The 1,115,589-nt window shown below is 42.0% G+C and overlaps 11 protein-coding genes, 3 long non-coding RNA genes, 1 other non-coding gene and 1 pseudogene across 30 annotated transcripts in view; 9 read left to right on the top strand and 7 right to left on the bottom strand.

Annotated features, from left to right (window-relative positions):
* Positions 1-110,082: 110,082 nt before the first annotated feature.
* Lhx2 (LIM homeobox 2) lies at positions 110,083-129,397 on the bottom strand. Of its 2 annotated transcripts, XM_090330606.1 has the most exons (5): positions 129,034-129,397; positions 127,321-127,523; positions 126,064-126,467; positions 120,582-120,787; positions 110,083-111,023 (listed from the first exon to the last, which is right to left on the bottom strand). In XM_090330606.1, the coding sequence occupies exons 1-5, from the start codon at positions 129,151-129,153 to the stop codon at positions 110,736-110,738; spliced, it is 1,221 nt and encodes a 406-aa protein (XP_090186732.1). In that variant the 5' UTR covers positions 129,154-129,397; the 3' UTR covers positions 110,083-110,735. The 2 variants fall into 2 exon arrangements, with proteins under 2 accessions (XP_090186732.1, XP_090186733.1); XM_090330607.1 differs by lacking the exons at positions 127,321-127,523; positions 129,034-129,397 and having other exon boundaries at positions 126,060-126,320.
* Positions 129,398-132,863: 3,466 nt separating this feature from the next.
* Positions 132,864-133,616, top strand: LOC150065943 (uncharacterized). The gene is made up of 2 exons (XR_016534809.1): positions 132,864-133,100; positions 133,230-133,616. It is a non-coding gene; the product is annotated as an uncharacterized LOC150065943 (long non-coding RNA).
* Positions 133,617-190,138: 56,522 nt separating this feature from the next.
* Dennd1a (DENN domain containing 1A) lies at positions 190,139-653,731 on the top strand. Of its 3 annotated transcripts, XM_090330613.1 has the most exons (24): positions 190,139-190,242; positions 228,139-228,209; positions 294,812-294,855; positions 319,940-319,989; positions 331,704-331,823; positions 404,103-404,172; positions 408,079-408,159; positions 411,803-411,856; positions 435,142-435,252; positions 453,318-453,418; positions 471,986-472,031; positions 492,972-493,073; positions 516,256-516,381; positions 590,457-590,561; positions 590,872-590,959; positions 592,932-592,972; positions 595,292-595,363; positions 596,511-596,567; positions 604,360-604,491; positions 628,734-628,790; positions 634,749-634,837; positions 646,067-646,195; positions 649,977-650,235; positions 651,006-653,731. In XM_090330613.1, the coding sequence occupies exons 1-24, from the start codon at positions 190,226-190,228 to the stop codon at positions 652,164-652,166; spliced, it is 3,183 nt and encodes a 1,060-aa protein (XP_090186739.1). In that variant the 5' UTR covers positions 190,139-190,225; the 3' UTR covers positions 652,167-653,731. The 3 variants fall into 3 exon arrangements, with proteins under 3 accessions (XP_090186739.1, XP_090186737.1, XP_090186738.1); XM_090330611.1 differs by lacking the exon at positions 628,734-628,790 and having other exon boundaries at positions 651,006-653,730; XM_090330612.1 differs by lacking the exons at positions 628,734-628,790; positions 646,067-646,195 and having other exon boundaries at positions 651,006-653,729.
* On the top strand, positions 246,798-247,499 carry LOC150065942 (STING ER exit protein-like; annotated as a pseudogene).
* Positions 309,762-319,699, bottom strand: LOC150065941 (N-alpha-acetyltransferase 20-like). The gene is made up of 4 exons (XM_090329041.1): positions 319,607-319,699; positions 317,017-317,139; positions 315,370-315,462; positions 309,762-309,953 (listed from the first exon to the last, which is right to left on the bottom strand). The coding sequence occupies exons 1-4, from the start codon at positions 319,697-319,699 to the stop codon at positions 309,762-309,764; spliced, it is 501 nt and encodes a 166-aa protein (XP_090185167.1).
* LOC150065940 (uncharacterized) lies at positions 560,765-562,057 on the bottom strand. The gene is made up of 3 exons (XR_016534998.1): positions 561,837-562,057; positions 561,476-561,674; positions 560,765-560,982 (listed from the first exon to the last, which is right to left on the bottom strand). It is a non-coding gene; the product is annotated as an uncharacterized LOC150065940 (long non-coding RNA).
* Positions 653,732-653,739: 8 nt separating the features above from the next.
* Positions 653,740-673,171, bottom strand: Crb2 (crumbs cell polarity complex component 2). Its single transcript, XM_090330614.1, has 13 exons — positions 673,066-673,171; positions 666,595-666,918; positions 664,155-664,350; positions 663,901-664,040; positions 663,330-663,497; positions 663,071-663,184; positions 660,191-661,063; positions 659,577-660,103; positions 659,071-659,236; positions 657,828-658,605; positions 656,869-656,985; positions 656,497-656,623; positions 653,740-655,501 (listed from the first exon to the last, which is right to left on the bottom strand). The coding sequence occupies exons 1-13, from the start codon at positions 673,169-673,171 to the stop codon at positions 655,277-655,279; spliced, it is 3,861 nt and encodes a 1,286-aa protein (XP_090186740.1). The 3' UTR covers positions 653,740-655,276.
* Positions 673,172-749,422: 76,251 nt separating this feature from the next.
* Positions 749,423-750,253, bottom strand: LOC150065937 (uncharacterized). Its single transcript, XR_016534997.1, has 2 exons — positions 749,938-750,253; positions 749,423-749,747 (listed from the first exon to the last, which is right to left on the bottom strand). It is a non-coding gene; the product is annotated as an uncharacterized LOC150065937 (long non-coding RNA).
* On the top strand, positions 750,003-855,870 carry Strbp (spermatid perinuclear RNA binding protein). Of its 8 annotated transcripts, none has more exons than XM_090330603.1 (18): positions 750,337-750,478; positions 774,237-774,288; positions 782,288-782,457; positions 801,030-801,195; positions 805,398-805,542; positions 815,199-815,290; positions 815,808-815,903; positions 816,962-817,073; positions 817,644-817,741; positions 817,960-818,071; positions 827,258-827,350; positions 827,978-828,177; positions 835,385-835,543; positions 838,379-838,513; positions 838,690-838,830; positions 843,537-843,660; positions 847,986-848,030; positions 850,856-851,811. In XM_090330603.1, the coding sequence occupies exons 3-18, from the start codon at positions 782,360-782,362 to the stop codon at positions 850,930-850,932; spliced, it is 1,893 nt and encodes a 630-aa protein (XP_090186729.1). In that variant the 5' UTR covers positions 750,337-750,478; positions 774,237-774,288; positions 782,288-782,359; the 3' UTR covers positions 850,933-851,811. The 8 variants fall into 8 exon arrangements, with proteins under 8 accessions (XP_090186730.1, XP_090186729.1, XP_090186727.1 ...); XM_090330601.1 differs by having other exon boundaries at positions 774,237-774,349; XM_090330604.1 differs by lacking the exons at positions 750,337-750,478; positions 774,237-774,288 and adding an exon at positions 750,003-750,022.
* A 12,907-nt stretch (positions 855,871-868,777) lies between these two features.
* Positions 868,778-1,014,369, bottom strand: Rabgap1 (RAB GTPase activating protein 1). 4 transcript variants are annotated; one of them, XM_090330593.1, is made up of 27 exons: positions 1,014,187-1,014,369; positions 1,009,605-1,009,704; positions 994,170-994,368; positions 971,092-971,326; positions 969,726-969,930; positions 968,026-968,200; positions 967,014-967,171; positions 964,704-964,814; positions 963,256-963,322; positions 960,503-960,605; positions 957,446-957,615; positions 949,660-949,834; positions 947,595-947,688; positions 945,378-945,528; positions 901,506-901,619; positions 895,823-895,897; positions 891,819-891,944; positions 891,101-891,244; positions 888,911-888,952; positions 888,568-888,696; positions 878,699-878,791; positions 877,932-878,042; positions 874,660-874,764; positions 873,941-874,024; positions 873,339-873,410; positions 872,457-872,654; positions 868,778-870,240 (listed from the first exon to the last, which is right to left on the bottom strand). In XM_090330593.1, the coding sequence occupies exons 3-27, from the start codon at positions 994,317-994,319 to the stop codon at positions 870,118-870,120; spliced, it is 3,210 nt and encodes a 1,069-aa protein (XP_090186719.1). In that variant the 5' UTR covers positions 994,320-994,368; positions 1,009,605-1,009,704; positions 1,014,187-1,014,369; the 3' UTR covers positions 868,778-870,117. The 4 variants fall into 4 exon arrangements, with proteins under 4 accessions (XP_090186719.1, XP_090186720.1, XP_090186718.1 ...); XM_090330594.1 differs by lacking the exon at positions 1,009,605-1,009,704; XM_090330592.1 differs by lacking the exons at positions 1,009,605-1,009,704; positions 1,014,187-1,014,369 and adding an exon at positions 1,008,107-1,008,169.
* On the bottom strand, positions 923,313-927,867 carry Gpr21 (G protein-coupled receptor 21). The gene is made up of 2 exons (XM_090330591.1): positions 927,604-927,867; positions 923,313-927,217 (listed from the first exon to the last, which is right to left on the bottom strand). Exon 2 carries the CDS (start codon positions 926,828-926,830, stop codon positions 925,781-925,783), a length of 1,050 nt encoding a protein of 349 aa, XP_090186717.1. The 5' UTR covers positions 926,831-927,217; positions 927,604-927,867; the 3' UTR covers positions 923,313-925,780.
* Positions 1,014,370-1,014,506: 137 nt separating the features above from the next.
* On the top strand, positions 1,014,507-1,030,153 carry Zbtb26 (zinc finger and BTB domain containing 26). Its single transcript, XM_090330590.1, has 2 exons — positions 1,014,507-1,014,626; positions 1,024,993-1,030,153. The coding sequence occupies exon 2, from the start codon at positions 1,025,003-1,025,005 to the stop codon at positions 1,026,326-1,026,328; it is 1,326 nt and encodes a 441-aa protein (XP_090186716.1). The 5' UTR covers positions 1,014,507-1,014,626; positions 1,024,993-1,025,002; the 3' UTR covers positions 1,026,329-1,030,153.
* Positions 1,030,154-1,031,059: 906 nt separating this feature from the next.
* Positions 1,031,060-1,036,123, top strand: Zbtb6 (zinc finger and BTB domain containing 6). The gene is made up of 2 exons (XM_090330589.1): positions 1,031,060-1,031,120; positions 1,033,907-1,036,123. The coding sequence occupies exon 2, from the start codon at positions 1,033,916-1,033,918 to the stop codon at positions 1,035,188-1,035,190; it is 1,275 nt and encodes a 424-aa protein (XP_090186715.1). The 5' UTR covers positions 1,031,060-1,031,120; positions 1,033,907-1,033,915; the 3' UTR covers positions 1,035,191-1,036,123.
* A 5,139-nt stretch (positions 1,036,124-1,041,262) lies between these two features.
* Positions 1,041,263-1,098,699, top strand: Rc3h2 (ring finger and CCCH-type domains 2). Of its 2 annotated transcripts, none has more exons than XM_090330587.1 (21): positions 1,041,263-1,041,445; positions 1,051,280-1,051,577; positions 1,053,606-1,053,723; positions 1,056,287-1,056,520; positions 1,062,692-1,062,867; positions 1,066,280-1,066,480; positions 1,067,651-1,067,783; positions 1,067,906-1,068,024; positions 1,069,864-1,069,976; positions 1,076,085-1,076,393; positions 1,079,754-1,079,968; positions 1,085,057-1,085,490; positions 1,086,258-1,086,425; positions 1,088,300-1,088,446; positions 1,088,787-1,089,000; positions 1,089,241-1,089,325; positions 1,090,031-1,090,112; positions 1,090,483-1,090,617; positions 1,090,916-1,091,023; positions 1,091,117-1,091,265; positions 1,092,793-1,098,699. In XM_090330587.1, the coding sequence occupies exons 2-21, from the start codon at positions 1,051,347-1,051,349 to the stop codon at positions 1,092,986-1,092,988; spliced, it is 3,567 nt and encodes a 1,188-aa protein (XP_090186713.1). In that variant the 5' UTR covers positions 1,041,263-1,041,445; positions 1,051,280-1,051,346; the 3' UTR covers positions 1,092,989-1,098,699. The 2 variants fall into 2 exon arrangements, with proteins under 2 accessions (XP_090186713.1, XP_090186714.1); XM_090330588.1 differs by having other exon boundaries at positions 1,091,117-1,091,246; positions 1,092,793-1,092,914.
* On the top strand, positions 1,067,454-1,067,564 carry LOC150065931 (small nucleolar RNA SNORD90). Its single transcript, XR_016535048.1, has one exon. It is a non-coding gene; the product is annotated as a small nucleolar RNA SNORD90 (small nucleolar RNA).
* An 8,071-nt stretch (positions 1,098,700-1,106,770) lies between the features above and the next one.
* Pdcl (phosducin like) overlaps positions 1,106,771-1,115,589 on the top strand; it is a 10,788-nt gene continuing 1,969 nt past the window's right edge. Inside the window, exons 1-4 of one of the 2 annotated variants that reach the window (XM_090330584.1) lie at positions 1,106,771-1,106,875; positions 1,109,191-1,109,367; positions 1,111,453-1,111,634; positions 1,114,427-1,115,589. The exon at positions 1,114,427-1,115,589 is cut by the window's right edge and continues 1,968 nt beyond it. In XM_090330584.1, the coding sequence (XP_090186710.1) occupies positions 1,109,196-1,109,367; positions 1,111,453-1,111,634; positions 1,114,427-1,114,978 (906 nt within the window). In that variant the 5' untranslated portion in view covers positions 1,106,771-1,106,875; positions 1,109,191-1,109,195 and the 3' untranslated portion in view covers positions 1,114,979-1,115,589. Of the gene's footprint in view, positions 1,106,876-1,107,185; positions 1,107,315-1,109,190; positions 1,109,368-1,111,452; positions 1,111,635-1,114,426 lie in introns of those variants that run through there. The other variant, XM_090330585.1, reaches the window with a different exon arrangement.

Raw genomic sequence — 1,115,589 nt, 5'->3', positions numbered from 1 at the left:
TGAGATGGCATCTCTCTTTTTTTTTTTTTGCCAGTTCTGGGCTTGGGCTAAGGGCTTGAGCACTGTCCTTGGACTTTCTCAAGGCTAGCACTCTACCACTTGAGCCTCAGCACCACTTCCGGCTTTTTTCTATGTATGTGGTACCAAGGAATCGAACCTGGGTCTTTGTGCATGCTAGGCAAGCACTCTACCACTAGGCCAAACTCCCGGCCCCTGAGATGGCATCTCTTTATATAACTGTTTTTCTTTTACCTAGTCTTTACTACCCTCCTAATATCTGTTTCCCAAACAGCTAGGATTAAAGGTATGGGCCATTATACCTAGTATTATTTTTTAAATGACTTTTAACTGGTAAAATTTACCAGTATATCCATTCTTATTTCTTACCTGAAGAACATAATTTGGACTGTGATCTGTGATCTGCCTACTTTTTAGATTTGTCACCATAGTTGAGAAGACAGGGGGTATTACCAACCACACACAGCTCCTTCTGCGTAGATGGACTTTTATTCTTTTGCCCAGGTTGGCTTGGAACTTTGATCTCCCAAATTTTAGCCTTCCGCATAGTTTAAACTATAGCTAGCCACCAGTACACTCAGCTACTAATCAGTCTTGTGAACTTTTCTGCTTGGAATGGCTTTGAACCTCAGTCTTTCCACCTCAAGCTCCCATGTATCTAGTTTTTAGTGTTCATAGGATCTATGGGAATGTCCTCTCCTTTTTTTTTTTTTTTTTTTTTTTGCCAGTCCTGGGCTTGAGCTCAGGGCCTGAGCACTGTCCTTGGACTTTCTCAAGGCTAGCACTCTACCACTTGAGCCTCAGCACCACTTCCAGCTTTTTTCTATGTATGTGGTACCGAGGAATCGAACCCGGGTCTTCATGCATGCTAGGCAAGCACTTTAACCACTAGGCCAAACTCCCGGCCCTGTCCTCTCCTTTTATATGGGTAATTTGTGTCCTTTACCTGATCTTTCCTATTCTTTCACCCTTTTTCCCAAACTGAACACAATGAAGCATGGAAGCTCAAGGGGCTCTTTCTTTACTCAAAGGTTCAGGTACCTGATCCAGAACTTGGGGTGTGTGTGTGTGTGTGTGTGTGTGTGTGTGTGTGTGTGTGTGTCTGCTTTCCTGCCTGCCTGGCTATCTGTCCATGAGGACAACTGGAGTCTTGAGTACGTGTCCTATTCCTTTCCCTTTTACTCCATTCCCTGCCCAGGTGAAAGGGACCTGAACAGACAGCATGCCCCCCCCCCCAGGCCTCCCCTGCAGTCTCAGTTTTCTTAAAGTGGGCACTTGGACAGCCTCTGCCCCCCTTCCTGGCTGCACAAGTGCCCAGCCACCTGGGCATGGAGACGCTTTGGTTCCACCAGCCCACGCAGAGGCTGGAAGTTGTGTAATTAGACATAACGACCCATAGCGGGAGCTTCCAAAATCCCCTGGTGTGATGACACATGGCCTCCCAGCCTGTCTGAGGGGCTGTAATTAGTGAGAAGACAACCTTGCACCATGTCAGCTTGCTGCCAAATCCAGCCTGTCTCCTTTTGTGACTAAAGAGCTTCGGACATGGCAGATCCTTATTTTTCTTGTCACTAAAAGGGGATCATAAACTCACTCACCTAGGTCACCCTCTCCAGGGCAGTTGGAATGACCTGGTAAGCACCGCTATCCATAAGGTGATCCAGTCTCCCTTTGTGCTCCCCCTGTCCCAGCTTCCCAAAGACCTCATTCCCTTTAGCAAGCGGGCATTACCCTCATTGCCAGCCTCTTAGAGAACAGGCATGCGCACATACACATACTCACACTTTAAACCATGTCTCCCCACCAACAGGCCAAGTCTAGTCCACCAGGAGAAGGGTCTTTCCTCAGTTTCTTCTACTGCACTTCTGTCCCTTCCTTCCCCATCAGAGAGAACCATGGCCCTTTTTACCCACGATGGGTGATCCCCTGTGCCAGCGCCTGTGTGGGGCTATTTCTGATTCCTACACACTACTTTAACCCTAAACTTGCCAGCACTTCTGGCCTTCTCAGTTCTCAGTTCATCTCAGTGGAACGGAGAAAGGAAGGCAGGTGGGATGGGAGGAAGGAAAGAAGGAAAAACAGAGGGAAGTAGAGAGGGAGGGAAGGAGGAAGGAGGAAGGAGGAAATGAAAGAAGGAAAGAAAAGGAGAAGCCCAGTGAAGGGTAAAGGAAAGCCAGGCAGGCAGAAATGGTTTTTAGAGCTTTAGCACTGTGTGGGATTTTTCCGGGATGCTCAAGTTGTCTGAGTCCACCTCCCTGTTGCTGTTGCTGCAAGAGGCCAGGATAAAGACCCCGAGGAGAGCCAGCACAGCCCAGACCTGCTCTCTCATGGCTCTCCAAAGCCTTGCAACTCACCATGTGCACATGGCTGGAAATTTTACTCATTCAAGAAGAGTTTGAAGTCAGGATGGATCTCACAAAGCCAATGGCACCCATCGTGACACTGCTTGGCAATGTTCAAACTATGGGCCTCCGTGTGAGGCCTTTAAACACAGGCTTTAGAGAGAATGCAGAGGCCCACTAGGCCTCTAGCTGGCTGGGTGAACTGGGCATGTTCTCTGCCCATCTTGGGTTCTGTTTCCCAGCTAAGAAAGGAGAGGCTAGGCTCTCTGCCCTGTGTGTCTGCACCTCAGGCAGAGGGACTTGTAGCTGGGGCCTGGGGCCACTAGGCAGGGGTGGGGCACCTGCCTTCCTCTCCCTCTCCCAGAGAAACCAACGGGTTACTGGCTAGGCCTGGGCCGGCAGCCAAAGGGAAGCCGGTGACAATAAACACAGGAGTCACCGGGCTGGCCCTGGCCAGGCACAGGTTGTGCAACTTCCTCCAGAAGCTTACAAACAGCACTTTGGCCCCAGGACTTTGAGCTTTGCTCAGCCCTTCCCTGCCTTCCTTAGAATCTAGAACAGGTTAGGGGTGAAATGGGGGGGGGTCGGTGAATGCTGGGCCCGGTATTCTCCTAGTCCCTAAAGAAAGACAGCTCTAACTGCCTTGAAGAGGGTCTCAGAGATCTGAGATGTAGCTCAATGGCAAAGCGGTTGCCTGACAAGTACAATGTCCTGAGTTTGATCCCCAGTACCAGGGAAGAGGGAAAAAAGGCAGTTAGGGCCCATGCCTGCAGGATGGAGAGGAGGCTGATGTGGAAGGACCACAAGTTCAAGGCCAGCCTGGGTCACATGTCCAGATCCTGTCTCAGACATAGAGTGTGCTATATGGTGGATGACATATGGGGCATCCCCACATAGACAGGCATCTGAGGATTGTGTGAGAGGGCACAGAGGGAGGCCAGCTCATAGCTATGGCATGGGCATGGGTGCTACAGTGAGAACTGATGGAAATGGTGTAAACTGCACACAATGGTGGGGTGGAGGGGCACACACCTCTATGTATGTGTGTCTAGGTGTGAGTCCCAGGTTCAATGGTTCCTGCTTCCAGGCAGTGTTCACACTGAGCCTCAACTGCCCTACCAGTAATACAGAAGACAAGAATAGTTGGGTGAGTTCTTGGATCCTCTTGCCTTTATGGTGGCTTCAGTTCAATCCCAGACTCTGCTCTGGATAAAGACTTTGGAGCCGGAGAAAACAAAGGACATCCTAAGATAGAAGGAAAACATTATGGTTTTACACAGAAGTCACTCTAAGTGTTTCAAACAGAGAAATTGAATCTAGGGCGATGGTTACATGGAAGAGGGAGAAGCTGGGAAACCACACAGCCAGGGTGGAGGCAATTCTGCAATGGCAGATATGCGAGCCCTCCAGTTGTAGCAAACCAACTGTGAATGGCTAGATCTGTGCAAGCTGAAGCCACAGAAGAGGGCAGCAAGTGCTGAGAAAATAACATGCAAGCCCCTCACTACTGAGACAGAGAAGGGGCTAGGGGAGGAGAGGAAGGAAAAGGGGAGGGGAAGGAGGCCAGGGAAAAGGTTATGGCTCTTGCTAGGCCCTCAATCTTCTCCTACTACTTCCCATCGAACCAGATTGCAAAGGATCCTGGGAAAAGTCATCTTCAGGAGACAAAACCTCTTAGAGGCCAGCAAATAGGCGATGGCCTACATGTTGCCCTTGATATACTCCACCCCACTAGGGCTGTGAAGCTTTGGATATGATTACCTTTTGATAAGAGCCTAAGTTCACCCCTTCCTCTGACGCATGCTCCCTGAGTAGAACTTCATCAAGCTCCATAGCTGGAAAATGACGGGTCAAAGACTCAAACTCAGGTTGGTGTGAGTCTGATCTTCCGAGGCCTGGGGAAAGGTGACACATCAGCCATCAGTCACTGTTACCCATCAGGCTTGGACCTGGCTGTGGAGGAAAAAGGCACTGGACCTGGTTGAGGCCAGCGGAGGAGGCAGCTATCCGCAATGAGTATGTGAAGGGTCAGGGACTTCATGTCTCCATGCTCCACTCTCCTCATCTGTAAAATGAGTGCCTGTAAGTCACTGCTTGGGACTACCTGTGAGAGCTGACAGGTGTGAGTGTGGACTAGAATGATCACTGAGCGCTTCCTGTGAGCCAGCACCCCACAAAACACCCCACATATTCTTATTTCCCTTTTATAATCTCTGAAAATAATATGTGATGCCACTTTTAATCTCATCTTGCATGCATATAGGCTATTGAGGCTCAGAGAGATAAAGCAATGGAAAGAAGATGGCTAGCCAGGTTCTGGTGACTCATGCTTATCATCCAAGCTACTCAGAAAGCTAAAAATTTGTGGATCATGGTTCAAAGCCAGCACCAGGAGGAAAGTCTGTGAGACTCTTATCTACTACTCTTATCTACTACAACAACAACAACAACAACAACAACAACAACAAACAACTGGAGGTGGAGCTGTGATGCAAGTGGTAGAGTGCTAGCATTGAGTAAAAAGCTCAGAGAGAGCACCTAGGCCCAGAGTTCAAGCCCCAGAAACAGCCAAAAAAAGAAGATGCCTCTAGTAGGAAGTAGAATTTTACTCTACAGTCTCATCTCTGGCTGTCTGCACCATCCTTGTTTCTCAGCTCTTCTGTCACATACATAACAATCCCCCGTATTAAATTCTCTCTGTTTGACACCTAGAATATTTTAGCTTTTCTGATAAGCCTCAGAAAAGCAGTATAATTCATTGTGAGTCTTCTGGGACCAGACATTTTTTATATACTTTGCATATAGTGATGTACTTAATCCTTTAGTATTCTTAGTCCATTTTGTTTTGCTGTAGCACAATACCTAAGTCTGGGTAACATGTGAAGAAAAGAGTATTTTAGCCAGGTACTGGTATCTCACACCTGTAATTCTAGGTACTCAGGAAGCTGAGATCTGAAGATCATAGCTCAAAACCAGCCTAGGCAGGAAAGTCCGTGAGACTCTTATCTCCAATTAACCACCAGAAACCCAGAAGAGGAGCAATGGATCAAAGTGGTAGAGAGCTAACCTTGAGCAGAAAAGCTCAGGGACAGTGTCCAGGTCCTGAGTTCAAGCCTTACTACCAATTGAGAGAGAGAGAGAGAGAGAGAGAGAGAGAGAAAGAAAGACAGAAAGAAAGAAAGGAGTATTTTGGAGGTTGAAGGCCAAAATTCGGCAGCCACATCTAGTGAGGGCTTCATGTTATGTCATACGATAATCCCATGAGAAGACCACATGGGAACAAGGTGACAAGATACAGATCACAAGGTGAGATGGGAAGAAAGAGGAGGATGGAGAGGAGAAAAAGGAGGACAAAGAGAAGAAGGAGGAGAGGGAAGAAAATGAGTAGCCATCTTGGATTCAGCTACTGATAGACAGTTGCACAGGTTCTAAGCGTAGAGGTGACCAGAACCTCACCAGCCATTAACCATTGTCAACCCTGCTGCTATTGGCTGTCGTTACTGCTGACCCCACCCACCATTGCCTATAGTTAGTGCATGCCTTGATTGTCATTGGCCATCATTATCGCCAGTCTCACCTGTCATTGGCCATTTCTCCTGTCTCAGGCCCTTGGCCTTGATGACCTCCCTGTCTAGACTCATCAGTTCCCTCCTATGAGTCCATCTAAGGAAGTCTAACCCTTTAACATCTCTTCAGAGACATAAGGGCAGAGAAGGAATGTACTGAGCAAGGTCAGGTGATGGCTCACACCTGTGATCTTAGCTACTCAGGAGGCTGAGATCTGAGGATTGTAGTTTGAGGCCAGTCCCGGCAGGAAAGACGCCTCTCCAATTAACCACCAGAAAACCGGAAGTGGAGCTGTGGCTCAAGTGGCAAAGCACTAGCCTTGAGTGAAAAAGCTCAGGGACAGCACCCAGGGCCCTGAGTTCAAGTCCCACAATTGGAAAGAGAAGGGGAAAAAAAAGATGGGTCTTGAGCGTTGTCCATTCTCCTCTCCACAGTGAAAAGCCAGTGTCTGGGAAGGGGCTGGGAGATGATTTCAGGTCTTCCTAGTGCTCTGGCATCTCTTCCTGCCCAGTCTCCCCCACCCTATGATATTTGCGGCTCTAACTCCTCCCCCTAGCATCCCCTGACTCACCCCTGCAGCACTTTCACTTCCTTCCTGCAGGAGGCCTTTGCTTTCCTGCAACAGCAAATGGAGGCTTGTCCCAGGGCCCAGGAATGACTGCGCTGAGGGCTGCGTGCTGGAGCCCTGCTGGCAGCAGGGCATCATTGTGCAACCCTGGCCTGCCCAGCAATGGACAGTGGTCTGTATCACTGTCAGCACTCAGGATGTGGAAGTGGGATTTTAAAACTGGATTGAACCTCTCATACTTCCCAATGGCATTGAAGGGGCCTACCATTCATTCATTCATCCATTCATCCATTCATTCATCATTCGTTCATTTCCTTCAACAAATTTCTCTTATGCTTCAGGGACCCAGGGTTTGTTCTCTCTGTGAGCAGCTTACAGATGGTAGTGGATGTGAGTGGCGGTTCCTTCCTTCCTTCCTTCCTTCCTTCCTTCCTTCCTTCCTTCCTTCCTTCCTTCCTTCCCTCCCTCCCTCCCTCCCCCTTTCCTTTCTTTTGTTTTCTTAGTTTTGGCTTTTCTAAAATGTTTATGGTTGTTGTCATATGAGACAGGGTCATCCTATGTAGCCCAGGCTGCCTTTAAATTCTCAATTTTCCTGCTTCAGTCTCCCAAGTGCCAGGACTACAGGAGTGTGCTACCACATGTGACTCAAGGGAAAACCCCTCTTTTGAAATAGAACATAAAATTAGTGCCAATTGAGGGAGAAAAGAAACATCAAGACAGCAGAGAAGCCTTAGAGATACTTGTGAGCTGCTTCACATGTTTTACCAGAATTGTCTACTCAGAAATGCTTTCTCATTTCGTTTGGGTTTTCCCCTTAGAGCACTTCAGAGCACTCTCAGCTACTCCAGGAGTAGGACAAGCTGAAACTTGAGCTTCCTTGTTGCAGTGGTGTCACACAATCCTGGGAACACTGTTCATATCAAAGGGGACAAAGGGGCCAGCTTCCCCTCCAAACCCCCGACCCCCCCCAGCCCCAGGTGTGCAGTCAGTGTCACGCTTCCTGTGTGGCCCTTTGCTGACTGTGTGGCCTTGGGCAGGTTGCTCATGGTCTTGCGCTTTTTTTTCTCACCAATGGAGAAAAAAAGCTATTGACAAAGCAAAGCGCTGGTGGCTCGTGTCTATAATCTTAGCTACTGTGGAGGCTGAGATCTGAGGATCATGATTTAACATTAGTCTGACCAGGAAAGTCAGTGAGACTCTTACCTCCAATTAACCACTAAAAGCCAGAAATGGAGCTATGGCACAAGTGGTAGAACAATAGCCTTGAGAAAAACAAACAAACAAACAATAACAACAACAAAACTTCAGGGACAGAGCTGAGAGTTGAAGTCCCAAAACTAACAACCCCACACAAAAAAAAGCTATTGACACAGCCACAGCATCATTTTCTTGTAAAAATTCAGTGAGGGAAGTAGGACACAGTAAAAATGAGAATCACCAAGAAATGCCAGCTCTTGGAGATAATTTTTTCTGCCAGTCCTGGGGCTTGAACTCAGGGTCTGAGGGTCTGAGCACTGTCCTTGGACACTTTTTGCTCAACGCTAGCACTCTACCACTTGAGCCACAGTATCAAGTCCTGTTTTTTCTGTGTATGTGGTACCAAGGAATCGAACCCAGGGCTTCGTGCATGCTAGGAAAGCACTCTACCACTAGGCTACGCTCCCAGTTCCCTCTTGGAGATAATTCGGACATTTTATAATGAAGGTCAGTGGGTGCCTAATCTGTGTGTGTGTGTGTGTGTGTGTGTGAGAGAGAGAGAGAGACAGAGAGAGAGAGACAGAGACAGAGACAGAGACAGAGACAGAGAGAGACAGAGAGACAGAGACAGAGAGAGACAGAGAGAGAGACAGAGAGAGAGAGAGAGAGAGAGAGAGAGAGAGAAGAAATGGTCAGGGAAGACATGGTATCTTAAAGGAGAAAGCCGGCAAGGGTCTGTAGGCAAAGGAAATGCCTGGGAAAGGCAGGTGCTTGGAAGAGAGAAAAAGGCAGGGTCAGGCGCTGTAGAAATGTCTGTGCCCTCCGGCAGGCGGCTAGCTAGCGCTGAGCCTGAGCTCCCAGGCTTTTCTGCTTCCAGGCCTCAGGGCTATAGCCTAGCCAGGCCACGTTGTGTCTGATGAGGGACAGGTGGGGGGTGCCACAGCTTCCTCTCTGAGATGCTGGCAGCAGTTTTGGTCTCTCCCTGACCTGCCCCCTCCTGTTTCTGGCCTCTATTTCCTTCCCCTGCAGAAACCCGCAGAGGCCTTTAGAGGAAGCTACTTCTTATTTTAGCAGCATGGAGGGGGGGAGCACCCACAGCTGCCCCTGCCCCGTGGTCCTTAAGAAGCAAGAGACACTCTTCAAACCACAGCCTAAAGTACTTGTGGATGAGGCTCAGGACCTCCTGCCCCCAGGCCAGGCTTTGCTGCTGTCTTCCAGGTAGTAGAACCGGTAGCCTTGGTGGTAAAGTTGGGACATGCGAGTTCAGATCCAACCCTTAGTTATATAGTGAGTCCCTCCAGCCTTTTCAGGCCCCATGTCCACCTCTGTGCTCCAGGATATGTCACTAGGCAGTGCAGTCTGGAAAGAGCATGGCAGTGAGGGGGGAGGAGATGCTCTTTTTGCCATGCTCTAGCTGTTGGAAGCTGAGCAAGAGTCCTGGGGCAAATTGGTCTGGAGGTCTGGAGCTTCTACGTGGGTGCTCCAGCTTTGCTTGGTTGGTTTTGGTGCTGGAACAGAACCTAGGGACTCACTCATTCTGGGACCTGCTCTATCCCTGACCTACTCCCCTTAAGAAAAAGGAATGACCAGTGCAAATGTGCCCATGGAAGTGGATTTTTATTTAAGGAAGGTCTGCAAAATTGGAAAGCTTTCTCCAGAGCTATGGCAAACCTGAGTTTGGAGAGTGTCCTCAAAGTCTTCAAGACAGTGGGGGGACTGGGGCCCGAGGGCAGAGACCACGGGTGGGTACTATGATAGGCAAGAGGGTATTTGAACCCCAAGTTGTGCCCTGGGCAGCATCAGCACCTATACACAGGTGTCTCCACCTATGCATTAAAGAGAAGGATTGGTGCGGGGGGAGACAGACAGACAGAGATTTGGGTAAATGGAGGGAGCTACAGCCAAGCTTGGAGATGCAAAGCCCCAGATAAAGTGCTGGCTGCCACTCCCTAGCATTGCCGGCAACCCCAGAGCCTGGCTCTCCCTTTGCCAGGCCTCTGGATCACTGTGAACCACACAGACAGTGATCACGGCCAGCACTTTGCCATGCAGACATGAACTCCTGAGACCCTCTCAACAGCATTGTTACACCCCAGACTCCAGGTGTGGAAGTCGAGGCACAGACTCCATGCCAGGGTCTGTGTTCAGGCCTGGGGAATCTAATGATGAAGAGCTCAGGGCTAGGGGGCCAGAGGGCAAAAAGACGGGTATGTCAACACCTATGTGTCCTGTGTCCCATGACACCTGAAGGCTGCCAGCAGATGTCCTCCTCGGGGTCCAAAGAAGTCCCCAAGAAGGGACAAGGAGGCTGGGAAGCTCTTAGAAACCTGGGAGCTCAAGGTGGGGGGTAGCTTGGTGGATTCCAAAGGATTTTCTAGGACAATGGTGGTGGGATTGTAGGCAGAGGCACCAGCAAGGGTGAAGTCCCCACAGACACACTTGTGGGGAGTGGGAAGAGGCAGAGCCTGTGAATCTGCTGTGCCAGGAGTAACACACATGTCCATGTGTCTGTCCACTCCACATCCACCCATGAGTCTGGACACTCAACACTAACACAGAGCAGATGCTAGTCCAAGCCGTCTCCCGGACCCCGCTCCCACCTCTGCCCTCCCTGCCTGGCTTCTCTGGTGCCAGCAGAGCATGTGCCACCTTCTGCACCAGGCCACCCAGAAAGATGAGGATGGAAACGACCCCAAGGGCAGTCTTGACGTCATGAACAGCTTGCCCATGATGACACAGCTGGGCACGGGTAAGCAGCTGCATGACGGGTCCTTGCTGAGATGGAGCCATGGATGTCCCCAGACCCTCCCTGCACCTCCCCTGTTGGCTTTCTGTCTTCCTTCTTGTTATACCAGCCTCCCTCACTATTAGCCAAGATCCTGGTCCTCCCTAACAGCCAAAAGCAACTCCAGGCAGGGTCTGCCCTATCTAGCTTCCCGTTGTCCATCCTGCCTTTGTCCAGACGGCACATACCTGCTCCTGGTACCTGCACTGCTGGACTCTGTGGAGCTAGGGAAGCAGAGATGACACATGCCAGGTGTCATATTTCCAATTAATCAGCAAAAAAAGCCAGGAAGTAGAGGTATGGCTCAAATGGTAGAGTGCCAGCTGTAAGCTAAGCAAGGGCACTAGATTGTGAGTTCAAAATCCAACAAAACAAAACCAGAGGTGACATGGGCACAGTGTTGCTTCTGAGAGCTTGTACCTGTGGCAGTGAGATGGGGTCCCTGAGGCTCTGCACTGCGGATCACTCGACCAACACCCTCTCTCTCCTCAGCCAGGCTAGAGAAGGAGACTAAGGATGGAGCCATGTTTTCTCAGCCTGGACTCTCTCCTGTCACCAAGGAAGGTGCCAGCAGCCTATGTCATGCCTGGCAGGCAGGAAAGAAGAACAGTAGTTAGCTCGGGTAGTCTCTGTCCCCAACTTGCTTTTCATCCACCCAACCCACTAATCTCAGTTACCTTAGGCAGTAAGTAGTCTTAATCGAAACCTCACCGAACAGAGAAACTGAGGTACCAAGGGGCCCATCCAAGGTTGTAGAGCTACTTTCGATTCACTTGCCTGCTGAGCCTGAGGGTCACCCATGTGCTTCTTTGTTCAAGGAAGGGTGGGGATAGCGGGAGGGATAGTTCAGTGCAGGAGAGGTGAGACTCACAGAGGCCTGGGTCAAGGCAGATTAGCAGTGGAAAACACACCTGGACACACACCGCCACGCCAGTGTGCCTTCACACACAAGATGCACGCAGCCATGCATTCTGTGCACACCTACAGTGCATGTGTCCAGCCAGCACCCAAGTGTGTGCACCTGTGTGCATGCCCAGCCCCCTTTGGGCTGTGTGAACACATACACGCACATATCTGGGCTTCCATCAGCTTAATAACACACATGGGTAGGCCTGCACACACATGCACAGACATCTACATGCATGCATGCTTCCACACGGGGCACACGTTTGCACGTTCCACCACCACCACCACCAATACAAATGAGTGGCCAGTTCCAATTCTTTGCTTAAAGAAAACCTGGGACTGTATTAAAAATGTAGGACACATTGGCCCAAGTAATTACAGCGAGGAGCGAGGCGGTGGGACTTGGCGCCATTCTCTCGGGGCTGCCTAGACCGGGCTGTGCTCCGCATGGCTCCATCCTATATATTTGAAGAAGAGGTACTTTATTACAGTAATTTATCACCCCCATAAATGTGGCTCCTCGGTAACGCAGAATAATTTGGGAAGAAATATGTTTTAAAAATTAAAAATGCAGCCGGCATGCGCCCCGTCTGGTCTGCAGGGAGATAGCGCCACAACTCCAGTAACTGCCCGTGTAGCTCTAATACCTACAACTTCCATTATTTAAAGTGTGATTATATTTTTCCTGCTTGGAGCTTTGTCAGCTATAAATAAAAGATAAGGGTGAATTGTTGCTGGGCCCAGTAAGCACTTCCATTATTGGTACTTAGGGGGACCTGGGGATACAGGGAGTGGACAGGAGTAGGAAAGGCAGGGGACGCCATTTGGGAAGCCAAGGCCAGTTTCAGGGTGATGTGGCCCCTTCCTACCCCAACTCGACAGTCCAGGCCCACCACAGGCCATGGTGGGAGAGATTATGTCCCCCTGCAGGCTTGACCCTATTTCTGCTTCTCCCCCAGGATGGCGATGGCACAATTACGGGAACCAGGAAAGAAGGATCTTGCATGAGAAAGCGGTCCATCTCCTTGACGATGTTTGCTTTTCCACAACCAGGAGTTGCAGAGAGACCCAGGACGTGCTGAGTGAGGAAGGGACTCTCAGAGAATGCCATGGGCTAGGGGACGTGCCCTCAATTAGCCAAAAGTAGGTCAGTGGTTTCCAATTAAACGGTGAATAGCTGCGAAGGAAAGGAAGCTCCTTTGAGAACAACCAGATTGGAAATCCAATCCATTCATTGCTGTCAAGGAGGAAAGAACCAAAGCAAACCTGAAAGAAAAAGGAAACTGGGGAGGATGCATCTTCTTGTCCTGAACTCTGATTCATATATTTCCTCTAAGGCTGAAAGCTAGGGCTGGCATCCTGGCTTTATAATATAGACGTGTGACCACGGTCATGTGGCTTCATTTCCTAGAGTTTGCTCATCTATAAGTTGGGAATAGTAACTCAGCCTCAAGGTTCTTGTGGCAATTTCCTGTGGTACCACAGGAAGGGCTGGCCTTGATTCTGCTCGAGAATTCCAACAGAATAGTCAGACAGAGATTAAGTGGTCATGTTTCTGGGTATTCACTTATGTTCGCTTATGTCCAGGCAAAAGTCTGCCCACAATTGTTTACAACAGTTCTATTCATAATAGATCAATGGGTAACAAGCTGTTACACAACTAGATAATGGATTATTACTCAGTAATAACAAGTAAGCAGTAGAAATAGGGAGCTCATGTTTACTATGAATGGAATTCCAGGTTGGGAGATGGATGGTGATCGTTGCCCAACCAATATTGTCGATGGGGGTTCTCTGTACTTCCAGTTCCTTTCCCTGTAAACCAAACACTGCTCTAAAAAGTCGGCTAACACACAGAAATGAAGCCAGGTACTGGTGGCTCACACCTATAATCTTCAGGCTGAGATCTGAAGATCACAGTATGAATAGCCAGTGTGGGCAGAAAAGTCCATGAGTCTCATCTCCGAAAGAAGGTAGCATGCAAAGCCTTGAGCGAACAAAGGGGAACAAAAGGCCAGGAGGTGAAGCCCTGGTACCAGCATGTACAAAAGAAATTGAAACTAAAAGCTATAACAAATGAACAATTAAGAGTTAGAGGTCGACACTGGCCTTTTCCTGAGCATTTAAAACCAGAGCTAAAAGACCTCTTAACAATCACTCAGCCCAGGGTTTCCAAACTTGTTTTACCTCCAAACAAAAAATGTATATGAGACCTAAGAAGCACACTATGAGCAGAGCAAACCTGTCAATGGGGGATCTGTTGCCTGGCCCCCACTTCTCGTGGTAGCCTGATTTTAGCCATGCTGAATCAGCAGGCTCCCTGAGCTTCCCAAACAGATGCTGCCAATTCAACCCATTTGGAGCTGGTACCAGCTGGTTGTATTTGTCCTCACCCTGCTCAGACTGCTTGGAAGTGACTGAAGATGGCTTCTGGTAAATAGAGTGACTTATGAGGAAAAGATTGACTGAGCTAATCATCCAGACTGGGTTGGGGCTGCTAGGGAACTGAGGGACGAGGAGAGAGTCAATCAGGTTGCATGTCTTGTGAGAAGCGAAGAATTATGGCAGTGATGGCACCTGAGCAAGAATCGGGAGGATGGCACACGAAGTTGGCACAGAACATTTGCAAGGGAGGAAACTGGCCAAGCCGGGGCAGACTTGTCCAGGTTACACAGTTACATGTGGCAGAGGAAGAGACTTCCAGTTCTTGGCCTCTTCCTAAGTTACTAAGGCTCCAGTTGGTTTCCACTGAGTACCAGGAGCTCTAGTTGCCAAGATCAAAAGATCCAGTTCCTAAGCTCCAGGAACTTACTGCTTATGCACACAGGATGCCCGAATCACTCTGCGAACATGTCTATCGAATGTAAGCATAGGCTTTGGCTGAGGAGAAGAGGCAATCCTTGACAGCTCCTTCCTGGAGCATGAAGCCTACCTGTTTACCAACCAGGGGATCTTGGAAGGTAGTAGACTATCTGTGAATGTTTCCTCACCTGTAAAATGGACATTCTGCCCTAATGGGGTTGTCATGAAGATGAAATGAACAACTTGCATATAAAGTGCCCGGGTGCTCTAGAGTTCAATAATTTAGTCATCTCCTCCTCCTCCTCCTCCTCCTCCTCCTCCTCCTCCTCCTCCTCCTCCTCCTCCTCCTCTTACTCCTCTTCCTTTTTCTTGGCTGGTACTGGAATTTGAACTCAGGGCTTTGTACTTGCCAGCCTGGTGCTCTACCACTTAAACAGTCCTATTTTTGCTGGGTTTTTTGTTCTTTTGAGATAGGGTCTTGTGAACTTTTCTGCCCGAGCTGGCTTCGAACCATGATTATTGCACTCTAATTCTCCCAAGGAGCTAAGATTAGAGGTATGAGTTACTGGCCCCTATCCCTTTCCATTCCTTAATGACACATATATAAATATGTATGTATGTATGTATGTATGTATGTATGTATGTATGTATGTATGTATCTTGTACTTGCAACAGATCTGTTGCCATGGATGTTGTGGTAACTGTATCCTGGTGCTCTTGGCACTGGGTTTCCAGTCCATGTGGATGGCATCCTATGCCATCTGTGATGTTCCTACCAGGCACTAGCAGGATGTCTGAAAGGTCCCCTATATTAGAGTAGGGAAGATAGAAGGCTGTTCAGGAGTCCCAAACCCATCTTTTCATGCTGTTTGCTCTCTTTTGGGGCTTGGACATGAGGTTGGTCTACAGTCAATGCGATGGAGATGACAAAATTCCCACAATAGAGCTGTGTGTGTGTGTGTGTGTGTGTGTGTGTGTGTGTGTGTGTGTGTGAGTGCGTGCCTGCATCTGGGCCTGGGGCTTGAACTCGGGGCCTTGGTATCTGGTGCTCTACCACTTGAGTTTCACTTTCAGCTTTTTAGAGGTTAGCTAGATTTAAAAGTCTCGTGGACTTTCCAGGCTGGCTTGGAACTTTGATCCTCAGAACACAGCCTCCGGAATCGTTAGGATTACAGGTGGGAGCGACCAGAACCTACTTCTACAACAGAGCTTTTGAAAAGAAATGGAGAAGCTCTGAGATGGCTCACCTCTCAGGCCCAGCCCTGTGGAGACACTAGCCTGGAGTATCAGCACTTCTTCCGAGGAAGAGAGCAGAGCAGAGCTGCTCTTAAAGACAGAAAGGGCTCCAGGATGGGCTGGGAGTTTGGCCTAGTGGTAGAGTGCTTGCCTAGCATGCACGAAGACCCGGGTTCGATTCCTCCATACCACATACATAGAAAAGCCTGAAGTGGTGCTGAAGCTCAAGTGGTAGAGCACTAGCCTTGAGGACAAAGCCCAAGGACAGTGCCCAGGCCCTGAGTTCAAGCCCCAGGACTGGGAAAAAGAAAAAAGAAAGGACTCCAGAATGGTGATTCCTGCCATGGCCCCTTCTAGTTCACATGACTCTCTGAGAACCTAGTAGGTTTTAGCTAATGACGGTGAGTCACTACATACCTAATTCCAGCTGTTATGCCAGCTGTGTATCTTTACAGAACAGATTGTCCCAGACTCTGGCTCTTAGCATGTAGAGCTTGCTGGATGGACTATGCTGTTTTCTGTCAGATGCTTGTTTTTTGTCAGCCATGGGGCTTTAACTTAGGGCCTGGACACTGTCCTTGAGCTCTTTTGTTTAAGCTACTACTCTACTATTTTGAGCCACAGTACTACTTCTGGTTTTCAGGTACTTAATTGGAGATGAGTCTCATGGACTTTCCTGCCTGGGTTGGTTTTGAACTGCGATCCTCAGATCTCTGCTTCCTGAGTAGGTAGGATTAGAGGCATGAGCCACCAAGCACTGGCTTTAGATGTTCATCTCAATGGTTTCCAGCTCCCCTCTGGGTCATGTTAAGTCTGCTCTCTGCTGCCATATAATCTGGAAAGAACTAGACTGTCCGAATAGTGGCTTTGAATGTGAGTTAACTGAGCTGGAGCAGTGATTCATGAGTCCCCTTCTCACTGAGTTCTTGGGGAGGGGTGAGCCATGGCCCATGGTGGGGTGAGATCAGATCTGAAAGGTGGAAAGGAAGCTGAAGAGGAACTGTACTTTGAAGGTGGGTGTGTGGCCTGGGGCCGGGCTGTCACCACTCGCAACACCCACCGTCAGCTACCTGTTCATTGATCTTGTGAGGCACCTGTCAATCACAGTTTCCCTGCTTTTTGCCACTCTGTCCACATCCTCAGGGTCAGACACAAGTCCAGGGGCTGAGCTGGGGATGGCAAGATGGGCACAGTTCCTGCTCTTGCCTCATTTGTTTGTCTGATTGGCTGATTGGTTGACTGTGCGTTTGTAGGGCTAGAGTTTGGGCACAGAGCTGTGTACATGCTAGGACTTGCTCTTGTTGAGTTTATTTTTCTTAGAGTCAATAGCAGAGATGGGAAACACTTCAAAGCTAAGTGCTTCAGAGAAGAGTCCTTATTATTATTTTTTAAATCACTACTATTCTTCTTGTAGTTGTTGTTATTGTGCTGGTACTGGAGCTTGAACTCAGTGCCTGGGTGCTCTTCCCTAAGCTTTTTTTCTTTTTTTCTTTTTTTTTTTTTGGCCATTCCTGGATCCCAGGCACCGTTCCTGGGCCTCTTTGTGCTCAAGGCTGGCACTCACTCTACCACTTGCGCTACACCACTTCCAGCTCTTTCAGACTTTGCTGTCTGAGCTTGCTTTGAAGAATGATCCTCAGATCTCAGCCTCCTAAGTAGCTAGGATTACAGGTATGTGTCACCAATGCCTGGCTCCCTTAGCTTTTTTACCCAAGACTGGTCCTCTATCACTTGAGCCACTTCCAGCTTCTTTGATGCTTAGTTAGAGATAATAGTCTTCCAGACGTCGTCCCTGCCTCACAGACTTCCTTGCCTGGGCTAACTTAAATGCAATATTCAGATCTTAGCCTCTTAAATTACAGATAGGAACCACAGCACTCAACTACTGCTGCTTCTGATTCTTCCTTCTTCCTTTCTTTCCTTTCTTTCCTCCTCCTCCTCCTCCACCATCGTACAAAAAGTCTGAACTTTTAACCTTGTTCTAACCCAGCCCCTGGTCCCACATAACCCCACTGTGGTGTTTACAAGAAGAGGCTTTTTCTGTTCCAATGTTGGTGTCCATCTTTATGTCTGGGCATCTCTTCTGGGGTTCTATCTACAAAAGTCAGAGACTAAAAGGATACATGAAACCATCCACAGTGGCTATTTCTGAAAAGTGGAATGGGAATGAAGGACTTTCTTTTTTCTGTTTTGTTTTTCTTGCTCCTAAGACAGAGAGGGTCACCCAGGTGAGCTGGTAGAGCTGTGATCTTGTCTCTTTGCCTGCTTTACCGAGCTCATGTCTACCTGGGACAAGTCTGGTCCTCGGCCTTTCTCACTCCCTTGGGATGCTGTCTGGCCCCAGATTTCCAGCCCAGACTTTCCCTTGAAAACCCCACGTGCCATCACCACCTCTGTTCTCATTCTGTGGTTGAGGACAGAATTAGAATTTGCCTCACAGTTGGCAGTGGTGGTGAAGGCTGCTGGAGAGAATGACTTTCAACTTCTAGGAATCAGCTCTGATGATCAGATAGGGCAAGGGCTGAGTCACTGATGGGGCCCCCATCCAGCTGGGTTTCAATCCGGTCAGATGGTGGCAGATGGTGGAGGAGGAAGAGGGGACCTTTAGTTCCTCTTCCTCCTGGGGAGGCCCAGACTCTTCAATGCCGTGTCTGTTCTCAAGATGAGTAGGGCTCCTCCAGCAGCTGTCAGCTGGGATGAGGTCAGTTGAGCTTATCCCCAATTAACTATCAAAAAGGTAGGAGGAGGTACTGTGGCTCAAGTGGTACAGTGCTAGCCTTGAGCAAAAGAGCTCATGGACAGTGCTCAGGGCCTGAGTTCAAGCCTAGGACAGACACACACAAAAGCAGATGCACTTGGACCGGGAGTTTGGCCTAATGGTAGAGTGCTTGCCTAGCATGCACGAAGACCAGGGTTCAATTCCTCAGTACCACATACATAGAAGAAAGCTGGAAGTGATGCTATGGCTCAAGTGGTAGAGCTCTAGACTCGAGAGAAAAGTCCAAGGACAGTGCTCAGGCCCTGAGTTTAAGCTCCGCAACTGGCAAAAAAAAAAAAAGCAAATGCACTGGTTAGCAGCCTGGAAGAAATCCAGAGTGGTTCAAAGGACACAGCCAGGATATGTCACAGGAGGAACTAGGCATAGACAGGTAGCTCCATCCAAAGGGGCCACAAGAAACAGCAAGTCTCTTGTCTCTCAGCTCCTAGAGGGATGAAGCTTGTGCACCCCCAGCACAACTCTGGGGGCCATGGGGCAAGTAAACACCCGAGTGAGACACAGCTTGAAAACGAGGTAAGAGATTGTTTCTCAGAACTCTGTTCTTTAGCAAAGCTAAAGAAACTCAAAGGTGGCATGGAGGGGAGGGGAGAAGGAGTCTTCTTCCTTCCTTCCTTTCCTTCTTTTATTCAGCACACACTTCGTGAACCCTGCCTGACAATATGTCAACTCACCAAGCAGGGCAGCGAATCAGACATTGCTTTCCCCTTGGAATATGTAGAGCTGAGAGGAGGAATGGGGGTTGGGAAACAAAGTTGAAGTGCATTGTGGGTGAACAGTGGGCTGCAGAAAGGCCTGGAGAGCCCAGGAGCATCTGACCCTAAAATGGAACCTCAGGGAAGGCTGCTCAGGGAAGGTCTGCAGAAATGGAGGAAGACAGCCTTGTGGAGGGCACAATGTGGGGTGGGGGGGGGGAGTCCAAGCATGGGAAGTGTCTGTGCAAAGTCCACGAGGCCAGATCACGTCAGGACATTGGCTGTCTGCAGCGTGGGGGTGTAAGGAGAGGGAAGGGAGGGGAGGCCCTGCAAATGAGGGACACTGTGACACAAGCTCCCCTCCCCATCACCATCACCACCACCACCACCATTCTGACTTCTCTTGAGGCCAGAAGAGGCAGAGGAGCCATTGCTGCAAGATAAAGGATGCTGGATTCAGAGAGAGGTCCTTCCCTGAGCCACAGCCAGGGTGGGGCCACCACAGAAGGACTCCACGGTTATATGGCACATCCTATTCTCATTCCTCAGGTCCAGGCCAGGGTCTGAGCACACATCAAAAAGATCCTGGGTGGAGAAGTGGCTGTGCTGTGGACCACATGTGAGTAGTAAGGTATAACAGAAACATCTGGAAAGCTTAACCAACCTGTCCACACCCAGACCCAGGAAGTCAAAGTCTCTAGGGGTTGAGCCAAGGCCCTGGGGATGTCACCGTAAATAGTTCTTCCCTTTTTTTAGGGTGGGGTGGGTGGGGGATGGTACTAGGGTTTGAACTCAAGGCCTCACGCTTGCTAGGCAGGTATTCTACCATTGAGCCATGCCTTCAGCTCTTGTTTGCAATGGTTATTTGGAGATAAAAATCTTACTTTGTGCCTAAGCCCCTACATGGACTGTAATCCTGTTTACATTTGCTTTTGTGTCTGGAATGACAGGGGCACACCGCCACACCTGGCTTCTTCCACTGAAATGGAGTCTTATGCTGGGGTTGTTCTGAAATCGCAATCCTCCCAATCTTCTCAAGTAGCTAAGATTACAGGTGTGAACCACGGGTGCCTGCACTTCTTCCTTTTTGATCATTATGTGTGCATTGTTATTATTTTGCAGTTATATTCTGTATCCTATTACCATTACCATAATTTACAACATGTTTTTAGGGTTGGTTATTGATAGCGATGCATTTCCTTGGGCTCTCTACACTACCTTAAAGAGTATTGTTATTTTTTGTTGTTGAGTCAGTGGAGAAGAGGATCTTCAGACCAATAAAACTCTTCTGGGTTTCATTATCAAGATGGATGTGTGATACTACACATTTGTGTGAATCTAGAGAATACACACCCCCCGGAAATGAACCCTAAGGTAGACTGTGGACCTTGGGCAATAAAGATGTGTCCAAATAGTCTTAATGATTGTTTCAAACTTGCTGTGATGAGCAAGGCTGAAAAGGGAGGGGCAGCGAGAAGATGAAAAATTTCTACCTTCTCATCAAGGTTACTGGGAACCTGACATTTTACTAAAAATATATATAACGTGTGTGTGTGTGTGTGTGTGTGTGTGTGTGTGTGTGTACTGGTACTGGTACTGGTTTTGGACTCAGGGTCTGGACACTGTTCCTTAGCCTTTTCACTCAAGGACAACACTCTACCACCCAAGCCATGGCTCACTTCTGGCTTATTGGTGATTAATTGGAAGTAAGAGACTTTTCTTCCCTGGCTGGCTTTGAGTTGCAATTCTCCCATCCTCACCTCCTTAGTGGTTAGGATTACAGGCATGAGCCACTGTACTTGGCTCTAAAACAAAAAAAAAATAATGCCTTAAAAAGAAAACAGGAAGAGGTCATGTTTATTGGAAACTTCTCTATTCTCAACTGCTAGGTAATCCGTGTGTATTATCTTACGTTACAAATGACAAAATGGATTCAGAGAGCTTAAGAAACCATTTCATGATTGCACAGCTACTTCCTGGTAGAGACAGTTTGTAATCTCATGCTATTTCAGAGCCTACGTCCTGACCTCCTACTCTATTCTGTGGAATGGTGGTTCTGATAAAGCTGAGACACATGTGCAGACACACACACACACACACACACACACACACACACACACACACACACACAAAACCCAGCTTCCAGCTAAGCACTGGTGGTGCATGCCTATAATTCTAGTTACCCAAAGGTCTGAGATCTGAGAATCAGGGTTTAAAGCCAGCTCTGGCAGGAAAATCTGTGAGACTCTTATCTTCAGTAAAGCACCCCAAAAAAGCTGGAAGTAGAGCTGTGGTTCAAATGATAGAGCATTAGCTTTGAGCAAAAGAAGCTCAGGGACAGAGCTCAGAGCTCAGATGTTATATTATATAGATTATTATCAATATTATAATATATTATAATGTATAACATATAGATTGATATGTATTTATGACATGCAAACTCTCAGCTTAATTTTAATTATGTTCTAAAATCTATGTGCCAGTGATTGCATAGCGATTCCCTTCTTGAATACTTGTTTGTTAAATATGACATTTGAAATATGATGTAAAATCAGTGTTCATAAAATCTTTCAATAAAAAAAAGAAGCTCAGGGACAGAGATCAGTCTCTTCAGTCAAGTTCCAGGAATGGTGCAAAAACCAAAATAAACAGAAAAAAATCCAGAAAAACAAGTTCCTGACTCTCACTGAGACCTTGAGTCAAATTTGGATACTCTGGTAATGCCAAGTAATAGGCATGCGTTGTATGGTTTTATTGTTGACAATCTTCATTCCCTTCTCTGTGGGAGGGTTACCCAGCTCCACTCTCAGGAGGAGGAAAGCATTGTTCTCTGCACTATAGCCAGGCACAACAATGTGCCTGGGAAAGTGGGTGACACGACCTTCACAGAACTAGTGCAAACATTGAGAGGGCTATTCAGTTTGTCCTACACATCTGCTCTCTGCCATGAGTGAGCATGGCCAGTCCCAGAATGAGGCTATGACTTTAGCCGGGATTCTACAACAAGAAGGCACAGGGACAGAGCTAACCTGCAGGCCTTGTAAGAAAGCTTTTCTTGTTGTAAGGCCGTAGGACTGTTACCTAGTGCCACTGACAAATACAAGATCTATTTGTAATGTTCTACAACAACAGCAGCATGTCTTACACACTGTGTGTATGTGTGCACCAGTCCTGGGGCTTGAACTCAGGGCCTTGGTGTTGTTCCTGAGCTTTTGGCTCAAGACAAGTGCGCTACACTTGGACCAAAACTCCACTCCTGGCTTTTTGCTAGTTAGAGATAAGAGTCTCATACACTTTCTTGCCCAGACTGGCTGAACCTGAATTCTCAGATCTCAGCCCCCTGAGTACCTAGGATTATAGAAATAAGTCACTGGTGCCTGGCTTTTTATTTTTTTAGCTTTATTTTATTAAAAAATTTATTAACATTGATTTTTACATCATATTTCAAATGACATGTGTAACAAACAAGTATTCAAGAAGGGAATCTATATACAAGCACTGGTATTTAGATTTTAGAACATAATTAAAATTAGGCTGAGAGTTTATATGTCATAGATACATATTAATCTATGTAATAAAAATTATGTCTATAGAGTCATAAGTTTTTATGTCTATGTAGTTGTGTTTATATTTCCAGTACCATGCCCATAGCATTGGGTATGCAAATATTGAGTCCTCGCTCTTGTTCTGTTTGGATCTAGTAGCCACATATTAAGGATACCATACACCTTTTGTTCCTTTGGTCTTGACTTGTCTCACTCAACATGATTCGCTCTAGATTCATCCACTTCCCTGTGAATGCCATTATTTTATCTTGTCTATTGGCTATGTAGAATTCCATTGTATATATATATGCACACCACATTTTCTGTTTCCATTCATCTGCAGTAGGGCATCTGGATTGTTTCCATCCCCTGGCTATTGTGAATAGTGCAGAGATAAACATAGCTGAGCAGGTGTCCTTATCATATCTTGGATTATGCTGTTCAGGATAGATACCCAGGAGTGATATGGCGGGATCGTAGGGAAGGGTAATTTTCAGTTCTTTAAGAAACCTCCACACTGCTTTCCAGAGTGGCTGAACTCGTTTACAATCCCACCAGCAGGTGCCTGGCTTTTACAACACACATATCTTAGCAAAACTAACTTGCAAACCAATATTTATCAAGCTGGAGATGAATTTTCCCAAGGTCTTACTCTCTGATCCCAGAGCCCTTCACCCCACACCTGAGCTACCTCTCCCTCCCCTTTCCACCCCTCGTCTCCCCTCTGCTTTCCTCCTGTCAGTCTCAAGATCAACCTGTTGGCAGAAGCCAACATATGCAATATTTAAATCGCTTTAATTAAAATATATTTTAGTGGATTTTTTTCCTGGGACATAACTCATATTGATGGGAACCCCTTGCATTTTAATGGGACCCCTATTAGAGGAACATATTGTGTCTTTAATGAAGCTGGGTTTCATGGAGAACCACCTACAGGTAATTAGACGCCCTCCAGGCCCTTGGGGAATAAGGTGAAATGAACTTCAGTTTGTTTAAGACAATTAGTGCAGACAATGATCTGGGAACGAATTAAATGGTCCTTGATTAGGAGCAGCTGTGCAGGTGGCGTCCTCCAGAAAACAGGACACACTAGTGGAGCTTCTGATTATTAGTGCTTATCTGTTTATATTGGCATGGTGTGCTTCCACCAGCCTGCTAGTTTGATTGGGTGGCTCCTCTCGCCCCACCTCTCCCTGCTGCCCTCCCCATCATGGATACCTGTCCCTTCTGAGCCTGCCACGTGTCTCCAGGGGCTCTGAGTTCAGGCAACAGATGGGCATAGCCATAGAAGGAAAGCTGGGAGCTGCCCCCCCATACATACATGCTCCTGTACCTAGGTTCATTTCTCCATGGCGGGGTTAGGGCCTCTGTGGTTGAGGATGGATATTGCTCTCCTAGTTAGGAGGAGGCAACTGTGCCCACACATGTGCATGTGTGTGTGCCCACTGCTATAGGTACTCTGAGATCCTAAGAGGCCCTGCCTCAGGCCTGGTATGAACACGTGCATGAGGCACTACCGGGCATGTCATATCGGGGGGAATTAGAAGTAGTGTGTGCTAATGGTTCACACCTGTACTCCCAACTACTCAGGAGACTGAGACCTGAGGATCCTTGTTCAAAACCAGTCTGGGTAGAAAAGTCTGTTAGACTCTTGTCTCCAATTACCTCCAAATAATCCAGAAGTGGAGGGCTGGGAGTCTAGCCTAATGGTAGAGTGCTTGCCTAGTATGCACGAAGACCTGGGTTTCATTCCTCAGCATCACACACAAAGAAAAAAAAACAACCAGAAATGGCGCTATGGCTCAAGTGGTAGAGCCCTAGCCTTGAGAAAGCCCAAGGACAGTGCTCAGGCCCTGAGCTCAAGGCCCAGGACTGACACAATTTTTTTTTTTAAAAAAAACCCAGAAGTAGGGGCCAGGAGTTTGGCCTAGTGGTAGAATGCTTGCCTAGCATGCATGAAGACCCGGGTTCGATTCCTCGGTACCACATACATAGAAAAAAGCCAGAAGTGGTGCTGAGGTTCAAGTGGTAGAGCTCTAGCCTTGAGAAAGTCCAAGGACAGTGCTCAGTCCCTGAGCTCAAGCCCAGGACTGGCAAAAAACAAACAAACAAAACAACAACAACAAAAAAAACAGAAGTGGAGCTGTGGCTCAAAAGGTAGAGTGCCTGTCTTGAGTTAAAAAGCTCAGGTACTAGCCAGGCACAATGGCTCACACCTGTAATCCTAGCCACTCAGGAGGCTGAGATCTGAGGATTAAGGTTCAAAGCCAGCCAGGGCACAAAAAGACCTGAGACTTTAATCTCCAACTAACCTCCAGAAAAGAGGAAGTGGGGCTTGGCTCAAGGGAAGGGTGGTAGCCTTGAGCTGAAGAGCTCAGGGACAGCACCCAGGCCTAGAGTTCAAGCCCCATGACCACCACCACCACCACCACCACCCCCGCCACACACACACACACACACACACACACACACACACACAAAAAGCTCAGGTACATTGTCTAGGGCTGAGTTCAAGCCTGGGTGCTGGCGAAGGAGGAGAAGGAAGAGAAGGAAGAAGAGGAAGAAGAGGAGGAGGAGGAGGAGGAGGAGGGGAGCCCATGCCAGTCAGGCAGTTCTGCAGTGCAGAATCTCTTTGCCCTGGGAAAGAATACCCAGGAAGAATGGAAGGCCACCTGGAAGGAGGGAAAGCTAGTCTGAGTCCTTCTATGGGAACAGGTGTGTGACCCAGCTGTTGTGCCCGCCAGGAGGAGAGCAGGTGCAGAGGTGGAGCTGGACGTGGCCTCAGGACCTGTGCGGGGGGAAGGGCATGCCACGTGGGGAGGCCGGAGCCTCTGTCCACCTGGGGCTGGGGATGGCTTCATTTGATAGAATGGCCACTGAAGGCTGTGTCTGTTCCGGCAGGGCTAAGTGCAAATGAGTGATTTTCCACTGGTCTCCAATATATATTCTCCCTCTCTCTCTCTCTCTCTCTCTCTCTCTCTCTCTCTCTCTCTCTCTCTCTCTCTCTCTCTCTCTCTCTCTCTCTCTTTCTCTCTCTCTCTGGTTTTAAACTCAAAGCGTCAAACTTGTTAGCAAGGGCTTTGCCACTTGAGCCATTCCCCACCTATTTTGCTTTCTTTTTCAGGTGGGGTTTTATATTTTTGCCCAGGCAGCCAGCCTTAGACTAGGATCCTCCTACTTCTACCTCCAGAACAGCTGGGATTACAGGCATATACCATGACACCAGGCAGGCCTTCCTAGCTCTAGACCAATAGCATCAAATTCATTCCATTGGCTTTTCCTCCATTCCAGACCATCCACTCCGGGATACATATATATGTCCCAGCTCACAGCCCAGAAAGGAGAAGGCAGTCCCACCATGGGTGGCATGGGGCAGGTTGAGGCAGTGAGGGGAGGAAGCAGGATTCCTGGGACCAACCTGTCCAGGATTGGAGTGGGAGAGAAGAGCCCCCTGCCTGGAAGGGAGGGGGGGCCCTAAGGCACTCAGCTCAGCCTAGATCCCCTTCCTTAATCCCCACACAGCTCCACATCCTGGCAGGGGCTTCTGTGAGATTCCCCATGCAACCCTGACACGGGGCTGTAGCTAAAACATTGGTCTGGCAGTTTTCCCTCTTTAAGTTGAAGTGTGATGTTGGCAGGCAGAGAGCGGTGGTGGCAGGATGCCAGAGGGAGCATGTGTTTGAAATCCTTGTTCCACGTTGCAGCAATCTGGGGCTCCCCCACCCCCAACACTGCTCCAGAGCGAGCCAGCCATGGGGGCCAGATCCTGGTACTGATGGGGAGAAGTCACATTCAGAGGATGATGAGGCAAAGGAGTATAGGGAGGCAGGATGGGAAGGTAGACATGTATGGAGATAAGTGGACTGGAGAGAGAGTCAAAGAGAGACACAGAAACATAGGGACAGACAGACAGAGACACACAGGGAAATACGGACAGAGAGACTGAGAGACATGGAGAGCCAAGGTCAAAGAAACCCAAGGATGCAAAAGGAATGATACCATTTAAAGAATATAAGCAAAGATGGGCATACCTATAACCCCAGATACTAAGAGATTGAGTTTCTCCATGTAAGCTGACGATCTCGGTTATTTGTTCCAGTAACAGAAAAGACACCCCTCCAACCCTCAGATTTTTATCATTTCCAATGGATTGTATCATAGAAAGGATTCTAGAAATATTCACCATTTTGCGTCCAAGAAAATAATGCCAGCCTGTCTGTTATGAGTTCCAATAGCGTTGATATCTTTCTCTATGTTTAGATTTGAGAAAGAGACAGAGACACAGACACAGACAGACACAAACAGACAGACAGAGATTGAGGCACGAGGATCACAGTCCAGCATTGGCATTGAAGTAAAAGTCATAGCTCAAGTGATGGCGCACTCGACGATTTCAAGGGCCTGCATTCATATAGAAGTATTGCTTAGACAGCAAGAGGAGAGAAAAAGAGAGATTTGGGGGGCAGGGGAGATGACAGATTGGCTAGAAAGTAGGAGTGAGTACCCAGTCTTGTCTCTCAGTTTCTGATGAAAACAGAAAAGTACATGCACTTGTATAAATGGATGCTATCGGTAACAGTTGCAGAAAACAAAAAGAGTTCTCAGCGGACCAGAAACTTAGTAGAATTCCTACAAGATGGAAAGTTGACAGACTCAGCTTAATAGAAGAGTCCAGGCTAGGTCCTGGGGTATCTGGGAACAGAATCACACGTGGGAGAGGACCACTTTCCAACACACAGCTGATTTCCACTCACAATGCTGATCAAGAAGAAAGCCAAGAATTTCCATGTATCTGGGGGAAGATCCACACTAGGAAAGAGAAGTATTCAACAAAACAGGGGGCCTGAGGGAGGCCCAAGAGGACTGAGTCACAGCCAGTACCCACAGAAGACCTTGACAGAAGCTAATCATTGCCCCTAAGGTGACTGAGAAGATGTCATGTCCAGAAACTAAGACTAGGTTTGTGATGAAAGAAATCACTAAGAGATCTGGGAAATTTACTGTAATTTCCCCAATTGTTTCAGCCCCCCAGCATTGGCTGATAAATAGAATAAATGGAGATGATACTGAGGGCAGCCTGGTCTGAGTGTGGGCATAGCGACACTCGTATGGGTATCAGCAAATGGGTGAGATCGCTTGACGCCGAACTATTTGTGATAGCAAAAGTCAGAAACTACCCATGATCAGAGAAAGAAAGGATAAATCATGTTTTGATCCTGTTATAAAAGGTAACATGAATTACCTCCAGTTTACATGTATCCACAGAGATAATTTTTTTTGCTAGTCCCGGGGCTTGAACTCAGGGCCTGAGCACTGTCTCTGGGCTTTCCTCAAAGCTAGTGCTCTACCATTTGAACTACAGCACCACTTCTGGCTTTTTTCTATGTATGTGGTACCAAAGAATCAAACCCGGGTCTTCATGCATGCTAGGCAAGCACTCTACCACTAGGCCAAACTCCCAGCCCCAGAGATAATTTTTTTTTTAAATTAATGCTTAACTTGTGAGCAGGGACAGGAGGAAGAAATGGAGAGAAAGCAAAGGGAGGGGTAACATGGTCCCCCCACCAAAGAAATGTATTTATTACCTGACTTATGAAAAGTAACTCCTCTGGATAATACCTTAACAATAACAATAAAACTGCATTTTAAAAAAGGTAATGCTATGGGCCGGGAGTTTGGCCTAGTGGTTAAAGTGCTTGCCTAGCATGCATGAAGACCCGGGTTCGATTCCTTGGTACCACATACATAGAAAAAAGCTGGAAGTGGTGCTGAGGCCCAAGTGGTAGAGCTCTAGCCTTGAGAAAGTCCAAGGACAGTGCTCAGGCCCTGAGCTCAAGCCCAGGACTGGCAAAAAAAAAAAAAAAAAAAAAAAAAGGTAATGCTAAGGGCGGGTGAAAGAACAATTGCATAATGACACATTTGTACAATATATATTATATAAAGTGCAAACATGAAAACAATGCTATATGCCTTTTTAATACATTCAGTGTTAACATGATGAATATGCTTATACAAATCCAGTTTTTTAAAAGATACAAAGATTATTTATCAAAATATTCAAAGAATTCTCTGTGCCTATGTATGTACATCAGTACTAGGAGTTGAACTTGGGACCTGGGAGCTAACCCTGAGCTTTTTCACTTAAGGTTCATGCTTACCCCTTTGAGCCACAATTCTACATCCAGTTTTTGATGATTAGAGATAAAGAGTCTCACAAACTTTCCTGCCTAAACTGGCTTTGATCTCACTCTTATGCATAGCTAGGATTACAGAAGTGAGACCACAAGCACCCAGTAAGACAAAAAAAATCTCAATGCGAATGAGCAAATGTAACAGAAATTTCACAAATGGAGACAGATCAGTGACAACAATCCATTGGTCATTGCATAGATGCAAGTAAAATAATAGCAAAATTCCACCACTAAGACACCATCAATAGCCAGTGTGGGCATGGATCTGGAGCCACTGGAACTCTCCTAGATTGCAATGGAGCACGACCATAGAAGCATAGAATCCTGTTAAGCACATGCTTACCCTATGGCCCAGCCTTTCTACTCCCAGATATTTTACCCGTCAGAAGAAGTTACAACATACATCCACAAGATTAGTACACCAATTACTCATAGTGGCCTTATTCAGAATAACCTCAAAGTGGGAACTTGCCAAATGAATCGTGCTCATAGTAGCACAGTGAGCAGGTAAAATAGGGCTGCAGCTCTAAGCCAACCTGCCCCAGGAATGTCTCGGGACCCATCGTGATGGCCTGCCTCAAGACCATCAGAAAGGACTGATAAATGTTCTGTGCAAACGAGCGTCATATCCCACTAGCAGGATCCTTGCTCAGCAAAATAAAATTCCACTTAATGGCATGCACCTGCCCATGGTGTGCTTGGCTGTCCTTAAGTGAACTTTCCAGAGACATCCCTAATTAAAGACTCATGTTTATGTACCGTGTTAACATTAACCCCATTATAGCAGAGTGTGGTGCTATGTGGGAATAAGAATGCACAGTTTTAAATTTGTTATATAATTGCCACCTGCCACTCAAAACTGTCCATTAAGAAAGGTGGACTAAAGACCCTGTTCTCAATCCCAACCAGCTGTCAAGTGTCTGACACCATGGCTTGTTCTTCTCTCTCTCTCTCTCTCTCTCTCTCTCTCTCTCTCTCTCTCTCTCTCTCTCTCTCTCTCTCTCTCTCTCTCCCTCTCTCCCTCTCCCTCCCTACCTTCCTCCCTCTCCCCCCCCTCTGAGTTCTTCAGCTCAAGGCTGGTTCTTTAGAACCAGGGCTGGCTTTGAACTGCCATCCTCAGATCTCAGCCTCCTGAGTAGCTAGGATTACAGATGTGAGCCACAGTGCCCAGCTCTGAACACCATTTCTCGGGTCCTTGGGGTTTTCTTGCCCAGGCCCATCCCATCCTGGGAGTATATCCCAATCTTGGCGGTGCTCCACTTTCACACCCATAAACTGTGCTGCTCTCATTACTCTTGTGCATTTGCTCAATTCTTTGTTCGAGATGACCAAACCCAGTGATGACATCCAGCTGAGTGTACCATTTAAGAGTTAGGAATACTACCTAGACACGAAAAAAAATCACGAAATACACACAACAACATGTTTGAATCTCAAAGCATGTGCTACTTGAAAGCCTTCAAACGTTAAAGTCAGTTGACTCTGTGATTTCTCCTTACAGAAAATTCTAGAAAAGGCATCAGGATTAACTAGAGAGGGATAGAAGAAAAGTGCTTTGGCTGATGGATTTGCTCTATATTTTCATTGTGCTGGTGGATGCACAATTTTATATAATTTTCAGATTCTTCATACGGCATATGTAAAATGAATTCTATTGTATACAAATGATACTTCAATTAAAAAGGGAATTCAGAAACCCTAAACCCCAAATTCAGCATATATTAATTCCTCTGGAGAAGAAATGAGAGGTCTGGAAAGAGGAGAATATAAAGGTTCAGTTCTGTTGGAAATGTTTGATCTCTTATTAAAAAAAAAGATAATAAACAGTAAAGTAAAATGAAGGTAGGAAGCAAATATGGGAAATGTAAAGATCTAATAAAACTAATGTGGGTTTTTTTGTTGTTGTTTTTATCAGTCGAAGTGCTTAAACTCTGGGCCTAGGTGCTCTCCCTGAGCTCTTCAGCTCAAGGCTAGTGCTTTACCACTTTGTCTCAACACCACTTCCAGTTTTCTGGTGGTTAATTGGAGATAAGAGTTTCATGGATATTTGTGCCCAAGCTGGCTTTGAACCATGATCCTCAGATCTCAGCCTCCTGAGTAGCTAGGATTACAGGCATGAGTCACTAATGTTTTTTATACCATTTATTCATTTTTCCTTGTTTTAGTATAATATTTCAAGAATGTTATTTATTTATTTTTAAAGACTGTTTTTGACAAAAACAAAACAAAACAAAACATAGTCTTGGGACTTCCCCCCCCCTCCTTAGGCTGTAGTGCAAAATTACTGAGAGAAAAAGAATGAAAAAAAAAGTAGAAGAAAAGAAAGGGCATGGAACCTTGATGCAAAAGCTTAAGTTTAATCTAGTACTTAATAGAAGTTCCCTAAGGAGAAGGGAGAAAGCAATCAATGAGCAACAGAAGAACATTTCCTAGGACTGGAGAAATGTGAGTATCTAGGTTGAAGAGATCAATCAAGCATTAAGCAACAATAACTAAGAGGGGTCATGTAAAGGGAGAAACCTCATTCCTGGACACAAAGGGAAAATCTCAGAGGGAAATATCTTACAAAGTAAGTGGTGGTAAAGAGACAACAGATTCTCTGTTTGGCAATCCTAGAAAACGAGGGGAAATTCTGTAGAAATTATTTGGATCTTAAGGTCCGATACTTAACCCAACTGCCTTCCTTCGATGGAGAAGAAAATCAGGCTGGTTGGGACCTACTCTCTGAACAAATTCTCTACTCATACACTCTAAAAGGAACCACTCATGAGCATACAGTTATGTGTCATCTGACAATGCAGGGACATCTTGACAGACACTTTTTGAGGTGATGTGTGAGCATATACCTGGGTATAGCCAACCACATACCAGCATTGTAAGGGACAGCTTTCACTCCTAGGCTACAAACACACATGATGTGTTACTATTCTGTCTCCTATAGGTAATTGTAACACAACAGTAAGTATTTCTATATCCAAACATAGAAAGGGTTTAAAAGGTGTCAGGTGCCAGTGGATTATGCTTGTAATTCTAGCTACTTGGAAGGTTTCAAGCAGTAAAATCACAGTTCAAAGCCACACAAAAATCCCTTTTCAACCAATAACTGGAAGCCACAATACATACTTATAATCACAGCTGCACAGGAGACTAGAATCAGGAAGAATGTGATTTCAGGCTAGCCCAGGCAGAAAAATATGGGAGATTTCAACTCAGTGGAAAGAAGATTTTTATCATCCCAGCCATGACAAGCAAGCTTAAAACATATGGCTCACAGTCCACATGTACATACACCCAGGAAGGAAATGACCATTGCAAAATAGAGAAGGATATTGCTCAGAGCCTGCCTAGCAAGGTCAAGGTCCTGAGTTCAAACTCCAGTACTTAGAAATAAAACACACAATCAATCAATCAATCATTCTGTAAATAAATAAATAAATCTGGACAACTTTTTAGCTCATTATAATCTCACGATCAACGGCAATTCACCTTTGACCTAAGTGTTGTCATGTGCATAATAACCAAGGAACATGACCCCTGCCAAATAAGACATGTGGCATAGAAATTTGTAAAAAATAGGCAATGGAAACATGAAAAAATGCTCGACATCTCTGGGTCATAAAGGAAATGCAAATCATAATAACATTGAAATTCTACCTCACCCCAGTTAGAATGGCCATTATCAAGAAAACAAGCAATAATAAATGCTGGAAGGGATGTGGCCAAAAGGGAATGCTACAGCACTGTTGGAGGAAATGTAAACTTGTTCAATCACTCTGAAAAGCAGTATGGAGGCTCCTCAAAAGTCTAAACATAGCGCTTCCCTTTGTCCCAGCAATTCTACTCCTGGATATTTATCCAATAGACCACAAACAAGGCTACACTAAAGCTATCAGAAAACCATGTTCATCGCAACATTATTTACCATAACTAAGTTATATAATCAAACCAGATGCCTCTCAGTGGATGAATGGATCAAGAAAAAGTGGTATAAGCTGGGCTTGGTGGCTCATGTCTGTAATCCTAACTACTCAGGAGGCTGAGATCTGAGGATCATGGTTCAAAGCCAGCCTGGGCACTAAAGACTATGAGACTCTTATCCCCACTTTAACCACTAGAAAGCTGGAAGTCGTGCTTTGACTCAAGGGATAGGGCAGTAGCCTTGAGCTGAAGAGCTCAGGGACAGCGCCCATGCCCAGGGTTTAAGCCCCACGACCGCAAAAACAGAAAAAAAGAGAGGAAAAAGAAGAAAATGTGGTATAGTTACACAATGGAATTCTACTCATCCATAAGAAAGAATGATATTGGACCATTTTGTAAGGCAATGGAAAGACACGGGGAAAAATTATACTAAGTGAAATAAGCCCGACCTAGAGAAACATAGGTTGTAAGGTTTCCGTCATTTGTGATAGCTAGAATGTGCCAATAAATCCGCAAGTAAACACACTGGGTGGTAAGCAAGGGGTTACAAGTGAATTAGCTGAAGTTTAATAGACTCTGTGAAGAGCACAAACAGTGTAATTCTTTAAAAAGACTTAAGCTGAAGCCCAATAAAATAAGTACCAGGAAATGGGTACTTGCCATAGGGGAGATTAGGGCCAAGGGAAGAGGAATAGAAAAATGAATGGGGAAAAGACAAGAATTTATTGTACATCCATAGAATTGAGAACTCTAAGGTAAGAGGTGGCTGAAGGTGGGTGAAGGTGTTGAAGTTGAGACACAGATCAAGATGCACTATATACATAAACTGCTTTGGTGGATGGCAACTGCTCTGTACAACTACTTAAAGATACTTTTTAAAATATTAAAAAAAAATCCAGTAGAACTTGGTAGTTATTTCTAGTTTTGAATGCATAATACAAGAACAGCGGCAGCAGCAACAATGGGAGAGGAACTAAAACCCCAGATTACCCCAACATGGGTTCCCTTGGTAGTGGGGTAGGGACTGAATGAGGGAGTTGTTCAAATGTAAGTAGAGAAGAGTATTGAGGAATAGCAGATACATATGGGAAAATACAAGTAAAGTACAGGTCAACTGTGTCAGGGAGGGAGCTTTCTATTTGAGAGTAACATTAGGCAATATTAATTGGATTGAAAATAATGCATGGGCACATATTACTAAAGGCATTATGGAGCTGTAGAAATGAGGATGAGATGGCCCAGGATCCAGCATTTCTTGGTGAGTTAACAGTCAAAGCTGTTTTCCTGCCTGGGACATCTCTCAGGTCCAGGCTTGTACTGAGGTCTTATTTGGCTTAGGCTGAGAGGCTCTGCTGAGGAAAAAGACAGCAAAGCTTTTAGTGATCCTGGAGTAGCAACATGACAGGTGGAAGCTAAGGCGTTCCCAATGTATGGCCCGTGTGTGTGTGTGTGTGTGTGTGTGTGTGTGTGTGTGTGTGTGTGTGTGTGTGTGTGTGCTGGGTCTTCAAATGCAGGGCTGGGTGCTTTTTTATTCAAGGTTGGCACTCTACCACTTGAACTATATCTTCACTTCTGGCTTTTTCCTAGTTAATTTGGAGATAAAAGTTTCGTAGGCTTTTCTGCACTGCCTGACTTCAAATTGTGATCTTCAGATCTCAGTTGAGTAGCTAGAGATGGTGGCTGAAAAAATGTTCAAAACTATGGGAAGGACATTTCATAAACTCCAAAAGATAAACATAAAAAATTTCCTGGGCATTGGTGGCTCACGCCTGTAATCCTAGCTACTCAGGAGGCTGAGATCTGGGGATTGCAGTTCGTAGCCAGCTGGGGCAGGAAAGTCCAGGAGACTCTTGTCTCCAATTAACCACCTGAAAACCTGAAGTGGCACTGTGACTCAAAGTGGTAGAGTGTTAGTCTTGAGCTGAAGAGCTCAGGGACAGCATCCAGGCCCAGAGTTCAAGCCCTATGACTGCCAACAAATTAAAATAAATGAATTAAAGGAAAAACACACCTTAGGGCATTGTGGAGAAATCACAGAAAATAAAAGGTACAGCTCATCCTGAAAGAGGAAGAGATATGGAGAGGAAGCACAGATGCTCACTTCAAGATTCCCAGCAAGGCTTGTAGATGACTTCGTAGTGGAAACTATAAAACACAGGAGAATGGAATGAAATCTTTCAAGTATAAAAAAAAAAAAGAAAAAAGCCCTACCAAACTAGAATCCTATTCACAACAAAGATACCCTTCAAAATGGAAGGCAAGAAGAACAACATTTCAAATAAATAAAGGTTGAAAAAAATCACCAGCAGCTTTTCAAAATGCTTCCTTAGATCAAGAAATTAAAAAATCCACACAGATACATGGAATTGCAGGAAAATACTACAGAATGTAGATAAGTACTTTAAAATTATTTATGCAATAATAACATGAATGTATTATAATGAATGGCAACATAGCAAAAGGTCACAAAGAGACAACAGTGTTAAACTACTGTAGGACTGTTGAATGCTTTAAGAAATGAAGCAGGGATAAGGTAAGACTCTGCTGTGGGACAGTATCAGATGACATAATACATGGATAGTTAGAATTCTTGACATGGAAGAGAAAGGAATAGAAGAAGAGATAGGAGGTGAGAATTCCCTTACTCCAAAATTAGTGAAAAACCATAAGAAATAAATCATAGATCCAAGAAGCTCAGAAGATAATAACATTGTGTTTTTTTAATCTACAAAGTCTATTGCATTCAACAGTCTTACAATTGAAGCTGAAGAGAAAAATCTTGACTTGTATTGGCAGCCAGTAGAAAAGTCACCTTATATACAGATGCAAGCACCATTAGGGTAAACCCTAAGTAAACTCTGGACCCTGGGTGGTAATGATACTCAATACAAATACATCCACTGGGAAACTGTACCACTCTGATGGGCATGGTTTCTAGTAGGCCAGGCTGTGCATGTGTGGGGTAAGACAGAGATACACAATCTCCCTGTCTTCCTCCCAGTTTTGCTGTGAACCTAAAGCTGAAAAAAGATCTTACAACAATCACTGAGCCACGAGACAGTGGCTCATGCCTGTAATCCAAACTACGCAGGCGCCTGAGGGTCACAGATTGAAGCCGGTCGAGGCAGGAACATCTGTGAGATAATTTATTCTAGCAACTCCAAACTGAAGCTATCCTGAAGTCCAACAATAAAAGAATGAGTAAGTTACATTTATGTAACTATTTAACAGTGAAAAAACACAATGAAAACAACAGAAGTGATTGGAAGTATTTATTTTTGGTGCAAAAACCATTATGCAAAACAGTATATCCTTGTATTTCTACTTGTAGTTAAAAAATTTTTATGCCAATACTGGGGCTTGAACTCAGGGCCTTGAACTCTTGCTCTAGCCACAGCTCCACTTTTGGCTTTTTGGTAATTGATTGGACAGAAAAGTCCCTCAGATTTGCCCATCCTCGCTGGCTTTTAACAATGGTTCTGAGATCTCAGCTTCCTGAGTAAGTTTAGAGTTGTGAGTCGCTAGTGGCTGGCTCACTTACATGAAATTCTAGAAGAAATCTAGTGGAAAGAGAAGGAACAATGTTATTACTGACACTGAGTGGAAACAGGACTGACTGGAAGAGGTAGAGTAGAATTTCTTGGACATTGGTAATGTTTCATATCTTGGTGGGGCCTGAGTTCCCTAAGTGCATGCAGTGATCAAAATTCATGAAATGGAGCATTTGAAATTTCTCTTTTCATTGTTATAGGTATCTTTTTTCTGAAGGAGAAAATAAAAAAGAACCCTAAGCAAGTCTTGAACACAAGTTAAGAACATGCAAGCTGATACGCTTCGGGGGAAATGTACTCATGTCTGAAACTTACTTTGAAGAACAGAAGCTAGAAGATAGACTGATAGTTGGATATTAATATTGAAACGCATGCCCCAACTGTTACTTTTTGAAGACAAGAAGAGAAGAAAATCCAAAAGAAATGTAATTTTCAAATACCTGCTATATACAAATAAGAAAATGCAGTAAGGAGACTGGATATAAGACCAATGTGTAAAATTACAGCTTTCCTTGCCATTGGTGCTAACCAATTATGAAATTCACAAAGAAACTCTCACTTCTAATAGGAAAAAGAGTATAGTGTGTTCAGAAATAAACTTCATAAGAAATGCATAGGTCTATCTGACAAAATATTCCACATTATTTATGCAAATAAAAATTTTGTTTGCTTGTTTTTGGTGGGGTTTTTTTGTGTCATGGGTATTGAACTTTGGGCCTGGGTGCTGTCCCTGAGCTGATCTTCATTCAGCTCATGGCTACTGCTCTACCGCTTGAGCTACAGTGCCACTTCTGGTTTCCTGTTGGAGAATCTCACAGACTTCCATGCCTGTGAACTGTGATCCTCAGACTGAGCCTCCTGAGTAGGTAGGATTATAAGTGTGAGCCACCAGTACCTGGCAAAAGAATTTTTTTTAAAAAAAGAGAGAAAGTAACGTGTTTTTATAACCTCATGGCAGAAAACCCTTGATTTCAAATACTGAAGGAAAAGGTACAGTGAAAATATATTTAAATTCTATGTTATTAAATATACTATGGATGAAAACAAAGTGAACAGAAAAAAGTGAAACATTTGTAGGTATATAGATAAAAGATGAATATTCAGTATTTATAAAAAATGTGAGGGGCCGGGAGTTTGGCCTAGTGGTTAAAGTGCTTGCCTAGCATGCATGAAGACCCGGGTTTGATTCCTCGGTACCACATACATAGAAAAAAAAGCTGGAAGTGGTGCTGAGGCTCAAGTGGTAGAGCTCTAGCCTTGAGAAAGTCCAAGAACAGTGCTCAGGCCCTGAGCTCAAGCCCAAGACTGGCAAAAAAAAAAAACAACAAAAAAAAATGTGAATCTGTAAGAAACAATCCAACAGAGAAATGGGGAGGAAATACAGATATAAAAATTTTCAATATATAAATGATAAATAAAATTTCCTCAGACTTTTCAAGAATCATAAGAATCAGAATTAAATATTATTTACTTCCACATTGAAGGTACTATAAAGTGATAATATCTAGTGGTAGAGTATGAAATTTCTTTCCTATATGTTAATAGGTCTGAAACTTATTTTTGATGGCAAATTAATATTTTCTCTCCATAATTTAACTGCTCATCATTCTTGACTAAGCGATTTTCTTTTCCAGTCATGTGATCTGAGAAATCAGATATTAAACAAGACTCACACACTTAAATTTTTATCAGTGAAGGAACAGCGAGTGCCAGCTCAGCAAGCAAGCTGAACTCAAAACCCAGGACCAGCAAAAGAAAAACAAACAAAAAAGATTGAGAAGAACCATGTATTATGACTTTGCAAGAAATCTGCAAAGCATGCTAAATGCGAAAACAATGAAGTTGCACATCTGTAAATATGTTATGTGAAAACAAAACAGTACATATAGAAAGGATGAATTACTTAGCCAGAATTGTTTTCATATTGTTCTTCATTAATAATAGAAGGAAAAATGTAACTAAGTAGAAGACTATTGATGCCAGCCTCCTCTCCCGTGAGGGTGGTCATATGTCTTGTCCTGCTCAGCAGTGGACTCGCTTTCTCCTTCTCCTTCTGTCACCTTCCATTGCCTTCCTCTTGTTTTGAATGAAGACACGATGGCTGGAACTCCCAACAGCCATCCAGAACCACAAAGTGATGGAGGTCACAGAGCAGTGAATTTGGAAGAGTCTAAGTCCTTGATAACTACGGAACTTCTGGAAAGCCTGCCTTTAGACTTTTTAAGTGAGGTAACAGTCAACCTCTACTTGGTTTGCAGTACTGTGGATTTTCAATCTCTCTTACTAGCAACTGAAGAAAGTTCAGTTTTTCCACTCACGGCAGGCATCATCAATTGATCTGGGAAAGAGTTTCACAGGGTTTTGGAAAGTCATTACTAGTCTATTACACTTAGCACAAAAGATGAAATTGCTTGAACTCTGTGGCTGTAACCCAAGAGGCGGCTCCTGAGCTTCCCAGGATGGAGGGTCCACACGCCATCCCCAAGGACCACGGGTCCCTCAGAGCTCTCCTTGGTGCTGAAAACTTGATCTGCCTTTCCCTGCAGATCCTTGTATCCTGTCTCCCATCGTTACTAGCACCTGTTCTGAATGACGTGCTCAGGTTTGCCATGAGGTAGGCTTTTCACACACCAGATCCTCAGTAGCTGGGGCAGTTAGCGCTGGCCATGTCGTAGGTAAATGCTAGAACATCCTGAAACGTCAGAAGGATCAGCAGTGCATAGATGGGGCAGGACTCAGAGACAGGAGCACAGAAGCAAATTCAGAGGCTAGGAAAAGCAAGCAAGAAAGAATCTTGTGATGCTATTGGCTGGACACCAGTGGCCCGTCCCTGAACTCACAGGCTGGAATTGCAGCCCCAAACATGATGGCATGGAGAGTTAAAATGGTTTGGTGGGGGTTTTTTGTTTGTTTTTTGATTGTTTTTTTTTTTTTTTGGTCAATCCTTGGGCTTGAACTCAGGTTCTGGGTCCTACCTTGAGCTTTCTCAAGGCTAGTATTCTTTCACTTGAGCCACAGAGCCACTTCCAGCCTTTCCTATTTATGTGATGGGAATCGAACCTAGGGCTGCATACTAGGCCACATTCCCATCCCCAGGGTTTTATGTTTTCTGCTACGTTCTTTTTTTTCCAGTCCCGAGGCTTAAGCTCATGTCCTGGGAACTATCCCCGAGTGTGTTTTGCTCAAGGCTAGCACTCTACCACTTGAGCCACAACACCATTTCTGGCTTTTTTCTGTGTATGTGGTACTGAGGAATCAAACCCAGGGCCTCATGTATGCTAAGCAAGCATTCTACCACTAGGCCACATTCCCAGACATGGTCTTATTTTTAAGAAAATATTGTCCTTATAGGAACACTGAGAAATAGATAAAATTATGAGTGAAGAGAATGGTATTATCCACAATCCAGGTACTATATTGGCACATTTATTTCAGTATTTTCTTTCCTTAAATACCAACATAAATGAAATGAAACTAACAGGGTTCATAAAGTGGCACCTCAAAATACAGAGCTTGTGCAGGTGAGTACTTTGAACTAAAGGACATTGGAGGGTCTTAGGGACAGCCTCAGAAGCAAATTCTGTTACTTTATGTCCCTCTATCTCCTGTCCCTCCTTCCCCAAAAGACAGTTATTGAAACAAGAATTCCTCTTCTTCAAAGCAGATCCTAGAAAATAGCACTCAGTCCCCTAAAGCAATACAACAGAGAGAAATCACCAGGGAGACTGTCATTCTGGGGGTCCTGCTACATTTGTAGGAGGAAGGAAGGATGCATAGAGAGGCCCCAAAGAATCTGAACAAACAGGCCTGGCTGGGTTCCCCTGCCCCTTCTCACTCTATTATAATTAGGTCTGTTATCCAATTAGCTATGTTATCCAGTCACATTTCTACATGGCTGTCCCTTCTTCATCAAACCGAAGCAGGAAAACACAGTTTTCCCTGAGCCTCCATCTCCGGAGGTTCTCATGTCAGAAAGAACTTTGATCAAATAAATTCATGATGTGCTTCTTTTGCTCTTTGTTATAGAACAGTTACCCATGACCCTTATAATAAGGGAAGAAAAAGGATCATAATTTCTGGTCTCTATCATACTTTTACGTCCTGATTTTTTCCCATGACATTATATTACTAACATTTTCTCACATTAGAAATTCTACACAGCAACCATTTACTCTGGTTGTATAATACAGTATTCCATATTAACTATAATCTATTAATCATTTTCATTATTTTTATTGCTATTGCTTCTATTCTTTATTTTTATGTAAATAACAGTGATGGCATATATTTGAAGATACTGACATTAATATTGTTGCTTGTTTGCTCCAAGAAACAGAATCATGAAGTTAAAGGGCCCAAACATTTAAAGTTCTTTACACAGCATCTCCAGAAGCCTTGGAGAAGCATGGTACCCATTTACTCTCTTGCCAGCACTGCAGCCCAGTGCCTGGCTCTCACCACATGCCATGACAGACTGAACTGCTAGAGCAAAGAAAGTAGGAAAAGCTACAATGAGAGGGGGAGCAGGCGTGGTGGCTACATTGAAAGGAAATGCAGGAACTTTGTGATCTGAGGCCATCCTGGGCAAAAGCTAGAGATTCTACCCAACATAACCAAAGGTGAAAGGATGGGACACGATTCAATAACAGGGACAAGAAAGGCCCTGAGTTCAATCTCTACTACCAAAAAATAAATAAAAGACAAGGAAAGAAAGAAAAAAGGAAAGTGGGAAGGAGAGATGGAGAGAAAGAAGGGCAGAGAAATGGGGAAGGAAGGAAAGGGGAGGGGAGGGTAGAGGAGAAGAGGGTAGAGGAGGGGAGGGCAGAGAAGAACAGAGGAGAGAGAGGAAGCTACTGAACCCAGATGATCACTTGTTTAGTGTTTATTAACAACGGGAAGAAGCACCAGGCAGAGGAGGCGTCCTCCAGAGAACATTCAGGGACTGTGGCTCTGTGTTCTTCTACCAGAGTCTGAGGGACTGTCTCCAACTCTATTATAAGCAAAGGAACTTCCAGACCCTCCTTTACTTTCTTCCTGCAGGAAAGGAGAAGGAGCAGCAGCATAGATCAAGTGATTTGGAGATCAGCCCCTGCAGACCAACTGTGCTCTGCTCCGCTCTACACCCAGACAGCTTGCTCTCTATAGATGCTACAACAGATGCTCACTCACTGGCTAGCAGTGAAGCTCAGCCAATGAGCAAGAGACCAGAGGACAGCGGAAAGAAAACGCCCAGTTCTCTGGTCTTCTGCACTCATGTCCCAGGCTGCATTTCTGTCTAGTGGTCCATGCCATGCATTCTCTCCGGGTTTCATGGTTCTGTCCAGATGCCTCAGGAGGATACCTGCTCCCATCTTAGCTAGCACAACCACATCAAAGCTTGCTACTTCTCCTAAGTCTGCCTGCAACAGCCTCTGCCAGCAACACCAAGGGGATGGCCAAGATACAGGTTATAAACACAACCCTCCCCTAGACCGCCCTCACTGCAGATACCAGCTACAAATATGGTGTCCCCAGATCACCCTCACTTCTGGCCAACTGGCTTACAAATCAGAGATTTCCCCTACTACCCTGGACCCAATACTTTTAGAACAGTTCATTGAACGCAGGGTACACTTAAAGATTTGTGACTAGCAAGAAAACACAAATGAGAAGCAGCCAAAGAAGAGACGCTGGAGGCCAAGTCTGAGAGGCCCCCAAACTTGATCTTCATTGCCCCCCACCACATCTGGAGCGCTCCCCTGGACGACGCCCAACGGGCTGCCATGCATAGTTTATACTGGGATTTCAATGCGTAGGCATAATTACGTTGGCCATGGGGCTAAACTTAGTCTTTAGTCCCACTTCTGACCCCCAGAGCAAGTGCTCACAAAGTACGACTCTAAGACCCAACTCTCAGATCACAGGACTGGACTTTCCGGCAGTCAGCCTCCACTCTGAATCAGCTCGTTAACATAAACTGTCCACAGGCCCTGAGTCACTCCTGCGCATAAACCATCTGAAGTGCTCCAAGGAGCCCACATTGGATAACGAAGAAGCACTATTACTCAGGAAACCCCAAGTATTTGGGGGTTATCTCCCTGGGACAAAGGCCAAGGGGTACCTTATTTCCATACTGCCCATATCTTTGTAAAGTATCCCTTTAGTTAGGCCTCTTGAGCTTGTCCAGTTTGAGAGTACTGTCTCTTCCTGTAGAGACCTCGATTAACACAAATGGAGCCAACATTAAACAATCACCTTTGACACATTCTATCAATGTGTGGCCATGCCCACTGCAAAGGATCCTGGGAAACACAGTCATTATCAAGGAAGGAATGATCAGGTGCCCATGTGTCACTCTATGTCTGGCACTAACATTTTAAAATCTTGCCAGTTTTGGTATACTAAAGATATCTTTTCCCCCCTTTTTATTCACATATATGTTTTTGGCTCAAGAGAGAATCAATATCCATAAGTTCTTTTTCTACTTTTGTCAGTAGTGGAGCTTGAACTCAGGGCTTGGGTACTGTCCTTGAGCTTTTTCACCCAAGGCTACTACTTTGCGCCACAGCTCCATTTCTAAGATTGAGGGAAATAAGAATCTCGCTGGGTGCAGGGACTCACGCCTATAATCCTCTCAGAAGGCTGAGAACTGAGGATCACGGTTCAAAGCCAGCCTGGGCACTAAAGAATGTGAGACTCTTATCTCCAATTAACCTCTAGAAAATGTGAAGTGGGGCTGTGACTCCAGGGGTAGGTGATAGCCTTGAACTGAAGAGCTCAGAGACAGCGCCCAGGCCCAGAGTTCAAGCCCCATGACCCACAAAAACAGAAAAAAATCTCCTGGACTTTCCTGCCTGACTGGCTTCAAACTGCAAACCTAAGCAGCTAAGATTATAGGCATGAGGTACCATGCACAGCTCCATTCATTCTTTTTTTTTGACAATCCTGGGCCCTGAACTCAGGGTCTGGGCACTGTCCTTGAGCTTCCTGAAGACTAGCACTCTACTACTTAAGTCACAACACCAGTTCCAGCTTTTTCTGTATATACGGTACCAAAGAATTGAACCTAGGGCTTCATGCATGCTAGGCAAGCACTCTATCGCTAGTCCATACTCTTGGCCCTCCCTGCATTTTCATTGGCAATTTGCCTTTTTTTTTTTTTTCTGTGCTAGTACTGGGGCTTGATCTCAGCCTGGATGCTGGCTTTTAGCCTTTGATCTCAAGGCTGGAACTCTACTACTTGAGCCATACTTTCACTTTCCATTTTCCTTTATTTTACCATGATTTTTTTAATGTCAGGTAATAGGCCCATTTTCTTATCAATTTTCTAGAATATTTTTGATCAATGAGCTCTTTTATGTTGACAGGTGACAAGATTTTTCTGCCAATTTTTTTTTTTTGATGGGCCATGGAACTTGAACTCTGTCTGGGTGTTGTCCCTGAGCTCTTCAGCTCAAAGATACCACCCTACTCCTTGAGCCACTCCCCACTTCCCATTTTCTAAAGGCTAATTGGAGATAAGAGTCTCACATTCTTTAGTGCCCAGGCTGGCTTTGAACTGCGATCCTCAGATCTCAGCCTCCTGAGTAGCTGGGATTACAGGTGTAAGCTACCTCACCTGGCCAAGATAACTTTTTTTTTTTTTTTTGCCAGTCCTGGGGTATGAACTCAGGGCCTGAGCTCTGTCCTTGGACTTTTTCCTCAAGGCTAGCACTTTGCCACTTGAGCCACAGCACCATTTCTGTTTTTCTATGTATGTGGTACCAAGGAATTGAACCCAGGTCTTCGTGCATGCTAGGCAAGCACTCTATCACTAGGCCAAACTCCTGGCCCCCAAAAAACTTTTTTAAAGAAAGAAAAATACCAAGTTAAAAAATCCTACCTGCCCAGGAGGCTGAGATATGAGGATCACCGTTCAAAGCCAGCCCAAGGAAGGAAAGTCCATGAGACTTTTCTCCAATTGTCCTTCTTAACCACCTGAGAACCAGAGTGGCACTGTAGCTCAAACTGGTAGAACACTAGCCTTGAGCAGAAGAGCTCAGGGACAGTGCTCAGTTTCTGAGTTCAAGCTCCATGACTGACAAAATCAAATTAAATTTAAAATGTAAATGTAAAAATTACTTTCGGAGGCCGGGATTTTGGCCTAGTGGTGGAGTGCTTGCCTAGTATGTACGAAGACCCAGGTTCGATTCCTCAGTACCACATGTATAGAAAAAAGCTGGAAGTGGTGCTGAGGCTCAAGTGGTAGAGCTCTAGCCTTGAGAAAGTCCAAGGACAGTGCTCAGGCCCTGAGCTCAAGCCCAGGACTGGCAAAAAAAAGAGAAAAGAAAAAAAATTACTTTCGGGCTGGGAGTTTGGCCTAGTGGTAGAGTGCTTGCCTAGCATGCACAAAGACCCTGATTCGATTCCTCGGTACCACATATACAGAAAAAGCCAGAAGTGGTGGTGTGGCCCAAGTGGTAGAGCTCTAGCTTTGAGAAAGCCCAAGAACAGTGCTCAGGTCAGCTCCTGAGTTCAAGCCCCAAGACTGGTAAAAAAAAAAAAAGTAAATGTAAAAATGACTTTTAAAAAATGATTCTCCTGTAGTCACTGACTCTTGCAGACTCCAGCTCATAGTGACTCTTCCCGTCCTGGGAGTGAGTAAAGGTGCTGTTATGTTCCCATAATGACAAGTCCTCTTTTCTGAGTTTAGGTGCCATGTTTAGGAGAGCAGGATATGGCACCCAGTTAGCAGCATGTCTCCCAAGAGTGGGAGGCCATCATATCCATGGAGGTTCCCTCCCCTCTGCTCTGTGTCAGCTTCTTGGCTACAGTTATAACACATGCTTTATTCTGGAAACTTCTACTCTCCAGGCTATGATTTGGCCACAGTCACAGCCTTACCTTATCTTTTTTAGTGTAGGTTCCTCTAAAACAGAAGCCAAGATGTGGCCTAGGGGACTGGGCCTCCAGTCACAAGATCCTCACAGATAACCGAGTGTGCCAGGAGAGATGAGATGGGGAAGGCAAAAGGCCAGCACAGGATGCTGTTCAACTTGGCAAATGCCAGGGAGTCTTGCTGGGGATTCTCTAAGGGTCTATGCAGGACTGTAAGTGATTCTTCAAGGACAGCAGACAGAGACACACAATTTACTCCCTGGCTCCTCATGCTCATCACAGTGGCCCCTGGACTTCCTGCTGCCTTGGGAAACCCCTCTGGGAATCCCCTGTGAATGGTGAGGGGGTGGGGCGGGGGTGGGGAGATCAAGAGTGTGGGCCACAAATAGATTTGGTGCTACTGCTTTTTTTCAATATGCAAATAACTCAAGCACATACTAAGAAAAACAAACCTATTGTAAGTGCGGTGGAAATCCGGCCAAGTATCCTGGAGCATCAAGGAGTTGGGCAGTGTAGGACGGGGTCTCAGGTAGCATAGAGAAGATCAGGCTTGGATTGAGGGTGGGACATCAAGTACGGAGAAATGGCACAACTTGGTCAGTTGGCAAGTCTGCCACTAGCACTGTGAAGCAGGCTAGCCTGCAGTTGAGACCACACATCCTCAACCATTGGGGAAGGGGCCCAGAGCGCATGCTCCACAGAAATAGGTGTTCACCATTCATAAAGGTGTGCGAAAGGGGGTCCATCTTAGTGGTGTTCATGAAAGCAATTGGACAGGGTAAGGCATACAATCCAAAAGCATTATTGCTGGACACTGGTGGCTCATGCCTGTAATCCCAGCCACACAGGAAAGCCGAGATCTAAGGATCAAGGTTTGAAGCCAGCCTGGGCAGGAAAGTCTGTGAGACTCTTATCTCCAGTCAAACACCAAAAGGCCGAACATAGAGCAATGGTTTAAGTGGTAGAGCATTTGCCTTTAGGAAAAAAAAAAAAAAAAAAAACCACTCAGGGACAGTGCCCAGGATCTGAGTATGAACCCGATCACTGGCGCCCAAAATAAGTACATTAATCAAAAATTTTAAAAACCAAGACAAAACAAAACTAAAACCCTTGTTGCAAGCTGTGGTACGACCATTCAAGATGAAGACGAAATGTTCTCTGCGTTTAGAAAGTGAAGCTTCCCCATAGGACTTTTGGTGGCTTCCTCCCTTCTCCCTGCTCACAGCTTCCACTCCCTCGCTCCTGTGGCTCCCGTCCTCTGTCCCTCCACTTCTGCCTGAGGATATGTCTCCTCTTCGGAGGTAAACTCTCCGAGGCAGAGGCTGTGTGTTCTTGAGCCATGCCCAAACAGAGGTTCCAAGGCCTGAGTGGCAGAGCCCAGGACCCCTAGCCTCTGCATCGCCCTCGGGGGACACGGAGAAGCACATGCCCAGCGGGAGCCTGGCACTCGGGTTGGGCACCACTCACTGCACAGTGTTGGAGGCAGGAACGATGCTATTTCTCAGAGCTGCTTTTCACACAGAGACAAGCCATCTCCCACTTTCAGCCCAGAACCACCATCAAAATCAGAGGATCTCCCCATGAGTAATTTTCAACAACTCCTGCCTGAGCCTGAACTTGCCAGAACAGGGAAAGGGATCCAGCCGAGAGCTCGCAGGCGTGCACCTCCCAGGTCCCTGCCTCTGCTGGCTCCTTCTCAGTACCATTGTTCTATATATTTTTTTCCTTTGAGAATGGTGCTGGGATATGAACTCTGGTCCTCCTGCTCGTCCTGTTACCATGGAGCCACATCTCCAGACTCTGCGTTAGGTTATTTTTTTTTTTTTTGCCAGTCCTGAGGCTTGAACTCAGGGCCTTAGCACTGCCCTTGGGCTTTCTCAAAGCTACAGCTCTATCACTTGAGCCATAGTACCACTTCTGGCTTTTTTCTAGTATGTGGCATCGAGGAATTGAACCCGTGTCTTCATGCATGCTAGGAAAGCATGCATCACTAGTCCAAACTCCTGGCCCTGGTTGTTATTTTTGTGGAAAACTCTTCTTTCCTGCCCCAGCCTGTACCAGGTGCAACTATTTGTCAGGCTTCTGAGTAGCTACCCTGACATGTGTCCCCCTCATTTGCTTCTTCATTGAGAAGGGTTCTCATGATCTTTTCTCTCAGATTGATCTCAAACCAACATCCATCTAATCTCAGCCTTCTGAGTAGCCCTCCTCCTCCTCCTCCTCCTTTCCCTTCTTCATCTTCTTTTGTCAAGATCCTGGGACTTGAACCCAGAACTCAGCTTGCTTGTTTACAACTGCCACTGTACCAGGCCAGGCTTTTGCTAGTTAATTGTAGAGTCTTTTTTATTTTTTTTTTGCTAGTCTTGGGCTTGGGCTCAGGGCCTGAGCACTGTCCTTGGACTTTCTCAAGGCTAGAGCTCTACCACTTGAGCCTCAGCACCACTTCCGGCTTTTTTTCTATGTATGTGGTGCCAAGGAATCGAACCCGGGTCTTCATGCATGCTAGGCAAGCACTTTAACCACTAGGCCAAACTCCCAGCCCCATGTAGATAGAGTCTTATAGAATTTATGCTTAGGGTAGCTTCAAGCCTCAATCATCAGATCTCAGGCTCCCAAATAGCCCATTTCCTTTACCATTTAAGAATGGTCATTCTTAATTCATCACAATTCAAGAGCTAGGAACCAGGTTGGCCGATGATGAACAGAGGGTGGAGGGAGGGGCAGAACACTTACACGACACTGGCCTATAAATGCGTAGTTATCCATCTCTGCGCACACAGGAGACCTGGAACATCCGCCCCGGCATTTCCTCTCATTGTCCCTTCCTTCTGAGGTGTCTTGTGTATAATTTGCTTATCATTACCATATTTATCCTCTGGTCTGGCAGCATCCCGCAGACACACATAAAAGTGTGTATCTAGGGGCCGAGAGTTTGGCCTAGTGGTAGAGTGCTTGCCTAGCATGCACCAAGACCCAGGTTTGATTCCTCAGTACCACATACACAGAAAAAAGCCAGAAGTGGTGCTGAGGCTCAAGTGGTAGAGCTCTAGCCTTGAGAAAGTCCAAGGATAGTGCTCAGGCTCTCAGCTCAAGCCCAGGACTAGCAAAAAAGAAAAGTGAGTGTGTAAGCGCACACATTGGACACACATGTCACACAGATGTAGAGTGACCTGCTAGGAGAGTTTCAGTGGTCCAAGCCCCCTGCTTTCTCCCCATATACCACCACCAGTCTTCCTCCTCTGGACCCCCACATACCACTTTCCGCCTGCCCTTACCGGGTCTCTCACCACCTCTGCACATTCTTTTTCTATGCCCTTCCTGATTTTGGCTCTTTCACCAGGCTCTGCTGGGACCTTGTTATTTTCACAGCTGCAGGGAACAAACTCTTGGAGCAAAGCAAAGGCTTTGCCTCCTTCCAGATGCCTCATACCTTGAGCCACTGCCAGCCCAGTTCCTCAGGGGCAAAGTCCTCAGCTCTCCTAAGATAGTGACACTGGTTAGGCCCCACCAGCCTCCAGGGCCTGGCACAAGAACCTTCCAGAGGAAGCTCGCCCCACTGCCAACTCTCACAAGGGGCTGGGGCTGGGCACAGATCAGGCAAAGCCTAGCCCGGCAGCCAGCAGGAAGAACTGCACTGTGGGCAGATATCTGAAATTCTCCCTGTCCTGCTTTTTCCTTTAGGGCCAGGAGCTCCGGGGCTCTGTCTGTTTTTGCAGGTCAGGGGACCTGCCCAGCAGGTCAGGGAACCAGGAAGCCTGTGTAGGAAGCCAGAGGTGGCAGAGGACTGGCCCTGGGGTTTTCTGTGCCAGAGAGGAGAGAGACAGAGAGGAAGGGAGAGACTAAGGGCATGAGACAAAGAGAAGAAACAAACTGTATGTTATCTTGGGTAAAGCTTCTTGTCCAATGCAAAATCAGGGAGTCACTTCCCGGGGCTGTGAGGGAGAGTTAGGCCTCTGGTTAGGTAGAGAGTGATTGAAAATGGCAGGTATAACATGTGACAGATAACATGTGGCCCAGAATGGAAATTCTTCTCACAGTGCCCTGAGTTCCCACTCAAACACATCTTTTTCCCATAAGGCCCTGGGTTCCTGCTCAACCAATAAAGAGAGCCAGGTTGGGACCTACACAGGCTATCAACCAATCAGCACAGAGCCCAGGGGAGGAGGTACCGAAGGAGCCCTGAGCTGGATAACATCCACCTTCAAATGGACTCCATTGCACCTCCAGGCCTGGGGCCTCTCTTTAGGAAGAGTCTATAGTCCATTCTGCTTTCAATAAACTTTCTCTGGCTGTTTTCAACACTTTTTTTTTGCCTTTTAGTTTTTTAATCAGTAGAGAAAATACACCCTCACTCCTACATAGCATCGGCCCCTTCATCTTGTCACCTTGCTCCTTCCACAAAATAACCCAAAGGTCTCACTGCAGGCACCTTAGCCTGTCTGGCATCTGGCTGCAAAGACCCCCTGTCACATTACACAACCCTTCCAAGCTGCCTTCTAAGCAGCAAGGCCTCTGTCACAATACTGATTACTCATGAGATCTGGGCTGTCCAACAGGTGTTTCCCAGGAAGGCCAAGAGTGCCTTTCTGGCACGAGGCTTGGAGAATAGCCTCAAGGACTCCCCTAAACATGTAATATCCCCACCCTTTCTCTGCCATCAAGCAAGGATGGGGTTGAGTTTAGTTCAAATGACTCATTACTTTGCTTTTCAGACCAGAAAGCCCACACATGAAGCTAATTCCCATTCTGCCTCCGCGAGAGCCAACCAAAATGGGGAGATTTGCTCCATACTCCCGGGCCCCCCTGTTTCCACCACAGGGTTAATGAGGCCCAAAGAGCCTTGAGCCAAGCAAGGCTGCTTCAGTCTGAGAGTCCAGATCCCCAGATTTCAAATCTGCTTCTACCTACCTCTGTGCATGAGTATCACTGGACAGGGCTTGTCCCCACTCTGGGCCTAAGTTTTCCCATCTGCAAAATGAACAGAGGGGAACCCGAGTGACCTGAAGGTACTTTCTAACTAGCCTGAAGTCTCCTCTCATGACATTCTGTGAGGGTGACCTTCTACAACAGCGTGGCATTGTCTAGGACGATGTCTTAAGTTATTTCATGTCTTTTACAGCATCCTGTGATGACAGTGGATGGTGGACATTTACAACCATCAACAGAACCCTGTGACATCTTTTGACATCTACAAGAATCCACAGCATCTGATGACATTCCAGAGGGCTTCATGACATTCCGTGACCTTTAACCATCTTTATGGCATTCTGGCCATGATATTCTGTAGCATTCTATGGCACTCTATAGTTGTACCATGTGCATTTATCTTCCTGCCAAGAGGACTTCCTGACATGGCTAGAAAAGCCACATCTCCACCCGTGCTCCCTGTCCACAGCGCATGGCCTCTGTATTCGGAATCTTTGAAGTTGGGTCTCCAGAGTCATCTGGATAGCTCTAGGATCTTGATCTATTATGACCCTTGAGGGAGCTGGAGCTGGGAAGATCTGTCTAGAAAGGGCAGTCCCCCTGATAAAAATCTGCCCCTCTCCCTCCTGCTACAGATCCCTTCCTCCAGGATAAGGAGGCTTCTTTGGCACAAAAGGTAAACAAGTCTAACAAGTGTAGGATGACAATCATACGTGACCCAACCTAATAGAATAAAGATGGCGGCCTGTGAACAGGCCTTCCTAGGCAGTTGGTAGACTGAGCTACGAAGCAATTCTGAGTATTGTCAAATAAAATGACCAGATGTTACAATTTCTTCTCCACAGTTTGAGGACAAATTGGTGGAACTCTACTGAAAGGGACTGCAACCTCTCCAGCTTTCTCGACCCTGAGTGGTAACTACCACCTGAGCTGGTGCAGAAACTTAAAAGAGTGCACCCCCTGGTGGCCAGACTCTATCATTGCAGCCCAAGGCCGCCAGACTGGGAACTTGGCCTCTGAACCTGATTGGTACCTATGGCTTGACCTCAGCTGGGAAGAGAGCTTGAGAAGAAATTGGCTCAAGTTGGAGAAAGCCTAGAGGGCTGAAGATTAGTAAAAAAAAAAAAAATCTCTTCATTACCCTCTTCAACAAATGTATATTGAGTTCCTACTCTTACCAATCAATGCGTTGGGCTCTTGGACCCAGTGTTGGACGTGACAGGTCCCTGACGTGGGGAAGAGCTCACACAGGCCAGGGCTTGCCTGTAGGCTGATGGAGGACCTACTATGAGGCAGGTTTAATGACTCCTGGGGCTCCTCACCACAACCATGCAAGGGAAAAATTGTATGATCTGCATGGTACAGATGAGGAAACTGAGGCCACACAGCAGAGCCAGGGTTCACACCAGGCTCTAAGTGTCTGCATTTCTGTCTATCACATGAGGTTTGTGCAGTACACAGAGCCTGCATGCTCACCGACTCTGGGAAGTGAGGTGTCTGGAGGGTTGGGCATTCTAAGGCTCTTCACTCTGTGGGCATGTAAGAGAGGGGGACCTCCTTCTGAAGGAGGGGGCTGCTACCCCCCCTCCAAGTAGTAGGCATCTGGGGTCTAGTATTGTTCTCCTTGTCTTGGCCCTCTCTTTGTCATGGAGCACTGGGGCTCTCTCCTCCCTGAGCAGAGCAAGGCCAGCTGCCTGTGGAGCCAGGCTCAAGACTGCTGTGGCTCATTAGAGAGGCACATGGCTCTCTTAAGGCCTCCCCACCCCAGGGGCTGAGAGTTTGTCATGAATCTAAAAATAGCTGCTGTTTTTGTTCCTTTGTAGAAGGGGCGGGGCCTGAGGAGGGGCTGGGCTCTCCCGTCATCAAGGGAGAACAAAGCCTTTGCTTTGTGTCTGCTCTGCTTCCAGGCCAGGCCCAGTCAGTGCTTCAACCCACTACAATGGAGCCAAACTTGCTCACAGGGAGAGGCTGGTCAGGTCCAGGCTCCTAGACAGGAAAACTCAGATCCAGGCTGGACTGTGGGGGCACAGCTGGTGGGGAGGTCTGTAGAAGGGGATCTGCAGGGGAAGGGTCTGCCTTTCCCCTGTGACATTGTGTGTCCAGTCAGGTCATATCATGGCTCAGCTGATAGAATGCCGATGTCTGACTGGGCATGGCTGGCCATAGGCAAGTGACCTTGGGAGAGAAGACAGGCTACCAAGCCAGAGACATTGTGCACAGGTGTCTTATAGACACAATGGGAAAATTGTAGGGCTGTTTATGTGACATGAGTAGATTGGATATGGACAGGTAAGGTCATGGTAGCACCCCAAGCTCACAAGAACTCTTTTCTACCTGGGTAGCTCTGGTTCCTGCCTGTAGCCTCTCAGGTCACTGTCTTCTCCAGATACCCTTAACCCTTGTATCATGCATTGTGAGGGAGGGGAGGCTGTAAAGAAACAGGACCAGAAACACATAGCTCACGTTGCTAGCAAGCTGGTATGTGTTGTTTGTTCTCCACAGAACTCCTTGAGCTTCCTCACAGCATGGCAGCCAGGATCAACGAGTAAACACTCCAAGAGAGCCAACCCGATGCTACATTGTCTTCATGACTTAGTCTTGAAGTCACATAATATTGCTTCTACATATTCTGCTGGCCACAGGGCAGCCTCAAACATATGTGACTGTCAAGAGTACATAAGATTTACCCTCCTTGCCACTCAACAAATAGTCAGTTACAGCTTCCTGGACCCTGGCATAAGACTTGGGGGCTGCTGCATCAAACAAAGGACAACTGGTGGCTCTTAGCAGCAGCCAGAGTGGTTTTTGTTGTTGTTGTTTTTGTTTTCTTTTTTCTTTTGCTTTTCATCAGTCATGGGGCTTAACCTCAGGACCTGAGTGCTATCCCTAAACTTTTTCCCTCAAGACTAGCACTCTACCACCTTGAGCTACAGTACCACTTCTGGTTTTCTGGTGGCTCCTTGGGGATAAGAGGCTCATGGATTTTCCTGCCTGGGCTGGCTTCAAATAGCGATCTTCAGATCTCAGCCTCCTGAGTAGCTGGGATGACAGGCGTGAGCCACCAGCACCCATTCTTTTTGAGGTAGGATCTCACGTCCTGTTCAGGAATGTAACCCGTCTATGTTGGTTTGTTCATAGGAAAACAAATGTAAGTCACGACATCCATCTGTCCTGAGAAGGCCCAGGTTGGCCTCAAACCATGATGCTCCCCATTTGAGACTCCCAAGGAGCTAAAGCTATAGGATTGATCAACTGGGGCCTAGCTTGCTTACTTTATATTTTGATAGCTATGACTTAATTGTCCCTCTGAGTTACATCAATTGTTATTTCATCCAACCATCCTGAAGTATGCTCACTTTCCATATCCTGTCAGATTTAGTTTACTAAATCTGCTGGCTGATTTCTGATATGTGTCACACTTGGTTTTTATTGTTACTAGTAAACTTGAGCCTTCTTTGATTACTTCTGGTCATTTGGTTTTTTTGAAGCCCTTGATCACATATCTAGCCTATATTTATTATTGGATTGCCATTGTTTTCTTGTTTGTGGGAACTCTTTGCATATTATACATGTTATTCTTAGCACATAACATAAATATACTCATTTTTCATGATTTTGTCTTTTAGCTTTATTTGATTCATGTCACGGCACAGAATCTTTGTTTTTATACAGCTGAATCTGTTGATCACTTTCTTGATATTTTCTGGATTTCATATCATTTTTTTCATGTCTGTTGAACCTTTAAGGGCAAAGATACTGAAAAGAGTAGATCTTGCTCTCTCACCATTGTCTCTTTACCTCTTAGTGCAGGTGATTTGAAGTCCTGAGACTTCAGCTCCTGGCATGGGGCAGGGGAGACACCCCAGAAGGTAAAGATGAGAGTTAGGAGGCTGAACAAAACAAGTTCAGCCCTTGGGAGGGTCCCTGTGGAGAGGCCCCAAGGGAAAGCTGGGAGGGGCTACTCTGGGTTACTTGACCCGCAGTATTCAGCCTTTTCCTCCCCTCCCCTCTCCTCCTCTCTCCTTCCCCCTCTGTCTCATTATCTTTCCAGTCCACACCCACTAATGCCAGCTGAAATGTAGTAGAAGACACAGAGACACGCACAGCACAGGGCGCAGGCCGTGGGCACCAGTCGGATAGCAGACGCATGCACGGACACAAGACACGCCGATGTGCACAGGCTCATTATGAGATGCAGTATGCACACGGGAGTACAAGGGCCCAGTGAGGACCTGTGTGCTGGGGGGGTCACCACCCAGCCAGGGGACACCCGACCCCTGATCTCCTAGCCACGCCTCCTCCCATCCCGCAGGCTGCGCGGTGAACTTACTCAGCCAGTTTGGAGGGGCAGCCACAGGGCAGGGCACGGTAAAGCCTGCGAGGCAGGCGCAGAGCCAGGTCACAGGGCGCACAAAGGGCGGCTCAGGGCATCCAGAGCTCCCTGCCCCTAGGGGATCCAGGGGGCACAGGCCTCTCAGCAAGTCTGGAAACCATTCTCCCAGCTCACCCTGCCTGGGCTTCACCCCTTCTTCCTCCTCCCCATCCCTGAGCAAGCTCTTCCTTGAGCTCTTTGTTACTCTTGGCAAAGACCAAATTCCAGCGGGACAATGGGCCCTGGCCAGGTCCTCACAAAATCTGAGCTCTTTGGGGTCTTGCTGAGGCCCGACTGACTGACAGCTGAATCAGATGCAGATGGGCTGTTGGGGCCGGGCAGCTGCATAGCTCCGAGGTCTCCATTCTGCCCAGCTCCTAACTCCACAGAAGCCTCTCCCACCACACTGACTCCCCAAAGGGCGCTGGGCCCCAACGCAGGGCAGCCTGGAAAGACTTACTCCCCACCCAAGTCTGACAAGCCAGGATTAGGTCTGTTTAACTTAGGCTGTGGCTGCTAAGGCCCTGGTCCAGGCCTCTTCTCTGGTCTGTCTCTGGGGAGCTGGCTCTCCATCCCCCTCCAGAGAGCCTCAGCTCAGCCCCCAAGTTTCAGTCTCTCTGGTCTCTGTCCCCATTTCCAGCTTTTAAGTCTCACCAGCGCCTCCCAGATTCCATGTCCTCTAGGTACCCCTGGGCCTTTGTACATACAGCAGTGCTAGGAAGCCTTTTTCCCAGTGCTCCATTAGTTGACTCTCCCCAAACTAGAGCTTCTGAAACTGTGGTTGGACTAGAGATTTTCCTTTCTTCCAATCCATTGAGGACTCATGTTTAAATAAAATATTTTTCAAAGAACTAGAAAAAGATGAAATAAAAACAAAGGAATGTACAACCACTGGAGAAACCAGCTTAACAGTGAACATCTTACAAAGCTAATCTTTCATTAGCCATGCAGCCTAGCAATCTCATTCCTAGCTATTTAAAACAGGTCTACACAAAATTCCCAGTTCCATTCACTGTTGCCAAAGCCTGAAAACAAAGCTAAATGTCTTTCAGGGTAAATAGGCAAATAAGGGAATATTATACAGCAACAAAAAAAAAGGAACTGTCACCATACACAACATGGTTGAACCTTAAATCTGTCACTGTAAGTGAACAAAGGCAGACAGATGCAAGTCTACGTGCTATGCAACTCTAGTTATACAGCTGAGCATCCCAACTCTGAAAATCCAAAATCTACTCCAAAATCAGAAAGTTTGAGAGCACCGACTTGACTCTCCCAGCGGAAAATTCCATACCTGGCCTTGTGTAATCAGTCACAGACAAAACACAGGGGCACTAAAAGCATGATACAAACTGTCTTTGGGAAAGTGTATGAGGCAGATATGAGATATAAATGATTTCATGGTAGACTTGAATTCTCTTCCCTTGATCACTCCAATAGATGCAAATAATCCAAAACCTGAAAATTCCCAAACTCCAAACCACCCCTGGTCCTAGGGATTCCAGAAAGGGCTGTATGAGAGTTTGGGGTGCAGGACCTAACAAGAACAATAACCTGATGAGTGGCTTACAGTGGCTGTATTGCAGGGGGCACACACAGCCAAGAAGCATGGGTACCTTTGGGGTTGACGGGACCCTGTGCCAAATGTGTGCCCTGGGCTACCTGGCACTGCCATAGACAGCTATGTCCTTCAAAGGGGGGTTAAGTAAATTATTATATCCTAATAAATCTGACTTAAAAATAGAAACCTTGGGCTCTCCTAGCAGAGATTTGCAATAGAGCAAAACCTTGATACATAAGGCCATATAGTATGAAGCTAATTGAAAGGACCTCCAGGATATTGAAACAAAAGCCATATAATGAGTGACTGTTGTCCTTAATGTACTATGTTATCTCTCAGCTCTTTTGCTGTCCCTTGGTTATCTCATATTGTTACAGTATCTCACTTTGTTATCTGATATATTGGATCTATTTGTATTTGGTTATTTGAAATTGGATAGGGAAGGGGGGAAAACAAGATGGGGGGTGAGGGGGAGGGTAATGGGGACCAAGACATGTGAAAGGGTGTCAATATATGTGAATTAATGCACCTTCTATCTGGCAAATATCATGTAACCCTTTTATTAATTACAATAAAAAAATATAAAAAAAAAAGTAGAAACCCAAGTACTGTGGCTAAGTACATAAAACTTAACGTGTGTGTGTGTGTGTGTGTGTGTGTGTGTGTATGTGTGTCTATGTGTGTGTGTGTGTGTAGTGGGGCTTGAACTCAGGCCCATGAGCTCTCCCTCAGCTTTTTCACTCAAAGCTGACACACTACCATTGAAATTATAGCTCCGTTTCTATTTTGTTTGTTTATTTGGTTTTGTTTTTTGTTTTTTTTGTTTGTTTGTTTTTGTTTTTGCCAGTCCTGGGCTTGAACTCAGGGCCTGAGCACTGTCCTTGGACTTTCTCAAGGCTAGAGCTCTACCACTTGAGCCTCAGCACCACTTCCGGCTTTTTTCTATGTATGTGGTACTGAGGAATCGAACCCGGGTCTTCGTGCATGCTAGGCAAGCACTTTAACCACTAGGCCAAACTCCCGGCCCTTGTTTGTTTATTTGTTTGCTGGTTAATTGGAGATAAAAAGTCAGACAGATGGCCCAGGCTGACTTTGAACTATGATGCTCAGATCTCAGCCTCCTGACTAACTAGGATTACAGGCATGAGCCACTGGTCCCCGGGAAATGTTAACACTTTAACTCTTTTAAAGTGTAGAATTTGGTGGCATCAAGAACCTTCCCATCACCAGGGTTGCAGCCATCACTCCTGGCCACTTGCAGAATTTTTCTGTGGTCCCAAACAGAAACTCTGTATCCATCAAACCCTGACTCGCCACCTCCTGCCCCCGGCAACCTCTTTTTCACTTGCCTACTCTATGAATCTGACCATTCTTTTTGCTACAAATTAGTGGAATCTGACACGATTTGTCCTTTTGTAGCTGACTACTTTCAATGCAGCCATTTCAAGGTTCAACCAGGTGGTAGCCACTGGCATGATGTCACTCTTTTTAAAGGCTAAATACTATTCCATGCCATATACAGACTACATTGTGTTCATCCATTTATCTGGCGTGGGCTTGTGGGCTCATTTCCACTTTTGTGGCTGCTGTCACCAATATTGCTATGAACATTGGTGACAACTACAAGCCCTACGACTGGAAGATTATTAGATGCAACAAACGAAATTGCTTTGTCGATTTGCTAAGCAATGACTCTCAAGTTCACCTCTTAGTGGCACAGTTGGCTGGATCCCTTGGGCTGGCCGCCTCTCTCCTCCCCGAGCCCACCCTCTACTCCCACTTCCTTGCGTGTGCCCTGCTGAAATCAGGTATGTTCTGAGTGGTATGGCCCCACACCTGGCTGTCTCCTGAAGTCCCTGGCTTGTGTCACAGCCCACTGGAGGTGGCCCAAGGAGAGAAGTTCTGAGTCTCTTCTTGCTGTGCTGGGTTGCGGGCAGAACAAGAAAGGATGAGAGAAGATGGAGCCAAGTGTGAATCCCACCCCCTGCTTTAAAGCTTAGACGGAAACAGCAGCCCCTCAGCCTTGAACTCCAAGACAATGGCAGCCTGCTGTTCAAAGCTGTTCAGACCAGAAGACTTCTGCACTAACTGTTGACCTTGAAAGGGGGCAGAATTATGCGCTGTGGCTCACCTCACTTGGCTGCTGGGCTGAGAGCCATGGAAGATCATGGGTGCTCAGGTGTGTTCCTATGTGTGCATGCACGTTCACATGGTGGTACATACACGAGGCAGGGCAGTACGGGGTTCCGTGTGTGTCTATTCCAGAAAACTCAGAATTTGTTTGTTGTTTTGTTTTGTTCTCAGGAAATAGAACTTCAAATACCAGGGGCTGGAGAAGGAGCGCTTTCTGTCTCAATATGCAGCCCAGGGTTGATTTCAAAACTCAAAATCCTCTGCCTCTGCTCCACAGGTCTGAGATTACAGGAGCGTTTCAAGCGTGTTAGAGAAGCCAGGCACGGTGGCTCACACCTGTAATCCTAGCTACTCAGGAGGCTGAGATCTGAGGATCAAGGTTCAAAGCCAGCCTGGGCACTAAAGACTGTGAGACTCTTATCTCCAATTAACCACTAGAAAATGGAAAGTGGTGCTGTGGCTCCGGGTTAGAGAAGTAGCCTTGAGCTGAAGAGTTCAGGGACAGCACCCAGGTCCTGAGACGAGTGCTAGGAAATTAAGTCTCATACAGGACAGCCATTGTGGACTTCCAGGGGATCGTGGACAATTAAAGAGAGAAAGGAAGAGCTAGGCACCAGTGTCACGCCTGTAATCCTAGCTACTCAGGAGGCTGAGATCTGAAGATCACAGTTCAAAGCCAGACCAGACAGGGAAGTCTGTGAGATTCCCATCTCCAAATAGCCACCAGAAAACTAGAAATGGCAGTGTGGCTCAAAATGGTAGAGCACTAACCTCAAGCAAAAGAGCTCAGGGACAGTGTCCAGGCCCTGAGTTCAAGTCCCGCAATCGGCAAAAGAGAAAATTTCAAATGAGCATTTTCAATTCTCTCCTCATTTTACAGAGGGAAAAACAAGGCTTAGAGAAGTGAAGGAGATTACTCCATGTTACAGAGCTAGGGCCTGGCTGGGACTTGAACCTCAGTGGCTGGAAATTATTAGACTGTTGGCTGACTCTATGGCACCAACTCACATGGCTGCCACCCTGGTACCCACAGCCACACACCAGAGTCAGGCCAGATGGCATATTTGTGCACAGAAAGTCCAAGCTACACAGCCCAAAGCCAGACACCAGAGACTCACAAATACCCCATCATTCGGGCCATGCACGGTTATGCAGCCCAAGCTTTCTGAGCACCAAGCAGCAAGCTAAGTCCTACAGCAGATCTGACTGCTGGCCGGTCGTCTCCCCTTCCTCCCATCCCCAGCATGTACCACAGGAAGCACTTGGGAGTTGAGTAGTACTGGGTTGAGTCCTGCCAGCTGGTGGCTTTGCTTCTCCAGGGACAGCCTGTCACCTCCCACTCCCACCCAGCAGGTAAGCAGAGTCCCCCTTGGGGCCTGCATCACAAAGCCCCCCACCTGGGCTCCTCCCTCCCTGGAGAGACTGAGCTCAGGAAAGCTCCAGGTGGCCCACCCCCAGAGCCTGGCCCAGCACCCGCCCAGCCGCCTGCCACCTCTGCAGCCCCGGGTGTGGAGTGGGTGATGAGGACAATGACCTCCGCCCCCTCACCTCAGCCTCCCTTCATCCCCAGGGGCCCTGGCACCACTGAAGACAAAGGAAGGCTTGCAGGGGTGAGCTGGTTTCTGGATGCTCGGGGCAGGGTGGGGAGGGGAGTGGGCAGGTGACATGGAGGAAAGCTGTAGTCCCTCGCCCTAACATACCCCATCAAGAGAAGACCCCATCTCTGGGTACTTGACATTGATCCCCATGCTGAGAGGGGTGCAGAAGGACAAGATCTGTGCTTTGTGGCCTGCTAAACCAGGTCTTCCTGAGTGATGGGTGAGTTCAGAACAAAGCAGCTCCGGAAGTGCCACAGAATCCAGCTTCCTTCTGGGGCGACCAGGCCCAGGGCCCAGCCACAGACATGCTCAGCTCAGACACAGGCTCAACCAACACACCAGCCAGGTTTGGCTCTCAGAAGCCAGGCAAATGTCATTGTTGGGCAGGTTTCACTCAGGCCATTTCATATGTGGGGAAACTGGGGCCTACAGTGGTGGATAATTGGTCCAGAGCTGGGTGTGAAGAGTCCTGCAGGAATGACTGGAGAGAGACCTGGTAGGACAGACTAGGAGAGCCAGGAGACACTTTGAGACTGAGGATCCCAGGAAAGAGACTGGACACTCCGGATCGGTGGATGGGAGTAGAGTTCTCACCCATGAAGTGATTTCTAAGTGGGCCCTGCACTTCATTTTATGCAGCTGCCAAGTCCATTTTCCTCCTCAGGAGCCCAGAGCCCCCCTCCCCCACATACACAGAGGCAGCAACCATTTGTTTGTTTGTTTTTTTAAACCTAGAACCTGACATTCATTTTTGTTGTACTGGGACTTGAACTCAGTATCTAGGCACTGTCCCTGAGCTTTTTCACGCAAGGATAGTGCTCTACCACTTGAGCCACAATTATACTTCTGAGTTTTGGGTGGTTAATTGGAGATAAGAATCACACAAACTTTCCTGCCTGTGCTGGCTTTGAAGTGAGATCCTAGATCTCTGCCGCTGGAGTAGCTAGGTTTATAAGTATGTGTCACTTGCATATAGTATGTCATTCACTATAGTGAGACCCACGTAATTTCTCTGTGAAGTAGGTTTATGGATGCCTCCACCCCTACTGGGGAAAGTGCTCCTTGTAGGCCCCCTTCATCCAGACCCTAGCTCAGGCCCATTCCTGAGCCCCAGGTCCTTGGGCCTCAGAGGGTCAACAGATCTCTGACCATGAGGGTGGGTAAGTATAGAGATGGAAATGATGGAGACAGGTGTTTGCCTTCTGCTCCTGTCCATATTACCAGCTCTGTGGCCTTGGATAAACTCCTTTGGGCTTCAGTTTCATTACAGGTAAGAATGAGATGATTATGACTGCGTCAAGGTTAATTGATCTAAAACTGATCTCCAGATTAACTATAAAAGTATGGGAAAATGGCTAAGCACTATGCCTGCATCTTGGTCAAGTTTCTTTTTTTTAATGGATGGATAGTCAGATGTATTATGCTTCTGAATTGATATGTTGAATCAAAACTCTTTTGTACAACTACTCAGAAGAAGATAAGTTTAAAAAGGAAAAAATTTTAAAATAGATTGCTAGGCCAGGTATAGCAATGCATACCTGCAATCCAAGCTATGATGGAAGCAGAGGTAGGAGAATCATAGTTCCAGGCAAAAAAGTAAAACCCTATATGAAAAATAACTACCATAACAAAAATTACTAGATGCATGGATCACTTGGTAAGAGCACCTGTCTAGCTAGCACAATGCCCTGAGTTCAAACCCTAGTACAGCCCAAAACAAAAATGCTAAAGATACTTGATTCCTTAGTGCCAAGTCTCAGGATCTCCTAGTTAGGCCTGCATTGCTCCTTGTACACAGAAGGTACAGTCTGAGTAGTGAAGTCTGGCGGGTTGAACCAGATAGCCATGGAACAGTGTCTGCTGAGCCTGCTCCTGCTAAGCTGTGCTGGGCTGAAGCGTTCTGGGCTGGAGGCTGACTGGGAGGAAGTACACTGTGACTCTTTCTGCACAAGCTGGCCTGCCCTTGTCTGGGCTGCCACCACCTCCCTTCCTGCAGCCCTGAGGTGCCTAAGTGTGGGCCTGTTGGGTGTAGCTACTTAATGAGATGATACACATGCAATACCTGGCATCTCACAGATCTGCGTGTTTCCCAGAACCTAGGACAGCACCCAGAGAGGCTCCTTGGCTGCTGTCCGTGGTGCTGATACCAATTCCAGCAACTCCCTTCTCCCTCTCCTTCCCAAATCCATTACCCTGATGACATGCGCAGAGGGTCACACACAAGTGCACGCTCTAGGCAGGGGTGGCTCATGCCTATAAACCTAGCTACTCAGGAGGCTGAGACTAGAGGATCAAGGTTTGAAGCCAGTTATCTCTGGTTAACCCACAAAAAGCCAGAAGTAGAGATCGGATTCAAGTGACAAAGTGCTGACCTTAGGAGAAAAAGCCAAGGGAGAGGCTTTGAGTTCAAGTCCTAGTATCAGCATAAAGGTCTCTCAGCAGGATGAGTCAGAAAAACAATGCAGAGCAAGAACATGGTCCCTGGAGTCCACTGGCTGCTGTATCACTCGGGACTGGCTTCCTCCTCTTTCTTTCCCTCCTCCCTGTTCCCATCAAGTCTTGTTGGAGTCCTGTCCATCTCTTTTGAGTCACAGTTTTGCTAAGCAGGCAGGTTGTTAGTTGGCTTATGCCTATAATCCTAGCTACTCAGGAAGATGAAATCTGAGGATCATAGTTCAAAGCCAACCAGGGCAGAGACATCCATGAGACTCTTATCGCCAATGAATTTCCAAAAGGAAAAATAAAAGGCAGATTGTGTGTGTGTGTGTGTGTGTGTGTGTGTGTGTGTGTGTGTGTATGTGTGTGTGCGTATGTAGCTGGGAATGTGGGATAGCCATGTCATAGACTTGTGATTTTTATGGAGTGTGTGTGCGTGGTTGTGGAAGAACATGTGCCAAGGAGAAATCACGGTATGTGGAAAGTGGTGTGTTTGCGTGCAGCTGCTGGACAGTCTCATCCCATTCACCAGAGGACTACCCAGGGTCCCTGACAATCCACAAGGCTCTTGCTTGCTGGGACTCACTTCAAGGAGTGCCCTCCCACACCCATCCTTGAAGGAATAACCATGTTTCAGTAATCCAAAATCTTCCTTATTCCCAACTCTTCATTATCTGACATAGGCAGGGAATTGTAAAAAGGCTGGCTAAGCATGCCAAGAGTCCTGCAAGAATGATCTACTTTCTTGAGAAAAAGTTTCCCAGTATTTTATAGTTGGGCTTACCATGTTTACAGCCAGTGTTTAATTACCAGTGATTCTTATCTGTTCATTAAAGCCAGTCTCCTAAGGGACTATGTCTTGACAATCCAGGGTTAGTCATAAATTCACATTAATTTGAAGGTAATAAAATTTTTGCAATGTCTCATAATTTAGACTTATCACTAATTCAGAAACCCCATCCATTAATCCAAATCAGGAAAGTTCTATTATTTAACAGCAATGCACTCCAGGGAAATAATCGCTATGTTACCATTTAGAATTCAATAATAGTAATTTGACATGGAAGTGGGGGTATGGCTCAAGTGGTAGAGTGCCAGCCTTGGGTAGAAAAAGCCAGATGAAATTATGTGTCCCTAAATTCAAGCCCTAATGCTGACACACACACAAAGTAGTTTCCTTCTCAAAACAGTTTTCTTTCTTTTCTTCTTTCCACTAGTGGGGATTGAACCCAAGGCCTCATGCATGCTAGGCAAGTTCTCTATTGTTGAGCTTCATCCCAGCCCCTGAGTAGGGTTTTTCAGAGCCCTGCAAGGGTTCTGGCTCTTGTTTATCCAAGAGAATTGAATAATGTTGATAATTGATAATGTTGAAGTGAAGTTGCAAACCAGGCCCCCAAAGCCAATCAGCAAAAGCAACCAGGATTATGACCATGCGGTCTAGAGATGCAGCTCAGGACTGAGGTCTCTGTGAGACTCTTATCTCCAGTTAGCCACCTGAAAACCAGAAGTGGAGCTGTGGCTCACTGTAGGACAGTGCCAGCCTGCCCAGCATGTACAAAAACCCTGGGGTCTGGTTTTTCTTTTAAGCAAACTCAAAACAGAATTACATCCAAAGGGTCTCATTGGCCTATTTTTCAATCAAAGAAGTCAGAAGGACATCTCTCCCCTGACTGTGAAAGCAGAAAGATGTCACTGCACTTTGTCAGAAGATAAGAAGAGGCTAAGGGAATGGAGGTGGAAGAGACTCACCCACCACTTGCTTCCCCCCTGCCTGGGTGGCAGAGAGATCCTGGGACTGTGGCATGATTCAAAGGCCTCTGTGATCCTGGCTACTCGGGAGGCTGAGATTTGAGGATTGTAGTCAGAAGCAACCTGGGCAAGAGAGTCCGTGAGACTCATCTCCAGCCACCAAAAAGCTGAATGTGGAGCTGTGGCTCAAGGGGTAAAGCATTAGCCTTGAGCACAAAAGCTCAGGAACAGCACCCAGGCCCTGGGTTCAAGACACAGGATCAACACAAAATTTTTTTAAATTAAAATAAATATGTAAAGACCTCACAATTGGACCAATTGTTTCAACCAGCTTGACCAATGGGGCAAAGAGCTGTAGGAACCCAGAGAAGGGAGGCCCAGGAAGTCCTAGATGTGGAGCTAGGACAGAAGGCAAGGTGGAGCTGAGCTAGCCACTCTGAGTGTTGTAAGATTATTTGTGTCCTCTCGTGATTCCTATATTGAAGCCCTGGCCTTTAGTACCTCAGAATGTGACTGTGGATGGCTCTCAGGACTTTAAAAGTTAACTGAAGGCCAAACACTGGTGGCTCACACCTGTAATCCAACCTGCTTAGGATCTGAGGGTCGCAGGCAGGAAAGGCTGTGAGACTCTAACCTCTAATTAACCACCTGAAAACTGGAAGTGATGCGCCGTAGGAGAGCACTAGCCTTGAGCATAAAAGATCAGGGACTGCACCCAGGCACTCAGTTCAAGCCCCACAACAGACAAAAATTTAAAAAAAGGAAAAATCAAAAAAAGAAGTGGAAATATGGCTCAAATGGTAGAGTACCAGCCTGGTACAGTGCCAGCATGTACAAACGCACTCATGTGCACGCACGCACACACACACACACACACACACACACACATAAATATTCTTGTCAGGACAAGTCATCAAGCTGACTGGCACCATTAAATAAGGAACCAGAGATCTGACCACACACAAGGGTGACGATGTGAAGACCCAAGAAGATGGCCAATACAGGTCACAGAGTGAGGCTACAATACCTGCCCTGCAAGGAGCCAGGCCTGCCTCCACCTTCACCAAGAGTGGTGAGTCAACGAAGTTCTGTTGTAGAGGCCCAGAAAGCTGACACGAGATGAGAGAACAGAGCATGGCGGGGAGCTATGAAAACAGGCCTGGAGATGTGAGCGGCACAGACCAGGAGGAGGATTCTAGATGGCCCTTGAGATTTTCCCATGCAGTACCGGGGGAAATATTTCAGCAAGGGAGAAACAGACCTCCCATAAACAGGTGTCCAAAGGTAAAAAGATAAAAATTAAAAACCTGCGACTGAATCAGGAATCTGAGCTGCACAGGCCAACAGATCTGGGTTTGATTTGATATATTTTTAAAAATTTTGGTTCACGCATGCATGAACATGCACACCAATCCTGGGGCTTGAACTCGGGGCCTGGCTGCTGTCCCTGAGCTTGCTTGCTCAAGGATAGCCCTCTACCACTTGAGCCACAGCACCACTTCTAGCTTTTTGTGAGTAGTTTATTGGAGATAAGAGTCTCATGGACTTTCCTGCCTGGGCTGACGTTGAACCACGATCCTCACGTCTCAGACTCCTGAGTAGCTAGGATTACAGCTGTGAGCCAAAGGGGCTGGCTCACATTTTCACATGCATGGCTCGATTCACTTAGCTAACAGCTATTTGCTGGACATCTGCTTCTTGCGATATTCTGGTCTAGCACAAGGAATACCTCGATACCCAGGCAGGAAACCCTTGCTTTCCTGGAACTGGCTTTGTTTTTGTGTTGGTACTGGGCTTGAACTCAGAGCCTTGTACTTTTGCTTGGCTTTTTTCACTTAAAGCTGGAGCTCCACCACTTGAGCCACACCTCTACTTCTGGCTTTGGACTAGTTATTTGGACATACGGGTCTTTTGGATTTGTCTGCCTGTGATACTCAGATCTCAGCCTCCTGAGTAGCTAGGCTTACAGGCACGAGCCACTGGTGCCTGGCTTAGAGCTGATTTTGATTGAGAAACTAGTAGAGGTCTGCAAGGGAAGGAGAAAGAGAAAGTAAGGCCTCTGGTGAGGGTCAGGAGCCACAGCCATGATCAGATGTAGTAACCAGTCATGGAACTTCTTTCCACACCCTTTCCATGGTGGGTTGTGGTGAGGCTTTTCCCAGGAGACCATAAAAGGTGTTTGCCGGAGGGGATAGATTGAATGGGGTCAAAGTGATTGTTCTGGAATGAGAAGAGGTAACTTTGGAGCCTTCTCTGACTGGCACTAGTCTCACGAAGGAGCAGGGCAGGTGCACTGGGGAAGCAGAGCACAGGTGAAGAGAGATGCAGACGGGTTTGGAAACAGGGTGGAGCGGGAAGGCTGGGGCTGGATGTTGCTTTCCCAATAGCAGATGGTGAAATTTTCAAGAATTGTGTGAGCTAGTTCTCGAGCCATCAGCAGCTTGATATTTACACCATGGAAATTAGCAAATGCTACACCACAGGGACGCTTGCATCCAGAGAGCTGGCTGCTTCACATGCTATGCGCTCACTGAAATAAGAAGGTGAAGTCACAGGCGTGGTGATACATACCTGTAATCCCAACACCGATGAGGATCGTAAACTCAAAGCTGATCTACATGACACAACAAGACTCTGTCAGAAGAAGGAAAGAAGACAGGGAGGGAGGGAAGGAAAAGGAGGAAGGGAGGGAGGGAGGGAAGGAGTGAAAGAGAGAAGGTTCTTATTATGTCTTGTATGTAGAGTTTTTCTTTTCTTTTTTGTTTCTCTTAGTTTTCTGTAGCTTGTGTCTTGTATATAAGATTATTTGATCAGTGGAAGGGAAAAGGAATCACAAAAACAGCAGGAAAAATGAAACATTGATACTCATGCAACACTATGTAGATATGAACTTTACAACTTGGGGGAGGGAGTGGTAAGCGGGAGAAAATGAGGGCTGGGATAACAGTGTTTAAAAACAAATATGCTCATTGCCTTACTTATGTAACTGTAACCCCCTTGTGTATGCCCTTTCTAATAAAGAAAAGAAAGAGAGAGAAGGAAGAGATGAAGAGTGGAAAAGAGAGCGCATCAGCTAAGCAGGGTGAGAAGGAAAGAAATTTTGAGAGAAAGATACACAGAATCTCGGATGCCAAGGGCTCCTGCTTCAATAGACTGAGCTCTGCCCAAAGCCATTCGGGCAGGAAAATTCTGTGACACACTTATCTCAATCAGTCACCTAAAGAAGCAATAGCCTTGAGCAAAAAAGTTAAGGGACAGTGTTTAGGCCATGAATTCAAACCCTGGTATCAACACACACACACACACACACACACACACACACACACACACACACACACACACACGAGTCTTGGATTCCTAATAACAATTATTGTGGCCAGGAAGCTTTCTGGCAGGAGAAAGGAGTTGTCCAGTTGTCCAGGCAAGGCCTGTGGCCTCCAGGAGTCACGTGTTTGCATCTGGAGGCAGGGGTCCTGTTCTGACTTTAGTGGCTGTGAGAGCAAGAAGCCCGGCACAGCAACAAGTGCTCAGGGAAGCTTGGGCGGCTCTGGGTCCTGGCTGTTCTGAGGAAGGAAGAGCGGGAGCAGCTCTGGCCTTGGGCCCTACTCACCCCAACCAGAGACTCCCCTCAGTGATCCAGGATGAGTGGAACCCAGCTCCCGGCCGGTATGCAGCCCCCTAATGTCTCTCCTCGTAGTCCTCACAATACAACAAGCACATAATTTTTAAGCGGGTGTTAAAAATATTCCAATGTGTTATGCGATTTTCCTTTCCCGGGTGAAGAAAAATGACTGCAAGAAGGTGGTTAATTATTTCCAAAGACAAATTCCATGAAATAAAATAAAAATAGATTCCTCGTCCAGAGAGAAAGTGAGAAAATATAGTGGGGGTGGGGGCAGCGGCATGAGGGCCGGTCCCCTCCAAGTGTGCCGGCCGCTTCTTCAAGTAGTGAGAAAAGGGCGGACTGGCTTTGAACTCCTGTCCCCTGGCCAGCAGAGAACAGGAGCAGGAGGCCACAGTGGCCATGTCTATGACTTTGTCAAGGGAAGAGCTGGTGGTGAGTGAGGTGGCCAAAGGAGTAAAGCAAGGAGGCTGGAATGGCAGGCTTGGGATGAGGGAGGGGGAGAGGAGGGGGAGGGAGGAAGGGAGGGAGAGGAAGACTGGCAAACACCAATCACCACCCCTGTCTCTGCTGAAGGTTTTGAACAAGAATGACATGGAGCTCTAAGCTCCATGTCCCAGAATAAAAGGCACAGCCCTGGCAAGTACAAGCTGGGGGTCCAGCAGAGGAAATTCTACTGACACGGGGGAATAAGGATCTTTTTCTGCCAGGGATAAGAAGAAAGGATGGAACCTTATGTATTCTTCCCAAATTTATCAAGCAGGAAAGCCCTCCAGGGTGGGGAGCCGAGGGGGGACAATGGAGCAGAAAGAAGAGGCCTGCAGCAGGGAATTCCTTCTGGAATGTGTGTCTCTCAGTAGCCCTTCCTGCAGGCTGGGGGGGGGGGTGCTCCTGTTTCTGTCTCCTGTGATTCATGGGGTGACTTGAATCTGCCTTCCTCACCCACACTGTGATGGAGCTGCCTCACCGTGGAGTTACAGAGCCCTGAAGGTCAGGGGACCTGCGGGGGGGGGGGGGGGGAGGGGAGGGGGAGGGGGGATGTGCTCCTATAGAAGAACGGGGGCAAGGTCTCAGGGAAGGATTAGGAGTCTGGGTGGAGAAGAGTCAAGGGAACAGAGGCCAGACCTCTGATTTGGAGGTGTCTGACCCCCAGAACTTCCTGTTTGGGGTCCTTGGGAATGAGGAAGAGGAGTGACAGTGCTGGAGGCCAAACCATGGCTAGCATTCCAGGACTTGGGGACCTGTGATAAGGAGCCTGAGGAGAAACAGACTGAAGCAATATGGGCTTGAGACCATCCTCTTCCCCTAATGGAGTGATGGGGAATGACAAGGTGACCTTGAGGGGACAGAGGCTAGCCTCTCAGTGTAGAGGCTCCTATGCTGCATTGTGGAGGCCATGTGTGACCATGGGCTTGTGAAGGCCTTGAAAGCCAGTGTGCACCACTCCTGGGTCCCACACACTTAGGCTGCTCCTTCGATGACATCACTCGCCCTTCTGTGCTGCTGTCTTGAGTGGGAGGGAAAGGCGGGCATGTCAGGGCATACACTGTGCCCTCCATCACCAATGTGACAACACTGTGAGTCCTCGGCCAGGTTACCTAACCCCTCTGTGCCTCAGTTTCCTCATCTGTTCCACCCTTCACCAGGGAGATTGCACTGAGATTTGGTGGGATGGTGTGTGCAGAGCACTCATGAGAGGCGGTCTGTGCAGTGCTCTGTGAACACTATTGTTCCCACTACAGGGCAAGTTTTCAGGATCTCAACCATGTGAGTGTGCATGCATATGCGTGCATGCGCGCACGCGCGCGCGCACACACACACACACACACGTGTGCACTTACAGGCTTCAGGGAGCAGCAAGCCAGAACTCATGGCTGGACCCTGGCCAGCTTCTATCCCAAAGGCACAGAGCTTCTTCCTGCAGCCTGCCAGGGGCCTGGGCCAGGCTGGGCTTTCAGGGTCGGATATCCCACTGTCCCACCCCCAAAGCTACCCACAGGCCAGACAGGACTAGTGGCTGGGGACAGACCAGCCAAGGGACAGTCCCTCCCCTCCACAGCCTGACAGCTGCGGCCCAATTAAAACCAATAGTTCACAGGTGTTCCTGCTTCGTTACTGACGTACCCACAGCTCCACTCCCTTTAGGGCTCTTTTTGAAAAATTTAGAGCTCTTTAAATTTTATTCACCCACAACATCAAACCCAGAGAGGAAGTAATAAAAGAGCAGAGGGGAGGGGGCATTGCACACGTGTGCATGTACACATGCCAGCTCATGCACAGACACAGACACAGAAACAGAAAAGGGCTCTGGCTGGCATTTCCACATGCACATCCAAACACGCACACGCCTGGACACGCCAACATGTTTTCACACTCACTGACGCCCCCACACTCGCATGGAGGCCCTGATGGCTTGGTTTTCTACTGCTGGCTCACAAAGTATCACAAATATAGTGACCTAAAATGGCCATGTTTATGATGCCACAGCTTTTGTGGGGTCGGGAGTGTGAGTGTGGCACAGCCACGCTTCTGCTTAGTGGAGACACAGGCTGGGGTGTATTTTCACCTGGAGGTGTTGTCAAGGAAAACACCCTTCCAAATTCATCATGGGGGGGTTGGCATTGCATGGTTGTCCGTGACTGTGGGCCAAGAGCAACTGCCCACAGCTCCTCAGCCTGCAGGCTTCTTCTACTTATCCAATGAACCAACCCAGAATTTCCATAAGGCAAGACAGAGCCATGTATGTGCAGACACTTTGAGTGCGTGTGCATGCTTGTGTACAGTTGTGTGTGCCTGCATTGACAGGCATCTTCGTGTATGTAAATGCATGTGTATATGTGTGTGTGCATATGTGATGATGTTGTGTACTCATGTGTGTAAAAATATGGATACATGTATGAGTGTGTCAAAATGTGCATTTTGCTAGGTGCCAGTAATCCTAGCCACGTAGGAAGCTGAGATTTGAGGACTGTGGTTTGAAGCCAGCCCAGCCAGGAAAGTCCATGAGTCTCTTAGCTCCAATTAACCATCAAGAAGCTGGAAGTGGAGCTGGGACTCAAACAGCAAAGCACTGGTCATGAGGGGAGAGAGCTGAAGGACAGTGCTCAGGCCCTGAAGGTGAGTGCCTGTTTGATTTGTACGAAACCATTGAACTGTTCATGATTTGCACATGTGATTCAAACGCTCATGATTTGCACACTTTTTCCAGAGGACGGGGTCTCACTTCAGGCTGGGCAGAGAAAAGGCGGGCAGACAAGACTCAGCTGCATGAAGGCCTGGGACATTGGCCTTCCCTCTCAATCCTTAAGACACTTCACTTCTCTCTTCACCCAGCTCTAGCTGGACGAAGGCCGAGCCTCCTGACCCAGAGCTTACAGCTCCATCTTCACTTGAACTCCCCACTCACCCCCATGCACTAGCTCTTGCCTCTAGACCTTTGCACGTGCCACTTCTATCTGCATCCATTTCTCAGGACGCTTCCCCTTTGCTCTGGTGAATACACAGCCTATTCCAGGTCCTGCTTCCATCCTACCCCACCTCTAAAATCTGCTCCCTTGCTCCCCAATACACCCAGTACTTCCCTTGTGATGTGTGTCGTTATCATCTATAACCCTTGTGAGACATAAGTGGGCCACACCTAGCGAGCGATCACCCTGATGCGATCAGGATTTACACGGCCCACAGCCCCACCTCCCAGGTGCTTGTTAGAGACGTTCTTGAGCAAACCCCCTCCCCCACCTATGCTGCCATGGTCTGTACTTGAATCAACCCTGAGGGACTTAGGTGTGCAGAAAAAAAAAGTGTGAGAAGCACTTTCCTAAGTCAGTGGTTCTTGGACTTGATTGCACACAGGAATCCCTGGGGGATTTAACAGTCTCTTGGTGCCTGGATCCCATGCAGAGCTGCACGCGCCTCAGGTGAGTGGGGCCAGCGGTGTGCAGTGTGGAACGTGCTGCCTGTGGACGACACGAGTCATCCTAGCTACTCAGAAGGCTGAGATCTGAGGACTGTGGTTCGAAGCCTGCCCGGGCAGGAAAGTCTGTGAGACAATTAACCACTCAAAAGCCAGAGATAGAATGGTGGTTTAAATTATAAAGCACCAGCATTGTTTTTGGTTTGGTTTTGGTGCTTAAACTCAGGACTGACCTAGGCACTGTCCCTGAGTTTCTCTTACTCAAGGCTAGCACTCTACCACCTGGGCCACAGCTTTTTCTGTTTATGTGGTACTGAGGAATCAAACCCAAGGTTTCAGGCATTTGAGACAAGCACTCTACCACTGAGCCACATTTCAGCCCTAGAGTACCAGCATTAGTGGGAAAAGCTAAAGGACAATGCCCAGGCCCTGGGTTCAAGCCTCAGCAATATAAGACAAATTTCCCCATGATTCTAACATAAAGCAAAGCTTCAAAACCCTTACACGAGCACTCATTAAACATCCACTAAACAAAGGAGACAATGCTACTGAGAATTCCATATAATCCTGCATGAACTCATATTCTTCCCATTTCCTGGGTGAGGAAAGTTAAGGTCCAGAGAAGGAGAATTGCTGAAAATAAGCAGTAGAGTGCAAAGCACACTCTTTGCCATGCTCTAAGCCTGGACCCAGCCAACATTGTCCAGACTCAGTTTGGGTTCCACGTTGATACAGGGCAATATCTCCCCCTTCAACAGTCTGAACGCCCCCCTCTGTAGGCACAAGGGAAAACAAGCCCCTTGGGGTACCAGGATGCAAAAATACACATAAATAAAACCTAAACCTCAGTGCCCACTGTGAGATTAGGCATATATTTATAAAAAAAAAATCACCGGAGCTGCTGTTCCTGGGTTTTGAGTTTCATTTACAGTGAACACAAATAGCTTGAGCAGGAATATCTGGAATCAAAACAGAGCCTGCGGGTTCCGGAGCATCTGTGCTATAGGGGGTGCAGTACGCACTGAGATAATTTTAGCCGAATGTGTTATAAACAAGATCTGCAGAACGGCGCGGCGTGCTGAGTTTTGAAAACTTAGGATTGTAAATGTATAAATTGTTGGGAACATTTAACATCTAGTCATTAAGCAGTCACCCCTGTGCCCTTCAGCTTCAGCGAAAAGTTGGTAGCACTGCAGCTTCCAACTGACACCCCCTTCCCAAGTATTAAATAGGGACCACTCGACCGTGATGTGCGCGTGCGCGCACACACACACACACACACACACACACACACACGCACACACACACACACACACACGCATGCACGCACGCTCGCAGGCACACATGCATACAACACACCAGCTGGTCCCCATCGTTCCTGGCGAAGGCAGAGCAGCACTAAAGCAAAACATCCGTTCACCGCTGTGCCTCTATGAACGTTTTTCCCAGGGACTGAGACCTTTTTTTTTTTTTTAAATCCAGTCTTACACCTCAGGTTCCATCCAAACACCCTCTGAAAGATGGAGGGAGAGAAGAGAGAAGAAGGGAGGGGAGCAGGAATGAAGGGGGGCCTTGGAGATGAATAAATTCTATAATTATGTATACACAAGTATCTGCCTACGTATGGGGACTGTCCCCCTTTTGCAGAGGATAAAACTGAGGCAGAGAAAAGTAACATGCCCAAATCAAAGAGCTGCCAAGGGCAGGATTTTAGCAAAAGGCAAAATGGTTGAAATGCCAGAGGGGACAGGTGACATCCATTTAGGTGGTTTCTTTGATAGGCCTAGAATCTTTTTTCTGATTATAGAATCCTTCTGAATCAATCACAGCAACAACACAAAAGGCATAGAAAGAAAGTGCCTAGGTGCCAAAGGCTCGTGCCTATAATACTAACTACTCAAAAAGAGGCTGAGGTCTGAGAATCATAGTTCAAAGCCATCCTGGGCAGAAAAAGTCTGTGAGACTCTTACCTACAATTAAGCACCAAAAAGCTAGTAGTGAAGGTGTGACTCGAGTGGTAATGCACCAGCCTTGAGGGGAAAGCCAAGCAAGAGCTTATAGTACGGGGCTTGGAATGTGGCTTAGTGGTAGAGTGCTCGCCTAGCATGCATGAGGCCCTGGGTTCAATTCCTCAGAACCACACAAACAGAAAAAAGCAGATGTGACCCCGAGGCTCAAGTGGTGGAGTGCTACCCTTGAGCAAAAGAAGTTCAGGAACAGTGCCCAGGACTGCTGGGGGTGCTGGTGAAAGAGCTTAAAGCAGCTCCAAGGACTGGCGCACATGTGCATGGGGGCACACGCACACACACACACACACACACACACACACACACACACACACACACAAAAGTACACACAAAGGGGGGAAGGCTGTGATACAAGGGGTAAGGCTCCTAGTAGTTCCTGTCTTCACCTCTACCCATCCAACCTGGGAAAAGAAAAAAGAATAATAATTTACCTTTCTAACTCTTGTGGGTAAGTCTAAATCTCTAGTTAATTTGTTTTTCTATTTCTCTATCCTCTTTATACAAAAGATGAAAATTTGGTTCCATTTAATTTATTTTTCTTCTGATGTTTGAAACTTAAGTAATTACCTTTAAATCTTCTGTCTGTTACTTTGGAAACTAAGGGATATGCAAATGATTTGCTTAAAACTGTTGTTTCTGTGCAGGACTCTTTCAACAATGCCTCCCCTCCCCCCCCAGTCCTGGGGCCTGAACTGAGTCTGATCATTGTCTCTGAACCTCTTTAGGCTCAAGGCTAACACTCCACCACTTGAACTACAGTACCACACCCAGCTTTTGCTGAGTAGTTTATTGGCACTAATAGTCTCATGGACTTTCCTTTCCTAGGACTTCTGTACCATGATCCTCAAATCTCTGCCTCCTGACTAGTTAGGTTTTACAGGCATAAGTCACCAGTGCCTGGCTTTGCAACCACATTAAAAAAAAAAAATCTTGATGCTACAAACCTCAGCATCTCCTCTTCCCCCAGACTTTTGGTGATGTGTCTAGATGTGTTTTCTCATGTGTTGTTCTGAGTATCAGAAAATTCTCTGCTATGCTCTCTTTGGCTATTTTCCTCCCTTTCATTTGCAATTCACTCTTTCTAGGGCTTTGATTAATTCATAGAAAACTTAATTTTCTGTCTTTGACATATTGTCCTATGTTCTTGAAGACATCTTTAACTTTATAATTCAGGCTTTCAGACTCATTTTATTTAGTTGTAACCTTAGAGAATGATCTCTGTTCTCCTGAAAGAACAATTGAAAAAGAAAAATAAATAAAAATTGTTTCTCATGAAAGATCTATTTGATAGCTTTATTTTTCTAACGTGATTTTCATTGTTTTGAATTAGTTCTATTTCTTCCGGGGTCAATTTTCCCATTTAAGCTCTTATTTCCCTTTATTTATCTATTTTTGCCAGTGCTAGTCTTGCTTGAACTCAGGGCCTTGGTGTTGTCTCTGAGCTTTTTCACTCAAGGCCAGTGCTCTACCACTTGAGCCGTAGCTCCACTCCCAGTGCTTAATTGAAGACACGAATCTCCTGGATTTTTCTTGCCTGGGCTGGCTTTGAATCATAATCCTCAAATCTCAGCCTCTTGAGTAGCTTGGATTATGTGTGTGAGTCACTGGCGCTGGGCTCATATTTCCCTTTTATGATGTTGATCCTTTTTATATACCTACTGCTCCTCTAGTATGCTTATTAAAGGTCTGCATAGCTGTAAAGCTTCACTCCTGAGGCCCTCACCTCCCTCATCTTTGCACAGCTCTGCAGAAGCCTCCCCACCACCTTCCCTGAGCCCCTACTAGAGGGCATGATAGGCCCAGCCACCATCCACCAGCCCGCTCCCATCTGTTTCCCACCTTTCACACATCTGCCCAAGTCTCTTGTTGAGAGAGAGAGAGAGAGAGAGAGAGAGAGAGAGAGAGAGAGAGAGAGAGAGAGAGAGAGAGAGCGCAAGCGAGCGCTATCTCCCATTTTGCTACTGAGGATTCATTCCTTTTTTTAACGACTCCATTTTTATTTCGGGGACCATAGGGGACAAAAGCTGGGATTTCTGCTCCATGGAAAAGGGAGCACTGAAAGCCTGGGCTCCTGAAGACCTGACTCCACTGACTCCACACTACATGAAGTTCTTTTCTATGTGGTGACCTACCGTCATGCAGCTTTTATTAGATAAATCACTTTCCACTAAGTGATAATGCCTTAACAGTTTTCAAACAGGCCTAAGGTAAGTCCCGGCAGTATGAGTTGTTCAAAAGGTGGATTTCATCTGGTCAGCTCCACCATCTCCCATAGTGACCCACTGAGGCAGGAGCCTCACAGGTGAAGAAAGTGAGGCTCTGAGAGGTTGAATTACAGATAGTGGTGTCTCCTGGGGAGATTTCAAATATTTAACCCTTGATACTGGGGTGAAATCTGGACAGACTGACTCTGCCTTAAGAAGAAATGGTGATATAGGAATAGGTGTCTCTCAAAAAAAGAAATGCAAAGAGCCAAGAAATTTACAAAAGTGGTTTAATATTGTTAGCCAATGCAAATCAAAACCACACGGAGGCATGGAGCTCACACTTGTAATCCTAGCTACTCAGGAGGCTGAGATCTGACGATGATGGTTCAAAGCCAGCTCAGGCAAGGAAATCTGTGAGACTCTCATCTCCAATGAACCACCAGAAAACCAGAAATGATGATAAGGCTTAAAGTGGTAGAATGACAGCCTGAAGCAAAATGACCTCAGGGACAATGCCCAGGTTCTGAGGTGAAGCCCCAGGACTGACAAAAAAAAAAAAAAAGATGAAGGAGAGCATGGCTCAGATGGTGGAGCAACTATCTAGCAAGCATAAAGCTGAGTTTGTCCTCAGTACTCCCCACTAAAAGAGAAAGAAGCTAGACGCGGTGGTTCACATATAGAATTGCTCAGCACTCAACAGGCCGAAGCAGAAAGATCACAAGTTCAAGATCAGCCAGGGCAAAATTATTAAACAGTGCCTTAAAATCTTAACAATATCCATAGTGGATAATGTGTGAATTATATCTCAATAAAGTTGTTTTCAAAAGATAAGGGGGAAACGGCGATAAAAACAAAGGAAGAAAATCAGAACCTCATGATCTCGCTAGGGAGGAAATGGAGTAGGGAAGGCCCTGGCCAGCCAAGATGGGGGTTCAGGAAGAGGGGCCTTGCCAGGAGTGGGAAAGCAGGTAGCACAAAGAGAGCAAGTCAAGCCAATGGATTCTCCTCCCCCTCACCCCTATCATTGAGGACATTGTGACTCTCTTAAAGTGGCAGTGGTCCTGGCATCATGGGGGTCGTAGTCACCTCCCCCCAGGCTGAGGCAGCCCTGTCCTCTCCTGAAAACTCCCCCTCCACCCCCCCTACACATCAACTCACCCCACCCCTACCTTCCAGCGGCAGGCTCCACTTAACAAGAATAGCTTTGTTCATGGCAAGCCACAGGATTCATTTAAAAGGTTGTTTTTATTCTCAGACATTTTATATACAAAAATAGATGGCATGGAATAATGAGCCCCTTTGCCCTAGTTCTAACTGCTGTCACTATTTTTCCAACCTTGCATCATTTCTGAACCCCACACTCTCCTCTGTTAAGCTGTGTGTGCGCTGGTGCCCATGTTTGAACTCAAGGCCTTGCATATACACTTGGCTGTCTTGCCTGACCATTTGAGCCACACCTCACAGTCCTGCATTTTGCTGGTTCATTGGAGATGGGAGCCTCACAGGTTTTTCTGCCAAGGTTGGCTCTGAATTGAGGTCCTCCAGATCTCAGTCTCCTAAATAGCTAGGATTACAGATGTGAGCCACCAGTGCCTGGCTTTGTGTTAGACTATGTATATATATATATGATTTGCCGAAGTCCATGCTCTGATGACTTTTCAAAGGATAAAATGGGCTCAGAAAGGTATAGTGACTAACCAAGAAGGTGGCAGTGCTGGAACTTGAACCCAAGCCCACTAATTCTAAACCTTGTGTTTTTATACTATTCTCAGCTGCTTGCAAAAGAAATGTAGAGAAGGGGACTCCACTCCCTGCCTCAGCTCTGTATCTCCTCCTGTCCATCATGGTTAAGGTGCCCGTGCCCAGATGTGAGCAGCAGAATCAGAAGCAAGGGTTCTGCTACAAATGACTGTGGCCTTGTATGGTGGCCTGATTAACATGGGAGAGTCACAGTGGAGTTTCAGTGTGATAAATGACAACAGTGCTTGGAACACAGTAGATGCTCTACAAACACAAATGATCATTATTACCTACTAGCAGGAATACCATTTTGCCTTTCAGGTGCAGGATAATCTAAAGTGGGATACTGGGGTGGCAGTCAGCAGAGGAGAGAGGGCCAACACATTTGAGAGCCAATTTGGCTTCTTTAGAGGTGCAGAGATTTTTTATCTCCACAGTACTGTGTCTTAGTGGCCAGAATGTCCCAGAGCTGAGACTCAGGCGGTCCCCTCTGTCCTCTCCCACAGTCCTGGAAGTGGAATAATAGTAACTATACACAAACCAGGCACCAGTGGTTGACACCTGTAATCCTAGCTTCTCAGGAGGCTGGGATCTGAGGATCAAGGTTCAGAGACAGTTCAGGCAGGTAAATTCACTATAGTTAACCAGTGAAAAGCTAGAAGTGGAGCTGTAGCTCAACTAGTAGAGTGCCAATCTTGATTTTAAAAAAGCTTAAGGAAGCCAGAAACCACACTAGCAATCCTAGCAACTCAGGAGGCTGAGATCTGAGGATCTCGGTTCAAAAACAGCCCAAGATGGAAAAGCTAAGACTCTTATCTCCAATTAATCACCAGAAAACTGGAAGTGGCATTGTGGCTCTAAGTGGTAGGGTGCTAACCTTGAGTGAAAATGCTCAGGGACAGCGCCCAGGCCCTAAGTTCAAGACTTATGACCGACATAAAAAAACATTAAAAAAAAAAAAAAAAGCACGTGGCCGGGAGTTTGGCCTAGTGGTTAAAGTACTTGCCCAGCATGCATGAAGACCCAGGTTCGATTCCTCGGTACCACATACATAGAAAAAAGCCAGAAGTGGTGCTGAGGCTCAAGTGGTAGAGCTCTAGCCTTGAGAAAGTCCAAGGACAGGGCTCAGGCCCTGAGCTCAAGCCCAGGACTGGCAAAAAAAAAAAAAAAAAAAAAAAGCATAAGGGACAGTACTCAGGCCCTGACTCCAACCCCGAGTGTTAGTACACAAACAACAACAATCACAATAATGACTGTACACAATGGCTCCCATCAACAGGTTCTGTACCCTGACCCTGAGTTTACTTCACCCATCAGGATGTAGAAGAAACATGGTGGTTTCTAAGCCAAATCTCCTGCAGTGCTGCTCCAGGAACCCTGTGAGGAGAGACCAGGTAGCTCATGGAGAACCCTTGGCATAAAGTGCCAGGCCCCAGGCACAGCCCTGCAGGCCAGCCAATGTGCCCACCACTGGCTCATGGAGGAAGCAAACTCCAGAGTTCCAGTTCTCTTGAGTGGAGTCAAACCACAGGACTAGAACAACGAATCACTGGTGGTGTCAAGTCACAAAGTAACCCAGCCACAGCTGCCAAGGACACTGGGTTTTCATAAGTTAGCTGAGGCATTCCACGTGGGCCAATAGTGGCTAGAATTCGTGGAGTCTGGGTCTCCCCAGTACAGCTGACCCTCCGCCCTCAGGACAGCACCAGGACTGACCAGGGGGCCTCACGGCCACATGGGGCTGTGCACCCTCCCCATCCCCACCTCAGGCCACCCGAGAATACCGTGGCACTGGGCTGTGAGAGCGTGGGTGTGAGCTGCATGCCCAGGCGTCTGCAGGTCTGCACATGTGGTTGAGTATGGTGTGTGCGCACACACGTGTCATTGTCACTCGTGATGATGTGCTTGCGGTGTGTGCACATGGGGTGGGAGTGTGAGGCATGTGGAGGAAGCACGAGGAGTGGGAGGCAGGTGTTGAGGGGTATGTGGGGGCTGTGTGTAGGGTGTGTTGTACATGGGGTGTGAGGCTGTGGGGTGTGTGTGTGAGATTGTAGCATGTGGTTCAAGCTGGTGGGAGGGTGTGGTATTTGGGGAGTCTTGCTATGGGGTGGGGTGTGCAGGGGCACGGGGAGGGGGGACACAGCAGGAGGGGCCACCTCCCTCTTCCCCCCCCCCATGTTGCCTACATTGCTCTGGGTCTGAAAGCGTCTATCCTGAATAAACATGATGTCATTTCCATCCATGCAGCCCGCGAGGGGACAGCTGCTGTCAGCCCGCCGAGGGAGACGCCACCTCGGCCCTGACAGCTGCCACTTGCCACGCTTTGTAGAAAACGTGCCAGGGAGACAAAGCCAGGCAGCCATGCAGATGCTATTTAAGGTACGTGAGTCCTGATGGGAAGTGTGCAGGAAGCAGCCGGGCTGGGAGGGGCCCCCGCCAGCCACACGAGGGCCCAGGCTCCACGGCTCTTGAGCTGAAGTTGTCTCTGCCTCCCATTTTACAGATGAGGAAACTGAAGCTGAGAGGAAGGAGGGACTTGGCCAAAATCCCAGGGCAGTCTAGGGTCAGAGGACCCACCCAGATGCAGCCGTGAAAAGGTCCTTCCTTTAGGAGAAACTTGCATGTAAAAAAGAGAAGGAATTTGCCCAACACTGTGCTGAAAAATCAAAGGCAGAGCTGGGATTTAGAAGACAGGGCTCAGGCTGAGGGCTTGAACACTGACAGTTTCTAACTTGTATACAGTAGGTAGATAGCAGGTATACAGTAGGAGCTTAGAAAGACACAACTGTTGGTCAGTATATTGGTCCCTCTTACAGTATTTCAGGTCATGGCATGAATAGCTACTCAACCAATCATTCTTCACTAAGGTACCTGAGAACATCCACACTTTAGTATGAACCAGGTTTTGACTGGCTTTGCCCTGGTATATGTGAATGCATTGAGCTACACTAGTTACGGTGTTTGCTTCTGGAATGCACAAAATGCACTCTCCACTGAAAATATTTTTCCTACAGGTTTCCACAGACAAAGCCACTGCCAGCTGAGCAGTGTCCTTTCTTGGTACAACACTTGAACAACTGAAAAGAGAATGAAGGATGTGATTTCCCTCCTGCTGCCAGCTGCAGGCAGTCCCCAGAAGACTTGGTTTCTTCCAGCAGAAATCACATAAGCTGTTTCTGTCAGGTCAGGGGGTTTCCCTATTCTTTAGCAAACCTAGGCATGGCATTTGGTCCCTTACCGTCTAGCTAATTAAACTGCTTACCATGACCTTCAAGGTTTTTTTGTTTTTGTTTTTTGCCAGTCCTGGGCTTGGGCTCAGGGCCTGAGCACTGTCCTTGGACTTTCTCAAGGCTAGAGCTCTACCACTTGAGCCTCAGCACCACTTCCGGCTTTTTGCTATGTATGTGGTACCAAGGAATCAAACCCGGGTCTTTGTGCATTCTAGGCAAGCACTCTACCACTAGGCCAAACTCCCGGCCCCATGACCTTCAAGGTTTTTATCCTGTAGACTCTTTTACCTTTACATAATAATCCTTCATCTCTTCCTGGAGTGAGCTACATCCCTTTCTGCTGACATAGGCATTTACCTGTGTTCTGCCAGGAAGGACTTTTTATCTATCTGTCAAATTCCTAAGCATCCTTCAAAACCCCACTGCAATTTGAGGTGCTCTGTGAAGCAGAGCCACTAATTTGGGGTTCATGGCCGCTTGGACATCCTTTGGTCATAAATTTTATCACAGTGAATTCAAATGGATGATCCCGAGCCCACAAAGGGTGAGACAGAGACCAAGACGATGTGGATGGAGGGGAGAGCGAAGGTTCTGAAGAAGCAATCACTGACCAAATGTCCTGCTGATGGGCCCAACCAGACAAGCACAGGAAAAGACAGACAGGCAGGGATGCGCTCCAGGCCTGGTGAAGATGCCCTCTCCAGTGCCTAGGCAAGGAAGGAAGGAGGAAGGGAAAGATATAAGGAGGGAGGGGAGAGAAAAGCAGGGAGGGAGAGAGGGAGGAAGGAGGAAGGCAGGCAGGCAGGAAGGAGGGAGGAAGAAAGGAAGGAGAGAGAGAGAGAAGAACAAGGAGGAGAGGGAGAGCAGAGAGAGGGTGAGGGCAGGCATGGGTGGGAGGGCTGTGCTCAGCCACCCACGTCCTCCACTTGTCCCGACAGCCACGGTCTGAGTTGTCAGAGCTAGGGAGGGAATGACATTGTCCAGAAGGAAATGTAGTCTTTCCATGACTTTCGTCATGTGGCCCCTCTGTGGATCACATTTATAATAACTGTAATGAATTAAATGTTTTTAAAAAGATTAAAGAAGGGAGCCCATCACTTTAAGGAAAACAAGCTGGTATCCAAATGACAGTGATACCATGAAAACACCAGACAGCGTCTTTAATCCCCAATACTAGCATAAAAGAAAACAAGACCAAACCATGAAGAGGTAAAAGACCCACTGGAAGGGCAAGATAGGACTGGACGGGTAGTTCCATAGGAGAGTATTTGCCTAGCATGCAAGAGGACCCGAGTTCAGGTCCTAGCATTGCTAAAACAAAACAAAACCAAATAGATTTTAGGAAGTATCATGAAAAGTTCAAGTTCACTGTTACGGCTATATTCCATATGGGGGAAATGATAATGGGGTTTGAACTCAGAACTTCTTAATTGTGCAGGCTCTCTAACCACTTGAACCCCATCCCTTCCCTGGTCCCTTTTGCTGTCATGTTTCAGAGTCTCACTCTTGGTCTGAGCCAGCCTAGACCTTGATTTTCCTATTTATACTTTCTGCACAGCTAGAATGACAGGAATGCATCACCACACTTGACTTTTTATTGCTTGAGATAGGGTCTCACATTTTTGCCATGATCCTCCTGATCTCAGCCTCGTGAGATGGGATAGTATTATGATGTAAGTCATATTAACTCGTAAAAGCCTCCTACTTATTAAGTTCTGATGGTATTAAAGAATATCATAATTAGGCCGGGCACCAGTGGCTCACACCTGTAATCCTAGCTACTCAGGAGGCTGAGATCTAAGGATCACAGTTCAAAGCCAACCTGGGCAGGAAAGTCTGTGAGACTCTTACCTCCAAACCCACCAGAAAACTAGAAGTGGCACTGTGGCTCCAAGTGATAGAGCACTAGCCTTGAGCAAAAAGAGCTCTGGGACAGTGCCTCAGTCCTGAGTTCAAGCCCCATGACTGACAAAGAGTTCAAGGACAGTGTCTAGGCCCTCACTGAGTTCAAACCCTAGAACCACCACATATACAAGAGAGAGAGAGACAGACAGACAGACAGACAGACAGAGACAGAGACAGAGAGAGAGACAGAGACAAAGACAGAGACATACAGAGAGAGACTAGTACAATTATCTTTGAGAACTATTAAAATAGAATCTTCCCTCTTCCAACCATATATTTGCACCAGACCAATTTTTTCACATAGTTACATCAGAACTACATTTCAACAGGTTAAATGCCTTGTCTAGTTTTCCTATACAAAGCTAACAATTTACAAAAAAATTATGTAAATCAATGCCACATTTCTCATTAAACCTTTTTTTAGTGAAATATGTATCATTTTGCATAAAGATTATGCTTTTTTGGTGTGGGGAGAGGCCAGTACTGAGGCTTAAACTCAGGGTCTGGGTGCTGTTTCTTTGCTTTTTCCCTCAAGGCTGGTGTTCTATCACTTGAGCCACAGCTTTATTTCCAATTTTTTTAGTGGTTAATTGGAGATAAAAGTCTCACAGATTTTCCTACCTGGGCTGGCTTTGAATCTCAGTCCTCAGATTTCAGCCTCCTGAGTAGCTAGGATTATAGATACAAGCCACTAACACCTGGCTAACATGAGGCTTTCATGTTTAACAGCCCGTGAATTCGTTGTTCTTTCTCATCCCCAATCTCTTAATACTTTTCAAACAATATTAATGAAAAGGCTGGCTTATAATAACTTTCAAGAATATGAAGAAGCCCAAAGACTAGTGTGTGTGTATGCATCTGTGTGTGTGTACATATGTGTGTATATGGGAGAGAGAGAGAAAGAGAGAGAGAGAGAGAGAAAGTTCACCTGTACTGGGGCCCTAGCACAATCCTTTAGCTTTTTGACTCAAGGTTGGCACTCAACCACTTGAGCCACAGCTCCACTTCTGGCCTCTTGGTGATTGACAAGAGTCTCACAGACTTTCCTGCCCAGATTGGCTTCAAACTATGATCCTTAGATCTCAGCCTCCTGAGTAGCTAGGAATATGGTGTGAGCCACCAGCACCCAGCTCATGTTAGTGTATGATGAAACCCTCTGTACGCACACCCTCCTCCCCCCTCCCTGCCCAGCCCTCCATGGGAAAGCATGCCCTCTGTATGTGGGAGAAGGCCAGGACAGCACCCATTCCCTGTATACTGGGTCCCTGAGTATATGGGACCCTTTGCTCTCCAGCTAAGCATTTATCCTCCTGCCTCTGTATCTCCATTCCCTTTCCAGCAGGCATTCCAGCAGGCTCTGGGCATAAAGATACAAGGTGAGAGCACAGAAGATTCCCTAAGTCTCTTGGAGGCTGCCTGCCATTGTTTGGTGCCTTCTTCGACACTGTACCTGTACAGGTGTGTGTGACACATATGGTAGAGGTATACAGAAGTCAGACTTTGGAGCTAGAAATCACAGCAACCTGGATACTGAGTTCTGAAGACTCAGAGGAAGGAGACCCCATCTTTGCCCTGGCAGTTCAGGGAGTCAGCCGCTGACAGATCTATCATAGCGCAAAGGGCCTGGTGTGCAGGGCCACCAGACGACTCATGTCTCTTCTGCCAAAACACATGTCTTTGGCCAAAACACATTGATCCTGCCCAGAAATGCTGATAGCTCAAGCTTCTAGAACATTCTCTCCCTGCCTGAGCTCTCCTCCCACTGACTGTGCTATAAGCTTCCAGAACGGGAGAAATCTATGCCCAAAGCTTTGGCTGTTCTGTATTTATTGTTGCAATTATACAATGTGGCTAAATAAAACAAAAAGAATAATGAACCAACAGTAATAAAGAAAAAGGAGGAATGTTTTGGGGAAAACTAAGTCTGGAAATATGTAATGAAGATGAACTGTTAAAAATAAACCTTTTGGATTGGTTTGGAGAGAGATTAGGGTGGGAGGGTTAGTAACAAAGTAGAATTCCAAATTCAAGTTGTTTTCACACACTTCCCCCAGATTCCATTCGAAAGGAAATATTCAGCCTGAAATATCCAGCCATGCCCTGGGTCCTGACAACACATCACACGCTAGATGGATGCAACTCAAGCCCGGACTTGGAGCAGAGCTCTTCCTGCCCCAGGAGTTTCATGGCAGGATCATACTATGAATCTCTGTGAACTGACTTCTTACATGCCTGACTGGCAGCAGTGTCTCACACCTGCCATCTTAGCCACTCAAGAAACTGAGTTATGAAGCATCAAGGTTCAAAGCCAACCTTGGCAGGAGAGTCCAGGAAAATGCTTATCTCCAATTGACCAGCAAAGAAGCCAGAGGGGAGTTGTGGCTCAAGTGGTAAATGGTCAGCCTTAGGTGCAAAAGCATCCAGGACCTGAGTTCAAACCCCGGGACCACCACACATGCATGCATGTGCAAGCACACACACACACACACACACACACACACACACACACACACACACACACACCTTTCTCCACCATACTTTCTCCACCATGGTTTCAGTCAGTGTCACTGGGCATGAGCACATGGGGTGGGGAGTAAGCTGTGTAGCAATTGAGTGTCAGGGTGATGGGGGACAAGGCAAGCATGGGAGAGGTGCATGGAGCTTACAGGCCACTATGGCCACTCCAGCTCCACCCCATCTCATTGGCTCTGAGCCCCCGGGAGCTACTGAAAAGATCTGGGCTCAGGGCAGCAGTTGTGCCCAGTCCAACACAGCCCCAGAGAGCAGGCACCCAGCTCTAAGGGGCCCCACCACATCCATCACCCACCTGGACCCCACCAGATCCCACCCCTCAGGAGGGAGCCTTCTCCTCCCCCTAGGCCGGGGGTCAATCTGCTGCCTACTGGGATCTCTTGCCCATGTGGTGTGAAGGATCCAGGGCCAGTTAAGATAGAATTACCACTGACCTGGAGGACTGGGCAGTGGGACACCTGGCTTCCCCAAGGCTCAGTTTTCTTATCAGGGAAATGGGTGTGATGACAGAGGTCCAAACCCTTGCTAGGTGTGTGTGCTTGGATGAGTGACTCGACCTCTCTGGGCTCTGGTTTTTCTCTTCCCACAAACAGGGACCTCTCAGAGGCTATTCCGCAGAGTGCTTAGGCTGGGCCCTGGTGACCTGATGGCTCACGTCTGTCATCTTAGCTATACAGAAGGCTGAGCTCTGAGGGCCGGGGTTCAAATCAACCCAGCAGGAAAGTATGTGTGAGACTCTTACCTCTAACAAACCACCAAAACAGTCAGAAATGGAGCTGTGGCTCAGATGGTAGCGTGCTAAGAGTTCGCAGTCTCAGGACTAGCATATACCCCAAAATAATGCACTGGGGACAGGGCATCTTTGCTGCCCCTGATCCCAGGAAGAGATGACACAGCATTCTCATCCCCATTTTCCAGATGAGTAATTGAGACTTCCTGTGGTTCTACTGCCACCCGCAGGCTGAAGTCCCAGGACATGCCAGGCAGGAAACCCCTGAGGGATGGCCGAGTGCCCAGCGCCTGCATCCCCAGTGCAGCACGAGGCATGCTGGGACCAGCCAGCCATGTCTCCCAGGGAGGCCAAAGGGTGACATCTGTCAACCTCTTCTCGATCATTTCTCACATGGAGGGTATCAGGAGCCTCCTGTGCATGGCCGCACAGCAGGGACAGACACACCCAGCTCTTCCTGTCTCTGATGCCCAAGGCTTTCTACTTCCCTGGAGACACAGTGTCTCTACCCTCTGCCATTCTGGCTCCTGAAAACTGAAGATGGGCCTGGGGCTAGGCAAGGAGAAAGAAGAAACTCTGAGACATGTCAGGCTGAACTCATCACCAGCAGCAACACCACTCCCACATCATTAGGGGCAGCCAGAAACCCTGAACAATTCCGACACTCACTGAGTGAACACTTGAGATTCACAAACAGGCACACACTTAACAATAGCAGAAAATACAGAGCAACAAGTAAGTAGAGAGCCTAGTGGTACAGGCCTGTAATCTCAGCATACGGGAGGAACTTGAGTGTAAGACTTGCCTGAGCAACCCAGGGAGACCCTGTCTCAAAGTAATAATCATAATATAAAACCATCACAACAGAATATAATTAACAAATATCCACAGACCTATTACCTGCGTTAAAGAGTGTGACTGACTTATTTTTGCTTCAGACAGTTTTTATAAAAGAAAGATTTCACCACGAAGTCCTTTTTATATCTTTTCCCCACTTTTATTTTCTTGATGAAGAAGGTTCAGAACTACTCAGAAATTTGGTATGGCTCTACCCAGTAAGTCCAGAAATACCACACATTCTTTTTGTGTGGGTTTAGCTTTTTCTCTTTACATAAATAACATCACATTGTACTTAGCAATTTGTAATTTCACTTTTCCAGGGCCCCATCACAAAGTACCGCAAACCAGATGACTTCAAATAGAGAGATTTGATTCTCTCGCCGTTCAGGGAGGGCCACAAGTCAAGCTCAATGGTCTTATTGCCTCTGGAATTCCAGGTAGAGGCCCAAGAAAGCCCATGAAACTCTTATCTCCAATGAGCAGAGCTGTGGCTTATGCGATAGAGTGTTAGCCTTGAGTAAAGTTCAAGAATGGGCACTGAGTTCAAGACCCAGGACCAGCACAAAAGAAAAACCTAACAATGAGGCCACTCATAAAGGCACTTGGCTGAGACTGCCATGTTCTTGGTTTGTTTGGGGGGGGGGTTGGTTTTTGTAACAACAGTTCAAGATTGTGTTGTTTTGTTGCTGGTACATAGGCATGACTTCAGGACTTCCTTGCAGCCCAACTGTTTGCTAGTAAATTATGGAGCTGGAATGTCTCAGACTGCTTGGGCTGGCTTTGAACTGTGGTCCTCCAGATGTCAGCCTCCTGAGTAGCTAGGACCACTGGCACTCTCCAGGTCTGTAAGGTTCATGCTGTGGTGTCCTGTTTTATAAAGAGGTAGCACTGATTTATTTGGTTCCTTGCTCAGGTTTGAGGTCAGGGTCTCACGCTTACCAGTCAGGCACTCTAGCACTGCACATCTCTAGCCCTTTCTTGACCTCCCTTTTTTTTTTTTGCCAGTCCTGGGCTTGAGCTCAGGACCTGAGCACTGTCCTTGGATTTTCTCAAGGCTAGAGCTCTACCACTTGAGCCATAGCACCACTTCCAGCTTTTTTCTACATATGTGGTGCCAAGGAATGGAACCTGGGTCTTCATCCATGCTAGGCAAGCACTCTACCAGTAGGCCAAACTCCTGGCCCCATCTAGCCCTTTCTTGAACTGAGTATTTTTACCTAAGGACTTGCTTCTGGCTTAGGCGTATAACGTGAACTTTGAGCCACCTATTTTTCACTTCCTGTCATAGCTGAGATGCCCAGTGCTATGCCTAGCTTTCTTCTGTTAAAATGGGCAAGATGGGATCTCATTGTGACAATCCTGTCCCAGCTTGGCCTAGAACCTCAATCCTGCAAGTAGCTAGGATTACAGACATGAGCCAGTTTCTCATCAGCACTTTAGCAGCAGACCTTCCAACTTTTGCCAGTAAAGTGGAGACTAAAAGGAATCTGCTTGTCATTTTCATATGTTTACTTTTTAAAAAAAATGAATTGGTAATACTCTCTATTTGTTGTCTTTTTGTTGTTTGTCTTTCTTTGGTGAATTATGAAAATTCTTCATGTATTTTGGACAGTAATCCTGTTTGTTTTGTATATGGAAAATATCTTCCCACAGATTCTTGCTCAAATTTTAGCTTGAGATATCTTCTTTATTGTACAAAAGTATTTGCTGTGGTTGAGCTTACGCTTAGTAATGTTTCTCTTCATGATTTATCATTTTTGTGACTTATTTAGGGATTTCTTCCCTATCAGAAGTCGTAAATTCTACTTTTTTCTATTAGCTTTTGAGATTGTCTTTCACACTGAGGCTCTACTTTTATATGAGGCTTATCTTCATATCTGATATAGATTAGGGTCAAATATTAGGGTCAAATCTTATAGTTCGTTTTCCCCCAAATAGTTTTTTGTTTGGCTTTTTGAGACAGGATCTCACTATATTGCTCTGAATGACCTCAAACTTCTGGGCTTAATTGATCTTTCTACCTCAACCTCCCATGTAGCCAGGGCCAGATGTGTGACTAGGTCCAGGTCCCCAACAGTTACAATTGCTTTGGATTATACACCAATATCCCATGTAACTTGGGTTTATTCGTGGCTCCCCTTTACTGTCATTGATTTATTTAGCCATCCCCATCTAATAGCCAGGATACATTCATTATGAAAACTTCCAAATAAATCAGGGCACATACTGGGACAAAGCTCCTACCTTTGTCCCAATTTTAAACTTCTTATACTTTTATCCTTTGGTATGAAATTTAGAATCAGTTAAACATGTTTAATGAGAATTTTATTGGAGTTGGACTTGTATATGTGTTGGTTTTATGATAACTTTGGGGAACAATCAAAATATTTATGAGATTAAATCTTCTCTTCCCTAAATATGGTATGCATCTTCACTTATTCATGTGTGTATGTATTCTTTAATAATATGATAGTTCAGGGCCGGGAGTTTGGCCTAGTGGTTAAAGTGCTTGCCTAGCATGCATGAAGACCTGGGTTCGATTCCTCGGTACCACATACATAGATAAAAGCCAGAAGTGGTGCTGAGGCTCAAGTGGTAGAGCTCTCTAGCCTTGAGAAAGTCCAAGGACAGTGCTCAGGCCCTGAGCTCAAGCCCAGGACTGGCAAAAAAAAAAAAAATAATAATAATATGATAGTTCAGCATTTTTATTGTTATTACTAAGGTATTATACAGACCAGTTACAATTTCATGTCAGGTAATAAATACATTTTTTTTGGCCAATGTCACCCTTTCCTTCACTTTCTAATAATATATTTTATCCATGGAGTGATTATCCATCTTTTGTTAATTAATTACCAAGCTCTTATTAGAATTTTTATAGCCCATCCTTTCTTGGGGTTGCAGAGTACATTTACATTTTCTAATTGGTTATTGCTATAAGTGAAAACATTGGATTTTCTCATACTGATCTCACAGCCAATCACCTCAGGGAACTTTCTAGCTCTAGTTGGAACTTGTGAATTTGCTGCATCTCAGGACACGACCCACCTCCAGCTAGGTCTTTGAGTGCAGACATTGCCCTGGGACACCTACGTTTGAATTGGAGTGACAGATCTGTACAGACGAAGGCTCACACCCAGTCCTCCCTGGGTTACTGTGAGGATCTGGGGGAGCAGAAACAGACACAAGAGCCTAGCACTGTGCCTGGTGCAGAGAAAGTTCTTCATTGATTGTGATATTATGGGCTTGTCTCTAGGGGCAATTGGGGAGCTAATTATCCATAGTAAAGACAATGAATTTGAGCTTCTTTTAGTCATGGAGAAGCTCTGTGGAGCCCTTAGTGCTCAAAACAGCTTGCCTACCAATCAACACCTGCACTACACGGCCCAAGCCAGCACAAAGTGCACTTGTGGTTTTAATACCCTTGGCCTACAACCAGCCAGCACACAGAAACACGGAGGTCACCTGCCTGCCTTTAGTCCTCAGTTCCCATAGCTTGACATGGACCCAAGTCAGACCATCCCATCCCGCTTTCCAAATTATTCCCACAGCAATTCTCCCAGTGGGAGCAAACGGGCAGACAGAAAGTTCATTGTCCTGAGATTGCGCTTTGTTTCCCCACTCTCCCGGATGCATGCCAATCACCTGTCCACCCGGGGCCCACGCCTGGGGCCCAGGTGAGAGCTGGACGGCGGGTGTGGCTGGGGTGAGAAGTGGTGGGAAGAGAGGCGCAGTGGAGCCAGGTGTGAGTCAGGACTTTCGAAAGCACAACCACTGGACGACCAGCAAGTTCCTTCCTAAAGGGCTCTGGGGTTCCCATAAGGCTTCAAACTAAGAATGATGCTCAAATATTCCTCCAACTCCTCTCCCAGGGTCTGGTGTGCAAGGGCCTCAAGAATTGCCAAAAGCCCACCATGTCCCAGTCACTCTGCCCATCATGCAGTAGTAAACACATGGTACAGATCCCTCCCCACAAGCCAGAAGGACGAGATGGCTGCAGTTAGAACCCAGCGCCCAGTGGCGTCCTGGCATTTTGGTATTCTATTTAATGCACTGTTAACAAGGACTGCAGCCAGTGGACAGCACACCCTCACTTTCCTGGGCTTCAGGTGGCTTGTGCCGGAGGGTTGAGGCTTGCTGATTAGCAGCTAGGTGTTGGGATGGGGGGAGTTCTGGGCTCTATCTAGAGGCTGGCCTGATCACCCTTCCATGCCAGGGGTAGCCCCTGGCAACCCTACAACTTTCTAAGTCTGAACAGCAGCTGCTCTGACTTCACATTAACACCTGAGCTAGGCAGACCTCTCCTCCCCCTCCTCCCAGGAGCCTGAGGCACAGCTGGAGCTGTTTAAATTTTGAGGGGGGGAGGCCTGGGAGGGGTCTCTGGAGTCCTGGTCATGGGGGGGTTCACACCGGAGCTCAAGGGCCCTTTCCCAATCCTTTAAAATCTACCAGAGTCCATATTGCCACAGAAAATCCCAAGTGAGAAACTGCAAGAAGAGGCTCCCAGCAGACACCAAGGGCCACCCATGGGGAGAACTAGGCCCCAGATGTCACACCTGCCCCCGAGGTGGCCAATTCCTTCTCTTCATCCCTGGGAGGGGGCTGAAAGAACCCAGACCCTGTCTGCATGCTCCCTGTCCCCCCAAAACCTATGCTTGGCCTTATCCTCTAGGACCCAAGCTACACGCTGGGATTCAGGCTGCAGAGAGCTCAGGGCTTGTTGCTGTTGGGTTGTTTTGTTTTGCCCGGCCTGGGCTTAAGCTCAGGGCCTGAGCACTGTCCTTGGATTTTTCTTAAGGCTAGCGCTCTACCACTTGAGCTCAGCACCACTTCCAGCTTTTTCTAAGAATGTGGTACCAAGGAATTGAACCCAGGTCTTTGTACATGCTAGGCAAGCATTCTACCACTAGGCCAAACTCCTGGCCCCTGCTTGTTTTTTTTGTTTTGTTTTTAATAAATCACTTGTCAATTTTTCCTAAAACAAAACTAGGATGTCCATTATCTCCTACACATACACATACCTTAAGATGTCACAATCCAAGCTGGGGTACATACCCACGACAGGAATGTACATGCCTGCCAAAAACGCCTGAGCCACCCATTCACAACAGACTTATTTATAAGCCCCCTTCTCCCCAAAAAACTGGAGACAACCCCAAAGTTCATTGACAAGAGACTGATTATAATAATCTGATGGATTCTAGAGTATTATACAACAATTACAAAGGAGTGAATCACTGGCAAGAGCAACAAAAAGGCTGAATCACACAGTTATGTTGAGCCAAGAAGCCAAACACCTGAGTACTTACCATATAATTCCATGAATCCTAACCTCAAGGACAGGCCAGCCACACAGGTTTGTGTGTGGTGTGTGGTAGTGCACGCTTGTAATTCTAGAACACAGAATCTAAGAGCAGGTCAGGCTCTGATGCATCTCAACTATAATCGTAGCTACAGAAGGCTGAACTCTGGGAATCATGTTCAGAAGACAGCCTGGGGCGAACAAATCTGTGAGAATTTTATCTCTAACCAGCAAAAAGCCAGAAGTGTGGGTGTGGCTCAAGGGATAGAACACCAGCTATGAGTGGGATTGGGGCCTGGAGTTTAGTCCCAGTAGCAATACACACACACACACACACACACACACACACACACACACACACACACACACCAAGAGGAGAGAAAAGAAGGAGAAAGAGGGAAGAGAAGAAAGAAGGAAGGCAGAAGGAGGGAGGGAGGAAAGGAAAAGGAAGGGAATAGAAGGAAGGAAAAGGAAGAAAAGAAAAGAAACTAGAGGCAGGAGGATTGTGAATTTGAGGCCAGCCTGGATTACAGAGCAAGTTCACGGACAGCTGGGGCTACCTAGCCAGACCAGATCTCACAAAGAGAAAGCAAAGGCAAACCTCTGCAAGGAGCTAGCTGGCATGATGCAGGACATTTGGGGGTTGCTGCTGGGAGCAGAGGTGGAATGCAAAGGGTGGAGAGAAGAAGGTCCTGGCCAGTGGAAGGGCCTCTGCATCGGTCTGGTGGGGTCACCCAGGTGTGTACGGCATGAGCCCATTCTGCCATCACACATCCAAACCTCTGGCCTAGGGAGCTGACATTTAGAACATGTGTGGCTATCTCCCGAGGTCATATCACCCAGGAATGCCAAAGAGGGAAAGAGGAAAATAGGGGCACAAAGGGAGTCTACCTCTACTTGGATGCCTCCTGTGACAGGGGCTCACTGCTCACCTGATCCGCCTCTTCCCTGCCCAGCTGGTCCAGGCTTACAGGCTTCCTCTCTAGGCCAGCTGTGACTTGTGACTCCACCACTGAGGTGAGCAACTCATCAGTTTGGCCACAGCTTATCCAGTTATAGCACTGGGAGTCCAGTACACTGGGAAACCATCATAGTATACTCTCCCACGCTGCTTCCTCTGGGTCTCTGGAGAGAACTCTGCTTAGGAATCATCTTGGGAGATTCCAGGTTCAAGCCCTGGCCCTTGACCCTCTAGCCTAGACTAATGGTACAGCCTTTATTCCTTTCCTTTTTATTTACGTATTTTTTTCTTGTCAGTCATAGGGCTTGAATGCAGAGCCTGGACGCTGTCTACTTTTTCACTCAAGTCTAGTGTTCTACCACTATGAGCCATAGCTTTACTTCTGGTTTTCTGGTGGTTAATTGGGAATAAAAGTCCTATGGACTTTCCTAACCAGGCTGACTCTGAACCAAGATCCTCAGATCTCAGCCTCTTGAGTAGTTAGGGTTACAGTCACGAATCACTGGCACCCAGCAGCCTTTATTCATTTCCAAATCTATGTATATATAGCCATGGAGAATAACCTAGGGATTTAAAGCCTGGACCTTGGACTAACACCTGGGTTCACCTCCTGGCTATGTGGCTCTGCACGTGATCCTTAACCTCTCTGAGCTTCTATTTGCTTATCTCAAAGTAAAGAACAGAAGCCTCTGCCTCAAAGATTTGAGCTAATGAATGGCAAATGCTTAGCACAGGGCCTGGCGCCCAGTGTTAGCTCCTCAGTGGGTCAATATTAGACTAGGACATTAGCAAGTAGAATTGCAGTGGTCAGTGTGGTTTGCTCCAAAAAGAACTTCGCACAAGCTTACTCTATGTTGGCCCTAGCCTAGACCATTGTCAGAAGTAGCCCAGACTTGCAAAGCACACACATACCAAGATGCTGCCAGGCTGGTACTCGGAGCAGAAGGGAGACAGGTGATCACTCCAGCTGTGAGAATGGCTGAGAGGCCCTGCAGCCTGTCTGTCCTCTCTGGGACGGGCTGCCTAGATGTATTCCCAGAGGACATCTTATTTTCCCCCGCTTGACTAAGAGAAGCTGCAGGAGAAAAAGAGGAGGTTCTACAAAGAGAGCTGGACATGGGCTAGAGTGGTAATTGGTAATCGGTCTTGCAATTGGTAATTGGGCTAGAGAGTAATTGGTAATTTGGTCTTGCAAACTCTGGGCTGTACAAAGAAGAACCCAAAGGAGAACGTTTAGAAAGAACATTTTTCTTAAAAGCCAGGAGCTGGTGGCTCATGCCTATAATCCTAGCTACTCAGGAGTTGAAGATCTGAGGAAAACTGTTTGAAGCCAGGCCAGGCAGAAAAGTCCATGAGACTCTTATCTCCTCTTAACCAGCAAAACTGTGGAAGTAGAGGTGTGGCTTAAGTGGTAAAGCACCAATCTTGAGTGGAAAAGCCAAGAGAAAGCACAAGGTCCTGAGTTCAAGCCCCCGTACCAACATCAAAAAAAGTTTTTATTAGTAAAACGAGAAGATAATTAAACATGATGAGAATAGATTTGATTCAGCTGAAAAGCTAGTATCATACCTAAAGAGGGCACACTGAAGGCATTTCCATGATGACAAAAAGTAAAAGAACATGCTGGGGGGGTAACACTTTTATTTAGCATTGTTCTGGACTTGCCAGACCACACAATTCAATAAGAAAAATAGAAGAGAAATCTAAAAATAAGAAAGGAGGGGGCTGGGAGTTTGGCCTAGTGATAGAGTACTTGCCAAGCATGCATGAAGACTCTGGTTCAATTCCTCAGTATCATACACATAGAAAAAAAGCCAGAAGTGGTGCTGTGGCTCAAGTGATAGGGTACTAGCCTTGAGAAAAAAAAAAAACTCAAAGACAAGAGCCAGGAGTTTGGCTTAGTGGTAGAGTGCTTGCCTAGAGTGCATGAAGACCCAGGTTTGATTCCTTGGTACCACACATAGAAAAAAGCCAGAAGTGGTGCTGAGGCTCAAGTGGTAGAGCTCTAGCCTTGAGAAAGTCCAAGGACAGTGCTCAGACCCTGAGCTCAAGCCTAGGACTGGCAGAAAACAAAAACAAAATCTGAAAGGAGGAGAAAAATTGGTCATGTTTATTGGCTCAACTAAAAAATCATTATAAGAACTCAATAGAATGGCTAGATATAAAATGGACATATTGAAATGTTGCAGCATTTTTTTAAATAAACAATAGTTAAAAGAGGTATTGAAAGAGAAGTTCCCCTTTACAATGGCAACAAATAAAATGAATTTTAAAAATTTGGAAATCTGCCAAATGTCAATGGCTTATGTCTATAATCCTAACTACACAGGAAGCTGAGATGTGAGGATCACAGCTCAGAGAAAGCCTGGGAAGACAAGTCCATGAGACTCTTATCTTCTTTTAATCATCAAAAAAACCAAAACTGAACACATGGCTCAAATAGAAGAAAACCAGTCTTGGGCAAAAATACCAAGCAAGGAACTGGGAGTGTGGCCAAGTGGTAGAGTGCTTGCCTAGCATGCACAAAGCCCTGGATTCAATTCCTCAGTACCACATACACAGAAAAAGCTGTGGCTCAAGTGGTTACATGCTAGCCTTGAGAAAGTTCACAGACAGTACCCAGGTCCTGAGTTCAAGCCCCAGTACTAGTACTTTCTCTTCCTCTCCCTCTCCCTCTCTCTCTGTCTCTCTCTGTCTCTCTCTCTCTCTCTCTCTCTCTCTCTCTCTCTCTCTCTCTCTCTCTCTCTCTCTCTCACACACACACACACAGACACACAGACACACACACAAAAGAATATGTAAATCAATTAACAAACATAGGAGATATAAGATTAATTGTACCGAAACTAGTAAATTGCCGAGTAGCTCAGTTAATAGAAGGCTAGAGCATGAAAAATGGTTTTAGATAGAATGATTCAACATCATGAATATGCTAATTATCTCCTAGTTTGTGTGTGTATCCTGATAAAAATACCAATAGGATTTTTTTAAAATAATCAAGCTGATAAGCTAATTCTAAAGTCCATATGGCAATATAAACAAAAAAATTCTAAAAACTCTGAATTTAGAAAAAAATAATACTAGGCTTAACTGATATTAGAACATAGTAAAAATCTACAATATTTTAAACCCTGTAGTCTTGGTACATTTCAACAAATGGATTAATATAAGAGAATGGAAGACTTGTAAGCATATTTCTAGGTAGAATCCTTGCCTTCAAAAACACCTGCTCAGCTGGTACCGGTGGCCCTTGCCTATAACCCTCAGGAGCCTGAGATCTGAGGACCACAGTGCCCAGCAGGCCACACAGGAAAGTCCACGACACTCTTCTGCCCAAATAATGGCCAGAAAGCTAGAAGTAGAGCCATGGTTCAAGTGGAAGCGCTCCAGCCTTGCACACAAATGCTCAGGGACAGTTCCCAGGCCCTTAGTTCAAACCCTAGGACTAAGATCCCTTCAATTACTTATCCCTTGGGCTGTCACATGTCTTAATTACATGTCTTGGTACGTGTCATTAAATGAAGATGACGTCATCCTGGATTAGGCTCTAATGCAATGGTTGGTGTCATCTTGAGATGAATGACGTATGTGTGGGGGAAAAGCAATCTTTCCCATCAAACTAAAATGTCTCCATCGTGTAACAGATATGTCCTGGTACTGACACTTCCTAGAGTGACCTGCTTCTTGACTTCAGTTGTAACTCCCACCTGTGCCGTGTGTACCCAGTCAGCCATGTGAAGGGCATGAGTCCTTACCAATAATGGTGTAGAACAGACGCTCTTCTCCCGTTGGGATGTGTGTGGGGGAACGGGTTCCACCGTCCTTACCAGCCTCCTCCAACTGACTCCATTAGCAGCCAGAACAATGTTTGTCTTTGGCTCGTAGTCTCCCTGAGTAGGGATCTTTCAAGTGCTTTATAACTTCCTTGTATTACCCCATCACCCTGGGACCAACTGAAAACAAACAAACAAACAAACCTATGAGCCTACTCCTCAGCTACAAGGGCGAAGGGACAATGTCCCCCCCCCCCCTGAGTTGGGATAAAAACCGTGAAGACTCTTCTGCCTGGTGTGCCTTTCTAGCTCTGGGGACAGTGGCAATTGCCTTGAGGAAATCTCCTATATGTCTGTGTGTCTATTCATTTCCTGACATGGGAGGGTGACAGCAAAAGGCCCTGTGAAGACAGAGGCAGAGAGGAGAGTTAAGCCCCCTTGACTCAAGGAATACCAGACTTCACAGCCACCAGGGGCCAGGAGCCACAGGGACATGGTCGATCCCACGTGAGGGAGCCAGGCTCCGCTGATACCTTGATTTCAGATTCAGGAACTTGGAGAGAATGAACCCTGTTGTTGTTTAGCTAGCCAGTTGCTTACCCAGGAGTTTTCTACCTCTGCTGTCTTGTTTTCTGCAATTTCAGTTCCTCATGGTCAACTGGGGTCTGAAAATATGAAGTAGATAATTCAAAAACTAAATAATCCATAGGTTTTTAATAGTCTGTTGTAGTACATAGGTTTGTTATAGTACACTATTATGATTATCCACTTTTATTGTTAGCTATTCTGGTTAATCTCTTATGTGGATTAAACTCATATATAGATGTCCAAAAATTATATATGTATCATATATGTATGTGTGTATATGTACACACATACATATTTATGTTAAAACGTTTTTTCTGGACCAGAGTTTGAGCTCAGGGCCTTGTTCCTGCATGACAAGCTTGCTTGGCTGGTATTCTACCAAGTTTTTGAGCCACACCTCAAGCCTGGCATTTGGAGATGGAGTCTCATGGCTTTTTTGTTTGCCTGGCCTGATTTCAAACCTTGATCTTCCAGATCTCCACTTCTCAAGTAGCTAAGATTACAGATGTAGGCCACCAGTGCCTAGCTATATATACATATAATATATATTAAATGTAACATATATATTATATGTATATATGCATTTTTTCCCAATCCTAGGACTTGAACACAGGGCCTAATGTCCTTGGACATTTTTTGCTCAAGACTAGCGCTCTGCTACTTGAGCCACAACATCACTTCCGGCTTTTTCTGTGTATGTGTTACCAAGGAATTGAACCCAAGGCTTCATGCATGCTAGGCAAGCACTCTACAATTAGGCTATGCTCCCAGCTCCCAGCTATATTTTTATCCATATCTTTATTGCTACATTTTGTTAGAAGAGCCCTGAGAAACTGACAAAGTACTCAAACACCTACAGGAATTTAGTATTATAACAAAAGTAACACTACTAATCAATAACAAAAGATAGATTGTTCAGTAGATAATGTTGGAAACATGACCTCATATCTTCTATAAAAACAAGTTCTGGATTGACTAAAATCTGAAAGAACATTCAAGGGTATTCTTAGATTGAAAGTCCTTTTCAGATACGACTTAAAAACATTTGAATCCATAAATGAAAAGATGGATACATTTGGCTACAGAAAATTATTTTTATTCCTGCAGAAAAATAACATAAACAAAGTCAAAAGGCACATAGATTATAGGCGTATCATATGTTATTGACAAAGGGCTGAGATCTTTGTTATTTTAAGAGCTCCTACATCTTAAGTAGGGGGGAAAAAAACGCCAACAACTTAATTAAAAGATAGGAAGAGATATAAACAAACAGTTCCCAGGAAAGGAAATGTAAACGGGAATCAGTCCTAGAAAAATCCGGTCAACCGCCCTTGTAGCGGGAAAAACGCCCTAGATGAGATATCATTTTCTATCTAACAGATTGACAAAGATCAGAAAGTTTGCTCGCATGCTGTGCTGGCAAGGTGAGGGAGCCAGTCTCCTCCTCATCCTGAGTGGGAGGGCCAGTGGAACAAACTCCCCGGGAGGAGCTTGGCAGTGTCTCAGTGAATTAAAAATCTGCATACCCTTTAACCCAGAAGTGGCATTTCTAGGAATTTGCCATGCAAATATCCTTGTACTCGTGGCAAAATGATGTCTGGCTGAGTGGATTAGTCGTAGCTTTGCTTATAATAACAATGGACTGGAAACAGCCTCTTTTTCTCACCCGCAGGGAGCCAGGGAGATGAACCATGGCAAAGCTGGTCTGTAGAATACTATACAATGGTTTAAAAGCATGAGCCGGCTTTATGCTTTCCAGTATGGACTCTGTAATGATAAATACATAAATATACATGTGGATCTATGGGCGTGTCTGGATGCATATATCTTATCTTTCTATCCATCCATCCATCCATCCATCCGTCCATCCGTCCATCCGTCCATCCATCCACTTCTTGGACAAGTTATTTCAGCTCCCTACACCTTTGTTTTAACCTATGTGTGAAACAGGAATTGCCACAACAACAATAGTCATAATGGTGCCCATTTCCAGAGCATGTGGGGGAGGGGAGCATCAGAGGTTCAGCACCTGTGAACCCCGGAGGAAGGGTGGGGGCGAGAGGGGCCGCTGTGGAGCCTTTGCTCCTCTGTGATTTGGGACATGTTTCCCCCAAAAAATGTTTTTTTTTTTAATGTGTTTGTGGTGTAACTTGCTGGGTTCTGAACCTCAACCCAGGCTTCCCGGTACTCGGAGCATCTCCGGACTGAGGCGAAGCCGGGGTACAGGTGGCCCCGGTGGGCTCTGCGCGCAGGGAGCGGGGAGTGGAGGCCGCAGGTCGGGGCGCACAGCCCCGCACCCCAGTGCTCACTCAGCCCCGCCTGCCCCGCGGGCGCACAGCGAGCTGGTGCCGGGGCACGCAGGGAACCCCGGCCCTGGCTAAACCCCGATCAGATAAGGGGCCTCCCCCGCTCTGGCCGCGGGGAGTCGGGGAGCAGTTTACGTAAGCGGGGTGCTTGTTGATGGAAAAACAAAGGCCCCAGCGGGCGGTTCCCGGCCTGCAGGGAGCCGCGGGCCCCAGACGCTGGCGCACCCCACAGCTCCCCGGGGGTCCGCCTGACTGGGGGTCCCGCTGCTGGAAGGTCGGCTCTAGGGCCCCCCCCGAGCCCGCCCACCCCCAGCTCAGGCCACCCTGTCGGGGGCGGGGGATGCAGTTAGCTAATCCACAGGTTCGAGACTTTGCGCGCCCGGCCCTGCTGGGTGCAGCGGAGCTGAGACCCGCATAGGAAGCGGCATGCGCCCGCTGAAATTGGGGGAGATCTCAGCCACGCGTCCACCTCCTCTCTTCACTCCCAACCAAGAGGCAGCTCTCAGAGCGGTGGGAAGGCGGCGTCCAGAGAACCATGGTGACCCTTCCCACTCCCCACCCCCCTTGTCCTCACTCTCCCCCACCCTGATCCTCAGGGAGGCATCGAGAAGGACAGGGGTTCAGGGCCCATCCCAGCCAGTTATGTAACCCCATGGCCTCTGCCCAAATCACTTTATCTGTAAAAGGGGACTGCGACTTGTACCGAACATGTTTGGAGAATTACATGAGGCGTTTTGAGGATTAAAAGAGATAAATGCAAAACCCTGAAATCATACATTACACAAGAACGAGTCACTGTAGACAGGGCTGGTTTCTCCGCCTTCCGTCCGGGGTCAGGCGCCTGCTTACATTCCGGCGCAAGCCCTGGCAATCCACTTTCCTTGGTAATCACACACACACACACACACACACACACACACACACACACACACACACACACACACACACACACACACACACCCTCGCATGCCTGGGAATTACTTGGAATTATAAAGGACCACGTGAGCAAGGTTGCGAGCCCCCTGGCACACAGTAGAAGACTCCCAATCAAGTCTTACATGAAATGAGACTGTCTACTCATAGAACTGGAATCAAATGTAATTTTTGCCATTTACTTGCTGTGCAACCTTGGGCGAGACACTGTCTCTCTCTGGGCCTCATTCCTCTCACTCATCTATCGCAGACATGAACGTTAAATACCTCTTCAAGGCTCCAGGAGGAATAAGATAAGTGAATGTATGTAGAAGTTTTTCCTGGAGTGTCAGAAGATGGATCTCAACAGCTTATCAACGTCAGTGGAAGCCATCAATCCTCTTGTTTTGTGGCCTGCGGCAAATGCCTGCACCCCAATTTCCTCATCTGTAAAGTGGAAATGACAAGATCTACCATCTAGGTTGCCAGGAGGAACCAAAGCGATTGCAAAAATAGTAACAGGCACCAGTGACTCACACCTGTAATCCTAGCTACTCAGGAGGCTGAGATCTGAGGACTGAGGTTCAAAGCCAGCCCATGTAGACAAATCCAAAAGACTTATCTTCAATTACCCAGCAAAAAGCCAGAAGTGGAGGTGTGCTCCAAATATTAGACTACCAGCCTTGGGTGAAAAAAAGCCAAGAAAGAGTGCAAGGCCCTAGTTTAATTCCCAGTACTGGCACAAACAAATAAACACAAAACTTTTAGTTTTTGTGCTGCTTGCATAGTTAATCACCATCAGGGTTTTAAATGTTTTAAAATACTTTTGGCATAACAATTCGGCTACATCCTTTCACAGCTGGGAAATTGAAGCTGAGAACTTACACAGCTGAAAAGTGGCTCCACTGAAGCCTAAGGCTCTAACCACTGAACTTCCCTCTCTCCCAGAACCTGTATAAGGAGCTTCAGCAAAGTAGCCAATATATTCTATTGCTATCATCATCGTCTTAATTGAACATCAGTCCCTTCTAGGAGCAGGGCAAGCTGGAGCCCATTAGGTCTGGGTAGGTGCCAACTTCAAGCTGGCGCCGGGAGCCCCAGCTTTGGGCCCAACTTTGCTTCTTTGTCCCAGCCACCCCGAGTCAACCATGGGCTTATGTTGGCAGGTGGGTCCAGTGCTGGGATGGGATGCTGGTAAGAACCAGTGTCACGTGGTCCTCTTTGCCCAGTGTAATGCTGAACAACCTCGAGGCTCCCCTCCCTGACCAGGGCAGGGCCAGGAGCCGGAGACAGGGAAGACACTGGGCCTTTTGTGACCTGCTTCCCACGCAGCCCAGCCCAGAAACCCATCCCCACCTCCACCCCTGGCTGCACACAGGGTGCCCAGAGCCGACCTGGGAAAGGAAAGAATTCAGGCTGGATAAGGAGTCCAGCCAGTACCTGGGCTCCACGCCTCCTGGCCAAGCATCTTTGGTCTAGTCTCGCCTACAGTTCAGCTTGGCTTTGTCATCTCTCAGAGGAAGCAGCAGGCCAGCACTGGGAAGGGACAGCAGCTCAGACTAGAACAGGGACTTGCTGGTCTTGAGAGGTCAGAGTAAGGGACAGAACAGAGAGCCAGCCACTCCCTTGGTGGGTGGAAGATGGCAGGCTGGTCCTTTCCTCCTTAGCAGGCCCCAGTCAGCCCTGAGTCTCACCGCACCTCCCCCAACCTGCATGGCATGAGCAGATGCCATCCTAAGACCCGTTAACCTAATCGGTGCCAATGGCTCACGGCTGTAATCTTAGCTACTTAGGAGTCTGAGATCTGAGGAGTGGAGTTCAAAACCAACCAGAGCAAGAAAGTCTGTGAGATTCTTATCTCCAATTAATTAACTATGACAAAAGCTGAAAGTGGAGCTGTGGCCCAAGTGGTAGCACACTAGCCATGAGCAGAAAAAGCTCAGGAACTAGTGCAGGCCCTGAGTTCAAATGCCAAAACCAGCCAGGAAAAAATAAATAAATAAAAAAGATCCATGAGAACAAGGCCTTACCTCAGCTGCACATGGGCTCACTGCCTGAGGACAGGCACGTGCACGCGCACGCACTCACACGCTGACCATGTACACCCTCCATACTCATTCTCTCCCTACCCACCCCACCTCCACCCAGAACAGCCCGGTGAACCTCTGTGGGTTCTACACAAACACCTAGGCCTAGAGCTCCTCTCCAATCCTGAGACTCTCATCACACTTGAACCCAGCACTTCTGCCCAGAGGCCTAAGGAAGGAGGGCACCAGGGACCGGTGTGCCCATCCTGGCACAGTCACTACTCCCAGAGCAGGACGCAGGGCCCCAGGCCTCTCCCATGCCCTGGACAATTCCACCCGCAGACCCCAGACGCCGGAGGCGATGCCGTGGTGTGCCGCCAGGGGGCGCGCGCCGCCCGGCCCGCCCGGGCTCGAGCTGCTCCCGCCGGAGCGCCGCCCCGCCTGCGGGGAGTGGGGGGCCCTCCGGGCGGGGTCCCCCGCAGTGCCGAGCCGGCTTCCCCGAGCGCTTGCCCAGGTCCGGGTGACTGCGGCGCCCCTGCAGGATGTCTGCTCCTCGCCCCTCCGGATCCGACTCCCCCCCACCCCGCTTCCGCCCCTTCCCCAGTCCCCAGGGCCTGGCCGCCCCCTCGGCCCGGAACCGCCCCAAGCCCACCCCGCCAGCCCAGCGCGTGTCCCCCGCCCCGGTCTGGAGTCTTAGTTAAAAACAGTCCCAGCTTCCGGGCCAGAGCCCCCTGTGCCTGCGCCCCGCTGGCCACCACCGCTGCATTGAGTTGCACCCCAGCTTCCAGGCCAGAGCCCCCTGTGCCTGCGCCCCGCTGGCCACCACCGCTGCATTGAGTTGCACCATTCAGGATCCACCAAACTCTGCCCAGGAGGGGAGTTGCCTTGGTTCGACACCCCGTTACAAATTCCAAACACTCAGAGAGGTTAAGTAATTGCCCAGGGCCCCACAGCAGTAAGTAGAAGACAGCACCAAAGCTCTAGACTGACAGAACGTTGACATTTGTTCTCTTGGACTTCAGAAATGTTCATTAAGGGCCTGACAAGCTCAGGGGGCTGTGCTGAGCCCGACAGGAAGATGAAGGGAAGAGACAGTGGCAGGAAAGAGAGGGGCTCTATGGACCCCCCAACACACAGACACACACACACACACACACACACACACACACACACACACACACACACACACACACACACGCTGTGACCAGCAGCTCTGTGCCCCAGCCTCGTGTTGGCCTGGGGAAGCAGACGAGCCCAGGCCAGTAAAGGACTAGAGGGGGTAAGTGTGGGATGGGGTGGGGACTCAAACAATTGTAGCTAAGCAAGGAAAGTTCCGGAGAGGAGGGGGCATTGGGGAGACGGGGAGGGGCAGAACCCCCAGGCAGAGAGCCCACCCAGCATGCAGAACACTGAGTGCCGTGTACCTGGCTGGCTTGAAGCCCAGAGATAGGCGGGTTCCAAGTCCTTATGCCAGAGTGGGAAGGGACTAACTTGTGACCCAGTGTCAAATGCCAGCCTAAGGACCAACTTGGCCTGAAAGACTCACATACAAAGAAGAAACACAGTGAGGGAATGCCCCAGGGCTCCTCATGACTCCCCTATTGGGCACCAAAGGAAAAAGGTGGGACCAACAGCCCTTAAACCACAGGTGCAGCAGCGGCTGGTGGCTCAGCTGTAAGCCCAGCTGCTCAAGAGGCTGAACTCCAGTGATCACAGCGCAAAGCCAGCCCAGGCAGGAGAGTCCATGAGACTCTGATCTCCAGTTAACTGCCAAAAAGCCAGAAGTGGAGCTGTGGCTCCGGTGATAGAGCACTAGCCTTGAGCAAAAACAAAGCTCAGGGACAGTGCCTGGCCTCTCAGTTCAAGCCCAGAATGATGTCCAAATTCCAACTCCCTCCCTTCTTCCTCCCCTGCCCACCCCCATCCACACGGTGAGCTCCTGATCCCTTCTAGCTCCCCCTCCTCACATGGTAAGCAGCTCTCTCTCCCTCCCATTACCTAACAGATTTTAAGACTCCCCCCCAACACACACACACCCCTGGATGTTAACTTCCCTCCACTTGTATCCTGACTCATCCATCCCAGCTGCCTGGGGCTCTTGGAACTAAGACCCAGGCATGAGTCTACCCTGCCTACCACTACCTGGCCCTTGTTGTGAGAAGTCCAGTCACACTGACCACTTTTCAATGACTTGGATTTGTAGACCTCAGGACCTTTGAACATGCTGGAACTCCTTTTCAACTCACTTTAACTCCCACTTGCAAAATTAAACCCACTCCACGCATGTATCTATTCTGTCCATAATACCTTTCTCCAGGAAGCTGTCTTTCCCCTCTCCTGTGTGTATGTTCTTGGGCCCATGTGGGTCTTAGCGCAGGCACTGTTCGATAGTTATGTTGTGACTATTTTACACTTACCTCCTCTGTTAGACTCTAGATTTGCTGGTCCATATTCCCAGAATGCAGCTCAGGACTTGACATTCAATAGCGCCCTTCAACAAGATGACCCACGGGTGTTGGGAGGAGAGTCCTTTTCCACCTTGTATACTGACTGCTCATCCCTTTAAATGGGAGGTAGGGCAGGCACCGGTAGCTCACTCCTGTAATCCTAGCAACTCAGGAGACTGAGATCTGAGGATCACAGTTCAAAGCCAGCCCAGGCAGGAAAGGCCATGAGACTCTTATTTCCAATTAAGCACCAGAAAATCAGAAGTGGTGCAGTGGCTCAAAGTGATAGACTATTAGCCTTGAGCAGAATTGCTCTGGGACAAAACCTAGGCCCAACCAAAAACATTAAAATTAAATAAAATGTCAGTTCCCAAACTCACGCTGCCTGTCAGCTCCCTGCTGGTCGTCCCGTCACCACCATCCTCTTCTTCCCAGGGAGGGGCATAGGGTGCTGTGCCACGGCTGCCACAAGAATGAGGGAACTTGAACCACTGTGGAAGCCAGACAATGTGCAAGAAGAGAGTGTATTATAGCCAGCTTTATTTAGCATGTGCTTAGAATTGCCCACAGTGGTTTGTAAGGTTCCCCAGACTGGACCCCGCTGAGGGGCTTTTGGAGTGAGCAGGATAATGTGGGGAAGCTGGTGTCACAAGCAGCCTGGCTGGCTCACTGGTGAGAAGATGGTGCATCTCAGCTGAGCCTCTGCCCTCTCCCTCAGCCCCTCCACCACAAGCACTTCCCAGACAGTTGCATGTACTACTTCAGAAAGTCCCCCCGAACGCCATCCTGCACCAGCAGCCTGGTCTCCAAAGTCTCCCTCACTGGACTCTGGGGGTTTCTGAACTTGGCAGTTTCCCCTGACCCTGGCCACTGTGCCGGGTACTAGGAAGAACTGTTTCATTGACTGCGATCGCCATGCAGGTATGCAGTGACCCAAACAAGCAGGTTTCTTGGTTTCCGCTTCTGTGAAAGAGGCTGGCAAGCCGCGTCCCTGAGGTCTAGTCTTTGGAGCTCCGGTGGCCCCACCATGCCTTGTTTGTGCAGAACAATGACAAGCTATGGCTGTGCCGTCTCCCAGAGGGCCCAGGGACCAGAGGAAACTGCCATTGGCTGAACCATCTCCATGTCCCCTGTCCCCACACCTGGGCCAGGGTGCGAGCGGGAGCCATGGGGAGATGGGAGATCCAGGACCAGAGAGCCCTGGGGGCCCCCTCGAGCCTCTGCCAGCCAATGAGCCCAAAGGTGTCCATTGTGAGTAGAGGATGGAGCCAGGGCAGGTAGCCCAGGAAGGAGCAAGAAGCCCCCAGCTTCATCACCCCCGGGGGGATGTGGCTGCACAGTCCCTAAGTTCTACCCATGGTCCTCTAGAGGGGTCTTCTGTGAGATGAGCCACCCATACTACAGGGACTTCCTGGCCAGTTACCTAGTTCTGATGAGAGCCTCCGCACCCCCTTGCCTGTGCCCTTCCTGTTCGCTGCCAGGAAGGACTGGCTCTCCATCCAGCTGCTTTTATTCAGTCAAGAGCTGTACCCAAACATGCCCTCCTTCCAGTCCCCCAACTTCTCCAGACAACGCCTACCTCCACTGCAATTCCCCTGAGAAACAGCCAGACAGCTAGTCAAGCATGCATGTAGCTTTCCATGGACACCTCTCTATAACAACCCGTGTGGTCCCATTTGACAGATGGAGGCTCCATTCTGAGGTTCCACATGGCTGAGTTTCTTGCCCAAACCTCCTTGGGATGGAGATCTTAGGATGTTTTTCTCCTGCTTCAAACCCCACTCTCCATTTTAGGCAAAGGGACACACGGCAGTGTGGGGAGGGGCCATGATGGACAGCATAGCCCCTTTAGGCTGCCTAGCTCTAGGCTATGGGTCTCAAGGCCAAAGAGGTCCTCCCCATTTACTCCACATTCACGGAGGCCCAGTCAGGTCCCTGGAGCTGTGGCAGGCAATAATAAATGACAGCATGTTTCCCCCTTCTCTCTCCTTCCCTCTCAACAGGGTCTGGGAGCTCCAGCCTAGCCTGGCTTCCTCAGGCTGCATCTCTGTTGACTGACATCTCTCTGACTTCCATTTCGTCTTTGCCATCTCTCCATCTCCAACTCCACCAGCCTGAGCTCTTCTGCTAAGTCCCTTGGTCCTGGCCTCTAGATCTTAACCTCTGAGTCTTTCTCAGGGCCTCCCTCCATCTCCAAGTCTCCTTCTCTGCCTTGCTGTCTCTCCCTATACCAGGCACTGTCTCTCTCACTTTGTCTCACTGACTTTTTGCCATCTCTGCAACTCCAGTCTATTCTCTTTGCCACCTGCCTGCCTCTCTCTGTCCATGTCTCTAGCACCTTTCTGTCTGTCTGTCTTCCAGATATGGTCGGTCTCTCTCTCTCTCTCTCTCTCTCTCTCTCTCTCTCTCTCTCTCTCTCTCTCTCTCTCTCTCTCTCTCTCTCTCTCTCTCTGTCTCTCTCTCTGTCTCTCTCTCTGAACTTGTGTCTCTCCATCTCTGTGTGTCTCTAGGGAGTGCAACACCACCACCAGAGTCCCCATCTCTGGCCCAAAGTCAGAACTGCTTTCTAAACCTGCTCCTGTGCAAAGGGTGTGGGACCCTCGGGCCTCATTCCCCGGCCCTTTCCACCTGGGTGGCGGTGCTGACAGACAAGATAGCGATCAGCTTGGCTCTGCCCGGGCCTGAGCCAGGGGCACAGCCAGGCTACGTGGGGGCGTCTGGGTGCTGCAAACGTTTGTGTGTGCACACGTCTGGCTTTGTGAGTGCTGGGCTCCCCGTGTGTGGTGGTCTGTGTGTCTGTCTTGGTCTATTTGTGAGTGTCTGGGCCTGTTTACGTCTGTCTGTGAGCATCCGTTTTGTGTTTGTGTGGTGCTGTCTAGGCATGAGCAGTAGAGCACTGTGGGTCTTCCCCTCCACCATGCCTTGAGAATTTATGTGCGTGCATGCGTGCATGCGTGCGTGCGTGCGTGCATGCGTGTGTGTGCGCGCGCACTTGCATGCTCGTGTGTCCCCTAGGATAATCAGTCACTGTGGATCTGTGTTCATAGTCATGAATGGGTTAAAATCCCATTGCCCTCATTGCACAGGTCAGAAAACTGAGACTTTTCACCCCCTTGCTTGAAAGACTGCCTGCAGATACTTGTCAGCTTAAAACTGAGGCCTGAACCCTAGGCAACTTTGCTCAGCTTGTTGAATCTCCTGAGTTCATTCACCCAAAAGGCAGTGATCAAAATCAGGTACACCAAAGGAGGGGACTCTTATGGGAGGAACACAGAGGAGGGAAACCCTTAAGGGAGGAACACAAAGGCCCAAGACTTAAGTGCCTCTACTCATATAAAATAATATTTATCAAAATGAATTCCAGGAAATGGAAACAAGAAAAAAAACTCAGGTAAAACTAGCCTCTAGTGTGTGGGACCAGAGCAGCAGCTGTGGTCGAGGGCTGATAATGATGCCCAAGGCTGTGGTGACATCACAGGTCTTAATGGAGGTGACAGTTTCCTGCTTGTTTGCTTTGAGTTTGTGCATTTTATACTTCAGTACGAAACTTAACCAAAATTGTATTGGGCTTACTATTTGCTAGGCAAAAAATATCAGGGTGCGGCGGGACTTTTTAAAGACATTTCAAAATGTCAGTCAGTGCAGGGCTTCAGCAGTTCACCCATTCCAACCCCACCTTCTCCCTTCACCCTGCTAACCAAGATAGCAGAGAAGGCAGGGACATCCCAAACCTAGGGTGGAATGTTTGTCTGCCAAGCTTGCCTGGCTGTTTTCTCGGATTCTTTTATTTGCTGATACTGGGGTTTGAACTTAGGGCCTCATGCTTGCTAGGTGAGCACTGCACCTCTGAGCTACACTTCCATGCCTGCCTGTTTTCTCTTCAAGAAGAAATTTTCTGGGGCTGGGAGTTTGGCCTAGTGGTTAAAGTGCTTGCCTAGCATGAAGAGCCGGGTTCGATTCCTCGGTACCACATACATAGAAAAAAGCCGGAAATGATGCTGAGGCTCAAGTGGTAGAGCTCTAGCCTTGAGAAAATCCGAGGACAGTGCTCAGACCCTGAGTTCAAGCCCAGGACTGGCAAAAAAAAAAAAAGAAGAAGAAGAAATTTTCTCTCTCTGGAGCATCCTTTGCCGAGTCTGTGGGACCTGAGGGCATGGAGATGGGTGACTGCCAGCATTTAGTGCATCCTCTACAGCAGGGCTGGGAGCAAGGGGTGGAAGAAGACCAGACACCCCACCAGCTGGAGGCCTTCAGCAGTGCCTGGATACCCACATGCCTGATCTCCACCAGCAAAGCCCTCCTGTGAAGTCACTTTTTTTTTAAATAAAAGGCAAAAACTCTCATAAACAATGTCCTCTGCTGAGCCTTTACCATATCACATATCCTTCCCTACAACTGCGATGGAGACTCATTATTTCCATCTCGCAAACGAGGTCCGGAGGAGACACGACTTCCCTTGGTTCCTAAGGTTCAATAAGCAGGAATTCCAGCCTCACTCAACCTGGCTCCAAGCTGCCATCTTCCTGGGGTGCCAAGGTTCCCTGAAGTGTCAGTGAAGAAACCAAATTCATTTGCTGCTTTTTTTTAACCCTCTTGGGAAACTTTAAAAGCTCTGTGGCATTAAGAAAGCTTGGGATGGGGAGCGCAGAAATGGATGACAAAGAGTGAACAAACAGCAGTGGGACTCACTAGACACGATGTTCAAAATGAAGGACACAATTTGTGGGTGGGGATGGGAAGGAAACGTGGGAGAGAGCAAGGGGTGACAATGTCCGACAGACGTGTATTATACCTTGCTTATGAAACCCCTCTGTACATCACCTTAATAATAATGATTTTTTTAAAAGATGGGGCTTAAACTGTGCTCGAGTGACTATGTACTCACTCCTCAAAGGGAAAGATACAGGTTTGGGGGTGGGAGGAGACGTTTCCCTCCTCATCTGATGCTATTCCAGCCCAGGCAGGTGGAGAAAGGAGAGGTGTGAGGCCCCCTAACACCATGGGAACACATACTCCAGGCCTGCTCATTAAATATTTGAAGGAACAACTGCAAAAACGGATGGCACCTCACCTATACAACCCCCGTTCCATACAGATGGCCTTGTCTGTTCTCTCTGTTCTGAAATCCCAGACAGAAGCTTCCAGATGTTTCTGGATCCCAAACTACCAGTCCCAAAGCTTATGCACAGAAGGGATACAGGCTAAATAGGATGAATTTATCTCTGGACCAGAAATCCCCAGTCCTGTGAGAACCACAGCCAACAAAAACAACAGCAACATCAAGTTGTTTCGATAAGTGGTTTTATTATTGGTTAGATTTTACAAATTCTGATATTCGAACAGACTTCCACCTTAAAATTCTAAAACAACAAAGCAACCATTGGAGGGGGGTTGGTTTTTTTTTTTTTTCCTTTTTTTCCCAGGACTATTCAAAGTAACAAACTTTTTTTTGTTATTTTTTGTTTGTTTGTTTTTTTACATTTTTGCTCTGGTCATAAATATACAGAGAGAAAAAGAGGGAGAAAAAAATGAACAAGTCGTCCAAAGTATGGAGATAAAACAGTAATCCTAAGGCACGTAGCAGTCTTTAAAAATACAGAAGCTCTAGCCGACTTAAATTATTTGTTGTTTCTCCTCGCTCAGTCCATAAACTGTACATGGACACAAATGTTGTGTTTGCAGATAGATCTTCCAAGTAATTTGTTCCTCAAAATGATATCGCTGGGATAGCTGGATGTGAAATTATTTCATTTTACTTTTCTTTTTTTCTTCCTGTTTGTTTTTTGTTGTTGTTGTTTCCAGGAGAGATCCTAAAAATGTGGTTAGTTGCTCAAAGCCTCTATTTTAAAATACACTTGGAATTCAAACTAAAGATAATTTCTTTTTTAAAGAAATTGTGGGGCTGGGGTCAGGAAGGGCTGGGAGGATAAGGGAAATGCCAGTCATTAGAAAAGGTTGGTAAGAGTCGTTTGTGAGGGGCTGTGGGGCTCGTGACCCTCCAGATTGCCAGGCACAGAAGTTAAGACAGACGTCACAGTCGGCAGGGCGGGACTAGTCAAGTCTGTGAGGGTGGTGGGCGTGCTGGAGGGGCTGAGCGAGGCGTTGGACAGCTCGGAGGCCGGCCCCGATGGTGTCCCTGTCTGCAGCGTTGCATCTGTCGTCTTGTCCACGCCCGTGTTTTCCTGCCGTAAAAGGTTTCGCCTGAACTTGGCCCGGGCGTTCTGAAACCAGACCTGCGTGGGTTGATAAGGGAGGGAAGGGCTGGTTAAAGGAAAGGCTGGCACGACCTGGAGACCAGCCTGCTTAAGCTGTTGCACTGTCTGGATACGAAACCACCTCCTCTGGCTCAAACGGGGTGGGGGGGGGGCAGTCCCAGAAAGTCAGGCGTCATCACATTTTGTCCTTGATTAAATAAAATAACAATTTCCATTTGCTCAGAGAATTACTGGGTTCCTCTTGCTGCTAGGAGTTTCTAACTCATTCTAAAATACTGATAGAGGCCTTGAACTGTCACTAACCAGATGTGGCTGGCCTGCTGTGAAAAAATACCTGATAGACTTGAAGATTTAACGAGGGGGAAAAAAAAAAGGTAAAATAGTTCATTAGCAAAAACAAATTCTTTTTTACTGATTTTACAATGAATTCATGATATTTTGGATGTATTGAGATAAACAAAATATATTTTTCGACTTAATTTCACCTGTTTGTGTTTTACTTCTAGAAATCTGAAGATTTAAATAAGTGGCTCGTGTCACCCCTCTGTCGGACACAGCAAACACACCAATTAAATCTTCACCATTTTTCAGTGTCTAGAAAACACAAGAATGGTGAGAGCCAGAGAAACGGGAGACAGACAGTGATAAGGAATCACTAAGGGAAGGAAAAACAGTGAGGCTGCCATCTCTCACAAGCTGGAGAAGCCACAGGCTCTCCCAGGCCACTGGGATTCAAGTATCAAGGCAGGCAGATGTTACATAGGCAGAAGGGATTGGCCTGCCAGCTTAACAACAAGGCCAGCTGGGGTCAGATGGGCAGTGCCCTCTCAGCCACTGACAACCTGAGATCCATGTAGGACGGAGGTAGAGCCAGGCTGTGGACAATGCCTGAGCATGGTGAGACAGACCTCAGGTTCAGTTTCCTTTCTCCTTGGCTCCATCCACAGCCATACCTGTCCCGTACCCAGAAACTCATCTACCCATCCTACCCTGCCAACACTGTGTTCAGAGGCCTGTGCATGGTATCCTGGGGGAGGCCCAGGAAATCCAGGCCATTGTGTGTGGGGGGAGGGGTTATGCTTCCCAAAAACTGGGCCCCTTCCCTTTCCTCTACACGAAGGAAATGCCTGCCAGAGCCTCCCCATAAAACAAAAGGCCTTAGGGAACTCTAAACTGGCAATCGGGATGTCCAGTTGTATATTTCCAGATGTGTCTGCATCTGTCTGTCTTCTTAGTGTCTCCGGCAGCGTGAAATGGGCCAACTCTTGCCTTCTCCTTCTTCTGGGACCACCCCAGCTGCAAAGGGCCTGTGACCTCAAGCACCCCACCCTTCCCCTTTTCAGGTTTCCTGACTCAATTAGAAGCGCAGCCACAAGTCTTAGAGTACAGAGGGAGATGTAGACCCTGAGCACTCTGTCTGAAGCAAGCCTACCACCCATTCTGGGCGTTTCTAACACCACCCATGACTAGTTCTTAGGGTCAGCAGGTCCTTCTCTACTAGGCCAGGGGAAGACAATATCCATCTTGGCTCAGAGAATGGCTGCTGGAGAAGATGGATGTTGAAAGCTCCTAGAGACCCTCAGAGGAAGTGATGTCTTCACAATCCCACACAGGCCAACAATGAGAAAGGGCTTGATGCCACCCCCTGGTCGCTGTCCTGGCCTCTGAACATGTGACCCTCCACTAGTAGCTGGGGTAGGGAGTCCCGGGATGGGACACTGCTGTCCTTCAGGGACTCCGAGTCTTTGGGAAGGCCTGGAAGCTGCTGGCTGCCAGCTGTTGGCTGTTTCTCAGGCGTTGCCCTAACAGTGTGTGTGTAAACAATGACACTATCTTCCACGGCCATCTGCTTGGCCTGGTGGGATCCAGGGCACTGGGAGCCTAAGATATAAAAATCCAGTGATTTAGCCGGGTGCCAGTGGCTCATGTCTGTAATCCTAACTATGTCAGGAGACTGAGATCTAAGGACTGCAGTTCAAAGCCAGCATAGGCAGAAAAGTTCCTGTGAGACTCATCTCTAATAAACCACTTAAAAACCAGAAGTGGCGCTGGGTTAAAGGGGTAGGGTACTAGCTAGCCTTGAGAATAAAGAGGCTCAAGGACAATGCCTAGGACCTGAGTTCAAGCCCCACAACCCCCCCCCCAAATAAAATCCAGTGATTCAAAGCCAGGATGTTCTGGGGATGTGGTGGTCTGGTTTTCCTCCTTGAGCAGAAGTTCAGCAGAATTTTCTCATGGTGTTCAAAAAAAAAACCAAACCCTTCCTAAGAAGTGGTTAGGGCACGGACCCTGTCTAAATCATTTTCATGATCCCAGGAATGTGACAGAGTATGAACCAATTAAGAGTCTAGGGGTGGGAGCATAGCTCAAGTGGTAGAGTATCTGCCTGGCAAGTATGAGGCTCTAAGTTCAAATCCCAGTACCAGCAAAAATACATTGAGAGACAGTGGTTGAGTTAATGGGAACACGAAAATGTATGCTATCGCTTCATTGTAATGCTCACGGCTGCTCATGCATGCCACATAATCTCCATGACTTCTTGTAGTATTATGGTAAGGAGATGATGGTTCCATCTTCTTAAAGCCACAGCCCTCTCCAGTCAGCTGCCTCTCTCTCTCAACTGCCTCCCACAGTGGCTCTGGAGCTGAGTGGTGGGGACAAGGCCAAGTTCAAGCACAGAATCATCAGGACTTAAGATGGTACAGAGTGGATCCTCAGTAAGTCCTGAGTGGATAAAAAGTGCCGTTGTGACTTGACCCCTCCTCAAGTACCAGTTGTCTGTACAAGCTTGTGTTTTACTTGCTTTCCCAGAATCTTTTCATTATGGAGGCCAGGAGAAACCCCAGAAGGGTGATTCACATCTGTATTCCTGGCTACATGGGAAGCTGAAATTGGGGGCAAAAGAGTTCATGAGATCTCATCTCAATACCACCAATAAAAAGAAACAACTGAGTATGATGGCTTGTATCTGTCATCTCTGCAAAACAGAAATATAAACAGGAAGATCACAGTTGGTGCCAACACAGGCAAAAAATGAAACCCTACTGTAAAAATAACCAGGGCAAAAAGAGTTAGGGGTATGGATCAAGCAGTAGAGTATCTGCCTAACAGGTACAAAGCCTTGAGTCCAAATCCTAGTTCCACACACAAACACAAAAAAAGACCAAGATATCCACTGGCATGCTAAGGACACCATTTTTTAAAATCACATCAAACTACATCTACAATGTTCAATTAGGTGGGATGAAAGAAAATTTGACACAGTCACGCCAAGAAGCCTCAACAGAGGTATCTTACTAGGGGAGAAAAAAGGCTGAAAAATGATGTTTTCTGTCTGGAATGGTAATTCATCAAAAAATAATAAAGGCAAAATGATATTCACTAAGGGCCATGCACAAGTTTAGCAAAGCTCTGAGCATTCATTGAGTCATTTTAACAATCTTAGGATGTAGGCTTGAACATTATTGCCAGTCTACAAGTGTGGAAACTGAGGCCCCGCCAGAAGGTGGAACAGAGATGTATGTCCTATGGGTTGGGTCCTGACCCTGGACCTTCACTTAACCTCTAAATTGCACACTTGAGTTCTGGGTACTGTGCTCTTACATGGGCACACCCTCACACCTGCTTTGCTCACCTATGTGTGTTCTGTCACTTTGTCAACATTTTTTTTCTCTTTTAAGCTTTTCTCAAAGAATTAAAAATGATAAGCACTGAATTCGAGATTGGGAACCCTTGGTTCCAGCCCCAGACCTACAGCTGCTTTCGTTGAGTCCTTCTTAGTTCTTTTCCCCTAAAATGAGAGACTTAGTCCAGTGATCTGGAAAACAAAGGCCACAGTCCTGTCCTTTGGACAGGTAAGACAATGACCCTTTTACAGTGGGGAAACTGAGATACCATGAGATGTTGAAGCCAGTCCTCCCTCTCTCCTCCTCCTCCTCTTCTTCCTCCTCCTCTTCCTCCTCAAGGCCTTTCCTACCTCATTCACTAGCCTGGGTCCCCGAGTTCCATGCCCTCCACGTTCCTCTTCCGCATCTGTAGTTTTTTTTTCCAGCATCTTTAGTTTCATTTTAATTTTTTTTCAAGAGTTAAAGCTTCAACCATAATACCAAAACTAACTAAATGTTAAGTAAGAATTCCGTAGCCAAATAAAACTTGGAAATTGGTTGCCAGGTGCTGATGGTTCACATGTATAATTCTAGCCATTCAGAAAGCTGAGACTTGAGGATGGCAATTAGAAGTCAGCTCAGGAAAGAAAGCCCATGCGGTTGACCAATTGACCAGATAAAAGATGGAAGTCGAAGCATGGCTCTAGTGGTAGAGTGCCAAACAAGAGCATGGAGCCCTAAGTTCAAGCCCTACTACTGGCGCGTGCGTGTGCACACACACACACACACACACACATATTGTAAAGGTTCAATTAGATAAAACTGAATCTCTTCAAAACTTTTCAGTGCCTACATGAATGCTAACATTCTCCAAGAGATGGCTGGGAGTTTGGCCTAGTGGTAGAGTGCTTGCCTAGCATACACAAAGACCCAGGTTCAATTCCTTGGTACCATATACATAAAAAAGCTAGAAGTGGTGCTGTGGTTCAAGTAGTAGAGCTCTAGCTTTGAGAAAAGCCCAAGGACAGTGCTCAGGCCCTGAGTTCAAGCCCCACAACTGGCAAAAAAAATACATTCTCCAAGAGAAAAAGCAGCTCATTCTTAAGCATTTTCCAAATGTATTTAATCCTGGGATCATTTAAAGACATTTATACTGAGCCCTGTGGCTCATGCCTGTAATCCTAGCTACATAGGAAGGTGAGATCTAAAGATCATGGTTTGAAGCCAGCCCTGGAAGGAATGTTCATGAGACTATTATCTCCTGTTAACCACCACACATAAGTCAGACGTAGAGTTGTGGCTCAAGTGCTAGCCTTGAGTGAAAAAGATCAGGGACAATACCCAGGCCCTGAGTTGAAGCCTTTATTTATTTGTTGGTTTATTTAGAACTATTCCAATTGCACAGAAAAAAATGAAGCAGTTGATATGATCTCTAGTCCAGCTCCTTGCGACACTCCTTTTGGACTGTGTGTTCCACCAGGGCCATGCTCACTATTCTGGTTACTACTGTATTTTTGGTGGTGACTGAGAATTCTCCTGTCTCACCTTGAATTAGCATGTAGATCAATATATTTGTAGCATAAGTGAATCAACTTAGCACCTGAGTTCTTCTCTGTTAATGATAATCAACTAGTAGTGTGAAGACTGCTTTGAAACTGTTGGTTCAAATGCATTGTCTTTCCAAGTGTCCATACAGAGATTTTTTCACCCATCCAATCAGTCAGCTTATCACCCTGTCCCCAATCCCAGGACGTGTGGATAATCTCGCTTCCTGGACTCTCCCCAGCAAGGAAGAGACAAGGATGAGAAGCATCTTTATGCCAAGGTGCAGTCTCTACACATTTGCAAGGCTTCAATGTCACAAAAAGACCTCTGTCCAAGGACTGGTGTGTCTCCCAGTCATCTTGCCCAACAACAAGAGTGTGTCACAGTCATCATACTGCTGGGGATGACATATGTGATCACTTCATGTGAGCACTGGGAGCTTCATTACGTTTTTTGCTTGATACCCATGACCAACTCCTTCCTGTACCCTTACCTATACCACTGTATTCTGCAGCTAGATCCAGGGGGACACAAGAAAGAACTTTGGAATCGGAGAACCTCCTGTGTGAATGTGAGAGGATCATGCGTCTCATCCCTAAAGAGTATATCATTTTGTGTACGCCTTACAGCTCCTTGGTAAAATAAGTGTTATTGTCATTCCCATTTTACAGCTGAGCCCACAGATCATTCATTAAGCTGGAGAGATAATTTTTTTGCCAGTCCTGGGGCTTGAGCTCAAGCCCTAAGCACTGTCCTTGGGCTTTTTGCTCAAAGCTATGCTCTACCACTTGAGCCACAGCACCACTTTCCGGCTTTTCTATGTATGTCATACCAAGGAATCAAACCTGGGTCTTCATGCATTCTAGGCAAGCACTCTATCGCTAGGCCAAACTCCCAGCCCTGGAGAGCTAAATTTGAACCTGAGGACAGCTGACTCCAAATTCCAACAGGGATGCCAGGCATTTGATTCAATGATAGCCTAAAAGCACACCTACTCTGAACACATATCCTCAGCTTTTACCTTGACAAACTCTCTGAGGTGGGCTGTGAATTTAAGGGAGAGACTTTTAGGAGGCACCCAAGGTCTAAAATGAGTGATGAAGAATCGTTTGTTTTTGTGGTACCAGGAATGGAACCCACAGCTGCCTATATACTAGACTAGTGCTCTACCGCTGAGCTACATTTCCAGTCCTTGATTTTTGAGACAAGGTCTCACTATTTCACTCAGGCTGGCTAGCTTCAAATCCATGGTCCTCCTAATTCTGCCTCCCAAGTGTTGAGATTACAAGCATACACCACCATGCCCATGGGGATAAATCGTACAAAGGACACCTACGTGTATCCTGGCAGGCATCATACTGGAACTGTCTGTCCCATTGTCAGACTCCTTCCTTTTGGCAGGTTAATAATCCAATCTAGAGACAAAAGGATTTAAAGCACCTAAATCTCGCTACAGATAACTAACTCAGAAAGCATTTGAAGCAGTCTGTTAGCTTCCAAAGCCATTTCACCAACTGACTTGCCTTCAAACTGTTGCCACTCCAGTTCTCCAGATATCCTACCAGGAGTCAGGACAACTATGAGCAAGCCCAACCCTGTCAATGCCTGTAATATGGAACAAATTCATCTTAGCGGGTCTTAAGCATCTCATCTGTAATACAGGCAGGAAAATATTAAGGTCAGGTAGCTAAGAAAGATGCTCTTCAAATTGATGCATAATAGTGAAAAGCTATGCTGTTAGATGTCATTAAGGATTTGTGCAAGAGAGTTGAGGCCTGGAAAGAAAGGCGAGTGCAATGTTGTCCTCTGATTCTCCTGGAACGTAACAGGATTTATACCATGCTTACACTCAGAGACATTGGTGCTGGGTTGGTTCAGAGGGAAAACCCTACCTACATCCATGGTCAGACAGTACTGAGTCCAGCTCTGCTACTTACAAAACAAAGCGCGACTGTGGGCAAACAGACGTCATCAAGTCCTCAAGGTTCTCTTCTCCATGGTGGGGGAAGAAGGATCATAATGCTGGACACAGAAGTGGGGGGGGCCTACCCTGTGGGTTCCCTCATTACCATTCCTCAATTGATCCCACAAGGGGTGAAGTGCTATGTGAGACCCCATCTAATGGATGGACTTGTACAGGTATATTTAGTTAGATGACAGAATAAAAGAGAACTAGGCTAGAAATCTGACTTATTCCTAAGCCAGGCTAAAAGAGACCAGCTCCTCATCTAATACTCAAGTCAATCATGGGTACTATTTATTTTAATTTGGATAGATGGGAGCCTCTCCCATCTGTGCTTTCATGGTACCCTTCTTACAGTCAAGCAAGCGATGGTTCAGAAAAGGTAACTGACTTGTCTAAGACACATGGTCCTGAAGCTATGCTGACTGACTCCAAGTCTGTTCAAGCTCCTGCAGACTCACCAACACCTGAGCCAGCCTCATCTCTCAACACTGTACATAACATCTGGATAGAGGGGGTGGTGAACTATCCCACTAACCACTGAAAAGTGGTCAGTGGATCCTCAGGTCAGACTGGCTCAGGACTGAAGGGGCTCCAAGGGGAGTCCCTGACCTAAGAAGTAAAGTCTGAAGGAAACAGACCAGGGGTAGTGAGGCCTTGATCTTGTGACGGTGACTGTCATAAGTGACCAGGGTACTGCTGACTCCTGATCTGCATTTGTTCACACCCAATCCCAACCCACCCCTTGTCCTCACCCCACACAAGTTTTGGTGTGGTTTGATTTCTGACAGACTCACAGGAACTTTCTTAGGTCAACTGTGCAGCCCCTGAAGTGGGGTCATCGCCGTCACCCCTCAGCAACACCTTCTAGACTTGGTCTCTAAAATGTGGAGCCAAGAGTGCATCAGAGTGGTGTGGATTTCTGCATCTACCTCGCCCCCTTGAGATCTCTGGGTTATTTCATTTCATCTTTGTTTTTCGTACCTAAAAATAGGGTTTGGCTCATCCTGTAGGGCAACTGCCCAGAAAATATGAGATTCCCCTGAGTTTAAACCCTAGTATCACAGGAAAAAAAAATACATCACTATCACCCCAGCCACATTCTTGAAAAATAAACTTGTTAAACTTGCTACAAAAGGAGGTATTTTCTTGTCTTGAATGACAGGGGAAACTGAGGACTAGCAACCAGAAGATCATTCATAGACATTAGTTAATATCAGCTAATTAATTGATTCCGTGTCATTACCTTGCTAGCATCTATTGAGCGGTAAACTTGAGATATTACAACAAACACTGACATCATCTCAGCAGCTCCTCCTCCTAATCACACTGTAGCTCGGGTGGTTTATTATACACATTTCACATGTGGGGAAACTGAGGCTCGGAAGAGCTTTTGGGGATCCCCAAAATGAGCAGAAGATTTGAGAATTATTGGCTGAAGCTGGTGCCATAAGCTTGGGTCATGCAAATGCATGAAACCTTCTCCATGTTAGAGTTCCCCATACCTTTGGAACTATGGAATTCTCGTGAAAGTTCTGAATCCTGTCTATCAAAAAAAAAGTCCCTTTGTATATACAAAAGTGATTCTAGTCAGACTAATAGCACCCTGAGGTGCTAAGCACACCCAAGTAGGCAACCCAACCCAGGGGCTCTGTGGCATACCACACTATCACTGAACAGGCTTCCTGGGAAGTGTGGGAGGCAGCTAAATAAATAAATAAGGCAGGAAGAGATGTCAGAAAAAAATAAAAGAAGAGAGGGGTAGAGGTAATAAACCCAACTAGACAGAGCAGTGGGGAGAGCAAAGAGCAGGTGCTAACAAGCCACCTTGCAGAAATGTCTTCCTGTGATAACAAAGGGGGAGGGTTCTGGATTGATCTGGAATGGTTGAAGAGTGTGTGTGTGTGTGTGTGTGTGTGTGTGTGTGTGTGTGTGTGTGTTTGCGTGCACGTGCCTATACTAGGGCTTGAACTCTGGGTCTGGACACTGTCCTTAAACTTTTTCACTCAAGGCTGATAGTCTATCACCTGTGTCACAGCTCCACTTCTGGCTTTTTATTTGTTAATTGAAGATAAGAATCTCACAGCCTTTCCTGCTTGGGCTGGCTTTGAACCATAATCATCGGATCTCAGCATCCTAAGTAGCTAGGAGTAAAGGCAAGTATAAAGTGCTGGCGCCTGGTGTGAACATAGTTGAGAATTACTTGATTAACAAAAAGTAAGTGTGAATTACTTACAACACAAAGAAACCAAGTATAGAGACAAAGAGGACAGAGGACCACACAGACAAATTTCCAGGGAGAAACCGAGAGGGAAGATGGTAGTTAAAAGAAAAACAGCGGTTGAAATTCAAAGAGGAGTTGAAGAAAGGGAGAAAGAAGAAGGCAGACCTAGAATGGAAGGTTCTCCCAAGGCCGGTGTGAGCTTCGGACCCGAGCCCTGGCGGCACCCCAACCCCGCTGACCTGGAGGACCCGCTTGGTGAGGCCGGTCTTTTGCGCGAGCTGCTTCAAGTCCTTGGCGTCAGGGTTGTGGTTAATGGCAAAATAAGACTTCATGGTCCGAAGCTGGTGATGTTTGAAGGAGGTGCGCATGCGCTTCGTCTTCTGGCTGCTGGGGTAGGGCTGGTCGCGGTCCAGGTGCTCTGCGTCGTTCTCGTTGCAGCTCAGCGCTGGGGAAGGACGCAGAGGCGGCAGGTGAAATTTCCTGACCCTGTCCGCTCGCCAAGGCAAATCTACATCCTCTCCACCCACTCCCAAGCATTTCTAACCATGCTGAGTGCTCACACATGGAAATGGACATATTATCCCCATTTTATAGATGGGGAAAAAGAAGAACCAAGAGGATAACTTTCTGGGGAATCACTAAGCTAGGAATGCAGAATTCAATCCCAAACCCTTCTGAGCCATCATGTTACAAGAATCATCACGGTAGCAGCTGTGGCAATAACAGCTACAACTTGCTGGTGGCTTCTTGGACTCTGGATGATGTGCTAAAAGACTCCCCTTCCCATTTCCATTGAACCCTTAAAACCATCTTAGGAACCAAGTGTAAGTTTCCTTACTACAGATGTTTAAGGTGATGGTGAGAAAAGGAAGTCACTTGACCCTGAACCTAGGCGCTCAAGTCTCTGAGAGTATGCTTCCTGTTTTCCCCACATTCTCCAAGGAAAAACCAGCTGCCTCCATTTCCCCCTCCAGGGTCTGGCACTGGTACCCAGGAGTCACGGATTGACAGAGAACCTCACATTCATTTCATTTCCACCAGTTCTCACACCCCAAAGTACTAAACAACCCCTGGGCTTCAGGCACTTGGGCCTAAGGTTGGGAAATTGCATTCTGTAGTTTAATCCTTATGACTGCCCCGTGAGGTGGTTGTTTCCTAGTTTTACAAACAAAACAAATGAGGCTCTGGGAAGTGAAGTGAACCGTGGCTGTCTCCTAGAGAGAGTGGTGGAGTTCTTACTAAAAAGGAAAGGAGCTCGGAGGGAAAAATTAACATATAGTAGACACCTATCTTATGTTTCACTTTTAAAAATCATGGTGCTATCACTATGTTTCCCATTTTAGAGTTGAAGAACCTAAGGCTAAGGGAAATGAAGCCATTTGCACACCAGTGGGTAGACTGAACCTAGATTGAACATTCGAATCCTATTTCCATCCCTAACCACAAAAGGAGGTTGGATGAAGCATGCTTCTTTAGTGAACTTTTCTCCATCCAGGAGCCTCACTGGGGTCCTGGGTAGAGAAGAGATGGGGGTAAAAACCTTGGATCTCAGAAAATTGCTCAAGCTGATTGGAGCCCTGCAGAATCCCTTCACCTCGTTGATTTTGCCTTGGAGAAAGCCCTAAAGAAGGTTCCAGCACAGTTGCCCTAAAGTGGGAAACTTGTGCCGTATCATTTGTCCCTAATAGAGGTGTCCGATTTAGCAAATAAAATTACAAGCTACACATTAAACTTAAATTTCAGATAAATCATAAGTGAAAGATTGAATGCCTCCAAAGACTTAGTAGGACCTATCCCTACTAAAGTTTTTTTTAGTTAAAGTTCAAATATCACATAGGACCCATCCATGTTAAAAAAAAAAAAAAAGGTTATGTGTTTATCCGAAATTCAAATATTACCAAGCATACTAAAAATATTTATCTAAAATTCAAATACTGCATGAGATGTACTTCTATTCAATTTTAAGTGGCCATCCTGCATTTTTAACAGGCTAGGCTAGCCTGGCTACCTGAGAAATACTCTCTTTGGAAACCACTGTCTCCCCTGATCCGAGTGACCATGCCTGTAAGGAAAATTTGCAAGATTAAGGTCTTGCAAATGGGAAGCTGTAAACTAGGGACTACACCATCTCGGGGTCCTTTTCCACCACGTCCAGGCCCCCCAACCTCATTTCTCCAACCAGTGTTCCACCTAGGGCACCCAGAATGTAAGATTTAGACGAAATCAGAGCAGACTCCAGACCCCATCCTAGGACACAGCACTGAGCCCGCAGAGGACGTGACCCTCCCCCCCTCACCAAGTCCCCAGCTCCACAGGGGTGGGGCAGGCCTCCCCACAGGGGATCTCAGGGCCCAGCCCTCCACCCAGCCCCCACCTGGGCTGCTTGGCCGTTAATGAGCTCCACGGGGACCCTAGCGCCCCACGGGCCCAAGGGACGTGCCCTGAGTGAGGCCTATGTGTGGGGGAGGGAGCAGAGGGGGGAAGAGCAGAGAAAGAAGCACAGAGGTATAATAAAGACAGAAAGGAGTGAGATAGAAAATGGGAGGATACGGAGAGAAAAAAGAACGGAGTCGTGGGAAAAGAGGAAAGACGGGGTTGTGGAGACCAGGAGAAACAGTAACAAAAACGAAATAAATAAGACAATAAATATTCCAGATATGGGGGGGGAATCCCTCCATAAATGGCCAAGGGGATAGACTTGAATCCCAGGGCTAACGAGACCTAGTCCTGGCGAAAGATGTTACTGGCTTGGGCGTAAAGGAACCGAAAAGAAGAGAGGAAGGAAGGAAGGAAGGAGGGGAGGGAGGGAGGGAAGAATCGGCCCAGGGTGGCTCGACCCAGGCCATCTGGGCAGGCAGGGGTTTTGCTTTAGGAAGGCGTGAGGTAGAGGAGGTGGCCGCAGGGCCCAGGTTGGCCAGCGCCCCGATCCCCTCACTCCCGCCCCCAGTGCCAAGTGGCCCCCCGGTCGAGATTCCCCAAGATCGGATCCGGGGAGGAGCGAAGGGCTGAGGAGAGGAGGAGGACCCGGGCTTTCTCCTTTTTTTTTTTTCCTCTCAATTAGGCCGATTCAATGGAGCTAAAGAGCTCGTAAAATCATGAATAATTTACTCGTGATCTGTTATTAACCCATCGGGTTTCGAGCTCTTGTCGCTGGGACTGAACCTGTAATCAAATCTGACTTCGCCTCATTTTACTAAAGACGAGATTGTAGGTTCAATTGTCTAAATAATGGATTGGAATCAAATCAGTAATTACGCCGCCAGGCACACACACACAAAAAGCTGGGGCTGGGGGAGGCCGGGGCGTCCGGCGGGTCTGCGCGGGACTCCAGCGCCCGTGGCGCGCAAACCCCCGGAGTGAAGTGCGCGGCCCCGGGGACCCTCGCCGGCGCCGGCGGGCTTTGGGGGCACCCCTGACCCGCCTCAACCCCGCTCGAACGTGCGGGAGCTTTCAGTTTGGCCTCGTGGACTGGGTCACCGGCTCCCGGACGAGAGGGGCGCCGGGAGCAGTGCGCCCCCCCCTCCCGGAAGGACTTACCGACCCAGCAGGGCCTCCGCAGCCCGAGCCCGTCCTTCCCGACCCGCAGCGCCCCGCGTCCGCCCCCTGCGCCCCTTCCCACGCGGCCTCCAGCCCAATCGCTCTTAGCCGGACCGGACCGTCCCCCCAGAAAGATCGGCTTTGCAAAATATCGGGGTGCCTGGCTTCGGGATGCGGGACACTTCCAACAAACAAGCCGCGGTTCTCACGGGCGGAAGCACGCGCCCACACGCACGCACAGGATCCCCGCACGCCGCCCGCAGCGCGCGGCCCGGGTCCCCGCTTCCCAGCCCCAACTGCCCCACGGCCCGCCCCGCAGCCATTCTCGCCTGCGGGGAGCCCGGAGGAGAACGAGAGGCGGAAGCCGGACCTAGGGAGGCCCGAGTGGGGCCCGCGAGGACTAGGAATCGCCCTCTTTTTCCAACTTTGTCCCGGGAGCCCCGAAGAAGCAACCCGCACTGCCGCGGCCCCCCGGCCCCCCGCCGTTCCTTCCAGTACTGGGAACCCCGGACAAGGCCGGAGACCGCTCAAAGGCACAGTGAAACAACGGAGAAGACGAGAGAATCGAAAGAAAGGGGGAGAGACGGGGCCCAAAAGAAACTATGGTGGTAGACTCATGGGCTCCTATGTTGAGAGGTTCCAGCTCGTCTGAAACTCACTTCCAGCCCCATCTGCCCCGGGTCTCACGGAGAAGGTGAAGGGTGAAAGGCAGAAAGCAAAAATAGATATCTAAACCTTCTCCTTTCGCATAATTCCAGACAAGCTGCGAAACCTGTGTGCCCAGGAAAACAAACCACTCCCCACCCATCAGATTTCCTGGAAGGGAGCCCCCCCAACCCCTGGGCTCTGCTTCCTACCCAAACTGACCCCACTTCATAAGCATGCACGGCCTGGACTAGATTTACGGTTTTATTTTCGAGATGTTGGGAGAGGAGGGACGGAAGTTTGGGAGAATGGCAAACCTTACATCGCTGAGCCTCTGTGGCTACACCATTAACCAAATCGCCGGCCGTGTTTCGCTGCAGTTCAGCCCCACGATTTTCTAACAAGCAATTTCGTTTGAGCGAAAAGAGACCCACTCCAGCAGACCCCCCCCTTCCGCCCCTCCCTAGCCAACTCAGGCACTTTTCAAGATCTAAACAATCTTCCCGACCGTCGCCTTTTAAAGTCTTAGGTCTGTTGTGGTTTGTTTGTTTTTTTAAACAAAAACTTGCGCATTAGACTAAGGGGAAAAGGAGAAAGAAAATTAAATCTCTGGAATATGATGCTGTCGCAAACGAAAGAGAGAAAATAATTGCAAATAAACCCTAGTTCGGAAGTCCAGAGAGTCATAAACCTTTCTAGGACCTGCAGACTTCGGGCAGATGTTGACGGTTCAATTTGCTGGGCCTCAGAACCTCCTCCGCTGTCCTGAGCAGGGAGGAGTTACAGGAGAGGGCAAAAATTGGGGGGTGGGAGGATAGTTTTCAAAGACACCGGAAATGCGAACCGACCCTCCACCACCACAGCACACACCCCCTCCCCCCGCAAGGGCCAGGCCTCATCCAGTCTCCTCCAGTGCAGGCCTCCTCAGAGGGTCGCTGCCCTCACCCCAGCAGGCGCCAGGAACTGGGAAGAAGGAGCCCAGGAAGACCTGCAAGCGTGGAGGGACTGGGCCCGCGCAAGGACCCAGATCCCTGGTTCATTAAAGGTTCCAGGGCGTGAGTTCCCGGAGCCCGCTGCCCTCAGGACATTCCACACCACCAGGCTGAGCGCCAAGCTTATTGGTGCCTTTCGCCACCACCAGCCCTTTCTCTTGGGACCCTGGCCGTCCCGCCGAGGTCCACCACCGCCACAATTCTGGCCTTTGGCTGCACCATCCCTGAGCCTGTTGGGCATCCACACTGCCGTCCTCTCTTTACCCTTGTGCTTTCTGTCCTGCAAGGCGGGGTGAAAAGGTCCACACCCAAAAGATGCCTTCAAAAAATTATTTCTCAGGGATGAGGTTGTGCCCCTTTTCCTGCACCCACAGCTTAGGATAGGCACTTGGGGGCTGGCCCTGGGGGCTATAATCTCTTCTTCCTCAGGCCATCTGGTGCCCAGGGGCTGGGCTAATGGCCCCTGTGTGCCCAGCACACTAAGATACACTCCACATCACGCACATTCCCCAACCCGACGGGGGCGCTCGGGGCGCCTTGAACTCACCAGCATTGTAGGCTGCCAGATCCGCCCCAGGGCCTGGGCTCTTGCGCTTCCTCGGCCTCCCCTTCTGCACAGTGCCCACGCCATTGTAGTAGGGTAGACCCAGCGGGTTGGCCCCTGCTGCGCCCAATCCCGCACTCTTGGCTGCAGCAGCTGCTGCAGCTGCAGCCGCGACGTCGGCATGGTTGAAGTGCGCGGGGTACTCGCCCTGCAGCAGTGCCTCGAAGTGCAAGCGGCAGTAGACCAGGCTGTCCTTCATGCCGAAGTGGTCACCCGTGGTCAGCATCTTGTTACACGTGGTGCACGTGAAGCAGTTGAGGTGATAAACCAAGTCCCGAGCGCGCATCACCATTTCCGAGGCCGAGATGCCCAAATGGCAGCGGGCACATCGCTGCACAGAAAACCGCCTGCAGGGACCATGGAGGGAGGGTGTTGTGGGGACAAATGGTTCACTATCTCCCCCTCACCATCTCTCCTCCAGGTGCATCTGCCTCCTTAAGATGCACAGCCTACTCTTTATTTGAAGAATGGGTGAGTGAAAGGAACTAGATTTTGAGACCCAGGCCTGGATCTATCTTGAAATTTTCTCTTAATTTTTTCCATATCTACAAGAGCTTCTACTTTACCCACTAGTCTGATCAAGCCCTAGGAAGGGGTGTAAGGAAGCCTCCAGTTACCTCTTTCTCAACTTCTGCCCCCCCCCATTCTCCAGACTAGCATCCAAATAGGAAGAACCACAGATAAACTATTAAAAAAAAAAAAGACCCTACCCCTAACCTAGAGAGGAGGAGAAAGAGGGCACTGTGGCGCCTCACAAACTCTTTTAGTTCTTTAGTTTTGGCTCTTTAATCCAGGCCAGCTTTGTGCCTATCACCCCCAAACACCCAGAAATGCACCGTACCACTACCCCAGCTGTCCTTCCAACTTTGTTTTACACCCAACCCAAGCTGCATGGGGTTCAGGGGATGTCTATCCACTCTTGTTGACCCACAAACCTTCAAAGGGAGAGGGATACAAGTACCCCCCAAAAGCTTACATATCTAAGCTCTGAAGGGAACAATACCTGCTTTCCTCTGGTACCCCCCCCCACTTTTTGAGCCTTTTCTAGAGCTACCCCTGTTGCTGCTTGAAATTTGTACTGGTGTGTTGGTGAGAGAAGGTCCTGAATACAATAACCTCTTTGGGGACTGGTGGGAAAGGAGGAGGGGGGGGATGAGGAGCGGGGAATCTAAAGGCCAGTGGCCCTGGAGAGGGGGCTACCTGTAGTAGTCTTCCTTGCAGTAAATGCTGCCATCCTTGCTGAAGCAGGTGAGTTCAGACTCCAAGTTGAGCTTGCACTCGCAGCACTTAAGGCAGCGCATGTGCCACTGCTTGTCCACCGCCAGCAGGTAGTAGCGGTCGGAGATCTTTCCCCCGCAGCCCGCGCACAGCGCCGCACGGTCACTGCTGATGGACGGCATGGTCTGCAGAGGGAGGAAGGCGGGAGACCCGCCATGCCTAGGTCAGCCTGTGGCTGCTCCACACCAAGAAACTGGTACTCACAGCTCCCTCAGTGGCCTGACCTAGCCTGCAACACCTAAGGAGGCTCACTGGACCCACAGCAAGATACAGCTGCCCCCCAAAAGCAAGCATGTCATGGCTAAGTCCTTTAGCCACCTTAGCTCTACGAAGCTAAAGGCCTAAGCCCCAGGATCCTCTTCTCCAGCTTTGTGTCTCTCTCTTCCTGTCCTCCTTTCTCTTTCTCAAAAAGAAAAAAAAATCTCTGTCCAGGGACAGAGAGAACCTTGGTAGTCCCAGGCAAGCCCTTCGTGATAATTCTTAAAAAGACTTCCCCAACTGGGCTCCAGAAAAAGGATAGGTAACCATTAAAAGTCACTTTCTACACATCTTCCTCTTTCCAGAGGCAACAGTTACTGGTTCCCATCCCAGATAATCTGTGGGTCCATGGACCAAAGGTTTAGGCCTGGGAAAGTTGGGCAACTTCTGGTTCCTCTGCCACACCATGTTGGTACCCTCTTGGGTCTTAGGAGATAAGGAGGGTGCAAAGGCACCCTCAAAGTCTCAGGGTGCAGGCTCAAACCCAATCCTTCCTTCCCTTACCAAACTGAGGACCGCAGAAGGCTTAAATGGGTGAGGGGTGGGGGGGAGAGAAGCGCTCAGAGACTGAAAGGCCACTAGGCTTGCCACTCTTGCTCTCCTAGATAGCAGAGACGCTTCGGCCGCGCTCCACGCCTCCCCGGCCTCTAAAGGTCACTTCTGGGCCCGCTACTTGGGCAGCGTCTGGTGGTCTGGGCTTGGGGAGGTCTGGGGCCAGACGCTGGCTATTTGGGGCTGGGCGGCGGGAGCCAGGTACAGAGAACCAAATGCGATCTCCTTCCGCCAGTGAGAGCCAGGCCGGAGCCTGAACTTCCAGCCCTGGGTCTGGCCAAGTCAGGCCGGGCAGGGACGCCGGGACACGATCAACGAAAAGTGCTGGCCCAGAACTCTACAGTCTCAGAAACTGCGCTAGGAAGGGATCCCCGCGTGCCCGAAGTCGGGGAGGGACCTCGGCAGGCTGGAGCCTCGGGGCTCCCGGCAGATTCGCCCTTCTCAAGAGGCTCGGGCAGTGGCCGCGCCAGCAGCCCCGAGCCGAGCGGTGGAAAGGAGGCGGATGGTGGACCCGAGCGCCCCAGCGAGTTGAGAAAGGAGTCGCCCGGGCCGCGGGTGGGACCTCGCTCCCACTTCGGGAGAAACGCTTGCCTCCAGCCTGGGGGGGGGGCGAGATTTCGCTTTCAACCTTGTTTCCCTCCTCCGCCCCAGCTGCCCAGTTTCTCCCGAGCCTGGAGCTCCGGGCCTTGCATGCCGTCCGAGGATTCCCCCAGCGCTCAGTCCCGTGCGGCACGAAGGACTCTCCCTAAACTTCGGGGAGCAGAAGCGCTGACCGACCCGGCCGGGTCCCAGCTCTCAGTCCCAACTCCACAGCCGCGCTCCTACCGTCTCAGTGTCGCCGCGGTCGATGGCGGAGCTGATGGCGGGAGCCTCGCTCTTGACCCTGCGGTCCATCTCGTCGATGACCCCGTGCACCTCGGGGCCCGACAGACTGTGGAACAGCATCGCGGCGGGACCGGCGGGGCCGGGGGGCGCGACTCCTCCGACGAAGGGCTTGTCCCTCCGCCTCAGCTGCCTGGCGCTCCCGGCGCTAACGGGCCCAGTGCATCGCCACCGCGGCCCCGGCCCCGCCCGAGCTCGGCTGCGCCCCCAGGCCGGGCTCCGGGCCCCGGGCGTCTGCGGGCCAGGACGCCTCCCGCCGAGGCGTGGGGGGCAGCTACATCGCGGGGCGCCTGGGCGGCGGCGCCAAAGCCAGTGTCACCAGAGCACCAAGAGCTGGGCGGGGATGGGGGACGGGAGACGAGGGCAGAGGTCAGCGCCCGCCGTGGGCGCTTTCACGCCGCGGGCATTGCCCGCCGGGCTTCGGCGCCTAGGGCGCAAAGCAGGGGCGCAAACTCTGCCCCTGGCGGCGATGGCTGTGGTCGGGGTTCACCCAGGAACAGCTAGGTGCCCGCAGCGGCCCAGATGCCGGGACCCTTCCTCTCCCTGGGGTGTGCCCCCAGCCAAAGGCGACCCTCCTGGGCGCTGAGTCGTCGACTGGAGTAGGGGTTTCTCCGAAGCCAGCGAGCCGAGCCGAGCCACCCGGAGAATTGGAGAGGAGGAGGAGGAGGAGGAAGAGGAGGAGGCGGCAGAGGAGGAGGAGGTGGAGGAGGAGAAAAAGGAGGAGGAGCAGAGTGGGAGGAGGAGCCGCCGGCCGCGGGCCCAGCCGCGCGCTACGCTCTCCAAGCGCGCGCCGAGCCCAGCCCCGGCTCTGCAGTCCGCGCCAGCGCAAGCCTCCGCGCCTTTTCTACAGCCGCGCCTGACATCACGTCCTGCCGCCGTGCCATTGGCCACCCGGCGCCCCAGGCCCTGGCAGCGCGTGCTCCGGAAAGGCGGGAGAGGGAGGGGAGAGGCAGAGGAGGAGAGAAGAGAGGAGATGGTGGGAGCTGGTGGGTGAGGCTGGAGGAGGAGGCGAGAGGGAGGAAGGAGGGAGAGCGCGGGGTTTGGAGTTTTGAAGCTACTGAACAGTTTCTTGAGATCTCATCGGAACGAAAATTATATCTCCCCTCGCTGTCTCCATCCTAAGAAGGAACGGCCAAAGGATGCTCCAAGAGTCTTCCTCTTGGCTTCAGGCACTGTCTAGGGAGGCCGATGAAGGCAGGCCTGGGGCAGTTGCAAGGGCCTTTGGCCACTTCCCACTGAGCTGGGCCTTCAGCCCAAGCTTCACACCGCTGGCTGCCCACGGCCGCTCAGGCCTCCTGGGGACCCAGCTAAGCCCGAGGGGAGAGTGCCAGTGGAGCAAGCTACCCTTCCTTGCTCCAAGCAAACTAAGGCCCAATAGATGGCCAAGTGGATAGCTCCTCTTGCTACACGCTGGGAAAGTGTACACACTGGAAAAGCCTGGCTTTAAGAAGTCTGAAAAGCAAGGATCTCAAATCCTAGTTTTCCCATTTACAAGCAAGGAAATCTTAAGCAAATGACTTAGCCTATTTCTCCCTGCCTATTTCTGAGTCTAGGTCCCCTGGATCGTAGATATAAAAGGCCTGCAATATGGTAGGCACTCCAGGTTCTTTCCCCACTGCCTCTTTCCCCTCTTTGGTTAAAAACTTTCTCACTCCAAGGCACATCGGTGAGGTTTTAAAAGACCACAGACCCATCTTCTGGCTAAGAGTCACACTACACCATCGACCTGATAACAGAATCCAACCTAGGCAGCTGCTGCACCAGCGCACCTTGAACCAACAATCTAGCCTGCAGGCAAATCCCAGCTGCCAGTCCCAGCTCCAGTCTCTTGTGGGAATCGAGGGGCAATACCCAGGTGTCTAATGAAGCAGGGATTTAGAAAGTAAAAAAGTGATTGCAGAGAAAAATGGAAATGAGCAAGTCAGTTACCAAGTTCTATTTCCTGATTGCTTTCATTCTGTGTGAAGGAGGTAGGGGGTCCATCTGAGGTGACTTGCTTGCTGAGACCAGCAAAGGGAAAGCCAAGTTCTCTGGAGCTTACAGGGCACAGACCTAAGTTAGCACGAAATCACATTTCCTACATACTGTACTTTTACACATACATCTATACGTATGTGCTATAGCTAAGCACATACTTTCTTGCTCAAGCATGCAAATGGGCAAGTTCACATCCTGGCAAAATTAGAGCCAACATGATTCTATCTTTGCTGGCAAAACCATGACCAGCACTAATGTAGAGCTAGGGTCTACATGTGTGGCATCATGAATCAGTGCCCACTGTCCTACAGAAAGATGCATCTGTAAAGGAGCACATTCAAAGTAAACTTGGGTGCTCAAGAAATCCCACTAAGTCCCTATATGCACTCCTTCCATGCTGTTTTGCATGCCCACAAAAAAAGTCTTGAAGTTACAAGTATGTGTGTACACTCTGCATGTGCACAGGTGCCCCCATGCCAGTAAGAAGGACTATCAATTTAAGGGCATGCATTTGTTTACACAGCCACATATTTTAGAGTCTGCACCCCCCCCACACACACACAGGGACACTTACATAAATACACAAGCAGGTTCTACTAGTGCATCCTGCATTTGAGGCTTTTTTCCCCCAAAGAAAATACAAATCAAATCTGGGAGTCAACAGCTTATCTAGAGGTTATCCAAGGGATGGGGAGGGGGTGTAACAACTCTAGGGTGTTTGTCCTTGGTGCTGGCTGGATACCATCTGATTTCTAGAGCTCAAGGGGCTGCAGTAGTAGGAGGGGTGGAGAGGTTATACAGTAACTATTGCCTGGGGCTTCTCAAAAAACAAGCAAACACACAACACACTCCATGGCGCTTCACCCCCCCCCCCACCACGTGTGTACTGAGATTCTCAAGCCACCACGGACCATCAGCCCCGCTCACTCCATCTCTAGAGAGGCCCTAAGAGGCAGCTGGGATTCCTTCCCAGCTCGCCCCTGCACGTCGCCCTCTGCGTCAGGCTGGGGTGCTCTGGGTCCCTCAAGGTTCCAGCGCATCTCCGGCCCGAGGGCCTCAGAGTGGGTTTTGGGCCCTCCTGCCCCACCCAGCGATTCAGAGGCTGATAACTTGGTTCTTCTCTCCCAGTGGCTGGGGGATATCACAAAATCGCTCAGCCCTGTCCTCAAGAGACCAAACAAGGAGAGGAACCGGCTGTAAACACATAGACTGGCACGTGAGCGACATTTACACACGCACACCAGAGAAAGCCAGGGGGTGGGAGAGCGGGCACCGACAGGTAGATAGAACCTTCGAAGGCACCCGAAGGAATCCTGAAGTTTGCCGAACCTGCCTTTTGGGGGAGGTGACAGGTGAACGGAATTCGGGTCTGGCCACTGTCGCCGCTGCCTACCTCCCCACCATCTGCTTCCTCGCAGACAAGCAGACCCCGCGCATAATGAGGTAGCAGCCTCCAGCCGGCCACCGTGACTAACTCAGAACAAAAGCGCTCCCTCCACGCCTCCTCCAACAAAGGGGCCACCAGCCCCGGCGCTCCCCAAAGGCTGCGGGGCTCCCGGCTGCCGGCTGCGGAGCTGTCGAGCGCAAACTTCCCTGGGCTCCCGGGGCTGTCGGCGCCACGGAGCCGAGCAGCGGAGGGAGGAAGTACGAGTAGGAGGCCGGGAGAAAGTGAGGCCAGGCCCTGGCGGGGTGAGGGGTGGGGAGGGGTGCGGGGGGGGCACACAGGGGAGGCGCGGAAGGAGGGTGATTGATCAGCGCGCTCTTGCCCGCGCTGTGTCCCGTTATTACAGGCGGCCAAGGCAGGGCCACGCAATAACCTCGGAATCGCCAACTAATTGACGCTGCAGGCAACTCCTTCATTGTGCGCGCTGGTTTTATGTCTTCATAGACGGTGATTGACAAGGTGTAATTAGTCATCTCACTCGGTGATAAACACGGGCACCCTCCTCCTGCGGCATCAGGCCGTGTGTACCAGCAGAGGAAGCGATAGTTGAAGCTGATACACCATTAAATCAAAATGAAGACGTTCAGAAGTGTGTGTTTGCGGTGACGCTCTGATGGTTTATTTCTCAAATACGGCACCAACAGATTTACTTGATTTGCAAGTTAACTACAACATTAACTGGTTTTATTTATTTTGCCTCTTTCCTTCCTCTTCCTAGGCAGGGATGTTGCTCTTGGAGAATGTGAAGACAGTTTGCTTCTTGACAAGCGAACGGGCGCCCAGATTTCTGCAGCCTTCCGGCAGTCTCCCTGGAGGGAAAGGCAGGCAGGCAGAGAAAACGGCGATTTGGGAGCCAGCAGGGAAGGGTTCCTCCGAAGAGAGCCATCCACCGTGACTCCTCAAGCCTGGGGCCCCCTTTGGTAATGTCAATAGGTGACCTCCAACTCCGAGGATGCTGCTAGGGTTGGGGGTTCCTATCCCTGCATAATAACTGAGAAGGCAGGGGGCAAATCCAGCATTTCTTCTCTTGCCTTGAAACAGAAAGGACTGTTTCTTTTCCTAGTCTTCTCTATTCCCAGAGTAAAAGTATTGTCTCCTGTGCTTAGAGCTTGCTTGTACCACTCAGTAAATTACATTCCTTGCTTACCAAAGTGAATCTTACTCAGAGAAATCTCTTGTGTGTCTGTGCATGTGTGTCTGTGCTCATTTGTGCTGTGTGTGTGTGTGTGTGTTTCCTCTGTGGGGAATGGTGGCTACTCATTCCAGAAATCTGGAGGTTTACATTTTAAAAAGGAAGGGAGCAAACCTGGTCTGTTTTGGACCCTAATGCTGGTTAGAGAACAGCATTCTCTGAACAAAGCCACCAACATCTGAAAGTCCATCCCCAAGATATCTCTTAGGGTCCCTAGGAGACCCCCAAGCTCCCCCATATTTCCCCCTCCCCCTAACCTCAGTTTTCAGCTGCTGGAGCCAGAGAGGCTGACTCCTCTGGCCATGCACAGGAATTTAAAGGTATGGATATCTCTAAGAAGAGGTAATGGTGAATAACAGGGATAGCAGGGAAGAGCTATGTATCTACCATAAGGACCTTCCCCCCAGCCCTTCCCACAGGTTTGTGGGCCCCTTTGAGTAAGGGGGGGTTGTTTTATATTGTTGTAAGAGGCTGGTAGGCAGCAGAAAATCTGTTCGAGCATAGCTTTCTTTATGAAATCAGATCATTGCTTTGGTCACACTGTATCATAAAATCTGCTGATCACCACTATGGATAATCAAAATCAGTGGGGCTTTCATTATTTCCAAAACAAAAACAAAACAAAAAAATCATCCATGGCTATGACATTAGAATAGAGAAGTAGCTTGGTCGAGTGTAAGCAGAACAGAGCCCAGTTCCTCCTCCTGTTCTCCCTGCAGCGATCTGAACAATTCTGAAACCACCTTCCTGGGCGTCAGCTGAGCAGGTTGGGGGACTAACCAGGGCTCTCTCTCTAGGGCCCTGTTAAATGCACTGAACTTAAAATGAAACACGAAGTGTGAATTTCAGGTTTGAACATGATGCATCAGGAAACGGCGGAGGTTGGCAGCCCTTTTCCTCCCTCCTGCCTTTCGGTAGCAGGTATTAATATTGTATTAAATGTTATGAGAAAGTAAAGGCTGCGGAGAGGGAGAGGAATGTACTCAGATGCAATTTTGTCAAGGTTTTTATCTGTGATTATGATTCCAGATGTAGAAACTCCCGGAGGAGGGAAACAAGGGGGGCTGCTGGCGTGTGACATGTGTTTTAAGGTATTTGGCAGTGTTTCTCAAAGTGGTGACAAAATGTTCAATTTTATTACAGGTAATTGGTAAAAGAAATACGAATACTAGGTCAGAGATTGTTCACCTCAGCCCAAGGATTTACCATTATTGATTAGGGTGTAGAAAGTTTGTATCTGGGCCCTGCTCAAATCACATTGTCAACAATACAAATCGGATAGATCATGTTATTCTTAAAGAATAATTGTAACAAAATATACAGTAGCTAATTACACTTCTTCACATACTACTGATTTCTAAATACTCATATACACTGTGCATGTACACACGCACGCGCGCACACACACACACAGGCACGCACACACACACACACTATCCTGGAAGGAAAAAAAAGTAAATACTTCAATGAAGCCATTTTCCCCAAACTGGTATAATATAACTATACCTTGAATCTGGAAGACTGTTTTTAATCTAGCCCAAAATAACAACTAGCCCTGGAAAGACCATTTTACTAATCCCTGTTCTGAAAGTCTTTCAGGTGTACACACATGTACACACATGCATACACAGCAACAAATTTCCTCATGTAGGAAACCACATTTGCTTGAAGGAGAACCAGGAAGACTTTGTAGAAAAAAGTGAGATGGAGGAACATCATCCAATGAACAGTTCTTATATACTCACCCACTTGACACTGAAAAACTTTCTCTACCAAAATCTTCCTTCCTTTCAAAAGCATCTCTGCCACCCCTGTCTGATTGCTGGACACTCTCAAACTCCATTTCAAAGAACAGGTTTCCCCAAAATCCTTTATGAGCTTCACATACACCAAAACCAAATGGACTAGGGTGTCCAGCCAAGGCTTTCTAGACTGGTGATGAGTTTCATTTCCACAGAACAAAAAGAGAGTTTTGTGTGCATATGCTAGACTTAATTTCTTCTTCCCCGGATCACTAATCAGAGGACAAGGTCTGTATCCACTTATTGAAGCTATAGTCATCCAGACCATCCATATCAAATATACCCATTTAGCCTCGACTTTCCTTTCATCAAAGCTAAAAGACGCTGTTTTTGGCTTCTCAACCTTGGCACTATTTTGCCATTTACAAAGCATATTAAGTTCTTAGCACACATTACATCTTCTCTGGAAGCAAGCAGCTTTCTTTTCTATGGGGTAATGTACATGATACTTTGCCAAGGGGGATAGTGAGGTTGAAGGCAAGGGAAGAAGTTAGCATGGCTAACTTCTGAGCTTTGAACAAGACTGTTCCCCTATTAGAGGCCAACTTTCTACTGGTCTATCAAATAGATCTCCACTGTTTGGGAAGTTGGTATTGTTTCTTGTAGCCTTAAGTGAGACATGTGCTTCAATTGAAACCCAACCCTTTGGCATCCCATCCCCCAACATTTTTATCCTTCCATTAATTAAAACAAGTAATGTCTCATCGATTATCTTTGCATGAATGAAAATCATTATGAGCCCTTGCAGGTATATGGGAAATTCTGTTTGCTTAAGTATTCACACTTTGATTTCCTATACACTCATTTTCTCAGGCATAAAGAAATTCAAACAAAACAAAAAACATCAACAAAAAAGCCCCCAAAACAAAATCTCTTGACACTTTGCAGTGAATCATGAAAGACTATTTGTAATAAGCCTGTGCAAAGAAGAGGTAGCCTTGTGCTAGAGCTGAATTTCACTATCTTGGTAAAGGATCCTAAACAATTAAAGCAAACATTGATAGATCATTAGACTCCGGTTTCAATTTAGGCTTCTGAGTTCTGAGTCAGATGGGCTAATCCAAATTTACTTTCAAGCTACTATGTCTGCCTTATAAGTTAAAAAAAGAAAAAGACAGTGGACAATCAACTCTGTTTGGAATTTCCTAGATAGTTGGCCATTTCAGCTTGCATCTCCATTTCTAGAGGCTGCCATAATTAGAGCGATCTATTTTGCATTTACTTCTCTTTGCAAGCATTACATTATTCACTCTTTCCTGTGCTTATTAAACAGTGCCACCTGCACCAGATTCAACAAAGCTCTTCCATCAGTCAGGCCTAGCTAAGGATCCCAGACTATATATTATCATTAATTGAAGCTCAATTGAATAGTTGGTGTTAGAGGGATGAGTGAGTCAAAGCAACACATTTTCTAGGACCTGTTTATGAAAATGTTTTAAGCCAAAAAATTGAATTACTCAAACTGTCATCTTTTACAAACTCTGATTCTCTCTGTTCAGTAATTCAAGCAGCAATTAGCAAGTCTTTTAATTAATAAACTATCCCCAGTATGTCACCAAGGTACCTCTAGTACAAATGCCTTTCCTTCATAAGTACCAGAAAAAATGTAGTCAATATTGTGTCATCCAGTGCTTTCGAAACTGACCACTTAGATATTCCTAATGCTATAAAAGAGGATCTGAAGATCCAAAGACCGAACTAGAAAGCAAGACATCCTCGGTAAAGCAGCTATAGTTGGAAAGTTTGAACCCAGAGAGATTGTGTAGCAGAAAATGAATGTACATGGCCATCAGTGATTAAAGGAAGGAAGGCAAAGAAAGTTTCTAGCAAAGATGGACCATCCCTGAGACTCAGCTTCTTTACAACAAACTACATCCGAATGCTGAAGATTTATACATTTTTTTAAGAGCCTCAACCTCATGGTGGTTAGTTCTTTTAAAAGCCTCATGCTTTGTTCAAAAATATTGCTTATCTTTGGCATTGTCAACAGCTCTGCATCTGGGAGAGATTAATTAAGTGATAGGTCAGACACAATGAGGTGAAAGGTCATGTCCACCCAATCAGGGTGGATTCATCCATTTCTAGGGGGATCAACTTTTTTTTTTTGAGAGATGCCAATTTTGAGGAAGATTTTTTTTTTTTGAGAGATGCCATTTCAAGGAAGGTTTATCAGTAGCAGTGTCTGTGCTCCTCCAATAAGGGGCACTTAGTTGGAAAAAGATTGTTCTACAAACAGAAAAATCTAAAATCTGCACTCTTATCATTTTAATGTGTGAAATGAAATCAAATCTTAATCGCCTGTATGCTGAAGTTTTACAATCTAGGTAAAGGCTGCTTTTTCTGAGTATGATTCTTTCACAAAATAGGTAACTGGATGGTTAGACATAAGATAGCTAATCAACATAATCAAAATTAGAAAAGTTTGCTTTCATTCCCTCCTCTTCCCAAGTGTTTCTCAAATCCACTTTTAATGTCTAGAAAGCAAAATGAGAGGAAGAAATAGGAAAAGGGGAGGAAGAAGAGGAGGTGGAAGAGGAGGAGGGGGTGGGAGGCAGAGAGACAGAGGGAGGGAGAGAGAGAGAGAGAGAGAGAAAGAGAGAGAGAGAGAGAGAGAGAGAGAGAGAGAGAGGGAGAGAGGGAGAGAGAGGGGGGGGGAGGGAGAGAGAGGGGGAGGGAGGGAGGGAGGGGGGAAGAGAGACGGGGTGGGGGAGAGAATATGAAAGAGAAAGAAAGAGAAAGAGGATTTCTGGATATCATCGACTGAGTTTTTTTTCCCCCAGACCAATTAGAGATTATCTTTAAATCTCCATCTTCCACCCCCTCCACACCTTTCTAAATAGATCTTTAGATTAGTGAGAAATTAGTTAATTGAGGAAAGCATGAGGCTAATTCATCCTGTTCCCCAGAAGGGTTTTAAGAACCTTAGATCCTATTTCCAGAAATGCTTCCCATCTCTTCAGCAGCCTGCCAGTCCAGGTCAAAATTGTGGCTACAAAACTACGTGTGTGTGTGTGTGTGTGTGTGTGTGTGTGTGTGTGGTTGTGTAAGAGAGACAGACAGTAACTCTCAGCCTATAAACAAGGATTGGCTCAGGTAAGGTGCTTGTTCTATGCAGACCCCAAACAAAACAGTTGGAATATTTTTGCTGTTTTCTTGAACACTCCTGGTAATGAAGTTCACATTTTCTAAGATATCTTGGGGAAGGGGGAGGGGGTAAACAATGGTTGAAGTGTTTAACAACCAACTAGCCATTTCTCCATCTGCAAAGAAATGTAAGAACTATTCAATTCTTGAAATCTTCCGGGATCTATCTATATTTATAAAACTGAGCAGAAATACTTAACAGCCTGATCAATAACCATTGACCGTAGTGCACCTCGCACCCTAACAGGCACAGCTTGATCATGTATATTTGATCATTGAAAGATTCAGAGCATCTTGGAACAGTATATCAAACCTCCCATAAAATAGTCTGTCTCTTTCTGTGATCTTTAAAAAAGTGAGTTTCTCTTTCCTCTGCATTCATCTATCCATCCATTTATCTGCACGCACGCATACACATGCGCACACACACACTCGAATACACACACCTCCCTTCATGGAGAATTTATTGCTCATATATTTGATGAAGAACAAGGTAATTAACTGCGAGGCTGTACATCTGGGTGGCACTTCATATCCATTGCAATAATAAAACACTTTTTTCACATTTTAGCAGAAGCAAGGATAGTCTTGCCCACAGATTCAGAGGACCCCAGAGCCTATGTCTGCAATGCCTCCTTGTTATAAATCCTGCCTCCCTCTTAAGTGATGGCATGCACAATTGCACCAAGGGGTACCAAGTTTATCTGTGTGAAGACATCATTGGAAAAGCTCCCTCCTCCTCAGAGCTTTAGTACTGGGGGTGGGGGGGAGGGTCAAACAGACACAGCTGGCTGCTCCATCCTGTCGTCCACTTGGTAGCAAACTAGAACCAGAGTGTAAAGGACCTGTCCTGGGAAGGGCTGCTGGCAAAATAGAGCTATATTTTAGTATCTTGAAGGCTGGTGTCCTGTGCATGTGCTACAAAGATCTAATTCCTCCCCCCCCCCCCAAAGGAACCAGGCTTGCAGAGAGGTGTCTCCCCCCTCCATAGTCTAGGGTCCAAAGCTGGTTCCAAGTTTCTTCATAAGACCTATCCAAACCACTCCAAAAAGTCTGGACATAAGAACACAACTGGCGAACCTGTGCCAACCCCTTAAACCCAAGTCCTTAGCGCCCCACATCCCAGAGACCATCCCTAACCCCAGCCAGAAAGGCAAATTACCTGCACAATCTCCCATCACCAGCAGCCCCTGCTCTGTATTCCAAACTGTGCTCAGCACAAATTATTCGGGAGCCCTTCCTTCTAAAGGCGGCAGCATCTGGGTTGAGGCTCCCTTCTTTAAAGGGGGAGACTTCATATGATAATACGTGTAATATGATATGGAATGACAGAATGCATGACAGTTGCCCATAATACAGAGAAGTCAGTCAAAGGACAGAGGGGACATTTGGATAATTACCATCCATTGGCTAGTCAATCACGCGAACAGAGAGAAACTGCACAAAACCCACAATGGAGTTGGGAAACAAAAGAGACCCGAGCCAGACTCAGGATTAACCGGTCTAAAGCGATCTAAATGCTTTTGTATCTGAAGAACTGAGGCCCCCGGGTTGCACCCCTCCCTTCCCAGGGAACTAATTGTGGGGATCAGCGTTAAACCTCTCTCCCTTCTTTCCCATTTCTCTTTGTAGACTGCTCAACACGCAGAAGGGGAGGGGAAAAATGATTTCTCTGTGTGTTCACTAAACTATTTGAAAGTTAAGGGGGTGGGGGAGGGGGCCGAGTTGTGGTCCCCACGGTCCAGAACTGGGAATTCTCCCTCGGAAGAGGCTGGGACAGTGCGCCTCGGCCTTAAAATTCTTTGTTTCAGAATAGTCTTCCCTTTTGCCCCTTGGAAATAATAAATGCCTACGTACCTGGGCAGCTGCCCTCTTCCGAGAGGTGGAAGATTGTTTGCTGGTCCCCTGCTTTGGGTGGAGTCCCTCGAGATAGTCTACACACACACACACACACACACACACACACACACACACACACTATCCCTCTACCTAGTGGAAAACTCGGATTGAGTCTGCACACTTAGGACTCAGTGGGGGTGAAAGGGCAGCGGAGACCCGGGTCCAGGCTGGCCCTGGAGAGTGCGCCGGGTGAAGATGGCTTATAGATTGTTGGAGCGAAGATTTCTTTCTAAATTGGAGAGTGAGAAAGGGGGATAAAATCCTTCTGAATGGCGGGGGCGGGGGCGATGCTTGCTGGAGACGGACTCCTGGCTCAGGGGTGGGGAGGTAAAGACCGACTAGGAGCTGACTCCCCCAAATTGACGCGGGAAAGCGCTGCCTTTCCAAACTCGGGTCGGAGGACTGAGGAGGGCATTCCCCGCGAGAGCAAAGGTGCGGACGGGGGAGCTCGGCGGCGCCCCGCGAGGACCCCCACCCCTACCCTCCGCCTCCCGGGAAAGGAGGACGCGGAACGGTCGCCCCACTGCCCCCAGGTGCTCATTACACAATCCCAACTCGTGCGAAGCCCTCCCGGCTCACGCGGCGGTGGCAGTGCCAGGTGCGGGTGCGCGGGCGGCCGCCCTCCCGGCCCCGGGCGCGCCGGGGCGCCGGCTTACCTTTCCGAGCGCTCGGCGGCGGGTGTGGCCGGCTCTGCGCGCGGCCCCAGGCCGGAGCCGGGGAGCGGAGGGCGGAGGTGCCGGGCTTGGGGGCAGCGGCAGGGTGAGAGCTGGGCGTGCTGGCACGGTGCCCAAAGGGGGCGACGGGGCGGTTGGCAGCCCCCGGGCCTGCGTGCCCGCCGAGCCGAGGCCGAGGAGGGGGTGCGGGGTCCGGAAGGGGCGGCGGGACCCGGGCCGGGGGGCGGGGGGCTCCAGCCTGCGGGGCCGGCCCGGGAGCCGGGGAGGGGGCGCGCCGAGCGAAGGGGCTGTGTCCGTCCGCGTCTTCACCGCGGCTGACAAATCAATCAGGACCGGCGGAGCCGGGGGAGCAGCCGCCGGGTCCCCGCTCGCCCCGCGCCGCCAGCTGACGGCTGCCTCGAGTGGGCGCGGGCATCGGCGGTCATCAGGCGGCGGGCGGGGGCGGCAGGGGCGGGGGGAAGGGGAGCGAGGGGGAGGGGGTCCCGCGCCCCCACGTCCCTGCCCCGCCCGCCGCCGTCCCGCGCCCGCTCTGCGCTCCGCGCCGCCCCCGCTCGTCGTCCGTCACGGGCCCCGGCTGCCCGGCTCTGCGGCCGGCTGAGGACGGCCTCCGTATCTCCCCATTCCCGCCTCGGTCGAGTTCTCGGAGTTTCCCTCCACCCTCCACCTCTCCACCCCCCGCCGACCCCACTCGCGGCCCCCAGCTCTCTCTGCGCCCCTCTTCCTCCCGGCAGAGCAGAAGCTCTTCTCACTACGCGCGCCCCGCTCTCTCCCTCTCTCCACGTCCTCCCTCCTTCTCAGTTCTCCCCACCTCCCCTCACCGGCCACCTCTTTCTCCCATTGCTCTGGGAAACCTGCGCTTCCCCCCTCACCCCGTCCCCGCTTGGAACAGCCACCCCCCCCCCCAGCTCAGGCACCTGAGGCAAGTCCTCCCTCCCACTTGCAAGGCCTTTATCTCTAAGAACAGCTAATAGCAAGCAGCTCCCGAAGGTAGTGGTGGGATTTGGGGGAGCTCGGGGCAGGTGGGGCCCAATGACTCTGGCCCCCTTTGTGTGTAACCTTTTTTTGTGTGATACAGGATTTGAACTCAGGACCTTCACTCGCTCTTCTGGCGTTCTCCCACTTGAGGCACACCTCCAGTCCTGCACTTTGTTGGCTCATTGAAGGTCAGCCTAGAGGACTTTTCTGCCTTAACTGGGCTTGAACCACAATCCTCCAGGTGGAAGCTTCCGGAGTAGTTAGGACTGTAGGTGTGAGTCACAGGAGTGGACTCTCATCCCTCTCTTAAAGTTCATTACTCAGTTGCAGCTGGGTGCCATGGGCATGTCGCGAAATCCGTGTCCTCAGCCTGACCCCCAAAGGCCAGTTTAGCAGGGAACACCAAGATGGTTCCCTCTAAGGTCTCCGAAGTCCTTCCTTAGAAACATTCTGTGGCTCCCCTCTGCTCCAGCCCCTGGTTTTATTCTGGAGCTGGATCTGAAGTCTCAGGCCCTGGCATTTTCTGGCTCTTCCCTGCTTGACCCAAGCAGACAGGCAGTGCTAACTAATGGTCCTATCAAAGCTGGCAAAATTCTATTCCTCCTGTCTCCCTCTTTCACCACACACTTTGGGATTCACAGGTGCTTCCCACACAGGGTGTGACTTTAGACAAACAGACCTTGAGCCCCAAACAACTCATTCAGGCAAGATACACCATTCTAAGTTCCAGTCTCTGCCGAGAGTTTGGCCTAGTGGTAGAGTGCTTGCCTAGCATGCACAAAGACCTGGGCTCGGATTCCTCAGTATGACATGGACAGAAAAGCCAGAAGTAGTGCTGTAGCTCAAGTGATAGAGCCCTAGCTTTGAGAAAAACGCAAGGACAGTGCCCAGGTCCTGAGCCCAAGCCCAGAACTAGCAACACATAAAAAAAGAGTCTAAGTTCCAGTCTCCTCATCCTTGAAATGGAAACAACCACTGGCTTCTAGTTATTTTTTGTTTGTTTGTTTGTAGCAAAGGTCTCACTATTTTGTCAAGACTCACCTTGAACTCAAGACTGTGGCTTGGGTCATTTGTGTTACGCAAAAGTGCTCGGTATATAAAAGGTTATTTATTCTAGTTTTTCTTTGTATGGCATCGAAGAGACAGCAATTCACAAGGCATCATGCTATCTGCCTTCCTGCAACTTAGGAAAAGCAAACTAAACTACAAGGACAAATTATTTTTATGGCAGTTGTGTGCGAGAGGTAGGTTGGAGGCAGAGGGAGAGGGACAGAGGAAGAGGGAATCAAACAGGCAAGGAACCCAGGGAGGGAGTGCTCTCAGGAAAGAACTCTCAAGGTGTGGTGCCATCAAAGCTAAAACCTGAACCCAGGTGTCAGCCCAGGGAGTGTGATTGGCAGGAAGTGGAAATGGGCTAGAGGGGGTCTGGCCTGTGGTAATTTCAATGTGTGTGTGTGTGTGTGTGTGTGTGTGTCTTAGGAAGTGTGGAGAAAAGAGCTGAAGAGGTGAACGGCTGGCGGAGCTTGCAGTCCATAACTATTTTCATTACCCTTAACCATATAGTTCCGATTTCCTCTTTTCTGAACTGGAAAGAAAAAGCCAGGTTCAGACTATCTGACACTGATTTTTGGTTCCTTCTTGGATCATCTCTTCATTCCCCACCCCAGCTCTTTCCACCTGAAGTATCCTTGCCTATGGGCATGTTTTCCTACCCAACTGGCCTTCCCAAAAGCATATACCCACGCTGGGTTCTTCTCTGTGACTAAAGCCAGGTCTAGGAGAGGGGTTCTCAGCAGTCTTTTGTTTTTCTATTGAACAATAAGCTGGCCAGCACAGAATGTTTGCCAGGCTCTGTGGCGGGCACTTTGTTTGCAGGGGACACATGAGAAGAGCCCACAGGGAACTTGAGACTGGAATCTCTCCAAGGGTAGGCTCATCCTGAGTTAACTCACCTCATAGATCCCCAGGACGCAGCACTGTATCAGGCACAAGGCGGGCCCTCAGTGCCATGTACTGAGGGAATGGAAAAGAAGTTAAGCACAGAAGGCCAATGGGCAAGGAGGAGTAACATGAGACAGGGAGAAGGAGACTTCCTATAGATTGCCAGCAAGAAAGAGGCAGGAGGCTTTGTAGACAGCTAATGCTTACTGAGCTCCTCCTCTGGGCCAGGCAGGTGCTTGGCACTTTTATGCAGTTACCCTGCCAACTTTCACAGCATCCCTGCCTTGTGGGCAACTGTTGTCTTCCTTTTATTTCTGCTAAAGTGTTAGGGTCCAGAAAGGTTAAGAAACTGGCTTGAGGTCACACAGCCTGCACTTGGATTGGAACCGAGGGGCTGTCTGTGCCTCTTCACTAAAAGGAGGAAGTATAAGAAGACAGAGGAAGGAGATGACTGAGAACAAAAGAGAGCCATGGCAAAAGAGTGAGCTCTACAAGTAATTTTTCAACTTAAAAACAATTCCCATTTCCCAGCCCTGCGGAGGCAGGCACGGCGGATCTGAGAGGCAAGGCCAGCCCTCTGACTCGCAGGAGCCTGCCGAGGGGCCTACAGGCTGCTTCAAAGCCGGCCTCTCTAGAACAGGCGCTTTTAAACTTCACACGGGAAACTTTCCAGGGCTGACTTCTGGTACCTTGTTTCCAAATCAAGAGGTGGGGAAGTCCCTCTCAAACCCAGCTGGGAGGAGATCTCACCCAGACACTTGCCCTGGGGTCTGGACTTGGCACAGGGCTCTCCAAAAGGGCACCTGTACCTCCCTAGAAGCAGCAGTGGGGAGGGGGAGACTAGTCCCTGATTGATTGATGGAGTCTTTAAGGAAAATTCAGGTGTGGGCTTGGCAACCAGTCCTTTGGCTGGAGGGGAGGGACAGAGGAAGGACTTCTATGCTGTGCCCCCTCATCTGTTTCTACCTTGGTTCTCCTGATGGCTTTTGCTGTGGTGTGTAGCTATTTCTTTGCTCTTCCCTGAGCAGCTCAAAGCCAAGCCATGCTGCCTGTCACCCTCTGATTACTACTTCGAGAGGCAGCAAGGGTCTTTCTAACCTTCAGCTCCCTCTGATTTTTGGAATTCAGATTTAGATTTTGGATGAACATCAAGAGGCTGGCTCCATGCATTTTAATTAAGCTGTCTTTTTTCATTTATTACTAATACACTCCTCTTAACTATGATTTATTTGTTAAACAAAGCACCATAAGCCATCACTTATTCATCTTAATTTCAACAAAATTAAAGTAGTCGCTGGTAGATTGCACCTAATTGCACTTGCAATGAAAAGAACGGAGATGTTAATCAAAATAAATTGAAGATAAACAATAAAATCATTACATCTTTGCGGTGGTAAGTGTAACTAATCAGTTTTGACTCAAAGCAACCGAATAGGAGTAATGAATGTGTCACTGAAGGCATGCTCATTAAGAGAAGCTGAGAAGACCTGGTCCTTGGGGCAGCAGACCGCCACCCTGCCCATGTGGCCCTGAGGACTTTTGTCCCCTAGCTGGACAGAAGGGACCTGAGGATCAAGGACATCAAATAGACTTAGAGGAATGGAGAGTGGTGGGTGGGAATCACTGAGGTTGCCCCGGTATAGACAGGCTCTCTCACTGGAATTAGAATGCAAAAGGACCAAGGCCTATTTCTGGACATCCCAGGTAACCAAGGATAGAGTGAAACAGGCCAGAAAACAGGTTGATCACTATCCAGGGAACAGTAGCAGGCAGACACTCCCATACCAGGGGATACAATGGAGAAAAGACAGATAAGGACAGGCAGGAAAAAAAAGAGACCAAAAAGGTAAGGGAAAAGAGTCACCTGGGGCAGAGATGGAATTGGTGCAGAGGGAATAGATGGAAGTGGAGGATGGTCCAGCTTAATGAAATCATTTCTCTTATAAAGACAAAGTATGAATTTTTTTTTAAGCAGAAGTTTCTCCGGGTGCCAGTGGCTCATGCCTATAATCCTAGCTACTTGGGAAGGCTGAGATGTGAGGATCATGGTTTGAAACCATCCTGGGCAGGAAAGTCTGTGACTCACTTATCTCTAGTTAACTAATAGAAAATCCCAAAATGCAGCTATGGCCTAAGTGGTAGAGTACCAGCCTTGAGCATAAAAGCTAAGGGACAGCACCCAGGCCTTGAGTTCAAGCTCATGACTAGCATACACACAGGATAGGATTCTGGGGTCCTCAGAGTCTTGGCAGGTAACTATTAGGGTGGGTCCTCTAGAATGTGCTCTGGAAACACAGCAGTGGGCGGAATGATAAGGAGCACTGTATTGGGGAGGACAGAGAGCCATCAGGGTCTCCTGGGCTCATCCTTCAAAGGAAGGAATTTTATAGGCCTCTGTGATCCTCCATTGAGGCTCTGTCCTCATGGTTGATGGACCCCCAAAGGGGGTCTCACCTTGGGCATCTCTGGCTGAGGCTGCCTTAGCAATACTCCCTTTCTTTTTTTTTTTTTTTTTTTTTTACGATTCATATGATTCCAACAATACTCCCTTTCTAATCAGGCTCAGAATGCAGAAGGCAGGCCACCTTAGATAACAGGGAAATCCAAGAGTATGGCCATCTTCCTGAGATTGGGAACAGAGCCCAGGAGAGACAGGCTGAAAGACATAATATATATATATATATATATATATATGTATATATATATATTTTTTTTTTTTGCCAGTCCTGGGATTGAGCTCAGAGCCTGAGCACTGTCCTTGGGCTTTCTCAAGGCTAGAGCACTACCACTTGAGCCTCAGCACCACTTCCAGCTTTTTTCTATGCATGTGGTACCAAGGAATTGAACCTGGGTCTTCCTGCATGCTAGGCAAGCACTCTACCACTAGGCCAAACTCCTGGCCCCAAGACACAATAGTTTTAAAATTGTTTTTGTGGCGCTAAGGATCAAACTCAGGCCTTGTTCACACTAATCAAACACTGTACACTGAAAATCACCCCTACCCCAAGACACATTGTTTGAATATCCACCATGTGCTTTAGCTTTAGGCTTAGCCTGGGAAATACACGGATGAATTAATACCTTCTCTATGCATTAGCTTCCTACCTTCAAAGTAGGGTTACCGATACAATTGACTGTATGACATTTATTATAAGGATTAAATTATTGTTAATTTTTCTTTTTGCCAGTCCTGGGCTTGAGCTCAGGGCCTGAGCACTGTCCTTGGACTTTTTCAAGACTAGAGCTCTACCACTTGAGCCTCAGCACCACTTCCGGCTTTTTTCTATGTATGTGGTGCCAAGGAATCGAACCCGAGTTATCGTGAATTTTTTAAAAGACAGGGTCTAGGGGCCAGGAGTTTGGCCTAATGGTAGAGTGCATGAAGACCTGGGTTCAATTCCTTGGTACATGAAGACCTGGGTTCAATTCCTCGGTACCACATACATAGAAAAAAAAGCCAGAAGTGGTGCTGTGATTCAAGTGGTAGAGCTCTAGCCTTGAGAAAGTCCAAGTCCAAGGGCAGTGCTCAGGCCCTAGACTCAAGCCCAGGACTGGTCAAAAAAAAAAAAAAAAGACATGGTCTAGCTCAGGCTAGCTTTGAACTCACAGTCTTCTGTTTTAGTCTCCAAGTGCTGTGATCACAGACCTATGCAATCATGGCGGATTTAAATGAGTTAATATTTGGAAATAGCTCAGAACCGTGGTTAGCCCTTGGAACAGGTTCTATGTGTTTGTTAAATAAAAATACAATGAACCTTTGCCCTTATGGGGTACAGAGTTCAGTAGAGACAGGCATAAACAGTCAAGTTCAGTCCAATGGATTAAGGGCCATGATGTGTAAACTTGAGAAGGTTTGGGGGCCCAGAGTAGAGACAAAGTCTCCAACTGAGCAAAATCTTAAAGAAGTAAATTAGTGATAAGAATGAGGGAAGGAGAAAAGAACATTTGGGGCAGTGGGCACTATAACAGTAAAAATATAGGGAAGAGATGTCAGGAAATACCTGGAGATATCAAACAAATTGGAGTGGAGATCAGGCTAGAGAACAAGAAGAAATAAATATCCTGATGACTTTTGGCAGGGCCATTGAAGAACATCTGGGTAGACAGCTGCTGGTTTATATATATAATACTGCTCCATATGCATTGGCTGTGTGTGGAGTATGGAGAGGTAGGAATTTTCTTTGTTTTTCTTTTGAGATTGTGACCTACTTCCCTTTTCCCTTCTTCCCTCTCAGTCCTGGTTCTGGAAGAGACAGTTCTCCCATGATGCCAGAGAGGGAACATGTGACTCTGACCTAAGCCAATCAGTGTATCCTGCTCCTATGGCCATATTGATTAGCTGAAGGACAGACAATTCCACCCAATGGGCCCCCTTTGGGAGGTTTGGTTTGAGGACTGGGAAAGGTCTGTAATTTTTTCTGTTGATCTCTAATCTGATAGGATTTAGACTCCTGAATTGCTGTCACCAATCTCACTAGGTTGGGGATTCTGAAATCCAAGCCAACACACCAGAAGGCAGCACAATAGAGCAAAAGGAGTTCCAATGACATTGTTTGAGCCCCAAATCCAGCCAAGATGAAGGTAACCATAGCCTCTGGCCTTTTCAGTTTCACTAGCCAATAAGTCTCTTTTTGTTTAGGCCAGTTTGGGTTAGCTTTTCTGTCACTTGGAACAGGCTGGTAGAACCTTCAAACAGCAATGTGACACTGCTGTGTGTTTTAATAGCATCACTCTGGCAGTTGCGGTAGAGAGGAGGGCTGGAAAGAGTTGAGCTGAAAGCAGTAAGTACAGAGGAGAGGCTGGAGGGCCATTGTGAAAAGGACTGAGTATGCAGGATTGCAGACTTAGTCTTCACCGTGTATTCCTTTCCTGGGGATGTCATAGTGAGTCACCACAAACATGGGGACTTACCAGAAAAGCTTATTTTCTCATACTCTTACAGGTCAAAATCCCCAAAAGGTCTATACTCACAAAGGCCTTCATAGAGAGTTCTCTCTTTGCAATTCCAGTACAGCGCTCAAACCCAGAACTTTATGCCTGCTATGTTAACTATTAACCTAGGGACGGGGGAGATATACCCCCATCCCCTGAGTTTTGAGGCAGAATGGCATGTATCTCTGGCTGGCCTTGAACTCTTGATCTTGTGTTGGTTCTAGAGCATCCAAGGAAGGATTATTTTTTTCTTTTTCTTTTTTTTTTTTTTTGTGGGTCACAGGGCTTGAACTTGGCCTGAATGCTGCCCTTAAGCTCTTCAGCTCAAGACTACCATCCTACCCTGGGCCTGGGGGATATCCCCCAAGGGAGAATTCTTAAAGGATTTCCCCTTTCAGATGACATTGATCAAGGTGTGGTAAACTGACATGTGCATTTAACTGACATGATTAATTGTATACTTTAAGATGATGAAGAGAAAATTATATGCTTTAAGATGTTGAGGAGGAAGAGAAGAAAGATGACAATAATAATAATAATAGAATTGGGGGCCACAGGCAGGAGCTTCCTTATGTAGGATGCCCTGTGCCACTGGAAATGAGGAACTCACCAGCCAGGACCACTACAGAGGAGGCCAGCACAACTCAAAAGAGCCTGACATTGGGCATAACCTGGGCAAAAGAGAAGGGGGGAAGAAGGAACTCCAAAGTGCCCCAATTTAAGCTGTAGAAATAGTGAGATGTGATATGCAAACAACAGAATATTATTCAGCCATAAAAAGGAAAGAAATGCTAAAACACACTACAACAGGGATGGTCCTTGAGAGTCTGATACTAAATGAAATACTTATGAAAAAGATAATATTTTGTGATTCTCTTCATATATGTATAACATATAAATCCTTTAGGTAATATATATTATTGTATATTATATGTCATGCATGTTGTAGATATCATCTATCATATGTATGTTATACATGATATATAATATGCATTATATAATATATTTTATTTATTACATAAAGGAGTCAAATTATTAGGAAAGGTTGAGGGTTGGATTTCGAGTGCTGCAAGCAATGAGGATTGAGAAATCATTGCCTGACTGGCAAACAGTTTCCATTTGGAAGGATGACAGGATGAAGCTGGATGGTGATAATGGGTGTAGAAAGATGTGAACTTACTGAAGGTCACTAAATTGTCTATTTAAAAGTAACTAATTGTAGCCAGGTGCCAGTGGCTCATGCTTGTAACCCTAGCAACTCTGAGATCTGAGGATTGAGACAAGAAACTACCTGAAAAAACAGCCAAAAATTTGGTGAGACTCTTGTCTTGAAAGTGGAGGTGTGGCTCAAGTTGTAGAGCCCAGCCTTGAGAAAAAAAAAAAAGTCTGGGTGGTGACTCTTTCTGGGGGCCCTCAGTGATGTGAGCCCCCACCCCCTCCAGCCCTATGTCTCCTCATCCTCTGCTCCCCATGCATTCTGGACCCACTCCCTCCCACCCCCACCCCTGTCCCCAGCCATGGTACATGATAGATCTAACCATCTGACCATGCCTCAGACCTTAGGTTTTAGCTGGGATACTATGGCTTCTGAAACACCTTTCCTGACTGGGGTGTGGCCAATGCTCCAAGTCTGTTTTGTGGCCATATGGAACTTTCCAGAAGTGGCCTTTAAGACCTTACAGAGCAGAACCAGGTAACTCCATTATCTTAATGGCATCCTTGGAAATGGCCAGGTGTCATCACCTATGTAGACCTGGCTGTCTCAGACAGGGGGCAGCCAGACCTTTGTAGCTGCACATCAAAGCTCCAATCCCTGGTTGTGGGTTTATAGCCAGAGATGCAGACCCAAGACAAAACTCACGGAGACGTCCTGCTGCAGACCAGCCACCATGGCCACGCTTCCTCCAGCAGGAAAGGAGTGAGTGTCTCTGAGATTTCAGGTATGCTAGGGCACAGCATTTCGAGTTCCAAGAGTTTATAAAATAGCTGGGACAATATGACAACTTCTTCCTCCTCCACCCAATGTTATACACACATTTATGCCTTATGTCCGCATTTCCCCACCTCCTTTTGTACCAGACCTGGGCTTAAACTTAGAGGGCCTGAGTTCTGTCTTCCCACCTGGCTTTTTCCCCTAAAGTCTAGGGGACTTTACGAGTTGAGAGATAGCTCCACTTCTTGGTTGGTCATGGGGCTCTGGACTCTGTCCCTGAGCTCTTTAGCTCAAGGCTACCATCCTACTCTTGAGCCAAGCCCCACTTCCTGTTTTCTAGAGGTTAATTGGAGATAGGAGTCTCAGGTTCTTTTGTACTGGGGCTGGCTTTGAACCTTGATCCTCAAATCTCAGTCTCTTGAGTAGCTAGGATTATAGGCATGAGCCATTGTGCTGGCTGGTATTCTTCTTTCTTAGATCTGACACTGTGATTCAAACTAGGTATTTGATGCTTTTGCTCATTGTTTGGTGCTCTACCACCTGGGCCATGCCTCTAAGTGCACATCTGTGTTATTCTTTGGTCTTCTAGTGTCACCTGAGATCAGGTGCCAAAGCCTCATCCACCTTGATATTCTCAGGGCTGTGCATATAGCATCCTGGACAGAGCAGTGACAAGGACTGTTAGAGAGTGAACAAATGACACGAGGGATGAACAAAGGCTGTGTGAGAGCAGGAGGCTCAAGATGCTAGTCCAAGGAAAGAACAGGAATGAAGGCCACTGGGAGATGTCAGCAACAGGGAAGGACTTGTCAGCTCTCTGTGATTGGCTGAATGGAGCCAGGGGCCCCAGTATTCTCAAGAAATCCTCTTAATGAGCTTCAAGATGACTCACTCCTTGACAGCTTCATTGCACTGGTGACTTCCACAGGGGCCTCAGGCTCCTCTGGAGCTCTGAAATCCCCTCTGGGCTCTCCAGGTGCACTCTTGGCTTCTGTAAGTCAGAATAGGATATGGGCTGCTGCTGTAAGAGCCATGACAGAATGTCAGCACCTCCTCCCCTGGGTGGCCGCTGGAGACCACTGTTTATTGCCCTCCCTTGGTCACCCTAGCTGATGGAGGCTTCTTCTTTGTATTACTATGTGGTGGCTGAAGCAGAGGAAGGGGACATGCTAAAACACTCCCTAGCTCTATTAATTTCTGTTCAGAGGTGACACATAGCCTGTCTGCTCATGTGTCTGGCCTAGACCAGTCACATGACCACATCTGACTTTTCAGGTGGTAGACCAGGACCATCCTACTTTGCGCCTAGAAACCACAGAGATAGAAAGATTGAAATATTTTGCCAGTAGCTTCCAATACCACGATACCCATCAATTCAGCATTTCTTGCTGTATGGGCCTTCTGGAGTAGGAATTTCAGGACACAAAGTGAAATACCTGCTCCTATGTCTCCTCTGGGAAGCCTCGTGTATCTCCTGGCAGGCTCTGTTACCCATGGTAGTTCCCCATGGCCAAAATTCTATACTTATTCCTTCCGATTTTAAATGCCCTTTGTCTCTTCAGCACATGGCAATATTCCATTCCTCCTTCTCCCTTCTCCCAGTTAGTAGATGCTCACAAAACAGCAATGTTTCACTGTGAGGTTCAGCATTTCAAGATCCAGCTCACCTATAATCTCAGCTACTCGGGATTCAGAGGAGGAGGATCACTGTCCAAGAACATTCCGAGGATAAACATATGACCCTTTCTGCCAAATGAACCAAAAAGCAAAAAGACTAGGTGTGTGACTCAAGAGTCAAGAAAGTAGTCTTCAGTTCTATCCCCAATACCACCAAATTCAATCAATCAACCAATCAAATCCATCAGTCTAACGCAAACATCAAGTATTCTTGGAAATCTTGCCATTTAGAAACAAATGCTCACAGCTTTGGCTGAGGTCATTCACCAGCTTTAAGAGTGAGGCTGGGTGTTGTTCCCATTCTGCCTTTGAGGCGTGCATGGCCTCTTGGAGGCTGGCAGGACAGACACAGACTTCAAAGGCTTCATCTTTAACTGCTAGCTGCAAGGCAGCTGGGAGGCCAAGGGGCTGGAGGCAGGGTGGGGCCCGCAAGGAGAAAGCAGCACCACCCATGTAGGGTTTGGGAAGGGGGCTGTCTCCCTAGTGGGGACAGAGTTTGATCATGTCTTTTTTTTTCTCTCAGTAGCAGGTGAGGGCTCAAAGACAGAGTGAGGAAGAGCCATTCCAGGGTCCCCAGAAACCCTTATGGGACTAAGTGGAACAGGACTCAGCACTCTCCTGTCCCCTACAGGTGTCTTTCTTACAGTGTGAGGAGATCAACCTTCTTGTCCCTCATACTTGGTCATGGTTTTCAAGGACAACTTTGCCATAGCATTTCTCCTTTTAGGAAAGTGTGCCGCAGACAAGAAAACAAGTATGCACAGATTCATGGGGTCAAGTGTGTTTGTCTTCAGTTGTTGGTGGAAAATGATCTGTTGAGATCCAGTTTCAGGCATTGAACACACAAAATCTATTGTGAACACATGAAATCAATCCCTTAGCTGGACCCTGGTGTCTTATGCCTGGAAGTAGAGCTGTAGCTCAAGTGGTAGAGCACTGGCTTTGAACAAATGCTAAAGGATAGAACCCAGCATTTTCCTCCCATCTTTGTGTTTTTGGTGCTTCTGGTCTGAGGATGCCCTGGGATGCCTGCCCTCTTGGTGACTCAGCTCCAACTCCAGGAAAGAGCAAGGAGGTTACCCACAAAAAAGTTGAACAAAGTGAGCAAGACGCCCATATGAAAGGCTTGAAAAGGAGCATTTGGGAAGGTGGGAGGAAAGCAAAGGAGTCCTGAACATTGAAGCCACAGGCTTCAAGCAAGAGACTGTGATCAGCCACAATGAAATCAATGGCAAGGAGAAGAGGGATGAGGACAGAAGTCAGCCATGGCAGGTGGCTTGCCAGGTGGGCCCTAGGATTGATGTTCATTCAACAATATTACCCTGGTGCCTTCCGGGTGTCTCTGGCCCAGGGGGCCGGCTTTGAGCAGGGACACTTGAAAGCCCTTTGCCTGTGAGGATTCTCCAGACTGAGAAACATGGAGGGGACTGGATGGACCTCAGGCTGGGGAGAGGCCAGCCACCCTGGGAAGCAGAAAAGGAGACTAATGCACTCTAAGCACACACACTTGCCATCCTAGCTGCTCCAAAGGCTGAGATATGAGGATTGTAGTTCAAATTCAGTCTGGGTAGAAAAGTCCATGAGAGTCTCAGTTCCCATTAACCAGCAAAAAGGTAGAAGTGGAGGTGTGGCTCAAATGGTAGGGCCTAGCCTCAAATGAAAAAAGGCAAGTGAGAGCACAAGGCCCTGAGTTCAAGCCCCAGGACACACACACACACACACACACACACACACACACACACACTCACGAGCAATACAGGGTTGGATACCATGCCACTGAAAGATATTGAATGGTCATTTATATAAATTCTTAGTAGAAAATATATTAAATATTCAACGGGGTAGGGTGACAAGGGTAAAGAATCCCAGCCATGTTTGCTGTCCGGGGTGGGGTGGGGGAGGAAGAAGTAGCAGCCTCCATTTGCATTTGGAGGGAAGGGGAAAAACTGCGGGGCTCTGAGCTGCGGGTTAACAGATACTATGCTTCTGTTTAAAAGAAAGGTTACATGAATCCAGGGAAAGATGTCTTCTGTGTAGTGGTAATATTTTAAGAAAGGTGTATGGCATACGGGAATACTAGCAGGTATTCTGGTTTTCGTTGTGTGTTAGTAATATTTGCATAGGAAAAGACTGAAAGAATATGTCCCATATTCTTGCTAACAGCTGTTATTTTGGGGGAGGGCAATACCTGTGACTTTTATTTCTTAAACATTCCAATAATGTTTGAATTGTTAAAAATAGACATATACTACCTTGGTAAAAGGGAAAAATAAAGGTTTGCGGGAAAATAAGCCCCCCTCTCTTGTTCTCTTTTTGTGATGCTGGAGGTGAAATCCAGGGCATGCCTGTCTTCCCTTTCTCCCTTCCTTCCTTCCCTCCTTCCTTCCCTTCCTCCTCCCTCCCTCCCTCCTTCCCCCCTCACTATTCCTTCCTCTCATCCTCACTCATCCCTCTCTCCCTCTTTTCCTTCCTTCCTTTCTCTCTCCCTTCCTCCATCCATCCTTTCTTTTTTTCCTTCCTTCTTTAATCATTTGACAGTCTCTCTGTGTAGCCCAGGCTGTCCTTAAAATTTGTAATCCATGGGGCTGGGAGTTTGGCCTAGTGGTAGAGTGCTTGCCTAGCATGCACGAAGACCGGGGTTTGATTCCTCAGTACCACATACATAGCAAAAAGCCAGAAGTGGTGCTGTGGCTCAAGTGGTAGAGCTCTAGCCTTGAGAAAATCCAGGGACAGTGCTCAGGCCCTGAGTCCAAGCCCAGGACTGGCAAAAAAAAAAAATGGTAATCCTCCCACCTCAAGCTCCTAGTGCTGGGATTACAGGGCTGCACAACCAGGCCTGTATGAAGACAAATCTGTAAAAATCTCAAAAGAGAGCCACCATACCTAGGGGACAGAAGGGCTCACAAGGGTCAGTGGGGCACAGTGAGAACTTCAGCCCTGAGTATGATTGGGTTAAATCCCTGCTCTGCCATTCGCCACTTGGTGACTCAGGTAGGTCCTGAAGCCTCTTGTTTCCTTGCTGGTAGCAAGGATAGGATACTCCTTCCCCCCACAGGCTTGTTTGCAGATTAACTGAGAAGCAACATTAGAATTCTCTTGGAAAGCTATTCCTCGGTGGTTCTAAACAGAAGGAATGCTTTTGCCAGACCTGAGAGCATCATATGGAATTTTTGGAAAGGGAGGAATCATTTTGCTCTTGGCTCTTCTAGCAGAGAAGTGAAGTTTGCTTACATCATCTACCTAAGAGGATCCAGTAACACGTCAGCTTGCCGATAAGCAGCAGTGATTTCAGCTCGCTTTCCTCAGCACTCCCTCTGGCACAGAGTTGGTACCCATGTTTGTTGACTGAATATATGAAAGGTCTGTACCAACAACCCAGAGTGACTTTTGGCTGTCACCAGGTGTGAAGCTCAGCTGAGTAATTCTCTGAACAAAATCCACATCTCACTCTCCAAACAGACTTGCTACTGACTGAAATGCCAGCAGGCACATGTCCACATCTAATGTCTGTGCTAAGGGAAGAGGTTGGCTCAAGCTATGTACCAGTTAAAACTGGCTGAGCTGGTGCACAGGGCTCTGGCTTGAAGAATAAGGTGGAAAGTGATAGTTGAAGACGACTCTGCCATTTCAGCCTGACGGTCTCTTCTATTTTTTTTCTTTTTCGTGGTATGGGGGTTCGAATTCAGGGCCCTGCACTTGCTAGGCAGGCACTTTACTACTTGAGCCATATCTCCAACCTGAAATGTGAAGGGGATTCTTTTTTTTTTTTTTTTTTTTGCCAGTCCTGGGCTTGAGCTCAGGGCCTGAGCACTGTCCTTGGACTTTTCTCAAGGCTAGAGCTCTATCACTTGAGCCTCATCACCACTTCCAGCCTTTTTCTACGTATGTGGTACCGAGGAATCGAACCCGGGTCTTCATGCATGCTAGGCAAGCACTTTAACCACTAGGCCAAACTCCTGGCTGCGAAGGGGATTCTTAGGAGAGACTGAGGTAGAAAGGCACTACTGTGGGTTTTGTATATATATTCTAGGCATATGGTAAGTCCTTCAGCTGCATTAATTCACAATTCTCTACAGTACACATTGACAGGTTCCTATTAAAAATTTTATTATAGTTTTATTATCTTTAAGTGGTTGTACAAGGCGTTTTAATTCAATCTGTCTGGTTATGAGCATCTGAACCAGTGTCAGCCCTTTCATCATTCATGATTCCCATCTTGTAAGTGGATAACTCAGACCGCCACTTACTCAAGGTCATGCAGCTAGTGAGGATTCATTACAAGGTCATGAGAGGATAGGAAGACAATCTCAGCCACATTCACTTAGTGCTGGCAAGTGTCTGACTTTGTGGCAAGGTTTAAATGACCTCAAATCCCAGAGTCTCCCATGACAGGTGAGGAAGGTGGTCCAGAGGGAGAGCATGTGCCCATGCGTACACAGCTGGAACACTGACAGGATGGGACAGGAGTTGAGATCCTGCCACTCATTGGAATCCAGATGTTGAGGATTTTCTACCAAGCTGACTTGAGCCAGAAGCTCAAAAGCTGAGTAGAGGGGCCACCCCAGGCTTCTAAGTGCCTCCAGACACATGCATACCAGATGCAAGATGCTAGATTATTCCTGGGTCCCACCTGCCAGCGGGATGGGGCTGCGCCCCTGCCTTTCTCCTCCCTACCCAGACACCTGGAAGCCAACGCTAGAGAGGGGCTGGCAGAGACAACCTGGAGCTTGCCTAGCCAAGAAGGGAGGCTAGGGAGAAGGAAATACGTGTATTCAGTGATTGGCTGGCATACAAAGCCTGAGGTGCAGTCAGGGGCTCACTCATTCTCACCCCTTCCCATCCCTCTTCTACCAGAAACTGGAGGAGCCTTCCAAAAACCATGATGAGTGTGGCCTTTAATGGCTATCTATTTCAGCAGGATAAAACCTGGGATTTTTACTGTGGAATTTGTGTGTGTGTGTGCGTGTGCGCGCGCCTCCCAGTCCTTCTGGGGCTTAAACTCAGGGCCTGGGTGCTGTCCCTTGCTTTTGTGCTCAAGGCTACAGCTCCATTTTCAGCTTTTCTGGTCATTAATTGGAGATAAGAGTCTCATGGACTTTTCTGCTCCAGCTGACTTCAAACCATGATACTAAAATCTCAAGCACGAGCCAGCAGCACTGGTATAGATTTTTTTTTTTTTAATTTGTACCAGTTCTGGGGCTCGAACTCAGAGACTGCTGTTCCTTAGGCTTTTTGCTCAAGACTAATGCTCTACTACTTGAGCAACAATGGAGATAAGAGTCTCACAGACCTTTCTGCCCTGGCAGGCTTTGAGCTTTAGTCCTCAGATCTCAGCCTTCTGTGTAGATAGCAGAACAGGTGTGAGTTACCAGCTGGAATGCATTGTCCTTAGAGTGGTCTGGCTCTTGGCTTCCTCCATGGCCCCACTCTCTATCATAGCTTCCATCCCATTCCAAATACTGCACACATTCACACTCACTCTCACAGCCATTTTGAACAATTTCCTGGATACATGAGGTTCTCTCAAGCTTCTGTGTTTCCACCCACTGGTCCTATCGCTTAAACTGTTCTATTGCTTAATTTGCCCAGCTATCTCCCATTTGGCTTTTATATTAATTTGTATAACTCAGTTCTGGCAACATCTCCTGGCCAATGCTTGCAGCTTGGATGCGCAGTTAGGTGTTCGACCCCACCTCTGCAGGTTATCAGGCTGGATTGGAACTGTCTTGCTGTATGTCTCCTTCATTAGACTATGAGCTTCTTCTCTCAGATTGGACCAGGTCTTCCCTTGTGGAGACCTCCCAAACCTTGTGGAGGGAAGGTTAAGGCTTAATCAAATTGCTGAATGGCTGGATAATCCAAGGAATCTCAATCTGTCTCTATATTCCACTCCTGCCTCTTCTTTCAAGACTATACAACCGGTAACAAGAGGGTTAAAGCATAGAGAGGCTCCAACATATTAGCAGCGTGAGGACCAGGTGAAAACAAATGGTTACCAGGCTGCTATGCCACATCCGCCAGGCTCCTGCTTGTTCCTGGCACCACATATGGTCTCTCTGCCCGCCTGCCTGCCCGCCTGCCCTTGAGAAGGGCTGAGATGAGAGGGCTCTGGGGGTTACAGGCTCAGAGGGTGTACATAAATGAGTGTGTGTGTGTGTGTGTGTGTGTGTGTGTGTGTGTGTTGGGGTAGAGAGGGAGGACCAGTAAGGAAAAGCAGGAGAAATAAATGAGGAAGGCAAGGAGGGAGCAGAAAGAGTGATGGAGAATGAGAGAAACAGAAGACAGAAAGGAAGATGAAGATGGAGGGAGAAGAGAAGAGGGGAAAGGAAGTAAGGAGAAAAGGAGGAAGGGGAGGGGAGACAGGAAGGAAGGAGAGTGGAAAGGAGGGAGGACATGAAGGAGAAAGGGTGAGAGAAGAGGAGAGGAGAGGGGATCAGGAGAGAAAAGGGGAAGAAGGAAAGGAACGGGGAAAGGAAAGGGTAAGAGAGGAGGGGAGAGAAAGGGATGGGATGTACAGGTTTCCCAGATGAGAAATGGAGATGCAGCCATAACTGCAGTTCAACTATGATCTAGAAAGCCGTAGGCACAGGCTCAGCCAGGTAGTGGCAATCTTGTCACTTAGGAGAGAAGCAGCAGGAATAAACAGAAATAGATATGAAGCAGTCAGAGAGGAAGGCCCTCAGGTCATAGGATGGAGTGGAGGTTGAGAAAGGCTGCATGAGAACCATCCTGAGACCCTGATTTGCAGTGGGTCCTCACCTTCTGGAGCCTCTGTGCTGGCTGGAGTGGTGAGGCTGATGTGTGGGGTACCCTGAGCTCTGGCTTGATCTGCTTAGACTCTGAACCCATTTCTCCCATAGCTGGACCAGCGAGGAACTTGAAGACTTAAGACCAAGTGGCCAGAGGGGGGCGAGGTGCTTTGCAGGTCAGGAAGAGTCCCAGGACAAGTGGGTTGTTACTGCTACACAAAGTGGGGTTTCCTTGATAGAAGATGAGGAGTTGGGCTACCAGAATGCTGCTGATGTTGTTGATTGCATAGACAGGGAATCTGCGACAATATGTGTTGAGGGTTCCACATACCCTATGAGGATCCTGGCTGCATCCTCAAATAAACCAGGTTAGACTGGGAAAAGGTCTCTGAGGAAAATAGCCTTAGACCTCTCTCCTAGGAAGTGGGCTGCAGGCAAAAGTACAATGGCTGCTGGCCCAGCCAGCATCCTCCTGGTCACTCTGTTCACTGACCCCAACTTGAAGAGGAAGATGAACTTTGTCTTTCATCAGTGTTACCGTGTTTTGTATCTGGGAAGAAAGATGGGAGCTGATTCAGGGGTATCAGGAATTGATAGCAGGAGTTAGCTTGTACTCAAGTTTACATGGGAAAGATGAAGAATGGAACCTTCTAAAAGAAACAGTGGCCCTGGGTAAGCAAAGATTTCTTAAACAGGACACAAACCCTTCAACCTTTAAGAAAAAAAGATGGAGAAATATTTCACAGAAATTAAGACCTTGGGACCTGGCCTAGTGGTATTGTGCTTACCTAGCATGCATGAAGACCTGGGTTCCATACCTGGATACCACATACATAGAAAAGCTAGAAGTAGTGCTGTGGCTCAAGTGGTAGAGCACTAGCCTTGAGAAAAGCCCAAGAATAGTGTTTAGGCCCTGAATTCCATACCCAGGACTGACAAAAACAAATCAAAACAAATAAACAAAAAAAGCAATTAAGACCTTGCATCCAGGCTCATCCCTGTAATTTTAGGTATTCAGCAGGCAGCGACCTGAGGATTGTGGTTTGAAGTCAGCATGAGCAGAAAAATCCCTTAAGACTCTTTTTTTTTTTTTTTTTTTTTTTTTTTTTGCTAATTCCAGGGCTTGAGCTCAGGTCCTAACCACTCTCCTTGGGTTGTCTCAAGGCTAAAGCTCTACTACTTGAGCCACAGCACCACTTCCAGCTTTTTCTATGTATGTGGTACCAAAGAATTGAGCCTGGGTCTTTGTGCATGGTAGCTAAGCACTCTTCCCGCTAGGCCAAACTCCAGGCCCTGTGAGACTCTTATCTCCAATTAACTACTCAAAAACTGTAAGTGGAGCTGTGGCTCAATTTGGTAGATCACAAAGAGGCTCAGGAACAGCTCCCACATCTTGAATTCAAGCCCTGCAACTGGCAAAAAAAAAAAAAAAATTAAGAGCTTTTGTTCCTTGGGAGACATTATTTTAAAAAAGTAAAAAAAATACAAACCACAAACTGAGAGAATATTTGGAATAAGCTTATCAAATGAAGAGATATCAAATCCTATTTTTAAAAAAGTAAGAAAAAGGCACAAAGTCCAATCTAACTTTTACCAGTACTTGAGAGAAAGCAAAAAGTCCAAATAGCCAATAAGCATAGGAAAGAGTATTCAACATCACTGGGTATCATGGAGATAGAAGTCACATCCACAGCAGAGTACTACCATTTAAAAATCTGGAAATATTCACACACACACACACACAGACACAGACACACACACAGGTACTAGAGGTTGAACTCAGGGACTTGCATACTTGCTTGGCTTTATTTTTTTTTAATTTATTTTTATTTCTTAAGGTTGGTGCTCATGCCTTCACTTCTGGATTGCTGGAGTTTAATTGAAAATAATAGTCGCACAGACTTTTCTGCCTGGGTTGGTTTCAAACCTCGATCCTCAAATCTCAGCCTACAGAGCAGCTAGAATTACAAGTGCGAACTTCCAATGCATGGTAACATCTAGTGTAGGTGCTGCTATTGAGCAGCAGACACTTACATTTTGAGGGTAAAGTAGCATAATCATTTTAGAAAATTGTTGGGCATCATTTTTCCAAGTTGACCACATGCCCACTTGGTACAGCCATTTTGCTTCTAAGTATTTTCCTAACACAAATGTAAATTCAAAAACTATCAGAAGATAAACAGCAATTCACACAGATCATAAGATAAACAGGATTCATACAGAAAGTAGGGGCCAGGAGCAGTGCAGAGTCAGTATGTAGCAAGCAGCTTTAGCTTGGCATGATAGAATCTGAAGATGGAGAGATGAGTGTACCTAATGCAACTGTAGACTTAAACATGATTAGCATGGATCAGCCTGGAGGATATTGTGTTAAGTGTAACAAGCCACATACAGAAAGATAAACTGTTCTCACCCACTCATTGAAGCCAACCCAGCTGATCTTATCTAGGAGAGTACCAGAGTAGGACAAAGGAAAGCAGAGTCAGGGAAGGGCAGAAGGGAGAGAGGGTGGTACCAAAATGTACTTAGAGAAAAAGAATAAGGTTGTTGTTGTTTTTGTCAGTCCTGGGGCTTGAACTCAGGGCCTAGGCCCTGCCTTTGAGCTTCTTTTGCTCAAGGCTAGTACCCTGCCACTTGAGCCACAGCTCCACTTCCAGCTTTTTCTGTGTATGTGATACTGAGGAATCAAATCCAGGGCTTCATGCATGCTTGGCAAGCACTCTGCCACTAAGCCACATTCTCAGACAGAAGTATTTCTATACGGCACAGGAACTTGACTATAGTTAGCAACGATTCACTGTATATTTCCAAATAACTAAAAGAGAAGATTTTGAATGTTCAAACACAACGAGATGATAAATATTCATGGTGAAAAATGTTAAATTACCTTGATTTGATCATTATATATTGTATACCTATATCGGAATACAGCACAGTATTCCATGATATATACAACTATTACATTTCTTCCTCTTCTTTTCCTCCACCTCCTCCTCCTCCTCCCCTCCACCCCCCTCTTTTTTGCCAGTCCTGGGTGTGAGCTCAGGGCCTGGGCACTGTCCTTGGACTTTCCCAAGGCTAGAGCTCTACCACTTCAGCCTCAGCACCACTTCTGTTTTTCTTTTTTCTTTCTATGTATGTGGTACCGAGGAATCGAACCTGGGTCTGCGTGCATGCTAGACAAGCACTCTACCATTAGGCCAAACTCCCGGCTCCTCCTTTCTTTCCTCCCTTCCTCCCTTTTTCTCTTTCTTTTTTTTTTCTTTTTGCCAGTCCTGGGCTTGAGCTCAGGGCCTGAGCACTGTCCTTGGACTTCCTCAAGGTTAGAGCTCTACCACTTGAGCCTCAGCACCACTTCCGGCTTTTTTCGATGTATGTGGTACCAAGGAATCGAACCCGGGCCTTCATGCATGCTAGGCAAGCACTTTAACCACTAGGCCAAACTCCTAGCCCCCTTTTTCTCTTTCTTAATCCCTGTCTCTCCCCCCTCCCTCCCTCCCTCCCTGCCTCCCTTCCTTCCTCTCTCTCTCTCTCTCTCTGTCTCTTTTTCTTTCTCTACCTCTTGTTCTTTGTCTTTCTGTCTCTTCTCTCTTTCCTTTTCTCTTTCTTCCTTTCGGTTTCTCCTCTCTCCATTTCCCTCTCCCTCTCCTTCTCCTTCTTGTGGAACTGGGGTTTAAACTTGAGGACTTGTGCTTGCATTTATTTTTCTGGTAGAATCAAGTTAGATTTTGTCTGTGATCAGCATGAATTCAAGTCCTTATTGATTACATACAGCTTGTTTGTTGAGATATGGGCATCATTAACTTTTGTGTGTGCTAGCCTCAAACTGTAGCCCTCCCAATCTTTGCCATTAAAACAAGCTGGGCGCGGTGGCTCACGCCTGTCATCCTAGCTACTCAGGAGGCTGAGATCGGAGGATCAAGGTTCAAAGCCAACTCAGGAACTAAAGAACCTGAGATTCTTATCTCCAATTAATCACTAGAAAACCAGAAGTGGGGCTGTGGTCCCAGGGGTAGGGCGGTAGCCTCAAGCTGAAGAGCTCATAGGCCCAGAGTTCAAGTCTTATGTTCCACAAAGAATAAAAAAAAATAAAAATAGCTAAAATGATAAATTTTACGTATATATATTAAATTGAAAAACAGATAAGCTTTAATCTTATGAAGGTCTTCAGAACAGCCATTAAACATATCTCCTTATAAACATTTACATACAGTTTTATAGAAAGAAGCCCCAAACACACTTTTTTTTTTTTTCCAGTCCTGGGCTTTAGCTCAACACCTGAGCACTGTCCTTGGACTTTCTCAAGGTTAGAGCTCTACCACTTGAGCCTCAGCACCACTTCCAGCTTTTTTTTCTATGCATGTGGTACCAAGGAATCGAACCCGCGTCTTTGTGCATGCTAGGCAAGCACTCTGCCACTAGGCCACACTCCCGGCACCCCCAAACACACTTTTGAAATTTAAATATAAAACATTTTAAGATAATTTTGACAGCAAAATTCAGATAAGATATGATTCTATAGTGGTGATTTGTGGAGAGAGAGACAGAGAGAGTGATGATATAAATGGGATACAATTTTGTTTTCATTAAGCAACTCAGGACCTGTGTCATCAATATCCCCTGACGCTTGGGCGCTCTGACCCTGTCTGTTGTGCCAACATGCAATAAAGACAGATGTACCAAAAACTTCATCTGAATTATGTTAAGTATATTTTACTATAAGAAAATAAAAAATGTTCATAGCAACTTTTTTCACTTTTGCCCAATTAGAAATGATCTAAATATTAATTGAGAGTAGAATGGATGAATAAATTATGTTAAATTTACATTCGGGCAATCATATTGCTATGAGAAAAAATTTCAAAATGCAACAATATAAATTAATCTTACAAATATAATGTTGAGTGAAAGAAGCTAGGCACAATGCTAAACAAGTAAAATGAATGAATGATACTAGAAGTCTGGGAAATCCTTGTCTTGTGAAGGACAAGTATAGAGTGCTATTGATTAACTTGATATGGGAAAATAGTGCACAGATATATTCCCTCTGAAAAAAGTTATTGGAATTATTACTTGTAATTTTTGCATTCTCTTGTGTGTATGTTATACTTCAATAAGAAGTTTAGTTAAGTTGGGCAGTGGTAGCTCATTCCTGTAAACCTAGCCATTCAAGAGGCTGAGATCTGAAGATCACAGTTTGAAGCCAGCCCAGACAGGAAAGTCTGTGAGACTCTGATCTCCACTTAACCACCAATGGCCCAGTGGCTCAGAGTGGTAAAATGCTAGCTTTGAGCAAAAAAGAGTAAGGATAGCACTTAAGCTCTGAGTTGAAGCCCAGAATTGGCAAATTTAAAAAAAATTAAATTAAAGAAAGGCCAAGTGATGGCATGAGGCCTTGTGTTCAAACCCCAGAACACACTCCAGTACATATGGTACCTTCCTGTACACGGGAATTTCACTTGAGCATCCATAGGCAGAGATGGATGAGCTCCAGGCCATCAAGACTGAGTTGTGGTCAAAGGAGATACATGCTATAATGTATAAAGTGCATTGAGCAACCACAATACAAGGCTGCAGCTGTGAGTTCAAATCCCAGTTTTCCTAGATGCTTGGGAGGTGATGGAGGTGCCACTTCATGGGGGCCTCAGAATGAGGTGATTTATGTCATTGCTTTGTATAATGATTACTGAATGATAAATGATAGTCCTAAAGACTGTCTGTTATTGTTATGTTGGTAGAACAAAGGTGGAATTAATGATAATAATGATAACAATAAATACATAGGTTCATAATTCTAGAATACTAAGTGCCCTGTAAAACAAGATCAACGTTTTCTTTTAGTTTAGTGCCAAAACCTTAATCAGGCACCAGTGGCTCATGCCTATTATCCTAGCTACTCAGGAAGCTGAGATCTGAGGATCATGATTCAAAGCTAGCCCTTGCTGAAAAGTCCCTGTGATACTTTTATCCCCAATTAATCACCAGAAAATTGCAAGTGGCACTGTGGCTCAAAGTGGTAGAATGCTAGCCTTAAGCTACCAGCTCAGAGACAGTAACTAGGCCAAATTCAAGCCCCACAACCTACAAAAACAAAACAAAAGCACAAAACCTTACCTGACTTGACCTGAAACTATTTGTAGTCTTCATTTAAATTTACTTTGTTTATTGTGGTACTCAGGATTGAACCCATGCCAGGCAGGTACTCTATCCTTAGTTATATCCTCAGTCCTTCGGTCTTCATTCCTGATGTTCCTGCAGAAATATTAATGGGTTTTATCATGAGGAGATCCTTCATATTCCTTAAAGATCTGAACATCACGCTGTGCCCGTGCGCACGTGTGTGTGTGTGTGTGTGTGTGTGTGTGTGTGTGTGTGTGTGTGTGTGTGTGTTACTGAGAATTGAACCAAGGATCTCACTTATGTTAGACAAATGCTCTACCACTTGAATCATGCCTCTAGATCTTTTGTTTTTATTTTATTTCTGAGATAGGGGCTTGCTAACTTTGCCTGGGTTGGCTTCAAATTCCAGATCTTCTTGAATAGTTGGGGATTGCAGGTGTACACAACTACTTTCAGCCAAACTTGGAATAGTTTTGAATTTCTAGGTACAACTAGATCCAACCTCATATACTTTGCACATAGGAAGTCATTCTGATCTATGTCCATTCTTTTCACATGGGGTAACAGCAAAAGAAAGGAGTCTTGTGGATTGATAAAAGTTGAGCTGAGCCTCAAACCCGAGTAAAAGATTAATTATGAGAACAAGGCAAGGGAAAACAAGCTGGTGGCTACAGCGGCAGCCCCTGTAGAAATGCGAGGCTTGCAAAGGTAGAAGTGCAATGGTATCAAACTGACAGGGAGAAGTAAAGGAGACAGTATCAACACAGAAGGATGAGAGGCTTGGCTGGGACTGGATGCCTGGGTGTCCTGCATGTTGAGCTCATTGAGTTCCCAGTCTGTCCTGGTGGTCATGTGAAGCCCTTGGTGTGAGCCCAGAAAGACAGGTTAGATGTACATCTCAAGGGAAATCCTGAATCCCTCTGCCTGCAGTCTCCCCAATCCACTCAGACCACACATGGAAATGAGACTGCTTTGGCATGGTTTGCCTGGCACAACTCAACTTCTAGAGAAATGTATCTGTAAGAATCGATCATGTCATGGCAGGAACCCAAAATGCAGGCAGGCAGTGTGGCTTTGCGGAGTTGGTAAACAAGGTTCTGTGGGCAATCTCCAACTATGATTTCCATGGCTGTCCCACAGCACTGGGGACACTGTAGCTGATCTGGCCCATGAGACGGGCCTGGCCGAGGAAGGGCTGGCTCCTGGCTCGTCTGTGCTGGGACTCTGCTGTCACACACATACATGACAGCACCCATGTGCAGCCCAAACAGACACTGCTCACTTTTTAAGTTGGTTTCAAATTTTGCTCTTTTTTATTCGTGTTTTTCATTTAGACTTTTTTTTTTGGCTGGTTCAAATTCGAAAGGCAGTTTAAACACAGAGACCGAAGGAAGAGAACTCAGCCTGGAAATGAGCAGAGGATATATGCATTCTATGTTGTTAGTTGTAGAGAGATGCTGGAATACATAAACACAAACTGATCTGTTAGGTCCATGGTTTATGGAACCCTATGTCTCCATCTAGCATGCCCAGCTCAAGGTTTGGTCTCTTTCCCTTAATTCATAATCTTGACTCCCAAGCCCCTACTCCTGGATCTCTAATGTGTGGCCTTTTCATCTATCTTCTGTGGATTTATTCACACATAGGTAAATACAGCATATAGTACCATGTAGTGCTTTTTACATTTGTAGAAGTGACAGGATTTTTTTGGGGGGCGGGGCTTGAGCTCAGGGCCTGAGCACTGTCCTTGGACTTTCTCAAGGCTAGAACTCTATCACCTGAGCCTCAGCACCACTTCTGGCTTTTTTCTATGTATGTGGTACCGAGGAATGGAACCCAGGTCTTCGTGCATGCTAGGCAAGCACTCTACCACTAGATCAAACTCCTGGCCCGACAGGATGTTTCTTTATAGATAATTTGACTTACTTTTTCCTTTTGGCATAAGTAAAATTTCATATTCATTTCAATCACATTTTACTTATGTGTTTCCCAGTCAATGGATACATGGGTTTGATTTCGTGTGTGTGTGTGTGTGTGTGTGTGTGTGTGTGTGTGTGTGTGAGAGAGAGAGAGAGAGAGAGAGAGAGAGAGAGAGAGAGAGAGAGAGAGAGAGAGACAGAGAGACAGAGAGACAGAGAGACAGAGGACAAAGAGAGAGACAGAGAGAGACAGAGAGAGAGAGACAGAGAGAGACAGAGAGAGAGAGCGAGAGAGAGCATATGCGCTAGTTGGCTTGGACTCAGGGCTTTGAGCTATGATGGATAATTGGGGATAGGAGTTTACAAACTTTCTTTTTTTGCCTGGGCTGGCTTTGAACTGTAGTTATCAGTGAGAATTTCAGAGCCATTGGTGCCTTTGCCACTTTTAACAATGTTGGAATGAGCATTTTTGTACTTAGACAGACCACAGATTCCCAGCTTTGTTCTAAACCTCTGTTCTACCACCTATCTGTTTTATTTTTTATGCAGGTAGCTGGGTGCCAGTAGTTTGCCCCTATAACCCTCAGGAGGCTGAGATCTGACGCTCAAGGCTCAAATCTGACTCTTATCTCCAAGTAACAAGCAAAATGTATAACTAAAGGTAGAGTACTCAAATAGTAGAGTGCCAACCTTGAACAAATAAAGATAAGAGAGAGCATGAAGCCCTGAGTTTAAGTCCCAGCACCAAAAGAAAAAAACAGGGGGACAAGGAGAAATAGTAATTTTATCTCATCACTAGAAAGTCTTAAGGCAGATTATATGCACAGTGAGGACAGCTCTACAGCTGCCTTCTTCACTTCTCCACTCACAGCCTTGTACAAAGTATACAAAAAATATATATGGACTAAAATAGCTATTGTAAGGATTACCTGAGCTACTGCATAGGAAAGGCCCTTGGAAGTTCTAAATAATCATATATAACTATCACTTATTATTATTATTTAACTAACATTCACAACTCAGAATGCCAACAAATTGAAACATAAATGGCATTAGGGTTTGCATTCTACATGTAATCTATCCTTAGGTCTTCTTTCTTGTTCCCTGTCAATACACTTTTCCTCCTCTACATCAGGAATCATTTTCTAAAGATTAATCAAATATATTTGGTTTGGGATTTGAGATACAGGGGCCTGGTCAGCCAGGTGAGAAGAGGTGGTTTCACTGTCCCTTTTGAGGAAGTATCCAGGGTACATTCACCATCCAAAAGCCTCCCCTGGGACACCTTGGCCTATAAAACCCAGACAACGCTGTACACCCAGAACTGGGGTGTTGTGAAGATGAATTATGGCTTGTAAAGGCCTTTGAAGATGAAAAGTGCTGATTATGGAAATAAATGGCTTCAGACGCAATGCTTTCTTCAGGTCCTCTGCCTTCCTGACTTCTCTTCTATTACTTCCAAGGACCCCAGATGAAGTCAGAGGTGATGCTGACCTCACCACACCTCTTGTGGGAAGCAAAGGTTTAGGGCAGACATCTTTGAACCACACCAATGGAGAAGCTCCTTACTGCTAGTTTTAAAGTTTAAACTCCTGCTCTGTTTCCTAACTAGCTGAGCTAAGCTGGTTCAAAATACATTAAACAGATTCAGCAATGGGGTGGTGAAATGTATTTCCGGCCCGAAGCTTTTTTTTTTTCTCTGTCTAATTATTCAACTGGTTTTAAAAATTGGGCTTCTTTTTCCCTTCCCCATGTCTTTTTGGATTTAGAAGTATTTGAAGTGAGGTTAGGGAAGGATGAGGAGATAAGCCAATATCTCCTAACAGTGAGGTGGAGGGAGCATGGGCTTACATGCCAGGCAACATGAGGTCAGATGCTAGCTCAGCCCCTCACCAGTTATGGGGAAGTTATAGAATTACTTCAGGCCTTAGTTTCCCAATCTGACAACTAGGGATATAATAACTCCATTAGAGTATGATCCTGGTTTGACAAATATGCCTGGCACTAATGTCTCACGTCTATAATAGCAGCTACTTGGGAAGCTGACATTTGAGGATTGTGGTTTGAAGACAGTCCAGGCAGGCAAATATGTGAGACTCCTGTCTCCAGTCAACCAGCAAAAAATGTAGGAAGTGGCTGGTGGCTCACACCTATAATCCTAACTATTTAGGAGGCTGAGATCTGAGGATCATGGTTCAAAGCTAGCCCAGGCAGGAAAGTCCCTGAGGCTCATCTCCAGTTAACTACCAGGAAACCGAAGTGGCACTGTGGGTCAAAGTGGTAGAGCACTAGACTTGAGCTGAAGGGCTCAGGGACAGCAGCCAGGCCCAGAGTTCAAGCCCCATAACCAACACTCCACCTACAAAAAAAAGAAGCAGGAAGTGGAGGTGCAGCTCAAGTGGTAAAGTACCACTCTTGAGCAAAAAAGCTAAGAGACAGCACCCAGGCTCTGAGTTCAAGATGAAGCCAGTACTTGTACACATCAATAATAAGGAATCAAAGCTCAGAGGAGTGAGATGTCTTTCAGATAAAGAGGTAGCCTAGTGGAAGGCTGGCTGGAATGGCTACCCTTGGGCAAGGGAGATATACACGTACATGTAGATATGCAGCTCCCATGCTGTACATTGTATTTGGCATTCTATGTGTTGGCCTCTCCCTTCTAGCCATGTTAACACTTGTTTGCCTGTATTGGAGGGTCTAGCTAGATACAACACAATTGGAGGAGACAAATGTCCTGGTTTCTTCTGACCCTTGAGGCCACTTGTATAGTTGGAGGGGCTCTGGGCGATAGAGTCCTTCCTGGGATCTATGATGAGGAGCCTTATCTTCACTCTTGCATTCACTCAGACATTCATGCTTTTCACTTTCTCCTAACAAACACCACCAAGCTCCAAGCTAATCACATTGATCCTTAGACATTTACTCGCCTCCACCACCCCATCAATACTACACTTTTAAGACACAGTCTCATTTAAACCATACAACAGTGCTTTGCTGTATATATTAATCTCATCACCATCTAAGGACTCAAGGTAAAATGAATGCCAGTGCTCTGACACCATTGCCTGAACTCATAACCATGATGGCATACTGCCTCCTTGAGGGCACACTTAATACCACATATACTTCCTATCCCAGTCCCCCCTACTCCCAATAGTATACAGTAGGTGCTGGATAAATGTTTGCTGTTGAACACATGGGTAAATTGCTAGATAATTGCGAACAGTACAGTGTTCCACCGGGTTTGAGAGAAGCTTTTCACCTACACCTGTCTTTTGAGTTAGACACAGGATGTAAGTTTTATGTTCCCACTTCAAATGAAATTAGCCAAGATAAATGGCTTGTTTGGGGCCATGGAAAGAATAAGATGTAGTTTGGGAAAGACTGGAAAATAAACTTACAATGAAGACACAACACTCATCGAGATGCAGGGCAGTGGAAGCATCTGTCTGGTTGAAAAAAATATACAGATCTAACAAAGCACTAGAGTTTAAGCCAAGATCATGTGCCCAGCACATGTTTCCTGAAAACATTCACATCACTTCCATGGTTGGTGTGAGGTTTCAGATATTAAATTTATGAAAAAGCAAAGCAAGATGTGAGAGGCAGAGATGGAAAGAGAACAAAGTAAGTTCATTCTTGTCACCACTTCTTTTGAGCACAGTTCCCTTTCCAGAAAATTCTCAAGGGTCCAACTTGCCACCCTGATTTCATCTTGAATGGTATAGCTTGTGGCTGTGAGCCATGCTATAAATAGGCAGATTTAGAGATTTAAAGCCAGGCTGACATCAAGACTCAATGACTTTCCAGTGGGATGACTTTGGCTAAGTGTCTGGATTTGTCAAATGGAGGACATACATTGGGATGAATACTTACTTTTAACTTCCTTTGTTGAATTGTAGGAAGCCAAAATTATAACAATCATGTCGTATACTTGTTGTACAATTCAGAATAGGCAACACGGGTTACAATAATTAGCAACCTATAGCTTCAGTGGTTTAATAATCACAAAAAGGTTTCTTCTCACTGTTGTTTTGTATAGGACATGGGCTAACTGGGGGATGGTTCACATTTGTGGTCAGAAATGAATTCAGATTGAGTGAACAGCTGCTGTTCTCTTTGTGATCATTGTGTCCAATGGAAAAGAGGAATTGGATGTTTTCACAGTGTTAATTAAGTCTGCACACATCAGTTTTTGATCATTGAAAAGAATACGTCACATTCACTCTCCATATTGATCAGGGGAGAAGAGGGACAAACCTACTATGTGCTTAGAAGGGCAAAGTTCAGAAGCAATTGTTGAATGGTATCTACTTTGAATTGGAGATGCCAGGCATTGATGGCATGAGATAGGGGTTCAGATACATCCCATTATGTGCTCAAAAGCAGTCCTCTGGTCGTAGGGCTTGGTCTGGGCCTGGGCATTGTCCCTGAGCTCTTCAGCTCAAGGCCCCACCCATTGAGCCATAGCACCACTTCCAATTTTCTAGTGGTTAATTGTAAATAAGAGTCTCATGACTTTAGTGCCTGGGCTGGATTTGAACCAGGATCTGAGCCTTTGAGTAGCTAGGATGGCGTAAGCCACCATGCCCGGCTGAACTTAGGTACTTATTTCCCCTCTCTGTGGCTCAGTTTCAAAATTCGAATCCCAGGCTGATAATTGATTCTTTCTCATGGGGTTACTGTGAGAAATAAATGAGGCCATCATGAAATAATGATGAAAATAATAATTTATTTTTCAAGAATTTATTGGTTTGATACCAAGTTCCATTTATTTATTTATTTATTTATTTTTGCCCTTGGGCTCAGGGCTTGAGCACTGTCCTCAGGTTTTCTCAAGGCTAGAGCTCTACCACTTGAGCCTCAGCACCACTTCTGGCTTTTTTCTATGTATGTGGTACTGAGGAATCGAACCCGGGTCTTCGTGCATGCTAGGCAAGCACTCTACCCCTAGATCAAACTCCTGACCCCCCAAGTTCCTTTTTTTAAACAAACAAACCACCTTTTCTTAAAAATTTGGAATATGTTTAAGTTTACAGAAAAATTCAAAGATAGCACCGAGAGCTCCCAAAGGTTTTTTCCACCTTCCCCTGAGATTAGCATTTGGCATTCTAACCCAAGAACATTTGCTAAAAGACATTAATATTGGTATGACACTTGTAACCTAATTACATGCTTTATTTGGATCTCATTTGTTTTTTTCACTAATGTCCTTGTTTAACCCTGTGATTTAGTCCAGGTTATGACATTGCATGTGATCATCTGGCCTAATTGGTCTCTGATCTTTCTTTCTCTTACTCTCTCTGTAATGCTGGAGATCAAACCTAGTACCTCACACAAGCCAGATAAGCACTGTACATGGGAGCTGGGGTGCTCCTCTGCTGCTTTTTACATATACTTAATGTTGAAGAAATGAGGCTCATGTGATTAAGTCACTGGGTGAGGGCATATAGCCAGTAGGTAGTAGAGCTAGAATTCAACTGCAGGTCCGTCTGGCTCAAAGCCCAAGATTTTATCATTCATAAAGAAATTATTGGAAAGAAATCCAGCATTCTGAGTAAAATGAGCACACAGAATAAGAAGCTCATGGGGGAAATACTAAAGCATAGCGAGTGGGCTTTACAGCTTTAGAACACTAACTCAGCATAATAGATTGGAACCAGAGCCCAAGCGCGGGTCATCTGTTCAGAGAGAAGAGACTTGCACTGGAGAGAGTGCACTTGGGGAGTTGTGTGAAGGAATGTAGCTAAGCTTAGGCTTAGATACTTGAGTCTTTTCCTAAGAGTCAGGCAGCTCCTGGTCAGCAAAGCCAGCTGCAGAATATCCTGAAAGGCAGAAATCAGTAGGATGGAGCTAAAAACAGGACTATAATGTACTTAACAGGGCTTTCTAGACAGTATTCTGTCATCTCTCATAGCAGAGCTACTGCAACCAAATCAGCCACTTTATTAATACTCAGTCTAAGTCATCCTGCTTGCCCTGCATTTTACATGTCTAAACTCCAGAGAGGGAGAAGTAAGAACTAAAGAGAGAAGCTGGTGCCAGTGTTCATGCCTGTAATCCTAGCTACTCAGGAGGCTAAGATTTGAGGATTGTAGTTTAAAGCCAGACTGGGCAGGGATGTCCACGAGACTCTTATCTCCAGTAAACTATTCAGAAAAACAAAACAAAATGAAACAAAACACCAGAAAAGGTGCTGTAGCTCAAGTGGTAGAGTCTTAATTTTGAGCACAAAGATGTTCAGGGACAAATACCAGACCCCAAGCTCAAGCCCAGGACCAGGGGAAAAAAAAAGAACTAGAGAGAGTCCTGGTGTTTGTTTCTTCAAAGAAAAAAAAGGATTTGAATGGACTGGACAGCAGAGTCCATGAGAACTTGGAGGGACCTGATTCCCCCTGGGCTCCCCAATCACACCTCCAGCCCTGGATGTTAAGACCACTGCAGCCTAGAGCTGGGCACAGAGTAGGGCAAGGGCTTGTGACATCTGTCAAGTGTACAAACAAGTGATTTAAGTAATTTAACTAAATGGCATATACTTCACTAAGAAATGAATGGATTTTTTTTAGGTCTGCCCAATGTGTAGGAATTTGTCTGGTATTTGTTGTTTCAACAGGATGGGTCACCATCAGGTTTTCCAAAGAGAAACTTCTAGTCTGTAATCCATCCGCACAGAAGGTTACCTGCACAAAAGGTTGCTTACCAGAATGGCTATCAACACAGACTTAGGGGATGTGTGCTTAAGTCTGAGTTGCAGCTCTGCCATGGAGTGCTGACTGGCAGCTCACAGCCTCATCTTGAAATGGGATAGAGATAAAGGCACTCTTGCGTATTTCAATGAGTTATGCATAGATTAAGTGAGTCAAATTTCAGAGAGTTGGAATGAAGATAAAACAAGCTAAATGTACAAGTGTGTGTGTGTGTGTGTGTGTGTGTGTGTGTGTGTGTGTGTGTGTAGTTATCTGGAATTTCACTGGATTTTCTAGCTGAGCCTGAAACACAGCAAACAATCATGAGTTGGATATTACTAGAAAACTTCCCTGTCTCCTCTCTCCACCAGCTCAATCCTGATTTAAATGTCTTTGTAAGCCAGACTTAGATGTACCCTGTGTGGAACCTATCACAGAATCTGAGTAAGTAAGCTAATATTAACAAGTTGTGCAATCAATATACTGAAAACTCAATAAGACAGAAAGTCTTACAGTGCATCACAGAGAGTAAAGAAAAAGTCTGTTTTGTGTTAGAACACATGCATGTTTGTGTTCAAGATCACAATGTGAAATGTATTTCTTCTGGGGGGGTCACAGTTACATCTTTTGGAAACCATTGCCTCAAGAGGAAAATGTTAAACAGTCTTCCTTGGCAGAGGAGAGGGCTGATTAGCCCCTAGATGAGTTGTCTGTTCTCCTGTTTCCTTCATGCCTTCTCCTAGAAGGCCTCCTTCCTTTCCCTAGCCCACCCAATAGCTTGCCTAGTACCTTCCACATCAACAGTTCATATAGATAGCTAATTAGCAAAGCCCAGCCATTGACTGCCCTGGACTTTCTACCCACTTTAGCTCACATAATCCTCCCCATCAAATGTGGCCACTTTAACAAAGGATGAATGAATGTAGGAGTGATACTCCAAAGAAACTATGTTGAAAATGAACTATACAACTTGTGGGCAGTCACAGGTAAGGAAAACTGGGAGAAAGCAAAGGAAGAGGTGACATTGTCCAAAAAGAAATAAACACGTTACTTGAGTTATGAAATAGTAACCCTCTGTACATCATCTTTATAACAAGAATAAAATATTTAATAAAAAGTAGTCCCTCTATAGTGCCAGCATCTCCTGGGACATCTCCTATGGTTATTATGTTTTAATGCTGGTTCTGGGACTTGAACTCAAGGTGTCATGCTCTCACTTGTCTTTTTGACTCAAGGCTAGCGCTCTACCACTTGAGCCCTACCTGTAGTTCCAGCTTTTTGCTGCTTAATTGGAGATAAAGATTCTCGTAGACTTTTCTAATTGGGTTGCAATTTTCTGGTCTTCCCTCTAAATCTTTGGAGATCAGCAATCTGCACTTCATCAAGACCTTCAGATGATTTTGATAGCTCTGAACTTTGTCAAAAACTGCTGTTAAGAGACTGCGCTGCCTTTGGGGAAGCTATTTGTGTGTGTGTGTGTGTGTGTGTGTGTGTGTGTGTGTGTGTGTGTGTGTGTGTGTGTGGTTGGTTGTAGGGCTTGAACTCAGAGCCTGGGATCAATTCCTGAGCTCTTTTGTTTAAGTCTAGTGCTCTACCATTTTGAGGCACTTCCATTTTCCTTGTGGTTATTTGGAGGTAAGAGTACCATGGATTTCTCTGCTTCGTCTCGCTTTCAATTGTGATCCTCAGATCTTAATTTACTGAGTAGCTAGGATTAGCCACTGGAGTGGCCATCTTTTCTTTTTGTTGGTTGTGGGGCTTGAACTCTGGGCCTGGGTGCTGTCCCTGAGCTCTTCAGCTCAAGGCTGCCTTCCTACCCCTTGAGCCACAGTGCCACTTCTGGTTTTCTGTTAGATAAGAGTCTCACTGACTTTAGTGCCTGTGCTAGTTTTGAACTGGGATCCTCAGATCTCAGCCTCCTGAGTAGCTAGTATTGCAGGCAAGAGCCACTGTGTCAGGCTAGAGTGGTCATTTTTCTTATTCAATAGTGAGTCCTTCTTGACAGGCACCAAGACTAAAGTGTTTTTATTTTAAATTTTCTATTTTTTAGATTGAACCTTATGTGCAAATGGTCTGGTCTCTACTTGTTGGATGAAAATCACAAAGTTAATTAAAAATCAGCCCAGGTGACTTACAGGTTCAAATAGGTGCAACCACCTCAAGTGGATGTTGGAAAATGGGAGCCAGGAAAGGGTTAATAATCTGATAATGTTTTTTTAAAAAATCATCTACTGGTTGTGAGACTTTCCAATAATGAGAAGTCAACACAATTAGACAAGGCACTAAAATTTTTGTGCAGACTGCCAGCTGTCATTCTTCTTGGCTAGCTCAGATCAAAGAAACGTATTTTATCTCCCAAGTTATTAGACACGACAGGGCCATTAAGTAGAGATATTGTCATAAGAAATATGTTGTTTGCTTTGAAAATAAACATCTCACCTTTGCTTCTTTTCCTCTGTGAAAAGCTGAAAGAAATCAAACTAACTTGGGACTTTCCGACGTGCTAGTTTCTTATCATCTTTTCTGCTTATCAGATACAAGATTTCAGTCCTTTCTTCTCCTCTAGTTCCAGGATGTTTCTGGAAGTTGGGACTGTGTGAATGAAACACTACACCAAGGTATCTATTAGCTGTAAGAGAGCCTTGCTTTCCCCAGACATAATCAAATTTCTTGCTGATCCCAACACCCTCTTAGATATCATACTAAGAGCTTATTCTTTGCTTTTCTTCATCTCTAACCTGGTTAGAAAAAGCTCAATCTTCATTTTTCTAGAAGTAACAAGAATACCTGTGTTGATTGGGATTGATAGGTGACATTGTTTAACATTTTTTGTCTGCCTGGGAGCTGAGGGACTCCTGGAGGAAAGACTTTATGTTATTCTGGGCCCAAGGAAGAAAACAGCAACACGAAATGAGGATACTAGGCCAAGGTGTCATGTTGCATATGTGTAATCTCAGCTATGTGGGAGGTGGAGATAGGAGGATCAGGATCCAGGCAGCCCAGGCAAAAGTGCAAGATCCTGTTAGAAAAATAACTAAAGCAAAAGACCTAGGGGCATGGCTCAAGTGACAAAGTGCTGCCTGACAAGTGTGTTCAAATTAATGACTTTACAGAGCTAAGGAATAGTAAAGTATCCTTGGGCTAGCAACACAGGTATGAAGAGGCAAGGAGAACTTTCTGAAATTTGATGGAGCCCTAGCTCACAGTGAATATAAGGAATGTTCCTTCTCTCTGCACCTTCTCCTGCTGTTCCAATTAGCTGAGCTCAACCCAAAGCTCTGGGTATGGGAGCCTGGCTAGGGCAGCTGTAGTGTTTAGCCTTCTCTTTTGGACACAGGGCAGAGTGGCAGGGAGAGAGAAGGGTGGCTCTGAGGTAGCCCAAGGAAGACATGCAGCACACACTGAAACTGTGCCCCCCAAAAAGTGGACACAGCTAGATAAGAAACTCATGGTAGGGCCGGGAGTTTGGCCTAGTGGTTAAAGTGCTTGCCTAGCATGCATGAAGACCCGGGTTCGATTCCTCGGTACCATATATAGAAAAAAGCCGGAAGTGGTGCTGAGGCTCAAGTGGTAGAGCTCTAGCCTTGAGAAAGTCCAAGGACAGTGCTCAGGCCCTGAGCTCAAGCCCAGGACTGGCAAAAAAAAAAAAAGAAACTCATGGTAGTAGGGATCCCATTAACAGCTACACTGCAGCAGGAGAGAGAAGGCTCTGAGGCAATTTACCATCAGCTTCTCTGGCATAATGAGAGAGACTTTATGGCATAATGGGGGAGCCATGGTTGTGGTCCATACAATATCAGTACTAATGAACTCATGTGTTATTCCCACTATGTACTGTGGCTCAAGTGCCCCAGGAAACTATGTCTTGAATTGCAGGAACCCAAGTATACCATTGACTTTTGTGACACTTGGGTCTCAAACAGATGCCTCTGTGTGTGTGTGTGTGTGTGTGTGTGTGTGAGAGAGAGAGAGAGAGAGAGAGAGAGAGAGAGAGAGAGAGAGAGAGAGAGAGAGAGAGAGAAATGGATTCTACTCTATGCTAGGTAAGCACTGTGGTTGGCTGAGTCCTTGTCCTCATTGGGGTATATTTCAACAACACAGTGGGGGTCTTTGTTCCTTCCTATATTTTATGTAAGTTGTCCCTTGGATAGAAGAAAACACAGTAGTTTACTTTGGTATCTTGATATAACTTGAATCCAATACAGAGAACTAGATTACTTCATTTCCAGAGGGTATCAGCTTAAACCTCATTAACAGCGTCTATGACATACTGTCCCAAAATATGGCACCTTGGCAGTTGAGAAAACAGCAGAAGCAAGAAGGTCACTGTGACCATTCCTCTGTCCTTTCCCCTAAAGCAAGTCATAGGTGTCTCAAACCAGAAGTTTCCTCCTATGTCCAGAGGAAAAGAATTAGTCTTATCTCTAGGATGGAGCCAAAATGATGAACCTGAACAAACAGGTCTCATTCCATTCCTCCCAGTTCATCACCATGAAACCATTTCCTTTTGACCTTCATTCACACTTTTCCACCACAGACTAACTCCTCATCAAACCTAAGCAAAAAAAAAAAATCCATATTGTGGGGACCTAAGTCTGTAGTTCATGCTAATCAGAATGCTGAGGTAGAACTTGAACTAAGGGACTGAAGATCAGGCTAGGCATTAACATGAGATGTCATCTCTAAACCACGAACTCACCTACATTTACTCATTTTTTTAGTTCCTATTTCTCAAGAAAACTGACGGCCTCAAAGTCATGTAAATGTATATTCAATAAACCTATTTGTCTGTCTTTCATTATCGGTGCTTCAGTCATGAACTTTAGGGTAAGAAGGAAACATGTTTCTTTTCCCTCTAACACTGTGAATGGTTCCTTCCAGAAGTCAGGTTCCTTAGTTTTTAGGGTTTCCCTCCTCTAACTCAACCTGCTTTGCAAGTATCATGATCATTTGTCATGTTCCTTAATATCATTTCTTCCATGGACTACAAACTCCATGGTAGCTTAGGCTGTCTTTCATTTTCATCTCCCTCAACTCTAATTTCTGTATGATTAGAAAGCCTCTGCTGGGTGCTAGTGGCTTATACCTGTAATCGGAGCTACTCAGGAGATTGAGATCTGACAATTGTGATTGTAGTGCAAAGCCAGTTCTGGTAGGAAAGTGTGAGACTTATTCCCAATTAATTAATAAGCTGTGAGGGGAGCTGTGACTCAAGTGGTAGAGTACTATCCTAAGCACAAAAGCTCGGAGATAGCACCCAGAATTCAAGCTCCAGCAGGCAAACCAACTAAACAACCAATCAACCAAACCAAATCAGACCAAACAGACAAACCAAAAACCTCCTAGAAAAATGTGCTTGTTGGGGGCCAGGAGTTTGGCCTAGTGGTAGAATGCTTGCCTAGTATGCACAAAGACCAGGGTTTGATTCCTCGGTACCACATACATAGAAAAAAAAAGCCAGAAGTGGTGCTGAGGCTCAAGTGGTAGAGCTCTAGCCTTGAGAAAGTCCAAGGACAGTGCTCAGACCCTGAGCTCAAGCCCAGGACTAGCTAAAAAAAAAATGTACTTATCCTCTGAACATTGGTGAATGCAATTCTGAGGAGAGTCATTTAAAATTAATATACTTGAAACACATTTATGTTTACATTTAATTTACAGTAAACACACAGGGCTGGGATCTCAGCTCAAGTGCAGAGTTTCTGCCTAGCAAGTGTGCAAGGCCTTGAGTTCAATATCTAGTATCATCAAAATAATAATAAATAAATGAAGCATACACATTATAAACCTTCACTTTGCTGCTAAGTAGCTGAATGAGTTAAGGTTGGCAAACTAGGTCATGATCCACCTTTGGGAGCCAAACCAAGAAGAGGGACACATTTTTTCTCACCTACTTTTTTTTTTTGCCAGTCCTGGGCTTGAGCTCAGGGCCTGAGCACTGTCCTTGGACTTTTCTCAAGGCTAGAGCTCTACCACTTGAGACTCAGCACCACTTCAGGCTTTTTTCTATGTATATGGTACTGAGGAATTGAACCCGGGTCTTCATGCATGCTAGGCAAGCACTCTACCACTAGGTCAAACTCCCAGCCCCCTCTCCTACTTTTTGCTATTGGGAGTACTTATCTGAACTTGGGTTTAGCTGAGCGTAGGACAGAAGCTCCTCAGAGTCCCTGTTAGAGGCTAGTCCTTCTCAGTTCTATACTTCTGTCTGGGGTTTCAATTACTCTATCAGATCTGTGTGTGTGTGTGTGTGTGTGTGTGTGTGTGTGTGCGTGCGCACATGCACATGTATGTATGGGTACTGTGATTGAACTTAGAGCCTTGCTGGCATTTGAGTCATAGTTCCATATTGGCTTTTTGATGGCTAATTGGAGATAAATCTCACGTACTTTTTTTCCCCTAGCGGGTTTCAAACCACCATCCTCTGATCTCAGTCTCTGGAGTAGTAGGATTATAGGTATAAGCCATTGACCAGGTACATTTAGAATCGAACCCAGGTCTTCGTGCATGCTAGGCAAGCACTCAACCACTAGGCCAAACTCCCGGCCCTCATTTAGTTGTTTTTAAATGGATAGTGACATTCAGTAAGTTCACAGCTTTCAACAAACATCACCACCATCCATCTTCATTCTCTGTCCCCTCAAATGGAAATTCTATTAGACAATGACTCCTTAATCTCCCCTCAACCTTCCACTTGAATTTTATTCCTTTAGGCAATATATGCAAGAAGGATCATACAGTATGTGCCTTTTTCATAACTAGTTTATTTCTCTTAGTTCCAGGCATTCAAGTTCCACCCATGTTGTAGCATGTGCTAATATGTTTGGTCTACTCTGTCAGGTCTGGATTTTCTTATCTCTTGCCTCTGTACCTGAAAAATCTCCTTTGGTGTACCTTCGTTTCTGGAAAGTCTAGTATCTCTCCCATGAGATCCTTGAGTCCTGTTTTTACTCAGGAGTTAAAGACTTTGAGCTCCCCCGTAGCCCCCAGTTTGCCTCCCCAAGAACTAAACAGGGCCTGAACGTCTTTGTTCAGAAGCTGTGCTGACTGGGACGGGTGGGATCCTGTGACAATCCCCACCAAACTCCCAAGCTGACTGCCGACATTTGTGCTGTCAGCAGAATTGCAGAAAATGCAATTCGTGTTGTTAATGAGCAGCTTGTTTGGGTAAACAAACCAGGTGAGGTGAAAAAAGTGATGCTCTCCAGCAGGAAACACAAGCGAACATTAACCAGATGGAGAGCCAGGCGCTTCTACAAGCTTCCTATTCCGGAGGCTCTGGGTGGCTGGAAGGGACATTCTGTACGGCAGGAGCACTGGGACTGTGCACACACCACCTGGCTGGCCTGGTCTTCCTCCTGAGAGAGAAGAGCTGCCCTGTGGCCAACACAACCCTGAGTCTTGCTGGTTCTTTGCCTCATGTCCTGCCCAATCTTTATCAGCTCTATCATCAGTCCTCATAGCACAAAGCAAAATGTGTGTCACTGTTGGGAAAATTGAGGTGCCTAGATGGGAAAGAGGCTTGACCAAAGTCAGGAGAGTGGATTTGAACTCAGGTTCTTCAAGTCCTTGGTCTCATCAATATTCCAGAATCCTGTTAGCTCTTACCCTTGTCTCCCCAGACCCTCTCTAGCTAATAGGGTGTCTGTGGCTCACCACCTTCTTCCCTTAGATTATGGAGTTAAGGAAAGTCTGGATTCCCCCACCCCAGAGGCAGTCTCCAACTGCCCGGTCAGGATGGTGCAATATCTAGAAGTTGTATGAGTAGATCTTTGAGCAGTATCACCATGACACAAAAAATATATACATGTGTGCATATGTGTGCACACACATTTATCTATTGGTTTCAAGAGAAACTGGCTCATCCTTGGAAAATCAATATTTTTGGAGTGTTTATTGTACATCCTAAGAAACTGACTACACAGTACAAACTGTTTGCTAACCTCATGCCATCCAGAACAACACACCCATGCACACACACACACACACACACACACACACACGCACACACACGACTTCACAAATGATTTGACTAATTGCAATGGCTAAATGGGTCCTCAGTATAGACAGAGGCAGGAAGAAGGAGCCAGGCATAGGCTGCAGGCTCAAGTCTACATATGTTTCTCAACATTGTTCAAGAAAATAACCCCAAACTCACATACATTCATCTATTATAAAGCCATGAGTTATTTTCCTGTTAGTATTCAAGGGTAAAGAGTCCATTAAGCTGTCATCGGTCACATAACCAGCAGGAAAAGTTGGGGCAGACAGTTTGGCTTTAGCTGCCCTGAGCACACATGTTCAGCCCCAAGATGAACACTCTCTGGTGACTGCGCACATTCTGCTCTAGCAGCAGAAATCAATTATTCCTACTGCTATTAGAGAGATGATCTGGTTGGAGAGGCCTGCTGTGAATACAGCCTCCATTTACTGCTGAGCTCTTTACATGAATTACATCTTTTTTTTTTTATTATAAGGAAACAGGTTTGGAGAGAGAAAGAGACTGTCGCAGAACCACAGCACAGTTTGTGCTAGCCCAACCTCTGTGCATTTATCCATCTTGCTATCTTGCCTCTCCTGCATGTGCCCTCTATTACAAAATGCTCTCCGTTGTTTTTACTTGTCCCCATTCTGTTATGCAGGCTAGTCTCAAAGTCAAGATCTGCCTGCCCGAGCGTCCTGAGTGTTAATGCCACAGGTGTCTCCCCCATCTAACCTGTCTCCCAGATGTTCAGTGGGTCACATATTCTGTGTGCGGCCCCATGGATGATCTCATTTGTCATCACAGTTCTACAGGGCAAGGGCTTCTATTATCTTAAAACAGCCAAGGAGACTCTGATACTAAGAAAACCAGAGAGGATTTACTGGAAGTCCTCTAGCTCCAGTGTATCAGTGTATGTGAGTGAAGGGAATTTGTTTTCCGCTCAGCTATTCTGTTCTCCCAGCCAGTGACACAAGTGCAGAAGCACAGGGGCACAAGGAGCAAGTGCCTTTGCCAAATTCAGAAGCAGCTTTTCTGAACAACTCAAATCATTCTTTCATGTAGGTAGAAGCTTTTTCCTTTGAATGAAGCAATTATGTTCAAAAAGCAGAAGATAATTTATGCATATTAGCTAATGAGGATGCTGTTCAGGATATTTTTAGCTTAGGGGAGAGAGTGAGAGAAAGAGGAGAAGATGATATGGAATGTTTAGTATAAATGATTTCAGAAGAGGGATCTCTGGAATCAGGTATCCTTAGCATCGCCGCAGCTCTTGTCCCATTTGGCTAGGTGATGGGGCATGGAGGTAAATGGAGACAAATGTTAAAGTGGTACATTTTTGCTATAATTTAAAAAAGAAAAGTAACAGAATAAAAGAGAAGCAATCAATCACATTAACTTAATATGTACTAAGTTCAAATTTATGAAAGCCCTTCTCATATCTTGTTTGCTTATTTATTGTTCTTAGGAATCAAAATGAGAGCTTTGTGGTCATTTACTCAGCAAATGAATATTTACTCAGTATATATTTATTAACTACTGCCTGCAAGACAGGATCTGTATACAATGTTAAGATTTAGATATGGCTGGTGGCTCACTTTTATAATCCTCACTATTGAGGAGGCTGAGATTTGAGGATCAAGGTTCAAAGATAGAGAGGCAGACAAATCCAAAAGATTCTTATTTCCAATCAATCAGTGAAAAAGCCAAAAGTGGAATTGTGGCTTGAGTGGTAGAAAGAACACTATTCTTGAGTAAAAAAGTTCAGAAACAGTATCCAGGCCCTGAGTTCAGTCCTCTGGATGGGTATACATTAAAAAGAAGCCAGAACTGGAGGCTTGGCTCAAGTAGTAGAGCATCAGGCATGAGGGGGAAAAAAAGCCCAGTAACAGCACAAGGTCTTCAGAGTTCAAGCCCCAGTACCATCACACACACCACACACACACACACACACACACACACACACACGCACACACACACACACACACACACACACACACACACGGACAAACCTGAATTTAGGAGAATAATATATTTATTAGCCAAATACCTACTTACTGAATATGAGCAAATAACACACAGTTTCCTTCCTTCCTTCCTTCCTTCCTTCCTTCCTTCCTTCCTTCCTTCCTTCCTTCCTTCCTTCCTTCCCTCCTTCCTTCCTTTCTTTCCTTCTTCTGAGACCAGTACTTGTACTTGGCACCTGCCACTTCATTTACTGGCTAGTGATCTACCAACCAAGCCACATCTCTCACCCCTGGCTTACATTCTTTTTTGGCTTTTTTTTTTCTCCGTTTTTGTGTGCTGGTCCTGGGGCTTGAATTCAGCGCCTGGGCACCAACCCTTAGTTTTTGTGCTCAAAGCTAACACTATAGCACTTGAACTATAGTTCCAATTCTGGCTTTTCTGTTTAATTGGAGACTCTCATCAGAGTCTCATGGACTTCTCTTGTTGGCTTTGAATCTTGGTCCTCAGATAGGCTTAAGGCTCTGGTACCAAGATTGTCTTTCTTGAGGTGGGTAATAGTATCTCCTTTTTTTTTTTTTTGCCAGTCCTGGGCTTGAGCTCAGGGTCTGAGCGCTGTCCTTGGGCTTTCTCAAGGTTAGCACTCTACCACTTGAGCCATTTTCAGTTTTTTTTTTTAATGTATGTGGTACCGAGGAATTGAACCCATCTTCGTGCATGCTAGGCAAATACTCTATCACTAGGCCAAACACCTGGCCACAGCACCTACTTTTTAAGAAATGAACTAAAGTTCAGAGAGTGTATGTAACTTTCCCCAGGCTCACTCATCTAACAATGTGCTGAACTCATAGTCTGTCTGCATTCTTCATGTTGTAGCCCCACATGTACTTTATGAGCTGGAGAGGCAGTTAAGAAAGCTCGGTATGTTCCTGCATATTCCAAACTTATTTAATTATATAACTCCTCCCTTTTGGGTGAGGAGAGTAGCACTTCTATTATTGAGTGGTGAATTCTTTATACAGATGATAATCAACACCAAGAGAACTGAAAAACATATGTCCACAAAAATCTGTGTATAAATGTTCACAGCAGTATTAATCACTTATAATACATCCCCCTCCCAAAGAAGGGTCAGGAGCATAGCCTAGAGATGAAGTGGTTGCTTAGCATGCATGAAGCCCTGGGTTTGATTCCCCAGTACCACATACACAGAAAAAGCCAGAAGTGGTAGTGTAGCTCAAGTCATAGAGTGTTTGAGAAAGCCCAAGGCCCTAAGCCCAGGCCCTAAGTTCAAGCTCCAGAACTGGCAAAAAAAAAAAAAAAGATTTAAATAACCCCCCAAAGAGAAAACAATAAAGGTCTATTCACAGTATGGGGTCCAACAAAATGTCACATAAACGACCTACTAGAATACCATTTGGCAACATAAAGAAGTTCTCATACATGCTCCACCATGAACAGACCTTATGCTAAAGTGAAAGCAGTCAGAGGGAACAGCCACATGTTACATGATTATAAGAAATCTCTGGAATAAATTCATAGAGGTAGGAAATAGATTCATGGTTTCCAGAAGCTGGGGAGGAGAAAAGATGAGTGACCACTAATGGATTTGGGGCTTTTTATTGGAATTGTAGAAGTATTCTGGAATTAGGTAGTAGTGATATGACTAATAAAAAAAACACTTAAGTGCAACACTAAAGGACTGCATTTTATTTTATATATTATTTTTTTCATATATTTTATTGTAATTAATAGAAGGGTTACATTATATTCACCAGATAGAAGGTGCATTACTTCACCTACATTGATACCCTTTCTCATGTCTTGGTCCCCATTTCCCTCCCCCCAAAGGGCTGCATTTTATAATGAATGAAGTAGATCAAAATTTAATAAAATTGGTCAGGAGTTTGGCCTAGTGATAGAATGCTTGCCTAGCATGCACAAAGACTCAGGTTTGATTCCTCTGTACCACATACATAGAAAAAGCTGGAAGTGGTGCTGTGGCTCAAGTGGTAGAGTGCTAGCCTTGGGGAAAGCCCAGGGATAGTGTTCATGACCTGAGTTCAAGCTCAAGGACTGGCAAAAATTTAATAAAAATTAAAAAAAGAATATAGTTACATCTGCATGCAGGTGGCTCATGCCTACTTGTTCAGGAGGCTGGTATCTGAGGATCTTGATTTGAAGTCATTTGTAGGCAGGAAAATCTATGAGATGCTAGCTACAACTAATTACTCAAAAGCCGGAAGTAGAGGCATGGCTCAAATGATAGAACATCAGCTAATGGACAGTGCCCACACGCACACACACACACACAACCAAACCACAACTTAATGTATTAGGTACAATAACAGATCTCAGAATCCTAGCCCACAGACCTATAATGAGGGGGGAACAGGGGACTTGGGGGAAAGCAAAGTCCTTTACTCATTAAGCAGAAAAATCAAATAGGTCCAGTGGTAGAATTTGAGGAGCATCATGGCATCAGTGCAGGTGGCATCACACCCTTTGTTTGACTTTTTTATCTGCTCCATCTGCTTAGCCTATTTTGACAATAGTGGAGAAGGCAAACCCCTTCTCTCACCAGAAGGTTTTAGTTCTAATAATTGATGGACTTGGCAGAGAGGCCTCATTTTATTTGAATGACATCAGATTCAACTAAGTTTAAAGAAATTATATGCCAACAAACCACTACATTATAAAATTTTAGAACTGAAAGTAAATTGGGAGAGAGATTACTTGATCTGTCTTTGGTTAGGATGCACTGAAATCCAAAGAAAATGCAGACTCCTGTCCAAGGTCACAGACCCATGCTTGGCTGAGACTGTTGGCCATCTTGCAATATCGGTCCTCCCCTTGTTTCCTGGAAATGCCAGCCACTGCCTTCAGCTGTGCACATGATTGTCCGGAATAAAGGCCAGATTTCCTAGTGAGATGAGGTTGCATGACTAAGTTCTACGCAGTTGACCAGTCATAGAAATGGTATGAGCAGCTCCTGGGAAATACACAAAGGCCAGAGTTTGGGGGTAGACATGCCTTTCTTCCTGCTGCTGGGTTGCAGATTAGATAGCTAGAGTTCAAATAGCCATTTCAGACCATAAAGTGGAAACTGCATTTGTAGAATAAGAGAACAATAAGAGAATTCTAGTTCTCTGATAAGTATGGAGTTGTCATATCAGCTTTGGAATGTTCATCTTTACATTTTGGGGGTTGGGGCTGGAATAGGGTCCTGAACTCCGGACCTCACATTGCTAGACTGAAACCCTATCACTTCAGCCATGTCGACAGCCCAGGGTTTTGCTAGTTATTTTGGAGTTTCATCAAACTTTTCTGCTCAGGCCAACTTTGGAGATCTTCTATATCTCAGCCTCCTGAGTAGCTAGGTTTGAAAGCGTGAGCCTCCAAGACTCAGAATTATTTCTACAACTTATGTGAAGGGAAAATGGATTTCTCTCTTTTCAACTAGTGTTATTTGTCTTCTATCATTTACAGTAGAATTCTGACTGCTATGGTTAGAATGTAAACCATAAAGTTTAGTTGCTAACTCATGCCTCCTGAATTCAAGCATAGAACTAGTTATTGTGCTTATCATCGTCACTAATAAATATCATCAGTGAAGTAAAAATCAGTGGTACAGTACTTGCAAGAATGAGGCTCTGGGTTTGATTCTCATTACTGAAAACAATCAAATAAACATTAATAATACAGAGTTAAATGACACTAAGTGTCTTGTATATGCTAGCCACTATGCATTTAGTAAGTTTCACTACCTCATTTAATTCCCATGTGAAGTCAATAAAATAAGTCTATTATTATCATCATTTTTATTTTATAAAGAACTTGAGGCAATGAGAAATGAACAACTTGCCCAAAGTCATTTACATCGTAAGAGGCAGAGGTGAGATTTGAACTTAGGCAGGCTGGTTCCAGAATCTTCACTTTTAACCTCCACATGTCCTAGTCTTTAGAATTTGAGTTCCTGGTTGTTCTCTCTACCATTTTACAGAAGAGAAAAAGGAAAGAAACAATTGTCTTATTTGCTTAGCATCACTCTAAGAGTCAGTGCTGTAGCCAGCATTTGAGGCCAGACTCCTAACTCCCAGTCTGTGTTCTCCCCAGACCTCCATGCTATCTCTGGGACCACCTGGGCAGACACAGAAGCCCCACTCTTGGCCTCCCCATTCAACACACACACACACACACACACACACACACACACACACACACACACACACACACACACACACACACACACACACACACACACACACACCCCAGCAGGCACTCAGACATTTTTGTGGCCAGGATGGCTACAACTTCCTTTGAAAAGCAGCCAGTTTTTGCCCTCTACCAAATAACCTTGTTTTATTTATAGTCTCCTGCTCAGAGCTTTTGAACTGACTGTTCTTTCCAGGGAAGATCTTGATAACAACTGTTACTTGGAAAGGGTTCATAGGAATCAAGGTGACTAACCACCACGGAGACCCTGCTTGTCTAGCAGAACTTTGCTCCTGAGGGTGTTTATAAGTTGGTGTTGGTGTCTGGGTGCAAAGACTTTGAATTGAAGGTGTCAGTTTGGACAGTTTTACTTTTAAAATTTTAATTTATAAAAGTTCATCCTTTGCCTCCAACCGCCTCCAGGTAAAGACCAAAGAGAGAAATTGTCTTTTTCCAGAAGGCAGCTGTAAAATAAGGAGAATTTTCTACTAATTTACCTTGTTTTCTTTGCTCCTTGCCTGGCTGGGGCCTTAGGATGAGTCAGAATGAATTTAGAAGACCTAAAATGTCAAATGGGATGAATGGCATTTCAGGAATCTGGAGGGAAAGGAAGAGGGGGGGGAAGGAAGGAGGAAAGAGGGAAGAGGCAAGAAAAGAGAGAAAAAGAAAGGCTAGCTTTAAAGTGACCTCAGTTTATGGTGTCTTCTGGCCTGGGGCCAAAGGTGCCACCCTAACAGTGTCTGTCACATGTGTCTGGTATTAGTCAGCTTTGTTGTTAATCCTGGTGGCAGTAGTTACTGTTTGTGTCATCGTGGGGATTTATCCGTTTTCTCTGTAAAATGGGAGAATAAACTCAAAGTTGAGTATTGTGCGGGTGGGCGTGGTGAATATGGTGTTCGGTTCAGGAAGGACACACTCTTCTCACGGTTGGCTTTCCGTTCACTCTAGGCTTGGAGGGAATTAAGTTGGGGGCAAGGATAGGCAGCAGGTTAGTCATTCAGGCCCTCAAATACTTTCATTTGTGTTCATTTATTGTGGTCACATGATGTTTCTATAGGGGAGCCCCCTCCCCCCAACCCCCCCCACCTGACTGGTAAAGGAAGCAGAGGCCTGGTGAAGGGCAGACCTGAGCCTCCTCAGGGGTCTTTCAAGTCCCCGAGTGGCATTGCTGTGCGTGTATGTGGTCTCCGCAAAGGTCGGAGAAGGAGGACGGGGTGTTCCGGGATGGCGGGGCAGCGCTCGGGGCGGCAGACGGGAGGGTTTCTGAGGAACTCACTGAAAGCTGTGGCGTTTTAAAGGAAAAGCTGGTATTTCCTTCTGAGGCCTGAGTGCCAGAGCGAGTAGATGGGAGGTGTCCCCCGGAGAGGCATGGCTGAAGGCTTCTTCCCTGGGTGGGGGCGGGAAGAGGTCAGGGGCGAGAAGCGCCAGCTCTCACCAGCGTGAGCTTCGGGAAAGCCGGGAGAGCTGCGCGGATCCCGGCCCCGCCCCTGGCCGCGTTCCGGCCCCGCCCCTGAGCTGAGGCCGGAGAGCTGACCGACCCCGCGGTTCCCGCGCCCGCCTCTCGAGAGCGGACTACATTTCCCAGCAGCCCCTGAGCACGGTAGCGCGGGCGGGAGGGGGCGGTGGTGTGAGAGGCGGAGGGGGCGGCGCGCGCCGGGTACGCGCGCTGCCGACCATGGCGTTCGCCTGGCCAGAGCGAGCACATTAACCCCGGGAGGCGGCGGCGGCGGCGGCGGCGGCCGCAGCAGCAGCAGCGGCAGCGGCGTGGGAGCGAGCCTCGAGCGGGCGGGCCCCAGCCGGAGGGAAGGGAGGAAGGGGCGGGGAGAGCGCCAGAGGGAGGCCAGTCGGCCGCGGGCGGGCGGGCAGCGCAGCGCCAAGCGGGGCCCGCGGGCCCATGAGGAGGCCCGGGGACCATGGGCTCCAGGATCAAGTGAGTGCGGTCGGGCGCGGGGAGGCGAGGCCGGGTCGGGGCTGCAGGCCGCGGGCCGCGCGGGGGACTTGTTGCTGGGACCGGAGGGGGCGCCCCGCGTGCCGGCGTCACGCGGGGAGGGGGGCGGTTGCCATGGCAATGCGGGGAGGCGCGGAGTGCGCGGGCTTGGAGGGGCGCGGGTGGTCAGGTGTCCCCTCCTCACCTGAGGGCGGGATCAGCTGAGGTTCTCGACGTCCCCCTCCCCCCTCCGGGTTTACCAAGAGCCCCAGAAAACGGTCAGGCAACTGTTGAGAAGGGGAGTGGGAAATCTCCGGAGCAAGTCCTCTGATGGGTGTGTTTGGGTCCCCCCCACCCCACATCTCCCCAGGATTTGGTAGGTCTTGAGAGGTTGCAGCCTGGCTGCTTGAGGCCTGCGGCCGGAGCACAAGTGGTGTGGGTTCTGGAGGGGAGAGGAGGAGGGGAGGGGACCTGAATGGCCTGAGGAGAGGCCCTGCCTTCTCTCTCCTATTTCCCCCTCTTATCTGAGAGTCTCAGCTGGGGCCAAAGGCTCTGAAGGAAGATACCTCTGTGTTGTAACTGAGCACCTGATCTTGATAGCCTTTCGGATGGCATTGTTATCCAGTGTGGCAAATTCCTTCCTTCCTTCCTTCATTTTCAATCCCCGGTGAGGATTTAGTTGTGTGTGTGTGTGTGTGTGTGTGTGTGTGTGAAAAATGACACTTGTAGCTTCAGAACTCAGTGAAACATTGTTGCCCTCCTTCTGGGCTGAGAAGTTGACTTTGGAAAGTGCAACTTTGGTGTGGTCCAATTTGGGTGTGTTGCTTTGGATTCTAGCTCCTTAGCCAAATCTTCTACTGACCTCTCCCTTCTTCAGCTCCAAATCATGAGATGCTTTATTTCTAATCTCTAACAAATGTTCACTTTTTCTCTATGAGTAATTCAGTTATTTAAGGGCATTTAAAAACAAGAGTTGACGCAGCTGAGGCTTTCCATAAAACAGCCTTCCTGGGACACTTTAAACCCTCCTGTAGGAAAGATGGTGGAATGTGTTTATTTCAGCATTTTGAGAACTGTACTAGAGAAGTTTAAAAAGAGAAGTACCTCAAGGTTGAAACCTAATAATTATTCAAATATGGCATCTGTGTCCAGGTGATACCATGCAGTGTGACCCTTGCCCAGCCTTACATTCCCCAGTGGTTAGGTTTCTCATTTACAAAATGTGTTGCCCTAAGACATCTGCTAAATGAAATTAGGAAAGTCTGCTTATGGAGATGAATATGGAAAGTTAATGAACTGTGGACTTGTGAAAATGAGGTGTGGGAGGGGGGTTAGAAGCATGTTCTACACAAGAACTTGATGTGATGAGAAGGTAAAAGCTAGAGTTTGTGAAGTAATGGCATTAGAAGGCACTCCCAAGTTTAAGTCTAGTTTCCACGTAAGAGCTGTAAACTTGGAAACACTTCCCAAAAGCCAGTCATAGAGAATGTGTGAGGATGCCTATCTTTCTTGTTAACTGAAAAGTTCAGGAACTTGCCTGATGGAAAGCAGCTATTATAACAAATCAGCATTAAAACTTCACCAGAAAGCAGAAGTTGGTGACTAGCTGTCTGATTTCCTCTGTTGCTCTGTATGGTAGCAGATTGACAAGTAGATTTTTCAAGTATGGTTTGTGGAACCTATCATGGTAGTATCTGGGCCCTTGGGTTAGGGAATTTACTACAGCATGAAATTGCAATAAGCATGAAATTAGTATGAAGAGTGGCTTTACTGATCTTAAAACTAGACTATGCTGTGGTGGAAACAGGCTTGGGGAATATGTTAGCTTGTGAAACTGAAAAAATATGGAAGGAGAAGTAATGAAAAGTAGTTGTGATTTATGTTGACTTTTGATTATGCAACATCTGCTTGTAGTTAGGAATAGGGATGGACATTGGTGAGGAAATTGTCTACTTAGGTACACCCTTCTTCAATAGAGAAAACAGCTTTGGCAACTACTAGACATTCCATCCTGGCAGTACAGAACAGACATTAGCTCAAGATGTATACTAGTTGAGGTAGAAGGTATGTATGCAAGCTCCAGTATTTAGGATGAAGTGGTGGTAGAAGCCAGATAGTTCATTGCTATCCAAGCACTAGAACATTGTCTATTTTTTCTTGAATGCCATGTGGCCTTAAAGGTACATGTTGAATCAGATTTGGGTTCAAATTCCACTCTTTCTCATGCTATCTATGAAATTTGTACAGACTATAAGTCTCAATTTGGGTTTCCCTCAGGGGACTGGAAGGGGGGCGGCTCTGGCTTTATCCAGGTTGCAGGATTATTATGATTAGTAAAGATAGTAGCAACATGAATCCCAGGCCATATTAAAAATGAAGTAATTGTTTTCTTTTGTATCTTCTTATCAAGAGACTAAGAGCATCTGGTATATTTGTGCTAGAAATATCAGAGAAATGGATGTTTCACTTCCTGGAGGATAAAGCTTTAATGATCAATGAATTAAAACTGTTAACATAGGCCGGGAGTTTGGCCTAGTGGTTAAAATGCTTGCCTAGCATGCATGAAGACCCAGGTTCGATTCCTCGTACCACATATATAGAAAAAAGCCGGAAGTGGTGCTGAGGCTCAAGTGGTAGAGCTCTAGCCTTGAGAAAGTCCAAGGACAGTGCTCAGGCCCTGAGCTCAAGCCCAGGACTGGCAAAAAAAAAAAAAAAAAAGAAAAAGAAAAACTGTTAACATAAAGAGCAGGACTTAACATTGTTGCATTACTGAAAATAAATGTTGATTAAAACAATACTTGTGTGTAATTGTGAAGCTGATGTCTTGCTGTGTATGCTCAGTGGCAAAGCATGTGGATTTTTAGGCATGGGTGGTAAGATTTTTGTACTTGATCAGACTTTCAAGCTAAGGCTGATTGCATACAATCTCTGTCAGGCATCATGGTAATGCTTAACATGAAGTAGTTCATCTAATCCTCAGAACTGTCTGATGGTGCTATTAATTAACCACATTTTTTTCAAATGAAAGAATGTATGTAACTCAGGCTGGGTGTGTAGCCCAGTGGTAGAGTGCTTGCCTAACATGCACGAAGTCCTGGGTTTGATTCCTTGATATCATATATATAGTAAAAGCTGAAACTAGTGCTGTGACTCAGATGGTAGAGCGCTAGACTTGAGAAAGCTCATTGACAGTATGCTGGCCCTGAGTTCAGGCACCAGGACTGGCAGTCAGATGCTGTCACATGCCATTAATCTATAAGGTCTTTAAGTCTTTAAGGTCAGGAACCCTGTCTTGTTGCCAAGTCCCTATTCCCCTAGCACCATCTGCACCTCCAGCCTAGGTCAAATGTTCCTCATTGGCATTTCTGTGGCCTCTGGTGTTTGGCACTATGATAGTGGTCATAGAAGACTGAATTTGAGTATGATTGTTAGGACCATAAATAAGTTTTCCACTAAGACTGAGTTCCTTGATTTTAATGCATGTAATGTTAAAAGACCAGTTTTCTATGGAAACTATTTATTGTTTGTTAGTGGTAGTGGTGGTGGTGGTGGGGGTGAATTCAGGGCCTGCACGCGGTGAGTTGTCAGTGACAACTGAGCCCCCTTTGCTCAAGGCTACGGTTCTACTACTTTGAGCCATAGCATCACTCTTGGTTTTCTGATGGCTAATTGCAAATAAGAGTCTCATGGTCTTTCCTGCCAGGACTGGCTTTGAACTAGGATCCTTAGAGCTTAGCCTCCTGAGTAGCTAGTGTCTAGCTTCTATTAGAACTCTTAGCTTCCTGAGTAGCTAGTGTCTAGCTTCTATTAGAACTCTTGAAGAAGAGTTTTTTTTTGTATTTGTAAGTTTAAGACAGATTTCCCTGGTTTAGGAAGACTCCCTTATTTTCACTAAAAAAAAAATTAGTTGTATTCACTTTAATAAAAGAATATTACCTTGCCTCAAACCAAACGTGCAATTGACAAAGGAACAAGAAGCTCACTCATGTGTAGGTAGTACCTTGGGAACCTAAATCTTAAGTTGGAGCAGACATTTTTTTTTTTTCCTGGAGGGATGAAAGGAGCAGTCGTAAGTGACAACCTTTGACAGGTATGTTTAAATCTTATTTAGTGTTTGAGTGATCCTGGTGGACCAGAATGTGGTTAATATGAAGCAATTTAACTGATAATGCAGACACACAGCAGGAAACTGTGGCAGTTTAATATTGTTTGTGGTGACATCCTAGAAATTGCTTCCAGGCACCAAATACAGGAAATGGGTTGTAAGCAATAGAAGGAAGTATTCTAAGTGAGTTTGAAGAGACCTGACATTTATGGATTTAGAGGAAGGCATACTGTAAGATGTGAAGGTGAAGGGACAGGAGAGGGCAATCAAATTGGCCTTGTGGTGGCATTTATTTTGCATTATCCTGTATACTTGTTTTCTGTCTCTGTCAAGGTATGAACTCTTTGAAGTTGGTATCCCAAGAAATTTATGTTTATTCATTGTTCTGCTACTGTAAACTAGAAACGTTAGAACATATTAAGCATGTAAAAAATGTTAGCCCTTACTATCAAAATAGGTAATAAAACTGTGCCTGGTAGTGTGTTGAGTACTAGGGACACAAAAATGAAAAGTTTTTTATGTTCTTCAAGGGTTTCTAAAGAAGTCTAACTGAGTGCACATCCTGCAGGCTTCTTACCACAATGCCCCAAGTCTAACAATTGCTACGGTTACATTGCAGCTAGAGTCAAATATGTGATGAAATGAAGGAAAAGGGAGGGGCCTTCAAGAAAGGAAGGCTTCAAGGAAGTGAGAGATGAGTAAGGGTCTGAAAGGGTAGGGGCGGTAGCAGAGTGGAGGGAGTGGCATGTATTAGTACATACATGGTCTACTGGTAAAATAAAAACAGTACCATTTGTTTAAATGTTGGAAATTATGTTGGACATAGGGGTTATCTCGTGAGCAGGCCAGATTCATACATACTCATGGTGCTTTCAATCTGGTGTTTCTGATATTAACTGATTGCCAAATTATATGGATGTGTTATAAAGCAGATGACAGAGGTGAGAATGGTTGTCCTATTTTAGAAAAGCATGATGAGGGATGGCTTCACTGTGGAGGTGATATTGAGGTGAAACTAAAAGAATAAAGAGGTATTAGTCATGTCAAGATCTGGGCAAGACTTAATATTGAGGTACCAGGGCCCTGGAGCCAGAAGAACCCTGGACAGATTTCAGGAACTCTTGTGGGTATTATAAGGTGTAGTTGACAGCAAAGAGACTTGAAGTAAGATCAGAGAGCTTGGGTGTGGTCTTAAGTCATGGTAACCTGAATACTGCTTTCCTAAGGTATAATTCACATACTATAAAATTCATTTTTTGGAAGTAAATGTTTTATTTTGTTTCTTTCTTTTTTTTTTAAATACCATATCCACAGAAATATAATAGGCTACCACTGTCTAATTCTGAAATGTATTCCAGAAAGAAACCCCATACTTATTAGCAGTTATTCCACATTCTCTCAGGTTCTTTCAGCTTAGGCAACTCAATAGCTATAGATTTTTCCTTTTGTAGGCATTTCGTATGACAGAATAATACATAACCATTTGTGTATTTAGCCGCTTTCATTTAGTTTAATAATTTATTCACGTTTGAGCATGGGTGAATGTTTCATTAGTTTTTATTGCTGAGTAGTGTTCTATGTGGATGTACCACTTTTTTTTTTTTTTTTTTTTTTTTTCAGCCAGCCCTGGGTCTTAAACTTGGGGCCTGAGCACTGTTCTTGGGCTTTCTCAAGGCTAGAGCTCTACTACTGGAGCCACACCAGAAACTTTTTTCTATATATGTGGTACTGAGGAATCGAACCTGGGTCTTTGTGCATGCTAGGCAAGCACTCTTGCACTAGACAAAACTCCCAGCTGGATTTACATTTTGCTTATCCATTTGTCATTTGTCAGTTGTTAGGTACTTGAGTTGTTTCTTCTTTTTCACTTAGGAATACTATTGCGAACATTTTGTGTGGACAGTTCCATTTCTCTTGGGTATAAACCTAAGCATAGAATTGCTGGGTTATATTTGGTAACTTTGTTTCACATTTTGAGGAACTGCTATAATTGTTTTCCAAAATAGCTGCACTTTGTGTGAAATATCTCCTTATGGCTTTGATTTGGCCTATTAGTTGCATAGAAAACATAGGATCAGAATAGACTAGAGACAGGTATCTCAGAAGAGGTTAAGACTTGAACTGAACTAAAGAAGGGATTCTTGGAGAAGGGAGGAGGGAGTCCCAGAGGAAGAATAGTGGAAGTTATTTATGACTTGAAAGTGGAGATAAACACATTACATTGTTGTTAAGTACAGAGAAACAGCCTTGACTTCTTATGTAGCTTTGCTCCTGTCTTTTTTTTTCTTTTGGATTGCTCTTTAAAGATCCTATTACCAAAATGGTAGACTTGTTTCTTGTGGTTGGTTGTACAACACATACATCACTGCTTTGTGATGAGGTTAGGTTGGGATGTGGTTTCCTTTTCTGGCCTTCTCTCTATAATGCCTCTTCTCTTTCCTCTTTCTAGCACAGTGCTTCCCTTCCAGCCCTCATGAGAGACTGTAGAAAGACTTGCAGTGGTGGAATAGAATTTTTCCTGGAGACCAGCCTCTCATGATTTTTCTGAAAGCTGCATTGGTACTATCCCATCACTCTACTTCTTAGCCATTGTGGTCAGCTTGTAGAGGTCAAAGGTTCAGTCTTTTTCCTGGCCCTAGGGGGACTAATCTCTGGACTTGCAACATCTGTTTTGCTTAGAAGGACTGTTGGGGCTTGGTAAGAGAAGTGAGAAAAAGAAAACAAAGTTGTCTTTTGTTACTGGAACCCATACCTGTTCTTTCCAATTATAGTCATGTGACCCAGAAGGACATTTTTGCCAATGATGAATTATATATACAACTGATGGTAGTTTCATAAGATTATATTGCTAGTCATGTAGTAGCCTCAGCTTAGTAAATACTGCAGTGCTTCTACAATCAAATTGCCTAATGATAATGTCCATTGTCATTATTTCTAAGAATGTGTTTCAGTGTTAAAAACTCAGTGTTTGACTGTCTGTAGGATTTGTGAAGGAGCCAAGTAAGAATAAAAAATGATTAAAGTAAGTTGGATGCCAGTGGCTCATGCCTGTAACCCTAGCTACTCAGGAGGCTGAGAACAGAGGATCATGGTTCAGAGCCAGTCTTAGTAGGAAAGTCCATGAGATTCTTATCTTCAGTTAAGAGAGTGATACCTTGGCTCAAAGTGGTAGAGCACTAGCTTTGAGCAAAATGGCTCAGGACAGTACCCAGGTCCTGAGTTCAAGACTCACGATCAACAGTAACAACAACAATAAAAATGATTAAAGTAGAAACAAAGAACCAAAAATACGTTCAGAATACATATATTTCCACTGAAAAGACAGGTGATGTTCTAAGAGTTCTCTTGGAACTTCGTTGTGGCATTTAGAATATACTTTTCTCTTAGAGATACTGTTAAGTGCCTGTCAAGGGCAAAGGCGTTCCAGGCAAGGGAACTGTGCCAAAGTCATAGAAGGATAAGAAGTATAGCCGTGCAATAGTGAATATGTATATACTGACAATAGAGAATGAGCTTGAGAAAAAAGTTATTTCATTGGGACCTGGTACCATTCAAAGGGCTGCATTAAGGATGTGGTAAGGACAGATTTAAGGATACATTAAGATCAGATTTAGGTTTTCATGTTCATTACCCTGGCAGCAGTAATTCTAAGCAGTGATAAGTCTGGCTTATGCAAGATGACCTGTTGGAATGTGAGAAAAATATGTTAGAAATATTATTTATTTTCATATCAACTTTCAAAATTTTTCTGTTTTATAATGATGGGTACGGTAAGGCATTGTTACAATTTTTAAGTGTATATGTGTGTATATATGTAATATATATGTTATGCTCAATCTTTTACTGAATGGATGAATGGGGGAAAATAGGAGCTGAATTATAGAGTACTGTGTAATCGTTTATATTGTTACTTGAAGATCAAGTCCTGAAGTAAGGTTTTGGCAGTTGAAAGAAAAGGGATTGCAGAGAGCTTTTAGGTAGAATTGACAAGACTTGGTAAAAATTACATGTGAGACACAAAAGAAGAATCAAGGATGATCTGCCTAAGGTAGTGAAGGAATATTATAAGTGGTGTGTTTGTAAGATGAGGTCTGATGTATGAAGTGTTTGCTTTTCAGAAGACAAGGAAAAAGCTACAATTGGGAAAAGCATTGATCTTCAGCGAGATGGGAGGAAATTTAAGAGCTACACAGTGAAATGTGTGTGCTTTGTTAGAGAAGTATGATTTAAAGTGGACTGGTTCAAGTGAAATTTGTTCATGGCAGATTTGGTAAGAGAATGAGAAAGAAAACATTTTTTTTTTTTTTTGGCAGTCCTAGACTTGAGCTCAGGACCTGAGCACTGTCCTTGGACTTTCTCAAGGCTGGAGCTCTACCACTTGAGCCTCAGCACCACTTCTGGGCTTTTTTCTATGTATGTGGTACCAAGGAATCAAACCTGGGCCTTCGTGCATGCTAGGCAAGCACTGTATCACTAGGTCAAACTCCTGCACCCAACACATTTTTATTGTAATATAAAGGTTATGTATGGAGGGGTTACTGTTTTCATAACTCAGGTAATGAGTACATTTCTTTTTGGAAAATGTCACCCATTCCTTTGCTCACTCTGTTTTTCTCTCCCGTCCCAGCCTACAACTTATATGTTCATTTTCAACTTGGGTCTATTGAGTACTACTGCTGCTAACAAAGAAAAACAGCTTTGAACTCACATTAGCCATAGGAAAGGCCATGGAAATAAATGGAAGGAAGGAAACGGATCTAGAGGTACATTTTGACTCATGTAGAGTGTTCTTGTGTTCAGGGTACTCATTGACATGACAGGTGTCTAGATAGGGATGTATGCATTGGAAATTTGAATTCCATTGGAATCTAAATGTCATAACCAACTTAAAATTTACATAATATCTCCCTAAGGTTCTAAATTTCTGAGTTTCAGCTTAAAAAAATTTCTAAAAGGAAGTGAGTAAATGCACCTAGAGAGCTATTGTGAGGATTAAAAATGATACCATGTCTAGCCTTCAGCAGATAAGTATACTTAGCCAAATGGCTTGCCAAGGATAAAGCATACAGTTGCCAGAAAACCTGATGTTAAAAACAAAACAAAATATTGAAAGCAAATATGTTTCTTTCTTTTTTTTTTTTTTTTTGCCAGTCTTGGGCTTGAGCTCAGGGCCTGAGCACTGTCCTTGGATTTTCTCAAGGCTAGAGCTGTACCACTTGAGCCTCAGCACCACTTCCGGCTTTTTTCTATGTATGTGGTACCGAGGAATCGAACCTGGGTCTTCATGCATGCTAGGCAAGCACTTTAACCACTAGGCCAAACTCCCGGCCCGCAAATATGTTTCTTTTTATAGTTTTTTTTTCTCCCCTACATCAAGTATTTTCTTCCTGTTACTGATGATGTTAAGACAATGGATAGTATATTTTGCTGAGCTTATTTGAAGGATTGAGGTCTTCATATATGGAAAGCAGTGTTCTTTTTGCTAGTTTGGAGAAAGGAAGTCTGAATACTGAGAAAGGTAAGATAGGCTCTTGATTAATGGGGTTTGTAACATTTAAGAACATTTTATGTCCTCTTCTCATAATTAAAGGAAATTGTATTCAGTTTTTTTTTTTTTTTTTTTGCCAGTCATGGGCTTGAGCTCAGGGCCTGAGCACTGTCCTTGGACTTTCTCTAGGTTAGAGCTCTACCACTTGAGCCTCAGCACCACTTCAGGCTTTTTTTTTTTCTATGTATGTGGTACCGAGGAATCGAACCCGGGTCTTCATGCATGCGAGGCAAGCACTTTAACCACTAGGCCAAACTCCCGGCCCCTGTATTCAGTTTTATAAAAAAAATTATGCCAGAATTTGTATTTGTTTCTTTTGAGTTGATACCAGTACTTACTCTAATAACTTTTTTCTATGGTGCTTATAATTATTATTTTTGTTTTGGCTATACTGAGGCTTGAACTTGTCCTCACATTTTCTAGGCAAGCACTTTATTACTTGAGCTACATCTCCAGCCCAGAATTATTATCTTTAACTATTTAAAAAACTTTAAACAGTGGCAAGACAAAATAGTATAATAATAGTATAATGAGTGCCCCAAGTCCCCCAGTGAATTTTAACACTTTTATAGTGTTCATTTGTAGGTAACTGATTGTAACTCTTTCCTCTATGCTCTAGTCCTGGGTTATTTTGAAAGAATTCCAGATAGTATGTCTCATTTAAGTACGATTTGTCACTGAAGCAATTTTTCCTACTCTTCTTTTTTGAGTAGGGTTCCTGAATTTTGAACTCAGTGCCTTGTGCTTGCTAGGTAGGTGCTCTTTTAAGATAGTATCTTTTTGCCTAGGCATCTACCTAGATTATGCTTTGCCTATATTGGACTTCCCATTGTAGCCAGGGTGATAGATATATGCTACAGAGCCCAGCTCTTGGTTAAGAAGAGTCTTGTGGGGCTGGGAGTTTGGCCTAGTGGTAGAGTGCTTGCCTAGCATGCACGAAGACCTGGTTTTGATTCCTCAATACCACATACATAGAAACTGCTGGAAATGGTGCTGTGGCTCAAGTGGCAGAGTGCTAGCTTTGAAGAAAAACCCCAGGGACAGTGCTCAGACCCTAAATTCAAGCCCTGGGACCTTCAAAAAAAAAAAAAGGGTCTTTTGAACATTTCTGCCTGGTTTGTCCTTCAATCACAGTCCTATCTCAGCCTCCCAAATAGCAAGAGTTATGAACATGAGCCCCTGGTGCCTGGCCCATTTTGTCCATTCTTGAACTTAACATAATTGTAATCTTGCAGTACTCAAGTGTGTCTGTTTTTTTTTTTTCTTTTTCTTTTTTGGTTAACATCTTGCCTATAGGTCTCGTCTAATTTGTTACACATATTATGATTCATTCTGTTTCATTGCTGTGTAGTTTTCTTATATAATATGGCATAATTTATCCATTAACCATAGACATTTCGATTGGTTCCCATTTTTGGCTTTCATGAATAAAGTTGCTATACATATCTGACATTTAGCACAAGTGTTCCTTTCTGTTGGGCTCATGCCTAGGATTAGAATTGCTTGTTGAGAGTTTACAAATACAGTTAGCTTTAGTAGATGCTGACAGTTTTCCCAAAATTGCATTGGAATTTATACTCCATCAGCTATATGTGACAGTTCCACTTGTTTTATATCTAGTGTTTTAAGTTTTGTCACTAATGGGATGCATCTGTAACTTTGATTTTAATCTACATTTCCCTGATGATGAGCACCTTGTCTTATGATAAATTGGCCATTTGTCTATCTTTTGCGACATGCTTGTTTATCATCATCCTCTTTCATCTGTGTTATCTGTCCTTTGCTTCTTAATTGGCAGACATCCTTTACATAACCTATGTAGAGTACTTCAGATATATGTATACTGCAGAAAACCTTGCTGGTCTCCATCTTGCCTCTTACTTGTTTAGTTTTGGTCAACAAATTCTTGAATTTATTTTTTCACTTATTGTTGTTGCTAGTCCTGGGGCTTTTGTTAGGGCCTGCCTGTGCACTGTCTGTGCTTAATGATAGTGCTCTACCAGTTGAGCCACAAGTGGTACTTCTAACTTTTTGTTGATTAATTGCAGATTAAGTGTCTCATAGACTTTCCTGCCCAGGCTGGCTTGGAACTATGGTCCTCAGATCTCAGTCTTCTGAATAGCTAGGATTACAGGCATGAGTTATTAGCTCCTGGCCTACAATTATTTTTGTGCCAGTCCTGGGGCTTGAAGTCAGTGCCTGGGCACTGTCTATGACTTTCTTTTGCTAAAGGCTATCACTTGAGCCAGAACTCTACTTCTGGCTTTGTTTTGGAGGTAGGAAGTAGTTTATTGGAGGTAAGAGTTTCATGTCCTTTCCTTCCTGAGCTGGCTTTGAACCTTGATCTTCAAAGCTTAGCTTCCTGAGTAGCTAGGATTATAGGCATGAGCCACTGATATCCAGCCTGTCATTTAAATAAAATAGGATCTTTAATAATGATAATAAAATAATCTTTGTCTAACATAAAGGCATGGATATAATTTTCTTTGTTGTCTTCTAGAAATTTTGTTATATGTTTTAAATTTCTGTGATGCGACCCATTTCATGTAGATTGTTATATATGAGGTAACTAATGGATCAAAGGTAATTTTTTTTTAATGTGGTTTCCAGTTCACCAAGGATCATTTTGAAAAGACCATCTTTCCTCATTCAATTGTAATGGCATCTTAACCTGTGTGTTTGTGTATGTTTTTGTGTGTTTGTATGTTTGTTTATGCTGTCTGTCTCTCTGGGTTTTATTCTCTCCATCAATGTAGTATGTTAATTACTATATATTTAAATATCAAATATCAAAAACTATTGTTATTTGATAACATGGTTTTCTGTTTTATTCAGATTGTCTGAACTAGTCATGTCCTCTGCAAAACCATTCCATTTCCAGAGCTTTATACTGATTAGGCAGACATTCTACCACTTGAGCCATATCCTAGCCCAAATTTCCAGTTTTGAGAAGTTCATTGCATTTCTACATTAATTTGTAGAATTAATATTCATATCTAATGTTTAATCCATTAAAACTCATGTCTCTTCTTATATATCTTCTTTAGTTTCTTTCGAAAGCATTGGGATCATGAACATTTTTTGTTTTCATAGAATTTAGTGTTTTTTATGCTATTGTAAATAAATATCATTTTGCATATCTATATATCTATATATGTCATTTTTTTTTTGCCAGTCCTGGCTTGAACTCAGGGCCTGGGCACTGTCCTTGGGCTTTCTCAAGTCTAGAGCTCTACTACTTGAGCCACACACTGCTTCTAGCTTTTTCTATATATGTGGTACTGAGGAATCAAACCTAGGTCTTTGTGCATGCTAGTCGAACAGTCTACCTACTAGGCTATACTTGTGGTCTGTAGTTAGCATTTTTCTGTAAGTAACCATGCTTTCTATGTGTAATGGCAATTTTATTCTACACTCTCATTTTTTTTTTTTTTTTGGCCAGTCCTGGGCTTGGGCTCAGGGCCTGAGCACTGTCCTTGGACTTTCTCAAGGCTTAGCACTCTACCACTTGAGCCTCAGCACCACTTCCGGCTTTTTGCTACGTATGTGATACCAAGGAATCGAACCCGGGTCTTCGTGCATGCTAGGCAAGCACTCTATCACTAGGTCAAACTCCCCGCCCTACATTCTCATTTTTTTTGGTAATTTTTTTTCTCTTTTGGTGCCAAATATGAGGCTTGAACTCCAGAGCCTAGGTGCTGTCCTTGTTCACCCCTCCCCCCCCTGCTCCACTTCTGGCTCTTTGGTGGTTAATTGGAGATAAGAATCTCATGGACTTTCTAGCCTGGTCTGGCTTTGAATTGCAGTCCTCAGATCTCAGCCTCCTGAGTAGCTAGGATTACAGGTGTGAGCCACCAGTGCTTGGCTACATTCTGAACTTTATACCTGTTACTTCTGGTCTCATTTCTCTGGAGAAGACCCCCTGATATGATAATGAGTAGGTATAGTAAACACAGACATGATCCTAGATCTGAATTCAGGAGATAAGTGCTAAGTTGTTTCTTTTCTACATGCTCTATGTTAAGCAGAGAATTTCTGTCCCTTTTAAGTTGTTGAGAGATTTTCTGTGAGTGGTTGATTTTTTTTTTTTTTTTTTTGCCAGTCCTGGGACTTGAACTCAGTGTCTGGGTACTGTTCCTGAGCTTCTTTTGCTAAAGGCTAGTGCTCTGCCAGTTAAGCCACAATGCCATTTATGGCTTTTTCTGTTTATATGGTGTACTGAGGAATTGAACTCAGGGCTTCATGCTTGCTGGGTGAGCACTCTACTACTAAGCCACATTACCAGCCCTGGTAGTTGAGTTTTTATCAGTTGCTTTTTCTGTATTTTTTATGATGATATATGAATCACATCCCTCTCCACCCCCACCATGATTTATGTTTATTTTCAAATGTTAAACCAACCTTGCATTCTTGAGATAACCCTTCTTAGTCATGTTATCTTTTTATTTGGACATTGCTTCATTTAACTATCATTATTTTGTTTATGTTATGTTTGCATCTGTATATGTATGAGATTTGGGTATGATTTCCTTTCTTATTCTTATTTTGGAATCAAGTTATGTTGGCTTTTCCCTTTTAAGTGAGTACTCAGGTTATTTTTCTATTTTTAAATTTTCTCTTGTAGTTTTTTGTTCCTATGTAATGATGACTGTAATAGTAACTACTCAGGAGGCTGAGATCTGAGGATCACAGTTCAAAGCTAGCCCAGGCAGAAACTTCATGAAATTCTTATCTCCAGTAAACTACTAAAAAAATCTGCAAGTGGTGTTGTGGCTCTAGTGGTAGATTGCCCATCTTGAGCAAAAGAAGCCCAGGGACAGCGCCCAGGCCCAGTATTCAAATCCCAGGACTGGCAAAAAAAAAAAAAAAATGTTTTTCTGAATCACATTTTCTTGGAGATTTTTGAAAAGAGATGTTCATTTCCCTCTCATTAGCACCATTTTAAATAGGTTTTTCATTTTTCATATGACTTGAGTAGAAGAACTCTGTAAATTTGCTCTTTGCTACAGGTGGAACTTACACACTGTTCTTTGGGCCTGTGGGTGATGGTAGAGCACCTTCTTCAATCTGTAGCTGGTCTGTCTCTCACCACACACACAGACACATGTAGTGGCTTCTCTTCATCTTTAAGCTTCAGGTCAAATAGAGCTCTGGCTGAGAAACTTTATCTGAACATCCCTTTAAGCCTTCACCTATACTTTGGCACCATGTTTCTTAGCCTTGACTATTATTGTTATTGTTTTTCCTTTCGTCTACGACCTTCATAAAGTGAGGTACCTTGAATGTCTTGCTCACTATTAAACCTTGACAAGTAGTAGGTACTCAGTTAATGTGTTTTAAGTAACCAAATGATATTTTGAGTGCTTAATGAAGAAGTTTAGTGTTGACTAAGTTTCATTCTTGAGTATAATCTGTAATGTTTTTATGTATTTAATTCTCTTTGTTTATGATAATTCCACCTAACTGATAATCCCCAAATCATGTAGCTTTAGCAATCTCCTTTGGGATTATAAATATTTATATTTCTGCTGTTTTTCTTAGGCTAATGTTATTACACTATGTCTGTAGAGTAAATACTGAAAATCAGCAGAGAATGACAATCCAGAATGTGCTGGTTTAGCTGAAGGTGGCAGCTCTGGTTGTCTCAATTGTGACTAGAATACAAAGTCAGCCATTCTTACACTAATCATTGAAAGTTATTTCTACTCTACCTGTAAGCTGGTTATTCTCTTTGGTGCCTCAGGATAGGTAGATATAGCCTAGAATTGAGGAAGAAGTTTATAATCTCTTGATGTCCTTCTTCCCCCGACCCCTTAGTATTTTCTCAGGTAAATTGGTCTGACCTTCCCACCTTGGTCTGACTTCCTCATAGAAAAAGTTTCACATTGCACAGGAAAGAACAATTTAGTAGGAATATAAGTTGCAAATTATTAGTTCAGTGGTGCTTAAACATGTTCAGTTGCTGAAATACCTAAAAGTCATGGTATTCTGTGGAATACTATGAAATATTTATACATTAAACTTCAAATTACATCCTCCCCCCCAACAGACACTATTTTATATTACATTCTAGAATAGACCGAGAGTAGCAGGTGAGGAAAGTTTAAGAAAAATTTATACTAATAAAACCTAAAATTATATTACCTTTTTTTCATGCAAATTGGGGAAAGACCATTTTTGGACTTAAACTTTGAAACCTACAGCATTTCAAGTACTGTAGTTGGAAAACCATTAAATTAATTGACTGTGGGGGAGGAAAAAGAAGCTGAAGTGAAGGTGACTATGATACTATGTTTTTCATTTTGGAAATGTTAAAGATCCATTCATAGGAGCTTGGTGGATCAGGAGAGCTGGCCTGGAGATCCCTAATAATGGGTTTGATTGAGTGTAAACCAGTAATAGGCTAGGGAAAAATAAAAAGCAGGTAGAATATGGGCGTTAGGACCCTTTACAGAGTAAGACCATCACTAAGTGTTGGCTGCCACTCTTGCCAAGAAGAAGCCAGAGATCTGGAATTTACTGGCTTGGATAAAAAAAAAAAAAGAGAACTATTTTAAGAATGATTATAGCACAGTGAGGTCCAAGGTTGAATCTAGAGGGAAAGGAGATACATGAATAATATTGAGTACTGTTGGGAGTTCACTGGAGATAGAAATAAAGGAAAATCAAATAGGTTTAATAATGGGTTATCCATGTTCTTTGAAGATAGTCTTGGTGGAATTCTGCTATATTTATTCTTACGTAAAAATCTAGGAGACATTTCCTATCTCATTTTATCCTTCCAATGTATTGAAAAAGTACTGGTTTACCTCCTTTATGGATATTCCGTATACAACAGATTAACCACTGGGTATTATCAAAATTAAATATTTTATTTGGTGCTAGTGGCTTATGCCTGTAATCCTAGCTATTCAGGAGACAGAGACTGGAGGATTGCAGTTTGAGGCTAGTCTGGCAGAAAATTGGCAAGACTCCATTTCAACCAATAATTGGGTGTGATGGTATGTCTGTCATCCCAGCTACACAGGAGGCTGAGACTGGGAGCATTATGATCCAGGCCAGACTGAGCAAAAGAAGTTTGTGAGACCCAGTCTCAGTAGAAAAATTGAGTGTTGTAATTTGTAACTATCATCCCTATTACAATGAGCAGTGTAAAGTTGGGGGATTGTAGTTCAGTTTGACCTGGACAAAAGGCAAGATTCTGTCTCATAACTCTAGCCTAAAGGGCTGGACCCAATGCATTTGAGGCCAGTGTGAAACCATAAGTTCAAATCTCAGTACTATCAGAAATAAAATTAAAATCTTTTACTCTTCTAAATACATCATTAAGGAAACAAATGGCAAACCAGAGTCTAAAAAACTCATGTTTGATCAGTTATTTCAATTTCTCACTGCTGTTTTGTATAAAACTTGTATCACCTATATATGACTGTTAAGAAGATAGATAATCCAACAGGATAAATGGGTAAAAGATCTGAGTAGATACTGTATCAAAGAAGTTATACTGATGGCAAATAAAGACATGAAAGATGATCATCATTAGTCATTAGGAAAATGGTTAAAAAAACAATGAGAAAACAGGCTTTATATTTCAAATAGAATGGCTATAATGGAAAAATCTGCCTATGTCATCAGTGAGGATAGAGAGCCAATAGAACTGCATACATTGTTCATAGGCTCAGAGATGAGTTCTAGAGTTAAAAACCAACTTAAGATCCTTCTTTCTCTTCAATTTCTGATGTCACCAAGCTTTACACCTTTTATTTTATTGTTTTCCTGATGCTTCAAGTGGGAAAACAGAGAGGACAGGAATGAAATAGAGGTTTTCCCCATACTAGTAAGGCCACATTTTCCTCTGATTAGAGAGGAAGGATCCTTTCTTCAATGCTTCGGGAGTCAGTAGGTTTCCTTCTTTTCCTGCCCAAATCAGATAGCTTCTCTGGGAACCACATATTGTACCCACTTAAAATTTGGGACTGCTTTGAGTCCATGCTGAGTGAAAATGGAGGAAAACTTGATGAACTCATCACTGGGCTGGAAGTACTTTGAATTGTAGGCTTCTACTCCAGCCTACCTGCTGTTTACTTTGTGTGTTCCTCAAATAGCTGCTCTGTGAGTTCTTCCCTGGTTTTTGTAGATGTACTTTGTATCTGTGGGCTGGCAGGGTGGAGTTTATCTGCTACATTTTATTTAGAACCAGAGCTTCTAGATTTATTTTGATATTTTGTTTTTATTTTTGTAGTTTATTTCTAATTTTTACTTTTATGAACTTATAATCAGAACATTATGCACATAGGAAAGTGTATAAATCACAAATGTACAAATTGGTGAATTTCTTCACTGAAAAAACCTGATATGTTCACAAATGGCAAGCAACTTAAAAGAATTAGTCATGTAGAACAACAAAAATTCACAGGGCACTAGTGATGGAAGTAGAGAAACAAACAATTTGGAAAACTATGAAAGTTGAATGTATATGTAGCTTACAGCCCACCAAGTTTATAATTGCTTATATAATGGAAATGCATTAATATTTTACCAACCTTTTATCTATCAGGTTGTCACATTGTTACTATTCAGAATAGCCTGAAATATATCTCTACTTATATAGTAAGGGATAAATAACAAGGAATTGCTATGGTAGAAATTTATTCCTACAGTGAAAAAAGATAATTAGAAGAAAATCTATTATATGATTGTATCCTACATTGATATTAAAATAGCCAAATGTACAGTGTTAGTTGTCAATGTAGTGGTTTTATTTAGGTGCTGCATTGAAGAGGAGCTTTTGTGATATGGGAACTACTTTTTATTTTTCTTGCTATATGCTGAATCAGTGGATTGCTTGACTGTGTTCTGTTGTCTGTTTTGGAAAATTAAATATTCAAACCAGGAACTAAAGGAAAGTGAACTTGGAAATAGAGGTTATTAGAGCATCAAAAGCAACTTTCTAAATCCAGCTCTTGGACTCACTCCTTCAGTTCTCTTCTGGAATATTAATGAGTTATTTTCTGTGACTTTTGTTGTTGTTGTTGTTGTTGTTGCCAGTCCTGGGGCTTGAACTTAGGTGTCCTTGAACACCTTTTGCTCAAGGCTAGCACTCTGTCACTTGAGCCACAGCATCACTTCCCACTTTTTCTGAGTATGTGGCGCCAAGGAATAAAACCCAGGGCTTTATGCATGTTAGGCAAGCATTCTACCACTAGGCTACTCTTCTGGCACCTTTCTGTGACTTTGTTTGCCAGTGCTGGGGCTTAAACTCAGGGTCTGAGCACTGTCCACTTGAACCACAGCACCATTTCTGGCTTTTTCTATATATGTGGTACTGAGGTATCGAATCCCAGTCTTCATGTATGCTAGGCAAGCACTTTACCACTAGGCCAAACTCCCCGCCCCTTTCTGTGACTTTTGAGACACATCTTGCTATGTAGCTAAGGATGACTTTAAATTCCTGCCTCAACCTCCTGAGTATTGGGATTAAAGGCATGCATCATTGTTTTGATTTTTGTTTTGGTCAGTTGTGGAGCTTGAACTCAGCACCAGCTGTCCCTGATCCTCTTTATGCTCAAGGCTTTTGAGCTTTACCACTTGGGCTGCAGCACCACTTGGCTTTTGAATGACTATTTGGAGATAAGAGACTCATAGGCATTTTCCTGTCTGGGCTGGCTTTGAGCTGTGATCCTCAGATCTTAGCCTCCCAAATAGCTAGGATTACAGGCATGAGCCACTGGCACCTGGCTTCAGTTTCTTAATCTTCAAACATTTTTCTTTTTTACAGAGAGGGTCTTATGCATGAGTTTGGTCTCAGTCTTCACACTTGTATACCTGGGATTAGAGGTGTATACTACCAGCCTCTTTTTATTGGTTGAGTTGGGCTTTTACTAACTTTTATCTCTCCAGGCTGGATTTGAATTGCTGTCTTCCTAGTATCTGCCTCCTGAATAGGTGAATAGGTGGTATTATAAGTGTCAGCCACTGCATTTAGTCCTTTAATTATTTAGAATTTCTTTTATTATTTTAAAAATTATCTTTAGTTGTACAAAGGCATTTCAGTTCAACGTGTCAGTTTATGAGTATGGTGCATCTTGGATCAATGTCACCTCTAATCTTTTTTAGGTCTTTTAGTCTCCCATGTGCTATTTCTGATAATTCAGTATCTTGAAGTCTTTGAACGTGCGTTTTTGCCATCTTTAATTTATAATTTATTATTTATAGTCATTTCTTGAAAAGCTTTCTAATTTTTGTCTGTAAGCTCATATTTCTTGGAACTTTCCATGAAAAATGTCATAAGGCTAGTTAATGTGAATTTTCCCAGAGAGGATTTATGTTTTTGGAGCTACTTTCAGTCTGGGCCTACTTCAACTTACATTTCTGAATTGTTTGGTTTGCTTGACCATTCAGTTGCAATTCTTATGAGGGTTGGATTATGGCTGAACTTGAAAGAATATTTTTCTTTCTTCCTGAGTGCCAAATTTGAGAGCTCATGCCTATAATCCTAGCTACTCAGGTGGCTAAGATCTGAGGAGGATCAAGGTTCAAAGCCAGCCCAGCACTAAAGAACATGAGATTCTTATTTCCATTTAATAACTGAAAAATGGGAAGTGGGGCTGTGGCTTAAGGGGTAGGGTGGTAGCCTTGAGCTGAAATGCTCAGGGACAGTGCCCAGGCTGAGTCCAAGCCCCACCAAAAAAAAAAAAAAATTACCACAAAGGAAATCCATACATATAAGATCTGGGGGGAAAATTCACTAGCCTCAATTTTTTTTTTTTTTTTTTTTTTGGTGGGTCATGGGGCTTGAGACTCTGGGCCTGAGTGCTGTTCCTGAGCTCTTCAGCTCAAGGCTACCACACTACTCCTGGTTTTGGGCAATGTCCCTGGCTCTTCAGCTCAAGGCTACTGTTCTACCCCTTGAGCCCAGCCCCACTTCTGGCTTTCTAGTGGTTAATTGGAGATAAGAGTCTCAGACTAAAGTTTTTAGTGCTTGGGTTGGCCTTTAGTGCCCGGGTTAGCTTTGAACCTTGATCCTCAAATCTCAGCCTCCTGGGTAGCTAGGATTACAGGTGTGAGCTCTCAAATTTGGCACTCAGGAAAAAACAAAAATATTCTTTCAAGTTCAGGTGTGAGCCACCATGCCCGGCTATGTGGTCATTCTTATAATTCTACTTTATTTTATCATGGTCTGGATGCTATTTGTGAGCTTTTTAGCTCAGGGCTGGTATGCTAACATTTGAGCCAAACCTTTTTTTTTGACTTCTTGGAAGTTTATCGGAGATAAGAATCACACACACTTTCCTGCCCTGGCTGGCTTGGAACTGTGATCCTTAAATCTCAGCCTTCGAGTAGTTTGGATTATAGGCATGAGCCATCAGTGCCTGGCTGTAGTTCTAGTTTAAATGATGGGAGAGAGTTATCTATTATGCTTTCCATCTTGGGCAGAACCATAGTTGTGTTTGGTATTTCTGGAACCCCATTAGAGTGGGACAATGAAGCTTGCATTGGACTATATAAAGGATTGCCAGGAGAAAGCTAGTTTTTATTTATTATCTATCGTTATCATATTAGCTTCTTGGCTTTGATTGGCTCTTCTGAATCATCCCTTTTTTCCCCTTGCAAATAAAAAAGTTATTATCCTTTAAAATTTTTAGAACTTATTATGAAGGTGATGTATAAAGAGAAGTCATTATTTATAGTTGTTTCTAATGAGATCCAAAGTATACTTGAGCTGGCATACACCACAGTGAAATTTGCAGCCATAGTTTTCCCAAGATCAGTCAGGGTCCTGTTCTTAAGACTGGACATGAACTTTTATACCCTAGTGTTGTGTTCAGACTCTTTCTTCTGCTTACAGTGATCTCTTTCTGTCCTCTGACAGATCTTGTTCATCCTGCAGCTTTCACTTCATGTCCCACTGATTCATGATGCTTCTCTTGGTTGTTGTAGTTCACAGGTTTCCAGTGTTTGCAATGCTTGTACTGGTAAAAACTTAAAAATACACATTTTGTGAAGCTATATAAAAATGATTTTCTGTCACCATAATTCTATTAAAAATTATATTTTTTTTCATCCGAAGAGCAGGAGGAACACGCGTCAGATAAATGACAGTTTTTATAATTGAATTAACTACCTTTGTGTTGAAAATACCATACATCATTACTGTTATTCTTACTTTGCTGCTGACTGGTAAGATTACACTGAAGATTGGCCACAGATAATCTGAATTATAGCCTTATCTTAGAATGAAGCCTTCAATTTGCAAACCCATGGCATTTGGTTTTACCATAATGTAGCACCTAGTCTCCTTATGACAGCTCACAGTTGCCTGTTTACCTTTACATTTTATTGTGTTTTGTCTCCTTGACTAGGTTGTAAGTTCCTCTTAAGAGCCATTATCTATATGTATTTAGATTACTCATAAATATTTGTTGAGTGAAGTAAATTTAGATGCCTCAGATGATAGTCAAAATCTAGAAATATTTATAGAACATACATTTGAGTCTATTATAGCTTTGAATGTTTATTTCTCCAGGAAAAAGAAGTTTTAATATGAATCATGAGTCACTTCATCTCTCTCCTTAGAGAATTTTATTCAGTTAACAAAGTTACACTTGTTAAAAGCTAGGCCTTTTGTTATGGGCTGGGAATACAGAAATATTCTGTATTCCCAGGGAATATCAGTCTAGTGGTAATATGTACATAGAAGAAGAAAGTGGCATACCACCTGGGAAGCTTTGAAATAGAGCTTGGAAACAAGTCTTCTGATCATGTGGAGAGTAGCTGAGATAGGGGAAGCCTCAAAAGAGGAGACATTTGTCCATTCATTCACTTATCATTTACTTAGTAAATCTCTGTTAAGTGCCTGCTACTTGCCTAGAACTGGTCTAGGTTCATCTTTGATGAATAGGACATTGTTAGAAGACAACACATTTTATTTTGTCTTGGGGCAAGCTATTAGATATTTAATTACTACAAAACAATTTTTTTTTTATTTTTTAAAAAAAGCGTTCTAGGTGCTTTGACACTGGAGTGATGATTTAAAAAAAAAAATGTGTTGGGGCTGGGAATTTGGCCTAGTGGTAGAGTGCTTGCCTAGCATGCACGAAGACCTCAGTACCACATACATAGAAAAAAGCTGGAAGTGGTGCTGAGGCTCAAGTGGTAGAGTTCTAGCCTTGAGAAAGTCCAAGGACAGTGCTCAGACCCTGAGCTCAAGTCTAGGACTGGCAAAAAAAAAAAAAAAATTGGTGTTAAGAGCATGAATTTTATGGTAGCTTTGCGATCCATGCTGTAAACTCACTAAGGTCTGAATACATCAAGGCCAGAGTAGAGGCAGGCTCATCTTAGAAAAGAGACTCCAAGACTATAAAGAATGTGGTGCCCAAACATTTTTTGGGGGCAGTGGCAGTAAATACTCTCTGGGAAGCCTAGAGGATTGCCTATAGAATGCTCATGTTTTGATCTGAGTCACTGCTCTGCAAGCCTTTTACAGAGTTGCCTTAGGGTGTAACACAGTAGCCAAATACTGTGGTTTTTGAAGGAGGTATGCAAGAGGAAAGTAATTTAGCGTATACTAAGTTTCATTAAAAAAAACCAAAAGGTCAACCTAGTAGAGATTACATGAGTATATGCAGTTGCCCAAATTCATATACTTAATAATAACTACATTCTTTTGTGTGTGTACTAGTATTTGTGTAACTATGAATACATTTGTGTATTATAAGCATTTAATTAATTAAAAAGAAAGGAAGTCCAGCCAGAAGTGTGGCCTATTAGTAGATTGCTTGCCTAGCATACACAATGAAAGTCCTGGGTTGGATTCCTTGGTAACACATACACAGAAAAAGCTGGAAGTGGTGCTGTGACTCAAGGGTAGAGTGCTAGCCTTGAGAAAGCTCAAGGACAGTGCGTAGGCCCTGATTCAAGCCCCAGGACTAGCAAAAAAAAAAAAAAAAAGAGACAGACTCTATAGCCACACTGCCTAGGTTGCTATCCCAGCTCTCTTTCAAGTTATTTGACCTTAGGAGACTTTCTTAACTTCCTTTAATGTCAGTAGGAATTTTGGGATAAATAAATGGGATAATACATGAAACATGCTTAGAATAACATTTGATGTTTAAATGTGTATGTTGTAATATTTAGAAACTATTTGGTCTTGTGCAGAGTATCTGCTCTTATGGAATGGGACTTTCTGCTCATAGCCTTGGGCTAAGACTTAAATAAGAATGTGAATATAAAAGAAAGTCATCAATAAAGGTAAGAGTTCTCATTATGTATTCTATGAAGAGTTGTCTGAGATACCTTAAAGTTATATGTAAAAAATTTCAATTTAGGTACATTTTCTGGGGGGAGGTAATGAGGCCTTCATGAGCTTCTCAGATATCTGTGCTTTGCCCTATTTCCTATCCACTTCTAGTTTTGCTATTGTAAACACTCCTGGCCCAGGTTTTAGATAGGCAGCATGGTGTGGTGGGAATGCATGGGAAACTTGGGATTCAGTTGAAGTCACACTTAGCTTTTTAGCCTCAGTTTCTTTTACTATACAATAGAGGTAGTAACACTATTTTACTGCCTATAAAGTATTTTGTGTGTGTATGTGCGTGCATGCGTGCCCACATGCACTTACATGTGCATATGCCTATACTGGAGCTTAAAAGTTGTCCTGGGAGACCCAAAGGAACATAGGCTCAATGGTTTCCCTCATTTGTAATAATTAGTACAAACCCAGGACTCTTCTAGCAGAGGATAACAATAGCTCAAAACCTAGATACTTAAGGCCATATAGGATGAGACTAAATTAATGGACCTCCAGGACATGGAAACAAGACCTTAATTATGAGTGACGGTTGTTCTTACTGTATGATGTTTTTTTCTCTTCTCTTGTGTTGCCCTTTGGTTAATCTCATATTGTTACAGTATGTGACTTTGTTACCTGATATATTATATATGTGTTTATTTGTTTATTTGAAATAGGAGGGTGAAAAAAGATGAGGAGAGGGGTAGGGGGAGGGAAATGGGGACAAAAACATTAGAAGGGGTATCAAAGTGTGAGAAATAGTGCACCTTCTCTCTGGCAAATATAACTAACACCTCTATACATTAAAATAAAATTATATATATTTATATTATATATATGGCCTGGGAGCCATCCTTTAGATTTTTTTTTACTCAAGGCCGGCAGTCTGCCACATGAGGCACAGATTCACTTCTGGATTTTTTTCTTCTTTTTCTCTTTTTAATTTGGGGGTTAATTGGAGATAAGAGTCCCCTGGACTTTCCTGCTTAGGCTGACTTTGAGCCAAGATCCTCAGATCTGAGCCTCCTCAGTAGCTAGGATTAGAAGCATAAGCCATTGGCACTTGACAACAGCCAACTCTATAAACCCCAAGAATTCCAAGTTAACCATACAATATCATACACAAATCCACGTTCCACTATGTGAGGGGCTATAAGTGATACATCAGAAGCTATTAAGTGCCTGAATTTTTTTCCTTTGTAGAAGAAAGACTTATTACATCAGTGTTGCAAAATGGAAATTTCTTTTTGAATGTACAATTTATCCCTTGTTCTTAAGAAAATCCGTTTGCTATTCCTCAGACTAATGTTTCCATTTAGTTAGTTTCTGATTTTCTGAATTGTTTTTAGTAATAGTATTTAAAAACTTAGTAGTTTGAAGCCAGGCGCGGTGGCTCATGACTGTAATCCTAGCTATTCAGGAGGCTGAGATCTGAGGATCATGGTTCAAAGCCAGCTTGGACATTAAAGTCTGTTAGACTCTTTTTTTTTTTGGCCAGTCCTGGGCTTAAGCTCAGGGCCTGAGCACCGTCCTTGGATTTTTCTCAAGGCTAGAGCTCTACCACTTGAACCTCAGCACCACTTCCGGCTTTTTCTAAGTATGTGGCACCAAGGAATTGAACCCGGGTCTTTGTGCATGCTAGGCAAGCACTCTACCACTAGGCCAAACTCCCCGCTCCAGTCTGTTAGATCCTTATCTCCACTTAACCACCAGAAAACCGGAAGTGGCGCTGTGGCTCAAGGGGTAGGGCGTTACCCTTGAGCTGAAGAGCTTGGGGACAGCACCCAGTCCCAGAGTTCAAGCCCCCCAACCAACCTCAACTGACAAAGCAAAACAAAACCAAGTGGTGCTGTGGCTCAAGGGATAGGAACAATGCCTGGGCCCAGAATTCAAGCACCATGACCAACAGCTAAAAAAACAAAAACCAAAATAATAAAACAAGAAAAAACTTAATAGTTTGAGACATTGTAGATTACTTTAATAAGGCTTATTGTTGCTAAGATGATTTTTTTTTTTTTCTTCTCCTTTAGCTTGAACTTAGGGCCTGGGCACTGTCCTTGGGCTTTCTCAAAGCTACTGGTCTGCCACTTGAGCCACAGTACCACTTCTGCTTTGTCTATGTATGTGTTACTGAGCAATCGAACTCAGGACTTCGTGCATGTTAGATGAGCACTCTTCCACTAGGCCATGAAGAAGACTTTTTTTTAATTTTTATTTTTTTGCTAGTCCTGGGTTTGAGCTTAGGGCCTGAGCTATGTCCTTGGACTTTCTCAAGGCTAGAGCTCTACCACTTGAGCCTCAGCACCACTTCCGGCTTTTTTCTATGTATGTGGTACCAAGGAATCGAACCCGGGTCTTCATGCATGCTAGGCAAGAACTTTTAACCACTAGGCCAAACTCCCGGCCCAAGACTTTTTTTTTAATTAAAGAATTCATTAACATTGATTTTTACATCATATTTCAAATGACGTATTTAACAAAGAAGTATTCAAGAAGGGAATCTATATATATATCACTGGCACTTAGATTTTAGAATATAATCAAAATTAGGCTGAGGGTTTGTATGTCATAGATACATATTAATCTATGTAATAAAACTTATGTCTATAGAGTCATAAGTTTTTATGTCTTTGTAGTTGTGTTTATATTTCCAATACCATGTCCATAGCAATGGGTATGCAAATATTGAGTCCTTGCTCTTGTACTGTTTGGATCTAATAGCCACATATTAAGGATACCATGTGCCTTTTGTTCCTTTGGTCTTGACTTGTTTCATTCGACATGATTCACTCTAGATTGATCCACTTCCCTGCAAATGCCATTATTTTATTTTGTCTGTTGGCTATGTAGAATTCCATTGTGTATATATACCACATTTTCTATATCCATTTATCTGCAGTAGGGCATCTGGATTGTTTCTATTGCCTGGCTATTGCGAATAGTGCAGAGATAAACATAGCTGAGCAGGTGTCCTTGATATCTTGGGTTATGGTGTTCAGGATAGATTTCCAGGAGTGGTATGGCGGAATCGTAGGAAAGGTCTATTTTCAGTTCTTTAAGAAACCACACTGCTTTCCAAAGTGGCTGAACTAGTTTACAGTCCCACCAGCAGTGCAGTAGGGTTCCTTTTTCTCCACAACCCCGCCAGCATCTGTCATTGTCTGAGTTCAAAATCTTGGCCATTCTTGTTGGGGTAAGGTGGTATCTTATGGTTGTTTTTATTTGCATTTCCTTTGTGACCATGGATGATGAGCATTTTCTCATATGCTTTTCTGCCATTTTAATCTCTTCTTTTGATAAGTCTCTCTTTAGTTCCCTTGCTTATTTAATGAATGGTTTGTTGGGTTTGGGGAGGGATTAGTTTGAGTTTTCTGTAGATACTGGATATTAAGCATTTGTCTGATGCATTATTGGTAAATATCTTTTCCCAGTTGGTTGGCTGTCTCTCTACTTTTGTGGCTATGTTTTTATCTGTGCAGAAACTTTATTTTCAGGTAGTCCCATTTATTGAGTCTCCCTCCAATCTGTTCTGACCCTGGGATTCTGTTCAGGAATCTTTGCCTGTGCCTATGAGTTCCAGTGTCTCTCCTACTCTATCATGTAGCAGTTTCAAGGTTTCCGGTCTGACATTGAGGTCTTTGATCCATTTTGAGTTAATGCTTGTGCATGGAGAAAGGCTAGAGTCAATTTTTAGTTTTCTGCATGTGGCTGCCCAGTTTTGCCAGCACTAATAATTGAGTAGGCTGTGTTTGTTCCACTGTATATCTTTGGCTCCATGAAGAAGATTTTTAAAAATAATAATTTCAGGGCCGAGAGTTTGGCTTAGTGGTAGAGTGCCTGCCTAGCATGCACAAAAGGACCCAGGTTCGATTCCTCGGTACCACATACATAGAAAAAGGCTGGAAGTGGTGCTGTGGCTCAAGTGGCAGAGTGCTAGCCTTGAGAAAAGCCCAAGGACAGTGCTCAGGCCCTGAGCTCAAGCCCAGGACTGGCAAAAAAAAAAATAATAATAATTTCAGGCATGTACGGTGGGTGACTCATGCCTGTAATCCTAGCTACTCAGGAAGCTGAGATCTGAGGATCAGGATTCAAAGCCAGCCTGGAAACAAAAGGACCTGAGACTCTTATCTCCAATGAACCCTAGAAAATGAAAAATGAGGCTTGGCTCAAGGTTGAGCTGAAGAGCTCAGGCTAAGTTCAAGCCCCATGACCTACAAAACAAACAAAAAAACCCCTCAACATTCATTTCTCACCTTGCAGTTTAGAAAGCATTTTTTTTTCTTTCATTTGATCCTTGAATTTTCAGATGTGCAAGGCAGAAGTCATCTCTTGTTAGAGAAGAAACTTAACTGTTAAATGCCATTTAGCTTTTTAAAAAACTTGTAGTCAGAAATCAATTGGAATTTGAGCCTAAGTCTTCTGAAGTTTAGATTGGAGTCTTGTTATAAAACATACACTACAAAAAAGCACTGGAAAAAAAGTAGGTTAGGGATATTAGTATTAATGAATGATTGTTTTTCTTAAGGTGTTTTTAAGCAATGAGGATCAGAAAAAAATTGCCAGTGTAGTATAAAGAGGAAAGAATAAAGGAACAGTTTAGAGTGAGATGCTGACTTGCTGCCCCATGACCCTGTCAGTGTGCTTTTCTGTCTCTCCCTCTCCCCCCTCTCTCCCTCTGTCTCTCTCTCTGTCTCTCTCTCTCTCTCTCTCTCTCTCTGTCTCTCTCTCTGTCTCTCTCTCTCTCTCTCTCTCTGTCTCTCTCTCTCTCTCTCTCTCTCTCTCTCTCTCTCTCTCTCTCTCTCTCTCTCTTTCACATACACACACACACACACACACGTACTCCTATCACATTTAGGAAATTAATACTGTTTTATTTTACTATTTTTTCATCCTTAGACTTTATTCGGATTTCATTAGTTGTCCCAGAGTCATTCCTGATAGCCTGCAGCTCCAGTTCAGAATTACTTGTTGCATCCAGTTGTCTCTGGTTCTTAGGGCTGAATGAGATGTTCATGCTTTCCTTGGTTTTCAAGACCTTGACTCTGAAGATTATAGGCTGGGTGTTTTTTGATTTTTGGAAGGTGCCTCTGTTGGAGTTTATTTTCTCAGATTAAGCATCTCTGACAAGGACATCACCGAAGTGATGCTGTATTCTTCCCATTGCAATCTAGCAATTATTTTGATGCCTTGATTAAGGTAGTTTTTGACAAATGTCTCCACTGAGAAATTATTGTTTTCCTTCTTATATTTAATAAGTATTTTGTGGGATAGAACTTTGAAATTATACCAGTACTTTTTTTATTAAACTTCCAATTTATTCATTTGTATATCAATGTAAACTTACGTTTCCTGTTTTATACAGCAGGTAAGAATCAGTTAATATAATTGATTCTGATGCTTAATTTATTTCTAGATTTGGCCAGTAGAAGCCTTTTCAAGCTAGCTCCTGTATTCTTTTGCTATGTCCTTATCATTCTTTGGATACTTGTTTGTTTTCTGGCACAATAAGATGTTCCAAGTTCATCTTGTACTTTCTCTGCCCATTGCTAGAATTAGCTATTTTTCCAAGGAGTCCTAGTTCCCTTTAGAGCGGATTTGTATTTAGAAACCAGGGTTTGAGTACTTGATGTGCTCATTGCTATTGGAGTATTACTGCGCCCAAACTCTCCCAGCAGAGCCAGGAAATACATAATGTTATTTACATTTTAATTCTCTGGTAGTAAGTTCATACTTGCATCTCTGGTTTAAGTCTAATTTCATAGAACTCATCTCATTTTGCAATTAACTTCAGTTATGAGATACCAGTTTTCTTTAAGCTTTCCTTTATTGGGCTCAAAGTAGGTACCCTGGCTCTACTCGTCCAGCCTATATGCTCTCCTCATTCACCTTGCTTTCTTGGAGTCACAACGGCTATGCTGGTGTTTTTCTGCCCCTTTTCCTGCCTGCTGGGATCCAGACTCTATCCTGGACAATCTTCTTAGGTCTGTTTGAGCTTCCATTCAAAGTTTCCTTACGCTTATGGACATGTTCCTCATTCTATTTGACTGACACCCTATGTTATAAGCTGCCCTTATGTGTCTCCCACATTATGCCTGTGCTTTCATAATCCTCTCACACTGCTCTGTCTCCAGCTCCCTACTCCAGGCTGTTCCCTGCATGTGAACTTCCTTATCCACTTAGACTGGACATCTCAAGCTAGGCCAGTGTGAGATGGAATTCCCACACTGGCCCATCACTAGGTGGACATCCATTTTTCTCTGTCTACGTAGTAGCTTCAGGACTAAATTGTTCAGAAAGGAAAGAAGACAGATTAAGGAGGGGGTGTTACTTTTAAGGACAAATGGGTTTATCTGTAATGATATACTGTCTTTGGAAACTGCATTATTATTGTCAAGCCTAGATTTTATGTTTTTGGTTGGCCTATGAGAGAGTTTATTGAGACTATGAAACATGGCACCTTGCTGAGGGGTGCCCAGACTCTCTACTTGAAATGCAGCTGAAGCTCACTATACAGTTTCCTTGGTTGCCGAAACGGTTTAAAAATCTTCATAATGATAATATGGAAGGCAAAAGTCTATATCTCCTTTCATAGCATTGTCTTAGTTTCTTTGTATCAGTCTGATTTTGAGAACATTATTAGAAATGAAAAGTTGAGTGTAAAGTCTTGAAATGACTTGTTTGTATAATTACCCAAGTAAGTTAATCACTTTTAACAAGTCTCAACAATGACTTCATTCTCCTATGAAGGTGTTAACTTGTTACTGGTTAGAAAGCACCCTTTGATACAGTATTTTCAGCTTTGAAAAACGGCTTTAATTTCAGAGTCTATTGAAACAAATGGAGACTTGTTAGAAATATTAACACTACCTTCTTGCTTGTTTGTTTAGCTTAAAGGAATCAATATTTATTAGGTGATGTTTGCTAGCATGCTCTGACGTGTATACTGTTTCTGTTATCAACATTGAGACAGTGCAGTTGGGAAGAATTTTAAAATATTATACTGTAGCCCCCTGACATCTGAGCTTATAACTGCAGAAGCTCTGTGCCGAAGCTGGCCTGAAGCTGTGGAGGTTGTGAATGAGATATCCTAATACTGTGTGTTTCAGGTCTGTAGTTCTACATTACACTTGCAGTCCAGTTTCATTTTGTGAAGAGCTTGTATTTCTCCTTATCTGGTAAGCGAGCAAAGTAGATCCTAAATTGAAAGCTGATGATCCAGCAGAGTGATCAATAGCTTCATGTTTTGGGAAAACAAAAAAACAAAACCCCAACCATTAAGCAATTCCTGCTGCCTGAAAATTGTCAAAGCCTTTGTTCATGACTTCAAGCTGAGTGTCCTTAATCATTTTGAGAACATGGTCCTGAGCACTGAGACTCTTCCAGTGAATCACTGAGAATTGTGCTCAGCAGAAAGATACTGAATAGGAATGCTCTCTTGTTTTTCTCTCAGCCTTCATTCTCCTGGAAGCAAGAACTGAGCAGACTTCTCTTCTTTCAAACACATTGTAGTTATTTGTGTCTGTCATTTTTCCCTGTTTAAGAGCAGAGGCTGTTGTCAGAAGGTATGACTTATTCACATATTTACCTCTAAATGAAAACATCTTTAATGAGTAATAGGTGAAAGTGTGTATTTTGTAAATTACTTCTTGCCATAGACAGAGAAGCTGGAAACTCCATGTCAGATCTTGGAAGAAAATGGATTCATGAAACATTTATTGCTCCAGGTGTAGACTAGGTTATGAGAAAACGCAGTTGTTGCCCTCAAGGAGCTACCAGTCTGGTGAGAGACAGATACTTAATCGAAGACACAGTAGTGGCAGTGACCATTTTAGTTGAGACATTAAAAATAATACTACAGATGCCCGGGTATTCTGATTTAATTAGTCCAGGGTGTATCCTGGCCATCAGGATTTTTAAAAGTCCCTCAAATAACCATAAGTGTACTGGGTTAAATGTGGCAAGGGCTTGGAGAGTGGGAAGCACAGGGTATCTTGGCAGTGTAAGAAAGGGCACTTAACCCAGGTTGAGCTTTGAATGGGGGTACAGAAAATTTCCCAAAGAGGAAGAAATGCTGGAGCCTAGGCTTGATACATAAGGGTTTGAATTGAAAGAGGCTGGTAAATAAGGCACTGGTGGCTCATGCCTATAATCCTGGCTACTCAGAATGCTGAGATCTGAGGATCATGATTTAAAGCCAGCTTAGACAGCAAAGTCCAAGAGACTCTGATTTCCAGTTAACTATTTAAAAAACCAGAAATGGAGCTGCAGTGTAAAGTGCCACAAAGAGCACTCAGTAGCCTTGAATAGAAAAGCTCAGCTCTGAGTTGAAGCTCTAAGATCGTTGCTATGCACACGTGCGCATGTGCTCACACGCACACAAATCCGTACCTTGCAGAACAGCAGCTGAATAAACCTGGAACAGGAATGGTGCCTTAGGAGTTTGGTTCATGATAGTTCTTTTGTTTCTTTACTTTGGGTATGTTTGTCCTCTGTGAACTTTACTGTCCTCCTCTCTAACCTGGGACTGGTACTACTTACAGGGGTGTTGAGGACCTGGGCTAATATTTATAGGATTGTTGAGGAATTCCCGAGATAATACATACAAGTGCTCAAGAAATGGTAAGAGTAATATGGTAATGGTATTATCAGAACTGGAGCATGGTTTGAAGAGCTACAAGTGGTTGGACTGCAAGATTGCATGAGGTAGGGCAGTAGCAAAAAATACACTAGGCAGGTGAGCAAGGTTTCAGATCTTGGAGTGTTTAGGAATATAAGGCAATTAATAATGTGATATCATGGCAGAACCAGGACATTTCCATGGTAATATGTTAAGATATATCATAAAGCGGTCTGGGAAAACTTGGGTCCATATTGGAAAATTGGCTCTGACTATGGTATTCTCAGCATCATTGCATGTTCTAAATTAGTAGTGAGTGTTAATAGCGCAGAAATAGGATTTTCAGCTCCTTTAGCCAAGTAGTTAAAAATACAAGTTTCTTGAACAGTAATAGGGGAACAAGCAGTCTCAAGGTGGTCTCCTGAAGTTGATTCAGTGTTCATTATTTACAGATTTAATGACAGTACAAAGAATTGTTTGACCATTTGCATTTATAAGAAGTATTTTCGGGCTGGGTGTTTGGCCTACTGGTAGAGTGCTTGCCTAGCATGCACAAAGACCTGGGTTCGATTCTTTGGCACCACATACCTAGAAAAAAGCTAGAAGTGGTGCTGAGGCTCAAGGGTAGAGCTCTAATCTTGAGAAAAGTCCAAGAACAGTGCTCAGGCCCTGGGTTCAAGCTCCATAACTGGCCAAAAAAAATATTTTCCATTTATATTTTGATTTGCAGGGGAATACAAGCTGCTTCTATCTGCATTGGCTTCCCTGACCCTTAAAATAACTTACGTATATTTGTTACATTATATAACTTGTCACACATTAGCCACCGCTTTTATGAGGCAATATGTAAACAATTAAAGATATGCATTACTACAGCTTATAGTTATAGACCAAGTTGTTCTTAGCATTTTTGTTTTTCACTATTTTTCTTAATTTTTTATGCCTTTATTTTTGCCAGTCCATTCGGCTTGAACTCAGGGCTTAGGCACTGCCCTTGGGCTTCCTCAAGGCTAGCATGCTACTGTTTGAGCCATAGCACCACTTCTGGCTTTTCTGTATATGTGGTACCAAGGAATCGAATCCAGGGCTTCATGCATGCCAGGCAAACACTCTACCATTAGGGTATGTTCCTAACCCCTTCTCCCATTTTTTTTTTTTAAAGATACTGTTTTAATTTTCAGATCCATGTAATAGAACTCTGACACCTATTTGAACTGTGTAAGTATCTTAAAATGGCTTATTGTTTATTGCTCATTGTGGAATGATGCAATAACAATAGCAAGAGAAGAGGGATAAGCATCATTCTTTAAACACCTCTTTTTTTGGAAATGTACTGTTCATTGACTAAGTACTGTTGATGGACTAGTGAGGAACACTCTGTTTTATATTATATGTCCCAGATTATTTGGAAGAACTCCATTAATCTACATTAATGTTTTTTTTTTTTTTGGTCAGTCATGGGGCTTGAACCCTGAATGCTGTCCCTGAGCTCTTCAGCTAAAGGCTAGCACTCTACCACATTGAGCCACAGTGCCACTTCTGGTTTTCTTGTGGTTAATTGGAGATATGAGTCTCACTGACTTTCCTGTTTGGGCTGGCTTTGAACTGTGATCCTCAGATCTAAGCCTCCTTAGTAGCTAGGATTATAGGCATGAGCCATCAGTACCTGGCCACGTTAATTATTCTTAAGAACATGTTCACCAGTCTAGCTGTAACAGTATGAGAAGTATACTTGCTAGAAGTGCTAAGTTTTGGGTCCTACTGTATAAACTCTGGAGGTGGAGATGGAGTATTTATTTGGTCAGATATTAAGGAATCATTACATGCTATGACACCATAGCTGCTTTCATCCAGCCGAGGAAGCTTGACTAAAGTTACCAAGGTTTGGGGATAAGTATAATTCAGAAAATAAAAGATACATAGTATGATGGAAAAGTTATTTCTAAGGAGGGCAGTATAAGTTTAGTATTGAATTACAAGGAGCTATCTAGGTGAAGATCAATATAAAAGACCATAAAACAGGAATAAATTTGGTGTGCTTGAGTGGTGGGAGAGGCCAGTGTGGCTGGAGTTCAATAGATATGGCTAAATAAGTCTGAAAAGTGGAAAAATCCCAGATCATGTAGTTTTTATAAGTTTTCTTTTCCCTTTATTTTTTAATGTGGAAAAATGCACATAAAGTTGTTCTGCTTTAACCTTTTGTTGTTGTTATTGGTGGTCATGGGGCTTCAACTCAGGGCCTGGACACTGTCCTCCTTGAGTCTCTCTGTGTTCAAGGCTAGTGCTCTACCACTTGAGTCCAGTACCACTTCCAGCTTTTTCTGAGTAGTTTATTGGAGATAAGAGTCTCATAAACTTTTCTGTTTGGGCTGGTTTCAAACTGTGATCTTCAGATCTCAGCCTCCTGAGTAGCTAGGATTATAGGGGAGAGCCACAGGCACCTGGCTCCTTTAACCATTTTTAAGCGTTCAGTTCAATGGTATTGAGTGCCTCCATATAGCTGTGTACCACGATCTAGCTGTAGAACTAGAAGAATGAATATGTGGAAACCTTTGAGGATGTTTTAGCAGAGGGCTCACATAACATGAAAGCATTACTGTTTGCTAAACTCTGGGGTAAAATCATGAGTGGTGGGGTTCAAATATGGAGACCCATCAGGTGAGCAGTGCTGTAATTGAGGTGAGATAAAGGTGATCTATCAAGGATGCTAGTATTATGGGTGCTGGGAAACTGAGGTGCTTGGGGTATTTTGATGGCAGTCAATGGAATTTGCTGCTGAAGGTGCCCTATAAAGCACTGAGTCAAGGATAAATCTGCTTTGCCAGTTTGAAGAACTGATATAGTTTAGGAGATAAAGGTTTGGGGAAATTAGAAGGTTTGTTAAAATTAGAAATACTTATTAGTTATCTAAGAGAAAATGTTGAACTGACAGAATTTGGAGTCTGGTAAGAGGTTAGGTTGGAGATAAGATTTTGGGGCTTGTCAGCATCTACTTCAGTAATGAAAGCCGCAGTACTGAATGAGATAATCTAAATAGTAAGTGTAGACAGAGTCCTCTTGACTTAATTTTTGAACAGGACAGCTTACAAGAGAAGGAATTGGCAAAGAAGCAGTGGGAGGAAGGAAGAGTATGATGCCTGGAAGGAAAGAGAAAATGGCATTTTCAAGGACTAGGGCAAATCCATCAGCTTTGTGAAACACTAAGGCTTAAACAAACATCAGAAATTGTTTATGGTAGCACCTGTTAGCCATGTGGAGGCTTTTTTTTGGCATCTTTGACAAGTTTCAGTGAGTGGATTCAGAAGCTTGGTTGAGGTGTGTTAAATAAAAAGGGCAAGTAGAGAAACAAAGATAGGGCATTCTTCATTTAGAAGTATTAAATCTATATGAAATATCTTTAGTGTTTTAAAATTTGGAATATAACACCTTACGTTTATGTTTTATTTCATTTTTAAGAAGGCATAAAACCAAATTTATATAACTAGTTTTTGAGTGAAAAAGTATAGAAGTTCTGAAGAGTGTCCGTGGGGTTCCAAGGACATGCAGAGCACATTTTGAAAACAGTTTTAATCCAGATGAATGAAATTCTGAGATGAAATTGAATTAGTTGCCAAATAGTCTGAAGAAAACTATTTTCAGGATTTGGAAGTTTTCCTGAAGGCTTACAAATTATATTATCTATTATTTATGAAAGATGACCTGAGAGCCTACCTTGTGGTCTTGACTGGAAGGAATGTCTGTACATGGTATTTTCTACAAATGTTTGGTGCCAAAGGATGCCACCTTTGCCAGTCATTTTGTACTTTCTCACAGGGAAAGATTTTTTAAGGATTTCTTGAAATCTTTTTGAGCAAGATATTCTGATTTAATTTTTGATTTATTTGTTTATTTTTTTGGTGTATTTGACAAGGTATATTTAAGTGTTTTGAATTTGAGTGCAGCCCTCTCTTTCAAGGTACTTATGTAAAGCTTTTTAACATTTCTGTTCATTGAAAAAATATTCTTCCTAACTAGCTTCCCAGTTTAGAAAATGAATTATTCTTCTGAGGAAGTAGAGGACATATTACCATAAAAATCAAATTATTTTTCTGAGGAAATAGAGGACATATTATCATAAAAAATCTAAGGTGACATTATTTATTAGATAAACCATTATTTTGTATATTAGGGAGAAAAATGCTGCCATTTGCACTTGTATAATGCTATAGTAAGAGATGAGAAAGCATCAGAAATCAAAATTGATGTGAAAGTCAGTGAAACAGAATTTAAGAGATAGCGTAGTTATTTTGGAAAGTAGGCTTTACTGGAAAATTCAAAGCATTTCTTTAAATTTAAAATAAATACTACAGGGGCTGGGAGTTTGGCCTAGTGGTAGAGTGCTTGCCTAGCATGCACGAAGACCTGGGTTTGATTCCTCGGTACATAGAAAAAAGCCAGAAATGGTGCTGAAGCTCAAGTGGTAGAGCTCTAACCTTGAGAAAGTCCAAGGACAGTGCTCAGGCCCTGAGCTCAAGCCCATGACTGGCCAAAAAAAAAAAAAAAATACTACAAAGTAACACAAAGTTTCTTATTGAGCTTTATTATCAGTTTTCAAATAGATTTGTTATTGATATTTGAAAGTATAGTATCTTCTGCTGAATATTTAATCTATAACATCTTTACTGTAGTTCTAAAATTAAACAGAAAACACAATATAACTACAATATTGTTACCATTTAGAAAGAATTCTGAAACATGTAAATATTTATCATATAAGACAAGATTATAAAAACATAAAGAAACATATTTTATCACATAAAAAAGTAAATGAGTATAACAGTGAACATTAGCATATGCCAGTGCCGGTACTGGTGAAAGTCCCTTTGTATCTTCAATGTAGATTGACACTTCATCTTCATCTTCTACTATAGGATACTGGTTCTCAATTCAGTCGTTAAAACTTCTACATAGCTAAGTTAATTTTGTTATGGAGTATTTTATCCTGGGGTGTGGAAGAGAGTGCTTCATTGTACTAGCATCACCTTAATCTGAATTGCCTCAAAATTCTGCTGATGGCTTTGGGGATTCAGCTGTGTAAATCAGAAATAATGACTGTCACATTGTAGTAATAGTTCTTATTATATATCATGCCTAGATAATTTTTTTTCTTACATTTCCCACCAGTTCTTCTAGTTAGATACTTTTAGTTAGATCAGGAAGATTGTAGTTTAAAAGAAGCTTGTTTGTTATGTTGTGGAACTAATGATTTTAATCAAGATCTGTCTTATACCATTCCTTAATGTTTTGCTGATGATACGTATTCAATTTTTGCCAATAATCACTATCTATTTCTTTTGTAGGCAAAACCCAGAAACCACATTTGAAGTATATGTGGAAGTGGCCTATCCTAGGACAGGTGGCAGTCTTTCAGGTACTTTGCTTATTCAATTATAACATGGTATTTATTGTATAAACCACCACATGCATGGAAAATATGTCAATAATCTTAATGAACTGTTAGCATTTTTAAGTAAACTATACTTTTAAGTGTGTTTTTCCTTTTTATGCCCATATCATCACAAGAATGGAGTTTGAACTGAGTCACTGCCTTAGCAGGCTTGCAGTATAGCTTTATTCATTGTAATCATTGGGTCTTAGTTTTCATCTGTCACAGATACCTTACTAATGAGCAAGGCTTAGAATTAGGTTATAGGATGGAAGCTAACAGAAAGGGAATTCTCTGCTGCTAAACTGAAAGGAAATGCTTGAAACATGGACTTGGAAAACCTCTACTTTTTTTTAGATTAAAGAATTTATTAACATTGATTTTTTTTTTTTTTTTTTTTTTTTTTGCCAGTCTTGGGCTTGAGCTCAGGGCCTGTGCACTGTCCTTGGACTTTCTCAAGGCTAGAGCTCTACCACTTGAGCCTCAGCACCACTTCTGGCTTTTTTCTATATGTGGTACTGAGGAATCGAACCCGGGTCTTCATGCATGCTAGGCAAGCACTTTAACCACTCGGCCAAACTCTCGGCCCTTAACATTGATTTTTACATCATATTTCAAATGACATATTTAACAAAGAAGTATTCAAGAAGGGAATCTATATATACAATCACTGGCACTTAAATTTTAGAACATAATCAAAATTAGGCTAATCTATGTAATAAAACTTAAGTCTATAGAGCCATAGATTTTTATGTCTATGTAGTTGTGTTTATATTTCCAATACCATATCCATAGCATTGGGTATGCAAATATTGAGTCCCTGCTCTTGTACTGTTTGGATCTAATAGCCACATATTAAGGATACCATGTGCCTTTTGTTCCTTTGGTCTTGACTTGTCTCATTCAACATGATTCACTCTAGATTGATCCACTTCCCTGCAAATGCCATTATGTAGAATGTAGAATTCCATTGTGTGTGTGTGTGTGTGTGTGTGTGTGTGTGTGTGTGTGTGTGTGTGTGTGTGTGTGTGTGTGTGTGCATGTGGTACCCAGGAATTGAACCTAGGGCTTCATTCATGCTAGGCAAGCACTCTACCACTAGGCCATGCTCCCGGCCCGTGCTTTGCTTGTTTTTCTTTTTCTTTTTTTTTTGGCAAGTCTTGGGCTTGAGCTCAGGGCCTGAGCGCTGTCCTTGGACTTTCTCAAGGCTAGAGCTCTACCACTTGAGTCTCAGCACCACTTCCAGCTTTTTTCAATGTATGTGGTACTGAGTAATCAAACTTGGGTCTTCATGCATGCTAGGCAAGCACTCTACCACTAGGCCAAACTCCTGGCCCTGGTTTTTATTAACTTTTAAGGTATGTTATATCTCTAATAAAAACATACTTTATACAGTGATCAGGTATTTCAAATAATACTTAAAAATTAGTGACATGTGAGAAAGGCTGATGAGGAATATTTCTAACTTTAAAAGACAGCTCTTTGGTCTATCAATTGAGGAATATCTTGTGTCATCCATAAAAGAGATAAGTGATATCTTAGTTCTACTTAGAAATTTCATTATGACGTCTAAAGATTTTATAAATAAAGTTTCAGTATACAAATGAACTGGTTCTGCTTACTTTTTTGGGAAATGTATTAGATTTCATATTTGCTGTTACCCATGAATAAGATATTATTGAATATTTGATTATAGACAACTTTTTCTGCTTCTGTAACCTTCTTGTATTTAATAAGACTTAGTATGTTTGTCTTTTCCTGATACTTTTTTTTTGTCAGTCGTGGGACTTGAACTCTGGGCCTGGGCGTTGTCCCTGAGCTCTTCAGCTCAAGGCTACTGCCCTACCCCTTGAGCCACAGCGCCACTTCCTTCCTGATACTTTTTGCTGCATTATTTTTGCTTCAGATGATTGCAAAGAATCTGTCCTATTACTAAGTCTTTTGTTCTTTGGATCTGTATCTCTAATGTGTGCCAAAGTATCTGGGCAAACTTAGATATAAGCCTATACTGTATTATTGTCTGGGCATAATCTTTTCTTGATGTTTGTTTGCTTCCCCCTGGAGGGATTAAATCCCTGCTGTGAGAAGGTGGGTTAGAAAGCACTGAAACTACTTTATGGGTCTTTAATTGGAAGACTTAGTATACATTTTGTTCTATAAACTTGTGTGGGTGTTTTAGTCTTAGAATTTTTTTTTGCATACTGTAGTACGTTATTCTCATGGCAAATAAAAATATATATACTAAAAAGTTTGAGGCACTTAACACATTGGCAGATTATTCTAATGTATATTTTACTATTCATCTTTAAAATTTCAGTATCTTGCTTGGTAATTAATTCTTGAGGTATGCATAAAATTAAAAAAATTACAAAGAAGAGGGGGAGGGAAACGGGTACCAAGACATGTGAAAGGGTATCAATGTATGTGAATTAATGCACCTTCTATCTGGCAAATATCATGTAACCCTTTTACTAATTACAATAAAAAAAAAATCTGGGTGAAAGTTCTTCACCAAAAAAAAAAAAAATTACAAAGAAGAGAAAAAAGTAATACCTACTGTTAATGTTTCTTCCTATTTTTTCTTATTTCTCTGTGTGTATGTATAGATAAAATATATAGTTTTTTTTTCTGAACTGCACCTGTGCTTTTGTTACTCTCTTCTCCCCCCCCTCCCCATTAGACCTTAAGTTTTACCTAGAATTTATCTATTATATACCTTTGGAAAAAATTGTATTATTTGTTATCACATTAAGTGGATGTGCAATACTACAGTTGTATGTTTAGATTACTTCTATGAGTGTATGGTAAGTGGTGTCAATGTAATTATCCCATTATTGTTTAGTATAATGCTTGTCGTTTAAGTATCTGATTAAACAAAAATTGGGTCACTTTGAATAGATCTTTGATCTGCTTTTATTTATTTTTGCCATTTCTGAGGTTTGAGCTCAGAGCCTGGGCACCGTCCTTGAGCTTTCTCAAGGCTAGAGTTCTAGGTCTTGAGCCACAGTACCACTTCTGGCTTTTTCTGTGTATGTGTTAACCAAGTAATTGAACCAGGGCTTTGGGTATGCTATGCAAGCACTGTACTGCTAGGCCAAACTTCTGGCTCTCTGCTACTTTAATCTTTATTTCCCTCTATTCCCCCACTCCCACCCCGAATTTTGGGGCTTGAACTCAGAGCCAGAGTTGCTGTCCCTTAGCTTTTTTTTGCTCAAGGCTGGTGACCTTGAATCATAACTCCACTTCTAACATTTTAATGGAGATAAGAGTCTTAGGATTTTTCTGCCTGGGCTGGCTTTGCACAGTGTTTCTCAGATCTCAGCCTCCTGAGTCAGTAGGATTACAGTCTTGAGTTACCCATGCCCATCTCTGTTCTCAATTTCTTTTTATTCTGGGCCTGGGGCTTGAACTCGGCCTGAGCTCTGTCCTTGAGCCTCTCTATGCTCAAAGCTAGATACAGCAGCACTTATGGCTTTTTCTGTTTATGTGGTACTGAGGAATTGAACCCAGGCTTCTTATATTCTAGGCCATTAAGTTACATTCCCAGCCCCTGTTCTGAATTATTAAAAATTTTAATTCTTTCTCTTCTCTTCCTCCTTTCCTTGCTTCCCTCCCTCTCCCACTTCCCTTCTCCTCCCTGCCTTTTTTTGTGTTATTATGCCAAGTTCCATTTTTGTGTACTCCAGATAGTATATTTGTTTAGGAATTCATCTTTCCATAAGGATCCCAAGGGTCATCCCATGCTGTGAAAGCTTCTAAAGAGGATGCATTCAGCCTGTGATCAAAGGTCTCAGAAGAGGGTGCTCTTGCAAGAAAGATCAGCCTGCAAGGTCCCATGATCTAGCCATGCAGAAAGTCTGAAATGTTTTCAATGCAAGTGTCTCATTACAGCTGATGTCTTTGAGCCTGCTATGGGTACTCTTTCTGGGTAGATGCTTAAACCTGGGAGACTGGCAGTGTCAGCTTCTTCATAGCACTCTGCAGAACCACCTTTTCCTGTGTTCAATTTCCTTACAGCATTTTAATGTGTTAGCTCCATAGCCCATGCTGACCTTAAACTTGTACCTTAGCTGAGTGCTGGGATTGTAGGTCTATACCATCATTCCCAGTTCTCAATATACTTTTTAAATTGATTTGATAAAGTTAGTGTAACTTGGCCAGGAGTTTGGCCTAGTGGTAGAGTGCTTGCATAGCATGCATGAAGACCAGTTTTGATTCTTTGGTACCACATACATAGAAAAAAAAGCCAGAAGTGGTGCTGTGGCTCAAGTAGTAGAGCTCTAGCCTGGAGAAAGCCCAAGGACAGCTCAGGCCCTGATTTCAAGCCCCCAAACTGGGGAGAGACAGAGACAGACAGAGACAAAGAGACAGAGAGTCTTTTAGAATTGTAGTTTCTTTCACTCAGTATTGCTGTAATAATGATTATTTCTTTAAACTAGAAGTGAGTCCAGTAAGAGCTCATTATAATAAAACATTTTCTACCACCTAATGAAGTTAGAAGTGCTACGTCAAATATATAGGTATGAAATTAGGGCTCCATGAGGGCAGAAATTGCCTTCATTGAATCTGTATAGTTAAGAAGCTAGAAAGTGCCTAGTAAACAGTAGGCCCTCAAATATTGAGTGATTAAACCTTAGAGATGGGAAGTTAATTGCGCAAATAACAGAATTAGGACTTGAATTCTTGTCCAATATTCATTTAAAGATTTTATATGAAGACTGTCATATGAGTTATGCAACATTAAAATCTATGCAAACAGTGAGTTCAGTGACTTTTTTTTTTAACCAATCTTGGGGCTTGAACTCAGGGTCTTGGCACTGTCCCTAAGCCTCTCTGCGCTCTACTACTTGAAGTCACAGTGCCACTTCTGGCTTGTTCTGCTAGTTTATTGGAGTTTAAGTTTATTGGAAATAAGAATCTTGCAGACATTCCTGTCTGGGCTGTTTTTGAACTATGATCTCCAGATCTCAGCTTTCTGAGTAGCTAGGATTACATGTGTGAACCAGTGGTTCCTGGCCTTGCTGAATTTTTTTTTTTTTTTTTTTTTTTTTTTTTGCCAGTTCTGGGTTTGAGCTCAGGGCCTGAGCACTGTCCTTGGACTTTCTCAAGGCTAGTGCTCTACCACTTGAGCCTCAGCACCACTTCCAGCTTTTTTCTATGTATGTGGTATCGAGGAATTGAATCTGGGTCTTTGTGCAAGCTAGGCAAGTAATCTACCATTAGGTCAAACTCCCAGCCCCTTAATTTTTTAAAAAATAATAGATTGTTGGCTGGGTGCTGGTAGCTTATATCTTTAATCTTAGATACTCAGGAGGGTGATCTGAGGATTGCAATTCCAAGCCACCCAAGGCAGGAAAGTAGCTTTAATTATCACCAAAAAAAATAAAAATAAAAAATAAAAAAAAAATCCCTAGAAGTGGAGCTGTGGCTCAACTGAGAGCTACCCCAGAACTAGTACCCACCCCCCAAAAAAGAATCGCTATGTGTGTAGTTTTGTTTTGTCTTGTCTTGTTTTTTAATTGTGCTGGCATGAACTCAGGGCCTTGGCACCATTTCTGAGCTTTTCTGCTCAGGGTAGTGCTCTGCTACTTTGAGCCACAGTGCCACTTCTGGTTTTCTATTTAATTGGAGATAAGAGTTTCATGGGGACTTCTCAGTCCAGTCTAGCTTTAGATCTTTAGAGCTCAGCCTCCTGAGTAACTAGGATTACAGATGTGAACCACTGGCACTTGGCTTGTGTGTACTTTGTTTTTTGGGGAGGGGGGGTTCGTGGGGCTTGAACTCGGCCTCAGCACTGTCCCTGAGCTCTTCAGCTCAAGGCTTCTGCCTTACCCCTGGGCCTGGGCATTGTCCCTGAGCTCTTCAGCTCAAGGCTACCACCCTATCCTTGAGCCAAGCCCCACTTCCCATTTTTTAGAAGTTAATTGGAGATAAGAGTCTCTGGTCCTTTTGTGCCTAGGCTGACTTTGAACCTTGATCCTCAGATCTCAGCCTCCTTAGTAGCTAGGATTACAGGTAAGAGCCACTGTGCCTGGCTCCTTGTGTGTACTTTGAAATTTATAAAACAATTTTCTTACAAATGCCAGCCTCAGACCTACATTCTCTGAGAAGAAGGTATGGAAAAGGGCACAAATAGCACCTTTATGCAGTTGCAGGGATTAAATTGGAATACTTGCTGCATGGGACTTGAAAAATTCTTTAGAAATGTGAGTGCTGGTGGCTCAGGCCTGTAATCCTAGCTACTCTGGAGGCTAAGACCTGAGGATTGTGGTTCAAAGCCAACCCAGGTATGAAAGTTAATGATATTTTTACCTTGAGCTGAAGAGGTCAGGGACAGTGCCCAGCCCCAGAGTTCAAGTACCATGAGAGGTCCCCCAACCCCCCGAAAAAAAAAAAAGAAATGTGAGCTGTTGTTGTTTTGAATTAATTTAGTTTAAGGCAAGAGTTTATGTATCTATAGAACTCTGCTCCTCAGCAGTCATTATCAAAAAGTAAGAAAGTAAGTAAAAGTAACATAGCCCAAGTATACTTCTGAATCTCTTCATTAAACTTAAATCCTTTATTCAGAGAGAGACCCTTAGCTTACCCCTTAAGTGTTTTTGGTATGGCTGGAGGATTTGTCTGTACTATGTGTTCAGCAAATTAGTGATTATGTTGATGCTAAATCATCAGGTTTATTCCAAGTGGAAGCAGCTAAAGCTGACTTACACATAAAAGGAACTTCATTGGTTCCAAACACAAAGCTTTCTAGAGGTTTCACTACATCTTCTATTCATGTTTTCAGAAATTTGCCTTTTCTTTAATTCTTTTTTGCCTGTCCTAGGGTTTGAACTCAGGGCCTGGGCACTGTCCTTGAGCTTCTTTTTGCTCAAGGCTAGCACTGTACTCTCTTGAGCCACAGAACCACTTCCAGCCTTTTCAGTTTATGTGGTACTGAGGAATCAAACCCAGAGCTTCATGCATGCTAGGCAAGTACTCCACTACTAGGCCATATTCCTAACCCCATTATTTTATCTTTATCTCAACATCCTCTGTCTTCTTCTTTGTTTAGTTCATTTCTGGATAGATGCTTCTAATACAATGACAGATATGTACTAATGAACCCAAGCTTATATTCTACCAGTTTGACAAAAGAGTGTCTTATAGTGTTTTGAGCCATATTGTTAGGTAGGGTTGATTATAATAGACTTATTTGGCTTATGTGTCCATTCTCTGATGATCTTTGTTGATAGATGAGAGAGAGAGAGAGAGAAAGAGAGGAGGGAGGGAGAGAGAGAAAGGGGGGGAGGGAGGGGGGAGAGGGAGAGGGAGAGAAGTGTGTGTGTGTGTGTGTGTGTGTGTGTGTGTGTGTGTGTGTGTGTATCTATCTATTCATGGGTTATTCAATGTTACCTGGATCCCATAGTCTGAGAATGGAATATGGTAGTTCTTCAGAGGAAAGTCTGGGGTTGTTAATGGAATAAAGGTTGGATGCTGAAAAGATACATGTTAAAAAGTGAATATGCATGATATTCTTCTAAAAAAAGCAGAGAAATATTTTAAATGAAACACGCTGAAACACTTTCATTGCGAATGATTGAAATTCCAATGATTAGGGATGTAGATCTTTGCTTGGCCATGGTGGCTCACATCTGCAATCCTAGCTACTTAGGAGGCTGAAATCTGATGATTGAGGTTCTAAGCTAGCTTGGGCAGGAAACTTTTTGAGTCTTTAACTAACTACCCCAAAAAGGGGGAAGTTGAGCAGTGGCTCAAACAGTACAGTGATAGTTATGAGCACAAAAGCTTAGGGACAGTACCTAGGCTCTGAGTTCAAGCCCCAGAATTAACAAGAATACAAAACAAAATAAGCATAGATCTTCAACTTTCCTGAAAAATACCATATACCACATAAAGCTGATTTTCCAGCAATCACTTGATTGCAATATTATTACCCACCTAATTCTTTGTTCACTTGCTCTTCAAGCATTTCACTGTAGACTCAGCATTGTGCAGGACTGTAAATCATGGAGTGCTAGCTTTACAAAACAGAAACTAGGCCATGTGTTTTAAATGCTTAGAAGAATTTGAAGAAAACAACAACAATAATAATAATAAAAACCTTTGGAAAGTTTTATTCTAGCTTTTGAACTTCTTTTGGTATTATTTTACAACACAGTTTGCATCTCATCCTTTTGGGTACATTGAAAACATGTAGTCTGCCAAAGGCTTTCATTAGAAAAAAAGCTTTACTGAAGATATCACCATGAGCTTGCTTTGCCCAGCAGGAGACTTTAATAAGTTGCTCAATTTAAAGAGAGTTTTTTTTTTTAACCTTTAATGTGTTCATAGGCATTAGATATTTTTGCTATCATGAAATCCTATTTGAAGAGAAAATAGATTCACATTAATTGCTGCCTAGATAATAACAATGTCATTAAGTATCTGAGGATAATTTATAATGAAAACAATGTAATGGCCAGTCTATAGGCTTTGAAATCAGATATATTTGAGTTCAGATTCTTTTTGACACTTATTATTTGACCATGGCAAAGTTATTTAAACTGAATTTTAGCTTGCCCATGTTTTTAAATGATACTCAATCTCCTTGGCAGGTTGTTTTGTAAATTAGTGATAGTATGTATTAAAATATTCAACACAGGGGCTGGGAGTTTAGCCTAGTGGTTAAAGTGCTTTCCTAGCATGCACGAAGACCCGGGTTCAATTCCTTGCTACCACATACATACAAAAAAGCCAGAAGTGGTACTGAGGCTCAAGTGGTAGAGCTCTAGCTCTGAGAAAGTCCAAGGACAGCGCTCAGGCCCTGAGCTCAAGCCCAGGACTGGCAAAAAAAAAAAAAAAAAAATTCAACACAGGACCAGGTACTACCTAGATATGCTTGTGTAGTGACAGGATCATCTCTAAATTAAAAAACAAATAAGAAAACTCCCTGCAGTTATGTCAGTAAGAGAGTAAGTATTTTGATACATAATGATTATTATATGAAGATATGAAAACTTGTTGGGCATCAGTGGCTCACACTTGTAATTGTAGCTACTCAGCAGGCTGAAATCTGAGGATAGTTGTTCAGAGGTAGTCTGGGCAGAAAATGAGACTCATTTCCCTACAGTTAACCACCAGAAAACAAAAAGTGGAACTGTGGCTCCAAGTGGTAGAGTACTGGCCTTGAGCACAAGAGCTCAGAGTCAGTACTCAGGACCTGAGTTCTATCAAAAAAAGGAGGAAAAAAAAAAAAAAGATATGAAAGCTTACTTAATTTAAAGAAAATTATTTAAATTGGCTGATCTTCTTATTTATAAAGCATAGGATTTATTTTGAGTTGTTCTCAGACTAACACTGGGCATTTTGACAATTTATGATCAACCCGTGAGCTTTTTTCTTCTTTTTCCATTTGTATGTCATAGTTTAACAAGGATCCAGTGATTGGTGCTTAGTAGCTGAAATTTTTATTTAAATGTTCATTTGTAAGATGATCTAGAGGTGAAAAAATAGACTAGTATAGCTGTTTATTAAAATGTATCATTTCTGGAATATGGTCTCTAGTATACATTTAGCCCAGCTTTCCATCCTTAACAGTAATAACCTCTGGTACTCAGAATAATAGAATTGGCTTCTTAGTCATGAAAGGAAATTTTCACTAGGTTTTACTTATCTTGAAAGAAAAAACTGACAAAAATATTTGGGACTTACTACACAGACTAAAATGAAAAATACTGTATTTTCATCATAGTTCTCAATGATATTGAAAAGCAGCTAAACAACAATTTATGCTCCTTAAAACACCTTGCCCTGCCAGGAGGGATTGCTGCTACACTGTTGATGGGAGTGTAAACTCATTCAACCACTCTGGAAAGCAGTATGACCATTCCTCAAAAGATTAAACATACAGCTCCCCTATGACCCAGCAATTCTACTCCTTGGCATTTACCCAGAAGTCCAGAAACAAGGACATACTAAAGCCACTAGCACAACGATGTTCATTGCAGCATTTTTTTTTAACCACAACGAAGATATGGAAGCAACCCAGATGCCCTTCAGTAGACGATTGGATCAAGAAGATGTGGTACTTATACACAATGGAATTCTATGCTGCTATCAGAAAGAATGACATTGCCCCATTTGTAAGAAAATGGAAAGACTTGTAAAAAAAATCATATTAAGTGAAGTAAGCCAGACCCAAAGGAGCATAGGCTCAATGGTTTCCCTCATTTGTAATAATTAGTACACATCTAGGATTCTTTTAGCAGAAGATTACAATAGCTCAAAACCTAGGTACATAAGATCAGATAGGATGAAACTAAATGAAAGGGTCTCTAGGATGTGAAAACAAGAGGTTTGTCTTGTGTGATTATTGTTCTTAATGTACTATATTATTTTTCTTCTCTTTTATTTACCCTTATGGCTAATCTCATATTGTTATGGTATCTGACTTTCTTAGCTGGTATATGGTATATGTGTTTATTTGAAATAGGGAAAGAAAGGGGAAAACAAGATGATTGGGAGGGGGTGGGGAGAGGAAAATGGGGACAAAAACTTGAGGATCCATGTGTGTGAAGTAATGTACCTACTACCTGACAAATGTAACTGTAACCCCTCTATACATTATCCCGACAATAAAAAACAAAACAATAAAAAAATCTCCCCAAAACACATTGCCCTGGAAGACACATCCTCCTCCAATATGATACAGTGAAATTTGATCTCAAATCAGATTTGTTTCTTTATTCTTTTTTTTTTTTTTTTTTTTGCCAGTCCTGGGCTTGAGCTCAGGGCCTGAGCACTGTCCTTGGGCTTTCTCAAGGTTAGAGCTCTGCCACTTGAGCCTCAGCATCACTTCCCGCTTTTTTCTATGTATGTGGTACCAAGGAATCGAACCTGGGCCTTCGTGCATGCTAGGCAAGCACTCTACCACTAGGCCAAACTCCCGGCCCCAGATTTGTTTCTTGAATGGCTTGTATGACTTTGGATCAATGACTTAAGAAGCTTTCTTTTAGTTTCTTGAACTATAAAATGGGGATGTTCAGAACATAGTGTTGTGAGTATTGTATGAGAGAAAAAGAAAAGAACACAGAATACATCATTATACCTCTTTTTGGAGAAAGAGAGGTTTTGATTCTTCAGACTAGAAACTGAAGATCATTAGAAGTTTGACCTGGTGGATCATCAGCTGATTTATGGTGGGTTTGTGATTCTGTTCACTTGGTAACAGAGCACCGAGTTGATTCTGAAGGAGTTCCTGGCCCAGGGCCTTTGAGATAGCCTTACTCAGTTTGTTTCTTGCCTTCAGCAGATCCAGCAAGTCCTAGCATGCATGAGGGTCCTAGGTTCAATTCCTCAGTACCACATAAACAAAGTAATAATTTCTCTTATGTTTGCTAAGTGCAGATGCAGGTGACACAAGATTTTATTTGTGCTTCTCTGGGCCTGTTGAAGGATAAAAGCTCTGGTCTAGACCCAATGTAAACTGAGATATGAAACTGAACTCTATTTTCTACCCTTGTTTTGAAAAACAAGGGGAGAAATATCATTGATTGAAGTGATTTATGTCCTGTGTACTTGGGAGCCAGAAGTGAAGAACACAGTTTAAGATGAGGCAAAAGGTACCTGAAACTCCATTTCAGCCAATAACCTGGGTGCAGCGGTCTATACATCTCAGCTTAAATAGTACCAAGGTCCAGGCCAGTTTGGGAATAAATATGTGAGACACGTTAAACAAAGAAAAACCAAGCAAAAGCAACCAGGAGTATGCCTGAACTTGTTAGAGCACCTGTCTTCACAAGTTCAAAGGTCCTGAGTACAAACTCTAGTACTGCTTTCCCCTATCACACACAGTTCATCATCCATCCAACAAGTTTTATCCTTGTGGTAGGTGTTACAGATGGGTCCTAGAGGAAGGAAAACATTTGAAAAGTAATGAAAGAATATTTGTTTGTTTTTTTTGTTGTTGTTGATAAAGAATATTCCTTTCTGGGCCAGGAGTTTGGCCTAGTGGTAGAGTGCTTGTCTAGCATGCATGAAAACCCAGGTTTGAGTCCTTGCTATAACAGACATAGAAAAAGCCAGAAGTGGTGCTGTGGCATGCAGTAGAGCTCTACTCTTGAGAGAAAGCCCAAGAACAGGAAAGCCTAAGCTCAGGCTCTGAGTTTAAGCCCCAGGACTGGAAAAAAAATACTTTTTGATTAGTTTGAGGGAGATCCTGTGCAATCATTCTCCCTCCACAAAGAGAGCTGGTGCTCTCTTGATTTGATTCTCTGATGTGTCCCTATTATCTAATACCTCTTAGTACCTGTTTGTTGATGCTTAACAGGGAAGCCTTCTATATTTAGATTAGCTTTTGCAGTCTTATCATTTTTCAGTGGGTTGAATGACTGTTCCATTCTCTTTGTTTAATGGAAATCAGCATGTAGATCCAGGAATGAGGGCATTTTGTTAGAACTAGGAGTTTGTTGTCATTTTCTTTCTAGTGATTTTTCTGGAAAATGTTATTCTGCTTTTTCTATGAGCAGATGTGCTTAGGATGAATAGTTTAAAGGAAGGCACACACATTTGTCCCACCGTCAAGGCATGCCTTTTCTTCTCCATTTAGTAAGTGTCCATCAGACTTCTCCCAGTATAATGAGGCATTTACCCCAGGCCTTGACAGCAGCTTGTACTTTTTGCATTTTAGGCTTTTTCTGCCACTCCTGGGAAATTGCCTGGTGGTCTGGCATCATGGGATTTGTGTCACGAAAGGCTGTTTTTCTGCTCTTACACTTCCTGGCAGAAGTGTAAGTGTGGTGGGAAGAGCTTTGGACTTGGATCTGAATTATGGCTCTGTAGCTAATAGTGGTTTGATCTCAAGGAAGTTCACCCCCCTCCTTTTAAAAAAAGAAATGGGTTGAGTTTCTTATATGCAAGGTAAGTTTGATAATCCTTTTCTTTTAGGGTTGCCAAGAGGATTAAATAAAATACTAACTCTAAAACAGTGCTTAGTCAGTTTTCTCTCTTGTCAAATCAAATCAAGTCCTTGTTTCTCACTCTTTTCAGCCTCTTGACAACAAAAAGACAGTTTATTATTTTCCATAGCTTGGGAGGACTATAGAGGCTTTGAAATTCTTGGTAATGATTGCCCCCCTCCCCCCTTTTCTCTTTTGGTGAAGCAACATGGACATTTGTTCAAGTACTTCAGCTCCTTGGAAAACTTTTTTTTTTAACGTTAATTAAAAAAAATCATATAGTTAAAAGTCTTCCAGAATTTGAACTTATTATAGTCAGGATCTTGACCATACTTAGGGTAGGGTGGGCAAATAAATACATGTGTAGTGAGAGAGATATTTCAACTTGCTTTTTGTAACTTTATCTTTGCAATGCAGTGTGCCAAAAGTTATTTCTCCTTAGGGAGTGCCTCTTTCAACAGTTTGTGAAGGCAGCATAAATTCTCACTTGTCCTCAAGGAAGATGGTAATACAATTTAGTACAACCAAACTTTTTTCTTTTTTAAACTTGTTAGAAACCAAATGTGATTGCAGTAGCAAAGTTGTCAGCACACTCAGTTTAACAAGTGTGCTAAGGATTAGTAAAGGAAATGTAGTTTACTCTGCAGCTTTTATGACAAAGAATTTAAAAGGTTTTGCTCTAAGCCCCACCATGTGTTTCTTCCTTTTCTCCAAACATACCTCAAAGTTGAAAAGAGATGAATCTCTTAGGGAGAAACTATTAACTCTGAGGGAGTTTATCTTTGTTTGAGAGGAAGCAAAGCATTTACATTTGAATTGACTTTGAGTGTAGCTTGTGCCCTAATCTCAGAAGTTGGGAAGGAGTTTAAGTACTTCCTACTTTGTGTCTGTTCCTTGTAGTACCATCTTAATTTTCTTCGGATTACAAATTTTGTAGTTCTCAGTAAGCAAACTTCTGGACTACTGAACTTTGACTATGTCTAGAAACAATTTCTATATATCTTGAGAAGGGTCATTGGCAAACATTGTCTCATTTTGTTTTTTGCAGCACTTACTAGTTACCAAATTAAAATGCTATAAAAGACAAAAGACCTCTATATAGCTCCTTTACAATAACAATGAAAATAAAGAACAAAGGATTGCAAAAAGTTTGAGAAAGTGATAGACTACAGTTATTTCTGTCATTCCCACTTCTAAGTTTTGAATATTACCAGTGGACAAACTAGCAATAGTTTAAATGAGAAAAAGATCTCAGTTTTTAACACAACATTTTCATTAGTTTCTGATGGCTAGCTACAACAGAGGTTTAGAATCAGTTCTTTATTAGATATGCAAATTCACTCCTTTTTGAAACAATACAAGTTTTTTTTTTTTTTTTGGTAAGGTTGTGGACTTGTCTTATGGGAAGAGGGATGGGGGGAGACTTATAATGAAGTTTGAAGCCAGGACCTCATCTTGTTAGGCAAGTCTACCATTGCAGATAAACCCAGCTGAATTTTTTGGACTTTGAGGACAGGTTGGGTAGGAAGGTAGAGGAACAGAGAATAGTGAGAAGGACTGTGTCAAAGAGAAACTATATTATGGATGAAAATGACTTCTTTAAGTCCCAAATCCATAAGAAACCTCAAAGTGATCTATTTTCTGAGAGAAAAACAGAAAACAACTGGCTGTATTTGTAGTTCGCTCTAGGATTAATTTAAATACCATTTAAGAAAGTCACATTTTACAGAGTTGCTTTTAATACCTATTTTTCATTTTAATGACCAAGTTTTACTATTCTGTTTTATTTGAGGAACATTTCTACTGATAGAGGATTTAGGTCATGTTAGACCAAACACCATAGAAACCATCTTGCTAAAGATTTGTCAATGGAAGAAATTCTTTGTTGTTTGCTCTCTTGTTTTGCTTGACAGCTGGACTTTACTTTTATATTGGCTGTAAAATCTTTACCTCATAAGGATAAAATGTTCCTGGTGAAAATTTGTCTCTTTGGCTAGGGTTTCAGAGCATTCAGGCTAGCCACAGACACAGGGTGTGAATTATATTTTACAGATGTCAGGTGAAGGAAAGTTGTTGGGGTTATGATTTAATTCAACCCAAAGACTATTTATGTATTTCTGTGTTGCTCAGGCCTCAACCTCCCAGTCTTCTTGCCTCAGCCTTTGAGGTCCCCAAAGCCTTTAAATCAGAAGAATAATTAAAAAATCAGATATTAATATGAGCAGGGGTATCAGTATGTGAGAAGTAATGCACCTACTGTCTGGCGAATATAACTGTAACCCCTCTATACAGATAGTAAGTTAGGACTTGGGAAACTAGCCTCTCTGTTCATTTCATAGAGCTTGGGACAAAATTTTTGCTTTTGCTCAAAGAACCTATGTTGTATGGTACTAGCTTGAGAATGATTTCTCTGGCCTCTGCACTGGACATATTTGGAAAAGAAAGCCTCCTTGCGTTGTGTTTTAAAAAAAAAAAAGTGTTTGCAAGTGTGCTTAGAAAATGGCAGCATTTATTGGTCTTGGCTGTCAATGTCTGCTACTCCTGACTGTGTTTAACCAGAAAGGGAAACTCAGAGTAGAAAAAGTCTCACTCCCAAGACTTTACAAGAAAACCCCTCTTTGTTGATTTATATATATATATTTTAAAGGAGCTTGACATCTTCATCAAGTTCACAGTGGGCTTGCTTTGTTTGCTTTCTCTTGAATGCTTGATAAGATTTTTCTTCTATTGTTTTGTGCAGCAAGAACAAATCTTTCCATGGCAGGGGTGGGTTTTTTGTAAATTCACAATATGGTCATTGTCTGGTGGTGAATAATTGTGGCTGCTTTTTGTACAACCAGAACTAAGGCTTTGGCTGTGAACAGATTCCTTCTTAGCGTGAAAAGGGACTAATCCATGTAAATACAGCCCCCAAATAAAGCTTTACAGAAAAAGGGGAAGGCCGCTAAGCAGGAGGGCACAGGTCAGCAATTTAACCTTTAACCTAACAAATAAGAAGCATGAAAGTTCCAGAATTGGTTTACAAAAGAAAGCTCCTGTGATCTGTCAGTTTTTCTTTTCAGGAGGGAACTGGGTGAGAGATCTGACTGACAGCTAGTGCCTTTTAACTGCAGAGTGAAATTAACTGCCAAATTGAAACTTGAATATTTGAAGGAGAATTTTTCTTAAATAAATTGAGGTGACAGAATAGCTGTATAGGCCTCGGTCAGGGTCTTATGTGGGATCTTTACCCTGGAAGTGTGGGTGGGTGGGGGAGGTTAGGGTTTAAGATCCAGCTACAGTTAGTACCCCTTACAAGTTTAATAAAAAATCTGTGGTCTGACTCTTATCAGCCAAATTAGACATGAACTTTGCAGTTTAAGGCCAACTGAAGCTCTTTCGCCTTTTCTGGTATTAACACTGACATCCTTTGTAGACTTTTCATGGCTCTATAAATTAATTGCAGCCTTTACTGAGCTTTTAAAAATGTAATTAATGTTTTCCCCCAAAGAGCCGTCTTGAGATTTCATAACATGTACAATACTTACAACTTGATGCCTTATTGGAAACTCATAATTTGATACACAGAACTCTGGGAAGTGAGGTTGAAGGCTGCTTTCAAGTATAGCTCTTTTGTTCCTCCCATTTCCAAGTTTTTAGGAGATACAGTTGAGTAAACCAAGGCAGTAGCAAGTGAAGCTTATTGGGCAGTGCTTTGGGGAAATGGGAGGTTGAACAAAACGATGGATTGTCTATCTTCTAACTGGGCTACAAGAGCTAATAAAATAAGGTTTGTGCTAAGTGGGGAGTTTTATGTTGTTGTATTCATTTACAAACTTTGCAAACAGTTTGTATTTATTTAATCACAACAGGTAATCTTGTTAATGAGTGTTAGTTTTTGCTTGAAGCTCAATGCATTTGAAGTCAGCTATTCTCTCTCACTATGGAGAATTCTGTAACTGATAAAAATTTAATTACCGAGTTATTCAGATTAAAAAGAAACAATGAACTAATGACTTTAAAGTTGGCTCCCTGTAGATGAATAAGAATAATAATTATTCAGTGTATCTCTACTGTGGAAACAAAGGACCAGGGATGATACTGATTGAGTTTTCTTGTTGTTGGTGGTGCATAAGTGTTGGGTGTTGAACACTTACTCTTTCTAAAGGTGTATTGGATTCCATTAGCTTCCCCTAAGTTTAAAGGAACCAGTACAGCACAAAGCTGCAGATTATGAGGAGCATCTAGTTAAACAGCCCTCCTGACTTAGCTCGTAAGCTTCCTCTCATTTCCCACTGCTTTTCTGGTTACTGTAATTTAATGCTGTTAACTAAGCAATTTTTTTTTTTTTTTGCCAGCTCTGGGCTTGAGCTCAGGTCCTGAGCACTGTCCTTGGACTTTCTCAAGGCTAGAGCTCTACCACTTGAGCCTCAGCACCACTTTTGGCTTTTTTTTCTATGTATGTGGTAGTGAGGAATCGAACCTGGGTCTTTGTGCATGCTAGGAAAGTACTCTACCACTAGGCCAAACTCCCAGCCCCCTAAGCAATCTTTTTAAAAGCACAACTGAGACTATAGTGTCATCTCAAGCTAAAGCCAAGCTCAGTAGGAAGTCTTCCACAATCCATCTTCAGTTTATCTAGTTTCATCTTAATCATCTCTGTTCCACCTAAATATGTATTTCTAACATATCTCAACTTAGTCTCATGCATGTTTTCTATTTGCATATTACATTAGAAAGACGTAAGAAGGGCTAATATACGCAATTATGTTTTATATGTTATACAATAATATGTTAACGTTTATATTACATATACACAGATAAATATATCTGTGTATATTTTTATTTTTGATACCTGTCTTGGTGCTTGAACTCTGGGCCTGGGCACTGTCACTGGGCAGGCCAGCACTCTGGCCAGCAGTTGAACTACACTCCACTTCCAGTTTTTTGGCACTTAATTGGAGATAAGGGTGTCACAGACTTTCCTGTCTGGCCTGGTTTTGAACTTCAATCCTTAGTTCTCAGCCCCTCCTGAGTGCTAGGATAAAAGGCATGAGCCACACGCGCACAGTTTGGGCTAATATTTTTAACCTGGTCAATGTAATGATGCATTGAAAATTGCTGGTGTTGCATAGGCTTTTTTTTGTTAGGCAGTGCGTGCGCATGCGCGCGTGTGTGCTTGTGCGAGACACACACACACACACACACACACACACACACACACACACAGGCACACACCAGGGTTTGAATTCAGGGCTTTATACTTGAACGATTCCTCAGTCCTTTTTCTGGTAGAATTTTTGCCCAGGACAAACGTTAGACTTGGATCCATGCTAGGATAACAAGCATATAACAGCCTTGTTGTTGAGATGGAGGTCTCATTAATTTTTTACCCTGTTGTCCTCAAACTGTAATCCTCCTAATGTTTGCCTTCTGGTTAGTTGGTATTCTAGCCACTATTCTAGTCACTGAGCTTGGGTTCTTTTTAATCTTCACAGTAATCAGACAATATGAGCAATGTTTACTAAGCGCTACTCAGCAAATATTTGAATGTATAATGAATAAATGAGTGAGTGAACTGCATAGTCAGAGAACTAGAATTTTGGGTGTCACTACTGCACAACGCTCCTGCATAGTATTCCGTCAACTCCTCTGAACTATGCCAAAAGTAATGTCCTGGTCAGCTGTCTGCTTGGATACCTGGGACTGAGAGGAATATTACAATGATGAGAAGTCCCTCCATGTCTACTACTGTTTGTCTGGCCAGATGGTTCTGGTGTTAGATTGTTCGAGAAATTACCCATGAGGTCCTGGGACTGATCCTGTGTGATTGATGCTGCCAAATATGCTTACAAGTTTTGTAATATATGAGACCATGTATCTTCTGAGACCTGAAGGCATTGAATGATGACAGTACAGGAAGATGTGTGCAAAATGCAGACTGCCATTCTTCTACCAGTCCCAACTGAAGAATGAAGGCTCCTGTGATCTTCATTATGGATGGAGCAGTAGTGAAGTTTGTTAGGGTTTGGGAAAATATATATATATTATATAATACATATATATATATATAACTTAGTATATATATTATATATCAGAAATAAAAGTCTCCTAAGAAGGTGATGATAACCAAGAGGTCTAAAGACATGGGCAAGTTCAGCTCTGTTACTATGTCTTCCATTGATGAAGAGGAAGAAGAGATTGAGGCTAGGGAAGTTACTCCTATGTACAAAATGCCAAAGCAATTGAAAAACACTTTGTGTGCAAAGGTAAGAGCAAAAGGTGATGCAAGAGCTGCCTGAACTGGAAGCCAAGAAAATGGGAAATGAATGGGACACTGATTGACAATGAGTTTAAATGACCAGGATCTTTCTCAGCATCCAAACAGCTTTTTTTTTTTTTTTTTGCCAGTCCTGGTTTTGGGCTCAGGGCTTGAGCACTGTCCTTGGATTTTCTCAAGGCTAGCACTCTACCACTTGAGCCTCAGCACCACGTCCGGCTTTTTGCTATGTGTGTGGTACCGAGGAATCGAACCCGGGTCTTCATGCATGCTAGGCAAGCACTCTACCACTAGGCCAAACTCCCGGCCCCAAGAAAATAGCTTTTAGATACACAGATTGGTTTCTAGTTATCAAGGTGAAGGATTTAACTTTGCTTCTCATTTACTCTTGTATTGAGGTCTTCAAGTCCATTTGACCTGTTTTTTGTTTTGTTTCTTTGATGTAATTTCTTTAGCAGTGTAAAAACTTTATTAATATATAAATGATTTTTTTTTTTTTTTTTTTGGTGAGTCATGGGGTTTGAACTTGGCCTGGGCACTGTCCCTGAGCTCTCCAGCTCAAGGCTGCCTTCCTACCCCTACCCCTGGGCCTGGGTGTTGTCCCTATGCTCTTCAGCTCAAGGCTACCACTCTATCCATCAGCCAAGCCCCACTTCTCTTGTTTTCTAGGGGTTAATTGGAGATAAGAGTCTCCAGTCCTTTTGTGCCTAGGGTGGCTTTGAACCTTGATCCTCAGATCTCAGCCTCCTGAGTAGGATTACAGACAGGCATGAGCCACCGTGCCTGGCTTCAATGATTCTCAAGTGTATAATTTTAGATAAATAATTTAACTTATCTAAATCTAATGGTGAACCTAATTGCTAATCTGTATAATTAGATTCATACCCTGCCTTGCTTATTATACTAGATGGTATGAAGACTGAATGAAATAATATATAGTAGATAAAAATGCTTTTCAAGCTGTAAACCCCATGTAAATATTACTATTGTCTAGTCTTAATTCATTCTACATCCCCTAATTTAGGATGAAGTATTAATAGGTGTAGAATTGTGTTTTAGTTTCTGGAAGGACATTAGAATGATCTTATTCACATAATGTTAATGTATTCATCTATTTTGATAGAATGCAGAGACATCAGACCTTGTTTTCTTTCATAAAGAAAATGTCAGGAAGCTGGGTGCTAGTGGCTCATGCCTATAATCCTAGCTACTCAGGAGGCTGAGATTTGAGGGTTTTGGTTCAAAGGCAGCCTGGGCACAAAAGTCCCTGAGACTTTTACCTCCAATTAACCTCCAGAAAACCAGGGGTGATGATGTGGTTCAGGTGGTAGAGCACCAGCCTTGAGCTGAAGAACTCAGGGACAGTGCCCAGACCCAGAGTTCAAGCCCCCATGACAAACCAAAAAAAAAAAAAATGTCAGGTTCATACTTACAGTAATTGTTAACATAGCTCATCCAAATATGGGGCTTAGAGGCTTACTTGGATATATATTCTTGAGTGGCTCTCAAAATCCTTAGAGCTCTAATTGCATTCTAGCTCTGTGAATTACGGAATTTTTTGGAGGTTATTGTTTATATATTTCTTTCTGGGGGGGGGGCCTTGAACTTGAGCACTGTCATTGGGCTTTCTTCAAGGCTAGCACCCTACCACTTGAGCCACGGCACCACTTCCAGCTTTTCTATGTATATGGTACTGAAGAATCAAACCCGGATCTTCGTGCATGCTAGACAAGCACTCTGCCACTAGGCCAAACTCCTGACCACTTTTCTTTACATTTTATATGCTATTGTTATCCTTAACATTCTTTTTCCTCCCTTTGTTTGTACTTCCTTGGTTTACACGTACTTTTTTTTCATTCTTTTATGTCTATTATTTTTATAAGTCATTTCAAATTGTTTATGGAATGTGATGGAATATAAACTCTGCCAGTGTGATTTTAGCCACCTCTTGGTTTCTACTGTCACCTACAGACTTATAATTGCTGTCTGTGCCTTTGGCCCAGACTTGGAAGTGCTGGTTGTAAGGTCTGGTTCCTCAGCTTTGTCAGCTGTTTCTGCATGTCCCACAGGCATCTGCACCCATGCATGCATGCACACAAGCATGCTCACACACACATACATGCTTTCTGCATTGCTAGCTGCCTACCAAAACAAATAATCCTGAACTGCTTGTTCTAGTCCAGTATCTTGTTTACAGTTAGTATTACTCTTTCATCTGCTAATGCCAGAAACCTGATTGCCTCTTCCTTATACACAATTAGAATATATATTTTCAAGTTTTAGAAAAGATTTAAATATATTTAAACCAAGCTCATAGTTCCAGCAAAGTAATTACACTGCCAGAAACTTTCCTACCTGTTCCAATAGAGAATAAGTTGATTCTTGTACATAATGACAATATGATCATCGGAAGGAGGAAATGAACATTGATGATAGTCCTGCTCTCTACTCAGGGTTTTTTGACAGCTGCCCCAGCAATATTCTTTGAGCACAGTTCATTTCAGAATCTCCTGTTACAGAGAAATTTCATTTCTTAGTCTCTTTAAGTCTGTAACAGTCTTCAACAGTCTTCAGTCTTTCCTTGATTTTCATGACTTTGATTTACATTTGCAGATTGCAGGCCTCAGTTTGGTTTTGTCTGATGTTTCCTTTTTGGTAGACTTAAGTATCTTTGAAACATCATAGAAGTAATGCTATGTTTTTCTCTTTATATCAGATAATATATATTTTTTTCCTTGGCTAGTCCTGCGGCTTGAACTCAAGGCCTGGGCATTGTCCTTGGTTGAGCTCTGCCACTTGAACCACAGCACCACTTCTGTTTTTTTCTGTATATATGGTACCTAAGAATCGATTCCAGGGCTTTGTGCATGCTAGGCAAGCACTTTACCACTAGCCCATGCTCCAGGCTCTGTATCAGACCATATAGTTTTATTCTATAAAGGTATTGTTTGCCAGGCATTCTATAAGATATTGTTTACCAGGCTTTTCTATTGAAAAGTTACCCCTTTGTCATTAATAGGAGTTTATTGCTTTGTGGGGAGCACTTTAAAATTACTAAAATATGACATTGTTTACTAAACTTCATTTATACGACTTTGATCTCATTGTCCACCCCCCATTTTTTTTTTTTGCCAGTCCTGGGTCTTGACTCAGGACCTGGGTACTGCCCTTGGGCCTTCCCAAGGCTAGCTAGCACTCTATCACTTGAGCCACAGTGCCCCTTCTCGTTTTGCTGGTGGTTATTTGGCGATAAGAATCTTACGGTCTTTTGTGCCCAGGTTGGCTTTGAACCTTGATCCCAAGATCTCAACCTAGGATTACAGGCATGAGTGCCCAGCAAAAAAAATTACTCGTGTTCTTTTGTACATCAGGGTAGAGCCAGTTCTATCCTATTCTGTATTTGTAATTGTGTGTGTGTGTGTGTGTGTGCGCGCGCGCGCGCGCGCATGTGTGTGTGCGCGCGCGCGCATGTGTGTGTGCATGTGTGTATGTTTGTGTGTATGCATGCCAGTGCCAGTCCTAGGGTTGAACTTAAACTATAGCTCTATTTCTGCCTTTTTTTTTTTTTTGTAGTAAAACTGGAGATTTGGAGATAAAAGTTCCATGGGCTTTCCTACTTGGGGTTTGAACAGTGAGCCTCAGATCTCAGCCTAGGATTACAGTGGTGAGCCATCTGTGCCCGGCTCCTTGTAATTCTTTAAAAGCCATTTTTACTCTTATTAGTCATTGCTTTTGAGCTGCATTTTACTAGTATAATTCAGGTTTGTAGGCCAGTGTTTTGGGAAAAGTATTAAAGATAATCTTGAGTCTCATTCCATATACTTCTGTGGTCTTCAAGTTGAACATTTAAAAATCTTCAATTGCTCAGCATTCCTAAATGTTTGAAGATTGCCTTATAGGGAATGTACTGGGAATTGATGTTATTATATCCATCTGCTGCATTTGGATGAATTTGTGATAGTCTGTGCTTTCTTTATATACTTACTCCTAAGTTCAAAGAAATATTTGAAGGACTATATATCTTTGTCCATTTTGTGTTGCTGAAACAAAGTACTTGAAGCTAAATATTTAGCAAGAAAGTAGATAGATGCTGGTCAGTTTTAGAGCTGGAAATCCCAAATCAGGCTTCTCAGGAAGGTTTATTGGCTGGTGGTATCACAGCCAAGATAGGGATTACATGTGAAACTATAATGAGATCATAATTACTCAGGAAGCCAGAGAGATTTAGGAGCCAGTTCACTTTTGAGAGAACTAAGTCATTTTGAAAGACTAGCACTAATCAGCTCGGAGGGCAATACCCTATGATCTGATTACCTTGTACTGGGTCCTGTCCCTTGATAGTTAATTGGGGATAGAGCCTAAAGGACTTTATGCCTGGGCTTGTTTCTACCTTTATACTTAGACCTGAGCCTCCTGAGTAGTTAGGATTGTAGACATGAACTGCCAGTGCCCAGCTTAGACAGTCAGACTTGTTCTTCAGTTAGCAAAGATATATGTTCAACAAGTGGTATTTTCTTATATCTTGTATATGATCCAGATATTTGGGATTATTGTAGCTCTGTCCTTGGGCTTTCTCAAGGGTGGAGCTCTACCACTTGAGCCTCAGCACCACTTCCAGCTTTTTTCTGTGTATGTGGTACTATGGAATTGAACCTGGGTCTTTGTGCATGCTAGGCAAGCACTCTACCACTAGGCCAAACACCCAGCCCTGAGATTGTTTTTCTTTTTTCTTTTTTTTTTTTTTTTTTTTGCCAGTCCTGGGCTTCAGCTCAGGGCATGAGCACTGTCCTTGGGCTTTCTCAAAGTCAGAGCTCTACCACTTGAGCCATAGCACCACTTCTGGCTTTTTTCTATGTATTTGGGACTGAGGAATGGAACCTGGGTCTTCGTGCATGCTAGGCCAAACTCCCGGTCCCCCTGAGATTGTTTCTCAGCACTCCTTTCTCCCTTTATTCTGAAACTTCGATTAGATATATTAGATTTTCTTTCCCTTTTCTTCACAATTTTAAATTATACTTTTTATTTTTAGTCTGTTCTGTGTACATTTTATGATTTTTCATCTTAAAATGGTTTCTCTGGTTTACTATTTTTATCTTCTATTACTATTGATATGATCAATTTCATGTTTTATTCTAATTTTAGGCTTTTTAATTAAGACGTAAAGCATACAGTATACACTTTTTTTTTTGCCTGTCCCGGGGCCTGAACTCAGAGCCTTGGCATTGTCCCTGAGCTTTTTTGCTAAAAAATAGCATTCTACCATTAAGCCATATTCTCAGCCCTACAATTTTTCCATTTAATTAACATGATTTAATAGTTTTAGTATATTACATTAATTTATTTAAATTGTGAGGACATGAATCTATCATCTGTGTCCTCATTTATATAAATGAAGTATAATTTCATTTTATATATATTACAAAATTTGCCATTTCACCATATTTAAGTATGTAACTCAGTGACATTAATTTTATTGACACTGTTCAGCAAGACATAGCCATTGTCCATTATCAAAACTCTTTCATGTGTTCAATTAGAAACTTTGTAACCATTAAGCAATAACTTTTTTTTTTTCTGCCAGTCCTGGGCTTGAGCTCAGGCCCTGAGCACTGTCCTTGGACTTTCTCAAGGCTAGAGCTCTACTACTTGAGCCTCAGCACCACTTCTGGCTTTTTTTTTTTTTTTTTTTTCCTATGTATGTGGTGCCAAGGAATCGAACCCGGGTCTTCATGCATGCTAGGCAAACACTTTACCACTCGGCCAAACTCCTGGCCCTAAGCAATAACTTTTTAATTTTGTCTCCTACTTTAACCCCTGGTAACCTCTAATTTATTCTGTCTCTATAAATTTGCCTAATCTAAATTCCTTTTATTAATAGATGCACTCATACAGTACTTATCCTTTGCTCAAGCCTAGCATTCTACCACTGGAGCCACAGCTTTAATTCTGGCTTTTATTGGCAATAAGACTCGTGGGCTGGCTTTGAACCATGATGCCTCTTGAGTAGCTAGGATTACAGGCATGAGACACCAGTGCCCAGTTCAATCTATTTGTCTTTATGTTTGGTTTATGTTACCCTAATATGTATTTTTCCAGTCCTGAGGCTTGAAATCAGGGCCTGGACACTGTCCTTGGGCTTTCTCAAGGCTAGCACTCTGCCACTTCAGTCATAGTGCCACTTCTGTTTTTTTCTGTGCATGTAATACTGAGGAATAGAACCTAGGGCTTTGTGTATTCTGGGCAAAAGTACTCTACTACTAGGCCACACTCTGGCCCCAATATTTTAAAGGTTAAACCATGAAGTATTTATTAGAATTTTATCTTTCAATGGTGAATAATACATCACTCACTATATGTTGCTTACCTCTTTATTTATTCATCGCACTTGGATTATGCCTACCTTTGGCAATTGTGAATAAATTTGCAGTGAACAATGTTATAATAATGTTAATCATTGTTATTCCAAACACTATGTCACTTCTTATTTTAATATCTTTGGATATTAAAAAATATTCACCTAGGAGTGAAATTGTTAGGATCATATTACAATTCTACTTTTAGTTTTTTGTTGTTGTTGTTTTGTTTTTTGGTGAGCTGTGGGGCTTGAATTCTGGGCCTAGGTGCTGTCCCTGACCTCTTTAGCTAGCACTCTAGCATGTGGAGCCCACAGGGCCACTTCTGGTTTTCTAGAGATTAATTGGAGATGAGTCTCACAGACTTTCATGCCTGGGCTGACTTTGAACCGTGATCTTCAGATACCAGCTTTCTCAGTAGCTAGGATTACAGGTATGAGCTACTGGCACAGCTTACCTTTAGTTTTTTGAGAGAAAATTGTTTTTCATAGCAGCTGCACTATTTTTCATTCTTACTAGCAATTGTATGAGAGTTCCAAATTCTCTACATCTCTTTAAGTGTTTGCTGTGAATCCTCCTTTTTTCAATGAAGTGGAGACTTTTTTTTTTTTGCGTTTTTCTAATGACTAATGATATGTATGTATTAAACATTTCTATATTTTCTTTGGAGAAATACTCGAGATTCTTTGCTAGTTAAAAAATGGGATCACTTAAAAATACTGAGTTATTGGTGTCTTTTATATATTCTAGGTCTAAGTATCTTATATATGAATGATTTGCAATTCTTCCCATTTCAAGCTTTATCTCTTAATAATGTCATCTGAAACTCAGTCTTTTAAATTTTTGTTTTTTTTCTTTGTTGTTGTGGTTGTATTAAGAAATCACAATGTCCATGGTAAAGTTATTAAGACATGACATATATATTTCCCTGTCCTGGGGTTTGAACTCAGCACCTGGTACTGTCTCTGAGATTCTTTTGTTTAAGGCTATAGTACTTCACCCCTTATGCCACAGAGCATTTCTGTGATCCTGAGGAACTCAGGGATTCATGCATGCAAAGCAAGCATTCTACCACTAAGCCACATTCCCAACCCAATGATCTATTTTGAATTCATTGTTTTTATGTTATAAAGAAGGAATATAACTTCTTTCTTTTGTATGTGCAACAATTGTTGAAAAGGCTGTTCTTCATTGAATTAATGGCTCTTTTGTTAAAACTGAGTTGACAGATAACAACTGACAATTGTCAGTATTTCTGTGCTCTCCTATTTGTATCCTTATGTTAATACTAAACTATCTTGATTATTGTGGCTTTGTAATAGATTTGGAAATTGAGTTGCTTAAATCTTCCAATTTTGTTCTTTTCAAGATTGTTTGGCTATTTCCAGATGAATTTTAGGATCAGCTTGTCATTTTCTACAAAAGGGCCTGCTGGGATTCTGATAAAGATAATTGAATGAGTAGGTCTGTTTAGAAAGCTTTATTATCTTCATTCTATTAAGGCTCCCAGTTTATGAACATAACTGTCATTACATTTTTGTAAGTAATCTTTCTATTTGTTTAGGTAATGTCTAAAAATAATCTTTTTCTTGCCACCTAAAGATATTTTTATAGATTTCAGAGTACAAATTTTATAATTTTCTTTTATTTTTTTGATTGGTTGTGGGACTTGAATTCTGGGGCTGGATGCTGTTCTTGGACTCTTTAGCTCAAGACTAGTGAGCCACAACCCCATTTCCAGTTTTCTTGCCTAGCTGGCTTTGACCTGTAATCCTCAGATCTCAGCCTCCTGAGTAGCTAGGATTGCCAGTGTGAGACATTTGTGCCTGGCTAAATTTGTAACTTCCTAATTACGTTCATTTTAAATCTGTCTTACTTTTTTTTTTTTTTTGCCAGTCCTGGGCTTGAGCTCAGGGCCTGAGTACTGTCCTTGGACTTTCTCAAGGCTAGAGCTCTACCACTTGAGCCTCAGCACCATTTCCAGCTTTTTTTTTCTATGTATATGGTACCGAGGAATCAAACCCGGGTCTTCGTGCATGCTAGGCAAGCACTCTACCACTAGGCCAAACTCCTGGCCCCTGTCTTACTTTTTTTGATGTTACTTTTATTAGAATTTAGATTTTAAAATTTCATTTTTGTAGTGTTTATTGGTAGAGTATGGAAATGCAGCTGATTTTTGTATATTGACCTTTTATCTTGTAACTTTGCAAAACTGTTCTACCAGTTCTAATAATTTTTAGTGGAGTTCTTTGGTTTTTCCTTTTTATTGTTGTTGTTGGCCATGGGGTTTGAACTCAGGGTCTGGACACTATACCTGAGCTGTTTTGCTCAAGGCTCCTGTGCTGCTACTTCGAGCCACAGCTCTACTTCTGTTTTTTTCTGGTGGCTAATTGGAGATAAGTGTCTCACAGACATCCTTGCCAGGATTGGCTTTGGATCTTGGTTTTTATTTCTCCTCCTCCTCAGTAGCTAGGATTATAGGCATGAGCCACTTGCACCCAGCTCATTAGTTCTTTTTGTTATATAATTACTTTGGTTGGAATTTCTAATGCAGTGCTGACTAAATGTGGTAGGAATGAATATCCTTGCCTTGCTTTTCACCCTAAAGGAAATTAAGTCATTTATTCAGTGATTTTTGTTGTTGGTTGTGAGGTTTGAATGGGTGGTATTCCTGAACTCTTTTGTTAAATGCTAGCTAGCACACTACCACTTTGAGCCACAGTTCCACTTTGTTGTTGTTGTTGAGTGGTTAATTGGAGGTGAGAGCCTCATGGGCACTTTTTTTTTTTTTTTTTTTGCACAGACTGGCTTTGAACTGTGATCCTTAGATCTCAGCCTTTTGAGTAGAGATTACAGGCAGGAACTACCAGAACCTGGCTTGTTCAGTGGTTTTTGTCATCAAAAGATGGAACTTTGTCAAGAATTTTTTCTGTGATGATAGTATGGTTTTGTTCATTCTCTTGATAGGTTTTGCTTGCTTAATTTAATTCAACTGATATTAATTAAAACAAATTAATAAGATTTTATTCTGTTTTTCGATGTAAAATTACTGTTGCATTCTTAGAACAAGTGTTAAGTCATGACTTATGTCTTGCTAGGTTTAGGTTGCTGGTATATTGTTGAATATTTTTGTGATTCTACAGTTTTATTATGATCTATGAATTTGCTTTTAGTATCACTAAAATGCTGACCTTGCAGAATGAATTGGGAAGTTGTTCTTTTTATTTTACTTTTTTTGGGAGTTTTTGATAAATAGGAATTAGTCGTTCTCATTATCATCGTCATCATCATCTTCATCATCATCATCATTATCATTATTTAGGTGGTTCTATACTGCAGTTTGAACCCAAGGCTTCATATATGTACATAAGCTCTCCAAATATGTGAGACATGCTCCTGCCCTAATTCTTCTTCAAATGTTAGATAGAGTTCACTAGTGAAATTATCTGTTTTGTGTTGTGGAAAGTTTTCAGACTTCTGTTTCTTCTAGAGTCAGTTTTGGTAGCTAGCATTTTTCTAGAAGTTTTCATTTCATTTAAGTTATATAAGTTGTTGAAACATTTGTTAGTAGGATTCTCTTGTCCTTTTTATTTATGTAAATTTGGTCTTCATGACTTCTTGTTTTATATTTCTGTCCTACACTTTGTATTTGTAGCTGCTATGAACTAAATGCCATTTCCATGAGTAAAATGCATTTCATCCTACTGCATTGGAGAAATTACCATTTATAATAGTAATTCAAAGAAAATTTCAAGATAATTTTCCTTAAATACTCTTCTTGATTGTCCAAGCAGTTTAAGTCTCTTCTTCCTTTGAATCCCAAGGAACCTCTACATTTTTGTCACTGTACTTTAAAGAGTAGTGCAGCATTTTGTTTATTTCCTTTTGTCTAAGGATTTGGAACATGGACACAATACAAGTAGTTTCTTCAGAATCATATGTTGAATAAATGAATGAGATATGAATACTCTATCTGTGCTCTCTAGCCATGTGGTTACTTCAAAGTTATATAAGATTTAAAATGTCTGTGTCGGGCCGGGAGTTTGGCCTAGTGGTTAAAGTGCTTGCCTAGCATGCATGAAGACCCGGGTTCGATTCCTCGGTACCACATACACAGAAAAAAGCTGGAAGTGGTGCTGAGGCTCAAGTGGTAGAGCTCTAGCCTTGAGAAAGTCCAAGGACAGTGCTCAGGCCCTGAGCTCAAGCCCAGGACTGGCAAAAAAAATAAAATAAAATAAAATAAAATGTCTGTGTCCAGGGCCGGGAGTTTGGCCTAGTAGTGGTTAAAGTGCTTGCCTAGCATGCATGAAGACCCAGGTTCGATTCCTCGGTACCACATACATAGAAAAAAGCCGGAAGTGGTGCTGAGGCTCAAGTGGTAGTGCTCTAGCCTTGAGAAAGTCCAAGGACAGTGCTCAGGCCCTGAGCTCAAGCCCAGGACTGGCAAAAAAAAAAAAAAGTCTGTGTCCAAAATCCCCAACTAAGAAATAGCCTCCTTTCAGTATGCCTCACATTAAAAATAAATCAAGTATGTAAGCTAAAAACCTACTACCATCATCCTGGTTGCCTACCTTCTTGCTAATCTTTGGTATAGTCAGTATATCAGGCAAAAGTCTGATTTATTTTTCTTCCTCTAGACATTACCATCTCAACTACCATCATGCTGAAATCTCTCAGTCCTCTCCCCCACCCCCCGCCCCATTCTCCTCTGTTCTCCTAATCATTTAGATCTCATCCTACACATTAGATCTTCAGGGAAACCTTTTTATTTACACAAAATAATTTCCTTTCCTTTTCCCCTTCCCTTCATTCTTTCCTCCCTCTCTCGTTCTCTAACCTTCCCTCCCTCCTGCCCTCTGTCCCCACCTCCTTTTTTTTCTTTCCCAGTACTGAGGCTTGAACTCAGGTACTGCCTAAGTTATTGTATTTTCCACTTAAAGCATAGCTCCACTTCTGACTTTTTGTTGGTTGGTTTAAAAGTCTCACAGATTTTCTACCTTCGAACCACAATCCTCAGATTTCATCCTCCTGAGTAGCTAGTAGCTCGTTATAGGCATAAGCCACTGACCTCTTGGGTTAATAAACTTGGTTTTATACTGTTTGCACTTATAATAGTCATCATGGCTTATAACTGTTACTTATATTGTTATTAGTTTGTCTGGGCTTCTCTACTGGATCTCCCACTGTTTTTCTCAGTATATTATGACCAGTGACTTCTACTAAGAAGACTTAATGAATATTTATGGAATGAATGAGCTAGTGAGCATGAGATAATTTATAGGGAAATGCCTTTACAATGAAAATTGCTGGAAAAACATTTATTATTCTGATCTTTATTGAATTGACAAGCTTTTTGTTTAGGTGAAGAGAAATTCTAAACTCTTATAGTATTTAAGGATGACTCATTATGGGTAGAACACTTATTGCTGATTAGGCTTTGTTTACTAGATTATGGAATTTATATAACAATAACTAGTGTAGGGTAAGGTCTCTGGAAAGCACTACAATACTTCCTAAATGACACTTTCTTGGTAATTATCACATCTGGTTTTATATTTCACTTAGCAAGCAAATGGGTTGCAGAAAGCCAAATTCTTGTATATATTTAAGTAAAGGTGATGACTTTCTTCACAATAGAGCAGAGACAAGTAGCTCCCACATTTGTTATTCTGAATGGAGTCTTGGGATGAAATTCCAAGCAGCAGAATGCCACTTAACATTCTGCATACTATTTTACTCTTTAGTAGCATAATTGTAAAATGAGGCAATAAAACTGGAGAAGATATAATATTTATACCTGTGCAGGCACTTCACATGATAAAATGTCACTTGGGACTGTTTACTTGATACTGGTTATTTGGATAATGCCCCACCTGTCTAGTTGTGACAAGAGGTGCTGAGTGTTCCATAAATTGTGGAAAGAATATTAGGGTTGATGTAGTCTTTTTTTTTTTTTTTGGTTGAAGGAAAATGAGTACAACATATATAATAATAATAATGGCTATTTTTTGGCATTGTTTTTATATCAGTACAATGTTAGGCTCCTGGGGACTAGAGAGAGACAAAAAGGGAGAAAATATTTATATTTTCTGGGTGTCAGTTATCCTGTTGTACAGTTGACTTATAGCAGCTTTGCAGGTAGGTGGTGTGTTAGCCCCATGCATATACAACTGATTCTTGTTTATCTCATAAAAAAATTCTAACAACCTCATTGGAGTTCTTTATAATTATCATGTTTAAACTTCGGAGCCTTTTTTCAAGTTTTTTTTTTTTTGAGAAAAAAATTAATGAGAAGAGACAAAGAAACATCAAAGAGCGTTTTCCTCTGATTGCTGTGTTAGAACTTTTGCCTGAAAATAGGTTACATTCCTTCTGTTTTCAGCTGAATCCTCATTAACTTTACATTTTAATGATATCCAGGGCAAATTACACCATTTATGGTCAGTGCCTTAAAGGGATGCTTAAAGGAGACTTTAAAAATTTCCTTTTGGAGTAGTGGGATGTATTTACCCCCAAATATAAATTGATCTAGCATCCTTAAAAAAATAAATAGGAAGACAAAAAAAAGCTCTTGAAACCTGGGGTTTGTTTTTCACTTTCAACTATTTTAATAACTCAGTAGTAAATTATTTTCAGCTTAAAGTAAATTAACCATTGGATATAAGCATATTACAATATTTGGAAGTGTGCAACTACTAAATCCTACATTTATTTTTGAAAATCGTTTCAATTTCTCTTTTACTTCGATTTAAATTCAATTTTACTGCTTAGCCTCAGAAATAATTCATAGGTAGTAGATGCTCAATAGGAATAAATGAAGACAGCTTCTCTGAGTTATGAAAAAGCAAGAGTGATTGAAATGCTAATATGTTGATGGACAGCTTGTATTTGCACAAGAATGAGGGAATGTTCTGTAAGGTACAACTCTTCTACTAGATTCTAAATTTTCTGATTTTAAAGAACAGTATGAACTATGGAATTGGGCTTTTTTCTTCATTGTAAGCTTTGAGTGCTTAATTATTAGATAACAGATTAGATTAAAGTGCCATGTTGTGTCAAATACTATTTATTTCCTTGGCAATTATTTGATAAATAGATTAAGGGAAATTCAGCCTATTGAGGAAACTTTAATCCTGAAAGTCCCCATCTCCTACTCAGTATCTTATAAGGTTTGTTTGTTTTTAATTTTTTTATGGGTTAAATCCTCCCCTTGTTTTAATATCCTTGCTATGACTGTTTTGCGTGCAAGCAGTGGAATTTCACTAAAAGTACCTTAAGCTCATGGTGGGAATTGGAGGGATGTAACATACAGTGAAGGACAGGAAGCAAAATGCAGCACAAACTGGAACTGCAAAGCCATGGCCAGAGTTATCATGCCTTTGTTCATTCTCTCTGTCTTTTTTTCCCCCTCCACTTCCACTGGCTTCCTTTGCTTACTACTTTATTTTGGTAATGTTTCAAAGTGGTCTAAGTAACCTTTCAAGCTCCACTAAGAGATACTTTTTCTGTGTCTATTCCCAAATGTTGATTCTAGCATGACTATATCTGGCTGACCTATAGTATCTCAGGTTCTATGATACAGTGCTGTACATACAAAGATAGTTTAGGCTGGGTGGGTGTGGGTGGTTTATGCCTGTAATCCTAGCTACTCAGGAGGTTGAGAACTGCAGATCACAGTTTGAAGCCAGCCCCAGCAGGAAAGTTCTTGGGACTCTTGAACTAGTGCTCAAAGTGGTAGAGCACTAGCCTTGAGGGGAAAGAAAAAAAATGTAGGGATAGTGCCCAGGATCTGAGTTCAAACCCCACCCCCACCCACAAAAAAGGATAATTGCTACTTGTGCTCTAGAGATTTTTTGTTGTTGTTGTTCGTGGCCTTGGGCCTGGGCGCTGTATCTGATTTCTTCAGCTCAAGGCTAGTGCTCTCCTTTGAGCCACAGCCCCACTTTCAGTGGTTAATTGGAGATGAGGGTCTCATGGTCTTTCTTCCCTGGTCTGACTTTGAACCTCAGATCGCAGCCTCCTTAATAGCTAGGAATACAGACATGAGCCACGGGCACCCGGCCGGCTTTTTTTTTTTTTCTTTAATGTATAAATGAAATACATGCCAATCATTTTCAGTATTTGTAATGAAGGAGCATTTGCATGATGTTACTAAAGTCTGGGACCATACTAGAGATTAATTATTAGAATGTTACACAGATAGTATGAAAAAAGCACAGACATTTAGTAACTTGTCCCATTTAGTAACTAGTGGATTGATGGTTTCATTCTAGGCCTGTACCTGTGATACTTTCAAGAGAAGCATGTATCTCTCTCTTTATTTAAAGGAATATAAGTTGCCCTCGGGAATGCTCAACTTCTTTTGCAACAGTGTTTGCTTCAGTGTGACTTGGTTACAAGCATAACTTCTAATTCAGATACAGGCATTTATGAGCAGTGGGATGATGTGGTGCAGGTTAGCTTTTTCTTATGTAAAATGAGGTTATTAGCATCTTGGTTAGTGTAATAACAAAGATAGCATGGTCTGCTTCTCCCTATCACCTATTCCCCCCCCCCCCACTTGTTTCAGGGCTTGAACTCAGAGTTTGGACACTGTCCCGGAGTTATTGTATTTTTTTATTTTTATTTTTGTCAGTCATGGGGCTTGAACTCCAGGCCTGGGTGCCGTCGTCGTCTCTGTGCTCTTCAACTCAAGGCTATTGCTCTACTACTTGATCTCAGCCTCCTGAGTAGCTAGGATTACAGGCATGAGCTACCACCAGCTCTTTAGTTATTTTGTTCAAGGCTAAAGCTCTGAGTTACAGCTTTTGTAAGAACTTTTTGGTGGTAAATAGGAGATAAGAGTTTCACAGATTTTTCTTGCCAAAGCTGGCTTTGAACCATGATCCTCAGATCTCAGCTTCCTCAGTGGCTAGGATTATAAGTATGAACCACCAGACCACAGGAAACAGCGTGCATACCATAAGGACCCTTTGTTTGCTTTGTGTTTAAATTCTAGACCTTGGACAGCCAGTAAACTGACTTGGGCAAGGATCTCAGATTTTTCAGTAATATAGAATTGTCTTCATTTGCTTATTTTACTATAAGAATTTACAAAATCGGGGCTCGGTGGCTCATGCCTGTAATCCTAGCTACTCAGAGGCCTGAGATCTGAGGATTGCGGTTCAAAGCCATCTTGGGCACTAAAGACCATGAGACTCTTACCTCCAAATAATCACTAGAAAAGTGGAAGTGGGGCTGTGGCTTAAGGGGTACCTGAGCTGAGGAGCTCAGGTTCAGTGCCCAGGCCTAGAGGTCAAGCTCCATGACCCACCAAAAAAGAAAAAATTTACTAACAAAAGAAATTTAATGATAGTAGAGGGTATTTAGTTCTTTGTTCATTGTAGGTATTCAATAAGTATTAAAGAAACTACAGAATATAGCAGAAATATTGTTACAGCTTGTTTAATACAAAAATATTCTGAAACATTTTATATTGTTTTTTATGTTGCCTACTGTAAGTGAAAGAATGGGAGCTTCTTTTGAAAAAAGTTATAGTGAAGTTTGAATATAATTTAACTTCCGTTTTATTTGTAAAATATATTTTTGAAAAATTACACATGTATAAAAATTTGTCGTGTAGTTTTTGAATCTCCTTAAATTGAAGAGTATCATATGATAATTATCACCTATAAAATTCTTTATTTTATAGAATATTACAAAACTTACTTTCAAGCTACAATACATTGGTACCTAACCTGGCTGTTTTTCTTTTAGTATTTTATTGTCTTTTTTTAAAATTAAAAAACAAAAAAAACCCAAGCAAAACTGGGGCACTGGTGGCTCATGCCTGTAATCATAACTACTCAGAGATCTGAGATCTGAAGATTGTGGTTCAAAGCCACCCCAGGCAGAAAAGTCTGTAAGGTTCTTCACTTAACCACAGAAAGCTGGAAGTAGAGCTATGGGTCAATGTTAGAGTGCTATCTTGAACACAAAGCTCAGTGATATCACTCAGGCCCAGATTTCAAGTCCCAAGACTATCAAACAAGTAAAAAACCTGTTTAGTCCTTTATATATATATATATATATTTTGCCAGTCCTGGGCTTGAGCTCAGGGCCTGAGCACTGTCCTTGGACTTTCTCAAGGCTAGAGCTCTACCACTTGAGCCTCAGCACCACTTCCAGCTTTTTTCTATGTATGTGGTACCGAGGAATTGAACCCGGGTCTTCATGCATGCTAGGCAAGCACTTTAACCACTAGGCCAAACTCCCGGCCTATATTTTTCCTTTCTATAATTTTACTTGAAAGAAAATGAACTCATAATTTAACTCTTATAGTCAGCTAAGTCTATTGAACGAACCACCCAAAGTTAGTAAATATAGTGAGCTTTTTACAGTTAACGTCATTTATGTAATCTTGTTAATTCATCTACAGACCTAGAGGTATTAGTAATAGCCCAGTGGCCTTTTGCTCTTCGTTACCTTGTGCATAGGCACAATCTGTATGAGAGCTGCAAAACACTTGTGTGAAAGTGCTCATTTTCTCCCATGATATGCAAATGACTTATCAATTGTTACCTTCTAGTTTAGGAAAAAGATAGTGGTATCTTTGAAACTAAGACCACATTGTATGTCCAGACCCAATGATAAATAATAGTAACACCTACTGTGCATCAGGCAGCCTGCTGAACATTTGACACGTACCATCTTTAGTTCTTAAAACTCTGCAAAGCGGAACATATTCCTCATTTTGTTGATAGAAGTTAAGAAGACTGCCCTCACAACACTACTTCTGTCAGACACATCTGAAGCTCTTCCCACTGTTTTGTTTGTATTTCATTGAATTTATGAATGAACGTAAAGGAAATCAGAGTGCATTGATGAGAACTTAGTGATCTCTTTTACTTAATATTTTCATTAGAATAGAAAGGAAATATTTTGTTGTGGAAGATCTTTTGAGAGCTCTTACTGTAGAATAGTGCTTAATTTTCTCTAAACTTGTGTGTAAATTAAGAGGAAAATACAAAGATATTAAAGATAAAGGGCAGTTAGTTGTTAGTAGGCAGGATCTTGATCAATTACATTTTTGGAAGGGTCTTCTGATTTTTGAAAACATTTTGTATGTCCATGTGCATGTGCACTTGTACACCCATAGTTACATGATGGCATTAGAGCTTGAACTCAAGTCTATTACTTGCTCCGCTTGGGTACTTATAGCTGGCACTGTACTACTTGAGCCATGCCTATAGTCTAGGTTAATTAGAGATGCAGTCTCAAAACTATTATCTGCCAAGGTTGTCTGAAAACTTTGATCTTACATGTCTCAGCCTCCTAGGTATCTAGGACCATAAGCATGAGCCACTGTCACCTGGCTAGAATTTTTCTTTGCTCTTTTTTTTTTTCCTTTTTTTGGTGGGTCATGGGGCTTGAACTCTGCCTTGGCACTGTCCCTGACCTCTTCAGCTCAAGGCTACTGCCCTACCCCTGGGCCTGGGCATTGTCCCTTGACAAGGGCCCTACCCTTGAGCCAAGCCTTACTTCCTATTTTCTAGAGGTTAATTGGTCCTTTTGTGTCCAGGCTGGCTTTGAACCTTGATCCTCAGATCTCAGTTTCCCGAGTAGCTAGGATTACAGTCATGAGCCACGGCTTCTGGCTTAAAATTTTTCTTTTTAAAAGACTGAATAGTGTTCGTGTTCGTGTGTGTGTGTGTGTGTGTGTGTGTGTGTGTGTGTGTCATTTTTAAAATCCATTCATTTGTTGATGGACAATTTGTTTCTATGTCTTGACTGTTATGAATAATGCAGAAATATATGTATCTTTCCCACATACTGATTACAGTCCACTTGGGTATACATCTAAAAATGGGGCCATTAGATTACATGGTAATTTTATTTTCATTTTTCTTAAAGACATTCCATATTGTTTTCCACATTTACAGTACAACAACGGTAAGGGGCCCATTTTCCCCTTTGATTTTTGTGTTTCTGCTTGGCTGTGTGTGTGTGTGTGTGTGTGTGTGTGTGTGGTGTGAGGTTGTGATGAATTGCAGCTACCCTCTATCCTCAGATCCTCCTTCGTGCCCTGTCTTCATAGTTGAAGCTGTCTTTTATTATTTTGCTGCTGCATGTCTTTGTGAAAAAAATCAGTTATGTGGCAAAAATTCTTACTTCCTGGAAACCAGAAATCTATTCAGCAAGTGTCCTTTCTCAGACCACTTCCTCTTCGTTATTTCTAAATGGCAGTGCTGTCCCTATAGCATTCCAAGCGTTCATCTAGCTAGGATTCCTTTTTCACATTTGGTATTTGGTGCATTTTCTCCTGTTTTATTTCATTTCTTTGTTCTGATTAGTTCGCCAAGTATAATAGCAGAGACATTTGCTTTTTTTTCTTCCCTCTAAAGCCAGTTATTTTAGAGGGAGAGTTTACCAGTGATAAGAGCTGTTTATGTCCTCAGCAATTGATTTGTAATTAATGTTGCCTGGGCTCTTGCATGTTGGCAGAAATGCTAACAGCTTGCAGTATTTTTTAAAATTCTCTTTTCTTTTTGGTATTTTGACAATGTCATTCATATCTTATGAGAAAGTACCTCAGACAGGTTAAATGTGTAAAAACATGGAATGAAAAGGAAGGAAGGAGACCCAGTGCTGCCTAGAAACCTTGATCTTTTGCCAAAGTATTTAAACAATTTAGTGTTTTGGTTTCCTAGCTCCAAGCTGCTTCTCAAATCCCTTGCTAATTAATCCAGTTAATGCTTTGTAGACTTACTATATGCAGTGCTTTGGCTTGCTGGTCTATCATTGAGAAGTCTGTTTTGTTTCTCTGGGCAAACTGAAGCTTCAGTTGGGTGCACAGCATTACTCATAGCTTGTAGGTGTTGTGTGTGTTTGTGTGTGCATGCACACATATGTATACACATGCATGTGTGTACACACATGTATGCACATGTTTCCCATACTTCATAGTTCCTATGTTCAAAAATTGAGATAAAAGTGATACAAAGTAGAAAATGTAAATAAAAGTTGGTTTTTCACACTGAATCAAAAAAACTGATTGCTCTCTCTTCAGTGTTTAAATTGTGTAAATTATTGGCTCTTCTTATGCTTAATTTCCTTGACTATAAAAAGAGGAAAACATTCCTATTTTCTTCGTGCTGTAATGTCGATAAAGTTAGTTGTTTTTTTTTTTTTGTCGGTTATGGGGCTTGAACTCTGGCATATGCACTCTTCTTGAGCTCTTCAGCTCAAGGTTAATGTTCTTTGCCACTTGAGCCACCAGGCCACTTCTGATTTTCTGGTGGCTAATTGCAGATAAGAGTCTCACAGACTTCTGTGTCCTAGCTGGCTTTAAACTGTGACCCTTGGATCTCAGCCTCCTGAGTTACTAGGATTACAGGCATGAGCCACCAGTGCCTGGCCAAGTTGGTTTCTTAAACACTCAAGTTATGACCCAGCACATGGTAAAACTCAATAAATGATGACTGCTTTTTATTACTCTATTGAGATCCTTATGTGTTAAGTTAACTTCTTTTTATGCTTGCTAAATCTTGTAGGAGGTAAATTCCTTTAATGAATTTTTCTCTTGGCAGAAGAACTTCAGATATCTCAAATTGTGTCAAAGGTATAAAAATGAAGTACTTATTCTTTTAACAGTAATGATAAACAGCTGTATTCTTGAGGTGTTTTTCAAAATCTGTTTGGAATTATTAATATAATTCACCTTTTTAAAGTCTGAAAGGTGAATTTATTTTATATGCTTACTTGAAAGCTTAGATACAGAAAAATGCATGAGTTAGTTTTTGGCTTCCCAGTTAAATAGTTTAAATCAACCATGGAGGCAAGTTCTGAATATTGATTGCTAATGGAACTGATGACATGTTTTTACTAACTGATTTCTGAAAACCATATATTATGCTTTTTATACTCAGAGTATATATTGGTGATTAGGAACTGGAAGGCTCCTCATTTAATCATTTAAAGGAAATTTCACATTTTTCTCCTCCAAGAAGTTGACTGTAGAGCAGTTCCTATCATAGGACTCTTCAGATTGAAGTCCTAAAGATCCAGAGTGAACTATTTATTTTTATGCTGGGGCTCAGTGCATGGGTTGCCATGTAGAAATATGGCCCCAAATGGGATATGATCTAAGACACTACAGATTGTTCCTGACATCTTTTTGTAGCATTTCTTCCACTTAATCCTGGTGCAGGATCCCTTCTGAAATGGGAGTCATACTATGTAGCACCAAACTAACAGGTCACAGAATTTCTTTTTGGGTGGCTCTAAGACTGAAAGGTCAGGGAAGATTACAGTGATATTTTTAGGTCTGTGACTTGCTTTGGAGGGAAAAGATCTTGGTGTCTATGACCTGGCTTGGGGAAAAGAAATTCTAGCTTCTGTAGTTTGTCTTGGAGCAGGAGGAAGCAAAACCAGCAGGAGATTTTAGGACAGGCAGAAGTCAGGCAAGAACTTTACTTTGAGCAAGACTTCCTTTTGGGGTATTGTTCTTCTGAGTCCCAGTTCACTCATTGTCACATACATATCTACTACCACTTCATCCCCTTTCTTACATTAAGCATTTATTCTAGTATCTGTGTAGGTTGTATTTGCATCACTTTTTGGCCTGCTTCTGTTGCATGTGAGACTCTTAGGTTTTCTCCCCCTCTTCTCCCCCCTTCTCTTGCTCTGTCTCTCTCTGTGTGTGTATTAAGGATTTAATTTGAGGCTTGAGTACTGTCTCTGAGCTTTCTTGCTCAAGGCTAGTGCTCTACCACTTGAATCACAGCTCCATTTCCAGCTTTTTGGTAGTTAATTGGAGATAGGAATCTGATGTACTTTCTTGCCTGGGCTGGCTTTGAACTGTGAATCTCAAATCTCAGTTTCCTGAGTAGCTTAAATACAGTTATGAGGCACTGGCACTTGGCTGAGACTCTTTAGTTTTTAGCATCTTTTTTGGTGTTTGCCTTTATTCACTTGGTTATAATTTATTGCATGCCAATTGTTACCTATTTCATAATTAGAGATCCTTCAAAGAGGGTTTACTTAACATTTTTATGTTAAGTCATATCACATATTGCTTATCACACATTTCCTTTTTTCACATTGGAGATTTAGAGATATTCCAGTGTCTGAGAGGATTTCTGTATTTCCTTTTCACCCTTCTCATGGGATGTAATTATTTGAGGTCCCAACTCAAAGCGTTCACTGGGACCCTTTGGGTGCAGAAAGTATTCCAACTTTGTCCTTTTCACCCTGTTAGTGATTTAAACCTCCGATCATCTTTTAGTTGCCTCTTCTGCAGGCAGCTAAGGTCCCAGAGAAAAACATGGTCTTAAATCAAATGCAAGGGAAAAAAATTTCCCTCTATATCTTGGTTCTGTATAATTCTATACTTCTCTGGCAATTCTTTGATTTTTTTGACTAGGTTTAAAAAAATCACTTTTTTTCTGAACATGATGCTATAAATCCTAGTTTGCCTTCACTGGACATAGAAATGAAGCTAGGCTTTAAAAAAAAGACCTCTATATTTATATTAGACAATGTTTATCATAATACTAATAAACTTGGTAATCATTCTGCAAGGAAAATGATCTCTCAGTTTTAATTCTGAGGAAGTGATCTCTAAATTGATTAATGAAATTGATTAAGCTTGCAGTAAAAATACCTGCTCCACCCCAGGCCATGAGTAAGCCTGTTCTAGCCTTCTTTTCTTTCAGACTTTGTATATTAGCACAAGTATCATCTTTTATATGAGTTATACAGTGAATCTAAGTAATAGAGAAATGAAACTAAATAGAGTAATTTGTGGATGTATGTATGTAATTTACCCTACAGAAAATGTATAATTAATTTGGTATGCATGAATGATTGTGTGTGAATTGTCCCACACATAACTGAATGTGTTGTGTTGAAGACTTTTTCAATAGAAAACTTTTTGTGTGTGGTTTGGTCCTTGAACTCGCCAACAGTGAGGTTGATGAGGTGCCTGTATAGAAATGTCACAATCAAAACCCCCATTGTACAACAAATATATTCAAAACATATATAAAACAGTGTGTGTATATGTACATATATAATATAGTCTATATAATTTACACATATATGTATAGTATGTACGTGTGTGTGTGTGTGTATGCATGCACGCACATGTGCATGCACCAGTCTTGGGGCTTGAACTCAGGGCTTGGGTGCTGTCCTTTAGTTCTTTTACACAGGGGTGGCACTCAGACACGTGTGCCACAACTCCATCTGTGACATTTTGGTAATTAATTAGAGATAACATTCTTATGGATTTCCCTGCTGGGCATGATTTTGAACTGAGATACTTAGATCTCAGTCTCCTGAGTATCCAAAATTATAGGCTCATTATGAGCCACTAGTGCCTGGACTAAGTGGAAAAAAATATTTTTCACAGTGTTTGCCATATATTACAAACTTTGATTTCTTAAGTCTCTGTTTACAGATATGTAATTTTTAAATCTATACTGACTACATGATTAATCATGATTTTATTGTAATTCTCAATGCTTTTCAAGCCTTTAGTTATGAAATCTCCCTAGAGTTGTACTTTAGATTTTATTATGCATTAGTATATTGCTTTGGAATATCATTAATTTGAAAAAGGAATCTTTTGGTGGATTTGATTTTTTTTTTGGTGGGGGGGAGGCAATGCTAAGTGATTAAGTCCCAGGCCTTGTACATGCCCCACCTTGTACAAGGCATTGTACAATGCCCAGTCCTTTTAAAGTATCTTTTGATAAACTTTCACAGAAGAGAGTCTAGTTGGTATTTGAGTCCTGTACCTATAGGACTTGCAGCTTTTTGGAAACATAATAACTGGGGCATAGAAGAGAAGGTGGTTAGTTGGGGAGCTAAGGGAAAATGGTCTCTTGACACATGCCTGAATGGATGAGACAAAAATGCAGAAGTATTAGTTAGAGAAACTTCAAGGGAGGTAAGAGTGACATGAGTTGTGGTATGATAAGTGGTTTGGTAAAAGTATCCTGGAAGTAAGAGAATGTTTGTAGCTACAGTGGATGGTAAGGAAGGTAGGGGAACATGATGCTTTAGAGAGCATTTGGTCCAGTTATTTGGAAACAATTTTTTAGAAGCCATATTTAATACCAATAATTGGTGTTATTTAAAAATTCTCTAGTTTTTGCTGCCTTTAGAAATGAACAAGGACTCAAAACATGGCTTAGTGTTAAAGGATCTACCTAATCATTATGAGGCCCCGAGTTCAAACTCCAGTATCACCAAAGAAACAAAAATAAAATTAATGAAGACTCTAAAAATCTCAGTGATTTTTAGCAAGTTTCTTATTCCCCAACAGTATGGCCTCGTCAGGCATTAGTAATCCATGCTGATCCATGTCCTCATCTCTTCATCTAGGACATACATGCCTTTTCATGGAGAAAAAGAGCTTATGAAGCTCTGGCTATGGAATTGGCACAGGTCACTTGGATTCACATTTCTTTAGCAACTGTTTTCACAGAGCAGGACATTGTAAGTCATATGCCAATAGGAGTATATATAATTCTCTTCAGGAGTGAAAACTTGAGCACAAAATAACAATTGACTATATTGTCCTTTCTAGATGAGACTTTACATGTAGTCAGTATAGAGCAGACTAGAATTAGAAAAAAAAAGTTTGATTTTCAAGACCCACATTTTCTTCTATAGTCAGTTGAAAATTTTGATGCATCCCACAGTAGACAGGATCTTACAATCACTGCAAGCCAGACAGCTGTTGTGATATCATTGCCTTGGCATGGGTAAACTCTGCTGTCAGTCATGGTGGGATGATTGAACACCTGCAACCAGACATTTTTTTGGGAGGGGGTACATTTTTAATGAATTTCATCATAACATTTTAATCAAGATCATTTGAGAAATGAATATGAATCTTAAGTTTCAAGTGAAAACTTCCTGTTGACACTGTTTAGTTGACAGAATGAGTATCAGCAGCTTTGGAAAAAGTCCATAGGCATATCTTCATTGCTCCCAATGGCACAAAGAGTACAAAAACTTGATTTCTGAAGAGTCTTTGAATGTGAAGAAATTTTTGGAATACTTTCATTGATTTATTGTGCTTTTATTTCATTTTTATGTATGCATATAGTGTTATATACACATTTATTTAGAACTCTGTCAAAGGATTGGCTGTGTAGCTCAGTTGTTACAGCACTAGCCACTGAGCCAAAGTAGAAGATACTGAGTTCAAATCCTGGTCTCAAACCTTAAAAAAAACAAAACAAAACAAAACAAAAAACGGTGTTATTAAACATGTTAAGTTTACATGATAAGGAATGAGTATAATTTACTTTAATCCCCTCCCCTGTCAGTGCTGAGACTTAGGGTAAATTTTACTTTAAATACATCTTAGAGTCTATGAAATATGGTAACTTGTTATTGTATATTTAAAAATGTTTAGTGTTCATTCTGAAAATGAAGATGAATTCTTTTTTTTTTTCTATTTTTCTGTCTTATGAGGCTTTTTTTTTGTGGGGGGGGAGCGGTCATGGGGCTTGAACTCAGGGCCTGGGCATTATCCCTGAGCTTTTTTGCTCAAGGTTAATGGGGCCGCAATGCCATTGTTCATTTTCTGGTGATTGATTGGTGATAGAGTCTCATGGACTTTCCTCCCAGGCCAGTTTTGAACCACTATCCTCAGATCTCAGCCTCCTGAGTAGCTAGAATTACAGGTGTAAGCCATTGGTGCCCAATGGTTTTTTTTTTTTTTTTTTTTTTAAGATACAGTTTCAAATGGTTTTGAACTTGCAGTCCTGAATGGTTTTGAACTTGTAATCCTCCTGTTTTACCTTCCCGAATGCTGAGATTACAGATGTATACCACCACTTACAGTAGTTACGTGCATTGCAAAACATGCCATGCTTTTGTTTTTCCTTATTTCCCATTCAATGTCTTAATTCCATAGATGCTAGGTCTTTGAGGTCCTAGAGTATCTGTATTGTTTACTGCTCAGGTATTTTCAGAGTTGAGCACAACTAGTTAAGGGTTGAAAGGTAAGTAAGTGAATGAACATGATTTTCCTCAGGCATGTAATGAATTCACTGGGGGCACAAATGGTGTCTCATTGTATACTACCTGACACATCATGAGATTAGGGCATTCTTTTCTTTCTTGTCTGTTTCCCCCTGTATATTCCACATAATTGTGGCCCTCTAGTGGGTAATGAAATCAGTTCAGGGTGTTTGAACTGAATTTTACAGAATAAAATAGAATAATAATTATCAAATAATATAACATCTAAGGAAAAATATTTCCTGAAATTTTGGGGTGTGTGTGTGTGTGTGTGTGTGTGTGTGTGTGTGTGTGTGTATGTATGTGTATGTATGTGTATGTATGTGTACACACATACCTACAACATACTTCTTAATTTGGGAAGTAATTAAAAAATTGCAAACCATTGTTATGACCACATATATTGCAGAATAGTATAGCTTTTGGGCAACAGTGTATTTGAGTTAAGGAAGCTAACTGAAAAATGTCTGTTTTTAAATGTAATTCTGCCCTTGTTGACTTGCAGTATTCAAGATCATAGAATCCTCCTTAATCATGAATGCCATGCACAAAACTTGTGGGATTACTGATTTTTTTCTCCTTTTATAGATGCTGTATTTATTTCTTTTATTAAATTTTTCTGTTGTCTTTAGGTAGCTATAGAAGGGGGTTCCAACTGCTATATCTATTTCTAAGCTATACATGTTAAAAAGTAATTTTTACATTTGCATGAGGGGGTCCTTTCAATTACATTGAAAACATATCCATCGTATTGTTAATATTTTGTATGGGGACATCTGTCATATGTAAAGTATATAATGATGGTGTTAACATTATATTGTGTCTGTCATAATGAAATTCCCTAATAGGTCAAATGATTGCTCTTATTAAATTTTATTACCACAGTGAGTTTATAGGCCTTAGTATTTTTAGTTAGATAAAATAAAATGCTATACAGAAATATAAAAACTAATTTTATACATAGGGTCTAGAAGCCAGATCTAGACAAAAGGAATCTAAAGCATGTAGGGATTAAGGAAATAACAGTTATTTTTTTGTGGTAGTCTGGTAAATGATTTCAGTTTTCACTGGTTTAGTAAACATTTGTATAACTGAACTATGATTTTTTCTGTAAGGCCTGTGGTCAGTTCAAAACATTTGATGCTGTTGACTTCCTCAGCATTAATCATTGTTTTATAGGACAATCTCCAAGGATGCATAAATTATGATAATAGAAGCTGGGGAAGAGCTGGAGCTCCTGGTTGCTGCTGCATTATTGTGTCTACTGGGATGGTATTTTGTGTGCTTGCCCTCTGCATGTTGTTGGGCTGGGAGACTGAATCCTGCCCCTCACAAAGCTAGAGACAACAATGAATTATAAAAGGCATCAGAAAGCAGGCCTGTTAAGTCATCTGTTTGGATCTCTTAGTGTTGACAGAACAAAATCATTCTAGTGAATCTCATGAAATCTTAGGTGGTCCTTCTTTCATAGTTGATCTGTTTTGTAGTCATTAGTGGCAAATAGTCGAATAATACAAATTACTACCTAAACTACAAGAAGGAAAATGTCTGTGGTTAGATTAGAATTCAGTCTTCCTACTAGTTTCTGTTAGATATTGCAGATTGCTCAGAAGATGCTCCTATATTCTGAAAGGAGCCAAACAATGGTTATTCTTTATATATAGATTCTTTATTTTACTTACATGTTATTTATGTTAGACAATTTTGAAAATGTAAATGTCTCAACCCTCAGATACTTCCCAGATGTGTGTGTGTGTGTGTATGTGTGTGTGTGTATGTATGTACACATATGTGTATATACCCATATATACATAGACTTGTACACATAATGTATACTTATATTTTAGTCTTTGTACATAAAAGAATGTTGAATATTTTTCTCGTGAATTTGATGTGAAATGAATGTAGATAAAATATACATTATCAGATTAAAATGAAAAGTAGAAAATTTACCGAGAATAATACGCATAGAAGAATTGGATAAGCTTTTCAAAACACTTCCTCAAAAGTTGTCAGTTCCAGATGGTTTGGTTTGCCCATATTCACATCTTTACAGATAGTGCCTGTGCCAGTTAAACTGTTATAGAATATTTTTTCCAATTGTATGCTTTTTCATTTTACTAAATTGCTGTAATTCAAATTCAAAAATGTTAGGACGAAAAAAGTAAGATAAAAGAAGTGGGACAATTTCATTTATGACAGAAGAACTGACATGGACAAACAAGCACAACACTAGTATTACTACAAGCAAATTTTTAACAAATCTGTAATATTTTGAATGTTAAAATATAGTTGTCCTGTAAGTATAAATTTCTAATCATGTATAAGATTATCACATGTAAGATAGAGAAAATAGCAAAAATATTTTCAGTTATCTAACATTGCCTTAACAAATTACCTGGTCAAAGCCAGGCATGGTGACTCAAGCCTTTAATCTTAGCTACTTGGGAGGCTGAGCTCAAGAGGATTTCAGATTGAGTCCAACCTTAGGAAAAAGCTTGGGGAACCCCCATCAGCACCAGAAAAATGATGGGTTCAGTGACACCTGTCATATCAGCTACACAGTAAGCACAAACAAAAGGATTATAGTCCAGGCCTTCTGGGGCAAATAAATAAATAAGTAAATAAGTAAAAAGAGTCTTCAAAAAATATCTAAAATTTAAAGGGCTGGGGTCATGAATTAAGTAGTAGAGCTCCCACCTAGAAAGTATAAGGCCCTGAATTCAAACCCTAGAACTGCCAAAAAAACAACACTAACAAAACACTTAAGTGAAGGACTTGAGTGAATTAACATAACTATCATCTATTACTTCTCCTGCTTCTATGTATTTGCTAGGATTCCTTGAACAATTCTCCCAAATGTCAGCTAGGGCCAGTCATTAGCGACACTGGCCTTTCAAAGATTGCTTTAACCCTGTGTGTTGTGACTCTACTGAGTTGGTTCTTGACTTGGTCTTTCTCTGCTGAGTGTCCTGTCTTCATTCAGAGATCTAGTCTCAGATCTATGGCAGCCAGATCCTAACAGAACAAGAGCAGAAACTATTGAGTCTATAAAGGCCTAGGTTCCAAGGGGGGAGGTGGCATAGTTTTGTCTCCATTCTGTTGTTCAGATCAAGTCAAGAAGTCAGCCTTACTGAAGAAGAGAGAAGCAGATTTCTCACCCTGATGAGGAAGCTGCATGGTGACATGTTCAGATGTACTCTACCATCCTACCTGCAGCAGATGCTTCCATATGCCTTTCTCCACCCCTCTTTTGTTTCCTACTTCACCTCCAGATACTCACTGTCCCTATCCATCTTGCTTTTCAAGATCCTTTTAGATGTACATTATTCATAGGAATTTCTTAAAATGTCTAAGTTGTAACTGAAAATGATCATGTGTTTGAAGAAGACTTGTAAAACTCATGAAAGTAAAAAGAAAAGTTGGATTAGCTTTTAACACCAGTTTATAGGCCTGGGTTTGCTTTGAACTGTAATCTTCAGATCTCAACCTTTTGACTAATATTACAGGTATGAGCCACTGTGCTTGGTTGGGTTGTCACAGTCTTAAGACCTTTAGTATCCAGATCATGTCCTTAGAAGGCTGTTCTCATTTATTCTAATTAGGGAATAAGAGATTTAAGTCAATGTTCTGAAGTCTCTGAGGGAATTTTCCAAAGTAATTTAATATAGGATAAGTACATTGACTCATTGCCACTATATTGTGAGAATATTACTCATTTGGGTGTAAAAATTCTGATATAATATGGTTTACAATATATTATACCATGCACCTAGATGATTAGCATTAAATATATCTCTGCAGCTAAAATGATCTGTCCTTCCTTAAACCTTACAACATAAAGACCAATATACAGTTTTTACTTATAGTCACCTACAATAAAATCCCATTGTATATTTCCTTTTTTTTTTTTTTTTCCTTTCAGTAATGGGGCTTGAACTCAGAGCCTGAGCTCTGTCCTTGGGCTTTCTCAAGGCTAGAGCTCTAAGCCACAGTGTCATTTCTGGCTTTTTCTATATATGTGGTACCAAGGAATTGAACCCAGGTCTTTGTGCATGCTAGGCAATCACTCTACCACTAGGCCAAACTCTTGGCCCTTTCTGTTTCCCATTATTACTTGGAATAAAGATTTTTATCTGTGAGAGGAATCAAAGCAAAATTTTTTTGAAGTTGATTATAGAGCTTGAGCACTGTCTCTTGAGTGCTCAAAGCTAGTACTCTACCATTTGAGCCACAGCTCTGCTTCTGATTTTCTGGTGGTTAATTTGTGATAAAAAGCTCATGGACTTTATTACCTGGATGGCTTTGAATTGTTATCCTCAGAGCTTAGATTATCCTGAGTAACTAGAGGACAGGCATGAGTGTATTTTAGAATGCTTCTTTATCTTCCTTTTTTTATATCTAATATGTCATCTTAACTTTTTCACTAGATTTTTGGCAGAGTTTTGTGAATTCTAAAGCATGTAAAAAGCTCTTTGAAAATTGTAGAAGTATTTTGTTAACTCAAAATAACATGTTTGGCTCTAATGAGTAGTCTATTAAAATGAATAACTCATCAACCTCAAATGTAGTGTTAGAGGGCCAGGTAATAATTTATATTTTTTCAGATTATTTGCTGATACTTGTTTGTGAACTCACAGATGTTGATATATCAAAAAATTTATAATTTTACAAAGATTTACATTACACCAAATTGCAAAAGAATATTTGGAACTTTAGGCATAAATTTCCTTGGAAATAATTTTATCCATAACATTTAACTCCTTATGCTGGACTGTAAAGCCTGTTTCAAACATTGGGGGTGAACAAATTGGTACAGATGAAACTTTGGACTTTGAGATAGATTTGGCTGCTTAAGTAGGGGGACAAGGATCAGTTAACTTCAAAGATTTGATTCATCTGTGGTAGAACTGTTAAGGAAGATTAAAAAGGAGCTTATTGGGAGGTGAATGTGGCTTAGTGTTAGTGTTTGCCTAGCAGGATGCCTTGCGTTCAGTTCCTTAGTACCACATAAGCAAAATAAAAAAAAGTGAGAAAAGGAAAAAGAAGCTTAGCTCTTTGAGACCAAGGTTTTTATAATTCTTTTTCTTCTGAATTACAGTGTAGCAATTTGTTGTTATTTGTTAATGTACAGATTGCTACATTTTTCTAAAAGACTTTACCTGTAGATACTTTTTACTCTCACACTGTAAGAGTGTTGTATAAGGCAGAATAAAGTCTGTTTGGTAAATTAGAGCATAATGTAAATCCTTATGAATTCTCTTAGAATATAGTTATAATAAACTGATGTTCCTCCTCTCTCTTTTGGAAAGTATCAAAAGTTATTTCTGATGTGCAACACAAAGGCTGTTTACAATGACAGACTTGCTTATTCTTTCTAAATTATATTCTAAACTGTAGTTGTATATACACATTTATTGAGATAGGTGTATAGTCAAATGTTCATGGAAGGATGGCTTCAGATGTCACACATTTGCTGATTGTCTAGTTAAAAATATTGCTTATAGCCAGGCACTGGTAGCTCATGCCTGTAATTCTAGCTAATCAGGATCACAGTTCAAAGCCAAAGTTAACCACCAGAAAACCTAAAGTAATGCTGTGGCTCAAGTGGTAGAACGCTAGCCTTGAGCTGAAGTGCTCAGGGACAATACCCAAGCCCAGAGTTTAAGCCCTATAACTGACCAACAACACACACACACACAATGATTTAAAAACAATAATTACATTTGTGATCGGTGTTTAAGTTATATAAAATGTGTTACATTAGAGTCTGACTCAGCAGGAAAGCAAATTTTATCTTGGACAAATAATTTTTTTTCTTTTTTCTTTTTGCCAGTCGTGGGCCTTGAACTGGAGGCCTGAGCACTGTCCTTGGGCTTTCTCAAGGCTAGTGCTGTAACACTGTAGCCATAGCACCATTTCCAGCTTTTTTTCCCTTATATATGGTACTGAGAAATTGAACCTGGGTGGGTCTTCGTGCATGGTAGGCAAGCACTCTTGCTACTAGGCCAAACTCCTGGCCCCTTGAATAAGTAAGTCTAAATGTTGTTGCTTGAAATATTTTTTTAATATATATTTTCTTGCCAGTCCTGGGCCTTGAACTCAGGGCCTGGGCACTGTCCTTGGGCTTTCTCAATGCTAGAGCTCTACCACTTGAGCCACAGCACCATTTCTGGCTTTTTTTTTCTATGTATGTGGTACTGAGGAATCAAACCCAGGTCTTTGTGCATGCTTGGCAAGTACTCCTACCACTAGGCTAAACTCCCGTCCCTGTAATATTTTTGTTATGAAGATACAGTTTTATTTCCATCTTTACTTTGGATACGCTTTAATTTCCTGCCTAACTGCACTATTTTTTTTCTAGTAGGATTTGGTCTTCATTGGTTGTTGTCAGTTTTTCTTAATTTAAATGAAGAGAATTGTATGCATAAGCAATTTTACTTCACTCTCAGAATCATTGACAAAACTATAATGAATGATATGTAATTGATCAGTTAAAAATATTAGTTTCATAGTCCAAATCTTTGAATCATGAGTTCTCCTTGTTTAAATACTTGGTTTTAGATAGCATCACATGAAACTAATGGCTATTGTTTTGTTAAAAAAGAAGGGATTCTCTGATTTGATTGTTTGAATTGTGTGATTGAAGCATAATTTTTCTTAACCTGACACTTTGGGAACTGCTACTTGATTATGATATTTTTCTTCCAGGTCTCTGAGTCAGTTTCTGTTAATGAAATATGATAACTTGTACAATAATAAAAATATTTGAATAATGCAATATTTATAATTGTATGACTTTGAAGTAAACCTCATACTGTGTCTAATTGAACTTATTAAGCATTGTGAGTTGTTTTTAAACCAAATACTAACTTTTTGTTTACTTGACCATTGAGTTTACAAGTATATGTAAAATACACTGTAGAGCACATAGAATGCAGACAGGTTGTAGCTGGCAAGATAATTATACAGTAGTTGCACTATAACATTTGAAAAGAAATACTATTAAAATGATAATTCTCAATGAGTTAAGTTATAATAAATGACTGGAGAAGGAAGGGGTAAAATATTAAATCAACATTTTCTTTTCTTAATTGTTCCTGGGAATTTTTATAATAGAATTGAGTCCAACAAATTTATTTGGTGAATTTTCAACGTCTGTTTTATGAACCTTCTCAAGAAAGCCTGGACATATCATTAACTTAAAATGGTGTTCCTTTTCTTTTCAAGAGAACAAAGGATTCAAATTTTAACTGCTTGGTACTGGTTCTGTTATGTAAATTATTATGGTTAATGCAACATTATATAAGAACACAAGAATTTATACTTGTGAAAGTATACTTTTTGTTAGTTTATTCAAGAATATCACTATGAATCAAGTTCATTAACAATCATTGCAATACCATTTCTTTTAACATTGGAGGAAGCCTTTTCCTAAGTGGCCCTTTTCTGTTTTTGTTTTTGCCAATCCAGGGCCTTGAACTCAGTGCCTAGAACTGCCCCAGAGCCTCTTTATGCTCAAGACAAGCACTCTACCCCTTCCTAAGTGGCCCATTTCTAAATCTAGTCTTTACAAAAGAGTAAGAAAGTAATATTTCAGATTATGAGTTTTGAGAACTAGGTCAAAGTTTAGTTTTATGCTCCTATAAAAGTACTAAATAACAAAAGCTAGTAGAGATGTCAGTTTTGCTTTTTTTGCATAACATTTTTTTTTCTTCATGTTATATGGTGCAGTGTCCTTTTGGATTCACTGTGTTGTTTTGTTGGATAAAGATTATTTTTTTTCAGGACTGGGAAAAATTAACCCAGTTATTGTCTCCCATCATATATAGTAGCTATGAAGTGCCATATTTATATACTAGGAAATTATTAGACCCGTTCCTTAAACTTTTTTGAATAAAGAAATATATATATATATATTAGAAAAATTCTTCTACATAAGAAGAATTGTTCAAAGATGTTCTTTTTTTTTGCAATAGGAAAATACTGAAAGTTTAAATTACTATCAATAAGGGGAATTGATACATTCTTATGGAGAATTTTCTAGTAATGAAAATGAGTGTATTGTCTACCTGGAACAACATGGATAAATCTCAAAAATATACTTGTATGCCGGGTGCTGGTAGTTTTCTCCTATAATCCTAACTGCTCAGGAGGTTAAAATCTAAGGATTGCGGTTCAAAGCCAGCCCTGGTGAGACTCTTAACTCCAATTAATCACCACAGGGTGGGGGGGAGGGGAAAAATGGAGCTGTGGTTCAAATGATAAAGAGTGCTAAATTTGAGCACCAAAGCTTTGGAAGTGTCCTATGTTCAAGCTTTAGGACTCCCACTAAAATAGTGACCCACCCCCTCCCTCAAAAAAAAAAACATACTTGTGAGTGGGGAAGGGGAAAAAAGGAATTGGGAATTTAGCTCAGTGGTGGAGGACTTTATTTATTTTTAAATATGTGTAAGCTTCTGGGTTCAATCCCTGACATTGAAAAGAAAGATGGGAAGGAGATGGGCCGGGAGTTTGGCCTAGTGGTAGAATGCTTGCCTAGCAAGCACGACGACCTGGGTTCAGTTCCTCGGTACCACATACATAGAAAAAGCCAGAAGTGGTGCTGTGGCTTAAATGGTAGGGTTCTAGCCTTGAGAAACAGTGCTCAGGCCTTGTGTTCAAGCCCCAGGACTGGCAAAATAAATAGATGAATAAATAAAATAAGTAAAAATATAAGATGGGAAGTGGGACAATGAAAACAATGAATTTTTTAAATTTAATTTTTTAAATTGTAGTTAGTAGAAAGGTTACACTATATTTGCCAGATGGAAAGTGCATTACTTCATAAACATTGATACCCCTTGAAAAAATGAATTTTTATTGGACATAGTGACCCAGCTCTGTGATGGCTAATGTTGAAGGATTGTTTGAGAGTAGAAATTCAAGACCAGCTTGAGAATTACAGTTTCATTTTGGGGGGATGAAGGGACAGTTTAAAAACCATATATGAAGCATACCAAATGTTTAAGTGTTAAAAAGTGAAGAACAATTCTATTTTGCCATAATTACTCATGTTTTAAAAGTATAAGTGGGAATCCTATACACTAGCCTCAAGATGATTCTGGGAAGGGAAGGAGGAAAGGAATGGATTGAAGGTGGAGGTGGTATTTGTAAATAGAAATATAACACAAGTTAGCATTTCTGTCAATCAACTATGATCAGCTCGTGAGCAGACAAAAATGTGTGTACATACAATAAAATACTATTTGATTTTAAAAAAGAGAAAGCTACTGATATTTGCTTACATATATAATGTTCCTATTCTAGCTTTTGATATAGTACTGGAAAGAAACATTGAAAGCTAGGTGCCAGTGGCTCATACCTGTAATTCTAGCTATTCAGGAAGCTGAGATCTGGGAGGTGTAGTTTGAGGCCAGCCTGGGCAGAAAAGTCTACAAGACTGTTATCTCCAATTAACAACTAAAAAGCCAGAAGTGGAAATGTAGTTTAAGTAGTAGAGTACTAACCTTGATGCTGGGACAGCATCCCAGCCTTAAGTTCAAATCTTAAGACTGGCACATAGTGTGTGCACACCCACACACCCCAGAAAATTACTTACATCTCAGATTGTTCCTTTGGAATGGCTTTTGAGCTAGCAAAAAAGCCAGAGAACAAGCCAATGAGACAGCAAAGTAACTTCTCTGAAAGCCACAGGAGTGATTCAGGGAGGAAGAAGCAGTTAGTTACAGGTTTGAGGTGGGACCCACCTTTAATTAGCATTAAAGGAAGGCCATTGGTGTGGCCACTGGTTTGTGGGTGGTTTTTGAGAAATGTTGGTATGAAAGATTAATTGGCCTGGGTCCAAGAGAGGAAGAGGAAGGGAATTGATGGCAATGGGCAACTATTCTTGTGAAGAAAATAAAGAGAATAAGAAAAGTGGAGTATAGCTGTTGAGAAGTGGGCTTGGCCTAGTGCTAGCATGTGTACCCAGGAGAAAAAAATCCTTTGGAGAGGTAAGGTTAATTAAATGGGAGAATTAGTGGAGCCATGTCTGAGTTGATGAGTGGAGATGGGATACTTAAGTGAATGAGAGTGGCCTTTGTGAAGGCACAGACCATTCTTCTGTAATAGGATGCCGGCAGAATGTGTGGGGTAGGGGAGCAGGTGGACTGAGGTGGTGGAAGGCAACTGTGGCATTCTCTTCTGACCTGTTTTCTCAGTGAAGTTGTAAATAAGATAATAACAATAAAATAATAGAGACCTCAGGATTTAAAAGGAAAGGAGAAAATATGAAATAATCACCGAGGAGAGCTTATGGTAGTGAATGAAGGAAAATGTGGAATGGGTAATTGAGTTGCATTATATAGTTAGTGATCCTGGATTTAAAGAGATCTTCAGCCTAGCTGTTTTTGTCTACACATAGCTGCAGGGATGAGAGTTAAGAGTTGCATTTAATGAGGTTGAAGTTTGGTTGTGAAATGAGGATGACAGGGTAGGAGGCATAAGGGAGTTGATTTGTGGAACAGGTAAAAAAATATATATATATAAGCTGAGTAAGGATGATAATGCAAACCTGAGGCCTAGGAAGTCTGTGAAAAGATTGATAATGTGTATATCCCCTTGGGCTTGAAGAAAGAGGACAATAGAGAATGGACTTGAGAAAGGAGGGATGTTAGGGCTGGAGATTCCCAAGTGGCTGAATTGCTGAAGACCTCCCCTTGTCTTCCCTTACCTCTCCCTCTTCTCCTTTCCTTCTCTTCTCTTCTCTTCTCTTCCCTCTCCCTTCCCCCTTTTCCCCTTCCCCTTCCCCATTGCACTTTTCTTCAAGGACATGGTTCCTAGTCTTTAAATTTTTGAAAAAGGCCAACATAAGTGAAATGTTGGGTTATGTAAGAGTCATTTACATGTCATGATACTTAAGCAAAACTTTGGAAAGTTTCTCCATCTGCTATGGAGAATAAGAAAAGGAGAATGATGAATATATGAAATTAGGAGGGAGGGCAAGTGAATTGATATAGTTGGTTAGACTTGGTGAATGAGAAATAGAAATTGGATGGGTTTGCTCATAGTGCTTAGGCTAAGAATTCTAGACTCTTAACGATAGGTTTACAATGTAGTTTCAAAGTTCTAGAGATAAATTTCAGGAGAGGGATGATTGTGACTTGTGGTACAAAAGTGTGGATACACTTAAAGCCACAGCCGTACACACTTAAAGATAGTTGAAATAGCAAATTTTAGTGTCATGTATCTTTTATCACTATTCAAAAAAATAGTATAGGATACAGGCATTGCTTCACTGATGTGAGAAATAAGGGGAGGCCTTAGTGTTCTTAGGAGAAAGGAGAATTTTAGTATGAGAAAATTTTGTTGACAGGCCTGGTGTTTTGGGGAACATGTGCAGGATTGTGAACTTTCATCCACCCTCTCTGCACTAATTTGGTCCCTGCACTAGAGTTATCAGTGTGGTATACTTGGAAACATTTTCTTAAGTAGGAAAGCATTTTTTCTTCATTCTTCTTCATAGATGATACGAAATAACCTCTGCCCTTCAAAGTTATTCTAAGTTTTTAATACAGATTTATCTTTTGAGTATTGTATTTGCTAGTTGAATTGGGCATCGCTTTGGAGTCATTGTATTTATATCCTAAACTTGGCCAAGAAGTTTCAATAGAGGAATTGGAAAGCTCTCATTCATAATCTGTTAAGGCCTGTTTCTTGACAACATGTTTTAGTTATTTGTCCAGATGTATTCTTATTGTTGAGTCACAATAATGACTAGATGACAGATCAACAGGAGGATGTAAATAAATAAAGCCAAAGAAGAAAGCCAGTATTGGATCTGACTCGGATATCTAGGCTGAATCCCAGCTCTGCTATTTAACTGTAGATTTGCCCTTAGTAGCCTCTCTTTTCTTATTTATAAAAGCAGGATACATTTCCTTACTTTGCAGGGTTGTTATGATTCAGTAAGGTAAATTAAACTAACCTATAATACTGACTATATGCCTAGGCATTGGGTAAGTGATAGGTAGAGTAGTATAATTGTTACCACAAAAATGTCTAGTAGACTTGTATTTTTGAAAACTAGTCTATAAACTTAGAAAGCAAAGAAATTAGCAGAAAGGTCCTTCAATTTGTACAGATTCACCTCAGGGTTTCTGGAAATCTGGAGAGTCTCTAGTGCATTTGATGTTTACACATCATTAGCAAACAGATGCCCAGAAGCAAATAAAGTGTAGCTTAAGGATTTGAAACCACTGACAATGTAGAGAAAATCAGTTTCTGATGAAGTTATAACATTTCTTAGTAAATAATAGAAAGCAATGGAACATTTAATGGGGTTTATAAAGGTTTATTTCAGGAACACCCATATTTCCAATTTGAGGCACACCTGAATGTCTGCAGCCATCTAATTTATAGTGCTTGCTTATTTCTCCATTGGGGTTAATCTTACAACAACAGCTAATGTTTATTGTGTTCTTATTACAGGCCAATATGATCTTTAGGAAGCCTATAGTATTTAAAGGCTTGTTTTAATGTTTTGAAATTAGCCTTTTATCTACTTGGGGAGACACGTTGTTTAATGAGTTATACTATTGTGTTGTGCACCGAATATTTGTTGTGTTTTTATAACAGGCTAGATGCTTTTTAGGAGACAGAGCTAAATAAAACAAGGAATCTAAGACAAAAACCAAACAAAAAGAAAGGTACATGAAATGAGAGTTTTGACCTTAGAAATGCCTCCTGTTATACTGTGTACTGTTCAGAAGGGGAGTGTTATAGTGTTGTAGTACCATGAAGGGAGCTGTGGTCTGTGATGGACTCTGTCCTTTCTCTGCCACTTCTTCCTGGAAGCCTTTGCTGTTTCTCTCAGATGAGGCTAATCCCTAGCACAGAATTTAGAAAGTCTCATGGTAACTCTTTGTGTAATTTCGTATGTATTTCAATTAGACTGTAAGCTCCTGGAAGGAAGAGGGCTGTGGCTTATTCACCAGCTGGGCCAGCTACTTCAGAGAACTTGTACCCCAAGTGAATACTGGTTTTCTAATTTTAGACCAGCTGGGAAAAAAAAAAGAAAAACCTTAGGCAGACTTATTGTTTTCATTATGATAAAATTGATATGCTACTCCCAACAGAATAGTTTTGTCCTGGAAATAAAATCAGAAATTTTGTATAAAATGCCTGTCAGAGCATTGGCACCTAGTGAGCATTCCATCTATAGTTTTATATTTGCATAAATGACCATTGCCTCTTTTTGCCAGATTTGACAGATGTGAATGTATTATTGTATAAAGACCATATGCAAATGGAGGGAGTGGCTCCTAGTGGCTTGACAGTTTGGGTGTGAAAGTTTTCAAGACTTGATCTTAGCCAATAGTGGATACAGTGGCATGGGCCTGTTATCCCAGCTGTGGGGGAAGCGCAGTGTCTGGGCACAATGTTTGGTGCTTGCTTGTTATCCCCAGTGACATGAGGCAGCACAAGTAGGAGGATTGTAATTCAAGCCAGCCTAAGCATTAAGTGAAATACTTCTTTGAAAATAAATAAGACAATAAGATGCTGAAGTGGTAGATCACCTGCTTAGCAGGCATGAGACCATGAATTCAATTCCCAGTATTGCCAAAAAGTTTTAAAAAAACAAACAAAACCTTTATGCAGTAATGCTACCTTTGTAGTACATGTATTTCTTGGCATAAAAATGTGACAATTTAAAAGCTATAGGAAGCCAGGCACTATAATTCTAGTTACTCAGGAGGCTGAGATCTGAAAATCATGGTTCGAAACCAGCGGGGACAGGAAAGTCCTTACAAGACTTTCATCTTCAGTTAGCCACTCAAAAATCAAATTGGTCCTGTGGCTCAAGTGGTAGAGTGCTAGCTTTGAGAGACAGTGCCTATGCCTTGAGTTCAAGCCCCACAACTGACCAAAACAAAAAAAGCTACAGGATAGGTCTTTGAGATATAGTTCAGTGACCTAGCACGCATGAGGGCCTGCATTCAATTAACAGGAAAATAAAACAGATAAACAGAACCCCCAAACAAATAAGATATGATAAAATGGATCCTAATTCAGGAAAATTACATGAAGCATGAGATCTAGCAAAAAACAAAAAAAGTGACTTTCACGTATATGCGTTAGCCATTAATTGGTTGGGTTTTAAGAATTAGTTTCAAAAGATGAACCAATTGAAAAAAAAAGCCTAAATATGAAAATTTAAATAATGAAAAAAAAGTAGAAAACTAAGATGCAATGGAGAAGGTGTAAGTGAATATTTTTCTCTCTCTCCCTCCCCCCCGTCTTTCTTTCTTTCTCTATCTCCTTGCTTGCTTGTTTGCTTGAACTCAGGGCCTGGGCACTGTCCCTGAGCTCTTCAGCTCTAGTGTTCTACCGCTTTGAGCCACAGTACCACTTCAAACATCTTTTCGAATCCCTCAACCTAGCACACTTTTCCTTCTTTTTCCATTTTAAAGCTCTTTTGAAATTTTACTTATGTTTGATTTGCGGATATATTGGGTTTAAATTAGATTAAGGATCAGAAGTGAGGAAAAAATATGTGAAATGCCAGTAAGTACTGGCTTTTTTAGTTAAAAATCTGTCATCCTTCTCCAGAAGGAAAGATGAAACTTTAGATTTTACTGTATAATGTCAATAGACTCATTTGTACAGCAGCTAATACATTTAGGACTTGTTAATTCATTTAATTGGTAGCTGTACTACATTCATAACTCTCTCAACAACAGGAAACAATAGGTCAGTGTCTGCTGTTTATGCATAAATAGCCACTGCAGAGCAGGGTATGTTGGAAATGCAGAGTATACTTGTCTGAGGAGGAATTGGGCATGTGACTACTTCCATTGTTTCCTGTACCGAGGTGAGTTTTTCTCTTGTTCCTTAAATAATTTGATTTGTGTTTTTATTACAGATGTAGATGGTTACCTGTTTCTGTGATCAGGCTGACTTTTGTGAAATGATAATTGCATTTTAAGTTTCTGTGTTGAGGAAAATACTAGCTTGCAATCATGACTTAAAATTGACATGACTCAATGTGTCTTTAGTCTTCAGACTGAAGTTTCAGTGTAAAAAGTTAGTATATGAAATGGGATTTTTTAAAAAGTAACATTCTCTTTGTTGACGGAAACCAAATACAGTACTCTGAAATTGTTTTTTAATAGTTGAGATACCTTTGACATTTTAGGATCAAATCTGCATTGTTGAATTAATAATGAAAAAGTAATTTTTACTTTTAAAGGAAAGACAAAATATATCTTTTGTCAAGGAACAGGAAATCATAGTGATATTTTAAATAAAATATTTAAAACAGTAAAATGTTATTTTTAATAACTAAAATTTAAGTGTAAAAGGAATAATTTGCTTGTGTAATTGTGTTCAATTAAAGTGCAGAACTAATGATTCAGATATTTTACAATATAAAGCAAAGTGAATTCTTGTAGCTTTAATGGGTTTTATAGGCCATGTCTTTGAAGCTCTTTATTTGTTGTAGTCCAGTTTGTAATCTTGGGAAACTTTTAGTCTTAAGAGCGTTAACTTTTCTCCTTGACTATTAAAAGGAAGTTTATATATAAGTGTGTTTTGGAAAAGATTGAGCTGGTACTTAAAAGAGTTATACAAGTTCTTAGACTGTTTTCTGAGACTGCATTTTTGGTGTATAGAATTGGAAAATGGCATTAAGGACAAAACACTGTTTGCAGGATATTCCCATCTTCTCATCTGGAAAATTAAATCTGATTACAACTTGGATTAACATTGGTGGTTGGGGAGAGGAAGTTAGTATCTTAAATTCCATGAAATTGAACAATGAGATTATATTGTTTATGGTTAACATTAAAGTCTTGCTTTTCAAAAGGCAAATTTTTATTATTTGATGCTCAGAAGATATTTAATACTTTGTCTTCTACTGACTAAAGTACCCTAGAGGTAATGGTTGGATAGAATTCAGTAGGTTTTAAATAGTTTTTTTTGTTTTGTTGTTTGTTTGTTTTGGTCAGTTGTCGGGCTTGAACTCTGAGGCCTGGACTCTGTCTCTGAACTCTTCAGTTCAAGGTTACCACCCTACCCCTGGGGCTGGGCGTTATCCCTGAGCTCTTCAGCTCAAGGTTACTACCCTATCCCTTGAGCCATAGTGTCACAGTGCCACTTCTGGTTTCCTAGTGGTTAATTGGAAATAAGAGTCTCATGGTCAGTCTAAATGCCTACATGCTGGGGATGGGTTTGAACCGAGATCCTCAGATCTCAGCCTACTGAGTAGCTAAGATTACAGGCATGAGCCACTGCACTGGGCTAAATGTAATGTTTTCTGTTTTGATACCCAAAATGTTAAAAGTGAAAGCAGAGTCTGGTGTTGACTGCTACATTTTTCAACTTCTCTTTGATTTCCAAAGATGACTACTTGCAGATAAATTTATACAAAATATAGTCAGTATATTTTTCAGTAATCAATTAAAAATATGTCATGCTTTAACCCTTCAAATGGATTCATTGGTATCATAGAGGGAACCAAGGAAATAATTTGATATGGTCTGAGTGTGTGTGTGTATGTATGTGAATGTGTGCGTACACATATAAGTTACCAGTGTGCAAATGAGCTCTTATATGTAACCACAGTACTTTTATGAATTATTTTGTATTTCTGTTGTAAAAGACCTGTCTACCAGGTTTTCTAGGAACTTTAAGCCTAAGGCAGAAATCAAGGATTTTTGAAGCCTGTGTAAAATAATTTATAGTACCTTTCCAGTAAGTCTTGCCCACATTCTTATTCTGTTAATTAAACATCCTGTAGCAATCTGGTATATCATATTAAAGATTTTAAAGTATGTGTGTAGTAGAAAACTAGAAAACATTCACTATTGACATTGAAGAAAACTAGCCTTTCTGGAGGAGGAGGAGGAAGAGGAGGAGGAAGAAGAGAAGGAGGAAGAAGAAGAAGAGGAGGAGGAGGAAGAGGAGGAAGAAGAAGAGGAAGAAAAGGAGGAGGAAGAGGAGGAAGAAGAAGAAATAACAAAGGAAAAGTAAGGCCTGCTTCTTCTGGAGATCAGTTTTATTCTGCTGTGGAGACATGGCCCTTTGGGCATGGACATGTTTGCTGAAAGATTGTGCTGTGGGAGTCCAACACAGTGAAATGTCTGTTTTAAATGTGGCAATGCTCTTGTGGCCTTCAAGAGAAGTGTTACAAATGTTTCTGTGGAGGCAGCCTTGTAGATAGATGGCAGAGTGCTGGGAGAAGTTAGTAGCTTACCACATAATGTGAAACCTTGTTAAGAACCAACTGCTTTTTAAAGATCTGTTAAAAAGACAAGTGGACTCTATCAGATGATAAATGTAGTTGGCAAGGTATTTTAAATAAAATATTTTGAAAAGTATTTTCCTGGAAAGTGAAATCATTTTTAAGTTTGTAAGAAACTAGTACTTGGCCCTTGGTTATTTCATAGTAGTACAGCATTTCACCTTGTTATTTAATATATTGGATATATGCGTATTTGGTTATTTGAAATTGGATAGGGAAGGGAGGAAAACAAGATGAGGGGCGGGGGTGGGGGGAAGGAAATGGGGACCAAGACATGAGAAAGGGTATCAATGTATGTGAAGTAATGCACCGAATGTCTGGTGAATATAATGTAACCCTTCGATTAATTACAATAAAAATTACCTGAAAAAAAAAAAAAACCCAAAACTAGTACTTGGATCAGAAAGAAGTTGCTGAGTAGGTGAACTCAAAGCGTGGATACTGTCCCTAAGCTGCTTTTGCTCAAGACTAGGGCTCTGCCACTTGAGCTGTGTGCGATAGTTAAGTCTCAGACTTTCCTACCTGGCCTGGCTTTGAACTGTGATCCTCAGATCTCAGCCTTCTAAGTAGCAAGGATTACAAATGGGAACCACTATCTCCCAAGTGATAGTCTTAATTTTTATGTTTGTTAGAGATAACTCTTAGGGAAAATGATGACAGATGTTGGTAACCGTTCTTACTGTCCATTGTCTAAACAAATTTATAGGTTACTTTCCTCCATGTTAGTACTTTGAGCTGCAGATTTTCATGTTGAAAGTTAGCTGTTTGGTGACACTGCATTTGGCAGTAAGTGTATGAATGTGAGAAGGTGTTTTGGAACATTAGCAATTATAGCATTGGATGGTGGGTAAAGAAATAGATATATAAATACTAGACTGATGCAGTTTTCCAGTATATGTTATTTTCCATATAAAGATATAGAACATTTCATAAAATGTTCCCAGACCATTTAAAACTCAAAGAAATGCAGCTGACGCAATGAAATACATAGAGTACTTGTAAAAACATACAGACACGCAAGTGGATTGCTGCCAGACAGAAAATTTAAAGGCGGTTTGCTTAACTGCAGGGTGCTAGGTTTTGTACATGTGCCATGCTGAAACTGTTAGGAAGGGCGGGTGTTGTGTTGCTTGAGAAAAGCAGATTGTCTTTGGACCTTTTTAACTCAGTTATTTCCAATGTCGATATTTTGGTGACATTATGGCATAGAGATCAATTTAATGTGAAAAAATGATTTCATTCCCTCGTAAAGAGAAAATTCAAATAAATTGTTGGCAGCTTATTTTTTTTTTTTTTTACAAAATGGCTTTTCATAATTTTGTTAACTATCTGACTAGATCTTTGAACTATTTGAATAGTACTTGATAATTTGGACTTAGGTTAAAAAAACATATCTTTTAATTTAAAAAAGTAAATGAAGTTTACTTTTTGGTTTGCAAAAAAGACTTAAAACTAAATTTTATACTTAAATTTTTCTGTTTGTGTTGTGGTAAATAATGTGTGAATTATCTGGCCACATTCTGTTCAGATGTGGGCTCTACCTTTAGGAATGCTCTTGGGAATTTAGTTGTTTTCCATGTTACCTTCCATCAAGGCTTTGCTTAGGATAGTATGATAGGATGGCCTTTTATCTTGTCTTGTCAGGGTCATCTTTACCTTCATTGCATTAGAATAGGCAGATTGTTCCATTAGCTGTTCTTTTTTGTTTTGTTTTCAATTCTACTATATTGTACTCATTAAAAAATGTGTTTCAAAGTAATGAGTTTCTTATGGGTTCTCACTAAAAGACTTTTAAAGAAATCTATGATCAAGCAATTTACTTTTCAAAAATTGAAGAACATGCCGTGCACTTTTTCCCCCCACTCCTGAGGCTTGAACTCAGGGCCTGGGCACTGTTATTGGACACTTTTTGCTCAAAAAAGTGCCCACTTGAGCCACAGCACGACTTCTGGCTTTTTCTCTGTGTGTGGTACTGAGGAATTGGATCCAGGGCATCATGTATGCTAGGTGAGCACTCTATCACTAGGCTGTAACTGCCAGCTCCATATACTTTGATTTCTGTTTGTCTCTTTACAATATGGTGATAGTCTTTTTTATTCCTATTGATATTTGTGGTTCTCAAGAAGCACAAACTACTACAAGGAAGACATAATAGTAAAGATTAATATTGGAGTCATATCTGTTTGAAATTTTCTAGCTGAATAGTGTTAGCTACATGACAATTGGAAGAAGAATAAACAGTAATTTTGTGGTTTTCAGCTTGTCAGTGGCTTAGAATTTGGACCAAATTTTACGTATTTACGTATGTTTCAGGAATTATAGCCATTGTGCTCTTTTCTTTAGGTCCTCTTCTTTTCTTTCCATGGTTCACTTGGAGATTGCTTAAGCATCCTGATAACTAATTGGTCCTTGTAGTCATAGTACAAGGTGACCATTCCTAATCTGGAAAACTGAAACTCTCAAAATTATAGATTACAAACATTTGGATTAAGAATGGTCAACTAGTGAAGATTATGCAAATATTAAAAAAATAAAAGATACATAATACTTCTTTTTGGTACCAGATATTTTGGACTTTTTCTGGTGGTTTTAGTACCTTTGACCTCCTGTCTCAGGAAAGCCAACTCTTTGTGTGATTTTAGCTGTTCAGGCCAAAGATAGGCAACTACTTCTTCATCTGGCCCACAGAGCTGCCCTGAAAGGTGCTGTAGGAGACATTTTACTAGGATTCTGCTACTCACCATATAGACACATCACTTATCCCTTCTTAGTAGTTGAAGATGAAGGTAAAGAGAGAAAGTGATCTCTGCTTTTATTTATTTATTTTTGCCAGACCTGGGCTTGAGCTCAGGGCCTGAGCAATGTCCTTGGACTTTCTCAAAGCTAGAGATCTACCACTTGAGCCACAGCACCACTTTCAGCTTTTTTTCTATGTATGTGGTACCAAGGAATTGGTCTTGGTGCATGCTAGGCAAGCACTCTACCACTAGGCCAAACTCTCAGCCCAATCTCTGCTTTTTAAAGCCAAATAGAAGATAGCTCAAGTGCCATAGTGGTCTGAATATAGTGGTCTGAATATAAATATCAACTCTTTTGTAACAACTGTACTGGTGTGACTTTTTTTTTTTGGCCAGTCCTGGGCTTGAGCTCGGGGCCTGAGCACTGTCCTTGAGTTTTTCTCAAGGCTAGAATCCTACCTCTTGAGCCATAGCACCACTTCCGGCTTTTTTGGGTATGTGGTACTGAGAAATAGAACTCAGGGGTTTGTGTATGTTAGGTGAGTACTCTACCACTAGGCCATGGCCCCAGCCCTGGTGTGACTTTTTGAATATTTCTGTTTTCGCTATGAGTTTTGAATATTTCTGCTTTTGTTATTTGTCTTTGGTTTAATATCAGTTGGATTTAATGACTTCAAAACTGAGATTTCTGGAATTTAAATATAGTAAGCAGATAGGCATTTCATTATTTTCTTCTTGATTCTTTATTGAAAAAAATTAACTGTTTATAAATTGGCATTTTAGTGTGATTTTTTAAAACTAGGGAAAGTGAGTAGTATATATTTTCAGATCACTGTTAAAAAGAAATCTTCAAATGATATGCTTTCTTACAAAGTTTTTGCATGATTGATACATGATTTCCCACATAGAAATTATCCTGATTACTCCCCTTTATGTGGTTCTAAAGTATCAAGTATTTTTCTAATAAAGATTGAATATTTCCTTAATTGATACTAAAGGGCTAAAAGCTTTTAATTAGTACACTTCCGTATTGACTTACAGACATGGGCTTGCATTATCTTGAAATTATGATTTAAGAATCCAGTGACCCATTTAGCAGTTTTACTCTAAATAGATTTTCAAGTGTTATTTTTGCCTAGGAAAGTTTATAGTTTCTTGCAGGTCTATATTAGATATGTCATTTTTTTAATAATACTTGGTTTACAGTGTCAAGCAAAAAGTTCTGTTTTGAAGGGCCAGGAGTTTGGCCTAGTGGTTAAAGTGCTTGCCTAGCATGCATGAAGACCCGGGTTCGATTCCTCGGTACCACATACATAGAAAAAAGCCGGAAGTGGTGCTGAGGCTCAAGTGGTAGAGCTCTAGCCTTGAGAAAGTCCAAGGACAGTGTTCAGGCCCTGCGCTCAAGCCCAGGACTGGCAAAAAAAAAAAAAAAAAAAAAAAAAAAGTTCTGTTTTGAAGTAAATCTCGAAATTTAGCTGTATTTTCGTAAGATTTTATAACCACGTGGGAAGGGATATTTTTTATTTTTAAAAATGCAGAGTTTTACCTTTGTTTCTTGAAAGAATGTTTCTTCCATTCTCCCTTCCTCCCGAGTCTGAAAGTGGTGCTTAAGATTTATCAAGGCAACATCTGTAACAATTGTTGATTAGTGAAGAAAAGTTGATTAGGGAAGAAAAGTGAAGCAGGTTTAGCTCATTTTCCCTGGAAAAAATATATTGAGGACAATTTGCAGTTGGCAGGGTTTTTGGATTAAGTAATAGTCTAAAGTTAACAGTAGCATCAGGTCTTTAAAATTTTTCTTTTCTGTATTTCTGGAAGAGGGTAATGGGAGTGTCTTGTCGAGCCCTTCCTGTGCTCATCAGCATAGCAGCCTCAGCTGCCCCCCTTGGATCCCCTGCCAGGGCTGCTATCATCTTCTGATCAAATATTAATGTGTGATCCTCTGCTTGCTCACTAATCCAAAGCCAATTAATATTATCTGTCAATTATTTACAGATCCTGAGGTGCAGAGGCAATTCCCAGAGGACTACAGTGACCAGGTTTGGAATGCGTAATTAATTTTTTACATGACAAAATTTATTTCAGAGTTGTTCAACATATTATTACTGTTCTTTTCACTGAAAGAGATAAATGAAATTTTAGAAAGGAATAGAAGCAGTAATTAGGAGCCAAAGACAAAAAATAAAACGTAGAGAAGTAGTATAGAAAATATTAGTGCTAGATTTGGGAGTTTTCCTTCAGGGACATGTACAGAAACAGCCAAAAAAACCCCCAAAAACCAAACCTATCACAAACATTACTTTTTACTTTGAGTTATGTTGTCAACTGCAGTTCATTTGGCAATCCATGAACTCTCCCTCTACCCCCAATGCCATTTTAGCAGTAAAGAAGCTATATAACCCAAAATAATAAAAGTCTATATAATTTCCTACCATTTGAAATAGAGGGTAAAACTACCTGTTAGTATAGTACTAGAAGACCACACCTGCAGGAATAGCTCTGTGGTCAAATGATTGTAGCAGAAGTTAAGACTGACTGGTTTACTCTGCCATCTCAAATTTCCACCTTTTGCACACAGAATGGGAGTATAATGAATACTTTACTCATACAATATCGCTGAAGTTCTGATGTTTTCCTATTCTTTATAGTTTTACATTAGTCATCCAAGGTCCATTATTTTTGTCTTAAGAAATACTGAAGATATTTTGTAGCCTTGTTTAAGATTTTACATTTCTAGTTCAAATATGTAATTTGGTGTATTTCTGTGAACATTTTAAGAATAAAAGCATCATTGACTACCCGGTAAAACTGTTTTATAAAGTCTTTCACATGGGAGATATTGTACACGATTAAATTATGTTTTTGAAATAGTCATTTAATTTTTTTTTTCTATTACAAGTCCTTAAACTGGGCTCACTGATGGCCCACCTCTATAATCTTAGCTACTCAAGAGGCTGAGTCTCAGGATTGTAGTTCAAAGCCAGCCCCGTGAGGAAAGTCTATGAGACTCTTATTTCCAATTAACTACGCCCTCCTCCCCCCCCCAAAAAAAAAGCCAGTGTGGAACTGTGGCTCAAGTGGTAGAGTACTAGCCTTGAGCAGAAGCAACAAAAAAGTAAAAGAACGGTGCCCAGGCCCTGAGTTCAAGCCCCAGTACTTGCACAAATACACAAAGAGTTCTTAAATGAGGATAAGTATAAGAAAACAGAAGTGTCTAGACCAGTAGCTGTAATACCTTTGCATTGTGGCCTGTTTTATGATGAATAAAGTAATATGATAAATCTTTTTGAATGCAGGGGTTATAATGTGACCAGGAATGTAATTGGATAACCACTGTAATGTCATTGTTTGTAATGAGATCTTACTATACAAAGAATCCAAGAGAACTGGTGTGATTTGCTTGCATCTTATCTCAAGACTACCATAAGATTTTTAAAAAAATACCAAAATTTTTCTCTTTACTCCTTGCCAAATGGTAGATACTTATTATTTTGAACACAATTGAGCCCAGAGATCTTGGGAAAATTATTGTTCTAAAATCTCATGTCTAGGTAAGTAACCTTTGTGATCCTTATGATCTGAATTACCCAGTAAAACAAAGTGTAGGAGAAAACTTAAAATAGAATAGTTGCCATCTGTGTCTATTCCTCTAAACATAGTATCTTACTATATCTGAAAAATTTGAGCAACATGATTTTTTTTAGTATAACTTTAAAAATTGCATGGGTAATATGTTCATACAAAAATGCAGAAAATATAAAGCTAAAATAAATTAAAAAATGAGAAAAAATATAAATCATCTCTTATTTTATTACTCGTGGATAACTACTGTTATTAATTTGGTATTTATCTTTCTATGTTATTTCTCTTGACTACATGTATGTGTTCATATCTTTGAAGAGGGTGTATGTATGCATGTACTGTATGCATGCATTTGTATGTACAGAGAGAAGTAGAGACTGTTTTCTATTTTGTTGCACATGCAACTTAGTTTACTGGCTTGGTATTTTTTATTATAAATTTAGATCTTTTTATTTTGATAAAAAGACCTTATAAGTCATTGTGATTTCATAAAATGAATATAGGCTGATTAAACTCGTAGGAGGAAAGTTAACAATAATACCTTTATTTATTTATTTATTTATTGGCCACTCCAGCCTTAGTTATTTTAAAGGTGCTCAGAGGGTGGTAGTATTTGTTTTCTTTTGCTTACTCCAATGACATAATTTTGAAATTTGAAGAACTGTATCTATGGGCTAGATGTAAACATATAAGATGTGTTTATCACTGTTCTATTTCCCTTTTTGACTTCATGCAACTCAAGAAATCAAGAAAATCAATTTTGTTTTTGAAGACATACTTCCAAGTTTGAGAATTATGCTTGTTGTTAAGGAGAGCAAGAATTGCATATTTCTTTTTGCCTTTTGAATTATTTAGGCTCTAATTTTATGTTTTTTTTTTTAACACTATGTCATTTGTTGCAGTAAAGCAAATTTATCTCCTGATTGTGCTATCATAAATTCTTCTAGTTCCGTTAAATACAAACTTCAAATACTGAAACTGTACTAGGCAACATTTCTAATATTAAAACACTTATGATGTATACCTTTTGGAATATTTAAAATAATTGACCAAAAAGTATTATATTTGTTACTGCACGTGTATGTGCACGTGTGCATGGACACATACACTGTCCCTCCCTGCTCCAGTTTTTATTCCTTATTCGCCTAAACTACCAGTGCTTGTTTTTACATATAGTGTATTTCCCATGTACCAGCACACTTGATCAGAGACGCTTGCTGCTGCTAGATGTTTTATTCTGTGTGTTCTTTGTACCTTACAGTAAAAGAATCTGTCACAAATTATTGTGGCTCACTGCTTTAGAAACTGAGAAAAAAGGGAGGTTAGATTGACATCTGTGACTGAATAATGATGACCAGCCTTTTGGCTCTCCTTGAGCCACAAAGCTAGCACTGCCTTTAGAGTGGAAAAAGAAGTAAGAAGAAAGGGGAGGGATAAAAGAGAGTTACAAATCTGTGGTCCCGGAGATGTATTACTGTTGGGCCAGTTGTCTGCGTGGTATGATAATCCATTTTGATCTTCTTGGTCTTAATTGTCTGCTAAAGACAAATGGGCAGTAAAAGTTCATCAGTTTCATCTTTTTGCTTCTCGTTTAGAGGCAGAATAAATGATCCATCACTACAGAAAAAAGCCTTTCTTTCTGTCACAGAAGTAACGCAGACCCAACACGTTTTATTAAAATGTTTTCCCCTCATTATTTCAGTCCTCTAGCTCTGATAGATCTTACTGTTTCATAAAAAATGTAATCTGAAATGTAAATAAGGTTCTTGATACAGAGAGAAGAAGTAATGAGCAGCCTGAGCCACATTTTAGGACTCTTGATTGTAATTACCGACAAAGTGATTTCTGTGTCCCGTTTTTTTTCCCCCCTCTGTGACACCCTTAGACCACAATGACATCTATGGTTTAAAACTATTAAATCACCATAGCATGCACTCTATTTTATTTAAGCTCTAGTAAGCATGTTATCTTTAAATCAGAAAATACAGGCTTGATTAATTGTTGAAAGACATACAGTGCTTTTGTTGTTGTTGTTTTTAGTGAAAAATAAACAACAAAAAGGCAAAAAGCAAGGTTTTTAGGAGTTCACACTACTCATTCATCTGCTTTTGTTTAAAGCTTAGGTAGCATAACTACTAAAACAACAACATTGTTGTTCTATTAAAAGAAATTTCCTATCAGCTTACTTTTGAAATTAAAATAATGTATGTTCTCAGATATATAATATGACATCATATGTTTTCAGAGTCAAGAATGCTAACTTGTGGATAAAATTTGAGTTACTTTGTGTTTGGATAGCTTTCTAGATTTTTTGCCAATGTGGTACTTAATCAAAGCTTACTCAGCATCATCACCACCACCACCACCATCACCATCATTATCATATTACTTCTTTCATATCTAGAAATGGCTTTTCAAAGATAACATGTCAATCAGATGTTAAAAATAAGCAAAAAACTATGAATATCTTTGAACCACAAATAAATCCATGAGTAGTCTTATAGTTAATTAGGTGACTTTATAATTACTCCATTATATTTACTGTATTCATTCATAAATATGAAAATAATTGATAAAACTTTACTGATTATCTTAATTCAGTTTTAATGAGTACTAATTGAATTAAAGGAGAAAAGAATAGTTTAATATGTTAACAAGTGATATTCTACACTGTCAGCAAAACCCCATCTTTTCCTCCAAAACATTATACATTTTTTAGATTAAAAAACCATAAGCCTATAGTAATTATAATACATACTGTGGGATAGTTTAAAATAAAGGTATAGTAACCTATTAAACATTTCCGTAGCTAGCCTTGTAACATATCCAGTATAATAGATAGTACAATACAGTTTTTAAACAGTTGTAATACAGTGTTCTTATACTGAAGTATTAGAATTAATAATTTGCTCTCGCAGTTACATTTTCTATAGCCTGTTTGTTCTCAAAGTGGAGACCAGAATTGAACATGCTGGAAGTTAATTTCACCACTGTGTCTATTGTGATGAAATACAGTGTGTCTTAGATCACTTTGAAGAACAGTCTGAGCACACTTACCCACCTCGTATTTGTAGATTACTATTTAGAGTTGCCGGTAATTTTTTTTCCACTGGTACTCTAACAGAAGTTATAATGAAACTAACAATTTTCATGCATTTATAGAAACTGTAAACTTTTTATGGAAGTCTTTATATAAAAACTAACAGTGTTTCTTGTGCAAGCTCTATAAGCAATGTAGAAACATGGTACATTGGGAAAAAGGTGCCCTTTCTTTCATGGTTTTACATGGCCTATGTGATTTTCAAATCTTACTATAGGCAGTTAAGCATATTATAAAAACACATATCAACTATATACTAGAAAGGAACAAAAATATGTTGCATAACCTGGCCTAATTGTGATGGAAATTGGCATTTCTGAGTTGCATGTAATTACTTAAATATGGAGTTTTCATCTGTTCATGTTTCAGCTGTGCACAAGAGAAAACATTTTTTAAGCTTCCAGTTATTCATAAACTAGGTAAATCAGAAGATTCTGATCCAAATGACAGTAGAGATAGTATTTGAACTATTCTTGTTATTTACATGTTGATGATTGTCTCTTTTTTGGTGAGTTCCAAGACTTTATTTTCTCCCCAATTTTCGATAATTTTGGTAAGCCAGACACTAAATATTTTTGTTGCAAAGTTTATGCATATACTGATTCACTAAAGAAATGTTATCTAACAAAAAGTTACATGTATTATTGATGGTTTTAATTTTTATGGTTACTAAAGGTAGCCATACCTTTAGGCCTGATGGTATGTACTTGTAATCTCAGCTACTTGGGAGGCAGAGGTGGGAGGAGAGCTCTGGCAAAGTTAGCTAGACATTATTAGACAACAACAACACAAATGGACAGCCCCCAAAACAGAAGGGTTGAAGGGCATAGTTCAAATGGCAGAGTGCCTGCCTAGCATTTATAAGTGTGAGCCTGTGCATTCAATACCTAGTATTGCAAAGACAAAAAAGCCCATTGTTCCAATATTATATGATGTGACATATATGTATATTTACATGAAGTGTAAAAGAAATGATAACATTTGATTTCTTCCTGTTCTTATCAGAGAATCATAAGCAAGAGAGTATCTCATCTATATAGAATGTGACATTGATTTTATAATACTTCTCCAGTTCTATTTAAGCCAGAGGTTTTCAAGTTGGAATTAAGATTTAGGGTTTGTGGTGGACTGAGCCTTGTGTTTACTGGCTCCAAAGAATGGAATTGGACTTTCTGTTGGAAAATTTTGAGCTTTCTTGTTCTTCCTATTCTTCCCCAGAATGGGTAAATTTCCTGTTTTACTCATACAGACATTACAGTTTAGGTCCATTTTAAATACTTTGGTCACATTTGGTTTTGAAAACTGTTTTGTTTTTGAGAAAGAATCTCATTAACTTGTCTTAAACATTTGGGTTCAGATGACTGTCTCAGCTTTTTGAGACAGTCAGGTACATGCTTCTATGCTTGAATTATTTTGTAAACTTTTATGAAACTCTGGAATGGGGCAGAATTTGTAAAGTTATTAGAATCTCATCTAAAGGATTTACTTACACAATGATCAAGTGCATTACATTTTAAAATGATTCTTTAACCAGATCCTAAAAACATAGCCTTACAGTTACAAGTGACTATTTTCTGTGCCGTTTTTTGGTGGTCAAAACAGCTTAGGAAACTAGGTTTGCTTTGTGCACTAATTATGAGGGAGAGGTTGGTAACTGTGGTATCTACAGACTATGAGCCATATACACTATACCAGGAAATGAAAAGAGAAGTAGATTGTATCACTAAGAATGATCTAATGGTTTTTGAAATAATGTGTTCAGTGTAATCACATTCTTTCCATTTCTTGTTCTCTATCCAAAGTCACAGGGGATAGTAAAGTTACTAAGAGGGGTACAAAGAAGTCCAAGGTAAAAGGCTTGAAGCCAGAATACCATCTTTTAGGCTTGTCTTAGACGGCTGCTTTCTAAGATTCACTATTTTCTTTCAGTGCTTGAATTGAAGTCAGGACCTTGTGTATGCTAGGCAAGGACTTTTCCACTAAACTAAATCCCCCTTCTAAAATTCAGTGTTGAATCTTGTTTTTTTCAACCACTTTCTTCCTTTATAGATTAAAAATTATGTTTCTTCAGACTAAAACCTGAAAGGTGATTGTTTGCATAATAGCAACTAAAACACATTGCTGAATGAATGTAGATATTGTAAGGGACTGCATTATGGCTTTCTGAAAGATTCATTGATGGATTGAAGATGCATAAATGTGAATCTTACGTTATTTGTGTGTGTGTGTGTGTGTGTGTGTATACTTTTTTTTTAAACAAGGTATCCTTGTAAGCCCAGGATGATCTGAATCTTGTTATACAACTCCTGTTGGCTTAAAAATTATGGTCGTCTTGATTCAGCCTCTGGAGTGCTGGGATTATAGGTGTGTATTACACATTCAGCCTTTTGTATAGTATTGACAATTAGGTGGTTCTTCCAGTATAAATAGGATAATAGATGGGTTAAAAGAAGCATGTATCATGGCTTCATATTTTCCCTTGTGCTTGAGTCAGGTTTATCACTTTAGACAAATGTCAGATTGCTGCTTTTTAAGGTATTTGCTAAAGACAAACCATTCTGCATGTAAGATTTGCTCTTCTGTAATATCCAAAGATCTGAATCTTCCCTGCCCCCCATTTCCAGAAGAGGCTGGATTTAAGAATAGATTGGGGTTGAACTGGATCCTTAATGCACATGTATTTCAGAACATTTAAACTTGGTTGAAACATTGAGACATTTTCATACTGAAATGTTACTTTTTTAAGTTGAAGATTTCTTTTTGCTTTGGTCACTCCCCCAGCTATTACAGTAATGTAACAGAAGCTCATGAAAAAGACACAATTTTTCAAATTTGCACACATTCTATGCACACCAAACTGTACGGCTATATTGTACTATTACTTATTTGACTCTAACTCTAGGAAATGGTAAATTGTGTAATCCTTAGCTACACATTCTTATTAGAAGTGTTCTTCTGGTTTAATTCTGGCTTCAGAAAGTCCTACTCAATTTTAAATGTAATTATTATCAATTATCTTGTTTTCTAATGAGTTACCCAATGACTGGAAGTGGAGTAAGTCTGCTTTTGAGAGCTATATCTGTCAGCCTTAGGTAGTTAGTTCCTGTTGTTCTTTGGTGTACATTTAAGGGTTCCATCATTAACTCCTTATTCAGTTTCTTCTTAAACTGCTCTCTAGTCCATGTGCTATTTGTATCTACACTCCAAGTTTCTCCTGTGTCCAGTTCTTAAAGGGCTTCAATGACACTTGAGTTACTGCTTTCTTGTCGCTAAATTCATACTACTTCTCTGGAGTTAAAACTTGACAGTTACCCTTGTGCCTTCAAATTCTACTCATAATAATTCCTCCTCCTCCTCCTCCTTCTTCTGCCTGGCACTCAGCATCTGGGCACTGTCCTTGGGTTTTCCTCAAGGTTCGTGCTCTACCACTTGAGCTACAGCGCCGCTTCCAGCTCATTCTGCATATGTGGCACCGAGGAATTGAACCTAGGGCTTCATGCATGTTTGGAAAGTACTATACCACTAGGCCATGCTCCTGGACTATTCATATTTCTTAACCTGGTTTCAGGGTCCAATTGACTGTAGATCAATCCTAGCCTTCTCTCCTGTTAATTTCTTTACATCCAAGGGCAAAGAGTCCCAGAAGTCATTACTCATTGTACATTTATACATATATGTATGTACATATATGCATATATATGCCATCCATATACATATTTTGTGCAGATATACATACATACATACATACATATATACATACATACACCTTATGTATACTTACCCAATTTTTATGGTTGGAATGTTTGACTCCTTTTGTCCTTCTTTTCCTACCAATATACAAATGCTCTCTTTTCAGGGGGGGAAGGTCAATTGTGGGGCTTGAACTCAGAATCTGGACACTGTCTCTGAGTTCTTTTGCTCAGAGCCAGCGCTTTGTACCATAGTGCCACTTCCATTTGTGAACAGTTAATTGGAGGTATGATTCTAACAGGGACTAGCTTTGAACTGTGATGTTTAGATCTTAGCTTCCTGAGTAGCTACGATTATAGGCATGAGCCACTGGTGCCCAATGTTTCTTCTCATTTTTAACTTGCATCATAATATGTGAAACTTGATCTGACTGACTTATTTACTCTGCTCTTAGCCTTTGATGAGTACTTGGAACTTTCTTCTCTCTCTCTCTCTCTCTTTCCTTCCTTCCTTCCTTCCTTCCTTCCTTCCTTCCTTCCTTCCTTCCTTCCTTCCTTCCTTCCTTCCTTCCTTTGTGGGTCACAGGGCTTGAACTCTGGCCTGGGTGCTGTCCCTGAGCTCTTCAGCTCAAGGCCACTGTCCTACCCTTGAGCTGAGCCCCACTTCCCATTTTCTAGAGGTTAATTAGAGATAAGAGTCTCAGGTCCTTTTGTGCCCGGGCTGGCTTTGAACCTTGATCTTCAGATCTCAGCCTCCTGAGTAGTTTACAATTACAGGCATGAGCCACCGTGCCTGGCGGAACACTCATTTCTTATATCCTGTTGCATACAGGACTATATCATTACCATCTGTGAAATTCTTCAGGTAGAAATGGTTGTAGCCAGAGCTTAAATCCCCTTTTAGCAGCTATGACAAATTAGGGGTTTGGTGAATAATACGAAGTATTGTAAGCATGGAGACTTGATAGTGATGATGACAGTGTGGACTTTGGAATCAGAATGCTTGAGTATAAGACTTAGTTTGGTTAGTTATCGCTTTGAGAATTCTTTCCTCACTTGTAAGCTAAAGACAGCCATAGTAAAGACCTCATAAATTTATGGTTACGATTAAGTGAGAATAAAACAACTAAAAAGAAATATTCACTGTGTTTAGAATAATACATGATATTTAATAGCATCCATTAGTTGTATTGCCTCAACTAATACTAGAGGTAGACTTAAGGTAGGAAAGCAAGCCTATTTATGTGTCTTTTTCTCATCAGGTATGTAGATTGTCTATGATAACCTTTGTTTCTAGTATTTCAAACCCATCTCAAAAAAATTCTGGAAAACTTTGCCATTATTTATTCACACTGTTTAGAATGAAGTTAAAAAAAAATATAAAACATAAGCCGGGTGTTTGGCCTAGTGGTAGAGTGCTTGCCTAGCATACACGAAGACCCCGGTTTGATTCCTCAGTACCACATATAATAGAAAAAAGCCGGAAGTGGTGCTAAGGCTCAAGTGGTAGAACTCTAGCCTTGAGAAAGTCTAAGGCCAGTGCTCAGGCCCTGAACTCAAGCCCAGCACTGGCAAAAATAAAAAACAAAAGCATAAGGTGTCCAGGAGCATATCCTAGTGGTAGAATGCTTGCTTATCATGCATGAAGCTGTGGGTTCAATTCCTCAGTACCACATACACAGAAAAAGCTGGAAGTGGCACTATGGCTCAAGTGGCAGAGCACTAGCCTTGAGCAAAAAGTGTCCAAGGACAATGCCAAGGTCCTGCGTTCAAGTCCTGGGACTGGACCTCCCACCCCCCAAAAAAGGTGATTGAGATTACTTTATCAAGGAAAAGAGAAAAATAAGAAAATTTCTGAACTTTTATGTTGAGAAGTATATGCATTATGTATTAGAAGTATAACAAAATTTAAATCATGATAAAGAGGTTTTAAGTATTTAAATTTATTATAGTTGTAAAAATCTGTATGTTCAGACTTCTGTGCATTAAACCACAGAGTTTATTAATGGATTCCACTGTCCTTGTAAATGAATGTTTTCAGTTGGACCTAATTCTTGTAGTATTATTGTAGCACTCATTTAAAAATACTTATTATATGCCATGTAGTAAAGAGTCCTCTGGTGAGTCATTAGACACTAGATCTGGTTAGCTTAGCTTTCAAATGTGTTATAACATGAAACTCAGACTATGAGTGTGTAGTGTTGGTGACTGGGAGTGAAAGGTCTTTACTAAATAATTGTTTTTTCCCTCCTAGGGAGGAGCTAGGTATTGAGCATAAGTCTTTATACATGGAATTATCTTTTAAAGGAAATTAAATTTATCCAAGATTATTTACTTATTAACTTTTAAACTATGGATGGTATATTTTACAATATAGCATAGTGTTGTTTCATATTGCTTTTTAAAAAAATGTCCCTAGAATTTTCTTCTGTAACCTGTTTGTCTAAAAAATACTGATTCCTTTTTAAAGTCAGCTCACATGTTACCTCTTCTGGGGAATCTTACCTCCTTAGAAGGAACTGTTAGTATCTTCCTTTTACTTTGACCATTTGTCTCTACGAAAACCAAAAACATTTTATACCTGGTTATACCCTTCCTCAGCACTCAGAGATTCTTGCCTGCTTTGTAACAAGTCTCTTAAACTTGGTTGTTAGAAAATGAAAAATTTGATATATAATAATAAATTAGTAATAAGTTACCTTTTCAGTGTCCATGTCATGATCTTTGGCCACCAAATTTGAATTAGGTAGGACAAACCAAAAATGTTTTAAGTGTTTAAAAGTCTTGATTTGAACATGTTTTGAACCCCAATATATTTTTATATAACATTTAGCTTTAAAAGTTTAACCTGTAAAATTGTTGGGAGCATTATTAATATTAGAGCCTTCTGCTACCCTAGCAGATACTTCTGGAGATTTAACCACTGGTAAGTTGAGAAATATTTTTGGACATTAAAAGCGTATCTGAGGCTGGCATGTTGACCCATGTTCCTAATGCCAGAATTTGGGAGGCTAATTTAGGAGGATTCAGAGTTTGAGACCAGGCTATAACAAGATCTTGTATAAATAAGAAAGAACTAAATATGGTAGCTCAAATCTGTAATCCTTGCTGTTCAAGAGGCTGAAATCTGAGAAACTTGGTTTGAAGCCAGCCCAGACAGAAAAGTCCATGAGATTCTTTGCCCAAGTTAACCCACAAAATCTGAAAATGGGATATGGCTAAAGTGGTAGGGTGCCAGCCTTGATTAAGAAAAAGACAAGGGGTAAGTCCCTGAGTCCAAGCCAGGTACCAACTCCTCCCTCCCCCCACACACACAGAAAAAAGGGGTAAAAAGCTAGTTGTGGTTGTTCCTATCTGTAATCCTATTTGGTCGGCTGTGATTGGGAGGATTGTAGTTCAAGGCCAGCCTTGGCAGAAAATTTCAAGAGGTCTCTTCTCAATGGAGGGATGCACATCATGGCATCATACCTGTTATATTAGCTCCCATGGGAAGTTTAAAATTAGAGGCTCTCAGAATAGGCTCACACCTCCAGGTAGGAAGGGAGACCTTGTCTCAAAAATAGCTAGGTGCCAGTGACTCATGCCTATAATCCTAACTGCTCAGGAGATTGATATCTGAGGGTTGCTGTTTAAAGCCAGCTCAGAAGGGCAAGTCTGTGAGATTATCTCCAATTAAGCACCAAAAAACCAAAAGTGGCACTGTGGTTCCAAATCATAGAGTAGCTAGCCTTGAACACAAACACACAAATATCTGGGACAATGTTCAGGCCCTGAGTTCTAGTCCCAGAACTGATTAAACAAACAAAAAGAACAAAAAGTAGCTCCAAAAAGGGGCTAGAGTCATTTCTCAATGAAAATGTCAAGTGCAAAGACCTAATTTCAAACCCCGGGGTCCCAAAATATTAATCTTGTAATATATAGATTTAAAGGCAGTTAGAAATACTTTTTACTATTTATTTCACATGGAATAAAATAACAATAAAGTTTTTAAGTCATTTTAGAGAGAAATTTGGTCCAAAGAAATACAAATACCCCATGTTATGTAAGATTGACTTTGGATGTGTCACTTTGGTTAAATGTTTTTCTGCCTAATCATCTTTACCTATGGAATAAGGAAGTAGTACTAACTTGATAAAATTGGCAAGAAAAGAAGCATACTATCTGTGTTTAAACAAAAGTCTATATAAATTCCTGTAATTTTGTAATTTAATGAACATTTTCTAGCAAAAAGAAAATGAAAAGGAAGGAAATGGACAAAAACATGAGAAGGGGTGTCAATGTGTGAGAACTAATGCACCTACTACGTGGCGAATGTAACTGTAAGCCCTTTATACATTACCCTGACAATACAAAATTAAAAAAAAAAAGAAAATGAAAGCAAGAGGTTTTGGTCCACCCATGTAAATAATCTGAAATTTTATTACAACTAAACTATAAGTTAGTCTTCACTGTAAATAAAGAACCTGAAGTCAAGTGATCGGAACCTAAATATTCTGAGAATTGCTTTGTCTGATTTCCTGTCTCAAGGCCAATAGATGAAACAGCTATTTAACTCTTCCATTACATTCCAGACAAGCCATTCTATCCCGCTGTAGTCCTAGTTATGACAGATCTAACCCAGGATACATACGAAATTTATAGGGAGTACCTTGATTACAAAGAATTATAGACTTAAAGACCTTTCATAGAGTAGCAGAGCTTTCAGTATTCAGTTCATTTTTAAGAGGATCATAATGTCTACATAAGAGGGAAGGGGGGAAAACAAGATGAGGGGTGGGGGGGAAATGGGGATCAAGACATGTGAAAGGGTATCAATGTATGTGAATTAATGCACCTTCTATCTGGCAAATATCATGTAACCCTTCTATTAACTACAATAAAAATATATGAAAAAAAGTATCATCACTGAACTGGGTAAAACTTGTAGTATGGGAGGGAAAATGGGAGAAAAACATGTGAAGGGACAACAAATATTCAAAAAGTAATGTACTCACTACCTTACAAATGTAACTGTAACCCCTCTATACATTAGCCTGATAATAAAAAAAAAAATTGTAGTACAGAACTTGTAGTCCTTTATACCTTTATAAGTCCATTCTTAACTGTTGCTTAACCCCCTCCAGAGAACAGATAACCAGTGGCATGTGAGAAACAAAAGGCTGCTTAGGTTGGTTTCATAAGCTGAAGAAACTTAGTAAATCAATTTAAAAATTATATGCATTATTTTTGTATATTTTTATGCATAAACAAGCTTTCAACAGAAATTACTAATATTTATTTATTTTTTCATATATTTTTATTGTAATTAATAGAAGTGTTACATTATATTTGCCAGATAGAAGGTACATTAATTCACATACATTGATACCCTTTCTCATGTCTTGGTCCCCATTTCCCTCTCCCCCACCCCTCATCTTGTTTTCCCCCCTTCCCTATCCAATGAAATTACTAATATTTATATAAGCTGATATAGACTAGACTTTTCATTTTGATGTCAAGAATAAATATTAACTATAAAGCTTGATTTTTTTTCCTGATAAATACAAGACTATACTTGAGCACATGTAATCTCACTGTTTGCTGTAAGGATTGAAAAGAAAGCATTTAGATTGTTTGCGCAGTGTTAGGCAATAGTAAATATTTATTTTTCTTTATCTTTATAACCACCAGGTTATTATCCAATCACTTTTCAATACCACCATTCACTTGTGCCATTTATGCTGCTAGAAAGCAGCAATGAATAGAATCCCCACCATACCTAATTCCATGTAGTGGGAAGATATTTCACAAGTTCCAAGGTATACATTCTTTCATATGTTAGCACCTCCAAAATTGGAATGTAGGTTGAAGTTGACAGTGTATCATTTTATTTGCAGCATTTTTTCCTTTGTGGTACTTAGAATACTAGTTCTATAAATTAATGGCTTCTTAGGTATTCTTAGATATATAGCATATTGCCACTAGAAATACCATACCTGTAGCCTGGCACCTGTGGCTCATGCCTGTAATCCTAGCTACTCAGGAGGCTGAAATCTGAGGATCATAGCTTGAAGCCAGCCTGGGCAGGAAAGTCTGTGAGAAACTTGTTTCTACAGTAAACTACTCAGAAAAAGCTGGAAGTAACACCTGGCTCAAGTGGTAAGAGTGCTAGCCTTTTTTTTTTTTTGTCAACAATGGATTTTATTATGCATCTAATTTTATACATTTTATATATGCTTTTAAAGCTTCAATCAACAGTTTAGTACAAAATAAAAAATATATGTATGTACAGCAGTGGTTCTCAGGAACAGAATTGAAGAGGTGGCCGGAGCAAGGTTTTTTTTGTTTTATCCTGGCATGCTATGCCTACTTTGTACCACGATAATGGAACATATTCTTCTATGTAGCTGCCTTCTTGACTGGATTTTATTATAGCAAATAGACTTGCTGTAAAACAGTGAATGAGAGTTGAGATCAGTATATGTTCTTGAAGTCTTTTAGACCTAACTACTTCTACTATAGCTCTAATGTCATTCATGAAAATACATAGAATACAAACTATCTGGAACATCTGCCTAAGAACCACTGCCTATGGTTATTCAATGTCTTCAGGCCTTAAAGGATGAGGTAATGTTATGGTGGATTTCTTCTCAGTATCTCTGGAAAGTGCTTTCCTCATGTCATAAGCATCCTCATCAAGCTCACCGTTGCTGGCTGAATAGTACTCTGTGACTGTCCTACATACACGGTTGCCCAGCCACTTTGTTAACTGCAACTTGGTTAGACTCTCGTATGAAAAGATAAACAAAAAATCCACCCTTTATTTCTGAAATCTCTTCTAATAAAGAGGCTCAGGGACAGTGCATTAGGCCCTAAGTTCAAGACTCAGGACTGCTCCCCCCCCCCCAAAAAAAAAAGGAAAAGATCATACATGCTTTGTCTGTATACAGAAAAATGGGCTTTAGAAGCTCAGGAGAGATAAAGAAAGCTGGTTCTAAAAAGAGATTTGGGATGATTCTGTTAAAATTTGTAGTTGGTTTCTCTCTTTGTGAACAGAAGGCCTCCTATGGCAAAAGCTGTTAAGGCTCAAATGTCTTTCCCTGCCCTGGGAATGTTGGGCACTGAGGTTATGATCAGCTTGGTAATTCAACAGGAGATTGGTTCAGGATTAGGTTCTGGGAGTTGCTCACTGAAGAAAAAAGCTCAAGTGCCAGAAAGTCAAATGAGTTGGTTGGAGAAGGTATTAGAAAACTATGTACAAGGATTCTAAAAACCCTTCAGTGACTTGCCAAGTATTAGAATCAAATCCAGACTCCTTACCATATCTTCTTTAAGATCCCTCATGATTTAGCCTTGGTCAGTCTATCCAGTCATATCTACCATTCTCTCCCTTCCCTCCTCTGTTTCAGCCTGACAGACTTCTTTTATGTTCTCTGTTTACTAGCCCTTGCTTCTGCTGCTACTTTTGCCTCCTTCCTTCTGTTCCTCTCCCAGGCTTGGTGAAGTCCTATCGAGTTGTAAGTTTCAATTCAAAATGTCACTTTCTGAGGGGTCTTTCTTCACTCTCCCATCTAAATTCAGGCCCCAATTTTGTCTAGGATTCTGTCTTCTTTTCTTCCATAGCTCTTTTCTTGTGCCGGGTACCTTGATCAGGGTTGGTAAGCTGTAGCCAGCTGGCCAAATCCTGATTGGGCTGTTTTTGTATGGCCTGTGAACTACAATTTCCTCCTACATACCTCTTTTACCCTCTTGGAAGTTTGTGTGTGTGTGTGTGCGCGCGTGTGTGTGTGTTAAAGATTATGTGACAGAAACTGTAAGTGACCTATAAAGACGAAAATATTTACTGTCTGGGCATTTAGTGAAAAAGGTGTTATTGTCTTCTTTAGATTGCAAGTTGTCTATGCACTGAACGCAAAATTTTGCAAGAAAAGCTTAATAAGTTGATGTGATTCTACAATATTCTGTCTTAGGGCTTTTCTTTGAAATAGAAATAGTCTTACCTGTTGAGTCTCAAGAACCTATTTGTAGTGGCAGTAGGTAAATGTTAGATTGAAAACTGTCTGTGTGGCTTGCTAGTACATATGACTTGTATATTATAGAGTATCTCAGAGGAGTTCTGGAAAATGTTCTCACTTATACTGATCCCATTGCTGTGCTTAGTTTTGACTACTCACTGCATGTTACAACCAGATGTCCAAAATAAAATAAAATATATATACAGAGCTTATTTTCTTTGCTGCCTCTCTGAAGAAATATTTACTAGTTTTGAAAGATACTTTGGACATTGAACTTCAGAGCATTCAATTATGATTTATTTTTAAAAATTTCAGTAGTGTTTTTAGAGAATGAGACGTCATTAATTTATTCAGAATATAAAATTTCAGTCTAGGGTCATCTGTATGATTTCCTTTGGAGTCTATAAATTGTGAAAAATAAAAGTTCTAAAGTTGGATATGACTCTTTAGTAAGACCTTATCTAATCCATTACTAATCATCACTCCCTAAAGCAGGTTAGATATTTACATTTAAATTTTGATATTCTGCTCAGTGTTTGTTGACATTGTCTAACATCCCTTGGCACTGGATAAATAAAGGCTATTATTTCCTTTTCAGCATTTTCAGCTATTATTCTCACGTAAGAGCTAATAAGCAGAGGTTAGGTGTATTATCCAACTATGATCCTGTGCATTAGAAGAAGCTAGAAGCCTTGATTAGCATACCTTGTTAACTGATGGTTTCAGTTTCATACTGGTAGTGCTAGAATAATTTGTATAAACCAAGCAGTACAGATTCCTTATTTTAGCACTAAGACTTACAAAGGCTTCTTTTAGCAGCCTTTAATTTTGTACTTATGTATGTGACATAGCCTGTGGCTGTGATAGCTACTGTGAATCTGCAGTTGTTTGGGGATGAAAGGAGGAGGCAGCTGGAAACTCCGTAGCTACATCTAGCTGTCTACCTAGAGAAGGCCTTGATTTCAAGTTTATCTAAACAAGCTCGACTAATCCCAACTATCTAGGGGGATCCACTGTCAAAACAAGCAGCGTGGCCCTGAGGCAAACACAGCTATACAGAAATGAAGGCTGGGGCTTCCAATACTCTGATGACTGCATACTGGAGGCTTTTTTCCCCCCTGAAAGAGGGTAAGAGAAGTAGAATTTGCATAATGCCTTTTCATTGGAAACTTTTGGAAAGCTGACAGACCTCCAGCTTATAGATCTGTAGCCACAATACAGAGTCTATAGGAGAATCCTTGAATGACCTAACCATATTGAAAGAAAATATAAAAGCGGCCAAGTATAGCCAAGTGAGAGAGGAAAAGAGGCCGATGCATTGTCTAACATCTGCTGTACTTCTCGTTAGTTTTGTTCTTTGCTATTCTGTGTGGACTTTGGAGAAGCCTAAGACAGCCTAACATGAATCCTATAATCTTCCTTCTGAATATTTATGTAGTGTGCCAGCTTCTAAGCTGTCCTTTGCGTTTTCTTACTTCCCCCTCATTTTCATGCTCTCAAATGAGGCCAACATTTCAAAAGCTAAATAAATGTTTGTGAATGTTTATAAAAGATTTGCATAAATTTGTCCTTGTCTGACAAAGATCACTTTTTTCTTATGCCAGTTCTGAAAAAAAAAATTTATAAAGGTTTTGGTGCTTGTCTTGACAACAAAGTCCTGCATCCCAGAACAATGATTGCTGATTAAGTGGGTATGCAATTGTGACTGAATAGGCTTTCAAGACACTGGGTAAAAAAGACCCATCATCTGAAAGCTGAATTATAAAATTTAGAAAATGTTATCATAAGTACACATAAAAATCAATTTTTCAGTACCATATCATTAAGAAAGACAAAGAGTTCTTATAAGTTAAAAGAAAAGTATAGCCACCCATGGTTTAAAAAAATTCTCCAGTATAAATTTTAATAATTAGACTGTTTCAGTAGCATAGAATATTACCTTTCTTTCCTGGTTGAACTTGCTTAAAAATAATTTTTAGACCTTTAGGTATTTTCTAGAAACTGTAAGTCTCCCAGTGGCTTGTGTTAATATGGTTACCAGGGAGGTGATCAGAGGGAATTTACTGGAAAGTAAGTCCTTTACAACATTTGATGCTCAATCATACCTTGCAAAAATGCTAACTCTGAGAAATAGGTATCAGAGCTTAATTATAGGACACACACACACATCACTCAGACACTTGTGCCACTGATGTGTTTACTGAATTCATTTAATTTTAAATTTGGAATGGATTTTGAGGGGTATCACGGGAAGTTGTGGGTAGAAGTGCTAATTTAGTTCAGAGATACTTGAAGATGGGCAGGAAAGAGAGGTAACAGCCAGTTCTGTTAGTCAGTCCTTTGGTTGTATTGGTTTAGAGGTTTAAGTTGTCATTAAGGCACAAACTAGAGCCACTTCTCTGACACAGTTTTTATCACATCTGCTAGGCTTGTGTCCCAAGAGGAGACGTGGAGAGCAGTGAATTCAGCATGGGCCCATTATCGACTGCTTTTTCTTGTGTTGTAAAAGGAGTGAGACCTCAGGGAGGCTTGGAGCCTCCTCCCGTGTAATGTCCAAGTCAGATTTGAAGGACTGGTGGCAGGAAAGCTTTGGCCTTGGGGTGTGAATTCTAAGAAATAGAGGCACAATTAAGTTTAAAAAATTCAAGGACTTAGAGCTTGATAATGAAAGATTTTTTTTTCCTAGACTAATGTGAGCAGAGAAGATGCCCATCTGTGCACATTTTTGTGTGCATTTAAAATATTTAAAAGCTGACAGCTTTTTAATATGCTTACAAAATAGTATTTCTATCAGTGCTCTTTTTTTCCCCCTTTTCCTTTCTTTTTAAAATAATATCTTCCTAAAGGCAAGTTGCTTCTTGAGTGCAATCATGTTCGCACTTTTGCTGTTGGGATCCTATTCCTTTGGTATGTGCTGACTTGTGACCTGTTTCCCCTGCTTTTTGGTATATTGGAAACATATATGTTCAAATAACAAGAATTAAAATTAGAGAAGTGGAAAGGACAAAAAACTTTAGAGTAATAATATTAAGAAATTTCAGTACTTGGGCCACAAATGCTAATAGTGTTAACCAGATCATTTGTTCATTTTTTGAAGTATTTGAAACAGGTTTTACGTGTTTTATTGGCATTTAACACTGACCTTATAAATATAACTCTCTCATTTTGAACTGCTTTTGCTGTAAGGTTTAGAGTTAATAAAAGGAAATCATGGAATAGGTGATGTTATATAATATTGTAAGTATAGAACAACTTGTTTAAAGGATGATTTTTGAAGCGTGTAAGGGTACAGATAGACAAAGTAGTTTTGTAAGGCTTAAAAAAAATAAAATAAAACAACCCATGGGTGGAGATGGGTGGGAAAGAATGAGGGAACAGATGATACTGTAAGGAAGGAAATGCACTTATTACCTGACTCATGTAAGTGTAACCCCTTTGTACATTATCTCTATAATAATAAAGTAAATTTAATAAAATAAAATCCCCTATTTTTACCCTGGACTTCAGAAGTCATAGAGATTGAAATTTAAAAAGTAGATTTAGAAGAGGCTTTCCCTTTTATTGTACTTAATGTCTTTGGTAATTTAGTTATAAAGTTTATATGGTACATGCTTGCAGAAAATTATTAATCAGTTTTTCTTAGAATTGCAACACTGACTCTAAATAGTAGATATACAAATTACCCTATTTATAAGATATGCATGGTTCAAAATAAAGTTTAGCAAAAAAATAAACTAGGAGTAAATATTGAATTTTCTTAAAAAAAGAAGAAGCAGACTCTGTAGCACTTAAGCAGTGTTGTTAGGAATTTGACCCAGCTTTTATGTTAGTGTTGAAAGGCCTTTCTGTAAAACTTCTTCCCAGCCTCTTTTTCTCAGTTAAAAAGGAAAGAAAAGAAAAATTTGATTCTAGCCATATTATGGGATCTTGAATTTAATTTGAACTTATGGTGAAGGAGACATATTTTATTTCCTGTTTTTTATATTTAGCTTCTGATCAACATTCTTGAACTTTGATGCTAATTAAGCTTTCAAGAACTTCTTCTTTATCCTTCTTAATCATAAACATTTAAAACCTTTTTGTGTTCCCTTGGACTCTGTGGTTTTAACTTGAAATGGCTTCAAGTACAAATTTTGTTAGCTTTTTGTATGTTTGGATTTTGTGTGTGCTCTGTTTTTAACTTTCAACTTGAGTTTTAAGATGATCAATCAAAGGCTTTTCTTTCAAGTTAGTGGCATTGCTCTCCATTGCAGGATTTAGAGGGTCAGCATTTCCCTCACACTATTAAAAAAGACATTTAAAACAGAGAGTATTTCAGGGATTTGAGCTCTGCTGATCTTTTCATCACATACCTACATTTTGAAATAAACAAGTAAATTAGATATAATAAACCTAGGAAACACTCCCCATTGATTTCCTTCTGTCCTTCTTTCACTGTCATTGTTTGCACAAAGGTAACTTATCAACTTGTTCTATCAGCTTTTAGCCAGCCACAAAGAGGCTAGTTGTGGCTTTAAATATTTTAACATACATTCATTTATTCACAGTATTTTCTGCATATACGGTTTTTTCTTTGAACTATGGGGAATGTACCTCACTCCCCAATTCTAGTGGATACTATACTTAGGCATGGACTTGTATCTTCAGGTGTCCTTCATTTGTGGAGTGTACATATCTGTATTTGACTGCCTGTTATTTTCATCTGCTAAACAAAACTAATTTTCATTTGTAGATTTCAATGAAGCCATGCAAACAAAGTCTTTTATATTTGAAATAAGGACTATAATAGTATTTACTACATTTCCCATATTGTATCCCAAATTTGAGGTGAATTATGTACAACTCATAATCTATCATCCTAACTAGCTTCATTGAATTTAGTCTTCAAAGTTTTGCTTCCAGACAGTATTCTTTAGTGTGTAACATTACTAGATTTTTAAAAGAATGCCTCAGTGCTAGAACACTGAGGCCTCCCCATAGGTGCAATCTCCTTTGCTGAGCTTTCTCACTAGGATTAGAATTTACACTGGGTGAAAGGAAACCAGTGTAGACCAAGAGGAATCATGAGTTCATTTCTGATCTTCATTTCATCTAGTATTAGTTGTGTTAATAATGTATTTTGGATAAGACTGTGAAGTTTGAGATTTTCTTGTGAACAGAGCTTTGTGGACATTGTTTTCATGCTACATTGTGCAATCTGCTGGTCTAATATATGCATAACTGAAAAGCTTGTGTGACTGCCTCCCTTCCATACTTCCTCCCTGCCCCCTCAAGCTCCTATTTTTTTTCCCACATGAAGTATCATATATTTTGTTAGGAAGAAAAGCCCTTTTGGAAATTGCCGATTTCATAAATTGTCTGGTGACACAAAGAGGTTGAATGCTATATTCTTGTCTCATTTATTTTGAAAACTTTAGTACTGAACTCACCTTAATCAATGAGCTCAGTGTTGTCTCCAATAAGTTATGTGTTGGATATATTGATTGGAAGGGATTTTAGAAAACCCGTCTGGGGTTTATAATGTCAGCAGTGTTTTGATTATGAAAAGAGTTGGAACCTGGGGACAGGGAACCAGGTGGTGAATGTCCTAAAGCCACTGGTGACATGGTGGACTGGTTCCCTCCTGGGACCTAGTTCATGCCCTGCACTTTAACTGTGGTGGCTGGCTACTATAGATTCACTTTTTTGCTCATTAAAATGTTAAAAAATCAAACTGTACATAAAAAGATTTGTGAAAATATAAACTTGGGAATTGATCTGGAGTACTGGCACACAATCCGCCCCACCCCCTGCCTTTGCAATGAGGTCATTTACATTTCATCAGCTGGGCTGTACCTCTGAGATCCCATTTATGTGGCAGTAGTTGAAGTTATACTGAGGCTGCTTGTCTGAAAGAGCTTGTGTGGGGGAAGAGAACAGGGAAATTGCCATGGACAAAGGGAGTTCCGTAGCCAGGTTCTAGAAAGAAAAAGAGTTTGGTCACAGTTAATGACTGTTTTCCCAGTAAGGTTAATATTGAAGACTTTGGGGATGCTCTGCTGTAACTAGAATGCTGAAAATAGATTGACATCAGGGTTGTAAAGCCCTCCTCCCTTGGAGAGTGGCCTTTCCATATTTGAATAATTGTATTTTTCTTTGGACAAAGAGGATAAGGCAGTTGAATATTTATATGTGAAGAAAGCATGGATGTTGAGGAAGGCAATTTGTCTTAACAGTTTTTATTTATAATGAACACTGGCTGTTTCTCCTCCCTCTTTTTCTCCTCCCTTTTCCAAACTGAGAAGTAGATATTTCAATTCTGATTGAGATCATGTGTAAATATGCCTAGCACCAAGTAGATGCTCATTTTTGTTTTTCTTTGACAGCATGCCACCATCTTGTTTGACTTAAATTGGAATATCAAGCTTTCAAAATAACATAAACACGAAGAAACATGTTGTAATGTACAAACCTGTCCCTACATTTGCCTATATTTCCTCTACTTTCTTCTCTCCCTGCTCCTCCCTACTGCTTAATTAGATTTATCACTGTTTTCTTGGGTAAAAGGAAATCTCATGGAAGGCGGATTTTTGCTATTTTGGTATTTACACTAATATTGTCTAACAAGCAAGTTCATAGTTGGTTGTTACTATTGACATTAGAAAGTGATAAGTAGTTTTGATATTGTAGTGAGTAATAAGTTGGACATATTAGATTCCTTTTTCTGTGCTGTAGAGCACAGTGCTTTCTCATAACTATGGGGATTCTTTCTTTCAAAAATCTTTGAGGTCTTTTGCCAGTGCAACTCCAGCATAAAGTAGAGAAGTCCTTTCTGTACCTGAAACTTTTAAGGGGTGAGAGATAAATGTCTTTGTAGTTGATATTGGCAGTGAGTGACTATTTGGTACCAAGTTTTAAAGAATGCTTGGTACATAACTTGAAGTTAAGAGATAGAGATATTTTGTAGTATTAATTGAAATAGGAGACTAGTTGTTTTTGAAATTACACAAGTCAGGAAATTTTGTTTATGTGGATCACTGTGTATTTCATGATTAAAACTGAAGACACTAAAATAAATGTTTTATATGGTCTCTTTCCTAATACTTATGTGATAATAACATTAGTATTGAGAAATTGTTCTATTGCAGTTTTTAACATAACTAGTTTAAAATTATATATATATATATGAACCATGAATGGTCTGATAAAATTAATTTATATAATTTATATAATGCCTCTCAGAATATGCTGAGCCATTCTTGTTTACTCTTTCTTACTTTTTTTAGTTTCCTATTTATCACTCTTGCATAACATGCCTTAACAGTGCTGTGATATACATAGTACTAGCTCAAGATGATATTAAAAAATAGGACATGCTCAATTGAATTATGTAGGCGGAACATGCTCTGGCAGAGCAAGTCAATGTGCTTTCTGCTTCATTGAGTGGGTTATTAGATTGATGTGGTTTATTTCTTGAATGATAGAACTGGTTTTAAAAATAAATGAAGCGAGAAGCATCAATTCAGTCAGCATTGATAACTCATTATTATTGGTTAGAAAAGTGCTACATTTGTAAACTGATCTTTAATTTATCACGTGGATTAGTATTTGTAGTGGGCAGGTTTGTTTTAATTTGAACCAGCTTCTCAGTGACTGAAAAATGTGTTCTTCATTTTGTCTTGAAGTTGGGATTTTAAATAGTTAAAAAGCAAATCAAATGCATGAAAGGAATACTTTTTAAAATTTATAACACTGGTCTATGAACTTATGATAAGCACCAACTGTGGGCTGTCCAGACTTGCAGTTAAATTGAGCTAAAGTAAATTCTATGAAGGAAGTAGCAGTTAATTACTTATATATGTGGCTAGTGATGTGTCTATATGCTGAATGTGTAAAATGTGTCTGTTGGGAAAAGTTCCACAATCACTGTAAATTGTGTTGCACATACTTTTTCTTGCCTTAATTTAAGAATATTGTCTTTTCATGGATAATTGAGCTGTCACTTTACTTTTGTGCCCTTTTCTGGAATAATGTGTTTGATTGGTATACCTCTGTATTTGTTATATATATATATGCATTTTAACGGGTAGTTTGCCTTGAATTTTCATAAATTGAAAACAGGTAAGTATGTCTAATTATAGTAATGATATTAAGCTAAAGACAGCGCATATTTATAATGGTTCCAGCTTGATCCCAAAATTATTTTGTGACAAAAAAATCAACTTCTTTATAAAATTAGTAGAGTTCTAAGCTCTAAAAAAATATTGTTGACAAGGTTCGGAGACAATTAACTTCAAGTTGGTTTTCTGTTCTGCTGTAATTTTGCCTATTGATGTTGGGAAGTGTTGCTTAATCCTGGCCCCCTCTGTTCCTAGGTAACAGGCAAATACAGTGCCAGCAACAGCGGCCCTGCCAGGCCAAACCCATGTGGCTTGGTGTTATTCACTCTGATCCATATGGTCAGGCTGGAGATGGTCCCTGGAGGGGTGTTAACACTCTGCAACCCAAGCGCCTCCCTCCCTTCGGAGCTTTCCTGCATGGCTCCTGCTGCTTACCCATGTGCGACTCTTGATTAATTTTTCATTTTTAATGAAGTTTGATCATGTTTATTATTTCTCATGATTGACTGCCTGGTACTCCTCCCTGTAATTGATAAAGCCCATATTTCTTCATCTGTCTCTTCTTTCTTCAGGATAAAGTTGGTAGATTGTGTGCTGTGGTTAATGTTAGATTTATTGGTCCCATTAGATGTATAAATTATCTCTCTTTCTCTCCACAGGAAGTTCTACAGACTTTGACCAAGTTTTGTTTCCCCTTCTATATGGACAGGTAGTGTGAGATTTTCAACTTTTTAGAAAAAAAAGTGTCACTAAACCTTCTATAGACAAAAACCATACCATTCTTAACATTCTGCCTGTTTAACCATCTATGTTTAAGCATCTATGTTCCATGGAGAGTTGCAATGTTTTCTTTTCCTGGGGATTTTATTGACACCAACAAAAAGTTTAAAGCTTAGAGCTTTGTATTGGTTAGTTTGTGATATATATGTTTTATATGACATTTAAGTTTTGATTTTGGTTATCAGACTTAAACCATGGTTAAGAATGGTTGGTGTTCAATCCAGTGCTACTAAATATTTATTTAATTGTAAATGTATTTGACTTAAATATTACATGACCCCATTGTTTATGAGTATATGATAGATGTGAGTTTTCCCAGTCTTCAACCTATATTTTAAATCAGCATAGGCATGAAAAGCATGCTCTTTCAAAGACATGTTTTCTAATTGTTAATTTGTTAATTGATTGTTGTCTTATCTCAAAATTTTCTTTTAATGGAAAATCAAGACTGTATGTATTGCTTTGAAAAATTTGTCTTTACTGATAGGTTGTAGAAAATATATATTCTAAGCAGCAACTTCAAGAAAGCTACAAAATGTGCCATCTTCAGGAAGATTTTATCAATATTTAATGCGCATGAATGAGGCACAGAGCCTGAGGATTGTAGTGGTTTAGAGAGCATGTGAGTTGCATGTATGCTGGGTCTTTGTATTACTTTGTAATATCAGTGTTCTGGCTTATTTGGCATAAACCTAAAAATGGTGTTGGATGAGAATTAGTAGCCAAAGGAGTTTAAAAGAGTACTAAAGAGCAATTCTGGAATGTTGCCAGCCACTTATAATCACTGCTTTCCCTGGTTCTAACATGCTATGTTTTCAGCCAATCAACTATTGTAGTATTTCCAGACTCAGATCTCTTTAAACCCTAGTATTGGGGATATTTTAGTGGCAGATTGGTGCTCAAAACAGAATAGTCTTAATTTTAAGAGGGCCAGTTTTTGTAATAAGAGGCTTCTTGTCTCTTATTTCTTTTACAAATAGAAAGGAAATAGTGTGTTGTTTAGAGATGTTTAATATAAACATCACATTTGTATGTATGAATTAGTGATGCATAAAATCTCCAGTCACCATTCTGAAATATATTGCAAGTTATGGCAAAGATATTTGTACAAAGTGATAAAGTTGAAATGTTTTTTAAATGTGGTTAGGTATTTAACAAAAATGTATAAGAATATATTCTTATATGATTTCTTATTAGAGTGGTGACCTGTTTTGGGTATTTCTTGACTTTGCAAACTAATGTTAGAAGGAATTCATAGTGAGATTAAATCCTTGCCCCACCCTAACTCATATGTAAGCACACAGAAAACACATGCTTTTCTCTTTCTCTCATCATATCATATGTACCCCTCTGCTTACCTAGCTGGTCTGGATGATTATACTCTGAAATGGAAGAAAAGCAAAGTCCTATCATTGATAATTCTAGAATCTATTTTTGTGTCCATTATTGCTGGATACCTTTTCATTGTTGTTAGAAAAATGTTTCTCTTGTAAAACCCAGTTCTTTAAATTATCCTCCTTTAATCATGTTCTTTATGATTTTTTGCACAAAATTATTTAGGGATAGAAATGTCTCTTCATGGACATATACACTACATTTCTTACATTGTATACTATATACCTTTTGCATTTTGATAATTTCTGTTGATACCAAATATAAACAGAAAACAAATTCTGTGGATACCAAAAACAATGCCCTCCACCACATTTAGAGAGCCAATATTTTATGTCTTCTGTTTTTCAGTCTCTAACTTTGATATACTTTAATTCAAAAGAGATAATCATAATGACATTCATTTACAAGAAATATAAAGGCTTTAATGTGATGAAATTTTTTTGTTAGTTTGCAGTTAGCACTGTCAAATGGATATGCCCAGATTCTGAGGCCTATGAAGCTCTCAAGTGTGTTTATGATGTGCAAATAGAATGGCATGGGACCTGAGCCATGCCCCCAGGTGATTGCATTCAGAACAGAAGCTTCCTAATCTTTTCAGTATCTGTGCTTTTCTACCCTAAGAAACAATGACAAAACTTTCTGACACTTTTAGTTTGTATCAAGAGTAGAATTTTTCACAGTTATCATCAAATCCCCTGTTAACATTGACATCTTGCTGTCTTGTGTTGTTTTTAAGAGTTTTTTTCTGTCTGAAATTTAGACTTATGAAAAATAATAATACTCATAGCTTTTCTGAAGAAAGTGCTTTTTCACGTTTTACCTCATTTTTATCATCCTGTTATAAGAGATAGGAACAAGTATCATTATCTTCATTTGAAACAATCTAAGCTACAGGGAAATTGACTCACTCATGATGCTTTGAGGCTCCTAGCCAATTCCAGGGTTCCATCTCTCAAATGAATGTCTTATTCAGAAGACCACCTTGTGGGGAATAGTGTTCAGTAAACAGAAGAATGGAAGGAAATTAACATACAGGTTTTTGATTGCTTTTAGTCAAAGTTCTAGATACAATCTGATTTTAATCAAAGTGCTAGATACGCTCTCATTTATTCTTTGGAGCAGCTTTAGATGATAGGGGATGGTATTTTTTTTTTCCCCTCCAAAGAGCAATAGAATGTTCAGGATGTGCTGGGTGATGTGCAGAATATGGAAATGGTCTTAGACTTGGAGCTCTGTCTTCCATGTGTTCCTAGTAAAATCTGAGCAGTATAATAAAGGCATTTTAAACACTCTTTGAAAGGATGAGGCGGTTAGAGGAGACTGACATGGTCAAAGAAAACTTGTTATGGTGGGTGAGACTTGTGTTGAGTCTGCCAGGCCAGCAAGAAGTGGGTAAGTGCAAGGGGGAACCTAACACCCCATATGTACTGCAGAGCAAAGCAGAGGAGAAACCCTGAGTAAGTCTGGAGATGTTCAGCCAGAGCAGATGGAGCCTGCTGGGAGAGCTTGGGCTCTGGCCACAGGAGGTTTTGAAAATGTGTGGGAGCAAGACTTCTAGATTTTAAAGCTGAGACTCATCTGGTTCAAACATCCCATTTTACAGATAGGAAGCCAAGATCTACAGAGTGGAAGTGACTGGCTTATTATCATCACAGCTGTGTAATTGCAGAACTGAAAAAGGACCAGTTCTTCTCCTTCCTCTGTCCTCAGAGCCCTTGGTGAAGAGGAGTATTGGCCTCCTAATGCCAAGTTCCCTATGTGGAGCTCAAAAATCTTTTCTGTTTATTGATGAAATAAACAAAAGTGGAACTCATTCTGTACTTTGCTTGCTGCTTGCTTGCTCTTGATGACTGACAGTTTCAGTTAGTCAAAGATCTCAAGATACATTGGATTATGGAAAAGCTATTTTTTCCTCTGTTATCCTCTGAAAGAATTAAACTACCATTTAGTTGCTGCAAACTACAACGGTGAGGAAAGTGAAATGAAATGACAGCATCTTTTTTAGGAACAAAGACATTATTTAATTATTTAGGATGTAACCACATATGCAAATGTTGGTTACCATTTTATTATGTAATTTTGTATCTGCTATGTGGTTGGCATTCTGCTATTTCCTTTTCTTTCACTGAAATGTTACCAGTTTGCAGTATTAATATCAGGCTTCTACATGTAGATAAACAAGAGAATCAGATTCAGCAACATGCCTGGTTCCTTCCACTCCTAGTGTGTAGTAGAATTGCTTTCCCAGCTCTCATTTTTCACAGTCTATTTCAGTTCTACCATACTTATTTTTGTTTTATCATCCTATGTCCATTAAATCCATCCAACATAAAGCAATCAAATTTTCAAAATATTTTAGAAGTCATATATTCATGGTAAAAAAAGTAGAAAATTTGATCACTGAAGAAAATACCACACATGCACAATATGATTAGTGAATTTGCATACATCTTCCTATCCTTTTCCTCTCATGTCTACCCCCATGCAGTCACCCCCACTCTACTTTTCAAACTAAATCCAGTTGGGCCCTGTTAGTTCCTAGGTTTAGCTTAAATTATGTGTTCATTTGTGTTCCATGATTATTTTTACAGCATTAAATAATGGCAGAGCAACTGGGCCTTTCTGGACAGATTGGGGGAAGCAACCAGGATATCTAGGGTTTAATTTAGGTTCCACCACTGACTTACTCTGTGCTGTAAGGCTTTTAGCTTCATCTCTAAGGTCTTTCTTCATGGATAAAGTGAGGGAATTGGATGAATTCTTTTTTTGTTCCTCAGGCTTTGGTACTTGTAAATAGTACCAAATTTATTTTTAAAAATTGACCTATTTATCTATCATACTGGGGCTCGAACTCAGGGCCTTCTTGGCTTGTTCACTCAATGGCTTGCAGTCTACCACTTGAGTCACACCTCCATTTGAGGGTTTCAGTAGTTTTTTTTTTTCCTTCTTTCTGTGTACATGGTACTGAGGAATCGAACCTGGGTCTTCATGCATGCTAGGCAAGCACTGTACCACTTGGCCAATCTCCCGGCCCAAGTGTCAGTAGTTTTTAATAGTTATTCATGTCTCCTTTGTCAGACTCATATAAGCAAGGCAGATCTCTATTCATTGTTAAAATTGTTTGGTGAATTTCTTCAGCAGATAGTTGTTACCGTTTGTCTGGTAGTGTGTGGCCTACTGTTGATCCCCAGATACTTTGTTATCATTGAGCAAGGAAGATGAGAAACCTAAGATTAGGCAGATTAAAGGTGTTTTATAGAAGGGAGCTTTGAGCCTCATTTAATTATAGATGGGAAGAAATAGTTTGATAGTCACTCATGCCTATAATCCCAGCTCTTTGGGAGATAGATACTAGGATTGCAGTTTGAGGTCAGTTTGGGAAAAGTCAAACTAAAGGAAATGACTTGGAATATTGCTTAATTCATAAAGCCCTTGCTTAGCAAGTGAAAGGCTCCTCTGTACAAAACAAAGCAAAACAAAACAAAACAAAATATCCCAAACAAACAAGGAAGAAGGTGGAACTGGTGGCATGGCTCAAGTGGTAGATTTCCTGCCTCAAAGAGGTGAGATCCTGCCATTAGTGAAAAATCTCATTATTGCCAGATAAAGAAGAATGTAGGGTTGGGTAAAACTTGATTCCTGCCTAATGCCCCTAATTTATGAAGGAGACGATAGCTTTATAATAGTCAATGGAAATTTGTTAGTAAGCACCAATAAATAGGTTGAGGAAATGTTTTATTTCCAGGTCTTGGATTTTATAATTGCATAGTAATGATTTTGGGTTATGTATTTAACTGTATATTTTTAATTTATACACACTATTTTTATTCCTCAAACCACTCTCTAAATAATTACTTTCTTTAATAGAAGAGATTAGAGAAGTATAATAACCTGCCTGTGCTCACACAGTAAATGTATCCTTTACTTCTGTTGTCAACTGGAGCTGTTTGTATCAAAGTCAACTGCAGCCCTGCATCATTCAATGCAATAGACATCCTTTCTCATTTCGATGCATTGGTACAGTTGACATCTTTCCTGTTTGTTCTTCCTTGAGGTTCTGTTTTTCTTTGATGATTTCCTCCACTCATCTTCTCACTTGGTGTTTCTGTGAATGAGTGCTGAATGTTCTTCTGTTTTTCTGTGTTCTTTTCCTTAAAGTGATCTCATTTTTACCACTCTAAAATATACCATTTTTGTGTAGAAAAATATACCATTTTTGTGTAGATGACTTTGAAATTTATAGTTCCAAACAGATGTTTCTTCCTCTGATTTCCTAACTAGTATAATCAAGTCTGTACTGAGAGATTTCAGTTAAATGTTTTATAGGCTTCTCAGACTTAACACACTGGAGCTCTTGAATATCTCATCTAAATTTCTTAAGTGCTTCCTGTTATCCGATGGTGGTCAGCTCTCTGTGTGTGCTTCTACCTCTCCCCCCACCCCCAGTTCTTAGTCCATCTGCAAGTCTGTTGTTACTATACCTGCTATCCAAAACTTGAACTATCTGTTCTCCATCTCTAATCTCACCTCCAATACTGCAGTAGCCTCTTGATAATTTCCTCTGTTTCTAGTCTACATTCTTTCAAATTACTCTCCTCGTGAGATAGGTCAAATTTTTAAAGCTATAAGCCTGATTAATGCTAGTTAGATTTTCATTACTCTTATCTGCTCCCCTCCCCTCCCCCAGGTTCTGTTTTTTTTGTTTGTTTGTTTTTTTTTTGCCAGTCCTGGGCCTTGACTCAGGACCCGAACACCATCCTTGGGCTTTTTGAAGACTAGAGCTCTACCACTTGAGGCACAACACCACTTTCAGCTTTTTTCTATGTATGTGATAACGAGGAATTGAACCTGTATGCTAGGCAAACACTCTACCACTAGGCCAAGCTCCTGGCCTCAGGTTCTAGTTCTTAATGAGGTATTCTGAATGATCTGATAGCTTACTTTATGTAGCTTTCTTTTTTGTTGTTATTGCAAGACCAGGACTTGAACTTAGTACTTGACACTTGGCACTCGACGAACTCAGCCACTCTTCTAACCCCCTGTGTAGCTCACTTTATGTGATACTGCTATATGCTGTAGGGTGGCATCTGTGCTTCAGCTGTACCTGCTATTTTTTTCATTCTGTGAACATGTCTGGCTCTTTCCAGCCCACAGAATCTTTGCACAGCTTTTCTCTTTGCCTTTGCTCCTTGAGTAGCTGCTTCATCCCATCCTTTAGGTCAAGATTGTTGTACTTCCTGAGAAACTAGGATCACATTCTCTCAGTCAGGCTTCTCCTTTTTCTCCCATTTTCTTCCATTTTGGTGCTTCATTGGTTTCATAATACTATCACAATCTGATTTTTTTTTGGTGTATTTATGATTCCTAGTTAGTGAACTTTACAAGGATCTCTATACTATCAGCATTGCATATCCAGTATAATACTTGTATAATTATAATACTTGTATAATTAGAGCTCAGTTTTCAAAATGGTAAAGCTTAAGGTGAGACTGACATGTAAAATTTCATTTCTTACTGGAAGACTAGACCCAAACTGCCTATCCACATATGTCATGCTGTTCATACTGTGGACCTGTAAACAACTTCAGGACTAAGCTGAGTGCTGCTTTGTAGCTTGCAACAGGAAACAGACATATTTGAGGCAGCATGAAGCCTACTCTTGGTTTGAATAGTAATTACCTTTCTCCATTATATTCCATATTTGCCTACCTAAACATGGGGAAAACATCTAAGAATGATCGGGACTAGAACCTAATCCTTTGGTTTATTTCTGGTGATACTCAGATTTGATTTCTGTAGCTTGGCAAGAAATATAATCCGTTTGCCGAGACAGTCATCTACGTTCTTCACATACTTTAGTTCCTTATACTGAGGTGAAACTCCTTAGGGAAAGTTTCCTTTGGTTCAGTGCCCTATGGCAGAAGGAAAGTCACTGAAGTAAAGGTTTGTTTGGGTTTTTGTCTTAGTCCTAATAGCTTTGGAAAATAAATCCCACATCTAGGTTTTCCCAGCTATGAAAAAAAGGAATTGGTTTATATGGTTTCTAAAGTTCCTTTTGATTTAATCATTATTGAATCTTTGATTCCTGTAGAAATTATGGATGCTGATATTGTTAAAAAAAAAAAAAAAAAAAAAAAGCTCTTTCCCTTGTCATTTTATGGGGTAAGTACACATCCCCATAGACTCTCTACCTTAGTGGGTAGAGAAAGAAGGACAAATTCTTTGGAGATTCAAGTTAACCTTTGTTTCACTGCCCCTGACAGACTTAGTTTATTGAAAAATGCTCAGGGAAAGTACGTTAGAGTCAACTGATATTGTATTTTTGATAACTTGTACTTCAGTGGGAGTCAAATGAGAAGAAAGTGTGCCTTTTAGCTCATGTCTTAATCCTGGCCACTCAGGAGACTGAGATCTGAGGATTGTGGTTCAAAGCCAGCCTGGACAAGAAAGTCTATGAGTTAGTTACCTCTAATTAACCACCACAAAACCTCTAATTAGTTACCTCTAATTAACCACCAGATAACCAGAGTGGTGCTGTGGCTTAAAGTGGTAGAATGAGTGCAAACACTGAGGGACAGCACCCAGCCCCTATGTTCAAGCCCCTATGTTCAACTTGGGGCGGTGGGAAGAAAAAGAAAAAAATAGAAATGGCTTCGTTCCTGCTTCTCATAGTCTTAAACTTTGCTGCCAGTGAGGATCACTTGCTCTTCCAGAGTACTATCCTTAAGTGGGGAGCACAGATAAGGTATTCATGGGGACTTTAAAACACTATGAAGATTCTATGTAAATGCATGATTTTAAAGTGAGGTTTGCATTTTTATTCTCTTAGCAACAGCTTGTCTACCTTCTATTGATTATTCCTATTGGCCTTCGTAATAAATGCTATCCCAAAATAAGTCCAAATATTTTCCCAGTAACTCTTGAGTTGTATGATACTCTAAGTGAAGAAACTAAGGTGTTTATTGGTTTTAAGTAACTTGCTAAGTGCAGGCCTAGTTAGCAGTGACTGAGTTGTACTTCAAACCTAGTATACAATTAATTTTTATAAATTTTTAACGCACAGTGTAGACAAGTACAATGAAAACTGCTTTTCTTTCTCATCCTCCCTCCCTCCCTCACTCCTCTCTTGTCTCTCTCTTTCCCTCCCTTGTCTCTCTCTTTCCCTCCCTCTCTCTCATTCTTTCTTTCTCCTTCCTTTCTTTCCTCTCTCTTCTGTTTCTCTATTATTGCAAATTCCTGGTCTTGAATTCAGGATCTGGGTGCTGTCCCAGATCTTGTTCTCTGGATGCTAGTGTTCTACCATATGACCCATAGATCTACTTCTCACTTTTTGGTAGTTAATTGGAGATAAGAGTATCATGGCCTTGATCTGGCTTTGAACTGCAATCCTCAGATCTCATGCTTTTGAGCAGCTAGGATTATAGGTGTGCCAGTACCCAGTATCTACCAGTTTTCAGCTTTTTTTTTTTTTTTTTGCCAGTCCTGGGCTTGAGGTCAGGCCTTTCTCAAGGCTAGAGCTCTACCACTTGAGCCTCAGCACTACTTCCAGCTTTTTTCTACATGTGTGATACCGAGGAGTCGAACCCAGGTCTATGTGCATGCTAAGCAAGCACTCCACCATTTGGCCAAATTCCCAGCCCAGTTTTCAGCATTTTTAATGGCAAGTTAAAGACAGTAAGAAATTAGTATCAGCCAATTTACAAGTCATATGTCCTAGAGATCTCGGGTGTTTTCTTTTCAACTAGTTCTATCTAGTTCTTTCTTCTAGTTCCTTCTTTCCTAGGATGCTTCTCAGAAGAATAACCATTTTGTGTATTCTAGTGAAATCAAACCCTAAGATAAAAATAGTCAAGTCATATTTGGTATTATCACATAGCAGTGTTTCTCAAATGATGTTAATTGTAAGTTAAACTCATTTAGACCTGTTGCTTTAAATATTTTAATAAAAAACGGGGTTTTCCTCCCTCATTGAGGCCTACTTTCTTGCATATCACTTTAATTATGTACACTAGAATCCTGTTTCTCACACATCTTCAATTCTCAACCTTGTTAAAACTAATCATATAATCCCCCTTTAAAACATAGTATTAAATCACCATAGTAACACAGTATCCAAGCTTTATAGATAAAACATAACAGCCATCAGAAGGTAGTGTTTGGTGTCCCCTTGACAGCTCTATAACTTTTATGGAAATGTGTTCCTTCTCCTGGCTGTTTAAGGTGGAGGGATAGCATTACTTACACCTGCTTTATTACCATGTTGCTTTTAAATTGCCACCTTGTGTTTGTTCACCTTCCTACTTAAATAAGGAGTATGGAACACTTCTTTCCGAATTATTTTCCTCTCTTCTCTAACTATTCTCCAAAGGATGAAAATGTTTCCTTAAAAATAACTAGGTAGGGTCCTTGACCTTTGTGTTATGGTACTATGATAGTCCCTTTAATATTAATTTTCTTTTTTTTAATTTTTTTTATTGTAATTAGTAAAAGGGTTACATGATATTTGCCAGATAGAAAGTGCATTAATTCACATACATTGATACCCTTTCACATGTCTTGGTACCCATTTCCCTCCCCCAATATTAATTTTCTTGTGTGACTTACAAAAGAGTTTTAGAAAGAAAATCTGTTTGAATATCTAATTTTAATATGTAATTTATATCATATCCAAATTCAGTAAGAATCTTGGAGAATCCTAGTAAGCCATGATTTTCATTTCCACTGACAATTTATAAACTGAACGGTGCTAGCCCTGATATGAATATTTTACTAATTTGAGCGTTTTACCAGTTTGAGTTAACTCAAAAAGTATTGTACCCATTACCTGACAAATGTAACTGTAACCCCTCTACATTATCCCAATGATAAAATAAAAATTAAAGAAAATATGTGCAATGCCTCGATTAATCTCTAGAATAATTCAATTTCAAATTCTGAAATATTATTGTAAATTTATGTATTAGAATTTGAAATATAGGTCCCTCCCTACTTCCCTCCCTCCTTTCCTTCCTTCTTTCCCTCTCTCTCTTTTCTTTCCTTCACTTTTGTGCTTTACCACTTGAGCCACAGCTCCACTTAAAAGGCTTTTGGGGGGTTGATTGGAGATAAGAGTTTCATTGACTTTCTGATTGAGATGGCTTCAAATTGTGATCCTCAGATCTCAATCTTCTGAGTTGCTAGGATTATGAGCCACTAGTGGCTGGGTTAGATGTATTACATATTTTTAAAAAAATAGTTGATTGGACGGAAAGTCTGTGTAAATTGATTAAGCAGCAGATTTTAAAGTGTTTTGTTACCTTTGAAAGAATTTCTGGATTAATCTGTTCATTATTTTTGCTTTAGTGTTTAACTTTTACTAAAATATACAATATGATTTTTAATCATTTAATATTTTCTATCAAATATTACTTTTATGTGAACCATACATAAAGCTATACAAAAACTGCGCAGAAAGGAATATATAATATTATATGGTTTATATTATAGTGTATTTTCCGGAAATGTTTAGTTTTTTTTTTTTTAATGTCTTTGCTTAAGACTTTGTTTCTATTGCTTAACATTTTGGTACTTCTGTCCTCTGAATTATAAGAACATTTCACATAAATTTAAAAATTATGAAAGATTGAGCAATTTATGAAAGCAATACCTAGCCTTGCTCGCTTTGCTTTCTAGGTTAAATACTACATTATCCTCTTAGTGACTCTGTCAACTTGATTCCTTTCTGGACCTATTTTGTCTTTGGTATCCTTTAGTACAGGAACATCATTGAATTTCCTGGGTAGTGGTGAGGTAAATGAGATAGTGTGTACTTCAAATGTTTTAACTGTGTCTGGTGTATAGTTGACACTTGAATTCTGCTGCTGTGGTAACTCGTAGTCACAGCATGTTAGTGGAGTGTCACTGAAGTAAGAGCAGGGCTGTACTTGTTCCTTCTTTGTATTATACATGAGGTGGGTAGAATGTTCCTTTCAGGACTGGTGGTTAGTCAAGCCACCTCAAGACCTGAACTCAGTAAGTGGAAAGTATGAAAACACTGATGAGTTTGATATTTGATGATCCCTGAGACTATTTCCTAGTTGTCTCTTCCTCTGTTTTTCCCCCCTTCCACTGAAGTAAAATTTAAACTTACTTATGAAGAATTTCACTTAGAAAGGAAATGTTAATGGTTCAATGACTTGTGGCGATTAGATACTTTATCAAGACACTTAGTGAGTGTTCATTTCTCACTTTGTTCTGTCTTTGCTTCAGCCTCACAGTTAGCCAAGTTGGCCAGAACTTCACATTCGTGCTCACTGACATTGACAGCAAACAGAGATTCGGGTTCTGCCGCTTATCTTCAGGAGCCAAGAGCTGCTTCTGTATCTTAAGGTAAGGGAAAAAGGCTTTGGGCTGTTGGCTGTTTCTAAAAAACAATGTCAGTTTTTGTGCTGTTCTTTAATTAAGTCTTCCAGCTGTTCTTTTTTATTGTACTATCTGTGTCCCCTAAGTCACTGCACTTGGGGAGAAGGACTTTACAGTGTTGCTCTTGCACTTGAAGCTCTGCAGATAATTGTATTTATGTATTTGTCTCACATCCCTTGAGTCGGAAGAGCTCTTTGCTCCTGAGTCGTAGAAGCTGAGGAGAAGCAGTTTCTCCTCCTGTTATCTGGAGCTGTCACAAATTAGCCCATCTGACTTTTCTGTGGACATGTTGTGTATGTAGAGTATGTGTCTAGCTCAAGATGTCTTGCAGATGTTGATTGTAACCTCCTTGAAAAAGCATCCTTGTCCCCTTTGGGTACATAACTGCTTCCCAACTTGGCCTCAAAGGGGATTGGAAAAAAAAGCAGAGTTCTTTGAGAAAGTTTCCTCAGGTCCTCTAAAAATCTCGTTTACACACCAGAGCAACATTTGCTTAATGTTTTGTTTCCTCCTGCTAGAGAGGTAAGGTGTTTTCTTGGGTGGAAGGATGTGTGGAAATCCGATTTTGGAGCTTCTGGCTCTGTGGGCTCCTGCTGGGCACTCCTGAGGGGGAGGTAAAGGCATCCCTGCATCTGCCTTAGTTAAGTAGGTGTCAGGGGGGCCTGCCTCCTGTCTCTCTCTGCTCATGTAGAGCAGCAGGAGTGGGACAGCAGGGAGGCGCCCATGATAAAACCCGGGCCTAAGAGTGGGCTTGGGCTGGGGATAAAAGGCCAGACTCTGTGGATTCCAGGAAGGGTAGTTCTCTGTTGTACTGGTCTATATGCTTGCTTCATCTTACCAAGAAAAGACTATCTCCAGTTCCCCAGATCCACATACCACACACAGCATAAAATAAGAAGGGCTGACTCAAGAAGTTTCTTTGTTCACTGTCAGTCTAGACTGCGACACATTTGCATTTCTCTATACAAATCTCATCATCTTTTCTACACCTAGCATAGTATTTGTTGTCTGAACCCTGGAGGCCATCTGTGCAGAGCCCTCAGGGAGGGGTTGAACTGGCTACCTGGGAGATGAATGTGTTCAGCTGTTGAGCACTGCTTAAGAACAGGCCCATGCCCTGCCAGCCCAGGGGAATAGATTTGGATATCAACAATTACTTACTTTCTGATTTAATAGTACCTTTAAATTTTTTCTTTTCTTTATGAAGAGAAATTTAACTTCCATTTTTAGTTGTTAAATTTCAGTCTTGACCATAACACTGTATTTATGTTGTTGATTTGAAGGAGGGCAGGATTTTACCCTAGCTTTTGAAGACTGTGTGAAGTTTGATTCCAGTATTATTTGGGGTTACAGTTTATTTCTAAATTGAAGTGCTTGTCTCTGTGCCTATAAGTGCTCAAAACTGGCCCTGTATCATTACCATTCAGAAAATTTCTGGGGAGTGGAAACTTTATTAAAAAAAAATTGTTCAGACCCTGGCTATAACAGTACCATAAAAAATAAATTTAATAGATTGAGGGTAAAGCTTTGTGATAGTGTATGTGCCTAGTATGTTTAAAGACTTGGGTCACCCCAGCACCACCAGTAATCACATTAATAAATATAAAATTGTTTTTCCTCTGATTCTGGTGTCTGATTTTGAATGCCTAGTTAGGCGATGGGTTTTTGTATTGATGTGAAGCCATTTGAGCAGCCTTTGTGCTATCATCATTTATAATGCAAAACAGCAGGAATTGGTATGTCTTCTCTCTGTTATACAAGAGCAAAATTTGATGGGCTAATTCTTTTGTCAACCCTTAACTGAATACCTACTATTAGTTAGTCTCAGCTCTTAAAGAGTTTCCAGACTAGCTGATGAGATGGATATGCACACAACAGTGTTACTATGTATAATACATGGATGAAGTCAAGAAATAGTATCTTCTTACTGTTGATATTCTAGTGCCCCAGGATAATAACAGTGATAAATTAAAAATAGTCTTACATGAATTTTGGAACACACATCTTATGGGTAGTTAACATGATGGGGGAGTTCTTTCTTACCCTGTTTAAGATACATGTGGCCATGTCTCTGCTTGGTTTAGAAACACTATTAGATTGGCAGTAGCATGTACATAGAATGGTATACTGTTGGCTGTGTGTCAAGTGTTGAATGGAGAGCTCTGCCTCGATATGAAAGGTTTAGTTCATTGCTGGTTAGGTTATTAATATTATCCCCTTTGCTGCTTAATCTCCGTTTTTCAAATGCTTTCTCTTATGTCTTGAGACCCATTTACTTTACCCTTTACAGTGAGCCTAGTGTTGCAACTCATATTTGCACATAAACAACCTCTACTTTTGCTTTCTACCCTTCTCATTAGGAGTGACAGCCTTCTCTGTCACTCCCAACAGTGGCATCTATGCCGACATACCTTTACTGCTCTTATTTCTATCTGCCAGCTCTCCCAACTTTATATACATTGTGGCCCATATGAGCCACTCAATGTACCTTCTCTGCCTTCCTACATGTACTTGTCTTTCCAAAGTAGTCCTCCCTAGGCAGAAGTCATCTTTTTTTTTTTTTTCCTTCTGGTCATGCCTAGCATGCTTCAACTTGAGTCACCTACATCTTGATTTTACTTTTAGGCAATTAGCCTTAGGTAAAGCCTGTCTGCCTATCTCCAGCACGTTGAGTAGTGCTTGACTAAGATATTGTGTGCCTGGTGTTTACAGAAGGTAGATGCATCTAGAATGGATGATAGCTATTATGTGACATGAGCTCATAGAGAGTCATAAAATATAAAACGATAGGGCTGGAATGTAGCTCAGTGGCAAAGCGCTTGCCTAGGAAGTGCAACATCCTGGGTTCGATCCCCAGTGCCAAAAAAAAAAAAAAGACAAAAAAAAACAGTTAAAAAAATATAAAAGGATGGTTTGTATTACTAAACTCATTTCAAATAGTTAATAACTGTACCTTTTGGTCTCAGAGGAAAGGTCCAATGTGGAGTGACAGTGCTGTGCCCATAAAGGACTAGGTCATATATATTATAAAATTTAAACTTAATTTTATGATGAAAGATTCTTAGACACTCTTTGTACAATATAACTTATTAAGTTCATATTTCTGTTCTCCCCACTAGAATATAGACTCCATGAAGGCTGAGAAGTTTGGTTTTCCCTTTTGAGACAAAGTTATACTTTGTAGCTCAGGTAGACGTTGAACTTTTCATCCTCCTGTAATACTGAGAGCTGAGATTACAAGAATACATCATGATACTGTTTTCAAAGCTGAGGACTTGCCAGTCCTCAAAGGCTATCAAAGAATATCTGGCATGGGATAGGCATGTTAGTAATATTAGCTTTATGAAGAAATAAATCCCTGAGAAATAGGCAAGTGTTTATTTAAAACAAAAAACTTAAATGAGGTTGAACTCTTGTTGAAAGGAATGTTGTTATTCTAGAGTATGGTAAATGCATTGTAGTAACACAAATACCACTATAAAGTCAAATGAGTTATTTCCTACCACGCTGATTCATTCCTATCATTGAAAAAAATCTTACTTTTCCTTAAGATTCACTATAATATTAGTGATTTCTTGAATGGTAGTTAATACTAAATTTATAACACTAAGTAGGAGAACAATAGTTAAGAGTAGGCAAGTCATTCTTCAATATAAAACCTAGAAAGAGAATATTTTAACAGTTTTAGATTATACTGAGTCTGATATATCATACACATTGACCTCAGTAATCCTTAGTAATCTTGCAATGTTATAGAACAAATTGACTTAGAACTGAAATTTTTTCATGGCTTCCAATTTGTTCAAAAGGCATATCACTCATTGAATTCAAAAGTATAATGAAATATGCTATTTCAGGTGAAGTTTAGGACCCTCTCCCCCCCCACCCCCAGTCCTGGGGCTTTATCTTGGCTTGAGCACTGTCCTTGGGCTTTCTCAAGCCTAGAACTCTACCATTTGAGCCACAGCACCATTTTTTGGCTTTTTTCTATGTATGTCGTACTGAGGAATCAAACCTGGGTCTTCATGCATGCTAGGCAAGCACTCTACCACTAGGCCAAAGTCCTGGCCCTGAAGTTAGGTTTTGAGTCAACAGAAGGAGCATGAGAGTTCCAGCCATAAAGTTGTTCACTGATTAAAAGAGATATGCATAACTAAATGTCTTTAGTATTTAGAAAAGAATTTTTTAGATGTGTTCTATAATTTTCTTCATTATCTATCTATATGGATCTTAGTTAAGCTCCTAAGAAAACTTGAGTAACTATTCTTACACTCAAAAGTATTCAGAACCTATTATGTATTTTGGGAAAAAATAATTTCTCTTATTAAGATGTTATCTAAAATTCTTTCAGTCTATACTTTTTTTTGGTTGTCCAAAGATTTGAGCTCAGGGCCCTGCACTAATTTTTTTCATTGTATTGAAAAATGTCTGAGTGAGTACTGTGTGCCTGTAATGAGCAGTATATAAATAACACTTGGTCTTTGGTTTTATTTTAAGATCTCTCTTTGCTCCCTCCCTCCCTCCCTCCCTCATGTGCCAGTCCTGAGGCTTGAACCTATATAGGGTCTAGATACTGTCCTTGAGGTTTTTTGATTAAAGCTAGCATTCTGCCACCTGAGCCACAGATCTACTTGCAGTTTTCTGGTGGATAATTGAAGATAAGAGTATTATAATACTTTCCTGCCCTTCTGGCTTTGAACCATGATCCTCAGGTATCAGTCTCCTGAATAGCTAGAATTACAGGTATGAGCCACCAGTGCTCACTTTTCAACTCCTCTTAATATACACAAGAAGGATAGAAACCACTGGGGATAACCACAAAAGATTTATCACCAGTGCCCAATTGAGAAACCTTTGAGATTTCATATTCATCTAAGAATTTTTTTGGTAGGCTGAAGTTATTATTACAAAATAAAAACAAAAAGTACTTTCTCTTTTTGGTCATTTACCAAATCTAAAACAGAGTGTACATCTGGCTACACTGTTCTGGGATAGACTTTTAAGTCCTTAACTTTGTTTGTTTAGGTTTATGTTCTGGGCTCCTGTTCATAAGTTATTGTTCCTCACTCTGTGCTAGTTGCCATAAGGCGTAATACCCAAGTAGTGTATAGTGAAAATGTTCTTTTGTAAGTCCTTTCTGACCTAATGGCAGGAACAACTTATGCATCTTCTTTTTATAGTAAAAATGGGACTTACTTTAACTGTAAACACAGAAAAGATGAAAGAAACTAGGATTAATAATGATCTGGAGTTTAAAAACTTGTTGGTTTCCTTCTCTAGCTGCTCAATTTTTTTTTTAAAGCAATACGTACAGTTCAAGAGAAATTCACAAGACTCCAGCAGGTGCAGTGGCAGAAACCCCTTTGGATTGTGTGTGAGCTGCTTACGTTTAAAATAAAAGTGTTTGAGAGGTGGGAGAGGGAGTTGGGAAGGAAGGCTATGGGGACAACTCCCAGATTGTTACCTTGAAAGCAGGTGCTGCTGAAATATTCCAGAACCAGATGGAATCTTCTATTCTGGTTTTAAGCTATTTATGGTTGTCTTGCCCGAGGGTACCCTGCTATACAAAACTGCACGGCCTGATGTTTGAGAGCAGTTTGAGCATCAAAGCTGGAGCTCCTCAGGGAGAAATCAGCTTTCCTTCACAGCACCCTAAAGGCCCCTCTGGAAACCTGGATCTTTTACTGTATTGAACAGAAGACTTTTTCTGCCTTTCTAGTGCTTCTCTCTTACTCTGCAGCTGTCTGATGTCTTTTTAATTCTTTCTCTTAAAAATAAGATGAGTATTATATCCCTCTTATTGTCTGGATGGCCACTTAAGAGGAGATCATGTTGCTGTGGCTCTGACCTGCTATATTTTCATGCCTTGTGGGTCCTGGGATATGGTTGTCAGAAGCCAAACTCATGGGCTGGTGAGGAATGGTCCGGTTTTGTAGGCCAAGGCCTTTTCTGAGCTCTTTAAGATTTTGCAATACTACTTGGGGAAGGTGGGTGGTGATTATAAGATTATCATTTAGAGGAAAGTTATAACCTTTTTCTTAATTTAAAAATGTAATGGTTGAGGAATGATGTATATTTCATTGTCATACAAGGTATCTTCATGCTTAGAAAAGCAATTCTGTGGGGAGCCACAATCAACCATAACAGATAGTATAATCTGAAGAAAATCACCTTTGAAGTAACAAAAAGAAATAAACTTGATTCTTCTCTCCTAGTAGCCTGCTGATGGAGGTGGTTTTGAATGTTGATAGAGTAGACGTTCAGAAAGACTAGTATGTCTTCTGCAGTAGCAGAAGCTCCCCAGGTACTGGTGGCCAACCTCAGACTAGCTGCTGTGGGAACGTGCACCTGGGCTCCTCTTGCTCCTTTTCAGCTGGGCAGTCTTCCCCTAGTGACCTGAGTCTAGAGTAGTAGGGTGCTTAAAACTCTCAAAGTGCTGGCTAACAGACATTTTCCAGTTTGAGACTTACCAAGTTACAACTAAATGAGAGGTACATTATTTCCCTGTTCTTTTTTGGGAAGCATTTCCTTTTATTAGTGCTCATTAGTATAGGGCAGTAAATAGTACCACTTTCAGAACTTTAGGAAGGCAATTTTGTTTTTTTTTTCCTTCTGTTTATCTCATTCACCTTGCTACCTCTAAGTAATTGCTGCTGCTGGCTAATATTCTTATGTCAATTTGGAATTTGGACAACTTACTATAGAATACATGAAAGTATAGGAAAGAGTGTTCATTTAATATGCTTGGTGGCTGTGGAATACCCACTTACATAGCAACCTTATGAAATAACTTTATAGTAATACTAGATTTGAGGCTGAGACATGCACGCACTTGCGGGCACAGGCATACACACAGCCGGCTCAAGATCTCATAGGGGGAAAGTAAAGGACTGTGGTTTTAAAATCCAAAATTAAGCTCTAAGTATCGATTCCACATTTTATCTTCCTGCTATCACATATTTCATACAGTTGTTTTCCTCACAGTCTCTCTATATATACATATAGATGTATATATGTATTTATACACATATACATGCACACAAAGACTATATATATATATATGTCTTTGCAGAAGGAGCTCAGAGGTGAGCTTAATGAGCTTTCAGAAATAATATGCCACAGTCTATCCTCATTTAAGAAATTATGACCAAAATGCATGTACTCATAGCCTGACTTTTGGAATTGAAATCCCTTCATACAACTACTTAGTATTAAAAACAAAGAAATGATGAAAATGAATCCAAAAGATTTTTGTCCTATGTTATTGATCTGGTAGCTGTGGCAGTCTTCTGATACCTAGTCTGAGATTTTGTTCATGATACAGCAATGTTCTTCCAACTCAGGAGAATGAGCTATAAGGCCACTTGGAGCTGTTTTTGACTAGCAATCCCAGGTGGTTATATTCCTTTTTGGTGAGCTTCCTTGGAACCTATGTATATAATTGTGGGTTTTGAGGTCTAGACTGGTGGCATTGCTCAAATGGTAGACTGCCTGCCCAGCAAATACAAGGTTCTGAGATTAAAGTCCAGTACCACCATAAAAGATAAAACATTAAATATGTAAGTGAAAGAAAGAAACAAGGAAAATAGAATATTAATTGTGTTTGAATCAGATGCAGGAAATGTTTGAATAGAAAACCAGTAAAAAAAAAAAGGGGGGGGGCAGGAGTTTGGTCTAGTGGTAGAGTGCTTGCCTAGCATGCATGAAGACCCGGGTTCAATTCCTCAGTACCACATACATAGCAAAAAGCCGGAAGTGGTGCTGAGGCTCAAGTGGTAGAGTGCTAGCCTTGAGAAAGTCCAAGGACAGTGCTCAAGCCCTGAGCCCAAGCCCAGGATTGGCAAAAAAAAACCCAAAAACAAAAACCAGTGCCTGCTTTTGGAAAGAGACTTGAGAATTATACACAAGGGACCCTTTAGGAAGACAGAAAAACATTTTACAGAAGAGGCCACTTGGGGTTAAGTTTGAGTGTCAACAGGTTTTCTTGGACTTGCCTACCAGCTACCATAAGTATGGGCCATTTATCTGAACCATACTCTTCCCCACCCCCCATCAGAAGGTAGAAAATTACTCAAAATATATTCCATACCTAAAACCGCTCTTGGCATTTTAGCTTCCTTCTTACTTTAAAAGCAATTTAGATCTGGGCATTGGTAGCTCATATCCGTAATCCTATCTACTCAAGAAGCTGAGATATGAGGATCACAGTTTGAAGCTAGCCTAGGCAGGAAAGTCTGTGTAACTCTTACCTTTAAAAAAAAAAACAAAATCCATATTTTATTTAGGTTGAAATAAAAATAAACAATATAAAATTGATTTCCTTCAATAACAATAACAAGTCTTTTCTGTATTATTTCTAGTTAAATTACAAAATGTTTATTTTTATAGGTTGTTCCTGCAAATCAAGACAAAGAAGTAATCCCTAAAAAGACAAAAGCAAGGGCCAGGAGTTTGGCCTGGTGGTAGAGTGCTTGCCTAGCATGCACAAAGACCTGGGTTCAATTCCTTGGTACCACATACATATAAAGCCAGAAATGGTGTTGTGGCTCAAGTGGTAGAGTGCTAGCTTTAAGAAAAAAGCCCAAGGACAGTCAGTACTCAGACCCTGAGTTCAAACCCTAGGACTGGCGCGCACACACACACACACACACACACACACACACACACGCACGCACGCACGCACACACACACACACACACACACACACACACACACACACACACACACACACACACACACACACACACCCGCACACAAATTGACCAAGAAGCAGTGTTTAACATTTACCTGCCAGGGCCAGGAGTTTGGCCTAGTGGTTAAAGTGCTTGCCTAGCATGCATGAAGACCCGGGTTCGATTCCTTGGTACCACATACATAGAAAAAAGCCAGAAGTGGTGCTGAGGCTCAAGTGGTAGAGTTCTAGCCTTGAGAAAGTCCAAGGACAGTGCTCAGGCCCTGAGCTCAAGCCCAGGACTGGCAAAAAAAAAAAGAGCTCAGGGGCCAACACTCAGGCCCTGAGTTCAAAACAGAACATTTACCTGCCAAAAAGCTTATGAAAATGTAGGTTTAGCAAAGGAATGTAAACAGCAACAATCAGATGTAAAGCAGCAAGGGAGCTCTGCCATTTAAACTCAAAAGTGGCTTGTTCCCTTGAGTGCCTTCGATTCACAACTCTTGTCTCCACTAGAACTACTCAAAAAGCCAAAAGTGGAGTTGTGGCTCAAATGGTTGAGCACTAGCCTTGAACAAAAACAAGTTTAGGGACAGCACTAGGCCCTGAGTTCAAGCACCAGTATTGATACTAAAAGTAAACTTTTTAAAAGCAAGATAAGTTTCTGAATATAAATGGAGTCTGGTCATACAGGATGAGACTAAATGAAATGAACTCTAATATATGGAACAACAGCTTTATCTTGTGTTATTGTTCTTAAAGTACTATGTTATTTTTCTTCACTTTTTTTGCCCTATGGTTAATCTCATTACGTACCTGACTTTTTACCTGGTATTTTGTATATATAGATATGTTTATTTGAAATAGAAAAGGGAAGGGGGAAAACAAGATGATTGGGAGGGGGGAGGGAGGAGGGCAATGGGGACAAAAACATGAGAAATTATCAGTGTGCGACAAGTAATGTACTTACTACCTGATGAATGTAACTGTAACCCCTCTATACATTATCCTGACAATTAAATAAATAAATAAATGCAGTCTAACTTTCGGTTGTCAGGTCATGTCAGCGACTAGTTTGAGAAGCATCAGGAAACCTAACAACTCTCCCTCCTAGAACATTGAAGTAATATTGTACTTCTATTCTGAAAAAATCATTTCACTAGTTGAAATTTGTAGATCCCTTAATTCTAACATTAAATCGTAAGCCTCTGTTTTTAAGATGCTATTAGTTTTGAGATTATAAAGATTTACTTGCTCATTAAAAAAATTTAGAAAACTTCAAGAAAAATGATTTTATCACCCACTCTAATAATGACTACGGGTGTTTCATTCTTTGAATTGGGATTATGCAGTAGATATACTTCTGTTTTGAGACTTTTCACTTATTAAAATATGAGCATCAGCGCTGCATTGGTGGTTCATGCCTATAATCATAGCTGTTCAGGAGGCTGAGATGTGAAGCTTGGGGTTCAAAGCCAGACTAGGCAGGAAAATCTGAAACTCTTACCTCCAGTTAACCACCTGAAAACTGGAAATGGAATTGTGACTCATGAGCAAAAAATGCTCAGGGGTAGCTCATATGCCCTGAGGTCAAGCCCCAAGACTGACCCCCCCCCCTAAAAAAAAGGAGACTTTACCCAACACTAAGTATTCTTGCCTGAGACTATTTTTGATTTATTTGTGCAAAGTTGATAATGATTGATTAATTGATTTATTGTCAGTGAGGCTTGAACTCTGGGCCTGGGCATTGTCCTTGAGCTCTTCAGCTCAAGGCTAGTGTTCTACCATTTGAGCCACAGTGCCACGTCCACTTTTCTTGTGCTTAGTTAGAGATAAGAGTCTCATGGATTTTTGTACCCAGGATGGCTTTGAACTGTAATCCTCAGATCTCAGCCTCCTGAGTAGCTAGGATTACAAGCATGAGCCACTGGCATCTGGCACAATTGATTTAGAAGGGTAGAAACTCTTATTAATAAAGACCCATTCTTGCTGAGACATAATCTGTTGGAAATGATAGTTGTAATGCTATTTGTCATTCAAATAATTTGTATTTATTTAAGATGAAACTCAAATACTTTTTGTCTTCATGTGTGAACTAATATTTAGCTCTTGGCAATAAAGAACTGTTAGAGCTGGATGCCAGTGGCTCAAGCCTGTATTGCTAACTACTCAGGAGACTGAAATCTGAGGATCATGGTTCAAAGCCAGCTCACGCAGGAAAGTCCATGAGACTTATCTCCAATAAACTACTCAGAAAAGGATAGAAGTTGCACTCTGGCTCAAAAGTTAGTTGAGCACAGAGGCTCAGGAACAGTGCATAGGCCCAGAATTCTGAAACCCTAGAACTGGCAGAAAGGAAAAACAACAACAACAAAAAAACCCCACAAGAATTGTTATTAGCTTTTGCAAACAATGAACATAAAGTTATGGAAATAGTATCAAAAGTCTTACTTAATTGAGAAATAAGGTGTTTACAAATAGTATCAAAAGTCTTACTTAAATGCGAAATAAGGTGTTTGTTTAATTTTACTTTTCATATTTCACATAGCAGATTTATTCCTTTAAGATAAAATAGTCCTTTTCTGTTAGCATGTGTTGTACTATGCAATGAAAAATATACCTTTTATAGTTGACATTCTCATTTTGATTTTCTAATATATTATATTCTGAATGAAAATCTTTTAAGATGTTATGTTAAAAGCATAGAATCTTAAAATATTTTATAGACAAAAATGAAATCTTACCTTGTAGTTTATAATGGTAAATGAATAGGCTTTTATTTTCTTTTCATGGGACTTGAAGCTACCAGTAATCTAAGACAAAACTAAAGATAATTGTTGTCCTTTAACTCAATTCACTACCACGTGGAGGTTTCTAATCCCTTATCTATAATACCAAGCAATATTTATTACAAAATTAATTCAGAGAGTCATCATTTGTGGTTTCTAATCCATTTTATTTCAGATGCCTTTGAAGTAAAGTAGGTGGAGCTTTGTATGTGAGGTTAATTGTCCCATTGTTCATTCATTCAGCCTGGTATTTTAACTAGCTCTTTATGTGTATTAATGAGCTCAAAATGCAGCAAAAATGCCTGGCTCTAAAAATCTTGCCATTTTTAAAACAACTTCTTTTAAAAGTATGGTAGGTAAAGGAGTTGGTTGAAGTTGCTTTGCTATTCCTTGGCTGAGTTCCTGCAATGAGTGATTTTCTTTTCTCCCACCCGTACCCCCTTTTACTTCTTGTCCCATAGGAAAACAACTCTTTAGGAGGCTAAAATTAAAAAGCAGTGAGCTCTGCAAATAAAAACAACTCTAAAGGAAAGTATGTTTGCTAGTATAGTATTTTCTACTGAGCTGGGATATTTTGTTATCATGCCTGTAAATTTTGATTTGTACTTTCTCCTTTTTTTTGTAATTACATGAAAGTAAGCTTAAAAACGGTAAATGCCAATCATTCTTATTCTATTAAAAAAACTATCATCTTCTGACCATTACAGACAGTTTTTTTTGACAGTTTTAGTTTTTGATATTAAAAAAGGTATTCTGTATTAGAATTTTCTGGTGATTATAGTTTTGGATCTTTTTATTTGAAAGAGTTTAACTTTCAGGTATTCTTCTGAATTTATCCTTTCCACAGATTCAGTACTTATATTATAAAACAAAGAACATGGTGTTATCCTTTGATTTTTTTTTTTAAAGGTTTCTTTTTAAAAATAGGATTTAAGCCTGGGGATGTGGTTCACTGGTAGTGTGCTTGCCTGGTAGGCATGAGCCTTCAGGTTTGATCTCAAGGATGGCTATATATGTTTATTCATTATTTGCCTTCTAATCTTAGTTACTTCTGTGGTAAATCAAGATAATACTAATTCAGAATATTGCTCCAAAGATTTAACAAAATAAGCCTGAGACTGGTAGAAAAGTCTGTGAGACTCAATCTCTAATTAACCAGCAAAGTGTCATTCTGCATTTGCGTTTAAGTCATGGAGTACCAGTGGTGAGCATACATGGCAAACAACAATGCAAGGCCCTGAGTTCAAGCCCTCAGTCTTGGTACACCCTAAAAAAAATATTAGATAAAATAATGAGTGCTTGGGAAAAGCTCTTTGTATATTTTATCTAGTAGGTAAATTACAACCTTGTGTCTTTTTTTTTTTTTTTTTTTTTTGCCAGTCCTGGGCTTGAGCTCAGGGCCTGAGCACTGTCCTTGGACTTTCTCAAGGCTAGAGCTCTACCACTTGAGCCTCAGCACCACTTCCGGCTTTTTTCTCTGTATGTGGTACCAAGGAATCGAACCCGGGCCTTCATGCATGCTAGGCAAGCACTTTAACCACTAGGCCAAACTCCCGGCCCCAACCTTGTGTCTTTCTTTAGTGAGCTGTGGAAAATAACCTAAAAACAGAAAACAGCCTTGAGTTTAAACACATACACACACACACACACACACACACACACACACACACACACACACACACTCACCCTCTAAGTTAAAAAAATTGCTAGCACTCTAATATTAATTTTTCATATGTATATGCATTCCTAAATCCTACAGCTTAAAAAAATTCTGTATAGGTTACATTGCACAATCTGGAATAGTCATTTTAATATACTGTTCCTATTTCTTATGCTCAACTTTGAGATTCATTCTTGCTGTATTCATCCTTCCTAGATAGTGTTCTATGTTGTATGATCTTATCAGTATTTGCACATTCAATTGTAGGTGGAAGTTTGTACTGTTTCCAGTTCTTGGCTTTCATGAACATTGGTGAATGGCTCTCTTGGTGCTCATAGACTAAAGCTGCTCATATGTATATACCTGGATATGGAATAGGTGTGACATAGGCAGGTATTCTTCAGGTTCATTGGAACACATTTAGCCAAATTGTTTTCTGAAGTGTTCATGACATTTTGTAATTCTGCTAGCTGTGCACAAGCATTTCATGGTGTCACATTGCCACCACTTGCTCCTTGAGAAAGAATGGGGACTGGTCTCAGAATTAGAATTCGGGACTTCATACTTTACTTGCTTAGCTGACACTTTGCTAGTCAAGCCATATCTCCAGCCTGGCATTTTGCCAGCTATTTCAGAGATGGAATCTTGAAGAATTTGCTGTCCTGTCTGGCTTCTGTCATTCATTCTCTGGATCTCAGCCATTGGTACTTGCTTTTTAAAGATGAGATACCAGTATGTAATTCTCATAAGCATGAGATGTAGGTATTGTTGTTCTACTGTACTTCTCCAAAAATTAATTTGGCCTCAGTATCTGCAGAAGGAGAGTTGCAAGGTAGCATGGCATAAACAGTGTGGTCAAAATAGGGCTTGCATCTCAGCTCTCCTGATTAGAAAGCATGCTTTTAGATTCTATGCTTCCTCTTTCAGATGCTTGATTTTCTCTTCCTCTCTCTCTCTCTCTCTCTCTCTCTCTCTCTCTCTCTCTCTCTCTCTCTCTCTCTCTCTCTCTGTCTCTCTCTCTCTCTCTCTTTCTCTGTCTCTCTCTCTCTTAGAGCTAATATAGATAAGGAATTGTGGCAAGGTAGCTATTAGCACTTCATGATAGATGTCAGTGTAGGAGTAACTAGTAGAAAGGGTAAACAGTTATTACATGGTATGTCATAAATGAGACTCTTGGACAAGTATGCAACTAAGTATCCTTGAGCCTTGGTCCTTTCAACTTTAAAATGACATTTAGCAGCACTTGTAGTATGTTCAGTAGTATATAAACTGGCTCAACATTCCTGATAAGGAATTGCCAATCTATATTGAGTACCTTGAAGTTATTTCCACTTTTGAGTATAATACAATCTGAGAAAAATCTCAAAAATATATATACATGCATGATAATTTTGTTGTTATTGTTTGAGGCCAGTCTTGAGGCTTGGCCTCTGGGCCTGAGCACTGTCTCTGAGCATCTTTGTGGTAAGGCTAGCTCTCTACTACTTGAGCCACAATGCCACTTCCGCCTTTTTCTGATTAATTTAAAGGAAGTAAAAGCCTCATGAACTTTTCTGCTCAGACTGTCTTTGAACCACACTCCTTAGATCTCACTCGTCTGAGTGGCTAGGATTACAGGCATGAGCCACAGGCACCTGGTTATATGTGGATATTTAACATAGCACATAGAATGAAAAATTAGACATAGTTTAAAGTTCCAGATACAGAAGTACAGTTAAGTTTAATTAGATGCCTGGAAGCTACTAAAATAATTTTTGGTGATTATTTGTTGACATGGGGATCTACTACTGAACAAAAAGGGAAAATAAACACATTTTTATATATGATAGGATATTTTGTGAGAAATTTGAAGGAAAAAAGAAAAAGTAATTGACATTTAAACTAGTAGGAACAAGAATGGATAGGTAGTTTATATGTGTGTTTTAAAGTGTTTTTCTGTATAGTTTTTCTGGAAGTTTTTAGACCAAATATTCATTTTCCCATAGTTTACATATTTTTAATTTGGAAAATTTGTAACTGCCTTTCATTGTGTCTCACAATTCTAAGTATACATGGTCACAAATGGTCAAGCTTTAACTCCTACAGTAATTATCCAGCACTCTACTATGTTTCCTCTAAGTTAGTGACACAGACTTGAATTTAAATTTTTATTCTGCCATTTTCAAGTTCTTATATAAACAAGTAACATCACCTTTTCCAACCTCAATTTCTTCATCTGTAATCTGTAAAATAGAAAGTGTTTCTTATAGTAGTATGGAGGACTGAAATTTTGATTTTTAAATGGACAGACACACATCATATGTGGTGTATGTCACATTTTCGCACAATCCAAGGTAGTGATTTCCATATTGCCTTGAAAGAACCAAAGTATCTTTTGGGGGAGGAGCTGTCAATATTAACATCTCTGATCTCAAAAAACATTTTTGATTTCAGGAATGTTAAAAGTAAGAGTTTGTTATAATGATGATGTGATTGCATTAATCTCACAGTGGGATATTTTAGCATTTGTCTTATACATTATCATTGTTTGCCACCTAATTGACCTTTTAATTTACTAAGAAATTTTCATCTTGTTGGTATAAAATGATGAGGAATCCTTTCCCCAATACGTGCCTCAAACCTGCATTTTATGGCCTTAGGATCTCTGTCATAACCCATTTTATGCTTTTACAAACTGAGCCCCTGGGGAGCTGTCTGCACTTTTCAGTGTGATCCAGCTGAATTCCTTCCCTTCCCCACTCTAGCCCTTTGATTTGCCAGGTTTTGTTCATCTACCCTAAGGATGGTCTGAGATTGCTGAACATGGCCTCTCTGGTGGTGCAAAGTGAGAATTGTTTTTAATTGAGCAGAAACATGTGGAAGGATCAGGAATATCTCAAGGGATTACAGAAAAATTCCAAATTTGTACTACTTACAGCTTGTGTTTAGAACAGGGTCTGCTGGGAATAAATGTTAGTTAGTGTGGCCTGTGACCTTAAAAACTGTTGACATGGACTTCAGCCAGAAACTAGCCACAGACCTCCTTTGTTAAACTCATTCATAGCTCCTTGAAAACTCTAGTCAGTGAAAGTTGGCAGCTCCGATCTAAGCATAGCTTTTTTTTTTTTTTCTTCCCATGCTTTGGAAACAGAAGACGCCCCTTAACCAGCAAGCCTTCTTTAATAGGGCTACATGGCCTAAACGCAATTGGAATTGACAACTTCCTGGCTTGGGTTTGCCAACTGGCAGTGCTGTGAGGCCTAGAGGACAACAGTATTGGGGCGCTGTGCACTTTTGTTTATGTATGTGCTGGGGAGACTGAACTCTAGAGCATGATGATGCTCTTCCACTCCAAAAGCAAGAGTGGCCTGGATTGAACGTGCCTTCCAAGTGTTGAAATAAATGCATCAGAGTTATCTCTTAGCATTGTCTCTTTTGATGGAAATGGTTTGGTGTGTGTCTCCTCTCAGAATGCTTGATTTAATCCTGCCAGCATTGCCTTGATCTAATATACAATAAGTACTTGAAACTCAGATTGGGAGATTTTTCATTGTTTTAGATAGTACCCAGCACCCACTCACGATGGAGCTCTGCATGACAAAGCTGAGTTTCCTGTCAGGCTGAAATGGCAACTAGGATGGTTCTCCATTTTATCTCCTTACTATGGAAGCTGAGGAATGAAGAGATTAGGCAGTTTCATTTCCTCTGCTACCAAAGGGAATAATAAGAAATTATTTGTTGCTTCTGTAAACCAGTCTATCATATTAAGTAAAAAAACTGGCATTTTCCTTGTTCTTTTATGTAATCTAAAATATTACATTGTCTAAAATATATTTGAGAAAATGTGAGAAATGTGAAATTTGAGAAATGTGGTAAATTAATTAGCCCTAAAAAGTGAAAGTAGTTTTTCTGCTAACAAAGTTAGTTTTAATATTGTTGATATGAAGGTGTGGACAGAGAGGTGATCTTAGTTACCAGTCAGGGTATGAGATGTCTGGGTATGAATTGGGTTCATTTCTCTTCTCCTTGAGCAATGTTGGTTGTTGGGGTAGAATATGCATTTCCAGTCATGCTGGAGAAGTGGTGTGTGTGTGTGTGTGTGTGTGTGTGTGTGTGTGTGTGTGTGTGTGTGTAAAACATAAATATTCTAGCAGACTTATCATTTAGCAAAGCTGCTGAGGTTTGGCATGATTTCAGCCAGGCATGTGTGAAGAGAAAAAAAAAGGAATGTCACATTGGCTTGGGAATATGGAAACTTTGAAAGGAGAAATTATATAATTTCCTAGGAAGGTATAAGAATTTTGCTGCAATTAAGAGAACCCTGAAAAGTACCTCATTGTATTTTGTAAGTACTTGAATGAAGAAAATTTGTTTAAATAGCTTTTTCTCCCGTTTCAGTATTTACTTGTGTTCTCTCTCTCTTGCCCTCTTTCCTACCTCAACATTTGAACTTGGTAAATAAACATTTAGTTAGGTGATACATATTATGTATCAATTAAAAAATAAATGTTGATCTGCTAGTCATGCAACAAATTTTGTCATGATCATTTCCCAACATCTGCAAAATAAAGATGAGCCCTACTTTGTAAAATTGTTAAGATGTATATAAACTTAGTATCTAAAGACGTAATTTAGGGATTAGACACATAGATTTTTTAATAGAAAGAAACAGTATTTTTCTTACATGTTTCTTTCCTGCTATCAAAGGGAATCATCAAGTCTCAAATGATTGACTTGTTCTACAAATCTTGCTCATTTGGGAAAAGCAATTATTTGTAATTTTTACGCAGGAAATCTTAACAGCCAATGGAAATGGTTTAATGCTTGTTTCCTATACCCATACACTATACTGGGGGCAGATTGGATTGTTAAAAAATAGATTTCAATGAGCAGGTGAAGAAAACTAGATTCTATTTTTATTTTCATTATTGTTTTGACAAATAAGATGCGAGTATGCTTAACATTAATAACTCAGAGATTGTGGAGACTTCTCTGAAGTTGTGTTAAGTTCTGTTTTGCACAAATTGTATTATAAGAACTCACAGTCTTAAACCTACTTAATTCTTGTTTAGGGATTAATCATAAATCTTTCTGTGAGCTGAAGATTCTGTTGAATTTTATCAACTGTTCGTTACATGAGTTACACCCTTGGTGTTTTGTGTGTGCAGCAAGTTATATGTAGAGTTTTTTTTTTTGTCTCTTTATAACCAAGATCAAGAATATGTTTTAAACAAGGTAGAAAGAAGAGAGAGAAGAACTCTAGTGTCTAGGGGAGGGAAGATTTATTAGATTTTATTACACTGGAGTATTCTCCCCTAAGATTTCATAGATGAGAGTAGGTTATCTTTTTTTTAAGATTACCCCCCAATGCTTCCTCATTTTCTAAATTTTCATTAATAGCTCTTTGCAGTGGAAGCAAATATTTTAGATCTTTCTTATATTCTCCTCCAGCTGGGCGTGTCTTTCATACATCAAAGGGGAATATGAGCCCTTCATTAAAAGATAGTATGAGTTTATCTCAGAAGAGTGGGACCTGAAAACCTGAAAGAATTTTTAGCTATACATCTTATCTAAGCTGAACCAAGGTTTTTTCTGTAGGTTATCATATTTCTTAACTCAGCACTCCCAGACACTTAAAAATTGAGCTTTCTCCCTTAGTTTCTTTTTTATCTAAAAAATTATCTTCATTGTGAGTAGAAGTTAATTGGAAAATTTATGAAAGGTAAATGTGTTAGCATTCACTTTTAATAAGAAAAGAATCCTGAATGAAACCTAGGATGAAAGCCCAGAGGCTCCTTGTTATTTTCCCTTACTATACCATTTGCTCTAGTACTAGTCTGCAAGCTAAGTATTTGATGCTTTTTCTTAATTTAGCTCTGAAAGTGCCACAAATCCTCCTTTATGGAAATCTTGCTAATGTTGAGGAAAACTGATGGTGTTCTTCAGAGCTTTATTCTTGAAAACCTTTCTGGATTGTGATGAAGGTTGGTATTATATTCTAACTAAAAGTTGAACTAACTTTTTTAGCTTCTTTTTTTAGCTTCATTGTGACTCATGTACCAATGAACATGAGTCAGTGAGGAATTACAGGTTTCGTCATTTGAGCAACAGCCTCGGCAAACCTAGAGTGAGTCTTTTCTCTAGTATTTACTTTTCTTACTTTGGTCAATTTCAAGCTCTGTGTAGTATTTTCTAGCCAGAGGTGAAAGTTGTTCCCAGATAAATATTAGGGTGGCCTGCCAGCCAAATCCCAGGCAACCCAATGAATCACTCTCTTTGATAGTAGAAAGGTCCAGTTCAAGTTGCTTTGAATGGCATTTAACTATAAAACAATAGCTTTAACAAAAGTTGCTGGTGTTCTTCAAATGGTTTCTTACCAGTAGCCAATTCTTTTGGCACGTTAGGATATGAGGCTTGTTTCATTAATAAATCGAAGTGTAAGCTTTCAGAGCATATGCTATGCAAGCCAATGAATGGTGAAAGAGGCAAGAGAAAAGCACATAGACATATTGAAAATGCATGAAATAAAAAATGAAAAAACAAGAAAGCAAACAAAAACAACATCACACACACATACTCAGAAGCTGTTGACTCGGCAGTTTTCATTTTTTATGGCTGTTGGGACAAGTTTAAATTGGGAGATTTTTTTTTTTTTTAAATTCTCTTGTGCAGTGTTGAACAGGAAGGCAGTGTTTGATGTAATCTGGCCCAGATGTCAGCAATGTGCAGCCTTGTGATGGTTATTTATCTTCAGGCTTTCTTTGTAAAAGGAGAATCGACAAACAATTGTTTGGGGCTGTAAGTTATGCTTAGCGACCATTTTTGTGATCTTGCATGTGTAACAAACATTATCTTAAATATGTTTAATGTAATTTCATCTCAACTATTAATCTTAAAATCCTCTAACAAATGCTGGTTATGAGTTCCTTGGTAGATGTTAATATGTTCAGTGCTTTGTGTTCTGGATACTTCAATTTCTCATTCTTCTAGGAAGTTTTCTTAGCTAAGACAGTTAAGTAAGTGGGCTCTTTGAAATGATATTTGGGCAGATTTTCTCATGCTAATTTCCCAGAAGGATATTTATTTGCTGGTTACACATGGCTTGGAATGCAAGTGGTAAAATTTCAGTAGCAGTTCTCAAACAGTCTATTTCTTACCTCTGAAGTATGGGTGTTGATCATCAAGGAGGAGTACTATTTTCAAATTGTTTTTATTTATTTTTTTCTTTTCTTTTTTTTTTATTGTAATTAGTAAAAGGGTTACATGGTATTTGCCAGATAGAAGGTGCATTAATTCACATACATTGATACCCTTTCACATGTCTTGGTACCCATTTCCCTCCCCCTTTCAAATTGCTTTTAAAGGTGAGAGTTACTCAAGACTTACATCCATTCCAGGATTCTCCTCTTTGAAGTACTTAATCCCCAAACAGAAAGGATGTTGAAATTTCCTATTGGGGATGAAAAGAGGGAGAGACCTCTGTTATAGTTTTTTTTTTTTTAATATATTATAGTTTTTAAAAGATCAATGGATACACTTGAAAATCAGTATTCTGTTACTGTTCCCCCCACCAACTCTATGTTCTCAGCAAATTGAACTTGAACTACTCAAGTTATATAACCTGCTAATTCCTACCCTTTAAGGACTGAGTTCAAGTACTATACTCTAGTGGCTATCCTGATTGACATTTTTGTCTTAAAAGTGTTGCATAAAATACATTGGCATTTCTTTTTTTTGGGGGGGGGCCAGTCCTAGGGCTTGAATTCAGGGCTTGAGCACTGTCCTTGGGCTTTCTCAAATCTAGAACTCTTCCACTTAAGCTACATCACCCATCCCAGCTTTTCTATGTATGTGGTGGTACTGAGGTATCGAACCCGGGTCTTCGTACATGATAGGCAAGCACTCTACCACTAGGCCAAATTCCCAACACCAACACCATCATTCCCTAACTTTAAGATCACTAATGTCACAGCATCAATAATCAATTAAGACAATTTGCATAGCATCAGTTTCTATAGTACTGCTAATATAACTGGTGACATTGGTAAAATGCCCTACGAGATCAGCCTCATCTGTAAACATGATGTTGTATTGTATAGTTGTCAATGTCCCTTGAGACAGTCTGACTTTTTAAATAAAAATAATCTTATTAATTCCAGCAAGCTCATTAGTGCTTTTTGGCCATAATTCATGCTTCTTGGACATTTCCTTCCTATTCCTATGAATGTATTTGAGATGCATGTTCACAGAGATTATGGAAGTTTTAGTGCATGGTACATGGAAATATTAAAATTTTGATTGCATTTGGCTATTAGCGTTTTTGTCACTTTTAAATGGGCTATTACATATAAAACCTCATTCTTTAAGGTAGTTAAGGAAACTAGGCCAATCAATTATCTTTTCATAACAACTGCCCCTTAGGCAAGGAGCCTTTTTTGTGCAACATTATAGCATGTTCTAGCCTGGAATACCTGTGAGGTGGAACCAGTACTGGGTTAGCAGAGAAGGCACCCTTGGGTCCCAATGCACTGAGAGCCTGACTAGTGGTGTGACTTTATGTGTGCTTCCTTCCATCAATAAAGCTTTTCTATGCTTACTATGTGATAGCTCTCAAACACTGTGAAGTCCCTTGTATTTTATTTTGCCTTTTGCTTCAATAAAGGCAAAACTGGTGTATGGGCACATTTGTAGAGAAGTCTAACTAGCTAGTTTCAATTAGCCTTCTAAAAGGTGGTTCTTATTTGGAGACTCAGAATACTTGGTTAGTAAAAGTTTTTTAAAAAGTTTAAAAGCTCCCTGCTGCAGATGAATGGATACAGAAAATGTGGTATATATATACAATGGAATTCTACATAGCCAACAGACAAGATCAAATAATGGCATTCGCAGGGAAGTGGATGAATCTAAAGCAAATCATGTTGAGTGAGACAAGTGAAGACCAAAGAACAAAAGGCGCATGGTATCCTTAATATGTGGCTATTAGATCCAAACAGTACAAGAGAGAGGACTCAATATTTGCATACCCAATGCTATGGACATGGTATTGGAAATACAAACATAACTACATAGACATAAAAACCTATGACTCTATAGACATAAGTTTTATTACATAAATTAATATGTATCTATGATATACAAACCCTTAGCCTAATTTTGATTATGTTCTAAAAACTAAGTGGCAGTGATTGTATATAGAGATTGCCTTCTTAAACACTTGTTTGTTAAACATGTCATTTGAAATATGTAAAAATCAATGTTAATAAATTCTTTAATAAAAAATTTTTTTAAAAAGTTTAAAAGCTGGCTGGGAGTTGGGCCTACTGGTAGGGTGCTGCCTAGCATGCACGAAGACCCAGGTTCAATCCCTTAGTCCGCATATGTAGAAAAAGACAGAAGTGGGTGGGGGGAGAAAAACGGGGACAAAAACATGAGGAGTATCAATGTGTGAGGAGTAATGCACCTACTACCTGACAAATGTCACTGTAACCCCTCTATACATAAGCCCGACAACTTAAAAAAAAAAGCCACAAGTGGTGATGTGATTCCAGCGGTGAAGCTCTAGCCTTGAGAAAGTCCAAGGGCAGTGCTCGAGTCCTGAGTGCACGCCCCCAGCATGGGGTGAAATGGCAATTATTATAAATTCTGGAAAACACTGAGTGTTATATATGCAGTGAGGGTGATGTGAGGAAACATCTGAGACCAGAACTAGGATTTGAACTTAGGGTCTTGAGGTTGCTTGGCTTTCTTGTTCAGCTGGCACTCACTCTACCACTTGAGCCACACCTATGGGGCCTGTTGGAGATGGTGTCTCAAAGCGTTTTGTGCTTTAGCTTGGTTATGAACTTTGATCCTTAGGATCTCAGCCTCCTGAGTAGCTAGAATTACGGGCTGGAGCTACTAGCACCTGGCTTTGATGGAGACTTTAAAACATCATGGAGTACTAGCTCCCCTAGGCACTTTATGATCTTCATTAAATTCCTAACCTCTTCTTCCCCCCCCTCACACTCCATTCTTTTCTTTCTGTACTAGTACCTTAGCTTAAACTCAGAGCCTTATACTCTCTCTCAGCTTTTGCACTGAGTCCTACCTCGAGGACTGTCATTTTACTGTTTAATTGGAGATGTAATCTTAGGGACTTTGATGCATGGGCTGGCTTCAAACCAAACACTCCCAAGTTTCAGCCTCCTAAGTGGCTAGAATTATGGTTGTGATCCAGCAATGCTCAGTTTATTTAACCTCTTGAAACTCATTTATTTTTTTCATCTTTGTAATTTAGGTATAAAGACCTATCTCAAGGGGTTGTTGTGAGACATTGATATAAAGCAATGTACAACATACTTTCTTCATTCTTCACCTGGCCCAGTTCTGAAGCAGGCACATAATGACCAGTGCCTCATGAATGCTAGGCAAGCACTGGACTACTGTGCTACATCTCTAACCCCTGACTTGTGTGTGTGTGTAGGGGGGGGGGGCTTCAGTTTTGTTTTTCTGCTCATTAATTGGAGATTAGAGTCTCTTGGATTTGTCTGTTTGGGCTGGCTTCTAAAACACGATCCTCAGATCTCAGCCTCCCAGGTAATTAGAATTTTACACTCAACCTTGGTGCTGGCTTCTATCAATGTATTTTAAATAGTGCAGTTTTCTTTGCATAAGTGACTTCTCTTGGTTTCAGGGTATCACATTATAATTTTAAAGTACTTTTACAATCTGAGTGAATATAAGTAACTTCCTGTATTTCCGTAACATAAGAAATTTGCCAAAGCTGGGCATGGTGGCTCAGGCCTGTAATCCTAGCTATTTAGGAAGCTGAGATCTGAGGATCATAGTTCAAAGCTAGCACAAGCACTAAAGACTATGAGACTCTTATCTCGAATTAACCACTAAAAACCCAGAAGTGATGCTGTGGCTCATGGGGTAAGGCTATAGCCTTGAGCTGAAGAACTCAGGGACAGTGTCCAGGCCAAGCCCAGAATCCAAGCCCTGTCCATGACAGACCAAAAAACAACTTGCTAAAATATGCACAAAATTAATAACGCTTATTGATAGCTTACTATTTGCAAAGTGCTTTCCATATGTTCTGTAATTAAGCCCTTTTATAATAAATTTATGAGAGGGCACTATAGTCCCCATTGTACAGATAAGGAAACCAAAGCTTATGCTAACTTAAGTACTTTCCTAAAGTGATAAAACTAAAGCTCCATATATTTTTTCATTCCGTAGCTTTCATTCCCAGCTACATTCAGTAATTGTATTAGAAATTTTTACATGTGTTTATTTTTCAAAATGAAAAGGTTCTATGAAATTTCAAAATTCTACTTTCAGATTTTAATTACATATAGTGAAACTTTCAACCAAGGCACATTTACTACCCAAATCAAAATAGTGGCAGTTCTAAAACCTGTCCTTACCTAGTGTTGTCCTTTATCATCAGACCCATCTTCCTCCTCCAAACCCTAATAACACTGTTCTCAATTCTGAAAGTTATGTGTTTTTCTAAAATGTCATGCAATATAATCACATGGAAGATGCATTTGAGATACTTCCACTCTGAGTTTTAATCATTTGAGTAGATACTTCATTATATATCTACTCAATATTTCCTTATTCAGCATTGAAGGATTGTTGTTTCTAGTTTCTACAATGAATAAAAGTTGCTGCAGACACTTGTGAATAGGTTTTTGTGTGGAGAGAAGTTTGCTTCTCTTCAGTAAATACCTAGAAGTGAAATTACTGGGTTGTATGCTGAGGATACATTTAATTTGGTTAGAAACCGCATGTTTTCCTATGTGATTATATCACTTTGCATTTGCACCAGCAAGTGCAAGATTCCCAGGTGCTCCTGTCTTCTCAGTGTTAGAGATTGTCAATCCATTTTTAGCTATTCTACTACACATGTTGTATCTTCCATTAACATTATAATTTGCAGTTCTCTAATGTCTAGTGTTTTGGAGCATATATTCTTGTTTATTTGCCATCTGTATATCTTCTTTGGCAAAATGTCTGTTCAATGTTTTGCCCACTTAAAAATGGATTTGTTTCCTTATTGTTGAGTTTTAAAAGTTCTTAAAGTGTTTTTGATGCAAATATTTTGTCAGTTATGTGATTCGCAAACATTTTTTTCCAGTCTGTGAATAGTCTTTTCTTTCTCTTAATAGGGGTTTTCCACAGAGCAACAGGCATAATTTTTTGGGGGGGTCAGTCCTGGGCCTTGAACTTTATGTGTTGTTTTCAATGTCATATGTGTAGTTTCTCTGTTTAGCCCAGGATTTTTCTCCCATGTTTTTTTCTACAAATTTCATAATTTCATGTTTCACCTATAGGCCCAAGATCTATTTTGAGTTAGTTAAAAGGTGTAAAGTCCCCCTACCTCCTTTCTCCTTTGCATATGGACACATCTAGTTACTTCAGCACTATTTGGTGAAAAGGCTGTCTTTTCTCCATTGAATCACCTTTGCACTTTCACAAAAATTAATTGGCTATTATTTGGCCTCTCCTATTGACTCTCCTATTTCACTTTTCTGTGTCTGTCAATACCATACTGTCTTGATTATTGTGGCTTTAAAGCAAGTCTTGAAAATCACATAGCATGAATCTTTCAGTTTCATTTTTTCTTTATTTCAAAATTATGTTAGCTAATATAGTCCTTTTACCTTTATAAATAAATTTTGTTCTTTTGATTTCTTGGTCTTTGAAATCTATATAAAATTCTTCTAGGATCAGATGATATTAGGTTGAATATATAAATTATCTCAGCTAGGGATGACATTTCAGCAATATTTCAGTCTTTCAATCCATGAACACAGTGCATCTTTTTAGCAAGTAGTAGTAGTTGTTGTTGTTGTTGCTCCTCTTCTTTCTTCTTCCTTCTTTCTTCTTTCTTGTTGTTGTTGCTGCTGCCAGTCCTGGGCTTGAGCTCCGGGCCTGAGCACTGTCCCTGGACTTTCTCAAGGCTAGAGCTCTACCACTTGAGCCTCAGCACCACTTCTGGCTTTTTTTCTATGTATGTGGTACCAAGGAATTGAACCTGGGCCTTTATGCATGCTAGGCAAGCACTTTACCACTAGGCCAAACTCCTGGTCCAGCTGTTACTTCTTTCTTGGGGTTTTGGCATATAGTTCTGACACTTACTGTGTTAGATTTATATTAACATATTTCCTTACCTTTTTAGTGTTCATGTTAACTCTGAGATTTCATTACTTTCATTCTAACTTCTAAAATCTTTTTAAAATCTAACTTAAATAATCTTTGTTACTTTTATTTGAACTTTTAAAATCTTTTTTCTGAAGATAGTTTTGCCTCACTTTAGCAAGTGAAGAGGTTGTCTCACAATGTGTGTTCTTTGAGTCATCATCTGTTTGTGATTTTATACCCCTAGCACCATTTTGTAATTAGGATGTCAAAGCAAGAATCTTCAAAGGATCCACCTGGGAGGATCTGAAAATTTTGCTCTTTTTCTGGACAGGTGGATTTGGTTTGAAAGAGTTTCGCATGTTTTCTTCTTTCATGGGCATTTTAGATCTCTTTTGTTTTTCTTTGCATATGGCAATACCATTCAACATTTTTTACTTAAAGCATGGGTAGAACACCTTAAGTTTGATATGAGTGAGGTTCTATAATGGACACTGAATAAAGTGAATATTTTCTGATTTTTAGTTTTTGGACAACTAAACAAAAAAAGTTTCAGGGAAAATAAATTGCTTTTCTTTCATTAGATTCCTTCAGTGGTTCTTTAATGTTTTCTTTCTATGGTTTATTGATGTACACTTTACACACTTGTTGCATAGCCAAGTCAGTGGAGACTGATACTTCCTTACACTCACTGTCCCAGTTAGTTCTGTGACAACTGAGCAAATTACTGTCCAACATGTCTTAAACACAGGTCATATGAACAAGGGCTCTGTTTTTTTCCTACTCTGTTCTCCAAGGGTCTTCTCCAACTTTAGTACCTCATAAGGCTTTGGGGAGGATAATGTGCCTTTGAAAAGATGCAGAAGTTACCTGGAATCCTCTCAGAAAATATTTTATGTATCCTTACGAAGTTTTACAGACAATGGTTTTCATAGAACTCTTTGTATGACTTCAATAACCTTGAGTAAAGTAAGGTCCTGAGTTGAGCTCCCGTACCAATATGTCTCTCTCCAATCATAAAAAATCTACTTTCAAGATATTCTGTTCACCTGCTATTGTCTCCCTTACTCTTGCTCCTATAACCAAGAACCACTCCTTAGTCTTTTCCTCTTTTGTGGACACAAATTTAACACTACCTATTCTGGGTGCTTGTGCCTGAGAGACTGCTCCAGGCTAGAGGTTCTTCCTCTGCTCTTCACTCTGTTCATTGTCTATGCTGAGGGCAGGATAGTCAGCTGGAATAAAGCACTGCTCCCAATCTCAAGGACTTCATGATCTGGTACATTTCAGAAACACTCATCCTTGAAATGGCTGAAGTACCTTCACTTGTTGTAGAAAAACGCTTGGAGTACTGGAAGCATTTGGGTTTGTAGTTCAACTTGGATTTAATTTTAGAGAAGTTACTATTGAATTATCCTAGGTCTTTGGCATTAATAATGGGAATGAATATCTAAATTGAAAATGAGAGGGTTTTGTTGTTTTTTTTTTTTTTTGTAAAAGTGGCTGTTTCTGGAATTTGAATATATATCAAGTGAGGCTTAAGAAAAATACCTATTTCAAACTAAGCTATTAGTAGCAACGTAAAACCTTTTTATTGTAGAAATATGTGAGATTTGAGTCAACACTCTTAAGCCAGACCTTGTACAGAATTGGAAAACCAAGGTGAACTCATAACACAAACTTTGACTTTTACCATCTGTAGCCACTAATATCCAATCCAATTTTGCTGTGAACTTGTTTAAATAGTGCGTGTAAATTATATGTGGTGTGCCCTGCTTCCTACTTGCTAAAGGCTGACCTTACTTTCCTTTGGCATTTGTTGTTTATCTGTCAGAATCCCATTTTTTTTAAGTGACCATATAGATATTTCTGCAGGAAGAAAATGGCTTCTAGATGTCTGTGGCATAATTTGTGACTGGATTAAGTTATGCCACATTTGAAGTTGGTCACAGCCTGAAATCACAAGAAGTTGTTTACAAAGAAGCCCATGGGCTCTCCCTTTTTCTCTGGAAGCATCCAAGCAATGAGACTGCACAGTCTGTTTGGCACAGTGGCTGCTTTCAGCTGGCTGGGGGCCCTCCTGCTGCTGGGCAAAGGATGAGCCAGAGCTGAGCTCCTAGCTAAGCAGAGCCCGCCTGCAGATCTGCTTGTGGTTAACTGGGGCCTTGCAACCGTGTACTACAGCCTGCTGCTTTAGTTGCAATATCTTTCCCTTAATATTTTCCATCTGGCCAACAATGACCTATAAAGACAAACACAAACCAGGGTTTGAATTATGAGGAGGGTGATGCTGAAATGTTTCCAAATCACACTGGAGAACCTGGGGCCAGCAGCTGCCTTTGCATACTGGAGAGGAGACTTCTCAAGTTGGTTTGCAAAGCATTCACTCACATCAAAGACCTGAACCATTCAGCTTTTAAGTGTTTTAAAGACTTTGTAAATTTCTTCTCTGAATGTCACTGCATTTTAGCATTTATCTCACAATTAATACTACTTATATTGAAGATTTTTGAGCAAAAATACAAGGAGAGTCACAAGAACATTTCTTACTCAACTTCTGCATTTTTAGTTCCAGCTGAAGCATTAACAATTAGCAAGGCTTGTGGTGTAATTGGTGTCATTGCTTCTCCATAATATTGCAGTTTCAGGGATATTGTACTGTGATGTTAGAATTTGTTGAAAATGAGATTTCAAAAATGATGAAGAGTTGCTTTTGACTTTTTCTTTGCTAGGAATTTTCCTGAAGATGCATTTACTAATGGCTTTTGAGCCAGATTGAAATGGTAGACAATGAAGCCAATTTTCTGCTTTTGAGTCATTAGGAGCCAGTGTAAAATACTAGTCAAAATGATTTTGATCTGGCAAATATCATGTAACCCTTTTATTAATTACAATAAAAATATTTTAAAAAATGATTTTGACAATTTTGTGTGCACTGTCAAAGTTCTTGCAGCAGGTTTTTGCAGCTTGACTCTTTGGGAATTCTGTTAAAAATCCTGTACTAAGAGGTGAATCACTCCTTCCTTTTTAGAGCTCAGAGAGGTTATAGTCTAGCTTATGTAGCGCAGCATTGAAGAGAAAAGTCTAGGGAAGCCTGGCTAAGCATTTTGATACTCAGATCTCAAGTCCATGCTGCCACCTCCTGTCTGCATCTTAGCTTTCTTTTTAAATCAACTAGGCTTCCTTTTTGAAGTAGGCTCATTGTGTGTGTGTGTGTGTGTGTGTGTGTAAGTGTGTAAGTGTGTAAATGTATGTAGTTTTATGCTCTGTCCCCTATTCCCTTTCTCCCACCTCCTCTCTTCCCCCTCACTCCAGGTGGTTAACTCTTTGTACCCAAGTTCAAGTCAGATTTGGCCTGGAGCCAGGTGCATTGAAAATGCAGTGCACACTTTCCAGTACACTAAATAGTGAAATTCATACACAGTCTCATTAGGAACTTTAGGTTTGTATGTTTTTAGAAGTTGATCACGTATTCCACAGGTGCAGCCTTGTAACTCCTCCCCCTCTCCATTTCCATTGATGAGGGGTGCTTTGCTTTGTATTGTGGCTCTAAATGTTTAATTTTGAGGGGTAGGTCTAGAAGTGTAGGTTAATTGGAACAACTCAATTGACTTGAAAAGTGGGAGCAAGCACCGATGGCTAAGAATAAGAAGGTTAGAGTAGTTCAGTGCCTTTAAGAAGAATAATCAAAGGGCCGGGAATTTGGCCTAGTGGTACAGTGCTTCCCTAGCATGCACAAAGACCCAGGTTCTATTCCTCGGTACCACATACATAGAAAAAAGCAGGAAATGGTGCTGAGGCTCAAGTGGTAGAGCTCTGGCTTTGAGAAAGTCCAAGGACAGTGCTCAGGCCCTTAGCTCAAGCCCAGGACTGGCAAAAAAAAAAAAAAAAATCAAGGAAGTAAAATTGTGATTCCTTCCCCCTCTCCCACCCCTTAACAAATCCGAGCATCAAGTGAAGTTTATAGTAGAGTTAAGTGTGATCCAATCAATCATTCAGTATGTACTGGTTCAGGAAGCATGTTTGCTGCAGTAAACCCGGAAGTAAAGCTGATGGGATGCAGAGAGGAGGTATCCTGTTGGAGAGGTGGTCAGACAGACCTGTGATCTCTGTGATAAGCCAGAAGCCATGTGTGAAGTAACTATCTCCACTTGATGGAAATAGGAAGTAGGTACACAAAAAGGGCAACTAAGGGTGTCACCTATATTGGTGGGGAACCTAGATAGGAAAGGGGACAAGAAAGAGCAGTGTAGGCTTGTTGAACAGCACAAGCAGAACTTCAGAATCAGGGATCAAAGGGCTCTGCAGAGTGCCAAGTCATTCAGTGCAGGAGCTCATTCCACATCTATGGGGAGTGGGAGGAAGTGAGGTTGAGAGGCCCAGAGAACAAGGGTCTTGCCTGCCAAGTGATGAGGGTTGGATTTATAAGTCAGTGAAGCATAATCTGGAAAATCTTCAGCAAGGAAATGACATGATCAGAATTTATGGAAGGTAAAGTTCTAGGTAAGAAGCTATGGGGAAAAGACGGAGTGGGGTAGCCAGCTTGCAATCTACAGTGACGCAGTTCTTAATTATACACTTGGAAGGGATGCCATTTATAATCTGTAAGTGCATCCTTTTCTACTTAAATCCCTAGCACTTTGCCATTTATTCTTCTTTTTTTGTTGTTCTTGTCCTGGGACTTAACCTGAACTCAGGACCTAGGCTCTGCCCTGAGCTATTTTTTCTTTGCTTTTTTATTTTTAAAACTCAAGTCTACTACCACTTGAACCACAGCTCCACTGTTGGCTTTTTTTTGGTGGTTAATTGGAGAAAGTCTCGGGGACTTTATTACCCAGGGTGACCTGGCATCTGACGCACCTAGCTTTTTCAGTGGTCATAGGATGTTTGGTAGATGAATAAATGCCATTTATTTTAGGTAAAAGTTGTTGATTACATTTTTTTCTGAACTAGCACTGACCTGTTGGTGTTCAGCAAGAGTGTACTGAAAAACCCACACATACTCTGAATGACAGCGGGAAACTGAACCTAGATAAAATCTAGAGAAAGGGACATAGTTAAGCTAGAGGAAGGTATAAATAAGCATGGCCCAGCCCATCCGACAAAATGTTAACATTGATAAAGTTAACTCTGCCAAGCTTCTGAAGAGCATAAGAATGTGTGTTAAATAGTCCTGATAGTCTGAAAAGTGAACGTTTGTCTGTAGTACTTTGGGGACCATGTAAAAAGACCTGTTTTTGGTGAATGAAAGGATCACAGGAGCAATTCTTCTGATCTTTGCCACACTGAGCTGGGTCCTCCACTTTGATTATATTTGAAGTTGCGGGCCCATTAATGAGAACACTTTAAGGGGGCTTCCACCAGTCTTTCTTCCTCTTCTCTCTACCTTTGTTCATTTGGGGCCGCTTTGGCCCCTCAGCATGCATAGACCCTCCTCCATTGACAAATAAGAGCTTTTTTCCTGGAGCTCTGGCTATCTGAGACAGCTGCCTCTTCTGTCCCTGCCCCCACCTCTCTTGTTTTCTTCAAGATTTTGCTGTCTCTTGGGGTGAAGGAAAATGCTTTTTTTCTCTTGCCAACCTATTACACCTGCTTCTCAGGGGCCTTCCCCTAGTTAAATTTGTGGTGATTTTGAGCTACATTTGGATATAGAAGTTATACTCTTTAAAGAAAAGTTCACGTGTTTAATTGATGATTGTGGCATGGAGGGAGCAGAGTAATTGAGAACACTGTCCATTTTCAGTATGGAAATTTAATTAGAGCAAGCCTTTAATTATGAGTCATGGCTGTTACTGTGGTGATGCAACCCGGTGAAAGGAGAGAAGGCTCTGTTTCTATAGCCTTGAGTTCAAGGACTGCCTAGCTCATTTACTAGTTGAGTCAGCTCTCATTTTCTTTCTCTTCAAAAATACCAGCAGTGTCAGTTAGAAGGATGATGATTAAATTAAGCTAATAGGTATTTAAGGGCTAGCTTTGTGTTTGACACTTCAGTACACCCTGGCCACAGGTGTCTTCATGGTGGTCTTCATGCAGTGAGGGGAGAATGAGTTTTGGAGCCAGAATGAGGTTTGAATCCTGGCGCAACCTCATTGTAGTGAAGTGTGTGCTGTTGAACAAGGTTTTGCCTCTCTGGGTCCTGGTTTATGAAATGAACGTGGTAATTCCTGCCTGCTAAGGCTGTGAAAACTGGAGATAAGCAGTAGCAGTAGCACACAGCTTAGCAAATTGTGAGCATTCTTATTGTAATCCGTTGCTATTATTATTTGGGCTCTGCTTTGGGGAAAAAGGAACAAAAAAAAGAAAAAAGAAAACATTTCCTACCCTCCCCAATAGCCTCTATTCTAATAGCAACTCAGTTTGATAGATTTTGAATTTTTGGGGGTTCCGGTAGGGTGGTCACTGGGATTTGAATTTAGGGCTACCTTGTAGCTGAGACAAGCATACACTGACTGAAAGGGGACCTTGTTGAATTTTTGCAAGGGCTGGCCCAAACTGTAGTCTTCTGAATCTCTGCCTCCAGAGTAACTGGGTTTACAGGCATGAGCTACTACTCCTGGTCCTTTGCCTATTCTTAATGTTAACTGCAGTAGTTACACACACACACACACACACACACACACACACACACACATTTCATGTTTCTCTGGAGTTGAGTAATGAACAAATCCAAACACACCATCCTTGATCCATTCTTGATATGCAGCAGGCAATTGTTTTAACTAGTTTGAGAAACTGCACCGAGTATGGAAAGAGAGTCAGAACTTTAGCCAGAGCTGCAACTATAATCACATTATTTTGTTGCTGCTCAGTGGAGCTAAGAAAGCTTAAGAGTATTACCATCTGGGCAAAGCCAACCAATGGTGAACTGTGAACTGCTTACCAACTTAACAGAAACTCTTGCTACCTCATTCATTAATTAGGCCTTTATGGCACACCTTCCCTGTGTTGCTTGGCAACCATAATAGCAGTCATTAAATTCTGTCATTTTGTATTAACCCTTTGGCCCTAGGTGGATTGGGAGCCCCCACCTTAACACTAATGCATTTTACATTAGTACATCTACCTGGGAAATCCCATTCCCTTGACAGTTAAGATGTAAAGAGCAAATAGCCAGAGTCCAAAACAGATTTTTTCCCCCTCTTTTTTCCTTCACATTAGTGTATGTGCTTTTAAAGCTTTACAAAATATATCTGTCAGTATGGAAACCATTTCCCATTTTGCTGACAGACAGACATAACATACACCCAGCAAGATGAAAAGACAGCTAGTTTCCCAGAAAACAGGAGCTGACTATAACTTCTATGGGCTGATGGAGAAAGAGCCTGGTGTGAAAACCAGATGGGAGAGTTGTTAAGAGTTGTGTGTTTCCAAAATTTCCTTTGTAGCTATTTTACAAAAAATTTGGCCCATCCATGCCTTAAGGATAGGGGCCATTTCAGTAATAGTCTGGCATTTCAGCAGTGGAGTAGAAAGGTTGAGAACAAACCATGTACCCTGGCAAAATCTGTGAGGAACTAGTGTGACAAAAGGCAGTCTCTGGGATTGGCACCTGCCATGCTCTGCCCTCATGGTTACTCAGAATGACATCAAGGTAAAGTCTAAAAGCACTGGATTCAAGAACTTGAAATTATGGTATATCTCTTTTCTTGAAGGGATTAAGTGGATTTCAGATGTGTAATGTAAATAATACCATATAGTTTTACACAGCTGTTTATATTTGTCTTTGTGGAAGAAAATGAAGTTTTGTCAGACAGACCTACACTTGAATCCCCCTCCATTTAGAAGCTGTGTATTCTTGCACACTGGCTTTCTAGTTTGAATTCCATTTCCTTATATATGAAATGGGGCTAATCAGTCTCCTCCGCAGTATTGCTGCAGAGATGTGTGTACATGTATGTACATCCTTGCCAGTCCCTTGTATGGACATCATTCAGTCTTTGAACACACAAGTAGCAGGATGAAAATGGTGGTCAGGAAACTTTTACCTCTCAGGATTTTTTTTATAGTTAAGTTTAGTGTCCGGTCCCTTTTGTTCATCTTATCAGAGAGGCCCAGGAAGGGTATTACTTAGTTTGGTGAGACTGTAGGTCTGCAGTCTCAGTACTTGAGAGACTGAGGCAGGAGGATTGCAAGTTTGAGATTAGCCTATGCTATACTACAAGATCCTGTCTTTTAAAAAAAAAAGAAATCAAGCCGGGTGGTGGCTCACCTCTGTTAATCCTAGCTACTCAGAAGGCTGAGATCTGAGGATCGCAGTTCAAAGCCAGCCTGAGCACTAAAGTCCATGGGACTTTTATCTCCAACTAGCCGCCAAAAAACCAGAAGTGACACTGGCTCAAGGGCTTGGGTAGTATCCTTGAGCTGAAGAGCTCAGTGACAGCCCCAGGCCTAGAGTTCAAGTTCCACAACTGGGGGGAAAAAGAGAAAAGAAAAAGGAGACATTATCAACTTCCTCAAGGTATCTGGCTATATGGCTGCCTATGCTGATGGGCTTTTGGTTAAATTTTACAAACAGCATTGCCTAACACTGTTGAGTTTCTTGGGCTATATGAGTCAGTATTAGTCTTTGTCTAATTTGGTTAGAAACTTTAGCAGGAAAAGTTTAGGGGAAAAAAAAAATTAGTCCCATTCATTCACTGTCAGTTATTTGCATCAGACTTGTCTGATACAAAATCAGATTGTTCCCTTGCATTTACGGTTCATGTGATTATAGTTGAGGTGGCCCTCATTCATTGAAAAGTTTAAACAAAAATTTACCCTTCATGCCTCTGTCTTCCAAGCATGTTTGAGATCCTAAGAGCATCTGGGATTTTAAGTGGCTACTGTTTGTTAACAAAGCAGTAACTTCCCTTGAAGGAGTTTTGTGAGTTAGGAGACCTCACAAAGGCAATTAGTTTTGCTCTTCAGAGCAATGCCTCCACTGCATTAGTTTGCACTCTGCAAGCTTAAATGATAACCCAGGAGCCAGCTGTACCATGATCCGATTTGATATTTAGTTTTGATTTTATTAGTAGTTGTCTTTAATGGATATCTTGTCATGTAGGTTTCCCGATTATTAGTAATTTAAATTGACTCTGAAAATGAAAGGAAACCACAGGCACGAAACTGATGGACTGTGACTACAGTGGTCTTCAGCTTTCAAGGGAGCTGTGATGCCTCTGCAGGCTCCCTTGGTCTCCCCTGCCTTTCAAGGCTTTGAACACTCTTTCGACTAATGCTGAAAATGAGAGCTTAATACTGTTGCTATCTGGGAACCTTTAAAAGCAAATGGGCATCGTGAGCATTTCATCCTCTTTGAAGGTAAGTGTTGTCCATGGGCTCACTCTCTACTTGATCAGCTCTAATTTGACCTAGGACTAGAGATGTGTGAAGATGCTAACTGAAAAACAGTGATTGCAGGAAAAGTAATTTTCCTTGTTCTTCTGCTTTCCCATCACTCTTCTAGAATTGCTTACAATGTCACAGGGATGGGAAGATGAAAATGTGTTGCACTCTGTGGGTTTTTGGTAGTGCCAGCATCCCATGTACCTCCCAGAGGCCATTGCTTGGAGCATTCTGCTTGTATAGCACATACGCGCCTCTAAGAGCTACTGTTAGACCATTAATTTTCCTGAACCCCAGGCTTAGAGTTGATAGCCTTAGAATCTAGGAATCCTGCATGAGATTTGGATCATTTTAGATCCAGGAATTTACTGCTAATTTATTTTGAAACCAACTCTAGGTAGTTTATTAAATAACTTTATTAAAGCATATTAAGAACCTGCTTTATTCAGACTTTGATGTGGCAGAAAGAAGGAGTTCTGTCCAAGGCACATTGTATATTGCAATGAGGTGTGCTATCAGCCAAGGGCTCTGAAGCCAAAGAATTACTTTCTGTCACAATTTTTATATTTGTGTTTATCTTGCTAATCCAGAAAGTGTAAGTTATAAGCAAGCCCTGTTTTAGAGTTCAGTAAGACAAATCATTTTTAACAAGCTAGGGAAATGGAGACATGTTTGTTCCTGGCAACCAGTCTTAGTCTTTTTTTTTTTTTTCCCAGTCTTAGTCTTATATTGAGGAGAAAGAGTCTCCAGAATAAAATCGGTCTTCAGTTTGTCTATCATCTAGCTCTTCCTTTGTTCTGTCGACAGCCAGTCTTAAGAGATGTGAAAGGGTGAGGATTCTGCTGCTTTTCTCATGAACTTCTGGCTCTCTTACAGTTGGAATAGCACTGAGAGTACCTGTCCCTGCCAACCTGGTACTGGACAAGGTAGCCTATAGGGAACCAACTTCGTAGTCCACCTTTCAGCCTCCTTTCACCAGTGGCAGTGACTGAGGCAGGGCCTGCTGCAACAGCCTATCATACCTGCTCACCCACTAGAATGACTTCATGCCAAGATAGGTGCTGGTCACCATCCAGGCTGGTTCAACTGGCTGAACACTCCAGCATAGTGTGATTTGCTTCACCTTTCCTTAGTCTGATATGCTCATTCTCTTGCTTCCAATTGTGCACATTCATTTTTTTTAATTAAAAGATTTTATTAACACTGATTTTTTTACATCATATTTCAGATGTTAAGTTTAACAAGTATTCAAGAATAGAATCTTTATATGCAATCACTGGCACATAAATTTAAGAACTGAATTAAAATTAAGAGTTTGTATGTCATCGATACATATCGATCTATATAATATATCGTTATATCTATAGAGTATATAGCCCATCATAGATTTTCATGTCTATGTAGTTACATTTTTATCTCCAAGATCATGTCAATAACCTTGTATACCCAAATATTAAGTTACCGCTCTTGTACTGTTTGGATCTAATATTCATGTATCAAGGAGACCATGTGCCTTTTATTCCTTTGGTCTTGGTTTATCTCACTCAACATGATTTGCTCTAATTTCATCCACTTCTCAGCAAATGCCATTATTTTATCTTGTCTGGTGGCTATGTAGAATTCCATTGTATATATATGTACCAGATTTTTTGTATCCATTCATCTGTAGTGGGACATCTGAGTTGTTTCCATCACTTGGCTATTGTGAATAGTGCAGCGATGAACGTGGCTGGTGCACATTCATTTTTAAGTGTTGTTGAAGGTAAACTCTAGTTTATAGATGACTTTTATTTGTAAGCCACTCACCTAGGCTCCTAAAAGGCATTGTTTTGTGACATTAGTCACATCTCAACTTTCTTTTGTCAACACATATCTGCCTGAGTTTTCCTAACATTAACATTTGTTAATAGTATCATTAATGCTAAAATGGAATATATATTAAGAATCATTGACATGATGTGGTAGTCAGGGAGTCTAGTTTTTAAAATATTTTTTCTTTTCATATTAAAGTATAAAACCATAGAATGAAAATCTATTCCTTGCTGTTTACCTAACTGATGGGTAAGCTGTGCCATTTCAAATGCTTTAACAAGGAGTTCATGCCAGGGAATGATAAAAAGCACCAGTCCTGGGGCACTTCTCTTCGAAGTCACTTGTGGAGAAATGGAAATGCTGTTCTGAACTGACCTGAGCCAGTGGTCCCAGGCTCTAATCTCTGATTCCCAGATGATAACAGATGTCTCTTAAGTGATTCCAGGTGTTCTGAACATAGTGAAATCTCTTATCTGCCAGAGAAACGGTTACTCCTTAAAGTTCTTTTATATTACCTCTTTAATGGTATTTGAAGGATCGGGATTCCTTGACAGCTGTCGGAACTCTAACTCACTACTTGAAGGGACTCTGCTTCCAGTCCTCAGGTGATCTATGCACTTTCATGCTGTACTGTTTGATTCAGGCCCACATGCCAAATAGTTTTAATATGTTCTCTTTTTTCATTAAACAGATTTTTGTCATGTCCAAGAGCTTTCCTGCTGGTAGCAGCCTTAGCAGCCTTAACTTTTTCTTACCATCAAGGCTTTCCCTGCCCCTTGTTAACTCCTGGCCAGGGATTTTCTGCATACTTCTCTTCAGAATAGTCCCCTTGGCATTGTCTAGCAGTGAAGCTTTCCCTGGCCACCTTTAGAATTCAGTACTTTCAGTTCCTTAATTTGGAGTGCTTCATGTATACTTGTATTCCAGGTCTTTAAGGTCCAATTTTACAGGTGCAGGGATTCTCATCTGTCACAGCTGAGCTTTACTTTTGTAGCAAGAGATGATATAGCAGAGTGATGTAGTTACAGTTGAACTTGATTAGCAACTACAACTCTGAATTTTTATATGCTTTGACATTGTGCTAGTAAATTAGTTGTTTGGGTTTTCTTATATTAAGGCTGTATTTATTTTGTTTTTCTAAAATCCTCTCATAAACTGAGTTAAAAGAAGGCAACATTTCATTGTAACAGAAGGGCCAGGATTTGGACACATGTAGTGTCACCATGGTAAACATGCCTGATTATGTTTATGCATACTTACTATATTAGGCACCAATTTCTTTTGTGGGGAGTGATGCTAGGATTTGAACTGAGAGTCTTGGGTTTGCGAAGGAGTCACCTACCACTTCGGTCAAGCCCATTTTGTTTTCAGGTATTTTTCAAATAGGGCCATTATGGCTAGGCTGTCCTTACATTCTAGACTGTAATCCTCCTATTTATGCTTCCTGTTGTAGCTGGAATGACAGCTTTTTTTTACCCTCTAGTCCTGGGGCATGAATTCTGGGTTTATATTCCTTGGGCTCCTGATCCAGGCTAGTGTTCTACAAATTTGAGCCACAGCACCACTTCTGGTTTTCTGGTAATTAACTGGAGATAAGAATCTCATGGACTTTCCTGCCCAGGCTGGCTTTGAATCCGGATCTTCAGATCTCAGCCTCCTGAGTAGCTAGGCTTACACTGGTGAGACTGGTGCCTCATGCCACTCAGCTTTTTATTGTCAAAGGTGGATGGGGTCTTGCAAACTTTCCTCAAACTGGCCTTGAATTGTGATCTGCCTGAACTCAGCCCTCTTTAGTAGCCAGGATTATGGGTATGAGACACATGTCTCATGACACATGAGACACCTCCATACAGATTTCCAGATGCTGGGCTGGGCATCTTTTTTTGTTGTAGCAGATTGTGGGGCTTGAACTCAGTGCTTAGACATTGTCCCTGAACTTTTTCACTCAAGGTTAGTGCTCTCCCACTTTAAGCCACAGTACCACTTCTGTTTTTCTGGTGGTTAATTGGAGAAAAGAGTCTCACAGATTTTCCTGTCCAAGCTGGCTTTGAACTGTGATTCTCAGATCTCAGCCTCCTGAGTGAGCCACCAGTGCCTGACCTTGGGCATCATTTTAAGTACTCCTACTATTCTTTTTTTTTTTTTTTTTAATTTTCACAACACTGTCAAATTAGTACTACTAACTCCAATTTAGATGAACAGAGCCTGGTGCCAATGGCTTATACGTGTAAACCTAAACCTAAGCTACTCAGTAGACTAAGACCTGGAGGATTGTGGTTCTCCCAGGCAGAAAAATCTGCTGCTCCATCTTCAGTTAACTATCAGAATGCCATAATGGTGCCATGCCTCAAGTCGTAGAATGCTGGCTATCAGCAAGAAAGCTGAGTAAAGCTCCTGTACTGGTGAAGAGGGAAAGGAAAGAATGAGAAGGAGTGAACAGAAGCTCAAAGACGGTTGAGTAATGTATCCAATAGTCAGAGTCAGGAGAAGGACATAGGTGATCTTGCTCCAATATGAGGACTTCTTTGATGTTTCATATTTATTGAATGAATGAATAAATAATAGCTTGTTAGAAAATTGAGCAATTCTTGTCTGATAGCTTAATTTTTCTTGATGAAGCAGGTGGCGAGACTAGATATTGAGTGAGGAAGAGACCATATTATGATGATGATTAAAGTCTACATAGATGTGGAGAATGTAGCTGATTAGGTCAACTAGTATATAAATAAAAAATGGCTGGATGATATAGTAACAATGGAATTGGTGAATTGAAAGATATCACTTTACTGTTAATATATAAATGTTTATATATACATTATTATAATATATTGTAAATACATAATTTGTATATTATTGACAAAATTATATGTCTTATGTAAATATGAATAGTTTGAGACATGTATACATTGTAGACCATTTGAGCTATTTGACATATGAGTAGTAATGTGTATTTATATCTTTTTGTATGAACACTTTAAAATCCACACTGTTCACCTAATGGACAGTATATTGAAATGATCATGTTTGATATTTTTAATTTGGATTATAACTTTTAGGTGGTGCAAGTCATCTCTAGTAGAATGTAAAAATTTATTAGAGTTTGTTAAAAGTTTAAGCCAGATTTGTTTGATGTGGAAGTTTTTTCAATGAGCTTTCATTAGCTCAGTGCAGCTGTCCTCGGGTTATCTTTCCTTGGCTGGAGAGTGACTAGAAAGAATTCCCTAGAGTGATGGTTGACCTCAGCCTTTAGAATTGAGCATTTAGACTTTGAGTGATTCCCCAATTGATTGTTTCCTGAAACTAACTAAACAAAAGAACCTCAAAACTCTTTAGGTGGTATCTTTTTATGAAATTTGGTTGGTGGTTTAAAAAAAAGAAACAGGACAAACTTCCATCATAATAATACCTTTATGTGTATATTAGACATGCTCCCTTCTTCCTTTTCTTCCCCCCCTCTCTCTCCTTTCCTTATCTTCCTCATTCTCTCCCTTCTCCCTCCCCCATTGTGTTACTGGGGTTTAAACTCAGGGATTTACACTTATTAGGGAGATACTCTATTACTTGAGTCATTCCACCTACACTTTTGTGTTTGTTTTTGAAATAGTGTTTTGCTTTGTGCCCAGTCCAGCCTGACCGTGATCCTCTTATTCGTGTTTCCTCTTGTTGCTGAGGATGATACCACTGTGCCAAGAATCCTTTGAATGTCGAGGCATGCACCATTATATTGAGACATTGAGATGGTGTTTCATGAACTTTTGCCCTGACTGTATCATTGAGATCCCTACCAATCTCTGCCTCCGAAATAGCTAGGTTATGGGCTTCAGCTACTGTGCTAAGTATATACATGAATTTTTGCTTGTTTGTTTGTCTTTCAAATCAGCAAAAACAAACATTTGTACGAAGAATTTGGAAGTCCTTGGTAACTCTAAGCTGTGCTGGAGATTTGAGCATTAGCATGGTTTGATGATAAAAGAATTAACCTTGAAAGGTCAGGTTCCAATATGCTGTCAATCACTGGCTATTGATAGAATATTGTTAAACCTTGCTGAATGTCAGATTCTTTCCCTGTAGTGGCAATTCCTTATTCATTGAGTTATGACTAGTATAAATAAATGGTTGGCAGAGTAGTTGATAAACAAATGTCATTAATTTTGCCTTTTTCTCCCCATTATTATATTAGATCATTTTTTGTTTTGGAGAAAATATTGTATTGTTTTGTTGTTGTTGTTGTTGTTTTAAGTTTCTTAAGAGTTTGTACCAGTCTATCATGCATATTCTTAGGAGGAACTCTAATAGAGCTCTCAGCAGTTCAGTTCCCAGTATGGTAGCTATATATATTTACCAGAATTGTCCTAAACAGAGTTTAGGACACACGTAATCTGTTAAGCAATGGGCCATGCATCATGTTAAGCTGTGGGCCACGCATCAACGAGATACTGAATTTGATGCTAAAGTAAGATATTTGCAGAAAACATTACAGGGATTAGAGGAAGTAGGGGTTGGAGGTTGTAGGGAATAGGAGCCCTTGGCTACTGGTTCTCTGAGGTTAAGTTCTGAATGTTGGAAGACAGAATCAGTGCTAGGCCAAACAAGGGAATCCAGACTGGGAAAAAGAGGTAGGTTAGATTTCAGAGCAGAGTTGATATCAGTAGGAGTTGGTCACTGGTCATTATAAGGATTATATCCCAAAACTATGAAAATAAAGAAGATACCTTTTTACCTGAAAACCAGGGCAGTGCTTCTCAAAGAGAGGGTTGTAATTTGGTTGAGAAAGAAAAGTCCTAGGACCAAGGAGGCTTCATGTAGAGATGCTTCTGTCTGTTCCATGGAGGTTTCTCCCTGAAGTCCTTGTAGGAATGTTAGCATACCTCCACTTTTAGACATAGAATAGACTTGATCACTTTTTCTCCTGCCGAGTGGGGGAGTGGCAGCAATTTGTATGCTGGCTAGCTGGCCTAAAGTCAACTCCAGGGAAACAGAAGGCAATCTACAAATAGCCAAAGGGGTTGTAGCTCTGAAAATTTAGGTGTCTACACACTATTTTAATTTATTAAAAATCTGTTAATACTTTGCTTGCACAAAATTTTTAGAAGCCCAAATTTTCTGGGTATTTTCTTTAATTTTTAATATATTTCATGGCTCAAATATATTGGTGATTGAAAAAATAAGTTTTTAGATGCATATAAAATATAAGTACAAGAAAAATACTTAGGATTATGCTTTTCTCACCATAGGAAGATAGTAAGGTTATATCAGGCTTTTGTCTTCAGTTTCATTATAGAACTTCAATTTGGCAAGGGCAGTGTGATAGGTAAGGAGCATGTCCAATTACATAATTGAGAATATTTTTTTAACTAAAAAGTAAAAACTCCTAGGGTCTTCCAATTTTTCTTCTGTTTATTTTACTATTCTCAGGCCCCAAAACTTATATTTTGCTTTCACATGGTTTCTGATCATAATACTACTGGATCAGTCATTTTTCAGGTATTTCATACTTAATAACCTTTATAATGATAACACCAAAACAAGCTGGAAACCATGGAGGATTTTTTTCTATGTATAGCCACATATACACATGCATGCATACATATACGTTTGTGTGTGTATATGCATATATACATATTGATGAGTATGTGTCTTTTAGGTCTGGCTTCCACATATGAGTGAAACATGATATCTGGCCTTTTGAGATTTGGCTTGTCCTGATGCATATGATTTGTTCTTTTTTCTGCAAGTGACATGATTTTGTTTTTCTTTATGGCTATGTTTTATTTCTCTGTCTCTGTGTGTGTGTGTGTACACCATTCATTTGAGTATCTGGCCTAATCTTACTGTTGTGGACAGTGCTGAAGAAACAGTGCAGGTATCTTTGTTGTATATTGATTTACATCCCTTCAGTTATATTTCCAATAATGGGTATAATGGGATCATAGGTAAGTCTACTGTAATTTTTGAGGAACCTCCATATAGATTCCCATAGTGGTTGCGCTAATTTACATTCCCACTAATAATGTTATAAGGGTTTTCTTCCCCTCAAATGGATAACTAGTTTTCCTGACACCATTGAAGAGATTCTTTTCTCCAGTGTGTGTTTTTTGCTCATTTGTCAAAAATTAAATACCTCTACTTGTGTATTAAATTTAATTAAAATTAATTAAATGACTTTACCTGAGTCTTCTATACTGTTTCACTGGTCTTTGAGGTTCGTTCGTTCGTTTTTTCTTCCTTCTTTCCTTCCTTCCTTCCTTTCTTTTTTTGTGCCACTACCAAGCTGATTTTGTTACTATGGCTTTGTAGTCTTTGTAGTATTATAATACTTGCAGCATTAATTATTTTACTCAGAAGTGCTTTTGCTTTTTTTTGTCTTTTACACTTCCATGTAAAATTTTGCTTTTTGAAGGAGCCAAATTGCATGTTTATTTGTGAACTTAGTGATTTTTCACTGGCATTTCTATATCTAGAGTCAAGATTTGGTGTAGATTTCAATGTCCTTTGTCCTCTCAGTTGGTGATTTCTTAGAAATTACTCAAGACTGGGTAATGGCTGAGTTGAAGTATGTTTCCTGTCATTTGATTGGAGGGGTAGCTCTGCATTGTCAAGTAATCAATATATACATATGAGTTTTTGTATTTCTATGTATATCTGTATCTGTGTAAACACCACAGACACACCTTAGTATAGGGTACAGGATGTTATGGAGATTTTAAGACTGTCTCCTCTGAACAGTCAGTACCTAGAGCCAGAGGGCAAGGCCCAGGCAGGTAATATACACATGTAAAATGCCCACAGGGTCCCTGTGTCTATTTCCATACCTTTAAGATCCCAGATGCCTCTAATTATGATCCCAAAGAATCTTTGAAATCTTAGCTACCACTCTTGGCAATCCCCAAATCTTAACTATTTTTCTATTCTAGAAAATAGTTGCTGGGTCCCAAAAGCTGTCTGGCCACAAGCTTTTGCAGTCGGTCTATGTAAGCTATCACTTTGTAGTCAGAACTGTTTCATTGCATGGGTTAATAAGTTTTCTGAATTGGTTCTGGTGTATGAAGGTGTTAGGTGGGACTACTGACTGCCAGGGCCTGTGTTTGCCTGCCATCACTTAATATAACTTGATCTCTCAGTAAAAAACAAAACAAAAAACCACTTTAGTATCAGAGCTGTTTTTATATTCTAGACAAAAGTAGGGCTCCCCAGTGAAGTTGGTCTCATTGAGGAAAAGGTGGTCACCGCTATCTCACTCTAGGTCCCTCCCTCTCTGATGGCTGTTGGAAACCTGGACACTGACTGGGTACATCACAGATCATAATTTTTACCCAGTTGTGTCTCACTCAGAGAACCTGGCTGGTTGTGGGGTGCTGGTTCAGTGATAATGAAATCCCATGCCTTGGGTAACCTAATTTTAAGCTTGGCGGGGGGCATCATCTGGGGGCCTACAAGATGATGCCAAACAGGAGGCCCACTTACATGATGGCACCTCCTTGCCATTTTCCACTATGAGAAACAAAACACTGTCTCAACAAATCCCCAAAGTGGGGTTTGATGCTTACAGGAGATAGAGGGTTTGTACTGCTAAATCTGGTATTGTCAGAAATCTTGGCTTACTTTGTGGTAGAAACTCTGGCCTTTGGGGGCTGGGTTTACAAGCTGTTCACTATATTCCTGTTACTATTCTGTTTTCATCATGCTTCTCAATTTGTCTCATGGCTTTCGGCATTCTTCCTCAGTTTCCCTATTCTAAATGTAGTTTCTTCTTTGTTTCTCAGACTGTTCTCATTAAGGAAGTCCAGTGAAGAATGTACTTTATTTCAACCATGGAATATCTATCTATCTATCTATCTATCTATCTATCTATCTATCTATCTATCTATCTATCTATCTGTATATTTGTGTGTCATGGGGCTTGAACTCTAGGCCTGGGCCCTGTCCTGAGCTCTATTTGCTCAAGGGTAGCACCCTACCACTTTGGTGGTTTATCGGACATAAGCATCTCACAGACTTTGCTGCCTGGGCCGACTTTAAATTAGTATCCTCAGATCTCAGCCTCCTGAATATTTAGGATTACAGGTATGAGCCACCAGGGCCTGACATAAAGTATTTTTTATATATTGCAAAATAACTTATTTCCATGACTTTTTAAATTTTTTTTGAGAGTCATAGGGCTTGAACTTGGCCTGAGTGCTGTCCCTGAGCTCTTCAGCTCAAGGCTTTCCCCCTATCCTTGAGCCCCATTTCCCCATTTTCTAGAGGTTAATTGGGGATAAGAGTCTCAGGTCGTTTTGTGCCCTAGTTGGCTGTGAACCTTGATCCTCAGATCTCAGCCAGTGTGAGCCACTGCATCCGGAAAATTTTTCTTTCAAAAATGTTGTCATAGTGGATCATGGATCATTTATATAGGATTCATTAGCATGTCACTTTAAAAATGTCTTGCAAGAAACCACTCCCTATAAATGGCAAACCGACTCTACATATACATATATGTTGTCACATTCTTAGAGCAGTCTTTTCTGATCCTTCTATTTAAAATTGTATTTTCAGGGGCCAGGAGTTTAGCCTAATGGTAGAGTGCTTGCCTAGCTTGCGCAAAGGCCTGGTTCGATTCCTTGGTACCACATACATAGAAAAAAGCTAGAAATGGTGCTGTGCTCAAGTGGTAGAACTCTAGCCTTGAGAAAGCCCAAGGATAGTGCCCAGGCCCTGAGTTCAAGGCCCAGGACTAGCAAAAAGAAATGTATTTTCATGTACATTCTCTTTCCTGGTTTATTTTGTTACCCTCTTTTATACTCTTTTCTTCCTTATTCTTTAATTTTGTTTTTGTTAACCTAGGAAATTTAATTTCCACTACCTCTTTTCTCTTCTTTCTTTTTCCCTTCCCCTTCTCTTTCTGTAGACTTTAACACAGGCCTCATGGAATTAGCAAGTGCTCTACTATTGAGCTGCTCCGATCCCAAGGACCCAATTTTTTTATTAAAGAATTTATTAACATTGATTTTTACATCATATTTCAAATGATGTATTTAAGAAACAAGTATTCAAGAAGGGAATCTCTGTATACAATCACTGGCACTTAGTTTTTAGAACATAATCAAAATTAGGCTGTGGGTTTGTATGTCAAAGATATATATTAGTTGATGTAATAAAACATGTCTATAGAGTCATAAATTTTATGTCTATGTAGTTGTATTTATATTTCCAGTACCATGTCCATAGCATTGGGTACGCAAATATTGAGTCCTTGCTCTTGTACTGTTTGGTTCTAATAGCCACATATTAATGATACCATGTGCCTTTTGTTCCTTTGGTCTTGACTTGTCTCACTCAACATGATTCGCTCTAGATTCATCCACTTTCCTGCGAATGTCATTATTTTATCTTGTCTGTTGGCTATGTAGAATTCCATTGTGTACATATACCACATTTTCTGTATCCATTCATCTGCAGTGGGGCATCTGGATTATTTCCATCACCTGGCTATTGTGACTAGTGCAGAGATGAACATAGCTGAGCAGGTGTCCTTATCATATCCTGAATTAAGGTGTTCAGGATAGATGACCAAGGATTTAATATTTTAAAAACATTCTTCCTCCTTCCTTAGAGAAAAGTTATATGCACTGGAATACACAATCTTAAGTCTATCTTTTCATGATCTTGGTCAAATACACCTTTGGGATCCAAGTCCTGATTAGTATCTTGAACGTCACTCTCACTCCAGAAAGTATCTCTGTGGTATGTTGACTTACATTCCTTTGGATGCATGTCCAGGACTGCTGTAGCAAGGTCATATGGCAGCTCTGTTTTTTTAGTTCTCTAAGGAGTTGAATTTTATAACGGCTGTTCTTAGACTTGTTTATTTACTATCTCATTTTTTTTTTTTTTTGCCAATCCTGGACTTGAGCTCAGGGCCTGAGCACTGTCCTTGTACTTTCTCAAGGCTAGAGCTCTACCACTTGAGCCTCAGCACCATTTTCAGCTTTTTTCTATGTATGTGGTACTGAGGAATCGAACCCAGGTCTTTGTGCATGCTAGGCAAGCACTTTAATCACTAGGCCAAACTCCCGGCCCTCATTTTTTTTTAATTTGGATTTTTGTATTTTCACAGTGATTTGTCCCTAATAGTAAATTTTTAGAATTACTTGAGCTTTCTGGATCAGGAATTCTTTTTTTTTTGTGGCGATCCTGGGACTTGAACATACAGCTTTTTTTGTTCCTGGCCAATACACTACTGTGTGAGCCATGAATTTAGTCGTGGTCCAGCAATTCTGAGTTATCTTTAGCTTCTGTTTCTTTGATTTTGGACCATTTTCCCTTCTTTTATGTCTCTTCTGAAAACGTGATTAGAATGAGTATACTGTTAAATGCTGATTGTCTTTTCTTCTCTCTCTTTTATAAAGAGAATACTTGAGCATGAACACATGGTTTTAAGCTTGCTAAGCAGTGGGCACTCCACCATTTAAGCCATGTTCCCAACCTTTTTGCTTTAAATACTTTGAAAGAAGGGTTTCTTTTCTTTCTCTTTTTCTTTTCTTTTTTTTTTTTTTTTCCTTTTGGCCAGGGAACAGCCTTGGATCACAGTTCTTTTACATAAGCTTCAGAGTAGCATCTCACTATGCCCAGATCTTACTTGTTCCTTTATAGGCCTCAAACTATAATCCTTTCAATCTTTGCCTCTTGAATAGCTCCAATTCCATATATGTGCCACTACATTGACACTTTGTCTTATTCTTATTTTTACTTACTGTTGTCTATCTCCTGGATATTGTGGATATTGTATCTAAATTTATCTTTCAGTTCACAATCCCACCATTATTTGTGTAATCTCTTTTTCCTTTTTTCTGTCAGTTGTGGGGCTTGAACTCTGGGCTTGGGCATTGTCCCTGAGCTCTTCAGCTCAAGGCTACTGCCCTACCCCTGAGCCACAGTGACACTTCCAATTTTCTAGTGGTTAATTGGAGATAAGAATCTCATGATCTTCAGTGGCCAGGTTGACTTTGAACTGAGATCCTCAGATTCAGCTTCCTGAGTAATGGGGTTCATGAGAGCACCACCCAGCACTTTTGTAATCTTTTAAATTTTCTTAGTCTCTGGTTCTTTTATAGTTCTGGTTGAGTATTCATAGTCTTTTCGTCTTGTACTAATTTCCACTTTTTTGTTTCTTAAGCATATTAAATAAACTCACATAACGTGACTGTTTTAGTTTCTAGATGAATGGTTAAAGGTTAGATGAATGGTTGAGTATGGTTAGAGTAGACTTGTATTTCAATTATGTTTCTGGTTACTTACCTTGGGACACTAAAAATTGAGTGTTCTGTAAGTTCACGTTTGCCATTTATTAGGATATGCTAGGTGAATTTGATTTGCAAATCCATGTGAAAACATATTTTAGTTAGATATATGGATTAGTGGAGATGTTTGCCACCACTCTGTAATGGCATAAAAAGTGAAAAGTTTTTCTTGATACCTTTTCAATAAGTAAAACAAAATGTTAACTATTGAGTATCTTTGTGTCAGGCATCTGTACTGTTTCTCTCACTGCCTCTGTCTCCTGTCTCTATTAGTTTGTAGCTTGGTGTTCTATGGTTTCACAAAATGTACAAGTATTTTGTTGCTAAACTTGTTTGGCTTCTAGTTCTTATTTTCTTGGCCTATGAACTTTTTACATTTTACCTGTTAGCATTTTTCCAGATTGCCTGTGAATGTATATAATTTAGCATTATATCAATTGGGAGAGGTTTTTTTTAAGTATCTAATTTTTTTCATTTGCACCATATCGAAGAATGAATGGTATGAGGTAAGAAAGTTGTTACTAAAATTGTAAATTGAAATTAAAATAATGTCTTTAAAAATAACATCAATATATTATATATCTAAGGTTGTATTAACCTAAATATTTGTATGATCTGTACATTGACATGTATAAATTATTGGTGAGGTAGATTGAAATAAGATCTAAATAAATAGATATACCATATGCATGGACTGTAAAAACTCAGTGTCTCAACTTGAGTGCTTTAGTTACAACTTGATTATGCTTTGGCTTTTACTTACTTGGTCAAACACTAGTTGGTACTGTGAGACTAGATTTTTGTGTATAAGTACTTCCCATACCAGGTGCTTACTAATCTGCCTTACAAATTTCAACTTTGTCTGAACCAGCTTTTTTTTTTTTTTTTTTTTTTTTTTTTTTTGCCAGTCCTGGGCTTGAGCTCAGGGTCTGAGCACTGTCCTTGGACTATCTCAAGTCTAGCACTCTACCACTTGAGCTTCAGCACCACTTCTGGCTTTTTTTCTATGTATCTGGTACCGAGGAATCGAACTCGGGTCTTCCTGTATGCTAGGCAAGCACTTTACTACTAGGCCAAACTCCCGGCCCCTGATCCAGCTCTTTAAATCAACCTGACATTGTGCCTGATTACTTGCCTGCTTACCTTCCTACCTGCCTACCTGCCTACCTACTACTTAACCTAATCATTGATTCTGTTTCTCTTGAAAATTGGTACACTATATTTATTTGCCCCATATTCAGCTAAACAGTCAGCCACTAGATTTTTTTTTTATTGTTGTTACTTTGGTTTTTCTCTTGGAAACTATTAGCATGCCTGAGCAATACAAGAGGATTTCCATTGTAACATTTCCATGTGTATGCAATGCATTCCAGCACTCCCTCTCTAATACTCTCCCTTCTCCCCTTCCTAATGCTATATTTTTTAAAGTAGAATTTGATGTACTAATTCTTAAATTTAAATTTAAATGATGAAAACTTTAACTGAATTACTTTATAAAGAGAAGAATAAGTTGGCATACACCCATTACCGGACTTGAAGTCTTACAATATAGGGTAGTTGCACAATAATAAAAAGCACATCAGTGGAGCAGAATGGAGAATCATTCAATCAAGGCAGTCCTGGGACTTGAACCCAGGGCCTGGGCACCATCTGTTAGCTTTTTAGCTGAAGCTTGGTGCTCTACATGTGAGCCACACCTCTACTTCTTGTGTTTTTGTGGCTAATTGGAGATAAAAATCTCATGAACAGGAAGTGGAACGGTGGCTCAAAGTGGTTGAGCACTGGCATTGAGCTGAAGAGCTCTGGGACAGTGTTCAGGCCCAGAGTTCAAGCCCCATGACTGACCAAAAAAAAAATCTCATGAACATTGCCTGGGAGTTTGGCCTAGTGGTAGAGTGCTCACCTGGCATGCATGAATTCCTGGGTTTGATTCCTTGGGTTACCACATATGTGGAAAAAGCAGGAAGTGATGCTGTGGCTCAAGTGGTACAGTGGTAGCCTTGAGAAACTCAAGGATAGTGTCTAGGCTCTGAGTTCAAGCCCCAGGAATGCCAAAAAAATCTCTTGAACTTTCTTGCCTGGGATGCCTTAGAATAATAATCTCAAGATCTTAGCCTCCAGCTAATGTTAGCCACCATCACCTGGCTAAGAATTATTGTTATTTTTTCTTTTGTGTAGGTCCTAGGGCTTGAACTCAGAGCCTAGACACTGTTCCTGAGCTTCTTTTTACTTAAGGTTAGTGCTCTACCATTTGAGCCACAGCTCTATTTCTGTTTTTTCTTTGGTAGTTTATTAGAGATAATAGTCTCATAGACTTTCCTGCCTGATCTGGCTTTGAACCGTGATCCTCAGATCTCATCCTGCTTAGTAGCTAGGATTACAGGTGTGAGCTCCTGGCACTGTGTGAGAATCAATTATTTGTAAGAAAAAATAAAGAAACCAAGATAAAGTATTGGTGGAACAGTCCACAGAGAAAAATGAAACTAACTTTTGAATAAATGTTTTGTTTTAATATAGAAGAGAAAAAAATGCTTTTAACTTCAGCTCCCCAAAGTAGAAATGGTAATATGTTTCCTTTTAACCTTTTTCCAATAATATATGTAATTTATATAAATACAATGTCCAATCATTATGTGTAAAATTTAATTACATTTTACTTGATAATCTTTTTATATATAATCATTTTATACTATATTTTTTCTCTTTGAAGGATATATTAATGGTTACAAAATGCCAAATCACAAACATGTTCCATATTTTTCCAATAGCTTCTTTCTGTGGAAATTAATGGTAACAGTTGATTCCTTTCCAGTTACTGATTCCCTTCCACCTAGAGACTTCACTGAGCACATCAGGTGACTCATACTGTATATCCTATGACAGCTTTTTCAGCTCTAGTTCCATTTTAAATCAAAGGTAAATAACAATGAGCTAACTAGATTCCTTCTAATATGTGAAGCTTGAGTTTATAATTTTCTTTCATTCCAGAGTCTCAGAAAAGCTTACTGCTGTTTTTAAAGCTCTACCGTACTTTATTCTCATAAGAAGTTCTGAAGATGACATCTTCATCTAAAAATCATTATTTCCATGTCAGATGTCTGAATTTCCTTTCCTGTGTCTTTTTTTGTATATCATCTTCATGGAATGAGGCATTTTCTTTTTTGTTTTGAAAGTTTTTATTATAATTAATAGAAGGGCTACATTATGTTCACCACATATAAGGTGCATTTCTTAACAATCATTGCTACTCCTTCTCATGTTTTTGTCCCTGTTTCCCTCCTCTACCCCCTCTTCCCTCCCCTCATGGAATGAGGCATTTTCAAAGCCAGGAGAGTCATCCAATATAGAATGTTGGGCAAAGTGATACATAAAGTAATCAGGCTGTCCTTATTGTTTATAAAGGCCTGGCCAGATCTATGTGAGCCAGGTTGGGCATTTTTGTGGAAATGCAAACCTATGGACAGGAAGCAGTCTAAGGAAATTCTGTGGTGTGAGCTTAATGGTTAAACTTAAACCTTTCAAACAAGTCATTGTTGTGGTCCATGCCCTAGGACATTGAGTCCTATTCTTAATATGGAATTACATATTAGTCAGCTGACTTAGCCCCTCTCTGCCTTGGTCTCTTTGTGAGAACTTCATGAAGAAATAGTGCCCAGGAAGCACAGTATCTATGATAGAAGTTGCATGGAAGACAACACAGGTGAGGGTGGTTTTGGAGCCAGTTTCACTTACTTTTTTTTTTTAATCTCTAACATTTATCAAATTATCCCAGACAAATTTCTGGAGCCCTTTTGAATATTAGTCTCCTAACTACTCAAAATGTAAAAAATTGCATTGCTCTTAGCAGAGAGAATTCTTCAAATGATGCTCCAGGAATCCTGGAAGCCCACCACAGAATGGAAGAGCTAGGATAGGCAGACAGATGGAAGGAATAGAGAGAGGTGGTGATGAATAAATGGAAAAATGACAATAGCTGGTGGATAGGATAATATGGGAACATGTGTCTTATGCGAACTTTTTGTCTCCCTTGGACAACTACTTAAAGTTAATAAAACAATTTTAAAAATTTAAATAATATTTTATTTAAATTAATAAGAACACTGATTTTTGCTTAGAGAAACAGCATTTTAGCCTAGTACAAGAAAAGAGAGGAATATGGAACTTAGGTGGGGTGAAATAAATAGGTGTATATGTATCTTCTCTCCTATTATGGCCAGCTGAGTTGATATTTGGGGATTTTTCTAAAGCAAAAGGAACATCTCTTTTATTGTATAGTGCTGATTTCTATTTTCAGCCTAACTGTCCCTAGGTTATGTAGTGGCCAGCATTTGGTAAGAGGTGGCTGTTACCTTAGGGAGTTTACTTAGAGTGGTTCAGAGATCTGCTTGTGGGTAAAAGCTATTTTAGCTTTATGCTTTTCTTTTCTTTGTTTTCCTGTGCACAGACTAACAACCTTGAGCTCATGATATGGGTAAGATAGCTATAGTAATTTAGAAAGGAACATGCTCAATCTTTGCCTCTTCTCTGTCTAATGAGTTCATGTAAAATATATATCAAAAGAAATTCTCATAGCAGAATCCTCACATTTCAAAGGGGAGTATATTTATTATAAGAACTGCTGATTCATTAGGAATGCTTTCTAATTCGAACGCAACAGCTGCTTCTGGTTAGAATAAATGCCAGCTCTTTTTTGCCCTATCCCTTCAAGGGGATGTTAAATTTTGTTTTAAGACTTTCTTCTTGCCCTAGCATTTTCTCTCCCATTCTGTTCCCCACCCCCCATTACCGTACTTTATCCTTTTTTAGTATTCACATGATTTCAAAACCTACTATATCTACTTCCCACCTTTAAATATGTCTTGCTTAAGATTATAAATGCTAATAAAACTCTTCTGATAATGTGTTTTGTTTGCATTCACAGTAGCAGCAAAGTGTATTGTACAGCAGTAAAGAAAAAAGTTGAGACACGTTGTAGTCATGAATTCTAAGTGCAATAATTTAAAAGTATAGAGGGCATTTCAGAAACTGCTTTTGTCCATTAAATGAAACCACTGTATTAACATATCATAGCATGCTGTTCTAATCACTTTTCTCCAAATACCAGCTTTTGAAAGAAACATGGCTGTATTTTTATATAAAATCTGAAATCATGTAATTGAATGGCTTGGCAGAATAGGTAAATGAATGTAGCAACATGCATTCAAATATGTCTCTTTGGTTTGTAATGAGCTGATTGAAGTTCACAGTTGTAAGACTTGCCATTTTATTTCCTGATTTTGCATTCTGGACCCAGACAAAAGTGCTAGTTTCTTTCATAATACAGAAAAAGGTAGATGAAGAAAATTGTTCATAACAATAAAGTAGCCTTTTCTGGGGAATCACTTTTGTGATTTAGTGTGCCTGTGGTCTTTACTGAACTGTCATTCCATACAGAGAGGATCTTCTGATGTCATTCAATTGGGATTCTAGTTTAGTGACAGAATTCTTGCCTAATATGTTCATAGTCTTGGGTTTGATGCCCAGCACTACAAGCAGGCAAGCAAACAAGCAAGCAAGCAAGTAAGCGATGCCTGTTAAGGCTAAAAGGAATTCTGTCACAAATGATGATATTAGTAGCCTACTCACATTCATATGCAAGATATTATGAGTACATGCACATACTTCTTTCACAGCATTTATCTCATGAATCTCCTCTTCCTCCTCTCCCTCCCCCCTACTTCTCCTCCTCCTCTCCCTCCTCCAGTTTGAACTTAGGATCCACTTGGTGTTCAAGGCTAGTGCTCTCCACTTGAGCCACAGCACTACATTTTCTGAATAGTGTATTGAAGGTAGAGTCTCATGGACTTTATTGCTGGCTTTGAACTCTGATCCTTAGAACTGAGCCTCCTGAGTACCTAGGATTACAGGCCTGAGCCACTGGTGCCTGGCTCATTAATCATTTTTAAAATGCATATCTGAATTCTCCACTAGACACTAAGCTCTATATCAGATTGTATCTGATTCACCCATTGTATCTGATTCACCCATTTGTACCAAGACCCAGCAAAAGGACTCACAAGTCAATAAATGCTTGATGACCAAATGAGTATTCATTCTGAAGAATACTAAGCCAAAAAGATTCCAAAGCAGCTATCAATATGTACAAAAGACACAGGATGACGAGCTTTGGCACTAAATAGGCATCATTGCAAATCCTGATTAGTAAGACAATATGGGAAATTCCTGTGAGACACAGATGAAATCTTGATGTTCGAGACAGTTTAGGGTTTTTTTTTTCATATATTTTTTATTGTAATTAATAGAAGGGTTACATGATATTTGCCAGATAGATGGTGCATTAATTCCCATACGTTGATACCCTTTCATATGTCTTGGTCCCCATTTCCCTCCCTCCCACCTCCACCTCTCATCTTGTTTTCCCCCATTCCCTATCCAATTAGGTTTTAAAGACAGCAGCTTCTTTCTTGTATCTTTGTCTAGACAGAAGGAAAGGAGAGTAGTGTTGGAGGATTACTAATTATTAGGGACAGAGATAACTAGGTATGGGATTAGTGAACTGTTGTGTGGCTATAGGTAAATTTATGTTCTCTAAACTCATTCTACAGAATGAGAGAACTGAAAACTTTGGAGCAAGTGGCCACTTTTGTGCTTCTCTTGTCTTCCACAGTTGAGCCAAATGATAAAAACTTGGGTTCTAACTTTTCTAGTCAAGTAGAAAACTCTTGATGCCATCTCACTTACCCAGAGAAAGCATGCTATGATTCAGAGGTTTCATCCCCCAAATAGAAAAAGTACTTCATGCATATGTGAGGTGTATTACAAATAGATTGCTGATATTAATGCAGCCAGTGAAGTTTGTGAGTGATATGCTTGTTTTGATGCAGTAAGTAGACCTGGGATACATGGCAATATCCATGGGAGTATGTTACCTTTAAAATTTGTTTTTCATTGGTTTGCAGTGGAACAAAAAGCTAAGATGTATATGTATACTAAGACTGTGTACACTAAGATGATAGAAGCCATATTCAAATTCCAGATACTGTTATTCTACTTATATAGCATTCTGAAAAAAGGCAAAATTATAGGAACAGGAAGGGATTTAGTGGGTACCAGGGCAAGGATTGACTACCAATATACAGTGTGAACTAGCTGGATGATGTGCCATAGAAGTGTTCTCTGTCTCTATATTGCAAGTGGATGCCTTGTTGAAAGACTGAATTTCAGTCTTTTCAGTAGGACACAAGAGAATATTTGGGTTCCTGGGAATGCATCTATGTATCTTTCTGCCTGCCTGCCTGCCTGCCTGCCTGCCTGCCTGCCTGTCTGTTGTGGTAGTTATTCAGTTATATATTGTTATCAAAACTCATTTAAAGGTAAACATAGAATGGATGTGTTTTAATAAATGAGAGTCAAATCCGATTTTTAAGAAAAGGAAAAAAAATGGTGAGTTTTGGATCCTGAGAGCTCACTTCAGATCTGATCTGCCCCATTATTGGTGTCGTGATCATGAATGAGGCACTTTATATCTAAGGGCCTCATTTTGCTCTTGTATAAGCTACAGCTGGAATCAGCCCTGTCCCAACCTAGGTGAGAGGTAGTGGCAATGCCTGATGGAGTGTGGCTGAGCTTCTGGCCATTCTGTGGCTAGATGTAAATGCAGAGCTGATCTTTCAATTTTTCAATTTAACTGAAGCTTTTTTGTTACAGAGCTGTAAAAGTTAAGTTCAAACATTTTTGAGAGGCAGAAATGTTAACATCCATGTGTTTTTTTTAATGTTAGCTCTGACAATCATATTATGATTGCTGTCTTTTATATCACCGTAGCATAACTAAATCCTCTAGGGTTAAGTTGTATGTAATCAGTTAACTATGTAAAGAATTATTTTGGAGAGGAGAATGTAGGAAGTATTTGTAATTTTAGAAAAGAGATGTTCATTAAAGAATGAATGAAAAAATCTTGGTGACATTGATGCTGTCTAGGGTTCAGGTTCATTTAAAGGACCAAAAAGTTTTAAAAGCAGAACCAATTTAGTTGAAAGCCTAAGAAATGGCAAAACAATTCTTTGTGCAAGAAGGGGTCATAGCGGATTTTCTCCTAGGTCCTTGGCCTCCAACCCCTTAGAGCATGTTCCTGGTCCTATTGGTCAAATAGGTAAATATGCTCTGCAGTCTGGTAGCCTGCCCCAGCTACCATATTTTATCTAGTTAGGAAGGACTAACTTCCCCCCTCAACATGTATATGTTCACCATCTTTTAAATTTTGTTTTCCTTCTGTCTTTGAAATAAACTCTTGTGTTAGGTGAAGAACCCGTTGGACTAGCCTAGTATTCTGTGACTGAAGCAGTCTTAAAAATAGTTACAAGTAACATCTATATATACATGACAGTCAGCATTTTACAGATATTTAATATATTTCAAAATCTTACTGGGAACCATTTTCCTGAAAGAGCAGTTAGCTGACTCTGACCTAACTAATAGCCATAGCAGAAGTTACCTAGTTTGGATTGCCAAGTACATTCTGTGAACTGATATAGGCAATTTATAGTGTATTGCCCAATTTCTTGGATAGAATCACCCTTTTTAGGTAAACAGGAGTACTGCTCTTCTGCAGAGGGAAACACTCTGGAAGAGATGAGGTGACAGCTCTGGAGGTAACCATGGGCTGACTCTGCCTGCCCCTTGGTCTGTCCTATCTGCTGCTTCTAAGGACATAAGCCACCTTCTGCCTAGCAGGTTCAGGCCAACCTCTGATAGGAGCTCACTTTTTAGGACTCTTTTCCTGGATCTAACTTCTGCAGTCACATATTTTGAACTGAAACTACTTAAAAAAATCACTTAAAATATTTTTTTAAAATTGTGTTCAGTAATTAAAAGAGTTCTAACAAAAATGTACACTTTTAGGACCTTCTGCTTCTCTAGGGACTTCACTCACTATCTTGGTCTTAAGCCTTTGGGTATATCTTATTCCACACCTATGTCTTTGGTTCCTCATGCAATGCTGTTTATCTGATCTTTTAAATAGGCAAAATGGAGTCAGGTGCCAGTGGCTCAAGCCTGTAATCTTAGCTACTCAGGAGACTGAGATAGGAGGATGGCTGTTAGAAGCCAGCCAGGGGAAGGAAAGTCCATGAGACTCTTATCTCCAATAAATTACTCAGAAAAAGCCAGAAGTGGTACTATGGCTCCAGTGGTAGAATACTAGCCTTTAGTGAATAAGCTCAGGGACAGTGCCCAGGTCCTGTGTTCAAGCTCCAGGATTGACACTTCAATCCCCCAAAAAAGGCAAATGGGTTAGACTCTTATCTCTACTTTCAGGAAAAGCTACCTTTCTTGTTGGGCACAGAAAGCTTCTCAGAAGCTGGGCTCTTGGAACTTTTCTAGTCTTCTCTATACTTGGATGCCTCCTCCTACCACATTTTCACTCTGTAAAAATACCACCCAAAGAAAGTTACCTCTGTCATGCTTGACTTCTCTTTTATACAGCTTCTTTCCTCATGAAGTTGGTTCTCCAATTGTGATGCCCTTCCTTGGTGTCCCCACAGCTCTTGCTGCTGACTAGATTGTAGCACCTATACATTACATTGCTGTTAACCAATTCTATATCTCTTCTCCCAGGACATGTAGAGTTCCTAGAAGTTAGGCGGTACTATGCTGTGTTGAGTATTAAGCTAAGCTGTGTAGCCTTCCGCTGATAGCTATTGTTGCCTACTAACTGCTGAAATAAATGGACCAACTTTGTAGTCAAAATAAATTCTGACCCCTTTTTCTTACCTTTCTCACAAAGAATGGCCTTGGGTAAACTATTGTGTCTTCATTCCTGAAGTCCTTCAGGGTTTACTGAGACCACTGTAAGGAAGATTACTGGAAACTTTCTTATCAACCCACCCTTCCCACAACTGAGATCAGGAAAAGAACAATGCAGGGGAAAAGCAGGAGCTTTGGAGTGAGCAGTTATAGAGTACAAACTGCCAGCTTTATGCCTGTTGGGAGCTGATCATCACAGTTATGGAGCTGCTGGAAGAAGCAAGGAGGTAGGCTTGCCTTTATTTTCCTGCCCAGCACTCCTCCTCACTGTCAGCCAGATGTCTGGGAATCAGGGAGCCAGAGGAATCAGATGTGCATGTTTGTTTATTTAAAAGGGTATTGCATTTTTATTTATGTAGAAGTTAATAAAAAGTACTTGTATTTACTTATTGGTGCTGGGGATTGAATTTGGGGACTACTGCTCAGCTACATGACCAGCCCCCCCAAAAAATCCATATTTATTGTAGAAAACTTGAGATGAAAAATCATTTTCTCATTCATGGAGCCTGCCTTTAAATATATTATACATTTGAATGTCATCATTCTTTCTAGAGATAGACTAATTTTAATGAATACGTATTATTCCATCATTTTGAAAGTTCATAATTTACTGTAATCTTTCCATTGTGCTATAGATTGCATCTAAGTATTTACCATTACAAATTACAAAGTACTTCAAAGACAGCTTATCTTTATAATTTTTAAGGCACTGTGTATTCAATGTATAAGCACAGAAAATTAGAAAACAGTGTAACAGGAAACAAAAGATTATCTACAACATCCTAACCTAAGAAGAACCAGAATTAATATTCTTATCTTCTAGTCTTTCTCTAATATATGAGATTGTTTATGATGGTGGCTGAGTGTTGCTTTTTTCATTTCATATTCTTTCATATAGTTTCTCACATGATTAAAAGTATGCTAAAACATGATTTTTTTGTTGCTTGAATTTATTAAATGATTACATATTTAGCAGTGTGTGTGACTAAGAAAATAGGTACAATAATTTATTACCAGAAAATTAAGTCACAAGATTTAATACAACTAAAAATAAATTCACATAATTTTTCTGCTTATTTAAATTTTTTTGCATTTAGTACTTACTCATTAAAAGACAACGTTCCTGTTGTCTTTCATAAATAAGGTTAAGAATTTATATTTAAGAAACTGATTTCTGCTAAGAGTTACTCTGACTAAGCATCTTTCTAACGTGCAGTGTTCAGTGTTTCTTTTTTAACATTTATAAATTCAGCCATATTTTGAGAAGGCCTTATAATATTTTAATAACACTTAATAATATTTTGTAGACTACTTTTTCTGGGTAAAATAAAATCCATAAGTACAAAGATCATTAGAAAAATCAGGACAAGCAGAAGGGTAGGGTTTCTATCAAAACTCATGGCAGGGAGTGACTAACGGCATTTAATGTTCCAGCTCTGATCTCCGTGTCCTGGATTCCTAACTCCTTGGATTGCTAGAACTTGGGCTTCTCTGTGCTTTGAAGGACACGGGAGGAAAGCAGTTTCACAAGGCAGTTGCTGGGTGATTATGGTGCAGAGAGATGTACACTCTTCCTCCCTTCAAGGCAGCCCAGCCTTTGCTTCTCACACTGTCCAAGTTTTGCTGTTAACTGTGCCTGTTAGACCATTCTTGACACCATTGTGATTTTGCATAAAGACCTGAACTTTGAGCCTTGTCTAGTGACTGGCTTCTCTTAGGCAATGATATCACTAAACAAATGAGTTGTTACTCTGTTTTGGCAACACTTAGGAAACAATGAAAATTGCAAAGTATATATGGTTTTTCTGAAAGAAATTTTTCATAGAGGTACCAGCTGATGTATTAGCCACATGGATCTAGATCTACTATGAGGCTGTGTAACTTGAGGTTATTTATAAGCCTTTCTGTGCTTCATTTTCTTCATTTGTTATCTGAGGGTATAGTAACACCCACTTGGAATTAGTTAATAAATTTGTGGTGTTCCTCTTGTGGTAATTCCTAAATTGATGGAAGTTCAGTAATATTTAATATGTTTGATGTATCCTGAGCAGCAAAGCAAAACTAACAACAGCAGCAGCAGCAACAACAACAACAAAATACAGTGCCTGGAAACAAGCAGATCTTGTTGTCATTGGACATAGTAGATCCTCTTCAGCAAGGCTGCTGTATTATATGTGATTTTTTTTTTTTTTTACAGAGAATTTTTCTTTCCTTAGTCTGGCCCAAAGTGGCTGCAAAATTAAGTAGCAATTTCTTCAGAGAATGGTGATCTGGTGAGTGAAACAGATTCTTGTTGTTAAGCAAGAAGGATTACTTGGCTTGCACAAATTTTGCTTTACCTTCCCTTAGAACATTCAGTCTTATTTCCAAAAACATTTGGGGAAAGACCTCTTGATGAGAGAGTTGTTCCATCGCTAAGGTAACTTGAGAGTAGACCAATTTCCTGTCTGTCTTTGTTGCCTACTCTTTACTTGTAAGGTTCTGCCTTATACCCTAAGGAGGCTTTGAACATCAGCTGTCTGAAACAATCTCTAGCCTTATCACTTATTTTAATGTTCCTTGTACAGGGTCACTCTTGGATGTGGTGCTCTGGGCAGTCTCACTTCAGAGTGCTTCCCTTCCTTTATTTAACCTCTGACCTGTGAAAACAAGAGTTAATCAAGAGTTCTGAAGTAGCTAAGAGGAAGGGGAAGTGTTTGGTTACAAATTAAATATGAACAAGTCATAAGTCATAAATCCCCAGTAGTGCTACTAGTAGTATCTCAAGTTGCATATGGTAAAGTGTTTGAGTTATAAATCCAAGCTCAGAACTCTGACTGCTTGGGGCTAGATGCTATGTTCATTTTCTTTTGCTCTCAAATGTTTCACCTTCTCAAGCATTGCTTTTATTAAAACAGCTACATTCATATCCTACTTTCTCTCTGTATGCCTGCCTTTCCTCCTTCCTTTCTTTACCTGCCTGCTTATATTGATTGGTGTACTGTTAAGACAGAACTCCTTCCCTAAAAGAAGTTAAGCATATGGAAAACGTTGCCAAGGAAAGGCACTGAAGCATAGAGCGTAAATGGGTCTGAGAAACAGCCAGACACTTTTATAGAGAGATTTGAGATTGAATGATATAATGTTCAAGCCGGGATCTGGAGGTGGAAATGAACTTAAATGAGTACTGCTTATGGAAACTGATGTCCTGTCAAATCCAGCATTTCCTTGTCACCATGAACATACATTTATAGCTTTAGACTTTAATTAAAAAGAACAGTTTAAGAATCTATGACAGAGGCTATGGGTTTTCTAGATAACTTCTTAAAAAATAAACATTTAGAGTAGAAGAGGCATTGAGTCCTGACATGAAGCATTGGAAACAAAAAATTCTCTTGCTGTGTTTGATTAAGACATTTTAAATTAAGCTATTTATATCTGTTTCCAAATATAATGTGTATACTAATTCATAAAGCAATAAAAAGCAGGCACATGACTAGTGTCCCTGGAGCTCGCAGAGTGAGAAAATACACTGCATCGTTGGGAAGCAGCCAGAGTTGGATTGCTCAGAACACATAGCTGAGGGCTTTTGGAAGCTGACTTTCTTTTTATCCGAGCATTACAGTGAGAACTTGAAGGGAGGAATTTTGTAGCCTGATCTCAGGGCTAATCGTTTTACCTGCTGACAATATGGCACCTAATACTGAGCAAGTAAGACTTAGAAATAAAATGGACTGTGCTTTTAGTAGCCCTGTCATATTAGGAAAGTCACTTCAGTTCCCTGAGCCTCAGTTTTCTCATCTAGAAATTGGGGTAGTAATTTATTTCATTTAGTTGTAATGTGGAGTAATATTTCAAAGCACCGAGGGCTTAACACTTGATAACACTCTCCTCCTCGCTGCCTTTACCATTAGCTTTTACTTCTTACCTCTAAAATGAGAATAATGTCAAATGGTACCTCAGTGAGATAATTAAGTTTGTTTTTAACTCCTGAAAGTAGGATAGGACTTCTTATGTCTTTGTTGTTGTTTTATAGGGAGATACTTGTGGGCTATGAAAACTTCAGTAAAGTAGGCCTTGTTTGGAACCTCACTAGCCTATTACATTATATTATAGTAGTAATTTCACCCATAAATCAGATGTTCTGAATGAGAAAAACTTTCAGGAGCAGTTTCATGAACTCTGGGGAGAATGATGAAAGGCCTGCATGCTCACCCTCTCCAGACTCAGTGGAAAATACCAAGAATTACACCGAGCTGTCAGTGCAGGTGCTATTACTCCAAAGGCCTCCTGATACCAACACTTCACTGGTGATAACAGAAAAGTGTCCCTGTGCTTTTCTCCCAAGCAATCTCCTTCAATCAGTCTTACTGCCATAGAAAAGATGATGACAAATCCACCCTCTAAAAGCAGCAATTATTGAGTACCCATCAAGAGAGGAAAGAGCCTTGTTTCCAAAATCAAATCCAAGTAAATGTTTGGGTAAATTTGTATAAGCATGGGCATGCATGTGTGCTTGTGTTAGTGTACTTGCATAAAGAAAATTAGTATTTCTTAGGAATTCATTTTCCAGCATAAATGCAATATTTATCACAATGGGCTATTAATTATGGACATGTCAGAGATCCCTGAACTTAACAGAATACTATACTAAATTTACAATTTGAGATTAGCAGCTATGAGCAAAGCAGCTCAGGTCAGGCAACACTGGTTTGATCTCCCAAAGTGGGAAGATGTGTTTTCTCCTGATACAGTTCCTTTGACTTTTGATCTTAATAGTAATGAATGTGACTTTATCCAGGCAGAACAAAGTGAATGTTCCAACCATAGCAGGAGGTGCATTCAGGGTAAGTTTCACTCTCCAAATAGCCATATGAGGGTAAGCGTTACATCCCCATTTCACAGATGAGGAAGGAAGAAGGAACATGGCTCAGACCACAGCTAGTAAGTGACAGAGCTAATATCAGTTCCAAGTGGGTCTCCTGCAGTTGGTGCAGAGTTGATTAGTAAAGTGTTACTTCCTCTGGGAAGACTTTCGGAGCCTCTCTGTCCCCTCTGTGACCTGCTGTCATAGCATTGACTCAGGCCGGCTACCAGTATGTACTGCTCACATTGTGATCTCCCCAACTGCTAAGACACATGTATATCTAGGTGAGCATGCAGACCTTCCTAAGATGTATGACAGTACAACTGGAAACATGACATATGCCTGGCACAAGAAGGGGGTTGAACATTCAGTACAGTTTTATGTTAATGAAAAAGACAGAGGTAAGCATATTGATGAAGCCCTACTGGGTTGAGTCTTAATGTAAGCCATATCATGAACATCCTTGTTTTCTGGAAATAAAATATGTTTATTTAAACAAGGAGTACAGGTTTGTGGTAAAATGGGGGAAACTTGGGGATTTTTATCTAGAATAAGTAAATCTAAAACTCTGAAAATAAGCTTATTCAATAAAATCTAGGTTACTGTTTTGTTTTTGTCAGTTGTGGGGCTTGAACTCTGGGTCTGAGCACTGTCTCTGACATCTTCAGCTCAAGGCTCTACCACTTGAGCCACAGCACTACTTCTGGTTTTCTGGTGGTTAATTGGAGATAATCGGCTCATGGACTTTCATGCCCCAACTGGGTTTGAACCACAATCCTCAAATCTCAGTCTCCTGAGTGGCTAGGATTACAGTCATTAGCTACAGCATCCAGCTCAAAATCTAGTTTTTTTAATTCTGAGAATTCATTGATTCTTAGGAAAAATAATTCATGAGCCAAAAAAAAAAAAAACTGTTGTTGGTGGTGGTGGTGGTGGTGTGTGTGTATGTGTTGAGGGAAGGGAGTTGCAATTTCTCTGACTTAATAGCCCTTCATGTTTGATTTTCATGCATAATCCTAAAAGGAGTCATTTCCCCTAAAAGTGATTGAGGACTTCGGTTTCCCAAAGGCTTTTCTTATCCTTTGATATTGAAATTATTTTCTTTTGGTGTGGCAGTGTGTAACCATGCTTGTTTTGTTGTTGTTTCCCTTTGTTGTTTGTTAACTGGGCTAGTACTACTAGTAGGTCTTCCACTGTCAATGACTTGAGTGTCCAGCATCTCTAGTATGGACTTCATGAGCTTCTATATCCTGGGTATGGTGGACTGGAGTTTATTCTGTGGTCAGTTTTCATTTTATTGCCAATGCTTGAGACATTGACTGACAGAGAGCAGATCTGTCAGGTCGTACTGGGAGGCCTAAATGAGGACTAGTATTGGAGGCAGCCACATTTTGCTATTTTCTTCTTCCTATAGCTATACTTTCTGACCCACCTTGCTTGAGCACAGGGATGGGAGGATTCCTATAGAGTGCTGGAGTTTCTGACTCAGAAACCAGGACCCCAAGAGAGTATTCATTCCACCACTAAGATCATTTGGAATAAAAAATGGGGAAAAAGGTAAGGTGCCAGATAGGGTGTCTGATTGCCAGATTAGGTACATTTGGTGTATATATTAGTTGTTTGTTTGCATCTTTGTATAGAAAAGACTTGAGACTTTGAGAGATGATTTCTTGAAATGAGGTACTACAGTCAAGAAGTAATCGAACTGAGAGGAACCCCACCACTACCACCTAGAGTTATTAGACTCAAGTCTGTCTTCCTCTCAGCATTTGTCATGTTTAAAATATGACAGCTTTAGATAGTGAATGCCCTATAAGCTTAACTAGAGGATTCAGTGATCTTGGCAGAATCTTCAGACAAGAATTAGAAAAAGGGGGAATAATGCCTCTCCTAGACACTCCAAGGTAGAGTTTCAAGAGTTCTCCATAAATTTGCCAAAGACAATGGGAAGACTTGATTCTGTGTCATTTTTCCTATTCTTAAATGTGTTGACCTCCATGTGTAGAAGCAGCTCCACCAGTTTTCTGCACAAGCTGCTGCTTTATCAAATCTTTTCATAGAATGTGCTTCGGTATTTATGGGGTAAAAATCTCATCTGAAATTTATTTCTTTTTTATTTCTCTTCTAACATAAAGCCAGAGCATTATATTGATCCTCTTCAAATTATGGTGGTGACCTAATTAACATTAACTAAGATTTTTCTTTTAGGATACCAAATTGTACCCTGGTTCTAATAAAGCTGGCACCCACTGGTCTCTACTAAGAACTGAAGTGAGGGGAAATAATCTCTTCTTTTCAGATTTAAATTATTCATCATTTAGGACATCCTTCTTCAGTAGTCTCAGCTCTTGACTATGCTACAGAGAAGTATTTTCTTCCTATGATCCTGTTCATGCCCACTCTCTCTAGTCTACTTCTCATACTAGTACCTACCTCTTCTAGACCCTTCTACTGTTCTCTCTATATATTGTATGTTATGCATTATAGTCATATGTTAATTTTTATCAACTTATATCATTAGTATGTATATTCTTGATTTATGTGTTTAAAATATTTTAGTGGAAGAATTATCCCTTCTCTGTTCTGTGGTTCAAAGCCAGCCTTGGCACTAAAATCCATGAGACTCTTATCTCCAATTAACTACTAGAAAATTGTAAGTGGCGCTGTGGCTCAAGGGATGGTTCGGTAGCCTTGAGCTGAAGAGCTCAGGCACAATGTCCAGGTCCAGGAGTAGGGTGGTGGCTACCCCCATAATCAATCCTAGCTACTCAGTAGGCTGAGATCTGAGGATCTCAGTTCAAAGCCAGTCTACCATGAGACTCTTATCTCTAATTAACCACCAGAAAACTGGAAGTGGCTCTGTGGTTCAAGGGGTAGGGTAGTAGGCTTGAACTAAAGAACTGAGACAGCGCCCAAGCTCAGAGTTCAAGTCCTACAATCCATAAAAAAAATTTTTTTAGGAGCTGGGCATGGTGGCTCATCCCTGTAACCCTATCTACTCAGGAGGCTGCAATCTGAGGATCTCGGTTCAAAGCCAGCCTGGGCACTAAAGTCCAGGAGACTTTTATCTCCAGTTAACCACCTGAAAACCAGGTGGCTCAAGGGGTAGGGCAGTAGCCTTGAGCTGAATTGCTCAGGGACAGCACCCAGGCCCAGAGTTCAAGCCCCACGACCGCCCCCCCCCCCCCACCAAAAAAAAATTAGGGGTTGAATATGATGGCTCATTCTGGCTCATGCCTGTAATCTTAGCTATTTGAAAGACTGAGATTTGAAGAATTCCAGTTCCAGGCAAGCCTGTGAAAAGAAAAAAAAATGTGCAAGACACATCTCAACGCCGGATATGTGGTTTATGCCTGTACAGGTTCATTCTACCTATGGTGAGAAATGTTAATAGGGGGAAATCACAGTCTAGTCTGGCTTGGAATAAAAGTAGGACTCTATCTCAAAAATCAGCAAAGCAGAAAGGGCTGGAGGGTTGGCTGGTTCAAGCACCTATGAATACAAGACCTTGAGTTTATCACAGTTCTTCCCACCCCAAAGAAAAGAACATTATTCTACATAAATACATCACAGTTGTAAAAATCAGGACATGAATTTGGTTCAACATTCTTACCTAATCTAAACATTATCTGAATCTTATAATCTTATCTATTCTAACATTCTTAATGTAATCCAATTCTTCTCTATCTTTTTAGTATCCTTCAGTCTTGTCTATTTTTATTTTTTCTTTTGCCAGTCCTGGGGCTTGAACTCACAGGCTAGACACTGTCCTTAGACACTTTTGCTCAAGGTTAGTGCTCTGCCACTTGAGCCACAGTACCACTTCTGGCTTTTTTCTGAGTATGTGGTACTGGGGAATCGAATCTAGGGCTTTGTGCATGCTAGGTCAGCACTCTACCGTTAGGCTATGCTCCCAGCCCCAGTCTTGTTTATTTTTTTAGAATGCTTCTTCCTCCTTTATGAACAAGGCTCAGCTGTTTTATAGGTGCTTCTCGGCTTCAGTTTATCCAGTGTTTCCTCACAATGAGCTTCTACTTTAACAGAACTATGATAAAACTGATGGTGTTTTCTTCTACCACATCTTTTGCGCTCTCACTCCACTTTCTCGTCATTTCAGTTTCTTATTATTTGATTAAAGTAGCATCTTGATGCTTCTCTTTTGTTTTTTTTCTTTGTGATTAATGAATAGATAGTAAAGAAATACGTTGGGACTCTGTTACTTTATCAATTATTTATTAATATCTGTATGGCCTCTTGACTTCCTATGTTAGTCCTGTCATTATTTATTTTGATGCTCAAATTCTCATAGATTTTTGTCAGTGGGAACCCATGCTCATTGGCCTTTGTGTCCTGTTGATATGTCCTGACTATGGTTGAGCACTATTTGTTTGCTCCCTCCCCCCCCCCCCGCCCCTTAGGATGATCTATTTCCCTACACCAGCTTGGGAAGATGACAGCTCTTTCTTCCTGTTCATGCATTTTTTTTATTATAAAGGTGATGAACAGAGAGGTCATAGTTATGTGAGTCAGATAAACAATACATTTCTTTTTTGAACAAATGTCACTCTTTCCCTCCCTGTTTCCTAGTTTTTTCCCTCCTGTCCCCACCCACAAGTTGTGTAGTTCATTTTCGACACAATGTCTCCTGAGCACCACTGCTACATTTGTTTGTCCTATGTCCCATCATTTCTCTGCTCTCCCTTGCCCTCCCAAGAACAGACAAATGAACAATTAAGACAAAAGAAAACAAAAACGGTAACCAAGAAAAAAAATCTCTTCTTTTTCTGGAGTCCATTTCAATAAATGTTATTTTATATAATCAGATACACATAGGTATTATGCCTTTTGTTCTTCTGCTAAGAATACTCTTTTGGCATCACTTTGTGTGAATGCCTAAAGTCCTCTATAATTTACCATGTCCTAGTGTTTGATGTTTGTTTGTTTTACCATCCAGTGTGTTTACTTGTAGATTTACAGGCACACTCTGACTACCACAAATAAGAGAAACCATGCAAACTATGTTTCTCTGGGTCTGGCTTAGTTCTTAAAGAATCTCTGCTTCCCTTTACTGAAGAATGGTATTTAGAAATCAAGATCTGACAGTAAACTATTATAATTGGGGATCTCTACTTTGAAGCTTCTATGTGGTTAAAGCTAGAGAATATACATATGCGGATAATCTATATGTACAACTATTAGTTGTATTTGTTTCTTCTATCCTTATTTACCTGCCTGTTTACTCAGCAACATGATTTCACATAGTTCTATCCATTCCAGTTTGATGCCAGCATTTTTTTTTTTTTTTTTTTTTGCCAGTCCTGGGCTTGAGTTCAGGGCCTGAGCACTGTCCTTGGACTTTCTCAAGGCTACCGCTCTAGCACTTGAGCCTCAGCACCACTTCCGGCTTTTTTTTTTCTATGTATGTGGGACCAAGTAATCAAACCCAGGTCTTCATGCATGCCAGGCAAGCACTCTACCACTAGGCTAAACTCCCAGCCCCAGTATTCATTCTTGTTTTCTCTATCTTCATATTTATAATTTGAGTCTCTGATTATTCAGATAATTGGTTCCCACTGTGTATTTACCTGCTGTCCATAAACAGTCTCCCTCTTCTGCAGCCCTCTCCCCACATAGCTGCTTTTCTCTGTTTGGATTACTATCAGAGCAGAGTTGGGTGTGTACTTCTCCTATCATGGACATCATCTTCAATTGCTTAGATAGTTCCTGATCACCTCTCAGGGACATGCTCCTCCTAGCCAGCTCTGTTGTCTCCTGCTGAACTGCCTTTTAGATGCTCCATTTCATTTTACCATCATTGCTGATCAAACTCTGTATACTATATACATGCACACCTAACAAGAACTTTTTCCTTGCCCCTCCTAAGTTCTTACACTCCCAAACCAGACTATTCCCTGTGTCAATCATTCCTTAATCCTGATTTACCTCAGGCTTTTCATTGCCAAAAAGTCCTACTCTTCCTGGTTCTCCAAAGTACTGTGCCAGATCACCCCTCAGCAGGGCACCTCCATACCCACTTGGATTCTAACCCTGTGCTAAGTTTCCCTTCTGAGAGGACTGCTTTCTTGTCAACTACCGACAGCCATTTTCCCAGGTAACCCCTTCCTCAACTTGGCCCGTTTCAGCCACCCAAGCTATACCCCTCCCCTCCATTCCTCTATTTTTATTAGGCTCAGGCATTGCACTAGAGCTCTAGGGAAAAAAATGAAAGAACTTTTAAATTTGTTTTTTTTTTAATTTAAATACTTTTGACACTGAAATAGAAGCCATTCCTTTGGATATTCAACACACTTCAGATTAATCATATACATGTATATGTCGTAGTTGGGTGTTTTTTCTGACTATAAGTACAGTGGCCCTGGTACTGAGCTTGCCATTCAGATGGTCTCTTATGGTCTGAACAGAAATGATCAAATAAAGGTGGTATGTGTAGCAGGGCCAATAGATTTGGGCCCTGTAGGTGGCCAGGGAGGGGCAGTATAATGGAGTATTTGTTTCTTGTCTCTAGACAGGGAAGTATTGTTTACTCATTGATGACAGACATACACAAAATGGAGTAGGTACTCGGTGTCCTCACCTGCAGACGTGGTGCCAGCACTAATGAAGCAGGACCGGAAACGACAGTGGACACAGTTCAGCTGTGAACCCTGGCCTCCCAACTGGGGAAGTAGGGGCCCTTTGAAGAAGAAGACAGCTGGGGTTTAGTTTCAAAACTTTAACACTGCCATGGCTAGATATTCATCTGTCAATGCACAGGGGACCACATGTGGGAAACAGTTGTGTCCGGTAAGGCTAAAGGGAGAAAGAAATAGCTGTTTTCCAAGGTAACTGCAATGCTGCCCTTGCCAATGGTTCTGTCTAGCACCTCTCTCCCCCACAATAAACAAATAAATAAATGGTTTGGTGAGGAAGATGTCAAGGTGAGTGAATGTCAAAGCTGGGATTCTATACCCGGACCATATGGGTCAGTTGAACCTACTTGTTTAAAGCTGTTTCAGGATAGACTGTAGTCCTAATGTCTTGACACAGTTAGCATGCTGTCGCCCCCCCCCCCCCCCCACACACACACAGGCACTCCCCAATCCTCTAGTTCTAAAATAAGCTCAGCTTTGCTTTCCAGGCCAATATTTCCTCTACTTCCCCTTTTTCTTCATCCTGACTTCCGATTACTGGATTTAATTAGCAGTATTTTTTTCCTTCAGGAAGAGAAGTATTTGTAATCCTTGCTTGAATTTGTTTACTAAGAGTCCTCTAATCTGTGCAGGACTTTTCTTCTGAGAGGATTTCTTGATCTCCTCTAATGGCTTTTAGCGCACTGAGGTTTATTAGCAGAAGAGGAAGGGAGCATGTTATCTCCTGCCTAATCCCTCTTGAATGTTTACATTGCTCTGCTAGAGTCAGTGCTATAGAGAGGGGCAGCAGCCATCTACTTCAAAATAGTCCATATGCAGCTGCCAGAGCTGATGGAGGCACATTAACTTAAGTGATAATACTGTCATAGAAGTGAAAAGTTAAGTTGCTTATCAGTATATTTTGATAAACTACTTAAATTTTACAGTAGCATGTGCTGGCTTCAGACAGACGTGCACTTTATCTGTCCTCTCTATTGCCTCGCACTTCATTTATTAGCCACAGCTGCCCAGCAGTAATCTGTACATGGTGTTGATCCCCTCTCAGGCAGCATGTCACATCTGTGCTCTGCCTGGGGTCTAGTCCTATCAGTAATGACGCCATTCGCTCAGGAGAACAGGCATGTGCAGACACAGCAAGTACTTGGTATGACACTTCTCATGTGCCTATTGAGCACAGCTTTGGAAAAATTCCTTGCAGAGAACAGAAGCATTTAAAGCAAGTCACAAAACCTCTTGAATGGGGATCCTTTTCAACAAGTTTTCCTTAAGTACTAAGGAGTCTTTGCCATTCCCTAGCCTTTATCTGCTTGTATTTGTTCAATATTGCTGAACATTGACTGTGTACTAGGCTCGCTTTTGGGCAGTGGGAAGACAAAGGGAAGAAAGATGTGTTCCTTCCTCTCTTTGCCAAGTCTGCTGAGAAGACAATTACACCTTGAATGCTGCGTTGTGTGGGGAATATTATAACAGAAGTAGTCATATGACCAGGGCAGCACAGCAAGGAGGAAAATAAGGCATATGCAACAGAAATAGAGAGATGTAAAGGGCTGTCAGGAGTATGAGCAGAAATTACACAGGTTAGTGAGCAAAAAGGTCTGAGAAGTATTAGCTCAGCAGGTTTGAAGATACCTGTGTGTTTCCATCCTGAGGTTCCCATGAGAGAAGCAGGTAGGTAGATGGTGAAATAGAAAGGACAGCCAGAGAGGTGGTCACAGACTTATAAATTACCCTAAGCAGTGTGGACAGCTGGATCCTATAGTAATGGGACACCAGATTTGCGTTTTAGAGAAATTACAAGAACCACACGAAGGGTAGACTCCAGGTCACCATGGGAAGAGCAATGGTCAAGACTTGCTCGAGGCAGTGAGATGGACAATTGAACATTCATCCTGCAGTTGACGTAAAGTAGATGTGTTAAAGCCTGTGAGATACCTTGCAGATATCAGCACTGACATGCTTTGTGTGGCTGTATGTGCCCAATCATGAGAAATTGAGGCAATGCTTTCCTGAGGACCATGGAGTTACTGTTGCTGGATTGCAAAATCTGGTCTGAATTTCTTCTCTGTGAACCTAGTCTAGTCTGGATAATTCATAAGGGACATTAAATCCTCTGCCTCACACAAGGCACTTTTTTTTAAAATCCCAGAAAGAATTAGCATTTCATCTGTCTGAGTGTCCAGCACAATTTATGATAAGAGTCTTCAAATGTACAAAAAAACCTGAAATGTGTCAGTCTTTGGGTAGGTCATGGTTCATGTTTTTAACTCTTACCCTAACATTTTATGTTCATTTTTGTCCCCCCAGCTATCTCCCCTGGTTCGAGGTATTTTACAAACTACTTAACATCCTGGCAGATTACACGACAAAAAGACAGGTATTTGTGTTTTCTGTGTTTAACAAGTAAACTTTAATTTTTATGACTAAAAGTAATGCATGTCTTATTTTACACTAAGATTTATAGAAAGGTTAAGTAATTCAGAAAATAAAGCTGGGTATGGTGGCTCATGCCTGTAATCCTACTTCTCAGGAGACTGAGATCTGAGGATTTCGGTTCAAAGCCAGCTCCGGCACTAAACACCAAGAAACTCTTATCTCCAATTAATCATTAGAGAACAGGAAGTGAGGCTGTGGCTCAGGGGTAGGGTAGTAGTAGCCTTGAGCTGAAAAGCTCAGGGATAGTGCCTAGGCCCAGAATTCAAGCCCCATGGCCCACCAATAATAATAATAATAATAATAATAATAATAGTAATAATAATAATAATAAATACCAGCAAATACTGGAAAGTAAATCACTTCTAATCTAATCTGCCCCATCTTATTTTCTAAAATAAATATTGCTGCTATTTTGAGTTTTTTTTTTTAACTAATTCTTTTTTGGGCTGTTTTTTTTTTAACTAATTCTTTTTTGTTTGCATTAAAGATGCAAACATAGGAGATCTACTGTAAACTGGCTTTCTTGCAAGTTGTTTTGGTCACCAATGTAGGACAGTAGAGGCCCCAAACAGATTCCTACCTCCTAAAAAGAACAAAGCAAACCAGAAAGACCCCCCCCCCCAAAAAAATACCCCCAAACCAAACCAAAACCAAAAACCTTTCTCTCAGCTAAAAGTCATTGGAAAGGTTGGGCAAGGTAGACTTTTCTTCGGGGTTAGGCCTGTGTAACCATGACAGTTCAGCAAGGGGGATGGCTGGGAGGACTGTTTAACTTCTGCCCCCGCCTGTTTATGAGACACTGAATGGAGCATGGCAGACATCTGTGTGAGAGGGATGGGAGGGTGAGGAGGACTTGTAGTCTGTGCAGCTCCCTACTTACGGCATAAGCTTGAGGGAGATGAGAACTCACACATGGGAGAGTGGGGCTAGTAACTATCAAGGACTGTCAGAACTCAGGTGAGATCTGGAATGATCTAAAAGGCTAAGATGGCAGCAGCAGTGGCCTTGAGGTGGATTACTGGGGCTTCAAACGATGGCACTATGGGGGATTGACAGTGGAGGCCCAGTTTCTATGTCAGTGTCAAAGAGGGCAAGATGGGTATCTGGGTGGGAACAAGACAGGGGCAGCAGTAGAACAAAGATTTTATACACAAATAAGTTACAGTTTTCACTTTGTAAAATATAATTATGGATGCATAAGGGAAGAAACTAAATAAGTCCTATGTTATATTAGAATCCAAGCCAACAGTGTGAACCCAGGGTTTTCAGTATGTGAAGATATAGAGAAATAGAGAAGTTAAGAGTTGATTTTGGATTAATGTATATGTAATATATTCCCTGGTGCTGTCCACTGAGAAGGCTTGCCATCAGCAATCCTAAGAACCAGTAAACACCTGGTATCCAGATTTTAGTACTAAATACCACTCCAAATGAACAGAATTGGGCTCCTTTTGATAGTATCTGATTCCAGGACTAGTCAGGAAATGTGTAAGAGGAGCATAAGATATTTTTGCACCAAAAATTGAAGAAATGTTTCAAGTATGATGGGAACATATCAGAAAGTCAAAGAAGTGATATTGAAATGCCACGAGCCTCCCACTGGTGTTCCCTGCAAGCATCAACAAATAGTGATAGCAGTATAATATCCCACTGGATAAACTGCAAGCCTTGTATCCATAGTATCTATAGTAATTTAAATAAGTAAATTGATAAACAGAAAGTTTGGATGGTATGTTTACTTAAAGTCTCATTCTATAGCATACTTTAAAAAAAAAAAAAGCCTGGTCTGGTCCCCTGAGCTCTGGGGACCTGGGCACTGTCCCTGAGCTTCTTTTGCACAAGGCTAGCACTCCAGCATTTGAGCCACAGTGCACTTCTGGCTTTGTCCGAGTACTTTATTGGAGATAAGACGGACTTTCCTACCTGGGCTGGCTTTGAACCATGATCCTTTAGATCCTACCCTCCTGAGTAAATAGAATTATAGGCATGAGCCACCAGTGCTTGGCCAGAATACTTTCAAGTTAAACATTTTAAATACAAAATAATAATGTCACAATAGCAGCATCAGATCAATTAGTCAATAATGAAAGCCAATATTATCAATAAACAAATGGACATTTTTATCATGAGGGAACAAAACAGTTGAGAATCATTCTACAAAATGGGGTAGTCACATTGTGAGAGTCATGCCGATTTAGGAAAGAAGATGGAGGAGCTGTTCCATCTGGAAAAAAAGACTGAAGAGTCATCACTACTACAGGCAGCATGTGATTGTGAGGTACACTGAGTGCTGTAAGGACATCAGTAACACAGTTGGCAAAATGTGATGGGATGTGAGGATTAGGTATTAAACTAAGTTTAATTTCCTTTTGTATGGGAGAAAGTCCTTATTTATATCTATGTATAATGGGTATGTTATCAGGAAACTTGAAGTATCAGCTCAGGAAATGAAATGGATTGTTTGTTTGTTGTTACTCCAAGTCTCTGGTAATTTGAGACTGTTTCAGAGCAAAAGTACACACACTGTAGTTTAGCACAGTGGTTCCATCCTCTAATCCAAACTATGTAGGAAGAAGACATGGGGAATGGAGGCAGGTGTTCATTCAAGACCAGCCTAGACAAAAAGAAGTTCTTAAGACTTTTATCTCAACCATTGGATGAGTACAGCAAGAACAAGGAAGCACAGTAGATAGGGCAAATGTCTGTCATCCCTAGCAACATGAAGAAACACAAGTAGTAAGATTGCAGTCTAGGCTAGCCCAGTATAAAATAACCATAGCAAAAAGGGGCTGGAGATATGGCTCAAGTGGTAGGATACATGCCTACCAAGTACTATGCTCTGAGTTCAGTCCTAGCAGAAATGAAAAAATAAAAATAAAAAGGAACTATATACACACAGCCACACCTCTATAAGTTCATGTATCCTTAGTGAGAAATTGGTTGTGAGAGTTCAAATTGAAACTAACTTGTAGTTGGTACTCCTCTTCTTTTTCCTATTAAGCTCACTGCCAGAGGAGAGGATTGTGAGCCTCAGACTCAACAATCCTGTGTTTTACCTCACTCAGGCTGTGCAATTTACTGTGGGACAATTGCTTCAACTTCAGAGCATCAGCCCTCATATCTGTAAAGTGGGATCATTGGACAGATAACAAGTAGATACCAATGTAACCTATTATTACTATATTAGCACAAAGAATTGCATGGTGTGGGAGAAATAACTGGCTTTTGGATCATGTGTGAGTAGTGTTCTTTTGAGCATTTTAAAGGTGAATCTGTTTGTATGACATTCTGTTGCTCAGTTTTACTAATTAAAATGCATAGCCACCGTCCTATATTGCATGCTGCTGTACTTAGTTCATTTCTAACTTTCCATAATTGGAGGCTGCCATGTGTACCCAGTGAACACTCAATAAAATTAATTGAGGGTAATGATGATGAAGACAAGATCCACAGTGTCATTGTTATTTCTCCCAACCACCCCCGCCTGGGAGCTCAGATTGTTTGCATTTGAAAGTTGTTGCTATGGAATTGAGGGGATAGATTTACTGAGAGCTTATGGTATATGATCCATAAAAGGCGGTCATGGTAGGTGTCTCACTGAGTAGAAAATGTCAAGCTCAATGTGGGAGGATCGACTTGGCGCTTGTGTTTTGAGCCATATGCACTGTCTTTGGACTAACCTTACTTGAATATCAAACCTATTCTTGTTCTGGGACCAGCATCTCCCAACTCTTTGTCATGTGGGGGTCCACAGCTTACCCTGTAGGTGAACAGGTATCTTACTAAGCAGATATTTTACTAAGGCTTCAGCCTTGCTTTTGTTATTTAGGCCTTTTATTTCTTTCAGGAAAGTCAGTGGAATGAACTTCTTGAAACACTGCACAAACTTCCCATCCCTGACCCAGGCGTGTCTGTTCATCTCAGCGTGGTAAGTAGGGCAGAACAGTAGCTAGCCTCTAGAAAACATTTTGTTATGCACAATCAGAGGGAGCTGGAAAGGATGATCCTTTGTCATTGGTACCCCTTCCCCACACCTACCCCGAATACACTGACATCTCCCTGGCTCATGGCAGACCTAGGAGTTAGATTCTTCTCCCCTGCCCCACCCTCTGAGATTCTACAGGGGAACAGATGGTTTCTAAATGTCCCAGGTTAATTTCTGGCCGTCATCCCATCACTAGCATCTTCATTAGATGCTGAACTAGAATAGGGTGACTGCACCCTTCCTGTCTTTGTCCTGGGATTTCTGTGTCATCTTTTGCCCCACCCCCTCTCAGCACTACATCTCCTTTTCTTCCACCAATGAAGCTCATTCTGTACCCTCAGCTTTCAACATTGCCTCTCTCCTGTTTATATCCTTCAGAATCAATTCTGATCCTATTGGCAGAGAAATCCTCCCTGTGCTCTCAGGTAGAGCTTGGACACTTTCCTTGTTTCCTGTGTGTTTGCCAACCATCTATGTGACTTTAAACAAGACCTTTAACCTTATTGGCTTCAGTTTCCCTATCAGATGAGACATCAGAATAGGTATAGAAGATGCTTTCCATAATTCAGTTACTAGAATTCTCTAATTCCTTAGGCTGAACCTTGTTAACTATCTTTCTCAGAATTCTCAGGTGGGTATAGATACCCTTTGACCTGGTATCTGTTATTATCCAGAACTCGTTTCCTCTATGTGGTGAGTCCTGACAGTTCAGAAAGTTTTCTCCTTCAAACTTTTCTCCTTCATTAGAGCCACACATAATATTAGTGTTTAATGGTTAGGAAGTTATCTACCATCTAGGAAAACTAGTATTATTGATCTTTTCAGAATGTTGATAAAATTGAATACTGTCTTATTTCAAATAACTAATAATAGAACTACTACTTAAGTTTCCAAATTATACTAGATATGGCTCTCTGATATTCAAAACAGTTTTACAAAGTGGATATTAATATTTTCATTTTGTAGCCATCAGTTTGATAAAGGAAAAACTACTTGCCATTCCAAAATTTTGTGATTAAGAAATGGTAAAGTATGGGTTTTTTAACAGCTAGCTGTAAACCTGTGTTCTTTCTATTATTCCATAGTTGTTGAAAGAAAAGAAAGTTTTTAAAAAGGGAAGAAAGGAAAAGAAAAGGAGGAAAGGAGATAGGAAAGGAGGGGATTCTTTAGGAAGTAAAAAATTCTCACAGGCAAAATACCATCTAGGAAAAAATGAGTGTGAGCTTTAGACCTGCCCCAGTCACTCCTAAGCCTAAACAGATCTGTCTTTGTCTCTGTTTCTTTTCCTAAGCAGTTTGATCTCACTGCTGCAGCCTGTAATGTCATCCGACAGGTAGCTGTAGAGCAGCCCAGCTGGATCACCAGCTGCTGTGGAGGCAGGACCCTTCCTTTCCTGAATGGCTGCACAGGCCGCATGCTGCCAGGCCCCAAGGACAAGCCAGCTCAGGGCAGGAGGGACTGTTGGGTATGCAGCTGTTTCATGCCAGTGGATTCTAGGAATGCTTGTGACCTCCCTTGGTCCCCAGCATTTCATGGGCAGTGAAGCAAAACAAAATCTCAAAGGACAGCCTGAGGACTACTTGATTTTGGAACTGCATTGGCTTACTATTTACAATCAATTGCATCTGTAAAGGCAGATTTACAGATTTCTCTTTTTCTTTGTCACTAGGAATTCATCTCTCCAAATTGCTTTTCTGATTTTTGAGGGGCTACTCAGATCCAGCATATAAACCCTGAAATATTAATAAACTCTCAATGTTGGGCTTTATATTTTTTAGTTATAAGAGAATATTACCCTGTGTCTAAGTGGTTGGGAAAAGTAGAAATGCATAAAGCCAGTTGAAAATAATAATTTCATATTAAATTATAAATCAAATGCTAAGCATTTACACCATTTTGATGTGGACATTATGATTCTCATTTACAGATTCTAGAACTGAGATCCTATGGTACTAAGTTGCCTGAGTTCCCCTAGGTGCTTTGTGGCAAGTTTGGGGGGGTGGTAGCTTTCTCTCTCACTGTACCAAGCTGTTACTTAGTGTCGTCATATTCTAGTGGACATCTGGTCCTGAAATGTTTTCTGAAATTTCTTTCTAACCATTTGGTATAGAACGATACCATTTGGTGTATAGCTCATGGAGTCAAATTTGAGTTTTATATTTTCTTTTCCTATTTTAATTCTCATTGTTAGTTGAACTGATTGACTAATTTCCATGATGTACCATCTACTGTGACACTTTTAGGTACTATTGTGTTATAGATACAAAACATTAGAATAATCCATTGCAGTAGATTTTTCTTAAAATCTTTATTGGTAATTTTTTACTCTTATTATTTTGATCTAATTTCATTAATACTTTACACATAAAAACACATAGACATATTCTGTTATGGCAGAAAGGGCAGAATTGTACTTATATAGACCTGATTTCAGTTTCAGTTCTGCCACATGTGTGACATTAATGTGACCATTTGTACTGTTAATTCGTCCATTTGTAATATGAAGATCATATTTACCTAAATGTATTCTGTAGATTAGAGATTATAACATTTTTAATATATAAAAAGTTTTCCATATAAAAGTAGTTCAGTAAGTGGCTATTGAATATTAGACAGGTAGCTTATGCAATTATTGTTATTGTCATTCTTACAATTGTCTAATATAACCTTTCATTTTAGGAAACCACTACTTGCACAACCTACTTGTTGTGCAATTAACCAGGAATGGTGGGGGAGATTGCCTGAATTGTCACTGGGGGTCCAGGTTTGAACTTAGGCCATGGCTAAGCTGAACCTCTCAGCATGTGACCTTTCTTGGCCTTTCACAATCCCACCTTTAATTGGTCAGCATTGGGCCTTTTCCATTCCTGCTTACCATTGTCCTCTGAATCTTTAGTAGCAGCAGGGGTGGTGTCATCTGTTCAGCCCATTGTCGTTTAACTCAGGAACACATGTGTACACGGAAATCCCTCATTGAAAGTCTTTGAAGAGGTCATGCTATTCTTGGCAATTCCTAGGATTCCTGGCAATCCCACTGGAAATCATTGAGGCTTGTTCACAGGGCATACTTAGTGGATGAACTCTCCCTTGCCACCCCTCCACAGTAGCCTCAGTGCAGTGGGCCTTCAGCTGGAACTGTTTTTAGCATTACTAGGTCATATTGTAGCTAGTCCATAGATGGATGTAAACTCATTTGTTGAAAAGAAATAACAGCTTCAAATGGTAATAACCATTGCTGCATGTCCCTGGTGGTCACTTGTCCTGTCCAATCATAAATTATGCAACCTGTGGCTTTCATGTTCAGCAATTCTCAGATATCACATGGGAAATTAGCTTTTAAATTCTTCGAGCTCTTCTTATATAGATCCTGAGTAAGTTCATCTCTCACAAAAAAGGGCATAAATTACCAAATTTATGATGTAATTCATCTGGTTTAATCCGACATTAGTCTAAGAAAATATTCCATGGATGTATCCTCAGAATCAGAAAGTATCTTCAGATCCTTTATCTGAATTCTGAGATATGTCCTTGCTATATATTCTTGCAAAAAAAAAAAATATAGAGTGCTTGTGCTTTTCTTTTCCAGCATTCTTACTTTACTGTACCTGACACCCGAGAGCTTCCCAGCATACCTGAGAATGTAAGTACTGGGGAAGGAAGTATAAAACTTTCATTCCTTGTTTGCTACTTATTTTTTTAATATAAGGGTATTTAAAAATGTAATTATATAAATTTAGTCTTTTTAAAGGAGTGCATTGTAAAAGCATGTAAGGAGAAAAATGTATTATGAAGGAAAAAACAGATTGAAAATATTTGCAGAGTATAAAAAGTAAAGACAAGGAAAGATGTTATTCATATTTTTCTAACATAATCTAACATTAATGTCACATTCTAATGTCACATCTTTTTAGAACATACTTTTTACGTAGTTAAAAGCATCCATTAGATTAACAGCTTGAGCATTCTCATGAATGTTATTCATTCTCTATGAATTATTTTTGGTCACTGTATAGTATTCCATTTGCTCTGTAGTTTCTTTAGGCATTCTTTCTCTGCTATCTATAAATGAAGCATTTCTATATAAAGAAATGTCTGTGTGATGGTTTCTTTCTTCAGGTATATTTATTCAAGTAGAACTACACTTCTACTTTTTCTATGTCTGTGTTCTTTTGAGAGATTAAATACTTACTTGGTAAAGTATGAGTACCCCCATCCTCACTTCCTAAGGTCCAAAGGTACAGCAGAAAACTCCAAATACAGTGAATGGCATGTCCAGCCTTCTGACACTTGTGCTCTTATAAATAGTAGAAAATGAAATTATATATAGACTGGCCACTACTGAGGTACTTGGTACTTGTTAAAATTGTAGTAAAATACATATAATATAGAGTTAACCATCTTAATTACTAGTATATGTACACTTCACTAGATTTAGCTATATTCACATTATGTGGTCAGTGAACTCTTTTAGTCTTACGTAACTGTACCTGGTGAACAACAATTTCCCATTTGCCTTTTTCCACTATATAACCCATCATTCTTTCTGTGGACACTTCTTTTCCCTCAGTACTAGGGATTGAACTCAGAGCCCCTGAATGCTAGGTAGGTGCTGTACCCCTTGAGCCATGCTGCTAGAACCTTGGCTGTACATGTATAATTCCACTTCTATAAGCCAGTTAAATGGAATTGTATATTTGTCCTTTTGTGTCTAGCTTATTAATGAAATGTCTTAGGAGGCTAGTGGTTCATGCCTGTAATCCTAGTGCTAGGATATAGAAGATCATGTTTTAAAGCCAGCCCAGCCAGACATTTGCCCAATTGTCCATAAACAAGGAAATACTAAATTCACTAGCACAACAGTGTTCATTGCAGTACTATTTACCATAGCGAAGATATGGAACCAACCCAGATGCCCCTCAGTTGATAATTGGATCAACAAGATGCCCCTCAGTTGATAATTGGATCAGCAAGATGTGATATTTATACAAAATGGAATTCTGTGCTGCCATCAGAAAGAATGACATTGTCCCATTTGTAAGGAAATGGAAAGATGTGGAAAATATCATAGTAAGTTAAGTAAGCCAGACTCAAAGGAACATAGGCCCAATGGTTTCCCTCATTTGTCATAATTAGTATAAACCTTGGACTCTCCTAGCAGAGGTTTACATAAGGCCATGTAGGATGAGGCTAAATGAAAGGACCTCCAGGATATAGAAACAAGAGCCATATAGTGTGTGATTGTTGTTCTTAATGTACTGTGTTATTTCTCATCTCTTTTGTTGTCCCTTGATTATCTAATATTGTTATAGTATCTTACCTTGTAATCTGATATATTGTATATATGTTGGATTTGTTTATTTGAAAAAGGATAGGGAAGGGGGGAAACAAGATGAGGGGAGGAGGTGGGGGGAGGGAAATAGGGACAAAAACATGAGAAAGGGTAGCAATGTTTGTGAAGTGTTGCACCTTCCATCTGGCGAATATAATGTAACCCTTCTATTAATTACAATAAAATATATTAATAAAAAGATTTAAAGAAAGAAACAACTATCCCACTAAAAGGTGGGCTAAAGACTTAAAGAGAGACTTCTCTGAAGAGGAAATAAGTATGGCCAATAGACAAATGAAGAAATATTTAACATCTCTGGCCATAAAAGGAAGGCAAATCAAAGTAACTGAGATTCCACCTCATTCCAATTAGAATGGCCATGATCAAGAAATATAACATCAACAGATGATGGTGGTGATATGTCCAGAAGAGAATGCTACTATACTCTTGGTGGAAGTGTAAACTTCTTCAACCACTCTGGAAAGCAGTACACCAATTCTTCAAAAGACTAAACATAAACCTCCCCTATGACCCAGCAATCCCACTCCTTGGCATTTACCCAAATGTCCAGACACAAGGACATACTAAAGCTACTACACAACCATATTCCTTTGTAGCATTATATGCCATAGCTTAGATATGGAACCAACTCAGATGCTTCTCAGTAGATGAATGGATCAAGAAGATTTGGTATTTATACACAATGGAATTCTATGCTGCCATTAGAAAGATGGCATTGCCCCATTTGTAACGAAATGGAAAAGACTTAGAAAAACATCACATTAAGTGAAGACAGACCCAAAGAAAGATGGGCTCCATGGTTTTTCTCATTTGTAATATTAGTATACATCTAGGATTCTCCTAGCAAAGGATCACAATAGCTCAAAAGCTATGTAAACATGGCCACATAGGATGAAATGCGCTCCAGGATCTGGAAAGAAGAGGTTTATCTTTGTGATTGTTTTTCTTAATGTATTATGTAAAGTTATTTCTTTTCTCTTTTTATTCCTCTTATTGTTTACCTCATGTAGTTACTATATCTGACTTTGATACCTGGTATAATGTATTTATGTTTATTTGAAATAGGAAAGGGGAAAAACAAAAATGAGAGGGGGTACGAGGAGGAAAAGTAGGAGGAAAACATGGGAAGATTATCCATGTTCAAGAAGTAATATACCCACTACCTGGCAAATGTAACTGTAACCATTCTATACATCACTCTGACAATAAAATACAATGAGAAAAGAAAAAATAGCCAGCCCAGCCAGAAAAATCTACAAGACCTCATTTCTAAAATAATTATAAAATACTCTGGTTTCTCTTCAGATCATATAAATCTTTTGCCTTTTGCCAAAATAATTATAAAAACGTAAGGCTAGAAGCATAGCTCAAACTGTAGAGCCCCAACTGGGTAAGCAAAGCAACCAAGCAAACATGAGGCTCCAAATTAAAACCTCAGTTTCTTCCATTGCCCTATGTGAATACAAAATATTCATATAATATAGCATGAGTCAGATTGTCCTTCTTAAAGATAAATCATACTCCACTGTATTCATACAATTTGCTTATCTGTTCATTCATGGTTAAGTCCTCACTTGTCATTCTTTGAGTATATATTTGATTGTATAAGTGTTGTTTGTAGAGCAGACAGATTAGAAATGTCAACTAATCAAATGTAATAATGAGGTTAGGCTATAGCAATGTGATTAGATCACTGAAGTTGTCAAGCATATGTATGTTTATTTTTTTTTTGATGAGACTATGGTAGAAATGTTGCTTTAATTATTTTATTTATTTATTTATTTATTTATTTTGGCATTAGATAATAAAAAAAAATCAGACCAGTTTATATGGCAACAGCAATAGCTAATGTTTACAGGGCTATATCTTGTCAGTATATTCAGTCATTTTCTCATTTACTGCTCTTCACAAGCTGAGATGCCAGCTACTATAATCATTTTCATGTTATATAAAGAAATAGAAGCTCTGAGAAATTTAAGTACTATACTTAAGGTTCTACAACAAAGAAGTGGTAGAATAAGAATTCATTTTCTAATTTTCAAGATTAAGCTTTTATATGCTATCTAGTTTATGTGGAGCTCATGATGTTTTCCTTTCACCCCACAAAAAATTACACTGGAATAAAAATATGTAAAATTAAGAAAATGTTCCTTCCATGATAGAAGTTATCATGAACTAGAAAATTTGGGAATTCTGTAGTATCAAAGTGATTGCACCCAATTCAGTATGGGCATAGGGATCCCAAAGGGGATGGAAAAAAATACATTTCAAAAAGAAGCCAGGTATCAGTGGCTCATGCCTGTAATCCTACCTACTCAGGAAGCTGCAATCTGGGGGTTGCGGTTCAAACCCATCCGGGGCATGAAGCTCCATGAGACTCTTATCTCCATTTAATCACCAGAAAACCAGAAGTGGCGCTGTGGCTCGAGGGGTAGAGCGGTGAGCTGAAGAGCTCAGGGACAACGTCCAGGCCCAGAGTTCAAGTCCCATGACTGACCAAAAAAAAAAAGAACAGAAACAGGGGCTGTCTAAGACTTAACAGCAAAAGGCCATTAAAGATAATTTTGAAAGACAAAAGATAGACAACTGCAGTCCTAATATTCAATATATACAGGTGAAAATGCAACCAGGAATATTGAAGGGATATGGAGAATTATAATTGTCATAAGCTAACATGTTGAATTGAAACCTTTTTTGTACAATATATCTCTATATACACCTGTATACATATGTACACAATTAATATATATGATAATTTCCAAATGTCATGAAATGTTTATAAAATTTTGGTTATATACTAAATTACTCTGAACATTTTAAGTATAAACAGGATTCAGCTTTTATTGAAGTGATATAAAACTGAAAATTAATAATCAGACTTTTAAAACCAAAGAGGATAAAAACTTGAAATTCTATATTGTTTAAAAATCATGACAATTGGGGCCAGGAGTTTGGCCTAGTGGTAGAGTGCTTGCCTAGCATGCACAAAGACCCGGGTTCGATTGCTTGGTACCACATACATAGAGAAAAGCTGGAAATGGTGCTGTGGCTCAAGTAGTAGAGTTGTAGCCTTGAGAAAAGTCCAAGGATAATGCTCAGGCCCTGAGTTCAAGCCCCACAACTGGCCAAAAAAAGAAATCATGACAATTAAGACACTAATAAAGGATGTATCCACAAATATATTTCAGAAAGATGCATAGCTTTGAATGAACTTATGAAGAAAAATTTCAGTTTAAGAAGTTACAAAAAGAACCCAAAAAAAGCCAAAACTAACCCTAGCCCTAATGATATTTTCATTTAATGCTATTTTATTCTTTTGAAAGTAATACACATTAATAGCTTTTTATTGTTTATTTTTCCCCATGTTTCCATTTTCTGGAATTCATTTTGATAATTTTTAAATTTTTTAAAAATTCTTATTATAAAAGTAATGTATAGGGGGTTACAGTTACATAATTTAGGTAAAGAATACATTTTGGGGGGACAATGTCACCCCTTTTTCTTGCTCTTCTTCCTGTTTTCCCCTCCCATCTCGAACTACAGATTGTATAGTTTATTTTCAACATACTATCTAGTGAATACCCCTGTTGCATTTTTTCACACTGTGTCTCTCCATTTCTGTGCCCCCCCCTTATCCTCCCAAAGACAGATAAATGTTTTGTTTTGTTTTTTTTAAAAGGCAAAGAAAACAAAAACAGCAACAAAGAAAAAGACCTCTTGTTTTCATTTCCTGGAGTTAATATTGATAAATAATTATTTTATATGACCAGATGCACATAAACATTATGCATTTGTGTTTCTTTCCTGCATATCATCTTTTAGTTTCACTGTGAGTAAATTTTTGTCATCCTGTATTAGATATAGCTTCCACATATGAAAGAAAACATAAACCATTTCTCTCTCTGAACTTCGATGAATAGCTTTTAAAAATCATATAGTATCACTATAGTCAATGAAGACCTACAATTTCCAAGCTTTCCTTACATTTTATTTCCCAGAGAAAGTTACTTTTTTAATATATTTTTTATTGTAATTAATAGAAGGGTTACATGGTATTGGCCAGATAAATGGTGCCTTAATTCCCACACATTGATACCCTTTCACATGTCATGGTCCCCATTTCCCTTCCGCCCTCCCCCACCCCTCATCTTGTGAAAGTTACTTTTTTTAACAGTTACATTTCCCTTCATATTTTTGACATTTATGATTGCTACATCGGAATTTTTTCTGAATTACCCATTGATTTTGGTATCAAAGATGAAAGTTTTAAGTCTTTTATTCCACCTGAACTGTCTTGTTAAAAATATGCATGTATATGAAATAACATTTCACATGCATCTATTTATATCATTCTCACTCTAGCTTTAGGAAAAACCTTACATCAAATCAAGTTAATATTTGGATTTAGGGAATATGCATTCTAATGAATTCATTTAATGAATATACATTTCTTTTCACTTAAACCTTTATTAGTATACATTACTTGTACAAGGAAGGGTGACATCTGTCACAATGTGAGGGGTTGCACTGCCATTGTGACATTTATATATGTGTGTGTGTGTGTGTGTGTGTGTGACATAATCCATCAACCTCATCTTGCTCTATTACTTTCCCTTTCCCCCCTCCCTTTTTAAAAGAATTCAACAATTTTCATTGTTCTCTTTTCATATGTGTGTATTTTCGCACATTTACCCTCTCTATTCAACTCTCACTGACCCACATCATTCAACAGAGCCTGTTTAACTTTTGTCATTCCCCACCCATTTTGTTTGTTATTGTTTTGTTTTGTTTCAGTCTATATCACAGGGTTTCACCATGGTATTTTGCATGTGCATAAATTTTATTTTGATTAGAGTAAAACATAAAGCAGGTATTGGTGGCTCATACTGGTAATCCTAGCTGCTTAGGAGGCTGAGCTATGAGGACTGTGATCTGAAGCCAGTCTGGGCAGTAAAGTTCATGAGACTTTTATCTCTAATTATCCAAAATAATTCAGAAGTGGTGCTGTGGTTTCAGTGGTACAATAATAGCCTTGAGGGGGAGAAAGGTATAGTGCCTAGGCCCTGAGTATGAGCCCCAGAGCTTACTTACATGGCACAAATAAAATAAAATACAAATATAATTCTGTTTGTTCTGGTTACATTTTTTACTAAACTCTGTTACATGAACACTTGCATTTTACATCTTTTTCCTCCCTGATTTTATATGATCCTTTTCATGAAGCATTCTCTAGTAATTTCCTAAGAAAGCATTGTATTGCAGCAATTTTTGGGGGACCAAGAGTAGTATTTTATTTATTAAAATATTTTATTGCTTGGCACAGTGGCTCATACTTGTAATCCAAGCTACTCAGGAGGCTGATATCTGAGGCTTAAGGTTCAAAGTCAGCCTGGGCACAAAAGGACCTGAGAGTCTTAACTCCAATTAACCTCTAGAAAACGGGAAGTGGGGCTTGGCTCAAGGGTAAGGTGGTAAGTAGCATTGAGCTGAAGAACTCTGGGACAAGGCTCAGGACCAAATTAACACTGATTTTTTTTTTTTTACATCATATTTCAGATGTCAAGTTTAACAAATAAGTAGTCAAGAATGAGGTCTCTATATGCAATCACTGGCACATAAGTTTAAGAACAGAATTAAAATTAAGCTGAGAGTTTATAGGTCATAGATACATAATACATCATTATGTTTATAGAGTATATATCCCATCATAGATTTTTATGTCTACGTAGTTATATTTACATTTCCAAGATCATGTCAGTGGCCTTGAGTGCCAAGTATTGAATGATTGCTCTTGTACTGTTTGGGTCGAATATCCACATATCAAGGAGACCATGTGCCTTTTGTTCCTTTGGTCTTGACTTACCTCACTCAACATGGTTTGCTCTAGTTTTATTCACTTCCCAGCGAGTGCCATTATTTTGTCTGTTAGCTATGTAGAATTCCATTGTATATATATTTTTTGTATCCATTCATCTGTAGTGGGGCATCTGGGTTGTTTCCATTGCTTGGCTATTGTGAATAATGCAGTGATGAACGTGACTGTGCAGGTGTCCTTACCATATCTTGGGTTATGATGCTCAGGGTAGATGTCTAGGAGTGGTATGGAGGGATCATAGGGAAAGTCTATTTTTAGTTTTCTGAGGAATCTCCAAACTGCCTTCCAGAGTAGTTGTACTAGTTTACATTTCCACCAGTCGTGTAGTAGGGTTCCTCTTTGTCTACATCCTCACCATTGTTTGTGTTTGTCTGACTTCAGAATATTGGCCATTCTGATTGGGGTAATGGGTATCTTAGGATTATTTTTATTTGTATTTCTTTTATGATCATGGATGATGAGCATTTCCTCATAAGTTTCTTTGCCATTTTAACTTCTTCTTTTGATAGCTGTCTTTTTAGTTCCCTTGCCCATTTAGCAAATGGTTTGTTGGGATTTGTGGGGATTTGTTTCTTGAGTTCCCTAAGGTATTGAATATTAAGCATTTATCTGATGTATTATTGGTAAATAGCTTTTCTCAGTTGCTTGGCTGTCTTTCTACTTTAGTACCTATGCTTTTATCTGTGTAGAAACTTTTTATTTTTAGGTAGTCGCATTTGTCGAGTCTCTCCAATCTGTTGTGACCCTAGGACTCCGTTCAAGAAGTTTTTGCCTGTGCCTATGAGTTCCACTGTCTCTCCTACTTGGTCATGTAGCAGTTTTAGAGTTTCAGGTCTGATATTGAGGTCTTTGATCCATTTTGAGTTATTGTTTGTGCATGGCCACAGGCTGGGATCAATTTTCAGTTTTCTGCATGTGGCTGCCCAGTTTTCCTAGCACCAATAATTGAAGAGGCTTTGTTTATTCCACTGTATGTCTCTGGCTTCTTTGTCAAATATAAGTTGGCTATAGGTATGATTTTGTTTCTGGATCTTCTATTCTGTTCTATTGATCTTCTGGCCTATTTTCATATATTTTTATTGTAATTAATAGAAGGGTTACATTATATTCACCAGATAGAAGGTGCATTACTTCACATACATTGATACCCTTTCTCATGTCTTGGTCCCCTTTCCCTCCCCTCCACCCCCACCCCTCATCTTGTTTTCCCCTCTTCCCTATCCAATTTCAAATAACCAAATGCGCATATATCAGATAACAAAGTGAAATAATATAACAATATGAGATAACCAAGGGACAGCAAAAGAGATGAGAGATAACATAGTACATTAAGGACAATAATCACTCATATGGCTTTTTTTTTTTTTTTTTTTTGCCAGTCCTGGGCTTGAGCTCAGGGCCTGAGCACTGTCCTTGGACTTTTTCTCAAGGCTAGAGCTCTTCCACTTGAGCCTCAGCACCACTTCCGGCTTTTTTCTATGTATGTGGTACCAAGGAATCGAACCCAGGTCTTTGTGCATGCTAAGCAAGCACTTTAATTCCTGGCCCGGCTTTTGTTTTTATATCCTAGAGGTCCTTTCATTTAACATCACACTATATGGCCTTATGTATCTAGGTTTTGCTATATTGTAAATCTCTGCTAGGAAATTATGACAAATGAGGGAAACCATTGAGCTTATGTTCCTTTGGGTCTGGCTTACTTCACTTAAGATTTTTTTCCTAAGTCTTTCCATTTCCTTACAAATGGGGTGATGTTGTTCTTTCTGACAGCAACATAGAATTCCATTGTGTATAAATACCACATCTTGTTAATCTACTCATCATCTGAGGGACATCTGGGTTGGTTCCATATTTTTGCTATGGTAAATAGTGCTGCAGTGAACATCATTGTCCTAGTGGATTGTTTCTGGGCGGTTGGGTAAATGCCAAGTAGTGGAATTGCTGGGTCATAGGGGAGCTCTGTGTTTAGTCTTTTGAGGAACTGCCATACTGCTTTCCATAGTGGTTGAATGAGTTTGCACTCCCACCAACAGTGTAGTAGTGATTGCTCCTGGCCACATCCCCTCCAGCATCTGTTGTTACTAGATTTTTTGATCCTGGCCATTCTAACTGGAGTGAGGTGGAATCTTAGAGTTGTTTTGATTTGCATTTCTTTTTTGACCAGAGATGTTGAGCATTTCTTCATGTGTCTATAGGCCATTTTTCTTCTGGTGTATTTTTGTGCCAGTACCAGGCTATTTGTGTTATTATGGCTCTATAGTAGAGTTTGAAGTCTGGTATTGTAATACCACCTGCATTGCTCTTTTTGCCTAGAATTGCTTTGGCTATTTTAGATCTTTTGTTGTTCCATATGAACCTTCTATTTCAGTAAAGATAAATGTCTTGGGATTTTGATGGGAATTTTATGAAATTGTGTATCTATTTTGACAGGATGGCCATTTTCTCTATGTTGATTCTCCCTATCCATGAGCATGGAATGTCTTTTCATTTTCTGGTATCCTTTTTGATTTCTTTCTTTAGGCTTTTATAGTTTTCAGTAAATAATTCCTTTACATCCTCGGTTAGGTTAATTCCTAAATATTTTATTTGGGGGGGGGGGCTATTTGGGGGCAAATGGGATCATTTTCTTGATTTCTTCTTCTGTTTGTGTATTTTTGGCATACAGAAAAGCTTCCGTCTTTTGTGGGTTGATTTTTTATCCTGTCACATTGCCAAGGTCGTTTATTAATTCTAAGAGTTTGAGAGTGGAGTTTATTGGGTTGTTCAGGTATGGAATCATGTGATCTATAAATAGGGATAGTTTGAATTCTTCTTTCCCTATGTAGATCTCTTTGATGTCTTTCTCTTGCCTTATTGCTCTGGCTAAGGTTCCAGCACTATACTGAATTGGAGAGAGTGGGTATCCCTGTGGCAGCAATATGTTTGGAACTTGCATAACTTGAAGATTTTAATGGAGGTCATCACTGTGATCAAAGAACATTATATACATGAAGGAAAATACATGTATATGATGAATCTATAATGAAACCCATTATTTTGGCAATTAATTAGTATCCCAATCAAATATGTCCGCATTTAAAAAAAAAGAATGTGCATGACTAAAATGATTTATTCTATTTCTGGTAGTTTGGTGATAAAATTCTAGGTTGAAAATCTCTCCATTCAGAATTGGGAAGACAGTCACTGACTTGTAGCTTTACTGAAGTTTTGTTCATTCTGATCCCTGATTCTTTTTTTTTTATAATGATCTGTTTGTTTTTGTTCTCCTATCCTGAAATGTAAAATGATGTGCCTTAGTAAGTTCACCTTCATCCACTCTGCTGGACACATTTCATTTAGAAACTCACATGCTTTATAGCTTACAGTTTTTTTCATGTTATTTCTTTGAAAACCTTTTTAAAAATTCTATTCTGTGATAAAATGTAATGGTGATGCCCTAATTTTCCTTTTTTTCCTTTTCTATTTCCTATGTGTCTTTTTTATACTCATATCTATTTCAGTCAACAAATCTTTTCATCCTTTTGAATTTCTTAGTTTGGCAACCAGCTTGTTAATAGTTTTCCTCATATATGAAATCATTATTCCTAGATTTAAAAAGTTGTTATTCTTCCTGCAATGTATTTTTCTTTGTCTTTCTATCCTTCCTTATTTCTCCATTTTTTTCTTCTTTCTCTATTCTTTCTCCTTTTTTGAGAATTTCTTCTTTTCTCTTTTTACTCTTTCCCTTTGTCTTTTCTCCCTCCTTTCCCTCCCTAACTCTTTTTCTCCTTCTTTTCATTCCTCCTTTTTTCTTCTTTTTTCTTCCCTTCCCTTATCTTCTCTTCTGTTCCCTCTTTCCCTCTCTCTCCCTTCCTTCCTTCTTTTTTCTCCCCTCTGCCCTCTTCCTTAAAGCTTTAATTAGCTGTTTTACCCAGACTGTTTTTCTTTTCTTTTCTTTTCTTTTCTTTTCTTTCTTTCTTTCTTTCTTTCTTTCTTTCTTTCTTTCGTTTTTTGTTTGTTTGTTTGTTTTTTGTTTTTTGTGAGCCTTAGGGCTTGAACTGAACTATGTGCCTGGGCATTGTCCCTGAGCTCTTCAGCTCAAGGCTGCCATCCTACCCTTTGAGCCACTTCTGGTTTTCTGGTGGTTAATTGGAGATAAGAGTCTCCCTGACTTTAGTGCCTGAGCTGGCTTTGAACCTTGATCCTCAGATCTCAGCCTGCTGAATAGGATTGATTATAGATGTGAACCACTGGGGGCAAAGCCAGACTGGTCTTAACCCAATAGGTTCAGTTATCTGTCCTCATCAGCCTTCTGAGTAGCTGGGATTACAGGTGCATTTCACTGTACATGGCTCCTGGGTTTTGTTGCCTTTTTTTTTTGTTTTCTTTTTTGGTGGGGATACTAGCGGTTGAACTAAGAGCTTCACACTTGCTAGGCAAGCAGGATACTACTGAGCAATGCCTTCAACCCTGTTTTTCACTGGCTATTTTTAGGATAGGGTCATGCCTCCTACCTGGTGTCCCTCTAAGCTGCATGTAGTCCACCCGCTTAGGCTTTACATTGCCAACTCAACAGCATTCCTTCCCTCCATGGAGATGGCTGGGCTTGCCTAGTACTTAGATCTTCCTGATCTCAGCTTTCCTCTCTTCCCAGTCTTAGTCTTCCTTGCATGTAGCTTGGGATAATAGTTATGTGCCACTGCACCCAACTGTAGGTAGAGAAAGTGGTCTAACAAGCTTTCCTGCCAGGGATGGCATGGAACATGTTCTAATTCTTGTTCTTGGCCTCCTATTCTACACTCTCTTCTTATTCACCATTCCTAGATCATATTTACTTGTCTACTATGCCTCTTTTTAAGAACCTATTCTCAAATGGCTGCCTAGTTGCACTTTAGAGTGAGATACTAAACAGCCTATCTGGAGTTGTATGTTCATGAAAGACGTTGGTTCCTTGTAGGTTTTATCAAAAAAGATGGGATCACAATTTCTAAACCCTTAGAATTGATGTTGCTTTTTGGAGTCAAGAGGCTCTTACATCACTGTCAGAAACTTTTCCTTTTGACTAGTCAGTTTTCCCATGCCTGGGGAACAAATGTCTTATTAACAGTGTTCTGAGCTTAGTGGAGTGGGAGTGGTAGATTATGAGGTATTAACATTTGGTTATCTTCATTTAATTCCTTTTTTAATTTTTTATTTTTTTGTCAGTCATGGAACTTGAAGTCTAGGTCTGGGCACTGTCCCTGACCTCTTCAGCTCAAGGTTAATGGTCTGCTACATGAGCCACAGCATCACTTTCGATTTCCTGGTGGTTAATTGGAGAAAAGAGTCTCATGAACTTCTGTGCCAGGCCAACTTTGAACCGCAGTCCTTAGATTTCAGCCTCAAGAGTAACTAGGATTATAGGTGTGAACCTGAGCCACAAGCACCCAGCTAATTCCATTTTTTGTTTAATACTTTTTCCTGTATCCTCAGCACTATCTGATGTCCCCAGGCCTTTCTGATCAGTGCTTCAAATTGTAAACACTCTTCCAGGAGACTGCAAGAGGTTAGCTGACTAGTTAAATAGACTGGGGAGGAGACTCTTCATCAGCATCAGATTGTTCCTGTTTCCTTAGGCTCTCTTCCCTTTGCCTGTAGAGGTTCCCACTTTTTGGGCTGTTTTGGAGTTATTTCTGTCAGTACAGTATAGTACAGCTTGGTGCTGACTATCCTATCCAGCCCACTACCACATTAGTTTCTAACTTTTCAGTCTAGTACTATGGTCAGCTTGTACAGGGTAATCTTCCCTTGTGCAAGGCTGGCTGATTGTTCTAATCACTATATAGTGATAGCACACCCTCCTCCAGCTATAACAACCAGAAATGTCTCTGGATATTGCCAAATGTCCCCTGAGGGGCAAAGCCCCAGGTTGAGAGCCACTTCTTGAGTAACATCTGCTATTTGGCTTCTGAAAAATTATTTCTCTTTCATTATTAATAGTTTCGTTTCTTGTTCTTTGGGGCCTGTGATTTTTAAAATTATTTCCCTGTGGCTTTTTTCTGGGAGGGTGATATCTGAGGAAAAAAAATATATGTTTAATCCATCACATTTTACTATGTTTAAACTACACAATCCCTATCAATAAACATTTTGAATTGCTTTTCATGTCCTTCTGTAATGAATTGTGTTATAATAACAGTAATTGTCTGGGTTAGGCTCATCTTTTTAACTTTTGTAGGCTGAAAATGCCACAAGACTTTGTTCCAATAATTTTCAATACCACAGTTAATATCGAAAGTATTTTGAAACTGCCTTCCTTTACAGCCCTATCTCCAATTCCTGTGAGCATTTTATGCCTCCTCCCTCTGCCTCCATCATTTAAAAAATTTACATACCTTCTGCTGGTTCTGCCACTAATGGACCAATTCCCTGTCTATGACCTATTGTTCCCTAAATCCTCCTTTGCGAACTAGGAAAAGGCTGGCCTTGTTTGTTTCTAAGCAGAATACCAATCTGCCAGACTCCTTACATACTCATTTCCTTTTAATCCTCACAGCTCCTCTGCAAGAGGTAGACATATGCCTCATTTTACATACACGGAACCAAGAGTTCACAGACTAGAGGTACCAAGCCAAGAGCTGCTCATCAGCAGTGTTAGCAACCCTCAATTCAGAAGGTTTTGATTCCATTGTACCTTCCCGCACCCCTACAGCAGAACCGTGATAGTCATGAAAAAACTAATATCCGAAAGGCGAAATGAAGCAAGAAAGCTTTTCCTCTAAGGACAGTCTACATTTTTGTAAGACCAATTTGTGTGATTTTTGACACAGAATTGCTGTTGAGCTCTAGCCATGTTAAAATTTGCATTTTAATCTCTTGTGATTTTTTTTCAAGGATTAATTTAAAATGACTAAATTGCTGCATTGCAAATTGAAACAAGCAATAGCCATGGGGTTGTTAATATGATATAGCCTGCTATCATGGGAAGAACATGAGTTTTGGAGACATCCACATTGAGTTTTACCAGGCTAGGGCCTTATCGAATGAAGGAAAATGTGAAGACCAAATGAAGATATAAAGTTGCAAGGCCAACATGAGGTGCCACAGGGGTGTCGTTATTGGTAGTCCTTGGCTTTTTTTTTTTTTTTTTTTTTTTTTTTTTCAGAAAATTCTAATCCTAACCTTCTCTTGAGATCTGATTGTGACCTACGGACTAGGGACCAGGACTTCTAGTACTTAACTTTTCTAGATGTTGACTAACGTTCTTCACTGAGGAAATCAGTACTTTCCCTTTCATGGAGCCACAAAAAGCTCTTTATAGGCCCCAGTGACACCTTTGTTTCTGAAGCCTGGAACTCTAGTACAAGCAATTGAAGTGTAGAGCTCCAGTCCCTGAAATACAGGAGGTGTTCTGTAATCATTTATCAATTATTTCCTACTATGGGACACACTGAAAGAGAACAAGCAGTTGAAAGGTTGCGTGGACTTTGAGACCTGGAACTTGATATTCTGGAACTAGAGAATGTTCTTCTGAACAGTATTAGAGAATGGCTAATGTAAAAATAAAAAAAGTTCTAGTATCTTTTGAATACTCAGCAGAGATCAGGCATTATCATTTCTTTGTAATAGGCTAAGGTATGGCTGTTATTAGCCCTGTTCTGAAGAGCAAGGAAAACTGACAGACGTGGAGTAACATGTGTAACCATTAAATGCTAAAACTAGGATTCACACTTAGACAGTCTGACCCATATATGAAGGCACATCTAAGTACTGTGTCTCTGATTCTATTGTACCCACCTAAGAAGTCATTTACTATATGTTTCATCCCTTCTGTCAATATTTGGTGCATATCACCTTCCCTTCCTTTGGGTAGGAATTGATATTTTTTCCATTAGTACATTTCCATAAGTAACAGTACCTAGAACAGTGCAGCTGTTTAGTGTATGGTGTGAATGAATGAATAGAATGGACTGAAAAAGGAAGGGTTCCTTCCCACTGTCTTTTGGGCTGATTTATCTACAAGATGTTAATGAAGGTGGAAAATTAATTCTTTGTTGAAGCTAATTCATTGCTGCAATTTCTTTGTAAAAGACTTTACTTTTTTTTTCACTGAAAAACTCACTATGTAATTGCTCATCAGGGTTTTCTCTGTCTATCAAGATAACACACGTAGGAGTGAATTTTATACAGCCAATAATTAAATGAGCATAAGTCTTTATAAATTTTAAGCAATTGACTTGCATTGAAAAAAGTCACAGATCATGAAAAGATATGTATTCATAATTACATTGTAAACCAGCTGTATAAGGGATTTTTATTTTGCTGGAGTCCAGGTTTTGAAGATTACTTTTGACTAATGGATTATTGTATCAGCCTTCATTTGGAATATTAAACAAACCTGTCTTAATTATCTTGTCGGTGTCATCCAAGTGGTTAATGACTTGAGGAAAGCATTCAGAATGGACAGTAACATGTGACACTGCCCAGACTCCACTTTGTCAAAGGATGCTGTGTGATATAGAAAAGATTTATGAAGTCATCATGACTTTAAAAAAAATAAACAAAGTGCTAAGATAATAGTGGAGTTCATTGTTACTCTTAAGAGTTGTCAGGTAATTGTTTATTCTAATGGTTTTTCCATTCACACAGAGGATAAAAGCTGACCTTTGAGTAACTCTGCTTTCTTTCCTTTTTCTTTTCTTTTCTTTCTTTTTTTTTTTTTTTTGTCAGTCATGGGGCTTGAACTGTCAGTCTGGGCTTTGTCCCTAAGCTCTTGAGCTCAAGGCTACTGCTTGACCACTTGAGCCATGGCTCCACTTCTGATTTCCTAGAGGTTAATTGAAGATAAAAGTCTAATGGACTTTGGTGCCTGTCTGGCTTTGAACCTCTGTCCTCATATCTCAACCTGCATAGAAAAGCTTACAGGTATGACCACCCGTACCCAGTTAGCTTTTCTTCCTTTAATATTCTTTTCTGATTAGATTGCCCTGGTGAATTTGTGGGGATTCTTTCTCATCTGATTATTTTAGAATCCAAATTTATAATTCCCTTTTAAGAATCCCACACTACTAAGATCACTTAAATTCTTCATTTAAAGAATCACTTGATGATTTAAAACTTTTTTATACTATGAAGGCTGTTGTAACAGAGCATGCTTCTAGTCCTAGCTACTTAGGAATCTGAGACAGGAGGATTCTTGAATATAGAAGTTTGAGACCAGACTGGACAGACCATGTCTTTAAGAAAAAAAAAATTATACAATGGTAAAAATAATTTGGACAGGAGTATTTCAGGAGGTGACACCCTTGACAAAACCAAGCCTCTGCCTCAGAAGACTCTTCCAGTAAGTCTTTATCCCCTGTGCCATGGATGAAGTGAAGAGTCACAAACACTAATAAAATGACAGACAGTGGGGCGGACTAGCATCTGCTTCCAAGGCTCCAAGGAGTACCCAGCTTAGAGTCAGTTCTTTGGTTTGAGGATTATCTCTTGTCCCTTAGGTATTGAACCTAAGTCGCTTTCCCTCTAAGCTGCACTATATCCCCTCCCAGCCCCCACCCTTTCCAGCCCCCTCACCCCACCCCCACCTGCTTCATAACCTCAGGCATGGATCACAGTGAGCCCAGAGTCCCTAGCCACCTAGATGGTGCAGGAACAGCAGGAGAGGCCAGGCAAGAGCAGCTATTAGGAGGACTCTCAGGGGTGAGGGGAGGAGGCTGTGGTTTTGCCAGGTGCTGTTGCCACATTGGGAACCACAGAAGGGTCCATGTTAGAAGAGACCTTCAACCTTTTTTTGTAGAGATAAAAAAGGAAACTTAAGTTCTGTGCAGCTTTGTATAGTTGTACTGTTCTGAAACTCACCTTGCAGGCTATTCTATCCAGGGACCTCTAGGGATTTGAGTCCATGTAGTAGTCAGTTTTGTATCTCTCCTGTTCAGTCCTACACACATAACACAGACACATACACACGCATGTGCATGTGCACACACATATACACACACCATGGGGAGGGAGGGAAGGGAAAGGAAGGGAAGGGAAGGGAATATAATGAATTTCAGGGGGAAAGGAATGTCTTTTAGGCCTGCCACTAAGAAAAGCAAGACTTTGTGAGTGCAGAACGTGGGAAACAGTCCTCTGAGCCAAGGGTTCCTTTCCGAGCAGGTAAATTACACAGAGAAGTAATTAGCAGGGCCTGAAGGGAGTGTTTCTTGAGGTTTTACTCTGTGGCATTGTGATAGACCAGGACACTAGATGGGGAACTAGGCCGCCAGCCACAGCATGTCTGACAGGACATTCGTTCTTTATCTGTTACTGAACTGTAATGGATTTTCTCTGAAAAACTGCAGGCAAGTAGACATGTGTGGTGCACAGTAACTTTCGAGTCAGGAGGTCACTGATATTTTTTTCCTCCCCTATCCAAGTCTAATTCATTGTCAAGTCCTATACTTCTAATTTACAGATTTTCTCTGAATTGTTTATTCACTTACATTCTTTTCTTTGCTGTAATATGGCAGTAGCCCATTAATTGATTGCCCTACCTCCCGCTTGCTGGCTCCTATCCATCCTCCATAGAGCTGCAGAAGGGCCTTTCTGAAACACAAATATGATCATGTCTTGCTCCTTTAGTAGCTCCCTTTTACTGGCAGGAGGTAGCAGGAGTCTAGGCTCCCTAAGAGGGAGGAGGAATCCTTGCTGCCTTCAGTTCCCTCTGCCTTTTCCTCCATTTACCTGCTCTTATCTCCTCTCACCTCCCTGTCTCTACCTCTTTCTCTGTGTAGAATATGCCTTCACCACCATGCATCAGTTCAGAGCAAAATGAACCTGCTTCTCTCTGCCATCCCTGGAGGTAGCCTTAACCAGTGTGCTTTGCACACTGACTTTTTGGGTCTGATAGTTCTTCTACACTTCTCCTGTTTCTCCCACCCTCCATGAAGCTCTGGACTTTATTTTGTAGTCTCAGGTCCCAGAATAGTGCTAGGCATACAAGAGAAATTGAGTGTGTGTGTGTCTGTGTGTGTTGCTTGTCCTGTTATATGAGACCGAAATTGGAGGTCAAGCCCACTAAGGGAAAGTGCCAGGAGAGCATGGCATGCTTTGTTTCACTTATAAACTCAAATATGTATCCTTTTTTATTTTATTTATTGGTTGTACTAGATTTTGAACTCATGGCCTTGAGCTTGCAGTCTGCCAATTGAAGTATTCCTCTAGCCGTTTTTGCTTTTGATAGCTATTATTGTTTTTTATAAGGGCTTATGTTGTTTTTGTTGGTCTGGGGCTTGAACTTTGGGCCTGGGCACTGTCCTTGAGCTCTTTAGCTCAAGGCTTGGTAGTCCTTTAAGCCACAGCATTACTTCCACTTCTCATTTTTCTAGGGGTTAACTGGAGATAGGACTCACGGACTTCCATGCCTGGGCTGGCTTTGAATTGTGATCCTTAGATCTCAGCCTCCTGAGTAGCTAGGATTACAAAGGAGCCACCAGTGCCTGGCCGGGCTTATGTTATTTTTACCTGGTCCAGCTTGGAATTTGATGTTCCTACCCTTTCCTTCTCCCATAGCTACAGGTAAACCAAAGGCCCAGCCCTGCCTGGCCAGACTTAGCTTAGCTTTTTTGTTTTTGTGCTAACACTGGGACTTGAACTCAGAACCTAGGCACTGTCCCTTAGCTTTTTCACTCAAGGCTAGCATTTTGTCATGAGCCACAGCTCCACTTTCAGCTTTTTGGTGACTAAAATTAGAGTCTTGGACTTTCTTGCATAGTCTGGCTTCAAACTGCGATCCTCAATCTCAACATCCCTGAGTAACTAGGATTATAGGTCTGAGCCACCAGCTCCCAGCTTGTTCTTTGAGATAATATTTCACTTTTGGTCCAGTCTAGTCTTTTCTTCAATCTGTGATCCTTTCCATATTTTTCCTCCCAAGTAGCTGAAGTTAAAGACATGAGCCACTATACCTGACCTGGATACACTATTGACCAAGGACTGTTTGCCATGGAAGAAACTCTTTTCTTGGACTCTGATGTTATTTACTGGAGAAATCTGATGGACCTGCTTCTGAATTGGCCACTTGCTTCTATGGGTACTCCCCTTGCCCATTCCCTGATTAACAGCCCACCAGTTTGTTTACATTTCTCATCAGTAGCCATAGATACATTGACAAGCCCCTTCTTACCCTCTGCCCTCAACCCAGCTAGTTCACTTGACTCTGGACAGCCCCCGGGCCACTTATTTGTGTGTGTGTTCTTCACCATTATCAAGTACTTGATTATTTTATCAGACTCAGAGCCTGGTTTTCTAAAGTCAAATTCCATGTTCCTCCTGGGACACTATATTGTCTCTCTACCAGGCTGTGTTTCTACTATGCCCCTAGTCTTCACTTGGTTGCTTCCTCCACTCACTGATTCATTATTTCATCAACTACTAGATGATGGGATATGTAATTTTAGCAAAGGGACGTAGCCTACTGGAAAAACATACTTAAAATGGAATTATTGTAAGATAGGGACAAATTGCCATGGAAACACCAAGGAGAGATTGGCAAATGCAGAGGCCAGGAAGCCTTCCAGGAGGAGGTGTCACTGGGGCTGGGTTTTGACAAGTAGTTGAGGGGCAAAGACAAGCATTGGAGGAAGAAACAGCCCAGGGAGTGGAATAGGGCAAGGCAAGTCTGAAAAGGCAGGGCTCCAGCTACTGAATTCTTTACAGCAGCAGGAGGAGATCCCAGTCTCCAAGGGGCTTTCTCTGGAGCCAAGCTTGACAGGAACTTCAAGTGCTTCAGGACCCCCCTGCCCTGCAAGTGTTCCCAAGGCTGGCTGAGTGAGGTTCTGAAGCAGGGTCTGCTGGCAGTCCCATCCGCTCCGGCGGGTGGCATCCCAGAAGGAAAGAAGCAGGGAGGAAGCAGATAAGAAAGAAAGACAGCTTCTGTTTAGACACAAATATCTTGGTAATCAGCACAGATGGGATGAGAAATACCAAAAAAAGTACATGACAGTTTAGAAAGAATTTGGCTAAATGTTACATATTTTTAACATACCTGTGTAGAATTTCTGGAAGAGACACCTGAGTCCCTGACAGAGAATGGGGGCCTACCTCAGTTAAGTGGTGGTGTTATTTGGAAAATGTTCCCTTTGCCATCCACAAAACTATCCTTGTGGTTTTTTTTTTTTTTCCTCCCACCAAAATAAGGCACAGGATTTGTCTCTGACGCTGTGTCTCCCTATTTGGACGACAAGCTGTGTAACATATTTCTACCCAGCGTGAAACTTCTTGGCAGACTCTTGAGGCCACGTTTTGGTGGCTTCAGAGTTATCTTTGGATCTGTCAAAAGTGCTAATGGGCTTTCTGGCCTTCTTTAAGCTCCTCATTTCTATTTTCTTTTTACTTCCATCTTCTCTTAAAAGAAAAATTCATGTAATTCATCAGCAGTTAAGCTTTTGCTGAAATGCTCAGCTGAGGGTCTTATATTTTTGTTGGTGAGAAAAGCTCTGCCATGTCACTGTCTCCAGCATAAATCCTACCCTGACATTAGCTCAGTGCTCTCTGTGCACAGGCAGGACAGGGGCTTCTTGCCTAATTCTGGGTTTTTTTTTTTGTTGTTTTGTGGGTCTTGGGGTTTGAACTCTGGGCCTGGGTGCTGTCCTTGAGCTCTTGAGCTCAAAGGTACCATCCTATCCCTGGGCCTGGATGCTGTCCCTGAACTCTTCAGCTCAAGGCTACTACCCTACCCCTTGAGCCAAGTACCACTTCTGATTTTCTAGTGGTTAATTGGAAATAAGAGTCTTATGGTCTTTAGTGCCCAGGCTGACTTTAAACCTGGATCCTCAGATCTCAGCCTCCTATGTAGCTAGGATTACAGGCATGAGCTTGGCTTTCTTGCCTAATTCTGACTGCCATTGGTATATGTTCCATTTTGCCACTGTGTTTGTTAAAGAGGTTTGTTGATGTTAACATTTGAGTTGTAGATTCAGGAAAACTGGTTTTAAAGCCTAACCTCTACCCTTTCTAGCTGAATAATCTTAGATTACTAAGTCTTCTTGAGCCTCAGTTTCCCTATGCAAAGGGTAGACAGATAATGCCTATTTTATGGTTGCTTGAAAGATGAGAAAGAACACAGGTCAAATGTCTATTGCATGGTCCATAGGACTGCTCAGTAAATGGGGGTTAGTAATTTTTAAAAGCAATCTTAATCTTCTTTTTCCCTACACTTAGTACTTTCTTCTGATTATTAACTTTGCCTGTAGTTTAGAAGACATTACAAAACATAACACAAACTTGTGTACTAGCCACTTAACTCACCTTTATCAAATATCACTTCTCTGTGGGAGAGTAATACTGTGTCCACCAAGTGGTTTCAATATTAAGAGAAATCTCTGCAAAGCCTTCTACATATAGATATTGGAAAGTATTTTAAGAAGGACAGGCTTAAGGAAAGTATATAGGCTTTAAAGTAAAATCTGACTCTTGAAGTTACTGAGTGTCTCCCATATCTCTGTCTGTATTAGAAAGAATAATGTGTACTAGATTTTTGTGATGATTGCATGAGGTTATAGGGAATGCCTGGTGCAGTACCTGGCACTTGATACGGTAGTTAGTATATGAAGCTCCCAATTCATATGGTCTTTATTTATAAAGATTGTTGGTTAACCTGGTACTCTAGTCAAACAATCATAAATCATAAGGTAAGTGCTCATTCTTAACTCACAACCCATAATATTGTTGAAAAGCACTTTACATTATTTTGCTTGTAAAATCTACCTGACTTCAAATTATGGATTATAGATCTTCAGTCATTATAAACTATAACCCCTGGCAATAGTGTTTCAGCCCCCAGCCTCTTTCATTTGCAGAGGATTTTATTGTGAGGCATTGAAAACCTGCAACATTGAAGAAATTAGCATATTCATGTGTATTATTAAAGTCAGGTGGTTAAAGAAGGGATTGTAGAAACCAAACACATTCACTTTCTTACTGAAATTTAAGGAATACCAATCTGTTGAAAAAATGAACATCAGGCCACAGACAAAAGCAGTGCTTTGTCACAACTGGTTGCTATTTGTCTCCAATTTTTCTTTTTGAGTGAAAAATATTGGAAGTTGTAATTCTAAAGTAGCTCTCATTGTGGGTGAGCCATTTTGGAGACTGTAGGCTATGAAAAATGAGGGGACACTGGCAATATGGCTAGGATAGGGGAATGCCTGGGTTTGGAGGCTGGAATCTGCTGCATAGAAATGGGTCCTATCTGGAGAACACTTGGTCCGTGGGTGATTTCTTTTGCTTAGACACATGGCAATAGTACCTTGGGAAAGTACTAGGGCCTCAGGCTGGAAGATCTGAGCAGCAGTCCTGTCTTCTTTGCTTATTAGACCATTTGATCTTGGCAAATCTCCCCGCACCTTGGTTTCCTCATTTGTGAGACTGTAAAATTCCTGCTTCTCTCACATTTCAGAATCACATGAAAAACAGACAGGGTGTTGTATGTGACCTTGTGTTGTAAATTATAATCACTACACAAAAGTGCATTTGCTCTGGCTGCTGCTCATCTTCAAGTTGGCTTCCAAGTTTGCAAAAATTTCATGACTTTATACATGAGTGTGATTTGGTCTCCCACTTAGAATAGGACAAAGGAAGAAGAATGTATGCCTTCTTATTTTCTGGGGGTTTTGGTGTGTGCATGATGTTAGTAGGTACTGTTTGTAATAGGAGCAAACAAAAGCAGCCACAAACCTTGCCTTCTTCTTTTTCTTAGAGAAATCTGACGGAATATTTTGTGGCCGTGGATGTCAACAACATGCTACATCTGTATGCCAGCATGCTGTATGAGCGCCGGATCCTCCTTGCCTGCAGCAAGCTGAGCACGGTGAGTGCAATCTGCACACAGGCACTCAGTGATAGTCTAATAGAAGGACTTAGCCAAAAGATTAAAGAAACTTCAGGAAAATGAATTAGCCACATTCCCCTCATAAGGCAATATATCACTTTCATTCATTATTCATGCTGCTTTACAGTGTTAAAGCACATTTCACTTATTTTTATAGTCTCACAATCAATTATAGTTTTTCTTTTGATTATGTGTTATGAGCACTATACTTCTTTCAATCTGAGCTTTCATTACTGTCTTTTGAGTGTGTGTGTGTGTGTGTGTGTGTGTGTGTTTGAAAGAGAGGGGGGAAGAATGAGGGAGGGAGAGAGGGAAGAGGGGAGGGAAGGAGAGGAGAGGGGGAGAGAGAGAGAGAGAGAGAGAGAAAGAGAGAGAGAGAGAGTGTGTGTGTGTGTGTGTGTGTGTGTGTGTGTGTGTGTGTGTGTGTGTGTGTGTGTAATGGGAATTGAATTCAAGGCCCTGCCCTTGGTACACAGGTACTCTACCGTCTGCATCACAGCCCTATTTTTTTTATGTGTACACCATATCTCAGTATGTGGATATATTATCATTATTTTTTTTCTTGTCTTGATTGTTTTTAGGTTGTTGCAAGTTAATTTCTAGTAGATATACTACAGCAACTGTCTTTTAGCTTATTTGGCTGATATAGCTGATAGTCTAATGGGTAGGAGCACCAGGTCTAAGAACCTAACCAGCACCTTGACTTAGAGATTGCTAGATCACTTCCCCAACCCTATGCATGTTCCAGTGAATGTTGCCAACTGTGTATAGTAGACCACTTTTACTTCAGCCTTGTCTCAATCTTGTGTGTATTTTTCTTATAATAAAAGAAACAAAGTTGCATTTCTCACTTTAATTCTTTGGTAGAAGTAGATATTTTCCATGAGTTTGTTTTCTGTGTATCTTATTAATATCTTCTTGCTTTTATTAAAAAGAGTTTTGGGGGCCAGGAGTTTGGCCTAGAGGTAGAGTGCTTGTCTAGCATGCACAAAGACCAGGGTTCAATTCCTTGGTACCACATACATAGAAAAGGCCAAAAGTGGTGCTGAGGCTCAGGTGGTAGAGATCTAGCCTTGAGAAAGTCCAAGGACAGTGCTCAGGTCCTGAGCTAAAAGCCCAGGACTGACAAAACAAAAAAAAAAAGGAGTTTTGATATTTTTCTTGTAAATTATAAGATTCTTTATATAGCATAATAATTTTAATTATCTTTTTTCACATTCCTTTTAGTTTTTACTTGACAAATATAGTTTTTCTCAATTTTTTATTATAAAATCTCTCAAGCATTCTAGAAAATTTCATATTCCTTTACAATGAAGAGTAATATAATTTCATCTAGTTTTGACCAATAATAATTTACTGAACTTACTTAAAGACGTTAGAAACAACTGGTGCTGGGGTCTCACACTTGTAGTCCTAGCTACCCAAGCTGCTGAGATCTTAGGAATACAGTTTGAAAGTAGCCTGGGCAGGAAAATCTATAGGATTCTTATCTCTAACCACTAAGAAGCCAGAAAGCTTAAGCCACAGCTTAAGCACTAGCTTTGTATGATAAAGCCAAAGGACAGTACTCAGGACCTTCGTCCAAGACCAGATTCTGGCATACAAAGAAAAAAAAAAAGATGGTAAAAATCAGTTGTATTTACCCATGAATAAAAGATACCAGATAATGAAAATTGTGTGACTATTTTCTTTAGAATTTTCATTATAATTTTATTATTTTTGATTGTCTACTATGTTCAAGGCTCATAGCACACAGTGGGTGACAAAAGTCTGACAACTTACAATATACTCAACATTCATGCTTTGCATTGTATTTCATTTAATGTAATTTACTAGTATAGTTAACAATCTTAGGCCATGAAGATCCAGTCTGAGTTTCAGAATGGAAATAATGCCAGACACATTTATCATTGCCTCTTTAAAAGGCTGAATGAAATGAGGGCACATTTACAAGAGTCTAGCCCATAATTAGTCACTGCCGCTTTGAATTATAAAACTTCATAAGAACAAAAATCATCTCAGTAGAATCAAATGTCTTGTAATGGTGCTTTGAGCCCTTAATATGTGCCACTCACGGAATGTATTTCATCATTTTATTCTTACTACACCAGCTTTATTGAATTGTTATTTTTCTCTATCTCTATAGAGAAGGAAGAGTGTACCTTCTGTGTAATTTTGTTCATATAAATGTAGTAGATTAAACATACAAAGTTAGTTCTTCTCCTTCCCTAAACTAAAATGAAATAAAGGAATGAATTTAAGGAACAGATGCAGCAGAGATTTTAAACGTAGTAAGAAAATATTGTTATCACCTTTATGCTCATATCTATAAACTAAAATGTAACCAACAGAATAATGTAAGTTATCAAAATTAGCTCAAGAAGAAATAGGAAAATTAAATGTATCATGTAATATATTGAACTTGAGTCAACATTTTAATATATGTGTCTAGATAAAGCAAGCAGTCAACCCCATAACTTTATAGATATATTTATCAGTCAACTGAAGGAACAAATAATTTCAATCTTAGGTAAATACCCATCTCTCTCTCCTCTTTTCCTGCATCACTTGTATAACACTGACATTCAGCCACACAAAGATATAGTCCAAGTAAGGAAAATTACTAGTCAGCATTACCTACTATTGGAGGCTTTAAAATCTTAGAATAGTAAGCAAAGGTCTTTAAAAATCTCATAATTACTAAGATGAGTCTAGGAATGTAGGACTAATGATATTGCAAGTTCACTAGTATAACTTCTATTAAAGTGAAAATTTCCATGGTTGCTAGTAGATGGAGATACCAGTGTGATATAGTAGCTCCCAAACTTACAGACTAAACAAAATTTCTTGAGCCCACACCCCCTTCATTTCATTTTTATTTCCCCTTTTAGAATAAAATCCCTAAGGAGAATCACCTATTTCTTCTCTAGTCCTCTCCTCTCATTTTCCAGTCCTTTCCCCAAAACAGCTTTTGTTCTTTGGGTCACTCATGATCCCATATTAAGTAAAACCGAAATGATTAATGCTTGTAAAACTCTCACAGCAGAACCTGTATATCTGCATATGTTTGTTAGAAATCATTTAATACCATAACAGAAAATCAGATTTTAATGTTTAAAAATAAACCCATGAGGCAGTTATTCAGAAACAAGGAGAGAAGTCCTGTGTTGAATGTGATTACTGATAATCATGTAGTGGACAACAGTTTTTCCAGTATAAGCCTTTGCCACTATTTAGTTTGTTGTTAAGATTATAAATATGGGGGCCAGGAGTTTGGCCTAGTGGTAGATTGCTCACCTAGCATGCAGGAAGACCTGAGTTCGATTCCTCAGTACCACATACGTAGAAAAAGTTGGAAATGGTTCTATGGCTCAAATGGTAGAGCACTAGCCTTAAGAAAACCCAAGGACAGTGTTCAGGCCCTGAGTTCAAGCCCCAGGACTGGCCAAAAAAAAAGAATAAGATTATAAATGTGTATTTCTTTGACTTAAACAAAATTTGGTGGAAGGGGGTTGTTTGTGCTGTTACTGTTCTTTTACAAATGGTTAATTCTGAACCAAGCTCTGAATTTTCTAATTGCCAGTAGAAACTTCTTATGAGGACATGAGATTCTTTTTGTCATCATCATCTTGATAGTTTTGCTGGGGATGGAGTAGCTGGATAATTTTATTCAAGGCTTTTGACCTTTCTGGATTCTGAATTTATAAGGTTTCCTGTTGTTGCCTTATATTTCCTCTTCTTCTAGATGAAATGGAGAATGGAGTGACTGTTTTAGTTTGGGCATTCTGATGTCTTGACAGAGCCTGACATGGCCTGGAATACATTGACAAACCACATTTTTTTTTCCACGTTTATTTGTTTTTTTTTTTAATTTTTTATTGTAATTAGTAAAAGGGTTACATGATATTTGCCAGGCAGAAGGTGCATTAATTCACATACATTGATACCCTTTCACATGTCTTGGTACCCATTACCCTCCCCCCCACCCCCCTCCACGTTTATTTGATAAGATATAGGCTAATGCTTCTCAGAGCCAGCAAGCACCTGAAAATTACAAACTTTCAGAAAACTCCAGATTGCTATCTTCTATAAAATTGACTGTGTGTCAATAGAGATAAACCCAGCAATATTTAATTCAGTTAGAAAATATGCATTCCAGGGTGTCTTGGTCAATAACATTGCTATATTCTATATAAGAAAAATGTAAGTTTTGTTCTTTTTGCTCAGTTAATGTATATTGATTGTTTTCCTTTATAAATGATAAATAGGGAAGACTTAGCTAAATCTTGTTCTCTAATGTAAATACAGCACTGTGATTTTTTTTGTAACACAAAGATCCCATTTTTCTTCCTTATTTTTGTAGCTGAGTTGACTCATAACTGCTTTCTCCAAAATTCCATGGATACTAGGTAGATCAGAGATGAGACCTTTATAGAGACGATAGCATGTAGTTCTCCCAGCATTCCTACATGTTCTACGTTATTGCCCAGTTACTAAGCAGCTAGCCGGTCCTAAGAGGTGGTGGTGAAGTTTGCCTGAGGTCACATCCTGATCAGTAGGGGAGACTGTGTGTAAATAGATTATTATGACACAGTATTAGGGAAGGCAGAGGAGACAGCAGTGGTGTGTACTGATAAATCTGCACCTCTTCACAGGGCTTCACCACTAGGTTATGTTCACTGGATGCTATTTTTTTCACTAGCAAGCAGAACTGTCTCAGAGACATTAAAATTAACTGTCTCACTGGGGAACTTGTAAGTCCGTCCTTCTTCCCCCCCCCCTCCCCGTTTTCTGGCTTGATCTCAGTGCCTGGACACTGTTCCTGAGCTTCTTCAAGGTTAGAACTCTCCCAATTGAGCCACTGCACCACTTTCAGTTTTTTCTAACTAGGTGTACTGAGGAATTGAATCCATGGCTTCATGAATGCTAGGCAAGCACTCTAAGCCATATTCCTGGGCCCTGTAAGTTCTTACCAAAAGCTGAAAACACTGAGCTAAAGCAGGTGGATAGTTGAGTAGTTGAGTGATTGGTGCAGCTGGGCACCAATGAGACAATGAGAGCTGATTTTGTAGCCGCTAAAGAAATTCTTATGTGACTTTAGGATTACCAAAAATGTATTGATAGCATCAGCAAAATACACCTGTATTGAACTGCACACTCAATATTTCATTTGGCAACCCCCCCCTTACACATACACATCTATTTCCCTCTACTGTTCTGGTTCCCCCCTCCTCCCCCTGCCAGTAGTTCTATCTAGGATTTCTCATCTCTGCCTCTTAAGAAGCTAAGATTACAGGCATGTTAAAATTCTTTGAAGTTAACTTTTCTGAGCTGTCTGTGTCAGGTGCTATGCAATCATATATACATATGTATCTGTACATATGTGTGTATAACATATGAATACATGAATATATGTATATGTATATAAATAAGTGTATATATAAACGTGTATATGTCATATTTATTAGGCCTTGCAGCTACTATGTTTTGTTCTCCTTTTGTTATAGATGAGAATATTAACACCCAGAAAGTTGAAATACCTTGTTTAAGATGAGCTGCAGATCTACTTTTCTTGGCCCCAGGCCAGTGTCCCTCTGGCTACCTCATACTGTAGTATGGTTCTGTCAACCATGTCTGAATGACAGAGCCTCAGCCTGGTGTTGTCTTTGTGTGCACATCTAAGCTGTTCATTTCAAATTTAACAAGCTGTGTCTGTGGGCTCTGCACCACTCTAGGCACTGGAAACAGAAGGCCAATGTGTGAGTTTCTAACAGGCAAACTGCTCTGTTAGCCAAAGCCCCATTTCTCTCATCGCTGTTAGTTAGCCTGTTGTTTGTGTAATTTCTGTCCACCCTACTTCAGCTGCACTAAGCTTGGCTCTGCAGTGACCACTGGCTGCAGGGACACATGTATCTCAGCTCTAATTGTCATTTTTATAAATTTTAGGGTAGTGGAAGAAGTTTCTAAAACAGAGTATCAAGGTGCATGATGGTAAAAGTATTTATTATTCTAAGGAAAATACTTTATCTTATCCAGCAAATACTTTCTGAAACAAATACATAGGAAAAGGATGTAGTATAGAGGCCAGATTGTTACAAATCATTGAGCTTCCACACCTCATTATTTGTGTGGTCCTATAACTGAAAAGAATTTATACTTTTGTGATGGTATCCTTGAAAGGGGGACAAACTAGAAGCATTTCCCTGTCCATTTCTTTCCAAGTAGTAACACAAATTTGTCCCCGAGAATGTGAGACTTGGACACTGGGAACTAAAGAGTAGTGGGCGATACCTCTGTGTCCTCCTCACCAGGGCCACTCAGTCAGGCCCTTTGTAGCTGCTTCAGTATTCAAGGGAAGGCCTGGATCCTTTCCCAACTTTGCACTGTCCCATCCCGCCCACTCCCCTGACAGCATTCATTGTCTTGCACCATCTGGTCTTGTGACCTGAGAAAGGGCCAGTTCATAGATAGAGCAGGTTTTCAGATCAGCTTCATTTTTACTTCTTTCCCGATGAACTCCACCTTGCCATAGCTGTGGCAGCCTGTGTGGTAGTCCTGGCACCTAAACGATGCACGCAAAGCTTTCCCAGTTCTTCTGGAGTAGAAAAACAGAATTGTTTGCTGTGTTGCGGCCCTTGAAGCAGAGAGGAGAGTGACAGTGTGAGGCGGTTTGAAGCCCTGGCCCCACGCCAGGGCCCTCAGCCTGCACACTCCACTCTGCGTGTTCCAGTCCGGAACAAACTGCATTATTTTGTTTCAAACTGTGCTCAAGGGAAGCCAAGACCTTGTAACTGGAAACTTCCCAAACATAGAATTCTAAGACTAAATTTAGTGTTCTATTAAAAAAAATAAATTCAATGTTTTGTTTGTTCATCTTTTATATGCTAGAAGAGAAAGAGATTAACCTAGTTCATGCTCACAACCTAAGAAGAGTATTCAAAGAAGTGAGAAGAAAACTAATCCTTTTGGCGAAGAGGGAAATCCTTAGCAAGATGTAATGAAGTGGCTTGAACTGCAGACTTAGCGGCCAGCCACAAGAATATCATTGCCTAGCTAATCTCTATTACATAAAGTTTTATTGTGGCTCAGATAATATTATAAAAACTGTTTAAAAAAAACATGAAAGGAACCTCCATTGACAGGAAGAAGAAATGATTGGTATCATTTATTTATATAATCTTTCTCTGTAAACATAATTAACTGCTTTTTGAACTGTATACTTGATTTATGTATAAGCGGTTTTCTATTCTTGTTGAACTATAACTAAAATGAAGAGAGCCATGAGATGTTAAGGACACTGTATAATGTAATATAGAACATGGATAGCTTAATTTGTGATCCTTTGATATAACGTCAACCAGATATATCCTCCATACTAGATTTTATCTTTCTCTCCTATCATTGCTTCAACAAACATGAGCCTCTCCCCCTTTGAGCTGGGCACAGGTTTCTCATAGTCACGGGTAACAAATATTAAAAATCACCCAGAGAACTTGCTAAAGAGTAGTTCGTGGGGAATACCTACAAGCCGCCACTTGATTTCAGAGATCTTATATGGATCTAGAGAATTAGATAGTTTTTAAACATTTTCCAGGAGAGGGATAGACATCCAGATTTGGAACTAATGAACAGACCCGGGTTCAATTCCTCGGTACCACATACATAGAAAAAAGCCGGAAGTGGTGCTGAGGCTCAAGTGGTAGAGCTCTAGCCTTGAGAAAGTCCAAGGACAGTGCTCAGGCCCTGAGCTCAAGCCCAGGACTGGCCAAAAAAAAAAAAAAAAAATGAAACACAGAGGGGGAAAAAGGCAGAAGTGGTGCTATGGCTCAACTGGTAGAGCGCTAGCCTTGAGAAAAGCCTAAGGATAGTGCTCAGGCCCTGAGTTTAAGCCCCAGGAATGGAAAAACAAAACAAAACAAAATAGACATATCATTATAAACATGGCCTAAAATTTTATTATTTTTGTAACATGGGAAATTTGTGAAATTAGTTTGTACCTTCCTTATAGAACTGATAACTTATTTTTTTCATGGTATTTGAACTCTGGGCCTGGGTGTTGTCCCTGAGCTCTTCAACTCAAGGCTACCATTCTACCCCTTGAGCCATATATGGTACCACTTCCAGTTTTCTAGTGGTTAATTGGAGATAGGAGTCTTGTGGACTTTATTACCCCAGCTAGCTTTGAACTGTGATCCTCAGATCTCAGCCTCCTGAGTAGTTAGAATTATAGGCGTGAGCCACTGTTCCTGCTTTTTTTTTTTTTTTGTCAGTTAAGAGACTTGAACTTGGTACCTGGGCACTGCTGCGTTCTTTTTTTCTCAAGGATAGTCCTCTACCACTTTGAACCACAAAGCCACTTCTGGTTTTCTGGTAGATAATTGGAGATAAAGAGTCACAGACTTTCCTGTCAGGGCTGGCTTTGAACCATGATCCTCAGATTTCCTGAGTAGCTAGGATTACACGTGTGAGCCACCAGAGCATGACTGATAACTTATTTCTTAATGATTCTTATGAATTGGATCTCTACCATGAAACACTAATGAGTAATAGTAAAATAACTTACATCTTAGTGTACTTGAAAAATCCCTAAGTGTGATATTCACTTTGGCAGAAACTATTGGTTTCATTAAGGAATCTAGAAGGCCTATTTAGTTAGTGAGAACATGGAGTTACAAGCCCCTCTGCTGTTTGTGATGGTGGCAGGTATGGACACTTAGGTGAATGTAGGTAGAGTAGTATGGTGTAAGATTAGGCCAATCGGTCATGGGTTAGTACAAACAGGGATTTTTGTGTTTGTGATTTTCTTCTATCTTGAGGGTTACATAGGCTCTCACAGCTACATGCATCAGACAACCTTGTTGTTGGTATTTTTTCCCCCAAGAAGGGACAACACAGTTAAAGGAGAAAGCTTCAGACTTCAAGTCAGGATGGTTTGGTTCAGCTTTGCCTCTGCTGTGGACTTAATCCTCCCTGCCCCACTGTCTGCTCCTTTGGATATGGTCAAATTGACTTCTGGAATCTCTTAGAGCCCTTATTCAAAATCAGGACTTGTAAAGGATCCATGATCACAGATATGAAAATCATAGCCAACTCTGATCGTATACTACTTACTCTGTAAATGTAGCACTTGTCACTTAATCTCCCCTTTGTGTGCAGTAACCTTGGATTTGACTTTGAGAAGCAGGAAATAGAGATCCTGGGAGAGTTTTGCAGCTTCCATTTATCTAACTGGTGGTAGTGGGTGGTAAATGCATCTGTGCCCGAGAACATACCTGCCCACTTATCACTAGTGATTTAATTGTTGACTTAGTGGTCATTTCTGCCTGAGACTTTGCAGTCACTACTACATAGCACTCAAGTCGCCTAAAGAGCTCTTGTGTTCACTTGACCCACTTCTCTACCTGACTGGCTTCCCTGCCACCTCTGTTGTCCTCATCCTCGGGTCCCTGAATGCTCTGGTACCTCTGTCATTATGCTGCCCAATGCTTGCCCCAAGCAGAATTAGGGATTCCTCCTTTCTATGCTGACACACTTGAACCTCTGTGATAGCACTTCTTTCATAATGCTTTTGTGTTGAAGTTGATTGTTTGCACTTTGATCTTTCTGTCTCTACTTTTAATTGCTTGAGGGCATGATGTGTACACATAGTAGATGCTCTATAATTGTCGGATTAATACAGATCAGAGCACAGAGACAGTTTCATGTAATCTGAGAGCAGACAGGGGGACTCAACTTCCCACTGTTCATATCTTAGCTCTACCATAAGCTTGTGACTTTATGTAAGCTTCCCCACCTGTAAAATGGGAGCAGTAATGTTGACTACCTATTAAGGATTAAATGAGTTAAATATATGTGAGATACTGTCCTCAGTATTTGGCAGATAGTTAAGTGCTAATTAAGTGCTTATAATAGTGACTGCTTTATAGCTTTAATCATTTCTGAGTTTGTTGTCACTTTCTAAGGTTGGATTTGCCCCACAAAAGTACAGAAGGGAGAATTTTTTTCTTTTGCTATGTATACAAATTTAGTACCTCACCATCTGAAGGTTTTTTTAGTTCCTTCTTCATTTATATAGATACCTGACAGGGAGCTACTCATGACTTAACTCCCATATTCAGTTGTGCCTGCTTGCTTTATTGCCTGGCATGGTGGCACAAGTCTGTAACTCCAACTCAGGAGGCAAAGGTATAGGAGAATCATAGTCCAAATCAGGACCCAGACAAAAACACAAGGCCCTCTCTGAAAAATAAACTAAATCAAGGTGTAAGGACATACATAGCTCAAGTGATAATAGAGTGCTTGCTTAAAAAGTGCATGGTCCTTAGTTTAAACCCCAGTACCAAAAACAAAAAGTTCTTTGTAAAAAGAACTATATAACTAAAGATAAATTATAATCTTGGAAAATTTTACAAATACTTATGTGAGGCTTGAAGTAAAAAACAGATTTAAGTACCTAAGTTGAATGGCCACTTATACTTGAATGTTAGGACAATTGTGTCAGCTCTCAACCACAAGATTAAGTAATTAGTAATGTCTGTCACAGGCACAGAATGGAAGAGTAGCTAAATATTTGGTCTGTTCATACTTAAATGAATTATTATCAATCTCCACGTAACTTTACATTTTTCTTTCTTCCCCCCACCCCTCAGGGGAGTGGTGTCATGGGACTTGAACTCTGGCCTGGGCGCTGTCCCTGAGCTCTTCAGCTCAAGGCCACCAACCTACCCTTGAGCCACAGCTCCACTTCCTGTTTTGTAGTGGTTAATTGGAGATAAGAGTCTTCCGGCTTTGTATTGCGGCTTTGAGCCATGATCCTCAAATCTCAGGCTCCTGAGTGAGCCACTGCGCCTGGCTGTCTTTTTCATTTTTACCTTAAATATAAAAAGAAGGTCCTTTCCTTCCTCCTGATGCTTACAGGCTTTCCTAGTTTGCCTTACCATAGTTTCTGCCTCTGCTTGGGCAGCTAAAATTTTTCTCTCCCAGCTTTGTTTGCTTTAATGTTTTAAAGTGGCAGGTGTTGGCAACAAACCTTGTTACTTTGATTAATAACTTACTATAATTATTTTAGCTACTAGGTAGCTTTTAAAAAATAGAGTAATGAGTAGGCTTCCCCTGGATTGGATGACACTGTTTTGGGGAAGAAGCACTGAATTTGACTCCATGATGGATTGTTTTTCCTTTCCCCAAATGATAATGGCATATGGGAGTAAAAGGATGAGTCCCATCAAGCTAAGAGAAACTACCCAAAGATTGCTTTTTCTGTCCTCTTAAAAGAAGGCACTATATCTCATATAAGAAAAGCAGGACATTCCTTCCTCTTTCCTTCTTTCCTGTCAACATGTACAGCATCTATTTGAGCTACTAGATGGTTTTTTGATTTCTGAGGCTGTTTAACTTGCCTCTGGGCTAAAGCATCTTTAGTTTCTTAACATGGTTTCTTAGAACTCCATTATTTTCCTACTAAATATAATAAACACCATTGGAATATAGATGAACCATTTTCAAATAAAGATTTTTCTCACAGTCATGAAAGAGTTGATAGATTTACAGAGTTCCGGCAGATTTAACTTAAAACTTTTTAGAGTGCCAGGAGCATAGCCTAGTGGTAGAGTGCTCACCTCGCATGCACGAAGCCCTAGGTTCAATTCCTCAGTACCATATACACAGAAAAAGCCAGAAGTGGCAGAGCATTAGCCTTGAGCAAAAAGTGTCTAAGTACAGTACTCAAGCCCTGAGTTCAAGCCCCAGGACTGGCAAAACAAACAAAACAACAACAAAAAAGAGATTCTACAGTGGAGTTTCCTTTAGAGAATAACTCATCATCAAAAACAAAAATCACAGCACTGATTGAATTGTAGCATTATTTATTCCCTGATGACAAAAAATGGCTTATAATTCTTTCAGAGATATAATTCATTTATAAATTCTTTTATTTAATAAAATAATCTAATTTCTCAAGTTCAGAAATTTAGTAGCTTCCCTAAACACACATTTCCTACAATTTTTCTAGCTAGGATGATCCTGATTGAAATGATGGGCTTAAAAATAAATTATGCTTTTTTTTTTTTTTTGCCAGTCCTGGGCTTGAGCTCAGGGCCTGAGCACTGTCCTTGGACTTTCTCAAGGCTAGAGCTCTACCACTTGAGCCTCAGCACCACTTCCGGCTTTTTTCTATGTATGTGGTACCAAGGAATCGAACCCGGGTCTTCGTGCATGCTAGGCAAGCACTTTAACCACCAGGCCAAACTCCTGGCCCCAAAATAAATTATGCTTAAAGTTAGTCATCTGTTGTTCATCTCTTTGTGTTATCAGTTTCTTTATGTTTAAGTTCTCAGTGGGAAGCTTGAATGCCTATAACCCTGTGTAGCAGGTGTTAGTTTGTTTAACATTGTGAATTCCAGGATGTGAAGAATGACTGGGACCATCTGATTCTTTTTGTTTGCCAGTGTTTAGAATGGAATCTGAATGCTTTCTTAGGAATTTACAACTTATAGTTGTGATCTATTAAGTAACTGTAATTTGTTAAGTGTGTGGTAATCTTGTCTACCATTCCTGATTATGTTAAGCTGGAGGCATTCTCAAATTGCCTAAACATTGATCTAGCACCTGCCCTGTGTCAAGCAAAGTAGGAGATAAGGAGTGGCTTTGAAAGTGACCTCTGCCTACGGGGGCAGAGAAGACACATTCTCTTCATCAAAAGATGGCAGTCCCTCTAGAGCCAAACTACAGGCAGATACAGGGATCTTGTGGTCCAGCCTCTCATTTTACATACTGGGAAAATTGAGACCCAGGAGGTACAGTGACTTGCTCAGATCAAAAAGATACTGAGTGGAATTCTGACTGTGCAGGTAGGTATGTGAAAGGGAGCACATAAAAAGCAAGATTTTCAACTATTGTTAATCCAAACTTTCAGATATGTGTGCCCAAACTGGCATATAAACCTTTCCTCTTACAGTAGTCATTATTTCCTGGTCTAGGATTTCCTATGGATTAAAGACACTACAACACCTTAGTTAAATGTGACTAATCATCAGGAAATGGTCAGATCTGAGTTTGTTTTTAAAATGCTTATTTTTCAGTCTAAAACTACTATGCCTTAGGCATGCAATCAATTTTGTGTGTTCTTTGTTCTGTTAAAAAAAAATAAACGATTATTTTCTGTTTCTGGTGTTTTGTCCTAGATGTTTGGTCACCTAACCGTGAGGCAAATGCATATCTACATAATTGGGCAGTGCCTAAAGGGATAATAGCTCATCTATTTTAGAATCCTCAGCACAGTGGATGGCACAGAGTAGCCACACAAACACTTTCTGAGTTAATTTATGCATTGTGGAAACAGTGACCATTACAGCCTAACAGACCTGTATATGAGTCCCAGTTCTGTCACTTACTAGCAATGTGGCTTTGGGCAAGTTATTTTACCTCTGAGACTATTTTTTTTAATCTGTGAAATGTATGTGCATATATTTCCACATGCATATTCCTTTAAAACAATAATCTGCAAGAACCTTAACCTCTAACACAGTGTTTGGCATATACACTGTTGGGACTTTTTTAAAGGAAGAATTCTTATTTTTTACTTCCACACTAACTTGTAGATCTGCCTTTAGGTATCAAGACAGGGCATTGGAATCTTAAGATTTGACAATTTGAACATCATCTTTGTTCTCAAAGTACCTTACACTTAAAAAAAAAAAAAAGACCTTGTAATTTTTCCACCTATATCACTGTTTGCTAGCCATTCATGTCTAGCCCCCTTTGTGTTCTGTCAGTCTTGGAGAAAATTAATGAAGTTATATATAATGCTCCATGATATGACTGATCTTGTACACCTTGAATCAAGGACAGAATTTGCTAGGGTGTGGCCAAAATCTACCAGTGGTTTACTTTACAATCTGTATCCTGGCTGGACTAGCTGTTGGCTGTATAATTTGCCTAGTTTTGTCTGGAGTCTTAGACTATTCATCTGCTTCAGGCAAAATCTTTTGGGGTGTCATTAAATGGGATTGATAATTGGCTTCTGATGAATATTCATTGTGACTAATGACTTTGGGCAAATTTTACACATACTATCTTTATATTCTTCCACTGAATGAGATTTTGATAGGATCATTTTCCTCAAATTTAATTAAATATTCACAATACTCCTTTGTTGAGGATACTGCAAATTGTATACTTTCATTACTTTGAAAATACACCTTCTGTAAGGAATGAATATAGCCGTTTAGGGCACTTATTTTAGAAGTGGGCCTTGAAGTTACTTTAAAAGTAACTGACTAGTGATACTTTACAGGACAAATACATTACTCCTAGTTAAGCATAGACATATAATAAGACTTCACTTGTAATCAGCTTAGCCACTGTTGTTGAGGATCGATATACATAATAAGTGCCACTTAGTATTTTAGATAAGAGCCAAACAACTCTGTTTTGTTTTCTTAAATGGATGAATTCATTTTACCTCAATTGCAAAGGTTGGCCCTTATAAAATCCCCTAATAAAGTAATCAAGCATCTTAAAAACCTGATTTTATTGTATATGTGTGTGTGTGCCTATCTTCGGGCTTGAACTCAGGACTTGGGTGTTATCCCTGCGCTTTTGTGCTCAAAGTTCTACAGTATGAGCCATAACTCTACTTCTGGATTTTTTTGTTAGTTAATTGGAGAGTCTTATGTGGGGCTGGAAGTTTGTCCTAGTGGTAGGGTGCTTGCCTAGCATACACGAAGGCCTGGATTCAATTCCTCAGTACCACACACATAGAAATAGCCAGAAGTGGTGCTGTGCCTCAGATGGTAGAGCTCTAGCCTTGAGAAAGCCCAACGACAGTGCTCAGGCCCTGAGTTTAAGGCTCAAGACTGCCCCCCTCCAAAAAAAAAAAACTCTCATGGGCTTTTTTACGCCCAAGTTGGCTTCAAACTGTGCTCCTCAGATCTCAGCCTTCTGAATAGCTAGGATTACAAGCGTGAGACACCAGTATCCAGCCTTGGTTTTTTTGTTTGTTTGTTTTTTTTTTTAATAAAGATAAGTAATTTTAAGATCTGGGCTTCAAAGAAACATAGGCTCCTCATTTGTAATAATTAGTACACATCTAGGATTCTCCTAGCAGAGGATCACAATAACTCAAAAGCTATGTGCATACGGCCATATAGGATGAGGCCAAGTGAAATTAACTCTAGGATATGGAAACAAGAGGTTTATCTTTGTGATTGTTGTTCTTAATGTTCTATGTGAAGTTATTTATTTTCTCTTCCCCACCCCTTAAGAGTTCACCTCATGTTGTTACTGTATCTGACTTTGGTACTTGGTATTTTGTATAGATATTAATTTGTTTATATGAAATAGGGAAGGGGAGGGGAAAAGCAAGATGATTGGGAGGGGTCGGGGGAAAGAAAGTGGGAGAAAAACATGGGAAGGCTATGAATGTTCAAGAAGTAATATACCTACTACTTGATGAATGTAACTGTAATCTCTCTGCATCACCTCAAAAATAAAATACAATGAAAAGACAAAAAAAAAGATCTGGGGCTTTTACTTATGAAGCTTATTTTGAAGTTAAGAAGACATGGAAAGGTGCTATAAAGACAATAGTAACAATTTCCAACACAAACAGGATTATTTCATAAGGTGATTTTTTTCCCAAGGATTACAATTCAATGAAGCCTTAAGAGTTTTTGTTTATTTGATGTGTTACAGAACAGACACATTATTGCACTAATAGGTAAATGAATAAATAACTTGATTTTTCCCACATTGACATATCTATGTCTAAACTGTTATTATTTTGGAATTTGAGTTACATGCCCCACTCTGAGACTCATGAAAATCTTGGGACAGTTACTGTTTATTTGAGCACTAAGTGGCTATCTTTATGTTGTGAATATATTCTAACTAGGAATCATTTTTATTCAAGACATATTGTATTAACTAACACTTTTATATATGCAGTGCCACTGAGAAAGAGATGAAGAAAGACAGGGCTTTGTTTGGGTACTTTATGTCTGGGGACCGAATAGGGGCATTGTGATCCTGTTAGTAACTGGAGAAGTGCCCAAGGGAACCAAAGTGAAGCTTCAAGGAGGAGGGGAATGGAGTACAATACATGTACAGAGGCCAGAGGGTTTGCTAGCAGGACAGATCCAGACCAATATGGGAGATGAGTGAAAGAAGGGAGGGAAGGAATCCATAACTTCCTGTTTCCCATTATATATTGAAAGAGAATATGGTTGGGGAAAGGGGGCAGGCTGTTGAGACATAATTGTAGATCCTGCTTGAAGGTAGATTGGGAGCTGATGGAGACTTCTGTTCTAAACATGCCCCAGGCTTCTGAGAAGAAAGTATTATGGCTAGACCTACACTTTCAGAAGAGTACTCTGGCAGCTAAGAAAAGGATAAGCAGTGAGAGCCAAGGCCAATTTCCAGTGTAATCTTCCCTCCCAACTTGAGGGTGACATTGGAGTATAGTTGGTTTGTTCTCCACTCACCCAAGGATTTTCAGTCTGTAAGAAACTCTGAAGGGATGTGTCATTGTGTACATAGGACAGCCTCCTTTATTGAGGAACCTATAAATAAATTGGGAAGGATGGATTGGAGCTTTGGCTAAGTCCTTGGAAGCAGCTTTCCAGTGCTCACTAGATCATCTCCTGTTTGTGGCATGTACTTGATCGAAAGAACAGGATCTGGAGAGAATTGGGAACGGGGGAAGTAGTGCCCTGGCTTCAATACACAGCACTCACAACTGTGAAACATCAGCAGAATATCCAATTTAAAGCTGGTCATGTTATACTAACCTTTGGGATTCTTTTAACTGGGCCTTGGCACGTCACTCTTTCAGCACGTAAATGTCCTTCTGTCAGCAAAGGCCAGTTAACAGCTTCCAAAAGAAGCAAAGTTCTCTAGGGAACAGGCTTCCCAGAAACCAAAGAAACAGAAAGAAAAAAGACAGAAAGAAACATGTGTTGTTGGCTTTTTTCACTTCATAACTACATCTCCAAAGGTTGCCTTTTTCCCCTTTCTTTTTGCAATATTGAATTTTGTAGCAGTTGTATTCCTTTTTATTTTCTTTCCTAAAATTTAATTGTATCAAATGCTGATTTTATGATCTCTCTAGCTCTTAAGGAATAAAATAGGAATACAAAATAGACGCATATCAAAAGTGTAGAGGGAAAAGGATTAGTCCGTAACCAATGCCAGAGCAATTGATTAACTAGGTGGAAAAAATAAATTCTCACCTCAGTTCTTAAACCTAAATTAATTCCAGATGGATTAAAGAGTTAAATGCCAGGAGAAAATTTGGAGGACTTTCTTAAAATAAAAGTAGAGGAAATCATCACTAAGGAAAAGATTTGTCTACATAATTATTTAAACATTCATTCAGAAATTAAAAGAAAATGTAGTATAAATTCTTTTTTAAAAGATCACAAAGGGTTGGCGTCCTTTATGAACCACTATTGTTTGTTTCCTCCCCTGGCAGTCCTAGGGCTTGAAATCTGGGCCTGGGCACTGTCCCTGAGCTCTTTACCTTCAAGGCTAGCGCCCCACCACTTGAGCCACAGCACCATTAATGGATTTCTGGTGGTTAATTGGAGATAAAAGTCTCACAGATTTTTGTCTTGGGCTGGCTTTGAACCATGATACCCAGATCTCAGCCTCCTGAGTAGCTAGGATTACAGGCGTGAGCCACTGGTGCCTGGCTTGCTTGTTTGTTTGTTTTTGTTTTGTTTTGTTTTTTTTTCCCCTTAAATTTCTTAAGTCCTGAGCCACTAGGGGCATAGCTATTTACTCAGGGCCTGAGCACTGTTCTTGGACTTTCTCAAGGCTAGAGCTCAACACTTGAGCCTCAGCACCATTTCTGGCTTTTTTCTATGTATGTGGTACCGAGGAATCAAACCCAGGTCTTCATGCATGCAAGGCAAGCACTCTACCTGGAGGCCAAACTCCCAGCCCCCTCCATTTATACTTTTAAACTTACTTGACACTGAAACCCAATGATAATACATGCCCACAGTAAGTTCTTAGCTCTTAATTTCTGCTTTGCTGTGTTGCAGTTGACTGCCTGTATTCATGGCTCAGCCGCGATGCTCTACCCCATGTACTGGCAGCATGTATACATCCCCGTGCTGCCTCCACACCTGCTGGACTACTGCTGGTAAGATGCTACCCACCTTCTTACTTTTCCTCCTCCAGTAAGTAAAATAACCAGAAATGTTACAGATGTAACTTTGTATTTCCCTGTGTTACTCCAGTTAAATATGCGTGTGTTTGTGTGTGTTTGCCATACCTGATGGCATAGCCATTCTGTTTCCCAACAGCTATCATATAGGTCATATCATTCAAAATTCACATTTAAAAACTAACACCTTTCCTGTTTCCCAGTGTGGAGAAACACCAAGAGGTTGTGTGCCTGTTGCCTGCCCTCCCTCCTTCCCTCATTCCCTTCCCTTCCCTTCCCTTCTCCCTTCTGCCTTCTCCCTTCTCCCTTCTCCTCCCTTCTCCTCCCTTCTCCTCCCTTCTCCTCCCTTCTCCTCCCTTCTCCCTTCTCCCTTCTCCCTTCTCCTCCCTCCCTCCCTTCCTTCCTTCCTCCCTTCCTTCCTTCCTTCCTTCCTTCCTTCCTTCCTTCCTTCCTTCCTTCCTTCCTTCCTTCCTTCCTTCCTTCCTTCCTCTAAACACAAATTGGAACCTGGAAACAGTCTAGACCCCCAAGGTCTTCAAGGTTTAGTCCCAGCATACTAACCCTCAACCATGCCAGACTTTGAAACCCTCAAAAGTTTTTTGTTTTTTGTTTTAATTTTTGTTTGTGCTGGCCCTGGGGCTTAAATTCAGGGCCTGGGTGCCTTCCCTGAGTTTTTGTGCTCAAAGCTAGTACTCTACCACTTAAGCCACATCTCTGCCTTCTGCTTTTGGGTGGTTAATTGAAGATAGCTGTCAAGGACTTTTCCTACCAGTACTGGCTTTGACCCTTGATCCTCAGATGTCAGAATCCTTAGTAGCTAGGATTATAAACATAAGCCCAGTCTTCTAAAGTTTTTTTGATGAAAACTTTTCTCTTCAGTGAATGAGTTTAAATAAAGAGAAAGGAAGGGAAATTTGGAGTTGACTAAGTCATTTGGCCCAAGACTTTATTTCCTCATCTGTAGGAAGAAGTTGCTCAACACATAATTGCATGGTGATGAAATGAGGTAATAGACAAAGTACTCCAGTAGAAGAGCTTGACAGTGGAATGTACCTGATTCAAGTTCCTACTGAACCATGATGAAGATGAACTCACTGTTTCTCTCCAGTAGCTTCCTGGAAAGAAAGACTCTAGATGGCCAATTTGAATCCGCTTTCCTCATTAAAAACTTTTCTCTAGTATAATGTGATTAAAACTCTTGTCAGCAGATGTTGCTAAGGGAGCTAAGGGTGTGTACAGAAAGGCACTCACTGACTGCCAGAAAACCAGTGCTTCAAGAGAAAGAGATCCGTCTGAGATCTTGCAGCCCTCATTTAAGAACACATGATTCAAGGCATTTACCATTGGTTCAAGATGGAGTCTAGGTCAGTCATAAGATTTGCTTTTTTAACAGTCTTACTTTAAAAAGCTCACCTAGGTAGCCACACAGTCCTGGAAGGCCTGGAAAGAATCATGATCACCCCTAGGTTGAATATGTCAAGCTCACCATCTTCTTGAAAATGTGAATAATGAGGTTGTGGCTCATAACCAACAAATAAAAAACATCTCTTGAATATAGCACCAAAGGCAATAATGAGTAAGACACAATCAGAAAAGCTTCAGATTATTAGGTATTGAAGCCAGGCACACTAAAATGCTAAGACCCACCAGAGGGGAGCTTCTGGGTTTTAGGTCCCCTGTGTACAGCCCAGTGGGCAGAAACTGTAGGAAAAAGTCTAGAGGCCAATGTCAGCAGGACTTGCTAGAATGCTGGTGGTGGTGCCACTGGCCCTCAGATTGTTCTCTTTTTTTTTTTTTTCCCTCTGCCCATCATGTTCCAGACTTAGTCCTAGAGAAAGGCCATATAACCTCCATTCCCACAGCTGCTTTCTTTCCCTTTCCCAAGGCCTGTCACTCATTACCCATCCCCTTCCCTTTCTCAACATCCCACCCCATTTCACCCTGACAAAGGGGAAGCAGTCTGTGAGAAGCCATTGACCACATGGTCTGAGAGTTTGGTCTCCTGGGGTTATCTGGGGTACAGCAAGGCCTCCCTTTTCCATGATTTCATTGAACATCCCTTCCAGTCATCGCTCTTCTCTCCCTGCAGATGTGCTCAGGTGTCCTACTCCTCAAACTAAACCTTAACTTCCTTACTCTTCATTTTGAGTGTCTGAACTAGTTCTTGGCTTTCCCCCTTCCCCAGTCATGTACCTTGCTGCTTGGATAAAAGGCTGGGGAACTGGGCAGAAGGCCAGAGAGGGAGAAGACCAGGTACCTAGAGGGGAAGGGCGGGGGGGGGGGGGAGGGAGAGAGAGAGGGAACAAATTGTGTACCCCAGGAAGTGAAATGGTAATGAGAGACTGTAAGAGAAATAGGTAAAGAAAAGATAGGAACAGAAAAGTAGCATACCTATCCCAAGACAGACTCCGCAATCCTGGCCCTCTCAGTAAAGAGCACCTGCTGGCAATCCCTGCCATACAGCCTCCCAGGCAATGCCCCCACTTCATAGACACAAGTGCCTCTCCACAGAAATATGTCTCAGAGTCTCCCATGGAGTGAGACAGTGTGTTAAAAGGCAGCCTTGAGTACCACTGGGAGAGACAACCCACAAGACCTATTTTTTGCATTCAGACAGAAGTGTTTCTGTATTCAGATGATACAGCTGGGAAAGTGAATGTAGGTCCTTTGCGAAATAGCATGACTTGGCCTTTCTATTATTTGGAAATTTTTGGTTACTAAGTTATGAGCTAATTTAAAACTGGTACTCCAGGACCATGGAGACAAAAAGTCCTGATGACAGGAGCTGTCGTTGGGGGCCCTAACTACTGGCCTGTCTACATCTTATGTTCTCATTTAATTCTTCCAACTGCCCTGCTTAGCAGATGTTATTAACTCCATTCCACAGATCAGTAAAACAAGACCCCAAGAGGTTTAGTAAATTCCCCCAGTGTAGACATTGTGTTTGTCTGATTCCATTCTTATAAAAACAAGCAAGAAATATACACATGTAGACATACCGTAAAAATTAGATGTATTAAAGGAACATGATTATATATACACACAAATATTTAACAATGACTTAAAGTAGAAACAGAAGATTTCAGCATGCTTTTTATTTTCTTTATTTGCAAATATATCTCTAATGAAGAATTTTTCATCTCTGAAAAGTTTCTCTTGCAAACCCTTAGTGTTTATCCTAGCCAGGTATTTGTTCTAGTCATCATCTCTCCATCTTGTTTGCTTATAGGATTTGTTAATTGTTTTATTGTATCCTGTGAAAGCTGATCCAGTGACCTTAGATTCTACCACACTCCATGAAAGCATGGTATTGGCAAGGAATGCTGCTGAGCCCTCATCATACTGGGCTACCATTCAAGAGAACTTAAGTTCAGGCCCTCATGTATTGGTGCCCAAGTGGGTTTTAGGAGAAGACTTCACCTTGAAGTTCATGTATTTTTATACGATAGCCATCTCTCTCCTGGTCTCTTGTTGTCACAAAAGAAAATGTCTGACCAAAGGATGATTATAGGCCAGTGGGGTTTGGTATTTGTTAACTGTACAGTTTAAGAATGAATGAAAGACCCTAACAGAAAGGAAACACACACACACACACACACACACACACACACACACAATCAAGGGTTAATTTGATCACCTTCAGACTGCTGCCACCATTCTGGTCAGAAACTACAAATGTCATGAAATTTGAGTCAATGCTCAGAGCTTTATACTATTGTGCTGTGGGACTCCTTACCACCTAGCTTTTCATCCTTGGTGGTAAGAGGCAGCAGGGATAACTAGCATTTTAAGTAAAGTGCTGGGAGCCTGAAACATGCAAATTTGAGGGAGGTTTGTTCCTCTGCAGATGATTTAAATGTTAAGTATGTCCCCTTGCAGGGGATACAAGAAATGGAATCTGAAAACTATTATCTCCTGTAGAAATGAACTCTCAATTTACTCACTGCACAGGAAGGGTGGATTCTAGTCATTTTCACTGCCAGCAGGTGCCCTTTCTATGCATAATAGACTTCGCAAGTGTAATTAACACATGAGGACCACTGCTGCCAGTTTTTCTTCAGGTACATGCTGCTCAGAGTTTTCAGGACAACAGTGTAGGCCATAAGAGCTTTTCACATTGTGCTTGATGATGAGGTGTTCATTGACCTCCACACAAAGACATGGCAAGTGGGGCTGAACCTAGCCCCTGCTGTTAGTATCACAGGTCATAGACCTTAGGTCCAGGGCCCCCCCCAAAAAAAAACTGTTTCACAGCCTTTGGTAGACTAGAGACCACTAGAGCAGAGCTCTAGTTTGCATGCAGTTAATAAATGAAAGTATGATACTGAACACCCTGCAATTATGTAGAAGACTCTAATTGCACATTCACAAATACAACAACCAATTATCTGAGTTAACTTTAATTAGAGCTATAATCACAAATTTTAATTATCTGAATAATCAGTTTAGTACAAATAGTTTGCCTTAAATATTTCCCAAGTTAATTTTTTATGTCCCTTCCCATTTTGAGAGGGGCAAAGTGAAAAGTGCTTAGGTTTGGATTCAAATCTCAGTCTCATCTCTTACTATCTCACCATTAAAAGTCAATTTTACCTCTCTTACCTTGCAATGTCATTTTCTATGAATTGCGCATGATTAGCCTACATATGGGAGTGGCTCTAGGAATCACAGGTGTTAGTCATCAAGTGGCTCATAGGGGCCACTTGTTTTACTGTCATTGCTCTTATCACCATCACCAAAAAAATGGGGCATAGATTTTATTCTCTAGAAAGTTTAACCCATATCAAATGTTAATCTAGCTCTACTGCCTTCAGAGCTCATGGGAAGACTTTATAATTCATCTTCTCTTTTTACCCATCAGATTGTTTTTATTTTGATTTTTTTTTTTATTTAACTTGAGTTATTGTGTGGTTGTTTTCATTTGCAGCTGTGGCATAAGAATGAAAAGAAAAGAAACAAAAGCAGATGGCAGAGAAAACGAAAGGAGTAAGACATTTCCAGCCCTTATGAATATTTAAAAACATGTGCTGCTGGTTCCTTTCTACTTCAGATCTGTGCCATTCCCTTGACTTTGAAAGAGAACAAAAATGTTCCGTACCTTGGCTGTTGGCATCTCAGACCTTGGCCAGTATTGGCAAAGCCTTCCCACTTCTGGGACAAAGGATTAGCTTGCTGATTAAAATCACCCTTGTCCATCATCATCATCTGCTGGGGTTTTTTGTTGTTGTTGTTTGTTTGTTTTGTTTTTTGCCAGTCGTAGGGCGGGAACTCAGAGTCAGGCACTATCCTTGAGCTTCTCAAGACTAGCACTCTACCACTTGAGTCACAGTACCACTTCCAACTTTTGTCTGTGTATGTGGCACCAAGAAATCAAACCCAGGGTTTTATACATCCTAGGCAAGCACTCTATCGCTAGGCCACACTCCTGGCCCTCAATCTACTATTTTGAGTACTGTATGTAGCAAACTCTTTCTAAAAGTTACTATACACCTTTAGAATTAAGTGTAAATATTAACTCTCTTATATAACTTAGGAAATGGAGCTAAATGTAGTGACTTCCAGTCATGGAGCTAAGAATAATGGGAGCTTAGAATCCAGAGCTACTGGATGTTAAGCATTTCTTTGCTAATATACTGAAAAGTGTCAGAGACTGGGTTGTACCTATCCCCAAGATCTTGTGGGAAAAAAAATGCTTCATATAGTCTTCATGTTTTGCTTATTGTAGACATATGATGTCATTCATTAATTACATCCATTCAACAAACAGAGTATATTATGACCAGGTACTGTGCTAATGAAATTTTGCAATTAATGGTCCTAGTAGAAGTGATATAGAATCTCCCATTTACATTCCCTTTTCTCCATTCTTCCCTCTGAAGTAGACCTAAATATCCCAAACCATCTACTAAGTTTGTATATTTGGATTATTCTAGGTTCATGTTAACACACTTTTGTGTTAATTTTCAAAGCAGATCAAGACAAGTTTATGTTTTTCCAGCAAAAGTCAGGTCAACAGCCATATTTGTAGCTAACTTCTAAAACAGTCTGTGGTCAAGATTGAGTGACAAAGTTAGATAAAATATATTAGAACTAAAACCTAGATTTTGTGCTTGAGCTTATAAAATGTATACTTCGTGGCATTATTAAAGCCATTTTTGTAGCACAGGGCTGTTCAGATTCTCTGGGAAAGATACTAACCCGAGGCTTTTTCCTATGCTATATGTAGGGTTCTGAATCAATCCGACCTGCTACATGAATCTGTTCCATCTAGAATTTTTAGCAAAGCTCTTTAATACATTTAACCACAGGGTGCCTTGTCTATGTGAATATCAATCCGGATGTAGAATCCGGATGTAGCTGTGAAGTGACTTCCAGTGAGGCACAGCTGGGCCCATTCTAATCAATGTCTTCATTGATACCATGAAATTTTGCATTGAGAGTACATTAATGCTAAATTAACTGCAGTCATTGATATTTGTGGTGGCAGAGACAAAAATCAAATGTAGGTATGGTGGTAGCAAAAGGAAAAACCTGGCTTTGACCCTGGCTTTTTCACATAGTAGCTTTGAGGTCAGTGAGCCTCTCTGAGCTGACCAAGGAGAGTAGGAATCACTCCTAACACAAAGGAGGTTCTCCATAAATAGTAGGTTTTGTGGTTCTATTTTTATGTTACTTCTGACTATTCCCATAATATGCAGTTAATATATGTTAATATGTTGTCTACAAGTGTGTATATTTATGTATACATACACACATGTATGTATATGTATGTATACACCTGTGTGTGCACACATGCATAAATGATTAAGCAAAATTCAATTGAAATTGACAATATCCAAGTATATTGCAAATGGATTAGGTGAACAGATGTGATTAAAATTCTTTTCTACATACCCAATTTGGGGCTAGGTGGGATATTTTAAAGAATTCCAAAGCAGACACAAGAGCTGTGTATTGTTTCCATAATGCAACAAGTGCCAAGGAATGCTATAGCCCTGGCATCAGGCAGAGGGAATAGGAGAGCTTGTAGCTGGTTTTGTCTCATAGAAAACAGTACTCCACAGAGGATTTCACATGTTTAGATGAAAACAAAAGAATGGAGGGTTGTTTTTGTTTGTTTGGATATTTAGGTTTTGTTGTTCTGTTTTTTAAGCTAAAAAATAGCAAGGGTCTAAGAGTGGTCTAATACTCAGGGAATAGTACTATTATGATAGGAGTTCACCTGAAGGGAGGGGATCAAAATCAGGATTTACCATTCATATGGAAGAAGTGTCTTTACTGTACCTGATGTTTAGAAAGCATGCACATACAAACACATTTGTGTATTGGTTGAACAAAGAAAAATTATATATTACTGAGTAAATCCTGAGCTAAGGTTTGCTAAACTCAACTCTGATGTTTGAATAGAGAGGCTGAGTGGTGGAGAAAAGGTCCATATTAGAAGTCAAAAGTTCTGGTCCAAATCCTGGCCCTGGTTCTATTTAATTTGTAACAAGAGTGTTCTATCCCCTTTCTTCTGAGTTTCATTTTATTTATCTCAAGATAATTTCCAGGAATATGGCTAGAAGTATAGCCTAGCACCAAGTAGAAAACTAAGAAGTTATTGGGTGATAAAAAGTAACCCAACCCTAGGCCAATGTGACCTTCATTTCCTTCAGTAGCCCCAAAACTTATAGTGCCAAGAGTCTGTGGAAGAAATTTTGCACACCTCTGAGAAAACTGTCTTCAACTATCATTTTTCTTTGTTCAGCCAATGCATAAGTGTGTGCGTGTGCACGCACAACCATGTCTACACACACTTTCTGATCAGGTACACTAGAGACATAAGTTCTCTTATATGGAATAAATGGGAAGTCCTGACTTTGATATTCCAGGTGAGCTCCAGTCCCATCATTCAATCACCTCCCAGCGTATTTACATTGAGGAATTGCCTCAACCTAAGATTTAGTGAGACAGCCCATCTTTAGACCATAGCAGAGTAAAGAGGTCCCTTTAACATGGAAACCACTCTTTCCAAATTAGAAGATGGTGTTTGTTGGCTCTTACCCACCTGCCTTCCAAGGGACTCTCCAGACTGTATCCTAACCATCCTAGTGGTCTTTCATCTTCTTGATTCTACATCTCAAGTTCTTAACCCATGTCTTGACCTTTATTGTGTGATTAGCTTATGCTGCTATAGTGATCTCCGCCTTGGAGCCCCTCCGTCATGTTTTCCGAGTCTGTCTCCTTCCATTAGACTAGGGAGGCACAAAAAGGTGACCTCTACTGCCTTGCTTCTTGCTGCTTGCTGCTTGTAAGGGAGAAATAGCTTATCCCCACCCCCAGCTTCTGACTAGCTTCTATGTGCTACCTTCTGCTGACTTGCCCAGTTTCTCATAATGCATTCTGTATATAATTCCCCAGTCCTCCCTGGCCTGCCGCCTGGCTTATATACAATCCTTATAAAACTCTAGAACTTCCAGGTAGCCTAGTAGTCTCTCCAACAAAGATATTCTAGCTACGTACTAAGAACCATAGGTCATGTAAGTTAGGAGCCACAGACCAAAGAAGCATCAAGACTCCAGAAGGCAGCAGCACTGGAGCAAGTCACCTCATGCCAGAGATTTTCAGACAAGTATTCTTGCCTCTCTCTGTTTTTGGCATCAAGAAAAATGTGTGAAGCACTATCGTGGTGCTAGGCTCTTTTCTTTGAACATTTGAACTGAAAAGCTAGGCATAAAAGGTCACTGGATGTGAAGCATTTTTGGCATATGGGACATCTTTGTACTGGAAAAAGAGGAAATCTTTTCTTACTACCATTTGCATTTAATGCTCTTTTTTTAACTCCTATAAACCTCTTTTCTTTGTCTCTTCTCATTTGTTTTCTACCTAATTCACCTCTGCATTTCTAGAAAGAGCTCCTGGGCTACGGTGAATCCCAATCTGAGTTTGTTTTTTGGTTTTTTGTTTTGTTTTGTTTTGTTTTGTTTTGTTCCAGCTAGCTCTGGCTTATAATGGTTCTGGTTGAATTCTCTGTGACCTCTGAGAACCCTGTCTCCTGACCTTTACTCTATGATTAACTTCTCCTGCTGCAGTGGTCTCAGCCATGGAGCCCCTCCTGATGTTTTTCCAAGTCTGTCGCCTTCCGGTAGACTGAGGAGGCACAAAAGAGCTGCCTACTTCAGGCTTTGATGTTGACCTTCCCAGGTTTTCACCCAGGCACTGTCTTTGTAACTTGCCTTCATGTCAGTTGGGACAAGTGGCTTAGGGCTCTGGAAGGTCCTTGTCCCCCTCCTTCATTGGTCACCCTGTGGAGCTTTAGAGCCACACTCAGGACAATGTGCCCACTCTGCTGCTTTCACTGATCAGTTACAGTGATATACATGTGTCTTGCATTAGCAACCATCCCCAGCATCCAGCTCAGCTCCCATTGAGCCCCCTCTGCTGTCAGAGGAAACCACACAAGGAAACAGGTGATCTTCACTTCCTCTCCCAATCTTGAGTTGTTCCTGGTCTCATCCTCTGCTATTGCTCAAAGATCAGAGAGGGCTAGATTGGAAACAGGAAAGAAATTAAATACCATTTACCCAAAGAAAAGTTTAAATGATAGCATTCACTCTCCTTCTACTTTTCAAGCCCTCTTTTGTGCCTTTCACCTACCTTATGACCTTTGTAAAGTTACTTAACCATTTTGAGGTATAGATTCCTGTGTAAGCTACAGAGATAAGCCTTCAAGATTGCTGTAAGGATGAAATGAGGTCACCTTAGGCCTTCCTGTCTTGTATACCAAGCACCCTGTTCTCTTTCTTGCAGCAGTGTGTGCTCATATAGTAATGTACTTATTTCATTTGCTACTAGTATGCTCCAAATAGTCAAGGACCTGACCTGATCCATTTTTTTCCCTCTTTCCCCAGCCCAATATGGTTCTGATACATGGTAATATTTGTTGACTGACCAACATATGATCAGCCCCCCTCCAGCCATTTTAAAATTCAAACTTCTGGCTAGTAGTTCTCTCCATTTCAGAATCCCCACAGGTAGCAAAATCCATAGATGTTCACTTACATTATATAAAACATTACAATATCTGTATATAACCCTATGCATATCATATCCTCCTCTGTGCTTTAAATCATCTCTATATTACTTATACATAAATGCAATGGAATGCTTTATAAATAGTTACTGTGTATTGTTCAGAGAATATTGATGAGATAAAGCAGCATTGAAACAACTATCAGCAAGCCTGGGAACATGATGTGCGGATGGGATGCACTATAAGCCGTGCTTGGACAATGAGTGCTAGAGAGAGACTGGGAGGGTGGTCTGTGAAGTGGTAGGAAGCCACGGCTGGAGGTGCTATATACTACTCAGCGTGCAGTAAATTCATGCTTTTTGGAACTTTCTAGAAATTTATTTTTTAGAGTATTTTTGTTCCATGGTTATTTGAGTTCATAGATATAGAACCTGTGGGTATGAGGGCTGACTGTATATTTTTCTCTGTGGATTTCACAGGTCTCATATCTCTCCTTGGGTTTGGCAACCAAAGGGGCTCAGAGCCCAGTTTGTGGCCATCAGTAGATATTGTATCATGACACTCAAGTATTGACCTGGTTGTTTTGTCCCTCATTCTTTTTCTACTTTTTGGACTATACTGAGCATATTCATATAAATTGCTTAGAACATAAAAAGAATCAATTCCAGCTGGTAAAGCAAGTATAGTTTTATTTTGTTTGTTGGTTGGTTTGTTTTGCTTTGTTTTGTTTTGATTAGTCATGGGGCAAGCCCCACGGTTTAAGACTGTGGACCTGGGCTCTGTTGCTGAACTCCTCAGCTCAAGGCTGAGCCACTTTGAGCCACAGCGCCATTTCCATTTTTTTTGGTGGTTAATTGGAGTCTCATGGAGTTTCATGCCTGGGCTGGCTTTGAACTGTGATCCTCAGAGTTCAGCCACCTGAGTAGCTAGGATTACAGGTGTGAGCTACCAGCACCCAGCTAGCTGGTTTTTTTTTTTTAACTATGATTATCAAATAACTGTTTTTTGCTAAATATAGCATAATGGTTCAGAGAAGTCACTATTCAGAAAAAGCAGTATACGAAACATTGAAGGAGAGTTTGGGCCAGAGTTATTGTTAACAAGGAAACTTTGGACAAGTATCTGAGAACAGCTTTTTCAGAGAGTAAAAAAAGTATCCATTGGATTATTTGAGGGTCCTCTGAAATCAGATAAGTAAAGCTTTGTGGACAGCCTTTGGTGTCTGGCATGTGTTAAATATGGAGTGGTGCAGTTCTGTCCTAGCTGCCCTGCATATGACAGTGAGGTTCTCTGGGAAACAGGCCGTAGAGGCCTTTTCTGTAACTGACAGTAACTATTGAACCTAACATCTGTTTTGTGCCCAGTGGGTCCAAAGCAAGGGAGATGTGAGCAACCTCTGGTGCCATATGAGAAGTGGGCATTGAAGAGGTGGGACTGAGGCCCATGGAGACAGCATGTGACTAATTGGAGGCTATGTGGAACTAGATAACAACTGGAATGGACAGAGCAGTAGAGCATACTCAACCAGAAGGTGGGGACTCTGGGTCTTACTATGGCCTCCCAAGCAGGCCAGAAAAAGCTAATCTCTTGTTCTTCTCCTTTGGTCATTTGGCCTGGGAAATGGTGAGCTTGTTACTTCAGTCTGGCTCTAGTCTTTGCCCTGTTGTGATCTGCATAACCTCAAATGAATTACTCATTTCCACATACTTCTTCATCTGCACTGTGGCTCCAGTGATGCCCCCACACTCTTAAGGATCCAGGGAGAACATGTCTAGTGGCCATGGCCCTGTAATGACGTGAGGCAAGCACACAGCCAGTGGTTGGTGGCTGCTTGTCACTCCTGGTACCACACTGGTCACCACGTTGGCCTGGGAGGACCTCTCTGTCACCCTCAGTAAGCCCAAAGCTGCATTTTGTTACCCAACAAGATGTGTTGCATGTTCTTTGTTCTTGTTTGTACGTTCTCCTGTTCTTTTATCCTTTGACCTCCCTCAGAAAACCAGGCTTCATTATTTAGAGCAGAATTTAAAATTGTAAGGCAAGCTGTGTTTATTCTTTTGTTTCTTTTCAAAAACAAGAATGAAAGCTAAAAGCTCAAGTGAATAAGGCCTCTTTCTGAGCTTTCCTTACCTTTAAAAATAGTACACTGAGGGAAAACTTGTTCCCCCCACGCACACATCCCCCACCACCCTGCTGAGAAAAGTACTTGGGTGAAAAGGTGGTGCCCCCGTGGGAGGGAGAGTGGGCGCTGTGGTGTGTAAGTAGTGATGCTAACTGTGCAGTTGTACCCAGGAAGAGAAAGGAAAGCCAGTGGATTTTCAAATCCCTGGGCTGCCGGAGGCTGTGTTCCTTCCTGGCGTCAAAGAGGACTTGCCCACCAGGAGGGTAGGACCTATCTTCACCCCCTCCACCTTTGTCTGAGGAAGCTGTATGCTGTGTATTTGGACAGCCAGCGTTCTTTTATTTCACCTGACTCATTTCCAATTAGTAGCAGCTCACCTTAGGGGAACATAATTAAGAGGACTCTGGTTATCTGGGGGAAAGGAATTAAACAAATTGTGGAAGTGCAGTCATAATGGATGGAGACTACAGGATCATTAATAATTCTGCAGATCCATATGCATGTCTGTTCACTGCTAGGAATGAACCCAAGCTATAGAATCTACCTGTCCCAGAAACACTGTACATCACAGGCCCATTCCATATACCAGCACTCCTTTCCTTTTGTCTTCAGTACCAAGTATGACTGGCTCATAGACTGACAGCCCTTAGTTTGTAATATTGCTTCACTACTTACTAGCTATATGACCTTGGGCAAGTTGCTTCACCTTTCTGAACCTGTTTCCTCATCTGAAAGTGTAGATAATAGCACTACCTTGCAGAGTTGCTTTGAGAATTATATATGTAATGCATAAAAGTGACTGGGTTATAGTCACTCAATAATATTAGTTCCTTTTCCTCTTAGGATTCAAAATAAAGAAACCTTTCAGGTAAAGGTCATTATATTGTCACTGCCTTGACACCAGCAACAGAATCCCTTTCCTCTGTAGGGGAGCAGGAAGAAAGAAGAGCTTTCAGTTTCCCTGGATATAACTGAGGAAGTCAGAGAGTGCAGTAATTCCCAGAGAACAAAGGCCCAGTACAGTAGTCCCTATTCTTATATTCAGAGATATACAATGGCATCCTACTATCACTTGTCAGCTGCACAGCAGTTGTGAAGCAGTTGTCATGATCTGCCTGAGCACAGATATGGTCATAGCTATTAATATTATCATTGCTTTAATTTAATTATGTGCATTGCTGGTTCTGCATGTGCTGTGTTTAATTGCCATTTAAAATATCTTCAAAATGGCAGTATGATTCAGCATTGAAATTAAAGTTGCTGTGATTGCTGAAGAGCTCAGAGCAGAGTGGAGAAGCTATCAGTGGAGCAAGTATCTTTGCATTCATATTTTCTAGAAAAGCAACAACCAAGTCTTTCTCAGACCTAAAACAGAAGGATACTTTTAGTACATTAATTATTGTTTTGCTTTGTTACTGAATTGTCTTTGGGAAAACATGGAAATTGATGCCTCTGAATCACAAAATGATTCAGATGAGTCGGACTCCATATGTGAAGCTTTTAGAATTAGCTTACTAAATTTATTTGGCTATGTTTTCCTTTTAATGTATGCCTAAGAGTGAGACATGGTTTTTTAAAATGTCTAAGTGGTCAGAAAGAGCAAATGATTGTGTCCTTGCCTGTACATTAAAATAAGGAGGCAAGGCACCCTCCAGGAGAAAGTGCTATACAATCCCACAGAACTCACAGCAGAGCACATAGATGCTGAGAGCATGTGTTTGTGAATCATAAACCTATGAACAGAGGTGATACATGCCAGACACAATCTTTATCAGTACCAAGTGTCTTCAGAATGAAGAATGAACAAAAGGCCATTCTCTGAATGAGAAAATGAATCCAATGGTGCCAGCCACAGTGGGCTCAGAGAGAACCCCTTTAGACTTGACAGTTGCTCACTGAGTGCCTCTACCAGATGTTGCTTGTATGCTGGGCACATCTTGGCCATCTCCAGTCCCTGCACTGAACAGATACTGTCCTTTTAGAGACACCTGGTCAGGATAGAACAAGAGATTATACAGAACAAAAACAGATCTAATTCCTCTGGCTTACTAACTCACTATCTGGGAGTTCATATATGTGAAGTTGTTCATTTTCAATGCGGTCTTGCTAATTAAATTAATGAAAAAAGTGACTTACTGTCTAACTATAGGGATAGGATTTATTCAATAGAATATTGTAGAGTGTTTAACAATCACAAAGGTTGTAGTACAATATGGAAAGAGTTGGTATACACAATAAGAAAATAGAATACATGCAATAATATCATGGCTGATATTAACAAAGTGTAAGGCAAAATTGAAATGATATAACTAGTTACATTTTTCCAAAAAATGTCTTTTCTAGCTGGGCATTGTGGCTTATGCTTGTAATTCTAGCTACTCAAGAGACTGAGGTCTGTCTGAGGATACTGGTTTGAAGCCAGCCTGGGCTGAAAAGTCTAGGAGACTCATCTCCAGTTAGCCACCCCAAAACAGGAAGTAGTGCTGTGTCTCAAAGTGGTAGAGTAATACCCTCTAACAAAAGAACCCAGGGACGGCACCCAGGCTCTGAGTTCAAGCCCCTAAGACTGGCATATGCATATGTGCACATGCACACGCGCACACACACACACACACACACACACACACACACCCCAGAAACCAAAAAAAAATGTATCTCTAAAAAAGATAGGTTATAGAGGTTTCCAAGAAAATTAATTTTCAATAATTATTCTGGCATATTGACAATAGGAATTGTTATCAGGACATATTTAGAATTACCCAGGTATATACTTGGCACATTGAGGTTTTAAGGAATCTGAGCTTCTTTTTCTTCCCAGTCTCTCCCCACACTGAGAAGTTGTATTTGGATATTTTCAGGGTAACATTGCCATAGATTCTTGGATGTATTTGAGGCTTTGTAAGCAAATGATAACAACAGGAAAGGTATTTCTCCAAATTTGCATTTATACAAAACATGGAGGCACATGATTTTCAAATGAATGTGTTTCAGATATTTTCTAAATACAGAGCTGGTGCAATCCTAACAATACTTGGCTAAGAAACTATATTTCTATGATAACCATAGTTACTCTTTGGGAAATTATTGGGCTTGAAAGATGCCTGAAAAACTAGTCCCACTTTGTCCCTTCTTCCATCTGTACCCACTTCTATGAGACTATTTTTCTCTATCTGGGTTATCATTGATTTTTATTGCAAGATAAAAGAGCATATCATTAAAACCTACCTATTTAAAATTCTAAAAAATATTCCTTTTCCAAGTAATAGCCTATGGTTAAATTATACAAAGGGCTTGGGCTATAGGTAGTATTTAGCTTTACCTCAGAGTTATTTAGATGTCTTTTTCTGTGTCAACTTGTTTGTTGGGATTTCAATTCTAAAATTCTAGTTAAAACTCATGGTGACTGATCCATTGCATACTTACATGTAAGAGCTGGCATAGTTGCTAAAGTTTAGCTAAATGTTGTAGATTTGAGCTTTCCATTCTCTGGTTAGCTGTGCTTCTGGACACATTAATAAGTGGCCATTTTTCTGGAATTCTGTGCTCTTCCTGCCTCCTTTCATTACATTAGGCAAAGTTCCACTCGAGACATTTGCAGTCTTAGGACTTCCTGCCGGGGTTTAGACTTTGTATTTTTGACATTGAAGCTGTCATGTTCCTGAAGCTACTTAATTAGAAACACATTCATTTCAGCATATACTGAAGAAGAAAAAGAAAAACACTTGGACAACAGAGCCAGGCACACTGGGAAGTTGGAGCATTTGTGTGGCTGGCAGCTAAGCTAATGGTTTACAGTTTAAGGAGAAAAACTGTCACAGGGCATTTCCCTACTCCTAGAAGCAAAGAGAAGCTAAATGTGCCCAGCAGATACCCTAAAAGAAGAAAGAAGAATAGAACAAAACAAAAGAAGAGAATATGTGAAAGAAAAGCACAACTCTACCTTCACTGTAGTTGTGTGTATAGTTCTTTCTTTGTGTACTAACAAATACAGAGTCTTCTACAAGAATAGTCCTCAAACTGTGCTGCTAATATTCAAGTTACTTTTACAAGCTTTCGAAATACATCACTGCTGAGATATGTATTAAGACAGTTTATATTCTGGGGAATGGTTTTTGCTTGAAGAGTTTTATTTGTTGAATAGTAATGAGGGAGTTGTACCCTTTCTATTTTTAAATGTTTGAACAATTTTCAAATGTACATCTGATGTTTAAAAAGCTTTGTTGCCTCACCATTGCCTTTTGAATAAAACTTATACTCCTTTAAAACAAACAAACAAAAAGCCCCTAAACTCCTTAATATTCCATTGAAAATAACCTCTCTTGGGGCCGGGAGTTTGGCCTAGTGGTTAAAGTGCTTGTCTAGCATGCACGAAGACCCGGGTTCGATTCCTTGGTACCACATACATAGAAAAAAAGCCGGAAGTGGTGCTGAGGCTCAAGGGGTAGAGCTCTAGCCTTGAGAAAGTCCAAGGACAGTGCTCAGGCCCTGAGCTCAAGCCCAGGACTGGCAAAAAAAAAGAAAAAGAAAAAGAAAATAACCTCTCTTCCCTCCTTACTCACTTTTCCTTGATTTTCAAACTCTTCCCAAGGAACCATTACCTGCTCACTTTGACTCTGCTAGCTGCCACAGAGGATCCCCCAATTTGTGCCAACGATCTTTTATCTAAGATCCTTAAAAAAAAATCCTGCACAGTTATGACATAACGTGGAAAAGTCACCAGTCAGTCCCTGCCTCAAGAAAGCCATGGTGTGGGTTGTGAACCTGCTCAGTGTAGGCCCATAGTCTAGAGCCAGTGTGGCATGAAGGAAGGACTCAAGGCCCAAGGAACTTACTTGGTTTTGTGGCATTCGATTTAGACAAGTGACTTAAACTCTAGTCTATTTCCTCTTTTGTAAAATAGGGGTTATGGCTACCTTACAAGGTGATTATGTGAATTAGAAAAAATGAACTTAAAGGTGTGGCTATAACCACTAACACACTTTGCATTGGTAGGGAACATTATTAATAGTCATATATTAATAGCTATGTGCATCCTATTTCAGATGCCTGAAAATGAAGGGGAAGAACTGGTCACCCCAGCATGCTCAGGTTAAGGAACTTTGCAGTGAGGTTCTTACCCTCTTGCTCAGTCATGGACAATAGGGTACCTGATGTTCTGTGAATGAAGCAATTAGCAGAGACCTCACAAACTGTTGTGTCATCAGAAGGCATGTGTGCCACTTAGGTTGGGCAGTTTGCTAGCAACTTTCCAAATGCTTCATTTAGCCTGAATGGACAGCTACGTGACATATCTTTTGTGTTAGTAATAAGGATTATACTCAGGGCCTCCAGTTTTCTAGGTAGGTGGACTACCAGTTGAGCCATACATCCAGCCTCCTTTCGCCTTGACTATTTTTTCAAATTTCATTTTATGCTCAGGTCAGTCTGGCCTTCATATCTCCTGCTTGTGGTTCCCATGTCATTTCATTGGTGATGACAGGCCCACACCACTGTGGCCAGCCATTATTCTCTCCTAGTAACTGAACTAATAGGCTCACACTACCACATTCAGCCAGCCGATGGGTTGAGTTTAAGTTTCATGATTTTTTCTTTTCCTTGAGCTGGCCTCAAACCGTGATCCCTTGATCTCTACCTACCTCCCTGTAGTAGCTAGAATGGCAGGCCTGAGCCACTGTGCTCAGCAAATAAGAAAATCATTTCTTTGAAACCCATTAAGCCAATCATAGGACTGCAACTTTTTTTCATAATCATTGTGACAATCACAATTCCCATTTGTATCAGGAACTCTACTAGTCACTTGATGTACATTTGTCTCATTCTTTTCTGTTGTTTCTGTGCCACTTCTGGGGTTTGAACTTAGGGCCTGGCACCATGCCTGAGCTTTTTTTGCTCATGGCTAGCATTCTACCACTTAAGCCACCGCTCTATATCAGGCTTTTTGGTAGTTTGTTGGAAATAAGAGTCACGCAAACCTTACTGCCCATGTTGGCTTTAAGCTTCAATCTTCCTAAGTAGTAGGACTGCAGGTGGAAGACACTGGTGCCCAGCTCTTTTTTTTTTTTTCTCTCATTCTAATAACAGCATACCAGGTCAAGCCTGGTATGCCATTTTCAAGATAACGTGACTGAGGACATGCAGTTGCCTCACTGCTATTTGAAGACCTACATTGAAGTTGATGCTCTTCCTTCTATCCATACTGTTTTCAGTGCTGCCTGCATTTTGAAATTCTTCTGAAGTTTCTAGGCTTGGGAACAAAATGTCATATTAGGATTTTTTGTTGTGAAAGGAAATGTAACTGTGCATACGTTTATTAAAACAGTTTTTCTCCAAATAGTGAACCATCTGTAATTCTCTGTCGGAAGTAACAGACATTAAAGCAGCTGTGTGTCTCTGTTTCTCTTCACAGTGCTCCCATGCCCTACCTCATAGGAATTCATTTAAGTTTAATGGAGGTAAGTTGGCTTCTTTTCTCCTCTACTGCCTGACATAGAGTTTTCTTTTGCTTTTTGGAGTAGAAAAATGCAGAGGGAGGGTGAAACAACAGCTCACATTTCCCTCCCAGGTACACAGAACTGAGCATTTGACATATACCCTTCCCTCTGGCCCTTGTCTTCAGGGTTCTTCCACTTTTCTTGGAGATGGTGGATTTTCTAGGGTGAATGAGTTAGGGCCAGAGAGGCAGTAAGACAGGGTTCTCTAAGAGTTTGAACGAGGAAGTGATTCATTTTTATAATGATGTTTATTCTAAATCTCTGTAACAGTATTACATTTTCATTGTATGAAATGTGATATAGAAATATGAAAAAATAAATTAAAACTATCCACAGAGCATTATTCCAGAATGAGCCATGGTTAGCATTTTACTATTCTTCTCATTTTTATTCTGTGAATATGTATTTTTATAAATGTGCATAATTGATACAGGATATACAATTTTATGTCTTTATTTCACTTTACATTATGGCATTTGTATCTACTGTCAGCCTCAGTCATTGTCAATTTGCTACCTGTCATTTCTATTATTTAGATATACCACAACTTAACCAATTTTGTACTATTGGGCACTTAGGTTGTTTATCACTTTTTCCACTATTATAAATAGCATGTTAGGGAACATCTTTATGCATAAGGCTTTATCTGCATTTTGACTTATTTCCTTAGCGTAGAATCCCTAAAGTAGAAATGCTTGGTCAAAGCTAGGAATCAGATGCCAGATTGCTTTCTGTGTGGCTGTACCAATTAGATAGCAGTTATTTTAAAGGACTTTTCTGTGCTAATGTACGGGTTCTTAGTTTGTAGACATGAACCCCAAGGCAGACCTTTGTACCTTTGTACTAGAACAGAGTGGGATGGGGCTGGTTGGCTGAGTGGCACAGGAGATGAGCTCTTAGAGAAGAGCTACATCCATGGCGGCCTGTGGTGGTACTTTGCATGCCTTAAAGGAAGTGCTACTTCTCTTCTTCTGTTCCCCTCATTTCACGTCGACGAGGACCACCTGCTTCTCCACTAACTGTTGCACACTGTGCTATTGTGCTTACGAAAATGAAACAAGTTGGTTATCGAAAAACCTGTTTGTTTGACATTGAGAATCTTGATCAAAATAGACCACAGAAATCTGCTCAAATTTCTAATTTGACAGGATGGCCATGTGGCTTCTCCATTCTGTTAGCAGTCCCTCCCTGTCATCACCCAGCCCTGAGCACATACAGTACTCAGTTGATGGACTACACCCAGCATGAAACACACACAGTACTCAGTTTATGGACTATATAACCAGACCAAAGCATACACAGTACCCACTTTATTGACTATACTGAGCCCAAAGCACACACAGTACCCGCTGTATGGACTATACTCAGCCTGAAGCACACATAGTACCCAGTTTATGGACTATAGCCAGCACTGAGTACATACAGTACTCAGTTTGTAGACTACCATCAGCCCTGAGTATGTACAGTACTCAAGTCTGTGGAATATGCCCAGCTGAAAACACAGTATTCAGTTTATTGACTATACACAGCCCAAAATACATATAATACTTATTTTATGGAGTATACCTAACCTGAAGCACATAAAATACCCAGTTTGTAGACTGCATTTGCCCAAAGCATATACAATACTAAGTTTATGGACTACCCATCTTGAAAGATGTATTTAAATTAGATAGAAGAAATTTCACCTGTGTTTTACCTTTGTCAAATTTGGGGGTCTATTCAAAGCACCTATATGAAAAACTAAAAAGTGAGTGTTTTCTATGCTAGGTGCCATGCTCATACCTTTAATCCTAGCTACTCAGGAGACTGAGATCGATCCAAGGATCAGTCTCAACAGAAAGTCCATGAGACTCCAATTAACCACCAAAATGGCCAGAAGTAGGGCTGTGGCTCAAGTGGTAGCATGCTAACCTTGAGCAAAGAAAAGCTCAGGGACAACACCCTGGCCCTAAGTTCAAGCCCTAGGATTCATCACACACACACACACACACAGTGAGTACTTTTCTAGTGGACCTTTTGTGTCAGTTACTGTAGAGTCTGAAACACTAATCTGAACATTATTTGGTCTATCACAATTCCCTCCTGCTTTTTCTCCTGCCTTTCAGTCTGCTCTCGGACAGGCTTTTTCAAACTTTGTGTGTCCCAGTATCTTCGGCACTCTCCCAAGTGTGTAGCCTAAACATTCTCTTCTCTCTGCCCTCCAGGCCTCTTGTTTAAGACTTACACTTCAGCTACCGAGTTTAAGTCCATGATTCTCAACTGTGATTCTAATAGTGCTCTGTCTGTCTGTCTCTCTCCCTCCCTCTCTCCCTCCCTTTCTTCTTTCCCTCCCTCTCTCCCCCCTCTCTCTTTCTCTTTCTCTCTTTCTCTCCCTCCCTCTCTCCCTCCCTTACTTCTTTCCCTCCCTCTCTCCCCCCTCTCTCTTTCTCTTTCTCTCTTTCTCTCTCTCCCTCTCTCCCCCTCTTTCCCCCTGTCTCTCCTCTCTCCCCCTCTCTCTGAATGTCAGGTCCAAAGTTTCTAGAACCAACTGAAATTCACCTTGATATCTCAGTCTTTTCCCAGCAATTTATTAGCTGTGTAAACCCATGCAAACAGTGAACAACTTTACTCCCTGCCTGCCCCCAGTGCCTATGAATGGTACTGAAGGGGGCCCACTGAGCATAGCTGATTGTTCCTCTTCTCATTCATTCTAAGTATTCTCTAGTTCTCTGAAGTGTCACTTACCCTTTTCCTCACTGCCCTCATTGGCTTGTCTTGGCTTTCATTTTTTTTGTTTTGTTTTGCAAAATCTTATTCATTCATTAGATTCACCATAAGGCCCCTCTATTCCAAGCATTGTGCTTTACTCTGTAGATGTAACATATGAATGCAGGGTTCAGTCTACTGTCTCCACATGGAGTAGAAGCCCACCTTCCATGCTTGCTGTGAACTGTTCTCGAGTTCCACATGGGTTCCCCACTGTAGTCCAGCCCTCAGTCTCAGCACTGCAGAAATGCTTGTTATCACTGCTTAGGCTGACTAGATCTGTATTGCCAGTCCCCCTGGATATGGTCTACCCTTTTCTGCCCTTCTCTGACACTTCCAAGAAGTCCTCTATATGCCTCCCTCACCCTCTCTCCATCACCCCTAGAACATGCATTCTTGGGAACAAGGACTGCATGTCAATCACTGCGGTGGCCTTGGCACTGTTAGCAGATGCCAGGAAAGCAGTATTGCTGAGCCACAGCTTTCTGAGAAAGGGTACAGTGAGTGCATGGGAAACTGTCACTCAGAGCACATTTAGAAGCTCTCCAACAGGCCTCACAGTTTGCAGGTAACCAAATTCATAAATTTGCATACAAGGCAGGTAAGTTTATTTCATTGTTATAAGCAATGTAAAGCAAGGTCTTTTGTGGAAAAACAGAATTCAAAGTATACATTTATTTTGAAGCTTAAACTTGAAATAGTTTTGCACTTAGGAATACAGGTACAAGTCCAGCTTTGAAGGGTTTTTTATATCGGTCAAGAAGCACTAGCCAAGATAAATGTTGGCCCTATTGATTGACTTTACTGTGCTGCACTCTTTTGTGGTTAGCACCAAAAGAAAAACAAAATAGTAGTTGCCCCACCCTTGGGCCAGCTATCTGAACAAAGAAGCATTTTCTTCATGCTCAGACAGTGCACATGCTATTAAATTTTAGAATTTTCTCTCCTGGTCTCTTTGCCTGGATTTGAGCTCAGACTTGGAGGATTCTACTTATGTTTGCCAGTTGGATTGGTGTGGCTGCATCCTGCCCTTTGGTGCCAGAGTTGCTTCCTCTGAGGCTTCCCACAGGAACATGGGCTGTAGCCATGGGAAAGAAGCACAAACCTAAGGCCAAAGGGACTTCTTTAAGGAAGGAACTGGGGAGGCCCTTCTCCTTTCACTACACTAGTTTTCCTACTGGCAATTCAGCAAAAGGCTTATTTTTGACTGTCTTATTTTTTCTTGAAAGCTATAGGCACCTTATTATGCCTTTGCATATGTGCCAGAATTTTTTAAACTTCAAATGAATGTGGCAGATGTTCATAAAAGTTTAGAAAAAGCTACCATAGGAAGACTTTTTAACCATTTTTATGACACTCAAATTTGTTGCACAAAAAAATATAAATCATAACCTACTATTCTTATTGGAAAAAAAGGTTATTTTGAGGAAAAGACCTACTTCTAGTCTTCAAGCTCAAATAGGATGCCATGGACGTGTGTTAAATGATAACCTTGTCACTATATAGAGTCTACGTCCCTTTGCAAGTGACATGTTTATAGCTGATCATCGTTCTTTCTCCTGCCTTTTGATAATCTTTCTCTCATTTAAGCAATTTGAGGCTAGTGGCAAGTTAGCAGGATAGCCAAGGGTGTTGGCATAGACCTAACTTCTTCTTGGAGAGAATGATCATGTTAGTTGGCAGCTAGGAAATCCCAAAACATGGCCAGATTACACACTGACTATTTCCTTTCATTTAGCTGATCTCAATTTAGTTCAAGAGACATTTGTGCAGTCCCCTTCTGTGCCATATCTGGTAGCAGGTGCCAGGTCTTATCTAGTAGATAATGTTTCTCTTATTTGTAAATGTAGTTCTTCCCATTGAACTACACAAACAATGCTTTGGGTACAGATATGTTATGTTACTTATGGTGGTAGAATGATCAGAAAAGAGTAGGGAAAGACAATAGCAATGACAGAGTTTTAAATGGGGGCTCAGGCAAGCTTGTAAATAGTTCTACTCACATAGAAACAAGGCATTACGGCACTTAGATTGTCCTTCTTCTTGCTCAGGTGATCTTGGATAAGGTGATTATCCTGTGAGCATCTTATTTCCTCAGTCGTAAATTGAGAGTAATGGCTGAGTCTCCTTTATGGGATCGCTGGAAGGATCCAGTTTGACAGTATACATCAAATATCTAGCACAGTACCCAACACATAAAGAGCTTCACCAGTCAACAATTATTGTGGTTTCTATTTATTCACTGGGCTTAAAGTCATTTACATTGTTAAACTGATGGCTTTGAAATTGTGTTTTAGAAACTCATACGTTCCAAGAATCATCATCCTCTTTCCCATAGAAAAATTTTGAGAAACATTGATTTGTGCCTGCTCCATTTATTCCTGATTTGCAATGCAGCAGGCATTATACCAAAGTTAAGAATGACACTTTTGTAGGATTTGATCGATGTAATTCCAAACCCCTGCCTTACCACTTCCTTTCTTTTGCATGTCTTGCTTTTTTCTTGAAAGTTATAGGTACCTTATGCCTATGCATATGTACCAGAAGTTTTCACTTTCAGACAAATATGACTGTCTTGATACCTGGACTCTTTAGGTCCTTCATCTCTGAGAGCTGTCTCCTATAGACATCCAGCATATGTGGCTTAGAGTAAGGGACACAGGAAGCAAGACTTTGCACAGTGAAATTTTGAGAGCTTTTATGTCTAGGAGTTCTATATTTAATGGTGACAATGACATAGTCTCCATCTTTCTTGCTGTTTCATGGGGAACAGATTCAAACAAGTAGAAACTTAAGTGAACTGGAGTTGCTGTAAGCTGTGACTGGAGATACTGGTTTTAATCTTGAGGATTGAGGACTTTCTTCTTAATGGAAGAGAATGCCTGGACTTGATACCTAACAGATCAGACCTAGGAAAGCAAGGAGAGTTGAGAACCGCATCTATAAAGCCCGGAGGTATAATCGAGGGAGTTCCTCCAGACTTGTGAGAAGTTCTATGCCTTCCAGGAGCATAGAGCTGAAGGGAGAGAGCAGAGCTAATGTTGGCAGGAGGTGCTGGGACATCCAGGGCCTTGTAAGCTGCATTAAAGAGCCTGAAGTTTATAGGGCAACAGAGAGCCATTGAAGGGTGTAAATAGAGGTGGGACATGGTCAGGCCTACTCCTTGTGGGCCATTAGAAGCACAGTCCTTCCATATAAAATGCTTGGAAACTGCTTAACCATGTTAATAAAGTAAATTGATATTTGTCAAGATCAAGGTAATTCTTAAGGAAATTGCACACCAAAACTGTATATAAAATTCAGATGTGTTAGTGTCCCCAGCCTGAGCTTCTGAATGGTTTCTTTTCCACCAAGCTATGGCCAGAGTATTTGTACTGGCATCTTTCTTTGAGGTTTTAAGTACTATTTTTACTAGATGTTGTCTTCTCCTTTGCTTTTCGGGTGCTTTTCTACACCAGGTATTCTTTTTCCACCCAAGTTGAAGGGTATAAATTTATATGATATATTAAATGGTAGTCCCAGGCAGTGGGAACAGGATAAGTGAGACCCAGGGACCCAGTTTCAGGCCCTCAGCCAGCTCTCTCTGCCAATGTAATAGAAAGAGGTATGTGATGGATATTTGGTGAGAGAAGCTAGGCTCCCAGCATTCCCCCCCCCCCTTTCATTGCCATTTATCTAGGAAAGTTTAACCATGGGCCCCTGAAGATTGTTTTCACAAACATAACACGTGCTTAGAACAGTACTAAGCCATTCTGTTGCCTAGGTGCCAACTCTAAGATCATCTTGTTCTCTGTGGTGCAGAAGTCATGTGTGTCCATGTCTGCTTTCAAAAAACCTAAATTTCTGACAATTGAGTCAGCTCAGTCTTAACTAGGTTTTCTCTTTTCATATTTGTCCTAACAGAGGAAGTCTCTAATTGTATATGAGAATGCGTATATTTGTGTGAATATAACTTATATGCATATTATTTACAGTTAGTAAAGAAGAATGTTTCTTGTTTTCACTGTATCATCTTTCTGTTTCATGAGACTCCACAAGTAAACAGAAAGTAAGGTGTTGTTAGCATTTGTTAATGTTCAGCTAATTCAAATCTCTGAGCTATAAAAATAGGGATAAATGGTGATTGGCATGTGTCCTCATGAGATGAGAAATTCCATGAGACATTTATTATTGGTCTCTAAATAATCCCTGTTCCTGCTTGGTGAGGAAGCAGCATTTGTGTGAAAAGTCCTACCTGGTGATTACAAGTATAGGCATGAAGAGAACTTGGGTGAGAGAGGGAGAAGTGGAGAGAAGGTTGGCATTTTTTGGACTTTTATTTAGTGTGCCACACATGGTGCTGGAGACTTTTGCTTGCTTTCACTTGGGAATATTGTCCAGACACTAAGAATGCAAATAGAAGAGCCAAGCAGCTGAGAGAGGAAATTTTTTGCATTGAGTTCCTTTGCTTAGGTGTCTCTGTCCCTCAGGCCATGTGATTATGCCTGGCTCTCTAGAGTTGGGCGAAGTCTGCACTCTGTGCTGGTGATTGGTAGAGAGTAAAGTAAGGGCTCAACACTGGCAAAGCCAGTAGGTAGGTAGGGGCCACTTCCTCAGATAGTATATGGCTCTATTGTCTCATTGGTAAAATGTTAGTCATCTTAAGAAACTGTGAAAATTAACTGAACATTGGATGTAGAGAGCTTATTTCAAGTATGTCGGACATTCATAGAGTTAGTTATATAAAAATTGAAGGCAAACATTAAGTTGCCCTGGATATAGCTTATTTTGTCATTGGACTGTGGCCTGGGTTTTACTACATTTCCCTGGCATGTTATGGTGCAGCCAGCCCAGTGGTCACATAGGAGTCTCTGCCACAAGTAGGAAAGTCAGAGCACAAGCACAGCTGACTACTCACCTTGGGCCTACTCGCCTTAAATCACATTGAGCCCTGGGATCCGTTGATAGATTTTCCCATGGGCACTCTTTTTACAGTGACATCTGCTTTCAAACTAAGTATTATTCATCTGGGTTCTGGTGGCTCACATATATAATCATCATTACTCTGCCCTGGCAGAAAAATCCATTAGACTCTTATCTCCAGTTCATCAGCCAAAGGCTCACTGAAGCTGTGTCTCAAGTGGTAGAGTATCAGCCTTGAGTGAAAAGGCCAAATGAGAGCATGAGGCCCCGAGTTGAGGCCACAATAGTAGTGCAGAAGCGTGCGTGCACGCGCACACACACATACACGTGCACACACACATACACGCATAAATGTGTAGCACTCTAAAATGCCACTTGTTTTAATGCTAAGATTAGTTAATATTGAAACAACATAAAGCTCCCAGTAGTTTCTAATCAGGAAATAATTACCCAGGGCTGAATTAAGTGTCTCCTGCAGTCGTTCATTTCTAGTCTAATTTGTCATAATGGAGATTTCTCTTTTGAGACATGCTAGTCCTTAGTCCATTGTGGGGGAAAATGAAATGAGTGATTATTAGGGGAATCTATTGAAACGTGAGGTCATCATGGATGCTTGTTTCTCGATTTTCTTTTCATCTTAATATTACTAAATATTACTTATCCTAATTTCTAAATCTAAATATTACTAAAACCTAGCGAAGTTAAATTGACTTTACAGAAAATTCATATTTTGTTTCCAAGAGATGCCTAAATGAGTCAAATTCCTATCCAATGGAGGAACAGTTGTCTATAGAAGAGTAGAAAGGCTCCCTCCAGCCTTAGGTTCAGCTTCTAGCTGCCTCATGACAAGGGAATCAGGTCAGAGGAATCAGGTCAGCTAGGGACAGGTCCACTTTCCACTTATACAAAGCTGTTCTTGGAACATGCTTGCTAAAAACAACTACAGATATACCCCTCAGGGATCTATCAATGTGCAGTGCTTCAACCTCCATGGTAGAAGGGGTCCCTTGCTTATAGGTGGTGAGGGGAGTGGTGTTTTACAGGAATGTACTACTTCTTTTGAGCCTTGATCTTCTCCTTGTGGGCTAGATTCCTCATTTCATAGAAGGTTTTAATGAGGGAGGAGAGGAAGGTGGTATACACTTGCATTGATGCCCCTCATGGGTTGCAAGTAAGTAGATGTGACTTCCATTGTGACACACATGTGGAATTGGAATCTGTTTCTTCAGAAGAGCTGACTCCTCAACCTAACTCTGCCCTTTGTCAGTTTTTTATTTTACAATGATTGACTTTTTCTAAATTATTATTTTCTTAAGACACCTATGTGAGTCTATATGATTTCTTTTCATAAACTCTTTAGGAGAGACTAAGGCCTTGTGGGAGCTCAGACATGGCAGCAGTGATTGAAGAGAGGTACCCTTGGCCTAGTCAAATCCCATTTGGGATCTGGGCACATGTGGTTCTGTTTAACACCATGCTCAAGGACTCATGGTATGAGTTTGTGACTATCAGGCATTTACTGTTGATATGCTAGGTCACCACAGTAGGGGTGTTTGTCAACCAAATTAAACTTCCTCTTAATGACCTAAAATAATTGATTCGGAAGGTCTTTAAATGGACCAGGGCAATGTGTAAGCAAGCTGAAATCTGGCATTTTCTACACAAATTACTGCATGTTATTTTGTTTGTGTTTTGCTTTTGATGAGAAAAATGTGAGTAGATCGTGGGCTTGGAAGCAGGCAGTGAGTCTGAGTTTGAATCCCAGCTCCCTCATTTGTCTCTGTAACTGGGGCAAATGACTGATTTTCTGTGGGTTTGTGCCTTTCCTTCCTCATCAGCAAGATAAAGCCTCTCCTCCCCAAGGGAGTAATGGTTAAGTGCTAAGCATATTAGTAGGCTATTACTGGTAGATATTGTTATTAATAGATATTTCCAGTAGACATTTCAAGAAGATAGCTTATTAAGAGTTTATGGTCAATCTGTGATGTAGTAATATTATTTCCTCCTCTCCACCAAGCAGCTTTCTCTATAAACTACTCTCCATACTGAAGTTAAATATCTTTAGAGGAAAATGTAATTAAAACGAATCCATAGACCTCCTGTTTACATGTCACTTGATTCTCCGCTGAGTTCAAAGTGAATTTAAGTTGAATAGGAAGATATATGTCATGTAAACTATTTTAAAAAGAGGATTTTTTTTTTCTTGCCTGTTTATCTGGTCATGAATGTCTTAAGCCTGTCTTTGTGGAAATTGCTTGGGGCCACCATCCTGTTTATTCAGAAACATAGGTATGGGCTCAAGGTAGTTCTGAAGTATAATCAACAGTCATTAAAGTTTTTTTTTGTGATTTGAAGTTACCTACATCTCACAGAGTGCTTTGTGTGCCCTGCCTAAAATGCTTCCTTCCATAAACGCTGTATCTGACAAAAGCCAAAGGGTATAGACTGGGGCTGCCTGGACTCTTGGATGCTTCCTCAGCCACGTAGAGAATATGTTAAACCTGGAAGCCTCACAGCCAATTGTTTTGTTAAGTTCAGTGACAATCAATCTCTCTCCTTTCTTTTGAGCATTTGACTGCAAATATTTCATGTTGACCGAATGGGTTAAATTATGAAGCATGATAAGTACATATGCACATTACCAATCTCTAGCTTTAAAGGGGTGGGGGAGAAAGAAAAAGATAGCTATGATTTTTGGAAGTCATCCCAATTTTTAAAAATAAGAGAATTTGGACATTTTGGCATATGGGGTTTTTTAAATGAAATTTCATGGAACTGAAAACAGTCAATTTTAGGTTTCCAAAAATTGTTTTGATTTTCATTGGTATAAATTTGTTGCACATGGTTTTGGGAAGTTCTGAGAGATACATTTCAGACTTGGGGGTTGATTTTTTTAAATTATTTTTTAGATTTGTATTTTTAAAAGGTGATTTTTTTAACGTAAAGTATAAATTGGAGGACAGTAGAATTCCACTTCTAAGGACAGTTTTGGTAACGTCATGCTTTGCTAAAAAACTGAACTTGGGGCCAAATCAGTAATCCTTGTTTCAGTGCTCTTTGCACTGAAGTATACCCACTTTTCTTCCCCACCTCAAAGTTACAATCTCCAGGCAGAGCTAGTTGGGCATCCCATTAGCAGCAGCTGCTGGTGATCAGCACTGTGAGAGTCACCTGTGTAAGGTCATGCTTATTGCACATCAAGGTTTGGGCAGTGTCGGAAGAGAGGGAAGATGCCCAGGAGGGGGCTCCAGGCCACCTGCCGTGTGAGGATCAAAGGGTTGAAAGGTCAGAGGGCACAGCTCCCTTAACCATATCTGTCTGTGCAATAGCTGTTTCAGGTTGTAAATCTTGGCAATTTCATTAAGTCCCTCTGGCTGCTACTGGGGCATTGAAATAATAAAATTTTATATCTGCTCTCTTTTCCTGCCTCTGGCAGCCAGGCTGATACATTCTCTGCAGAATGGGGTGTCCCATGAAAACCTTTCCTGCAGTGATTGGGGCAGCCCTAATGAAGCCTCAGATTGGGAAGCTGGGTTTTCACAGGACCTCATCTTCAGGAAGTAATTTTTTGTTAAAAAAAAAAAAAGTCCCCACAAGAACCATTTAGGAGCCTTTTGGATTTATGCCATACCTCTCTTCCAAAAAGCAGATCACCAAAATCTCTCTCTTGCTAAATGGTTCTTGGTACACACAGGAGCTGAGGCTAGGGAGTTGAGGTGAGCTTGGTTGGTGTTGCCACCCTGTTCTAATGACTCCAGTCCGTATCATGGGTAGTTCCCAGTGTCTTGTATCCCACTGCAGACCTTTGGGGTGTTTTTAGACATGTGTTCTGAATATGATTTTCTGGATATTCTTCTTAGAATTTAAAGGTGATGTGGACCCTAAGGGGGCACAGAGGCTCCTGAGCAGGACAAATCACAGTAATGGCTGTCCCTGTTCTGCCGTATGTTTAAGACCCCCTGTAGTTTGTTTGAAAAGTTAAGAGATTTTCACAGTGAAGGTGCCATTTCTGAAATTTAAAGTGTTCCTTTTCACCGGGAGATAAGTTCACTCTGATTAAGTCCGTAATTCTCACTAAGCCATGTTTATGGGGGCAATAAACAATGTTTCAGTGTGCTTGTTAAATTGGGTCTCCAACCTCTCCACTCTTTAAAAATTGACATTTCAAATAAAAGGCAGGTGGAGATGGGAGTGGGATTTGCTGTGCTTTGTGATGAATGAATGATTGCAAGTGGCAGTTGTGTGGGAGGAGTGAGGCTCTACTTTTATGGCATGGTGACCCCTACCCATTTTGAGACTAGAGAATCCACTTCCCCTTACATTCCCAGGAAGTTCTTAAATTCAAGTTTCATTGTTTTCAAACTGAATAATGGAATCTGTCTAGAACTACCAGTTACATTATACTCATGGAAACACTGTGCTCTGGTAGTAGCAGCCCTTTTAATAGATGATAAAGAAATTTAAGCACAGAGAAATTAAATACCTTGTCCAAAATCATACAGCTAATAATGAGCAGGAGGACTGTGATTCAAGCCTAATCATTCCATTGTGTAAAGTTTCAGCGTGCACAGATGAAAAGTTATTATACTGCCCTACTGTCTTAATTTTTTCCCCAGTACTATAGTTCGAAATTGGGTGTTCTGTCACTTAAACCATGCCCCAGTTCTGTTTTGCTGGTGGTTGAGAGGAAAAGAGCCCTACTTTTTTTTTAAAGGGGCTCATGGGCCATCTGTGGACCATGATCTTCCTACCTCTGCCTCCCACATAGCTAAAAGTGCAAGCATGTGCTATTACACTTGGCTTGTTTGTTGAGGTGATGGAGTTTTACTAATTTTTCAGAGCTGGCCCTTAACTGCAGTCCTCCACCTCTTGAGCAGCTGGGTTTATAGCTTTTAGCCACTGTGTCCAGCCCTCAGTCCTACTTGGGGGTTCTGCTTGCAATTATAATCTAATCCTCTAAGTCTGTGTCCATCACAAATGAAATAATTGACATGATCACTGCCCTCAGTATATGCCCAGCACCAGCTCTCTGTTATTCTACAAAGAAGGGCCCATGGCCTTAGGCAGAACAGCCCCAAGTTCATATCATAGCTTTGTTATCACTAGGGGATCAGGGACAAATTGCTTCACCTTAGGAGCTTCAGGTCATTCTCCTATACAATATGAATAATGATGCCTACTCTGTGAGTTGGCTTTGAGAATATGTATATTATTTTTTCTCTTTAAGTGCTTGTGCTTGCTAATCTGGTACTCTACAAGTTGAGCAAAATCTCAGACCTAAAACAGTATTTTCTTAAAGTTCCCATGCTTCCCAGGTGCCAGTGTTACTGCAGCATCTGGAAAGTCATAGGTTAGAACCATTATTTTAAGGGGAAAACAGTGGCACGAAATACTGAGAAGCATCATAGAACAGGGTTTGATTGAGCACTGTGGAGTCTGTTGTCTTAGCTTAAAGCTCAGAGACCATCCCTTATGGGAGCAGGGAGAGTCAAGAAGGGACAGCACCAAGGCCATGAGTTCATGCCTCAGGACTGGCACCAAAGACAGAGACAGAAAGAAATGGAGCCATGAAAGGAAAGACCCAGTGTTGACCTGATTTGCGGACCTTTAGACGTGTTAATGAATGTCAATGCTTGTTACTTGGAGGATTGGAGTGCCTGGCCCATTTCCCTTCCCTGCCAAGCTTCTGTTTCTGTTTAAAGCATGCTGGGAAATTCCAGTGCTCTTCTCAGGACTCCTCTAAAGTGGGGGCTTAGATTTTAATTTTGCTGAGCAGGAAGGAGCAAATCAGCAACTCCTGACTCCAAGGCAAAGCCACTACGTTTATCAACTGCTTGGCAGCTCAGTGACCTTTGGGGCCCAAGGAAGGCAAGAAAAGTGTCACTTTTCATGTGTATGTAGTCAGGGTTTCAGGAAGAAATAAGGAGTTTAGAATCTCTGCCTTTCCTCTTCCCATCCATTCCTCCCAGGAGGTCATCAACTCTCCAAGCTTTTCTCTTTTATGTGCTCCTTGTATGTATATGCATATTCCTTGACCACTGGCTCATGGAACCTGGATTCAAATCTTTTCCAGTACATCCCACTTAAAACAGCATGGGCCAGTTATTCAATCCCTAGACTCAGTTTTCTCTGTTAAGTGGGTATGATATTCTGAAAGAAACTCTTCAAGATACTATATTTGTACACTGGATACTGGTGACTTACACCTGTAATCCTCACTACTCTGGAGGCTGACATTTGAGGATTGTGGTTCCAAGCCAGCCTAGGCATTAAAGACAGAGACTTATCTCCAGTGCACCACCAGAAAACTGGAAGTGGTGCTATGGCTCAGTGGTAGAGCACTAGCCTTGAGCTGAAGTGCCCAGGCTCAGAGTTCAAGGCCCACAACCAAAAAAAAAAACCCAAAACTGTATTTGTGGATGGAAACAATGCAGCAAATTAGTAATGTGATGTAGGACTGTCCCAGGAATCTTGGCTAGAAAGGAGCAGGTTACACTTACTGGCTTCTGGCTGCCATTCTCTCGGGAAGAAACCCCAGCTGTGATCCAGGCATGCACAGAGCCATGGGGCCTGGGGCCTGTTTTTCTTAATCAACCCCTAGAGCAAGTTGTACCTATTTTATAGACATAGTTGAGATTCGTCAGTTTAAATAGCCTGCCTTGGGTCCTGCAACTCAGATTGAAGGTCAGTCTTATTCTCTGACCCTGCTCCATCTCGGTCCTGCTGCATGAGGCTCCTGACCAAGCTGGATCAGGACCAGCAAAAGTCCCTACAGGTCCCAATCACTTTCTTTTTTTTATTTTTTTGTGCCTTCTTTCATGGAGAGAAGAAACAGATGTGTCCTACCTGTTTTCTGACATTAAATCATCTATTAGAATTATTGCTATATTTACTGTTCTAAATAATGAGAATGGTTATATACTGGACATTATCCTAATTATAAACATACATTAACTCAGTGACTTCTAAGACAATCTGGTAAGATCTATATTATTTACTTTTGTGTTTGTTGATATACAAGATTTATAGGGCGAAGTGTACCCATCCTAGGCGTAGAGTGCCCTGAGTTTTGACAATGGACATACTCATATAACTACATAGATAACATGTACATACTCACATAACCCTGCCAGAGTGGAAAAGAATATTGTAGCCTGGAATTCCCTTCCAAGGCTGTTCCAGTCAGCCTTGCTCCACCGAAAGGGAACCTCATCCTCACAGTCTTCTGCTTTCATCTTCCCATACATGCAGAGGAGGGTGTAAAGGCATAGGGAAGCCAAGTGTTTTGCCCAGAGCAGTCCAGAAGCAGAGGTGGGACTCAGACTCAGGCAACATGGCTGTAGAAAATGGAGACATATGCAAGGGGTAAAAAAAACAATGGGTTGATAGCAATAGAGTCTTGTTAGGCACTACTTTTGCTGAGAATTGATTGTTGGAAGCCATTGTCTTAGAGCTCGCCCCATGTTATTGACATAGCTCTCAAATGTAAGGATAGAAACTTCCCTTTAATAGCCCCATATAGATAGATAGATTTGTTTTTACAATTGGTACTCATTTAATTGGTGGTCAAAGTACCTTAATACTGTTCAGCATAAATTTTTTAATCAAATTCAGTATACAGATGTATCTTATAGGCATGAGGTAATGAGTAATTGATGAAGCACATGTAAAAAAATGGTTAAAGTTTCAAACCTTAAAGAGTAAGTTAAATTTTCTATATTCTTTCTTATACTGATAAAACCTTCAAACTCTTTCCCTTTCTTCTTCCAAAATGTCATGTTTGTAGTTTAATAAAGATGAAAGTGTTCTGAAGCAAAGGTAAATTTTACTAGATTTCTGAAGTATATTTTGTTAAATCTTTATTCCATCTGGGAGTTTTAGATGATCTCCAAAAGAAAACAAATAGCCCCATTACTTTTTGAGCCCTTAGTGCAATCAGGAATTGCACTAACTTCTCTGTACATACTACCTCGCTAAATCCATACAAAACAGTCCCCATTTTTTAGATGAGAAAGCCAAGGCTCAGAAGGTAAGAATGTTTTCCAGGTTATCCAGTATAGAGAGAACAAACTTAATGTGCTGGTCTTGTTCTAGAACCCACAGTCTTAATTGTCATGTTAATACTCATCTAATCCCCATGTCTATTGTGAATTAATTCTACACTAATGAATGATGATAACCTACATGATTGTTATCATTGCCATCCTACTTTTATTCCCATTGCACTCCCTTGAGCACACTCCAATTTGCTTACGTTGGGCTGACGTTGCCTGTGTGGCTCACATTGACATCTGTACAAGACCAGTCTCCCAGTAGAGTGGATACAGCCACAGCCGTTTCTCTCATTCTTGAGTTAATGAGCATGCACCTGTGTCAGACTCTGGGCAATGTAGAACACAGCTCTGCCCTGAAGCTGCCCCTGGTGTAAGGACAATGGAAGAGTCACTGATGGCAGCTCTTTTACCAGGCACATGTCATCCTTAGTTGCACAGAGTGTCAGAGATTGAACCAGGCCCTATCTCCTTAACATCCAGCCTGGCTTTCAGCTTTCCAGCACTGCACATGTCTGAGTGTTTTTAGATCCCCTGAAAAAGGCCAGCCCTTGCCATTTATATTATGCCCTGGTTCTGAATCCTGTTTTTAGTCACTAGCTGCCCAATTCTCTCCCTGGACAGGTAGAGTCCCTCCCATTTGTGCAGGATACTGGTGTAGTTTGATATAGTGTAGAGGGGGAAACCCATTTTTTTTCAACAGTCAACTTTAAGGAGTAAGAATGCATTGTCTTGGCTATAAGGACATTAGTAGTAGAGTTGTTCTCACACAGATGCTACATTATATCAGAAACCCCCAAAATATTGACTTAGCGGTAGAATTCTTACCTAGCAGACATTAAGTCCCTGGGTTTGATTTCTTAGTACCACATAAACACAAAAGATAAATAAAAATTTTAAAGTCCTGGTTTACAGACAGAGAACCAAACATATCTGTGTAAAACCAGAATATGCTATGGGGTGTGGAAAAAGCTACCTGTCCTGGGGCATCATTCAGTCTCAAGCATGCACTCTTACCACTTTATTCTCTCTGAGTTTGTTCTATGTTCAGGACGTAGTACTAATGTGCTTACTAGCTTCATCAAGGTATAATTTGTGTACAACAAATTGTCCATTTAAAGCGTATGGTTCAATGAATTTTGACAGTTTTAATTACCCATGAAACAACTACAACCACAATAAAGATAGAGCATTTTCTCTATTACTCTAAAAGATCTCTGTTTTTACTTCACACACACTAACCTCAGTTCCATAAGTACTTTAAAAAAAAAACTAGCCATTTACTGGTCATAACACGCCTATGAGATATGGAGGAAGAAACTGAGGCCCCAAAATGTAGGTTAAATGATACTAAGCTTTCATAGCTAGTGAGTTGAGTGAATTTAATTCAGACTCAAGGTAGACATAGTTGTTTATGTGTGCCTTGCCTCTGGGTTCTTTTTCCTCTCATTCATTTATACATGATCATCTACTCTTGGTCCACTTTTGTGGGGACAAACAAAGACAAAGAGATGTAGCTTCTTGACTCTAAGAAATTCAGAGGTAAACAAAGGAATCAGATACCTACATATGTAGCTTGGTATGTTTTTCTAATTATATAAATTAACCATCAGGGAGCAGAGATCATGGAAAGCTCAATGTCACTGACTTCTATTGAGTACCTATAATGGGATTTCTAAATCTTTTGACTTATTTTAGTATGTCTTAATTTTACAATAGCTCTGAGATAGGTAGGTACTGTCCTGATTCTTATTTCACAGATGAAGACCTGGACAATTTGTGAGGTCAAGCACATTATCTACGGCTACCTAGCTGGTAAGGGTGACCCTGAACTTGATGTCTGACAGGCAGGGGTCAAACTAACATGGTGACAGAGCACACAGGGAAAGACATTTTTGTTGAGCAGTATTGATGGGAAGATGCCATTTTTGTGTGTTTCTCTGTGTGAGAAATGCCATTTGGAAAGACGGTGAGTATGTCAGTATTTTTTTTTTTTTCATTCTGAGAAAAAGCCTATAGAGTCTGGTGGGGGAAGGGTTTGCAGCTGGCAGGAGCCTTGGCATATGTTGTAACTAAAAAGAGAGGGAATGTGTTGGTGGGACAAGCTACCGGAGAGCTGTCTCGGTGTGCCTCGGTACTAGTAAGTGTTTTAATTGGGTAGGATTTTGGAGGACTATTTTGACATCTGCTCGTGTCTTTGCTGATTTTTCTTCACTTAGAGTAGGAAACACAAGCTGTGGATAAAATGGCTTTAAAATAATTGGAAGTAAAGATATCTCTCAAAGTGGAATTTGAGAAGGATACTTTTTAAGAAGTGAAAACTAAATTCCACTTCTAGGAATCCATCCTAAAGCACAACGCTCTATGCCTACAGATTTCATGACAATATTATATGTAATAATTACTTTTTTTTTTTGAGTGTCTCTCATGGAGCTTGAACTCAGGTGCTGTCTCTGAGCTTTTTTACAAAAGACTAGCTCTCTACCACTTGAGTCATAGCTCCACTTGCAGATATTCCTAAACTTTCCTGTCTGAGCTGGCTTCAAACCATGATCCTCATATATCAACCTCCTGAGTAGCATGAGCCATCAGCTCTTGGCCATAATTTCTTAAAAACTGAATTCTCTGAGGCTTTTATCTCCAATTAACCACAAAATACTAGAAATGGAGCTGCTTGCCTTGAGCAAAAAAAAAAAAATTTGCTCAGGGACAATGCTGCTCAGACCCAGAGTTCAAGTCCCAGTAGGGTAGGAGGAAAAAACCCAAAATGTCTTCAGGTATGGGCCTAGGGTAGCAGTAATTTTCTTTTTAGAAATTTCCTATCTTTCCATGGTAGGCATATATAATTTTTATGATCCAGATAGCAAATATGATTTTGACAAAAGAGATACTCATTCCGAAGCCTGAATAATATATCTCTTCAGAGAGGTAAACTTTGGAGTCACATTCTCCCAAAGCTAACTCTGCTGCCATCATTAGCTCTATGGCCTTGGACAGTTTGGCCTCTCTGAGCCTCCATTTCTGCATCATTCCCATGGAGATGGCAGTCTTCCCCTTGTGGCATGGTTAAGATGAAATGAGCTGGCTCCCATCAACACTTCTAAGCCAACAACTTCGGTTGAGTATCTCTTGCCTTTCTTCATTTCCCTTGTTTTCCTGGAGCCTTTCAGGGATAGGGCATCCTAGGGCCAGGCCAGCCTGCGATTCTTTTCTTGGGAACACTGTGCTTCAAGAAGGCCCTTGAGCCCATGCCAGCACCTTTGGAAGAGGCCTTGCTACCACGAGGGCAGTATTGTTCCACCAGAGGAAACTGTGCCGACCTAAGTCCTGCTTGGAGCCTGGTGCTGGGACATTTCGGTTACTAAGGGGACCCTGGCCTGCTAAATCAGGAAAGGGGGCCAGGATTTTACCTCTTGTTCAGCCTACTGTTATTGTTGAAAAAGTAAACACTCCACACAGCTTAGCCGGCAAGTCCTCTAGTCAGGAGTGCGGAAAAATCAAAAGCCTGTTCAACCCAGCAATGGAAAGACCACAAGGGCTGGTTTGTGCTCCTGGATTTCTCTGGAGACACAGAAACAAGGCCTGATTCTGGTCAGGAATTGACACCCACTTCTGGGGCCTTTTAGCTCTGAGGCTTTTCTAATGCCTTCCAATTCCAATTCTTTCTGTTTGGGGCCATTTGGAAGGCCAGGTGAGGCAAGGCAGGTAATGCAAAGGTAGAGGGGCCCTTAGCTTACTCTGGTGTCTTTGCTATAGCTCTGGTTCTATGTGACTTTTCCTCAGCCTTTGTGGTTAGAGCCTAACCATCACCACCAAGCCATCACATGGCACTGCCACTGCAGCTCTTCAGACTGGCTGTTACTGTTGGGTGTGTTTGAAGTAAATAATAATACCATTAAGTCCTACTGTGTGCCCAGCACTGTGCTCCTAGGGCCTCTGATCCTGGGAGTAGTCAGAAGGATGTGAGGGGAAGAAGGGTGAGCTTCACAACCTCACAGCTGAAGAAGCTAGTTAGCAGACATAAAAGTCAGGCAAGATATCATATTTCTGGGAGCCTCTGTTTCTCGTCTCTGAAATAGAAATGGTGTTATATCACCTCCATCTCACTGGAAAGGAAAGCATCCTCCTGGCAAGCCTTTGGTTTGGGAAGTGTATCATAAGGGGGAGAGATGGTGGTCACCGGTGTATTTTGTGTAACTTCCTGCTAGTGTGTTGAAAAACATTTAGCTTGCTAGGTTGCAGTAGAGACAGCAGAAGAGCCCTGACGATCCACTGTGAGTCTTAACATTTTCCCGTGAAATCATAATTGTGCTTTGTAAAACATACGTGCAGTATAATACTCAGTGTTTATATTACTTCCAACTCCCTCCCATTTGCTTAATATAAGCCTCTTAGCCTGCAAACCAGGCTGAGGGGAGAATTAACTCATAAATTGAGAGCTGTTCCTCCTCTGTAGTCCTTGCCCTGTGGTGAGCATGTAGTAGATGTTTACTAGTTGATTCATAAGTTTGTAGTCTGGAGGAATCAGAAGGGTTCCTGGGACTGTTTTTTCAGCTAAAGGAGGATTAAAATGGTTCCAACCTCCATCTGGGAAAAACCTCAGAATATTTATTGAGGTATCATATTCTGTTCTAGAGGTTAGAGTTAGAACATCAGCTAATACTAGTGATATGTATGTAGAAAGAAAACATTGATAGGTGTAAGATAGCTTTTTTTTTTTTTTTCTGGTACTGAGGGTTGATCTCAGTGTTTCACCCTGGATTTGATTACTCACTGCTGATGCTTTACTACTTAAGCCAACCCAGAGATTCTGGCTGGTTAACTGGAAATTGTGTCTTGCAGACATTCCTGCCTGAGCTGGCTTATTTTTGTGGTTCTCCAGATCTCAGCCTCCTGAGTAGCTAAGATTGCAGGTGTGAGCCACTGGTGCCTGGCTTAAGCTGGTTCTTAACATGAAGCAGTGTGATCTGGGGCATGTAATTTAGCCTCTGTAACATGGGACCTGGGGTGACCATAGAAGCTCACAAGGTTTTATGGGAGTTACATGAGCAGCAAATGTGACTCCTCATTGGGATTGCCACTAGTCCTTACCCAGTGTCGGTTGCTTCCCTAGTCTTTCCACATACCCCAGAAGCCAAGGGGAAATATGTGTCTTCTGATGGCATTTCAGTGATTTTCTTCTCTGAATTTTTGCTTACAGAAAGTCAGAAGCATGGCACTAGATGATGTTGTGATCCTGAATGTGGACACCAACACCCTGGAAACACCCTTTGATGACCTCCAGAGCCTCCCAAATGATGTGGTGGGTATTGAGCTCTTGGCAGGTTCTGACTCGTGTGTGCTCGTGCCATGGAAATGAACCTGACTTTGGAGCTGGGGGAGTAGGAGGGACAGCTGTTGGCACAGCCTTAGTGGCCCTGGGCTATCATTTCGTGATGTTAACAAAGGAAATATCTTGATGGTGGGGGTTTCCTGCTCATGGCAAGTCCAATCACCTTTTAAATGACCAGTGAGGTGGTCTCAGAGAAGCAGAATAGTTTTAGCAGGTTTTTTTATTTGTTGCTGTTTTTGTTTTTAACCCTCTCTGCATTTCACTTTTTCACTTTAACTGTAGAAAGACTTTTCTTAGAATTGTTTGGTGGGGAATAGTTTGGTGATGTCAACAATGCTGGCATAGTGCAGTATCTGACAAATGGCACCTGCACTTGGTCATTTGTTTTTGTGCCAGTACTGAGGCTTGACCTTGGGCCCTTAGCTTTTTCCTCTCAATGCTGACATTCTATCATTTGAGCCACACCTCCACTTCCAGCTTTTTGCTTGCTACTTAGAGATAAGAGTCTCCCAGACTTTTCTGCCTAGGCTGACCTTAGACTCTGATTCTCAGCTATCAGCCTCCTGAATAGTTAGAATTATAGACATGAGCCACTGGTGCTGGCCACTTGTTCATTTTAAAACTAAAATTGTTATTGATACTTATAGAAAAGCTGACGGGACCATTGATGCCTTCCAGGTCCTGGCAGTCCCCACTTGGGCAAGTGTCCTTCTTTCTGCACTGACTACAGCAGGAATTTCTAGCATGGAACACTCGCCATATTGTACCTGAGGATCTTACTATGTTTCAGTGGAAATCAGATTTGACTGTAATGCTACATGAGTTGCAAGTATTCAGAAGGAGAAATCCTATCCTACACATTTGTGTCTATGTATTTGGCTCAGGATTTGGTAATTTTAGTGTTTAGAGTTGACCTTAGACTCCCTTCTTCTTCTTCTTCTTCTTCTTCTTCTTCTTCTTCTTCTTCTTCTTCTTCTTCTTCTTCTTCCTTCTTCTTCTTCTTCTTCTTCTTCTTCTTCTTCTTCTTCTTCTTCTTCTTTTTTCTTTTGTGTGTGTGTGTGTGTGTGTGTGTGTTCATGGGACTTGAACTCTCAGCCTGAGTTTACCTCTGGGCCTGGGCGTTGTCCCTGAGTTCTTCAGCTCAAGGCCAGAGCCCTAACCCTTGAGCCACAGAGCCACTTCCAGATTCTACTTGTAAATTGTTTTGTCATTCACACACTCTCATCCCTCTTCCTAAATACCACCCACTTCATACTCATTTTTACTTTCCTGCATTGTTCCAAATGGCTAATCTGGACTTCCTTCCAATTACCTTTCTAGAAACATACATTACTTTCCCCTCCTACTTGGGACTGCTCCTTTTATGCAGGGAATAGTGGTGCATACCTGTAAACCAGTACTTGGGAGACTGAGGTCAGATGACCATAAATTTAAGGCCAACATAGTGAATCTGAGGCCATCTAACACTTGGTCTCAAAAAAAAAAAAAAAATATATATATATATATATATGTCTAACCAATGAACTTAATCTAAAAGAATTTAAAAACAAGAAATCCTTCTGTGCTAGGCATGGTGGCTCATGCCTGTAATCCTAGCTTCTCAGGAGGCTGAGATCTGAGGATCAAGGTTCAAAGCTGGGGGCGGGGCACAAAAGGACCTGAGACTCTTCTTAACCTCTAGAAAATGCGAAGTGGAGCTTAAGCTCAAGGGTAGGATGATAACCTTGAGCTGAAGAGCCCAGGGACAACTCCCAGGCCCAGAGGTAGGGTGATAGCCTTGAGCTGAAGAGCTCAAGCCCTGTGACCCACAAAAAAGAAAGAAAGAAAGAAAGACATCCTTCTGTGACTAATCATTGCCTTATAAATTCAAAGCAAATCAGCTTTAGAATCAGAAAGACCTGTAGAGTTCTGACTTCCTTACTCACCAAGTCCTTTTAGAGCAAAATTATATAAGCTCCTGAGTGAAGGGAGAGAGTAAGATAAGGCTTACCATCCTCCTAGCTTTCTGCCTTGTGGCATTTCCCAGATGTTAATTCCAGGAGTAAGAGCCCCAGCAAAGGAAAGCAGTCTTGCTGATTTGAAAGTTGAAGATCTGAGTTTGAGAGAGAAATGATTTGAGTCTGTGAAGTGAGAGTACCAGACAGGAGATTGCTGCTCAGCAGAAGGAATCTGGGCTGACTGATCTACTGAAAACTGATCTGTCAGAATCTGTGAAGGATGAAGGTTGAAACCCCTGACAGAAATCTGTGCTATCAATGGTTCCCAGAGCTCATGCAGGCTTAGTAACCTACTTCTGACATATAGAGTAAAGAGACCATGGATGATCACTGAGTATCAACACCAGAGACTCAGGAAACTATGACTTAGTCTTAATTAACTCTCAAGTAAACATTATACTCAACAAAATATAAAAATGAAGCCTTGAGAAACATGAGAGAAGACTTTAGGGGTACAAGAAAACAACAAAATGTTGCATATATCAATCTAACATCAAAATAACTAGCATCCTATTTATGTTATTTTACTTTATTTGGTGTTTTGAAGCAGGATCTTGCTGTAAGCCCAGGCTGGCCTCAAACTCACAATCCATCTGCCTCAGCTTCTGGAGTGCTTGAATTACAAGAGTATACCATCATGTCCTAATAACATCCTACTTAAGAAAAGCAAGATAGCCACTGGTGGCTTATGCCTATAATCCTAGCTACTCAGGGGGCTAAATTCTAAGGATAGAGATTCAGAGCCAGTCTAGGCAGCCAAAATTCATGAGACTCTGATCTCCAATTAACCACTTAAATACTGGAAGTGGAGCTGTGGCTCAAGGTGGTAGAGTTTTGGCTCTGAGCAGAAAAGCTCATGGATAGCATCAGGCTCTGAGTTTAAGCCCCATGACTACCAAAAAGGAAGGAAAGAGGGATGGGGAGGAGGGGAGGAAAGGAAAAGAAGGAAAGAAAAAGAAAAATAGACTAGGTGCTTGTGGGTCATGGAGGCTAAGATTCAAAGCCAGCCTAGGCAGAAAAGTCCATTATTTTCTGCCTACAATTAAGTAGTAAAGAGCTGGACTAGAACTGGCTCAAGTGGTAGAATACCAACCATGAGCAAGCAGCTAAGCCAATGCCAGGCCTTTAAGTTCAAAAATCTAAAACGTGGGGCTGGGAGTTTGGCCTAGTGATAGAGTGCTTGCCTAGCATGCACAACAACCTGGGTTTGATTCCTCAGTACCACATACACTGAAAAAAGCCGGAAGTGGTACTGTGGCTCAAGTGGTAGAGCACTGGCCTTGAGGAAAGCCCAAGAATGGTGTTCAGGCCGTGAGGTCAAGCCCCAGGACTGGGGAAAAAAAAAGGAATCAAGAATGTGGCATAAAGCAAGAGGAAAGTCAGTCAATAAACACAGAGATAACAAATAGCATAAAACTGGAGGACAAGAACCTTAAAACAGATCAAAAGATCATAATTATGTCTGTGGATCTAAAGGAAGACTGTAGTGAGAGAAATGGAAGACATGAAAGAATGAAGGGAACTTCTAGATGTAGAATGTCGATTAAAGAAAGTCAGTCTAAAGTGAAGAGAAATGAGATACTATAGAATAAAAGTTAAATGAACTTGAAGACATAATAGTAGAGATTAACATGAAAAGCTTAGTAAAAATTAACAGAACCTCAGTGACTGGTACTACAACATTCAAAAGACTGACATGCCTGCAGTTGGAATTTGAGAAGTCATACAAAGTAGAAAAATGCATAAAGTTAAAAAGATTATAGCTAAATTTTCTTTTTTCTTTTGGCTAGTCCTGGGGCTTGCGCTCAGGGCCTGAGCACTGTCCTTGGGCTTTCTCAAGGTTAACACTTGAGCCACAGTACCACTTCTGGCTTTTTTCTATATATGTTGTACTGAGGAATAGAACCCAAGTCTTCAAGCTTGCTAGGCAAGCACTCGTCTACTAGGCCATGATCCCGACCCTATAGCTAAATTTTCTTTAAGCAGTACTGGGGCTGAACTCAGTGTTTCATGCTTTGTGATACACGTACTTTGCCACTGAGCCACATCTGTAGCCCTTTTTTTGCATGTATACATGTATGTATGTGTTTTTCTTTTGTTTTTGTTTGTTTTTTTGTTGTTGTTGTTTCTGATCAGTGATGGGGCTTGAACTCTGGGCCTGGGCATTGTCCCTGAGCTCTTTAGCTCAAGGCTAGTGTTCTACCACTTGAGCCACAGCTCCACTTCCATATGTATTTATTTTTATGCCAGTCCTGGGGCTTAAACTCAGGGCCTGGGTGCTATGCCTGAACCTCTTTGTGCTCAATGCTAGCACTCTACTATTTGAACCACAATACCACTTCCAGCTTTTTCTAGGTATTGGAGATAAGTCTTAGTCTTTAGTGCCTGATCCAGCTTCAAGCCATAATCCTCAGATCTCAGCCTCCTGAGTAGCTAAGATTATAAGTGTGACCCACCAGCACCCAGTTTACACTTCCTACCCAGCAGGTACCACCTGTTAGGTTTCTTGTCAAAGCTAGGATGATAGGTAGTGCATACTACCATGTCAAGCTACTTCTGTTGAGATGGAGTCTCAGACTTTTCTACTCAGGCTAACCTAGAACAATGATCCTCCAAATTATAGCCAATTTTTAATTTGTTCAAAATGATATATTCAGACACCGGAAAATGGCGCCGCCAGTCACTAATGACTCACACCTATAATCCTTAACTACTCAGAAGGCTTAGAGCTGAGACTCAGTTTCAAGCCAGCCCAGGAAGAAATTTGAGACCACCTCAGGTTAACAGGAAAATATCAGGCACAGACATGGCTCATGTGGTTGAGTACCAGATATGAGCAAAATAAGCTGAACAAAGGCACAAGGGTCTGAGTTAAAGCCCTAGTATTGGCAAAAAAAAAAAAAAAAAAAAAAAAGCAGAGGGCGGAGGAGGAAATAGGAGAAGAAGGGAGGAGGAGTAAGGGGTCAGTGGAAGGAGGAAGAGAAAGGAAAAGGAAGGGAGTTCTGAGAAGCTCCTTGAACCCAAAGATAATGCCAAGCAAAAGCATATGAGGACATTGTGATAATTGCTCAAAACCAGAGATAAAGAGAGAAGTGTAAAATTAGGGAAAAAATGATATTGTAGGATAGAAGTGATTATAAGCAGAAATCATGTCAGAAACTATGTAATCCAAAAGGTAATGGAGTGATATTTTAAAGGAAGGAAAGAAACTTTTTGTTAAACTGAAATTCTAAATCCACTGAAAATATGCTTTACAAATGAAAGCAAACTTTGGAATTTTTTCAGGCGAACAAAAAAATGAGAGAAATAATTGTCAGCAGATCTGGGCAATAAGAAATACAATGGAATTGTTCAGGTGTGGGGTAAAAATAGGGACACTTAAAATATAGAGAACCAGAAACAGTAAGTACATAGCTAAATGTGAGGAATTTATTTTCTCATTCTGAATTTCTGTAAGAGGTAAATTGAATAAAGTGAAAATAATGCCAAATTATTTTGTATTATTACGCAAATAGAAATAAAATATGAGCACAGCAGTACAAAGGACATAGTGGAGATGGAAAATAGAAGCATGCTGTTTACAGGTTCTCACACTGTATAAACTGCTGTAATATTGTCTAAAGGTAGAGGTATTTAATGAAAGGTATATATTGTTAACCTGAGAAAAAACAGTCGGGGGGAGACAAATATATAGCTAACACATCGATACTGAAGGTTCAAAAGAGTTTCCAATAGAGAAGGTGAAATTGATTGGAATACAGTGTAAACATATGTGGAGATATAACAATAAAATCCCCTTTCTGTAAAACTAATGTAAACCAAATTTTAAAAAAGAAAAAAAAAAGGTTTTCTTGCTAAAGAACAAAGGAACCTCACAGGAGCAATAGGTGATGGATTTTTAACTATATTGATTGCTACATTTAACATATATCATCTAAATACTTCAATTATATCATATAAAAAAGCAGGAGGACCCAGCCAGGTGCTGGCGGCTCATGCTTATAATCCTAGCTACTTAGGAGATTGAGAGCAGAGGGATCAAAGTTCTAAGCCAGCTCATGCAGAACAGTTTGTGAGACTATCTGGAAAACAACAAACAAAAGAGTGGTCCAAATGATAGAATATCAGCCTAGCAAGCACAAAGCCCTGAGTTTTAAGCCCTAGTACTACCTACAAAAATAAGATCCAATTTTATATGAGCCAGATAGATAAGGTAAAAGAATTAGAAAAGGAAATCACTACCCAAAAGTTAGTGGGGAAAAGAGGCACTTTCCTTATAGAGAAATTTCAAATAGTATCTGTAAATACTTTTCTTGAAAGTATTTACACTTTGGTGTGGCTGCACTTGGTGATTTACTGCTTAACGGGAAAAAAAGAGTGTGTAAAGGAAAAGATAAGCAGTTTAGAGGAGAAATCTACAAGTTTAGCATTGTCAGTAGTGTCCTGTGGCTATCATTGGATCTCTGAGGTAGTGTATTGAGAAGGCTACTTCCACCCCTTGAGCACTGTTTCCAAAGCCTCTTCTAATCATGCTAGAAATTTTATATAAAGTTTCAAATTTGGAAACGCTACAAAATACCTAACCAGCACTTCAGTCATAAAACGAAGACTGAAAAATAGTCATAGGCCAGAGGAAACTAATACAACAAAATGCAATATGGGAACTGAATTGGATCCTGAGGTAGACAAGGAACATGAACAGAGAGCTAGGGGAGTGGATGACAATCTAGAGACCCTGAGTTCAAGTCACATTACTGCTGAGGGGGAGAGGGAGAGAGTGAATTAGTAGAAAAACTAGAGTAATCATAAAATCTGGAGTTTACTTAATAATAATCTACCAACATCTGTTTCTTAGTTTTGATAAATTTCCAGTGGCATGTACAATGTACTACGGAGAAAATATTAAGTGAGATGTGTATAGATACCCTTTGTACTGTCTTCACAAGTCTTAAGTGTTCTAAAATTTAAAGGTTTTTAAAAGAAAAAGCAGGAAGTAAGATTATTATGAATAGCCTTATGCCTATAATTTTGAAAAATTAAATGAAATGACCAGATTTCATCAAATCAAAAATAATAGAAAGTGACTGAAGAAAAAAAATTTTAATGCCAGTATTTCTATTAAAATTTTTTAAATTTGTAATTAAAACTTTCTCACAAAGAAAATCCTAGGCCCAAATAGCCTCACAGGTTAATTCAGCATACATTTAAGCTTGTATTACAAGCTTAGCATAGGAACATTGCCTAACTTTTTTCATGAGGTCAGCATTACCCTGAGATGAAAACCAGGCAAAGAATTTATAAGAAAATTAAACTACAGACTAACATGGCTCATAAATGCAGATGCAAAAGTCTTTAACAAGATATTAGCAAATTGAATCCAGCAATATATAAAGAGGATAATGCTCCAGGATGGAGTGAGTGCACATTGGTTAGATATTTGAAAATCAGTAAATCTATGCAATTTGCCATAACAACAGCCTAATAAAAGAAAGCTATATTAAGACTGATGCAAGGAAAAAAATGTTTAGGAAAAATTCAATACCTATTCATCAAAAGCTTTTAGCAACCTGGGAATCCTCATCGGGATAGAACCATCTAGGAAGGTCTTAGCATTCACATCATACCTAATGGAGAAAGACTGATTGCTTTTCCCTGAGGAACAGAACCAAAAAAGGATTCTATTCTTCCCATTCCTATTCAGCATTGCACTGGAGGCTCTAACCAGCTCACTAAGACTGGAAAGAAAAGCCCTGAGGATTAGAATGAAGTAAATAAAATTGCCTTTATACAGACAACACAATCATGTACATAGAAAACCTTAAAAAGTCCCACAAATAAATGTAATCAGGGTGTAGAATAAGGTCACTAGATAGAATTTGAACTTATTTCTATACACTTGTAAAGAGCAATTGAAAATGAGATTTTTACGAACCATTTAAAATAGCGTGGAAAACACAAAACACTTAGGAATAAATTTTTTTAATGTGTAAAGTGTGTGTGCTGCAAGATATAAAACATTTGAGAAAAAAGTTGAAAGACCTAAATAAATGGAAAGATATTCCATATTTTGGATTGGAAAACTAAATATTTTTTACGCAATATTTTTAAGATGTTAATTTTCCCTAAATTGATCTATAGATTCAATATAATCCCAACCCAAATTCCAGATGGCTTTTTAAAAAAAACTTGACAAGCTGGTTTTAAAATGTATATGAATATGCGAAAGAACTAGAATAGCCAAAACAACACTGAAAAAGAAAACTGAAGTTGTAGGACTTATATTACCTGCTTTCACCACTTACTATAAAATTATAGTAATCAAGATAGTGTAGATAGACTTTCAAATCAATTGACCAAAATAAAGGGTCCAGGATTAGACCTATGCATAAGCAGACAATTGATTTTCAACAAATATGCCAAAGTAATTTGACAAAGAAAAGTTAGTTTCCCCACCCCCTTTTGCAAATGGCTGAGATAACTAGTTGTCAATATGAAGAAAATGAACCTTGACTTTTTACCTCATGTGAATATTAGCTTAAATAGATTATAGACCTAAACTATAAAACTATAAAACATCTAGGAAAAACATAAGAGAATTTCATGACTTTAGAGTAGGCAGAGGTATTACATAGGTTACCTAAAGCTTGAATTATAAAAGAAAATGTAATAAATTTGACATCAAAAATGTAAAACCTTACTTTCTTTACAAGACATCCTTTCTAGAAGTGAAGAGATAAGCTACACTCTATGAAAGTATTCTTAATTACATCTAAGAAATTATTCTTACCTAAAATAGGTAAGGAATTCCCTAAAACTCAGTAACAAGAGTATCTAACCAAGCACATGGAAAACTGCTCAGCATCAGCATCATTAGGCAGAAGGTACAAATTAATACCGTAATGTAGCACTACTATGGTTTATTGATGTGGTTAAAATACAAGACTGACAATTCCTTACAAACATACATCTTAAGCATGTACTTACCATAGGACTAATATTAAATATCTTACACTGAGCAAAAAGAAACCAGATACAAAAAGATGTAGTATATTATTTAGTTTATATAAATTGTAGGATAAAGAAAGCTAGTCTAGAGGAAGTAGCCTGTCAGCAGCTTATTGCCTAGGCTATGGTGATTAAGGTCAGGCCTTACTGTATCAACCCACCCCTTTGGGGTAAAGATAGCATTCTGTCTCTTGATTATGGTAGTAGTTATATGTATGTGTGCATTATCAAAACTCATCAGACCATACTTTTTTTGGGGGCGGGGGGTCAGTTGTGGGGCTTGAACTCTGGGCCTGGGTGCTATCTCTGAGCCCTTTGACTCAAGGCTAGCACTCTACTACTTGAGCCACAGTGCCAATTCAAAGACCATACTTTTAAAATGCATGTATTCTATGGAAAATAAGCTGTGACTTAATAAAATTAATTATAAAAAAATAAGAGCCTTTAGAAATTAACTTTAAGAAAGGTTCCAATATTGAATAGCTTTCAGAACAACTCTGCTGATTTCATATGATTTATGAACATGGCCAAAGGGTAGCTTTGGAGCAGGCAGCTCTAGCTTTTTGCTAGCTGCCTAGGCAATTTAGTATCAGAGTCTATAATCTTGTCTCAGTTCGGTTTTTCCACCCTGAACAAAGTGGTGGGGGGAGGTTGGTAAGGTTAATGCCTTCTACTTCGCTGGTCTCTGTGAAACTTGCAAATGTATTGTTTTCACTGACAATTTTGCATTGTTCCCTAGCAGTGGACTTTGAAGAAATATAGCAAGAATATTCCACCTTTTATTGATCTAAAGGCTGTTTATCTCAAGCTATAGCTGGAGTTTCTTCATGCTACATTTCTTAAAAAAAAAAAAAATCCAGATTCCAAGGGCTTGGGCATTGCTGGCCACCTTCCCAGATATGTCTGCCACTAGAGGTAGAGCGTCAGCCTGGCAAGTGCAAGGCTCTGAGTTCATACTCAAGTACCCCTTACTCCCCCCCCAAAAAAAGATTGAAATGAAAGGGCTTACCGTTATTCCAGCTTTGGATATATCTCACCATATCCCAGGAGCAAAGGAACAGATCTTGCAGATTTGCTTTTCTGCCAGCATACATTGTTAGAATTCATTTGACGATATTTCCTGAGCATCTACTTTGTGTCACGCTTTATGCTGGGTTTAATGGTTGCTGGGGTGATTAAAATATCATGTTTTAATATCCATGAGGTCACAGGTTGATTAAAAGGTGAACTGATTAAAGGCTGAGCTGTCACTCTCATTCCCATTTCTTCACTTCCAGTCTGTCTTCTATGCTGTAAATGAGCATAGTCCAGAGCATGATACCTCAACTTGATTTAAAACAAGAAATTCAAGTTCCCCAGACATTCCTAGTCAGAGCATCCAAAATGGGCAGACTCACAGCTGGTTCAGGAATGGGGATTGTTCATCCTTTATTCCTTCAGCTCAAGTCTCTAGGTGTGTGCTCAGTTATATTGGGACTTACTCATTTGTGGACCAAGGGAGAGCTGAGCCCAACCAGGAAGTGGGATGGAGGCTGGAGGTGTGAGTGTAATTAACCTAGTCAGGGAACAGTAGTACTGTATAGCTGGAACAGAGGATATGTACCTGGAGGAACAGAAGTGAAAGAAATAGACAGGAGTAACTATTGAGTATGATCATAAAAACAACTTTATTTAGACTTCGCACTGGGAACAATAGGGAAGGAAATAAGATCTCAAAGAAAAGGGCTGATGTCACTAGCTCTACTCAGTGATGAGTCCAAGACGGAGAATCCTACCCAGTGTTGGATTTTACTTGTTGACTGTCTCTCCGGTTCTTCATATCCACCCCAAATCTGTTGATACTAGCCTTGGAGCTAGGGGACAATTCACATGAACAGTATCACTAGGACTAGTGTGCAGTCAGCACTCATCCCTCTTAAGTTATGGAATTGTCTGCCTGTTCTGCATTGAGCCACTCTCCTGTGTCCACTCTTTCCTCCATTCTTTGCAGGAAGGGAAGCATCGGGATCCCATGAGCCTTTGCCCTGAGCACACGTGTGTGTATGATTTGTCAACAATCGAGGAGTTTATGGGAGTTTATGGGGCTTCATTAAAGATGCTGGGGCAGGAGCACTGTGGGACATCAGAAGAGCTCTGAGCAGTAAAGCACAACTCTGAGCTTTGGAATGCAGTTAATGTTTAAGAGACTTCCTTCCTTTCATTACTGAATTTTACTTTACTTTTATACCAGTAAAGAGTTGTGTTTTATTGGTTGAAATTTCTTGATTCCGTTTTCCCCAGGTCTGTTTAAAAGCTACATTTTATCTTTGAGGATGTTTGGCTCCTGGTGGAGGAAGTGCTGCCAGCGAATTCAATTAACTGGCAGAGCTCACAGATATTGTACACGGATTTTTTTTTTCCTCTTCTTTTTCACAACTGCTACATAAACACAGCTGGGTTTAATATTTGTCGTAACAAAGATTTAACTTGAATCATTTTACTCTGGGTAATTAATGCTTGGAATCTGGGCTCCTTTTCGTTCGTTTGTAATCCTCTGCATTTCTTTACTCTAGCTATCTAGATAATGAAGTGTGCTCCTCTAGGTCTTTGCCCTGCCTTAAAACTGCTTAATATTTGGCCGTTCCCACTAGAGAGCAGATGCTTTTCTTTGCTAGAATTGAATTTCTGTCAGCTCTTTTATGCATCATGTGTTTGGAACTGTAAGTGGATCAAGTTGTTCATCACAGCAGGGACACTGTGAAACACATCTATTATACACACTTTCCACCCCCCCCTTTCCTGTTTTTTTTCTCCCCTGAGGAGGTGGAGATGCCCACATCCCCTTGGGAGATATCTTGCTCTGTGTGGATGTATCCATGTTATCCACCATGGATCCGGCCTGGCCACTTCCCTGAGCACGGAAATCTATATCCATTCAGCCCAGGCTTGTTGCTGAGACAAATCCTGCTTTTATCTTTGTAAACACCAAGCACTTCATTAACTCCCAAATACACACTGAGTTTGGGTCACTAAATAAATCCACTAAGCTCAGCATAATGAGTGACATTTCAGTAATTGATGCCCTAGAAAATGTTAATTGTAAACCCATTATTCTTCCCTATGCTAAAATAGGGCTTGGATGGTTTTGGCTTTCGAATTGAGCTAGTGTGAAAGAAGGGCCATCTAGTAAGGCTACTGTGTGCCAGGTACTGTGCTAGGAGCTTAGGGGGGAAAAAAAAACTTCACGTTTAATCTGTGTATCAGTTCTGTAGGTAGAGGAGGGAGAGAGGGAGGAGGGAGAGAGAAAGAGATAGAGAATGCATGTACTTTATCCCCTTGGTAAAGAAGTTATGCAGCCTATTTAGAGGCATCTGGATAGTAATTGGCAAGTGAGTCAGAATTCAAATTCAGTTCTATCTGAATCCAGAGTAAATACCATGGAGTGTTAGACTCTTATGCTCTGGATTTACTTGATAATACATTAGAAGTTGATTGTTCATGGTGTTTTCTTTCCCCCACTCCCCTGACTTTCTCTTGAAATGTACCCAGGCTAGCCTAGGACTTGCTGCATTACTCAGCCTGGTGTTAAGTTCCTGGCTTCACATGATTGTTCTGCCTCAGCCTCCTGATCGCTAGAACTATATAAGTATCCACAACCTAAGGCAGCTTCAAGGTATTGATTTCCTGAACATGCTGAAGTTGCTTTCTTTTAGTTGCCCTAGTCCACGTAAATTCTCCCAGTAAGTGGCTTTTGTAAATATCTTTATATTTATCCAAATCCTAGCTCCTGGTGGTGACTAGAATAGTTGAATTTTGCTTTTCCATCAGAGTGAAAATACAGCCTATCTTCTCAAAGCAAACCACTATCTTCTCACAATTTTATTTCAAGGATTTGCATTCCTTATTCAGCTCTGAGCTAATGACTACAATTTCTCAATCTACATGGTGAAGTGGGTCAACACAGTTTTGAAAAGCAAGCTAAGAAGCTCTTACCAGGGTATGCTCATCTTCCAGGCCTTGGACCTGGTGCTAAGGGCAAAAATGCATAAGTGCATTCTGGATTTTGGGGGTTTTTTGTTTGTTTGGTTGGTTGGTTGGTTGGTTGGTTGAGGGTTTTTTTTGTCAGTCATGAGACTTCAACTTTGGGGCCTGGGCATTGTTCCTGAACTCTTCAGCTCAAGGCTACTGCCTTACTCCTTGCGCCATATTGCCACTTCTGGTTTTCTGGTGGTTAATTGGAGATTAGAGTCTCTCAGACTTTTTAGTGCCTGGGCTGGCTTTGAACTGCGACCTTCAGATCTCAGCCTCCTGAGTAGCTAGGATTACACTCATGAGCCACCATGTCTGGCTCTGGATCATTATTTTTGTTTTTTTGCCAGTCCTGGGCTTAAGCTCAGGGCCTGAGGACTGTCCTTGGATTTTTCTTAAGGCTAGAACTCTACCACTTGCGCCTCAGCACCACTTCTGGCTTTTTCTAAGTATGTGGTACCAAGGAATCGAACCTGGATCTTCGTGCATGCTAGGCAAGCACTCTACCACTAGGCCAAACTCCCGGCCCTCTGGATCATTTTTGGTAGATGTCTTTTGGTTTGCATGTGTGACAGGACAATCATGTCTCACCGAGGTAACTGCTGATCTTTAGAATTAATTATAGTTCAGTGGAAAGAGAGCTTTTGCTCATGAAGAAAGTCCTGGGTCTTGATAAACATGTTTAGTTAGGATTAACTCTAGTCTTTAAATACTTTTCATTATAATAAGTCATGTCCTGGTTCATTAGAAATAGAGCATTCCCTTTATTCCTGGTTTGTGGTCCAGTTTATTGTTGAGAAATGTTGGTAATTTGTGGGGGGAAATCAATGGAAGCTATGTTGTTAGAAAAAAAGAAAAGAAAGAACAAAACATGTATAACTTTCCTTTTACAAGTGCATCTGCTTTTTCAAAGGTAACTTACATTTTCATTTTGTGCATTCTGTTTGTAAGAGAATGCTTCTTGGTTTATTCATGTTGACAACTGAAAAGCCTTAGACCTAATTAAAAGAATTTCCACGAGCACCTTTACTGAACCATTTCATTACGCGGCACTGCACAGATTGCATTGTGAAACATGGTGATAGTTTAAATCTGACCTTTAATCCTCAACTGCCAGAAGTATGGGGAGGAAACCCTGCTTTAAAGATAGCTCCCATGCAGGCATAGAGAGGCATTCATGTACACACACACACACACACACACACACACACACACACACATACACTCACGCACGCACACACGCACACACACATATATTTGGTTAGAAATACTGTTTTCATTGAATGACCACCTAATAATATAAACACATATTTTGGCTCAGAACTTCTAGTCTTCTGTAGGCTACATAGGATAGTCTAGCTGCAGAGAGAGAGAGAAAGGGAGAGTTTAAAGCTAAATTGTTTTATAGGAAAAATAGACAATTTTGCTTATTCTGGGGGAAAAAGATATTTGGATGCAGGTGAATTTACAAATGATTGGAAAATTGCTAAATTCTTGGCTACTGTGTGTTTGCCTTTGAGTGTGGAGGTTCTTAGAATGTGTGGGATCAAGCTGAAGTACATGCAAGTAACCAGGGCTCCTCCTCAGTTCTTCAGTGGCTAGTGGAAATGGGACTTGGGTTTTGTTTTAAGATTGTTATTTTTTACTCCCAAGAATGTCATTCCAAGGATTTAAGAGTTTGTTCTTGGGATATGCAACCATACCATTACGGAACATAGTGAAGCAGCCGTTCACATAATGAAAATTGATCCTTTCTTTTAACAAAATGCTGCTTAGAACTGTCTACCTTTCCAACTCATAGGTAGCCCTGAGTTGTCAGGAGAGATGGAGGGAGCAGAGACAGAGCCCAAGGGTCATCACCAGCCCTGGCTCAGAGGTCTGCATAACTAGCACAACCCAACTCTCCCACAGAGAACCAAGATCTTTGTGGCGGTAAATGGGATGCAGCAGAAGCAATTAAAGCCAAGTGAGGTCAAGGTCCAGCCATGTTCTAAAGAAAGAAACAAAAAAGCAAGGAATGAGAGGTAGCAATAATGGAGATATATTAAGTCGGGGGAAAAAAATAAGTCAGTATCATGGGAGAATGTAATTTGCTAGTCTAAGAAACCCTGGCAACACTGAGTTAATGGAATAGCACTAACTGGAGTAAGGTAGGCTTAGGCTTGACTTTAGCCTCTGACCTTGCCATGTCTGTGTGATACAGGCTAAGTCTTACTTTCCTTATCTCGGTAGAGGGGTTATCAGGCCCTTCCCAGTCCAGTTGCTTTGAAATCCTCATCTAGTGCCAAGTAGCAAACACTTGACACAGGGTATTTGGTAGCTAGTATAGTGTCTGATACATATTAATTCCTGTTGTGGTGGTGGTGGTGGTGGTGGTGGTGGTGGGTTTTTTTTTTTCTCCTGAGGAGTTCCTTTACTGGGAAAAATTTGTGTGTTGAGCCTTTCATACTAAGACTTCTTCCTATTTGAAGCAAGAACTAACAAAGACATAGGAGATGCACTGGGCCATCTTTTTCATTGCCAGTATGAAAAGGGTAAAAGGAGTCTTGTTTGTGCATCCTGAGGGGAGGAACAAGTCACTGGCCCCTCTAGCCCCCAGGGGATTGGAAACAAGCCTTGGTGTCTAGTTTGCTCAGGAAAGGAAGCCTTGATCAGCTTGCCTAGTCCCAAAGGAAAAGGCCCTGCAGCTGCTTACTGGATGATTTCTCAACAACAAAAACTGAACTCTAATTCCAGTAGTTAGTACAACTCCCAGAAGAGGAGCAGGGCCTTGTAGAAGAACTATGTCTCTGGTTGAGGTGTTGTGCTCACGGAGTGTAGACAGGAACCCTAGCCTCCTGGACTAGTCAATTAGAAGATACAGACGTGAGCTGCCTCATTATCAAATGTACATTGCCTTTCTCTATAAAGGAAAGATGCAGTGAGGATATATGATAGGGCAGCTTAATCTAGCTGGGGTGAAACTAAAGAACTAATAGTTGACTTAGGACTTACATAATCAAATATAGTAGCCAGTGTCCACACCTGGCTATTTCAGTTTACACTGATTAAAATAGAATAAAATTCCAGTTCTTCAGTCATAGTAGATGCATTCCAAGTGGTCAGCAGCAGACAGAAGATAGATTATTTCCCATTGTCACAGAAAGTTCTGTTGGGCACTTCTGAGTATTAGGTAAGAGGATGGTAATGGATAAAAACCCTCCAAACCAGAAGTGGCCCATCCAAAGGTGCTGGGATAGGAGAAAGGCCACGATGCAAGATCCCTGCATCTGAAAAAGGCTGTAATTGAATCAGGGGGCCTTCCAGGTTTGGCTAGGACTTTTATCTGTATCTTGATGCAGTGGGAAGACACTGAAATATCTTAAGTAGCAGCACTGATGGAAAAGTGTCTTACATACAACACTTAATAGTAAGTCATCCTTAATGTTTATCCTTCCTTCTCCCAGGAGTTACAGCAAATAATGAAGAAATAAAATAAACTTGCACTTCTTGAGTGCCACTGTGTATTGCAAAGGTTACCTTCATTCTTAGGATGAGGAAGATAAGTAATCTGCCCATATATAAAGAGCTAAATGATAGCATGCTGAAAGCCCCTTTGAGGCAGTAGTAAGCTCATTCATGTCTGGTTTGTGGGAATGCTGTTGCAAGTGCTTAGGAGCTGCACCTCATTCATCTCCAACTCTGTTCCCCGCTCATCTCCAGCACTAGGAGATACAGACATGCAAATCCAATGTCAGTGAGAGGCTCATGGGCTGCTGCCTCTGAAAGAGGACCTCATAGAAAGTTAAAGACTTTAAAATATGTATGCAAGATTTTGTTAGAGAATATAATAAAAATATATCCTGGGTTTAGGATTAGGTTTTAAGACCTCAGATATCAAGTAGAAGACAGGGTTTGAAAGGGAGCTTGAATCAAAGCTCAGAGAAGACTTTGAAATCTGGACTTTATTGTATCAGCAGTAGGGAGCCAGTAAAAAGTTCCCAGGAAGAAACATGATTCAAACTCTTGTTTTCAGAAGATAATCCAGGGCAAAGATGGATTAGGTCAGAAAGAAAATAGAGGAAGAGATCCCAGCTCGGCTCCAAGATTGTTGTTGCTGAGAGATAAAATCTGAACTAATAGCAAAACAAAAAAGTTGAGAGCTCTGTTACATCTATTACCCACTTTAAATCCACTGTCTTTTAATCCTTACAGTGTACATTAATTGCCAATATTGTATTTGCCAGCAAAGGAATTGAAGCTCAAAAGATTTAGATAGTAGGAAACGGGGTCGCAGATTTCTAGATCTAGACTAATTTGACTTTAACCATATATAGCAGGGAACCAGTAGCAATAGAGGCACAGAGGAAGCCAACAGACCTGAGAGAAAGCATGATCCATGCCCAAGGGAGGCACAGGGTGTAGGCAGGGACAGAAGGGGCAGTGCCTAGTCTATTGTTACTTGCCAAGTCCAGTGGCTGACTTGTTCCCTTTTACCCATGCATCAGCCAGAAGTTCATTTTCCTTGTGTCTTAGCAATTACTTCTGCAGACAGAAATGTGCATCTACTTCTCTTCAGCTATGATTAGTTTCCCCTAGTGATTAATCATCAAAGAATGTGATCTTACACTTTCCTCAAAGCAAGGAGCCACTATTGGAAGTGCCTTTCATGATGTTAAAGTACTTGTTCATTTGTTCTTGCATTCAGCAGGGGAAGTGTGGAATGTCTCCACTGGGCCAAGCACATGCCTCCAACTTCCAGGCTTGCAGAATAGGTGTAAGACTCTGCAGCTCACAGTAGAACCTTTTGGGGTGGACGTGGCTGGAGGGAGGAAGAATCTGGCTTAGAGGTCAGAGGAGTCTTCACAAATGGGGAGACATCTGGGTTGCTTCTTTCTCTTACCCTAAGGCAATGGGTAATTTGTTAAAGAAGAATATCTTACTTTAATTTTTTATTATAGAAGTAGCGTATGTTTTTTTATAAGGGATAATCAACACAATCAAGTGTATAAAATGAAAAGTGAAAGCATCTTCCTCTGGTTTTAACTAAGTGCATGTATGTTTACATGAGGTTTGAAGTGATCCATGTTATATATCGTATGGTATAATAGTAGAAATAACATTTTTCTCATTTGAGAGTATTTCTGAACTTTTTTTCTCCCATATTTGTTTCTAGTGTATTGCCACTAGCAGCTTCATAGCAGTTCATCATGAGAATATGATATAACATAGTTTGTGGGCCCCTATTGATGGATGCTTGGGTGGTCTTTCAAACAGTAAATGCACGACCATAGACAGGACAAGGAAGGGCTAAAGACAACTCTGGCAGAGTTAATGCTATGTGCCTGGGCTGAATTGGAGAACAATTCAGTAACGTAATGTAAATGCTCCACAGGGCAGGTAGGAGGAATTCCAGCTGAGGAATGCCTGCACAACTTACTCTGAGAGATGATGAAGATGGGCCAGTAAAGGGTTGGTAGAAGAATACTGTGGGCAGAGAGCATTGAGGAGAAAGTGAAAGCAGAGAACCCTAGGGAATGCTACCACCAGTTTGGCTTCAAAGGGCCAAGGTCACTGGACACCAGGAGGCAAGGGCAGACTCGGGCCATGTGGGTGGCGTTGATGAGATGTGAGAATGGTTGTGGACGAGGTAGAGAAGTACAGACTCTGACATCTGACCCAAGAGCTGGCAAGATGGCACTGTAGTTACAAAGATGAGACACAGAGGAAACAGAGGGCAGCCTTAGAGGAGAGCTGATGAAATGCAATTTTGTGCCCTCTTACCTTTGTTTTTGGTCTTCCTCCTATGACACCTGATTAACGGAGGAAGCCATCCCCCACCAGCATTTCCAACACCCCCAAAGTACCATTGGTGAGCCCCAATGTAATGATGTGATCAGCACCTTCAGAAGGCCTCAGAGTTCAAGTTCAGCTTTAGATGTATGATGGTGGGTTAGTGAAGCCTCCCATTTTCTGCCCTCTCTTTTATTTAAAAGACAAATGCTGTCTCCAGCTATTAGATGCACATAGAGTTGCAGTTTCAAAGTTGGAAGTGGTGACAGGTCAAGACAAAAGCTTCTCCGTGTGGCAGGATGAGGGAGGTCTTCAGAAGTCTTGGCCTAGGTGGTCACAGGATGTCAGGAGCCCAGGACCACTTGGTTAGTTTCAGATGGGAAGGCGCTCTCCTATTTGCTCACTTACAATCAGCGACTACTTCTTTGTGTAAAATGGTAATGAGGCCATTAGGAGAGGCTCACCTGAAGTGCAGCTTGTGAATCCAAGGTAATTAAACACCTCTGAATGAAAGGGAAAGGCCAGGGAAGGTTAAATGAGGAATAATCTGCGGCCCAGGTGGCCCAAGGCCTTTGAGGAACCAGAAGAGCGACAGTGGCTTGCACCATTTCAAAGGATGGAAATGTCACCCTAGTCATCAAGTGGGGCAGGATTTTTATTATTTGGGGGGTGGGTAGTAGGTTTTTTTAACTGTTAAATAAAGCTTGTTGCTTTTTCCCATTTTTATTTCAAGTTGAAAGTCGACATTAGAGTGTCCATGTGCTAAGCAGTCTGATTCACTCCTCCGGCTCTCACCACTGGGGTGTTCGGGCTGCCAGAAAGTGAGGTATACCAGTTCTCTCCACAAGGCTGAGATACAGGTCTGTGGCTTTCAGAGGAACTTGGGGTTCAGCAGCTCTCCTATGTGCAGTGATGGGGTATGTAGCCGCATGCTTGTTCCCATTGCTCATGAGCTTCTCTTAGTTTACAGTGTGGGTGACACATCCTGTGGCAGCTGCACTTGAGTTCTCCCTACACTTGGCTAACCCTTTTAGTAGCTAACTGAGCACTGAACCCTGGGACTTTACTTGGCCGTTTAGCTTACTTTATCATACACAAGATCTGACAACAGACAGTTTTTGCTCTTTGGGGTCTCACCTCAGGATGCCTGCTGATTCTGCACAAAAGTTTATAGTGACTCCTCTTGGCAGCATTCCTGATAATCTCCCCAAAAGAGAAACTGATGAGCAAGTAAATAAGGTGTGCTACAGATGCAACAGTACAATATTATTTGGCCTTAAAAAGAAATGAAATGCCCATACATGTTACACCATGGATAAAGCTTATTATGAGTATTGTGTTCAGTAAAAAAAATTAATCATTTTAGACCATATTGTTTGAGTCCATTTACATGGAATGTCTAGGATGGGCAAGTCCATAGAGAGGGGCAGTAGATTAGTAGCTGCCTTTGGGGAGTATAAGATAGAATTGGTGGGTGGGGGTGGGAGGAGGGAAATGGAGACCAAGACATGAGAAAGGTTATCAATGTTTGTGAAGTAATGCACCTTCTATCTGGAGAATATAATGTAACCCTTCTATTAATTACAATAAAAATATATGGAAAAAAGATAGAATTGGTGGGGAGTAACACTTAAAAACATGTGGTTTTCCATAACTATATAGACATAAAAACCTATGACTCTATAGACATGTTTTATTTCTTAAATTAATATGTTTCTATGACATACAAACCCTTAGCCTAATTTTGATTAACTTCTAAATACTAAGTCCCAGTGATTGTAAATAGATTCCCTCCTTGAACACTTGTTTGTTAAACTTGTCATTTAAAATATGATGTAAAAATCAACATTAATAAATTCTAAAAAAAAATTTTAAAAAACGTGTTTTTCTTGGGGGATGTTGAAATGTTCTGGAGTTAGGTAGTAGTGGTAACTGTCTGAACTCAAATCACTCAAAACTATATACTTTCAATGAATGAATTTTTGTAATAGTTGAAATATATCTCAATAAGCTGCCTAAGTTTTTAAGTTCCCCCATAGAGGCTGGGAGTGTAGCTCAGTGGTCAAGTACTTGCTTAGCATGCAGAAGGCCCTGGGTTCAGTTCCTAGCACTGATATGAACAAACTAAATAAAGAAATTCCTTAGTAGCAATACGTAATGTCCATGGGCCATTTCTCTAGTGTGTGTAGTCCATTCCAGGTCAGTGATAGTTAATGTTTATCAGCTCATAGACACCTGGAGACTGAAGAAAAAGGTGGATCTACTACTGCAGATTTATGTTTTTATAGGTTTCTGTTTTATCCGTAAGCCTTATCCAAAGTGTTATCTGTAAAATAATGTCAGAACATAGATACAGCCATATCTAAATCCTTTACAGCATTGGCTTCCCTAAATTGTACTCCTCATGTATTGGGGAGCAGCCACTGGCTGTCCATCTCTCAAAATAAAGGAAGACCCCTTCTGTTCCCTGCCCCTTCTAGCTTCATCTTTTTATATATATATATATATATTTTTTATTGTAATTAATAAAAGGGTTACATGATATTTGCCAGATAGACGGTGCATTAATTCACATACATTGATACCCTTTCACATGTCTTGGTACCCATTACCCTCCCCCCACCCACCATTCTAGCTTCATCTTAAGCCTTCTTCCTCCCTCATCCTTTCTGCTGAAGCCCAGTTCTTTCTGTCTCTGAACTCCTGACCACAGGGTTTTTGCACATTACTTCCCAGACTTAGCACACAGTTCTTATCCCTTCTTGCCTAGTTAAAGGCTCTAAGTTGTGCTTTAGTTCTTAGTTCTTACTCTAATTCTCTTCAGAAGGCTCTTCTGGCATTTTTAGCAAATTCTGTTAACAGTCATACATAGAAACAATGTCATGTGGGCATTTTTTTTTCTGTCATCTGAATGAAAGCAAGGTCCATGCCTGGTTTCCTCAGCAGCTAAAATAGTTTTGTGCACACCAGGTGCTGTGGTGGCACATGCCTATAATCCTAGCTACTCAGGAGGCTGAGATCTAAGGATCACAGAGCCTCACCAGCCTCCGCAGCAAAGTCTGTGTGAGACTCTTATCTCCACCAGAAAGTTCCAGAAACTAGAATGTGGAGTTATTACTCAGATTGTTGAGCATTAACCTTGAGCACAAAGATCAGGGATAGCCCCCAGGCCCTGAATTCAAGCCCCTAGGCCAGCACAAAATAAAATAGTCCTGATCATCTAAGACATAATGAATATTTGTGATGTCAGTGAATGACTCAGGTCACCACATTGCATAATTACAGGGTACCATACAAATAGGACATAGTATAAATGGAGTACTCTGAAGTTTGTACAGTGTAGCATCTTGAAATAAATGAAAAGCACACTGGAAATAGTGTGACACTAGAAGCTCTTCAGCTGCTGATTTGTTTATAATACGTAGAACAGGGATTCTTGACCCGTTTCATGTTCCCCTCTTGCTTTAGCTACTAAGAGGTTCTTAATTCAAAACTGAAGTCAGTCTCTAGCCACCATGTAAGACTATGCCTTACATTTTCATATTAAATCTGGTCTTGGCTTCTTCACTTTTTTCCTGTTACCATCTCTTGTTTATTTTATTTTAACCTGTTGAATATGGTTTTTCTTTTTTCTTTCTTTCTTTTTTTTTTTTTTTTTTGCCAGTCCTAGGGCTTGAACTTAGGTCCTGAGCACTATCCTTGGGCTTTTCTCAAGGCTAGTGCTCTACCACTTGAGCCACAGCTCCCCTTCCAGCTTATCTATGTATGTGGTACCAATGAATCTAACCCAGGTCTTCGTGCATGGTAGGCAAGCACTCTACCACAAGGCCAAATTCCTGGCCCCTTGAATATGCTTTTCTAAGATGACACTATTATTTTAGATTGTGATGTATGAAGTACATAAAGTAACCTATTTCTAATATTTGTAAGTGGCTTAAAGGGGGAATTAGAACTGAAAGTCTTTGCATAGTTGGGCTCAGGCTCTAAGACTTAAATTCAAATTCCATCTTGGTTTTGTTCCTAGGCATGCAACTAACTTCACAGAGGCCATTTTACTCTAGAAGAACATACCAATTCTTTCCTTACAGAACTGTTGAAGAAAAAATTAGAGGTTTTCTATGAAAATGCTTAGGTAGCACATAGTAAGTACTTGAAACAAAGTTTCATCAATGCCCTTGGGGCTTGTGGTAAGGTTCAGTGGTAATCAACAACCTAGCATGCAGAGCTCCAAGGTGCCTTTCGAGCACTGGGAGAGGTGGGAACTGTCCTCACACTAAATGCCAGTTTTCTCCTTCAACAGTCTGTCAAATCTACCCCAACTACAGCTACAGCCTGCCCTCAACCTGTGTTTTCTTTCTCTCCACCACCAGATCTCCTCTCTGAAGAGCAGGCTAAAGAAGGTCTCCACAACCACAGGCGATGGGGTGGCCAGAGCCTTCCTCAAGGCCCAAGCCGCTTTCTTTGGTAGCTACCGAAATGCATTGAAAATTGAGCCGGTGAGTAGTCTGTGGACATGTGGCCAAATTCATGTTTGGTCAGGGCTGAAAAGCCGAACAGAGGCAGGAGAAACCCTTGGCTCTAATTTTTTATTCCCCCACGTGAGGGGGGGGGGCATGAGGGAGAGAGGGGAAGAGAGAGAGAGAAAGATGAAGTGCCTGGAATAAGGAATTCCTGATCTCATCTGGCAACTTAGCAGGGGGAGGCCAAGTTCACTTAGGAGACCTTTGCTGCTTCAATGAAGGAAGAAGTGGAGACCCCACTGCCTGTGTGATAGATGTGCCAGCCCCTAGCCCTCGCTGCCTCCCTTTCTCTCCCTCCCTCCCTTCCTCCCTCCCTCCTTCTCTCTCTCTCTCTCTCTCTCTCTCTCTCTCTCTCTCTCTCTCTCTCTCTCTCTCTCTCTCTCTCTCTCTCTCCCTCTCCTTTTCCCTATCCCTCTCCCCCTCCCTTCTCTCTTCTCTCTCTTTCCTCTCTCTCCTCTCTCTCTCCCTCCCTCCCTCCATCCCTCCCCATAAGGCTCAGTCACCAGATGAGCAAATTGAGTCTTAGAGAAGAAAATGATTTGCCACAGGTTCTAAAGCTTCTGCTATGTGCCCTGTTCTCCTTTGTCCCTCAAAGGGACTTTTCTTCCCTACTTGAGAAAGAGAAGTATCCTAGGCATTCACTCCTTGATGGCCTCTTTGTCTGGTCAGCATTTAAGTGACTATAGAGTACAGGGAGGAGATGCTGTAAGCCTCCTGCTTAGCCCTTCCTCCTTTCTAAGCCTCAGTTCACTTTGTGTCTCCCATTGGCCTTGTGAACTAATACATGGTAAAATCGGGTCCTCCCTAAAACCCAGAGCAGTTCTACTTCTCCAGATTCTATAAGAAGCTTTTGGCTAACTCCTTTTTTGCTTAACCCACCTGAGGCTCTTGACTGAGGAACCAACATGTCCAGCCCAGCCCAGGTTGGATGTGAGAGGTCTGCTCAGGTCACACTGTCTGCAGACCATTGCTGTTGTTTCTGCTTTCCATTCCCTTAGTTCTCGAAAGCCCATGCAAGAACCCATATCTAGAGCACTAGGCTCGAAGTGTTTTCACTCTGATCAATGTCTTTGTTGTGATGTGTATAGAATCTGGCACACAATGCTGGAGGTGAACTGGGCACACATTGTTCCATGGAGGATTTTCTAATATATGAGCTCCTATCCCCAAGAGATGCTGAATGGATTTAAAGACAAAAGCCTAGAAGTATAAACCGAGGTTCTGCACTTCTTGAGTTTTACACAGAAATATAAAAGTGCAAGTCACTCAAGCTGTTTCTTCACCTGCTAAATGTAGATAAAACTACCTTGTTCTTTCTACATCTCTAGGTTGTTGTGAGGATCAAATGAGCTTAAAGTGTCTTGTAAGAAAGGTGAACATGAACGAGTTTATGGAATAAAGCTTGGAAAGGGAAGACCAGGCACTCCCCTCCCTGTGTGGGCCTAGGGCTGACTAAACCAGCAGAGGCTGGCAGGCTGAGTTGTTCTTTTATGGCCAGTAGGCTGAATAGTTAATCAAAGTCAGGTTTTAGACAGGAGATGGGGCTGAGGGAGCTAGATTGAGCAGCTTTTAATGCCAGGCTAAGTATATGAAATTTGCCCTCTAGACAACAAGATGTGATGTACCTATGTCAAATTTGAGCAGGAAGACAGTGATGGAGTGAAAGAAAATCTAAAGGTAGAGAGACTAGTTAGAAGAATATTGTAGGGACTCCGAGGAAAACCTATAGGTGCTTACAACAGGAAAAGGCACCACAAAGGAAGAAATGACGAGATCTAGAAATAGGAAAAACAAAAAATGTCCAAGCCACTGGTACTAAGAGGGACAGTATAATTCTATGGTGTTCACAGCAGGATTTAGACTGGTCAAACACTGGAACCCACTAAGTGGTCATGCTATGTATCTGAGGAAAGTAATTTAAAGTATTTCCACATGATGGGATGTTACACTATCATCAATAGCATTATTGGAAAATAAACAATGATTTTGGCATGTTTCCCTGGATCTGAGCTGTCATTCAGTCCTAAGATATACCTTTATTGTAATCAGCATTAAAAAAGGAAGTGTACTAGCACTCACTTCTGTAATCCTAGCTAATCAGGAAGCTGAGATCTGAGGATCATGGTTCAAAGCTAGATTGGACAGGAAAATCCAGGAGACTCTTATCTCCAGGAAACTATTAAAAAAACTAGAAATGGAGCTATGGCCCAAAGTGGTAGAGTGCTGTCCTTGAGCATAAAAGTTCATGTAAAGTGCCTAGGCCCGAGTTCCAGCCTCAGGACCCAAGGAAGGAAGGGACAAGGGAGGGAGGGATGAAAGTCATGTCTATAATCCTAGCTACTCAGAAGATCAAAATCCAAGGATCCAGGTTCAGGGCCTGCCCAGGCAAACAAATCCAAGAAATTTTTATCTCCAGTTACCTAGCAAAAATATGTGACTTAAATGATACAGTGCTGGATGTGAGTGAAAAAGCCAAGCAAGAACATAAAGCCCTGAGACAAGCTCTAGTATCCACATACACACTTGCACTGAAAATTGAAAGATTCCATGAATTTTAAGACAAGTTGAGTTTCAGATATAACAGTGGGAAGAATTTTTCATCTTAAAATCAATAGACCATGGCAGATTTGTCACCTTTGACTTTTCTGCAAGAGTACTCTTTGGCCTCAAATTTTCTGAGCAAGCATTGAACCTAGGTAACAGCACCATGTTATCTAGATGGTTTTTAGTTTTTTGAAGTCTCCCCATCTTAAAAAATGGAGTAATACATTTCCCACATAGGACTGTTTGGGAGATCCATTAAAGTGACTGCAGAATACATACAAATGTGAGAAAGGGAGTGGTGATGGCTGTATAGCTGGGGAGAATGGTGGTTAAGTGATATTGTCAGGGTGGCAGACAGCACGGTGCTGAGGGAACAGAAGGACCTCCCTGAAAAGCTACTCATCTTTTAATTATTTCTCTGGCAATAATATAGTGTTTGTTGGCCTAGGGAATATAGCTCAGTAGTAGAACAACTGCCTAGCTTATGCATTCTCATCTACAGTACCAAAAAGACACATCACACCTGCTCTGGGTTGAAGGCTGCAAAGACCTAGACATGGGAGGTGCCATACTCCCTTCATCAGGAATTAAAATTCCACGTTGGCACTCTTTAAACCATGCACTGGGATCTTTGGTTTGCTCTTGGTTCATTTTGTTTGAACATTGGTCAGTGTCTTAGGACATTTAGAGGTCCCTGACAGAGCAATCCAGTATTCCACTTAATAGTTTGCTTTCGCCTTTTCATATCTATTAGCATTTGCATCACACATGAAAACTCTTCGTAAAACATTGTTGGTAACAGCAGGTAACCCCTGTGATTGTCTGCAGCGCCATGGATCATTGCCACATAAGAGGCTTGAAGAGGGCCGGGAGTTTGGCCTAGTGGTAGAGTGCTTGCCTAGCATGCACGAAGACCCGGGTTCGATTCTTTGGTACCACATACTTAGAAAAAAAAGCCAGAAATGGTGCTGAGGCTCAAGTGGTAGAGTTCTAGCCTTGAGAAAAATCCAAGGACAGTGCTCAGGCCCTGAGCTTAAACCTAGGACTGGCAAAAAAAAAAAAAAAAAAAAAAAAAAAAAAAAAGAGGCTTGAAGAGAGAAAACTGTCTCAGCCCACCCACAGATTTGTATTAGAAAGTTGGAGGGGGGGGGTAGGATTTGGAACCCAAGGCCTTACATTTGCTAGCCAAGGACTCTACTGCTTGAACCATGCCTCTACTCCTTTTTGTTCTGGTCATTTTTGAAAAAGGGTCTCACTTTTTGCCCAGGCCGGCCTACAGCCCTTCCTGTGTACGCTTCCTACCAGAGCTAGGATAATGGTATTCACCACCATGCCCAGCTTTTTCTGTTGAAAATGGGGTCTTATGAATTTGAACCACAATCTTCCCAGTCTCAGCTTCCTGAGTAGCCAAAACCATAACTGGTTCACAGATTTTTATCAAGTTGTGACCTCCAAATCTGCACCAAGGTCCTCCATAATATCCTAGTTCTGTTTTGTTTGTTTATTTTTATACTGGTCCTGGGGGTTGAACTCTGAGCCTAGGTACTGTCCGACACTGAGTTTCATTTACTCTACCACTTGAGCCACCGCTCTACTTCTGGCTTTTTCTGTGATTAGTTGGAAATAAGAGTCCAATGGACTTTGCTGCTGGCTTTGGACCACAGTCCTCACATCTCTTACCTCCTGAGTAGCTAGGATTACAGGTGTGAGCCACCACCAGCAGTTGTTCTGTTCTGTGCTTTTTGATTATCATAATTTTAAACCACACTGGGTTTATATCTTATCTACATATTAAGACATAGTCTCAGTGATTTTTCTCAGGCCCATTCTCCTATGTGGATCTATTGGTTCAAAAAAGCTTTAATGTCAAGCAGGCAAGAAACAGGTGATACTCTGCAGGGCAGTGTCCCCAAGGCAGGGGCTGACATCCACTAACAGTCACTATCCCTTTGGTTCCCCTCCCCTCACTGTTTTGTGGCATTTGGGGTGCTTACCACATGGTTATGGAGTGGTGACTTCCCACCTTGGGCCTTGGTACAGTCATGAACCACCAGTTCCCTCAGTCATAATGTGTTGTCTTGTGCTAAAAATGTGAAAACTGGCAGCTTATAAGCTTGAGTAGGTTCGTTCTTCTTAGCCTCAGTTTCCTTCTCAGACATGGATATGTGGTTCCCTCCTTTCCTAATTGTAGTCGAGCATAAGTAAGCCCTGTCCAAGAACTGCTGAGAGCAGCTTGGTGGTCCACTCCCACTGGGCCATGCCATCTTGCCTGCATCTTTGTAGAGAGCTCAAGTCCTGGTCTGAGGGTTGAAGATGGGCCATTCTTCCTCTGCTACACACCAGGCTTCCCACTTTCCTTTCCTACTCAGAAAATTTTATAATGCCTCTGGCTGGGGAGACTCTAGAACTTTGCCCAGAGGGAAACGGCCACATTGCTAAGCCTAGACCTATGTGAGGAGCAGTTTGATTCTCTATATATGCAGGTCTATTGAGCACCTGAGGCCTGGCCCAGAGTCGTAGGCCAGAAGAGATGTTTCAAAGTGATCTCCCCAAGTTCAGAAAGTGAGATGAGACAACAAGGGTGTCTGGCCACAGCCAAGTCTACCACTTCCTCAGTGGCCTCCCACAGTACTGGAACTCATTCAACCTCATGGGGATGGAGGCTTCAACTGGCAGTGACTTCCTATGTTTTGGAGAACCAGGAGGCACTCAGGTGGGCCTCACTCCAAGACAAAGTTCCACCCCACATCCCTGCCTGTCTTCATTCCAGTTCCTATATGTTCCATCTTAATTCTTTCTCTGTATTTTCTGTGCCAGGCAGAGCATGGCACAGTATATAGCAGTTAGTGGGTGAATTTTGAAATAATGGATGGGAAAAATGGGCAAAAGTAATGAAGGAACAGAGGTGTTGGATCCGGAGGTTGGCACTGAGCCTGGGTTCAGTGTACATACATTGTTTCCTGTCTTCTCTGCTGAAGACTTTGGAGATTACTGCTGCCTGGCAGAGGGGAGGGTGCCTGCAAATCACAAGGGCATGCAACCCATTTTTCAGTCACCTGGAGAATATCAGATGCAAAGCCCAAAACATTTAATAGTATTGGCCAAGCCTACTTGTTCTTCTTTACTTAAATGACAGAACCAAAAGCAGCCAGGAAGCCCCATTCGGCGAAACCTTCTTTATCCATGTCAAGCGCAGTCCAGGCTCTAGCTCATTTATTTAGGCCTTTCTTGCTCTCTGACACGCCTCCTAGCAGTTGCCAGGCAACTCTGGGAGTAGCAGTGTGTGTTAGGGATTAACTAGTTAGGGCTGGGGTCCTTTTTGGCAAGAAGGGGATAAAAGACAAATGATTTTAATTGCCAGGCCAAGGATCCTTTCTCTGGTAGAAAATGGCAACTTTGGGAGGGTGCTCACAGCAGTGTGATTCTTGAAGTTGCCTTGAATGGTCTCCTTTCTCCCTCCTAGGGAGAATGAATACATTTTTTAAAGACTCCTTTACCTTACTCCTTTGTTTAAAATTATATCATCATGAAATCGAGTAAGACTAACCTACCTCCTTTGAAAGAGATTTCCTATCACACTAGTCTCCATTTTAAAGACTTTTTGAAAAGAGATTGGTGTGCTTTCATTTCTCCCTTTTTTTGCTTGGAGCTTTGTATCTCCTGCTACATGGAGTTATCTTAAGGTGATGCCTGTGAAGGCACATCCCCCTTGTGTGGCCATATCAGTCCTTAGGAAATGTCAGATCAGAGATCAGAGTCCATGGTCTTGGGAGCTCAAAGGCACATTCTGTTCTGTGCAGTGTCTGTAGAAAGGCCTGTCTGATGGGGCACTGTGGGAGTTGTTTATCAGCTAGCTTGCCCAGCCCTCTCGAGGCCTGCCTGCTGGCTGGGCCAGCCCCTGCCCACAGGGGCCTCGTGCTGGGACCAGGGCAGTGAATACACTGTATAAATGGGTAAATGGGCCCTTGCTTGCTCACTCCAGTCCTTTCTCAGCTCATTCCCAACCGGGCTGAAGGGGCACAGGTGTCATCTACCTACCAGCCCTGATTTTGCACATGATTCTGCTGAGTCATATTTATCCACCTAAAAACCCTTGAAGGCACAGAAGTTAAGAGAAAAGCGGATTGATAGCCTGGCTTTCAAGCATGAGTGCACAAGGCTGTGTTGAAGCAGACTGGAAAGATACCACCTATATCTATATCCTGCTTGAGTAGCACTATTGAGCTCATGGTTTTTAAAAGGAGAACCTTATATGTATGCTTATTTATTTAGTAAAGGGAGAAAAAATACAAGAATGTCTTAAATAGAAAAATGAAAGCATCACTATAGTTCCGTTAAACTTCCATATACTTACATGTAGTTACTTGTTTCTCATGGTACAAAGAGTTTGTCCTTCCCCCATTTAAAGCAACCTCATAAGTACTTTTACATTGCTCCAGAATATTACATCCAGAACAGGAATATGGCCATGACCACACTCCCACATTGGGCATTGATATCATTTTTCATTTTTTTGCACTATAATTTTCCCCAAAATCATTGGGAGTAAAGCTTTGCAGTGCTATATTTTGAAGCTTTCTGAATGAAAGAAATCTGTCTGTATGCAGGAGCCTGCAATGTGGAAGCAAATTTGTGGTGATGCTAGGAGGAGGTAAATTTTAGTATGCAGAGGGTCTCAGAAAGGGATGTATGAAGAGCCCTTGATGAGTAGGTAGATGCTCCCTGCCCTCCACAACAGCAGAGGATTTGTATAATACAGAGAAGGGATGTGCTAAGTGAGGATGGAGGCATGCTAAGAGACTACATACTATACAGCAAGGTGGGAAATTAGGATGAGAGAAAGCCATGGGAAAGGCAGAGGGAAGGTGTAGCCTGCAAGTGAGTGGTTTGTATACCTGTGAGCCCATGCTCAGGGTTTGTAATTTTCCTTCCAGCTTGAGAATGGTAGAACTGAGAATGGGTCCCAGCTCTGACTTCAGAGTCTCTCTCTCTCTCTCTCTCCCCTCTCTCCCTCCCTCCCTCTGTCCCTTCCTCCCTCCCTCTCCCTTCTTCTTCTACTTCTTCTTCTTCTCTCTCTCTTTCTCTCTCTCTCTCTCTCTCTCTCTCTCTCTCTCTCTCTCTCTCTCTCTCTCTCTCTCTCTCTCTCCAATTATAAGAAATACAATTCAGTTGTATTACTTACATTCACAATATTCTGCAACCATCACTGCTATTTGCAACATTTTTCTTTTTTTAATATTTTTATTGTAATTAATAAAAGGGTTACATGATATTTGCCAGATAGAAGGTGCATTAATTCACATACATTTTCACATGTCTTGGTCCCCATTACCCTCCCCCCCACCCCTCATCTTGTTTTCCCCCCTTCCCTATACAATTTCAAATAACCAAATACAAATATATCCAATATATCAGATAACAAAGTGAGATACTGTAACAGTATGATATAACCAAGGGACAGCAAAAGAGTTCAACATTTTTCATCATTCCAGTTAGACACTTTCTGTACATTGAGCAATAACTCCCCTCTTCTGCCTCAACAGTGCTTGTTGACCTCTAACCTAACTGCTGTTTCTATGGATTTGCCTGTGGTAGGTATTTCATGGAATGAAATTATATATTATCTTCTTTTCATATCAGGCTTATTTCACTTAGCATAATGCTTTTAAGGCTCTTCTATTCCATTTTAAGGCTCGTCTCTTTTTAATACTGTATGGATAGACCTCATTTTCTTTATTTATTCACCTGTGGGTGGACATTTAGGTTTCTACCGTTTGGTTATGGTGAATAATGCTGTTTTGGACATTTGTATACAAGTATTGGTCTGAATGCCTAGTCTCAGTTCTTGTGTACATATGCCCAGGAGTGGAATTGCTGGATCATATGGAAATTCTATGTTTAAAAGTATTCTTATTGCTTAAAAATGGTTTCTATATGAGTTACAAAGTGGTATGTTTGGTATTTTTTTATTTATTAATTGAAACATTTATTTTGTTTGGTTTATTTGTATGGTACTAAAGCACAAGGGGGACTATGTGTGGTAGGCAAGTGTTTTACCACTGAACCATGCCCCAGGGGCATGAGCTTTTTGAAGAACTACAAAACCGTTTTCTGCACTGAGCTCATGCTTCTGCTACATGAATATCAGTCTTTGTGTAGCATTGACAAGTAGTCCCAAATGTTCTCTAGAAAAACTTGGTGAAAGGGCCAGGAGTTTGGCCTAGTGGTAGAGTGCTTGCCTAGCATGCATGAAGACCTGGGTTCAGTTCCTCAGTACCACATACATAGAAAAAGCCAGAAATGGTGCTGTGGCTCAAGTGATGGGGCTCTAGCCTTGAGAAAGCCCAAGAACAGTGCTCAGGCCCTGAGTTCAAGCCCCAGGACTGGCAAAAAAGAAAGACAGACAGACTTGGTGAAAGACTTCCTTATTTTCTCATCCATTTCAGGCAAGTAGATGGGGGAATAAGGCCAGGACCTACCAGCCTGAACTAAGAAGCTGCACTAGCTGGATCTGAAATAGACTGCAGAAAGAGCTGATAAACTACCAGTGACCATTGTTTCTTGTTTACTGGCCATCCAAAGTCAAAATCATGTCCCATCATGAAGAAGGGATAAAGGAAGGTGCTTGCACTACTAGCTCTCTGGGAGGTACCACTGAAGCTGGACAGCTGAGAAGGCTACCAGGTGTGACAAGCTGAGGATAGCCTCAAGTTTTGATTTTACTTGAAGACATTCATCCTCAGTGTTCAGTGGGAAAATAGAAATTTCACCTCCCTTGTAGGACTATTAAGAGAGAGAGAAAATGTCTTTAAAATACGAGCACAGAGCCTGCTGAGTAGGTAGTAGTTGAATGACAGCAACTGGGGACAGGAGCATAGAGAAGCAGAGGAGAAGAGACTGAACATTCTAGAACAATAGTTTCCATGCTGGTTCAGCAAGTACTGAGGTACCTGTGACCATGCAAAATAATCTCTTCAGTCCTGTCTCTTTACCTATCAGAGTATGTCTTTTATGTCAAATACGATTTGAATGGAATCACTTAGTTATTTCCTTTAATGCTGAATATTCATATTATTGCCAACACTGACAGACAAATGAGGGTAGTAAGTACCTTGCAAGAGTTTAAAATTTGGAATCATTTTTTAAATGCATAAAAATGCTTAGTGACTTACTCAGTAGCTCACAGCTGTAATCCTAGCTACTCAGGAGATTGCAATCTGAGGATTGATTATCCAAGAAAAAGCCAGAAGTAGACCTATGGCTTGAGTAGTAGAACACTAGCCATTAGCAAAAAAGCTAAGGGACTGTGTTGAAGCTCTGAGTAGAAGCCCCAGTACTGGCCTGTGTGTGTGTGTGTGTGTGTGTGTGTGTGTGTGTGTGTGTGTGTGTGTGTGTGTGTGTGTGTGTGTATACACAACCACATGTGTGCACGTGTATACCTGTCTGCATACACATATACACACTCATACAAGAAAATGTAATTGAGAAATATTTTTTCTGTTTCATCAGAGCGTTTTTTGGGGGGTTTTTTTGTTTGTTTTTTGTTTTTTGTTTTTGCCAGTCCTGTGCTTGAGCTCAGGGCCTGAGCACTGTCCTTGGACTTTCTCAAGGCTAGAGCTCTACCACTTGAGCCTCAGCACCACTTCCGGCTTTTTTCTATATGTGGTACCAAGGAATCGAACCTGGGTCTTCATGCATGCTAGGCAAGCACTTTAACCACTAGGCCAAACTCCCGGCCCCGATCAGAGCGTTTTTTGCGTATTGAGAGACAGGAGACCATTGTTTCTTATTGTCACCAAATCACAGAGACTAGTATTGCTCAGGAACACAGTTTGTAAGTCCCATTCCCTCAGAGTTGTACAATAAATTCTTGATGAACTGAGAACCGTTGTTCTGGAAGTAGACTGCCCAAGTGAAAAGTAGTTCCCTAAATGAAAGAAAGTGAGAACTGGCAGGAAATCTGCCTAAACACCATGATCAAGCTCAACTGAGCGATTTCAAAGAGCATCACTGAATATGATGAAAACGAAATGCCTATATGTTGTAAAATACTTGAAAAATAAAACACAGCTAGTGTTTCTCAGCTTATCCCAGAGGAATTCTAGGCTTTAACTTGGTTTCATTTAATAATCCCAGCTTCTTTCCTACTTCTTTAGGATGGAGTGATTTCCTACCCCTGGTGCCCCTCATAGTCTACTATGAGTAGATGTTCTTCAATGTTAAATTAGTAGAGAGCCAGTGAATGAATGATTTCTGCTTACATTGCATGTCAGAGAGTAAGGGAATCTATTTCAGCTTTGTACAATGTAGATACTAAGTCCAAAAAGCATATCACCCACAGTTGCATCTGAGAATAGAAGAATAAACTGATACACAATGTGTCAAAGTAAACAAAGGCATAGCCACAGCTGCATGTAGCTGACTAGAAATGTTCAGGGTCTGGAGAGGGCTGTCCTCTGTGAGATTATCATGGGAAGTAGCTATTCTATTCTAGATAGAAATATACAAAAGGAGAGTACATTCATGGACTAAACCCCACGTATTATGGCAGTTTTCAATGCTCTATCCTGGTTGGAAGCAGTGGCAAACAGATAGGGTGTCTGTTACTACTGTTTTAAATCAGTCTCCCTGAAACTCTGAAAAGAATACCTTTCTGATTTGTGTTAAAGAAATAATAACATTTGACAGTCTGGAGCTCTTTGACTTCCTATGTGTAGCTGCATGAGCTTAGAATCAGGGCGTATTTTTTCCTGTAACCAGCACACAGAAGCAGTACAACAACACAGAGTGAAGGAAGGTGTTTATGGTGTTCATAAAGAGTACAAGATAAATGTGTAGATTTCCTTTCTCACCCTGCTCCTGGAAATGCACCCACATTGATTATCTATGGGGGTGACAGACTCTGAAGTAATCAACTACAGTGTATTCAGTCTGGTGCCACCCCTCCACAAAGAACTTGAAACGGGCCGTAAGACAGTGGAGGATCATGTTTACACATGTACTCTTGGCACAGAGCCTAGTACCTAGGAGATTCTCAATAACTATCTTTTGAATGAATGAAATTATCTTGGTTCTTACTCACTGTGAATATCCTTAGTTATTCGGGAGCCGAGACCAGTTTTCTTAAACAAATCATTAAGACTTAAGGAGAAGAAAAAAACAGCACTTATTATGTGCCAGGCTCTTTATATAACACATTCCCTTACTTGATTTTTTTACAAAAGCAGTACAGCCCCATTTTGCTGATGGAAACAGAGGCTTAGAAAGGTTATGTCTCTTTCTAAGAAGTGGCAGAGTCAGGATTCGACCTCTCCATCTGCCTGATTCTAGTGAGCACACCCTTTCCCCTGGCCGCTCTCTGCAATGGTAACTACCATATGGTCCATGTTACATGCAGTTTGAGGGCATTTCAGAAGAAAGCTGAGCTGGTTTTCTCTTAGGAGTCAATTCCTCTAATCTGTGCAAATGCTTCTGACAAATACAGGTTAAACTAACACCATTTATAAACTATTTTGCAAAGGGGAAATGTCAAAATCTTATATATCTTTTGAAAAACATTCCCTTAATAGATAGTTTTAATTGCCTAATATTTTGTTGTTTAAATATTTGATATTTATAGTGATAATTGGACGGAGACGTAGAGTGCAGGTTGAGTGCAGTCCTTCCTCCCCTTTTCCTGGGCTGACACCTAGTGGCCAGCGTTCTCAGAGGCAGCATAAGCCCACATTTCTTGACTGTTTTCAGTTTTAGGGATTTTTTTTTTTTTTTTTTAAGGTCAGGGATTTACCATAGTAAAAAATAGCCACATTCGTTTATGAATGATTTGTTAAAAATCATCTTAGCAATAGAATTTTAACTTGTTTTGGAATTTTAACTCATGATAAATTTGAAATCAGTTCTAGTCAAGCCTTGATATGGTTCCCTGGTAAAGCCCACCAGATGCCTGTTCTGGCCCTGACATCAGTTGATGTAAAAGGCAGAGGGGGCAAAAAAGGCAGGCATCCCGCTGAAGCAGAATGTTACGCCAGGTAGGTGGTGTTCAAAGATAGCACTAATCACTTCTGCCAGTTGGCGAAGGACAACTTCCCAGGAAAGGCTGCCCCTGGGATGAGCTCTTCCTGAGGGGACAGGAAGTAGCATGTGCAGGGTTCAGAGGCTTTGGTATTGTTGGTGCTGTGACTACAGGACCAGCATGCAGTGGCTAAGGATGAAAGGGTATGGCTAGCTTCTGGTCCATGAGTGACCTTGGGAGACCTAAAGGGTTTAGCACTAACATAAACTAGCATTTTTGAAAGTGTTCCTTAAAACATTATATGTTTTCTAATCCTATACAATTTGAAACTGCAATCTACATGCTATATACAGTAACTTTTATAGAAAGCTGGGTGCCAGTGGCTTGCGCCTATAATTCTAACAACTCAGAAGGCTGAAATCAGATGATTGTAGTTCAAACCAGGCTGGGCACGAAATCTATGAGGCTCATGTCCAATTAACCACCAGAAAACCAGAAGTGACATTGTAGCTCAAGCGGTAGAGCTCTAGCCTTGAACTAAAGAGCTCAGGGACAGCAGCTAGGCCCAGAGTTGAAACCCTTTGACCAACCAAATAAGATCACTGGAGGGCCAGGAGTTTGGCCTAGTGGTAGAGTGCTTGCCTAGCATGCACAAAGACCCGGATTTGATTCCTTGGTACTACATACATAGAAAAAGTCAGAAGTGGTGCTTTGGCTCAAGTGATAGAGCAATGGGCCTTGAGAAAGCACAAAGTCAGTGCTCAGATCCTGAGTTCAAGCTCCAGGACTGATATTATAATAATAATAATAATAATAGTAATGTCACTGAAGCCCTGATACTGAAAAAACAAAGTTTACTTGGTTTAACCCAGCCTCTTAGAAGCTGTATAACTAGGCAAGTTACTATACCTTTCTGGGCCCTATTTCCTTGACTATAAAGGAGAGTCTCTGCTTCAGTGGTGTCAATCAAGGTGTCCTGTGTCTGGATGGCTTCTATTACATAATGAACAAAAACAAATTATTTAAAGCCTTGAGGGGCTTAGCTTAGAGCCAACTGGAGTCCCATAACTTCATACACATTAACTGACTCCACTGTAAACTTCAGTTTGCTAAACTTTTATTGTTTAAAAATTATTAACTGGTAACTGTCAAATTGCTTAATATATTCTCTTCCTAGAGGCTGGAGACTGGGGAAAAACTTGTAAGTTGGACAGTGGGAATTCAAGTGTATTCTCCCTTTCTTGAAGGAACTCATTTGGTCTGAACTAAAGAAAGATGGGATTCCAGGACAGCTACTACATAAAAGCTGCGAAACTTTGGGCATCACTGCTTCCTTGAATGGCAGGATTTTTCTTTATTACATCAGGATGATATGCTATGCTCATAAAATGGTTTAAGAATTAAACAGTGGCAGATATAAGTTACTTGTCCTTTGTTCATCTTCCCTGCTCTCCACCACACACCGGTCACCCAGGAATGTCCAATTCACCAGCAATCACATTCCATGGAGGCGTGGCAAGAGTTTTGGAAAGGCTTTAGCTGGAGATTACTTATGTTTCGTTTGCTGGTGCCTGTTAGTGATGTGAGCTGGCAGATCTCCCTCGACTCAGCCCTGTTCCCATCAGTCACAGCTCACTGACATTATTCATTTGCCAGTTGCCTGAGACTTTCTTTTTCTTTTTTTTTTTCTTTTCTGCACTGTTATCTCTCTCATCTTCACACCCTTAAAAATGGCCTGAAGAGCTTGAGGTTGTCCTGGGCAAGTCAACTGCCAACTTAAAAGGTCATCATCTATTCTGTGAAGGGAGGATTTGTTCCAGTGGTGACCTGTGTTATCTCAGTGTTAAGCAAAAGTAGGATGAGCGATAAGGCTTGCCCTTTATTTCTGTTTTCTTGGTTACTAATGTACACTATGTAACTTGACTTGCTAGATTGGAAAAAAAATAAAAAAAGAAGGTTGAGCTCATTTAACTCAACAGCTGTGAAACAAGCATTTTCCATGATTCTCCTCTATAAAGTCCTCTTGAATCTCAGAGATGCAGCCACATAAGCAAAATAGTCCTTAAGCCATAGGCACATACCTGTAGCTTCAGCTGCTCCAGAAGCTGAGATAGGAACCACCTGAATGTAGACATTTGTGACTTAATAAACAAAGTCTCGTCTCTCTTCTATTCTAGAAGACATAGTAAATGATCATGAAAGTCAGCTCATGTCATTGCTGGGGAGGGAGTCAGATGGAACCCAAGCCTATCTACATCTAGTCCTCTTGGTGTTTCTACTGGTCCTAGGCTGCTTCTGATCCTGCTTAGTAGTGGTGTCTTGGTGTGGAAATGTGCTCAGCAAGTTTTCCTCTAAGCTACCTGCAGCAATTCTAGCACATTTGTATTTGCTTTCATTATTGAGAATTCTGGCTCTTAAAGGCACAGTAGATAATAAAAGTAGGAGACTCTGTGACTCTTCATTATCTCATAAAGCTATTAAGATCCTATCACCAACATGAATACAGAAAACCTTTTAGCTTGTGTGTGTGTGTGTGTGTGTGTGTGTGTGTGTGTGTGTGTGTGTGTGTGATGCTAGCACTGGGACTTAAATCAGGGTTTCAGGCTCTCATTCAGCTTCAGCTTTTTCCACTCAAGATTTACTCTACCATTGAGCCACACCTCCAGATCCAGCTTTTTTTTTTTTTCTGACTATTTGGAGATACGTATCACTCATTGTTGTCCTCCTAGGTTGACTTCAAACCTCAGTCCTCAGATCTCAGCCTCCTGAGTAGCTAAGATTATAGGCATGATCCAGCAGCATTATATACATACAAACATCCCTCAGTTTTTAACTATATTTACATTGGTAGGACATACAGCCATTATATGTGCTATTCTCTTCAGTCTTCCTTTGGTCTTGATCTTCAAATAGCACTACGTGTCACTCCAGTTCTAATGGTAATGTCTTTTGAGTGACTTTTGGTTGTTCTCAGTTTGCATCCTTCTGGATTCCTTAGGAAATTTTCATAGGTAAATATTCCCCTGGGTGTTGGGTTGATAGTGGCTTTTCTGTACCCCTTATACATGAAAGTTACTTTTGCAAGATACAAAATTACAAGCTTATTTATACCCTCTTTCTTGGAGTATCTATTTTCTTCTCACAAAATCAGGGTGAGTATGAGGGTGTCCGTCTGTAATCACAGTTATTTAAGAGGCAGACATAGGAAGATCAGTTCAAAGCCAACCCAAACAAATAAAGTTATCAAGACCCTATCTAAACAACAACCAAGTCTGGCACGGTGGTTCATTCATATAATCAAGCTACATAGGAGACAGAAGTAAGAGTATCGTGGTCCAAAGCCAATCTGGGCAAAAAGGCTAGAAGTATGGCTAAGGAAGTAGAATGCCTGCTTTGCTTAGCAAGTACAAGTCTGTAAGTTTATAAAACAAAAGCATTGCTGTCCAAACATGATGATAATCTCAACTTTTTTTTTCTTTTTCAACTTTTTTTAAAGACATATGTTTGGTTGTTATTGTTACTGTTTTTTACTTGACGCCCTTGCATCATTTTGGTTTTGTAATCTCAGATATACTGGATAATGGTCTACAACACTTGACACACAGTTTCAGCCGTGTGACAAGCATAAGCTTCATACATACAACATTTTTTAAACAACGATTCTAGTTTTTCCTATTCTTCTTCAGTGACTCCAGTTAGCTAAATATTTGGTCTTTCTTGCCTCTTCAATATTTTTCATTTCTCCAAAAGTTTATATCTTTTTCTTTCTTTGTTAATATTTTATGTCATCATATAACTCTTCATTTATTTTTTAATTTAAAGAGGAGTTGTTCTGTTTTACTGAAGGTATGCTCATTTGATTTCTTCCCATATTCCTTCTAGCTTAATTTTACTTCAAATAATTTTATTTTCGGTATCCTTCCTGAGTTCTCTCCCCTCAGAATCTTAAGTTTTTTAGAATTGAAGTGTATGTTCTTTCACATCTCACATCATTTTCTCCGTGTCTTTACCTCATTTTAATATGGTACATTCTAGTTTTTGTCTTTTAGTGGTCATATTTTTCAGGCATGCCTTCCTAGGGTTATTATTCTGGAACTTTTTGTTTTCCTTATATTAATTCTGTGTGGGATTTGAACTTTTCATATTATTGTTTTATGTGATTTGGAGTTGATTAAAGCTTTTCTAATTTCACAGGGTTCACAACTCTGTTGCTTTTGGTAGTATCTAAAAACTTGGTGACTGCATTCTCAGATGTTCTGTGTTCCTTCCCTATTTTGACCTGGACCTCCTTTCCCTTTCCTTCTCTGGTCCATATCCTGCTCAATTCCCTCTTAGCATTTAGTGCCCAAGGTATTTCCTAGTCCTGGAATAGCTTCTCCTGGGGGTGCCTAGGGCTCATCAGCTCTTCAGGAATGGGTAGACTGCTCAGCCCCTCTGTCTTTACTTTGGACCTTGGCACATACCTGGTACTGCAGAAGCTCCATCTATTCTGTTATTGCACTGTTTTGTTCATCATGCAATTTATATTTACAGAGAGGAGCTATATGTACCTATGTTATATGGCAGAACAAGACGAACACCTGTAACTCAGCACCTAGCTAAAGAAACAGGCATTATTAGTCTCTTTGCAGAGTCTCGGTGTTTCTCTGTGTGTTCTTTCTTCCTCTGATCCCATGCCCATTAACTCTTATCTTTAATTTCGTTTATCTTCTTTTAAAAAAGAGACTTTTATTTTGAGGACAGTTAGGTAACTGTCATTTCCCAATGTAGATTTTACTTGATTGTTCAAAGAGTGCTATGATAAAAGGCATAGACCCTACCTCCACACTTGAATCACATTCAGGAAGATTTCAGTCATTAATAGTGCTCAAGCCAACAGTCATAGATTGAAGTGAGAGTAGAACGTTTGACCTGAATTGAAGGACATTCTGCAAAATATCTGGCCTGTGCTCTTCAAAACGGTAATGTCTTCTACAAAGAAAGACCTGTGAATTGTTCCAGATTAAAGGACACTGCATGGCAGGACATAATACAGATTGTAATACAGGAGCCAGAATTTTCTCTTGGTATAAAAAGATATTTTCTACAATTGGTGGATTATGAATAAAGTCTGAAGATTAAGTTTGTGTGTGTGTATGTGTGTGCACGTGCGCGTGTGTATGGGTGAGCGTGCCTCTGTGTGTGTGTGTGTGTGTCTGTGTCTGTGTCTGTGTGTCTGTGTGTCTGTGTTGGTACTGGGGCTTAGTGCTCAGAGCCTGGAAGCTATTTCTTAGCTTTCATGCTCAGGGCTAGTCATCTACCAGTTGAACCACAGCTCCACTTCTGGCTTTTTGTCAGGGTTGGGGGGAAAGGGTTAAGGGAAGGTACTTAACTGAAGGGTCTCGTAGACTTTTCTATTAGGGCTGGCTTAAACTGCAATCCTCAGATCTCAGCCTCCTGAGTAACTAGGATTACAGCATGAGCCACTGGGGCCTCGTCTTAAAGATTAAATTTTTATTTTATCAGTGTTACTTTTCTGATTTTGATTATTATAGTTAGGTTAGTACAGGTTAAGTAGGAGAACATTAATGATTTTGGAAAGTATAGTCCATTTATTATATTACTTGGGGTGATATTGTTGTTTTCAGACAGGAGTTTGAACTCAAGACCTTCTACATACTATGTAGGCACTCTGCCTATTTGAGCCACATTTTTGTATAGGATCTGAAGTTCATGCCCTGACTAATCTCCAGCTATAGTTCTTCTGCCCACAGAGAAGATAGGATTATAGGCATGAGCCACCATACGTACTTCCTACCTCCCAGTGACTATACTGGGACAGCCTTGTATCATCAAAGCATGGTGTGTGTGTGTGTGTGTGTGTGTGTGTGTGTGTGTGTGTGTGTGCGTGCATGTATGCATGCACATGCACGCTCATGCACACACATACCAGTGCTAGGTTCTGAAATCAGGGTCTGTTGCTCCCCGAGTTTTATTTACTCAATGCTGGTGCTCTACCAGTTGAGCCACAGCTCCACTTCTGGCCTTTTGGTGGTCAATTGGAGATAAGAATCTCATGGACTTTTTTTTTTTAACCTGGGCTGGCTTCAAATCACAATCTTCATATCTCATCCTCCTGAATAGCTAGGATTATAGGCATTAATGCACCATTGACCATCTTTATAGTCACTATATTAAAGAACTATTTAGTATATTGATTTAATTTAAATTTCATTTAATTTATTTTTGAGGATTTAGTCTATGAAAAAGTCTGGATGATTCCAGAAGCTGCTCTCAGCTAACCAAGATACAAAAGAATCAACAATATATCTATCTATCTGTATACATACACACACACACACACAAGCCCATAAGCCTCGGTATCTGCCAGTCATCTCAGTTCTTCAGGTATCATTTTGTCCTTGGGAAGTGTTAAAGTCTCACATCTTCCGTCACTTCACAACACACAAGCTGTAACCTTTTTGCCACCCACTTCCGCAAACCTCAGTCTTCTTCAAGGTAAAATAACATGGTCATTGTAGTGTTGTATTTCTTCATCGCTAACCATGTGCACAAGTGTGCTGCCAATTTTATCAGAACTCTGTCCTATTTCTAATGTCAGTGTTGAGCTTTTGAGTGTTGTGCCCTCAAGCATATGTCACATTGTAGCAAAATTAACTATACTCAGGTACTTAGGAGTAGAAGAACATATTGTCTGTCTGCAGTTTATTTTCAAATGTTCCTGAAAAACACTTTATATATAAAGTGTTTATATATAATTGTATTGCACATAGATGTAGGGTGTGTGTGTGTGTGTGTGTGTAGAGAAAGAGAGAAAGATAAAATTATCAAAGATAAAATATCAACATTTGAGTCAAACTGGGTGAACAGTACATGGTAATTCTTCCTACTATTCTTGCAACTCTTCTCTAAATAAGAAATTTTACCAAAATTTAAAAGTAAGGAAAGAAAGATTAGGAAGTTGAGAAGATTTTTTTTTTTTTGGGGGGGGTCAGCCTTGAGGCTTGAACTCTGGGCCTGGGCACTGTCCCTGAGCTCTTCGCTCAAGGCTATCACCCTACCTCTGGAGCCACAGCTCTACCACTTCCCATTTTCTAGTAGCTAATTGGAGATAATAGTCTCATGGTCTTTAGTGCCAGGCTGGCTTTGAACCACGATCCTCAGATCTCAGCCTCCTGAGTAGCTAGGATTACAGATGTGAGCCACTGGGCCTGGCTGAGATTTTTTAAATTGAAGTTCAAGTAGAAAGAAACAAAGAAGACAGAAAGAGAAATGACTCATCTGAGAAAATCACTAAAGCAGAGGGCAAGCAGCCCTTCTGTACTAGATTAGAGTAAGAGTTTCGTTGGGTAATTATTTGTAAAACACTGTAGATTCACTATAAAATGGGACAAAGTAGTTTGCTTTACTATGAAATTTTTAGAGTTAGTCTAACACAAAATACTAAAAACCAAAGTATACCTGCATATATGAAAATTAACTGTTAGTCTATGCCTAAAAAATAAAAATACTTCAGTGTTCTTTTACTCATTGGAGAGAGGCATAATAGTCTCATGGTGCCTGGGCTGGCTTTGAACCTTGATCCTCAGATCTCAGCCTCCTGAGTAGCCACCACGCCCAGCTTCTTACTATTTCTTTCAAAAAGAAAGTACAAACTCCTTTTGTCTGTTACTTCTGAAACTTTTGTTTTGATATAACCCTTGGAGGATAGTTTTATCTGAGTATAAATCTATTCACTGAAGATGATATTTCTTTAATTCTTTGAAGATTTGTTTGCGTTTTTATTGTTGATGGAAAGTCTGGTGTCAACCCATTCTTTTGTAAAAATCTTTTTTTTTACCATATAATCTGCAATTCCACTATAATGCTTGCTTACCTTTATCTTGCCTTGGCACTTAATGTCATGTCAATTCTTGCACCAGACTTTAATTCTGGATCATTGTCTTATTATTATTTTTCGGGTATTATCTCTTCAATGCTTTTTTGCCAAATCTAGTTTTCTTTAGTTTTGTTAGGAGGATTGGAAACTTTTGTACAGACACATTGGCATTTTCCAGTCTATTATCATTGGTCTTAAATATTCTTTCATCTTATTTTACTTCTGATCCTGTGATTTGTTCTAGCGAATTATATAATATTTTCCTCCAGAATAAGTAAATTCTTCTACTTTTAACGGGTTAATACCAAACAAAATGAGACTTAATTTTGCCTGAGGAAAAATAACTCATAAGCAATAGGGTTTATGCAGCTATGATTTTGATTCTGTCTTTTATGAGTTTAACTCAAAACCCTAAACAGTGAAGTAACTTCCGATCGATCACAGCCTTGCTTTGTTATGTGGGTGGATATCATTGGCAGAATGAAGTGACTTCAGCTGTAGACTACAGCCACGTGCTAGAAGACCTGAGAGGTGTCAGAGCTATATTTGGCCTCTTTTCCATTTCATTCTAAGTTGTTTCTCAGAAAGAAAACTTTATTTTCTTTCTCTTTCATGATGTGCAAATGTTTCCTTTTTTTCCTTCTTTTGGTGGTTTAATCCAACTAGACCGTTTATGAAGCTTTGTTGTCTACTGCTTGTCTCTTTGAAATAGAAGTTTTGTTTTGTTTTATTGGGCAGATGTTGTTAAGCTTCAGATTTTTTAGCAATAGGAAAGTGATGAAATGTTTATAATCCTATTCTATAAATATAAAATAAAGTCAATTATTATTTTCAGCATTTGTTAAGCACAAAAGATGCTGGCTATCAATTATTACTCTAGTTTGGGGAGAGAGGTTCATATTCACATAGATGTTGCTGTGAAAGTATATCCCTAATGTGTGTGTGTGTGTGTGTGTGTGTGTGTGTGTGTGTGTGTGTATGTGTGTGTGTGTGTGTTGGAGCTTGAATACAGGGCCTGGGCACTATCTAAGCTTTTTTTTTTTCTTTTTTCTCAAGGCTAGCACCCTACCTCTTGAGCTATGGCATCACTAGAGCTTTTTGCTGGTTAATTGGAGACTCTCATGGACTTTCCTGCCTTGGCTGGCTTCAAACTGAGAACCTCAGATATCGGCCTCCTGAATAGCTAGGATCACAGGTGTAATAATAGCTAAGTTTCAGCACCTGGCTACATCCCTAATTTATTTTACATAGCATATCTCTTATTACCACTCTAGTAGTTCAGGAGTCATACCACCTTGTGTGAGCTTTGGAGCCAAAGATGAGAGTGATACATTTTGGTCATTCATTTCTAAAATTGTTGTTTGACAGTGGAACTCGTGGGCCCATAAAGAAACAATCTCAAAAGTAGTTTCAGTACAGAATAAGGAAAACTGACAGAAGGCAAGTGCTAGATGAAGGAGTGGCACAAAGAAAAATGAGGTTAACTTTGTCCATTTTAGGGTAGTTTCCCAGAGGAGGAGGATCTAGCTAATCCTTTGAAATGGATTTTGAAATGAGAGTTTTCTATACAGTGAAGGATACCTTCAAATGATAGGAACAGCATGTACTTTATTAAAATAAACTCCAGCTTTTCTGCAGGGCTGTGAGTATAGAATTGTGTCTGAAAGATGATATCAATTGGTAATAGCATGTGGCACCCTGGATACCTTGCAAGAAGCCTGGTTGTCCCTTCAGTCCACAGGGGAGTCACTTTAAGGATTAAAACTTCTGCATTTCTGGAGGAGTTGGGGAAGTTGATGGAAGATGAGACCAAGGCAGAGTTCACTAAGATGAAATTGTTGTTCCAGTTACTCCAGGAAAAAACATGAATCTTAGGGCTCTAGACCAGTAGAAATGGAGTAAGAGAAAATTAAGGGATAAAAATCCAGCACTAAAAATCAGTTGGACTAGACACATAGGGGCAGATCCAAGATAACTTCTAAGATTGTAGAAACTGTAGTTGATTAGGGCCCATAAGGAGATTTTTTTTTCCCCTCACCATCAGGGTCCAGCAATAAATATGTAGCAGCTATCGTTTGTTTCTGCCCAGAAACCCCAGGCCTGAAGGAAATGTTCCCTCAAGAATAGGGCAGTAGAGAAGCTGCCCAAATAAAGAATGGCTTTGCATGGGAGCAGCTTGCTAGGAAAACAATGGAATAACATGAGGAAGCCTAGTTCTAATTGAATGTCTTTGGCAGAATCCCCTCTTTTGCCAGGGGATTTGATACTAAATTTGTGAATTGCTTCTTTAGCTCCCTTTGATCATTTCAGGGGGAATGCCAGTCTCATGTTCCACCAGCCAGCTTCATGCCAGTGATCTTCAAATTGTTCTTTCTAAATCACTAGACTTTTTCTTTTAAGTTAAAACATTCCCACTAACTATTATGTACCAGGCATGGTGGCATGTGTTTTCATATGTCTTGTCATTCAATACCCACAGCAACCTAAAAGATCATTAGTGGCATTGGATGTACAGATGAGGAACCAAGATTTCAAGACATGGGTGACTATCCTGGGTCACCCCCCCCCAAAAAAAAATGCTGGCTGTGGAATAGAAGTGGATTCATGTCATAAATTTAGTGTTTTTCTACCATCTTGTGGCTACTCTGTTAGCACAAGCTTTTTTCTTTAGTATGTATGTTGTTTTCTTAGATATTTCTATTTATTCATCCATTGATTGTTTTAACAATAAGTAGCCCTTCTGTGTGCACCAAAATTCACCAGTTGTTGGGCACTGGGTTGATGCCAGGGAGTAAAGAAAACAAATTCAGAGAAGCAAATAGGTGATTGTAATATAGTTTAAGAAGAACTCCAGGTATATGCAGAGGATGATATGGAAAACCAGGCACTCACCAGGAATTGGGGTTCAATTAAAGTGCCAAGAGAGGTTATGGAAAGAGACAAAGTAGAAGGTAGATGTTTGGGCCAGAGAGAAAGGCCTTAAATTCTGTCAAGATGTCAACATTGAATCTTGAAGCCAATAGGGCAGCTGTGGATGAGTTTTCAAAGCAGGGAAGTTACATGAATGTGCAGGTATTTTTATAAGTGACTGGTAGTAGTAAGGAGAGAAATGAAGGTAAGCTGGGTAACACCTAATGAATGGGCATAGTTCAGGGCAAAGGTGGAGGCCTGTGCTTGAGATGTGACTGTAGTGGTAAAGCAAAGGGGGAGGCTTAGAGAGTAGGAAAGAATGAAGTTCACAGTCATTGGTGATTTAATAAATGGGAAAGGAGGAAAGTAAATAAGGCCTACCTATGTGACTGGATGGGACTGTCCCCACAGGGTAGGACTTTTATCTACAAGTGTAAAAAGAACTGTTTGAGCATAGGAAAGACAATATCAAGTAGTTTGTGACATGTCAGTGGTTACACAAGAGATACTACTTTGGTGATTTTGCCTATGAGTTGGGGAGAGCAGGAGAAGGGTGAAGTGAAGGTTTAGATTTGAGTGATGTCAACATATGAATGGTAATCCATTAACAAAAGAAGGGACATAAAACAGTGTAAAAGAGAATGTACCTGATGAATATAACTGTAACCCCTCTATACATCACCCCAACAATAAAATACAATTAAAAAAAAAAAAAAGGAGGACATACACCAGAGAAAAAACTAGTCTGGGCTTGAAGCCAGGGTAGAAATAGGTGTGTGCAGGTGAAAGTTTACCTTATCTGCCTTCAGCCTTGGCCCTGCTGCTCTGTTGCTATGTGTGAAATAAAGAGTCTGCCTCCCATGGTTCTCTTGAGTGGGCCCTGGTGGAGGAGAAGCCTGAAGTGCTAAGCAGAGTTCAGGGTGGACTGCTTGGATTTAAGCCTTAGTGATCTCCTTTGAGTCTCATAACAAGTACTAGCAGACAACCACAGCATTCTTGCACACTGACCCTTCCTCTTTACCTTTCCTGAAATCCATTTCATTTGTCAGGTATGTTGCCAGTGTCTTCCATGATGAGTGTTCTACTTCTGTTTCTCTCTTCCATTACATATACTATGGACTTCTTGAAAGGAAGAGGTATTTCTTATTCCTCTTTGTCCTTAGACATAGCGGGCCTCATTGTGTGTTGGTTCAAGTCTCCACTCTGATGTTGGCTTCCTCCCTCTTAGCAGCTTTGCTTATGGCTCCATCTCTAGCGTTTGGGCTTCTTGCAGTAGACAATGTCCAGGGCCTCCTACATCCCCAGTGAATGTATAGCATGCATTTGGTGCATGCCAGCTGATGGAATTGTTAAGTGACATTTTCACCAGCTCAGAGTCCAGGACATAGTAGGAGCTCATTAAAAGGTAGCCAAACTACTGTTGTCATCATTAACACCAAAAAGAAGAAGGAGAAAGAGAAGAAAAATAAAGATAGGCATCCAGTCACCCACTTTTCTGTGAAGTGTGGACACTGATTGGAAGACTGTTTCACAGAAACAAAATGGCCCTTTATTCATTTTGGGAAGGGAGGAGGGCTAACAAGAGAGAGTCTTTTTCAAGTGTTTGCTCCATCTTGCTGCCACTTTACTATGTGTGGCTGCTGTTGCTATGGCAATTCTTTAAGCAATTGAATAGAACAGCACTGAGTTGTTGCAAACTGGCTCTAATTGCTCCTGTGCACCAGGCTTGCCCACACGACCACTCTCTGCCTAGTGTTCCCTTTTTCAAATGTGTATTTTCATAAATCTCTGGGCATTGTGCAGCTCCCTTGCTCTTGTGACATTGCCATCCTTGGGCAGAGGGCACAAGAAGCAGCTCTGGGTGGGAGAGAGGGTACCACCAATTTTCTCTGTGTGAGTGAGAAATGCAGACCCCTGTGTTCAAGGGGGTAGCAGGATGCAGGCTCAGCAGGGCCTTGAAATCAAATAAAACATTTGTGGGATAGGTTTATTGTATGTATTTGCCATTGTTGGGCAATTTAGTATCTTTTTAAAGCCAACCATACCATTCCTGCTCCCTCCTGCCATGAGGGCCCGGTCCATTGTACGTTGAGAAGTGTTTTTAACCTTGTGTGAGTGGGGAGAACTGATATGAGAAGTGGGTGGAGCTGGTGTGGATTGTGTCCCTTCTGGGTGTGAGACGTGGTGCTGGGCACTCTGTTCTGTCCCTTATTCTACATTTAGGCAAAGGTGACGATGGGAGAGCCAATAGTAGGATCCCTGTCACTGATGAGGAGACCGAAGGGCAAAGATTTATTGCTGGTACTCAATCTGTGCATATATGCCTGATCCTAAACCTTTGCTTTTTCCACTGGTCCGAGTATTTATCCTGCAGGGAGAAGGCCAGCCTTTGGTGCACACAAGACCCATGCTTCTTGTTTTGTACTTTTTTTTTTTTTTTTTTAAGACCAAGCCTTGCTATGTGGTCTAGGCTGTCCTAGAACTCACTGTGTGACTTCCAATTCTCCTGCTTTATCCTCCCAAGCACAGAAAATATAGGCATGAACCCCTGACTTAGGGAACTAAATTTTACCTGACTGACATTTATCAGCTCTCATGAGCTTCAGCATGTAAAGCCCTTCTTTAAAAGATCATGAGTTTCAAGAACTATAAGAGTATTTCTCTCACTCTTATTTATATTTTAATTAGATGATACCCCCTTTTTACAGATGAGAAAGTTGAGGCTGAGAGGAGAATAACTTCCCCATAGTTATAACATTAGGGTGAAAGCCTTTTCACCACTAAGCTACTGCTCATGGCACTAGGTAGTCCATATATATCTGACATTTTCAATATTCTAGGAAGTTTTAATAGCTACTGAAGATTTTTTCCTTCCTGTCCCTAATATATTTGGAGAAAGAAATTTAAACTGACCATGTCCTAGTGTCTAGCAGCACTGGTATGCTGGACTGCCTTTCTGTCAGCTGCCTCAGTGTGGTCTGAGTTTGCACTGAGAACCTTGGACAGTCCATCCTGCCACCCATCAGGGTGGTAGAGATGAGACCTCCCTCTGCCTCTCTCTTTTTCTTCTCCATTCTGATGTGGTGTGCATAGGAAACTTATTCGAGCAGCTGTTATCTCTACTTTCATCATCCATTCAGGTGATTTTTATTGAATGCCTACTTTATGATAGACACCTTGATAGATAGTGGGGACAGAGGCTTTCCTAAGAATCAGGAATGTGACAAAATAATATGATCTGTGTTATCCATCATAGGATGGCCAGAGGTAGGAATTTAATGCCTGGCAAATTAAGTCACTGATGATATTTAAAAAAAAAAACAATAAAACTCATTCTTCCCTTTTCCAGTCCAGCCTCTCACCCATGCCATCAGGTCTCAGTGTGGCTATGTCACTTGCAGGTGTCACATACACCCAACAATTTCCAAAGGCAAAAAAAGAAAGAAAGAAAGAAACAAAGAGGAATGTTTTCTTCCTGATATCTCTTTAAAAATGAGAAATGAGGAAAACTTTCCTAGGGACTCTTGGTAACTTTTTTTTTTTTGTCGCTTGTGGGGCTTGGACCCTAGGCCTGGGTGCTGTCCCTGAGCTCTTCAGCTTAAGATTACTGCCCTACCCCTGGGGGTCTAGGCATTCTCCCTTGAACTGTTCAGCTCCAGGCTACTCCCATACTCCTTGAGCCTCATCAACACTTCTGATTTTCTAGTGGTCAATTGGAGATAGGAGTCTCATGGTCTTTAGTGACTGGGCTGGCTTGGAACCATGATCCTCAGATCTCAGCCTCCTGAGTAGCTAGGAGTACAGACATGAGCTACCGCTCCCAGCTCTGATAACTTGTTGTGTGTCACTGACCAGCATTTAGTCACATATCTGTTTCCCCAAGCATGGGGACTGTCTGGCTTGGGTCCAAATAACTCCCATGAAATGTTCTGGTATACAATGTTTCTTATATGGTTCTCATCAACTACCCATGCCATCCTGTCTGTATTTATAATTTTGTATGACACAGAGATAATTAGGTCACTATCATCCCTAAGGAATTTGGGTGGGGGTTCTGGCCCCCATTAGCACAAGTAGGAACAAGAGGAAAGAGCTCTTTGGGGATGGGATTGATAAAACTAGTTAAGCTCTGTTTGGTGCCTTCCCACTGTCTTTCTTCTTCAGGCTTCTCTTGTTCTAGGCAGTAATTGATTGTGAAATCTTCTACCTTTCATACCATACAAATAAGAAATTTACAGTCTAGGCACTGGTAGTTCACACCTATAATCCCAACTACTCAGGAGACTGAGATTGAGGATTGAAGTTTGAAGTCACCCCAGGCAGACAAATTCAAGAGACTCACCTCAATGAACTCATCTCAGAAGCTGCAAGTAAAGGTGTGACTCTAATAGCTGAGCACCAGCCTTGTGCGAAAAACTAAGTGAGAGCTTATAGCCCTGAGTTCAAGCCCCAGCATGGGTGTGCGTATACAACACACACACACACACACACACACACACACACACACACACACACACACACACACACACACACACACACACACAGAGTTTCTAAGAAGTAGCCTGCTCTGGGTCACAGCATATCCATGGGAGCCAGACCAGGGAGGGGAAAAGTGGGAATTGAGATTGGGGATAGGCAAGCAGGATTGAGTTAGCTATGCTCTTGGATTGTTTTCCTAGCTGGAGCTTTTGTTTTTGAGGGTGATATTTTGAGAACTGCTGTCTCCGTGGGAATATCTTAGTTATGTACAGCAGAGCCATCTCTGTGTCTACATTTTCTTGTTTAACACATGGCTGTCTTTATAATGAGTGCCTTCTTTATATGGGGTTATCAGAGTAACTCTGAATCTATTTTACTAAATTAATGATATCCAGGAAACATTTATTTGGCTCTTTTTCTATTTATAATATTGTTACCAACTAATTGCCTTTGAATGTTCCTACTTATAGGGTACTTTGTGCTAGTTAAAAATCCATCCCACGTAGGTGAATCCCTAATGCCACTCAAGGTCACCCAGTTTCTTGTGAAGTTTCTCTTCTTGTTGTAATGACAGGAGCAATCATAAAAATTTATATCAGGGCAAAGGACCAAGTTGAGATAGCATCTAACAATAATAATGTATATTGTTGGGGGTTTTTCTGAATATAAAAGTAAGACATTTTCATTGTATGACATTTGAGAATGACAGAAAAGCTTAAGGGAAAAAAGTACTAACATTCTTACCACCCTCCAGGGCAAACGGAGTAAGTTCTATGGCACTTCTTTGAACTAAATGGTTTTATGCTTTTGGGTTTTGGGTTTTTTTGCTCATAATCCATCTCATACCATCAGTACAGCATTTTCTTTTACATATAGCACTTACCATACATACTTATGCTTATCCTTAGACCATGAGATACTGCCTACCGATAATTAGTTATAAGCAGTCACAATTCCTTTGTTTGATTTTTCTTGCCCCATCCTTTCTGGAGGGAAATTTAAATTTTTGGTGTAAGTAATTTTGATGTAATTACACACACACACACACACACACACACACACACACACACACACAAGACCAGTGACATTTTAGAGTTTTTTTCTTCAGTTCCTTGAGTTAATTCCAATGCTTTAAGGATTAAAAAGATGCATAGATAGGTATATTTAAGGTTCTTGATACATTTGCCAAATTAACTTCTCATAAATGGTTTACTATTGTTCATTCTTATCAACATTCCAATTGTGGCCATCTGGCTACCACTTGGAATTTTTGTTTTTAATCTTTGCTAATTTAGTAGGTAGAAAGTGAAGTTGTTTTCATCTTTATTGTATTTTACTGCTAGTGGCATTCATCTGTCTCACCTCTTAGGCAGGGATTTTTCTGTTATGAGTCCCAACGTAGTCCACTTACCTGTTGCCTTCAGTGTTCATCTTGACTTTTAGGTTTTGGTTTTTTTTTTTTTTGTCAGTTGTGGGACTTGAACTCTGGGCCTACCTGTCCCTGAGCTCTTCAGCTCAAGGCTATCTCCCTATCCCTGGAGCCACAGCTCCACTTCTGGTTTTCTGGAGGTTAATTGGAGATAAGAGTCTGAAGGACTTTAGTGCCCGGGCTGGCTTTGAACCATGATCCTCATATCTCAGCCTTTTGAGTAGCTAGAATTACAGGCATGAGCCATCACACCCATCTTTTTTGTGTTTTTAACACTTATTTTAAGTATTAACCCTGTTCTGAGTTTTAATTAAAAGCTGCAGAAAAGTTGACAGAATAGGATGGCAAGCATCCATTTTTTTCTTTTTTTCATTTATGCATGTCCATAATTTATGCATTTGATATGTGCACACTGTACCCTTTGTTTTCTTTCTTTTGTTTACTGAATTTTGCTGAGTTGCTCAAGGGCAAGATATATATCTAAGAGACAGAAGACTGTTCTCATATGGACCTATGTCACTCCTAGGAAATTTGATGTAGCATGTCAGTAGCGTTCAGTTCTCACAAGTGACTCTAAAATAACTTGTTTTTGGTCATTTTTTTGTTGTAGTTTTCGTTTTTCAAAATTGGAATTTGAACTCAGAACCTGGTGCTTGCTGCTTGAGACATACCCTATCCCATTTTCCTCTAGACTTTTTTTTCCCTAGCTTCTGCACAAGTTGGCCTCGGTCCACTATCCTCCACTTATGCTTTCCCACATAGCTGGGATTCAAGATCTGAGCTACTATTCTCTGCATGTTGGTCAAAATAGTGTCTTGCTAGTGTTTTGGTTTGTTTTGTTTTTTAACTTGGGCTGATTTTAAACAATGCTACTTGAAATTGTTGCCTCCTAAATATCTGGGATTACAGACATGTACATGTTGCATTTGGTTGTTATGTCTCTTTAGGATCGTTTAAAACAATCTCCCTTGCCCTTGGTTTTATTTTGTCTTAATCTTTTATGACATGGACTTCTGTTTTTTTCTCCTATTTGCTCGCTTGTCCAATTCCACTGTTCTATTGCTGCCCCTGTCTTCTTCCCACCCCGATGCCACCATGCCCTCCTTGGACACACAGGACTGAGCCATTACCATCCACCCCTCATAGGGTCCTCCCGCTCAGGTCCCAGCATCCCAGGGTTTTTGGCTTTTTGTTACAAACCCTTTTCTCTTGTTCTAACCTGGTGAACAACATCTTGTAGAGAGTTATATATGAGAAGGTAGTGAATCAAGAGACGACTCAAGTAGGTGGACAGAGCAGGCAGTGATCAATAAAGACATACTGTGGCTTTCTGTGTGGTAGACCCAGCCACAGTGAGCAGCCGGTAGCTCCTTCCTACAGTGATCCAGGGCAGGCTCAGTATGTGGATTTGGGGATCAAGTGAGGGCAACACTGACCTAAAGCAGAATTTCCAATTCTTTGTAGAAGTGGAGGCAAGTTGCCCAACCCTTTGGAGCCTCTGTTTTTTCGGCAGTAAAGGGAAGAGATGACTGGAGGAAATCTAGAGACTCCTCCAGCCCTGGCGTCCTCAGCCCCTATTAGCCCTATTAGCAGCCAGGAAAAGAGATGAAAATCTTACCTGAGAAAATGGAGGTACAGAGATTTTCCCAGCAAACCTTGTCAGTCAGATCTCACAGACCATTTGGACCCAGCTTAAAAATCATGTTTCCTACTTGAAATTTTCAGTAATATGCAAAACACATGTTTTTAAAAATACAGAAATATTCACCCCAGCAAGTCAGTGGTTTGGACTTCCAACTTGAACCTTTGACTCCAGAGCCTCAGGTCTTTTCCCTGGGACAGGGAACAGAATGAGGTTGGGTGTAGGCCACACTAGGAATGAGAGCCCACAAGGTGCTATCCCTGAGTTCTTCATCCATGAACTCAGGCCAGGGCCATCTCACAGGCTAAGTGAGAAAGAGCCCACAGAATAACATTTCAATAGTAGGATGTGGAATAATCCAGGTCCCTGCAGCCCATTCAGAGAAGTGCCACAGATACTGAGACCGTTGTTCAGTTTCTATAGCACCAGAGATGCTGTAACACATAGCATGTCCTCTTCAGGCTACCTACCCACCTTGCAGGACTGTGAGGCAAACACACATCCCATGTAACTTAACCCACAGGCATGTATCATTGTCCCCATTTCCAGCTTAGGAGACCAAAAATTTGGTCAAGTTCACATACCTAATAATAGCCACACTGCATTTGAACTAATGTCTGTGTGCTCTAAATCTGTGCTTCCTTCCACTGCTCCAAGCTTGTGCACACACTCCACCCCACCACACATCCTATACTGGGGTACCCTCCTGCAGCAGCAGTTCTGTTTGGTGTCTGACGTCTGCTCTGTGGAGGTCTGCTATGTTTCATCAGCGCTGGCTGCTGGGATAGCCAACGAGGAAGGAACACTGAAAAGAGACGCGAAGGAACTGCAGACCCCATGATACCGTGAAGGACACTCACCTTTCCTCATTTGAATCCACACTTCCTAGTCCCAGGGTGCTGTTCTGCCCGAGATCGGCGTCTATAGCGGCCTCCAAGCTTTCAAGTGAAGTGAGCCAAGTGCCGGCCCATTCACTCGCACCCCACTCCCATGGCCAGGGGCCATGCTCCCCCTCGAAGCCAGCACAAGGCGAGGTCCTCATGGGGCCTGGCCCTCTGCGTTCTGAGAGGAAAAATGAAAGTTGCTTTATTCCCCGATCTCTTCATGTCTCCCATTATGAAGAGAGGGCTCCACAGTGAGGAGCCAGGGCTGTGATATTTCTGCTTCAGCATGAGACATTCATATGTTTGACTAATCAATTCTTTGGCACTGACTTCCCGGCCTGCATTTTGTTCTCTTGCTTTTGATCGTCTGTTTGCCTTTTTGCCATTCTGCTGGTTTCTTGTTTGGAGCTTTTATTTTCCAGGAACGCTTTGACCTACTCGATCCGCTATATTCTTTTCCCTGTCTCCTTTTGTCATGTTTCTCTCTGATTTTGGTTTCCCGCCTGATTGACCGCATACAGCCTCCACATACAAGCTTAGTGGAGACCCCCAAGTCACGAGGCCTTGAGAACTCCTAGCTTTTGTTTAGGAAACCAAGAGACACTGGACCACAGACTGTCCTCAGCTCCCTGGCCAAGCTGGGCTGCAGCCCTTCTGTCCCTTCTATCCCCTTTCCAGCCTCTCCATGTGACAGACAACCCTTGCTGATAGGGTCTTGGTGCTCTGCAGATCACAAAGCACTCTGTAATGCTCACAGCAAGCTAGAGAATCACTGCAAGTTCTAAGATCAGCCACAGTGTTGCATTAAAGAAATGGGCTTGGAAACTCAAGGTGACTTGCCCCCCATGTTCCAGTGCACCTACGTGGTCATATTAGGACTAGGACCAGTTCTGCTCTGGAGCAGGGCCTTTGTTCTGCTGCTGCAATTGTCAGATGATTGCTGACTTCATCTCTCAGCAGCTGCTCTGTGCTCTGCCCGTGCAGAGGTGAGATGGGGAGGCAGAGCTGATGGACTGTTCATCTTCTCCCTGCACAGTCTTGTTCAACACAGTGGGATATGGCAGAGCCACCTGTGGCAGCTGCTAGGCCTCAGCACTTATTCTACACCTTAGTCCTCAGAGCCTCACAGTAACCCAAGTCCAGCACAGTAGTAGAACAGTTTCCAAAGGCCCCGTTCCAATGCCAGTGGAAGCCCAGGCCTCGCTATGAATGCACTAGGTAGACAGGCTGTTAACTGAAGAGTCCATGCCCTGACCATTGAAACATAGCAGAGGTTGTATGCCTTGGGAAGGCCTCTCAAAAGGCTTTGCAGAGATGGGGATTGAATCCTTCGTAGGATGAGGAGATGTATAATGAGCCTTCATCTCAACCTAATTCGTGCCCTGTCCTGAGATCAACATATCCTAAACAACATTTCCATCTAATGATCTTTAGACTGTTACACTGGCTTGTCATCTGCTGCAGACCTGAGTCATTTCCCTATCCTGCCTCTAAGAACATAATAGGGTAAGAATGTTGAAGTGACTGAATGTTCAGGATGACCGTCTAGTTCTTTTGTGTATATTTTTTGAGAGGCAGTTAATACTTCACTCTTCAGCTGGTCCCTTTTTGATTACTTTTGACACTTCTTAAATATTTATTTAGTTGCTATGCTACTTTCACTTTAATTTCTATGGTTAGGAAAATCAGTAAATTTTTAAAAATTTTTAATTGTTATAAAGGTTGTCTACAGAGGGGTTACAATTACATAAAAGAATCAGTAACTTTAAAAAAATTTTATTGGTATTTTAAAGGTGATGTACAGAGAGGTTACAGGTACATAAGTCAGATAAAGAGTATATTTCTTTTTGTCAATGTTACCCCTTCCTTCACTCTCTCCCACTTTTTCCCTCCCATCTGCACCTACAAGTTGTAAAGTTGATGTTCAACATAGTACCTCGTGACTACCAATGCTGCATTTGTTCACTCTTTGTCCCTCCATTTCTGTGCCTCCCCTTACCTTCCCAAAGACAGATAAACAATACAAAAAGAAAAAAAAAGACAACAAAGAAAAACTTCTTGTTTTCATTTCCTGGAGTTCATTTCAGTAAATGTTATTTTATATGCTCAGATGCACATAGGCATTGCACCTTTGTGTTCCTCCCCTAAGAGTATCCTCTGGTCTCAAAGTGTGTGAATGCCTAGAGTCCTGTATAACTTATCATGTCTTGGTATATTTTAGATCTAGCTCTTCAGCATAGGAGAAAAAAACATGTACAGTTTTATATCTCTGAGCTTGGCTTACCTCACTTAACAGAATCAGTAACTCTTAAGTCTTTTCCTCACTGAAGTGCAGAGTTAGCAAATTACATACATGTGAAATTGTGGAACAGCTCATTTTATTATAGTTTCCAGAAGAGAGCATTTCTTAAAAGAAGGGAAAATAGGTGAAGGGAACTTCATTGGTGTTCTGGAATTTCCAAACCACAAATTATGCATTTAATTTAAAAGAACTATCTTTTCTTTTCTTTTCATTTTTTGTCAGTTGCTGGCTTTGAACTCAGGGCCTCGGTGCTGTCCCTGAGCCTCTTTGTGCTTAAGGCTAGTGCTCTACCATTTGAGCCACAGGGCCACTTCCAGTTTTTGAGTCATTAACTGAAAATAACAGTTTCATGGGACTTCTTGCTGTCTGAGCCTCGATCCTCAGTTCTCAGCCTTCTAGATAGCTAGGATTACAAGCGTGAGCCACCAGCACCCGGCAGTATTTTCTATAAGCATGTGTGAATACAACTTTAAGGACACACTGGAATTTGAGTCTCTGGTGTAGACACTGTGATCTTACTGTTGTCACCAAAAATGAAAGTCAAAAATGTGCTCTTTGCCAAAAGTATTGCTACTTTGCTGTTTTTGTTTTTGGAGCCTTATGTTATTTAGCATTGGCCCTAGACTTTCCAAGCTTAGATGCAGCCTTGCATTCTTGATTAGTCCATCTCCCTTTGTTTGTGTTGTATCATATAATGTCATCATTCACTCATTGCCAATGTGCTAGAAAAAGAATCTTGAAACTCTAGATGGATTTTGATGCTAGAATTTGAAAGATGAAAAGAATGTTATTTTCAGAGTGGATATGTTTTAAGGCTAGCTGAATAAAGAGTTATATGAAGTTTCAAAGGAGAAATGCAAGCTCATTTTTTTAATTCTTTGAACATTGGTTGCTTTAATATATTAAAAAAAAACTTTTTATGTTGACATTTTCTGCTTTAATTCATTTGAGAAGAAAAAGTAAAAATCTCACATAGTCAACTCAGGTGGCTCTCAGGCTGGAACCTAGCACAGAAATGGTGAATGAGCTAATACCCTGATTGGCCATGTTGCTGTCCTCAGTGACAGCTTTTAATTTGAATCATTTACTATAGGGGATAATGTCTTATAAATAAGGGCTTTCTATAGATAAGATCTATTGGAATTTCCTCCTGGATGGAAGTTCTAGATCTTGTGAGAGAAAACAGTAGTGGCTGCATAGTTGCTCTTCTTAGTCCAGTTACCAATAGGAAAATGGTATGTTCTGGGGCCAGGAGTTTGGCCTAGTAGTTAAAGTGCTTGCCTAGCATGCACGAAGGCTCAGATTCGATTCCTTGGTACTACATACATAGGAAAAAGCCGGAAGTGGTGCTGAGGCTCAAGTGGTAGAGCTCTAACCTTGAGAAAGTCCAAGAACAGTGCTCAGGCCCTGAGCTCAAGCCCAGGACTGGCGGGGAAAAAAAAAAAAAAAAAGAAAAAGAAAATGGTAGGTTCTTTGCTGAGAGTGTGGCTCAGTGATAGAATACTTCCAGCATGTACAAGGCCCTAGGTTTGATCCCTAGCACAGCATAGTATATATGTTGGATGTGTGTATAATATGTATGTATATATGTGTATATATGTACATATACATATATATACATACATATTCTACATATATACATATACACATATGTGCATGTATATATACATACTTATATATTATATGCATATGCTTTTAAAAACCTACATAAATATATAAGTAAGCTGGGCACTGGTGGCTCATGCCTGTACTCCTAGCTACTCAGAAGGCTGAGATCTGAGGATCACTATTCAAAGCCAGCCCAGGCACAAAAGTCCACGAGACTCTTATCTCCAATTAACTACCAGAAAACAGAAAATGGAGCTATGGCTTGTGTAGTAGAGTGCTACCTTCAGCTGAAGGGCTCAGAGACAGCTCCAGTCCCAGAGTTCAAGCCCCATGACCAACTAAAAGAAAAAATATGGGCCGGGAGTTTAGCCTAGTGGTAGAGTGCTTGCCTAACAAGCATGAAGACCCAGGTTCGATTCCTTGGTACCACATACATAGAAAAAAGCCAGAAGTGGTGCTGAGGTTCAAGTGGTAGAGCTCTAGCCTTGAGAAAGTCCAAGGACAGGGCTCAGGCCCTGAGCTCAAGCCCAGGACTGGCAAATAAATAAATAATTAAGTGAAAGAGTATATGTGCATCTGTGTGATCACCATTGTTTTCTCTCACAAGATATAGATAGAGATAGAGCTATAGAAATAGATACATGCTGTTTTGAACTTTGAACATGTGCTTATTGTATTTGTTGGGAAAGCAATATCTTTTGGTGGAAATAGCTGAAATTAGTCTGCATTTAAATCTCACCCTGTATCTTTCTTGCTGTATGACTATGGCTGCAACTGACCTATTTCCTGATTTATGAGATGAGTTTAATTCAGTAAGTAGTATGAAGATATATGCCTATATGTATATCAGTCATCATAATAACAGTCAATAAATTTGGTGCCTGTATACCAGGCACATATATTACTAATTTATTCCTTACAACTACCCTGTGAGGTAAAGGGAATATTGTTCTCCTTTTGTAGAACTAAAACTACTGAAGCACAGAAAGGTCCAGCACCTTGCCCAAGACCACACAGCTAGACAGTGTTAGTGTTGGAATTCTATTGCAGAACATGTATCTGGCTTCTACTATACCATGCTGTCTCCCAGAGCAGCACCAAAAGTGCTTGTTGCCTCTAGAACTTGCCATCCAGGTGCATGAAGGAGCATTCTCCTTACTCCCAGAAGCAGCAGCATAGTAGGTGGCGTTCCTAGCCTGCTAGTCTTGATCACCAGGCACTTGTCTAAGGATGTCTCTTTGCAGGGTACAAGAAACAGCACCTGTGACCCAGGGCCATTTGGGAGCATCTTATCATTGGGGGACCTTTAAATATTCTGTTTCTAAATTTCAGTGCTAGTTTGGGCTATATTTACAGCATTTAACATGTGAAAAATCATTGGGAAAGTGGGCTTTTAAGTGGAACGGTTGTGTAATGGAATATTTCACGTTCCGGTTCAGCCCCAGAGCTCAGGGCTGATAAACAAAGCATCTGAAGCCAAATGGCTCCTCATCTGACCCCAATTAAAATAAAGATTTCATTCCATTCTGTCCTGACAGAGAGGAACATATTGTTGCCTTTAAGGGAGTTTGGTTTAGTTAATGAAAGAATTTTATTTCATTTTTCCCCCAAATACAATATCTAATTAAATAAGATTCAATTTGTTAGGACTTCTGGTAGGAATGTGTTAACTCTTTAAAGCTGTGTTGCCTACATGCCTCAAGATGTCGAAGCTGCCTGTGACTCCCACTTTACAATCCATTGTTTTCCTGAAGAAATGCACCCAAATCATTTTAAAGGCAAGCATTATCTTTTCCAAGGTATATCTGTTTATACATCCGTTACAGCAACCTGTGTAAGTAGTATGAATTCTGTGTAAAATATCACATATTTACATAAAGCCCTATTTCCTAGAAGCATTTGTTCTTGTACATATTGTAATTTACCAATCACATAGATCTGTGCCTATAGAATATATCACGCAGAGTTGTAGCTGCTAAAATATGTTAGGTAACATAAGTTGGATATTGATGCCAAATTATCAGAGTTCCTTCAGAGTTCTCTTGAAAAAAAAAAAATATGTGACTGTCGAAAGACTTCTTCAGTTAACATTAAGAACAAATACCAGGCAGAATGTTTTGCGGGGCGGGGGAAGGTCCTCTGTCATGCATTTTTGTGGCCTTTTTGATGCATGCCACGGCTCATCATGGGTATTGGGTCCATTGTTACCAAGCACAGTATTTGGGGCCATTGGCAGAAGTTTACTCCAGCCCTACTAGGCACAAGGCAGGGGGTGGATTTTAAGGACCTGATAGATCACCTCCAGGCCCCTGAAGAATTGTCCAGGTGGACCACTGGGGAGGGGAGGTGTAGAAATAGGACTGTGCTGGGCATCAATAGGACTGGCCCCAGTGGAGAAACCCCTCCCTTCTCAGGACTTCAGGTTCATCATCTTGAAAATGACAGAGCAGGGTCAGCAGGTCTCTCTGGGCCCCTTGGCTCTGCCTTTCTCAGATTCTATATTCAGTAGAGCAGAAAGTACATGATGTTGTTAAATCCACAAAGAATTTGTAGTCAGATGCTTAGGATTTATGTCCTGAAAAAACAAAAAGTCTTTAAGTCTGTAAGACCGAAGGAATATTAACTATATACTTTTTGTAAAACTTACTTTACAGTGGCTCTTTCTTACATTCATTGAGCATGTACTCGACATTATTGTATACCTGTTCTGTGCAGGCTCCAGGTCACTTGTGATCCTGCCTTTAAGGAGCTTCCTGTCAGTGGGGCAGAAAGCAAGTAAACGTATCACCCTTTGTGAAAAAGGATCTCAACAATGCACTGTGGGAGTGGAGTAGGTAAGATGGGTGACAGGCAGGTGTTGTAAAGGAAGGGAATACTTTGGCTGAAACTTGTAGAGTACAGATGGAGGTGGAAACTTGTTCCAGGAAGATACCCCAAGAATGAAAGGTGCCATGTAGAGAGATAAAATTGGTCAATTACTCCATATTGATAAGAAGATGGGCTCAAAGAGATCTGTCTGTTCAGTGATGAAACCTGTGGGGGAAAATATGTACGTTACGTTTTGGGCATCATGCCTTTCAGCTAAGCTTTTCTGTGGGCAACCTGGCTAGAGAGAGCCTGGAGATCATTGCCCAGGTATGAAGGGAGCGCAGGCTTCCTCACTCATTAGTCCATCTAGCAGTAGCAGGATGCTTGCTCTGTACTAGGCAGTGAAGGTACAGAAAGGAAGCACCAGGTCTCAAGTAAAGCAGACCGCAGACCACTATTTATTACCATTGGTATGAGTGAGATGCAACTATAGATTCAGCACTCAAGAGGCTGAGGCAAAAGGATCAGAATCACTTGAGGCCAGGGATTCAAGGTCAGCCTAGATAAGTCTGAGTAATGAGACTCCATTCCAAAAAAGTAGAGGTTTTTTTTGTTTGGTTGTTTTTTTTTTTTGCCAGTCACGGGCTTGGGCTCAGGGCCTGAGCACTGTCCTTGGACTTTCTCAAGGATAGCACTCTACCACTTGAGCCTCAGCACCATGTCCGGCTTTTTTCTATGTATGTGGTACTGAGGAATCAAACCCGGGTCTCTGTGCATGCTAGGCAAGCATTCTACCACTAAGCTAAACTCCCAGCCTAAAAGTAGAGGTTTTTAATATGAACAAGAAGTGCTATAGGAGCAGCCAGCTCAGCGTGGGAGGCTGTTTAGCAACACTTCCCTGAAGAGGTGACTTGAGCTGAGCCCTAAAGGAGAAAAGAGATACTTCCTACCACTGTCATTGTCATCAGCCATGATGAGGAGAAATTGAGCCATAGGGGGAGACTATAGGGGCTATGTGGCATCTCTGAGTGTCCTGGTAGGTCTTAAACTCAGAATACTGTGTCCTCAGCTACACAATGAAAATAACTACTGTCTCCCTCTTGGGCTTGCTGTGAGGGTTGAGTTGCTGTGTAGGGATTAGCATATTGGTACAGGAACGTCCGGAAAGCAATGAACAATCAATGCCCTAAGCCAATATCACAGTTTCTGATGAGGAGCTCCTCTCTGCATTCCTGCACAGCACGTTTGGGGTTATTTGTTCATTTGTTTTTGTAGCACTGAGGATTGAAGTCAGAGTCTCACACTTGCTAGGCAGCAGTCTACCACTTGACCCTTATCTCCAGCTCCTTTTGCTTACTTTTCAGTTAGGTTCTTGCGTCTACCTGGGGCTGTCCTAGACCACAGTCATTCTATTTATACCTTCCACCTAGATGAGATAGCAGATCACCACTGCCAATTCCAAGTTATTGATTAAGATGGGAGTCTTGTGATTTTTTTTTTCTCCCAAGCTGATCTTAAACCACATTTCTTCCAATTTCTACCCCTGAGTAGCTTAGGTTACAGGCATGCACAGTTGCACCTGGTTAATCCTCGATATTTTGAGTGATGTTTTGTTTTAGTGGTAAAATTCTTTGAGGACAGAATTGTTCCTCTTTGGTGAGACACAGTATGGAGAAAAGATGGGCTTTGGTATAAGTGGGACCTCCATTCAAATCCCAGATCTGCTCTAAACAGCCACTGGTGACCTTGGGCAAACTTTGCTGTCAGCCAGCATACTGGTAATCTTATTCAAGGTCTGCTCATGACTAGCACACTGGCAACCTCATACAAGTTACTGCCCTTCTTCAGTCTCCTCACTTAAATAGGGCTAGTAAGTCTTCCTTTGCAAGGATAGTTGTGAAGACTCAGAAGCTTCATGTATAAAGCTATGTGTCAAGGACATGTAGTAATGGGTCTGCAAATGTTAAGTGTCCCTCACGGTATCACCCTCCTATGTGGTACAGACTCCTTGTCATTGGAATCTCCCAGCGGTTTCTTTACCCTGGACTTCACACATTTAAGCTACCTCCTAATAATCAGCATAGAAATTCTTCTATGTTGCAAGCATCTTTCTTGTTTTGTTTTGTTTTTGTTGATCATGGAGTTTGGCCCTTAGCTTTTTCATTCAAAGCTAATGCTCTACCCCTTTGAGCCACAGCACTACTTCCAGTTTTCTGGTGGTTAACTGGAAATAAGGGTCTCACAGACTTTCCTTCCTGGGTTGGCTTCAAACCATGATCCTCGGATCTCAGCCATCTGAGTAGCTAGGATTATAGGCACAAGCCACGGTCACCCCGTGCTAAGCACCTTTCTAACACGAGCCATAAATCTGTATGAATCTTTCTTATACCCATGGTTTCCACATGTTCTTTGGGCTCGTTGCACAGTTCTTCTACCATTTCTCTGTCCTAACATGGGGTCTGGATGATGAGACAACTGCTGTTTTCATGATTTTATGAGAAAATCAGTGTCCCATTTTCCAAGGTTTGAAACTTAACTTGAAGGGTGCAGTGATGATATTGATGCAAGGGAGATAAGACTAAGGAAATAAAACCAGTAATGGCTAATATTTTCATGGTTAGCCATGAAAAATAGCTTGAACATTCTTAGTTTTAGAATTGAAATAGTGGTCATATGACCTCTTCTGTCCTGCTGGTTGTAGTGCAGATGCCTTTTAGTAATATCTGTGCTCTGTTGGATTCCAAACTTTCCAGTGTTAAAATAAATACTGGACTAGGTAGCTATCCTATCTGTCTGTCTATCTATCGATCAATCAATTGATCGATCTTCAATCTCTCTCAAGTATCTATCTATCTTCTATCTATCTCTCTCAAATGTGCTTTTCACACTGCCATAAAGGGGGGAGGGAAGACACACCAAACCCAGCCCGAGTTATCACTCAGTTGTAGACAGTCCTGTTCACAGAGTTGAATGGCACTGGTGGCTGCATGATAGGGGAGGAGGTGGCACTGGAGGAACAGACAGCAAGCCCACCTGAATGACCTGGCCAGCTGCACTTTTGAGCTTGCTTCCAGCTCAGCCCAGCAGCCCAGAGACAACGCTCTGTTCCCACAGGGCATGGGTGTATGGAGGCCGCGGTTTTCTCTAGGCGCTCCAGACATCCACATCGATAACAGTGTCCTAATTAAATCCGATCGCAGTCCGAAGCGCACTGCTGACCTGCACACTCTTCCAAGTGGGTCTGATTCATAGAACATTTGTGCAGTTCTGCAAATCTGAAGAGGTATTTATTCTCATTTTTGCCTTCCCAGTCCAGCCAAAGTTATAATTTGTGGAAGGCAGCTCTGGTAATTAGCACCGTGTGCTCTATGAAGTGAAGCAGGAAAACCCAGCATAGGGAGGGAGTCTGGTTCTGGATATTCCTAGGCTTTGTTGTAAATACCAGTGAGAGCCTTAAAATGAAGACCTGTTTGTGTTAAAAATACAAAAAAAAAAGAAAAAGAAAAGAAAAAAACCACACGGTGCATCTCCTGTTCAAAATCACTTGATGAAGCTCAGTTGTTTGAACTCTGACTAGTACTTAAATTTAGCTTCTTTTTTTATGGCTAAAAATGCCAGAAAAAGCAGGAAGACTTTCAGATCTTTAAATTTCCTTTTTTGGAAATGATGACAATGTTCCCCTAAAGTTTGCTTCTTACCTTTCCACCTTTGAACAATTGATTTTGATTAGAAACATTACACCCAGCATTTACTTTGACATCCCTGAGTACAAACAGTCATTTTAATGGTTTTTTTAAAAACAAAATCATGACAGGGACATCAATCCTTTGCCTGCTGTATGAAGGCCTAGTATATTAATTGGCTGTCAGATTCTGAAGAAATAATGGATTAATGCGCTTGATCGTAGCTCTCTGTTCAGAGACTGAAGTTTGATCCTGATGTCCCCAGTCTCTCTGCTTAATGCAATTACAGATATGCATTCAGGACATTTGAGTGGATTGCATTTCATTAATATGATTTGAGCGGACAACATTAGGCTGCTGTCGGATCCTCTCTGACAGCTAATTACTAGAATGAAGCGTGTATACCGCTAAGGAACAATGGTGCCCTTATTGGGGCCATTAAAACAATAGAAAAACAGTGCGTTAAAATACTCAGAGTGTTACTTTCCATTTATGTCATGGGCCATGGACACAGCTCAATGTGGGAAGTTAGAAGAAAAGAGATGGGCAAGAACTAGAGCACTCTTTAACAACAGGACTTCTATTAGTCTTTCAGAGAATCCCAACTATTGACCTATGGATTTCTCCAGTTGAAATATCATGAACTCTGACCATAGACACCTGGTATTTTGCCCACTTCTCTTTGCTTCCTCCCATGTCTTTCATACTGGAAAGAGGTGCAAATTGGAGTACACATGGACTGTTTTTCCTGTGAGAAGCAAAGGGGGCTTTTGCCCCCTTAATATCTTCTGATATTAAGAGCCTACTGTCTACTGAGGAGGACAGAGCCATGTAGTATTGATTAGACTTTTCTCCCCTTGGGGCCACTTCTAGCCTTCAGCACTGCTGTTCTCAATGAGACCACATGTCCACACACATTTGTTTGGCTCCTAGTATATGTACAGTGCTGCTGGCTGCTGGTAACAAAAGGTTGAGCAAGGCACAGCCCCTCGTCTCCAAGCTTCTCCAATCATGTGAAGGAAACATGTTGTTGTTGTTAAGTGAATGAGATTGTGACAGGTTGGAATAAACAGGTGGACAAGAGAAGTACAAACAAGGATGGCTGAAAGATTCTCAAGAGAAGATGACATTTGAGATAGGTCCTGAGGGATGAATAGGGCTCCTGAATACTTAGGATATGGACTAGAGCTTCTCAGTAGAGGGCAGCTGTGCAGAGCTAGAAATGAGATTGTCAGGATATGTTGCCTTCATTGGATGATCTTACTGGTCTATCTGAGGGCCCTTCTTTCTAAAATTTATTAACATTTTTATTGGTATAAATTAGTTGTTGGTGGGTATCATTGTAACCTTTCCATATATCCTTATAATAGATCTTTTTTTAAAAAAAATAGTTAAGTAGTTTTACAGAGGGGTTTTAATTCAGTATATCAGTTGAAAGTCTTAATTGTTCTGTGAGGATATGTTCTGCCACCTGGATCCATATTTGGCCAAGGCTGTGGAACTTGGCACCATGAGTCCTGAAGTCTAGCCCTAGATCTATACACTGATAGCTGTGTAAGTCCTCCAAAGCCATTTACCTGAGTTTTCTCATCTGGGAAGGTAAAAGTCCCAACCCCCAACCCTGTTATCTTTATGGTTGGTTCAGCTTTGATCTAAGAGGTGCAGTTGTGTGTCTGGCATTCCTAGGCAGCTGTTGAGGAGCAGAGCCAGGAGTAAATTCTAACTGGGGCCCCTCCAATGTCCACTGCTCCAGAGAAACAGTGTGAAAGGTAAGCTGACTGGGGTTCAGCCTCATTCTTGGAATTTCTTCTAGCAATACATGGTGATGCAATTGCTGGAACTGGAGCAGCTGTCATTTGACAGACCTCATAGAGCCTCGCCCACTCAGAACCCTGGGGAATGTGGCTGACTATTTGCAGGACATAGCATCCTACTGGTGGGATTTCCCCAAGACTCACCAGCAGCATATTTTAGAGTCCCAGAAATATATTATATGGGCTATCTCCAAATTGCCCTCCATCAAAAGAGCTGGGCACTGGTAGCAGGATGGTAGAAGCCATGAAGCCATGCCTTCTGACATGTGCCTTATCTTCACACTATTCTGTACCCACTACTAACCTCTATCCTCAGCTTCAGAGCAGCGCATGCACACACACACACACACACACACACACACACACACACACACACACACACACACACACACACACACACACACAGCTTCTCAAACATCCTTAGGAAAGACTGGGTAGAATCTTCAGCTCTGGTCCCCAGAATCTGACTCCTCACCCTCCTGGTAGGGTTAGAGAAGCACCATGTTCCACTGAGTGGCCTTAGGCAGAGCTGCCTGTAACAGCAGCTCAGTGAACATCTTTCAGGTGAAGGCATGATGGGTACCTGTGAGAGTTAGAAAGTGGGGAGAGTTACTGGCTTGATGCTGCTGCTAGAGACACCCTGCTGGCATCATGACAGGTGCTCTCTCACTCCCTTGGTAGTCTTAATGTTTGCCTAACAAAGGAACTTGTTGCTAAGCATGGTAACAGGAAATGAACTCTGAAGAAATGGGTCTCCCTCCTCCTCTCTACTGTTGCCCAAGGTAAGGGAATAGAGAGGATGAGGCATGGCCTCCCTTCCTCGAGGGCCCAGTGTTGGCTGTGTTTCTTCAAGGCCCTTGATGATGGCTCCAGCCTTTCTACTATGCAGAGATTCAGACCCCAGCCTCTCTTAGGACACTGGGCAAGTCTGCTGCTTCCTCAGACAGTAGCCACAGGTGTCATTATTCCCAGAGAGCCTCCTGGGGTAAGCAGAGCCCCTGCTTTCTTCTCTGAATTTTATTTGCTAATTTCTCCGTGGCTAATGTAGTTCTCCCAAGACCTGTTCCCCCTATTACCTGGCTAGCATTCTTCTAATGCTCCCTTCCTAATGATCCTCAAACAAAGAGCCGCCAGTGGAGGGTAATGCATCAATCCTGCTCGTGCTCCCGGTCATCCTTGCTAACAGGCTTAGCCGCGCTTCACAGTCATTATCACATGTCGCCCTGTCTTTGGGATGCAGAAATGATTTGCCAGCTTCATGGTGCTTCATTTTTACTAAAATGAAGGCAGAAAAAAAAAAACTTGCATTAAGAAAATGTACGATTATTCCCTACAAATCTTATCCTAAAATGTTCATCTGTCCCCTAGTGCCTAGGAAAGAGTCTTCTCTTGGACTTGGCATCCAAGACCTACACCATTGGGCCCAGGATCTCCTACCTTTCCTGCTTTTCTTTTTCCATTCACTCATCGCCCTGAGCTCCCAGTGCAGGAAGCTATCCCACATTGCTCCCTTTTTGCCCATAGTGCCCTTGTTGGTCCTGCCAACAAGGATGTCAAGAGTTATTCCCCTGGGTTCATCTGGGAACAGATGGGACTGGCTAGAACCCCTGTGGGATTAGCCCCTCTCTTCTATTGTGCCTCCTTTTTACCCAGCATGCCCAGACCACACACACAAGCCTTCTGTTGCCCTTACTGTGTGTCTTTGCCACAATGCTGGCAGCACCACTATGACACAGGCAAACCATTCTTTCCCCTGAGCTTGACACCTGTGAGAGGTAAAGAAAGACATCACTGAGAGGCTTCCTGGGCTCTAGGTAGGCTTCATCTCTGTCTCTTTCTCTCTTGCTTCAAATGAGTCTCTGGAAAGTACCCTGTTTTTGCTGGCTCTTGATTTGTGCCCCTTCCCCACGAGATGGTAAGCTCCAGCACCTAGAGGTCAAAGGGGTCAGCATCTTAGGCAAAGCTAATGGGCCCGAGTGTTCTGGTCTATATCTAGAATTACAGAGGAACAAGCTGAGGTGAGGGCAGGAGTAAGTAGTCTGGTTTGGGATATGTTGATGTTGACATGGCTGTGACTCATTCAGGTGAAGACCAGGATTGGAAAAAGAACTTAAGCAGGGCACTGGCTCTTCAAGGACCCTCTAGCCATGGTCTGTGAGGCAGCTGGAAATGTCCTTTCTCCAGAAACACAACAGGGGCCTCATTTAGGACAAGTGAGCAGTGACTTAGATAGTCCTCTGACAGTTCTTTCTGCTCACCATCAGCTGGGATCCAGCAAGTTCACATCATTCCTCTAGAGAATTCCTGGCTCTTTTCTCTCACTTGAAAGCTTCCTGAAGGCAGAGATTGCAAAGTAAGACCCCACAGTGCCTGTGTCTAGGAGCATAGGCACAGGTAAGAATGACCACTACCAGCTTTCTCCACCCCAAAAAAAGCTGAGGAAGGAGCTGCCTCATATTGTGAACCCTGTCTACTAATCTTGAGTTCATAGGGACCAAGAGGGCAACAGTTTACTCTTGTGCAGGTCATCTGGCCTTTGCTTACACATCTTTCTCGGTTCAGGGAAACGTGCTCAAAAAAAGGGCCAAAGTCTCATCACAGTGTTCATATTCTGATCTTCATGTGACTATACAGTACCATTATGGCCTGCATTTAACTTTACCATGCAGTCCTTTTCCACAGAGATGTCTTGTCCCCGGTGCTTCAAATAGGGCTGACTAGTTGATTCCTGTTCTTCTAACAATACCTAGAGTGCCAGGCATTCTTACTACCTCCAGAGCTTGGTGGGCTCATCCCTACTTCTGCTTCAGCTTATCAGGCACCGTGTTTAGTAGCCTTTGCCTACATGTGACCACAGAGCACCCAAATGTGACCTGTCCATGTGAGGATATGCTACAAGTGTGAAACACACTTCCAGCATTCTCACACTTGGTATGAAAGAAGCTCGAGAAACTCAGCACTTTTCCACAGACTGCATGTTGAAATGGTAGTAGATATTTGGGTAAAATAAAACACATTATTGTTTTATTGTGCTTCTAAGCTTTTTGTTTGGTTGGTTTAGTTATTTTCCAGTTATTTGCCTCAGACTCCAGTCCTCCTACCTGTAGCATCTGTGTGGCAGGAATTACAGGCATGGAACACAGCACCTGACTTGTTCATTGACGTATGTAGGATTTTGCTAACTTTTTTTCAGACTGTCATTGAACTGCAGTCCTCCAACTTCTGTCTCTCACATAGCTAGGGTTGTAGGAGTACATCACCACACCTGACTGATTCCTTTATAGTAACATTTCTGTTAGACCCTGGGGCACTTGAATACAGCTCAGACTTTCCTACTTCTGTTAATAGAGTGGATATTATTTTTGAACCCTATCTCATACTAGCCATTGCTAAACATGTATTGAACATGAAATTTTTCTTCTTTTATCTTTATTTTTGCCAGTCATGGGGCTTGAACTCAGGGCATGAGCACAATCCTTTGGCTTTTCTTAATGCTAGAGCTCTACCACTTGAGCCACAGCTCCACTTCCAGCTTTTTCCGTGTATGTGGTACCAAGGAACCTGGGTCTTTGTGCTAGGCAAGCACTCTACCACTAGACCAAACTCCCAGCCCCTCTTATATCTCCTGTTATATATATGTACATTGCTTTTAAACCAGGTCAGCCTTAACTATTATTTCCAGAGTTAATATTTCAACCTAAGAGTGGGATTTATATTTGTCCCAAACATAGATTGTTCCGATCACTTGAAGTTTTTAAAGAATTCTTTCTATCACTAGCCCATCATAGATTTGATCTGAATTTCTAAGACACAGTTGATATTGGCTGGGGTAGGGAGCTCAATTGCATACATGCAACAGTGCTGACAACCATACAAACCTATCATGGAGCTGTGGCTCAGCTCATGCTTTAACATTTTTCCACAAGGAGATTATTTTTCAAGATACCTCTCTGACACCTGCCTATGCTATGTCTAAATTAGCCTCTCCTTTCTGAGCCTGAGCTCTACCTGCAAGCTTCCCAGCCACCTATTGTGGGTGAGGGTGGGGAACAAAAACAAAATATGGTGACTTGTGTTTGAAATTCCAGCACTCAGGAGTCTGAGGGAGGAGGATTGTAAATTCAAATCAATAAGGGAGAAGTTAAGAGCTTAGGCAAGAAAGGATAGGGGCTTTGTCCAGTGACCTTGGAGTCATTCTTCACAGGCTATTGCTGAAGGCTAGGCCCTAGAGTTGGAGGCCCCCATCAGGGTGGGTAGTACTCATAGCCGGGAGCATTTCTTTGGTGTGCCTCTGCTCCACTACCCATTCCTCCTACCCATTCTTTATTTTAACCTCCTTTAATCCTGGCAAATTGGGCAAGAGGAACTGAGCCTCAAACTTCAGATTATATGCTTTTGGCGCAACCTTCATCTGTGATCTCAAACACAGGCCCTCCCTTCTGGCTGGTCTATAGCTTTGGTTCTCTCCTGTAGCTACACGCATGCACCTCGACCTGTGGGGAGGGGGGAGGATATATTTTCCCCTGGTGCAGGGCAGAGGGGAAATCTCTTTTCACATTTCTGCTTTTGAAGCCTTCACCATAGGAGCTGTTTTGAGTGTGAGAGGCTAGAGGGGAGCTTGGCAGGCCTCCTGCCTGGATGAATTGTAAGCATTAGCCATTTTTCTGGGTGGCTCGGCAGGCTCTCTCTCTCTTTCTTTGGGGATGATAGATGAAGCAGGCGACACATGAAGGTGCCTGTTTTCAAGCACGCTGTGTGAAGGATGCTCACTTCATCTCTGGCTCCTGTAGCCTCTCTTCCCTGCCCCCCCCAGAACAGTTTACTTTATGCAGCATTAGTTTCTTGTTTTAACACTGCCTCTTTAAGAGAACTACATCCTATGTGGTATATATTTTGAGGTTTGTAGTCAGAGGACCTACCCCCAGTGACCTTGGGGACCTCAGGAGATGTCTGACAGTGCTAAAACTGCGGCAGGCTATGGGTGACACCTTCTCCTCCCAAACATACCCCAGGTACAGAATAAATGGAAAATGGTAAACTCTGTGGGTCTATTGCCCATCAAGAAGAAAACAGTTTCATGAGTTAGACTGAACAATTCTGGCCAACTTGGCAAATTGCCTGCTACAACTGCACCCCTTCATGGGGCTGTGTCTCAAAAATGTGATGTCTATTGCATTTGGAATTAGCTGGATATAATGAATTTTGGATTCTACATATTTTTTACCATTGTCCTTGCCCCCTCTGGTCTGTCTTGTAACCACTGCTGCTACCTAGTCTGACTCCCACCCAAGAGAGTGAGAGGAGGCTCTGAGTGCCAGCAATCACCGAGGAAACGGGGTGGGGAGGGAGAGCCAGTGCTGTCTGGCTTGCCATTGAACAAGCTGTTCAGAGCATCACTCCATCATCCACTTGTTTATCCCAGAACACTGAAGCTCTGCCCTGAGCCAAGCCGTGTGCTGGCATCTGGGCAACTGGTGGGTGCCTGAGATCCCAGGTAATACTGAGCTTAGAATATACTGCTTTCCCTGTATACATATACCTATGATAATGTTTAATTTATAAATCAGGTGCAAAAAGATAATTAGTAAAAAAAGATAGACTGGCTATAACTCTACTATAATAAAGGTTATGTGAATATGACATTTTTCTATCATACTATACTCATCTCTTGTGATAATGTGAGATGGCATAGTGCCTACATGATAAGATGAAGTGTTAGTCTATTACCTAAGGGCTCTCTGAAGAAAGCACTCACTGTGGTACCACATTAACAGAGCTTATTGATAACTGGCTACTAAATGACTTTTGGGAGGGTAGCCTATACTGAGTGCATACACTGAACATACGGATGGTACATGCCTTGGATAAAATGAAGCAGGATGGTGCACAATTTTATTATTCTGCTCAGAAAGGTACATGATTTAAAACTGTTACAGAATTGTTTATTTCCAGAATCTTCCATTGATCATGAATAACTGAAACTGTGGGAAGTAAAATCACAGATAAGGGAGACTACTGTAAAATGGAATCTGCTGCAGCCAGCAGGACAACCTATGGAAACTACACAGGTTGGCTGCATTGGCCTAATGTCACATGACAACACTTGGCTTGGGCCTTGGGGAAGGAGGTATTTGCCAAGTTTTAGAATGAAAAGCAACTTAGACTATCTGTGCCTCCTTTTTTTGTTTGTTTGTTTTGTTTTGTTTTTTTCAAGAGAGATGCCAGCAATCTCCTTCCCCAGGGCTCCATACTTAGTACTTTTAAGAAATAGATACTGTTTCCCCTACTCTCTTTTTAAAAATTATTTAAAGCAAGGCATGGGACATGTTTACAGTGGTAGAAACTTTGAGAAATGGGGTACAAAGTGCCCCAGGATAGCAGCCTAGAAAGCCAGCTAGGACCATGGTATGGACCAGCCATTTGTCTGCCTATGAAGCAGAGAGAAAATGATCAAGAACTGTGATCCTGGAACCTCAGTAAACGTCACAAAAGGGAAAAATTGACTTCAGTTTTAACAGAAGGAGCAGTAATATTTGGCAGCCACAGACTGACTAAAATGATCCAAGGCTCTTTGGTGTAGATGTTAGGAGCCTCACTGAATGTAACGAACAAAAAAACATGTGAGAGAGAGTTACTGTCTCCTGTAACTGCAATACCAGAGGTTTTATGGTTGTTTACCTTAAGAATGGGTCTCTTTGACCTCCACTATTTATGCATTTCCTTGCAGAAGACATGCTGGGCCTATATAGTCTCCCTGTTGGACCCTAGAACAAACATTCACCCCTATGGCAAGGCAGAGGTGGACAGGATGAGTCCCAATAGGAAAAGAGAGTTTCACTACAATCCACAATGGAGTAGAAGGAAGGTGTGTGAACAGTGGTCTCCACAGTAGACATGGTAGGCAAAGGATGTCCAGAAAGTTGAAGGACTAGAGAAAATATAGGGACTAAAGAATGCAAATGGGATATGGGGAAGGATGAAATATTAAGAAGCCACACTGGGGGCCAGTTGCTTGAGCCTATAATCCTAGTTATTCAGGAGGCTAAGATCTAAGCATTGCAGTTCAAATCAGGAAAGTCCATGAGACTCTTATCTCTAATTAACCACCAAAAATCCAAACGTGGAGCTGTGACTCAGCTAGCCTTGGATGAAAAAGGTAAGGGATAATGTCCAGTTCCTGAGCTCAAGCCCCAGTGCTGGCACAAGAAAAGGAACTGGAGTAGGGAGTGTGCCAGGGGAAGAGGAATAGGGAAGAGAGGAAGTAGTGATGGATCACCAAGGGACTTGTGCCAGCACTAGGCTCTAGGGAGGATACCCATAGGTGATATTTAGGGCTTTCTGGTGCAGGCATGCAGGTTAGTCAGGGCCAGCTCTGGAGTGGCAGGTATAGATGGAAGGTGGCCTCATGAGGGTGACCAGGAGCCAGCTGCTTCCTTCCCTGCCCTCCACAAGTCTAAGGAAGAATGAACTGATGGGGCTGGTGGCAGAACCAAGGTGACATACTGTATGCACAGCGCAGATGCCCTCCCATCATTGCCCACCATCGGATAGCCCAGGATCCCAAGGGACTTTGCCCAACCAAGGACATTGCCCCTTGTCTCACTCAAACCCATGAGGGGAATTCATGGAATGACCTGTCACTTCCCTGACATTTTCCTTTTATGGAGGTGTTCAACTCACAGGCACAAAACTAAGAGTACACTATTTCTGTAAATGTTTTCTATTTTGAACACATGTATGCTCTCTCTAAGTTAGAGTGCAGAGAAGTTGTAATGTGGCCAAAACCAAGCACTAAGGAAGGAAAGTGGCACTGCTGAATTCAACCCATCTGTGTACGAGTGACACCAGGGTGTGCCTACCGCTGACTATTAAGGCAATCAGCCCTTGGCCCCAGTGCTGGCTATACTTGCACAGTGGCTAGAATATCCAGAACCTGAGAGTAGGTCCTCCAAATGTGGAGACCAAGGAAGAGCTTTGATCTGAGCCTTACATGGAAACAAGCACATGGTCCTTGGAGGCGTGAATGTGCTGAGAATGACGCTGCTTCCCACAAACCCTGGCTTCTCTCCCTGGCTACTGGCCCCATGCTGCGTGTGTGTATGGGGGGGGTATACATGGGTGTGTGAGAGAGAGACTGGGGGAGGGGGGTTTCCTCACAGCATGGCACGGGCAGAGTAAGGCCTTCGGCCCATGCTAGGGCTGAGGTTCTCAGGTGTGGGAGCCCTGCATGCAGCCCTGAGCCTGATCTGCTTGTGTTCCGAAGAGGAGATTACAGAGCTTAATGATTCGCTCCTCCGAGCTGCAGCTGATGCCAGCCTCTACCCCCTTTCCACCTAATTAGTCTCATTAATGAGCTCCTCTGCTCTCCATAGAGAGGCTTTCCTCCTTGGAATAAGAGGCAAAAATACCTTGCCCAGGTAGATTGCTGAAACCTTTAATTATTGCCCACACCTGCTAAGCCTTGTGACTCACACCCAGTGATAGTGCTGAGCCGAAATGTAGCTTGTTTATAATCACTAGCTGATCTTAACTCTTTCAATACCGAGATGACTTTTGATTTCAAGAGACCACAGTTCCCAGTGATTTCACACTTGCTCATCTCCAGGCCATCAGGCCCTTCGCTTCACACTGGGACTCCCAGGACAGCTTTTGCCCCCTAGGAGCTCCCAGCCCAGAAAGCATGACAGGCCAGAAACTGCAGACCATTCAAGGAGCCACCATTTCAGCTCACATCCATGTCAAGTCTGTCTCCCATAGTCCTTAAATACAACTTGGCTAAATCCTGGCTACGTCTGTAAGGCAGATGTGTTGGGGGTTGGGGGAGTAGAACATCACCTGTCCCAAGGGCCATAGTTGAGGAAGATGTGGAGCAGATTGAGACCCCTTTCACGCCATCCTGTGCACTAAGGCCATGCAAGATCTACACTGGACACTGCAGTGCTAAGTAAGGCCACAAACAAATGACCAATGACCACATAGCAGGAATGTGAACAGAGGCTCCACTCACAAACACACAAATGTTTAGTGCACTTAGAGTGTGAACTGCTAGAATCCTACTGGGTGACAAGCCAGGCAGGTACAGGCAGCGCCAGGTCAGGATCTTTGCATATAGGATCATGACCTTGACTTCTTGCCCATCATTCCCTCCCTGGCATGTAGATTATGCAGTAGGTGTTTAACAAAGGTTGATGAGTGGAAAGCAGAGACACCATCAAAGGACAAAAGACAGAGAAAGGCTTCTCTCAGCTGTCTAAACCAACTGGGTTCTCCCTAAGCATGCTACTACAGATCAGAGAGCACTGAGGTTCAAAGGCAGTCCTCACCTCTGCCCTTTGCCACCTCTTAAGTGGTTCATGGGTTCACATTACACTACCCAGCTGGAGGCAGGATTCAAACCCAGATCCATCTGTCTGCAGAACTCAAGCTTTTTACACTTCAGTGTGTGGCCTGCTAGATAGCAGCTCACTAAGTCTTGGAACACAAAGACAATAGTTTCCTGGCATGGGCTCTTTGGATTCTAAATGAGAAACTTTTAGGATAAGAGCACAGGCTTCCAAAAGCCCAGAGCTGCCAACTCAGACAGAACCAAGTCACTCTGACCAGATTTAGTCAAATTGTAAAATGAATAAATGTAATATTTAATACCATGTATCGGATGGCAACAATTACTAGGAAACATTAGTGAATTTCCTACACACTCATATAAGACTAAAGATGGATTTTTTTTTAATTTTCTGGTTACATTGTACTTGTTGCCTGACTTATGGGATCGTTATTCCTTTATAGACTTCCTTAATAATAATTTTTAAAGGATAGCTATGCTTTAAATGGGGGCAATAAAAATGACTGCAAGCCCCCAGGTCTGTATGACGTGTCAGGGACTATGTATAAATTCCTCCTGCTCCTCCCAACAACTCTGTGAATGCTGGGGATTGAATGAATGAATGAATGTCACATGGACAGGAAGACAGAACCACTGAGCCCCTTCCACACCAGAGCCTATGCCACCCCCTACCTCCCCATACACACATTGGAGTATCAGCCCTGACAGCTGGAACACAGGACAGACTCCAGCAAAAGCCAGGTGTGGAGCCATCAGCTCAGCCAGGAGCTGAGTCCTCACACATGACGCTGTGGATCCTTTTTTCCCAGAAGGGATGTCTGCACACAGGGGTGGGCCTGAATGGCCTAGGCCTTGCTCTGTTGGAAATTGTTCTTGAGTTTTGGGGGCTGCCCTAAGGGGTGTCAGCAGACAGGTGAAGTTACTGATCAGCTGTCCTTCCATAATCCCTCCATACACTTCTGAGTGCCAGGCCCTATTCCGGCCTCTACCAGCCTTTCAGGGAAAAGATGTTACCTAATCTTCCATGGTCCTACCTCCCTCTCCAGGGCTTTCTGCCTAATAGGGAGGGGAGGGAAGCTGCTAGACCTAGGTAACACTCTGTATCAACTCCAACCTCCTAAAATCACCTAAATCCCTCCATGTCCATCAGTGTCCACCTCAGCTTTTCTTCCCCTTTGCTGGTCCAGTGTGTTTCTCAGCAGTTGCTAACCCACCTTCCCAATCTCCACCAGCTCAGAGCTGCTATTTAGCTCACCCGTGCATATTTTAGTCTCATAATTTTTCCCCCTGAATCAGCCTCTGCAGTTCTAATCACCTCACTTTCTCGTCCCTGAATTCCCTCCAATTTGGAGATTCAAAAGAGGCGCTTCTCTGCATGAACATGCTGTGATTCAATTTGAAAATAAATCTCTCCTGGCAGCAGCCATCTTTCTGAAGAGTGACATTTAAGACTGACAGTGGACAAGATTGTAAACAGGTTTCCAATGAGAAAAACGCCCATGTTAAGTGCATTCTGTGAATTTTTTTAAACAATGTGTGCGTGTGTGCGCGCATGTCTGTAATTGCAGCCTTGCTGTGACGCCGTCTGCTATAGGAAGCATTCAGGGACAGTACAGATCTGTTTCAAACTATGTTAGTATTCTTTCCAGAAGGCCATTTTATTTCATGGCACCACTGTCATAAGAATGCAGACCCATGTATCAGTGCTGCATGTGGACCCAGCTGTGTGCCTGGTAAAGCGGTAAAGGGGTCATGGAGTGACAAGACCATTCACTCTCTGTAAGAAGCTTACCTCCTCAAGGAGGAGGTGGTGGGTAAGCAGGTGACTATTATGCAGTAGATGGAGGTTCACAGAATCTAGAGGAAGACCAGAGTGCTCCAACTGTGAGTGCTGCAACTGTGAAAATGAGGACATCTGGCTTATGGGATAAGTAAGGGCTTGGGTTTGAGGGATTTTTGGTTTTTGGTTTTAGTGCTGGTTCTAGGGCTTAAACTCATGACTTGGGCACTGTCCTTGAGCTTTTGTGCTCAAGGCTAGTGCTCTACCATGTGTGCCACAACATGGTTAATTGGAGATAAGACCCTCAGGGACTTTCTTACCTGGGCTGGCTTTGCACCATGGTCCTCAGATCTTAGCCTCCTGCATAGCTAGGATTACAGGCATGAGCCACTGGTACCCAGCAGAGTTGGCCTTTTGAAGAGTGGACAGAGGGCATTCCAGGCAAGGGAAATAGTATGAGCTAAAGCAGGGGCTCTGAAGTAGTGTAGAGTACAGGGTACAGGAAGTGACAGGTAGTTGACAATGGATCAAGACTTTCAGTTTGCAGGAAGAGTATCAGGAGGTACAGCTGAAGTGACCTGGGAGTAGCATACCAGCTCAGAGGAGTCTTGGAACTTGCCACAGGTCTTAATCTAATATAATCAGGTGAACCTAGAGGTACTATAGGAATGCCCCTGGGCTGTGATGAGGCAATAGGATCTTTGAAGAGAACCTAGGAAGAAAGTCCATGAGGAGGTCCTTGCTGCTGTTTGGACGAAGATGCGGAAACTGGGAACCAATCAGAGCAGCCTGGCAAGGTCAGATGGAAGGCTCTGGGAATAAACCTTTAGAGCATAAAATAGCCCATATGTAGGAGATCTGTTACTCTGTATTTCTCGCAAAACAGCTTTTTCATAAGAACTTCAAATCACCAGCTCCTGTTATAGGACTAGACAGAATCTATTCCTAATATAGGGATTATATGCCAGTAACATAAATTTAGCTGACATTTGCCATTCCCACTTATTATTGCTAAATGAAAACTCTTCCCAGGGTTTCTTGGAATGGTCCTTTGGCATTCCCCTGTCAGAACTACAAATTACTTACCATCAGCTTCTAAAGAAGAAAGATACTTTCTATGTAGCACCAGAGCAAAGGGAGAATTGTTCCATTCTTGTAGAATAGTATTGGCAAAAGGCCTTTCAGGGTCCCAGAGGGGCAGACAGGCCAAATGGGCAATGAATAGCATGGAACTATTCATCTGAAGTCACATTCAGACGCTCTCTTTAGACAGCTTCTCTTTTCTTCCTGCCAAAATAACCAATCCCTGCATATCCCCAAGATCCATGGGCCATTAGGAAGAGAGAGCTAGGCAAACAGCCTGGCATTCCAGCCCCTGCACTCCAGGCCTCCAAGCCAATTGGGTTGAAAACTGCAGGAATCCTAGCATCCTCATCCAGGTCTGTGGGCAGTCAAATGAGGCAGCAAGTAGCAAGTCACCGTGAAAGCTGAGAGCTTTCACTATGGGAGAAACAAAAGTCACAGCAATTGCTTTGCAGTACTCTAGACCTCTATCAGATGGTGGGCAGGAATGGAAAGAACGACTAGAATATGTCTTGGAAGTGATCCTAGAATGTCAGGATCCTTATCACCCCTTTTTCTCATCCAGAGCAAATGATGGTTGGTGTTAGTGAATGTTCAAAGAGTGTGAGATGACAGAGAAAAGAAGCAAACTTTAGACTCAGACATGCTCACAAGTGAAGCACTCCCCCCCCCCCCCCACACACACCGGCTTGTCACAGGGACTTGGAGATGTCACTTTCTAGAGCTTTATTTTCAGATTTGTGAACACCTTCTCATGCCTGTCATATACACTGATTGTTGTTTGTGTGATCCCCTACATGCTCGGAGGGATCCTTGACTGGCTTATTGCCAGTCCAGTGCTTATGGTAGAGCTGCAATAAATGCTTTGATCTTCATTTATAACTCACTTCAGTACCTCCTTGTGACTGTACCAACAACAGATTGGATTAGCATGATGTCATCTTTGGTGTCCCCTCAAGACCACTAACTGGTAGAATAATATTTCTTGCTATCATTTTAGCCCGCTAAAATCCTGGCATGTAATGTCCCCTTTGGGGTTTTTTTCACATATTATATTACAAGAAGGCTTAAAGAATCTCATAGTGAAAGTCACATTCCTACCATCTAGATGGCATCATTAACATTTGATTTTGCTTGATTTATCACATGTCTGGGGATATTTATTAAAGCACTACCTTAGAATGCATGAGGCTCTAGGTTCAACCCTAGTACCACAGAACAAAAAAAACTATTTGTTCATCTATACATGTGCCGGGGCCAACCAGCAGCAAACCAGGGTTCGCAGATTGGGGTTCCTGAAATAGGGGACAAGGACTAGGAAGAAAAAGAAGAGAGACAGACACACCGGGTCCGGAATGTCCACAGTCCAGGCAAAGACTGCCGAGACTGCCGCGTTTATTTTCCACTCCCCCTTCTCCCCTCCTCCAGACCCCGGGAACCTCCAGGTGTTACATTCATATGGTAATTCTCAGGTCATTTACATAGAATAGGGCCAGAAAGCAATAAGACAATAAAGCCATGGTCTGATGCAAGTCAAGGTACAGTTTGATTCCACTCTGGCTCCCAACATACATGGATCAAGTGCACCTTGTTTTTAAGTCACAGGTGTCAGTAAGCCTAACTACCTCATGATTATTAGAATGAAACCATTTGAATGTGAATAGCAGGCTCTCAGCAAATGATCTCTGCTATCATAATCGTTATTACGAATAAGGAAGAACAGTCAGTGATTTTATGTTACCCAATATGAGGTACCTGATAGCAACAGTGTTGACAGGAACTACCATTTCCTGGGATCCAAACTGTCCTTTATTTCATGGAATAGCCTCAGCAGAGGGATAACCAGAAGTCTGAATCCCATGATGCCCCCAGGCACTGACTTTAGCTCCCATCCTGTAGTTGTCCATTCTTCTGGAAGCCTCCAAAAGCCTTTTAGATATTTCCTAATGTGACTGTAACATTATAAGGTAAGTGTTTTTTCATTGGGTTTCTGCAACTGGTAGTCCAGTTTGGTTATCTGGACTTCATTCTTCCCTGTGAGACTCTCTTGTGTGATCACATGTAGTATCCTCTCCTCTCTGAGTATTGTGTACCATGCAAGGGACTTGGTATATGGAGATTAGTAACTAAAAGTCTTATGAGCCAAGTTCTAAGTCATCAAATTCCAGGGCTTCCCATTGTGTCTTTGGTTTTCCACATGACCCAGGGATTGCGCACATAAAAGCAATGCTAGACAATCTGTTCTTTTCAGAATCATGTGGAACCATAATTTCAATTCACTTGTTTAGACTCAGTCAACCCATATGCCTGTGTAAAGGTGGAGTCACTGCTTCACATTTCTATGCCTCAGTTTCCCATCTGAACAATGAGGGCAGTAGCAATATCTACCTTGTGGAATTGTTTTGAGGGTTAATAGTGCTAGAAAAGCACATGACAGAAACCCATAAATGCTATGCCTTTGTTAGTACTGTCACGTGGCCTTCCACTCAAATGCATTGGAATCATCTGAGTAGCTTTGTGTGGTCTGGGTCATGACCCAAGGAGTACATTAAAAAATCTCCCTGATTGAGTGTCCATGAGCAGCAGCTATCAGAACTACTGATCAGAAGGATCATCAGATATTAGTTTCTCACACTGAGGAAATGGAACCCAAGAGGACACAAAGAACTAGACCACATATCCAGGGTTGACCCCATACACACATATATCCAGAGTCTTGAGTGCACAATTGATTGAGACCAACCAACTAAGATGCTGTGTTTTCAACCAGAGTGGGCTCTGCACATCATGACCAATTATCATGTAAAGGTTTGATCCAGTAAAACTGAATCCACCATTTGGTCTGAAGAAAATAATCTCTCATATAAGGAAACCCACATATGTTGCATATTGAGAGATTTAACAAATACATTCACTAGGAATTCCCCAAATATTTAGCATCTGCAAGCCCTTAAAGTCCCTGGAGGAGTTTTAGAAGAAGCTGAGTCCCTAAATGATTGCCTTGCGTACATGTGTAAATGCAGAAGTATGCATCCCACACTGGCATTATCTGGGCAACTCTTATAATTAATATTTACTTAAAACAATCATTAGTCTCTGCTGGGTGACATGAAACCCACGTTTGCAATATTTTCAGCTGCCTTCCCCACACCTGTGACAGCAGGCAGGCTTGTGGCAGCGGGAAACCCTGTGGTGTGTACTTCATAAATAAGAGCCTTCGTGCACCTGGATGAGCTGCCCATGTGCCACTCATACAGTGGGCAGGGGGCCTCAGGATGATCCTGATGTGCACTGGGCAGCCCACACTTTAGGCTGGCATCCTCACTTCCCTTTGTTGCCCAGACTTCAAAAATTAAACACATTTCCCTTGAGACAAGTGTGGCAGGCTGAACCCACAGAAAAGGTGAAATTTTTCCTTACTCATGGAGAGCTTCCCTAGTGTGGGAGAGAAAAATCATAATGACAGCCATTAACTAGATGCTAAACACTTTGCTGTTTTCTTTGAACCATACAACGTGACAATAAAGGTCCTCTTACTAACCTCCTCTTCCAGAAGAATAAACTGAGGCTTACAAGAGATGAGTGCCATTCCCAGGCCACATGGTCACACAAGCTGATCTTGTGCTTTTCATTTTGATCTTTCTCAACCTCGGTCACATCTGACGCTGCTAGATAAGCTGGGAGAAGGAAAGTGGTGCTAACATTCATTTAGTACCAAACAATAAATGTTATAGAAAGAAATGTTACTGCTAGGCAATGTATATATTTTGCCCCAATTAATTCTTACCATATGAGGTACAAATGAATATCACTATTTTATAGAGGGAAAAACTGAAGCTGTAGAGTCTTAAGTTACTTGCTAGAGGTCATGTGGGTCATAAGTGTCAGAGCCTGAATTCAAACTCCAGCCTGATTCTCCAATACTATAAACATTTTCTTGCCTTATTAAAGACACTAGCGACATTGACTATACACATGGATAATAAAGTATAGTTTTGTACCAATCCTGAGATTTTTTAAATCATTTTCCTACTTTTCAACTTAAAAGTTTCAAGTTTATATGGGACTTTCTTATTTTTAAGGCTCTTCCTATATAATGATTTTTTTTGCCAGTCCTCGGCTTGAGCTCAGGGCCTAAGCCCTGCCCTTGGACTTTCTCAAGGCTAGAGCTCTACCACTTGAGCCTCAGCACCACTTCTGGCTTTTTTCTATGTATGTGGTACCAAGGAATTGAACCCAGGTCTTCGTGCATGTTAGGCAAGCACTCTACCACTAGGCCAAACTCCCGGCCCCATCTTCCATAATGATTTAACTGGATCCTTAAAATAGTACTGTGGCTATAGATGTTATAGCTTTATTTTAAACAGGGGTAAAACTAAGCTTAGACAGATTGCATGCTCAGGACCAGTAAGGTAAAGTAGGAGTTCAGTCACCAAAGTGCAGGTTCTCCTCACGCTCAGCATGGCATTGTCCCCAAGCCTAGATCTACTAAATGAGACCTACAGAGTGGACAGTTTCAAAGTTTTATTTGAGGGAGAACTGGAGGACAGTGGTGCACACATATAATTTGGGAGGCCAAAGCAAAAAAATCAGGAATTCAAGGCGTCTCTCAAAGACAAGAGAGACAGAGATAGAGTAGGGGCATCCCTGTGGCAGAGGAACCTAATATCAGCAGCTCCCCCATTAAAGGCTGTGACATCTCCTCCCCACAGGAGCAGGCCAAACTGGAAGTTGTGGTGATCTGGCATCTACAGAAGCAGCCACTCGCACACTGAGTCCCAAGTGAGAGGAACTGGTGGTTCTGGGCAGATAGGAGTGACTTTACACGATGAAAATGATCAGTGAGGGCACGTGGGTCTGGAGGGGAGCGGAGCTGGCATTTTTTGGCCCTGCAAATAGCTGCCCATCTGCTCTCTGTCAGAATATGTTAGGAGTGCATCTGGATTGCTGCCCCTGAGCCCGGGCTCCAGGCGGGTCATGTGGTCGTCTCCACGACAACTCCAGGAGCACTGAAAACTGCTGTGCTTGGAGCCAGATGCTACTCTGCACATGTGGTCTAATTAGCTGGGGTTCCCTGCCTCCCTGCCCCTTCCAGCACATACTACTTCTCCCTTTTCCTCCCTCCCTCCTTCCCTCCAGCCCTTCTTCCATCCCTTGGCTGGCTGGCTAACTCTCCACTCTGTTCATTCTTCCTGGGAAAGATCCACACTAGAGTGATTCCTGAGTGGCATGGAGAACTGCCTTGTATGAGCATTGTACAGGGGAGCTAGAGATGCCAAGGCCAGTCAAAGGCCACTCAGTCACCTCTCATACCTTGGAGTCACCTTTAGGGTTGGGACTAAGTGGTAGCCAGGAAAGTACAGTGCCAGTGGTATTGCAGAGGTGAGCCAAGATGCTCAGGACCCAAAGCAGGGACAGATGACCCAGGCTCATGAGGCCATGGGAAGCATCAAGCAGCTGGTTTTGACTTAGGCCTTGATTGCCCAGCCTGGGAGCACAGGTCAGGGGCTTTCTGGCAGAAGACAGCCAACTATTACTTCTAGAAAACTGGCCAGCTCTGCATTATGGGAATGTAGGGTGTTTGGATGGAGTACAAGGAGCTGTTGTTGTCAAGGTGAGCAGGGTCACACCTCAGGGGGTCATCTTCCACTTCCTTGCTCCAGGTACTATGAGCCAGGTAAATAGGAGCAGCACAACAGCTGTCAGAGGATAAGTCTGTGCAGGAACAGAGCCTCTCCAGAAGTCTATTGCCTCAACTCAGGGCTCACATGCTGCTGGCCAGGACATGCTCAGGGAAGAGCCAGTGGAAAATGAATTAAGGTTCAACAGCCACCACTTCTTGAATCTCTGGCTCTCAGAAGAATGACCTAGTGAGGAAGAAGAGAATGTCTTCCCTCCTGCACTCCATGAGTGAGGTGCCCTCAAAGCCCAGGGACACATGCTCCTCCCTGCATAACACCACTCAGCCCGGTCCCAGGCTGCTGTCTTCCCATGCCCTCCTCCTGCTCCTAGGCCCTTGGCTTTGACACCACCTTCTCCCATGTGGCCTTCCTTAGCCTCTATTAGGGTCAGCACAGTCTGACATTTGTTGGGAGGAAGGTACAAGTCCCACCCAAGAAGAGATACCACCACAGGAGACATCCATGAAAAGCCTTGAAAGACATGTGTCTATACTAGCATCTGTTGAGTGCCTTTGGGTAATGGTACCATTTTAAACCTCTGGGAAGTAGGGAATATCACCAGTGGAAGCTGAGAGCTTCCCCCCAGAGATGGGGCTCCTTGAACTAAGGCTGAAACTGCTACCCATGGAAGAGGAAGTTTATTGTGGGAAGTCATCTGCAGCCCCTTAGAGCCTCCACAATCCCAGGAGAAACCCTGTTTGGACAATTGAGCTGAATGTCATAGGCCATGGGTTAGAGAGAACTGACCTGAGATACAGTTAGGTCTCTTCTATGGCTGTGACCTTCAGGAAGCCACAGCTCCCCATTCCACAGGTGGGGATGAGGAGTCTGTCTTCATGGAGTTGGTAAGAGAAGTCAGCCTTCAAACATTTATAGTTAATGTGGGTCCAGCAAGACTGTGCTCCCAGTAGCTTTTGTGGGTGTCCTTTTTCCCTGGCCAACTCTTGGCTTGACTTCTGCTGCCCTGTCTCATGCTCTGTAGTTAGTGGATTGGGGCTGCCAAACTGAAATCTTTGTGGATGCCATGAATAGAAGCCACCAAAATTTGAGATGGAAAACCTGTAGCCAGTGTCACAAGCTGTGATCCCCATATAACTCCACAAAAGCAGGAAGCATCTCCCTATTTTACAGATGAGAAACTTGTTTCAGAGGCTTAAGGATCTGCCCTGATTTCCAGACATGTGGGTGGTGGATTTTCCTTCTGCTCCTGCCTCTGAATCAAGGACTGTGCATTGTGATATATTTCTCTGTGGAGGCCATGGCAGACCTTTATAGAGAGTGATTTTGTCTGGAAACAACACATCAGAAGTAGAAAATAGAAAGAGATTTTCTAGCTATACTGTTTTAGAGTAAGAGAAAGTGAGGCAACGGCAATGAAAAGGCTAGATTGGGTGTTTGATTCTCATCGTGTTTTTCCCGCAATACCACCATCAGTTCACTAGAAACTTACTACCAAAGCTGTTCCCACCTCTGGAAACTCAGCACTGCACAGGGGCCATTTGGGAAAGTGATGATAAGTGAAGGAACCAAGGGTTTAGAAACAATCACCATAATTCAACATGTGGAAGGAGAAGCTGCTGGGTGGGGCCCTCCTGAGATCCAGAATCATTTGTGCTTTCGTTGATCAATGCATCCCTTTGCCTTTGAATTCGTGAGCCCCATGACCTGTTGCTGAAGCTTTGTTAGTTGTCCTGTTGGTGTCTTTTTCAGATTGATATCTCTCCTCTCTCTCTCTCTCTCTCTCTCTCTCTCTCTCTCTCTCTCTCTCTCTCTCTCTCTCTCTCTCTCTCTCTCTCTCTCTCTTTTCCATCAGGCCCCTGGCCCCATCTAGTCTCAGGTCTTCGAAGCAGGTGGCTGAGTCAGCAGGTGCTTGATACTGAGATCTCATGTATTTGGTTTCCATCCCAGGAGAGAGCTGTAGCTATACTGCAGCACTGACTTGTACCATCCCTTGTTATTTCTGTCCTTGTACCATCATTGCTCCAAAAACTAACACTTTGTAATGAATCAAATGTTGAGAGCATACATATTGCTATTTCCATCCTATCAAACTCATGAGAATGAGCTTCCCTAGGTGAATGGTTACTGCAAGCATTGGGGCAGCCAAAACTCACTCTCCATCACTGCCTCACATGCTATCTCTTTAGATGGCTTCCAGAGCAGCTCATGTGTCAGATGTGATAGTGTAGTCCTCTCTCCTACTGGCATGTTGCATGAGCCCCGGGACCAGAGAGACGGCTCCAAATTCTGTCTCTGCCATTGACTAGCTCTCTGACCTCAGGCAGGTGACCTCCCCTTTCTGGAACCTTGATTTCCTTATCTGTAAAATGGAAATGATCATCTCACCTACCTCACAGATTGTCACAAAAAGTAAGTGAGATAATGCATGTGAAGCCACCCATCCCAGATGAGTGCTCAGCAAGTGGTAGCTGGTTTTAATCATTGCACCTGCTTTCCTCTAAGAGCTGATTCCCATCTGCATTTCTTAGGGGGAGAAAATCTTGAGCTAGTATGCATGAAGACCAGCTCATTGTGTCTTCTGCTTCCACAGGCCTCCTCACTCATCTGCGTTCCTGCACTAATCAGAATTTCCTGACTTCTCCCTGTTTGTCTCGGTTAATGCAGAAAGAAGGGGCTGCTGGCACAGAGGAGCCAAGGCGTGGGCCAACCTGCCTGTGATTTGAATGTCTTTACTATAATCTAGCAAGTGTGGGGGATGGCTTCTGTCAATACTGGAGCTGGGGCCAGAATGGGCAAATACTGTCAGCCCAGCCATCTCTGGCCTGCAAATTATCCAAGGGGCTCTTGTCGGAGACCCACATTTCCCTAACTTAAAGTTATCCGAGCAGTGAGTCTGCTTCACAGTGAGACATTGATTCTTTGTTTAGGGCTTGTTACAGTGACAGGGCCCAGGCTACAGAGCTGTCCCTGGCTTGCCTTACCTAATGCACAAGAGCTCCAGAAAGTAGCTGTGGTTTTGTCACCCCAAGGATGGCTTGGCCCGTACAGCCGGCTCATATGCCTGTCCAGGCAGTGCCCTTCCTTTTCAAGTCCACCTCCTAACTGCTGTGTGCTGTGCTCTGCTGTGCTGTGCTGTGCAGGCTTGTACTTGGAAGTCAATAAACCAGGGAGCTCTGGGACCCTGATCCATTCACATTCCCATGTAGGCATCCTTTCCTTAGCCCAAGATGTGAATAATGAGTGCAGCTCCAGAGTTCTAGGGAGGATTCTGTGAGGGTAGGGCAGGCTGTGGTGACAAACAAGCACTTGCTGGTGCTGGTTCTCTGTACGTTCAGACTGACTCTGGCCAAGCTAGAGTTACCACCTTAAAATCTTGCTCTTGCTGGCACTCTTGTCCTCACTTCATTCCTGTGTTCGAGTAAATTAGGATCTGGCCTCTCAGCCAGACAGAACACTGCATTCATTGTACTCATTGTGAATTCATTTCTGCATTCATTGCTAATTCAACCTGCTTCTTCCACAGCTGCTCAGCTGACCTGTGAAGAGGCGAGGTCTATAGACCTTCTCTCCTAGCCCTGGTCTGAGGCTCCAGCATGGGATTTGGAGGTGTTCATGCAAAATGCAGCTAGGGTGGGATATTGATGATAAATGGAGCTAGATTCTGTGACTTTTTTATTCTTAAGCGTTTTTGATCTTCTTTTTTGTTTTTTTTAATCTTATTTTTTTATGTTATTTCTGGTCCTTAAACTCAGGGTCTGAGTGCTATCCCTTGCTTTTTCACTCCAGGCTAGCACTTTGCCACTTGAGCCACAGCTTCACTTCTGAGACTCTGATGGATAATTGAGGATAAGTGTCTCACAGATTTTCCTGCCCTGCCCATGCTGGCTTGGAGCCATGATCCTCAGACTTCAACTTCTTGAGGAGCTACAATCACAGGCATAAGCCACTTGTGCCTGGCTAAAAATGATTTTTGACTGGTCTGAGCTAGTCACCTTCACCTCTGCCAATAGCTCACAACCCTGGCCAAATAGATTCTGTTTTTTAAGACCTTGGCATTGGGAGTTTTGAAAGCACTTCGAGTGATTCTAACACACAGCCAACAGTTGAGACCTATTGACTCACTCCATGCCATTCAGCCTTGCCTTATGTTGAGCAGTCCCACAAGGCAGGTAGCTCTGCTCACATTAAAGCTGATAAGGAGGATTCAGGTACGGTAGTACATGCCAATATCCCAGCACTTAGGAGATTGAGGCAAAAAAATCACAAGTAAGTTTGAGGTCAGTCTGGGCTACATAGCAGTACCTGCCTTAAAACACTTAAGGGTTGGAGGTACAGTGCATTTGGTAGGGCTCTTGCATAGCATGGACAAGGTCCTAAGTTCTGTCCCCAGAATCACAAAAGACATGCAAGTGCTGGGCGCCCTGGCTCATGCCTGTAATCCTAGCTACTCAGGAGGCTGAGATCTGAGGTATATTGCATGAGAGATCAGCAGCTCAAAGCACTTACTAGGTAAACATGTTAATGCTCTACCAGGAGGAGGCAGGGTTGCTGATAGGCTCGGCTTGCCACACTTTGGTCAGAGCTAGAACTGGCATCTAATACAGCAGGAAGGCCATGATTCTCTCAGTGTTATGACTGACCCAAGAAACCTTCCAGCTTTCTTCTTTCTGTGTCATGTACTTAGTCTGAAAATGACATAGAAGGAAAGAGACAAAGCAGTCATGATTCCTCTTCAGTTCTGCTGTGTAAGCCAAAGGCAGAGAGTGTGTGATATATGCATTTACTAAGCAATGAAAAAAAAAAAAAGTAGTGGAGCCAGGCGCTGGTAGCTTATGGCTGTAATCTTAGCTTATCTGCAATGAATCACTAGAAAAGTGAAACTGGTGCTGTGGTTCAAGTGGTAGAGCACTAGTCTTGAACTGAAGAGCTCAGGGTCAGCACCCAGGCCAGAGCTCAAGCTCCACAACTGACCAAAAAAAAACTGTGGAATTGGTTTTGTGCAGCATTTCTAGTGAGTACTAAGAACAAAACACAAATGCATGCAAATAGCATGGCAGGTATAGAAAAAGACCAGGGAAGAAAAGGGAGCACTTCAGATTTTGGTGTACACTTTCACATATTAGCACCATTTTTCTCTGGGTCCGGCACATCACACTGTCTGCTGTAGTAAGACCAGCTCTGCCCTCAAGAAAGATGGCTATTTGTTTGAAGTCTATTATGGAACAATTTCTTTGTGGTCATCTGTTTTACTGGGGTTTTGTTGTTGTTATTGTTGTTTGCAGAGCTGAGAGCCACACTCGGTACCTTGCACTTGCCAAAGCAAGTGCTCTTCCAATGAGATAAATCTCCAACCCTTGTGCCCATCTATTTTAATAAACTCCAAAGTGGCCCTGTGACATAGGCCAGCACTGCATGATTGTTGCTGGTAAGGAAGTGACAAGCTGACATGTCTGTATTGGCTGTGACTCAGGCAAAGTGTTCAAGTGCAGGTCTTAAGACACTTTCTCTCTCTACCGTGTTGTGTGACTCAACCCTAAAGGACGTTTTAAGGTTTTGTTTGTTTTGTTTTTTTGTTTTGTTTTGTTTTGTTTTTTGCCAGCCCTGGGCTTGGGTTCAGAGCCTGAGCACTGTCCTTGGACTTTCTCAAGGCTAGCACTCTACCACTTGAGCCTTAGCACCACTTCCGGCTTTTTGCTATGTATGTGGGGTACCGAGGAATCGAACCCGGGTCTTCGTGCATGCTAGGCAAGCACTCTACCACTAGGCCAAACTCCCAGCCCCGTTTTAAAGTTTTGTAAATGTGCCTTCACCAAAACCAAGACCAGTCCTCCCATCTGCCAGCTGTCACACTGTACTGTTGTGGCTTGTTCCCTGAGCTGGACAGGATTCCTTCCTAACAGGAGCTTTCCTTTTAATCTTCCATTACGGAAAATTCCAAGCTTAAACAAACTAAAGAACTCCATGTTCCTTACTTCTATAATTATTAATATTCTGTCATTTAAAAAAATCTTCAGAAAACTTTTGTTAAAATTTTTACTGTAGCCAGGCGCGGTGGCTCACACCTGTAATCCTAGCTATTCAGAAGGCTGAGATCTGAGGATCAAGGTTCAAGGCCAGCCCAGGCACAAAAGAACCTGAGACTCCCATCTCCAACTAACCTCTAGAAAGCGGGAAGTGGGGTGTGGCTCAAAGAGTAGGACAGTTAGCCTTGAGCTGAAGAGATCAGAGATAGTGCTCAGGCTGAATTCAAGTCCCATGAACCACAAAAAAACATTTTTTGCTATAAATTCTACATAGCAATTCTCATCTTAACCAGTGTTTATATTTTTGTAAGCATGTGATAACTCCATATATTGGTCTGTATCCTCCCTAGGAGCTCATTTCCCATGTCAAGGTCCCATGTTTCTGGAAAAGCCTGATGGGCACTAAGCCTCCTCTTAGTGGAAGGACGGAGAGAATCAATGGGGAGGGAATCCCAGGATACACATCAGAGGATCTCTGGGGTTGCTTGTTTGTTTTTTTCAGTATTTCCATGCATAAATACAACGTTCTTTAGTCAAATTAACCCCCCATTACTTTTCTTATCCATCCTATACCTTTAAAAAATAATTTTAGGTTTTCATACAGGTGTATAAAGTATTTTTACTATATTGACCACCTATCTATACTCTCTTACTGTATCCTCCTCATCCTATCATCCCAAACAAAACCTATTTTACATACCTGGAATTGATTTTTTTTTTTATGCCGTTGCTGTGGCATTGTCCCTTAGATTTTTCACTCATGGCTGTCATTTTCTCACTGGAGCCACAGCTTCATTTTCAACTTTTTTACCAGTTAATTGGAAGTAAGAGTATCACAGATTGCCCTTCCCAGACTGGCTCTTCAAACTGGGAACATCACATCTTAGCCTCCTGAGTAGCTAGGATTACAGACTTGAGCCACCAGCAATCCAGCTCCTGACATTGATTTTTAAGGACCAGATTCTAACCATTTTAATCTTTTTTATTTTTATTTATTTATTTATTTATTTTTGCCAGTCCTGGGCTTGAGCTCAGGGCCTGAGCACTGTCCTTGGGTTTTCTCAAGGCTAGAGCTCTACCACTTGAGCCTCAGCACCACTTCCGGCTTTTTTCTATGTATGTGGTACCAAGGAATCGAACCTGAGTCTTCATGCATGCTAGGCAAGCACTTTAACCACTAGGCCAAACTCCCAGCCCCATTTTAATCATTTTTAAACATGTAATTCAGTGATGTTAAGTATATTCACATTGATGAACCATGTTGACCCTCCATCATCAGTAATCTTCAATATATAAAACTCTCTGTGCTCCTTTAAGTCACTCTCTATTTCCCTCTCCAAGCTATGGAAGTTACCCTATTTTCTGTGTCTGCAAGTACAGCCATACAGTATTTAGGGTTTTTTTTTTATTGTAGTAATAGAGGGGTTATAGTTATATTCACCAAATACTTCACACACATTGTTACCTCTTCTCATGTTTTTGTTTTATTTGACTGGCTTACTTCACTTGGCTTGATATCTTCAAGATTCATCCATGTTGTGGCGTGTGTCAGATTCCTTTTTAGGGCTGAAAAAAAGTTAATTATATGTAAATACCTCATTATCTACTCATCGAGACTCCCTCGGGTTACTTGCTATGGACAGAACATTCTGCCATTGTATCATGTGCATGTTCATCTAGATATTACTTCTTAGAGTTGTATTTTGTTTGTGCTTATATTTTCCTTACACAGAACCTGGCATATAGGAACAGCGCCTAAATGTTGAGGGATAGATGAATTTTTGTTTGCTTGTTTGTTTATTTGAGAAGACACTCCCCACTCTGTTAACACTTCATAATGAGTGTATATGGAATTTTTTTAAATTAAATTCTTAAAGGATAAAATAAGGACTTTATAACTTAAATAAGAATCAGCAAAACAAGGAAAGTTACTGAAGACGTTGATAAGAGATTGTATTTTTTAACAGCAGTACTGACAGTGCTGTGGATAAAAATCATTTATTTTTGGAAGTCTCAAAAACCTTTGGAATCACCGGCTTCACCTGTTAACAAAGCTTCAACTCATTAGCAATGAGTTTCCAATTGATTCCTTATGTCAAGAAGATAATCCAGGAGGAAAACTTGCCTTTTTATAACCAAGTCGTTGATAGGGTTGAGCTGCGCTTCTGTTGTCCTTCAGGTCATACATGGAAAACGCCATTAATTCTGTCTAAGCTCCAGTGCTCATGGCCTGGCTTCCAAGGATTAGCAGTGCCACCAGCCCATTGCCCCAGTGCCTGGTGTGTCACCTAAGAAGACAAAAGGTTTTATTAGTCCAGTAAGAGAACTAAATCAGCAGAGAAGGGAATTAAGGAGCTCCTTTGCTGTATTCTGCTACTCTGCAGAACAGAGTAACAGTAGCCATGTTAACTGCAGGCCAGGGATAGACAAGTAGGGGAATGGCTGTGTATACTTCCAGAAAGCCTTCTTATCACCTTGCTGCTCCAGCTATCATTTGCCTCTGATGTGGAGTGGTGGTGGTGATGGTGTGTGTGTGTCATCTAAGGGCTCTGCCTAGAAAAGAAAGCACTCATTCTGCAATGTATGTCCCTGTCTAGAACTAAGGCTTGATAGCAAAGCCGCTTCTGCAGTGGCCCAGTGCTCACTGGTAATGCTGGGCTTTGGAGGCCCTCAGAGGCTAAACCCTGGCTGATATTTCAAGTCATGGCATCTTGAGCATGGCACTCACATTGCCTGTTATCCTTCTGTAAACTCTGCCTATAGTTCCTACTTCATTAAAACTTTCAGGCTTCTAAAAAGTATTGTGAGGCTGTAAGCACAGTGCCTCCCCCAGACTCTGTACCAGCATGAGATACCATGTGATTATCTTCATTGCCTTGGAATGCGGTTGCTCCAGGGAATGAGTCCTCTGTGTCTGCAGCCAAGGGAGGCTTTGCTGGGTGACAGTGTCACTGCTTTTCTTCAGGGCTAGAACTGAACCTGAGGGCTAGAAGTGTGGTTCAAGTGGTAGAGAGCCTACCTAACAAACATGAAGCTCTGAGTTCAAACCCCAGTACATTAATTAACTAATGAGTTAATTTTTAAAACTGGCTCAAACTTAAGGTATAGGTAATTATTGTGCCAATCAGCTTTCCCTTACTGTAATGTATACCTGAGATAAATCAACTTAATAAGAACTGGGCCCTGAATAGACAGGCTTTGTTTGCCTAAATCCAGTTGACTTTTCCGAGCTCAGCTGTACGTGCTTATTTCCCATCAGGTTTTCTAACCGGCTGCCTGGAAGGATTCTCCTCTTCCACACTCATGTGGGCATTTTGTCATTGTCACCTCTCTCCCTACGGTACAACACTGTGTGGCAGTAGTTGTTTCCATGTTTAACTGACACAGTTGATGTTGTTCCTGAGGGTCTTTTCAGTAAAAGCCTCCATTGTCACATTCTCCTGAAGATTTCCATCCATGGCCATGTCCTTTTGCCCATTTTTATGGCACAGACATCTCATCCAGGGGATGTCACCTCTAGTAAGTAAACAACAGACTCAATATCCCTGTCTCCTCCAAGACGAGATTCTTTCTGTTTTCCTGCAACTAAGTCCTGCCTCAGGCTACCCTCACATACAAATCTAGCTGCAATTTCGCTTGAATTTATCTGTTGCTCTGCAGACATCTTCCTGGAAACACTGGGCCACAGCTCCAGGAGTGAATGCTAATGACTGCAATGAACATTTCCTCTGAGCAGTTCTAAGCCCTCTGATACCAGTGTCAGTCACCTGGTATCTTGCTCTAAGAGCTCTTTACTGTCAGGTAAAACAGAGTCTCTGTCACACACAGGACTCCTGGGGCAGGAACCAAAAGTCAACCTCATTCTGTGGTTCTTTAGCCCATGTCCCTTACAACTGAGAAGCTGGTGTCTGGAGAAAGTAGAGAGTAGAGAAGGGCCTTGCCCTCCTGAGTTCCTGGTAAGGATAAAAGACAGTCTCAGCTCCCAGGGGTGCACAAGGCTTTGGGAGCAATAAGAAAGAATGAGGGATCATCACACACAGGGGTGAGTTTGGGAAGACAGTCCAGGAAGAAGGACTAGAACTAGGAAAAGAAAGAAAGGATGTGGAAATTCGATGTTATAAATTGAGATCAAAAAATATTTGGATATCAAATATGTGAGCAGAAACATGGGACACATACCAAAGGACTCTGGGAAAGCTGCACTCCATTCAGAAGGGTCTGCTTGCCTGAACTGAGGAGCTTTTCCTGTCCTCTCCCACACAGGCCACCTTGTTGTGAGATATATAATGGTAGCGGAAAAGACAGACAGAAATCATCACATAAAAGTGACAGCTGTGCACTCAGAGTTCTATGTAGGGTGGTGCCATGATCACTTTGCAGAATCCGTTCTGGCCAGAGGGTTGGGGTGGGCTGCAAAGAGTGAGACAGGACAGGATAAGGTAGCTCAGACTTCTTCATAAGACTCCTTGGGCCTAGGCCCATCTTATGGTTGGCAAGTTGGGAATCAAAAGCATGCACCTTGCGGGTGCAATGGGAGGGATTTGGGAAAGCTGACAGACTTAGGATGGTTGCTGGGGGCCCTGACAACTAAGAAATAAAGAAACAGATTTGAGGTATAGTCCTGATGGGATCTTAATTGGGAGTGTGGGCCATTTTGAGTTTGAGGTGTCAGTGGGCCATCCAGGTTGGGGGTAGAGACATGCAGGATTAGAGTTCTGGAAAGGTGCCAGCTGACAACATGCATGAAGAGCCATCTTGATGCGTGTGTGTGAGTGACACTGTGTATGGATGAGTTCACCTGGAGAGAGAATTAATTGCCATACTATGGTCCCAAGGCTGAGAAGCATAAGTTACAAGCCACAGGAGTGGAATGCTTGCTGGGCTTCCTTTGGTTATGGGTAGCTGATCTCTCAGATAAGTGAAGGTGCCACTCTATGCCAAAATGATAAATGCTACGAGCAGCTCTTTTTCCTAAGGAGCTGGTTTGGTGTTTTTCTTATATATGAACAAGTTTTCATGATTTTCCTTCTTGCTTTAGCAGCCAGGAAGCTCCGATAATTTTGTAACTTAATTTTAGAAACTATATAGGACCAACATAATCAACTGTGGTCAAAGAAATAAATTTCATATATTGGTATACTTTCTAGCCTTTAATTTTTTCCTTTGTTTTCTTGGATATGTGTGTGTGCAAGGTGCCTCACGTTCTTTGTAAAATTAAGTAGGGCACAACTGTTTAAAAATAAAAATTTCCCTCTGCCCTCATATTTTGGGGTCATCTTTGTAGCCTGCCTGGTTTCTAAGCTAATATTGGCTAGATTGAAGCAGGAGAGACTCTTGGAACCTAACACAAGCTAGACAGTAAATTTAACACTCACGTAACTCATTAAAACAGGATAAAAGTAGAGCTTCAAACATCCCTGTGTTTGCCACCAAGTCTGTGAAAGGGGGAGGGGTACCCTTAATTCAGCTCAAGATGTAAAAGTCGGATCTTTCAGAATTGTGAATACACTACCAAAGTTAAAGACTTATCTCTGTAGACAAGCACTCCAGATGTGTTCAAAGAAAGAGAGACGTGTTGACTCTACAAGGCTGGGATTTTTTTTTTCTTTTAGCTTAGGATTTTATTTTCCTGAATCGTAAAAAGTTTGGTAGACATACACTCCCTTATCAAACAGCTTAAACACAATCAACTAGATGGTGAACTTTATTTTTGATCATCCAAAAATTATGATTAAATTATTATTTGCTATAACCTAAGATCACTGTGTAAATGATGGATGCCCTCGAGATGGTAAATTGCCTGAGGATTGGGGTAAGAAGGCCACCAAGCAGAGAGTCTAGCCACTGCTCTGCCAAACATAGAGCTCCTTTTCTGAGGACAGGATTCCATGTCTAAAAGTGGGAAGAGACATTTGAAAATCATTGTGTTGGTAGGCATGTTGCTACCTTTCTATTGGAGCATAGCCATCACATACCCCAGGTGGTGGATTAGGGATCTGACATTGGGCCCTTCCCTGCCACCTTTCTTCTCTGACTGCAGAGGGGGACCTTGGCATGGCTCCCTAAGCCATAGACTAGAGCAACTTCCCTAATGAGAATAAGGTGAATTAACAGTTGTGGGAAAGGGAGTTTAGGACCAATCCCCCTCCTTCCATGCCTCTGACTTATCTCTTTTTCCTTTCCCAGGAGGAGCCCATCACTTTCTGCGAGGAGGCCTTCGTGTCACACTATCGCTCTGGAGCCATGAGGCAGTTCCTGCAGAATGCCACGCAGCTGCAGCTCTTCAAACAGGTACCCTGCTCCCACAGTGGGGACTTCTGCAGCTGTCTGCACTCTAGGCACTGAGGCACAGGCGAGGAGGGCCCCCAGATCACAGTGCCCCAGGAATCAGGGGTTGGGTGAAGAAGGTATCTATCACCAGCCAGGCCCTTGGCAAATACACTGCATAAATACCCAGCCAACTTTCAGAAAACTCACAGGTTTGAAGGATCTTTCCTGTCTGAAAAGCAAGCCTGCTCTTTGGGTATGCAATACAGTATCCCGCTGGATGGCTTCCCAGATCTGTGGAACAAGCTGTTGTGCTTTTTCTCTCTCTCTCTAGTTTATTGATGGCCGACTAGACCTCCTAAATTCTGGTGAGGGCTTCAGCGATGTCTTTGAAGAGGAGATCAACATGGGTGAATATGCCGGTGAGAAACTGTACATAGCCTTCTGGGCTGAGATTGTTCTAGACTAACGTGTGCTTGGGCAAGAGTAGCAGAGTCTTCTTTCCTCCTTAATGAAGGAGTAGGAAAAGATTGGTCTTAGCCTTGCTTTGAAATGGTTGGAGAATTCCTTCTCATTATGTAGCCCATTGGTCCATCTGAAATCCTCTGTTCCCTGGACTGGCTTTCCCTGTGTAGACCAGTCTATTAAATGTTGTGGCCAGCATGATTCAGGGACAGGGAGAGCTCTGGCCAGCTGTAAGATCTGGATCAGGACATTTCTGTTACTTCAAGTCAAGTCTGTTTGTGTACTGAGAGTGACAGTGGCCACCATACTGCACTCCTGCCGAGATCAAGTCACCATTTGCAGGACGTTTTGCCCAGGACAGTTCATGGCACAGAGTTAGGGCTTGGTAAATGTTTCTTTACAATGTGAATGTGGAGCTGAGTGCAGTGACACACACCTTGAGTCCCAGCACTTGGGAGGCTGAGGCAGGAGAATCACTGGAGCCTAGAAGTTCAAGACCAGTCTAGTCAACATAGACCCATCTCAGAAAGTAAATATATATATATGTTAAGAACTGTGAGAATTGCCAGGCATAGCGGCTCACGCCTGTAATCCTAGCTACTCAGGAGGCTGAGATCTGAGGATCAAGGTTCAGAGCCAGCCTGGGCACAAAAGGACCTGAGACTCTTTTATCTCCAATTAAGCCCCATGGGAAGTGAGGGTTGGCTTAAGGGTAGGGTGGTAGCCTTGAGCTGAAGAGTTCAGAGACAGCACCCAGGCAAGTTCAAGCCGCATGAACCAACCCCCCCCCCCAAAAAAAAAAACCCTGAGAATTATTGCTTAGTGCTTTAGAACTGGGGAATCTCATTTTTCAGAAGAGGCCTTTGAGGCCCAGGGAAGTGTTAGTGGCTGATAGTACTTCCTAAATTCCAACCTGACCTTCCTTCCAGATCCCTTTACTGCCTTTGACAGTAAAGATGACAGTATTTGTAGTTTCATTCTTCGGGTGCATAATAATAATAATACTTACGCCATCAACCCCTCTTATTACTGAGCATGTCTGGTCTGGACCTCTCATCTTCTAACCAGTTCAAAGCCAGTGTGAGTTCCACCTGTGAGTGTTCCAGGCCCTGCAGCCCATGCTGCATGGAACGCAATAACTAATACTGTCTTCAGACAGTGGCTAATGGTCAAAAAGCATTTCCTGAGTACCTCTATGTCCAAAGCTGTGTAAACCGAGGAGGACCCAGTTCTACACATGAGCTGCTAGTGAGGTAGAGACATATAATGAAAGACAAAAACTACACCCGTACAAAAAAGGAAGAGGAATCCAGGTTTTTCGGTTTTTGTTTTTGTTTTTTCCAGTTGGTATAGGGCTGTTGGTTCTCACTCCATCCTGTGAGAGCTTCCTGGTGGAACAGGGTTCGGACCACAGTGAGGAACTTTCTTCCTGGAGAAAACTGTGCTTTATGTGTTGCAAAATGACCTTCAGTTGTTCCAAGCTTCAAGAAGAGCTGTCTCCTGCTGGGACCTCTCTAACCCACTGGATAAAATGAACAGAGCTCTGCACAATGCCTCCTTGAGGCCAAGTTTGAGTCCAACAGTCTTTACATGGGAATATCCAGCTCTAGTGACTCACAGAGTACCAGAGACTATATTGCCTGTGCTTAGGAAGAAGCTTTCAGAGGAAATGTCCTTTCAGTTGGCTGTTAAATTCACTAGGCAGAGAGGCTACAGATTGGTGGCCACACAAAAAAACAGTGTAGGTAAGGACCTAGAAGTTGGAGAGATTGCTTGTTGGGGAACCCTAGATATGTCCTGTGGTTAGAGAGGAATGCTGAGCAGAATGGTAGCACAGGATGGAGAGGCAGGATTGTGAATGTCCTACATCCTGAGGGAATTTAAAAAAGCTCCTTAAATTACAGATTCTCTTGGCTTCTCTTTCCCTAGGTAGTGATAAACTCTACCATCAATGGCTCTCCACGGTCAGGGTAAGTGTATCCCATTCAGAGCCACCATCCTCCTTCATGGGCTCCTGGTAGCCCTCTGATCTCCCTGGCCACTTACAAGGCTGCCTCAAGGTCCAGAATCCTCTATTCCCTCAGCTGAAGATGCCTTTGTCTCAAAGCTGGGCCATCTTCCTTCCGGCAGAAACTGCAAGGATAGGGCTGTGCAAGGCCTCCTTGGCAGAGGAAAGGAGACCTGAGAGGTGTCCCTCTCTTCCTGCCAGCCAAGGCCTATTGCCTGGAATGCTGTCATCCTTCCAGTGCTAGTATGATTGTCATGATCACAGGGAAACCAAAAGTGTATCTCTCTTACTGCCCTTCAATATTTTTAAGGCTCATGGGAAGATGGAGAACACATCCCTGAGAGTTTTGTTTTATTTTTTAAGTCTCCTCACTGTTGATGTGAAGTTTCTTGTTGAATTGGCAGCCTGGTACTTACGACTTCTGTAGACTCTAAAGAATTCAATTTCTTGCCATACCTACCCATCTGTTTATCACTGAGGCCTACTATGTGCTAGGTACCAGCTGGGTACTGGGGATTCAGTGGGACAGGCCTTGCCCTGGGGTGCTCCCCGCTTGTTTGGAAGGCAGGCACGTAAACAGGCAACACCAACATAATGTGATAAGTGTTCTCCCCCGCTCCAGGGCCAAGTGCACTGCTGCCAAGGCAGGTCCCTTGGAAGTGTCTGCAGTTGGCCGAGAGTAAGCAGCAATCCCTGAAAGACTTCCTTTGTTCTTCTTGGATGGCCAAACACAACACTTGGCAAATCAGAAGCAAGCAATAAGGACCTGTTGATTGATTGATAAAGGGAGTTTCACTACTCCAAAGGACCATTTAAACAGGATTCTGAGTAATTTTGGAAGGCAGTATGGAATAAATGAGTGGGTGAAAATTTCCTATTGTCTACAGCGTAGAATAGTTTCTAGGTCAGATTGTAATGTTTTTAGTTTAAGTTCAAAATTTTTAATGTGAGCATTTACCGAAAACTGTGCTAAAAGTTACAGCCAGTAAAATTATATTACTGTCTCTTATTTGGTTATCAACCCACTGGTTCCAGTCTTTCTCTATTGAAATTGAATGAATGAATTTCCCAAGCCACTGCAGATCTGATTATGTGACACATTTGATTAAAAGCACTGCAGAGCATACAGTCCTTACCCTGCCATTCCAGGCTCTTCACCACTACCATGTTGGGTCTCCCAGGCTTACTTCTGCCTCTCCCATGATGCAGTTTACCCGGGACAGTAACCATTTGTTCCTCCCAGAGCACATCTGGCCTTTGTGCTCTTTTATATGTTACTGCTTGTGGCAAGAATTTTCTTCTCTGTCCCTGACACCAACCTCTCCTTCATGGTCCAGGTCAGATAATTTTTGCTCTCAGGCCTTGCCTGATTGTCCTTGTCTCCATGTTCCCTGTGTACAGCCATTACAGTTCACCCCCCAATGTGCCACTATTTACCCTGGTTCCCTCCTTCCCCCAAACTCCACTGGAGGTCTCTGAAGACAGAATCCAGGCCTCTCTTGGCACAGGGCCCTCAGATCCTAACACAAGAGCTCTCATAACAGCCTGTAGGGATGAGACTGAAGCCCAGGCTTACAGACAGCTCTAGAACAGGCCTGCCCACTTCAGCTCCCTTCACTGCCCCCTTAGGTATTGGAAAACCTTCCTCACACCTTCCTCCTGCTCCCTCAGGAAAGCAATCAAGATTTGGTGTGTTTAATCTGTCTGCTACAGCCATGCCTGTTGTGGTCATTTATACTTCTTTTCTTAGAATTCAGATATTAAGGAAAGCAGCTTACCAGAGAGATTTTTAAACAAGGAAAACCCAGATGAAGAAAGAGCGCATATTTTCAGATGACCCTGCTTGATTAGGACCCCATTTTTTCCCTAGCTTGATATCAATTAGAATCCCCAGATATAAAACATATCCGGACACTTGTCTATTGTAACTAGACTTTTATTTTAGAAAATCACTAACGACTATGGGAAAGCTCTCACCTCGGACAGCCTGAGACAGACACCAAACAGAACATTGAACCTAGAAGCTCCACACTCATCATCTCCAGTCCACACACATGCCCCCCCCACACACATATGTGAGCACACAAGCACATACATGCCCAAGTGAGTGTGCCATATCCCCAGCTGTACTGCTGCAGATCAGTACCCATCTGGGCTTGTGTTTCCCCTTACATCAATACTCTTGAAATGTTGCCCAACTTGATTAAAGAGAAGAGGTCTTTGTTGGTGTTGGCCTACTCTAGCTTCAGCTCTTATTGATGATTGACATTTTTTATTATAGAAAGGAAGTGGCGCGATTCTGAATACTGTGAAAACAAAAGCAAACCCAGCTATGAAGACAGTCTATAAGTTCGTAAGTATGGGTCCTTTCTCAGGATCCAAAGAAATCTGTTCCTTAGTGTGAGCAGAAACCTAGGCATACCTGCAGAGGTGACTTGAAGGCTCTCACACTATTTCCCCTTGGTTTCCTTGCTCTGAGAAATATGTTGCATTGGTGTTTTGTGACCAGGCATTTTGGACTTAAAGTATATCCAAAAGTGTTTCAACAGACACTGCAGTAGAGACATGGGAAGCTTTTACCTTTGGCTTTTACAAATAGCCTAAGTGGTAAAAACTTCAGGGCAGAGCTACAGTCTGGAAGTATCTGACAACAAACCCTTCCTGGGTGTGTCCCCATTACTGTGTCAAATGGAACAGCTCCTTTGTAGGTTAATGAAGAATGTGCACAGTGTAAGCAAATTCTTCTTCCTCTCCCATCACATCTGTAGGAGACTATGTTCATGGCACAGTGAAAGTAGGAGATTCCATCCATTGCTGGTGCTCCATCTTTTGCATGCCTCAAGTATTTGTTCTTGTGATTTCTCTTGCTTGTTAATGTGACCCTGAGCCACTGAAGTGGAATGATTTGTTTAATTTTTCATTTTTAATTGTGTTAGTCCTTTCTAAGCTTTAACTATAGTTATTATGATAGGGTGGGTGGCTGCCAACAGAGTCACACAGGTCGTAAATGACATTAAATAAAAACCATGATGTCCACTGAAATGAGACTTAGAAAATAGCATTATCAAAACAGTGAAGTCCATGTCAGCCCTTCAGCCCAGCCAGAAAATTGATCCTGAGGCCCTGCCCCAGTGAAGTGTAATAGATATTCTGAATCTTGCAGCCGGAAAGCTGCTGTTTGACTCTTTGTGGTAGCTGTCACCAGACTGCCGAGATAAATAATTATACAGAGCAGAAGAAGGACTTGCGAAGGAAAAGAAAAAAAAAACATCTCTGCCATCAAAATGCAGAAAATAAAATCTCTATAGCTCCTTTAAGGGATTTTTTTTAACCTTTTACCATTGTATTTGTTTTCATAGCCATTATGTTTTCGACTTGATGATCCCATTTTTCCTTCTTTTCTAGTAATCAGAGAAGGTGATTCGCCACAGACTGAAATCAAGCGTAGTCCCTGCTGGAAACAGAAAGGGAATCTTAACTTAAATTAATTTTTCATGCAGGCAAAAGATCATGCAAAAATGGGAATAAAAGAGGTGAAAAACCGCTTGAAGCAAAAGGTACTTGAAGTTCTTATTCAAAATGTATAAGCACCATGTATGAAATGCGTGGCCACAAAAAAAAGTAGGATGTGATCAATAGAGGGCTGTTTGATACAGTGTTGTTAGCACACTTCAAAATGCATTACCAGCTGTCCGGGGGTTTTCACACTGTTATAAATATTCACAGACAAAAAACTGTCTTCAAATAACATTAAGACTCTGGCTTAAACCTACAAAGGCAAGAAAGTTCACAGTTACCACTGTTGGTCTGTCCCTTCCCTTCCCTTCCCCACCAGGCCTGGGGTTTACAGGTGTCGGGGAAAACTGGCTTGGTCCCTCTTTCCATACACCATCCTCTTCCTGCTGCCATCCTTAACCCCAGGGGCCATTCAGAACGCAAGCCAAGAAGCATCTCCAGGGTCAGATCATGATGGTCCCAGCAGGCATATGAGCCCCAGGCAGATATGCACAAAGGATGGCAAGAAGAGGATGGTTTAGCTTTCCCACCATGCCCATTAGACAGGAGAGGCCCAGCAGATTATGTTGAAGACTCTGTACAGGGAAACAGAGGCCCCTGATTGTTTCCGTAGACCATTTGAAAAGTTGTCTGAGGTCACGCTGGCTGTATCCTGACTGAGCTCCCCCCCAGCCTGAGTCTGGAGTATATAGTGAGGTTATTCAACAGACAAGGCTTTTTGATGCTTTTCCAACATAATCACAGTTATTGCTGCTGCCACCCCTTGGTAAGTACTTGTTAGGGATAGTCCAGGCTAGGAGTGTTCATGTTTAATCCTTAGAACAACCCTGTGGTGTTATTCTCATTTCATGAGTAAAGAGACTGTGGTTCAGAGGTGAAGCAATTTGCTCAAGGGCATACTGTGTAAGCCTGGCACAGGCAGGATTAGATTCCAGATCTGCCGACTTCCACCAGCAGAGCACTAACCACTACATACTTGGCACTGCCTTCCTAAACAAGTGTTTTGTTTTCCAAAAATGTCTAGGATCACTTGCTTCATTATCCTCACACCCCCAATGTACCACTCTAATAAGGCTCTTTGTCTATCTTGGCAGTTAAAAAAAAAAATGAAAGCTGTTTCAATTTTATGAAGTCAGAAAAGACCTCTAATTAACTTGAAATGGGTCGAAGGAATTGATTCCTTCCTTTTAATTGGAAAATAATTTGCTCTGACTAAGCACTTAAATTCCTAGTTTCAGCCAACAGCGAGTTCTTAACAGCTCGGATGCACATCATCCTATAACGTAAATCCAGGCTGCCTGCAACTACAGTCTGTTACACATTGCCAGAGGCTACCAGGTGGAATTCTTTTACTTGGGTGTTGAGTGGCTAAAGATCCCTTTTTATCTTCAGTCCCAATCACATGTAGTTGAATTGGATTGCGGATACTGAGCTGCAGGAAGGAGGCTTTTCCCTCCTTGCTATCCAGGCTTTGGTTGACCTCCAGTAAGCAAAGATAGGAATCTCCTCACCATACAGGAAACTAGAGACATCTTTTCACTGTCCTGCTCAAGCACATAAACCTCTAGCCAACAGAAAAAATTCCTGCTCTACAATACCTGTCCTTGCCCCACGACCATCGAACGCAGCCTTCTTAATGTGTGAACTTCAAGTTCATTTAAGCAATCTAGATCAAGTTCCTTCCACATCACCTCCTTTTCCCTTTCTTAATCATATCTAAAGCTGATTTCCCCCTCCCTTCTTCTTCCCCCTGCCAGTCTCTTCAAGAATAGTTTCATGAGCTAATGTTCTATAGAAAGTGTCAGTACATTTCAGGTGACACTAACGGTGAAGGCATTTTATAGAAATGTGGCTTGTCACCATTGGACTGTTGACAGATCTATTAGTGCACCCTTTTCAATTTTCACTTTTCCCCCCTTCGGTCTTACAGATTTCCACAGACATGATATTTTGCAGTTGTTCTTGGAAGAGCTATTTTGTAATTGAAACTCTAGCATTGTTCAGTACATTCAGGCCCTGGGTCTCAGGCACTCTCTGCTCCTTTTCTTGAGCTAATTTAGGATTTGGCTTCACCTGACCTCTCTCACTGCAGTGGAAAATATTTCCTTGGCTTTTTTTTTTCCTGTCTCTCTACCCTCCTGCCCCCTCCCCTCTACATAGAACCTATCTATGTGCCTCCCTAAACATATCTAATACAGACATCTCAAGTTTGGTTTCTGCTATGAAATTGAAGCAGCTCCCAACAAAGATCCAATTTTCAAATGTACTGGGTTGCCACCTGGCCTCCTCTAACTCTGCATAGCAATGATGACCTCGCAGATATAATCAAGAACCCAATCTTGCCCTCTTTGCTCTTGCCTTGGGTTTGAATTGCAAATAGAAAATGTGGGACCGACCTGCAGAGAGGTCGTCACGGTGTATGGAGGGTCCATCTCTAATATGACTGAGCAGGGCCCTTCTCTGTCCCTTGTTCATTTGTGCTGCCGATTTTCAAAGCCTCTGAAAGAGGAGCTTTCAGGATATCTGTGTGACCATTGGCAAATAATTGTTCATAGATCCTATAGTGTGGCTTTATTCCATCTGCTCTGCTGCAGCCAGCAACAAAAAAAAAGAAAGATGGAGAACATATTTCTCTGGGTAAATTGAGCAAAGTGGTCAAGTTCTTCTATAGTCTGTGCTCCTTTGAAGTCTGACTTGCTCAAAATTAGGAAGAAGAAATGGCAAGCATGCTACCCAGCTGACACTTCCCAGAGGAGGTGGTGGCACATACCTGGTCATGTCCCTGTTAGGCGTGACCTGCAGAAGAATGCCAGCAAATTGCAAATTCCACTACTGCTCTGCCAGGCTGGCACAAGAATACCCTGGTTTAAAAGCAGTGGCTACACAGACTTCCTCCTAACCTAACATTCAGATACTTATATAAGGATGTTATTTTGTGCCCTTGAGGAATGCCTGAAGTTTTTATCCCTTTCCTTTATTTATTAAAATATGTCAACCAGACACCCATTTCCTAACCCTTTGTAAAGTTTCTAAGTCTTTGATCTTTAAAAAAACAAAGCAAGCTTGTTTAGAGTGTCTGTGATTGAAAGGAACAAATTCACAGTTGGCTTTCGTTTTTGGCCAAACATTTCCAAGTGCATTGAAGAGAGTGAGCAAAGGGAAAGCCAGGTAGACTCTTGTAGAACAGACATTTTCACACCTTTTCACACAACTGTCAGCTCCCTGTCTCCAGACACATTAAAATATGCGGCAGCCTCAATCACAGACTCTCCAACTTTGGCTACTAGTTTGATATCAATATTCATCATTTAATTTACATTTGCTGTGGTAGGAGGTAAGCTGGGAAATGAAAGACATTGCATGGATCTCAGAGTGGAGATAGGTAGTTCCCTGCCAGAGACTGAGAAGTGTTCACACTCGTGGGAGCCTTTTAAACTCCTCTTCATAGGGATCTGGTGTTCGGGCTTCTGAAGCAAATGAGCTGAGTTCAGCATTGGTTGTGTAGGACCTTACCTATATGGCCCTGGGCAAGTTACTAGACCTCTCAAACCTAGTCTTCCTCATCCATAAAGAAGAGGAAACACAGATTTTTACTGGATTGTCAAGGATTCAAGGAGGTGATGTGTTTAAATAGCGATGGTGAGAAGCCACTCTATAAATGAATTTTTATTCTGTATGTTTACACATGCCCCACATCTAGAACAGCCACACTGTGGAACTTCCCAAGACCACAGCTCTGACCAGCCATTCCCTTGCTTAAAAAAAAAAAAACCCTTTCTGACCTTGCTGACCTGCTTCTAGGCAGGCTGCTTTTTCTAGGTCTCTGCCTCAGAAAGCCTGACCTAGCTCTCCCAACACCATGCCCAGCCCCCTCTGTATCCCTGCCTCCCCAAACTTGGTTCCTGCCTCCCTGCCTTGCTTGAGCTTGCTGTGCCTGTCTTCTCCATGGAGAGGTAGAGTTGAGCTGTGGCAGGATTTTTTATTCCAGTAAATACTCAGGGAAGGTGATAAAATGGCAATATTTTCTGCCTCCTTTGCTCTGCAGAGGGAGGAGGACTGGAAGAGCCCCAATACTTCGAGCCTCCAGGATCCTGGGAAGAATTTGCCACCTGCAGTGGCCTCTGATCTGTGGCTCTGTCCTATGTGCCTCCTGTATGACCCTTCACGAAAGAAAGAATCATCTTACCCCTTACAGCATACTCTTGTTTTTGCTTTTGAAAAATGACATTTAGAAGGTCAATTTTTGAAAACAAAACATCGGGGAAAATTCAACAAATAAGAGAACTAAACATAAAATAATCCCTTTTTGTATCGGTCATAGGGCTTGATCTCTGGGCCTGGGTGCTGTCCCTGGGCTCTTCAACTTAAGGCTAGCACTCTACCACTTGAGCCTCAGCGCCACTTCTGGTTTTCTGATGGTTAATTGGAGTCTCATGGACTTTTCATGCCCAGGCTGGCTTTGAACCACAATCCTCAGATCTCAGCCTCCTGAGTAGCTAGGATTAGAGGCATGAGCCACCAGCACCCAGCAAAAGAATCCCTTTTGATAGTCTGAATTTTCATATAGTATATCCTGAACATTTTCCAGGCCACTAAATGTTTCTTCCACATTGTATATATGGGCCATCACATAAAATGTTATATTTAATACATCACATTATCAGACACCTAAATTAGTTCCAGTGTTTTCTACCTATAGGCAAGATTTTGCCAAAAGTATTTTTTTTTTCATTTTTAATGACGCAAGGGGCATCATTTTGTGTTTTACATGTAAATTGCTGGTTTGCATACTCACCAGAAGGGTACCAGGACACCCTTTCCCAGGTCCTTGGCTGATGTCTCTGTTAGTTTTGAGGCTATTGTATCTTTAATAAGGGATTTCAGAGTTGTGAGAACTGACTTCTTAACTATGTGTAAGATCTCTGCCAGTCGATACAGAGGAACACTGTTCCTGTGGCTTTCTGGCCCCGTGTTGTGCTCTGTTTCCTATGGTATCCTGAGAGGAATCTGCTGTCCTTCCCCACTAGAGGGAATGGTGAATAAATTGAAAGATCAAAGATGGGTGGGATGAACCACAGGACTTGGTTAGAAATCTCTTGCATCTCTGAATAGTCTAGCTACATAAAGTGAATGTGGCTTTTTGATAATCAAGCACATTTGTATATTGGATACATTTGCCTTCCAAATGTTCAGCTCGAATTTACAAAGATTTATTGGAAAGCATGTGTTTGATTCAAGAGAACCCAGACCCCCGAAAACTCATAGTCTGTAGGAGAGCCAGGTAAATGGCACAGAAGCCTGTGACAAAGCACGCATCCTCTTCCAGATGATGGGGTAAGGCCCCCTCAATTTAGGACTCTGGTCCCTTTTTGGGGTTTAAATGCCAAGAGCCAATAGTTCTAGATTCCTCCACTTTCTAGCTTTATGACCTTACATAATTTACCCTCTCTTAGCCCTTATTTCTTCACTGTTTGCCATGTAATCGTTGTGAGAACAAAGTGTGAGAATGGAGGTCAAAGGTTGGGAAAAGTTCCTGCCAGGGGCAGGCACTCTATATACAGAAGCTTTCTGCCCTTTGCAGGAGGCGAGGATCCAGCATTCCCTTTGCACAGTGCTGGGATGTTTTTCAAAGCTTTCTCATATCTCATTTAACCCATTCTTCCAGTGGCTTGGAGGTTTGCCAAGCCAGGGGTAGCCTCCCTGTTATAAAAAGAAAGAAATAGTTGCAGAGACATTGGGTGAATGAGAACAGGCAGCTAGGCAGTGATACAAATAAAACTAGGAAGATAGGTTAGATTAAGGTAATTTTCCCCAAACCTATTATCAAATAGCTTTGCAGTCACCATTTTTTTCAGCCATACACACGAACTGTACAATATTTTTTCCTGAAGCAGAAGTGGTTTTTTTATTGTTTTGCCTTATTAAAACTCTGTGTTAATCCTCTAGGTTCCCCTAACCTGGATCCAAAATGCCCTTTTTGCCCTTTGTTGCTTTCTGGCACACAAGGAGCCATTCTCCTCTTTGTTCCACTTGACCTGATCGCCCTTGAGCAGCCCCTTTCCAAACAAACCATTTCTAATTGACTGTCAGCAGCCTCTTTCATCATTGAGTCTTAGCCTGGCTGAACCTGACTGATGTGATGTGGACCAAGCCCTCCCTGTAAAGTAAGGAGGTCATCCATCCCCTATGTCATGTCCCAAGCAGAGAGACTTCTCAAGGCTGGCCTCTACAGGCAGCTGGATCTGTGAGGTCAAATATATATATATATATATATATATATATACATGCATATATACATGCATATATATATGTATATATATAGGAGAATGTGATTGCTATTGTTTCTAGAGTAGCTAATAATATTCTGTTCACCTGTATTGCAGTTAACTTATTTCCATTAATCCTCACAAGTACCATCTTCCCATTGTACAGATAAGGAACCTGAGACTCTGAGATTTTCTACAGATTGCCCCTTTAATACACAGTTACTCAGTACATAGCCACTTACCCTTATGGGCTGCCACCACTGTTTCTAGTCATCTGAGAAGTTGAAAATGACCAGTTATCAAAACTGTCCTATTGTAAAAAATTTAATGGATATTAAGGTCATATATTCTGTTGGCCAAATGTACTTTTGTTCATACAATGAAAGGCATTAGAAATTTCATTTGCTATTGAATTCAGAATGTGAGTTATTCCTACATGGTGAGAATGATTAAGCATTGTTTATAATATTTACTCTTGGTCTTAACTAGTAAAGAGTTGACCTGAATAAAATATGCTCTGCTCATGGCACCAGTGACCACGAACATGTCCTAAACAACCCTAGTGTAGCTCAGCTGCTAGGGCTAGTGACCGGAGTCAGTTGGCACCTTAGGGTTTTCTTTTCCTTATAATTTGATTCATGAATGAGATGCGCAAGTGAATATAAGTTTTTTTTTATTTAAGAATATGTCTTTGGGTTCCCCAAATTTTTTCCAAGCCAAGATTCCTTGACCTGGAATTCAGAAACTGTGAGGGGGTAGAAAAGAGGGGACGTGAGCACCGATGTTCACAGACAGTAACCTCATCAGCAAACAAATGTAGGAAAATGTCCACACTCACAAATAATCAAAGTGATGCAAATTAAAACAACAATGAGGTCTGATTTTTCACCTATTAAATTAGCGATACATTTTTTAAATGATGAGACTAACAAGTACTGTGAAACTGTAGTGCATCTACTGTAGGTAGTTGGTGTAAATTGGAAAGCAATTTGGTAGAATGAATATAAAGCCATAAAAAGTGTTTTTATCTTTTGACCTAGTAATTTCATTCCTAAGGATTTCTATAGAAATAATTTTAAAAGACTAATAATATATATGTAGAAAGTTAAAAGATAGAAATAAAAACCCAATAGTAATGGGATTATTCATTAAATTTCATGTCTGCTCAAAAATATTATGCATCTATTAAAATTATTATTCTAATGACTAGCTCCATGGTGATGCTTACATTGGAAAAAAACAGATTATGCATGAGCTATGATTGCAAGTAAATTTTAAATGTCTGCATATAGACAAAGTGAATATGTAAAATGAAAATAGTTATATGAAATGATAATATGAAGATTCTTTTTTTCACTCTTGTAAGTTATTATAGTACCTTTATATATTGGCTTCTCTGGTCCTTGAAAGTCCAAGGACCAAGTTAACTGCCATTACTCCTGTTTCTCCCAAGAGGGCAGGCTAAGAATGTCCCAGGAGGAAGGTCCTTGGCTGGGGGGTTATGAGTTGTGGGGGACATTGATGTTGCCCCCCAATATCAATCCTAAAACCATCATCCTTCCTACAGGATATCACAGAGAATGGCTGTGCCCCCACTACAGAAGAGTCACTGCCCAGGACCACACCCTCCCCACTGGTGGAAGCCAAGGACCCCAAGCTTCGAGAAGATCGGAGGCCAATCACAGTCCACTTCGGGCAGGTGTGTGCCCTGGGCCCGTATGAGTTTTGAGTGCGGGGGTGGGGGCAGCAGTTGTTTTGTCTGTAACAGAAGCTGTAGCACATGCAGCAGACAAGTTCTCATTCTAGCCTTCCTTGGCAAAGCAGCTCCATAGAGTTTTTCACGTCGTCAAGTGTGTACGTGGTGCAAACATGTTTAGAAGATGATTTTCAAACATTTCAGGAGACAGTATTGCTCTGGTCATCAACTAGCTCCTCTGTTGAATGGAGTGATTAAATGTAGCTGCTGCCACCCTCACTCCCAGACACTGCCTTTAAGGTGCCTGTTAGCTAAGCATCTCATTAGAACACTTTAGCATCCCAGGCCCTTCTTTGCACCTTCAAGTAAAAGGCAACAGGCAAAGTCTTACTTTAAAAAAAATCAATTAGGAGTTCTTTATTAATATACTTCCTGAAAATCAATATCCAGAGTCGTGCTTCTCAGAGTAAACACCCTGGCTGTGGTTCTGTACATCCAGTTCTTGCCCAACTCTTTGAAAAGACCTCAGCACTTGAGAAATTGTCTGTACTGTGGGGGTTTCCCCACCCCTTAAGTAACACGTTATACTCAGTAGAGAAACTAAAATTTGTATTGTGGTTAAATCTTGGGTTAAAAAGGTTATATACTCTTCCTTCTTATCAGTCATGTCCTCTGTTATCAAAATCATACTTTTTCTAGGTTTATATACCTGTACAAATCAAGTTTTTTTTCTTGGTTCAGGTTTTGGTTTTAGCTGTATTGGGAATCAAACCCAGAGCCTTGTGCACTTGCTAGTTCTTACAGAGTTATTTCTCTTTGAATCACCTGATTTTCTAATCATTTATCAATGAGGAATGATTAAATGATTTTCACTTCAAATATGATTGCCATTTCAACCCCATAAATGACTGAGAATCATACATCGTACAGAAAATTTCTGGTTTTGACAGACTTATCAAGTGCCTACTATGTTGCAGACATTGAACTGTTTAGAAGTGAACGGATGAAATTGTTGCAGTGGGTTATTATTGTAAGATGTGACTTGATCAAAACATGAGAATCATCTTTCTCTAATCTTTTCAGATAATATGTTCATACATCTATAACTTGGGGAAAATCGCCCCCTTTTCTTTTCTTTTCTGATTTTACACTTGAAAGGGATGTTGTAGAAACTGAAATGTAGCACAAGAAAGAAGTGTGAGCAGGGTGGTACTCGTTTGGTTAATGATCATCTTCAAACCGAACTGGTATCCTCACCCCCGAGAAGCCGCTTCCTCCCTGGCTTAGGCCCTGTTGGAGAAATCCACACCCCTGTTCCTGGCTGCTTTTGCTGAAAGCACAACCCTGGCTGTCACCAGCATGGCATTCCAGAGTCAGCTTCCTGCTTTCCTTTGTCCTCATTCCTGCACACACGAACCTGCCCATGAAAGGAGCCCCTCGCTGGAGTTTGGAGCCCATTACAGAGAAAGAGGGGGCGGGGGAGAGGGATTTCATGGTGTTAAACATTCCATTTTTCGAAACACACACAAAAAAAGGAGGCCCTATTTGAAATGGAGAAAGACCTTCTTTCCATTTCAGCAAGAAGGAGAGATGCTTTAATGTCATTCCCAGTTAAATGCAGAATAAAAGTGTATGTGTGCACATGCGGGTGGGGGATAAACAATTAAAAAAGCCACCCCAAACTCTGTTGAAATAAGAGCTGTCTGTGCCTTCACAGGTCTGCAAACTGGAGAGGATGAAAGTGGCTTTTTCCCCCCACCCCGTTTGTCACTTCCCTCACGTGGCTGCCAGCATTATGCAAGTGTACAAGAAGGCAGGATTTTTTTTTAATGCATGCATGCGGATTAAGGTCAAGCCCCTAGTATCAGCCATGCAGCGGGCTCTCCCTTCCAGCTGCAACCACAGATCCTACCCACAGCCGAGAGATGCCTTAATTGAGACGTGCTGTCAAAGTGACAAACACATTTGCATACAGTCTACACTCTATTTATTTTCTCTGGAAAGGTCTACAGTCTGCTGTTGGTTGAACATTCTTAATCAGTTTGCTGTAAGTGAACTGCCAGCTAGCTCACTTGTGCCGGCCTCTTCATTAGGTGACAGATTAGCTGTGGGGGGATGGGCAGGAAAGCACAGACCCCTTTCTTTTAACTCTTTCCAGCTTTGCCCCTTGTGTGGTAGGTTGTCCTTCAGCCTTTCCCCAGGCACCAAGTTTGATAGGCCACTGGTCACAGCAGGGGGAGCCTACCATGGTGGGCGGGTGTGAGTTTTAGAGACTTGGTAGTCTTCCTAAACAATAGAGCTTTGAGTTCCAGTTCAGAAATATTTGCCATACTCTCCTACCACGTGAACTATTTTTGGTTACTTGCTTTTCTTTAAACAGATTCAAACCTGCCACACATACCATCGTTAGCCTTTTCATAAGCAATTGGTAAAAATCACAGGTTTAACATCTAAGCGCAGTTTCTTTCTAAGCATATAAAAATTTTTTTAATGTTCAAAGCTATTTATGCAACCCTAGTGATCCTTACTGTCTTTGGAGAAAGAATAGCTCCCTCTCCCTCCCAAAAAAATCTGTCATCTCTTCCATAGACCTCTGAGAAAAGGGATCATTAGTCCTCTTCTGTAGGCCCAGAGCTAGAACTCAGACCTCAGAGCTCAGTCCTGCAAGGACTTGTCCAGGCCCCTGTCACCAGCATGGGAGCCCAGGACAGTCACACCTGGAACCTATGCTGGTTCCCTGCTCAAGTAGACATTTGCTATTCCAGAGATCTATTAAAGCTGGTATGTCCCAGAAAATAGTGTACTTAGCCAGATCCTGTGTGCTACCCTCAGAAATACCTTCACCTGAGGTTTCTATTTCTGGGGGTTTCATTCTTTAAGAACACTTAGCTACAAAAATATGAATAAATAAGAAAAAGAAAAAGCAGAGAACCCTTAGCTACCCAGTACGGGGCATCGGTTGAGACTCTGTAGGGAGGACTGGCCAGGAGGGAGCTTAGTACCTAGGCCAGGGTAATCACTACTAGAAAGAAAAGGTGCTCTCATGACTTCTGCTTCAGTGTCTCCTTCCAAACTAGGACCACCCCTCCATTTGATTATACATTTCTTAGCCTATGCACAATGTATAAGATGAGTAAGTCTTCTGTCTTCACCCTCGTAGGGCATGATGGAGACAGACCCAGGGCAATGAGAGTGGTGAGCCCAGAGTGTTCTGAGGACCCACAGAGGCAACGTCTCCCCACCGCCCAGGACCACTCTACATAGTCTCATGTTGGACCCTTTATTAAAAGAGATTTTATCAACAAGCCATACTCATTACCACTTATTTGTTTGCTAAAGTAGATATACAGTATGTCACCTGGAGCTTATAGTAAGCAAAATAACTGATTTTTAGTTAGCCTCTGTGGTCAGTATCATGGATGGTTTATTTGAACAGTTTAAAGGTATCAAGTAGCTTGCAAATGCCTGTTCTTACCTTGGAAAATATTTAGGTTTGGTGAAGCATTTTGAAACGATTTTCCCCAAATTCAGAAATAAGATCCAGGAAAGAGAAACAAATGAAATTTTTAAATGCCAGCTTTTAAAAATAAGACTAAAAGAACTTTAGACTTGAGGCTAAATGATTGTTAAAGCATCCCCTAAGACTTTGAAAGGCTGAGTTATTCCACATGGGGTAAGTGGATAGTGGTGGAGGAGCCGCCAGGCCAGGAAGGAGCTGGAAGGAAGGAGAGAGCATGCTCAGTTCCTTTCCAGATGCAAAGAGAGGACCTCACTGCTTTCCAATACGGGTGGGGAAACAAGGTAAAACAGACTCAGGGTCCCATACATTTGTCCTATGGAATGGGAAATGGAAAGAACTCCTCTATAGGGCCTAGGAAGTGCTGAGGAAGCAGTGCCCTCCCCTCCGGGGACTGGGTACCTGCAGCTGTATCATACATCCAATCTGATGGAGTCAGCAGAGGTGACACCGAATCAAAACTACACCCTATGTTTAGTCAGCTGGCCTGGGTCACTGGATTCTTTCATATTCTTCAACTGAATCTTAACCATCTACTGGTAAGGAAGAAAGCTGGGGGGAGGGGGGAGATTTCACTCATGCACATGTGCTAGTTCTAGGGCTTAAACACAGGACTTTGGCACTGTTCGTGATCTTGTTTGCTCAAAGCTAGAGCTCTGCCATTTGAGTCACAGCTCCACTTCTAGCTTTTTGGTGGTTAATTGGAGATAAGCATCTTGCAGACTTGCCTGCCCAGGCTGGCTTTGAACTGAGATCCTCAGATCTCAGCCTACTTGGTAGCTAGGATTATAGGCATAAGCCACTGGCATCCAGCAAGGAAGAAGGCCTTTTACCCATTGTACAAAAGAGGAAATCAGCTTTACTAGGACAGTATTTACTGGAGAGAGTAGCCCAAGCCTGCTCCAAAGCCAGCAGCAGCACCTCTGCTTCTCAGGAACACTGGATTTTAGTTCTGTGTGTGGGCTACCAGCACTGTGGGCCAGGGTCAGGCTGCCCTCTCAGGAAGCCTATGTTGATGGGGGAGGTGGGAGAATATCATCTTCAGTTTGCCTTTCACTATTTCCTCTATATTTTCCCTAATTGGCTTGAAAATAGAGGCATTACCCACTTTGCAATCTGTCAGATTCCGAAGTTTATATATTGAAAGGTGCCTCTGTTCCCCCATTTGAACAAAGGTTTCTAAATATCTGTAGTGTAAAAGTTTCAAGAGCTGGTTAAACCAGAGTTCTAACCAGGCACTACTGTGACTTCCAAGACAGAGAGGTTTGGATATCATCCTAGGACTAGCTCTTGGCATGTCATTGTCTATTTGCTTGCCAAGTTTTGGTATTTACAATTCTGACCATTCAGTTCCAGTCTTGTGCTAAGCTCAAGAGGCTGCCCAGCAAGCCTATGTCCTTATAGCACCATGGCTCTAAGAAATTCCCTCTGTCCATTGAGCTTAGAAGTCACACATAATTTCCTTCAGTTTAGCTGCTCCTCCCAGACACCTCCAGCAGGTGTCCCATACTCTCCAATGCCTTTGCACAGGCTTCCAGTGTGGACACACACATCCTGCTACGATCCTTCCACCTTCTCCATCTCTTATCTCAGCAAATGGCACTGCTAGAGCCCCTTGATCCCACCTCCTGGGATCAACTGTGCCACAGCCTCAGTGCAGACTTTGGAATTGCTCACCTGCCCTGGGCCAATCTCCTAACCAGCATTCTTCACATGACCTAGCATAGGGCCACATGAAGTATATGCCAGGGGCCATGTCACTCCTTTGCCCCTAGCCTCCTTTAAAGATTCCATCTTTCCCCCTATGACGCCCTTTACCCTCTGCCTATCTAATCTTGGAGTAGGTCCCTTCTATAAATCTTCCTAGCTCCCCTAAGAAGAGCTGTGCTATTTTATGCTACGCCTGGACTTTGCTCGTGACACGCTTCTCCACCTTATGTTGTTTAGTGCATATATTCCTCACAAGATGATGGACATTTCAGAAGTCCACCTTCTTTTACAGGGCCTGGCATGGAGCTAGGGGTCAGTATATCCTGGGAACTTGTTATTGCTGTGGGTATTTAAATTAGGCCCCAACTTATTAGTGTTTAAGTGTTTGCTGTGTTTCCTACGAGTTGGTTAATTTTATGTATGTTGCTATGCTTCTATTTCCGTCCATTTGAAGAAGAAATATGAATATTCAATTGGTGGTCAAAAATTATTTCCAAATTTACCTTCTATAAATAAGGATTGGTTTCAGTGTAGAAACAGCTCTGTATTATGGGAACTTAGATCCTGTCTTATTTTGTGTTTATGTGAGGTCCTGAGGTCAGTCATAAATGTTCAGAAAGTCCGAAGGAGAGGAACCAGGCAGAGGACTGGGGTCTCCTTCCCTTGCTTGCAAGGATGGTGCACATACCTATTCAGGAGAGGAGAGCAGTCAGAGGAGGAAGAGGCCCATCATCTCTTGAATTACACGGAATAAAGCAACTGTGTTTACCTGTAAAAGACATAAGATACATAAACAAATACAAAACGGACCCTAAAAAAACTATATGGGTTTTTGTTGTTGTTGTTTTGGACTTGTTTGTTTGGGGGATTTTTTTTTAGGGGAGATGTTTTGGATCAGTCATAGGCTTGAACTTAGGGCCTGGGTCCTTTTCTCCTCAAGGCTAGGACTTGTGGTTAATGGAGATAAGAGCCTCATGGATTTTTTACCTGGGCTGGCTTCAAACTATGAACCTCAGATCTCAGCCTCCTGAGTAGCCAGGATTACAAGTGCAAGCCATCAGTGACTAGCAGGGGTCTTTGAGGGTTTTTTTTTGGGGGGGGGGAGTGTCATGGGGCTCTGAACTCAGCCTGGGCACTATCCCTGAGCTCTTCAGCTTAAGGCTACCACCCTACCCCTGGGCCTGGGCATTGTCCCTGAGTTCTTCACCTCAAGGCTACTGCCCTACCCTTGAGCCAAGCCCTATTTCCATTTTCTAGAGTTTTCTAGAGGTTATTTGGAGATAAGAGTCTCAGGTCCTTTTGTGCCCGGGCTGGCTTTGTACCTTGATCCTCAGATCTCAGCCTCCAGAGTAGCTAGGATTATAGGCATGAGCCACTGTGCTCAGCTGTTTTTGTTTTGTTTTAACTTAAAGTTAAATGTCTGTAAAGACATTTTTAGTGTATTTTTTGTTTGTACTTAGGAGATTCTTGCCAAGGTATATAGGAGTGAAATATGATACCAGAAACTTTTTTTTTGTAGGTCATAGGGTTTGAACTGTGGGCCTGGGCCTTGTCCCTGAGCTCTTCAGCTCAACGCTACCACCCTGCCCCTGGGCCACAGCCCCACTTCCCGTTTTCTAGTGATTAATTGGAGATAAGAGTCTCTTTAGAACCTGGGCTGACTTTGAACCTCGATCCTCAGATCTCAGCCTCTTGAGTAGCTGGGATTACAGGTGTGAGTCACTGCGCCCAGCTAGAAACTTACTTTCAAATAGCCCAAGACATATACATACATACTAGATACACATGTGTATATATAACATGTGTTCATAGGGACACAGAGAAAAAATAAGAACACATACATAGTCCCTATTTCCAGATATCACTACTAAAAGGCAAATGCCAGTGAAATAGCTTAAATAAAGCACAGATTTTAGAATCAGGCAACCCTGGGCTTAAATTTAAGCTGTCACTAACTAAACTTAGTAACTGATTTTAATGCTAATGTTTCCTCCTCTTTCATCTGGGAGTGATAATACCACATCACAGATTATTGCTATTGTTATTAAACAACACATGCCTACAAATAAATATTTGGCTCACCACTGGCCCCTAGGCCCAGGGTAAACGGCAATGTCTTTCTCAGCTGGCTGGCCTCGCTGAGTAGCCTGCCAGCCAGCCCTGGCCTCTGTGTGCTTGGTCATGCATGATCTCGGGTCATACTCCTGCAGGCTGACCTTCTGCATTCATGTTTGTAACTGGCCTAGCAGCAAAGCTAAAGCCCAGAAGAGGTGGAGGCAAAGATACTGGTGGCATGAACCAGTGCTAAAGATGGCCAGTGATGCAGCCTGACTCAGAATCCAGAGCAGAATAGGGGTGGGAGGGGCAGAGCAGATTTGGGCAGCCTGACCCTCGTGTAACCAAGCTGGTGAGTATTGAGCTCTATAGTCCAAAGTCATTTTCATGACCAGACTTACCTCAGTCATGCTCTCAGAACCTGGCAGGCAGAGCTCCCTACTCCCCCCAACCCTCTTGTTTCCATTGCCCTCTCCCTGCCCATCCTTGTCTCCCTCCATATTCCCTGCAGCTCTTCTGCTCTGATCCTGCCTTCCTGCTTGCCACAGAGTGACTGTGACAGCACCCTATCCTTTGTTCTGGTAGGTGGAGGTCCAAAAGTTGTTTTGGCTGGTCCACTGCTGTTACCCAAAACAGCGTGCTGCCCAGCTGGTGGCGGGCCACTATGGACGGTGACTGGCCAGCCTGTCTTAACTCAGGTACTCACTCTTGCTCAACCTGTGATGTCCAGAGACCCCTCTATGACAGAGCTTTATAAAGTTGGCCAGGTTGGCAACTTGGGAGAGAGACATTAGATTTCAGAATGGAAAAGTTACCCATCAAGGAGAGAACAGCTTGTGGTCTCATAGGCCAAGTTGGGAACACAAAAGGTGCTAAACTTCTCCTTGTTGCCTCCCCTGGAAAGGGTCCTCTCAACTCAGGAAGCTAGCCAGGCCAGAGGTCTCCACTGTATAAGTAATAGAGCTCCTGCTGTGCCTGGAAGCGCTGGAGAAACCTCAGCAAGCCAATGCAAATCCTGCCTCAGTATAGCAAATTCTGAGCTACACCAGCTCCATTCAGCCCAGACTAAAGAAGGGCTGAGGCCAAGGTCAGACTCCCTTCACGATCCTCCTCCTTCTGGGACCTGAGCACTGAAATGTCAGGTTGAGCCCCTTGTGTACGTAGGGCATAAGGCTGATAGAAGAGCAGATTCAGGGGTCATAGTGCTATGTTGCTCCCCAACCACAGGTGAGACCCGAAGAAACAGGTCTCTGTTTCTGCCAGTCGGGACTAGAGGCAGCCATTCCAGGAGCTTAAACATGTTATCTTCCCAGGCACCCACAAGGGTTGCAGGAGAAGACAGACTTGCAGGGCATGGAGACTTAGCCAAGGGTATGCGGCTCAGAAGTGGTAGTCAGGGTTCACATTGTTGACTGAAGTGCAGTTCTTGCCCAGCTCTTCTGAGAACATGGCAGCTCCCTGCTGGGTTTGGAGAGTTAGGCCCAGTACTTCAGATTGGGTGAGCAAGTCCCAGGATACTGAGCCACAAGTGACACATTGTCCTTGGTTTCTTTCCTGGGCTTCAGTTGGCACAAAAATAAATGTCCAGAACCTGGTTGAGACTCAGTGTACCAAACCCACCATTAATCACGAAAGCAGATGGAGGGCTTTCCTACTAGTCTGGGTGAGGGAGGAAAATATAGGATACAAACTGAGCAGGAGTAGAAGTCAGTAATGGTTGTGTTGGGTGACAGTTGAGCTCCAATGACCAGGGCTTAGGTTGGGAATCTCAATTTAAGATACATACAATTGCAAGAGACATAAGACCCAAAAGAGAAATGGTTAGCTCATACCAGCTTCACCTTGGCCTAGATGTCAAATTATGTTGGTTAGACCTTTTTCTTTTTTTTTTTTTATTATAGGGTTTGAACTTGGCATTTAGGCTCAGTCCCTGAACTTTATTAACTGCAGGCTTTGAGCCACAGTTCTGCTTCTGATTTTTAGGTGATTAATCGTATTTAGGATTATAGGTGTGAGCCATCAGTGCCCAGTGATCCAATGATCGGACTTTCTTTCCTTCTGTATTTGTTTATACAAGTACCCCTCTTAACAGGCCTTCCCTGCTAGTGAGATGAGTGCAGGACCTACAGGAAAGGGAATGTCACCACCTCCTGGTAACGTCTAGACAACACATGACCTTCACTTATGGAACCAGTTTTGATCATGCACCCATCTCTTCACCACCCATTGTGGCTAAGGGTTTCTGTGTGTTATAGATAGAAGCCTGCCTGAATATACACCTGTTATCAAAACATGAAACCAAACCAACCTGACAATGTACAGAGGCAAAACAATAAACATTGTCCCAACTTTTTGTCCTGTTGTCAGGGGCAGAGAATGGAGTCCCAGAAGAGTCCTGAAATGAAGACACTGTACAGGGCTGAGAATTATGGCCAGATGTTAGCCAGGACCGGGGGGTGGGGGGGACGACACAAAGGAGGATATGCCAGCCAGTCAGAGAGGAAGCAGGTATTCCAGGTAAAAGGATGTCTGTTGCTACCAGGGATGGAGAAAGACAGCGTCAGCTGCAGTTCAGGGCAAGGAATGGTGAGGAAAGAAGCCACGTACCCAGATCATGTGTCCAGCAAGTAATCACTGACGGCTCTTTTGTGCCATGTGTGGAAAAGTGAAGGTGACAGTGTGGTCCCTCATTTCAGAGAGCCCGCAGTTCCACAGCCATTCTTTCTCCTTAATCTCTGGTAGTTGTGAAATACTCAGATTTGTGCAGTGGGGCTAGGTCATGCACCATTCCCCTGCCCAATGTATCCTTTGCATTTGTTTTAAATGGTAATCAGCTTGGTCTCAGGGTGGTTTTGCTGCCAGCATCATGAGGGAGCCATCACCTCCTTACTGTTGGGTTTCCAGACATTACCACAACATGACAACTTGCTCATCATCTGCTTCAGGGTCTGGACAGAGGGCGCATTTTCCCCGGACAGGCAGAAGCTGCTTCTTCAGTCTCTCTCAGATGCAGGGGGAAGGTTTTAAACCTGAGAGACTAAACACGGCAGCTATTCTTAAGTCTGACATCTGACTTCTTGTGAAGTTTCAGATTCCTTGCCCCTGGCTTGGGAAGTCCCACTTGCTTTTCCCAGCTGGTTACAATGGAGAATTCTTATTGTTATTAGCCCAAGGAGGGATCTCCAAAAAGGCCCAATGAACATACACAGTCTGGAGGTATGGCTCAAATAATAAAGTGCCTACCTACCAAGTAAAAGGCCCTGAGTTCCCACCCCAGTGCTGCCAAACAATAAGTAAACAAAATATACAAAGAGAAATGGAAATTGGGCCTACAGAATAGCAGCCTGGAAGGGAGATCTGAGCTGGACTTGTTACCTGCAAGCTGTATTTTCTCCTTCCTTTCCAGAACATGAGGCCTTGGAGTATTCCCTTCTCCATCACCAATAGTCTGTATGATTAGGAGAACATACCAGCCTTCAGGCCTCACTGTCCTCCACCTTTGCCCAGTTCCTGCTTACCCTGCAGGACTCGATAAGGTGCCCTCCACATTGGGCATAGTCCCTTCCTTTTATCCAACTTCTAGACATTTCTTATTAATTGATTTGACAGCTCTTTATGGACATCTTCTCCAGGCCAGCCCCAGGCCATATACAGGGACAATCTCTGGGTTGTATCAGCTTCTGATGCCAAGAATGTCCTTGCTTTTCTGTCCCATCCTATAGAATCCCACCAAGCCTCCAAGGCGTGTGGAAGCATACCTTCTCAACTTCTCCAAGCCTAGTGTTACCCACTCCTGCTAGCTTACTGGTGGCATCCTGGTCCAAGACAGTGTTGGCCAGACCTGAGTACCTACCTTAGCACCTCATAGGACCTGGAAGAGAAAAGCTCCCAGTGAAAACTCAGGGGAATGACCTAGTGGTAAATGAGTGAATGATGAAAGGCCTAAATCAGGAAAGATGTCCAACCAGAGCCAAAAAAAAAAAAAGTAACAGGTCCCCTACCAGGGAGATATTGAGCCCAGCAGGACAACAGCAGGAAATCTGATTCAGCAAGACCAGAGGAGGCTTTTGCTCAGATTAGAGTTCTCAGTGCCAAAGGTGGGGAGTTTATCACAGTAAGGGAGAGGAAATAAAACTGAAAATATTGAAAATAAATGATATCTCAGAAGCAAGATACTCCCAGGAGTCAACTCAGTGATGAGGCAAGGAAACCCTGCCCCACAGGCACTGCCTATGGACAGGTAAACTGCCTGGGTGCCCATACTCTGGGCAGGGTCAACCTGGGGATGGAGAATAAAAAAGGGTCAGATGGACTGAGGAGGCTTTCATCATGGTGTGGACTTGCTACATCGGAGCCAGGCCCACTCCCCCAGCATCATCTCAGTCTCAACTACTATATAAGATCAATGCCAATATTATCCCAGGAGCTTATGCCCAAGGTCATACAGTAAGTGGCAGAGCAAGAAATCAAAACCAGGCCTATCTAGTGAGGGAGCCAGCCTCTTTCTAGCCCACCTCAAACTCTCTCCCATCAGTTCTACTGTATCCTGAGACATTTGTTTACAGCATGTTTACAGTCCAGCAGTGTGACAGGACAGCTTTGGAGGTCAGAGTCACTTAATCCCATTACTTTCTCATTCCTGTCTTAAGGCACATGCCTACTGCCTGGGACTTAGACTTAAATGCCTTAACATGGATAAGAATGGTGATACCATTCTGAATACCTGTTCTGTGCCTGGCATTGTGCTCAGTACAATTCACTGACTATGTCCCAGATTTGATAGCTTTTCCATTGTCTTGTTTGGGTTGGGTTTGGTTTTGGTTTGAGTCAGGCTCTTTGGAAGTCCAGGCTAGACTCAAACTTATATTCTCCTTCCTCAGCCTTCTAAGTGCTGAAATTACAGACATATGCTATCACATCAGAATGGTGACATAACATCACTTGATAGTTTTGTTGTTGATCTGATCAGTTCCATGTCTTTCACAATATTGTGTTCTATTTTGTATAGAGCATAAATTTTTTTTAATTTAAGTACAAATAGAAAATCCACAAAAGAAACTTCTCCCCAAAGCTGCTAATGTTATCCTATTCCAATACAAAGCTGATGGGAGAAACCGGGCCTGGAAACAGTTGATAGTGAGTTTGGGGGACATTGCAGCCCATCAGTCACATGACTCTGTGGCCCCCTTGGAAAGGCCTCAGTCTTTAACCCCTTCAGAGAACCCATGCTTGCCCTTTCTGGGGAGGCTGACTGAACCTTGCTTGGCACAGTGGCCCTTGAGAGGCCTGATGGAGTGAAGTGATCGCAGGCAGCCAGGAGATTCACAGGACACGACCCGAGGGAGAGAGAATGCTTTCCCCCAAGATTGGCAGCCACATACCTTCCATCACTCTCCCCATGATGACAAGCAAGAAGTCTTCCCCATCTTAGGATCAAAAATCACTAGGCCTTGTTCCTTGCCAGATACAACTCTTGAGCTATTGTCTTATGGCCTTACAAATTTCTTCCTTCCTTCACTCATTTGTCACACAGTGAAATGGCCCAGAGGCCACAGTCCAAAGACACAGGGGAGTGATACACATGTCCTACTTCCAGGGCACTCATTTGGGAGAGACAGCCAATAAACTACCCAGAAAGAGAAATGCTCGTGGACATAGGTGTACTGGTCGGAGAATGCTGAGGATGCCTGAGGCTTCTCAGAGGAGGTGATGGTTCAGCAGGACCTCAGGAGACATGTTGTATATCAAGTGGAACCAGGGAGTGAGGGGAGAGGGGTTTCTGGATAAAGAGATAGAAAGTGAGGAGAGAGACTTTTCAGAGGAAATGAAACCTGAGTGGGGACCAGAGGTGAGAGGTAAGAGCCAGGAGCCACACTGTAGAGATGGGTAATAGCCAGACCTTGGGAAAGTTTGAATCGTAGTTGGTGAATGACAGAGAACCGGGGAGGGGTTGTATCCATGGGAAGAGCAGCTAGGAACATTTATGCTGGGTCACAGCAGAAAAAGTAGGGGACACAGGAATACCACTAATGATCCTACAAGCAGTTCAGGCAAGAACTATTCAGGCGATGTTCATTGTAGAATGGTGCAGGACTGGGCTCTAGCTACATTTCTCCTCATCCAGACAGCATGCTACTGAAGTTCTTGGTTCAGCCCATGATTAAGGGACTGTCCTCAGGGCTGTGGGGCATCAGTGGACACCTCCGTGGGCAGCACAGGTCATTTTAGCAAGGATGATGTACACTATTATGCTAAACTAACTTTATAAAATGCAAACCTATGCGTGGGTAGAGAATATCCTGTTGTTTAGCCAGCCACATAAACCTGCAAGAACTATGCACAGGCAGCTTATTAGGCCTTTTCCACCCAGGCTCCCATAAATAAATAGCAGAGTGTGTCCTAGTGCATCAGTGGCTGGAGTATGGAAATGGAGGCAATGTATGAATAATACATATTTACAAAACAAATATATCAATATATTAGTGTACAGCCAATACCAAATCAGCTAGTTTAACAGTGGTGGAAGCTATGGAAGATCTGCCAAGGGATTGGCTTCCGTCCATCAGTGTGTATCAGCATTCGAAATGACCGCCGAAGGGAGGGGGTCCTCCTGCCTGCTGACCTTGAGGCCTTTGGATTGAGGCACGTGGTGAGATTGCAGGTGGGCACCCTGGCACATGGCTCTGCTGCCCCGGTGTGACACCTACGGCGGCCGTGTGTTCCTGCAGATGTCTTGAGGTCTGCCGCCAAGCAGAAGGCTGATTAGCACTGAGGTGCAGGATATAATGGGTTGCACCAACAGGAAAGATGTCTGGGTAGGGAGGAGACTTCTCTCATTATGCAGATTCACTTTGACTTCCAGAGAGAGCCTGGGAGTTGACTTGCTGAGTGACTCTTCCCAGAGCCCTGTAACTTTCAGCTTTCACCCCGAAGGTAGGGTTGGGCTTTCTGAAAGCTGATTCCATTTCTGCCACCCTGTTTTGAGCTCTGAACCCCACCGGGCATCTGGCTCTAGCATGTGGAACTCCAAAGAAGCCGCTGACAGAATGGCCACTGGAGCAGGTGCCCCTCCCCTTGGCTGTAATGGCACAATGCTGGATTTCAGTATTTTAAATGAAAAATATATGCAGTTAGCTGTGCACTGACAATGTCCTTGAGGATTTGACAGTGAGATTTTCCAGCAGTTGGTCTTCGTTAGGATCCTGGCGGTGTTTAATAAGGCAGTGGAACTGCTGGCACCTTGGGTTCCTTGTTTGTTCTCCGAGGGCTCAGGGGCTGCTGCGGTAAGCACATCGACCAGAGCTGATCATTACAAGGGCGTACGCCACCATGAATAAAAATGTCACACGTTTTCCCATCTCACAGCGGTACAAAATGTCAGTCCTGTCAAACACACGTTGCAGGGAGCTGTGTGCAGTCCGTACAAATTGGAGAGCTGCATATTCCCCCAGCCTTCTGATATTCTTCATTTGAAGCTGAAGAAAAACAGTTGTTAACCTATTAGCTAGGATTTTAAACTCTGCTGAGGCTCTGGATGGTAGACTTTGACACAGATAGAAATGTATTCTAGGGTCCAGGAATTTTAAACCAAGGTTCTCTATCCATTTGTTCCCAGTGAAGAAGAAGAAGAAGAAGAAGAAGAAGAAAAAAAAACCTCCCCCTCTGTCTAGTGCACCTGACTGTCTTTCTTTAACAGACACACTGGGGAAATTTTGGGATATTTCACATCTAAGCTTCCTATCGCTTCACCACCTTCATTCCACTCAAAAAGTCTCCTGCTTTGGGGGGTGGCCTGAGGCTCAGCCTGGTATGCTAGGATATCTCCTGGTTGAGAGTTTTTCCTGATGAAAAGCAAGCCTCAAAACGTTGCCAGTCTTGAGGACAGAATAACTCAAATGATGGGCACAGTGACCATTTGGCGTGGCATTATTCAGCTTCTTGGTTGAAGGCCTGCTGAGAACAGGAATCTGGCTTCCCACATTGGGTAGACGTTTCCTTTATACTTAACATGTGCCAGGTCTGTGCCAGGAGCCAATTGTGCAGGACTCTCCTTCTTAGAGAAAGGAAGAGGAAGGAGCATGCCACTCTTCAGAACAGGAAGAGAGGGGAGACTTTTCCTGGAAGGGAACACAGGCCTGGGGGGTGACAAGTACTGGTGGGCTGATGGTCTCCAAATATGTCATGAGGGACAGCACAAGCATTTGTACAACTGGATAGAAGGGGCTGCTTCTAGCAGGCTGGGAGAAGGGACTCATGAAGGTAAGGCCTGGGTCTTGAACAGCCTGTTGAGAACGGGGCTGTCCATGTCCCCTGGGCGACGGGTGGTGAGGAAAGCAGTGTGGGGACTGCGGGAGTCACCAGGCCTGTGCGGGATCACCAGACTTCCTTTCCAGATGGGGGCTGTTCTTATCTGAACCACCACAGAATCAGGAGCCGGTTTTTATTTTAATTTCCTGGTAGCATACTGTTTAGGCTGGACATGCTTCCAAGATGATAAATTAGTCTTAGTTTTGCTGAGCTAGCCCTGGCCCTTGATGCACTGAGCAAACCTTTACCAAGCAGCAATAGGCAGCTGCAGGGCTAGTCCTTCTGTATGTCCAGAACCCCAGGACAGACAGCTCCAAAGATGGCAGCGGGGAAGCTGCAGCAAGGGAGAGCTGGGCCTTCAGGATCAAGCGGGTGTACCTCCTCCTCTGCCTTTTGCTGCTGGGTCTCAGGGCACACCTGTGACTCTGACAGCTATGAGCCGTGAGGTTTGCCCTAGACAAGTCAGTGAGCCACACGGCCTCAGTTTCTCTATCTGTCAAATAAGGATAGCACCTTTTTTCTAAGTTGTTGAGATGATTAGAGACATCACACACAGAACTAGCGTAGGGCCTGGCACATATCAAGTACCAAAACACAGTAGCCCCTGTTGATATCATCACTGCCAACATCTGGAAGCCCTTCCTCTCACCTCCCTGAGCCCCTACCTCCTGAGACCACCACTGAGGCTCCTTGATGGAATCCCAGATGGCCATCCCAGTGTAGGTAGCAGCAAGGCGCCCGCCTCCTGCTTCTCTCTGGGCAAAGAATGGCACACATCAGCAACGCTCCCTGCCCAGCCACCAGCACATCTGGTACCCAGCCTCCAGCCACCAATGGAATGCCACCTATTCAGACTGTGCACCTGCACTGACTAAAAACAAAGGGCTCCCTCCCCTGCCCCATGCTGGCCTTCCTCCTCCCCCCTCCTCCTGCACTCCCCGAAGCAGCTAGGGTCACCAGGCCGCCACACAGCCATCCTTCCCAGCTGCCTGGCTGCTTTTGTTCAGCATGTGAACTTCCCCGTCAGCCAAGCTCCTTGCGCGGGAAGTAATCAGGGATCTTGACAAGGCTTCAAACCACAAATGCCACTACAAATTAACCAGCACCACTACAAAATACTACTCCTGTCAACATCGGGGAAGAATGCGCTGCTCTTCAGGACCAATCTGAGACGGCTTTCAGCTCAGCACTCATGCAGCAAAAAGGGTGCTGGCCCAGCTGGAGAGAAGCTAGGCTCTGAGACGCCTTATTGTGGAGTGGCAAGCCCTGTGTCCTAAGGTCACCCTCTCCAGACATGGCTCTCCTGGACCTCACATCAGTGGCTGTGCTCACTGTTTAGGGCCACCCTCCCTCCTAACTGCCCCCCTCAGACACCTTGCAGGGAGATAGCAAGTGGGAGGGCACACTGGAGTCCAGCAGCATCCACACTGTGCAGTGTGATATGGGCAGGGGCTCCAGTTTCCCCATCTGTTGAGTGGATCACAGCAGAGCCTCCATACCAGAGTTGTGAGCAGTGATCAGGGAATTCTGAGTACCACCCAGCCCGTGGAGATGCTCCAGACCCTCCCCGCCTTCCCTATGAAGAAGCATGTGTGAATGCATGTTCACCAAATGGTCTCCCATGCAACCTTTTGTAGGAGTGTCTCCCCAAACGACAGCCCAGTGCCTCTACAAATGCTTCAGGGCCAGGGATCCTTGCTTCTGCTGGGGTGCCCAGAGCATGGGCCATATCACACCAGGACCCAGTGTGCTCCAGATGGCCTTGTGGAAATACTGAGGCCCAGGTAAGCATTGGATCCTCCCCAACAAGCAGACCAGCCCAGTTGAGGCTAGATGAAGAAGACTGGAAATAATGACGGGAGTTGGGGGACAGGCGAGAGCTGTGCCTGACAGAGCTGGCTGGGCATTTCAAAGAAAACACTCTACAAAAATATTACTTCAATACACTCCCTTTTGGAAACATATCAAAAGAAGCCCTCTTTTATTTCCATACCTTGCATAATAGCAGATTTTTAGTCCCAAAGAGTAGTGGAGCCTTGCTCCTAGCCCAGAGGGCCTTTGTAAAGCTACAGAAAGCTTTGTCTTCCCCTCCCAACTGGGTCTGTTTCACGCACAGGTCAGAGCATTGATGTGGCTACTCGCAAGGAAAATTAGCCATGTGAACTCTTCCCTCGTTAAATAGCGACAGAGTTTAATTGTGATTCTCTCACACCTCCATACTGGGCAGCATATCTAGTTGGTGTGCATCTCAGGACAAACTGAGGAGCTCCAGGGTCATTTCCACCTTCCCGTCAGAGAGTCCAAGGCCTCCTCTTTGGGGCCATGTAGCATCTGGTAGGGAAGAAATGATTCAGATCAGTGTAGACAGGAGATTGAGATTCGCTGTGGGTCCAGTCTCAGAGGCTAGCTCTCTTGTACACCAGTCCTGTTGGGTACATGTCCCCTTCTCTGCCATCAGGAAAGAGAGCTGCCTCCCAGACAGGTTGCCTCCCCTTCCCAGCCCACCCTGAGCTTGGCATACTCAGCCCTCAGCCATCAGCAAAGCTGGTTGAGCTCTGTGGCCTCCTATACCTGCCTTCTTGGACCTTGCCCACGCCACCCTACAGATGTAGTCTGGCCTGTCCCAGTTGACGCTGGTGTTAGCCTATGGAGCTCTGCATTCCCAACAGTGAGATGTGATTGCTGGTTCTAGCCTAACAGGGATGTTGAAGTCAGAGGCAGCCTCCATGGGGATTGAGTGAGTCCCTGTGTCAGTTCTAAATAGCAGCCTGTCCTGTAACCTGTATAGAATCCCTGGCCAGCTGGTAATTGAGATGAGCTTGCTGACCGTCCTTATAGATTTATCATCTGCTCTAAGTGACCCTGAGCTACTCCTGACCTGCCCTTATTCGTAATCCAGGGGTAGAACCCCCAGTCTTCCCAGAGGATTCCTTGAGCTAGCAAATGTGCCAGGTAGGCAGAGCCTTGGCTGTGCCCACACCACCTGCAGATTCCCTGTGCATTAACGATGCCCTCGCAGTGTACCATGTACACTACACTCTCTGCCCTCCAAGTCAGCACCTGGCAGTTGAACATCTTCCATGCTTCAGCCCTGTACAGAGCACCCGCTCTGTAATTAAGTTGATATTCCAACACTGCTTACTCTCCTGACCTTTTGGAAACCATGTTTTGCTGCATCAACAAATTAGCTGCAAATCAGATGTTGTCCTCATAAATGTGGGTTTCCTATCCAATGAGAATACTCACCTGGCTTTCGTGGTTGACAGATAGAAACACCGAGGGCTAGACCAGACCTATATAGGCCAAAGAGTTCCTCTCTCCTTTAGAACATCCATGTCAATCGTACTTTACAGTGTCTCTACTTGTGGTCACATCTCCCAGCAGTCCTAGTATGGCCAGAGCTAGTTGACAATGAAAGCCTGAGCAGGTGTCACAGCAGGGGAGGGTGTCCAACCCAGCAAGGATTTCTTTCTGTCTCCCACTGACCTGAAAGAAAACCCACACTTCTTAGCTTGATATTCAAGACCCTCTTTTATCTGATTCCCTTAGTCTTTTCCTAAGTCCTTGTCCTGTCCTATCCTGTTCTTATTTCCAGCCTCACTGCCCTCTTGTTGGAGCGATGTGTCTCCATTGTACCGTGCACTTGAACTCCCTGCCATCTACACAGCCCCAGTCTGGAAGAAGGGTCCTGTCTCATTACCTCCTCAGACATTGGCGTCCTCGTGTCCTGACTACCTTACCTTGTCCCCAAATGAGCTCCTGATGTAGAGCACAGTAGAACCCACTGTCTGTTGAATGAAAGATATACACCTCTAATCATAAAAGGGACAAGATTAGAAAAATCATGTCAGGAAGGATTCCAAATGACTTTAGAAATTTTGTTGAACAAGCCTGGCACACTGAACTAAGAAAACCTGCTTGTTTTAGTTCTTGCTACTAGCTGTATGACTTCATACTAGTCTTTTAACCTCTCTGGGTATACTATTTTCAGCCCATAATGGAAATAATCCTTTTCCAACTTGCCTCTCCAGGGAAGGTGAGGCTCAAAAGGAAGATGAGAAGCAGAAATGCTTTGAGAGGAGAACACATCATATACATGAAAGAGGTTATTGTTAAGTTTCAGGATCCTTCAACAGAGGCTAGCTGACAGCACACACCTTGAAAACAAGGTCCTGGTGTTCCCAGGATTTTTCTAGGGATACCCGTGAGTCTGATGAGAGGATAGGATCAGGTGGTCTCATTTTGTCCTCAGGCTCACAGCCCGGGCCTCCTGCTGCTACAGGGAAGCCTCTCCTGCTCCAGAAGGTTCAGTGAGGCTTGGAGCGGTGTGGCTGTCACAGGCACATGGAGGAGCCATTGCTGCCCTCAACCAGAAAAATGTGGGTCCATGTCTTTATAACTCAAAGTCTAAGTCTAGAGTCTAAGCCCACAAATATTCATGAAGATGAGAGGATACTTACAGGCACACTACCCCTGAGACCAGGAAGACAGCAAGGTTGGGTGTTGGTCATGGGCTTGGGTGCACAGAGCCTCCCGCAGGGCTGGCCTCAAGGAGATGGGATAGCTCTAAGCTCACAGTGATGACTGTTGTTTAAGTCCTGGCAGAAACTACAGGCGTTCTGCATTCTCTTCAGGCTCTACCTACACTATTGTGGTGTCATGTTCTCTTAGTGTCAAGTATAGCTTCCCAGATACTCGGGCTACAGTTCTGGAAAGAAGTCTTTTTGTTTTTGTTTTTTTGAGGTGGTCTTTCCCTAGCTTCTCTCTTCACCCCCTCGTCCCACCAGATTATGACCACGCATCCACTATGATCCGTTCTAGTTCCTTCGACAAAGTACTTAACTCCATACCCCACATGAGTGTCCCCGAGAGGCAGCCACCCCAGCATCATTGGGGGTGCAGCTACAGGTGAGCAGCCTACCTCTCTCTCCCCATTGCACAGCCCCTGCAGATACTTGCTGGACCCCAGTCCCAGCACCCACATTCAGTGATGGGGCATCCTGAAAATTGGTGCAACCACTCCCTTCATTCTCCTTCAGTCCCAGGGGTTCTTTGCCACCTCCTGCTAAGAGTTCCCCCTTCTTCTCCTAGTGGCCACCCCAGGAAGCTGTACCTGCCCAGCATCCTCGTATCAGCATGTGCTTCGGGCTCGGAAGCCCAACTGCTTCTCCCTGCTTATTTCTTCTGGGTCCTCTGACTGGACCCTCCGTGCTGAGGGCCCATAGGGAAAATTTAGGCTGTTCTTGTGGGGTTTTGTTTTTATCTATCCACTTAGACTCCTATTCCATGTTACTCTCCTTGCTCTCTCAGCCCACTTCTGGACAGGGTATGGCCAAGGACTGCTTTATTGCTCCATTTATAGTTGCTATTGTAAAAGAACCAGCACATCTGCAGGACAGAAAGTTACTTAAGAGATTCGGGAGGACTAACTTTTCTTGTGCCAGGAAATTTAAGCCAAAAATCACTGGCTGAGCGCCTATCATGTGCCAAGCCACATGATAGACCCAGTAGAAATAGTCGTCGTCGTCGTTGTCGTCGTCGTCGTTGTAGTAATAGTAATAGTAATAGTAGTACTTATATGTGTCTGCAGTTTATGCCTGGAATCCTGGCTACTCAGGGGGCTAAGATCTGAGAATCACAGTGCAAAGCCAGCCCAGGTAGGAAAGTCCAGTGAAACTCTTATCTCTAATTAACCACCAGAAACCCAGAAGTGGCACCAGGGCTAAAAGAGACAGAGCCCCAGCCTCAAGCAAAAGAGCTGAGGGACAGTGCCCAGGCCCCAATTTCAAGCCCTAGGATCACTACCAAAAATTAAACAAATAAACAAGAGAAAGGGCTTCATATTCTTGCTTAGTTTTAATTGTTTGCTTGCTTAAGGCTGGCAATCTACCACTTAAGCCACATGTCCACTTCCAGATTTTTTGCTGGAGATATGAGTCTTTCATATTTTTCTTCTGGTCTGACTTCAAACCATAATCCTCAGATTTCAAGCTCCTGAGTAGGTAGGATTGCAGATGTCAGCCCCCAGCCCCCAGCATGTGGTACAGATCTTTTTGTTGGCAGTGGTAATGATGGTCATGAGGCTTGAACTCAAGGCCTGGGCACTGTCCCTGAGCATTTTGCTCTACCACTTTTAGCCCCGGCTCCATTTCCAGATTTTAAGTGGTTAATTGGAGATAAGAGTCTGATGGCCTTTCCTGCCTGGGCTGGAATGAATCGTAATCCTTAGATCTCAGCCTTCTGAGTAGCTAAGATTACATTCATGAGCCACTGGCACCCAGCCAGAACTTCTTAAAAAGAGTGCACAGTTTGTGTTTTTTTGTTGTTTTTTTCCTGGCTTGGGTGGGATTTTTTTTCATTGCTGAAACACATCAGCCTTTGCTGTGTTGACAGGCATTGTGAATCTCCAGAAGCAGCCAGACAGCAGACTTGTCTAGCTAGCTCACCCTTAGCACATGTCTCAGAGCCACATTTCCTGATAGAAATCACCCCCTGAGATAAGCTGGTTATGTGTTTTCTTAAGTCCTGGAAACTGGAAACAAGTATACAAGATGGTTTGGGAGGAGGACAGGCTAGACATGGGAAACCCTGCTAATGAATGTCTAGTTACTGTTCAGTGTGGTACTGTGTAAGAGCCTGATATGCATCCTTTCACTGAATCTCCAGTGCAACCCATTGCACCAGCTCCATAGACAGGGACAGTGAGGTGATGTCAGAATGGCCAGACCATGTACCAGAGTCAACTAGAGGACAGGTGGGGCCGCTGAGATTCTGTCCTAAACTGTCTGACCCGAGAGGCCACTTCCAGAGCACTGTGACATTATCATCTCCAAAGTAACCAGCAAAAAAGCTTGAGCACTGAGCTTCCCTTAGCTTCTTTGCTCAAAGCTAGTGCTCTGCCACTTGAACCACAGCTCCACTTCTGACTTTTTGGAGCTAGAGTTTCATAGGCTTTCTTGCCCAGCCTGGCTTTGAACCACAAACCTCAGACTTCAACCTCTTGAGTAGCTAGGATTACAGACATGAGTACCAGCACCCAGTTTTAAATAATACTGAATCTGGGCTGGGAGTTTGGCCTAGTGGTTAAAGTGCTTGCCTAGCATGCATGAAGACCCGGGTTCAATTCCTCGGTGCCACATATAGAAAAAAGCCGGAAGTGGTGCTGAGGCTCAAGTGGTAGACCTCTAGCCTTGAGAAAGTCCAAGGACAGTGCTCAAGCCCAGGACTGGCAAAAAAAAAAATAATAATAATAATACTGAATCTCTGCAATGTATAGTGCATCTTCATTTGGAGCCATCACAGGTGCACATTGGCTCTTGTGTTGGCTGCTGCAGGCCTAGTCATTGTCAAATGGGGGTATATTCATGGGAATTAAGTGACTGAATGAGTGGGAAAGAACTGGAAGCTAGCAGGGGTTTCGGGTTCATAGTCTTGGACTTGTATGAATTTTCACTGCCTACCCATCTCCAGTCCTTGTTCAGGCATCTAAATGGACTATTTAAAGGAGAAAGCATGGCTTTGGAGGTAAAAGTTTTAGGAGAGAACTAAGAAATCTGTGCTGTATTATTCCAATTCAAATTCTGATTTCAAAAGTCAAGAATTCTGTGCCAGCTATATTCGTTCAATAGACAACTGTTGTCCAGGTATTTGTTTTCTTACAGCCTTCTGCAGCGACTGGGAACATCTTTAAAGATAGGCAGGGGAGGACCGGGTGAGGAACTTTACAATCATAGTCTTGCTTGCCAGGCTGTTTGGGATGGCGTTATTAGCTCATTCTCATGAGGCAGGCAGGAGACAAAGCACAAGAGCCAGGCAGTACTTAGGACTCTTCCCAGGGAAGATAAGAGGTCTGGGTGGGATACAGCAGTGGCCAGGTCCTGAAGGAGGTAGAAAACCATCCCAGGGTAAATCATCACCCCAGTATAGTAGGGGATATTAGAGGGTTTGAAGCTAAATGTGGTGTGGTGGTACTGAAGTTTAAAAGGACCCCCTTGGCCTGTGTGAAAAACGTTGGAGACTGGGAAAGGAGGCCCTGCCAGGAGATGACATCACTAATCCATACCAAAACCAAGGCCAGCAGTAAAATTTAGCCAAAGGACTTGGCACTGGTGTCTCACACATGTAATCCTAGCTACCCCGGAGGCTGAGAGCTGAGGATCATGGTTTAAAGCCAGCCCAGGCAAGAAAGCCTATGATACTCTTACTTCCAATAAACTACCAAAAAAGAAAGAGAGAGAGAGAAAGAAAGAAAGAGAGAGAGAGAGAGAGAGAGAGAGAGAGAGAGAGAGAGAGAGAAAGAAAGAGAGAAAGAAAGCCAGAAGTGGAGATGTGGCTCAAGTGGTAGAGTACTTGCTTTGAGCAAAACAAGTTCAGAGATAGTGTCCAGGCCCTGAGTTCAAACCCCAGGTCAGGCTGGCACACACACGCGCACACACACACACACACACACACACATACACACACACACACATACACACACAAATTAGCTGAGGGGATGGCCCCAGAAAATAGACACTGCAGGGAGAGGAAGTAGAGGCATCAGTGATAGACCTTTGGCTCTGGGCTGAGTGACCAGAAGCTTTCTCCGAGTGGTGTATGGAGATGCATGGAATCTTCTCAGTGTGTACTGATGTTTCAAGTTTCCACTTTAATACAGCCACAAAGACCTCGTCCTACTCGGCCGCCGCCTCCCAGGATCCAGCGCTGGAGGCCCGTGAGTAGCTAGTGGTCGTGCCCCCTCCTTGCCTAACACTGCCTGAGCCCTTTACCCCGGCCTCACTAAACCTCGGGAGTGTGGCCTCCCCTGCCTGGCTCAAGGAAACCGGGAAGTGGGCTTTTTCCGCTTCCTTCTCTGTATGGCATGAACTTGAACTTGCATTTTCTGGGCTTCTCTCTCCTTTTTTTCTGAATCACTTGACTGACTCACAGGTCTGAGCTGTAGGTAGCCGGGGTGGCGGTGTGCCATGTGTGTCACGTGAGCAGGCATCTCAGGGTGAGCTGTATTTTTGTGCTGCTGTCTCACACAGGAAGCCGGAGCCTGGCAGCGGGGGTCTCGTGCTGCCAGATCTCAGTCTGGAGATGCATTTCATGTACCTGGTGGGAGGAGGGACACACACCCCGAGAGAGGAGAAGCATAGCGATGGGAACTCATAAGGACAGTGATAAGCCCACCAATGTCTGAGAGTGTGGTGGGATGCAGGGCGAGCCCGTCCAGGTACTTTCACAAGAAAGAGCATGGCCAGATACTGGGTGTGAATCCTGTTTCCTTGTATGCTCACACTGGTTGTACTGAGGCATAATAATAACACCAATAGTTGCCTATACTAGAAAACTTGCCTGCACTGTTTGGTAATGATGACTCACTGAGGCATAGTTTCCTTGTCTACTGTCCTAGCCTGCCACCACTCTTGTGGCCAAGCACCAGGGACCTTGAACCACCAAAGCACCCTCATGTATTGACATCCCAGCCCCTCCCACCCTTCTGGTACACTTGTCCAGGTCCATCTTGTGATGCCAGAGTCCAGGCAATACCCATGACCAAGCCCCGTGTCTCTGCCTTCAGTACACATACCCTCTCTCTGTAGCTGCTCTCTGCATGGAGGCCGGTGTTTTCTGGTGCTACCTCCTCTCCTTCCCCACCACGTGAGGGAGTTAGACTGCTGTAGGCAGGGCCGGAGGTCTTCAATGTCTTTATCTGTGGCTGTCTGGAGTCCACAGTTCCCACCACATGAGAGGATGGATTATCCTGTGCCCCGTCAGCATGGCTGTGAAGGGACTGAAGTGTGCCTTCCCACTGTCACTTGAGACATGGCACAGCAGCAAAAAGACCACTGGGAGGATGGGGAAGCCCCTCTGGGTGAACCTTGCGTGATGTAGAGAGTGTTCAGTACAGTCCTTACAGCACAGAGCTAGGCTGTGTGGCCCTGGACAAGCACTGAAGCTCTCTATACCACCTGCTCTATGTACCAGGCCCGTTCTTAGAGATCTTTGATGGAGACGAAAGTGGATGATAATTTGTAGAGCACCTTGGCTAGCATCCAGTAACAGTTCTTGTTCTTACCATCTTTTTTTACATCTTAAAACTTGCTGTTTTTATTTTTAAAAAAAAATCATTTGGTCAGGTGTTGATGGCTTATGCTACTCAGGAGGCTAAGATCTGAGGATCATGGTTCAAAGCCAGCCTGGGCAGGAAAGTAAGTCTATAAGATTCTTATCTCTAATTAACTATTTTTTAAAAGTCTAGAAATGGCACTGTAACTTAAAGTGATAGAGCACTAGCCTTGAGCCCAAAAGCTCAGAGACAGTGCTCAGGCCCTGAGTTCAAGCCCCAGGACTGGTTAAAAAGAAAATTATACCCATCCCCCATTCCCAGTTATTCTCAGTTTAGCTTTGTGACGTAGGCATTGTCACTGCCCATTTTAAAGGTGAGAAACAGATGCTTATATAACCCAAGTCTTTTACCAGAGATCAGCAGGCTATAGTACCCTGCAGTCCTCAGCACCCCAAACTCCCCGGAATCTCCATCTCAATGGAAGGAGCTGGACTTGGCCTCTAATATTGGGGCAAAGTCTTAAGTTGAAAAAAAGTAAATTCCTTAGTGGCCAGCCAGGCTTATTTTGACATTTCTAGGGCTCTGTAGGTCCCAGGAGGACACCATTTGGGGGGCACGTACCAGTGTGTCTAGGCCTGTGTTAGGCATATGGTTGGTGGTTTCCTCATGTGTCCTTACCCTAGCCCACAGCAAGCAGAGCCATTTCCGCCATAGGGAGGCCAGGCCTGCCCCTTGTGCCCCTCGCTAAACAGCTCTCACAAGCCAGTGGGGAGCTCAGTTCTTGGGAGCCTTGGATCCAGGGCAGCCAGGAAGTCAGTGTGACCCAAGATATGATTGCTACCCATTGAGAAACCCAAGCCCTGGAAAGTGCTAGCATGGAGTCTATACTGTCACCAGTGTGGGCCCAGTGCAGGACAGGGAGTGCCTGGCCCATCCACTGATGCCTGAGGACTTTGGGAGGCAGGCGAACCCCCTGAAGAAACCTGGGTAGCAGCTGCCCCTGTGCCTGGCAGGAAGTGACTAGCCTGGCACTCAGGGATCCCTTTCTACTGGGTTTATGGTGTGTCTCAGAAGACCAGCTCCACTGGAAGTCCAAGGGCCTGCCCTAGACTTCGATTTCCCAGGTTTTAAATCCACATAACCTTAGAGGAAACACTGGCTTGCTTGCCGTGAGCCTTAGTTGTACTAGCTACGAAGTCAGTGTAGCGATGCTTACTTGATAAAGCTAGTGAGGTCCTGTCTGTAGCCTGAGTAGCACACGTGTGTATGAATCAGGCACATATCCCTGAACCTGCAGGATCCCTGCAAGATCTGTGCAGTCTGGGGCCTAAAGTCTGCAGGCCATCAGAGCTATGGAGTCTGCATGCGTTCAGGAAAGTGGTTCCAGCCGTCACTATGGCACCCTTGGGGGGGCCAGGCAGGCCTAGGGCATGGGACCCCTTTCCCTCCCCTGAGGGTCTCAGAGAGGTGGCCTGATGGCATCCACACCAAGAGCTGCTGGCCCAGCCAGCCTTCACCGGGTCCCCTCATCCGGGTCAACCAGGTGGCCGCTGGCCACTTAGCCTTGCTGTGGGAAGCTTTGCAGCCTGGCACATGTGTCTGGAGTTCAGTTGTGAACAGAGGATTTGGGTTCTCTTCTTTAAAAGGAGGAGAAGAAGGGGGGAAAAAAAAGCACAGGAAAACCATGCTGGTGTCTCACACATGAAGGGCCGTGGCTAAGGCTCGCAGGAGAGAGGCGTGCTGCAGTCGGCCTGTGTGTGAAGCGCCTTATAAGCTCTGTATTTATTATTTCTTGCTCACCATTAAAGTCAAATGTACTCGTGCTTTTGTATTCAATGCACATTTAACCCTGCCGACTTAGATTTCTCAGGTTTTAAATCCAGCGGGAATTGGCTGGCTTCCCAACTTTCCCCTCCGGTCCCCCGAACAGAGCTGGAAATCCCTGCTTAGCATTTCTCCCCCGGCACCACTAGGATCCTAGCTGTGGTGGGCCAGCCGCCCCGGCTGTGTGTGTGGGTGGCTTTCCTCCCTCCACCCAGCCCCCCCATCCCAGAAGGGGCTTGTCTGCATCATCTTACGATTCAGGCCTAATTAAACCTTGTTGCCTATGTGTCTGGTTGTAGTCTGCCTCTCTTTCTCTGTGTGTGTGTGTGTGTGTGTGTGTGTGTGTGTGTGTGTGTGTGTGCATGTATGGTTTGTGTTTTTACCTCTTGCTCATGCCTTTGTGAATGATGTCAGATTATGTATAAGTCACCATCACCAGGCCTTGGTGTATTTAGGTGGTTGTCTGGGAGGTTTGGATCTGGCTTTGTCCCAGCATTGAGGGGTGTGTGTGTGTGTGTGTGTGTGTGTGTGTGTGTGTGTGTGTGTGTCTCCCAGTGAGTCTGTAACCACTAGGGTGACTGTCTCTGGTCCGTTGTGTCTTCCTCTCCTCCCCCACACTTCCCCCTTCCTCTCCCTCCTCTGTCTGTTTTATCATCCCTAATGAAGCAGTCTCCTCCATCGATCCTGCTGATTGCCAACCCATTCCTTTTGTTTGTTGGCGCTGAGCCATTCAGCGGCGCTCTGACAGCTCAGCTCGTCTAATTAGCTCCTGTTGTTCTTTTTCCCCATGTTTCACCACGTTGCAAGTTCAGTTGAAGTTGCCACAAACTTAATCCCCCCATTTCAGCCACAAGTTCACATTCTTAACCCGCCTTTATTGTAGGGAGGCACAGCGCTGCTCAGGACAAGCTGACAGGCTTAATGTCTGACCTTTCCTGAGCAGCGGCCGGGCCCTGGTGAGGACAGACCCGCTCCTCACTCCCGCTGCTGCATCGCCTTTGTGGGGAGAGGCTGGAGGAGCCAGGCTGCCCTGGGGAAGCCAGCATGGAGTTAGAGTAGGGGTGAATGTATTCATTTATTTGTTCAGGAAGTGAGGACCAAATGTCTGCGGGATGGCAGGGGCTCTTCTATTAATAATGGTAGCGGGGCACCGTGGCTCACACCTGTAATCGTAGCTACTCAGGAGGCTGAGATCTGAGGATTGCAGTTTAAAGCCAGCCCAGGCACTAAAGTTAAAGTCCATGAGACTCATCTCTAATGAACCACCAGAAAATGGAAAGTGGCGCTGTGGCTCAAGGGGTAGGGCAGTAGCGTTGAGCTGAAAAGCTCAGGGACAAAGCCCAGGCCCAGGGGTAGGGTGGTATCCTTGAACTGAAGAACTCTGAGCCTAGGTCCAGAATTCAAGTCCCACAAATGACAAAAAATAAAAAGTGACAGTAATAGTAGCAGTATTCTGCCCCTCTTAGACTCCATGTAACAATTGTGTTTCTGTAAACTTTGCTGATTTCTCATTATAAATACATACCAGGTACTGCACAAGTTATAAGAGGGATAAGATCACCTTGTGATCCAGTGTCTAACTCAGAAATACCCTGCTCTTCCCTTGTCATTGTAAAGCCCTCAGTATGTAGCAGACCCACCTTGGGGTGTTTCCTGTGCTTTACAATAGATCCATGGAAGAAGACACGGCAGGTTTGATGGAATGCATTTGGCTTTTACCACCTCTCTGCTTTGCCAAACAAAACTGAGCTCAGACTGGCTGCTCTACAGGAAAAACTTTGGTTAGATCAGACATGTGCAAGCCTGAGGGCCTGAGGACCCTGTAAAGACTCATGTTGGACGAGGCCAGCTTCTGTAATCTTGCTCCTGAGCCACTGTGTTTGTGTTGACCGCAAATCGCCAAGAGCGGAGGTGTTGAGTAAAAGGGCAACCAGGAGTTCATGCACACTCTTTTCCGCATCTTGTTCTCGAAACTCAGCAAGTATGGCCTTGAGTATGCCGGGAAAGTAAACCCTCTGCACTGCCCTCAGTGTTTGGCTGTTTTTATTGTCAGTGGGATGCACAGAGGGACTTTCTTAGCTTAGAGCGTTCCCTGCCCCTCTCCACCATGGGAGGTGGTCAGAGATGATGGTACTGTGGAATGCTGACTAAACCAAATGAGTTTCATCTAAACATACCTAGAAATGCTTAGTCCAACACCCATCTCTCATGGGGAGGGAGGCATCTTTTTCTCAGGGTTTTCAGAGGTGGCAGCTTAGAATAACTCATCTTGGCACCTGGGCTTGTAGCTGCAGGATTAGGAAGCTGTCCACTTCCTTAGCACCAGTGCCCTCAGGCCAGGTCTGTGCCATGAGTGTGACCACACAAGGAGCAGCAGTTAGCCAAGCCCTGCTGGAGGACTAGCACAGGGATACCCTGGGAAGCAGAACGGTTTCCATCAGAAGTGATGGCATTTACATTTCCCCCTTCGAATTTGGAGAGGAAAAATAAACCATGGGATTTGGCTATAAAAGAGCAAAGTCCCTCTCAGCCACCATCACAGTCCTCCAAGGAGGCAAGACTGTCCCATCCTGCAGGTGAAGAGAGCTGCTCCGATCTGAATGGGCCACAGACTTCCCGACCGTGCATCTTATCTTCAGCACATGGAGTGGTGGTCTTTCCATGATGAGAGGTCTGTTCATAGCCTGCGTGTTAAAGATCCCCAAACATTTCCTGAGATGCTTAGCTGAACCTTCATGAGGTCCCTCTGTGGCTTTCTCAACTCACTCCTTGGGGATTTCCCTGTGCCTATTCTAGGTGCGTCCACCCCGTCCACATGTCGTCAAGAGACCGAAGAGCAATATCACCATGGAAGGCCGGAGGACATCTGTCTCCAGCCCTGAGCAGTGAGTACCTTTCTCCCCTTTCTCCTGTCTGGAAGAACATTGGGAGTGCCAGGACTTTGTACTCTCTGAATTCAGAGTGGTGAGATCCAAAGGGCACTAAGACCTGAAGAAGCTCCCAGGCTTCTTATGCTAGAGACATAGGATTCACAGATGAGTTAGCACCCTGGTGGCAAAGGGCAGCCATATAACCAGGTTATCCTCTTCCTAGGTCTGATAGGATGCTGTTCATATTTATGCACACAAACATTTGCTCAGGGCCTTTCTCATTTGTGCCACGGCGTGCATGGGGGCTCCTTGGGCAGGCTCTGGGATGTGTCCAGGAGCTAGCCTAGAACCTGCATCAGCCACATCCCAAGTGACCAGTAGAGAGATGAGGAGAACAAGAGTGCAGGCCACAAGCCATGTATACAGAGGCTGAGCTGTCCAAGCAGCTGGGCTCAAAACCCCACTCCGGAGCTACTTCCCTTTGTTCCCATGACAGGCAGCTCCGCAGCCACTCACTGGTTTCCGGCGATGTCTTTAGAAAGTGTACAAATTCATCCTGGTCTGCAGTTGTTGGAGAAATCCGAAAAATAAATAACTAATTCATTCATTCATTTGAGGGGAAAAGGGAGGGCCCTTCAGGAAGAGTCCGCTTTCAGAACATTTCTCAGGGAAAGGAGTTAGGAGAAAAAGGCATGTCCTAGCCAAAAGGTGTAACTGAAATGTCTAACCCAGAAACTGATTAAGACTTGCCTAGAAGTTCAGGGTGTGGGGGGGGAGGGGAGTGTCCACATGAGTACCTTCCTAGTACTGTTCAAATATGTGAGATTTGGAAGAGAAGGCTGCGGAAGTTAGTACAGACTTAACTGGTGCCTGGCACAATAGGACAGTGGGAATGGGGAATAAGGCCCAGACAGCTCCCCGATGGTGGAGGATGATTGCCCCCTTGTGGAGAGAAGGCTGCATGGCTCCTGACTTCCTCTAGCCCTGCAGATTTCTCCTGAGGGAGGGAAAGTCTTTCCTTAGAGTCACTTCCTTGCAACTGTATCTGTTCTGGGATATAGGCCCTGGTCTATAGAGGTGGAGCTGCTAAACCAGACCACCACTGCATTGTGTAGAACACTTAGACCAACAGCACTCCCCATTTTATGGAAAAGCATTGTCCATTGTGTGGCCAGATTCTTCAGGATGTTGGACCATTTTGCCAGACAGAGGCTGAATCTTCTGAGTATGTTTTCTGGTGACTTCCTAAGGTGTGTGGGTATGACTGTCAGTTTCCTCTTGCAATACGCTTACCTTTCTTTTCAGGAGACATTAAGGCTTGAGATGAGCCAGCAGGGGCATAGGGCTGGGTTCAGGGGAGGAGGAAGTGGTAAATCAGCAGAGAGGAGGCAAATGACAGGTCTTCTGGGACGCCACCTCAGAGCAACTCAGACCCCAAAGAAGCAGGGAGGTGTATTGCAGGACGTCATTGCAAGGGTTTCTTTTCCCATTTTCTTGGTGGGGAGGAGGGGAAGTAGTGCTCCCATCATGTCAGTGACATTTCTGGTGCCACCCGGGTGTTTTCCTGCGTCTCTTCCATGCTGCCATCCACCCTGCGCCCCCCCCCTCGTGCTCCTCCACTTCCAAATGCCATGTCACAACAGCACTTGGATGTGTTTTTCTCAACTGTCATCAGCTCCAGCTGGCAAGACCAACTTCTTGAAACACAGGAAGCATCCAGCGGAAAATATTTTAATAAAACAGACTCCTCATAAAATATTGTTCGGGGGAGGGAGGCGGAACCAGCTCCACCAATCTGTTGGCATTGTGTTAGAAGACTTAAGCGAAAGTGCCGGCACACAGGAGCTGAAGCCAAACAGGCCTTTGTCCGGGGCGCTTCTGTGTTGCGCATACGGACTGGCTGGCCCTTTCATCTGTCCTGGCTTCTCCTGAATCCTGGGTCTTCATCTGCACTGGGAATTTCAAAGCAAATCAGAAACTTAGTGATTTGAAGCAGCAGAAGAGCATGTAGGATCTTTGAAGCAGGGGAGGGAGATTCAGACCTGATTCCTTGCCCCAACCCTCACTTGAAGCAGCGCCTTGCATCATGAGCTTTGTGGACAAGAAGACAGAAACCCATGAAAAATGAGAGCGTCCCCTGCCCTGCAGTGTTTTGAGACCTACCACGGCCAGCAGTGGCGGCTGGCAGCTCTCTGGCTAGTCCCTCACCGAAGTCTCCCACCAGCTGACATCCACCCATCGGTTGCTCATTCAGCAGATATCTCAGAACCTGTTTGGTACACACTAGGAGGCCTCAAGGAAGGGTTTACGCACTGAGGGCCATTGACCAGCGCTCATTCAGAATGGAGACTCTCCTCCATGGAGGGTACATTTTCTAGCCCCCTTATGGCCATTTGTCGGCCTTTAGAAGAGTGCTTTCAAAAGATTTCCAGGGAAACATTCCCTGGTTGTTGTGGGGGTTTTTTTCCAGTTGCCATTCACTGATTAATATGCAGTTATATTTCATTCCACAAAGCGGTAGCTCCTCCCATTATTATTCTAATGCCTGAGCTGGATGCCAGCCAGCAGGGCGCACAGCCCAGCCCCTTCGTGTCCTCAGCCTCTGGTGCTAGCAGTTTCTGCTTCCACAGACAGGGAGCTCAGGCTCACAGAGCATTTCGCTCTTCCTCAGGCCTCTACATAGAGTGGCAAGGCTGAGGTTCAGTTTCCTGTGTTCTAATGCTCTGCTGTCCTCCTTGGCATAGGATCGTGGGGATTCATTTATAGTCTGTCTTTGCCCAGCCACACAGCTCCATGTCCTAAGATGACTTACTTGCCCAACTCACCAGCCCTCCCCTTGGCTCTTCGAAGCCTGGAGTCAGAAGCCAGAGCCTCAGACCTCCTGCTCTCCGAGCAGTTTCCATGGGTACTTAATGATTCTACTTGGGGAAGGAGAAAGTTTTCCTTAAGATTCTGCAAGGTTGACTGTGGCTCCCATTTGGCAGATGGAGAAGCTGAGGCTGAAGGAAAGATTTGGTGGAGTCAGCTGTCTGTTGGCAGGCCTGATCCTGTCCTCTGTATTTATGCAGACTTTTGTTTAGAACTGAGCCAAGCATGATGTCACACACCTGCAGTCTCAGCTTACAGAGTGCTGAGGCTTGAAGCCTAGGCTACAAGACCCTATCCAAAAAGTGAAAAATCCAGCTATGCCTCTGCACCACCCTGAGTAGTGAAACTGTGGTCACTGCAGTGGGCAGGAGAGTCCAGCTCTTCACCTCTTCAAGGTGACCCTGTGTTTTCCAGCCAGTGTCCCAGCTCCAAGGCCCAGAGTTCTTCCTCTTTTGGCTTCCAGGTGTTGGAGAATTTCCCATCCAACATGATGCCTAGACAGAGCCAGTGGCAAGCTCACAAAGGCAGGCACTGCCTTCTGCCAGGCAGCCTGATAGTTCTTCCCTGCTGCGAGGTGGAGTGTGCCCGGGGCCAGTGGCTCTCAGAGAGTGACTCAGATATGGAGGAAGAGCATCACATGCACCCATCACCTAGTTCATCATCACAAGCTAGCCACGGGGCTATCTTCCAAGTCCTAAAGGGCTCACAGGCCATGGTTGGTCTGTGGGGCCTAGTCCCAGTTTCCTGTACAGCTGAGGGTCCCTCAGCCAACGGAGCGTTGGCTGGCTGTATCCAGAGTAAGAATAGTTCATTTGCAGCCACTTCTCTGGCTAGATTATAGGGAGTTTGTGCTTTTCAAATAATTTTGTTTATTCAAAAAATACAATAGCCTTAGAGACATTCTGAACGTGAAAAAAAAAAGATAAATTTGCTCTAAGTCCCTCTTTAATTGAAATACATGTTAGCACACCTGTAGATTCCCCTCCAGTCCTTTTGCTATATGTATTTCTTTTTTATTTTTTATTTTATGTATTTATTTTGTTGGTTCTGGGGCTTGAACTCTGGGTCTGGGTGCTGTCCCTGAGGTCTTCAGCTCAAAGTTAGCTCTCTACCACTGAGCCACAGTGCCACTTCTGGTTTTCTGGTGGTTCATTGGGGATAAGAGCCTCACAGACTTTCATACTGGCCTGGCGCTCCTCAGATCTCAGCTTCCTAAGTAGCTAGGATTACAGGTATGAGCCACCGGTGCCCAGCTTGCTATATGTATTTCTTGGCACTCTGCCTCTCTCACAGTATCCCATCCTATGGGCTGCTCCCTGTGTCTTCATGATCCTGATATATAGAAGATCCTATTATATGTGTGCCAGGGATCTACCTACCCCTGCCTGGGATTTGATCTTTACACTGTTCCCTGGTTTTTATCCTTATGAGAATGCTAGGATAAATATCCTGTCCTCCAAGCTTTCTCTTGCTCAGTGTCATTGTAAGAAATGAAATTAACAAATACCATTAACTGAGAACTATGTGTTAAGCACTTTCCATACTCCACTTCGTCAAGTCCTCATAAGAAATGGGTGGAGAGGGGTTTCCAGGCTTGATAATATGGCAATGGCTGAAACTCAGAGGTCATCTTGACCCTTGGTCACATAACTAGTAGCAGACCTGAACTTAAACAGGTCAGTTTAATACCAGAGCCTGTACACTTACCGGGTCAGCTAGGTGGCTGTCTGCCCTGTATCATTTTGCAACTTCAAAAGAGCAGTGCCACCCTCTTCTCCTGTCAGAGCTGGTGTTAGTGCCCTACAGGTATGGTGATTGGGTAGACAGCCTGTTTGCCAAATGCCACACTGTGCAAGGTGTCTGACTCCCACGGCGTGATGCAGCACCAAGGTCCCAGAAGATGAAAATAAGATCAGAAGAAGCTGCCAGAAGCATTTAGTGAGAACTCTGCCCAAAGCCCCAGTCCTAGTATACTTGCACGTGTCTCTCTCCTTCACTAGTGGAGGAGACAGGCTGCCTTAGCATAGCCACTCCTGGCTGGACCTGGGGGCCAGTCATTTAGATGGTGACCTGATGCAGGGGCAGAGTGCTGGAAATCTCAGCCCACCCACTACCAGCCCTGCAACGAGGCATATCTCCTCACCCTCTCTGCTTTCAGCATGTTGACTGTGAGCATGTGAATCCGTGTGCTTGCCTAGACCAGCAACGGCCTTAGCCACTATACCAACACCCAGCAGCCCCCATAGCTGCCCACTCTTCTTCCCTGCCCCCCTTGCCTGCACGCATGCGCACACACACACACACACACACACACACACACACACACACACACACACACACACACACACACACACACACACACACACACACACACACACACACACACACCAGTCATCTGAGTTCCTCCAGGCAGTCCTTCCACTGTGATGCCAGTCAGACCTCTGCTTGGAGATATTTCCTGAATGACTGAACACTCCATGAAGGCAGGTCCCCACTCATGGCCCAGCACCCTGGAGGTGGAGCAAGTATCAGTCAACAACCACAGACACATAATGAGCATCTATTAGGTGATGGGGTGACCAGGATGTGACTGTGGAACTTCCAGCAGGCCTCCTGCCCTGGCTGTGAAAGGCAGGAATTGCCACCAGCTCCAGGAGCATGTCTCCAAGATGCCAGCTGGGCCCTGGGCCCTGGGGGGTAGGGGCAGCTGGCTCCATAGTGCCTCCTGGCAGCCTGCCAGGGCCCCCTGTCTGCATGGCTACGGGTCCAAACACCCCAACAGAAGGTCACAGACCCAATTAGCAGAATGGGAGGCTCCTGACCTGACTCCCCTCTACCCCCTGTGGATTTAGGAGACATAGCCAATCCTGAAGTCAGATGTGGTGCCCGAGCCCCGCCCAGAAGAACAGAAATTGCCAACCAAATCCCATGGTCCACAACAGCCTCCTCCAGCCACTGGAAGGGGGATACAGTGTCCACAAGCCATCTGTAGAGAGGGAGCTCTCTCCATGGAAGAGCAGGCTTCAGGTGCTCCAGGAAAAGGGCTGTGTCCATTCTTCAGTCACCTGAAAGGCTCTCCATCCCAACTGAGACTCCAGCCTTTTCCAGATTCCATGTCACCATTTCTCCAGGGCTACTGTGGATCCCTGCCACATTATCTGTCCTGCAGTGTTCCCCCACCAGGGCATTTCCAGCCCCACTCAACCTGAAAGGAGTCAAGACCTAGCCATGGAAGAACTTTCCCTGGGGCCCAGCCACACCTACAAGGCTGCTGCCCCCACTTGCCCTGCTCTCCCACTCCTGAATGGACCCCAAGCTCCCTTCTCAAACCCAAGCCCTCAGCAAGAAGGAGAGAGTCCACCCCATGTCTCTTCCCAGTTGAGAAAAGAGCCCCCAAGGCGCCATCTCTCCACCTCCCTCCAGCACAGAACCCTGAGCGTGGGGATGAAGTGAAGCCCCGGCCTGTGCTCCGGTCTTTCCCTGCCTGGAGAGATTTCTTGGGACACGTGGAAAGGAGCCTGGGCTGTGAGACTGGCCTTGAGTGATTTTTGTGGAAGAATTAATGATTCAACAAAAGAACACAGGGTAAAAAAATAACTGAGCAGATACATGCATGATGGTTGGCGAAGCCAGGAGCACACCAACCTCAGAGCCCTGGCGTATCCAGCCCAGCGTGCTTCCTGGCACCCCAAGGTCTCGCATCACCCCGGTCTTGCCCATGGCCCTCATTCTTCATGCTTGCTGGTGTGAGTTCCTAACATAGGCTCCTGCCAACTCGTCCTGCTACTCCCAAACTCACAGCCACGGTGCTCTTGGAGACCAGAGTGGACATCAAGCAGCCCCCAGAGCTGGAGGAAAGTCTGGTGTCCACATCCTCCCCTCAGGATCCTCACCCGAGGCCCCCAGGCCATCTCTGCTGGCCCTGAGCCCCGCAGCCACCAGAGACCTTTATCCCGCTCAGTCGTTTCCAAGCACTACCAGGCCTGTGGCCTGGAACACTGGCCCAGCAACCTCATTAGGGCAAAGCCGGGAATCTGCAGGTGAGATTTCTCAGGTGACTCCCATGTGCTCAGCCATGCTCAGGGCCATTCATCTGAAGACAGGGACAGCCACCTTGGTCCCTGGACACCTGACGCACACCCTGCCTAGAGTGTCTGGATAGACACTGAAGAGTCACTGCATACCAAAGCCTCCGGACTGTGTTTGACGTCTATGATCACACTTTCAGGAGTGGTGCAGGGTCTCCCTTTCACAGAGAAGAAAGTGGGGTCCAGGAAGTGGCGACCGTGGGGAGGGGAGAGGAAGGAAGCCAGGCAGGCCAGCCTAGCCTCACCCCAGGGCCTCTCAGTGCTCATCACCACCCCCACCCCAAACCCTGGCCACACCACTGACAGAGTGAACAAGCCATTTCCTCAGTGAAGAACCTTTGTGTGGAAGTGAAATGATCACCAACCCCCTTCATTGCCTCCAGAGACCGAGTCCTGGCTGGTGCCTTCCCATCTTGATCTCAAGTACATTTAAATGTCAATTAAATTTGAAATATCTACATTTGTCAGCATTTCATTTTGGACCAGCGTGACGTGCTGCTGATTTGTCCACGCGATGTGACACATGAAAAAAAAACTCTCCAGATGCAGATCTTCCTCATTAAAAAATAAGCCGGCGCGATCGCAGCACGGCAGAGAGCACAGAGCACGTCCCTGCTTCCTGACGCCGGCTCTGACATGGTATTTAAAAAGGAACAGCCTCGCCTGTCACCACTGTCACACGCACTCGCTAACCGGCGACACGTTAAACCAAACATTAGAAAGGGCTCAGGAGTCATCTGCATGGGAACTCCACAACAAGCTTGGTGGGCAGAGGCGGGGCAGCTGGGGCGGGGGATGGGATGCCAGCCGTGATGGACAGAGAGCCTTTCTTTCTCCCCGAGACATCGCAGCCCTTGCTGGGTAGCCAAGTTCGCCTTGACCTGCCTTTTCACAGACAGTCCTTTGTGTGTAATAAAATCTAGGCAAGTAGTGGGTGGCAGACTGCAGGATAGTAGCTGAATTGGGTTAATGAGGGAAGAGGTACACTTTTTTCCCCCATATTCTGCCTTAAGCTAATAAAAAATTTAAGCCCGGACATTTTCGATGGTTCATCCTTTATCTCTGACAAATATTTGACTGTATGTTTCATGGGAGAACATGAGCAGCTGAATTTAAATAAGTTTATTTTGAAATCTCACCTTTCATTAAAAGTAGAAGGGGGAAACACCCAACCTCTCTCTTCATTGTTTCAGATCCAAGAAACTGAAGAGGCGGGATCCCACCAGGGGTTTAGAGACAGGCAAAGCTCAGTTTCCTTCCCAGCTTTACCTTCAGCTGCTGTGCAACCCCAGGCAAGGGGCTCCCCTTCTCTGAACCTCAGCTTGTCGGCCTTAGTGAGAAATTGTATGGACAACAATTCCAGGCTTGTAAATTCTGTGACTGCCATCATCTTCATCCATGTGGCCTAGACATGGCAAAGGTTTCATCTGGCCAAATCACATATAAGTTTTACCTGATGCGTTGTTCCATACACCCTGGGCACAGCAGGCTGGGAAGGCCAGTGGGGTGTGGGGTGTTGATTTGAGGGTTGGCAAATGAAGCTCCCTCTCCTAACCCTCTATCTCTCCTCCCTACCTCTGCACAGATTCACTGGGGGTGGGAGGCAAGGTCTGGTCTAGCACTAAGGCTTTCTGTTCTTCTGCAAATCTAGAAATTTCTGGCAGGTAGAGTGGTCTTCATGTAATGTGGCCACTTGTGGGCAGTGCTTTCGGCTCAGAGGCACAGGCCTAGCAACGTGGGATCCCATGCTTAGGTGGCTCTCGGGGCCACCAGAGAGCTTTACTCCACATGATCCAGTCAAGGCTTACATCCTCCTGTGTCCATCTGCCATTAGCCACGGGACAGGAAGGGTGAAGGCCCTGGGCCTTTGAGTTGTTTTCAACAGCTTCCTGAGACTTGCCTGCGCTGTGTTCAGTTCATCACACACACACACACACACACACACACACACACACACACACGCCTCATGTGTGCAAGCTCACCCTGGCCTGGCCCTATTCTGTATGCCTCAGAGGGTCAGAAGATAAGTGGAGAACCCTGAAAGAGGAGACTTAGATCACAGCCACAGCTGTGGTAAAAGGAGCCACAAGATGTGGCGGGCCACAGGAATACGGGCATCATCAACCACACTTACATGGCACTCTGTGGGCGCTGGTGGGATGAGAAAACAAGCCAGGCTCCTGCCCTTGAGGAAGTCAAAAGCAGAATTGAAGGAGATTAAATGGCCCTGGGAAGAACGAATAACCCCAGGGAACCACTAGGCCAGGGCCTGAGGCGGAAGGGCGGTCAGTATATCAGGCAGGGCAGACAAGCCAGCTGACACAGCATGTGTTCAGAGATTGTAAGCGGGCAGGGTGGGGCAGGCTTTCAGGACTGTACAGAGCCTGGTACAGCTCAGACCCTTTCCAGCCTAGAGTGGGCAGTGCCTGGGGCAGACACACGCTGCGTCCATCACATTCTCCGAGCTGCGCAGAGTGGGGCTCACACAGAGCCTGACCCTCCTGCCCTACTCAGGAGCCATTCCTTGCTAGGGAGTGGGAGTGTGTCATCTCTGAGGTCACCCTGCAGGGTCTGGACGTCCCTCCTTGCCTTGTATGCAGCAGACTCCCAGTCCAGAAGGGTCACCTGCAGTTTGAGGAGCGAGCAGGGCCAGGCTTGTGATGGGCGGTGTGGTGGTGATCCTTTTGTGGATATGGCAGGAGCCAGCCCTTGCCCGAGCTGGTCCTCCCTCTTCTGGTGCCATCCCTCCAGAATTCAGGAGGGACTGGGGTACATCTCAAGGGGCCCGGGAATGAAGGGAAACAGTGCTGTGGGCTCCCACCTCCTGGGACATGACCATGGTGGCCCTAGGGACATGTGGGCAGAAGAACCAAGGCCCTTGAGGCTCTGGGAGCCAGCTTTGGGCAATAGCTGGCTAAGCACCAGTGATGGATATCCTGGCACAACCCAGACCCAGTGCCCTCCCCACTCCCTGGGGACTGCTGCCCCTCTTCTTGCCTCAGCTCTGGTTCTTGGATGCTGGGGTTAGGCCTGTTGCTCTTCCCTCAATAAAACCTCAACTTGTCCCACCCGCAATGGAAAGCACAAGAAGGTGGCTGAAGCTGCCTTGCTGGTAGGAATAGAAAGAGACACCCCCCACCCTGACACCCCACGTCTCCCTAGACCACACCAGCCCCTCCCAGGGCTGTTCAAAGCAGGCCCAGCTCACTAAGGGGAGCAGAGACAGGCAACACCTGCTCCTCAGCAGTAGAGAGCAGCCATACTGAGGCTGGGATTTGAACCACTGTCTTCAGGTGCAGCTCCTCTCTAGCACATGGTCTCTCTCAGGCCCTAGTCAGTATATAATTCATAGGAGCTGGGAATGGAGCTTCTCTGAGCTGTGTATGTGTTTGTTTATAGAGGTAGAGCTCACAGGTGGCTGACAAGGGAGATCTATTTTTTATAACAATGAATCTTTAATTTTCACATCACAGATGAAAAGGACTAACGAAAGAAGCATCTGAGGGAGGCTCCAGAGAGCAGCTGCTAATCCGAAAGGGGCTTTCTCCAGAGGGCTCTGCCATGTGGCTCACTTTCTTAACTTCTTATTTTAAAAAACAATTCTGATTATTGAAGTAGCTATACTCATTGTAGAAAAAAATGAAAAGAAGGGGTGGGTGTCACCCACAGTCCCACTAGCTATTATTGGCTTTTAGGCCTGTGCTTTTCCAGTCTTTTTTTTTTAATGACTTTTTCTGTAGATGGGGGTGGGGGGGAGAACATGGTATCATCGTTTCTCAGTGTCCTTGTGGGAATCTATACATGCTCAAGTCTCTCGGGGTGACATGGCCGCACCTTCTTTAAAACAGCTCTAGATTGCATATTGTATCTCATTGCCACACTGGTTTGAGAATGATACAAAGGCAAAGAGAAAAGTCTGGCATAATCTTTCTCCAAATGTCTTCAACTTGCCATTGGATCTGCACGTGGCAGGCAGACTGTAAGAAAATGACAATTGTGCATCATGATTTAAGGTTCTTCCTCTACATGGCATGGAGGAACGGTGTGGAGGTAGGTCCGTGTTATAGTGTGCTAACCAGAGCAGGACAACTGACTTGGGACATAGATGCTTGCTACATTTAGGGGTGCATGGAAGTGGCATTCCGGGGTTGTTCCTGACTGGATGGTGTATTCCAGCAACCCAGTTTCCTCCCTTGCTGCCCCTTGGCCTTCTCCTTTCTACCCTCCCAGGAGCTCTCATGCCGCCCCTAACTGCCTGTTCTCTTCTCTCTTGTCTCCTCTGCCCTAGCCTGGTAAAGCCTTTGAGACACTATGCGGTCTTCCTCTCCGAGGACTCCTCTGACGATGAATGCCAGCAGGAAGACGCCCCAGGCGCTGGCTTCACTGAAAGCTTTTTCTTCTCCACTCCCTTTGAATGGTCTCTCTTCCTTCTTCCAGCTCCCTGGGCTCAGCTGGGTGACTCTCGGGGCACCTGGGAGGGATGTGTGAAGCTGCAGCCTGCTAGGGGTCCCAGGGCCGACTGGCAGGGGCAATGGCACCTCTGGGTGCCAGCCACACCCAGAGTGGTGACAGTGGAGTGAGGTGACAGGAAACGAATTTGGCTGTTAATAGACTGGCTTTTGTATCTCAGCACCGCGTGGAAAAGCATGGGGGTGGCTAGAAAACCATGGTGATGATGGCAAGTCAGATTTTAAGTTTAAAGGAGATTTGTTTGGGAAATGTATATTAATATCAGCCTGTTCCAATCTCCATGAGTGTGTGTGTGTGTGTGTGTGTGTGTGTGTGTGTGTGTGTGTGTGTGTACGCGCGCGCGCCAGTGCTGGGACTTGAACTCAGGGCCTGAGCACTTCCCCACTTGAGCCACAGCTCCACATCTGGCTTTTTGGTGGTTAACTGGAGATAAGAGTCTCATAGACTTTCCTGACCAGACAGGCTTTGATCCAAGATCCTCAGATCTTAGGCTCCTGAGTAACTAGGATTACAAGCAAAAGCCACAGGCACCTGCCCTACCAGGCTTTTTCAATGTTGTTTATTACCTAAGCTTTATACTAATTACAAATAACCCTTTTTTTTTTCAAAAGGAAAAAGACCAAGGTTTATAGGTTTTATATTGTTTATTTTTTAAATTATATTATAAAGGTGATATACAGAGGGGTCACCATTTTATAACTCAGATAATGAATGCATTTCTTGTTGGACAATGTCACCCCTTCAATTTCTCTCAGTTTTTCCTTCCTGTTTCCACTCACTTATTTTCAACATAATGTCTATTGAATACCACGGCTGCATTTGTTCATCCTTTGAAGGTTTATGTTTTTAATAAAGAAAAAAAGGGTTCACCCACCCACCCCCAAGTGTAATTTTTCATAGAACCTCTTTCTTTGCCCACTCCTCCACCTGCAGGGTTTTCAGAAGTGGGGTCGTGCTAAAGAGAGCTTTGGTGGGCTGTTACCAGTCACACTGGTATTTAACAAAGCTGTTAAGGGAGGGAGCAGCCCTTCTCAGGAGCCCAGGTCCGCCGATCTCCATGAGGAGCCCAGGTTCATTTCTGGCCTCTTCAAAGGTCCCTAGCACTGGGCTTGGTCCCCTGAACTAGGCCTGTCAATGTTTTCAGGAACCTTATGCAACCCAGACTGCTCTGCCCTGTCTCCAGAGTTCGCATTTGGACACTGGAAGCCTGAGTCTGGTGACTTCTGCGCATGGAATCTTTCTCTAGATTGTTTTCTTTCGAATTTTAGGCCTCCGCTCTGCCCCTGAGCAATTCAGCTCAAGTAGCCCTACCCCTTGAACCTCAGCCCCACTTCCCATTTTCTAGTGATTAATTGGACCTAAGATTCTCACGTTCTTTAGTGCCCGGGCTGGCTTTGAACTACAATCTTCAGATCTCAGCCTCCTGAGTAGCTAGGATTTCAGGCCTGAGCCACCACACCCCACCGCATGTTTTTAAGTTAGCCTTATCCTAAATAATATATCTGTGGCATAATGTTAGCTATTGTTTCTGATACTAGTTAAACTAAAAAGAGAACAATTTGAATAAGAAATGTTCATTTAGGGGCCGGAAGTTTGGCCTAGTGGTAGAGTGCTTGCCTAGCATGCACAAAGACCTGGGTTCGATTCCTCGGTACCACACACATAGAAAAAGCCAGAAGTGGTGCTGTGGCTCTAGTGGCAGAGTGCTAGCTTTGAGGAAAAAGCCCAAGGAAACTGCTCAGGCCCTGAGTTCAAGCCTCAGGACTGGCATAAAAAAAAAGAAGAAAAAAAAAAAAAGAAATGTTCATTCAGGCATCAACCTGAATGAATCACCTGGAAAAGCAGCCTGCTTAAGTGTCCCAAGGTCTCGTACTGCAGTGAGTCCAGAAGGTCAAATGCAAAGTCCCACCCTATCTAAATTGATACCTTCTTTTTTTCTCTTTCTTTTTCTTTTCTCTTCTTTTCTTTTCCTTTTCTTTCCCTTTCTTTCTTTCTTTCTTCCTTTCTTTCTTTCTTTCTTTCTTCCTTTCCTTCTTTCTTTCCTTCCTTTCTTTCTTTCTTTCTTTCTTTCTTTCTTTCTTTCTTTCTTTCTTTCTTTCTTTCTTTCTTTCTTTCTTTCTTTCTTTTTGGCACTGGAGATTGAATCCAGAGCCTTGCCCATGTTAGGCAAGCACTCTGCCTCCAAGCCAAACCCCAACCCCAGTGCCTTTGCTACTTAAATAGTGGCTACTCATTTCCTTAGTCAGGATTTCAGTGGTTAGTTCAGGTCTTTGTGTGTTAGGTTCATTTTAAAAACAGCTGTGTGCTCAGAAGGCTGAGACTTGAAGGTCGATGCTCAAAGCCACCTAGGAGACAAATCTATGCAACTCCTATATCCAGTTAACTAGGAAAAAAAATTGAAACTGGAGATGTAACTCAAGTGGTAGAACTCCAGCCAAAGCCAAGGGAGAATGTGAGGCCCTGAGTTCAAACCCCAATATTGGAACAATCAATCAATAAATAGAAGCTCTGCCATCGTGACTCAAAATACAAAAAAAAAACTAAACTAAAAAGAAAATCATTTCCTGAAGTATAAGAGGCTCCAGCTTTTTCTTTTTCCCTTTTATATTATGCTCAAACTCAGTTAAAGGGTCCCTAATTTCTTGGTCAGAATGAAGGAGGGGCTTTTGGAGTCTGTCAAACTTGGCTTCCCATTTCCAACTCTTGCCAGGTGCTGTGAGACATGGAATGAGTCACTTCTCTGAAATTCTGTTTCCTCATCTATAAGGTGAGGGTGAAAGTCCTGCTTCATGAGCAGACTGTCAGTAGTTTGTGTTGCGCTCTCCTGACTGTCCTTCAGGGGGCCTTTGGTGTCTACCTGCCCATGGCCAGCAGGTGGCGCCTTCCTCCCACCTTACCAGCACACAGTCTCCACAGGCAGGCACTATGCTGGTCCTGACTCCACAAATGCTCAGGGTTTACCCTGTTTACCCGGGCACTGCCTGTGTCCCAGTGGTGCCCTGGGGTTCTGCTGGGAGGAAAGAAGGCAGGAAGAGCCTGTTGTTACCTATTCCCAGGTCCCTCATGAGATTTTGAACTGCAGATGTACAGAAAACCATCCTGGGTGGCCACCCTTGCTGGCGTGGTATTGACGCTGTCGCCATCTGTGTGTGCCAGGCCCTGCATTTGCTCACATAATGGCCACCATGACCTGAGAAGCTACGATTCAGAGAGGTTGAGTGACTTGCCTATGTTCCCATAGCAAGAGAGGCGTGGCTAGGGCTGTAATGGGGTGTACTGGGCAGCTTCATGGTTCCCCCAAATCCACAGCCACTGATGGTTGCCACATGAAGGCTCAGGGAGGAAAAGGAACATAATCTGCCTGCCGACAGATTCTCCCCTCCCCCAATCTGCCTGTGTTCCTGCCGGATCCTTTAGCTTTCAATACAGAGACCTGAGGTTTGGGGGGATTCCTGTGACCCCCACCCCCAATGCAAGTGAAAGCTCGTGCTATGACTTGCCCATGGTCACTGAGAAAGCAGCTGAGCCAAATTCAGTGCCAAGTCTGCCAGAGGGTGCAGCTCACCCCCTGCCACACTGAGCTACAGCCAGCAGGGGCCCAGGACATCTGCCATCGGGCCTGGTCCTGGGCATGGCCCTTGAGACCTGAACATTCTCGGGGGCTAGGGTACCCCTTCTTCCCACAGATACCCTGGTGGGAGAATCCAGCCTGCTCTGTCTCCTCCCAGGCCACAGCCATACCGGACACTCAAGGAGTCAGATAGTGCGGAAGGCGACGAGGCAGAGAGCCCTGAGCGGCGGGGGCGGGAGCCTCGGGGCTCTGTCCCAGGCCCTCCTGACCGAGCTTCCAGCATTGACCTCCTGGAAGATGTCTTCAGCAGCCTGGACATGGATGCCCCACTGCAGCCACTGAGCCAGGCCAAGAGCTTGGAGGACCTCCGGACCCCCAAAGACTTGCGGGAGCAGCCAGGGACCTTTGACTACCAGGTAATGGCCTGGTGGGACTGAGCTGGGGTGCTCCCACACAGGACAGGGGAGCACGAGGGGAGTGCACAGCCTGTGCTGATCAGTGATTGCAAACCCTACTTGGGGCAGCTTCCCTCCCCTCCCACTGTCTAGAGATGCTGCTGGGGTCATCTGCTGCGTCTCACTGTCGGAGGTGGGCCAACTCCAGACGGAGCTGTTCTGATTTGTACCAGGGCCCTTTGGGGGACTCCTTAGATCTGGATCCTTCCTTGTGACTACTCACTTCCCAGGTGGCTCCACTCCCGCGCTGACTTAGTCATGGCTGGGTCACCCGTGGCAGGCACAGTTCCCACCCGTCCTCTAATGCACCTTGCCCGTGGGGAATGAGGCAGCGCAGGCTGAGAAGAGGGCGTGACTTGTCCAGGTCCAGTGGCCTGGAAGCAGCAGAGCCAGACTTGAATCCAGGCCTCACAGTGTGCCTGCTCTCAGCTCCCAGGCCTCACTGACACTCCTGGGGTGATGGAAGGAGCCCCCTGTTCTGAAAAGACCTTCTGGCGCTGGCGCTGTAAGGTGGGGTTGGGACAGGAAGGGAGGGGATGCTCGGGAGCCCCTCTGGCGCCCAGCGGGGGCCTGGCTTGCAGTCTCCTGGTGACCCCAGGTGACCCCACATTGTTCCAAGTTCCAGGAGCGAACACCCCATTCGTCCGTGTGCAGTTCTGGTGCCAGCCCGGCGGGGCTGTTTGAGATGGCCTGAGCTCAGCGCCTCTCTTGTGCCACTCTTCTTCCCACAGAGGCTGGACCTGGGCAGGACTGAGAGGAGCCTAGGAATGGCGATGGCCTTGAAGCTCAGCCATCCGTACAACAAGCTCTGGAGCCTGGGCCAGGATGACATGGCGCTCCCCAGCAAGCCTCCCGCCACCTCCCCGGAGAAGCCCTCCGTCCTGCCTGTCCACTCCCCTGCCCTACCCAGAAAGCCACAGAGTCGGGATGGCACCCTGAACCGCAGCCACAAGGAGGAGGCTCTTGCCCTGACTCCAGGTAACATCACCATTCCGAGGCCACAGGGCAGGAAGACCCCCGAGCTGGGCATCGTGCCGCCGCCACCCACTGCCCGCCCAGCCAAGCTCCAGGCCACCAGCGGCACACAGGGCAGCGACTTCTCAGATCGGCTGCAGATGGACTGGGAGAGGGGAGCGGCCCCGAGCCCAGCGCCGTTCCCGGGGCTCCTCCCCAGTGTGGTCCCCCAGGGCCGCGGTGAACTGCTGCAGCCCCTCAGCCCAGCCCCAGGGGTCACGAGCACGGGCAGCGATGCCCTGCTGGCCCTCCTGGACCCGCTGAACACAGCCTGGTCAGGCAGCGCTGTCCCGCCGCCCCCTGCCACCCCAAAAGTGGCTGCCCCATTTACCCCTCAGTTCAGCTTCCCCCCCACAGGGGCCCCTACCCCTTTCCATCAGCCACCACTCAACCCCTTCATGGCATCTGTGCCAGTGCCACCCTCCAGCCTGCCCTTAGCTTCCACCCCAGCCCCGCCTTTTGGGGCCCCTCCAGCATTTGCCCCCAGCCTCCTCTCATCCAGCTCTGGCTTCTGTGCTCCTCACAGACCTCAGCCCAATCTGTCTGCCCTCTCCATGCCCAATCTCTTCGGCCAGATGCCCATGGGTGCCCACACCAGCCCCCTGCAGCCACTCGGCCCCCCAACAGTTGCCCCCTCCAGGATCCGAACATTGCCCCTGGCCCGTTCCAGTGCCAGGTCAGCTGAGGCCAAGCAGGGACTGACCCTGAGGCATGGGGAGCCCCCACAGGGCTTGGAGCCAGCGCTGCAGCCCTCAGCACCCATGCAGACCAGAGACCCCTTTGAGGATTTGTTACTGAAAACCAGGCAAGATGTGAGCCCGGCCCCTGCCCCCAGCTCCGTGGAGCAGCTGCGGAGGCAGTGGGAGACCTTTGAGTGAGGGCCGGGGCTCCCTCGCCACGTTTGCCCAGGTTCCACTGGTGGGAAGGGACCCTGTACCCTCTCTGTTCCACACTGATTGCCTTTGAGTCTGGCCCTGGGGAGGTGGGCTTCACAGGCTGGCAGCTGCCCCACCCGCCCCAGCACCCCAAATGGGTTTTGCACTAGAGGTCAGCTGGGCCAAATACCAGATCATGTCCCAGCACCTTCCCTCCAGACACCCCACAGGGAGCAGACAGGCTCCAGGCCCCTCCTCCGGGGTTGCAGTAGCCCACCCCCCATCCCCACAGGCATCAGTGTTAGCTCCACGTGAGTGCACCTGTGCAGACACGGGTATCCAGGGCCCATAGTGAGGGTCCCTTCCAGGTGGGCGTCTCAATCCTCTCTAGCAATACTCTGGTTCTTTCATGAGTCTCCACCCAACTCCCAAGTGTCCGTTGTTTCTGGGGGACAAGGGTCCGGGAACACCCGCCTGTGATGGCCAAACCCAGCTGGGGTTGGGAGCACCAGCAACTCTACAGAAGAGGAACTGCAGGTCCAGATGTGGGGAGGAACACCCCCTCCTCCTTATCCTATGCCTCCAGGCATTACTGTCACTGTCACTGTCACAGCCGGGGACTCTGACTCCTGCACTTGGGGCTTAGTGGGAAAACTGGGCAGTGACAAGCCTGCTCCCAGCTCAAGAGCCAGGCACAGTGCCACAGACTGGTGGGGTGGCACAGCTTCCTGAATCCCTGGCCAGGGCCAGGCGGGCCTTGTGGAGTGGATGAGCCTGGGCCTGGGCGCCAGCAGCCAGCCCTCCCCACCCATCTCAATCAAGCTCGCCAGCACAAACTCCTGAGGCCAACATCACCAAAGTGAGACTGTAATGTTTTGTTGTCGTTTCTTTTATCTTCCTTTTCCTTTTGACCTTATTGATTTGATGAATCTTGAAAATTGACTCCTTTCAATAAACCAAGGGAAAACATGGCCTCACCATTTAAGAAAACAAACATCTGAGACATGCAGGAAATTGTGAGCATTTTCACCTGAATTCTCATTTCCTATTTGTGAACGGGTCAGACACAGTCTACCCTGGGCTATCTGGTGGGGACAAGGGGGTCTCTGGGAGTCCCTGTCACCCCAGGGAGCCTTCTGTATGTCTGAGAGGCTCACAAGTTCCCATCATTGCTCATGAGTCTTCCTGGGTCAACCGTGACCCCAGCACAAGCCTGTCCCGTCCCAGAGTCCTTGGCTGATAGGGGGTCATCTTGCTCCTGGGCTCTTGGCTGTTCAGCATTAGTTCCAGTTCCACTCCCCTGCCCTGGGCACATCTCCGGGCCCTGTCAGAACAGGGCAGCCCTGGGGGCAGAGGCTGAGGCAAGGTGCTGCTCAGATCAGAGAAGCAAAGCAGATCCCACAGCCCCGCCGGCTGGGAGCTCCTGGCAACTCCCCTGCAGCCACCCGTGCACCGCTGCCTTGGCGCTCGTTGGGTAGAATTTGCAAACCCAAGATGAACTTCATGTGTGATTCAATAAAATCCTCCTGGGGGAGAGGCTGGCATCCTTGTCTTTTTCAGAGAGTTGGGAAACAGGAAAGCCCAGAGGGGGTGCTCAGCCAGCCTCTCGTTCTACAGAGACACGGCCAGGTGGACAGTCCCACCCCAGCCTACCTCCAAGCCAGGCAGAGCCCCAGACGAGCACTCATGACTGGAGGAGAGTGCTAGAGCAGCCACTCACAGCCACCCAAGGAACCAAAGCTAAATCCAAATACCTTGGTAATATGTAGGAGATTCACAGAAAATGTCCTTCCTTAGGGATCTGCAGCTGGTCATATCCCTGACTCTAGAAACCAGCTTACTGCAGGCCCCAGGCCTTGTGGAGAAACGGGGCCGGGCAGGCCCATCTCCAACAGAACAGGCTCGAGCAGGCCCCATGGCCTAGTGTTCCAGACCCCTCTCTGTCAGCTCCCACAGAGCCCCCTGTGCCATGAATCCTCTGTCCTCCTGAGTTGAGCAAAGACGCAACAGTGCCAAGGAAAATGAACATCCAAGGGTTCAAGGCTCTGCTGGCCTTGGCACCTGGATCCCAGTCAGGTGTTGGCTTGGGAAGCCAGGACAAGAGGGCATGTCTTCAGGTCAAAGGGGAGGTCTCCGAGAAGCCTGAAGGAGTCCAGGACCCCAGGCCTCTGGAACCTGAAGTCACAGTGGCAAACATCAACAGACCCAGCCATGGCAGGGTAATCCAAGGGTTTCCGACAAGTTCCTTCCAGACAACCCATGTGCAGGGGAGGGAGCAGCTGGGGGTCTGCAGGCCTCTGAGGTGAGTTTGTGGCAGGTGGGGAGGGGTGATGGCTGCCCCTCCTTTTCCTGCCCCTCTGGCCTCTGGCAGGCCCGACCCCGTCACCTTTGACCCTCATGGGCACCCAGCTCATTCATTCAGAACATAGTTGTCCAGTCAGCTTCTCTGAGCCGTGTAGTTGTCTGTGAGACAGGCCTCTCCACCGGACAGCGACAGTGGTAGCCAGTCCGTGGCTCCTGCAGGACTGGCCTGGGCGGACATGAGATCTGATGAGCAGAGACATCTGCCTGAAGAAGCCAAGGGCCCATGAGGCCCCTGAGCCCTCCTCCCCCGAGCCCATGTCACAGCCGGCTCCAGGGGGCTTGCCCTTGAAGGTGGCAGAAGATGCCAGAACTGAAGCCTCGGAGCTTGAGCAAGCGCTGGTCTGGCCTGCTGGCACGCACGCAGCCGTGGGCTGCCCCGTGCTACAGTGGTACAGGGGGTGCTAGTCATGAGCCAGCCGCCTCCCTGTGAGGTCACTTGTCCCCATCCCAGCGAGCCTCATGAGAGCTTGCACTCCTGACACACCATGGGCACCGTGTGTGTCCTCCACACACAAGCGCACACGGGCCATGGCAAAGCTCAGCAGGTCAGAGCGGTTCACAACCTCACAGGCCCCTCTCTGCTTCCCTGAGATGCCACTTTCCCTCAGGCCCCCCGTGGGCAGCAGCACGGACCGCCAACGAGACATTCCCAGTCTGTGTCCCACGTCCTGAAAATGACCTTTTGGGGCTTCCAGGTAGATAGATATCCTGCGGGACTTCCAGGGTATAGCATAGGTAACCAGGCTGGCCTAAATAAGCCTCTCCTCAGGGGGCACCTTGAGCACACTGTCCATCTCCAGTCGGGCTCCAGCCACCTCCTGCTGGCTTGGGCTGTAGGTGCCTTCCGACTGGCGGCGTTTTCTGGCAGCCAGAATCCCAGACAGGAGGCCCAGGAGGAGGAGGAGGAGACAGGCGCAGGCGGCAGGCACAGCTACCTCCAGCAGCGGGAATGGCAGCGGCGGGGGCAGGCCCTTCTGCAAGGGGTAAAGGACACAGGTTCAGAGACTCCAGGCTGAGGAGAGGCTTCCCCAGAGGTGCTGAGAGACCCGGTCTCGGGGCTCGTGTGAACAGAAGCCAGGAAGCCCCCTGTTCACACCCTGCCAGGAGTGGTGGACAGCGGGGGTCTGGCTGGCAGGATGGAACGCAGACATCTATGGAATGCACAGCACGAGGTGAGCACTGAGTGCTGGACTACGTGGGGTCCTCTCAGAGTCTAACAGAGCAGGGCAGAGCCAGGCAGCACACAGCCAAGGTCCAAGCAGAGCTCAGCAGGGCTGGTCTGCTTTGTGGGGCCCAGCGTATCTCTTCCCATCTCCAGACAGACACCCAGTTACCCTCATCTCATTTTTTGTGTGTCCTGAACTCTAGGGATCCCAGAAGTGCAGAACCAGGGTTCTCACACCTGTCTTCCCTCTAAACGCCAAGGCCTCTCATTTACAGTCATACCTTCCCAAATACACCTGATCTCATCGGATCTCAGAAGGCCTCCCCACCCACTGTACCATGGATTCTTAACCCCAGCCCCCCCGCCTGCAGAAGCTCTAGAAAGTCCACTCCAGACCTATATGGGCCCAGCAGCTGGCAGCCGGCACAGCCTTTGTGGGGAAGCTGTAAAAGCCCGGGAAGAGGGTGACAGCCAGCGGGGCAGCCAGAGGCTGTAAAAGTCCAACTTGAAAGAAAGCATTCCCCAGCAGCACAGGGCTTGGCGGTTTATGACTTGGCCTTCCAGAAGCCTGTAGAGATCAAGGCTGACCCTCCCCTCGCCTATGCCCTGGGCTGTGACCTTCCAGAGTCAGGGTCTGCTCCACCTCAACATTGGGGGGCAGGGGAGCAGCCCTCCATCCAGACCCCTCCTCAGCAGAGCTTCCCTAGAAGGGACCCAAGTCCCCGGCCACAACAGAGGTGATCCAGAAGCAGCTCCCTGAGGACACTGTCCCCCCCCCCCCCCCCCGCTCTGGTCATCACTCACCACAACCTCGCAGAACTGGCCCGAGAAGCCGATGCGGCAGGCGCATTCGTACGCCCCGCCAGTGGCCTGGCAGCTGCCCCCGTTCAAGCAGGGGTTGGCCTTGCAGGCCAGAGCTGGGCTCTGACACCTGGAGAGTGGGGGAAGAGAGAGCTGCTAGGCCCTCGCAGGCCTCCGAGAGGCACAGCAAGCACCACCTTGCAGGTGTAGGCACTGCAGAAGGGAGGTCTTAGAAGCATCAGAGGAACCCAGTGGCAGTGGCGGGCTCTCTGGCTGTGACACCCCTGAGGACTAAGATAGTAAGAGGTCCTCCCTGTTCCCTGCCCAGCCCACTCCTCCCCAGCCCCTAGTCCACATCCCTGACTCCAAACCCACCTGTGGCCAGCAAGGGCTTCTTGGCAGCTGCAGTTGGTGCCCTGAGCTGCAGCCTCACAGAGGCCACCGTCTGGGCAGGTGGAGTTGACAATGCACTCCTCCGGCAGGACCCGCAGCCTGGAGAAAGAGAGCACAAGGCTGAATGGAGGGCCTGCCAGGGACAAGTGGAACCTGGTCTGCATCCTGGCCTCAGGCTGTTCCTGAGCAGTTCTCCCTCACCTCCCAGCAGACCCGGGTCCAGGTGGGGGAGGGGCTGCGCACAGGACTGTCACACCACTACTCAGCCCCATCCCACAAGGTGCCAGCCTTTCCTGGACCTGGGGGCTCTGAGCAGCTATGGGGTGGGAGGGCTGGGTAGAGGGACTGGATGGAACAAAAGCAGCTCCTACCCATCAAGCTTTATTGAGGCCCACTGATGCCAGAGCCTCCTCCAGGAGTGTGGCCACAAGGAAGGGGACAGCGCTCAGGTGACACTGTCCTGGGAGCAAGAAAGGCCCTGATGGCCTGAATCAGCCCCCCTCCAGGAGACAGAGGGAGAGCCTCCCTGAAGTCTCAAGGTCATCAGGAATTCTGAGACTACCTTTGGCTGCCCCAATCCTGACCACAGCCATACCTGACACGCAAGGGTTTGTTTTTATTTTTGGCGGAGGGGACGTGCTTTCTCCTGGTTTTAGGTTTTGTCTGTCAGGGATCTTGAACTCAGGGCCCGGGTGCTGCCTGCCTTTCCTTCCTGGGCTGACTCCCAACCGAGGTCCTCAGATCTCAGCCTGCTGAGCAGCTAAGATTACAGGCGCCAGCCTTTTACTCTCTGTGTAACTTCTGTAAGACGGTCTTCCCCAGATAACCTCTTCTCCCCGCCTTAGGCCTGGAGAAGGGAGCTGACGCATGCGCACCAGCAGCCCCCTCTCCCGGGGCCACGCCTCACCCCCTGGCGCCCTGGGCCCGCGCACCACCCGCACCTGCAGCGCGGGCCGGCGAAGCCAGGCTGGCAGCGGCACTCGAAGCGACCATCCGCGAGCGGCCGACACCGCCCGTGGGCGCAGGGCCGGGCACGGCACGGGTCGGCGCGGGTCTCGCAGCGCGGCCCCTCCCAGCCCGGGACACAGGCGCAGGCGAAGGCATCGAAGAGGTCGCGGCAGGAGCCGCCGTGCGCGCAGGGCGACGGCGCACACACCGGGGCTCCGCTGCAGCCCAGGCGCGGGGCGGGCACCGAGGGCCAGATCGCCAAGTGTTCCGGGGCGTCAGGGGCCACGCCGGGCCGGGGCCGCGCCAGGGGCAGCGGGAGGCCGCCGAGCGCCACGCGGCCCAGGCAGCCCGTGAAGTTCTCGGCCAGCAGGATGCGCGCGGCGCCCGGGCCCTGCGGGATGCCCAGCTGGTCCGTCGGGCGGAGCGCCACGGGCGCGGCCGCGCTGTCCAGCCACAGCAGCCAGCGCTCGGCGGCGGCCGCGGGGTGCTCGGCGGCCAGGCGCACGCGGTGCCAGGCGCCGTCAGCCACGCGCGGCCCGGGCTCGGGGAGCGCGGCGCCCACCCCGCCGCGGCTCACGCCGGCCACCAGCGAGCCGTTGCGCACCGCCAGCCAGACGCCGGCCCCGGCTCCCGCGTCTGCGCGCAGCAGTCCCGCGTCCAGGTCGCGCGTGCGGAAGGCCAGCGACAGCCCGTCCAGCCAGCTCCCTGTAGAGGCGTTGTGCCCGCGGAACTCAACCGGGGGACCCTCGCGGAACGTAGCTTCCGCCACACCTGCAGAGGAAGAAACGGTTGGTTTTCCCGAGACTCCCTCCTGCCTGCCTTTTCTCTCTGAAGCTCCCGTCTAGGTATCTGGCCTCAGTCCAAAGTGCAGTCTAGTCCAAAGTGCAGTCTTTTTAAACTGCAGGTCCTCCTCCTGCTGAAAATCCTCCTTGGCTGATTCAATTCCCTGCCAACTTCTCCACCCTGGCTCCTGCTGCACTGGTGTTTCCGAGATTCTTATAGACCTCAGGGCCTTTGCACATACTATTCCCTCTTCCTGGAATGCCCAAACTCTCTGTAGTCTCTCTGAGTTGGCCCTGAAAGAAAAGCCTCTTCTGGATGCAGTGGCCTCCACACTAGGCTGGGGCTATAGGCCTTCCTGGTCCCTAGCAGCCCGCATCTCATACATTCAGAGGGGTCTAACCGGCTGGAATATCTAGCATGAAGCACACAGGCTGCCAAGGGCCCCCCACTCACAGACAAAGCCATCCGGGACCTCTTCACAGGTGGCAGGCGGGAGGCAGGGCTGGCTGGGGCACCGCCGCTGTTGGGCACAGGTGGGCCCCGTGAAGTTGTCAGGACAGGTGCAATGGAAGTCATTCCAGGTGACGAGGCAAGTCCCACCATGGAGACAGGGGTCGGGCTGCGGGAGTGGGGTTAGAGGCTGGCTCAGGCCGGCTCTGGGCATCACCTCTAACCATCACCGCCCTGCAGTAAGCGTGGCCTGATGCAGGGAGGCCGCCATGGTCCTCACCTTACAGAGGAGCATGGAGAAGAAGCGCAGGCCGCACCCCGATGACCCCCCTCCTCCGGTTCCCTCGGGAAGACTGCGGCAGCCCTAACTTGGGGAGCGGGCACGGAGGCCACAGCGAGCAGGGGCAGCCAGGCAGCCGAGGGGGCGTGAATTCTGACCCCGGGCCCATGGCCTCCTCCCAGCACCACGGGGCAGCCCCTGGGTAGAAGAGCCACAGGCGGGCACTCACGCTGCACGCGTCCTCGGAGACGCAGCCCCGGGTGAGGTTCCAGGCCTGGCTGGCATGCAGCTCGCCCGGCTCCCGGGGCTCACCAGGCTGGCTGGCGTTCTCCATCGGCCGAGGAAAGAAGGGGAGGCGGAGGCCGTTCAGACGCAGGTCCTGGAGGCAGCCTCGGAAGGGCCCGCCCCACGCGCGGGTGTCGGCTGTCGCGGGCCGCCCACCCACGTGCACCTGCCGCCCCGGGTCCTGCAGCTGCTCGGGCCCAAAGCTGAGCATCACCAGGCGGCGGAGCCCGTCGTCCCAGCGCCCCGGGAGCGCCACGGCAGCGCCGCCCGGCCCGGCTGCCTGGATCCGGCCCCCACTCAGGAAGACTGTCAGGCCCGCTGCATTGTCGTTGGCCAGCTGAAGCAGCAGGCCCGCGGGCTCCCGTGTCCGGACGAGGAACGACACGGTGAGGTTGGGGCCTGGCAGCTCCTGGAGCTGAAAGGAGGCTGAGCTCCAGGCGCCCCCCAAGCCAAAGGTGGCGGCCGGACTCTCTGCAGGGAGAGATGGGGACAGGGGTGAATCGGGCTGGTCAGGAGCCCTGGGCGCGGCCACCACCTCCCCGGGTGTCGGACCCTCACCTTCTGCACATGTGGGGCCACTGTAAGGCCGGGGGCACACGCAGTGGAAGTGAGTCCACAGGTCCTCGCAGATCCCGCCGTGGGCACAGGGTGTTGGCTGGCACTGCTCCCGGCGCTCGCAGCCCATGTGGACGTCCTCGCCGAGATCCTCTGGCAGTAGCAGGTGCCCAGCCACCCTCACATCCTGGAGACAGCCTGCAAAGGCAGAGCCCCCCAGCTGGACGGTGCAGGGCCCAGCAGGCCCTGGGGCCACTGATGCCAGGAGACCTGGAGCCACAGGGCCAGAGGCCACACAGAGCTGGGCAGGACAGTCCTCGTGCCAGAGCCAGAGATCTAGGGTCCCTAGACGGAGCTCCACCTCCACCCGGTGCCAGTGGCCATCTCCGAGGGCTGGGCCTGGCAGTCTCAGGACGATGGGATTGGCACCACGGCTCCAGAGCGTGGCTTGGAGTGTGGCCCCCACCAGGGCCAGCTCCAAGCTGTCCTGGGTGTCATTACGTGTGGCCAGGACCCCAGCAGACAATGTGGTGCGAAACCTCAGTGCGAGGCTCAAGGGGCCACCGGCTGGCACCGATGCCCTCACAGGGCTCTCAGCCACGATGGAGAAGGTGGTGTTGTGAGCACAGGAGGGCCCGTGGGTGCCAGGTGGACAGCGACAGGCATAACTGTGGACCCCAGACTCGAAGGTGGGGATGCAGGTGGCAGCCAGAGGACAGGTGTGGCCCTGGCAGCCAGTGAGCAACACAGAACAGTCCTGCCCTCCCCAGGCCTCTGGACACCGGCAGACATAGCTCGCTACTTTGTCATCGCAGGTTCCGCCATGGAGGCAGGGCTCTGACAGGCATTCATCCACATCTTCCTGACATGTCAGACCTTTGGGAGAGACCAGGCAAGGCTCAGTAACATGGCCAGACATGATTCTCAACCACACTTCCATGCTTCTGTGCTTTCTATTCCACCCCCTAGAGGCAGAATCCGAGGTGTCCACCATGCTGAATGTCCATGACCTGACAGGTGATCCCTGAAAGGCCCACGCCCCCTTTTCTTCCCACCTCACACCGCCTGCCTGCCCAGATCTCGGGGCCACAGTCAGCAGCCCCAGTTTAGCTGCCCCCAGAAGGCCCTCTCCGTTCCAACCCTTCCCACAGCCACCAGCGAGCTCTTCCCCAGGCACTCCTGCGTCTGGAGCCTCTGCTTTCTGCTTGGAATGCATTGTCGTCCTCTCCTCTGCCCTTCAGATGCCGCCTCATCCAACAAAGCCCAACTTAAAAGATCCAGGACTTTTCCTGACTCCCAATCCACACTATTTGCCACTCCTTCCACAGCCCCACAGACCTCTGTGGTGAAAGCGTTTTACTCAGCTGTGATCTCTTTCAGGGCCCTACATGTCTGTGATGCCCATTAAAGGACCTGGCAGACTGAGGATGAAATGGAAGAATGAGGTGATGACACTTTGGGGTACCCTGAGCAGCTCCAGACTCAACTCCGTCCTTCTGCCTTAGGGTCCTCACACTGGCCATGAATGGACTGCACACCAGGTGCCATGGTCCCAGCTTTGATGAAGAGATGCCACAGTGTGACCTCAACTCAGACCAACCCTGACCCCAGCCCCACCCCCAGCTGCAGGAACCCAGCTCCAGAGAAGCCACTAGGACTTGAAGCCTAGCCCTGGTCTACCACAACCACCACAGCCACCAGCCCCAGACTCCTCCCACACGGTCTGCTGTCCTCCATACCTGCCAGGAGCCACAGTCCTCCCAGGAAGGGGTGCAGGACCCCCAGCCCCATGGCTCTCCCGCAGAGGAGCTAACTGGTGGCAGGTACCAAGACCAGAGTGCAGGGTCACTGCTTCCTCCTGAGCTCGTTCAGGAATGCCAGGCCCTGGCCTCCCCCACACCCAGCTCTGCCCAGAGGGAGGCTGGCTCCCTCTCCTGGGACCTGACCTCAGATCTTCCCTCCCACTCAGCTGAGCTTAACTGGAAGGACCCTGGAGTCGTCACGCTATTCTGTCACAAATCTTTAGGATGGAGATGTCAAGCTCCCACCCCATGGGAGAATAAAGTGCAGAGAACACAGGAAGAAGGCCGCTGCTCCTGAGGCACAGCTCTAGCTCCTAAGCCAGTGGGTGCAGCAGACAGGTTTCCAAGACCCCCAGGGATGTGAGCAACCCAGAAGTGGGGATGCTGAGCTCCTTGCCTGGTTGTGGGGGGGGGGCATCATGCCTCTTCCCTAGGCTATGTGTGAGGGAGGGGAACCTTTGCCCAGGGACTGGGGAAGAGGAAGTATGGCAAGAATTTGTTTGTGTGGGGGAGGTCACAGCCATTCCAGAGCTGGCAGGGCAGCTTCCAGGTCCACCAGGGGCCATGTGTTTGCACCTGCTTGGACCGGAGGCAGAGAACAACCTCTGTACTCCAGACAGGTAACCCCAGTCCCCCAAGTAATGGCTAGACAGTTCTGAACATCCCCCAACCCCTTTGATGTCAGAGCTCTACCCATCCATCACCATCTTCTCCCTGACAGCCCAGCTTGCCTGCAGTCCTAACCCCAGGCCTCTACCCTGGGCCGCAGTCCCTGGACCACCACTGGCCACAGATTCTCCAGAGATGCCCGCCCCTCCTGCCCCCCCCCCACCCAGCCAACACCACCCGTTCTGCCCTGCCCATGATGCCTCTCTCGTGTGGACCTACAGCATCCACTCCAAGTGGGCCTCAAGCTCACAGACCCCTCCCTTCCCACTTCCAAAACCAAAGCTCAGCTCAGCCCCACTCACGAATCCCCTGGGCCACTATGCCCCATTCCTCCCACATCCCCCATCCCAGCCAGGCCACGCACCAGCCCTCTACCCCAGGCTCCGCCTCGCCCCTCGCCGCGCACGCGCACCTGCATAGCCCTCTGGACAGTGGCACTGGAAGCCGTTGGGTAGGTCCTGGCAGCGGCCTCCGCGGAGACAGGGTCTTGAGGCGCACTCGTCCACGTCCACGCCGCAGTCTTCCCCTGTAAGAGGCTCGGCCGTGGCTCCCGCTCGCACCCTCCGGGCCAGAGCAGAGCTCAGAGGGTCTCATGGCTAGCCGGGGTGGCCGAGGGTAGCCCTAGAGAGCGGGCGGGGCCGGCGGGGTCCCTCCCTGGGCGGCGGGCTCACCCTCGAAGCCGGCGGGGCAGCGGCACCAGAAGCCGGCGGCGTGGCGGAAGTGGAAGGCGCCGGGGCGGTAGAGCGCGGGGTCGGAGCGCTGCAGGCACTGGCCCCCGTGGCGGCAGGGGCCCGGCGCGCACTCGTCCTCGTCCACCTCGCACCGCTCGCCGCTGAAGCCTGGGGGCACACGCGGCGGTCACTCGAGGCCAGCCCAGGGCAGCCGCCCTGCGAGCGGCCATGGCCAGGAACCCGGCGGCCTTCAGCCGCTGTGGCACATTTACTATTCATTTGCCTGAGTATTTCGCATGTGCCAGGCCAGTGCCAGGTGCTTCCTCGCCATTGCACCTTCGCCCAGCTCACTGCAACCCGGATACCGGGTGCCATCGTCAATCCTATCTGGTGGATTGGGAAACCGAGGCTCAGGCCCATGGCCAGAGTCAAAGGGCCTCGTCGTACTGCTCATGCGCACAGCTACTCCCACCTTGAGCTTCCCGTCCTAGGGACTTGTGCGCATTCGCACGGCCACGTCCACCCTCGTGCATGTCCTCCCACGCATGCGCACACACCTCCTCATGCTCACCTGGCCAACAGAGGCAGCGGAAGCTCCCGAGGCCGTCGATGCAGGTGGCGTTGTGCGCGCAGGGTGCCGAGGCGCATTCCAGCACCTCCTGCTCGCAGCGCGCACCCTCGTAGCCCGTGTCAGTGCAGTTGCACCAAAACCTGGGGTGAGCGTGGATGGAGCTCAGCGCCCACCCGCACCTCGTCTCCGGCCCCCAGCCCAGCGCCTGCCCACGGCGTGGGCACAGCCACGCCCCCCGCCGAGCGGGCGCTCACCCATTCACCAGGTCGTGGCACTCGCCCCCGTTGGCGCACGGCTGGCTCTGGCACTCGTCCAGGTCCAGCTGGCAGCTGGCGCCCGCGTAGCCCGGCGCGCACACGCAGCGGAAGGAGCCCACGCCGTCCAGGCACGAGCCCCCGTGCAGGCAGGGCGCCGAGGCGCACTCGTCCACCTCCTCCGCGCAGGTCACACCTGGCCGGGGGCGCAGACATAGGCCCAGGGAAATGAGCCGGGGACGGGAAGGTGCCGGGGGGGGGGGGGGGGGGGCAGAGTGGGGAGAGGCTCTGTCATTCAGAGCAGGCGTTGCTGCAGGGCCAGCAGATAGAGACTCGGTCCGTATGGAAATCGGGACTGGATTTTCAATCATGCTAAGCCCAACAAGGAAAAGAACTGGGTCCGTTGGAAGAAAGGGCCAGAGTCTGTCTGGGGAGTGGGAGTGAGGGGAGGCTGCCTGGAAGAAGAGGTTTTAAGGGTGGGATAACAGCCTCTGGGAGTGGCCGCATGTCAGAAACTGAGGTTTGTCCTGCCGTTTCCTCCTGGCGGGGGGGGGGGGGGGGGGGGGGACGGGGAGGAGAGCTGATACCTGAGGGTGTGGGGACTGGGGGGAGGGTCAGGAACAAGGGGAAAGTTGGTGTACTGTGTCTGAGGGTCCAGAATGACTAGTGTTCTTCTACCTACATTTGAGAGAGTTCTCACAGGTGGCTTTGACGGCCGCACAAGGGAGGAACCTTCAAATCCCCCCCCCCAAGTGGGCCTTGCTAGAGTAGAGTAATCAGCATTCATAACTCCAAGCCCCTTCCCCCCCATAGCCCAAGCGCAGGAGGAGCAAACCAGGATTGCAGGTTTCCCCCCTCCCCCGCCCCCCACTGCCCACTCTAGGATGGAATGGGGACAGAGAGTAATCCAGAATCCCAGTTTGGAAATTCACCTGGTGCTCCTGGGTCACGCAGACTCCAGGGACCCTCTCCCTGTCCCCTGTGTGAGTTTGGCCACGCAGGCCAGGACCCAGCTGACTCCAGCTGGAATCCTCCTCTCTTCCCAGATCAGTGAGCCCATCATATAGCCCCTCCTCCTTCCCATGACCCTCCAGCCCCACTCCCACCCTCTGTGCCAGGGGGAGCCAGGCTCAGGCCAGCAGCAATCCTAACTCCCCCTCATAGCTCTGAACGGAAGGAGAGAAATGAGTCACCAGGCTGCTCACAACCACCACTCAGCCAGAAAATTACCCCAAGCGCCTCAGGTCAGGAGCGCACAGGCTGTCTGGGGTGCACATATACTCTGGCTGATGCAGGTGCAAAATAGGCATAGAACCAGGAGATCCATAGACAGGTGTAACCCACCAAGTGACACTCAGATACACAACCAGGACATGTGGAGACAGAGATAGACCGGGGAAAAGATATGAAATCCATTTTATCAGTGAGCTGCCTCTTCTCGCCTCACCTCTTTCTCTAGAACTCCATCCCGTGTGCACCCATGCTTCTGAGGGAACTTCAGATTTCCCTCCACCCTCAGCACAGAGTTGTCTGAACTCAGGGTTGACAGAGACTCCACACTGTCCTAGAGTGGGCCTCACTCACAGGCCTGTCCCCAACTGGGCCCTCCTCCCAGACCACAGACTACTCCAGAAAGCAGGTCCAGGTTGCTGTTGCTCAGAGCAGAGGGTCCGCCAGCCCCACCCCACACTGGGCTTCCAACTTGGGACTTCACACTTGCCAGATAGGCTTTCTGCTACTTGAGCTTTTGATTTTCCCAGATAGAATATTGTATTTGTTGTCCAGGGCAACAAATGGCCTCAAACTGTGATCCTCTTACCCGTGCTTCTAAAGTGACTGGAATTGGTTATGAACCACCAGACCTGTCTTGTGTTTTTGTTTTGTTTTGGTTTGTTTTTGCCACCCCCAAGGCTTGAACTCAGGGCCTAGGCACTGTCCCTGAACTTCTTTTACTGAAAGCTAGTACCCTACCATTTGAGCCATAGTACCACTTCTAGCTTTTTCCATTTTTGTGATACTGAGGAATCAAACCCAGGGTTTCATGAGTGCTAGGCAAGCACTCTACCTCTAAGCCACATTCCCAGCCCACCCATCTTGTCCCATTAACTTTTGGCCCAGGCAGGTCCTAAACTACAATTTTCCCAATCTTTTCTTCCTTTTGTTCCTTTTTCCTTCTTATTTATATTATTATTATTATTATTATTATTATTGTCTTATTATTTTGCTGGTTTGGGGGCTCAAACTCTGGGCCTGGGTGCTGTTTCAGCATTCAAACATACCCGGTGTCACCTCTGGGTGCCAGGCAGCCTGGGAAGCATCAGGTCTGTAGCTCAGGAGCAGGTGGGCTTCCTGGGGCACCACTAGACTCCAGCTGATGCTCGCAGTCTGAGTGGCTGCTGGGATCTGGGGCCAGACCTCCTCAGGCAACCAGTGCCCTTACCTGCATAGCCGAGGGGGCAGTGGCATTCATAGCGATCAGCCAGGTTGTGGCAGGTGGCCCCATGGTGGCAGGGCCGGGATGCACACTCGTCAATGTCCAGCTCACAGTGTGGACCCTGGAAACCGGGTACACAGTAGCAGCGGAAGCCATTAGGATCCGGACCCTGGGGCACACACAGAGCGCCATGGTGGCATGGCTGAGTGGCACAGCCCCCGGGTTCTGTGGGTCCACAGGTGTAGCCTCCATTCTCCATAGTCTGGCACTCAATCCCTGGGGCACATGGGTCCGACGCACAGGGACTCGGGGTCTCTGAAGGCACCATCTCTGTAGAAAGAGGAAACTCAGCTGAGCAGGGCACAAGGGGGCCACACCCCCAGCCCAGCTGCAGACCCCAGACAGCAAGACTGCAGGGCTAGCATGGACCACCCGGGCCACCACAAGGTGCAGAGACCTAAACCTACAACTGGAGTGTCTGCAGGCCCAGGGGCCAATGGTCCCGCGCTGTTAGGGAACACACACTAACCCTGCAGAGCCCCTGGAGGCATCCATTTTACAAGGAAGCAAATGGAGACTGAAGAGGAAAGTGAAGGCTTGCTGAGGTTGACCTAGTGGTAGCTCCATGATGGGTTTCAATGCCAATGGTTTTAGGACTCCTGGGGCTTCCCCTTCTGCAGGCCTTGGCCCTCCCAGACCCCCAGAGGGAAAGGGCATGAGAGCACCGAGGAGGGGGTGACTCCTGCCCCCTACTTCTCCTGCTGGAGCTCTGCTAACTCCATCTCTGAAACCTGAGATGTCTGGCTTGGACCTCAGAGAAGGGAGTGGTGACCTCAAAGGTGGAGAGGGCTCAGCCCCTCCCAACCTCACCCCTCCTGAAGCCCTGGTTCCTGCCTGTCCTGCCTGCAGGCCCTCAATTCGCACCAGCTAATAAATGCCCAGCTGAGCTCACCCAAGACAGGTCAGGTACTGAGACCTGCTTGCCTTCAGAACACCTGCCATGGCCTTGCTGAGGACCCCACACTTGGTAACACACACACACACACACACACACACACCACTTCTCATAAGAGTCTCACAGGGACTTTATTCCCTGGACTGACTTCAGACCATGCTCCTCAACTTCCTGTGTAGCTAGGACTACAAGGTATGAGCCACCAGCGCCCAGCCCCGCTCCTGCCCCTTTTGAGGGTGACACGTGGTGTGGAAGCCAAACCAAAGAGCAGGCCTTCCTCCCATAGCCCAAGAACCTTATAACTATCAAGTCTACATTCAAATCCTGGCTCCATAAAACTCCTAGCTATGAGACCCTAGACCAGTCATTTTGCCTAAAAGTCTGAAAAGGGGGTATGAGTTGTGAACCCCTAAGAGTTCTGAAGAATGAAAGCCTCAGGGGCCAGCTCATTGCGGGGAGGGGAGGGGATCTCAGCATGCCATGGGGGAGGGGACCTCCAGTAGTCTCCCCACCCCCACCCTGCCCAGGTTGTCATGCAGACACTAACCAGGTCCCAGAGAAGCGCCCTTCCCCTCCCCCACCCTGTGAAAACCCCAAGATAAGGCTGGCAGGCATCATCCACATTCCACAAACAGGGCCCCACTCCGGCCAGACCTCCACGCTCCCCAGCAGACCAGGCAGAGTGGAGAACAAAGAGTGGAGGACAAGATGGACCCTGGGAGATTACCACCCTTCAATCCACGCTCAAGTGCCCACAGCACCTGGTGCAGCCCAACGGGGGCAGGCCGGTTCCACCCTTCCAGGGTGCTGAGAACCCAAAACACCATCAGCCATTCCCCCTCCCAGCTCAGCTCTATCTCCGGGCCTCCCTGAGGGTGGATGGCCTTCACAGTCCTGCCCTGCTACTGTGGCTGAGAGGCAGGTTCCCAGGCTCCCTGCCTGCAGGGGAGGTGGTCAGGACATAATGGAGATGGGAAGCTGGGCTGATGGGATGGATAAATCAGTTAGGGCATCAGACAGGTTTGGGTTGCATAGGGACGCCATTTGTGCCCTCTCAGTGTACCTCTGAGTCCTCTGTGAGTGAGTATAGTGACAATGTGCAGTTTCCTCAGTCCTCAGGACTCAGGAGAAGGCGGGGACCACGGGTCCTGTGCTGATCCTTGGCCGACAGGGCCTTAGCCCTCATCTGTGTGGCCCAAGAGTCAGGCCAGAGGGAGGTTTTTCACAGTCCCCTCTCCCCCAGGGGCCTCAATCCCAAAGAGGAAGCCCAGGAGCCCACCCAGCCCCAAGAGGGGAATGGAGGCCGGGACTTGTCCAGCCAGTGCCAGGCTGAGAGGGAGGAGCCAAGGCAGGTGCACCAGTGAGGCAGTCGACCCTCTCAGACATGGGTAGGACCAGTGCAGTTTCCAGAACCAGCCCATCAAGAATGCAGGTTCCTGGGCCCAGAGTTTGGCCTAGTGGTAGCGTGCTTGCCTAGCATGCACAAAGACCTGGGTTCGATTCCATGGTACCACATACATAGAAAAAAGCCAGAAGTGGTGCAGAGAGGTTCAAGTGGTAGAGCTCTAGCCTTGAGAAAGTCCAAGGACAGTGCTCAGGCCCTGAGCTCAAGCTCAGGACTGGCAAAAAAAAAAAAAAAAGGATGCAGATCCCTGAGGCCCACTCCTGGAGATTGACAAACACTGGACCCACAGCCCCAGATTCTGTATTGCACCCTCTCCAGTTCCCAGGTGGCTTCTGCCTTCCAGGGGTGAGCCAGGAGACCAAACCAGCCCAGGCAGAGGAGGGCCAAGAGGCAGGCTGGGGACTGGCTGTCCCCAGGCCCTGGCTGGAGGGGTGGGGCCTGTCACCAGGGTAACAAGAGGCCTGTGCTTATCTTTACAAATCCCTGGTGACCTCCCAGGGCTGCCTGAGCTGACCCGGCAGTGGATGGATTAGCAGACACCGGCCTTCCCCTCTGACCTGAGCCCTGCCCAGGAACAGCCAAAGGGAAAGAAATCCATTTACTGAATGTGCTCAGTGTGCACTCATTATTACCTTGCCATGTTTGGTTCTAAGCATTAAGAAAACTCATACTTTTCTAACCAAGAGGCAGGAAAACTTCTGAATAGGGACGGTCCATATCTGCCAGTGCATGTGAAATCACTACCCAGGGATTATCATCTAGCACATTATGGATGCCTCAGCCCCCTTGAACCGAGGAGTCTCTAGAAGGGGTGGAGCTGGAGCCGTGACGCAGTGGTACAGCACTTGCCTAGCCATGCTCAAGGCCCTGGGTTCAAACCACAGTACAGGGAGGAAGGGAGACCCTGGGCAAGACATCCCATGATGGGATCTCAACATCCTGTGAGCTGTAGGCACTTCTCATAGATCCATTCTGACAGCAGCAGTAGATGAGAAGTGTTTCACTAAGGGTGGGTTTGGGGAAGCATCCTGTCTTGGACAAGGCAAGGGAGAAAATATTTCAAAGTAGTGACCTAATATCTCCTAAGGTCTGAGAGCTTCTGGTACAAAAGCTTAAAAACATTTCAAATTCCAGCAGTTGGGAAGATGAAGCACAAGGATGGTGAGTTCAAGGCTACAGAGCAAGACCCTATCTTGATGAAGGAAGAAGAAAAAGAAGAAGAGGCCAAGGCGCCATGCAGTGGCTCATATCTATAATCCCACCTACTAAGCAAGGAAGATCCTGGTCTGAAGCCAATCTGAACAGAAAGTGAACAAGGTCCCCATCTCAACCAATAGAAGCTAGACACGGTGGCACCCACCTGTCACCCTTTCCACAATGGGAGCATAAGAAGGTGGATGATAGTCAAGGCTGGCTGTGCAGTAAACAGGGGGGGAATTAAAAAGCAAACAGACCAGGGGCATGGCTCAGTGGTAGTCTACCTAGCAAGCACAAGACCCTGAGTTCAAACCCCAGTGCTGCCTAAAGCTCAACAACAAGCATAATTGGATTGCTAATGCCAACACTAGCTGCAACAGATGGAGCACTGGCCTGTCCCAGTATTTCTAAACCATGATCTCAGAGCCGGAGCCAGGCACACCTCCTGGAGTGAGGGAGACACAGCAAAACAGTTGCCACCTGTTCTGGCTGTTGGCTCACTGGTAACTGTTAGCAGGCTGCAAAATATTGGCCCTTTGTGGCCAGGCACTGATGGTTCATGGTTGTAACTCAGGAAACAGAGCTGACTAGTGCAGTTTGGAGCCAGCCTGGGCAGGAAAGTTCCTGAGATGCTTATCTCTAATTTACCACCGAAAAGCTAAAAGTGGAGTTATGGATCAGGTGATAGACCACCAACCTTGAGCAGAAAGGGGACAGTGCCTAGCCCCTGAGTTCAAGTCCTAGTTCCAGCACAAACAAAAGTAAATGGGGGTTGCATGCCAAAATCAGCACTGGAGCACTACTGCATTATTGCCTGAGATTCTCACCATGACTTTGGAAATGAAATGCTTCCCATTTTATAGAGACACCAAAGGGAGATGTGGCTTTATACAGGTGAGCACCAGGGTCTGCAGAAAAAGCCTACCCTGGCCACACAAAAGCTGGGTGATTCTGGGTAATTTCCTGCTGTTCTCAGGCCTTCTTTACCTCCTCTGTAGCCAGGATCAGATCCTGTGAGCCCCCTAAGATAATGTCCTGGCAGTGAAGTGGCTGGTGTGACTTACTTATCAACAAACTTTTACAGTTATCTGGATGGTTCTGGGTTGGGCTGGCTGTGTGTGGCTCCTCTGCCTCCACCCCTTTCTGGAGGAGGGGCCAGATTTGGAGACTGGGCTGGCTGCCCCTTTGTGTGCTGGACTCCCTGGGTGTTCAGGGAAGGGGGGTGGGTGAGAGCCCAGCATGTCCCATTGTACTGGAGGATGCTTTCCTCCTCCCTATGGTAACTAGCCTGCCTGCACAGGGGAGGGGCCCAGCTCAGGGCCTCCAGAACCCTCCACCTCCTCTCACATGGAAAGTAGTGTTCAAGTCTCAATGCCTTCTCCCACAGTCAGGCCTTGGGTGACAATCCTGCCTTGAGTGCCCCCAACTCAGCCTTCTGGGATCCATGCACAGAAGTCTTTGTGGGGGGGGGCGCGAGGCAAGGCAGCCCCTAGGGGCCCCAGCAGGGCTGTGAGGTAATGGTACACGTCAGCATTCCTTTTCATCAGTTTTGTATCTGCCCAGCCTCAAGATCCACACACTGAGTGTAAACACAGCAACACATGGTCACTGGTGTGCACACATTGGTATGTGCAGGCACCTGCCATGTACCTATAAGGATGAATGCATGCATGTACACACAGTAGATCAACACGTGTCCTAAGATATGCCATGTAGGTGTACAGAAGTGTGTTTGTGTGGGTGCATACATGTATGTGCACCCAGAGCAATTACAGGTCCACAGACCAGGACTTGATGTTGAGATGGGAGAACAGACCCCCCAGCTCCTCTTACAAGCCCTGGTCACCTCAAGGACCAAGCTCCCACATGCCTTCCCTCCTTGCACCTCACTCTCCTTCCTCACAAAAGGGGCATTCTCCCTGTGTCCCAGACAGGAAAGGAGAGACTTTTGTGAGTCCAAGCTCCAGGAAAGATGACCCCAAAGAGAATACCTGGATCAGGAGATCCCCTGCCACCAGCGAGCCCAGGCCAGGCCTTCCTTACTCCCTCCTGCAGCCAGTGTTGGCCAGGATGGGGAGGGGACAGCTCAGGCCTGGCCCTGTAGCCATCAGGCCCAAGACAAAGCATCCCTCTAGCCCCCCAACAGGAATTCCAGGATCGTGCAAGAATGCACGTGGACAAAAGCAAAGCTTCTGGCAAGGGGGTCTAGCCTCAGGAGCCCTTCCAGCTTGATCTGGGAATGCAGGGGCCTGGTGTGGAGCAGAGATGTACACGGTTCCCCGATGAGAGCAGCCCCAGCCTCTTTCCCCCAAGTTCAGGCAGGGGAACCACACAGCAGAGGAGGTACCTGCAAACACTCAGCTCCCCTGCACCTCTTCCCTTTTCATCTCAATCCGCTGACCTGCTAGCTCCACCAGCAACACCCAGCTCCGAGATTGCCAGAGAATTCCCAGTCAGTTCAGCCCACTGAGACACAGCTCACCAGTCACTCTCGGCACAACACCCTGCTTATTTGCTTTACACCTTTAACACCCAACCTGTACCCCCAACCCCCTAGTTGAAGATCCCCCTTCCCTGCGTCTCCCCAGCCACTACACCCCAGGCCTCTCCAGCAACACAGCCCACCGGGTGGGACACCCCATCGGGATTCACTGCACCCCAGGCACTCAGACCCACTCACTCCCACCAACCACGGCCCTGTTTCCTCCCGGGGAGCTCTCAACATGAAACTTCCCAAGTCCCAGAGCACACCCCCCCCTAAGAAAGAGCCCCACCGGGGCTCATGGGCCCAGGGCACTACGCCCCTCCAGTCCCACAACTTGGACCTGGCACCCACGCGGACCAGGGGCTCTTACAGTATCGGCCATGGGGAACAGACCCCCCACACCCCGTCCCCAAGAATAGTTAGGCCCCCACTTACCAACCAGGAGGCCCAGGGCTGGGGCCCAGGAACACAGCAGCAGCAGCAGCAGAAGCAAGGGGCCCAGGGGCCTGGAGTCCCGGGTCACAGGCCCGGCCAGCGCCATGACTCCAGGCTCTGCCCGCCCTGTGGGAACGGGCGGCCCGGCTGGCTGCGCCCCCCCCCCCCCGCCCCCCGCGGCCCTCCAACCAGCACTAATGCGGTGGACAGAGGCCGGCGCCGCCCCGCCCCGCCCCGCCCCCGCGCCCCTGCGGGAGGGCTCCAGGGGCGGGCCCGCCACCGCCCACCGCCCAGACCCGAGTCGGGGGGCGGGGGGCCTGGGTTCTCTCCTCCTCCCCGGCCCCCTCCACAACCCCCCCGGCCCCTCCAGCCTGCTCCTCCCCAGAGTGAACCCAGACTGCCGCCCGAGCCGTCCACCTCGACGCCGCCGGCTGCACGGCTGTCGTCCAGGCTGAGGAAGGGGAGTGAACGCTGTGTGTGCAAGGTGCAGGCTGACCTCAGCCTCCCGGTCCTCCCCTGCCTCCCCGTCCTCCCCTGCCCCGCTCCGGTGTGTGTATGGGGGGCAGGGGTGCCTTGGTCAAAGGACTCCCTGGCATGGCCCGGCTCTGTCCGGTAACCCAGCCCCAACTCGGGGCACGCGGGCCCGGGTTCCGCCGAGTGCAGACGAGAAGGGCACGGAGGGCCCGGAGCCATCCATCGGGGACCGTGTCACGACGAGCCTCCCACCCGAAGGAAGCCGGTACCCCTGGGTCCTCAGGGGTCAGGGGGCGTCCTGGGGGCCCATTAACCCCGCCCTCCCCTCCCCTCGGGTGGGGGCCAGTCCTTGGTTTCCAGAGACGCGCCCCCACCATCCACCTTCAGTTCCCCACCTCTCACCACCCCAGAGCCCCTCCGGCCCAGCGGGAAGCCCCGCTCGGAGCCTAGGGGACACCCAGGCCTGGACCCAGCTGAATGACCTCAAGGCATTCCTTCCTTCTGCTGGCCTCAGTTTCCTCACCTGGAGAACGGGTGAATAGCTCCGCCTCCTGAGGTTTTCGTAGACCGAGGCAGCTGAGGTTTATTCTGCTGCTCAGATGCCCAAGAGATCTGGACAGCCGTCCCATTCCACCCCCCAAAAAGAAATAGGGCGCGGGCTCCCACAGCCTGGGGTGGGGGGAGGGCTCTCTGCAAACTTCCACACCGGCTCCCAAGCAGAAGACCGCGGGCGGGCCGGCCCAGGCCCCGCCCTCACAAAGCCCCGCCCCGCAGACAGCCACGCCCCCAAGCGAAGGCCCCGCCCCCTGGTGGGAGCCCAGTTCCCGCGCTCGGTTCCAAACGCCACCCTCCGTCCGAGCCCCCTCCTCCGGAGATAAAGCCCCGCCCCCTGGTCAGGCTCCTCCCCACGATCAGGTCGAAGCCCCGCCCCTTCGTGGTCCCATAGCCACCACGCGCCCCCTTGTGGTCGTCCTTGGAAGCGTCCCGCGAGGTCTGCTGCCATGGGTCAGTGGTGAAGGGTACAAATTCTGGTTGGGACAAATCAATAAAATTTCTCTGAGAGTCTGTTAGCTCCCTCACTTACTTGAGGATTAAATGAGTAATTATTCAAAAACTATTGTAAATAGGCCTGGCATAAATTTTGAGCTAAATGCGTGATGGTTAAATTAATAAATAAGGAAGGCCACTTAAGGTGGTATTTCAAATTATAAGCATTCTTATTGGGACATTGAAGGGAATAACAAAATAAAAAGAAGCTGTGTCCATAGAACCCGGGAATGTGACAGCCATGAAGAAGAGTGACATGGAATGTCCTCTTGGCTGCTCAAATACCACAAATGCAGTGACAACCAGTGTTTTCAGAACTGTGACTGACAACTCAGGATGGTGGTGAGCTAGGTAAAAAGGCATGTTTCCTTACAATTATTGTCTCGTCTTTCTAACAAATTCAGTGTATGTTCTCAACCAGATGAAAGTGCTGTTGACTGCCAGGTGCCAGCCGCTCATGTTTGTAATCTTAGCTACTCAAGAGGCTGAGAAACTGGGCATGGTGGTTCACACCTATAATCCTAGCTACTCAGGAGGCTGAGATCTGAGGATAGCTGTTCAAAGCCAGCCCAGCACTAAAGACCATGAGACTCTTATCTCCAATTAACCACCAGAAAACCAGAAGTGGAGCTGTAGCTAGCCTTGAGCTGAAGAGCTCAGGGACAGCACCCAGGCCTAGAATTGAAGCCCCATGATGGGGTGGGGGGAGGGGGAGCAGGGCGGGCGAGGGGGAGGGGAGGAAAGAGGCTGAAATCTGAGGATCACAGTTCAAAACCAGCCCAGGAAAGGAAAGTCTGTGAGACTCTTCCCTCCAATTAACTAGCAAAAGGCTGGAAGTGAGGAAGTATGGTTCAAGTGGTAGAGCACCAGCCACACCACCTTGAGTGGAAAACCTGAGTTTAAGGCTCAGTACCTGTGCAGGCGCGCGCGCGCACACACACACACACACACACACACACACGCACACACACACACACACACACACGCACACACACACACGCGCGCACACACACACGCGCGCACACACACACTTGATACAAAAGTCAACCCCAGTCTCTGAGCAGTGACTATCACAAGAATGTTCCCTCTGTTTGAAGTTCTCATAGGAAATTCCAAAGCTGAAGTCAAATGGCACTTGGGGATGATTCTTTGAAATGCGCATGGCCATACCCATTGCTCAGCATCCTGTATCACAGCCCATTGGGGATGCCAGCTACCTTCCAGTGGAGCTACCAGTGATTAGGGTTACTAACTGCACCCCCAGATTCTCCCAGCATCATCCAAAGGGTCCCTGGGCTCTACTCCAGTTACCCTAGGGCCAAGACTAAGGGCTTATTAAGTCATTGCCAGAGGACAATTTCTCAGTGGACCTTGGAATATGAATAGTTTTCTGGGTGAAGTTGCTACAGCCCTGCAAGGGCAAAGATCCCCAAGGAAGAGACCTTGGAAAGGCCAGTGTTGCCTGAGGGCAGAGTGATTAAGACATTGGGAGGTGAAGCTTGCAAGGCACTGTGGGTTGTGTTTCTCAGCCTTAGTAGAAATTAGAGCAAGATGATGACTCAGTCCTGTCTGCACTTAGCTGAGATTACTCTGGGAAGAATGAGGAAGACTTTGCAAGACTAAAGAATAGAAATGAAGCCTGATGAGGTGGCTCATGCCTGTAATCCTAGCTACTCAGAAGGCTGAGATCTGAGGATCAAGGTTCAAAGCCAGCCTGGGAACTAAAAAGTCAGTGCGACTTATCTCCAATTAACCACCAGAAAACCAGAAGTGGTGCTGTGGCTCAAGTAGGTAGAGCTCTAGTCTTGAGAAAGTTCAATGACAGTGCTCAGACCTTGAGTTCAAGCCCCATGACTGGCAGAGAAAAAAGGAAAGGAGAGAAATGACCTGAGCTTCATGAGTCCCTAATGGAAGTCTGGAACCTGGTTAGCAGAAAGCATGGAGAGGTGACTAGGACAAACGCAGTTCACTCAGGACAAAGAACCCAGTGCGGGTCTCCCTGTGGCCACTAGAGGGAGCTCCAGGACTGGCTCCTTCCTCAGCATGGCCTCCACCCCTCCATGAAGGTAGATGGATTGAACCCACTGTGTCACTGTGTAGGCTCTAGGGAATCAAAGTCCAATGGCCTCCTGGTCTCTGGGCCCCGCCTGCCCCAGCTAGCCCCACTCCACTTTTCCCCTTCCCCAGGGAGAAAGGTGATTGCCACTACCAGAGGCAAAGCCTCAAGTCAGACAGAGGGATTCTTGAACTGGAAGAGTTAAGTGCAAGAAGGTTCCCCCCACAGCCCCCCAATAAACCACCCTTACCTATCCTGGCTCTTTGGAGAGTGGGCAGAGTGTGTTCAGCGTGTACATGGCTGCCATGTTTGAAATGGAGGCCCTTGGGCACCACATCTCACCTGGCTGGGGTCCCATGGGGGAAACTTAGGGAAAGCCAATCCTTGAATTCATAGCCTAGAATTCTCCCTTGACTTCGTTGAGGGACCTGGAGTCTGACCGTCTGCTTTGGAGTCAGGGATTCCTGGCTCAGATCAGGGCTCAACCTAGGGCTGCAGCCAGGCTCCATCTGAATTCAGGATGAGAGCCCCCGTCTCTGCCCTGTGTCAAGGTTTGGGCTGGAGTCCTGAGCTCAGCTTGGCGAGGCTAGCTTATCACTGGGGCCAACCCCCTGGTGGAAATGTGGTCTGACCCTTGCCCGTGGGGCTTGAGTCTTACCACTGTACAATAAAAACCTGGCAGGTTACCCATGCACTCACCCATCCATCCACTCGCTCGTCAAGTGCATGCCAAACACCCCATGTGCCTGGCAGTGTGGGAGGTGTGGGGTTGGCCAGCTCCCCGGCCAACCCAGGCCAGCGTGGAGGTGGACGCTGGACAGGGAACCATAAGCTTCAGAAGGAGGGGAGCAAAGAGAATGAGGACCAGTGAGGTGCAGGATGGATAAAGGGCAGGCAGCATGCCAGGTAGAGGGCATGCCCACAAAAGACAGCATGGCTGGAGTTCAGACAGTAGCCAGGTGGCCTATAGACAGTTGAGAAAAACGGGTCACTGCTCTCGGGGCATCTAATCCGGGAGAACAGGAGGAGCCCCACAACACCCGGGGGGGGGCCGCGTGGAGAGGGAGGAGACAGGAATGGCAACAGAACAAGGGCTTGAAAAGTGCTTGGCATCGACGCTCCAGTCTAAATAGCATGAGCTTTGAAAATTGTATGGAAACAACCAAAAAAAAAAAAGAGTAACGAATGGAGACACTGAAATAGGAAACTCTCTCTTATTGAATCTGGTGGAAAGAACAAACTCAGGCCCAAAGTAATGCTAACAGGGATTTTAATAACCTGGAGCAGAGCGCCCCAGCAAGCTCAGCTGTGCTGTGTTAACTCCTGCGGACTCCTCAGACCCCAGGGCCCTTGAACCACACCACTCCCCTCGCCCACGGAGGAACACCGAGGCTCAGCAAGGGCAGGGACTACTATCCAAGGTCACATGGCAAAGTTAGAAGGAGGACAGACTCCTCCCATCTTCTAAGCTTGGACTTCTCTTTGGAAAGAACACATATTCCTCACCCTCTCCACACACGCCACATGCCACACTCATACTGGATTCCGTAAATGCACGCAGACTCACGCAGCAACGTCCTGACTACAAGTATGTACATTCACGAGAACTGCCCAGAGCAGAACTCTGCCTAACACGCATCTATCTGTCACTCCACATGGCAATCCTCAGATCCAGCCAGGCACCCCTGCAGAGCAGGGCACACGAGGACACACGGGAACAGCGTGCCCGGCTCACCTGCAAGATCCCCAGATCTCCTCAGAGCACAGCTGGGAGCCCATCACCCACACTGACCGACTCACAAACTCCACCGTTTGCGGATGCCCCAACTGGCACACACAGACACACAGACATGGTAGGGTACAAGTCCCACGCCCGGTTGGCAGCAATCAGTGTGGAAAGTCCTGGAGCCTGCAATCGGCCTCACCTCTGCAAGAGCCTGGGAAGTGCTGCCTCAATGCCAGGACAGGGCTGTTGGGCCCTGGGCCTTGAGAAGAGTCCGTATTCGGTCCTGTGAGGGCTCTGGCAGCTCAGAGGGGCTGGGAATACCTAAGCTCAGGCTGGGGGCCAAGCTGCTCTCCTCGGGCAAGAATGGAGGAGAGAAACTGGGGTGGCTGAGAGTTTGCAGAATGGGCTTAGAATTCCTGCTCCTGGCTGGGAGTTTGGCCTAGCGGTAGAGTGCTTGCCTAGCATGCACAAAGACTGGGGTTTGATTCTTCCATACCACATATATAGAAAAATGCCAGAAGTGGTGCTGTGGCTCCAGTGGTTGAGCTCTAGCCTTGAGAAAGTCTAAGGACAGTGCTCAGGCCCTGAGCTCAAGCCCAGGATTAGCAGAATAAAAACAAATAAAGAATTCCTGTTCCCCCACCTTGAACCCACCTGTCTTCACATGCTGTGTAGTAAGAACCTTTTGTAAACCAGGCAATACCAAGACAGCCTCTGTCCTCTGGAAGTGCAGCCTGGGATGAGCGGTTCCAGGCAGGTGCCAGTCATGGCCCTGAGGCTCCAGACTAGCCTGGCTTCCATCCAAGGCTGTGGGACATGGAATGGCCCTGTCGTTCTCTGAGCCTGGGTTTCCTCATCTGGAAAGGGGGTCCATGGGTTCCCTCGTCACCTGTTGATGGTCATCTGGAAGGAATAGAAGAGTTTTAATGAAATAATATGGTCACTGGGCACTAGCTGTGCTAGCGCTGTGATACAGGAGTATGCATAACCCTGAAGGTAAGAGGTTGGCTGAGCTCCAATTCTTACTTAGCCAGGACCAGCTGCCTGAGCGTGAACAAGCTATTTAGTCTCTCTGGACTTCTATTTTCTCATTGTAACACAGATATAAGAATAACATATCAGACAAGTGCTATGAAATAGTGTTTGTAAAGCTTTTAGCCCAGAGCCTGCCACAAAGTACATACTCAATGAAATCACTTTCTATAATTGTATATCCGTTTTCATTTATTCACTCAACCATCAGTCACTGGGCATTTACTGGGTTCCAGGAATAATCCTAGGAGCTCCACAAATTTTCTCTGTCCTTCTAGGGTTACGTTTATCTCTAGCTTGTACCCAAATCTTATAACCAAGGGAACAGAGGCACAGAGAAGGTTTGTCCCCTGCTCAAGGTCACAGAGCTGGTAGGAGGCAGAGCTGGAACTGGAACCCAGGTCTCCCGGCCTCTTTAAATCCAGCTAGGAGACATGCACTTCCCTTTTATAGTTCAGAGTCTTCCTCCCCTCTCCTTAGCAGCAGCCCCTGTTAAATAAATCATCCAGGAACGGTTTCTAATTCCCAGACTTGGTTGCAAATGAATTATTCACATTGTAAGGCCTGCAAACCACAGGCTGGGCCTCATTACCCAAGAAGGGCTGCTTACCCACAAGATGCCGCTCCCTCCCCTGGGCGCAGGTCCTGGCGGGCCAGCCAGAAGCAGTCAGAGTTGGCAGGGTGGGTGCCAGGGCCCTGAGCCTACACCCTGCTCTTGGAAGAGGGAGGGGCTTTCCTCCCCCTTGAAGTCTTTGCTTTCTAATAAGCTCACAGTCTGCTGTTATTGAAAGCCTGAATCCCATTCTGAAATGACTCTGCCCCGGAGTGCAGCTGTGTGACCTCAGGCAGGTGGTCTACCCTCTCTGGGCCTCTGAGGGAGGAAAGCCATAGGGCCCTACTTTATACTTTCTCTTCTATTTGTGGGCTGAGGCTTGTGCTGCCTGGCCAAGCTCCCTGCCAGATGCTGGGGATAGGGATTCTGTCCTGTGAGGGCTTCCTGTGTCTGACTGAATCCCTGTGTGAGCCAGAGCCCTGTGTGCCTGTACGAGACACTGTGAGCTCCTCTTCAGGACAGCGGCAGGGATGTAGGCTTGTAAAAGGCTGAGGACGGCCCTTGACTAGTGCCTGGAAAGACAGAGGCCCTGCTTCTTTGTTGCCTCCCCAGACACAAAGCTTCTTGTCTTGTCACCCACACAGCCAGTCCTGCCATCAAATTAAATCCAATCCAAGTCACCAGTGGGAGCCTAATTCTCAGGCAGACTGAGTCTAGATTCTGCCCCAGGCTAAGCTCAGCTCTAGTCCCAGGCTGAGACCCTGATGTCTACACAGGCTGTCTAGAAACAAATCCAGGACCCATCCCAGACACAGTAAGCACTGATCCTAATTGGATGGAGTGCAGGTCTGCCATAGAAAGCAAAGGCCAGGGCCATTTGAAACAGCAGCAGTGAAGAGTGGGGGGTAGGGGATGGGATCAAGGACAGGACCAGACCTGGCAGCCAGCTAGGAAACCAAGGACCAGGACTTCAGTGTGCACAGAGGCTTTTCCAAAAGCAGCTCTAGTTCTTCAGCTGCAAGATCCAAAATCCAAACCCAAAATGGCTCTTGAGCAGAGAGGGTCCTGGGCACAGCCCTACTGCTCCTCAGCACAATGGGTTCTGTCGTCAACCACCTTACAGAGGTCTGGGATGTGACATGGGTGAATGACGCCTCCCACCACAGTGATGGTCAGCTATACTCAGGCCCCGGACCTGTGCTTTCCTGTGGGAAACACAGGCAGCAGCCAGACTCTCAGTGAGAGACCTACATTGGTTCCCAGGCACCTATGCTACCTGACATCTGTCAGTCATGTGCCTAAGCTCCCGGAGGCAGCAAGGATGCCAGAAGAATCTGTAGAACATGGCCAGCCCCGGCCTCAGGTGGGCTAGAGTTTCTTCCAGTCTCTCATGACAGTATCTGCCTTTCATGTTCTTCTCCTCAAGTGAGGCACTATTGTAAATATAGTGCAGGGGAGGAAACTGAAGCCCAGCCAAGGACCTCGCTTGCCCCTCAGTGATGAGACTCCCTCCCAGAATTGCCGCTCCCTGGTCTCCCACCCTCTGTTCAGATCTATGGAAAAACAAAGGCCACTTTTCCATCTCCTCACTTCAAGCTGCACTCCTTCACCTGTCCATCCATCCACCTGTCCATCCATCCATCCATCCACCAATCTAGCCACCCTCCCTTCTACCCATCACCAATCCTGTCCACTCACCCATCCATCCATCCACCGCACATCTATCAATTCATCCATCTGTCCACCATCTATCCAACCATCCAGTTACCTTCTATCCATCATCCTTCCAACCACAAACCCACCATCCATCTATTCACCATCTACCATTCATCTATCCATCTAACCAATCAGCCACCCACCCATTCATCTATCCATCCATTATTCATTCAACTACCATCCATCCATCCACTCATCCACCTAATATCTATCAGCCCATTTAATCATTTATCACACCTATCAACTCACTCAATCACCCACTCAATCATCCATCTACTCAATCAGCCACCCATCCACTCATCCCTACACATCTATCCCTCATCTACCCACTCACCATCCATCCACCCATCCATCCACCTATATATCCAATCATCCATCCATCTATCCATCCATGCATCTATCTATTCATCTACTAGTCCACTCACCTACTCATCCATCCATCCATCCACCTGTCCATCCACTCATCTACTCATTCATCCCTCTTTCTACCCATTTAACACCCATCTATCCATTTATTCTCCCACCCATTCACCTACCATCCATCCACTAACCCACTTATCCATTCAACATATCATCCACCCATCCATCCACCCATCCACCCACTCATCCACTAGGCCCCAGTATCCTGTAAGTGCCAGGCTTGGGTAAGATATTGCAGACTGAGTGGGTAACCAGAGACAGAGCTGCCCTAGGGAGTGCTCAGGCTGCCAGAAGAGCCACAAATTAAACAAACATGCCTGTAAGACTGAATGCACTGCCGGGTGCTAAATGCTGGGGAGAAGCAGCCCCGGATGTTGTCAGCATTGTAACAAAGACTGTCTCTCTTGGGGGTGCTCTCTGGGCCCTGGGGAGATGTGGGCAGAAATCCTGCAGAGACAGCCTATGGGCTTGGCCTCAGGGGACAGTCTTCGGGGGAGAAATGTGAGAGTACTCCTCAGGGAAGCCTGCTGGCTTGCTGAGACTGCAGCCTGCCCACCTGGCCCCTCCAAGGAGATAGAGGCCAGAGGGCGTGGCTATAGTGGGAGGGCTGCTAGGGTCTTTTGAAAATCTACCCTTTGCTTTGCCTTGCCTGCAGAATCGGAAGTGTCCAGCTGGTGCAAAACCCTCTCAGAACGTCATCAGGACTTTAGTTTTAGGAGAAAGGAGGAGAGCGGTTATTTTGGGAGTAGGAATCGCTTGAGCAGAAGGCTGGAGGTGGGAACAGCAGGCAGACCTGGGAAGGCAGCGCAGGAGAGAAAAGGAAGGAGAGCCTGGGTTCCGTCTGTGGGGACTTCCGGTGCCCTGGTTAAAGCTCAGGCCTCCTCCTGCACCCATAGCTGCTACCTCAACTCCTAGGCACACAGTCAGCGTGTACAGCCTGATTTCATCATCATGAGATTCAGGAAGCAATTGACTGCGCTGGCCTATTGCCGCACAGAAAAATCAAGGTGAGGGGAAATGAAATGAGTTGCCCAGAAAGGGAGCACTCAATGGAGGCTGCAGTTTTCTGTTGGTAGAGCTCCACATCCTACATCTTTACACCCCTGTGGCACCCACAAAACAGGAAACTAGGGATGGCTATGAAGAAGGCCCTTGCTGGCTCTACGGTGGTCTTGTCAGTGTCTCCTGCTATCCTGAGATCAGACAGGCTCTGTCCCCAAGGCTCCGAGTCCAGATGTCCCCATGATCTCAGATCTAGGATATATGGTGAGCAAATCCACATCATAAAGGCAAAGAACTATGACTTGATCATCAGCTCTGTTCCCATTTGATAGCAGGGAAAAACTGAGACCCAGCAAGGTACATAGCCTAACTGCCATTTCCTAGGCCACGAGTAAATAAGTACACCAATGGGCTAATTAATGATTAACTGAGCATGCTACTGAGTGAGTGAGGAAGAGAGTGGGGAGGTGACATTCAGAGGGACTTTGTTCTGCCTCCCACTGCCAGGAGAAGGCTCTCTTTTCTCTTCAAGAGAATTCAAGATTCTCTGCCAGGCTGTTGCCTAGCAACAGTGCCCTCACCCAGCCAGCCCCACCCGACCCAGTTGGCCAGGGCTGGGATATGCAGCCATCTCTGAGGGCCTGGCCTCTGGCATCTAAAGGAACAGGAACCCTGGAGGGCTGAGATGGCCCAGGTGGCCTAGAAGGACCAGGTGCAGAGAGCTGGGGGGCGTAGCCTGGCCTGGTCTCTGGATTGCTCAGTCTGAGTGGATCTGGGAGAGGCCGCTTCCGTTCCTGCATCCAGAAGGGCAAGGGCGTGGTGCCCAGGTGGGAGGGCCGCAGGGAGCAGGGAAGCTTTTGTAGGAGAGGGAGAGCCGTTTCCACAACAAGGGCTGTGTGGTCTATCTCTGGAAAAAAAAAAAACCTTGGCTCAAACGCACTTCCAGTGCCCTTCCTGAGAGGGTGGGAGGATGGCAAGAGCTGCTTCCTGAAGAGGCGGCCTGGCACTGGGCCCTGAAGGACTTCTCTGGGCAGACAAGGAGAGGGGAGCTGGAGGGAATTCCAGGCAGAGGGAACAGCCTGTGCAAAGGCCAGGAGGCCTGACTTGGAAGGGCCTCTAACAGCTTCCACCCACTCGGTGTCACTGCAGCCGGGGGTGACCAGGACTGCAGCCTCTAGGCTGAAACCAGAGCTTGCATTTCCCCTGAAAGGAAATATTTGCTCAGAAAGGCACCTGCCTGAGGTCACACAGCCGACTAGTCTCAGAGCTAAGCAGGCTGGCCTCCTCCTGTATTCTGTACACTCAGGGAAGCAAGAGGCTTCAGTGAAGGCTGGGGGGGGGGGGGGAAGAAAAGAGAGCCAGAGGCCAGAAATGTGGCCCTGGATATGAGAAATGTCCAGATGTGGGCTTGGAACCTCAGTGGAGGAGTCTGGACTCTCAGCCATGCAATGAGGAGCCATGGATGGTTTCTGAGCTGGATGAGAGGTGACCCAGGAGGAGTCCTCTGGCCCTCTGGTGCTGTCCTGGGCCATCTGTCTCCACCTCCTCCACTTGTGTTCTCTGCATCTACCCACCCCACCCTCCACCCCCGCCACTTCTCAACCACTTCGAGAAACCGAGACACCATGTGTGACAGTGGAGAATGTAAAAATATATATGCAACCGAAAAACAACAACGTGCTGACAGCATGCGGCTATAAATACCACGCTGGGGACGGACGAGCACCCAGATCCTGCTTCCTGCTGCCTGAGGAGAGGGGGGCCTGGCAGGTGCAGGTGGAGAGGGGCTCTTGGGAAGGGAAAGAAATGGAAAGAACAAGTGCAAACCTACTTTGTGCCAAGCTCTCCATCAACCTTTGTCACCAGGTCTTCCCCCCCCCCAAGAAAAAAAATCCCCAGCAAATCACTTCTACAATCGGGACTTTACAGATAAGAAAGACAAGGGAAGTTAGTCATCTGACTCAGGTTACACAATCATGTGACTAAGAAGCAGCCATGTCTGCCCTGTGAGAGGCCAGCCTCAGCCTCTGCCTCCTTCCATCCCATCCAACAGCAGAGCCAGCTTGGGGCTTCCAGGCACTCTTCTGTGCATACACCACCCATGGCTCCCATTCCTCTCCTAGTATAGCCTACCACAAAGCCCATTCCCTGGGGTTACCCCAGACTTCTGAGCCACAGCCAGGTCTTTCAGGATCATTAGAGAGCTGAGTGCTCTGTGCTTGTGTGGCTACCACTGCCTTTACTGATCATGCTATTCCCTCTCCGGTTGCTTCTACTAGTCCTGGGGCTCAGCTTAAGCCTGGCCTCTTCCGGCAAGATCTCAGTATCTTCCCTGCAAGGCCTACTGCAAGAGTGGCCCACAGCTGAGACACTGGCCAAACAGGAGGGCTGTCAGGGTGGCTGACTAGCTGGGCACTGGTGGCTTATGCCTGTAATCCTAGCTACTCTGGAGGCTGAGATGTGAGGACTGCAATTTGAAGAGAGCCTGGGCAGGGAAGTGTAAAAGCTGGAAACAGAGCTGTGGCTCAAATGGTAGAGTACTAGCCTAGAGTAAAAAAAGCTCAGGGCCGGGAGTTTGGCCTACTGGTAAAGTGCTTGTCTAGCATGCATGAAGACCCAAGTTCAATTCCTCGGTACCACAGACATAGAAAAAAAGCCAGAAGTGATGCTGAGGCTCAAGTGGTAGAGCTCTGGCCTTGAGAAAATCCAAGGACAGTGCTCAGGCCCTTAGCTCAAGTCCAGGCCTGGCAAAAAAAACCCAAACAAACAAACAAAAAACTCAGGCACAGCACCCAGGCCCTGAGTTCAATCCCCAGCACCTGGGAGGCCTCTCAGAGGTGAGGAGGGGGAAGAGAGGTGAATGGAGCTGTGAGCACTGGTCCCAACTGAAGCTGCTCCGATCTTGGGGTCTCATCTTGCCCCAGCCTCACACAGGAGGCCTCAGCCCATTTGCACCTCTGGCCAGGGTAAAGCTAACGGGTCCAGCTACCATCAGGGCTGAGCTCCTGTAGGCCTCTTTTAAAGACCAGCACTGGGGCTGGGAGTTTGGCCTAGTGGTAGAGTGCTTGCCTAGCATGCACGCAGACCCGGGTTCGATTCCTCAGTACCACATGCGTAGAAAAAAGCCAGAAGTGGTGCTGAGGCTCAAGTGGTAGAGCTCTAGCCTTGAGAAAGTCCAAGGCCAATGCTCAGGCCCTGAGCTCAAGCCCAGGACTGGCAAGAAAAAAAAAAAAAAAAAAAAAAAAGACCAGCACTGCCCTGAAGCCTGTCAGCCATGTTCGTACTTTCCAGTGTTCTAAAAAGTAAACCAAAGGCAGATAAAGCTCATTTTAATGTTTTATTTAATCAGATATACTCCAAACAATTTCTATAAATAATCAGGGCCAAAATATTAATGAGGTATCGCATTTTCCTCATACAAAGTCTTCAAAATCTAGCATATGTTTTATCCTTAGAACTTGTTTCTGGGGCCTTTGTTTCCCCTCCTCCTCCTCCTCCTCCTTCTTCTTTTTCTCTTTTAGCCAGTATTGTGGCTTGAACTCAGATCCCTGAGCTTGCTAAGCAAGAGTTTTACTACTTAAGTTGCCATGCCAGCGCTGCTGGCTTTATTTTTCAGACAGGCTCTTGCATTTAACTCCCAGGGGCTAGCCTTAGATTCTGATCCTTCTACAGGTACCTCTCATTTATTGAGTCCCCAGGTCTGAGCCTGTTGAACCTTGCCTCACCTATTAGTGGAGATGGGAAGATCTCATGAACATTTTGCCCAGACTGGCTTTGATGGTGACCCTTTCCACACCACTTCTCCAGAAGCTGAAGTTACAGAACTCCCACACCCTATCTGTACAAGGGCTAGAGGGTTGCCCTTGTGATTATTGTTCTGTAAGAGGATTTAGGGTCCCAGCAAAGCTCCTGGTCACTTTCATTACACACCTCGTACTCTTTCTTCCTCCACCTGTGTGTGAGACAGGAGACCTCAGGACAGGCCATCAGGTTATCTGCACAGAGTGGCCCACAGCTTCAGGGGGAACCCACAGCAGGGCTATTGCCACACACTGGCCTTGGCTCAGGCAGCAAGGTGGGGTGAGGCTGGTACTCTGCCCTCCCCTCCTCGTTGTCCTCACCGCCACACCTGTTCTAAGTATGGAAAGGAAAAGGGAGGTCAAGAGCTGGCCATTGCCCTGGCCTGTCTTCATCTGGAAAATGAGTCCAAACCCTGACCTCTGGTTCTCAAGCATCCATCACTTCAGTCCAGGCCCCAACCCTGAATGACCCCCATGACCATAGCTGGGTCTTCATGTCCATATTTGTCCCTGGAAAGTACTGATCCTACCAACCTCGCAAGGCTGGTGAGCCAGGGAGATGGGCCAACAGACACTAAATACTTGCAGAAGGGTTTGGCACACCACAAATGCTGTGTGAGATGACAGACAGACAGACAGACAGACAGACAGACAGACAGTGCTCTCCAAATCCTCTCTGTGGCTGAAATGAGGCAAGCAGTAGGGGGCAGGGTTTGAACACTCTGGTCTCCGGAGAGGCAAAGCACCTTTTGGTGGTAGAGGATGTTGCAAACTATAAACCGTGTTGTTCTTGCAAAGCCTTTTGTAAATGTCGCTGCAACAGGGAGGTGATTGGGGATTAGCTTTTTTATAATCCAAAAAGCACTTGAAAAATCATAAATCACTTGGGGAACGTGGAGCATTTTGTAAGTGCTTCCTAGACTGTTGAGTGCCCAGCAAGTTGGAAACAAGTGGCCTTTCAACGCTGGATAAGAAGTGGGGTGGGAGTAGGAAGAGAGACAGTGGCCTCTTAAGCAACCAAAACAGTGGTGGAAGCCTTGCCCGCTGCCTCTCCTCCCCTGCCCTCTCTCCCTCCTTCCCTCCAAAGCAGCCAGCACAGGGGAGGATCAATCCAGCAGATCTGCAGTTTCCGGCCATCCTGCTCTGCTCTGGGCCAGGGCCGCCTCTGTGCTGCTGACTCAGCCAGAGGGGAGCTAAGCAGGAGCTTGGCCAGGCTTCCTTGCATTCATACCTTCTCCTCTTCTCCCCCACCCGCTTTCTATCATGAAGGCAATGAACTTGACACCATGTAAAGCTTTCCTGATTGGGCAAGGGAGGTGGCAGTCTCCAGGGCTGCCTGCTGCCCTGGCTCACACGCCCACACCTGGGCCTTGTCTGGGAACCCCCATGGATGAAAGAATTGCAGAGGCCTCTGGGCTATAGCCTGGGACCTCTATGAGGATAACAAAGGCTACAGTCTGGGAGGTCCCCTGCTCTGTCATCTTGACCTCTGTCTCCATGACCTCACACAAGTTCTTCTCCCTCTCTGGTAGTACTGGTGGTATGGGTGTGTCCATAGGTGGCCTGGTATGTAGGAAGTTCTATCCCTTCTATCCCTCTAATATAGGCCTGAAGGCCTTCTGATAAGAGAAACATAGAATGCCAAGGCAGCCTCTGCAGAGTAGACCTGGGTTCAAATCCTGCCTATGTGTCTTTAGGCAAGTCACTTATCTGTGCCTCTATGTTCTTTACAGTATAGTGGACATCATATGAGGCTTCACTACTTACACAAACGCTCAGAATAGACAACATGTCTTATATGTTCTAGGCCCTAGGTTCAATCCCAGCAGCAGAGGAGAGAGAAAGTGACAAGGATTTAAAGACATAATCCTTGGGTAGGGTCATAGTTAGGTAGAACATTTGCCTAGAAAGTATAAGGCCTGGAGTTCAAACCCAGAGCCATGACAAGGCAAGGGGACCTCAAAGACAGGATCCTAGAGTGTGTGTGGCTCCAACCCTGGCAAATGACAACTGCTTCAGATGTGTCCTCTGCCCCCACCCTCAGGCCCCTATACCCCAGCAAACCCCAGAGCTTTATAGCCCTTCTCTTACTTCCTGTACTACATGATATTGCTGTGTGATCTGGCTCCTCTCTGCATCCTCACCCCCATGTGCTAGCAAGGCATTCTCTTCTATTTTTTTCTAGTCCTTGGGCTTAAACTCTGAGCCTGGGCACTGTGCCTGAGCAATTGTGCTCAAGGCTAGTGCTCTACCACTTGAGTCACAGTTCCACTTCTAGCTTTTTCTGATTTATGTGAGATAAGAGTCTCACAGGACCTCCTGCTCGGGCTGGCTTCGAACTACAATTCTTAGATCTCAGTACCTAGGATTACAAATGTGAGTCACTGGTACCCAGCTTGCATGGCATTCTGTGTAGTAAGTTTCACACACCAAGCAGAGTCCAAACTGCAGCCACACAAGCCAGCTGCACAAGTACAATCAGGATCCAGGCAGCTGCGCGTCGACCTCGGCCCCAAGTATACCACTTTTCTCCCAGCCTGACTGTAGTGTGTTTATCATTGAACCTCTAGCACCCAGCCCAGTATCTGACCCATGTAAGCAGCTCTGAAATACATGAGGAGTCAATGAAGAAACAAAACAGGCCATGGAGGGAAGGACAGAGGGAGGTGGTGGGGCGCAAGAGCCATTTTGTGAGCTTGCAAAGTGCCTCTGCAGTTTGCAGGCCTCAGTTCTAGGCCAAGACTGCAATGGTCAGGTTTTTGTTACTGTAATGAAGTACCTGGCACAGCCTAACCTTATCAAGAGAAGTGATTTGTTTGACTTACAGTCTTGGGATCTGTCAGGGTATTGTGCTGGCCATAGGCTCAGCCTGGCAAGGGTCTTATCTGTTGCATCAATCACCATAGATGGTGAGGAAGGGGAGGAGAGAGCAGGGGAGAGGAGAGAGGAAGGGAAAGAGAAAGGAAGGAATTAGATCTCAACTAGGAAGCCAAGAAGCCAAAGAGAGCCTGGAAAAGGCTATGCTCAGTTTTTGTAGCAACTTTTAATCTCTTCTGAGGATGAGGCCTTCAATAACTTCTCACTAGAATCTATTGCATTTAATTTTCATTTCTTTGTGCCAGTCCCAGGGCTTGAACTCATGGCCTGGCCTGGATGTCTCTCCCTCTCTCTCTCTCATTCTTTTTTTGCCAGTCCTGGCTTGAACTCAGGTCCTGAGCATGGTATGTGGGCTTTCTCAAGGCTAGAGCTCTACCACTTGAGCCACAGAACCACTTCTAGCTTTTTTTCTAGGTGAGTGGTACCGAGGAATCTAACCTGGGTCTTACTAGGCCAAACTCCTGGTCCTGAGATTTTTTATTTTTTTCTCAGAGCTAGTGCTCTATCGCTTGAACCATAGCCTCACTTATGACTTTTTGGTAGTTAATTGTAGCTGGCTTTCAACTGTGATCTTAAGATCTCAGCCTCCTGAGTAGCTAAGGTCACAGACATGAGCCACCAGTGCCCAGATCTAGGCTCCACTCTTTGTGTGTGTGTGTGTGGGGGGGGGGTGATGGTAGGGCTTGAACTCAGGGCCCAGGCACTGTCCCTGAACCTCTTTGTGCTCAAGGCTAGTATTCCACCACTTACGGTTTTTGAGTAGTTTATTAGAGATAAAGCCTCATGGGGGCTTTTCTGTTCAGGCTGACTTCAAATCATGATCCTCAGATCTCAGCCTCCTGATTAGCTAGGATGACACCTGCGTGGGCTCTAAAAGATCCCACTACTTCGGTTTCACTACACCAAGGTCCAAGCTTCAAACCATTGTAAGGCACGACTAAGTCTCTTAGTTCAGAAGAGGCCTGACATTAACCCTGACGTGTGACTGTTCCAGACCCCTGGAAAGAATCCTTTCCAGGCACTTCCTCATTGTTACCATTCAATTCTTTGTCCTGAGTCTGATGTGTTTCTGCCATAAGCAACAGTCACCCAGGGTGACTAGAACACAGAGCAGTGGTTCCCAGAACGATGTAGAGTGCTGCTAAATACCAGAGCTGCACTTGCTGGCTTTTTCTTCCCCCCCCCCCTCATGGTTGGTACTCTACCCCTTGAACTATGCCTTCAGTACTATATTTTTGCTGGTTACTTAGAGATAAAAGTCTCTTGAACTTAGCTTGGCTCAGTGGCTCACATCTGTAATCCTAGCCACTCAGGAGGCTGAGATCTGAGATCAAGGTTCAAAGCCAGCCTGGGCACCAAAGGACCTGAGACTCTTATCTCCAATTAACCTCTAGAAAACAGGAAGTGGGGCTTGACTCAAGGGTAGGGCAGTTGCTTTGAGCTGAAGAGCTCAAGGACAACACCCAGCCTGAGTTCAAGCCTCATGACCCACACACACACAAAAAAAAAAGTCTCTTGAACTTGTCTTACAGGCTGGCTTCAAAACTGCAATCCTTAAGTCTCAGCCTCATGAATAGCTATAATTGTAGTTTGAGCTGCCAGCACCCAGTTCACCTAGGAATTTGAACAAGATAAATCTGCAGGCTGTACACCACATCACCTGAATCAGAATCTCAAGGGAAGGTTGAGGTGGGGCAGGGGAGGGGGATGTGACCAAGTGGCTCTGCTATAGAATCGGTGGTCTTCCTGAGCAAGCTTGGGGATAAGAGGGAGGACAAGCGTGGTCAGTGCTGGGCTAATCTAAGCAGGTAGTGGGAAGAGTGCTAGACTGGGGAAAAGGAATGGTGGCCTTCATGATGTGTGACCTTGGCTGTGTCCCTCTCATCTCTGAGCCCCTGTGGTCCCAGCTTAGCCCTGCAAGGCTGCTGAGAGGAAGGTTTCGGGATTGGACCCACCTGGTTTAGCCAGTTGTCTAGGCCAGTCACTCAGTCTTGTTTCTTTATCTGGAAGATGGAGTTCTTTTGATGTGCACATCTCTTCCCAGCTCAGCACCAGTGATGTCAGGTGGTGATTTCAATTCACCCGCGGTGGATCATCGCAGTGGAGGATTTACCCCACAGTTAACTGGCACACAAGACAGATCGGGAAGCTTCACACCCATCCACAACTGTCCATTTCCTACCACACTGCTGAGATGCACATAATGAGACCTTTTTGGTGCCAGTCCTGGGGCTTGAACTCAGGACTTAGGGGAAGTTTGTTTTTTGTCTTATTTTATTTTCCTTTAAGCCACAGCTCTACTTTTGCCCTTTTTTTTTTTTTTTTGGTACTTATTGGAGATAAGAGTTCCATAGACTTTCCTATCCAGGCTGGCTTTGAACCATGATCTTAAGGTCTTAGCCACCTGGGATTACAGATGTGAGCCACTGGCACCTGATCCAGATAGTAATACCTTCTATGTTAGGTGCTAAGTCAAAGAGTTATGGTTTGATGGTTTTTATAAGCACTTTGCATAATGCCTGTGATAGATCATAGTTAAGCTCACTTAATACTTGCTAACAATTACTTTATTCCTGCCTTGGTACATAAGGTGTTCATCTCATATAACTATAGCCTTAGGAAGTTTATAGAGGAAGGAACTGAGGATTTAGACAAACTATATTTCTGCTGGTCCTGGAGCACTGTCCCTGAGCTTTTTTTTTTTCCCTCAAGGCTGCCATTCTACCACTTGAGCCACAGCTTCACTTCTACCTTTTTTTTTTTTTTTTTTTTTTGCCAGTCCTGGGGCTTGAACTCAGGGTCTGGGCACTGTCCCTGAACTTCTTTTGCTCAAGGCTAGCACTCTGCCACTTGAGCTACAGTGCCACTTCTGGCTTTTTCTGTTTATGTGGTACTGGGGAATCAAACCCAGAGCTTCATGCATGCTAGGCAAGCACTCTACCACTAAGTACATTTCCAGCCCCACTTCTAGATTTTTTTTGTGAAGAGTCTCACATACTTTCTTGCCCTATCTGGCTCCAAATCATAGTCCTCAATCTCAGCCTCCTGAGTGTCTAGGATTACAGATGTGAGCCACCAACAGCCAGCTACAATTATGTTCTATAGACTTACTGTGTACTAAATTATTCCTATACACCCATCTCCTTTCCACCCCACAATACCTTTCCTGTTATTATAGGTGAGGACAAACAAGGCCCAGAAAAGGCAAGGCACCACCCAAAGCCACATAGTTTATCTGAATCTCAGTATCATCTTGAACTTGCATCTACCAGACTCCATGTCTTCCACTCGCCCATCACCTCCAATTGCATCCCTGGATAAAGACAGGCTTTGCCAGTATGATCAGCCTTCAGGCAGGCCCTTTCCAGTTCTGACATCCTCGGTATTTAAATCAGCACATGAATATTTCACAAGCATCCTGAGCGAAAATAACCCCCTGCCTGGTTATGTCAGGCTGCAGCCCCAGTCGCTAGGGCCACTGCTCTCTTGCTATTTACAAGACAGGCAGTTCTGCGAGGCCTCCCAGCAGCAGCCCAAGGAATCGATAGTTTTTAAATAAGTAATTAGGAGAGCTGAAGACACGGGCAGAGCTGGGAGGAGTGAGGGAATAGCAGCAGAGAACGCTCCCCAAAGCATCTTGAGGTAACAGGAACCCAGGCTTCCTTTCTCCCTGAGGCACCGGGTCTGTGCGGGCAGGATGGTCAGGGAAGATGCACATGGGATTCTCAAAGGCTTCTGATTAGAACACAGTTCCTTTCATTATCCAGGAAGCTGTGTTATACACAACAAATATAATTTACCATGGGAGTTGGCTGGCACATTTTTATTTGTCTATGTGTGTGTTCTTGTTATACCTGTTTTAAAAAAAAAAGTTTAAGCATACTGTTCTCATTCTTGTGCTCTTGTGCTTGTGTGAAATGGAATCCACGAAGACCTCCTGGACCTGTCCCTGTAGAAATAGCTCCCCATCCACCTGGGCAGTTGTGTGCAGCTGTGTCCTTCCTCCCCCAAACTAAGGGAACCCTAGCACATCATGGGGTCCAGCTGGACAGGATGTTGTTCCCAACACGTATGGTTGAGCAGCCATTAGAAAATGGGCCAGTGTCACTGCAGCTGCTCTGAGAGAGCCCCCATGTCACTGGTAGCCGAGAGTGTTCACGTATTTCTTGTCAGTGACAGGGCCTTGTATGAGGTGATTGAAGGCTACTAAGGACATAGGCTTGCTCCTGCAGGCAGCTATCTTGGACAAGGATTTGGGGACTAGACAGGAGACATTTTCACCAGTGACACCTAAGAGTGGCTCAGGCCACTGTCCATGTTCCATTAGTCAAACCTAAGTCCCACTCTTGCCACCCCTTTCTCCCTGGAGGCTGGGAAATGTAGCCTGGCTGTGTTCCCTGGATGGTCGAGTCATGATGCCTGGTCTGGAGATAGCAGGACAGAGATGACCCGGAGGGGAAGTCCACAGAGTTCAGAATCTGGCAGAAGAAATTGGGGAGCTGCCGTCTCCAGGTGGAGGTTGAGAATAAGTCTCTCCACCTCCTCGCTACTCTGTCTACTTCTCCCTAAAGAGATACTGCCTCTCTGAACCTCCATTCTAGGTCCTTGCTAACTCAGCCCAAATGGAGTGGGCAGATCTTATTACTGAAGGGCTGCTGAGAAGCTCTGGAAGGTCCGGTCTATTTCCTGTATGGTTCTCTTCTCTGTCTGGCCCACCCCCAAATTTGTTTTGGGGAGAAAGGTAGGAGCTGCTCCCCTCAGAGTTACATGTCACTAGATAAGCCAGGCACTGGTGGCTCATGCCTATAATCCTAGCTACGCCAGTCGTGACAGAAAAGTCTAGGAGACTCTAATCTACTCAACTAAACTACCCAAAAAGCTGGAAGTATAGCTGTGGCTCAAGTGCTTGAACTCTAGCCTTGAGCAAAAAGAAGCTCAGGGATAGCACACACGTGTGCATGTGCACATACACACACACACCAAAATTACATGGCACTAGATGCTACTATACACACACACACACACACACACACACACACACACACACACACACATGCACATGCCACAGAACTATCTGCTACAGACCTCCAGGCCTCTGGCTTACCAGCTTCTATCTGGGGAAAAGTCAAGATACTGCAGGAAACCCCGCCTCCCAGCACAGAAGCTCAGCCAGGGCAGATGCACTGCCCTGGACTAGAATAGGGACTCCTGTGAGGGTGTGTGGACCACATTACCAAGAGGACATGCCCTCCCTGGGTGTTACTGGACTCCCCAGTGACATGGGGACACAGGGCCAGTCCGATATTTAAAGCCTACTACAACAGAATGGCGCCCACTGGTGTGTGGCCTGTTGTCTCTGTGGCTGGGGTGCAGGGGGAGGGAGGCACAATGGCCAGCTGGCAGGCACCGCAGCAGGTTTAGAGCTCTCGCTTCCTGTCTAGCCTGTTTCTCCAGTTTCCCTGTCAGTTCCATTGGGCACATGATCCTTTCCCAAACAGCTCACTTAGGGGAGCCAGAGCCTGTCCTCCTTTCAGCAGCCAGCCCCCTGAAGAACCCAGGCTTGGCACTGCCCAGGGCCCCCAGCCTGGTTCATCCTTTCCTGCCTTTCCCTGGCACAGACTTCAGGTAGGTTTCATGCCTTCCACCCACACATCAAGGGTCCCCTCTCTTTCCTCCAGGAGATTCTGAGCAAATCCCTAACTATCCTGGCTTTTCACACCCTCTCAAAATTCAAAGTCCTCAGGGGAGCAGTGGTGAGAACACTATAATTAGATTTCTCTGCTTCCTGGGTTTGTTTGGGGAGGTCCTGTCCTGGAGACTGCTCTTGGATTTCTTGCTTAGCTGGCAAGAGCTCTACTACTGGAGCCAGGCCCTGGTCCTTTTATGCTTTTCAGTTTGTTTTTTAGATAAGTTCTTGGTGTAAGTTAGCTTCAGATCTTCCTATCTCCACCTCTTGAGTAGCTTGGACTAGCATGCAGCCTCATCCTGCATGTTGTATTATTTATTTATTTATTTATTTATTTATTGTCAGTCTTGGGACTTGAACTCAGGGCCTGAGCACTGTCCTTCAGCTTTCTCAAGGCTAGAGCTCTGCCACTTGAGCCACAGCACCACTTTCAGCTTTTTCTATGCATGTGGTACTAAGGAATCAACCCCTGGTCTTTGTACATGCTAGGGAAGAATTCTACCACTATGCCAAACTCCAGGCCCTGCTTTATATTTTTAAGTGCATTTAAAAAGCAAAGTTCTGAGAAGGGTCCAGAGACTTGGGTCCAGAGACTTAGCTCCATGCAGAAGTCCAGGACACTGAACGGTTGAAAATCGCTCTAGCCAGTTGCATCTTCCAGGCTGTAATATGAGGACTTCTTCCTCTACCACACAATTCCCCAGATTGCTTTAGAAGGCTTCTGTTGGTTTTCAGACCACTCATCCTTCTGCTCTACTCCTTCTTCTTCCCTCTTTGTCTAGGTAGGTGGTCCCAGTCGCAGCTGTCCACTCTCCAACTGTTAGACAATATAGAGACTTTGCCAAAACCCACACAGACATCCAGGTACAGGGAATAAAGGAAGAAGTTTAATTCCGGGAAAGGGACCAGCAGACCCCTTCTCACACACATGGGCACGTGAGAAGAAGCACCAGCTATTGTCTGGGGTGACCTATATAATCTGTAGGGATTGAGAGGGCCTTGCTACCTTATGTGGTCATGGCCTGATCATCTCAGGTGACCTATAGGACCTACAAGGTGTAGGAGAATCTTGCTGCCTTGCATGGTGATAGCTCAGCACCAGGGGACTGTCCTGGGTGGAAGGGGGTTGGTAGCTAATTATCTACTACCTCTATTGAATGGGCCTAACGTTGCCTAGGGGAGGAGCATGCTGAGCTAAGAGAGAGGGGGCACCAGGCCCCCAACATCTCCATCACCAACCATAGCTGACTGGTTATGGAGGATTTCCAGCCCAAGCCAGGCCAAACCACATCATTTCTAGCAGGATTTTTGTTTGTTGGTTTTATGCCAACAAAGCTGCTGCTGCTGCTTGCTTGCTTGCTTGCGTTCGTTCTTTCTTTCTTTCTCTCTTTCTTTCTTTCTTTTTTTTATATTTTCTTCTTCTTTTTTTTATTGTAATTAGTAAAAGGGTTACATGATATTTGCCAGATAGAAGGTGCATTAATTCACATACATTGATACCCTTTCACATGTCTTGGTACCCATTTCCCTCCCCCCTCTTTCTGTCTTTCTTTCTTTCTTTCCTCCTTCCTTCTCTTTCTTTCTTTCTTTCTTTCTTTCTTTCTTTCTTTCTTTCTTTTTTTTTTTTTTGCTCAAGGCTACTACCCTATTATCCACAGAGTGTTTTACTTCAGCTACAGCTCCACTTCCAGCTTTTTTTGTGGTTCACTGGAGAGTACCACAGACTTTCTTGTTAGGGCTAGCTTTGAACTGCATGCCTCAGATCTCAGCCTACTGAGTAGCTAGGATTACAGGCATAAGCCATGGGCACCTGGCTTGTTGTTTTTTTTTTTTCCTATTTCAATTTACAGAAGAGTGAATTGCTCACTTTGGCCTTCACTGGTTAGAGACAGGCACTTGCCTCTGTCTGTTTGGATCCTGCCAAATTCTTGGAGGCAGCAGAGCCAGGCAAGCCAAACCAGGCCATTGTGTGAGTGAGTGCTCTGAGGTGTACAAACCCAGAGAGATGCCTTGGGCACTGGGGATAGAGAACCATGGCTGAACACTGTAGGTGCCAGCCACTGCCTGGGGCAGGAGGTGACATTCAAGGTGGAGGGAGTGTTTTGAATGGTGTCAGCAAGGAAGAAGAGAGGTAGGTAGTGGTTGAGACTAGGCAGACAGCAGTCATTGGGTTGGCAAAGGTTTACCTGTCCATGAGAACTTGGCTGAAGAGTGGCTGCAATGTCAAAGCCCACCCAGCCAGCCTGAATCTGCTCTCTCAGGGGTCACCCATCAGACCACCTGTGACTACACCCCATGGACCTTTGACCCTGGCTTTCCCTACCCTCTGCTGCTTTTTGCATTCTGACCCTCACCACCCCACAGTCTTTCTACCCCTTCTTCTCTCTCCCTTTAGGGGCCATCTCTGACAGGTTCATGACCCTCCTTTGCCCAACGTCAATCCAGGATATCTAATATTTTCCTGAGGTTTAGTAGTCCTTTACAAGGTCCCCAAATTTCTGTGTCCATCAGCTTCAAATCCAGTTATCTAGTGGCCAGCCCATCTCCTTAAGGCTCTGCCTATGGGTATCTCAGATCCAGAGATATCTCGGGTTAGACTCCTTTTCCTCCTGCCACGGTGGTGGGCACCCTCATTAGGGGTGTCTCAGGGGTGTCCTGCTGGATACCCCATGAAAATAGATCCCTGATCTCTTCAAGACAAAAGCCCACACAAGTGATTCCTTGGTGGCACTGTTTGATTAGGACTCTGAAGGGGGGTGAAGCTCCTCACCTATGACCTTCCTCCCCTCCACCCCAGCCTCCTGGGCCAGGGTAGTAAATGTTGACCACATTGATTTGCACCGTGCTTAGAAGTCAGCGGTCAGTTGCTGACCACACCGTCAATTATTCAAGCTCTCTGGGATTCCACCAAGAGTGACAGTGTAACTAAAACACAGCTCCAGCATCCTCATTCTCCCACTCCTCCTTCAGAGGCCTGGGCAGGCTTATCAGCCAGCCCCACGCAGGGGCTAGGAAGTCCATCTGCACTTGGCAGGCTCCTGGACCAGGGATCTCTGGGAGGCCTTCCTGGGCCAAAGGTTGGAAGACAGGGGCCCAAGGGCACAACTGAGATCAGCCACCAAGAGTCACCTGAAGCCAGTTTTAGTTCCGCTTCATTGAACACACATTTTCCTTGTCTGTCTGCCTGCCTGCCTGCCTTCTTTCCTTCCTTTCTCTCTCTCATTCCCTCCCTTCCTCTCCCTGTTTTCTTTTTTCCTTCCTTTTCTTTCTTTCTATCCAGTGTCTTGAACTCCTGATCACCCTGTCTCTCTTACGTGCTGGGATTACAGGTGTGCCCACCAAACCAGGCCATAGATATTCCTTGTCACCAGAGACAAACAGACACCAAGCAGCTGGGAGCCAGTAATCTGCAGGGGTCTACCTGTATCTCGTGGACTGCCACTAGGAGGGAAGGCCACCCACGCGGAGAATCCCGAACTTTGAGTAAGCAATAATTAGGACTTCAAATAGGCCTTCAAGTCACCTAAGATTCCAGTGACATATGTCATATTGTGGTCTCTCTGGAAGTAGGTGGTACATGAATAAAAATGCATTCATCCAACATTTGTTACTGAGTGTGCCTGATACTGGTGAGGTGCTCAAGGTGAGACAAGAGCATAGATTCAATCCCTACCACTAGTAATTATCATACCAGAGCACTGGGAAGATGCCGAGGGAGGCGGGCGTTAGTAACATTCGCCATCTTTCATTCTAGTAACAGTTGTAGAGATGGGGCACAAAAATGTGCCAAGCTCACACAGCCTATGCAGATGATGGATCCGGCTCTGAGCATAGGCATGTGATTTTTCAGCCCCTGCAGTCACCTCTCTGCTCTTTCAATGTCATGAGGGAAATGGTGGATTTGGGATAGATGATCATGTAACTACGGAAAGGCGAAGCTATGGAGGGAGACTAATAGGAGGGACCAACCTATCCAGTCAGAGAAGATTTTCTAGCTGGATCTTTTATGCCATGACCTCAGGAGGAGGCAGTCCTGAGGGAAGGGCTCTGGCAAGGCCCATCTCCTGTGTGCAGATCCTGAAGTTTTCCTTAGGCTCACCCAGACTCCTGGCTGAGCAGGCAGTAGAGAAAATTGATGAAACTTGGCTGACCCTGCCCCTCTAGAAGTACACACTTCCTCTTTTTCACTGTATTTTTAGGCCTCATACTTTTGATGCCACCAGCTGGGAGGACAGGGTTCGGAGCTTTCACAGTCAGGTTGTTTATACTCTGTTCCCATGGGTATCTCACAGCCTCTCCCTTCAGAGACCTGAAATGCAGGCCACCTGAAAGCGATGTCACTCCTCTCATGTAATTCTAAAGGCTAACATCTCCACCCTAGCCCAGAGGCCACACTCAATACCAGGGAATACCTGGCCTCCCTGCCTTACCCCTCTGGCTATTTGTGTTCTTCTTGTCTGTTTAAAACCACACACTCCAATAACCTCTATTTGTTGGTTCAGGTATGGAACTGAGTGTGGCTAAGTTGTCTGCAGAAGACTCAAGGGCCTTTTGTGTGCTAGAATGTGGGGGAAGGTATGTGACTCACAGTGCAAATTGGGACATGTATGAAAGGGAAAGGAGGTGCTACTACTAATTATCAATTGTTAATTTTGTCAGCTGCACAATGTAAGCTCAGGTAAACTGAGATCCATGGTCATTCAAGTTCAGCACAACAGAAAAATGAACAGGGATTTGACCATTGATCACAGGTGTCTTGACAGGTGACAGCATGTGCAAATAGGTGGTAAGTTTATGGAAGACTGTAGCATATATGGTGACAATAAACTGATACATGGATCTCCATGCCCTGATCCTGAGCCATGGAAGAGTGGAAGGAGACTCCAAGTGGACTCCAGGTGGGAACACGTGAATGATTTGAAACAACTAGAACAAGAAGCAAAACCTTTACAGTTCTTCCACCTCTGTGTTCAAGGCAGACATCACTAATTGATCACAGAACCCTCCTTCTCTCTGCATTCTCATCCAAGCTCAACCCAGGGCAGGGACAGTCACTACCAAATATCAAGCTTATATTAGAGGCTTAGCCATGGGTAAAGTGTATCTCTGGATGGAAATGAGATCAAAGGTCCACTTGACAGAAGCCTAGAATTCAAGAGTAAGGAATTAGATGCTTTTCTCTAGGTAAGAGGGAGTCATTATAGGATGTGGAAGAGTGATGGAACTCAGTGTTAGCAAGGTCACTGCCAGGAAATAAGGTAGAGCAAGGGGAGTTCCCCTAGGCCATGGCCTTGAGGGAAAACAGGGGCTGGGAAGTAGGGATGCTAAATCTAATTGGCACCATCTCGGCCATGAGGTGAATGATAGATAGGGTATTGAATTTAACTGGTGCCATCTTGTCTTCATGGAGGAGGAAGGGACGTCCCACCTCCCATGTGATGGGCCTGCTTGAATTCCTAGAGCCAGGACCAAGGACTTAGACTATAGGATACTGGACCTGCCAGTCTTGGGTGACCCTGCTCCCTGACCTGTTTTGGCCAGGACCAGTTCAGGCATGGGAATCCCATGCTTCATGCTCTGTGTCCTGTGTCCTGGCTCTTCTTGGGTCAACATGGCATCCCACTTCAGCTCCCCATTGGAGCTGATCTGGTTTGTTGGGTGTTGTTTTTCTTTCTTTCCTCTCCTGCTCTCATGGCTCAATTTTCTAACAGTGGTAAGTGTACTTGAGGGGCTGCAGATCTTTGCAACTGGAGTCCGTCTACATATGCTGGCCTTCTAGTAGACTCCCCATTCTACCTCCCAAAATGTGGCTTCTTGGTTTTCTCACTGTACCATAGTAGCAGTTTCCTGCCCCAGTGGCCACAAGTCAGAGGCCACTTCACATTCTGCTCCAGGGGAGAGATGCCAAGCTAGTTTGATAGAGCTTATCAGTAGCACTTCAGAGCCTGGAAAAACTTTCCTGCAATGAACAATCTGAAAAAAATCTTTTGTACCTGAGGCCTTAGTAGATAAAGAAAGAACCTGTATGGGCATGGCCTCCCCCTGAGAGTTGAGACAGGGAGCCTCAGGCATTAACCCCTGGTTAGATAATCTGCTCAGATGTCACCGGTCCCCCAGGGCCACCCAAGGGAGCCATGGGGTGACTGACACAGTTCCAGGGATGGCCTCTTGAGTCTTGGCTCCTGGGAGCCAACTTAGAGTTGGTAGTTGATAAGTTGATAAAGGACATGGAGGGTAGAGGGCTTGGCGGCAGCACTCCTTCTCAGCACAGGCCCACAAATCTGGGTGCTGGAAGCTGGAGTGCCATCGGAGGGTCACTTGATCTAGGAAGGGTCCTCTAGTGCCTAAAAGAAGGACTGAGAATGGAGTCTCTGGTCAGTGGGGCCCATAGAGGTCCGTCTACCACCACCATTCCCTGGGCCTTCAGCTAAGTCCACCACAGCCAAGCCCAGAACCTTTTAGCCAGGTGTCAGTACAGAGATAATTCTTACCCTCTTAACACACCCCACTACCAGGGGTAAGCCAAGAGAAGGGGTGTGTGTGTGTGTGTGTGTGTGTGTGTGTGTGTGTGTGTATACATGGGTATATGGGAGAGCCTTCAAAATACACACACACACACACACACACACACACACACAGCCCACGCTCATGCTTCCAGCCCTTCCTGCTTGTATGGGGAATAAAGATCATTTCCAGTAAAATCTCAGCCTAAACTTTTAAAACAACCAGGTCTTAAGTAAAACCGGACTGTTTTTATAATCAAATATGTCTGAAAGTTTTGGAAGTGGGCCGTGGCACAGACTGGACTGAGGCTACTAACTCCTGCCTAGGACAGGATGGCAGACAATGGAAAACTAGACTTGAGTCATAACGGTAACAGTCCCTTGAACAGCCTGCTTTTCACAAGTAGCTTAGATGGGGAAAGTACTAGAAACAAGAATGAAAAGGGCCTGTATCAAGTGATGTGAGGCAGAGGGACCTAGGAGAATGTAACACTGTTCTTGCACTCATCTTTCCCTAAATATCCTCAAAATCAGCTCTACAGGAAATGCAGTATCATGGGGAAAACAGGGCAACTGTGCTATTGATTACTTTTGGGGCTCAGCATATGCTGAACCTCTTTTAGGTTTTTTTTGTTTATTTTTATTTTTATTTTTTCCATTCCGAGGCTTGATCTTATGGTCTGGTCACCATCCCTGAGCTTTTTGCTCAAGGCTAGCACTGTACCACTTGAGCCACAGTGCTATTTCTGGCTTTTCTGTTTATGTGGTACTGAGGAATCGAACGCAGGGCTTCATGCATGCTAGGCAAGCACTATACCACTAAGACACATTCCCAATCCCCCTTCTAGGTTATGATAAGGCTTGGCCTGTCCTTTTGGGGCTAAACCTGAATCTCAGCACCTCTCACCTAAGATGGACCTGAAGAATTGCTGTCCAGCTGGAAAACGTGGAGCAAAAGCCAGTCTAGGGCTGGGTGCCAGTGGATTACATCTGTGATCCTAGCTACTCAGAAGGCTGAGTTCTGAGGATCACAGTTGAGAGCCAGGCCAGGCAGGAAAGCCTGTGAGACTGTCACCTCCAATTAACCACTAGAAAACCACTAGCTGTCTCTCTTTGGGGATGGAGTATGAATAAAGGGTCATGGATACTGGTCCCCAAGCCTTGGGGTGCAGGAGGAGCTCAGTCTGGGACCCTCTGTATGTGAGTTGTACCCTGAGGGTAAAAGATACAAGGTCAAGAGGTTGCCCCGAGAGAACTGAGATTAGGAAGTGAAATCTAGGCTATCAGGACTGAAGGGAGGCTGCAGGCTTCTAGCAAACACAGGGAGAGGACAAAAGTTTGGAGAAGCTGACAGAGAAAGAGAGGAATGACAGGAACTCACAGAGGAGCCAGAATTGCTCCTGTCTTCCTCCAGGCCCTACCCCCTCTTCCTCTGGTCCAGACCCGGCTCTGGCAGCTAGCTAGAGGCTTCTCTCCAAAAAATCTGATGCTCTGGGGAAACCTAATGGCCTTTGAGTCTGCCCATGTGGGCAACGGGACAATTTTACCTCCTTGCTTCCTGCATCCCCTCTTCCAGGCTTTGGCTGCTGCTCAGCAGCTCCTGCAGGCCCATGCTACCCTCCCTCTCCAGGCCCAGTGTTCCAGACCTTTCCTCATCAGAGTTTACCAGCCTCGTCTCCTTTTCTCTTCCTAGTTCCTTGCCAAATTCTTTTTGGCTCCCTGCCCCAGTCCTCTCGGATCAGGAGCCTGGAGAGGCCTGTCTTGAGATAGAGCCTCACATCATGTTCTGGGACCCTTCCCACCAGGGACAGCAAAGCAATCCACCATCTCTTGAGAGCCCATTCAGACTCCCTTAGAATTGCCCTTATTCCCCCAATGTGACAAGAGGCTTTGTGCTCTGGATCAGAAAGAGTAGGACTCCAAGCCATTTTCTGGCCTTTTTCTTTTCTTTTCACAGAAAGTCATGGATCTTGAACTCAGGGACTAGGCACTGTCCCTGAGGTTTTTTTGTTCAAGGCTAGTGCTCCACTAGTTTGAGCCACAATTCAATTTCCAGGTTTTAGGTGGTTAATTGGAGATAAGAGTCTCATGGACTTTGCTGCCTGGACTGGCTTTGAACTGCAATCCTCCTGAGGAATACAGGCATGAGCCACCAGCACCTGGCTTGGCATTCTTCTCTCCTCTCTCTCTCTCTCTCTCTCTCTCTCTCTCCCAGTCCTTGGGCTTGAACTCAGGGACCTGAGCACTGTCTTTGGGCTTTCTCAAGGCTGGTGCTCTACCACTTGAGCCACAGCACCACTTCTGGCTTTTTCTGTGTATGTGGTACACAGAGAATCGAACCCAGGGCTTCATGCATGCTAGTTAAGCACTCTACCACTAAGCCACATTCCCAGACCAGGCCTTTTTCTTATATATGTCATTAGCCTACCCTATGACAGAAGTGACCTAAAGTCTTGATCCTTGAACTCTAGTCCCTGGGTGGAGGCACAAGGAAACAGGGAAACCATTATCTTCAGGGTTGGGGCTCCCCCTAAGCCTAACTTTGCTGCCTTCATATTCATTATCTGACCTATCTTCCTTACAAGTTCAAAGCTGTCAGCTCACATTCACAGTTTGTACCCTGGGATCATTTGTAGCTGTCCCCATTTGGAGATTTGGATGGTTTGCATTTTCACATTTCCTTCCCCACTCTCCTTTGTATGGGTACTGTGGCTTCTGGTAAATTTATTTAGTGTCTGGGGTTGTCCACTGACCCAAGCCTGCTTTTTCATTCTTAGCCAGCTGTGAGAAATGGGATTCAGCCAGCACCTTCTTCTGTTTCCCCCAGAGATCCACTGAGGAAAGTATTTGTGCATGATGCAGGCAGAGGGAGAGAGATTTGGGGAAGTTGGAAGAAGGCTCCCAAGAGCTACAGTTCACACAACTTCAAAGGAATCTTAGATGATCCTATTTGAAAAAGTGCTTTTGTCTGCCTCCTTGGGGAGGTTTTCAGAGGCCTCTTTATCTCACATGGCACTGATCCTCTAGCTTCCCTCCCTTCCTTGCTCCCCACCCCCCATTTCCTTTTTTGCATAGCTCCTTCTTGAGATGCAAAATAATGTGTTTGAAATGTCAGGGCTCTGAGAGCCACCTCCAAATCCTTATCAGCTGTGGAGGAGAGTTCTCTAACCTCTCAGAACCTCAGTTTTATCAGAAGCAAGAATAGGGTCAGTGGTAAAAACTTCATAGGACAGTCTGTGGAAACACCTGGCTCCATCATAGCCAAAATTATTGTCATTGTTCATTTTTCTGATTCTTTTCATTCTTCCTCTTATCAAAATCCTCAGGCCCTTTCTCACAGACTTTCTGCCTCAGCTGGCTTTGAAACGTGATCCACCCATCTCAGACTCTGAATTAACTAGGATCACAGACCTGAGGCAGCAACTTCCTTTCCTGAATCTTGCCAGTCTGCAACTCACTCTTAGAGACCTCAAAATATTTTTAAAATATACTGGGCCTCTTTGGAAGGCAGTGAGTTATAATTTTAAATGGACCTCATATCAGAGCTCAGCAGACTATGATCTTACTTTGATAGATAGTAAATATTATGCCTTTCCTTCCTCTTTCTCTCTACCTCCAAACCCTCTGCCCCCACAAGGCTAAAAGCAAGCAACAGTAACCAGCCATGGCAGATCCCAGGCCTTATGGGAAGGGCCAGGACTTTTGTTCCATTACTGGGCAGAGACACTTTATTCTATGCAAGTCTGGACTTGGGTTGGGGGTGGGGTGATATTTTCTATTGCATGCGATAAAACCTAAGAATGAAACCAATGCAAAGAAAAAGACAGTATCTTGTTGGAACATTTGATACCCTAGATACAGCCATACCTGAATTTATTACTTGAGTTCTCCAAATATATGAAGCAGTCAGCTGCTTTTTTTGGTCATTGTTCTAAGCTAGTTTTGTTTCTGCTATGTAAAATTGGATGACTCGTGACTAGTAGAGAATTTCAACTAAAAATGAGGTTAATTCATAAAACAAGGAGGACAGTCATGGACTCCTAATGCAGAAAGAACTAGAAGTCATGGCATAGAAAGCTCTCTCTCTCCCTCTCTCTCTCTCTCTCTCTTTCTTTTTTTCTCTCCTCCCTCTCATTTCTGCCATTCTTTGTAGCTCTTGCTATTTATTTTTGCAGATTATGCTTTTACTACTCACTAGCTCTTCTACAGAAGATTTCAGGACTGATTACCATTGGCTCAGATTGGACCATAGGATCAGTCTTAAACCAGTTGCTGTGATCTGTTGATCTATGCATTTACCATTAGATCTGAGGATTGGGGTTAAGCCCACTAACCCAAGCACACTGAGGAAAAATAATGAAGTTTTTCATTTGGTGTGTGTGTTTAAGTCAGTGTTGTTTTTAGGACACTGGGTACTGGATGACAAATAGGCTGGAAAAAAAATCATCATGGATAACGATCTCTACAATGGAGGTAAGTGAATTGCTGATTTTCAACCAACCTAATTCCTCACCAAGTTCAGAATGGACGCTTGTCTTCGGTAGCGCCCCTCGTGGACACTTCTGCCTATGACAACAGGGTCTGGGCTGCTGGTTTGCTTCAGCCAGCTTTAATAACAATTGGATCTTGCCCTGTGGACCACAGGGGGCGCATTTTGACTCTGGCTCCAGCTCCCTATCCTTTTATGACATTGTTTTAGCTCCAAATGCTCTATTCTGGGGAATTGTGAGGAAAGTCTCTCTAAGAAGCGCCTCAAGAAAGAGTTGTAGAGCCAGGAGTTGAACCTAGTGGTAGAGTGCTTGCCTAGCATGCACAAAGATCCGAGTTCGATTCCTTGGTACCACATATATAGAAAAAGCTGGAAGTGGTGCTATGGCTCATGTGGTAGAGCGCTAGCCTTGAGAAAGCCCAAGGACAGTGCTCAGGCCCTGAGTTCAAGGCACAGGAAGGAAGGAAGGAAGGAAGGAAGGAAGGAAGGAAGGAAGAAAGAAAGAAAGAAAGAAAGAAAGAAAGAAAGAAAGAAAGAAAGAAAGATAAGTTGGGAAAGGATCAAGTGGGGATGCCTGCTTGGTTGCCAATGACCCCTCCAACCACTGCCCCTGCCCTGACTCAGAGGTGGGTTCCTGGCAGCCTAGTTGTTTGTGGTGTAGCGCTGGGATGCCGCTTTCTGGCGTGGGACTCTGTCCTGTGCTGTCCCCATTATGCTCTTTCCTCTGGACTTTGTTTTGCAAATGAAGGAAATTAGATGTGGGAGCCTAAGGCATTAGCCTAAAACATTGGATCTTGTAAAGAGTGTGGCTAGATCAAGATTAGGAACTATAAATTTCCTCCTGGATCATACAGCTTTACTTTTGGTGTACAGATTTAAAAATTTTTAATAAAGGTGATGTACAGAAAGATTACCATTGCATAAGTTAGATAATGAGTACATTTCTTTTTCCTTTTTGTCTGTCTTTGTGTGTGGAGGGGATAAAAGAGGACACAGAAATGGAGAGACAAAATGTGAACGGATGCAGCCATGGTACTCAGTAAACACTATGTTGAAAATCAACCATACAACTTGTGGGCAGGGGTGGGAGGGATGTGCAATGAGTTTTACTGTGACTGGTATGAAATATACTTTCCCCTGTGACACTCCTTTGTCCCCCTCCCCTTTCCTGGTTGTTCACCCCACCAGTGGACCTTAGAGGGCAGCTCCTTGTCCTCTTGTGTGTTCATGTCTTTTTGTTTGTTGGTTGGGATCTAGATTCTGTATATGAGAGAAAATAGGCACAATTTGTCACTCTGAACTAAAAATATGATCTCCAGTTTCCTACATTTCCCTATAAATAACCTTCTTGACATCTGAATAATCCTCCATCATGATGTATATATATATATATCACAATTACATATGTATATGTATCATAATTATTATCTACTTATGTGTTGAAGTGTCCCTAGACAGTTTCCATGACTTGGTTTTTGTGAATAAGGCTGCAGTGGAGATCTCTCTAGGGTGCTGACTCTGCTTCCTTTGTGTACATGTCCAGAAGTGGTACAGCAGGTCTGTGGCATTTGCAGGGAAGCGCCACACTGATTCCATAGAAATAGCATTAACTTTAAAAAGCATTTGCATTTTTGCTATTGCTAAAGTCCCAAGACCCCACCAGTGCAGCCTCATCAGAGAGACTTTGCAGCTTTTTTTTTTATCCACATTTATTCCCTGTAGAAAGGGGAAAAGAATCCAGAGTCACACAGGGCTTCACTCAGAGGACAAGCGTCACGTCTCCTAAGTCCCCGTCTGAGATGTCTCCTCATGGTGTGATATATTAGGAGTGTCCTGAGAGCCAGATCCGTGGACACTTCTTTCTCTCCAGAGCTAAGGGTGAGGCTAGCCCTGCTCATTCCTCTGTCTTCACCTTTTCTGCTTCTTCTTTCGCTTCTATGTCCCAATAGCATCCACTTGTCTTTGCCGTGCTTACACAGTTTGTCCCTATTAAAACTTGTATTGAAGCTTGGCTTCAGTATACTGGTATTGAAAGGTGATAGGACTTTTAAAAGGTAGTTAGGATCACAAGAGCTCTACCTTCATGAAGGGGTAATGCAGTTCTTGCTAGAGTGGGTGTTCTGAAGTGAGCCTGACCTTGCCCTTTGGTCTTTTTCACACATATGCTCCTCTTTGCATGTGCTGGCTTCCCCACTGGGTTTTCATACAGTATGAGATCCAACCAGAGGCCTAGCAGATGTTGGTTCTTCAACTTTTCTGCCATCTATCCATTCTTCCAACCATGCTACTACCCATCCAGTATCTTATTTACCATCCATCCACCCATCATCCATCCATCCACTGTCCATTCTTCTATCCACCCTCCATCTCTCACCACCATTGCAATGACTAAAATAAGACAGACAACATCAAGCATTGATGAAGATGTGGAGAAACTGAAACCCTCCTACATAGCTTGTGGGATGTAAAATGGCACAACTATTTTTGGAAATAGTTTGGCAGCTCCTGACAAACTTAAAAACATATTTTCCATATGACCCAGGAATTCCACTATGAGGTATATACTCATGAGAAGTGAAAGCATGGGTCTACACAAAATTTGTACATGAATGTTCATAGAAGCATTTTTAATGGTAGTCAAAACATTGATGAATGAAGACACAAAACATGATATATGCAAACCATGGAAAATTACTTGGGCATAAAAAGGAATGAAGTACTCATGCTTACTATGAGAAGCTTTGAAAATATTATATTCAGGATGGGGTGGTGGGGACAAAAGACATATATTATATAATTTTATTTACTTAAGTTGTCTAGAATGGGAAAATCCATAGAAGGAAAAAGAACATTTATGTTTATCTGGGACTAGAGGGAGATAAGAAGTGACTGCTGTAGGGTTGTTTTTTGTTTTTTTCTTCGGGGTACTGGAAGAGTTCTAGAAACAGATAGAGGTGATAGTTGAACAACTATGGATATATCCCTTAAAAGGATGAATTTATGGTACATGAATTAGAACCTCAACAAAGTTGTTATTTTATAAGTCAAATATGGGCCTGGATCGTGGCCTAGAGTGCTGGCCTAGCATGCATGAAGCCCTGGGTTTGATTTCTTGGTTACCACATACACAGAAAAAGCCAGAAGTGGTGCTGTGGCTCAAGTTGTAGAGCATTAGCCTTGAGAAAGCTCAAAGACATTTCTCAGACCCTGAGTTCCAATTCCAGTTTGGGAAAAAAATAGTCAAATATGATCAGTCTTTTGGTACTTACAGTATGCTACCAAGTAAGCTGAGCACTGCATCCACACTTAAGAAATCTTGTTAGGATTTGAGGACAGGCTGACCCACAGGTGAACCCAAGCTAGAGGCAGCTGGCATTTCACCATCTTGGAGGGAGGTGAGGAAAAAGGAGGGAGAGCAGGCCAGTTCAGGGGCAGGTGCTATGAGCCTGAGAAGAGATCTTCTGTGGAGGGAGCCATGCCAAAGCTGTGCTGGTGGGCAGATCTGAGAGGTGAGGTCACATGGAGAAAGACAAATCCCCAGAGTCAGAGATAGTGGCAGAAGCCTGGCCCTGGCAGCTCGTGCCTGTAATCCTAGCTACTCAGGGGGCAGAGATCTAAGGATAACAGTTTGAAGCCAACTCAGGCAGAAAAGTCAGTGAAATGTTTATCTTCAATAAACTACCAAAAAATAAAGCCAAAAGTAGAGCTATGGCTCAAGTGATAGAGCACTAGCTTTGAGCAAAATGACAGGGCCCAGGCTCTGAGTTCAAGCTCAAGGACCAGCACAAACGGAAAAAAAAAAAAGAGGCAGGGGAGAGCTGGGAATGTGGCTTAGTGAAAAAGTGCTTGCCTAGCACTCATGAAGTCATGAAGTCCAGGGTTTGATTCCTCGGCATTGTTGCTCAAGTGGTAGAGTGCTAGCCTTGAGCAAAAGAAGCTCAGGGACAGTGCCCAGGCCCTGAGTTTAAGCCGAAGGAGAAGAAGGAGAAGGAGAAGGAGAAGGAGAAGAAGAAGAAGAGGAGGAAGAGGAGGAGGAGGAGGAGGAGGAGAAGGAGAAGGAGAAGGAGGAGGAGGAGGAGGAAGAAGAAGAAGAAGAGGAAGAGGAAGAAACAGAAGAAGAAGAGGAGGAAGAAGAAGAAGGAGGAGGAGGGGGAGGAGGAAGAGGAGGAGGAGGAGGAGGAGCAGCAGCAGCAGCAGCAGCGGCGGCGGCCGGGTGTGGGTGCTCACGTCTGTAATCCTAGCTCAGGAGGCTGAGATCTGACAGATGATTGTGGTTCAAAGCCAGCCTGGGCACCAAAGTCTGTGAGACTCTTATCTCCAATTAACTACTAGAAAACCAGAAGTGGCACTGAGGCTCAAGAGGTAGGGCAGCAGCCTTGAGCTGAAGAGCTCAGGACAGCACCCAGGCCGAGTTCAAACCCCATGACTGACACAAAAGAAGAAAGAAGACAACGATGACACAGAGACAGAGAAAGAAAAAAATGGTGTCAGAAAATGCCTCCCTCTGATTGCTGTTTGTCAGTGAACCAGGACAACCTATGTATTTGGCAATCTAAGTCTCATAGGTTTCATAGGCAAAGAGAAGTCCCCAAAAAACTTAAAGCAAGAGAATAATATATACAGGTTCTGGAAAACAGAGGAGAGAGAAGCAAAAGGAGAAGCTGGGAGTTGAGTTAGGAATGGAGCCATCTTCTGGAAGTAAAATGTGACAGGCAGCTTTCTGCCTTCCTAGGGCTTGTGGTCCAGCCTGGGACTGAGGGCAGAATCAGGTCAATGATGCATGGATACAGAACATCATGGAGCAATAAGAACGGATGGAATGACCACAGCTATAATCCTAGCTACTCAGGAGGCTGAGATTTGAGGATTACAGTTCAAAGCCAGCCCAGGCAGGAAAGTCGATGAGACTCTTATCTCTAATTAACTACCAGAAAACTGGAAGTGGAGCTGTGGCTCAAAGTGGTAAAAGCACTAATCTTGAGCAAAAGGGACAACACCCAGACCCTGAGTTCAAACCCCAGGGCTGACCATAAAAAAAGATGGAACGAATGTGAGGAAGATTGAAGGATGAAGTCTGAAAACTGTGTGCACAGGATAACAGGCCCAGGGCGTCCGATGGACAATCTCTGTTTGTGAATGGCTGAAACCCACCCTTATAAACCCTGCTTTTCTTTCCCTGTCCTGGAGCAATTGTCTTGGGTGAAGCTTTGACGCCTGTAGATTCCATTGTTTTGGGGGACTAAGGTATCTTCCAGTTTTTCATTTTTCAAGACCAGGCAGCTTGAAAGATGGCATGTTCACACATTCTTCGGGAATGTCACATTTGATACAGCCGCTGGACAGGCTTGACTGCTTTATTTATGGTTTCTGGCAGTTTTCCTCTGAGGCTGCTTAGAATAGCTTCTGATCCCGCTCACTTCCAGACACGGTGAAACCCAATCTTCCTGCACTCACCCCTGTCTAAGCAACTTTGCTTATGTAAGCTTCCCGGCTCTCCTGAGTTACAGGATGGGGCTAGCCTCTTGCAAGACAGAGCCCCGCACAGATGTTAAAAGTGCCTCTCTCCACAAACACAGCCTCCACTATGCTTTTTGTAAAGTGCATTTATTTCCAGAAATCTCTTTGCAATCAATAGAAGTTGTATACTCACCAAAGGCCAAGTTTGGCCATTTGCTCAATGCTAACCTCTTTTTAACCTCTTTAAATTTTTTCTTTGGTTCTGTCTCTCAGTAATATTCAAATCAATGTCTTGACTTATTTATTCTTAAGAAATCTCACATACCGCCCTCCACATTTCACCACTTCTGTTTGATTGCTTGGATTGAACTTTGGCACTCTGGGCAGAGCAATGAGCTCAGAGAAGCATTTGTGGCAACAGTGTGATGTGTCTGTGTATGTGTGTGAACAAATTTGCAAGTGTGTATGTGTGTGCGTGTGTGTGCGTTATAAATTTCTGGATTTGTAATTAAACAGGTTGGAGTGAGAGTTCTCTCAAGTTCCTGCTCATAACTTTGTCCCCTCTCCCCTGAGCAATCTGTGTCCACATCTAGAAAACAGAAGCGCAGGTAGATATCTAAGAGAATGAAAATATATGCCTGCACAAGCACCTGTGCATGGATGTGCAACAGCATTTCTCTCTCTGTCTCTGTCTCTGTCTCTGTCTCTCTCTCTCTTCCTTTCTTTGTTAGATGTGGGGCTTGAACTCTGGGCCTGGGCACTGTCCCTGAGCTCTTCAGCTCAAGGCTAGCTCTCCACTACTTTGAGCCACTTCTGGTTTTCTGATGATTAATCAGAAAAAAGTCTTATGGACTTCCGTGCCCAGATTGGCTTTGAACTGTGATCCTCAGATCTCATCCTCCCAAGTAGCAAGGATTACAGGGCATGAGCCACCAGCACCTAGCTGCAGCATTTTTCTTAAACATCCCAAACTGTAGACCATTCAAACATTTGTCAGCTGATAAGTGGATCCATAAATGTGGCATAGCTAATATTTAGTTTTTGAAAGGAATAAAGTACTGATTCATGCTGCAACATGGATGAGTCTGGAAAGCATTACACTAAGTGCAAGAACTAATATGTCAAAGTGTCCTAGGACTGCTGTGACAAAGTACCAAAAACATAGTGACCTTAACCACAGACATACATCAACTCACAATTTGAGAGATTTGACAGCTAAGATGAAGGTGTCTGTGAGGCTGGTTCTTTTAGAGGCGGTAAGGTTCTAGTAGTTTGTTGTCACTATCTGGTATTCCTTGGTCTTTATTTTCCCATGTTATTCTGTCTCTGTGTCTGCATTTCCTATTTTGATAAGAACCTCAACCATATTGGATACCACCCCCTCAATGGCCTGCATCTGCATCTGCAGTGACCCTGTTTTTAAATAAGGCCCCACTGGGGCCGGGAGTTTGGCCTAATGGTGGAGTACTCACCTAGCATGCTCAAGAATCTCAGTTGGGGTCCTTGGCACCACATACATAGAAAAAGCCAGAAGTAGTGCTGTGGCTTAAGTGGTAGAGTTTCTTTCTTTCCTTTTTTTTTTTTTTTGTCGGTCATGGGGCTTGAATTCTGGGCCTGGACACTATCCCTGAGTACTTCAGCTCAAGGCTACCGCCCTACCCCTTGAGCCACAGTACCACTTCCGGTTTTCTGGTGGTTAACTGGAGACAAGAGTCTCAAAGACTTTAGTGCCCAGATTGGCTTTGAACCATGATCCTCAGATCTCAGTCTCCTGAGTAGCTAGGATTACAGGCATGAGCCACTGCACCTGGCTGAAGTGGTAGAGTTCTGGCGCTGAGAAAGTCCAAGGATAGTATTCAGGCCCTCAGTTCAAGCCCCAGGACTGGCAAAATAAATAATTAAGGCCCCATTGTCAGGTACTAGGAGTTAGGACTTCCAACACATGAATTCAGTAGGGGCAGCACCATTCAACTTACAATATCACATGTTATATAATTCCATTTATTTTTATTTTTATTGTTGGGGTAATATATAGGGAAGTTATAGTTTCATTAGTGAGGTAGTGGTGCATTATTTTTTGAATATTGACACCCCATCTCCCATCCCCTTCTAATTCCATTCATTAGAAAATGTCAGAAGCTGGGTATAATCTTAGCTTCTCAGAGATCTGAGGATCATAGTTTGAGAGCAGCTCCAGCCGGTAAAATCTGTGAGACTCTTCGCTCCAGTTAACCACACAAAAAGTTATAAGTGAAACTGTGGCTCAAGCACTAGAGTGCTAGCCCAGAACAAAATAGCTTAGGGATAACACCCAGGCCCTGAGTTCAATAGGCCCTCTTCTCTGGACACTTCCTGCTTTCCCACCCTTCCTTTCAGACTTGTTTCCTGCTTGGCCTCCAAACCTATTCTCATTCCTTCCACCTTTGCCCATTATCTCTGACTTCCGAATGTTTTCTTTGGCTCCCGCTGTCTCCCTTCTGTTCTCTCCTGCGGTTAGCTGTGGATACTCAGCAAAAAAAACTCCTTCCTGCAAGCGGGCTTGGATCCACTGGGGGCAAAGATTGTCTTCTTTCTACTTTAAGTAAACAGAATTAAAGCAACCTTGGCCTTGGAAAGACAGACTTGTCTTCTAACGACTTTCCTTCAAAACCACAAATGCATCTTGTCTCGGTTTGAGGTGGTTTTTTGCCTCTTTCCCAGCCACTTCAGGGAGGGTGAGAAGCAGCAGCTGGCAGCTGTAAGAATTCACAATGAATGCCTTGCTTTTGTGAAGTCAATTTCTCTGCAAACCAGACAAGAGGGCAAAGATAGCACTGTGCTGCTGTGTCTGCTCAACAGAAGTCCAAGTGCTGGGTCTGGCTCTGGGTCCCTAGGGGCTAGGGAGTAAGACACTTGCTCTCTGGCCCGCTCTGGGAAGATGGGCAAAGGGTTGTACATAGTATCACAGGGTCTCAGATGGGGAGTGAACAGTCCACACCGGCTTTGCTCTGAAACTTTGGGCAAGTCGCTAAACCTCTCTGACACCCTTTCTTCATTTACCAAGAAGGGATAATAAGAATTCTCCCCTTAGAGGAATTTTGTGGGAATGAAATCAAGCCATGCACAGGAATAGTTTAGCAAAGAATCTGGAAGAGTAAGCACCAAGTTGACAGTAGCTAATTGTTCTTTTAAAAAATTCTCAGGGGCTGGGAGTGTAGCCTAGTGGTAGAGTGTTTGCCTATCATGCATGAAGCCCTGGCTTGGATTCCTTGATACCACATACACAGAAAAAGCCTGAAGTGGTGCTGTGGTTCAGGTGGTAGAGCTCTAGCCTTGAAAAAGCTCATGGACAGTATCCAGGCCCTGAGTTCAAGCCCCAGGACTAGCACACACTCTAAAAAAATCTGAGGCTAAGCACTCCTGGCTCACACCTGTAATCTTAGCCATTTAGGAGGCTGAGAGCTGAGGGCTGCAGTTCAAAGCCAGCCCAGGCAGAGAAGTTCATGAGACGCTTGTCTACTTAACCACCAAAAAACATAAGTGAGGCTGTGGCTCAAGTGGTAGAACACTAACCTTAAGCACAAAGGCTTAGGGACAGCATCTAGATGGAGTTCAAGCCCTAAGACCAACACACGCACACGCGCACACACACACACACACACACACACACACACACACACACACACACATTCTTGGGCTTGGGTAGAGTTCAGTGGTAGAGGCCCTGGGTTCTATTCCCAGCCCCATAAAAGTATTAAACCCTTATAGAGTCCCATTGGAATCTCCTTAGAGTGTACAATTCAATGTTTTTCCGTATCCTTGCAAGGTTCTGAACTTATCACCACTCTTTCCAGAACATTTTAATACCATCAAAGAAATGCATAACTCATTAGCTGTCACTGCTCTTTCCTTCCCTTTTCTCATGGCTAGTAATCTGTTCTCTGACTCCATGGATTTGCTTGCTTTGGACATTTCATATGGATGGATGGAATCACATAGGATCTGACCTTTTGGGTATGGCTTCTTTTGCTTAGCTTATTTTCAAGGTTCACTCATTGTTGTTGTTGTTTTTTCCTTTTTCTTTTTCTTTTTTTTTTTTTTTGCCAATCCTGAGGCTTGAACTCAAGGTCTGAGCACTCTCCTTGGGCTTTCTCAGAGCTAGTGCTCTACCACTTAAACCACAATACCACGCCTGGCTTTTTCTATGTATGTGGTACCAAGGAATCGAACCCAGGTCTTCATGCATGTTAAGCAAGCGCTCTTACCACTTAGTCAAACTCCCAGCCCCAAGGTTCACCCATCTTGTAGCCCAGATAAGTGCTTCTGTTCCTTTTTATGGCTGCATCATATTCAGATATATGGACATAGCATGCTTAGTTTGGTCTCTCATAAGCAAGTGGACATTGGGGCTGTTTTCACTGCCTCCCTATTATGAATAGTGCTGGCATGAACACTGGTGTTCACTGTGGGGACATATGTTTCCCTTCTCTGGATGTACACCTTAAGAGTGTAACTACTCTATCATATGGCAGTGCTATGTTTAACTTCTGAAGGATCTGCCAGACTGTTTTCCAAAGCAGCGGAATCAGCTATTCTTGACTATAGTTCTCAAAACACTTCTCTCCCCACATGCCACAGCTCCCCAGCCTTGAGGGTAGCTATTACAGTGCCAGGTGGGCAAATTATGAGCACACAATCCCAGACTAGTTAGTGGTAGTGCCAGGACCTGAGTCTAGAACTCTGGGACCTGAATTCACCTTGAGGTCTCAGGCAACTGGAGTTTTGATTATGCTCCTACTGGATGAGAAGTAGCTTTCCCCTTGATCATAGTAGGTCAAGGTCTAGCAGATGGTCAGTGAGAGCCCTGGCCTATCTGAGCCCCCAACTCCCCAGAAGTCCAGAGCACCCCTTTTCTGCCTCTCTCAGTGGATGCAGATCCCATGTTCCCTGAGCAGCAGGGGGTAGTGATTTGAGCATGAAGTTGGCACTCACACTAGGGCTGGTGAGTGCAAATGGGCCCCACCTCTTCTTTACTAGTTCTGTGACCTTGGGGAGCTCACCTAACCTTTCTGAGCCTCTCTTTCATACACCGGAGAGTGGAGATTTGTGTAAAGAGTAACAACTGGACAAAGACAGACACAAGAACAGCTAGCTATGGGGATAATTTTGAAAAAACTATCACTGGTAGCTCACCTTATATTTTCTGCTTCTTGTATATTCTCACGATCTCTTTATGATTTCTGGAAGAACAAATATTGTCATTGCAATTTTAGATAGGGAATTAGACAAGGTATGGGACAAGTACTTTAATCTTAATGATTCAGTGGAGCTACAACAATCAAGTTCTCTATCCGTATAACCTAACCTCTTGATCTAGTACAGTCAGTAAAATAAAGATACAAGAAATTCCTATAAAAAAAATTACTGGGGGCCGAGTGTGGCCTAGTGGTAGAGTGCCTGCCTAGCATGCACGAAGCTCTGGATTCATTCCTTGGTACTACATACACAGAAAAAGCCAGAAGTGGTGCTGTGGCTCAAGTGGTAGAGTGTTAATGTTGAGAAAGCCCAAGGACTGGCAAAATTTAAAAAAAAAATCATCACTGAATGAACCTGAAGAAGATGGCTTGTCAAGCTTCTAGCATGTACATGTAGCACAATGAATACAGCATTTACTTAGTACACAAGAGCTATGATTCTCAGCATCCCCTGCCTTTGTGTGGCTGGTTGGTGCAGGATTGAAAGAGGGAAGCATGGAGGCTTTGATCATGACCCAGACCATGGATGAGATCAGAAGATGAACTTGAAGGCAGACTGCTGTCAGAGCAGGGCAAGCTGTGGGACGCTCACAGTTTGGGGACAAAAACTGAAAGATTATTGAGGAGAATGTGTTGAAGAATGAGACCCCTTAAAGGGAGACCCTGTGGTAAAGGCAGGTCATGGGACTTCTGAGGGCTGCTGGGCTTTTAGACACATAAATACCTGCTGTAAAAGCAGCCAGATCTATTTAAAGGCCCGGAGACTGAGCCGCCGCTTTGGAAATGGCTTAAGCTTCCTGGGGGATGAGCCATGTCCCAGCAGGCTTTGGCAGAAAAGTCACATGACCATGTGAGCACAGCAGAAGGTTGAGTATGAGCTGTAAGCTAGGAAGCCAGAAAATCAGTGGAGATCATGGCAGGCTTCCTGAAAGAGCCAGTTTCACAGAACAGCCAGCTGGGGTGGCTGTACAGACAGGGCTGCTAAGGAGGCCCACCAGGCACCAGCAGCTCCCACCTGTAATTCTAGCTACCTAGGAGGCAGAGATCTGAGAATCGCAATTCAAAGCCAGTCCAGGCGGGAAAGCCCATGAGACACTTATCTCGAGCTAACCACCAGAAAACTGGATGTGGAACGGTGGCTCAAAGTCGTAGAGCACTAATCTTGCCCAAAAGGGACAGCACCCAGGCCTTGAGTTGGGAGTTTGAATTCAGGGACCTGTGTTTGTTGGACAGGTGCTTTACCAGTTGACTCATTTCCCAACCCTTTTTGTTTTTTGAGGCACTATCATCTATGCATGTAGTGATCTGGATTACGATCCACCTATTTAATGTTTCCCCATAGATGGAGATGACAGGTTTGCTCCATTGTGTCCAGTTTTCATTGGTTGAGATGAGAGCCTTGAGAAACTTTATCTGAGCTGACCTCAAACTTTGATCCTGAGATTTCCACCTAGGATTATAACTGTGAACTATCATACCTCCTGGCTTTTTTTTTTTTTTTGTGCTAGGGAACAAACAATCCAGGCTCTGTTGCATGCTACGTATATTCTACCACCAAGACATATAATTTCATCTTATTCAAAGAACTATACTTCTAGAGTAAGGAGTTTAGCAGGAGAGGGTGGAAAGAAATTGTGAGAATACAATTCAGAAAAGGAGGAAATGAAAAACTTTTCCAATAGCTTTGGTCTGGAGGGGGCAGGAGGGACAGGGGAGTAAGAAACAGCAACATTTGTGAGCTTTCTTTCTTTCTTCCTTTTTTGCGGGTCATGGTGCTTGAACTCTGGGCCTGGGTGCTGTCCCTGAGCTCTTTAGCTCAAGGTTACTGCTGCTCTATCCCCGGAGTCACAGCCCCACTTCCCATTTTCTAGTGGTTAATTGGAGATGAGAGTCTCAAGTTCTTCAGTGCCTGGGCTGGCTTTGGATGGTAATCCTCAGATCTCAGCCTCTTAAGTAGCTAGGATTACAGGCGTGAGCCACCAAGCCCAGGCTTCTGTACTTTCTTTCACCTTGCTTTTCAATACATATACACTACATATGCTTACTTGCTTGCTTTTTTTCCTAAGCAAAAATGAACTCTTTCAATAATACTGTTAGTGACCTATTTCTAAAACTGTATCATGAACTGTGCACTCTATCACAAATTCTGCTTCTTCGCTGCTATTTAATGACTTTATTGTATTCTCTCATATGAATGGAACATAATTTATTTAAGTAATTTTTCTATTCTTGGGTATTTAAGTGGTTTCTAATTTTTTCAGAATCATAAACATCTTCCAAATGATCATTCCTGTGGCTGCAACTCTACACTGTGCACATCCTTAATTATGTCCTTGGGATACATTTCTAAAAAAGGAATTGCTGGGATAAAGGGTATACAGATTTTGAAGAATTTTGATTTATATTATCAAAATGCCCCCAGAGAGAAGGAAGGAATGGATGGTATTGTCCAAAAAGAAAACTACAGAGCTGGACACGGTGGCTCACGCCTCTAATCCTAGCTACTCAGGAGGCTGAGATCTGAGGATCGAGGTTCAAAGCCAGCCCGGCACTAAAGTCTGTGAGACTCTTATCTGCAGTTAACTACCAGAAAACTGGAAGTGGTGTTGTGACTCCAGGGGTAGGGCAGTAGCCTTGAACTGAAGAGCTAGCGACAATGCCCAAGCCTAGATTTCAAGCCTCATGACCAACAAAAGAAAAGTACTCATTGCCTGATTTATGAAACAGGAACCCCTCTCTGTATCACCTTTATAATATTCAATAATAGTAATATACTCATCTGATTTATGAAATGGTAACCCTCTGTACATCACCTTTATAATGGCAATAAAATAGTCAATAGTAAATAATAAACCAGAAGGTTTATACAGATGGATGTTCTTCCTAGCAAAATATGGGTTGCCTGTTTTCTATCATTTGTACCAATATTGGTCATGATTTGATAGGAAGACATCTCTGAATCTAAGTTACTATTACGTAGGATGAACATGATAGAAATGGAATCTGTGGTGGGTTTGTTGTGACAATCAAACCACATAATTGTTGTGATAGGCTCAAAAAGAAAGCATAATTTACAGTCAGGAAGCTGATGAGTCAAGGTTGAGAAGGTAGTTGGGAACAACTGAATAAAGACTTTTGGTTACTTCCCCCTTAACTACACAATTAATATGTACTTGTAAGATTCAAAACAAACCGGGAGTTTGGCCTAGTGGTTAAAGTGCTTGCCTAGCATGCATGAATACCCGGGTTCGATTCCTCGGTACCACATACATAGAAAAAAGCCGGAAGTGGTGCTGAGGCTCAAGTGGTAGAGCTCTAGCCTTGAGAAAGTCCAAGGACAGTGCTCAGGCCCTGAGCTCAAGCCCAGGACTGGCAAAAAAAAAAAAAAAAAAAAAAAAAGATTCAAAACAACCTACAGATCAGATGGGTAAAAGGTAAAAGTACTTCTCTACATCCCCTACAATTTTCTCCCTAGAGGTTAGATGCTAGATCTTTCCTTATATCATTACAAGTGATCTGACTCTCTGTTCCCCTCCGTTCCTCCTTCTCTCTCCTTTTCTTTTTTGCTTTGTCGGTTGTAGGACTTGAACTCTGGGCCTGGGCATTGTCCCTGAGTTCTTCAGCTCAAGGCTACTGCCCTACCCCTAGAGCCACAGTGACACTTCAGGTTTTCTGGTGATTAATTGGAAATAAGAGTCTCACAGACTTTTTAGTGCCTGTCTGGCTTTGAACTGCGATCCTCAGATCTCATCCTCCTGAGGAGCTAGGATTTCAGGCGTGAGCTACTGCTCCCGGCTTTCCTCTCCTTTTCTGTCCCCTCCTTCTCTCTCTTCCCTTCTCTCCTTCTCCCTGCTTCCCCTCTTTTGCATCCACATGCAGAGTTTTATTGTTATTTTGCAAAATGGAACCTCCTGTAGAGTTTTACTTCATCTCAGAACATATAAGCTCCATCTTTTAATATCTGCCTGGATTTCAGGGCTGAGTAAAGAATCATTTGCTTAATCTTTCCTCAAACAGTGGAGTAACAATTCCCCCATTTCCTTGCACATTGGAGCTGGCATTTGTTTGGATTATAAGCAGTGGTGTGCTAAGTCAAAGCAGGGTGATATTTGTTTTCCAAAGAAATTGCATCAACTTGAGTCTCCAGTATCAGTACTGGAGTTTGTAGAGGGCTCAGAATTTTTGGACTTGGGATTTTAGATAGCCCTTCTGGTGTGAGTCAGACTCAGCTCTGGTCTCCTTTTGATGCTTAAATCTCAAGGTTCTGAAAGAACCCTGTGGAGAAGCCTAGATCTACCTCCATCAGAAGCTTCTTGCTGCCCTCCTCTGTGAAAGTAAACCACAAAGGAATCTTTTTCTTGTTAATTAACTGGGGCTTTATTAAACACCTTAGCAGCTAGCCAAGTGTTCTGACCCAGCCATTCGCAGGAGACATTCTCATGTGAAATGTTGTGTTCTAATTTATACATCTTCAGCGACAGGTTTTGTGTCAGAGCATGCCGACTATAATCAAATACAGCATCGTCTGAGGGACTGTTCTTCAACCACAAACAGGTATAAGCCAGATACAAATCTAGGAATTTATTTCAAGGATAATAATAAAAAATAAAAATCTTTATGATAAAGTTATTTACTACTCTGTAACTAATGAAAGTAAAAACTGAAAGGAAATGGAATGTCCTAATTAGGGCAATTATTAGGTAAATTCTGGTGTAAGTACATTTATTCATGCATTAAAATCATGTTGTTAAAGAAGCTAACTAACAACAAAACATTTCCTAGTGTAGGATTTATTTACTTAGGAATACTGGAGATTCACCTCAGGATTTTGCAAATGCTATGGGCAGGTATTCAGCTACTCATCCCAGTGTAATGCTATGTAACTTAAAGGCAGTCCAAAGACATGAGAGCATGATGCCATATATATATATATATATTGGTTGATTGTGAGGCTTGAACTCTAGGCCTGGACACTGTCCCCTGAGCTCTTCAGCTCAAGGTTACCACCCTACCCCTTGAGCCACAGCGCCACTTCCAGTTTTCTGCTAGCTAATTGGAGGGAAGAGTCTCATGGGTTTTTTTTTAGTACCTGTGCTGGCTTTGAACCTCAATCCTTAGATCTCAGCTAGAATTACAGGCATGAGCCACCACGCCTGGCTTGTATAGTATTTTTGAAGAGCAGTTGGACAGAAAGGGAAGACATAGGGAGAAGGGACTTAGACTTCCTGTGAAATTGTAAAAGTCACCTCTTACTTTTGGAGATGATGCTTGTGTTTATTGTCTTGAGTACGGTGATGGTTTTATAGGATTGCACAAGAGTGTCTAAATGCAGTAAGTCAAGCCAGGCACTGGTGACTCAGGCCTGAAGGCTGAAATCTAAGGATCACAGTTTGAAGCCAGCCTGGGCTGGAAAGTCTGTTAGACTCTTATCCCCAATTAACCACACACACACACACACACACACACACACACACACACACACAAAACCCCACAAAAAAACAGAAGTAGCTTATGTAGTAGAGTACTTTGCTGTCCTAAGTGTAAAAAGATCTGAGATCTGAGTCACAGTGCCACTTCCGGCTTTTTATTCTATGTATCTGTTACCAAGGAATCAAACCCGGGTCTTAGTGCATGCTAGGTAAGCACTCTACCACTAGGCCAAACTCCCAGCCCATTTCTACATGTTTTATATTGAGTAGGAGGAAATAGAGCACGTTCTGGCTGGCAATGAATGAGAAAGGGAGGACAAAGTGGTTCAACCTATAGTCAGCGGGCAAGCAAGCAGTAGTGTGCTCATAGTGAGAAGTGGGACAGTAGTGAATCAGGAGTGGGTATCACATCAGGAGGGCTCAGAAGTTAGAGGTCAGGTCAAAACCTGAGTGTCACGTATTTGGAGAAGGAAAGGACGCTATCTGGATGTCTCCAAGGTGAAATTGAAAGTAATAGCAATAATAATAACAACAACATGGCCGGGAGTTTGGCCTAGTGGTTAAAGTGCTTGCCTAGCATGCATGAAGACCCAGGTTCAATTCTTCGGTACCACATACGCAGAAAACAGCTGGAAGTGGTGCTGAGGCTCAAGTGGTAGAGCCCTAGCCTTGAGAAAGTCCAAGGACAGTGCTCAGGCCCTGAGCTTAAGCCCAGGACTGGCAAAAAACAAACAAACAAACAAAAAACACAGAAAAAAAGGTCACAGGTGGCTCACACCTGTCATCTTAGTTACTCAGGAGATCTGAGGACCATGGTTCAAAGACAGCTTGGGCACAAAAAGTCTGTGAGACTCTTATCTCCAATCAACTGCCAAAAAACTGGAAGTGGTACTATGGCTCAAGTGATAGAGAGATAACCTCAAGCTGAGAGAGAAAAGATATCTCAGAACAAGTGGGTGACCTATTGGATGTGCTAAGTGTTAACATTGGCTCTTGCTTGGTTGTGAGTAGCTGTGGAAATCAATGGGCTGGGCAGTGCGGGGCGGGGGGCAGTGGGGGTGGGGGAGGCGGTATAAGCTTTTGGTTCAGTTTGGGCTTGGGTTAATGGTGGATAGCATCCGGATCATCTTTTCTCCCTAAGAGACTCATCTTATCCTGTGTCCTCTCTCACCTAGTTGCAGCACATCCTCTATCCTTTCATCTTTCTTGCAGTGCTTGGAGCCCCTGTCAATTTCTCTCTATTCTTTTGCAAGGGTTCTCTTTCTAAAGCTTCCCATTGCCTAACAACAGAAAGGCTCATATGTTGCAGCTTATGCTTCTATTTGGAGTTGAGGATTTCTTGAGGGCGTGTGTGCCCATGTGGGCAAGCATTTGTGTACATACATATGAGGGTTTGTGGTTTTGAACATACGTGTGCATGCATCTGTGCTTGCATGAACCTGCAAGGTTGTGACTTTGCATTTGCTCATAGGCATATGAGTTTCTCAATGATCACCTAAACATGAAGATGAGTTTGTGTTTGAGGTAGACAAATACACGGTTAGTGTATGTAATCAAGATGGTGTGTGTGTGTGTGTGTGTGTGTGTGTGTGTGTGTGTGTGTGTTATAGTAGGGCATCATCACATGCATCTAGAGCTGTGTGCATGTTCACACTTAGGTGCTTTTGTGGACCAGTGTGCATATGGTGTGCATTTGCTTCCCCTCGGCCCCAGGAGGTACAGAGGCAAGTGTAAATTACCGGGAAGAAAGGATTAATCTGCATAATGTAGCCTTTGATCTCTTCCACCCCTGAATGCTCCCTTGCTCTCACTCCAGCTGCCAAGCTGTTTCTCAGCCTGTTACACTCCATCTTTGAGCTTCGCTTTTCAGAAGCCTTAGCCTCTGCTTGCTACTCTACAAGGTAAGTGGTACTATGCATGGAGAATGAGCAAATGGCACCCGCACAGGTACTTTCCCTACAACAACCCTGAAGGACATACCAACCATCCTGAGTTAAAGTTTGAGGAAGCTGTACACCAGTGGGGTTGAGCCATTTCCCTACATGATGGAGTCAGGATTTGAACTCAGAATGTCAGAGCCTATGCGCTTTCCACTCCATCAAGTATGCCCAGCTGCCAGGTACTGAGGAGTTGATGCAGTAGCCAGAGCTCGTAGGGTGCTAGGATGAGAGGGAAGCTCTTGCTAGGAGAGGGAAGTGGGGAGAGAGAGAGAGAGAGAGAGAGAGAGAGAGAGAGAGAGAGAGAGAGAGAGAGAGAGAGAGAGAAAGAGACAGAAAGAGAGAGAGAGGAAAACAGAAATCAGTAGGGTCTCTAGAGGGCTGCACTCACTCAATATTCATAAAGAGAACAGAGTAGAAAAGTCTCTGATGTCTGAGTGTACCAAAAGAGCCTTTTTTTTGGGTTATCCTGTCTTCAGCACCACGGACAGATCACATTGCTTCTAAGCCTTGATTTTCTCATCTGTAAAATGTGTAGGAGGTGGCATGTTTATAATCTCATGAAAACTAGGGTCTGCCGATCTCCTAAGGTTCTAGCTCCTTGCAGTGTCCCCATTTTACAGAGGCACTACTGAAGCTCAGAGAGGTTACATTGCTTGCCTAATGTGATGTACCAGGACTTCAACCTGGTGGTGGACTCCAAAGCTTCCACCAGCCTTCTCAAAGTTCAAGTTTAGAGTACGCAGAATACCAGGTGAGTGGCCAGCATTTTTAATACGGAAAATACCATAATGATGAGAAGAATGCTTTCCTGAGGATTGCATGAATTCACCAAGTGTCACAATTGCTGGCAAATCCCACTCTCTTAGTGATTGTTTCCTTAAGGGGCCACGGGGATGTGTATGATTGGCCTCCTGAGGCAGCCAGACCAGACTCTAAGCCAGCCACCACTTCTGAGCTGTGTCACTTTGAGAGACCTGATTCTTGGGGCCTCATTTCCTTCTCTATAACATGAGGATAATAATAGCCCTACTCAGTTCCTTAAAAATAAAACACAGCCACTACATGACCTGGAAATCCCTCCCCTAGGTCTATACCCAAGAGAACTGAGAACACAGCCATGCGGCAACTTGTACTCAGATGTTCTCAGAAGCATTGTTCACACTAGCCAAGAGAAACCGCCACCAAATGAGGAATGAAAAAAACAACATGTGGTATATTCATACAAAGGAGTATTATGTAGCTATAGAAAAGAATGAAGTACTATGAAGACCCAAAAAATGCCACTTCATCCTCCCTGGAATGAGTATGTATGTATGTATGTATGTATGTATGTATGTATGTATGTATGATGTAGCTACATACATACATACATATACATATACATATACATGTCATACATACACACATACATTTGGTGCTATCCTAGATTTTGAACTCAGAGCCTGGGCACTGTCCCTGAGCTTTTGTGGTTAAGACTAGCACTCTATCACTTGAGCAAGAGCTTCTCTTTTAGCATTCTGATAGTAAATTGGAGATAAGAGCTTCATGGACTTACATGCCCAGGCTAGTTTTGAACTGAGATCCTTAGATCTCAACCTCTCGAGCAGCTAGGATTACAGGTATGAATCACCAGTGCCCAGCATATATATGTATATATATATGTATATATACATATATATATATATATATGGAAAATAGCAATGAATAAGGATGTGGTAAAATCAGGACTTTGTGTGTGGCTGTGAGTCTGTACAATGGTACCATCCCTGAGGAAAATAATGAGGCCATTCCCCAAAAGTTAAACACATATGATGTGGCTATTTCACTGCTAAGGATACATCTACATAAATTAAAATCTGGAACTCAGGTATGTGTAAGCAAGGTTCCTTGTACAATATTATTTAAAAGAGCCAGAAGGTGCAAATGATCAGAATGTTCATCAGCAAATCAATAAATAATCCAAATATGCTATATGCATACAAAGGAATATTGAATGACATTTTTTTCTTGGGGCCAGGCCTCGGACTTGAACTCAAGGCTAGGGCACTGTCCTGGAGATTTTGTTGCTCAAGTCTGATGCTCTACCACTTGAACCACTGCTGTTTTGGTAGTTAATTGGAGATAAGAGCCTCATGGAATTTCTTGCCTGGATTGCCTTTGAACTATGATCTTCAGATTTTAGCCTCCTGAGTCACTAGGATTACCGGTGTAAACCACCAGTGTCCAGCTGAAATGACATTGTGATATATGCTATAGCACGGATGAACCCTCACAACAATATATTAATGGAAATATGTCAGACACGAAAGAAGAAATCTTGTGTAATTCCACCTTTTGAAGTACCTAGAATAGACAACTTCATAGAGAAGAAAATAAATGTTGTTAAGGGCAGGGGGAAGAAGGAATAGAAAGTTTCTGTTTAACTAGCATAGCAGTTATATTGGAGATCATGAAGAAGCTTTAGGTACTGCTGTGGTTTGGAAAAATATCCTCCAAAAGTTCATGTATTCAAGGCTTTATCCCAAGGTGGGCCCTGTTGAAAGGTGGTTTGGACCCTGGAGAAGAGACACCCTTAGATCTTTAGGAGCATGCTCTTACAGGGCACTGTGAGATCTTAGCCCCCTTTACTCTCTTTGCTCCTTTGCTTCCCTCAGAGGTGCACAAACGGTATATAAGATAAAGAATGCAGTCATGAGAAATGAAAAGAATGAAGAAAAGGACTTTTATTTCCTTATCTTTGGAGTTCATTTTAGTATGTATATCCATATGAAGAGGCACTTGGGTATTATAACTTGGTGATTTTCTCCTAAGACTATCCTTTTGGTCTCACTATATGTTCGTATCTAAAATCGTGTATAATTTGTCAAGTCCCATTGTATTTTAAATCTAACTTCTGCATATCGGAGAGAGCATGGATCGTTTATCTCTCTGATCTTGGCTTACCTCACTTACCATAATTCATTCTAGTTCCATCAATTTCCCTGCAAATGACATTCTTTTATCCTTTCTAATGACTGTGTAAAATTCCACTGTATATAGGTACCACATTTATTTTTGATCCATTCATCTATTTTGAGGCATCTGGATTGTTTCCATATTTGGCTATTGTAGCTAATTCAGCAACGAACATGGATGTGCAGGTGTCCTTGTCATATCTTGGTTCAAGACGCTCAGGGTAAACGCTTAGGAGTGGTCTGGCTGGGTAGTAAGGAAGGTCTATGTTTAGTTTCTTGAGAAACCTCCAGACTGCTTTCTAGAGTGATTGTATTAGTTTATATTCCCACCAGCAATGCGGTAGGGCTCTTTTTTCTTCACATCCCCATCAGTATTTGTTGTTCGACTGCTTATGTTTAAGACTTGGTCTCACCTTCTGACCTGTGTGTTCTTGAGCCTCAATCTGACCACTTCCTATTGATGCTGGGATTACAGATGTGTGTCACAAGCACAGCTAGTTTCCCTCCAGGGAGACAGTGTGTCTCAGACTTTTCTGCCTGAAACCATAATTCTTCCAGTCTCAGTTTTCCATGTATTTTAAAGATGATAGGCATGTGTCACTGGGCCCAGCTATGGTTGAGAAGAGATCTTGACAACTTTCCTGCCCCACTGGTCTACAACCACAATATTCCTTGGTTCCTGGCTTATTTATTTGTGCTCCTTTGTTTATTTATTTTTCCCTCCTCCTCCTCGTCCTTCTTTTCCTCCTCCTCCTCCTTCTTTTCCCTCTTCCTCCGCCTTCATTTTCTTTCATCCTGAAGCACAAACAGGGCAGGTCTGCATGCTGTCCCTGAGCTTTTGTGTTCAAACTTAGTTTTCTATCACTTAAGCCACACCTCTGCTTCTAGGTTTTGTGTGGTTAACTAGAGATGAGAGTTTCACAGAATTTCCTGCCCAGGCCGGTTTTGAACCATTATCTTCAAATCTTCCTGAGTAGCTAGGAATACAGATAGGAGGAGCCACTGGTGCCTGGCAAACTTTCATTCTTTGAAAGTTAATTATCTTAGATATTTTTTATAGTGATAGAAAGCTGACACACTAGGCACAGTTAATGGTGAGGGTAATATAACATTATACATTATTTAATGCCACTGCATTATATATGTATAAATGATTCAAATAGTATTTTGTAGAATTTACTGTAATAAAGACAGGAATAAAGTACATTCAGTATTGAACCTTGGAACCATTGTTCTGAGTGAAAAAGACAGTTACAAAAGCCCACATATTGTGTGATTTTATGTGGAAAAAAAAATCCATACTCAGGAGGCTGAGATCTGAGGATCAAGATTCAAAGCCAGCCCAGGCATGAAACTCTTATCTCCAATTAACTTCTAGAAAATGGGGCTTGGCTCAAGGTTAGGGCAGTAGCTTTGAGCTGAAGAGCTCAGGGACAGTGCCCAGGCCCAGGGATAGGGTGGTAGCTTTGAGCTGAAGAGCTCAGGGACAGCGCCCAGGCTGAGCGCCCCCCCCAAAAAAAATCCAGATGTTGGGTGGCAGTGGCTCACACTTGTAATCTTAGCTACTCAGGAGACTGAGACCTGAGGATTCTGCTTCAAAATCAATCTGGGCAGGAAAGTCTGTGAAATCTAATCTCTAGTTAACCAGAAAAAAGCCGCAAGGTGTGACAGTAGTAAAGTCCCAAATTTTAGGGGAAAAAAACAAAGGGAGCAGGAAGTCCTGAGTTCAAGCCACAGGGCCAGTCCATGTAAGTGCACATGCATAGACAGACATAGACATACACAAACAGACATAGACACAGACACACAGACACAGACACAGACACACATAGACACAGACAGACAGACAGACACACACACACACACACACACACACACACACACACACACACACACCCCAGAAAAGGCAAATCCATAATAGAAACAGAAAGTAGATTGTAGTTATGAGGACCTGGGGAGGAAGGAATGAAAAAGGAAATATAATGGGTACCAGATTTCTGTTTAGGTTGCTGAAACTATTCTGAAATTAGATAGTTGCATAATCTTGTGAATATTCTAAAATCCAATGAACTATATACTTTAAAGAGCATGTTTTGTGATATGTGAATTATATCTTAATTAAAAAGTAGCTTTGCCTCCTGGGGTGATTGTGAAGTTTAAGAGAGATAATTTATGTAAATCCCCTAGCACAGAGCCTACCTCTTAGCCAGCTCTCATCAGGTGCCAAGTATCTCAAAGAAACTGTGGTTACCATTATTGCTATTATTTTTATTATGATCCTGTTACCAGCTGGCCATTTTAGTGGTGTGTGTGTGTGTGTTTGTGTGTATCAGAACCTGGCTTGAACTTGGGGCCTTGTTGGTCATGATTGGTTTTCTTGCTTACACTTGGCAATCTGCCCCTTGAACCATGGCTCCAGTCTCTTATTTTGTTGGTTAATTAGAGGTGGCGTTTCATCATGATTTTTCTGCAGGGACTGTCTTTGAATTGTGATCTTCCAGGTCTCAGCCTAATGAGTAGCTAACATTACAGGTACGAACCATTGGTGTCTGGTTCCTTCTAGTGCTTTCAATTCCTCAGAGCTTCAGACTCCCCACCTTCATGCAGGGTTTCTTAGTTACAGGTAACACAAATCTCCGGTTTGTGAGTAAAAAAGACAATTTATTGAAAGATTGTATTGTAGATGACTTGAGGAGAGGACCAGACACAGTAAGAAAAGGCTTAAAGGGCATAATTGAAAGTAAATACAACTGGGCAGAGACTGAGGACGTCTGTGATTCATCCCAGTCAGGTTACCTGGTTTTGAAATGAAGCCAGTTCTGCCCAAGACCATGTGACTTTGCTTGATTGCCTCTATTTACCCATCCGTTAGACAAGAAAGATGGGCATTACTTCATAGGGTTATTATGAAGAGTAATTGAAGTACTATCTTTTCAGCTATTTGAGTTTTGTTGTTGTTGTTTTTGTTGCTGGTTGTGGGACTTGAACTCAGGGCCTGGGTGCTGTCTCTGGGCCTTTTTTTTATTAAAGAATTTATTAACATTTATTTTTACATCATATTTCAAATGACATGTTTAACAAATGAGTATTCAAGAAGGGAATCTCTATATACAATCACTGGCACTTAGTTTTTAGAACATAATCAAAATTAGGCTAAGGGTTTGTATATCATAGGTACATATTAATTTATGAAATAAAACATTATGTCTATAGAGTCATAAGTTTTTATGTCTATGTAGTTATGTTTGTATTTCCAATACCATATCCATAGCATTGGGTATGCAAATATTGAGTCCTCACTCTTGTACTGTTTGGATCTAATAGCCACATATTAAGGATACCATACGCCTTTTGTTCCTTTGGTCTTCACTTGTCTCACTCAACATGATTCACTCTAGATTCATCCACTTCCCTGCGAATGGCATTATTTTATCTTGTCTGTTGGCTATGTAGAATTCCATTGCATATATATACCACATTTTCTGTATCCATTCATCTTCAGTAGGGCATCTGGATTGTTTCCATTGCCTGGCTGTTATGAATAGTGCAGAGATAAATATAGCTGAGCAGGTGTCCTTATCATATCTTGGGTTATGATGTTCAGGGTAGATGCCCAGAAGTGGTATGGTGGGATCGTAGGGAAGGTCAATTTTCAGTTCTTTAAGAAACCTCCACACTGCTTTCCAGAGTGGTTGAACTAGATTACAATCCCAGCAGCAGAGTAGTAAGGTTCCTTTTTCTCCACAACCCCGCCAGCAACTGTCATTGTCTGAGTTCAAAATCTTGGCCATTCTTGTTGGGGTGGTATCTTATGGTGGCTTTTATTTGCATTTCCTTTATGACCATGGATGATGAACATTTTCTCATATGCTTTTTGTCCCTGAGCCTTTTTGTGCTCTAGTACTCCACCACTTTGAGCCATAGTGCCACTTCTGGTTTTCTGGTGGTTAATTGGAGATAAGAGTTTCACAGATTTTCCTGCCTGGACTGGCTTCAAACCTTGAGATCCTCAGATCTCAGCCTCCTGAATAGCTAGGATTACAGGCTGGAGCCACCAGCACCCAGCTTATTTACAGCCTTTTTTTTTTTTTTTTGCCAGTCCTGGGCTTGAGCTCAGGGCCTGAGCACTGTCTCAAGGCTAGAGCTCTACCACTTGAGCCTCAGTACCATTTCCGGCTTTTTTCTATGTATGTAGTACCGAGGAATTGAACCCAGGTCTTCGTCCATGCTAGTCAAGAACTCTATCACTAGGCCAAACTCCTGGACCTATTTACAGCTTTTATCACGGTGCCTCTCGACATTGAATTTTGCTTGCTCCTGGGATGAGTCAAATCTCATTTTTTCTGTTCTCTAGATTCAGATCCCTACTGAGTGATGGTGGAGGATGTAGCCTAGTGGTATACATAAGGCATTGGCTGAGCTTAGCACAGTAGAGAAAGACAGTATTCCTAACAAGTTTGGGGCACCAGGCAAAGGACCTTCAACCTTGCCCCTGGATGGGCGGAGCACTTTGACAGTCCTGCTAAGACCCCAAGGAAAGAACCTGTAAGAAGAGGAGTGATAGCAAACTAGCCTAGCCTCCCTAAGATCAAAGATTCTGTTAGCGGGCCGGGAGTTTGGCCTAGCGGTTAAAGTGCTTGACTAGCATGCACAAAGACCCGGGTTCGATTCCTCGGTATCCCACATACACAACCAAACCGGAAAAAGTGGCAGAGACAAGACTGCGACGGCGACAGAGAGCGAAAGAAGCGAGCTGAGCTGAAGTGAACAGAGCCCAACCGAGTGGTGGCCGGAGCGAGCGGGGCCGGAGCGAGCAGGACCGGAGCGTGCGGGAGCGAGCCGAGCCAGAGCCAGCTAGGCCGGAGCGAGCGGGGCCAGAGCGAGAAGGGGCCGGAGCGAGCAGAGCCAGGAGCAAGCGAGAGCTGGCCGGGCCGGAGCGAGCGGGGCCAGAGCAAGCCAGGGCCGGAGCGAGCGGGGCCAGGAGCAGGGCTGGGCCGGAGCGAGCGGGGCCAAGAGCAAGCTGGAGCGAGCCGGGCGGAAGCAAGCGGGGCCAGAGCGAGCGGGCCGGAGCTAGAAAGGGGGCCTAGCCGGGCCGTGAGCGAGCAGGGCCGGAGCGAGCCGGGCCTGAGCTAGAAAGGGGGCCTAGCCGGGCCGTGAGCGAGCCGGGCCGGAGCCAGCGGGGCCGGAGCGAGCGGGGCCGGAGCGAGCGGGCCTGAGCTAGAAAGGGGGCCTAGCCGGGCCGGAGCGAGCAGGGCCGGAGCGAGCGGGGCCAGAAAGAGAAAGGGGCCAAAAAAAAAAAAAAAAGATTCTATTAGCACATAGTGAGTCCTCAGCTTTTTTTATTAAGAACTCTGGTTTTTTCAGGACCATTACAAGACAGATTTGGAAGGACTACAAAAGACATATGTCTTAAGAAGGTGTCTAAACTTCATTCTGAGAAACAAGAAGGGAGACCATCTCCTTCCTAATAAGCCTATGACATTCCTCCAACCTTACAGCTGTGTAACAAATGAACACCTCCAGGCCTCAGCTTCCCCAGGAATAAAATGTACTCATGTTCTGTATTGTTGTGGATGCTTACATGAGATGGTGTTTGCAAATAATGCAGGGAAGTGGTAAATTCTCAATAAATTACAGCAGTTATAATGTAGAAAATGAGGTTTCAAGGCTCCACTCACCAGGTTGATGGCAGATCAAGTGGGACCAAAGAGGAAAGAACACTTTGCACGCAGAAAAAAATACATGTCCCATAAAGATCTCCCCCCTCTACTTGTGGTCACAGCTGGCAACCAAACCACCTTTTGTCAAGTTATCATTCTGTTACAAAATTAAACAACATTAAAGACACATGCTTTAATGATCAGATAATGCCTGGTCCAAAACAAGAAGCACTGAAAATATGGAAAGGTTGTTCTTGGAACTGAAGAAATAACATATTGCTAAATTTAATGTTTCAAATAATTAAAGAAGATTATCTCATAGAGTCTATTACCAATTTCCTAAAACTTAGCAATATCACAGACTTAATGTGAAGAGGGCACTACGGAGAATTTAATCTTTCCTTGAAGCTTTAGAATTTCCTTGAAGGCAAGATCAGCAATTGTCAAATATACTTTTGGATCCTTCAGCTGCGGTTCCCAACTCTAGCTACACATTAACATCCACTTGGGAGCTTTAAAAAAAAAATGCTTGTGCTGGGTCCCATTTCAAACCAATTAAGTCTGAGTCTCTAGTGTAGGCGCCTGAGCACTGGAATTTTTTGAAATTACCAGGCGGGTTGGAGTGCAGAGTGTTTGAGGACTGCGCTGTTTGCAGGGGCCTAACCCACACAGGGGACAGTAACTACATGCACAGGGGTGGCTGGAGAGAACCACAGGAGCCATGGAAGTTTTTTTTTTCTCCCTCTCCCTCTTCCTCCTCCTCCTCCTCTTCCTCCTCCTCCATGCATGAAGCCCTGGGTTCAATTCCTCAGTACCATATAAACAGAAAAAGCTGAAAATGGTGCTGGGGTTCAGGTGATAGAATGCTAGCCTTGAGCAAAAGAAGCTTAGGGACAGTGCTCAGGCCTTGAGTTCAAGCCCCAGGACTGGCAAAAAAAAGGAAAGAAGCAAGGAAACAAGGAAGGAAGGAAGGAAGGAAGGAAGGGAGGGAGGGAGGGAGGGAGGAAGGGAGGGAGGGAGGGAGGGAGGAAGGAAGGAAGGGAGTCTCCCTGAGACTTCTTCCTGGGTTGGCTTTGAATTATGATCTTCAGATCTCAGCTTCCTGAGTAGCTAGGATTATAGGCATGATCCACTGGTGCCTGGCTAGGATTTGGGATTTTATTTCAAGCCTAAAGGGAGAAGAAGCCATTGGAAGATTGTATGCATGTCTGATTCTGATCTTGGATTTCAAAAAGTTTATTCTAATCTCAAGTGTTGATAGCTTATGCATGTAGTCCTATAGTTCTGACTGCTCCAGAGATCTGGAGGATAATGGTTGAGTCAGCCCAGGCAAAAAAGTCGTTGAGATTTCATCTTCAAGAACAACCACCACTGGGGCCACGAGTTTGGCCTAGTGGTAGCGTGCTTGCCTAGCATGCATGAAGACCTGGGTTCGATTCCTTGGTACTACGTACATAGAAAAAAGCTGGAAGTGGTGCCAAGGCTCAAGTGGTAGAGCTCTAGCCTTGAGAAAGTCCAAGGACAGTGCTCAGGCCCTGAGCTCAAGCCCAGGACTAGAAAAAAATAATTAACCACCATCAAATCCAGCCCAGACAGTAAAGTCTGTGAGACTCTTTTGTTGCTGTTGTTGGTCATTGGGTTTGAACTCTGGGCCTGGCCACTGTTCCAAGCTCTTCTGTTCAAGGCTAGTGCTCTACCACTTTGATCCACAGCACCGCTTCTGGTTTTCTGGCGGTTAGTTAGAGATAAGAGTCTTATGGACTTTCATGCCCTGCCTGGCTTTGAACTGCTATCCTCAGATCTTAATCTCGTGTGTAACTAGGATTACAGATGTGAGCAACCAATGCCCAGCTTGTGAGATTCTTATCTCCAATTAAGCACTAGAAAACCAGAAGTGGCACTGTGTCTCAAAGTGGTAGAGTGCTTCTCTTGAGCAAAAAGAGTCCAGGGACAGTGTCTAAGCTCTGTGTTCAAGCCCCAGATTCCATAAAAAATGCAGAAATGCTAGGCTAGAGACAGGGCTCAACTGATAAAGCATCAACTTAGCAAGCAAGCACAGGACCTGAATTCAAACCCTGGCACTTAAAAAGAAGAAGAAGAAGAAGAAGAAGAAGGAGGAGGAGGAGGAGGAGGAGGAGGAGGAGGAGGAGGAGGAGGAGGAGAAGGAGGAGGAGGAGGAGGAGGAGGAGGAGAAAAACTCATCCTAAGTGCCACAATGAAAAAGATTGAAAGCAGGGAGACTAATTACAAGGTTATTGCTAATTTCCTGCTCCATTTATAGCAGGGAAAGTGATAACCAAGAGTCAGATTCTAGGTATATTTTGAAGGCAGAGAGAGTAGGGTTCTTGACTTATTGGATGTATTACATGGAGATGAGGAGACAAAGGAGAGATCCAAAGCTCATGGCCTGAGGGGAACTGAGGTGCCCTTTGCTGAGATAGGGGTGACATTGAGGAAAGAAGAGATAAGCAGGGGAAATCACAAGCTTGGGTTTTGAATATCATAAATTTGAGATGCCTGCTAGACCTGTAAGTGAAGACATGGAATGGGCAGTTAGCCATTGAGTCTGGAGTGGGTTTGGTGTGTGGATAGAAATGTGAGTGCTATCCATGATTACATCAAATCGTGAGGCTGGCTGGATCATTCAGAGAGTGAGTTTGATCCTGAAGGGCTCTGAAGTCTGAGCTCTGGGCCCCTCCCACAGACAGAGGTAAGGAGTAGCAAGAAGATCTAGCTCAGGCTTGAGGAGGGGCCAGCAAAGCAGAAAGACAAGGAAATTGTGCACTTGAAAAGAGGAGGTCCATGTAAGTAAATAGTGCCGCCACCGCCGAGGCATCCAATAAGCTGAGACACGCACAGAAGAGATTATTTTGACGTGGCACCATACTCACCTTGGCAATATGAAGTGGAGCCAAGTGAGGAGGCCCAAGTGGTTTATGGCTGTTGTCCCAATTAGTTAAGACAGAGATAGGGATGATCACAGAATCCAGTTAGGTAAAAAGTTAGGGATTTCCCCATCTTGATCAATATGTTAGGCAGGGTTGTGTGTTGCTGTCACCCCAGCTCTATGAGGAGGCAGTAGGTAGGAAACTGGCCTCCAGAAAACCACAAAGCCCTGTCTTAAAAATAAAGTGGCTGGGTGCTGGTGGCTAATGCCTATAAACCTCGCTGTTCAGAAGGCTGAGATCTGAGGATCAAGGTTCAAAGCCAGCCTGGGTAAGAATGACTCACAGACATTCCTGCCCCATGACAAACTGGAAAAAGAAAGAGGGAGACAGACAGATAGACAGACAGACAGACAGAGAGTGAGTGCACTGAGGATGTGGTAGAGCACTTGTCTAAAAATGTAAGAACTTTAGTTTAAACCCTAGTACTGCCAAGGAAGGAAGAAAGGAAGGGAGGAAAGGAGGAAAGAAAGGAGGGAGGCAAAGGGTGAACAAATGCAGCAATAGTACTCATTAAACATTATGTAGAAAATTAACTATACAATTTATGGGTAAAGATGGAAGGGAAAAGCTGGGAGAGAGTGAGGAAGGGATGATATTCTTCAAAAAGAAATGTACTTACATTGGGTGCTGGTAGCTTATACTGCAAGCCTAGATATTCAAGAGGCTGAGATCTGAGGATCATGGTTCGAAGCCAGCCCAAACAGAAAAGGTCATGAGATTCTTCCCTCCCATTAACCACCAGAAAAAGGAAGTGATGCTGTGGCTCAAAGTGGTAGAACATTAGCTTTGAGCAAGAAAACTTAGGGTCAGTGCCCAGGCCCTGAGGTCAAGTAACATGACCGACCTCCACCCAAAAAATGTACCATTCTGTGACTTATGTAACCCCTGTGTACATCACCTTTATAATAAAAATTTAAAGAAAAGGAAGCCAGATGTCGTGGTTCACTCCTGAATTCGTAGCTACTCAGGAGGCTGAGATCTGAGGATCACCAGTTCAAAATCAGCCCAGGCACTAAAGAATGTGAGACTCTTAACCTCCAACCACCAGAAAACAAGAAGTGGTGCTGTGGCTCCAGGAGTAGAGCAGTAGCCTTGAGCTGAAGAGCTCAGGGACAGTGCCCAGGCCCAGAGTTCAAGCCCCACAACTGACCAAAAAAAAAGAAGGGAAAAGGAGGGAAGGAAGGGTGAGGGAAGGAGGGTAGGGATGGAGAAATTTGATTGGTTGTGAGAATAGTTTACTAGAAAGGGAAAATAATCAGTGATACAGAAGAAAGAGCGAGGTATAACTAGCTACCTGAACTAAGGCCCTGGACCCCGAGGACAGAGGATGGGATGTAGTGGGTCAGTGAGGGCCATCTGTAAGTGGAAACGGAGTGTATGGGCTCAGGTGCCAGAAGTTTGAGGATTTTGTGGTAGAAAAGAGTGGAGAGTTTGGAGCCATTTGGAAAGTAGAGGAATTAGGGGGAAAGCAGTGGCACAGTGGTTGATACCTGTAATCCTAGCTACTCAGAAAATTGAGATCTGAGGATCGAGGTTCAAAGCCAGTCAGGGTACTAAAGTCCTTAAGGCTCTTATCTCCAGTTAACCACCAGAAAACTGGAAGTGCCACTGTGGTTCAAGGGGTAGGGCGGAAGTCTTGAGCTGAAGAGCTCAGGGACAGTGCCTAGGCCCAGAGTTCAAGTCCCATAACAGACCAAAAAGAAAAAAAAGCAGTAACTTCAGGTTTAAAGCAATAAAGCAGCTCCTGTGAGCCTGGAGACCATTCCTCATCCACATGCCCCCAGCACCTGCTCAGGACCAGGCCAAGCACCAGGCAGAAGTAACTGCAGGTGATTCAGCCAGTGACCCTGCAGAAGAGAAAGTTCACAGTCGAGGAAGACAGACTATTAAATGCAATGTGCTAATCATGAAGATGTGTACAAAGTGCTTCGAGAACAAATAGAGAGTGAATAACTCTGCCTAGAGGGGTCAGAGAAGTCTGCACGGGTGACATGGAAGCTTCAAGAGGGGCTAGAACAGTACCTGGCCTGCTACAGGAGGAAGGTCGCTCAAAGTGGCAGGACTAGCATGTGAAAGTCACACAGATAAGGAAGGTTGTTCCTTGCTTTTCTCTCGGTTCCACCTGTCTCTTTTTTTCTTGCTGCTCCCTCCACCCCGCCCCTTCCCAAGCTGTTATCCCTCAAGCTTCTTTAGTTCAAGAGGAAAAAATTTTCCTTTTGGAAAGTTTAATAAACTTCCGTTCAGCCTGTACTGCGTCATGACAAAGGTGTGTTTCACACTTAAACAAACGTCTCAGATGTTATTTTTTGCGCTTGAAGAACGAGCTATTTTTAAAGAAATTCAAGCTCACTGGGACTCAGCAAGGACGGTTCTGTGACCTGTTTTGAAGAGGCTAGCTTTGCAAAGGAACACAGTGAGCAGGGGTGGCAGAACCCGAGGACCTGGCAAATCTTTCTTTTAAATGTTTCAGTGAGCCAGTGAGCAGTTTCATCTTACTGAGTTGATCATTTGATCTTTGCTATCTGGTCTTCTGGAAAATTTTCAGGGAGTGTGCAAAACTAGCCAGTGTCAGAACGAATCGAGTTAAGGGCCTACTTTCCCAGAGGTGGAACAAGATAATGGCGGAAGAGATGGAAAGAAAGGGGTGGGTTTGAGAGATATTTAAAAGATGCAGTGGAGCTGGTGTATAGCTCAGGGGCAGAGCATTCGCCTAGCATGTGCAAGACCTTGAGTCATATACCCAATATCAATATTTTTTTTTTGCCAGTCCTAGGTCCAGGAGCTTGAACTCAGGGCCTGAGCACTGCCCTTGGACTTTCTCAAGGCTAGAGCTCTACCACTTGAGCCACAGCACCACTTCCAGCTTTTTTCTATGTATACGGTATCGAGGAATTGAACCCGAGTCTTTGTGCATGCTAGTCAAGCACTCTACCACTAGGCCAAACTCAAATTTAAAAGCAGGGGATGGGGAGGAGAGCATAGCTGGGCACCAGTGGCTCATGCCTGTAATCCTAGCTAGTCAGGAGGCTGAGATCTGAGGTTTCAGATTGAAGTCAGCCCAGGCATGAGACTCCATGAGACTCTGACATCCAATTAAACACCAAAAATCCAGAAGTGGAGCTGTAGTTCAAGTGATAGAGCACAAAAAGCTCAAAGAAGCATCTAGGCCACTAATTCAAGCCCCAGGACCAGCACACACACACACACACACACACACACACACACACACACACACACACACACGCACACACGCACGCGTGCGCGCGCACAAATAAAATAAAATTAAAAAAAGAGAGGGGGCGGAGTAGGGGATAAAGCAAAGGGAAGAGGCATTTCTCAGTGCTTCCAAATTGTCATGGTATTTATCTCCCCCCACTTCGGGTGTAAGTTCTTGGGTGTAAGTTCTTTCCCTCTGTTGAGCATTCTGCACTGAGTCTGTTTCTCCATTCCCCTTCAGTCTGAGCTGCCTGGTGACTACTTTGACCGATGGAACATGCAAGTGATGATAGGCAGTCCTAGGACTAGTTAAGAGATTAAGAGGTGTGGCGGCTCTGGCTGGGAGATGCCCCACACCTGGAGGTAATCCACTTGGCATTCCAGCTATATTTCTTTGCAATATGGTTCTTAATGGGCAGCTGAGCACTCTGCCCTGGGTCTGATGACATTACTCTATTTCTCAGAGATGCTGAGACCATCTATAAAAGAAGTTTTTACTTTGTAAACTGTAGAGCATAGAATGAAGCCATAATAATAATTATTATTATTATTCAAATTTTTTTCTGTATAAATGCATATCCCATGTGTGTGTGTGTGTGTGTGTGAGAGAGAGAGAGAGAGAGAGAGAGACAGACAGACAGACAGACAGACAGACAGATGGGGGTGGAGTGGAAGGGAAGAATAAGAGAAGGGAGGCTATATACATACATATACATATATATATATATATATATTTTTTTTTTTTGGTGGATCATGGGGCTTGAATTCTGGGCCTGGGCATTGTCCCTGAGCTCTTCAGCTCAAGGGGCTACTGCCCTACCCCTGGAGCCACAGCCCCACTTGCCATTTTCTAGTGATTAATTGGAGATACGAGTCTCTCAGTCTTTTGTGCCCAGGCTGGCTCTGAACCTCGAATCCCAGATCTCAACCTCCTTAGTAGCTAGAATTACAGGTGTGGGCCACCATGCCTGGGAGGAAGCTATGTTTTCAACCCCAAGCCTTGCACATTCTAGGCAAGCCCTCTACCACTGAATCACATGCCCAGGCCCTTCAATGATTACTAATTTTTGTTGTTGTTGGTCTGGGGCTTGAACTTGGGACTTGGGTGCTGTCCCTGAGCTCTTTTGCTCAAGGCTAGTGCTCTACCACTTTCAGCCACAACTCCATTAGCAGCTATTTGGTGGTTAATTGAAGCTGAGTCTCACAAACTTGCCTGCTCAGGCTGGCTTTGAACCCTGATCCTCAGATACCATCCTCCTGAGTAGCTAGGATTATAGGTGCGAGCCACCAGCACTCTTGTTGCTTTAGAAGTTCCCTTTGGTACTTTGTGAATATTTTCTTTATCTCTTCCCTTTAAAACAACAACAACAACAGAATCACCATGGGTCCCTGACTAGGCCTATATTCAAAGTCTTTTCATTATTCTTATCTTTGTGAGGACCCCATTTCCTGGTCTTTGTTAGGTGAGAGCCCTCCTTAAACCGACTTTCAACGTGTCTTTATTCGGTATTTGAGTGCTTCCTTACTTTCTGTGGAAAACATGTCCCAGGTTCATCTTGTACATTTCTGATTCTTAGTGGAATGAGCCATTTCTCTAAAGAATCCTGGCCCATTTCAGGATAGGAATTTTTTTTCTTGTATGGTCATGTTCTGATCCTCATGTAAAGCTTTGTTCATGTTTTTTATTTTAGGGATTATTTAAAATTCATATGATTTAATGATTTCAATATTTGCATGAATCATTTATGTGGGTTCGAAGTCAAAGCTATCTTTGACTTCATCTCATTCAGAGAAGCCTCATTTACAATTCTTTCTCCTCCACACTGTAGGTTTCCTCTGCTAGAAACCCTTTGAAAATCTAGTTTCTTAGCCATTATTAACATTTCAGGCCGTTATATTCTTTGGTCTGAGAAACTGTTCTATGTATTGTAGTATGAGTAGAGTTGCAGCACCCTTGGTTTCTACCCATTAGATGGCAGGTATATAACTAAAAAACATCTAGACATTATCTAAAGAGGAGGAGGAGGCATAAAATCACACCTAGTTGAGAATCACTTTTTTTTTTTTTTTTGCTGGTCTTGAAGCTTAAACTCAGGGCCTGGATGCTGTTTCTGAGCTTTTACTTCACTTTTTGTGGTTAATTAAAGGTAAGATTTTCCTGCCTGGACTGGTGTTGAACTGTGGTCCTCAAATTTCAGCTTCCTAGTTAGCTAGGATTCTAGGTGTGAGCCACTACCACCTAAGAAGAAACTATTGGGCTGGGATTTTGGCCTAGTGGTAGAGTGCTTGCCTAGATTCCCCAGAACCGCATACACAGAAAAAGCTAGAAATGACAGAGTGCTAACCTTGAGCAAAAAAAGTGTCCAAGGACAATGCTCAGGCCCTGAGTTCAAGCCCCAGGACTGGCAAAAATAAAAAAAAAATAAAAGCAAAAAAGCAACCAAAAAGAAACTACTACTTGGTGATTCTTAAGAATGTGACTTCCACTCTAACATAACTATACTTGATGCTATATGCTGGCACTCAGTACCTACACAATCATTGAATTTTGGGTGCCAGAGCCAGGAGTAATATAATAGCATTTTTTTCTGGTGACTAAGAATCTGGTCAGGTCATCATTATTTGTAAGTGAAACCAAGACACAAATAGAACGTTCTCTTAGAACTGTTGGGCCCCTGAAAATATACCCATCCATCCACAGATCTACAGTGTTTGTTTTTGCATTTTCCATGTCTTGTGAAATACTGCGGTTAGAGGATTTCTTGAAGCTTTCTTTGTTGTCTGAAGCCCTTTCTGTTTTAAAAGTCTAGGAGCTTGTCTTTCAAACGAGTGAGCAGCAAGTACAGAGACTGAGCACATTGGGTTGAGTCCTAGGTCTTCCATTTATCAACTCTGTGATTTAGTGTGAATGATTATCAGAGCTTTGTTTTCATCTATAAACTAATAATAAATTGTACCTGCTTCATAGGAATGTTGAGAGGATAAGAGATACAATGCATGTGGGGGTTGGGGTGCAGAATGCTTATTTTGTGGGTATCTAGTTGTGTGTGTGTGTGTGTGTGTGTGTATGCTTGTCCTGAAGCTTGAACTCAGGGCCTAAGAACTGTCCCTTAGCCTTTTCATTCAAGGTTAGCATTCTACCATTGGAGCTCCACTTCTGATTTTTTTTACTGGTTAATTGGAGGTAAGTCTCATGGACTATTTTTGCCTATGCTAGCTTTGAACTGCAGTATCTCAGCCTCCTGAGTAGCTATGATTATAGCTGTAAGCCACTGGTACTTGGTATTTTCTGGGTTTAACCTGAGCATGTGTACATTACTGCACACACACACCAGATATAATGTATGTTAAATGCTTAATATACTATCTTGCACATAGTAGAGGCTTAATAAATGTTAGATGTTAGTATCATTACCAAAAGAGATAGATGGATCAGCAGATAGAGTCACAGAATATACAATATAAGATATTCCAGGTATATCTGTACATTGATGATGAGCTGGGGGAAAAGCTTTGCTTTTTTCCCTCTCCTAAAATGTAGTAATTAACATTATTATCATGTTAAAATGAAAATGTGAATAACAAGTAAAACTTGTATGGCTTTGTGTGTGTGTGTGTGTGTGTGTGTGTGTGTGTGTGTGTGTATGTGTGTGTGTATGTATGGGGGATCCTGGAGTTTGAATTCAATGCCTATTACTGTCCCTGAGCCTTTGTGTTCAAAGGCTAGTGCTCTACCACTTGAACCACAACTCCACTTGCAGTTTTTTGGGTTAATTGAAGGGTCTCATGGACTTTCCTGCCTTGGCGACCTTTGAACCATGATCCTCAGATCTTAGTCTCCGGAATTGCTAGTATTATTGGCATGAGCCACTGGCTCCTGGCTTTGTATGACTCTTAAAGTTAAAATGTGAGCTATCAAAGAACTTTTCTGCTTGAGGGCCGAGAATGTGGCTTAATGATAGAGTGCTTGCTTAGTATGCATGAAGCCCTGGGTTTGATTCCTCAGTACCACATCCTCAGAAAAAGTCTGAAGTGGAGCTGTGGATCGAGTGGTAGAGAGCTAGCCTTAAGCAAAAGAAGCTCAGAAACAGCACCTAGGCCCTGAGTTCAAGTTCTGAGACAGACAAAAAAAAGAGAAAGAAAGAAAGAAAAGTGGGGGGAGGAAGAAAAGAAGGAAGCAAGGAAGCAAGGAAGGGAGAAAGAAAGAAATGAAAAGTCTTATGCTTGAGTCTGGTGATGTAGGGCCACATCTTAAACCTCCAGGGAGGCTAATTAAGACTCTAACGCTGGGATGGTAGTTTATTGAAGAAGTCTCAGCAGTAGCTGTGTTTTGTATCTTGGACTGATAGAAATATCTGGAACATGAGAAGAAATTTTGGAAGGAGTGAGAGCTTTCAAATCAGGAGTCTTAACTTTCTTAATTCTTCCCCTTCTAAGTAACAATAGGGCTTATTACAGATATTACATATTATTACGGTTACTACATGAATACTCTATGCTTGGCAGTAGAACCTCTAAAAGATATAAAAATAACAACAACAACAACAAGAAAAATCTTGCCCAAGTAGAACCCACAGTCTACTAATTAGTGCCCATAGCTACTAACGCCTGCAAGAAAGAACTGATGGGGAACAGAAGGAAAAGTTTAGAGTTTAGAGGAGAGATTAGGAAGTTGTGGACAGTCGTGCACATGAGACATCCAAACCAACCCAAAGCTGGCCACAGAATGAGAGTCTAGAACCATGATTCTCAGTGGGAGCTTTCAGACATTTGTGGTGGAATTGGGCAGCTATAATAGCATTTTTTTTTTTTTTTTTGCCAGTCCTGGGCTTAAGCTCAAGGCCTGAGGACTGTCCTTCGATTTTTCTCAAGGCCAGAACTCTACCACTTGAGCCTCAGCACCACTTCTGGCTTTTTCTAAGTATGTGGTACCAAGGAATCGAATCCAGGTCTTCGTGCATGCTAGGCAAGCACTCTACCACTAGGCCAAACTCCCGGCCCTATAATAGCATTTTTAAATAGTTGAGTGCCATGGGCTGGGAGAAGTGGAGTTGTAGCTCAACTGGTAGAGCATGATCCTTGGGCAAAAGAGCTCAGGAGTCAGGGCCCAGGCTACCAGTACAAGCTCTAAAACCAGCACACACAAGTATGAAGAGGCCAGAGATGCTGGATATCTTGTACTGCATGTGAGACTTGGCCAGGAGTTTGGCCCAGTGGTAGAGTGCTTGCCTACCATGCACGAAGACCCAGGTATGATTCCTAGGCACCACATACATAGGAAAAAGCCAGAAGTGGTGCTGTGGCTCAAGTGGTAGAGCTCTAGCCTTGAGAACGCTCAAGGACAGTGCTCAGGCCCTGAGTTCATGGCCCAGGACTGGCAAAAAAAAATAATACTGTGAGACTCTTGAATGTCCTACTGGACACTACTGTAGGTGAAAATTCTGTACACAATTATCTGAGTCTAACCAGTCCATTTTTCATATAAACAAAAAGTGCGTTCTAACATGATTTTACTATTCCAGGGAGGCAAATGTGATGCAAAGTGAATAAAGATTATACCTTGTTTTGTTCAGATTGCACTAAGGGTTATTCACCATTTCAGGACATCTTGTCAGCACCAGCAATTCTACTGTGGTATTGGAGACTCTGATTGGCATCTGTAGCTGTTGAATTTGGGTCAATGCTTCTCAAACTCGAGGGTACACGTGAATCACCTGGGGATCTTGTTTCTTTCTTTCTTTTTTTTAAACAATGGAAGGGACTGTTTGGCTATTGGTGGCAAAGATCCAACGAAGAGAGACTGAGCATATCAAAGAAGGACAAGCTAAGGAGTGACTTCTCTTAGAGGGCAGGAAAGGAGGGCATGTAGGCGTCAGGGAAGAGCCTGGCCTTTGTTAAGAACAGCTAGTTTTATGAAAGGAGGGAAGCAAGACAGAATGGCTTGAGATATAGAGAGATTTAGAATGTCACATTCCCCATATCCTTCCCCTTACTTACAGCATAACTAGACACTTTGCTATCTTCAGCTCTTTTCTCTAGAACTGGGGTTCTAGAGAACTGGCCTGGGGTTGGGGAAAGGATAGAAGAAGAGAAGAATGGAGGAGGCCAGGATAAGGGCTTTGGAAAATAATATGTAAGTCAAGTATTGTTGTTATCATTACTGCTGTGTTATTATTGCTCCTCTGAGTCAGTGCTGTCCAATAGGATTTCTGCAGTAATGGAAATGTTTTATATCAGTGTCATTCTATAAGATGGCCAGTAGCCATATGTGGTTATGGAGCCCTTTTAACTGTGCCTAGTGCATCCGAATTTAAAATTTTATTTAATTTTAAATAAATTTAAATAACCACATCTGTTTTTATGTGGAGACGAATTCTAGGTTTACATCTTCTGTCAGGGTGGTTCTTCAAAAGATGACTGTGAGCCTGCTGCCAATGGCTTATGCTGTAACCCTACACAAGAGATCTATAGTCTAGCTACTGGGATCAGTTCAAAGCCAGCCCAGGCAGACAAAAATCAAGAAACTCTTTATTTTATTTATTTATTTATTTAGTTTTTGCCAGTCCTGGGCTTGAGCTCAGGGCCTGAGCACTGTCCTTGGACTTTCTCAAGGCTAGAGCTCTACCACTTGAGCCTCAGCACCACTTCCGGCTTTTTTCTATGTATGTGGTACCGAGGCATTGAACCCGGGTCTTCATGCATGCGAGGCAAACACTTTAACCACTAGGCCAAACTCCTGGCCCAAGAAACTCTTTATTAACTAGAAAAAAAGCCAGACTTATCGGTGTAACTCTTGTGGTAGAGCACCAGTCTTAGCAATGAACAAAAGGTAGGGAACGCCACCAAGACGCTGAGTTCAAGCTCCACTACTGGCACATACACACACACACACACACACACACGCACACGAGTATTTTCTATGTACACTGTCTTTTGGTTCCAAAAGCTTTGTACCAGGAGTTAGACCAGGGTTTATCTTCAGCTGTGCCCTTTCTTGGCTGGGTGACCTTGAGCAATACAATCCCTTTTCTGGGTCTCAAGATTTTGTGTTTTCTTCTCTCAGAAGGGAGATGAAAAATGTCAAATAGACTTAAAGGTATGAAGGCAGTAGGAAACTGTGAAGAGCTGAACAACGTTATCAAATGGGAGACAGTCCATGTCTCCTTACCAGGTCTCCTTATCAGAATGGCTCAGTGCTAGGCCAAACATTGCGCTCCAGACATGCCTTCCTGACAGCCTGTGAGGACCTGGCCCTTCCCAGCCTGGAAGTGGCCTCTCCCTTCTTTGTGGGGCATTTAATGTAATTTTTCGATATATTTTCCTACCCCATGAGGGTATGAACAGTGTGGTCACATGCTTTTGCATTCCTGAGGACGTTTGCATTCCTAGGTTTTAATATTTATGCAATCAGCGGTTAAAAGGGAGTGCTGGCCTTTGAACTTAAGTGTGATTACAAAGTATTTTGAGCTCAATAGCTTTATAAGATCCATTACCTTTTCTTGTTTATAATAATGCAAAAATACTGGGAAGGCCCAAAATGCCATAGAAAGCTTGGCTTAAATGATTAAATGATTTTTGTTGAGCTATTTTGCTCAAGGCTAGCACTCACTTTGAGCTGCTCATTTTGAGCTGCAGCACCACTTCTGGTTTTCTGATGGTTAATTGGAAATAAGAGTCTCATGGGCTTTCTTGCCCAGGCTCCCTTTGAATCGTGATTTTCAGATCTCAGTCTCCTGAGTAGCTGTAATTACTGATGTGAGCCACCAGCACCCAGCAGATTAAATGATTCTTTTTTTTTTTTTTTTTTTTTTTTTTTGCCAGTCCTGGGCTTAAGCTCAGGGCCTGAGCACTGTCCTTGGACTTTCTCAAGGCTAGAGCTCTATCACTTGAGCCTCAGCACCCCTTCCGGCTTTTTTTTCTATGTATGTGGTACCGAGGAATCGAACCCGGGTCTCCATGCATGCTAGGCAAGCACTTTAACCACTAGGCCAAACTCCTGGCCCCAGATTAAATGATTCTTAAGATACATTATTTTGGACCATAGTGTGACCTAGTGGTAGAACTTGCCTAGCCCTGGGTTCAATTCCTTGGTTCCACATACACAGGAAAAGCCAGAAGTGGTGCTGTGGCTAGATTGCTGGCCTTGAGAAAGCTTAAGGATAGTGCCCAAACCCTGAGTTCAAGCCTAAGGAGTGGTGGGGGGGGGGGGGGGAGGAGATACATTATTCAGAGGAGTACAAAGAGTAAAACCACTAAGAGGTCTTTTTACTTTGCATTGAGTTAAAAAAAAAAACAAAGCTGAAGGTATCTAATGATCTCACAGTATATATGGGTGTATATAAATGCATGGAAAAAGACAGGGACAGGGCAGTATATAAAGAACGGTGATTAATACCACTATATGAGATATTTTTCTTTCTAAAAGGCTATTTCATTAAAAAATGCATTAAACATCTAGAAAAGGTAAAAATGGAGACAGAAAGCAGATAAATGGCTGGGGGTGTGAATAGAGAGGAATAAAAGGACAAGAGGCATCTGATGGGGACTCATAAAATATTCTAAATATTATGAAATTGATTCATGTCAATGATGTATCACTTGGTAAAAATCACTACTAAAATCATTGAGTTGTGCACTTGAAATGCACACTTATATGTTTATATCCTTAAAAAATAAAGCAGTGTGTAAGTATTTAGTCTTTGTGTCTGTGTGTATTGGTTGTGGGGCTTAAACTCAGGACATTCAAGCTATTTCAGAACTCTTTTGCTCAAGGTTAGCATTCTATCACTTTGAGCCACAACTTCACTTCTGCTTTTCTGGTGGGTAACTGGAGATTAGAATTTCCACAGAATTTCCTGCCTCAGCTGACTTCAAACCAGGATCCTCAGATCTCAGCCTCCTAAGTAGCTCAGATTACAGAGGTGAGCCACTAGTGCCAAAATAAGTCTTTTGTTGTAGCACTCAATTCTACTTTCAAGGTAGTGATTGGTCTTTAATCCTTTCTGACTTGTTTCTATTCAGAACTCAACATAGATTATTATGGATACATCCTTTTTGTAACTTTCCTCTTTCTGTGCCCATGTCATGAGGGCCATGGGAATGTAACTTTAGCTGCTCTGGGAATGAGATTGGCATAGGAGTTGTATTGGAGCAAAGAGGGGGAGGGGACATTTTTAGATTTTTTTTTTTACATTTTACTTTTGTATCATTGGTTTGTTTTGATTCTGTTTGGAGTTGTACACACAATGAAGGTTTCAAAATAAGAGATACAATTGAATCCTTAATGCTATGAATTCTTTTTTAAGAAATGAAAATGGCTTACCCAGTGCAGGACACCACACTGAGTGCCCCAGACGCAGTCCCCCTGAATCGTTGTGACACTCTGAAGTATGGCAATAGTACTTCTTCCATAGCAGGTGAGTATACTAAGACCTAGATTTGCCAGGATCCATTGCTACATGTGTACTGAATCTGGATCCTTACACTGCATTTCTCTTCCCTTGATATTTTTATGTTCATACGACAAAACCCAACTTTAACAATCTCATCTCCTGGACACAGATAGTTTTGCCCAGCCTACTCAGGCACAAAAATGCCCCAAGTGTGGTGCCACAAATTTAAATTAAGTGTTTCAGGCAGCTCAGGAGCTCTAAGTTGAAGAAGGTGATGAAGATGAATCACCGGGCCTCAGGAGGCTCAGAAATTATCGACTCAGGGATACCATGGAAAGAACAGTTCTGTAGATCAGTGTGTCTTAGGGTCAAGTTGGTCTAAAGGACTAAGGAGAAGAAAGCGGTGTGCTTGAAGCCGCAGGCCAGACTGTCAAAGCCTTTTCTCTTGGTGTAGAGGGTTTACTTTTTTTTCTTTGCCCCCTTTTGTCTTGAAACACAAGACTGTTTGAGCTTCCACGTGAGAACGGGAAGTGGATACGGAGGAAACTGGCTGGGAGGTCCCTTCTTTGCCTGACCCGGGAATTGGGGGGTTAAGGTCCTTGGCCTCAGGCTGCATCTTGCTCTGGGGGTAAGGACCTGGTCTCATTCACCAGTGAACCCCAGCACGCTGCCCAGTGCCTGGCACACAGGCAGACTCAGCAGCGGCTGAACGATGCTGGGCACCAAGAAGTCCCTGCCACTAACCGTACAATAAAAGAACCTTTATTGACTTGGTTGCACGCCTCTGGAACAATACCCGTAGGTGTTCAGCAGGTCAGACCCAGCCCTAAGGAGGAAAAGAAATCCTTGGCCACGTCTCGGAGCTCCATCAAGGGCGCAGACGACCGTGACTTCGGTTCCGTGTCACGTTGGGAGCCCGGAGAATTCACATCTATTGTTTCCTGCCATCTTCCCGGCGGCTGCTAGGTTAGAATCAACTGTCCCAGTTTCTCCGACGTGGAAACTGAGGCTCGGAGAGGCTCTGTAACTTGGTCAAGGTCACACAGATCGCAAGTGGGAGGGGAGTGGAGGCTGGCGAGGAGGATCCGGTAACCACTCAGAGCACGGGGCCGCCCATCCTCCACCCGCGAGGCCTGGCGGCGCCTTCCCTCCCCTCCCTCCCCGCTGGGGGCCGCGGCGCGTGCCGCACTGGAGCGCGAGGTTTGGGGAGGCCCGCACGCCATCACCGCGGAAGCCAGCCGCTCCCAGGTTCGGAACTTACGAAGTTTCCGTACACTTCACGCTCCTCCCGGCGCAGCTCGAGGGCGCTCTCTTGGCAGTTACGTCGCCAGCGCAGCGGGACTCAGGTGCTGCGGCGGGAGGGGGGCCTAGCGCCGGGAGGGAGGCTGGGACGCAGTGTACGTAAGCGCCCGCTCGCAGGTGCATGCGGCCGCCGCCGGCGTGAGCTCCTTGCGCGCACCAAGGTGCGCAGTTGGCGCAGGCGGCGGGCGCTGGCCGGCTCTCTCAGGTGCGGCAGTGTGCGCGTGGAGGGGGCGCGCGGCGAGCGAGGGGCGGGCTTTCCGTTCCCCAGCAGCCGCGGGGCCCGCCCCCCGACCTGGCCAATGGGCGTGCTTGGCGGCGTCACGTGCTCGCCGCCGCCGCCGCTGCCGCCGGAGCGGAGACCGGAGCCGCGAGCGCCACCAGGGCAGCAGCCGCCGCAGCCGCCGCCGCTAGGTTGAGGTGCCGGGGACGCGGACGGACGAGGTGGCGGCGGCGGCTGAGCAGGAGCGGGGACTGGGCGCGGGCAGAGCGCGGCGGCGCGGGTAGGCTGCGGCGGGGAGCAGGCGCCTGCGCGGCGGGCCGTCCCGGGCGGGCGGCGGTTGAGGCGGCGGTTGAGGCGGTTGGCGGAGCCGGCCCGGGCCCCGCATTGTTTGTTGTGCGTCCTTAGCAGCGGCGGCGGCGGCGGCTGAGGCGGAGAGCCGGGCGCAATCCCGGCCCCGCGGCGCCGGCTTTGTGGCCGCCGCCGCCGCCGCCGAGGTGTCCGGACCGCTTCGGGCAAGGGCAGCGGGCCGCCTCCTTCACCTTGGGGGCGCCTGGTCCCGGTCCCCAGCCACGGGAGGGCGTGGGCAGCGCGGGGGGCGCGGGCCGCCAGCCCCGGGCGGGCTCCGGGCAGGTGTTGGAGGACATCGAGGGCAGGAGGTGTGTGTGTGGGGGGGGCGGGCTGCGTGTGGAGCGGGCTGAGTGTGGGCAGAATTGGGGAGATGGGAGGGTAAGAAGGATCAGGCCCGAAGGAGGAGGATCCTCGGGCAGATCTGGGGGAGCCCCTGGGGGCCCGGGCATAAGCCAGGGAGATGGAGGACATTCCGGTGAGAAAGGGGACAGCGTGTTGGGTTCAGAAAGGTGTGAGGGGACTTTGGGGAGGGCAAGGGCAAGTGGGATGGGCACGAAGGGAAAGACTGGGGACTCTAGGCAGACATGGCAGGAGCTCCTGCCCTGGTTAACACTGCGTGGGGAGGGGCCGGGAGTGGGGCGGCCACGGGACGCGTGAAGGGGGATGGTGGAGGAGGCCGTCGGGAGGGCCAAGTGGGGAAGTGTGGCTGGCTGGCTGAACACCTAGAAGGCAGGGAGAAAGAGAGGCAAGGGAGGTGTTTGGGCTGGGTGTGAGGGACTCTGGAGTGATGCTGAAGGAGGGTTCAGGCAGGAGATGTGGGAGGGTAGGCCCAGAGCTCCAGGAGATGTAGGGGAAGCTGGTTGGTCAGGAGATGGAGATGTGGAGGGAACTAGAAAGGGGTTTACTTGGGAGGGGAGAATGGCAGGTGCTCCCGGGAGTTGGTGCTCTGGGGAGTTAGTGCTCCAGGAACAGAAGTACATGGTAGAAGGGGGATGGTTTTTGCAACAGAGATACTCCCTGATGATGGAGGGTTTCAGAGAGAAATGGGGACAAGGTAGGTAGGGTGATTTAGACTAGGAGTCGGGAGGAGGTGAGTGTGGGGAAGTAAATAGGCAGAAGTGAGTGAATTGGAGGGGGAGGGTCTTTGTGTGGGAAATATGGTTCGGGGAGCATCAGGAGAGGGAACTTTTGAAGTTGGGAAGACACAGGAAGGGAAAGGTGTGGGGCTGGATGGAGAGTGTGAGGTGGTGTGAGGTACCCAGGGGTGGCAGATGAGGTGTGAGAACAGATGGAAGGAAAGATGTCTGGAGCAGGAATTGTGGAGAGAAGTTACGGGGGAGGAGGAAGATGCAGGGTGTGCATGAGTACCTAAAGGTGTACTGGAATATTTACCTAAGTGGCAAGAGGGAAGCATACCTGGGACCACTGTGTGGAAAAGGGACTAGGTAGTGGACAGAGGGAAGGAAGTGGGAGAGATGGGATATTTGGGGATAGAGGCTGTAAAGGAACACATAGCACTTATACTGGGTAAGGAGATATTAAAGCAGAGATGCGTGTGGTCATGTCTGTGACCAGAAGGCGGCACATACATGGGATTGGGGGTGGGGGAAATTACCGTTGGAGTTTAGAATTTTTTTAATTAAATAATTTTTTATTGTGATTAATAGAAGGATTACATTATATTCACCAGATAGAAGGTGCATAACTTCACAAACATTGATACCCTTTCTCATGACATGGTCCCCATTTCCCTCTCACCCTCCCCCCGCTTATCTTGATTTCCCTCCCCCCCTTTTTTATGTTTTTAAGACTATGGGGCTTCCAAGTATAGAAATGTGGAGAGACTGGAACATTTAGATTTTTTTTTTTTTAGGCCATTGAAAGTATAAGGAAGGGTATAGTGCAGAAATTGGAGGGAAGATTGAAGAGGGAATGAATTCTAGTAAGGGAACAGGGATGGTAGATCCTGGAATGATAGAAGTAGAGGTTATTAAACTGTACTACGTCAGAAAGTTTTATGCTGGTAGGATCAGAGATCACAAAGCCCACTTTTTAGCTCAGAAATCGGAAAAGATAAGGAAGAGCTGCGTGCACATTCTGAAGTTGGGAAGAGGTGTGTGATGCATATCCTTGTAGTATAACTGTCTGAGCAAGCACATACAAGAGCCATACTAGGGACATGTGGAATGAGCCAAGAGAATGGAAATGGCATTGCAGCAGGTGCAGGACAGATGTCTTTGTGAAGCTGCAAGACAGCAGGGTGTAGCAGCCAGTGGCATTCAAGGACTCAGGATTCAGGAGAGGGAGGGATACCTTGGTGCAGTGTTTCAGATATACCCTGGTGCTTTCTGGGTAATGGGGCATTATTCAGGCATTGGATGATGTAATATCTGAATCCCCATTACAGGCTGACAGAAATGTACACCTAGTTCCTAAAAGTATCAGCAGTCTACTGCGTGTGGATTTTAAAAATCCTTTTTAAGTGTGAATAATACTGATTCTGGGCTGTTGAGTTTCCCCCCACTCTTCCTAAGTAGTTTAGATAATTTTATATGGAGATTTTCTGGTATTTTGATTTGCGTTGAAATATGTGATGTTTTATTGAGGGTAGACATATGGTCATGAGCTTACCAGACACATGGAAAAATAACCTTTACGAGTTTGAACATAGACATTTCAGTGCCTTTCTCATTCAGTGTGTTGTGGTTTCTGTTAGATTCTTTGGGATTTGGAAGTATTAAACTATAGTTTGAAAGTGCTTCAGTAAAGCAGGGTTTTCCTACAATCTTGGAAAATGATCTCCCTTTTGTCAGTTGAAAATTTAGTTTTCTAAGATTTTGCTAAAAATTAAATTTTATTCTGTTAACAGAATATCTGTCGCTCTGTTGGCTTCATTAGGGTATAGTATGATATCTAATATTTCAAATAGAAGTTTTGCCTTGGAAACTTGGGGGTTTCTGGGTTGATTACTTTTCTTCTTTTGTCAGTTTAGGAAGTTTTGCCAGTCCTGGGGCTTGAAGTCAGGGCCTGAGCACTGTCCTTGGTCTTTCTCAAGGCTAGAGCTCTACCACTGGAGCCATAGACCACTTGGCTTTTTCTCTATGTATGTGATACTGAGGAATCAAACTGGGTCTTTGTGCATGCTAGCAGGCATTCTACCACTAGGCCAAACTCCTGGTCCCAAGTATCTTTTTTTTTTTTTTTTCTTTTGGCCACTCCAGGAGCTTGAACTCAGGGCTTGGGTACTGTCCTTGAGCTCCTTTTGCTCAAGGCCAGCACTCTTACCACTGGAGCCACAGTTGCCACTTGTGGCTTTTTCAGTTTATATGGTACTGAGAAATTGCATGCAGGGCTTCATGCATGCTAGGCAAGCACTCTATCACTAAGCCACATTCCCAGCTCTAGGAAGTATCTTAATGTAGCCATTATATATTCAAATAGTACATATGAGTGGAAGTGGAAATCTTGCCTAAACATAATGAGAACTGAAGAGAACACTAAATTTTAAGTAATAAGAGTCTGTAAATATAAATATTTAAAAATAAACTGGAAGCTAATGTTTTCACAAACCATAAGCAGAGCAAAATAATGCCCAGAAGGAATTGCTACAAGATTTTATTTTTGGAGGGAAAGATTTTATTTTTTGGATTGATTGTGGAACTTGAACTCTGAGCCTGGGCACTTCCAGCCCGGGCTGGCTTTGAACCTTGATCCTCAGATCTCAGCCTCCTAAATAGCTAGGATTATAGGCATGAGCCACTGGTGTCCGGCTGAGGGAAAGATTTTAAAGTACAGTATGCCTTTTTTTTCTGGCTACAGGTACTGGGGCTTGAACTCAGGGCCTGGGCACTGTCCCTGAGCTCTACTTCAAAGAGGTTCCTGCTCAGGCTGGTTTCAAATTTCATTCCTCAGATCTCTGCTTCTTGCATAGCTTGCATTTTAGGCATGGGCAACTAGTGCCACACTGGTCATGGGGCTTGAACTCTGGGCCTGGGTGCTGTCCTTGAGGTCTTCAGCTCAAGGCTACCACTCTACCACTTGAGTCACAGTGCCACTTTTGGTTTTCTGGTGGTTAATTGGAGATAAGAGTCTCATGGACTTTGGTGTCTGGGCTGGCTACTGCTCTCCTGAGTAGCTAAGAATACAGGTGTGAGCTACCAGTGCCTGGCTGCCAAATTCCTTTGATTGAAGCTATTGGAGTATTTTGTGATTTGATGTGTGTATATAATGTATTTGTAAAGGGCAGATCTGGCCTCCTTTGCTAAGGCAGAGAATTTGAGTAGTAGACTATGAGTTAAAAAAAATATGAAATTCTTTCAGAATGGCCAATGCTTTCTTCGGTTTTAAAAAATTTATTATTATAAAGGTGACATACAGAGTTGTTACAGTTATGCTTTCTTATGTTTTCAAAAGTCCATTTTATTAATTTATTAATTTGGATAAGCATACTTTCTTGTTCAGAATACTCAATTCTGATCTATTGTGTAGTGGTCTGATGCATTGTTCCATGAAATTATATAGCTTAAGTAACTGGTACTCATTTTAAAATAACAAGTTTGTGAACAAAATAAAGCAGGTTATTTAGACTTTGTAGGCTGAATAATTGAATTCTGGTTTTGTTTTTGCTGGTCATTTACTTGATAGGATACTTTATCCCTTTGTGTTTGTTTCTCCTTCAGAAACTTGGCTTTTAGGTGCCTCAAAAGAGAGCCTTGAAATGGTTTATATAAAACAAGTTTATCTTTTGGAAAACTAGAAATATAGAATATAGAATACATATAGAATATGAAATAGATTTTATTTCTTTAATATTCCCCAGTTCTCCCTTCCTCCCCCAGTGGCTTTTAGACTAGTCACATATTAGTACTCAGAATTTGCCATTGATTAGAGATGAAACTTCTGTGAATATCAGAGATGCTTACAAATGGATGTTTCTTCATTATTTGCTCTGCTGTGTACTTACCTTTCCTGTCTTCTAGAGCTGAGGGTTGATGGTGATAGGAATTCTTCAGTCCCAGCAGAAGTTGTAACAGATACTTGAAATTCTAGTTATTATTACCAAATTGTCTTTAACCGTGATTTTACCAGAGATATAGAACTTTTGCTCACTAAATTCTATTTAAATCAAGAATAATAAGCTGGACACCTGTGGCTCATGCCTGTCCTGTAATCCTAGCTACTCAGGTGGCTGAGATCTCTGAGGATCGTGGTTCTAAGCCAGCCCAAGCAGAAAAGTCCATGACTCTCTTATCTACTCAGAAAAAACTGAAAGTGGTGCTGTGGGCTCAAGTGGTAGGTAGAGTGCCAGCCTTGAGCACCAACAGGCTCAGGGTCAGCACCCAGGCCCTGAATTCAAGACCCAGAAGAAGCAGAAACAGAACCCTACATTTGTATATATATTTTGCAGAAAATTGATTCTTGACTTGAACAGAAAAACAAGTTATTCCATTTTATTTTATTTTATTTTTTTGCCAGTCCTTGGGCTTGAACTCAGGGCCTGAGCACTGTCCTTGGGCTTTTTCAGGGCTAGAGCTGTACCACTTAAGCCATAGCACCACTTCCAGCTTTTTCTATGTATGTGGTACCGAGGAATTGAACCAGAGTCTGTGCATCCTAGGCAAGCACTCTATCACTAAGCCAAACTTCGGCCCAAGCTATTCTTTTTATTAGTGTCATTGAGTTTTCTGCTCTTGATTGATTGGACATTTTTTTTTTTCCTTTTTTAGGTTTTAGTTATCAAATAATCATCTCTCATCAAATATTTTTAAATCCATTGTCAGTGTATGTGGCCTGTTTGAGAGGTGATGATTTTTAAGTCCCTTTACAGCGTTGTGTTTGGCTTTCTAGTTGTGAAGAGCCCTTAGATGTCTAGTCATAAACGGACATAACAAAAATGTAATTGGCAAGTTACTTTATGTGGCATTAACTTGATTGAGCTTGGTGATAGTAGTCTTGCTGTGCTACCTAATTACTCTTACTAGTTTTCTGTCTTATGTATTATGTTTGAGCATTATAACCTATAACCTATTTTACTACTCTTCTGTTTTCATTTGTTTAGCATAGACCCTTTTATTAAAAGGTCGGTCTATCAAAATTTGTACAAAAATTTTCTGACAGGTAACTATGAGTGGCTTCATGCTCTTAATTTTAGAAACTTTGTTGAGAGATACACATTAGGTTTACATGTCAGTTCAAACAAATAGTGCCAGTTTGATGATGATAGAATTTAATGATTTGAATTTTATTCATTAATCTCTTTAATCTAGCTTTAGTTAGTTTATTTAGTCAACTGTGTGGCCACTGGCCCTAAGCTGCTGCTGCTGCTGCTTCTTTTTTTTTTTTTTGCCAGTCCTGGGCTTGAACTCAGGGCCTGAGCACTGTCCTTGGACCTTCTCAAGGCTAGGGCTCTACCACTTGAGCCTCAGCACCACTTATGGCTTTTTTCTATGTATGTGGTACCGAGGAATTGAACATGGGTCTTCATGCATGCTAGGCAAACACTCTACCACTAGGCCAAGCTCCTAGCCCCCCGAAACTTCTTTTGCCCAAGGTTAGCACTCTACCACTTGAGCCATATCTCCACTTCTGGCTTTTTCCTTTTATGTGGTTCTGAGGAATCAAACCCAGAGCCTCATGCATGCTAGAAAAGCACTTGGCTATTCAGCCACATTCCCAGCCCTTTTAGGTTTTTTGTTTTTTTTTTTTTTTGGTTGGTTATAGGACTTGAACTCTGGGCCTGGGAGTTTCCTCTGAGTTCTTCAGCTCAAGGCTACCGCCCTACCCCATGAGCCACAGCATCACTTCCGTTTTTTTGGTGGTTAATTGGAGATAAGAGTCTCACATACTTTGGACTTTAGTGCCTGGGCTGGCTTTGAACCAGGATCCTCATATTTCCTGAGTAGCTAGGATTACAGGCATGAGCCACCTCGCCCAACCCTTTTAGTTCTTACATGAAGAACAAGGTGATGAAATGACTTGATTTATCATGTTCAAACCTAATTTGAATAATTTCTTTTTCAGAGATTTATTTGGCAGTACTTGGGTTTGAACTTGGGTCCTCAAGCTTGTAGGCAGATATTCTTATGGCTGAGCCACAGTTCCAGCTGTGAGTTTTGTTGGTTATTTTTAAGATAAAAGTCTTGCTTCCTCTCTGGACTTCAGCCTGTATGTAGGCTTCCACAGTAGGTAGGATAATAGGTACTGAGTCCAGCTTTTAATTGAGAAGGGGATCTTGAGATGTTTTATGCTTTGACCAACCTTGATTCATGATTGTCCCAGGATTATAGATGTGAACTGCAGGTACCAGCTCTTGAATTTCTTGTCCTATATGTCTTTCTTTCAGGGATAGCCTAGATTTTTTTTCCCTTCAGCTTTTTGTTCAAGGTGAGTGCTCTATTGAACCATTGTTCCACTTTCATTTTCTTGGTGGTTAATTGAAGGCAAGAGTCTCCTGGACTTTCCTACCCTGGATGGCTTCAGTGACCCTCAGATCTCAGCCTCCTGAGTAGCTAAAATTACAGTAGAGCAAGCAGTCAGGTGTTTGGCTGGAACCAATATGTCTTTTAAGTGAACTGTATTTGAGAAGTCAAGTGCCTACCTTACAAAAGACTCCATATCTGAATATGATCGAGTAAAGGAAGCAGCTGTAAATCTTAGCTATTTGATATTGAAATTCTCCTAACTTCTGACATAACTAGCAGTATGTAAAACATTTGCTTTCTTTGGTTAACTTCTCACAACTTGAAAGGGCACAGTTGATTATAGCAACAATAAAATCACAGCATTGCATTTTGTGTGACTTCATGGCTCATTTCCATTTGAAAAGTGAAAATTCTGCAGCAGGTTTTGTAATAAATTCTGAGGTGTTTCTGGGTCATGATAGGATGTAGTTTCTTACTGCACCTGCAGAATTTTCTGTGTGCAGTCTTCCAGATGTTAGTTTTTTTTTTTTACAATGTTCTCTTGTGCACATCAGCATTTTATGAATTTGCTGTACTGTTGATATGCAGTAACTAGTAATTGTCTTAAAAGGAGTTTTACTTAGGATTAAAAAAAATTATCCTGCTTTAGTATGCTATTACTAAGCCTGTTTTGCCAGTTTACTTTAGTAAGCATGCATTGACATTTACCAGAGACATGCTTTGTGCCAGACCTAGTAAAGTTTTGAGTAAGAATAGATCCTTCCGTAGGTAGATTGACCCTTAATATGAAAATAAAATCTGTGATTATTATCTCTTATTTGTCAAACATTGCATTAGATCATAAGCCTTCTGTATAGCTTAGCTAACCTACATTATAATCTAATGAAGGTTTTGGTATTGGCTAGCTCTTGAGTTGAATGTGTGGATAACTTAGCAACTTAGTATTAGTTAAAAAGCCTAGTTGACTAAAAAGATATGGCAGTTTTTTCTTTTTCTTTTCTTTCTTTCTTTTTTTTTTTTTCCCCCCAGTCCTTGGGCTTGGGCACTGTCCTTTTGCTCAAGGCCAGCACTGCATCACTTGAGCCACAGCACCACTTCTTGCCTTTTTGTGATATGGTACTGAGGAATCAAACCTAGGGCTTTATGCATGCTAGAGTGCACTCCCAGGCCAAAGATGGTATCTTAAAAATTACTATCAGCTGTGGTCGTTTATCATTTTCCCCCCTCCCCCAAGCTATGTGATAAATGTGGAATTATATGCAGTGGAAGTTTGGAGCTGGACCTTTTTTTTTTTTTTTTTTTTTTTGCCAGTACTGGCTTGTACTCAGGGCCTGAGCACTGTCCTTTCTCAAGGCTAGAGCTCTATCATTTGAGCCTCATAGAACCACTTCCAGCTTTTTTCTCTGTGTGTGGTACAGAGGAATCGAACCTGGGTCTTCATGCATGCTAGGCAAGCACTCTACCACTAGGCCAAACTCCTGGCCCTGAAGCTGGTCAGTTTTATATTTAGTGGTGTCCTTTTATTTCTGTCGCTCAGAATTCACACACTTGGAGCTGGCTCATGCCTGTAATCCTAGCTACTCAAGAGACTGAGACCTGAGGATTGCAGTTCAAAGCTAGTCAAAGCAGGAAGTCTGAGATTCTTATACCCAATTAATCAACAGAAAATGGAAAGTGGCCCTTTAACTCAAAATGGTAGAATGTGAGCCTTGAGCAAAAGAGCTCAAGCTCCAGGATCGACACTTTTTTTTTTTTTGCCAGTCCTGAGGCTTGAACTCAGGGACTGAGCACTATCCTTGGGCTTTCTCAGGGCTTAGAACCCTACCACTTTAGCCACAGCACCACTTCTGGCTTTATTTTCTATGTATGTGGTACCTAGGAATCAAACCCTGGTCTTCCTGCTGGTTAGGGGAGCACTCTACCACTAGGCCCCTCAGTGTGTATTTCTAACTGATAAGAACTTAGCGAAGGGCTTCAAATGTGACTTAGAGGTAAAATGCATGCATGATGATCTGGGTTCAATTCCTCAGTACCATGTAAACAGAAAAAACAGGAAGTGATTCTGTAGCTCAAGTGATAGAGTGCTAGCCTTGAGCAAAAGAAGCTCATGGATAGTGCCCAGACCCTGAGTTCAAGCCCCAGGACTGGCAACAAACAAGCACAACTTAGCTAAAAACACAAAACCATTTAAACTCTCTACATTGATCCTCTTATGTTTAGAGGGTTCCACTTTTGAAACATAGCCTTCCTATTCTTCCTATTCTTTGTGTGTTAAACCTATTATTTGCACTTTCGGAACTTCTGGTTCCTTATCTCTTACTTAGAGATAAAGCCTCAGTGAAGTTATTTTAAGCTTGTATGAAACAACAAACAAAATTCCCAGCACAGTGTTTCTTTGTAAGTAGCCCAACCTGTTTTCTGAGCCTCCTGTGGTGTGTGAATTTCACTTCCTTAGTGAAATTTCTCCTTTATTGGGCTATTTGACTCTTGTAGTAAAATTCTGAAACAGTTGTAATGATGTCTGTTTTCTCTTCTGCAACATTTTTTCCCTATCTACTGGCTCATTCCAGTTAGCACACTCACACTGTGTGTGTCATCACTATGTGTATTTTTAACAACTATCTTGATTAAACTGTACCTCTTCTAGCTACTGCTCAATTTCTGTGCTATTCTTTGTGTATTTTTTTTTTTTTTTTGCCAGTCCTGGTGCTTGAACTCAGGGCCTGGGCACTGTCCTTAGGCTTTCTCAAAGCTAATGCTCTACCACTTGAGGCACAGCCCCACTTTTGGCTTTTTCTTTGTATGTGGTACCAGGGATTCAAACCTAGGCCTTTGTGCATGCTAGGCAAGCACTCTAACTAGGCCACGGTTCTGACCTCTGTGCTGGTTTCTATTCATCTTCTGTTTACCCTTCCTTCCTTCTACTGAGACTTGAATTTAGGGCCTTCTGCTTTTGCTTATCTGTTTTATTCAAGGCCCAAAGCTGTACCACTCAAACCACAGCTTCACTTCTAGCTTGGATTGTCTGCCTGAGTTGTCTTTGAACCATCCTCAGCAGTCAGCTTCCTGAGTACCTATAACTACAAGTGTGAGCCAACAGTGCCCAGCTTCCTTTTCTTTCTTGAACACACTCTAGTGAAACTTGCAGCTACATCACTGTGTTGAAACTTCTCATCAAAACCATCAAGTTTAATTCTTATTTGAATAATGAGCAACATTGCTGCAGTGGATGCCTTTCTTTTGTCTTTCCTTTTTTTTTTTTTTCCTGCCAGTCCTGGAGCTTGAACTCAGGGCCTGGACACTGTCCTTAGGCTTTCTCAAGGCTAGTACTCCACAACTTCAGCCACAGCACCACTTCCAACTTTTTCTGTGTATGTAGTACCAAGGAATCCATCCCAAGGTTTTGTGCATGCTTGGCAAGCATTGTACCACTAGGTCATACTCCCCACTGATGCCTGCTTTCTTGAAACAGTTTCTAGATACCACACTCTGCTCATTTTCTCTTTGGCCTCTTCTCAGACTTTTTTTTTCTTCTCCGTCATGAGACTCCACTGGGCCTGGGTGCTGTCCCTGAGCTCTTCAGCTTAAGGCTACTGCCCTCTCCCTTGAGCCACAGCACCACTTCCAGTTTTCTGGTGGTTAATTGGAGATAAGAGTCTCATGGACTTAAAAGCTTAAAAGCCCCGGCTGGCTTTGAACCGCCATCCTCAGATCGCAGCCTTCTGAGTAGCTAGGATTACAGGCTTGAGCCTCTGGGCCTGGCTTCTCAGACTCTTCTTAATATTGGACTACTCCATGAGGGCTTGTTTTCTCTCTTTTTCCCTTTCCCCCTCTCTCCCTCTCTTCCTGTCTCCCTCTCTCCCTCTCTTTTCCTCCTCCCCTCTCCTCCTCTTCTCCACTCCTCTTCTTCTCCACCTCTTCTCCTCTCTCCTCTCTTTCCTCTCTTCCCTCTCTCTCCTCTCTTCTTTCTGTCTTTCGTTCTCCCTCCCCCCGCCACCTGTTTTTAAGCTTTTTGCTGAAGGTGAGCACTGTACTATTTGAGCCACAGGGCCACTTCAGTTTTTTCAAAATAGTTTATTGGAGATAAGAGTCTCTCAGGATTGGGGGTATGGTTTAGTGGTAGAGTGTTTACTTAGCATGTATGAAGCCCTGGGTTCTATTCCTCAGTACCACATAAACAGAAAGAGCCAAGGTAGTGCTGTGGTTCAAGTGGTAGAGTGCTGGCCTTGAGCAAAAGGAGCTCAGGGATAGTTCCCAGGCCCACTGCCCCCCCCCCCCCCAAAAAAAAAAAAGAAAAAAGTCTCATAGAGTTTTCTGCTCAGGCTGGCTTCAAACCACAATCCCCAGATCTCAGCCTTCTGAGGGGCTTGGATAACAGGCATGAGCCACTAGTGCCTGGTGAGGTCTGGTTTGTTTTTTTTGTTTTTTTTTGTTTTTTGTTGTTGTTTTCTTTCTTGGTGTTCCAGTTACAGGGCTTTAAAAAACCAAGTGTGTCCTGAGTGATCCTAGAACTCCAGGCCGTAAAGTCATTTTCCTTACATATTTCATTGATAATTGAAGCTGAGCTTGTCCCAAATTAAGCTCCTGATCCTATTACTTATTTTTCCTGCCCCTTTTATCTATCTATCTATCTATCTATCTATCTATCTATCTATCTATCTATCTATCTGAACTCAGGGCTTGGGCACTGTCCTTGGATACTTTTTGCTCAAGGCTACTGGCACTCTGTCACTTGAGCCACAGCACTACTTCTGGCTTGTTCTGTGTATGTGGTTCTGGGGAATCAAACCCATGTGCATGCTACCACTAGGCCACACTCCTGGCCCAGAGCTCTTTTTTTTTTTTTTTAAAGTATAAGCTGCAACAGCACCAGCAAAGTGGAAATATCTTGAGTTTAAGTGTATTGATAATTATCCAAAGAAATATAGATTTTTTTTTTTTGCCAGTCCTGGGCTTGAGCTCAGGGCCTGAGCACTGTCCTTGGACTTTCTCAAGGCTAGAGCTCTACCACTTGAGCCTCAGCACTACTTCTGGCTTTTTTCTATGTATGTGGTACCAAGGAATCGAACCTGGGTCTTCATGCATGCTAGGCAAGCACTTTAACCACTAGGCCAAACTCCTGGCCCCAGATTTTTGACAGTGACCTTGTGACTTTTGCTAATACATCCAAGCAGTAGCTACTTCAATTAATGTATTTCAAAAACTTTATTTAAAAATGCCCTCATAACTTGACTCAACTATTAACACTTTAAAAAAATCTGTCTTAGGGGCCAGGTGTTTGACCTAGTGGTTAAAGTGCTTGCCTACCATGCACGAAGACCCAGGTTCAATTCCTCGGTACCACATGCATAGAAAAAAGCTGGAAGTGGTGCTGAAGCTCAAGTGGTAGAGCTCTAGCCTTGAGAAAGTCCAAGGACAGTGCTCATACCCTGAGCTCAAGCCCAGGACTGGCAAAAACAAACAAACAAAAATTTGTCTTAGAAATGAAGTTTCATTCTTTTTGGAACCAAATTGTATTCAGACTTTAGTGCTGGTTAGATTTAGTTTTAAATTATTTCTTTGATACTTACTAGCAGTGTGACTTTGTATCTTTTAAAATATATAGGAAAAAAAGGTATACTTCACAACTCTACAGAATAGGATTAAACGTGTTTGTAAAGTGCTCAGCTCAGTATCTGGTACATAGTAAATTGAGTTCAAATTATGGCTATTATAGTCAGTAGCCTAAAATTTGTGGCCTAGGTAATATCAACTTAATACAAATTAGTAAGACTTTATCTGAACATTGGCCTGCAATCAATGTACTTCTCAGTTTTTGTGTGTGTGTTTGTGTGTGTGTAAATGCCTTGTGTCAGTTTTCATTATTTTCCTTTGCCATGTTCTTTTCTCAAATAGTTGGCTAATGTGGCCATTGATAATTGTAAATTTACTTCAAAGAATAGATGATGCTATACAATGTAATGCTCCTTCAGAGCAGTTCTTTAGTTTGGTGTTGCTGTATAGCATGGCAACATGTGCTTGCCATGCTCAGCTGGCAGGATGCCCAAGCTTATGTCATAGAAGGAAGCTTTGGATGTCTGGAATGAAAGAAATATGCAATGCTTATTCAATGTGTGTAGTATATTTTATGATTATTAATATTAAAGCATGAGATATTATATCCTGGTCTATTAATTTTACTCATTACTTCCCTATTATTTGTGTTACTTCTTTTATTCAGTTTTGAAAAATGTACAAAAGGCTCTTTATTCTATAACTGCAGATTTGAGGTTATGATGAAGCATAGTCTATGAATATTAGCATAGTTTATGAAGAATGTTAACTATAGGTATACTTCATAGATCAACTTGACCAACTTTATCTTGTTGATGAGGTAGCTGAGAGAAGTTGTGATTTGCTCAGGTAAACCTGCTAAGTAAGTGACAGGTCAGATTTCTAGGCCAGTATTATGAAGATAATGGTGGAATGGAAAGACCACTGGATTTTGGAGTCATACAGTCCTGATTTCACCACTTACTGTGTGACCCTTGGTAAATAATCTGAGTTTCCTTCTCTGTGTGGTTCTTTGGGGTCCTTTGGATTATGAGATAGTGCAAGTACAATACAGTGCCTAATATTTGCTCTGAGCTCAGTAAATGCTGTGCATTATGTTGTACTGTTTTTCTTGATTATTTAAAACAGGTCTCTGCCTAAGTGATTTTTTTTTTTTATGAAATGAGACTCAATGAAAATGGTTGTTTTTCCTAAAGCCCTTCACTGAAAACTTTAGATTGTTGGTTCATTGGAGGTGATCACTGCTTTCTTTGCAAAATAAGTGTAAAATCTTCAAAAGCTTAGTGACTGGGCCCGGAGTTTAGCCTAGTGGTGTGAAGTGTTTGCCTAGCATGCACGAAGACCCAGGTTTGTTTCTTTGGTATCACATACATAGAAAAAGCCGGAAGTAGTGCTGTGACTCAAGTGGTAGAGCTTTAGCCTTAAGAAAGTCCAACGACAGTGCTCAGACCCTGAGCTCAAGACCAGGACCAACAAAAAAAAAAACAAAAAACAAGAGTATGATGTGAGTCACTAGTACCAATTTTGTTTGTTTGTTTGTTTTTCTGAGGCTGATCTTGAACTGATGATCCTTCTGACTCAGCTTTCCTAATGCAGGGATTCTAGTCATATACTACCATATCTACCAGCCTCTACACTCTTAAATATTATTGAGGACCCAATGATCCCTGGTTTGTGTAAGTGAAACTTTAGAAATTTCTAACTTTAGAAATTATCTCCCCCCTCCCTTTTGGTCATTTAAAAATGCTGAGCCAGATGCTGGTGGCTCACACCTATAATCCTAGCTACTCAGGAGGTTGAGCTCTGAGGGTCACAGTTTAAAGCCAGCCCAGGCAGGAAAGTCTGTGAGACTTTTGTTACCAATAAACTACTCAGAAAAAGCTGGAATGGTGCTGTGGCTCAAGTAGTAGAGAGTGATCCTTGAGCACAAAGAGGCTCAAGGGTAGTGCGCAGGCCCTGAGTTCAAGCACCAGGAATAAGGGAAATAAATAAATAAATAAATATATATATATATATGTCAGTGATAACCTTTTGTTTATCAATACAAATGTTGTATTATTATTTTGTAGTGGTCTTGGGGCTTGAAATCAGGATTTGGGTGCTGTTTCTGAGCTTTTTTTTTTTTTTTTTTGAGCCACAGCTCCATTTCTGGTTTGTCATAATCCTTAGAGCTCAGCCTTCTGAGTAGCTAGGATTGCAGGTGCCTAGCTAAATGGTGTGTGTGTGTGTTTTGTGCTAGTCCTGGGGCTTGAATTCAGGGCCTGGCAGTGGCTCATGCCTCTAATCCTAGCTACTCAAGAGGCTGAGATCTGAGGATGGTGGTTCAAAGCCATTCTGGGCTTTGAAAGTTCATGAGACTCTTACCTCCAATTAACACCAGAAAACTGGAAGTGGCTTGGTAGGCTATATATATAGCCTTGAGCTGAATAGCTCAGGGACAGTATTCAGGCCCGGAGTTCAAGCCCCATAAGCTACACACACACATACACACACAAGAGACTAGTGTTCTACCACTTGAGCCACAAGCTGTACTTTTTTTTGGGGGGGGTAGTTTATTGGAGGAAGGGTTTCATGGACTTTCAGTCTCTTTTAAAAGACTGTTCGATTCTGGCATCTACTTCTGCATTTGGAGTGTTATGGTTATATTGCTGTTGAAGAAAATTTGTCTTTGTTTCCCCTCCCCCCAGATAATTGTAGGTATTTTTCTTTAAAATTACATCAGAACTTCACAAATGGTAGTTCTTAGTGTAATTTGAAGGCAAGCATGAAACCATATTCAGTGATATATCTATTGGTCTCTCTTGCAAGTTGATTGTATCCATGCATTGTGTTTTGGAACTTACTGAATTAGGTTCATCTTCCAAATGTGACACACTTATTGTAAGCCAACCTTAATCATTATGTAGCCACTGAAAACTCTGTCATGAAAATAAGAAAATTAGTATCAGTCTACCACACCCCTGGTAGGGTTTAAAAACATCTCCAGGGGTCCTTGGACCACACTTAGAGATTCATAGAATTAGATAAATGGGAAAATTGGATAGCCTGACCAGGTTTGTAGATTACAGCTTTAATAACTAGATAATTTGAAAATTCTTGTGGAGTGGATTACTATACAAGCCTTAGAAACCATCTTATTATTGGAAACAAAGAATAGCCAAATTTTAAAACATGGTGAACTGACCATTAAATATTTGAATGCTTTTTAAATTGGAGAAGGCATTGTTTTAGATATTTCTAGAGATATGACTTAGGAAATAGGGCTTCATAAGTTTCTAGTGTAGGTTAAGACATGCAATCTTGAGAAAAGATGGACTAATCAGTGTTCTCTATTAGAAATTTGATATGCAAGGAGAGAATGAGACCATTTTTTTATGGGACATTGTAGTGTGTGTCCATCTATTCATTCTGTCACTTATGTTAGATTGAGGACTTCATATAGAATAGAGTAGATTATATTGGAGTTTATTATGTTTGTGCCAGTTTTGGAGCTTGAACTCAGATATTCAGTGTTATTTTTTAAAACTTTTCACTCAAGCTCTATCATTTGAGTCATAGCTCCATTTCTGGCTCTTGGTTGGTTAATTGATGAGTCTTTTGGACTTTCTTGGCTGGACTGACGTCCAACTGTGATCCTTAGATCCTAGCCTCCTGAGTAGCAAGGCTTCCAGAAATGAATCACTGGCACCTGACATAGCTCATATTTTTTTGTCCTTGTACCCCATGTATATATACATATATTTGTATAATTTTGAGTATTTTCACAGTGTATTTGCCTTTTAAAAATAAATTAATAATGTAAGACTAGTATGTCATTGCTGTTTGAAAGATACGAATATAAGATTACATATACAGGGGAGAAAAATGGGGACCAAGACATGTGAAAGGATACCAATGTATGGGAATTAATGCACCATCTATCTGGCAAATATCATGTAACCCTTCTATTAATTACAATAAAAATATTTGAAAAAAAAGAAATGGAAAGACTTGGGAACAATTATATTAAGTGAAATAAATAGTAAATATACTAGGTGCTATGCAAAAAATAAAAGATTACATATACAAAGTAAACGCCTCAATGTAAAGTTTCTTAGAAATGCAGCCTTATGCAGCCTTTTGTTGTTGTTGGTGGTGGTCATGGGGCTTGAACTCAGGGTCTGGGTGCTGTCCTTGAGCTTTTTCACTCAAGGCTAACACTCTACCACTTTGAGCCACAGTACTACTTCTGGTTTTCTGATGGTTAATTGGAGTCTCGTAGACTTTTGTGCTCAGGTTAGCTTTTGAACCAAGATCCTCAGATCTTAGCTTCCTGTGTATCTTGGATTACAGGAGTGAGCCATCAAGTACCTGGCCAAAATATACTTTTTCAAAACTTGCATGAAGTATATTGTGCTTAGTTGTCCTTTACTGAATTAGTAGATTAAAAAAATTGTAAGGTACCTAGCATTTTAAGGCATTTAGATAGGAATATTTTTGTTGTTCTTGTTACGGATTTTTCAACACAGAGTTACCTATAATTTACTAGTTATACAAGACATTTAACTTCCAATGTTTTGAGTATTTCTGATTTTTCTGTTGAAGGTAATGATCTATTTAGCCTGACTTCTTTTCTGGACCCATTACTGTGCTATACTCTTTACTTGCATTGCATCTTTAGGTCCTTAGAGCAGTCTTACTATGAAGTGTGAACTATAATGGTTCTGTTTAATAAATAGGAAAAGCAAGGCCTGGAATAATTAGTTGCCTATGGTATTTAGAGCTAAGAATTATAGCTGAAATTTCAGCCTGTGTCACTTTGTTTTCTAAGTGGCATCTTTTATCTTTTCAATTGGGCAGTTGAGTTGAAGGAAATGTTTTTGGGTCATCAAAGAATGTTTACTGTTCTTCGAAGGACAGCTGTTGGAGGGAACGTGTTGATTGATGGCTTAAAAAAATATATTGATTGGAGTCGGGCACCGTGGCTCATACCTGTAATCCTCGTTACTCAGGAGACTGAGATGTGAGGATCATGGTTCAAAGCTAGCCAGCCATTAAAAAGTTCATGAGGGACCTGGAGTTTGGCCTAGTGGTAGAGTGCTTGCCTAGCATGCCTGCATACACTGAAAAAAAGCTGGAAGTGGTGTTGTGGTTCAAGTGGTAGAGTGTTGGCCTTGAGGAAAGCCCAAGAACAGTGCTCAGGCCCTGAGTTCAAGCCCCAGGACTGGCAAAATCTGTGAGACTTATCTCCAATTAATCATCAGAAAATTGGCAGTGGCACCGTGGCTCATGGGGTAGGGCAGTATCCTTGAGCTGAAGAGCTCAGGGACAGCGCCCAGGTCCAGAGTTCACATCCCATGACTGACGAGAGAGAGAGAGCGCGGGGGAATTTTATATCTGTCTGGGAATGTGGCTTAATAGTAGAGTGCTTGCCTAGCATGCATGAAGCCCTGGGTTCACTTCCTCAGTATCACATAAGCAGAAAAGCAGGAAGTGGTACTGTGGCTCAAGAGATATTGTGCTAGTCTTGAGCAAAAGAAGCTCAGGGACAGAACCCAGGCCCTAAGTTCACATCCCAGGGCTTAGAACAACAACAACAAAAGAAGTATTGATTACCATTGGATTCCAGAGCTGTTTTTTAAATTTTTGTGCTGGTTCTGTAGCTTAAACTCGGGGCCTTGTGCTCTTGCTTGCCCTTTTTTTTGTTCATGGCTGGCTGTCTACTACTTGAGCTACATATCCGGCCTTAAGGCTATATTAAGAAAAATACTGAAAATTGCTAAATTATAGCAAAATAGTAATGAATTAATGATTTCCAGGTCTCTCTTCTCAGTGTGACATCTTACTGTACTCGTGAGCAGTGGTTCATAGGCATTCATGTGGATTGAACAAAAAGAAGCCCAGGCATAGTGCCTGAGCCACAGAGCCATTTCTGGTTTTATGATTGTTAAGAGTCTCACAGTCATGGTTCTGGGGGGGGGACAAAAAAAAAAAAAGAGTCTCACAGTCTTTTCTTTAGTGCCTGGGCTGGCTTTGAATCTCTATCCTCTGATCTCAGCCTCCTGAGTAGCTAGGATTACAGGAGTGAATCATTGGCACCCATCTTTTTTTGTTGTTTTTGTGAGTCTTGGTGCTTAAATTTGGCCTGGGTGCTATCCCTGAGCTTTTTATGCCAGTCCTGGGACTTGAACTCAGGCCTTGAGCACTGTCCTTGGGCTTTCTCAAGGCTAGTGCTCTACCACTAGAGCCATAGCACCACTTCCAGCTTTTTTTTTTTTTCTTTCTATGTATGTGGTACCAAGGACTCGAACCCCGGGTCTTAGTGCATGCTAGGCAGGCACTGTCCCACCAGGTCAAGACTACTGCCCTACCCCTGGGCTTGAGCATTGTCCCTGAGCTCTTCAGGTCAAGGCTACCATTTTACCCTTGTGCCAAGCCCTACTTTCCTTTTTTTTAGAGGTTAATTGAAGATAAGAGTTTCACAGCTAGGGCTGGCTTTGAACCTTGATCCTCATATCTCAGCCTCCTGAGTAGTTGGGATTACAGGCGTGAGCTACCTCGCCCCCCTCTTTTTTTTTAATGTCAAGAATTGACTTACCTTTACCACCTAATGACATTACTCTTTCATTGAATAATAAGATTATAGTCACTTTTTGGAAAGAGTATTGTGGCTTAAAGCTTGGGGAAAAAAAAATTCCTTTAGACTGGCAGCCAGCCAATAGTTTATAAGCTACAATTTTCTTTTGTATGGTTCATGGTTTGTAGCTCCATAATTTGTGGTTCTTCTGAACTTGTAAAAAGATTACATATATTTAAAAATGACCTTATCACTTCAACATTTTAAGCAACATGTAACTGTCAAAATTTGTTGTGTTATTCGGATTGTTGTACTTAATTTTCCTGTACTGAGAATGTTTTAAGTCAATTTATACATCATAATTAGACATCCCCTCCAATAAAACTAGAAACAACCTATAACCCCCAAACTCCTAAAGCCACAGGCACTACATTAGTCCGCAAAACCTTTCAGTATTCATTCTGTTTCATTACTTATCCACTGCTGCCTGGATGTATTATATATGAATTATTCCATAATGTGTGCGTTTGGTTGTATTGGTTATTATATGACACTTAGTTTTTCAAATCAGGTTTGTGTGTGTGATTGATATGCTTCTGCAGTATTTTTTTTTCAATTTTTTTTCCAATTTTTTTTTTTTTTTTTTTGCCAGTCCTGGGCTTAGAACTTAAGGCTAGAGCTCTACTACCACATCTGGCTCTTTTTCTGTGTATGTGTTACCTAGGAATTGAACCCTAGTCTTCGTGCTTGCTAGTCAAGCACTCTACCACTAGGCCAAACTCCTGGCCTCTTCAGTTTTTTTTTTTTTTTGGTGGTTGTTTTTTAAATGTCAGTCCTGGGACTTGAACTTAGTCCCCAGCTTCTTTTTTTTTTTTTTGAGCATATGCTGTTCAAGTTGACCCTGAACTCCTGGACTCAGGACATCCTTTCTTAGCACCTCTACACTGGGTAAAGGACTTGCTTTTAAAAACAGATTAGGGCAGAAAAAGCTGAAAATGGTGCTGTGGCTCAAGTGGCAGAGTGCCAGCCTTGAGCGGAAGAGCTCAGGAACAGCACCAGACCCAGAGTTCAAACTCAGAGTTCAACTGACAAAAAATGAAAACAAACCAGGTTAGATTTGTCCAGCTCTGGAAGGTACTGATTTTCACTTTTGATTGAACATTCTCTGAAAGTTGAAAAGCAGGTACGTCTTACCATCTCTGATGAAGCAGTGTCATTCATCATTGTGCAGGACAGTGACCTTGGAGTTAATCTTCAATCTTTTTTTCCTCATTTCCTCTATCTAATCTGCTAGGAATTGTTACCTTCACCTCAGAGTATATGCAGTGACACTTCTCACCATCTCCTCTCCTCATCACTCTAGTCTGATCATTTTTACTTGGATTATTTTAATGGATTCCTAGTCAGATCCTCTGTTCTACCTTGCCTCTGATGGCCAAGCTCAATATAATGACCCAAATTATTCTTTAGACTTGTGTCATATCACACTGATTTTCTGCTCAAAACTCTGTTTTGTCTCTTTTAATAGTCAAATAAGGCCCTTACTTTATCTTGCCTTATTATCCTCTCTGGTTTCAACTACCCTTAGTCTCCCTGGCACACTACATTCTTCTCATTGCTGTTCTTCAAACATGCCACCATCCTTTAATTTTGGGGCTTCATATACTTACTTCTGCCTGGAATGTCCTTTACCCTTTCAGATCTGCTTAGAACTTATTCATTAAGGTTACCCTTGTTATTTTTAATTCTGTAGCCTGCTCTCTCTTACTTAGCTCTATGTCCAGGTTTTTTTGTTTGTTTGTTTGTTTTTTGTTTTTTTTTTGCCAGTACCAAGACTTGAACTTAGAGTTCTGGTACTCACTTGACTTGCTTGCTCATAGCTAGAACTTTACTACTTGAGTTATATCTCAGCCCAGCATTTTGCTGGCAAATTGGCAAGTGTTTACTACTGGGCTACATTTTAACTATTTATAGTTGACTTTGACAAAATATTAGCCAGGTCTTGGTGGCTCATGCTTGCAATCCTAGCTACTCAAGAAACTGGTATCTAGTTTTTCTATTTGCAGCCAGCCCAGGAAGAAAAGTGTGAAACTCCTATCTTTACTTCCAAAACGCTGGAAATGGAGCTGTAGCTCAAGTAGCAGAGCACCAGTCTTGACTGAAAAAGCTGAGGGTCAGCTCCAAGTCCCTGGAGTTCAAACCCTAGTATTGGGGCGTGTGTGAGCACGCATATGTGCACATACATGCACGCACTCATACATTTATTGTAATACATACTAAATGTATAATAAATGCATATATGTATTTTGCAACTGGGCAAGAGCTGTTGGCATGTTTGTAATCCTAGCACTTGGAAAACTTAGATGGAAAATTATAGAGACAGACAGACACTGACAGACAGACAGACAGACACACACACACACACGTGCACAAGAATTGACTTTTTTCAATTTATGTGGTAGAGCAGTATCCTTGAACTGAAGAGCACAGGGACAGTGCCCAGGTCCAGAGTTCAAGCCCTACAACCAACCAAAACAAAGCAAAAGTCTAATGCTCTGTCACTTGAGCCCAGCTTCACTTTGGCTTTTTGGTGATTAATTGGACACGAGAGTCACAAACTTTCTTGCCTAGCTAGCTTTGAGCCACAGTTCTCAGATCTCAGCCTCCAGAATAGCTGGGATTGTCGGCATGAGCTACTGTTGCCTTTGCTGGCTTTGAATCGGGACCCTCAGATCTCAGCCTCCTTAATATCTAGGATTATAAGTATGAGCCACTGGTACCCTGCTTAGATAATTTCTATTGTTGAACTTTTTTTTTTTTTTTTTTTTTTTTTTTTTCTGGTCCTAGAGCTTGAACTCAAAGCTCAGGGACAAGGCTGTTCCTGAGCTTCCCTCTCCTCCCCCCCAAGGCCAGCAGTCTTATCACTTGAGCCACAGCTCTACTTTCAGCTTTTTTTGGTAGTTAATTGGAGATAAAAGTGTCACAGACTTTTTCTATCCAGACTGGCTTTGAACTGCCTAAGTTGATAGGATCATAGGTGTGACCCACCAGAACCCAGTATGGCTCATGTTTATGCTTATAGCTACTCAGGAGGATTTGTGTGTGTGTGTGTGTGTGTGTGTGTGTGTGTGTGTGTGTGTGTCATGGGGCTTGAACTTGGCCTGAGTGATGTCCCTGAATTCTTCAGCTCAAGGTTGCCACCCTACCCCTGGGCCTGGATGGTGTACCTGAGCTCTTTAGCTCAGGTACCCTTGAGCCAAGCCCTACTTCCCATTTTCTAGAGGTTAATTGGAGATGAGAGTCTCAGGTCCTTTTGTGCCTTGGCTGGCTTTGAAACTTGATCCTCAGATTTTAGCTTCCTGAGTAGCTAGGATTACAGGCGTGAGCTACCAGGTCAGGCCCAGCTACTCAGGAGGATCTTAACCTAGATCTGAGAACTGCAATTCAGAGCCAGCATGGGGAAGACAAATTCAGGAGACTCTTTATTTTCAAAACATCAAGAAGTCAGAACTGGGAGGTGTGGTTCAACAGAGAGCTAACAGCCTAGTGAGAGTATGCGGCCCTGAGTTCAAGCCTAGCACCAACTCCAACACACACATGTATATTACACAATTCTGTGTGGTCTTTCTAATGTTTTACCAGGTGTCTGGAGTATTGAAAAGATCTCTTAGTTTGTGCCTGGGCAATGGCTTTGGTCTTCCCTACTCAACCTCTCTTACCACTGAGCCACTAGAGCAACTACCTGAAAAGTCTCCTAATCTTCCACTAAAATGGAAAGCCCCAGCCCTCTGTCAATAATTCATAAGAGTACCCACCCACAAACATTTGGGAGTTTTTTTCTATACACTTTCTCTTCTTTGATGCCTCAAAGATTTAGTTTAAGTGCCAAGTTCTGCCTCTTTGGCAAAGTTGGCAACCATGCCCTGTTTGGATCCTAGCTTAGCAAATACTTCTCTGTTATAGAACAGAGGCAATCACAGAGCTCATTTCCTGAATTTAATGTTACTCTGTACCACTAATTGCCCAAAACCTAAACAGCAAATATATTTTGTCCACTTTCATGGTTGTTGATAGCAGAAAGGCTAGTATAGAACTAGTTACTTCATTATAGCCAGAAATGTGGAAGTCCTTGATATTAAGCACTCTGATTTCTTCTACAGATCAAGACCTCCCTTGGAACACAGTTATGGATATGGTAATCAAGAGTATTAGGTGAGAGTAAAGTACTCACTTACACATTGATATAGCCAACCAGTTACCCAGCCAGCAAACAGTAAGTTTGTATATATTCCAGTCAAGTCTTGACATTGTGTCTTCTAGCTTTCATGTTAAAAAAGTGTAAAGGTGATGTACAGAGGGGTTAACAGTTACGTAAGTCAGGTAATGAATATTTTTTTTAATTGTAGTTCTTATTTATTTTTTTATTGTCTGGGGTGATGTATAGAGAGGTTACAGGAAGTAGGTGTATTACTTCTTGAACATTGTTACCCCTTCCTATGTTTTTCTCTCCCACTTTCCTTCCCCCCATCCATGATTACATTTTTTTAACAGTGTCATCTCTCCCCTCCCAAGTTGTATAGTACATTTCCAACATAGCATCTAGTGAGTATCACCACTGAATTGGTTTGGCCTTTCTTTGTCCCTTGGTTTCTGTGCCTCCCCTTTCTCTACACAAATTAGATAAAAATTTTATACAAGACAAAGGGTACAGAAATAAAAAAACAGTGACAAAAGGGAATGAACCAAGAAGAGAGAGAGAGAGAGAGAGAGGAAGAGAAAGAAAAAGAAAGAAAGGGGAGGTATGAGGACCACAAACAGTACAATAAAAAAATCTCTTGTGGGAAGGTGCATGGTATCCTTAATATGTGGCTATTAGATCCAAACAGTACAAGAGCTAGGACTCAATATTTGCATACGCAATACTATGGACATGGTATTGGAAATATAAAAACTACATAGACATAAAAACCTATGACTCTATAGATATGTTTTATTTCATAAATTAATATGTATCTATGATACACAAACCCTTAGCCTAATTTTGATTATGTTCTAAAAACTAAGTGCCAGTGATTGTATATAGAGATTCACTTCTTGAACACTTGTTTGTTAAACATGTCATTTGAAATATGATGTAAAAAATCAATGTCAATAAATTCTTTAATAAAAAAAAAATCTCTGGTGGGGCTGAATATGTGGCTTAGTGGTAGAGTGCTTCCCTAGTATGCACAAAGCCTTGGGTTTGATTCCTCAGTACCACATAGAAAAAGCTGGAAGAGATGCCGAGTCTCAAAACGATAGAGTGCTACCTTGAGCAAAAAGAAGCTCAGGGATAGTGCCCATATCCTGAGTTCAAGCCCCCAAATGAACAAAGGAACAACCCCCCCCCCCAATCCCTTTTGTTTCCATTTCTTGAAGTTCATTTTGATACACATCATTGTATATGATCATAAACATATAGCTATTGAACCCTTGTTATCCTCTCCTAAGAATATCCTCCTTTGTTCTCACTGTATGCATATTTAGAGTGCTATTAATCATGTCCAAGTGTAATTATTAGTCTTTTACTGTCTCTTGGTTTAATTGTAGATTTACAGGCACATTCTAATGATTACAAACGGGGGCAACCATGCAGCCTATGTTTCTTTTGGTCTGGCTTACTTCCCTTAATATTTTTTCCAAGTCTTTTCCAATGTCATTCTTTCTGATGGAAGCATAGAATTCCACTGTGTATATATACCACATTCTCTTGATCCATTTGTCTCCACTGAGGGGAATCTGGGTTGATTCTATATCTTAGCTATAGTAAACAGTGCTGGTTATGTTGGTGGCTTTAGTTAGTGTGCTCTGGTTTGTGTTTATTTGGGAAAATGCCCAGGAGTGAAATTGCTGGGTCATAGAGAAGCTGTATGTTTGGTCTTGTGGGGAACCTCCACACTGCTTTCCAGAGTGGTTGAATAAGTTTACCTTCCCACAACACTACTTATGGCTTTTTCTGTGTATGTGAGGGAATTGACCCAGGGCTTTGTGCATGTTAGGCAAGCACTCTACCACTAGGCCACATTCCCAGCCTTCTATTGGCCATTCTTTCTTCTTTGGAGAGGTTTCTGTTTAAGTCTTTAGCCTACTTGTTAATTGGATTGTTGTTTCTTTGAGGATTTTTTTTTTTTTTTTTTTTTTTTTGCCAGTCCTGGGGCTTGAACTCAGGGACTGAGCACTGTCCTTGTGCTTTCTCAAGGCTAGAACTCTACCACTTAAGCCATAGCACCACTTCTGGCTTTTTTTTTTTTTTTAAACAACTGGAAGTGAGGTTGTTACTTGCTCTACTAATCATACAAGTTCAAGTAAGGTTCAAATATGAGAATATGCATACAAAAAAGCTCATGACAGAGCCGAGAGTTTGACCTAGTGGTCAAGAGTGCTTGCCTACCATGCACGAAGACCTGGGTTCGATTCTTTGGTACTGCATACATAGAAAAAGCAGGAAGTGGCTCAAGTGGTAGAGAAAGCCTAAGGACAGTGCTCAGGCCCTGTGTTCAAGCCCCATGACTAGCAAATAAATAAATAAATAAATCAAGCAAGCAAGCAAGCAAGCTCCTCACAAAGCACTACTTATTTAGTTTTGTAACTTAGTTTCATCTGTTTATTTGTAAATTGTCTGGAACAGCTTTTACCTTATGGCCCACAAGGTTACAAAAAGTTATTTTTGACAGTTTGAGAAACAATTTGCAAACATGTACCCTAAAGTTTACCTTATTTTTGCAAAATTTAAAATTGAGTCAGAACTTAAAAAAATTGAGTTTAGAGGAACTTGGAGACATCTTTGGGTTTCCATAAGACCTGTCCTAATGAAAATGTTACTGGACTTGATACTTTTAGAATTAGATTGTTTCTGGACAGTTTTACCTCCGGTTGTTCTTTATGGTTTTCATTAGAGAAATAGCTACTTTCCTTCTCTGATATGTTGGCTGACTTTGGTTACTTCCCTAGATAATTTGAAGTATGTCTCAAGTTAACATGAGAGAACTTTCTTGTATCAATATCAACATTTAGTTTACATCCAATAGTTAATAATACCTGAAGTCTAAGGTAGAAGTTCAAGTAGTTCCCTGCTAAAGAGGACTAAGTTTCCTTTGTGAATATTTTATACAAGGACATAGATTTTTAAAATATTTTGAAGTTACATTGTTTAAAGTACATGCACAAAACAGAATGTTATAAACTATTTACTGCACATAGCTTTTCCTAAACTTGCTTTAGAATATTCTTCTCCTCTATCTGGAAACAGTAGCCAGGATAAATGCAATATATGTATTCCATCCTTAATGTGTTCTTTCTTTACTTAGAAATAACTACTTTGAACCAGGCACTAGTGCTCACACCTGTCATCCTAGCTGAAGTCTGAGGATTGTGATTCAAAGCCAGTCAGCAAGAAAGTCGAGAAGTGACTCTTGTGGCTCAAAGTGGTGGAGTACTAGCCTTGAGTGAAGAAGTTCAGGAGCAGAGCTGGGTCCCCCATAGCTGTCAAAAAAACAAAGAAGAAAACTACTTTGCTGATGTTTTTTTGTGGGGGGGGTCGTGGGGCTTGAATTCTGGGCCTTGGGTGCCATCTCTGAGCTCTTCAGCCTAAGGCTACCCCTGTACCCCTTGAGCTACAGCCCTATTTCCGGTTTTCTAGTGGAGATGAGAGTCTCATGGTCTTTAGTGTCTAGGCTGGCTTTGAACATTGATCTGTAGATCTCAGTCTCTTGAGTAGCTAGGGTTACAGGTGTGACCCACTGCTCCTGGATGAATTTTTTTATTACCTTTAATGGTTTTTTTTTTTTAATAGTAAAGAAGTGTGTGTATGTGTGTGTAATTTCTTTCTTTCTTTCTTTCCTTTTTTTTTTTTTTTTTTTTTTGGCCGGTCCTTTTGCTTGAACTCTGGCACTTGAATTGAATTCGGCCTGTACGCTCAAGGCTAACTCTACCACCTGAGCCCCACCGTCATTTCCAGTTTTATGGTAGTTAATTGGAAATAAGAGTCCCATGAACTTTCCTGCCCAGGCTGGCTTTCAACTGTAATCCATAGATCTCAGCCTTCTGAGCTTAGACTATAGGTATGAGCCATTGGTTCCTAGCACCTATATTTTTATAAGTAAATGATGTGAATATTTATGGATTTTCAAACTTACATAAAAGGCATCACTTTGTACATGTTCTGCAATTAGCTTTTTTCACTCAGTATTGTTCTTCAGTTTGTACATAATAAAATGAATCAGTCATAAGCCATTCAATTTATTATCTTCTCTTTTTGATAAGCATTGCAGTAGTAACACTGAACAGTGACATCGATGTTATCAATCTTATTGAATAGGGTTTATGTATTGCAATTTCTGTAGTCATCCCAACCAGAAACAGTCTTGTTGCAGAGACTCAGATCTTTGACTCTGTTAATCAAATTGCTCTCTAGTTTTTTAAAAATAATTCACGCTTTTATGCAGTTGTACATGATAGATTCTCTGAAATAGATATGTTGTACCCTGAAAAAAGTATGTGATATAAAATATTTCAGTTGGCATTACTTAAGACTTAATTGTTTAGGTAAGAACCTAAATTGGTTTCCTTTTAATTCATTCTTCCCTACCTTTTTGCACTACAGATTAAATGTGGGATTGTGTATGTGTGTGTGTGTGTGCGCGTGTGCGTGTGCAGTATTCATTTGTGTGCTTCTACTAAGCTATGTGCTCTTAGCTCAAACATCTTCATTACAAATGTACAAACATACAATTGAGATAACTCCAGTGAACTATAAGGAGCAATCCTATCTTCATTTAAAGGGCTTATCAACTTATTTTATTTTATTTATTTATTTTGCCAGTCCTGGACTTGAGCTCAGGGCCTGAGCACTGTCCTTAGACTTTTTCAAGGCCAGAGCTCTACCACTTGAGCCTCAGCACCACATATGGCTTTTTTTCTATGTATGTGATACCAAGGAATCAAACCTGGGTCTTCGTGCATGCTAGGCAAGCACTCCACCACTAGGCCAAACTCCCAGCCCCAAAAGTGCTTATCACTTATATGGCCAGTGTAATTTGTATTTACTCCCCTGAGTACTCAGCTAAATAATTTTAAAGAAAATCTCACATTTTCATGTAAGTCCACATGTAAAATACTTCAGTGCATATCTCTGAAATAAATGAGCACCTCACAGGATCCAATTTCACATTCTAGATGTAATTCCAAAATGGTGACTTTTTTGTTCAAACTTCTTTAATTATGTTTTTTATACTTACATAAAATATGATTATAAAATCATAGACTTTATCTGTTCTTTATGAAGTAGACTTGAGTACTTGTGTATTTGAGAATCATGTTTTACCATACAGTACCTAAAGGATAATTTAGAGGTAGTCCTTTTACTTTATCAATGAAGAAATGAGATTCACAAAGGTTGAGTTTTGATCAGAATTGACCATCTTCATACATGTACATAAATACACACACACACACAACACACACGTGTGCGCGAAAGGAACTAGAATACAGATCTTCTGACCTTTATTGCTTTTACAGTAGTTACATTGTATAGCCTATCTCACTGTTTTTTCAGTGTGTTTTTTTTTTTTCTCTCACACATACTAGTACTACTGATGTTGTGATTGAATGGAATTTGTCAGAGGGTTGAATTATAATGTCTACATTTGAGCCAAATATAATGAAGTGTTGAAAAGCTACTTGTGTTTTCTGACCTACTTTTGGCTTTGGTGCCAAAAGTAAGAGAATGAATGTTGGCAAAACTTTAGAAATTAAATCATTGAGGATTTCCCCCTCCTCCTCTCTGTCTTACTTTTGTGTATTCTTACATTGTTGTAAGACTTAGGAATCGATTTTTTTCTAGGCCAAAAACCCCCTCTGTTTTTTGTGAAAACAAAATTACTTGAATTACTTTTTTTTTTGGTTGGTTGGTTGGTTGTGGGGTTTGAACTTTGGGCTTGGGCACTGTCTCTGAGCTCTTCATTTCAAGGCTAGCACTCTACTACTTTGAGCCATAATGCTACTTTGGATTTTCTGATAGTCAATTGGAGTCTCACAGACTTTTGTGCCTAGACTGGCTTTGAGCCATGATTCTCAGATCTCTCCTGAATACCTGGGATTATAGGCATGAGACACTGGTCCCTGGCTTCTGTTTGTTTTAAACTTGTAATTTTTTTTTTTTGGCCAGTCCTGGGCTTGAACTCAGGGCCTGTGCACTGTCTTTGGGTTTTCTCAAGGCTAGAATCCTACCACTTGAGCCACAGCCCCACTTCTGGCTTTTTCTGTGTATGTGGTACCGAGGAATGGAACCCAGGTCTTTGTGCATGCTACCACGAGGCTAAACTTCCAGCCCCTAAACTTGTAATTTTTAGCATTACTGATAGTTTGCAACCAGATTTCAGGTTCTTAGGTCATTTTGCAAACTTCCTTAATTAAAATAAATATTTGTTCATTCTGTCTCCATATATGTTTTCTTTACCATAATCTAGTCTGTAGAATGGCAATACTCTTCAAAGACCCTGAAGGTTGTTTACCAAGAAGGGCCAGTTTATCTTTTAGGGTTAAGTATGCTGCAGTGGATGTAGGAGGACAAGAGAATATGCAAACGTTTAGCTATTTCTTGGTGCATTGCCCTTTCCTTTTGGTCAGAATTGTTACAAGATCTGTTTATTCTAGAGATAGTTTGATAACCTCTATCACAGCCTTTTAGAAGAAAATAAATTGCTCTATGGTATGCATAGTTCTGGTGCTATTCCATGTTTAATAAGATACCAAGTTGAGTTTTTAAAGATCACTTTGTGGAGAGACAGTGATGTAAACTAAAAAGCTGTTGGAGACCGTAGTTCCTGGGATGTCTGTCAGTTGCTCTCTTTGTATGATTATAGACAAATAATTTAATGTATTTGTTTTTCATATTATAAAAGAAATTGATACATGTTTTATTTTCACTACTTCTCAGGATAGTAATGACATTGACTACAGTGCTGTATGAAAACTATTTTGTCTGTGTGTGTGTGTGTGTGTGTGTGTGTGTGTATGAGTGTGAGTGTGAGTGAGTGAGTCCAACCTAGGACTTCATGCATGCTAGGTAAGCACTCTACCACTGAGCCACATTTCCAGTCTCAGGATTAAAGGTATGGGCCACTAGTGCCCAGCTAAGGGATTCAGGTTTCTCCTTTATACCAGTTTCTATTCTAGGTGTATCATACAGAAAATAAAGCAGTGATAAATCTTTTGGAGAATAATAGAGCAAATGTACTTAGGGATGAGTTTCTTGTATGTATATGTATGTATGTGTATATTGCTATTTGAAATACAATGATCAGGAATGAGCTTGGGATAAGATGACATTTGAGCAATTTTGTAAAGTGAAGGAAGGAGGTGAAGAACAGCAATAAACTAGCAAGTGTAGAGGTTCTGGGATTGGAGCCTCATTTAGCAAAGATACCAGTATGGATGGGACACAGTAACTGAGGGGGACAGTGAAGGAGGAAGAATCCAAGAAGTTAGTGAAATCAGGTTATTAGGGCGTTATAACATTAATTATGAGCTGAGAAGCTGTTAAAAGGTTTTAGGGTCTAGTTGAAACATCTTGGATACTATTATTGAGGGAAAAAAAGGAAAAAAAAAAAGCCCAAACCCTTTGTGGGAAAGGAAGACAACTAGTTGGAATCCCTGGTGTGATTCAAAGTGAATCAAATTGGTAGTTTAGACCAGCGCATTACAATGAAGGATAAGATTGGTCAGATTTTTGGTAGACTTTACAAGGTAAAGATTAATGGATTTTGATGATGGATCAAATGTGTGTAGTCTGAGAGGAAAAGAAGCATCACACAGCATGAACAGTTGGAGGGATAAATTATTTACCTTCCCTTTTTTGTTTTTGTCAGTCCTGAGGCTTGAACTCAGGGCCTGGGCACTGGAGATGAGAATTTTTTTATTAAAATTGTAAAATTTTTGTGAGGAATACACTGTCAGTGAATTCTGGAAGAATAGAAAAAGTTTTAAGAGGTCATTCCAAGGTAGCTGAATTAAATGAAATAAGTAATGGAATTTATGCATAGAGAGGAAGGGCCAAAAGTTCCCTGAAGTTGTTGGAATGATGACTTCCTTGGAATTAGATAAAAAGTTGTGATAGATATTTTTTACATCATTGTACATAAGTTGAACTATTTTTTTCCCTCTTCTCTTGCAGGTGTATTTCAGAGTATAAGTCTTCAAACATCTTTGCTATAGTTGACACTGAGCTATCAGGGGACTCAGGCTTATGAGGAAATACTGTCACACAAAACAGTGTCTAGTGAAGAAGACCAGAAAGAGAGGAAAGGACAGGAAAAAGAAGCTAAAGTACTACAGAAAACCATGGTAGGTGATGATATTGATTTTTTAAAAAAAATTTCCTACTTACAAAAGAGTTCATAATGTAAAACTGGAAATGTTAAATACTAAGGGCAGCATTGGTTTCAGGGGCTGACAATGTGGATTAATGGTAGAGCGTGTCTGAAGCCCTGGGTTTGATTCCTCAGTGCCACATAAAAACAGAAAAAGTTGGAAGTGGCAGTATGACTCTGGGACAGTGCCCAGATCCTGAGTTATCCTGAGTTCAAGCCCCAGGACTGGCCTAAAACAAACAAAAAAACCCCAGTGGTTTTGGCTGTAGGGAATCAAAGATGAAATCAAATAAAGACCATGCTAATGTTGGCATGTAACTATAACCCCAGTACTGGAGAAACAGAAGTGGGATAATGAGTGAGGCCACCTAGGCTATATAGTGACCTACTACTTAAAAGCAAAGCTGAATGCTGGGGGCTCATGCCTGTAATCCTAGCTACTCAGGAGAATCCCAGTTCAAAGCCAGCCCAGGCAGGAAAGTCCGAGAGACTCTTATCTCCAGTTAACCACTAGAAAACCAGAAGTGGCACTGCTTTAGAGCACTAGTCTTGAGGAAAAAAGCTCACGAACACTGCTGCTCAGGTCCTGAGTTCAAGACACATGACAAAAAAAGAACAACAAAAAAAGCAGTCTGGTGTTTTTTTGTTTTGTTTCTGATGATAGTCTTGCAGCATTATTATTTTTTTTTATCTAAACTTCAAGCTGCAGGGTTTTTTTTTTTTCCACCTCAAAAAATAGAAAGATTTGGGCCAGGAGTTTGGCCTAGAGGTAGAGTGCTTGCCTAGCATTCACAAAGACCCGGTTTCGATTCCTTGGTACCACATACATAGAAAAAAACCAGAAGTGGTGCTGAGGCTCAAGTGGTAGAGCTCTAGCCTTGAGAAAGTCCAAGGACAGTGCTTAATCCTAGCTACTCAAGAGGCAGAGATGGGGAGGATTATGGTTTGAGACCAAAATAACTAGCAAAACACAGAGCAAAAGGTTAACAAGATGTCATGTTAACCAACAGTGCATGGTAGCACAAGCCTGCCATCCTACTTGGGCAGGAAGCATAAGACTCTATCCCCCAAATAACTAAAGCAGGAATGACTGGGGTCTTATTTCAAGTGTAAGTGGTATAGCACTTACCTAGCAAGCATGAGATCAAGCCTGATTAAAAAAAATTAAAGAAAAAGTTACTTCTAATATCCTCTGTGTGTGTGTGTGTGTGTGTCTGTCTGTCTCTCTGTCTCTGTCTCTGTCTCTGTCTCTCTCTCTCTCTCTCTCTTTGTGCCTATCCTGCTACTTGAATTCAGGATCTGGGTGCTATTCCTGAACTTCTTGAGCGCTCGCTCTCCCCCCTCTCTCCCTCCCTCCCTCCCTCCTTCCTTCCTTCCTTCTTCCTCCCTCCTTCCCCCTCTCCCCCTATCCCCCCTCACCTCCTCTCCCTCTCTCACTTTTCCTCTCTCCCTCTCCCTTTCTCCCTCTCTCCCTCTCCTGGTATTTGAATTCAGGATCTGGGTGCTATTCCTGAGCTTCTTTTGTTCAAGGCTAGGGCTCTACCATTTGAGCCATGGCTTCACTTGTGGCTTATTCGGTAGTTTATTGGAGATGAGAGTCTCATGGACTTTTCTTCCTGTACTGGCTTTGAATTAGAATCCTCAGATCTCAGTCTCTTAAGTAGCTAGGGTTACAGGTTTGAGCCACTAGTGCTTGGCTCATGTTCCTCACCTTTGGGATGTGGTCCTGGGGCTTGAACTCAGGGCTTGGGCATTGTCCCTGAGCCTCTTTGTGTTCAAGGCCAGCACAGTACCACTTGAGCCACAGTGCCACTTCTGGCTCTTTCTGAATAGTTTATTTGAAATAAGAGTCGCATGGACTTTTCTTCCTTGACTGGCTTTGAATTGCTACCCTTAGATCTCAGCTTCTGAATAGCTAGGATTATAGGCTACTAGGTACTAGATACTAGAATTATCAGAGAGCCACTGGTTCCCTGCCATTCGCTTTTTATATAGTTGAGTCTAGTGTTGGGTTTATTAGGGATACTGAACCTGAATATCAAGGAAGCCTTGCTTTTTGTGGATAGTTCGAATTTAAATTTATTTGTAGGTCAGTGAGGCTATTCTTTTTGCTACCTAGTATAAATTGGTAAAATGTGCTAAATTTTCCCCCTAGTATTTGGTTTTGGGGGATATTGTATGATTTTATTTTATTTTTTTGTCCCTGAGTGTAGATGAAAAAGGTTTAAAAAAGGCACTGTAAATGGGACTCCCTTTTCCCCCCACAAAATATGGAATATGGTATTTAACAAGTCTGATATTTATTAAAATTTTTATTAGCATACATTGTATAGAAAAGGATTTCATGTTAATATTTGTATACATATATATAATGTACTTTGATCATGTTCACTTATTTGATTCTTAGAATTGCACGAAGGGTATTTTAATCCAACATGTCAGTTTATAAGCATAACGCTTCTTGAAATCTTTTACATGAGTCTCATGCCATTTTCATTTTCACAAGACCCATTTTCATATGAGTTTTCTTTTTCATATAAGCATATTTTGACCGTATTCTTCTGTATCTTCTGTCTTTCCCCTCCTACTACAAATAGTTCCCCTTTTATGTTGATGTATATTTCCTTTCCTTTTCTTTTTTTTTTTTTGTCGGTCATGGGGCTTGATCTCTGGACCTGGGTGCTGTTCCTGAGCTCTTCAGTTCAAGGCTAGTGCTCTTCCACTTGAGCCACAGCGCCACTTCCGGGGTTATGGGTAGTTAATTGAAGATAAGAGTCTCACAGACTTTCCTGCCCAGGCTGGCTTTGAACTGTGATCCTTAGATCTCAGCCTCCTGAGTAGTTAGGATTACAGGTGTGAGCCACCAGCATCTGGCCTTTTTTTTTTTTTTTTTTTTTTTTTTTTTTTGTCAGCCCTGGGCTACCTGAGCATTGTCCTTGGACTTTCTCAAGGCTAGAGCTCTACCACTTGAGCCTCAGCACCACTGCTGGCTTTTTTCTATGTATGTGGTACCAAGGAAACTAACCTGGAACTTCATGCATGCTAGGCAAGCACTCTCCCACTAGGCCAAACTCCCCCCCCCCCTTGTTTTTTTGTTGGTCATGGGGCTTGAACTCTGTGCCTGTGCAATGCCCCTGAGATCTTCAGCTCAAGGCTAGTGCTCTATCATTTGAGCCAGAGCGCCACTTCCCCCCCCACCTTTTTTTTAAGATGTAGATTCCACATATGAGGGGGAAAAACATGCAATACTTTCCTTCCTTCCTTCCTTCCTTCCTTCCTTCCTTCCTTCCTTCCTTCCTTCCTTCCTTCCTTCCTTCCTTCCTTCCTCCTTTCCTTTCCTTTCCTTTCCTTTCCTTTCCTTTCCTTTCCTTTCCTTTCCTTTCCTTTCCTTTCCTTTCCTTTCCTTTCTTTTCTTTCCTTTCTTTCCTTTCGTAGGTCTTAGAACTTGAACTCGGCCTGGGCGCTGTCTTTGAGCTCTTTAGTTCAAGGTTACTCTCTACCCTTGAGCCAAGCCCCACTTCCTGTTTTCTAGAGGTTAATTGGAAATAAGAGTCTCAGGTCCTTTTCTGCTCAGGCTGACTTTGAACCTTGATCCTCAGATTTTAGCTTCCTGAGTAGCTAGGATTACAGGCATGAGCCACTGTGCCAGCTTTTCTGAGTCTAGTTTTTCTGGTTTGGGGTTTGAATTTGGGGCCTAGCACTTGCTAGGTAAGTGCTCTACTATTTTTTCAAATAGGGTCTGTCTTTGCACACCTCAGACCTCAGACCCTCATCCTACTACCTTTGGTCCTGACATAGCTAGGATTACAAACATAAGCCACCTTGAGTGGCTTGTTTTTGAGATGGAGGATTTTGCTAAGATTTGCCTAAGTTGGCCTATGATTCTTCCATTTCCAGCTCTTGCGTTGCTGGCATGTTCTACTATGCATATATAACCTGCTTTATTTTACTTATAGGATAATCTCTAGCTCCATCCATTTTCCTTTTCCAGATTATGTGATTTCATTCTTTATGGGTGAACAGTACTCCATTGAATAGGTGTGTTCATTTATTTTAGTGTCAGTTTCTAGGGCTTGAACTCAGGGTCTGGGTGCTCTTCCAGACCTTTTTTGATCAAGGCTAGTGCTTTCCCACTTAAGTCACAATTTCTATTCAGCTTTTTCTTGGTTGGTTGGAGGTTACCGTCTCAGGAACTGCTTAATTTGGCTTCAAACTGTCTCAGGTTTCAGCCTCCTGAGTAGAGTTTTGGCATGAGCCTCTAGTGCCCAATTTTATTTTTTTGCCAATCTTGGGGCTTGAACTGCTGGGTGCTGTGCTTCAGCTTCTTCATGCTTAAGAATAATGTTCTACCACTTTAGCCAGAGCACCACTTCTGGCTTTTTGAGTGTTTTTTTTTCGTGGATCATGGAGCTTGAATTCTGGGCCTGGACGTTGTCCCTGAGTTCTTCAGCTCAAGGCTACAGTCCTACCCTAGAGCCACAGCCCTACTTCCTGTTTTCTGATAATTAGAGTCTCTTAATTAAAGAGTCTCTCAGCTTTGAAATGCTCAGGATGGGCTTTGAACCTTGATCCTCAGATGCTAGCCTCCTGTGTGGCTGGGATTATAGGCATGAGCCACCAGCACCTGGCTTAATTTTATAATTTTAGTGTACTGGTTCTAGTCTTCAATCTTTGAAGAATATTGAAATGCTTATTAATTTTATTTTAGGTAACCTTTGAAATGGTTTTTATTTGGCTGGGAATGTTGGTGAGGGGTAGAACACTTCTAGACCCTGAGTTCCATCTCATCACCTTAACAAAAAAAGTTTATATTTAATTAACTCAGCTTGTAGGAGAATTTGATTGAGAATGTAGTATATGTGAGCAACATTAAAAATAGGTTTGTTTTGAAATTTATATTTACCCCATTCTGGAATTTGGAATTTCTCTTGCTAATATAAAAAGCTAAAACCATTCACCAAAGGTTGAATGTCAAGTATTAAATAATATTTCATATATAGCTTTGTATTTTATATTATTATATTATTATTATATTTCCTCATAATTTTTTTTTTTTTGTTTTGGGTGGGTCTTGGGGCTTGAATTGTCCCTGAGATCTTCAGCTCAAGGTTATACCACCCTAGCCCTGGGCCTGGGTGTTGTCTCCAAGCTCGTAAGCTCAAGGCTAGTGAGCCACAGTAGCCACAGCCTCACTTCCTCTTTTTCTAGAGGTTAATTGGAAATAAGAGTCTTAGGTCCTTTTGTGCCCAGGCTGGCTTTGAACTTTGATCCTCAGATCTCAGCCTCCTGAGTAGCTAGGATTATAGGCGTGAGCCATATCAATTATTTGAGAGATGAGTCTTCAGCAAGTTTGAAGGGAATGTGATGATGGGCTATTAGGAATCACCATTTTACATTTCTTCAAATTCTTTTGATGCTCGAAAGTATATTTCTTGCAGATGTTATATGATCTGGATGACCTTTTGGAGGAAAGCATAGTCACAAAAAGCATAGGTTCAACTGAAAGATAATGTGTGGGCAATGCCGAGGGTGACCTAGGAGAACCCTCCCCAAACAAGGAGTGAAGACCTCTACTTTTCTGGTGGTGGAGGTCAATAAAACAGTTTTACTCTCTCTCATGAGTAACTTTTTCTCATCTGAACCTTTGTTGTTTCATAATGGTTGACAATTCTGAATTGACTTAAATGTAAGTTCTCAGGGCCCGGAGTGGAGGTTGGTCTAGTGATAGAGTGCTTGCCTAGCATGCACAAAAAACAGGTTTGATTCTTCAGTACCACATGCATAGAAAAAGCTGGAAATGGTGCTGTGGCTCAAGTGGTAGAGCGCTAGCCTTGAGAAAGCCCAAGGACAGTGCCTAGGCTATGAGTTCAAGCTCCATGAGTAGCAGAAAAACAAACAAAAATGTAAGTTCTCTTTTTTCAGGTAACATTGTTTTTGTAATTGTTTTCTTTTTCCTCCTGACAGAGATCTATTAGATCTTTTGCCAATGATGATCGCCATGTTATGGTGAAACATTCAACAATTTATCCATCTCCGGAGGAACTTGAAGCTGTTCAGAATATGGTGTCTACCGTTGAATGTGCTCTTAAACATGTCTCAGATTGGCTGGATGAAACAAACAAAGGCACAAAAACAGAGGGCGAGACAGAAGTGAAGAAAGACGAGGCTATAGAAAACTATTCCAAGTGAGTGTGGAGTGGCCTTTAAGATGCTTTGCTGTAGTAGACAGAAAAGCTTAAGGGCTCTAGGTCTTGAGCTCGAACCCTAATGCCAAGGGAAAAAAAAAGTCTGGAGGGTGCCCTGGATTAAGGTTGTGATGTTTGCTGTTCTTTATATCTGAGTATAACCTAGGAAGTGGATGTTAGATGGAGTTTTTCTGAGTTAAATCTGAAAGAAAGCAAGAAGGAATAATGATTAGAACAAAAGATTATGACCCCTTCCCCCCCCAAAAAAAGATTATGTTCCCTTTTCAGAAAGTAGCAAGTCCTTGAAGGTTAAGAGTTGCTATCTTTTTGCTGTGTTGGTTCAGCCTCTTAAATTCTGAAATAAATAGGGGAAATTTCTTTCTTTTTTTTTTTTTTTTGTGGGTCATGGGGCTTGAACTCTGGGCCTAGGCGTTGTCCTCGATCTCTTCACTCAAGGCTACCGCCCTACCCCTGGAGCCACAGCCCCACTTCCCGTTTTTTTAGAGGTTAATTGGAAATAAGAGTCTCTTTAATGTCCGGGCTAGCTTTGAACTGTGATCCTTAGATCTCAGCCTCTTGAGTAGCTAGGATTATAGGTGTGACCTACCATGCCTGGCAATAGGGGAAATTTCTAAAATACTGTTTGTGTTAGACATTTTAAAATCCTAGTGTTAGAAGAAGGATATAGCATAGTGTCTTACATGTCATAAATGTACATTGTAAAATGAAAGCATGTCTAATGGGAGGCCAGCCCCTGCAGTGGTGTAGAGTTGTATATGTTGTAGCAATAGTAGTTAGGGTGGACTATAGGCCCACCATGAGTTGATGCTAAAAGCTTAAAGTTATTGCTTTGAACAATGCCACTATAGTTAAGTATATAACTTATTTGGAAAGATAAAGTTCATTTGATTATATCATATTAATAGATTTAGAAACATGGCTTTATAAAAATTTTCTAAATGGAAGATGGAGATTATAAAATTTTTCTCTCCATCTTTCAAGTCTACATCAGGATGATAATGTGGGAAGCTATTGATAAATCTTATTCAAAGAGGGTATATTATTTATTTTAGCTGAAAGATGATGAAAGTTGGTTGCTGAAGAGCATAATTGCTTTACTTTGTTCACTGTCTATGGGTAGTTGCACATTGTATAGATAGTTGGCAGATTGTATCTATCATCAGTTTGTAGATTCTTGGGATTTGATTTTTCTCATATATTTTCTCATGTTTCTCATATAGTTTAAAAATGAGATTATCTAACTTGAGCTTCATATTATTACTGTTGTTATGTGATTATATTTGTAATATTCTGTATATATTCTAGTTCCTATACCACTTTTCCAGATTCAGATTTTACTTTCATCTGTGTTTATGTTGCTTTTTTCAAATTAAAAATAAATTGTAGCCCATGTATATACATATACATAAACTTATATATGCACAAATTTGTTTTTTTATTTTTGGCTGGTATTGGGGCTTGGACTCAGCCCTCCAGCTCTCATTTAGCCTTTTTGCCAGACGCTGGCTTTTTGTCACTTGAACTACACCTCCATTTTTGGCTTTTTGCTGGCTTCAATCCTACATCCTTCGATCTTAACCTCCTAAGTAGATAGGATTACTAGTGTGCCCCTCTAAATTTGCCCTTTATGTCATTTCAAAGCATAGTATCTCTTTTTTTAAAAATTATTTTGAAGTGTTTATTTCATTAGTTTGGGCTTTACAAAAATACAAGTTGTCTAGCCTAGGCATCAGTGGCTCATGCCTGTAATTCTAGCTACCCAGGGAGCTGAGATTTGAGGATCCTGGTTCAAGGCCAACCTGGGCAGGAAAGTCCTAGAGACTGTTATCTCAAAATCTCTTTGTGGCTCAGAGTGGTAGAGCACTACCCAAAAGCTCAAGAATAGTGCCTAGACCCGAGTTCAAGCCCCCCACAATAAAACAAAATATACCTTCTAATTTTTCCCCCCTTAAAACAGGCATACTTTTGGCAAAAATGCTTTTAGAGATATAGGCTTTTGCTTGCCTAGATGAAGAGACTGTGATTTAGAAGATTTAAAAGGAAAATGTGCTGCACACTTTGACTTGGCCTTGTCAAGTCAAAGAATCTGGCCTTGTATGTAGATGCCATTGGTTGGGCAAGTGAAATCTGTCTTTGAATTTGTAGAATAGTTCCAGATTGTATTGATTCTTCTTGTATGGTGGAAATCAAAGAATATAGAATGGTTCTTTCAAGAAAAGAACTGTGTTCTAGTAATAAACATAATCTTTTTCGCTTGGTGTGCGCAGAATTCTCCAAAGGTCACAAAATTGAGTTACTGCATATTTATTTTTTGTTTTTTTGCCAGTCCTGGAGCTTGAACTCAGTGCCTGAATGCTGTTCTTGGGTTTTTTCCTTGAGGCTACCACATGAGCCATACCACACTTCTGACTTTTCTATGTATGTGATACCAAGGAATTGAACCCCGGTCTTGGTGCATGCTAGGCAAGCGCTCTGTCACTAGGCCAAACTCTTGGTCCATCTTAGATTTATTAAGGACTTTTAGTTCCAGAGAATGCCAGGCTTGCTTGCTTGCTTCCCTTCCCCTCCCCCTCCCGTCCTCCCCTTTCCCCTTCTTTTCCCTTTCCCTTCTTCCCTCCCTCCCCCTCTCTCTTCCTCTTCTCTCTTCCCCTTTAACTTCCTTTCTACTTACCCCCCCATGCCTTTCCCCTCTGTCATCTTTCTGTGGTGCTAGGGATGTAACTCAAGAGTCTAGAGCAAGCACTCTGCCCATCTCCCCAATTCAATTTTCTTTCTTTCTTTTTTTTTAGGTTTATATTTTTTTAATTGTAATTAGTAGAAGGGTTACATTATATTCACCAGATACAAGGTGCATTACTTCACAAACATTGATACCCCTTCCCATGTTTTGTCCCCATTTCCCTCCTCCCACCCTTTCCCCTCATCTTGTTTTCCCCCCTTCCCTATCCTATTTCAAAAAAACAAACATATATACAATATACCAGGTAACAAGGTAAGATACTGTAACAAGATAACCAAGGGACAAGAAAATAGATGAGAAATAACATAGTACATTAAGAACACAATCACACATTATATAGCTCTTATTTCCATACCCTGGAGGTTCTTTCATTTAGCCTCATCCTATATGTCCTTATGTATCTAGGTTTTGCCCTATTGTAGACCTCTGATAGGAGAGTCCACGGTTTCTACTAATTATGACAAATGAGGGAAACCATTGAGCCTGTGTTCCTTTGAGTCTGGCTTACTTTACTTAATATGATTTTTTCCAAGTCTTTCCATTTCCTTACAAATGGGGCAATGTTGTTCTTTCTGACAGCAGCATAGAATTCTATTGTATATAAATACCACATATTGTTGATCCAATCATCAACTGAGGGGCATCTGGGTTGGTTCCATATCTTTGCTATGGTAAATAGTGCTGCAATAAACATCATTGTGCTAGTGGGTTTAGTATGTCCTTGTTTCTGGATGATTGGGTAAATGCCAAGTAGTGGAATTGCTGGGTCATAGAGTTCTATATTTAGTCTTCTGAGGAACTTCCATACTGCTTTCCATAGTGGTTGAATGAGTTTACACTCCCACCAACAGTGTAGTAGTGATCCCTCCTGGCCACATCCCCTCCAGCATCTGTTGTTATTAGATTTCTTGATCCTGGCCATTCTAACTGGAGTGAGGTGCAATCTTAGAGTTGTTTTGATTTACATTTCTTTTATGGCCAGAGATGTTGAGCATTTCTTCATGTGTCCGTCAGCCATTGTTATTTCTTCTTCAGAGAAGGCTCTCTTTAAGTCTTTGGCCCATCTTTTAATGGGATAGTTGTTTCTTTGGAGATTAGTTTTGGAGTGATTCATTTTTTTAAGCTGTTGATATATTTTAGATATGAGGCCTCTGTCTGTTGTATGGTTAGTGAATATCTTCTCCCACTCTGTAGGCTTTCTAGTTAATTTTCTAGCTATGTCCTTTGCCATACAGAAGCTCTGCAGTTTAATGCAATCCCACTTATCCAGACTTTCTCTGATTTGTTGTGTTTCTTGGTCCTTATTAAGAAAGTTTCAATCTGTGCCAAGTAGACCTAGTGCATCTCCTATTCCTTCTTGTAAAGTTGTTAGTGTATCTGCTTTTACCTCGAGGTCTTTGATCCATTTGGAGTTAATCCTGGTGCAGGGTGACAAAGAAGGATCCAACTTTAGTTGTCTGCATGTGCTTAACCAGTTCTGCCAGCACCACTTGTTTGGCTCCCTTATCAAAGATTAGGTGGCCATAGGTCTGGTGGGTTAATATCTGGGTCCTCAGTTCTATTCCATTGGTCTTCAGGCCTGTTCTTGTGCCAGTACGAAGCTGTTTTGGTCACTATAGCTCTGTAATAGAGTCTAAAGTTTGGTATTGAAATTCCGCCTGTGCTGTTCTTTCTGCTAAGAATTGTTTTTGCTATATGGGGTCTTTTATTTTTCCATATGAAATCTTAGATTGCCTCTTCTATTTCTTTAAAGAATGACATTGGAATATTGATGGGTATTGCGTTGAATTTGTAGATAGCCCTTGTCAAGATTTCCATTTTCACGATGTTAATTCTTCCAATCCAGGAGATGGGAGGTTTTTCCATTTCCTCAGTTCTGCTTAAATTTCTTTTTTCAGGATTTTAAAGTTTTCATCATAAAGATCTTTTACATTTTTAGTAAGTTAATTCCTAGGTACTTTATTTTCATTGAGGCTATTGCAAAAGGAGTTGCTTTCCTGATTGCTGCCTCGATCCTCTCGTTGTTGGCATATAGGAAGGCAGTTAATTTTTTTTTGCTAGTCCTGGGCTTGAGCTCAGGGCCTGAGCATTGTCCTTGGACTTTCTCAAGGCTAGAGCTCTACCACTTGAGCCTCAGCACCATTTCTGGCTTTTTTCTATGCATGTGGTACTGAGGAATTGAACCCGGTCTTCATGCATGCTAGGCAAGCACTCTACCACTAGGCCAAACTCCCAGCCGAAGGTGGTTAATTTTTTGAGGGTTAATTTTATACCCTGCTTCCTTTCCAAAGTTTTGAATCAGCTCAAGCAACTTGGGAGTAGAGTTTATATGGTTCTTTAAATACAGAGTCATGTCATCAGCAAAGAGGGAAGGTTTCACTTCTTCTTTCCCTATATGTATCCCATTTATGCTTGCTTCCTGCCTTACTGCTCTGGCTAGGAGTGAAGAGAGTGAACATCCTTGTCTCGTTCCTGGTTTTAGAGGAAATGGCTTTAGCTTTTTGTCATTAAATAGAATGCTCGCTGTGGGTGTCAGCCTTTATTATACTGAGGAATGTTCCATGGATTCCTAGTTTCTCCAGAGCTTTTAGCATAAAGAGTTGTTGGATCTTGTCAAATACCTTTTCTGCATCTATTGAGAAAATCATGTGATTCTTGTCCTTGCTCCTGTTGATGTGATGAATTACGTTAACCCAATTCAGTTTTCTTATCTAAACTTGAGTTTCTGTTGGGTAACCTGTGAATGTTTAGGACAGGGTGAGTTGATAAGTGGATCTAGGAATTAGGAAATGCTTTATGAGGGAGGTAGCATTTGAGATAGGTGCAGAAGATGATGTCAGTGAAAGGAGAATTAAAAATAAATCTTAACTGAGATATTAGGTGTGAGAAAAGTCTAGGGACTGTTTAAGAAATCTATTTATTGAACTATTATTATATGTGCAGCTCTGGCAGTCTATTAAATTACATTATAGCCGGGTACCAGTGGCTTTTACCTGTAATCCTAGTTACTCAGGAGGCTGAGATCTGAAGATTATGGTTCAAAGCCAGCCTGAGCATGAAAGTCTGTAAAACTGTGATCGCCAATTAACCACCAGAAAACCAGAAGTGGCGCTGTGGCTCAAGTGGTAGAGTGCTAGCTAGCCTTGAGCTGAAGAGCTTAGGGGCAGAGACTAGAACTAGAGTTCAAGCCCCGTGACTGACAAAACAAACAAAAACACAAAACTACATTATATTCTTAGTATTACTGTGTGAAAAAAGAATTATTTCATTTTACAAATGAAGATGCAAGCTCAAAGATATCAAGCATTTGCAGTTTATTCACTGTCAGTAAAGTGACAGAGCCAGGATTCAGAGGGAATCATGCTGCCTTCTAAATTTCTTTCCAATAATTTAGTGTCCATCTGTTCACTGGAATGTCAAGGAAAATAATAGGTGGAGTGTCATCCAAGTCCTATCTTTGGAAATTTACTCCAGTAAGATCTTAGAGGAGGGAATTATTCAGGTAATCTTATTGAGAGATAATAAGAACTTAAACAGACTAGTGTGAAGGCAGGGCTTGACAGTTATTATGGAAGACCTTTATTTGTTTAATGAGAAGAGAATGAGATGACAGGAGAACATAAGTAACCATCAAAGATGACTGTGAAACTACCTACACTGGGGTCACTTGTTTTCCAACATTTACTTCTGGCTCAGGTACATACCTATAATTCCATTTATCTCAGAAGCAGAGATAGGAGATCATGATTTAAGGTTAGTCCCTGAAAAATTTAGCAAGATGCTGTCTCAAAAATAGTTGCATGTAACACCGGGCACAGGTGGCTCATGCCTATAATCCTAGCTACTTGGGAGGCTGAGATCTGAGGATTGAAGTTTAAAGCCAGCCCGGGAAAGAAAGTCTGTGACTCTTATCTCCAATTAACCACCAGAAAACCAGAAATGGTGCTGTGGCTCAAAGTGGTAGAGTGCTAGCCTTAAGCTGAAGAGCTCAGGGACAGCACCCAGGCTGAGTTCAAATAAAAAGACTGAGGGGCTGGGAGTTTGGCCTAGTGATAGAGTGCTTGCCTAGCATGCACGAAGACCTGATTTTGATTCCTCGGTACCACATACATAGAAAAAAGCCAGAAGTGGTGCTGTGGCTCAAGTGTTAGAGCCCTATCCTTGAGAAAATCCAGGGACAGTGCTCAGGCCCTGAGCTCATACCCATGACTGGCAAAAAACAAAAAAACAAAAAAAGACTGAGGTCTGAAGCCACACTTGACAAAGAGACATTACCTGAAAGATAACAAAACAACAATGAAACAACAACAACAAAAACCCAAAAGAACTTGGGAGGAGGCTGGGAGCACTTGTCTAAGAGGCTTTGAGTTCAAGCTACAAAATTATAAGACAAAACCAAGCCAAAGGCCACATATTTCCCTTCTGTACTTGTTCTACCACTATAGGTTTTTTTTTTGTTGATTTAATATATTGCATCTGTATATTGCATCTGAGACTGACAGTGGCTGAGTTATTTGTAACTTCCTGTCTAGTTTCTACTGCTACTCCATTTCCTTTTCAACTCGACTAACTTGCTCCACTGCTTATCTTTGCTTCCCACTGGAATGATCTTTTTCCATCTAGCTAAATCAAAACTGTACAAGTCAAATTCTCATATTGTCTTGCTTGACTTCCTTAATTTTAATTCCCTCCCCCCTTCTTTTGGTCAGTGGTAGTGCTTGAACTCTGGGCCTGGGCTCTTCAGCTCAAGGCTGGTGCTCCACTTTAGCCACACTGCCACTTCTGGTTTTCTGGTGGTTAATTGGAGATAAGAGTATTACAGACTTTTATGCCTTGGCTGGCTTTGAAGCGCAATCCTGAGATCTCAGCCTCCTGAGTAACTAGGATAAGAGGTATGAGCCGCTGGTGCCTGGAAACTTCTCCCATTTTGAACTTGTGAAGCTGTGGTCAATCATCTCTGGTTTGAATCTGGGCTTTGCCATTTTACTCTCTGTGAATTTGTATGCAGTTAATTTTCTTGAGGTTTATATCCCCCTCCCCACCCCAGCTCTGGGTCTGGAACTCAAGGTCTGGGCATTGTCCCTGAACTCTTATCTTCCAGATTCAGTTCCTTTACATTTTGCTTTCTTCTCTCCTTTTAAGCAGGTACCTAATTTGTTAATGCTTTTGTTACTTAGCCATACTGTAAAGCTTGGGAGCAGTAGGAGAGACTGGATCTCCTTGAGTATGTTTTCCATTTTCAAACTGCTTACTTGAATGACTATGACAAGCTTTATACATATTTTGTGATTAAAGAAAATGAACCAGTATAGAGTTTTACATACTAAAGCCAAAGATAGATGAAAATTCTCTACTATGATATTCATGATTTGATATTCTTTCATTGTTTGCTCTTAGCTAATCTTGAACTTGGAATGTAGTTGTTGACAGATTTCCTTGTTCTTTTTTTCCTCAACTCTGTACTTATCACATTTCTCAGGTTTGTTTTTTTTTTTTTGGTTGGTTGTGGGACTTGAACTCTGGGCCTAGGCATTGTCCCTGAGCTCTTCAGCTCAAGGCTACCAACCTATCCCTTGAGCCATAGTGCCACTTCTCGTTCTCTGGATGTTAGTTGGAGACAAGAGTCTTCTGTACATAGTGCTCATGCTGGCTTTGAATCATGCTCCTCAGATCTCAGCCTCCTGAGTAGTTAGGATTACAGGCACGAACCACTGCACCTGGCTTTTTTCGTAAGTTTTTGTGGATTCTACAATGATATAGCTAAGGAGGAGCTTAGCTCATATAAACCAGTGGCCATTTTACTATTGTAGATACCAGCAGCCGCCACCAGGAGAATTCAGGTGTTTTGGATTTCTACTCTGATACTTCTTTCAGTATAACAGGATATTGATGTTTCTCATATATTCTTTCATTACTACTAAAAAATGAATAGAAATTTAAAAAGTTTTCTTAGTGTGTCATTACTGGGGCTTAAACTCATGGCTAGGGTACTGGCACTGAGCTTTTTTGCTCTAGGCTGGCACCCTACCACTTGAGACACAGCTCTATTTCTGGCTTTTTGGTGGCTAATTGGAGATAAGAGGCTCATAGACTTTCTACCCCAAGTGGCTTCAAATTATAAACCAGATAGAGCCTCCTAAGTAATTAAAATTATGGGCATGAGGCACAAAGGCCTGTCCCAAAACAACAAATAACAAAAAAGGATCAGTTTGAAAAAACTTAAGGGGATATAGTATTTTGTATTTTTATTGTTGGGGTAATGTGTACAGGGGTTACAGTCACATTTGCCAGATAGTAGGTGCATTACTTTTCATACACTGATACCCCTTCTCATGTTTTTGTCCCTATTTTCCTCCCCCCACTCCCTCCCAGTCATCTTGTTTTCCCCCTTCCCTTTCCTATTTCAAATAAACGAATAAATGTATATACAATATACCAGGTAACAAAGTCAGATACAGTAACAATATGAGATTAACCAAAGGACAAAAAAAGAGAGAAGAGAAAGAACATAGTACATTAAGAACAACAATTACATACGATAAAGCTCTTGTTTCCATATCCTAGAGATCCTTTCATTTAGTCTCATCTTAAATGACCTTATGTACCTAGGTTTTGAGCTATTGTAATCCTCCGCTAGGAAAGTCCTAGAGGTGTACTAATTATTACAAATGAGGGAAACCACTGAGTCTGTGTTCCTTTGGGTCTGCCTTACTTCACTTAATATGATTTTTTTTCAAGTTTTTCCATTTCCTTTTTTGTATATTTCTTTTTGGAAAGTTTCTTTTGTATTTATTTTTTAAAAAGATTTTAGTAACATTGATTTTTACATCATATTTCAAATGTCATGTTTAATAAACAAGTATTCAAGAAGGGAATCTATACAATCACTGGCACATAGATTTTAGAACATAATTAAAATTAAGCTGAGAGTTTGTATCATAGATACATATTAATATATTTAATAAAACATTATGTATATATAGCCCATCATAGATTTTTTTTTTTTTTTTTTGCCAGTCCTGGGAATGGAACTCAGGGCCTAAGCACTGTCCTTGGGCTTTCTCAAGGCTAGAGCTTTACCACTTGAGCCATAGCACCATTTCTTTTTTCTGTGTATGTAGTACTGAGGAATTGAACCTGGGTCTTCGTGCATGTGATGCAAGCACTCTACCATTAGGCCAGACTCCTGGACCCCCATCATAGATTTTTATGTTTATGTAGTTATGTTTATATCTCCAAGACCATGTCTATAACCTTGGGTAACCAAATATTGAGTGTTCACTCTTGTACTGTTTGGATCTAATATCCACATATTAAGAATACCATGTGCCTTTTGTTCCTTTGGTCTTGACTTATCTCACTCAGCATAATTCGCTCTAATTTTATCCACTTGCCAGCGAATGCCATTATTTTATCTTGTCGGTTGGCTGTGTAAAACTCCATTGTATGTATATACCACATTTTTTTGTATCCATTCATCTGTTTCTATCGCTCGGCTATTGTGAATAGTGCAGAGATGAACATAGCTGAGTGGGTGTCCTTATATCCTGGGTTATGGTGCCCAGGAGTGGTAGTAGTGGGATCGTAAGGAAAATGTATTTTCAGTTTTTTAAGAAACCTCCAAACTGCCTTCCAGAGTGGCTAGTTTACATTCCCACCAGCAGTGCAGTAGGGTTCCTCTTTCTCCACAACCTTGCCAGCATTTGTCGTTGCCTAAGTTCAGAATATTTGCCATTCTTGGGGTAAGTGGTATCTTAGGTTTGTTTTTATTTGCATTTCCTTTATGACCATGGATGAGGAGCATTTTGTCATATGTTTTTCTGACATTTTAACCTCTTCTTTTGATAAGTCTCTCTTTTGTTCCCTTGCCCATTTAGTGATTGGTTTGTTGGGTTTGCTGGGTGGTGGGCGAGTTAGTTTTTTGAGTTCCCTGTAGATACTGGATATTAAGCATTTGTCTGATGTATTATTTTCCCAGTTGGTTGGCTGTCTTTCTACTTTAGTAGCTATGCTTTTATCTGTGCAGAAACTTTATTTTTAGGTTGTCCCATTTGTCAAGTCTCTCTCGAATCTATTATGACCCTGAGACTCTGTTCAGCAAGTTTTTGCCTGTGCTTATGAGTTCCAGTGTCTCTCCTACTCTGTCATTTAACAGTTTCAAGGTTTTAGGTCTGATATTGAGGTCTATAATTCATTTTGAGTTAATACTTTCTGCATGTGGCTGCCCAGTTTGCCAACACCAATAATTGAATAGGCTGTATTTATTCCACTGTATATCTCTGGCTTCTTTGTTGAATATAAGTTGACTATAGGTATGTGGTTTTATTTCTGCATCTTCTATTCTGTTCCATTGATCTTCTGGTCTATTTTTATGCCAGTACCATGCTGATTTTGTTATTATGACTCTATAATAGAGTTTGAAGTCTGGTATTGTAATACCATGTGCATTGCTCTTTTTGCCTAGAATTGTTTTGGCTATTCTAGGTCTTTTGTTGTTCCATATCAACCTTTGGATCACACCTTCTATTTCAATAAAGAATGTCTTTGGGATTTTGATGGGGATTGCATTGAATTTGTGTATCAATTTTGGCAGTATAGCCATTTTCACTGTATTGGTTCTCCCTACCCATGAGCATGAGATATCTTTCCATTTTCTGTTATCCTCTTTAATTTTTTTATTAGGCTTTTACAGTTTTCATTAAATAATTCCTTTACATCTTTGGTTAAGTTAATTCCTAAGTATTTTATTCTTTTGGGGGCTATTGCAAATGGGATCACTTTCTTGATTTCTTCTTCTGTTGTGTATTGTTGGTGTATAGAAAGTCTACTGACTTTTTGCAGGTTGATGTTGTATCCTGCCACTTTGCTAAAGTGTTGTATTAGTTCTAGGAATTTGGGAGTGGAGTTTATTGAGTCTTTCTCCATTTAGTATAATATTGGCTGTAGGTTAGTCGTATATGGCTTTAATTATTTTAAGGCATGTACCTCCTATTCCTATTTTTTCTAGTGCTTTCAACATGAATGGATATTGTATTTTGTCAAATGCCTTCTCAGTATCCAGAGAAACTATCATATGATTCTATGATTTTTGTATATTTGTAAGCAATAAAAATGGAATAAAAGATTTATATGAAACATACACTCTTGAATCCTTTGAGAAGGTAGATACTATATTTGTCTTTTAAATCTGTGAGGTGTGTGTGTGTGTGTGTGTGTGTGTGTGTGTGTTGGCGCTCGTCCTCCGTCTTGAATTCAGGGCCTGGGTCTTGTCCCTGAACTGTGTTTTTGCTCAAATCTGGTGCTCTACTATTTAAGCCACAGTTCCACTTCCGACTTAGTTGGTGGTTAATTAGAGATAAGATTCTCATGAACTTACCTACCGGGGCTGGCTTTGAATTGAAATCCTTGTTCTCAGCCTCCTGAGTAGCTAGGATTTACAGGTATGAGCCACTTGTACCCGGCTGATAGATAGATTTTTGAATGTCTCAGTTGACATAATTCTTTATGAGTTTGTATGGATATCCAATAAGCCAAGAGATAATTGAATTAAAATTTGGGAAATAAGTTGTAAAAGTACATAACATACAATTTTACTTTTAGGGATCAGAGTGGTCGGACGTTGTGTGGTGTAATGAGGATTGGACTGGTTGCAAAAGGCTTGCTGATTAAGGATGATATGGACTTGGAGCTGGTTTTAATGTGCAAAGACAAACCCACAGAGACCTTGCTAAATACAGTCAAAGATAATCTTCCTATACAGATTCAGGTGAGTATAGTTTAACTGCAATCTAAAAGGAGAATTAAAAAATGAAAAACCAGGCCCGGAATTTGGCCTAGTGGTAGAGTGCTTATCTAGCATGCACAAAGACCTGGGTTCAATTCCTCGGTACCACATGCATAGAAAAAAGCTGGAAGTGGTGCTGAGGCTCAAGTGGTAGAGCTCTAGCCTTGAGAAAGTCCAAGGGTACTATTCAGGCCCTGAGTTCAGTCCCCATGACTGAAAAAAAAAAAATGAAAAGTCAACCATTGGCCTTGATGAATTTATTAGGGAGAATTGGTAATGTGAATGAGCACAGACAGAAGGAATGCTACTAATGTGGGCCAATGGCTGATTAGTGTTCAAAATATAGTACCAGATTACAATGGCTATTAAACACAGTCTTAAACATTTCAAGTATTTCTTATGGAAAATCTTATTTATTCATTTTGGCACTCTGGTTTACTCAGGGCCTCAAACTTGACAGACACTCTGCCACTTGGACCACACCCCCAATACCAGAGAGTCACTTTTTTCCAAACTAGAGGTCTCAGCATTATACATTATGCTAGAAAGAATTTAAATATCAACAAGAGCCTACATTAGTAGACTTTTAGAAGATAAGTTTTTACCTTTTCAAATTGAAGAGTCCCTATTCTTTTCTTTAAGTGTTTTTGACTTTGGGATGTATTAGTATGCCTTCTGGAGAATGTTACTGAAGGCCTAAAAGCTTCTCAGGGCTGAAGGTAGCAGTCTGGGGCTCTAGCCAACCCTGCCCTGCCAGCCTGCTTCACAGTGCTCAACAGTGAATAGGAACTGGTAATCATATTTCAGTTTTAGATTTTTTTTTTTGTCAGTTGTGCGGCTTGAACTCTGGGCCTGGGTGCTGTCCCTGAGCTCTTCTGCTCAAGGCTACCACCCTGCCCCTTAAGCCATAGCCCCATTTCTGGTTTTCTAGTGGTTAATTGGAGATAAGAGTCTCATGGACTTTAGTGTCAGGCCGGCTTTGAACCGTGATCCTCAGATTTCAGCCTCCTGAGTAGCTAGGATTACAGGCGTGAGCCATTGTGCCCGGCAGTTTTAGATGTATTTTATGTGATCAAATTATACTTGTTCCTGTCCTATTCTAAACATTGAGTTGTTGAATGTTCCTGTTGTTTTATTCATTTCCTTTATTTACATTTCTTCTTAAAGAGGCCTTCTTTTTAGGTAGTATGAATTTGAAATTTTTATGAGATTACCAAACCATTTTTTTTGTATTTACTAAGTGAACTTCCAAACTATCTCACTTGAGGGCTGGGAGTTTGACCTAGTAGTAGAATGCTTGCCTAGCATGGATGAAAACCAAGGTTTGATTCCTCAGTACCACATACATAGAAAAGCTGGAAGTGGTCCTGTGGCTCAAGTGGTGGAGCATTACCCTTGAAGAAAGCCCAAGGACAGTGCTCAGGCCCTGAGTTCAGTCCCTAGGACTGGCTGGAAGGAAAAAAAAAGTCTCCCTTGATAATTTTTGGGGCACAATTAGTCTTTCTTAAATCTTAAGTTTTTTTTTTGTTTGTTTGTTTGTTTTGTTTTTTGCCAGTCCTGGGTTTAAGCTCAGGGCCTGAGCACTGTCCTTGGACTTTCTCAAGGCTAGAAGCTCTACCACGTGAGCCTCAACACCACTTCTGGCTTTTTTTCTATGTATTTGGTACTGAGGAATCGAACCTAGGTCTTCGTGCATGCTAGGCAAGCACTACTAGGCCAAACTCCTGGCCCCTATGTTTGTTTGTTTTTAAAAGAACTTGGCCTTACTCTTGCTAGTGAAGTATCATTTCCCTAAGTGAAAGAAGATATTTTTTGGCTTGTCATTGTCAGTTTTGATGAAGAAATGAGGAAATGGTTTATGATATTTTCAGGAAATTATTATTATTTTTTGCCAGTCTTGGGGTTTAAGTGAGGTCTTCACATTTTCCCCTCTACAAACATTTATTATAGCAAAACTTTCAGGTTTTATTTTTTTAGGCGGGTCATGAGGCTTTGAACTCTGGGCCTGTGCACTGTCACTGAGCTCTTCAGCTCAAGGCCACTACTGTCCTACCCCTGGAGCTACAGCCCCATTGCCCATTTTTCCAGTGGAGATGAGAGTCTCACGTTCTGTTCTTTATTGCCCCGGCTGGCTTTGAACCATGATCCTCAGATCTCGGCCTTCTCATTAGCTAGGATTACAACAGGTTTGAGCCACCTCTCCTGGCTAAACTTTCAGTTTTCTAAGTACTTTGAAGTTAGAAACAAATGTATCTTAAAGTGATTCTAGAAAGTCTTGCTCAAAGGAGAACAAAATGAGAAACCCCAAATCTCTTTAATCTAAAACTCATACTATGCCTATTATATTTGATGTGTTGTCTTATAGTTATCTGTGTGCATTATTGAAAAATTGAGTTTGACTGATTCTTTGGTAGACATCTTTTATGGCCCTTTGCTGACAAAGCAAATGTTAAGCAGTTTGTTGTTGCTGTTGGTTCTGGCTCTTCTGTTCACCTGGCTCTTGAGAAGTGTTTAATGATACAATACTATTTTTTTTTTTTTTTGCCAGTCCTGGGCTTGAACTCAGGGCCTCAACAATGTCCTTGGACTTTCTCAAGGCTACAGCTCTACCACTTGAGCCTCAGCACCACTTCTGGCTTTTTTTTTTTTTTCTATGTATGTGGTACCGAGGAATCGAACCCGGGTCTTTGTGCATGCTAGGCAAGCACTCTACCACTAGGCCAAACTCCCGGCCCAATACTATTTTTGTATAAATGTCCCTGAGCTGCTTTTTGCTCAAGGCTAGCACTCTACTGTTTGAGCCATAGTGCCTCTTTTGGCCTTTCTGTTTAGGTGGAGACCAGGGTTTCATGCATGCTAGGAAAACACTCTAAGCCACATTCTCAGCCCATATTGAATCCTTTTTTTTTTTTTTTAAGGCATATTCTTTTTTTTTAATTAAAACATTTTATTAACACTCATTTTTTTACATCGTATTTCAAATGCCAAGTTTAACAAGTATTCAAGAAGGGAATACAATCACTGGCACATAAATTTTAGAACATACTTAAAATTCTTTTACATACAAGAAAGCTAAATCAAGACTCTACCCAAGTCAAACTCTCAGATTGCCTTGTTTGATGTCTTTAATTTTAACCTCTCCCTTTTTGAACTTGAGAAGCAACCATGTAATACGAAGGTACCGTCTTTGGTTTGAATCTGGGTTTCGCCATTTTACCCTCTGTGAATTTGTATGCACTTAATTTTCTTGAGGGGCACACACACACTTTTTCCCCCCAGTCCTGGAGCCTAAACTCAATGCCTGCGTGCTCAGAGCCTGAGCTCTTTTGCCCAAGGCTAGTTAGTGTTCTACCACTTTGAGCCACAGTGCCACTTCTGGTTTTCTGGTAAGTTAATTGGCTTTGAACTGTGATCCTCAGATCTTAGCCTCCTGAATAGCTAGGATTACAGGTGGGAGCCACCAGTACCCAGCTCGCCTGGCTATTTTATGTCAGTTACAGATACTAAATTTCATCACCAAAGAAGTCCTGTATAATTAAAACATATACTTACTGTAATTAAATCTAGCTTATTATGTGATTGAAATTGGGTGATTATTTTGTAGAGGGCTCCTGAATTATATGTTTATAATTTTGTGTTAAATGAAGCAAAATGTGTTTCCTTGAGATGTCAGATGATTTATTTTATAATGGATCTCAGTGGAATGACCTCTGAGATCTGTTGTAAGGGAAATGTAGAAGTTACTTGTTTATACTGATTGATTTGCTGATAAGTAAATTTACCAAGTTCTTTTTTTTCCCCTCTAATTCATGCTTGCTTAATTTCTTTTAAGTAATATGTGTAGTCTTATATTCATAAATCCTTGGCAAGTAGTAGTTTTAGTTTTGGCACTTTGTCAAAAAAGCTATTGTAGAGAGTACTCTGAGCTGTTTGTTATTCTATGTTAGTTGTCTAATACTTTGGAGAACATCATTGCATAATGGTACTGTTGACATTTTTCTTATATTTTAAGAGAGATTGATTTTACATTTTGTTTCATCATTGTATGGGTGTTAGACATTGTGATTACTTTGTTTAGGAGGAGAGAAAAGATTTGCTTATAAATTGGGATTACAGAACTAGTTAAGAACTTCAGGGATTGTAATCTAATTCGTTATATGTTTTGAAATCTTGGTGACTTTCAGAAACTGACAGAAGAAAAATACCAAGTGGAACAGTGTGTAAATGAGGCGTCTATTATAATTCGGAACACAAAAGAGCCAACACTAACTCTGAAGGTGATACTTACTTCCCCTCTAATTAGGGACGAATTGGAGAAGAAGGATGGAGGTACACGTGTGTATATATATATATATATGCATATATATACATATATATGTGTTTTGTTTTGTTCATCTAAGAATTCTCTTCAGTACTATGTTAAATATGCTTCATAGCTTTAGAAAAATCATAATTTTCATTTGTTTTATGGCATTCATACTATTTTAAACTGCTTTCTACATAATTACTATTTTTCAAAAAATGTATAATATCAAAATGTAAACTATGCTTATTCAAAAACTTGATCTTACCATGTGGATCTAACTCTGCTTTAACTTTTCTGCCATTTGGTGTTCTATGTCACTGTATTTAGCATTACATTAACTTATTGATATTCACCAACTTAGTCTATACATTTTGTCTTGTTGGTCAGATTTTAGGATTAGATGTGGTCCAAAATGGATTTGTTTTCAGAACAGTCATTTCAAAATTATGCATATATTGCCGTTGACTTCTAATAGCTAATTAGAAATTTTCTATTTAACTTAATTAACCATGCTTAGATTTGTTATGTAGTCTAAAGGATATGAACTGGGGAATTATGCCTCCCTTAGTGACTGATCTTTAGTTAATTCTTTAAAGAGACTTACAAATATGATATGTTAGAACTGTGCATTAAAATTTATTCTGGTTAAAAAGGTCTTAGCACTTGTATGACATTGTTATCCTCATAAAAGTAGAGTAAGAAATCTATTTTATTATTGGCAGTTTTGAGAAGTAATAATGGAGGTGTGATGGGCTTCTTTTCCTAATGCTTCTGGTGGCTTGTTTCCTCTCTCAGTACTATAACAAGAAACTTGCCATGTGATCATTTTTGACCAACTGGTACTTTGTCATGAGAATTTTTTTTTGCTAGTCCTGGGTTTGAGCTCAGGGCTTGAGTACTGTCCTTGGACTTTCTCAGGCTAGCACTCTACCACTTGAGCCTCAGCACCACTTCTGGCTTTTTTCTATGTATGTGGGGTACCGAGGAATCGAACCCAGGTCTTCGTGCATGCTAGGCAAGCACTCTACCACTAGGCTAAACTCCTGGCCTCTATCTATTTTTGTGATGACCCTAGAGCTTGAACTTAGGGCCTTCTGCTTTTTCTGTTCATGTCTGATGCTCTCCTCTTGAGCCACACCTCTAATTCCATGGTTTAGTGTTTTTTGGGAGGAGTGAGGGTATCTTGTGGTATGCAAGCTTGAACTCTAGACTTTCTCTTGCTCAGCTTTTTCCACTCAGGAATGGTACTGTACCACTTGAGCCTCTTCTCTAGTCTTCATAGATTATTTTTAGAGAACATTTTTTACAAATGACTTTACAGATTTTATATCCAATGGATATCATAAACAATATATTTATGAGTCATACTTTAAGCAAAGTACATTTATTTTGTCTTTTTTTATTTTTATTTTTTTTTTTCAGTCCTGGAGCTTGAACTCAGGGCCTGGATATTGTCCTTCAGCTCTTTAAAGACTATCACTGTAGTACTTGAGCCATAGCACCACTTCCGGCCTTTTTTTGTATATGTGTAGCACCAAGGAATTGAACCCAGTGTTTCATATGCATGCTGGGCAAGCTCTCTACCACTAGGCTACACTCTTGGCCAGCAAAACATATTTAATCTATGTGGTTTTATGCTTTTAACTTTTTCTCTTAAAAATAACATAGCACCTCTGTGAGATTCAGTCCAAGGTGCCAGTCCTAGCACTTGAACCACAGTTCTACCAAGAAACTTGCCATTTGATAACTGGCTTTTTGCTGGTTAATTGGAAATCAGAGTCTCATGGACTTTGCTGCCTAGAGTGGTTTCGAGCTGTGGACTTCTGATCTTGGCTTTCTGATTAGCTAGGATTAGAGGCATGAGCCACCAGTACACTGTTTTTTGTTTGTTTGTTTGTTTTTAAGCAGCAGAGTTCTGATTTCTGATGTGTCAAGATATTTGTTAATCCTGGTAAACTATATTCTTTTTGATCTAAAATTTCTAAGTAGAATTATAATTGTAAGATCTTAGTAAAATTGAGTGTAGGAAAAAAACAAGTTGCCAAAGACTAAATTAATTAATGTTTGCTTATGCCTACTGATATCCTTTCTAACCTCTTTGGTTGTAAAGAAGCTGTCAGATCCCCCATCTGAGATTTTGTTGTAGCATTCAGTGATTCCTTTAAGCTTATAGCTTATAGCTGTTTTAGACAAGCTAAAATAGTTCCAAGATAGTATTCGCTTTTTACAAAGTGATCTGTAATAAAATGGAAGAGTTCACAGTATTAGGTTGTAAGGATTCCAAGACTTCTGTGAGTTGACTCATGGCTAATGTGTGAAATCAGGAAAGTTATAAGTACTGTGTAAAATCAGGAAAGGCAAAGGAAGCAGCTTGGATCTAATGTTTCATACTGTCTTTCTCTCCTTTTGTGTAGCAACAAGATTTTGTTTGCTGTAGTCTTTCTCAGCCCTGTTTTTTCACTTGATTTTTTTTTTAATAATTTACCCATTTTGTATAATATCTGGGCTTTGTCAAACACTGTTTTGTGTGTGTGTGTGTGTGCGCGCGCGTGTGCTTGTGTGCACACATGCTGATCCTGGGGGCTTGAACTCAGGGGACCCTTAGCATCTTTTGCTCACAAGGCTGGCGTTTTGCCACCTGAGGCAGCTACTTCTGGCTTTTTGGTGGTTCACTGGAGATGAACCAGACGTCTCGCAGACTTTCCTGCTTGAGCTGGCATCAAACCAGGTTCTGGACCCTCTTTTCTGCTGCATGAGATAAAAAGTATGAGCTGCATTTAGGTTCAAGGAATTTCTGGGATTGAAAAATAGCTACTATTCTTGCCCTGCTCTTCCTACACCTTTAAATCCGTTTCTACACTCATTTTCTTTCTCAGAATAAACAATATATGTGGCTTTCCTTATCCTTGGAGTATCCTAATAGTATCTTTTTTTTGTTGTTGGTTGTGGGGCTTGAACTCTGGGCCTGAGTTTTGTCTGTCCCTGAGCTCTTTAGCTCAAGGCTAGCGCTCTGCCACTTGAGCCACAATGCCATTTGCCATTTTCTGGTGGTTAATTAGAGATAAGAGCCTCATGGACTTTCACGTCTAGACTGGCTTTGAATCTTGATCCTCAGATCTCAGCCTCCTGACTAGCTAGGATTACAGGTGTAAACCACCAGCATTCTGTTTCTGTAGTATCTTGACCTAATTTTACTACATTCAAATTAACAATTCACAATACATACACAGTCACACAATCCTCCTCCCCCAATTATTGTCACATAACTGGGAACATTGCTGAGCTTGTACTGGGACGCAAACCTATACTTCCAGCTACTTGTGGTTATGGGTTGCATATTTGTAGGATCTCTGTGGGAGACTAGTCCGAGGCAATAAGTTCCTAAGACCTTTATCTCACAAAAAGCTAGGTTTAGTAGTGAATGCCTCTTAACTCCTGTTATGTGGAAACCTGAGTAGAACAAGTATAACCTATGCTTACATGTGAAATCTTGTGTGAAATACAATGAAAGTACAAAGGCATGATTTGTAGCTTAAATAGTGTAGTGCTTGTCAAGCAAGCATAGGAAGGGTCTTGAGTTCAAAGTTTGGTACTACTCTCCCCTCCCTCCCCACCTGAAAAAGGAAATAAATGAAATGAAAAAAAGCATGGTAGAGAGCGGTTAGAAACCAAAGAACCATTGAGTTTACCTTGGTATTGTCTAAGCAGAACTTAGTTGGAATCATGGTAACCACTTATTTCAGGTCACATTTTTAAAAATTTTTTAAATTAAAAAAATTATTGTCAAGGTAGTGTATAGAGGGGTTACAGTTAAATTTGTCAAATAGTAGATACATTGCTTCTCACACATTGATAACCCTTCTCATGTTTTAGTTCCCATTTCCCTGCCCCCACCCCCTCCCAATCATCTTATTTTCCTCCCTTTCCTTTCCTATTTCAAATAAACAAAGTATATACAATATACCAGGTAACAAAGTCAGATACAGTAACAATATGAGATTAACTAGAGGGCAAAAAAAAAGTACATTAAGAACAACAGTCACTCAAGATAAAGCCCTTGTTTTCACATCCTAGAGATCCTTTCATTTATTCTCTTCCTATATGATCAGGTCCCATTTTACATGGCCATACTACATAGCAATTATCTATGGTTATCTATTTTACCACATTCTAACCTTTTACTTAAAAGACTTCTAGAATTACAATTTTTTTTTTGCATAGTGTGTTTACTTCTAAAGAAAGCATAGAAAAAAGCATAGACCTTGTATGTGATAGTCTAGTGTACAGTTTTGTTTTTGTTTTTTTGGTCGTTGGTTGTGGGACTTAAACTCTGGGCCTGGGTGCTGTCTCTGAGCTCTTCAGCTCAAGGCTACTGTCTTACCCCTTGAGCCACAGTGCCACTTTCAGTTTTCTGGTAGTTAAATTGGAGATAAGAGTCTCACGGACTTTCATGTTGGGGCTGACTTTGAACCATGATCTTCAGATCTCACCCTCCTACTCAGGAGGTTACAGGCGTGAGCTATCATGCCCGGCTTCTGTACAGTTCTTAACTTCATTAATGAATATTGCTTTGTGACTTGGGGTAAGATTCTTTATTTTAAAATGTGGACAGTAAAAAATTTACAAAATTGGATTGAGAGAATTTATATAATGTGACTTGTATAAAATAGCTATAAAATAGTTGCAATGAGAGTAATATGTGTATTGTAGACCTATACCTAAACATAGCTACTCAAACACCCATTGAAGTATAGTATTAGATTTAATGTGCAGTGTTTTCTGTAGTGTTAATAATAATCTGTTTTGTTGTTAAAGTATGATTCATTGAGGACAGGAAACTTTTCCTGCTTTATCTATAGCACCTAGAACGATAATTTAATCAAATAACCAAAAAAAACCCCACTACATCTAAGTCTATAGAGTGAATAAAATCAGCGTATTGTCTGATTAAGTAGAACTATCCATTGTATAAGAAAGAAGCATTAAAAAGCATTAAGGACATTTCATAGCTCAATGACTATATTATTGAAGATTTAGTTTGTTAATATATTTTATAACCTGTGTGTGACAAGAATTTCTTATGTGTGATTTATTAAAAACAATGACAAACAAAATCCTCACAACAGCCCTATAAGGTAGACATTGCCCTGTTTTATAAGTGAGAAAAGTCTCACATCTTGCCCAATTCTCTGGTATGCAGTCCATTTTCCCATTCCTGTTTGGGATCACTGCATGAATGCTTTAACTAATCTAGTCATTCTGATTATCACACAGTCTCAGCTTCTTTTGGTGCTTGTGATTTCAAACCAGAAATATGTTTTCTGTTGGGGGTGGTAAATCATATTTTAAAAAATTAATTTGAGACCACATGGAAAAACTAGAGACTCTTTTGGCTTAAGGTAAACTCTGAAATGGTCAACGATGTTGTCTTAGCATCCCTTTCCACATATTGGTGCCAATGTAAATTTGTGTCTCTTCTTTCACTGGCACGTGTCTTTTAGAGACAAGCATTACACTCCAGAAATCACTGGGATTCTGATGATGGTGTAGGCTTTGTTTTCCTGTGCTACCCAGCTAAGCATGTAGCTCCAGAGCATATTAGCATAATTTTAGCATACTGCATTTGCACAAATATTCAGAATCATGCTCTGTGGTCTCTTATTGTTTACATCTACCTGTTTATAGCTTTGGATCATAATGTTTCCCATGGATAGTGGTTTGGGGAATAATGTATTTCTAGAAACCATAAAGGAATTGAGAGTGAAGGGGCCAGTAGGATATTCTTGAGGCTAACTTATAAGTTCTCTCAGCATGAACTTAGTAGCTCAGCATCATCCAGGTCATCTGGGATCTTGTCATGAAAACTCAGCTCATTTGTTTTGTCATTGAAAAATATAACTCCTGTTTAACAAAGTCAACTTTGGCTTTTTTGTCACCCCATCTCTAGGCTAGTGGTTTTGTTAACATCAGGTTGACTTGCATTTAAGGCACTGAGAGAAACTGACCAACATTTCTTGTTTGGTGTGATTCCAACCTCTAATCAAATAAGCAAGTTTAGGCATAATGGACTATAGTGTTCTTTTTGTTCAGAATGTTGTATGTACCTTCATGCCCTGATGCCAGGTTGCTGAGTAAGAAAGTTTTTGTTTGCTTGTTTGTTTATTTTTTTTTGACGCGGTGTGGGGGAAGGGTGTGGATTCCTGGGGCCTGAACTCAGGGCTTGAGTGCTGTCCCTGAGCTTTTGTGCTCAAGGCTAGTGTTTCACTGTCGGAGCCACAGCTCCACTTCTGGCTTTTTTGTGGTTAATTGAAGATAAGAGTATCATGGTTTTTCCTGCTTGGGCTGGCTTTGAACTACAATCCTCAGATCTCAGCCTCCTGAGTAGCTAGGATTAAAGGTATGAGCCACTGGCACCCTTAAAGCTACTTTTCTTTGCTTTGGTATTTTTGTCAACATTCTATCCTAAACTCACATGGGATTTCTTGCCTGTTTAACTGGTCCTTGTAGGAAAAAAATGAAATTACTCACAGTTCTATTGTTTCCTACTAATGATTCCATAATGTACTTTTATCAGAAAAGGTTTGCCTCTGTAAACAATTTGAAATACCAAAAAAAGAGAAGCACCTATATTGAAGTCCAGAAATGTTGTTTGAGGTTCTTTTACCAGAAGTGGCAGTGTTTTTCCAGCAGCACTTCTCTGATTGTCAAGTTGGTGAAATTTGTTAAAATCAAAGTATATAAAGCTGGACACAACAGTGTCATTTGAATTTGTATCATTTAACATAAAAACTTGGAAGATGAAATAGGTAGTTTTATCTCCTTTGCTGTTTCTTATCCCCCGAGTAGTGAAATATTTGGGGTGTTTTGACTTTTTGACTATCAGAGCATGAAGAAACATGGCCATTCTGGTGGTGATGTAAAGGGAATCTGTTGCAAGACTTCTGTTCAGTGCCTGTCCCTTTCATCTTTTTGGTATAATCTGTTGTTTCCAAATGTTGACTGTCTGTATAGCAAGTTGATGTCTTGATTTTATTTTTTTAAATAACAATTTGTAGTTCTAAACTGAGTTCAATATAAAATAACTTATAAAAGTATTTTCTATTGTTCTCAGTTACAAATACCTGAGTTAAAATCAGAGTAAAATATTTATATGCTCTGACTGCTGGATGAAATACTAGAACATACAAGAAGATTTTTGGCTTGCCTGTCTTTTCCTGTCTAAACCTCCTGTACCTCATTTTCTTCTTCCCTTGTCTCCCTCTTCCTGACATTCCAACTTTGTAAGATTGTAGACTAAGACTTGGCTTGCTTAACTGATAATTTAAAAATTGGAATAACAAAATATAAGCAAGGTTCATGCCTTTCATTTGAGTTATGCTACTTACCAGTCAGTCAACCTTTGATATGTCTAACTTTTAAGAGATTCTAATCATTCATTTACAGTAGTTTGTTTTGTTAAATGAGCTTTACACAGATGCTTGTATTGGCAGCAATTAACCATTTTGACATTATAGCATTAAGATGTGTTGTGTACTTTGAGTGTCTCCAAAGACAAAATTGAGGACGTTTCAGGAGCTAGATTATCTATAACATCTATAGTATATTTGTTTGTGTTCATAAATAAATCTACATTAATAATTATTTTTTATAAGCTTCCCATTTTATAAGAAGAAGGGGTCTGGTAATGGAATGAGATACCATATAGTGATTCTTTGTTTGGAGAGGTTAATGGGAAACAATGCAAGTATCTGCTGTAGAGCTCGCTTGATCAGAAAATAAGTGGATAGCACTTGATCCTTTAGAGTATTGAAGTACATAGAAAGAATCTACAGTTCTTCCTTAGTAGATTTATTTTCGTTTGGGTATTATACCTTCAGGTTTAGTTAGTAATTTTTTTTGGTGGGGGGGTCAGTGAGGCTTGAACCCGGCACCTGGGTACTGTCCTTGAGCTTTTTTGCTCAATCAAGGCTAGCGCTCTATCACTTTGAGCTACACCATTTCTGGTTTTATGGCAATTTGGAGATAAGAACTTCATGGACTGTCCTGTCATACTGGCTTCAAACCACAATCTAGATTTTAGCCTCCTGAGTAGCTAGGAGCCATCAGAGCCTGGCTGATTTTTTTTTAAATTTAAATCAAGTACAGTAAGCATTGAACTTGCCATAATAATGTTTTGATAACTAAGAAAATCAAGGAGTGTCAGTGTTCTTCTATAATATCTTAAAAATATACATATATGTATTTATCACCTAACCCATACAAATGTATTAGTATAATAATACTGTAAGGAGACTACTGAGAGGAAATGTTGGAGCATTCTTTTACATTTAGAAGTGGTCTTAAGAGAGAATGAAATATCTGACTTAATTAGATTAGACCAAGTTTGTTGCTTGAGAAACCATTTGTATATTTCATGTTTCTAAATAATACAACCAGATTTGAAAATATTTAAAAAACACACTTTTGAAGAACTCAGGGACAATGCCCAGACCCAGAGTTCAAGCCCCATGATTGGTCCCCCCCCCAAAAAAAACCCCAAATAAACAAAACACACACCTTTTGGCCATATAAACACTGATTTTGTATCATGTGACACTGAAATGTATCAAGTTTGATTATTATATATTTGAATTTTTAATGCTGCCATGAGCCATGTAAACCAAGTTTAAATTGTTAAGGCTGTCTTTTAGTTACTGTTCTTTTCTTTTTTTGTGTGCCTGTCCTGGGGCTTGAACTCATGGTCTGAGCTTTTCTGCTTAAGGCTAGTGTTCCACCACTGGGTACAGCTCCATTTCCAGCTTTTTGATAGTTAATTGGAGATAAGAGTTTCATGGACTTTCCTGCACCTGGCTGGCTTTGAACCGTGATCCTCCTCAGGCTCCTGAGTAGCTAGGATAATAGGCATGAGTCACTTGTACCTGGTTTGTGTTACTTTTTTTTGTTTGTTTTGTGCCAGTCCTAGGGCTTGAACTCAGGGCCTGGGTATTAATCCCTTAGCTTTATTGCTAAAGGGACTTTAGCTACAGCTCTGTTTTCAGCTTCTTTTGGTAGTTGATGTGAGATAAAAACTCTCATAGACTTTACTGCCTGGACTGACTTTTCAGTTGCAAACCTCAGATTTCAGCTTCTGAGTAGCTAAGATTTGCCCAGCGGGGTTATATTTTCTTTTTTCTTCCTGAAGGAATATGTAACCTGAAATGTATTTCAATTTGCATTTGTAGTTTTGATAGTTTTGGTTCAGAAAAAGAAAAAAGCTAGATTTTTCTTAAAAATTTATCAGTGATCAGAATGCCTTTGAAAAAAATATGTTACTGTCATTGGTCCCAAATCTCTTTTCTTCATACTCTATCAAAGGAAAAAGTGCTATGTACTTATTTTGTGTCCTATGATGTTATACATGCTTATTAATAAGATCCCAGATTGTAAGAAAAAGTGGTCACCTATTTGTTAACTAAATGAATACCTTTATACTCTCCTGTGCTTGTATAGAAATCCTGTTTTGATGACTTAAAATAATTGTGCATATAATTTGAAAAAGCAACAAAGCTAAATCATGAACATTTCTGGGAATCTTATTAGTTCACTCAGATCCTGTTCTTTTTATTTTTTATTGTTTGATAATTTGAGAGGACTCCCTTTTCAAATTGTATCTGTCTCTCTTTATTCCATTTATCATTAGAAAATGTTTCGATGAAAGATCCTCCGGACTTATTGGACAGGCAAAAATGCCTGAACGCCTTGGCGTCTCTTCGACATGCCAAATGGTTTCAGGTTGGCTTTTTGTTATTATCTTACTATTATTCTAGCCTTGTGCAGGTTTCATTTGGAACACCTGCCACTTACTAGTTTCTGTGTGCTGTATAAAATGGGGATATTTTCTAGCTCATAGGGTTGTTGTTGGAGTGAATGAATCAATTTAGGATCAGATGCTTAGCATAGTTTCTATTATAGTTAATGATGTTTTATCATAATTCATTTGGCTTAGCACTCTGAACTTTGACTGGTGTCTTGGTTTGTAAATATACACATAGAGAAGTTAAGAGTTGGAATGGAATTTCCATGAAGCTACAAGAAGAATTTTTAGACTGTACTCCTTTCACTTGAACATCGCTTTTGGAACACAATTTACTGCTTTGATGCTTTCTTTTTTTTTTTTTTTTTGTTTGCTTGAAAACCATTGAATGACTTACAAATTAGTATTCACTCTAAACAACTTATCCATGATCAATATGCTTAAAATGAAGAATGGATTTCAGAAGGGATATTGGAATCATTTTGTTTGTTTTAGGCAAGGGCAAATGGATTAAAATCATGTGTAATTGTCCTTCGAATTCTGCGTGATTTGTGCAACAGAGTCCCCACATGGGCACCACTGAAAGGATGGGTAAGTAGTTAAGTATGGTTAAAGGCAAGTTCTGAAGTACTGCAGTGGAAATCCTGTAAAAACAATATTATTATAAAATGACAAAAGCTAAGGGATGCATTATGTGTTTCTGCCCCAGAAAAATTATGCATCTTTTTATATTTTTAACTTGTTTCTTCTACCTTATATTACTTATGTTCTAGAGCCTGAATTTTTTTTTTCTGACAAAGAGATTTTGTAGGTTTTAGAAGTGTCTTTCCGTCCTTATCTCTGCATTGATAGTTGACTAAACCATTGGATAAGTCGTCACCTACTGTCTGTGAAAGCCTCACTAGCTGGCTTTCAGTGTATCTTTTAATGCAGTGGATATTTATATTATAGACTAGTATAAGGAACCTGTAGTTCTATATTCTCTTTAAGTGGAGACGTTTAAAAAAAACTAAGTACATGTTAGTAATTAAAGTTATATACAAAGGGCATACTTAAACTGATTATATCATTGACATTATCTTTAATTGGGAAGTTATGCCTGATCCAATAAAGATACAATTTAAGAACATTTTCAGCCAAGTCAGTTAAAGCTGTCAAGAGGCAAGTATAAAGTAATCAACAATATTACTTTGTTTCATGATTGTCAATTTGTTAAATATGGAAATTTATTCTTTTTTTCTCCAGTTATAATACTTGGATCAGACTGTTTGAAATTTTGTTCTTACATTGATATATTTATAGTTTAAGTGCTTCCTAAGTTAAATGGCAGTTAGGTAGTCTAGATTAGTACATTGGCTAGTTACTAGCTATTACTAACTTACATTAAATTAATTAGATGGTCATAGTTTCTTTAGCATTAATTCTTTTGCTCTTAGAAAAATTCTTCAGAAAATGACTCAGAAATGCTTGATTTAAAGAATTGATTGGGTTAAAGTTGATAATCCTGGGGAAAATGTTAGCAGGCCTCAAATGTTAAACTGTCTTTATGTTTTTGGCTTCCCTTATAGATAGAAATGTCAGCTCACATTTAACTGGAATCCCTTTTAACACTTGGTGCATGTACTAATTTGTAATTTAATATCTTCTAGCCACTAGAGCTTATATGTGAAAAGTCTATAGGTACTTGTAATAGACCTTTGGGCGCTGGGGAGGCCTTGAGACGAGTAATGGAGTGTTTGGCATCTGGAATACTACTTCCTGGTAAGGGTTTCAAACTCTGGAGGCAGAAGAATCAGAAAAACCTCATTTTAGTTAAATTGTCTATACATATGTTAAATTTGTTCTCTGCATAGGAAAAAGTTGTGTAGGAGTTATTTTCCTTGGAATTTTAGCAACTAGAATGTTTGTGTGCTGGAAAGGTGTAATAAAACTTTTTTAGTAATTATAATTTGTTTTATATATACTAACATAAAGGGTACTAATAGAAATTGTGTCTGCCTTACCTAGAAGTCTGAAAATGCTGGTAATTGTTTAAAATGAATGAATTTAATTCTGCTTGCAGTTTGTGTTAAATTTGGAAACATTAAATTTGGTCTCATTTTCCATATGTAATCCTTTTCTAAATTCTCAGAGTAAGACCCGTTTTTGGTATTGGATACACAAGTGATTTTCATTATAAAATAAGGACACTTAAATGTTAATATTGGAAACGAGAATAAGCAGACTATTTAGTTCCTTGAATCCCTCCCCCCCTACTGTGTTGTGTCATTTTGCTGAATTCTAAACTTAGTTTTGACTTGACATTTGTATTTTTCTTTGTCTTTGCTAAAGGAGGTCCTGGTCTTCATGATCCTTGTGAGCGAGACCCAACAGATGCTTTGAGCTATATGACCATTCAACAAAAAGAAGATATTACTCACAGTGCACAGGTAACAAGACTAGAAAATGATTGTGCTTAGAAAGCACTGTTGTGTTTAAGTTTAGCTACTATTGTGTTTAGAAAGATATTGAAACTTTGTTTTCAGAATCTTTCTTGCATGCTGTTAAGGACTTTTGCCATCAACATAGCAGCATTTAACGAATGTCTTTTTAGCTAGACTCAAGAATGACCTTTAAAATCTGATTAAATAAAATGTTTATTTTTTAGCATGCACTTAGACTGTCAGCGTTTGGCCAGATTTATAAAGTGTTGGAGATGGACCCCCTTCCCTCTAGTAAGCCTTTTCAGAAGTATTCCTGGTCCGTTACTGATAAAGAAGGTGAGTGTGAAAGTATTTTGTTTGGGGGTTTGCCTTTTATTAGAACTTAGAGAACTTAAATCATTATTCATCCAAGTCTTATTTAAGAAAATGGATTGCTTTTCTCTTGACCTTTTTGGCATATAGTTCCATCAGTTGCATCAGTTTGTTATAATTTGTTCTGTGGTTGTTGCCAGGTTTTGTTACTACAAAAACTAAGGTATCATACTTTGAACTTTGATCTATGAATACATTGTATAAGCTATGAGGAGATATTGGCACTGTTACTTATGATTATGATGATCTTATTCATATTTGGAAATATGTATGTACATGCAAAATACACACATACAGGCATATATACATACATATGTGTTTTGCTAGGTTGAGTTTGAACTTTGCCTTAAGCTTTCCTTAGCTTGCTTGTTTGGCTGGCACTCAACCATTTGAGCCACACCTTTTCCAGGTTTTTTCTGGTTATTTTAGAAATGGAGTCTTATGAGTATTCTGTTGAGCTTGCTTTGAAATGAGGTCCTCCAGCTCTCAGCTTCCTGAGTAATAATGATTACAGCTATGAGAGCACAGCGCATGGGTAGAAGAATTATGTAACCACCAAAGAGAAAACAAATGTTAAAGAAAAGTATATTGTAAAATTCAATATCATTGGCCAGAAGTTTGGCCTAGTGCTAAGTGCTTGCCTAGCACGTTTGATTTCTTGCCTAGCAGGTTTGATTCCTCCGTACCGCATATATAGAAAAGCTGGAAGTGGTGCTGTGGCTTAAGTGGTAGAGTGCTAGCCTTGAGGAAAGCCAAAGGACAGTGCTTAGGCCCGGAAATCAAGCCCAGGACTGGCAAAATATTTTTTTTCAATACCATCTTCCATTTGTTCTGATTTGACTAAACTTAAGAATTTTAAGCAGAAAGAGTGTCAGAATGATCTGGATTCTAGTCATTGCTATACTACTTATTAGTTTAGGTCTTGAGAAATGAGTTTACCTCCATCAGTAGGGATCTTACCATTTTTCTTATTTATTGGCTATTGGCAGCTTAAAATGTCTTGACTCAGGGCCTTTAATATAGCAGATGCTCAAATGTGAATATATAATAATGTGTGTCAGAAAACAATTTATTTTCTTCCCTCTTCCTTTCATGTTATACCAAAGGGTGGAGTCTTTAATACCAGATATTCTTTACCATGAAGTAACTTACCTCTCACAATTGAGACTATTCTAAAAACAAAATTAGTGTAGTTGTGCAATCTGTTTAAGCAACAGAATTACAGTAGGTCTTCTTCAGTGAAGTCCAACTGTTTCTTGTTTGACCAATCAAAACTGTTTCATACCAGAAGTGTGGTGGTGCATACCTATAATATTAGGACTCAGAAAGCTGAGACAGGATGATTTGGAAGTTTGAGACCAGCCTGGGTTGCATAGCAAGACTTACCTCAAAGCAAAAAACATATTTCATGGTATTAAGGCATTTGTCCTTTTGTCAGTTGTGGGGCTTGAACTCCGGGTCTGGGCGCTGTCTTTGGACTTTTTCCTCAAGGCTAGCACTCTGCCACTGAGCCACATCACCACTTCTGTTTTTTTTTCTATGTATGTGGTACCAAGGAATAGAATCCAGGTCTTCGTGCATGCTAGGCAAGTACTCTACCATTAGGCCAAACTCATGGCCTACCACTTGTAGTTTTCTGGTAGTTCATTGGAGATAAGAATCATATGAACTTTGGTGCCCAGGCTGACTTTGAACCAAAATCCTCAGATCTCAGCCTCCTGAGTAGTTAGGATTACAGGCGTGAGCCACTGGCATCTAGCTTTTGTTCGTAATTCTTGATGTCTCCTATATAGGTTTTTCTTTTTCTCTCTGTCTCAAACTCTGACATCCTGATTTCTTAATTACTTTTTCCACAAATACTTTTGTCATTCTACCTCATTTCAGGTACTTATTCTGTCGATAGGCCCTAGAACTGTCTGCAGCATTAACAGTATCAGATGTATTCTTTCCATAACTGTATTTTTAAGAGTTTCACTTTTTAACTTACTCTCGATTCCTCTGTCTAATACTCTTATTCCTTAAACTCACCATTGATTTAAATTACCTTAATCATTTCATTCTTATATCTTTTACACTGCTTTTGTTCTCTGGCTCATAAGCATGCTCTCTAGTATATGTTTATTTATTTATTTACTTTTGCCAGCCTCTTGTATAAAAAAGACCAGCCTTTCTCCTTGTTCCATTTATTAGAGTCCCTCTTGCCTGCCAATTGACATCATTCCTTTAGTTACTTCTCTTAAAACATAGTTTTTCTCTATTGAGTCATTTTCATCAGTATAGAAACCTGCTATAACATCCCCTATCTCAAGCAAACGGACTCTTAATTTTACAGCTCCCCCAAATAGTTTATGTTTCAGCTCCTCTTTAGCTTAGGATTCTTGGAAAAAGGAGCTTATTTCTCCCTTGCCTCGCTTTTTTTCTTTTTTGAACCTGTTATATATCCAGCTTCCTTCTTTATCACCTGTGGCTTTTCTCTTTTTTTCATTCAGCAGTTTGCTTTCAGTCCTTCCCCCCCCCCCCCGACCTTTGTTGCAAGTCCTGGGGCTTGAAGTCAGGGCCTAAGCACTGTCCTTGGGGCTTTCCTCAAGGCTAGTGCTCTACTACTTGAGCCACAGTACCATTTCCGGCTTTTCAACATGTGTGGTACCGAGGAATGGAACCTGGGTCTTTGTGCATACTAGTAGATGCTCTACCACTAGGCCAAACTCCTGGGCCCATTTTCAAACTCCTGGGCCCATTTTCATTTCTGTTGTGGCCAACTTTGTAGCAACATTCATTAATTCATATCTATCTATCTATCTATCTATCTATATCTATCTATCTGTCCATCTATCTGTCCATCTATCTGTCTGTCTGTCTATCTATCTATCTATCTATCTATCTATCTATCTATCTATCTAATTTCCCTTCCTCCCTTTTTCTCTCCCTCCCTTCCTCCCTTCTCGTCTTATTATTAAATTTCCGCCTCTTCACGGAAAGGTCAATTTCATTGATTAAATGTGAGAGACAGTTAAACCCTCGTCACGCCATTCATACAAGTCCTTAATTAGAGAACAAATGATTTTCTTCCCTCCCTCCCTCCCTCCATTCCCTCCCTTTCCTCCATTCCCTCCTTCCCTCCCTCTCTTCCTCCCTTCCGTTCTAACTATGGTACTAGGGCTAGGGCCTGAACTCAGGTCCTTGGGCAGTCTTTTAGTTATTTTGCTCAAAGCTTGAGTCACAGCTTTATTTCTGGCCTTTAGGTGGTTAATTTAGCTGGCTTTGAACCACAGTCGTCAGATCTTAGCCTTCTCAATAGCTAGTATTATATGTGTGAGTCACTAATGCTCAGCTACATTAGTTTTATATATGTATTTTTTATTTTTTGGTGTTAGTCCTGGGGTTTTAACCTTGGGGCTTGGGTTTTTTTTGTTGTTGTTGTTGTTTTTTGCTCAACCTAGTGCTCTAGCACCTGAACCACAGTTTTACTTCTGGTTACTTTGGTGGTTAGTTGGAGATAAAATAGTGTCTGGCTGTGGCAACGTTTGACACAGAAGAGCATCCCTCCTCCTCAATTTACTTTACTGACGTATTGAACTATAGCATACATTAAAGAAAAAGGCTAATTCCAAATGCCATTAATCTTCTAAGTATCATTGGTTAATGTGTAGTCAAATGAGGATTTTTTATTTTTTCCACTTTATTTTGCTGTTATCTGAGAACTTGAATCATATGAGTTTTATCATTTGTTTTTTGCCTAGCAATATGGCTTTTTAAAAATAAATTACTTCTCCTCTGTGAGGGCATATATATTCTGAAGTTAGTCATCATAACATCATAATCTTCATTATATTTCAAGTCATGCTACTAAGCCACCTTCCCATTCTGTTATTTGTTTTCTTGATGACAATCATGACAGGTGAGATGACATCTCAAGTGTTGTAGAAATTTGTATGTTCTTTTGTGACTAAAGATATTGAACATTTTAAATAATGTATTTATTGGACATTGTACTTGCTTATTTATTAATTGGATTATCTGTTTTTTTGGTGTTTAATTTTTTGAGATCTTAAATATCCTGGATAATCTTTGCCTCATTAATAGCTGGCAGAGATTTTCTTTAGTCTTTTCAAAGTCTGTTTCTTCATTTTTGTAATAGTTTCTTTTGATGTGTAGAAGCTTTCTTATATATACAATTCCATTGTGAATACTTGCTCTTATTTCCTGAGCTTTTGGAGTCTTCTAAGAAAGTCGTTTCCTGTACTTTTTTTTTCAGTTGTTTTTTCCATAGTGTTTTCTGAATTTTTCATCTTATATTAAGACCTTTGATCCATTTTGAATTCGTTTTTTTGGTGCATGGTAAGAGATAGAGTCTAGTTTCAATCTTCTGTACTTAGATACCCAGTTTTCCTAATGTCATTTGTTGAAGAGGTTATTTTTTTTCTCCAGCATGTATTTTTAGTATCTTTGTTGAAGTCTTGCTATTTCATTGGTATACATGTCTGTTTTTGTGTCAGTACCAATGCTGTTTTTGTCCCTATGACTTTGAAGTATAATTTGAAATCAGGTTTTGCGATACTCCCAACATTGTGCTATTTGCTTAAAATTACTTTGCCTATTTGAGGTCTTTTCATACTTCTAATTAAGTTTGTTTTGAAATGTCATTTGGGATCGATTTTTGTTATCTGCTTTTTCTCTGTTTGATCACAGCATTGTGTCTTCTCATCTGCCTGATAATTATGACTACTGGAGATACTTAATGAAAAATTATAGAGAATTTAAAGCTTAAAATAATGTTATCTCTTTTTGGTTAATCATGGAGCTTGAACTTAAGGTTCCACCACTTTGAGCAATAGCAACACCTCTTTTTCTGGTTAATTGGTTGGCTTTGAATTACGATCTTCAGATCTCAACCTCCTGAGTAGCTAGCATCACAGGTGTGAGTCACCATCGCGTGACATATATCTTTGTGTAGGGAGGATAATTTTTTTTGTGTGCCCCTGGAATTTGCAATTCTAGATCGTTTTAATGCAGTTAGATATCAAGATGATTTGCGACTAGGATTCAGAATTTGTGAAGTATGGACTATTCCAATTTATCTTACCCTTAGCATTTCACAACCATAGCATGTAGTATGTAGGTTTACCCACTTTTTTTTCTTTGTGATTCTTAACTTCATTCAGCTTTGACTTATGAGTCCTGAAACCTAGTTAGTTTTTTGTGACACATTACATATTTGGAAAATATAGAAGTATTCTGTACAGTTATTTTTGTTAACTGTGTTTGAATAATGTTCCTAAGAGAGATGCTCCTCCCCAAGGTTTATTTTACTTCTGTTTTTACTTTACAGTTATTCATTATCTAGGAATAGATGTTCTACATTTTGTCTAACTTTTCTTATTGGTCTCATCAGTTTTTTTGTTGTTGTTTTGTAAGACCAAGCATTGTTTTATGGTCCCTAAGTTGTCCTTGAACTTGGAATCCATAAGAAATCTTTTTTGATTTATTTACTCTCACATACTAGGAGTGGAATTGTGACTTAGTCAATTAATAGCACCAGGGTTGAAGATTGTTGCTTTTCTATAATCAGTTTCTCTTCATTATCTGCTACCACCATCCATTTCCCCAATTTGCTAAATAATTCACTCTTACTTTTTCTGGTCTACATCAAAAGTTTGTCTCATCAGTGATACCTTTCTGACCTCTCTTTTATTGTATAAAAGAGCAATATCTTTTCCTCCTGAAAGAATCCCTACTATCCTCTATGACCTTTCACCACCAAGTTGTAAGCATTTTTCTTTTTTACTTTTTTTTGTTGGTTATGGTGTTACTGGGCTTGAACTCAGGGCATAGGCACTGTCCCTGGGCTCTTTTGCTTAAAGCTAGCACTCTACCACACTGGGCCATAGCTCCACTTTTGTTTTCTGGTGGTTACTTAGAGATAAATGTCAGACTTTCCCGCCTGGGCTGGCTTTGAACTGCGATCCTCTAATTTCAGCCTCATGAGTAGCAGGATTACAGACGTGATTCATGAGCATGTGTGTGTGTGTGGGGGGGAGGGAAGTGGGGTGTGTGTGAGTGTGTTGGTGATGGTCCTAGAGTTAGAATTTAGGGTGTGTGTGCATTGTTCCTGAGCTTTTATTTTTGCTCAATGCTAGCATTCAAGCACTTGACCCATAGCTCCATTTCTACCTTGTGTGTGTAATTATTTGGAAATGAGTGTCTTATGGACTTTCCTTCCTGGGCTGGTTTTGAACTGAGATCCTCAAGAGCTTAGCCTCTTGAATATAGGTGGAATCACAAGTGTGGGCCACTGGTGCCTGACAAGTCTTAAAACTCTTTATAACAGCATGATTGTTCCCTGGTAGATCTTCAGTGCCTAAAATAGTTCTCTGCATAGTAAACACTGAATATGTGTTGTTGAATGAATTTATAACCTGGATGAAAAGGGCACTGGCTTTCACAGTGTTCTTATAAGGATTTAGTTAGTGCATATAAAGATCTACCAGGCACATGGTAACACTTAAAATATTAAAGAAATTGGGGCTGGGAGTTTGGGCTAGTGGGAGAGTACTTGCCTAGCATGCACAAAGACCCAGGTTCAATTCCTCAGTACTACATACATAGAAAAAAGCCTCAAGTGGTACTGTGGCTCAAGTGGCAGAGCAGGAGACCTTGAGAAAACCCAAGGATAGTGCTCAGGTGCTGAGTTCCAGCACCAGGACTGGTGCCCCCCCCCAAAAAAAATTGTTGCCTCAAAATGAGCATGTCTCATTAGTATATGCTATCAAGGTTAAACTTGCTTTCTATTTTTTAAAAATTTTTAATAGCAAGATTGTTTTTTCCCCTGTTACTATTAGTTCCAAACTTTTCACTACTTTTTCAATGGCTGAGATGGTAAGTTGAATTTATTCCATAAAATGCAATTCATGTAGGTGATATAGATACTAGATCTGTACATTTGTGATTTTCAGTCAGAGCTTGATATTTTTCTTTTCCATTCCTCCCTCCCCCTCTCTTTATCTCCCTCTCTTTTTTCTTTCTCTTTTTTCTTTCTCTCTGTCTGTCCGTCCGTCCTGGGACTTGAACTCAGGGCCTAGGCACTGTTCTTGAGCTTTCTCAAGGATAGCACTCTACTCTTGAGCCACAGAACTACTTCTGGCTTTTTCTGTGTATGTGGTACCAAGGAATCAAACCCAGCACTTCCTGCATTCTAGGCAAGCACTCTACCACTAGGCCACATTCTTAGCCATGGAGCTTTTGCTTTTAATGTGGGTGAAGATTGACTAGACACTCAATACTAGCACACTCAATACTTCTATGTAATGTAAAGAAAACACAACCCTAAGTAGAGGTTATCTTCTGGTAAGAGAACATCAATCAAAATTGATTGACCTGAGTGGTAAATAGAGACTTAAGCAAGTGCTGAAGTCAGTACTTACCCTAGGGGAAAATAAAAAAAATACAATCTTAATAGTATTGCAAATTCTTACTCACTAGGTACATTTGGAAACCTTGTGTCATGTTTATCTTGGGCATAGTTTTCCCTTGGTAAAAATTTAACACCTACATCTTAAAGTTGAAGACAGAATTATTTAACATACTTGGACAGGTTGATGAGCTTTTTCTCCTTCCTTGCCCTCTTTAAACTTGGATAGCAAAGCCTCTGTCTTATACTTGACAGAAATATTAACTGGCTGCATTGTCTAAGACTTTGATTAATTCTCCCTTTCTTTGTTTCTAAGTTTTGTGCTGAATTTTTTTTTCTGGTCATGGGGCTTGAACTCAGGGACTGGGCACTGAGCTTCTTTGTGCTCATCCTAGCCCCCTACCACTTGAACCACAGCATTACTTCTGGCCTTTTCTCAGTAGTTTATTGGAGATAAGAGTTGCACAGACTTTTCTTTCCAGGCTGGCTTCAGATTGTGATCATCAGATTTCAACCTCCTGAGTAGCTAAGATTACAAGTGTGAGCCGCCAGCTTCTGGTGGGATTCTTTATGAAATAGAAAAAGATAAAACACCTTTGAACTTCAAAAAAACCTGAGGACATACATAAAAAATCAATGTATATATTTATATCCTTTATTTTTGATACCATAGAGATTGTTATGAAGTTGATACGAGATAAGAACTTTAGGAAGAGACTTTTCTCTGTGGGTCATGGAACTTGAACTTGGCCTGGGTGCTGTCCCTGACCTCTTCAGCTCAAGGATACCACCCTACCTTGAGCCAAGCCCCACTTTTGTTTTCTAGAGGTTAATTGGAGGTAAGAGTCTCAGGTCCTTTTGTGCCCGGGGTGGCTTTGAACCTTGATCCTCAGATCTCAGCCTCCTGAATAGCTAGGATTACAAGCATGAGCCACCGTGCCCACGCCGGCAAGGAAGAGATATTTATGAAGAACCCCTTGGATGAGATTTAAAGTGGCAGAAGAATCTTATGGTTTGATAGTCAGACTTAACATATTGTTTAAAATTTGTGCATATAATAGATTCTCTGTTTTAGAAACATTAAGAAAGATATGAATAAAAATCCTAGTAACAGGTGACTACCTTTAATATTTTGGTATACATTTTCCAGAGTTTTTGCCTGTAAATGACATGTAAATATATACTATTTCAGTTTGTTTGGGCTACTATAATGAAACACTGGATTATTTATGAATGACAGAATATTTTTGCCCACAGTTCCAAACATTGGAAGTTCTAAGTTAAAGCTATAGCTGATTTGGTATTTGGTAAGGGCTCATTACTTTCAGATAGAGCCTGCTTTGTGTCCTTTAGGCAGACTAGAAAAACTGCTTTTGGCTTCTTGGTACAAGTTCATTAATCCCAATTATAAGGGCTGTGCCCTAATAACCTCCTTATTTCTCTGTCCCAATACCACTATATGGAGGATTAAGTTTCAGCAGATGAATTTTGAGAGGAGAGAAACATTCAGGCCATAGTCTATGTGTAGATATTTATGTGTAAAAATGGATAAATGGGAAAATACATTTATAAAATTGTTAATATTAAATTGAGTAAAAATATTTTACATTTCTAGATTTTTAATTGGGCAATGAAAAGATTGTGTGATCTTTGTTGCGATTCCTGAGATTTTCCTATCTCAGCATACTAGTAAGTGGAACCATTGTTTTGACTGACAGTGAAGCTTTTATATATTTTTTTAGGTGCTGGGTCTTCAGCTATAAAGAGGCCGTTTGAAGATGGGTTAGGGGATGATAAAGATCCCAATAAGAAGATGAAACGAAACTTAAGAAAAAGTATGTAAAATCTTCTGTTTTATCTATGTAAACTAGAAAAGCTTAACAACCTCACAAAGCAAAATAAAAAATGAAGAATGGACTTCATTTGGAATAGATCTCTCTCACTAGGCATTGTGACTCACACCTGTAATCCTGGCTACTCAGAAGGCTGAGATCTGAGGATTGCAGTTCAAAGCCAGCCTGGGCACAAAAGTTCATGAGACTCTTACCTCTAATTAACCACCAGAAAACCGGAAGTGGCATTGTGCCTCAAGTGGTAGAGCATTAGCCTTGAGCTAAAGAACTCAGGGTCAGCGTTCAGGCCCAGAGTTCAAGTCCCACGACCAATACCCACTGCCTGAAAAAAAGAAAGAATAGATCTTAACTGAGAAATTGATTATTGAACACTCATATTTTATGTGATTCATTAGATAATAAACTTTAATATTGACAAATAGAAATTGATACATCAGTTCTTCAATTACATGAGCACAAGTAATTTTAGGAGTACTTGAAATTCATTTGCATATGTTTTTTTTTTTTTGAAGTTTTCACTTACAAAATACTAGGAAGTTTGTAGTGATTTCTTTTTCTTTTTTTTCTATTTTTTTTTTATGTTACTGATCTTATTTCTCTTTTAATTAGTCCTAGATAGTAAAGCAATAGACCTTATGAATGCACTGATGAGGCTCAATCAGATCAGACCTGGGCTTCAGTATAAGCTCTTGTCTCAGTCTGGCCCTGTCCACGCCCCAGTCTTCACAATGTCGGTAGATGTGGATGGCACAACTTATGAAGCCTCAGGACCATCCAAGAAAACAGCAAAACTTCACGTAGCAGTGAAGGTACTGTATTTCTTTTACTGACTAAATGCTTTGTTAGTCTTTATTTGATTAAAAAGTACTTATTTTCCTATAGTAAATTATCAGTATCTTCAAAATTTAATGATAGTAACATAGACACTTCGTTACCTCTGGATCACAAAATGATTTTTTGTTGTTAAATAATTTATGCTAACTTCATGAAATGTAGAAAGTGGAGAAAAAATAAGTAAAAAAATTAGTTGTATAGTTCTGTGACATAGCATATAACATTAATATTTGTATATAGTTTATTTTTAACTTTAATCTATTTTTTAAACTTGAGCTTACAATGTGCATGTAATTTTTTGCTCTGTAATTATTTCAGTTGCTATTTCATTAATTGTATAAATTTTTAATGACTGTGATTAACATGATAAGAATATTCTTGCTTATTTAAAGGTGTTCCTATCATTGGATATTTTATAATTTCAATAATTTTCTTTCATAAATATTGATAGTAGCTTCATGAATTGTGCTGTTTTGTGCTTCAGAATCTTTCTGTGGAGAAGAATATGTATATATATTATATATATATAATATATATTTTTTTGTGTGTGTGTGGGTCATGGGGCTGGATCTGGGTGTTGTCCCTGAGCTCTTCAGCTCATAGCTACCGCCTTACCCTTGAGCCAAGCCCTACTTCTGATTTCTAGACGTTAATTGGAGGTAAGAGTCTCAGGTACTTTTGTGCCCAGGCTGGCTTTGAACCTTGATCCGCAGATCTCAGCTTCCTGAGTAGCTAGGATTATAGGGGTAAGCCCCTGTGCCTAGCGAGAAGAATATTTTCTATTAGAAGAGTAAATCATTGATGTAGATTTATAGGAAAGTATCCCAATTGGATGTGTCTATAGAGACATTTAACCTTTTGTAGAGTAATGCCAACATGTCAGAGATCATGTTCACTCGAGATTAACTTTCACTTAGGAAAAATTCTGTCATGTAACAGTATGGTGGAAAAAGAGGGAACTATTTTGATGGTCCTTCTGTTTCCAAATATTATTAATGTAGATTAAGTGCTGTTGTCATTGTCTTGGATATTAGGAATATGGCAATTAACAAAATAAGATCTGTACTTAGGGAGTTTGCATTCTAATGAAGATATGGTGGAGACATAGACAGCATATATATGTAAATATGTAATTGCTATATATACAAACAAGTATATAATGTCAGATTAGAACGTGTCAAAAATAGTAACAAAGTGATACAAATACTAAACAGTATTCTACCATGTTTACAGTGAGGGTGTCTAAATGATGATGAAAGTATGAATTGAAAATTAGTCAAAAGACAACCCAGGACTAAGGTTAATAAAACTTACAATAATTGAGCTATACTGTACTCTTAAAAGTGAGTTACAAATTTAGAGCTCATTTCTGTATAAAATGATAGATGAAGTTTGTGAAGTAAACCACACAACCCGAAAGTCACAGCTATTTTGATGTAAAGATCAGATGAGCATTTCTCTTCATCTATATCTTCACAAAAAATGTACCTGTGATAACTGCTAAAAGCATCTATGATTTGATACATGTAGTCAGTTATAGTTTGTAGGATTTTCTTTTTTAGTAGAGCAAAATTTGCCATGTAAGTTAGATGCTATTTTTATTTGATGTGATTTTTTTTTAATTAAAAAAATTTTTTTTTCCAGTTGTGTGCCTTTAAATCTAAGGGCCTGAGCACACACTGTTCTTGGGCTTTTCTCAAGGCTAGAGCTCTACCACTTGAGCCACAGCACCTTCCAGCTTTTTCTATATATGTGGTACGGAGGAATCAAACCTGGATCTTCATGCATGCTAGGCAAGCACTCTACCATTAAGCTACACTCCCAGCCCCAGTGATACATTTTTATAATGGATTTTTGTGTGCTGGTACTGGGGCTCATGTTGGTACTAGGCTTGATTGAACTCAAGGCTCCCACTCAAGTTTGGCATCCTATCACTTGAGCAACTGCTCTACTTCCAGGTTTTTGGTGGTTAATTGGAGATAAGAATCTCATAGATTTTCTTGCCTGGGCTGGCACTGAACTGCTGCCATCTTCACCTCTCAGCCACCTCCTGAATAGCTAGGATTACAAGTATAAACCACTGGCATTCAGCCTTTATTCTTTTTTTTTTTTTTCATATAAAAAGGTGAATTTATTGGGGAAGTAGATGGTGAACTGACTGGCCAGGGACACAGTGCAGACTCGGGAGCTGACAGACACTGTGATCCTGAGCAGCTCTCATGCTGGGTTTTTAAGGCAAAACACATGCGGTCGAACCTGGCCACCAGTGGGATAGTTACATACACAGAGGGACCATTGCCAACTCTTGCCACATGCAGGTAGCCAATAGGGTTACAGCCCAGTGTTTGAATTTACCTATCACCTTAGTTGGAGTTGGCGCACAATTGGGCAGGTCTCCACACCAAGCAGGCCCACCCCCACCCAAGCGGGTATCCCTCCTCATGGGGGGGGTGGGGATGGGAGGGGGAGAAGGTCAAGGTTGCCCCTCCCTAGAAGGGCAAAGGTAGCTGGACTGTACCATTGTCGACCTTCCCCAATGGTGCGGGGAACTCTTAGGCATTCTGGATGGCGCCAGTCCCTCCTCCCCTTAACACTCCTTGCTCCCCTTAACACCCCCACTTTTCTTTTAGCCTAGTCAAATCCTTGACTAGTTTACCTTAGTACAAATGGGGTTATACTGGGTGTGTAGGATCATCCGTTTTATAACTGATCCTTTTTTTACTAAAGCACATTTCATTAATCACACATGGGCCAATCAACAGTAACATTCTCCTCCCCGGGGCAACACTCATACCTCTAGGAACAATATATCTAGTCCTCTTCTGTTCTGGAGGACAACTTCAGCTAGGGACCTCAGTGACTTCTCTGGGAGTCTGAAAGTCCAGGATCCTCACATGCTGTCTTTACCTAGGAGTGATGAACCCAGTGGTTCGTTCCTGCTACCTTCACAGTGGTTGGGGTGCTGGGAATCACAGCATAGGTTCACTTGAGTGCCAGGGTACTAGAAACCAAATGTTGAACGTGTTCCTAGATCACCTTGTAAGGCCTGTAAAGACTCCGGAAGCCTTTACTTTTCACCCTGGCGATTTCCCCAAAAAAGATGGTTAAGAATTCCTGGAGGGAATTCTGACGCCATTGATGGGATTCCACATTCACCAGTGGGACTCGAACCCACGCGTTACCCTGTGGTTAAGGACTCTTCCCGGCTCCTGCACCAAAAATGTTATGGGGTCAAGAGGAGGGGATTCCACATCCCTCCAGGTGGGGATTCCATGTCCCACCAGAGTCCACCACACAGAGACAGTCTCATATAAAAAGGTAAATTTATTGGGGAAGTAGATGGCGACCTGACCGGCCAGGGGAAATAGATGGTGAACTGACTGGCCAGGGACACAGTGCAGACTCGGGAGCTGACACTGTGATCCAGCCTTTATTCTTTTTTAAACTTGTAAAATTCAAAAAGTAAAATGAAAAAAAAATTCATTTGAAAACTTGGGGTTGTACTCATTGGGTGTAAAACCTTAATTCAGTCTTTTTATTTTTTATTTAGTGTGAATATTTTATATATTTGTGTACAGCATGAGGGAGAACCTATCTTTCTTTGCTTATCTAAAAATATATTTTTTTAAATCAAGCTACTATAGTTGTTTTAGGTTTCAGTGTTTCTAGTTTTGCTGCTTTGCGATCCTTTTGATCTTATGGTCTCCTAAGATATATTCTAAAGGTACACTGGTAGGCCAAAAGGAAAGCATATTTGAATAATTGGTTAATTTATTAGAATGTATTAAGAATACTATTGTGTGCCAGACATGCATTACCAAATTGCCATCCATAAAGGTTATACTATGTACTATAGGTTCCAATTCAGAAGAATTTCACATGCAGTGTGTTCATGACAGTAAGTCCTCTAGATAAAACTCTTCACAGTCCTAGCTTAGTAACTTGACAAATTACACCAGAGAATCAAAACAAAAACAAAAACAGAAATAGGTACCTCCACATACATATAAGCTTGGTCTGGCTACCCTCTAACACTTTAGCCACATCTCCACTTCTAGCTTTTTTTGGGGGGCAGTTTAGTAGAGATAAGAGTCTTCTAGACTGCCTCCCTGGGATGGCCTCAAACTGAGGTCCTTAGATCTTATCCTCCTGAGTGGTAGGATTATAGGCATGATCCCCAGTGCATGGCTCTTTTCCCATTCCTTTAACCTGGTATCCATCCCCTCACAAAGGACACCTTTAGGTACATAATCAGCTAAATTCTATGCAGAGAGCTTTAATTATTGTGGAAAAGGTTAGATGGGAGAGAGGCTTTTAGAGTCATGAGAATCTGATATCAAACCTCCATTCTACAGAATCTATGAATGTTTTCAGTGATGAGCCATATATAGAATTGCATGTATTTTCTTTTCATTCTTAGCCCCAGTCTTTGAGGCTAATCTTCTCAGACTCCTCTGTATTCCAGGAAAAAAGGGTGTCTGTATGTCTGTCTCTGTCCATCTGTCCGTCCGTCCGTCCGTCCGTCTGACTTCTTTTCTTTTCTCAGGGCTTGAACTCTGGGCTTGGTCACTGTCCCTGAGCTCTTCAGCTCAAGGCTACCGCCCTACCCCTGGAGCCACAGCCCCACTTCCCCTTTTCTAGAGATTAACTGGAGATAAGAGTCTCACAGTCTTTAGTGCCTGAGCTGGCTTTGAACCTCGATCCTCACATCTCAGCCTCCTGAGTGCTAGGATTACAGGTGTGAACCCCTATTCCCAACAGGTCTCTCTCCTTTCTGTCTCCTGTCCCTTTCTCTGTGTCCCTGTCTCTCTCATTCTCTGTGTGTGTAGGTTTATATACATGCAATGTACAAATGCATACATACAACCCACATGCAATATACTCATATATGTATATATATTTGTACAGTCATATGCACATTTATGTATATATACCGTTTTTGGCATTTAGGTTTTAACTTTTAGCTTACATTGTCTGTATTAATTTTGGACTAATGTCTAGGATGAAATTTCTCAGGAGAATATAGTTGTAGGACTTGGTAGAGGAGGTGTTTTCTTTATAAAATTTTGATGAGGCTATAACCAAGTGATGTAGTATACTTAGTGTAAACTTTCAGAATTTAAGATATTACAAAAATGTTCTTGGCTTTATTCCCAAATGGATACAAATTATTTATTTATGATTTAATGCCAAGTTCCCTGTATATGAATTGGATGAATTAATTTCTATTTCTCTTGGTACAAAGTTCCACTTAAGCTCTTATTTTTATTTATTTATTTATTTAGATTTATATTTAGAGTAACACTTTTATTTACATTGGCAAAATCCTTAACACATAATGCCATTGTCTGTGAAGGTTTTTCTTTCATGTGGCTGCAATAGTTTTTTGAAATATCTAATTTTTTTTCTCTTGTAAAAAAAAGTCTGGTGGTGCTGCCGTTGAACTCAGGGCTTTGCGCTTCTTTTTTAGGGGTCTTCTAGCCCTTGAGCTATACCTCCAGCTTTTTTGCTCATGTTATTTTTGAGCTGGGTCTCTTTAACTTTTTACTCAGGCCGGCCTGGTCTCTGATCTTTCTATTATATGTCCTACTGTATCTGGAAAGACAGGCACACACCATCATACGTAGCTATTCATTGGCATGGAGTCTCTGATGGTTTTGCTTGTGCCGACCTCAGACCATGACCCTCCCAGCCTCTTCTCCTGAGAAGCTATGATTATAGATGTAAGTTGTTGGTATCCTGATGAAACTGTTGATATCCTGATGCGCACTGTTGTTAGAATAAAGAAATATGAAATACTACAGTGCCACCTTTTTCTCACACTGTTAGGGTTGATCTTAGGTCCTTGAACTTGCTAAGTAAGCAGTGCTGTATTATTTGGTCCACATTGCTGGGCCTATTTTTTTGTTTAGTTATTATTTTGGGTAGAGTTTCTTCTTTTTATCCAGGGTATAGTTTCAACATTCAGTTCTCCTGTCTATATCTTTTACCTAACTGAGATTACTAGTATGTGCCTCTATGCCAAGTTTATCTGTTGAGATTAAGATAACTTTTTGTCTTAGCTAGTCTCAGTCTACCTTTGGAGTACCAAGGATGACAGGTATGGAGCCATTGTACTTAACTGTGGCATTGCTTTTACACTTTTATCAGTTTAAAATACCTAAAAGGTATAACAAGCAAGGATCTTTGGAACTTATCTCTCTATCCTCTGACATATTGTTTTATTTGCTGGGGATGTAGTTCAGCACTGAGCAGGTGCATAGTATGTAAAGCGCCAGAGTTCAGTCATCAATAGTCCAATATAAAAATAAAGTTTTAATTAGTAGCTGACATCAGTATCAAACTACTTCTAAGGAAATGTACTAATAAATATTTTCTTGTGAACACAGACACACATTGCTCAAAAAACTTTATTTCAGAAAAGTGTAAGAAATCCTAGGTGTCGAAGTTTGAACATTGGAGGTAGTGATAAAGCTGTCAAGTCTTGAGGGGAAGGATGCAGGTAGAAGCCATAACTTGTTCCTGAATAACGTAGTATGATGAACAAACCCAGATACTGAATCTTTACTTTGAATTTTCAAATACAGTTTAAGTTGAAAGCATTGTTGGTAAGTAGAACATTTGAGATTTTGTTTTGTAATTAGCAGGCAGATTCTTGATTCCCCATTGTGGGCCAATTCCTTTAATAAATTGAGTATAGAATTCAGAGGTCAGCTTTACCTAATTTCCTGGTTTGTCAATGGAAATTTGAGGACCAGAGAACTATAGGATTCCATTTTGAGATCTTTCCCTTCTTAGTCCACTGTACTGTTTTCAGTGTGTTCTTTGACTTTCCCCATCATTTCATTGTTTAAACTTCACTGTCTTGTTTTCTCTACATCTCATTTCAAAGTAAATGAACCAAATCAAAACTAACCTCAGGTTTGATTGTTTTTTTTCTTTCTGTCATTCTGTACTTAAATATATTTTAGGAGGACTTCTTCATTTTTCATAAAGTATTACCTCCATACTTAACACCATATTCAACCAAAAATTTACATATTTTTTTAGCTTTGTCTTGTCCTTTCTTGTTTTTATGAACCTAAATGTTATAAATATGAAACTTGTTCTTAGTGTCCTCTCTGCGATCAATGGTGTCTGAATAAAACGGAGTAAAATTGTATCTTGATATAATTTTCATAGGTTTTACAGGCAATGGGATACCCAACAGGTTTCGATGCAGATATTGAATGTATGAGTTCCGATGAAAAGTCAGACAATGAAAGCAAAAATGAAACAGTGTCTTCAAACTCAAGCAATAATACTGGAAATTCTACAACTGAAACCTCCAGTACCTTAGAGGTATATTTTTCTATTTTGTCCCTTAAAAAAAAGTGATACATATTCATAGTAGAAAATTTGAGCTGTCGAAAAAAATAAAAAGTCAAAAGTATATATAAACCTGCATATTGTAGAAGCAGACATTACTAATATTTTGCTTTATTTCATCCAGATTTATTTCATGAAGACAGTCATGTTTTCATGATGTTTTACATCTTGGTTTTATATAACTTAATACTAGAAATATTTTTCAAAATAATTGCACATTGTACAATATACCCAGAGACATCTATACACATGCTGAGCATGTACCCTGACACTGAGCTGCGTTCCCAGCTCTGAAGTTTTTAGATATTTTTATGTCTGCAGTCATTTTTACAAAAAGTGATTTTTAGTGGAAGAGTAGAGAGTGATTAGTAGAGATTTGCCTTCAGAGATTTCTTATTACCACTTTTGCCAGGCTCCGGCACATCTATAATCCTAGCTATACAGGAGGTTTAGGTCTGAAGATCACCATTCAAAGCCAGCTTGGGCAAGAAAGTCTGTGAGACTCTTTAGCTCCCATTAACCACAGAAACCCGAGTGTTAAGAAACATTCAGGGCTAAGAAAGCTCAGGAATGATACCCAGAGCCCGAGTTCAAGCCCTAGTATTGGAAAAAAAGAAATCTCATTACCCCTTTAAAGACAATTTAAAATATAAATTATAAAAATGTATCAAGAAGATTGCCCATGATTTCACTTCTGAGGCAGCAGCTACAGAATATTTCCTTATGACAGTGCTAATGTCCATTACTTTATGTGTATCATGGGACTTGAATTCAGGGTCTGGGTCCTGTCAGTTTTTTTGCTCAAGGCTAGTACTCTTAACACTTGAGCCACACTTCTACTTCTGGCTTTTTGGTGGATATTGTAGATAGGAGTATCATAGACTTCTTGCTCAGACTGGCTTCAAACCTTGATCCTCTGAACTCAACCTTCCTCTTGAGTGTCTAGAATTACACATGTGTGAGACACATGGTGGCTTTTGAACATTCGTATTGTTTGTCCAGCATTTCTTGAGTAACTGTGGTGAAATTACACATATGTTTGGCCTCAAAAAGTACTCAACCTTCAGGATTTTCCTTTTTAAAATTATATTTGTAATATTTATGTCATTGTTTTATTTTTGGATCTACCTCTCTCTACACTTGAACCTTATTAGGCATACCGGCATTGTTTCTTTTCTACACTTGTAATCTTTTTTTTTTTTGGTCAGTCATGGGGCTTGAACTCTGGGCCTGGGTGCTGTCCCTGAGCTCTTATACTCAAGGCTATTGTCCTACCCCCTGTGGATGCAGCACTTCTGGTTTTCTAGTGGTTAATTGGAGATAAGAGTCTCACGGATTGGGTGCAGTGGCTCACACCTGTAATCCTAGATACTCAGGATGCTAAGATCTGGGGATCAAGTTTCAAAGCCAGCCTGAGCACCAAAGGACCTGAGACTCTTTAACTCCAATTAACTTCTGTAAGATGGGAAGTTGGGGTTGGGTCAAGGGTAGGTTGGTAGCCTTGATCTGAAGAGCTCAGGGACAGTGCCTAGGTGATTTCAAGCCCCATGACCCACCCTCTTCTCCCCCCCCCCAAGAAAAAAGTAGTAGCTGGACTGACTCAGATCTCAGCCTCCTGAGTAGCTAGGATTACAGGCATGGGCCGCCATGCCAGGCTTACACTTGTAATCTTATCCCCTGGACATAGTGACATATTCCTATAACCCTAGTCCTTTGAGAGGTGGTGATTGGGAGGATAGTTGGTCAGGTCTACCCTGGGGAGACCCTTCCCCCCATTTCAGCCAGTAAGCCTGCTTTGGTAACCTTACTTACGTGGTCAGCTACTTGAGTAAACTGAAGGTCCAAGAGCAGCCCTAGACAAAAATGCAGACCCTATCTGAAATATAACTAAGGCAAAATGGGTTAGGGACATGGGGATTAGGTGGTAGAGTGGCTTTTAGAAAGTTACAAGGCCCTGAGTCCATCTTCTCATCTCCTCTCTCCCTCAAAAGTGATTCCTTCTAGTATGTTTCAAGTAATACACATCTATTCTTTTTTTTTTTTTTTTTTGGCCAGTCCTGGGCTTGAGCTCAGGGCCTGAGCACTGTCCTTGGACTTTCTCAAGGCTAGAGCTCTAACCACTTGAGCCTCAGCACCATTTCCGGCTTTTTTCTATGTATGTGGTACTGAGGAATCGAACCTGGGTCTTTGTGTATATGAGGCAAGCACTCTACTGCTAGGCCAAACTCTCAACTCTACACATCTGTTCTATAACATAAATTCTTTGTAATAATGGGATCAGTGGTTCCTAGCACATTCTATCTCCTTGAGAGCAAAGAAGTATCTTCATTGGAACTGAATTTTAAAGTTCGGGATTGAAGTAAAAAGCTACTGCTTTTCAAAGTAAAAAGCAATAGCTTTTTACTTTAGGTACCCTTAAATCTGTTTGGCAAGACTAAGAAAATTAGAGTTACTTCCTAGCTGCACTAAAGGTTAGAAATAATGGACCCTTAAGACATCATTTGAATTTTATTTCTTCTATGTTCTTTGTCATTTGCAGTTTGGTTAGGTCAGGAGAAACATGGATCAGACTCTAAACCACCTTGGAGTGGCAAGCTACATCAAGTTTTGAATACTGGCCAGTGGCTGGTTGGTTAGATATAATTGTAGCATTTATACTGCCTATTGTATCTATACTTTTTGATGCTATTTTGCTATTAATGTACAGAAGTTACTCATTTTAATTACTGACCTTTTTAACAATTTATATTAATAAGTTTGGTTTTCTAAACTTAACGATTAAGCCTTCAGCCTTACTATCTCTTTTAGGTAAGAACTCAGGGCCCTATCCTCACAGCAAGTGGCAAAAATCCTGTCATGGAGCTCAATGAAAAAAGAAGAGGTCTCAAGTATGAACTTATCTCAGAAACCGGTGGAAGCCATGACAAGCGCTTTGTAATGGAGGTGTGTTCCTAGACACATGCAGCCTTACTTTGCCACAGCCACAGGGTATCCTGAACTGTTACGTTAAAAAAAAAATTGCTATCAGTTCTTTGGGCACTGTTTGGTTTCTGGTGTTGTCTTTGTTATTTAACTTAAAACTACTATGGATAATTACAAAGTGGTGTTCTTGATTTCAGGTAGAAGTAGATGGGCAGAAATTTAGAGGTGCAGGTCCAAATAAGAAAGTGGCAAAGGCAAGTGCTGCATTAGCTGCCCTGGAGAAGCTATTTTCTGGCCCCAATGCAGCAAATAATAAGAAAAAGAAGATTATTCCTCAGGTATGCGTTAAGGTTAACCTTTGCAATGCTTTTCAAAATTCTCTGAGAATTAAATTTCCTGCTTTTGTGTCACTTTAGCTATTTTTTTACTCTTCCCCAAATTACCTTTATGTGTAGTGTTATACAAAGGGGTTTCAATTTAACATATCATTTCACTTTGGCTCTTTATAAAGTCATTTCTTGTTTTGTAAATTTGACAGTTTTTCCTTAGACTAGGTAATAAATAATGTACATCAAGACCAGGTTTACTTCTAGGTGTCAGTGGCTCACACCTGTAATCCTAGCTACTCAGGAGACAGAGATCTGAGAATCATGTTTCAAAGCCAGCCTGGGTAAAAAGTCCATGAGAGGGGCCGGGAGTTTGGCCTAGTGGTAGAGTGCTTGCCTAGCATGCACGAAGACCTGGGTTCAATTCCTCAGTACCACATACATAGAAAAAAGCCAGAAGTGGTGCTGAGACTGAAGTGGTAGAGTGCTAGCCTTGAGAAAGTCCAAGGACAGTGCTCAGGCCCTGAGTTTAAGGCCCAGGACTGGCAAAAAAAAAAAAAAAAAAAAAAAAGTCCATGAGAATGTTATTTCCAGATAACCACCAGAAAACTGGAAGTGGTGACGTGGCTCAAAAGTGAAGAGCTCTAGGACAGTGCTGAGGCCCAGAGATAAAGCTCTATGACCACCCCCCCCCAAAAAAAAAAGACCAGGTTTACTGTTTGTATATATATGTGTGTGTGTATGAGCCTGTCCTTGATACGATGCAGAGGTAGTTTGTGCTTGTCCAGCACAGAGAGCTTCCAAACTACATAGACCTCTTCTTTCTCCAGGTCTACCACTGTTCTCTCACTTCTTTCTACTTCTTCTGCTTTGTTTGAGGGTTTTTTTTTGTTGTTTTTGGTCGGTCCTGGGCTTGAAATCAGGGCCTGAGCACTGTCCTTGGACTTTCTAAATGCCAGAGCTCTACCACTTGAACCTCAGCACCACTTCCAGTTTTTTTTCTATGTATGTGGTGATAACAAGGAATTGAACCAGGGTTTTCGTGCATGCTAGGCCAGCACTCTACCAGTAGACCAAACTCCTGGCCCGGAGATATTCCTTTATAGGCATCACAGAATGTGACACCTGCTTTTTCAGATTACTGGCATTGTTGTGCCACTGCCACTGGAATTCTATAATTTTCACTAGATAGTTGGAAAAATGGCTCTTAATGCATGTTTTTCTTTTTCTTTTTCTTTTTGTGGGTCGTGGGGCTTAAACTCTGGGTCTGGGCATTGTTCCTGAGCTCTTCGTGCAAGGCTACCACCCTACCCCTGGAGCCACAGTTCCACTTCCATTTTCTAGTGGTTAATTGGAGCTAACAGTCTCACGGACTTTAGTGCACAGGTTGGCTTTGAACCTTGATCCTCAGATGTCATCCTCCTGAGTAGCTAGGATTACAGACGTGAGCCACCGCACCCAGCCTGCTTTTTTTTTTTTTTTTTTTCTTTCCTTGAACTCTGGGCCTAAGCACTGTCCTTGGGCTTTCCTCAAGACTAGCACTCTACCACTTGAGCCACAACACCACCCACTTTTCTATGTATGTGTTTCCAAGGAATTGAACCTGGGTCTCCATGCATGTAGGCAAGTACTCTACCACTAGGCCAAACTTCTGGCCAATACATGCTTTTTTTGAGTACGTCTTTATGTATCAAAACTAGAAATGTACCATGTGTGATGGGGAGAGAAAACAGGAAGAGGGGTAATTAATTATAAGGTACATTCTCAGTGTCATGAGTGCTGGTACAGGACTAACGTCTGAATAAATTATATGAGCAATACAAATATATTAAAAATGTTTAGGTAAATAAAAGGAACTGAAGAGTATTTAAATTATTGAACTTCTTGTGTTTCAATTCTTTTGTATACACTAAGTCCATTGTAGAAGGGGATGGTTTCCATTCCAATTGTCCAGAGACCCTGGATGTCCTTCCTGCATGTTAAGTCATCTGGACATTTGTTTTGTTTTACTTATGCTTCCTTTATCAACTATGATCAACACTGCTTAAATTCTAAGATTCAAAATGTAAATAGCCAGCTAACATAAAAAGTAGTAAAACTAGCTGGGTGTTAGTGGCTCACTCCTGTAATACTACTCTGGAGGTTGAGATCTGAGGATCATGGTTCAAGACTAGCGCGGTCAATACAAAGCCATGAGACTCTTATCTCCAGTTAATCACTAGAAATCAGAAGTGGGGCTGTGGGTCAAGGGTAGGGCGGTAACCTTGAGCCATAGAGCTCAGGGGCAGCACCCAGGCCAGAGTTTAAGCCCGTGTGCCCCCCCCCCAAAGCAGTAAAACAAATCAATAAAAACAAAATCTTTTTAAGTTTTTTGGTATACATGTAAAAATTTCATTTTTACATGTGAAAAATAAGATTCTTTTAGTTTATAAAGACAAAATATGTTCTAGAGTATGTAGAAAAGCCATTATTACATTGTGTTTTTTTTTAACCCTACATCTTGTATTTTATCACAAAATTTTGTGTATAAAAAGCCTAGGTTCAATTGCTTGCTTTTCAGAGGTGAAGAACCTCCAGTCAGCAGATCTCATAAGCAGCCTGCAGAAATTATTTTGACATGAGAGGACAGACATACTTTTATGGGCTGCCCATAAAATGCATATATATATATGCATATATATATATATGCATATATATATATATATATATATGCATTTATTTATTTGTGGGTCATGGGGCTTGAACTCTGGGCCTGGGTGTTGTCCCTGAGCTTTTCATCTCAAGGGTACTGCCTTACCCCTGGAGTCACAGCCCCACTTTCCATTTTTTTAGTGATTAATTGGAGATTAGAGTTTCAGGTTCTTTAGTGCCCAAGCCGACTTTGAACTTCGATCCTCACATCTCAGCCTCCTAGGTAGCTAGGATTATAGGTGTGAGCCACCACACCCGGCTTGCATTTATAATTTTTTTATGGCCTTTGAATGTTATAAATATCTAAATAGCCCATGGCAGAAAAAGATTTCCTACTCCTGATTTATTATGTAGTGAAGTTTCTTTATGGAAAAATGAGTTCCATCTCTACTGGACTTACTCTGTTCCTGCCAATTTGTTGCTGCTTTTAACTAAAACATGCTTTAAAATTTTTTTTAAAAAAGGGCCAGGAGTTTGGCCTAGTGGTAGAGTGCTTGCCCAGCATGTACAAATACCTGGGTTTGATTCTTCGGTATCATATACATAGGGAAATGCCAGAAGTGGTGTTATGGTTCAAGTGGTAGAACTCTGGCCTTGAAAAAGTCCAAGGACAATGCTCAGGCTCTGAGTTCAAGCCCAGGACTGGCCAAAAAAAAAAAAAGGGTCAAAATGTGGAATCCATTCAATTTTATAAATTTTCCATACCAGAAGCTTTGTTGATACTTATGGGTTTAATGTGTTTGACAGCCAAGTAGTCTGTTTGAATGTGTGGACTGGTTTATTTCAGGGGAAAAAGAAGAATGGCTGTCTCTGTGAATGACCTTTGGACCTTGGAAGTGTCCTATGGGTAGTCAGATATGAGATAGCTGCCATTATGGGAGGAATAAAGTGCCAGTTTTTTTGTTTTGTTGTTGTTGACATAAGACTAGCATCTTCATTCTCTGACTTTCAATTCCTAAACACCGTTGACTTTCCTTGGTTCTCTTTGAAGCTCTGCAGTACTTGCCTTGCACTTTGGCTAATGTCAGGAATCTTAATAGTTTCTAGCTTCAATTCTTACTGTATTTTTACACTAAAAAACTTGTCTAGGTACTATTTGATTTTCTAGAATATTCATTTAGGGAGAAGGAGGGTTATTTTAGCAATTGTGTATAGTGTTACTTTTTGATTTACCAGTTCTACTTCTGGCTTTTCTTGGAGTGCTGTTTTCTTTCACTCTGTTAGGAGTTGGTTGTTTTTGTTGTTGTTTGTTTTATTTCTTTTTTAAATTTTAAAGTGAGCTTTGTCATTCTCATTTTACAGTCAATGGGGAGAATTCCAGAGAAAAATTATGTGACTTTCCATAGCCATAGCATTTATAGCAAGAAGGAGTTTTTGAGGTATTTAATGGTTGATATACACAAATATACTCAGAAGAAATAGGCTCAAAGAAATGCCATGACCTTCTTGAGGTCATGGATAAGAAACTGGCTGGCTTTGGGGGGTTAGAAATGTGGTTCAGTTGGTAGACCACTAGTCAGTGAGCCAAAGTGGTTGCAGGTACCCAGTTTGAGTCTGTCACTGACCTAGAAAAAATAAAACAAAAAGAAAAGACATTATCCTTTTCATCTTCCATCTGTTCTTTAAAAACAAAACAAACGAAAAAACACTTCACTTAGATTTCTAGCTATTTGTGGATATTTTGTTGCTGGTTTTCAAACCTACATATCAGTTGTTTATATAATTAAATAAAAGTTATCCTCAGTCAGGCCTAAAATGACTTAGATGTGATTTAACTACTGAATTTTATATGTAAAATGTGAGTTCTGTCTGGATATACTCTCTAGTGAAAAGTTACTTTACATGCTTTTGTGCCTAGCATGTGGGATAGAATGTCATTTTTATTTTGTAGGCGATTCACTGAAGATTCTAATCACAGACAACTTGTTATGTCACCTGAGGGCCCAGATTTTCATGGTGATTTTGCATCAAAGAAATGAGAGGCTGATAGTTTTTTTTAGTGATAAAAATGTGTTGTGTACTTATAGGCAAAGGGTGTTGTGAATACAGCTGTATCTGCAGCAGTCCAGGCAGTTCGGGGCAGAGGAAGAGGAACTCTGACAAGGGGAGCCTTTGTTGGGGCGACAGCTGCTCCTGGCTACATAGCTCCAGGTTAGTACTACCTGCAAAAGATTATCTGCCTCTTTAGTGTTCAGAGCATCTTCATTTTCCAGGGTTACTCGGGGTCCTTGGAATACAACCTGGAAGGTAAGTATTTCAGGGCTGGGAGCATGACCTAGTGGTTGAGTGCTTGACTAGCACACAGGATGACTCGGGTGTGATTTCTCAGTACCACATACACAGAAAAAGCGGAAGCGGTGCTTAAGAGGTAGAATGCTAGCTTTGAAAAAGCCCAAGGAGAATGGCAGGCCCTGAGCTCAAGCTCCAGGACTGGCAAAAAAAAAAAAAAAGAAGAATGAAGGTAAGTATTCAGAACTAAAAATGAAAAGAGTGTACAGACTACCATAGCTTTTTTTTCCCCTTGGATTTTGCTTTCTTTTCTTCTTCTTTTTCTTTCTTTTTCTTTTATTTTTTTTTCCCATCTGAACTAAAAGTGAAAAAAACGTACAGACTACCATAGCCTTTCCCCCCCCCTTGGGTTTTGCTTTCTTTTCTTTTCTTTTTATTTTGCCAGTCATGGGCCTGACTTCTGCCCTTGGGCTTTCTCAAGGCTAGAGCTCTCCTACTTGAGCCGTAGCTTTGCCACTTGAGCCACAGCACCACTTTTGGTTTTTTCTATGTATGTGGTAGAAAGGAATGGAACCCAGGTCTTTGTGCATGCTATGCAAGCATTCCACCACTAGGCTACACTCCTGGCCTGAGTTTTGCTTTCTTAGAGGAAGATGACAGAAGAGCAATAAAGGACTTAGTTTTCATTTTGAGAATGAGAAGAACATATTTTGTGAGAACATAGAAATTGTATTGTGCACATAACAAGGGAGAAATGGTTAAGGAACTTCTAAACATGGGAGTGTGCATAGGTAGGAGAGATTTCATTAGTATGTGTTAAATTTTGTATTTGCAAAACTGTCACAGGAAAAAAATAGTGCAAGTGATTTGCAAAAAGGAATTTATCCTGAGCTTATCATACACCAGAGGTTTGCATATAATTGTGCTTTTAATATTCACTGTGTTTTTCTTTGGGTAGAAATTAATTTCCAGATAATGAAGATACTAAAATTGAGTTCTAGGGGAGATAAGGTAACTGGCCTCAGTTAAACAAGTGCTAAGCATCAATGTAAGGATTTGAAGTACATGTTTGTAATTCCAAGATTGGTTTTTTCTTTCCTGCCATGTGACCTGAGGGTGATGGGGACAGCTGCCTTCATTGTGCTTTCCGTTCACATCCCTATATAGTTTTAGCCATGGATTTCTAATAATTTTGTTAAAATGAAGTTCTTAGCAATGTTGAACTGATGAAAATTTCCACATCGCCAGCAAGCAAGCCACTGTACTTACTAGTTGTGGTGAAATCTGCATAAATACTAGGTCTTAGCCAGGTGCCAGTGGCTCATGCTTGTAATCCTAGCCACTTAGGAGGTTGAAATCTGAGGATCACAGTTTGAAGCCACTGGGCAGGAACATCCACGAGACTACTATCTCCTTTAACTACCAGAAAGCCCAGAATGGGACTATGGCTCAAGTGATAGAGTGCTAGCTTTAAGCAAAAAAATAAGCTCACTAATAATGCCTAGGCCCTCAGTTCAAGCCCCAGGACCAGAACAACAACAAACATAATAAAGATTAGGTTTTATTCAGTCAGATTTTTAAGGTAACATCCCTGAAAGTTTCTTTATAATTTTATTTTCTTCTAAGAGAATTAGAATAGCTCATTTGGGAGTTTCTGAGTGATATGGCATTGGAATTATAATTCTAGAAGTTGATTCCAGTTGCATTGCTCCAAGATATGTCTCATAAACATGCTATATCATACTGTAGATTTAGATTTTGTTATTATTCAGATTACAATTTGAAGGAGTAAGATGCTTTAACTAGGTAGTAACAATTACAGACTGAGCTGAGTGAGAATGGGGGAGATTGTGGCATGAAAGCCTACAACTGAGGATCCTGATATAGTCTACAGTCTCTAAAGGTTTCCCTGACGAAGTGACACTGGAAAGGGAGTATTGGAGATGACATTTTAAAAGCCTTTGAAATTTTACAGAAAGGCATTTCTTTTGTGGCCTAGAGAAGGTTCAGTTTAGGTCAGTCTGGATAATGATTAAGTTTGTGCCATTTCTAGAGCATATTCTGTGTGGTGTGGAACTATTAAAAATATTTTACAGTGATATAGAGGCTGAGTGAGGCCAAGAAAACTGATGTAACTAAAAACACCTTGCTTGTAAGAGGTGTATTAGATTCCCAATGGTCTGATGAGTGACCAGTGTCTCATAGTTGTAGTGTCATCTGTTTTTAAGGAGGTAAAGTCTCAAAACTGTAGCATTGGCATTTCCTGGAATAGATTTTATATGCAGACTTTTAAAAGTCTTAATTCCACCTTTGGTTCTGCTGTCATGTCCTTGTCCTGTTGATTATTTCAGCTGCATTGTTAGAGGAGATGTGGCTCAAGTGGTAGAGTACCAGCCTTGAGCAGGGAAAGACAAGCAAGAGCATAAGGCCCTGAGTTCAAACCCTAGTACTGTCACCTTCTGAAAGAGGGTGGAGGGATGAGGGAGAGGGGAGGGAGGGAGAGAAGGAAGGGGAGGGGGAGAGAGAGAGAGAGAGAGAGAGAGAGAGAGAGAGAGAGAGAGAGAGAGAGAGAGATATTTAGTTTCATTGTGTCTTCTTTAAATATACATTATAGTGAAGTACCATGACTGTTTAATATAATTCAAGTATAGACTAAAGTATAAAAAAACAAAAAACTAAGAACAAAACCTGTCATCCATTAGGAAGTGTTTTGATTCAGGGTCTGAAAGCAGTTTACATTCTTTGGCATTCTTTTGAGTGCTTTATCTCAAATAGAAATCTAAAAACTGGGTTTTCAAAGTTAACTAATTAAGATCCATTGAATGTTTAGGTGGGGCAGGATGGAACACTTGAATTTGGACTGTTCTGTATGAGGAAAATATAATATGGAATCAATAGCTGGTCCTCTTCCCAGGAGAGGTGACAATTGATCTTGGATTTAAGTAACAGTTGGTTATATAGAGAAGACAAAAAAATTCATTTGAGTAGCAGGAAGTTTTATATAGAAAAAGGAATTATAGTGTGAAAAGGCTAGATTTGTTTTGGTGTAGAAATTTGTCTAGAGCCCATTTAGGTGTCATGGCTTTTTTTCTGTTTTAGAAATTAATTTGTAGCTGGGCACCAGTGGCCCACACATGTAATCCTAGCTGATCATGAGGCTGAGATGTGAGGATCATAGTTTGAAGCCAGCTGGGACAGGAAAGTCAATGAGAATCATAACTCCATTTAACCTTCAAAAAGCTGGAAGTAGAGAGCTGTGGCTCAGCAGGTAGAGCACTAGCTTTGAGCAAAAACCCCCTCGGGGACAGAGCCCATGTCCTTAAGTTCAAACCCCAGAACCAGCACCCCCCCAATCCAACACACACACACACACACACACACACACACACACACACACACACACACACACACTCTCTCTCTCTCTCTCTCTCTCTCTCTCTCTCTCTCTCTCTCTCTCTCTCTCTCTTTCTTTCTGGAGACTTGATGATGAAGCAAGTTTGTATTTACATATCTAAAATTAAAAATGGAAAATTCTATTGACATGGTGTTTCTCATCTTTGCAGTATAAAGAAGCATGGGAGCTTTTTTATTTTAAAGATGACTAGATGGCAACTCATACATTATTTATCCAAACAAAGATTTATAAGAATTAATGCCAGAACTAATTGGCTAAAAACATCTGTTTTTTGTACTGGTTTTTATTTAATAATATGAGCATTTTTCTTATGTATTAGATGCTAATTTTCTTAGAAACCTTGTGCTGGGCCAGTCATTTAGATATCAACAAGTCTTGGACCTTGCCCTGGGCTTAGACCTGAGTTACATATTCTCTTAGATGGCAATTAAGGCCTCAACCTATGCTGTCAATGTTTTCACAATTGAGATGTGAAAAGTTTCAGCTTAGAGAAATTAATGATTTGAGTGGTTCTAACTATTCTTTGGTTTAACAGATGGTATAGACATTCTGCAAGGTGTAGATGATGTAAAAATAGATAAGGTTTGGTTTCTGCCACTCCAGTAAGAAACATGGACAAGCGCATAATTACACTGCAGCATGGCAATGCAGAGACATAGTTTTGACGGTTAGTGAGATCCTTATAGACACAGTGGTAGACTAGAACTACTATGAGCGTGTTTCTCCACTCTCCAGCTTCTGGCCTAGGGTGCCATGCCAGGCGGATTGTGAATCAGGCCAGTGCAATTGCGTTTGGTTCTGAAATGATTTGCATTCTTCTTCTTTGTACCAGGCTATGGAGCTCCTTATGGTTACAGCACAGCTGCACCTGCCTATGGTATGTATACCATCTCATTGATTTCTTCTTTTAGTGAGTCTGTCAGAACAATCCAAAGCACAGTTTGTTTCCAGGATTTCATTCAGTAAATGAATCAAGGGATCTCAGACCTAATAATCATTTTAGTGACACAACTTAAATTCCCTTTGAAAATGCCACAACCTTGTGGTTCTTGGTTTGGTTAGAGTTGCTCTTCTACCTGCTTTGCCTGATTGAAGGACTGCTTGTTCTAATTGCCTGTTTCTGACCATATTGAAATTAAACATTTTAAGTAATTCTTCTTACAGCCAACTTATACTCCATTCAAAGGCTACTAAAGGGCCATGATCAGTTTCTAGCCTGGTTGCCTGCCAGTTATACGATCTCATGAACTTTCTGGCTTATATCTGTGTGAACAATGGGTGATTTGAGTCAAAACTAGAAAACGGTTACTTTAAATTTGTAGCTGCCATCCTTTTTTCTACATTTTGCTTTGGGGGCTGAGATAAATGGTTATGCTTGGTCCTAAAGAGGAACTGGTGGTGAGCGTTTACCAGCATGTTCTTTAAATTCTGTAAAAAGTCAGTCATTTATTCTGGAAAATCAGTAGACTTGTCTTGTCCCAACCCAGTAAAAAAAGAAAATAACAGCAAATATGCAAATTCATTTCAATGGCCCTTTGGATAACTTTTGAATGAGGTTTATGTGGCAATGGAGGCAGTAGGTTTGGAGTCAGTGATATGCTCTTAGTTTTCCTAACTCAGGTGCTGTCTGTTATAGAATCAAGCCATCTGCAGGATGTTTGTAATTGAGAGAAGAAGATAACAAGAGAGTATGTGTGCATGTGTGTGAGAATGTGTGTCTGCACAGCCCCAGGCTGGGCGGGTATACACACAGAAGGCAAAAAACCCTTCATGTATTGCTCTTTGTGACATGAATCTTCTACATGAACATTTTCCTCTTTACATCAGCTCTGCCTTATTCATGTGGATGAAATCCTTAAGACATTGCTAAACTAAAGCTTCATCTGATTTCATAGTTGTAGAACTAAGTAGAAAATGAATAGTTTGACTTCTTTGCCTTATTAAAATTTGTAGAGAACTGGCAGGAGCCACACATTCGAAGCAAGTTTTGTTTAGGCAATACAGAGTGTGGACTCAAAACCTTTGCTTGATAGGTTTGATGGTTCATGCTTTTGTAATACCAGCTAAATAGTAGGTGGAGAGAGGAAGGTGAGTTTTTTTTTTTTTTTTTGAGGAACCAAAAGTTAGACCTTAGCTCAACAAAAAAGCAGAATATAGTATCTATAATCCCAGCTACATGAGAGACATAAGTAGGGGGACCACAGTTGAAGATTGACTCCGGATAAAAATGTGAGGCCCTGTTTTGTAAAACAAACTAAAACTAAAGGTATAGCTCAAGTGGTAGAGTGTTTGGCAAGCACAAAGCTCTGAATCCAAACCCCAGTACTTCCTTCCTCCCCAAAACCTTCTTGGCCTTAGTTTCTTCTTAGGCACACACAGGTATAGATGAGGACTTCCCCAAATTCTGAGCTAGAGTGACATTATGGTGATTGGGCATTGAGGACTAGTCCAGGTTTGCTTCTGAATGCAGACTCTTAGCTCTTTTTGATTTGGCCATGATTTGGCCATTGGCTTTTGCCGTTCATCAATTTCTGGATATCCTGAATGCTCATCTTTCTAGATTCATCTTACCCAGATCCAGTTCATTAGATTCATTTGCTTTATTGTGTCTTATGTGAGTCTTAGAGAACCTGCCTTTCAGGGCAGATTTTTAAGTCTGTGTCTTTGTAATAGTCATATAGTAGGTTTCAGGTTCTTTAGTTCAGGTTTGCCAAGGACTACTTTTTCCTTTTAAAACAATTTGTATCTAGATTCCTAAGTTACATTCATGTTTTTCCTTAGTGTTTTTAATTTTCTCTCTTGGTCCTCTGTTTCCTCTTTTAACATTATGCTGTCACTCTGTGGCCTCTGAGCCTCACTTCTGAGGGCTCCTCTCTTCCATCTGCCATATAACTGACTTCCAAAGCTGGTGAAGTTTGATGCCCCCATTTTTCACATAAAAGATTTGGTTTTTAAATGTTACTGTGATGCAAACCTACTAAAACGATGCTTTATTTTGGCTGTAAGGTAAATATGTCTTTTGGCCTTCGTAAAGCTGTTGCATGTGGGGTAATTTCCCTCTGATCATCTAGTGCTCTTGAATACCTGCTGTTGCTGCTTTGTGATTTCTCCATAGGTTATATATCAGAATAAGTATAGGAACAGATTTCAAATCCTGCTGGAGTATGCAGAAGTTTGTGAGGCCACAAGAACGTATTAATTACAAAATTTAGAAAGTAATTAATCTTTCCAGATTTGCCATGCCAATATTGGCAGTAATCATTAAGAAGACAAACCCTGGAGATAGCTCTGGTTGTTTTCCAAGGAGCTGAGGCCTGCACAGAGAGTTGTGCTGTGTATCTTAACAGTCCCTGTTTCTTCTTTAGTATGTGATGTGCCAAATTGAGAACTGGTATGAATTTCAAGAGTTACTTTAGAATACCAATATCAATTAATAGCATTGCTTTTGATTTTTAAACTTCATGACAGCTCACTCATTTCTCAGTATCATTTTTCCTATGATGCAGCCATCTCACTTTTGAGTAGAAAATATCAGAGTACAAGAACAATTTCAAAATAGGAAATCTGCAAGAAATTTTGGGCCTCTTCCAAATGGTTAATGTTGACTGACTAATCTGGAAAAGGTTAATGATAATTACTGTAAGACTTTTTTTTTTTACTTGGAATTTTTATTTGAGTCCTCTTCGTTTCTTTTCTCTGTAGGTTTGCCCAAGAGAATGGTTCTGTTACCCGTTATGAAATTCCCAACATATCCTGTTCCCCACTACTCATTCTTTTAGTAAATGACAGAAGCTCATTCCTATTGAACAACTTAATACAATACAATGCAGAATGTTAGATTGAAAAAGCCTTTTTATCCTGCTTTCATTGAACACATACTTGATCAGAATTATTTGTAAAGAACATCTTTCCTACTTTTTGATTTTAACAAATACAAATTTAGTTCTCTAAAACTTGAAAACAAAAAGAAACCAGTTCTGTGAAACGGTACCTCATTTCTGGAAAATAATTTATACCAGCCCTTCTGTTTTAGGGAAATAAGTCTAGCAGTTCAAAGTTTAAGTTTTAAGAGAGTATCCGATTATGTAAAATTAAATTTGTGAAGGATGTATAGAGTCTCAGACACTGATCACAAATAAAATGCTTTGTTGTAACACAGAGTACTGCCTGGTTCCTGATGCAGTCACTGATACTTAGCTGAGTGATATCTACTTGCCCCAGGGCACTTTAATTTGGGCTGTAGTTATTTTTTTTATATACAATAGAGACCTTTCATTTAAACTTTATCTTTGTAAATATTGAAGTGTGTAATTAAAGCCAATAAAACATGGGTTTGAATATTGTTTTAGCTTATTTTTTATATGTTTGGTATTAAATTATAGGGAATTGTGAACTAACAATAACTTAGCCCTAGAGACCCATTCATTTGTAAGGAAACGCTAAAACAAAGCAAAGGTGATTGTTAGTTTGAGCCAGTGTGCTTGCTTTGTAAGCTCTTGTACTCTGGATGTACAAGGGCATCATTTTGATAAAGGTTACATTCTGTTATCTCAGAATTTCTGATTAAAATGATGGCACTACTCAGAGATGGGGAAGGAAGACTGTGATTATTTTAGTTTACAATTTCCAAGTTTTAAAAAATAAATTAATTAATCACCCTCTTTTGTTCTTGTGGCCTTCTTCACTCTGTAAGATACTGTGTTCACTCCCTGGCTTTTTACATGCAGATAGATTAGCAGTTTTTTCTGGGATTCCTTGAAGGGTCTCCTTTCCTCTTCAATTATATCAGAATCTAAAGCAGCAACAGGGTCCCCATAAAAACTTGCTCTTCAATTGTCCCAGTTCTTGTTGAGTGCTGCTGTGGAAAGTGACAGGTTTCAGCCATGGGTCAGCATTTATTTTTAAGACACCTATGATGCTGGTGGAAACTGATGAGTTGGTTAACAGTGTGCTGTTCTGTAAAGGGTGCAGATTGAAGCCCTCCACCTGCATTCTCACCTTGTTTGGAAAGCTGATGATATTACTAGAAGGTAATGGTTTCATTAAGGTACTCACCCCCATGAAGGCAACAGTATGGTCTCCTCTTGATATTTACAAATCACTGTGATTTAAAAATATCTGCGTTTGGTATGAACTAGCTTTCCTTTTTCCTGCTAAATTCAGCTTTTCAAAACTGAACAGTGCCCAATAGTGAAAGTGGGCTTTTCAAAGTAAAACAAATTGAATGCCAGATTTCTTTGGGACCACTATGAGGATTAAATGGGTAACAAAACCACAAATGTTAGTATCCCTTCTCAGATGTATAGCACACAATAATTTGCTTCTTCTCCTGACCCTTTGTCTTTGTTAGTGGTGGGTGATACTTTAATAAAACCTCATCACTTGCTGGAAATAGCTGTAACTTACCATTCTCATCCTGTGCATTAGTAGCTAGACATAAACAAGAAGCGCTCATTTCAGCTGGGAGTTGTCACGTTTCATTGATTCGTTTTGCTGACCTATGGATGAAACAGAGCCATCATTGAGAAGAAAAAGCATGGCTGGTAGTGTTCAGTTTTTATTAATTAAATATTTACTATAGTCCTCTGTTTTTGGAATATTAATTGGCACTTCAGTTGTACTATTATTTGAAATTGATTATCAAATTTGGAATCTCCTTGGAGATTTCACTTCAGAAAATTCTTTTGACTTACTTCATAACCCCTCTCTGATAGAAAAAGGAGCTGTGCTGTTTTCCAACATGATGGCAGTCATTTCAAATGGTTTCTACCAAGTCTCTCTCTCTCTCTCTCTTTCAAAATTTTGTTGTTTGTTGAAAGTTACTAACCATGTTGTAAACCTGCCCAGTTGCTGCAAACTTTTACATTTCTCTGCTTTACTTAAAATAATTGAGCTGTCAGTCCTTTGTTAGAAGTGGTAACCATGCAAGTTCAACTGTTTAAACTCTTGTGATGAATTAAGTGTCCCCCTACCTTCTGCCCTTCCTCCTCCTCCATTTTGTAATGAAAATTCCACTTACAGCTGAAAGAGCAGAGAAATCTAAATGAAGCCCTTGGCTTCATCAAATTGTATGAAATTAATGTAAAGTTTTGCTTCTCTGCTCTTTTTTCCACTGTAGGTGGTTTTTTCATTGACAGCCCCTATTGCCAACCTCTGAGCGTCGCACCATTTATTATTCACTTGGGCCCTCAAGATTTCTTCTCTGACTTCTAGAACCATCAGGTTGTCTGGCTTGAAATGGCAATTTCTATGTCTTGAGGCTTTCCAACTTTCAGATACACCACTCTGACACCTTCTTTTTGAAAGCAATGACTGATCATTTTAAAGAAGAGCAATACTTTGCCCAAAGCCACGGTGTCTGTTTTAAAACTTCCTTTGTAAAAACCTAGCAATATCTGTATTTAACCCCTTTAGCGTAGCTCTTGTCAGGGAGTTTACAGACCAATTAGATAGAACTTAGAATTTGCCTGTGAGCTGTGCTATCTTCTGACACTTTTTAAACTTTTTTAGCACATAAGTCCAATAGTTACATTCCTGACTGCGTCAGCTAGCAGTATTATCATTTCTCTGAGATTGGGATTTTCCTTAATCCATATCTTTTTGGTGGTGGCTGATGCCTCACCAGAGATGTGGCTAGCAACAGCCTGTGTCTCTTCAGGCTGCAGGAGCGCCCCATCTCTTTTGCCAGGTGAGGGTCCCATAGATTTCCAACATACCTCATGCTGACCAGGTAGATCATACAACCCTGCAAAGTAAGGAGTTGGGTTTACATAATTCCTGATGTTGTTTGTTATCTCTTAAAATTGTTAACCTGGGGAACAAGCCACTGATTAATTCTGCCAGTGTTAGCCTTTTCTTTTCCTCTTTTTAAAAAATTTGGATGAATGTTTGAAAATCATGAATCAGTCACCATTATTAAATGAAGAGCTGGGTATACCTCGTTAATGTATTTTAAAAACTGGTGTTGGACCCTCTGTGTATTTCAGGTTAATACTTTTAAGCAGTTTTCAGCACGTTTATCTCACTTTATTCTCGTTCTCCTCGGACCTTCGTAGCCATATCACTTGTATAAAATAGGCTGAGATATAGTGACTGTAAGCTGTGATCTCAGTATACAAAGGTAAGCTCTTTTATTTTCTGATTAAAGAGAAAAATAACGCAGCCTGCATAAATGACAATCATATGATGTATTTGATCTTTTAGGTCTTACGTCATCACATTACTTTAAAATTTTTAATGGTCTAAATAAAATGTAAAATAATTATTTTCAGCATTTGTCTTAATACCCTTGTAAAATGCTTTTTATTCAAGAGATACATTTTACATTCACCGAGTTGAGTGTATGTGTATAGAAACTTAGGATACAACATGTATGCAAATTACATGTACCTGCAGATACTTGTTTAAGTGGTAGGAACAGATCACCTAAGAAGTGATGACAGGGCACTCTAGTTTAAAAGCAGCAAGATTGGTGACCATGCTGTCGGATTCATATGTGTAGGTGCTGCACGAGCTCAGAATCAAAGTGCCAACTTCTCAAGGAGAGAAACTTCCCTGAGAAATGAAAATCTCTGATCTGTGTTGTATGCCCTAGTACAACAACAGCAAGAAGCCATATTTAAAAAAAAATAAGCAATAGAGAATGAAAAACAAATCAGACAGTTTAAAAAACCCAAACCATTAAGGTAACTATGGGAAATAAATATAATTGATTGAGTTAAGCTAGTTATTTGCAGAACCAACTTTGGTAAGATTCAGAAAAGTGAATACTGAGTGCAGAGTCAAATAGATTTAAGGCTTTTCTAGGTTAGTAGCTAAAATAATCATTTCCCACTTTGTTCAGTCATCATGGAGTTCATTTAAATGATGTGAGAGCTAGGATAAATATTTTAATAAGGATACGCTTCATTCAGTGTGACCAAAATGCATTATGTAGTAGACATTTTCTGCTAAGGCTGATATATAATTGGGGAGGTTGAAATCAATTTCATGTTTTATATTTGTTTCTAAGCAATTTCTGCTTATTACTGACTTTAAGGTTGCTAGAACTTTTTTCCTCCATACAGGATCTGTATGTACAGTTCAGGAGGCTTTGGCATCTGTAAAACCTTGGCCAGAGTAGAGCTGGCTGGTTTCAAGTGCAGCCCAGTGTTGCTCACACAGTCCAGGGCCTACAAGCTGGCAGGCCCTGTGCTGGGTATCAGGGGACAGAGGTTTGGACAAGTGGAGAGTTCAATGTCTGAGAGACTCATTGTTGGTGGAATTGGCTCTTATTATAAATGTCCAACTTTTGGAGACACAAATAGTGTTAGTGGCAAAAGATAATTTAGTAGTATAATTTTGAGCTACTGAATAATAGTATACCCTTTCAAGTCACTGAGCTTGGCATCACTTAACATATTTCCCTGGCACTTTTGAGGACCTGAATCCTGCTCTGGTTTATGTTCATGAATCTTTCCAAGTGTGTAACAGAATGAAATGAATGACAAATACTTCTTTTATTGCAGTTTTTTTTTTTTTTGGACCACAAAGAACAAGGTGGTTAAATAATGGCAGCATTTTTTTTTTTAAAACAGGGTGGGGGGTGGTACTATTAAAATCATTAGCTATAATCTCCCCCTTTCGTTAATAATTGGTAGTGGAGGACAATATTCAGTAGTGAGTTAGGGGAATGAGCTGTCATTGTTCCTATTCCCTTTCCCCTCCTGCCCCTCTGCCCCTCTGCCCCTCTCAGGTATATCAATCTCTAGCAGTTCAGAGCCTTAAAGACCTGGAAAAGCTAAAAAAAAAATTGGTCTTTCCTGTCATTCTCACTCTTTTTATGCCAGTATCTTCTAAGGGGGTGAGGGATCTCTGAAGTCACCTAGAGCCAGCAAGGTAGCATGGTCTTATAGCTCATTTATCTGATGCCATGTGTCCAGTGACCATGGGTTTGTTTCTGTGTAACTAGCAGACTGGTAGGGAGGTGATTGGCAAATGAACAGAGCCAAGCAACTATCTGAAGTGAATTTCAGTATCAGTATAGTTTTGTCTAGCACTTATTTACAAAGCACAGAACTTCTTAGATTAAAAAAAAAAAGGAGTCCCTGTTTTGCTGCAATATCTTTTCAGAAGGACTGTTAATCAAGAATTTAAGTTGATGGCCTTTCCCATATTATTATTTTAGTTATAATAGCTCCATTGATGTTTGAAGTGATCTTCAGAGACTTTAAAACATTATATCATAATGCACTGTACTGTAAGCTTTACAGTACAGCTAGGAGCAGGGAGTAGAAACTATATGGGAATCTGAATTGAAATGTTGCTCTCACTCCAGCATTTCCTCTGGAGCTTGGAAATTTGGTGAGTTAATACTTAAAAGTGTTTTGAATGGTACCTGTGCACGGGAATTTCTGAATGCTCACTCTTCTGTAGTGGCCTGGAGTGGCAGGAGATTTGTGAAGGAGGCAAGCCTGTGCCTGGTGCTTGGGAAGCAGGTACTTGGGCCACTTCGGGGGCGGGGTGGTGGTGGTCCTGGTGATGGTCAGGGGACCCCCGGCTGGATAGGATTGCTCATGTTTTTGTTGCATGAGGTAGGGTTGTGTTTGTAAGTACTTGGCTTGAGATTTGTGGCTGCTTAGACTTGCACAAAGGCTCAGCTTAGACTGCCTGCCTGCAGATTCCAAGGAATGAATGGTAGGAATACCAGTGTATTTCTGCCAGAATAGAGAATGAGCTAGTACAAACCAGAGAGGGAAAGGAAGGAGGCCCCTTGGCAGTATGCTTGGAAGGCTGCTGGCTTGGGTTCTTTTTGGAGGAGATCCTGCAGCTTGTCTTTTGATTTAATACTAGGAGCAAACATCTCCATATGAAGCCTTTCTTCTGTCTGTTAATCTTAGAAAGCATTGCCTCTTGGTTTCTCTATGTACCCATTTGTCTACCTGTTGGAATATGTGGAGAAGTTGCCTTTTAACAAGCGGATGAATGGATAAATGGAGAAATTGATGGTGATGGCCTAAATGATGAGTGTAAATCTCATCATCCATTTCTGCTCTGTACCTGCTTGTGAAGACTTGGGGAAGCTCAGAAGAGAGGGGGCCAGGTGTGTCCCTGGCTTTTTAGTAGGAGGTGAGTTATAGTGGAGAACACAGATTGAGCTCTGAGCTGCTCTAATTTTGTAAAAAGTGTGGACAAGGACAGGAGGGCCAGTAAGCCAGGCATCTACCAATAAATAGCTCCCACTTGTAATCCTGGAGGCTGGGATTCCATTATTGAGTCAAAGCCAGCCAGTTACCTTCAAAAAGCTGAAAGTGGAGTTGTGGCTCAGGTGGTAGAATGCCAGCTATGAGCAAAAAAGCCAAGTAAGAATGTAAGGCCCAGAATTCAAGCACCGGTACTGTAACAAAAATAAGGAAGGCCAGGAGCCAGGAGTTTGGCCTAGTGGTTAAAGTGCTTGCCTAGCATGCACGAAGGCCCGGGTTCGATTCCTCAGTACCACATACATAGAAAAAAGCCAGAAGTGGTGCTGAGGCTCAAGTGGTAGAGCTCTAGCCTTGAGAAAGTCCAAGGACAGTGCTCAGGCCCTGAGCTCAAGTCCAGGACTGGCAAAAAAAAAAAAAAAAAAAAAAAAAAAAAGGAAGGCCAGTAAGATTGAGTTGCATTTTGCATTCTTATGAGCAGGTTTTTCTGGAACTAAGTGGGCACTACAGACCCTGGAAGAAGTCTGTGCATCCCTCCCCAGCTGAGGCTGTTGGTTAGAGACTGCTTTATGCAGCTAACATGGAGGGGAAGCCCTACTCTACCCATTAGCTGTCAGTATGTTAGTTCGTTCCTTCTAAGGAGGGTTGTGGTCTCTTCAGGAAGAACTTGCTGCTTAATGATGTGAGGGTTGGCACTATCAGCTTGGGTAGTGGGTAGCATGAGCACAGGTGATTGCCACACCTTCACTGGAGATCCATGGTCTGGAGTCTTTGCTGCAGGCTAGATGGCCAGGAGGAGGGCATCTGCTCTCGGGATATTGTCTTAGCCCTACTGCAAAGCCAAGTGCCTCTCTGCTGTGTTGAAGATTCAGAGTTTGTATTCAAGTGTCAGCTAACTGGACCAAATAATTCAGTAAATGGCAGCCTTTGGTTTAGGTCATGTGGCACTGGAAGCAGCAGATGAATGGAATAGAGGAAGGCATGTTGCCAGAATTGGGATCTTAGGTGCATGCCAGGTACCTGGGCCTTATTCTTAAACATTTGTATTTAAAGTTTGTTTTTGTTTTGAGTGACTGTAAGTGAGAAGCTGAGGTACATGTTGTAATTCTGTGTGTGCTGCCTTGGTTTAGAAAAGAGATGGAGGCGATGATTTGTGCCCACTTGGGGGGGGGTGTAGAAGCAGGAGAGGCAGATGGGCAGAAGCGCAGGCGTGGGGTGCAGGTGTAGGAAGGGGTCTTAGGGACAGGTACAAAGGTATGAAGTTGGATCTGTTGGGATTGCTGAGAGCTTCTGTTAAAAGTGGGTTTGGGATGGGCTACCAGCCTGGCTTGCACATCTTCCTGCATGTACAGCCCGTGCTGGGGGAGGCCAGTTTCGATTGTTCTGGGATGTATAACTTCTGCCTGTGAGCAGCTCTGCTGCAGGAGAAACTACTTCCTCAGCTTGTGCTAACTGGTTCTTTTCTAGCTGGCCTTTGCTTAGGGGCAGATAGGAGAGGGAATGATGCAGAAACTCACTCAGCCCAAGTCTTCATCATCTCTGCGAGGAACCTTTTTTGGGGAAGGTTGAGTTGGGGGGGGGGCAAGAGGCTTGAACTCTGTCCCTGAGATCTTCAGCTCAAGGCTACTGCCCTACCCCGTGAACCTCTACCCCACTTCCTGTTTTCTAGTGGAGATTACAGTCTCAAGTTCTTTAGAGCCTGGGCTGGCTTTGAACCTCAATCCTCAGATTTCAGCCTCCTGAGTAGCTAGGATTACAGGTGTGAGTCACTGCGCCTGGCTTAGGAGCCTTGTTTTAAACGGCTCTGGAGAGTACTGATGTGTGTGGGGAATGCCACTGCTGTGGTCCAGTTCCCTTCCCATTCTGCTGGTGAACCTTTGTCCTGCGCTGCAGAAGGGATGCTGATACTCTGAGACCTCTCCAAACCACTTTGTTTGTGGCCAGACATTCCAATTCTAATTAGTGAGTATCTAACCACATGAAGGAAGTAACAGTTACCTTGCTGTTTTGAGGGTTAAAAGAATCTGCTTTTTGGTTTAGAATTCCACAAATGTAGGGTCTAGAAATTTGCAGATGAGGAAATGGAAATTAGATGACTTGCCCCAAATTACCCAGGGCTCAGTGGCGGAGCCCACACATCCACGCAGTGCTGGGCTTAGCTGGTGCTGTGCAGCTGTCTTTTGGGCAGTGACCGTCCTGCTTCCAAAGCTCTATGGCATCGTGTTTCTGTGACACATTCTACCACCCTTCTTCCAGACTTTGGGTCTGCTGTATCCCATGTGCCTTTAAACAAAACCAGTCAAAAATGGATCCACACTACGCCCTGACCTCCTCACTCCCACAGCTTCTTGGACTCATTCATCTCTTGGTTTCTTTTCTTTTTCTTAATTTATTTTTGTCTATTATGGGGCTTGAACTTGAATCTGGGTGCTGTCTGAGCCTCTTTGTGGTCAAGGCTAGTGCTTTACCATTTGAGCCAGAGTGCCACTTCCAATTTTGAGTGGTCTATTGGAAATAAGAGTCTCACAAGGACTTTTCTGCCTGGGCTGGCTTTGACTCACTATCCTTAGGTCTCAGCCCGCTTTATAGCTAGGATTGCAGGTGTGAGCCACTGGCACCTGTTCTAACTCCCCTTTCCCCTTCCCCTTCCCCTTCCCCTTCCCCTTCCCCTTCCCCTTCCCTCCCTCCCCCTCCCCCTCCCTCCTCCCTCCCTCCCTCCCTCCCTCCCTCCCTCCCTTCCTTCCTTCCTTCCTTGTCATGGGGCTTGAACTCTGGGCCTGGGAGTTGTCCATGAGCTCTTAAGCTCAAGGCTATCACTCTACCACAGAAGCCGCAGTGCCATTTCCTCTTGTTTTCTTCAGAAAGGCTGTTGGTTATCTGTTTCTGGGCTAGGCAGCCTGGATTTTGCCCATTGAACATTTTGGGCTTATTTCTGCTATCCATCTTCTTGTGCTGCAGTTGAACCTCTACGTAATGCAGTAGAAATTTGTTCATTGTTACATGGAGACATACTGGGGCTTGAGAGAGGGCAGGGTGTGTTGTAAGGTGGAGAATAAGTCTTGCTTGGGTAGCCACAGGATGTCCATTTGAACTGAGCTCAGATGTGATTGGTGACATTGCAGAGAGCACTTGTCCCTTCATGGACACATGGATTTATTTATTCACTGTCACTTGCTCCTTGTCACCGGGTTCTGTTGGGGAGTGAGGGTTGAGGAGCCGCTGGACTTGGAGCATATGGTGCAGGAGAGCGAGGGACCTGCTCCGGAAGGTTGGACAGAATCAGAATTACTTCTTTCGTGAAGAACCACCTCAGTAATAACCCCCGTCCCCACTGCTGTCCCATGTGCTGTTCCCGACCCAGGTCTTCCAGGCCAGGGGGGGCAGAGCCAGGCTCCTAAGGTGACTTGCATGATAAGATGGGCGTAGAGGTGTCAGTTACAGCAGCTCTGATCCAAGGGGCCCAAGCGTGGCAGGGAAGGTCTGGATCTAGACAGGCGTCTGTGATGACGGAGGGGGCCAGCCTCGGTGGCTTGTACACAGAAAAAGACAGCCTACCTGGCAGCATGGAGTTCCTGGGATGGTTTGTGGGGGCCCTGTCATCAAAGGCCTCGAGTGCATTTTCTTCTAGTGATGACCTTGGTGAGGGAATGGTGGAGGGCAGGTTTGGACAGCTAGTCAGAATCAGGACAGATGAGGAAGAAGCTGTTGCCAGTGTCCAAATGGAAGTGGAGATGGAGGAAATGGAGACAGGAGTGAAGTCTCGACGCGGGCCTGGCTCCTGTGTTGCCAGGGAGCATCAGGACCCGTCAGGGGAGAGGGCCTGACAGCGCCCCTCTCCTAGGCCTCAGTTCCCTTGGGGTGCACTGTGTAGTGCTATTCTGACTCCAGTGGGCTGTGGGTGAGGTGATAGTTGCCGAATTCAGAGGCGTTTGGGTGGCACACAGGCCATCCCCATTGGACTCGGCACGTCATCACTTGGGGTGTTTTTGCCTTTCCCTTTGCTTCACCTGGGTGAGGGCTTGAAGCTTTTGAGGGCTCTATAGGATGGGCTTTCTTTTTAAGGTTAAGAAAAGAGAAAGCTATTTGAGATTAATGACAGGTTTGCTTTGGTGCTCCATTTTGTGTAAGTCTCAGTTCTAACTCGTCTTCTTTGTTGTCGGCATGTGGGCACAGAGTAGAGAAAATCAGAATGGTTGTAGGTGTTTTGCTTTTGTTTTGGTGCTAGGCAAGAACACACTCACTGACCTATATCCTCCCCACAAAGCACCTCTGCATTTCTGTAACACAGAACTCAGTCTTTCCAGAGTCAGCCTCTGGAACGGTAAATAAGTCCCACCGAGACACAGGTCCACCAACAACCTTTTGGGTGGCTACAAGCCGAGGGCCAGGGTGTCTACCTGCAAGCACTCTGTTCACCCTGTGTGCTCCACAGTAGCACTTCATGTGTGGCAGTGTGAATTTTCTGGGGAGCACGGCCCCAGTCCAGGTGCTGTAGTGAGCATTCCATGCCCTACAGACCCTATGGCATCTGTCACAACTTCCATCTCTGTCATTGCAGCTCAGAAGCAGCTTGGCAGTGCAGGGACAGGTCAGTGGTGTGTTCAATAAAACTAAACTGCCTAAAATAGTGGGTCCTGTAGATTGCAGCACTAACTTACCCTTTGGCTTAGTTGCCATTCCTTCCCATTGCTGAGACCCCAGCATCCCTCGTGGCGACCTCCCGAGCCTCTCCTGTGTGAGTTCCAAGCAGCCCTGAGGCGAGGAATCTGAGGGGAATCAGGGCATAGAGCCATCCCAAGGGGGTAGAGATGGGGTCGCTAGCTGCATAGGTGTGGTGGGAGGTAGGAGGACACAGATCAAGGGCTGTGGAAAGGCTGTGGACTGTGGATGCCAGTCTCAGGAGGGGAAAGGCACAAATGCACTTGGAAGTGACATTCTGGTGGGAGACAAATCATACCTGTTTAGTTTGAATTTTTCTGGGATGGGAAACTTTTTTTTTTTTTTGCCAGTCTTAGGGACTGAACTCAGGGCCTGAGCACTGTCCTTGGACTTTCTTCAAGGTTAGTGCTCTACTACTTGAGTCACAGCACCAGTTCTGGCTTTTTAATGTATGTGGTACCATGGAATCGAACCCGAGTCTTTGTGCATGCTAGGCAAGCACTCTACCATTAGACCAAACCCCTGGCCCCACAGATGGGAACCTCTTGATAGGGTGGTGGGAAAGCAAGGTCCAATATTGGATAGCTTTTTAACCGTCAGTTTCAGTGGATGAGTGAATCGCCTCTTTATTTAAGAAGTCACACAGTTTAACAAGTTTCCATCTTCAGGCCTTTGCTCTCCTGCAACCCTAAACCTCACTTAAAAGCCTAAGACAAAGGGAACATCCTATCTCATCTTCTTTTGCCCTACTGGGTGAGGTAAAGTGACAGTCTGGCTCCTCGTGTCACAGGGAAGTGAAGCCCCTGCCCCTGCCCCTGCCTCAACCTCAGCCCAAGCGCCAACCCCTGCCCGTGCCCCTGCCCCACTGGCCAGTGCCTACTCCTACTCAGTGCATTGTAGAGGGCCGGAGGGGGCAGGCAGTGCCGCCTTGCAGCCCTGTTATTGGAGGCTTTGCTAGGTACCGTGGTGTCTCCCAGAAAGGAGTAGCATAAATTCACCTTCTGCTTTTCAGAGTATTTCCTTAGCAGCCTGAATGCAGCTGCCACACAGCTCCAGTGACCGCTCAGGGAACAAGGTGTGGCTTGTTTCAGTGAGGCTGGGGTTTGTTCAAGGAGGGATAGGCCAAAACAATGGCTGTCAGGTGTGCGTGAGCTTCCTTCCTCAGCCTCACCCAGTGCATCTGCTGGGGGCTGCTCCCTGGGTTGCCTTTCCTAGTCATTTCTTGGGGGTGTGAGTGGCTGTGAAGCTCTTGACAGTGGAAGGATCACACGTTGCATTTTTCTAGAGAGGTTCCGGGCTCGTGGAAGGGAAGGTGACAAACATGTACGTGGCATAGCTGGGGGCTGGCCCTCGCTGGCATAGCGCACATGCTTTCCGTCTAGCATCAAGTTCTGCTGTGCTCCAGCCTCATAGGAAGGTGCATGCCAGTGGGCACCATTAGTCTCTTTTCATAGCAGAGCGAGAGCCCCGCCCAGAGCCTGTCCTGGCCCCCAGTCCATCTGTACCCCCTATCCTGTTTTCCTGTGCCAGGGAATGTAATAGAAACAGCAAATGTAAAAAATGAAATATTCTGCGCTGGAGTGTGGAGTCAGATTCCCCTCCCTTTATTCTTCAGGGCATGTGAACTGAGAGTGGGGGAGAAACTGCAGACCACCAGCAGAGCCATATTCTTACCTTTCACATGGAAAGTTGCATTTCCAAGTTCTGGCTCCTTGACTTCTGGGGCTCGCACGCTCGCTCTTCCTGGCTGCACCGCTTACCCTCAAGCTTCAGAGCTGGCCTTCCCCTGGCCTATGCCTTGGCTTTGGGAGGGTCTTGGTGGCTGGGCAGGTCAGTGGCAAGGCACGCTGGTCCTTGACCCACTTGTGCCACAGCCCTGACATTCCAGGGTGATGGCTGGCTGCTTCTGTGCCCTCACCACGCACAGCGGGCAGCGCTGCCCTCAGATGCAGCCCCGTCCTCCTTGCTTCAACTTCCGAGCACAGACTGGCCTTTTCCCAGCCAGTGACAGTTCCTTTGCACCTCATTTAGAGTGGGGTGCAGGACACTGCTTTTCCCTAGCCCACTTCGCGTGGCAGCTCTTAAGCACCTGTCCACCCTGACTGTGGAGGTGCTTGGTCACCCTCCCTCCCTCCCTTTCTCCCTCCCTCCCCCCTCCTTCCCCCCTCCCTCCCTCCCGTGGGGAGGAGAGGAGGCTAGGGCATAGCAGCTGCTGGGCAGGCACCCATGGTCTTCCCAGGGACTTTGCTGCCTGTGCTCCTCTAAGAGGGAGGGGGTGGCTCTGCTGGCTGCTGAGCAGCTCACACGAGGACTGGGGGAAAGCAAGTGGTTGAGCCAGGTGGGACCCCCCCACCATGGCTGCCCCTCCTTGGGAAGACCTCAGGCCGCCCATCTGCCTGGCCTGTTGCCTTGAATCTGGTCTTTGAAGTGGCCGGTTGGCAAGTCTCCTGAGATAGCTATAATTATGGCACACACACACTACCAGGAAGTGAGGCCGAGATCCCTCTCTGCCCCGGGGGCTTTTATCAGGAATTGCCTGGTGGGGCGCAGCCCTTATGCTCTTGGGACCCTGTCTCATACCTATGACCATGACTTATCTGTCCCGTGGAGTGTAGACTTGCTTCTTAAGAAAGCTCAGTCTGGAAAGGAGGTGGGAGGTACAGCTTGTGCAGACCTTAGGCCCAGAGCTGCTTAATGCGGAAGGCGTCTGGGTTGGGGTGCCTGGGGGGTAGGTAGGAAACCCGTCCCCATTGCACGGTTACACATGTGACATTGGACTTGTGGCAGTAGCTTACTTGGGTCTGGTGATGGCCAAGTTAGTATTTAGAAGTCTGTTTAAAATACCTATCTGTATCTATTTATTGTGTTTTTTCTGAATACGCAAGTGTACATAGTACAATTGACAGTGCAAAGTCCTTGGCAATAATTTCATGTTGTGTATTATGTTAAACAATATTTGAAACCACAACCACCATGGACTGTTGTGCCCCTGCGGGGCTGTGGTTACATGTAGGATTCTGGACTTTAAGCCAACAGCGTGGCTGAAGTAGCAGCAGCCTGCATGTGTGGACTGTCAGCAGTGCCTCGCCCAGAGATGCCTGGTCTTCATCCCCAGGGACCCCGCTGCCCTGACTCCCTCCTGCAGGCAGCACCCACACTGCGGCTCCTTCATGCTGAGTGCGCTGGACTGCCATAGACTGAGCCTCTTGTCTGGCTGCTGCAGTTTGTTTGTAATGCCCTGACATGTTGCATTTTCCCCAGTTGGATGAATAAAAATAAATGCTTCTGTGTTAAACAGCAACGGGCTGGACTGTTCCATGCAGGACCCACACTGGTGAAAGTTCCAGTGCAAGGTGCACCCCCCCCCCACTCTCAGTCTTACTGGCCTGTGAGATTAGCCTAGTGTAGCCTGCCAGGACTCATTTGCCATTGCATAAAGGGTGAAACAGCCCCAGCCTGGGCTGTAGAGCCCTTGCCTCTCCCATGCTCCTCCCATCTGTGGTCCTCCAGATTGGCCTCTGTGAATCTTCCCAGCCGCCTCTTGGCTCAGAGGGCAGGAACCATCTGAGTGGAACTCCAAGCCCCGCAGTGCCCCAGGCTTCTGCCCTACACAACTGCCCCAAGGTTGATGAGACTGAAGACATTTCAGAACTGGAAGCCATGCACTCAGGTGCAGCTGGGAGCCACTGCAGTGAGGCTCAGCCATCAGTGCTGGGAGGCCTAGAAGCCAGGCGTCAAGGGGTCACTGCCTATGGGGGGAGGGGCAGGGCCCTCACTGAGTGTGTCCCTTTATTTTATGACTTGGGGCCCCACCAGCGTTTTGTATTTACGGTGCTGAGCCACCATGGCTCCATGTTTACCTTTCCTGATCTCAGTGGGAGTCAGGCTTTCTTGCCTTTCTTCCTGTGGAAACAGGTTGGTGGGGTGGGAGTGGGGTACATGGGAAAGCTGAAAAAGGGAATGAGTGATGTGTGAAAAGTTCCACAGTAGCTCACCCATGAGGTAGGCAGCATGGAGCCTCCACACAGGTAAGGGACAGAACCTGGAGCAGTGGAGAGCAATGGGCACTGGCTCCCAGTTCCTCAGGAGCTTGTGGCTAAGTGCCGTGTGGCAGGTTCCACTACTGCTGGGGGTGGGAATTAGAAGTTGAGGATGAGGCGCTCACCCTGTAATCCTAGCTACTCAGGACACGGATCTGAGGGCCACAGGTCAGTCCAAACCAGCCCCCGCGGGAGGGGCCATGCGAGTCATCTCCAGCTTAGAACAAGCCGGCCCAAGTAGAGCACTTGAGCAAAAGGTCAACGTCAGCACCTAGATCCTGACTTCAAACCCTAGGACTGGCCAGATTTCAAGTTGAGGCTGATATCTCAGCTGTGGCTTTGCCCAGAACCCTTGCTGTGAACCTTAGTTTCTTTATAAGGTAGACACCTCGTGCACTCTCAGGCCTACTTTGAGGGGGGCCTCAGTCACCATATGTATGGTCCCACTCTCCACATTGAATCTTAGGACTTAAATCCCAGTGTCAGCACCTGGCACAAATGCCTCTCCTAAGTCCACCTTCCCATATCCCTAGGCTCCCCTCCAGACTCTAGTTTCCATTCCTCTAGTGATCATTGACAAGTGGGTGTGGCATTCTGGCTTCTTTTCAGCCTGTGCAGATTCTTTACTCCTTTCCTTGCCCATCTGTTGCTGGGAGATTTGCCTTCAGCTGTGGAGAAACTCATCTTTCTTTTGGAGGCTTCACATTCAAATAGCCAACAAGGCTCTGGATCAGTTCTTCCTCAAGGCCTGCCCATGTCCCTTGGGTCCTGGGTTTATGTATTTTCACACATATGTATGTATGCCAGTCCAGGGGTTTGAACTTGGGGCCTGGGTGCTGTCCCTGAGCTCTGTCATTAAGCCACAGCTCCACTTCTGGCCTTTTTTGGTGGCTGACTGGAGGTAAGTCTCACGGACTTTTCCAGCCCAGGCTAGCTCAGATCTCAGCCTTCTGAAATGCTCGGCGTTCATCCTCATGGGCTGCCATTCCTCCTGCCATAGTTATTTCTGGCTGCTCACCACCCTTACCTACCTGTGGAGGGTCACAGCCAATAAGGAACATCTGATCTGCCCATCCTCTCACCTCTTTCCCCTCTGCAGTGCCCCGCCATCTTATCCCCCCAACTAATTTTTCACTTTCACCTCTAATCTCTGCAGGCCAGTTACAAGCCCACTCTCATTCTGCTTATAATCTGCTTACCATCTTGCCTGCTTGTGTGGTTGTGGGCTTGTCTCTCCACTGTCTTGCCTTGACATTATGTGTGAGAACAGTGGTGCTCCACTAAGTCCACCATGCACCATACCTCAATACCCGGAGATGCTTTGGGTTGTGGCAGTCAGATATATGTGCTGCTGCCATCTAGTGGCTAGGTCTTAGGAATGCTGCTGAAAAGCACCATTTCCTAGGATACCCTGCAGCTGTCATACACAGCCTTTAAGTTCAGAAAGCCCTGCACTAGAGATGCTGCACCAGCTCCTTAGCTGTGATTCCAGCTCATGTCTCAGACCATTTCAAGTCCATTTGCTGTACCTCCAAAACTCATCAACTCTGTTCTCACTCCATCCACTCCATCCCCTATTCTCTAGCACCAGGGACCCTAGTTTTACTTCCTCCCCAAAATGCAATGACCTTCAAATCCTCCCTCCCGACCTAAAGATCCAGTACCATTCTTTATCATCACTTCATCTCCAGCTAACTGCCTGCTTCTTCCAGTTAAATGCTATCTGTTAGCCTTTTACACAACAGCACTCTAGTCATTAGAGCACAATGGTGGCAATGCCTTTTTGCCTCACTTCAATGTACAGGGACCTTGAACATGAGTACAGTACTTACTGCAAGCACTTACAGTGACTTTCACTCCTGATTTCAACCTTTATTGGAGTTATTTGGCCAGAGTGTGTTGGAGCGCCTTTCTCTTGGTGATCCTCTGGATGAGGATTTCTGCTGAGTCCTTGCATTCTTAAACTTGGAATTTTGGACCTGGAAAAACATGGAGCAAGTTGGCCACCAATGTGCACCCCACAAATAGGCTCTGTCCAGGCCTCTGCAGGAGCGAGCGCCTGCTGTTTCCTGGACACCTCTGCTTGATGCTCCCCCAGCCCTCGTTGCCACGGACCAAGGCCAGGCAGCAGCCTCCTTTCCATCTTCCCTTCTTGAAGGATGGAACTTCTGTTCAAAGGCTGGGGCAGGGAAGGGAAGCACCACCCCTCCTGCAGTGGTAAAGGACAGCTGAGGGCCTGCATCGCTGCTGGGACATGGAAGAACCACTGATGAAGAAAGGGGACCGTGGTTAAAGGTGTGCCTGCCCACACCACTACCTTCCCCAAAAGCTAGCAGGTACTCTGGCTGCTTTTCTGTTCTGTGGACATTCCCCTGTGGCCCGGCCCACCTCCCCATCTCTGCCTGGTGAGATGAGGCTTTTTACAGGTCTAACTCCATCCGTGTCCCAAGACCACCTAGAACTCCTGCACCTGAGGCGTGTTACCTGTGACTGCGGCACTGGATTTCCCAGGCAGCGCCATGCTCGGCTGTGAAGGCTCAGTCTCCTACTCTCCAAGACTGTGTCTTCTCTCCCACTGGGCCAGAACAACCCAGCTGAGCAGGAGGGTGTGGGTAACAGTGGAGGAGGGGCTAGCCTGGGGCTAGCCCGGGGCTAACCTGGGACAGATCTCCAACCAGCCACTGGTGTGCGGGTAGGGGAAGGAGGGGTCTGAGGAGCGGGTAATGATAAAACTGACTTCAAAGCAATGCGGTTTGTACCAAAATATTTAATGAGTATGCTGTTAAAATAAAACCAACAAAAGAATTAGTAATACAGTTTTACTGGTTTATATTTCAGTTCATAAAGTTGACACGCAAACTACCCTAGCACAATGTTCACACACCTATAATTAAATGAGCTTACAGCCGTTTTGGTAATTGAACAAGGACCCAGGAAGCGGCAGAGGGCGTGGTCCGGGGGAGGGGCTGCCACGCGTCTCCTTGTCACAGTGACCTCAGCAAGCCTCCAAGCAGCCACCAGAAACAGATACAAAATGAAGCCAGGTCCTTATATACAAACCACTGCCGCCACAAGCAGCCACCCACAGAGCACAGAGCAAAGGACAAAACATCTGCAGGACGGCCTGTCAGTGTATCAGATAAATTAAGTCAAAAGCTTAAAAACAATTCCTTTAATAAAAAGGTGCTAAAACTTCCATTCCATACCTGTGAGTGAAAGCCCACAGCCCGTCTGGTAGGCGAGTCCGCACCTGGCCACCCTGGAGGGCTCAGAGCCCAGCGAGGGGCACGGCGACCCCTTCCTCACACACTGCTTGGCTCAGCAGTCTTAGTCTGGGAGTTCAACACTGTCAACTTGGTACTTGGGGAAGATATTTATATTTATATATATATATATATGTATGTACACATGACACATTAAGCAAAATAAGATTTGTCCACGTGAGGGTGATCAGTCTCACAGCCGTGTCGCCCACTCCAGCCTTGTCAAATCACTTGGCAGCTGGCGCTGAAAGCTGACAGGACTGTGAGAGTTGCATAGACTCGAGCAGACGTGTGCAGGGAGAGGTGAGCACAGCTCGACGGCTTCTGCTACGACTATGGGAGCTGCCTATTCCAAACATCGTGCTTCTCCATGTCTACCGAGAGGACTGCTGCTGGCACGGGCAGGTGAGAATGATTCTAATTTCCAATCCCCTCCCAACATATACCTATGTATATGCATAGATAGATATAATACGTGTATTAAGAAATGAAAGGTTTAGGAAAAAAAACACACTGAAGGATCCACAAACTCTGATCATGTAAACGGTCTTTATGCTGGGTGTGGTGTGGGCCCTCCACCAAGTGACTCCGGAGTGTGTCCCCAGCCTCAGCTGGGCTGGCAGGCCTACTGGTGTCAGTGGTGAGGAGAGCCTTATCCAGAGGCTGCCTGCTTCAGCAGCTCTGGCCCAGTGACCTGCCAGTATGCTTCACGGATTCCACTTAGGTACATTCTGGTCCTGGAATGAGTCACAGAATCACACACGTGGCCTAGGAAGGCAACAAGAGGTGGCGTGTTCACTGCAGGCATCTGCCGACAGCTGCTCTCAGCAAGTCTCTTTCCCTTGAACCCCAGTGGCCGTCTTTATGGAGCTCAATGTTCGGTTAAACCAGGTCTTCTTGGCCGCCTGCACCTCATTGAGGGCAAGGCCTAAGTGGTGCTCCAGATCCTGCGGGAGGAAGGAGGGGTGAGGACCTGGGCCGCCGGACCCACACAACAGCCCCATCTAATTACTCTTGAGGTCTCTCCAGCAATGCCGGGTTTCTAGTGAGAGCCCCATGACTCATCCAGTCTAGTAAAACAACCTAATTTCAAATCCCCCCCACCCCCAGGCACACACCAGGGGGACAGCCAGCGCTGCAGTGGCTGCAACATTCACTTCCAGCATAAGCCTCTGACATCTGTCTTCATGGCACCTGGGATACTGACTTGGGCCTCACTGTCCCACTGGCTGTGGGCTGTGCTGGTCCTGCCAGGCATGCTCCTTGTCCTTTCCCTCTGTACACCCCGCTGTCCGTGCTGCTCACAGCTCATATGCCGCTGCCATGGACACGCTGCTCCAGAGAGTCCTACAAGTCCCACCAGCTATCTAGTGTCATCTGGGATGGCATCTGACAAAGCGCCTGTGGCGCATGTGGCCATGGAGGAAGGGTAGCCTGGGGCTAACCTGGGGGTGGTGGTAAAGCTGTGGACCTGATGTGGGTTCCTGCCTGGTGCAGGTACTGGCGGAATTAGCAATGTAGCAGAAAGAGGACCAGAGAAACCAGGTTTCTCCACCAGCAGTGGAGGTTCAGATCAATTAGGTGAGCTGTGCAAGCTCACAGAGCTGGTTAAGTGATGGGCATCAGGGAAACAGAAGCTCACATTTATGAACCTGTTACCGAGCTCAGCCTATCATCTCAGTCCTCAAAACCTGATAGAAGATTGGGACAACCTGCGGAGTAGTAAGGTGACTTCCTAAGCTGAGGTTCAAGATTTCAGTGCTGGAAGCCACGATGGTGAGATTACATGTGTAATTCCAACTACTTGCAAGACACGAGTCAGGAGAATCATGGTTCCTAGCAAGCAAGACCCTATCTCAAAGAGCAAGCCAATAGGGGGTGTGATGCTAGTGACATGGGAAGCATAATCAGAGGACCCAGGCCAAAGCAAAAACCACAAAATCTGGGCCGTAAGTTTGGCCTAGTAGTAGAGTGCTTGCCTAGCATGCACGAAGACCCAGGTTCGATTCCTCGGTACCACATACATCGAAAAAAGCCAGAAGTGGTGCTGAGGCTCAAGTGGTAGATAGCTAGCCTTGAGAAAGTCCAATTACAGTGCTCAGGCCCTGAGCTCAAGCCCAGGAATGGCAAAAAAACCAAAACCAAAACCAAAAAAAACAAAATCTTATCTGAAAAATAATTACAGCAAAAAGGCTTAGAGGTGTGGCTCAAGTGGTAGAAGATCCTGAATTAAAGGCCCAGTCCTCCCCATCCACCGCCCCCACAGATTTCAGGTAGGCAGAGCAGTGTGATTTTATATACTTCGTGTGTATGCAGTTCTGAGGCTTGAGCTCAGCGTCTGGACACTGCTCCTTAAATCATTTGTTCAAGACTAATACTTTTTTTTTTTTAACTGCTTAAGCTACTGGGCTGGCTTCAAACTGAACTGTGATCCTCAGATCTGACTCCTGAGTAGCTGAGATTATAGCTGTGAGCCACCGGGGCCTAGCAGAGCTGTGATTTTAAGGTGTGTGTTCTGTGTACCACTAAAAAGATGGAATCCATGTTGGTAATCGTCAATACAAATACAAATCCTTAGGGTAGGCTAAATACTGATGAAACATCCACGAACAAATAATCATTGTACTCTTTACTTGACTTATGTATTATGTATTTGTAACTCTTCTGTGTATTTTTTTTTTTTTTTTGCCAGTCCTGGGCTTGAGCTCAGGGCCTGAGCACTGTCCTTGGGCTTTCTCAAGGCTAGAGCTCTACCACTTGAGCCTCAGCCCCACTTCCAGCTTTTTTCTATGTATGTGGTACCAAGGAATCGAACCCCGGTCTTCGTGCATGCTAAGCAAGCACTTTAACCACTAGGCCAAACTCCCAGCCCTAACTCTTCTGTTTTTAACATTTACAAATAAAAGCAATAAAACTTAAAAAAAAAAAAAGAGAGAGAATTTTAACAGCAACAGAAAGTACTGTGTTTCTACTCTGAGGATTACACTCAAAATTTGAAAGGGGCTGGAGGGAAGACCCTAAGCCAACTCAAGTCCATTGTGTGTGTGTGTGTGTGTGTGTGTGCGCGCACACACACACACACACACACACACACACACGCATACACGGCACATATGGGGGAGAGGTTGGCCCACAGGGTGAGCCTGTGTACCACTGCCATTACCTGGATCTTACACTCGGCTTCCACCAACTGCAGCTTGGTCTGTGCCAGTTCTAACTCCATCTCCCTCAGCTGGTTCTTGAGTGTCTCCTTCTCTTCATCTGTGTCCTCATCCAAAACCTCCCTGCTTGAGGCCATGCCTTTCACATGTCCTTCTTTGTTGAAAAACTCCCGGCAGCGGTCACAGTCATCCACTTTCAGCTGAAATTGAAGGAGCGAGGTGAGAAGGCGGAGCTGATCTCAGGGTGTGGTAGGGACTCTGGGGGAGCTACCTAAGACAGCGACAACATCTTCCTATGCACCACAGCTTCCAAAGCTGGCTGGCCTGTCTTTGGAAACTAATAGGCAACATACCTGACATTCCACACCAAAATGCCAAGTGCACAACATCTGATCTAGAACCGCACTCTTAGAAACAAAGGCTAGCCTCGATGAGGCTGCACCCACATAAAGCTTTGTAGGCCATGATTTTTTTCACTGCAGAATTGGGGACACCAAAAACAAAACCAAAAACCCAAGATATGTCCAAGTGAGAACAGTTTTGTTTTTGTTTTTGTTCTTGGGGCTTGAACTCTGGGCCTGGGCACTGTTCCTGAGCTCTTCAGCTCAAGGCTACCACCCTACCACTGGAACCACAGTATCATTTCTGGTTTTCTGATAGTTAACTGGAGATTAGAGTCTCTTAGTGCCCAGGCTGGCTTTGAACTGTGATCCTCAGATCTCAGCCTCCTGAGTAGCTAGGATTACAGGCGGGAGCCACCAGTGCCCAGATGTGGAAGCAGTTTTTTTCAAGGAAGGATGTGGACTCTAAAAATCCTTGAGGATTTTTTTTTTTTTTTTTTGTAACTAGGTGATGTGAAATTGCTTTTATAAAGAAACTCTTACCCGGATTTTCTCAATTTCCACTTTATTAGCTGTCTGCTGCTTCTCCAATCTTTCACTCAGTTGAGAACAAATCTAAAGAAACAAATAGAAAACCACAGTTTTTTGAATGATGTAGTTATTGGCATAATTAGGAACTGGGATGAATTCTCAAGGGCTGCTGGAGTATGCTGAGTGGCACGAATGCAGGCTGTTCCAGGGGCATGGCTTCGCCAAGCAGAGGCTCCCCTAGCGCTGCCAGCCTCCGAACCACAGGAGCCAATCCACGCTGTACTCAGCAGCTGAGGTTTCCAACCCTCGCCAGGCTCCCAGCCAGCAGAGCAGAGAAGGGGAAAGATGGATCCAATGTGCTCTCAAGACTAGCTGCCTGGAGCGAGCCGCTTTACCCTGTGCGTTCATTCTGAACTGGAATGGCTCTCAAGACGCCTGGCTTTCATTCTCTACCTGCTGGGGGCTGTGCAAAGGGAAGCACTGTACAAACGTCCTTTTGCGTCCTCCCGGGACACTGCGGTGCAGCGGGGTGGGGAGACAATGTCTGTCCACATCAGTGCATGGGCACTGGCTCCACCCCACCACCTCCAGCCTGGCCCACAGAGAGGACCCACCTGCTTGTAGTCACCAATGATGGAACTGTTTTTTTTAATCTCTGATTCTGCCTTGTCAAGTTCTCGGCGGCACATTTCCTTTAACTGAACACATAAAAAACAAAAGTGAATTCAGAGTGGGAAAAATAGGAATCTGCTTGTTGCTAACCCTCAGCTAACTGACAAGCTCCGCTTCCCCATTCTTCCCTGGCCCTCGGCAGCACTAGTTCAGTTCTTGAGGGAGAAAACAGTCCAAACTTCTAAAACACCAGACTCCTGATGCCTGTAGGCTTCCACAGCTCTTCCCTGCTAGCGCCACCACCACACGGCGGCCTATGGCTGAGTGCAGCGAGGGCTGGGCAGGCCAGAGCCAGGAGACAGCAGTGCCCAGCACTGGTTTCGTGGACAGTGACTGGTCATCTCCCCGAGGCAGGCCGAGTGACCTCAGAGGACACGGAGGGAAGGAGTGGGGCTTGCCATGGCACATATGCAGTGCATCCTGGGAGGTGGGCCAGTCTGTGACCACTGAGCCTGCTCCTTCTTGGGTTGCTCTTTATGCTGACTTTCCATGCACCTCCAACCCTGAGGAATCCTTGTAGGATTTCATAGAGTAAATAAAAAAAAGATCCTTGGCAGACACTAAAGTCCATTGTCTCCAGTATCTCCAGTGCTACTTTACAGCTAAATGCCCACTGGCCAGCACTGGCAAGGCTGGAAGGAGGGGGGCAGGATTCCCTCACCTGAGCAGACTCTTCTTCTAGCCGCCTCTTCTCTTCCTCCGCTTCAATCAGTTTCTGTTTGGTCATCAGCAGCTCCTTATTTAGTGCATCAGCCTTCTCTTCAGCCTGGAACATGAAGAAAGAAGAACCATGAGCCCAAGTCAGTATTAAGGAAAAAAACCTACAACCAGAAACGGCTTCGCTTCCCTGGGCACAATACTTGTTTAAAACGATGGGAAAATGGATGTAAGTGGGAATTATGCCTCTGGCCACACTCACACTAGACTCAATGGCAGGGTATGGCCCTGTCCCCTGCACCGAGGGGGTGCAAAGTGGTGGTGAGAAACTCAGCTGTTGTCATCAGATAGGCTGAGCTTAACTCTCATTGATGACTGACCATGCAACACTTGGACATGTCACTGAAAACCTTTCTAAGCTTCATGCTCTTCATCTGAGTGAGGGAGAAAGCATGAGAACATGTCTATCTGCTCTGGTTTTCTTCCAATCTGTATATCTTTTGCTTTATCCAGTAAGTGTCACATTTTACTCTTGCTAATGAAGCTGCCCGAGTGAAGACACTGCCATGTGATCATCTTTAGTAGCTTTGTTCTACTCTAGTCTTTCTCTAACAGCTACAAATGTCTGGTGGGTGGGCTTTTGAGTCCCACGGAAAGATCCTGTGGGTTCTGACCCTGGTCTCTTTGTTGTGTTAGAGAAGAAACAAAGACTAGGTAAGAAGGCCTTTACTGGACTGAGCAGCTAACCTTACTGTCTCCTGGCAATGGGGGCTGGGTTTTCTGAAACAGAATGTCAGGCGTCACTCAGGCAATGTGGTAAAACATGGCTCCTGAGCTTTCCGCTCCACTCTACTTCTCACATAACTTCTTTGGGAAGAACAAGGCTGGGACCTTAAATAGGGAATGAGGCTTCATTTCCACAATAACTAATAAAAAGCTAGGCTAGAGCAGTGGCCCAAGTGACAGAGCAAAGAAGCTGAGCAAGCATGAAGCCCTGACTTCAAGGGCTAAAGGTGTCTTTCCTGAGCTCTCGTCTTTGTAGCCCTGCTGGCAGCTGTGTGTCATGTGACTGCTCAGTATGTGTCCTACCCCCACCCACAACCAGCCCTATGACAATGGAAAGCTCTACAGAGGCTACAGGACTGCTCTGATGTCACCCCACTTTTGATGGCACCCCATTTTATTCACATAACCCAGACAATACCTGAGCATAATAAACATAAACCCATACTCCTACTTCCAGTCATGAAGATCAATAGGGAACAGATTAATTCTCCTACTGAAAACTGAAAATGCAAACTGCCCATGGGGGAAAAACAAATGACATCCCAGGAACACGTGGCTCTGGCCTGGGATCTCCAGGGAGAATGAGGGACTCTGCAGGTTACAGACACTGGCGGTGGGGATGTGGGGAGTTGAAGCTGCTGGAAGCTGTCAGAAGGGTTCTGGAGAAAGAGTAGCCTAGAACAACTTATAAGTCAACAGAAAAACAAAACAAAACAAAACAAAAACATGCAATTAAAAAAGTTTGCAGCAAAACAGAAAAAAACAGACACTAGTAGAAGACAAATTTCCATTCGGACAAAGAAAACAGATGTGTTGAAAATAAAAGGATAGAAAAAGATACCCTGTGCAATAGCATGAAAGTTGGAAGTGGTTATAGAAGTATTCTGTTGCTAAAGAACATTAGTAAGAAGCAGCAGCTACTACCATCTCCTTTTCTCATGTGTGAACTGCTCTGAGAAGCTAATGAAAGCATAGTCTTTCAAAGAAGCACACTAATTGCAGAATTTTCTCCTGTTTAGTACATGTCAAGAACCTCCTGACACTGGCTAGCTCTTTGGAGCTCAATACTTAGATAAAGTGTTAGTGTTAAATGTAAGCTTTTAGCAGTGTGGGCTGACTTCCAGAACCTGAGGATACTAAAAACACAAGAATAATCCTAGCAGCCTGGTAGAAAAATCTAAGGAGTTTGGAAACTAGTCTAGGGGCCAAATCTAGTATGTGCCACTTGGGCTTAAAAAATTTTTTTTTTAACCTTTGAAGTATAAGATGGTACAAGAGCTGCTATGTAACCAAGTCGTTTATGAATACCATATGGGGTACACATTAGATTCTTGACTGCATCATCCCCCTCTTTCTTCATGTGCCTACTCCTTTCCCCTTGAGTCCACCACACCCCTTTCAAGCACTCACCTCTGGTTTTATTTTTGCTGAACTTTGATTTTGCCTTTCTAAGGAATTACACTATTTGAGTTCTCTCTTGAATCTACCACAGCCAAGGTATGCAGTCAGGTCAAATGTCCCTCTGTGGACGAGTAGATCAAGAAAATGTGGTGTATATATACCACAATGGAATTTTACTTATCCATTAGAAAGAATGATACTGTACCATTTGTAAAGAAATGGAAGGACTTGGAAAACATGTTAAGTAAAGTAAATCAGGCTCAGAGGGACAAAGTTGGCAGGTTTTCCTCCATATGTGGAAGCTAGATTTAGCTTATAAACTTAAAAGTGAACCCATTGGATGGCATGCAAGTCTATACACATGTATTAATGGAAAGAGGGAAGACTCAAGCCCCTAAAGTTGGTAAATAGCTCTTACTGGAAAACAGTCATGCCATTCCTTCACATCTTGCTTTTATACCAAGATCATGGTTAAGTTGTGGTGAGAGAAACCAAGGCCCGCAAAGCCTTACGCAGTTACGATCCCTTTACAGAAAAAGTCAGCCCAGACTGAAGCCCCCGAGATTGTACTTCCTTGAAGGGAAGCCTGTAGTATAAAAAAACAGAAAAGTTCCCTGCCAGGAAGGCCATCATCTCAAAAATTTCAGGATTAGTAGACGCAATGATGAAAGGATAACAGAACCTTTCCAACAGAAATGACTAAGAAAATTGACCTGCCATTCAGGCCAACTGTTCTAAGCAGTAATGCTTTTTCAAGTCCCAAATATGCAGGATAACCAATTTCCTCCTCCTGTGTTGGGCAGTACCACAGAGGGGAGGAATTCAGGAGATTGTAATACACATAAATCTCGCTTGGGAAAGCAACTCAGGAACTCTGTGCAGAGAAATAAGATGGGGTAAAGAGGGCTGCATGTGTGACACAGCCAATACCCCTGAAGGAAGGAGGACACATTTTTTACCTGGCTGCTGTCTCTCCAGAGCAGGTGCTAAAGGGAAGGGCAACCGCAAATATCAAACTTGCAGGATTTCACATGTTAAGGAGGAGGTCAAGTTTGCCTCTGTGATCTTTCCCTACAACCCCTCACTTACATTATCCAGGTCTTTCCGCAGTGCAATCTTGCTGGTCACCAACTCATGAGCTAAGTCATCATTTTCCTGTTCCAACCTCATGTTAGCTTCTTGCAGGCGCCTATTTTCCCGCTGAAGAGCAGAAAGAAACCAATTATGGAATGCACAAAAAAAAAAATCAGGTGGAAACAGAATTCCTCAAGGCTAAATTTCAAAGTAAATTCTTGTGCCTCTCAGAAATAATAAAGACACATGACTGGTCCTAACACGTTTCCAAATAAATATTTCCTTATTTCCTATCTCCGCAAAAAAGTACTTAGCTGATTCAAATGACCTTATCATGAAGCTATTTCTTAAGTGTGAGGAAAGGCCACTGAACTACAACAAACTGGGCAACTGATTTGAAACAAACAGATCCTGCTTTCTCATTTGCACACTCAAATGGAAACTTGAGCCTAGAAACAGGGGAAGTCAATTGTAAAAAGGAATCAATAGGTGGGTGGCAGTAGCTCATGCCTGTAATCTTTGCTACTCAACTGAGACCTGAGGATTACAGTTTGAAGCCAGACCAGGCAGGAAAGTCTATGAGACTCTCATCTCCAATTAGCTACCCCAAAACCTTGAAGTGGAGCTATGAGTTAAGTGATAGAATGCCTTCCAGTCTCGAGCATAAAACCTTAAGGCCTGCCTGAGTTTAAGCCCTAGATTCAATAAAGGTAGTTAGAAACACAACAGTATGGAAAGAAAAACCTCAAACTCCTACATCATCCAGCAACAAGCAAACTAACCTCATATCGCTCGATGGGGTCTTCCTGCTGGGCCTGTTGTTCTCTCATGGTGTGATATTCTTTCTCATATTTTTTAAGCTTTTTTTGATTAATCTGTAGAATAAACCACAGCACAAATTATGAAGAAGTAGGAATTGGTGGTGCTTTACTACCTGAGCCAGGTCAAATGGTGTTTCCCACAAAACCAGGAAGGAGTCCAGGACGGATGTTAAGTATCAGTATCCAAGGCTTTTCCTGACAGTGTCAGAGTACAAGCCTTACAAATGCCCCCCCTCCTATTTTTTATAATTGGCTCTAAAAACTATCATCATCACCATCACCAACATTTCATCTAGCACATGCCAGTACTGATGCTGAATGCCCAAGGTGTGCAACCTCACAAGCTCTCCACAAGGTAGAGGAGGAGTTATTTTACCATCTTCATTTCAGGCATGAGGCGGTTATGTGGCTTGAACAAACAAGGCATACACAGATTAGGGATTGAAAGATAAGAGGCTGGCAGATACAGGATTTGAGGCCAGGCCACTAGACTCCATCCAAAGCCTGTGTTGTAGTGACTTTACTCTTCTAACTGCTCCTGTGTGCTGCCTTCAAACAGGCAACATTCGGTTAGCCATTAAAAACACAGATCTGGAGGCCAGGAATTTGGCCTAGCAGTAGAGTGCTTGCCTAGCATACACAAAGACCCAGGTTCAATCCCTCAGTACCACATACACAGAAAAGCCGGAAGTGGTTCAGTGCCTCAAGTGGTAGGGCACTAGCCTTGAGGAAAGCCCAAGGACAGTACTTAAGCTCTAAGTTCAACCCCCAGGACTTGTTAACTGACCCCCCTGCCCCCTTCCCCCCATCTGAAAATGGAAGTGTGATGTGACTCTTGTAATGCTAACACTATGGAGGCGGTGGGGGGAAGACTGAATTTGAGGGCCTACCCTATCTGGGATGATGGGCATATCATGCCACTATGTGTAGTTTTTTGTCTGTCCTGGGGCTTGAACTCAGGTCCCTGTGTTTTTTTTTTTGCTCAAGGCTAGTGCTCTACCAGTCTGAACCCCAGCACCACTTCCGGTTTGCTGGTAGTTGACAGGAGATAAGAGTTTTACAGGCTTTCCTGTCTGGGCTGGCTTGGAATTTCAATCCAAAGTAGCTAGGATGATAGGGATGAGCCATAAGCACCACCTTTGCCTAGTTTTTTCTGTTGTGATTAGGGTCTTGCAAACTTTTTGATTTGGTTGACCTTGAACTTCAAACTTCAATCTTTCTGATCTCAGCCTCCTAAGCAGCAAGGATTACATGTATGAGCCTTCATGCCCAGCCCCTGCTCTAAAGGTACTGGTCCTATCAAATTCTTTTTTTTTGTTGTTTGTGGATCATGGGGTTTGAACTTGGCCTGGGTGCTGTCAAGGCTACCGCCCCACCCCTTTGAGCCACAGTGCCACTTCCGGTTTTCTAGTGGTTACTTGGAGGTAAGGTCTTTAATGCCAGGGCTGACTTTGAGCCAAGACCCTCAGACCACAGCCTCCTGAGTAGCTAGGATTACAAGTGTGAACCACCGCACTAGGCTCTATCAAATTCTTAAAAGGAAGACTGAGGGTTTAATGTAAGTATCAGAAGTTTCTACCCCACTGCATGAGGAAGTGGTCTTGAATGCATCAGGGGAAGCACCACTTTCAAAGTGTCCTAAGCACATAGTGCTTCCCGTTTATGAGAAAAGACACCAACTTCCTCTTTCCCTGCATTAAAATTATCTACATACCATTTCAGAGGGCTCAGGGACCCTAGGCCCATCTGTGGTCCTAGGTTAAGAAACCCTGAATTTGGCAATATATAAACTTTATTCATATGTTTCATATTTTGATAGAAGCACAAAGTTCAGTTCAAAACACCTCCCATTTGGTCACTAAGCTGTCGTGGGAAGTTGATAATATGCTCTTGTAAAATATTTGCTACTTGTCGTTCTCTGGAGCAGGTAGTGATGCAAAGGCCAACAGACAGAAAGTGAGAGTGGCCTTTCCCTGGAGGAAGGTCACAGCGCTTGCTCACTCCGAGCTAAGGCTTTGTGGGTGGGCAGACCTCACCTCTTTCGCTTGCTCTGCCGGTGGCTTACTGTGTGAGCAAGGCAAGCAGCCTTAACTTCAGTTTTAGCTTCCTTATTTGTCAAAATTCAGATAGTCATAAAAATGATTGTTAGGTAGATCAAAGAGAAAATGTACGTACAGTGCCCAGAAGATGGCCTAACAGAGTGAGGTCCTTCCAATAAACAAAAGGATTACCTGTTGATATGATTACCCTGGCCTGAATCAAGAAACACAACAATGCCCTGACCACAAAAAGCATGACATACACTGCCCTTTCGTAAGGAGCTGGTGTTCAGTCTGGCTTAAGAAAGTAGTGCAGTCGGGTGCCGTGGCTTACGCCTATAATCCTAGCTATTCAGGAGGCTGAGATCTAAGGATAGAGGCCAAACAGGAAAGTCTGTGAGACTTATCTCCAATTAACCACTCAAAAACCAGAAGTGGAACTGTGGCTCAAAGGGGTAGAGCATTAGTCTTGAACAAAGTCCCCATATCCACCTAAACAGACAAACCAACCAACCAACCAACATTATTGCAAAGGTCAGAACCTCTCCTGAGTGGGAGGCACAGAGTCAATGAGGTAAGCAGGTGGAATGTTAGTGGCTTTACATGGCCATATTAAAGCACATTTTGTGTGTGAGTTGGCAAAATGGCGGGAGAAAGTAGTATGGTACATTGAGGAGAGCTGAACCCCAATGTTTTGTGTGGTAGGATTATAGGAAGTTAAGTGAAGAGATCTGACACATGCACCTTCCTGCTTAAAAGTGCTTTGGGCAGGGATTCTATTCCCGTGTGCTTACTACTTTATATAAACTTCAGAACAACTCTGAGATGAGCAGATAAGGGGTTGAGACATAGAGAAGTAATTCATCCAAAGCCAAGGACCAGTGATGATGCCCTACATCAGCTCAAGAATGCAGATCATGGATGAAACCCTTTTCTTGTTTATCTGTGTAGCATGCCCAGTGCTGACAGTTTGTGGCACTTAAGAAATCTATAACTGTATCTGAGTTGAACTGACTTTAGGAAATACTATGGACACCTGGGCAGGAGAAATGAATACAGGGGAGGCCAAAAGATCATAGGAGTCTGAGGAAGTGAGTCACGGCCACTTTAAAGGAAGCCACTCATTTCTCTCTGACTAAAACCCTGCTGTGCTCACCCGCTCTGGGTCACAAGCAGATAGAACCAGGATAAGGGACGGTGCTCTTAACTATTTGAAATAAACATTTCATTTAATTGATGAGTCTTTAATTTGTTCAAATAGTTCACACTCCAATTCTTTCCAGAATCATGAAATGGGATTAGGCATCTGGTTCTATCAGGATAATGTCTTCCTAAAATTAGTAACTGAGACCCCAGAAGGCAAAGCAAGGGAAATCCCCTTGTTAAAGATAAGAAAGCAGGACCTCTGCTTTCCCGGTAATGACTAGCAGCAGATATCTAGAGTTCACTTCACAGACAGGGGCACTCAGAAGTGTCCTCGCAAAACCCAGCTTCAGAGAACAAAGAAAGAAAGAAAACTAGTTCTGTCTAGGTCGATAAGGACAGCTAAATTCAGCTATGCTTTATGATAGATAAATCATCTCCAAGACTGGACTGCCTGTCATTACAAGAACATTACCAAAAGGGTCTGATAACATAAACAGCTGGCACCTCATTCTTCTGCTAAGCACAATGAATGCAACTGGTTTTGAGTCCCTAATTTCCTAGGATTGAATCCTAACTCCAACAGTTACTAAGACCCTTTAGGAGTTACTTCAGTTCTCTGAGCCTTACTATACACATATCTAAACAGATCTGCTAAAGTTCCCGTAAGGATTAGTTCTGTCTATAAGGGCATCATATAAAAGTCCAAGTGCGCGCATGTGCGCGCGCGCACACACACACACACACACACACACACACACACACACACACACACACACACACACAGAAAAGCCTGAGAAAGTCATTGTCCTCAAAATGCTTCAAGTCCTAATAACTACCAACCACACGCATTATTTCAACAGATAATAAAATTCAGAGTGTTGATATTCATGAATAAAAATTTCCCTTAAGGTAAATGCTGCTACCTACAAAAAAGTTTTCTATTTCTCCAAAAGAAAAATAGTTAAGATTGCATCAATTTGTAGATACTCCTTTTTTTCCGGTCCTGGGGCTTGAACTCAGGGCCTGGGCTCTGTTCCTGATCCTCTCCGTACTCAAGGCTAGCATTCAACCACTGGAGCCACAGCACCACTTCTGGCTTTTTTGAGTAGTTTATTACAGGTAAGAATCTCACAGTTTTCAGCTTCCTGAGCAGTAGGTGTGAACCACCAATGCCTGGCTGCGATTTGATTTTTGTAATAAAGTCTTTTCTTATATATAGCATAAAGGTGAACACACTTTATGTTCGAAGTCACAAATTCCACCCCTTGCGTAGAATTCCATAGCAAAGAAGCCAAGTGTCCAAAGCTGACACAGAAAACTCTTGAGCCTCCTCTTATATACAACACAGTTCCTGTTTCTTCTAAACTAGCATTTTACATTGGTCTTGTCCTAAAATATTCTTTTTTTTTGGCCAGTTGTGAGGCATGAAGTCCTTGGGCTTTTCTCAAGGCTAGAGCTTTACAACTTGAGCCACATCACCACTTCCGGCTTTTTTCTAAGTATGTGGTACCAAGGAATCGAACCCAGGTCTTCGTGCATGCTAGGCAAGCATTCTACCACTAGGCCAAACTTCCAGCCCTTGTCCTAAAATAATTCTTATAAGGAAAGAGCTTATATCTCATATTCTTTTCCATTCTCCCTCCTTCCATTTTTCCCTCTTTCCTGCAACTACCTGACAGGTCTTGTTCTGTAGCCCAGGGTAGCCTGGGACTTGAGATTCTTTGGTCTCAGCCTCCCACGAGCTAGGATGCCTCAGGTACCACATCTATCTTCTCTTAATTCCTACATTAAAACAGTTGATAATCTTTAAATTATACTAAGTGAAGTAAACTAGACCCAGAGAAAATTGTGGTAGATAGAATATACCTATAAATCTATAAGTAAACACATTGGGCTGGTGTAAGTGTTTATAAACGGAGAGCTCAAATGGTAGGATCTTTTAGAAAAACTAAAGCAAAGCCCAACGAAATAAGTATCAGGAAATAGGTACATGCGAGAATCGGGGGCAAGGGGAGAGAGGTACACAGATGAAGAGGGGAAGCAAGGGAGAAAGCAATCAAGAATTTAATGTATACACCATGAAATCAGAAGAAGGGAGTAGGTGGGTGGAAGGGGGGTGAGTATGTTGAAGAGGTGACATGGATCAAGATGTACTATATTCATAAACTGTTTTGTAATGTGGCAACTCCCTTAAGATTATTAAAAACAAAGGACCGAGCAGTGTTTTCTCAATCCCCCTCTAAGGATTATCCATGGCACAATGTACGTATGACAGTGGGTGGTTCCCGAGGCCTCCAGGACCTGGAGAGGGGTACTGGGTATTAGATAGCAGTGGAATGGATTCTTCTGTCTCAGACCCCAAAAGAGCAATAAATTCAACAAATAGTTAAAATCAGGCTTGATATATGTTACATTTTATATCAAGAACATGAAAGCTAATTTCTCAAAAAATAACATATTTGAGTCTCAAAATAAGCTTACTTTAAGAATACAGAGAAAGAGGGCCAGGAGTTTGGCCTACTGGTTAAAGTGCTTGCTTAGCATGCACGAAGACCCAGGTTCAATTCCTTGGTACCACAAACATAGAAAAAAAAAAGCCGAAAATGGTGCTGAGGCTCAAGTGGTAGAGCTCTAGCCTTGAGAAAGTCCAAGGACAGTGCTCAGGCCCTGAGCTCAAGCCCAGGACTGGCAAAAAAGAAAAAGAATACAGAGAAGGGGAGAGTAAAAAGGCCCAGAAAAGCCAAATGTAGACAGGAGAGTAAGTCACAGAGAAAGACTGACAGAAGAGGAAGACCCCTGGGCACAGGTGATGCAGACCTTTGTGAGCAACACATCCATCTTGTGGCCGTTTTGAGATTGCCACACCATATTTAAATCTTCCTGAAGTTTTGCAATAAGAGGAACAATGTGGGCAGCATGCAGAACCTGGAGTCTGAAGTCCTGAATTCTAGTGTTCCTGCTACTGCCCTCCTAGCTTTTTACCTGGGTCTGTCATGTTACTTCCAGGAGCTGGCCTGACCTGATGTTATAAGAAAGAACAACAGCAACACCAGAGCTCACAACAATGATAACAGAACTCTTCCCCTTCCCCTCCTATCTATCCATCCATCTATCCATCTATCCATCTTTCCTTCCTTCCTTCCTTTCCCCCTCTTTTTTTTTTCTGCCAGTCCCGGGGCTTGAACTTAGGGCCTGAGCGCTGTCTGTAGGCTTTCTCAATGCTAGTGCTCTACCATTTGAGCCACAGTACCACTTCTGGCTTTTTCTGTGTATACTGTACTAAAGAATCAAACCTAAGGTTTCTTGCATGTTAGGCAAGCACTCTACCACTACGCCACACTCCTGGCCTATAAATATTTCTTTCTTCGACAGGTTTTCTAGGCCTCTTTAGATGCAAGATATTCACAATCCTCACAATGAGTAAACTAAGCTACAATTTTTAAAGAATTTTAACAGAATAGGATATCAATGAGTCAATGTTTCTTCTGTAAATTCCACACTAAAAACTTCAAAAATTAGCTTCCATACTATTCAAGTCCTAAATCCCCTTTTTTGCCCAAGGGGCTTACGTGTACTGTCTGTACTTGCTCCACAGAACAGGGCTTGCGATGTGTGCCAGCGATCTCTCGTCCCTTTCAGTCAGCAATAATCGCTGTGAATGATGACTTGGCAGTAACTGGCTCAGCTACTTCTTTGTTTCCCTAATATTTCCTGGTATCAAGTATACTTGTAAGACAACCAGTCATCAGTAAGTTGTATATACTGTATCTCATCTTTTAGCAGAAAAGCTTTTCTCTCATGTCCTGATAAACCTGTAGGCTTCCTATGAATTTCAAAGAAAAAAAATTACTGTCTTGCTTTTAATAGAGGGAATCACCCCAGGTGTGTCTCAGATGTACAAAGCCCTGAAATATCCACACTGTGCAGACACAGTGAAGGAAATTTTGTTAGCCATAACTTATTGAAAACACAGGCAAGGAATAAGAAGATATTAGATACTAGATATTTGTACTATAAAAATAAAGACCTATTATTAAAGTACTTGAAAGTACAAAAAATACAAAAGGTAAAACTTCCAGCTTGAAGCTTCCCTCCCCACATATCTGAACTGAAAAATGGATGAAGTAACAGTGTAACCACATAGACAGGTGGGTGAATATTAGAACCAGAAATAACAGCTGCTTCCAAGGCCTGAGGGTGAATATACTTAGCATGTCTGACAACAGAGGCAGGGGGTTTGATGTAGAAAGAGCAAAGGAAAAAACAGGAGGGGAAATCAGGAATCTGAGAAAGTCACAGAGTGCTAAGGCCAGATATTGTGGACAATATATGAGCCTGCCAGACCCAGGTCAGAACTCCTCAATTCTACAGCAAGATAATGTATACTAGAAGTTTTCTTTTTGTTTCGTTTTGTTTGGTTTTTTGGGGGGGAGGGAGAATGGAGAAGAGCCAGGGAGAGACAGCATGGGATCAAGGAAATGAAAGGAAGATAGGTGTGATGGTGGAGTCAGAGGCAGAATATACTTCAAGGATAGCTTGGATGTGGGACAGAGATGTCACCTAAGAGCCATGGGTGGCAGCAAGGTTTCCCGCCAGGTGTCAAGAACCTGAGACTGGAGAGGAGCATGGCAAGGAGGGGAGCTCTGCGGAACTCAGCTTAGTACAAACCTATTATCCTTGAGCACATTTGTAGACACTGTCTGGTTACTGCTTGAAAAACCAGACAAGAAGTAATTATAACAGTGACGGTTGTTTCTTGAACCCTTACTACCACCCCGGCACTATGGTAAGAAAGGCACCTGTGATATTGTAGCCAATTTGCTCATACACATGTCCTTAGCCACAGCACCTTCACATAGTGACATCTGAATTTGAAGAGAATTTTACAGATTAATTTCTAGAAGTTCTCTTTCTTGCTCTCAAATAATCTCATTTTACTCATTTTATATTTTTACTGTCCCATTAGGCAACCAGGAAACATTTTTGTACTCTTCTTAGAGTAGGAGGCCTCAGTTTAACCTTCTCGCTGTACATGGAAGCCTCATTTCTGGATGGCTCCTAGAGGCCCCAGATTTTGCCCTTTTTGCAGGCTATGTGTGAGCAGTGGAACCCCAGTAACAAATGGTTCCACAATCCTTTGGGATGTGGAGGTATCCATTTATATACATTAGCTCTGAACTACTTTCCTCCAAGCACTTGCAGCTTTCTTTTTTATTTCATGCACCTAGATTATTTAAACATTTGTTGGGTTATACTGTATGTATCTAGTCTCTTTATGTGTTAAAAGAAGAAAAGTAAGTCTAAGAGCTGGGCACTGGTGGTTCATACCTGTAATCCTAAATACTCTGGAGGTTGAGATCTGAGGACCACAGTTCAAACCCAGCCCAGACAGGGAAGTCTATGAGTCTTTTACCTCCAATTAACCACCAGAAAACCAGAAGTGGAGCTGTGGCTCAAAGTGAGAGAGTGCTATCTTTGAGCAAAAGAGCTTGGGGACAGAGCCTAGGCCCTGAGTTCAAGCCCTACAATGGACACAAAAAAGAAAGGAGGAGAAGAGGAGTAGCATGAATTACATCTGTTTGACACTTAAACAGAATAACAGTATTATTTTACAAATAAAGGAATGAAACCTTAAATAGGAGTGGAATATTTTGGACTTTAGACTTCTGAGGCCAGGGCCTTGGCTCCATTTTAAGGACACGAGCATAGTCTGCCATGTCTGTCTTGACCCACTGATCCTACTTTTTCTCTCTGGAGTCAAAGAAAGTGAATATAACTATATTTTAACTACTGTATGCAAATCTAACTATTTGTTCTGTACCCTGTAACTATTTGCCTCTACCCCAAATTCCAAACAAAACCAAGCTCCCCCTCAGATACTAAAACCAGAGGATGTTCAACTCTCTTATATAAAATGGTAGAATGTTGGCATACAGCTTGTACATATTCTCTCATATATTTTACATAATCTTGGATTATATATAGTATCTAGTACACTTGTGCATTACTTATCAAATACTGACAAAGAGTGTCTGTATCTCCACACAGATGCACATTTTTTCTTATGCTCTTCCATCTACAATAGGTTGAGACTCCAGATGTGGAGCCCACAGACACAGTCAAACATAGGCACAGTAAATACTGTATAAAATGGCCTCCAGGCTAACAGGTGCATATGCAACATAAATAACTTTGGGGTTAGACTTGGGTTTCATCTACAAGATGCTGCATTATAAATACACAGATATATCAAAAATTAAAAAAAAATACTGAAGCTGGGTACGGTGGCTCACATCTGTAATCCTAGCGACTCAAGAGGCTGAGATCTGAGGATCAAAGTTCAAAGGCAGCTCAGGCACAAAAGAACCTGAGACTCTTATCTCCAATTAACCTCTAGAAAATGAGAAGAGGGGTTTGGCTCAAGGGTAGGGCAGTAGCCTTGAGCTGAAGAGCTCAGGGACAGTGCCCAAGCCGAGTTCAAGCCCCATGACCCCCCCATCACCACCAAAAAAAAAAAAAAGAAATAGAAATCATGGCACTAAGCAAATGGCATAAGTTATTCTCAACCAAGATTATCATAGAATAGCTCATATATGAAAAGTGAGACATTACCTGAAAAGAATATTAATACAAAAATTGCATTACCTTCATGTTGCAAGCTAATTCCATTAGTTTCTTAGCATTTTCTTCTGAGCGGTATCTTTTAGGAAGCTGAACCCTGAAGAACTTCAAGGCACCTTCAAAGTCTGTCAATAGCAGGTCATCCCTGGAAGTCTTGAAGAAAGAAAGAAATTACATATAGAAAACAGGTTTGACCTGAAGAGGCACAAGAAGCATTTTATAATTCTGGCTTTAAAAGAATCCCTTGCACATTCTCCCTGTTAGGGAAACTGTAAGAGCCCAGAGAAAGCCTAGAACAAGGCTATGACAGAGACACTGCAGTGCAGAAGGGGCAGACAAGACAATGTGGCTCATGAGGGACAGATACCTTTAGCAATCCAAGGGCAACATTAAAAATGCCACTTATTCCCTGAAAGAGAAAGAAGAACATGTTCAGTGTGCTATTATTTGGCTTCTAAATATTTCACAATTGAGCTTTTCTAGTCCTGGTCTCATATTCACAAGAAATAATGCTCTTCCAAATAGTCCATGATTCCAGACCAAAAAATCAGTCATAAAATTGTGTCGTGTCAAGGCAGTGACTGATGGTGACCCTTTCCTGTGCTATGTGAGCACCTGTGGACCCTGTGTCCTGAAGCTGATCTGCTTTGTGCTCCCTCAGATCTGTCTCCTTCACCCGACCAATGTGGGAAGTCAAAAGATGAGAGACAAACACAGGGAGGGCAGGCAGCAACATCCACATCACCAGAATCCGGGTATGTTTCTACAGCACAGTTTCTGTAACTAATTCCCTTTAAGGCTTTTCTAAAATAATCAGTTACAAAGTTTATGCAAAGCCTTTAGTAGACCACCTGGACCTTAGCGACTGCTTAACAGATGGTTGTTCATAATTGTAAAAACAACAAAATTTACAGGCTTGATAGTAGGTTTGAGATGACATGAATTATGCCACATCCAAAGAAGGCTATACTTGGAGGCATGTTAGAAATACAGAATATTGCTAACATCTATTTCCTACAAACCATCTTAGAATTTTTAAGGCACTAATGCAAATATAAATTCCTTATGGGTCCCCCCTCCCTCATCCTGGGGCTTGAACTCTGGGCTAGGGCCCTGTCTTTGAACTCCCTTCTGCTCATGGCTAGTGCTGTTCTACCACTTGAGCTACATACAGCACTTCCTCTTCCCCCTCCTCCTCCTTCTTATAGACTTGCTTGTCTGGGCTGGCTTTGAACTATGATCCTCAGATCTTAGCCTACTGAGTAGCTAGGATTACAGTCAGAAGCCACTGGCGCAAAGCCCTTATGGATTTATTTTTTTGTTGGTTGTGGGGCTTGAACCCTGGGGCCTGGGCGCTATCCCTGAGCTCTTCAGATCAAGGCTACTGCCCTACCCCCGGAGCCAGCCCCGCTTCCGGTTTTCTAGTGGTTAATTGGAGATAAGCGTCTCAGGTTCTTTTGTGCCTGGACTGGCTTTGAACTTTGATCCTCAGATCTTAGCCTCCTGAGCAGCTAGGATTACAGGTGTGAGCCACCACGCCTGGCTCCTTATGGATTTTTGTATGCTTTGAATATAGCACAATTACAGTGTGGATATGTGTTCTTTAGATGTTCAAGTATATAAAATGAAAAAAATATGTTTAACTTTAACTTACTCATACTATTCAATATATACATTTAGACCCCATTATACACATGATAGTCTGAATAGAAAGACATCATATTCCATACGAAACCATACATATATGAATGCAAAGAAAGGCTCAGAGAATACACACAAAACTGTTACAAGGGATCCTGGGACTGGATTTTAGTTTTGTTTGTAACTTGTAAAGTTTCTATAATAAACATTATTTTATAGTTTGTTCTTAAACAGGCATGTATCCTTCAAAACCCCAAACTATCACATATCAAAGGCTGTTATTTATGCTAATATATTTATTTTCTTTAGTGGTAACTCCTTCATTTCTAGGAAACTCATACCCAGACTAAAACAACACAGCACAACACAACAAAAAAAACTCCCTGGTAACTGGTGTGGTCATACCAGCTTTGGTTGTTCCATAAAAATGTTGGTTTCTTTTACAAAGAGAAGATATAAAGCCAGAAACAGTAGTGTATGTTTGTAATTGTAGCACTTGGAGGTTTTATGGGGAGGATTGAGAGTTTGAGGCCATAGTGGGCTACAAAGTGAGACTCTGTCTCAACATCAACAAAACCCCAACCCAAAACAACAGAGATGAATGGGGAGGTAAGAAAGATGCCCTTGCCACTGCCCGTCACCATCACCCCAGCTAAACGCAGGTGGGTGGATTAGACTTCTAGTCTATCTGAGGACAGGACTGTGCTGTGGAAAGGCAGACTGCTGCCAACTTTGCCTATCTGCATGAGAAAGAAACCTCTATTTCATTTAGTCACTGTTATTTTACTTTTTCAGCAAAGAACACCCTTAACAGATGTGAGTATTAGCTTTGCTTGGTAAGAGCCATTTCAGTGTCGATTTCCCAAAACTGAAATAATGGAGGAGGATAGACTGGTTTGACAGAGTGAATACTTACCTCACACAGAAGCAGGTCGATGATATGGAAGACCATGTAGAGAGGGAATTTTGCAGTGAAAAGCGTAAGAAACCACTGGGAGGCATACATGTGTGCTTCAAGGCTGATATCCAGGAAGTGGTTATACAGGTCAGGAATGTATTCCTGAAATAGCAAACTAATTAGGTTTGGGCACACATGCAGCTATCCTACTGTGCCTCATGGGGCTCACAAATCTGCCAGCAATTGACAAAAAAAAAAAAAAAGTCACATACTTGTGTTTTTCTAAATAACTCCAAAGTGCTCAGAAGAGTGCTTATCTGGTGTTAAGCTGGCACTCAACTCTCCCTTTTCAGACCATGAAGTAGGTCTGAAGAGAAACCCTCAAACAGTGGCAAGCAAACTAGTTTTTATTTCTAAGTTATGAAATGTCTCAGAAAGTTTGTTTCACTTCTGTTATGAAATTCCCAACTAGTCAGTTTCAGGGCCTGATGAACAGTTTCTTCATTGGATTTGTAGGAAAAGGTCTCTGCAGAGTCATTTCTTCTTTTGGTTATTTTTAAGACTGAAAACAAAACTCACACCCACCAGGTTCACACTGTTAGATCTTGGCATTCTCATCACACAGTGAGAAATGATAGAAATAAAACCCATCCCTTTCCACAGATGGTATCATGTCCTTAATCTAGCTCGCCTTGTCCTGCATCTTTATAAAGTGCAACCCAGGTTGAATCCTTACCTGCATTAGGTGCTCCAACTGGTAAAATTTGCAATGTAAATCTTCAAAATTTTGCTTGAAAAGTTCCCTGAGACCATAGTCAAACATGATCTTGACTAGAACGCTAAATGCCTGCTCTTCAGGCATCTGTAACAGATAGGCAAAGGGGGAGGGGTGGTGGAAAGGGGTCATGAATCACAAAGCACACAAGTTTCCTCTGTATTTTAAATTCCTTACCAGGAGATTAAGTGGTATACAGAGACTCAGGTGTAAAGTTTTATTTTGTAGTATTTATTCACTCAGCAAAGACGTGTACAATCATGCCTACTTCCAGCACTGCCACTGTCCTCCAGGAGCTTCCCTATAGCTAGAATACAATAACTACTGTGACTAGAAAGGCGCGGTGGGAACACAGCAGTGTCTGTGTCTCCTACAGGGAGTCAGGGAACAAGCTTTGTGTAGAAGACAGGACCTGAGATGAACAAAAGCTGATACACAGAATAGGTCTCATCTTTCATAAATTAGATCAGCCTGGTGATCTCCCCCAGCTCCTTTGTCATTTCTTTTCTTCTTTTTTTTTTTTGGTGGGTCATGGTGCTTGAACTCAGCCCAGGCACTGTCCCTAAGCTCTTCAGCTCAAGACTACTGTCCTATCCTAGAGCCAAGCTCCATTTCCCATTTTCTAGAGGTTAATTGGAGATAAGAGTCTTAGGTCCTTCTGTTGTGCCTGGGCTGGCTTTAAACTTTGATCCTCAGATCTCAGCCTCCTGAGTAGCTGGGATTTCAGGCATGAGCCATCATGCCTGGCTTCCTATTTTTTTATTGCTCTTCTTTGTCAAAAGCATAGCTTGTTAGAGAATACTGTGTATTCTAAGGCTCATAGGAATGCTTAAAAGTGCTACAGTACTTTTTGCAATGGCTCAAAGTGCTACAAAAAGTCTACTTCATTTCTACTTAGAACAAAATGTAGATTGTTCATAGCTTTATAGAAAACTAAGAAGCTGGCAAGATGTCTCGTTTTCAACACAGAAGAAAAGCACTGGCTATGTTATTTAAGGCTTCATGTGTCTGTGGCAAACCTTCAAAAAAGTCAAGAAGGTGGGCGAGCTTCTATGTAACAAGATGATGGAGTAGCTCAGAGCACAGCAATCACCAAGAATAAAACAGCTAAAGATCAAACAAGATTAGGCAGTAACTGAGAAGAGCACAGCAGATTATTATTGGAAAGGCAAGAGTAGCTGCAACAGAAAGACCAATCTTCTGAGGAGTTTGACATGAAGGCAACTTCACTTCCTTCTTGTGAGGAAGAAGTAGCCCGATCCATGGGACATTTCTTACCTCCTGCACATGCTCGAGACACTGAGAATTTGTGAAATCAATTTTCAAAAGATAATTAAATGGGGGTAAATGTTCTTGGATTTAATCTGTAAGGAAAGCTACACCTCATGATTCTGAGCTATGATATGACAAAATTAAAAAAAATTAACCTATTAGTATCAAAGTTTTAGCATCCTTTTCCGTGACCACCATACCAGCAAGCTGAGTTCACAAGAAGAAATGAAGGTGGCTTTTGTTTTACCATATGGCACCTGTCATAGAATGTCATCAAGCCCTGGCTTCCCAGGGCTGAGGAGAAGGATGAGCAGGCTCTCCCCTGGCTTCCCAGCCCTTCTCCCCTCCACAGGGCTGTGGCTACACTTCCTTCCTCTCATTCCTTCTATATGCAAGTACTTCCCCACTTCGGGGCTCTTACATACTTTGCTGTATATCTTTTGCCAGCAGTGTTCCACTCTTTTCTCTACTGCTTTAAAAATAACTATCATTTCCATAGCAACATAAAAAAGGAAAAAGTTAATGGTACTGAAACATACAAAAGAGAATGACAGTCTTTGTTGTTCAGGATGCAATGCAAAGGTTAACTCCCCACAGGCTTAAATCTTTAATGAGGCTGTTTTATTCTTGCACCCAAACTCTTATTCTACCTTCATGACATCCCTGAAGTGTCTCATGACAGGCTGTGAGATTATCCGCTTACAGCTAGGCAGAATCATTATCAACTCTGTACCATGTCTACTATTCACCTCTGACATCCAACATAGCCCTCAAAAACGCTGCAGACATCAGCTGTCCACTCATTATAAATTGAATGGGGAATCCTTCAAGATGTGAGATTCTACAATTTAAGAATGTGGAATACTTTAACAAGACAGTTTACTTGAATTTTCTGAAACTATCACTGGCCTGGAATACAATTATTTTTTTTAAAGATAAGAAGGTAGTTTAGATTAAAAGAATAAAGAGAGCCAAGCACTGGGGGGCTCACACCTGTAATCCTAGCTATTCCAGAGGCTGAGATCTGAGGTTCATGGCTCCAAGCCAGCAAAAGCAGGAAAGCCCCCGAGACTCTTATCTTTAGTTAATCACCAAAAAACCCAGTACCGGCATCAGATAAATAAAGTCAGAAAACCTTAGTTCATCTATACAAAGATATTCCTGGAATATATATGTCCCATAATTACCCTGTGATTGAGTATTTCCTGGCATACCACCACCAAATCCTTTTGGTAATGATACTAATAGCTAACATTTATTAAGCACCTACTATATCCAAGGTAGTATATTAAGTTCTTAAAATGCATTGTATCTGGGGTATGTGTATAGTGTGCATGTGTTCAGATCAAACCCAGAAAATGTTAAGTGCCAGTGGCTTATACCTGTAAATGTGAGATACTCAAGAGTCTCACACACTTTAGTGCCCTGGCTGGCTTTGAACCACAATCTCCAGATCTCAATCTCCTAAGTAGCTAGGATTACAGGTGTGAGCCACCTCATGGCTAAGACTGTGAGACTCTTATCTTCAATTAACCACTACAGATTCAGAAGTGGTGCAGTGGCTCAAGGGATAAGGCAGTAGCCTTGAGCTGAAGAGCTCAGAGACAGCGCCCAGAGTGCAAGGCCCACGAGGATGAAAAAAAAAGGGGGGTATAACAGAGTTGATTGGGTAATGGGAGAAAATCGAATGTGGACTGTGGGAGACATTATTGATCGGTTTATTTGGTGAGTAACATCATAGAATGGTTGTTGCAGAAAACCCCTGTCTTTAGGAATGAAATATTTTGATATTTGTCTACTTCCCTTCAAAAATAATCTTTTCCCCCCAAAACAAACAAAATGGTAATCCCTCTTTATAATACCTTAATAAAATAAATTGAAGAAAACATAAAACATGGGTAGTAATGAGGAAAAGAGCAAGATGAAAAGAGAGACAATCAGTATGGGAAACACTAAGAGTACTGAATATACTGAGTCACCTTAATGGTAATTCATCATTCATAAGATTTAAAAGAAAATTAAAAATCTGGAGGGCACACAGATGTCGGAGGCTCATGCTTGTAATCCTAGCTATTCATCAGGCTGAGATCTGAGGATCGTGGTTCAAAGCCAGCCCAAGCACTTAGGTCTGTGACTCTTTATCTCCAATCAGCCACCAGAAAATTAGAAGTGGTGCTGTGGCTCAAAGTGGGAGAGCACTGGCCTTGAGCTGAAGACAGGGACAGGGACAATGCTAAGGCCCAGAGTTCAAACCCCATGACTGACCCCCCCCCCAAAAAAAAGAAAAAAAAATCTGGATGGTAAAGGTATTTGTCAAATGAACACATGAAAAACGTGACAGAGAAAGTTAACTTCTTTGCCTTTTATCTATCCCTATCCTAACATGTAAATCCTCAAAGGAATATTAATAACATTATGTGGCTACTTTAGAGATGGTACAATGTCCCTGAGGATCAAACACTACCAGGCTATCCACATAATCCCAATAAAAAGGACGCCTATCCTTGTACTTGTTTTCAACACGATCATTTATTACCAGTGCTCTTTTTCTTTGATGATATGAAATTAAGGAAAAAGTATTCAGATCTATCTGAGAATGTGGCCAAATTCAACCTAAAATGTTACTTTTGACTACAGCTAGTGTGAGCTAAAGGCAGGTCATGTGCAATCTATAACAGACACCAATTACTCACATGGAGAAGCAGCACAGCAGCAAGAAATGACTGGCCCTGGCAATAGCCAATCTCTTCATCATACACAGAATAAGCCTGGAGGTGGGGAGAAAAAACAAGTTTACATAAATACAGCTACTCGTGGCTATGATGGCCCTCCATAGAGGATCCTGAATACAGGAGCCTGGAAGATGGTGCCCCAGTCCTACTAGAGCATTATGATGGCCAAAGAATGACATTGAAATCTCTCGCAAATCTCATTTTTTAAATAAGCAATAAATAGGATAGTGACCATGTCATTTCCTATGGCCAAAAAGTGGAAGAAATTTAAGAACCCAGCTTGCCACTGCTCAGATTGTACCCTTGGGTACCCTGACTATAAAGCATATTCTTCCTTCAAGCCTCCAATAGGTTCCAAAATTAATCTCTCTCTCTCCCTCTCTCCCCCCGCCTCTCCTCCCGTCTCTCTCTCTCCCAGTCCTGGGACTCGAACTTAAGGCCTGGGCACTGCCCTTGAAGGTCAGCGCTTTACCACTTGAGCCACAGCTCCACTTCCAGCTTTTTCTGTGAATGTGGTACCAAGGAATCACACCCAGGGCTTTGTGCATGCTAGGCAAGCACTCTACTGTTATGCCATGCTCCTGGCCCCAATCCTTCTCTTAACTGTGCCTCTAAGGTTTTATGATTGATGCATTGTTATTATGGCACTGACCATGCTACAGTTCAAATGTCCATCTTCTCTACTAAAGGCTAAGGCCATGACCTATTCAATATGACTAGCATCTTACACATAGTAGGCCTTCATTAGTACTATCATGATCACTCATTTTTCCTTCTGAAAAAAAAGCTTTTTGGCAAAATACCAAAATACAATTCTTTCTATAATGCCAGTAATAATTTGCTGATAAGAGTGATTACTCTGAAATCATTTGTGAGTTCCTTTGGAATTCTTGTTTTTGTTTTTCTTGGCTGCAGATGATTACCATCCATCTCCTCTGAATATTATGTTGAACAGAACATTAACATGTAACACTCATGGTGGGACACTCGCTGTCTTTTTAGCTGTTTTTCAGAGCTTTGTTGTAATGATTAGTATTTCATGCTTATGTAAACTGGTAGAAAAGGAATTTCTCCAGATTCAAGACGCTATTCCCTTTGGACAATTTATTTCTGGTGGAACTTCCTTTATTCTCTACTTAATGTTTTTGTGCTAAAGTTCCTGTGTCCCAAGAAAGTAATTTTAGAATTAAGTATGTTAAAAATGCATCTTTTATGAAAACATGAAGCTGTTGCTTGTCAGATGACAACATTAATATATAAATGGGTTTCTCACTATGTTTTAGTCCATATATATATGTATATGTATATATAATTTTTCCCCCCCTGTTGGTAATGGGGCTTGAACTCTGGGTCTGGGCATTGTCCCTGAGCTCTTTGGCTCAAGACTGCTGCCCTGCCCTTTGAGCCACAGTGCTACTTCTGGTTTTCTGGTGATTAATTGGAGATAAGAGTCTCATTGACTTTTTAGTGCTCTGGGCTGGCTTTGAACCGCAATCCTCAGAAGTCAGCCTCCTGAGTAGCTAGGATTACAGGCATAAGCCACCATGCCTGGCTCAAAATATACTTTTTGAAAACAGCTATAATCACTGGGCATTGGTGACTCACACTTGTATTTCTAAATATTTGAGAGATTAAGACCAGGAGGGCTGTGGTTTGAAGCCAGAATGAGCAAAAAAAAATACTTTGAGAGGTTCTTTCTTGACCAGTAGCTAGACATGACAGTATACATCTGCCATTCACATACAGCAACCATATATCTAAAATTAGGTGGATCATAGTCTAAGCAGGAAAGACCCTGTATCTCAAAAAAATAAAACAAATTAAAAAGAAAAATAGCTGAGTGTCATATGTATCCTCCTAGCCACACAGGATTGCAGTTTTGGTTTTTGCCAGTCTTGGGGCTTGAACTCAGGGACTGGTCACTGTCTTTGAGCACTTTTTCTCAAGGCTAGCACTTTAGCACTTTACCACTTGAGCCACAGCATCACTTCTGGCTTTTTCTGTGTATGTGGTACTAAGGAATCAAACCCAGGGCTTCATGCATGCTAGGCAAGCACTCTACCACGAGGCCACCCTGGCCAAGATGGTAGTTTTTGAAGCCAGCCTAGGTAGACAAATCTGAGAGAGTCTTATTTCTAATTAACCAGCAAAACTTAGAAGTAAAGAGGTAGCTCAATGGACAGAGTACCAGCCTTATTTGGAGCTCAAGGCTCTGGGTACTGGCACAAAAGATGGAGGTGAGGGATGGTGGTGGGGTGGAATGGTGTGTGGTAGTTAATTCATGACTCTGATAGAAGAGCCAGCCTAGCAAATATGAGGCCCTGAGTTTAGACCTCACTATTGGCAAAAAGTAAAACAATTTATGTCATATTTCCACAAATTCAAGTAGAATTTGATGTAATCTCATTAGACTTTTTTCATTTTATTACTTCTCTGATGAAATGGCTAGGTACACATAATGAGACACATGCATTTTTTTTTTTTTTTTTGGTTGTGGTGCTTGAACTCTGTGCCTGGGCACTGTCCCTGGGCTCTTCAGCTCTAGGCTACAGTTCTATCCCTAGAGGCATAGCGCAACTTCCGGTTTTCTAGTGGTTAATTAGAGATAAGAGTCTCATGGACCTTAAGAGGACTTTAGTGCCTGGGCTGGCTTTGAACCTTGATTCTCAGATCTCAGCCTCCAGAGTAGCTAGGATTACAGGTGTGGGCCACCACACCCGGCTACCGGTACTTTTCTATAGACATCATGTACAGAGAAAATTTTGGAGAGGATTTGATTGCAATAGAGTAAGACATCATCTTCTGGACCGGGAGTTTGGCCTAGTGGTAGAGTGCTTGCCTAGCATGCACGAAGACCAGGGTTCGATTCCTTGGCACCACATACATAGAAAAGCTGGAAGTGGTGCTGTGGCTCATGTGGTTGAGTGCCAGCCTTGAGGAAAGCCCAAGGACAGCCCAAGGCCCTGAGTTCAAGCCCCAAGACTTGACAAAAAAAATGCTTGGTTTTACATGTTGTAGAGAGCCAACCTTGAAGAAAGACATCACCTTTTATCTCTCATATTAGTAAGAATAAATATTAATGTCAATATTACTAAGATTATATTAAAAATAAATAGTGTTGTGCACTAGTGGCTCACATCTACAATCCTAGCCACTTAGGAGGCTGATATTAGAGGATTATGATTTGAAGTCAGCCCTAGCATAAAGTTCATGATATTCTCATCTCCAACTAACCACCAAAAAGCTAGAAGTAGAGCTGTGGCTCAAGTGGCAGAGTGGTAGCCTTGAGCAAAAGAACTCAGGAACAGTGTCCAGGCCTCGAGTTCAAACTCATGACTGGCAAACAAACAAAATCCAAAGAAATCAACAGTAACATATTGTCAATAAAGCTCTTTAGTAATGTTTTTGTAGATCTCAATTTGTGGTTTATTCTTTATAAAAACATGTCTGAGTTAATCAGCATTCATTTCTTGCAATTATTGTCATGAACTTGACTTTTATCCTCATTTATTCTTATCACCTAAAATGCTCAGCAGAGCTTAACTAATGGTATAGAGGATGGAAAGGTGTGGAATCTCCACAGGAAGAGAACAGAGGGACGAGACTGGAGGAGTGCATGCAGGCGTGACAGTATGATGCATCTGGGAGACATTTGAAATATAAGGTTCACGGGTCTATGATGAAGCATGTGAAAGACAAGACATTTCACTAATTCAACACTTACCAAACCAGCTATATGTCAAGCAGCATGCAAAATGCTACAGATATAAGTACATATAAAACGACTTCTGTCCTTGGAAACTTCCCAGTTTAGCGGAAGATACCAGACAAATCAATAAGCAGAGTGCAGTGAGAAGTTCACTGGGGGAGGAAGCAGCAAAGAATACTGTCCACAGTAAGTTAAGGAATCTGGGACCAGAAAATGAACTGAGCAGTTTTTATTTCATTCTATTTGGTTAAACACTGAAGGTTTCTGTGGCTATTGCAGACATTATCCAATTCTGAGACAAATGTAGCAAATGAAGTCTAGGCTAGAACCCAAAGTCAAGGAGGTAAATTCAAGGTAGTTTTTGGAAAAGCAACATATGACAGTGTCTGAACAAGGACAGCAGACAGTAAAGATATGGTTGTAAAGGACATCAACCATATCTAACAACCTGGACAAAAGAAGTAAAAACAGAAGTAAGTAGACTCTCAACAAGACAATGGCATGGGGGTGGGGGAAGAAACATTTTTAATAGAAAGAGATACAGCAATTAAATGTAAGACAGAATTTGCTGGATCCTGATTGCAACCAACTATAAAAGAATATTAGGGATATATGAATATAGAGCTGAGTACTGAATGGCACAGATAATAATCATATTTTTTAAAAAGATGTACAAGGAAGAACATAGGGTTCTGATGCCTGAGATTTGCTTTGTAATACCTTAGGAAAAAGAAAAAAGAGGCAGGTAGGTGAAGCAACTGCAGCAATCAATTGATAAACATCCAATCAGTGTGTGTTCATGTACACAAATTCATTCACTAATCAAGTTCAGTGTGTTTGAAATGGATTCTATTTAAGACTCATTTTGTTCCATGTACCTGATATGGCTTTGTGTATCTTTGGAAAACTTACCATTAAACACGAGGATGATTTCTAATTGCCTTCACAGTTCAGATCACCTAATCTTAATTTAAGCATATATACTTTTAAATCTTTTAATTTAATCTTTTTTTTTGGGTGGGTCACAGGGCTTGAACTCTGGACCTGGGCCTTGTCCTTGAACTCTTCAGCTCAAGGCTACCACCCTACCCCTGAGCCATAGCCCCACTTCCTGTTTTCTAGTGATTAATTAGAGGTAAGAGTTTTCTGTGCCTGGGCTGGCTTTTAACCTTGAGGATCCTCAGATCTCAGCCTCTAGAGTAGCTAAGGACTACAGGCGTGAGCCCCTGTGCCTGGCTTAATGTTCATTTTCAGCTTGTCCTAAAACTAGTTGTTAGCCTTCTTGTTCATAAAAAATTAAGCTTCTTAAAAACATGTCTCACACTTTACCAATACTTATTACATGATAAATGCCATAATAAAAACCAGTTCTGTGGTCAGGTCAAAGTTGAAAACTTCACATTCCAATTTGCACTGATGAAGCAAAATTTAAAAAGTGGATTACTGAGATGAAAGAGTCCTTTACAGCATTCAAGTACACAGCTGTGGACAGAAATCAGTGTTAAAAACTGCCATTTCATTTCTAATTATTTCCTGTTCTTTCATGAGCCTAAAATTGAATTGCTACATTTGATTTTATAAAATTTTATTCCTCTTTTTTCCCCTCACTTTGGAGCATCAAATACAAATTACCCTTCTGTAGTTATCTTTTTTTTTTTTTTTTTGTGGGTCACGGGGCTTGAATTTGGCCTGAGTTCTATCCCTGAGCTCTTCAGCTCAAGGCTACTGCCCTATCCTTGAGCCAAGCCCCACTTCCTGTTTTCTAGAGGTTAACTGGAGATAAAAGTCTCAGGTTCTTTTGTGCCCAGGCTAGCTTTGAACTGAGATCTGAGGATCTCAGCCTCCTTAGTAGCTAGGATTACAAGTGTGAGCCACCACGCCTAGCTGTAGTTATCTTCCACAGTTTCAAAGAAACTGGCCTTTTGTGTGAAATACCTTGCATATTTTATATAAGGAGTCTTGGCCATCTCCTCCCGTGTCCTTGAAGTAATCATGAGCTGGGAAGGTCCGGTTAATATCGCGAGTGATAGCACTGTCTTGGGGGGACTCCTGTGGAAACAGGAAAGTTAATCATGTAAATGTTTGTTAAGGTGGTTTTTTGTTTTGTTGGCTATGGGGCTTGAACTCTGGTCTTGGACACTGTCCTTGAGTTCTTCAGCTCAAAGTCTAGCACTGTACCACTTGAGCCACAGCATCACTTTCGGTTTTGTGGTGGTTAACTGAAGATAAGACTTCTGGGCCCAAGCTGGCTTTGAATCATGATTCTTAGATCTCAGCCTTCTGAGCAGCTAGAATAACAGGCGTGAGCCACTGGTGCCCAGCTTGCTTGCTGAGGCTTATGCAAGTTCTTCTCACTTATGTCCAGACAAATGTTGTCAGGATACACAACACATAGTTACACCCATAGTAATTCTCTTTTAAGGAGTCATGTTAAGCAAAATTAGCCAGACTCTGATAAATACTGCATGTTTCTCTCCTATGCTTAAGCTAGATTAGAAAGAAGGAAAAGAAAGCAAGAAAGAAAGAAAAGAAAGAAAGAAAGAAAGAAAGAAAGAAAGAAAGAAAGAAAAAGAGAGAAAGGAAGGAAGGAGGAAAGGAAGGAAAGAAGTAAAGAAGGGAAGGAGGGAGGGAGGAAGGACTATTCATGAAGTGGTAGGGGTCAAAAAGGAGGAAAAGGGAGGGGGTAAAAATCATTCAAGTAAGCCAAGCAAAGTGGCTCACACCTGTAATCCTAGTTTCTCCAGAGGCTGAGATCTGAGCTAGCCAGAGCAGGAAAGTCCATGAGATTCTTATCTTCAACTAACCACCAGAAAACCAGAAGTGTTGTTGTGGTTCAAAATGGTAGAGCACTAGCCTTGAGCTTATAAAATGTCCTGCTGAAACTCATTATTTTTGCACAATTAATATATGCTAATAAAATAGAGTTTAAAAGATAGACATGTAAAGGAAGGAGTAGATGGAACAAAAGCAGCCTGTTTCATTCTATAAGTCTTATATCATATTCCTTATATACTGAAAAACAAATATTACTTCCTTTCCATTGTTAACAGGAAACATGTGCAACTAAAATAAAATCAGTTTTCTATAGAAAAAGTCAATTAAAAGAGTGCTGCTTTAATTGATTCTTGGCATGAAGCCACATGCCAGTCTTTTATTTATTTTTTTACCAGTCCTGTGGTTTGAACTCAGGGCCTAGACACTGTCCTTGGGCTTTCTCAAGGCTAGGGCTCTACCCTTTGAGTCACAGCACCATTTTCCGGCTTTATCTAGTTATGTAGTACGAAGGATTTGAACAGTGCAGGCTAGGCAAGCACTCTACCACTAGGCCAAACTTCCAGCCCCCCACATGCCAGTTCTTAACTGGAAAAGATGTTACTTAAATGTGGCTTCTTAGGGCCAAATGGCATAAGAATGCAAGAGTAAACAATTGAATATGAAAGACCACCAAATGTCAAAAGATTCAAACAGTGAAAATATTTTTTGTGCTTGCCAAAGGAGAAAAACAGCTTCCTCTGCCATAATAGTTAACTCAAATTGAGCATATGTCAATAATGTCAGAAGTCTTAGCGGAAACATATCAAGTACTCATGATTTCTATTTCTTCCCCAAGGTTAGATTATTTGTTTACATGTTAAAGAGCTGTAGCTCAATCAGGTGCTGGTGGCTCATGCCCATAATCCTAGCTACTCAGGAGGCTGAGAACTGAGGAAAAGGTTCAAAGCCAGTACAGGCAGAAAAGTTTCTGAGATTCTTATCTCCAATTAACCACCAAAAAGCCACAAGTACAACTGCAGCTCAAGTGGGAGAGTGCTAGCCTTGAGCCGAGAGTTCAAACTCCAGGACTAGTGCACACCCATGCGCACACACATATACCCACACCTACCCCTACTCTACTAACAAACAAGCCAGCCATACATACTCTTGAAAAGGGATTGTATCAGGTATATATTAAAAAATTCAAAAGATGACAATGAAGTAAACAAGACTTGGACATTCCACAAAAGATGATATACAGATGAAAATAAGTAAATGAAAAGGTAGTTATTAGAAAAATGCAATTTAAAACCACAGAGGAGTCAGTCAAAATATCTGCTAAGAAGGAATACAACCTAAAGCAATAACTCAACTAAATGAGGATTTGGGTATGCAGCATTTTAATTTAAAAGTGTTTTAGGAAGACAACATCAAAGCAGTATTAAGTAAAAAGCACTAAAATAGTGCTTAATTTTTTTCGTAAAACTTTCCAAAACTGATATCACTGACATATATTCAAAACGCCATCATGAGAAATTTTGTCAAAAAGCCTACTTGTTTATTTATGGTGCTTGTCAATCCAGATTTCATGCACGTTAAGGCAAGTACTCTACCACTAGGCCAAACTAGGCCTAACTAGCATCTATTAACTGTAATCCTGAATCATATCTACTATTGAACCATGTTTCCATTTTTGGAGAGAACTCTTTTGATTTTTTTTTTTTTTGCCAGTCCTGGACTTGAGCTCAGGGCCTAACCAATGTCCTTGGACAGTGGAGCCATAGCACCACTTCCAACTTTTTTTCCTATGTATGTGGTACCGAGGAATTGAACCTGGGTCTTCATACATGCTAGATAAGCACTTTACCACTAGGCCAAACTCCTGGCCCAGAACTCTTTTTTAAGCGGCAGATAACTTTCAGAAGATTCTTGGGGCCGAGAACCTAGCCTAGTGATAAAGTGTTTGCCTCACATGCACTAATCCCTGGGTTCATTTGCTCAGGAGTCTTGAGCAAAATAAGTTCAGGGACAGTGCCCAAGCCCTGAGTTCAAGCCCCAAGACTGGCAAAAAAAAAAAAAAAAAAAAGGATGAAAGAAAAAAGGAAAGATTATCATAGTATGATCAGAATGGAAGCTCTAAAACATTTCAGAATGATAGACTATGGCTTAAGATAAGGAGGCTAGAAAATTAGATTGAGAATGGAGAGGAATACAAACAGCTTTAAGACATTTTATGCCAATTATATCACTTGATCTAAAATACAATCTGAAAATACTTTATAGGGAAATACGTTTTGGAAATTCAAATAAAAATGGGACAATAAGGCTTGGGAATTTACTTTAGGGGAAAGCACTTGTGTAAGTCAGTGGAAGACCCTGAGTTCAATTCTCAATTCTGAAAAAAAAAAAAGATGGCTGGGGGGGGAACAACCCTGAAAAGATTTTATGAGTTTCATTAGTTCATCCCTTATCTGTTGATCGTGGGAGCAGGCAAATGATTCAGCACATGATAAAAGGAGAAAGTGCCCTTGAGAAGGTTAATCTGAAAATTCACATGCTGAAATTTAGAAGCCCTTAGGAATAGCAAGAAATTGGGGAGTTCTGTGTGAACCACTTGTTTAAAATATTTGGTCTTAGGAAATATGCTGAGGAATTTAGAATAAAAACATTTGACTCACCAGAGGCCAAGCCATATAAAAATGACCCACAAATTCTAACAATGACAAAATTAGTTAAGTTCCTATCAGAGTGACATTGTTCAATTTGAAAAGGTTCTGAAAACAAATCTCAGCCACATTAGGGTAAGCCCTTCCTAAAAGAACACAGCAAAGGCCGGGAGTTTGGTCTAGTGGTAGAGTGCTTGCCTAGCATGCATGAAGACCCGGGTTCAATTCCTTGGTACCACATACATAGAAAAAAGCCAGAAATGGTGCTGAGGCTCAGGTGGTAGAGCTCTAGCCTCGAGAAAGTCCAAGGAAAGTGCTCAGGCTCTGAGCTCAAGCCCAGGACTGGCACCAAAAAAAAAAAAAAAAAAAAAAAAACCACAGCAAAGAGTCCTCATAAAACATCAAATGTGTACAAAACTAAGCTTTATACAACAATCCATATTTTTTATATTTGAAGGTGCTAATAACTGATATATAGAGAGCTTACCTGTGTAACACAACATAATCAGTCTCAACCAGGTTGTCCTTTATAAATGATTTAACAGACAACAAGCTGTTACAATGCAGTTACAGAAATAGTATAGACATGAAAACCTTAAGAGAACAAGGCAAAATGGAAAAACTGCCAGGTGATCTTTCTACAAGTTCTGATTTTATAACAGAATTGTTTTTGGATTAGTTGATTTTATTTTGTCTGTTCACAAGAAAACCATTTAATCACCACAAGAAAACAAAATGGCATAGAATTATACAGTACTGGCATCTTGCAAGCAGTTTCTGTAAAGAATCAGATAGCAAAAAACAAATCTTGGCTTTGAAGGCCATTCAGTATAGTCATTCAATTCTCACTTTGTCAAGTAGCCACAGCAAATATATAAAGAAATATATAAAGAAATATAAAAGTCTGATAACATTTACACAAACAAGAGGCATGTGGGATTCAGCCCCAGACAGCAGTTTTCCAGCTTGTGTTGTAAGACACAGTAATTTTCCGTGGGCAATAGGTTCAGGGAAATGTTATGGTTTTTAAATGCATGCTATCGGGAATTGGTTTTATATACATTTTGCTCTTAGAAACTGTCAGAAATAGTCTGCAGTAAGCTGAAATATATAACCTTTTGAACACTCGTTCCTTTCATGTAGGAACGTATATTTAAAATGTTTGATGTATTTTGTAAGTCAATTCTACAAAAGTCTGTATATCTCTGCAAGTGCAGAATATTAAATGTTCAAGTGAAAGTCTATATTTTAGGGGTATGTTACCTCTTATGCTATAAGCAGTGAAACAAATAGGACATACACTTCAGAAATTATAAAGTGACATATTAGGCCAGCTAAAATGAAAAGAGTTAATGACACGACTAATTGATAAAGGGCATGAAAACTGACACAACCACTTTACAATACTGTAGGCAGAATCTGGAAGCAGAAGAGAGAAGCCAAGATTTAAAAACCAGGGCAATAGCTGGGCAGTGGTGACTCACATGCCTGTAATACTAGCTACTCTTTAGGCTCAGATCTGAGGATCCTGGTTCGAAATCAGTCTGGGCAGGGAAGTCTGTGACACTCTTATCTCCAATAAAATACTCAGAAAAAGTAGGAAGTGGTGCTCTGGCTCAAGTGGTAAAGTGTTTTCCTTGAACACTAAGAGGCACAGGGACAGCGCCAATGCCCAGGACTGGCAAACAAATGAACAAACACTAGGGCAATTTAAATTAAGTCTGAATGTTGCCTATTAACATAGTAAAACTGAGCTATTAATTATAACAAATCTAAAATACTAATATATAATGTTAGCAGTAGAGTAGTAACAGAGAAGATGAGAATTCCTTATACTATTTTGTAATAGTTCTGTAGATTTAATAATGTTCTTATTTTATTTTTACTTCTTGTGTACTCGTACTAAGGCTTGAACTCAGAGCCTGGGCACTGTCTCAGGTTTTTTTGCTCAAGGTTGGTACTCTACCACTTGAGCCACAGCTCACTTCTGGCTTTTTGCTGGTTAACAGAGGTAAGAATCTCATAGACTTTCTGCCTGGCCTGGCTTCAGGCCAAAATCCTCAGATTTCAACTTCTCAAATAGCAAGGATTACATGCATGAGCCACCAGTGTCTGCCTTAAAAATGCTCTTAAAAAATATATATATATGAAGAAAAAAATTACTATTTTCTTATTAGACAGTACTCAGATTATGCTGTCTGAGTAGACACTTCCGCAATTAAATGGCACATGAATTGGTAGAATGAAACTAGTGAAATTTCAGGACACTGGTGGTTCATGCCTATAATCCTAGCTATTCCAAGAGGCTGAAATTTGAGGATTTTGGCCTGAAGCCACCAACAGGAGCAAAGTCTGTGAGACTCTTATCTCCAATTAATCAACAAAAAGCTAGAAGGGGCTCAGTGGCAGAGAGCTACCAGACTTGAGTGAAAAAGTTAGGGGATAGTGGCTAGGCCTGGAGTCCAAGCCCCAGTACCACCTACCCTCCAAACAACATCAAATTAAAAACTGAATATGCAATGAATGCTAATATATCTATATATACATATATATATGCTAAGTAGTAATAATGTGCTTATTCTAAATTTCTAAGTGACTCCTTACTTGACCCCAATTACAGTGGCATTTTAAAGTATGTAATAAATGAAGCTTTCTTACTTTCTTAAACTTCTAAAATAGTTCTGAAATAGTTTGCACAGATAAAAATCTAAGGAAATGACAACATTTGTGTTGCTTTCCTCTCTCCATCTTAAAGTTGCCTATTAGAACCACATTCTCTAAGCCTGTTGGATGTCTATTTTTGCATCTTACTGTGAGAATTGGCCCACTGTGTAACTTCTCAGGATTAGTAAGGTAGTGGGAACTGGAAACCCTTTGAATACATACTCACTGTAAAGTCAAGTTGAAAAACAGAAAACTAAGAATGGCAGGAAGAAAAAAAAATAGCCTAACAAAGAAAAGGCAGTGGAAGGCTGCCATGGGAAATAAGGGGCATACAGATGATTATTTCCTAAGTACCTTGGTCCAAAGAAATAGTTCTTTTTTCAACATTTTTTTTTGGGGGGGGAGTGGGGTCATGGGCTTGAACTCTGGCCTGGGCACTGTCCCTGAGCTCTTTAGCTCAAGGCTACCATCCTACCCCTGGGCTTGGGTGCTGTCTCTGAGCTCTACATCTCAAAGTTACCATTCTACGCTTGAGCCACAGCCCCACTTCCCATTTTCTAGAGATTAAATGGAGATAAGAGTATCTCAGTTTTGTATTGCCCAGGCTAGCTTTGAACCCTGATTCTCAAATCTCAGCCTCCTTAGTGGCCAGGATTACTGGCCTGAGTCACTGACAGAAATAATTCTTCTTAAAACAAATCTAGAAGATTATAAAATCCATCATAAGAAAACAGGATAAAATAAAAAACACCTCCCCAAAACACACACACTATATGATCTTTGTTTTGTGTGCGTGGTACTGGAGTTTGAACTCAGGGCCTTGTGCTTACTGGGCAAGAACATTACCACTGGAGTCCTACATTCCATACCTTTTTTTTGCCAGTCCTGGGCCTGAGCTCAGGGCCTGAGCACTTTCCTTGGACTTTCTCAAGGCTAGAGCTCTACCACTTGAGCCTCAGTACCACCTGGCTTTTTTCTACATATGTGGTACCAAGGAATCAAACCCAGATCTTCGTGCATGCTAGGCAAGCACTCTACCACTAAGCCAAACTCCCGACCCAATACCTTTTTAACTTTTAGCTAGGCTCTTGTATTTTTTCCTCAGGGCCAGTCTCAGACCATGATCTTCCACCTCCTCTTTTTGTACAGCTGGCATTGTAGGCATGAAATAGTATGCCCAGACAATGAACTGTAGTACTCTCATTTTCTACTTCCTAAACAGCTGAGACTAGAGGTATGCTCCACAGAACTGAATTTTTTTTTTAAGGAAAAGTTTTGGTGTAGTTAAGGCTGCCTGGAACTCACAATGCTACCTGGGATGACCTTAAACTTGAGATCCTCCCGAGGGTTAAGATTACAGGTATATACGCGACCTGCTTTCTCTTTGTAATACATTTTGCAAGAGTAAAATGATTTTCTAGTTTTATCTCCTTTAAAAAAAATTAGCTGGGCTGGGAGTTTGGTCTACTGGTAGAGTGCTTGCCTAGCATGCACAAAGACCAGGATTCGATTCCTTGGTACCACATACATAGAAAAAAGCTGTAAGTGGTGCTGTAGCTCAAGTGGTAGAGCACTAGCCTTGAGGAAAGTTCAAGTTAGGACCTGAGTTCAAGCCCCAGGACTGGCAATAAACAAATAAATAAATAATAAAAAAATCAGCTACAGAAGTTATTAAAGGTAGTCTTTAAAAGATACAAAAAAAATTGAAAGGGTACAGTCTAACACCTAAAAGTAAGCGAAGACTGAGAACCTAAATTAAAATCATTTTCTGTTAATTACTATATTACTGTCAGGTCTTATTATTATTAATATCATTTAAAGTTTTAGTAGAACCTATAACAAGAACAAAACAGGTGTACAGTTGTGTTGATGAAAGCTTATACACACACACACACACACAAATATATTTTTTAGTCAGTTATGGGGTCTGGGGTCTGCCTGAGTTTTGGTGCTCAAGGCTAGCACTCTACCATGTTTAGCCACAATTCCATTTCCAGTTTTTAGGTGGTTAACTGGAGATAAGAATCTCATAGACTTCCTTGTCAGGGCTGGCTTTGAACCACGATCCTTAGATCTCAGCCTCCTGAGTAGCTAGGATTACGGGTTGAGCCACCGGATTTGGCTGTTCTACAAAAATCTATAAAATCTAGAAATTTAATTTCACTTGGCAATATTATATTGAGGAGCATTTGTAGGTAAAATGGTGATAAAGATAAAATAGTGATAAAGGGAAAGCAGTAATATTTTTTTTTGTTTCTTAACAGCTTTATCTAATAAAAATCAAACGTTATACCTATCCTTTAATGTCCACAAGGAATTTTGACAAAATTAATAGAAGTTATAGTAGTCTTAGACTGAGATTTAATGAAATGATTTATAGTATATCCTAAGTGGCCTGACACTTTATGCAAAGGCTTGTATGCATTTTCTTAGGAAAATTGTTCAGGTTTAGCCCTGGTGGTTCCAGACTACAACTGTAGTTACACAGGAGGCATAGATCTAAGGATCTCAGTTCAAAGCCAGCCAGAACAGCCAAGTATGAGACTCTTACTCTCTAACTGAACACCAAACAAGCTGGAAGTGGCGAAGTGGCAGAATGGAAGAATGCCAGCTTTGAGCACAAAAGCTCAGGGTCAATGTCGACCTACATTTGAGCCCAAGGACTGATTAAAAAAAGGGGGGGGGGAGGAAACGGGGACAAAAACATGAGAAGGAGTAGCAATGATTGTTAAGGAATGCACTTTCTATCTGGAACATATAATGTAACCCTCCTATTAATTACAATAAAACATTTTTAAAAAGGGCCGAGAGTGTGGCTTACCTAGCATGCACAAAGACCTGGGTTCAATTCCTCAGTATCACATACACAGAAAAAGGAGGAAGTGGTGCTATAGCTCAAGTGGTCAAACACTAGCCTTGAGCAAAAAGTGTCCAAGGACAGTGCCCAGGCCTCGAGCTCAAGTCCCAGGACTGGCAAAAAAAAAAAAAAAGAAAGATGAAAAAAGTCTAACCTGAGGCTCTTCTGCATGTTATTAGGGACAGACATTCAAAGAAAAGACATTAGGTGACCTTCAACAACACATATCTTAATTTCAGTCAGAAATCATTATTTTAAAAAATCAGCATTAGCTGGGTGCTATCACTTATTCTTGTAATCCTAGCTACTCAGGAGTCTGAGAACTGAGTGTGGAAGCCAGCTAGGGAAGGAAAGTCTGTGAGACTCTTCTCTCCAAGTACACACCAGAAAACTGGAAGTGGTGCTGTGGCTCAAAGTGGTAGAGCACCAGCCTTGGGTAAAAAAGCTCAGGGACAGCACTCCCGGGCCCCGAATCCAAGCCTCAGGATCCCACCACCCCCCAAAAAAATCAGCATTGTTTTTAAATATTCTGAGGTTTATTATTTGACTGGGGTGGACTGCTACTTAGATATATTTTCAGATCATAATTATCTTGGCCTCTTTCATAGAACCACCTTCATTAAATTATAGTATTAGCAGGTTTTGAAAGTGTAAAAAGAAAAAAAAAGAGGAAAAACTTGTTAAAGAAACCTTGTATTTTGTGGTAGGGAGGTTAGTTCGTACCACATTAGTGAATATTCCTAGCAAAATTAGTATGCTAAAGAATTAGAGATATTTTCCTGCCACAGAAAATGACCAAGTCTTCAATGCTTTGGTCTTTAGGACACTTGAACCCAAATTCCAGCATGATTTCACACAACTCTATCTCATAGTCTGGATATCGGTGTACTCATTTACTTTCACCTTTCAAATCTACTTCCTATCTATTTCTTAGTTGTAATTTTCCATTTTGGTACATATGGGAGCACAGTACCTGAAGTAATATGAGGTATGTGTGTTTGTCTAAAACAAATTTAACACCTCAAATTTAATTTCAGAGCCAAATCAAGAATTCTAGAAATAAATATAACTGGTGGGCTCATTTAGCAATGACAACACAAAACATTTTAACTTAAGGTTGAGCTTTCAGGAGCATATTGAATATACACAGGCTTCATGCAAATACATTTTCCCTGAGTCGGGTTATTTCTACTTTCTGCTAGGTGCCATGACATTTCTGTCTGGCGGTGTTGCTGTTCCACACCAATGCAATAGTGGGATATTTAGTAGAAGCCCAATGTACTGGTAGACTAATTGCTTTGTATATTTACCTTGGTGATTTGCTCTTGGAGGCAAAAATCATGATGGCAAATAAACAGATACTGAATAAAAATTAAAAATAGAATTCAAAAACAGCACCAAAAAGATAAAGAAAATTATTTTCTACATATTTGAATATGTGAATTATTGTATAGGTATTCAGTAATTAATGTGACATTTCATATCCAAAGCTCCAACACATAAAATTTAGAGTAAATTAGAATTACATTTCCCTGAATATGGAGGTAATTAAAAGCATTTCAGATTCTGGAGCTGAACTTCTGACAAATAATGGAGAAGCTATAACTTTGGTGCTTTACTTAGATCACAGAGTTATGGACGGGACCCAAACTCCCGTTTGGTCTCCTTGTACTGTCTCTTCCTCCTCCTCACTTGCATGACCTTGGGCAAGTCATTTAAGCTGAACCTTGAGGCCCTTGTTTATGAAATCTACACAATGGTCCCATTCTCACTAGGTTTATGCCATGTAAAAGAAATGCCATATGAAAAGTGGGTGGCATGAGGCATGGCTCATCAGTGGGTAATTCTTTCCCACTAGATTTCTGATTTATTTCTACTCTTGGGAGAGAAGCAAATAGGAAAAAAAAATGTGTATTTGGCAGGTTTTTCCGTCTGAGTCTTAAAGCCCTGTGCAGGAACTGTATTTAGACAGGAAGAAATTCAGAAATGTATGGTGTGTAATCAGAGGATAGAGGTGTGCTCAAATGGTAGAACACCAGTCTAGCAAGGGTGGTGTGATTCCTTGAGTTCAATCTCCAGTACTGCAAAGGAGAAGAGAACAGAGAACAAAAGAGAAGAAATTTACAGCATTATCAATATTGCATTTTATTATAAGCAAATAAAATTATAATGAAGATAAATCAGCTAGTGGAAATACTGACACAAATGTAAATAAATGATACAATAAGATTTTTTTAAACTTATGATACTGACCTGAACACTGTATAGCTCAAAAAGAAGTATCATATGCAGTATACTTTTTGTTTTTAAGTTCTTTCTCTGAGGTAAAAGTCCATTTCAGTTTCTCTGTTACCACTGTGCCATTTAGTAAGACTTCCTCCATTTCAAGTCAATCATATGGCTATAATGACTCCAACTGCCTCTATCTCTATACTCTCTTCCCACCTTTCAATAAAGATAACCTATGCCACATATACAAACCAAAAATCCATATGACATATGTATGACAGATAGCTCTATGTAATTAAATATATAAAATACTGTACAGACATTTAAGAATTAATGTTTTATATTTTTGCTTCCAAAGCTCCAGGAACATAAAATACAAAGCAGACTAGAATTATATTTCTATGAATATGGAATTAACTGAGATGGCATTTCTGACTTTGGCCTTAATTATAGAAACCAAACTCAATGAGGTTGTTTTAGAAATGTTTGCCAAATCAGCACCTTTAGCTTTAGTATATGCTTTAAAATTATATAGGCTGAATGGTTATGTATTATATTGAATCTATGGCAAACTGGTAACAGAAAAGTTGCTGACTTCCTCCAGAAGAGATAGTTCTCTGTTTAATAACAATTTACTGCTATCACATTGTTTCCATCCAAATATGGCATTATGGTACCATTCTAAAAATAAATTTAAGTCCCCTGTGACAAGAGCCCTTTAGCTATGTTCATTTCCTTTTAGGGCTCAAGTTTCCCACAGGAAGAAAAGTCAATGTTTGCCAAAGCAGTCTCAAATCATGTATAGATAAGGCATAAATGCTAATTGTACTCTCAAGCTTTTCCTGTTTGTATTACTGCTTTTCTTTTACTGAGGGTCATTATATAGCTCAAGAAGCTGGAAATATTCAACAACTGTTAATTAACACAAGTGACCAAAGTATCATTTTGAATAAAAAACTGGAGGTGATGGATAGGGAAGTTGGAAGATGTAATTAATGATGGTGGGGTTGGAAGAGGTAATTAATGAATCAGCTAAATTAAATGGTACATAATTATCATGTACAACTAACAATTTTTTATGGTAACTAATGAATTTCAAATACTTATTTCAGTTTTGTTAATTATATTACTGAGTAAACATCATTATCAATACTCTCAGTAAGCTTAATGTAACTTAATAAACCTGCACTGTTTTATTATCACATACAAATAATATATGATAGGCTATACATGCATACTACTCATACCTGGGACCAAGTTCCACATTCCTCAAATTATATTTAATGTAACTTGGCAAATTACAAGCTTTCTTTCATTCATTCATTCATTCTTTTTTTTTGTCCAAAACTGCAACTCAAACTCAGTGTCTGAGGCTTTGGCTCACTTGGTTAGCACTCTACCACCAGAGCCACACCTCCAACCCATACATGATTTCTAGACAATGTTAAGGAATATTTCCAAATGTTTCTTCTGGACATATTAAGTCTTAAGTCAGAAATTTATCTGTGCTTATTGAGATTTAACTGGTGAAAACATATAGCAACAAAAAGGCAGCTAAACACAATACTATTTAACTAGAAAGTTCCTTGCCCATTCAGATACCCACTCAACTTTGAATTATGAATATTATCCACCTCCATCAAGAAATTGTTGAACTGTTGAAGTACATTCAGAATTCTATACAAGGCAAAATATCAATGTATTTTAAATTTTGACATTATTTTAATTATATATTTTTAACAAACGCGTGCGCGCGCGCACGCGCACACACACACACACACTTTTTGTGGAGGGGAGGGGCATTAGTTATGGGGCTTGAACTCTGGGCCTGGGTGCCGTCCCTGAGTTCTTCAGCTCAAGGCTAGTACTCTACTACCTTTAGCCACAGTGCCACTTCTGGTTTTCTAATAGTTGATTGGAGATCAGAGTCTCGTGGACTTTTGTGTCAGGCTGGCTTTGAACCCTGATCCTCAAGGTTCTCAGTCTCCTGAGTAACTAGGATTACTAGGATTACAGGTGTGAACCACCGGTGTCTCTGTATTTTATGTATTTATATATATATATATACATATATATATATATATTTTTTTTTTTTTTTTGCCAGTCCTGGGCTTAAGCACAGGCCCTGAGCATTGTCCTTGGATTTTTTTTTTTCCCTCAAGGCTACAACTCTACCTCAGCACCACTTTCAACTTTTTTTTTTCCTATATATGTGTTACTGAGGGATTGAACCTGGGTCTTCGTGCATGCTAGGAAAGCATTCTACCACTAAGCCAAACTCCCAGCCTCAAATATATGTTTTTAAAGAGCATAAATATGTAAAAGCAATCTTATTTCGCCATAAAATTATTACATAAGTTAATGGTAAGGAGAATTAAACTTGGGCAACTTATGCTTGTTAAGCAGGTACTTTATCACTTACGCTACTTTTTGCAATGGTTATTTTTGAGGTAATGCTTTGGCAGAACTAGGTTGTAATCTTACTTGTGCTTTCTCATGTAGCTGAGGTGACAGGTGTGTAACAGTCCACCCAGCTACTCTGCTTCCCTGGTAGCTGGGGTAATCGGCCTTAGCCACTGGTAGAGATGGAGTCTCATAATCTCTGCTTTCTCAGTAGTTATTCAGACATGGGCCACTATCATAGCTGGCACTTGTTTGCTTTTATTCCTAAACTGCTAGAAATTGCTATTTTCTAAGCACTTTGACAAATGTTGAAGAAGATGCCTAACTTAGGGGATGAATGAGTCAAAAGGAGGTCAAAACCTACATTCTAATCTGTTCTCCAACTAATTAATGTTGTCACTACACTGGGTTTCCCCTTGTGAAAGAAGGAATCAAAATTTTTACCCCTATGGGATTCTTTCAGCTTCATTCTTTTAGGATTCCATATTTTTGTAATTCACCTTTGCAAAAATCTCATGTCTACCTATGTTCCAAACTAGAATCAATGTTAGTCATTGATTCCAGGCTGTGCACTACCAATTTATCTCTTCTTATTCTTCATTATAGCCACAACTTGAAAACTCTGCTCCATTCATGCTATGCTACTCTTCAACTAATATGCAGTGGTTATGAACAAACTCCTTGATAACTGTGTTAGACACATTAGCTCATTTACTTGTTACGGAGTGATTGTGTACTGGGCCTGGGTGCTGCCCCTGAGCTCTTTTGGCTATCGTTCTGCTACCTGAGCCACAGTGCCACTGGTGGTTTTCTGGTGGTTAGTTGGAGATGAGTCTCACCAACTTACTTTTGTGCCCCAGCTAGCTTTGAACCACGATCCTCAGCTCTCAGCCTCCTGAGTAGTTAGGAATACAGACATGAATCACTGACGCTGTGCTCTCACAACTAAGTGGCAGGACTAAATCTCTCTCTAATTCAAACATACTTTTTTTTTTTTTTTGGCCAGTCCTGAGCTTGAGCTCAGGGCCTGAGCACTGTCCTTGGACTTTCTACCACTTGAGCCTCAGCACCACTTCCAGCTTTTTTCTATGCACGTGGTACCGAGGAATCGAACCCGGGTCTTCATGCATGCTAGGTAAGCACTCTACCACTAGGCCAAACTCCTAGCCCCAAACACAGACTTTTTAATCACTATACATTATATAGTTTATTTCTACTAAACCTAAGTCTTTTTTTGCGGGGGGGTGGTCATGGGGCTTGAATTCAGGGCCAGGGCGCTATCCCTGAGCTTTTTTACTCAAGGCTAGCAGTCTAGCCACAGCTGCACTTCCAGTTTTCTGGTATTAACTTGGAGACTGGGCTGGCTTCACACTGAGCTCCTCAGATTTCAGACCTCCTGAAATCTAGGAGATCCTGAGGAGCAGTAGGATTGCAGTTCACATTGGTGACCAGATCCACCTCATTTTTTGAAGTTCGCATAAAGTGGTACCTCTTTACCAAATTTTCTCTCTACAACTTTACTATTAAGAGTTCTTACTGTAAGCCCCGAACGTTTCTTGATTAAATACTCTAAATAATTTATCTATTTTAATATCTAAGAAATGTATAGCACTGAACCTTCTGCAAAGCATTCTTTAAAGGCAGAACAAAACATATACAGTACCAGTTGAAGGAACAGAGCAGGACTTGAGAGATTTACAATCCCTGAGTGAAAGCAGCACACCAGGCCAGTCTACTTTCACCCAGGGCATGTGTTAGCTTGCAGGTCCTGAGGTCATTGCATGATCAAGAAATATTAGCAGCAATTTTGTTTTTGTCTTGTTTTGTTTTGGCCTGTCCTGGGGCTTGAACTCAGGGCCTGGGCATTGTCCCTGAGCCCCATTGTGCTTAAGGCTAGCACTCTACCACTTGAGCCACAGTGCCATTTCCAGTTTTTAAGTGGTAATTGGATAGAAGACTCTCATGGGGACTTTTCTGACTGGGCTAGCTTTGAACTGAGAACTCAGAAGGTGAGCTGCACACACTTGGATCACTGAGTTTTTATGATACCATTACAGAGCACATAGCTATAAACTTAAAAGTATGCTAGTACTCAATGTCCACAAATAATTCTAAATGAAAGGTTATCATGTTGCTTTATGAAATAAAAAACCAAGGTCCAGAGACTCCAAAATCTTGGTTTTTTCACTAGCTTCCTTTAGCTCCAGGAAAGAAAATCTAACAGCATAAACAATATAAAGTAACCTTAGTCATATAAACACTTCAAAACTCTTACTACTGATGTGACATATATCTCTTCATTCAAAAGTGAAAATTATTGTAAAGTTCAGACAGATAATTGCTATAAGTAGACTCTAAACTTTATCTCCAGTTCTCTGTGAGCAATAGTATACATCTTCCATAAAATTATGTTTACCTATAATGTTAACAGAGCCTAAGGAGGAATGGCTTTGATTCCTACAAATATAATGGCATGAAAAAAGAGACTATTAAAAATGAAGAGGGCTTGAGTCACATTCTGCTTCCCAGTGTCCAACAAAGTCATCAGCCACATATGGACTTCTTTCTTTTTCAGGGGGAGGGTGTCTAGCTATAAATACATGTCTTCATAGTGGGTGTTTCCTCTGTTTAGCTCAAAGAAATTTCAGAAATAAATCATGGCTAAAAGCTGTAACCCGAGTGTTCTCCCCTCAGTACTGACTTTCTTCAGTTTACTGTTGAAAGCTGATAGAATTTTAAATTGTACTTTGGTGAAATTGTTAACTTTGTATTTTGTTCAAAGCCAATAAATCTGTCATTGAATTACTACAGTCAGGATAATTTAACAAAGGCATTCGTTTTGCTTTGCAAAGAGTTTATGTTATGTATTGCTTGGCAGAGTGTGGATCACATTATACTCTAGGGATCCTTTTGGTTCTTCATATCTTGTCCACAGGATACTTTATGTCAGTATCACTCAAGAAGGAGGATGAATAAGGAGAGGAATCAGATGATAAATAGCTTTGAGCGTAGGCCAGCTCATACACTGACCTCTAAGAAAATTCATCTTCTCTATAGACACCAGGCAGCACCCTGCAATTGTCTCATGATCTCAGAATTAATTCCAGGCCTCACCTGGGTGATGGTGGGTCATGCTTGCAATCAGAGCCACTCAAGAGGCTGAGATCTGAGGATTGAGGTTTGAAGGCAGTTTACGCAGCAAAGTCTATGAAACTCATAGCCAAGTAAAAGCCAAAAGTGGAGCTGTGTCTCAAGTGGTAGAACACCAGCCTTGAGTGGAAACACTAGGGACCGTACCAGGTCCTGAATTCAAGCCTTAGTACTAGCAAACACACGTATATACAAAATACTAATGCCTGATCTTGTATTACAGTTACTGTATGCCAGCAAAGAAAAAACATGCTATAGCTAGGTGCCAGTGACTCACACCTGTAATCCTAGCAACTCAGAAGGCTGAAATCTGATCACGGTTCAAAGCCAACCTGGTCACAAAAGTCTGTAAGACTCTTATCTTCAATTAACCACCAGAAAATCAGAAGTGGCACTGTGGCTCAAGTGGTAGAACACTAGTTTTGAGCTGAAGAGTTCAGGGATAGTGCCCAGGCCCAGAGTTCAAGCCCCATGACTGATGAAAAGAAAGAAAAAAAGGAAAGAAAGAAAAAGAGAAAAAAGGAAGAGAGAGACAAAGAAGAAAAGAAAACATGTACATGTATATGCACTATATTGTACTTACATGCTTATTTTCAAATATTGCTTCCCACATCACATATGAACTAAAATAAGCATGTTTTAAAGTAATTACTATTTTCTTTTGCTAAAATTAATTCAGTGGGTGCGGGTGGCTCAAGGCTATCCACTCAGGAGGATGAGACCTGGAGAACTACAGCTTGTGGCAAGCCTAGGCAGAAGGGACGGTGAGACTCTATTTCCAATGAATCAGCAAAAAGCCAACCTAGAGATATGGCTCAAGTGCCAGCCAAGCAAGGAAGCCAACAAACAAGCTGAGCAAGAATGAAGCCCTGAGTTCAGACCTCAAAAATCTAAAGAGATACATATAGGTATCTCTGAAAATGGTGATATAGGGGATTAGCTCTTACAGCCACAGCAATGTTCCCACCTTGTGAGAGAGTTTTGGAAAACACCACTCCCCCTCCCCGCCCCACCTTTTGGGAAGGATGAAATGAGATAAGGAACGGTGCTATGATGATCACAGGTAACAGTGCTCTTATGTCCTCAGTCTCTATTCTATCAGGCGGGACTGTAGTAAGCTTATCTTATCTTCCTTCCCTGCTGCTAAAACTCATTTCCCTTTTCCTAAGTGAGATTTATATGTCTCATAAAAATAATGTGAATGTAAAGATCAAACAGTAAGAGCTTATAATGAATTACTCTCATTCCTTTTTACCTCATTCCTGATAAGTAGTCAATTCTACCACTCTCATTTTTAAGGTGCTTTCTGTCTGTCTTTCATTTTTATTTATTTATTTATTTATTTATTTATTTATTTATTTATTTATTGTGGGTCATAGGGTTTGAACTCTTGGCCTGGGTGCTATCCCTGAGCTCTTCAGCTCAAGCTACCCCTTGAGCCACAGCACCACTTCTGGTTTTCTAGTGATTAACTGCAGATAAGAGTATCATGTTCTTCATTGCCCAGGCTGGCTTTGAACCATGATCTTCAGATCTTAGCCTCCTGAGTAGCTAGGATTACAGGCGTGTGAACCATTGCACCCAGCTGTCCTCCTTATTTATGAATGAAATCTTTAAATTAGTATTCTCTTGTACCGTACAAAATTATAACAATACAAGTCATAATGTGATATTATGATTTTTCATAAAGTAAGTCTGCCTTATTTACAGATTAACATCAGTTGTGAGAAAAAAAATCAAAAGAAATTTCAAGAACAAGGGCTTAAGTTGTGGTTTGAGTGGTGAAGTGCTGGCCTAGTGGGCATGATGCCCTGAGTTCAAACTCAGTATTGCCAAAAAAAAAGAAAAAAGAAAGCTAAAAACAAAAAATTTAAATTAACATATGTACATCACATAGCTCTAAATCAGTCCCACTCTATTGTCAGCTGTGTTCAAAAAATTGTTGCATGGGGCCGGGAGTCTGGCCTAGGTAGAGTGCTTGCCTAGCATGCACAAAGACCCGGGTTCAATTCCTTGGTACCACATACATAAAAAAAGCTGGAAGTGGTGCTGAGGCTCAAGTGGTAGAGTACTACCCTTGGAAAGCCTAAGGACAGTGCTCACCCACTGAGCGCAAGCCAAGGACTGGCAAAAAAATTTTTTTTAAATGTTCCATGATTTGCTGTTTCCTTGCCTTTACTTTTGTGAAAATCTACCTATGGAAAATCAAATGGTGCTCAGAAAGCAAGAAAAAATTCAATGTTTTATATTTGTGGAAAGGCATTATTGAAAGGCAGCATGTCTGTAGAAAAAAAGAGTATAAAATCTGTAGTGTAGTCCAGGAGCTTGAACTCAGTGCCTGAGTGGTGTCCCTAAGCTTTTGTGCTCAAGGCGAGTGCTCTACCAATGAGTTCCAAGACCTCAGTGTGAGGTAACATCATGACATACAGCTTCCTTACACCTGAAAGCATGACAGATATAAGGAACAATTATTTTTATTTGCAGAGCACCTTAAATTTTCAAAATACTTTCACATTCATTATTTAATTCAATCCTCAAAGTAACTCTATGAAATACTAAAGGAATAATATTAGCTCCTTTTCAATAATAAGTTAGTTAACTAACTGTGTCGGAAAGTGAATTATTTGAGCCCAATAAACTAGTCACAGAAACATCAATTTTTTAAAATTCTCTGAAGTTCCATCTTTTTATGGTCCTTTTGTCATCTAACTTTCCTTGGAAAGCCAAATGACTATTTTGTAGCCATAAGCAATACCTGCAGTATTTCTGGGGCCTATAAAATAGTATCAACAATATGTACACTTATTTCTATTTATCTTTGCAATGGAAATGGGAGGGGAGGTGGAACCTAATCATGTACACTTAATAGAAGGATACATTTAGTTTTTCTTCAACCTGAAATTAAAAACTTAAACAAAAAATAAACACATAACATGACTTATGAAGACTTAAAAAAACTCATAATGCCACAATAGTCTAAACGGCTCCCAAATCTGTTACATGATTAGATTCAATAATTTATTCAATAATTTATTTCACAAATCTGCTATGATACAAAAACACATAATCATTAAAGTCATGACATTTACTACAAAGTCACTGTGCAAAATTGTCACATAAGTCTTTGAAAAGCCGGGTAAAGCTTCTTCCTCAGACCATTCTACCATCTGTGAGTCTGTAACCCTGTTGCCTCATTTTCAAGTTCAAAGAGATAGACAATGCATTCATAGTATCAAAATTCAAGTTCTCCTAATCCTTAAAACATAGAGACAAGGGGCCGGGAGTTTGGCCTAGTGGTTAAAGTGCTTGCCTAGCATGCACGAAGACCCGGGTTCGATTCCTTGGTACCACATACATAGAAAAAAGCCGGAAGTGGTGCTGAGGCTCAAGTGGTCTAGCCTTGAGAAAGTCCAAGGACAGTGCTCAGGCCCTGAGCTCAAGCCCAGGACTGGCAAAAGAAAAAAAGCATAGAGACAATTATTTAAGTACAAAGGGAAAGCCCTTATAAAAGGTCCAAATAGAATTTATCTAGCAATAAAGCCTAAAGAAAACCTTTTCCAAAACAGGGTTTTGAATGAGAGCCAGCCAGTCCATGAAAACCTCAAATATCCCTTCTGGTATAAGATTATGTTCTCTCTAGAGTGGAGTACTAGTCCACTTGTAATTACTTTTCCTCTTCTGAGAGGCAAAATACACACCTCTCGTGAATCATTGCATAAAAAGCACAACTATTTTATAAGTAAAACAACTAGTACATAACTTCTTCCCCCCTCATCAAAGGTTTGAACTCAGTACCTGCTCACAGGTGGTGTTCTACCACCTAGCTCAGTGTTTTGCTGATCTAATTGGAGTTGGGAGTCTCATGGATTTTTTTTTTCCCTTAATTGCTTTGAACCTCAACTCTCCAGGTTTTCGCCCCCTGAGTAGCTAATGTTACAGATGTGAGCCATTAGCATCCCACTAATTAGTATAATCTTGTTTTAAAATGGACTATGAAAGAATACCTATACTATCCCTAAAAGCATATACATCTTTTGATACCAGTCATATACCATATAAAGTTAAATGAGCTATCCAAGATATCTGGGTCGAAAAATATACTTAAAAAGTTATTCTGAACTAGTCAGAAAGGCATTCCAACAAATGTCATCAAACGATGCATTAAAAATGCCAGGATAAAGACAAAAATTTCCAAACATATCATGAAGAGAATGACCCTACCCACTGAAGATTACATTGATCATGTCCTCATCATCCCCTCACTCAACACATGCACATACAACAAACGCAATAAAAGGGGAGTACAAGCCGGGTACCAACGGCTCAAACTACTGAGGATACTGGTCAGAACCCAGCCTGGGCAGGAAAATTTGTGAGACTCTTAGTTTCAATTAACCACCAAAGGCCACAAGTATATCTGTGGCTCAAGTGACAGAGTTGGCAACTTTGAGCAAACAAACCCTGAGTTCAAGCCCCAGTATTGGCACAATATCACTATTTTTACTTATTTAGTTTATTTAGTTTGGGACTCAGATACTAAGAGAATCCAATGTGAAAAAAATGTCTCCAATAAAAATAGCATCTGGTACTAGGAAAAAGAATGAAAACATTTACTTACAAAAGATCTTACTGAAAGAACTGCTTTCAAAGTTGTTTTAAAAAAAAAAAATTAGGCATTAGACGCTGTCCCTGAGCTTTTACGCTCAAGGCTTGTGTTCAACCACTTGAGCTACAGCTCCACTTGCAACTTTTGCTGTTTGGTTGGTGGTAATAGTTTTATGGACTTTCCTACCCAGGCTGGCTTTAAACTATGATCGTCAGATCTCAGCCTCCTGGTAACTAGGATTATCAGTATGAGGCACTGACATCCAGACAAAAGTCTGTTGATTTTAAAAAAAGTAGAACCTTTACTACTGGATTAAACATAAATTTTCTTATAAATATTAAGTCTTTTAAGATTCTTCTATTTGCTATCACTAAAAATTCATAAGCAATCTAAAAATGTGAAGTTTGCATTCTCTTGCATACATGAAAAGAAGTATTTCTAATGTGTTAATAGGAAATAAACAATCAATATAATCTATGTCTTCTTCCAAAATCCATCAGCAATTTAACAAAACAACTTTTTTTTTTCGGTGCCAGTCCTGAGATCTGAAGATCTCAGCCTCCTGAGTAGTTATGTTTACAGACATGAGCCACTGGCACCAAGCAACAAAACCAGACTTAATTTTGCAAATTCAGTATGAATTCTCAAATTCTGGAACAGCTTAAAATCAAATATGCTTAGATTACACATAAAGCACAGGCAAGCTTTGGGGAAGCTTAAGTTTAAAAAGGTTAAAAATTCTGGAAGTTTAAAGATCATATTGATGTCTCAAACAAAATAAACTGGGGCTATAGCTCAACTGGCAGAGTACTTGCCTAGGATGTTCAAGGTCCTGGGTTCCATATAAAGGGGGGGGGCATTGCTATTATTTACAAAAGGATGAGGGAATTCTAACATTAGGATGGAAAGTCAAAGCATATCAGCCTGCTTTATAAATATCCATGTCCTTTCTTGGGCTCAGAAATCCACTTTAACCCATGTCCCTTGGGTTTCTTCCATTTCCACCTCACTGAATATCACATGTGCAACATCTAGCCAAAGGCAGAGATTTCTCTTGAAGATTTCTAAAAATTAAAACCAGAAGAAAACTAGAGAACATACTCTTAATGCCTAAAGCTGCTACACATCTTCTTTTCCTTTGAAAAAGTAACTTCTTTCTTAAAGATAATCACTTTTAAGACAAAATTCTACACATAAGCATACCATCCTAATAATAATTGTATATGCTAATAAAATCCTATAGCTTTTGTTAGTTCTTTGGAAACGAAAGTATGTCAAAAACTTTTTTTCAGAAAGAGGATAGCAATAAAAGACTCACTAGAGCCAGGTGAGGTGGCTCACACCTGTAATCCTAGCTACTCAGGAGGCTGAGATCTGAGGATCAAGGTTCAAAGCCAGCCCGGGCACAAAAAGACCTGAGACTCATCTCTAAGTCTAGAAAATGGGAAGTGAGGCTTGGCTTAAGGGTAGCACAGTAGCCTTGAGTTGATGAGCTCAGGGGCAATGCCCCGGCCCAGGGGTAGGGCAGTAGCCTTGAGCTGAAGAGCTCAGGGACATCGCCCAGGCCAAGTTCAAGCCCCATGACCCCCGTCTCCCCCAAAAAAAATCCTCACTAGATTAATTAGAATTCCCCCACCTTTCAAGGCAGATTCCTTAACACAAAGTGAAAAAATGTTTTTCTAAATGAATTAGTTACTACTACTACATTAGTTGATTCAGTTTAGTCACAAAGAAAACATCTCAAATCTCTATTTTAAAAATCAATATTACTGTGTGATGTGTCACTCAGAAAGAGAGAGACACTCATACACAGACACACATACGCACATGTTTTTTGTGTTGCTGGGACTTGGATCCAAGGCTTTGCACATATGAACACTTACTCTATCAATGGACTATACTCTTGTTGTCAATGGTGTATATTGTTTTCTCACTCTACTACTTATGATACCATAGCTCTAATGGTCTAATATTTCAAAAACCTTGAGATAAAAATAACAAGGAACACTAAAATCACATTTTTATATATTTTTCACCATTATAAATGCACAGCTATCAGTCTTATCATTTTTTTAGCTTATCTAAACACATTTTTGCTCTAAAGGAGAAAACTCACTATTTCAAATATTCTCAGTATAGAAACAAAGGCAAAAACTGCTGCAACACAATTCTATGTATATGTGAAGCACAGAACAAAGCATCATTCCATTTTGCATAAACTGTTTGACTTGACTGCACCTGTGCTTCAGGGTTCACTGTAAAATTCTAAAAGTAATGTTTAATTCTTACCATATTGAAAATTCTCTCAAAAGAACACAACACAAAGCATTAGGTTATGTGACCATGTTTTTGAAATTCATAGTATACTTTGGCATATCTATATCTATATATAAAACAAAAAAATAAAAATGCTGCTAGTTCATTAGTATGTTTTAGTATTTCCTGTTGAAAGCTACCAATTGCATGTAAAGTCCAAACAGCCAGGGAGAATCTGGAAAATCCACAAGAAGAGGATGACTTTTTAGAATGCTGACGCTTTTCACACCCCAGTTCAGTCACGCCAGCTGAAGAAAGGTGTCAGATATGGCTTTATCCGTTTAAATCTGACAACTGTAGTTATTTCCATGACATTCCAAATGCTGGAACCAACAGCATTTTTTCTTCATGATTCTGGGCCTTCTTGATTCATCATCATGTTTAGAAAACCATTTCTGCAAACTTAGTTCATATTTGGATAGAACATTTGCTTAGAGTCCAAATATTCTGTCTTAGATCTCCTCGAGAAATAGGAATGCAAATATGTAAAAAAAAGAGAAAACTAAAACCACAATACACTCTTTCCACACACACAGATGCTAAGTGGTTGAGCATCGGAGCCCCATCAGACATGACATCCATTAAGGGGGCCTTTGCTCCTAACTGTGTAAGGGTCCCTGGCTGTGGTCTGACTTGCACAAGAAGTACATACAGCCCCTGAGAGGCGCTTTAGTCCCCTTTGGAAAACACTGTTGGACAGACTATAAATGATACAGTTGCAGAAACTATTACTAATAGCAAGCCAGGTTGTCAAGAAGGATGCGAAGCGGTTACTGTGGCCAGTGGAACTCTCCAACAAGAAGTAGATGATGTACGGCAACCAGAGTATATAAAACACACTAGTGATTCGGAACAGGACCATGGCATAACGTTTATCAGGGCAGGCCTGTACTTCCCCAGTCTCCCCATTTTGGCTGCTGAAGCGGGCTTGCCTTTCGCTGATTTCCTTTGTGTGCTGTTGACAGATTCGGAAGATGTTGAAATACGTGAAGCAGACAATGAGGGCCGCAGGGGCATATAACGTCATCACGATGAACAAGGCGAAGTAGGGGTCAGTGTGCCAGGACTCCGCACACCACTGGAATACATCTCCATGGTAGCCAGGTTTGCCCCAGTGGAAGAAGGAGGGCAAGAAGACCAGGGTGGAGTAGAGCCAAATCAGGAAAATACAAAGGCGTAATCTACAGGGCGTAACCAGGGTATTATAGGTTAAAGGCTTAGTGATTGCAATGTATCTATCGATGCTGATGCAAGCCAGAGAGGCCATGGAGACGCTCTTCAGAACTGACACTACAAAACCAAATAGCTGGCAAGTCAAGGACTCCTGTATTGGAAGGGGGTAGTGAAGGAGCGATAAAGAGGGCACAAGGCAGCTCACCCCAACCAAGAGGTCAGCATATGCCATTGTGTGGATAAAATAACTTGTAGTGTGATGGTTCAACAAAGGTGCACAGTGAAATACAAATATCACAATGATGTTCCCAGAAATAATCAGTACAGTCAGAAAGACAATAATAAGCACTTCCAAAAGGCAAAAACTGACAGATTCCAAGTAGCCAAATGCCAAGAGACAAAAAGGGTGGCTGCTCTGATTACCATCCAAGCTGGAGTTCATCTTGAGCTCAGGAGCGATCTCTCACTTCATGCTGCCGCTTGGCTGCTGCCAACAGTTCAAAGGCGCAGCTGCTGTCATCGCGGTCAGCTTTGTGTGTGTAATAATGCAGAGGAGCCTCAGTCCCCGAGCTCCCGAGGCTGCTGCTTTGGTGCACTGTCTGCAGTGCAATTCCCATTTACATCCTTCTTGGAATAAGGAGAGCCAACAGCAGTTGTCTGGCCAGTCCCAGATGTGGCCATAGTGCTAGATTCACCATACACATAGCACCAGGGGAGTAAGACAATCTCAGGGGACAAAGTCTTCAAGCCAACTGAGGTTAGGGGTAAGGGGCAGAAGAAGGGAGATTAGGAGCTTCAGCAGGAGTTGTAATGAGTCTCCTCTGAACAGCTGATAGAAGAAAAGGAGAGAGTATTTTACATTTCGTATCCAATGCCCTAACCAAAGAACCTAGCTAGCTCTGGGGAGCCATGCCCTTCCCACTTGGCCCTCCGGACACAACAATTTAAGACCATTCTTGGTAGCTCCCACATAACTGGTCTCCACAGAGGAGGATCAGCATGAAAGAAAAGCGATCACAGATCAATTGACTCCCATTTCCTTTTTTTACCCTTTTGAGGGAAGAAAAGAAATCTACTTCTAGCAATTCTGAAAACATTTTACTACAACTGCCATGAACAAATTAAACCAAGATATCTTGCTCTCTCTATTAAAGCAAATGTATATTTTACATCTGAAAATAGTTTTAGCAGAATTTAGCTCAATTTCAGTGTTACCTGTAATTCTGCATGCTGAAATCCAAACAAAGACCACACAAATCCTTAACAGAAAGCCTTGCAATGCAGGAATGTGCTTCAGCCTGTGTACTGCAGAACTGAGACACAGAGGGAGGGGATAAAAAAAAAAAGTAGGAGGAGAAACAGGGAGAAGAGGGGGGCTTGAGAAAAGGAAGGGGGAGGGGAAAATGCATGTGTGAGCGCACACTTTGGCATCTTTAGCAGCTCATTAGCATTCGTCACCAGAAGTACTCCCTGATTTCCAGACTGCACAGTAAGGAATGACTTAGGATGCTGTAGGGCAGCACTTCAAGGCTGTTTCCTTGTCTGTCTGGAATCCCCCATTAAGTAGATAAGCATAATCCAGGCAGTTGGCAAGCAAGGAAAATCAGTAGTAACCAGAGCATACTTGGGAATTAGACTGACACACACTTCCAGAGGGACAATCGTGAGGGGAAATTCCTATTTTCTTACAGCACTTCCCTAAGAACAAAGAACAATTTTAAAGGAAGCATGTTAACAGTACATGGCAACTGAGACGTCATAATTTAACTGCACAAGTAGTTCTAGTTAGCAGTGCCCAAGCCCTGAGTACAACCCCCCACACACATGTTCTAGTCAGAAGGCTAAATACTTAACATTAATTTCACTCTCATGGCTCACTGACTAATTCTCTATTGACTAACTTAAATTAAGAAACTTTAGGAGCAGTTTTTCAAGAGAAAAAAATAATACTGCCTAATCTGATATTTAAAAAAAAATAGCACATACATACAGCAGAAATCGACTGTTTCACGATCCTACACTATCCTGGAGTTATTTTTCCAGGATCTTTTTTTTCAGTGTTGGGGAAATGAAACCAGTGCTTTGTATAATCTAGGCAAACAGTCTAACACACAAGCTACACCCCCTAGTTAGCCTTGTCTTGTAGGTTTGAGATATCATCTCTTGCTTCTAGTCTGTTGAAAACCAGTGAACAAGTATACAAACAAAAATATAAATGTAGCCAGGTGCAGATGGGTCTGTAATCCTAGCTATTCAAGAGGCTAAGATCTGAGGATCAAGGATCAAAGCCAGCAGGGGCACTAAAGTCCACAAGGACTCTTATCTCCAACTAACCACCAGAAAACTGGAAATGATGCTGTGACTCAAGTGGGAGAGAACTAGCCTTGAACTGAAGAGCTCAGTGACAGTGCCCAGGCTCAGAGTTCAAGCCGACCCCATCCCCCACACACTAAAAAATAAATGTAAATGTACCCATTCCCAAATAGGCTTGAAAATTCCAGAAAGTTTCATTGTACAGATAAGTCTTTGAGTAACAGAATGGACAATCTTGTTTCTACTTACTCTAAAAAATGCAAATTAGGGTTTCTTGTGTTTTTTTTTTCCTGGTAATATAAATGACCATTTTCAGCTAATTGGAAGTGGGATGCTATGAGAATGAGGTAGTTTTAGTTATTCTTTCCTTTATGTATCTATGAACTTTCCTTGTGCCAGACAAACTTACCAGTAAAAATTTCCAGTAAAATTTAAAAAATAATAAACATTGATATTTTAAAGCATTTGAGGTTTGTATATCTCAGTAGAAATATATTGTGCTTGAACTTTTATTTTTTTGAAAGATTTTATTAACACTGATTTTTACATCATATTTCAAATGTCATGTTTAACAAACAAGTATTCAAGAAGGGAATCTCTATATGCAATCACTGGCACATAGATTTTAGAACATAATTAAAATTAAGCTGAGGGTTTGTATATCACAGATACATATCAATCTATATAACATTATGTCTATGGAGTATATATCCTGAACTTTTATTTTTTTAATCATATGCCTTTTTTGCTTGTTTTGAGCTTGAACTCCGGGCCTCAGCACTGTGCCTGAGCTTTTGCACTCAGGCTAGTGTTCTATCACTTTGAGCCACAGAGACACTTCTAGTTTTCTGGTAGTTAACTGTGAGTCTCAGGAATGGTCCTGTCCAGGCTGGCTTTGAACCTCAATTCTCAGATCTCAACCTCCTGAGTTGCTAGGATTACAAGCTTGATCCACTGGCACCTAACATATGCCTTTTGTTGTTTGTTTGTTTGGTGCTGGTCTTGATCTTTTTGTTGTTGTTATTCAAAGTTAATGCTCTACCATATGTACCACAACTCCACTTTTGGGGTTTTGGTGGTTAATTAGAAATAAGTCTTAGGGACTTTCTTGCCTGGGTTAGCTTCAAACCACAGTAATCAGATCTCAGCCTCTTGAGTAACTAGCATTATAGTCCAAGCAGTGAAGTCTGAGACTCTTACCTTCAATTATCCACCAAAAATCAAGAAGTGAAGCAGTGGCTCGGCTCAAGTGACAAGAGCACCAGCCTGAAGCAAAAAACAAACAAACAAACCAAAAACAACTAAGAGGAATTGCCCAGATCTTGAGTTCAAGCCCCAGGACCATTCTACTTATTAGATGGTGGTGTAACAGGTGATTTTTACATCATTTTTTCATAATAGCTTTCTATGTTTTCTGAATTTTATAATTTCTATGTTCTGTTTTTACAGTGGAGGAGGGTGGGAACAGAGAAATAAGGTTGCTTGTAAAACAAAAACCAAATCAAACAAAAAGACAAAACCATTTCCATACTGATTTTTGCAAGAAATGATATCACATTTAAAATGCCTACTTTCGAAGACTCAGTTTCATTTATTCTGATGCCATTACTGTAACAATTCTTCAGCGAATCTTTCAACTCAACCTAATTTGTAAAACCTGTTAAAAACTCTTATATATATATATATATATATATATATTTTTTTTTTTTTTTTTTTTTTTGCCAGTTCTGAGTTTGAGCTCAGGGTCTGAGCACTGACCTTGGGCTATCAAAAGGCTAGAGTTCTACCACTAGAGCCACAGCACCACTTCTGGCTTTTTTTTTCCCTATGCATGTGATACCAAGGAATCAAACCCAAGTCTTTGTACATGTTAGGCACACATTCTACCATTAGGTCAAATTCCTGGCCAAAACTTTTTATATTCTTACAAGAATATAATTAGATGAACTATATGAACTTGCCAATATTTAAGCATCTCATTTCTGTTTAAGTATTTTCTGACTTGTAAAAATGGTAACACTGATATGAGTCAGTCAAGGTAATCTAAAATAATAAAATAGTAAGGGCTAGGGATGTGGCTCAACTAGTGGAGCACCTGCCTAGCAAGCACAAAAATAAACAAATAAGTAACAGAATGAGAAAAGAAATGTGTGAAAAAAGAAAAACATTACTTGAATTACATGTTATTCTCACAGCCTACTCAGAGCTCACTTCTGTGGATGAGTGCTGAGGATTCTACCTCTGAAATTCTCTCAAACAGTATAGTAGTCTCCTTTATCTGTGGTTCTTAAGATCAACTGCAATCTAAAATATTAAATAGAAAAATTTACACTTTGAGAGAGACGATATTCATATCACTCATTACAGTAGATTGTTTTAACTGTTAGCTAATGGTAAATTCATACTATGCTTAAGTTATAAATTAAAACTTTAAATCTATGTTGAAAAGCAACAGTACACATGAAGTTGGAACTATTCAAGGATTCAGGCACCTACTGGGAATCCTGGAATATTTTCTCCATCAAATAAGGAGGAAAATCAAAGGTATAGCTCTCCAAGAACGCCAGGAGATAAGTGAAATGATTTTTTTTTCCCTAAATGATTAATAGGTTCACTGGGATTAATTTTACTAAGTCAAGAAACCAGGATGATCTTTCTAAAACAAATAATATAAATAACATAAAACAGTAGTTATTTACATTTAATTCAGACTGCTAAGAACTATACTATCTTCACACATAATTTAAAATAATTCTAATGACTATTCAGATAAGGTACTATTATGATATTGGTTTAGAGATTAAGAAACTAATCCTAGGAATATTAAATTACCCAGTAGCAGTAGCTACAATACAGCAGAATTAGAATTTGAATCTAGAAAATCTGCCTTCAGGTAGACATGTTACATCATTTAATATACTGTATTCTATTCCAGAATACATGATATCCTTCACTTAAAATACTTCTATTGAGGATGGGCATAATAATATAGTTTAGTGACAGGGTACATGCTTGTGTAAGGAACTGTGTTTAAGACCCAGTCAGCACCTCAAGAATAAAATTAAAATTAAAAATAAACAGAAAGCTGGGTGCCAGTGTCTCATGCCAGTAATCTTAGCTACTCAGGAGGCTGAGATCTGAGGATCATGGGGCAAAGCCAGCCCATGAGGCTCTTATCTCCAATCAACCACCAGAAAACCAGAAGTGGCACTGTGACTCAAAGTGGTAAAGAGCTAGCCTTGAGCTGAAGGAGAGCACCCAGACCCAGAGTTCAATCACGCCCCATGACCGAAAAAGGGCAAAAATAAATAAATAGAAGAGAGTGTTTCTATTAGATTTTAATACCTCTTGTCTTAAATGTGAAGCTTTTTAAGATAGAGTTCCAACCTACCTCCAGCCTTATGTTTACTCAAACTTTGAAATTGCAAAGCTTTTTCTCACTTTTGAACACAAGCTATTCTCTGACTTTTAACACCCTACCTGCCTTGCAGCACCCTTTCTAACCCAACTCAACTCCTAGATGCTTTCAGAATAAGAGACCTTTTAGAAAACAAATGAGAAAAACTTATTACCTCGAGTACAACACTATATTCTCTCTTTTAAAACTCTGATGCAGGGACCAGGAGTTTGGCCTAGTGGTAAAGTGCTTGCCTAGTATGCATGAAGACCTGGGTTTGATTCCTTGGTACCACATACATAGAAAAAGCTGGAAGTGGTGCTGTAGCTGAAGTGGTAGAGACCTAGTCTTGAAGAAAAGCCCAAGGTCAGTGCCTAGGCCCTGAGCTCAAGCCCCAAGACTGGCAAAAAAAACAAAACCAAAAAACCTCTCATGCAATTCTATTCAATTTGTTTGTAGTTAATTGCTTGTATCTCCCATTAGTCCAAAAACTACAAATCGATGGAAAGGATTTATTTTATTTATGGATATATCCTTAAGGCTGGTACAGGACTGCCACTGAAAAAACAAAGGCCTACTACAACAATAGTTCTTTCTTTAGGATGGAAGATCTCTAATATAAGAACAGTTGGATTTACCTATAATTATAGGCTGGGTACCTTTAATCCTAAAATGCCTCAAAATTTGAATATATTTGAGTTCTTATTTTAATTAAAAATATGTTCAATTTGAGAGCATTTCACATTTCATTTTCACATACTACTTTCACATGAGGGATGATCAATCAGTGAAGTTTACATAAATATCACAAAATTTGAAAATCTCAAGAATCTGATGTTCCTGTTCTCAAGTATTTTGGATAAGCAACATTCAATCTGTATTACACTGAGGCAAATTAAAAATTGTCAAACAATGTGTAAACACAGCTCACTGAAACTCACCAATGGGAGTTGCAGTACGCTCCAGTGGTAGAGTGCCTGTCTCAGGCAAGTACAAGGCCCTGAGATCAAACCCCAATACTGCTTCCAAAAGAAAAGAAACCTATTAAAGTCTGTGAAGAGGCATGAGAGTGGGCTGGGCTGGAGTTAGGCAGAGTGTTGAGAAGACAGAGAACTAAAAAAATATAACACAATCAGAGTGAATTATCAAAGTACATTATATGCATGCATGCAAATACCACTATGGAAACTTGCAAAAACAATAGAAAACAATTTATGTTATGAAAATTAACTGTCAACTACTAAAAATTTTAATATGGCCAAGCCTAATAGGTTTGTATTTTTATAAATCAGGAAACCCTTAGAAATCTACATAGAAAGTCCCTAAGACTCATCAACAATTAACCAACAAAAATCCAGAAGTAGAGGTGTGGCTCATATAGTAGAGCATTAACTTTGAACAACAAGAAGAAAAATATCAAGACCAGCGCCAAAAACCAACCAACCAACCAACCAAACAAAAAGGCATATAAGTTAAGTGCCAGTGGATCAAACCTGTAATCCTAGCTACTCAGGAGGCTGAGATCTGAGGATTGTGGTTTAAAGATCATTAGACTCTTTTTTTCTTTTCTGGTCAGTCGTGGGGTTTGAACTCTGGGCCTGAGCATTATTCCTGAACTCTTCAGCTCAAGGCTACCGCTCTACCCTTGAGCCACAGCCCCACTTCCCATGTTCTAGCAGGGCTTAACTGGAAATAAGAGTCTCACATTCTTTAGTTGCCAGGCTGGCTTTGAACACAATCCTCAGGTCTCAGACTTCAGAGTAGCTAGGATTAATGGTGTGAGCTACCATGCCTGGCTGAGTCTGTAAGACTCTTATCTCCAATTAAGCACCAGAAAGCTGGAAGTGGCACAGTGGCTCAAAGCGGTAGAGTGCTAGAGCTGAAGAGCTTAAGGAGAGCTCCCAGGCTCAGAGTTCATGCCCCATGACTTACCAAAAACATATAGGAAGTCTCTGAGAGGGGGAAATAATTTCAAGGATGAAATGTGAGAGCCTAGAACTATACTGACAAACAATATCTTAAGGGTAACACAGCAATTTCCATAAGGAAGCAGGCAATATAACTCTAAAGATTACTCACACACTATTTCTTATAGAACCACACAGTAAAACTACCTAGTTATGAAATGTTGGAATCGTAACCTAAGTTTTTTTTTTTTTTGTTTGTTTTTTTTGCCAGTCCTGGGCTTGAGCTCAGGGCCTGAGCACTGTCCTTGGACTTTCTAAAGGCTAGAGCTCTACCACTTGAGCTTCAGCACCACTTCCGGCTTTTTTCTATGTATGTGTACCGAGGAATCGAACCCGGGTCTTCATGCATGCTAGGCAAGCACTTTAACCACTAGGCCAAACTCCCGGCCCCGTAACCTAAGTTTTGAACAGAGGTCCACAGTAAGTAAATTATTGGTTCCAGGAATCCTGTTGGATACCAATATCTATGGATGCTTAAGTCCCTTATATAAAATGATGAGTTATTTGCATATAAGCTGCATATTTCATATACTTTAAATCATTTGAACTTATCCCTCAATAAATATGTAAATTAAATATAATTCAGAATAGAATTATACATTATACTGCAGGTTACTGGGATAATTAGGTTAGGTAAGTTGTTTTAGATACTGAAATTTGAACTCAAGGCTTCCTATTTGCTAGAAATGTGCTCCACCACTTGAATCAAATCCCCAGCACTATTTCTTTACATTGTTTTTCTAGCAGGTACTCAAGTTATGTCCAGGGCCAGCATCAAACTGAGAAAACACTGCATACTACCTCCCTTATAGTTATACACTACCACATACACATTCTAATTAAGATGATATTTCAAGCAGTGATACTTCTTGATCTATGCCTAGTGAGATTACAGATGTGAGTCACTTTACGGGGCTGAATCAGTGCTTTTCTTTTAATCTCTTATAGGAGATTAAATTTGTAAAAATAGTCATATATGTAATAGTCAAGTAAGAAACAGAGAATAAGCTTGCTTTACCAGATATTAGACCATATCTCAAAGTCTTAAATCAGTTTAGGAAAGGAATACACAGCTAACAGTGACAGACCAATCCTGATATATATGAGAATTTGAAATATGACAAAGACAGTGGAGCTTTCTGCAGGAAAACCAAAGAACAAACTGGTAATCCATCTGGAAGAAAGTAAAACTGAATCTCCATCTTATGTTCTGTGTAAAAATAAATGCCAGATGGATTAAAGACATAAAAATTAACACATACAATAAAAATTTTGGAAACTGCATTCCCAAAATCTAGGGCTAGGAAAGATTTTGAACAAAACAAAAACTTCACATAAAAGATTGAAAATGTGGAGCCTTTACTCCCATTTCTTGCATAGGGAGAACAAAATGCTTCTTTCCTCCAGACCCTCTCCCACCTCCATTTCTTCTGGCTTTATCCTGCTATTCTATAGTGAATCCTTGTAAAACTTAAAACAAACAAACCAACAGGAAAATGTTCTGTAAGGCACGAAACCCTAAGTCCATATTTATTTAAAACAAAGTATTTATAATGCTGATACAAAGGACTAATACACAGACTATACAGAGGGCTTTGAACTTGAACTTACAAGTAGAAAAAAATGTATGAAAGATGGAGGGGTAAATCACTTTCATTTATTGCTAATCAGAGAACTTCTAATTAGCAATATATTGGGATCACTTACATCTACCAATAACAAAGATTCAAACACAGAGATAACTAATATTGGTTAGGATATGAGGCAACACACACATTGCTGGTGGAATTTTTAGAAAATCAAACTAGGGACCGGGACTTTGGCTTAGTGGTAGAGTGCTTGCCTAGCATGCATGAAGACCCAGGTTAGATTCCCTGGTACTACATATATAGAAAAAAAGCTAGAAGTGGTGCTGAGGCTCAAGTGGTAGAGCACTAGCCTTGAGAAAGCTCAAAGACAGTGCTCGGGCCCTGACCTCAAGGCCAGGACTGGCAAAAAAAAGAAAAAAAGAAAAAAAGGAAGGAAGGAAGGAGGGAGGGAAGGAGGGGAGAGAGGGAAGGGAGGGAGGGAGGGAGGAAGGAAGGAAGGAAGGAAGGAAGAAAGGAAGGAAGGAAGGAAGGAAGGAAGGAAGGAAGGAAGGAAATCAAACTAAAAATAAGTGAATTAGTACAAAGTTAAAAATAAAGTGAATTTTATAGACATAATGCTTTATTACATTGATTAATATATATCTATGATATACAAACCCTTAGCCTAGTTTTGATTATGTTCTAAAAGAGCCTGTAATTGTATATAGAGATTCCCTTCTTGAATACTTGTTAAACATGCCATTTGAAATATGCTGTAAAAATCAATGTTAATAAATTCTTTAATAAAAAAAATAATAAGTGAATTAGGGCCAGAAATTTGGCCTAGCAGTAGAGTGCTTGCCTAGCATACACAAAGACCTGGGTTTGATTCCTCAGTACCACATACATAGAGAAATCTGGAAATGGTGCTGAGGCTCAAGTGGTAGAGCACTAACCTTGAGGAAATCCCAAGGTGTGTTCAGGCTCTGAGTTAAACCCCAGGGCTGGGGGGAAGAAGTGAATTAATATAAAACTAAATAAACATTAAAATTCTCCTAAGACTATTCTGTAAAACTCAAAGATTTATAATTTGTTTAGTGATATTTTAAAAACCCACTATTTCATGGCTAAAAACCAGAAACAAACTGCCAACAGAAAAATAGTTGAAAGAAGGTACAAAAGTTAAAAATAAGTAAAATAAATATATGCAAGGTATATATGTTCATGCCCTACCCCTGAGCCACAGCCCAACTTCATGTATACATTTCTGTATAAAAACTTCTTACTATATTTAGCCGGGAGTAGGCCTACTAGTAGAGTGCTTGCCTAGCATGCATGAAGACCCGAGTTTGATTCCTCAGTACCACAGAAAAAAAGCAGCAAGTGGTGCTGTGGCTCAAGTGGTAGAGCACTAGCCTTGAAAAAGCCCAAGGACAGTGCTCAGGCCTTGAGTTTAAGCTCGAGGACTGGCAAAAAAGAAAAAAAAAAGTTCTTACTATATTCAAAGATTATTAAATAGGTTAGTGGATCAACAGAGCTGAATTGTAAACGCAAACAAATCCAGTCTCTACTACATACTTACTAGTGAGTGAATTTAAGTACACTTAAAATCCAGTGAGTTAGTGTCTCTTTATTACTAAAATGGAAATAGCAATTACCACTTCATAAGGACTTTCTTAGGGTTAAACACACAATGGATAAAAAGTGCTTTGCATAACATCTGCCATAGATAGCTATTGTTGCATTGTTTTTTTCCTGGATCCCCAATGAAATGACAAAGCTAAAAAGTTTTCACTTTCAAAAGGAAAATGGGAGAAGAGTAAAGCCAAACTAATTCCACTGCACACAGAAATAAGAAACATCTTGAAGTGATATATTTTACATTATTGAAAGGTCTATTAACCTAGGATTATAAAAGGTATACGGGCACCTGGGTTGACTTTGTATTTAGCACTTGCATGGCCCTTGTGTTCAATCTTCATTCATGTACCCCTCACACAAGATAAGCTTGACAATTACAATGGTGATGACAAAGATATTCAGATTTTTTTGTTTGTTTTGCCAAGGTAAATATGTTGCCTTTTACTCTGTAAACAGACAGTTTGACAGTTTGTGAAGAAGCAAAAACAACAAACCACTCCTAAGCATCATATGTAAAATTTCAGAATACAAGTGGACTGGAGGCATAACTCAAGTGACAGAAATCAGTCTTTAGTATGCCGGCCAAGCAGGAGTTTGAAACTTTTGAATCAAGACTTGGTAATGGCACCAAAAAAGCAGAGAAAAATCAATCCAGAAAAACACAAAACATAAATCAAGAATAAATGATAGAATCTCTAGAAATCAGCAATATGCGTAATATACATGTATATGTAAAGAATGTATACATATGGATAACAGCATGAACAAAACTTGGGATAGTTACAAAAATGTTTATAGTATCTTTTATTCATTATCACTGTAACTGGACAAAGTCAAACATTTATAACAACAAAATGGAATTAAAAAATATGACTTATTCATATAATATTCTAAGCAATTAAAAATGAAAACACATTTTTAAAAATGCTCTACTATAGCTGGGTGCCAGTGGCTCATGCCTGTAATCCTAGCTACTCAGGAGGCTGAGATCTGAGGATCAAGGTTCAAGCTAGGGCTTGATAGACCATGAGACGCTTATCTCCAATTAACCACCAGAAAACCAGAAGTGGTGCTGTGGCTCAGAGTGGTAGAGTACTAATTTTGAACTGAAGAGCTCAGGGACAGCACCCAGGCCCCTCAACTTCAAGACCCCCCCAAAAAACAGAACTACTGATACAATGTGAAGGTAAAGAAGTCAGAAACAAACAAACAAACAAGTATACACTGTAGGGCTATATAACTTCATTTTATTAGTTAAAATGATCAAAACTAATCTAAAGGATGAGTGTAGTAACATTTTTTTACTGGCTTTTTTCATTTGCAATTTTATGTTTTTTTTGGGGGGGGCCTTTTTACCTTCACCTTTTTTTTTTTTTTTTTAATATTTTGATTCTTCTTTCCTCTTTTTCCCCCCTGCTTTCCTTCTGTCATTGTGATCACTCCTAAAAACATAATGACAGCACTGGGTACAGACTGAATACAAATTATATTTTTATTGATATAGTCACCTGCTTTTTATTTATTTATTTTTTGCCAGTAGTCCTGGGGTTGAGCTCAGGGCTGAGCACTGTCCTTGGACTTTCTCAAGGCTAGAGCTCTACCACTTGAGCCTCAGCACCATTTCCGGCTTTTTTCTATGTATGTGCTACAGAGGAATCGAACCCAGGTCTTCGTGCATGCTAGGCAAGCACGCTACCACTAGGCCAAACTCCCAGTCCAGTCACCTGCTTTTTAATCTGTCGGTTCTTAACCCTAGTATTTCTTGTTTAAGAAACCACAATTGTGTGGGTTCTCCCCCCACCTTTTTTCTTGTGTGTTTTTTTTTACATTTAAAAAATTTTTATTTGGGGGTGGGGAGGGAAATGGGTAGTAAGACATGAGAAAGGGTATCAATGTATGTGAATTAATGCACCTTCTATCTGGCAAATGTCATGTAACCCTTTTACTAATTACAATAAAAAAAATTAAAAAAAATTAAATAAAAAATAAAAAATTTTTATCATTGATCTCTCCTATATGTACCTTCCTCTTTTCTTTATATATTCTTCTTATTACTCTTATTTTTTACAAGTTTTTTTTTTTTTGCCAGTCCTGGGCTTGAGCTCAGGGCCTGAGCACTGTCCTTGGACTTTCTCAAGGCTAGAGCTCGACCACTTGAGCCTCAGCACCACTTCTGGCTTTTTTCTATGTATGTGGTACCGAGGAATCAAACCCGGGTCTTTGTGCATGCTAGGCAAGTACTTTAACCACTAGCCAAACTCCCGGCCCCTTTTTTACAAGTTTTGCCTTACTTTTTCTTTTCTTTTTTTTTTTTTTTGCCAGTCCTGGGCTTGAGCTCAGGGCCTGAGCACTGTCCTTGGACTTTCTCAAGGCTAGAGCTCTACCACTTGAGCCTCAGCACCACTTCCGGCTTTTTTCTATGCATGTGGTACCGAGGAATCGAACCTGGGTCTTCATGCATGCTAGGCAAGCACGTTAACCACTAGGCCAAACTCCCGGCTCCTTGCCTTACTTTTTCTAAATTTTGTACTCAACTATTTTACATGTCTATCACCCCAGGTCATTTATCCTTACACTATCCCTTTCCTTCATTACTATATTAATCTTACACTCCCCTACATTACTCTTTTCTTACCTCCCCTTTTGTCTTTCATACTATTTTCATATGTCTGGTCCTGGGTTCATCCTTCATCTTTTATAACGCATGGATCTACAGTTGATGGTTGTTGAGCAATACTGTATATCTAGGTGTTCAATTATACTGTAGGTACAGAGTGACTTAAATACTATAGAGATTGGATTGTGGGTTTTTATTTTTTTTGGTCATAAAACAGTGATCGGTGGTGGTATTAGCTTTGTCTGTAAGTGCACAAAAAGAGAGAGAGAGTGATATACCAATCTAAAATTGTGAACTTCTCTTGTCTGACCAGCTATAGAGCTCTAGGTTGGTTATATCTTAAAAACTGTAATCTTGCACAGTATTAATCTTGCTCCCATTTTCAAATGGGTAGAACAAGAAACTCAAGAAAGGTGGAAAATCAAGGAATAGCATCTCCCACCCAATATAAACAGGCAATGGAGCAGTCAATGACAAAACTAGAGGAGAGTAATCTAAATGCTACACAAATACAATTGGTAAACATGATTAATTAAAAGTTTGAAAACACACAGAAAGAGCTACGTGAACAATAGGAAGCCATATCTAAATGAGATGAAACCATAAAGAAGGAGATAAATGAACGTGAGGAAGCCATAAAGGAGGCCATAATAAAGGATTTATGTGAATGCGAGGAAGCTAGACAAAGAAAAGTGGACAAATTCATAGAATACACGAACAAAAAGCTGACCAAACTCCAACAAATATCCAGTGACATTAAAGCTGCTGAGCTAAAGGACTTCAAAGACACCACTCAAATGGCAATCAAGGAGTTAAATAAGTCCTTACACAATCTAAAACAAGAGATGCAAGGCATCAAAAATGAGCAAGTGGAAGATAGGGAGATGAGGAATAAAGTAGAAAGTATTGCTAGCAGGTTAGACAATGAAAAAAAGAGAATCTCAGGAGTTGAAGATAATCTAGTTGTTACAGAGAAAGAACGGAAAATGAGTCAAACCAAATTTAGAAAATATGATAGAAAGGTTCAGGAGGTCTAAAACACAATCAGGAAGCCTAATTTAAGGCTAATTGGTATTGAGGAGGACCTAGAAAAAGAGGTCAATGGTATTGGAAATATACTTCAGGGAATTATCTCAGAGAACTTCCCAAATATCCAGAAGGGCAGGCACATCCAGATACAAGAAGCTTTTAGAACCCCAAACAGACCTGACCAGAAAAGGACATCACACTGCCAAATTATAATATGTACAGGATCAACAGAGACCAAAGAAAGGATCCTAAAAGCAGCCAGGGAGAAGAGAATGATCACCTACAAAGGAAAACCAATCAGAATAACCACAGATTTCTCAGCAGAGACCATGCAAGCAAGAAGAGACTGGAAGGATATATGTCATGCCCTTAAGACAAATAACTACCAACCAAGAATAGTGTACCCAGCTAAGCTCTCATTCATAACTGAGGGAACAATAAAAACCTTCCATTCCAAGGAAAAGTTGCAACATTCCATAGCAACCAAAACAGCATTACAGAAAATTCTCAAAGATGTTCTACACATTGAAAACCAACACAAACGTGGTATTGACAAAGAAATGGCACCTAAAAATTATACCAGCTAAGTAGCACAAGAACTGTCAAGCCACAGGCCCTAATGAAAGCTTTTTAAAATGGCAGGAGCTAGTATATTTTTTTCAATCCTAACTCTCAATATCAATGGACTTAACTCTCCAATTAAACAGCATAGACTGTCTAGTTGGATGAAAAAGCAAGATCCATCGTTCTGCTGTCATCAAGAGACACATCTTGCCCCCCAAACAAACATTTTTTGAAAGTGAGAGGTTGGAATAAAATTTATCAAGCTAGCAGCCCCCATAAACAGGCTAGAGTTGCCACCTCATATCAGATAAAATAGACTTCAAACTAAAATTAGTGAGAAAAGACAAAGAAGGTTATTACATGCTAATAAAGGGAGCTCTCCTCCAGGGGGACATAACTATCCTAAATATCTATACACCTAATCCTGGAGCACCGAAACCTCTTCAAGCAAACTTTACTTTCACTAAAACCACATATAGATCGAAACACAGTGATTGTTGGTGACTTTAACAAACCACTCTCACCTATGGACATATCAACCAGGCAAAAACTCAACAGAGAAACCTTAGAATTGAAAAACTGTATAGACCAACTAGATCTAACAGACATCTGCAGATTATTTCACCCAGCAACAACACAATATACGTTTTTTTTAGCAGCACATAGAACATTTTCCAAAATAGACCACATTTTAGGGCATAAAACAAACCTGTGCAGATTCAGAAACATTGAAATTATTTCCTGCACTCTCTCAGACCACAAGGGCATCAAATTGGAACTGAAAACCAGTTTCCACCAATGGAAACCCTGTAACTCATGGAGACTGAACATTGTTGAATCACCAATGGGTCATTGAGGAGATCAGAACAGAAATCATGAAATTCAACAAATAAGAGCACACTAAATACCAGGTCCTTTGGGACACAGCAAAAGCAGTATAGCTCTGAGTGCTTACATTAACAAATTGGAAAAATTGCAAACCAAAAATTTAATGTTGCACCTTAAGCTCTTGGAAAAAGAGCAACAAACCAACCCTAATCCCAGTAGAAGGAAGCAAATTATTAAAATCAAAGCAGAATTAAATGAATTGGAGTCCAAAAAGAACTATAGAAAGAATCAACAAAACAAGGAGTTGGATCTTTGAAAAAATTAACAAAATTGACAGACGCTTAGCAAATCTTACCAAAAAAAGAAGGGACCACACCCAAATAAACAAAATCACAGATGAGAATGGTAATACCATGACAGAAATTACCAAGATCCAGAGCATCATGAAGGAATACTTTTCAAACCTTTATGCCAACAAATTTGAGAATCTAGAAGAATTATGGATGAATTTCTAGCCAATATTAACATACCCACACTGAACCAAGAAGACCCAATCCAACTAAACAGCCCTATTTCAAGCACTGAAATAGAAATGGCAATAAGAGATCTCCCATCCAAGAAAGCCCAGGGCCAGATGGATTCATAGCTGAATTCTATAAGGTCTTCAAAGCAGAGCTCACACCAATACTCCTCAAGCTAAAGGGGATCAAAATAGGGAAAGTGGAAGTGAAACTTTCCATCTTTGCAGATGACATGATTTTGTATTTAAAGAACCCTATAGACTCCATTCCCAAGCTGCTTGTGCTGGTTCAAAACTTTGGCAAGGTAGCAGGGTATAAAATTAACCCTCAAAAATCAACTCTCTTCCTATATGGCAACAATGAGAGGAACAAGGCAAAAATCAGGAAAGCAACTCCTTTTGCAATAGCCTCAAAGAGAATAAAGTACCTAGGAATTAACCTAAGAATGTAAAGGACCTTTTTGATGAAAACTTCAAAAACCTGAAAAAGTAGAACTGAGGAAATGGAAAAACCTCCCATGTTCCTGGATTGGAAGAATTAACATCGTGAAAATGGAAATCTTGCCAAGGGTTATATACAAATGATGCAATACCTATCAATATCCCAATGCCATCCTTTAAAAGAAATGGAAGAGGCAATCCAAAATGTCATATGGAATAATAAAAGACCCTGTATAGCAAAAACAATTCTTAGCAGAAAGAATAGCGCAGGAGGAATTTCAATACTAAACTTTAGACTGTATTACAGAGCTACAGTGACCAACACAGTTTGGTACTGGCACAAGAACAGACCTGAAGACCAATAGATTAGAACTGAGGACCCAGATATTAACCCACAGACCTATGGCCACATAATCTTTGATAAGGGAGCCAAAAAAAAAAATAGAATGGAAGAAAGACAGCCTTTTCAACAAGTGATGCTGGCAGAACTGGTTAAGCACCTGCAGACAACTAAAGTTGGATCCTTCTATGTCACCCTGCACCAGGATTAACTCCAAATGGATCAAAGACCTCAAGGTAAAAGCAGATACACTGAAAACTTTACAAGAAGGAATAGGAGATACACTAGGTCTCCTTGGCACAGGTCAAACTTTCTTAATAAGTTAATCATCTCAAATCAAAAAAGTGGGGCACAGGTGGCTCACACCTGTAATCCTAGCTACTCAGGAGGCTGAGATCTGAGGATTGCGGTTCAAAAACCAGCCAGGGCATGAAAATCCCTGAGATTCTTATCTTTAATTAACCATCAGAAAACGAAGTGGCACTGTAGTTCAAAGTGGTAGAACAAGAGCCTTGAGCTGAAGAGCTCAGGGACAGCGTTCAGGCCCAGAGTTCAAACCCCAAAACTGACAAAAAGCCTTATTAGTACATATATATTATGAATTACACAGGCATTGAGAAAAATTAAATTATGTCATTAACAAGAACATTGCATGGAATTCAAGACCATCATTTTGAGTGTGATAAGCCAAACCCATGAATCAAATATGTGGATGTCAGACTATAAAAGACATACATACTCATAAATACATACCTTCATAATTCTTATCTATAAATAAATGTTTCTATATCTAAAGAATGTGATTTTATCTATGGTACTAAAATTTTGAATCTAAAGTACTGAGGTTTCAAATCATTTTGTTCAAACATTTCTACTGAATTCAAAAGGATGTAGAAAGATAGCATTATAAATCTAAAATTTTTAAAAAACAAACATTTTCTGGTGAAGAAAGGTCCTATTTTCATGTTAAAATGTTGTTCCATTATAAGATACTTGTATTAAATACCCGCTTTTTAAAGACATTACTCATCCCTAATTAGATTCTAACATTTTCTTAAAGAAATCCTTTCATATCATCTTAAGGAGTCTGAGAAATACCTATTTATAACCCATGTTTTGGATTTGTGTATCACTGGAAAAGCTACTTCCTAGTTGACAAACATTTCAGGAATTTAAGATTACTAAAGCCGAAACCAATAACATGGATACATAAATGCATAACATACTAACTTTATGTGCTACACAAGTAATTCTTTTTTTGGTTGAAGAACATCACAAACTGGGAACGAAAAACATTGTCAAAATAAGGATCTTTCTTTTTAGAGGAATGGGCTAGAAGGGAATATGATTTAAGACCACATAATTAATCTCTAACAACCATATCACAGAACTAGGCAGATTCTACCAAAAGTACATTTCTTTCAAGTGTGATAAGAATTTAAGAAAAACAATATTTTTATATACTGAGTAACACAATTTCTCCGACCAAAATGCAACTAATATCAGTAAGGGCATCTCGTACCTCTGAGATGCAATAAATCAAGAAAGAAAACTTTGAACTTCTTTTTTATGCCACAAAAGACACATCTTTGGCCAGAAGTATTCTTCTTTTGGCCAGTTATAGTCTTACTTTAGATATATTACAAAACAAAAACAACTGAACAAACAAACAAAACCTTTTTGGAGGTCTAACTACAACGATCTCTATTTAAAAAAAGAATCTCTAAAAGGATTACCAGTGAAGATGCAGTACTGTGTGTTTACCTTTGTGATAAGAACTCGGTATTTTTCCACCAGGTGGTCATTGTTGTGACAGCCTGCTAGAAGCTGCCAGACTTCTCCTCGAAGAGCTTCAGGGACACCATTTCTCACTAAAGATGATAACTGCTTAGGTCTTACACTCAAGTTGAGATGCCTAAAAATAAAGCCATAATTCATTAAATCATAAAATGATGATTCTCTAAAGAGTTATTTTGTCAGTTCTAGGGCTCAAACTCAGGGCCTGGGCACTGTCCTTGGGCTTTCTCAAGGCTAGTGCTCTACCACTTAAGCCACAGCATCAATTTTGGCTTTTTCTGTGTATGTGGTAAAGGGGAGTCGAACCCAGGGTTTGTGCATGCTGGGCAAGCACTCTACCACTAGGCCACACTCCCAGCCCGAGAGTTACTTTTAGGAAAATTCAACTATCTGACTTACAAAGACCCGACAAGGCAACATAAAAATAAAGAAAAAAGATAAAGGGTTAGGGCTAGTGGTAGAGTGCTTGCCTAGCATGCACAAAGATCGGGGTCAATTCCTCAGCACCACATACATAGAAAAAAGCTGGAAGTGGTGCTAGGCTCAAGTGGTAGAGCTCTAGGCATTGAGAAAGTCCAAGGACAGTGCTCAGGCCCTGAGCTCAAGCCCAGGACCCGGGGCGGGGGGGGGGGGGGGAGAGGGGAAATAAGGGCTATTGGATTAGATGTGATCAAAGTAATTGTAAGAAAAAAGAATAAATGCTCACATATATTCTACAAACTGTTCCCTAGGTATCTTCAAATTGTGTGTGTATGTGTGTGTATATCTATCTATCTATCTATCTATCTATCTATCTATCTATTTATTTATCTATCTATGTATATATATACACATAGAACACAATGTTTTCATCATTTTCCCCTAGCCCTCACAATCCCACCCTTCCTTCAATTTTATTAATTTTTGAAGATATACACTGAATATTATGACTGTCATTTCTCCCCTTCCCCCCCCTTTTTTTTTTGCCAGTCCTGGGGCTTGAACTCAGGGCCTGAGCCCTGTCCTTGGGCTTTCTCAAGCTAGTGCTCTACCACTTGAGCCACAGAACCCATTTCCAGATTTTTCTATGTATGTGGTACCAAGAAATCGAACCTGGGTCTTCATGCATGCTAGACAAGCACTCTACCACTAGGTCAAACTCCAGCTCCCCCTTCCTCTCTTCAGGTATGATTATTTTTTTACTGCTAAGACACAGCTTACTTAGAGTAAAAAATTTCAACAGTTATAATTTATGAGAAAAATGAAACTCCAAAGTCACATGTTCACAGAGCACTTACGTACTAGCCCCAACAATGGAAACAGCTGAAACTGCCTCGCATCACCTTCAAGTTCAGTTTTGTGTTTTGTATTGTTTTTCCTCCATAGCACTCTACCCATGAAGAAAGAAAACTAGCTACAACTGTTTCACCAGGTATCCCTGGTTCTGTTAATAAATGCCCAGAGATACTATCTCCTTCAGTCTCACTAGGATAATGCTTGCTAACACTGTTGTCAAGGTGTTCCTTTCTGTTCCTGAGACAGGATCTCATCTTGTATCTTAAGTTGTCCTCCAATTTCCTTTTCAGCTCTAGCTAGTTTAGAACGTCCTCCCTCAACCTCCTGAATGCTGGGATTATAGACCACTGCTGGGTTTATGAGAATGTTTAACAATGCACAGCAAAACTCAGTAATATTTTGCTTTGTTTCTATACTGGGGAATGAACTCAAGGCCTCAAGCATGATAAGCATCTGTCACTGAACTACTTGCTATTGGAAGCTATCTTAAGAATTCCTGAGTTTTAAACATATTAGCTGGAACAGTAATTGACAGAGTAGGTAATATATATTTGTGACACTATGCCCCATCATGCCAAAAACTTATAGATGAGGAAATGTCATACTGAGTACTATCTTAAATAGTGAGTTCCTCCTTACATTTTCAACATAAAGAACTTTTTTTTTTTAATGCTACCTCCAGATTCCATGTTTGGTTTAATGTTTTCTTCACTAATGAGGGTTTATTAAGTTTCTGATATTCTAAGAACTGATTAAATGTCTACACTGTTATCCTTAAAAATCTAAAAAAAATACAAGGTCTAGTGTGCATACATTTATATTTGTTCCAAACTGAGTGTTATAATTAGGAAACATTCCATATTCATAAAATGAGATCTAGAGACAAAAAGGAGAATTATTAGAACTTACCATTTTGAGAGTAGTTCACCCCATGTTTCAAGAATTTTTTCTGCACATTCCTTGGACACATCACCAAATCCACTCAAGAGAGGCTCATCATTATCTTTAATAACAAAAAAAAAATCACAAAAACGTCTATAATAGCCAGATGGGTAACTTAGGAATATAAGAATTAAATTTAAAGACTTTACTATGAGAATAAAGTCAAAATTTCTCTTTTTTAGTGTTTGTGTATAAATACAATAAAGTAAAACTGGTCCTAAGTGGAATGTTTTTGTAAGCTCTTCAATTCTCTTCTCTTTCTACATAGGTTTTTATTTTGTCAGTAACAGAAAAGAACCATTTGCTGGGCACCAGTGGATCACCCCTGTAATCTTAGCTACTCAACAAGTTGAGATCTGAAGTCTGCAATTTGAAGCCAGCTTGAGCAGAAAACCCCATGAAACTATCATCTCCAATAAACTACTACTGCTACTAAAAGAAGAAGAAGGAGAAGGAGAAGGAAAAGAAGGAGGAGGAGAAGAAGGAGAAGGAGAAGCAGCAGCAGCAGCAGCTTAAAATGGTACTTAAGTAATAGAGTGCTAGCTTTGTGCACAAAGAGGCTCAAGGAAAGCACCCAGGCCCTGAGTTCAAGCCAAAGGACTGACAAAAAAAAAGAAAAAGAGTAAACACACAAATAAGGTACACTCCTTTACTTTTTCAAAGTAAATGGCTTTATATAGCACATATAGCAATCTTATTTCCAACAGGAAAAAATATTAGCTCCTCCTAATAATTCTTCTATAAAGGCATGGTAAAGAAGAATGGTGAAATAAAATAATACAAGGTAAATGCTGACATTTGTGTTATATAAAGATATAAAAAAAAACATGGAGTTATATGGAGTTAACTCTTTAGTGTGATCTATGCTGAAAAATAGAAAACAACCTGGTGTCAATAGCTCATGCCTTACTAGTCAGAAGGTTTATCTGAGGATCTGAGTTCAAAGGCAGCCCAAGTAAGAAAGTTCATGAATGTATATGCTTGCACGCTCGTGCTCTCCCTCCCTCCCTCTACCTCTCCCTCTCTCTCTCCCTCCTTCTCTCTCCCTCTCTCTCCCTCTCCCCCCCCCCCTCTCTCTCTCCCTCCCTCCTTCCCTCCTCCCCGCCCTCTCTCTCTAGTCCAAACCTTAGACTCATCATCTGATGCTTTTGCTTACTGGCAGGTAATTTATCTGAATCATGTGTCCAACCTCTCATCTCCAGTTAACTGCCTAAGAGCTAGAAGAGGAGTTGTAACTCAAGTGACACAGTGCTGGCTTTCAAGCCACTAAGAATTTTTCCCTCTGAGTGATGATGGTATGATTGATGCTTTACTCTTTCATGTCTTTACGAATTTCTATATTTTCTATAACATGGTACACATATATCTATAATAGAAAGGGCAAAGGTATTAAAAGGACTAAGACAAAATATTTAAACATTAAGTAATTAAGAAAACTAAAATTTTAGAGATCATAAAATATGAAGATAGTGAAAACAGCAATCCTGAGGTGTCTCTCTGAACTGTCAGCAGGTAAGGCTGTCCTATAAAATGAATCAGTTGAGATGGAAATGTTCACTTATAAAAGTACTAATACAATTATCCATTAATGAGTTTTTAAAATGTACTAATTATGGCCGGGAATTTGGTCTAGTGGTAGAGTGCTTGCCTAGCATGCACAAAGACCCGGGTTTGATTCCTTGGTACCACATACAAAGAAAAAAGCTGGAAGTGGTGCTGAGGCTCAAGTGAGAGAGCTCTAACCTTGAGAAAGCCCAAGGACAGCGCTCAGGCCCTGAGCTCAAACCCGGGACTGGCAAAAAAAAAAAAGGAGTACTAATTACAAAATCCAATTTTTCCAATTTGATTATGAGTATTTAAAAAATCTAATGCTGAATACTTTTTTAATCTCTCCCATCTTCTCCACAGTAGCCTCTCAAATAGTCACTTGAATAAAGTCTACTTGCCACTTCATATTATCAATCAAGTGATAAAACCTTAATAGCTTGCATGGTCCTTTAACTAAATGCAAATTAAGTTCTCTGCAACTTACCTTCCTCTTCATCCTCTTCAGGAGGAGAAGGGATCATTGAACTCTGAGATCCAGACTGCGGCAGGCGAACTGAAGAAGTAGCAGTAGTTTTCCTTCTCTCTCTTTCTGATTCACTTTCCAAGCATACAACTTCATAAAACGTGTCAGCATTATTCTTTCTCTCCTTCTGCTTTATCTTTGAGGGTGAAAAATATTATATATGATGCAGTAACATTTTTGTTTTAAATTGAATACCACTTTTGATTTTGTATACAATGAGAATATCATTTTTGATATCTATATTAAACATAACCTTTTTCACAGTGGAACAGTACACTTTTGTATTTATAACCCCTTAGGAAAATAGAGCATTTACTGAGCTCAACTCCATTACTGCAATTTTACCAATCATCAAAGTGTACCCTCAAATATCCAAGTACCAAAAGTCAATATAAATGAAAAGGACAACTGTTCTTTTACCTTTCAAGTTACACTTTAAGGTATCCTTTCAGATTTACTATATAAAATTACTCATCACAAGGTTTTACTCTAAAACATGAAGTTTAAAATAAGAACTAAAAAACTCCTCTCCCATGATTTTTTTCCCCCACTCCTTCTGCTTCATTAAAACAGTGTATGGAACTTTTTCTTAATTGAAATCAACAGCGTAGGGTGTGAGTGGTCAGTGGGTGGTGATGAATGGCAGAGAAGACACAAAAAGAAAACACAAAAATTTGGTAATTCTATCTGATTTGTATTTTGGTTTTATTTTTAGGCAAATACATAACAGTTTACACTGACCTAAATTAGCAATAACAGAGAGTATAAAATTTTGCCTTAAATACACCAAGGATTTAAATACATTGAGATTCCTATTACGGTCAGTTTAAGGAGGAGTAGAAAAATATAAAGTGGGGCCAGGAGTTTGGCATAGTGGTATAGTGTTTGCCTCGCATGCACGAAGACCAGGGTTTGATTCCTCAGTACCACATATGTAGAACCAGGTGTCGGGCCAGATGTGAAATTTAGGCTGCTGGTTTGGGTTTAACACATCTAACCAAAGATTACTTGATTTTGATAATATACTGTTTCTTTACTTAGCTACTTACTATTAATAAAGGACTCAGATTTTATGGAGTTACATATTAACCTCTAGGCTTGTGTCCAGAAGATATGGAAATTATTTCTCTCCAATAGAAAAGATAATCCAAAGATTACCTATAAGATATTAATTAGCAATCTTATTCTAAAACTTTTTCTAAGCACAGACCTTACAAATTCAAAGTCTCAAATACTTACAACCAGTTTTTACTATCTTTCCAGATCCCTTGGTAATGAAATAATTTAAAATCTTTAGTACATATTTATTTATTCTAAATTTGTAATAATAATTTTAGCTTTTAAAACCTATATTTTGGTAAGAATGAGGATTTATAATTTTGGCTGCATTATAGATTGTATTTGAAAGAATCACTTAAATGCTATCTGAAAGAGTTCAAAGCACAGCAATGATTCTTCATATTAAAAACAAAACTTCCCACTAAGACTGTATAAATGAAGTAACCGAGGGCCTGGGAGTTTGGCCTAGTGGTCCTTTCATGCCTGGGCTGGCTTTGAACTTTGATCCTCAGAACTCAGCCTCCTGAGTAGCTAGGATTATAGGTGTGAGCCACCACACCCTGCTACAGTTTTACCTTTTAATGAATAATTAAACATCAGGGACACCATAATAAAGTATTAATGAATCAGAGATCTAAAAACAGTACAAGGAAGAAAAAAATAACACAAGAAAGGAACTTTCAAGTTCCTTTCAAAAGTAAGGAAAGCTTACTTGGGATCCTAGAATTGTAATATTTTTAAATCAAGAAATTAAAATACATCAGATGCGGTGGCTCACATCTGCAATGCCAAATCCTCAGGTGCTGGAAGTCTAAGGATCACTGTTCAAAGCCAACCTCAGTAGAAAGTTCTTGAGACTCATATCTCCAATTTAGCACCAAAAAAGCTAGAAGTGAAGCTGTGGCTCCAGTGATGGAGCACTAGTCTTGAGCAAAATAAGTTAAGGACAGTCCCCAGGAATGGCACAATAAAGGAGGGGGGAAGGAAGTGGCTAAATAAATTACATGGCCAAGTAAAAAAGAATTGCCAAAATTTAAGTCAAAGATAATTGGTAGCCAGGCGGTGGTGGCTCGCTCCTGCAATCCTAGCTAATCAGAAGGCTGAGATCTGAGGATCATGGTTCAAAGCCAGCATGGGCACAAAAGTCCATGAGACTCTTATCTCCAATTAACCACCAGAAAACAAGAAATGGTGCTGTGGCTCAAGAGGCAGAGTAATAGGTTTGAGCTGAAGAGCTCAGGGACAGGGCCCAGGCCCAGAGTTCAAGCCCCATGACCACCACCACCAACAAAAAGATAATGGGTAAGCTGGGAAGACATATCTTAAAAGTTTAATTTCTTGAATAATTTCTAAAAATTATTAGTAAAAATTCAAAAAACAAAATACAAAAATAATATTAATGAATAGGCAATACACAGAAAGAAAAACACTTGACTTCATTTGTCAACAAATAAAACTACTCTTAGTTTCCATTGTCTCACTCATCTAGGTATGTAACTTTTTAAAATTTTGTTTTTCAGAGGCCAGGAGTTTTGTCTAGTGGTAGAGTGCTTACCTAACATGCACAAAGACCTGGGTTCGATTCCTCAGTACCACATACATAGGAAACAGCCAGAAGTGGTGCTGAGGCTCAAGTGATAGAGCTCTAGCCTTGAGAAAGTCCAAGGACAGTGCTCAGACACCTGAGCTCAAGCCCAGGATTCGCACAAAATTTTTTTTTTTCAGATCTTCAATTTTGGCAGCATATTTTTTTTTAAAGTCCATAGAGAACTGGGTACTGGTGGCTCATGCCTGTAGTCTTAGCTACTCAGGAGTCTTAGATCTGAGGACTGAGGTTCAAGGCCAGCCAGCCCAGGAACAAAAGTCTGTGAGGATATTTGCTTTTCTTGGTTACTTTGTATCATTATTGAAAAACTTAAGTCTTTAGTTCATTTTCTTCCTTTTCAAGTAAATGGTATCTTAACTTTTAAATCTAAGAAAGTCTTGTATTTTCCTAAAGTTTTTCTTCTCTAATATGATGCCATCTTAATTTAACAATCCCACAGATGGGCAGGCTTCCAGGATAAAAGGAGTTACTGAGTCACCGATAATTTTAACAAAGGAAAAAGAAGCAAATTTTAAACACATTAAAATTCTAGAACTGCTTCTCTAAACTGATGGTAAAGAAAAGTTAAATGCTGTGCATTTTAAAATATTTGCTTGGTAGAAACTTTTCTTTTTGGTCTGAAGGGAACTGAAAAGAGCTAAATTTTTAAATTATTGCTTTAAGATCTATAAAAATCTTCTTTTGGAAAGACAAAAGTAGCATGTTTCTATGAAATAACCCTGGATGAAACTATACATTTCCTATTCACATACATACTATTAAATAGACAAAATAAAAGTATTATTTATGCTCATTGGATTGCTGCCAAGTAACTTGAGCTATAATTACAGGATTAGCAGTGAAATCATTGATTTTTAATGCTATGAATGTTTAAAAAAAAAAGGTGGGTGGTAAAAATGTAGCTTTAATAAACTACAAGGAGGTGAGATTAAGTAAAATGCTGTTCTCTTAGTAAAGCGCTGTTCAAACTCTACACTCAACTAAGATGTTCCTTTTCTTCTTAATTAAATATTTTTATTATTATAAAGGAGATGTACAGAGGGGTTGCTGTTTTATAAGTCAGGTAAGATGTTTCCATTCTTCACTCTCTGCCTCTACTTTATGGTTCTAAACTCCTACCCTTGCCTTGAAGACCTATCCAAATACAAGGGAAAATGAGAGACTAAATGTCAAGAATTTCCTATCTTCCTCCTGGCTTCACAACACACGATTCTGGTTTTTTGCACAGATGATGTTAATAATTTAGCTTACGCTCTCTGGGGATTTGGGGGGAGGGAGTATTGAGCTTTCAATCCAAGAACTCATACTTCCTCATTTTTTTTTCTTAACTGGTACTCTATACCAGGAGCCATTCCTCCTGCTCACTAATATATATATATGTAATATATATGTATATTGTAATATATATTTAAGATTTTCCTTTTTCTTGGTACTGGATTTTGAACTCAGGGCCCATTTTCACTAGTCAGGCACTTCACTGTTGAGCCACTGCTCCAGCCCTTTCCTGCAATGGATATTCTGCCTACGTGTGTACCACTAGTATGCCCTGGTATAAACTGAGTTGGGGTCACTCACAATTTTCTACCTAGGCTGGCCTGGGTCCATAGTCTTCATGTTCTCAGCTTCCAAAGTAGCTTTATATCTGTCTACAGAAGTCTACTTGCTAGTATATATATACTTCAAATATCATTTTGGCTACTATGCCCTATCAAGCCATTTCTTAACCTGAGTTAAAAAGCTGGAAGTGGTGCTGAGGCTCAAGTGGTAGAGCTCTAGCCTTGAGAAAGTCCAAGGACAGTGCTCAGGCCCTGAGCTCAAGCCCAGGACTAGCAAAAAAAAAAAAAAAATTAAGAAGTACTATAAATAGTACATTCTATAAAAAGTTTTACATCTTGCTTGACTTGAACAAACTTATTTCCAAGAAAAGATATAGAATTCCAGACTCAACTACAAAGTAATATTCCTGTAAATTGATTTCAGTCCAAAACTGTTCATTAAACCTAGAGGAAAATACAAGAGTTTTATTTATCATCACTAAAATCAGGTAAAAGAGGAAACTTTAATGAAGAGATTTTGACACATAAATTTATGCTAAGATATTATACAATGCATTTCTATTTGCTGCCTTTTGATCTAGAGGCTGTTGTTGTTTTTTGTCAGTCATGGAGCTTGAACTTGGGGCCTGAGTTCTGTTCCTGAGCTCTTTTGCTCAAAGGTAGGGCTCTAATCTTTGAGTCACAGAAATACTTCCAGTTTCCTGGTGGCTACAGCCTCATGAACTTTCCTCCCTGAGCTGGCTTTGAATGGTGATTTTCAGATCTCAGCCTCCTGAGTACCTGGAATTACAGGCATGAGCCACCTGCACCCAGCTGGTTTTCTGCCAGTCCTGGGGCTTGACCTCAAGACCTGAGCACTGTCCTTGGGCTTTCTCAAGGCTAGTGCTCTACCACTTGAGCCACAGCACCACTTCCAGCTTTTGTGTTATGTGGTACTGAGGAATCAAACCCAAGCCTCCCTGCATGCTAGGCAAGCACTCTTCCACTACGCCAAACTCTTGGCCTTGGATCTGGAGACTTGTAAGAATATTTCCCTCTTACTCTCTGAACTTGCGGCGATACTTTTAAATTGGTTTAACTTCTGAAGACAGCTTCCCATGGTACTAATCCTCTACCTAAACAATTGATGGCAATAGCTATGGTGGTGCCCACAGGGAATTCCCAGCAACCGTCGATAAACTGAGTAGAATTATGGGTTCAAGGCCAATCTGGACTACATAATAATACCTGTCTCTAAGTAAATAATTGTCAAAGTTGTGTTGATTTTACGACTTACTGTCTTTTACTCTTCTTTTTAAATACCACCAAGGTTTCATAGTCCCTCTCAATTATAAAATCTAAAATGTATAAAACTTATTGATGTCCTGGAAACTATTCCAATTGTGATAGATGCTTTCTTGTTTCATGTCACAATAACAATGAGGAGATTCTATTATTGCTGCCAATTTGCAGTGGAGTAAACTGAGATATAGAGGATTTAAAGAAGTTGCTCAAAATCATAAGAATAGTCAATGGTAAGACTTATGTGCTCTGTCTCTAAATCCAGTGTTATACGAATGGGGAACATTTTTACCACTAAAGGTTGTTAGATACTTATAACATCAGTAAGGCAGATGGCCATGGCAGCCCAGGAGAAGCAGACAAGAAGCAAATGTGTTTGTTCTATCATGAACTAGAAGATTTCCCAGCCTTTTATGACCTGTGGGCTGGATGTTCCCCACCACTGAGTGAAGACCATATGCTAATCCTCTGCTCTATTTCTAACATATCACTAAAAATTTTATTCCTTCTCTGCCTAGTTTCTTAATACATTAAATATAACTAATCTGAATATACAGCATTTTTACTATTGTGGAAAAAATATTCAAATCCATTCAACACTCTTAATTTTAGATAAGAAACGATATTATATGTAAATTAAACTGAATTCAACTAATCCTTACTGAGATCTAGATGCTTGAACAAAATCAGTGGAGGAAAAAAGATAAAAAAGTAGTAGCTTTCAGAAAATTATAACACATCCCATGAGTTCAAACACCAGTGCCACCCAAAATAAAAAAGAACAGAATTGAATCTAGACTGTCTACAATGTATTGCTTAAAGTGTTTAAACTATAATGTGAAGTTGGAAGCCAGATACAAGCATAAGAAAGTATTACTCATTAATAGTCAAGAATTTCTGAAATACCTGATGGGAATCTACTTTATTCTCATAACTCCATGTTGCTCCCCTCTCAGTTCAAAGACCCTGCCTCTTCTCTCTAGGCCCATTCCCTTTATGTCTCTAAAGATTGAATATGAAGATCAAGCAAGACACCAGACCACATGAACAAGCATGACCAAATGCTTGTTCTCAGGCAGGTTATTCCAAATTTGAGCCAGTACCAGGGGATAACAGCCCCTCAAACCAGGTGGATCATTCCATTGAGGGCCTTAAGAAGTACATTGCCCTGGCCCCCAAGAGACTATAACCTATTTATTATTTTCTGCTTCCTGTTAAGCCCTATATAAGCCTGCCCCCAAATCCAGGCCTTGGCACAAACAGTCCTCACCTGTTAATGAATGAATCCAACCTATTCTTTTCCATTCTCCTCCATTTTCCTAACAGTAACTACATTGTAAATAATGCTCAAAGGTGCAAAAGCCTTGGAAAAGAAAAAAACAGTAAATTGCAGGAGGAAAAAAAAACTATTAAATAAGGCTAAGAGTGGCAGAGAGTTTGGCCTAGCTGAAGAGTGCTAGACAAGCATGCACAAGGACCTGAGTTTGATTCTCTGGTACCACATACATAGACAAGCTGGAAGTGGTGCCATGGCTCAAGTTATATATTGCCATCTTTGAGAAAAGCCCAAGGATAGTGTTCTGACCCTGAGTTCATGCCCCAGGACTGGCCCCAGGACTGCCCCCCCCCTTAAAAAAAAGGTAAGCAAGGAGAAGAAAGAACTGCCTGAATATTCTAGAAATGGAAAAAAAAGATACAAGATATGAAACCTAAACAAAACTTCTCATTCAGAGGTCAGGAGTTTGACCTAGTGGTAGAGTGCTTGCCTAGCATGCATAAAGACCCAGATTCAGTACCACATAAACATAGAAAAAGCCAGAAGTGGTGCTGTGGCTCAAGTGGTAGAAAGCCCAAGGACAGTGCTCAGGCCAAGTTCAAGTCCCAGGACTGGCAAAAAAAACAACAAAAACAAAAACAAAACAAAACAATTCTCATTCAAAGGAGATATAGATATAACAAAACAGTGAACTTTTTGTTTGTTGATAGGTCATGTGGCTTGAACTCGGCCTAGGCACTGTCCCTGAGCTCTTCAGCTAAAGGCTACTACCCTACCCCTGGGCATTGTCCCTGAGCTCTTCAATTCAAGGCTATGGTCCTATCCTTGAGCCAAGCCCCAGTTCTTGTGCCCTGGCTGGCACCTTGATCCTTGATTCTCAGATATCAGGCTCCTGAGTAGCTAGGATTATGGGTGTGAGCCACTGCACCTGGTTTCCCTTTTTAATTTATAAAAAATAAAAATCAGTACCTGCTTTAGTTTCAAAAAGAAATTTTCAGTAGTACTACGTTTGCTGAAAGGCCAGAATAATCTTTCATTGGGTGAGCAAACTCGAACTTTTGTCTCTAGGAGAAATCGAACAGGCTCCTGTACTTCTGTTATTACCAAATCAACAGCTGTGGTCATGAAGAGTACTTTATCTAGGGAACAGAAAAAACAGGAGAATAACAAACAAATAAATAAAACAGACGGAAATACATTTGGTCATATAATTACTAGAACAATAATTACTTTTATTGCAACCTTTCACAATCATCTTAAGGTTAAATATAATTTTAAATTACTGTGTAAATTGTTGCTTTGAAAAACAATGAGAATTTGGTTTTTGAAACACTAAAACTAGAAGTGACACCAATGCATGTTTTAAAGCCTAAGAAATGTTTTGTTCTACATATATGTGTCTTCACTATGTCACCCTCAACAATACTGGAAATTCTCAACTGTTTTTTTTGGTCGTGGAGCTTGAATTATGGGCCTGGGCCCTGTCCCAGCTCATAGCTACCACTGTACCATGGTGAGCCACAGTACCACTTCCTGCTTTCTGGTAGTTAGAGTTTAGAGTCTCATGGATTTTTGTGCCAGGGCTGACTTTGAACTGCAATCCTCAGATCTCACCCTCCTGAATAGCTAGGATAACAGGAATGAGCCATTGCGCTGGGGTTCAGCTTTTTTTTTTTTTAAACTAATATTACATTTATTTATTTTATTTTTCCCTCATTTTTTTTATTGTTGGGATAATGTATAGAGGGGTTACAGTTACATTCATCCAGTAGCAGGTGCAGTACTTCTTCAATATTTATATTCCTTCTCAGGTTTTTGTCCCCGTTTCCCTTCCACCACCCCCTCCCAATCATCTTCTTTTCCCCCTTCTATTCCCTATTTCAAATAAACATATGTACTAGGTAATAAAGTCAGACACAGTAACAACATGAGACAAACCATAAGGGTAAAAAAAAAAGAAGAAAAATGGATATATATCTAATACTTTAGAATTGCTAGTTTATGACCTTTATCCATTTGTATAATGCCGTAACTTCTAGGAAAAATGAGTGTTCAATAAAAGGAGCTCATTAAGCAAATAACATTACATTTTCAAGCTAGAACATTAAGATACTACTAAAGGCCATTCATGAAAAGCATGAATTAACTTTTAAAACCTTGTGTATGAAACACTCACAAAACTAAGGTAGGAGGATCATGAAACAGAGGACATTTGGGGCTTTTTTTTTTGGTGGGTTGGGGGCTTGAACTCTGGGCCTGGGTGCTATCCCTGAGCTGTTCAACTCAAGGCTACTGTCCTACCCCTTGAGCCACAGCCCTACTTCCCATTTTTAAGTGATTAATTGGAGATAAGACTCTCACATTCTTTAGTGCCTGGTCTGGCTTTGAATCTCGATCCTCAGATCTCAGTCTCTGGAGTAGCTAGGATTACAGGCGTGAGCCACTGTACCCAGCTATTTGGGGCTTTTTAACAAGATTGTCTCAAAAAACTAATAGCTGTTTTGCACAGAATACCTGATATTAAATAAGGAAACTGCTAATTGTGATTCTCTTTGAAAAAGGGCATCATTTTGTGTGTGTGTGGGGGGGGGGTCAAGGGTCTTGAACTTGGCCTGGGTGCTGTCCCTGAGCTCTTCAGCTCAAGGATACTGCTCTACTCTTGAGTCAAGCCCCACTTCCCATTTTCTAGAGATTAATTGGAAATAAGAGTCTCAGGTACTTTTGGGCACAGGTTGGCTTTGAATCTTGATCCTCAGAACTCAGCCTCCTGAGTAGCTAGGATTACAGGCATCAGCCACCACCTGCTTAGGGACACCACTTTCTACACTCACTTTTAATACACTCACTTTTCTATGTATGTCCTTTGATTACTTATCCATATGTGCATGGATTATCTTTCTACAAAAACAAAATTTACAAGTCTGTAATACATAGGGAAAATGAAAGAGAGAAAAATAAGCAAAAATAATACTTCGTTTATAGGTAACTTTACCAAGAAACTTGTGAACTGTTCAAATTATTTGTTTCACTAGAATTAGGTAAATACTAGAAACTGGTCAAGCAAATGACCTTAAGATTTCTGTATGTATGGGCCGGGAGTTTGGCCTAGTGGTTAAAGTGCTTGCCTATCATGCATGAAGACCCGGGTTCGATTCCTCGGTACCACATACATAGATAAAAGCCAGAAGTGGTGCTGAGGCTCAAGTGGTAGAGCTCTAGCCTTGAGAAAGTCCAAGGACAGTGCTCAGGCCCTGAGCTCAAGCCCAGGACTGGCAAAAAAAAAAAAAAAAAAAAAAAAAAAGATTTCTGTATGTTCTTTTTGTGGTTGAACAAGAGTTCTACTACTTGAGCCATACTACAGTCCTCTTGCTTTTTACTTTATTCCAGACTGTTTTTAGCTTGTTTAGTTTGCTTTTTAAGTTTGTCTTAAGGTCTCATAAGGTTTTTCCTAGTCTGGCCTAGGACTACAATCCTCCTATCTGTGCTTTTTTATCTTTTTTTTTTTTTTTTGCCTATCCTGGGCTTTAAGCTCAGGGCCTGAGCACTGTCCTTGGATTTTTCTCAAGGCGAGAGCTTTACCACTTGAGCCTCAGCACTACTTCTGGCTTTTTCTAAGTATGTGGTACCAAGGAATCAAACCCGGGTCTTCGTGCATGCTAGGCAAGCACTCTACCACTAGGCCAAACTCCCGGCCCTATCTGTGCTTTTTAAGTAACTGGATTACAGACATAAACCTCCATCAAAAGCCCACCCAAGTCTGGGTATCTTCATTTTTTTCCTTGTGCAGGGACCAGGCCTTAAAATTAGGGTAGGTGGTTTACCACTTGAGCTATGCTACCAGTCTTGTTTTTTGCTGGTTAACTGGAGACTGAGCTTGGCAGATAGACTTTTCTACCAAGGATGGCACGGAGCTTCAATTATCAGATATCATTCTTCTGGTTAGCTGGGATTACAATTGTGAGCCAGAGGTGCCTGGACTGGGTGGTTTCTTGAGAGGAAAATGTTCATGCAAGCAACCTGCATCACCTTTTGGAGTTTCTTCATTTACAACTTGAAAATGTGGGGATTTGGGATTCCAGCTTCCAGTAATAACATAAGACTTTCCATCTGAACTTTTACCCATAGACTCCTAAAGAAAAGAGTAAAAACAAATCTTAATGCTAACGTAAGTGAATAATAGTTAACTGACATTTTGCTGCTTTTTAATAAATAGGAGTAAATATATATGTATATATATGCAAGATTATATGACTTTTAAAAAGAACTTACAGTATATTCCGATATAAAAATAAGAAATTTGAGCTGGGAATGTGGCCTAGTAGTAGTGTGTTCCCCTAGCATGTACAAAGCCCTGGATTCGATTCCCTGAAACAACACACACAGAAAAAGCCAGAAGTGGTGCTGTGGCTCAAGGGGCAGAGCGCTAGCCCTGAGATCAAGCCAGGACTGACAAAAAATAATAATAATAATAAATAAATTCTCTAAAGTATGTTTTAAAAACACTAAGGTTAGGATTTGAAGCAGAAGTATACCTCAGTCACCTAAAACAACAGTTTGTGATCTCCAATAGCACACGGTAGGAGTTGTGTATCGGGAAAGGCCAGATCCAACATCTACCGACCAAGGAAAATGGGTAAAGGAAGAACATATTCAGTGATGAATCTGAAATTCACTTGCTATTTTCCAAAAACAGTGGTTGTGGTTGCAAACAAGTTTTCACTAACTGCATATTGTCTGAGTGAATGGGGTTTTGAGAATAACTAAATCAAATGATATACCAGATTATTTTTTGCAACAGCTCAACTTTGAAGCAACAGCATGTTGACAATAGCATTCTGTTCTGACTGAAGAGACAAAACAGCCTGTAAGATTTAAAACATAATATAACTGGACTGTTACATTCTTCTCTACAACTACTGGCTCACAAGTTTCCTCAGGATACTAGAACACATTTGAACCATGGGGTGATGAACAAAATAAGTTGTTTGCCTTCCTTCTAAGTCCTAAATCCTGTCACAGATATGAGCATTACTCACACTTAAAATTTCTTGTCACTTTTGGGGATGAAACCCCCAACTATTAACAAAATCTTAATGGCCTTCTATTTATTTTATGTTGAACATCTATAGTTAATCATGTCATCAGATGAAAACAAAATCTGATTACTGGAGGCAAACTATGCCATAGACCCTGACTCCATAGTAACATAATCTGTAGGGTTTTATACTCTTAAAATGTAAATGTGCCAAAAATCATGTAATTATTGGCATCAGTTAGATTTCCTGAATCCTACCCTCAAAGGCAGCAAATTCTGTTCCACTTTTCATCATAGGTAGTATTACTTGTGGCAATTTTTCTTCATCTTTCACATCAAAAGTTATAGAAATAAAATGGTGTCTAACAGTCATGAAGAAGGTGGATGCAACCTGAATAAAGTTAATCTTAGCTCAATTGTAAGTTTTTCTTTCTGTCTTTCTTTTTTCTTTTGGTCATTTGTGGGACTTTAACTCTGGGCTTAGGCGTTGTCCCTGAGCTCTTCAGCTCAAGGGTACTACTGTCCTACCACCTGAGCCACAGTGCCACTTCTGGTTTTCTGGTGGTTAATTGGAGATAAAGAGTCTCATAGACTTTAGTGCCCAGGATGGCTTTGATCCTCAGATCTCAACCTCCTACGTAGCTAGGATTACAGGTGTGAGGTACCATGCCTGGGCTCAGTTGTAAGTTTTTTTAAAACACAGAGTACATATGAATGATTACAGATGTGATTAAAAATGTGCCTTTTACTAGTACAACTGTTCTCAAAACATTTTTGAAAGTAAGTAATTGTACATCACATCAAATTGAAGAAACTTTAGGGAAATGTAGTACATAAAACCTTTGCTCAGTTCTATTAAATAAATAAGGCAATATAGTTTCTAGTTTTGAAGTGGAAGATGTTTATATCATATCAAAAATTTGAACACCTAGGCTGGGAATTTGGCCTAGTGGTAGAGTGCTTGCCTAGCATGCACAATGACCTGGGTTTGATTCCTCAGTATCACATAGATAGAAAAGGCCAGAAGTGGTGCTGAGGCTCAAGTGGTAGAGCTCTAGACTTGAAAAAGCCCAAGGACTAGCAAAAAAAAAAAAAGAAAAACTGAAAAAGATTTTTAAAAAATTTGAACACCTCTTATGATTTTTGTTTTGGAGGTTTATGTTTGTTTTGAAAGGATTGGTTTTTGACACAGAATTTTGATATATCATTCAGGCTGGCTTTGAAATCGTGATCTTCTTGCCTCAGTGTAACAGTGATTGGAATTACAGTTTTGTACCAGTACACCGGGCTCCTCTTACAACTTGTACAGTACATGACTGTCAAGAATTCTCTGGCAAATTTTCTCCTCTTTTTCTCACACATCAATATAACCTAGTAAACAAGAACTGCTATTACCATTATACAGTTAAGAAACCAAGGCTGATGGGGGGTGTGTGTGGGGGGAGGGAAATGGGTACCAAGACATGTGAAAGGGTATCAATGTATGTGAATTAATGCACCTTCTATCTGGCAAATATCATGTAACCCTTTTACTAATTACAATAAAAAAAAAATTAAAAAAAAAAAAGAAACCAAGGCTGAGATACTCAACGAAGATAAGACTTATAAATGACACATTAGGAAAAATAAGGTCTAATGTTTTATGGTTTATATGAATGCCTTCATAAATATATCTAAATTAGATTCTGAATAGATAAATTAAAATGACCTAAGAAAAAAGTATCAAAAAGAAAATCGAACTTACCAAATCTAATAAATGCATATCACTATTTCGTACATCTTTTCCTGGGCTTAGGAGAAGACCAAAACATCTGTGGAAACAGAAATGATATAAATTTGAAGAAAAAGATAGCAAATTTCCTTCATCCTCCCCAAAATTTTGTTTGATCACTTAAATAAAGAACTTACTATAGACAGAAAAAGAATAATTATTAGAATTAGCTATAAAATACTGTTGTTAAAAATCATAATCTTGGTGAGAAGTAATGTACCTACTATTTGGTGAATGTAACTATAACCCCTCTATACATTACCCCGACAATAAAAAAAAAATTAAATTAAAAAAAATCATAATCCTGGCTGGAAGTTTGGCCTAGTAGTAGAGTGTTTGCCTTAGCATGCACAAAACCTTGAATTAAATTCTTCAGTACCACATATACACAGAAAAAGCGATAAATGGTGCTGTGGCTCAAGTAGCAGAGTGCTAGCCTTGAGAAATCTCAAGGACAGTGCTCAGGCCCTGAGTTCAAGCCCGAGGACTGGCAAAAAAAAAAAATCATAATCTTTACTTCTTTAACTGTTTTCTATTATTCTCACATTCCTGATATTAACAGACTAGCTGAAGATTTATAGGAGTTATTTTCTTAAAAATTTTTTTTGGTCTGGGCTGGGAATGTAGCTTAGTGGTGAAGTACTTGTCTAACATGCATGAAGCCCAGGGTTCAATTCTTCCGATTACATAAACAGAAAAAGGCAGGTAGCATTGTGGCTGAAATGGTAGAGTACTAGCCTTGAACAGTGCCTAGGTCTTGAGTTCAAGCCTCACAATTGGTAAAAAAACAAACAAACAAACAAAAAGCCAGGCTCCAGTGAATCACATCTGTGATCCTAGCTACTCAGGAGGCTAAGATCTGAGGACTGCAGTTCTGCCAGCTAAGACAGGAAAGTCCATGAGACCCTTACCTCCAATTAACCACCAGTAAACTGTAAGTGTTGCTGCGGCTCAAGTGGTAGAGCGCTAGCCTTGAGCTGAAGAGCCCAGGGAAAGCACCCAGGCCCAGAGTTCAAGCCTCATGATTGACAGAAAAAAATTCTATTGACATTATGAAGGTGATAAATAGAGATGTTACAGCCATGTAAGTCAGGTAATGAGTACAATTCTTTTTGGGGAATGCCATCCCTTCCCTTGCTCTCTCCCAGTTTTCTTTCTTGCCTTACCTGCAAGTTATAAAGTTCATTTTCAGCATAGTGTCTAGCGAGTACTACTGCTGCATTTGCCCACCCCTTGTCCCTCCATTTCTGTCCCCTCCATTGTCTTCCCAAAGACAGATAAACAAACAAACAAGACAAAAAGAAAACAAAATAACAAAGGAAAAGAAACTCATTTCCAATTTCTAGTATGGGAGTTATTTTAAAGTAATAAAGCATGTAACTATAATAAGCAAAAGAATTCCAGTGGATAGCTACACTTACCTTTCAATGGCGAGTTCTTTATTAGTTGTTTGTTGCACATAGATGACAATTTTCTTATCAATTCCTTGGCGTAGTTTAAAGCACTGTCTGTCCTTATCTTTGGGAACAGCACTATAGAAAAATATATTTCATTAAATTTATAAAATATTTTCTTTTCACATATTAAAATAATTTTAACCCCCCCCAAAAAGAAAAATGTAATAGCTAAGCCAGGTACTGGAGGCTCATGCCTGTAATCTTAGCTACTCAGGCTGAGATATGAAGATCTTGGCTCAAAGCCAGCGCAGGCAAGGTCTTTGAAATGTTTACCTCCAATTAACCAGCATAAAACTAGAAATGGCTCAAATGGCAGATAAAAAAAAAAAGCTAGGTGAAAGCATGAAGTCCAGTTTCCAATACTGCTATAACAACAACAACAACAACAACAACAACAAAAATGTAGCTAATAAATTGGCATTGATGGCCATGCGGGTCATAAAAGCTATGTAGGAGGCTGAGATACAAAGACGTTTCAAGTCAGCTATTGTCATCTCAACAGAAAAAGCTGGGTGTGATGGAATGCTCATTATCCTAGCTATAATAGGAAGTTGTAAACAGAAAGATCAAAGTCCAGGACAGCCCAGGTAAAAAGTAGGATTCTATCTCAAAAATAACTAGAACAAGAAAAGCTGCTGGAGTGGTTCACATGGTATAGTACCTGTCTATTAAGTACAAGACTCTGAGTTCAAACCCCAGTGTCTTCCAAAAAGACAAAGAAAACAGAACAAAGAAAAAGAATGTAGTTAACATGAAAGCAGATTATAATGCCTACTTCAGTTCTTAAATAAAAGCCGAAGCCCCACTGTACCCCAATTGACCACCAGAGGGCATGCCAATTCTATATAAAGAAAATAAGATTTTTGCAACTATGAAAACCTTAAATTCAAGCCAGGCAGGCACAGTGGCTCACACCTATAATTCTAGCTAGTCAAGAAGCTGAGATTTGAGGATTGCAGTTCAAAGGCAGCCTGAGCACCAAAATCTGTGAGACTCTCATCTCTAATTAACCACCAGAAAACTGGAAGAGGCACTGTGGCTCCAAGTGATAGAGCCTTGAGCTGAAGAGCTCAGGGACAAAGTCTGGGCCCAGAGTTCAAGACCCATGACTGATAAAAAAAACAAAAAAACAACAACAAAACAAAAAACAACAACAACAAAGTAAGGCTCTAGTGGTAGGTCATGCCTGCAATCCTAGCTACTCAGAAGGCTGAGATATGAGGATCAAGGTTCAAAGCCAGCTCAGGAATGAAAGTCCATGATACTCTTTTCTCCAATTAGCCATCAGAAAATCAGAAGTGGCACTGTGGATCAAGTGGATGAGTGCTAGCCTTGAGCAGAAGCACTCAGGGACAAAGCCCAGGCCTAGAGTTCAAGCCCCATGACCAATGAAAACAAAACAAAACAAAACAACCTTAAATGCAGGAAGGATTTTAGAGTGCAGCCACTACATTCAAAAAATAAGGAAACTACTGCCAGAACATGCAAAGAAATTTGGGAAAGGGAATACTGTTTATTACAGCAATACTATATCTCCTTTTTGATTTTTATCTCAGCTATTTCTAAATCTATGTTGAAGGCAAGAGAGAAAGCCTTCAAGAATCTTCCTCAGGGGCCGGAGTTTTGCCTATAAGGTGCTTGCCTAGCATGCATGAAGACCCGGGTTCGATTCCTCGGTACCACATACATAGAAAAAAGCCGGAAGTGGTGCTGAGGCTCAAGTGGTAGAGCTCTAGCCTTGAGAAAGTCCAAGGACAGTGCTCAGGCCCTGAGCTCAAGCCCAGGACTGGCAAAAAAAAAAAAAAAAAAGAATCTTCCTCAGCTGTGTTCAATAGAATATTTGATGTCAAAAGCTTAAAGATGTCTACATAAGGAAGTGGCACCGTGGCTCAAGAGGTAGGGTGGTAGCCTTGAGCTGAAGAGCTCTGGGACAGTGACCAGGCCCAAAGTTCAAGTTCCACGACTGACAGGAAAAAAACAACAACAACAACAAACAAACAAAAAAAACAAAGAAAATAAGGGAACAAAGCAGCTACAAATTCAGAGGACATACTTGGGCCACAATACTTACCAGCATTCAGGCAGGTACTTCAAATTTGACTAAAATAAGGTAAGTTCTCTAAAATATTTTTTAATGCTTTATACTTCAACTCTTGCTGCTGTGAATCTGATTATATTCATTTCTCACATGTTATTAAAAAGTATATAAACCAACTTGAACCATAGATTGCACAACAACTAATATAAACTCAACACAAAGAATAAGATTCCTACCTAAAGTAACCTTTCCCATCATCTTCTTTTATTTCTAAAGACACAGAGAAGGTAAAGATGTCACTGTCAGGAGTCTGCGGTGCTGCTGGGGCTGAAAGTGGGGTCTGCTTGGCAGAACGGCGGAAGGCAGTGGCAAAACTGTAAAGTATCCGGCTTACCTACAACCAGATATATTAGGAAATGGGCTGTTACCATTAGGACATGAAATAGTTTTATTAAGGTTGTATGGTTACCTACTTTGGAGGCATAAACATCTTTCTCCTTATCTAATTGTTATGACCCTAAAGCAGGAGCAAAAGCAACAAAAGGAGGTTTAAAAAGTAAAAATGCGGGGCCAGGAGCATGGCCTAGTGGTACAGTGCTTGCCTAGCATGCACAAAGCCCAGGGTTCAATTCCTTAGTACCACATAAAAAAACCAAAAAAAGCTGAAAGGGGTGCTGTGGCTCAAGTGGTAGAGTGTTAGGCTTGAGAAAGCTCAAGAGCAGTGCCCAGATTGAGTTCAAGCCCCATAACTGGCAAAAGAAAAAGTAAAATTGTATTAGAGGGACTGGGAATGTGTAAAGTACTTGTCTAGCAGGCACAAGGCCTTGCGCTCGATTCCTTGGCATCACATAAACAGTTGAGTGATGCTATGGCTCAACTGGCAGAGCACTAGCCTTGAGCAAAAGTGCTAGGCCTTGAGTTCAAGCCCCACAACTGGCAAAAAAAAAAAAAAAAAAAAAAAGAAATACAAGTGAAAACTTATTTCCTAAATGTTAGGAACTATCAGAACATATTTTTTAACAATAAAAAATAGTTCAAACAATTTGAAATACAACGTAAAAATCAGTGTTGATAAAATCTAAAAAAAAAAATTATCCTAACAAATTTATGTCTGTAAGAATAGTTTGCAAAAGGCAATGCTGGAATGAGGATGCAGATCTAATCCAATCAAGAAATATCCAACTGCTCTCCTCTAATACTCCTAGCAGCCATGGGGGTAGGGGTGAAATTTTTCTCTTAAGGACTCACAGCTTCTTGTATTTCACACCGAAAAACGTGTATTCTGAAGAGTTCTGCATTGTAATGACTTTCAGTGAAAGCAAAACAGTCACTCTCTGGAGTTCCATCATGCCCTCTGACGCAGAAGAGGATTTTGTAGATAGGGTAATTTGCTATTTCCATGTTTGTCTGAGGATCTAAGAGTCTGTTCAGATAAAAAAGACATACAGAGTAGAGCATTTACCAACTTGTATTCATATCAGAACTCAAAATATCCTTCTATCAACATGGGTTATATTTGTCAAATTGAGTATATTAATTCTTAATTTATCTTAAATTTTACTAAGTCATGTGGATTACTTCAGTTACAAATTATATAATTAAATATACAATCTCATATTTGGAGGAAGCAAGGAGATCTGCATTAAAACTATCAATGTGCAACCAAACAGTAGCCCTTTCTAAAAACTTCTCTGGGTATCAGTGTTGTTCAAAATAAAGTAACTGCACTGAAATAGCCTATATTTAACAATAGGTTTTGTTGGTTGTTGTTCTTTTTATGTGTGCTGGCATTGAGGCTGGGACTTAGAGACTTGGTGCTGTCACTTAAGCTTTTTCCGCTCAAGGCTAGGGTTCTACCACTTGGGCTACAGCTCTTCTTCCAGTTTTTTGTTGGTTGATTGGAGAAAAGAGTCTCATGGAGTTTCTTGCCAGGGCTGATTTTGACTATGATTCTTGAATCTGAGTGTGCATGTGAGAATGTGAGTGTGTGTGTGTGTGTGTCTGTTGGCCGTGAGGCTGGAACTCTGGGCCTGGGCACTGTCTTTGAGCTGGCTCAAGGCTAGTGCTCTACTACCTGAGCCACAGTGCCACTTCCCATTGGATGGAGGTTTAATTGGAGATAAGAGTCTCACAGACTTTAGTGCCCAGGCTGGCTTTGAACCTAGATCCTCAGATTTCAGCCTCCTAAATAGTTAGGTTAACATGCATAAGCCACTGATGCCCAGCAGATGTGAACCTCTTAAGTAGCTAAGATTACAGGGAGTAAGCCACCAGTGGTTGACACTAATAGGTTTTTGTAATTTCAAAAATCAACCTGAAATTCTATTTTAAAATCATGTGATGAGCTAGTATTTTTACTCTGGGAACATGGAAAACATAAAATTAATTTGTTAGGTAGACTCTCATGGTCAATATATTCAATTATCCCCAAAGTAAACTCTAATGTTTTACACTGGATTGGGGTGTACAGAGTAAACAGAACAAGGATGACAAATGAGTTTCCTTGTTTTTTGTTTGTTTATGTTTTGTTTTATTTTGTTTTTTGGTACTGGTCTTGGGCATAAATGTAGGGCCTGGACATTATCCATTAGCTTTTTTGCTCATGGCTAGCTCTCTACCACTTGAGTCACAGCTTCATTTTTTTCTTTTTCTTTTTTTTTGGGGGGGGGATATATTAATTGGAGATTGGAGTTCCTGGACTTTCCTGTCCAGGCTAGCTTTGAACTGTGATCCTCAAATCTCAGCCTCCTGAGTAACTAGGATTACAGGTGCAAGCCACTGGCCCCCAGTGAGCATCTCATTTTTCATTAGGATAACAATCCTTGGAAAATGAATAAATAAAGAATAAATGAATGAATGAAATAATTCTTCATTTTGCTGACCAGTACTTTTTTGTAAAACAGAGATGTAACATGAATACTACATAGGTTTCAAGAGGCTGACCTCACCTCACAGTTCCTTCAGATACATTCGGCACTGAGAGGGTCACGTCCAGTGAAATCTGACACTGACTTCTTAAGATTGACATCATTCTTAGGGCCTCTACTTCACTTCTTGGAGCATTTACTGAGGCACAGCCTAAATAGGTCAGTTTACTGAAAACCACGCTATCCTCATCAGCCACTGGTGTGAAAGGACTTGATGCTTCAGTATCTGAAAGAAACAAATAATAAAGAGATGATTCTTTTCATTCTTAAAATTTTGTCTTGATATAAAAAGCAAATAAAAATCTTCAAGTAACATTTAGGCTCAGAAAAACTGCCTATAGAACCCAGAAAGCCCACACTAGAGTAACACCAAAATTTTTAGGTGATTAGTTAAGAGTTAAATCCAAACCTTGAAGGTCACCCAAGATTCAGATCTGATTCACTTTTCTGTCTCTATTTCTTTCACTGGACTTTCTAATTTAAACTCAAATGAAATACACATGTAGTATTTGAATATTCTCAACAAACCTGTCTTCTCTCTGAATCTGCAGTTATAATTCGTCCTCCAATTCATCATATAAGCCGCTATATTGTATTCTCTTAATATCCTTGCTATCACCTGCCTCATTCTTAGCTCCTCATTCTTTCAAAGGCCTTTATAATTAGCCCTTTCTTTTTTCTCTCTCACTATGCTTCTGTCTAGATTTTTACTCTCCCTTTGCCAACTTGGAAATTATTCCTAAAGACTCAACAAGGCCTAAAATAAACATCTATTCACCATGTATCATCTCTCCATTTCTCCAGCACCATATTCAAATTCCTTCTTTCCTGGAAAAAACTTCCTTTTTATTTATTTATTTTTCTTTGGTGCCAGTCCTGGGTCAAGACCCTGATGAGTTCAAGACTCAGGGCTTGTCCCTGATCTTTTTTGCTTAAGATTGGAGCCATAGCTCCACTTATGGTATGTTTTGTATGGCTAATTGGAAGTAAGAGTTTCCTGAACGTTCCTGCCCAGGCTAGCTTCCCACTATGATCCTCAGATCTCAGTCTCTCCAATAGCTAAGATTACAGGTGTGAACCACTGATACTAGGCTTGGAAAACTCTTTTAAGCACCATGGGAAGCAGGGAAAGACTTCTTTCTCTGTGCTATCTAACAATCATTCCTTCCTTGGTGTAAGTGAAATACAGTTAAAAGGGAAATCAGAATGATCGTGTGTGTGTGTGTGTGTGTGTGTAAAACCTTTCCCAAATGTAGAATCTGAAATTTCCAGTGAATATAGGTAATTCAAGATCATTCCTATTCTGTTCTGAGTCAAATCACATGGCAGACACTGAGATATTAAAAACAATAACCTTCAATTACGCAAGCAATGCAGCAATCCTAACCTCCTTGTCCAGGTTTCACGGGCAGGCTCATCTCAGGTTTTTGGAGCCCAGCTAATGGCACAGGGTTAATGGTGGATGAAGCTGAGAGTTGATTAGAGAGAGGACCATCTCCTTCACCATCCAGTTGTGACCTTTCCCCAAGCTCCTTGTCCTCTGGCTGGTCATCCATGGGCGGATCCATCAGCACATCTGCTAGCTCTTTTTGCAGCTGCTGCTCACTTCCATTCCCTACAATCTAAGGGTCACAAGTACAAGCAATCAGTAATACAGGGGGTCTATTTCTGAAGACGAGTACCAGAATTTCCTTTGTTACTTAAGTATTTTCTGAATGTGGGAAAAAATAGAATAATAAATAATCAATAATAAGGGCTGCTGCTACTCCCTTAATTCATAGTTTTGTATTAAAAAGTACATAATGAATTGGAGATAAATGCCCAGAAATACATGTGAAGCCTGCTGGCCAGTGTTGGTAACATTTTCCACAAGTCATTTTCTATGTTTGTTGAGAAATCATATACATATATATATATATATATATAATTTTTTTTTTGCCAGTCCTGGGCTTGAGCTCAGGGTCTGAGCACTGTCCTTGGACTTTCTCAAGGCTAGAGCTCTCCACCTGTGCCTCAGCATCACTTCTGGCTTTTTTCTATGAATGTGGTACTAAGGAATTGAACCTGGGTCTTTGTGCATGCCAGGCAAACACTCTACCACTAGGCCAAACTCCCAGCCCGGAGAAATCATATTTTTAAGAGGAATACCTTTGCACTTTATACTAAAGAGAAAAATGTACTTGCTTCCAAAATTATAAACAGAAACATAACTACTAAGTAGTATACTCTCAAAGGTATTTTATAGTTCCTACCATAGTCACTTATCTTTTAAAGTTTTTTTTTTGTTTGTTTGTTTTTGTTTTTTTCCCCCAGCCAGTCCTCAGGGTTGGACTCAGGGCCTGGGCACTGTCCTTGGACACTTTTTGCTCAAGGCTAGCACTCTGCCACTTGAGCCACAGAGCTACTTACAGCATTTTCTGGGCATATGGTACCAAAGAATTGAACCCAGGGCTTCATGCATGCTAGGCAAGCACTCTACCACTAGGCCAGGCTCCAGGCCCTCTTTTAAAGATGATATATACATGAATAAAGCTAAAAAAAATGCATGAAAAATAGTCTTAAGGAAAAAAGCAAATTTCAATAGTTTCAAATATTTTTATGGAATAATAAGTTTATTAGTTGATAGAAAAAGTAAAAAAGTGCAAAATCAGATAAAAACTGCTCAATCAATGCTAAGAAAAAACACATGACAAAAACCCACTTAGTAATGTACCTAAAAGTTTATTCAAGAAATACTAGAATAGTAAACTAGATGCTGGTGGCTCATATTTGTATTCCTAGGTAATCAACAAACTGAGATATAGAGAATCATGGTATAAAGCCAGGTAGGGTAGAAAAGTCCTTAAGTACTGAACTCAGGGTGGGGCTCAAGAACATCAGCTTTGCACAAGTAAGCCTGGTGAATACAAGGCCCTGAGTTCAAGCCCATGAACCAGCAAGGAAAGGAAGGAAGAGAAGAAGAAAAGAAAAAAGGAGAGAAAGAAGGAAAGAAGGAAGGAAGGGAGGGAGGGAAGGAGAGATAGAAAAACTAACAAAAGAGGCCAGGAGTTTGGCCTAGTGGTAGAGTGTTCAACTAGCATGCATGAAGCCCTGGATTCCATTCCCAGTACCATATACATAGAAAAAGCCAGAAGTGGTGTTGTGGCTCAAGTGGCAGAGTGCTAGCCTTGAGCAAAATAAAGTCCAAGGAGAGTGTCCAGGCCTCTGAGTTCAAGCCCCAGGACTGGCAAAAAATAAAACAAAACAAAACAAAAAAAACCATTTAGAAAAACAAGTCATACTGAGCACGATGGTGCATTCCTGTAATGCCAAAAGGCAGAGATGAGAGGCAGAAATTTGAGAACAGTCTGGGTTTTATGGTTTTCCAGGATAGTCTAGGCTTATAGCAGAACTGCCCCCCCCCCAAAAAAAAGTCATTCGTAAAGAAGTAAAGAGGCTTAAGGAGACCTTCAAAAAGTTTAAGTGGGTGGGACTGTGAAACTGGTATGAGAAGGAACGTTATCCAGTAAAATTCCAGTATCGAAGGAACTATTCTGGGCTAATAAGGGATCTAAGTTAAAGACTTGTTTTGAGCTTTTGTGACTATAAGTCAAGTCAGCTGGCCTATAAATTCTGACAGCCTGATTTCTATTTTGCTGAAATCTTCCAAAGAAAATTCTAACACTTCAACTACACTTGCCATCGAAATAAGGGCTGTTTCACTTCAAAAACAACTTTTGTTTCTGAGTTTAAATTCATTGAAGAAGTTATTACTAACTCAACTATAAGTCATATTGAGTAACTTTAAATCTGCCTTAAGCCTGATTCCACACTTCTAAAGTGCAACTCAATTTCTGTTTTCAGAAGTTTTGCTTTAAAAGTTTTTAAAGCACCTAAAAAACAAACTAGAGATTAGTTCCAAACTAGAGATTGTCTCTTAATTCTTTATCACCTGGAATAAATAGGACAGCTTAACTGAACCTAAACTATTTTCTAAGAGTAATGAGAAATAACAGGAGCTAAGTTTCCTAAAAACTGAGAATTGATCAAACTCTAGGTTTCAACAATTAAAAGTTGCATATGGAAGTAAACTACAAAGAAAGCTATTAATACATATAAAGTACTATTTTGCTCTACAGCATATGATGTAAGTAAACCCAGCTTTGGCTATTATGTTACAATATACTCACCAATCACAGAAATACACCAAGCCCTGAAAATATGTACACATGTCTACCTTTTGTGTTTTAAAAGTGTGCCTTTCATTCTTCTCTAGTTTGTAAATTTTGTAAACATAGAATTGAATTAACTTCCTTTAGCTCTTTCTAATGAAATGTAGAAAAATGTAATGTACACACACATAACTATTGATTGTGTGTGGGGGGGTGTGTGTGCACTGGTACTGAAGCTTGAATGCAAGGCCTGGGTGCTGTCCCTTCACTTTATCACTCAAGGATAGTACTCTATTACTTGAGCAACAGCTCAAGTGACTTTTGGTACTTCACTAAAGATCAAGGGTCTCAGACTTTCCTGCTTGGGCTGGCTTCAAGCTTGATCTTCAAATCTCAGCTTCCTGAGTAGCAAGGATTACATGTGTGGGCCACTGGTATTCAGCAACATTATTTTTTTTTTGGAGTGGTTTAAAAATAGCAACCAAATAAATGCCTTAGATAATTACTTAACTCGCAGTACTCAACAATTATGTTAAACCATTTATGAACTGTCAATCCAATTCCAAAATTATTTTCTGTGACATTATAATAACTATAGTTAAATCATTTTTTTTTTTGCCAGTCCTGGGCTTGAGCTCAGGGCCTGAGCACTGTCCTTGGACTTCCTCAAGGTTAGAGCTCTACCACTTGAGCCTCAGCACCACTTCCAGCTTTTTTCTATGTATGTGGTACCAAGGAATCCAACCCATCTTCGTGCATACTAGGCAAGCACTCTACCACTAGGCCAAACTCCCAGCCCCAGTTAAATCAGTTTTTTAAGGCAGTCAATTTTGTCTCTGTCAAGTTGGAATACATTCGCAAAAGTCTCAAAGTTTGGCATGAATCAGAACCATCTGGAGAGCTTGCTGAAACAGACTGTGAGGCTCGTGAATTTCCAATTCTATAAATCTGAGGTGGAACCTGATACTTTGCATTTCTGAAAAGGTCCTGAGAAGATGGTGATGCTGCTGGCTTGTGGACTGCATGCTGAGAAACAATCTTCAGTGACTGGCTGTTAACCATGACTAGGCAGCAGAAATCACACAAGGAGACTTAAAAATTTAAACATACATTTTTCCTCTCTGTCCTTGCCTTCTATGTTTGAAAACTAAATCAGTCTCAGAGAACAGGCAGCCTGGCACACACATTTTAAAAACCACAGGTGAATCTAATATACAGCCAGAATTATGAAACATTGCCAGAAATTAAAATCTTGAAATGAGATGCCTATGTCATATCTTTTTCTAACTACATATAGTCATCAAATTTATCTCTAGCACTTTTTAAAAATAAAAATCCCTTAAGGAAAACCTCTCTCTGGTTGACAGGTTTAGGTTTAGGAGGTTTAGAGTTCAATGTTAGCACCAGACAAAAAGTAGGAGCCTTATTTGAAATTAGAGCGAATCATGTTGAGTGAGATAAGACCAAAAGAACAAAAGGTGCATGATATCCTTAATATGTGGATATTAAATCCAAACAGTCCAATGGTGATGACTCAATATTTGGGTACCCAAGGTTATGGACATGGTCTTGGAGATATAAACAGAACTATATACACATAAAAATCCATGATGGGCTTTATATTCTATAGATTGAAATGTATCTATGACATACAAACCCTCAGCTTAATTTTAATTATGTTCTAAAATCAATGTGTCAGTGATTGTATATAGATTCCCTTCTTGAATACTTTGTTAAATGTGACATTTGAAATATGACGTAAAAATCAATGCTAATAAATTCTTTAATTAAAGAGCTCAGGGACAGCCCCCAGGCCCAGAATTCAAGCCCCATGACCCACAAAAACAAAAAAACCTACAGACACATCTCAAACACTTTAGTATATATAAAAGAAATCAGATACAAAAGGCCATATTCTGCATTAGTCCATTTTATTTTTTTCAGTAATAGGGCTTGAACAGTGCCACTTCTGTGTCCCTGAGCTCTTCAGCTCAAGGCTAAAGCTCCAACACTTTGAGTCACAGCATTACTTCTTTTTTTTCTTTTCTTTTTTTTTTTAAGTTTAATGGAGCCAATAGGCATATAAACTGTGTTCTGGCAGACATGAAGACCTGCTTTCTCTTATCAAAGAAAATGGCACATGTTTTTATCAATGTTTGACAACAGAGAGTAAAGGGTACTAAGATTAATGTCAGAGCACCAATTTAAACAAAACAACCAAAAATATTGTTATTCAACTTGGAAAGAAGAAATAGAACCAAGATGTGGAGAATATCTCAAAACCCTTCAAAACAGAGAACTCTGGCCTCTCAGAGACAAAACCTCACATTGTCAAACCCCAAATATAAACTCTAAATGTACAAAGACAAGAAAAGCAAAGATAACGGAAAATGTCTTTCTGAGTATATTCCAAAGGGAAACTTGAAAATATTCATAATACATAGGCTTGTTCATTTCAGGTAAAATGACAGATTGCTATAATTCTTCCTGCTATTATATTCAAACAACAAAAAGAAAAATCTACTTTCGGGAAAAAAAAAAGTGAAATACCTCACTTTCATTCCTAATTTGAGTCGGAGTTTCACTGTTTTAAATAAGGGCTATATCTAATAATGAATACAGAACTTCAATTCACATCGCATTTCTAACATTCCACTCACATCCCACCCAACCAATAACGGTCAGCTTAGCAAAGTTGCTTCACAGGAAAGTATTATTAAATGGCTGAAAAAATTGCAACTTTTTACAAAGTGCTGTAATTTCTTGAAAAACCCTTACACTGATTTGCAATGGTCATTTAAAGAACAGGGAGTAACTGATACTGCACTAAGTCTGCAAAGACACATGTTTCACTGTCCTAATTTGATATATAATATAATAAGAGGATAGAATATTACAGTACCGGGCAGGCTGACATCAGTTCTTCATCTAAAAAAAGACTATCATTCAAGACAAGATAGTAAAAATAAAGATGAAGGATGTTCTAAAATGCTGTAGCTACAAGAGGTCTTACATTTACCCAAGGAGGACTCTAATGAGAACTACTGAGATCTACCTAATGTCTAGAGAACCTCCATGTGATTCCATCTTTTCCAGGATGAGATTCCAAACCATACTTCTGAGGAGAGGAAGAACAAGGTTGAGTAAATCGTGAGCACATTAGTAGTTGGTAAATAAGAGCTCTGGTCTTCTTTCACCCACTACAGTAGAAACTGAACACAGTGGGGCATCCGTGAAAACTGAAAACAGGGCATGAACGATTAGAATAGCAAACCCCACTATTCTTCTCCCTCCAGCCAACACTGAAACAAAAAAGAAAGCCCACCCTCAAAGGTCATGCCCTATTTTTCAGGTCACCTTGAATGCAGTCTAGACAGTTTCCATTTACCCTAGGGAAAGAATCCCACACAGGAAGTAGTACTTGTCTGAAAACTGAGTATTTGAAGCCTATGGGGTTAAACTGGGGCAGTTTAATAATATTGCCACAGCATTACTTCTGATTTTCTGGTGGTTAACTGGAGATAAGGGTCTCATGCACTTTCTTCTCTAGGCTGGCTTTGAATCATGATCCTCAGCCTCCTGAGTAGCTAGAATTACAGGCATGAACCACAAGCACCCAGCTCATTATTCTGTTTAAATGGCAAATAAAGAATGCAAAACTACAGGGATAATCATAATGAATCTTATCACTAGTTCTCAGGGACTTGGAAAGGGGAATAGGAGGCACAATGGGATTTTCTGGAGTGATGGAAATTATTTTCTGTCTTGGTTACGGTGACAGGTTAAGTGCTTACATCTAGCTGATAGAACTATATACCTAAAAGAACTGTATTTACTGCGTGTAAATTTTTCCTCATTAAAGTTGATAAAATAAAATAGAAAAAAATATGGTTTCTAAAATAAGAAAACCAGAAAACTTGTTCTTTCTTTCCTTCACTTCCTTAGTATCCCTCACCCCTCTTTCTTTCATATGCCCTTTGAAAGATGCCCATCTATGATGGGCTTTGGAATGAACTTTATTTTTTCAGGTGCCACCACATAGCATCTGTCCCAATGTGTATCAACAATTTTTTAATTTTTTTCCTTGTCTATCGACAGTTTCAATTGCATATTCCAAATTTCACCAAAACCTTAACTCACTCACTGCTGCTCCCCTTCTTTTTTTTTGCCAGTCCTGGGCTTGAGCTCAGGGCCTGAGCACTGTCCTTGGACTTTCTCAAGGCTAGAGCACAACCACTTGAGCCTCAGCACCACTCTGGCCTTTTTCTATGTATGTGGTACCGAGGAATCGAACCCGGGCCTTCACGCATGCTAGGCAAGCACTCTACCACTAGGCCAAACTCCCAGCCCCTCCCCTTCTTTTCTTCACTCATCAGTGAACTGCACTATTACCCATTCCATGGGCCAAGAACCAGTTATTTTTAACCCTTCTCAGTTCCATGGTTTTGCCCAGTTATGCATTTCCCGCTCTGATCTCCCTGAATAGCTATAAAATTCAAATACACTGCTTTCATCTTGCGTAAGTCTACCACAGAGTTAGTAGTTTCTCTGCATTCTTTCTCTCTTTTGCTCTTGCTATAGCTATTCAAATGATAACTGCAATATTAGTTGTGTCCAAGCTCTGACTTATTTTAAAGCCTCCTCAATGCCCACAGGATAAAGCCTAAATCTCTAGTGTCTTCTGAGTCTTTCCACAGCTCTGTCCAACCTACCTTTCCAGTCACATTCAACTATTCCACTTTCCTGGAAAGCATCACTACTTTGCTTTGACCACACTTTGCGTAGACCATTTCCTTTCCTAGAAAAGCCTCTTTCTCCTATATATTCTTTAAAGCCAATCATAAATTCTGTTATCTCCTTAACAGACCTTAACCCTTCTAGACAGTTTCATCACTCTTCTCTTAGGCTATCATAATTATTAGCCAACAAATTTACAACTACTACAAATTATTTTAAAGAATATTTGTTCAATGTTGTTGAACCAGACTCAGCAGAGACTGTTTATATCTCTGAACTTTGGAGAGTGGTTTGTATAGAACACATATAAAATACACATTTACTAAAATAAATGTTATAAATGTGAAGAATACATGGTATCAGGTGTGATTTTCTCTAAAATGATACTTAAATGCCTGTTTAGTTTAAACGCAGTAAATGATTTCAAAACAAATAATACGAGAGTGGTTAGAAATGAAAAAAAAAATGTGAAGAATAGAAGCCAAAGCACTATGAATTGATCCATTGGATCCTATTTGGATATTCTTTAAATTTTGGCTCAACTATAATATCAGGAAATCTGGATGATTATAGTTTTATCTATGTAAAAACAAAAATCAAATTCCATCATTTCTTATTAAAATTGAAAAGACTGTCATTCTTATTATAAATGCTATAAATAAAGATGCACTAAAACAAAAACATGAGAAGGGGTATCAATGTATGGGAAGTAATGCACCTACTACCGGGTGAATCTAACTGTAACCCCTCTATACATTACTCAAGCAATAAAAAAAAAAGATACAATAAAGATACACATGTTGTAAATGTCACAAGATTACTAAGGGAGAGCCAGGAGTGGTGCTTATCTGTAATTCCAGCACTCAAGAAACTGAGACAGGAAAATCATGAGTTTGATGACAACCAAGACTACCTAGTAAGATGCTGTACAAAATTAAAAACAGCAGGGGGGGAAAAAGCCCAGGGAAGACCAAATTATTGAAAACAAGTTCATGTCCATATAATGTCCACTAAAGGAAAGAAAAGAGTTCTTCAGGAACAGACCTGAGTTGAGAAGGCAAACAAACTCTAAAACTCACAAATGTACAGCTACGATAGACATGAGATATATGGACAGAGACAGGTGAATGATTTACTCATAAATCCACTTTTGAAGCAGTGAGGGCTCAGAGCTACCATGTAATAAATAAATCTCTTGGAGGCACTACTAACCCAATACATTATTCAAATGGTGCTGCATAGAACTGATCTCCATGTAGCCTTATAACTGAGCACATGAGCCATAATTAGGCTCCAAATTTAATATAGATACAGGTTTGGTGCATGGCTTTGACAGAAACTCTTGGCAAATTAACCTCTAGGAGCCACAACAGGCTCATCTCCTACAGAAAGGATTTTAACATTTATCTCACAGAATTATAATGAGGGAACTTCTATAGGATATTGTATGTGTACATATATATGTATATATCTCTATGTACAAACATACATGTGTATATTTTGGGATATATTACATAATACATACATACACACACCTAGCTTTTATTGGGTGATCATTTCATTTAATTTTCATATCATAATACATGTCAATAAGTAAGCATCCAAGTATATTTTACTATTCCACTTTCAGTTCTTTCCAATAAATTCTTGTCAATCTCTTAGAACTGAAGTTAGAAAAAAGGAAACAGCAGCCAGGAGTTTGGCCTAGTGGTAGAGTGCTTGCCTAGCATGCACGAAGACCTGGGTTCTATTCCTCAGTACTACATACACAGAAAAAAGCCAGAAATGATTCTGTGGTTCAAGTGGTAGAGCTCTAGCCCTGAGAAAGCCCAATGACAATGCTCAGGTCCCAAGTACAAGCCCCCTGACTGGCAAAACAAAACAAAGCAAAAATAAATAAATAAATAAAACCTTAACAACTGGGTACAAAAAATCCCCCCCAAAAAACAAAAAACAAGTCCATTGTGGTTCTACATTCCAAGGGTCACAGACTCTAAGAATATACTAACTACTCATGTCCCCCCCAAAACTATTAGAATAACCTATGTCCTTTTCTGAATATAACAAGTAACTTATATGGCAGTTATAAACTATACGGTAGAATTGGCTACAAGACTATTTCCTTGAGAGAAAAGCTGCACTTGGAAACAAAGGACAAAATGTTCCCAAGACAATATTCAGAGTCATTTCCTGATCTCAAATTTGTATTCCTAACTTTACAGCTCTTATTTCCGTCACTGCTCCAATACCAACTAGACCTCACTTGTATGCCGGTCATGCAAAACTTCTTCAGACAGTGTGAGGCTTTGTCTTCAAGAAAGCATGTGAGAAATGACCATTTGTGCTTGAGAGATTCTTAGAGGATCTGAAAATTAAAGACAAACCTCTGACAATCTGTAGTTTCCAATACTTTTATCCTGGTACAGAAAAGTATAATTGAAAATGGTCCAAACTAAGTGATTTTGCTCAGATTTAATGCAAAAGCTGAGGGATATATAAAAATTACTTTTGTAAGAAAGCAAAGTATAAATGAGCCAAACTCCAATTTGAATATTGTGAGTTTTAGTACCAATCTCACATCATAGACCTACTCATACACCCACACACATTTTGTAGCTTTTTTTTTAACTTAAAGTTAGTTTGTGCTTCTCTTTTTAACTGTATTTATTCTGATTATCTATCTTATTATGTGAAGGAACAATCAAAAAAAAAGATCCTAAGTATTTAGTTAAGAATTACTAAAAAAAAAAAAAGTGGGAGAAAATGCGAGAGAAGGGATGACCTTGTCCAAAAAGAAATGCACTCTTTATATGACTTATGTTAACTGTAATCCATCTGTCCATCACCTTCATAATAACAATAAGAAGAATTACTAATGTTATTTCAACATAAAAGAAGTGGGGAGAAAACAGAAGCTTGTGAATTAGACCTAAAACCCAACATAGGCTTGTAGGTATACTCAGCAATACACAGTGCTTGCCTAGCAATATGCAAGGTCCTAGTCCCATTCTCATCACTGGGGAAAGGGGGGGAAAAAAGGAAAGAAAAAACAGTAGGAAATTCTAAATATAAACAATGAATTGCTAGGTGAGTTTTTAAAATCTACTTTTCTATATTCTCTCTCTCTGTCTCTCTCTCTCTCTGTCTCTCTCTCTCTGTCTGTCTCTGTCTCTGTCTCTCTCTCTCTCTCTCTCTCTCTCTCTCTCTCTCTCTATATATATATATATATATATATATATATATATATATTGTGGGTGTGTGTGTAAGTGTTTGGGAGCTGTCCTTGAGCTTTTATACTCAAGGCTAGTGCTCTACTACTTGAACCACAGTGGTTAATTGGGATAAGAGTATCACAGACTTTCCTGGACAGGCTGACATCAAACTCTGATCCTCACATCTCAGCCTCCTGAATGGCAAGGATTACAAATGTGCGTCACCACCACCTGGCAACATATCATTTTTATAATCACTATTAACAAATACAGAGTATTCAAATCTTGAGAGAAAAATAAAAGCAAACAGAATCATTTGTATTGCATATGCAGTTGTCTTGACTCCAGATCTTTCAACCTCTAGTATATACCACACCACATGACTTACTTTTTCCATAAGAAATCCTTAAGAATTCTCCAAGTCTTTTTTTTCCATGGTTATATGCTCTATGAAATTCTACCTATGGGACTAGGAATGTGGCCTAGTGGAAGATTACTTGCCTGGCATGCATGAAGCCCTTGGTTCCTCAGTACCAGCAATAGTGCTATGGCTCAAGTTGTAGAGTGCTAGCCTTGAGTAAAAGAAGCTCAGGGACAGAGCCTAAGCCCAAGTTCAAGTCCCAGGACTGGCAATAAACAAACTCTACTTCTCTTCTTAGGGGACAATTAGGCTCTCCCAAAATTCTATCCATACTTATATCCTAGTTCTTGATGAACTACATCATGACTACATCATGATTTCTCTCCCCAATTCCTGGTTCAGTGACTCTACTTGCTGAAAAGAATAGTATTATGAGATTGCCAGATCCTTTTACAGGTAGATAATACCTGAAATTTAGCCAGAAGATTAGCTTAGATGGACTGATTTTGTTATCTATTTTAAGTTGACAGTTTTCTTTCATTTAAATAATGTCAGTTTGATCTTTCTTTTTATTTCCTTCTTCTATTTATTTTTTGCTCGGCCTAGAGCTTGAACTCTGGGCCTAGGTGCTGTACCTAAGGCTCCTTTTGTTCAAGGCTAATGCTCCACCACTTGAGCCCCAGTGCCACTTCTGATTTTTTTTTTTCTTATCGGTGATTAGTTGGAGATAAGAGTTTCATAGACTTTCCTGCTCAGGCTGGTTTCAAACCATGATCCTCATATCTCAATAAGTAGCTAGGATTACAAGTATGAGCCTGGGAATTTGATTTCTCAAGAAGAAAATTATGAAGACTAGATTGATGACAATTTTCTGACATTTCTTCATAATGAATACTAGTTCATCCATATATCCCTCAACAATAGACAGAATATTTGGCTAAGAGTTAAGATTCCTCTCTTAAAACAATTTATGTTCAGATAAAAAAGGCACAATATATATTGATTTTATGGCAAGTTCTAGCTTTTTAGTTCCAAAAACAGCTTTTTTTTTTTTTTTTTTTTTTGTCAGTCGTGGGGCTTGAACTCTGAGTCTGGGCACTATCCCTAAGCTCTTCAACTCAAAGCTATTGCTCTACCCCTGGCCTTGGGTGTTATCCCTGAACTCTTCAGCTCAAGGATACTGCTCTACCCCTTGAGCCTCAGTGCCACTTCCGGTTTTCCAGTGGTTAACTGGAAATAAGAGTCTCACAGACTTTAGTGCCTGGGCTGGCTTTGAACCTGATCCTCAGATCTCAGACTCCTGAGCAGCTAGGATTACAGACATGAGTCAATGTGCCATGCCTGTGCCCATGCCCAGCCAAAAAACAACTTCCGAAATATATCCATGCTTATAGTTAAACCATCAGTTTATCCACAGCCACTGGAAGCAGTCTACCCTGATTCTTCCTTTTGTTCATTTGTACCAAATATTCATCTAATTCTATTGATAGACAGACATCCAAGAGGTAAAATGTCCCAGAGAATCAGAAAAAGAAGGAATAGCTCCTGAGAGGAACAGTGGAGATGATTCAGCATATGTAAATCAGATTCTGTTTGTAAACAAATAAACAGAATCAAGGATAAAACATCACATAATGATCTCAATGTACAAAGTTGTTGACAAACTAAACAACCTTTCATAGCAGAACTCTAAAGAAAATGGGAATATATCTCAAATAATAAAAACTACAGATGACAAACCCAGAGTCAATATTATAATGAAGGAGATAAAGTGATATCAGATACTCTAAAGTTAGCAAGGAGATAAGGGTGCCCAATTTTCTCATGCTTATTCAAAATAATTCTGGAATTTTTAGCCAGAGCAATGAGGCAAGGGAAAAGAAATAATATCACCATAAAATCCCTACATCTGCTACTTTTTGACAATATAGCAATATGTTTCAAAACATAAAACAACTTTTCAACATATCAATAATAAATAGGCAGAGAGATAAATCAAGAAAACAATTCCAAACTGGGAGAGACAAAGAGTGACACTGTACCAAAAGAAATGTAATCATTACTTGGTTTATATAACTATAACCTCTCTGTATATTACTTTTTTTTTTTGCCAGTTCTGGGGCTTGAACTCAGGGTCTGGGCACGGTCCTGAGTGTTCTCAAGGCTAGAGCTCTTCCACTTAAGTCACAGCACCACTTCTGGCTTTTTTTGTGTGTATGTGGTTCTGAGGAATCAAACCCAGGGCTTTGTGCATGCTAGGTAAGCACTCTACCACTAGGTCATGACCCCCAAGCCTGTATATCACCTTTATAATAACAATAAAAAGGAGAAAAAGAAAACAATTCCATTTACAAAACCTTGAAAAAATATAAAATATCTAAGTATAAACTCAACAAAAAGGTAAGGCTTCTACAATAAAAGCTATAAAAACCCGGAAGAAAGTAATGGAAGATTCCAGAAGATGGAATGGCCTCTTACTTCATGGATTATGGGAATATCTTGAAAAAGGTGACACTACCAATAGCAATCTACAGATTCAATCCTCATCAAAATCCTAATATCATTGTAGGCAAAAACAGAAAAACCAATCATAAAATTGTAAAACTGTAAAAAAGCATAAACGAATCTAAACAGCAAAAGAAATACTGACAAAAAAAAGCAATACTGGTGGTAGCACTACACTAGACCGCAAATTATACTATAGAGATACAGTAACTAAAATTGTAGGGATACTGGCATAAAAACTGAAATGAGACAATGGAACAGAACAGAAAACCCAGAAATAAGCCAGGTGCCAGGTGGCTTGTACCTGTAATCCCTAGCTATTCAGAAGCTGAGGATGGAGGTCAAAGGTAACCAGGGCAGAAAAGTCTGTAAGACTCCAATAAAATACTCAAAAAAAGCCAGAAGTGGCACTGTAACTCAAGTGATAGAGTGATAGATAGAAGCAAAGAGGCTGGAAGATAGTGCTCAGGCCCTAAGTTTAAGCTCTAGAACTGGCAAAAAAGAAAAAAAAAAAAAGAAAACACAGAAATAAAATCACACAATTGTATCCACTGATCTTTGACAAAGGAGCCAAAAGTATGCAATGAAGAAGTGATAGCCTCTTGAAAATAGTGGGGTGAGGGGCCAGGAGTTTGGTCTAGTGGTAGAGTGCTTGCCTAGCATGCACAAAGACCCGGGTTTGAGTCCTCGGTACCACATACATAGAAAAAGTCAGAAGTGGTGCTGTGGCTCAAGTGGTAGAGCTCTCTAGTCTTGAGAAAGTCCAAGGACAGTGCTCAGGCCCTGAGCTCAAGCCCAGGACTCGGAAAGGGATGAAAACTGATTTACATTCCAAAGACAGAAACTACACCTCTATTCTCTCCCTGTACAAAAATCAACTCCAAATGGACCCAAGATCCAAAGATGTAATATCTAATACTATAAAATTACTACAAGAAAATTACAGGAAAAACTTGGGAAAATAAAGACACTGGCAATTTTGTTTTCTGAACAGGACTCCAATTGCCCAGGAAATAAGGACATGAATAGGCAAATAAGACTATACCAAATTAAAATAGCCCCACAGCCAGGTGCCAGTGGTTCATGCATGTAATCCTAGTTACTCAGGAGGCTGAGATTTGAAGATCGTGGTTCAAAGCCACGAGACTCGAGACTCTTATCTCCAAAAAAACAGAAGTGGCGCTGTGGCTCAAGTGGTAAAGCATTAGCTTTGAACTGAAGAGCTCAGGGACAGCACCCAGGCCCAGAGGCCAGACCGAGAGCCCAAAGCCCCACAACTGATTAAAAACAAAACAAAACAAAAAAACAGAAACAAAAAAAAATTATCAGAATCAAGATATACTCCACAGAATGGGAGAAATTCTCTGCCAGCTACTCAACAGATAAAAGTTTGCTATTCAGAAGATATAATGATCTAAAAAAAATTAAACAGCAAAAGAACAAATAAGTCAGTTAGTAAATGGATAAATGAATTGAATAGTCTTAGAAGAAGGATTACAAATGGATGATTAGTTACATGAATGGTCAACATTCTTAGCAATAAAGGAAATGCAAGTCAAAATTATACTAAAATCCATGTCACACCAGTCAGAATGGTATCAATAAAGCAAAGAAAAAATGCTGGAGGGCCGGGAGTTTAGCATAGTGGTAGAGTACTCACCTAGCATGCACGAAGACCCAGGTTCAATTCCTCTGTGCCATATACATATTTAAAAAAAGCCAAAAATGGTGCTGTGGCTCAAGTGGTAGAGCTCTAGCCTTGAGAAAACCCAAGAACTGTGCCCAGGCCCTAAATCAAGGCCCAGGACTGGCAACAAATATACACACAAAAAAACCAACATGCTGGCAAGAGTGGCCAGGAATGTGGCCTAGTGGTAGTGTCCTAGCCTAGCATGCATGAAGCCCTGGGTCGAATTCCCTGGAACCACATACACAGAAAAAGCTGAAAGTGGGGCTATGGCTCAAGTGGCAGAGCACTAGCCTTGAGCAAAATGTGTCCAAGAACAGTGCCTAGGCTCTGAGGTCAAGCCCCAGGACTGGCAAAAAAAAAAAAAAAAAAAAAAATGCTGACAAGAGTATGGAGAAAAAGGACCCTTTATATACTGCTATTGAAATGTAAATTAGCGAAACCACTATGGAAATCAATATGAAGGCTCATCAGAAACTGAAAAAATAAACCTAAAATGACATGGCCATCTCACTCTTAGGCATATATTCAAAAATCGATATACAAAAAGATATTTGCATACTTATCCTTACTATAACTCTGTTCATAATAAAACTGTGGAATTGGTTGAGGTATCCAACTACCAATGAATAGATAAAGAAAATATGGTATATGTGTGTGTGTGTGTGTGTGTGTGTGTGTGTGTGTGTGTGTGTGTGTATCATGGAATATTACTCACAGAGAAAAAGTAGGCCATTTGTAGGAAAGTGAATGGAATTGGAGATCATCATGTTGCATGAGCCAAGCTCAAAAAGTCTTGCATGGTCTTGCTCACTTGTGGAGTATAGAACTAAAGTGATGATGAAGATGATGATGACAGTAATGGAATGGAATATGAACATATGAGGGCTGTTAAGAAAGGAATCACATGACCAGGGAGAGGGGAAGGAGAGGCTACTGAGTGAAGAGGATAGAAAAATATGACCACAGAACAACAAAAGCCACTAAATGCTATTTTTAAAAGGGAGGAAGGAAAAGGAAGGGGAATGGAATGTGGTCCATCTAGTCAAAGTGTCCTGCATGCGTGTATGGAAAGAGCACAATGAACCCCCTTAAATTAAAATGTGTGCTAAATTTTAAAAAGCAATATCCTTGGTTTTTTTTTTTTTTTTTTTTTGCCAGTCCTGGGCTTGAGCTCAGGGCCTGAGCAATGTCCTTGGACTTTCTCAAGGCTAGAGCTCTACCACTTGAGCCTCAGCACCACTTCCGGCTTTTTTTCTATGTATGCGGTACCGAGGAATCGAACCCGGGTCTTCATGAATGTTAGGCAAGCACTCTACCACTAGGCCAAACTCCCGGCCCCTCCTTGGTGTTTTATGAAAGCACCTTAATTTGTCTGAGTCAGCTCCTGATTTATAGAAACTTAGTCCTATTGAGATACAGAAACCTTACATATGCAGCTATTTTCTCTCCCTTTCTGTAATATTATTACATATCATGTCCATCAATTTTACAGATCTACCAATAACACAGTAACTCAGACCTTTTTATACTATTATCTGTTAAGTGCTCTTTGATGTCAATAGTGTTAATTAATTGCTTCCATGTGCCATGATCCATGCCCACAATAAAACAGCAATCTCCCCACCACCACTCTTTGCCAGTCCTGCGGCTTGAACTAAGGGCCTAAGCACTGCCCTTGGGTGTTCTCAAAGCTAGTACTCTACCACTTGAGCCACAGCACCACTTTCAGCTTTTGCTGTGTATGTAGAACCATAAAATTGAACCTAGGGATTCATGAATGCTAGGCAAGCACTCTGCCTCTAGGCTACGTTCCCAGCCCCAAAACAGCAATCTTAATAAATGTGTTCTGACTGCTCTACCTGTTCCATCTCTCCCTCCTTGGGCCCCCTTCTTCCCTTAGACTTAATATTAGAAGTAGACCAACTACAAACCCCCTAGAGTCCTCTAATTTTTCAAGTGAAATAAGGTCATGTAAGCCCCTCACTTTACATCAAAAGCTAGAAATGATCAAACTCAATGAGGAAGGCCTGCCAAAAACAGAGATGGACAGGGCTGGGAGTTTGGCCTAGTGGTAGAGTGCTTGCCTAGCATGCACAAAGACCAGGGTTCGATTCCTCCGTACCACATACATAGAAAAGCCAGAAGTGGTGCTGAGGCTCAAGTGGTAGACCTCGAGCCTTGAGAAAGTCCAAGGAAATGCTCAGACCCTACGCTCAAGCCCCAGGACCAGCAAATAAAAATAAAAAAGCTAGGTTTCTAGGACCTGTTAGTCAAGTTGTGAATGTAAATGAAAAGTTATTGATAATAATAAACTTGTCACAGTGAACACACCAACAAAAGACAAAATCAGCCTCATTTATGACATTTGGGTCTAAACACAAGATCAAACCAGCCATAACATTCTCTTAAGCCAAAACACAGTCCAGACATTCTCTTCAATTCTATGCAGGCTGAGAGAGATAAGCAAACTACAGTAGAAAACTTTAAAGGTAGTAGAGATTTAAGTGGGAGAAACCCATCAACATAAGAAGGCCAAGTAGGGGCTGAGAGTTTGGCCTAGTGTTAAGACTGCTTGCCTAGCTTGTATGAAGACCCAGGCTCAATTCCTCAGTACCATATACGTACAAAAAAGCCAGAAGTGGTATTGTGGCTCAAGTGGTAAAGCTTTAGTCTCAAGAGCCCAAGGACAGTGCTCAGGCCCCAAGGAAAGAATATAGAAGCTGCAGAAATTATCCAGAAGCATGGCTAGCACAACTGATAAAATTGGCTATACCAAAGAATAGATTTTCAATGCATATATTGGAAGATGATGCCATCTAGGACATTCCAGCTAGAGAACACAACAACATCAAAACCCAATTTTGAGCTCCAATGTTAGGCAAAGTTAAACTATTTTTGTGGTGCCAGTACTAGGGCTTAAACAGGGCCATTAGCCCTAGCTTGGCTTTTTTCTGTCACAGCTAGCATTTTGCCATTTGAGCCACACCTCCAATTCCAACTTATTACTAGTTAATTGGGGATAGCTCTGAACCCTGATGCTCAGATACCAGCCTCCTGAGCAGACAAAACAATATACATAGCCATTGGTGCCTAACTAAAATTCATGGATGATTGTTGTCATCTTCTTTTGATGTGTATGTGCTTGAACTCAGGGCTCTTGCTCAGCTTGTTCTGCTCACAGCTGGTACTCTACCACTTGATCCATGTCTTTAGTTCTTAGGCTGGCACCACTAATAATTTTGATGTTCACTTACAATTTGAAAACCCTAGGGCGCTTATTATTATATTCAATTTACTTTGCCTGTGTTCTACAAATGGAACACAATTTAGATGACAGCATATTTGTTGACAATATTTACTAAATGTTTCTTTGTTGAGATGTATTGTTCAGGAAAAAAAAAGATTCCTCATTGACAATGCATACATGAAAATGCTCTACTAGACATAATATGAGACTAATGTTACTTTTATGTTCACTAACCCAATATCCATTCAATAAACTATGCATCGAAAAGTAATTTTACTTTCAAGTCTTTTTCTTTCAGAAATACCTTTATACCTAGGTGTCAGTGGCTCATGCCTGAAAACCTAGCCTCTCAGGTAGCTGAGATCTAAGGATTGCAGTTCAAAGCAGCTGGCAGGAAAGTCTATGAGATTCTTGTCTCTAATTGGCCACTAAAAAGCTGGAAATGGAGCTCTGGCTTAAGTGATAGAGCACTATCCATGAACACAAAAGCTGATGGATAGCACCCAGGCCCTGAGTTTAAAACAAAAAACAAAAAAGGAAGAAGGAAAGTAAGAGAAAGAGAGAAAGAAAAATGAAAACAGAAAAGTAAAGGAAGGAAGGAAGACATTTTAAAGAGTATAGCTTGGGGTGGGGAGTTTGGCTTAGTGGTAGAGTGCTTGCCTAGCATGCATGAAGACCCAGGTTCAATTCCTCGGTACCACATACATAGAAAAAGCCAGAAATGGTGCTGTGGTTCAAGAGGTAGAGCTCAGCATAGTGCTCAGGCTCTGAGCCCAAGTCCAGGACTGGCCAAAAAAAAATAAATAAAAATAAAGAGTAGCGCTGCCCAAGACAGTAATTTCTCTAAGGGATATGGATAAAATTAGAACTAGCAAAGAGAACTAGGATTAGAAGTACAGTAAACCCACTCTATTTGTATATTCATTACACACAGTTTTGACCAAACGCAGCCAAAGAAATATCTGTGCACATGTTATACAGCTCAGTTGATATAGAGAAGCTTTCAGGCCACTGTTACCATCTGCTGGGTTTGTATCCAGAACACTTGGCAGTGCATCCCCCATGGCAGTTTCCTTGAAGCTTTATAACCAGTCACCCAAGTCTACCACAAAGAATGAAGTAGGAATTGACTGCTGCAATCTCCTGACAGAACTTATTGGATAAGAAAGTGCTTGTCATGGATGAGCAAACAAAGTGATTTCCTTTTGTCCTTTTTTCCTCCTAATTCCTAGAGATTTAACTCAGGACCCTGTACTTGCTAGGCAAGTGCTGTACCACTTGTGCTATACCCTTTTGCCTTACTTCTGGAATAGTGTCTCACAATTTAACCGAGGCTGTCCTGGAATGTCATCATCCCACTTAGGCTTCTGGCACTGCTGTGATGTCAGGCATGCAACACGACATCTAGCTACTGGCTGGATAAATTTTTGGCCTCAAACTGTCATCCTCCCAATCTCTACTTCCCTAGTAATTGGGAGTACAGATTTGAGCTACCACACCTAGCCAAGAAAGTAATTTAAGATGAAACCCATTGGAAAAGGTGCTCTAAGCATTGCTAAAATGATAACAAAGGATTCTGAATATTACATAATGCTAACTAATAAAGCAATAATAGGGCTTGACTTCAATTTTGAAAGCAGTTCTTATATGGGTAAAATGCTCTTTAAAAAAAAAAGCTTTGCATGCTACATTTAAAAAAAACAACAACAACTTTCATCTAAAAGAAGAGTCAGCTGGATTCAGTGGCTCATGCCTGTAATCCTAGCTACTCAGGAGGCTGAGATCTGAGGATCAAGGTTCAAAGCCAGCCTGGCACAAAAGGACCTCTGACTCTTATCTCTAATTAACCTCTAGAAAACAGGAAGTGGGGCTTAGCTCAAGGGTAGGGTAGTAGCCTTGAGCTGAAGAGTTCAGATATAGTGCCCAGGCCAAGTTCAAGCCTCATGACCCACCAAAAAAAAAACAAAAAGGTCAATCCATGTAGCAAAATTCATTGTTGTCTTATTTTAAGGAACAGCTTTAGCTTTCCTAACTCACCACCCTGATCAGTCAGCCTCTCAAATAGCTGGGAAATAGATGTGAGCTACTGATACCATGCCCTAAGTATTTTTTAATTGAAGTGTGAACAGTGTTTTCTATTTTTACACAGAATACTATTGCACTCTTAGTAGTGTGTAGTGAAAACATAAGTTCATAGGCATTATGAAACCATAATACTGTGCTACTTTCCTGAAATAGTTTAGAATTCAACTCACAAAATCTTCACATCATACCCTGGAAGTTGGTTGGTTTTTCTCTGAAATAGATTATCCCACTGGCTTCTTGTCTCCAGTGGTTCTATTGAGGTGCTGGGTATAAATCTTATGAGGGAGGAGAGGAAAGAAAAGTAGAAAAGGGAAGGGAGGTGTCTCAAAAATGTTGAGTCATTTATCTCCAGATGCTCTCAAGACATGTTCCTTGTGTTTTAATTTTTTTTTCACCAGTCATGGGGCTTGAACTCAAGGCCTGGGCTTTGTCCCTAGGCCATTTTGCTCAAGACTAACATTCTATCACAGTGAGCCACAGCTCCAGTTCTGGTTTCAGATAGTTAATTTGCGATAAGAGTCTCATGGTCTTTCTTGCCTGGGTTAGCTCTGAACTGCAACTCCTCAGATCTCATCTGAGAGGCTAGTATTACAGATCTGAGCCACCAGAACCCAGGTGGTTTTTAACAATTTTAACAACATGTACTTCTCTGGGGAGCTCTTTGCATTTATCCGACCTACAGTTCACTGAGCTTCCTCAATGTGTACAGTATGCCCTTTCATTATGTTTGGGATGTTTTCAGGAATCATTTCTTTGAATATTTTGTCTGTTTATCTTTCTCCCCTACTCTCACTTTCTTTTTCACATCCACTCATGATATTCCCCCCATACAATATCAGTCCACATCATATTGTCTCCTAGTTCTCTATGGCTCCATTTATTATTCTCAATTGGGCAAATTCTAATCCATTTCATGGCTCTCTTTCTCATTTTATTCAAATCTTTCCTCATCTCAAGACAATCTCTAAAACAGAACCTGTCATTCACTCATTATTATTATTATTATTATTATTATTATTATTTTTGCCAGCCCTGGGCTTGAGCTCGGGACCTGAGCACTGTCCTTGAACTTTCTCAAGGCTAGAGCTCTAAAACTTGAGCTTCAGCACCATTTCCGGCTTTTTTCTATGTATGTGGTACTGAGGAATCGAACCCAGGTCTTTGTGCATGCTAGGCAAGCACTCTACCCCTAGGCCAAACTCCCGGCCCTTCACTCATTATTTTTATTGTTTTTATCCCTCTTCATTTATGAGTGAAAGTAAAACTATTTCAAGATTTTTGACAAAAAAACTTGTTAAAGTCAAAAAACTTTCAAGGTCATTCACTTATTATCTTGCTTTTCTTCTTGAGTTCTAAACTTACTTGACACATTAATTTGTTTAGTCTGTTTCCACCATTACAATGGAAGCTCTGGGCCAGGAGTGTGGCCTAGTGGTAGAGTGCTGGGCTAACATGCATGAAGCCCTGGGTTCAAATCCTTGGTACCACATACACATAAAAAGCCAGAAACGGCACTGTGGCTCGGCAAGTGGCAGAGTACTAGCCCTGAGCAAAAAGTGTCCAAAGACAGTGTCCAGGCCCTGAGTTCAAGCCCAGGTCTAGGGGGCGCAGTGGAAAGCTGGGAGAAGAAAGGAAGTTCTATCCCTAAAATAAACTCTTTTTGAATAAATAGATGTAAACAGGAATTGAATATTTAATTATTTGTTTTTAAAACAACAGAATAATACCAGAGTTTAGAAAAAGAAGTAATAGTTTTTTGGCTTTTTTTTTTTCTTTTTTGCCAGTCCTAGGCCTTGAACTCACAGCCTTAGCACTGTCCTTGGGGTTTTTCTCAAGGCTAGAGCCCTACCACTTGAGCACAGCAGCACTTTCAGCTTTTTCTATGTATGTGGTACAGAGGAATGGAACCTCGGTCTCTGTGCATGCTAGGCAAGCACTCTACTTACTAGGCCAAACTCCCACCCCAATAATTATGTATTTGACTGAGAAATGATAACAGAAATGGTCAAAGGCTACATATTTAAGGTTATATCTTAGTAATATTTTTTTCTTTTAGGGCCATTGGACTTCAACTCTGGACCTGGGCATTATCCCTGAGATTTTCAGCTTAAGGATAGTGCTCTACCACTTGAGCCACAGTGCCACTTCCAGTCAATAATTCTAAACTTTATTTTTCATAACTACCATTATGGACCTTGCCAACACACATACCCCTAGTTCAAAACAAACAAGCACTTCTAAATCAATGAGAAAGTAAAAACAAAATTAAACTTATAAACGTTTACACTAACTTCTAGTGTTGACAAGGGTACTAGAAAATTTGAAAACTAATAAAATAAAAATCCTTAAGTTTCTAGTTATGTATATATAACACTTACATTACATTGATACCATGTTCTCATTTTCCCCACCAATCCCCTTTTCTAATCTGCAACAGGCTTTATAAGGGGAAACAAAATAAACTTATGGCATTTTACCTTGAGTCCTGTTTTTTCATCATCACTTCCATTATTTGTAGATGGTGTTTCATCTCCTTGCCTGGAAACCAAGACAAAATCTTCACTATTAAGGGTAGACACTGAGTCTGAGGAGACACTGATTTTTCCAACAGAAGCCTTGTCATCCATAACTCAAGAATGAAGTTCAACTCATGAATGATTAAATATTTTTAAATGCCTGAAAAACAAAAATCATAAAGATACTCATATAGAATGTCTGCATATTCATTTATGCTCTAAATTCCTGCAAAACCCACGTGGAAAAAAATTTTAATACTTCCAAAAAATTAGTTACAAAATCCTTAACAGAAAAGTAGTTTCCACAACTTACAACTTGGGCTTCTTACTCTGATATTAAGGAAATTTTATACTAAGTAGAGTCAAGTTATTTTGACTTCAAATAAATTACTTATATCTTTCATAATAAACTTTGTTTATAGGGTAGTAACTTTTGTGCTCTTTCCTTTAATGTGTAAGGCTGAGCACATAAATGAAATGAAAGCACTTGGTTGCTGTGAAAGTCTAACAACTAAAGTCTTCCTAATGTGATCAATACTTACATTTAAAATACTTTGATCAGTTTAGCAAACCAAAGTTCACACACTAATATGCAAGAAAGATAAATTCAAGGCAGGGAAAGCAGTAATTCTAAATCAGAAATACCTTACAGAGCAAGCAATCAGAAATCCATAATAAACTCAATCCCTCTATAGCATGGTTACTTAGAATACAACTCAAAATGAACAATATCCAATAAGGGAGTTTCATGACAAAAAAAAATCCCAAGAAAAGGGATAAAGATGTGTCACTTATGAAAAGTCATTCAATTATTTATTGACTCAAAGTTAAACTCAAATTCATCTTCACATTTTTAAATATGCTTCTGTATACTTTGGGGGCAATGTTTCCATTTGCTTGCCCCAAACTCAAAACAACAACATTACACTACTAGGAGAAGAACAGAGCTCTATACTCAACACATTAGTGTGATTCTGAGAGTGCTTAATCTTGTTCTAATTTATGCTTGGAAGACGGAGAGAATGGGAGAGGGGAAAGGGGGTGAAGAGGGGGGGAAGAGGGAGTGGGGGGTGAGTAAGGAAAGAGGGAGAGAAAGATTATTTTTTGTGGGGGTCATGGGGCTTGAACTCGGCCTGGGTGCTGTCCGTGAGCTCTTCAGCTCAAGGCTACCACCCTACCCTTGAGCAAAGCCCCACTTCCTGTTTTCTAGAAGTCTCAGGTCCTTTTGTGCCAGGCTGGCTTTGAACCTTGATCCTCAGATCTCAGCCTCCTGAGTAGCTAGGATTACAGGCGTGAGCCACAACACCTGCCTGGCTGAGAAAAAGATTTTTATGAGGCAGGTGTTCTGTCACTTCAGCCATGCCAAGGTCTTTCCCCTGCCCCCCTTTTTTCTTTTCCTGTTTCTCTCAGATATTTAGGACCACAAGAATGTACCATCCTTATAGAGCAAGGGAGTATTTCTTTCCTAGAATGTGATTAACAGTATAACCGAAAGACTAGGATAATTGTCTAAAGAAAGCTATGAACTGAGACACTACAAAAAGTTGCTATAATATTCCAAACTCAGAAACAATATGCTTAGGATTTACAATATGGAACAAAGACTTGGCAGGCTCAAAGACCTGCTTATTTTCTTTGACAAGGTGACAGGAAAATACACTTTATAAGATACTTTACTGTTTGTTTTGGCAACGTAAAGTAATTGAATTACTCAGCAGGAATGAAGTTTATAAAAACAAAAATCACACAATAAGACTTCTTTTCTCCAGCCACCAGAGACAGAGGTGAAGAGATAAACAGATGGTGAATGCAACAAGTTCCCATTACAGGAAATGCTCTATTCAGTAATTCCAGTTTCCGCGGACAACAAAGTATAGCTTCCTCCTGCAACTGCTGCACTCATTCCCCCTTCCTACCATGCTTCACAGCAACTCTCATTTAATAACATCACATTTTAGTCAAATGTGAGATACAATCTGAGCTTCTTTTTGATATTGCATTATTATGTACTTAACACCTGAAATAATGTCTGATACAGTATGTGTTCAAATATTCATTATAGAAGTAGGATAGCCAATGAAGATGGAAAAGAACGAGAGCATACCATTTCGGCACACATACCCAAAGGAATGTAGGTCAGCATACAATAGAGATGTTTATAATACCTATGCTTATAATAGCACTCTTCACACAGCCAAGCTATGACACCAGCCTAGGTAACTATCAACTAGTGAATCGTATCTATATGTAAGAAGTCTTATGAAGACATATGGAAGAATGAAGTATGTTTCAACAGGAAAATGGATGGAAATGGAGATCTTCACATTAAGTGAAACAGACTAAAATTTAAAAAAAAACCAACCACATTCTCTATCATATGTGGAATCTAGACCTTAAAAAAAAAACTGGCTTGAGTGCAAAATTGGCACTTTCTGAGTTTAGAAACTAGTGGAAGAGTAGAAAGCAAAAGAAGAGAGTTAGTAGAAAGGGGTGAATATGACTAATAATACAGCTGAATGAAAAAGAATAATGCAACCCATTAAAACTGTTTAAAATAGAAAGAGGAAAAATAATAGAATGAACTTCATCAACATACATTATGTATTTATATTGCAGAAATACCATAATGAATCTTTGTACAATAAATATATACTAATAAAAGAAAAAAGCAAGAATTATACAATGAAAAAGTAAAATTTTTTTCTTACTATACAGCCCAGACTGACATTGTACTTTCTGTCTGCTTCACTCTGGAATTCTGGGATTATGAATATGTGCCTCCATGCTAAACTAAGACCTCTTTTTATCAAGAGAAAGAACAACAGTCATATTTGTGACAGTGAAACAAGCAATTAAGAGTCAGGTAAAGTCCACATTACAAGTAAAGAGGAAGGGGAGAAGGGAGGGAAGGAAGGAATTCCTCCTACAATATCAAAATTTATTTTGTTTGTGCCAGTCCTGGAGCTTGAACTATCCCTGAGCTTTTACACTTTGAGCCATAGTGGCCATTTCCAGCTTCCTGGTAGGTAATTGGACGTAACAGTCTCATGGAGGGGCTGGGAGTTTGGCCTAGTGGTTAAAGTGCTTGCCTAGCATGCATGATGACCCGGGTTCGATTCCTCGGTACCACATACATAGAAAAAAGCTGGAAGTGGTGCTGAGGCTCAAGTGGTAGAGCTCTAGCCTTGAGAAAATCCAAGGACAGTGCTCAGGCTCTGAGCTCAAGCCCAGGACTGGCAAAAAAAAAAAAAAAAGAGTCTCATGGATTTTCCTGCCAAATCTGGCTTCGAACCACGGTCCTTAGATATCAGTCTCTTGAGAAGCTAGGATTAAAGGCCAACTGCCCTTGGCTTCAACTATGTATTTCTGTAAAGATTACAGAAAAAAAATAAACAAAATGCATCTCATTTCATATTCATTCTCCATCTCCTCTAGCCTTACTATACACTGGTTACAAAGTAATGTCCATTTGACATGGGCTGTTTTGACAGCCTTACAAAAGTATGTGGCCCTGAGATAATTAATGTTTATTTTATTTTTTTCATTTTATTGTTGGGGTGATGTGGGTTAGTTACATTCATCATGGTACATTACTTCTTGAACATTGTTTTTCTCCATAACTTTTTTGGGGCCAAGGACTACTAGCTCTCTGAATTCTGTCTAGTTATTAATATTATTCTGTGTAGTATCAGTGAACTTGGCAGAAATACAGATGGCAACTAATGTGCAATTAATACTAGCAAACTGAGACTGGAAATATGGCTTAGTGGTAGGGTACGTGCCTAACATTCATGAAACCATGGATTTGATTCCTCAGTACCATATAAACAGAAAAAGCCAGAAGTGGTGCTGTAGCTCAAGCAGTAGAGAGCTGCTTGAGCAAAAGAAGCTCGGCGACAGTGCCAAGGCCCTCAGTTCAGGCCTCAGGATTGGCAAAAGAAAACAAGAACAACAAACTAGCACACTTCTCAATAAATAACCCATCTTGCTTTAAAACTGGGTAAGAATGACACTCAAATAGAATTTCCATGGTGTAGTCAAAATGTGCCGGAACATAGACACTAATCCAGAGATTGTTTTACCTTTATTTCTTTGGTTTTCTAAAGATATTCTTCTTAACCACCCACCCACCCACCTCTGCCACATTAATGAAACTCTCAATATAGTGCTTCCCAACCTACATACACAACTTGTAAAATGTAGATAAGGTCCTATATCCCACCCTTTCCTACCTTCTTCACATCCTGTATGTTTCTGAATGAAATAAAATGAAGTCCAAACTCTTTAGTCAAACTCCTTTTGTCTTCCACACCTAACCCAGGTATGATGACTTCTGCCTGTGTCCTTAGTACTAAGGAGACTGACGAAGGAAGATGATGTAAGCCTGAGTTCTAGACCAGCTTCGGCAGTATAGGGAGATATCCCATTTCAAATTCTGACATCTCACCAAACACAATGAACCTCTCATTGCAAAAGTCATCAATAATACAAAGTTTCAAAACCCAAAGAATTCTTCCAGTTCTCACATTACTTCAACCAAGACCCTATTTTGCCACTTCATTGTTTTGAGCTTCTATCTCACAACCTTTTTTTTTTGGCCAGTCTTGGGCTTGAACTTAGGGCCTGGGCACTATCCTTGGAATTCCTCAAAGCTAGTGCTCTACTTGAGCTACAGCATCACTTCCATCTTTTTTTCTATGTATGTGGTACCAAGGAATTGAATCCGGGTCTTCGTGCATGCCAGGCAAGCACTCTACCATCAGGCCAAACTCCAGGCCCCATAACCTTTTCTTAATCGGTCCCCTTCCTTTTGCCTGTTCTTGAAATTCCTTGCTCCTCTTTTCCCTGGCTTTCTCATTTCCACTGTAGCTGGTAATAGTTTAGCCTTTCTTTTCACTTGAATTCTATTATGAGTTCTGAGTTATTTCTCTTTTCTATTCCACATCAGGTCTCTGATAGGTACTAAGTACTAGATATATTAAACTGAGTAATAAAAGATACTACTGTATCTCTTTGATAGGCAAATACCACCTTATAGTGATAGGGAAAATGACCTAGTAAACACATAATTATATTGCAGAATAGTGCTTGATGTAATTTCTATAGTATGTAGGCAAAGGTTGATATGAAACTACATGGCAAAAAGTTTATTTTTTTATTTTTATTTTTTTGCATTTTTTATTGTAATTAGTAAAAGGGTTACATGATATTTGCCAGATAGAAGGTGCATTAATTCACGTACATTGATACCCTTTCACATGTCTTGGTACCCATTTCCCTCCCCCATGGCAAAAATGTTAATAAAAAAATTTTTTAAAAGCCAGATGCAGTGGCTCACGCCTGTAATCCTTAGCTACTCAGGAGGCTGAGATCTGAGGATGAAGGTTCAAAGCTAGTATGGGCACAAAAGCACCTGAGACTTTTGTTTGTTTGTTTGGCCAGTCCTGGGCTTGAGCTCTGGGCCTGAGCACTGTCCTTGGACTTTCTCAAGGCTAAAGCTCTACCACTTGAGCCTCAGCACCACTTCAGGCTTTTTTCTATGTACATGGTACCAAGGAATCAAACCCGGGTCTTCGTGCATGCGAGGCAAGCACTACACCACTAGGCCAAATTCCTGGCCCCAAGGACCTGAGACTCATCTCCAATTAACCTCTAGAAAACATAAATAATACATATGAGTATTTAGGCACAGAATTCTGGTGCTTTGTTTGTTCCCATTACCTTCATATCATTGCTTACTGGTAGCGGTCAAACACTTGACCAGCTGATACTTCAAATTAGTGGATTCCTCATACATGGGTTCCACTGAGGCCCAAAAATATTCAGGAAAAAGAGATACTGTATCCGTGCTGATTATGTGCAGACCTTTTATTCTTTATATTATTCCCTATACTATACAGTATATACTATATACTACACAATATAGTATAACAACTATTAAGATAGTAGTTCCATTCTATTAGGTAATAATAGCGATGATTTAAAGTTCATGAAAGGATAAACAAGGATGTTCAAAGGCTTCATGAAAATACTGACATTTTGGTTGACGGAGTTAAAGTACATGGATAAAAACTAGAATGAAGAGACTCAAAAGGACTTCTTTTTATTTTTTGGTGCCAGTGACTGAACTCAAGGGCCTCCGCTGGCTAGGCACTCTACCACCTGGGATACTCCTCTAGCTCTTTTATGCCTTTTCTTCAAGAAAAGGGTTTCAGCGTATGCCTGGGCCAGCATACACTGCAGTCCTCTCACGTAGGCTGGGGATGACAGGTGTAAACCACTGTACCCAGCTATTGTGTTTCCCTGTGCTGCTGGTTATAAAAGGCACTCCAGTCATTATTTGAAATGTGAGTCTCACAAAATTCTTTTTATCCACCTCTCAAGTAGCTAGGATTACATGCTTAATAGCCCACACTCAGCTTGGTTTGGTTTTTGAGACTAAGTATGATGTGTAGCTGGCCTCAAACTAGTAATCCTTTGGCCTCAGCCTCCAGAATACTGGAATTACAACAGGTACCATCATATCTGGCTAAAGAACTATCTTACATGTGCCTATCTCTAGCAAGACCCTCAACTATCATAGTCCCCAAACCAACCAAACAACAAACCATTCTCTCTCACCAAGCATTCCCACCATCATTTTCCCTCCCAGTCCCTGTGATTATAATCCGAGCTTCTCGGGAGCCTAAGATCTGAGGATCATGGTTTGAAGGCAGCCCCAAGCAGGTAAATCTGTGAGACTCTTATATATAAAAAAAATGTGGCTGAACTAGCCTTGAGGAAAAAAAGCTCAGGAATAGTACCCAGACCCCGAGAAAGAGAGAGGGGGAGGAGAGAGGTGTGGGGAGAGGGAGGGAAAGAAGAAGAAAGGAAAAGGAGACAGAAATAAAGTTCTGTAGTCTAGCTGGCAAAATACAATTTTATGAAATCTTGCAGATCTTAAAAATTCTTCCCAAATTTAAAAGGAAAGTTAATACTAATTATTAAGCCTCAACTACATGCCCAATATGGTACTAAGTGATCTACTTGCAACATTAATGTCACACTAATTCTGCAGATTGGTATTAGCTTCAAATGACAAACTGATGCTAAAAAAGAATAGGTGCCTAGCTTAAGTTAACACAGAAAATGGTGGAATTTTGTTCAAACTCGAGTGTCTAGAGGCTTCTGACTTTTTCTTGTCTGTCTCATCTCTATTCTTTCCCCACTTCAATCCATTATCTACACTATTCCCAGCTGTATTCTTCTAAAACAACAATCTTGTAATATGACTCCATTCAGAAAAGAGTAAGACAAGAAATAACAAATAAATTTTAAAAAATTAAGTTTCTAAGATGTCAGTGAGTGACAGGCCTTTCATCCTAGCTACTCAGGATGCTGAAACCTGGACAGCAGTTTGAAGACAGCCCAGACAGAAAAGCAGTATTTTCAAAATAATCAGCGAAAAGTAGGACTGGAAATGTAGCTCAAATGATAGAGCACCATCAGAGTATGCAAGCCAAGCAAGCATGAGGCCCTGAGTTCAAGCCTCAGTATCAGCAAGCAATAAAACAAAATATAACCCCGAAAAGAGTGAGCATGTGTGAGACTTTGGTTTCAATATCCAGCACCACAAATTAAACAAGAGCACAAAGCACTATAAAAACCATTTTATGCCAGGTGCAGTGGCTTACACTTATAATCCTAATAATTCAGGAGGTTGAGAAATGAGGATGACAGTTCAAAGCCAGCCCCTGTACTGAAGTCCATGGGACTCTTATCTCTAATTAACCACCAGAAAACCAGAAGTGGTACTGTGGCTAAAGGGGTAGGGTGGCAGCCTTGAGCTGAAGAGCTAAGGGACAGTGCCCAGGTCCAGAGTTCAAGACCAACCGAAAACAAACAAACAAAACACAAACCATTTTATAGCTGGATGTGATAGTGCAGGCCTACAATCCTAACTACTTAGGAGGCCAAGGAAGGGGGATCAAGACTGTCTAGTCTAGTGGGGCAAAAGCAAGAGACTAGCTGAAAAAGCTGAAAGCAAAAAGAACAGTCTTGGTAAAGGGGGAAGAGTGTTGCCCAGTAAATAAAAAGGCTCCTAAGTTTAATCTTCAATATAGAAAACAAAAACGACTCCTCCCCACACATACATAAACAAAACCCATATTGTACTAATCTCATTTTTTTTGTTGTTTCTGACTTAAACTTTGTTTTCAAACTACTTGAGTTTGCACATTAATTTCTTACACGCTATCCCTGAAGGTGGGAAAAATCTAAAAGAACACACGGGAAAATATTCCATTTCTGAAAACATTGCTAAACAATGGAGATGTGTTTGTTCTAAATAAATCTGATAGGGTAATTTCTTTTAATTGTTTCAGTGAGCTACGAGAACTTTACTGATTAAAGCTTCTGATTAATTTCAACATTAAAAATAATAAACAAAAGAAAACTTAATCATCATGGATATACTTGGCAATTAAAAGGGAACTAGCTTTTGCAAGATTCTTCCTCAAAACACCATAACTTTTTAAAGTAACAAAATAAAGCTTACCTGAATAAGAGTCATTAATAGACCAATTTTAATCCTTCTTTAAATTAAGTGACTTTGTTAGATTTAGATGAACAAAAAAAGATGGCTCACACATGTAATCCTAGTTACCCTGGAAGCTGATCTGGAAGACAGGAGGTTGAAGCCAGCCTACATTAAAGACCTTCAGACTCTTATCTCAAATTAACAAGTAAAATGAGGGACTAGAAGCATGGCTTCAGTAGTAGAATGTTGTCGCAAGCAAATTAAGCAAGAATCCAAGGCCTTGAGTTCATGACTCAAAATGGCATAAAATAAAACAAAAGAAAAAAACTTGAACAAATTTAGAAATTTGTAAAAATTTTTTTTCCTCTTATATGTCTTACAAGTTGTAATCTTTCTGCATTGATGGCCTAACACAATTTGCTTTTTCAAGCTATTTTTAAGTATATGGTATACTGTGGCATTAAGTACAATCAGAATTCTGTGCCATCACCACCAACAGATCCCTAGGAAGATTTCATCTTCTTCAACTCAAACGCTACCCATGAATATTAACTCTCCATCTGCCTCTCCCACTAACCCTGGCAGTCACTAGGGCCAGGTAGACCCAAGACAATTTCATTACTTGCTGTCTGATATGAATGTGATACCATAGGTTGTTTATAGGCAATTGAATTATAGAAGACAGAAAAGATTTGTCCTTTTTAATTGACTTATTTCATTTAGTATATAATGTCCTCAAAGTTTATACAAGTTGTAGCCAGTATTAGGAATGTTTTCCACTTTAATAAATACAATTCCATTATATGACTACCATATCATTTATCCATTCATGTTTTGATAAAGTTTTAAAATTAAGGCTGTAGATTTACGGGATCTTTAAGCTAAAATTCAAAAATTATAGTAAACTGCTTAAAAAAAGCCAGTGTTTCAGCTATCTCTCACCTCCTCACAAGTAACTGAGCCTCAGTGGATTTTTTTTTTAATCTAACATAACAGGATAAAACAAACTGGGAACTAAATTCAAGGGTTTATTTTTTTTTCCTTTCTTGTTTTCTTTTTTCCAAGAGTTTCTTTTGTGTACTTCAGCAATACCATGACTTCGTTTATATAAAACGAGGCAGGCTGAAGCTTACACTATCTTGAATGCATCTCGGAATTGCGCAGCAATCCATTTTCTCTATGACTTCTGTTTGCTTTTCAAGGGTATGTGGAAAACCCAAATGTTTGGTAGAAGACACATTTTCTGTGGCTTCTGGGAGGAGAACTCCCTGGTTCAGACTTACACAGGAATGAATGGACATTTGATAAGCACATAACCAGGAGGTAAGTAGTCCACAGCATTTTACTGAGTCATTTGTATCAATGGAGAAGAAGATACAGAAGTCACTAATACTTAATGATTTAGATCTGAAAAAAATCTTTTTCTTACAACCAAATACAAGGTATTTTTAAAATACAACCATTTCTGTTAGGGAACAATTCATTAGGTTCTACGGTCAGAGAAAAATCAGCTTTTTCCTGAATTCACAGAAAATTCAATAGGTAATCAGTAAGAATCATTTCTCTTCTGCAATATATCCAAAGTTTAAAAATTGAAAATAATGTTTCACAAAAAAAGAAGTTTAGAAGCCTATTTTCATCCTGCCAGAGTCATTTATCAGGCAAAAGTTTATTCCAGGACGTAAAGTTTATTATAGGACTGGTAGTGTGGTCTAGTGGTAGAGTGCTTGCCTAGCATGCATGAAGCCCTGGATTCGATTCTTCGGTACCACATATACAGAAAAGCTGGAAGTGGCCTGTGGCTCAAGTGGCAGAGGGCTAGCCTTAGGCAAAAAGTATCCCAGGATCATACTCAGAAAAGAGAAGATAAGATTATAAGTCCATGAGACTCTTTTTTGCTTGAACTCAGGGGCTGAGCACTGTCCTTGGGCTTTCTCAAGGCTAGAGCTCTACCACTTGAAGCACAGCACCACTTCCATCATTTTCTATTTATGTGGTACAGAGGAATCAATCTTGGGTCATCGTGCATGGTAGGAAAACATGTTACCACTGGGCCACACTCCCAGTCTCTCCATGAGACTCTTATCTCCAATTAATAAACGGCCAGAAAAAGTGGCACGATCAAAGTGGTAGAGCTCTAGCCTCGAGCGGAAGAGCTCAGGGACAGTGCCCAGGCCAAGTTCAAGTCCCATGACCGACAAAAAAAAAAATGATTAATTAAAGTTAGCACAGAAACACACTTGTTAATTACCTTTTGAAATGTAAGGTGTGGGGCCAGGAGTTTGGTTTAGTGTTAGAGTGCTTGCCTAGCATGCATAAAGATCCAGGTTCAATTCCCTGGTACTACATACATAGAGAAAGCCAGAAGTGGTACTGTGGCTCATATTGTAGAGTTCTAGCCTTGAGAAAGCCCAAGGACAGTGCTCAGGCCCTGAATTCAAGCCCCAGGACTGGCAAAAAAAATGAGATGTTAGTATAGTGAAAAATCTATTGTCACAAAGATTTACAGCCTCCCCCAACAGTTGTTTATAACACAATGCTGAAATGACCTTAATAGGAAATATAACACTTATGCATTGATTGGTTTTTGGATAGGCACAAACTCCCAAATTTGGCAGCACAGTCAAACAATCATTTTTTTGGGCTAATGGCGGAGTGCTTGCCTAGCATGCACGAAGCCCTGGGTTCAATTCCTTGCTATCACATACGCAGAAAAAGCCAGAAGTGGTGCTGTGGCTTAAGTAGTAGAGTGTTCGACTTGAGTAAAAAAAATCATTTTTCATGTTTAGAGCCAATATATACTATTTAATGTACAGCATAAAGACAGTTATAATGCTTTATTTTACTTTTTTGTGGGTACAGAAAGGGTTTGGATAGGGGAGATAGGTTTTACAACTCTCTACTCTGAGAAAAGAAACAACCTTGAAAAAATTCTCACTGATGATTACTTTGGAGTATTATAATTGAAAAAGGAGAATTTTCAGGCCAAATTCTATAAAGTCACATTCTCATTATTTGCATAAGTCTTCATTTGGTCCTTCTTTGCACAAGAAGAAAAATTAGCCTGTTAAGAGTCAACAATATAGACTCCAATGTTTATCCAATATTGAGTTTTCTAAATGACAAACCCAGAGGAGAGATCTTTGTGAAGATTAACAACTAGATAGAACAAACAGCTATTAAACCACTGTTCACACACTATCCACAGACACACACACACACACACACACACACACATACACCCATAAATATTAATTTCTTAGCTTTGGATTTCTTTCTTCTGGATCTAAATATTAAAAAAACAGTAAAAACAAAGCAATTACATACAAAGTAAAGTAACAATTGCCATGCAAGCTTTAAATAGAGAGATAGATAGATTGATTGATTAGGTTAGCAGTTTTAAAATAAATTTGACTTCTATCTCAAAAGAAATCACTAGTGAGTGCTATACTCATTTATTACACAGGCTTGAGGAATCTAATAATATCTAGTAATATTGAAAATTGCAAAGAGTCATGGGTAGCCTATGCCACTAGAATGATAGCACATCAGTGTTTCTATAAAGATACTCAGTCAACAGTCACCATGATGTATAATGCTTTACTGAAAGTCATTTCTTAAAACAATTACTAGGAAGTACGACTTTCATAGTAGGCTTTCCTGCGGCTGGAAACTTACTGAATAATGGACAATAACTTTAAAAGAATTTGCTAAATAGCATGGAAAATTGTGACCCTCTCCAATAGACAGGAGAAAATAGTGTGTATAATACTCCCTTCAATATGTAGCAGAAAAGGCAGGAAATGTCAGAGTTGTCATGTTGTAAACTATTAATCAAAAAATATGCTCAATATACCAAAATGTATATAGCTGATACATTAACTTATACATTATATTTTATTAAGGCCAAAGAGTTAAGTGTAAACGGAGTTATAAAACTAACATAATAGCAGGCAACATGGCTCAGTGATGGAGCGCTGGGCTCCATCTTCACCCCACAAAAACAAAACATGCTACTATAAAAACTGAACAACGAAAACAAAGTATCCCAACATTGTAACACTGAAACTTTAATCGTGAGATTGAGTTAATATTTCGTATTATAGCTACATGTGAATTTTAAATGTTATCAATACATACAAATCAATCATGGATTCAAATTTTAATACAAAGACCTACAAAGGAGGATCATGGAAAAAACTCTCTCCTCTTGGAAAATGTCCAGTTTTTCTAAGTAAGCTCTGCTTAAGACACTGATATACAATAAGACAGCACTCTACACAGACGTAAAATTAAGGCAACAGGTATTTCATTTACCAAAAAAGAAGAAAAGGGAGGAAGGAAGAAAAGAAGGAAGAAAAGAAGGAAGGAAAGAAGAGGTTAGACATGAACTTCCTTGTCTCCTTAGCTTTTTCCCAACTACTCTTCAGTTTAATGTGGGCTGTTACCCTTTCACTGTCCACCTAAACAATATCTATCAAACGAATTGTAAAACCATCTCCCTGACAACACCCCCCTCCCCGTGGGAAGGGGGTGACAACAGAAGCCAAAAGGTAGGAGATTCAAGTTGGACATGATTCACAACTAACGGAACACAAGCAGTGAAAACGGTATTTTGATCACTTAGCACCCCGTGTCTACTGGGTCAGTCACTTCCAAGAGTATCCATAGGTATGCAGATGCTTGCAAAAAGCATCTTATAGATAAGCCTGGATGTTAGAAGCCCAGGGACCCAAGTGCTACCAAGCAATGGACAGCGAACTCTGGAAGCCTGGGGTTGGTTAGCCTTTTGCTAGACCCCTTAAAAACCTGAGGGCTGCTGAGAATCAAGACACAGCAGTCAGACAGGCGGGTGCTTCTATGAACTGGGAGACAGTTTCCCTGCCAGAGAAGAGGAGACAGAAAGACCACTGTGAGAAAGAAGGCAGAGCGGCACTGACTAGACAAGCGGCCAGCCTGAGGCCCACGCCTTCCAAGTCACAAACACGGGCCTAGGGGACAACAGAGAGAAACTGAGGCGGAGGAGGCGGCCAGGATCGAGAACAAAACAAGAAGGCAGAAAAACAAACCGGCGGTGCGGAGGAGCCGGAAGACCTTGGCGTTCGCAGGACACCCACCCAGACAGGGGGAACCGGTTTGGGTAAGGGCTCCCCAGGAGACGGGCCCCGCGCATGCGCCCTCTCCCCTCCGCGGCCGCTCCCCCGCCCCCAATCACGGCTCCCGTCAGAACTCTGCCGTCGAGGGAGCAAAGGAGACCCCGGCCCAGCCTCTTGGAGCGAGAACACGGGCTGGCCTTCACAGGGATCGCAGTCGGACGACCCCGGGGGCGCTGGAGAAGAGGGTGGGAGGAGGAGGGGAAACGCAGCCCTACCCGACCCACCGTCTCCTCCTCCACAGCCCGCCGCTCTCGTCCGGGAGGCTCCGCCGCCTGGGCCTCCCAGCCTCCCAGCCCCCGCCCCGCCCCCCATTCACGTGAAAGTGGCTCCTTCCGTCCTCCACCCCGCCTCCCTCCCCGTTCTATAGGCCGAAGGGGAAGACGAGCAGTCCCATTGGCCACACATTTGGTTGAGAGGCGGGGCTTCCTTTGGGGCCTGCGCCTGCGCAGAACCCGAGTTTAAACAATTTGGGTGCTTTGGCACTGGGCAGTAGGATTGGCAACAACTGAAAGCAGCACCGACTGGGAGTTGGAATGGCGGCCGCAGGCGCTTACTGACACCTTGGGGCCTGATGCTTTAGCCACGAATCCTATGACTACTTTTCCTGTGCACTTGACACCATGACCGCAAGGTGCCAGGAACAGTGATAGGCATCTCACGGTGGCCTTACCACAAACCTGTGAGGACGGTAAGATAGAGGAGTGCAGCCTAAGTTACAGGATACCTTCCAGAAGTCAAGATTTGGACCCCGGAGTACAAGGAACTGGTACAACACCACTGCTTCTATTCCAGCATAGAAGAAAGGAATGAACGCTGTTGTTTCAGAATGTAACTTCAAGATGGCAATTTTGAAAAGCACTCGCAACAGCAATATAATGAAGTTTAAGGCCCGTATCCTGAGGACATTTACAATGTAGTTGGGAAGGACACTTGATAACTACATGTGCTATGCAAGTTATGACTATTCAGAAAACAATTCTACAGCTCTCTCTCACAGTTTTTTGAAATAGCATATGCTCTTTCCTGGTGAGTCATTTACAGTGGTTTGCAATGGATATTACATCAACCAGAGAAAAAGGGGGAAAGCTGTGCTGTTAAGTCCCTCTAGTGGCTTGTCTATTATAATAGACACAGCTGCACTGCTGAGGGAAAACAGTTTGGGAATATTTTTCTTTATTTCCATACATTTTAAGGTAACCAAAGTTTACTAGAGAGAAAGTGAAATCTCCTTCTAAACTATTGCCACACTAACAAAGCAATATTTTGGTGAGTTACTTTCAAGTATTTCTTAAGTCATATGTGTGAACAAAGTATGTATGTAATGCTTAATGTAATTTTCTTAAATAAAAATTCATTCCATACAATATACTTTGGAGCTGAAGTAAATAACATCTCATTCTCACCATCACATGCTTTAGTGCACATCCATTGTGTATATATAATTTCTTTTCAAGATCATAGTTTAACAATCAGTTTACAATTGACACTATCTACCTTATTTCCATACATTTCCCTCCTAGATCATTTCCCCCTCCCTCCAGGTACTAGGGTTTGAACTGAGGGCCTGGTACTCTCATTTTTTTTTTTTTATCATACCTAATGTTTTAGCATGTAAGCCACACCTTGAGTCCAGCTTTTTTGCTGGCTAACTGCATCTGGTTAGGTTTCTTAAGTCTTTTGAAATATGGCCCTTAAGGAAAAAAAACTAAGACAATAACTCACTGCAGAAATTGGGCCAACTGAAGTGAAAAAAATGCCTGGAACTGAATGGCTGTGTTTCCTGAAGAAGTCATTAAGTTTGTTCTTTTCAGCTTTGTATTTCCTGCAAGCAAGAAGTTATATCTGAGGGCTCAATGGATTCAAAGTACACATTTCAGACTCATGTTCATATCTATGATGACTTATACTTCAGGTTAATAGACACAATGCCTATTGTAGCATCTAATATAGAATACTGATAATAATCACTGGATTAGTGATGATGTGCATGTTACTTTTTACCATTGAATCTTTTTGAAAAGGTTATTTGAATGACTTACCAATACCACATGATAGCTTATCCCATATAGAAAACGAACTTTGGTTTCAAATATGCTTAAGTTTTATTAGCAGATGGTTTGGTATCTTAGAACATATAGTTATAGTATATAAGTAGAATATGGGGCTAGTATGAGCATGGTGGTACACAAGAAAACAAAACCTCTGCCAAATGCTAAAATAAAGAAGCTGAAGTTCAACTTATAAACACAGGGGTGCCACTGGGTATTTTGAAGATAAGTGACTATATCAGACTTGGGTCATTAAAAAGGCCACTCTGGTAAGAGTAGAGGAGAGACAAGAAGAACAGTTTAAGGCTGCCTAAGATCAGGAAAGTTTGAAACACAAGTGGGAAAGGAAAAAAGTAGCAGGGTTGAAGAAGTGAACTGTAAAAAAAAAAAAAAAAAAAAAGCCAGGAGCCAGTGGCTCTCACCTGTAATCCTAGCTACTCAGGAGGCTGAGATCTGAGGCTCAGGGTTTGAGGCCAGTTCAAGAAGGAATGTCTGTGAGATTCTTATCGCAATGAAACACCAAAAAGCTAGAAGTGAAGCTATGGCTTAAAAGTGGTAGAGTGTTAGCCTTGTACAACAAAGCTCATGGATGGCATCAAGGCCCTAAGTTCAAGCCCCAGGATAATGAATGAATAAAAAACAAAACCCACCTCCAAGTTCACTGGTATTTTCTTCTGTTTGCTCATACTTGCTTTTGAATCCCTTTAGTCAAGAGCCTTATTTTGGCTTTTTTGGCTTTTTATGTTTATCTTTTTTATTAAAGAATTTATTAACGTTGATTTTTACATCATATTTCAAGTATTCAAGAAGGGAATCTCTATATGTAATCACTGGCTCTTAGATTTTAGAACATAATTAAAATTAGGCAGAAAGTTTGCATGTCATAGATACATATTAATCTATGTAATAAAACATTATATCTATAGAGTCATACATTTTTATGTCTATGTAGTTGTGTTTATATTTCCAATACCATGTCCATAGCATTGGGTATGCAAATATTGAGTCCTTGCTCTTGTACTGTTTGGATCTAATAGCCACATATTAAGGATACCATGTGCCTTTTGTTCCTATGGTCTTGACTTGTGTCACTCAACATGATCCGCTCTAGATTCATCCATTTCCCTGTATAATGTTTATTTTTTTTAAAGATATTCTCATTTTTGCTAAATAAATAAAGATATTCTCATTTTTTCATATTTATTTTTCCCAACCTCATTCAAATCTTCTGAAAATTAGCTTACATGCATTATACAAAAGCTACACAGTATATAATCCACCCCTTATCTCCTTGGGCAATTTGAAAACAGTTGTTTTGAAAACTGCCTAAAAATTGTTTTAAAGCTGGGCACTGGTAGCTCACATTTGTATTCCTTGCTATACAGAAGGTTGAAATCAGAGGATCAGCTAAGGCTATCAAAAAAAGGAAGAAGCGGAACCTTGAGCATAAAAATGTAGGTTAAGAGTCCAGGCCTAGAGTTCAAGTTACAGGACTGGCATTAAGAAAAAGTTAAACAAACAACATTAAAGCAGGGGCTGGCAGCATGGCCTATTGGTAGAGTGCTTGCCTACCAATGAACATAGCCCTGGGTTCAATTCCTCAGTACTACATGCATAGAAAAAGCCAAACATGGTCCTGTGGCGTCAAGTGGTAGAGCAACAGCCCTGAGAAAGCACAAGGACAGTGCTCAGACCCTGAGTTCAAGCACCAGACTGGCTAAATAAAAAAATAAATGAATAAATAAAACAGTTGTTTTAAAATCTTGTTGGAATTTTAGCCAATTGTCTAAAACGTGTGATGCACTGAATTTGACCTCCATTCAGTCTTTCTTTTTGTCAATCGTGGGGCTTGAACTCTGGGTCTGGGGGCTGTGCCTGAGCCCTTCAGCTCAAGGCTACCATCCTACCCCTTGAGACACAGGGAGACTTCCGGTTTTCTAATGACTAATTAATTGGAGGTAAGAGTTCACAGACTGAGCTGTCTTTGAACTGCAAGCCTCAGATCTCAGCTTTCTAAGCTTGGTGTGAGCCACCAAGCCAGGCTCTCCATTCAGTCTTTCTCTTACCCTCTCTGTTACTCTCACTCGCTCTGACAGAATTAAAAGAAGTAAAAAGTTCTCATATTTGGAGACTACACTGTCTTATTTTCAGTAATAAACAGAATAATCAGATAAGTAAAGAAGAGAACTAAACATTATAAAATCCAACTGGACCTAACAAGCATATATAGAACATTCTACATAATTTCTTCTCAACTGCACATGGAACATTTGCCAGGACTGGCCATGTATTAGGCCACAAAACAAATCTCAATAGGTTTTATAGAATAGATATAACCAAGTATCTTCTTTGATCATAATGAGATGAAGTTGGAAATCAATAATGAAAATTCTCAAACATGCAGATTAAACAAACATTCATTGAAGGAAATTATAAAATATTTCAAAATAGATAAATACAACACAGCCTACTAAACTTGTAGGCAGGGTTTCAGTAGTAATCAGAGAGAACTATATGGTTGTAAACAACTAGATTAAAAAAGAAGAAATAGGGCCGGGAGTTTGGCCTAGTGGTTAAAGTGCTTGCCTAGCATGCGCGAGGACCCGGGTTTGATTCCTTGGTACCACATACATACAAAAAAGCTGGAAGTGGTGCTGAGGCTCAAGTGGTAGAGCTCTAGCCTTGAGAAAGTCCAAGGACAGTGCTCAGGCCCTGAGCTCAAGCCCAGGACTGGCAAAAAAATAAAATAAAATAAAATAAAAAAGAAGAAATATGCAGTGGCTCACACCTATAATTCTAGCTGCTGAGTAGGTTGAAATAGGAGGATTGAGGTTCAAAGCCAGCTGGGCACTAAATAGTCTGTGAGATTCTTATCTCCAATTAACTACCAGAAAACTGGATGTGGCCTTGTGGCTCAAGGAATAGGGTGGTAGCCTTGAGCTGAAGAGCTCAGGGACAGAAGAGCCCAGACCTAGTTCAAGCCCCAGGACCAAATGGGAAAAAAAGAGCTGGGCGGGGTGGCTCACACCTGTAATCCTACCTACTCAGGAGGCTGAGATCTGAGGATCAAGGTTCAAAGTCAGCCCATGTACAAAAGGACATGAGATGCTTATCTCCAATTAACCTCAAGAAAATGGGAAGTGGGGCTTGGCTCTAGGGTAGGGCAGTAGCCTTGCTGCTGAAGAGCTCAAGGACAGAGCCAGGCTGACTTCAAGTCCCATGACCCACAAAAATTAAACAGGAGCTGAGGACAGTGATACACATCTTTAATCCCAGCACATGGGTGGATAAGGCAGGAAGATTGTTGGTTCCAGACCAACCTGAGATACATACCAAAATACTGTCTCAATAGAGTGAAAAACTCCACATTCAATACAATCTCGATTCCTAATGTTTGTAATTTCAATACATATATTATATATATATATCTCAATATTAAAATTCAGATGAAAATGAAAAATCTGGAAATAGCCAAAACAATCCTTAAAAGGAAGAATAAAGTTGAAGAACTCAACACTTTACAATTTCAAAACCCACTCAATGCCACAATAATTAAATCAGTAGTGGGCCTGATATAAGGATTGCTAAATGGTCAGCCCAGGTAGAAACTCACAAATGTAATCAATTGACTTTCACCAAAGGTGCCATAACCACTCACATGGGAAAGGACCATCTTTTCAACACAATATTGGGAAAAGTGGATGCAAGAATAGTATTTAGTAGTCTTGATGATTCACACTACCTTGTAAATGCACTTACACTTACAAATGATTACGATGATAAACAATACGTAGGTTTTGTCACAGTTAAAGCTCTTCCTTTCCCGCCCCCGAAATGGGAAGGGCTCTGAACAATTATATTGGCAGGGAAAGGGAATCTAGAATTGATCACTTTTAATTTTTCGGGTCCAGAACAACGCGTGGGTAATTCCGCTCACCAACATCAGAACACTAAAGGAGATGGACCTGGTTGGGAGAAGGGCTTGGGATGATCAAAAGGAACCCTAATCCTTGTCAACAAATGAAAAGGGCTGTCTTCTACGCAGATGGCTCTGGAGAAGCAGGAGCACCTGGCAGGCGAGGAGAGATCTGTGGACCGACATACCCTGCGTGGGCCACGGCACTATGGGAATGCAAGAGATGAACCTGAACCTGGGGTCAGGTAGGGCAGAGAAGAGCCCCACCCTCACCTCCAGACACTGCCCCCCTTAAGACACCAATGTATCCAGAATCTGTGCTTTCTGCACAGGCACTTACCAAGGTTTAAGTGCCGAGAGGCCCTTCAGGCCCACGCAGGCAGCAGATGGTGGAGGTCCGGTTCGACAACAAGTCGCTGAGTAGGAATCTGGGTCCGCGGATCCCACCAAATCGCCAAGAAACGTGAGCCCACACAGATGCTGGGGAGCCACAGCATCTGGGCGACGCCAGCCGCGACACCAGTCGGAGGAGCGTTCGGCTCGCGCCCCGCCCCCGGCGCGAAAAGTCCCTCTCGGGCCACCGTCGTCCGCCGAGCCTTCCGATTGGCGGAGCTGACCGTGGGACCCGGAAGTTGTCTTTGTCCGGCCGTGGCTGCCCTTCCGGTTCCGTTGGGTCCCCCTTTGACTCCGGCTCCCTGCCCCTCCCCCTTCCCGGAGCCCCCCGAGGGGCCGGAGCTCCTGGTCGTGCCGGATCTTGACGGTGACCTTCCCCTGGGGTCTGTAAGTTCGGAGGCGACCAGAGTGTCGGGGTGGGGTGCGGGGGAGGGGTCTGTCAAAATGGAACCTCCAACTCCCCCCTTGGGGCTGTGGATTGGCCCGGACCTGTACTGGGATGGTTGCCCCCTGAGGTTTGGTTAGGCCCCGGGAGACTGAAGGAGCCCGGTGGACCGGCCCACGCGGAGCCACGCCCCCTTCCTGTCCCTCGGGGAGCTCGAGGACGCCAGAGGGACCGCCTCCCGGGACCCCAGCGGAGGGTCCCCTGGTTGGCCTGGATACCGGGACTCTGTGGCATTTGGTGGAAAGTGCCAGACTTGAGGCCCGGAGAAAATGAGCCACCGGAACCGGTCCAGTAAGCGTCAGTGTGACTTTGATGAGGTTTCCCGAATTCAATCACCTGCCACAGGCACCTTTTTACATTATTGGTGCTAAGCCAACCGGTTTGGCATCTTATCCTTTAAACAAACGGACGTTCCTGTGTTATGCATATATGAGTTGTGTATATGAATTACTCAATGGGGCACTTGCTGGGAAGCCTGTAGAAAATAGGGACTGAATTAGACTTCTTGGCAAGAGTGGTCTGGAAGAGTTTTCTTCAGGCAAAAGAAACAGTTGCAGTGGTATACTGAATATTGGCTGAATATAAAATATGTTAAAGAGAAAATTGGATTTTCTTTTTATTTTGTTTGGGTTTGCCAGTACTGAGGTTTGAACGAAGGGCTCACACTGGCTCAGCTTGCATGCAAGGGCTGTGGCTCTATCACTTAAACCACACCTCCAGCCTTCCTTTTTGATAGTTGTTTTGGAGACAGTATCACAAACAGCCTGGAGCGGTGGCTCACGCCAGTAATCCTAGCTACTCAGGAGGCTGAGATCTGAGTATCAAGGTTCAAAGCAACGCAAAGCCTACAAAGCCGGGAGACTCGTATCTCCAATTAATCCCTAGAAAAGGGGAAGTGGGACTGTGGCTCTATGGTAGGATGGTAGCCTTGAGCTGAAGAGCTCAGGGACAACACCCAGAGTTCAAGCCCCATGATCCTCCCCTTCTCTCCTCCCTTCACTCCCCCCCCAAATAAATGAATACAGAGACTTTTCTGGTTGGCTTTGAACTGCAATTCCCCAGATTTCCCAGATCTTAACTGCTTGAGTAGCTAGGATTACAGATATGAGCTACAAGTGCCTGACTGGAAAGAAATTTCAATTAGCTAACTCTGGAGACTTTTAGTTAGTTTGGATACATTTATTGGAAAATACTTTGAAATGGAACGAAATCGGGCCGGGAAGTTGGCCTACTGGTATCGTGCTTGCCTAGCATACACGATGACCCGGATTGAATTCCTCTTTATCACATACATAGAAAAAAAACAGAAGTGGTGCTAAGGCTCAAGCGGTAGAGCTCTAGCCTTGAAAAAGTCCAAGGACAGGGTTCATGCCCTGAGCTCAAGCCCAGGACTGGCAAAAAAAAAAAAAAAAATGGAATGAAATCATCACAGCGAGAAAAATTAGTATTATTGAAAAGGAGGCAAATACTGTATGCTGAAACAATGGTGTTTGGACTCCATAATGAATTGTATGTTGAATCAGAGCTAAATAACAGATCTGATTGCTTAGGTTTTAAGTTTAGCATTTGAAAAATGGTGATACCATTATCAAAACCATAAGTTTGTTTTTTTGTTTTTGTTTTTTTTTGCCAGTCCTGGGCATGAGCTCAGGGCCTGAGCACTATCCTTGGGCTTTTCTCAAGGCTAGTGTTCTACCCTGAGCCACCATAGCACTTCTGGCTTTTTCTATGTATGTGGTACTGAGGAATCGAACCCGGGTCTTCATGCATGCTAGGCAGGCACTCTTACCAGTAGGCCAAACTCCCGGCCCCATAAGCTTGTTTTGTATTACAAATTCATTCATTGGACATAATGAATTAAAATCCAGTGGGATAGCCACATAGATTTGTCTTACCTTAAGTTGGAAATGCAAATCTCTACAATACCCTAAGCATTTAGGCTAAAAGTAAAAGTTTCAATTACTTGTGTAGGTATGGAAACTATGAGAATAGCTATCATTAAGGAGACAATATTAAAAGAGAAATTTATGGGATAATGGTTGCATTAACTGAGCAGATAAAAGAAATTGGAGATAAGTATTATAGCAGAAATAGAAGTAGGAGATAAAGTCTGAGAATGCAGAGTGTCAAAAGAAGATGTCAAGAGCCTGGCGCTGGTGGCTTACCTCTGTAATCCTAGCTACTCCTGGGGCTGGATTATGAGGACACTGAGATCTGAGGTTCGACGTTGAAAGCCAAAAGTCTGAGTCTCTTAACTCCAGTTAACCACTAGAAATCTGGAAGTGGAGCTATGGCTCAAAGTGATAGAGTGGTAGCTTTGATCTGAAGAACCCAGGCCCAGAGTTAGGTTTCCACGACTGGGGGGCGGGGAGAAAGATGTCAGAGTTTGAAGAGCATCCACTGGATCCAATCATGAATAATATCTAGGAATGAAAAGGAAAACTTTAAAAACATTTCTTTATTAAGAAGTAATTAGTGACTTCCTGAAAACAAGTTTTAGGCTGAGTACCATGATCTATGGCTATATTCCCAGATACTAAACAGGCAGAGATGAGGATCTCAGTTCAAGACCAACCCAGGCAACTACCTATCCTACATAGTAGTACATACCTGTGATACCAGCTATAAGGGAGATATTGTAGGAAGATAGAGGTCTTGGGCCAATGTAGGCAAAAAATAAAAAATAACCCGTGTGGAGAAAAAAATAACAAAAAGGGCTAAGGGAGTCATAGAGCACTCTGAGTTCAAACTGCAGTACCACTTAAGAAATTTTGTTTTGTTTTGTTTTTGTCAGTCCTGGCCCTTGAACTCAGGGCCCAGGCACTGTCACTGAGCTTCTTTTGCTCAAGGCTAGCACTCTACCATTAGAATTCAGTGCCACTTCTGGCTTTTTCTGTTTTTATGTGGAACCCAGCGCTTCATGCATGTTAGGCAAGCTGTAGCTTCAGACCAATTTCCATCCAGTTAAACGGGCAGGCTTTCAACATTTTTTTTTTTTTGATCTATCATGGGGCTTAAATTCTGGACCTGGGCTCTATCCCTGAGCTCTTCAGCTCAAAGCTGCTGTTCTACCACTTGAGCCACAGTGCCACATTCGAATTTCTGGTGGTTAATTAGAGATAAGAGTCCCATGAACCTTCATACCCCGGTTGGCTTTGAACCTCAATCCTCAGATCTTAGCCTCCTGAGTAGCTTAACATGTGTGAGCCACCAGCTCCTAGCCACTTTCAACATTTTTAAGTCCCATGATTATCTCCTCCAGTATTCTTTAGCTTACTGTTATTATCTTTAAAAAAATTTTATTTTTCCAGCCCTGGAGCTTGAACTCACAGCCTGAGCACTGTTCTTGGGCATTCTTAAGGCTCACATTCTACCACTTGAGTCATAGCACCACTTCTGGCTTTTTCTGTGTATGTGGTATCAAGGACTTGAACCCAGGTCTTGGCTTTGTTAGGTGAGCACTCTTACCATTAGGCCATGCTCCTGGCTCTTCTTTAGCTTATTTATATTGAGACTCATTTAAAGACATCAAATACCTTAGAATTTTATGGATGCTTTCTCTCTTGCCCTAGTAATAAAGTAATTAGTTCTTTCTTCAAAATATCTTCAAAGTCATAGTTAACCATATAACTAATTATTGCCTGTCATGATCTGATTAAAAAATAACACATTGGCTTGCCTTCACATACACTGCTCTCTAAACTATTCTCCACTAATTTTTATTTTTGACCTTCATTTTGCATAGTGTGGGGATAAGCATCAAGCGTTTTAATAATAGAGAAATAGCTTAGAGCAGGGTTTTTTTGTTTGTTTGCTTTGTTTTGTTTTGATAGTTTGTGGGGTCTGGGCACTGTCCTCGAGCTCTTCAGCTCAAGGTTACCACTCTACCCCTTGAGCCACAGTGCCGCTTCCTGTTTTCTGGTGGTTAATTGGAGATGAGTCTCATGGACTTTGACTTTAGGACTTTAGTCGGGGCTGGCATTGAACTGTGATCTGTTTATCTCAGCCTCCTGAATAGCTACAGGTGAACCACCATGCCCAGCTTTAGAGCCGATATTTTTAAGTATCTTAGACTGAGGTTAAACTTACATTTGGCAATGAGAATGGGTATTTAGGAATTCTTAGCATAAAGTCTTTCTGAGGAAGTAAGTCTTGAAAATGTAGAGCAAAAAAAAGAAATTTCAAGACTGAACTTTGAAGGATACACTTCTCTTTATACAAGTCAGTGAAGCCTTGAGGAGCAGTCCAGTAAAATAGTGTTGAAAACCTACCTGTGCCTTGTGGTTCATGCCTGTAATGCTAGTTGGTCAGAAGGCTGAGATCTGAGGATCATAGTTTGAGGCCAGCTTGGGTAGACAAATCGAGAAGGTTTTTTTTTCTTTTTCCAGTCCTGGATCTTGAAGTCAGGACCTGGGCACTGTTCTTAGACACTTTTTGCTCAAGGCTAGCGCTCTGCCACTTGAGCCATAGTTCCACTTCTGGCTTTTTCTGTGTATGTGGCAACAAGGAATCAAACCCAGGGCTTCGGGCATGCTAGGCTAGCATTCTCCCACTAGGTTATACTCCTAGTCCCTAAGAGATTCTTATCTCCAACTAACTAGCAAAAAGGCTAGAAGTAGACTTGTAACTCAGGTGCTAGAGGGTCAACCATCTATGAAAAACCCAAGTATGAATCTGAGGCCCTGAGTTCAATCCCCACTCTTGGCAAAAAAAAAAAAAAATCAAGACAAACATATAGATAATAAAAGAACTGTGTAAATATGAATGAAAAGAAAGTAATTGGTGAGAATATAATCTAGAATTTTATTTTATGAATATCACTCATAATTACTTCTGAGAAGTTAGTAATATAGTTTCAGTATTCAAAAATACATTCATAATATTCATTCTTCATAGTATTTACAAGTAATACTGTGTTTTGATTTACAAAGTTAAATACAGAGCTGGGTTCCCATGGTCCACACCTATAATCCTAGCTGCTCAGGAGTCTGAGATCTGAGAATGGCTGTTCAAAGACATTACAGGCAGACAAATCTACAAGACTTTACCTCTAATTAACCTGCAAAGCCATACTGGAGGCATGGTTTAAGTGATGGAGCCTCAGCTTTGAGCAAGAAAGCTGAGATCCCAAGTTCCAGGTACACACACACACACACACACACACACACACACACACACACACCCCACAGAAAAAGATTAAAAAATAACAAAGTTAAAATGAGGAAGAAAGGCTTAATAAAAACAAAAGCATAGGGAAAGGAGTTTGGCCTAGTGGTAGAATGCCTACCTAGCACGCATGAAGACCCGGGTTCAATGCCTTGGCACCACATACATAGAAATAAGCCAGAAATGGTGCTGTGTTTCAAGTGGTAGAGCTCTAGCTGTGAGAAAGCACAAGGACATCGATCAGGCCCTGAGTTTAAGCCCCAGGACTGGGAAAAACAAGAAACAAAAAAACAGAGCCATAAAATACAATCAGGAATATAATACACATAAATAATGGGAAAAGGCATTTAAATTTTGGCTATATGTGGTCAAACTGTCTTGGGAACAGATGCTAGAAAATTCCTTGGAACACTCAAAAGAGGAGGTTTTTTTGTTTTTGTTTTTTTTTTGGTAGGTCATGGGGCTTAAACTCAGCCAGCCTGGGTGCTGTCCTTGAGTTCTTCAGCTGAAGCCCCACTTCCTGTTTTATAGAAGTTAATTGGAGATAAGAGTCTCGGGTCCTTTTGTGCCTGTGCTGGCTTTGAACCTTGATCCTCAGATCTCAGCCTCCTGAGTAGCTAGGATTACAGGCATAAGCCACCTGTGCCTGGCTAAAAGAGGAGTTGTTGACATTGAAAAGCATTCCTATCATAGGGCACTAATAATCTCATAGGGAACATTCATTTTTTTCTGGGTTTTGTTTAATGACCTGAATAAATGAAAATAAATAGTTGATTCTTACCCTCAAATAACTAACAATCCACTGGAAAAAGAAAAATAATAACAGGAAATAATTTAAAAGATTCTATGTGCCCTGGAAATAGGAGTTGATAAAGGGACACTAGAGTAAGCTGACACATGTTAGGAGAAAATAAACAGAATGGCTTTTCCTTACATTCTTGGACTGCAGCAGGCAGATGAAAACAAGCACTTTGAGTGACCTGATGAACCTCACCCCTTCATAAGCTTCCATTAACTAGGAAGGGAATGAATCCAGACTTGAGAGTATCACAGGATTGGCCCTGAGGATAGTTTTCTAAAGCATTTTGAGTATTATATTATTGGTAGACTCAGTGTTCATTTTTGGGTCTGGGTAGTGATGGATAGCTATAATGCATTCAACATCAGCTGTACTCTTGTTTTTTGTTTTGTGTTTTGTTTTTGTTTGTTTGTTTGGGGTTTGTTTGCTGGTCCTAGGACTTGAACTGGGCCTGGGCACTGTCCCTGGGCTCCTTTTGCTCAAGGCTAGCACTTTACCACTTGTACCACAGAGCCACTTCAGGTTTTTTTTTGTGATTAACTGTAGATAAATGTCTCAGAGCCTTTCCTGCCCAGGCAGGCTTTGAACCATAGTCCTCAGCGCTCAACCTCCTGAGTAGCTAGAACTACAAGCACGAGGTACCAGCACCCAGATTACCAGCTGAACCCATTAAAAATAAGTGCATTTTTATTTGGCCACATGAAATAGCAATTTTTTTTAAACTTGTGTTTATAAATTTGAACATTCTCCAACTTCAGAATGAATATTTTAAGCTACTGCAATTGCTTGAACTGATACCAGTTTTCTTCTGATATGATAATAGCTCTATATCCCTTCTTTTAGTTCAGTTTGTAATCTTTGTTATGATTATCAGCCATATATTAAAAATGTTGTATGAGAAAAAAATTCCTACATTTTCACAGAACTTCTCCTCCTTTTTCTTTTTCTTTTCTTTCTTTCTTTTTTTTCTTTTTGTTGTTTTTGTTGTCATTGTTGAATAGCAAAACTATGTTGTTTAGAATCTTTTTGATATAGGGGGCCAGGAGTTTGGCCTATTGGTAGAGTGCTTGTCTAGCATGCACAATGACCCAGGTTCAATTCCTCAGTACCACATACAGAGAAAAAGCCAGAAGTGGTGCTGCTGTGGCTCAAGTGGTAATGCTCTAGCCTTGAGAAAGCCCAAGGACAGTGCTCAGACTCTGAGTTCAAGCTTCAGGACTAGCAGAAAAACAAAATTGTTTTGACACAAGGTCTTACTCATGTATAGCTTAGGCTTGCCTGGAATTCAGCCTCTCAAGTGCTAGGAATATAGAAGTGTGCCACTCCACCTGGCTAACCTATTTACATATTCATTTTAAATATGTTTTATTGTAATTAATAGAAGGGTTACATTATATTCACTAGATAGGAGGTACATTACTTCACAAACATTTTTACCCTCTCTCATGTTTTGGTCCCCATTTCCCTCCCCCCACCCCTGTACCCCACCTTGTTTTCCCTCCTTCCCTATCCTATTTCAAATAACCAAATATATATACAATATATCAGATAACAAGGTAATATACTGTAACAATAAGAGTTAACCAAGGGATAGCAAAATAGATGAGAGATTACATAGTATATTGAAGACAACAATCACTCATTATATGGCTTTTGTTTCTATATCTTGGAGATCCTTTCATTTAGCATCATCCTATATGGCCTTATTACATATTCATTTTTTATACTCTCTATTCAGTCTGCTACCAAGTTTTTCCAAAATCTCTTATTTATCATTGCTCCTTCTCGTTATTTTCATTCTTTTCCTAGACCCTTATGGCATCTGACCTGTAATACCTGTATAGACATTAAGCTGATCTACCTAACAACAATATTGTTCCTAAAGTAAGCAGAACTTGCTTGGAAAATAGATAGATACATAGATACATAGATACATAGGTACATAGACAGACAGATAGATAGACAGATAGCATAAGCAAGGTCCTTCTGGCTTAGGTCAATAATCTTAGCACTTCAGGAAAGAATCACAGCTTGAAGCCAGCCCAGATAAAATAACCTACAAGATAGCAGCGAAGTGTTGGACTGGGGGGGTGTGACTCAGGTATTCGACACATAATGAGCAAGAAAGCTATATGATAGCAAGAGGCCCTGAGTTCAAGCCCCAGTACTAACACACAAAATAAACGAAAAGAAATTTTAAAAGCAGTATTGTTAAATTCCTATGTGTGCATTAAACAACTTAGTGATGCAAACAAGCTCTCAGTCCACTCTCATAGATTGTAGGTGTATTTACATTGCTTGACCTGTTGTTTTCATACCCTTTAATTTGGTGCCTAAAATACAAAGTCAAAGTTATGATAATCCTTCTTCATTCCTTCATGGAGTACAGGGAATATATTTCTTCTCCACTTCTCTCCTGTTCATCCTGTTACAGAAAAATAAAGCCTTACTAAAATTTCAAAACATAGAAAAAAAAAGTACAAATAATGTATTGAACTTAAGCAGCGTGAAAATTTTAGAAGTCTTTTGATAGGTGTTGGGCTGTGTTCTGGGAAAATGATTCAAACATCCACTGTATTCAGAATTAACATGAAATAAGGTCTGCTTTTTGGTGAACAATATTAATGCGTATAATAATAAATTCATTATGTAGCTTATGCTATGCAGCTTCAAGTTATGGATTCTCAAGCTAACTATATTTACAGTATAGGAAAATTGCAACCATATTCTGGCAGAAACCAAGATTGTACTGTATTATTTGACTAATTGTGTGGGTTCACTTAATGCAAACTGAGCTCCTGCTGTGTGTTTAGTACAATGTTAAGTGATGGGAAAAAAACATCAGTTTGAAGAGAAGAGAATTTAGTCAATAATGGAATATATGATGTAACTGCAATAAAAAATTTTAAGCAAAAGCAAAGAATATTTTTCCCTAGAGGATTTAGCTTTCCAGCATTATCTCTGAATAGGATGGAGATGTTTTGCTCTAGTAGTGTAAAGCTTTGAAGTGTGGAGAAGAAGGAAGTACTTCAGGATGTATTTTGAGTATATTATACAAATGCTATTTTGCAGGTCCTGGATACAGCTCTTTAAGTGGTCAAACAAGAGCCTCTCAGAGGAAATAAAGGAACCTGAATTAGCTAGAAAGTAGTGTTCTAAACTAAGGAAACAAGCGATATACGGGCTTGATGTAAATAGAGTGCCATTATATACCAGCCACTGAGCAATACTAATAAAACCTGGACTTTGTAATCAGAAGCTGATACTCTGTGAGCCTTTTGTAAATCAGCATTGCAGAAGTTGAGATTATAAATTATAACTTTGGAGGTTAGATGTGGCCAATAAAAGCCGTTTGTCTCATTTGACTTTAAGGAACTAATGAATGCACAGATTTCGAAGTGAATTTCTAGGTTCTGAATTTGTTGGACTATTTCTCAAAGATGGATCTGATATGCCTGCTGATCTCATAATAGATTGGTATATAAAAGAAAGAATGTCAGCCAGGCTGTGATCCTAGCTAGTCTGGAGGCTAAGGTCTGAGGACCATGGTTTAAAGCCAGCCTTGGCAGCAAAGTCTGTGATACTCTTTAATAATCTACCAAAAAAAGTAGAGAGCTAGCCTGAGCAAAAGAATCCCAGGGACAGGACTCATGCCCTGAGTTCAAACCTTAGGACTACCACACACACACCGACACAGTCACACACACACACACACACACATGAGTTTAGATTTGTTCACAGTGCACAAGATAAAGAATTGTCCTTTTTACCCTAATCGCTCATTGTCCCTTGAATCTTTTTTTTTTAGACAAAATAATGTAACTCAAACCTGCTTTCTTTTTTAAAATATAGTTTATAGTTGCACGTAAAAGTAATTATTTCATGTGTATTGTGTTGAGTTGTTTGGTTTGCTTTTTGAGCCTTTATAGAATCTCATTTGAGAAGCAAAAAACCATATTTTTGGCATTATTGTATTAAGAAGTTGTAATCAAGCAGTGGTTGTTCACCCCTATTAAGCTATTAAGGAGGCTGAGATCTGCGGGGTTATGATGTGAGGCCAGGTGGCCAGCAGCTTTGAGTTCAAACTCCAGTACTGGAAAAAGAAAGTCGAGTTATATCCAGCTACTTATACATACCCACTGTTTAAGTGTAATTGACACTTGACATTGGTAAAGTATTATTTTTGACAGTCTTTGGAAGCTGTTATAGTAGCTTATTTCAAAGAAAATTTAACTTATATGCAAATAAAACATGACAATAAATTTGCTTTTGGAAAGTAAATCCAGGTATCTTAATTATATGAATTTTCTTAAATTCATCCTTTTTACATTTCTGTTCTTTAGGTCTGCCAAAATGTCTGAAAGATCAGATCTCCTTCACTTCAAGTTTGAAAATTATGGAGATTCAATGTTACAAAAAATGAACAAATTAAGAGAAGAGAATAAATTTTGTGATGTTACAGTTCTCATAGATGATACTGAGGTACAGGGGCATAAAATTGTGTTTGCTGCAGGTTCCCCCTTCTTAAGAGACCAGTTTTTACTGAATGATTCCAGAGAGGTGAAAATCTCCATATTACAGAGTTCTGAAGTGGGGAGACAATTGCTTTTATCCTGTTATAGTGGTGTGCTGGAATTTCCAGAGATGGAGCTGGTAAATTACTTGACTGCTGCAAGCTTTCTTCAGATGAGCCACATTGTAGAGCGGTGCACACAGGCCCTGTGGAAATTTATAAAGCCAAAACAACCAATGGATAGTAAAGAGGGATGTGAACCACAGAGTGCTTCTCCCCAGGCCAAAGAACAGCAGGGAGATGCCCGAGGCTCTCCAAAGCAGGACTCACCTTGTATGCATCCATCTGAAGACAGTATGGATATGGAGGACAGTGATATTCAGATTGTTAAGGTAGAATCTATTGGGGATGTATCAGAGGTTAGAAGTAAAAAAGATCAGAACCAGTTTATTTCTTCTGAACCCACTGCTTTGCATTCATCAGAGCCCCAGCACTCCCTAATAAATTCAACTGTGGAAAACAGAGTAAGTGAAATAGAACAAAACCATCTCCACAATTATGCCCTATCTTACACAGGCAGTGATAACATCATCATGACCTCAAAAGATGTCTTTGGGCCTAATATTCGTGGTGTAGACAAAGGCTTACAGTGGCATCACCAATGCCCAAAATGTACCAGGGTGTTTCGTCACCTGGAGAACTACGCCAACCATTTAAAAATGCACAAACTCTTTATGTGTCTACTCTGCGGCAAGACTTTTACTCAGAAAGGCAACCTTCATCGACATATGCGTGTGCATGCCGGAATTAAACCTTTCCAGTGTAAAATCTGTGGGAAAACCTTTTCTCAGAAGTGTTCCCTACAGGATCATCTTAACCTTCACAGTGGAGATAAGCCCCATAAATGTAACTATTGTGACATGGTTTTTGCACATAAGCCAGTTTTGAGGAAACACCTTAAGCAGCTGCATGGCAAAAACAGCTTTGATAATGCCAATGAGAGAAATGTACAAGACCTCACAGTGGATTTTGATTCTTTTGCATGTACAGCAGTCACAGACTCTAAAGGGTGTCAGCCACAAACTGATGCAACCCAGGTCCTGGATGCAGGTAAACTGGCCCAAGCTGTCTTGAACTTAAGGAGTGATAGTACGTGTGTGAATTGAATAGGGGCTTAATGCTCAAAACTAGAACTGACTGAGAATGTGACAGTAGTCTGAAGTCTTTAGGAGTGATTTTGTTAGTTTGACTTTCCAAACCCTCTTGTATAGGTGGTAGTGATTGAACTAAAGCACTAATAGTCCAGGCAGCTTACCACGTGGAGTGGTTTTGCCTTCCTTTTGTCCTCTGCCATTTTCTTTTTTCAGTTATTTATCCTGTCATGTCTGTTTTCCTTTCTCAAGGAATAATTCCATTTGTCTACCTGATATTAATTTATATATTTGACTGACAATATTTTAGACTTTTTTTAAACCAAGCACATTTTGAAGGTACCAACGAATGAATAACATAACCTACTTTCCACTAAAAGATGCTGTGCCATGAGAAATGAATAATATTTTTCTTCGGCAAAAAGCATGGATTGAGCTGTAAGGTAATACTGCTGTTGTTCTGAATATGTGATAGCATCCTCTGGATGCCTACTGATCATTCATTCATGTCTAAAAACATGTGATTCTGCCTTCTACCATTTGTACTTGTCTTGGAGCTGGATATAAGCAAGTATGTAGATTTGTTCTGTACTTTTCAGCTATCCCATTGAAATCCTCCTATAGACTAGAGCACAATCTTTTCAGCAACAGTTAGCAGACAAATAGTTTGGAATTGCCACGAGGAGCATGATCGGCATAGGACAGAAATGCAATTATTTCAGTAGCACTTACGTGGGAGGTTTTCCAGGTAGCATGTCCCAGCAAGGCACTAATATTATGTAACTTACTTATTGATGCTTTCATAATCAGGATTGCTTCAGATACACTTAAATGAATTAAAGAATTGTGGTCTTGCTGGGCATGGTGGCTCATGCCTATAATCCTAGCTACTCAGGAGGCTGAGATCCGAGGATCGAGGTTCAAAGCCAGCCCGGGCACTAAAGTCTATGAGACTCTTATCTCTAATTAACCACTAGAAAATGGGAAGTGAGGCTGTGGCTCCAGGGGTAGGACCATAGCCTTGAGCTGTGAAGAGCTCAGGGACAGTGCCCAGGCCTAGAGTTCAAATCGCATGGACCCACACACACAAAAAAAAATTTGTGGGCCCTAGAACTAAGCTATTTAAGAGTCTCTGATCTTTATAACCTCTAGAAAGGTGAATTTGGCAATCAGAGTTGTGTCCAGGACACTAAATAAATTACTCTAAAATTTTCCTTATATACCTAATTTTTTAAATCGATAAAAAAGTTAAGTGGGACACAAGCAATCACATTTCTTGCATCCAGATATTCCTTTTAAAGGAACACTGCCTTAATTTGTCACCTGAGATTGATGATAGAAAGTTGATCATCCAGTATAGAGAAGTGAAACAACTGTTTTTTTCCTAAAACACATTTCAGACATAAAATTTTAATCTTGTTTATTTCTGGCCCATGAGTTAGACTTAGGTAATAGGAATGTTAGAGAACTTAAAGAGGATCTTTTTAAACTTTTTATTATTTATTTATTTTTTATTTTTTTTAGTGGTCCTGGACTTAAACTCAGGGCCTGGGTGCTATCTCTGATCTTTTACTCAAAGCTAGCTCTGCCACTTGAGCCACAGCTCACTTTTGGCTTTTTGGTGCTTAATTAGATTGAGTCTCATACTTTTCTGCCGGGGCTAGTTTTTAACTGTGATCATCAGATCTCAGCCTTCTCTGTAGTTAGGATTACAGGCATGAGCCACTGACACATGGCTTAAAGAATCTTCAGAATATCATTTATTCCATTTCTTTCATTTTATGTTGGAATAACCAACACCCAAAGAGGTAACCTGGCCAAAGTAGATAAGTGATTAATATGAAGATTCCCTTCTTCCATTATACCTTGACATAAAAGGATTCAAGACATGATGTAGAATCATGTATTAGCAAAACACTCCTAGTTTGTATTTTCCTGCTGGCTTTCTGAAACAGTCTAAATTTTGCCAACAAAATATCACAGAGGTACTTATTTATGTTAATTATTTTGTATGCTAATTATTTTTTATTTTTATATTCTGAAAATAAATGCAGTGCTGGGGTGGAACCCAGGGCTTCATTCATGTTAGGCAAATACTTTACCACTAAGATAAATCCTCATCCCTTATAATTATTAATACTTTTTAAATTTTTTTTTTTTTTTTTGGCCAGTCCTGGGGCCTGAACTCAGGGCCTGGGCACTGTCCTTGAGCTTTTCAAGGCTAGCGCTCTTATCAATTGAGCCACAGCACCAGTTCTGGCATTTTCTGTGTATGTGGTACCAAGGAATTGAACCCAGGACTTTGTGCATGCTAGGCAAGTAAGTATTCTACCATTAGGCCACACTCCCAGTCCCATCCCTTATTATTTTTTAGTTAGATGATTTTAACATTCTTCCCCAGAAAGTGACTTGTTTGCTGACTGTTGGCTAGGAAGGGAAAAGGCAAATAATAATGTGAGAAGGATCCAATGTGAGATTTGTTTTGTCTAGAAAACTGTTATTTCCATCAGGATCTTCTGTTTATTGTTGTTGTTGTTTGAGCTATGAGATTGCATGTACAGATAATTGAAAAATAGGCTTAATTTATATAGTTATGGATTTATTAGGTTGATATAATTTGATATATTTACATGTGAGCCAGATTTAAAGTATAATTTCTCTTCTGTCGAAATATTTAAAAGAGAAGACAGTTGAATGATAATACTGATAGGTACCTTGTGCCAGTAATTGCCCATTATATGGCCTAATGATTCTTCTAAGCATTCTGAATTTTACATGATCCAGCCAAAGAGTACCATTTCTATGCAACAGTGAGACTCTTGCATGTCAACCAGTGTAGCATCATGTCTTCTCAGGAAGATTTCGAGTCAAAGTTGTTCACATTCATGTCTTCTTTTTGTTCCTAGAAGATTGATCTCTTTGGTTGGAGTCTATTTCTGGGGTCCATTCAGCCACTCAAGAAAATGTTTTTGTTTTTTTTTTTTTCCTTTTTATACTGGGGATTGAACCCAGTGTCTCATGCATAAGTATGTGCCGTTCCATCCAAGGACACCCCTAGCCTCAAGAAGCATTTATTAAGCACCTAGTGTTTGTTTCTGCACATTGCTAGATAATGAGGATACCAAGGTAAGATTAATACGGTTCCTACCCTGGTGGAGCTTAGGGTATCATGTGACCTTTGGGAAACAAGTGTCAATCTGATTTTTTACTAAGAATAATAATACTACCTTGCTTTTTTGATCACTTAAATCAACATTTTTATGACTTTATTACTAACACTTCTAGTTCTCACTTTTTGCAAGTGCAAACCACTGATGTAAATTGTGGTCTCCTCTAGTCCTTGGCTGGAGTGATCTTCTGTTTCTGTGAGACATTTTCTAATTTTAGTGAGACTTGCCAACTCTGTCTTTGCTTAAACATGTTTCTTAGATTATATTCCAAGATGCAAACTTTCTGATGTCAAATACATTTTATAGGGGAAAATGATTTTCAAAATTAATGATGGTTTTATAGAGGAAGCTGCATTTTAACCCCCCCAGGATAACTTAAAAAAGGGGATTCTTTTTACTACGGTTTGGTTTTCTAAAAAGTTGTCAGTTATTTATTTAATTTTATAAACAAACTCCAAACTAAAGTGGCAGAGGTAAATCAGATGTTTTTAGTTTGTCTTTCTAGAAAATCTATATATGGGAAATAACCAGTTTCACCACTTCTAAAAAACTGTCCCACAATCCAGGGCATTTTATTTCAGCTCCTAAATAGCTGTTCTTAATCTGTTGTATGTTAGACATACTATGAACTACCTCTTCACTTATTATGGGGAAGTTTCCTTAATAAAAGTGTGACAATTAAAAGTGATGTCGGTTTATTTTTCTTGCTCCTTTTCTGCTTTCTTTACCAAATTCATCAATTTTAAACCAGGAGTGTTTCTGTTCTTTAAAATGTATGCTCATCACGAATGAGGAATGTTTAAGCCAGACTGTAATTCAGACATACCAGAGCTTAAGGCAGTGATGTCACCAATTCCAGGCCAACCTGGGCTGCTTTAAGACACTATCTGAAAAGGGGGTCGCAGGGATTGATTTGCTTTCTGAAGGACATACGGTTCAGCTAGAAATTAGTAGCGTCTGTTATTTCCATGAGAATGAGCTGACAGGTAGAACAAATGCTTTTAATAATTGGCTCAGGGCCAGGGGTGCGTGCGTGGTGCCGTGGTGGAGCAATTGCACCCCTTCTGTAACTACTTGAAGCTTACTAGTGTTACCCTGCAGGAATGCAAAGGTCACTCAGCTTTTGAGCGCCCTCAAAACCCCCGGCTCAATCTCCACAATAGGGTAGAATGACCCACCACTTGTGGCTGGGATGTCCAGTGCCATCGAGGCCCCCAGGTCCCGCCAAGTGGGGCAGGAGGGGACCGGGGACGAGGTCTTGATGTCGGAGGGAAGAAGCTCGAATGCACGATTCTCTGGGAGAGGCTCTCCTTCCCCTTTTCAAGGGGAAAGCCCGGTCCGAATGACATCCTCCACCTTCATACCCCGACTCTGGAGGATCCAGCGGACTCGGCCACGGCCGGCATCCCCCGACTAGGGCAGAGGAGAGGCTTGGGCAAGTGTTCACGCGTCTTCTGTCACCGCACGGCCGGGTGGTAGAAAGAGCGCCTCCGGATGTCCTTCCGGGGCGCCCCGCCGGCCCCTGGGAGGAAAGCTGCTTGACCCGGATATGTTTCCTCCCAGGCTAACCCCCACCCCCACCTTCCGGCCTGCGCCTTTGCTACTGCTGTGGAAATCTCCACTCGTTCTCCGAGTCGGTAAGTGAACGCGGAGGAGACTCGTCAGGGAGCGAGGTCGGGTTCGAGGACAGACGAGCTGAAGCGGAGGGAACAGTGGGGGAGAAGAGCCGCCGGGCGGCCGCCGCCAGCGCTCTTTTGGGGGCGCACACCCGGGCCCGCCAGGCGGTGGCCCGGTGGAGGTTCGGCTCGGGAGGCGCGGCAGGACCCTCGGGAAAGAGCTTCCAGGCCGCCCGGGATCCAGATTTCGTTAGTTCCGTAGTGGTGGCTGAGCTGCCGTGCCTAGTGCGATCCCCTGCGCCCCGGGACCAAAAGAGGAACTCGGCGCCTCATGGCGCTGGCGGCCCGCTCGCCACCTTTGGGAGGTGGGGGGACACGTTCCTGTGGCTTGTCTTGGGCTTAAAGGAGCCCCATCACCGTGGGTGGGGGAATCCAGGCCCTGGTGGCTGACACTTGTAATCCTATCTACTCGGAAGGCTGTGATAAGGGGATCAAGGCTGGGTACAAGGAAACGCCCATCTAGTTAGCCATTGAAATTGGGGAAGTGGGGGTGTGGTTGAACGCTTGCCTAGAGCAAAACACAGTCCAGGACTGTCCACTCCAGGGTTCAAGCCCCAAAACACCCCCTCCCCTCCGCACACAGGCAACTGGGAACGCAGTTATGAAATGCGGAGGTGTCAGCCAGGCGTTGGCCCACACCTGTAATCCTAGCTACTCAGGAGGTTTGAGATCTGAGGATCTAGGTTCAAAGCCAGCCTGGCTCTAAGGATACAGTGTGGTGGGGGGTGGGAGGAGGAGTGAGGAGCAACTCTTATCTCCAGTTAACCACTAGAAAACTCAAATGGCCTTAGCGTCTCTGGGTAGGGCAGTAACCTTGAGCTCCTGTGGAGTTGCTGGACAACTCCCAGGCCCTGGCGTAGGGCAGTAGCCTTGAGCTGAAGAGCTCAGGGACACCGCCCAGGCCAACAGTCCAGGGCCCAAGACAAAAAAAAAAAAGTTTGAAGAATACATTAAGGTTTCTAATGTGGGTTAATGGTGGGTTTTTGGGTTTTTTGTTGTTAGTTTGTTTGTTTGCCAGTCCTTGCTTAGACTCAGAGCCTGAGCACTGTCCTTGGGCTTTTTCAAGGCTAGAGCTCTACCACTTGAGTCATGGCACTATTTCCAGCCTTTTGTATGTATGTGATACCAAGGAATGGAACTCAGGTCTTTTTTTTTTTCTTTTTTGCCAGTCCTGGACTTGAGCTCAGGGCTTGAGCACTGTCCTTGGACTTTCTCAAGGATAGAGCTCTACCACTTGAAGCTCAGCACCAATTCCAGCTTTTTTCTATGTATGTGATACCCAGGAATTGAACCCGGGTCTTCGTGCATGCTAGGCAAGCACTCTACCACTAGGCCAAATGCATGCCCCCCCCCCCTTTTTTTTTTTGGTTATTCATGGAGCACTGTCCCAGAGCTCTTCAGCTCAAGGCTACCTCCCTACCTCTCTGGGCCTGGCTCTTGTCCCTTTGCTCTTCAGTTCCAGGTTACCACCCTACCCTTTGAGTCACAACCCTACTTCCCTATTTCTAGAGGTTAATTGGAGATAAGAGTATCAGTTCCTTAGTTCCTGCACTGACTTTAAAAGACAAGCACTCTACAACTAGGCCAAATTCGTGGCCTTGGGATAGTGAGGTTTTCTGTTGTTATTGTTTGTTTTTGCCAGTCTTGGGACTTTAAATTCAGGGTCTGAACACTGAGCTCTTCATCATGGCTACTCCCCTACCCTTCAGCCACAGGCCCACTTCCAGTTTTCTGGAGGCTAATTGGAAACAAGTGTCTCAGGTCCTTTTGTGCCCAAGCTGGATTTGAATCTTGATCCTCAGATCTCAACCTTTGGAGGAGCTAGGATTACATGTGTGAGACACCCCGCCCATCTTCTTGGGTTTTCTTAAGTCTAGAGCTCTACCACTTGAGCCACAGCACCACTTATGGCTTTATGTATGTGGTATGGAGGAATCTAACCTGAGTCTTCATGCTTGCTAGGCAAGTACTCTATCACTAGGCCAAACTCCTGGCCCCTGGATAGTGTTTTAAGTGTACTCTTTGCTAATTACTACTTGTTACTGGACATTTGGGGACAAAAAAGTTTAGGTAAGGAGACAAACATACAAACTGCTACTTAAGGGCCGGGAGTTTGGCCTAGTGGTAGAGTGCTTGCCTAGCATGCGAAGACGCATATTCAATTCCTCAGTACCACATATGTAGCAAAAAGCCAGAAGTGGTGCTGTGGCTCAAGTGGTAGAGCTCTAGCCTTGAGAAAATCCAGGGACAGTGTTCAGGCCCTGAGCCCAAGCCCAGGACTGGCCAAAAAAAAAACCTGTTACTTCAAGCTGGGCAAGGTGGCTTATGCCTATAATCCTAACCACTCAGGAGACTGAGATTTGAGGATCTATGTTCAAAGCCACTCCAGCACTAAAGAATGAAAGACTCTTATCTCCAGTTAATCACAAGAAACAAGAAGTGGGGCTGTGCCTCAAGGATAGGGAGGTAGCCTTGAGCTAAAGAGCTCAGGTACAGTGCCCAGGCCCAGAGTTCAAGCCTCATGACCCACAAAATAATAATAATAATCTGTTACTTAAAATTTAGTTCTGCAACAAAAAATGAAATGTGTACTATTACATGATAAAGAATTTCATTTTAACTTTCTGGGTTTTAATATGGTAGTTTAGAGGTATTTAGGAACCAGAGTAAGAACTTTGAGATTCTTTGCTATCACAGTAGGTGATAGAAATCCCTGTTCTTACATCAGTGTGCTTTATTTTGCTTAGACCGTTGCCATGGCTGCTGAGTCTGAAGTTCTGCACTTCCAGTTTGAACAACAAGGAGATGTGGTCCTACAGAAAATGAATCTCTTGAGACAGCAGAATTTATTTTGTGATGTGTCAATTTATATTAATGACACTGAATTCCAGGGCCACAAGGTGATTTTAGCTGCTTGCTCCACCTTCATGAGAGATCAGTTTTTACTCACGCAGTCAAAACATATCCGAATCACCATTCTGCAGAGTGCAGAAGTTGGCAGAAAATTATTGCTGTCTTGCTATACTGGAGCGCTTGAAGTTAAAAGGAAAGAACTTTTGAAATATTTGACTGCTGCCAGTTACCTTCAGATGGTTCACATTGTGGAAAAGTGCACAGAAGCTTTATCGAAGTATCTAGAAATTGATCTTTCTATGAAAAATAACAATCAGCACACTGACCTCTGTCAGTCTTCCGACCTGGATGTTAAGAACGAAGAAGAAAATTCTGATAGGGAATGTGAGATAATTGAAATTTCAGAAGATAGTCCTGTGAATATTGATTTCCATGTCAAAGAAGAAGAAAACAGTATATTACAGTGCACAGTGGAGAGCGTGACATCAGAGAGCAAAGAAATGAACTCACCAGATCTCTCTGGTGTAGATATAGGTTTTAAAGAAAATGAAATTTGTATTCTCCAGGTGGAATCTATGGGTACACCCGGTATTGAAAATGGGCAGTTTCCACAGCCTTGTACCTCATCAGAAGCAAATATGTATTTCTCTGAAACACAGCATTCACTGATCAATTCTACAGTTGAAAGCAGAGTGATAGATGTTCCTGGAAATCAAGGTCAGGGCTTGTTTTGTGAGAATACTGATGGAAGTCATGGTACAGTGAATGAGATTCCAAATCTAGAAGAGAGTTATTCACTGAGGCACCAGTGTCCCAGGTGTCCTCGAGGCTTTCTTCATGTTGAAAACTATCTGCGTCACCTTAAGATGCATAAACTCTTCTTGTGCTTACAATGTGGAAAAACATTTACGCAGAAGAAAAACCTCAACCGTCACATACGAGGGCACATGGGCATACGACCCTTTCAGTGTTCTGTGTGCTTGAAGACCTTTACGGCTAAAAGCACTCTTCAGGACCACTTGAACATACACAGTGGGGATCGACCGTACAAATGCCCCTGTTGTGATATGGATTTCAAGCACAAATCTGCCCTCAAAAAGCATTTAACCTCTGTTCATGGCAGAAGCAGTGGAGAAAAACTACCTAGACCTGATCTCAAAAGTCCAAGTCTACTATAATTGATATTATGGACTTGCTTTGTAAATCTTGTATCATTCTTTCAGTGAAATCTTTCTATATGAATGGCTGTGCTTGTACTAATGAACTCTTCCCCTCCCCACCACCCATTTTTTTATGCGTTATTTTTCATCTAACTTACACTTAGGATTGTTTTTGAACTTTTAATAGTTCCAAAGTTGTAGGAGGAGGTATAATGAAGTTGATGGGGGTCTATTTTGTCCCATATATTTAAGTCCCAGAAGTATATCTGGAGAAATAGTGCTTTGTTCTTAAATATTCTTGATCTCAATGGTAAGATCTAACAGTATTTGCAGTATCTGTCTTACATATTCTAGACCATTGACTTAAGTTAAATCCAACCATATAATTATTCTGGAATTAGGATGACAGAAAAAGAAAATCAGTTTAAAATACTGTTATCCATTAGTGGACACTTGAAGAGATAGAACTGGCAAATTTTTAATTTACAATCTATGCTCTTGAAAGTACTTTTTTTTAAACTGTAAAGGAACACAATTCAAAATTAAATATTTCATAGCCTTACTTTAGAATAATTAGACCAATTTCTTGGTTTTATTTAATATGGCTAATAGTTGTGTGGCCAATACAAATACCAGTGATATAAGCTGTGAAAAACTCTTGGAAATTTCAGCTTCATCAAAGATACTTCTATTTCTTTTCTCTTCTTTCTTTCTTCTTCTTTTGCTGGTCCTGGGGCTTGAACTCAGGTCCTGAGCACTGTCCCTGAGCTTCTTTTGTTCAAGGATAGTGCTCTACCACTTGAGCCACAGAACCACTTCTGGCTTTTTCTGTTTATGTGGTACTGAGGAACCAAACCCAGGGCTGCTTGCATGCTAGGCAATCACTCTGTCACTAAGTCACATTCCCAGCCCCTTGTTCTCTCTTTCTCTGTTTCTCTCTCCCTCTCTCTTTCCTCCTCTCTCTCTCTCTCTCTCTCTCTCTCTCTCTCTCTCTCTCTCTCTCTCTCTCTCTCTCTTCTTTCCTATCCTTTCCTTTCTTTTTGTCCAGATAAGGTATAGAGGGGTTGTTCTATTTCTTTCGAGTCTTTTTTTCTATATGTTGGCTAGCATAGTAAAAACCTCTTAGAATATAATTCTTTGGATTTGGATGTATGTATTGATTCATGTTTACCAGCTGCAATGTACTCTACTCCCCCCTTGCTCTAAATTCTATTCCTTCGCTGTAATTTTCCCTTTTTTACTCAGCAATGAGCCTTTAAGATTCATTTTTATTTCTGCTTTTATTTTAAGGCAGGCTTTCACTGACTGCAGCCCCAGCTACCTTCACACTCAAGATGGTTTTGCCTTAACCTCTCCAGTGCTAGATTATAGATATACATCACCACGATCTAACCTATCATTATTTTGAATTACTAATTTGTATTAGTTGCCACTATCAAAAGATGAATAGTTTAAATGTGGGCAGCTACTCCTGTTAATTAAAATTTCTCATTTAGAGTTTTTATTTACTGTGTATTGACAAAAAATTTTAAGCATCTCTGGGTTTTATTTGGCATTTCTAGAAAAGCCAAACTAAAACTATAAATGTGTAATTTAGTGACTAATAGTTCAGATTGTGTTGAGACATTGCTCTCTAATATCCCTTAATACAGCACAGATTTATAATACAAGTTTTTTGTTGTTAAAGATCAAAATATATTGCAAGGCAAATCACTTCTTCTAAACACAGGCATTACTTTTTGTAGAGAAGCCTGGACTGGATATGTTTTATTATAAGCTTTCTGTTCCTCCTCTACCTATCTCAAGTCTAGGATGATTTCTACATTACTTAATATCTTGACACCCATGTTTCAAAATGTAATGTACTTTGTACCTTGTTAGAATATTGTGAAGAATATTATAAATGTTTTTATTATATTTTTATTATCTTTTAGTAGTTGTTCAGAGGACTTAGCATTCAACAGATAAGTTTTATGAATATACTGTATCTTCATTGGTATCACCTATATTTCATCATTCTCCCCTTCCCTTCCAACTTAACCCCTCCCCACAGCTTTCTTAAGCTCATAAGATACGCATTGAATATTATGATGGCATTTTCTAGCCCTATCTTCTCTTCATTCCTCCACCCTTCCTCACATGCCTTTAAAGTACCAATTTCCTGCTCTTCATTTTGTTGGACTGTGAATTGTTTTTAAGGAATTACACTGAATTCTTCCCTGCAAATACCATACTTCACTTTAATACATTTGTGTATGCTTGCATACAACTGTGAATGGATTGTACATTTATAAATTAGTTTTGGCTCCATGTATGAGAGAAAATGTATTCTTTGCCTCTCTGGGCTTTAATTACCATAATTTTTTCAAGGTCCATCCATTTCTCTGCAATGGATGAGTAAAATTCCATTGTGTGCATATACCACATGTTTCTTTTCATTTGTTCATTGAGGGGTTTCTGTGCTGTTTATATGCCTTAGCAATAGTGAATAGTACAGCAGTGAACATAGTTGGATGGCTTTATTTTAAATGTTAAATATAATTTCTGTGGTACCTTTTTTAATCTCCATAGGATCTTAATTCTGTTGGAGACTTTAAAGAATATAGTTTCATATTTTATGAGCAAAACTTCATAACTTAGGCTACTAATGACATCGGACAGATTACCTGTCCTGGAACTTTTTCTATTTTGTTTTGTTTTGTGCTAGTGCTGGGGCTTGTGCTCTGGGCCTAGTGTTATTGCTCTGTTTTTTTTTGTTTTGTTTTTTGACTCGTGATTCTGCTCTACCACTTGAGTCACATCTCTAGTTCTATCTTTTCTCAGGTGAATTGGAGATAAGAGTCAAATATTTGTCTGCCCAAGCTGGCCTCTACCCTTGATCCTCAGACCTCAGCTTCTTGAGTAGCTAGGATTACAGGTGTGAGCCACTGGCACCAAACTTGAACTGTTCCTAATCTTGTGTATAAAGGTTTCCTTAATTATTGTATTTGTACAGTAACTGATGTTGATAGTTTGTAATGTCTTTCCTGGTCTAAAATTCTATGGTTTTATATTTTAATTATTCCTGAAAAGAGAGGCTGGATTTTTCTGTTTTTTTTTCCCATAATTTTCTTTTCCGTTTGACTTGAGTGGCCATTTAATAGTTGTGAAAATAATTTCCTTTCAGGAATAGTTTGTGATTGAAGTGTATCTCTTTGTCTTCCTCAGTAAAATTTTGGAGGGGAGGGATAGGGATGGGAAGAATGAATAATTTAATCTGATTTTTTTTTAGGAATCAGTATCTATTATCTTGGATATTTGAAAAATTTTGGCTGAAAGTACATTTTAAGTTTTCTGTGCCTTGTACAATGGTTGTAAAAATTTGTGTGCACTTTGAGACTTTTGCTTGGATTGGGAGGTGCATTGTAACAGTGATGTTGTTATTTATATTATTTATTCCCATTATTTAGCACAGTAATCTGGAAACATTCCTAGCAGAATATCTATTTGCATGGCATTTCTAAAAGTTTTCAGGGAAATGTAAACCTTTAAAATATACAGCTATGGCAAAGTAAAGTATAGAATTTGTTCAGTCAGCTGGGCACATTGGCTCACGACTGTATTCCTAGCTACTGGGGAGGCTGAGATCTGAGAATTGTGGTACAAAGCCAGCCCAGGCACTAAACAGCATGAGATTCTTATCGACAATTAGTCATTTGAAAAAATGAAGTGGGGCTGTGGCTCCAGGGGTTGGGCAGTAGCCTTGAGCTGAAGAGCTCAGGGACAGTGCCCAGGCAGAGTTCAAGCCCCATGGCCCACTCCCCCCCCCCCCAAAAAAGGAAATTTATTCAGTAAAACTTCACTTTTGCTTGTCTTTCTTACATGATAGAAATGCATTGAGTTCAGCCTCACACATATCTGATTTAGGGAAAATCATCATTGATTTGTTGTCAGAGTAAACTCTTCTCCCTTTTCCTTAGATGTAATTATATGTTTACACAAAAAAAATAAACTGGAGATGGCAATGAAATTTGGGTTTGCCTATGTCTGAATTGCAAAGACAGATACATTTTCCTGGATATTTATTAGTTATTCATACCAGAAACACCAGTTGTCACTCAGTATACATATACTTAAACATATACAGATAAAAATCCCTGCTCTCATGAAACATTCATGAGGGAGGTAGAGGGAAGTAAACAGTAAGCAAATGTAATTAATGTTTGTCAAATATCAGGGAAAGATTTGGACTCAAGCTTCAATATAAATGCCAGGGAAAAATGAATTTTTTGTTTTTGTTTTTTGCCATTCCCGGGCTTGGACTCATGGCCTGAGCACTGTCCTTGGGATTTGTCAAGGCTAGAGTGCTACCACTTGAGCCACAGCACCACTTCTGGCTTTTTCCTATGTAAGTAGTACCTGGGACTCAAACCCAGGTCTTTGTGCATGCTAGGCAAGCACTCTACCACTAGGCCAAATTCCCAGCCCCAAGGAATGTTGTTTTTATTTTAAATGTGATCATTATACTTTTGTTAAATCTTACACATCTCTACATATATATTTCGTTAACTTGTGGAATGTAAAAAGCCAATAGAGTGGGAAAATATAGTAGGTTAGGAAGTTAACCTAAACTCAACCATCAATATTCCATTGAAAAATTAGGCATATGGGGCTAGAGTGATTGCCTAGCATGCACAAATCCCTGGATTTGTTTCCTCAGTACCACACAGAAAAAGCCAGAAGTGGTGCTCAAGTAGGAGAGTGCTAGCCTTGAGAAAGCTCAAGGACAGTGCCCAGACCCTGAGTTCAAGCCCCAGGATAGGAAAAAAAAAATTAGAGGAGCAATTTTGCTAGGCACATTTCATTATTGAATGGAAGAATGGGCTGGGTAAATCTAAAAATGCTTGTGCTTGGTTCTCATGGGCACAAACAAAATTATTCTTGTTATACAGCTAGCCTCATTGATGGCCTTGTGTTCTGCCTGCCTCAGCCCTCTTTTTGCTGGAATCACAATTGCGTGCCATCTGCACACCCAACTTATAGCCATATATAGTTTTTATTTTTGTGATAGGGTCTCTATGGCACAGGTTGGCCTTGACCTTGTAATGCCATCTCACGATTCCAAGTGCTGTATTACAGGTATGCATTATCACATCTGTTGTAACTATATTTTTCTTAGTTTTTTTTTTTTTTTTTTTTTTTTTTGGCCAGTCCTGGGCTTGAGCTCAGGGCCTGAACACTGTCCTTGGACTTTCTCAAGGTTAGAGCTCTACCACTTGAGCCTCAGCACCACTTCTGGCTTTTTTCTATATGTGGTACCGAAGAACTGAACCCGGGTCTTCATGCATGCTAGGCAAGCACTCTACCACTAGGCCAAACTCCCGGCCCCCAAAATCATTTTCTTCACCAGTGTTCTTCAGTTTCTCAACGCCTTCTTAGGGATTATTTTGATAAGATGTAGCTAAAACGAAAATATTTAAGAATCGAGGCAGTCAGTGAATTCACGAATTATTACCTCAAACCTATTCTCTTCATCTGCAAGAACAGAAATCATTCATCCTCCGAGTTTGCTGCGGGGAAAAAAAATTCCTTCAATACATTCGTTGCGCCTAGAACGCCGAAATGGGACTTTTCCATCTCGATCCTGACCACCTTTCGAGGAGGGAGGTGTCCGAGGGAGATCCGTGGGGCGTCAGGTTAGCATTTCCTGCCTGGCGGAGTGGGATGTGTACCACGGCTATCAATCATCAGAGTCTGCCCGGCGGATAACCCGACACGCTGGCTCAGAGCGCAAAGGAGCTTGCAGGGAGTTTCCCATCAATCCTTTCGCCTGGCTGGTCTTCACAGCATCTCCCACAGCACTCCCGGCCTCCATCGTCACGTGACAGGGGTGGACTCGCTCGGCCAGATGGAAGCTAAAACGCAATTTAGGTGGTCGGGGCTACTACGGTCCTCCACCACCTCCCTCACGCCCGGCTTTGCGTAATCTCGCGTGAGGTGGAGAGTATCTTCTCGCGAGAGCTAAGTCGGGATCCCTCCAGGTCCGCCTCCGTGGTGAGGAGGAGGAGGAGAAGGAGGAGGAGGCGGAGGGAGGGAGGAGGAGGAGGAGGAGGAGGCCCCGTCGCGGCCTTCGCCGCCGCCAACGGGGCTGTCCCTGTAGCTCCCGATGGAGTTTGAGGCCCTGAAACCGCCGCCGAGCTCTGCCCCGGCGAGACGAGGCGCCTCCGTCGCCGAGCCGCGCCGTCGCGGGGCTCCCGGGAGCGGCCCTTAGCGACCCCGCCCGGGCCCCCTCAGGTAGGGCGGGGGCGGGCGCGCTGCGGCTCGGGCCCGAGTCCCAGTGCCGGGTCCCCAAGCGGTCGGGCGGGAGACCCGGGTCGGCCCCGGTAGCTTGTGCGGCGCGGCCGCCGGGGCCCCCCCGAGAGTTAGGGACTGCGGGCCGCACCTGACACGGACGAGCCCCGGGGCCTGGTGGGGCTTGGGCGATGCGAAGCGAAAGGCTCCAATGGCCACCGCGTTTCCACACCGTCCAGGAGGACACCTCTGACCACGGAGGGACCCCTTCGCCAAGGCCAGCTTCCCTTCTCCCCCGCCTCCTGCACTTGGTTCAGAGGGGGCTTTTGGAAGAGGACCTCGAAATCCGGTCCCGCTCCAGCTTTTCCTCTTTCAGCCCCGGGGCTTCCTGAGACCCTGGCGCGAGGATGGTGGAGCCGGTCTGAGTGGGTGTAAATAGGGACCCTGGTCAGACAATGCCCTGGAGGGAGATGGCCGGGCCAAAGTGGTTGCACTGGGGATGTGACTAGAAGCAATGGCACGAAGCACAGCCAGGGAATTCTGCTGTGGCTTTCTTGTATTCCCTCTTTCATTTTCCCCCCATGGTGAAGCCTCTTGAGGAGACTCTTCCACCATCTTAGAAGAATGGTAGAGAACATCTTTGTTTCTCAGAGAAACAGCTCTACTTTTCTCTATCCTTTGCTTTCAGGAAGGGAGAGGATGAGAGTAGTTGTCATTTCCATCCTTCAGATCACTGTAGTTTATGATATCATCGGCAGATAAAACCTTCACACCAGAATAGTCCCCAATAATCACAAAGTAGAGAGCCAGTCGTTTTCAGCCTGTTTCATATTTTCATAAAAACCTACCTGGATTCTCTTTTTAATGCCTACTATTCTTACCTAGGTCCCTTGGTAATTTTTGCATTTTTTTTTTCTACCCACTGTGCCTAGAATGGCTTTCTATCTCAGATAAAATGCTTTACAATTACCCTTATTACAATTTGTATGTGAGTCACACCTATAAGTTCCTGTAGGAACTTTTGATTAACCTTAGAAAGTGATACGATCTCACCCCAAACTAAACACTAAAGTGCTATGGTTTTAGCCCCACCATTCCCACCCCCACTCCTAAAAGCAGTAAGTGCAGCTTTTTCGTGGTTAAATGTATACACACTCAGTTAAAACTTTTTGAATCATAAAGAATGGTTCACACAGCCTCTTGTTCTCATCTTTTATCTTGAATAGTTTCAACCACGATTCTAACCTCACATTGTCTTGTGTTGTTTACTTCCGTATTAAAGTTCTTGAAAAACAGACCATCACATCCTGTTAAAGGCTATTTCTTAATACTGCCAATTTTATTGATTTGGAGGTTTCTGTTTCCCAAATTTTAGAGTTTTGAAAATTGCTAGCATACAAAATGGTAAACACCTATTGCAGTTGTGTTTTAAAAGGGCAGATGTTAACATTTTAAAGAGACTTTTTACTCTGAGGATGTAATTGCAGTTCATTAGTGAATGCTCTGAGTTTCTCCTGGTTTGTTACCCTTATGTTAACCTGACATGCCAGAAGACATATATCCTTTGTTCATGTTTTTATTAATTCACGTTCTGCTTTAGTAGCTTGTCGTGGTCATTTAGCAAAGCATGGTTTCTTTACTCTCAGGGTTTTATAATTTGAAAACAGAACTTGTACATTGTATGTGATAGCTAAAAGAGTTAAAAAGGAACGTACAACAAGGTCATAATAAGTACTTACTGTCATTTTGGTTGAAGTTTCACTTCCCAATGATGGAAAAAGGAAACGTGTAGTAACAAAGCTAGCTTCAAATTAAAAATAAATTGATATTTTATCCCTAGTCTCATTAATGTTTTAAGTTACACATCATGGTCTTTTTTTTTTCTTGTTTAATGAAAGACTTGTTATGGGTGTGACTTTTAATAAAAGTTAATTTTGAGTATTACTTTATAATCTTTGGTAATCTAGAAGTGCACTGGCCCACACCATCCATTAGCCACTTGTGGCAATGAAATGAGGACTTGAAATGAAACTAATGTGATTCAAGATATGCTGTAAGTATAAAATGTGCACATCATATTTCAAAGACTTGATACAAAGTTGTTTTTAAATATTTAATTAGTCGTATATGTTGATTATGTACTGAAATGGTACTTTGGATAAATTGAGTTAACTAAAATTCATTTCACCTATTTTCTTTTTAGTATAACTACCAGAGTATTTAATTTTGGGGGGTAGGTAGGTGCTAAAGAAATGCAGGGCCAAACATGTACATTCTAAACATGTACTATATACCAAATCCAACATTCCCAAGACCTTGTGTTTATATATTTTTTGGACATTGCTATTATGGAACAGAATTAGTCTTCCAATAAGTAATTTAACTGAATAAAAGTAGGCATAAGGAGTGCTTGCATAAGGCCCAGGTTTTGTCCAATATTATTAAGGAAGTAAATAAGTCAACAGAAGTGAATATATGAAAACTAAAATCTTCCTGAGTATTCTCTTATAACCAGATAGTAAGGCTAAGTAATAAGAAAGATAAAATTGTATAGTTGCCCTTATTTAGGGAAAAACAAGTAATCAAATTGTGTCTAAAAAATAGATATTGTTCAAGTCTAACTAGTACTAAAAAGTATAAATATTAGTTAAAATAGGAAGTTACCATATCACCGTGTTTGTACTAAAATGCATGAAAAGTTCTAACTTTAAAAACTGCATTAAAAGTTCTAACTTAAAAACTAAATTCAGCTTCTTCATTGAGAAAGAAGAATTGTGCTGGGCATGATGTTGCACATCTGTAGTTCCAGCTACTCCAGATGTAGGTTGGTGGATCACAGTCCCAGACCAGGCCTCAGAGAAAAACATGAGAATCTGTCCAAAAAAATAAGCAAAAAGAATGGGGACTTTGCTCAAATGGGCACCAGTCTCATAAGCACAGGATCTGAGTTCAGACCCTTAGTACCACCAGAAAAAAAGGGAAACTTGAGAAACTCATGTATTTATAACTTAAAAGCTAAGACATAGTACTTTAATTCCTTGTTTTCCCCCAGTCCTGTTGACAGGTTTAGATGCTGAGTTTGGGAATTTATAGGTTGTTTACATTAGCTGGGTTTTTTTGGTTTTTTGTTTTGTTTTGTTTTGTTGATCATTTGTGGGGCTTAAACTCTGAACCTGCATGCTGTCCCTGAGCCTTCAGCTCAAGGCTAGCTGTCTACCACTTGAGCTACAGTGCCACTTCCAGTTTTCTGGTGTTTAACTGGAGATACGAGACTCACGGACTTTAGTGCTTGGGCTGGCTTTGAACCTCCATCCTCAGCTCTCAGTCTCCTGAGTAGCTAGGATTACAGGCATAAGCCGCCAGTGTTGGCTATTAGCTTTCTTTTCTTTCTTTTTCTTTTTCTTTTTTTTTTGGCAGTCATGGGGCTTGAACTCAGGGACTGAGCACTGCCCTTGGACTTTTTCTTCTTGAGGCTAGAGCTCTACCACTTGAGCCAGAGCACCACTTCCAGTTTTTTTTTTCTATGTATATGATACCGAGGAATCAAACCCCGGTCTTCGTGCATGCTAGGCAGGGAATGTACCACTAGGCAAAACTCCCCCCCCCCTTTTTTTTGGTCAGTCGTGGGACTTGAACTCTGGGCCTGGTGCTGTCCCTGAGTTCTTCAGCTCAAGGCTACCACCCTATCCCTTGAGCCACAGTGCCACTTCCTTTTTTTTTTTTTTAGTTAGACTCTAAGTTGTACTTAAACTGATACTTTAAATTTAATTTTAAATCCAGAGTTAGTTTTAATTCTTATTTTTCTGATTTAAGAAGCACCATTCTATTTCATTTCAGTAGCTTATAGTTCCTGTATATATTAACTAGAATAAAAACAATGGCTTTTAATGAACAATTGAAGTCTAATGTTTATATTTTTATATGCCTAATTATAAAGTACTATATGTACATACATACACCCACACGTCAGTGAAAAAAGTCTATAAATAGTATTATTACATTTTAAAATCAAGTACCATGGTCTGCAACTGACTGCATAATGATTAATAAGAGAAAATGAAAGTACTTAGCTGATATATAGTTTGGTGCTAATACTTTTCTTCATTTGAGCTATGCTTATGAGTAAGAATCATAGCAAGGTACTTATAGATTGGGAAATGAAGCAAAAATCTGTTTAAGGTTCCATTTCTAATTTAGCATTTCTTTTTTTTTTTTTGCCAGTCCTGGGCTTGAGCTCAGGGCCTGAGCACTGTCCTTGGACTTTCTCAAGGCTAGAGCTCTACCACTTGAGCCTCAGCACCACTTCTGGCTTTTTTCTATGTATGTGGTACCGAGGAATCGAACCCGGGTCTTCATGCATGCTAGGCAAGCACTTTAACCACTAGGCCAAACTCCCGGCCCCTAATTTAGCATTTCTTATTCTTATGCTTCATCTTATTACTCATCTTCAGTTTTTAATTTTTTTGGCATTTTCTTTTTTCTTCTTGTTATTGTAAAGATGATGTACGGAGGAGTTACGTAAGTCAGGTAATGAGTACATTTCTTTTTGGACAGTGTCACTCCTTCCTTCGCTGTCTCCCAGTTTTTCCCTCCCAAGTTGTAAACTTTTTGATATATTTTATCTCAACTTAAAATACTTTGTAAGTATATTTAGAGTAAGTACTTTGGTAGTAAGCAATTTAGATTTCCTTATAAATTGTCTGTATAAATGTGTCAGTTATAAGCCTAAAAGTTTCATATATTAACATCCACTATATATATTCTTGTTGCCTGTTTATATCTTTTTTTTTTTTTCATTTGTTTTTGTGCTGGGCTAATCCTAGACTTGAACTTAGAGCCTAGTGCTGACCTTTGGATTTTGTACTCACATCTACTGCTCTACCACTTGAGCAATAGCTCCACTTATGTCTTTTAGGAGTTAATTGGAAATAAGCAGACCTTCTGCTTTGGATGGCTTTTGAACTGTGATCCTTAGATATCAGCTTCCTAAGTAGCTAGGATTGTGGATGTAAGCCACTGGCACCTGGCTTCATATCTTGTTTTTAAAATATAAAAATAAGATACTTGTCATTTGTGGTAGCTATAAAAATAATTTATACAGGGGCCGGGAGTTTGGCCTAGTGGTTAAAGTGCTTGCCTAGCATGCATGAAGACCCGGGTTCGATTCCTCAGTACCACATATAGAAAAAAGCTGGAAGTGGTGCTGAGGCTCAAGTGGTAGAGCTCTAGCCTTGAGAAAGTCCAAGGACAGTGCTCAGGCCCTGAGCTCAAGCCCAGAACTGGCAAAAAAAATAATAATAATAATTTATACATAGTTTGATGAAGTACCCTTATTTTTTTTTATTTTTTATTTTTTTTGCCAGTCCTGGGGAGTAAACTCAGGGCCTGGGGTGGGTACTGTCCTTGAGCTTTCTCAGGGCTGACACTCTACTACTTGAGCCACAGCATCACTCCGGCTTTTTCTGTGTATGTGGTACCAAGGAATAGAACCCAGGGCTTTGTACATGCTAGGCAAGCACTCTATCACTAGGCCAAGCCACACTCCTGACTTCAATATTATTATTTTAAAAGAATTGGAACTTCAGTTTTGTCATCACTAGTTAAATCTAATAGACATTGGTGTTTTAAATAATATATTGTCTTAATCTAGAATTTACTTTTAATAATACTGAAGGAAAACATTTCAAAAACTAGATACTCATTATATCTCATCATACAAGGTTTTAAATTTTGTTGTTGGAATTTGATGCATAGCAGGAGGAACATTTGGCAGACTTATTATCAAAGTTTTCTTATAGGTGTGTGTGTGTGTGCGCACACACACACGTTTGCTGATCCTAGGTCTTAAACTCTGATCCTGGGTACTGTCCCCAAACTCCTTTTGCTCAAGGCTAATGCTCTACCGTTTGAGCCACAGCTCCACTTCTGGCTTTTTCTATGATTAATTGGGGATAAGTTTCATAGACTTTCCTACACAGCCTGGCTTCAAACTGAAATCTTAGCCTCCTGAGAACTAGGGTTGTAAGTATGAGCCACAGGCACCCAGCTGCTTAAATTTTAAAGCCTTTTAAAGGGTGTTAATTCAATTTCTAGTAGAATTTAAACTTCATAGCATTATGTTAAAGGCTCTGGTGTTCTTATATGTGAAAACATGGGTAAAGGGGTGTTATAGCATACAATTATATAGTAAGTTCTGGTATGCTTTACTGTAGTTTTTTTTTTTTTTTCTTTTGTGGGTCATGGGGCTTGAACTTGTCCTGTACGATATCCCCGCTATCCCTGCTATCCCTGAGCTCTTCAGCTCAAGAGTACTGCCCTACTCTTGAGCCAAGCTCCATTTCCCGTTTTCTTGAGGTTAATTGGAGATAAGAGTCTCAGGTCCTTTTGTGTCCGCACTGGCTTTGAACTTTGATCCTCAGATCTCAGCCTCCTGAGTAGCAAGGATTACAGGCATGAGCCACTGTGCCCAGCCCTACTGTAGTTTTAAACACTGGATGATGTTGGAAAACCAAATAACTGCTTATTGGTTTCTATTACCAGTGGCTTATCATACTCTCAGCCAACAGAATTACCTTTCCCAAATAAGTACTCATTATGAGAAAAAAAAAAAAGACCAATTCAGGCTAGTAACTGAAGGACTCTCAGTAGTGAATTTAAAATAAAAATTCATTTTTGTTGTGATTCACAAATTTTCCTAGAATAATTCTGTAGCCAGAAAATAACATTAAATTTGTTTAATAGTTTTAAGGATTATGTGTTCACTTGCATCCTGTTCATCTCTAAAGTTAGAAGCAGACTAGTTTTTAGATTGATGGTGCTAAAGAGTATGGGAATATGAAAATGAACAGTATAAATATACACAACACAGTATTAAAAACTTGAGTTAGAGCTATTTAAGAAAAAGTTTTGTATCGGTAGGGTTTTATTTAAATGAAAGACATTTAATTCATTTTTACTGAGCTTTTTTTCAATTAATTTTTAATTTTATTTATTTATTTTTGTGGGTCATCCGGCTTGAACGTGGCTTGGGCACTGTCCCTGAGCTCTTCAACTCAAGGCTACCAGGGTATCCCTGGGCCTAGACAGTGTCCCTGAGCTTAATTAAGCTCCAGGCTACTTCCCTACCATTGAGCCAAGCCCCACTTCCCGTTTTCTAGAGGTAACTTGGAAATAAAGAGTCTCAGGTCCTTTTGTGCCCAGGCTGCCTTTGAACCTTGATCCTCAGATCTCAGCCTCTTGAATAGCTAGGATTACTGGTGTGAGCCACCACACTCAGCTTAATTTTCATTTTTATTTTTTTAAATTTTTTGTGCTAGCCTTAAGTCTTGAACTCAGGCCTACACACTGTCCCTTAGCTTCTTTTGCTCAAGGCTAGTTTTCTACCACTTAAGCCACAGCTTCACTTTCAGCTTTTTTGGACTTTTTCTAGACCAGGCTGGCTTCAAACCCTGATCCTCAGTTCTCATCTTCCTGAGTAGCTAGGATTACAGATGTGAGAGCCACTAACACCCAGCTTACTATTTAAAACAACAACAACAAAACCTTTTTTTTTTTTTTTTTACATAAAAACACAACAAAGAAACAATAGTGTTTCTTTGGGACAAATGAAGTAGAATGTGTTGGGTGGTGTGTCTGATCCTGTTTTTTTTGTCTCCCAACAAATACTCCCCCCCTCTAGTTGATTGTATTTGTCTATGCTTTGTAGGACTTCACTGAGTTTCTGAGTTAGTAATTGCTGTAATTGTGTAAATAATAATGGGTGGATCTTTCTCTGTGTTCTTTTGGGGTTTTATTGTGTAAGAACTTACTTTCAGAATTGAGAAAAATAGCCAAAGCATCTTTGACAGAAGGTTCTGCACTAGACAAAAGGATCTGAAACTAAGTTGCAGAGGCTTCTTCTAAAGTGAGGATCTTGAACCATTATTTTTCTTTTGTTCCCTCACTTTACTTGTTTCTTAACTTTGGACTATATCTTTCCTAAAAATAAGTGCAGCCCCTACCCTTTTTCTCCCTCAAAAGAAAACTTAGGTGCCCATAAACAATCTTTGGAATGTCTCTTCAACTGTTATGTGGCTTATGCAATGATTCCTGGGAAGCTAGGCTCCACCTCCCATCTTGTTTTCAACCTGAGCCCTTTTATTTTTTAAAATGTGGTTCTTGCCATATATGACATTGGTGACCAAACCTACTTGATCTTTCATAATGGAGAGAAGCAACTCGGGGCTTTCCATGTAGAATGTGGGGTCAGGAGACCAAGAAAGGGAATATGAATGTATGTTGAAGTCACGCAGGATCTTTTACACAGGTGCACGAAAGTTATGTCAAAGTGACCACAAGGTTGTTTAACAGGAGACTGACAAATGTAATGCTGTGTTTACTGCTATGAACCAAAGCTTTGTGAGAAATCTAGAATTTATGGGAGAAGAGGGAGGGAGAGTGTACCTATCTGTTCTTTTTCTGATCCCAGCTCTGGGTTTTATTTCATGGTTGATTTGTGCTGTACCCAAGTACTTCCTTTCCCCTTTTCTAATTTTTTTTTTTTTTGGTAACTCATACAGACTCTTCCCTTCCCTTTTTCTGGGAAAATGCAATGAATAAATAAATACTTACTACATTTTTAAAAAATTGTGGTTCTTTTTTCCTATACTAATTGTGGAATATTACAAGGTTTTTGTTTTTTTGTCTTGTTTTGTTTTTTTTGTGGGTCATGGGGCTTGAACTCTGTCTGGGCCTAGGCTCTGTCCCTGAGCTCTTCAGCTCAAGGCTATCAACCTACCCCTAAAGCCACAGCTCCACTTCCCTCGTGGATTATTTGGAGATAAGAGTCTCACAGTCTTTAGTGCCTGGGATTTTCTTTGAACCAGAATCCTCAGATCTCAGCCTCCTGAGTAGCTAGGATTACAGGCATGAGCCACCATGCCTGGGTACAAGGTTATTTTAAACATTCTTTTCTTCGTTTTATGTTGGGTGCTATGTTAGTAGTTTTTTTGTTTTGTTTTGTTTTTGTTTTTGTTTTTCACTTATGGACAAATAGCTCAACACAGTCCTCGATAGATTTCTAGAACCTCAGCCTCAGAGTCAAGTCCTGACCAATGTCTTTCTCCAGGTGAGAAAGCTGTCTTCTTATTTGAGTACAATCTCTGTGTGTGTGTGTGTGTGTGTGTGTGTGTGTTGCTAGGGATCTAACCCAGGGCCTTGCGCATGAATTACATCCCAGTTTTACAGTATTGTCTTGATCAGTCGTTTCCAAAGGTTATTAGCTGTTAGATCTAGATCTATTTGAGGATAATAATTACTTATGAGGAATACTTAAAAACAAAATCCCTGACAGTCCATAGTAAGTTGCGTTTTTAAAAATGGAATGTGAAGGCCAGGGGCCCATGGCTGGTGTCTATAATCCTAGCTGCTTAAGAGGCTGAGATCTGAACACTAGTCTTAAGCACAAAGAGGCCCACAGAATAACTCCCTGCCCCTAAGTTAAAGTCCCAGGACTGACAAAAAACAAAACCAATAAACAGAAAAAACACGGAATGTGGAAAGTTAATCTGCTTATTTTAATGGTCTTTAAGAAAAATATATAAAAGCTTTAATGATACTTCAAGAGCATCCAATAAAAATAGAGAGTTTTTGGTTGACAGAAACACTTATAGTGAATTGTTTCTGGGCAAAATTTCAGAAATATAATGTTTGGCAAATAGTTGTTTTTTTTTTTTAAGATAGTCAAAGCATATTTAGAAGTGTTTCAGATTCTGGGGCTATGATGGTTGATTTTAGCAGATAACTCGTAGAAGATAAATGATGAATATGTGGGTAACTCTTACTTTTGTCCATTTCCAGCTTACAAAACACTACACAGCAAAATAATGATCTGCTAGACTGCTCACCCGACCATCCAGATTCCACAATGCCTGTGCAGGCAGCTCAATGGACAGAATTTCTGTCCTGTCCAATCTGCTATAATGAATTTGATGAGAATGTGCACAAACCCATCAGTTTAGGTTGTTCACACACTGTTTGCAAGACCTGCTTGAATAAACTTCACCGAAAAGCTTGTCCTTTTGACCAGACAGCCATCAACACAGACATTGATGTACTTCCTGTCAACTTTGCACTTCTCCAGTTGGTTGGAGCCCAGGTAAGCTTTCAGTATTTTACTCATTTAGTATCTATGATGATTGTCAAACTTCCTTTATTGCAAATATGTGCAAAATGTTTAAGGATAAATGAGACATAAAAAATATTACCAATGTTCCTGCTTTTTTCATGATTATATTCTTTAAAAGAGTCTCATCAATTAGTATCATGAAATTCTTAAAACCATAAATTTTATTACAGTTATATACATTTTTTCTCAATTCTGAACTCAGAATTTATGTACATGAATTTTTTATAGATAAAACAGTTTTGAGAGATATTTTTATATATGGACATAAAAATATTTATTTATGATGGGGGAAATAAGCTTTTATTTTATTATGAAAGGGGGGGAATAAGCTTTTACCAGATGCAAACCAACTTAAAGCCCACAAAAGAAAAGTTTCTCCATTTTATTTTTTAACTTTTGTTGTATGAGAAAATAAGCTACATGTACATGTATGCCTGTTGGTGTATATAACACACAGTCAAGACTGGTGTTCTGTGGCTTATAAGCTACATGTACATGTATGCCTGTTGGTGTATATAACACACAGTCAAGACTGGTGTTCTGTGGCTTAAGCCATGCAGCATTTTGGTAGTTAATTAGGATAAGTATCTCATGGACTTGCCTATTCAGGCTGGCTGTGAACCACATATGGTCTCAGTCAGGATCCTCAGTAGCTAGTATTGCAGACATGAACCATCAGTGTCCAACAATCTCCTCATTCTTTGCCACTTCAGTAGCTGAGGTTATAGGCATGAGTCACTAGACCAAATAAACTTATATTTTTAAATTTTTTTTTTTTTTTTTTTTTTGCCAGTCCTGGGCTTGAGCTCAGGGTCTGAGCACTGGCCTTGGACTTTCTCAAGGCCAGAGCTCTACCACTTGAGCCTCAGCACCACTTCCGGCTTTTTTCTATGTATGTGGTATCGAGGAATCGAACCCGGATCTTCATGCATGCTAGGCAAGCACTTTAACCACTAGGCCAAACTCCCGGCCCCTATTTTTAAAATTTTGTTTTCATTGTTTCCCTCTAGTCTCCATAGAGTAGTACCTTTACATATATAAGAAATTTTGTTTTGTTCACTGAAAGCTCCCTAGTGCCAGACATCATTAAGTATTCTTTAAATGTAAATATTGAATGTAAATATTGAAGCACCAAATACATTGGCACTATGAAATATTCATCTTCACTTTTCCGATACAAAAATTGCATTTATTGAAGTAGAATTTTCAAAGATTTGAAAAGTAATGTCCAAAGGTCATGTAAAATTTTCCACTAAGTTTAGCATCTTTTAAAATTATACAACTATTATCAAAAATTATAATTGATGGGGCCGGGAGTTTGGCCTAGTGGTTAAAGTGCTTGCCTAGCATGCATAAAGACCTGGGTTCAATTCCTCGGTACCACATACATAGAAAAAAGTCAGAAGTGGTGCTGAGGCTCAAGTGGTAGAGCTCTAGCCTTGAGAAAATCCAAGGACAGTGCTCAGGCCCTGAGCTCAAGCCCAGGACTGGCAAAAAAAAAAAAAAAAAATTATAATTGATCTAATACTATTAACTACTTTTCTTTTTTCCCTTTCCTTAGTCTACCTCGTTGCTACTATAAAATATGTAGCCTAAGCCAGGCACTGGTAGCTCATACCTCTAATCCTAGCTACTCAGGAGGCTGATCATTCTAAGCCAGCCCAGGCATAAAAGTCTGTGAGACTCTTATCTTCAGTTAACCACTAGAACACCGGATGTGGTCCTCTGGATCAAAGTGGTAAGAACCCTAGCCTTGAGGTGAAGCGCTTAGGGACAGTACCCAGACCCAGAATTGAAGCCCTATGACTGACAAAGGAAAAAAACAATGTAGCCTACTTGGGAAAACAGTGTGGCTAGTGGTTAAATTTAAATTTACTGAATGTATATTACTAATGTGTTGTCTGTGTATTATAATAATATACTCAAGATTATTGTTAAGTATATAAATAGCAGTTGAGTGAGCTGGATGAATGTATTCTGCAAATTTCCTTTTTCTAGGTACCAGATCATCAGTCAATAAAGTTAAGTAATCTAGGTGAGAATAAACATTATGAGGTTGCAAAAAAATGTGTTGAAGATTTGGCACTCTACTTAAAACCACTAAGTGGAGGTAAAGGTAAGTTTTTAAAAAGCTTTTTTGCTGGCAAGTAAGACTTTGCAAGTGTAAATATTGGATACTTCCAGTGGTTAGGTCACATCATGGATCCTATAGTGTATTGGGGGAGATGGGTATACAAATAATAATAAGTTCTTTTAAGTACTGTGACAAAAATAGAACTTTATTTTCATTATATATGTATGAAGTAATTAGTAAATCATAAATGTAATAGTTGTTGAGTGTATCAGTCATGTATTTATTTTATTTCTGCTTAAAGACACAGACTAAATACCAGGCACTATTCTGATGCTGTGATATTTTAGTAAACTGTAGGAAAGAATATACTTTCTTTCAAATACAGCATTTATCTCTGTGAAAGGGAAACTATAATTGTTAGGTTTAAATTAAGGTAGGTTGATAGAAGAGAATGCTACTCAGGATTCAGGCAAGAAGGAAAATGTTTGCCCCTCCATGCCTGGTGGAGACATGTGGCTGGGAGCCGCATAGCCGCTTATATGGGGAGGTGTAGTAGCCACATGTGGCCACATTGGATGTGGATATCCAACTGTCCCACGGGAGGTGACCAGGGCAGTCCAGGGTATGACTTCAGGGGAAGGTGACTGATTCCAGGTGTACCAGTTACCTAGGTAAGGTAACTCAGGTACTAGACAGGGACTTGGGGCTGGGCAGGCTCCAGACCTACTTTCTAGGGGTAGACCTTACATTAATAAGGGAAATCTAAGAAAGGGAAAATATTATAAAGCTGTAACCGTTTATATATTATAATAAATGAGACAAAAATATAGTGAACAATTAGTATTAAAAAATGGTATAGTTACAGGAATCAAAATATCAAGGGGTGAATATTTGTAGAAGGCTAATAAAAAATGGAGGAAGAAACCACAGAGCAGTGACATATTCTAATGTTCAACCAACTGCCATGTTGAGAATTCATTATCAAAGTCAATTGTAGGAAGTAGGGTAATTCATAAGAGGCTGTAAGGGGCAAGGTTAGTAGCAATAGAGGTGGTGAAAAATGGTCAGTAGAGCCAGCGTATGTCTTAAGTTAATAGATTTGGAGTGGGAGAGGCAAACCAAAGTCAAGCATGTCTTCTGGTTTTTGACCTGAGTACCTGGTAGGAAAGTTGCCATCAATTTACATAATAGTGAGGGTAGACTAGGTTTAGGTAAGAAATTTGAGTTCATTTATGGTCATAGTAAATTTAAAATGTCTATTATTCATTTGGATGCTGTTGAGAAATTAGTGAATGTTAGTTTTGTGTTGAGAATGACATCTAGAAGATAGAACTTTGAGAGACATTAACAGATGATTGGTATTTAAAGCAATGAGACTGGGTGAGATCACCTAAGGAGTGAGTGTATATGAGAAATAGATAGGTCCTGGATCTCTTTAACATTAACAAGTCAAGAGGGTTTCAGCAAAAAAGATGGAAAAAAGGAACAAATAAAACTGAGGCAATAGAGTATTCTTAAAACAAATAGTTTAATACAATGACGAGTAATCATATGTGTTGAATGATGTTAGAAGACCAAATAAGGATTGAGAATTAACGGTGAATTTTGCAAAGAATAAGTAACTGCCGTACAAAAGCCCTTTTGGTTGAGATAGTTGCAAAAAGTTAATGTAATAGGTTTTAGAATTTGTGAATTAGGTTGTGGAAGCAGTGAATATAGGAAGTCTATAGGATAGCAAGGTATGGTGAACACCTGTAATCCTAGCATTAGGAGTCTAAAGCAGGAGAATTATAATTTTATTGTCAGCATGGTCTACACAGGAGTCCAGCTTGGCCTATATTTGGAGTCTTCCAGTATGTAAATAAGGGCTTCCTCAGGAAGCCAGGTATCATGGAATATAACTGTAATCCTAGCCATTAGGATGCAGAGGAAGGAAGATTACACATTCAAAGCCAGCCCAGGGCCACATAGTAAGTCCTAGATTACCGATTACCCTGGGCTATGTAATGAGACTGTTTAAAAAAAGGCTAGGGATTAAGGATATAGCTCAATGATAAGAGTGGCTGCCCATCATGGTCAAGCTCAAGGCCTTAGATTTGATTTCTGGTAAAAACAATGGAAGAGGACATGAAGAAAAGGAGGAAGGGAGGGAGAAAAGAGGAAAGAAAAAGGGAGAAAAAGGAAGAGAAGAAAAATTAGAAATAGGACAATGGTCCTAGAGGAAGAAGATAGGTAAAATAATACCATGCAAAATATCTTATGTATAATTTAAAAGAAATGAACCAGTTTTAATAATTACTTTTAAGATAAAATTTATATTTAGTCATCTTTGCATTTACCTCCAGTTGCTTTAGTAAATGTGGAGAACAGACTAAATAAATCTAGATACATAGAACCCTGTGAATACGACACCTAAATGAAACAAAGTAACTAAAAATTAGGCTTATTGCCACTGAAGAATGGTAATCAGGGCTACAATAATACTGAGGAAATAAAACTACAGTGTAATGAACTTACTAGAATTTGTGGCTTAATATGTAAATGCAGATAATTCAAATGTACTTACATTTTTTATTGTGAAACATTTGTTTCTCTTTTCTTAAAGGTGTAGCTAGTTTGAACCAGAGTGCACTGAGTCGGCCAATGCAAAGAAAACTAGTGACACTTGTAAACTGTCAACTGGTAGAGGAAGAAGGTCGTGTCAGAGCCATGAGAGCAGCCCGTTCACTTGGAGAAAGAACTGTAACAGAACTGATATTACAGCACCAGAACCCTCAGCAATTGTCTGCCAATCTGTGGGCTGCTGTTAGAGCTCGAGGATGCCAGTTTCTAGGGCCAGGTAAAATAGATTTTCATTTCAAATTTTTCATTGGTTTCATTGATTAAGGATGTCAACTTCTCATGTTTAGTAAACATCCCAGCACTTAAACTCATCAGTATTTACACATACATATATTCATATGACTAAAGGTAAAGTCAGTTTTTGTCAATCATAACATTATTGTAGGAAGTGATTTAGTACATGTTTCAGCTGTCAATAATATAGGGAATCTAACTCTAATTTTACAAATAGAAAACTGAGCTAGAAATAGGCTTAAGATAATACAAGTGAGGTAAACTTTTATTTGGGGTAAAGCAGAGAATTGGGGAAAAATAAACACAGAACTTTATTGTTTTTAATACTTAGAAAATATCCTGGACCCTAGTGGCTCATACATATAATTGTAGTTACTCAGGAGGCTGAAATCTGAGGATTGTAGTTTGAAGCCTGTCAGACAGAAAAGTCTGTGAAGGTGTGTTACAAGTGGTAGAGCCCTGTCCTTGAGTTAAAGCCACAGATAGTCATACACACAAAAAACATTTAGAAAACAAAGGGGCCAGAAGTTTGGCCCGGTGGTAGAGTGCTTGTCTAGCATGCATGAAGATCCGGGCTTGACTCCTCTGTACCACATACATAGAAAAAGCCAGAAGTGTTGCTATGGCTCAACTGGTAAGGCTCTCCCTGTGAAAAAGCCCCAAGACAGTGATCAAGCCCTGAATTCAAGCCAAAAAAAAAAGGTAAAAAAAAAGAAAAAACAAAAAAATACTAGAATTGGGGCCAGGAGCATGGCCTAATAGTAGAGTCCTTGCCTAGCACGTACAAAGACCCGGGTTTGATTCGTTGTTACCACAAACATAGAAAAGCAAGAAGTGGGCCAGGAGTGTGGCGTAGTGGTAGTGTGCTCACATAGCAGGCACAAAGCCCTGGGTTCGATTTCCCAGAACCACATACACAGAAAAAGCCGGAGGTGACACTATGGTTCAAGTGACATATAGTACTAGCTGTGAGGGAAAAAAAAGTGTCTAAGGACAATGCTCAGGCCCTGAGTTCAATCCCCAGGAGTGGCAAAAGAAGAAAGAAAGAGGGCTGGGAGTTAGCCTAGCATGCACAGAGACCTGGGTTCAATTCCTCAGTACCACATACATAGAAAAGCTGGAAGTGGTGGTATATCTCAAATGGTAGAGCTCTAGCCCTGAGGAAAAACCCAAGGACAATGTTTAGGGCCTGAGTTCAAGCCTCAGCACTTCCAAAAAGAAAAAAAATTAAAATCACCAAGGGTCAATTCTGTTATGGTTAGTGATGTCTATGTACTGTTTATGAAAAATGTTTATACCAAAGTGATGAAATATTCATCTGTATTTCTTTTCTTTGACGCATTAATGTTTCACCTCTCTGATTTAGACTATACTTTGAGTATAAGTTTATGAAGTATAAGTTTATGAAGTATGAAGTTTATGAGTATAAGTTTATAACATTGTTATAAGATGGATTCAGACAACTGGATAGGCATTTGGAAAAGGAATTGGATGCATTCTTTTTCTCATTTTTCCTTAATTGTTTGCTTAACCTGGGGCTTGAACTCAGGGCCTGGACTTGGCCCCTGAGCCTTTCTGTGATAAAGTTGCTATACCACTTGAGCTACAGCACCACCTCCAGCTTTTCCTGTTTATGTGGTACAAAGAAATCAAACCCAGGGCTCATGCATGCTAGGCAAGCACTCTACCATTAAGCCACATTCCCAACCCTGCATTCTTTATGACATCATCACTTCCTAAATTATGAATAGGTCAGGAGTACTTAGTAAGTTAATAATAACCTGGGAGTAGGGAGCATAATTTTTGCCTTGAAAATACAGAAGCAGTATGATATTTAGATATATTTAAGCATATAATATATTAATTTAAATTATTAATATTAATTACTTAACTATATTTAAACATATAATTTTGTTGAACCTTTATCACAAAAAAAATCCTTAAAGTAGGAAAACTTTCAAACTAGGAAAAATATAACTTATTACAAGGTACTTTAAAAATTCAGAAGGCTGAGCTCTATGGCTAGTGCCCATTGTAATCCATTGCTATTCAGGGTAGAGATCACAAGGATATTGGTTCAAGGCCAACCTAGGACAAAATGTTAGCGATTTTCTCTCAGCAAGTTGGACATGATGGAGCACATGTGTGATTGTGTTATATCAGAGGGATATGTGAGAGGATCATAGTCTGAGACTGACCCCAGGCAGAAACATGAGCCTGTCCAAAATATAAAGTTAAAAGAGCTGGAGTATGGCTTATATAGAGAGCTCCAAACCCCTGTATCATAAAAGACAACCCCAATTTTTTTTCAGAAGATCAAACAACTAATCTGAGTAATTGACAAAAGGTGTAGTTAGTAGTTGAGAAGTTATACAAGTGTCCTTAAAAGTGTTATATAAGCCAGGAGCTGGTAGCTCATACCTGTAATCCCAGCTACTCAGGAGGCTGAGATCTGGTTTGAACCCATCCCAATAAGCAAAGGTGGTGAGACTCTTATCTTCAATTAATCACCAGAAAATGGGAAGTGGCGCTGTGTTTCAAGTGGTAGAGTGTTAGCCTTGAGTTGAAGAGCTCAGGGACAGTGCTCAGGCCCAGAGTAAGCCCCAGGACTAACAACAGCAACAACAAAAAAAACATCCTTCAACTAAAAGGAATATACACTGAAAAATGATACTTAAATGTGATTTATTGTCTATTAAATTGGCAGAATCAAGTATTCTGTGACTGATTTGTTTGGAAGATAGGTACTTTGATATAGCAGTAATAGGAATAAAGCAAGTATATAAACAAAGAGCAATTTGACAACATCTAGCAAAATCACCTCTGCAGTTTAAATCAATTACATAATTAAATTAATGCCATACACGAAACTCTGTATTTCCCTTCTTTATTTTCCTTTTCTTTTTCTTCTTAAGTTCTCTACTGTAATACAGTATGTTTGCAAATCTACTATACTAAAGTCTGAGATAAAGAGGATCAGAGTTCTAGGCCAACTTGAGTTCAAGGACAGCCTAGGTCTCACACCAAGACTGTAGACCATATTCTTCGTCCATACACAAAAACATACAAGTAACAAACATTTAAATGAAAACCTTGTTGTCTTAAGTTTGAATTCTCAATATTAGTATAGACTCCTTTATTTTTCTCTTTCTACAACAATGATAATTTCCTAGATCTATCCTCTCAAAGTTTAGAGGCAATAAATAATCAAAGCCCACATAGACTAAGAGCTTTAACAAATACTATATTTTACTAAAACCAGATAAATATATTATTAATTCTAGTTCTAAAGTATGAATGTAAAAGATAGACCTTGGAATTCTTGTGCTTGGAAGAAAAACAAAAAGTACCAAAGACTAATGAAATCTTGTTAAAAAGACAATTAAACTGTAGTAGCTCCCACTGGACAAAATTGGAATGACTTCCCAGGCACTAGTGGTTCATGCCTGTAATCCTAACCTATTCAGAAGGCTGAGGTATGAGGATTGCAGTTCAGAGCCAGCCCGGACAGGATATGAGACTCAGCTCCAATAAACTACTCAGAAAAGGCCAGAAGTGTTGCTGTGCGTCAAAGGAGTAGACTGCTAACCTTGAGTACAAAGAGACTTGGAAAGTACCCAGGCCAAGTTCAAGCCCTAAGACTAGATGAAAAAAATAATAATAACTTAAATATCAAAACAAATGATATACTAAATCCAAGTATAATCAGTTATAAATATTTATGCATTTGGGCTGGGAGTTTGGCCTAGTGGTTAAAGTGCTTGCCTAGCATGCATGAAGACCCGGGTTCGATTCCTCGGTACCACATACATAGAAAAAAGCCGGAAGTGGTGCTGAGGCTCAAGTGGTAGAGCTCTAGCCTTAAGAAAGTCCAAGGACAGTGCTCAGGCCCTGAGCTCAAGCCCAGGACTGGCAGAAAAAAAAAAAATATGCCTTTGAAATGATAGTATAGGAAATAATTGGTTGTCTTTGCTGTTGCTAGAGGCACAAATGCAATATTTAGAAAATTAAAGCATAAGTTGAAAAAAAGCCAAACATTTTTGTCCTGCTTTTCCTTTATAAGCTATTTCAAGACAATTCTTTTGTATTGACTGAAGCTTCCTTTATAGCAGAATTCCAGCTAATGAATTTAGAAAGAAAATGATAAAATTAGAAAAACGGGGGCTGGAGCATGACCTAGTGGTAGAGTACTTGCCTAGCCTTGAGCACAGAGAGGCTCAGGGACAATGCCCAGGCTGAGTTCAAGTCCTAGGACTGGCAAAAGAAAAAAAAGTAACATAGACACAGTAATGTAATTTATAGTTCATAATTTTGCCTACTATTATTTTAAGACAACTTTTGTTTTGGTCGGTCATGGGGCTTGAACTCCTGGCCTGGGCACTATCTCTGAGCTCTTCAGCTCAAGGCTAGCACTCTACCTTTTGAGCTATAGCACCACTTTGGTTTTCTGGTGGTTAATTGGAGATAAGAAACTCACAGCTTCCTTGACCGAGCTGGTTTTGAACTACAATCCTCAGATCTCAGCCTCCTGAGTAGTTAGGATTACAAAAATGAGCCACGAGCTCTCAGCAACTTTTAATGTAAAATCTATTTGTCATGACACTTTCCAGTGTTCTTTTATTGTATTTTATTTTTGTTGATCATGGGGCTTGAACTCTGGGCCTGGGTGCCATCCCTGAGCTCTTCAGCTAAAGGCTACCACTCTACTAGTTGAGCCACAGTGCACTTCCTTCCTCCCTTACTTGTTTGTGCATTTTGAGAGAAGTTCTCCTTTGTCGCCCACATTGATCTTAAACCCACAATCTTCCTACTTCAGCCTCTTATGTGCTCAATTACAGGCATTTGCCACCATATCCGGTCTTCAGTGTACTCTTGTTTGGAACAGTTCTTCATCCTTTCTTTGCCCTCTGGGTATTGATATGCTTGAAGAACATATGCCAGTTATTTTTTCTTTTTAAATTTAAATTTGCTTGATGTTTCCTCAGATTACACTATACATCCCTAGTTGTAAAACTACGTAAGTGAAATTCATACCTTGTTGATGTGTTACATTCAGAGGCTAGTATCACTTTTTTTTTTGCCAATTATGGGCTTTAAACTTAAGGCCTGGGCACTGTCTTTGGGCTTTGGGCAAGGCTAGTGCTCTACCACTTTAGCCACAGCACCACTTCCAGCTTTTTCTATGTATGTCGTTCTGAGGAATTGAACCCCAGTCTTCGCACATGCTAAACAATTACTCTACCAGTGGGCCAAACCCAGCCCAAGGAAATATCACTTTTAAATTACAGATGAAGTGTTTTCTGACAGAGTAACCATTTTATGTATGAACCTGCTTTCTTTTACATGTTGTTATATCACTTTATTTGTATAATTACAGAAAATATATTACTAAAGTTCCTGTTGATTTGTTTTCTGTTTGGATATTTTGTAGAAAGTATATTTTCTTCTTTTTTTTTTTTTGGTGGGTTCTGGGGATTGAACTCAACCTGGGCGCTGTCTCTAAACTCTTCAGCTCAAGGCTACCGCCCTCCCCCTAGGCCTGGGAATGTCCCTGAGTTCTTTAGCTCAAGGATATCAGCGCAAAGCCACCGCCCTGCCTCTGAGCCAAGCCTCACTTCCCGTTTTTCTGGAGGTTTATTGGAGATAAGAGTCTCAGGTCCAAGTCTTTTTTTGCCCAGACTGGCTTTGAACCTTGATCTCCAGATCTCAGCCTCCTGAGTAGCTAGGATTACAGGCGTGAGTCACCACACCGAAAGTATATTTTCTTTTGACTGACTACTACTTATTTATTTATTTATTTATTTATCTATTTATTTTTTTGCCAGTCCTGGGCTTGAACTCATGGCATGAACGCTGTTCTTGGGCTTTCTCAAGGCTAGAGCTCTACCACTTGAGCCACAGCACCATTTCTGGCTTTTGTTCTATGTATATGGTACTGAGGAATCAAACCTGGGTCTTCATGCATGCTAAGCAAGTACTCTACCATTAGGCCAAATTCCCAGCCCTTGATGACTTTTTAGATAAACTACTCTCCTGTTTGTGAGATACCACTTTTTGGCTAATTAAATGTGGATTGTGGGTAATCAACCATTTTAAGGTGCTTTTGGCAGACATGCTCTGCACACTAGTGAACTCTTTTTTTTACTATTTCTAGCTATGCAAGAAGAGGCCTTGAAGTTGGTGTTGCTGGCATTAGAAGATGGTTCTGCCCTCTCAAGGAAAGTTCTGGTACTTTTTGTTGTACAAAGATTAGAACCACGATTTCCTCAGGCATCAAAAACAAGCATTGGTCATGTTGTCCAACTACTGTATAGAGCTTCTTGTTTTAAGGTAAGCACTGAGCAACCGTCTGTACATGCCTACCTATCTGTGAGACAGAGGTTTCCTAATATTTGTATTATTATCCAGTGATACCATAATACATGTTAATAAAATACATGTTTACAAAAGTAGGAATCTTTTTTCCTTCGCATTTATTCATTTTTGATACCAGTTACCTACCCGTAGGTTTCAGTAATATAGAACAGAATACAAAGATACAGCTTTGAGCTACTCATGAAGCTTACATCTGAAGATTGTGGTTCAAAGCCAACCCCGGGCACAAAAGTTCTTGAGACTCATCTCCAATTAACCACCAGAAAACCGAAGTGGAGCTGTGGCTTAAGTGGTAGTGCACTAGCTTGGGCTCAGGGACAGCACCCAGGCCCATAGTTCAAGCCCCAGTACCAATAGCAACAACAACAAAAAAGCAACAACTCAAGGATAGCACCCAGTCCCTGAATTCAAGTTCCATGACTGACCTCAAAAAAAGAAACAGTTTGAAGTTGGGTGCTGGTGGCTCATGCCTGTAATCCTAGCTACTCAAGAGGCTGAGATCTGAGGATCACTATTCAAAGCCAGCCCAGGCACTAGTCCATGAGACTCCAGTTAACCATCTCCAATTAACCATCAGAAAACCAGAAGTGGTACTGTGGCTGAAGTGGTAGAGTGCTCACCAGCCTTGAGCCAAAGAGTTCAGGGAACAGCATCCAGTCCCAGAGTTTTTCAAGCCCCATAACGACAGCATGCTTGCCTAGCATGCATGAAACCTGGGTTTGAATCCTCAGCGCCACATAAACAAAAAAGAAGTTGTACTGTGACTCACGTGAGGTAGAGTGTTAGCCTTGAGCAAAAAGTAGCCTAGGCCCCTGATTTCAAGCCCTAGAACTGCAAGAAAATAAAAGAAGTTGAATTGTAAATTTTATATGAGTAGATAAGCTTTATAATATTTTTATCTTATCCGTAGTAATTAAAATTTTTTGCTCTAGGTGAGCGCTCTACTACTTGAATGACAGTATATTCAGTGTGGGCTTTTGGTTTGGTAGCAAGAGCAAAGTATTTTTTTTTTTTTTTGCCAGTCCTGGGCTTGAGCTCAGGGCCTGAGCACTGTCCTTGGACTTTCTCTCAAGGCTAGAGCTCTACCACTTGAGCCTCAGCACCACTTCCGGCTTTTTTCTATGTATGTGGTACCAAGGAATCGAACCCGGGTCTTCATGCATGCTAGGCAAGCACTTTAACCACTAGGCCAAACTCCCGGCCCCAAGAGCAAAGTATTGTCAAATGTATTTTCATTGTCAAGTAAACCATTTTGCAGTTAAATTGACTGTGAATAGGAAAACCGCTTGTATCCTTGTAAGTTTCAGTGTAAGAATGTAGGTTGTTAGCTAAGTCTGTAGAAAGGCTCATAGACTTGAAACACAAAGACCCCTTAAACTGCTGTGAAAGTAAAATACCTAAATTAGAAATGAAAGTATGTTGAGTTTATTTTGGTCATAAGCTCCAAGAATAGAAATAGTACAGACAAAAAGATTTTCTCAGTAGACCACTCCATTTTATATTAACAAGTAATTGATAATAGATATGGGTTTAATTTATTTAACTCAACCTACTAGGCTTGGCCTCTAGCTGTCTGATAGACATAGTATTAGATTTCCTGACTTTAGGGAAGCAGCAAGTTACAGAGATTATTTATTATTCTGATGTAGTAACCTTGGTTTTCATACTTTGTATCATTGAGATTTTGAGTTTTTCCTTTCATATTGGTATTATTTTGTTTTGTGGTTTATGATTGTCATATATCCATCACCCTCAGGTTTCAGACTCTTGAGTAGCTAAGATTACAGGCATGAGCCACTTGCTCCTGGCTTGACTATGTATCTTATTAATCTAGCTTTGTACTACCAATTTTGTTTTTCTTCTTCATTTATTTATTTATTTGCCAGTCCTGGGGCTTGAACTCAGGGTAGAGGCACTGTCCTTGGGCTTTCTCAAGGCTAGCACTCTATTACTTGAGCCACAGTGCCACTTCCTACTTTTTGCTGTGCATGTGGTACTGAGGAATGGAACCCAGGGTTTTGTGTATTCTTGGCAAACACCCTATCACTAGGTCATGTTCCCAGCCTCCAAACTATTTAAAAAAAAATGTAAATCTGAGCTACGTGCTAGTGGTTCAGCTCTGTAATCCTACCTACTAAGGCTGTGATCCTGAGAATTGCAGTTCTAAGCCAGCCTGGGAAGAAAAGTCTGTGATATTCTATCTCCATTAAACTACTCAGAAAAAAGTCAGAAGTGGTGCTATGGCCCAAGTGGTAAAATGCTAGCTTTGAGCACAAAGAGGCTCAGGGACAGTGGCCAGGCCCTGAGTTCAAACCCCAGGAGTTGCAGGAAAAACAAAACAAAAAAGAAATTTGATCATATTGATTCACTACTTAAAAGAACTGAGAAGAGGGGCTGGGAGTTTGGCCTAGTGATAGAGTGCTTGCCTAGCATGCACTAAGTCCTGGATTCAATTCCTCCGTACCACATATATAGAAAAAAGCTGGAAGTGCTGCTATGGCTCAAGTAGTAGAGCTCTAGCCTTGATAAAGTCCAAGGATAGCTCTCAGGCCCTGAATATAAGCCCTAGGACTGGCAAAAAAAGAGAGAAAGAGACAGAGACAGAGAGAGAACACTGAGAAGCTTTTCATTCCCTTTAGGATAGTGTCTAAATTTTATACCATAATATATAAAGCCCTCTATGATTTTTTTCTAGCTCTTTATCTTTCATATATCTGTTTCATTACTCACTGTTCTTTCTAGAATTATTCCTCATTCTTCTTTACTTCAGAACTTGTATAACTTAACATTTTCTGAAATTTTTTCGCTCTACTTAATCAGTTAGATTTAATTGCCTGTTCTCTGTATTGCCTTAAAGTAGCACTTTATAATTTTTTATTTTTGAGTCTCTTCCCTTTTACCTGCTGATGAACTCATTGAAGACAATGACTATATTTAATTATAAAGTTCTGTTTTATTCCAAAAATGGTTTGTGATAAGGACATTATCTTATTTTTCTAATTTGTAATATTTGATATATAGTGTGCCTTATCACTCCCCTTAAAAAGTAAATTAGATGGCTCACGTCTGTAATCCTGGCTACTTAGGAGGATGAGATCTGAGGATCATGGTTCAAAGCCAGCTCTGAGCACTAAAGTATGAGACTCCTATCTTCAATTAATCACTAGAAAACCAGAAGTAAGCATTGTGGCTCAAGGGGTAGGGCTGTAGCCTTGAGTGGAAGAGCTCAGGGGCAACTCCTAGCCAGGCCCAGAGTTCAAGTTCCACAACAGACCCCCTCTCCCCCCCAAAAAAGTAAATTAATTGAGGAATCGAGGGGAGACACAGAACAATTTTGATCAGTTTTTATTCTTTTCTAACTTTTTAGGTTACCAAAAGGGATGAAGATTCTTCCCTGATGCAGCTAAAGGAGGAATTTCGGAGTTATGAGGCATTGCGCAGAGAACATGATGCCCAAATTGTTCACATTGCCATGGAAGCAGGGCTCCGTATTTCACCTGAGCAGTGGTCTTCACTTCTGTATGGTGACTTGGCTCATAAATCACACATGCAGTCTATCATTGATAAGGTTTGTAAATTTAGAAATATTATGCTGTTTCTTTTACATATTGGAATACAGATGTTCCCTTACTTAACATCTAAATATACTCAGTGAAGTTGAAAATCCATTCAATAATCATAACCTACTCAGCATCATAGCTTATTATTGTAACACTGGAGGGTTTTTTTGTCTGCCTCATGGTCATGTGGCTGCTAGCTGTTGATCACTGCCATTGCCCAGCATTGTGAAAGAATATCATAATGTCTATAAATTCCACTCCACTGCATGTGTATTGCTGTCACATAATTATAAAGTTGGAAACTTTTTTTATTTTTTTTGTCGGAAGTGGGGCTTGAACTCTGGGCCTGGGCGCTGTCCCTGAGCTCTTCAGTTCAAGGATACCACCCTACCCCTTGAACCACAGCACCACTTCCAGTTTTCTAGTGGTTGATTGGAGATGAGAGTCTCATGGACTTCAGTGCACAGGCTGGCTTTGAACCAAAATCCTCAGATCTCAGCCTCCTGAGTAGCTACCGCCCCCAGCTCAAAGTTGGAAACTCTTTTAAGTTAAACCATTGTTAAATCAAGGAATATATATATGCTCTAAAAGGAGAAATCTGTGTTTTTAGATGCCAAATTTTTCCAATATTTTCCTTTTTTTTTTTTTTTTTTTGCCAGTCCTGGGCTTGAGCTCAGGGCCTGAGCACTGTCCTTGGATCTTCTCAAGGCTAGAGCTCTACCACTTGAGCCTCAGCACCACTTCCGGCTTTTTTTCTATGTATGTGGTACCGAGGAATCGAACCCGGGTCTTCATGCTTGCTAGGCAAGCACTTTAACCACTAGGCCAAACTCCCGGCCCCCCAATATTTTTCTTTTTATTTTGTAACTTTGAAAATAAAATACTAGAAAATAGTAGGGAAACAAATACAGGTTATTAGCATAAATGTAGCTAGGCTTACAAAAATGTCAACTTTGTCTACAGTCAGGCCTCAGAAAGTTACTATCTTTTTTCTATGTGTCTAATGATGAGTTTCATAGGGCAGATTCTGAGATGAAAATTGAATTCATCATTGAAACTCCAACTATGAAATCTGAAGACACTTAAAGGCCTATTTAAGTACTGATCAATGTGAAGCATTTGAATATGTGAGTTATAAAAATCAGAGTAAAATAACCAATCTCCCTTCTGTTTGTTAGCTGCAATCTCCAGAGTCATTTGCAAAGAGTGTCCAGGAATTGACAATTGTCTTGCAACGAACAGGTGACCCTGCTAATTTAAATAGACTGAGGCCTCATTTAGAACTTCTCGCAAATATAGACCCTAATCCAGGTATGTGGTAAAATTAATTCTCAAATACTTAAACTTTGTCTATCTTTGAGGTAAATAACACAAGAGAATTATTGCTAACACCTTGTCTGCTTCCCTCCCATCCCCTTGGTGCTTAATTTTAGATGCTGTTTCACCAACTTGGGAGCAGCTAGAAAATGCAATGGTAGCTGTTAAAACAGTAGTTCATGGTCTTGTAGACTTCATACAGAATTATAGTAGAAAAGGCCATGAGACACCTCAGGTAAGTTTATTTGTTAGAGCTTCATACTGAACATCACAACATTGTGTTCAATTACTGTGCTGCTTATGTGGCTTATATCTAATAAAACTATTTTTCATTTCATTGTGAGTGTATGTGAAAAGAGAGAGAGAGAGACAGAGAGAGAGAGAGAGAGAGAGAGAGAGAGAGAGAGAGAGAGAGAGAGAGAGAGAGAGAGAGAGGGAGGCAGGCGCTAAGACATCAAAACTAGGGCTTTAAGGCAATGGCTCGCACCTGTAATCCTAGCTACTCAGGAGGCTGAGATCTGAGGATCTCTTTTCACAAGAGAACCTGAGACTCCAATTAACCTTTAGAAAATGGGAAGTGGGGCTTGGCTCAAGGGTAGGGCAATAACCTTGAGCTGAAGAGCACCAGGACAATGCCCAGGCCCAGGGGAGGGCAGTAGCCTTGAGCTGTAGAACTCAGGGACTGTGTCCAGGCTGAGTTTAGGCCCATGACCCACTAAATAAATAAATAAATAAATAAATAAATAAATAAATAAATAAGAAGTGTACAGCCTACAAAATTAAAGAATGTAAGGGTTGAAGTAGGTTGGAAGAGATGTGTGAGAATGCTGACAGGAATGACATTGATCAACATGCATGATATTCATAAATTTTGTTAAATAATAACTTTCTACAACCACTTAAAGATAATAATTTTAAAAACAAAGCTCTATACATGCTAGGCTAGGTCTCTGAAACTGAGTTACCCTTCTAACCCTCTTATCACCAGCCCCTTTTATTGATTGTCTCTGATCTTTGGGGAGAAACTCCATTTTCAGTACAGCATTACCATTTTGTAGTACAAAGAATTTAAACAATCTCGGATTTGAATTTACTGAATTATAAAACTGTTTGGACCAACTACTATTCATTATTTTCATACTTTATTCAGTTCTTTTTACTTTAGATATGTTTTTCCTGTTAGTATCTCCAAAATGCATTTCTTTTTATAAAATGTATAGAATTTGAATTTTCCAAATATTTCCAGTGCACTTTAGAGAAAGTCAAAATATCCTTTGTTTTAATGATAAATTCCACTTATTCATTTGTTACAGGCCACTTTGCATGTGTAGTATTTTACATATTTTATTTCTAATAGAGCAGCCTGCAAGGTAATGGCTCTCAAGCTGCAACTTAAATAAGTTAAATAACATATGTAAGGTTATGCCAACAGTAACTGACAAAGTTGACCTGCTCTCTTACCTTTTCGCTCTTCTACTTTATTAGAAGACATTACCACATTCATCTCTCAGCTGAATATTAAATGCTTTCATATTACTGAGGTCACAAAACAAGAATGACACCTTTGATTTTGATGCAAAATTATAAATGTTGTGATGAATTGATCTCTTTTGCCTCAAATAGTGTAGCAAAACAAACTTCTTCCTACATCCATAAATAGGACTTTGTTTCCTTGCTAACTAATGAATTAATGCTTTCACTTTCAAGGAAATTGTAACCTAAATTTTCTGGAAAAGTTTAAGTGAGCAAAGCTTACGGATTTCTTAAATGCTATTTAACTTATTTAATTTAACCATAATTTTAGGTAGCAATAAATTAGAAAAATGTCTTTTCTAGAATTGTGTTGTCTGAAAAATAGACATATTCTTTGAACTAGTTTCAGGTGGTTTTTATAATACTCCCTATTAGACTGCAGAATGCAACAGGAAACAATGGACTGATAGTTGTTTTCATCGTAAGAATTATTTGTCTAATGTGAAAAAAATAATTGTGATTATTATAAATTCTGGGGTTCCTAGAGTGAATAGCTATAATCTTTGCTTTTCACACACATTGAATACTTTCCTTTATGTAGCCTCAGCCAAACAGCAAATATAAGACTAGCATGTGCCGAGATTTGCGTCAGCAAGGTGGTTGTCCACGAGGAACAAATTGTACATTTGCCCATTCTCAGGAAGAGCTTGAAAAGTAAGTCTTGAGAATTCTTTCATTTGATTTTGATTCCTGGTTATTGTGAGACTCATATAGACTTCAGTTTCTGGTGTTTTCAAAGATATAAATAAGTTTACCTTCTAGATTCTTTACATTGTAAAATCACTTTTTCTTTGGAAATTTAAGATTAATGTGGTTAGAATATTAATATGATAAGTGATTTAGAACCTATTTATGGATCATGTGTTAGCACCATTTTTTAGCTGGAATCCATATTTCTGCTACCTGTATAGAAAGAAAATATTCTTATTTTCTTTTATCTTCCTAGCTTAGGTCAATTAAAGATATTAGCAAAATATTAGGTAGTTTTTGGTCTTCTAATACTTTTTTCCTTGTTTTTTGTTTTTTGTTTTTTTTTTTTGTCATGGACTTGAACTCTGGGCCTAGGCTTTTCCCAGAGCTCTTCAGCTCAAGGCTACTTCCCTACCTACCCCTTGAACCACAGCACCACTTCCAGTTTTCTGGTGGTTAATTGAAGATAGGAGTTTCACAGATTTTAGTGCCAGGGCTGGCTTTGAACTGTGATCCTCAGATCTCATTCTCCTGAGTAGCTAGGATTATAGGCATGAGCCTGAATAGCTCCAAGTTCTATGTTCTTTTACTTCAGACATAAAGTAAATAGACGTAAACTGTACTATTTATGTTCAATTAACCAAAACTTTGTTTATTAGAACTTCATCCAAAGAAATAATCCTCATCTTTGTTTCTGCTAGACAACCGACAGTTCTTAGTGGCATCTCTAATTTGTATTTAGATACTTTACAGCTAAACTAATTTTCTACTCACATACTTCTTTCTTCCACTTTTTTTCGGGCTATTCTGTTCAACCAGTTATTCAAGCCATGTAATAATAATCTTCTTTGTAAGTTATGTTCAATTTTCTCCTGATTAAGCTCTGCCTATTGAGCTTTCTATATGTTTCTCAACTTTTTCCATCCATGTAGTACAGGCTATCAACTCCTTTGTGTGTGTATGTGTGTGTGTGTGCGTGTGTGTGTGTGTGTGTGTGTGTGTGTGTGTGTGTGTGTGTGTAGGTCCTGGGGCTTAAGCTTTTTTCCTCAAGACTAAAACACTGCCTGTTGAGCCACAGTTCCACTTCTGTCTTTTAGTGGTTAATGGGAGATGGGTGTCTGACTTTCCTGCCTGACTGTCTTCGAATGGTGGTCTTTCTAAGTAGCTAGACTTAACAGGCCTTAGCTGCTGGTACCCAGCTCTCAACCGTACAGATGATCCCTAACTTACGTCTGATGTTACCCACCTTCTTTGTCTTTTCCTACAAATCTGTGAATGTGCAGATCTATGTATATTACTTCTCTATACCTGTGTTTGATAGTTTCTTTTTCCCATGTAAAGTTACAAAATCTGAGTTGTGGCCTATAAATTCCCAGTGTTTTCTAATGTATGTCTTAGCTCACAACACATCTTAATTATACTCTATACACAACCCATACCAATCTTTTGTAAGTTCCTAGTATGCACCATGCTCCTACATCCCTCAGATCTTTCATTTATTGCTATTCCTTCTAGCCTTCTCTTGGGAACTTTTCCTTTACTTTTTGTATCTCACTTCTTCAAAGTGATCTCTTCTCTGCTTCATACTAATTAGTTGTTGCTTAGTTATTTATCACAATTTTAAGTAATTAAAATGATCTGTTTCTTATGTTGACAGAATTTTCCATGAAGTCCAAATAATAAATATCTTTGGCCTTATGGAAAATGCAATTTCTGTTATAAACATTCTACTCTGCCATTGTTGCCAGAAAAATCAGACATAGACAATGTATAGGTCAGGCATGGTTATAAATTTTATTTAGAAAAATAAGTTCAGGGGCCGGGAGTTTGGCCTAGTGGTTAAAGTGCTCGCCTAGCATGCATGAAGACCCGGGTTCGATTCCTCAGTACCACATACATAGAAAAAAAGCCAGAAGTGGTGCTGAGGCTCAAGTGGTAGAGCTCTAGCCTTGAGAATGTCCAAGGACAGTGCTCAGGCCCTGAGCTCAAGCCCAGGACAGGCAAAAAAAAAAAAAAAAAAAAAAAGAAAAGTAAGTTCAAGGTCCAGGACTGGCAAAAAAAAAAAAAAAAGATTGTGCTTGTTCATTTGTTAGTTCTAAGGCAGGCAGATTCAGTTGACTATTATATGACTTTCTTCCACTTTTCTTTCCTCTTGTACATGTTGTTCCCTTTATCTTGTGTGTTTTTTTCTCTTCTTTATTTGGAGAGTGGTTTCTAATCATACTTAGGTATTATCCCTCTGTAGTCTTCCCTGATTTGCTCAGGCAGTGTTAGTTATTTCCTTCACTTTGTTGCCGTAGCCCTTGCCCCAGTCCATTATATGCTGCTACAAGAGCAGAATTTCACAGACTAGGTAATTTACAATGAAAATTCGTTTGGCTCACAGTTCTAGAAGCTGCGAAGTCCAAGACTGAAGGAAAAAAGAATACATATACAAGAAAATGAAAAGAAAGGAGAAGATTATAGCCAGACAGTTTATCTGCCTCCATACATTTAAAAACTGTTTTAAGGCTGGGAGCCTGGCCCAGTGGTAGAGTGCTCGCCTTTCAGGCAGGAAGCCCTTGGTTCGATTCCTCGATACCACATACACAGAAACAGCTGGAAATAGTATTGTTATGGCTCAAGTGATAGAGTGCTAGCCTTAAGAAAATCCAAGTCCCAGGACTGGCAAAAACAAAAAACAAAACAAAGTATTTTAATACGTTTTATTATATCTTCTTTTTTGTTGTTGTGTTTTATTTTATTTTTTGTTTTTGTCGTGATTCTTGAACTCTGGGCTTGGGTGTGATCCCTGAGCTCTTCAGCTAAGGGCTACAGCTCTACATCTTGAGCCATAGTTCACTTCTCATTTTCTGGTAGTTAATTGGACATAAGAGTCTCAGGGACTTTTTAGTGCCCAGGGCTGGCTTTGAACTGCAACCCTCAGATCTTAGCCTCCTGAGTAGTTAGGATTACAGGCATGAGCCACAGTACTCAGCTCATATTTTTATATGAAGTACTTTGATCATCTTGCTCTTGCTAGCTCTCTTCATGTCCTCTTCCCTTCCCCCCACTGGTTCCCACACGTGTACAGCCCACCTTTCTGCTTCCCCCCCCCTTGTTTTTTTTTTAATGCCAGTTGGTCCTGAGGCTTGGGTTTTGGGCATTTCGTTGGCCTTGATCTTTTGTGCTCAAGGCTAGTAGTATTCTACCACTTGAGTCAAGGCTCCACTTCCAACTTTTTTTTTTTTTTTTTTTTTGTGGTTTGGTGGAGATAAAAGTCTGCCTTATGTTCCAGATACAGCAAGGAACATAGAAAGGCAAAATCCCTGTTGACACAGCACTCTCACTGAACAGAGGTGAACATAAAGCAAATAGAAAGCATATCTGGTGGTGATAGATTCTGGGAAGAAAATATAACACGGGAAACAAAAAAATGATTGGAGAATGGAAAATATATTAGGTGGGATATTCAGTGTAGGACAGTAAAATGACATTTAAGGAGATACCTGCATTAAGTGGTAGTACATAAGAAAGATAATTATAGGAAAAAAGTTGTTGAGAAGAAAGATAAGTAGAGAAATTATCCTAGGCACTAGAGTGGGGAAGTTAGTGGAATTGGTGATAGAAAGATAATTCTCTGATTGTATTTTCTCTGTTAAATGGGAGGCTGTATCATCAGCTCAGGAGGTATGGGGTTGGGGGCAAGTAGGCCTGGAGATTGGAAGGGAAAGGGATGGGGAAAGCTGGGAAAATTAACTTAGTTCTGAAATATATTAATGAATTGGTTAGCCATTTAAAATAATTGTTCATAATTTTGAAAAAAAAATAAGTCTATATGTAGCATGGTTTGTAACATTTTCCTCAGTTAGCATTTACCCGCTTGGGGATAGAACTAAGTGATATATTGTGTTGGAATTTCATCAAATGAGTTTTGAGGGGAATGAGACCAGTTACGATTTTTACAAAGGAGATACTAATGATGGAGAGTAGATTCTTAAGACAAGAGAGGGAATTAAAGTACTTGAGAGAGCTCATGAATAATTTAAGAAACATGGAGGCCAGGAGTATGGCTTAGTGTTAGAGTGCTTGCCTGGCATTCACAAAACCCTAGGTTTGATTCCTCAGTACCACATACCCCTAAAATGCTGGAACTGATGCTGTGGCTCAAGTGGCAGAGGGCTAGTTTGTGCAGTAGTGCTCAAGGATAGTGCTTAGGCCCTGAGTTCAAGTTCCAGGTATGGGGGGAAAAAAGAATATGGAGTAATTGACTATTTCAAGTTTGAGGTCTGCATTTTACTTCCAAGTCTTTAATTACAAGACACCCCTATGTGTCCCTTCTTCTAACAAACTTTGCCACATTTGGTTAAGGTTTTCTTCTGATTCTTCTCTTATGAGTAGATATCATTTAAAATCTTGTCTTTTGCTTGCTTTATTAGCTGTAAGAAACCTGCGATTTTTCTCTTTGAGGATGGAAAGCAAGAAATAGCTGGGTATTTTGTATGAGAACTTTGAAGAATGTAGAGTAGGTTTCAGAGAATATGCTGAAGGAAGCACATAGATCACTGGCCCCTTAATACCCCCAAACTGCTCTTCTCAAATGTAGGTCTACCTGTACTCCTCCTCCTTCAAGAAATAATCGTTGGTTTTCTTGGTGCTGAACGTCTAAACTGGTCATCTCTAGATTTGGGGGGAATCTTATTTCAAGTACCATTTTCTATTATTCCATCTTTAGCCACTCTTTGTACTTCTTTAGTGTATTTATATTAAATAGTGTAGCTGTTTATAGATACTGAAGGAAAAATATGAAAGCATTGCTCATTACCAACATTGCATTTATTTACCATGTCTATGTATAGCACTAATATCTGGTTAATTTAAGTGCAGAGATGAACCCACTATATGTATTCCTTTTTCTGTCTGTATCACTTTTCACCACTTAAAATCAGGAAATTAGACCAGGTACCAAGGACTCAGTCATCTAAACTACTCAGGAAATTGAGATCTGAAGATCCCAGTCTTTTTTTTTTTTTTTTTGACTTTGAACTCAGGGCCTGCGTATTGTCCTTGGGCTTTCTCAAGGCTAGAGCTCAATCACAAGTCACTTTTTAATGTATGTGATACTAAGGAATTGAACCCAGGTCTTCGTGCATGCTAGGCAAGCACTCTACTGCTAAGCCAAACTCCCAGCTGTGAGGATCCTAGTTTTAAGCGAGCATGGGCAGAAATGTTCTTTAAATTCTTATCTCCAATAAATCACCAGAAGTCCAGAAATGGAGCTGTGGCTCAATGGTAAAGATCTAGCCTTGAGCAAAAAACTCAAGGACAGCACCTAGGCCTTGAGTTCTAGCCCTAGGATCAGCACATAAGGATAAACTTATATAATTCTTAAATGGTAATGCTTTCACGTTTCATATGCCTTTTTTTTTTTTTTTTGCCAGTCCTGGGGCTTAAACTCAGGGCCTGTATATGGTAACTGAGAATTGAACTCGGGCCTTTGTTCATACTAGGCTAGCACTCTACCACTAGGCAGGCCCCTTTGAAGAAACTTTTTTTTTTTCCAGTCCTGGACCTTCAACTCAGGGCCTGGGTACTGTCCTTGGGCTTTCTCAAGGCTAGAGCTCTACCACTTGAGCCAAGCACCATTTCTGGCTTTTTTTCTATGTATGTGGTACCAAGGAATTGAACCCAGGTCTTCATGCAGGCTAGGCAAGCACTCTACCACTAGGCTAACCTCCTGGCCCAGAAACTTTTTATAAAGCTGTTTCCTGTTTCAAAAATATTTTCCCCTTGTCTGTTCTTTTTTTTTTCTTACCAATCCTGGGACTTGTACTCAGGGCCTAAGCATTGTCCTTGGGCTTTCTCAAGGCTAGCAATCTACCACTTGAACCACAGTACCACTTCCAGTTTTCTGGTAGTTCATTGGAGATAAGAGTCTCAGTTTTTGTGCCTGGGCTGCCTTTGAACCATGATCCTCAGATCTCAGCCTCCTGAGTAGCTAGGGTTACAGGCATGAGCCACAGGATCCTGGTCTGTTTTTCTTTAGATTAAGATGAAGTGGTATTGGCTAACTTGCTGATTATTTTTCAACAGGTATCGATTAAGGAACAAAAAAATCAATGCAACTGTAAGAACGTTTCCTCTCCTAAATAAAGTTGGTGTAAACAACACTGTCCCAACCACAGCCGGAAATGTCATTTCTGTCATAGGAAGTACTGAAACAACTGGGAAAATTATTCCAAGTACAAATGGGATTTCAAGTGCAGAAAACAGTGTTTCCCAGTTAATCCCACGTAGTACTGATAATACATTAAGAACTCTAGAGACTGTGAAGAAAGTGGGGAAGGTTGGCTCCAATGGTCAGAATCCTGCTGGGCCCTCTGCAGAGTCTGTCACTGAAAGGTAAGTATTATGTAAATTACTAACATGAAAAATTCTTTAAATCTTTTATTTATGTCATAATTTTAGAAGTACCTTAGTATAAACATACATGTTTTATTGGTTTTTTTGTTGTTTGTTTGTTTCTTTTAAGCAGTACTGGGTTTTGAACTGAGGGCACTCACAATTTGTTCTACCACTTGAGCCATTTTGCTAGCCCTTTTCATGTCTTTTACCCTTAAAATAAGGTATTACTTTATACTGGGTCAGCTTTGCTGTGGTCTTCGTATTTATGCTCCTCCAGTAATGGGGATTATAGGCCAGCACTGATGGAGATGAAGACTATTGAATATTTTTTCTTTTACAAGGACTTGAACTCAGAACTTCCTGCTCTTGCTCAGATTTTTTGCTTATGGCTGGTAAAATACCACTTTAAGCCAGTTCAGATCAGGCTTTTTTTCTGGCTAATCTTAGAGTTTCATGGACTTTTCTGCCTGGTGTGACATCAAGTGTCCATCCTAGATCTCAGACTCCTGACTAGTTTGGATTACAGATGTGAGCCACCAATGGCCAACAGACTTTTTTTTTTGTCTGAGCTGGCTTCAAATCATGACTTCCAGACCTCTTCCTACCAAATGGCTAGAAGTACAATCACTGCACAGAAGCCTACAGAGTAACATTCATTTCATATTTTATTCTGCATGCTTCATTTAGTAGAAAAACCACTAAATATGAAAAAATCCTGACTTTACAACTGGATAGTTCTCTTAATGTGAAAAATCACTTCAGCTCTGTTTTTGTTTTCCTCAAATATTCATTCAAAATTGAGTATTTTCACCTTATTTCAGTAAATTTCTGGATCAATTCCATAGACATGCTAGAAAGGAACTAAGGGAAAAACCTGAAATTATGAGAGGCTTGACTCTCTCCCTCTCTCACTGTTACAGAATATTTACACTTTATGCTCTATAATTAGGTATAATTGACTTGGGAGTTTTTGAAACCAACCTCTTGTTTTGGTTTGGTGTGTTTGAAAGTCTTCCTTGGTAGCAAAGATTCTTCCTGTCTCAGCTTCAGTAGTGTTGGAGGTAGAAGCATGTAACACCACACTCAACCAGAGTCTGGGATTAAATTTTGGCTCAGTTTTTCCTGACTGTTTGATCTTAAGTCACTTAATTTTTTTTTCTCCAGTCCTGAGGCATGAACTCAGGGCCTGAACACTGTTCTTTGTCAGGCTAGAGTTCTACCACTTGAGCCACAGAACCATGTCTGGCTCTTTTTTTTTGGTGGGTCATGGGGCTTGAACTCTGGGCCTGGGCACTGTCCCCGAGCTCTTCAGCTCAAGGATACCACCCTACCCATTGAGCCACAGCCACACTTCTCATTGTTTTCTTGTTTTTTAGTAATTAATTGGAGATCAGAGTTTCACATTTCTTTAGTGCCTGGGCTGGCTTTGAATCAGATTCTCAGATCTCATTCTCATCCTCCTGAGTAGTGAGGATTACAGGTGTCAGCCACCAGCACCCAGCTAAGCAGGACATTTTTATATTGCTAGAGAAAATATGGAAAATTTAAAATAAAATCAGTATAAAATGCATTAAGTTTTTTATTGAATACGGGATTTATGCACCACCTTGAAATTAGCCTAGAAAAACTGTGGTTAAAGAAGATCATAGAGAGTTTATGTGTAGAAAATGAGCTTTTGGTAGGTTGCAGAAAGGTAATCTAAAACTCTGCTTTTTTGGTGCTGGTACTACTCATTGTGTGGACTCTGTCCCTCTGCCACTTGAGCCACAGCTTCACTTCCAGATTTTTTGGTAGATTAATGATGGTAAGCGCCTCACAAAGTTTCCTGTTGGGGAAAGATCTCAGCTTCCTAAGTAGCTAGGATTCCAGGCTTGAGTCACTGGCACCAGTTGTGAAATGTTTTTCTCCATTTAGTGTGTTATATTATTCAGTCATGAAAAAGGAAATGATACACTATTACATGTCATACAGTGCTCATGAATCTTGAGAGCATTAAGCTCATTGAAAGAATCCAGGTACAAAAGACCACGTATATGATTCTAGTGCTGATATGTCCAAAACAACAAAATGTTGATTAGTGGTTACTGGGGTCCAAGAGTGAAGTAAGAAAAGGGAATAAATACTAATAGGTACAAGTTTTTCTTGGGAACGATGGAAATATTTCAAAATTAGGTAGAGATCGTTGGAAAATCTTGTGAATATACTAAAAATCAATGTACATACTTCAAAAAATATGAATTTTTGCTTTATCTATTTTTGTGTGTATATATGCTGGGAATCAACCCTAACACCATGTGTATAATAACATCATGTGTTACATGATCTGTAACCAAGGTATACTTCAAACCTTCTGTTTCAATATTTTTAATTGTCTAGTAGGACAACTTATAATAAATTAATCTCAATTAAAAATACTTTTTGTTTTTGAGAAGTAATGCATCTACTACCTGGTGATTATAACTATTACCCCTCTATACATTACCCCGACAATTAAAAAATAAAATACTTTTTTTTTTTTTTTTGGCAAGTTGTGGGGCTTGAACTTAGGGCCTGGGCACTGTCCCTGAGATATATTGCTCAAGGATAGCACTCTTGACAGTGAGCCACAGCTCCAGTTGCAGTTTTTAGGTGATTAATTCATAGGCTTTACTGCCTGGGCTGGTTTTGAACCACATTTCTCAGACCTAAGCCTCCTGAGTAGCTGGGATTTCAGGCATGAGCCACTAGCACCCAGCTAATTCTTAATTTAATGTTATAGATCACATATATACCAAATCTCAAAGCACACTGATATAGCTAAGGAAAATAAATTCACTCCCTGCCTCTCTGGGCCTCCATATAGTTTGGGAGATGGATATGTAAAAAGATGTAATATACTCAGAAAGGTTCTGTAATTCAGTATAGCCCATGTTATTAGATTCTAGGAAAAAAGGATAACTAATTTTTAGAGAGATGTTATGAAAAGCTTTTTTAGGTAAAGGGATGAGGATAGCAAAATAGGAAGGAGCTAACTGACCTGATCTCATTAGTTTATGAATATTTACCTTGTACATTTTCATGACCATTTTATAAACCTGAAAATTTGCCATTTCAGAGTATTAATCCCAATCTTCTAATACATAATATTTTGACCTAGATGGATCAGATAATTTATATTTGTACTCAATGATAATTGTTCCATAAGTGTTAAATGTTATTTTTAGAAGGAAATTGTGATGATTTTCATGCCATAATTGTCATTGTGAAATTATCTAACATATTTTGTCCTGTTTTCATTATACAATTATATGAAAAAATTCTCCAGAAAAACATTAAGAAAGCGATTGCCCTTTGCCTTCTGTTAAATTTTCTCTGCAGTAAAATTAGCTCTCCACCCAAGACTCCTGTAAGCAATGTAGCAGCTACCTCAGTTGGGCCCTCTAATGCTGGAACAGAGCTGAATCCTGTGCCTCCCAAATCCAGCCCCTTCCTAACCAGAGTACCAGTGTATCCTCAGCATTCTGAAAACATTCAGTATTTTCAAGATCCAAGGACTCAGATACCCTTTGAAGTCCCACAGTACCCACAGACAGGTAAGTGCTTTTAGACAATTCTAAGAAAAAAATAAATTGTAATACAACATTTGTTTCCCTTAAATTAGTCATTTGTATGTATCTTGAATTAATCCCTTGGAGTTTATGACCTATACGTTTTTACCCTCAGACTTTTTGATTTTAGATACCAATATATATTTTCTTTATTTAATAAATACAAAAGCTCATATACACACTGGGAGAACTTAGTTATAGGTAGCTCAGAGGATTAGTTAAGACCATGAGCTTAGGAAGGAAGTGGTACTATGGCTCAAAGTGATAGAGGACTAGCCTTGAGCTCAGGAGCTTAGGGACAGCGTCCAGACCCAAAGTTTACCCCACAACCAGCAAAAAAAAAAAAAAAAAAAAAAGAATATGGCCAGGAGTGTGGCCTAGTGGTAGAGTGTTGGCCTAGCATACACAAAACCCTAGGTTCGATTCCTTAGTATCACATACACAGAAAACTCCTCAAGTGGTTGAGTGCTAGCTTTGAGAAAGCTCAAGGACAGTGCTCAGGCCCTGAGTTCAATCCCAGGACTGGCAAAACAAACAAACCAAAAACATGAGCTTTTATGTCATTTTAACAAAAGAGTAATACAAGACTAAAAAAAAAGTGACAAAAGGAAAAGGATTTTGAATTTCTTCTTTTTTTTTTTTTTTGCCAGTCCTGGCCTTGAGCTCAGGGCCTGAGCACTGTCCTTGGACTTTCTAAAGGCTAGAGCGCTACCATTTGAGCCTCAGCACTTCTGGCTTTTTTCTATGTATGTGGTACCGAGGAATCGAACCCGGGTCTTCGTGCATGCTAGGCAAGCACTCAACCACTAGGCCAAACTCCCGGCCCCAGGACTTTGAATTTCTATGGTGGAAAATTGTGGGACACTAAATAAATACAACTACTGGAAAATAAGGGCTAGTCAGTAAGGCTTGTTTGGTGATTCCTGTGGTACTGTTTTAAGGTTGATAAGAATCCTGGTAACCAGGGAGAGATGGAACACATTAACAAACATTGTCTCCTTTGTTTAGGCAAATAAAAAGGGCAGAAATGTGGTATATTTTGGCTTATTCATCCTCCTTGAATATGTGGTTTGTTTCCTTTCTTTTAATTAGCAGTTGTTAGACTTTTTTACACAAGACTGACGACCACTTCTGGTTTTACTGGTTAATTGGTTGTTTCTTTTCTTTTTTTTTTTTTTTTTGCCAGTCCTGGGCTTGAGCTCAGGGCCTGAGCACTGTCCTTGGACTTTCTCATGGCTAGAGCTCTACCACTTGAGCCTCAGCACCACTTCCGGTTTTTTTCTATGTATGTGGTACTGAGGAATTGAACCCGGGTCTTCATGCATGCTAGGCAAGCACTTTAACCACTAGGCCAAACTCCCGGCCCCATGGTTGTTTCTTTTCTTGTTGTTTGTTTTGTTGGTCATGGGGCTTGAACTCAGGACCAGGGTAGTGTAAGCTCTTTTGTTCAAGGCTAACACTCTACCACTTTGAGCCACAGTGCCACTTCTGGTTTCTTAGGGGTTAACTGGAGATAAGAGTCTGGCAGACTTTTCTACCTGGGCTGGTTTCTAACTGCAGTGAGCCACTGCCACCCTGTGTTTACTGGTTAATTAGAGATAAAGAGTTTCTCAAATGTTTCTACCCAGTTGACTTCAAACTGCAATCCTCAGATCTCAATCTGCTGAGTAGCTAGAATTACAGTCATAAATGATTGTAATCCCTATAATAAATGACAGGAATTATTCATGTTATATTTATTGTGAAAACATTCAAAATCCTTCTGACTTTTTGAAATACATGTAGTAATAATAGATACTCTTTTGTGAAATGGCACACCAGAACTTACTCTTTGATCAAATTTCCACATCTCTCCATCCCTTTACAATATGTCAGCCTCTCATGTCTAAACACTAAATTTATATGTGATTAACTGTTTTGTTTTGGTTGTTTTGGTTTGCTTTTTTTGTTGAGGGGTCTGGGTGCTGTCCCTGGGCTCTTTCAAGGCTAGCACTGTGCCACTTTGAGCCATGATTCTACTGGTTTTCTGGTTGTTAATTGGAGATAAGCCTCACAGACTTTTCTCCTGGGGCTGGCTTTGAACTTTAATCATCAGATCTCAGCCTCCTGAGTAGCTAGGACTACAAGTGTGAGCCATTGTTGCCCATATGAGATTCCATACATGACTGAGATTCTGTGGAATTTGTTTTTCTATGCCTTGTCTATTTCACTTACCGTAATGATCTCTCTAGTTCTGTCCATATTGTCAAAATGAAAGGATTTTTTAATAACTAAGTAGTAATTCATTGTGTATATGTGCCACATTTTCTTTGTTAATAGGTGAACACTTAACATATTGATTTGTGAATAGTGTTGTAGTATACATGGGTGTGTGCATGTCTCCTGCATACTAATCTTTTTTGCTTTGGATATATAACTGGAGCTGGAATTGGTAGACCACATGATTATTCTATTTTGCGTGTGTGTGTGTGTGTGTGTGTGTGTGTATGTGTGTGCGCACATGCATACCCATGCACTCATGTGCCAACTCTGGGGCTTGAACTGGAGACCTGGCATTGTTTCTTAGCTTTTTCCTCAAGGATAGAGCTTTACTACTTGAGATTCACCTCCACTTCCAGGTTTTTGGTGGTTAATTTGAGATATGCTTCTCATGGACTTCCACATTGAACCTCAATCCTTACATCTCAGATCTCAGCCTCTTGAGTAGCTAGGAATACAGGCGTGAGCCATTTTCATTAGTGTTTCTTAGTGAAGTGAGGAGATGCTTCATTGTGGGTTTTTTTTTAATTATTATTTGATTTATAGTTAGTGAATTTGAGGATTTTAAAAAACCTGTCACCTTTGAGAAATATTTAAATCTATTTGTAGTTTTAATTGGTGACTTGTTTTATTGCGATTGTGGCTTTTGTGGTTTTGTTTTTTTTGTTTGTTTTTTATTTCTTTTTTTTTATTGTAATTAGTAAAAGGGTTACATGATATTTGTCAGATAGAAGGTGCATTAATTCACATACATTGATACCCTTTCACATGTCTTGGTACCCATTTCCCCCCACACACACACACCCCATGTGGTTTTGTTTTTATTTTTACTTTATAGTACTGGGTTTTGAATTCAGAGTCTCACACTTGCTAGATAGATGCTCTACCATTTTGTGATGCACCCCCATCCTTTTTACTTTTCTTCTTTTTTGAAGGAGGTCTTACTTTTTCCCCAGGCCAATCTGTACCTCCAGCTTCCTATTTATGCTCCTGCAAATCTGAAATGACAGGCACATGCTACTTTACTTGTATCTATTTCTTGGTTAAATGTGGGGAGGGGAGTCTCACATTTTACTTGGGCTGTCCTTAAACCATCATCCTCCTGATCTTAGACTCTCAAGTAGTTAGAATTATAGGAATTGAACCGTTATGCCCTGCTTTTATTGTTTTTTAGAAATCTTATGTTTCTGCTCAGGCTTGGCCTGGTATATAGTCCTTGTACATAAGATTCTGGTATTGTTGGGATGGTATGACTGAAGCATCATGCTATTTTGCCAAGATAAGATCTCATTAATTTTTCCTAGGCTGGCATTGAATTGTGTTCCTCTTACTAGATGCTTCCCAAGTTGCTGGAATTTGTAGGTGTGAGCCATGGTTCCTGGCTTGTTTTTGCATTTTCTTATTGTATTTATTTATTTTACCAGTACAGGGTCATGAACTCAAGCCCTTACACTTTTGCCTACTTTTTCGCTCACAGCTGGTACTCTATCATTTCAGTTCCACCATCCCCACTTTCAGCTTTTCGACTGTTAATTGAAGAGAAGAGTCTTGGACATTTGTGCTCAAGATGGCTTTGAACCACAGTCCTCAGTTAGTAGCCTCCTGAGTAGCTAGGATACAGATGTGAGCCACTGGCACCTGACTTCCTTATTTGTATATTTTAGATATTGTCCTCTTGATAAATGTATACTTTGCCTAAATTTCTCCTAATCTGCACATTGCCTGTGCTGTCAGTCTATTTTGCCTACTTGAGCCTTCATTTAGTATGCTTTGGGGATCTATCCAAAAATCTCTTAATCATTCCAATATCCTAAAAAGTATTCCCCTCTGTTTTCTTCAGTAGTTTCATGATTCTAGGTATTTAAAGCATTTTGAGTTGATTTTTGCAAGTCGTTAAAGATAAAGATGTTAATAAATTTTTCTGCACTTGAAAGATGAGGGTGATATGAGATACCAGTAGGTGTTTTGTTTTGTTTTGTTTTGATTTTTGGAAGGTTTTATGGTAGTATTAGGTTTGAACTCAAGGCCTCATACTTGTTGGCTGACATTCTACAAGTGTTTATTTTAGAGATGAAGTTTCATAACTCTTCTGTTTCCTGAATAGCTAGGATTACTGGCATGAACCATACTGGTACCCTGTGATTTAAGACTGCTGTTTATAGAAATTAAATATAAAGTCCAAAAGTGGCCTTCATGAAGTAATACAAAGTATAGTTTGCATATACTTATGTAAAATTTTAGTAAGAAAATAAATGACGCATGAATTTTGAAAGAGATTTTTATCCTTTGCTCCTAAAATGCTTAAGAATCAATGATGTAACTGAGTACATAATGTAAAACCTGTCGCCAGTGATTCCCTAAAAGGAAAGTCTATACCTTTGTTAATGGTGCTAACCATCGGTTTTGTTGTTATTGCTGCTACTGTTTTGGCTTCTCCTTGGGCTTGAGCTCAGGACCTGGATGCTCTCCCTGAGCTTCTTTACCTCAGTGCTAGCATTCTACCACTTGAGCCACAGCACTGTTTCTGGCTTTTTCTGTGTATGTGGTACTGAGGAATTGAACTCAGAGCTTCATGCATTCTAGGCTAGCATTCTACCACTAAGCCACATCTGATTGTTAAGTAGCAGATTAATGAAGTATTGAATGTAAATGACTTTTATATGATATTATTCTGAAAATATTTAGCTTCTCTGCAAGGTGAAGATCATTTACTGATTATATTTCCACATTAAAGGCTGCTTTAGACATAACCCATTGTAAAACGTTGGATTTTGACCAAGGTTACATTAAATATTCCTTTCTTCGATTTTCAAGGATACTACCCACCACCTCCAACGGTGCCAGCTGGTGTGGCTCCTTGTGTTCCTCGCTTTGTGAGGTCCAGTAATGTTCCAGAGTCCTCCCTCCCACCTGCTTCCATGCCATATGCCGATCATTACAGTACATTCTCCCCTCGAGAGCGAATGAATTCTTCTCCTTACCAACCTCCTCCTCCGCAGCAGTATGGACCAGTTCCTCCAGTACCTTCCGGAATGTATGCTCCTGTGTATGACAGCAGGCGCATCTGGCGTCCCGCTATGTATCAACGAGATGATATTATTAGAAGCAATTCTTTACCTCCAATGGATGTGATGCACTCTTCTGTCTACCAGCCATCTTTGCGGGAAAGATATAACTCATTAGATGGTTATTATTCAGTGGCTTGTCAGCCACCAAGTGAGCCAAGGACAACTGTGCCTTTACCAAGAGTAAGTGGTTATGGAGATAGAAATGCTACTGTCACCTGTAAGTTAAGAGCTACTGTGGCTGGTGTGGAACCAGCCAGACTTGGGGACTCCTCATACTGTGTGATTGAAAGAATATACTTGACCTTCCTATGCTCCAGTTCACCTGTCAGATGAAAATAACAGTAGTACCTCCCTCATAAGGCTGTTGTGAGAATTAAATCAGAAAAGCAAAGTTCGTAGACCTGGACCTAATATAGAAAAATACTCAATGAGTTTTGTATTTGAAACTAATGGGAAGTTTAAAACGAAAGTCGAAAATACAAGGACAGGGACTTTTTTTTTTGCCAGTCGTGGGCCTTGAACTCAGGGCCTGGGCGCACTGTCCTTGGGCTTTCTCAAGGATAGTGCTCCACCACTTGAGCCACAGCACCACTTCTAGCTTTTTTCTATGTATGTGGTACCAAGGAATCCAACTCAGGTTTTCATGCATGCTAGGCAAGGACTACCACTAGGCCAAACTCCTGGCCCCAGAGACTGTCTTTTTAAAGTGTCTCCACCTACATAAAATTATTTCCCTACACTAGAAAAGTAAGTGCTCAGATTTACTCTAGTTGAAATTTAGTTGACTAAATATTAACCTTTTTATTTATTTGTATATAGAAATAGTTAGGCAGTTCCCCTCTCCCTCTTTTCCCAACAATATCAAACTTTATTATATTCACAGAACATAGTTACATTTATTTATCACTCCCTAGATGATAAAGATTGTTTCTTTTATCCCCACTTAGGAACCTTGTGGTCATTTGAAGACCAGTTGTGAAGAGCAGATAAGAAGAAAGCCAGATCAGTGGGCACAGTATCATACTCAGAAAGCACCTGTCTCTTCAACTCTCCCTGTGGCAACACAATCACCAACACCACCTTCTCCTCTGTTCAGTGTAGACTTTCGAACAGATGTAAGAAAAGTTTTAATCACTTGTTTTTGCATAGATGGTTCAAACAGTTAACTTCAGATATTTATTCAAATCAGTGTTAGCTCATTTGGATATCTTGCAGTGGTTTGGATTGCAATTAAATTTAGAATATCAACACTATGGCTGATAATTGAGAAATTCTGAAGACCATCAAAACATAGTTCTTTACCAGGAATTCAGTAGTATAGTTTTAAGTTCTGGTTCTGAGAATGGAACCCAGAGCTTTATATATGCCAAGTTCATGTTCTATTACTTAGCTACAGCTCCCTCCCACCCCATCCCTCATTAGCATGTGTTTAGCATGAACATGGTCCTGGGCTTGATCCCAGCACCACAAAAAAAATTAATAGTAATTTATATCTATGATTTATTGAATACTAACTCATGTCAGGCACTATACTAAACATTAATACAATACTGTTTTATTTAATTCTTCCAAAAACCTGACAGGGTAGATATTATTTTATAGTTAGGAATCCTACTTAGTTGAGAAGTTAAGCATTTGCCAAGATCTTTTAATATTAGCCTCAGAGGCATTGAATCTTAGTCTCTGCTTCCCAAGAAGTGCAGAAATGCCTGCTATATTATTTTTTTAATTCATATCACCATTAATTATTTTACTTCATGCCATTATAGTTTCAGTTTGACATAATGTTTTATATTATTATATTTAGAGAAAATGATTATTTTCTACACAGCCCCTCTAGTTTGCACCCTCCCCCCCTCAGTGATTCTGATATTTTATTATGAAAAATGTTAAACTTTAATAACTGGGTAAATGGTTATCCACTGAGCATGGTGGGCATGCCTGTAATCACGGTACTTAAGAGGTTAAGACAAGAGAACCTTGAATTTGAGGTCAGCCTTGGTTACACAATGAGCTCTGACTCAGATAAATGGAAAATTTCCAAGTACTTATCATTAGACTATCTTACTACTTTTTTTTTTTTTTTTGCCAGTCCCAGGGCTTGAACTCAGGTCTAAGCACTGTCCCTGGGCTTTTTCAAGGCTAGAGCTCTACCACTTGAGCCATAGCACCAGTTCCAGCTTTTTTTTCTATGCATGTGGTACTGAGGAATTGAACCTGTGTCTTTGTGCATGCTAGACAAACACTCTACCACTAAGCCAAACTCCTGGCCCCTCATTAGACTATTTTGAAGTAATCCTACATGTATTTCAATATAACATTGAATTGTCTCATCAGACTTAGATTCACTTGACGTAGGTAAACAGCTTGGTAACAGAATAACAGAAATGCCATGTCTTGATAGAAAAGTATGTTTTCATTTTTATGTATTTACTTGAAGAAATGAGTGTTTCCTTTTAGTGCAGATCTGTTGCTACTTAGTATGACTAGATATTTAACCTTTCTGGTCCTAAGTTTCCCAACCTGTGTAGTTAGCAAACTAGATTTAGTGATTCTTATAAGCTCTGTATTCTAGCATTATAATGTTCTTGAAGTCCTTTTGAATTCCTTTATTCATTATTTAATACTTGGTAGCTTATCAGCTATGTTCTCTTATTTGTACATGATGGGTCTTTTTTTTTTCCTCAGAATTACAGCTTTAAGGCATGGACTGTCATCTGTGTCTCTGTGTATTTATTTTATTGAATTCTTTTTAGTACTCCATACCATATTAGCCTGTTATAAATCTTCATTGTTTGGTTCTTGGTAGAATTAGTCAAAGCTTCTTGGAACACTTCGAAAACAGTAAAAAAGAAAGCATGTAATTTTTATTGTATAAATAGATATTCAAAGAGTTTATAAAGTTCACTATGAAGGCTTTTAAATTCTTGGATTACTTCATATTAGCTATAAGATAATAATAACTAATTGCCTTTTTTTCCCCCATCAGTTTTCTGAGAGTGTGAGTGGTTCGAAATTTGAAGAAGATCACCTTTCCCATTATTCTCCTTGGTCTTGTGGCACCATAGGCTCTTGCATCAATGCCATCGATTCAGAACCCAAAGATGTAATTGCTAATTCAAATGCTGTGTTAATGGTATGATTTTCTGGCGTGGGGGAGTTGGGCGTTGAGAAGATAATACTGTTCACTAGTTTTACAATGAATGCTTTCTTCATCAGATGTTACTCTATAACTGTCTATAACCAAAGAAACTAAATTTACCTACGCTGGAAATAATTGCATTTAATGTTCACATTATTTGACCATAGCTTGGTTGCTTAATATAGTTGTTGAAATCTAAATCTAGTGTTAAGCTTACTAGAAAAATCTAATTTCATGTATTTTAATAACATATGCCCTTTGATAACATTTACCTTTATTTTTAGCACAAGTTATTGCTGGCAATCCCTTTATTGATATTCTTTGGTTTATGCAGGATCTGGATAGTGGAGATGTTAAGAGACGAGTGCATTTATTTGAAACTCAGAGACGGACAAAAGAAGAAGACCCAATAATTCCCTTTAGCGATGGACCCATCATCTCAAAATGGGGTGCAATTTCCCGATCTTCCCGTACAGGTTACCACACAACGGATCCTGTCCAGGCCACTGCTTCCCAAGGAAGTGCAACTAAGCCAATTAGTGTATCAGGTAATCTATTTCACTAGCACTTAGTCTGATATATTCCCACCATCTTGCTTTTTATTCCCCAGCCTACAAGTTGGAGAATAATTCACATCTATTTAACAGCTGTGATTAACTCAGAGTTAAATGATTTAACTCATGATCCCATGGCTCATTGAATCAAATACCCATTTATTTCAAAAAGTATGGATTCATGTTTGTACACTTATCAGTTTATAATAAATGCTCTCTTCTGTATTTCTATAGATTATGTCCCTTATGTCAATGCTGTTGATTCAAGGTGGAGTTCTTATGGTAGCGAGACCACATCATCAGCACACTATGTTGAACGGTAACGTTATTCTTAATTCTTGGAAATTCTCTACTTTGAGACTTGTGTGCTTTCTTAGAATACAAATTCAATGTACATGCAATATACTTTGTTAGGGAGCCAAGAGTTTGGCCTAGTGGTAGAGTGCTTGCCTAGCATGCACTAAGACCCGGGTTTGATTCCTCGGTACCACATAAGTAGCAGAAAGCCAGAAGTGGGGGCCGGGAGGTTGGCCTAGTGGTTAAAGTGCTTGCCTAGCATGCATGAAGACCCGGGTTCGATTCCTTGGTACCACATACATAGAAAAAAGCCGGAAGTGGTGCTGAGGCTCAAGTGGTAGAGCTCTAGCCTTGAGAAAGTCCAAGGACATTGCTCAGGCCCTGAGCTCAAGCCCAGGACTGGCAAAAAAAAAAAAAGCCAGAAGTGGTGCTGTGGCTCAAGTGGTAGAGCCCTAGCCTTGAGAAAATCTAGGGACAGCCCCTGAGCCCAAGCCTAGGACTGGCCAAAAAAAAAAAATATATATATATAGATAGATATATATAGATAGATATAGATATAGATATATATACTTTGTTAGTTGAGCTGTGTGACAAACATCTGAAAAACAATTATATTTGTCTTGTTAAGTGAAATTTTGAAGGGCTGACCTTTTACATAAAGCATAGGTCATTTCTGTCCAATTTCCATTATTTCCCTTTTACTAAAATAAACATAATCCTTTTGTAGGGACAGATTCATTGTTACTGAGTTGTCTGGTCATAGAAAGCATTCCAGTACTGGAGACCTTTTGAGCATTGAACTTCAACAGGTAATTTTAATTCAACTCTGATTTAAAAATAACTAAGTAAATAAATATATAAAATAGAGAGCTTGGAATGTGGCTTAGTGGTAGAGTGTTTGCCTTGTAGGCATGAAGCCTTGGCTTGTGATACCACATAAACAGAAAAAGCCAGAAGTGGTACTTTGGCTCAAGTGGCAGAACACTAACCTTGAGCACAGAGAGGCTCAGGGACAGAGCCTGTTCAAGCTCCAGGACTGACAAAAAATAAGTATATATATTTTTAAAATTTTTGTATATATTTATAAATACAAATATATAAATATAAAAGCATATGTATATATAACAGTTGAGAGCTATTGTAGTTGGAAGCTGAGTTTACTTCTTTTCTTTCACATAGGCCAAGAGTAACTCATTACTTCTTCAAAGGGAGGCTAATGCATTGGCCATGCAACAGAAGTGGAATTCCCTAGATGAAGGTCGTCACCTTACTTTAAATCTTCTAAGCAAGGAAATTGAACTGAGAAATGGAGAGGTAAAGGAATTAAGCCTCTTAGGTTTCTTGCTTCATGTATTTGTTCTTATATACTAATCCTTGATTTATACTGTTACCTTAAACACTTCAGTCTGCTTCTTTCTGACAGTTGATTACTTTACAGCTTTCAATTGAAACAGAATTGTAGTCATAGATTTATTAAATGCTTTAGATAAATTATTGGACATCCCATTTTACTTTAAAGTAGGTCCAGGTTCAGCAAGCACACTATGTATAGATATAGATAGATGTCTATATAAATATAGATGTATGGATATGAATTTTTTTTAATCTACAGAGTGATTACGCAGAAGATGCTGCTGATACTAAGCCTGATAGAGATATTGAGTTAGAACTTTCAGCACTTGATACTGATGAACCTGATGGACAAAATGAACAAATTGAAGTAAGTATCACAATTAGGTAAATAAGAAGCTTTATTCCATTGTAAATTAAGAAGGTACTTTCTTACTGAACAATTAATGGTTAATGTTCTTAGGAGATCCTGGACATACAACTTGGTATCAGTTCTCAAAATGATCATTTGCTGAATGGAACAGCCGTGGAAAATGGTCACACAGTCCAGCAGCACCAGAAGGAGTCATTGAAACAGAAGAGACAGAGCTTAGGTGAAGACCATGTGACTCTGTGAGTGTTCAGTTTATCACCAGTGAGCATAGGGCAGGAATAAAAAGGGAAAGATGTAGAGTCACTTTTGGCTTTATGCTATGAAAGGAAAAACTTGTATAACATAGTAACAATTTGGTCAGTGTGGATTTTTAGAGATGAGGTAAATTTGAAATTAAGTAACTCATTTTAGTAACTTAAAATTTGTTACTTGTTGGGCTGGGAGTTTTGCCTGGTAGAGTGCTTACTTAAGCATGGGCGAAGACCCAGATTCCTCAATACCACATACGTAGAAAAAGCTTGGAAGTGGTGCTATGGCTCAAGTGGTAAAGCTCTAGCCTTGAAGAAAAGCCCAAGGACAGTGCTCAGGACCTGGGCTCAAGCCCAGGACTGCCCCCCCCCCCCAAAAAAAAAAATTGTTACTTGTTAAGGTGAGAATTAGTTTGTGCCCCATCATCAGGTTAGAAATCTTAATTCAGCCAAACTTCTAGCTCACAGAAGCAAGAATTAAAACTCAGATTAAGGGGCCAGGAGTTTAGCCTAATAGAGTGTTTCTAGGCCTAGCATGCACCAAGACTGGGGTTCTATTCCTCAGTACCACATACATAGAAAAAAGCCAGAAATGGTACTGTGGCTCAAGTGGTAGAGCTCTAGCCTTGAGAAAGCCCAAGGACAGTGCCCAAGGCCCTGAATTCAAACCCCACGACTGGCCAAAAAAAAAAAAAAAAAAAAAAAAAAAAAAAAAAAAAACCTCAGATTAACTGTGTTTCTGGTTTTAGAAATTCATGTTAGGATTTTCTTCTTGGCTATTGATATTGCCATTATCAGCTTAGCCTTGAACTTTAATAATTTGGCCTTAAACTAATCTATGGTTTCAATTTTTGTTGTGTTGGTGGTATTTTTTTTTTTTTTTGCCAGTCCTGGGGCTTGAACTCAGGTCCTGGGCACTGTCCTTGAACACTTTTGCTCAAGACTAGTGCTCTGCCACTTGAGCCACAGCGCCACTTCCAGCTTTTTCTGAGTATGTGGTACCAAGGAATCAAACCTAGGGCTTCATGCATGCTAGGCAAGTGCTCTAAGCCCAACAAGCCCGACAAAGTAAGCACTCTTACCAATAGGCTACACTCTCCACCCCCGTTGTGATTTTTGAAAAAGGGCTTTTAATATTAATGGAACCTCTAATACGTTTTCTTTTTTCTTTTTTTTCTTTTTTTTTTTTTTTTTTGCCAGTCCGGGGCTTGAGCTCAGGGCCTGAGCACTGTCCTTGGCCTTTCTCAAGGCTAGAGCTCTACCACTTGAGCCTCAGCATCACTTCTGGCTTTTTTCTATGTATGTGGTACCAAGGAATCAAACCCGGGTCTTCATGCATGCTAGGAAGCACTCTACCACTAGGCCAAACTCCCGGCCTCTAATACGTTTTCTTGATGATGAAAGCATGTTTTTGATGGGGGCTCTTAAGATTAGATATAACTTCCATTAAGCACATATGATAACTCTTCAGAATTTTCATAGAGCTAACTTGTTTTTAATGTCATTTGTTTCTCTCAGGGAGGAGCAAAAAACAATTCTTCCGGTAACATCTTGCTTTAGCCAGCCACTCCCAGTGTCTATTAGCAGTGCAAGTTGTCTCCCCATCACCACATCTGTCAGTGTTGGCAACCTCATTCTGAAAACTCACGTTATGTCTGAAGAGAAAAACGACTTTTTAAAACCTGTTGCAAATGGGAAGATGGTTAACAGCTGAAAGGAGGTTCAGCTTTCAAATTTGTGACCACACCATGGAAGCATTTACACTAGCTTTTTATATATATAATATATATTATATAATGTATATTTTTTTTAAAAAAAAAGATATTACTGGGGGCATCCATTTCCTGTGGACTCTTTGATACTTCAAGCCCTCTTGCATTAGCATTATGGAAAAAAAAAAAGAAAATTTACTTTACTAGGGTAACATGTTCACTTTCCAAAAGTGATTGGAATTTGGACAACATTTAACTTAAGCTTCAAGCAGCTTTTTATGAGTTTGTAGCAATCCGGTGCAGTAACTGAGCCATTTCCTATTTTAAATGGCTTCTATAGAAAATTAACAACTCAGTTATTAAACTAGCAGGATCCTACAATGATACATCTAGTGAAAGTAGACTTAATTATAACTTATTTATTTCTATTTTATGTTTCAGTGAGAGAAATTTACATCTCATTCCAGCTGCTTTATTTATCTTTTTCATGGGACTCTGCATGGATTTCTTTCCTTTTTTTTTTAATTTTGAGAAGTGAAGTTAGATGTTCTTATCATAGAATTTTACAGGGTTCTATTCTAGCTTTCTTTACTGCATTATATGTAGGAGTGTGGTGCAGTGCTTTTATCTGTAGCATTTAATTTTTTTTAATTTCCCATTTTTCAAGAATAGTTTCTGCTTAGTTAATATTTTACACAGGCTACTTGTTGAAGTACTTAATTAAAAATATAACCAAGTGCCTAAGTCTTTCAGCTGATGTACTAGATATTAAATTCTCCTAAGTTATGCAGAATCGTTTTTACAATTTTGATAAATTATGCACTAATGTAATGGCCGTTTTTTAAAATGCTGATTTAAGCCTGTACATTATTGAATCTGATGACTTGGCAAAAGAATCAGGTGCTTTCAGCTTTCTTGAGAAAACCCTGTATGTAGCGTTTGCACTGACTAACAAGATGGTATTGCTGGGTTTTTAATTTAAACTAATTATTTGGATGTTCTTTACATTATCTTAGTTAAGTATTGTTTATTGTTACTTCATGTTAGGGTTTAATTGCTCTTGTTTTCTGACTGTTAGGTTAATAAGATTATGAACCATGTACTAGTTGAACATTGGCAAATATGTATTCATACTTTTAAACATGAATAATACCTGCCCTGCCATAATGTGACTGAAATGGTTTTCCTTGGCATCTGAAAGTATGTAGTATGTTTAACCAGCCTTGTCCCAGATTTGTGGGAGATATTTTATTGAAACCTAAATTTCAGTCAACATTTGAAAACAATAGCTGGGCATTCCTTCCTGGTGATCTTACCTGTAGTTTGTCTTTTTGTTTTTCCTCTATTTCTTTCAGATTAGTTTGACTTTTATTATTATTATTTTGATTAACTTCTGTGAAGTTGTTTACTCTGAAAATTGTACTGGAATATTTTAAGCCAAGCTGATCTTTCACCAGGTGTACTGTATGTAAGGGCTTTTCCTGCTAGCAAGATGCTTAAACAGGATCATGTTATTGGTCGTCTGAGCTATTTAGTTATTTTACAAAACCACAGCATTGTATCAGAAAAGATTTTGATAAAAGTTTTGTGCACATTTCCAGGGGTGGGAGGGTTGACATTTCCCTGAAATTTCTTGATCAGAATGAGTAAAATACTGGTGTTTGATACCTGTCTTAATGAACATGCTCATAAGGTGACTGATAAGTTGTAAATATACCTGAGAAACAAAGGGTAGTTTTGATATTCTGGTGTCAGTATGGAAGATCTTACACATTTATTTAATACACAAGCGTATGAAGATATTTGTTTATAGTATAACAGCACAGTAGCCTTGACTTAGTTTCCTTTAGTTAGTACCTTATCATTTTTGCCATGGCCAGTGCTCTTCATCCCTACAAAGATGTTTTATTTATTTCACTTTGTAACCTGAAATGAATAGGAACAAGAGTTTTAAACCATGTTACATTAACTTATTTCTCACATTATAAATTAGCTTAGATTACTACAGGAACATGATTGTTATATAATTTATATCAGAACCTTTCTATAAATACGTGCTTACTACATTTGAAATGCTTCCAATGTACTTTATTTGCTGTTTATAATTCCAAAAGGATATGCAAACCAGTCTGTCTATTTCATGAATATTTAATAGTGAGATCTTCCATGTTGAAGGTAATGTATTTTTTTTTAAGATTTTAAAATTGCTATTTTGTTACAAAATAGAGACATATTAACAGTTTGAGAGCTCCTTATGTGCCCTCAGGGAAAGAACCCTCTGTGCAACAGAACTACACAAAACATCTTCAGCACATTCTGAGGGTGAATATATACTACATAAATTGATCTTGTGTATTTAACCTTATCTTTTTAATTTTAAAATTGAAAGTTTGAAACTTGGTTGTGCTCTGCTGGAGGGGGTTGGGATAAACTGCTTAGATGTTTGCCTACTTGTCCAGTAAATGACATTTGCATCAGTGTATATGTATACCCACCAACCTGATTGGTTGGTCTCAAAACATTTATAGTAAAATTATGCTTGTCTTGCAGCAGGTAATCCCATAAACAGTAACTATTGTTAAATTCTCTCTCTCTCTCTCTCTCCCCCCGCCCCCCCTCTCTCACTAACAACATAGGAATTGTTTTTGTGTTGACATTATTCTGTATATCATTTTTCCAATTGCGATGACCACCTTCTGTCTGTCTTGGTGGGTTTAATGTGAAGTAAAGTCATTGATTCTTTGACACTTTAGAAGAAAAACCGGTTCATCAGACCTTCCTTCAGTATGGTCCCAACTGTTGTAGAAGAAAATAGTACAAATCAGACCTAGAACATGGCCTTTTAAAATTGGGGGCACCAACACATTGCAATATATACATGCTTGGAATCAAAAGCTATAGAGCAACAGAAGAGGAAATTTGTAATTTTAGTAACTATACAAGTTGCTTATGGTCTAATCATTTTAAAAAAAAAGTCTGTGTTCCAGAAAGCAGGAAAGTGATGGCTCTTTTTCTTATTTTTGTGTTTCTCAATCTCTTAAGTTCCATTCTGTAGTCCATGTGTTCTCATTTAAACGCTCTGGATGTAGCATCACTAATTGTCTTTTGTGGTCTCATTTCATTTTTTGAATTCTGAGAAAGTTACACTTGTATTTCTTCAAGTTGGTACCTGAAAAGATGATTCTCTGGCCTTTGCTGCCACAGCTTGCTTCCAAACGCAGGCATTGAACCATTGTCTTTCAGGAAATGCTGTGCATTGTAGTTTTCAAGAGAAGGGGCACTGGTTTCAACCACACCCCCATCACCACCAGAGCTACATATTGTAGTAAGAAAATAACAGAATCTCTCATACTACAACTGATATTTTCTATTCTTATACATCTAGTCACCCAGATTCCAACTTGATGTTTAATATACAAACCACATCCTAATTGTATGTGTATTGCCTTGAGAAAATTACAAAATGCACAGTTGGTTTATAGGAATTTTAAATGGTATCATCTGAACAGCTGAAAACATTGTTTCAAAAAGCATCTACTTTGCTTTTGCATTTTAGATAGTTAAGCCCATGTTGTCTCATGAACTTGGAATGGAATTGGTAACGGTCAGATTCAGTATGTGATACCAACTTTGAATCGAGTCATTTTCTGTCACCAGTATTGGTAACTAATCATTAAAGGGACAGGTTGTATTTGCAACTGTGCATTTCTTAAAAGAACTTTTCCTGTGTTTTAGTGATTGAAGAGTGTTGATGGGATTGCTTACTGTAACTCCTTCTATATAAGGACCCGTTTGAAAGCAGAACATAAATGAATATGCTCAAGGAGTATCCCATTTTCTGGATAAATTGAGTAAGTTTGCTAGTAACTCGTTTATACTAGCAGTTTCTTTGTGTCCCTTTGCTGGCAAGGGAATACAAAGAGTCAAAACCTCAGATCAGAACACCCCACATTTGAGTGGTGACTTATTTTTAACTCTTAAGAGCAGTTCCCCTAAGTCCAAAACTGGTGGTTTATTTTTCTTCCTTTTTTCTTTCTTTTCTGTTTTTCATAGAAGTTTAAAAATATCCCTAAACCAGTGGAAAACAGACACTGGCTGCACTTAGTACTGCCAAAAGCCAAGGTCATTTGCACATATTCCATCAATCTGTCAAGAATTAGGCCTCACTTAATAACCCAAGGCATGGAAGTGCATGCATTCTCTTAGCTGGGCAAACAATTATACTGTAGTTGTGATACAACACATGTGGCTTTTATTTGTACTGCACATATCCACTGTACAGCCACTTGGGAGTATCGTGGTTAGCTTGCAGCAACTGCTGTCTGCATTTATACTGTTTATTGCATATTCTTTTCCCTGGAAGTGAAGGAGAAATGTTTTTCTTGTTGCATTGATTATACTTTATAAATTTGCTTAGCTGGAAAGTTTGGGAAAAGAGGCCTGTTTGTCAATTGTACAACCGATTGTGAAGCTCTAGTGTGAATATTTTTACGTCTGTATTAGACATTTTCTTTGCAAATCTATTGTTCGATTGAAATGTAAATGAAATTAAAGATGGTGTACACCCATCATGTAAAAAGCAGGCACCATCTCTAAGATGGATTTTATGCTCATTTTTAAGGCATATACTCAGCTTCTATTTAAAACTATAATTTAAAAATAATTCTGTACAATGAAATGGGGAATATATATGGGAATAAATTCTATTCCATTTATTTCAATTTGAATTTCCAAATTGTGATGTTTCCCTTTGTGCTATAGGAATAGGATTAAATGGGGGATGGCTAGGACTTATAAGGCCTGTATATGGGGGGAGGGCAGAGATGGAACAATGAGGGTTGTGATGATAGTGAATAGCAAAGAGTGAATTCTGTGTGTTTTTGCTGTAGCACTGAAGTGAAGAGATATTAGCTTTGGCTGTTCACAAAATAGAGCATCATGATTTTCAGTGTTTGAGAGAAAATTGATGGAAAAAGTTTGCAGTACTTGACATGTATTTGCATGCACAAAATAAAATTATTTGTCCACCTTAAAAATTGTTTGTTTAGTGTTACTATCAAGTATGGTGTGGTATATGTTAGTTGTCTTGAAGTGGTACTGGGAATTGAACACAGGGCCTTCACACGCTAGGCAAGTGCTATTCCACTTGAACCACATCCCCAGCTCTGCCTTGATTCTCTTGATGTACTTTTCTGCCTTAACAAACCTACTAGGGCATTTTGTAAGTAGGGATTTAAATGATTAGCTGCCTCATCCATGTTTCATGGGGAAGAGAGAAAGTAAATAGACTCAAGAGCATTAAAATAGTCTTTAATTCTGCTTAAGCAGAAGATATGAATGTATACTACTAAGTTTACAGTCTGTTGGAGAAGATATGACAGAGAAACATAAATGGGATGAAGCAGTGTGTTATAAGAGACTGTACTGTGGGCCTCGATATGAAATGGTCTATATGTGCAAGGCCTTAGCCATTTTCACTGGGCCTAGTATAGTTTTATTCATATCATACACTTAGTCGATATATTTTAAGCTCCATGCCTGCATTAGTTATAAAGGTTAAAGGTCAGTGAAAAAATGATTCCTTTTTCTAGAAAGTTCATAGAATGGAAAAAATAGCTCAGAGAGCTATGTAAAAATTCCAAATTACAGGGCTGGGATCTGTGGATCTAGATTCCAAGGCAGCTGGGGCCAGGAAGACTTGTTGTTGGTGGTAGTTGTGAAGCTTGAAATCAAGGCCTGGGCATAGTCACTGAGCTTTTTGTGCTCAAGGCTAGCACTTGAACCATAGCACCACTTCCAGTCTTCTGGTGGTTAATTGAAGATAAAGTGTCATAGACTTCTCTGCCTGGGTTGGCTTCATACCACTATCCTCAGCGCAGTCTCCTTAAGTAGCTAGTTACAGATGTGAGCCATCAGCATTCACTCCATGAGACTGTCTAACCACTAAAAAGCTAAAAATGGAGCTGTGGCGCTATTGGTAGAGCACTAGCCATAAGCATAAAAGCTTAGGGACAGGAAGTGGTGCTGTAGTTCAAGTGGTAGACCGATAGCCTTGAACTGAAGAGCTCAGAGACAGCTCCTAAGCCCCAGAGTTCAAGCCCTAGGACTGGCACAAAAACAAAAATCAAAGTGGAAATTGTGGAGCTGATGAGCCAGTGGTGCTTCTCTGTGAGGTTATCTCTGGCTAGACTTCATAGGCTATCAGCAGAAAGATAATGGAAGCATCTTGAACACCTGTTTTTCTTTCATAACTTACCAGATCTTAACTATCCTTCACTATAGGCAGTGTAATTACTACTTTATATTGTGATATCAAATAACTTGCTAAGATCATAACTAGAAAGTAGAGAGTCAAAATTCTAATTTAGGTCTGCCCTCTTTCTGCTTTCTTTTTTTTTTTTTTGCCAGTCTTGGGCTTGAGCTCAGGGCCTGATCACTGTCCTTGGACTTTCTCAAGGCTAGAGCTCTACCACTTGAGCCTCAGCACCACTTCCGGCTTTTTTGCTATGTATGTGGTACCAAGGAATCGAACCTGGGTCTTCATGCATGCTAGGCAAGCACTTTAACCACTAGGCCAAACTCCCGGCCCCCCTCTTTCTGCTTTCTAAAGAGATAAAGGGAATGGTAGTTTGATTCTTTTTTTTGCCTAAGCATTACGATAGACGACATGACTAAGGAATTGTGATTTGAGTAATAGTATAAATCACTAACTCTCAGAGCACTTAATATGTTCTAGACACAGTTCTAAATGCTATGTAATAGTGTACTTTTACTCTCATTATTTACAGGCGAGAAAACTGAGGCAAAGGTGGTGGAGAATTTGTGATCATACAGCTAGAATAAGTAGATCTGGACATCTTAGAATGCTAATATACTGAAGAGATTATAAGGAAGTATCAGAAGTTAATTGGAACGGGTGGGGAGTTTTAGAAAGATCCATTTGTCAATAGTGTGAAAGGTAGAACTGGAAATAGACCAGCAGGGAAACCAAACCTAGTGGACAATGTAGATAAGAAATACTGTCAGCAAAGCCAAGCAGGGACAAAGGGGGAGAAAGCGGTTTGAAGAATAGGAGGGAAGAACTGATAGAATTTATTGTGTCAAGGATGGATTAGACACACACACACACACATCAGAGAAGATTAAACTTAAAATCTCAGTCCCTGCATACTGGTGGCTCACACCTGTAATCCTAGCTACTCAGGAGGCTGAGATCTTAGAATGGAAATTCAAAGCCAGCCCCAGAAGTCCATGAGACTCCTATCTCCAACTAACCACCAGGAAACTAGAAGTGGCACTGTGGCTCGAGTAGAGCACTAGCCTTGATTTGAAGAGCTGAGGGACAGTGCCCAGGCCCAGAGTGACTGATGAGTGACCAAAAAAAAAAAATAAAAATCAGCCCCTGATGCTGAGAACAGATGTAAATATTAGGACAGTGAGATCAGGAAGAAGAAATAGAAGAAGCATGCATAGGCAATTTAAGCAAAGGAAAGGAAAAGAAAAAGTAGAGGAAATTAAATTCTATTGGAGACTAGGTGAAGTATTTTTCAAACTTTTGTGTTTTGAAATAACCATAGATTCACAAGTTTCAAAACATTCAGGAAGACTTATATACCCTTCAATTTCTCACATATCAGAACTAGGCAAGTGATATCTACAATCCACAGACCTTTTTCAGATCTCACCAGCTTCACAGTCATTCATTTAGTTTTGCACACACATGCACTGGTGCATATGTATGTGTATATGTACACACAGGGGCACTGGTGCATGCTGGTATTTTATGCATTTTTTTCTCATATGGGTTCATGGAACCACCACTAATAAGATACACTGGTCTCCTCAGTGATCCCTCCTTTTATGCCTTTATATTCATATGCATTCTCTTCTCTGTCCATGCTCAAATCCATAATTCCTGGCATCTACTAATCTGTCCTATAGCTCGAATTCCATTGTATTAAGAATGTTATAAAAATGAAATTATATCATGTAGCTACTAGGGACTGGCATTTTCTCCCACACTCAGTACAGTTCCCTTGAAATCCACCCATTTTTGTTGCATGTATAATAGTTTGTCCTTTATATCACTCAGTAGTAAACTGTGGTATGGATGTACCATGGTTTGTTAAAATATCCATTCATTAAAAGGCATTTGAGTTGTTTTGAATTTTTAACTACTGCAAATAAAGCTGTTTTGAACATTTACATATGTGTGTGTGGCTATAATTTTTATTTCTGAACTACTGAGCAGATAAGTTGGTATTCTTTAAAGGAAGTCAATAATTTAGACTACAAGGTTTGTTACAAGTTCTCTAAATACTCAACTTGCTAAAATGGAGACAAGATGAAAGTTGGAACAAAAAACTATTTTTCTATTGTCACATTAATTTATCCCCAAAACCTAGCTTAATACAACAGCTTTTGACATCTCATAGTTTCTGTAAGTCAGAAATTTGTGTGTGATTTAAATGGGTCTAGGTGTTGGTTGGCAATGTAGCCATCTCTGCTCAATTAGGGAAGATGTATTTCCAAACACACTCCTGTGATTTTGGCTGTGTTTCCTTATGAACTATTGGAATGAGGACCTGGTTTTCACTGCTTGATTAAGGACTGCTGACAGTTCTTTGCCACAGAAGGCATATCACAAAGATTAGACTGGATTGATACTGGTTCATTCAAAGCAAGAAGAGCCAGAGAGAATGTAGGATACTTAGTTAAATAACTCGGTAATCGGAAAGAGACTAGGAAAGTCACATGATTTATGGGACTTGAGTTCAGGGTCCTCAATTTTGCCTAGTATTTATCTCACACAGCCAAGAGGCCAAGCCTTGCACCAGCAGGAACACAGTGCTATTTCTGCCCTGGCCCTTTGATGATGGGGTTCACTCTCTAAAGAAGTCAAGGCCATTGACCTTCACACCCAGCATTGCTGAGCATCTTGCTGTCTGACTTTCTCTGTAGGTCCCTCACATTTGCACTTCTTGACTCCTTCATATCTCTTGGAGATAGAAGGAATGACATAATGTCTTTCTTCAACTTTTGCCTTCCATGTGAGAGTAGTCATGGATATACCAAATCCTCACGCTGCGTTTGCAGGGAGTAGGTAATTACCCTGTGGCTATGTTTGCCAGTCTTTCCAGAGTGGCCAAGTATATGTCATGGTGGTTGCATCTACTTCTCCCCCAGGGGGCCAGAGTTGGAGCTACAGATGTTTTCCTACTTTTCTCATCTTTTCTATTTCTCTTTTTCTGTCGTCTTTTCAATTTCCCCAAGTTTTCTTCAACTTTGTTGTCACCTCTAGGACCAAGGATTTTTGAGTTTTCACCTTGGGATATAGAAAACCAGAAAAAGCATTATTCTCTTTGCAATGCAAAAAGACCAGGTTAACTTTCAACTCAATTTTTCTGAACTCATCTATCCAATATTATTTTTTTTTCTTTTGTTAGTCCGAGTCTTGCTTGAACTCAGGGCTTGGGCATTGTCCCTGTGCTTTTGTGCTCAGTGTTAGTGTCCTACCACTTTGAGCTACAGCGCCACTTCTGGTTTTCTGATGGCTAGTTGGAGATAAGTTTCATGGACTTTTTTGCCCAGACTGGCTTTGAACCACAATCCTCAGACCTCAGCCTCCTGAGTTGGTGTAAACAACTAGCACCTGGCTTAATTTTCTTTTGCTGTCATAATGAACACTAATTTGCTTTAAACAATACAATTATATTACTGCACAGGATCTGTAGGTCAGACATCTAAACTGTATGATTAAACAGGGATCTTTAAGACTGAATTAAAAGTTGTCAGAATGTTGTACATTCTATTCTGGAGACTATGGGGAAGAATCTACTTCCACTTCCATTCTTACTGGGAGAATTCACCTTACAGGTTATCAGCATTGCAGTCTTTCCCTTATAGATTCAGCCCACAGTCTTTCACATGGCTGCCTTCATAATTCATACCAGCAACCAACAATATGACAAGTCCCTATCATGCTTCAAATATTTCTGATTTTTTCCAGTAGCTAGAAAACAGATTCATCTGATTTCATTTGGCCTATTCAGCTTATATAGGGATATATGTATATATATATATATACACACACACACAAATACATATAGACACATTATATATGGTTCATATATAATGTATGGTTATACGTATTATATATGGTCATATATGTGGTTAAATATATACTATATATGGTTAATTGAAGATTTATTTTCCTGCACAGACTGGCTTTGAACTGTGATCTTTATATCTCAGCCAACTGAGTAGGGAGGATCACAAATGTGAACCATCAGGCATTTGGAAATTTTCTATATTTTAAGGTCTGTTGATTAGTAACCTTAACTATTTGCAAAATCCCTCTTGCCATTCTAACAATGGGTTAGCTGGTAACTGTGAAAGGTGTTTCCACTGCCACCCAATAAAGGCAATAAATAACTCAAGAGACAGGAAACACTTTATGCACAACAAGCAAGTGATTTGGGAATAGCTTTCACCTGCAATTCGATTTGTCAGGGCTCACAAGTATAAAAGCTTATATGGGGCTTCTTCTGAGATCTGATTTTAATCATAGCCAGGGGAGCACAGGAATGCAATTAAATATTGAGCAATCAGTTATCTTGATGTGCTTTCCATAGCATTCAGATATTTCTGGTTCCTGTAAACCTAAAAAAAGAATACTACTTAGGAGGCTGAGGTTCACAATTCAAAGCCAGCTCATGCTGGAAAGTCTGTGAGACTCTTATCTCCAATTAACCATCAGAAAACAGGAAGTGTTTTTATGTCTCAAAGGGATAGAGTGCTAGTTGAGCAGAAAAGCTGAGGGTCAACACCCAGGCCATGAGTTCAAGCCCCAGGACTGGCCCAAAAAAAAAAAAAGGTCAGGTGACTGGTGTTCTTTGATGTTTTCCCTTGTTCTTATTGTCAGGGCAGGCTGACTTTATCAGTTAATAATTTGGGGAATAAGGTATCAGAGTGAGGTGAAACAGAAACAGTAAAAAATAGTCTTGCTGGGCACCAGTTAATCCAGTTAACCCATTTGTTGGTTTCATCATATTTAGAGTTCTAGGGAATAGGGTGTGAAATTGTATTGAAAACCATAATTATGCTTATCAGATTATCAGAGCTGAGGTTACACAGCAACCAATTGCCAGAAACTCTCAGGAGAGACAACTTGTAGAGAGAGATGAAGCTTTCTCAGCTGAATTAAACCAGTAAGAAAGTCAAGCATTCAACTACAACACTTGACAACTTGGTGACGGTCAGGTATAAGCTAAAAGGTAAAATCTCCTGAGGTTACAGAAAATAAGGGGGATTTATGTACTCTTCAAGGTTCTTTGAGAAATCCCACCAAGTATCCAGAAAAAGAGACCAAAGAGCATAAGAAATGTCAGGGTGCTGCTGGGCATAGTGGCTCACAACTGTAATCCTAACTAATCAAGAGGCTGAGATTGCGGTTCAAAGCCAGCTCAGGCATTAAAGAATGAGAAATTCTTATCTCCAATTACTCTCTAGAAAATGGGAAGTGGGGCTGTGGCTCAAAGGGTAGGGTGGTAGCCTTCAGCTGAAGAGCTCAGGCCCAGAATTCAAGCCCCATGACCACCACTACCAACAACAAACAAACAAAAAGGAAATATCAGGGTGCTGACTTGGAAAAAAAGAATAGTAGCCACACAGAAGAGCAAGAAACTAAATTTCTTGAACCCAACTAAGGAACAGAAGCCTTAATTTTGTGGTGCTAGGTAGATGGAACAATGTTTTTAGGGCAATGATGAAAACTCATAGCTGCTGGGAACAATGAAAATAAAATCCTACTCACAAGGTAGTGGTAGGGTTTTACAATGGGCCCACAATGACAGCAGAGGAACAGGAAAGCCCATTGGACTACTACTACCTCGAAAACTACAATACGCATAAAACTAAACATTAATCACAACAAAAGCATAATCACACCCAACACCAAAATAAACAAATTTGGAATAACAGGAGCAGAATATTCTTCAGATGGAAAATGAACAGAAATGAAATGTGTGATTAGATCCTCTAAGGCACAACCCACCAAAATCTAGCACTGGTGTTTTTCAGTGTAACAAATATGTATCCTAGACACAAACTGTAGGATTTTCAAGCCTGTAGTGTACTGAAGGTAACTATAGCAAGAATAAACTCTAAACTGAGCCCAATTCCTACCTAGATTAATGCAACTTTATATTAAGTAGTAGGAAGCCTGTTCCCTTTCACCCGTAGCAACTATAGTCCTATAAAATGTCTGGCTTTCACCGGTTGCGGTGGCTCACACCTGTAATACTAGCTACTCAGGAGGCTGAGATCTGAGGATCAAGGTTCAAAGCCAGCCTGGGCACTATAGGACCTGAGACTCTTATCTACAATTAACCTCTAGAAAATGAGAAGTGGGGCTTGGCTTGAGGTTAGGGCGGTAGCCTTGAGCTGAAGAGCTCAGGGACAGTGCCCAGGCCGAGTACAAGTCCCATGACACCCCCCCCCACCCACACAAAAATTACAAGGTTAATAAAACAAATTCCAAAGATAGACTGGAATTCAAATTTTATATGACACAGGCATTGGCACTGACAATTCAAAGTAGCAGTGACATTACAGGAAATATAACATGAAAGTGGAGCTATGGCTCAAGTGGTGTATTGGACACTTCAACAAAAACTCCAATTTTGACATCAGCTTACTTTGCAAACATAGGATTGTGTTATTTACCCAGAATTTCCAGAAGTTGACATCTTACAAAACCATGGGCAAGTTCTGTTAACTACTCATGCAAAGCTATCAGTGTTGATGTCCTTATTCTACTAATTCAGGATTTCATATTATAGTGTTGTTTTCATAGTGTTTAAAAAAAAGGAATTTAATTACTGAAAAAATAATGTTATCTAGCTATAAAGAAGGGAAATGTTTTAAAATTTTGAGTTAGAAGCAATCAGAGAGGAAAAAGAAAAAAATTTTAAAGAAAAAAATATTTCATACTATTTGAACCCATTTAACATAAATAATAGGAGAAGGTATTCCTATCTAACTGCTTGTTTAAGTATAAAAGAAATATGGGTCTTCAAGAAGAAGACATTGTTTTTGAAAGTATAGGAATGGGCAATATTGCAGTGAACAGCAAAAGCTGTGAGAGCTGTTCCAGAAAATTCCAGGAATATCCAGGCATGAGCCTTATGATTTGCACTTTGATTTGTGGACAAGAAGAACTGAACTTGAAGACTTCCTGTATTAAGTAAGTTCTGTCCGTTATCAGTTAGGATCTTTGGTGAAGTCGAATCAGTGGAAACAGAAAGAAATATACAGAAGTACTATATAGGAAAGCACATGACTAGTCCAGTAAATGTGTTGAGAATTAAAACTGGGCTGTGTAATTCTCAGCAGTCTACCCGTAATTTTATCAACACATACAAAATCTCTGCTAGCATTTTATCTGTGACTCAAATAAATCATGACTGTGATTTAAAAAAAATAATGTTAACTACTTATTAAACCAAGCTTTAAAAATGTTTTAACTTCTGCACTTAGGTGCTTTGTACATCAAACTAATATCTGAGTGGTTTTATTTTAATAGACCCAATATGATTGAGAACAAATAAAAGATACATTTATAATATAGCTCTGGGATTTCAGAAGAAAAAGAAAAAGCAGCAAAACAAGGTAACATGGACGAGTTTTGTCCCAACGTAGGATCCGTAGTCGCTGTAAGAGGAAGCGGCGCGCAATTGGCCGGCGTGCATCCGCCATCACGCCGGAAGGCCGCGCGTCATTGGTCCGCGCGATCGGAACGCCGGCGTCTTTTCTCCTAACGCTCTGGGCGGCCGTGCTTCTTTCTTCCTCAGTGGGAACCCAAAGGGATCCGGACCGTCCAAGGCCGGGTAACTGCACTGGGGTCCGTCGTGTTTAGGCACGCGTGGGTGGGAGGGTGGTCAGGTGCCCTCCGTCTCCACGGAGTCCGCGGCTTCCCCCAGACTCCTTTAACCCTCCTGGCCGTTACTCCCCCTTCTTCCGGGCTCCGCCCGAGGGCTCGGATAGCCACGCCCCCCGCTGGCTCCGCCCTAGAGCGTGCGCGCTCCTTCGCCGCCCCCCATCTTCTGACGTGCCACGCCCTCCTGTGGGTCCCATTTTCCAGCTGACACGCCTCACTGCGCGTGCGCCACGCCCCTCCCCCCGTTTTTAAGGTTGCACCCCTCCGCCGGCCCCGCGGGCTCCCTTTTCACACCCCTCAGTGGCCGAGCCTCCTGCCTCTCCTCACCTGTACTCACCTCTTCTTGATCACTGTGCTCCACTTCCTTGGTCTATCTTTGACACCTCCAGGTACCTTCAGTTTACAGGCCCTGTGATAAGTCTTTGATGGGATGCTTAGAAAAGAGTACTCGAGGGGTTCACCTCTTCCCAATTCCATCTAGATTTCCAAAGAAGCCTGCAAACAATCCTCAGATGGCTTCCTTCCTCCAAACTGTCCCTGACTGCTTCTGATACATAAATGTTGCCAGAGAAGAACCCTTTAAACACTTGATCATTACTAACCTCTTGGCATTGACCCATGTTTTAGCCAGACAAAATGCTCTGTCTTCAGTGATCACACAGCTAAGCTGTCAGTGTCCTCTTTTTTTTTTTTTTTTGGAGACAACGTCTCACTATATAATCCAGACTATCCTCATCTGCCTCCACACTTCCCAAGTGTTGGTCTGGTGAGCATTATAGTCTTTTTTTCTTTCAGTATGGGGGATTGAAACCAGGGTGTTGAGTTTGCTAGACAAATGCTCTACCACTTGAGTTATATAAACCTGCAACCTAGCATTATACGCTGATGATTTTTACCTAGTGTTTCAGTTAGATAGCAGTCTTGGTAGGGAAATTGAAAGCTAGCATCGATAGAATCTCTCTCAGTAGAGCAGAATCTTCCTAGTCTGCACCAGTGCAAGAATACACTACTGGGAAGACAACTCATCGTTCAAGCTTCTTAAGTGAATTATTCCTGGATCCTACCTGCTTCGTCATTTACTGGAAATCTTAGCAGAGAAAATCTTTGACTTTCCATAAAAAGAGTAAGAATAAGGCTGGGAGTTTGGCCTAGTGGTAGAGTGCTTGCCTAGCATGCATGAAGACTCGATTCCTCAGTACCACATACATAGAAAAAGCTGGAAGTGGTGCGGTGGCTCAAGTGGTAGAGTTCTAGCCTTGAGAAAGTCCAAGGACAGTACTCAAGCCCTAAGCTCAAGCCCAGGACGGGCCAAAAAAAAAAAAAAAGGTAAAATACTAGTCTTGAGCAAAAAGAGCTCAAAGACAGTGCCCAGGCCCTGAATTCAAGCTCTACAGCAACAGCAACAACAACAAAAAGGCATATTTCTTAATACTTCTTTTTGGAAGTTGTTACACTTTCCTCTTTTCCTAAGTTTTCTTTTTTCCCCCATCCTGTATCAAACTGTGGTCTAGTGAGTTACTTCTGGTAGTTAATTGGAGAGAAGACTCTCCTCAGATTTGTCTGCCCAGGCTGGCTCCTCTCAGCCTCCTAAGTAGCTAGGATTACAGGCATGAGCCACTGGTGCTTGAGCCACAGCACCACTTCCGGCTTTTTGCTATGTGTGTGGGGTACCGAGGAATCAAACTCGGGTCTTCGTGCATGCGAGGCAAGCACTCTAGCACTAGGCCAAACTCCCGGCCCGTGTTTTACCATTTTGAACCACAACTTCACTTCTGGTTTTCTAGTAACTAATTAGAGATAAGAGTCTCATGGAATTTCCTACCTATGCTGGCTTTGAACCATGATCCTCAGATCTCAGCCTCCTGTGTAGCTAGGATTATAGGCATGAACCTCCAGTGCCTGGCCCAAGAATTATACTCTTTACCAGATTTATGTAACTGTAGCCCCTCTTTATATCATCTTATAGTAAAGTTTTTTTTTTTTTTTTTTAAGCCAGAAGTGGAGGTGTGGCTTGAGTGGTGGTGGAGTACCAGCCTTATGAGGAAAAGCTGAGAGAGCATGAAGCCCTGGATTCAACCCCAGTCACAGCACATACACACACACACACACACAGAAACACACACACACACTGATAAACTATCACACATAGTCATGGGATTTGTTGAGAATCTACTTATGAAAGCACTTAGGTTAATTTTAGCACAAAGCCCCTTGTGCTTTGCCTTTAAATTAGTAAAAAGCCTGATATATTATCCCTTCTCTCAGGCACCATGACGACCCTGGATGACAAGTTGCTGGGGGAGAAGCTGCAGTACTACTACAGCACCAGTGAGGATGAGGACAGTGACCATGAAGACAAGGAAGGAGGTGGGGGTCCCCTAGCCAGTGGGTCCATACCTCCAGAGGCTGAGATGGTAGGCGAAGGCATCTCAGTGAATACAGGTACTGGAAGGCCCTGAGCCCTGGAAACAGGCCTCAGAAATGTCACTTTACTATGTATCCAAAGTCTCTTGATTTTTTTCTCTATAAACACCTGCCTCACTTCCAAAGGTAACTGAATGTTGTCATTTGAGTGTGTATGTTTCCAGCCTTTTTCATTGCACAGTGAAAAGGTCAGTGCATAGCCGCAAAGCAATGAACAGACTGAGCTTGGTTTCAGTTTTCTTTCTCAAAATCACAAGTCATAGGTATGTGTATATTCCTGGAAATTGCATAATTACACTTTTCTTTTTTGGTCAGTCATGGGGCTTAAACTCTGGGCCTGAGCATTGTCCATGAGCTCTTCAGCTCAAGGCTACCGCCCTACCCCTTGAACCATAGCACCATTTCTGGTTTTCTAGTGGTTAATTGGAGATAAAACTCTCATGGACTTTAGTGCCTGGGCTGGGTTTGAACCGCAGTCCTCAGATCTCAGCCTCCAGAGTAGCTAGGATTACAGGCGTGAGCCACCACGCCTGGCTATACTTATACTTTTTCTTGTCAATCACGGATCTTAAAACCAGGGCACCTGGGCCTACATGCTGTCCCTGAGCTTCTTAGCTCAAGGTTAATGCTGTAACACTTTGAGCCTCAGTACCATTTCTGTCTTTCTGGTGGTTGGTTAATTGAAGAAGAGTCTCCTGGACTTTTCTTCCTGTGCTGGCTTTGAACTTCAGTCCTCAGATCTCAGCTTTCTGAGTAGCTAAGATTACAGTCATGAGCCACTGACTGGTGACCTTGTTATTAAAAGAAAAGAAATTGGCCCAGGTATAGTGGCTTGTATCTATAATCCAAAGCTAGCTGGGCACTAAAGTCTGTGAGACTCTCCAGTTAACCACTAGAAAACAGAAAGTGGCGCTGTGGCTCCAGTGGTAGGGTGGTAACCTTGAGCTAAGAGCTCAGGGATAATGCCCAGGCCCAGAGGTAGGGCCGTAGCCTTGATCTCAAGAGCTCAGGGACACCGCCCAGACCCAGTGTTCAAGTTCCACAACTGACAAAAATTGAGGGCAGTTTTGGGGATTGAACTTATGATTAACCTAGTGCTGTCTTACTGAGATACATCCCTAATCCACTTTTACATTTTAATATGGTGAAATAATTATCAGTTGGCATGGCACTAATTACTTGCATTTTTGGTACTGGGTCTTTGACTCACAGCCTTGTGCTCCCACTTGGCTTTCCTGCTTGTGCAACATTTTGCTGGTTAATCGGAGATGGAGTCTCTATTTTTCTGCTGCCTTTGAACTGAGATCTTCCAGGTCTCACAAATCTAATTTGTTGGTTAAGCTTAACAAGCAATGTGATAGTCTTTCTTTGTACTTTGGTATTATACTTTTTAAATTTTTTTGCCATGTTGGTGGATGATAGATTATCATGTTTTTACTTTTAGATTCGGGATGTCAATGTGTTGCCTAGGCTGGTCTTGGACTCCTGGGCTTAACTCATGCTTCCCCAGTCTTCCTAGTAGCTAGCACTGCTGGCATGTGTCACTGTGCCTGACTTTATTACTATTATTTTTTTTGCTAGTTCTGCTTGGAGCTTGAACTCAGAGTCTGAGCACTGTCTTTGGGCTTTCTCAAGGCTAGAGCTCTACCACTTGAGCCTCAGCAGTACTACAGGCTTTTTTCTATGTATGTGGTACCGAGGAATTGAACCCAGGTTTTTGTGCATGCTAGGCAAGCACTCTACCACTAGACCAAACTCCCTTCCCCCCACACCCTTGTTATTTTTAAGTGAATATATTTGAAGTGTCTTTCAATGCAGGAAATACAGAACTGCTTCATTCTTGCTAAGTGTTCCTTGTTTTTCCTTTGAGTAAATGAGTGATGTTCTATTTAACTAGTCTCCTAATCCTGATCATTAACTTGATGCTTTAATGATTGCATACTGTAACTGCAGTCCACCTCACTGAATAAACAATGCTGCCCTGTGGCAGAGTACACAGAAGCTCTTTGTTAAGATCAAGTAGAGAGAGGCCAAGCTACAGAGTAACATGAGCACTATAGTTCCTTGTGCATTTGTGGTCACATCCATGTTCACCTTGCTCAGGCCCTAAAGGTGTCATCAATGACTGGCGTCGCTTCAAGCAGTTGGAGACGGAGCAGAGGGAGGAGCAGTGTCGGGAGATGGAGAGACTGATCAAGAAGTTGTCCATGACCTGCAGGTCCCACCTGGATGAGGAAGAGGAGCAACAGAAACAGAAGGACCTCCAGGAGAAGATCAGTGGGAAGGTAATGAGAAGTTCACAGGCCTTTCTTTGATGTTGTCTGGAACTGGCTGCTTGAGTAGACAGAGGAGGTTGGATTTGGCTTGTGGGAACTGTAGTTCAAGTTAGATAGAAAGCCACATCAGACATCAGTGTTTAATCTCAGGTGATTATAGGAAAACGTTTTCCTTTCTGAATCTTCTTTTCCATTGGCTAAATCATAGGTCAGTACTCCCTCCTCTGGGGCTGCTTTGGTAAAATGTTCATCACAGGGACTGGTCTGTTGAAAGTGCTAAGTGATGTTAGTTTACTTTTATTGAAGTATTAGGCCAGAAGTATCTTGAAGGAAGACACTTTTTTTCATATCATATGCAATGTTATTTATCAATAATGGAAAACCAATACTTAACAAGGAAGTTGTAATGCATTCCATAAGACCAATTGGCTTAATTCAGATTTTCCTGCTCTTTCTTTGATGTTCTAACTTATTTGAAGCCGCTTCATGAGGATTTATTCTGTGGTGACATTATAGTAGAAGGAAATAGACATTGAAATGTATTTGGAACCAAATGTCAGATGCTCCTTTACCTTCTCAGTATTATTAAAAAAGGATTGTGTTACCCTGTGCCCTCTGACCATGAAAGAATGAACACAGAGTGCCTGAGATCTGTTAGCTATGGCCTAAAGCTAAAATACTGGCCAGGATTAGGAAGCAGATAAGAGCATTAAACAAAGAACCATTCTTCTTGAACCAGGTAGATGTTGATTTCAGGGCTTGAAAGGGGCAAGGATTGTAAGAAGTCAGATAGTCTAGTTGGCCAGGATAGAGTAGTAGGCATGTGATAGGAAGCACACAGGTTATCTGTAAAACAGCAAACTCATAATGGTCTGCTTAATTATGACAAGTATAAACTTGCATTCCGTTCTCTTGCCCCTCACCTACACGGACGTTATAACAGAAGCCCAGATAATCTTACTACGCCAGGGCAGGAAAAGGAAGACTTTATCTTTCTTTTTTTTAATTGTAATTAATAGAAGGGTTATATTACATTCACCAGATAGAAGGTGCATTACTTAATAATCATTGCTACCCCTTCTCATGTTTTTGTCCCCATTTCCTTCTCCCTTCCCTATCCTATTTCAAATAAACAAATAAAAATATATACAATATATCAGATAACAAGGTAAGATACTGTAACAACATGAGATAACCAAGGGCCAACAAAAGAGATGAGAAATAACATGGTACACTAAGAACAACAGTCACACCTTATATTGCTCTTGTTTCTGTATCTTGGAGGTCCTTTCATTTAGCCTCATCCTATATATGGCCTTACGTATCTAGATTTTGCCCTATTGTAAACCTCTGCTAGGAGAGTCCAAGGTTTATATTAATTATGACAAATGAGGGAAACCATTGAGCCTGTGTTCCTTTGCGTCTGGCTCACTTCACTTCATATGATTTTTTTCTAAGAGGAAGACTATCTTATCACATAGGTTGGCCCTAGGGCAGGACACCTGCTACTCAGAGTTGCTTCTTTATGTTGAAGGGAGAGATCAGAAGGAAACCACCACCATCATGTGACTACCAGGGTCAGATGTGAGAAATACTATCCCTATTCAGCTGACTTTTCTCAAACAGAAAGAAATAGAAACTGCCTAAATCCCAGAAATGAGCTGTAAGAACATTATTTTTTTTGTGTGTGTATATATATATGGCAGTCCTGGAGCTTGAACTCAGGGTCTGGGCTCTTTTGCTGAACTTCTGTACTCCATTTCTGGCTTTTTGGCAGTTAATTGGAATCTTAGGGATTTTCCTGCTTGGGGTAGCTTTGAACTGCAATCCTCATCTCAACCTTCTGAATAGGATTATAAGTGTGAGCCACTGCTACCCAGCTAAAAATAAGGTGCTATACATTATCTTATAAAACTATTTGGAAATGTGGGGAAATGCCAACAAATTATTAATACTAGCTTAGAGGCAAAAGCCGGTTATATTACCTATGGCTACAATTCAGCTATAAAAGCAAAACTATTCCATCATGCTGCCTGGTAATAAGAAGAAAAATAAAACCAAGCATTGGGGTACATGGGATTATCGGTGTGCCTGTAATCCCAGCATTCAGAAAGAGTGTGAGTTAGAGACAAGCTAGCTGGGTTTACATAACAAGATTGACATGTCTCAGAAGAAATTAAATACATTTTTAGAGAGTGTACATGTATATTTATATGCAGGGCAGGGATTATGAGTGTTCTTTTTGAACTTCCTTAATGTCTTATTACTTTTAAACAACAACAACAACAATAAGAAAAGCAGTGAACAAAATCATACCTTGTTAAAATGACCAAAAAAGATCAATGAAGGAATATTATCTGATGTTGCCTATTTAGATAGAGAGGCACTATGATATTGTAGTTAAAAAGCCTGTGTTATTAAAGTCTAATTTGAATCCTGGTCTTAGACTTACTATTCATAAGAACTTGTCCAAATAATGTGAAATCTTGAGGCAACCCTCCATCCCACCAGTTGTGAAATGGAGGATATCAAAGCCCTTTGCCAATGGGATATCATAAATCAGTGAACCTGGCATGGTGGTGAGGTCCTGTAGTCCCAGGTGGCTGCAGATGGCTGTGATTAAGTTTGGAGCCAGCTGGGCAATATTGTGAGACCCTGTCTCCAAAAAAGACAAGAAACGAAACAAAGGTCAAAGCAGTGAGACATAATTCGTATAAAGGTTTAGTGTGATGTCACTTGTATTGAAAACCCATGGTGCTTGTTGACATTTGTCGAGTGTCCACCTGCTGGTCCTCCTGCAGATGACTCTGAAGGAGCTTGCTGTGATGAGTGAGGACCAGGATGATCAAGACTTTCTGCAGCAGTACCGGAAGCAGAGGATGGAAGAGATGCGACAGCAGTTTCATAAGGGGCCCCAGTTCCGGCGGGTTTTTGAGATCACCAGTGGAGAAGGGTTTTTGGACGTAATTGATAAAGAACAGAAGAGCACTCTCATCCTAGTCCACATTTATGAGGACGGCATCCCAGGTACTGAAGCCATGAATGGTTGCATGATCTGCCTTGCCACGGAGTATCCGGCTGTCAAATTTTGCCGTGTGAAGAGCTCAGTGATTGGGGCCAGCAGCCGGTTCACCAGGAACGCCCTCCCTGCCCTGCTCATCTACAAGGGTGGTGAATTGATTGGCAATTTTGTTCGTGTCACTGACCAGCTGGGAGAGGATTTCTTTGCTGTGGACCTTGAAGCTTTTCTACAGGAGTTTGGATTACTCCCTGAAAAAGAAGTCTTGGTCGTGAGGTCTGTGCGTAACTCTGCCACCTGCCACAGTGAGGACAGCGATCTGGAAATAGACTGAGCTGATAATCTGGTTGCATAGATTCCTTGTGGTTAGGCTGGAAGACACATGTCTGTGTTTATTTTTGCTTCCTGTATCTTCTGGCTTTCCAGCTGTTCCTTGTAGTCCCTTTATTATGTGGAAAGTCAAGAAATTCCTGGATTAAATCAGAATGCTGAATCACCTTTCAGTTAGCAATAAAGTGACTTAGAATTATATAAACAGGAAGCCAGGCTTTTGAGCTGTTTACTTAAGATTCTCTGGCATGACATCTCTGTTGTTGTTTCCAATCAATATTTACACAGGCAATGTCCTACAAATTGTCTTTTGGTGACCTAGAGGTCTCTGCCAGGTCTGAGAGTAGAATTCCCTAGTTAGTGTGTTATGTGCAATGTAATCCATGTAATCAAATGATTGTAAATTATATTTACTTACATCCCTTCCCCTGCCCCCAGATGTTCTTCTCTATCAGGGTCTTACTTAAAGGTTCCAAACAGAGAGGAGATGTAGCTCAGTGGCAGAGTACCTGCCTAGTGTGCACAAGCCCCTGAGTACAAAACAGATCTGGTGACCTCTGCTTCCCGAGTCAGTGTCTGGTCAGCATTATGGCATCTGTACTAGAGGATGATGGT

The sequence above is a fragment of the Megascapheus bottae genome, chromosome 3 (assembly GCF_031878675.1).
Source record: "Megascapheus bottae isolate mThoBot1 chromosome 3, mThoBot2.hap1, whole genome shotgun sequence".
NCBI classification, from domain to species: domain Eukaryota; kingdom Metazoa; phylum Chordata; class Mammalia; order Rodentia; family Geomyidae; genus Megascapheus; species Megascapheus bottae.
This window is presented reverse-complemented; position numbering and strand designations above follow the sequence as displayed.

Excerpts from the sequence above, each read along its gene's own strand:
- Lhx2 (XM_090330606.1), bottom strand. The coding sequence starts at position 129,153 with ATGCTGTTCCACAGTCTGTCGGGCCCCGAGGTGCACGGGGTCATCGAC. Across the intron at positions 126,468-127,320 it reads TGCAAGGAAGACTACTACAG|GCGGTTTTCTGTGCAGCGAT; the intron begins GTAGCCCCCTCT and ends TGGTCCCTGCAG. Across the intron at positions 120,788-126,063 it reads TCTGGCAGCCTACAATGCTG|CGCTGAGCTGCAACGAGAAC; the intron begins GTGAGTTCAAGG and ends GTCCTTCCCCAG.
- Zbtb26 (XM_090330590.1), top strand. The coding sequence starts at position 1,025,003 with ATGTCTGAAAGATCAGATCTCCTTCACTTCAAGTTTGAAAATTATGGA.
- Rc3h2 (XM_090330587.1), top strand. The coding sequence starts at position 1,051,347 with ATGCCTGTGCAGGCAGCTCAATGGACAGAATTTCTGTCCTGTCCAATC. Across the intron at positions 1,076,394-1,079,753 it reads GCAGAGTCTGTCACTGAAAG|TAAAATTAGCTCTCCACCCA; the intron begins GTAAGTATTATG and ends TTTTCTCTGCAG. Across the intron at positions 1,090,618-1,090,915 it reads TTGAACTGAGAAATGGAGAG|AGTGATTACGCAGAAGATGC; the intron begins GTAAAGGAATTA and ends TTTAATCTACAG.
- Gpr21 (XM_090330591.1), bottom strand. The coding sequence starts at position 926,830 with ATGAACTCCAGCTTGGATGGTAATCAGAGCAGCCACCCTTTTTGTCTC.
- Crb2 (XM_090330614.1), bottom strand. The coding sequence starts at position 673,171 with ATGGCGCTGGCCGGGCCTGTGACCCGGGACTCCAGGCCCCTGGGCCCC. Across the intron at positions 663,498-663,900 it reads CCGCTGCCTCTGTTGGCCAG|GCTTCAGCGGCGAGCGGTGC; the intron begins GTGAGCATGAGG and ends GTGTGCCCCCAG. Across the intron at positions 660,104-660,190 it reads TGGCCCCACATGTGCAGAAG|AGAGTCCGGCCGCCACCTTT; the intron begins GTGAGGGTCCGA and ends CTCTCCCTGCAG.
- Dennd1a (XM_090330613.1), top strand. Across the intron at positions 319,990-331,703 it reads TTCCCCTTCTATATGGACAG|CCTCACAGTTAGCCAAGTTG; the intron begins GTAGTGTGAGAT and ends TCTTTGCTTCAG. Across the intron at positions 408,160-411,802 it reads TGTCTGTTCATCTCAGCGTG|CATTCTTACTTTACTGTACC; the intron begins GTAAGTAGGGCA and ends TTTCTTTTCCAG.
- Rabgap1 (XM_090330593.1), bottom strand. The coding sequence starts at position 994,319 with ATGGATGACAAGGCTTCTGTTGGAAAAATCAGTGTCTCCTCAGACTCA. Across the intron at positions 971,327-994,169 it reads ATGAAAAAACAGGACTCAAG|ATTGTAGGGAATGGAAGTGA; the intron begins GTAAAATGCCAT and ends TGTGACCCTTAG. Across the intron at positions 891,245-891,818 it reads AGTTGGAGCACCTAATGCAG|GAATACATTCCTGACCTGTA; the intron begins GTAAGGATTCAA and ends TTGCTATTTCAG.
- LOC150065941 (XM_090329041.1), bottom strand. The coding sequence starts at position 319,699 with ATGCAGGAAAGCTCCGAAGGGAGGGAGGCGCTTGGGTTGCAGAGTGTT. Across the intron at positions 317,140-319,606 it reads GCCTGACCATATGGATCAGA|AACCTGGCTACGGAACTCCC; the intron begins GTGAATAACACC and ends TTTTCTTTCTAG. Across the intron at positions 315,463-317,016 it reads ACATAAATGGGATCTCAGAG|TGTGAGGGAAATGCTGACCC; the intron begins GTACAGCCCAGC and ends CTTTTTTAATAG.
- Strbp (XM_090330605.1), top strand. Across the intron at positions 788,669-801,029 it reads GCTATAGAAAACTATTCCAA|GGATCAGAGTGGTCGGACGT; the intron begins GTGAGTGTGGAG and ends TTTTACTTTTAG. Across the intron at positions 815,291-815,807 it reads GACATGCCAAATGGTTTCAG|GCAAGGGCAAATGGATTAAA; the intron begins GTTGGCTTTTTG and ends TGTTTGTTTTAG.
- Zbtb6 (XM_090330589.1), top strand. The coding sequence starts at position 1,033,916 with ATGGCTGCTGAGTCTGAAGTTCTGCACTTCCAGTTTGAACAACAAGGA.